This window comes from Plecotus auritus (genome assembly GCF_963455305.1).
Source record: "Plecotus auritus genome assembly, chromosome: 2".
Taxonomy (NCBI): domain Eukaryota; kingdom Metazoa; phylum Chordata; class Mammalia; order Chiroptera; family Vespertilionidae; genus Plecotus; species Plecotus auritus.
Genome location: NC_137771.1, coordinates 12330461 through 13455211, shown reverse-complemented (window position 1 = coordinate 13455211; position 1124751 = coordinate 12330461). Strand labels below are relative to the sequence as shown.

At 47.5% G+C, this 1124751-nt stretch overlaps 18 protein-coding genes and 1 pseudogene across 98 annotated transcripts; 12 read left to right on the top strand and 7 right to left on the bottom strand.

Annotated features, from left to right (window-relative positions):
* Window positions 1–15932: 15932 nt before the first annotated feature.
* CELA3B (chymotrypsin like elastase 3B) lies at window positions 15933–21765 on the bottom strand. Its single transcript, XM_080654804.1, has 8 exons — window positions 21714–21765; window positions 20889–20974; window positions 19440–19537; window positions 19181–19315; window positions 18000–18136; window positions 17497–17639; window positions 16692–16844; window positions 15933–16026 (listed from the first exon to the last, which is right to left on the bottom strand). The coding sequence occupies exons 1-8, from the start codon at window positions 21751–21753 to the stop codon at window positions 16009–16011; spliced, it is 810 nt and encodes a 269-aa protein (XP_080510930.1). The 5' UTR covers window positions 21754–21765; the 3' UTR covers window positions 15933–16008.
* A 19612-nt stretch (window positions 21766–41377) lies between these two features.
* On the top strand, window positions 41378–43815 carry LOC308242680 (uncharacterized protein; the record flags this gene model as incomplete). The annotated part of the gene is made up of 2 exons (XM_080657097.1): window positions 41378–41454; window positions 43164–43815. 2 exons carry the CDS (start codon window positions 41378–41380, stop codon window positions 43813–43815), a joined length of 729 nt encoding a protein of 242 aa, XP_080513223.1.
* A 12347-nt stretch (window positions 43816–56162) lies between these two features.
* On the top strand, window positions 56163–158348 carry HSPG2 (heparan sulfate proteoglycan 2; the record flags this gene model as incomplete). Of its 2 annotated transcripts, none has more annotated exons than XM_080655376.1 (97): window positions 56163–56225; window positions 89267–89402; window positions 89885–89929; window positions 95456–95565; window positions 95667–95725; window positions 96029–96189; window positions 97744–97872; window positions 98133–98366; window positions 98459–98578; window positions 99619–99750; window positions 99916–100060; window positions 100155–100306; window positions 100400–100546; window positions 102832–102995; window positions 103498–103677; window positions 103779–103975; window positions 104069–104216; window positions 105067–105194; window positions 105515–105601; window positions 105691–105749; window positions 106208–106275; window positions 107106–107246; window positions 107363–107539; window positions 107731–107910; window positions 108032–108150; window positions 108804–108915; window positions 109080–109193; window positions 109310–109437; window positions 109810–109896; window positions 110372–110421; window positions 110746–110840; window positions 111152–111292; window positions 111664–111855; window positions 117342–117434; window positions 117775–117855; window positions 118039–118269; window positions 119649–119762; window positions 121342–121469; window positions 121608–121694; window positions 125132–125190; window positions 125386–125553; window positions 125701–125811; window positions 128064–128164; window positions 128260–128440; window positions 129227–129352; window positions 129486–129638; window positions 129715–129857; window positions 130134–130293; window positions 130356–130504; window positions 130699–130849; window positions 131654–131823; window positions 131909–132056; window positions 132507–132658; window positions 132837–132972; window positions 133066–133217; window positions 133959–134094; window positions 134279–134430; window positions 134901–135039; window positions 135137–135288; window positions 135872–136007; window positions 136110–136261; window positions 136921–137059; window positions 137625–137776; window positions 137974–138121; window positions 139364–139515; window positions 139899–140040; window positions 140358–140509; window positions 140887–141031; window positions 141145–141285; window positions 141595–141729; window positions 141993–142174; window positions 142686–142881; window positions 143122–143301; window positions 143595–143855; window positions 144915–145119; window positions 145657–145754; window positions 146401–146667; window positions 147342–147451; window positions 147647–147794; window positions 147872–147988; window positions 148635–148746; window positions 149438–149582; window positions 149668–149767; window positions 149904–150013; window positions 150134–150242; window positions 150781–150879; window positions 151275–151496; window positions 151774–152018; window positions 152360–152531; window positions 152626–152748; window positions 152840–152896; window positions 154579–154654; window positions 154734–154812; window positions 154924–154994; window positions 155175–155258; window positions 155578–155681; window positions 155795–158348. In XM_080655376.1, 97 exons carry the CDS (start codon window positions 56163–56165, stop codon window positions 155965–155967), a joined length of 13212 nt encoding a protein of 4403 aa, XP_080511502.1. In that variant the 3' UTR covers window positions 155968–158348. The 2 variants fall into 2 exon arrangements, with proteins under 2 accessions (XP_080511502.1, XP_080511503.1); XM_080655377.1 differs by having other exon boundaries at window positions 100397–100546.
* Window positions 156954–164970, bottom strand: LDLRAD2 (low density lipoprotein receptor class A domain containing 2; the record flags this gene model as incomplete). The annotated part of the gene is given in 8 exon segments (XM_080657096.1): window positions 156954–156998; window positions 157341–157450; window positions 161675–161806; window positions 162389–162635; window positions 162637–162686; window positions 162689–162826; window positions 164890–164928; window positions 164931–164970. Coding segments are annotated over 8 exon segments (801 nt in total).
* Window positions 164971–172430: 7460 nt separating this feature from the next.
* On the top strand, window positions 172431–234751 carry USP48 (ubiquitin specific peptidase 48). 8 transcript variants are annotated; one of them, XM_080657626.1, is made up of 28 exons: window positions 172461–172803; window positions 179770–179835; window positions 185472–185592; window positions 185846–186002; window positions 189623–189750; window positions 190082–190206; window positions 190709–190817; window positions 193694–193827; window positions 194499–194581; window positions 197775–197954; window positions 199258–199386; window positions 200514–200663; window positions 204499–204696; window positions 206477–206591; window positions 207653–207783; window positions 209550–209621; window positions 215295–215419; window positions 215549–215671; window positions 215941–216002; window positions 216280–216390; window positions 218361–218491; window positions 218861–218967; window positions 219666–219770; window positions 225174–225329; window positions 227915–228040; window positions 229482–229530; window positions 230700–230726; window positions 231962–234743. In XM_080657626.1, the coding sequence occupies exons 4-28, from the start codon at window positions 185972–185974 to the stop codon at window positions 231982–231984; spliced, it is 2730 nt and encodes a 909-aa protein (XP_080513752.1). In that variant the 5' UTR covers window positions 172461–172803; window positions 179770–179835; window positions 185472–185592; window positions 185846–185971; the 3' UTR covers window positions 231985–234743. The 8 variants fall into 8 exon arrangements, 6 of the variants coding, with proteins under 6 accessions (XP_080513749.1, XP_080513751.1, XP_080513750.1 ...); XM_080657623.1 differs by lacking the exon at window positions 179770–179835 and having other exon boundaries at window positions 172431–172803; window positions 207656–207783; window positions 231962–234751; XM_080657625.1 differs by lacking the exon at window positions 179770–179835 and having other exon boundaries at window positions 172438–172803; window positions 199261–199386; window positions 207656–207783; window positions 231962–234751.
* A 2850-nt stretch (window positions 234752–237601) lies between these two features.
* On the top strand, window positions 237602–305695 carry RAP1GAP (RAP1 GTPase activating protein). Of its 22 annotated transcripts, none has more exons than XR_013959958.1 (26): window positions 237602–237791; window positions 259033–259068; window positions 276786–276879; window positions 283283–283318; window positions 284329–284376; window positions 285594–285632; window positions 286001–286186; window positions 289238–289341; window positions 289586–289664; window positions 290093–290146; window positions 291259–291342; window positions 291547–291647; window positions 291769–291898; window positions 292893–293048; window positions 293442–293513; window positions 294154–294240; window positions 294645–294782; window positions 296870–297001; window positions 298826–298903; window positions 299749–299858; window positions 300833–300946; window positions 302249–302372; window positions 303495–303597; window positions 303921–304055; window positions 304227–304265; window positions 304663–304762. XR_013959958.1 is itself a non-coding variant. In XM_080656883.1 (26 exons), the coding sequence occupies exons 1-25, from the start codon at window positions 257032–257034 to the stop codon at window positions 304233–304235; spliced, it is 2262 nt and encodes a 753-aa protein (XP_080513009.1). In that variant the 5' UTR covers window positions 257012–257031; the 3' UTR covers window positions 304236–304265; window positions 304663–304773. The 22 variants fall into 22 exon arrangements, 10 of the variants coding, with proteins under 10 accessions (XP_080513007.1, XP_080513008.1, XP_080513009.1 ...); XR_013959960.1 differs by lacking the exon at window positions 237602–237791 and adding an exon at window positions 241083–241185; XM_080656883.1 differs by lacking the exon at window positions 237602–237791 and adding an exon at window positions 257012–257075 and having other exon boundaries at window positions 303952–304055; window positions 304663–304773.
* A 10438-nt stretch (window positions 305696–316133) lies between these two features.
* On the bottom strand, window positions 316134–375124 carry ALPL (alkaline phosphatase, biomineralization associated). Its single transcript, XM_080656049.1, has 12 exons — window positions 374944–375124; window positions 336442–336615; window positions 332549–332668; window positions 332117–332232; window positions 330235–330409; window positions 329358–329533; window positions 326254–326397; window positions 324288–324357; window positions 322099–322233; window positions 319766–319957; window positions 319087–319206; window positions 316134–318377 (listed from the first exon to the last, which is right to left on the bottom strand). Exons 2-12 carry the CDS (start codon window positions 336500–336502, stop codon window positions 318112–318114), a joined length of 1575 nt encoding a protein of 524 aa, XP_080512175.1. The 5' UTR covers window positions 336503–336615; window positions 374944–375124; the 3' UTR covers window positions 316134–318111.
* Window positions 375125–423938: 48814 nt separating this feature from the next.
* Window positions 423939–424166, bottom strand: LOC308241644 (protein BRICK1-like; annotated as a pseudogene). The gene has a single exon. The product of its transcript is annotated as a protein BRICK1-like (transcript).
* Window positions 424167–441161: 16995 nt separating this feature from the next.
* On the top strand, window positions 441162–539766 carry ECE1 (endothelin converting enzyme 1; the record flags this gene model as incomplete). 3 transcript variants are annotated; one of them, XM_080657161.1, is made up of 19 exons in its annotated part: window positions 441162–441270; window positions 488396–488482; window positions 497122–497263; window positions 502621–502833; window positions 512995–513116; window positions 514500–514646; window positions 515540–515605; window positions 516665–516856; window positions 523260–523402; window positions 524603–524717; window positions 526263–526373; window positions 527605–527703; window positions 528122–528199; window positions 529699–529802; window positions 532845–532955; window positions 533601–533668; window positions 534413–534603; window positions 536596–536691; window positions 537359–539766. In XM_080657161.1, the coding sequence occupies 19 exons, from the start codon at window positions 441268–441270 to the stop codon at window positions 537533–537535; spliced, it is 2265 nt and encodes a 754-aa protein (XP_080513287.1). In that variant the 3' UTR covers window positions 537536–539766. The 3 variants fall into 3 exon arrangements, with proteins under 3 accessions (XP_080513287.1, XP_080513285.1, XP_080513286.1); XM_080657159.1 differs by lacking the exon at window positions 441162–441270 and adding an exon at window positions 488055–488144 and having other exon boundaries at window positions 537359–539761; XM_080657160.1 differs by lacking the exon at window positions 441162–441270 and having other exon boundaries at window positions 488354–488482; window positions 537359–539761.
* A 20161-nt stretch (window positions 539767–559927) lies between these two features.
* Window positions 559928–850421, top strand: EIF4G3 (eukaryotic translation initiation factor 4 gamma 3). 30 transcript variants are annotated; one of them, XM_080657144.1, is made up of 38 exons: window positions 559970–560132; window positions 560475–560637; window positions 626515–626590; window positions 655646–655765; window positions 689917–690012; window positions 691449–691562; window positions 695069–695101; window positions 706205–706225; window positions 707087–707266; window positions 707834–707948; window positions 712550–712647; window positions 716126–716248; window positions 729332–729440; window positions 736295–737134; window positions 770023–770111; window positions 774895–775141; window positions 778213–778346; window positions 780448–780561; window positions 781167–781277; window positions 787255–787425; window positions 792059–792256; window positions 802574–802720; window positions 803141–803377; window positions 804723–804827; window positions 806810–806942; window positions 810242–810336; window positions 812411–812504; window positions 814216–814333; window positions 816582–816802; window positions 818506–818621; window positions 823473–823645; window positions 829989–830114; window positions 832561–832642; window positions 838291–838389; window positions 842394–842540; window positions 844049–844133; window positions 846105–846251; window positions 849388–850421. In XM_080657144.1, the coding sequence occupies exons 5-38, from the start codon at window positions 689983–689985 to the stop codon at window positions 849567–849569; spliced, it is 5034 nt and encodes a 1677-aa protein (XP_080513270.1). In that variant the 5' UTR covers window positions 559970–560132; window positions 560475–560637; window positions 626515–626590; window positions 655646–655765; window positions 689917–689982; the 3' UTR covers window positions 849570–850421. The 30 variants fall into 30 exon arrangements, with proteins under 30 accessions (XP_080513273.1, XP_080513272.1, XP_080513271.1 ...); XM_080657147.1 differs by lacking the exon at window positions 781167–781277 and having other exon boundaries at window positions 559928–560132; XM_080657146.1 differs by lacking the exon at window positions 706205–706225 and having other exon boundaries at window positions 559953–560132; window positions 729335–729440.
* A 15506-nt stretch (window positions 850422–865927) lies between these two features.
* On the top strand, window positions 865928–907125 carry HP1BP3 (heterochromatin protein 1 binding protein 3). Of its 9 annotated transcripts, none has more exons than XM_080657120.1 (13): window positions 865928–866076; window positions 870804–870999; window positions 871412–871511; window positions 879273–879426; window positions 881044–881203; window positions 884739–884882; window positions 886588–886668; window positions 887773–887927; window positions 892444–892534; window positions 897916–898075; window positions 903727–903838; window positions 905018–905137; window positions 905788–907125. In XM_080657120.1, exons 2-13 carry the CDS (start codon window positions 870904–870906, stop codon window positions 906080–906082), a joined length of 1668 nt encoding a protein of 555 aa, XP_080513246.1. In that variant the 5' UTR covers window positions 865928–866076; window positions 870804–870903; the 3' UTR covers window positions 906083–907125. The 9 variants fall into 9 exon arrangements, with proteins under 9 accessions (XP_080513246.1, XP_080513250.1, XP_080513251.1 ...); XM_080657125.1 differs by having other exon boundaries at window positions 865936–866076; window positions 870804–870994; XM_080657121.1 differs by having other exon boundaries at window positions 865945–866076; window positions 871415–871511.
* An 11451-nt stretch (window positions 907126–918576) lies between these two features.
* On the top strand, window positions 918577–930464 carry SH2D5 (SH2 domain containing 5). Of its 7 annotated transcripts, none has more exons than XM_080654390.1 (10): window positions 918577–918712; window positions 922611–922739; window positions 923091–923171; window positions 923612–923686; window positions 924638–924784; window positions 925958–926149; window positions 926375–926549; window positions 926926–927034; window positions 927641–927892; window positions 928563–930464. In XM_080654390.1, exons 2-10 carry the CDS (start codon window positions 922653–922655, stop codon window positions 928657–928659), a joined length of 1215 nt encoding a protein of 404 aa, XP_080510516.1. In that variant the 5' UTR covers window positions 918577–918712; window positions 922611–922652; the 3' UTR covers window positions 928660–930464. The 7 variants fall into 7 exon arrangements, with proteins under 7 accessions (XP_080510516.1, XP_080510514.1, XP_080510515.1 ...); XM_080654388.1 differs by having other exon boundaries at window positions 925958–926206; window positions 927733–927892; window positions 928563–930458; XM_080654389.1 differs by having other exon boundaries at window positions 923612–923707; window positions 927733–927892; window positions 928563–930458.
* A 1086-nt stretch (window positions 930465–931550) lies between these two features.
* KIF17 (kinesin family member 17) lies at window positions 931551–960296 on the top strand. 2 transcript variants are annotated; one of them, XM_080655130.1, is made up of 15 exons: window positions 931551–932133; window positions 935876–935977; window positions 941050–941239; window positions 943071–943523; window positions 945222–945331; window positions 947966–948113; window positions 950118–950665; window positions 951949–952035; window positions 952418–952516; window positions 953065–953252; window positions 954675–954906; window positions 955895–956153; window positions 957253–957320; window positions 958632–958752; window positions 959858–960296. In XM_080655130.1, exons 1-15 carry the CDS (start codon window positions 931903–931905, stop codon window positions 960034–960036), a joined length of 3015 nt encoding a protein of 1004 aa, XP_080511256.1. In that variant the 5' UTR covers window positions 931551–931902; the 3' UTR covers window positions 960037–960296. The 2 variants fall into 2 exon arrangements, with proteins under 2 accessions (XP_080511256.1, XP_080511255.1); XM_080655129.1 differs by having other exon boundaries at window positions 957250–957320.
* A 1914-nt stretch (window positions 960297–962210) lies between these two features.
* DDOST (dolichyl-diphosphooligosaccharide--protein glycosyltransferase non-catalytic subunit) lies at window positions 962211–973135 on the top strand. Its single transcript, XM_080658300.1, has 11 exons — window positions 962211–962651; window positions 962861–962971; window positions 967574–967660; window positions 968432–968535; window positions 968669–968763; window positions 969061–969154; window positions 969935–970083; window positions 970417–970564; window positions 971120–971240; window positions 971356–971462; window positions 971547–973135. The coding sequence occupies exons 1-11, from the start codon at window positions 962492–962494 to the stop codon at window positions 971694–971696; spliced, it is 1326 nt and encodes a 441-aa protein (XP_080514426.1). The 5' UTR covers window positions 962211–962491; the 3' UTR covers window positions 971697–973135.
* Window positions 972951–990757, bottom strand: PINK1 (PTEN induced kinase 1). The gene is made up of 8 exons (XM_080658299.1): window positions 990310–990757; window positions 986618–986905; window positions 982953–983053; window positions 979778–979960; window positions 977999–978162; window positions 975386–975513; window positions 974789–975025; window positions 972951–973755 (listed from the first exon to the last, which is right to left on the bottom strand). Exons 1-8 carry the CDS (start codon window positions 990703–990705, stop codon window positions 973495–973497), a joined length of 1758 nt encoding a protein of 585 aa, XP_080514425.1. The 5' UTR covers window positions 990706–990757; the 3' UTR covers window positions 972951–973494.
* Window positions 990758–993636: 2879 nt separating this feature from the next.
* CDA (cytidine deaminase) lies at window positions 993637–1024569 on the bottom strand. Of its 2 annotated transcripts, none has more exons than XM_080654397.1 (4): window positions 1024271–1024569; window positions 1013363–1013474; window positions 1006332–1006389; window positions 993637–994073 (listed from the first exon to the last, which is right to left on the bottom strand). In XM_080654397.1, exons 1-4 carry the CDS (start codon window positions 1024422–1024424, stop codon window positions 993975–993977), a joined length of 423 nt encoding a protein of 140 aa, XP_080510523.1. In that variant the 5' UTR covers window positions 1024425–1024569; the 3' UTR covers window positions 993637–993974. The 2 variants fall into 2 exon arrangements, with proteins under 2 accessions (XP_080510523.1, XP_080510522.1); XM_080654396.1 differs by lacking the exon at window positions 993637–994073 and adding an exon at window positions 1001739–1002249 and having other exon boundaries at window positions 1024271–1024543.
* An 18854-nt stretch (window positions 1024570–1043423) lies between these two features.
* Window positions 1043424–1045972, bottom strand: FAM43B (family with sequence similarity 43 member B). Its single transcript, XM_080652938.1, has one exon. The coding sequence runs from the start codon at window positions 1045935–1045937 to the stop codon at window positions 1044489–1044491; it is 1449 nt and encodes a 482-aa protein (XP_080509064.1). The 5' UTR covers window positions 1045938–1045972; the 3' UTR covers window positions 1043424–1044488.
* A 33517-nt stretch (window positions 1045973–1079489) lies between these two features.
* On the top strand, window positions 1079490–1089756 carry MUL1 (mitochondrial E3 ubiquitin protein ligase 1). The gene is made up of 4 exons (XM_080652944.1): window positions 1079490–1079769; window positions 1083356–1083443; window positions 1083813–1083933; window positions 1087824–1089756. Exons 1-4 carry the CDS (start codon window positions 1079650–1079652, stop codon window positions 1088551–1088553), a joined length of 1059 nt encoding a protein of 352 aa, XP_080509070.1. The 5' UTR covers window positions 1079490–1079649; the 3' UTR covers window positions 1088554–1089756.
* An 11268-nt stretch (window positions 1089757–1101024) lies between these two features.
* Window positions 1101025–1105114, top strand: CAMK2N1 (calcium/calmodulin dependent protein kinase II inhibitor 1). 4 transcript variants are annotated; one of them, XM_080656288.1, is made up of 4 exons: window positions 1101025–1101121; window positions 1101738–1102321; window positions 1103795–1103857; window positions 1104193–1105114. In XM_080656288.1, exons 2-4 carry the CDS (start codon window positions 1102198–1102200, stop codon window positions 1104210–1104212), a joined length of 207 nt encoding a protein of 68 aa, XP_080512414.1. In that variant the 5' UTR covers window positions 1101025–1101121; window positions 1101738–1102197; the 3' UTR covers window positions 1104213–1105114. The 4 variants fall into 4 exon arrangements, with proteins under 4 accessions (XP_080512414.1, XP_080512415.1, XP_080512413.1 ...); XM_080656289.1 differs by having other exon boundaries at window positions 1101082–1101099; XM_080656287.1 differs by lacking the exon at window positions 1101025–1101121 and having other exon boundaries at window positions 1101221–1102321.
* The last annotated feature ends 19637 nt before the right edge of the window (window positions 1105115–1124751 follow it).

Genomic DNA, 1124751 nt, shown 5'->3' with positions numbered 1-1124751 from the left:
GCCGAGTCTTGTGCTGCTGGCAGAGGCAGCAGCAGAGGTGTGATGGGGGCATCACCTTCCCCTGATCGCTGGGTCACCTCCCGCCCCTGAGGGCTCCCGGACTGTGAGAGGGGGCAGGCCGGACTGAGGGACCCCCCTCTCCAGTGCATGAATTTTCATGTACTGGGCCTCTAGTATTTCATAAGAATAAAGGTTAAAGGTAACTCAATAAAACAAAAATAAAGTCTTACTGCTGATACTAAAATGTTGATTTTTGTTGTGCAAAATCCTATCACTTAAATCAAGGCTACCCTTCCATTCTAATTTACTGGCTGGTCTTTCCCTCTGCTGGATGATAATGGCCCAGACCTTGTCAACAGCCTCACTCAGCTGCTAGGACTCCAGATGTGCTCCTGGTTTAGCTTGCCATATCCTAAGAGGCTAGAGCTGAAACCTGCTTACTCCATGGCTCTGACCCCACTCCAAACCCCTTCTGCAGCCCCTCCTGCTGCTGGGCCTTCCTCCTCCTCTTTGTCCCACATCAGTACACTTGTCCAGGGACCTTGACTCTTCTAGGAGTCAGAGAAAGGAGAGGAACTGACCAAACCTGTTTCCTGCTTGCCTTTTTCCAACTGGTTCAGGCTTGCCAGGCTTTCATCTCTGTTACACATCCCTGGTGGAGATAATCTGGGTCACTAAAGATGGGTAGATGAGATGGGATAGGGGAAAGAAAAGTCTAGAAGTAACTGAGCAACTCCATCCCCATCCAGTTGGGTCTTAGTAACAACCCAGAGGCACATAGCACAATGATGAAGTTTTAATTTGAAAATTATCTGAGAATCACTCCTGTGGGCCAATTGGTTATTGGCAATTGTGACCAGTGTTCAAGTTAGTGTCTATTATGTGCTAGGTACCTCAGATGCAAAGGTGACCGATATCCTGCTACTTAACCCCTTCAATGGCTTCTCCTGGCTCTTGTCCATCTCTCTAACCTCCTGTTTCTCTCAGATATTTGAGCTTACTGTGCCACCTCAGAGCCTTGCACTTGTTCTCTCTCCCGCTCTGCACATGCCTGTTCCTTTCACCCTGAAGGTCTTTGCTTAAATAGCGCCTCTTCAAGACCTCTTCCCCACCCAGTGTAAGTGGCACCCCTAACCCACTATCACACCACATTGCTTTCTTTCTTTCATAGTGCTAATCACTATCTCAAATAATCTTACCTCTTCATTTTTCTTATTGTCTCATTCCTTAAAAAATTTTAAGAGTTTTTTCACCACTGTACCCCCAGCTAGAATACAGTGCATACTCAATAAATCTGTTGAAGAAATACAATAAATGAAGACATAATCCCTAATCAAGGAATTAAGGTCTCACTGTGGGACAAACAATAATCAAAATAAGTGCTAGGACAAGAGTTTGTATAAGGATCTAGGGGAATAATAAAAGTATTCACGATAACATTTATTAAGTACTTCCTGTGTTCCAGGTATTGTTCTAAGTATTTACTAAGTATTATCTCACTTGAAATTCACAAGAACTCTGGCCTATAGAAACTATTATCTTCAACCAAAAATGAGGCATGAAAAGGTTGTTAGTAAGTTTGCCAAGTCATTCAGCTGGTAGGTGGAGGAGCTGGGATTCAAATCCAGAGCAACCAGGAAGGTTTCCCAAAGGAGCAAGGTTTGATCTGACTCTAGAGAACCTGAACAGACTGGCCAGCCAGGGTGGGGCATGCTGGAAGAACAGAAAGCTTCCTGGCAGAAAGAACAGGCATGTCCAGGTAGACAGCATGAAAAAGCAGGGGTAGATGAATCTCACCAACACAATATTGAACCCAAGAAGACAGACACAAAAGGGTATTTAAGGGTATTTACTGTAATTTTCCACTAGGTGCAAAAACAGGCAACATTACTCTAGGGCAATAGAAGTCATATCAGCAGTTACTATCAGGGGATTGACTAGGAAAGGGCATGAGAGAGACTTCTGAGGTACTGATTATAGTCTGTATCTTCATGTGGAAGGTGGTTACAGGGGTGTGCCCACTTCGTACCATTAAGACTTGTGCACTGCCCTAGCTGGTTTGGCTCAGTGGATAGAGCATCAGCCTGCAGACTAAAGGGTCCCGGGTTCGATTCCAGTCAAGGGCACATGCTGGGTTTGCAAGCTCCATCTCCAGTATGGATCGTGCAGGAGGCAGCCAATCAATGACTCTCATCATTGATGTTTCTATCTCTCTCTTCCTCTCTGAAATCAATTAAAAAAAAAAAAAAAAGACTTGTGCACTTTACAGGATGCATGTTATATTTGTTTTAAAAAATTAAAGGTCACTACAGTATTGGTGTAAAAAACGAAACACTTGTGATTTTCTAAGAAGTGTAGAATTTTTTTCGATAATGAGATGTAATGCCTGTGAATAAGACAAGCAATAAGGAGAGGGATGTGGAGGAGTGGGATAAGAACTGGATTTTATGTATAGGAATTAGGAAATAGAAGATGGAGCAGAGAAGGGCTCAGAAGAAAAGAACAAGATCAAAGGTACAGCTGAGAAATCTAACTGAATCTTCCCCTAACCAAGCAGATTCAGATACAATTGCATTTATTGAATGTTCCTGTCTCCAGTGCTGTGCTAAGGTGATCCTAGCTAGGAATAAGTCAGGTGTGGAAACGGAAGTTCAGAGAAGTGACGTGACTTGTCTGAGATCACATTCCTTGTAAATACAAACGTTATCTTTGCTAGAAACATCCCATTTGTGCCCCTAAGACAAGGCTCCAAAACACTAAGTATTGGCTCCTATTCAAGGCAGAGTTTGAGTTCAGAGGAAGTAGAGGGGAGGCCCTGGCCGCTTTGGCGGTGTAGGTGGCTTCCTGCCCAGGAGACACACCCAGCTTCAAATTCACCACTCCAGGCAGTCAGGTTGTTGCTAGGTCCTAACGGGGCCCTTGAGCTTTCAAGTAGAGCCAGTGCAGGACTGCTAACCTCACCTCATTGCAAGGCCAGGTGCAGAATGGGGAAGGAAGCCAGTCACAATGGGTTAAGCCTAAGTGAAGAGGCCTTTTTTTTTTCTTTTCTGGTTTAATTTTACTGCCATCACCAGCCCTTACACAGGGATAAATAATCTCACTCCCTGCCCTCTTCCCAACGTAACACTTAGCGGTCTCCCATGAACTCTAGTTATTTGTGTTTACTAGGAGGAAGCATCTTAAATCAGGGAGCAACCATGTGTCTCCTACAAATACCAAAGTGTTCCTTGAGAATCAGCCACATGCAGGACTCGTGTTGGAAGCCAAGAATATAGAGATGTCATCTTCGTGGAGCTCACAATCTGCCTGAGAACACAAACTTGAAGCTGTACTACAGTGTGATATTTAGAACGGGGCATAGCACGTTAGGTACACGATATATATTTGTTGAACAGGGACTGATGTGTTAGAACAGCTCACAGGAGGGCTTCAGATGCCAATTCAAGGCAGACATCAAAAAAAGCTTCAGGAAGGTGACCATGCCTATCTGCATAATAAAGAATGAACAGGAGCCCTGACGTCCTGTGCACCAAAGGGTGGCCAGTTAGATTCCACTTCAGGGGATTCCACTTCAGGGTACATACTAGGTATGCAGGTTACAGGCTCTATCCCCATCTGGGGTTGCAGATTGTTCTCTCTCTCATATTTCTGTTTCCCTCTCAAATCAATAAAAACATATATTTTTTAGAAGCCCTGGCCAGTGTTCTCAGTGGTTAGAGCATTGGCCCTCTCACCGAAAGGTCTCACGTTTGTTCGATTCCCAAAGGCATGTAGTTTGCAGGTTCAACCCCTGGCCTGGGTGGGGATGCTTTTAGGAGGCCACCAATTGATGGTTCTCTCTCTCCTTCCCCCTCCATCCCTCCCTTCCATTCTTCCTAAAAAAAAAAAAAAAAAAGTAACAGAGAAAATATCTTTGGATGAGGATTTAAAAAAAAAGGAGTAGGCTGGCAGATTGGGGGAGGGGCATTCCAGTTCAAGGAAAAATGTCCAATACATGCATGACAGTGGGTGGAAAATGTTTAGCAAAAGAGTCGTCATTGTCAAGTGCATTATACTGAGTGGTCTGTGGAAACTGACCACACATGATGCTCCTGGGAAGGCCAGTTACACTTGCATTCTCCAGCTGCCCCCACCATTGGCCCCCTCATAGCCCCCACCCCTCCTGGAGTTGGCCATCTCTCCAGCAGCCAGGGCTGTCACCCACTCACTCAGGCATTTTTCCATGGCACCATTGCTAGCCAGTTGCTAGCAATCTCATATTACTTTGTGGCCCCAACACTGATTTTTCACTAGTAGCCATCTGGCAGGAGCATTTTTAAATAATCAGATTAAATTAATCTTTTGTAGAATTTGGAGTCACAAAGGGAAAATTAGACAGGAGACATTTTAGAAATACTTCTCTCTGGTTCCTCCACACGGTCCTCTTCCTTCCCCGTCACTCGAACTAAAATTGTCAGGGTGCTTTAGAATTGGTTTACTCTTAGATATCCAGGCAATGTGACCTTGGGGCAGGGTACGGGGCTAAAGCCAGATGAAATGGAGATGAACTCTAGCTTCTCCTCTTACTGGGTTTGTTTGGGGCAAGAAATCTCATCTGTAATTCACTTGCATGGGAAAGAATTGGTACTACAGAGGTTGCTGGGAGACAGTGCTGGGTATGTGAATTGTACCAATTCTGGTTTTATAACAAGGGGATTGGGTCTTGGCTCGGTCACTTACCTCTCTAAACCTCACACTTTGGAGATTGACTCCTACCTAAATACACTACTTTGCATTTTTTAATAGAAAGTGTTAAACTAGGTATGAGCCATACAAAAAAAAACTATTCTGGCCCAGCTGGTGCTGCTCAGTGATTAAGCATCAACCTATGAACCAGGTCACAGTTCAATTCCTAATCAGGGCACATGCCCAGGTTGCGGGCTCCATCCCCTGTGTGGGGCGTGCAGGAGGCAGCCAATCAATGATTTTCTCTCATTAATGATGTTTCTCTCTCTCCCTTTCTGAAATCAATCACTCAATATATATGTATATTCATAAATAAATACATTTTGCACATAGGAGATTCTCAGAGACACTCGTTAACATTTCCAAACATGATGGAAAAAAGCCCAAGACTAGGGAGACAGAAATCAAAGGCTCAGGTTCTAGTTCCACCACTTATTAGCCATTTTGCTTATGAAACACGTCTGTCATGAACTCTATTAAACCAGTGGTTCTCAACCAGGAGCAAATTTGCCTTAAGGGGATATTTGGCAATACCTGGAGACATTTTTGGTTGTCACATATAGGGGTCTGCTACAACATCTAATTGTTAGAGGTTAGGGATGTTGCTAAAGATCCTATAATGCATAGGACAATCCCCCACAAATAATTATCTGGACCCAAAGTGCCATGGTTGAAAAAAACCTGTGCTAGGTTCACTCAATTCAGTAAACCTCAGCTGTCTTGCCGTAAAACCCCTTTACCTGCATGCAAAACTTGAGATCATTGCAACGGCTATGGTACAGGCCAGGAAATTCCTTAACACCAGGAATTCCTGATTCCTGCAGACCAAAGGAAATACCTTCACAATGTTTTGAACAAACTGAAGTATTAGAGATACTAGGGCCCTATCCGCATTACTAACTCCTTTGCCAAGTTAAATTTATTCTTAGAATTAAGAATAGCAAAGCTTAACCTAGTTAATAAGAGGCAGAGTTCATTTGTCTTTATGTTCACCACATTTTGTATTTGTATTCTAGCATCTAGAACAGTCCCAAAGGCCCAAGTTCTAAACAAACACCAGAAGCATGGAGTTAATCATCCCTAACTCAAAGATCAGCTGGGAATTGGCACCACGTTTGTTACCAGAGCAGATCTATAAATCCAAGAGCCAGGCCACAGAGGTAGAAAGGCTCCTCAGCCTGGATCATGCTGGGGAAGCAGCTGCCGTTTACTGTCACAACCACAGCTACTGCTCCGTCTCTGCTGTCTGAACCAAAGTATAGGTCTCCTTACACAGAGAGCCGGGATGAACGGTTTCAGGAGACCAGAACAGAATTGCCAGACAGCTTCAAGAATGAGTTCTGAAGGAAGACAAGCTGTAGAACAAAGGTAATGGAAATGGAGAAAGAGCAATTCAACAGCTCTGCCTGTTATTTACCTTTATGACCCCATTTTGTCCAATTTAAATTCTGACTTTGAAAACAAAGGCCAGGCCTGTTCCTATTTCCCAGCTCAGCAAATGTGTTATAGTTCTTATCGCTAGCTCTATTCCTGACAAATTCTTTTTCTCAAATGCTGACTAAGAGCTACACTGATAAATTACCACAGAACATTTTTATTAAGAACCAAACAAACTTTAATATTTCAAGGACATCCCAAATGAGTTACTGGTGAGGTTACAGAAGTTCCCACCCATGCCACAACAGCAAGAATCAAGAATTCTGCAAGTTAAAGTAATTACCTCTTTGGATACATAAAAACAATATATTAAAGGATGTCACAAAGTGCAAAAAGACGTTCAGCAGAGCAAAACAAACAGCAGGCTGATTGTCCTAACAAGAGGGCAGAGAAACTCCTTCTGGAGTTCAGTCCCAGGAAACAGCTGCCTCAGGCAAAAACAGGTCCAGACATGGGTTTTGATTGATTCGTTACAACTAGTCAAAAGCAAACTCAAAGGAAATTGAGGTTTAGATTTCCCATGACTGTAATAAGAACTTACAACAAAGAGAACCTTTAACCCAACATCTCATATGTAGGTTGAGCAAGAAATAATAAGCAGTGAGACTTAGCCAGGGTATCTGACCATGGATGGACACTTCTGCTGCTGAGCTCTGAGCATCTCACGCAGAATGATCTGGAATTGCTCCTGCACCAGCATTTCTATCATCTGCTCCTTTGTGTGAATCTCGGGTCTCAGCCACTGCCTAGCAAGCGCTAGCAGATGCCTGAAGACTTCCCTGGGCCTAGATGGACCCTCACAGCGGAACTTTCTGAACATCTGCCTGAAGATGAGAGGATTGACAGGATTCCTTCCTGGCCCGGCCTCAACATTTTTGACACAGACTTTTTCAAGGCTTTTTGGCAGATGCCCAGAAGGCTCTTGTGGAACCTGGGCCTGGGGAGCCGCAGTTAGGACATCTTCTGGCTCCTTAGCCACCATCTCATTTGGAGGTGACATTATTTGATCATTCTGGACTTCTCTATCTTTTTGTGTCTTTGGGTCTCCTTCAGTCTCCATTCTGGAACTCTGGAAAAGGATGACTCAGGCTCCTAGGTACAAAGAGAAAAGTCAGAGTCAGCAAAAACAGACCACCAAGGCTATTAAAACCACCCTGATCTCTGGGTTTGGACCAGATCCAGGTTCCATTAGTTTTCCGATTTTAACAGATTTTCTTTCTTTTCAGAGATGCATAGTTTTTAAGTTTTACTTTTCAACTACAGTTGACATTCAATATTACTTTATATTAGTTTCAGGTGTACAGCATAGTAAAGGTAATTATATAATTTACAAAATGATCCCAATAATTCAAGTACTTACCTGGTACCATACATGGCTATTACAGTATTACTGATTATATTCCATGGCTATTACAGTATTACTGATTATACACTAGAGGCCCAGTGCACAAATTTGTGCACAGGGTGGGGTCCCTTGGCCTGGTCGGCAATCTGGGCCAGCCAGGGGGAGGGACTGCGGGAGGTTGTCTAGTTGCGGAAGTGCACTGACCACGAGGGGGGAGGGCAGGGGACGGACACCACAGGACTCCTGTGTTGAGCGTCTGCCCTCTGGTGGTCAGTGTGCATCATAGCTACCAGCTGGTTGTCCGGTCATAACAGTCGCTTAGGCTTTTAACTATATAGATGTTGAACTTTACATCGCCATGACTATTTTGTAACTACCAATTTGTATTTTTTAAACCCTTCACCTTTTGCACCCATCCTCCTAACCAACCCCTCTGGCAACCATCAGTTTGTTCTCTGTATCTACGAGTCTGTTTCTGTTTAATAGGTTTTCTTTTTTTTAAATTATGCTTTTATTGCTTTTTAGAGAAACACTGATAGGCTGTCTTCTGCATGCCCCCTTACTGGGGATCAAGCTGGCAAACGGGACATGTGCCCTGACCAGGCACTGAACCAGCAATCTCTTGGGACAATGCTCAACCAACCAAACTACACCTGCCAGGCTCAATAGGTTTTCTTCATAAAGCTATTAGAAATTGTTTTTATTTCCTCTTGTTGGATCAATTAACACAATTGAGAAAATATGTGGTTTACCAAAATGAAAAATGTAGACTTGGGACTATATTCCTTATGTTGAACTTTACATCCCCATGACTATTATGTAACTACCAATTTGTATGGGAAATTGAACTTCTCAGAATCTCTTTGGATGCCTAATAGCTTCAGCTTTAGCAAATCAACTTGGTGGGGAAGAATGGAGTGGGCCAACCAAATACCTGTAAAATGAAAAGGGCTTTGCTTCATTTGGGGTTAGGGCCCCAGTCCAAAAGAGCCGTTATTTACAGGAAAACCACACCTTATGTTAATTTTTTTATTGATTTTAGAGAGGAAGAGATAGAAACACTGAGGAGCGAAACACTGATCAGTTATCTGGTGCACACCACCTACTGGGGAAGAAACCTACAACTGTGCCCTGCGGAGGAATCAAACCCAAGCTCACCAACTAAGCCACAACAGCTGAGCTGCTAATTTATTTTATAAGAGGGGTAAGAAACTCAAATGACAGTAATGACTAAATTAATTTTCACATAAGGTTATGTCCAATCAAAGAATGTAACTCCTATGATGTAGTCGGCTTTCAGAGATCGTGTTTTTTCATTAACTCCCCTCCCTTAAGAACTAATTCCTCCCTACCTCCCTACTCCACACAGAAGTGTTGACATTTAAAATCAGGTCCATTGGCCCTGGGTGGGGTAGCTCAATTAATTGAAGTGTTGTCCCAATGTGCTAGGGCAGCTAGGGTTTCAGATTTGACCCCTGGTCAGAGTGCAAAGAGGCAACCAATGAATGAATAGTGGAACAGGTTGATGTTTCTCTCTCTCTAAAAAAATCAATTTTTTTTTAATCCCAGTGTTTAAAAAAGATTGCTGTAAATCAAGGGGGCTTTGGATGAAAAGGAAATACTTAGTCAAGGAGAGGGTGGATGAAATATTGTGGGAAAGCAGAATTTGGAAACTATAAAGTGACCATCAACAGGAAAAATGATTACATAAAATAAAGTACTGCCAGCCATTCAGCGAGATACTGTGCAGCCTTGTAAAGGATGAAGTAAGCTTGGCCCTGACTGGGTAGCTTGGTTGGTTAGAGCATCATCCAGATACACTAAGGTCATGGGTTCAACCTCCAGTCAGGGCACATACAAGCAACCAATGAATGAATAATAAACAGAACAAGTTGATACCTTTTTCTCCCTTCCTCTCTCTCAAATCAATTTGGGGGGGGGGGGGAAATGAAGTAGGCCTAGTGTTGAAATGTGAAGATGTCCATAAGTCATCACCACATCACCAAGGTGTAGATCAATATGCACAGTATCATCCCATCTGAGGAAATCTTAGTTTTTTAAAATATATTTTATTGATTTTTTTACAGAGGGGAAGGGAGTGAGAGTTAGAAACATCGATCAGATGCCTCCTGCACACCCCCCACTGGGGATGTGCCCGCAACCGAGGTACATCCCCTTGACCGGAATCGAACCTGGGACCCTTCAGTCCGCAAGCGGACGCTCTATCCACCGAGCCAAACCGGTTTCGGCTCTATTTTTTTTAATTTTGATTTTTTAATCCTCACCCAAACATATGCTTATTGATTTTAGAAAGCGGGAGAGGGAGAGATAAACACTGATGTGAGAGAACACTGGTTGCCTTCCCTACGTGCCTGACTTGGGATCCAACCTGCAACCTTTCAGTGTGCAGGAATGATCACGCTCCAACGTATTGTTTTTTTAACCACCATTATGTATCACTTTCATAACTCGAGGGAGAAAACCTTTCTGAGGGAAAAACCCCTAACCCACTTAGGAAAACACCCTTTTAGTAATTCTAATTTCCAACACCCAGGCCTTTACAACCCTGGCTTCTAGAAAGTATCATTGGTCAACAGTCCGTTCTCATGGCTGGCTCTGAAAGAGGAACCCAGCTTATAAAGCCTATCAGTTTTATTTATTTTTCTAATGTGCGTTGTTGGGTGTGTTTTTTTCATTTTAAAATGCTTTTTATTGTCTGCCTGCACGCCCCCTACTGGGAATCAAACCCAACTGAGCTACACTAGCCAGGGCAAAGCCTATCAGTTATATTTATTTTACTTTAATCCTCACCCGAGGACATTTTTTCCCTTTCATTTTCAGAGAATGGAAAGGAGGGAGGCGGGAGAGGGAGAAGATAAACATTGATGTGAGACACATGGACTGCTTGCCTCCCGCACGCGCCCCGACGCGTTGGTGGGCGGGCCTCCGCTCTAACCACTGAGCCAGGGCGAATCCTTCGTTTTAGATGACCACCTGACGCTGCTCGCTCTCACCTCTTACGGACTCGTTTACTCAACACTCTTTCCTACCTGACACTGTGTTGAGCACTTTATTAACAGCAGCAGCCGCTATTTGTTGAATTTCAAGAGCCAGACACTCCGCGGCAGCTTTCCCTCATCCAACCCTCCCGATAGTCCAGTGGGAGTTAACTTTTCCAGGCACAGACAGACAAACTGAGGCTCGGAGAGAGGGGACACGTGCAGGAGGGGGACACGTGGTGGGACCCCTGAGCCGAGTAAAAAACCGCCGCGTCCAGGCCGACTCCTCCCACCAATATGGGCGCGGCTCAGAAGGCTTAGGCCGGGCCGGAAACGCGCTTCTGGGGAGTCCGACCGGGATCTCCTCCTTCTCAGCTGAGGCGACGCCCAACGTCACGCCAGGCGGAGCAGCCGGCGACCCCAAGGGCAGGGCCTCCCGACTCCTAAGACGCCAGCGTCCCGGCTCCCAACAGACCGCGCGGGGGAAGGAGTCGGAGTGGGGTGGGGGTTCACCTGTACATGTGCCACTTCAGAGGGAGCTCACCACAAGAGCAGACACCTCACAAGCGAAACCGAGAACGAGAGCCCCCCAGCCCCGGCGCAAAGATTTGTACCCCATTGCCGGAACCGGAAGTCGCGCCCTGCCGGAAATTGGAAGTGGAAAGGGGACTAGGTTAGAGGGGGGCCGGGTCTCTCTAGGCTTGGGGGGTCCTCCGCAACTTCATGGTTTTAACCCGTGATGGGCTTTGTTCTTCCTCAGTCCTCAGTCCTCAGTCCTCACTACCGCCTGCGGCGCGGAGCGTTGGGTACAGCTGCTTTTCCACTTCCCAGAAGTTCTTTGTCTTTCTGAACCGCAGTTTGCCCATCTGCAAAATGGAAAGAGGATGAAAGGGGGAATTGAGACATTCTAGAAGCCCGCGGGCAGCTGAGTCAGAGCCCCACCCAGAAGTGACACCCTTGAATCTTTGCACCACCCCGAGGGAAGAAAGCAAAGAGAAGGCTGGGTGGCTGCTGTTTGGACAGTGGTCCTGTATGGCGCCCGGTGGAATCACTTCACATGAGGAAGTGGGCACAGACTATTAAGTAACCCGGCCTCAGTCTAAGACCCAGACACAAGTGGGCATATGCCGTGCGTATTTAACAGTTTGTCCAGGGTGCGACCATGCATCTGGGAGATTCCATCTTAGTCCTGTGTACCCCTTCCCAAAGACTTTCCAATTGCTGATGGTTATGAACTGAAATTTTAAAGTCATACTGAGCTGGTTTGAGTCTGAATTTAGTTTGGGTTTGAGTCTAGAATGGTGAAGGAAAAGCTCAGTGTCTGATTGATAACCTGTTCCACATAAATCAAGACATTATTGTTGCGCAGTTCTGTCCGACTCATGTGGCTACATAGTTCAAGCATTTTCACCGTTTTTTAAAAAACAGATTCTTATTGATTTTAGAGAGAGGACGGGAGAGGGAGAGGGATAGAAACAACAATGATGAGAGTCATTGATCAGCTGCCTCCTGCACGCCCCCTACTGGGGATGGAGCCTGCAACCCGGGCATGTACCCTTGACGGAGGAATGGAAAAGAGGACCCTTACAGTCCGCAGGCGGAGGCTCTACCCACTGAGCAAATAGGCTAGGGCTAAAATATCATCTTGATATCAGCAATTACCTTGTTGGAGACTGGATGGCTCCCTGTATTTCAGTCTCCACGTGGCTTCTTTTAGCCTTAGTTATGGGACTTCTGTTCAGCTGGATTTCAGGCAGCTCTGAATGATGGTTGTTCTGTAGTTTAGCTATAATTTTGATGTGGTTGTGGGAGGATGTGAATATGCATCTTGACCGGACGCATTGACTATATGGTTTTTAAAGGATTTGAATTGTTGAGACTTGGAGATTAAACAAGAGGAAATTGAATTATTGATAAACTTTTAGGCAAGATTTCCTAACTTCTCTGCTGCCCATGTATGAGAAAGGTGTCATAGCAGTTCTCAGCCTCACTGTGAGGCTGGGTGGAGGAGGGCCCCTGAGGGCCCCTGAGGACCCACGACCAACCACAGGGTGGAATTTTACACATTTGACTGCCCTTTATCCTAAAACTATTTTGGAATATTGTTCAAGGGCCCTTCCCTGACCCATGAGAAAGAAGTAGCTCTTCAGTTTTTGCAACTCTGTGGTGCCTTAGAACACCTGGCAGTTACATTTATAACACAGCACTATCTGACTCACCACAAATTATTAACACATGCTGGTCCGAGAATTTCTCCCATCCTCTCCCACACTCCCATGACACAGAGGTCTCTGCTGTGCCTGACCCAGTTTCTTCCTTGCCCTCACTCAGGCCCTGCCAGACACGAGCTTCTTGAGCTTTTGTAGGAGCTGGCGTGGGTGTAAGGGCTGGACGAGAGTTTGTGGGCGAGACTTAAGAAAGATGTGGGGCGGTTGTAATATATGGAGGCAGTGGATGGGAAAAGAAAAAAAAAGGGATTTTGAGAAGTATAGTTGATACAATCACTTTTGAGAGAAATTTGGCAATTGGTAAAGTTGCAAATGAGCACACCCTCCCACTCAGCAATTCCATTTCCTGGAATATACCCTGGAGAAACTCACACATGTGCACCTGGAGATATGTCCAAGGACATTCATTGAGGCACTATTTGAAACCACAAAGAATTGGCCCTGCTGTGACTGTCCATCAGTAGGGGGAGAATGATAAGTAACCAGTGTTGTGCAATGGGAGACTATAAAACCAGCAGCAATGAACTAGAGGTATAGAAATCAGCCTGGATAGACCTCAGAAACATAATGTTGGGTAAAAGAAGCAAAATCATCCATATGACATGAAACCATGCATGCATTGTTTATTTATTTATTTATTAAAATATATTTTATTGATTTTTTTTACAGAGAGAAAGGGAGAGGGATAGAGAGGTAGAAACACTGATGAGAGAGAAACATCAACCAGCTGCCTCCTGCACACTCCCTACTGGGGATGTGCCCGCAACCAAGGTACATGCCCTTGACCGGAATCGAACCTGGGACCCTTCAGTCCGCAGGCCAATGCTCTATCCACTGAGCCAAACCGGTTAGGGCGTCCATGCGTATGTTTTTAAAGATATATTTTTATAGATTTCAGAGAGGTAGGGAGAGGGAGAGATAGAAATGTCAATGATGAGAGAGAATCATTGATGGGCTGCCTCCTGCACATTCCACACTGGGGATCCAGCCTGCAACCCTGGGCATGTCACACTCAACCACTGAGCCGCGCCAGCCAGGCATCATGCATGTATTTTTAAAAACTCCAACAATGCAGGTTTTCTCCCTCCCGGGAACACTCCTTTCCCCCTCTCCCTCCGCCTCCTTGTCCCTGCCTATTAGCTTCCTCACTCCCAAGCCCCAAGGGGTCTTTCTTTACCTCTATAACTTGTTTCCTAAGCCCATTTTTCTAGGAATTACTTTTTCTGCCTCTGTGAGTTACCAAATAAATGTTATCTTAATAAATAAACAAATAAATAAATAATAAAAACTCCAACAATACAATATATTGTTTATAGATATTTATATTCAATAAAAATATAACAGCATCAAGTAGAAAGATAAACACCAAACTCATTTTATCAGTCAGAATAGGTTCCAGTCGTGTTTCTGTAACAAACACCGGAAATCACAGTGGCTTATAAAAAGAGTTTATTTGTTGCCTGTGCTACATGTCCAGCAGGGGTCAGCAGAGGCTCTGCTCCATGGCTCCTCACTCCGGACCGGCTGACCTGTAGCCACCAGTTGCCAGAGCAAAGGGAAAGAGTCCTGTCTCTCAGATCTTCCCCCAGAGCAAGCCACGTGGCCAAACCGAACTTCAAGGGGCCAGGCAAGAGCTATCCTACTATGTGCCCTAAAGGAAAAGCAGTAATAGGGTTAATGACCCCACACCCCTGATGATGGTGACCTCTGGGAAGAGTATAAAGAAGTCTCCACCTAAACTGTAGTTACTATTTTTAGAAAATATGAAGCAAAAATGTAAAATTTGATCATTCTAGAGGGAAACTACTTGGATGTGTCCTACATTATGTTGTACCTTTTCAACTTTCAAAATTAGAAGTATGATTTTTAAAGGGGGGGGGAGTAATGAAACAATATTAATGTTAAAAATGATATATGGGTGGCCCTTGCTGGTTTGGCTCAGTGGATAGAGCACGTTAGCCTGCGGACTGAAGAGTCCCAGGTTCGATTCCCTGTCAGGGCACATGCCTGGGTTGCAGGCTCGATCCCCAGTAGGGGGCATGCAGGAGGCAGCTGATCAATGATTCTCTCTCACTGATGTTTCTATCTCTCTCTCCCTCTCCCTTCCTCTCGGAAATCAATAAAAATGTATTTTTTAAAAAAGATATATATGTATGTCCTCAGTGGGACCATATTTCCTTTCATGGTATTCAGGAAAAAGATGAGTAAAGGAATTCATTGTTTTTAATGTTGCTTTTGGCTGCGTGGCAGCAGTCTTGGACCTCAACAGCAGCTCACAGGGCTCCGACCTCATTGTCAGCATTGGGTGCACATCTGCGTGTGTCTGCTCCCTCCCAGCAAGGGCTTTCCCGACATGGTCCTACTCACCTCTATAGTCCCAGCCCTGAAATTTACACAAAGAAGGTGCTAGTAAGTGTTCTGATGGATGATTCTGATACACTTATTTCTATCTAAATAATGAGCTATTTCAGGGCAGGAACCATGTCATCTTCCCCCGCTGAGCCCTCTTCTGGAACATGGAATGAATGCTGTTGAATGAATGAAGGACTGTAGTCCTCCTTCCCCAGCCTATCAGTGGAAGCAGAAAAAGCATGGCCCCTCCCACTCCAGCATGAGTCTCCCAAGGAGCTGGCAAAGTCAGTTTTTCTGCGGGTTCTACTATGTTTTCTGCATTGAAAAACCAGTGATAGCTGAAACCGGTTTGGCTCAGTGGATAGAGCGTCGGCCTGCAAACTGAAAGGTCCCAGGTTCGATTCTGGTCAAGGGCATGTACCTTGGTTGTGGGCACATCCCCAGTAGGAGGTGTGCAGGAGGCAGCTGATCGATGTTTCTCTCTCATTGACGTTTCTAACTCTCTATCCCTCTCCCTTCCTCTCTGTAAAAAATCAATAAAAATATATCTTTTTTTTTTTTTAAAAAAAAGAAAGAAAAAACAGTGATAACGTGTGGCTATGTAGGGTGACCAGCTCTCCCAGTTTCAGCACTGAACGTCCTGTGTCCTGGGATCCCTGTCACTTCCAGGCAAGCTGGGATGTTGGTCACCCTGTAGCAACTTCCTTCTTCTCTCTGGGTCTCATTTTTTCCTCATCTTCATATGACAAAGTTGGATATGGTCTTGTCTCTACATAGCAGACCTACCATTTTGGGAAAGGGCTGAAGGGGAAGAGGTGAGTTACAGAAGGAAGCAAGCCTGGAGCTGGGATTTTCTGAGAGATCTTTATTATTTTTTTTTTTGCAAAGCGTGTGGATCCGTACTGCCACCCAGGCCTTGGTTCTAGTGGCTTGCCATGGTCTGGAAAAACAAGGGGGCGGGGGAGACACAGAGTAGTCTAGTTAGGAGCACAGGTTCTGAAGCCAGATGGAACTGGGTTAAACGCCCAGGCACGTCATTCATTAGCTATGTGACCCTGGGAGGGTGACTTGACCTCTCTGAGCCTCAGTTTCTTCATCTGTATAATGGGGGTAATCATAGTAGTCACCTCCTAGGTTTTTTTTTCATTAAACTATTAACTAAGGTGCTTATTACAGTGCCTGGTAAATACTTAAGTAGTTTCTACATGGTGGCTATTACTATCACAAACATTATTAATCCCTCTCACCATTCAACCCCAGGTGATATTTGCACTGTCACTGGGGCCTGAGCTTCTTGAATCACAGCTCATCATTACTGTTTACTTAATCATCTGTCCACTCACGAGGCAATGCTTGCACAAAGAAAAGACCTGCACAGATGAGGCACTTTATAACCACTCGCTGAAATAAGAACGTTCAGCAGTTCAAAGCTCCACCCAGAAGCTATTGAAGTTCTTGGGGCCACACTGTAGCAGAAAACATCCCCCAGCCCTCTGGAATGTCACCAAGGACCCCTTGACTAGGATCCTCTGAGGCCCTCCTCAGGATCTGCTGTTCTGACCCCCCTGCTCTCCTCCCCTGGGCACCTCTCATCTGCCTGCTCACCTCCTGGATCCAGTCGTTAAAGGCTGAGACACGCGTGAACACAGTGGGCTTCTTGCGGGTGTTGCAGCCGAAGGCAGAAACGAAGCTGGTCACACCATGGACCTGCCAGGAGCCATCTGCAGCGGGGCAGCTGAGGGGTCCTCCAGAGTCACCCTGGAATGGTAGAGAGCAGGGCGAGGGGGTGCTGAGCCATGTCTGAGCTGTAAGGAATCAATTCTGACTTTGGGGATTTTGAGAAACCTTGTATTACTTGGCCTGTCTGAACCTCAGTTTGCTCTTTGTGATGAGGAATAGTATCGGTCTTATGGGATTTTGTGAGAATTAAATGAGATGATAGATGTATGATCTTAGCACAATGCCTAGTAGAAAGGAAGTAGTTAATAAATGGTCGTTCCCATTATTAGTACCACAGTTCACTATTAATGTGATTGCTCATACTCACTTCTTATTTTTTTCCTTTTTATACACTCTTCTAATACAATAATAGTTTTGTTTAATTATAACTTCAGGACAACAGAGTCGAAGATGACTTTTAGAAGTCAATATCTCTTGTTGTGTTGATGGGGAAGCCTAGGACCAGGGACTTGCCCAGGTCAAGGCAGTGTGTGACTAGGACTAGAACCCAAAGGTCATGACACCGGGCTGGGAATGTGTGTCTGAACTACCTAACTTCCTCTCAGACCTGCTGGCCTGGAGGCTGAATGGGGCGAGCAGGCAAGATTCCTCCTGCACCTTCCAGGCCAACGTGGTACCCCAGGGCCCTGGCCGCCCAGCTGAGTGGCTGTAGCCCAGGGAGCTGACTCACGTTGCATCCGGAGCGGATGTCCCCACCGGCACACACCATGGTCTTCTTCACGGAGCTGCCCCACCAGTCCCACTTGGAGCAGCGCTCATGTTCCACCACGGGCAGCAGGGCTTGCTGCAGCTTGTCAGGGAGTGGCCCACCAGCTGTGGGGGTAGAGAGCGCTGAGTGAGGGGTCTTGGGATGCAGGGCTTAGGCTGGGGTCTGGGAGTCAGGGCTGGGAGCCTCAGTGTGGGGTGGAGGTTCTGATGGGGAAGATGGGGACTCTCTTCCCACCAGGTTATAGAGTCCTGTCCACTTTGTCTACCCGCATCCCCGGCACCTGGCACTCACTAAAAATGTTCAATCGAGCATATTCGTGTTCGGGAGGAGAGGGGGAAAGGCTGCTGCTGGAGGAGGAATGGGGAAAAGTGCAAGGACTGGTCCAGGTGTTGACCTCAACCTCTGTTCCCAGGCCCTGCCTTTCTGCCCACTGTCCCTGTGGCTGGGTGAGGGCCAGCACGTACTGTAGAGTCGGCCCCAGCCACTGATGTAGCAGGGTGCCTCGTTGGGCAGGATTTCATCGGCAGGAGGGAGGCAGGCGAGCTGGACTGAGTCTCCCAGCTTGGCGGGGCGCGACAGCTTGATGAGGGCGATGTCATTGCTGGGGAGGAGGGAAGAGTCATGGGAGCCTGGTTATCCCCCAGACCAAGCCCCACCTCCCAGCCCTCGCTCCGGATATTCCACATTCTGACTACATCCGCTCCTTTTCCCTACAGACCCCTTCAGCTCCCTGCTCACCCCTGACCTTCACAGCTGTCCTCAGCTTTTACCCCCGTGGTTCCCACACTTCAGCTGCATCAGAATCACCAGGAAGGCTTGTTAAAACACAGGTTGCTGGGCCCCTCCCTAGAGTTTCTGATGCAGGGGGTCTGGGAGGGGCTCAAAAATGCACATTTCTAACAAGTTTCCAGGGGATGCTGATGCTGCTGGCCTGGGGACCACCCTTTGAGACCCCCTGCTCTTGGTCTTCATCCACCTGCTTGTCACTCAACTCACTTCACCTGGGTCTGATTTTTCTCTCCACTTACTCCAGGAGCCCTGTGAGACAGGTCAAAGTCCTGATCATCATGGCCCCTCATTCTTGTCCTTCACTTTTAGGGGTTCTGCACTCTTCTTTGACCTTCCCACCAAAAATACTAAACCATCCAGACACACAGTTTTGCATATGGTTGAGGGCCTTGTGTCCTCACCCAGTGATTGCCTCCTTGACCTTCATAACCACCCAGGAAGCACAGAATTCACCTTGGCAAGTGGTAAAACTGAGGCCCGAGAAGGGCAGTGACTTGCCCAGGCCGCACAGCGACTTAGTGCTGGAGCCTAACTCTTAGTCCAGTGCTTCTCCTTTTGCCCAAGATGCACTGGGTGATAGCTGCTGAATGGAGGAACTTTTGGATTTGGAGACTGGGTTCTAGAGGAATCCTGGGCCAACCAGCCAAGTGGCCTTGGGGGAGTTCCTGTCCCTCCTTGGGCCCTGCTGTCCCCTACTTAGGGAGAGAGGTTTGGTGTCGATGGTCCTTAAAGGCTCTGCTGGCTCCGACCCTCAGCATGTGGACCTGGGCACAGCTTGCTGGACCCAGAATTGGCTTTGGGTGATGGAGGGAGGAGTAGAGGAGCCCCTAGGTCCCAGGCCTGAGAATTCACTTACCCACAGGCCACGCAGTTGGGGTTCCAGAGTGGGTGCACGAAGAGATCCTCAGAGTTAATGGGGATCACCTGCTCGGGGCCCTCATCCTCAGCCCGGTCATACTCTCCCAACACCACCTGGTAGGTCATGGAGCTCCTGCCAGTGGAGGTAAGGTCAGTCCAGGCCTGATTGGCCTCCCTCCCTCCGTCCCTTCCACAGCCACCCACCACCCTGGCCTGCCAGGGTCATATGCAGGGATGGGGCAAGTGAGAGAACTCACGAGATGCAGTGGCCTGCAGTCATGACCCAGTCGGGGGCGATGAGGGTGCCACCACAGGTGTGGTGAAAGGCTCCATTCTTCTCATACTGCAGGGAGATCTGGGGGCCAAGGAGGGAGAAGCCTGAATGGTTTGGACCCCACAAGGAGGGTTGCTACCCCTGGCTGTGTACGTGCACTGTACAACTCTAGAGGGCATCATGCCTGCAGAAAAGAACGGTGCCCTCTAGAAAGACGCAGTGCCCAACCTATGCAGCTGCTCATGCTGGCCCTGTCACTTTTCCACTAGAATCCCACTCGCTCTGTCCAAAAGCTCTTCCAACTCCCAGCCCTCTGATCTCCCTGGGGACCTCCATGTTCTCTGCCCTCTAATTTTCTGTCTCAAGAGCCCCAGGTCCTCTGTTCTATAAGGCACCCAGTTCTTCTGAACCTCAGTTCTTTTAAGGCCCTTTCTTGGGCCCTCTGAGGCACAACCCATCTCAAGTTCTTTGCCTCTCTTCTTATTTCCCACATTCAGATTTTCAAAAGCTCTTACTAAACCAGGGGTTGGCAAGTCATAGCTCCTGGACCCAATTGGGCTTATGGTCTATTTTTGTACATAAGATTATTGGGAAAGAGTCATACTCACTCATTTATGTATCATATATGCTTTCATGCTACAATGGCAGAGCGAAGTCATTGCAATGAAAACTATATGGCCGACAAAGGCTAAAATATTCACTCTCTGGTCCCTTACAGAATAAGGTTGCTGACTCCTGCTATAAACCAGTGCTATCCAATAGGAGTTTCTGTGGTGATGGAAATGTTCTATATTTTGGCTGTCCAATATGGTAGCCACTAACCACACATGGCTATTGAGCCACTGAATTTAAAAAAAAAATTGTTTAAAGACTAGTTTATTGAATTTTAGAGATAGAGGAAGGGAGAGGGAGAGAGAAACATTGATGTGATCAGTTGTCTCCTACACATCCCCTACCAGGGATCAAACCCGCAACCAGGCATATGCCCCAAATGGGAATGTAGACTGTGCCCCGACTGGGAATTGAACCAGTGACTTGAACTGGTGACCTCTCTGTGCATGGGTGGACAGTCAGCTAACTGAGCCACAGAAGCAGGGTGACATTTAGCTCTTTTATACAATTCAAGGAGTCCAGCAATGAGTCCCCAGAAATCTCCCTCCCTATATGTAGAGCCTGACATTCTGCTTAGTACACCAACCATTGGGTTAAACATTGCCCTCTCCAGATTCCACGTTTAACTTGCAAACATCCTGGCGAGGGTTACAGGTTGAATGGGCAAAACTTCCACACAGATTGTCCAAGGGTGTTCTGGCCTTTGGGAGCTGAAGTGACTACCAGAAGCAAAGCCATGGGGTTAAGACTAGATGCCTTGCAGTCAGAGCACAGGGTACAGAGCCTATGGCAGGAAACAGTGCATGGGTATTGCTCTTACCTGCCAGGGCCAGCTGTAGGGGACCGCATCCTCACCATTGACCACCCGGGTGGAAGGGTGGTAAGAAGGTCGGCCACAGCCCGAGGCTGGAAGGGAGAGTAGAGGTGTTAATCAGCTAGAAGGTCCCCAGAAGCTAAGAAGAATTCTGGGTCCCAGAACCAGCTGGGCCACAAACTGGCTATGTGACCCCACACAAGCCCCTTCCCCTCTCTGGACCTCAGTAGCCTTGCATGTGAACTGTGAGCATTTGGACTACAGCAGAGTCCCAGCCAGGAGTCCAGGGATAGAGATGAACACGTGGCCTCTTCCCCTGGCAACACCGAAGGGTTTAGTGCCCTTAGAACAGTGCCTAGAGCCCAAGAGCCTTTGAGAAGTGATAGCTATTACTGTCAGTCAAGGAAGGCGTCCTAAAGGAGGTGGCCCTGAGCTGAATGCAGTGTGTCAGAGCGACCAGGGAAAGGTTAGACCATAGACTATGGAGCGGGTAGGAGGAGTGTGAGAGGAGAGTTGGAGGGTTAAGCAGAGGAGCAGTATTTCCAACCTAATCAGTCTAACCACAGAGCCCAAACTTTTCACCGTTAGACTGTTTGCTGCCCCCATTGAGGATTCCCACCATAGCCCTTTGGGTCTTTCTCCTAAACTGGTCCACCCATGGCTTCCCCTCCATTGTCCTGCTCAAGTACCAGGCTGAAAGCCCCCTCAAGCATGCCCTAGTACAAGCTGAAGACCCCCTCCTATACGTGCTGGGTTCATGAGATTCAGGGCAGGGGGCAGACTTCAAGGGCTCCTGACCCAGTGTAACACAAACACAGGCTGGGGTCTTACCGAGGGCCACCAAGAGGAGGGAACTCAGCAGCCGGAGCATCGTGTGTTTTGAGATGATAAGACAGGGGCCCAGAGCCGGGACTCTAATATAGGGCAGAAGGTTGATGGGGGACTGGACTGGGCCCCATTTCTGGAACAGGTGGTGGAAGTCCAGGTTTCCCACGGTCCAAGGCCAAGGTCCCACCCCCACTGCAAAAGGGGGAATGACAGCCAATGACAGGACCCAGAGTTCTACACAACGCTACCTGTGTAGCCAGAGTTCCCTCATGTGGCTACACAGGTGGCATCAAATGGCCTGCTGATAACAGGGGAGGGGGAAGGAAAGTTCACATGAGAACAAAACAGCCTCTCTCAGGAAAGAACATGGGCTTTGGAACTGGTCAGACCTAGATTCAAATCCCACCACCTCCAAGCTCTGCAACCTTGGGCATGAGGATTAACCTCTCTGAGCTTCAGATTTCTCATCTCTAACATGGAATTGATACTAGTATCCACCTCAATAAAAAAAAAAAAAATTGGCTGGTGTGGTTCAGTGGTTGAACGGGGGCCTTTCAGGAGGTCATGGTTTGATTCCCAGTCAGGGCACATGTCTGGGTTGCAGGCTCGATCCCCAATGCGGGGCATGCAGGAGGCAGCCGATCAATGATTCTCTCTTATCGTTGATGTTTCTATCTCTCTCTCTCCCTCTCCCTTCCTCTCTGAAATTAATAAAACCACATTAAAATTTTTTTTGTTGAATACTTTCTCTATATCAGGGGGTGCACCAGTAAATAAGACATGGTCCCAGCTCTCCTAGAAAAACAATAACAAAAGAAAAAAAATTTAAGGCTGTTTCTGAGTGTGGCGGTAGGTGCTGTAAAGAGAATGACATGTGAGTGACTGGCGTGGGAACAGGAGTAATTCATTTAGATGGGGTCCAGAAAGAGTGACATTTGGACTGAGGAGGTTGTGTTTGAATGAGTCCCAGAGGATAAGTAGAAGCTGGTCATGGAAAGCCCTAAAGGAAAAGCACTCCAGGTAAAAAGGGCGGCAAGTGCAAAGGTCTAGGAGCTGGAATGGACTTGGCTTGTTTAGGGAGATGGAGGTCAGTGTGGCTGGAGCATAGTCAAGGTGGAGAGTAGGGGTGATGCGTCAAAGAAGAGGAGACACCTACAGCTGAGTTCACCTGTGTTTCAGCAGTTCTGTTCCTAGTACAAACCCTGGAGAAAATCTTGCACATGTGCCCAGGAGGCATGCAGAAGTATGTTCCAGGAAGCCCTGTCCTCAATCCTTAATCACACCTCAAGTGTCCATCAAGGAGAATGCATGTAAATATGTAGAGTATTCAGAGAATGGAGTATGAATCCACAGTCAAAGAATGAATCACAGTGACATGCCACAATGTTGATAATTCCTAGGAATGTAAATTAAGGAGAAAGGTCCTGGATAATTAAATGCAGTTTACTGTCCTTTTTTATAGAGTTAAAAACATACTTTTTAACTAAAAGAACTAAAAGTTAAAAACATACTTTTTAAGGACTACAAGTAGGTGAACAAAACTGTATAAAAAAGCAAGCAGAGCCGAAACCGGTTTGGCTCAGTGGATAGAGTGTCGGCCTGCAGACTGAAGGGTCCCAGGTTCGATTCCGGTCAAGGGCATGTACCTTGGTTGCGGGCACATCCCCAGTGGGAGGTGTGCAGGAGGCAGCTGATCGATGTTTCTCTCTCATCGATGTTTCTAGCTCTCTATCCCTCTCCCTTCCTCTCTCTGTAAAATATCAATAAAATATATTTAAAAAAAAAAAAAAAAAAGCAAGCAGAGTGTGATGGACATAGGATTCTGGATGGTGGTTGGCTGAAATCTGGTGGGGGTGAGGACAGGTTACATGTTGCTAGAGGGTCTAGCTTTGCTTTAGTAGTTTTTGTTTTGGGTTTATTGAAGGTTAATTTACATAATAAAATTTTCCAGTTTTAAGTGTAAAATTAGTAAGTTTTGACAAATACAGTTATGTAACCACCACCACAATCATAATACAGAAGTTTTTTTTATTTTTTTACTTTTTATTTATTGTCTAAAGTTTTACATATATCTCCTTTTTCCCTTCTTGAATCACCCCCTCCCCCACAGCCATTCCCAACCTGGGTAAGCCCCTACCGCCCCAGTGTCTGTGTCCATTGGTTATGCTAATATGCATGCATACAAGTCTTTTGGTTGCTCTCTAACCGCCCCCCCTCTCCTGCCATTTGTCTCTGGATATATTCTTGTTCATCAAATTATGTTGATCACTATATCCCACATATGAGTGAGATCATGTGATATTTATCTTTCTCCGACTGGCTTATTTCGCTTAGCATAATGCTCTCTAGTTCCATCCATGCTGTTGCAAATGGTAAAAGTTCCTTCTTTTTTACAGCAGCGTAGTATTCCATTGTGTAGATGTACCACAGTTTTTTAATCCACTCATCTGCTGATGGGCACTTAGGCTGTTTCCAAATCTTAGCTATTGTAAATTGTGCTGCTATGAACATAGGGGTGCATATGTCCTTTCTGATCAGTGTTACTGATTTCTTGGGATATAGTCCTAGAAGTGGGATTACTGGGTCAAATGGGAGTTCCATTTTTAACTTTTTGAGGAAACTCCATACTGTCTTCCACGGTGGCTGCACCATTCTGCATTCCTACCAGCAGTGCACGAGGGTTCCTTTTTCTCCACATCCTCACCAGCACTTCTTGTTTGTTGATTTGTTGATGATAGCAGAAGTTTTAAAAAATATATTTGTATTCATTTCACAGAGGAAGGGAGAGGGAGAGAGACAGAAACATCAATGATGAGAGAGAATCATTGATCAGCTGCCTCCTGCATGTCCCCTATTGGGCATTGAGCCCACAACCTGGGCAAGTGCCCTGACCCGGAATCAAACCTCAACCTCCTGATTCATAGGTTGATGCTCAATCACTGAGCCATGCTGGCTGGGCAAAACTTTTTTAATTCTCGCCCGAGGATGTATTTATTGATTTTTAGAGAGAGAGGAAAGGAGAGAGAGAGAGAGAGGAACATCAATGTGAGAAACATCAATCTGTTGCCTCTCATACGTGCCTTGACCAGGAAATTGAACCTACAACCTTTTTGGTGTATAGGATGACACTCCAACCAACTGAGCCACCCGACCATTCCAGAACACTTTTAATACCCCCAAATTCTCCTCCTGCCTGGTTTCATGCTGTCTTAACCCCACACCTGGCCCCAGAATCCAGTGGTCTGCTTTCTGTTACTACAGTTCTGCCTTTTCTAGAATCTTTACTACAAATGAAGACACACTCTGTATCTTTTGTTTCTGGGTACCTTTTACTTAGCATAATGCTTTTGAGATTCATCTGCGTTATTATGTTAGATATGGTTTTGAAGGTGCTAAGTTCATTATTTAAAACTAGAGGCCTGGTGCACGAAATTTGGGCATAGGTAGGGTTCCTAGGCCTGGCCGGCAATCAGGGCTGATCAGGGCCTTCCGGCTGCCACTGGGGCCTTCCTTCATTCCACACCGCCCCCTGGTAGTCAGCGTGCATCATAGTGAGTGATCGAACTCCCAGTCTCCCAGTTGAACTCCTGAGGGGACACTTTGAATATTAGGCTTTTATACTAGTACTAGAGGCCCAGTGCACAAAATTTGTGCACTCGGGGAGGGGGGTGTCCCTCAGCCTGGCCAGTGCCTTCTCCTAGTCCGGGAGCCCTCGGGGGATGTCTAACTGATGGCTTAGGCCCGCTCCTCGTGAGGAGCGGGCCTAAGCTGTCAGTTGGACATCGTTAGCACTGCCGTGGAGGTGGGAGAGGCTCCCGCCATCACCACTGTGCTCGCCAGCCCTGAGCCTGGCTTCTGGCTGAGCCGCGCTCCCCCTGTGGGAGCGCACTGACCACAAGGGGGCAGCTCCTGCATTGAGCGTCTGCACCCTGGTGGTCAGTGTGCATCATAGAGACCAGTCGTTCTGCCATGCAGTTGATTTGCATATTAGCCTTTTATTATATAGGACTAGAAGCCCGGTGCATGAAAATTCATGCACTGGAGGGGGGGGTCCCTCAGCCCGGCCTGCCCCCTCTCACAGTCCAGGAGCCCTCAGGGGCGGGAGGCGACCCGGCGATCAGGGGAAGGCAATGCCCCCATCACACCTCTGCTGCTGCCACTGCCAGCAGCACAAGCCTCGGCCGGCCCTGGTTACCTGAGCCTCAGCCAGCCCTGGGTGGCTGGGCGGCCGCCATCCGAGACTTGCTTGCACCTCAGGCTGCCCTGGGCCGCTGGGGGGCTGAAGGGACTGGGGGACTCCGGAGGCAGGCACGCAGAGCAGCCAGACCTTCAATTTCCCAGCCGTGCCATGTGCCTGCTGTTCTGGTGGGGCTGAGGGGACTGGGTGCCGCCATCTTGTGGCTGTGGGCGCCGCCATCTTTGAGGGCGTGACAGTCAATTAGCATATTCCCTCCTTATTGGCTGTGGGGGCCACCATCTTTGTGAGGGTGTGATGGTCAATTAGCATATTCCCTCTTTATTAGATAGGATATATAGATAACTACATGTCTAACTAAATGAAAGTGGCCCGTGAGTGAACTAATGATGCCTGAAACAATGATGAGAGTATGACATGGGCTGAGGATTATAATTTATCTAGTTCTATTGCCTGAAAGAGAGCATGAGAACATGAGAGATAGAGGTGGGCGAAGGACAGATCCTGTAGGGTTTATTTTCTGGTCAGGTAATAAGGAGTTAGGTCTTTATTTTCATCATAAGGAGCAAGCCATGGGGGAGGGGGAGAGGGAGCTTATTCATGGTTGCTGCGTGAAGGATTGTGGGTGAGAGAGAAGGGGACCAGCTGGAGCTATTTAGGGGCTGGGCAAAATGTGAGGGCTGGGGCTTGGCCTTGGGCAGTAGAGATGGAAACAGATAGGGGTGGGATCAGGGCGTATTTTGGAGATAGAGCAATACCTCTGTGAAGCGTGAAGCACGGTGCCTGGCACAAAGTCAGTGAACTTAGTCCACACTCACCCGTGGAAAAGACAGCACATCCTTGGCTGTTGCAAGCAGCTCCCCAGCCCAGGGCCAACACGTTAATGGTGCTCAATAAACATTTGCTAAATAAGGCAAAGTAGCTCTGCAGGCTTTCCTGAGTCACCCCTCAACACCCCGTGCTCTAAGAATGGCCAGGCTCCTTCCTGCTAGTGTTCCTGCCCAGCGTAGAGCCCTCCTCTGGGGCTCCTGCACTCTGGAAGCGGGAGGAGGGCAGTGCTGAGCTGCTTGAGATGGATCCCAAGGCAGAATGTCAGGCATCAGCTGGGCAGGTTTTCTCTCACAAGGGCACCCCCTCCCATTACACCCTCAGTGACATCTGCACCCCAATACCCTGGGCCCATGGAAAATGTGTGGACACAACAGAAGCAGCTGTGAAAATCCTTCAAACTGGGATAAAAATAGCTGTGCCTTCCCGGACCACCTGTTCCCTATGGGCCTGGACATGTTTGTTTGCTCAGCTTTAAAGCTCAGAGTGATTTCTCAGGCCCTGAGCTGAGGAAGAAAGAGGGAGGAGGGGGAAGCTGTGGGAAGGTGGGAGACAGGTCAGATACTCCCAGATTCCACTGAAGAGTGGTGAAACAGAGCCTACAGTGACATAATGATCTAATCCATCTCTTCTGTCTGAAAAATAGGGGCATTAAGACCCAGAGAACTGTGAGGACTGGCTTAAAGCCCCCTGATTTGTCACTGCCTGGCCTGGCAGAAGGTAACCCACAGCCATCTCCCAACTTCACACCATAAGCTGTCCCAGCCTTTATCCAGGTGTCCTTGAGCAGGTCCCGGCCTCTCTGTGGGCTCTGCAGATAGACATGTGGCCACCCTGGCCCTCTGTCCTCCAGGACCACTGTCCCATCACCATCTGTTGGGTCATTTCACCTCCAGGCCTTGTGGACACAGTCAGCGGCGCTGCTGACTTACCCTCTGGGGGTTCTCTGGCCTAGGAGCGGATGGAGCAAAATCTCTACAGGTGAACCTCTTCCCAACCCCTGGGAAGAGGGTGCTGGCCAGGAAGCTGGAGGGGCCAGCTCTACCGTAGGCCTCAGCCTGAAACACAGCAATCCACGTCTTGACTGGGCAGTGGAAGTGGGCATCAGAGAGTATGGGGAATTAGGAAGTAGGTATGGGGAGGGGAGGGGGGGTCGGCGGCCAGGGAGCCTTTTCCTTGGGGAGTTCCTTTATTTCTAGTTCCCACCTGATGGGAAGTCCCATGAGGACAAAACTTTCTCTTATTCACCTTTGAATTCCCAGTGCCTAGAAGGGGCCTGGCACACAGTAGGTACTCAACAATATACATATGATATTAAAAGAGTCAATGACCGAATGAATGAAGCTAAAGGACTCTTCAGATGCCTGACTCTTTCTACCCTGAAAGTACAATTGACCCTGACGTTCATAAAGGGCACATCTGGATGCTGGGACTCTCTGTCGGGGGAAGCTCAGTGTCAGCCTTGGGATGGTGGTTCGGAAGAGCAGCATCCTAAGGGTATTAACAGATGTTCTATGACAAATGGACCCATGGGAATGGAGCCCAATGAGGCGGGGCGGGGGGGGGGGGGGTTGCCTGCTTTGTTCACAGCTGTGACTCCAGGTCCCAGAACAGAACCCAGTGGGCACACAGTACAGAATCAAAGGTCAAATGGGATTGGAAAATACAAGATTAAATAAAGTTCAAATGCTTTCCTGCAGAACCAACGTTCACTGTGATTCATATACAGTGATGTTTTTTAAAATATATTTTTATTGATTTCAGAGAGGAAGGGAGAGGGAAAGAGAGATAGAAACATCAATGATGAGAGAGAATCATTGATCGCCTGCCTCCTGTACACCCTCTATGGGGGATCGAGCCTGCAACCAGGGCACGTGCCATACGCAGTGATCTTAAGTCCAGAACTCTCTGGTGCCTCATTGCCCTGGAGTTCCCTTCTTCAAGCCCCATCTCTTTCAGATGGGACAGCCCAGCCTCAGGGTGGGGAAGGAGGCCCAGGGTCAAACAAGTGCCCACCTGCCCTGTAATGGCACTGAGAAGCCACCGAGGAGACCCAGGTGACTCTTGTTCCAAGGAAGCCACTGCCTCGGCTGGGACCTGAGGGATTGTTGGTCCATAGTGCTGGGAGGGACGAGGACCAGGGACAGTCTTCCTCCCACGGCTAGTGCCATGTCTGTCTGGGCCTGAGCAGGGGTGGGGTGGGAGTTCCTCCCCCCAGCTCTGAGGGATGGTGGTGAAGGAGGTGTGAAGCCCTCCTCCTTACGCCCCTGCCCTCCTGGCATATACACATTCAACAAATATTTGTTGAACACCTACTAGATTCCAGGCATTGTCCTGGTCAGCGGGGATCCTTCTGCCAGGATGACAAGTCCTCTGAGCTCACAGCCAGCAGGGAGAGTGAGCAGCAGGAATTCAGTCAGTCTGCTGGATCCTCTCCATCTGCTCTCCACGCAGCCCCAGCAGCCCCACCCTGCCCCTTTGGCCGACCTGATGATTGCATCAGTGGGCTCTTGTCCTCTGGGTTTGGTTCAGCCAATGGAAGGTGCCAGCAGGAGACTGGAGGATGGAAGAGAGAGCAGTTCCAGTATCTATTCCCCAGCTCCCTCCCTGCCAGGCCTCAGGTTGGCAATGGCTGTGTCCTTCCACCAAGGCCCTGTCTCCATTAACTGCCCCTCCCTCTGCCCCTTCAGGCCTGGACTGGTATCAGCTCCCCATTGTTGCTAGCCACGGGATGCTCACCATCCCTTGTTAATTTCTCCAACCCTGTCTGCACTTTTGTTAAATATTCTTCATTTACCCCTGGAGTTCTCCTCCCAGATCTTGACTGATGATACATGTTTGCACGAATGTAACAGAGACCCCAAATGATAGTGCATAAAGTAAGATAAAATGTATTCCCCTCGCCCAGCTGGCGTGGCTCAGTGGTTGAGCGTCGACCTATGAACAAGGAGGTCATGGTTCGATTCCCGTTCAGGGCACATGCCTGGGTTATGGGCTCGATCCCCAGTGTGGGGGGTGCAGGAAGCAGACAACCAACGATTCTCTCTCATCATTGATGTTTCTCTCTCTCCCTCTCCCTTCCTCTCTGAAATCAATGAAAATATATTTATAAAAAAATAAAATAAATGAATAAACAAAATAAAATGTATTTCCCTCTAACTTCAAAGAATAAGCTGGCGTTGCAGCTTTGCTCCGTGAAATCCATCCGTAGGGTGTGCCCTCCCCTACAAGCCAAGTGTTATGGGTTGTGCCCCCGCCCCAATCTCTATGTTGAAGTTCTAACCTCTAATACCCCAGAATGTAATCATTTGGACAAAGGGTCATTGCAGGTGTAATTAATTAAGAGGAGGTCATTAGCGTGGGCCCTAATCCCATATGACCAGGGTCCTTACCAAAAGGGAAACTTTGGACACAGAGAGAGACACTTAGAGGGAAGATGGCCATGGACAAGCCAAGGAGAGGGGCCTGGAACCCAGCCTCCCCTGCAGCTCTTGGAAGAAACCAACCCTGCTGACACCTAGATCTCAGACTTCTAGCCTCTAAGACTGCGAGAGAAAACATTTCTGCTGTTTCAACGACCCGGTTTGTGGCCCTAGGAAACTCACACAGCACAGCTATGGCGCCTACACTGCACCCACATTCCAGGCAGAGAATGGCAAAGAGCAAGCACGGGCTTTATCTCTAAGCACCCGACCTGGAATTTGTGTTCACCTCTTCTGTCGCTGGTCAGAAATCAGCTCCGTTTGCCTTACAGCCGGCCCCCCAAAATTAAATCTTTCCCACCTGCTTTGTGCCACTTCAAGCCCAGACCTGCAGTTCTTAATCATCCCCTCCCCACACCCCGAGGAGAGGGACACCCCACCATAGAACGAAAAGTTTCTGGGAAGCACGTGTTAGATTTCAATTGCCCGATAACTGCCCAGTGAGAAGCCAAGAAGAAAAGCTGGAAACCTGCCTTACACTATTAATTTTTTTTGATGGTGTGAATAAAGCTTATTTATTAAAAGGAGAAAGAAAGAAAGAAAGAAAGAAAGAAAGAAAGAAAGAAAGAAAGAAAGAAAGAAAGGAAAAAGGAAAGAAAAAGAAATCAGCTCAGGCCCTAGCTGGTCTGGCTCGGTGGATAGAGCATTGACCTGCGAACTGAAGGGTCCCAGCTTTGATTCCAGTAAGGGCACATGCCTGGGTTGTGGGCTCCATCCCCAGTGGGGGACTTGCAGGAGGCAGCTGATCAATGATTCTCTCTCATCATGGATGTTTCTATCTCTCTCTCCCTCTTCCTTCCTCTCTGAAATCAATAAAAAAATATTTTTTAAAGAAGAAAAGAAATCAGCTCAGGCCTCCCCTGGCTGCTGGGGAGCCTGGGAAATGCCCTGTGCACCAGGGAAACTCCTCTAATTCTAGAAAAAAGGGAGAGTGGCTACTGGGGGCCGCTGCAGGTCTCTGGCACCAATTGTCACAGATAACTTTCAGATGCAAGCAGCAGGAAGCCTTGTCTCAGGTAAACAGTTAGGAAATGCATTAGCTCACAGGACTCCAAGTTCAGAGGTGGGGTAGGAGGCATGGGGGAGGTACACCAAAGTCCGGATTCTGTTCTCCGCCCTTCCCGTGGCTCTGCCCTGCACAGGCTGGGAGTCGGCTGGCTGATGGTGTCAGTCAGGGTCAGCCAGAAAAAAAGAAATCTCAAGTATTTGAAAGCGAGAGAATTGGTTACCCAGGTGAGAAGACAACAAGGAAGGTGGAGGAACCCAGAGATTAGCCACAACTACCTGTAGGGACAGAGGAAGAAGGTGAGCCAGGGTCACCCAGCCCAGACCTGTTAAGTGGAAACCTTGGAGGAGGTATAAGGAGAAAAATACCCTAGTTTCTTGCTTCCTGCCGCCCTCCAGTCTCCCACCAGTACCTCCCATTGGCTGAACCCAGCTGGAAAGCAGATGTCACTGGTTTCTGGGAAATCCAGCCTGCAGGAGTCAGTGCCCCAGCCCCCTACCCAACCACAGTGAGGCACGAACGTAAGGCTGGAGCTTCCGTGGGAGGTGAGGGCAACAAGGGGCCTTTGAAGGGCTTTCAAGGAGAGAACATGATGTAAAGTATGTTTTCAACTCTGACTGCTGAGTGGAAAATAGTTTAAAGAGGATCAAGAATACCATCGGGGAGACTAGCGGGGGATCTACAGAGGTTGTCCCGGTAACCAGGTGGGGGCAGTGGAGGAACAAATGAGCTGAGGATGTGGAAAGTGTTCAAGAAAGATGAAGCCAAGAACTGACAGGGGAGTCACACGGGATGTTCACGAGCAAGTCAGGACGACCCAATTCTGTGTCCCAGATACACGGGGGTTTGCACACAGCAGGCACTCACATGGTGCATATGGCGCATACACAGCCACTGCACACACACGCTCAGCAGTGCCCTACCCCTATGGCTCATTTTCACACAGCCACTGACTTCCCTTTACATAGAATTATGCCTTATTGAGTTCCTGTTCCTGGAAGGCTTTCAGCCACAGGAACAGATGACTCCACATAAAGAGGTGTACACGGTTCAGGCTGTGTCACCTAACCAGAAGGTGGGTGCAGGACAGTTGCCAATTTGTTAACTCAGAGGTGTGGTGATGCCACCATAGACTCAGCTCTTGTCACTTTTGCTCTCTGCCAGCCTCAGCATGTGGGCCTCTCCTCTTGGGCTGTCTCCTTCTCATCCCAGGAGCAGACAAGGATTTGAAAGCAGGCAGTTTATTTGGGAGGTGATCCTGAGAAATATGTGTAGGGAAGCAAGGACATGAGATGGAGAAGGGAAAAAAGCCAAGATGGGGTGCATTCATGGACATCTGGGGCTCAATCCCACCAGGAAACCCTGGGAGCTGACTCCTCAGAGTTGTCCCATGCACATTCCCCGAGAACACCTAGTGCGCACAGGTTAGAATTACTCACCTGCACATGTCCATCATGCCCAGGGCATGGTATGCAAGCACACGCTCAGAAGTTGCACCTTGCCTCCCCCATGTGCATGCACACCACACACACACACGTGCGTGCACCAGAGCACACACCTCCTGCCCATTAAAACAAATAACACTGTCTTAATCTGCTTGGGATGCTATGCAAAATACATAGACTTAGTGGCTTAAACAACAGACATTTATTTCTCACAGTTCTGGAGGCTGGGAAGTCCAAGGTCACTGACAGACCTGGTGTCCTGGTTTGCAGATGGCCAGCTCATTGCATCCCCACATGGCAGAGAGCAGAGAGCAAGGAAGCAAGCTCTCGTGTCTCTTTTTATGAGGGCACCAAGCCTGTTCATGAGGGTTCCATCCTCATGACCTCATTTCTCCTCAAAGGCCCCACCTCCTGATATAATCACACCGAGGTTAGGATTTCAACATGTGGATTTGGAGAGACACATTAAATTCATAACAATCTCTCTCACTGCTTCTTACTTTGGCCTTTGGCTTGGGCCTGACAAAGGCTAGGATATTAAACAGTTCTGACAAGAACCACCCTCAGGGCCCCTAAGGTGGAATTGCTAGTAGGAGTTGCAGTGCAGGACGAGTGCCAGAAGGGGGAGCAGAGCAGCCCCTTCCTGGAGACACGCTGGGATTCTCTGGCTCAGGATGTAAATTTTCATATTACCAGCAGGAGGCGCCCGAGAGCCATTATTATCTTCAGGGGTTTTTTTTCTTCTTTTTTAAAAAAAGTATATTTTTATTGATTTCAGAGAGAAAGGGAGAGAGAGATAGAAACATCAATGATGAGAAAGAATCGTTGATTGGCTGCCTCCTGCACACCTTCTACTGGGGACCAAGGCCGCAACCTGAGCATATGACCTTGAGTGGAATGGAACTCAGGACCCTTCAGTCCGCAGGCCTACGCTCTATCCATTGATCCAAATCATCTACAGCTCTTCTCCTTAACTTTCCATCACCATTTATCCCCCCTGTAGCCTCTTCCACCTCCACCCACCCTCACCCCATTCACCACACTGTTGCCCTTATCCATGAGTTCTTTCTCTCTTATTTTCTTTTTTGATCAGTCCCTCCACCCACACCCCCCAACACCCGTTTTTTTTCTTCCCCTAGTAGATTTGTGTAAGGGCTTGTTTGTTTCTGGGTGTGTTTGAGAGCGAGGAGAGGTGTGGAGGTTTAGCTGAGTATAATGGATGCCCTCACTACCAATTCTAGGCACTGTATCACCCAGACTCCATTACCCTGACACAGCTTTAGTGCCCAGTTTGTGTTAAGTGAAATGGATGAGTGTGTAGATAAATGGATGGATGGATGGTTGAAGGAATACAGAGAAGATACCCAAAGTAAAAAAAAAAAAAGATAAAAAGAGAAGAACTGGAGAAAAGGATGCACAGCAGATAGATTAGGAGGGGAATTAGGGAAAAGAGAAAAATGCAAGGAAGGCATGTGACCAGGAATGGGGTGTCTTGTCAAGGAGGGGTGAATGAAGGGGAGCAGTGAAAATCTGTAGGCCTCACCCTAGCCGGTGTGGCTCAGTTGGTTGGAGGGTCATCCTGTGTACCAGAAGAGTGCTGGTTGGATTCCTGGTCAGGGCACACGCTGGGGTTGCAGCTCAATCCCCAGTGGGGGGCGTGCAGGAGGAAGCCGATCAATTATTCTCTCTCATCATTGATGTTTCTGTCTCTCTCTCCCTCTCCCTTCCTAAGATCATAGGTATCAACCACTGAGCCACGCCCGGGGGGGCTGCCCTTCAGTTTCTTATCTGAAAAAATGGGGATGCTATTAACATCTACCTTGTAAGGTCGCCATGAGGAACAAATGAGTGAATGTATATAATGCACTTAGTACAGTGTAGTAGTCAGGATTCTCTAGAAAAACTGAACCAATGGGAAGTATTCTTAACCCATATTCAGACTGCTATAACAAAAATACCATGGACTGAACGGCTTAACTAACAAACAATTATTTCTCACAGTTCTAGAGGCTGGGACGGCCAAGATCAAGGCACAAGCAGACTCAGTGTCTGGTGAGAGCTCCCTTCTGTTTCACAGACGGCTGTCTTTCCACTGTGTCCTCACATGGGGGGAGGGGCCACAGAGCTCTCTGGAGTCTCTTTTATAAGGGCACTAATCCCATTCATGAGGGCTGCATCCCTAAGACCTACTCACCTCCCAAAGGCCCCACCTCCATACCATCACACTGGGTGTTAGATTTCAACATATAAATTTGGGGTGGGGGAGGGAGACACAAACTTTCAGTCTAGAGCAGTGGTTCTCAACCTTTCTAATGCCGCGACCCTTTAATACAGTTCCTCATGTTGTGGTGACCCCCAACCATAAAATTATTTTCGTTGCTATTTCCTAACTGTAATTTTGCTACTGTTATGAATTGTAATGTAAATATCTGTGTTTTCCGATGGTCTTAGGCGACCCTGGGGGTCGCGATCCACAGGTTGAGAACCGCTGCTGTAGAGCCTAAGACCATTGGAAAACACAGATATTTACATTACGATTCATTAACAGTAGCAAAATTACAGTTATGAAGTAGCAACGAAAATAATTTTATGGTTGGGGGTCACCACAACATGAGGAACTGTATTAAAGGGTTACGGCATTAGAAAGGTTGAGAACCACTGGTCTAGAGCCATATGCAGTCGGTTCTGTGGCTTTAAGAGAAATTACATATTATAAAACCAATTTTGCCATAGGCTAATTGATATGATCAAGAGTTAAGTTCCTATGACACCTTATCAACGTTACAACTGAAGCAGGATAGTAAGAAGCTAGGAAAATTCCTTGGCAAGTGGAATGGAGATACTGAGACAGATAGCTAACGCAATGGCCAAGCAATATACAGCCAGGTACAGAAGGTCACCTGGACAGAAAGACCAGGATACCTAGCAACGGGCAAAATTGGCACTGGGCCTTGCCTCCAGGGTGGCTTTTCCTCCCCTGGCATATGACTGGTCCTGCAGTTTAGACCCCCCTGACCTTTCCTCCCTAGAGATAACATCTAGGCCTCAGTTGTATTTCAGTTCCAGGCCCAGAAAAGCAGTCAAATCTGCCCTGGCACTGACCTATCAGAGGAGACCACGACCTTGAAAGGACATACCTGGAAAAGCTAATGAACATTCTATTAAGATTCCCCCCTCCCCGCCAGCCGGTTTGGCTCAGGGGATACAGCATCAGCCTGTGGACTGAAGGGTCCCAGGTTCGAATTCAGTCAAGGGCACATGCTGGGGTTGTGGGCTCGATTTCCAGGAGGGGGTGTGCAGGGAGGCAGCTGGTCAATGATTCTCATCATTGATGTTTCTATCTCTTCCTCTCTCTGAAATCAATAAAAAATATATTTTTTTAAAAAGATCCTGTTAGTTTTGTCAGATGTAATAACTGAATCGTGATTACATTAAAAAGTGATCCTTATCTATTAGCGACACATCAAATGAATTATGTTGAATTTGATTAACTCATTACAACGAACGTGTTTAAATATAATAAGTTTTGAAGGTTGATTAAAAGGATTACACCCTTAAAAAAATCAAAACAAAAAAACAACAACTCATAAAGATCCTCCCCTAAGACCTCCTTTATGCTCTCTAACTTTCAAAACCCTCAAAAAGAAGGTCCCAGCGTGCATTCTCCCTCCCTGCACCTTCCCCTTCCCCGTCTCCTTCCCCCACAGGCCGTGTTTATTAGAATACACTTCATTTTCAAACTTGAGCTATCAGCTGTGAAAGTGTGTATACATATTTTGGGGACACAGAGTTGGCAAAAGTAGGTTTATGTTGTGAGTACACAAGACATAGAGTTTATTCTTGTATTATTATTTCTTGTATTATTTAGTTGTATTAATTGTAAACCTACTTTTGCCCATCCTTCAGAAACCTAACCCCCACGCCTCAATAATCAGCAACCCGCAGGCAGCCAAGACAGTAGCCTGGACCTGACTAATGGTCCAGCGGTCCAGACCTCTGGTAAGCCCTCAACAGATTAGATAGTGCCCACCCACGCTGGGCAGGGCTGTCTGCTTCACTCCATCTACCAATACAAATGCTAATCTCTTCCAGAAACACCTTCACAGAGACCCCCAGAAATTACGTTTCACCAGACACCTGGGCATCCTGTTGCCCAGTGAAGCTGGCACATAAAATAACACCCAGCAGCACCCACAGCAGCTGGACCCAGCAAGCACTCCATCCGCACAGGCCATTATTACTGTCAACGTGAGAAACCTGTAGAGAATTTGTAGAAGCGTTTATTTGAGCCAAACTGAGGACATAGGCCGGGGAGCAAGATCTCAAAGGCTCTGGAAGAGGGAAGTTTTGCTGTTTCTTTAATGCATTTGAGATCAAGGAGGAATGTAAGGGAGATTACCGGAAGGTCGGAGAAAGCAAGGCGGGGACTGGATTACAGGATGGTTCAGATTACGTGCTCTCTTTAGAAGGAAGAGTGTGAAAACTGGCATTGCAAAGGTGTGTTAACCTGGATGCGCAGAAAGCGTGAGCAAGGCTTGCTCAAGGCAAAGATAAGCTTTACACTAAGGAAGTGATAGGTCTGGGACGTGACTACCCACCATGACCTCCTCAGTTAGGAATTTATGATCACCCTGTGAGCTGACTTTCCGTGGAACCTCTTGTCATACACATTACAGTTGTATGGATAAGGAAACAAACATTCAAAAGGGTTAAGTCATTTGGCCATAGCCACACAGCTGCAACGGTCTGCTGGTAAACTGGGTTTCAAACAGAAAACGAAACAAACCCTCCTCTCAGGGGTCCCATTTGCCAATATCCCCACTACGGCTGATTTCAAGCTAGCTACCGATGGCTACTTCACCCAATCCCAGGATATCTAACAACGGCTGCTGCCAGCCAGTGGGAACTACCTCAGCACACCACTGCGGCTCCAACGTGCCTGCTGCGTGGGGAGGGGGTTCCATAAACATTAGCCATATTGCAAGGAGTCAGGTGAACCGTGCGCACTGGACACCCTCCTCACCCCCATTTTACAAACAGGGGATTTAGGTTGGGAGTTCAGCTACCCAAGGTCACAGCACAAGCCAGTTACTTGCTCTCCTATTGTGCATGTCTTCTCTCAGCAAGGTCGCACAGAAGCCTACGGATGATCCTCATCCCCATCCCACCCCTTCGAGGGAATTTCCCAGACCCCATAAAGATGGGAGCTCTGTCCCTGCCCGGACTGGCTGCTGCACCCCAAAAGCCCTGAGGTGGCTTGGCAGGAAGGAAGCTCTTACTGGCTGGGGCACCTGCCAAGCCACACCTGCCCCACTGCTCCTGAGCTCAGATCTGCCCCGGCTTGTACCTCCCACAGGCTTGGGGAAGCGCTGTTTTGGCAGCTGGCGAGCGGAGGGCCCTATCCTTGAGGGTATTAGGGGATGGGAGCGGGTGACTCATTCATGGTGCTTCCATGGGTGGAAGGCTGCAGCCAGGGGAGGGCCAGAACCAAGCCCAAGAAAGATTTTCAGCCCCGCAGGCAGGCTGGCCCCACTCCAGGTAAGGGCTCAGGTGAGTCACACTGCCGGTAGTCGCCCGAGGCTGGGCACAGCCGTCTTTAAGCGGGGCGGGACAGACAAAATGTCATTGCTCTTGGCTCTAGCTGTCCCCTGGACTGAACTGGGCTTGCTCCTTATCTGTGATGATTTCAAGAGCATTTTGGCTGAAAGCTCAAGTGAACACTCCTCCCACCATATCAGGCCCCGGGAGAGGGGAAAAACAGCTGGTGGCATGTGGGGAAGTTTATAAGTAGCATATGCAGCCATGGGGCAGGGTCCTAAGGTCTTTGGAGAAGGGGGGCTGTTCCTGCCATTCTGGAGCCTCCAGGGAGGGAGATGCCCTTGAACTCTTTGAGCCTGAGGTGGGGAAAGGGTTCCTGATGGTCTTGGTGGGGCACAGGAGGGGACAAGGATGTGGGTAGGACTTCAGGAAGACGAGTAAGGTGAGAGTGAGTGAGTGGGAGGGGGAAAGGCCCACGCACGATGTGCAGTTGGTTTGGCAAAGGAGCTAAGGAGCCAAGGTTGGAAGTTGCCCCATCAGGCAAAGGTGGGGACCACTGTGGCTGGAGACTGTGCAGGGAGGGGCCCCCACCCACTCACGATCCATCCCTGCAGTGCTAGGGAAGGAGAAGCAGCTGGGGTTGGCTGGACGGTGGAAGATAGGGGCGTGCTTGGTGGGGGACAGGACCACAGCTCTCTACCAACCTGTGTCTCCAGGCTGGACCCCTCCCAACGCTGCTCAGTTTGAGTCTTCATTAAGTGAGGGGGTGGCCCACGTTCTCCCTCAATTAGTGCTTAAGCCCGGAGAACCCAGAAAACCAGGTTCTAATTCTGACCACAGGCTGAGCTTGGGTAAATCTGTTACCCTCTTGGAATCTTTTTTTTTTTTTTTTTGGCCCCTTTGATTTTTTTTTTTTAATATATATTTTTTTATTTATTTCAGAGAGGCAGGGAGAGGGAGAGACAAATATCAATGATCGGAGAGAATCATTGATCGGCTGCCTCCTGCACGCCCCCTACTGGGGATTGAGCCCACAACCTGGATATGTGCCCTTGACCGGAATCGAACCAGGGACCCTTCACTCCGCATGCCGACGCTCTATCCACTGAGCCAAACCGGTTAGGGCTGCCCTCTTTGATTTTTAGAGAGACAGGAGAGAAACATCAATGTGAGAGCAAAACATCAATCTGCGGCCTCCTGCACACACCTCAGCTGAAGATTGAACCCACAACCAGGCATGTGCCCTGACTGGGAATCAAACTGACGATCTTTCAGTTTACAGGACAACGCCCAATCAACTGAGCTACCGTACACCAGGGGACCCTCTTACAATCTTAATTACCTCACCGGAAACAAAGTCCCCACCTCTTAGGGTGCCTTGAGAATTAAATGAGAGGGTGGATGTGAAGTTCCTGGCCCCGACAATGTCAGGTTCTCTGGCACAACATCAGTTTCTTGGGGATGGGCCTGGGAAAGAGCCGGGGCAGGCTGCTTCCCCATAGCCTCCCCCTCAAGTGCCCCAGTGCTTGGAGTCAGACGGCTGCCCTGACTCTAGGCGGGGTCCTGAGAACCAGCATCTAAGGACAAAACAACCCTCCCACTCAGGGCTCCCAGTCCCTTCTTTCTCTGACAGCCTCTGTGGCCCCCAAAGTCCTAGAGATCCGTTGGAGTTGGAGAGGTCATAGAGGGACATTCCTCATCTTAAGGGACACAGCCTGGCTTTCTGGGAGGATGGAAGAACTGCACATTCCTCCTGAAATAATCGTCCTGGAGCTATTTCCAGAGACTCTTAGTGCCCAGGCCAGAAATGGCCAGTGATCTCGATGCCTGGGTACCGTCAGGACAAAAATGGCACAGAGGCCCAGACCCCAGCCCAGAGCAGAACCAGGCCTGGCTGAGGCCCCACAAAGGAACAGTGGACACCACTTCCCTGGCTCACTGAGTCCCCCAGTGTACCTCTTCATCCTTGGGCTCTGATCCTTCCTCTCAGCTCCCTGTTTCGGTGACTTCCCCTCCGTGCAAAAAGCCCTTCTGTCTCAGTGATTGTGGGCTGGGAGGCCGTAGGCCGAGCTCCCTGTGTCAAAGTGCTTTGTAATCTTGAATCTTATCATTAGAATACATCCGATAAACCCAAATCGCCTGTACTCTTCAAAAATGCCAATGTCATAAGACACACAGAAAGATGGAGGGACTTCCATTTTGAAGGAAACCAGAGACCTGAGAGCTAAGGGCAATGCCTGGTCCTGAATAGGATCCTGGATCAAATGCTGGAGGAAGTGTTGCCATGAAGAACATCAGAGGGACGAGACGTGGGATTCGAATACAGACTGCATATTAGATACTAGTACGGTATCAACGTTAAATGTCCTGTGTTTGGTCATCGTAGTGTGGATATGTAAGAAAAGATTCTTCTTCTCCAAGCGTGTGTGTAGGGGACACATGCTGAAGTATTCAAGGGTAAAGATATTATTGTCTGCAACTTACTCTTAAAATAATAATTAATTGGGGGGGGTGTAGTGACAAATATCGCAAAAGTGTTAATAATTAGTGGATGAAAAAAATAATTAGTGGATTTGGATAGAAACTGTATAGGAGTTACTGTCTTATAAGTTTCCAGTAACTGGAAATCTTTAAAAATAAAAAATAAACATGGTATTTTTCAATATTTAGGGAAGGAAATGATGGAGGGAGGCTTTCCTTGGCAAATACAGTAAGAACTCAAAAGGGGGATTTTGCTTATTTTTTCAGCGAACATGTACTGGGTGACCCCTAAGGACTAGGTACTCAACACCAGGTTGTTGAGGGTATGAGGAAGAGGTGAGAAGGGAGGAAAGAAGGTGCTGTTATGCCCAGGGATAGGTTATTCAAAGGAATAACACTCTAGCACCTCTGGAGAAATGTTTACTGACCGGATGAGAAAAGAGAAGTCATTGATGCTGACCATAGCCAATGGGAGTTACAGTAGACCCGACATAGAACTTCCTGCCTCTCAGCATGATTAAACACTTAGAAAAACAACAAGGGATGCTGGAAAACGTCCATCCAAGCCCCGTTTTAAAAATAGGGTCCATCTGTCTTGGAAGGCTTGAAGTGGCACTGGCCGTGAGGCAGGGGCCTGACCAGGATGACCCCGGGAGGCCCCTCCCAGCGCTAGGATTCCGTGATTCTATGACATGGCCAGCAGTCTGTATGAGGGTAACCTCAGTAGACACCAAGAAGAGGGCCAAGTCATCTACCTCCTAAAGACAGAGTGAGAGTGGGAGAGGGCCTTTTGGCAGATGGGGCCCAGCCAGCCAGGAAGGGAAGGGCGGGGCCCTGTGGGGGTCAGCCCTCAGTTACCTCCTATTTTTCCAGAGGAGGAAATGGGGGTGGGATTGGACCAGAGAGGGCAGAGGCAGGTCTGGACATTCCACTTGATTCAGACCCAAAGGACAAGGGCAGCTGATGGGCTATGGGCTGGGAGAGGGGCTGGCAGCTGTTTTCTGGGTGAGACAGGTTCACATACAGCTCTGTCCTTGCTAGGCAGAAGTGGAAAATTAGCATCAAGCTGGCATTACTTGGGGAGAAAAATTAGAGCCTTCCTTCTGGTGGGGGGAGTACTGGGGAACTCAACGACAATGGGAACAGGGACAGGAAGACAATACTACCTTTGGCTGGGCCCAGACAGGCTCAGGAACAGGAGTGGGGGTTAAATGGACTGGGCATCTCTTTGGCCTGGTCAGGGCTAAGTCCCTGTGAAGTACATTTGAAGCAAGAGGAGTAGGTGTCCCAATACTCATCTCCTTCTTGTGGGGTGGAGGAGGAGATCGCTACTGTTAGAGAGGATCAAGGCCCAATATCCTGGAAGGTTCTGATTTCACAAGTCCAACCTCATTAGTAGGCTTGTCACACCATCTGCCCCCCACCATTTGGGCTTCAAATGCAGCTCTGTTCTTAGTTATGGGGTAGCAAGTGCCCCTCTGCATCTGGTTCTCCCCTTCATGCCCCCATCCAGGCAGGCAGAGCAGGTGTGGTGAGACTTCTTCCTAAGTAGACTGTGAGGGAGGCCAAAGTCACCTCGACAACATAGCGTTGTCTTTCAGGGGTCATCAGATACACCTAAGATAGTACCTTGGCCCCACCCCTAACAAGCTGTGTGATCTGAAGTCAAGTCACATCATCTCTCTGAGCCTCAGTTTCCTCATCAGTCATCTAGGAATAGAATAGCAACTACCACCTTGATTTGTAGTAAGAATTCCATGCAAGACACAAGCAAAGATCCAGGCTCAGAGATATGCATCTAGGACTGCATTGCTTCTAAGACACATTTTTTTTTAGTATCAGAGTACATTGTGTAGTTGTTGATTAGCGAGTTGATATTAGACAATAAAGCCTTTCTCAGTGCTTGGAAATTCACCACTAGAGATTTAGTGCTGGGCCTCTGTGGCTTAAAGGGCAAATAGGAATTTCAGAATGTGGGCTAGAGCTAAAAGAAGAGAAAGACTCCCCCACTCTTTCTAGGGGTCTTCTGGCTCCTTCATTTTCAGGATCTTGCCTTCCTACCCATCTCTTGCCCTTCTCTTTGTGCTTTCTGAATACTGGGGTGTCTGTTTTTCAGTTTGAAAATCCCTAGGCCTAGGAAGAAGATGGGGAGAAGGATAGGGTGGTGTGTTGGCTCTGTGAAGGCTGATGGAACACCTGGAAGAGAAATCCAGGAGGGAGGTGGCAGGGAGCCGAGGAAAGCTGACCTAACTCTCCTCACCAGACCCAGGTAACCAACTTCAAGGTGAGCTCACAGCAGTTCAGTGCCACGAAGCTTTATCCTCCTAGCAGGCCAATGTCTGGGCGCCAGGTGAGACATCCCAACACTCACAGCCACTTGAACCATCCCAAGAATGTGTCATTTCGAATCCCGACTCCAGGCTGTTTCCAATGCCCTGAGACAAGGCCTAACAGCCTCAAACGTCCTCGCACCCCAAGGGGCTTGGAGTTCAGCAGCTGCATCAACCCTTCGGAACAGTCCGACAGCCCCAGCTCCCCTAAACTTCCAGTGAGGAGAATCTGCATGGGCCGGCCCTACACCTCCAAGTTCGTAGAGACGGGCTACCTGGGGAACCGCCCCAAGATAGCCAGAAAGCCCTATTACCGTGACAGCCCCCACTGTCTGCTCTGCACAGATGGTCCCTCAGACCACTCCAGTCCCACCTTCCTTGACCAACTCATCAGAGGCATCAACTACCTTGACAGATCCACCAACTGCTCCCAATCACTGAGCCTGCCAAGGCTCGCAGTCAGCTACCTAGAACGGGCTGCCAACTCCTACCTGGATCACCCAGACCACTCCTCTCCCTGCAGTTACTCCAACCCCAGCACCACCATGGTGCCAACCACCAAGGGTGTCAATGCTTTGCAGTGTGCAGATGGTGCCGTCAACACAAGTTGCTTACATCAGTTTCGTAGCCAGAACCTCCCTCCGATGCTGCCACAGAGACCAGAGATAAAGTTGCCTGAGCTCCCTTTGTTTGGCAACAAGATCTTTTCTTTAGGTCGCCTGCCCAAGTTCTGGGATGAAATCCGCTCAGGCTGGAATGCCCCCCTTGAACCCAGCTCCAAACCCTGTAGCTGGTGGTAACATTGACACCAACCATGAAATGGACACACGTCCATCAGTCTGCAGTTGTGCAAAATAAATTGTCTGTGGCAAAATGCTCCTTCCAAGGCTCCATTGAGGGAAATGGCCATTTAGACTGGGGATTATAAATTCGAGGACTTACGGGGCGGGCAGTTAAAAGTTAATGGGTGAGCCCAGCTGGTGTGGCTTAGTGGTTGAGCATGGACCCATGACCCACTAATGGTTCTCTGTCATCATTGATGTTTCTTTTTTTTTCTCTTAATCCTCACCTGAGGATATTTTTCCATTGATTTTCAAAGAGCGCAGAAGAGAGAGGGAAAGGCAGAGAGAAATATCAATGTGAGAGAAACATATCAATTAGTTGCCTCCTGCACATGCCCTGACCAGGGCTCGGGCTGGGAGGAGCCTGCAATCAAGGTGCATGCCCTTGACAAGGAATCGAACCTAGGACCCTTCGGTCTGCAGGCTGACACTCTATCCACTGAGCCAAACTGGCTAGCGCATCATTGATATTTCTTTTTTTTAAAATAGATTTTTATTGATATCAGAGAGGAAGGGAGAGGGAGGAAGAGATAGAAACATCAATGATGAGAAAGAATCATTGATAGGCTGCCTCATGCATGCCCCCTACTGAGGATCAAGCCCACAACCCGAGCATGTGCCCTTGACTGGAATCGAACCCGGGACCCTTCAGTCCACAGGCTGACGCTCTAGCCACTGAGCCAAACCAGCTAGGGCCATCATTGATATTTCTATCTCTCTCCCCTTCTCTCTTTCTCTCTCTGAAATCAATAAAAAAAGTATTTAAAAAAGTTAATGAGTGAATTGGGCTGGGTGGTGGAGACTGTATCTGAGTGGAGAGGGAATACCTGGTCAAAATCAGTCTCAAATGGGTTGTTGCCTTTTCAAGAAAAGCCAGGAATCTGAGTTTAATATGTTAGCAACAAATTTAAAAAATGTCAACCCAGCTGGTGTGGCTCATGGTTGAGTGTCGACCCATGAACCAGGAGGTCATGGTTTGATTCCCGGTCAGGGAACATGCCCAAGGTTGCAAGGCTTGATCCCCAGTGTGAAATGTGCAAGGATGCAGGCAATCAATGATGTTTCTTTCTTCTTTTTTTTTTTTATATATTTTATTGATTTTTTACAGAGAGGAAGAGAGAAGGATAGAGAGTTAGAAACATCGATGAGAGAGAAACATTGATCAGCTGCCTCCTGCACACCCCCTACTGGGGATGTGCCTGCAACCAAGGTACATGCCCTTGACGGGAATCAAACCTGGGACCCTTGAGTCCACAGGCCGATGCTCTATCCACTGAGCCAAACAGGTCAGGGCAATGATGTTTCTTTCTTATCAATTTTCTATTTCTCTACCCCTCTCCCTTCATCTCTCTCTAAAAATCAGTTAAAACATACTTTTTAAAAAAAGTCATAAGGCTCTGTGAGATGAACAAAAATACTTGTTGGCCAAGTGTGAAGTCCACAGGTCTCAGTTAGGAACCTCTGGGTTTTATCTTGCATGGATCACTGGGGAGGTTCCTTCATGTGAAGAAATAGATTGTTTATATCCAACCCCATCCAAACTCTTCTTTTTCCAGGATTATTAACTTTAGTACAGCCCATGTGAGCAGAAAGGTAGAGGTGGTGATGATGATGATGTTGATGATGATGATGATGATAGCAAACTCTGTAGAGCCCTTACAGGCACTGTTCTAAATGGTGTGTTTTGTTGTTGTTGTTGTTCCAAGTGTTTCATACATAGTTATGCTTCTAAAGATATGTTTTTGGTGACCAGGGCCCAGGGTGGATGTAGAGAAAAGTTTACAATGCCCAGTGTGAGACGTGTTGGAACAGGCAACCTGGGATAGTGGCAGGTGGAAGGATGGCCCTTCTTGGGAAATCTCTGAAAAGAATGGTTCTGTCCAACCCAGGTGAGGGTTGGAGGGTCAGAATAGGTAGTCCCACATTTCTTGCTGGGAATATCTGAGAAAGTGTTCGTTGGGCCACTGAAGGCTCCAAACTTTCAGACTCAACAGGCCCCACAAGGCACCCAGGTATCTACCATCCTGCTGGTGAGGAACTCTGGAGACTGGGATTCCAACCTAGTTCTGCCACTCACCTGCCCAGAGACCTTGGTTTCATCCTTTCCCCTCTCTATGCCTCTGTTTCCTCTTCTGTAACATGAATGGGGTAGCTTTGATGATCTCTAAGGGCCCCTGGACTCTGATATTTTTGCCTTTCTCCTGGTCCCAATGGAGGCCTAGAGCTTTCTGAGCTGAGAATTGAGACTGTACCCCCTCCCACCCAAAAACTCAAACCTCCTAAGTCCTAAGTTATCTTCCCAGGCTGCCCAGGGGCTATTTCAGGCCTCAGGACCCATTTCTGTGTGGCTCTGAACTTCAGACCCAACCAGATCCTTCTTGCTGGAACTCTCCTTGGAGATATGAGGGCAATAATAGAGTATGGAATGGGGTTGACCTTGAAATAACCTGGAGGTCTACAAGTTTCCATGGGTCTTGGAGGAGGTGGCCTAGCCCTATGGCCAAGCAGAGAAGGCAGCAAGCCTGAATATCTCTACCATGAGATTGCTGTGGTGGTCCTAGGATAGGAAGAAAGAAGGGGGCACTGAACCCCCAGCCCATTGACTTCACCCCTGCTTCTATTCTAACTCTCAAGGACAAGGGTGATCCTTCCTGGGTTCAAAGCTCAGCAGCTTCTTTCTCTGTCTCTGGTTTCTCTTACTTTCCCAGGAAGAAGACTTTGGCCTTTATCTGAGGGGTCCTCAGCCCTCCAGTGACTTATTCCCCAGGTAAATAGTCACAGGAATAAAGCTGGTTAGAATCCATTTTGGCCCAGCTCAAGAGGTACTTCCAGAGTGTCCTGAAGCCCTGGTCGGGTAGCTTAGCTGGTTAGAGTGTCATCCCAATACTCTAAGGTTGCAGGTTCAATCCCCATCAGGGCATATACAAGAAACAGCCAATGAATGCATAAACAAGTGGAACAACAAATCAATGTCTCTCTCTCCCTCTCTCTCTCTCCTCTCCCTCCCCCCTCTCTAAAATCAATCAATAAATAAAGTGTTTAAGATTAAAAAAAAAATAGTGCCCTGATTCCTAAACCCAATCTGGCCCCTCAAAGCCATCTCCTTCCTGCTTTAAGCCCATATTTGCAAAAGTGTCATCCTGACTCTCCTAAGGATGCCTACTTCAAAAATGGTCCAATTTCCCCTAATCAGAGTGTAAGACCCTTGCCTAAGAACTGTTCTTGAGGTCTCCAGTATCTAGCCCAGTTCTGGCTCACAATAGGGGCTCAATTATATTGATACTAGTGGCCCGGTGCACGAAATGTGTGCACATTAAATGGGGATTAATTAGAGGAAATAATTTAATATTGCTATTTGCCCTTTCTCTATAATAGAAGTGTCAGAGATGAAAGAAAATTAGTAAAATGTATATGAAAACCTTTCTCCTGTCAGAGTCTGCGGCTCACCATGGGACCCAGAGTCAAGTCCCTGCCCACCCACATGCGCCTCAAAATCGCATGAGACCCAGACCCGGCTGGCCCCCCACCCCTCATTGGGATAGATCCAGACCTGGCTAGTCCCACCCTTGTCAAACCTCACTGGGCAGGGGGCGTAGCCTCAGGTCCCCTGGCCTGGCGCCAGGATGGGGGGCGTGGCCTGAGGTCCCCCAGCCCAGACCGGGGGGAGGGGGTCGCATGCCTTGAGGTCCCCCGTCAAGCCCCGCCAGGTGGGGGGCATGGTCTGAGGTCCCCTGTCAAGCCCCGCCAGGCAAGGGGGGAAAGGGGGTGCGCAACCTCAGGTCCTCTGGCCCGGCACTGGGAGGGGGGAACAGCCTCAGGTCCCCTGTTAAGCCCCATGGGCGGGGGGCACAGCCTCAGGTCCCCTGGCTCGGTTCTGGGGCGGGGGTGTGTGGCCTGAGGTCCCCTGTCAAGCCCTATGGGGGTGGGGGAGTGTGTAGCCTCAGGTCCCTGCTGATTGCTTGTTAAGGCTCCTTATGGGAACTTGGCCTCAGCTGTGGGTGCAGCCATCTTTGTGATGGAGTGATGCTTAATTAGCATATTCCCTCTTTATTAGATAGGATGGATTAAAGGGCCTTATGCCCAGTATGTGCTCAGTAATGGTAACTACTATTATATTAAAAGTAATTTACAGTACCTTGCACACTGTGGACTTTCAATAACTAATAATGATGACAGCCAACATTTATTAAGCTTTTAACTATACCCCAGGCATTAAGTGCCTTATATGTATTAACTCATTTAAGCCTCATACCAATCCTTTAAGTAAAGTGCTATTGTCCCTATTGTACAGATGAGGAAACGGAGGCACAGAGAGATCAGGTATAAATGATGTGCTAAAGATGGTTACAGTGCATAGAGCACAGCAGCTCTTCAAAAAATGGTTGTGCAGAGTAGGTGCTCAATAATAATTATCTTTAGGATTACAACATCCTGGAAGTAGAAGGTGCTCCACAAATGCACACTGTGGGTGCCCAATGAATGGTAGATGTCATTACAGAGCCCAGTGCATAGTAGGTGCTCAAATGAAATTTGACCATTGGTTGGGGATTCGATTGTACCCTAAAGGGACAGGATCTCTGTGCCTGGCTCAAATTTCTCAGGATATATACTCATGACTCACAGATCCCTCCCAACAGTCACTCAGCCCAAGTCCAGAGAAAATAAGGCTCTTAGTTAGAGAAGGCCCTCTGCCTCATGTGGCCATGTGCAGGCCACAGGAAGTCCCTGTATCCACCATTCAAACCATGCATCTGCAAGGTCCATGTAAACAGGAAGCAGCAGGCAGGCTGCAGAACAATGTCACGGCCTACTGTGCTGTCCATCTTGTGTACAGAATGGCCTAGGTGTCCCCATAGCAGAGTGTGGCCGGGAAAAGTCCTTCATTATTAAGCAAGCACCCATGCTAAGTGCCAGGCATGCTGCCAAGGCCTGAAACATAGGCTCTCAGCCCTCAACTCCCTGTGAGGCTCGGTGTTAGTACCCCATTTTGCAGAGGGGGAAGCTGAGGCTCAGAGAGAGAAAGGAACATGCCCAAGCTCCTGCAGCTGAAAAGTAGCAGAGCTGGGATTCCAACCCAGGCCTCTGACCCTCAGCCAATGCCCTTTCTATTCAAACCGCTGGGGTTTTTTTTTTCTTAGTATTTATTGAATGGATTTTAAAAGAAAGAGGGGTAAATCTTGGCACCTAAAACATGCAATAAATTAGACAAAGCAAGGATTGTACTTAAGTCCAGGGGTTTGGGCTGCCCCCAACACCAGTCTTCTGAACAGGGCCGTGCTAACCTGGCACAACATGCTCTCACAGGAAATAGTAAGCAAAGGGAGAGATTTTCTCAAGGGTCACCTGTTGTCTCAGTTGCCCAATCCACTGGTCCCTGCATCTTTTGGTAACATTGGGTGTAAGTGCTTGATATTAGAATTATTTTTGTGTATTTAAAACAATCTAATGTGACTCCTTTCAAACAGATAGTTTGATATCACTATTCTAAGATCCTAGAAATAAAATGAAGCTTTTTGTATGACTAAGGTGCGTGTTTGAGAGACACACTCATCCTATTCCCGACCCTTTGCTCCACGCTAACCTTTCTTATCCCGAACCTTAGCCTTAGGGCCCCTGCCTCTGCCCCTCCACCCCATTCCTGAGGCCCATTTTATCCCTTACTGTCTTCTCTGCCTACACAACTGCCCCTGCTTGCTCCCCATAAGAAACATAATACTAGGAATGGGGCACACCCTCCCCCTCAATTGCATCCACACTGCCCTCTTTTAAGTTGAAATCTCAGGAAAAGGAAAGAGCCTCGGACATGTGCTGTGCCTGAGCTGGTAGCACCATTTTTGGCAAACTTTCTTTACAGCTTCCTAAGCTCCTCCCAGCAGGGCAGGAATTTCTTGTGAACAATTGAACAAAGCCGGAGGGAGAAGGCACAGGACATTCCAAAAGGATTTCTCTCAAGCTCCAAAAGACAACGTGTGGAAACGCTGCCGAAGGTTCATAGCCTAGTAAAGAAAAGCATGAAAGGAATGGAAAGTTGGCCCAGTGGGAAGGGCGGTCAGGCTGGAGGAACAAGGCGCCAAGGTCAGGAGGTCTGGGTGGAAGGGTTGCCTCTGCCACTCGTGACTCTACCAAGGTCACTTCACCTCCCTGGCCTCAGATTTGTGGTCCTTAAAAACGGAAGGAGCTGGGAAAGTAGACACATGGATGCATGCACACCTGGTCATAGCAATGCTGTCTGAACCACAATGACCTGGAAACGGCCATCCAACAATAAGATAGGGTTCATGAACAACAGTATGTCGATGAGGCACACCACCAAATAATTATTAACCAAATAATTATTAGAAGTACTATGTGCAAACTCAAGATGAGTGCTATTCAAAGTAGATGGCCCACAAATTGCTAACAGTTACCATCTGAAATAAAGAGCTTGTACCATGCCCGGCCGGCATGACTCAGTGGTTGAGCACCGAGCTATGAAGCAGGAGGTCACAATTCGATTACCAGTCAGGGCGCATGCCCGTGTAGCGGGCTCGATCCCCAGTGTGGGGCGTGCAGGAGGCAGCCCATCAGTGATTCTCATCATTGATGTTTCTCTCTCTCTCCCTTCCTCTCTGAAATCAATAAAAATATATTTAAAAAGAAAAGAAGAAAAGGAGCTTGTACCGGAATGTGTCTAGGTGCTGCTTCCCAAATGGACCAAGCATTGCAAGAAAAAAAGTGTTAGCTTAAGCTAAACAGAGTGCTTACTGATACGGTTGGTTTCCACTCTGAACAAGCTTCTTATCTCATCTCAGACTGGTACTAAACAGTTTGAGGACTGGCACTGATCCACAGAACCATTTTTAAGTGGCCTTGGTCTTTACTGACACATAGAATGGCGTTAATGAAAAGAATGTTAAGCAGAAAAAGCAAAACATGAAATCATACGCATATGTGGATCACATGGGGTAAAATGCACATGTGTACAATGACAAAGGAAGGGAAATGAACATTTTTGGAGCTCCAATTACAGGTCCTGCACAGAAGTCTTCTATGGCTGAAGCAGGGGCGTGTGGGCAGGAATGTGAGGGGGTATGTGGAGACCATGAGAATTCCAGCCTGGCTGGAGGGGAGCCAAGGGGGATGGGGGAGCATGAGTGACAAATTCAAATTATAGAAACCGTTTAGGTCTTTTAGGAGCTGGCTCTGGGACAGTATGTGCAAAGTGTGTTATGAGAAACACTAATCTTGTGAGATGTTACAAGGTTTTTCCATAAAAACAAGGGAGGTCCCTATCTTGAGTATGTTGAGGAATGCTGCATTAACAGCTGGGCCCGGCTGGTGTGGCTCAGTGGCTGAGTGTCCACCCATGAACCAAGAGGTCACCGATTCAATTCCTGGTCAGGCACATGCCCCGATTTTGGGCTTGATCCCCAGGAGGGGTCATGCAGGAGGCAACCGATCAATGTTTCTCTCTTATTGATGTTTTTATATCTCTATCCCTCTCCCTCTCTCTCTCAAAATCAATTAAAAAAACCACAGCTGAATGGGTGACTGCACTGGAGGTCTGATCAGAAACTTTCCTGTGTTGGTGTTTCTTGAGATGGCCAAAGTGTGGGAAAGAGTGGGGAATCCCCAATCTTCTTGACTAGGGAATCCCTTTCCCGAGGAGCATCTCAGAGAGCAGGTGATCCAGGAGGCACAGGATGGGGACCCAGCCCCTGGGCCTGGCATCTACAGCAGGAGCTCCGCAGGAAGGTGATAGAGGAGGGATGGTGTGGAGATGGGAGGGGTCAGAGGGCACATCCAAAGCCATTTTCAAAAGAGTCTCACTTCTGCCTGTGCAGAGTTGAGCATAACCCGAGGCAGGGTGGGGCGGGGAGCAGAATTGGGAATGGGTTCTGGAGGCAGACAATCATGCACGTGAATCCTGGCTCTACCCCACACTGACTGTGTGAACGAGGCAGGCCACTTCATCCCCTGGACCTCAGTTTCCTTGTTTGATAAAGGGAAGTAATAAAATGCACTCACTCGTCTGTAATCCCATGGCTGTGGTAGTGAGAAAAAATGAGATTCCATGGTGGTCAAGGAAGGGAGTTTATCTTTGCCCCAAGTATAAACCAGAAGGGGGACATTTATGCCTTATGACATGCTTGCTTTAACTTGCTCTTTTACTCAAGTAAAATTATTCACTCAAGTGCCAACTCCATGCCAGGCATTGTGTTCTTCACAGGGGATATAGTTGGGACCAAGATAGAAACAAGACAATTGTGCCTTCCTTATGCCTCCTAAGGTTAAATGATCTTCCCAATTACTGCTATTGTCAAAAATGGTAAGAGAGAGAGAGAGAAGGGTGGGGGGTTGTTGGAAAGTATAGCAGGGATATGATCTAGCCAGGGAGGTCAGGGAAGGCTTCTCTGGTGCCATGAAGTTTGATCTGGATTCTAAAAGAGAGTAGGCACTCAAGAGAAAACAGCATGTGCAAAGACCATGCTGGGGGAGGGATGTGGCTGGAGAAATGGGCAGGACTGTATCTTGCCAGGCCCTGCAGGGTCCTCCCTCTGTCCAAGGGAAATTTAAAAAAAAGAAAGTTTTTATTGATTTCAGAGAAGAAGGGAGAGGGAGAGAGGGACAGAAGCATCAAGGATGAGAGAGAATCCTTGATCGGCTGCCTCCTGCATGCCCGCCTCCCACTGGGGACCCAGCCTGAAACCAGGGCATGTGCCCTGACTGGGAATCAAACCGTGACCTCCTAGTCTATGGGTCGATCCTTAACCACTGAGCTACAGCGGCTGGGCTGTCTAAGGGAAGTTTTACCACCTGCTTAGAACTATGTCCTCCCTCCACTTCCTCCTCTTCACCACATCATCTCCTTGTTTCCTTTCCTCCATCCCACTCCCTGTCAATAGCGATTTCCTACTCCACATTCTCACCCAATAACATATCTTTACCATGCTAGCACCTGTTTTCCCACACAGGCATCGGAACCTTGTGCAAAATAGATGTTTGCTTTCATTATTGAATGAGTGCAGGGCCACAGCTAGTCCATACAGTGTCTCTGCTCATATCCGCAAAAGATACCCGCTCTGAGCAGAGACAGCCTCACAACAGGGCCCACTTGGCTGCAGACCCTTGTGCAGTGAACAACCTCCTTAACTGTCCCCTGCAGCCCTGGACGAATGAATGAATGAATAACTAAAATGTGAAATGAGTGAGAAGGTCTGAGGCAGAGGAAAGAATTGGAGTGGGAGGGAAAGGCAGGAGAAGCTGAGTCCTGTCAACTTGGGAGCAGGTGACTCCCACGCGCTGGCTACCGGTTCCAGAAGGCCCCCGACTCCTGTTTTCTCAGAAGCCAGAGTGCTTGACTGCTCGTGTCTACCCAAGCTCTTGTAGCCCCTCCTTATCTAAGGAACCTTGTGCAAGACTTGAGTTGTTCCTTTTCCAAAGCGTGTAAGGAGCACTGGGAGTTAGGAGTACGTACAGTGCAATTACAGGCGCCTCGCAGGCTCAGCGAAGCCCAGAAGGCCCTGCCCCTGCTCCTCTTCTGAGCCATATGAGGAGAAAGCCAGGCCCTAAACAAAGCAACTTGAGAACATTTACTAAAGATACCAAGGACTGCAAAATAAAACAGAGCCGGCCAAGTCCCTTAGTGGGGAGAGGATGCAGAATAAATAGGTGGATGACCAATTCTCAGGGTGGGTGGAGTTACCCTGGAAGGCTTTCTAGACAGGCCGCATTTTCCTGCTCTCCGCGTCAGCCCCACTCCTGCCCGTCTCCAGGCGGCTTCACCATCTCTCTCCCTAACCTCCTTTCGGAAGCAAGGCTTATAGCTTGGGTTTTAGTCTTGACCAACCATCTACAAAGGGTTACTTGTTCCCCTTTTCCCTTTGCTCATGAGCAAATCATCAAGAAAGCCAAAGTTCTGGGACTTAAAGGGCCTGAGGTAGGGAATAGACACTGAGGCAGCTCACAAAATGCGATTTGTCACGGATGCTGACCTCCACAGACAGGCAAGGCCTTGGAAAAAACCCTGCCACCAGCGCTGGCCACCTGCCAACTCTGAAGTCAGCGGAGTTTTATAGCCTTCCTCATCAGACAGGGAGTTCTCATGCACAAGGCTGTAGTCCTCCATCAGACTGGCGATCCTTGGGGTGGGGGTTGTATCTGGCCTTCAGACTGGGATTAACATAACACATTGGCTGCAGAAGCTGCTCCTCCATCAGACAGGAGCCCCTTGCCCCCATCTGAGGGCCGAGTTGTGTCTCCCTCTTCGGAATCGGAGCTCACCCAGAAACAGTAATAAGAGAAATAGCCACCGCTTATTTAGTAATTACTATGTGCCTGAAACGGTTCTTTTAAAAATATATATGAATTCATTTTAACTCTCATAACAACACTATAAGGCAGGTCTTAGCATTAGTCTCCTTTTCTTGATGATGAGAAGGAGATATACTGAGAGGTTGAATCATTTGTTCAAGGTTGCACAGCACGGTGGTGGAGGCAGGATTCTCCATCGCCCTGAAAACAACATGAAAACAGGGATTAGGAGCTCATCAAGGGTTAAGATCTGGTGTCCCTCTGCCGTCCACCCCTATCTCCCTGTTTGGATCAGAAACAGACCTTGCCCTGGCCCTCCTGGCTCAGTTGATTGGAGTCTCTCTCTCTCTCCCCTCTTCTTTCTTAAAAAAAAAAAAAAAAAAAAAAAAAAAGGTCTTATTCAGTGCTGTGCCTGGCATCTGGTTTGGGCACAGGGAGTTGGCCGAAACATTGTGGATGAATTTCTGTTCCTTACAGCTCTGAGCTGGTCCCCCAGAAATATGCCCCACAAGGTGGAGAAGCCCATCTTTTAGAGATGGCACACCTATCTGGGATGGAGGCCAGCATGCTAGTGTTTTCTCTGTCCCCCAGGTGCCTGGATAGGAGGCCCCAGAGTGCCTGGGAGACTGCAGACTGCTATCACAGGGAACACACCTTCCGGAGCCAGGCCTGGTGCCACCCTGTCAGCTAGGCATTTCCTTCTGTCCACAGCTCACCTCACTCCTGGCTGCAAACCCAGCCGTGAGTCTCTGGAACCTAGCAACTCTCGAGGAAACAATGGAAACTTCAGTTTTTCTTCTCCTCCCTCTATCATTACTCAAAAGGTTTTCCTCTAAGCTACACACACATCAATTTTCTCCCCACCCATCAGCCTGGGCTGTCCTGGAAATTTTCAGGCAGAAAGGAGTCCTGTGTGGGGGCGGTAGGGCGACCTGGTGGCGGGGCCATGTGCGCCGGCCGTGGGTCTGTGTCAGATGTGGATCATCAGGGACTGTGATTTACCGCCCCAGCATCTGTGATTGGGGCTTTGGCAGGGTCTGTCTGTGTCTGGGCCTGGATGTGTGAGTTGGTGTGTCTCTGTCGCAGGGGCTATGATTTATGTGAATCAACGTTGGTCTGTGATTTATATGGAAGATGGCATGTGTCAGGGGCAGTTCAGGATTGAGTGCCTACTGTAGGTCACTATGGTTAGTGTGTGAGAAAATTGTTGGCCTGTGTGTGTGAACTGTAGGCACCTGTGAGGAATTTGTGTGTGAAAAAGATGTCCTTAATGCTTCATGTCTATGTGAGTGTGTAAAAATGTGAATATGAGTGTGTCAGCTGTGTCCATTGTGTCACCTGCAGAGGTGAGAGTTTTGAAGAGATAAAGTAGTCTTTTGTGTCTGTGAAGACTATTAGTGTATGAAAGTTGGTGCAAGGGTGAAAATGGGCTGAGTGCTCTCCGGTAGCAGATGAAAGTGCTAGTGCGTGACACTTGTGAGTGTGAAAGTGTCCTGTGAGCGAAAGTTGGCGCGAGTGCGTGCACGTGCTCAGGTGCCCGTCCTCGAGAGTTGTCCGCGGGGGGAGTCACGCTGGTGGAGTGTGGAAAGGTGTAAAGGGGTTTTACGGGTCTGGCAGTCCTTGGGGGCGTGCAGGAGCGGCGTGCGCGTGGAGGGAGACCCCGGCCCCCGTCCCATTCTATACTCCAGGCCGGGTTTGGCGGGGAGCCCGGCTGGGCCGCGGCCCGCGGAGGGGGCTGGGGGCCAGACAAAGGCCCAGTTGGCTGTGCCGCTGGCTCCTAGGAGCGGCGCCCGCGGTCCGGGGGCGGGGCCTGGCGCCCCCGGAGGGGCGGTCCGAGGGCGGGGCGAGACTCCGGGGGCGGGGCGGGAGGCCTCGGGGGCGGGGCAGGGCGGGGCGGGCGGTGGGGGTGGCGGGGGCGGGAGCGGGCCGCGCTGTCCCGAGGACTCCGCAGGCCGGCGAGCGGGCAGCTGCGGGCGGACGCCGAGCGTGCGAGTGAGCGGAGCGGGCCGGCCATGGGGCGGCGGGCGGCGGGCGCGCTGCTGCTGGCGCTGCTGCTGCACGGGCGGCTGCTCGGGGTGAGTGTGCGGGCGGAGGGACGGGGGCGGGGGGGGCGCGCCGGGGCCCTGCTCGCTGTGCCCGCCAACTTGGCGGGGGCGCCGAAGCTGCGCTGTTGGAACTCTGGTTCCGGACGCGGCGCCGGTTAGGGACCCCCGGGTCGGCACAGGCGGGTCGGCACTGACCGGCGCCCCCCTCCCGCGTGGGGCTGTCCTGAGGGCCGCCCAGGGAACCCTGTGGGGCCGGGGGCGGGGCCTCCCGCGTGGGAGCCCGTGGGTCGCCCAGCCACGTTGTCGAGTCTCGGAGTCGCGCTAGGCTTGGCTCGGCCTTCCATTCCTGGGGTCTGGGCTGAGAAACTTTTGAGCAGGGTGGGAACTTGGCTGAGCAAGGGAGGGCACGCGTTTCTGTGCCAACTTTGAAAAGGGGCACTCCGTGGCGGTGAAGACCCTCGCAGCCCTCACGGGAACCTCACACGCGCCTGTGCCCTTGGGGAGCTAGTAACCGGGCAGGCACAAGGAAAGAGCCGTTCAGGACTCAACTGAGACTTGGGTGACACCGCCGGACCCAGAGCCCTACCGCTCAGGACTCCTGAATCAATCCCTGCTCTTCACTGAGTAGCTGTGTGACCTGGAACAAGGAAGCTGAGACCAGCCTAAAGGGACTTAAAATGTGTGGCCTCCAAGCGCATGTGTAGGACTGGGTGGAATGCTCAGGAAAGTGCCTGGTGCTGGGCCTGCTATGTGGTGGACATTCCGTGGATCTGCTTCCTCAGCTTTCCTCCCCCCACCCGCGCCTCAAGGTGCGAGAGGGGGAGGGGGCTGCCCCTACAGCCCAGTCCCCTACTCTGAGCTTGGATGGGCCCCTGCAGAGGAAAAGCGAATACTTGGCCAGGAGAGGCTGTGAGGACCTGAATGAACTCCAGGAGGGTGGGGTGGGGTCAATGGGCAGGGAGCTGGTGGCAGATGTAGGTGGGGGCACATCTGGGGAGCTGGGCCTGCCCTGGGGAACCACAGAACCACCTCCACCCTTTTTGAGGTGGTCCATGCGGTCTCTGCCCCTGCCTCCATGTTCTCAGAGCCAGGAGAGGGATTTTTCTAAGCTGGCCAGTGTTTACCCAGTGACTGACTCCCTTGCCTTGCCTTGCCTTGCCAGCTCCCGCTCACCTCTGGACTCCTGAGTCACTTGTTAATTCCCACCCAGATCTGACCCCTCACCTCTCATGACCCACCCACTCAGCACCTCTCCTACCCCCCCCCACCCCCCACCCCCTGCATCTGGGCAGCTTCCTTAATCCTTTTTCTCAGCCTCTCACTCCATGTTCAGCAGGGCCCATCCAGTTGCCTCCCAGTCTTGACCTGAACTTGCAGCTCCCAACACTGGTTTTCACTTTTCCAAAAAGGAGGCACCCACCTAGCACATGGGCTGTCTGCCTTTTTTTTTTTTTTTTTAATCCTCACCCAAGGATATTTTTCCATTGAGAACGTGGAAGAGAGAGGGAAAGACAGAGAGAAACATTGATGTATTTACATCGATTGGTTGGGCCTCCTGCACGCGCCCCAACCAGGGCCAGGGCCCGGGAGAAGTCTGCAACCTAGGGACGTGCCCTTGACTGGAATCGAACCCGGCACCCTTTGGTCCACAGGCCAGCGCTCTGTCCACTGAGCCAAACTGGCTAGGGCCTGTCTGCCTTTTTTGACTCTCCCCCAGCTTTGCCTCCCAATGAGGGGCTCCTGGATGACTGGGTTCTACTATGGCAGGAGTGGGGAGGGGGCGGAGTTGTTTGCTGTGTTCTGGAGGAATTTCCACAGAAATTCCCGGATTGTAGCCAGTCAGCTCATTCACTTGTTCATTCCACACATCTTCATTGAGCAGCAGCCCATGACAATCAACAGGTGTTCAGGGTTCATTCATTCTCATTGGGCAGATACTGGCTAAGCACCTATTGTGTACCAGTGCACCTGGCACGGCCCTAGGGGCTGGCATTTATGGGTGAGCAAGATCAGGCCCTGTCTGTGCTTTCCCAAAACTGAGATCAGAAAATAGGCAGCTCTGGTCCTGTGAGATTAGAGAGTCTCCTCAGCAACCACATCAAGGTCTTCACTGTCCCACCCCAGGCTAATGGTTGAGGCCAGGAAAGAGCTTGGCCTTGGAGGCTCCCAGACTCAAGTTTGAATCCCAGCTTTGCCATTTTCCAGCTCTGTGATCTGCGGCAAGTTTTTCTCTCTGAGCCTTCGTTTTCAAATCTGTAAAATAAGAGTAAGGAGTTGTTGTAAGTTTTAAATGGATCAGGTTCCTAGCCAGGGCCCCAGCAAGCATTGGGCTCCTCCTTGCCCACCTTGGGCTCCTCCTTGCCCACTTGCCCTTTGTCTCTTCTACCCTTCAGTTCACATCCATAAGCCAGCAGTGAGTGGGTGAGAGGAGGATATGAGGGGAGGATAAGGTGATCCTTAGGGAGCTCAGAATCTCAGGAGGGGCAGGAGACAGGAGATAGTGGTCTGTGATTAAATGTGGGGCTAATTTCAGTGGCGGTGCGGAGGCTTGCTGGGGCAGGGGGCCAGGTCTGGGTGACTCAGGCCCTGCTGACCCCTTTTCCTCCTGCTGGAGCCTTAGCCCTTCCTTTCTTGGGGCCCGCCCTGCCAGGACATAGGAGTCTTGAGGAGGCCACAGTGATTACAGTGTTTTCCAGAGCTGAGGAGGGAAGTCACTGAGATACCTGTTTCCTGCCTCAACTGGGTTTCCTCACTGGGGAGGTTGTGGGCTGGCCGGAAATGAAGGAGCCTTCTCTTCCCTCAGGGGCATCATTACTTTAGTCCTCCTCTTGACATAACTGGCTGCCCTGCCCAACCCCTTCTGCCCCTTTTGCTCTAGACCTGCTGCTGGGAGGGGGTTGTGCCCTGGCGATTTCCATAGGGAGGGCTGCAGGTCAGTCCATAGAGGGAGGTGGAGGCTGAATGGAACAGAGATGGATCCCTTCCCCCCATGCCCTAGGCCAAGCTCCCTGTGAATGGGAGTCTTGGCCCCCACCAGACTTGGCCCAGGCCTGTTCTCAGGCTAAGTGCAGGCAAGTTGGGATCTGTGGGTCTGAGGCCTGGCCTGGGAGATGGGTGGAAGGAAGGTGGCAGAAGGTGACTGGGTTCAGGGCTTGGAGTGGTGAGGTCTTGGGGTGCAAGACCTGATGATGACAAAGTAATGTGGATAGTTCACATTTATCAAGTGCCCATTGTCTGCTAGGCACCAAGTTTCTCAACAGGTCCTCATATGTTCCCCTGCTCACAACCTCTCTGAATTCTCCATGTTGCTTACAGTCAGACCCAAGCCCTGGAGGCCCTATGAGATCTGGCCTCTCCCACTACCTCTCAAATCTCTCCTCCTGCCAACTTTCCCCTCATTTGCTCAGTCCAGCTACACTGGTCTTTATTTCTTTTTTTTTTTATCCTCACCTGAGGATATTTTTCCATTGATTTTTAGAGAGAGTAGAAGAGAGAGGGAAAGACAGAGAGAAATATCCATGTGAGAGAAACACATCGATTGGTTGCCTCCTGCACGCACCCTTACCAGGGCCCGGACCGGGGAGGAGCTTGCATCCGAGGTAATGTGCCCTTGACCGGAATTGAACCCAGGACCATTCGGTCTGCAGGCCGACGCTCTTGGTCTTTGTTTCTTGAACACACTCCCACCTTAGAGCCTTTGCATCTGCTGTTCCTCCTGCCTAGAATGTGTGCCCCCGCAAATATATGTGTGACCCTCTGCCTCACATCCTTCAGTTCCTCAACTACTCTGCTACTCGGCCTGTCATTTGCTGTCCCCTTGTACTGCTTTATTTATTTATTTATTTATTTATTTTTGTCACCATCGGACATGTATTTGTGTACTTGTTTCCCCTACTCCCATTTAAGCTTCATGAGAGCAGGACCTTCTGTATCTTTGTTCCCTGCTGCTTTATATTTAGCACCTGCAGGGAGTAAGTGCTCAGTAAATACAGCCGTTGAATGCATTAAGCTATAGCTACTGGGACAGTCCGCTTTCTCTAAGCAGAGGAAATTGAGGCACAGAGAGGTTATTTGCTCGGTGACTCCCACACATATGCAGTGGCCCCACGAGTCAGACTTTGAAGCCAGACAAAGCTCTCCTCACCGCTCTACTGCTTTCCCACTTGCTTGTGGTAGGCAGGCAGTAGATGCTGATGAAACTTTTGTCACTCAAGTTGATAAAAGTAAGAACTCGGGTCCTACGTAGTGCAGGGGCTACCTCAGGCAAGAAGAGCTGGTCTGGCTTTGGGGTAAGAGGCGCTGGGGATGAGTGTGCTGCAGGGTCCACAGGGCCTGCCTGCGCTGGAACTTAGAAATACTAAGCTCTCGGGCAGTCGTTGGTGGGATTATCTGTTCGTTTGTAGGTTTGTTAGCTGTTTAATTTCCTCATTAACTATTCTCTGAGACCCTATAGATCAGGCGTCCTCAAACTGCGGGCCACATGCGGCCCGCCGAGGACATTTATCCGGCCCGCCAGGTGCTGCTGCCTGTCCTGCTTAGCAGCCGACTCATCCCGGGCCCGCAGTGCGCATAGGAATTTGTTTGTAGTTTTTTTTTTAAACTATAGTCCGGCCCTCCAACGGTCTGAGGGACAGTGAACTGGATCCCTGTTTAAAAAGTTTGAGGACCCCTGCTATAGATAGTTGAATTAATCCAGGGGTTTTAAGACCAGAGCAGGCCAGGCCCAGTCCTACTCTGTGGGAAGCGAGGGGGTGGGAAATGGCTAGCTGCCCTGCAGGGAGCCCTCACTGGGCTCCCCTGGGGGCTCAAGGTTTAGTGTGAGTTTGCAGAGGATTCGGGGCTTTCTGGCCTTGGGCGAGATTCTCAGAAGGGAGGGTAGGAGGGGCTGCCCAAAATGTGGAAAGATCTGCAGTGATGATTCAGAGGCCACTTGGAGGCCAGACATGTGGGTTCTGGACCCTCAGACCATTTGGAGCATGTGGGAAGGACTCCCAGCCCTGGCCTGTTGCTCCCCTCCCCAGCCCATCTCAGCTAAGAGATGTCAGGCTGGTGGAGGAGGGGGTGAACGTGAACCATCCTCCAGCAGCTTCCCAAAGACCTTGTGAGCCCACTGCACCCTCCTTCCAGGGCCCACCTAGCCTTCCCCACATCTCAGTCCTGCCAGGAAAGGGGAGGTTGGGCTGAGGGTCTTGCTGGAATGTTGCCTCAACCTGGGCCTTGGCCTCTTGGGCCCTGCTGCCCTCTCCTGCTCCCAGGGCCTGGCTGGGGCTTGCTGGCTACCCCAGTGCTAGAGCTGGCTGACTGTAACCCAGAAGAATGTGTGGAACTTGCTTCGTGGGGAGCCGCCAGCCTCACTGCCCAGCCTGGTGGCGTCGGCCATGTCAATAGCGGCCTTGAGAGGGGAGTGGCTCGTGGCTGCTGGGGGTGGCTGGGCCAGGGGCACCATCATGAAAGCCCTGGGAACAAGGCGGCTCTTTGAGTCCAGGGAATGTGGGGACTTCGAAGTCTCAGCCGCCCCCAGAACGCACCCTCCCTCCTTTCCCTGATGGCTGCCCATGCCATGGTTGTAGGGACCTCAGAGCATCCCTAGGGGCATGTGTGGTATCCCTGAGATGTCCTTAGGACCAGCTCCTAGCTACCTACCAGACCCTTTTCCCTGAGGCATGAGGAGGGTTCCCTGTTGTTCTGGATTTTAGGGGGGCATCTGGAGCACAAAGCTTATAGTGTGCATTGAGTGAATGAATGGACTCATGATGTGACTAAATATTCTGCAAATGGAATCCCCTACAGATGTGTGTTAGACTTAAAATTCATTAAACAAATATTTATTGAGCATCCTCTATCTATCAACCTTGTTCTAGGTGCTGAAATTACAGCAGAGAACAAAAAAGTCAAATTCCCTCCCCTCGTATAACTTACATTATAGCTAGTGCAGGAAGACAGACAATAAATGTAAGTGCCAGAAAAAATAAAGCAGGGGAGAGGATAGAGAGTGATAAAGCGGTCAGGAAATCCTCTGATAAGATGGCATTTAAACAGACACGTCTGAAGGACGTGAGGGTGTGAGCCCTGCAGATATCTAGGGAAAGGGCACTCCAGGAAGAAGGCACAGCCAATGCAAAGGCCCAGAGGCGTGCTTAGCATGTTTGTGGGAAGCAAGGAGGCTCATATGGCTGGGACAGCATGAGTGAAGGGGAGCATGGTTGATGTGGCCAGAGGATTGGCAAGGGGAGATCGGCAGAGCCTTGGCCATGGGAAGGACTTTGGATTTGCTTCTGAGTGAGATGAGAGATCACTTGATTTGCTGTGTGGAGAAGACATGGAGGGTCAAAGGCAAAAGCAAGGAGGCTGTGACTCAGGCCAGAGGCAATGGAAGCTGTACCAGGGTGATAGAGGTGGGAAGAAGTAGTTGAATCCTGAAGATATTGTGAAGGTAGGGCTGACAGGGTTTGCCAGGGATTGGGTGTGGGTGGGACAGAAAGAGAGGAGTCAGGGGTGTCTCCACAGCCTTCCAGCTTGAGCATCCAGAAGGATGGAGCTGTCACTAACAGATGGGGAAACTCCAGGAGGTACAGACTGGGGAGGAAGGTGCAGAATGGCAGGTGATGGAGGGATGGCATGGGGGTGGGGCAGTGTTGGACTGACACCTGGAACACGTGGGACAAGTCTGAGTGCCTACCTTGCTGCCTTTCACTTACCTGTGCCCTTTCCCTGGGCACTGTGGGTGAGGGAAAGGTGTAGGCTCAAAGGGCTCTGACTTCACGTCTTGGCTCAGCCCCAAATGGCTGTGTGACTGTGGGCAAGTTGCTTCCTCTCTCTGAGCCTCAGGTCGGAAATGAGGATCATGATGCTTATTTCCCAAGTGAATATGAGACCAGGTGGATGCACCTGGCTCAGTGTCTGGAATGTGGTAGGTGTTTGACGATTGGTGGCTCTTCTATTAGTCTTGTTCCTGCACAGGACAAGGCCAGAGTAGTATATGACTCAGAGTTCACAGTGCCCAGCATGACACAGTTTCTTCTGATCAAGACTGCTGCCATCTGCCATCTGTTGACCCAGGCCCTGCTCTGGGCTTGTTGAATGAATGACCGAGGAAGGGGATCATTCCTGCTCTTTCTGTTTCTCTTCCAAAGTCTGAGAGCCCTGGATGTGACTACATCTGATCTGTCACTGCCCCTCCTTCCCCCACTGAGGCCGCAGCTGCAGGACAGAGTCCACCCTTCCAGTCTGATTGCTCCTTCCTGGAGGGGGAGAGGGAGGGGCATACCCCAGGGTGGGGCCTGGGAAAGTCTGGGGCCTATGGACCCATTGTCCCCTTCCCAGATGTGTGCAGTTGGTGGGCTCTGAGCAATAAGAGGTGTGGCCTGGAGGCTCCCATGGGTGCAGAAAGGATGTTCATGCATCTTAAGGGGAGCAGCTGAGGGAGGCTTCCTGGGACTCCATCCCAGTCCCATTCTCCCTCAGGCCCCGAACTGGAGGAGGCAGGACCTTGCCCGGGGAGCCCTGGGAAAACCTGTAGCGGTTTCTCATTTTCGAGGGTTGATGAGGCCTCACAGCTCTAAATCCGGTCCCCAGGGGCTCTCAGAGAAACAGCAAGACTAAAGTTCACGGCGACCTCCCCCCCACGCTTGCCTTGGACTTGGGCTGTTGCATGGATCACATCCAGGTGTTTCATTTTTTAACACTTGGCATCTTTCCCCACCTTTTCCCCAGTCCCAGTTTGTGAGGATAGGGAAGCAGCCTGGGGTTGGGCAAGGGGAGGACTTCAGAGGCGGCCTCGGGTGACCCCACAGATGCTTCTCCTGGGGTGGGGCTGGGAGTTCCCAGCTGCCTCTGGCCCCTTCCCAGCCCACCTCCAGGACTGTGCTCCCACTTCTTCCCTTCCCGCCTCCCCATGCTCACCCCAAGGAGACAGCTCTGGCCCCCATCTCCTGTTCCTGGCCTCCCTCCTTACCCCAGCTGACTCATCCCTCTCTTTGTTTGGCGTTTCCAGTTTTCAAATAGTTAGGAACTGGGATCATGCCTCTTCTTGGATCCCTCACTGGGCTGGATAGATTGAAATTCTGGCCTCAAAATCCTAGCCCCAGTGGCTTCTATCACTTAACAGCTCTTCTCTCTCTCTTGCCATTTGCCTTCCTGTGCGCATAGGAAAAATAGAGACGAGGGTCTCCTCCCTAGTGACCTGTCACCCTGTCATCAGCCAGTGCTCAGAGAATATTCACGCTCCGCCTTCTCTTGATTAAGACTGCCATTCTCTCTTAAGCCAAGCCTTTCGAGGGGCTCTCTCTGGGCATTACGGAATATGATCCTCCCAGCAATCTTTTGAGGTTGGCACAGTAGCCTCCATTTTGTAGAGGGTGAAACGGGGGCTCAGAGGGGGGCAATGGCTGGTCCAAGTCGTCCATCTAGTACATGGCACAGCTGGGAATGGAGCTCAGGTTGTTTGACCCCAAAGTTGTCATTCCAACCTGAGTGGGTTTAGCCTCTTGGGTGCAGAGAGAGGACAGTCTGGATCAACTGGCATCGTTAGGGTGGTCTGCCTGGAGGAGGTGGATTGGGCCGGACTTGGCAGAGGCTACAGTAAGCTGCATCTCGGCCGTGTGGACATATCCAGCTCCTACTTCTCAGGCTTGGGTGCCTTTTGCCTCTGGGTTTCTATCTCAACTTAGCGATAACATTCCCCAGGGAGATGGATTTGCCTTTCCCTGGGATTAAGACCCTTGGGAACCTGGATCCTTCTCACCCAGGTCCCAGGCTCCCTGTAGGTTTTGCTGTTGGGAGTCAGTGAATTTTTGCTAAGTAGGGCCTGTCCTGAACCAGCCCTTTGCCCACCTCTATATTGGGGGCTAGGCTGAAATAGAAGCCACAGGAGCACATGACCCAGCTGGAAGCCAGAATCTACTTGCAAGCCCCAAACTGTGTCATTAGAACATCCCTGTGTAATGGAGGAGCCAAGAATTCATCCGTCCGTTTATTCACTCATTCATTGCCTAAGGACCTACTGTGTGCTAGACTTCATGCTAAGTGTTTTATCTGCATTATCAACTTTCCTGTGTAGTTGGGATTATACTTTCATTTCCTAGATGAGAAACAGCTCAGAGAAGGGCAGTATCTTGCCCAAGATCTCATAGCCAAGTGCAGAGGAAGGTAGGAGCTGAATCCAGTTCTGTGTCCTCTTGGAAGAAGCTAGAGGCATGGTACTTGCTCTCCCAAAGCTCTGGGTCTTGCAGAGGCAGGACTCAGGAATCAAAAGTACCCACCACAACTCCAAGCCCGGACAGTAGCAGATGGTCAGGGAAGGCAAAAATCAGTTTGGCATGAGTTATCTGGAGGGACTTTCTGGAGGACTTGGGGCTTAAAGAACAAGGAGAATTAGGCTGGTGGAGGAGGAAGACATCCAGGGCAGGGGTCAGGGAGTCATCCCCATTGTGCCTAGATTTGCATTGTTGTTGAGTGTGGACAGGAAAGTCGTGGCCTGCTGCTGGAGTCGTTAACACCGGGGAAAGAATAAGAGGAAGTCACCACATAGTTGAGGTAATATACATCCCAGTCCCCTGTCTTATACCCAGCTAGACCAGGAGGCGAGAAGTCAAGGCCTGGGCCTCGATTTTCCTACCCACAAAATGGGCTGCTTTCTTGCTTTTTGGCCGCCTGCCAACTCAGTGGATCAGGACCTTGAGTTCTTGGAGAAAGCTTCCCCTTAAGAGTTGATAGTATTCTATTCTTTGGGGCCCAGGGTGGCAGCCACCTTGAGAAGCTACCACCTTACCAATTCATTGATGCTACCAGCCCACAAGGGCCAGGGCCTGGGCTAGGGAAACAGATGAGGGAGATGGCTCTCTGCTTCCTTAGCTCTTCCTCGCCTGTCCACCCATGTGGACTTGGGATTACCCATACAGTGGTCTGCCATGTTGATTCACCTCTGCCCCCTGAGCAAGTGCCACTAAGCTAACATCCAGTGGACCTGCCAATGTGTGTTTAGTGAGTGAGCATAGACTAGGAGGCATAAGATTCCTGTATTCTTCCTGGCCCTCCCTGTATGATCCAGGACAAGTCATTTAGCTTCTCTGAGCTGAATTTTTCCCATATGAAAAATGGGACCATTCATTCTTTCATTCATTCAGCAAACATTTATGGGGTGCCAGGTCCTGTATTAGGTATAAACACCAAGCATGGGCTGAAGGAGCTTTTAGTCTGATAGGAGTGTCAATAAAAGGTTGAGGGGCAGTCTTATCCAGTTTGGCTTAGTGGATAGAGCATCAGTCTGAGGACTGAAGGGTCCCATGTTTGATTCCGCTAAGGGCACATGCCCAGGTAGGGGGCGTGCAAGAGGCAGCCCATCAAGGATTGATTCTCTCTCATCATTGATGTTTCTATCTCTCCCTCTCCCTTCCCCTCTGAAATCAATAAAAATATATTAAAAAAAAAAAAAAAGATTGAGGGGCAAGGAGGCTACATTCAAGAAAGAGACTTCAGGGCCCACATGGCCTCTTGGGGATATCTGGGGTCTTTGTGACTGTCTCAGCCCCCATTTGTTATTGTAGTTACTGAACAGTCTGTTTCCCTTGAAAGTAGCTTGTAGGAAGAGGGGACCTGTGGAGACAGCTCCCCTGGGCTAAGGCAGAGGATAAGACCCACAAGGGTGGAGAGGAGAACAGGCTGATTTTGCTGTGAGTCTCAGATGAGGTCATGGATGTGGAAAATAGTGGGACTATTTATACTGAGCCTGGTTATTTTAATTTAGGAGAAATGGAAGCTGCAGAGCTCAGGTTTGGCATTGAGTGAGTTAAATGAGCGGAATAGCCCCGAAGCTCCTTCTTTCCACTTTCCTTCCTCTTTTCTGTCTTCCCTCTCTTGGGGCGGGAGTGGGAGGGGTGGTGGTGGGGTCTTGGGAGGGAGGCAGAGAGAGATCAGCTCAAGCCTGGATTTGACTTGAGAAAATGGGAGGAAAGGGTTAAGATGGGCTGCTTTTTCACCTGGGGTGGGGAGGGGGGAGGGAAAGGAGACAGGGACTGCTGGGGCTGGGGTAGGAATGTGTGATAAGATCAAAGCTTTCAGCCTGCCTGGGCCTCACCTTAGTTTCACCTGAGCAATTGAAGGGAATTCTCTAGCTGGAGGAGGATGAAGAATGGTGACCTTCTGGGGGAGGGAGTTTGCAGGAGCCACCTCCTCCCTTTAACACTCGAAGAGGCCCCACTTCATGCAAGCCTTAGGTATCCCTTCTCAGCTACCCCCAATCTCCCAGAAGTCCTAGCTCTTGCCCTGGCAGGTACTGGAAGTCCCAAGGACCACCGTTACTTGTCATATCCAGACTAGGGAGGGGAGACCTCTCCCTACCACTCCCACCCCCACCAGCTCTCTCACCCCTGGGTACTCAGAGGCTCCCTTATGGGGCCTGCTGGGCCACCTGCCCTAGTGATACCAGGTTAGGCTTTCCAAGCCACTCCCTCCTACACCAGGGGCTTTGGCAGCCCAGTTGTGTGGCTAGGAAGGTGGCCCCAGAAGGCTGCAGCTGGGAAGGGTCCTGGAGCTGGTCCTAGGGGTGCTAAAGCCCAGGTTCCTGCTTTGCTCTCACTCCTGGCTCTGCCCCAGTTAATGATTATTCTGGGCTGCAAGAGAGCAGGGGAGAGGGAGGCCCCCCCTCCCAGCTCTTTAACCACTGGTTGCACCTGAGGTATGTCAGCAGCCTGGGTGTTCCCTGCTTTAATGTGGCAGCCTTGCTCTGGGGCACATGGGTGGGGGAGCAGGGCGTAGGGGCTTCGGGCCACAAATTGATAAGCAGCCTGTGCCCCTGGGGTCCTGGGGACAGACTTAGGGTCTACAGGATCTGAGTAAAATGTGAGCTAGGGTGTAATAGGCCCCTGAGGTTTGGCCCCAGCCGTGTGAGCAGACCCTACAGTAATATACCAGGTGAGCAAACCTCTTCTAGCTCATAAAAACCCGTGGGCTCCTCCTCTCCTGGGCTCAGGCTCTGCTGAAAAGTCTAAGCTGGAAGATGGTGTGATGTTGAGGGCTTTGGGGCAGCTGGGCTTGGCTTCCAACACTAACGCTGCCACTTCCGGGCTGTGTGACGCTGGGCAAGTCACTTTACCTTTCTGAGCACCATTTCCTCATTTGAAATAGGAGGATACTAATTCTTACTTTGCTGGTGTCAGCAAGACAAGGTATGGGAAGTGTTTAGCTCATAATATCTGGGGAATGGTAGCAATTATTACTATTGTAGATTTTATTATTATGAGAAAGTAAAAGTTGAATCCTAGGCTTGGCCCATGATAGGAGCTGGAGGATTTGGGGGAGGCAGGGGGATGGGGAGATCCCAGGAACATGTATGTATGGAGATGGCTGGAAGGATGGAGATCATGAGGCTTTGGTGAGGTCACTCTGTCTCACCCAGGCCTACCTCATCCTTCCATCCCTGGCTCTTCCCTGGGCTGGGTCCTGAGGCTGGTGCAGGCCAAGAGTGGGGGAGGAGGGAGAATTATTTATTTTGATACCATTAGGGCATTTTCCCCCAGTGCAGCTGCTATTTTGGGAGCCCTGGAGAGCAGGGGTATGGTTAAATTAGGTAATGTTGCTCCAGAAGGAATGTGTGAAGCAGTTGGGCCCAGGCTGCAGGGAGAGGACAGTCGGTTCACTCCATATAAAATTAAACTGCAACTTGGAAGAGGAGCTTGGGTCGCTTTATAAGGCAATGGAGGGCGAGGCCACCGGAAGCTGCCACTGGGGGAGTGAAGGTGATGTCCCAAGGCCTCTTTGTGGGGAGCCGAGGCCCCCCGTGCTGGAGGCCTTGGCTGGCCCAGCAGGGGCCTGTGATGAGGCTGAGGGGCAGAGCTAGTGTGTCCTCAGCTCCAGGCCTGTGGCTGCCACTGCTGTGGGTGGGGCCTGGGTGGTATGATACATGGGAAGGATGGCTCTGTAGACTTGGCCTCGAATTCCAGTCTTCTGTGCTTGGGCAAGTTACTCATTGTTATCAGTGGTGAAATAAAGGTTCCAGTCCCCTAGGGATGCTTTTAAAGGATTACATCTCTAGAAGAAAGGGGGACGCTAACTTTTATTGAGGGCCACTGTATGCAAGGTGCGGTTCTAACTCAATGGGCTGGTCCATGCACCTGGGTGCTTGTCAGAAATGCAGAATTTCAGGCCCCCTAGATCTACAGAGTCAGAATCTATGTGAATAAGATCCCAAGATCCCCAGGAGATCCCTGTACATGTTAAAGCTGTGGAAGCACCTCTTTACATACATTGTCTCATTTTACCTTGCAAACTACCCACCCCTGTGATGTAGGAATTATTATCATTTGACAGTTGTGAAAGCTGATGCATGGAGAGGGGGCACTGTAGAAACTCCATCAGCGTTCATTCTCTCCCGAATTCTGCCCCGTCTTCCCTTCTTTTGGTCTGGGCCAGGGTTGGGGAGATGAATGTGGTGTCAAAACCCCTGGCAGGACTGGAAAAGGTCAAGAATGTCCCCTGCCTTTGAGACTTAATCAAACTCTTCCCTCCATTGACCCATGGGACCAATACAGTTGGACAGGGGTCATCTCCCCAAAGTCCTTCCACACTTCCGGTCCTTGAAGAAAGAAGACGGCAGGAAAAGAGTTCTCTACTGTGCTGTGGCCTGTGATACTGACCGTAGCAACTGCCCTGCAGGTCAGAGGAGGGGTTGGGGAGTCAGAACCTGGGCTTAGTTAGGGTCACCCTGCCTGTCACTGGAATATTTGAGACTGAGTCAATCTAGCAGAAAATATTTTGTGAGACACCTATAGCCTGTCCAGCCCTGGAAAAGTATCCCACATTTTTCTTAATTCCATAGACTCTTCATTATACAGAACAACCGAAAAAGTTACTATACTTTATTTAGCACTTATCATATGCCATAGTGTAATAAGCACTTGATTTACATTATCTCATTTATCTATTGAATTTCACTTTCAGTTTCTTTTTCTATAAAATGGGGATAGTTATTAATAACGTCTCTCTCGTGGGGTTGTTATGAAGATAACTTTTGTCAAGTACCTGGCACATCATGTTTGTTAAATAAATATAATAAGTACAAATAATCTCCCAACCAGGTGGGTACTATCCCTGCCCCCATTTTACAAATGGACAAATTGAGGTTCAGAGCAGGGAAGGGACTCACCTGTCAGGGTCCCAGGAAATTGGGGAGAGCCATAAGATATTGACTCCCCAAACTTCTAAGCCACTATTATAATTCAGTTCAACTTAGTAAATACTTGTTTATTATCCACTTGCTGCTACTCAGTATTGGGAAGTATCTAAAGGTTTAAATATGTATAAAGAAAAACATCCAACCTGGTGTTTGTCCCCAAGGAGCTTTGGTTCCAGCAGGAGAGTAGAGACATTTACTCAAGTGACTATAATAAAGACGAAATCTCAAGCTCTCTGAAAGGTAGAAATTAAGTCCTATGGCTGTGCGGGAGAGAAAGGTATCTTTGTGGGGCATCCAGGAAGACTTCAGAGTGGAGGTAGCAATTAAGCCAGGCCTTGAAGGGTGGATGAGCAGTTTAGATGGGGAGGCATAGCAATAGCATTCTAGGAGAAGGGAACAGTATACACAAAAGCTTAGAAGCAGGAAAATGTGTCTTGTGAGAGTGCCATCCAGTTCTCAGGAGCATCTGGAGGCGGCATGAGGTCTGGGGTGAGGAGGCGGCGAGGCCAAGCCCAGCTTTCTTGTCATCGATGGTTCCCAGTCTTCAGAGACTTGGCTCTTCAACCAGCTGGGATTAGTCTATCATCGTTCTGCCCGTTCTTCAATCAAAGACTTTTATAAATGGCCTGTCTGAGTTTCTGGTCAGGGTGTGATAACCGGTGTAGCTGACAAAATTCAGGCCAAAAGCAAGAGACGCGGTGTCTTGATTAACTGGGCAGCCTCATCGCCCACACATGGACCATTTCCGTTAGTCTTTTCCAGTGTTGACAATAACCCTGGGTGGGGAGCACAGTGCGGCAGCCAGGCCTGGGTTCTGATTTTGCCTCTGTGGCTTACGAGCTGTGTGCCTTGTGCAAGCCTCGGCTTCCTTCTTCCTTCTTTGTAAAGTGGTGAGGGCGCTACCTCCCGTCTTGGTTTAAGGATGGTGTCATCTACACTGTCCAGTATGGTCGCGGCTAGCCACATGTGATGATTTAAATGGAAGATTTAATGAAATAAAACATTTAAAAATATTATTTCGGGGCCACATTTAAAGTGCTCGATAGCCCCGGGTGGCCTGTGGCTGCCTTATTGGACAATGTAGACCTAGAACGTTTCCATCACTGCAGAAAGTTCTATTGGGTGGCGTTGGTGCATATACAGTGCCGTGCGCACTCAGTAAGGAATGGCTGTTGTTATTATTACTGGTTCTGGGTCCCAGTTTGGGACTCCTTCAGGGTATGGGGCCCTGAGAGACCCCTGGGCCTCGATGGAGCTGGACAAGATTGCCCTCTGTGGTCCTGTGCCATTTTCCATCAGCAGCTGCGAGGTCTCATTGTTCCCTCACCCGACCCCATCTGTAATGTTAAAAAGTCTGAGAGTTGGCGTCTGATCGGCGAGGCTCAGCGGTTGAGTATCTACCTATGAACCAGGAGGTCACAGTTTGATTCCCAGTCAGGGTGTATGCCCAGTTTGCCGGCTTGATCCCCAGTAGGTGGCGTGCAGGAGGCAGCCGATCAATGAGTCTCTCTCATCATTGATGTTTCTATCTCGCCCTCTCTGAAATCAATAAAAAATATATATTTTAAAAGTCTGAGACTTGGCTCATCCAGCCCACCTTCTCCCCTTATTTTCCCACCCACTCCCCTCAGCCTGTCTCTGCCTATTTCCCCATTCAGCTGCTGGCATCTGGAATCTCCATGTCCAGCCTCCAAGATTCCCATTGCCCATTCCCAGGTGGTGGGGGTGGGGGAGGAGGCCTTCCCTGGCAGTCCCCAGCTCCCATCCGGCTGCCGGGGCCCCTCTCAGCAGGACGGAGACGATGGTTTGTTGTGACGGGACAGTGGGCAGCCTGCCCACTCTAACGCGCCCTATCTGGGCACCAAGCATGCTGTTTGCACTTGGCCGGGCCTCAGGGTCTGGCCCGGTGCCCATGAGGGCTGGCCTGCTTTGGCACCCCTGGTTACAAAGGCCAATCATGGGTCAGGACACAAGGAACTATTCCTGGTCTGGGTCCTAAGGTAATGGGCATGTCTGACACCTGGAGTGCAGAACAGATTCCCAACTGTGGCTGAGCCTGGGTGCTAGGTGGGGACAAGGCCCACGTAGGTGTAGGCAGGCTGCAAACTCTTGGGGGCCAGGCAGGAGGCCAGTTTAGATTGGCCAGGTCTGTGTGCGGCATTCACACCTGTCTGGGAGGAGCTTTGGGTCTGAGATGCCAGAGAAGCTCGTCTCCCAGCATCATGCTCTCCCTCCCTCCTTCTTTGACCCCCTGCCTCATCAGTTGGGAGGTGGATGAACAGGCATCGCTGGGTCAGTCATGTGCTGAGGCATGAAGGCCCAGCAAGGAAATTAACGTCTGAGATCACACAGCCAGGCTGCAGGAATCAGACCTCTGACTCTGAATACCTAACGTGCTTTTGTCCCTTCTGTCTCTTTGCATGGAAGCTCTGAGGACAATAGCTTCTGGACACTTTGCTGAGAAGGAAGGTTGGAATCCTGGCCTTTTGACACTCCTTCTGTGACCTTAGACAAACCTCTCTGAACTTGAAGAATAGGGATAATTCTACCTTGCTCTCAAGGCAGTTGTGAGGGTTAGATAACTGGTCTTCTGGCTCTTTCCAGGACATTCCAAGGATACTCCTGCCTTGGAGCCTTTACAACTGTTGTGCCCTATCTCTGGAGCATTCTTCCTCTATGCATGCACCAGCTTCCTGTGCGTCACCTTCCCTAACTGGCCTGTGGAACGTAGCAACCCCACCCAGCCACTCCCTGTCCCCTCACCTTGCTATATTTTTCTTTTTAGCATTCTCATCATTTGACAAATAATTATGTTATGGTCCAGCTGGCTCCAAGTAGAATGTTCCACGAGGGCAGAAAACTTGCATAGCTCATAGAACCTGCTCACATAGCAATGATTATTTCCCTTCTTCCTCCCAATACTTCTCAATACCCGACAGCCACTGTTTACCAGGCCCTTCCCTTGTGCCAGGCCCTGTGCTAAGCCACTCCCATCTCAGCTCCTTGAATTTCCCCGGGTCCCCATCATGGCTTTGTCACTTGCACATCAGAGATGAGGGGCGGGAGGGCTGCAGTGACTTGCCCAAGGTCACCCAGCTGGGAAGTGGCAGAGCCCAATTTCCAGTGGGGTTAGTCTGCCCCACAGCTCACACTGTGCTGCCTCCTATGTTGGATTAACGAGATCAGCCCATTCACCCAAATTTGGATCTCAGAATCTGTGTTTGACAGGTCAGATTTAGGGGTGGCTCTCAATCTTTTTGGGGTGCCCTTCCAGCCCTCTCTTCTTCTGTGATAGGTCAGTAACAACCGCTCCTACTGTCCCAGAATGACAGATACCCTTTGGCTGGGGAGCCCACAGGTCAACCTGAGCCCCAGGGGTGGGCCAGGGCTGGGGGTGTCTCTGGGCTGCCTGGGTCAGGTGGACAGGATGTTCCCACAGGCAGCACACATTCCTGCTTGGAGGTGGCAGGCAGCAGATTTACCATTTCCTTTCGGTAACCTGAGTCCCTGGGAGGTGAGTTCTCCTGCCAAGGACACAACCTCTCACTTGCCCGTCCTGCCATTTCCTCGGCTCGGCCTGTCTGCCTGGGGCTTCGGCCTGAACAGAGGGACCAGCTCTAAATACCAGCTCTAAGACGGGGGCCTCGTGCTGATCGACAAAGACCCAGCTTAATGCCACCCTCCCAAAGTCCTCATCTGTGTGGCCCCAGACTCTAGCCTCGGGGAAGAGGGTGACATTGTGGAAGGAGAAGGACCCTGTGTTAGAAGCCAAAAGGGTCCTGGGGCTGCTGCTGCCATCAACTGACTGTGAGACGTCTCCCTTCCTCCTTGGAGCTGCTTATCCTTATAGCAGCACTTGTGGCAGGGCTGTCAGTGTCTCAGATGGGATTTGAACTCAGGCTCTCCAACTCCAGTTGGTCCTCCTTGATGGCCTCACTTCCCTTCTCTGGGTCGGCTTCCCCTTCTGATAAGTTTCCATCTCTGGCAGCCAGGGGCCCAGGACTTCATTGGAGCCTTACCTAACCTGTGGAGGGCATAACAGGAATTGCTCTCCCGAAAGGTCAGGTCACTCTTCCTGCTTGTGAGCTCCTGGCTGGGTGGGGCTGGGAAGGGAGGAAAGGGAAGAAGTGACACTTAAGCCTTGTAAGTGCCAGACACTGGGCTAAGCTCTTAGGTTGTCTTGTTGAATCTTCCCAACAGCCTTGTTTATTTCCGTTTACAGATGAGAACACAGGCTTAGAGAGGTCAAGTGACTTGCCCAAGGCTACACAGCTAGGAAGCTGACAGGCTTGGGTGTTGTGGAGTGACATGTGGCCAACACACATTTCCTAGAATAGCTTTGATTTATTAATGAAATGAAATAAAAGTAATAGTCTTCCCAAAAGATTATGAACATGCCCCAGAATTTGAGTACCTGTGCAATACAAACTACATCTCCCAGGCTGCCTCTGACACCGGAAGTGGCCCAGGAATCCTTTGTTAAATTTTGTTTCTCTAGTGCTTTGGAAAATATGTAATTATGGGTATGCCTGAGTTCAGAGGAGCGAGAGCCGTGTGGGCTGGAGTGGACTGGAAAGGATTGGCACTGAGTTGGGAGTGGAGCTGAGGGGCCTGAGAGGGGCCTGGGGTGGGGCCAGCCAAGGCCAAGTTCACAGGCTCCAAGAAGCCTCCCTAAAAGGCCTGCAACCTCGTCTCTTTGCCAGGAAAATCACAAGGCCTCTCCTCAAACCCCATTCCCACTTAGTCCTGCCCATCTTCCTCCCACCAGGGTCTCTGGGGCAGCCCAGACTCCAGGCAAGGCCTACTTGGCCCATGGACCTTGGCTCCAGCCCCTCCACCCTCAACCCAGACTTCCCAAGGAACTGGGTAAAGGGCTGTGGGGAGGGGCAACAAGGCCTGTGTCCTGGCACCCTGGGATTTGAGCAGTTGGCAGCGTGAAGACTGAGATGAACCAGCCAGCCTGCTCCTACCCTCTCCTGCAGTGGGGCCCTAGGCCCTGAGGCCCCAGCAGCTGTCAGCAGGGAATGGTGACAGAGGAGGGCCAGAGGTGACTTCTCAGCCCTCCTCTTCTCTCTCCCAGTGCTTGGGCCAGGCCCAGAGCTCTTCCCAGCTGTAGTCAGCAGCTGCAGAGCTTTGTTCCAAAGCCAGCACTGGGCACCGCCCTCCTCCCCAGGATATCTTCCCACCACCCTGCATAGGCCAGAGCTGCTGCCCCTGGGGAGGGGTTGGGGCTAATATGGTGGCACGGTCCCATCCCTTAGTTCCTTTGATCCTAGTCAGGACACAGAGAAAGAGGAATTAATGCCCCTGTTTTTCTGGAAAAGAAATCAGATCCAGAGAAGCCAAGTGACTTGCTTGAAATCACACAGCTACTGAGTGGCCGAGTTCAGGCTCCTGGCTCCTAGCTCAGTGTTCACTCCACTGCCTTTCTTCGGGGTGTGTTTGTGCCGGGTGATGGAGACGCTTGGGTTCCTGGGTTTGACTCCCAGCTTGGCCACTTAGTAGTTTGGGGACCCCTGGCAAGCTCTTTAACCACTGAGAGTGGAACTCCCATTTTCTGGCTTGTAAATAAGATAATAATAGTCCCTACCTCTTGGGATTATTGAGCAAATGAAATGAGAATTCATGTAAAGTACTTAGCATAAGCCTGGCATGTTCTAAGTTCCCCAAATGAGATCTGGCAATATTATCAAAGAGTATTAGCCATTGGTGCGCCCAGCACCGTGGGTGGTTCTGTGGGGGTTACAGACACATTCCACAAATATTTATATCAGTCAATAAATGTTTATTTGGGACCTGCTGTGTGCAAGGTACTAGAAAAAACACACAACACTGACAAAACAGGCAAAATTGCCATCCCTGCTTACATTTTGCACCACACGTGTCTGGGGAGACACGACTTCATCTTAACCACAGACGACTCCGAGCGCTTAGCACACACAGGTATTATTATCCACACTTTGCAGATGAACAAACAGGTTGAGAAGATTGGTGGCAGAGCAGGGGCCAGAACCCAGCTCTTCTGAGGTTCTTGGGCAGTGGCCCTGAGGGCTTCCTGGAAGAGGAGGCACTTGTGCTGTATCCCACCGGGCCTCAGGGCCTGGCAGGAGAGGTTGGATGCGGACTGTATGGGACACAGCCATCACAGTCTGGGCAGCAACAATTTCAGGAAGGTCTTGCTGAGGTCAAGGCTTCTTGTTCCCCAGGGACAGAAGCACAGCCAGAGTTTTAAATACCTCGTACAGCCCAGAATAACCCCCATTGTCTTGGCCAGCAACTGGGGGACACAGGAGGATCCTGAGGGAGGCTAATCCTGGAGGTGGGGGCTGGCACTTGCCTATGGGTGGTGTTTCTTCGAAGACTTTTCCATTTGGCTCCTGCAGGAAGGCCCGCCTTGTGGGAAGGGTGGAGCAGCTGCCTGGGTTCTGCGTGAGCAACGTGTGGCTGAGGGGGGAGCTTGGTGGGTGGGAGACTCCCAGGGAGGGCCCTGTTTCCTAGTGAAGGTGCTCCTTTGTGTGTCAGGGATGTGTTCATTGGCCCACTGGGCCCTCTGCTGTGGGCGGGCCTACCCAGGTCCTGCCCGGGGCTTCCTGGCACCCTCTCCTGCTCTGGCTATTTTGGGCACTGGCTGTGTTCAGGCTTGGGGAGGGATGGGTAATCCTGCCCAGACCAGGGATGCTGGGGCGCTGCCTGGACCGCCATTCCAGGGTCCTGGATCTTTGCTGCAGACTCTGACCCTGAGTGCAGCCTCAGAGGCTCATGGTCAGTGGACTCCTAGGGGATGCTGGCCCCACTGGCAAGGGCAAAGAAGGGCACCAGACAAACCTTTTCCCTTGGGACATTCCCTGCTCTCGCCTCAGGAATAGCTATGCTTCTACTAAGCAACCGGTTTGTTTTTACCTCATGGGACACGGAATCCAGGGACTGGTCAGGTTTCCTTCTTCCCATCGGCCACCAGAAAGCTCAGAGCCAAGTGAGTCGTGGCTTTCCCAGACCTCTAGCCGCTGGCACATACTTTGTCTGCTCACCTCACTCCAGGCTCCATCTGCAGCCCTACCCGAGTTTTTCTTATGTATGTGTAGTGGATGTTCTCTTGCTTTTATGTGTACACTTTTGTAAGCTGCTTAGAGTCTTCTTGGAATAGGGTGGTGGGGGAGTAGACATAGACAGATGATGGCGGAGGTAACCCTTAGCGGGTCAGTTCCCTTCAATCTGCTTCTTACGCTTGGTTCTGACTTTGTAATTCCGTCCAATAGCCCTGCCCTCTCTGCTGGTTGGAATCATAGCCTAGAATTTTAGAATCCTATTGTTTCAGAATTTCAGTGTCCTAAAAGGTCATAGCCAGAAGGAACCTTTGGAATCATCTAAATTGAGAGCTTTCTAACTTACTATTAATGAGCAGTGAAACCCTATTTCAATAAAAATAATAGTATTTTGATTAAATACTATAATATTTTGATAAATAATAGCAAACACAGAGCATTCACCGTGTGCTAATACTATTTGTAGCATATTACATTTTTATTGATTCCTCATAACAACCCTCTGAGGTAGACCTATTATTAATTATCATGCCCATTTTACAGATGAGGAAATGGAGGCACCAGAGAGGTGAAATGACTTGCTCACAGCCTCACAGCTAACCAGGGGTTGAACCAGACATATTATGTAGACGGTCAGAATGTAAAAAGGGAAAAAAGGTGGATTTCTTTTTTTAAAAAATATATTTTATTTATTTTAGAGAGGAAGGGAGAGTGAGAGAGAGATAGAAACATCAATGAGAGAGAATCATTGATTGGCTGCCTCCTGCACACCCCCTACTGGGGACTGAGCCTGCAACCCAGGCATGTGCCCTTGGCTGGAATCGAACCTGGGACCATTCAGTTTGCAGGCCGACGCTCTATCCATTGAGCCAAACCAGCTAGGGCGATTTCTTTCAATTGAAGTGAGTATTTGAGGGGGAGGGGGTCAACCCATTGGTCTGCCACTCTCTAAAGTGGCCCCCCAGGGTGCTGAGGACTGACGGGAAACCTGAGCTCTCTGCTTTATCCTTTGACAGAGGGAGCCTGAGGTCCAGAAAGGGAAAGGGACTTGCCCAAGACAGCAAGCTGAGCTGGAAGCCAGTTCTTAGTCCACTCTGCTGCCCAGAGGTGCTTCAGCCCCCTCGCTGCTCTCTCCCCACCCCCACCCTGTCAGCAATCCCCAGTCCCTCAGCTGAATTCTCCCTTAGAACACTCAGCTCCCCTCACCCCGACTCCAGGGCTTGGGACCTTCTGTACGGTCCTAGGGGATCAGGAGGGACCAGGCGCTAGGCCACCCTCTCTGTCCCCTCTGACGGACTCATTACCTGAGAGGGCCGGCTGCTGGCCAGCAAGGGAAGGAGCAGCTCCTGCCTGGGTTTCCGCAGACTGTGACAGGGTTCCCCCTGAGAAGAGAGCATACCCCTCCTGCCACCAGCTAGCCTGCCACCTAGACTGCTTTTTCTCCATCAGCACTTCATTCCATGGGCTTTTCTGTCTTCAAGAACCGCCTTTTCAAGACCCCAGTGGTGGTGGTGGGCCATCTCTTTACATCTAAGGCCTTCCTTAAGGAGAGCTAGTTGGCAGTGAGCTGAAGGAAAGGTGTATGGGGTGGGTGTTCCCAAAGTGTGCTCTGTAGAACCCTAGTCCCATGCGCTCTGCATGAAGAAAGGCTTCCAAGTTAAGCAAGTTTGGGAAACACTGGTCACCTCGTTCCCTCATCGTGGTGTTAGAGACATTAGGACTTAGGAAACCAGCTCAGCTTTGTGTAACCGCCTTTCCCAGATGTGTTCGTTTGTAGGACCCTCCCTGAGAGGGTCCAGAGTTACGTGCCTGGGATGGACATTAGTCATGAGGAAAGGGGAGAGGGGCCTTCTTCTTATTTCCAGGTCTGCTGCCCAAGGCCTTTGGTCAACCATGGGCTCGGCCCTGCCTGCCAACTTTCTCCGCCTCCAGGAAGCAGATGGGGAAAGCCCTGGGGGACCTGGGGAGCTGGCCTCCTTGCTGCAGCTGCTGGGTTGCTGGTCCAGTCTGTTTTTTCCTGTTTCCGATGCCCACGGGAGCAGGCAGGAGTGGAGCCATGGAGGCTTGGCTGCCTGGCTGCCTTGTGCAAGGCCCTGGGGCCGGAGCTGTGGCCCAGCTCGCCTCTGAGACCCCTGCCCATTCCCTGGGATGCTGGTCTGGGCAGTGGGCAGGTTTCTCTTCAGTGACCATGGGCTGTTTGTCTCCCCAGAGATGGGCCCTCCTGGCTGGAAAGCCCCAGGTGTCAGAGATGGCAGGAGGACGTCTCAGGTAGTATAGGGTTTCCAGGTCAGGCTTCCAGTCTCAGCTCTTCCAACTCTGTCACTATGGGCAAGTCACCTTTCTGAGCCTCGCTGTCTTCATTTGTAAACCCCGTTCATTAACTAATTTAACAAATATTGTTGAGCATCCACTGTATGCCAGGTGCCTTTAGGTACTGGGGATACAGCAGTGAGCAAAGTGGACAAAGTCCCTGCCTTCATGGAGCTGATGTTCTAGTAGGGAAGACAGGTGATAAGCAGATAAACATGTAAATATATGACCTAGCTGCTTTGGCTCAGTGGATAGAGCATCAGCCTGCGGACTGAAGGGTCCCAGGTTCGATTCCAGTCAAGGGCACACGCCTGGTTTGCGGGCTTGATCCCCATTAGGGGATGTGTAGGAGGCAGCCAGTCAATGATTCTCTCTCATCATTGATGTTTCTGTCTCTCTTTCCCTCTCCCTTCCTCTCTGGAATCAATAAAGATATATTTAAAAACAAAAACAAAAACAAAAAAAAACCCATGTAAATATAGGGTTGAATGTAGGTGGTGAGGTGCCATGAAACAGGGTAAGGAAGTGACAGACAGCTAACTATAATAGATGCTGGACCTGGAATGCATCAGGATGGGCCTCTGTAAAGGTGACATCCGAGCAGGAACCAGAGGAAGAGAAGGGGTGAGCATATGTGGATGCCATGTCCCAGGCAAGTGCAAAGGCCCTGAGGTGGGAGGGGGCTTGTGTTTGAGGACTGAGATAAGTGTGGCAGATAGTGGGGAGAGTGCAGTGGGAGAGGAGGTTGGAGAGGTGTGTGTAGGTGTGTGCGTGTTTGTAGGCAGATCACAGGACCTGGTTGGCCACAATAGGGGCTTTTCTTCTAATCCTTTGCTGAGTCAAGAGCAATGGAAAGGGCTAACCTAGTAGGTTCAGGAAGTGGTCATTATCAAAAGTGCATTTCATTTCAAGAAAATTTTGTGGCCCTGACCGGTTTGGCTCAGTGGATAGAGCGTCGGCCTGCGGACTGAAAGGTCCCAGGTTCGATTCCAGTCAAGGGCATGTACCTTGGTTGCGGGCACATCCCCAGTAGGGGGTGTGCAAGAGGCAGCTGATCGATGTTTCTCTTTCATCGATGTTTCTAACTCTCTATCCTTCTCCCTTCCTCTCTGTAAAAAATCAATAAAATATATATTTTTTTTTAAAAAGAAATTTTTGTGGAATATTTCTCCCATCCTCCCATAGGCCTGGCACTGTGCTAGGGGCGTCATTCATGAAATGTGTGGGCAATGACCCTGGTGGGCATAGGTAGGCCCGACCAGGTTGGTGTGGCCTTGAAGGCCCACAGCAGGACCATCTGGGAGCCAGAGAACCTGAGAATCAGCCAGGCCTCTGGCAGGAGGCAGGCACGTGAACACCACAAGCGCTATTGGCACCAACAGTGCTTAGCGGATAATATTCAGCCCCTGGGGATCTTCTTGCTGGGCAGCCCAGCCCGGAAGTTGTTCCTGCTTGGCCCCCTCCACCGCCTCAGCGGCACCTGGCAAACGGGTGAGGCAGGGTCACTTCCTGGTGGCTACCTGCTTCCTCCCTGTAAGCTGGCAGGCAGCTCACTCAGCACAAGGGGAGGCCCATTCTTAGGGTGTCTGTGGGGGCAGAAGGAGAGTGCGTGGACTGGGGGGTGAGGGGGGACTGGGAGAATTGGGCTCTGGTTAGCTGCATGACAACAGCATGGCCCAGGGGCACTGCTCTCTAAGTGAAAAGACCATTCAGAGCTGGTCCCTTTGATCCTCTGCCACCTGGCACACCGTGTCCCACTGCACCAAACTTCCAGCCTCTTGACTGTGCCATGCACTGTCCCACCTCTGGGCCTCGGCGTGTGCCCTTCCTTCTGCCTAGTGCACCCTTCTTCTCCTTCTTCACCCTCCTTAGGTGAAATCATCGTTCAGACCCAGCTGAATTGTCACTCCCTCTGGGAAACATTCCCCCAACTTCCACCCTGCCTCACTAAGTGAGGGGACCCTCCTCTGGGCTCTCCCAGCCCCCGTCCTTCCTCTTCAGAGCTCTTCGTGTGTCTGTCTACTTCCCAGTTTTGTTCTCAGGGCCCAGCACATAGTAGATGCTCAATAAGTAAAGGTCAACGTGACTTAAATTAAACCTGATCTGGCAAGTCTGGTTGATTATCCCCCCCCTTTTTTTTTACAGATGAGAAAGCTGAGGCCGCCCAGCTAGAAAGTGGCCGAGGAGGCCTAGAGTCAGGTTGTCTGAGCAGAGTCTGCCCTCTGCACCCCTGGCTGCATCTCTCTGGGCCTGGGGGATAAAGTGCCCTTGCTCGGCCATGGCAGGAGCAGAACTATTAGAGGGCACACCCCAGCTACCTTAGAGGGACCGTCAAAGCAGAGACGGTGTCAGGCCCACCTGGGAAAGGGCTACTCGTAGACAGACTCAGTTTTTCGGCCATGCTTCCCAACGCAGCTCACCTCTCATCCCAAGTTTGTTCGTTTGATCATGCAGTCTGTCTGTGTCCGCAAATATTAACTGAGCACCTAGTATGTGTTTTCTGTTCCAGGGATGCAGCAAAGATCAAAACACATGAAAATCACTGCCTTCTGGTACTTTCTCTTCATATTGGGAGGGACAGGTGGCGTGGAAGCCTAGCACATATCGTAGGGGCTTGCCGCCCTTTGCTAAAAGGGGAGGGTGACAAGGAGCTTGTCGAAGGCCATGTGGTGAGTTCGGGGCAGAACTGGGACAAGGAATCCCACATCCCAGCTTCTGGCTCCTGGTCTCTGTCAAAGGCCCTAATGGGCCCACAGTGTTCCCCCAGGCCCTGGCTGGAATGCAGCCTTTCCAGGTCCTAGGCCTTGGTATGAGTTTAGAGGGTAGGGGTCAGAGTCTCCGAGCTAGCCACAGCCAGGAGAGAGGGCTCTGCTTTCAGACTCGATTCCTATTGCCTTCGCTGTGTGGCCTTCACTTCTCTGAGCTATAAGCCTTGCACGGAACTTAGCACCTGCACCCGCAAAGGCCTTATCTCAGCAGGAGCACTTGAGCCTCAGCCCTTCTTATCTTGGGGATCATCGTTCTTCCTGGCCGACCGGCTGGGAAGGTGCTGCCATCTTGGGGGCCTGAGTGTGGAGAGCTGGCAGGCCTCCCGAGCGGCACGGGCAGTGCAGGTATGCCAGCGGAGGCTGTGGCCCCCTTCTTTCCGGCCCGGCGCCCCTCTCAGCCTGCCAGGGGATTAAAGGCCTTTTGGCCTTTGTGTCTGGCTCTCCTGCCCCCGGCAGTTTGTGCAACAAAGTGCTGCCCCAACAGATTCCTTCCTTTTTGCCGTTTGCTGTCCATGGACAGGGTACCATGGCCTGTGGGTGGGGCAGGGCACCTTGACCCTATCTCTGGGGCCTGGGTTGTAACAGAGTAGAGAGAGCACTGTGAGGTTACCTGGGAGCCTTCATCAGAGAGGAGGGTGGGGGGACTTGTCTGGGTTCAGTGTCCCAGAGAATTAGGGGCTGTGGGTCACAGCATCTGCTGGTTCCTCTGCCCGGCACAGGGGAGGGGCCACCGAGGCAGAGTCTGTGCTGGCAGGAGGCAGGTGGGCAGGCAGGGGCCCGTTTGTCCCTCACCCCCACACTGTGGATTTCGATGGGGTGAGCTCACTCCAGCCCAGATGCCTGGAGCCTTGCCCTGGGCAGCTGCAGCCACCCTAGGGACTGCAGGGCTTAGACCTTCTGCCCAGCTGCGGGGGCGGCAGGGGGCTCAGCCTCAGGCCTGGGCCATGGAGGGGAGGGTGGGCTGGTTGCCCAAGGCATGTGAAGAATGTCTCTGGAGAAGTCTGAAGTTGAAGTGCTCAGCAGTCGTTTTAGAGTCGGCCTCAGAGCAGGCAGACAACTTGAGCCTTGGAACTAAGCTTTGTTGTCACTCCCAGTCAGTGCCCTGCCTGTTCCGCCAGCCCAGGGCCTGGGCAGCAGAGCCACACCCCTCCCTTCCTCCCACACCTGGAGGTTGACCCTAGGCGTGAGCCCACACCCCACACTCCCATGCCCCCCTCACCTCTACCCCGTACCCACTATGTGGTACTACTTCGAATGTTCATTGAGCCCTTACTGTAGACAGGTACCATGCTGAGTGCCTCACAGACTTTAATCCCATTTACTCCGATGACCCTTTCTGGGAGTCAGTTTCCTCATCTACAAAACGGAATAACAGTACAAGCTTAGCTTCTCCATTGAGATCCTTGAGGTCTGACGTGTTTTGGAATTCAGAAGTTTTCAAACCTGAGAAAGGTGACATAGAGCACATGCCAGCTGTGATGTGACATCAATAGAATCTGGGGCAACACCTCACAATAAAACACATCACTATTGCTGCAGCAAAATGTAAGACTGTTCACCCGAAGCGGAGTGAATAAGCTATTAATAGCTTCATGTCAGTTCAGGTCAGGACTTGGTAGCAAATGAGCTTGTTATAAACTTATTTAAAAAAACACACACTCTTGGTTTTCAGAGCAAGCGCCTTGGATTTCTCTTATTGCAAATGAGGGATAGTGGCGCTGCAGTGCCAACCCTTCTGGCTGCTGGGGTGGAGAAAGCCCTCCATGGAGTCTGACCGTTCTTTTTTTTTTTTTCTTTTTCCTTATTGTTATTCTTTGTTATATGACTATCTAATGAATGCTTAAACTACAGCCCGCGGGCCACATGTGGCCCGCCGAGGACATTTATCCTGCCCGCCGGGTGCCGCTGCCTGTCCTGCTTAGCAGCCAACTCGTCCCGGGCCCGCAGTGCGCATAGGAATTTGTTCATAGTTTTTTTTTTTTAAACTATAGTCCGGCCCTCCAACAGTCTGAGGGACAGTGAACTGGCCCCCTGTTTAAAAAGATAATATAATAGCTTAGATAATATAATTCATACTAAAGTTACATAGGTAAAAGAAGAAACACAGCCCTACTCGGTTTGGCTCAGTGGTTAGAGCGTTGGCCTGTGGACTGAAGGGTCCCGGGTTCGATTCCGGTCGGGGGCACGTGCCTGGGTTGCGGGCTCGGTCCCCAGTCGGGGGTGTGCAGGAGGCCGCCAGTCAATGATTCCCTCTCATCATTGATGTTTCTATCTCTCTCTCTTCCTCTCCTTTCCTCTCTGAAATAAAAAACAAACAAAAAGAAACACATTTTTACACAATATAGTTTTCTGAGAACCAGTTTGAGAGTGATAACCTTTTCTCATAACCATACAAAAGGAACAGACATAAAAGGTTACTGAGATTTTCAACCCGTTTCTGATTTCCCAACTGCGAACAGGGAAGAATGTATGGATCTGACCGTTCTTATTGTCATCTCTTCACTGTGCGCCATCTTCCTATAGCTCTGATTTTAGCAGCTCCGGAAACTCTTACCTACACAGATATCGTTTGCAAGGCCCTCAGTCCACATAAACTCCTTTTAAAACCTATTTCCTATGTCTGGATCTATACCTCTCCTTGCACCCCAAACCTTCTCTAACTTTTGTACCCTTCTCTAATGGCTTGACCTTCACCTCCACGCTCTCCCAGCCATCCTTGCCTCCCTCTGTATCCTTATTCAGGCTGGAAGAGGGCCCAGCCTCTGTCCCTTGCCCCCAAGGGCCTCTGTAGAACTTGGACCTGGAGCTCTATGTGCACCCACATCCTCGCCAGGAGGCCTGGACACACCCAGCCTCAGGAGCGGGTGCTTCTCAGAGGTCCCCTGTCGATCTGTTACAATTCCCACCTTCAAACCCTCCTATGCTCATTGGGGTGTCACCCTACCCACACCCCCATCCTAAACAATTGTTCTCGGCACTCTAGAACAGTCCTCTGACCTTGGCCTGTGTGAGTCAGCTGTCCCCATTTCCCCCACAGGAACCTGCAGGGTCTGAAAAACCCTCCTCTGCCTGGCTCCTTCCTCTCTGGCCCATGTCTGCCTTCTGGACACCTCCTCTCTGGCCCACCATCCTTCCCCAACGCATGCCTGAAGTACCGGGTTCCTCTGGGAGGGAGTCACAGCCTGAGACATGCCGGAAGGCAGGAACCCTGGGTTCTATTTCTGCCTTTGACGTTAAAGTCTCTGAGGGCCCTCCTTGGGACCTTAGGCACCGTCCCATGGGCCCACCCTGGGAGCTGGTTAGGTTGGGGATGGGGACCAGCTAGCCCGGGGCTTCCTGGCCCAGCCCAGCCCAGCCCAGCCCTACCTCCTTTCCTGATGAGCAGGGTGCTTGGGATCCTGGCTCTGATCTTGGGCAAGTTTCCTCTGTGAAAGGGGGCCATTCACATCTGCTCAGCTACTTCAGGGGTCATTGTCAGGGTCAAATGACACAGGCCTAGGAAATGCAGTGTGGTTGAGAGGTTTTGCAGAAGTGACGCTCAGTGACCTCTCGCTGAGTTGGGCTCATTGCACAGCCCTGGTTACAGAGACAGTGTGGTGCAGTGGTAAGAGCTTAGCCCTTGGTGCCAGACCACCAGGGTTCCGATTCCAGCTCTACCACCCAGGTCTTCAAGCAGGTGACCTGCCTCTGCTCCTTTCCCCATCTTTACAGTGGGGTTGATTAATACCTATAACCTGAGTTAACACATCAAAGTCCTAAAGGAGTGCCTGGTGCATAGTAAGTGCCCAATAAATTAGCTCCTTTTATTCCCCAAGTAGACCCTGGACTTCTCAGGTCTGAATCCAAGTTCCCTTCTCTGGGCAAGTCTCAGGCTTCCTCAGGCTCTTTCCGAAGCCTCTTTCCAGCCTGGCTCCTTCTCCCCTCCCAGATGTGAAATGCAGCTGCTAGAACCTTTTGATCTTCAGCTTTGCATAAGCGAAGTCTCTGCTCTTGCTGGCTTGGCCCTTGCTGCAGGCCCTGATCTGACCCCAGAGCCTTGGGTCCTGGAGAGAGGCTGCAAGCAAGGGCACTCGGGCATGTGGAGGGCCCATTCCCGGGTCCCTGGGGTAGCGGACTTCTGTCCAGGCCCCAAATGCTCTGATTCTCTCTCCTTTCTCACTGCAGATGTGACATTTTTTCCAAGATGAATCTCACTTTGCTATTTCCTGTCTGGTCCCAAGCCTCTCCCTGGGAGAAGCTCTGGACCTTGCTCACCAGGGTTCTCCTTTTCCAGATAGCGTTCTGGTGTCTAGGGGTGCCAGGAATCCCGGTGCCTCATGCAGCCTTCCTCGGCCTTGCTGGCATGGGAAGAAGGAGGGTGTGTCAATGACACACAGAGAGAGCCCTCACCTGCCCCTCTAACCCCCTCTGCCCAGTGTCAGTAGCCCCTGTACCAGCACTAGCCTCATTCTCCACCCGCCCCCTCCTTAGGTCAGTCAGGGTGTGCTCAGGACCCATACCTCCATCCAGGGGAGGAGGGAGGAACCCTGGGATGGGGATGGTCCTGTGATTCTTAACCGGTGAGTGTGTGAATCCCCTTGAGCATACATAACTCTAACCCACTGGCCTGAGGTGAGTGAGCCTGACTCAGTGGCTCTGAGAAACAGCCCAGGAATCCATGTCTCACTCCTGGATGCGAACCTCATGGCCCAGCCCAGAAGTTCACTGACCACCCTTGTCCAGAGGGAGAGGATACAGGGAGGAGAAGGAATAGGAGGGGTTCGCCCATGGATTGTGGGGGGAGGGGCCTTAGGCCATAGTAGAGGATAAAGTCAGCAGTGCAGGCCTTACACAAGGTTTGGTAGCACTGCAAACACAAAGATGACCAAATGGCACTCAGCCCGGCCCTCCCGCAGGCTCCCAGCCTAGGAAAGGAGATGCATACAGACTGTGTGGGAGGTTGTGCACCCTCCAAAGCAAGTCATCTCCAGGAAGCTTCTAGAATTAATAGATGATGACATTTTTGTCCATTCATTCATTCATTCATTCAAGTGTTTATTGGATACAGGTACTGAGAAGTTAGAGATGAATTCATCACAGTCCCTGCCTTCAAGGTGCTTCTATTTCAGCAGAGGTACAGGCGCTTGATTACAGGGTGAGCCCCAGAGGGCCCAGAGCCCAGCCTGGGGGTGCAGGTTTCAGGGAAAGGCAAGGAGTCAGGACAGGTCTCACAGAGGTTTTCTTTTCAGTCATCTTTATTGAGCTATAAAACATAATAAAACATATCCATAATTTCAAGTGTACAGTTCAGTAATGAGAAGGATATATATGTGCCCAGGGAACCATCAGTCCAAAAGGCTCCCTCGTGCCCCTTCCTGGGCAGCCCCACCCCACCCCTGGTCCCAGGCAGCTACTGCTCTTCCTGTCACTGTAGGTTAGACTTCTTCTTGTAGAGTTTCATACAGTCTTTTGTGTCTGGCTGCTTTCACTCAGCACAATGTGTTAGAGGTTCATCCATGTGGCCATGCACGTCCGCAATTTGTTCCTTTTATTTCTGAGCAGTTAAAGGAGATGATGTTTAGCTGAATTTTGGAGGACAATTGAACTTAGCTCGATAAACAAAGGAAGGAAGGGGCCAATGTGAGAAAAGACCAGAGTCTCCAGGACATGGACTGTGAAGTTGGGGGTGGGGGGGCGCCGAGAGGGACAGGCTGTTTCTTCAATTTTTTCTTCTCCCTAGGCCTCTCTCCTGCTGCCACACTTTATCCAGCCAGTGAGGGCTGCGTTTGGTTTTCACAAGCAAGACCATTTCCTTCTGGCCGGGCTGGGCTCCCCCGAGGGGCCGAGGCCAGGGCAGGGCATGAGACGCTCCAGCCAGGCCATCTCGGCCTGGATGTGCATTATGGGGTCACAGCAAACCCGTGCACACTTGTCAGGGGAGCGGGCTCTGAAGTTCTCTGGGGCTCTGCTGGGTTTGTTTTCCTCTAAGTGAATTGGTAATACTCATTTGGAAAAATCTTGATCTTGTCTAAGGGAAAGAGGCATTCACTCCCACCCCCACCCCTGTGGCAGGCAGGTGTGATGGCTGCTGGGGCCCTTCTGCTCCGGCCTGCAGGGTGCAGGGTCTCAGCAGCCCCTCGTGGAGCATGTGCTGGGCTCAGCAGCAGCCTGAGGTCACGTGCAGTTGACACCATGCCTGACCTGCCCCCATTCAGCCCAGCTGCCGGGTTCCACCCTCACCAGAACTACTTCTCCAACGTGGCTGGAATGCGTTCGCTGTGGCCTGGAGATTTGGAGGCCAGATTGAGGCAGAAAGAGGTGGCCAAGTTGGCCTGGCTGGGAGCTGCTGTTGGAGGCAACAGCTCACCCTCCGTTTCTGCCTCTGTCCCCATCCACACTGACCCTGGCCACTCTTCCACTAGCCTATGTTCCCCTCTTTGCTGGCCCAGCTCACCCTTTACCTGCCTCTGTCCCCCTACCCACTAACCCGTGTCCTGGGTATCTCCAAAAGAAGAGTCATCACTTACCAAAGTGATTTTAATTTTATTGTCTGCAAATTTGAGGGTTAATTCAGACTGTGGATTTGCAGGGTTGGGCTCTGGGGCCTCTAATGAAGTTTGGGGAAGCTGCGTCAAAAATAGTGATTCAGTCCCAGCCTGACTCTTTTAGCCAAACCACATCTGACTTAACCCCGGAGGGCTTTGGGGTGGGACTCTGGGTCCCTCTTGAAGGGAGGGGAGGGGTCCTGGGCTTGGCAGGAGCTGGAGCGTGTGACACAGTCATCTGTGTGGTTTCCCACAGGTGACCCATGGACTAAGGGCATATGATGGCGTGTCTCTGCCTGAGGACGCGGAGACGGTCACAGCGGGCCGGGCTGGCTGGAGTAATTCAGACCTTTCTGACGACGAGGACTTACTGGCTGACGAAGCCTCCGGAGGTGGGCAGAGGGTTCCGGTGGCCGGGAGTGGAGGGAGTGAGGGGCAGAATCAGGTTGTCCCCACTAGGCCTTAAAGAGGCCTCAAGAAGCTTGCCCAAAGTAGCGCCTCAAAAGATGGGCTAAGAGCTGTGTATGTCCTGAGCCCTGATCCCACTGACCCCAGGATTCTCCACTTACAACCTGTGTGACCCTGATAGAGTGGCAGCTCCTCTGCTGCGCAGTCCCCTCCTAGGAAGGATGGTCAGGACCGATGGGGAAGGTGGTGGAGGACAGTTCCTGCCCTATTCCATCTCTCCTGTCCTCACCTGGAGGCCAGTCTGGCCTGGTCCCTCTCCCCCAGCACCCTGGCCAGCCCTCCCTAGGCTGGGGCAGGAGGTAACAGTTGTGTTTGACCTTCCCCACTATATGCTCAGAACAGTGCCTGACATCTAGTAGTTACTCACCAAATATTGTTGCTGAATAAGTCTCTCTTTTGCTTACAGATGGCCTGGGCAGTGGAGACGTGGGCAGTGGGGACTTCCAGATGGGTAAGTTGCTGGTCCATCCTAGAGGCCCCATCCTGTGCCTGGAAAAGTCCAGAGCAGGTCTTCCCAGCCACAGAGGCCCTATCTCTGGAACCAAGGGCCCTGCGGGTCCTTGGTCCTGCTGTGAAGGTGGCCTTGTACCTCCTAAGTGACAGCTGTGTGCAGGTCCCTGCAAGGTCGTGCGTGGCCAGGTTCTGTGCTTGCCTGTGCCAGGAAATACCGGGTTCTGTGATCAGGCGATCAGGCACATTCAGGGTGGTATGGCTATAGATAAGAAATGCCCGGTTCTGATAGGGACTGAAAGCCAGCTACTCAGCATTCAAAGCAAAATCCTCACTTCCCAGGGCAGCTGAGATGTGACATTCTTCCTGAGTCCTCCTGGGGACTGCTGCAGAGCTGGGGACCCCAGGCAGGGTGGGCAGCCAGAGGGGCTCCGAGGCATAGGGCTGGCCAACAGAGCTGATGGGGGGATGAAGGAGGGAGTCAGCCTCACCCGGGACATGGGAGGGAACCCTGCCTTAGGGTAGGTCGTCTCTGGGAAGCCAAGGGTTCCCAGGTTGGGGAAGAGGGCTGGGCTTCACGGAGGGAAAGGAATCAGGAGCTCTGTCGGCTGCCCACTCTGCCAGCACCGGAAGTGCCAGCCAGAGCAGGGGCTGGCCCAGCACTGGAATGGGGGCTCAGAGTCCCTGCTTCCTCCCACCCTCGGATGCTGGGTAGAAAAGGGACTAGCTGGTCACAGGTCCCAGCAGCTCTATAGAGTCCCCACTGACCTCTGGGAGCCAGTGCTGGGCACTCTGTGATCAGAGCCAAGGATGGGGCTCAGCTCAGCCTGACCACTGGACAGTCCCCCACCACGGGGCAAGTCTGGCCTGGGCATCTCCAGGGGTGAGGTCGACTCCCTTCAGCTGGCATCTCAGGGGCATCCAAATGCCAGAGGGTGGCATCCTACCTAAGCCAGTGCAAACAGGAGGGTTGGCCTGTGGGCGGAGTAGTCCTGACTGTGACCTCCCGGCACCTGGGACTCAGACACTGCCTGAAGCTTTTCCAGGTGCAGGCCTCTGCAGGGCTAAGGATGCCTGGGATCTGGGCTGGACCAGGAGTGGGTGTCAAGTAGACCCATGCACACAGCTCACATCCCAGAGTGGCCTGTGCTGATGCGGCCCTGGGATCTGCCTCTTGCCAAGCCAGGCCTGCAAGTGTAGGGCCTGGTCCGGTCCACCCTGTCCATTTGGGATATCTAAAGCCCCTCCCATGGGGCTGCCCACTACAGCAGCTTTGCCCACTCTGAGTTGTTTACTAGCCCATCTCCCCCATGAGAAGCAGCTGTGAGGGCAGGAGAGGCCAGGGGTGGGAGAAGGGTTGGGATGGGCAGTAGCAGCTGGGGAGGGCCCGAGAGTAGGGCCCCTTCCTTGTGGATATGGCTGATCTGTGGGAAGATGTAGGGCTTTAGATCTTCTAGGCCCAAGCCCTGGCACCCGCCCGCTGCCTTTGGGGCAGCTCCATGCAGCTGGGCTGAATCTTAGCCTGGATGGCAGCAGGTGTGTCTGATTCCCAGGGGCTCAGCATACATTCTTCAGCCCTGCCCTCCCTGTGCTGCTGAGCGAGAGCCATGCTGACTGTGATGGGGCCACCCTGGCTGTGCCCCCTGCCTGGGCCCTGAGCCAACGCCAGATCCTGGAATGTAGCCTCAGAGATGGCACCTCCCTTCTCCTCTTCCCTCTGGCAGGGCTCTGCCCCAGCCCTGTCCCTACCCCCTCCCGCTTGCCCCTCCTTGATAGCCCCTGCCCACTTCCTCTCATCCAATTTTTTTCCATCTTCTGACCTGTCTCTTTGTCTTTCCTGTCTCCGTGTCTCTCCTGCTCCCCTCCTCCCCTGCCTGGGCTGTCTCTTTCCTACTCTGTGCCTCATCCTTCTGTCTCACTCTGTGTCTTTCTTCCTCGTTGGCTTGCCTCCCCTGCCCCCATGTGTCTCTGTCTTTGCCTCACTTTCTTCTGCCTCTCTCTCATTCTCCCCCCACTTTCTCCATGTCTCCGTCTGCATCTCTCTGTGTCTCTGTCTCCAAATCTCTGTTGTCTTCTTTCTCGCTTCATGTCTCTGTCTCTCCCTTTGGTCCTCCCTGCCTGCCTTGCTGTGTCTGCCCCTCCTCGTCTCCCTCTCTGCTGCTCCACTCTGCAGGCCCTGGGCCACCCCTGTCTGGCATGATGGTCTCGGAGCCTGATGAGGCGTCTCCTCTCAGTAAGTGACTTGCCAGCCTGGTAGACTCATTCTCTCTCTCCCTCCCCACCCCCTCACCCAGCTCTCCCTTCTCACTCCTTTTTCTTCCTCATCTCTTCCTCCCCAGCTTGCACTTTGTCACACTTGAGGCTCAGAGGCGCCTCCCTCCAGGGTCTGAGGGCCAGGCCAGCCACTGCCCTGCCCCAGCTGGCCCACCTTCTCCCCTGCCCTGCCCAGGATGTAGTTAGGCCCCATCTGGGCGCTCAGTCTGAACAAAGTGGGCTGGGCCTGGTGTTGTCCCCATGGGGTACTGGTTGGGCAGGGATGGGTGTGGCAACCTCTGGAGGGGAAGGCCCTAGAGTCTGGAGGCAACTTGTGTCCACCTGAGGACTGGCTGATCATGGGCCCACCTAAGGGACCCAGGGCTGGGGTTCAGGGGCCTAGGTGTGTGTGGGAGTTCTGGTGAGCAGGGAGTGAGCATGGGGAGTAAGAGGGTAGACTGCATTCCACACCCCCACCTGGGTGCAAGGCAGCTCTGGGCCTCCTGTCCCTCCAGTCTCTGGCTCCGAGTGAGCTCTCCAGATGGGGTCAGAATGAGGACTAGGAGGGAGAGGGCTGGCCTGGGCAGGCACCCTGTGAGCACTCCCAGCTCTGGCAGCATCACCCCCTTCCAGCACCCTCAGCTCTGGAGGCTGGTTCCTGAAACAGACAGGCCTCACCTGCCCCAACCCTCAGGCACCGGCTGCAGGGACACATCCCAGGGTGGAAGAGGGAAGGGCTCACCCTGACCTACCCTGGTTTGCAAAAAGCCGGGGGTGGGGTCAAGCTGGAGGGTCCATGCCCTTCCCAGGCCCTAGGAGAAAGGGGCTTTGTGGAGCGGTCACATTCCTGGGCAAAGGCCTAGCCTCCTCACCCTCGCCGTGCCGTGGGGCTGAGGCCAGGGGCCAGGGTGGGGGGGACTCTCAATGGACCTCTGTGCCTGCTCACAAGGGGCCTCTGTGGCCAAGCTCGTGGCTTCCATACTTTGGCCCCCAGAGCCCCACCCGCCTGGCCCCCAGGAGTCTAGTCCGGCATGGTCCCTGTGGCTCAGAGCAGGCAGTGCTGCCCTCACAAGCACCCTCTCTTGGTGTAGAAGTTTAATTTTACTCCTGTACCGGCCACCTCCGCCCGGGCTTGCTCAGCCTGAGCCTCAGAGGGACAGGGTCCTGATTCTGGAGGCGTGGACACCTATGGGCCTGACAGAGTGAAGAGGGAGGAGGACAGACCTGTAGTTAGGCCCAGCGGATACCACTTCCTCTGCCACCTACAGGCTGGTTTTCTGTCACCTCTCTGAGCCCACTTCTGCCTCAGGGACTTTGCAGCTTCTGTTCCCTCAGCCTGGAATGCTATTCTCTCAGCTACCTCCCCGTGGCTCACTACCTTCTTTCAAGCATGCCCTTTGAGGAAAGGCCTTCTCTGCCCCCCCAGGAAGAGTAGCACCTACCTCCACATATTCCATACTCATTTGTTTCATGTCCTTTCTCCTCCCACTGGACAGTGATCTCTGTGGGGACAGGACTTGTCATTTGCGGAGTTCACTGCTACATGCCCTGTGCCTAGAACACCGCGTGGCATACAGAAGGCCCTCCGTATAGATTTGTTAAAGCAATGCATGCCCCCCTCAGATGGGAAGAAATAAAACCAAATTCATTCCTCCCGTTCATCATAAAGACCAGAGGGAATAATTGCAGCCAACTTCATGTAGCTCCTACTATGTGCTAGCCCCTGTTATAAGCACCTTACATTTGTTAACTTACTCTTCACAACTCTTACTCTGGGGTGGGCACTACTATTACGCTCATTTTATAGATGAGGAAACAGAGGCTCCGTGGAGGTAACTTCCTCAAGGTCACAGGGCTGTAAGTGGCAGTTTTGCTCCAGAAGCCGAGCTTTTAATCACTAAGCTACACTGCCTCTCATATAGGAATTGGTCACAATATTTTGTACCTACTGTGTGCCATGCTCTGTGCTAAGCACTTTGTACATATTTAAAACTCTTTTGTAACTCATGTCAACTCAGTTTGTTTTCTTCCAACTCAGTATTTATAATTTATACCAAGCATATCAAACTCGCAATCCACAGGCCGCATGCCTCGTTCATTTGGCCTGTGTTAGCCTTTGAGTTTGACATGCTTGATTTACACCTTAATTCATGACATTGAGAATTAATGCATTAAAAAATCTTGTCCTTAATAGGTGCTCAAGAAATAACTGGTATATGTGTTTACGTACATATGTATGAGTCATTTGCAACGTATATTATATTTATAACTGCTATATGAATTCATTAACATTATGAGATGTAATTTGTATAAAATGTATAGTAGTTACTAAGAAACGATAGGTGTATGTATCTGTTCACACCAATCTGATATGAATTGATTCAGCCATCACTTATTAGGCACCTCTCTTGTGCTAGATGCACACACTGGGGATACAGGAATGCATGAGATCTGCAGTCTCCCTACCTGCCTCAAATTCATAGTCTAGCAGTAGAGAGGGAAAGGTGACAACAGCTTCTGATTTTCTAGCCCTTTTTTCGTGCCAGGCACGGCATCAGCACACAGAGAGAAGGTGCATGCAAGCATATCATTTATTCCCTCCAGCTGCCCAGTGTGTTAATAAAATTAATGTCCCCAATTGACTGAGGAAGCTCAAAGAGGTGAGGTCTGAGATGTGGCTGACCTCAGAACCCATGATTTTTATGAAGATGCTCTAGGATCCACAGGTATTCAGGCAGGACTGTGCAAGGTGGGGTAGAAGGTGCTCTGGTGGAGAAGCAGAGAGCCTGGGGGAGCCCCAAGGAGGGGTCTCTAACCAGCCAGGGTTGGAGGAGGTGATAGCTGAGCTGAGCGCAGTCCTGAGGGGTGAGGAGGAATTGGCCAGGGAAGAGTGGGGAAACATGTTGGTCACTTGCAAGTAATTTCTGTGCTAGGCCAGCCTCCTCTGGAAGCCACTTTTCTTGTTTAGCCTTCCTCTGCGCTGCCGGGGTCTCCTCTTCTGCACCATCACTTGATTTCTGGATCAGACCACTTTCCCTATTAGTTGAAGCCCCTCACTCAAAGGTGGGGCCTTGGCTTTGACCCCCGGGCAGACTAGCTGGGGCCACTGTAGTATGTGCTGATAGGGGCCGTGCTGGGCAGAGCCGGGCAAAGCTGTAAGCTCACAGGTGTCAGCCTCAGCAAGAGGCCTGGGGGAACATCTCCCTATTTCCACCTGCGGCCTAACTGTCTGAGGCCACCACACAGTGACACACCTCTCCTCCCCTTTCTGCAGTTTACTTCCGAGCCCTGGTGAATTTCACCCGCTCCATCCACTACAGCCCTCAGCTGGAGGACGCCAGCTCCCAGGCTTTCCGAGAAGTATCCGAGGCTGTGGTAGACACGGTGAGGTGAAGGGGCTTTTGGGAGCTCCCCAGGTGTCGGTGGGCAGGACTGAGGGTGGGGTGAAGGCATCTGGAAGCTGACGGCACTGTGTCCCTCCCCAGCTGGAGTCAGAGTACTTGAAGATTCCTGGAGACCAGATTGTCAGTGTGGTGTTCATCAAGTGAGAAGGGTCCCCTGGGGGCTGGTTGGGAGCTGGTTGGGGGCTGGTGGGTTACCCGGAAGAAGCTGACAAAGAGGGGGAGAAGCCTGGGTACTAGGAGGGGAGGCAGAAGAGGTCTAATCAGGTGAATCTCTATTGGTGAAAATTCAGGAATTGGTGGGGGGACAATTGGGACCTTAACATGCCCTGCCTGGGCTACAGAGTGTCAGGAGATGAGGTCTAACTATCCGATGGGACCAAGGGAGGAGCTGAGACCACAGGCCTCTTTCTCACCCTGCTCCCCTGCCCCATGCCCGTCCGTAGGGAGCTGGATGGCTGGGTCTTTGTGGAGTTGGACGTGGGCTCCGAAGGGAACGCAGACGGGGCTCAGATTCAGGAGGTGCTGCACTCGGTCATCTCCAGGGGCTCCATTGCCTCCTACACCACCTCTCCCCAGGGATTCCAGTTTCGACACCTGGGCACAGGTGAGCCCATCTTGGAGCCTGGGGCCACCTCCTCCCGTTTATGAGACTCAGGTGGATCCCTTTTGAGTATCCCCACATGGGCTGTCTTAGCTTGGGCTTGCACACCACTAGGGACAGGGAGCTCACCACCTGATGAGTCTGCCCCATCCAACTTCATGCAGTCTTGTCTTGGGTTGAGCATACATTGTTTCCTCTAACTTGTACCTATTAGACCCAATTTCTGTTCTCCATCTACCTCTATACATTGACAATAGGTAATCTTTTCCTCATACAGCACTTTCAGATCCAAAACACTTTTGCGTTTAATAATAACCAACAATTACTTACTGAGCATTGAATACATGCTAGGCACTCTGTAATGCCCTTCTTTCCAGCCTCCCATTCGATCTTCACAATATTTCCTGTGAAATAGATATTATACCTCCTGCTTTAGAGATGAGGATATTGAGGCCCAGAAAGGAAAAACGACTTGTCCAGATCCACATACACAGATAATGGAGAAAGCAAGGACTTAAACCAAACCCTGTCTATGCCAGTCTTGCCAGAATCTATGATAAGATGAGATGAGAAACTGAGGCTCAGAGAGAATAGGAAACTGGCCTCAAGTCACACGGCCGTTAGAAGCAAAGTCTGGGCCTTCGTACTCTCCGTTGACTCAGGGTTCTTTTTATTGCATCCTGTCTCCTATTTTGAGTCCCTGAGTCTTTTCTTCTCTAGGCTAAACAGTTCCAGTTCATTCCTCATAGGCTCAGGTCTCAGCTGTCTCTATTTCAGTCCCCTCTCCTGGGAAGACTCCAACTCCTCTGACTCAGTGGAACTCAGAACTGAACAAACTCCCTATCGTGGTGTAGCCCAATGAGGAAAATGTAGTGCAGCCATCACCGTCTCCTTCTGCACATAAACTGTTAATTAATGTACCCGAAGGTCAGGTTTGCTCTTTTGGCATCCCCAAGCCCCGGTCTGAAGATTGCAGGGCGTCCAGTCCTCTTCATTTTTCAATGAGTCTTCAGGACTAGGGATGGTGGGATGGGCCTGGCCCAGCCCTGCAGCTCCCAGGTCCCAGGTCCCAGGGGGGATGGCTGCTGATCACCCCTTCCTTTCCAGCACAGACACCCCCGCCCCCCTTGGCCGCTGTGGCGGCCGCAGTGACACCAGGTGAGAGTGTAAGCCAGACCCAGGCCCAGCAGAGTAACTGAAGTTAATAGGTGGAGGGGAAGGAAGGATGAGGGCAAGATGGCTGGGCATAGCCCACAAGCCACCCCTTCTCCTCTTCCTCTTTATCCTCTCTGGGCCAGGTTGTGGCCTGCATGTGTGTGATGTGGTGGTTGCATGTGTGTGGCATGTTAACTGTGTGTGAGGCCTGTGCCATACATGTGTCTCATGTGTGCTGTGGATGTGTCCACCACGTGCTCCTTGCCCTTGCTGAGTCTGACCAAAACCACATGGCCTGACACAGGGCACCAAAGCCCACACCCAGCCTGGCAGTGCCTGAGCTGTCCTTGACGCCTCCCATCAACCTTCCCCCTGCCCCTCTGACCCCCTCCAATCCCACAGTGCCCCAGATCTCCAGAGTGTGCACCGAGACTGAGTTTGCCTGCCACAGCCACAATGAGTGTGTGCCCCTGGAGTATCGCTGTGACCGGAGGCCTGACTGCAGGGACATGTCTGATGAGCTCAACTGTGGTGAGGGACTGCCTGGGGGCACAGTGGCCTGCACATGCCAGGGAAGGGTCAGGATATGCCTGGGCCTGCAAGTCAATCGGGGTTATGAGGGTTGGGTGCAGGCAGAGGGGTCTGAGGAAGGTGGGCAGGGACATAGAAGGGTGATACCAGGGTCAGGGCCAGGGCACTGGATGTGTGTGGCAGGGAGGGCCTGGGGAGTGTCGGGGGCAAGGGGTGAGGAGTCACACCCCCTGCCAACGCCAAGTGGGCTGTGTCCACAGAAGAGCCAGTTCCAGAGATCAGCTCCATACCACCCCATGTGGCGGAGACTTCACCTATAACACCCCGGCCAGAGACAACCACCACACGGCTACTTCCAGTCACCCTGGCTCCCCGTCCTGACAGGCCCTGTGGGCCCCATGAAACCCCATGTCAGAGTGGGCACTGCATCCCCAAAGACTCTGTCTGTGACGGGCAAGAGGACTGCAAGGATGGCAGTGATGAGCTGGACTGTGGTGAGGACTGGGCAAGGACAGAGGGAGGGGGCTCAGGGTTGGGGACCTGGCCAGGGGCGGGCCTCTGGCTGAACCCTGCCTGGTTCATTCAGGCCCCACGCCGCCCTGCGAACCCAACGAGTTCCCCTGTGGAAACGGGCACTGCGTCCTCAAGCTGTGGCGCTGTGATGGCGACTCTGACTGTGAGGACCACACCGATGAGGCCAACTGCCGTGAGTGTCCCAGGGTTTGCCTGACGTCCTTGCCCTGCCCTGGCCTGGTTCACCCCTGTTCTGTCCCTTCTTGGGTAGGTTTGTTTACTCTCCCTGGCTGAGTGTTGAAGGCCCTGGGGACAAACTTTAAGGTTCATCTCTCTCTGACCCCAGCATTGAGAGCCCTTGGCTCTGAGCTGGTCTTTGTAGCAAGCAGTCTGGGCAGATTGCCCATGGTTAATGTCTCTCTCTTTCTTTTCTTTATTTTGTTACCATTAATCTTGTCTTTGTTATTTATGCTTGTGTATGGGTCGGATGAGTGGCCAAGAGGGATTTATATATACACCAGGGTCCCTTGCTCATGGGTTCCTTGATGTATGTGTGAGTCAAAGGCCCATTCCCCTTATGGGCCTTGAGGGTTTTCACCTAGAGCTGGTTCTGAGTTATTTGTTCCTTCATCAGCCCAGCTCTTAATCTATCTGTCTATTCAACTGTCCATTGTCCATCTGTCCAGCATCCTTCTTTCCTCCCATCTATCTGCCCACCCTTTCATTCAACTATCCATCCACCACTGTCTAGCTGCAAAGCTCTTCATCTGTCTATCCACCTATCTATTCAACATCCTCCTGTCCATCTCACCATCCATTCTATTATCCACCCATTCACTGTCCATCTATCCACCCATCTGTCCATCCATCCATTTGTTCAACATCCTTCCTCCCATCCATCTCTCCACTTATCCATCCATTCATTGTCATCTTTCCCACTGCATCCACCTATCTGTTGTCTAGGAGCAGGGAAAGAGTCAAAGGAGTGAGGGGGTGGGGTGGGGGAGCAGGGTAATGTGATGAGCTGTTTGATGGCCACCTTGATGATGGTGACATTGTGAGCAGTATTGTGGCAAGTGTCTGGGCCTGGTTGGGGCATCTGTGTATCACGTGAGCGAGATGAGAGAGTGACCCTGAGAACACCTGGGGAAGGTGGACAGGGTGGGGCTGTGGGCACAGGTCAGAAATGGGGGTGGTCCACCCTCTGCCCACACCACCTGCTCTGTCCCCCAGCTGCCAAGCGCCCCGAGGACGTGTGTGGGCCCATGCAGTTCCGCTGTGTCTCCACAAACGAGTGCATCGCAGCCAGCTACCACTGTGATAAGGAGAGCGACTGTTCGGACCGCAGCGATGAGATTGGCTGTAGTGAGCAGGGAGCTGGGGCGCGAGATGGGGGCCCTGGGCTGGTTTCCACTGGCCCGTCTCTATAGTCTCAGCCCCAGCCCTCCTTCTGCCTGGCTCCTCTGATCCATCCCCCAACTTCTTGTCCCTTTGCCCCTCACACCCCTCACATCTACTCCTGTCTTCCAGTGCCTCCCCAGGTGGTGACCCCTCCCCAGGAGTTGATCCAGGCTTCCCGGGGCCAGACAGTGACCTTCACTTGTGTGGCCATTGGTGTCCCCACCCCCATCATCAACTGGCGACTCAACTGGGGCCACATCCCATCTCATCCTAGGTGTGGCCCTGGGCCTGGGTTGGGGGCTGGGGATGTAGAGGAGGCTGGGCCAATGGCCCAGGCCTGACCCTACCTCTGTCTTGGGACTCATCAGGGTGACAGTGACCAGTGAGGGAGGCCGAGGCACGCTGATCATTCGAGACGTGAAGGAGGCAGATCAGGGTGCCTACACCTGTGAGGCCATGAATGCCCAAGGCATGGTGTTCGGCATTCCTGACGGTGTCCTGGAGCTCATTCCTCAGCGAGGTACCACCATCGGGTTGGAGGGCACGGGCAAGGGGGTGAGCCAGGGCTGCCTGCCTGGGGCCTGCTGCAGCCCACTCCTATGCCGCCCAGCAGGGCCCTGCGCTGATGGGCACTTCTACCTGGAGCACAGCGCCTCCTGCCTGCCCTGCTTCTGCTTTGGGGTTACCAACGTGTGCCAGAGCAGCCGCCGCTTCCGAGACCAGATCCGGCTGCGCTTTGACCAGCCTGATGACTTCAAGGGTGCGTTGGTGGGTGGGTGGGTGGGTGGGCAGGTGGACGGGCACTATCGGGGGTGGGAGGCAGGCACCAGGCTCCAGCGGGCTCAGAGGGAGGGAAGACATGGGGGAACAGCAGCACTGGGAAGGGATACAAGGTTGTTGAAGAAATGCCGAGTCCTGTTGAGAAAGGCATTTCAGGGGGAAAACAAACATTTTTAGGAAAAGCCAAATCCACACTTGACATTTGCCTGCTTCAGGTTGTAAAGAGGATGGGCTCTGGCATCAGATTCCTGGTTCAAATCCTGGCTCTGGCCCTTACTGCCTGTGTACCCTTGGTCAAGCCCATCTTGTGTCTCAGTTTTCTCATCTACAAAATGGGGAGAAAATAATAACTCCTAGGTAGTTGTAATGACTTAGTGGGTTAATATATGTCAGCCTCTCAGAATAGCACTTGGTCCACGGTAAGTGCCCAGAAAGTATTCCCTACTGTCTTCCTCATCCTGACAGATTGAGAGGTGTCATTGTCCCCAGAGCATAAGAGCCCAGGCTTTGGCATTTTAGCCCAGGGCTGACCTCCAGCCGCACCAAAGTACTGCCTGTGTGACTTTGGCCAAGTCTCTTGGCTTCTCTGGGCCTGTTTTCCCAAACATAAAGGCAGGCAGCTGGACTCAGTTCTCTTGCTTTGAGAGGCAGAATGGCATGAGACCAGACATCAGACAGACCTGGGTTCAAGTCCCCGCTTTGTCATTTACCACCTGATGTTAGTCAGCCAGCCCTTCATCTCATTACCTCCATCACAGAAGGTTAAATGCAAGTGGAAGGCTTAGCGCCTTACACAGTAAGCACTCAACAGATGTCGCCTATGATGTCCCTTTGTTGGTTAAGGAACCTCAAAGTGACTTATAAAATGTAATTACCTCCCTAAGTTGTTCCCTTGGTATATTTAGAACAATAATGGCCATGGGCACCATTTCACAAGCACTCAATTGGCACTGTGGCTCAACTCACACAGTTGTTGGGTGGCTAATAGTCCTGGCAAGGTTGCGGCTGTTTATACCATTTTCATATAAGGACCTCGAGGCTCTTAGAGGTTGGGGCTGGGGGAAGTGTGTCACAGCTGTTTTAGAGGCCTGTTTGAATGGAATCAGAATGGTGAGTAGGTGGCCTGAACGTGGATGGTGACCAGGGTAGAGGGGAGCCTAAAAACATCCCTGGGAGGGAGGGAGGGAGGGAGGCGTGGGGCAGTGTGGCCTGGTCTTGGGGGCTGTGTATGCTCATTCTGCAGAGGAGGGGCTGGGCTCCTCCATGGTTGCTGGGACATTTAGGGTCAAGGGGAAAAGCTATTGCAGGTGTAGACAGATACAGAAGCAGGGTAAAGAACTATCTGAGAGTCATGTCCAGACTTGGGAGGAACTGCCTTTGGAAGTAATGAGCTCCCCGTCCCCTAGAGCTGTCCAGTGTGGTAGTCATTAGCCACGTGTAGCTACTTAAATTTAAATAAATTAATTCAGTTCCTCGGTCACTCTAGCCACATTACAAGTGCCCAGTAGCTACATGTGGGTAGTGGCCAACATATTGGGAAGTACAGATAGAGGGTATTTCCATCACCACAGAATCTTCTCTTGGACGGTTGGTGCTACCCTAGAGGTCTGGAGAGAATTCCTGTGTGTGTAGGAGAGGGTTAGATTAGATGACCTGTTGCAGTTAGAGTAGCAACAGCTAACCATCCAACAGCAGCAATAATAGCCGTTTTTTGAGCACTTCCTCTGTGCCACACTTTGTTTTAAGCATTTTTTATCAGTCTGCTCATTTTACCTTCTTAATAACCCTGTCAGGCAAGCCACTATTACCCCATTTTACATATAGGAAAACTGAGGCTTTTGCCCAGACTCATATCTGGAGGGTGGCCGAACCAAGCCTTGGGTACCTATTCTTCAGTCCGGTATAGCTCTTTACTGCCCCCCTGAGGGCTGTTCCAACCCTTATAGTTCCTGGACCTATTGGCAAGCAAAAGGGTCTGAGAAGTCCTGTTACAAAGAATCCCTTTGACCTTTCTTTGACCCCGTGGTTCCCAAATAGTCCCCAACCATCATTCTACAGCATTGGCTCTCCCCAGAGCATGCTTTGGGGAATGTTGTGCCAAAGCTTCAGGAAGAGAAAGACACTGCTTTTTTTTTTTTTAATTTTGGGAAAGAGACTGAAGTTCTCTCTAAATCAGATTTCTCCCAGAACTTTCCCATCTTTTAAGATGGTATCTTGGGCAGTCACATGCTATGGCCCTCAACCCCTCCCTCTTGCCACCCACAGGCGTGAAGGTGCTGATGCCCTCGCAGCCCAGCATGCCACCCCTCTCCTCCACTCAGCTGCAGATCGACACTGCTCTGCAGGAGTTCCAGCTGGTTGACCTTTCCCGACGCTTCCTGGTTCATGACTCTTTCTGGGCTCTGCCCGAGCAGTTCCTGGGCAACAAGGTGAGGGGTCCAGCTGCCACCTGGATAAGAAGGGGGCGAAGCCCCTCCTCACATGCCCAGAACCTGCCTGGCTTTCCTCCTCCTGAAGCCAGTGGGCGGCAGGGAAGACTCAGCTGTGGGGAAAGGTGCCGTGCCTCAGCACAGCCCCCATGGGCAGCAGCTCTTCATCCTGCCTGCCCCTCTCAAGTTGGGAGGAATGCCAGCCGACTCAGCCTTCAGAAAACCCTCCTGGACCACCTCCACACCAGGACTGAAATAAGGGCCCCGCCTCAGGTCTCCCTGGGCATCTTTTGCATAGAATTATCATATTCCTCACCACATTGGATTGCGTACCCCAAAGGCAGAGCCCAGGTCCCACCCATCTCTGCTCCCTGTGCCCAGCTCCATGCCAGGCACACAGTGATCACCAGGTTGCAGAGTGACGGGGAGGGATGGCTGAACACACAATGGGCATTAAGCATATCCAGGGCTGCCCTGCCCTGATTTGCTCTGTCTTGGCCAGGTGGACTCCTACGGTGGCTCGCTGCGCTACAAGATACGCTATGAGCTGGCACGAGGCACCCTGGAGCCAGTGCAGCGGCCGGATGTGGTTCTTGTGGGTGCCGGATATCGCCTACTCTCTCGAGGCCACACGCCCACCCAACCTGGTGCTCTGAACCAGCGCCAAGTCCAGTTCTCTGAGGTGGGTTGTGCCTGAGCCGTCAGGGCTGGGGGTAAGGGGATGCAGGCTGGGCAGGCGCTGACGGGTGACCTCTCCGCCCCCACACCTCTGTCTGCACCCAGGAGCACTGGGTCCATGAGTCTGGCCAGCCAGTGCAGCGGGCGGAGATGATGCAGGTGCTGCAAAGCCTGGAGGCTGTGCTCATCCAGACAGTGTATAATGCCAAGATGGCCAGCGTGGGGCTGAGCGACATCGCCATGGATACCACTGTCACCTACGCCACCAGCCACGGCCGTGCCCACAGCGTAGAGGAGTGCAGGTGCCTGACCCAGCTGGGACCCTGGCAAGGATAGGAGAGAAACAGCAGGACCTCACAGTTCCTGCAGCCACTGTCTCGGTCCTTTGTCCACAGGTGCCCTGTTGGCTATTCTGGTTTATCCTGCGAGAGCTGCGATGCCCACTTTACCCGGGTGCCAGGAGGGCCCTACCTGGGTACCTGCTCTGGCTGCAACTGTAATGGCCACGCCACCTATTGCGACCCTGTGTATGGCCACTGTCTGGTGAGTAGTACCAGCTGGCATTTGGACACTGGGTAGGGGCAGGGGACAAAGACGGGGGTCATGGCCACCAGACAAGCTACTGTGACCTCTGGATGCATTAACAGAGATGCAATGTTCAGATGAAGGAAGTGAAAGTCCTGCTTTCTCCCACCCTGGTCAGACCAATGCTGGAGCCCTGGCTAATGTTGCTCAGTGGTTGAGCATCGACCTATGAACCAGAAGGTCGCTGGTTTGATTCCCTGGTTTGTTTCCCAGTCAGGGCACATGTCTAGGTTGCAGGCTCAATCCCTTGTAGGGGATATGCAAGAGGCAGCCGATCAATGATTCTCTCTCATCATTGATATTTCTATCTTTCTCTTCCTCTCTGGATTCAATAAAAGTATATTTTTAAAAATCAATGCTGGAGAGTATCATGCAAAACAAAGGAGCCTGTAAATCCTGTTATTTCGGAGGAATAACGGAGAGAAATGGGATTATGGAGCTGACAGAAGAGAAGGCTCAAGCAGGGAAAACTTTTATCTCCAAATCTCTGAAGAGCTGTCAAGGGTAGAAGGAACGGCTCCAGAGGGCAGACCTGGCCAGTGGGTGCAGATTAGAAGAGGGAGGCAGGCTTAGGTCAGCAGAAAGCCGGTGTTTGGCTGCCATGTGAGGTGATGAGCCCCTCATCAGGATACAGCTGGATGCTTCCCTGTCTGCAAAGCTGTGGAGTAATTTCAGCATGATGGGGGAGGCGGGGCCAGACAGCCTCAGAGGCCCACCCTCGTGGAGCCCATCTGGTTCAGTGTGGCCCCACATTGGGGGCAGAGGGCTGCTCTATAGAGTCTGAGCCACTCCCTTCCCTTCCTCCCAGAATTGCCAGCACAACACCGAGGGGCCACAGTGCAACAAATGCAAGGCCGGCTTCTTTGGGGATGCCACAAAGGGCACAGCTACGGCCTGCCGGCCCTGCCCTTGCCCGTACATTGATGCCTCCCGCAGGTAGGACCCAGCTCGGGATGGGGCGGATATGTCTGGGTGAGTGGGCAGTGTAACAAACTGGGGCATACTCTAGGCAAAGAGGTGGGAGGCCTGAGTTCAAACCCTAACCTGGCCACTAAGTTGTTCTATGTCCCTTGACCTCTATGGGCCATCTGCCTTCCTATGTTGTTATGAGGCTGCAGATCAAGAACAGGTGGGAAACAAGATGACATTATGACTGTGTCTGTGTGAACAGTGGTCATTTCCCATGTGGGACGGTAAGGCCTGGCCTGGCCTATCTCTGTAGCCTGTTCCGTGTCCTCTCCACTTGATCCCCATAGATTCTCAGATACCTGCTTCCTGGACACAGATGGCCAAGCCACGTGTGATGCATGCGCCCCAGGCTACACAGGGCGCCGCTGTGAGAGGTAAAAGAGGCCGGTGGGGGCTAGGGAAAGCAGGTTGGACCGGGGGGTGGGGCATGGAAGTGCCACTCATGACTCACTCTCCCCCACAGCTGTGCCCCTGGATATAAGGGCAACCCCATCCAGCCAGGCGGGAAGTGCAAGCCCACCAGTGAGTATCTTAGCCACCTTCCCCTGGCCTCCCCACTGGCTGCCCACCAGGCCCCAGTCCTGGAGCCTACCATAAACCCCATGATCCTTGAGGAATTGTCCCAGTCTGTCCCCCGTCTGCCCAGATTATTATGATCTCTGAACGCATAATAATCTGGCCACTCAGTATATCTGTATATATTTTAGAGGCTCGGTGCGTGCATGAATTCGTGCATGGGTGGGGTCCGGCCAGCCTGGCCAGGGGGCAGGGACATGGACGGTTGGCCTGCCTGCCTGCTGGTCGAACTCCTGGTCGAGGGGACAATTTGCATATTAGCCTTTTAATACACACACACACACACACACACACACACTGAGTGGACAGATTATTATGATCTTTGAACGCATAATAATCTGGCCACTCAGTGTATGTCCCTGTCATTTCTTCCTACCCTGCCCAAACCCACTTTGTGCCTCCAGGCCAGGAGATTGTACGCTGTGATGAGCGAGGCACCTTGGAGACCTCCGGGGAGGCCTGCCGCTGTAAGGTATGCATGCCTCCCCTATCGCACCCCAAGGACCTGGGAGAGGACACGTACTCTCCATAGCTCCTTGGCTGGTGGATGGTGGCCTAGCCAGAGGCTGATGGGTCTGGCTGGCAGGTTTTTCACCTCATGAGAGGTGGTTGGGGAGTCAGGTGACCCAGGTTCAGGTCCCAAGTCCTCTGCTAGTCATTCTTTGTACACCCATTGTATCTGTATCTGCTTCAGCCATACTTTAATTCTCACGTGGACATGGTGAGGTAGGTATTAGCATTGCCAGTTTACAGGAGAGGAAATAGAAGCTTAGTGGAGGGCAGTCATTTGCATTGAGTGTCACTGGAAAAAAGAACTGAACAGATTTTGGAGTCAAGCACCCCAACCTTAAATCCCAGAGTGGATTAGCAAACCAAGTAACTTTGTGTAAGTCATTTTGCATCCCTGAGCCTCCGTTTCCTCATGTGAAGCATGGAGCTATCACATATCTCTCAAGGTACTTAGAGGAGTTAAATGAGATGATGGTTGAACAGAAACTAGCAAAGTGCATGAAACACTCCATAAACGGTAGCAGTAATTATTATAACCAACCTGCTATATTTTAAATCTAAATTTATTTGTGAGCCCTCTAGCAACTAAAGAGAAAAGGGGGACATGATTGGTTGCATAAGCTCCCTTTAAGTGGAAATTACTGTTCACATGGTTTTGACTCTTCATGCATGTGCTCTTTCTATGGCTCCCCCTGGCCTTGGGTGCCCATCTGAATGTGGGCGGACTTGGCCGGAAGCTCCAGGCAGCCCCTCCCGTGGGCCATCCTGCAGCTCCCAGCTCTGTGCTTGCAGAACAACGTGGTGGGGCGTCTCTGCAATGAGTGTGTCACTGGTTCCTTCCACCTGAGTGCCCGCAACTCTGAAGGCTGCCTGAAGTGCTTCTGCATGGGCGTCAGTCGCCAGTGCACCAGCTCCTCTTGGACCCGCGCCCAGGTATCTACTCGAGGTGGATGGGTGGGCAAACAGGCGGGACCGCCAAGCTCAGGGCTGGGTGGACTCAGCACCAGTCCCAGGCCACAGCCCCACCTTGGCCTCTTCTCCTCTTCCAGGTGCATGGGACCTCCGAGGCACCCAGTCAGTTCAGCCTGACCAATGCTGCGGGCACCCACACCACCAGCATGGGCATCTCATCCCCCTCGCCTGGGGAACTGGTCTTCTCCTCCTTCCACAGCCTCTTATCTGGACCCCACTTCTGGAACCTCCCTTCATGTTTCCGGGGGGACAAGGTAGGCAGGGGACGGGAAAAGAAAAGGAATTCTAGGCAGCAAGAACAGCACAGGCAAAGGCTCAGAAGCAGGAGTGTTGCAATGCCTTGGGAGAAGAGGTGGGAAAGGTGGTGGGAGCGGTGGGAGGCTGGAGCAGCGGCCGGTCCAACTGTGGGGACCTCAGCTGAGCGCCTCTTCACCCCGTGCCCCAGGTGACCTCCTATGGAGGAGAGCTGCGCTTCACAGTGACCCAGCAGCCCCAGCCTGGCTCGCTGCCCCTGCACAGGCAGCCATTGGTGGTACTGCAAGGCAATGGCATCGTCTTGGAGCATCACTCCTCCCAGGAGCCTAGCCCCGGCCAGCCCAGCACCTTCACTGTGCCCTTCCGGGAGGTGAGCAACAGCGTCCCAGGAGCCTTCCGGAGGAGGAGGCAGGCCCCCTGCTTGTCCCACTCAGGGGTGTCAGTATCCCAGGATGTCAGGGGTTGTAGCACATGTATCCTTGCCTTGGCAGCAAGCATGGCAGCGGCCTGATGGGCAGCCGGCCACCCGGGAGCATCTGCTGATGGCACTGGCGGGCATTGATACTCTCCTGATCCAGGCATCCTACAGCCAGCAGCCAGCTGAGAGCAGGTGTGTGGGAATGGGCAGGGGGACAGAGGGGAATTGCGCAGGCGGTTCCAGTCTCGGTGTGATGCGGTGCCGCCAGACTGCCAGCTCTACTCCTGCAGGCGGTGTGGGCATCTTGTGCCTTATTTTCCCATCTGTAAAATGGAGATTATAACAGTGCCTCCCTCACAGGGCTTGTCTCAGGTCGGGTTCCCTAGAAGCAAAGCCTGAAATGGGTATTGGGGTGCACATGGTTCACAGGGGGAACCTGTGGGGAGGAGGGAGAGAGGGACACAGAAGGGGGAAGTGGCACCCAGTCAGAAGGCAGGAAGTAGTTTCAGGTGGAGCCTCCACTTCATCCCCATGGAACCCTTCGGAGTCATCCTGCTTTGAGACAAAGGAGTTTTTGTGCCTGGGTCAGTCTGTCATCCGTCACCCCGGGGTGGTGTGACCTTTCTGGGCGAGGAAGGTGTGTTCTCTGGAGACAGTTGCAGGTGCAAGCCATTCGCCACAGTCCTCGCAGCAGCTGGGGGATGGACGCCTAGTTAGGGAACTGGATGGGGCCCAGTAGCCTCATGACAGAGCTATTGGGAGGATGAATGAGATAATCGCCTGTGGGATTCCAGAGATGCCTGGCACAGAGCGAGTGCTCATTCACTGGGTTTTGTCACACCCAGGATCTCGGGCATCAGCATGGACGTGGCTGTGCCTGAGGACACTGGCCAGGACCCTGCACTGGAAGTGGAGCAGTGCACCTGCCCCACCGGGTACCGTGGCCCATCCTGCCAGGTGAGCCCTGGGTCCCACACACCTGTCCAGCCAGCTCCTTTCATGGTGCTCCCTTTAGCTCTTTCCACCTTCCCAAGCCCACCCCAGCCTCTCCACCCAGTGGTCCCTGCCCAGAATGGGTCCTGCTGAGGAAGGTCCTCTCACTGCCATCTTCCTGCCCCCAGGACTGTGACGCCGGCTACACACGCATGCCTAGCGGGCTCTACCTGGGCACCTGCGAACGCTGCAGCTGCCATGGCCACACGGAGGTCTGTGAGCCCGAAACAGGCGACTGCCAGGTGGGTTTCACCCTCCTTCCTACCCCAGGAGGGGGAAGTGACAGCAGCTGATGGGATCTGGGGCCTGGGCTTGTGGCCTCTGGGGGCTCATCCCTAACCATGCTCTGCCCCTTCAGGGTTGCCAGCACCACACAGAGGGCCCTCGGTGTGAGCAGTGCCAACCGGGATACTACGGGGACGCCCAACAAGGGACACCACACGACTGCCAGCCATGCCCATGCTATGGAGCCCCCTCTGCTGGCCAGTGCGTCCAACCCCTGCCTGTACCTGCCCTTTCCTGAAATGTCTACTGCTCCCTCCCAGACTCCCTTCCTCCCAGGCCCTCCTGAAAGGCAGGGGTTCAATCCTGGCCTTACAACTTCCTCAGTGTGTCATTTTAAGATATGATCCACGTTCCCTCTCTGGGCCTCAGCCTCCTCGTGAAATGGGATAATGATGTACTACAGTTGTTTCCTTGTGTAAGAATTGAATGAGATGATGCACATGGAGCTCTTAGTAAAGTGCCTGGCACTCAGAATATGTTAGTGCCCATGCCCCTCCTTCCCCTCCCTACTCCCCTGGTCCTGAAGAAAGAGCTGCTGACCTTCTAACTGGAAATTTGCCCCCAAACTCTCAGGGCCACCCACACTTGCTTTCTGGACACAGACGGCCACCCTACCTGTGATGCTTGCTCCCCAGGCCACAGTGGGCGTCACTGTGAGAGGTGAGGCGGGTCGACTAGCAGGGTGGGTGGCATGCAGGAGGGGCTGCCCCTGGAGTCAGGCTGGGCCCAGTCCTCCTGACCTGGAGGGAACAGAAGCCTCCCACTCATCATACACAAGCCCCCAAAACATGGTCAGCTCCTTTCCCGGAGAGCCTCAACCTTAAGCCTGCCATTTGAGGTCCTTGGAGATCTGCAGTTCACCTCCAACCCCAACATCCCTGACCCACGCTGGCCAGAGTCTTCCCAGAAAACCCCTCATTCTTGTGGAGGGCATAGGTTTGAGGCCTGAGCATGCTAACTACACTGGCTCCGTGGTCTAGGGCACACGCCTGCTCTTCTCCCAGCTGTAAAATGGGTGAGTTAGGCTGATTGGTTTCTTCCAGCGCTGTGAGGTCATTGATCCCTGACTCAGAGCAGGCTCACCAGGATTCTCTGGTTCTGCCCTCCATTCACCTTGTGCTTTCTCTCTCCATAGGTGTGCCCCAGGTTACTATGGCAACCCCAGCCAGGGCCAGCCATGCCGAAGTGAGTATGGTTGGGGAAGCCTTTAGGGTTGGGCTACCCAGTCTGCCCCAGGGGTGAAGTTAGGACAGAGCCTTTGTTCTCCTTCCCCCTGGGGCAGGTGACTTTCCCTTTCTGAGCCTCAGCTTCTTTGCCTATAAAATGGGGATAGTAAAAGGCACCCCCATGCTAGAGGGCTGCTGTGAATGTGTAGAAGGCCTACCCGTGGTGGGCGTTCAGAAATAAACACTCCCTCTTTTGGCGGTGAGTTAGATGACCCGGGGTGGTGGAAATGGGAGTGCTTGGTAGCGGGTTTGGGATTCCAGCTGTGGCTTCCCTCCACTGCAGGAGACGGCCAAATGCCAGAGCCAATTGGCTGTGCCTGTGACCCCCAGGGCAGCATCAGCAGCCAGTGTGACACTGCTGGCCAATGCCAGTGCAAGGTTAGTCTAAAGCCCAGCCCTTTATGAGGCCCTGACCTGCAGCCACAGCAGTTACCAGGCCTTCTCACCGTACCCTCGGGACTGTTCCTGTGCCCTGGCCACCTACCCTCAGAGGGCTGCTCTCTGCCCCACGCCTCCAAGACTGGTGGGAAGTCAGGCAGCAGCTGATGGGATCTGGGGCCTGGGTATGGGAGCAAAAGGGGCTCCCAGAATTGCTGGAAATGGCTGGGAAGACTGAGCTCACAGGTGGCTGGAGGTGCAAGAGACCCAGCTTAGTTCCCTTGCACCCACCTTTTCATCCATCCTCCCAGGCCCGGGTGGAAGGCCTCACCTGCAGCCACTGCCAGCCCCACTACTTCTACCTAAGCGCCAGCAACCCTGACGGCTGCCTGCCCTGCTTCTGCATGGGCATCAGCCAGCAGTGCGCCAGCTCCTCCTACACCCGCCACCTGGTAAGAGCCTGTGCCCACCCCTGCACTGGGGCCTGCCACCTGCCTCTCCCTGACTCGTCACTGGGGCAAATCAGAACCCTGGCCCAGGGGCATCCCCACTGTCTATGAGGACACTTATACCCATGCCTCCATTATTGCCATGTCGGTACAGATCCCAGCAACACTCGCCCTGCCCTAATACTCCCGAAGATCTCATAATTGCTTTTGTCAGCACTGGGCCCAATCCCCTCCTTTCCCCAATTGTCTTCCCCATTCCTCCATTGTTTCTATCTCAGCCGTCCCCGTTACCTTCCCTCATGTCCTCCCATGCCCCTCCCTCACCAAGGTGCCAGCCCCAGTGCCCAGGCTGACACCTACCCACCTGCTTCTAGATCTCCACCCACTTTGCCCCCGGGGACTTCCAAGGCTTTGCCCTGGTGAATCCGCAGCGGAACAGCCGCCTGACAGGAGGCTTCACCGTGGAACCCGTGCCTGAGGGTACCCAGCTCTCTTTTGGCAACTTCGCCCAACTTGGTCACGAATCCTTCTACTGGCAGCTGCCGGAGACATACCAGGGAGACAAGGTATGACATGCAGCAGCTGGCAGGCCCTCCCTGATCGTCATCTTTGGGCCAGGCCTCTGCTGAGCCTTGGGGCCAGTGGGGACTCAGAGCTATTTGACCTCAGAGCAGTCTGGGCCAGCAGGCAGGTGTCAGCCACAATTTGGTTAAGTGCACAGGCCTTAGGGTCAGATAGGCCTCAGTCTAGACCAGTGGTTCTCAACCTTTCTAATGCCACTACCCTTTAATACAGTTCCTCATGTTGTGGTGACCCCCAACCATAAAATTATTTTCGTTGCTACTTCATAAGTGTAATTTTGCTACTGTTAATGAATCGTAATGTGAATACCTGTGTTTTCCGATGGTCTTAGGCTCTACAGCAGCGGTTCTCAACCTGTGAAAACCGCTAACAGGGTCGCCTAAGACCATCGGAAAACACAGATATTTACATTACGATTCATAACACTAGCAAAATTACAGTTATGAAGTAGCAACGAAAGTCATTTTATGGTTGGGGGTCACCACAACATGAGGAACTGTATTAAAGGGTAGTGGCATTAGAAAAGTTGAGAACCACTGGTCTAGACCTTACCATTTACCAGCTGGCTGCCTTTTGATAACCCTCAGCTCCAGGGTGGCTGGGAGGATTGCAGATCGTGCCCGGCTCATAGGAAGTGCTCATCTGTTAGTGATTATTAGCTCTCAATGCAATTAGGTCCTGGACGAAACACAAGGACAAATAAGACACAGTTTCAGTTTCGTTCATTTGCTCACTGAAAATTCACCTGTGCTAATGGCTCTGTGCTTGGTGTTGGGCATAATAATAATTCTTATTGTAGGTCATATTTATTGAGCTCTTACTCCATGCTCAGCACTGTTCCAGGCACTTATTTATGTATCACAAATCACAGCTGTGTGAGCTATGTACTACGACTGCCTTACTTCATCGGGGAGGAAACTCGGGTGAGAGGTTAGGCAGCTTGCCGGAGCTCCCACAGCCAGAAGGTGACCATGCTGGGATTCACACCCAGGTCCGAGGCCCCCCTTAACTACACTAGTCAGAGACAAGCATGTCTTTGCTACTCCAGAGTCATGGTCTAGTGGGTGGTGATGGTGGTACTGTGGGGTGCAGGGTTTTAGGGGAGGACTCCAGGGCAGCTAGCCCAAATGTGTTCCTTGAGTAGTCATGGTCATCTGGTGGCACCCAGAGAAAGGGGGTCCTGGTCCAGGAGTCCCCTGTTGGCTGAGGCTGGTGTTCAAGCAGATATGTTCTCTCACCCAGGGCCCCAGGAAGGTCAGGGACAGTTAGGAGGTGGAGTCTCGAGCTGTCCTGTCCTTGTTCCTTGGAAAGACCCAAGTATCCCAGCCTCCTCCCAGGGCTGGCTGCCTTCTAGTCTCTTCTCCCTTCTCGGGTTCCTCCTCCCCTGGCCTGGCCTGCAACTCCTAGACCTCTCTCTCTGACTCCTCTCCTGGTGTTTCCCTGTGCCCCACAGAGGGAGGCATATTTTGCGCGGTTGCGCCGGGCTCACCAGGTAGGCCCGTGATCGGAGTGGTGTGAAGTTGATGTGACATGGGCATGGTGTGTTTTTGGATGCCCTCAGCCCCGCATGAGGAGATGCCCAGTGCCCAAGGCATTGTGGGTGTGCATGAACCCAGGTAGTGTCCGTTGGCTTCCCGGTCGTGCCACTGTTGTGCCCAAGCCCCTGCGATGCTAGGAGTTAGAGTCAGGAGGTGGCTGTGCCTTATCTGCTGTGTGGTCCAGTTCTGGTGCCAACCATCTGGTGGCCAGAGTGGTGGCCTTGTGGCAGGGAAACTAACTCAGTGCTAAACACCACATGACTATACCTGGCCCCCAGGTTATCCCAGCACTGCCTCCCAAGCAGCCTCCATTAACCCTCTGTGTGCATACCCGCCTCTAGCAGCCTGGCGTTAACCCGTGTGTGCCAGCCTGGAGAGAGGAGCATGCGTCTTTCTCCCCAATCAGTGTGAGCCTTTCTGGCCGTGATATCCACCGGGAGAGGACACTCCCAGGCCTCCAGCTCTAGGTCCTGAGAGGTCTGAGCGGCCTATGCCCTCTACCCATCAGAACCGCACGTCCCTCTCAGAGGAGCAGTTGCGGGTAGCTGTGGCTACTGGGAGGATCCCAGGACCCCCAGAGGGCCGGGGCCGGGCACAGCATCTATCACAGGTAATCAGGGCCTGGCCTGAACAGGCTGTGTCAGGGGCCCCAGGGAGCCTAGGCCAAGCAGGAGCCTTGAGCCGAGGCCCTGGCCTTCCTGGGCCACTTTCCCCATGCCAGACAAGGCCCCAGCCTGATGCCCAGTCCACTCCAGTGTTGCCCTTGGCAAACATTCCAGAGCCATGAATGGCTTGGCCTGGCACCGTGGGTACGCATGGAGAGTGAGGCCCAAGGAGCTCCTCCTTCCCACAGATGCCTCTAGGTTTGCCCCTCTCTTGCCAGGCACCCTCTAAATGTGCTTCTCTCCATAGCCAGAGCCCGTAGTCACCTGAGCCCGTCCCGGGCAAGCCCCATTAGGCTCACGAGGAGCAAGAGGGTGGCGGGTACAAGGGCCAGAACGTCAGGCATCAGCAGTTGTGAACAGATAAAACAGAAGCAGGTGGCTGGCTGGGCCAGGCGTGGCCTGCGGGAAGGCAAAGCCTCATGACATCCTTTCTATCCCTCTCTGCTCCTTCCTCTGTCCTCCCTCTCCTGGTCCCTCAGGTGGACGAGGCCCAGAAGAGGATGGACGCTGAGATCTGGCAGCTCCTTTCCAGCTTTGCTGCCCAACCTCACCCCCCTGCCCCCGGGCTCCTGCCCCATCCCCAGCCTGCAGCTGCTCTGCGAGCAGTTCCATCCTCCTTCTCCTCTTCTTCCTCTTCCTCCTCTTCCTCCTCCTCCGCTCCTCTGTCTTCCATAGGCTCACAGGTATGTGCCAAGGCACCCCCCGAAGACCCACACACACCATGTTCTCTAGACATTGGTTTTGAACCAACTTTACAATTTCTGGTGTTTCCACACGCTGCCTGGACTGGTATTTAGTTCAGATTTTCCTTTAAATCAATCATGTAACAACTCAGTTATGCCAGCTATGCATTTTTAAGTACACTTTAAGCCTGCCATGACATTTAAAAATGTTTTCTGGTGTGTTGCGTCTGTCACCTTGGGGTCCACAGGAGGCACGGACCCAAACCCCGCCCAGCGAGAGCAGTTGGGGTGTTGGGTCCAGACAGGGGAAGCAAGTTGTCCAAAAGCTGGGCTGGGACTTCGGTGATGGGGTGCGGGCTCTGTCCCTCGGCCCTCGTGCCCCGCACCTGCTCCCTCAGCTCTCACTGCCTGTCCTTCTGTCCTAGTTCTCTCTCTCCTACGAAGGCTTCTCTCTGCTTCCTGAAAGCCTCTATTATTGGCAGCTGCCCCGAGCCTTCCTGGGGAACAAGGTAACAGGGAGTTGGGAGGGTTCAGGGGTGTCATCGAATCCTGAAATATTAGAGGGCCCTTTGTCAAAGCCCTTCATGATCAAATGGGTAGACCAAGGCCCAGAGAGGGGAAGGGACTTGCCTGGGGTTCCACATTTAGGTCAGAGTCGCTGAGATTACACCCAGCTCAGCACTTGCTCTTCAGTGGCCACACTGGCGAAGGGGCTGCCTTGCCTTAAAGGGAGACTCCCCTCCTTTAGGCTCCCTCCACCCTGCGTCACTGAACTAGCTCTTGGCACTACATTCCTTCATTCAAGAAGCATTGATTAAGCACTCACTGTGCGCTGTAGCTGTATTGTAGATGAGCGTAGACCCTGGCCTCAGCGCTCCCTGTTAGTCTGATTATCCTGCCTGTTATCAGCACCAGCAGCATTATTATTAACATTAGTGTTACATTGGCATTACCTCCCTCTTATTCCAAAACTGACTTAGAGTCTTCTAAAGCAGCGGTCGCCAACCTTTCGGACCTCACAGACCACCAGTGGTCCACGGATCACCGGCTGGCGACTGCTGTTCTAAAGAATACACATAATTTATAATAAAATAACACGCAGAGCAGCCGACAAGAAAGTCTGGCCCAGGGGACTGAGGATGGGGAAGCTCTGCTGAAGCCACGGGTGGAGCTGGACGGGATGGGGATGGCCGCCCTGGGGCTGGGTGCCGCAGGCACCGTGCTGAGTGCAGTATTTTACGTGGCCTGTGGCACTTAATCCTCATGCTATTCTCCCAGGGCGGGTATTATTTTTACTCCCACTTCCATAGGAGGAATGTAAGACTCAGGGGTTAAGTGACTTGTCCAAGGCCGTCCAGTCAGTAGAGCTGGATTTGAACCCTGGTCTCAGACAGCAGAGTCTGCTCCCTTAGCCACCCTGCTGCACAGGCCTGCAGCTTGGTCCTGAACGTGGCATCCAAAGCAAACAGAAAACTAGTTGTTTCATGGTTATCTGGTGATGGCCCTGAACTTCTTACCTTACCCTGAGCTTGTGGAGAGCATCCTCAGGGCCCGTGTAGCCCAGGACTGGCATGTCGTCCAAAGACATTTAATAAATGCTCACAACTGAATGAACAAACAAATGAACACATGGGCTAGGCGTGATGCACTGTGGTATTGGTTTGAACATCCGCCCTGGTGGCAAAGGACAGAAAGGGAAGTCCTGTGGGGCGGAGCTGAGGCTCTGGCTGCCCACATGAAAGCCTTCGGTGGCAGACCTAAGGGCTGTTTCATTGTGAGCCATAGAAAACCTAAGTCCAGCTGGCTTGTGGGCAACAAAGAAAGGAATCTATTGGTTCAGGTAACTCCAGAGTGCAAGAGTGTCTGGTACCAGGCATGGCTGGATCCAGGGGGTCACTAGGACTTTGTCTCAGGTGGTGTCCTCCTGCGGGTTCCAGGATAGCTGGTAAAGGAAGTTCCTCTGTTCCAGTAGAAAGAGCAGATGAGCCAGGTTCACATGTCCACATCTGATGGAGTGGAGAGGGGGAGTGACGGGATGTGCGGATTGGCCAGGCCTGGCTCATGTCTCTGCTCAAACTACACGGCCTGCATGTAGGACACAGTTTCTTTTCAAGGAAACCAAGGCTGCAGTTTGCCAAAAGCGAGGAATGGATTCTGAGCAAACAAAGCCCACCTGCCCAGGGACAAGACCTCGGAGGGCCGCCCTCAGCCCCATTCCCCTGGCTAAGAACTTGGGACCTTTTGCAGCCCCCCTGGGTGGTCACTGTCGTTACTCCTGCCTGCTTTGTGGGTAGTTCCTTCTAATGGACAGGGACTTGGAGCATGTTTGCTGTGATTGTCAGGCACTTGGAAATGGGGAGCCCCAAAAGCAGAAAAGAGGCTGCTCAGGGTCATTGCCACCAGCTCAGGCTGTGAGGGAACTGAGTGATGGCCTGTCTCCTAGGCAGCCACGGGCCAGGCCTATTGCCCGGCCTCTGTGTGGGTAGTGGGTGAGACAGCACAGGTACAAAAGCACCTTGCGAGGTTCTGCCCCCTCACCAGAGAAGGGCAATCAGACTGTGACTGCCGGGCTTGCCTCTTGCAGGTGGCGGCCTATGGCGGGAAGCTGCGGTACACCCTGTCCTACACAGCCGGGGCGCAGGGCAGCTCGCTCTCTGACCCTGACATCCAGATCATGGTGAGCACCCGATTCCATGCTGGGTGGGCTGAGGGCAGGCCAGGGGGCACCCTCATTGTTTCTTCTGTCCTTTCCATCCAGCACTTAGTTGGCCTGGCAGGGGCTGGGGGGGGTAGAGAGGGGGGTAACCCCATGCTCCCACCTCAACATCTGGTTGCACACCACCCAGGCAGATGCCCGGGAGAAGGGGGCAGTGGGCATGTGCCAGATTCCTTTGGGCACATGAGCTGGGAGATTGGAGCGTGGGAAGCTGGTGGTACAGAGAGTCTGGAACTGGTGGAGGACTCCACTGTTCCCAAGAGCGCCTCATTCCCCTCCAAATCCCACTGGTGTCTCCCAGGGCAACAACATCATGCTGGTGGCCTCCCAGCCAGCACTGCAGGGCTCCGAGAGGAAGAGCTATGAGATTGTTTTCCGAGAGGTAAGGGGCACCGGCCACCCTGTGTCCGACTCTCCCCCATCCCCACCCTTGCTTGGGAGCCCGGCTTTGACGCCAGCCACCCTGCTGCCCTCTCCCCCATCCTCACCTCAGAGTCCTCCTCCAGTGCCTAGAAGGCGGGGCCTGACCCCCTTCACCCACACGTGCTATCGTCCCCCCACCCAGGAATTCTGGCGCCGGCCTGACGGGCAGCCAGCTACACGCGAGCACCTCCTGATGGCGCTGGCTGACCTGGACGAGCTTCTGGTCCGGGCCACGTTCTCCTCGGTGCCCCTGGCAGCCAGCATCAGCGGGGTCAGCCTGGAGGTCGCCCAGCCCGGGCCCTCGAGGGGACCCCCGGCCCTGGAGGTGGAGGAATGCCGCTGCCCCCCAGGCTACGTGGGCTTGTCCTGCCAGGTGAGCGTGGCCAGCCCAGACACCTCTACTTTGGCGCAGCTGGGTCAGCAAGCTGGTCAACTGGCATTTGACGAGTCATACCTTTAATATGCTCTGCAATATCTCATTTATTCTCCCCAACAGCCCTGGAAATGTGTAATTATCCCCTTTTAACAGGTTTTTTAAAAATAAAGGCACTGAAGGGTGAATGGCTTACTGAGGGCACACAGCTACCGCCTCCGGAGGTTAAGACCCAGCGTGTGCTCTCAGGGTGCCCACCAGAGACAGGCAGCCCATGCGGAGACACGCAGTGCTCTAGCCCAAAGCAGAGCGTGGAAGTGTCTCAGAGAGAGGCGGGACCGCGGGGAGGGGATAGGATTCTAGGTAGGAAGGCAGAAGCTCAGAGGAATGTCTGGGGAAATAGCTTGTGATGCAGAAGGGTCGCCCCTGGAAAGCCGGGGTGGGGTGTGGGAACTTCCTTAGGCCTGGAACAAGGCTACCAATGGGAGCTGGGCCCCGGGAAAATCCCTCTGCCAATGGTGAGTGAGATGGATGGGGCAGGGGGAAAGATGGGGAGTCCTATTGGGAGGAAGGGCAATGGGATGGTCCACCATGGAAACAGCCTCCCCCCCACCCACTCGGGAACCCCACTGTGGGAAGTCCACATTTCTGCAGTTTTACATCGGTGCACCTTTACTGTGGCCACAAGAATTTTCAAACCCAAGTACATGAACTTTAGATCCCTTGAAATTATAAAATTTAATACATTTTGAAGGAGAACCCCCTGGGGAAAGCAGAATCCTTGGTGCACATTTTCTGCAGTGAAGCAAAACAGATTTATAAACATGCCTTTGAAATGGCCGGGGAGAGAGGGAGGGCCTGGAGAGATTTCAAAGAAGGGTTGGCGAACAGCAGTTCATTGTTTTCAGAACCCATGACTACTCACCGAGAATGAGTAAAAACATCCTTGGTTGTATGTGTGCAGCCTCTGTCGCTGTATTTAATGAATGTACAAATGGTTGTGAAGCTCTTCAAGGGCTCGTTCCAAATCTTTTCCATCGAGGGTTACATTTTTTCAATAAAGACGCTGCCAGAATTTTCAGGAACAGAGTCCTGGGATGCATATGGGTTCTCCATTCAGGATGACTATTATTTCAGTAAATTTAAGTGGCAGGCGATGCCAGGATGAGCTCAGACAACATCCAGCTTTGGAGTGTAAAGTGAAGACGAAGACGTGGAAGAGGGCGAGGGGGTGGAGGGCTGGGCCTGGGATTTTCCCTCCCAGAGCCAGTGAGAGTCTAGATGGTGGGAAGGGATGGAGGGTGTTGGGTTCTGGGTCTCCTGGCTTTGGATGGGACTGCACTGTAGATGGAGACCAACCTTCCTCTCTCCCTGCCCAGGACTGCGCCCCGGGCTACACACGCACTGGGAGTGGGCTCTACCTCGGCCATTGTGAGCTGTGTGAATGCAACGGCCACTCGGACCTGTGCCACCCAGAGACTGGGGCCTGCTCGGTAAGAAGCAAGCAGGGCCAGGGCAGGGGTCAGCTTGGCTGGGCCTGGGTGGAGTACCAGGGCTTGCTGTGGGATAGGAAGGGGATGGGCTTGGTAAGGTCGGCCTAGGTCCAGGGGCAAAGGTCATGGGGCATGGCCTGTGGGACAGAGCACCTAGGCCAGCAGGTCTGATCACTGAGTGGCAGCAGGCATGATGGGGTAGCCAGAACAATGGAATAGCATCCATCTTTATTTACTAGAGGCCTGATGCACGAAATTCATGCAAGGGTCTTGGCCCTCACAGCCCTGGCTTTGTCCAGAAGGTCATCCGGACAGTCGTTCCGCTGTTCGGCCATCAGTCTAATTAGCATATTACACTTTTATTATTATAGATTTTTTTTGTTAATCCTCACCCAAGGATATTTTTCCATTGATTCTTAGAGAGAGTGGAAGGGAAGGGGAGAGACAGAGAGAAACATCTATGTGAGAGAGACACATCAATTGGTTGCCTCCCAGCGTGCCCCAACCGAGGCCAGGGATCGAGCCCGCAACTGAGGTACGTGCCCTTGATGGGAATTGAACCTGACACCCTTCAGTCTGCGGGCCGATGCTCTCTCCTTCTTCAGAGAGGAAGGAAGAGGGATAGAGATAGAAACATCAATGATGAGAGAGAATCATTGATCGGCTGCCTCCTGCATGCCCCCTACTGGAGATCAAGCCTGCAACACAGGCATGTGCCCTTGGCCAGAATCGAACCTGGGACCCCTCAGTCTGCAGGCCAATGCTCTCTCCACTGAGCCAAACCGGCTGGGGCTGGGATAGCATCTGTCTTTATAAAGAAAACTTTGGTACCTGCAATTTTTTATCATCCAAGTGACACATGTTCTCTGTAGACGAGTCAGACTACAGAGATAACCCAAAAATAAAGTAAAAACCCCCTGTAGTCCCACCACCTGGAGGTATTACTGTCAACATCAGTGTGGAGGGCTTTGGCTCTTTTTCTGGGCCGATGTCTGTACATATTAATATACCTTTTGTTTTCCAAATGAACATAGGATCGTTGTGTTTAGTGACCTTTTTTCACTTACAAGGTCATGAACATCTTTCCATATCATTAAGTACTTTTTTATACCTGAACTTTTCAGAGTGGGGTGTTTTAGCCTCCCTGCAGTATGTGGTCAGGGTTAGGTGGTTGACAGAGCAAGGAACGTGGTACATTAATCAAACAAACATGAATCTCTTCGGAGAAGACTATTAACCCACATGTATTTATAATAAAGCATCTATTTTTAAAACTCTCCACATACCCAGGTGTACCCCTTTACTTTTCCTGTGATATTACAGGTGTTTAGGGAGAAAACGTAAGAAATGTAATCAACATTATCCTTCGTTAGATATTTGGGTGGGTGTTGTTTTAGTTCTCTCTTCATGGATTTTTAGGTTTATTTCCAGCATTTTGCTTCTAAAAACACCACTGAGCTAAACAGTCTTTAAGATAAATGCACAAACATGGTATTTCCAGATCAAAGGATTCCAAAATTGTAAGGCTTTTCATAAATTCTGCCGAAGGGTGAGTGGCTGACGTCTTTGTACCTCACAGCAATGCCAGCACAACGCCACTGGGGAGTTCTGCGAGCTGTGTGCACCTGGCTACTATGGAGATGCCACGGCCGGAACACCTGAGGACTGCCAGCCCTGTGCCTGCCCACTGACCAACCCGGAGAACATGTGGGTGCCCTTGCTCAAGGCCCAAGGAAGAACTCCCACTGGGGGCAGAGGGCACTGCACTGGCCTTCAGGGCAGAGTGAAGGGAGCAGGGTGGGGTGTGGGCATCCCATGGCCTGACCTTTGCCTCCTCTATCCCAGGTTCTCCCGTACCTGTGAGAGCCAGGTAGCTGGTGGGTACCGCTGCACAGCCTGCGAACCTGGCTACACTGGCCAGTACTGTGAGCAGTAAGTTTGCAAATAGGAAGGGTGAAGGGAGGGGGTCTATGGTAAATTCCTAAGTGAGAGCCCTAGATAGAGTGCTGCTAAGAAGGTTCTCCACCAGGATCATGTCCCTCCCCTTGATTCCCTGTTGCCCTTGGGTAGCCTTGTCACTCTTTAGTCTCATCCACTTCCAACACCTAACTCTGCTCTAGTTGGGCTGAACTTCGTGACTACTTAATGTTCAGGCCTTTGCACGAGCTATTTCCTTTACATGGAACATTCTTCACCCTTAAATGTCCCCTTTCTGGCTAGCTCCTGTTTAGCCTTCAAGGCTCAGCTTCACTCATTCATTCAGCACATTTTTATTGAGCACTTACTATGTGACGTGTAGTGTGTGAAGGTGTTGGAGATACAGTGGTGAACAAAACAGATTCCATCACAGTTCTGTGTAGTCTACCACCTGTAATGGGGGAGAAAACAGCAAAAAAAAAGTGATCATACAAATATATAATTACAAATATTGATAAGTAGCCTAAAGAGAATATAACAGCCCTAACTGGTTTGGCTCAGTGGATAGAGCGTCAGCCTGTGGACTCAAGGGTCCCAGGTTCGATTCTGGTCAAGGGCATGTACCTTGGATGCGGGCACATTCCCAGTAGGGAGTGTGCAGGTGGCAGCTGATCAATGTCTCTGTCATCGATGTTTCTAACTCTCTAAACCTCTCCCTTCCTCTCTGTAAAAAATCAATACAAATATATTAAAAGAGGGGAAGAGAGAGAGAGAGAGAACATAACAGGTCCCAGGGAATATAACAGCTCAGAAGCCCCATTCTCTGGGAAGCCTCCTCATTCTCAGGGCTGGGTCTGTGCATTCACAGCCCCAATACATGTTCCTCACTCTCATGTAGTTTTCTTTCATTCATTCATTCATTCATTTACTTATTTATTTAGAGTATTACAAATAGTAGTACATATGTCTCCTTTTTTTCCCCCCATTGACCTCCCCCCGGCCTCCCCTACCCCCTGGCACATGCCCTCATCTCCCCTCCCCAGTGTCTTGCATCCATTGGTTATGCTTATATGCATGCATACAAGTCCTTCGGTTGGTCTCTTACCGCCCCCCCTCAACCCTCCCTTGCCTTCCCGCTGTAGTTTGACAGTCTGTTCAATGCTTCTTTGCCTCTGTATCTATTTTTGTTCATCAGTTTATAATGTTCTTTATATTCCACAAATGAGTGAGATCATGTGGAATTTATCTTTCACTGAGTGGCTTATTTCACTTAGCTTAATGCTCTCCAGTTCCATCCATGCAGTTGCAAATGGTAAGAATTCCTTCTTTTTTTAAAGCAGCGTAGTATTCCATTGTATAGATATACCACAGTTTTCTAATCTATTCATCTGCTGATGGGCATTTAGGCTGTTTCCAAATCTTAGCTATTGTAAATTGTGCTGCTATGAACATAGGGGTGCATATATCCTTTCTGATTGGTGTTTCTCTTTTCTTGGGATATACACTGAGTGGCCAGATTATTATGATCTCTGAACGCATAATAATCTGGCCACTCAGTGTTTATCCTATATAATAAAAGGCTAATATGCAAATTGTCCTCTCGACCAGGAGTTCAACCAACTGGCAGGCCGGCCAACCACCCGTGTCCCCTCCCCTTGGCCAGGCTGGCCGGACCGCACCCATGCACGAATTCATGCACCAGTTCTCATATATATATATATATATATATATATATATATATATATATACACACACACACACACACACACACACACACACACACATACATATATACACACACACACACACACACACACACACACACACATATATATACACACACACACACACACACACACACACTAGAGGCCTGGTGCACGAAATTCGTGCACAGGGGAGGGGGGTGTCCCTCAGCCCAGCCTGCACCCTCTCCAATCTGGGATTCCTCAAGGGATGTCTGACTGCCCATTTAAGCCTTCCTGATTGCCCCTAACCACTTCTGCCTGCCAACCTGATCACCCCCTAACCACTCCCCTGCCAGCCTGATTGATGCCTAACTGCTCCCCTGCCAGCCTGTTTGCCCCTAACTGCCCTCCCCTGCAGGCCTGGTCACCCCTAACTGCCCTCCCCTGCAGGCCTAGTCACCCCTAACTGCCCTCCCCTGCAGGCCTGGTCCCCCCCAACTGCTCTCCCCTGCAGGCCTGGGTCCCTCCCAACTGCCTTTCCCTGCAGGCCTGGTTGCCCCCAACTTCCCTCCTCTGCCGGCTTGGTTACCCCTAACTGCCCTCCCCTGCAGGCTTGATTGCCCCCACCTGCCATCCCTTGCAGGCCTGGTCCCTCCCAACTGCCCTCCCTTGCTGGCCATCTTGTGGTGGCCATCTTATGTGTTGGAGTGATGGTCAATCTGCATATTACTCTTTTATTAGATAGGATAAAGGCCTGGTGCACGGGTGGGGGCCAGCTGGTTTGCCCTGAAGGATGTCCCGGATCAGGGTGGGGGTTCCCTTGGGGCGTGAGGCGGCCTGGGTGAGGAGCCTGTGGTGGTTTGCAGGCCGGCCATGCCCCCTGGAGACCCAAGAGGAGGCCCTGGTATCTGGGGTTTATTTATCTTCTACAATTGAAACTTTGTAGCCTGGAGTGGAGATATGCCTTCTGCTTGCTCTGTGGCGGCAGCCATTTTTGGGGGGATTTATGTATCTTCTATCATTGAAACTTTGTAGCCTTGAGTGGAGGCCTAGGCTGGCAAGGGCAGGTGGAAAGCTTGGCTTCCTCCATTGCCGGGGAAACCCAAGCCTCCCTCCTGCTCTCTGTAGCCATCTTGGTTGGGTTTATGTGCACATTCACTCCTGATTGGCTTGTGGGCGTGGCTTGTGGGTGTAGCGGAGTGATGGTTAATTTGCATATTACTCTTTTATTATATAGGATACACACACACACACACACATACACAGTGAGTGGCCAGATTATTATGCGTTCAGAGATCATAATAATCTGGCCACTCAGTGTATTCCTAGAAGTGGTATTTCTGGGTCAAATGGCAGTTCCATTTTTAACTTTTTAAGGAAATGCCATACTGTTTTCCATAGTGGCTGCACCATTATGTAGTTTTCATCTTGCTTTCCCAATAAGTTAGTTCCGCAAGAGCAGGAACTTCGTGCTCACTGTTATATTTCCATAACCTAGCATAATAGTTGCTTAATAAACATTAATTGAATGAATGTCTTCCTGGAGAATAAAGGCTTTACCACCCCCACACCTAACTTGCTGATATTCCCTTGCCCTCCCCTTTCTCAGTGCATCAAGGCACTGTGTTGAGGCCTCTTTGGTGTCTGAAATCCTTCCAGAGCACTGAGCCTTCTCAGCCCACACTGGGCAGCCAGCTCCCCAAGTCCACCATGAGGCACTGGGTGCCCTGGGAGCTGACAGAACTGGTCATTGTTCCTCCCCTACAGGTGCGCCCCAGGTTACGTGGGGAACCCCAATGTGCGAGGGGGCCAATGCGTGCCACAGGGTAAGTGGGACCCTGGCCCCTGGTTGGGGTGATGGGCAAGTCAGGGAGCCTAGGGAGTTTGAGAGGTGCTAGGTCTGGGGGACAGGACCAGGAGTAGGGCAGGCCAGTCTTTGGAAAAGTAGAGATACTGAGATAGTGCCATATGCTTGGCCTCCTACCTGAATGGCCTCTCCTGTCCTCCCCTCCCCCTACCAGCAGACCAAGCCTCACTGGTGGTCCAGGTGCAACCGACTCGGAGCATAGTACCCCAAGGTGGCCCCCACTCCCTGAGGTGCCAAGTCAGTGGGAGCCCACCCCACTACTTCTACTGGTCTCGTGAGGATGGGCGGCCCTTGCCCAGTAGCACCCAGCAGCGACATCAAGGTACCCGTGGCCCCAACCCCATGAACCACCCAGTGGGCGGGGAGGCACTGGCCTGTCTCTGCCCTGCTGGGGTCCTGCCCTTACACAGGGCTGGGTGATGGGAGGAGGGTGCATCTGCATCGACAAGTTCCCATTGTTCCCCACCAGGCTCCGAGCTCCACTTCCCCAGCGTCCAGCCCTCTGATTCTGGGGTCTACATTTGCACCTGTCGTAATCACCATCATGCCAATACCAGTCGCGGAGAACTGCTGGTCACTGGTGAGTTCCTCCTTCTCGTCCCCAGGACGGCCTGCCCTGGGCTGGGCTGAGGCTGCAGACCCAGGCAGCTGGCACATTCATCTACCAGAGGGCATGGTGGTTGCCTGCACAGGGCCACTGGCCATGGAGATGGAGAGAAGTGATGGAGTTAAGAACTGGCTTTAGAGCAGAGATGGCCAGACTTGATTGTGGTCACTGAGGGAGAGAGAAACATCTAGGATGATGCCTAGCCATCTGGTTTCCAGCAGCTGGGCAAATGGGGTGCCATTTACTGAGATGAGAGAGGCTCGATAGGAGGTTTCTTCATTTGGGCTCCCCCAAAAGCAGAGTCTGAGATAATGATTTGCATGTTAGTAGTTTATTTAGTAGGTGAAGAAAGACAGGGAAGAGAAGGCAGCCAGCAACAGGTGTGTTATTGAGCAAGTTACCACTGTGAGCAGTTGTTTAATGCAGCCAAGGGAACTCTGGGAAGCTCTAGGGTAAAGCATGCACCTTGGAGTCACCCCACCCCAGGATCAAGGGTGCTGGGGTATGTACATACCAGCTCCTATCAGCCATCAACTGGGGCCTGTTGTAGGAGCATCCGTTCCCCTGCATTCTGCCCACCTCCTGGGCAGGCACAGTGGTCTCTGGTGACCTGAGAAAGCCCCTGTGCGAAGAAGTGCAGTGGCTGGCAGCACTCAGACCTGGTGGCACTGAAGAAAAAGGGTGAGGGGACTGGGCAGGGTACTGGCAGCACCTGCTACAAACAAGCCAGAGGGAATCCCAAGTTTGAGATGTTTGGGGAAACATCTAAGTAGGTACATCCGGCAGGCATTGGATATGTGAGTCTGCAACTCAGGAAGGAGACCTCAGCCAGAGAAATGAATTTGGGGGGTGTTGGCATAGGGGTGGTGTCTATATTTTTAATTTTTTTTTTTAATCTTCACACGAGGATATTTTTCCATTGATTCTTAGACAGAGTGGAGGGAGAGGGAGAAACAGAGAGAGAGAAACCTATTGATGTGGGAGAGAAACATCAATTGGTTGCCTCCTGCACACACCTCAATCAGGGCTGGAGATCAAGCCTGCAACCGAGGTGCATGCCCTTGACCAGAATCAAACCTGGACCCTTCAGTCTTCAGACCAGTGCTCTATCCACTGAGCCAAACTGGCTGGGGCTAGGGGTGGTGGTTAAAGCTATGGGACAGGGTGAAATTACCAGCGAGAGTGTGGCTTGAGGACAGAGCCACAGGAGCTCCAACTTTAGCATGGCAAGTTGAAGAGTCTCTTTTACAGCAAGAGACTTGAGCAGGTGAGGCCAGTGAGCCAGGGGTGCGTGTTGGAAGGCCAGAGGGGAGAAGGCTTCCAGGAGGGGGCGCTTGGCCTCACCATATGCCCTGAGGAAGTGAGATGTGGCTGAGAAATGACCCCCATGAGCATGCTTTGACAAGAGCTGTTTTCAGTGGAGCGAAGGGGTAGAACTAGATTAGAGTGAGGCAGAGAATGGATGGGAAGGCAACAAGTATAGACAATTCCTTCAAGAGTCTTGGCTCTGAAGGGAGACCAAGCAATGGGGTGGCAGCTGGGGAGAGTATGGAGTCAAGGGGGCCTTTTCAGAGACGGGATATGCTTTGAACACATTTGTCTATGGAGGGGAATGATCCAGTGGAGAGGGAGAGGAGAGAGTGACGTGGCGAGAGCGGGCACAGCAGAGGGAGGAAGTCCCTGGCAGGGGCTCCAGCACTCAGAAAGTGGGGGTTGTGGAGGGAGAGCTTGTTCCTCAGGGACCAGGAAGGAGGGAGGTGGGTAGATTTGGAAAGACGGGAAAATTCCTGTCTAGCAATTTGTTTTCTCAACCAGTGTGGATTGAAGCCATTAGCTACGAAAGTGGAAGAGGGGTTCTGGAGCGTGGAGAGGATGGGAGGACGTGTGGAATGGTTTTGGGAGGATGGGAACTTGAACCAGACCCAGAAGGCCAGTTGGAGTGAAGTGTGAAGTATTCAGAGCTCATTTGTGGTCTGCGGTCGTGAACTGGAGCCAAGCGGGCTCATGGTGTGCCGTTCTCCCATCACAGCCCGCTGGCTGCTCGGTGCCAGCAGAAAAAAGACGATAATGGGGTTCAGATGGATGAGGGTGGGAAGTGCCAGGGAACAGAATGTAAGCTAGACTGGGAAGCAAGTGACACCCAGACAGGATGAAGGAGAGAGAAACTGGCCACAGGACAGGGGCCTGGCCAGCACACCGCTCACGGGGGCCTCCCATCCCTGCAGAGGCTCCGAGTAAGCCCATCACAGTGACAGTCGAGGAGCAGCGGAGCCAGAGTGTGCGCCCTGGAGCCGATGTCACCTTCATCTGCACAGCCAAGAGCAAGGTGGGCAAAGCATGGAGCGGTCACCGGGAGACTATCTTCTGGGGTCTCCGAGCGCCACCCCTAACCCCCATCCCATCCCCTTGCCCTACCTGCAGTCTCCGGCTTACACCCTGGTGTGGACCCGCCTGCACAATGGGAAACTGCCAGACCGAGCCATGGATTTCAATGGCATCCTGACCATTCGCAATGCCCAGCCAAGTGACGCGGGCACCTACGTATGCACTGGCTCCAACATGTTTGCCATGGACCAGGGCACAGCCACACTGCATGTGCAAGGTATACTGCTCATGTCCATGCCTGGCCCACCACTCCCGGCCTTCCCCAAAGCCCACCAGGACTAGTTTTCAGTTGACAGTTTCTGAGCATCCATGGTATACCAGGTCCTGGCCTAGACTCTGAAGAAACAGAGCAAAGGAGGTCAAACAGGAGCTCCGCTCTCTTGCACTACATGTTCTAGTCGGGCAGAGATAAACATGGAACAGATGAATATACAGGATAATTACACAGGGTGATGCATGCTGGGTTAGAAATAAATGGTGACAGGAAAGTGAGAAATGATATGGGAGAAGGGTGAGCTACTCTACATGGGTGGTCAGGGAGGATCTCTCTGGGGAGGTGACATCTGAGATGAGGCCTGAAGGAAGGGAAAGTGTTCAGCCACTTAAAGAGCTGGCAGAGAGTGTTCTTGGCAGAGGAAGCAGCACGTGCAAAGGTCCTGGAGCAGGAGTGTGTTGATGTATGTGGAACGGCATGGCCTATGTGGCTGGAGCTGTGGAGGTGGGGGATGATCAACTTGAAGATGTGGGCAGAAGTGAGTGTGTGTAGTACTTGGCGGATCACAGCAGGGAGTTCGGATTTTATTCTAAGGGCAATAGAGAGCCACAGATAGGCCTTAAATTCACAAGGAGCAGACCCCATGGACATTTCCAAATCTCCCTCTGCCTGCTCTGTGGACACATGGCCATGAGGAGCTGGAGTGGATGCAAAGAGAGCAGCCTGGAAGCTGTTGCCATGGGTCAGGAGATACTTACCCCCCCAACCACATGTTCTTTCTCCCGTCAGCCTCGGGCACCCCATCTGCCCCCATGGTGTCTATCCACCCACCACAGCTCACAGTGCAGCCTGGGCAGCTGGCTGAGTTCCGCTGCAGCGCCACAGGGCACCCCACGCCCACCCTTGAGTGGACAGGTGAGGCCGTGGCAGGAATGGCATTCAGGGCCTGGCTCTCCTGGATGTGGGAGGCCAGGGGCAGCACCCTAGGCTGCGGGGAGTGGGGCAGCAATGCCCACCCTGCAGGTGCTGACCCACTTCTCCACATCAGGGGGTCCTGGTGGCCAGCTACCTCAGAAGGCACAAGTCCATGGCGGCATCCTGCGCCTGCCAGCTGTGGAGCCCTCGGACCAAGCCCAGTACCTGTGCTATGCCCACAGTAGCGCCGGGCAACATGTGGCCAGGGCCGTGCTCCACGTGCATGGTGAGAGGGCAGGCTGAGGGTGGGCTGGAGCACTTGGGCAGCCCAGAGAGGTGTTCTCACAGGGCTCTGTCTGCAGGGGGCAATGGGCCCAGGGTCCAGGTGAGTCCAGAGAGGACCCAAGTGCACGAAGGCCGCACGGTCAGGCTGTACTGCAGGGCTGCAGGTGTGCCCAGTGCCACCATCACCTGGCGGAAGGAAGGGGGCAGCCTCCCCACACAGGTAAGGGGATCCATCCGGGCCAGGCCCACAGGCTCAAGGGAGTCCCAGCATTTGCCATCTGCCCCTCCCACCTGTACTTCCTACCCCATCTCTGCCTCTTCTGGCTCTCGTCACTTCCAAGAGGGTGGCCTGGCTCCGTGCCTCTTTGGTGCCCAGCTGGGCCTAATATTGGCTCTGTGCTTGCCTCTACCTTTCCCCGCTCTGCCTACCCTCGCTGCTAGCCCTTGCCAGGCTGCCACGGCCACTTAGGCAACTGACCCTTCTCCTGTGTGACAGGCCCGGTCTGAGCACACAGACATCGCCACACTGCTCATCCCAGCCATCACGACCGCTGACGCCGGCTTCTACCTCTGTGTGGCCACCAGCCCCGCTGGCACCGCGCAGGCCCGGATCCAAGTGGTCGTCCTTCCAGGTGCAGGGCCTGTGGGGGCTGAAGGTGTGGGGAGCACCAGCCAGGGCTCTCCTGAGGCCTACTCACTCCTCTGCCTCCACCTGTAGGTGCCAGCCCCCTGCCAGTCAGGATTGAGTCCTCATCACCTTCTGTGACTGAAGGCCAGACACTAGACCTCAACTGTGTGGTGACAGGGCTACCCCAAACCCAGGTCACATGGTACAAGCGTGGGGGCAGTCTGCCTCCCCACACCCAGGTATGAGCTCCCTGAGCCTGAGGCAGGGGTCCCGGGGTGGTCCTGTGCACAGGGAGGCTCCACACAGCCCTGGCACTTTATGCGCAGGGGCCAGCCCTTACTTTCCTCCCTCTCCAGCTTCCGGCATGGGGCTGCTCAGTGGTGACCACAGTCTGCTCCCCATCCTCACATACCTCTGTCCCCACCCGGCCCAGGTGCACGGCTCCCGACTTCGGCTCCCCCAGGTTTCCTCAGCTGATTCTGGAGAATACGTGTGCCGAGTGGAGAACGGGTCAGACTCCAAGGAGGCCTCCATCACCATCTCTGTCCTCCACAGCACCCATTCAGGCTCCGGCAACACCGCAGGTGAGGAGCCAGGTGGGCCTGGGCGGAGGCCGAGCCCTGGGACCTCCTCACTGTTCCCAGGGAAGGTGCCTGTGGTCCCTTCAGGGCGAGAGGGGCCACTAGGCAGACTCTGACCTTCCACTCCCTGCGTGGGGAGCTGAGCGGACTAAGGTGGATCAGGTTGGTCCAGCTCACCCGGGGCCATGATGAGGCTACTGTTTTCAGAGCTCAGCAGTAAGCCGCGGCATCAGGGTTGAACAATGAGTAGGGAATCAGGCTGATGTGGGTTCAAACCCTAGCACTACGCCTGATCAGCTCTGAACTGGTCCTTTTACCTTTTGGGCCTCAGCCTCCTCCTCTGTGAAATGAGGACCATACCACCACCACATGATAGGAAAACAGCAAACACCATAGAAAGGGGTTGTGGTATCGTCTGCATCTTTTGGCCTAGGCCAGTGGTCGGCAACCCACAGCTCGCGAGCCACATGCGGCTCTTGGGCCCCTTGAGTGTTCTAACGCCACTTCTTCAAAATAGACTCGCCCAGGCCGAAAACCAACTTCTGCGCATGGGCCACGAAGTTTCAATCGCACTGTACGTGCGCGCCCGCACGTGGTATTTTGTGGAAGAGCCACACTCAAGGGGCCAAAGAGCCGCATGTGGCTCGCGAGGCGCGGTTTGCCGACCACTGGCCTAGGCTGTGGGCAAATGGACCTTGAACTCTGAGTTAGAGGTTGGGAGGGAAAGAGGGGCCTGGCTGGCCATGCTGAGGAGCAGGTCCCAGCCCCAGAAAGGTCTCCCATCTGACCAGCCTCTCTGTGCCCCAGCTCCTGGTGGGTCCCCGGCTCGGGGCAGTACCCAGCCCATCCGCATCGAGTCCTCCTCCTCCCACGTGGCTGAAGGGCAGACCCTGGATCTGAACTGCGTGGTGCCCGGGCAGGCCCATGCCCAGGTCACATGGCACAGGCGTGGAGACAGCCTCCCCGCCCGGCACCAGGTACAGCTGCCCCCCGGGCCAGCCTGCTGGAGGGCCTGTATTGGGCCGCTCTGGCTCCCTCCCAACACTCCCTGTTTGCATTCAGACCCACGGCTCGCTGCTGCGGCTGTACCAGGTGTCCCCAGCAGACTCCGGCGAGTATGTGTGCCGAGTAGTCCTGGCCTCTGGGCCCTTGGAGACCTCTGTCCTGGTCACTATCAAGGCCTCGGACTCCAGCACTGACTCCCTTCCTGGTGAGTGACTGCTGATGACAGGGCAAGCTGGAGGAGGTCAAGAGCCTCCCAAGGAGCCTCCTAGGGACTCCTGTTGTGACTCGGGGCAGGAGGCTCACGTTGGAGCTGGCCACGGCCTGGCCCAGGCAGACTCCACTTCTCTGAGTTACCCACCATCTTCCCATCACTCTTTGTCCACATCTCTCCTCATGTTTCTGCTGCTGCCTCCTTGTCCTCTCTCCCAGCCTCAACCACCTTCATCTCTCCCACTTCCTCACTCTACTCTGCAAGGCTCTGCCCGTGCCCCAGCCCTTCCCTCGGGTTGCTCAGCTGAGGACATCAAGCCCAGGCCACCAACTCCCCAAACACGGGCCTGGCCTCAGAAGACAAGGCCGAGCTGGCTCCAGGGTGGGCAGCTCTTGCCCTCTCTTCTGGTAGCATCTACTACTACCCTCACCCCTCCCCCCCCAGCCCCAGGACCCGTCCCTCCTGTCAGGATCGAGTCCTCATCCTCCACAGTGGCTGAGGGGCAAACCTTGGACCTGAGCTGTGTGGTGGCAGGGCAGGCCCATGCCCAGGTCACGTGGTACAAGCGTGGCGGCAGCCTCCCCGCCCGGCACCAGGTACATAATAGTAGCAGGAAGGTGGGAGGGGGTCAGCTGGGCTGAGCCAGGGACAGTGGGTGGCAGGGATCCTGGCCTCTGAGCGGAGGGGCTGGCAGTTCCCAGCTCAGAGGAACGGGGAAAGGGTGGCCAGGGGGGCATCTGCTGGGCTCCTCACACCTCTGCCCATGCTGCCCAGGTCCGCGGCTCCCGCCTCTACATCTTCCAGGCGTCGCCAGCTGACGCAGGCGAGTACGTTTGCCGGGCCAACAATGGTGTGGAGGCCTCCATCACAGTTACAGTAACCGGCACCCAAGGGGCCAACTTTGCCTACCGTGAGTAGGGCCACCAGGCTGGGCTGGGACAGAAAAAGGGAATAGATGGGCAGCTGCAGAGAACTGGAATGACCCACTGACCTTCTCCCCCAGCTCCTGTTGGCACCCAGCCCATCCGCATCGAGTCCTCCTCCTCCCACGTGGCTGAAGGGCAGACCCTGGATCTCAACTGCGTGGTGCCCGGGCAGGCCCATGCCCAGGTCACATGGCATAAGCGCGGGGGCAGCCTCCCTGCCCGGCACCAGGTATAGGACTCGAGAATGGATGGGCCAACAAGGAGACAGGAGGGAGGCCCCTGGGTGGTGAGGTCAGAGATGGGGAGGGCCGGGGGCTTCTCTGAGACGGGAAGCCGTGGGCCCCATTGCACAGGTGTAGAGTGCAGGCATAGAACCCAGACTCTCGGACCTCAGCGTGAATGCTGCTTCCACCACTTACTAGCTTGTGACCTTGGGCTTGTTACTTCACCTCTCTGTGCCATAGTTTCAGCACCTGTTAAATGGTAATAGCCCCTACCTTACACAGTTGTCTTAGGATGAAGTGAATTAATATTTATGCAAAGTGCTCAGAGCACTGGCACACAGAAAGTGCTATGAGCTGTGTTTTTACTGTAATTCCACTAGCTATTATTATTAATGTATTTTATAGAATTTAGGATGCCATTGATTGCAGGATGCACCATTATTTTAGGTGCCTCTAAGGAAAAAAAAGCTGCCATTTTATTGTGAGATTGTTCACTCTAAAAGACGCATCGGGACATCAGAGACATCAGAAAGTATGTCCCAGAATTGATGGAATGTGGTATTGGTGCTTGTCCAGTTCACCGTGGCTCCTCCTGGCCACCCAGTGCTCCTGGGACGAGACCTCCTCTTTCCCACCCCTAAGCAGGATAGAGCTGATGGCCAGGCCTCAGGGGTCAGAGAGAGAGGCATGTTATAGTGCAGGGGTCTCATGGAACCCCCCTCTGACCTCACCTCCATTTCCACTAGACCCACGGCTCACTGCTGAGACTATACCAGGTGTCCCCAGTTGACTCGGGAGAGTATGTGTGCCGAGTGGTGGGGGGCTCGGTGCCCCTGGAGGCCTCTGTCCGCGTCACCATTGAGTCTGTGGGCTCTATGCCTGGTGAGTGGTACTGGGCCGGGGGGAGGGGGAGAAGGGCCAGAATGGAAAGGTTATGGGCCCAGCCAGGGGAGGCTTCCACTCCAGCAATGGCAGGATCTCACGAGACCAAAGCCCCTACCTTCACTCACCCACACTTCCTCCTCCCATTCCAGCCAGGGATTGACCCTCTGCTCTCTGTCCCCAGGGCTTGGAGTTACCCTCCCAATCCGGATTGAGTCATCTTCCTCACACGTGGCAGAAGGGCAGAACCTGGATCTGAACTGCCTGGTCACTGGGCAGGCCCACGCCCAGATCACGTGGCACAAGCGTGGGGGCAGCCTTCCTGCCCGGCACCAGGTAGGAGGCGGGGAGCTACTAAGGGACCTGAAGGACCCTTGTGACTACAGAATAAGGACCATAGTCTCTGAATTCAGGCATATTCAAGTGTGGATGCTGCTCTCTGCCTCTGGCCTGCTGTGTCTCTGCCTCTGGCCTGCTGTGTCTCTGCCTCTGGCCTGCTGTGTAACTTTAGGCCAATCATTTGACTTCCCAATCCTCAGTGTCCTTATCTGCCACATGGCTCACACTGACTACTTCACCTGCCCTGTAGCACATCAGCAGATGCCGGTCCCCCTCTTCTTCCTGCTGGACCCTGTCCTCATACTGGGGCGGGGAATTGAAGAGTCATGAATGGAGGTTCTCCCTGGAAGAGCTTCCCTCAAGCTCTGGGGGGCGGGGGGGTCAGACTGAGAGGGGCCGGAAAAGGGAGCAGGAGCCTGGCTGCGAGCCCAAGTGCCCGCCTCTGAGCCTGCCTCCTGTCCTCTCAGGTGCATGGTTCCAGGCTGTTGCTGCCCCAGGTGACTCCAGCGGACTCTGGAGAGTACGTCTGCCGTGTGGCCAGCAGCTCGGGCCCCCAGGAAGCCTCCGTCCTCGTCACCATCCAGCAGCGCCTTAGTCCCTCCCACTGTGCGTATCTCAGGGGTCATAGAAAGTGGTGTGCGGCTGCTAGGGCCTCTCCACCCTCAGCGGCTCCCACACCCTGCCTCCCGTCTCCCCCTCCCAGCCCAGAGTGTGGTGTACCCCGTCCGCATCGAGTCTTCCTCATCCTCCCTGGCCAATGGACATACCCTGGACCTCAACTGCCTGGTGGCCAGCCAAGCCCCCCACACCATCACCTGGTACAAGCGTGGAGGCAGCCTACCCAGACGGCACCAGGTACTAACCAGCAGGCAAAAGCTGAGCGCACTGGCCTTGATGGGAATCAGGAGGGCCTCCCAGCACCTCCTCTGTGCTCATTTAGTCATTCAACAAGCACTGGCTGTTCTTGCTGTATGGGCCCTCGACCAGTGTTGAGGATATGGAGATAAGTCCCTCTGATCTCAGTTGAATCCCATGTTTTAACAGAACATTCTATGAGTCACTCACTCCACTTCCCTGAGAACTTGCTCCAGGCCACGTCTTGTACCCCACTAAGGGTTCCAAATGGAAGGAGGCCGGTGCCTGCCCTCAGGGAGCTCACAGGGTGAGGCAGATGTGCCAGCTGACAGCAGTGTAACAAGAGCCACAGCAGGGCGCTATGGAGTCACTAGGATGGGCCTCAGCAGAACAGTACAAAGGCTAGAGGCACTGTGCTCCCCAGCCCAGAGCCGCAGGAAGGCCGCTGAGGGAGTTCTGAAGGAGGCTGGGTGCGGGCTGGCCCCAGGCAGGGCAGGAGTGCTCCCAGAGTCCAGGGCCGGCAGCAGCGGTGCCCAAGACGTGGAGAGGCTGCCCTCACCCACTGACATTCGCTCCCCTTCAGATCGTGGGCTCCCGGCTACGGATCCCCGAGGTGACGCCAGCCGACTCAGGCGAGTATGTGTGTCATGTCAGTAATGGCGCCAGTTCCCAGGAAACCTCGCTGATCGTCACCATCCAGGGCAGCAGCTCCTCCCATGGTGAGAGCACTCCGGCAGGGGGGCCAGGAAGTGGGCGCAGGGGGAGGTTTCTGGCGCGTCAGTGTTGGCTGACTGGTTTCATCTGACCCTCTCTGTCCCCAGTGCCCAGTGTCTCCCCACCAATCAGGATCGAGTCCTCATCCCCCACAGTGGTCGAAGGGCAGACCTTGGATCTGAACTGCGTGGTGGCTGGGCAGCCCCAGGCCATTATCACGTGGTACAAGCGTGGGGGCAACCTTCCTGCCCGACACCAGGTACAGAGTGGCACGTGGCAGTGGGGGTGGATCCTCGCCTCCTGGGGCGGGTGCAAGGACAGCCGTGGGGCAAAGAACCCGAAGCATTAGCTGGCAATCCTGGGGCTGCCAGAGGTAGAGACACACAGTCCTCCCTGCTGCCCCGGGTAGACAGAGGGTAGCTGCGAGTGTCCCACATCCCGCGTGGTTCAGGGTTTGGGTTCTGGAGGAGGCTGCGTGCAAATGAAAGAGACAAGACAAGAAATAATAATTTGGAAATTGGGGGCCAGGCAGAAGCCCAAGGAAGGACTCCGTTTTGCTCTGGCCTTGCCACCCTTTTATTCAGGTTTGGAATGCACCCATAGCCCTGAGGCATGCAATTCCAGTAACAGGCAGACTATCTTATCAGTAAGGATTTACATGACTATCTGGTAGGGAAGTTGCTTCAGCTACCATTGTCTCGACTGAACAGTGGGTGCATAGCTCTGACCTTTGCCAGAGCTCAAGGCCTCCAGCCTTCCGGTTCCTTGTCTACACCTCTCTGCTAGTGAAGACAATGGGCGGTTTCCCACAGGTAGCCTCAGAGGTCTGACAAGGGAGGCCTGGGAAGAGGCCTGCCCCAGCCGTGACCCCTGGGCCCTTCCACTTCCTCTCTCCCTCCTTCCCCATCTACCCTCCAGGCCCTCGGCTCCCACCTGCGGCTGTATCAGATGTCTGTGGCCGACTCGGGCGAGTACGTGTGCCGGGCGAACAACAACATCGATGCCCGGGAGGCTTCCATCATGGTCTCAGTCTCCCCCAGTGCTGGCAACCCCTCCGGTGAGTCTGATGAAGACCCTGGAAGGGACCAGGAGACACAGGTTACAGGGCCCTGGGGAGGACAGGCTCTGCAGAAAGACGCCTGGGTTTGAATCCGGCCTATACCAAGAAGGGACTTGAGTGAGTTATTCTCTTCTCCCAGCCTCAGTGTCTTCTTCAGTGAAATGGGCATTTTGCTCATGCCAGCCTCATAGCTGTCTCAAACAATGCTGCCAGCCACATGTGGCAATTAAATTCTTTTTTAAAATGTCAAATTCCTAGCCTACATTCCAAGCGCTTGGTAGCCACATGAGTATAGCTAGTAGCCACTGTATTGGGCAGTGCAGGTAATAGAACATCTCTGTCATTGAAGAAAGTTTATGAATTTTGTGAGGACTAAATGAGTTAACATCCAGGAAGTGCTTAGAGCAGTGCCCAGCACCCTGTGAGTGCTTAATAAGTGTTGACTATGTCATTATTACCTCGGGGGTGGGAGCTCTTCTGTGGCTGAGGTGTGTCTATCGACCCAGCTGTCCCCCAACCTGACTGTGCCCAAAGCCCCGACTTGGTGTTTCTGTGCCCCCAGCCCCTGCTGGTGCCGTGCCCATCCGAATTGAGTCGTCATCTTCACACGTGGCCGAAGGGCAGACCCTGGATCTGAACTGTGTGGTCCCTGGACAGGCCCACGCCCAGGTCACGTGGCACAAGCGTGGGGGCAGCCTCCCAGCTCACCACCAGGTACGGGAGTTTGGGGGCAGGAAGTGGTGGGAGGGCTGCTGGGTGTGGAGGCACTGGATCGGGGTCTGCTCCCTAAGCTCTGCCCAGCAAGGAGGCCTGGGAGACCCTGTGGGATGCAGTGGCCTCCCTGGCCCCATCCTTCAAGGGTTCCGACCGCCATGTCTGCTCCTCTGTCTCCCTGTCCTGTCCCTGCTCAGGCTCACGGCTCGCGGCTGCGGCTGTACCAGATGTCCCCCGCTGACTCGGGCGAGTACGTGTGCCGCGTGGTGAGCAGCTCTGGCTCCCTGGAGGCCTCGATCATGGTCACCGTTGAGGCCTCTGGCTCTAGTGCCATTCCTGTCTCTGGTAAGAGTCCCTACAGTGGTGCCAGGAGGCTAGAAAAGGGGGAGGGGGAACCAGCAGGCAGAGGTCAAGTGGGGTGCAGCTCTAGGGCCCTGGAGCAGAGACTTTGGAGCCTGGCATATGTGGGCCTGGGTCCCAGCTCCTCTGTCTACACCCTGAGGTGTTACACAGTCCTCTCCTCTCTGCGTTTCACTTTCCTCATCTGTAAAGTGGGGACAGTCGAGCTCTTTCCCTAAAGACTGGCAAGTGCACCTGTAGGGAACGCAGGGGGCACCCTAATGGACATCTTCTATGTTAATAGTGGTCTATTAGGGGGAAAACAGCAACACATCAAACCTGTCATGATTTCATGGAAATTATTGCCTGTCACAGGGCTAAGTATGAAAGGGATTTTTGTTGTTTTTTTAAATATATTTTATTGATATTTTACAGAGAGGAAGGGAGAGGGATAGAGAGTTAGAAACATCGATAAGAGAGAAACATCGGTCAGCTGCCTCTGGCACACCTCCTACTGGGGATGTGCCTGCAACCCAGGTACATGCCCTTGACCCTTCAGTCTGCAGGCTGACGCTCTATCCACTGAGCCAAACCGGTCAGGGCTGAAAGGGTTTTGTTAAAATGAATCCATCAAAAGGAAAATGTAAAGTAATTAATAGCACAGGGAGCACATGGCTGTGGCAGACATCACGATAACAGCATATGAATTGCTGAGTGATAAACATGATATAGCATAAGTAATGTTATACTTACACATATTAACTCATTTCATCCTTACAGTAATGCTTGGAGGTAGGGATGCTTGCTCTCTCCATTTTATGGATGGGGAAACTGAGACACAGAGCAGTGAAGTACCTTTCCTAAGGTCACAGAACTCCTGGCGGAGCTGGGTTTTGAACCCAGGCAATCTGACCACAGAGTCTGAGTTCTTAGCCACACACGACTCATGTTTAAGAAACATCAGTGATTTGTGTGGAGGTGCCTGGCGCTGAGCCCTGAGCCCTGGCTGTCAGTGAAGCGCAGGAGGAGATGGTGGGACCAGTGTCTGGGGCGGGGCTAGGAAAATGAGGCACCTCTACCCACTAGACTAGCCTAGCTGCTCCCGGCCTCAGGAAAATGGGGAAGGGGGAATTGAAGCCACCTCCCTATGGTCTCTGGTCTGAACATCTGGGAAACCGGGGCTGGGAATGAGGGCACGGTGGGTTGGGGGGAGGGGTCCCAGTTCACTGACCTCTACTTGTGCCCCAGCCCCAGGCAGAGTCCCACCCATTCGAATCGAAACCTCCTCCTCCCACGTGGCTGAAGGGCAGACCCTGGATCTGAAATGTGTGGTGCCTGGGCAGCCCCACGCCCAGGTCACCTGGCACAGGCGAGGGAACAGCCTTCCCGCCGGGCACCAGGTAAGGGAGCAGGAGAAAGCAGGATGTGGGCACTCCCCACCCCACCGCCTGCTCAGGCAATCCTGCCGGAATCCAGCCCAGAGGGAAGGTGGCCCTGAGATCAGTGGGTGTCAGGAGGTCGAGAACCCTGTGTGCCACTCCTGGCCACCCAGCACCTTGATAGGAATTAAAAGAGGGCAGCTCTCACTCCTCCTCCCAGAAAAAATGTCATAATAAACATACTCTACAATGCCTGCTGTCAAAGGGGGTTGTCTTCGGCAGGATGCAGCCTGTATAACTGCATATGGCAGTCCTGGGGTACAGGTTCCAGAGGACTTGGATGTCTGAAGGCCTTGGCCACTGGCCCCCAGTTCACTCCCCACTCTCACCCCAACCTTGGCCAGGTCCACGGCCCCCTGCTGAGGCTGAACCAGGTGTCCCCAGCTGACTCTGGCGAGTACTCCTGTCAAGTGACCAGCGGCTCAGACATCCTGGGAACTTCTGTCCAGGTCACAATTCAGGCCTCCAGCCCAGACCCCATTCCCGGTGAGTGATGGGAGCAGTGGGCGGTGCTGGGGCACTGGCTTGTAGGGGGCCCTTCCTGGCCTTGTTCCTCCCTCGTCTCCCAGCAGGGCTCTGGCTCTGGGCTCCACGGAGGTCCTCCAGCTGCTCCCCAACCACCGGGTCTAATGCTGAGTCTCACCATGGCATCTTGGCCCCCGGGGAATGGAGACCCCTCTTAGGTCAATGGCGCGCAGCCATGGCAGTCACTGTGCCTCCAGGAGGACCAGTTGGCATTCACTTTAGGTTCCTGCCTTCACCCTAGGAGCTTTGCCTTTCTCACCCTCCCATTGTGCCCACAGCCCCAGGACTGGCCCAGCCTCTCTACATCGAGGCCTCCTCCTCCCGTGTGGCTGAAGGACAGACCCTGGACTTGAACTGTGTGGTTCCCGGGCAGGCCCACGCCCAGGTCACATGGTACAAGCGTGGGGGCAGCCTGCCCGCCCAGCACCAGGTATAGGGACCAGGGTGGGGTGGTTCCAGGCAGGCAGGGTTTGACCTGCAGTTGCCTTCTACACCCCAAACCTCATGCAAACCATGGCCAGTGTGGGGGCCCCAGGAGAGAAAATACTTTTGGGGGGAAGAGTTCACCAGCCTGGGAGTCAAAACACCCAGTTTTTTTCCTGGCTCTGCTGCTGAGCTGTTTCCTGAGCCAGTTTCCTCCTCTGTAAAGTGGGGGGTTGGACATGGAAGACTCTGTGCATGAAGCTCATCTGTATCAGCTGGAGCCCTGAGACCAAGGGAGAACTCCCAGGCCGGGCATAGCCAGGCCTGGGGACTTGCCCCGTCCAAGTCTTTGGCCTGATGGCTGCCCCATCCTCGCTCCGACAGACCCATGGCTCCCAGCTACGGCTTCACAACATCTCCCCAGCCGATTCCGGCGAGTACGTTTGCCGCATAGTTGGCGGTGCAGGCCCTGAGCAGGAGGCCTCCTTCACAGTCACTGTCCCACCTAGAGCGGCGGGCTCCTCCTACCGTGAGTGTGGCAGATGCCATGGCAGGGGAAAGAGGGGAGACTGGAGCTGAGGCAGCGGGGTTGAGCCAACCCAGCCCTGCTGAGCCCAGCCCTCTGTGCCCCTCATCCCCCAGGCCTTAACAGCCCTGTCATCTCCATCGACCCGCCCAGCAGCACCGTGCAGCAGGGCCAGGATGCCAGCTTCAAGTGCCTCATTCATGATGGGGCAACCCCCATCAGCATTGAGTGGAAGTTTCGTAACCAAGAGCTGGAGGGTGAGCTGGGTGGGGTGGGTGGGGCTGGAGGCAGGTATCAATGTATAGTGATCACCACTGTGGGTGGGCAGAGGCTGAGGATGGCACCAAACTCACTGTGTGACCCTGGGTAAGGCCCTTCCCTTCTGGGGCCTCTGGACTGGACCCAGGAGTCTGCAAGGACTCTTTCATTTGTCATCTGTGACCCTGTGAGCTGGACACCCAGGCTGGAGGTGTCAGGGGCGTGGGGCAGAGGTACACCTACTGACAGCAAGCACCCATGCATGGGACACCCTCACTGACCATATCCTCCCCAATGCCAACCCACAGACAATGTCCATATCAGCCCCAACGGCTCCATCATCACCATTGTGGGCACCCGGCCCAGCAACCATGGTGCCTACCGCTGCGTGGCCTCCAATGCCTATGGCGTGGCCCAGAGCGTCGTGAACCTCAGTGTACATGGTGAGGGGCGTCAACCCCATGGGCTCTACCTTCCTGTTTTCAGACACCCCCCTCCCCCTCCCCCCCGATCTCAAGCTCAGAGCCTCCAGGTTTCAATCCTGCCTCTGCCACTGCTTCCCTCTCGGGCATTCTACCTCTCTGAACCTCAGTTTCCACATTGCTCAGGGGGGACACAAGTACCCACATGGTAGTGACCGAGAAGGGGGGGTGACAGTGTGACCAACAGAGCCTGCGTGTGTATCAGCTGTTACTCCCCTGGGCAGGGCCGCCTACGGTGTCTGTGCTCCCCGAGGGCCCTGTGTGGGTGAAAGTGGGAAAGGCTGTCACCCTGGAATGTGTCAGTGCTGGAGAGCCCCGCTCTTCTGCTCGCTGGACTCGGATCGGCACCCCCACCAACTTGGAGCAGCAGATGTTTGGGTTCGTGGACAGCCACACGATGCTGCAGGTGAGGCGTGGCTTCCCCTGGCCAGAGGCCCAGGCTGTTTTATCTCTGGGTCTGAGGCCCAGTCAGGGCCCATCCTCGAGCAGATGCTTGGAGTAAAGAACGTTCGATTGGCAGTCAGGTGATGAATGGATGGAGAGAGAAAGGGAGGAATGGGATAGGTGGATAGTGGGTAGACTGGAAGACGAGTGGGAAGAAAAAAGGAAGGAGGAAGAAAGGAAGGGAGGGAGGGAGGGAGGGAGGAAGGAAGGAAGGAAGGAAGGAAGGAGGTTGGATGGGTGGGGAGGTGGGTGGATGGGTAGGTTTATGGATGAGTAGGTGAGTGGTTTGATGGGTGAATGGATAGATGGACCAATAGGATGTCCTGAGTGTTAGCTCTCAAGCAGCCAGTCAAATAGGAAAGCTAAAAACAAAAGGAAGGGGAGAGGAAAGAGGTAAAGCCAAGGCAGAGTGGGGGCTGGTGCCATGGTCCTCTCTCAGTGCCCACATGACCGGCCTCCTTGCTTTCTTCCAGATTTCATCAGCTAAACCATCAGATGCAGGTACCTATGTATGCCTAGCTCAGAATGCCCTGGGCACGGCACAGAAGCGAGTGGAGGTGATTGTGGACACGGGCGACGTGACCCCAGGGGCCCCACAGGTCCAGGTTGAAGAAGTTGAGTTGACTGTGGAAGCTGGACACACGGCCACCCTGCGCTGCTCAGCCACAGGTGTGGACAGGGGCTGGCACATGGGGCAGGCAGAGCAGTGGTGCCTGGGGCTTGAATTTTAGACACAAGAAATCTGAAGATGGTGTCATGCTGCTGCATCTCCTAGTGATGGTTGAGGTGCCCAGTTAATGCCTCCCATGAAGGGGCAAGACCACCCAGGTCTTTTCCTCACCATCCCTACTCCCAGCTGGACCCTGAGGTAGCCCGGTGACCTCTGCTACCTTCTACTCTGCTTCACAGGCAGCCCCAAGCCCACCATCCACTGGTCTAAGCTGCGCTCCCCACTGCCCTGGCAGCACAAGCTGGAAGGTGACACACTGATCATCCCCCGGGTAGCCCAGCAGGACTCGGGCCAGTACATCTGCAACGCCACCAGCCCTGCCGGACATGCGGAGGCCACCGTCCTCCTGCATGTGGAGAGTAAGGCACTCATCTGCCCTCCTAGGGCCACTGTCTGTACCGCATGCAGGTCTGAGCCCCTCCCCGCTACCAGGCTACACCCTGGACAGAACCCCCTCCAGAAGGTTCCATGCACCTCAGACCCCAGAGCCTCCTCTCGCCTAAAGCCCACATTCCCTCCTGGGACCTTTGGTTCCCTTATCCCCAGTCCTTGGGGCTCACCATTCAGTTTCCTTGGTTCTTTGGCAAGTCTCTTGCTCCCATCCTGACCTCTGTTCTTCCCCTCTCCCCACCTCTATGTCCCCTTTCCCCAGGCCCACCGTACGCCACCACGGTCCCGGAGCACACTTCGGTGAGAGCCGGGGAGGCGCTGCAGCTCCAGTGCCTGGCTCATGGGACGCCCCCACTCACCTTCCAGTGGAGCCGCGTGGGTGGTAGCCTCCCTGGGAGGGTGACGGCCAGGAACGAGATGCTACACTTTGAGTCTGTGGCCCCCGAGGACTCAGGCCGCTACCGCTGTCAGGTCACCAACAAGGTGGGCTTGGCGGAGGCCTTCACTCTGGTACTCGTTCAAGGTGAGCAGCCGAGCTCAGGCTGGGCAGAATGGGTCAGCTTTCCTCCAGGCCCTTTACTTACCCAGCAACTGGCACCTTGGGACCCCCACTTAGGACACTTGGACCTCCCTCCATTACCCCACCTGGAAATCCCTCCTTTTCCTGTTCTCTAAAACTTGAAGACCCCATTACTGAGTTCTCAGCACCTCCAGCTCTCACGGCTGCATCCCTCCACTGGCATTGACCTCGCACTGCCAAGGGCTGTCTACATAAGTCCTCCAGACTTCGCCTACCAGACTGGGGACGCTCAGGGCAGGGCTTGGGCTCAGTCACTTCAGCAGCCCCGGGCTTGTCCACCACAGGACCCAGAACAGGCTCCGTAAATGCTGGCATTGCTGACCGTGCATGTGTGACAGGGCAGCGCCCACCTCTGGCGTGCCCAGGGTTCCCGTGGATTCCAAAGAATCCAATCTCCAGGGTCTCCTCCATCCATTACACAAGGCCAAACAAGTGCTGTTGGGCCCCAAATTCTAGAAGTGGGAAAGCATGTAGCCTGTTGGTCAAGAGCCTGGGCTACAGCGAGCCTGGGTTCAGTGGGCAGCTCGGTCACTTGATAGTGGTAAGACATGCCCAAGTAGTCTCGTACCCCAGTTTCTTTGTCTGGAAAGTAGAGAGAACAATGCTAGCACATAGGCTGACTAAGAGAGATACACATACTAGGACATAGAGCCAGTGGCACACAGTAGGCACTTAGTAAATGGTGGTAATATGTAGCTGCACCTACCCTGCCACCTATCCCCTGCCGGAGGACCCATGCCTTCACCATGACCATGGATCCTCTTAGGATAGACAAGAGCTCGTGGAAGCACAGAGCCCAGTGCCTCACAGGCTTTTATGTGTTGATTGGATGACTGCATGAGTGAGCAAATGAATGAATCTGCCAATGAAAGGTCTTTTTTCTCTGGTCAGAGAAGCTACCGGGAGAAGAATATTCCCTCAATTGTAGGATGGGGCTCCCTGGGTCCTAGGGAGGCATCAGGGGTCACACACACACACACACCCTCATACATGTCCCCACAGGCCCCTCCGGCTCTCTCCCTGCCACCCCCATCCCAGGAGGATCCACACCCACCGTTCAGGTCACACCTCAGCTGGAGACCAAGAGCATAGGGGCCAGTGTGGAGTTCCATTGTGCCGTGCCTAGCGACCAAGACACCCAGCTCCGCTGGGTCAAGCAAGGGGGTCAGCTGCCTCCTGGCCACAGTGTGCAGGACGGGGTGCTCCGGTGAGTGGGGATGGGAGCAGGACTGACCTTGGGCACCCCAGCCCTAGGTGTACAGTGGGGCTGTTAGAATGCCTGCCTTCTTGGGGCTCCACATGAAACAATGTCCTTGGGCAAGTCACTTCACGTCTCTGACCTCAGTGTTAACTGTGCAGTGGGTTATGAGATCAAAATGAAATTATCTAAAGCACTTGACACCGTGCTTAGCATATGGAAAGTCTTTAGTAAAGAGTGGCCCATGTTCGTATTACTACACAGAGGAAAGAGAACAGGCTCTGTGGCCGGATATAGACACATGATCCAGATTGCAGCTCTGCGAATTGATAACTTTTATCTTGAGCTCTAAACCATAAGGTGTTAGTCCAAAATGAGTGCGGTGACAGCACCCTGCCTGCCACCCTGCCTACCTCGCATGGTTTCTGGGGAACTAGAAGTGACACCGTGTGCTGATCTCTGGTGGCTTTGAACTCCCATGCAGTTGCAAAGCATTCTCATCAATTGTTTTTATTCACTGATGACTTATATTTTGTTTCTTTACAGAATCCAGAACTTGGACCAGAGCTGCCAAGGGACATATGTTTGCCAGGCTTATGGACCATGGGGACAGGCCCAGGCCAGTGCCCAGCTGGTTGTCCAAGGTAAGATGGTGGCGTCAGGCCTCTGCCAAGAGCAGGGGACAGATGAGGAACAAAGGGACCATGTTCCCCAGGAAGCCCCTTGAATGTTATAAATGAAGAGAATAATCCGATTGTATTTTGCTCATGTCTGGCGTAGAGTAAGAGGGTTGACAAATATTGCAAGGGAAGAAGGGAGAAGGGAGATGGGTGGAGTGAGTGGGTGCTCAGACAAACCAATGAAGAATGACATTGGATACACAAGTGAGTAAAGGAATAAACAAAAGAGCAAATAGTGTGTTAATGAGTGAATGCTTCAAAAAGTGAATGAAGGCCCTAGCCGATTTGGCTCAGTGGCTAGAGCGTCGGCCTGCAGACTGAAGGGTCCCAGGTTCGATTCCGGTCAGGGCATGTACCTTGGTTGCAAGGCACATCCCCAGTGGGGGGTGTGCAGGAGGCAGCTGATCAATGTTTCTCTCTCATCGATGTTTCTAACTCCCTATCCCTCTCCCTTCCTCTCTGTGAAAGATCAATAAAATATATTTTTTTAAAAAAAGTGAATGAAGAAACAAATGAATGCCTAGGGCTCCAGTGGTCACCTTTCCCCGCACCCTCAGGCTAGGCCTGCAGCAGGTTGGCCTCATGCTGCCTTTGCCTCCTCCTCCCCCAGCCCTGCCCTCGGTGCTCATCAACATCCGGACTTCCGTGCAGACCGTGGTGGTCGGCCATGCTGTGGAGTTCGAGTGCCTGGCCATGGGTGACCCCAAGCCTCAAGTGACATGGAGCAAAGTTGGAGGACGCCTGCGGCCTGGCATCATGCAGAGCGGAGGCATTGTCAGGATTGCCCACGTAGAGTTGGCCGATGCTGGACAGTACCGCTGCACCGCTACCAACGCCGCCGGCACCACCCAGTCCCATGTGCTGCTGCTCGTGCAAGGTGAGGGCCAGCAGGGACCTCTGCGGGAACTGGAGAGTGTGGCAGGGGTTTCTCGTGCTGCCACCTCCTGCCTTGCCTGCTTTACTCTTTCCACTCTCTTGGGAAGTTTCAGTTTTGTGTATTTAAGAGGCAGGTTTCATAAGACTGGTGGCAGCAGGGGATAAAAGTGAGTGTTCCTCTGGACCAGGCTGGAACTTGCAGGAAAAGGCTACCCCCAGGGGCATCAAAGGAAAGTGGATATGTAGTCCTTACCTACTGGAGCACCTGTTCTGATGAGGGAGACCTACAGCCCAGTCTGAGGGCTGAGACCTGTAAACACCGAACAGACATAACAGAGAATAAAACAAGGGCAGAGGATACAGAGCAGACACAAATCTGTGCTTTCTTCAAAGGCAATTCCTTTTTACCCCAAACCCTATGCCCTGCCCCCTAACTTCCTGACCTACACTGCCCTAGTACCTACCCCTTTCTCAGGTCCCCAAAGGACTGCACCATTTTCTGGCCAGGTGTGTTGAAGAGTCTTGGGCTGTGGAGTCAAATGGACCTGTTCCTGGGCCCTGCCTTTGCCCAGTTCCACCTGTGCAACCAGGAATGAACATGTCAGGGCATAGGCTAGGCTCACAAACAATGGCTGTCATCCCATTCATGGCCTCTGTCTCCTTCCTCCCTCTTAGCCTTGCCCCAGATCTCAACACCCCCAGAGGTCCGTGTGCCTGCTGGTTCTGCAGCCGCCTTCCCCTGCATGGCCTCTGGCTACCCTACTCCTGACATCACCTGGAGCAAGGTAAAGGCCTGGCAGGGGACCAGTGGGCATGCCTGAGGGTCAGCGACCAGGTCTTCGCCATCTCAGTGCCCCAGGATCTGGCCTAGGCTTGGCACAGAGTGCTCAGGGTTTGAGGATGGGCCTGACAGGCATGGGAGACAGGCCCTATGGAGGTGCAGGCTAAGGCCAGGGTCCAAAATGTGGGTGTGTTTGCAGCTGGATGGGAACCTGCCACCTGGCAGCCGCGTGGAGAACAACATGCTGCTGCTGCCCTCAGTTCAACCCCAGGATGCAGGCACCTATGTCTGCACTGCCACTAACCGGCAGGGCAAGGTCAAAGCCTTTGCCGACCTGCAGGTACCAGGTAAGAGCACCCCGGGATAGCAGTGCCCTGCCCACTGCCTGGTGGGCATCGTCTCTAACTCCACTCTCTGCCAACAGAGCGGGTGGTGCCCTACTTCACGCAAACTCCCCACTCCTTCCTGCCACTGCCCACCATCAAGGATGCCTACAGAAAGTTTGAGATCAAGATCACCTTCCGGCCTGACTCAGCTGATGGTGAGCAGGAGAGAAGCTGATTTGGGGGGGCCTGCTGTAACTGCCATCATGTTATGAGCCCTGGTAGCCCCCAGTCCTCCTCACCTCCCTCAGCCCTCCCCTGTCCTGGAGTCCCCAGGCCTGTCGGGCCTCCGTCTGGGCCCTCTCTCACGCCTCCTCTCTTCTCCATCCCCACCTCCATGACATCTCTCGTCTAAGTCTCCCCATGGTCCCCCTGCCATCAGTGCGTCGACACCCAGCCCTCCTGTCCCACCTTCCTATTCTTATCTCCGCTCCGTCTTCCCTCCTCCTCCCATCTCTCACCTTTCCTCCTCTCTTCTCTCTCATCTGTCTCCTCCCACCTCTTGCGGGTCTCTGACTTTCACTGTCCAGGCCTCCTCCTCTACTCAGGTGAGTTCTGCCTCCATCACCTTGTTCAGGTAGACCCTACAGTGTGAGTGAAGCCAATTCACTGTCTGTCTAGGAGCCGTCAGCAAGGCCTTCTGTTAGGGCACCTCCTGAGGTAGTGGGGAGGCTCTGGCTGTGTGGGGTGTCCCAGCGGAGGGACAGCTGTTAGAGTGGAGGGCTCGAAAGCGTGGGTGATTCATTCTTGGGCCCGTAACTGGCTGGGAGGTTCTTACACACCTGTACCCCTCCCCCACCCCAGGGATGCTGCTGTACAATGGGCAGAAGCGGATACCAAGCAGCGCCACCAACTTGGCCAACAGGCTGCCCGACTTCATCTCCTTCGGCCTCGTGGGTGGGAGACCCGAGTTCCGGTGAGACCCTCACCCTCCCCATTTACAGGGGGCGGGGGGCCAGGGACTAGGCTGCAGGGCTTTAGTCAGACATACAGCCCCTGGGCTGAGTTATACATGGAGGTTCTGGAGGAAGGAGATGCGGCCATTACCCTCGGTGACCACCCAATCTGCTGGAGCAGGCACAGCATGCCCCCAGGTGGAGGAGGAAGCAGCCTGAGACTTGCGCAGAAGTACTCAGTGATGCCAAGTGCATCCTTAGGAGTTGGGACTGCTGCAGTCCAGGATTCATTTATTCATGCAACAGTTATTTGTTGAACACCTGCTATGTGCCAGGCACTTGTGGGAACGTGTATTCTAGTTGGGGAAGACTAGCCGGAAACAAAGATGGGAAGAACAAGGTGATCTCAGAGGAGCAGTGAGGCCAGGTGCTAGGCTGCAGGGCCTCAGGACCAGGGCCATTAGAACCCTGGGGGCTACTCTGGATCCGTTCCCAGGGCAGGAGTGTAGGGGAAGGGAAGCGCTAGGGAAGGCACAGGGACGGGGCAAGCTGGGAGTGGGTAATGGGGTGGACGACAAGGCAGGGACAGGAACTGGAGCAGGACTGCGGGAGATGGTGATGTCACCTTTACCCAGGCTGGGTCCCCTGCCCAGCCCTTCTTACAAACCAGACATCCTCCCTCTCTTGCCCTGGCCCTGCCCCATGGAGTAGGTTTGACGCAGGCTCAGGCATGGCCACCATCCGCCACCCCACACCGCTGGTGCTGGGCCAGTTCCATACCGTGACCCTGCTGCGCAGCCTCACCCAGGGCTCCCTGATTGTAGGCAGCCTGGCCCCAGTCAACGGGACCTCCCAGGTGAGACCCAACCCATCCCCATATTCCCAGCCCCAGCCCCACTCCACCCAGCCTGCTTGCCATTCCTGACCTTTCCACTCCCCAGGGCAAGTTCCAGGGCCTGGACCTGAATGAGGAGCTCTACCTGGGCGGCTACCCTGACTATCGCGCCATCCCCAAAGCGGGGCTGAGCAGCGGTTTCATAGGTGAGCTCCCTCCCCATCTCCAGCCCTGCCCAAGCCTTTCCAACGTCCGTCCGTCGGAGCCTGGGAGGGCCCTGTGAAGTGTGGTTGGGATGAGCACCCCCACCTTTGCTCATCCACCTGCCCCCCTCCCCGCCAGGCTGTGTCCGGGAGCTACAAATCCAGGGTGAGGAGATCGTCTTCCACGACCTCAACCTCACAGCACATGGCATCTCCCACTGCCCCACCTGTCGGGACCAGCCTTGCCAGGTAACCCCACACCTCACATGCCATCTGGCTGCCCCTGGCCACTGCCCTCAGCTGTGGCAGAGCCCTGTGGGGAGCGGGAGAGCCAGTATTCTTGGCCTGATGTTTTGGGGTGCCTTACAGAACGGGGGCTGGTGCCAGGACTCGGAGAGCAGCAGCTACCTGTGCATCTGCCCAGCTGGCTTCACCGGGAGCCGCTGTGAGCACTCCCAGGCCCTGCACTGCCACCCAGGTGCGGACCCACCCCTCCTGATCACTGTCACCCCAGAGCACTTGCCTGTGCCCCTTCATATCCACCTGTACCCCAGCTGCTACATGTCCTTACCACACACTCTCACTCTTACCCAAGTACTTACCACTCCTCCTAGGTACTGACCTCTATCACTGCCACCTAATACTCACTCTGCCTCCCATCTCTGCTACCCAAGTACCTACTCCCATTACTGATGCCTAGTACTCACCTCTCTCCCATCCGTGCAACCCAGGGAATTACCACCTTCCCATCCATTACCAAGGCACTCGCCCCATTAGCTGCCCCCATACTATTATCCAGGTACAGTCTTTTCAAGAACACCACAGACAAACTGTCCTCATTCACTTCCCGTTATGCTGTCCCGCTGCCCAGCCTCCTCTGGCCCTTGCTCTAATCCATTCCCCCTCCTTAGTCTGGCCAAGCCCTGGATAGCCGAGGCCCCTGGGATGCAATAGGTAGGGCTTTGGTATCAGGGCTATACCCTCACTGTCCTTCTCGTGGCCTGTGTGTCCCCCAGAGGCCTGTGGGCCCGACGCTACCTGTGTAAACCGGCCCGATGGCCGAGGCTACAACTGCCGCTGTCACCTGGGTCGCTCCGGGCCCAGGTGTGAGGAAGGTGAGTAGAGCCCAGCCTGAGACCCCCCAGGCATCCCAGGAAGGATGGGGGAAGCTGGGCAGGGGCCCTCTGAGGCCATGATGGGCCCTAGAATGGTAAAATGATGCCAGAGCCAGAGGGCTTCAAAGTCACCTGGCCACGCTTCTGCCCAGTCCCACCCCCTTATGTGAGAGTCCCGCAAAGGGATGCCCATCTTATTAGGGATCCTTCCAGCCTGGTCTGCATGCCGGGTGGGCCAGGAGTTCCTGTGCAGCCACAGCCATTGCCCCACTGATCTCCCGCCTCTGGGACTAGCGAGTGAGGTGCGCAGGGATCCCAGAGTAAGGCTGAGTAATCGGACCCCTCCCGGGACTCTGGTGTCCCCACTGCCCCTGGCTGAGCTGTGGCTGCTGCAGGTGTGACCGTGACCACGCCCTCCATGTCGGGCACCGGCTCCTATCTGGTGCTGCCCGCCCTCACCAACATGCACCACGAGCTACGCCTGGACATTGAGTTCAAGCCGCTGGCACCCAACGGAATCCTGCTGTTCAGCGGGGGCAAGCGCGAGCCTGTGGAGGACTTCGTGTCCCTGGCGATGGTTGGTGGCCACCTGGAGTTCCGCTACGAGTTGGGGTCAGGTGAGCACTGGCCACCAAGTGCAGCTGGGCTCTAGGTGCCAAGCTCCGTGCCCCCTGGGCTGCCTGTGCCCCGAGGAGGCGCAGAGGAATGAATTCAGAAGTCAGACCCATTGGAGTCCCCTGCTCCTTCACACTCCTTCTGTGTGTGTGACTTCAAGTCCCTAGACCTTTCAGGTTCCTGTGGAACACCAGGAGGCTGACGGGAGTTCCCTGTCCCTGTGTGGGGTGGGCAGGGCAGGGGGCCATCCGTGTGTCAGCCCTCCCGCATTCTCCCTAGGGCTGGCTGTTCTGAGGAGCACAGAGCCACTGGCCCTGGGCCGCTGGCACCGTGTGTCTGCCGAGCGCCTCAACAAGGACGGCAGCCTGCGGGTGGACGGTGGACGCCCTGTGCTGCGCTCCTCCCCGGGCAAGAGCCAAGGCCTCAACCTGCACACCCTCCTCTACCTCGGTGGTGTGGAGCCCTCGGTGCAGCTGTCCCCAGCCACCAACATCAGCACTCCCTTCCGTGGCTGCCTGGGTGAGGTGAGGAGCAGCTTCCAGAGGACAAGGAGGGGAGGGGTGAAAATTAGACTCCCCTACCTGCAGCTAGCTGAAGGCCCGTGGGAGCAGAAACTTCACCTGTGAGCCTCAGTTTCCTCCTCTGTAAAATGGGGTAATTACACCTAATTTGAAGGGTTGTACTGAGGATTGACTGTACTGATGGATGTTGGTGGCACATAGTAGGTGCTCCTGTCTCTCCCTTCCCTACCCTACAAATTCCAGCTTGGGTTCCCAGCTACCTCTACTGTAGCATTCTCTCTGGTGGTATGCCAATGCCCCACCTCCTGTGAGGCCTGAGTCCTTCCGTGTCCCTGTGCCCACAGGTGTCAGTGAACGGAAAGCGGCTAGACCTCACCTACAGCTTCCTGGGCAGCCGGGGCGTCGGGCAGTGCTATGACAGCTCCCCGTGTGAGCGCCAGCCATGCCAGAACGGCGCCACGTGCTTTCCTGCTGGCGAGTTTGAGTTTCAGTGTCTCTGTCGAGATGGCTTCAAAGGTGTGTGAGCTGCCCACGCCCTGGGAGAGGGAGGGGCCTGGGGTGGTCAGCAGCAACTCCAGCCCATGCCACTCACCTCTGCCATGACCCGCAGGAGACCTCTGTGAGCATGAGGAGAACCCCTGCCAGCTCCGTGAGCCCTGTCTGCATGGGGGCACCTGCCAGGGCACGCATTGCCTCTGTCCCCCCGGCTTCTCTGGCCCACGCTGCCAACAAGGTAACTGCCCCAGCTTCTCTGCATCCTTTCTCGGAGCTCTGGGACTGGACAGCGTCTGTGCCCACTGACTGGACCCTGCCTTTCTCCACAGGCTCTAGACATGGCACCGCGGAATCCGACTGGCATCTTGAAGGCAGTGGAGGCAATGGTGCGTATTTTCCAGAGAAGCTGAGGGGACTTGTCTTGTAATTGGATTCAGGTCTCTCAGCTCCCTGCCCAGTTACCCCACACCTTTAATCCTGGCTCTAAACAGAACAGGTCCATGTGAGAGGCTCACTGGGCACAAACAGAATAAAGAAGAGCGAAGGAAGCCACCCAGAGCTGGGTCCTACCATATTGAACATCCACAGGCTCTGTGCTAACTGCTTTATAGGCATTATCGTCTTTATCACTACTAAGATAGTGGTGGTGTCGTGGGTCAGAGCCTTGGAGTGAGTCGCTTAAACCCTCTGTGCCTGTTTCCTCATGTGTACCATGGAGAGAAGTATCATCCTTCCACAAGGCTTTGGATAAAATATTGTGTGAGAGTAAAATTACTTAATGTCTTTAAAATGCTTAGAACAATGCCTGGTACGTGGTGGATATATAATGTTAGCTTTTATTAATATTATGTGTAAGTCATGGGATTATTATAAGGATCCAGTTAAATGAAATTATGTTTACAGCTGGATGTGAAACTCCCTGCACAGTGATTGGCACATAGTAGGTGCTTGCTAAATGTTAGCTGTTCTCCTCATCATTTGGTGGAGGCTGGCCAAGTATCCCCAACCCTTGCAGCTGCCAGGCCCACAAGGGCCAGCGCTGGCCTGTGGGATGGGTCTAAGCAGGCAGGACTGGGATGTTGGAGGTGCACACAGTATGGATGTTAAAGCCAAAAGGTCCAGGTTGCCATCCAGACTTCCTACTTCCTGGGAAAGTTACCCCTGAGCCTGGCTTCCCATCTGGGAGATGGAAGGACCACAAAGGTTCTGGATCTTTCAGGTGCCATGGACTTAAATGACCAACTGTCTCAGTTTCCTCAGGGCTGAGGGGTATCTTGAGCTGTGGGACTTTCAGAGCTAAAACCAGGACAAGGACTTAGCAACTAGGGATGGACCTCTTAACTGTTTAAAAAAAAAAATGCAGCTTGGCTGGCATGGCTCAGTAGTTGTGCGTCAACCTATGAACCAGGAGGTCACGGTTTTATTCCCAGTCAGGGCGCATGCCCGGGTTGGGAGTTCGATCCCCAGTAGGACGTGTACAGGAGGCAGCTGGTCAGTGATTCTCTCCCGTCATTGATGTTCTATCTCTCTCTCTCTCCCTCTCCCTCTCTGAATTCAATAAAAATGTATTAAAAACAACAAGAACAAAAATAGGAAACCAATTACACTGAAATAAGATGATCAAATATTTTAAATTATCTCAATCGTAACCTATGTGCTTCTTCATCAACACATTAAATAACAAGATCCAGTGCTGGTCCTAACAGCTGACACAGTTCAATAAGCGTAAACAGGGTTCGGAGATATTGGCACCTACTGCGATTCGTAAAGGAAATCTGGCGAGGAAGCCACGGGTCCTCCTGCTGCTCCTTTCCTTGGCTGCCTCCGTGCCTAACTAAAGAAACTGCTAAACGTCAGTGAGACGAGCGTGAACATAGAGCCCTCACGTTTTCTATCCAAGTTCACAGGCCCCTGAATTCTGTCCACGGCCCCCTGGGTCTCCAGGGCCTGCAGGTTCAGAGCCCCCTGGTCCTACGTGACGGGGTGGAGGTAGGGTCCGAGGACCCGATGCCAGGTGGACACTCCGAGCAGGTGAGCAGCTGTCTCATATCCCCCTTTCCTCCCGCAGATGCCCCAGGACAGTACGGAGCCTATTTCGACGATGGTGGCTTCCTAGCCCTCCCCAGCTACGTCTTCCCCAGGAGGTGAGAGCCTGTGAGCCCGGGGAGGGGAGTGGGAACCTGGGACTTCTGCCCCCTCACCTACCCACCCCCCCGCCTCCAGCCTTCCCAGGGTGCCTGAGACCATCCAGCTGGAAGTTCGGACCAGCACAGCCAGCGGCCTCCTGCTCTGGCAGGGCATGGTGAGTGTGGGCGTCCAGCAGGCAGTGGGAAAGAAAAAGGCAGAGGCCATCCCGTCAGGGGCCTCAGCTCTCCAGGCTGGGGACCCCAGACACCCTGTGCTTCCCTGGCAGGAGGCAGGAAAGGCCAGCCAAGGGAAGGACTTCATCAGTCTCGGGCTTCAGGATGGGCACCTTGTCTTCAGGTGGGTCCTCTCCCTTCCCTGGCTCTCCCTCCTACCCCTCCCCCCGCCCCCGTAGCTTCCCGTCTGCTCAGCCCATGGCTCTTCCCACAAGGAGCTGCAGCTCCCAGTGTCCCACCCCCACCCTCCCACACCCCCTCCTGTCCTGCCCACCTCACCCTCCCTGGGCCTGTGTGACCGCAGCTACCAGCTGGGCAGCGGGGAAGCCCGCCTTGTCTCTGAGGACCCCATCAATGACGGCGAGTGGCATCGGGTGACGGCCCTGCGGTAAGGGAGCCCACCCGACACTAGGGAAGGGGCCCCACCACGCTTGGGGAGGCAGGCGGTGGGCTCTGGGGAGACCACTTGACGCACAGACTTCAGGGCAGGACAGAACTCCATTGGGGGGGGGGCGGGTAAGCACCTACAGGTGGGTGAAACCTGGGTGGGTGCTAGGAAGCTGGGGGGTGCAGATCTCTTATCTGGGGGTGGGGAAGGAAGGACTCCAGATGCAGACTTCTCGAGTGTGTGGAAATGGGAGGGGCTCTTAGGTCAGGAAGCACAGAGGCCTGGTGGTGAAGGGTCTGACCCAGTCTCGCCCCCACAGAGAGGGCCAGAGGGGCTCCATCCAGGTGGACGGTGAGGAGCTGGTCAGCGGCCAGTCCCCAGGCCCGAATGTGGCAGTCAACACCAAGAGCAGCATCTATGTCGGTGAGTCCTGGGCAGGGGCCTCGGTGCAAGAAGGGCTCCTGCAGAGTCCAGCACACGCCTCCCTCTCCTCTGGGGCCCCTGGAGCTGACAGGTCCTGTCCTCTCCCCCCACAGGCGGAGCCCCCGACGTGGCCACACTGACCGGGGGCAGGTTCTCCTCAGGCATTATGGGCTGTCTCAGGAACCTGGTGCTGCACTCGGCGGGGCCGGGCGCCCCTCCCCCACAGCCCCTGGACCTGCAGCACAGCACTCAGGAGGGGGCCAATACGCGGCCCTGCCCCTCGTAGGCAGCTGCCTGCCCGCAAGGACTCCTGGGCAGCGCCCCAGCCCCACATCGTCGAGTCTGTTATTATTAATATTATTATTATGAATATTTTGTAAGAAACTGAGGCGATGCCACGCTTTGCTGCTACCGCCCTGGGCTGGACTGGAGGGTGGGCATGCCACCCCCCACCCAAACACACCTGGGCAAAGCCGCAGGCTGGGGAACAGGGCAGGCTGGATGGGAGCAGGTGCCTCAGAGGGGCAGGCATGGTGGCTGAGTGGCCTCAGAAGTGCCCCCATGGCAGAGCCCCGCGGCAGAGCCGGGCCACCCGTGTCTGCAGCCCGTGTCCCTACAAGAGCCAACCATGGCGTACAGCCTGGGTCCTCACCAGCCACTAGGAGCAGAGGGCGTCGCAATGGCCTTTGCCACCCACCTCTGGGTAGCAAAGCTCTTTAGTGCCAACTGTGGAGCAAAAGGCAGCTCACCCCTGGTCAGGCAGCCCCCACCCTGTTAGACCATGTCCCAGCCCCCCTCCACCTTCACCTCTGCCTGACCAGCGGGTCTGCATCCCCCCACCCAACACCTACTCCAGGGCCCCCGCCCTCAGGGGCTACAAGGGAAACCACCCCAGCTCCTACCAGGAGCTGCTGCAGGCCGAGCCCAGCACTGAGAGGGCCCCGCCACATCCCCCCACTGATCTGGAAGTGAAGGCCCAAGGGATATGGGGGGGAGGGGGTGCTGGTTGGAAAGATCAAGTGCCTTAGGTGGGGGAAGCCAGGACTCATGACGGAGGGACAGGAAGGGGCCATGACACCCCTGCCCCATCTGTGGGAACCTGAGGGCCCAACTGGGGGCAAGCACACTCCCCACCAGTAGCTCCCCAGATGTTGGGTCAGGACGCCTGGCCTCTGTGTCCAGAAGGGACCCTCCTGTGGTCTTTGTCTTGATTTTTCTTAATAAACGGTGCTATCCCCGCCAGGGCGGTCCCCTGTGTCTTTGACTAGGGCTTCACTTGTGGAACTTGAGGGTGGGGCAACACAGGGCAGGTGAGGTCTGGGGGTGAATCAGGGAAGCTTTAGGTGAGCGAGACCCCTGCTCCCTGCCCTGGGCATGGAGGTCCTGCCCTTCACTGATCCAGCAGAGTGCCAGCCACCACACGAGCTATGGGGCCGGTTACCTCCTGTGGCCCCAGACAGTCCTCTGGGGGGTGAGGACAGAACCCAGGGTCTGTCCGACCCCAGAGCCCACTGTCCGTCCTCTGAAGCCACAGCCTCTCTATGCATGGCCTCCCTAACCCTGGAAGGCTGTCCCACTCGGCTGCAGTCCACCGGGGGCCACCTGGCCAGGACATGTGTGACAGATGGTGCAGCTAAAGCAGAGGCCACAGGCACCAGCCCTCTGGGCCAGCTGGCTGGAGGAGCAACAGCACCAGAGGAGGCTAATGAGGAGGCCAGCAGAGGCCAGGAGCAGCGAAGAGGCCAGTGCCACCTTCTGTAGCCGGGGACCTGCAGGAAGAAAGGGAGAGTCCACTCAGGTCTCAGCCCCGGCCTGCTCCCCCGGTTCCCAACACCTGGAGAGGGACCAGTATGATCTTGGTGGGAGGAGTGGGAGCAGGTGGTAACAAGTCCATCTACCTTCCGCAGCTGCATCCTGTTCCTGCTGGGGGACTGCTCCCAGCTGCACTCCAGAGGGGGCCTACTGACCCGGGAGCTGGGGAGACAGTCTGGGGCCTGGAGGTGCCAGCCTCTGTACTCCCCTCCTGGCTGGGCATCAGAGAGGGACCTGAGTGGGAAATAACAGAGCTAACACAGAACTGGGCCTCTAAGGCATGACTATGTCTCCTTTAATCCTTTCCAAACCTCTGTTTGTTACAATTACTATTTCCATTGTATAGAAGGGCGGCTAAGTCATTTGCCCAGGTCGCACAGCTGGAGTGATAGGGGAGGACTCGAACTCATGCAGTCTAGCTCCAGGGCCTGGAGTTTATGAATGGAGCTACTTCTCAGGAAGGAGGATGTGCACGTATTCAGTGTTCTCTGTGCACCAAACACTGCTCAGTACTGGGCCCTTTACCTATGTCGTTGCACTTAAAGTTTGTAACAACTCTGGAAAGTTAGGTTTATCACCCCACTTTACAGATAAGGAAGCTGAGGCATGGAGGTTCATTCTTCCTCTCACTTGACTCATTTCTCGAGCGTCTACTGCTGTGCCCTCGGGACTGGGCATACAACAGTGAGCAAAATAGACAAAAATGTCTTCATGGAAGTGGCAGTTCAGTGTGAGAAGACACAAAAGTAATTATGTCAAATGGAGAGAATATTAAGCAGAGGAAAGGGACAGGCATGTTGGCTAGGAGCGGGGCTGCTTTTTAAAATTGTGAAGTATACCACAATAAACCGTTAACCAATTGTAAGTGTACCGTTGAGTGGTTTTCAGCACATTCACATTGCTGTGCAACCATCACCACCATCCATCTCCAGAACTCTTCATCTCGCAAGACTAAAACTCTGTCCCCATTCGATACTAATTCCCTATTCTCTCTCCCCCCGGCCCTTGGCAACCACCATTCTACTTTCAGTCTCTGAATTTGACTACGCTAGGTGTCTCGTAGAAGTGGAATCATAGGGCATTTATCCTTTTCTGGTTAGCTTATTTCAGTTAGCAGCGTGTCTTCAAGGTTTCATACTTGTTGAAATTTCCTTTCTAGGGCTGAATAATATCCCATTGTGTGGCCACATCACATTTTGTTTATCCACTCACCTGTCCATGGACACGGCGTGGCTTTTTTTAAATTAAGGGGTCAGGAGAGAGTGAGGGTTAAGAAGAGCCATGTAGGAGGCAAAGGAATGAGCATGAAAATCTCTGGGGAAACACCTTTCAGGCAGAGGAGAGAGCAAATTTTTTCTTTTTTAATTTTATTTCAGAGAGGAAGGGAGAGGGAGGGAGAGAGAGATAGAAACACCAATGATGAGAAGGAATCATTGATTGGCTGTCACTGGGGATCGAGCCTGCAACCCATGCATGTGCCCTGACCGGGAACCCAATCATAACCTCCTGGTTCGTAGGTCAACGCTCAACCACTGAGCCACTGCGGCTGGGCGGGAGAGCTAGTCTTTTTTTTTTTTTTTTAATATGTTTTATTGATATTTTACAGAGAGGAAGGGAGAGGGATAGAGAGCTAGAAACATCAATGAGAGAGAAACATCGATCAGCTGCCTCCTGCACACCTCCCACTGGGGATGTGCCCGCAACCAAGGTACATGCCCTTGACCGGAATCGAACCCGGGACCCTTCAGTCCGCAGGCCGACGCTCTATCCACTGAGCCAAACCGGTTTCGGCAGGGAGAGCTAGTCTTGAGACCAGAGGCGGGACGAGACAAGTGTAGAAGGAGTCGCCCGGGACCGTGTGGAGGAGCTGAGGGAGCAGGAGGGCAGGTGGGCCCCTGGGAGGCTTTGCTTTGTCTTTGAGTGAGGAGCATGGCGGGTTCTGTGCGTGGCAGTGGCATGACTGATGGAGTGTCTTAGATGGCTCCTCTGGTCAGAGAGCGTAACTCCCCACTCCCTCTGTCAGCTGTGCCTAGTGCTTCCTCCCCAATAGGACAGCATGGAAAGAGGAGGCAGAAAGAGGAACAGTGGAGAAACCTGACAAACACGACCTCAACCAGGTTCAAGGCCAATATCCACAGTCATGAATCAGGTTGGTGGTGTGTACCTTTGATATAATGAAAATGACACTTGACCTCTGTAGTCTTTCTCCTAATAACCCCTAACTCCAGTCTTATGGTGAGAAAAACATCAGACAAGTTGATGTGGATGGCTTGGCTATGAGCTGCAAAAAGGAATAAAGAGTCACACGACAGCCCTAGCTGGTTTGGCTCAGTGGATAGAGCATCGAGCTGCAGACTGAAGGGTCCCAGATTCGATTCCAGTCAAGGGCACATGCCCGGATTGTGGGCTTGATCCCCAGTGTGGGGCATGCAGGAGGCAGCCGATCAATGATTCTCTGTCATTGATGTTTCTATCTCCCTCTCCCTTTCCCTCCCTCTCTGAAATCAATAAAAATACATATTTAAAAAAGAGTCACACAACAGCTGTGGATCAGGAGTTCAGTTTTGGGCCAAGTTACGTTTGAGATGCCACCTACACACCCACACGGAGATGATCAGGGAGGTGGTTCTATAACTAGAGTTCAAAGACATTCCAGCTGGGGTGCATTATGAAGGAGACCACTGAGGGAATGAGCCTGGAGCATGGAAGAGGAGCAGATATAGGGACTGGGCCTGATGGCACAAAGCACAGTGCCACAGGGCAGTAGCGAGGAACCTGCCAAGGTGACTGAGGAGGGAAGTGTGCGGGGCCCTGGGAAGCTGAATTTCACTCAGCCAGCTGCTTTTTTGTAGTAAACCACCTGTTCAGCAGTGTATGCCAGCCCTGTCGGGGGCAGGGGGCATCTCCAGATTCTCAGAAGGATATTCCTGGGTGACCTGGACTCCCCGTACTCAGAGCTCATTCCTGGTTATGTCGTGACTATGACTGCACGTCTAGTCATCCCTCCTCCCTAGGCTTGTTTCCCCATCTGTGAAATGTATGTCAGACTGGATCCATGGTTTTCAAAGTAAATCTTAAAAAAAAAAAAAAGAAAGAAAGAAAGAAAGAGCCCTGGCTGGTTTGGCTCAGTGGATAGAGCATTGGCTGGTGGACTGAAGGGTCCCGGGTTCGGTTCCAGTCAAGGGCACGTGGCTGGGTTGCGGGCTCAGTCCCCAGTGTGGGGTGTGCAGGAGGCAGCCAAGATGGATAATGTTTCTCTCTCATCGATGTTTCTATCTCTCTCTCCCTCTCCCTCCCTCTCTGAAATCAATAAAAAATTTAAAGAAGGACAGAAAGGAAGAAAGAAAGTCTTGAGAGTCAAAGTCAGGTTCCTCAGTGAGACATGGGGCCCCTCATGTCCACTTAAACAGAGCATCTCTCCCTTCAATGTCTTGGGCCTCTGTGCAAAGTCCCAGAAGAGCTTCCAGCACTAAAGTATTATTTGAGCCCGGCCGGTATGGCTCAGTGGTTGAGCATCGACCTATGAACCAGTGCAGTGGTTGGCAAACTCATTAGTCAACAGAGCCAAATATCAACAGCACAACGATTGAAATTTCTTTTGAGAGCCAAATTTTTTAAACTTAAACTTCTTCTAACGCCACTTCTTCAAAATAGACTCACCCAGGCCGTGGTATTTTGTGGAAGAGCCACACTCAAGGGGCCAAAGAGCCGCATGTGGCTCGCGAGCCGCAGTTTGCCGACCACTGAACCAAGAGATCACAGTTCAATTCCTGGTCAGGGCATATGCCCAGGTTGTGGGCTCCATCCCCAGGACTGGGCGTGCAGGAGGCAGCCAATCAATGATTCTCTCTCATCATTGACGTTTCTATCTCTCCCTCTTGCTTCCTCTCTGAAGTCAATTTAAAAAACATTTTTTTTTCTTTAAAAAATATTTGAAAGCAGCTGGATTAGATAATCTCTCATGTCATTCTGGCTCTAACTTGCTCGGATACTCAGGTACTCTGTAGGCTGGGTGCACAATTTTTCTAAAGCGATTCCCCACTATTGTGCTTCCCCTTATTCTCTTCTGCCATGCCCCTGCCTCCGGCCTCCCCACCGAGGCCCTGCCCTGGGGAAGGGGAGCTGAGCCCCAGCTTCCCTCCTAGCCGCTCAGCAGGCCCAAGCTGCTCCCCATCACTGACCTCTGCAGTTGGCTGGTGGCCAGGAAGCCTGGTCACTGCCGTCGCCACGGTTGTCCATGCCCCAGAGATGGCATGCCAGACTCAGGGGCATGTACCTGCCATTCCGACAGCGGAAATAGGGACCACAGGAGCCTGGGGTCAAAGAGAAGGCATGTTATGAGGAACTTGGGCCAGTCCATAAAAAGCAGGACGGGTGGTCCTCTAGTGAAGGAATGTGGGAGGCTGTTGCCATGTGCATGCAGACTGGAGAGTCCTAACTAGGCCCCTCTGCTGAGAGACAGAACATGAGTGTGAGTTGTGGGGAAGTGTGCAAGGTGGTACTGTGAGTGTATGAGGTGTGTGATGTGAATTCCATGTGTGTGAGGTGTGTGGGTTGTGGATGGCAGTGTGGTGTACAAGGTGTGGAGTTGATGTGTATGAGGTGTGAGTTGTGTACGTGTACAGTGTGAGTGAGTGGGTGTGAGTGTGCGGCTGTGTGTGGGAGTGTGTGTGTGGTATAGGCAGCCATGGAAGCCAGGTGGATGGGGTTAGCTCTTTGGGTCTGGAATGTCCCTTGCCGTGACCACGCCCAACCCGCCACCTCTCACCACCTCCTTCCTTCTCTTAGGACCCAATCCCCTCCGTCTTCTAGTGCTCCCAGTGCCCTATTGGTAGCCCCAGGGCCGCAGTCACCCTAGCTTGGAGGCCCCGTCCTGGCCAACAGCCCTAACCCACCCAAACGGTAAGAGGTGACTTCTCCCACGAAGTCCACGCGGGGCTGGCGACCTCTGGTGACCAGGCGCAGGCCAAGGAACTCCCTGGTGGACCTCACCGGGGCAGGGATGGTCAGGCCGCAGAGAGGGGTGCCCCGGGGCCAGGGCGCTCCTGGCGGACCCTCGTAGAACTGCAGGTAGGAGCCAGGGGCGCAGGTGTCCGACAAATGCAACGATGCTGAGGTGGAAGGAAGCCTTGGGCTCCTGGGATGCCAGGCTGTAGACCAGGAAGAAGCGGAACTGGAAGCGGATCCTGTTGCGGGGGCCGCTGCACGCAGCCGAAGCCCGCCGTAGGTGTCCTGGGCCACGAAGTAGAACCTCCGCGACGCAGAGTGCGAGTGCGAGCGCAGCAGCAGCTCGTCCCCCTGCCAGGTCTGCCCCCAGAGGTCCACCAGGTCGGCTGCAGAGAAAAGCACGGGCTCTGGAACTACGCGGCCTGGTCTGCCTCCTGCTCACTGTGTGACCCCAAGTAAGTCACTCACCCTCTCTGAGCCTCAGTTTCCTCATTGGTAAAATGGGGAGGATGAGCAAGCAATCTCAGAATTTTTTTTTTAAATATATTTTATTGATTTTTTACAGAGAGGAAGGGAGAGGGATAGAGAGTTAGAAACATCGATGAGAGAGAAACATCGATCAGCTGCCTCCTGCACACCTCCTACTGGGGATGTGCCCGCAACCAAGGTACGTGCCCTTGACCGGAATCGAACCTGGGACCTTTCAGTCCGCAGGCCGACGCTCTATCCACTGAGCCAAACTGGTTTCGGCCAATCTCAGAATTTTTGTGAGGATTAAATAATTTAATTTACGCCCTCAATCTCTTATTCAAAAATCCTCGAATATGTTTCAGAATGTTCCAGATTTTAGAAAGAGAATATGATGTATTTACAGGGTGGGACAAAAGTAGGTTTACAGCTGCATTATTTATTCATTATTGTATTTTTTAAATTTTTATTGATTGATTTTTAGAGAGAGAGAAATATTGATTTGTTGTTCTGTTTATTTATGCATTCTTTGGTTGATTCTTGTATGTGCCCTGAACCTGCAACCTTGGCATAATGGGACGACGCTCTAACAGTTAGAGTCTAACCAAATGAGCTACCTGGCCAGGCTATTACATTATTTTCCATACAAGCAATTGTAAACCTACTTTTGGCCCATGCTGTGTAGTATATACGGTCCTCCATGATCATTTTCTAGAGCAATTGTAAGAACATTTACCCTGAGCAAGACAAATGAAGCCTCCTGTCAGTTCAGATCAGGTGTTGCCAGTAAATTAGTTAAGAACAAATTTTGGTTTTAAAAGCTTTTGCATTTTGGAGTTGAAACTAAGGGACTGTGGACATGAACGTGCTCGGTGCTTCAGACAGTGCCTGGCATTTAATGAGTGTGATAGCATGCAAGCTGTCATTGCTGCCTTAAGGATGAGGTAGACACAATTGGGTACTTGCCCACCTCACAGCCGTTCCCTCTCCTTGCAAAAAGAACTCTGATCTGCCCTAGCCGGTTTGCTCAGTGGATAGAGCGTCAGCCTACGGACTGAAGGGTCCCAGACTCAATTCCGGTCAAGGGCAAAACATGCCCTGGGTTGCTGGCTCGATCCTCAGTAGGGACATACAGGAGGCCACTAATCAATGATTCTCATCATTGATGTTTCTTTTTATTTAATATATTTTTATTGATTTCAGAGAGGAAGGGAGAGAGAGAGAGATCGAAACATCAATGATGAGAATCATTGATTGGCTGCCTCCTGCTTGCCTCATACTGGGGATGGAGCCCACAACCTGGGCATGTGCCCTTGACCGGAATCGAACCCAGGACCCTCCAGTTTGCAGGCTGACCTCTATCCACTGAGCCAAACTAGCTAGGGCCATTGATGTTTCTTATCCTCTCTCTCCCTCTCCCATCCTCTCTCAAATCAATAAAAATATATTAGGAAAAAGAAAAAAGAACCCTGATTTAACCTCAGCCATCAGGGCGCAACATGCTGGTGTGGGGAATGAGATGTAGAGTTGGTGAATTGAACACTTTCTATGGGCCAGGCTGCCTAAGTGTCTTGCATGGTTTATCTCATCCTTAATGCATGATAATCAATTCTCTTAAGGGGCAAGGGTCTACTATGATTCCCATTTTACTTCTGAAGAACCTGAGACTTAGAGAGTTGAAACAATGATCTCAATGGTAGAAATGCAGGTAGAGGCAGAGCGAGTTTGTGAATGCAGGGTTGTCTGACTCCACGGCCAGACCTGAGGGCTGTCACGTCCACCCCAGACCTCTGCTTCCCAGTGACTTGGAGCTCCAGTCTTCCAGAGGGGCTTGGGTAGACTTGGGAGTGACAGGCAAGACCAGGCACAGGGCTTCCCAGCCTCCCCCACTCCAGGGGTGAGTACTGATTGGGGAAACATTCTCTAAGGGTGGTGGGGCCTGAATCTCCTGCCCAGCCCAGCCAAGTCCCTTTGTATTCACCTGTCTCCAGAGCAGACACAGTCAGGGTGGCTGCCCCAGCAGGAGCAGCCTTGCAGGGAGCTGCAGAAGATGGGCTTCCATCCAGCCCTGCCTTGCCCAGCAACAGGGCAAACCTGCAGAATCTTTGGTTTGGGGTCTTTGGGGAAAACAGGGTTTGGGGGCCTGGTCAGGCCAGTGGGGAGGCTGGCAGGATACAAGGGGCAAGGAGAGCCAAGTCTGCCAGCTCCTCTTCACAGTGATCTTTGTGCTCTTCATTCTAGATTCTCCTTCACATCAGGATTGTGTCTAGGGTTGTCATGGAGATTTGGGGCTGGGGCTGGGGCGTGGGGTGAGAAGGCTGGGAGAATGTCTGCTCACCCCGTCAGACAGGAACCAGGAAACTTAGATCCTGGTCAGCCACAGGGCTTCTGGGAGGGGGACCCACAGCCCCAGAATGCTGCTGCCTTCCTGGATGAGTTGGCACCGCAGGGACCGAGCTTAAGAGAGGCCCAGGACACCAAAGGAAATTCTTTGAGGGCCTAGAGCAGGGGTGGGAAACCTTTTTTCTGCCAAGGGCCATTTGGATATTAATAACATCATTCCCAGGCCATACAAAATTATCAACTTAAAAATTAGCCTGCTAGCCCTAGCCGGTTTGGCTCAGTGGATAGAGCGTCGGCCTGGGACTGAAGGGTCCCAGGTTCAATTCAGGTCACGGGCACATGCCCGGGTTGCAGACTCCATCCCCAGTAGGGGATGTGCAGGAGGCAGCCGGTCAATGATTCTCTCTCATCATTGATGTTTCTATCTTCCTCTCTGAAATCAATAAAAATATATTAAAGAAAATTAGCCTGTTATATTTGGTCAAACAATTAACTCACCCCGAGGCCTCGGCAGAGCCAGACCAAATGCTTTTGCGGGTCATATATGGCCCCTGGCCGGACATTCCCCACTGCTGGCCTAGAGAGATAGCAAGTGGTGGAGGAGCACTGGACCAGGAGTCAGCTCTGTTACAAAGTATTCCTGCCTCAGGGCCTTTGCACTCTCAGTTCCCTCCACCGGGAGTGCTCTTGCTCCATAGCTTTCCATGGCTGGCTTCTTTGGGTCATTCAGGTCTCAGGTCACATGTCACCTCCTCAGACCACACTTCCTTGAGCACCTCTCAATCTGAATTAGCCCTCTCCCTCCTTGTCACTCAATCACATCTCCCCAAATTTATTCTATCTGCACTCACTGGAATTATTTTGCTTATTTTTATCTTGTATACATTGCCTGTTGGCCCCCACTAAAATTGCATTCCATAACTGTCTTGTTGATCTCTGAACCCCTAGAGCAGGGGTCCTCAAACTTTTTAAACAGGGGGCCAGTTCACTGTCCCTCAGACCGTTGGAGGGCCAGACTATAGTTAAAAAAAAAAACTACGAACAAATTCCTATGCGCACTGCGGGCCCGGGACGAGTCGGCTGCTAAGCAGGACAGGCAGCGGCACCCGGCGGGCCGGATAAACGTCCTCGGCGGGCCGCATGTGGCCCGCGGGCCGTAGTTTGAGGACGCTTGCAGAGAAATTGGACAACCAATGGGTCCAGGCTTCCTGTCACTACTTGAGCCAGTTAAGGTTGAGTCATATATGAGCATTTATTCCAATAATGCCATCAATTGGGAGAGCAGCAGGTCATCCACAAAATCTGCTCTGCAACCCCCGATAAACCAGCTGCTTATATGGGGTAGGACAAACGGAATAAGAATGGATATGCATTGGCAAATATGTTCTCCCATGAAGCAGGCTCTCTTTTCACTTTGTTGATGGCTTCTTTGGCTGTGCAGAAGAATGGAACAGACTGAGGAATTTCATAGGGAAGGCGGGGATGGGGAGGTGGGTGGGGGAAGATTAACTGGGAAATTTATCTGCAGAGCCCAAGGACACAGACAATAGTGTGGTGAAGGCCTGGGAGGGGCGGGTGCTGGGTGGAGGGGGTCAATGGGAAAACAAAAACAAAAAACCCAAAGGGGATATCTGTAATACTATCAACAATAAAGATAAATTAAAAAAAAAAAAAAAGAATGAGGCTCTGGCTGGGTAGTTCAGTTGGTTAGAATGTTGTCGTGATAGGCCAAAGTTTCAGGTTCAATTCCTGGTCCGGGCACATACAAGAAGCAACCAATGAAGGCATAAATAAGTGAAATAACAAAGCATTATTTCTCTTTTTCTCCCTTCTCCTCTCTCTAAAATTAATCTATAAATAAAGATGTATGGACATGGTTTAAAAAAATAAAAAAAAAAGAAGTATTACAGGAATGGGGAAGTAGGCAAAAGGAATAAAAATGGGTATAATGATTACAGATTACAGGCAATGCCGGCTGGGGCTAGAGTGACTCTCTTATTCGGGTAACAAGGTTATCAATCTTTCTATGATAATAGGCAGTTCTTGAATGAGAATGGACCACATTCCAAGGTTGACTCCCAGGGGCAAGTCGACTCCCAGGCCCCAGGGGCTAGGTTGACCCCTAGGTGGGGGGGTACAACTAACTCCCAGGCAGGTGAGAATGTGCTTTCTTTAATCAGAACAAAGCAATCACGGTTAACAGAGCATGATTAATATTTAGCTAGCCCCCAAAACTCTATTTCTGCCCCTGACACTAGGTCATAGCGCAGTGTCTGGCACAGGGCAGTTATCCAGTAAATAAGAGTAAGTGTGTGGCCCTAGCCGGTTTGGCTTAGTGGATAGAGCTGTGATATTGTGATTTATAAGAAATATATATTTGGTCTTCCTCCATTCCTACCACAAAACTCCTAAAACCCTTGGAATTTCTGAAGCAATTAGAGATAAGAGGGTTTTAGGGTTTTGTTTTCTTTTTGTAAAGAATTATAAATTTATTAGGTCATCTAAAAATCAGATGGGCTCAGCCCCAAAACACCCCTTTCATAAATATATTTTTTATTGATTTCAGAAAGGAAGAGAGAGGGAGAGAAGCATCAATGATGATAATCATTGATCAGCCGCCTCCTGCACACCCCTTACTGGGAATGGAACATGCAACCTGGGCATGTGCTGTGACCTCCTGGTTCACAGGTCAAACCTCAACCACTTAGTCACACTGGCCAGACTCATAATAAGCCCCTTTCAATCACTCAAGTTTATGTTAATGCGTTGACTTCAGGAAAGCCCCTTCGGTAACCTGAGAATGTGGGAGCTGGTTGCTAGAAGAACTAACCATAGTTAGAGGATTGGAACTTTCAGGCCTAGCCCTACCTCTGAGGAGGGGAGATTAAGGGGCTGGAAATTGAGTCCCATCACCAATGGTCAATGATTTAATCAATCATGCCTATGTAATGAAACCCAAAAAAACCCAAAAGGACAAGGTTCCGAGAGCTTCCTGGTTGGTAAACTGTGGAGGTGCTGAGTGGGTGATGCACCCAAAGAGGGTGTGGAAACTCTGTGCCCCTTCTCGCATGCCTTGCCCAATGCATCTCCTCCAACTGGCTGCTCCTGAGTTTGATACTTTTATAATAAATTGATAATTAGTAGTTTAAATGTTTCTGAGTTCTGTGAGCCACTCTAGCGTATTAATTTAACGCAAGTGTGTGGGGAGGGGTTGTGGGAACCTCCAAATTACAGGTAGTTGGTCAAAAGCACAAGTGAGAACCTGGAACTATAACTGATATCTGAAGGGGGGGTGTGTGTGCGCGCAGTCTTATAAGCCTGAATTCCTAACCTGTGTGATCTGATGCCATCTCCAGGAGGTAAGTGTCTGAATTGAGTTAAATTCTAGGACACCCAAGTGGTACCACAGAATTGCTTGATGAGTGGAAAACTCACAGACGTGTATTAGGGGAGTACTGAGAATACAGGAGACACACAGGAATGAGTTTTTCCTTTACACCATCATTTAGGTGAGAAAACCAGTAGAGGAGGAGGAGGTGGCCCAGAAGGTTGAGGCGCAGCCACTGAGGGAAGTGGAAAAGCAGGAGGGGATGCTGCTCAGAAACAAGGGGAAGGACATTTCTAGATAGCAAGAGAGGTCATCTGTGTTGGTGATGGCGAGCTGAGGACAGAGACCACTGGCTTTGGTAATATGGAAATCATGGGAACCTCCTTGATAAAAGCAGCTGTAGAGGAGTGCTAAGGTCACAGGCCAGATTGGAGTAGGCTGAACAGTGAATAGATGAGGAAGTCAACGAAGTATAGACCTGCACTGTCGTCTATTGTAGCCACTCACCATGTGGCTGTTGAGCACTTCAGTGTGGTGAGTCTGAATGTGTAAAATGCACACCACATTTCCAAAGGGCGGTGTGAAAAAAAGAAGCTAGAATATATTTTTTTAAAAATATATTTTATTGATTTTTCACAGAGAGGAAGTGAGAGGGATAGAGAGCCAGAAACATCGATGGGAGAGAAACATCAATCAGCTGCCTCCTGCACACCCCCCACTGGAGATGTGCCTGCAACCAAGGTACATGCCCTTGACCGGAACCGAACCCGGGACCCTTCAGTCCACAGGCTGACACTTTATCCACTGAGCCAAACCGGTTAGGGCAGAAGGTAGAATATTTCATTGTAACTTAGTAAAAATGCTGATTTCATATAGAAATGTAAACATTTGATAGATTGGGTTAAATTCAATATATTAAAAATTGAAATCATCATCTACCTTCTAAACCTGCACCTTCTGTCTTTTTTTTTTTTTTTAAATGTTTGGAAACTACTGCATTTTTAAACAATTTATTTTTATTGATTTCAGAGAAGGCAGAGGGAGAGATAGAAACATCAATGATGAGAATCATTGCTTGGCTGCCTCCTGCACACCCCACACTGGGGATCAAGCCCACAACCAGGGCATGTGCCCTCAACTGGAATTGAACCCAGGGCCCTTTAGTCCGCAGGCCGATGCTCTGAGCCAAACCAGCCAGGGTCTTTGCTGTAGTATCTACCTCACTTGGTATTGTTAAAAAACAAAATTCAGTTGAGCTGATCTGAAGATCTAATAGTCCTTAGAAAACCATTTATGAATTGGGCAGCATCTCACCTAACAACTAGAAGGGACTAGTTGCACAAAATGGTAGGTTTTACAGGCGCACCTCAGAGATAGTACAGGTTTGGTTCCAAGATGACCACAGTAAAGCAAGTATCACAATAAAGTGAGTTGTACATTTTTTGCTAGTGGAGGTTCTTGCCTTCAATCTGTAAGAAAACTCAACATTTGGGAAGTGGGGTAAAGGGAAACACAATGGTAAACCAGTATAGGCAGAGAGAGGGTGGGACAAGGAACTTCAGTGGATTAATTCAGGCAAGGTTACCTGCCCTGAGGGAAAGGCGTGGGGTTTTAACAGGTAATCCTCACTAGAGTTGACCAGCTAATTCCAGACTGATTGGTTTAATATTCCATTCCCAGCCCCGGCAGGTGTGGCCAGTTTAATTCCTTGTAGGGGTGAATGCGGAAGGCAACTGATTGAAATTTCTGTCACACCTCTCTCTCTCTCCCTCCTTCTTTCTAAGATCAAAAAAAAAAAAAAAAAAAAAAAAAATTCCATTCCTGGAAAAGGCTGAAACTGCAGGTATAGACATATCTTGGAGATATTGAGGGTTCAGTTCCAGACCACTGCAATAAAGTTAGTTGTAATCTTTTTGCTGGAGGGTCTTGCCTTCAATTTATAAAAAATGCAACATCTGTGAAGTGCAATAAAGCAAAGCTCACCCGAGTCCTAGCCGGTTTCGCTCAGTAGATAGAGCGTGGGCCTTCGGACTAAAGGGTCCCAGGTTTGATTCTGATCAAGGTCACATACCTTGGTTGCAGGCTCCTCCCTGGCAGCCTGCGGCCGGGTTTATGCAGGAGGCAGCCAATCGATGTGTTTCTCTCTCTCTCTTCCACTCTCCCAAAAAATAAATTGAAAAATATCCTCAGGTGAGGATAACAACAAAAAAGGAAAGTGCAATAAAACTAGGCATGCCTGCATTAAGTGTTGGTGGGGCTTACCAAAGTGACTCCATCTTGGGTGTGTTGTTTCTTTTTCTTTAAAAAAAATACGTTTTTATTGATTTCAGAGAGGAAGGGAGAGGGAGAGAGATAGAAACATCAATGTGCCTTTGACCAGATCAAACCCGGAATCCTTCAGTCTGCAGGCCAAGACTGTCTTTATTTGAAAGACTCAGAAAGATTTAAAAATGGTGAATGATAAAAGGAAGATTTACATTTTTGTGTAGCTTCCTCCCTCTGGATCAAGGTTAAGAAGTAATACAGGCTATATAACGGGCAGTGTCATAGGTATAGAGAAGAAAATTTTGAAAGATATTTAGGACATATAATTGATACAATTTGATGATGTTGGTCTAATCAATGTCTGAGTGCTTCAGATAAAGACAGTCTTGGCCTGCCTCTCAAGCCTTAGTTCTCACCTCTCCCGTCTCAGGATTTGTAGCCTCACACCAGGAAATTTCTCTCTTTTGTGCCTTAGCTCCTTGCTGTTCCCTTTATCTGGAAAGGAGCTTTTCTTCTACCTGGCTAAATTCTACTCATCTTTTAAGGATGAGTTTAAGAGTTACCTCTTCTGGGAAACCCTTCTCCCACGTACTCCAAACCTTCCGAGGCTGGGAAGAGGACCTTGAATTTCTACTCCTCTCACCTTACCCACCTCCAAGGGCAGAGGCCAGGTCTTATTTTCATCATGCCTTCAGGGAATGTCTGAATGTCTACTGATTAGCACAGGTTAGAATACAGTCAAAATCAGAAATTAGTGCTTAGACCCCATAAAGCTCTCATTCAAATGTAATGTTCTCAAAATCCTCACACTAGCATTGCCCTTTAGTTTGCAAAACATTCTGATAAGGCTCTTTAGATCCTGGGGCAGAAGTTTAAAAAATGAACTGTTTTTAAACCCTGGGGCTAGAGAAGAGCTTCAAGAAAGAAGGAGGAAGTTATCTTATACAGAAAACAGTATTGAAGGGGGTCAGGTGCTGTAAAGGTGACCCTCCCGGCCAGGAAAACCCCGCCCCCGCGTGCGCCTCTGCAATCTCCCAGGCACATCAAGCCCTTCCTCCAAGACTCCAAATCCCAGTATGCCTCAAATACAATGACTGGCAGCGCGCAATGCACGCCGGGATCTGTAGTCCGGTTCTAGTTCAGGAAAAGGCCCAGAACGTCCCGTGACGTCAGGAGGGCTCGGGAAAGGAGTCGGAACCGGTCCAGGTTCAAGTTAAATCTTCCTCTAGAGAACAGAGCCTGGTTTCTTTGGTGACCCGGTTCAGGCCCCACCCCACAGTTCAGCGGACCTATGGTGTGCGTTGAGTAGTCTCTCGCGTGATTCCTTCACGGTTAAAGGGGGAAGACCAGAAGGCAAGAATAGGCAGCCTTTAGCCCTCGCGGCGCCGACTTGTTAGAGTAGTGGTACGCAGGACGCCTCCCTGCACAGGGGCTGAGACGCTGCTTCTCCAGCAGCGCTGAAGAGGACGCGGCAGAACTCTCCCTGACAACCACTTGCCTCTCCTCCGCCCGTCTGCTCGGAGGCGCGGGAGGCGCAAAGGCTGCTGGGAACGCGCATGCGCCCATCCCGGTGGGGAGTACTTTTCAACGTCTGTGGGAGTGAGGGGCGGAGGGACAGTGTCGGGTGTCGGCGGCGGTGCTTTGCGGCCGGTCGTGCGGGCGGGCGCGGGCGGGCGCGGCGGCCGTGGCGCGCGCAGGTGATTGACTGGCCAGCTGGCTGAGGGAGCGTCTGGTCTTCATCGCTGGCAGGTGGCGGAGCCCAGTTGGGCGGCTGCGGAGGCGGCAGCGGGAGCCCGACTCCGGAGGCGCTCCTCTGGCCAAGGCCATGGCCCCGCGGCTGCAGCTGGAGAAGGCCGCCTGGCGTTGGGCGGAGACGGTGCGGCCCGAGGAGGTGTCGCAGGAGCACATCGAGACCGCCTACCGCATCTGGCTGGAGCCTTGCATCCGCGGCGTGTGCAGGTGAGGCCCGTGCACCGGGCTCGCGCCCCTCATCGCGTCGGACATTGGAAAATAGGGCTGAGGGTCGGGTTGGGGGAAGGAAGACTGCGGCCCATCGCGTGCATCCAGCAGGAGCGGAGAGGAGCTAGGTGGAGGTTTCCTCCTTTCCGCCGTCTGGGCGACCTGGGAAGCGCAGCCTTACCGGGCTCTCTGCACGGTGGTGATGCTGCTGAAAGCTCTTTAGGAAGGGTTCTGGGTTCTTACCTAGAAGATGGCGGGGGAAATGGTTAAAGGCAGGAGCCGAGAGCTCAGCTAACCTTGGTTGGATATCTTGGCCAGGGCTCGGCTTTTTGTTTGTAAAAGGGAACTACTTCGAAGTGAGCCTCCCTCATTACAGTACATCCTGCGTTAGTGTTGACGCTGAAGAATTGATAATCTTAGTATTACTTTCGGGTAGGGTTGCTTTGGAAAAACGTATGGTTACCTTTCGTCATCGGTGCCCTTCATCCTCCTGTTGACCTGCCCTCTCTCGTTAATCTAGTATTTTTTTAGGCCCCCCCCCCTTTTTTTTGGTCTTTCAGACTATATCTCTACCAAGTACGATGTTTGAGTTGTGTAAGTTTTGTCCTTCACTTTGCTAAGCCTTTGAACCTTGCCTTTCTTTTTAGATCGAATCCTTAGGCTTTGTGCCCGTCTCTTCTGTTTTTCCACCTTTTAACGCGGGAACTATAGTTTTTGTTCCGGAATGTTGTTGAATTGACTTGGCCAAGCCGGGCATGCTCAGTAGCCGCCTTTCAGCAGGCGTTTAGTAAAGGCTTTCTGGTTTCTGCATTCTGTGGCGGGATCCGGAAGGAATGGAAGTCAAGGTCTCCGCTTTGGAGCTTACAGTCTAGTTTGAGAAGTCAGACAAGTTAGGAACTTCATGAGGCAAAGGAATCATTCCAAGCTCGGGGCGTCGGGCTCTCAAGGAGGGCAAGTCTGACTCCAACAGTTAGTGCTGGGACGACCCGGAGTGCGTGTGTAATAGAATTCATTAAGCTCAGTCGTCCTCTCAACATAATTAGGTTCCAGAGGAACCAAAAAATGTAAGCGCTTTCACGTAGTTCTGATTTTAACGGAAGTAAAGGAGTAGAAATTGGCTGAGGTCAGTATAAGGTGGATGTCATAGAGAAGATGAGTTTTAAGCTGCGGTTGCAAACTTTACATCCAAGAAGGTTTTTTTTTAAACATCGAGATATCATTCACATAGACGATTCACTTTGAAATGTAGAGTCCAGTGTTTTTTGTTTATATATACACAGGGTTATTAAGCCATCATCACAATCTGATTTTAAAACATTTAGGGCCCCCTAAAAGAAGCCCTGTTAGATTGGCACTCAGCCCTCCCCTGTATTCCCCGATTCCCAAGCTCTAGGCAATCACTGATCTATTTTCTGCCGCTACTATAAATTTACCTATTTTGGACATTTCATGTAAATGGAATCATGCAATATTTGTGACTGGCTTCTTTAACTTAGTATAATATGTTCAAGGACCATCCATGTTGAAGCATGTATCAGTATTTCTAAAAAATTGTGTAAAAAACATAATTTATGATTTTAAAGCACCCAGTTCAGTTTGTACAACCTTTACATGTTGTACAAACATCAGTATTGTCTTGTTCTAGTACTTGTTTTCCATCACCCTAACAAGAAACTTCATATCCATTAAGTTCACTTCCCATTTCCCTCCCCACACCCCCTAGCAACCACTAGTCTGTCTCTGGATTTCTCTATTCTGGATATTTCATAAAATGGACTTATAAAATATGTGGTCTTTTTAGGCGGGGGGTGGGGGGGAGTGTCTGGCTTTCACTTTGCATAATGTTTTCAACAGTCATACATGTTGTAGCGTGTACCAATACTTTATTCCTTTCTCTGGCTGAGCAGTATTCCATTGTTTGGATAGACCACATTTCCCTTATCTATTCATCAGTTGAAGGATGTAAAAAACACCCTCCCTACCTTGGCTGGAGGGCTCAGTGATTAGAGGGCACGTGCCTCCCTGCCCCTGGGTGGGGCACGTGCAACTAATCTGTGTGTCTCCCTCCCTTTCATTCTGTAAAAGCAGTGGAAAAAATACCCTCAGGTGAGGATTTAAAAAATATTTGCCCTCCCTAAGCTTTACTGAGGAATAATTGACCAATAATTGTATTATATTTTAAGTGTATAATAAATATAATTGTATTATATTTATGTATGTGTGTGTGTGTGTGTATTTTGGTATGAGTTACCAAGGTCAAGATAAACCTGATTGACATTTTGATAATTTCCACTTTTTGGCTATTGCGAGTAGTGTTGCTATGAACATTTGTGTACAGGTTTTTGTTAGAATATCTGTTTTCTGTTCTTTTGGAGATATACCATACCTGGGAGTGGGATTGCTGCATCAGGTGGTAATTATGTTTAATTTGTTGAGGAACTGCTACAATGTTTTCCATAGCTGCTCTGCTACTTTACATTCCCACAACAATGTAAAAGGGTTCCAATTTCCCATTAACCTCCCCAACATTTGTTACTTTCTATGTTTTCCTTTTTAAATGGCATTTCATTGTGGTTTTGATTTTCCTAATGACTAATGTATTGAGCATCTTTTCATGTGCTCCTTGGTTATTTTCATTTTTAAAAAAATCCTCACTCGAGGATATTTTTATTCTATTAATTTTAAGAGAGAATAGAAGGAAGGGAGGAGGAGAGAAAAACATCAATGTGAGGGAGACACATCAATTGGTTGCCTCCCGAATGTGCCCTGACCCTGGGGATTGACTCTGCAACCCAGATACGAGCGAGCCCTCGACTGGGAATCAAATCTAAGACCCTTTGGTGGGCAGGCTGATGCTCTAACCACTGAACACACCAGCCAGGGCTTCATTTCTTTTCTTTTTTTGGCTGAATAATATTCCATTTTGTGTATACACCTGCTACATTTTATATATATTCATCAGTTGATGGACATTTGGGTCATTCTACTTTTTAGCTGCTATGAATAAAGCTGCTGTGCACATTTGTGTATAGGTTTTTGCGTGGACATTATGGACAAGTTATTTCTCAAAGTGGCTACACTATTTTATATACAAAGAATGAGGATTCCAGTTTCTCCATCTTTATAACTGATGTTTGTCTTTTTTTGGTTTGTCTCTTTTCTTATGGTCATCTAGTGAACGTGAAATGATTTTGCTTTGCATTTCTCTGATGACTAATAATGTTGAGTATCTGTGTGCTTTCTGGCTAATTCATATATCTTTGGAGAAATGTCTATTCAAGTGCTTTGCCCATTTTAAAATTGGATTATTTGTCTTGTATTATTGAGTTGTAAGAGAATTCTTTTTAAAAAATTTATCTTTATTGTTGAAAGTATTACAAATATATATATATATATGTTAGAGGCCCAATGCACGAAATTTGCAAGGGGCTCGGCCCTTCCATCCCCGGCTTCATCCGGAAGGTCGTTTGACTGTCTGGTCTAATTAGCATATGCTTTTATTACTATAGATTGGATACAGGTCCCTTATTTGCAAATATTTTCTTTCATTCTGTGGGTTGTTTTTGATGTTCTTGATGGTAATCATTTGCAGTACAAAAGCTTTTAATTTTGATGCAGTCCAGTTTTTCTAATAACTTTTATTAAAATACTTTTTTAGGATATATTTATTGATTTCAGAGAGGAAGGGAGAGGGAGAGATAGAAACATCAATGATGAGAGAGAACCATTGATCGACTGCCTCCTACACTCCCCCCACTGGGGATCAAGCCCACAACCCGGGCATGTGCCCTTGGCTAGAATTGAACCCAGAACCCCTCAATCCCCAGGCCGACGCTCAATCCATTGAGCCAAACTGGCCAGGGCATATTAAAATATTTTTTAAAAATAGCACACTCACACTGGGGATTGAGCCCACAACCTGGGCATGTGCCCTTGACTAGAATCGAACCTGGGACTCTTCAGTCCACAGTCCAATGCTGTAGCCACTGGGCCAAACCAGCTAGGGCTTTATTGAAATACTAGAGGCCTGGTTCACGAAAGTCCTACGTGGGTAGGGTCCCTAGGCCTGGCCAGTGATCAGGGCCAATCAGGGCCTTCCTTCGTTCTGCGCTGCCCCCTGGTGGTCAGCACACATCATAGCAAGCAATTGAACTCCTGGACGAACTCCCAAGGGGACACTTTGCATATTATTAGCCTTTTATATATATAGATTTTTAATTTTTATTGATTTTTGTTTATTAATCCTCACCTGATGATATTTTTCCCATTGCTTTTCAGAGAGCGTGGACAGGAGGGAGGGAGGGAGGGAAAGAAAAACATCAATGTACCTGAGATCTTAGCTGAAACTCTTCAGTTGTGTGGGCCAACGTTCTCACCACTTAGCAACAGGCACACAGGCCAGGGTGATTAGAGGGGGTGGGGGAGAGAAACATTGATATGAGAACAGAACAATCATTGGCTGCCTCCTGCATGCCCCCTACCCAGGATTGAGCCCAAAACCTCAGGCATGTGCCCTTACCCAGAATCAAACCCACAACTTTTCAATGCACGGGACAACTCCCAACCGAGCTACACTGGCCAGGGTTCACTTTTTCCTTTTGAATGAGCATTTCTTGACTCTTAGCAAGAAGAGATTAAATAATTATATTAAAGTTTTCAGTTATTTTTTTTTTTTATACTTTATACGCATTGTTATGAGGTGCCAGAGCTGCAGAGGTGTTTAACCACATTCAAAGACTAGATGAATCAGGACCATTATTGATATTTCTGAAACTGCTTAATAGAATCACAGGAGGAAAGCAATCTATACTAAATTCTGTACCCACAGAATTCTGCAAATATTGTGTCTTCACTCTTAAAACTAGACATGTTTCCTAATAGTGAGGATAACAGTCAAGTAAATTCCTTGGCGGGAAAATCGGTGGGTAAGCATTGTGCATTTTTTCATTGTGATCCACCTTATTAACTTGCCCTTCAGAATGAAGGTTCTACCTTACATTCCTGTCAGTGTGTAAGAATGTCTCGTTTCCTCCTACCATCACCAGCACGATATGTTATTCACACCTGTTGATCTGATAGGTGGGAATGGTGTCCTGTTAATTTGCTCTTTTTGGTGACAGTTAAAATTTTGATATGAATTTATTGTTATTTTTGTGTGTTTTCTTTTATATAAATATATTTTATATGGATTTTTAAAGTCTGGACTTAACTAGTTCTCATTAGAGGAATAGTAGTACATGACTTATAAAATTAAAACTTTACAGAAATGGAATGCAATCTATAAAGTTACTGTCATGACATTTATTTATTTTTTTAAATATGTATTTTTATTGATTTCAGAGAGGAAGGGAGAGGGAGAGAGAGATAGAAACATCAATGATGAGAATCATTGATTGGCTGCCTCCTGCACGCCCCACACTGGGGATGGAGCCCGCAACCTGGGCATGTGCCCTTGACCGGAATCGAACCTGAGACCCTTCAGTCCGCAGGCCAACGCTCTGTCCACTGAGCCAAACCAGCTAGGGCTGTCATTGCCATTTTAAAAACACCTTGAAGACTACTAGACCTCGTTCTTAAACTTTTTTTTTTGTAAAGAAATTTGTTTCGATTTATTGATTTTGAGAGCGAGAGACAAGGATTTATTGTTACACTTACTAATGCATTCACTGGTTGATTCTCTTTTTAAAATATTTTTTTATTGATTTTCAAAGAAGAAGGGAGAAGGAGAGAGAGATGGAAGCATCAATGATGAGAGAATCATTAATCGGCTGCCTCCTGTACACCTCTTACTGGGCATGTGCCCTGACCAGGAATCAACCATGACTTACTGGTTCAGAGGTTGACTCAACTACACCTCCTCACAAGCAACCACTACCCTTATTTTGGATAGAACAGATTTGGCCAATTTTGAACTTTGTATACAATTAAGTATACATTGTAGCTCCTTCTGTGTCTGGCTTGTGCTCAGCATTGTGAGATTCCGCCACGTTGTGGGTAGCAGTAGTATGATCCTTGTTGAGCTCTACAGTATTCCATTGTTACTTTATTCTTCTGGTGATGATCCATTCAGAGTTTTTTCAGTATTTCGCTATTATGAATAAAGCTGCAATGAAAATTCTTATATATATCTTTGCGTGCTATATATGCATTTTTTGTTTTTAATTTTTATTTCAGAGAAGAAGGGCGAGAGAGACACAGAAACATGATGTGAGAGAGAGAAACACTGATCAGTTGCCATCCAACTGGGATAGAACCCAAAACTCCAGGATGTGCCCTGACCAGGATTTGAACTGGTGACCTTTTGGTGCACAGGATGATGGCTCAACTAACTGAGCCACACCTGCCAGGGCTATCTTATTGATTTGTAGGAGTTTATTTTGATACAGATGTTTGTTGAGTATATTGTATTGAAGATAACTTCTAGTCTTGCTTGCTTTTTAACTTTCTTTTTTTTAAAAAAAAACAAAATTTAAAAAATTGATTTCAGAGAGGCAAAGAGAGATAGAAACATCAATAATGAGAATTATTGATCGGCTGCCTCCTGCACACCCTACACCCGGGATTGAGCCTACAACCCAGGCATGTGCCCTAACTGGAAATTGAACCATGACCTCCTGGTTCATAGGTTTGATGCTCAACCAGAGCCACTCTGGCTGGTCGCTTTTTAACTTTTTTAATGGCATATTTGATTAACAGAAGTTCAAATTCCAGTGTAGTCCAATTTTTCAGTATTTTTTTTTTACGACTATTGCTTTTTTTGCATGTATCTCATTTAATAAATTGTTACTTTCCCCAAGATCCTAAAGCAGTGGTTCTCAACCTTTCTAATGCTGCGACCCTTTAATACGGTTCCTCATGTTGTGGTGACCCCCAACCATAAAATTACTTTTGTTGCTACATCATAACTGTAATTTTGCTACTGTTATGAATTGTAATGTAAATATCTGTGTTTTCCGATGGTCTTAGGTGACCCTGCTAGCGGTTCTCAACCTGTGGGTGCAGGCCGACGCTCTTTCCACTGAGCCAAACCGGGTAGGACTTGGTAGCTATTTTTTATTTAAAGTAATTTTATTTACTGGAGAGAGAAACATTGATTTGTTTTTCCACTTATTTTATACATTCACTGGTTGCTTCGTGTATGTGCCATGACTGGGGATCTAACTCAGCATCTTGGTGTATCAGGAGGCTACTTCAAGCAACTAAGCTAACCCCCTTGCCCCAGGGTTGTATTTGCCTTTTTTTTTTTTATCACCTGATTTTTAGAGAGGGAAAGACAGAGAGAAATATCAATGTGAGAGAAGCACATTAATAGGTTGCCTCCTGCACGAGCCCCAACCAGGGCCCTGGCTGGGGAGGAGCCTGCAACCAAGGTACATACGTGCCGTTGACTGGAATTGAACCTCGGACCCTTTGGTCCTCAGGCCGTTGCTGTATCCACTGAGCCAAACGGGCTAGGGCTGTATTTGCTTTGTGAAACCAGCTTTGGACTAAGGACACAGGCTTTGTGTGTAGGGGGTGAGATGGGGTGGGGGGAGAGGACAAGGAGGGGCAATATTTTTGTTCATTTTCTCTATTATTTTGCTGTCAGGAACAGGAGATTAAAATCTTAATGGTTCCACTGGAATCCTTTTCTGAGATGATAAGATGTGTGTTTGACCCCCAGGAGAGTGCCTGTTTCCCCAGCCAAATCATGTGAACAAGTCCCACTGCCTTCCTTGTTCAAGAGGAGAAAGCACAAATGAGACTTGACATTATACCTTGAAGAGCAGACTTGAAAGACTGTGTTCCTACTTACTTTGTTTTAGAAGTACATTTTCACTCTAGCTTTTCCTCCCTAAAGACCTTGCAGTCCAGTGCTATTAGCTGTCATCTTTTAAAGGACTCTTCCTAGTAAATCCTTGTCCCTAGTCCAAGGGAAGGTCTTAACCACCCTCAGCGAATCAGCCCTACTTTTATTTCTTCCGTAAGTTATTGTCCACCTGGCTTTGACATATGAACCTGACAAAAAACTGCTCTTACATTGACGAAACTTGTTTTCATTTTTATTTTTTAAAGCCAGGAAGACAGTATATTTAAGTGGACCTTTAAACAGTTAATTTTGGAATATGTGGTATACTCCATAGTTCTAAGTCTGAAAGGTAGAGAAACATGGGGAAACGTGCATAGCCTTTTACTCTGAATTTGCAGCTAGCAAGTACACGGTGAACCGCTTCAAAGATGGTGGTGTCCTCAGAGATGGTGGTTTCCTTTTTATAGTGTATTTACCTTTATCTAAACAAACAGGCCTATTACACCCATTTATCTTTTTAAAAAAATATGTTTTTATTGATTTAAGAGAGAGCTGCCTCCTGCCCCCTGCTGGGGATCGTGCCCCAAATCCAGGAATGTGCTCTGAACAGGAATTAACCTATGACCTGTGTCATAGGTCAGTGCTTAACCACTGAACCACACCGGCCAGGCTCATATCCGTTTTTAAACACTGTTTTGTGCCTTTTTTCAACTAATGATATTGTTACATATCGTTACATTAAAAAGTTTCGCCTTTATTCCCTGCCTACAGTAGTTTCCATTTGGTTATATTATTTTTATCAGTTTTCTATTGATGGCCATTTATAATGCTTCCAGTTTTCACCACTATCAGTAAAGCATTAGTGGAAACCTGAGATATTCACACATATTGACCTAATAATGTCATTCATAACAAAAGAAAATCCAAGCTCATATGTTGCAGTGCCTCATTGGTGTCCTCTGATCTGGAGTGATTACTTAGTCTTTCTTAGTATTTTGTGACACTGCACTTTAGAAAAGTACATGACACTTCTTGCGTAGAAAGTTCCTCAACTTGGGTTTGCTGGTGTTGCTCTTTTATATATATACTAGTGACCCGGTGCACGAAATTCATGCACATTAAAAGGGGATTAATTAGAGGAAATTTAATATTGCTATTTGCCCTTTCTCTATAATAGAAGTGTCAGAGATGAAAGATAATTAGTAAAATGTATATGAAAACCTTCCTCCTGTCAGAGTCTGGGGCTCACCATGGGACCCAGAGTCAAGTCCCCGCTCACCCACATGCACCTCAAAATCATGTGAGACCCAGACCCGGCTGGCCCTCCGCCCCCCCCATTGGTATAGATCAGGGGTGGGCAAACTTTTTGACTCGAGGGCCACAATGGGTTCTTAAACTGGACTGGAGGGCCGGAACAAAAGCATGGATGGAGTGTTTGTGTGAACTAATATAAATTCAAAGTAAAGGAGCGGAGGGGAGAGCAAGAGAACCCTCTGCTCTTTCAGCTCCGTGGGCCGAAGTTTGCCCACGGCTGGTATAGATCCAGACCCAGCCAGTCCCACACTGTCAAGCCCTGCAGGGGGCATAGCCTCAGGTCTCCTGGCCCAGCCCCAGGATGGGGGGCATGGCCTGAGGTCCCCCAGCCCAGACCGGGACGGGGGTGTGTGTGCCTTGAGGTCCTCCGTCAAGCCCCCCCGGTGGGGGACATGGCCTGAGATCCCCTGTCAAGCCCCTCTGGGTGGGGGTGGGGGGTGCAGCCTCAGGTCCCCCGTCAAGCCCCGCTGGGCGGGGTGCAGCCTGAGTTCCCCTGACCCAGCACTGGGGGTTCACCTTGAGGTCCTCCGTCAAGCCCTGCTGGGTGGGGGGCATGGCCTGAGGTCCCCTGTCAAGCCCTGCCGGGCGGGGGTGCAGTCTGAGGTCCCCCAGCCTGGTGCCGGCGTGGGGGGCATGGCCTGAAGTCCCCTGTCAAGCCCCACCTGGTGGGGGGGGGTGGCCTGAGGTTCCCATCAAGCCCCGCTGGGTGGGGGGCACAGCCTGAGGTCCCCTAGCTCAGCACCAGGACGGAAAGCGCACCTTGAGGTCCCCTGTAGAGCCCTGCCTGGTGTGGGGGGCAGCCTGAGTTCCCCTGTCAAGCCCCACGGAGGTGGGGGAGGGTGTAGCCTCAGGTCCCTGCTGATTGCTCATTAAGGCTCCTATGGGAACTTGGCCTCAGCTGTGAGTGCAGCCATCTTTGTGACGGAGTGATGGGAGCCGCGGTTTGCCACTCTGTTGACTAATGAGTTTGCCGACCACTGAGATAGGACTAGAGGCCCGGCACACAAAATTCATGCACAGGTAGGGACCCTAGGCCTGACGGGTGATCAGGGCTGATCGGTGAGGTGATGGGAGGGGAGGGGCCTGCGAGCAGCTTCTGCATTGAGTGTCTGCCCCCTGATGGTCAGTGCACATCACAGTGACTGGATGTTCCACTGGTTGTTCTGCCGTTCAGCCAATTTGCATATTAGGCTTTTATTATATAGGACTAGAGGCCTGGTGCACGAAATTCATGCACTGGGGGGGAGGGGGTGTCCCTTGGCCTGGCCTGCATCCTCTCGCAGTCCGGGACCCCTCGTGGGATGTCCACCTGCCAGCTCCACTGGGGATCGGGCCGAAGCTGGCAGTCAGACATCGCTCTGGCAGCCCGGGAGCCCTTGGAGGATGCCCGGCTGACAGGAGCGGGCCTAAGCCAGAGTCGGACACGTGCCGCCTCGGAGGTGGGAGAGGCTCCTGCCACCACTGTGCTCACTGTCAGCCCAGCTTGTGGCTGAGCGGAGCCCTCCCTGTGGGGCATACTGGTTACCTTAACTTGGATCACTTGGTTAAAGTGCTATCTGCCAGGTTTCTACATTCAAAGCTACTGTTTTTCCTTTTGTAATTACTAAACAGCTTGTGCTGAGCTACTGTCTGTTACTTCTCAAACTTGCCTATACTAGCATCCTTGATGATTGTTGCCTGACTGTAATTAATCTGATGGACGCCAAATGGTGATTTTCTAATTCTGCCCTTCCTTTTACTTTGTAAATTGGCTTTCTTTAGAGATTTCCCATCCATCTCATTATAGATACCTACTTTATTCAGTAGTTTATAATCCTATTGTTACTTATTTTGTTGGATCAAATTGTTCCAGATCTGGCCACTGGAGCCCCTTTAAAACTCATTTTAACATGTCCCCATCATTCTTTGAGTGTATCTTTAACTTTTTGGGCACAGCAAGATATTCCACGTTTATCTTGTGTTTTCCATTTTCCATGCCCAGCCTTAACAATAGCCATTTCTCCAAGGAGCCCTGGGTTCTTCGGGTGGGGATTTTTAGAAATAAAGATCTGGTTGCTAGGTGCGCTCATATAAGTACTGCCCTGTATTTTACCTGACAACCTTATGCTGCCTCTCTTTATATAATAAGACCCACGAGTTTAGCCTTATACCTCCCTAGCTTTCCTCTCCAAAATTTGGTTCCCTTTGTCTCCAGTAAATTTACTTTTTGTTGAGTTGTAGAATATATAGAAAATGGTTTCAGAATTGTTCATCCATGTCTCTGTGAAAAGGAAGCCATTGAGAGTTCGTAATTTATTCCTTTTGTCTTTACCCTAAAGACACTACTAAATGAGATTGCTGACCACTGTTCAGGTTGCTAGGGTTAGTCCCCCCCATCCTTCAGTGTGGATATGTTACTTAGTTGAAATATGTTTGTGTTGAATTTAGGGTTCCCCCATCCTTATTGATTTTGTGTGTGTGTGTGTGTGTGTGTGTGTGAGAGAGAGAGAGAGAGAGACACTCACTCACATGGCCCCAGAATTCAACAGTGTATGGAACAGTAAATTCAGAAAAGTGTCACACACCTCTCCTTTTTTTACCCTTATCCTAATAGGTAACCAATTTCATTAGTCTCTGGTACACACACATAAGAGCACTATGCAACCGACAAACAACAACCAAAAAAAGGCAGGAAGAAGCTCTCTATGAACTGAAGTGGAGTAATTCAGCTTTGTCTTTTTTTTTAATGTATTTTTATTGATTTAAGATAGGGAGAGAGATAGAAATATCATAGGGAGAGAGATAGAAGTATCAATGATAAGAGAATCATTGATCAGCTGCCTCCTGCACATTGATCCGGCTGCCTCCTACACTGGGGATCAAGCCCACAACTTGGGCATGTGCCCTGACTGAGAATTGAACAGTGACCTCCTGATTCATAGGTCAACGCTCAAACACTGAGCCATGCTGGCAGGGCTGTCCTTGTGTTTCCTGTTGCTTACCCGCACGCACGCACGCACAGGGCTGTCCTTGTGTTTCGCATACTGTAGGTACTCTTTTGCACTTTGCTATTTTCAGTTACTAACATATCCTAGGAATTACTCCACCTCAGTTCATAGAGAGCTTCTTCCTGCCTTTCTGTTTGTTTGTTTGTTTGTCGGTTGCATAGTGCTCTAAGGTGTGTGTACCATATCCCCTGGTTGGTCATTTGGTTTGTTTCCAGCAGTTTGCAATTACAAACAGTGCTGTAAGGACAAACCTAGTGCTTGTGTTTTTGCACTGGAGGAGTTGTATCTTCAGGGTGAATTCTTAGAGATGAAATGGTTAGCTGTAAATGGAGATTTGTTAAGAGACTACAAAATTCTTCTCTGTAAGAGTCCTACCAGTTTGTATTCTCATTGGTAGTAAATTGTTTTCCACAGACTCACAATGAGTGTTGAGTGTGGTGGAATACTTTCTCAGTTATGTTAATCTTACAGATAACAAATAGATTTTTAAAAAATGGTATATCATTATAGTTTTAATTTGAGTGTTTCTTATCATGGAACTATAGTATTTTAAAATTAAACTTTTTTTTTTTTCATAGACGAAACTGCAAAGGAAACCCAAATTGCTTGGTTGGGATTGGTGAGCATATTTGGTTAGGAGAAATAGATGAAAATAGTTTTCATAACATTGATGATCCCAATTGTGAGAGGAGAAAAAAGGTGAGCCATCATTTTTAAGTGATTTCATATGGTGTCCTATGTTTATTTTGGTGTCTATGATCAGAAACCATTATTGATTTCTGGTGACTTGTGAAATAGGGCTTTCATCAAAACGATGCCCCACCCTTGGCTAAGAGGCTGAAGGTGGTTCTACCATGTTGGTTGAGACAGTTTTAACAAAATTATAATCTGAAATTTAAAAAATAATGTCTCCTATAACTTTTTTTTAGTTGTAAATTTTCTGTTTTTGTAGAACTCATTTGTGGGCCTCACGAACCTTGGAGCTACTTGTTACGTCAACACATTTCTTCAAGTCTGGTTTCTCAACTTGGAGCTTCGGCAGGCGCTCTACTTATGTCCAAGTACCTGTGGTGACTACATGATGGGAGATGGTATCCAGGAAGAGAAAGGTCAGTGGGATGGGATGGGTTCACTTCTGAGTATTGCCAGGAGATCACCTCCGAACGAGCCAAATAGAGGAAACTTACTTTCGAGTGTTCCTTCCATGCCAGGCATGGTTGTAGTTCTTTATAAACATTGTCAGGATTCAAAATCATTTTCCTTTTTTCTCTATATTTATCATTTATGTAAAAAATGGCTAATACTCGCCCAGCCAGTGTAGCTCGGTGGTTGAGCATCAACCTATGAACCAGGAGGTCACAGTTTGATTCTAGGTCAGGGCACATGCCTGAGTCGTGGGCTCGATCTCCAGATCCCCAGTAGGGGATGTGCAGGAAGCAGCCAATCAATGATTCCCTCTCATCATTGCTTCTATCTCTCTCCCTCTCCCTTCCTTTCTCTGAAACCAATAAAAAAAAATGAAAGGCTTAATATTCAAGCGAAGAAAATATATTTGATGATTCTTTAAAAAAAATTTTTTAACATTTAAAATTTTTATTGATTTTTAGAGAGAGAAAGAGAAACATTGATTTGTTATTCCACTTATTTATGCATTCATTGATTGGTTCTGATTCTTGTATGTGCCCTGACCCAGGATCAAACTCACAACCTGGATGCATCGGGATGATGCTCTAACCCAGTGGTCGGCAAACTCATTAGTCAACAGAGCCAAATATCAACAGTACAACGATTGAAATTTCTTTTGAGAGCCAAATTTTTTAAACTTAAACTTCTTCTAACGCCACTTCTTCAAAATAGACTCTCCCAGGCCGTGGTATTTTGTGGAAGAGCCACACTCAAAGGGGCCAAAGAGCCACATGTGGCTCGCAAGCCACAGTTCTAACCACGGCAAGACCATGGCTCTAACCAACTGAGCTACCCGGCCTGGGCTACATTTTATTATTCTTATGTAGTTTACAGTTACACTTCTCTAAGTAATAGGCTGTGATTGTAGTCCATTATTTTCTGGTGACTGATAAAAATCAGTCAATAAAGCAGGCAAGGTTACTCTTGCCTAGTTTGTTACCTTGATTTATTTTAATTAATAAATAGTTCAGTATAACGCCAAGTAAGCAAATAACACTTAAGAAGCTACTGACAACTCTAATGAGGTCGATATACAGCCCAGGGCAATGCAGTTGTGCCTAAGGCCCTAGTCAGTAGTTCATCTGTAAACCTCGTGCTGTGTTTTATATGATTGATTTGGGCACAATGCTAATCTCTTTTTATTTTAAATTTTTTTATTGATTTCAGAGAAGAAGAAAGAGGGAGAGAGAGGTTGAAACATCAATGATGAGAATCATTGATCGGCTGCCTTCTGCACGCCCCCTCCTGGGGACCGAGCTGGCAACCCAGGCATGTGCCCTTGACTGGAATTGAACCTGGGACCCTTCAGTCCCCAGGCCGACACTCTTTCCACTGGGCCAAAACAGCCAGGGCACAATGCTGATCTCTTTTGCTAGGAGTGGGAAAAGATAGGATTTGTAAACCCCACATCTTGCAGCCCTTCAGACAGTGGTGATACTTGAGGGTCTTGGTCTTGTCCTTATCAATGGTAATCTTTGCTTCACAACACAATGTTTAAAAATTCTTAAGTTTGTTTCCTCAATGCGTTATTTCTGTAGTTATGAATATTTAAATCTAGACCAATAGTGTGTTAAATATTTAAGGTAATAGTGTATGTAAAGGATGAATCGTAAAATGGATCATTTTAAAAATTTTAGCCTTGTTTTGCTGAAGCATAAATTTACCAATGAGAAGATAGTTAAATAACAAATGAAAACTAAATTTTTATTTTATAAAATGATGTACCATAGCCAGAATTTTTCAGGTATCTTCAAGAAATTTAAATACATTTTCTAAACACATAAATTGTAATATTTCACCAAAGTTCTCCATAGGCGTGTACATTTCTGCTGTGTTTTTTTTTTTTTTTAAATATATTCTTTTTAAATAAAGAGAGGAAGGGAAAGGGGGAGAGAGATTGAAACATCAGTGATGAGAGAAAATCATTGATCGGCTGCCTCCTGCACGCCCCCTACTGGGGATTGAGCCCACAACCAAGGCATGTGCCCTTGACTGGAATCGAACCCAGGACCCTTCAGTCCGAAGGCTGACTGCTCTATCCACTGAGCCAAATCGGCTAGGGCTCTGCTGCTATCTTAACAGTCACAGTGCTGTGTAGTGGAAAGGCTTATGTTGGGAATGGTGGGGTCTGAGTTCTAGGCGCAGCTCAGCCACTCCCTTATTTTACAGATAGGAAAACCAGAGAGTCAGAGTTGTTGAAGATCTTATGGAGTATCTAGCCTGTAAAATAAAAGTGTTGGAATAGATAAGACTTACTTGATAGCTTTTAACAGGCTGCAAAGGCCTTGCACCCCAGGAAGTAAGATTTTTATCTTTATTTTGCAAATGAAATACTGATTTCCTGGAAGTCACAATTGATAGTAAAGAGATAAACTGTCATTTTAATCAGAAGACAAACTGCACAATAACTTGAACAGAGAAAGCAAAGGGGATTATTAACAGGAAATTCAAGTAATGGGGAATTGTTTAGTAAGAATTAAACAGGTCTTGAAACAATACAGGAGTAGCAGACATAGGGAGCAGCCATTAAGCCTGGGGCAGAGATCCAGACCTCTTTGGAGAGAGCATTGCCAAGGCTCACTAGATGCCCTAACATGTGCTGAGATGCCTCAGTGGGGCTCTCTGCTGGAAACTGCCTACAGGAACGTGCCGGGCCTCAAAAGCCTCTGTGAGGTCACCTGAGAGGTTCCTGGAGGTCATTCACTGGGTGCTCATTTAAGAGGAAGTGTCTCAACAGACACATTCTACTGTGAAGCTAGCTGTCAGAGGAGGTGCCGAGGGACGCTCCTGGCCACTTGTAGGCTGCAGGAACTTGGAGTCTGAGAAGCTGCACCCCCCAGGAGCGTGGTGACAGGCATAACTGAACTCTCCAGTGCCTCCTACTGACAAGACTTAACATTGCCCTTCCTGGCAAAGGAGAAATATTTGCAGAGCTCATCTCTGTTACCATAGAGCAGGCAAAGAAGGGTGGATTTGGAGGTGAGAGGCGATACATTAATAACTGGCACAGAAGGTAACACTCAAAGTCTTTTAAGGCCCTTGAGATTCATGCTTCTGATTTGCATACCTTCCCCCAACTCATTAAAATTTGCTATTCAAAAATTCTAGGATTTTTAACAGCAAAATCCTCGTTCAAGTGTGAAACTCTAGGCTTGAGGTTCCTGTCACTTGCTCTGTGTGTGGCAAGTCCACATTAATGAGATTTCATTAAAGTGTTTGGCCATCTTATACGAACGGTGAATATGGTTTTTATTACTGGAATCAATGTTTTCAGTGTGATTTGACATTGTAGAAACTAGTCATGACTGTGATTGTTGAAATGTACATATGGCCTCTTGCTTTCATAGGATGTATATAGACAGCTCTGGCTGCCTCATTACTCCCAAAAGACATGTGGTTATGAATTTGTTTCTTTTGAAGTTTTAAAACAATAATAAAATACTATATAGCTTGAATGTAAGGGTGTTTAATTATATCTCATGTGAAGATGAAGTACATTGTAAAGAGTAGCAGTTTTTTAAACATAAACATTTTTTAAAAATAGATTATGAGCCTCAAACAATTTGTGAGCATCTCCAGTACTTGTTTGCCTTGTTGCAAAACAGTAATAGGCGATACATCGATCCATCGGGATTTGTTAAAGCTTTGGGCTTGGACACAGGGCAACAGCAGGTAAGAACCTTGTGTTTATTTTTTCAATATAAACAGGTACCCAAGCATTCCTTAGAATGTTTATAGAAGGAAATGCATTTATAAATTATTTTTTCTATCTTGAATTAGAGCATTTATTTACTGTTCCGTTTATTATACATTTTTCTTGATCCCATTTCTGAAAATTCCTATTTTGGGCACAAGCTGATTCCATATAGATCTAGTCCTTGTTCGAAAATGTCAAGTTCAAAGTACAGATGGTTTGGGGAATATTTAACTTATTTCTGTTTGTATCAGAAGTTGAAAAGCAAGATATGATTTTTCTTTTTATTAACCCAAACTTGTGTTGTAGGATGCCCAAGAATTTTCAAAGCTCTTTATGTCGCTTTTGGAAGATACTTTGTCTAAACAAAAGAATCCAGATGTGCGGAACATTGTCCAACAGCAGTTCTGTGGGGAATATGCTTATGTAACTGTGTAAGTGTGTTTCGGCTTTCCATGATACGTTTTACTCTAAGACAGTCGTTCATATGTTATCTAATTTTTAGTTCAGTTCCAAGTTACAGTTTTAGTGGGTTATCATGGGACCTGAAATATTTATAGCAATACGTCGCCACGGGAACATGTAAACAACTGTCTTTATAGTTACAGTTGAACCCATCCAGGTGTTGGGAACCTTGTCTGGTTGAGCGCTTGCCATTTATTTTATGGCTGTGGTGTGAGCTGAAAGAGTAGGATTAAAGTCAGCTGGAATACTAAGAGTAAATGTAGAATAACTCTTAAAAACTTTCCTAATCATAAAACATGGCCTCACCAATCACTTTCTGTGTTTACTTATTTACTAAGTATATATAGTGTAAATAATTTCTGTGAAAGAGAACTAAGGGGATAAATGCTTCTATCCATATTTCTAGGATGTAAAACAATAGAACTTTGTTTTTCCCACCCTGATCTTAATTTTATCACTCTTTTATTACAGTTGCAGTCAGTGTGGCAGAGAGTCTAAGCTTTTATCAAAGTTTTATGAACTGGAGTTAAATATCCAAGGCCACAAACAGTTAACAGATTGTATCTCGGAATTTTTGAAGGTATTCAGTTTTGGTGTATATATTGTTTCTGCTCATTAACAGTTAAATACTATTCTGAATGGTTTTTGATTTAATGGATAAAGTCATTTCAACATTTTCTATATTGAAGTGTCTCTGGTTATGTAATGATCTAGAGCCTTAGTAAATTATAAAGTATTGAAGCAGGCTGCATCTTAAAATTTAATTTTTGGCTATTTCAGGTTATTTTATGTATATAAAAACTTACTGTATGATCAGGGGTAGTAGAGTGTTTAAGGAAATCGAAGCTGTTACTTTGTTTAATTTACATTTTCATTTAATGAGAGCTAGAAGGTGTTGAATGTAAATAGTTTTTACATCACTGTGGTCATTCTTCAGGTCTGCCCCTTGATGTTTCTACTTTCCGTATATTTAGACTTACGTACTGATGTGGACGTGGTCTCCTTTTGTTCTGGGGGAAAGCTGCTAGGAGGAAACCTTTGCTGTCAAGTAGGAACAGACACATAACATAATAGATGAACTTATTATTTTTGTACGTTTCCTACTCCCTTAGCACAACCATTAGATGCTGGAGATACTCATTTATTGAGTCCACTCAGCTAGGTGTTGAGTGGTCGCTGTTCTGGCACTGTTTCAGCTGTCGGGGATAACCATAGGGAGCAAAACAGACAGAACTTTTTTGCCTTTAAGCAGCTTCTAGTGTAAAGGTGTTGGGATCCAGGAGGGGCAATAAAATAAATATAAGTAAAATACATAGAGCGTCAACTATAACAAGTGCTGTGGGGAAAACTAAAGCAGGGAAGAAGGGTGGAGAATGGCAGGGATGAGGGTGAGGTTGGTTACAATTAGAAATAAAGTGATAGAAGGTGATGGTGTGAGCCATGCAAGAATCGGGAGGAGCATATTCGGGATATTTTGTGACTGAAGTGAAACAAACAAGGGGAGAATGACAGGAGATGAAGTTGTAGAGATAACCAACGGTCGTTTCGGATAGGGCTTGGTACACCTTTGTCAGAAGTTTGACTTTGACTTCGAGTGAGGTGAGATGCCATTGAAGAGTTGTGAGCGTAGGAGGGATGTAACCTGTTTTTAACAGGATAACTGGGTGCTGTCTTGAGAAGAGGAGGCTGATGGGGCCAGGGCAGACAGAGGTTGATGGTGGCTTGGACCAAGGGTTAGCTGAAGAGATGATGTGTTTGGATTTTAGATATATTTTCAAAGTAGAGCTGATGAAATTTGCAGGTTGGATATGGAGAGCAAGAGGTATCAAGGATTACTAAGGTTGGCCTGAGCAACTGGAAGAATGTGGTTGCCATAACCCAGATGTGAAGGATTATGGGAGGAGCAGGTTTGGGAGAGGAATCAGGAGTTTGCACTGGGGCATGTTACATTTGAGAGGTATAGTTGAGGGATAAATTGAAGCTAGATAAAGTCCCCGGGGATTCTCTATCCGGTTTGGCTCAGTGGGTAGAGTGTCAGCCTGCGGACTGAAGGATCCCGGGTTCGATTCTGGTCAAGGGCACATGCTCGGGTTGTGGGCTCGATCTCCAGAAGGGGGCATGCAGGAGGCACCAGTCAATGATTCTCTCTCATCATTGTTTCAATCTCTCTCTCTCCCTCTCTCTTCCTCTCTCTGAAATCAATAAAAATATATTTTAAAAAAATCCCCAGGGATGAGAGACAAGGACTAAGGACTGAGCCCTGGGACATTCAAGCATGAAGAAATCAGGGAGATAGGAGCAGTGGGTAAGGATGCTGAGGAGGAGGAGGACTGGCCAGTGAGTTAAGAGGGAAACAAGTGAATGTGGGATCCTAGAGCCAAGTGAATAAAGTGGTGGTGCCAGTATTGTATTATTTATAGTAATCTGTATCAAAAGCTGTTACAGAAACAAAAAGGAAAAGTGTAAAAAAACTTCCGTTAGCTATACATAACATTGAATTTTCCTGCACTCTTCTTTTAGCTTTCTCTTACGTGGTTCAATAATTTTAACAGTGTGTGCATGTGCACGCGTTTGTGTAAAATTTGTGTGTGTGTGTGTGTGTGTGTATATATATAAAATTAATTTTGTATTGTGGTGCCCATGTGTAGTTTGTACCTACTCACTATTTTTAAATAAATTATGCTGCATCAAAATGCATATGATATTTTTTTAATTAAATTTTTATTGTTGAAAGTATTACATATGACCCTTCTTCCCCCCATTGACCCCTTCTGTTATGCCCCCACGACCCTACTGTCTGTGTCAAATGGGTTATGCATATATGCATACAAGTTCTTTGATCTGTTCCCCCCCCCCCCCCCCCCGCCCTCTCCCCACCTTCTCTCTGAGGTTCCGCAGTCTGTTCTATGCTTCAAAAACCCACTTCCTTATAATCCTCTAACCTGGCTTAACAGGACAGAGGACCCAAAAACAAATATTTAAAAAGTCGTACATTTTGAAAAGAGGCACATCAATTTTAAAAAGGCAAAAGCAGTGCCTTTTATCTTACATGTCCATTATTTGGAGTAGCTTGATTTTATTTATTTATTTATTTATTTATTTATTTATTTATTTATTTAAAATATATATTTTATTGATATTTTACAGAGAGGAAGGGAGAGGGATAGAGAGTTAGAAACATCGATGAGAGAGAAACCTCGATCACCTGCCTCCTGCACACCTCCTACCGGGGATGTGCCCGCAACCAAGGCACATGCCCTTGACCGGAATCGAACCTGGGACCTTTCAGTCCGCAGGCCGACGCTCTATCCACTGAGCCAAACCGGTTTCGGCTGGAGTAGCTTGATTTTAAACAGTCTGAATGGGAGTTATTAATTAAACTGAAATTGTATGATCGCTTTTTAAAAATCTTTCCATCTTCTAGTTTTTAAAATATAATGTCTTATTCCTTATTAGGAAGAAAGACTAGAAGGAGACAATCGATACTTCTGTGAAAACTGTCAAAGTAAACAGAATGCAACAAGGAAGATCCGACTGCTAAGCCTTCCTTGCACTCTGAACTTGCAGCTCATGCGTTTTGTCTTTGACAGGTAAGTATGTGCAAGTGGTAGTGTTTGTAGCTCATTGTGGCATAATGTGCAGATTTTACTGTAGACAGGTAATAAAATGCTTATAATTTGTAATGCTAGCTTTGAGGGTGAAAGTTATAGATGGAGCTTGTTGGTTTGAAATGCATGTATTTCATGATTTTATCACAAAGTTCTTAAAGAAGCTAGACATAAACTTCAGAACTAGAAAAAGTAGAGACTCCTTATTTTTTATTCTAAGTAATTATTTTTAAGATGCAAAGGAAAAGCAAACATATAGGTAGGAACTGAATTACCTTGACATTCTGTATTATTAAGAACTAGAGTAAAAATTTCTACACATTATGGTACCCTCAACTCCATGGGAATATATATCTTTTATTTTATTATTAAAACCAGTCATTTCTTCCATAAAAAGGCAGGAGCATCTGTGGTTTCCTTTTGTGATTAAATACAAACCTCTGGAAAAAAGTGCTGTGTTTGTAATTAGCACTTTAAATTCATACCTTTTAAGTGATTGATTTATTTTGCCCAATTCTAAGACAGAATTATGTTTGCTTATAGGGGTCTTTGAAGAAGGAAATCTGTTGAGTTTATTAAGATAGCTGACAGAACTTATGCATTGTTTTATGATTATTTTAAATATAACTATAATTATCTTTTCTCTTGCTTAGGCAAACTGGACATAAGAAAAAGCTGAATACCTACATTGGCTTCTCAGAGCTTTTGGATATGGAGCCTTATGTGGAACATAAAGGTAATATTTTTACTGAGCAGTGACAATCACAGTGCTCAGAGATCATAACTTGTGATCTGCCTATGATGAATACAGAATAGTACTACTACGTTTTATTACCTACTCTCTGGGAACAAAGGCTTTTTGGGTGAACTGAGATGTTACTTCATTTTCTATGAGTACATACACAACAGAGATTAGATGGTTCATCAATATCTGCATAATTAAGGGTATCTATATAATAAAAGCCTAAGTGACCATTATGGTGGAATGACCAGAAGGACAGGTCGCTGTGATGCGCACTGACCACCATGGGGCAGGTGCTCAACGCAGAAGCTGCCCCCTGGTGGTCAGTGTGCTCCTACAGGGGTAGTGCCGCTCAGCCAGAAGCCCGGCTTACGGCTGTGCTGGCGAGCGCAGCAGCGGTGTCAGGAGCCTCTCCCGCCTCCTCCGCAGCAGCGCCAAGGAGAAGTGCGCCGAGTGGTAAGGAGCAGGGAGGTCCCGGACTGCCAGAGTGTGCAGGCCCGGCTGAGGGGGATCCCCCCCCCCTCTGCCCATGCACGAATTTCGTGCACCAGGCCTCTAGTAAAAGAATAAAAAATGAAAGCGATATTTCACTGTTCCTGAACCCACGCTTGCTATCTTTAAGTGTCAATACGTATCTGTAATTCCTTATTAAATTGAGTCTCCAAGCTGCCTCCACATTTTTTACTTTTTAAAAAACATTTTATCAAAAACATTAGGTGACATAATTCTAATATGTATATTGTAATTCATATCTGTGACCACTGGTGAGAAGAGTTCTAGGTTGCTGTGAGATAGTTTCAACAAGAAATAGTTTACTACTTTCTCTTTTGATAGTCTTTACCTTACCAAACAGGGTGATTCTTATCAGAGAAAACCAACATCTTGCCCTTACTGGAAGGACTGTTTACTTCCCTTTTAAGATTGATTGTACTGTTTATGAAATTTTTGATGTCAAAATTATTTAATAAACTCCGTCTCTTTACATGAAAAACTCATAGCAGAAATAAGCTATAAAACAAAACCTTGAAAAGAAATGATTGGGGAGGTTGGGAAGCCATGTGGTAAATATGTGAGGTTTAAAATGTACGATGCTCTGTCAGGACTGTGGCTTAAAAATTGGCTCTTCCCTGGAAGAACGAAACTGCTAACTACAGGCTGTCACTGTTAAATTTGGCTGAACAAATGACCTTCGCTCTAACCCTGGCCATGTGGTGCAGTTGGTTGAAGCATGGTCCTGTACAATGAGAAGTTTCCATCCAAGGTCAGGGTGCATACAGGAGGCAACTGATCCATGTTTCTCTCTCTCCCCCTTGTCTCTCTCTAAAATTAATAAAAACATATCCTTGTGTGAAGATTAAAAAAACCAAACCAAATTACCATCTTAAGTTGAGTATAAAATTTATTAGCAACAATGGTAATGTAATATGATACAATGGTAATAGAATCATATTGCTAATGCCAATACTTATGTGGTTTATTGTCATCATTAATAATTTAGGAAATACCGCCCTAGCCTATCTGGTTCCGTGGATAGAGTGTTGGCCTGCAGACTGAAAGGTCCCAGTTTTGGTTCCGGTCTAGGGCACGTACCTCGGCTGCAGGCTTGATCCCCTGCTGGGTTGGAGCATGTGTAGGAGGCAACCAATCAACGTGTCTCACACGTCGATGTTTCTCTCTCTGACTCTCCCTCTCCTTTCCATTCTCCCTAAAAAAACAAAACAAAAAGCAATGGAAAGATATCCTCAAGTGAGGGTTTAAAAAAAAAAAAGCAAAACAAATACTATGAAGAATTCCTGGTGTAAAAAAACCCCACAGGGTTTCTGGTGTAGATGAGTTAATGCATTTAAATTATTTTAAATTCTAAATGATTTTCAGTTGGGACGGGTTAGGTGGTTTTTTGCTACAGCTATTAATTTGCATTACTGTGTCTCCTACTGAGTTACTAGAATGCTGTGACTGTCCTTTCCTCTATATTCTCTGTGCCTAAGTCGCGTCCATCATGTGTATTTGTTGAATGGTTATATCTTGTGACTCACTCCTTACAATTTTAAGGAAATTATAGTGGTGAAATGTGCAAAGATTTTTTTACTACAAAGGTAATAATTATTGTTTATAATGACCCTAAAATGCTACCAGTTTAAATATTCAACAGTATGGGAGTTGTTCAGTATAGTGTGGTACTTGTACATAGTCATTAGAAATAATTTTTAGAAGAATATTTAATGATATGGAGAGGTAATGATAATATTTGTCAGAAAAATCCTGCAAGTTTAAATATTAATAGTAGTTTCGTCTGTGAGATTGCTAATGAATTGTCTTCTCATTTTTAATAAAATGTAGAAGTGATCTTTTCCAACACAAATAATGTCCTCCGTATCATTGGCTTAAGTTTAGAATCTTTAATATATTTTTTCTAACTTTAAAATACTTCATTATATCTTAAAATATAAATATTCATTCATTTGCTGATGTATTGCTGTATGGATAAAGCCTTCTTACATGAACCACTGGCACAACAGGCTGATGTGTAGGCTTCATTTTTTAAAATTACTATTTTTTTTATTGATTTCAGAAAGGAAGGGAGAGGTAGAGAGGTATAGAAATATCAGTGATGAGAGAATCATTGATTGGCTGTGTAGGCTTTGTTTATTTAAAGGAGAATAGGAACTTAATGCTTATGAAGAAATCTGAGTGTAGAATCAGTGTAGATTTTTAATGTTTTCTCTCCTCTTATTTCCAGTTGTCTTGCCCATACCTATTTTGAAAGGCAGGTTTTCTTAATGACTTACTTCCATTTTTTTTCGAAAACATTTTTCTTTTACATAAGCAGTAGATTTTTACTTTTGCAGTCATCTTTCATTAGCTTGTGTAATTGATTTTTGTAACAAGTTGGAGAATTTGAACAGAATTTTGGTAAGTATATGACTCGGGCAAATTATCCGGGAAAGGCAAAGTGTAATACAGAGAAGCTTTGTAACCCTGAGTGCCCAGGATGCTCTGTCTATGAAGGGATGGAGAATTAATATAGTGAGCTTATATTATTGTGTAAGTCTTAATTTCTTTTAATCTTAGGTGACATGTTTAGAATTACATCAGATGCATAAAGAATTGTATTCATTATCATTTAGGCTTAGGGTACAAGAAAAAATATTGTTACCCCAAATTTTTTCACTTTCTTTTTTCCTAGGTGGGTCCTATGTGTATGAACTCAGTGCAGTGCTCATACACAGAGGAGTGAGTGCCTACTCTGGCCACTACATTGCCCACGTGAAAGATCCACAGTCTGGTGAATGGTATAAGTTTAATGATGAAGACATAGAAAAGATGGAGGGGAAGAAATTACAACTAGGGATTGAGGAAGATCTAGGTAAAACCTTTAAGTTGTGAGTGCCCTTTTAAAATTAAATATTTTTTTGCCGGAAATATTTGTGATAAGTTATTATGGTCCAAGATTGTTATGGGCTGTCAAGGATATTTGTATTTCTTAAACACAATTTCTGAACATCTTTTATTAGCAATGCTTGAATTAAAAAAAAAAAAAAAAGATTTTGCTCCAGAGGTGGTTTCCATAATGTCATGTTTGATGGCAAATATTTAAATATTTCCAATTATCATGTTAATTGGGAGAGAGGATGGTAAGTATTAAACTAAAAATGATGGCTAGCAGATTTAATATGTAGGATTTGTAGTCCTTTTCTCTGGGTCAGGAAATTTATTTTTGGCAAGAACTACACAGCAAGGGAACTTTGCTCCAAGGACGGTACCTACTCCTTCCTGTTGAGTGTCTTATCCACCCATGGAGCGGGGGGCAGCACCTCTGGGGAGGAAGCTTTTTGCCATTTTGTAGTGATGAGTTCTGCCTTAAAAAGTACTTCTTGAAATAGTATCTTAGTATGGAGCTCTCATCAACTTAGTTTTCTTAGGCCAAAATACCCATTCCTTCCCTGAAGGAGTGCATCGTGGCTGAGGTTTTCAATTTGTCATTTTTGGGTGACATTTGGACGGGATCTAAATAAGGGAATAAGTGTGTGTCTCCATGCCACTGTTCTTTTTTAATGGGTCAGAACCACTTTTCCAAGAAATCAGGGAGGAGCATGGCGGTTGGCTGGCTTTGCTGGCTTTCAAGGCATGTGGGCAATCTTTCTACAGATCTCCATGTGCTGACTATTCCTGTAATTTAAATGTAGAAAATACTCTTAAAAGAATAGTAGGTATTTATAGACCAGGTAGAACATTTAATGTTTCTACTGATTATTATATTCTTTTTGCTCATTAGAGTGTCTTGAGTGTGTGTGTGTGTATTAATTTTATTTCTTTGGGCAATTGAATTAAGTCTGGATTTATTTTTATAATTTAAGACCAATATTAAAATAAAACTCAAGAGTAGTAGCACTTTTATTGTTCCAGGTATGTTCTCATGAAAAACAGTACTTATCATTTTTTGAGAATGGAATATGACAGGCAAGGTAGTGGGGGTGAGGGGAGGAAACTTTTTTAAAGATTCAAACATCTATTGAGCCTGCTAAATTTGTGTTGCATTTTAATGTAGATCCAAATAAAAGTTTCTTGATCATATATTGTAGGAATTGTTTTTAACTCCACCCCACCCCCATGAAAGAATAAACAAACTAGGTGTTCTAATTTAATCATCTTTGATTTCCCTCCCTCAGCAGAACCTTCCAAGTCCCAGACACGTAAACCGAAGTGTGGCAAAGGAACTCACTGCTCTCGAAATGCATACATGTTGGTTTATAGACTTCAGACTCAAGAAAAGCCTAATACATCTGTCCAGGTACCAGGTAAGCAGCTTCCCAGGATTGTGTCAGGCAAGTATCTTAGAACACAATGCTGGAAGGTCAGTGACGGGAACAGACTGTTTTTGTTATTTATAGGTTGATAGCCTATTGTAAATATTGGTGAAAGTAGATATAATCATTACAAATTTGCTTTAAAGTAGTGAGTTTTTAAAATAAGGGAGCCTTTAACAGAACTGTTCCATTGAACCTCCCTAACCTCCCACCAAAAAAAACCACAAAAGCAAATTTTAAAAATCCAATAGGTGGCCCAGGAGTATTTACGGAGCAGTTTGGGCCTCGCTGGCGTGGCCCGGTGGTTGAGTGTCAGCCTATGAACCAGGAGGTCATGGTTTGATTCCCGGTCAGGGCACAGGCCTGGGTTGCTGGCTTGATCCCCAGTGTGGGGCATGCAGGAAGCAGCAGATCAATGATTCTGTCTCACCATTGATGTTTCTCTCTGTCCCTCTTCCTTCCTCTCTGAAATCAATAAAAACACATTTTATAAAGAGCAATTTGGTTTTATTTTGTTCAATTCGTAAGTATTTTCTAGATTTCAAAAAAGAAGAAAAGAGTTGCCACTGGCCTGTAGCATTCTTTAGTTGCCATTTTATCTAATACTGTCCTGTGCTCTGCAGCACCATGTGTTGTTTTTAATTTTTAAAAAATATGTTTTTATTGTTTTTAGAGAAGAACGGAGAGAGAGAGAGACGCATTGATATCAGAGAATAACATCACTGTCTCCCACATGAACCCCGACTGGGGATTGAACCAAAAACCTGGGTATGTGCCCTGACCAGAATTTGAACCGGCAACCTTTTGGTGCACAGGATGGCACCCAGCTGAGCCACACTGGCCAGGGCAGTAGCATGTATCTGAAGTTGTGTTTCAAGCCGTCTGATGGTTCTGGTTGGCTATAATGTCATGGATAGCCAGGAGGGGACTCACACTGTAGTGTCTGTCTTCAGTTTCACTTTTGCCTTCAGGTTGGGGGTCTCTAACAGAAAAGGAGACCATAGTAGGAAACCGCCACCAAAATATGAGCCAGTATTTGATATAATTTAGAGACCAGCATGGTTCAGTGTCTGGGAACAGGATAAAGTGGTTTTGTTTTTTCTTTCTGTTTTGAATAGCCTTTCTTCAAGAGCTGGTAGATCGGGATAATTCCAAGTTTGAAGAGTGGTGTATTGAAATGGCCGAGATGCGTAAGCAAAGTGTGGACAAAGGCAAAGCAAAGCATGAAGAAGTTAAGGAGCTGTACCAAAGGTTACCTGCTGGAGCTGGTCTGTAAGATATTCTGGGACAGCACTGTTGCCATTGAGTGCCTTGTTTTATGTTCACAAATGTGTATGAACTAACTTTTCCCTTCCCTGTCTTATAACTCACTAATGCCAGCCTTATATACTATAAAATTGCCATGTAAACCAGCACTAACGTGATGTGTAGCATTTCATATAATTTTCATTATCATGTACTTTTCAAAATGGGAAGCTCTTAATTACAAGGTTTAGGTCAGCACTCTTCATATAAGACAAAATAGATATTCCTATTTTGTGAGAAGTAACTTGTTCTTAAGGAAAAATTGGATTGGGTTACTATGGAGGCAGCTCAGCTGTTTGGTTTCCTTGTACACTTTGTACCCTCGCAGTATTAACAGGTATTTTAAATGAGTACTATTTCTTAGGATTAAGGAAACCTCAACTTTTTAAAGCTGGTATGCCATTTGTAATAATATATTGTCTCAGTCCTTTCTTAGACATGAATTCCTCTAAACCCAATTTCTACTTAAGGAAGAGAGGCAATTTAATCCTAATTTTAGAACATAAATACTCAAGCATAATTGTACTTATGTGTTTTGTCTTTTTTATAAACAAAAGATGAATATAAATGGCTAAATCTGAGGAATACCTCTTAAATTCTTTATTTTTAAATCCTCACCGGAGGATATGTTCATTGATTTTTAGAGAGAAGGGAAAGGAGAGAGAGAGAAACATGGATTGGTTGCCTCGCTTATAGGTCCTGACTGATGATCAAACGTGCAACATAGGCATGTGCCCTGAAAGGGAACTGAACCCGAAATCTTCAGTGTACTGGACAATGCTCCAACCAACTGAGCCACACCGGGCAGGCCTTAAAAGTTCTTTCTAAATGATTTGATTCTGAGCTTTCTTTGTAACCTATTATTGTCACTCTGTTCCAAGGGTTGGGATTGTCCTAAAGAATTAAACTGACCTTATTTTTATTGGAAATGATTTGGAAATGAACATAGGATTCAAAGTTGTAGATTCAGTCATAGGAGTTTGGAACTGGGAGTCAATTTTTTGAACTTTAGTCCGTTTTCATTATTCATTGGACAAGAGAAAGGGATTTATGGAGTCTGAAGGAAAATGCTCTTTGGAACCACTCTTTAAAGCTGCATGGTCCAAAGATGTGTCAAGTCAGCGCATGCTTGTGCTTCTCTTGGCTGTTTTCATTCTGTCTGTAAGGACTGTGCTGTAATAAAACAATCTTAAATTATCTGTAGATAAAGTATTTTAAATATTTTTGATGACTCAATCTTTATAGACTTAATAATGTTCCAAAAGAAAATATTTTGTTCAAAATCCAGGCATTAAAATATTATAACTTTGAACCCAAATGTGCATTTCCCTTTGGTAAATATTATAACAATAGCTTTGCTGGTTTGTCAGATGCTGAGATTTTATACAGTGCCATCTCCAGATTGATCATTGAAGAGAGTGTTTATCACCATTTGGCAGGTTGGCTTACCCGTGCCTCTGGAAGGCAATGCTTAGGTAGTTTGTGAATCATAGAAGTAGATAACATCTTTGAGAACCTGCCAGGAGCCTTTCTTTCGGGCAGAAACATTTGTGGTGTAAAAAGCGGTCCACAAGTGGGCTCTGACCTAACCATTAAGACGTATGCTTGACCTTGACTATCAGGGAAGCTCTGGGCAGAGATTGATCCAACTCTAATGTGATGGGGATGGAAAGTGGAAATAAAGAGCTCTGTGACCACAGTCACTTCCTTTCATGGGTTTCTCAGCACACTGAAACTGGTGCCCAAAATCTGCACACCTGGGAAGTATGGATTTACACCAGAATTATAGGCCCAGTCTCTGCTCTGTTCCTTACTATAAACCACACGTGATTTTTCTAATCTTCATGTAGTGCATTGAACCCAAACAGGAAGCTTCACTGGGAAGTTCACTCTGGTAGGGGATTGGAAATTGTTGTCCTGAACTAACCGCCTTTGAGTCCCATTGTTATTGCGTGGGCCAGGGTAGAGGTTACTCTGGACTTTGGACCCAGCAGACACCCCCTGGCAAGGAATGCTTTTTACTCTTTTAGTTTCCCCAGATTTCTTATAAAGCTCAAGATTCTTATGGCTTATTTTTTCACTTAGAAACAGCAGATATTATCCTGCACTCACCCTCCCCCAGCTGTGGGGGAAACAAGAACACCTGGTGAATCCTTCTTGAATGTTGCTCTGTGTCGCAATCCTGTTTTCCCTCCTTTGACAGCCTTCAGATTACTAAATTTTAATTGATGTGACTATATTAGGGAAAAGGTCAGACATGCTAAGACTTTGATTTTCCTTTTTTAGAGAGGGATTTCGCTTTCATAACTCTATCCCTGCCAAGTTAAACTTGATAAGTGGCAAATAACAATGAGAGGTATTTTAAATTTCATTAACCATATCATTATATGTTGTGAAATGCCATGGCCATGTTACCTCTACTAAATGTTAAGGTCTCCTCTTTTATATATTGTGTGAATGTATAATTAACTTTTCTGTATCTCTTTTCTTCCAAAAAGCTCAAAATGCTTCACATATCTTATCTTTTATATTCAACAACATCCCTGTGAGGTAGGTAGAAGGCAGGTATTATTACCTTCATTTTACAAATAAAAGACGTGAAGCATAGAGTTTAAGTGACTTGCTCAAGTTCAGTTTCTTGGTGGCAGAACTTGGATTAGACCTTGGTCTCAGCTTGTCACCTGCTCTTCCTCTGCAGCTGCGTCTGAGCTGATCAGAACAGTTTTAGCACAAACAAGACATCCAAAAATTCTGAATTTTGTTTTTGTAAACATTGAAATGTTTTATACTAAACGTAAGATGGCAGTTAGTTTTCTAGATTTGTAACTCAAGAGACGTATAAAATTGATCAAAATGGGCTTTGAGGTGAACTGTCCATCCCTCAGATCTCATCAGAAGTAGTACATAATACAAATATATAAATTCAACCTCTGTATGTTTTCTTCTATGTTTTATGCTTGGACTCACTGGAGATCTTTGTAAGTAATCAAAGCTGGCCCTTTACCTTTAATTTTGGCTTTTAGGGAACTCAGGGACTATTATTTTCCCAAATTAAAACTCATGTTGAAGTGTTTGGTTTTGTCTTAATTTTTACTACTTCAAATTGAAAATCAATTCTAGTGTATTTCATCCTAGAATTTGTTTAAAATACGCTTATTTTCTTGAAATAATAAATAATGAATAGATCATGATATGGATTGGGTGGGGAAATCAGTTCTTTTCATCCGTATACCCATATCATCTTGGATGAAGAAAAGTTCAGTGATTGAAACAGGCTCGTTAAAGTGCGGTTATAGCTGATGGGGGTTAATATCTCTAACTTAGAACTCAGTCAGGCTTCTTTTAATTTTCAGATGTGTATTATGTATTGATGAAAAGGGTTTTATGGAATAAACAGTAGGGGATGAGGTTATGTGATTTGCGAGCCAGCGTGGAGCGGCTTGTCAACAATCACGGTGTCCTGATCAAAGCTCTGCTGTGCTATCAAGCAAGACACTTCTCTCTGTGGATACCTCTTTTGTAGAATGTGGTTAATAATACCAGCCGACCTCCTAGGCACTGAGCAGACCCACCCCTGTCACGCGCAGCCTCTCACATAAGCAGCTTGAAACCAGAGGAAGGGTAGGGTAGTTAAATGGAGCTCTGTGTCATACTTATCCAACATTTCCCCCTCAACAATGATTCTTCTGTTTCTGCTAACTTTGGACAGTTTGCATTGTCTTTTGAGAAAAATGAATGTATAACTTAGTTAAAAAGCTGTAAAAATACATAGGTTCTTTACCTTGCTCTCTTCCTCAGAGCCCTATGAGTTTGTCTCTCTCGAGTGGCTGCAGAAGTGGTTGGATGAGTCAACACCTACCAAGCCTATCGATAACCACGCCTGCCTTTGTTCCCATGACAAGCTGCATCCTGATAAAATATCAATCATGAAGAGAATATCTGAATATGCAGCTGACGTTTTCTACAGTAGATATGGAGGAGGACCGAGGCTCACTGGTAATTTCCGATGTCTTTGCTTAAAAAAGAGTGATGTTGTAGGTCCTCATCATGTGATCTCTATGGTCATTGGACCCAAACTAAGCCAGACCAAATGTTCCTTACACTGCAAGAAGGATTTGCTAAATAAAGTAGAAGTAGCATTATCCATGGTATATTTATAATGTTAGGAAAGAAACTGGTACTGCTCAATTGGGCTTTTCTCTTTTTCAAAGCAGACAGAATAGGATACTTCTGAGAAAATCATCTGGTAGTATTTTGTTGCTTTATACATTACTCTTCAAAGTACTTGAGCCCTGGCTGGGTAGGTCATTTGGAGCATCACCTGATGCACCAAGAGTGCGGGTTTGATTCCTGGTCAGGGCACATACAAGAATCAACCAATGAATGCATATAATAAGTGGAACAACAAATTGATGTTTCTCTGTCTGTAAAAAAAAAAAAAAATACTATATATATTTTTAAATCAAAGTACTCAAAGCCTGGTCTAGTTGATTATAGATCTTCTGCCTCCCTGCTACGGTGACTTCTAACAGTATGAGATCTGCGGATTGTTACTTAGCTTATGAATGGAATCTGTGTGATTCTACCCTGAAGATAGAGCTGCATAAAAAACCACACAGTGTCCATAATCTATTTGGTTCTGGTTACCTCTCCTCATAACATTTCTTTTTAACTGGCAACAGAGTCTCCCACCCCCCACGCAATCTATAGATGAGTCTAATAAACGAAACTACCATCCCTTTGTCCCCTAAAATAAATGCTATTTTCTGATCATGTATCACTTCTGCATAAAAACTGGCACTTAACTATATGATCCAGGTCTTGTGCACATCTGGAGTTTTCTTTGTTTTTTGATTCACAATCAATAAACAGCAATGAGATGATCCTCCAAAGAGTCCAATTTCGTATGATTCCTGGCACTGTGCTTTGAAGTAGGCCTTGCTTTTTCTTTTTCCTTTCGTGTTCTGGGCTTTGAAGTGTTCCCATGAATCTCTTAAACGATTAACGTTACATTTATGGTTGTCAGATGCATTGACTCCCCACCGCACCATTATTTGATTAGGGACTTGTGAAATTTGCATCTAAACCCTGTAAACTTTGCATATCATGGTACAGATAGTTTTAACATATAGCATTTTATCTCTTACAACAGTGTTACTATCTTGATATTAACATTAAAATAATTTAGGATATATATCAAATTTAAAAAATATATTTTTTTATTGATTTGAAGGGAGAGGGCGAGAGATAGAAAAAAAGGTAGAATATTTCACTAACATTAAAAATACTGATTTCATAAAGAAATGTAAACATTTTGGATAGAGTGGGTTAAATTCAATTCATTAAAAATTGAAATCATCTACCTTCTAAAGCTGCACCTTTTGCTGTAGTTTTATTTTTTAAAAAATGTTTGGAAACCACTGCCTTTTTAAAAATATATTTTTATTAAAAAAAAATAAAAATATATTTTTATTGATTTCAGAGAAGAAGGGAGAGGGAGAGAGACAAACATCAGTGATGAAAGAGAATCATTGATTGGCTGCCTCCTGCACACCTCCCCACTGGGGATCGAATCCGGGATCCTTGAGTCCATATGCCGATGCTCTCTATCCAGTGAGCCAAACCAGCTAGGGTGATATATATCAATTTGCTGTGTTGTCAGAATTTGTGATTTTGGTTTAGAATTCTTTTGTGTTTTGTGAAATGGTGAAAGCATTTTCCTAACAGGAAATCTGTATGTGAATAAACTATTTTCTTTCATTCTCTCTGGCCCTAGTGAAAGCCCTGTGTAAGGAATGTGTAGTAGAACGCTGTCGTATGTTGCGTCTGAAGAACCAACTAAATGAAGATTATAAAACTGTTACTAATCTGCTAAAAACAACAATAAAGGGGTATGTTCCACCGTGTGTATTGTTTATGATAAACTAAGAAAAAACAATTAAGAAGAACTAACCTGGTAGCTGATTATTTTTAGATAAGAGGGAGTTGGATTTTTCTTGAAGAAACAAGTGTGTTGATGGGCATGGCAGAGCCAGATTAAATTTTGCAGTGATTGCCCGTGTGGTAAAGATACAGAAAGCTGAGTCACACAGCCTTTGCGACAGTATTTCATCATTAGAAAGATAGAAGCAGAGATGTGGACCTGAGGCCTGGTCAGACCAAGGCAGGGGTGTAAGCCTGTGTTCTGGCATGGAATTATAGAAAGCCGTGGTGGAACTTCATCCTGCCTGGTCTGGTGGTGTCCGCCTTAGATTTAGAGAATGAAGTATGTGTGTTAACAAATGGTACCCAGCAGAGCATCCTTGTCAGAAACATTCAGCCCAGTAAATCCAATTGAGAAAGAAAGAAAAGGAACATCCAGGGTCCTTTAGAGCAGCAGTCGCCAGCCAGTGGTCCGTGAGCCCGAAAGGTTGGCGACCGCTGCTTTAGAGTATGCTGAGCCCCACTCCCTACAGTACCTGTGGGTTCAGATACAATAGAGTCAATGGCATTTATTATGTCTGGATTTGATTTAAGTTGTGTATTGCCCAAACAAAGATTAATCTAGTCCACCATTTTTAGTCATTCCACAAACAGCCTGAATGTGTGTTTATGTGTAGACCTGGATGTATATATGTGAGTGCGTCTGTGTATACTTAGAGGCACAGCTGTATCTAATTGTGAATAGTAATCAAGTGAAAGAATGCAACCAGTTGATTGATGTGATCAGCATAAATGTAAATGAGGGTTAGGAGAAGCAGGGTAAGATGTAGGATGGAAACAGTACCGCAGTTCAGTAATAAGGAGTAAAAATGGCCTAAATGAAGAAGTGGGTTAGAGAAATTGTGTACATAACAGCAGACTTTGAATATTTGAGATTCCTTTTAGTTGTGGCCTTCACAAGAAAAAAAAAGGGAGGGGAGGATGTGAGGAAACGTGACGTGCATGATTTCACTTTCTCTCTGTTCCTCAGCAGTGATGGCTTTTGGGTGGGAAAATCATCCTTGCGCAGCTGGCGCCAGCTGGCTCTTGAACAGCTAGATGAGCAAGATGGTGACGCAGACCAAAGCAATGGGAAAATGAATGGCAACACCTTGAATAAAGGTACCTTCTAAAACCTGTGTCGATGGTTGTGAATTCTACCACAAAATTGTAAACATTTGTTTTTAGTAAAATTGGTTTAATTCCCATCCCTGTAATTTTAAAGAAAATTTTTATTAAACCTAAAGCTCTAAAAAAATGCCTCATAACAAATGAAAAGTGTTTAAGCTAATGACATCGAGCAAGGGTCAAAGGTTCAGCAGCTCAGAAAGGGAAGGCTGCTGCAAGTTGCAGAGTGTGTTGTAAGCCCAGGACGCTTTGGTTGTGGATTGTCGGCCACACTTCCAGGCTGCCTTCCTCAAGTGGAAGAGCTTGTGCTTCGGGTGAGAAGGCAGCTTTTGGAGAGCTTTTTGCTTATAACGTTTTCTGAGCTTTTTTTTTTTTTTTTTTTTTGAAGCTATGCTTTCAAATAGGAAATTATGTTAGTAAACCACTAAACTTAATTTTATAACCAAAATTTTATAAGATATCTAAGGCATAGGAACTATTTTTATATTTAAAAAGGAAACTAGAGTTTTGATCAGTTTACTAATTCAGAGGTTAAATTAGTGATCCATAAGCAATTATTTCATTTAATTTTCTCATCAAATATTATTTACATCTATTTTTATCATTTTAATATTCTTAACCATTTTACTGAAATACTTTGCTTTTTCTGCATTCAACCATATTATATCATTCCATTTTGCTTGGTGTGGGTCTCTCCTGTCATTACCCTTTTGAGAAAATAAAAACACCAAAGCCATTATTAGTTTTGAACTATGATTTTTAACACTTAAATTTGAAGTGCAAAAGAATTTGTAGAAATTACTGGACCAGAGAATTATCTTCATATATAATTGCTATAAACTGACACACAGTGGTAAATTTCCTCCAGAAGGTATTTTCCTCATGCTTTCATCAATATAAAGAGTACATCAGTCACATCCATTTTTTCCAGACTGATATATGAAAAATGACTTAGCAGTGGCAAGGCTTATGTCTTTCAAAACCACTGAGGTCGACCCTCGTCATATATTTGAGTTGTTACTTGTGTATATATGACAGATGCCAGTTACCTGATCATGTACTTCCTTTGCTCATTTCTCCACTTGAACTTTTTAATGTTTAGCAAATATTCTTTATATATATATATATATTAATTATATTTAAAATGTTTTGTGTTGTTAACTTGGAAAATCCATGGATATGATAACTATTCTTATCTCCTGATACTCAAGACTTCTCTTATTTGATAATGTTCCTGGTATACACAACTGAAAATTGATGTTGATGCAGTGAAGGCAAGTAAGAAAAGTTGATACTGGGAGAGAAATGTTAACAGGAAAAGCAAAGTTCTTATTATATGTGTTTGACGTTAAAGGTTAGGTTTTTATTTCATTGGCCTCTAAAGCTTTCTGTTCAACCCTTAAAATAAGAGAATGACATGTAGATTATTAACTTGGTTTATGACACAGTTCTGAACACCTTGACTAGAATTAATGGAAGGATATGTAAATTACTTTTAAATTTGAAAAAAGAAAGGATACATTTTCTTGCATAATCTAATTCTTTAAAAAGCAAAACTGCCATTCAGATAGTCCTCTTTCCTTTTAAAGGAAAGAAATATAACACTTCTTAAGCAGAACTGTGTAGGAATTACTTGGGTCAAATTTTTAGAATGTTTTAACGTTTTCTTTGTTCAAAATTGTGCAGAGTATTATCTCTGCTACTTTGACCTTTAAATACAACAGCCAGAGCAAGTTACTCTCTGTGTTTCTTTTGATTAGATGAATCAAAGGAAGAAAGAAAAGAAGAAGAGGAGGAATTAAATTTTAATGAAGACATTCTGTGTCCACATGGTAAGCTAGAAGCATAAATCTTGCGTTGTCAGACTTGAGCATATTGTAAATATTTAGTTAACTGTTTTGTACTTTCTCTTAGGAATTAGGCCATAATATGGCAGCCATGGTTTTTCTAAACTGTACTTGATTCTGATGCTTCTATTCTCATACCCTTCTTAACTGTTATATTCTACTGCCTGATTTCAGGCCAATGCCTTGCACGCCGTTTTTTCACTCCTTGCAAAAAAAAAAAAAAAATTTAAAAATATATATACACACACACATACACATTTACACATACATATATGTGTGTGTGTGTGTGTATATGCAAAATAGGATTTTTCCTATATTTAGTGGAGAAGAAACTTTTTGTCACTTGTCTCCTTGAAGGGCTATCTGAGTGGAAGGGAAGACTTGTGGTTGTTTCCCATGACTGTCTGTCCAATTTGAACACTTTGAGAACAGTGTTCATATATTTCTTACTAGAGGCCTGGTGCACGAAATTGGTGCAGCGGGGGGTGCCTCACCCTGGCATGTGCCCTTGCAGTCCGGGACCCCTCGCTCCTTACTGCCTGCCTGCTTGCTGCTCCTTACTTCTCGGCTCAATGTTCCTTAGTGCTGCTGCGGAGGCGGGAGAAGCTCCCACCACCACCACTGCGCTCGCCAGCCATGAGCCTGGCTTCTGACTGAGCGGCGCTCCCCTTGTGGGAGCGCACTGACTACCGGGGTGCAGCTGTGTTGAGCGTCTGCACCCTGTGCATCAAAGCGACCGGTTGTTCCGCTTTCGGTCGATTTGCATATTAGGATTTTAACATATAGGATTATTATTAGGGGTATTTTTTGTTTAGTTTCTTAGACACATTTATTTGTTTATGTATTTCTTATTTGGTCCTAGTTAGTGCTCACTATTAATAAGCTAATAAGTAATTTTCTGCAAGGGATTCTTTATATATGAGACATGATTATCTATTCTGCTAGCACTCTGAAAGTCAAGCAGGTCTCTGCTTCTCAAAGCCTTCTACTATGTAAGGACCCCTCATCCCCTTTTAAAAACTTGGTTTATTCTACTAATCCACGTCTGCACATTTCTTTCTTTCTCTTTGGAGAGGGAGAGAGAAACATCTATGTAAGAGCACAGCATTGAATAGCTGCCTCCTGCCTGCCTGGTACTGAGGATCAACCTTGTGGTGCACCTGTCAAAGCCCAACCAACTGAGCCACATCAGCCAGGGCATGTGTGTTTCTTGTTGTGTGCTAATATTGCCCAATCTCAGAATGCTTGTTGGTCCTAATAAATTCCTAATTTTAGTTCTTACTTCATTGGTTCATTATGAACCATATCAAGGGTCCTTGATGACAGTGGTGATAATTCTCCCCTAAATGGTCCTTGCAGGCTGGTCTTTCTGGATATTGTCTCACTGCACTGTAGCTTACTAGCCAAGTGGCTTTCTCCTTTACTGACCACACTGCTGGGTGGTGAGGGGGGTCATCCTGGGATTTGGATTTAAGTCTCTGCATCCCAAGCCCATCTCTCCTTCCCATCCCATCACCTGCAGCCCAGTTTGTCCGCCTTATACTTGAAGTCACAGCAGGAGCACAAAAGAGAGAGGTGGCCTCCTGGGTGGTAGACAGATTGAATAAATAAATAGGAGGAGGTGGAGTAAATGGCCAAAAGTAGATGAGTTTTTCTCGAAACGCTTTCTGTCATCTCTTATTTTACCTTCACAGCATCATGTGGACCTAGGATGAGTGCCTTCCTTTTGAGAGCTGAGGAATGCTTGATCTTTGATCTGTCCCACGGTTGAAACAGTGTCAGAACTCAGATTGTCAACTCATTCCTTCGCCCACTGACTTGCTCTGTCTTCCCACCTCCTGTCTCATCTTGTCATTTCAGTATTACAGTTTTGATTAGAAAGCCTGGCAGAGCTGAGTGTGATTTCAGGACGTGTGCTGCACTCCTCAGCAGAAATTGTACTCGAGCTGTTTTTTTAGTTCTTTAGCTTGATCTGGGACTTGTTAGCCTTTTCTTGCTGTACTTTTTAAAGGATAGTTCTCAACTACTGTTTTTGTGGACATCACCTAACCATGTACTGTGTCTACGAGATCAGGTCTTTCAAGTGCAGGACGTTGGACCTTAGAAACCCACTTCACTCATTAGGTTTATATTAAAACTAGTGACCCGGTGCATGGATTTGTGCACATTGAAAGGAAATTAATTAGAAGGTGGCCAGTGGGGTGGGACTGAACAAGATGGGCCAGACAGGCCCTGGATCCAGCCTCCTGTGGTCCCTCCTCGGCGTCTGTGGAGTGAGCGGGGTTCGTCCGGCAGGAAGGGTCCCTTGGCTTGGCCTGCAGGGATCTGGTCAAAACCTGCTTTCCACCCCCTGAGGAGTCCCGGAGTGTAAGAGGGCACTCTGCAAAGTTGCTGTTGTACGGGGTGTGGAATGGAAACACAAGTGTGCAGTAAACCAGATTCGGCCCAGCAACAACATAACCCTCGGCCGGAGGTGGAATTGCAGGGCCCCGTGAGACCTCCCACCTCTCTGGTTTTGGGGTGTGCCACCCAAGAGCTGCCTCTGCCAAGTCACTGCAGCTTGGCAGCTCCTGCATTGAACATCTGCCCCCTGGTGATCAGTGCGCGTCACAGCAACCGGTCGGACAGTCTGACACTTCGAGTATTAACCTTTTATATACATAGATTTGTTCCTGGAATGTGATGGTGGTGGTGATGGTGATAGTGATGGTAGTACTGAATACAAGTAGTAGTGAGATGATAGTAGGCATGTACTGAATGTTTATACACATGCTGGTAGTTTCCTAAGTGTGTAGATATTAACTCGTCTATAAAACAGTGCCGAGAGGCCATTATTACTGTCATATCCATTGTACTGATGAGTAAATAAGCTGAGGCATAGAGATTTAAGAGTCATTTGCTCAAGATCACCACATTTAATGGATAGTTTTAGCTACGTGCATAATGGTCTCAAATTACTTTCCTTCAGAAATTTAAAGGACTTGAACTATCTTTCATTGTACCGTTTGTCCATTATGCGTAAGTGATTCTTTTCATTCCCTTTTAGCAGCTTGTAAGATTTTTATCCCCAGTGTTCACTGGCATCTCACAGGGCAGGCCCTACCTACCTCCCTCATTGTTCAAGGTGCTTGTGGAGGCCGGGTGCACCCAGGAGGACCTCACTGGGGAATTCCCGATGTCAGTATCTGCTCTTGGGCTGCTCAGATTTCTCCATAGGCATTCATTCTCCTGCCGGGAAATGCAGCCATGGCTCTGCCTGTTCTGGGGTAGTAGAGAGAAGAGGGCTTGGGAGACTGCCTCTGTGTCAGCTCATTGCCTCACTCCTCTCTGTGCTTTGTGCCCCCTGGTGTAGAGGGCTGATGCATATGTCACCAGAGAAGTTATGGTCTTCCTTGTGGGTAGAGGGGCAGTTATCTGTAGAATCTAGAGGCTGAAAATAGTAACTGCCTCTTCAATAGACTTGTAATCCATTCTGGGGTGTTTTTTTTTTAGCCCCACCTGTACTTCCAGGTGCCCGAAATTTCTAGGCAGTTGTGCAGTGTAATAAATCTTGTTACTTCTTGACTTTTGCCAATTTAGAATTCATTTTTCATATGTTTCATCTGTCTGCTTTTAAGCTTCTAAAATTTTTGTTGCTGTTGTTCCCTCTCTGTTCTGTTCATCCATCATTGTGATTTTAGATCTCTTTAAAAATTCCCTTTACTGTGGTTTAGTGGTGTTTCAAGCGGCAACTAAAAGTAAATGCAGTTTTAAAACATTTTTTTTTTCTGGAAGTGCTTGTTTTGAATTTTCTTATTTTTTATAACAACCCCCCCCCTTTTTAAACCAATTGGGTTATACCACTCATATACAGAGGAAGAGTTTTTTCCTTTTCTTTTTTTTTAAAGAAGGAGGAAAAAAAAAGGAAACCACTTAAAATTATTTTTAATTTTAATTGTCTTGGAGTGCTTTCTAGAAAATCAGGTCATAGAAATATACCTTTCCTTATTATGGCTGCATTATATTTCACTATAAAGATGTACTATACTAGGTTTGGATAATCAATTAATCTTTTAAAGATATTCCCGAGTTGTGTCTTAGGGTATGCATGTTGGAGTAAGTTTTATAGCTCCAGAGGAAATTTAAGTTAATAGCCTACTCAGAAAGAAAGTTAAATTTTACATTGTGACCTATTTTTCTCTGGTATTAAGTTTATTAAAGCAAAGTGATATTTCCTTGGGATTATTCAAAGGTCAATAAGAGGTGAAGGGTAGCAGTTATGAAGATATATTTATAGGTATTAGAAATTATGGGGTTTGAATGAAGCAGACCTGGGTTCATAGTCCAGCTTCATTATTCACCAGCTGTGGCATACCTAGGTATATTAATTTCTCTGATTCTCAGTTTGTTTATTATATAAAACACATGAAGCAAAGAATGATACTTTATTTATTTTAGTAATTGTTTCTTTAAAAACCAGTGATATTCACCAGTGTGTACATCTCAAGATGTTTTTTTTTATATATACATTTATTTATTTATTTACTTATTTAAATCCTCACTCAAGAATATTTGACTTTTAGAGAGAGAGGAAGGGAGAGGGAAGAGACAGAGAAACACCGATGTGTGAGAGAGAGAGACATATCGATTGGTTGCCTCCTGCATGTCCCCTGACCAGGGCCAAGAGCCTGCAGTGGAGGTACGTGCCCTTGACCAGAATCGAACCCAGGACCCTTCAGTCCACAGGCCAATGCTCCATCCACTAAGCCAAACTGGCTGAATACTGTTTTTAGAAAGCTTTATTGCTTTTAACAAACATGGAGGTGCCTGGCAAACGGGCTTAGAAAAACATAAGGCCTTGGAAACTTACAGATGGTTTTCTGGGTAATGACCCATTTAGTGCACGGGGACAGTTCATTAATTCATCAGTTAGGAAGAGCTGAAACCGTGAAAACCAGAACCACAAATGGAGTGAGAGGTAGAGTGGGGGGAAAGGCACCACGGAGGGGCTGCTGAGGTTGCAGGTTTCTGCCATTTGGGCGTTCCCATGACCTCCCGAGAAGAGGAAGGGTGGTGGTAACTAGTCCTGTTTTTTTTCTCTGTGGATTTTTAAAGATCCACAGGGATTGGGGTGATGGCAGTAGGAAACTAACAGGATCTTGTCTGGACACAGTTTATCAGTTATACAGTAGATTATTATTTAACTTTGAATCGGTAACTTAAGAGAATGGACAACACCTTGAAAATACCATTTTAATTCAGGGTGATTTCAGTGAGGTAACACAATCAAATGGGAGGAAATACAGTCTGCAGGAAATTGTGAGGCGAGTGTGGGCGGAGATGAAATGCTGCTCAGCAGCCCTGCCTTGCACGGAGACACCCAGATCCCGGGAGCCCCCTCTCACCGGCAGGAAGAAAGACAGGAAATGCACGGCACTAGTCTCATGCATTTGTCTTTATTGCCTGGTTTTTCAACCACAGATAGGACATAAAGGAATGGCTCCTTTAGAATTAGATAAAATAAGCAAAATTAGAGATTTCTGAAACCAAAGAAAGAGAAAATTGAACACTTTAGAAGAGAATATTTTTCTTAGGTTTAAGAAATAGGAAAACATCTTTTTTGGAGGCCACACATTGACTTTTTTGGTTTAAATGTTAAAAAATTTTTTTTGTGCTCAGGGGAGTTGTGCATCTCTGAAAACGAAAGAAGGCTTGTCTCTAAAGAGGCCTGGAGCAAACTGCAGCAGTACTTTCCAAAGGCTCCCGAGTTCCCCAGTTACAAAGAATGCTGTTCGCAGTGCAAGGTACTGAGCACAAGTCTCCTCCCTGTACCCACTTCCCAAGAATGCGCCTTGTTCTTCTGCCGAGGGAGAGGGGGGAGGCAGGTCCCATGCTGTCAGCAGGAGATGGTTGATTGCTTCATTCTCTTTCAGATTTTAGAAAGAGAAGGGGAAGAAAACGAAGCCTTACATAAGATGATTGCAAACGAGCAAAAGACTTCGCTCCCGAATTTATTCCAGGACAAAAGCAGACCTTGTCTTAGTAACTGGCCAGAGGTATAAGGATCCCCACCAAGGATAGAATTCCTCTTATGTTTCAGAGGCTTTCTGCTGTATTGTTTCCAAACAACCCTGAGCTTCTCTGATTCTCTTTGTTTAGTTTTTAATCTAATCAGGGGGTTTTACTCTAACTCTGTTTCTTGGTAGCGGGCTGTGTTTCCCTTTTATTTATAAAGCTTAGTGCATGGAAAAACATTTCCCCCTAAAGGATTCAGGTTAAGGATACAGTGAAGTGATGCCTGCCTTAATGTGACTTCCTGTTCTAGGATACAGATGTCCTCTATATTGTGTCACAGTTCTTCGTAGAAGAATGGCGGAAATTTGTCAGGTAGAATCCAAAATGTTTCTATTTTCCTTTTGCGGGGGGAGGGGGGGTTGGTTTTTAGTGTTTTAAGAATTCATGGATTCTGATCATGATACCTTTTAGTTACTTTTTCTAGCATGTGCTTAAAAGCTTTCTTTTAAGTTAAAGGAATAATCAAGAGAAACATTTAATTACTAATATCCTTTTTAATGCATCCCATTTTTAAGTAATTGTCTGAGCACTCTCCCGTTTCCTCATGCAGCAGTGAGGTGTATTGATCCTCCTTGTCTCATTTGAGCAGGAAACCCACGAGATGTAGTCCCGTGTCATCGGTCGGAAACAGCGCTCTTCTGTGTCCCCACGGGGGACTCATGTTTACATTCGCTTCCATGACCAAAGAAGATTCTAAACTGTGAGTTTCTTCTCTTCATGCAATTTGTCTGCTTCTAATGATTAGCAAGTTTCTTATCCTTTACGAATCTAGTCCCTTGCTGAATTGTGGGTTTTTTCCCGCTTTCATATACTCACTGTACTAGAACGAGCACTTTTAAAGTAAAAAAGAAAGACCTGCTGCTCCATAAAAGGCAAGAGGCAGGCCTTGCTCTTTGTTTCTTCCTTCCTGGAGCCCTGCTTTCTCCTCTCAAGGTGCTGCTAACACTGTCTCTAGATGGGCCTCTTTCCTAGGCCCACGTAACAGCCAGGGTCTTGGTAGTTTATGTCAGCAGCCTCCAGACTTCATTCATAAAGTAGCGGAGGGAGGCAGCATGGCACTGAGCTGGAATCTCAGGATCTAAAAACCAAAATGTTGTTCCATTCCTTTATTGGTTCCAAAGGGGCTCATCTATGAAACTCACCCATTATGTTACCAGTTTGTCTTTTAAAATAATTTTTAAATAGCTATGTAAGATAAGGTAGAATGCCTCTGACCTTGCCTGTAAACCATGAAAAGAAAATTGAAACATAAATATTCCTCTGGGACAAAGCTAGAATTTGGAGGTTATTACTCCTGTATCGATACTTTTAACATCAGTTCAGGAAGCTTAGAGTATACATATATTTTCTTCTAGGTTCTCCCCTGTTTGTTGGGGAAATATCTATAATAATAATTTAAAAAAATGTGGGCCACCCATTATTTAAAAGTTAAATTCAAATATAGTTGAAGGGCCCTCAGTACTTATCCTTCTGTTCTTCCTTTTCTCTTTTTATTCCCGACTGTCACACAGTAACCACTGTCCTGAATTTTTTTTTATTGATTAACGTATTACATATGTGTCCTTATCCCTCCCCCAGCCCTAGCTCATGCCCTCACCCCCCTGGTGTCTGTGTCCATTGGTTATGCTTATATGCATGCATACAAGTCCTTTGGTTGATCGCTCCCCCTTACCCTCACCCTCCCCTACCTTCCCCTCAGAGGTTTGACGACCTGATCGATGCTTCTCTGTCTCTGGATCTGTTTTTCTTCATCAGTTTATCTTGTTCATTATATTCCACAAATGAGTGAGATCATGTGGTATTTATCTTTCTCCGACTGGCTTATTTGACTTAGCATCTCCAGGTCCATCCATGCTGTTGCAAATGGGAGGATATCCTTCCCTTTTACAGCAGCGTAGTATTCCATTGTGTAGATGTACCACAGTTTTTCAATCCACTCATCTACTGATGGACACTTAGGCTGTTTCCAAATCTTAGCTATTGTAAATTGTGCTGATATGGACATAGAGGTGCATATATCATTTCTGATTGGTGTTTCTAGTTTCTTGGGATATATTCCTAGAAGGGGGATCATTGGGTCAAATTAACCCTGAATTTTTGAGGGTTATCCATCTCAGAAAGTATTTCTTTAAACACACACACACAGTAATGTTTTACATGGTTAAAATCTTTTCTAACCTTGGCCAGTGTGGCTAGGTTGGTTGGAGCATCATACCATGCACCAAAAGATTGCCAGTTCCATTGCTGATCAGAGCAGATACCTACGTTGTGTTTTTCCCAGTTCGTGGTGCCTAAGGAGGCAATCGATGGATGTTTCTCCTATCTTCTCCTCTTTTCCTTTCTCTCTCCTTCTCCCCCCCTCCCTTTTTCTCACCCCCCTTCCCTTTCCTTCTAAAATCAGTAAAACATATCCAACTACATTCTTTCTCAATTTAGGTTTTTGAGATTTAACCAAGTTGATTCATGTAACTTCAGTCCATTTTGTTTCTTTGCTTTGGTAGCATTGGTTTGTGTGGAAACAAACACCAAACTACTGTCCCTCGTTGCCGATGATGTGTCTTTCCCCTCTGATTCCTCTGTATTAAATGCTGGTTGTGATGGTTTCTGTTTAGGAAACTAACAGATAATGTCAGTTCTCTGAATTAAGTCATGTTGTGTTTTTTTGCACAGTATAGCTCTCATATGGCCCAGTGAGTGGCAAATGATACAAAAGCTGTTTGTTGTGGATCATGTAATTAAAATCACAAGAACTGAAGTGGCAGACGTAAATCCTTCAGAAACACAGTATATTTCTGAGCCGAGTAAGTTTTCATACTGCTTTTGGTTTGCGTAGTGAAGAGTTGACATTGTAAGGGAAGTAAGAGCATGTGGATATTATGTCCTCTATTTAAAAGTAAAGGTCCCGTGGTGGTCCACACTAATACTCCCCGGGCGGGGGATGGGGGGCAGTGAAATCATACAATTATATCATGATTTGTACGTTTATTTATTGATAGTAAATGGGTTTCTGTATTATTGCTATTTGCATATAACAGTACAACAATTCAACAGTTAATAGAAAATATGAGTCATTGTTTAATGAATAGTCACTGGTAACTTTGATACATGTTTTTAGATATTTGGGTTTTCGATAGTAATTCCTCAGCCACTTCTATTTCACTTTTCTTTAGAACTCTGCCCCGAATGCAGAGAGGGCTTACTGTGTCAGCAGCAGAGGGACCTGCGTGAGTACACTCAGGCCACCATCTATGTCCATAAAGTCGTGGATAATAAGAAGGTACCAGTCCCCCTTGTGGCCCTGGTTGGTAATGGTCAAGCTTGTTTCTTCTTTTTACTTGCTTTTGGGTGTTTCACTGTGGATTGCCAAGGATCACATTTTTGTTTCCATGGAGCTTTTTGGTATAAGAATTAAAATTAGACAGGAATTGAATATGAATAGTTATGTGGTTGTTTGTGGGCTTGGTGGAATGAATATTCGACACATAAATACTTACTGAATGTCCCCTGTGTGTCTGGAATGGCTTCACTGCTGGGGGTACAGTGGTGAAGAAGACAGACAAGGAACCGGCCCTCAAGAACATTTGTGCCTCGTGAGGAAGATCAAGTAGCATTGGAACTCCTGCTCTCTGAACCACATGAGGCCTCTAAAAAGCCTGACATCAGTGTACTGGGAGAAATGCAGAGCGTCTTTGAACTGCTGCAAAATAACGTCATTGTTAAAGCCAGTAACAGTGACTGTTCTGTAGAGATCACTTTACATCTATGGTGGGCTGCATTAAATGCAAGAATAAACCACAGGATAAAAACTTAACATGTTACAAGAGGATACAGAGCCCCTGAGTCTTGAACCTCTAGTGTGTCCGTGATCCCATCGGTGATAAAGGTGTCCCTCCTCTTGATAATGGTGGGCAATCAAAGTAACTCATCTTCTTAGGTCTGACCTACAGTCTGTCTCTGCTTTCCTCACACATTCAGGTGATGAAGGATTCCGCTCCGGAGCTGAATGTGAGCAGTTCCGAAACAGAGGAGGATAAGGAAGAAGCTAAACCAGACGGAGAAAAGGACCCAGATTTTAATCAGGTACATGTTGAAGCTGCTTTTCATTGGCATACGTTAGGTTGTGCTGGCAGGGAGGGCAGCCTCTCCGTGCCCCAGACGTCTCTCCATACCTGTGTGGGATATTGGTCCTCAACACCCTTTGTTTCCTTCGTTTTTGGTGGCATGCAATAGCAGTCCTGATTTCCCATGAAAAGCTGTGGACAGCATTATTACAGAATTACAGTAACAAATTTTTAGCTAGAAAAGAAGACTAAAACAAGACCCACATCTTGGTTTGTTGCTTAATCATGGAATCTTCAAGTATGAAAGGCATCTTAGATTTCCTCATACTATCTAATTAAAAAAAAAAAAAAAAAAGAGTAATATGCAAATTGACCGTCACTCTAAGAGACAAGATGGCCGCCACAAGATGACCTGCAGGGGAGGGCAGTTGTAGGCAGTTAGGGGTGACCAGGCCAGCAGAGGAGGGCTGTTGGGTGGGGGGGACCCAGGCCTTCAGGGGAGGGCTTTGAAGTGGGGGGGGGGGGGGAGCAGGCCTGCAGGGGACAACAGTTGTGGGGGGACCCAGGCTGCAGGGGAGGGCAGTTGGGGGGATGGGAGGCCTGCAGGGGAGGGCAGTTAGGGGCAATCGGGCCAGCCAGGGAGCAGTTAGGCGTCGATCATGCTGGCAGGGGAGTGGTTAGGGGGTGATCAGGCTGGCTGGCAGAAGCAGTTAGGAACAATCAGGCAGAAGCAGGCGAGTGGTTGGGAGCCAGCAGTCCTGAATTGTGAGAGGGATGTCCACCCGACCCACCGGGATTGGGCCTAAACGGGCAGTTGGACATCCCTCAAGGGGTCCCAGATTGGAGAGGGTGCAGGCTGGGCTGAGGGACACCCCCCCCCCCCCCCCCGTGCACGAATTTTATGCACTGGGCCTCTAGTTATAAATAAAGTAAACAATGGATTTAATAATGGAGTTTATAGATGAGATTTTTGGGTCTGTAAGTAGATAAATGACCATATCAACATTAGTCTTTCCTAGTTCTGTTAATGATTTTCTATCCCCTCTCCTTTTTTTGTTGCTTGATTATATTCTGCATGCCTATTATATTGGGAAAATTGTCTTAAGAACAGGAAATAATGTAGGAATATATTTAGTTGATGTACGATATAGGTAAGCTTGATCTTCTCCAAAAGCCAGGCCACTGTGTTCCAGGATATTCTATGGATACCTTAATTCATGGAATTTCTACTCTACCTAGAGTTTAGTTTTAACAGATGAGAGATTTTCTTTCTGCCAAAATACAGGGTAGTCAAATGATGGCTGTCATTCTCCCTGACGGAGTAAGTGGTATAGTGATCATCTGCTGTATCTGAGAGTGGAACTCTGGGCTTGTCCTGTGTGTGCTCACTGGTCCTGCTATTTCATTTTTAACATTGATGGAGGAAGTCTGAAAAGCCCTCTTTGACTTGAATCTTGGTCTCCCCGAGCTACATGTTACTTGTGGTTTCCCAGTTGGCAGAGAGATAAGTCACCATTTGCTTTCTGTGCTGTCGCATCTCATAAATGTTAACTGTAAAGCACCTGTGAGAGAACAAAATCGTGCACTTCTGTGCACCATCCTTCTGACAGCGATCAGCCACTCTTGTTAAAGTTGTCCTACCAAATTTGTATTTCAGTCAGTCAGCATTGGGGGCCCTTGACTTCAGTGCCAGTTCAGATCTGTACATTTCAAAATATGTTTTTACTGGTTTGAGAGAGAGACATCAATGAGAAAGAAACATTGGTTGGCTGCCTCCTGCACGCCACACTCCTGACTTGGGATCAAGCTAGCAACCCGGGCATGTGCTCTGACTGGAAATCTGTTCATGGGACGACAACCCTCAACCAACAGTCACACTTGCCAGAGTTATGTGTACATTTTACAGGAACGCAGGCTTACAGCTCTAAGGGGATATTTTCCTATGGCAAATAATCCCCCTATGAAAATCCGTGTGCATATATGCCTTCTGTTCCTTGTGACGGTTTTTGAGATGACAAAAGTCAGTATGTCTCTTGGTAGGAGTTTGCAAACCTCTCTGCCTTTGTAACCTATTTGTCAACTTTTTCATGTCTCAAATCCTTATACAGTTCATCTTCCATGATCTTCACAGATCTGATCTACAAACGAGTCTGTTTCCTTTTCTAGTTGATATGTTAAAAGAGTGTGGGTGCATGTGTGTGCTTACCCATCCTGATTTACAGCTTCATTCTCTTTATTTGCTTGGTCGGCAATACCATACAGTTTTAATTTTTATCTCTCAGGTGTATGGTTTAATAGTCCATTGGGAATTTAATCTTTTCCCTATATTGTTTATTACCTGTGGTCACCAACTCACTTTCTGTTCCTTCTGGTAAACTTTAAATTAGTTTGTAAAACTTGACATGTAAGTTCTTATTGTTCTTAGTTTCTGTTATTTCAAGCTTTGCTTTTCCAACTAAGAAGTATTTAGAAAACTCTTTACATTTTCAAGTGATTTAGGCTTTTGGGAATCTGACTTTTTTGAATATGTAGTTTTATTCATTATGGTCATAACCACAGCAATTTACAAAAGTGAATGTGGAATTCTTCGTTGTGGATGACAACAGATTTCACATGTACAAATATGATAGAGAACGTTGGGAAACATTGCTTTTTATGCTGTAATTACATTTTATACTTTGTAATTTTCTTCTATCTTCCTTCTCCTTGTTTGGAAGTTGTAATACTCTAGATGTTTTAAATAGTTCTTGTCCCACAATAAAATCTCAAGTGTAACCTTCCTTCTTTAGAAAAGAGTAGAGTCCCAGAATACCAAGCCTTTTCAGAATGCCAGCCTTCTCAAACCTTTTCTTTGTAACAGAGTTGACCCTTGAGCAGCACTGGGTTCCAGCTGCGACCCCGCATGCAGTCAAAAACCCACGTATAACTTTTGACTCCCCAGAAACTTTCCTAATAGCCTACTGTTGGCTGGAAGCCTTATCAATAGCATAAGCAGTCAGTTAACACATCTTGTATATTATACCTAATATATACTGTATTCTTAACAATAAAGTAAGCTAGAGGAAGGAAAACGTTATTAAGAAAATCCTAAGGAAGAGCCCTGGCTCAGTTGGTTGGGCGTCATCCTGGGCTCCAAAAGATTCCCGTCAGGCACATGCCCAGGCTGCATGCTGGATTCCCGGTAGGGGGCGTGCAGGAGTTAGCTGCTTGATGTTTTGCCCTCGCATTGCTGTTTCTCTCTTCCTCGCCCTTCCTCTCTCTCTAAAAATGAATGAAAATATTTTTTAAAAATAAAAGGAAATCATAAGGAAGAGAAAATACACCTTACTATATTTATTGGGGGGAAAAATCCACGTTTAAATGAACCTGCAGAGTTCAAACCCGTGTTGTTTAGGGTCAACTATACATTACAGTATCTCAGTACATAGATAGCTTTTATAATTGCTGTTGTAAATCCCCATAATAGCAAATGACTTTTTCTACTTGTCCTTAATGGAGATGAACAAATCTCTTTTCCTCTTTTCTCTTAAGCTAGATCAACCTAGTTCCTTTGACTCTGACCTTATCTACAATTTAGGTTAATAATGAACCCAGTATTGGTTATCACTTAGGTAACTAAAAGCCATCTAAAACCATTGGGCTGCTTTTGTCAGATAAGTTGGATTTAAATTCTATGTTTTTTTTGTTTTTTTTTAAGTAATTCTGGGAAAAGCTTTTAGACCCATTTAAAACCAGTCATAAAAAAATGTATCGTGCTTAATGCTCAGGGCTTTGTTATTTGGTTGTGTTTTGTATTTCTAAAGTAAAATTTTACATTGCTGCAGATATTTTTCCTAATTGTGGAATTTAGGTCCAGTTTTACTTTTTCTTTCAATAGTCTATCGAGATTAGGAAAAATGTTTCATCAGCTTTGCCTTTTTATGAACTCCCATGTTTACTTAACCTTTCCTTATGACTGTTAGAATCGTTGAACCTAGCCTGTGGGCATCTCCCTAAACAAATGCTCTTCTGTGTTTGCATCCTGATCCTCTTCCGCTTTGTAAATCTCTGGAGCTTCCATGGTAATGACTATGTGGCATCTGTGTCCATAATGATCCCTAAACCGCTCTGCCGGGCGCAGCTGACACTCCAGTGCCTCGTGGTTACTTCATTCAGATTTCATTAAACCAGGGAAAAGATTATTTTTTGTTTGTTTTTTGTTAAACCTCACCTGAGGATCTTTTTCCCATTAATTTGTAGAGAGAGTGGAAGGGAGGGAGGGGAGGAGAGAGAGAAACATTGATGTGAGAGTGACACACATTGATTGGTTGCCTCCTCATGTGCCCTGACCAGGGCCATGAATTGAACCTGTGACCCTTCGTTACGTTGGTTGACGCTCTAACCGCTGACCCATACCCGCCAGGGCCTCTGTTAGACTCTTGATGAGGCATTTATAGGAGTCTTGTAGAATAACATTTGGTCCTTACCTATTATTTTTTCCTTATGGCTAGTATAAGATGTATTACGTGCCCACGTGGATTCCTGTATTTTGTTTCTGAACTGCCCTTAAGTTCATTATGACATTTCACATCTAAATACTTAAACCAGCATGGAAGTGTTTAAAGTTCTCAGCAGTTTATGCTTAATTTTCATGTTATTCTCAAGAGCAGAAGAAAATATTTAATACATATAAATTAGGATGATGAATTCAATTAATAATCGTAGCCTTTGCCGGGTGTCCCAGTCATTTAGAGAGTCATCCTATACACCAAACGGTTGTGGGTTCAATTCCTAGTCAGGGCACATACCTAGGTTGTGGGTTCTATCCCTGGTGGTAGGGGCACATACAATAAGCATCCGATCAATGTTTCTCTCCTCTCTCTGTCCCTTTAAAATCAAAAAACATATCCTCCAATGAGGATTAAAAAAAATCTTCAAGTTTTCCAGCATATCACATGTATTCTGATTTAAGGTCAGACATCATTTTGCTTTTAAATGTCTTTTTTATAAAGTCTTCTTAAAACAATCTTGGAGCTTACATGCAGTTAGAAGAATATCTCATTTCATTCTTTTCTTTATTCAGTTTTATGAGCCTGCTAAAAATGAGTTTCTACTTAATTTTTTAAAGTAATATAGGAAGAAAAGGTTTTTTTAAAAAAACAATTTATTATTGAAAGTATTACATATGTCGTCATCGTCGTCTTCTCCCCCTTCCCCCCCCGCCCGCCTTGACCCCCTCTAGCCCGCTCCCACCCCCGCACCAGGCATTCACCACTCTACTGTCTGTGTCCATGGGTTATGCATATGTGCATACAAGTTCTTTGGTTGAGGACCTCAACTTATTTCTGACCTTGAATTTCAATGTTTAGGGGACCCATAAGTAGAGCACGAGTAGTACTGTGGATCATTTCATTGCTTTCTTTGTTTTGAATCTTTATTATAGAGCAACGGAGGAACAAAAAGGCAAAAGATATCACATCAAAATTATATTGCCTATCAAAAGCAAGTTATTCGACGGAGTATGCGACATAGAAAAGTTCGTGGCGAGAAAGCACTTCTTGTTTCTGCTAATCAGACATTGAAAGAATTGAAAATTCAGGTGAGGACAGCATAACACTGAGTATTTTGTGGACGAAAAGGACCCTCATAAATTCCTGCTTTCCACCCATGTTTATGTGTAACTGGTTTTTTCTAGGTTGATCTCTAGTCATGTATTAAGCCACTGAGAAGGTTTTATTGGTTTCAGAGTAATGCCTGCAGGGCCCCAACATTAAAATAACCTGAAGTTTTTAGAACAGACAAGAAGCTTTCTATGAAGATGAAAGTGTTTTAGATTCTGAAATTTGAACAAGTTCTGAGTAGCTTTCCAATGAGAAAATTGTCAGTTTGTTAACATGTTGGGGTTGTTCCAAAATAATTGGTCTCTCACTTTATTGTGCTGTATGCTCTTCTTTGACCACTTAATGGGCATTTGAGCCAATTATTACGAGGATCTGTCAAATTTAAGGGGATATAAAAGGCAGCTGCTTAATTGTTTATTGGATGAGTCAAATTCTTTTTATCATAATATTTTTGGTGTCAGATAAGTCTGTTGGGTAGAATTTTAAAATTACCTTCACCTTTCTTCTCAGACTGGTGTTTTCATATTGTTTCTTAAAGGTCCGTTTTACATCGTTTTTCCTCTATCCCCCTAAAAGCATGCATTGCTTTACAGATCAATTTAACAAATGCAATGTGGGCATTATGAAAAGGCCTCACAGTAGGGTTATTTCTCAGTGCTTAGGCTGAAGTACTGTAAATGAGCATGCCAATGGGATATCTCAAAATGCAGGCAAAGGGGGCTGATAAGTTCAAGATGTCCAGGAAAAAAGTCTGGCCCCTGATCTGTTTCAGTCACTGCTGTATGTCCAAAAAGCTGACCAAATTTCCCTCTTTGCTACTTTCATGTGGCATAGTTCAATGGTTATGCATTTTTCTTGTTGCTGATATTTATCATTGTAATTGAGGCAAAAGTACAGGCTTCCTTTGAGGGTGTTATGTGTTCCAGATTGTCTGGGGAACAGTATTTCCCTCGGTTGAACCCATGGCTCTGAAAATAAGCGTGTTGGCACAATATCTCCCCTCTGTTTATTGTACCTTTTCCATCTGAGAAAGCTTGCTTCTGTCCCCGGCTTTTTGCCTGTCAGTGGTAAACCTCGAACCTTCAAACCCTTTCCAGTACACAAAGGGCCCCTGTGGTGGCGGCATCTGAAAAGCCTGTGCTGCTTCTATTGTGGACTGCCGTTTCTGAAGAATAAGTCAGAAAAGTCAGCAGAAATCGCCTCCATCTCGGAGCGTGTAACCTGCACCAATGGGTTGTTAGAAGGCAGCAGCTGTTGAAGTGAACGTCCCGAAATGGGCTCGCTCAGAAGGTTCCTTTACAGTGTCCTTCCTCTCATCTCCCACCTGCTCTGTGACCCGAGCAGGGTCCACACAAAGGCCAGCGAAATGCCATTTCTTCTCGCTGCTCAGTGTGGTGGCTTTGAAAGTTCCAGCTGGAGGCGACCCTCTTTCCCCAGCAGCCTGGACAGCGTCGGGGTTTGTGGTGGGTGGTTTTTTGTGTTTGATGGAGCCTTTCCTCCAGGGAATACTACAATTCCCAGTTAATAGGATGACAAGCTTTGTAAAACTGTCAGTGGCTTAGCCTAGACATACCCATTTGCAGTTCTTTAAAACCTGAAGAAACTTGCTTTGCCAAATTACTAATTCATCCACCTGTGATGCCATAAAGTAAATGAAGTATAATTTATTCATCTCCTTTCTCAAAGGAAGGATGCACAGTGTTTTATTGTGTTATTTCATTTTCCCAAAAATAGGTTTTGAGTGGGTGGTATTGCCTGCCTTAGAAAGGAGGAAATGTTGGCACAGGTTAAATGGCTGGCAGTGGAAGCCATTGCTTGTACACTTCTTTATTTCTCTCTCACACACACACACACACACACACACACTAGCAAGCAGCAGGGAGCCACTCACCGTTAGGAAAACACTGTTCCCTATTTCTCTATAGATCAGGAAAGCTGTATCTACTTGTTAAACAGACTTATATTAGTTTTACTCAAGCATTCTCCTAGTACTTATGGTTTATGAGTTATTGTACCAAAGGCCTCCACTTGGCTAGAACTAGGGTCCTTTATCCTTAAGGAATTCCTATTTTGGTTCCTAGACTAAGGACTCAGTCTAAGAATATGTGTCCCAAGGACTGAATTGTGTAGTCCAGGCTGCTTGCTAAAGGAATCAAAGCAGAAGGAAGAAGAGTCCAAATCGCCTGCTGGTTAAATTAAAGACTTGATGATTACGAGGCTGTGGGACTTGGGCTGAGTGACAGTAGTGGCCCAGCCCAAGCCTCAGGACCAGAGGAGCTGTCAGCCTAGCCCCTTCTGCTCCTTTGATTCCCCACCCTCGGAGATGTGATAGGCGCAGGACTAAAGGATCTGTGGGTATAATTGTTCCTCTACCAGCCCTCCTAGGGAAGGTCCCAGATGTGTTGGGATTATAGCCTCAGTCGGTAGGTAGCAGGTGGGCTGACTGCACACAGTAATGTCTTTTGTACTCAAGTTCTTTTATCTTTCCAGGAATCTATTTATTCAAATAGGGTATAAGTCTCAGCATTTTGCTTTATACCAACTTTCTTTTTTCTTTTCTCAGATCATGCATGCATTTTCAGTCGCTCCTTTTGACCAGAATCTCTCCATTGATGGAAAGATTTTAACTGATGACAGCGCCACCCTCGGCACCCTTGGAGTCATTCCTGAATCTGTCATTTTGTTAAAGGTAAGTGACGGTTTCTTACCTGAGGAATTCTAGAAGGTTTTTTCCTTCTCTTTCCTTTGGAAAGTGTTAATGATGCACACCCACGTGTGAACTGCTGCAGTGGTGGTTACAGTTGCCCGGTCCTCAGCAGGGTGTGGTAACAGGTGACTGCCATGAATTCGTGCTGGCTTCTCGGTTCTCTGGCTCTGGCCGAGCCGCAGAGACTTAGAGGAGGTCATGGCATCATTGAGGTTTTCATAATTTTGTTAAAAATAATGGATCTAGATTGAGCCTCCTCCCTAACTTCTGGATCAGCAGAATTAACGATACTTCTACTATGAAAGCATTCGCTCCTTTCCTCTCGGCTCAAAAACAGCAGCCAGTCATGTTAGGAACCACACGGACCCGAGGCTTAGCCTCAACAGTCAAAATACTTTGGTTGTCCTCATGGGATTCTCGTCCAGCTTCGGGAAACTGGCTGTAGGTAGAATGGATGTAGGGGGTGTTTTCGATAGTAGGGCTTCTGAGAAATTGTCAAGGCAAGGGAACCTTTGAACCAGCCTTATTTGCCCAATGGTTCTCGTGTCTAGAGGTACCTGCTTATCACTTTCATTTGCTTCTTTAGTTTGTCTGTGGCCAGAAGCATCCCCACTGTGCTAAAATGTTTGTAGGGTGTTTGAACTGTGACAGATGCTTTCCATACCCAAGCGCCTCAGTTCTGGGGAGATCAGCTAGGCCCTGGACACGTGGAGCAGACCCGTATCTGCCCCACACAGACACACACCCTCGCCCTGCCACCTACCCCCCCTGCTGATCACTTTCTACTTTCTTGGAACTGTAGGTTCTGTGGAATTATTTTGAAAACCTATTGAGTTGTTGAGTCCTAGGAGGCCTGTCTACAATCCTAGAAACAGCTGTATTATTAACGGGTTTGTACTTCACTTCCGATGGGCAGTTAGATTCTCCACTGTTCATTGGCCCCTGTCCTTCAGCTAATCCCACCAGAAGCTCGGCTCTGTGTTGGCTTCTGCCCTAAAAAGGGTCAGTGTATTTTGTTCTTGTTAGTGAGGCAGGACAAAAATGTGTTTTTAACCTAGTTAGTATTTTTAGAGGACCAGTCTGACGTTTTATTCCTACCTAACTCGGCCACCACCAGCATGTGAATTCACATTAATTAAATCAGCTTAGTAACCTTGGTATCTAAACATCTCTACATCTAGAGGTGTTTTTAGGAGCTGGAAAACATGCCACATACAGTGTGCAGTTTTGTGGGTGATGAGTTTAGACCCATTACAGGCAGGCCACCCTTCGTTAATCCTCAACCTCGCCGGCTGTGGCTCGAACCCAGTTCTCTACTGGACACTGTTTAGATTTGTGTCTTGTGGCCACAGAGTAGTCTGGGCCAGACTTCCTCTTGGCTGCCTCTCCCTTATGTTTTGAATTGTCTTCATTTGTTGTCTAGGCTGATGAACCAATTGCTGATTATGCTGCAATGGATGATGTCATGCAAGGTAAAGACAAATTTATTGTAGGAATTTGTTGATTAACTTTTAGAAGGACGTGGAATTATAGATATTTAAGCTTTCATCTATAATACTATTAACTTTAAAAAAAGCTTCTTCATGTTGTAAATGGAAAGCAGAGAGAAGAGTAGTAATTATTTAGCTGACCTGAAAAAAAAAAAAAAACACCGAAATAAATGTCAGCCTGCAGATGGAAGAGGTCACCAAGAAGCAAAGCTAATTCAATCAGGCACACAGGAATGGGAGGCCCAGGTACCCTGAAAGTGGGAGTGAGGTATGAGCCTAAAAACAGGAAACTGATTAGAAACTGTATAAGAAGCAGTTAGACACCTCACTGTCCCCAGATCCTCACAGCCCATTGCTTTACCTCCATGTCACACTGCCTCTCCCCCCGGCACCTCAGATGGGCAGCGAGTGTGTGTCTCAGCTCACTGAAGAAATTAAACCAGAAGGTGAGGCTGAGGCCCACTACTTCCCGCGGTGTGGGTAGGAGCCGTGGGACGCAGGCTTCGGGAAAGTGGAAGCGATAGACGACTGTCCTGAGGCTCACAGGTCTTTAAGAGTGTGCCCTTGAGTTGGAGATGGTATAGAGAAGATGAAACACGTAGATAGTGCAGAGCTGCCGACTCAGAAAAACGAAGAAATCATACTAGACAAGCAGTGTAGCCACAGTACACTGAAGGGTCCAACTGCGAGCAGTATTAATAAAGTTTAAAAAATACCAGTAATGTGAGCGCTGGAGATCGGCCTAACAACAAAGTATCAGTGTCGTCAGGAGGAAGTGTAGCCCGTCTCTTTCCTTGAGGAATTGTCTAAAGTAGTGAAATAGCAATAGAAGCATGTGATTTAGGAAAAAAGGTTGCACACCGTAAGAAATGGCTACAAGAGTCAAAAGTGGTTCCTTCTGGCATGTGGGGATGGGAGGAGGGGGGCCAGCTCCTGAGGTCAGTCCCGGGGTTGTCTCCAAGCTTCCCTGGAGCCGTGCAGAATGTGAAAACGAAGAATGTCATCTGATTATTATCACCCATAACTTCAAAAGTAATGATTATGGGTGAAGTAATTAAGTTATTTTAAACCTCATCTTTGGGCATTGACATGATCTTGTTACTTACTATCTGTCACGACAGTCTTTCTAATTTGGATTTTTCTCCCCCCAGTGTGTATGCCAGAAGAAGGGTTTAAAGGTAAGTTACATTTGTCATGTTCTGTTCGTGAATGTCAGAGTCATACTGTAATTTTCTATTAAAGTGAAGGCTATAATTTGATTTTAAAATTTAATTCAATCCGAGTCTCATGACTGAAATTAATTTTAGTTAAATGCATTTTTTATTCGAGCTTCTTCGTTATCTTTTTCAGCACTCGGGCCTCAGATGGGGCCTGTGGGGTTGCAGTATCTACTAGCACATGTCCATTCTGCTTTCTCTTGTTTGGCAGGGGAGGGGGATGTTGGGGAATCAGCTAGTGGCATTTCGAGCTTTATATTTAACCTGTTTCCAGTTCACCCTGTCAGTCCCATCTGCGAGCAAAACGGTTTGTGTGCAACTGGTAAGAATTAGAGGAGAAGAATTTGCTGAACTATATGAGGTTCAGTGAAAAGGTTTCATTAATCTATTTAGAATTAAGGCATGTCTTGTGTTATTACTTTAGATGGAGACCTATAGCTGTGCACACCAGTATTATTCACTAATCCAACAAATACGGACCTTTGGCATTTACTGTTGCCATTCTAACTGGTTGTGGCCGGCTCCAGAGGTCCAGGCAGGCTGTGGTTTTGCCCAGGAGTCAGTTTGAATCAGATGTCAGGGGTGCCTTTGCTAAAGGAAATGAGTGAAAGAGCCACTGGCCCATGGAAAGCCTTCCTCCCAGTGCCCTTTGTTGTCTGTGCATCACGACTGCAAAGAAACCCCTGATATCACAGCCAAAGCAAAGCAAAAAAATTTTTTTATGAAAAATGGCCATCAGATGAAAGTGTCATTAACTGCTGAAGACAACATATGGCTTTGAACAGAAATGGGATTTAGCTGAAAACTTACAGTTGGCTGATTTTTAAAAAATATATATTGATTGATTCCAGAGAGGAAGGGAGCGGGAGAGAGATACAAACATCAATGATGAGAGAGAATCATTGATCGGCTGCCTCCTGCCTGCTCCCTACTGGGGATTGAGCCTGCAACCCGGCCATGTGCCCTTGATCAGAATCGAATCCCGGACCCTTTGGTCCGCAGGCCGACACTCTATCCACTGAGCCAAATGAGCCAGGGCGTGGCTGATATTTTTTCCTGCCCTTCAGCACCAAGGGGCTGCTGCACTCATTGATTAAGGTGGATAGTCCCTGTGGGTGGTGTGTTCTGGGCGAAGGGAATGCATGGACTCTGGATTTTTGGTTCATAACTATACTTCCGTGTGTTTCTTTTCCCAGGTACTGGTCTCCTTGGACATTAATCTCTTGGAACTTTCCTGACTGCTAAGAAATGACCAGAAGGGAAAGAGGAGATTGACATGTTAGGGCATTAAAGAAAAGCTGGATTTAAGAATTGAATCATTACGTGACTCTTACAAAAGGCAGAAAACCATTCAAAAGTGACCGTCCCAAATGCCTTGTGTCAAATAAAGCCGATTGCACTGAAGGGCCTCAGACTTGAAGGAAATGTTTCAGGTTTTCTATTTAAGGGGTGGGGGTAGGGGAAAGGCGAATAAAGATCAAACCAGTTTAGTAGCAGTAACAGTAAATCATGTTTACATATGAGATTTATAGTCACGGGAGGGAGTAAAATTCTGTTCTATTTCCTTGCTCGAGTTTCATGCCAGATGCATTGGTCCATAGGAATTTGTATCACAGTAAACGGGACGACATTCTGCTCTGAGCTAACAGTAACTCTTTAGAGACGTAATCTGCTTACCAGTACCTGTCTTTGATTCCTATTTTACTTTCAATAAAGCATGAAAGTGAAGAACTTGCCATAATTGTGGGAAAGTGTCTTCAGATTAGACTCCTCTCCGCGTCGGCTGCAGCGCACCCGCCTCACACGCTACCCGGCGATCTGTCTCTTAGTGTTGGGCACAGGAGGGGGCACCCGTGTGTCGCCTGCAGTGACCAAGGGACCCTGCCTCGTTTCTGGCTTCAAAGGCTTTTTGCTTTCAAGCCTTTCGGAAAGGACGACGAATGTTAAAACGTGGTAACATCTTCCTCCAGTTCTGCTGTTATTCAGAAGCAGAAATTCAGACCCGCCTTGCACTTTCGAACAATCCGACCTCCTCAGAAGAGCGGAGTGGACTGAAATTCGTGTGGACGACACAGGCTTTTGTAAAATGTCTTCCTGTCTCTCAAGTCCACCATCCCTTGCATCTCACCTCTCTTTTTGAAAACATTCTTCCGGAATGGCCAGAAAGCATCTTTACATCACTTTGTTTAAAAAGGGGGGAAAGTGGCCATTTTATCCAATTCAGGATTATTGTTATGAGCAACATACAACCGAAGCAATATTCCTAAGAACATTGAAGGACTTTTAAATAGAGTTTATGGCTGGAGTTTGTTCGCTGTTTCCTCTGTTGAGTATGTATGTACATCTCTGGGGCAGAGATGCAGACTTGGGCGTCTCTCTTGCTAACATTTTCTTTTCCCTCTAGGTTTGTGCTAGGGTTCCTGCTCCCCCTTTTCTAAACATTGAAACTCAACGGAGGGGGAGGCGGGTTTCAATTGGAGGGCTAGGCACCCTGGTAGCAGCATCCCTTTTGAATAGCTCTTTTTATCAGAATAACCATGGCTTTTGGGCAAAATTATAGCTTCCTGTGTTTCCCCTCTGTGCTTGCAATGTCTTCGGTCGTTGCCCCCTGAGGACACTGGGTTTGCTTAATGAGCCTGTGTGGGAGAGAGCGGCACCCAGGACCCTCAAGCCATCCTAGGAGCCAGTAGTTCCCACCTGCGGTCAGCACAGGGAAGGACTCAGTTAAGGTCACAGATAGCTGATCATCTTTTAAAAAATATATTTTTATTGATTTCAGAGAGGGAAAGAGAAACATAAATGATGAGAGAGAAACATTGATCAGCTGCCTCCTGTATGCCCCACACTGAGGATCGAGCTTGCAACCCTGGCATGTGCCTCGACGGGGAATCCGAATCGTGACTTGGTTAATAGGTCAATGCTCAACCACTGGCCCACGCCAGCCGGGTCTGATCCTCATTTTTAGATCTCGCTCTTTTATTTTGCTCCAAATGGAGCTGGCGCATAAGAGTAATAACATGCCAAGCGACTTATTCTTTCCCAAGGTAAAGACTTGTGCAGAGGTTTGCCTAGGGCTGGAGGCAGCAGCTGCCTTTTCCCTGCTCAGCAGCTGTTTGCCAGAGGACATTCTTCCTGGGGATTGACATCAACCTGTCAGTAGCTCCCCGGAACCCGACCTATTTCTCCCAGTCTGCTGTTAGTAGTTTTAAATTTTGTTGCTTGAGTCTCGCTCTCACGCAGTGGCACAAAATAGCGGCCTTTTGCGCGTCTTCCGGGCTGATAACCCAGTCTCACTTTAATAACACTCCCCAGGGCTGGGAGTCAGCGGGCCCAGTGAGCAGGTGGTGCTCCCCGAGCCTGTCCTCGGAGCCCCCGCAGCGGTCTTCCCTTGTTCCATCGGTGCTGCTCGGGTGTCGGCCGTGCACCCGCAGCACCATGAAGCTGTGTTAAGAATGCAGGAACCTGGGCCCGAGACCCAGTGAGTTGGAATCTGCCCCCACGGGCTGCTCTGTGCTGTTGGAAGTGGAGAAGCCTTGGGCTGGGACCTCTTTCCCACCCACAGTAGTGCCACCCTCGCCATTTTGTATGGGAAAAGCAGGTCCACGCTGTAACCTAAAGCCCAATTCTTGCTTTGTAGTGACAAATAGATGGAGACCAATTGGCTGTGACCACATTTTAATGCAGAGACTTTCCATTGGGTTTTTAACGTGCACGTGGTTTTTTTAATGATGTTAGGCCAGTCTTCGGTAGAAGGTTTCTAAAGCTGGAGTCCTCCCGCCGCCCTTACACTGTTGACCATTCCTCAGTCCCAAACTGAGGTGTGCAACACATCATACCTGAAATATAGGTTGCCATTTGGACATCTTCATTCCCTGAGGGAATAAGTATCTTCCTGTGTATCAATGGACTTTGTTGTTTGGAATCACTGTTATCTTTCTGCCAAATTAAAAAGAAATGAGTGTCCTTTTATTTCTATGGAATCATCGTCCAAATGAATTTTTGTTGTTCCTTTAAGTGTCCCTTGGTTAGTCTATGTCAGTGGTCGGCAAACCGCGGCTCGCGAGCCACATGCGGCTTTTTGGCCCCTTGAGTGTGGCTCTTCCACAAAATACCACGGCCTGGGCGAGTCTATTTTGAAGAAGTGTTAGAAGAAGTTTAAGTTTTAAAAATTTGGTGCTCAAAAGAAATTTCAATCATTGTACTATTGATATTTGGCTCTGTTGACTAATGAGTTTGCCGACCACTGGTCTATGTGGTCAGATCCTGGTTAATATGTAAAGCAAATGCTGGGTTTGAAGAGCCCGTTTTAAATACCCAAGGGGTGATTTATCGCTGATGTGACTGCTGGAGTGAAAAGGGCATTAAAGCCTGTCTTTCCTGTTACAGGATCAGGGAGGAGCGTCACATCCTCTCTCCCTGGCATCTTAATGTGCAGCCTGTTCAGTGTTGCAGGGGACTGGGAGCAGAGTTCAGTCGGGTGAAAAGCCAGTGTTTTCGGTATTAGATTCTCACCCCACACACCTGTTAGCGCCTCTTCCAACAAGGCGCAGGTTTTATCACCTGCTGCATTTCTGATCCTTGAGACTGGGAGTTAACCACCTCCAAAACCTTATTTTATGGACACCAATATTAACCGGGGATTTGATCATCAGCATTGGAATCCTTTATTCATTAAAATAAAATTAGAAACACTTACAAAACACTACCCCTTTGACACATTTCACTGAATGAACAGCCTTGTGCCAAGTGTTGAGTGTGGGAAAGTCTAGCAGGGGTTCTCAAACTACGGCCAGCGGGCCACATGTGGCCCTCCAGGTGCCGCTGCCTGTCCTGCTTAGCAGCCAACTCGGCCCGGGCCCGCAGTGCGCATAGGAATTTGTTCATAGTTTTTTTTTTAAGCTATAGTCCGGCCCTCCAACCGTCTGAGGGACAGTGAACTGGCCCCCTGTTTAAAAAGTTTGAGGACCCCTGGATAGGGAGACAGAAAACAACCTCCTCACATCCTGAGCCTTTGGGTTTTTCAAGTCTGGCTGTTTAGTTCATTGGGCTCAGGAGCCTGCGAGCTGTTCCAGGTAGCACACACATGCGTGGGCAAGTTTGAGAAGTTGGGTTGCCTGTGTTCCAGATAATTTCACTATTTACCTTATGACTGAGAAAAGTTTTCTTAGCTCGTAGAACAAGGCAATATTTGCTGCCTTGTTTACCCTCCACACTGAAGCTAAGCAGTAATAATATTGGGGTAAAATACTTTGTGTTACTCTTTGAAATTAGATTCTTTTGTGAGAAAATGCTTTGGAGTCCTCTGCAAGTTTTCAAAAAGAATATACAAAGCCAAGCTACCTGGAACCCCTGCCCTGGTGGCCCTTGGGAGCTAAAATGACTGGAAAGGTGTGATCGTCCTGTGACATAAATGTTTCCTCTTATCCCACAAGGAACACGAAGCTAATGGTCAAACACAGCCTCGTTGGTTCTTTATTTGCGGGGTCATATTGAAAGATACTCAGGACACACTTAGAAAGGGCTTTGGAGATTTATGTCTGATGGGTAGGTCCTTTCCCAGAGGGGCAGCTTCCTGTTTTGACGGCCATTGCCAAGAACTTCAGGAACAGGTGCCTGAGCCTCGGAGGCGGGGCCGCACAGGCACCCGGCAGCACAAGCAATGCAGGAGACTGGCCAGTGCTCAGGCCGCTTCCACGGCCCGAGTATCAGGCTTGTCATTCTTGTTTACCTCTTGAGACATGAATAATGTTCCTGACTAGAGTACACAGAACAGGTATTTCTTGTGCTTTTCCCCAACAAATAAACCGCAGAACCAGTTTTTTGGGTTTTTTTTGTTTTTAAATCAAATTAATACAGCATCCTGCTAACCATATCGCATCTCTTAAATTTTTTTAAATAATTGAATTTAGAGAGGGGGGCGAGGGAGAGAAACATTGACTTTTTTATACATTCATTGGTTGGTTCTTGTATGTGCCCTGACTGGGGATCAGGATGATGCTCTAACAAACAGCCACCCGGCCAGGACTTACACTTTTTTAAATGCATGTTTTTGACAAGTTGGTGCTATTTCTTCATGTGGTGAGAGGTTCCTGAGCCTCATCCAGTTTTGGGAAGAAGGCGATTGCAGAGTTCATCCTGCGACTTGTCGAGGAGGGTATGATCTTCTGGCTGACCTTGGTCTGCTCTGAATTGGGACCTGCATGCGCTCATTACTGGACCGAGCCTTCCTTACATCCCAGTTGAAGCAAAACCATGATCTCCAATGAAGGGGATCCTGTTGTCGAGTGGCCTCCATCCCACACGTGCGGGTGGCATGTGGGCTCTCATACAGTTTCACGCTTTTTCATCCATGAGGCTCTGAATCCTCTGTGAAGTCCATCCTAGGAGCTTGTCCAACATAACTACCGTGTTGATCTCAAATAGAGGGCATTGTCTGTTTTGCCCCAACATGCTGAAAGAAAAAAGGAGAAAAGCACCCTGCTTTCAAGGACTTGGCTAAGACCAGGGAGGCTAGGCCCTTTGAAGTGGAACTGCTCTTCGTCAGGAAGGGAGCCAGCCTTATAACAGCAGCTGGAATCCCAGATCCGTTAGTGCTGCCAGCGGGCCGGCCCTGGGCCACAGGAAGTGGGGACACGCCCCAGGGGAGACAGAAGGCCTGGGCTTTCTGTCCAGGGTTGAGTGGTTGCCAGCCGGCACACTGGCCTTTGCGCACTCGTATCTTGGCTCCCCTGCCCCCGCCCCGCCCCCTCAGTTCCCTGCTGTATTTGTGTTGGTAACCTAGGGAACACTAAACGGCTCCCCGCTCTTCACGATCCTGGACAAGTGTGTTTCCCTTTGGGCCGCAGTGTTCTCTAAAAGGAAGTTGGATGTGTGGAAGTTGTCAAACATGAACTAGGTGGAAGGAGACAGTGGGGCCTCCGCTCCTCCGCTCCACTCCCACACCCACCCACGCCCTTGAAGCTCCAGGGAGTGCATTTGGAAAATCGCCCAACTGGACGGCCTCTGGGGACTTCTCTTCGTCAGCCCGTGAGTGGTTTCTGTGTTGGCTCATGTCTGGCCTTTCCGCTGCATCTCCTCCCAGCTGTAGCAGGCACTGACTCGGGCTGAGAGGCTCCAAGCTGTGCTAGACGGTTTAGAATTCTGGAACTAGAGTGAACTGTTTATTTTTTTGTCTTTCTGGGAACCAGAGTTAGGGCTGGCCTGGATCTTATGTCTGCCCCTAAAACCACTCTGATCCCAGAAATGAATCAACCTAATTATTAGACTGTTCTTGTGCCCGAGGGCAGGGGCTCAGCCGTCTTCCTCACCACATCCCACTGTGAGCCACATGACATGTTCTCAGCAAAGAAAATGAATGATCCCTTCAGGGTCCACTAGACACTCTTCTTTCTGTGACAGCAAGACCTTCGGGAGAGAGCTTCTCTTACTTCAGGATAACCAGAGCTGGCCCCACTTTGGGGCTTATCTTTTCCACCCTCAAAGAGGGGATTTCTAGCTGTGTTCACATTCATGATCCAGACTTCCAAGATGGGCCCCCCAGGGTTGCATCCTCTGTCCTGTCTCCAGCATCAGCGGGGCAGCCAGACAAAAGGCCCAGGGTCCTTCCCCGAGGGACATGCCCTGGTGCCAACTCCCCCCCCCCTCATCCTGTCTTATGCTCACTGGAGTGGCACTGCCTTCTCCCAGTCAGTCGGCCATGCAGACAGCACTTCCCACCCCTTTACCAGCCCCTCCTAGAGCTTGCTGCTGCACAGACAGCACACCTTGGGGACCCACCGTCCTTGCGCTTTCTCCCCTTGCTTTTCCTGCTGGGCAGTCTCTAGCCCCACCTTTCTCCCCTTGGATCCAGCCAGGGAGGGGTGGGCATCGAGGGGATAGTTATTCCCAGCTCCTTCCCATTGCTGGACTCCATCGTGCATTATTCCGAGTTCATTGTGCCATCCACATTTTCACTCTCCAGTCTTCTTAGATGTCAGCTATTCGGAAGCCAGCTTTCATTTCGAGTACTTGGGAGAGCAGGGGTAGTGCCCAGGTCGCAGTGTACTAGTATTAAGTGAAAAAGAAAAGGCTTGTGCCAGGAGGCAGCCATGCGTGACTGGTCAGCCCTGAGTGGTTTGGATTGAAATAGGGCAGAGAAAGCAAAGCTGCGGGGCCTTTGTCCAGTCTTCCCTGCCATACCCAGGCTCCATGCCAGGCTCTGCGCCCAGCCCCCTACAGCACAGCACATGTTGCCTTCTCCCCAGAGGCCCTGACAGTCTCAGAATGCTGCCCCCACCCCAGGGCCGGCTGGAGATTAGAAGGCTCCTGCACTGAGGTTTTCTGGAAAGAGGAAAATGCTGTAATTGAAAAGCTCCTTGATTATAAAGAAGGAACAGAGAGGCCTGGCACAGAAGAGCTTTCGTTCGTTGGCCTGCTCAGCCAGGGTTGGACACGTTTAGTCCCTAGTCCCCCGGTGCCAACAGGACCTCAGGCCCTTGGGAATCTTGGAGTCTGCCGGGTCCAAACCATGAAAGGTCACAGCTGCAACTCCTCAGTGAGTGCATTTCCACATCCCCACGGCCTCTGTCTGCCCCTCGCTCCAGCTCAGGCGGGGCACCTTCGTCTCTGCTCGCCGTCTGCAACGGTACCTTCAGCATTGCCTTCCTGGCCAGAAGTGGGAGTCTCAGCATGGAGGTGGGGGGGAGGGCTCCTTGGGGAGGTCGTTGGAGAGGCAGGAAGAGGCACTGGGATTATGACCGGAATTAAGGCTCCATCTGGCCAAGCGTACAAAAAAAAAAGCCAAAGGCTATTGAGATATGCCTCAGAGGACCCTGGAATTCATATGCCCTTCCTGAGATGTGTGAGCCCAGCCCCAGGTCTGTAGGCTTTCAGCGGGCCCTTCCCAAACAAGACCTGTTTTCACCAAGCATCTTCCAGAACCAGTGCCCCGCGGGACATACTGGCCGGGCGATGGCTACACCGGGAAATCCCTTCTGTGCCATCTTCAGCAGTGCCTTGGCCACGCTGGTTCAACTTCTTTTTCCTCTTATTACTACTCCGAACCAGCTCTGTAGCCTTGGTGCTTGCTGAGAAGGGTCTGGGGCCCAGGCCCAGGTCACATGCCAGGCAGGAAATCAAAGGGCCTCCAGGGGTGGGAGTATTCTTGGGGGCAATCAGCTTCGGTGGGACTGAACACGCAGCCCTGCATGTCTCAGATCTTCCAGAGGCTGATGTCAGGGTTGCTGAAGGCCCAGATCTTTTTCTTAATGAAATGTAGTCCCTGTGGCTGGGCAAATAGAGGGGGAGGGGGAACTGACAGTCATTTGTTAAATACACAGCACGTGCTCAATAAACACGTAAATAAATGAAGACTTCAGTCCTCCCGAAGTCCTACCTGTGAAGGGGGCTTATGGACTGGCTGACCTTGGAGGGTTCTGTCTGCTTGACATACTAATTATAAATGGTTGATGAAATGGAGGTTTGTCTCTATCCCCTTTTGACCTCAGTTTCCCCTGTTATTAGAACAAGGGAGTGAGATTCAGGGGTCTCCAAGGTCCCCTCTAACAATGTTCTGACTCAGGCATGATCTTGGGGCCACCAAGCATGCCCTCGCCCACTGTCCCCCACAGCTCTGACCTTGCAGACACATAGCCTGCTTCCTTGATTCATCTAGGGTTGCCCCTTGGAGGGGAGCCCATGGAGACAGACAGAGGTGGGCAGTGGGGCAGGAGCCACAGTGTCAGCTTGGCTGCTACTGCTGCTCACTTGCACGTGACCACGTCTCTTCCCCTCTGTAGGCCTCAGAGGTCAGACTAAGGTGATCTCTGGGACCTCTTCCTGCCTGGGTTCTCAGCTCTTGTCCTGACCCCACCTTTTGCCTTGCGGTTAGGTGTGAGTGGGGAGCGAGCTGCCAGTCCAGGGAGGATGTCAGAGCAGCTAACCAGCTGGGGGTGTCACCGAGCCCCCTTGCCCAGCTCGCTCAGCTCGCCCCGCGCCTCTACCCGGAGCCCAGGGGGCCTAGGGCGTCTCGCCCACCTTTCCTGTGCCCCTACTTGCCCAGATGTTTCTCTGCCCCTGAGCACAGGCTGGCTCGCTGGCTGTTGCGGGGGCCCGGCCACAGTCCAGCCGGTAACCTTGAGCCAGTCCTCGTCCTCCCTGGTTCTCAGTTTCCCCAGCTGTACGAGGGGGCCCAGCGCCGCCCAGGGACCTGTTGTGAGAGGCGGCGGGCGGCGGGGTGGGGGCGTGGGCCGCTCCCGCGCGTGGCTGGGCTCTGCAGTGAGGGGGGGCCGGCGGGGAGGGAGCGCTCGGCTGTCACGTGACGCCCCCCTCCCCGAACTGCGGCGGCGGCGGCGGCGGCGAACGCGGAGCCGCGTCCCGGCAGAGCTGCAGCGGCCGCCGCGGGCGCCGCATCCCGAGCGCAGGACCCCGGCCCAGGCCCGCGGTGAGTGCGCCCCGCCCGGGCGCCGCCCTGGGGAGGGAAGGCGCGGAGGCGCTGTGGGGGACGGCGGGGACGCGGTCCCGGGGGTGGGCCGGGAGGGTGCGGGCTGCTCTTGGCGCGGCTGCCGGCGGGGAGTGAGGGGCCAGGCCTGGGCAGAGCCAGCGAGCCCCCCCGCCCACGGGGTGGGGCCAGGCCGCCGTGGGGGGCTCGGGTCCCACCCGCCGGCGTGGGTGGGGGCACCTCCTGCTCCCCCCTACGAGGGGCGCCTCGGGTTCAGAGAAGGGAACGAGGAGAGGGCAGAAATGGGCGCGTTCCCTGGGTCCCTGGGGCAGGGGGCTACCACCACCCAGGATGAGGCGCACGGGTTCCCAGAGGGAAGTGGGGGCCCCCACGGCCAACGCCCCCGAGCTGAGAGGCTGGTGATGCCCTTGCGTCCTCAGGACAGAGCGCGTCCCCCGCCTCCTGTCCCTGACCCGCCACCCAGCAGGACTCGCGCATCACGCAGTGGGGCGTCCCCTCGGTGGGAATCCACAGGGCGGTCCTCGCGCCCCGCAGGCGCCCTGGTGCCGGTCGTGGGGCGCCTGGGCTGGGGAAGATACACACACACACACACACACACACACACACACACACACACACACACACAACTAGCTCCCTCCATGGTCGTCAGACCCTGACCTGTGCGTGACCCCCAAATTCCTTGGGGTCATACACAGGCCTGGGGCAGGGCATCTGGGCATCTGTCTCCTGGCTTCATTCCCCTCCCTCACCAGTCAGCGGCCAGCAGGAGGCCCTGAGAGAAGCCGGGTCAGGACGGAGCAGGGGGGAAGGAGAGGGGACGTGAAGCAAGGAGGCGTCTTTTCCTTCCTGATGGGAGCTGGCTTGGGCTCCCTGCCCACCCGCCACAGGACAGTGGTCCCTCCTTCCCCAGGTGCTTGAGGGAAGAAATGAGGATGGGGAACAGCCCTGAGTTTTCTAGTGAATGAGAAGGAACTCAGTCCAAGGTACCCCTAAAGGGCGTCTAGGGCCGGCATAGCGGCGAGGGCAGCAGCTGGGTGGGGGAGGCGGTGGTCATGCCTCAGCCTTGCTCTGAGACCCCTGGCAGTTAGAGGGCCTGGGCAGGGGAGGGGGCAACTTAACGGCCTGGGCAAGAATTCCAAAGTGATGACTAATCCTCAAGTGGCAGGAGCACCGTCCTCACCCACAGCAAGGTTCCAAGGCCGGGGCTCATGTCCCCATTGCACAGATAAGGAAACAGAAGCTCAGAGCCGCTAAATAAACTGCCCAAGGTCACAGAGTCGCCCTCTGCCGGATCCACGGGGATCTCTACAGCGGCGGGTGGAGGAAAGGTCATTGACGGGGGCGTGTCCACAGTGGGCCTGCTCCCCTGTGCCGTCTGGGGTGCATCTGGATGAAGGCAGAGAAGCTGGCACAGGTTGAGGAGAACCCCTCCACCTTCCTCGGGGTCCAGAAGTCAGATCTTCTCCCCCTTTGGAGCCCCATGCACGCTTTGCCACCCCTTCTCACAGCCAGGATGGTGTTCCCGCCCTGGGACCTTCCCAGTTCACTACCTCCCTTGGGCAAAGCCCTCTCCTCTTCTCTCTGCCCCATGGCGAGGGGGGGGGTCGGGGGGGAGAGGGGGGCGGTCCCAGGAGGTCTCTCTCCTGGCTCTACCCAGCTGCCCCGAGGGGACAAGAGGATTCTTCCTTTGGCCTCTTGAAATGCAGAGGGTCTACTTTTGGCTTGGGGGGGTCTCTGCTGCGTGGGCCTCAGCCCCTCAGCAGGATCTGCACAGGCCTGGGGTTAGGGAGCCCTGAGCCCTCTCTCTCACCTGGCCCTGCCCCCCGCCTGGCTGTCGTGTTGCTGAGCCTAGAGGCCCTTGGAGGACTCCTGGGGCAGGTCTGTCTTCCGCGCCACCTGTCTGTCTACAGAGACCTTTGTCCTGGCTGTCAGAGGCTGCCGAGCAGCCTCACATGCTGCTCCAACACCGAGACCCGCGCACAGCCAGACACAAACGCAAACAGGATTCAACTCACAAATGTCTGAGACCCAGACACAGGAACCCACAGGCACACCCAGGCCAGGACCCCTGCCTCCGACTGAGCACGTTACAAACACGAAAACACACCATCCGGACGTGTGCACACAGATCGGAGGTGGTTGTCAGTAAGAGGAGCTTCCTCCAAAGCCCTCCACCGGCTGATGTCTGTTCCCATGATCTCCTCCAGGGCACACACATGATACATACACACGCGGGCAGGAGTACAGGAGAGCCCCATGCCCTCAAAAATGAGCATGGCAGACATGCCCATGCACCCACTCACGCCCAGGCCACCAGGGGTGTACACACCCGTGAATGACATCAGCTTCCTGCGTGAGGGACGTGAACTCATCACCCGGGAGAGGGTGGCACAGGCCTCTCTGGCCACCCCAGCAAAAGCTCACCCCCTTCTTTCTTTCCTGCCTCGTGTGAGCCCAGCTTGGCTCCGAGGACTGGGAAACTGCCTGGTGTTCTCCTCCAGTGGACCCTCCTCCCCACTCCTGCCCCGCCCCCCCCCCACCCCTACACCTGCCAGGTTGCCGGGGAGCCCCTCCCACCAGCCTCCCCCTGGCTGCCCCTGAAGGTGCTGCTGCACAGGCCCCTCCCAAATCAGAACACTCTCAGCCCAGACTCCGGCAGCCCTGGGTTTCATTTCCTTTGCCACTTTTGCCAGGAGGCCTTGCCAAGTCTTTCTAGGGGCCAGCTGGTGTAAAGGGAGGGGAGGCCTCCGAGCTCCCCTCTGCTTACCTCCTCGCCTGGCAGAACCTCTGCAGGCTGGGCCTCTGGCACCGCTGGGGAGCAGCTGCTGAGAGGTGCTTCTGTGGGCTCAGATGACCTCCAGGGCAGACTGGTGCTCGGTGGGGAGCAGGGAGGGGCTCCGAGCTTGGCTGTTCTCACTTGGGCACTCACCTTAGGCTTGCCAGGGCGCTGGTTCTGGGTCCAGGCCTGGCCCTGCCTCTCGCCGGCTGTGTGGCCCGTGCAGATCATTCTCCATCTCTGGCAACCATCTCCAGCCCTGGGAGGCAGCTCCACCTGTTCAGGGAGTGTGAGGTGGGAGGTGGCAGCCCTGTGCTAATGAGGAGAGGAAGTTTGGCTCAGTTGGGTAGTGTGGGCAGCTTGAAAACTCCAGGCCCACACTACGTCAAGCAGGGGTTGCCAGTCTGGGACTTCCTGGCTAGCCTGGGGTCAGCGAGGGAGGACCTGAGAGCAGGGGGCTTCAGGTACAGTTTATCTGTGGGTATTTTTGTGCCCCGCCATGTGCTCTATTTTTAGGGCTGAAGACTAGTACTTGCAGACAGTGACTCAGAGAGGACGAAGGGAGAAGCAGGAAGGTGCTGGTGGGGAAATATCCCAAGACAGGGGCGTCCCACTGCGACACCAGCCTTCCCCACTGGAAGGAAGGAGCCAGACCTCTGAAGCTCCTGCTGTGTGTGGGCGCAGTGGTGGGGACCTCACTTGCACACTCACTGAGCGACATGGAGTGTGTAGTATGTCCCAGGGACACAGAGATTAGCTGGGTGTGGCATCTTCTGGTCCCACCGCGGCCCAGCGTGGTTTTACTGTGGTCACATCTCAGATGAGGAGGGAAGGCTCAAAGAGGTGAAGCACCCTGCCCACACCACACTCTGTTAGAAAACGCCTCTGCCAGCACCAACCACCTTCCCTTGGGCCTCCTTTTCGAAGAAGAAGACCTGAGTTCAAATTCAGACGTTGCCACTGACTAGTTGCACAACGTGGGGCAAGTTACTACATCTCTCTGAGCCTCTGCTTCTTCTTCTTCTTTTTTTTTTAAATATATTTGTATTGATTTCAGAGAGGAAGGAAGAGGGAGAAAGAGATAGAAACATCCATGATGAGAGAGAATCATGGTGGATCGGCTGCCTCCTGCAAGTCCACCACTGGGGATCGAGCCCACAACCCGGGCATGTGCCCTTGACCGGAATCGAACCTGGGACCCTTCAGTTCGCAGGCTGACGCTCTATCCACTGATCCAGTGAGCCAAACCGGCTCAGGCGAGCCTCTGTTTCTTTATCTGTAGAGTGGGGCTCACCCACTTCATGCACCTGAGGGGGTTGCTTCCAGGGTTAAGAAGACTAATATAGGTAAGTACCCAGGGCCATGCCCACCTCCTCCTGGGCACTTGTGGACTAAGAGGATATGGGCTGGGGCTTGTCAGGAATCCAAGTCCGGTCTCTGCTGTGTGACTTGGGACAAGTCACTTGCTCTCTCTGTGCCTCATTTCCTTCTCCATTGGAAGGGGTGACAATACTCCCTGCCCACCTGGGAGTGCTGTTTGTGCAGATCAGACATGATGGCTGGGAGCTGCTGTGAAGAACAGAGCTGCACCCAGAGATATGAGACCACAGAGGAAAAGCAAACACCAGAATAATGTGGAGAAAAAATATTTTTAAAAAAATATATTTTATTGATTTTTTACAGAGAGGACAGGAGAGGGACAGAGAGTTAGAAACATCGATGAGAGAGAAACATCGATCAGCTGCTTCCTGCACACCCCCTACTGGGGATGAGCCTGCAACCAAGGTACATGCCCTTGACCGGAATCGAACCTGGGACCCTTAAGTCCGCAGGCCGACGCTCTATCCACTGAGCCAAACCGGTCAGGGCAGAAAAAAATATTTTTAAAAACCTTCAAATATTTTATTACAGCAAGAAAAAAAATAAGCCTTTTCTTCAGTTTTTTGGGGTAGTGGGCAGCTTTTCCATAATTTCACATTTACAGGGCAGTTGGCCTTGCTATCATCATGTGAGACAGGTAGTGTTCCCCCTGAGGATTCAGTGTCTGGCACATAGTAGGTGGTCAGTAAATGGTAATGATGGCTCCGAGTGGCATGGTAAGTTCCGTAGTGAAAGGAGCTAAGGTGTTTCTGGGTCGTGACTGCTGCACCGTGGCGACCAGGACACTGGTTTTGCTTCAGTGGAAGGTTTGTGTAGGGTTGAGCTGGGACAATTCATTAGGACCTTGGATGCCAGGCTAAGGAGTTTGCATTTTCCTGGAAGCCAGTGGGGGAACCAATGAAGGGATTGGCTGAGCTGCCTGTGGGCAGGCCTTGGGTGCTTGGCCAGGCTCATCAGCCAGGAATGAGGGAATAGCCAGCACCATTCTCTGCCCTGTCCCTGCTGGGTCCGTGTGGCTGTTTCCCTGGGTCTCCTTTTCCCAAGGAAGCCTCCAGCATGTTCCACCCAGGGGCAGGCGAGACGACCTGACACCAACCCATCAGGGCAGGAGGGGGCTGTCATCTGTGCTGGAAATCAGGAGACTCGTGTTCCTCCTCTGACCCACCCCCTAGCTGGGTGATCACTCGTGTTCCTCCTCTGACCCACCCCCTAGCTGGGTGATCACTCGTGTTCCTCCTCTGACCCCACCCCCTAGCTGGGTGATCTTGGCCAAGTCACCCGCCTCGTCCAGCCTCCTTTCATCTGTGCAATGGGTGTTTACAGTTTCTGCCGTTGCCGTGTGACACTAATGAGACCGAGTTGGTGACCGTGTTAGATGAGCCTCAGGTGTGCCATGTCTCCGGGGGACTCATGCTGTTTCTTATAATTATGTATTCCCCAGGCTCCTCTGAGAAATTGGGGCTGCTGGGATCTGGGGGGACAGCAGGTGAGGACAGACTCCTTAGACACCAGAGAGGCCGTGACCTTCTCAAGGCCACAGGAGCCACATGCCTGCCACAGCCAGGCTGTTGGAGGGAGTGGGGGCCCAGCCTGTGCTCTGCTCCTGAGTTCTCGGCCCTGAGTCTATACAAGAAAGACATCCCACCCCGGCTCAGAGGACAGCCCTCTCCAAGGCCCCGCTCCTCTGAGTTGGGGTCTTCGAGGTGGGATGGAGGTGGCCGACGGAGGGTGACCTTGGGAACTCCTCTGCTTGCAAGCTCCGTCAGAACCGCGGGGGCAGCCCTGGTTCTTCCGTTCTCATAAGTAGGGCGTGTCATTGACCTTTGAGGGGCTGCCAGGACAAGGCCAGGCTGACGATGGAAAAGGCTTTTCCTAACATCGGAGGTCCCGGAGAGGCCATCCACCCTGGCAGACTGCTGCAGGCCCTCGGGCCAGCCCCGGCAGCAGGCTGTGGATGCCACTGGGTTGGTTGAAGGCTCTGAGTAGATGGCTCCAGCCTTGCCCCATTCATCACCTGCCTCCACCTCACCTGAGACATGGGAGCTTTGACAGGTACAAAGGGGTCCCTTCCAGTCCCTTCCCCAGGGCTTCAAGTCCCTAGAGACAGGACTGGAAAGAGCCCTCACCTGTCCCAGTCACCAGGCAGACCCCCAGACCTCTCTGGCTGGCTAGAGAGGGATGGCCCTCAGTGGTCCTCAGAGGGGCAAAGAAAGCTGGGGCCTGCCCCCCAACCCCTGCCCTGGCTCCCACACGACACTGTTGGGGCCTGCCCTGTGTCTGCCAGGTGAGAACTGGCTGGCTGCGGGTCTCTAGGAGGCTTCTGGCAGGGGAGAAGCAGAAGGGAGGCTGGTGATGGAACGCAGGTGGGGGCATGAACTGAGTGCGTACAGTATGCTGGGCCCTGTGCTAAGCATTTTTCACGGATCTATCTCATTTAATTCTCAGAGCAATCTTTATTAGCTGCCCAAGGTCACCCAGCTGGTATGTGGCTGGGGCTGAGATTGAATTAAGGGCTGTCTGATCCCACTGTCAATCACTTCGTGTACTGCATACAGAATTAGGTGGGGAGGGGAGTGTGCAATAGAGAAGAATGGGCTGTGCCCTAGGAATGGGGACAGTTGGGGGCAGGGGCAGGTGCAGCTCCAAATCTGGGGCTGTCCCCACACTTTCAGGAGCTGGCCCTAAACCTCCCGATCCTCCTCCCTCCCTTTTCCCTTCCTAAGGTCTGTCCTTGGGGCTCAGAGGCCAGGACTGGGTTGGGGAAAGAGGATGAATGGGGAGATTTGTTGGCAGACGTTCCCAGGGACGGACAATCCCACAGACCCTGGCTTCTCCCGGCCCCCCTGTCTGCATGAACTCCTAGCTGGGAACCCAGGAAATCCTCAGCATCAGAGCTGGAGAGGAGCCCGTGGAGATCAGCTGGTCCAACCCCCTCGTTTTACAGATAATAATTACCATGATTACGCTCGATGGTGGCAATTCACAGAGGGCTTTCACATCTGGGTCGCCTCTGTGCGCGCCAGAGCCCTTGGGGCTGGCAGAGCTCCTGTGGTAGTTTTTATGCCCCTCCCTGCTTTGTGACGGAGGAAACCAAGGCTTAGAGGCAAGGAGATGGGTCTCGGGCACACATCTGGCTTTGGTACTGGGCTCCAAACCCAGATCTCTCTTTCTCCTGAGCTCATCCCACCACCTTGGGCCCCTGAGGCCCAGAGCCACCAGGTGTGGCTCAGGACTACATCCTGCATTGGGGCGGGGCAGGGGGCTGGTCCTGAGAGGTCAGCATGGGAACAGGGAGGTATCAGGTGAAGCTCTGGGACTCCCAGTGCTGTCCACCTTTCCCCTTGTTGTGAGAACACAGTCCCCTTCTCCATGACAAGAGCGATAGACTGAGGGGCAGATCTGTTCTCTAGAAGCCTCCCCACCCACTATGCTCATGGGGACCAGGCCCCCCCCCCGACTAAACCCATGGGGACCATGCCCCCTCCCCAGTAAACCCATGGGGACCAGGCTGTCCCAGAAAATCAGAAGGCACCTTGGAGGGCCCTCATTATACAGAGAAGGAAACTGGGGCCAGAGGGGTAGGGACCTCCCCACAATGAGCCAGTGGCAGAGCTGGGCCTAGGACCCGGGTCTCATGACTGAACGCATGGCTGTGCCAGCACGTGCCCAGTAGCAGGAGTAAAGACAGTCCCTGTTTATAGTTGCCAGGGCTGAGCACGTTACACTGAGTCCTAAGAACAACAAGTACTATTCTTATCATGACCACCCCCTTTTACAGATGAAGAAACCGAGGCTTTGAGAGGTTATGAAAATGTCCCAAAGTCACAAACCAGGAAGTGACAGAGGCAAAGGTTCAAACACATGTTCATCCGACTCTAAACCCATGCCGATGTCAACCCCTGCAAACCCATGCATATGTACTATGACAGGAATAGAATTGATGTTATCTTTCTTCTTGTTCAAGGCCAACCTAGGACGTCATTCATTCATTGAATATTTATGGAGGGCCTACTATGCTGAGGAGACCAGGGAGCTGATCTGGGGTCAGAGGCTAAGAGCTAATATAGGTCCATTTTCCAGATGTGAGAACTGAGGGTTAGAGTCACACAGCTCAAGACCGAGCCAAACCCTGCTCTGTCTGGCCACATGTCCGTTTCCCGTTTCCTTCTGGGGTGGCTCCCTCGGCCACGCTCTGGGCCCAGGCTCTGTGGTTATGCATCTGGAGTCCTGGTTCCCGGCAGGCAGGGCTTCAGCCAGGCAGCAAGCATTCAGTGAGCACCGACCCTGGGCCGGTGGAAGTGCTTCCTGGAGCCAAAACGTGTGAGGCATGAGGGGCCCCGAGGAACCACCCCACCCATGCTCCAAGGCAGAAGGGGCTGCCAGGCCTCCCGTGGTGTCAGGACAGGGCAGTGTGAGCTGGTTGAAGGGCTTTCTTCTTGGCAGGAGTGTCCCCCAGAGGGACTCAGAGCAGAGTTAGGACCTCAGAGGTCTTTACGGCCACTTCTACTCTCACCCACCCTTGAGCGTCCACTAGCCCTGCAGGCCTGTGCTGGGTCTGAACTGGGGATGATCACAGCACCTGGCTCACCCGGGAGTCATGAGGGCGGAACCAACAAGTGGGCTTGGCACAGGGCCTCGGAACTAGGGCTTCTCTTACTGAGCCGGGGTGCATGTCTGACGGGGGTGCAGAGGTGGGGAGGGGGTGGGTAGAGGGCCTGAGGTCTGGAGGAGGCATCAGAACTGCAGGATCTGTTTGTTCTCAGGCCTCAGTTTCCCCATCAGTCATGGTTGTCACATAACTGTTGCAGGATCTGCCTCACGGGTCTGTCGTTGGGATCACAGAAGTCCCAGAGCGCGTAGGCGCGGTTCGTGATCTGCGCACGGAGCGAACGGATCCCGGGGCGAGGGGGCGGCCGAACGTGGTGGGCGGCGGCACGTGGTGGCGCTCAGGTGTGGCATTGTGTCCCAGGAGAGGCGCGGCAGTTCATCAGGGAGAAGGGAGAGGGAGGGCAGGCTTTGGGGGCCGCCTCCGCACAAGGGGAGGAGTGACAAGTATGGGGGGAGCGGGTGTGGAGCGCAAGACCGGGAAAGCAGGGCGCTGCCTCCTGGCGCTCCCCGGCCCCCCCACGCCTCAGGGGAGACGCCCGGGGCGCTGTCCCGGGCGCTGTCCCTGGTCCTGGAGCTCGCCCGCCCCTTGCCCTGCAGTTCCTGTGATGGCCATTGGAGGTCGCCCGGGACCGCGGCGGACTCCCAGGCCCGGTTAGAACGTTTTTTAAAGAGCATTCCTTTTCCTGTAATGACCTACCTACACACCTAATTTCAAAAACCAAAAGATATCCTGCCCTAAGAGAGTAAAAGCCCTCACCCTGGCTGGTGTGGTTCAGTGATTAGAGCGTTGCCTCGCAGACCAAAGGGTTGCAGGTTTGATTCCCGGTCAAGGGCATATACCTTGGTTGCAGGTTCGATCCCCAGCCCCAGTTGGGGTGCATGGAGAAGATAACCAGTTGATGTGTCTCTCTCACATTGATGTTTCTCTCTCTCTCTCTCTTGCCCTCACTTCCACTCTCTCTAAAAATCAATGGGAAAAAATATCCTCCGGTGAGGATTAACAACAACAACAAAAAGTAAAAGCCCTCTTTTCCATAGATACTCTAGCATGATCACACCCCAGGACCTAATAAAGTAATCAAGCACTTCGCATATAAAAGGCAAAAACGCTAAGTGTTCTTCCCACCTTCCGTCTGGTCGCTATGATGCACACTGACCACCAGGGGGCAGACACTCAATGCAGGAGCTGCTGTGACAGGCACAGAGAAACGGCACTGCAGAGCTGATGCCCAGAAAGCAACACTCGGCTTCCCCCAAGTGGGACATAGGCCATGCCACCACCCCGGAGTGACACCCCACCAAATCATAGTCGATGCTACTGAGACCCCATGGTGCAAAATGAAGCCCATAGCCCAGCCCAGCCCCGAAACAGTCGCTATGGGTGCTGGGTAATGACATCACATAGCAACGCCCAGCTTCCTCTCCCTAGCGACTAGCCTCCTTGGAGTTTCTTCAGCCCAGGAACACAGGTGGAAACATTTTACACTTTAACCAGATGTCTGTGAAGCGTTTTCCTGTGCCTCATCTCATTTGATCCTCACAGAAGTCCTGGAGCAGGTAGATAGGAGACTCGGTGGAATCCTATTTTCTTTTCATTAGCCAGGAAATGGAGATTTAGAAAGCTTGGAAACTTGACCCAACTGAAAAGAAGTAAGAAATGGTGGACCTTGAAAATGACTTCAGGTTTTCTCACTGCACAGAATATAGTCAAACGCTGCTGCAGTTAAATATTTTACCCTTTGTTCACCAATCGCACACGTGTGTTTCCATTTGTCATTGTCGATCGTGAATTTGGTTGACGCTTCTATTATAGAGAAAGGGCGAATAGCGATACTAAAAGATTTCTTCTAATTAATTTCCTTTCATTGTGTACGAATTTGTGCACCAGGCCACTAGTACATATATAAACCAATTAGGTTCTAGAATGGGATCAATGGGCTTTTTGCCCACATGAATATCTGGGGGGGGGGATATTTGATGCATGGCAAGTCTTCCTTGGGTGGAACCATTCCCAGCTTAGCTTTCCTAGCCCCCACCCACTGAATGATAGTGGGGATCCCCAGTAATTGCCAAGGACAAAAACCATCCTCATGTATTTTCTTAATGCCCTCTAGGGAGCAGTGACACCCCCATTGAGAATGACTGTCAAGGTGGGGGACCTTGGCTGGGTGAAGAGGGGTTCACAGAATCCTGGACTGGCTGAATGGGAGGGTGGCACCTTAAGGAATTGTCAGGGCATCCCATCCCCCATCTTACAGATGGACCAACAGAGGCCCAAAGTGGGAAGAGTCTGTGCTAGAAAACACAATGAGTGACAAGCAGAGCTGGGGCCACACCCAGGTCTCCTGCCCCCTGGTACAAGGCTCAGTAAGCCTAGTTGCACTGGGTAGAGCTTTGGGCATCAAGCATTCTCCCTTCCAGCTCAGCCTACATGCCCCTGAAAATTGGCGGGGGGGGGGGGGGGGGGCGGGGCTGCCCTTAGCAGGGGGTAGCAGAAGAAGGCTGGCTGGACTCCAGCCTACAATGTGTGAGAAGGGCCCTGGCTTCCCCTCTCATTGGGGTGCAGTAATTGCACAACTCTCAACCCCCAAAGAGCCATCCTCTCTCCTACCTTTATTTCTTCCCAATAGTTATCTGGCCACTGTGTGTGTGTGTGTGTGTGTGTGTGTGTGTGTGTGTGCGCGCGTGCGCACAGTGTGTCTGTATATTGCATGTGAGCATAATGTGATCTAAGGGCGTGTAGGCCTGTGACTTCTGTGAATGAATCTGTTGTCATTGGTGTGTGTTCACATGTGTGTACAAACACAGCCAAGTAAGGAGGTGAACACACACTGGTTTTGGAACGTATGGGTGTGAGCTTGATTTGACTTTTGCATGTGTATGTGCATGTGGGATTGCAGTGTAAGGACTGACGTTCGTGCGGGCATTTCTGCGTGAATTTGATCTGCTATGACCTCTGTGGGCATGAGTTAGATGTCTCTGTGCACAATACAAGGGCCCGTGCATGTGCGTCGGTGAAGTTCCTGTGCAGGTGTGCACAGATCCTCCCAGACTCCACGCCTTGTTTATCCTCTGTCACGAGAGCCTGAGCAGTGTCAGGTGCATAGTGGGTGCTCACCAGGCGTTCGTTGAACGGTTGAGGAAGGAAGAGACATGCCCTTTTGTGTCTGTGTTCCCAAAAGCGCTTTGCTCTCAGGGACCTTTGGAGGCACATGGTCCCTATGGTGACCAGAGCACGTCCTTAGGGGTGTCGGCCTTAGTGGAGGCATTTATTCGGACCATTTTGTCCAGGCCAAATTGTCCTGGTCCCTGAAGGGGACACTTTGAATAGGCAGGTGTCTCAGGAACCCATTGAATAAAGTAGGAGTCTTAGAGCCAGGACAGGGGATGGCTGGGTTGTTAACCTCACTGGAAGGTTGCTGGGGAAATGGTGTGAGCCAGGCTACGCCCACTTCTCCCTCCCTCCCCAGGGCCTGGGGACCCCACCCCCCTAGACTCTTTCTCCGGGAGCTCAGGGTTTACAGCATGTGATTGGGTGGGTGTGCCTTGGCTACAAAGACCATGGCTAAGGGTAATGATACTTTGATAATGGATAGTGGATAATGGAATCCTCCAAAGGCAAATGCATGTTTCCATTATTTTGTCTCAACCCAGCAAGGTGAGAGTGGGTGTTTATCAGATGAGCAAACTGAGGTGCGGGGAGGAAAACTGATTATTGCAGAGCCACACAGGAGGCTGCTGGCCAGGCAGCCGAGACAAATACCCTGAATGGGAATGACTGGGACAGGGGAGGTTACTGGGGACCCTGGTAAGAATTGACCCCAGCAGTCCCCCCTGGAGCCCAGGCTGAGATCTTCCCAGGAATCTGCGCTTCGCTCACATTCCCTGCTGTGGGTTGGGAAGTGGGAGCTGGAGGCAGGTGGGTGGGACTCCCCGAGCTGAACCCAGGGTGAACTTGGAAAGAGAGCTCTGCAGCACTGCATCCTGTACCCTCCCTTCCTTCTGCACCGAGTCTGGCACCTGTGAGACTCAGGTGCAAACCTAGGAGGTCCAGAAGAGGAGGCCGCCTTCTAGAAGGAGGGCAGCCTGGCTCTGGTTTCTAGGTGAGAGGCTGCAGGGAAAGGAAGAAGGGAGTTCTATCCCATCCCAAAGATGGCAATGACCTCCTGGTGCCAGCGGGCAAGCACGGGCTCTGCGCTGACTCCTGGTCACAGATGGAGGTCGGCTTTCGGGGGGCTATTAACTCATGTGTTTGAGATCACAGAGCTAGGAAGTGTCAAAGCCTTGTCCATGGCCTCGGTGAGTGTGTGTCTGCCTTGTAGGTTGTTCCATATGTCCACACCTAGATCTGCCCCATTCCTTCCAACGGCTAGATGGCATTGCATGGTGTAAATTGATCTTAATTTATTTGTCTGACTCCCTCTGGATGGCCATTAGTTTGTTTTGGAATTCTTACTATAAATCTTTGCTAACTACAGAAATCGTGATTTCATATAGTTTAGCCCAATACAGAGGATGCTACAGCAAGTGCTTTCTTTAATAAGCACATGCTATTCGAATACTGTTCTCAGTGCTTTATAAGTATTCATTTATAGTCAACCCTCGGCAAAACCCTTTGAAGTAAGTACTGTTATCTTCATCATCAACCCCGTTTTGCAGATGAAGAAACTGAGGCACAGAAAGATTTAAGTGACTTGCCCGAAGGCACCCAGCTGACAAGCAGGAGAGCTGGGATTTAAACAGGGTGAGTGTAAATTTCACAAGCATGAGGACATAAACTTGTGCTTCTCTGTCCCTTGTCCTTGGCCATTTATCTTCAGGCTCACATGCCCTGAAGTAGAGGCTAAATTCTTGGAAGTGACCTTGCAGGTTAAGAAGGTGCTTTTCAATTATGCTGTTGCCTGAGGGACCAGGAGCTGGCCAGGGGGTGTCGGGTGCTTTCCTGGCTAAGGGAACGTGACCTCCACCCCACCCCACCCCCCACTCTTGCCAGTGAGGCAGCTGCAGCTGGTCAGAACCCAAGAGGCGGGAGCCCACACTGGGCTCTTTGTCTTTGGTGGGAACCTTGTGGCCCCCACGGCCCTTCTCAAGGGCCCACTGTCCCAACACCAGCAGGACCTCCCAGGGGCCAGGCCCGGCTGGGAAACTTGGCACATTGGAGGCCCTTGGCCAGCCTGCCAAGTGGACATGCAGAGCCCACTTATGAATCATTCCTACTGAAAAGACAGACTCGAGACAGAGGGCCATGTCCTAGGGGGTGCAGCAGCCTGGATGTGGCTGGAGTCCTGGGTCCCAGCCCTGGCACTGTGCACACCCCCAAAGCCCAGGCCTAGCTTCTGGTCCTCCCTCCCTCCAGCTCTCTGCCCTCTTTCCCCACTGCCACCACTCAGGAAGGAGAGACTTCCTCCCTTCTCAGGCCAACCTCAGTGCCATATTGGATTGCCCTGTGAGGAGTGGGCATCCTTCACTGCCCTGGGGACGTCCCTCCACCCAGGAATCTGCCCTGGTTCCGGAGCACCCTGCCAAGAGAGAGCCAGACCCTCCGCTGAGAACCAAACCCAGCGGGTAGTTCTAAGGGCAAGGAAATCAGGCCTGCCCTGCTGAGCGTCTGAACGCTGCAAGGGGCTCTTGAGGGCTCCTCTGCCCTCCAGAGTGGCAGAGAAGATGCTGGGGGTGGACCCCCCAAGAGAGCAGTGATTGCTGTGATCTGGGGTCTTCATCTGCTGTACCACCTCCCCCTGCCTGGGTGAGGAAACGGTGGAGCCTGTACCCAGACCAGGGAAGATGGCGGGTGCTTTCCTGGCAGGCCGAACAGTTCCTGAAAGGCTTTTGAAGAATCCCTCTCACCCTGTCATCATATCCCTGGTCGTCCGTCCTTCCATGTCCCCCCACTGCATCTGCTCCCTGTAGTCCTTTTAACCAGAAAACCCCATGGGAAACCTGAAAGCTCGGGGGGCTTCCCTGGGTGCAGGGGGGTGGGGAATAATCCCCCCTTCTTTGGGGCGCAGAGTGGGCATCTGGAAGGGGGAAGTGAGCCCTGGGGGGCAGGGCCAGTGTCCCCTGTCACCTGAGACATTTTTACTTGGGGCAGGAGAGGCAGCTTCCTGTTGGGTGGGCTGAACTGAGCCCTGGGTGAGTTGGGGGCAGAAGAGGGGCTCCGAGTGTTTGTTGAGTGAATACGTGACCAGCTGTAGGACTCAGCCGGCAGGAACCCAGGCTGGATGAATTTTCAAGAGGAGGGCGGGGCATCTCCATTCCTGCCCCTTTGCGCCTCCTCCTCACCAGGGAGAGGGGGGTGAGAGTGAGCAATAGAAGCGCTATTGGAGACTCTGTTCCTTCTTGTGGATGTTTTTTTTTTTTTCTTTCAAGTTTTACATATTCGTTTCTTTTTTAACACTTTATATTTTATTTTTTCCTTTTTCTGGGGTGACACTGGTCCGTTCCTTCTTTCACGCTCTCGTTTGCCTGAGCAGAGCTTCTAACGTAGTGTGGGACTCTTTGCAGCTGCTATTTATTAAGCATTATTGCATTAATTCGTTCCATTACCACAAGGGCGGTGGGGGTGGGGGAGGAGATTAGTCCCATTTTACAGACGAGAAATTTGAGGAACGTACAGGGAGGGTACAGACCTGCCCACATTGCGACCATTGACCCTGGATTCCAAGTTCTTGACCCGACCAGCTTGCTCTGCACGGAAGGCATGGCTCCAGCGGGGGATGGAAGAAGGAGGGTCTGCAGCCCAGTGCGCCCCCCGGTCTGGGGGTGAAGGGTGGGTCTCGTCTAACCCCCCTCCCTCCTTCTCCGCCGCCCGCCCCCCCACCCACAGGTCCCAGCTGGGAAAGTCCAGAGAAGCCCCCGCCCCCGGCCGGAGGGCGGCGTGAACAAGCGGCCCTTTCTGCGCGGCTGCCCGCGGCAGCTGGACCGCAGCCCGCGGAGGCGCGGACAATCCCAGGGCCTGTGGCCGGGGGCGGGGCGGCCCGAGTTGCCAAGGTGACCCGGGCGGGCGCGGGGAAGTCGGCTCCGGCTCAGCTCCGGCCAGATGGGCGGGTGGCTGCGGGGGCACCATGAGCTGCCGGAAGCGCAGCTTCACCTTCGGGGCCTACGGAGGGTAGGTGCGTCGGGCGGGGGTGCGCGCGTGGGCACGTGCGCGCGGGCTGCCCGTCCGGCTTGGGTTCGGGTGCCCCTGTACCTGGTTGTGATTGTGAATGTGTGCTGGTGGAGAGGTGAGCGGCGTGCTGTCAGTGCGGCGGGCAGTGCTGCTGTGCGTTCCTGCGTGTTGCGGTTGGATGTCCATGGGCACGCGTGGGGTCGGAACTTTCTGTGTTTGTGTCCCAAGTTCATGACGGCTCTTAGGCATGAGACTGGTGTGTGGACAGGAGGCTGGGCCTGTGTGTGCACTCCTGGCTGCATGTATAGGGGGGTGGGCGGGGGCAGGTCAGGGAGGCCCTGCAGGGGCCCCCACTTGGTCTCTGAATCAGCTGGGCCCTTGCACTGAGGCTTTGGAAGAAGGGAACCTAGAAGCCATTAGCAGGCCCCCGCCCACCCCACCCCTGGGCCCTTGGGCTGCCCCTATATCATGCCCCCGTCACTCAGGGACCCCCTCCTCCCAGGGCTATTGGCTGCCGGGGCCTGGAGACCTGGGTGGAGGTAGAGTGGTGGCTGTACATCTTGGGGTCACCATCCTTCTTGACCTCAAGTGCCCACCTCAGAGGGGTGTAGAGGCATGCCGGGGGGTTCTGGCCTCAGGCAGAGATTTGGTAAATGGGAAGGGAGATGGGTAGGCAGACTGGGGCCAGAGCCCCTTCCCTGGCTGGACAAAGTTGCATAACCGTCACCAGGCCCTGCCTCCCTGCAGTTAGAGGGACACACACCTTTGGGGTGTGGAGCAGTTGGGGCTCACGCATGTCACGCTGCTGGTGCAGACTAGGAGCTGTGAGCAGTGTGTGCAACGTGCCTGCCCTCTCTGGACACCCAGCCTCCGCGGTGCCTTCTCTGTCCCGGGCCTGGTAAGCCATCAGGTGAGGAGAGGAGCCTGGGTTGAGCGCTGAGGTTCTGCTCAGCGGACTCAGAGAGGCAGGACAGGGAGCGGGGCTGGGCTCTGATGTGTGACCCCGGGCAAGTCCTGGCTTCTCTGGCCTCACTTTCCCAGTCTGCAGAGTCCACCTCAGCTGACCCCTGGGAGACCCCGGTCCTGTCGCCCCAGATGGTGCCCCCTCGCTGGCAGAGTCTGGCTTGGTGCCCCTTTGCCGTTCTCCTCTGGGTTCTGGGCAGGAAGCAAGAGTTGTTTGTTGTCCCAACAGCTGCTGAGCCCCTAGGCCCCCCACTGGGCAGGAGGGTGGAGCCCTCTCCAGCCCTCCCAACCCCAAGGTGCCCTCAGAGGTGGGTCGGGGGAGAATCTACCCACTCTCTCTGAAGGGGGACCTGGAGGGGTTGGGGGGATAATGCCTGGGGGTACCGCTGAACTCTGGGAGCTTGAGGACTTCCTCTGGCTCTGCTTTGGGGGCAGGGTGTGTGTGTGTTGGGGTCGGGTAGGAGAGGAAGCTCCTGTGGACCTCCTGCTCCCACATTCCCCGGCTGTTGTCCCCTGGTGGCTGTGCGCGAGCTCCAGCTCCAAGATCAGGGCAGGCTGGGGGAAGTGTGTGGGGGGGATTCTTCCTAACCCCCACGTGTTTAGTCCCGTCTGGAAACACTGTGAGCTGGCCTCAGCCACACCCCACGTCTTGGCTCTGATCCCAAATGCTGTGGTCACTGTTCCTCTTCACCTGCTCCCGGACCTCCCATGCTGACTCCACCCCTCTGCCACCCCATAGCCTGGCCCCGGGCCCCTGCTCCCTACCCTCGTGTCCCCAATCCTGCCTCTTTCCTTACTCCTTTACCCCACACCGTCCCATGTCCCTCATCTGGCATTGGGGCTCCAGTAGCCTATGGGGGACAGTGACATTGCGTTGAGCACCTCCTCCGGCCTCCTCTGGGTGGGGGGTGAGTGGGGTTGGCCTGACATGCTGGGCAAGTCCGGGTAAGAAGGGGCTGTTCCCTCACTTGTTGCCCCTCTTGCTGTGTTTCAGGGTGGACAAGTCCTTCACCCCTCGCCGGAGTGTGTGGTAAGTGCTGGGGCGAGCTGCTGGGCTGGGCAGTCTTGAACTATTCATTACCACCCCCTATAATGCCAGGCCAGACCCCACCAACCTCTGGACACTCTCTCCAGGCGATGGGGCGGACCGACCCTCTTACCAGCTCTGCCCCCACGTATTGTCCCCCCACGGTTCCTTCTAGAGCTCTCTGCCGTGGAGTCAGGCAAATCAGGTTACATGTCAGCTCTGCCACTGCCTGTGTGACCCTCAGCACTCCACTAACCTCTCTGCAGCTCAGCGCTCTCACCTGTGCAGTGGAGATAGGAATGAATGCCTGGGTAACAGTGGAAGTTGTAAAAACAAAACCAAACGGCCCGGCATACTGGAGGCCCTCGCTGAAAGGCTGTCCTTCCTTTCTCTTCTCCATTCCTTCTGACCTCGTGGTGGCTCCCGGCTGGGCTGGGGGTGCCCTTAGCCTCTTTGCTGACCCCCAAGCCCTCTAGTTCCACTTCATGCACAGCCCTCAGAACCCTCTCCTCCAGCCCGTTTCCTAAGCGTGAGCTGCCCTCTCTTTGGAGGAGGAGGGCAGAAGGCGATTGTGCCTGCAGCTTCCCCAACCTTGAGAGCAGTGGGTGGAGGTGCAGCCTCACCTCGGGGTTCACAGCACCCCCGGCGCTGCCTGGCTTCCCTGACACCAGCACCACATGGGCCCAGCTGGCTGCTTCTGCTGCCACCTCAGCTCCATTAGGAGAGCCCCCGAGGGCTCTGGCTCCTGCTTCCTGCCCCTGCTGAGGGCTTCCCAGGGTCCCCAGGCCCTGCAGTGCCCCCAGCTGCTGGGCGACTCCTATTTGGCATTATTGCCCCCAGGAAGCCCTCTCTGGGGTACCCAGGCTGAGCTCCAGGGTCTGCCCTTTTATTTTCCTTTGATGCTCTCTGTGTAACCTGGGGCCCGTCACTCTCCCTCTCTGGGCTTAGATCCTGCTGCTGTGCCCAGTCACTTAGAGCCTCTACTCTGTGCAAGACTCTGTGCTAAGCCCAGAGCAGAGGTAGGGTGGAGGTGAGGAAGATGCCGTCTTTTCCTCAAGGAGTTCAGTAACAGTATCCCCACAACGGCCATTTGTCAAGCACCTGCTGTGACCGGGTACTGCCAGGTGCTTGAACTACATCACCTCACAGAATCTTTCCCACATCCCTGAGTTAGGGACTATTATCTCTCATTACAGATGAAAACTGTGATGCACAGAGGGGGGAATTGACTTCCCCAAGTTCACACAGCTAGTCAGTGGCAGAGCTGGGGTTTAAATCTCGATCTTTTAGACTCTGCAGAGCCCAGAGTCTCACCTGCTCTGTCCCAGGGCCTCCAGGCCACAGAGCGGGTCTGAGTGAAGGATGCCCTTGGGGAAGACTTAAAGATGGAGGGTGACCCAGAGAGTCCACTTGAGGGAGCCCTGAATGAAGAGTCAGAGATAAGGGCCCAGAACTGATAGTAACTAATCTGCTCTATGATGTTGGGTAAGTCTCTTTTCCTCTCTGTGCCTCAGTTGACACCTATAACGTAAGATTCTGAAATGAGGATTTGCCCGTGATCCACAACCTCCTTGCTGGAGTTGCTGTCCAAGGTGCTAACACCTAGATCCTCCCTTCCCCCCCTCCACCCCCACTTCTGGAAGCCCCCACCCTGTGCCTGGCACATAATTAGTGTAAAATGGGGTCATGTTGACCATTAATTATGATTCCTGGCATTCAAGGCCTGTCTCCACCTCCTTTTCCAGCCTGGGACTCCTGTCTCCCTTCCCTGCGTTTCTCATCAATGGGAACATGGCCCCTAGGAGCACGGCCTCTGTGCTTTTGCTCACGTTCTCCCCTCCCCTTGCTATGCCCTCCCTTTCCATTTTCACTAGTCTTCGCCTCCAGCCCACCTTTGTCACTGTCGAGTGTTTTCTTTCCTGATCCCTCACCCTCTCTTTCTCTCCTTAGAACACCTCTCCTCCTGCTTGTCATGCCTGTAGAGCGCACACTAGGCTCTTTCCTGGGGTAGTGGGAAGGCATGGCTTTCAGAGTCAGATGGACATAGATTTGAAGCTGCCTCTGCCACATATCAGTGATGTGATCTTGGGCAGTTCATTTCCCCTCTCTGAGCCACTTGGTGCTCAGTACGTGCTTGCTGAATTGGATCTTCCAGGGAGCTGACCTCAGCTGAGTTGAATGTGTCTATATTATACTGCAGTGCAGGGCAAGCTCTAAGGTCCTTGGAAGCGGAAGTTACTTTTAAAAAAATATATATATATATTTTATTGATTTCAGAGAGGAAGGGAGAGGGAGAGAGAGAGAGAAATATCAATGATGATAGAGAATCATTGATTGGCTGTCCCCTCCTGGGGATCGACCCCGCAACCCAGGCATGTGCCCTCGATCGGAATTGAACCTGGGACCCTTCAGTCCACAGGCTGACGCCCTATCCACTGAGCCAAACCGGCTAGGGCAGCAGAAGTTACTTTTGACTTAGGCCCACTTTCCAGCTCTAGTTCCATACAAGTTAGGCTGTGCTCTCCTGATCTTTCTATTCTTTCTATCGGTCTTGCCCAGCTATCCAAACCCAGCAAATGCTTAATGAATGTTTGTGGAATTGAATCGAATGTGTCCAGAGAGTGGAACAGGTAAAACTTTGTCAAGTAAGCTGGAAAGGCTTCCTGGAGGGGGTGTAGTTTTCCCAACTCCTTTAAAAAAGGGATTAAGAGATTGGGGCTTGCATCAGGGGAGCAGTGAGGGCTGGTAGAGGCCAGATGTGATCATGACTGGATTCCCCCACCCCCTGCACCTCGTCAGCAGGTTATTTGCAGTGGAAGAGCTTAGAACAAGTGTGCAGATGTCAGAGGGATGAGGCATGCGGCCCAGTGTGAGGATTAGGAGCCAGTGGGACAGTGGGTAACTCCGGTTCTGCAGCTGTAATGGGGGCTGGACCTGTTTTTTCTTTTTTATTGAATTTATTGTGGCGACATTAAGTAATAAGGGGGCTGGACATGGAAGGTGGATTCGAATGGTGGGGAGAGGAAGGAGTGATCCTCGGGTGGGGGAATGGCTGGGTGCAGTTGTTCAGGGAAGGGGGTTCTGGAAGAGAAGAGTCAACTTTGACTGTAAAGCTGGGAGCCTCGGAGGAGGAGGCGGGACCCAGCAAGGATCAAGTGCCCACAGTGTGACGGGCATTTTACTACGGTCGTCTCATTCAGTCGTGATGGCAGTCCTGCAAGTTGGCTTAGTGTCCCCATTTCAGAGGCCAAGAACCAAAACTGAGGATGGCGAAGGAAGGCTCTGGCCCAAAGTCACAGAGCTGGTGAGGGCTGGATGTGAATCCAGATTTTTCTCTTGCCAAGGAAGGGACCTGGCCAGGGATGAGGAAGCCACAGAAATGAGGGAAGTCCTGGTTCAGGGGTAAGGAGAGGGAGATGGCCCGCAATACCGCCAGAACACTCGTCACTGCCCAGCCCCAGGTGCCCCACTGGGAGGGCCCATCTGGTCACTGAGATATCCCCCCTTGACAGTGATGGTCCCAGTTGCTCCCCATATGAAGCGTTTCCTGGGTCCCACGTTCTGGGCTGAGCACTTCATCTGAATTATTTTATTCCGTCTTTAAGCAGCTTCTTCCCCATTTTATAGATGAGGAAACGGAGGCTCAGGGAGGGACCTGTCTGGCGCAGCGATGCACAGTCTGTGAGTGGCACGGCGGTCAGCCTGAGGCCAGACCTTTAGCCCTTGCTCTCCTGCACGCTGCCTGTGATGAGTGTGGGGCTTGGGTGGGCAGCTCCTGTCCTCAGGTGGCTTCTCCCTGTAATGACTGAGCCGGAGGCCCTGGGGGTCTGTGTGCCACTGCAGGAAGCACGAGGCTGGCCTCATTAGTGGCTCTGAAATGCCAGGCAGGCACAGCCCGCTGGGCCTCCTCATCTATTATGCATCTGGTAGGCAGGCCCCTGGCGGGTAGCTGGCAGAGCACAGGATGAGGGAGCTAGCAGCTGCTTCCTGAGCCCACACCTGCCACCATACCTCTGGGCAGGGATCCCCCAAGGCAAATGCCAAGGCATCTGCTTGGTCCAGCTGGGGCAAGGGGGTTCCTTTGGGGACAGAGGCATGGATGCTGGTCCCTACCTCATTAGCCTGCCTGTTCCAGTGGCCACTTCTAAGAAATTCTGGGACCTTGATTGAGCTGGGGGTCATTTGGGACTAGGGTGGGAAGAGGTGGGCTAAAATAGAATCTTAAGTGCATAGCTTCCTATCTGTACAGCACCTCAGAGTGATAGAGTCACCGTCATTAATACATCATTCATTCATTCAGCCACAAGTCATTACTGAGCACCTGCTGTATGCCACCCTGCAAGTTCAGTGGGAAATGAGGCAGGCCCAGCCCCTATCTCCAGAGAGCTTGGTTTGGCCAGTGCTTCACAGCTTTTTTTTTTTTTTAAATATATTTTATTGATTTTTTACAGAGAGGAAGGGAGAGGGACAGAGAATTAGAAACATCGATGAGAGAGAAACATCGATCAGCTGCCTCCTGCACACCCCCTACTGGGGATGTGCCCGCAACCAAGGTACATGCCCTTGACCGGAATCGAACCTGGGCCCCTTCAGTCCACAGGCCGACGCTCTATCCACTGAGCCACACCGGTTAGGGCTGCTTCACAGCTTTGAGCCTCAATTTCCTCATCTACAAAATGGGGAGTAAAGAACATGGCCTATAAATAGGCAAGAAAACCAATTGTGTGGTTGTGCTGAATTGTGAAGCAAGGGCACCCACTAAGGAGAGCTGACCCGCACCTAGAGCCTACGGGGTGCTGGGCTGTGTCCCAAAGCCCTTGCATGTGTGGATGGACTTAACCCTCACAGCTTCCTCATGAGGCAGGTGCTGTTATTACCCCTGGTTGAGAGCTGAGGAAACTGAGGCGTGGAGGGGTTACAGAGCCTGTGTAAGGTCTCTTGGCAAGGCTGAGATTTGAATCTAAGCGATTGGCTCCCATTTGCACATTACCCTAAGCTACAGGGATGGAGGCTGACAGAGGCAGTCATAGAAGGCCTTTTGAGGAGGTAGCGTTTGAACCCAAACGTGAAGAAGGGGAGGCGTCGGCCATGGGAAGAGTTAGCAGGAGCCAGGGGGCCGTCCTGGCAGAGGGGGGACAGTAGGTGCAATGGCCCTGAGGCAGGAACAAGCTTCGTTTGTCTGGGAGCAGGGAGGAGGCCAGTGTGGCTGGAGGGATGAGGGAGAGTGAGGGCAGGGTGGGTTTGGAGAGAGCGGAGGGGCCAGATTGATCAGGGTCTTGCAGGCAGTATAGGAGTTTGGATGTAATGTCAGTGACTGACGCACAGAACCACTGAATCTTAGACTTCTGGCTTTGTAAATATTAGAAGCAGAACATGTGGGTCTCCTAGAATCTTTGGAGATGGAAGAGACCTTTGAAGTACCCTCCTATGGCCTCCCGCTTAGCAAGGAACCCCTCCTTTGGTTCATGACCCCTTTGAATGTTGGAAGAAGCCTTTGGGGTCTCCTGAGAAATAGGCAGCTTTATGTTCAGCGGCTTCTTGAACCTCTTGAAACCCACCATCCCTGGTTGAGACCATCATGACCGCTTCGCAGCTCCTTGACCAGCCCTTCCTTTGCTTAAAAGTAGCCGGTTCCATTGTCGGGCAGCTCAGATGGACATCAGAAGTTCTTCCTGACTCAGAATTAGCTGCCTGAGCATACATGCACCCCCTGGTCTCCCATCCCCCACGCTGGCTCTTCGGTGAGATAAGGCTGGGGATTCCATGTATCTCCCCAAGTCTGCTCTTTCTGGTCTGATCCGTCACTGGTCCTGGCCTGCCCTCCTTTTCATTCTCTAGTCAGCTCAGCCCTGGCCGGCCTTGAAGCCCCTTTATTCGTCTCTCTCTCTCTTCCTGTGGGGCCAGGAGATGCCCACTTCAGGGGAAGGGCACATCCTGGGAGAGGCCCCAGACCAGAGAGATCCCGTCTTCCACGAAAACGCCCCTCTAGCTTAAGGAGTCGGGAAGATCCCCTCCAGGTGGATTTTGGTCCTGGGACTGCCATAACTTTCCCGTGTGATCATGGGAAGTGAGTCCCCAGCTCTGGGCAGTTTCCCCAGGCCCGTTGTTGGCACAATGAAGAGGCATAGAAGGTCCTTGGGGTCTCTTGCGGCTCTCCCAGCCTGGTGGCCCTGCTTGCCTCTACATCCCGGCGGTGCTCAGGCATAGAAAGATCTGGGTTCTGTTCCGGGCGGACCTGACTTCAAATACCAGCTTCGACTTTTCGGACTTTCTGTCGGTCCAGTGGCGTGTAACTGTGGGGTAACTGCTCTGGGTATTGGTCTCTGCACCTGCAGAATGCAGACACTAAAAGCACCAGCCTCGTAGGTCGTTGTGGGGATCCAATGAGGTAATTTGTGCCAAGGGCTGAAACCAGGGTCCAGCACAGAGCGATGCCGGGAACGCAGTTATAGCGAATCGTCTTATGTGCTGGGCCCTGTGAAGGGGGTGGACTCTGCCCTCTGGAAGCTCACCACCTGCCTGGAGGTGAGACCTGCTTACCTGGGAGCATGCTTGCTGTCCTTGGGCACTGACCTTGACACTGGCCTGGAGAACACCGGCCATGCAGCCCGACAGGCTTGTGCTGCGTCCTGGCTGGGTGACCTTGGGCAGCACCTCCCTGGCTGAGTGGTGGCACCGGTTGCTTTCTTTGCGCGTTAGGTGGGGGTATTAGTAGTCCCCACCTCAGGGTGAGAGGGGTGAGGAGGTATTTTAAAGCCCTGGCCTAGCACAACTGTGTGGTGGGGAGCCCAGGGCCGAGTGTAACAGACAGAGAGTACAGTGTGTGCAGAAGCCTGGAGGTGGGGCAGACACGCAGGGCCGAGTGGGCCACGTGAGGCGGCGGAGTCTCCATCCTGTGTGCAGTGGGAAGCCACCGGGGGCTTTTAGGCAGGTAGACGATGATAAATAACACGCGCTCGTACAAACCCACACACGCCCCAGACAGAGCACTCTCTCTCCCACCCACATGTTACGTTCCTGCCAGGCCTTCCAGCCACATACTCCCCCACAGAGTCACACACCCTCTCTCTCCACCAGGCAGGGCTGTAGAAAACCTGGTGCTGGCTGCCAGCAGAGGTGTCAGACCTTCATCCCACCGGCCTGCTGCTTCTGTGGGGCAGGGGCCTCCATTCCATCCAGGAGCGACCTGTGTCCGCTCCACATGTGCACAGGCGTGCACATGCCTCAGGCGCACGTGTGCAGGATCGTAACACTCCCCTGCACATGGCAGGTGGCTCCTAGCTCAGGGAATCTCACTGAATTCTCCCAGCAGCCCTGCCGAGACAGGGATCAACCCCACTTCACGGCTGGGGGAATGGAGTCGCGGAGGCTTGGAGAGGCGAAGTGACTTGCCTCACTCCACAGCGGGAGCCGGGATTTGAACTCAGTCCACCTGACTTCTAAACGTGTTCCCTGGCCCATCCAGCCACGGTCATCCTCTTTCCAGGCTCTTGCTGAGAAGGTGGCAAGTGACCTTCAGTGCCAGATTGTTCCAGAAACAGGTTGATCAACATGGAAAGTTATTTAGAGTCGCAGCTCATGCCCACCTGCCTAGTGACCTTGTGGCCTTGGGGGGAGTGCCAGGGCTGGGGCTGGGTACCTGCCAGCCTGCCAGCCCAGGGCAGCTCAGGGCATGGAGTTGAAGCCTGGAGCCGGGCCTGCATTTGCATTTGCAAATGAGACAGACAACGCTGGCCCCGGACATGCTGGCCTCAGTTGGCCTGGCTCCCAGGATGTGACAGCGGAGGTCCCAGGGCACAGCCCTGTGCCCCGTACCCAGGCTGCTTCGCTCCTGCCTTCTCTGCTCCCTGACCCTCGGAGCAGGTTGCCTGAAGAGTGTGAGCTTTAGAGTCAGCCAGGCCGGCGTGACAGCCCAGCTCTGTCTCTCCCGGCGGGGGGACCGTGGCCATGTGGTCCCTCGTGTCAGAGTCTCCTCCTTGGAATTCAGGGTGAAGAATATCTCCTCAAGATGGTTGAAAAAGATAAAGGAGTCAGGTACTCAGAGAGCTAACTCATAGTAAACGTACACTTTTAAGAAATACTTTATTTTTTTTCTGGTCACAAAAGTAATAACTGCTCATTGTAAAAATCCAAACCGTGCAGACAAATAAATCCCGTAGAAGGAGAGTTCTTCGTGGCCCTGCTTCCCAGGGATAAGCCATGTGAACTTTTACATGTAATTTTAAGTTGTTGTAAGTAAGATGCTTGCTGTGCAACTTGCTGTTTTCACTTGCTAGTAACCATTATGCCTCAAACCCCTTTTTGTGCCAGGACTAGAGACCTTCTTCGCCATCACTGAGTCTCATGGTATTTCATGGTTTGCATGTACCTTGATATAGTTATTTAACCAGCCTCCTTTGAATGAACGTTGGGGGTGGCTTCCACATTTTAACGGTTACGTACCCTGCTGCAGTGAATGTTCTTCGTTCATATATTTTTGTGCATTTGTGTAAATATTTCTGGAGGATAAATGTCTAGGAGTGGGAGTTGCCGGGCCAGTGCACGTTTTCATCTTTGACAGGGATGGCCAAACAGCCCTGCAGAGAAGTAGTAGCAACCTGTGTGCCCCAGTCAACCCGGGAAAGTCCATGTCCTCAAAATCATGGGAATTACCCACTGCCTCGGTCCTCAATCCCCGGGACCTAGCGTCATCGAGAGGCATAGAAACCAGGGGGAGGCTCCGGGAAGTCACCTAGTCACGCCCTGGCTTCGTTTCCTCCTCCTGTTCCTACACGTCTCTCTCTCAGCCACTACACCGCAGAGAGGCTCTGCCTGCCTTTGCAGACAGGGAGCTCAGTACCTGACACGGCGGCGGTTTTACGCTCGAGCAGCTCTAGCACACTGCTTCTGTGTTGTACTCCGGTCTGCCTTCTCACCACTCTCACCAGGAATCCTGCCTTGCTTCTCAGCAACCTGCAGAGAAGGAAAGAAGGGAGAAAGGAAGAGAGAAGGGAAGGCCAGGAAATGTTCGTACTTTACATGTAGTAATTTAGTCCTCAAGACAACCCTTGGAGGCAGGCACTGCGATCCCATTTTATAGAGGAGGAAACTGAGACTCAGAGAGGTTAAGTAACTTTTCCCAGGTTACACAGCTGTTGGGTGGCCGAGCTAGGATACAAGCTTAGGCAGTCTGGCTCCAGAGCCCACACCTCTGATGTTACACCTCTCCAGGCAGGAGCCTATGATTTATTGAACACCTAATGTATATGGTTATGTGCCACTTAGCAACAGGGATGCATTCTGAGAAATGCATTGTTAAGGGGATTTCATTGTTACGCAAACATCATAGAGTGCACGTTCACAAACCTCAGTGGGATAGTCGACTGCACAACTAGCCCAGTGGTCGGCAAACTCATTAGTCAACAGAGCCAAATGTCAACAGTACAACGATTGAAATTTCTTTTGAGAGCCAGATTTTTTAAACTTAAACTTCTTCTAACGCCACTTCTTCAAAATAGACTCGCCCAGGCCGTGGTATTTTGTGGAAGAGCCACACTCCAGGGGCCAAAGAGCTGCATGTGGCTCGCGAGCCGCAGTTTGCCGACCACTGAACTAGGCTATAGGGTACAGCCTGTTGCTCCAAGGCTACAAACCTGTACAGCATGTTACTGTACCGAATACTGTAGGCAACGGTAACAAAATGGTAAATATTTATGTATCTAAACATAGAAAATGTACAGGAAAAATACAGTATAAAAGATAAACAATGACACCTGTGTAGGGCCCTCGCCATGAATGGAGTTTACAGGACTGGGAGTTGCTCTGGGTGAGTGGGTGAGTGAGTAGGTGAGTGGGTGAGTGAGCGGGTGAGTGTGACACCTAGGGCATTGCTGGACACTACTGCCGACTTTATAAACATGTACATTTAGGCTGCACTAAATCTTCAAAACAACAGGAGATAAAATCAAGCTCAAGAGAAAACGATGCAATCAAGAGACTTGGTGCCCATGAGGTGTGTGCGGCTGTTGTTGGCATAACACAGCATACTGTCTTACAGCGAACTTCCCTTCATGTAAGTAGAAAGAGGGCACTCTAAAATAATGATAAAAAGCATAGTACAGCAAGTACACAGGCGTTTAGCATCATTAGCAGGTGCCATGTACTGTGCACAACTGCATGTGCTGTGCTTTTAAATGACGGGCAGGGCAGTAGGCTTGTTTACACCAGCATCACCACAAATATGTGAGCAATGTGTTGCGCAGCAACATTAAGACGGCTACAGCGTCACTCGGTCATAGGAATTTTTCAGCTCCATTATAATATTACGGGGCCTCCATCTTGCAGTCCATCATTGACGGAAACATCATTAGGCAGCAGGTCTGTACTCAGCCCTAGGCTAGCCAGACTGCACATATAATACCTAATTTACTCTGCACAACCACTCTGCAAAGTAGGGGTTACTGTCCCATTTTGCAGATGAGGAAGCTGAGGCTCAGGGAAGAGAAACAGCTTGGAGAGGCGGCACCCTCCACCGCCCGCCAGGGTTCCAGTTTCAACCGGTCTTTGGCAGGCTTCACTCCCAGTTTCCCAGCCTCCCATTCACCCTCCTGCAGAGTGTCCGAGCCAGATCTCAGCGTCATCTCGTCTAAGTCCCAGTTACCAGTGGAAACTGTTTGAAGAGGTTTTGGTGACTTAATCTGGAACACACGCGCTTCAGAGACAGAGCCAGGGCTTTTCCCGCCGCCTTTGGTTAGGAAATGGTGACCTTGTCCCTCTCCAAGGGAGTTTTCCTCCTTGGCCTGGCAGGATCTCCTGTCACCAGCCTGGCCTGGGGCCCGTGCGTCAATCCCACTGGCTAGGGCGGGAGAGGGATGGATTAAACAAGGCCTCAGCATTGGAGGGTTCAGTGTCTGAGCAGTGAGGCCCAAGCAGTGCCAGGAACAGTGAGAGAACAGTCTGGGCCTGTGCCACCGGGGCTTTGCTTTGAGGTGGGGGAGGCCTGGCTCACCCAGCTTGGATGCCAACACCCAGCCCCATTGTCCAGCCAAGAGCAGGCAGCAGGACATGTGTCCTAAATGCGTGACTGAGCGTAGGAATGAAGGGCAAATGGGGGAGTGGGTGGATGATGGAGCAAGCGAGTGAAGGAATGCATGGAGTTCAGAGGAGGGAGACCGCTGGCTGCGGAGGCTGTGAGGCCAGCGGGGGAAGGACAATAGGTTAGTGAGGGAGGTGGGGCATAGCATCAGCCCCAGCCAGTGAGTGCTGGGGGGGTCCTTTTGCATGGGCACTAAGAGTGGGCAGCATGTGGCAGGCCCATCACTGGGGGTTGTCCTGCGTGGATGGGGCAAGGGGTAGAGCAGCTGGGTTTGAGCTTCGGGCCTGGTACCTTGGGCAAGTCCCCCGGCTTCCGTTTTCTTCCGGCGGAATGGAGGTAACGTTACCTGACTTAGGTTCCTTGAGAGGCTGTTGACAGGGTCTAGAGCAGGGGTGGGCAAACTTTTTGACTCGAGGGCCACAATGGGTTCTTAAACTGGACCAGAGGGCCGGAACAAAAGCATGGATGGAGTGTTTGTGTGAACTAATATAAATTCAAAGTAAAGAAGCGGAGGGGAGAGCAAGAGAACCCTCCGCTCTTTCGGCTCCGCGGGCCGGATAGAACAGCCGAATGGGCCGGATCCGGCCCGCGGGCCGTAGTTTGCCCACGGCTGGCTAGAGTGAAGGCGGTTTGTAAACTGTAAACTGCCAGGCTGGACAAACATGTTATTACCTGCGCAGAGGCCCCACGGCTAGGTCATCTCAGTGTCACTCCTCCCCCCTGGCCCCTGTGCAGGGAGGAGTCCATCCCTGGGGGGCAGGGAGGGTGAGGCTCCTGCCACAGCAGGGCTCAGGCCACCTGGGCAGGGAACAGGTGGATGGGAGGCCCGGTCGCCAGGTGCTGTGTCCCCGGGAGGGGGCCGGTCCCATGACCTCCTCTCAGGGCTGCCAACATGTTGTTTGCTCAGGAGGCTGCTGCCTGGCCCAGCTCCGGGATCCGGGTGTCTCGGCGCACATCCAGCTCGGGGTGAGGGTGGGGGCCCCGCGTGCCACCTTCCAGCTCACCCCTCTGCCCGGCCTGGAGCCTGAGGCCCTCTCCTCCACCCGCGGGGGGACCCTGCCAGCTGTACCCCTCAATGGCTGGGAGACGGAGGGCCCATCTTACAACCTCCCTGAGCCTCCATCTCCTTATCTCTGGAGCAGGGTGAAGATAGCAGCGCCCTCCATCAGGCTTGTTGTTGTTGTTGTAAGGATTACATGATATCACAGTGCTGGGCTCCCCCCCGCCCCCAAGCTCCCCCTTCAGTCCTGGCAGAGGTCAAAGGTGCCTGGAGAAAGAGAGTCAGGGGCGGCCATGCCTATGGCCCACCCCCACCTCCTCCCCGTGGGCCCTGTAGGAGGGGGTCAGGCTCTCTGGCCTCACTTCAAAAATGCACTCACCAGGCTGCCCCTGGCCACCTTCCCTGGCACCTTGGCAGGGCTAGGGGCAAGCAGGGGGGCAGTGCCAGATGGTTAAGCTCTGGAGACAATGGGCCTCTGTGGCCCCTGGGCAAGGGGCAGTGTCTGGTCTCCGGTTTCAGAGATTAGAGTCCTCTCAGACCTGACACCATGACTGGGAGACAGGGAGCTCCCAGGCCCCATCCACAGGGGCTTCGCTCAGGGGCGACGGGAGTAGCCCTCTGCACCCACTTCTCACTTGGAGGTGCCTGCCCCTCCCCTTATGTGAATCCCCATAGAACCAACTGGTCTCGTGGGCCTCTGGTGAGGAGCGCTGGGCTGGGCTGGCCCCCTCAGGCCCCTGTCCTGGGCTGGTCCCCCCCCATCCTTCTCATCCCTACCTTCACTGGCTGGCTGAGCCCCTCCTCTGCCCCCGACCCCCCAAGTCTGGTTTCCCAACATGCATGTGTGCTGTCCGGCTCCCCTGCTCCCCATCACAGGCTCCCTGCCTTAGGGGTCCTGTGTCACCTGCTCTGGCCACCAGTTTCACCTGTTTAAGTTGAATTTTCAAGCACGAATAGGTCACCAGGCAGCCAGGAAGGAAAGGGAGCCCCGGCGAGGGAACAGCCTGTGCAGGGCCCTCCTGTGGGAAACACGAGCTTTGGTTGAAAACTGCCTGCAGCCCAGCCAGGCTAGAGCAAGGCGACGGGGCGGGACAGAAAGGGGCTGGTGTGTGTGGAGATGAGGCTGGGAGAGTCAGCAGCAGCCAGACCCACCTGGGACCTCCATCCAGAGCAGCAAATTGTGGATGGGCCAAGGGCCAAGTCCTACCCCCAGGACACTCCAGTCCCCCCTCTGGTGCCCTGAGGGGGGGTGTCTCCAGGAGAGTGGCTCATAATAATAACAGCACACACTTCCACAGCGCTCACTCTACTCCGTGGCTCACCGCAGCCTATGGGTGGGCACCTCATCTCATTTTGCAGGTGAGAGGAAAAGACAGGACCTTCCTACCCACTCTCCAGCTGGTCAACAGGTGGGAAGCCACCCAGGGAGGCCTCTGGTCACCTGTCCTCCGTCTCCCATATCTCCCCCACCACGTCTGGGTCTGACCCGCGTTTTGCAGAGTGTGGGATGCCCCCCACCCCAGTGTGGCATGTGAAGCCCTGGACTGATGGAAGGCCTGGGTTCTGGTCCCCAATCTGCCCCCACCTTGCTGGGTGGCCTTGAAGTGGTGCTTTAACCTCTCCGAGCCTCAGTTTACCTTCTGGGAATTGGGGATTCTAGCGACTGCCTTATCTCCGGATCCAGTTCCGGTGAGTCTCCCAGGGGTGAGCAGATGAAGAGGGCTTTTGAAAAGTACAAAGAGCTCTACTCACCACGGTGAGATTATTATTGTTACCTTGATGTGGAGATAAGGGAGGGGGAGGAGGTGCAGTGACAGTTGCCAAGAAACCCTGGAGCTGTCAGCAGCGGCTTCCGGCCTGGCCCATCCCACTCAGGAGCTGGGCCCCTCCCCCCACACCCCTGTCGCACCCTTTCCCTGGGAGAGATGGGTGCTCTGAGAGGGAAGGGAGCTGGGGCCAGCTGGCTGGTGGCCATGTATCTGCGGGGCCTGAAGGTGACCCAGGAGTGTGCCTGCCCCGAACTCCAGGTCGGCTCCAGCTTTCTCTGTGACCTTGAGCAAGTCACCTCCTCTCTGGCTACCACCTTTTCTGTGTCCAGTGTTCTGTACCTGTAGGCAGGTGTCCAGGCCAAACAGGGCAGGATTCCTGCTGGACCTAGGGAAGATGCCTGGCGGTGGCTGCAGGGCCAGGACCTGCGGTGGGAGGCTGCTGGGGCCACGGCTGGGCAGCAGAACCGAGGGCCTGGGCTGAGAGCAGCTGTGATGTGTGTAGTAAAAGAACCCTGGGCTGGAGTCAGACCTTGGTACTGCCCTTTCCTTGGTATGACCTGGGGCTTGTCACTTAGCCTCTCTGAACCTCGGTTTTCTTATTTGGAAAAAGGTTGATAATAATCCAACCTCACAAAGCTGCTGTGGTGATCACATGAGACAACGCCCGTGTAAACCGTAGAGTGCTGTGCAGATACACGCCTATGGTCATGGCAGGGAAGGCATGCTCCAGGCACCTTCCAGATGCTACATGTGCAGGAAGAATGCAAAGCATTTTAAGCTGGGCCAAGCCATAGCGTCAAGAAGGTTGTCAGAGAAGTGGGGAGGGGCAGAGGCCTGGGGACCTTATGTGAATGGAATGGTGGAGACCAGGAGGAGTCAAGGGTGGGATAAGAGAGAGAGAGGTTCTAGTTCATGAGGAGGGAGGACATTGACCCAATTGGGGGAGGTCTGCAAAGGCCAGAGGCGGAGGGGAGGGAGGGATGGGCCAGAAAGGTGGGGAGAGAAGGTGAGAGGTAGGAAGGCTGAGAGGAGGAGGCATCAGAGGAGGCTAGAGGGGTGGGGAGGGAGGCGAGAGGCTAAGTTTATTCATTCCTTCAAAAGTATTGAGAAATTGCTATTTACTAAGAAACAGCATAGTGTAGCTTCGGGCACAGTACCTAGACCTGATGGTCAGGGGTTCAAATCCTCACATTCACCACCAGCGTGACCTTGGACAAATTGCCTAACCTCTCTGTGTCTTAGTTCCCGCCTCTGAAAGGTGAGGATCAGGTGAGTTAATACAAGAGAAGCAGCGTTGGCTGCTGTTGCTGTTGTCACGGTGAATATTACCTCTCCAGGGTGCCGTGCTGGGCCCACAGGGCCGGCCTCCCGTTCTGTGACGTTCAGAACTTGGGCTCTGCACTGACAAATCTGGGTTCAAATGCCTGCTCTGCCTCATAGACAGTGTGACCTTGGGCAAGTCAGCATCGCCTTCACCAGCCTCAGTTTCCTCACGTGTAAAGCCAGCCGTCTTCGAGGGCCTGTCTCCTGGGGAAGCTCTGAGGATTGAATAAGGTCATGCAAGGCACAGGTCAGCTATGGCTTTTGTTCTTATTGCCCTTCTAGCCCTCAGCTGGGCTGGTGGGCACAGGCAGGGCCCAGGGCCTCCGACTTCCTGCTGTCCTCATCCTGGATTCCTTTCCCTCCCCTGCCCTTTAGGACCTAAGCATGACCTTTTTGGTGGAATTACCTGGGGGAGGGGGAAAGGGCTGGGCATTTCTTGTGAGGAGCAGGACTCTGGCCAGCCAAGACCTGGAGAGCCGAGGGCCTCGAGGCTGGGCCCTGGATGGAAGCCAGAGCCCCCTTGTCTTTGCAGAGTTCCCTAGTCCTGTGCTCACACGAATAGTCCTGACTGAGATGGGCACCCGGGCATAGGGAAACTGAAGCTGAGAGGGTTCTGGAAGGGGACCATGTTAGGGAGCTGCTGCCAGGCTGACCTACAGTGGCACGATGGGGGACAGACAGGAGGACACTACCCAAGTAGCTCCATCATGGGCAACAACCTCCACTCAGCAGCCAGGCCACGCCAAGATGGTGGTCCCTACCACCAAGGGGGCCAGCCTCACCCGGGCTTCAACCCAGGACTTCCTGGCCCCTGCACACCCTCTGCTCTCCGTCCCACTGGCACTGGCCCTGCTCCATCAAGGGCATGAGCTTTAAATTCTGGCTCTGTCACCCACTTGCTAGGGGAAGTAGCTTCACCTCTCTGAGCCTCATTTCCTCCCATCTGTAAAAATGGGGATAAATAAGGCCAATCTTGTAGCACTGTAGTGAGGGTATAATGTGCTTGACTCAGTTACAGCACACAGTAGGTCTCAATGAAGAGTCCCCATGGCAGCCACAGTGGGACTTGCCTGGACCATTTCTATAGGCCTCTCTCTAGCCCCTCGTCTCCAGTCTCTCCCCATGTCTTGCAGTCTATAGGAACCTGTGTTTGGGCTGTTTCCCTGCCCACAAACCTTCAATATCTCCCTATGGCCATTCTTCATTGAGCCATTCAACTCCTCAACAAATGCTTTAATGAGATCCAAGATCCTAACTCGGGGAGCCAGAGTTTACCATGAATGAATGAATAGCGAAGAATTTGTTGAGTGGATAGTAGCTCAACAAAGGCTCTATGTGAATTTTATTTGGAAACTGAGGCTGTGAGGAGTGTGTCAGTTATGGTCACACAACAGGTGCGTGCCTGGGAATACTCCCCTACCCTGGTGCCACCGGCTGGAAATGCCACTGTCACCATATCCATCCTTCTGGGTCAAGACCTTTCTTTTAAGACGCACCCCCGGGAGGTGGAGAGGCAGCTGCAGCAGGGCTGTGGCCGGTTCCTCTGGGCCGCTTCTCCTACTAGACTAGGTGGGCTGAGGGGAGTCAGCAGGGGGGCCAGGTTCCTGCAGGCTCACCCCCTCTCGGGGTGTGGCAGTGCCAGCTTCATCTGACTCAAGCAGCTGTGTGCTGCTGAGGATCACCTGGCGGCTGAATGACACAGCCTCTTGGTGGATGGGCGTGGATCCAGCCACCTTAGGGTGGCCCTAGGCCGCCAGCAGAAGCCAGGCTGCTCCCCAGCCCTGGGCTCCCTGGCTCGCAGGAAGCACTGACCCTGGAGGTGGCCTCCTCAGCAGGCTTTCTAGGATGACGGTGCTGACTTCACCCTCACCAGACCAGTTTCCTTTCCTCGGGGAAGGGCGTGGTGTGGGCACAGAGTTCAGGCCTGCCGTCGGTTGGGCCTCAGATGCTGGCTCTGCTGCTGACCAGCTGTGTGACCTCCACATACCTCTGGGTCCTTGTCTGTCGAGTGGGAATACCAGTGTGGTGAGCAGTCTGTGCCTTCGGGCCAGAGAGCGGGGCTTGGCACAGAGCCTGGCACCCAGTAGGCCCAGTGAGAGTCGGGTAATGTTGTCAATAACAATAGCCCAGTGGCCTCTCAGTCCTAAGGCTGCTGTCTCCCTGAGGCTCAGGAAGAGGTCCAGAGAGGCTGGAGCATCCTGCTTGAACCAGAGGTCTGGGCTCAGCCATCTACAGCAACCTCACTGCCTCAGTCTACCCATCTTCAGAATGGGCTGTGGACATCCTCTTGGCTGGAGTATGTGTGAGGGAGGCCCAGTGGAGCGCCTGGGGAGAGACCTGTCCTCACCTCTGGTCTCTGGGGAAGGAGAGCCTGTTTAGCAGCCCTGCTCAGCAAGCCCCTCCTCTTCGTCCTCCTGGGCAACCCAGGACCCACTCCTCCATGGAATCTGTGTCCCCTCCCGCCCCCCAACTCGGAGGTTGACTCTTCCTCCCCAAGTTCACAAATCTCCCAACTTGAGGCTCTCCCTGACCTCAGACTCTTTTTCTCTTCCAGGAGGAGTGATGGGCAGAACCAGCGCTTCCCTCAGGCATTAGACCTGCCGAGAGTGGACTTAGTCTCCCCACACGCTGCTTCACTCTACCCGAAGGTGAGTGCCCCCTCCCCACTGCCCTAGTCTGGAGGCCCCCAGGGCTGTGAGATGCCTAACATGAGCACTGGACAGAGGTAAAATGTTCTGGCTACCACTCCTCACCCCTGGGTGGGCCTGGTACAGTCTAGGAGGTTGACTGGGGGTCTGTGGCATGGCTGGGGGTGGGGGAGAACAGCTGGGAATAAACTGGCCCAAGTATTCTTTTTTAAAAATTGATTTTAGGGAGAGGAAGGGAGAGAGAAACATCTATCCTGCACGCGCCCCGATGGGGGATCGAACCCACAACCTGGGTATGTGCCCTGACCAGGAATGGAACCCACCACTTTTTGGTGTATGTTGTTGGTGCTCCAACCAACTGAGCAACACTGGCTAGGGCACAACTATTCTTCATTTTCTTCATCATCACCATCACCATCGGTTTCCTCATCTGTAAACTGGGGATAATGACAGCACCCACTTCACAGGGCTATTGTGAGGATTACATGGAAAAGTGCCAATAAAGCATTTCATACGCAATACCTGGAACAGAGGAAAAGCCCTGTAAATGAGGCTATTGTTGTTATCATGAAAATCAAATGTTCCCCCAGTACCTGATTTGTGTGAGACTTTGTGCTAGGTGCCAAGTGGCCAGTAATCAACCAGACACAGACCCTGCCTTCAAGGAGCCAGAGTCCAGATTAGAGAGAAAGAATTAAACTTTTGCAGAGTGTCAGATACCAGTAATAAAGGCTAGCATTGGTTGAGATTTACTGTGGGCCCCGTGGGTACTTAATGCTCTACATACAGTATTTCATTTCATCCTCAAATAATAGCTTCTATCATTAGTCCCATTTTGCAGATGAGAAAATCAAGGCTCAGAGAGGTTAAGTTACTCATTCAAAGACACACAGGTAGGATGTTGTGGCGTCAGGACTGTAACTCAAGCAATCTGACCAGAGGGCCCGGTCTTATGGCCTCTCTGATGCCAAGGACCATAAGCCTGTAGTGCAGTACACTTTACAGTTCTAAAGCACGTCCACAAGCATCATGCCTCTTGGTCCTTTCATTAAGCTTCGGGTGGTAGGCATTATCCAGATGAGGATCCAGATGCTCGGAGAGGTGAAGTGGTTTTCCCAAGGTCACACAGCCAGGAAATAGCAGAGGCAGGACCTGCCAAGCTCCTCTCCAAGCACTTTGGCCTGGAACAAGGGCCATGTTCCTCCCCTGGGCTGGGAGAGCAGATGGCCAAGGAATGGTGTCCTTGTGGGGGACCACCACCACCAAGGGGGTCCCAAGTGGGGGTCCTATGGACAGTATCAGGGGGATCCTGTCCTACTTTCTGTGTCTGGGCAACAGCTCAAGACGGGCCATGTGGATCCTGGGGCTCGCAGGAAGGGAGTGGAGGAGGCCTGTGTTCTCACCAGTGCTGTGTGCCCTTGGACTATCCCTTCTCTTCCTGAGCCTCAGTCTTCCATCCGGAAAATGAGGGTTGGAACAGCCCATCACCGGAGTCCTGCCTGCTCAGACCGCCTGAGGCTGCCCTTCTTGGATAAGTTCTGAGATGCCTCCCCTTGGGTTTCCTGGCCTCCACCAATCTGTCTAGAAACCTCCGTTTGTGCCAATACAGCCCAGATGGGAGGCTCCTGACAACCCACCTCTTCCCCAGAATCAAGTGGATCACAGTCTGTGGATCATCCTCCTTCAACAGGAGGAAACCAGTCCAGAGAGATGGAGTGAGTCAGCCGGATCCCCAGCAAACCAGTAGTGGAGCTGAGGGAACCAGGCCGGTGACACCCTGTCCACCCCCCTCGCCCAGCACTCCTCACTCTGCACACGTTTATAATGTTGATGGAGCCAGTTTGAGGGGCAGGAGGTCTCCCTGTGCCGGTGAGCACATCCCTGCCCCTCTCTGGGCCTCCGTTTCCTCATCTGTAAAATAGAGGTGACACTTTCTTCTCTACCCACCTTGCCAGCTTGCAATTGAGTGATAACCCTGAAAGTAACTTTGGAAAGTAGAAATCGGGAAGCTGAACGGTTACCAGCATTATGTTCCCAGGGTAGGACAGAACACCCAGAAGGGACTCTCTTCATTGAGAAGCCACACTTGAGATACCCAGGACCTTCCTACCCTGCCCCCTTATAGGGGTTTCTTCACTTGGGGATTCCGAAATCTGCACAGACATATGTACACAGCCAACCCGCATGTATGCACGTGGACACAATCACATGTATGCTGAAACTTGCACATGTACACATGCAAGCATGTACAGATACATATGTACAAACACACATACCCAGGATGTCCAGGCACACACAGTCACATCCTGTCCCAGTCACACACACACACACAGCTGCTGCACTTCTTCCCCCACCCCTTCCACTCCACCTGGCACACAGGCATCTCTGGTGATAGGAGCAGGTCTTGCCTCCACCCAGTGTGGGAATGGATGTTTCTCTGGTTGCTTTTTGCTGGGTGCCCGGAAGCGCTCAGGCCTGGAAGTGCCTGCATAAATCAATATTTGCTGCTGTTAATTATTAAAAACAAAGCTACACCATGTCTGGAACACACATCTCTGGAGTTCCCACTGGCTCCCCGGGCTCCAGCCTGACCCAGGGCCAGGTCAGGGGGAAAGGAAGGCGGAGTGCCTTCCTTCCAGGGGCCGTGGTTTGGAGATGGAGGGTGGTGGCAGCTGCCAGCAGCTCCTTCAGGATGCGAGGTTGGTCACTGAGCTGGTGGGCAGCCCTGCCCCTGCAGGGTGCAGAGCAGCTGGTATTGACGTGACCACAGCTCAGGAAGGAATTGCTGCTTTCCCAGCATCTGTCTGGGAAGGGGTTGCTGAGACCCCAGCCCTGCCCCCAAGGTACAGTGGCAGACACAATGCAGGGTCAGCTAGAAGGGCCTGCAGAGGCCTATTTTATAGGTGGGAAACTGAGGGTTATAGAGATGGCAGGTTCTCATTCAAGTTCACCCAGCAAGTTGTGGCAAGGCCAGAGATGGAACCTATATGTCCTGAAGTCTGCTCCATATGGTGGCACCTTGGCAGGCCCAACCCCAGGCATTGTGGTTATCTCCCCCAGGGTCAGGGGCAATTAGGACAGAGGTGGGGTTAGTTAGAACCAGGTATGGCCTGGGGCCTGGGGAAGGGAGAGAACGGGCCAGCCACTGTGTCAGGCATTAGGGAACAGGAGGAGATGAGGAAGGAGGGGAGAGCAACTCCAGGCCTTTCCCTGGATTCCTAGTTCTGCCTTCCCTAGCTGTGTGATTACCTATATATTTTTATTTATTTTATTTTATTATTTTATTTTATTGACTTCAGAGAGGAAAGGAGAGGGAGAGAGAGATAGAAAAATCATCCATCAGCTGCCTCTTGTACGCCCCACATTGGGGATCGAGCCTGCAACCCAGGCATGTGCCCTCATAGGAATCAAACTGTGACCTCCTGGTTCACAGATCAATGCTCAACCACTGGGCCACACCAGCCAGGCGCTAGCTTTGTGATCTTGAGCATGATATTTCACCTCTTAGAATCAGTTTTCTTTTCTGTAAAATGGGAATGACACCCGCATCTTCTGGGTGGTGGGGAGAGAATGAGATTTGTTAAGGGTCCAGCATTCAGTAGAAAAATCTCCAAGGTAACCCCCTTAGTAGAAAATCAAGAAAAATCTCCAAGGTAACCCCCTTATTATCCTGCCTGGCTTCACAGCCGGTCCCAAGAGCCCCGTCCCGGAGGCCCTGAGGCAGGGTACCAAAAGTCTGGGAAGACAGAGAAGGCGGGGTGGGGGCGCGCTGGGGAGAGCCTGGGGGTGCCAGAGACCCCGTGCGCTGAAATCTTCAAACACTTCGGCAAGTGCGCGCAGGCGCAGTGTCCGGGGGCCGCGGGTCTGGCCGCTTGGGGGTGAGGGGAGGGCGGGGGGGCGGGATTTCTGTGTCCCCGCCCCGGATCTCCGCAGCCCCGCCCCCGCCCCGCGCTGCCCGTACCTGGCGCCCCGCCCCCTCCGGGCCCGGCCGCCCGGCGAGCCCAGCGCAGGCAGCGCGCCGCCGGGAGCCGGAGCGCGGAGCTTGGCGCTGCGGAGCCCGGGCCGGGGCGCGCGCGGGCCGGAGCCGCTGGGCCAACTGAAGCGCCACCGGGGCGGGGGCTGAGGTCGGGCCGGTCTCGGGATGGCACAGCTGCGGTCCCCGGCGCCCCCCAGCCGTCCGCGGAGGGGCTCGTTGCCCGCTGGGGCCGGCTGGCAGGTGAGGATCGGGACGAGGTGGCCTGGCCGAGGGGCTCTGCGGGAGCCGCCGGGTCAGCCCGACTTCCTTGGAGCCGGCAGGCTCTGCCCCAGCCAGGGCGCGTGTGCGAGGCACCGTCATGGAGGGTGTGTTAGCTAGCTCCTGGACTGACACCGTGCCACGGCGGCCACAGGGCACACCCCTGCCCGCGGGTCGGGCCTTGGGCTCTCGCTGCCACTGCCCACGAAACAGAGCGCTAGTGGTGGCACTGTGGCTGTGTGTGTGTGTGTGTGTGTGTGTGTGTGTGTGTGAGCGCGCGCTCTAGCTCAGGGACCATTTCGTCCATCCTCTGCTCCCTTTCAGTGTAACTTTGCGTGACGCGCTGGGCCGCTTGGCTCACAGTCCTCGATGTGTCAGGGCATCTGTTGCTCCCGTGAGGCTGTAACTGTGGGTGTCACTTGTTGCTGTGTGAACACTCTGGTGACAATGCCATGTGTCAGTGTTGATGTGACTCAGGCTGCATTGTTCCTGGCCCTGTTAGGTCACCCTGAGGGGATTGCTCTGGGGGACATCAGTGCACCCCATCACTGCTGGGCTGAAGTTGTGTGGGCATAGATGCCGATGCTGCTGTTGTACAGGGTGCTGGGTTGACTGGCATGTTTGTCTACCTGCACTGCAGGTGTGTGTCTGGTTTCTGCTCTAACTGCCTGTGGAATTGTATCGTCCAAGCTCAGAAGCATTGGGTGTGGCCATAGGTGACCATGGGTCAGTGTCTCCTGTGGTGCATTTCATGGGGTGGGTTTTGTCCCTGTGGTCAAGCCTCAGAGTGTACACATGGGGTGTTTGTGTCTCATGATTTTTAACAGAGCTGTGTGTGTGTGTGTGTGTGTGTGTGTTGAGGGGGGGAGGAGTGGTGTGTACTCAACTGGGTGTGAGGATCATACCCGTGACCCTCACCCTTGGTGATTAACCACTCCGCAGTTGCTGTGTGCTTTTCCTTTTTCTCAACTCATTTAATGTTGTGGGATCAAGTCTTTCATGCTTGATCCGCAGGGTGTGTGATTCCAATGGGGAAAGTGCGTGGGAGTGGGGCTCCGTAGCGAAGTTTCCATGAACGTGCCTGCCTGTATCGTGAGTGCCTGTTCTTGTGTCTCCACACGCACACCTGGTGTTTGTGTAGCTTTGTGTGCAATTGCTGGCGTGCAGATCTGCACAGGGGTGGGTTTGCGTGTGTGTGTGTGATTCTTGTACATGGACCTGTGTATGAGTGGGTGTGCTGTTGTGTAACTTAGGACACCAACACGGATATTTGCGGGTTAGTGTATAGCTTTGAGTCTAAGAGTGGGTGTGCAGGGACCCCGTGGGCTTGTGTTTGCTTTCTTTGATACAGTGAGACTGTTTCAATATTGGTGTGTAGGCCTGTGCGTGTGTGTTTGAGCAAGAGAGAGAGAAAGAGTATGTGTTTCCTGGTGCACAGCCCCATAGCACATGTGTGTGAGCTCAGGTGGTGCCCCCACTGGGCAGCAGGAGCTGGGAGAGGTTGGGGGAGGGGTGCCCTCCTGGAGACTCCGGGGGCTTCCCAGGCCCAGCCCCCTGCCCCACCAGCCTTTATGGTGCCGCCTTCCAAGAAGGCTCACAGGGAGTTGGCGCTGGAGAGGCTGAAGCTGCCAAGGCAGCTGGCAGATGCCCGATTAACCCTGCATGTGCCCTGGCTAGCCACAGGAGAGGCTGTCCGTGAGGGGTGCATGTGAACTCGCACACACACATGTTGGGCCAATGGGACACCCCAGTGTCCTCTCCCCCAACAGCCCCTGACCTACATTGCTTGAGGATGAGGGTGGAACCCCAGACCCTCCTGAGGGTCCCAGCTAAGCTCCTCTCTGGAGCTGGGACCTGGGGCTCTTCTCGGGTGCATGGGCCTATCCTGGCACTGCCAACCTAGTAGCCAACCTAGTAGTGACATGGGGAAGCTGTGTCTTTCCCCAAGGGTCACACCCCTCTGTCTGAGGCGCCAGCCTCCTCCTTTGGGGAAGGGGACTGAGTGGGGTGTGCTGCCCTGTGGGGGCTCGGGTTCTGGGTTGACAGGTCCAGGGTGGTTGGTCAGAGTTAGGGGGACCAAGACGGATAGGTGCAGACACCTTGGGGGCTCAGCAGGATCAGCTGGACCACCCTGAGGCCTGACCTGCTCTCTCTCCAAATCTGTTGCAGAATACAGATCTGTTTGAGATGATTGAAAAGATGCAGGTGAGGCTGGATCCATTGCCCCTTCCTGGGAGCCGCACATGGGCTGGGCTGGGCTGGGGGTGGCAGGCCCTGGCTACACCTCTCTGAAGACAGGCCGTGCAGGGAGGTGATGGGGGCAGTGTGTTGTACTGGTAGGGCCCAACTCCCTATCTGACCCTGGGGGCCCAGGTTCCACATGTGTGCCTCCCTACCTTCCATCTCCCTCCTCTCACAGAGCTGGGGTCTCCACTTCAACCCCCCAAGAGATATTACAGACTCTGCAGGACCCTCCTGTAAAATGGGAGGAGGAGCAGATGCCAGGGCTCAGGGCAGCCAGAGCTGTGCTGCAGGGAGGGGGAGGTGTCGATGAGCTAGGCAGCCCCGCCCCCTCTGCCTGACCCCTGCCCACCCTCCACTGCCCAGCCCTGGGCTTCCCAGCCCTTGTCTGTTTAATGCAAGGGTATGTGCTGGGAGGTGGTCAGGGGCTGGGGTAAGCTGAAAAAACCGGAGGAGATTTCCCTAATGTCATTTCACCCCCTAAACCCTCTCTCCTGCCCCTTCCTGTTTCTCTGCCTCTCTTATTTAGTCTTTCTGTGTCCATCTCTCCCCTCCTCCCCTCTCTTTTTCTTTCTCTTCCCCTCTCTTCCTCCCCCTCTCCAGGTCTCTCCCTCTCTCTCTCAACACGTATCTGTGTAGATGCAATAGCCTCCCTCCCAGCTCCCCACACTCACACAGGCACGCGCACACCACCCCTGCCCCCACTCCCAGCGGCAGGCATTCCCGCACAGAGCCCCCAGCCCCTCCCTGCTGCTGCCGCCTCCCACAGCCCAGGTTACTTACCAGCAGGCCCGCCAGGCCTGCAGAGAGGCCTGAGTGAAGCAGCACCCTGCCCGGGAGTACCCCACATCGGTGGGCTTTCCCCTTCTACACAGGAAGGGCTGTGAGGCCAGGGGAGGTGGCCCTGCAGCAAGCAGGGGAGGGGTGTGAAGGGTGGGAGGGGTGTAACAGGAGGTGCTGCTCTCTCTTTGCAGGGAAGCAGGATGGATGAACAACGATGCTCCTTCCCACCACCCCTCAAAGTAGGTCTGAACCATGACTACCCGACCCATCCTTGGGCTTCTTCAGCAGCCTCTCCGAAGGGCTTGGGGACCTGGGCTGGGAAGAGCATGCAGACTCCCTCCCTCGGGTGGGAGTGGGCCTGGGAAGTCTTACCACAGCTGCCCACCCAAGCAGCCAGCCCAGGAGAACCCATCCCCTTTCATGAAGTAGTCCTCCTATGGGCTGGGTGCTGGGGTACCCAACTCCATCCGGCCCTCTGGGAGTTCTGAGATGTGTGGAGCACCCCTCCCTGGCTATAGGCCTGGGGCCTTCATTCCAGCTCCACCCCACCAGTCTTCGGCACTGCAAACTCACCCTGCCTCTCCTGGCTTCCCTGCCCAGAGTCGAAGCCCCATCCCTCACAAGATGGCCTGCGTAAACGGTTTTCCTGGAGGCCAGTTATGATAAGCAGTTGTAGAAAGACTCAAACTCCTGCTCCCTGTAGGTCTTACCTGAAAGGCTGAGGGGAGGGGACATGAGGAGGGGTAGCCTGCTTGCCCCCGCCCCCCATCCTCCCATGAGGAGCCAGACAGGAAGCCGGGAACTGAAGGGGATGCAAGGAGGCTCTTGTTTAGTCTCAAATTTTTCTTGGGGGGCAGGGGGGACTGCATATAGCCTCTCCAGGTAGGCATATGGTTCTCTGGTTGGTAATTTGGGACCCCAACCATCCAAGAAGACTGGCAGCTGGGCCTGGGGGAGTGGGCTCAGGGCTGCAGGGGTGAGGATTAAAGGGGGTGCATGGGCATAAGCCTGACCTTTGTCCAGGGCCAGGGTTTTCAAAGCGTGGTCCTCAGACCAGCCCCATCAACACCACCTGGGAGCTGTGAGAATGTGAATTCTTGGGCCCCCCAGACCTAGGGCATCAGAAACTCTGGGGTGGCTCGTAGCCACCTGTGTTTAATGAGCCCCCAGACTTGTGATGCACTGAGAACCACTGGTCTGGGGGTTCCTTCCCGGGGGCAGCGAGCCTCCTCCTCCCCAAGCAGGATCAGGCCCAGAAGAGGCCGCCAGCACTCAGGGAGCTAAGCCTGCTTCAGCCCGGCCTCGCGGGGTCACCCCAAAGCGAGCCCTGCCCCACCTGTGTGATGGGGAGATGCTCCCAGCCTGCTGCTGGCCAAACAGGAGCATTCTGGGGAGGCTGGGAGTGAAGGGCACAGACCCATCCCCGCTGGGCCTCGGCCCTGCTTGTGTTTTGCAGACGGAGGAGGACTACATTCCCTACCCAAGTGTCCACGAGGTAACCCGCTGGAGCCCCCTGAGCCCATCCTCACCCCCAGCTGGAAGGCACTCACACAGGGAGTCAGGATGCCCCTTCTCCTCCCTCTCAGGAGTCTAACCACAGTTAGAGACTCGGTTTATAGGCCGAAGACTTCAGAGCGCATCTGAACCCAAGGCCTCTGAGCCAAACATTCCAGCCTCTCTGCCAAGGTCCTGCTCCGAGCTCTACCTGTCCCCACCCTTACTCTCTGAGAATGGGACTTGGGGCTCCATGTGGTCTGGGACCCATGTAGTCTCTGGGTTGTCCCTAGGTCTGAGTTGGGGAGTTGTCCTGGGGTCCCTGGTGGCATGGAGTGTTGGGTGGCTTTCAGCTGAGTCCCCCTTCAGGTCCTGGGGCGAGAGGGGCCTTTCCCCCTCATCCTGCTGCCCCAGTTTGGGGGCTACTGGATCGAAGGCACCAACCACGAAATCACCAGCATCCCAGAGACAGAGCCGCTGCAGTCGCCCACGACCAAGGTGAAGCTGGAGTGCAACCCCACAGCCCGCATCTACCGGAAGCACTTTCTCGGCAAGGTGGGTGGCCCGCTGGTATTGGGGTGTGGGCCTGGGAGGGAGAGAACCCTTGGGCTGGGGCTGGGTGACAGTCCCGGAGCCTCAGGGAGCATGCATAGTGGGTTCACTCATTCATTCAACAAACATTTGCCGCAAAAAGCAGTCTTACGGCGGAATGGTCAATAGCAGAGATGCGACCAGGGCCTGCGTCCTGGCTCTGCCACTTACTGCGTGGGACTTCAGGCCAGTGGCTTACCTCCCCGCGCCTGTTTCCTCAGCTGTGAAAATGGAGGTGATGGCGGTACCCACCTCAGAAGGTCGCTGCAAGGCTTTCACGACAGGGTGCTTGGAGGGTTTAGAAAGGCGTCTGGCGCAGAGGGTGCCTGGCCCTGTTCGGGCACCAGGTTGGAGCAGAAGACAAAACATACCCAGGCCCTGCCCTCAGGCAGCTTGAGGTGGGGGTGGGAAGACGCAGTCATGTCATGGCGTGACCCGGATTGATGCAACCCTCACCCCATCACCAGCCCCAGAGCGGGGACCCTGCCTGGTCCCAACTTGTCAGAGGGTCACCCAGCAGTGTTCCAGGCCAGAGTCACTGGGCAAGTTTGTGGGAGTTGGAAGGAGGTCCCACGCTGGGCTCCTGTATGTGCCCAGGTGCTGTCTCTACGTCGGTTGTCTCTGAGGCGACAGGTGGTAGCGTGGCTCCAGGATCTCGAGGCCTGGGTGGGAATGTGGGCCCTTCCGTTTATTAATGGTGTGACCTCAGGCAAGTTATTTAACCTTCCGGAGCCTGTTGCCGTATCTATAAAAATGAGGTAAGAAAAGTACACTAAAGCATAGAAAACCATACCTGACACAGAGTAAGTACTTGACAAATGTTAGCTGTTGTTATTACATCTTAATTACTCTGTGAGATCAGGATTGCCTAGTCCAGTGATCGGCAAACCGCGGCTCGCGAGCCACATGCGGCTTGTGAGCCGCGGTTTGCCACTCTGTTGACTAATGAGTTTGCCGACCACTGTCATATACTACCCTTTACCTCTTTGCACACAATATGCCACAATTGCCTAATCCTCACAGCTTCCAACTACACGGTAACATTTAGTCTAGCCCAGTGGTCGGCAAACTCATTCGTCAACAGAGCGGCAAACCACGGCTTGCGGTTTGCCGACCACTGGCCTAGTCGTTTAGAAGAGGAAACTGGGGCTCAGAGAGGGAAGGTGACTTGGTCAAGGTCACACAATTACTGGGCTAAGAATTGACTTAGCTCTGGCTGACCTTGCATCAAGACATGCTATGGGAATAGACAACAATATTGTACTATCATTATGTAATGTGATGAATACTGCTACAGTGACAATCATATTACAGTACATGAATGTGTCCGAGTAACCTGTTATAAACCTTAAATTTATAGTTCTATGTCATATTTTTAAAAGGACATGCTTTGGGAAGGGTCCTGTTGCTAGACGTGTGTGTGCGTGTGCACACACGTGTGTGTTGGGAGGAGGGGTGATTCCTTGGGGAGTTAGGAGCTGTGTGACCTCAGTCTGAGCCCAAGGCACTGGCCTGGCCCTGGTTCAGGAGCCATTGCCTGGGACAAAGCCAGTACAGGGCGTGGGATCCTACCTCCAGCTGAGAGACCTGCATCCTGGCACCACTGTCCGGAGGATCTTAGCTGGGTCTGGCAGCTGGTGGGATCTGGGGGACTGGGTCGGCCTAGCACATAGTTGGCACTCAGAAAAGTTTGCCAAGGAACGACAAGTGACAGAGCAAGTGCCTTGAGCACAGAAGGATCTGAGGAGGTACAAGTTGGGCACGATGACCAGAGTCGGGTTAGCAACACAGGGCGGAGGGGACCCCGGGGGCTGGTAGAGAGCCAGGGCTACCTCTTGCCTCCAGGTGAGGTGACTGGGGAAGCACTGGGGCCTGTTCTGGCAGAGCGCAGAGGTTAGGATGACTTTGGAGACTGACTTTCTGGGACCCTGAGCCCACTTTCCCACTGCACCCCTTGAGCGCCTTGGGCTGAGGCTTGGGGTCTGGGGAAACTCCCCACCCTGAGGACTTGGTGCAGCCCTCCTTGCCAAGTGCCTGCCACTCCCTTTCTGCAGATGGTGCCAAGCACTTGGGGTTTTCCATCACTCTGTGCCCAGGCAGGGCTGAGGGGGACTGTGCCCCAGGTGTACTCGGACTGTCCCTGAGCACATCCCCGGCCCCTGCCTCCTTCTCTGCCTGCCCTCTGAGCATAGGTGTTCATGTTTAAACAGGCCTTACTTCCAGGATGACTCCTGGGGTGGGTGTGGCTGGGGAGCCTGCACACTCCCAGAGTCGGGGCTGGCAGGGGGAGCCCAGACCAGGTGGGGTGTAATCTCCCAGCACTCCTGGCCCTGGGCTTTGGGACTTCCCCCCTGGAGGTACCAGCCCTGGGCTCCTCTCTGGGGGAACCGTCCCTGCAGCAGCTTCCCCTTGTGGCCTCTAGGATATTTCTCCCATTCCTTCCCACCTGCAGCTTCTTCCGGTGAGGCAGGAGGGTGGGAACCTGCCCCGTCAGCCGCCCAATGTGTTCATGAGATGTTTCACTTCCTGTTTCCCACGGGCCCTGGCTCCAGGGGTCACAGGTTGAGCAATCAGTCAGCGTATTTTAATTGAGCCCCTACTATGTGCTCAGCGCTAAGAAAGGCAGGGCTGGGACACAGATATGGAGATACCAAATGTGGTCCTGAAACGGGTGAGAACTAGAGGGCTGGGGTTTCTGTAAAAGTTCATTGAACACCTACTCTGTGCCAGGCACTTTATTTCTTTCAGTCCCTGCCGCCATCCCACAGGTAGGAGGCCTCCCTTCTGGTTCATAGACTAGGAAACTGAGGCACAGAAGGTGAGGTGACCTCCTCAGGCTCCCTAGCCGGCAAGGGGCCAAGTGAGATTTGCATGCAGGTCTGCCTGGTGCTGTTGGCCGGGACACCCGCTGCTTGGTGAAGGACCCCATCTAGGAGCGAGCTGGCTTTCTCGTTTGGTCCCCAGAAACCCCCTGCTCAGCCTCACCCACGCCCCTGGCCTCTACCGCCCCCACAGGAGCATTTCAATTACTACTCACTGGACACTGCCCTGGGCCACCTTGTCTTCTCACTCAAATATGATGTCATCGGGGACCAGGAGCACCTGCGGCTGCTGCTCAGGTGAGGGTGGGGTGAGGGGCCCTGTGACAGCAGGGCGGGCTGAGGTCTTATAATCTGAGAATTCATCTCATTTTACCCACTCTTCCAGTGGAGGCCCAGAGAGGGCCAAGGATTTGCCTGAGGTTGCACAGCATGTTCGTGCCTGAGCCAGGCCTGGCCCTCCCTGGGGTCTTACTCTGGTGTGGAGGCGCTCCCATCTCCCTTCCCGCTGCCTAGCCTTTCCCCATGGGCTTTCTCCTCCCAGGACCAAGTGTCGGACATACCACGATGTCATCCCCATCTCCTGCCTCACCGAGTTCCCCAACGTGGTCCAGATGGCAAAGGTGAGGCCTCTGCTCCTTCATGCGGGGGCCCCCTTTGCACACCCCTGGGGGGGGGCGGGCACACAGTGTGAGGGCTGTAGCTAAGCCTTAGCATGCTCTCATCTTCAGCACCAAGTCCTAGCCCTGTGTGCTGCGGCCCCATCTCTGAGGTTCTGCCTCTCACATGTCCCATGATGGCCATGTGCTGGGCCCTGTCCCCTGCCCGTGTGTTTTGGCACTGTTTTAGAGCACTTTCAGAAACAGGGGACCCCAGTTCTCCACACCCCATTCTGAGCAGCAGTGAGCCCGCAGTATTGCTTCTACCTTGGTTGTTTTCTTTCCTTTCTGCACCGTGCCTCCCCCGTCCCTCCCCCCTTGGCCTGGGAGGCCCAGAGGGCCCCCCCTCCTCCCGGCTCCATCTCCAGGCACCCCCATATCTCCTCCTGCAGCTGGTGTGCGAAGATGTGAATGTGGATCGATTCTATCCTGTGCTCTACCCCAAGGTATGGCGGGCCCTGGGCGCTGCTCACTGAAGGTGGGTGGGTAACCAGGGCACTGAGCATTTATGGGCACCTGCAGTGTGCAGGGTATTTTTCTGAAGTTTCTCATTTAATCCTCACAATAACCCTGCAAAGTCCACAGTTTATAGAAGAGGAACTGGAGCCCAGAGAGGTTCTGTGTCTTACCCAGAGCTGCACAGCAGATAATAAAGGTCTGCATTTAAACCTAGTGTTGACAGCCTGGGGTGGGGGAAGGGAGGGAGGGGTATGCCTTACCTCTGGAAACTCTCCGTGTAATTTGGGGACCCTCCCAAGGGCAACTGGTGTTCCCAAGCCAGGGGACTTCACTGGCCTTGCCTTCCGACCCCAGAGGGAACCTGGTGAGAGAGAATAACACAGGCACCTTCATCAGTGCTGCCCACAGACAGCAGCGGCACTTCCAGGCGCTGTAACAATGTGGGGAAAGGGTCGGACTTCGATCTTCAGCGAGCCAGGGGCCTTCCTGAAGGAGGTGGCCCTTGGAAGACATGTGAACCCTGTAGCTCTGACTGAATTCCAGAGCAAGATGCGGTGCCTGAGGGGTTACGTGGTCCAGGAAATGTCCCTGAAGGAAGGGGCCTCAGAAATTAGGTTCCATCTCAGGTACAGAAGAGGAAACTGAGGCCCAAAGTGAGGAGGGAATGAACGAGCTCGAGGGCCCACAGCAAGTTGGTGGGCCTTGGCCTGTTGTAGACCGATGAGGTGGGTTTACAGAGGAGCCAAGGAGGGAGCTGGGTGTTGTGGCATCGAGTAGGGGTGGGGATTATATGCAAAACTCAGGAGCAATGGGGGTTATAGGCAAAACTCAGGAGCAGTGAGCTTGAGCTTTGGAGTCCAACAGACCGGAGTTCAAGTCCCAGCTCTGCCTTGCAAGCTGTGGGCCTTAGACAAGCTCTGAACCTTGGTTTCTTCATGTGCAAAATGGGAGCGGCAGGAATGTCTTCCTCATGAATTTGTTCTGAGGATTAAATGAGATGATGCTCGTGGCATGCCAGCCACAGTGCTTGGCACATAGTAAGAGCAGTAAGTGACAACTTGGAAAAGCAGTCTGTTCACCCGTTGTCCTCTCCCCCCAGGCTTCCCGGCTCATCGTCACCTTTGATGAACACGTTATCAGCAACAATTTCAAGTTTGGAGTCATTTATCAGAAGCTTGGGCAGGTGTGCTCACGTCGTCCCCCTCCCAGCTCCCCCACCCACCTGGCCCTGTACCTGGGACCTCAGACCTTTGCCGGGGGGAGCACCTCCCCAGGGACTCAGTTTCCCCGGGGCTGCCAGAGGTCCTCCTTCCAGCCTTCTCTGGGGTGGCGGGGAGGGGCGGCCCAGGCGCTGCAGCTCCATGACCTCTGCCCTCTGTGTCCCCAGACCTCCGAGGAGGAGCTCTTCAGTACCAACGAGGAAAGCCCTGCCTTCGTGGAGTTCCTCGAATTTCTTGGCCAGAAAGTCAAACTGCAGGACTTTAAGGGGTGAGCATTAGCGGGGGATAAACAGGCTATACTCTTGGGCAGGGAGGGAGCCCCTGTCCTGGCCCCAAGGAGGCCTGGCTGGGGCTGGAGACTGAGCCGTGGCCTGGGGGGCCTGGGGCAGGTTCCGCGGAGGCCTGGACGTGACCCACGGGCAGACGGGGACCGAGTCTGTGTACTGCAACTTCCGCAACAAGGAGATCATGTTTCACGTGTCCACCAAGCTGCCCTACACAGAAGGGGACGCCCAGCAGGTAGCCTGGGCACCCACCCACCTGCTTCCCCCCTGTCCTCCTGTCCCCCACTACCTGTCTGTTCAGTGTCCACCACATCCCGCTCAGTGGGCCCTGGGATGTAGAAGATGGAAGTGATCCAGTCCCCCCTACTTATGGGCTCAGTTTCCACATCTGTGAAATAGGATAATAGTGGCACCTACCTCATAGGTGAGCGTAAATGAAGGGTACACATATAGTGGCCAGAAGCGTGTCTGGTACAGCAAAAGCTCAACAAATATGAGTATTTTTACTGGGAGTGAAGGGCATTGTGGGGTCCCGTGGGGGTTCTTAGACTTGGCAGAGGTGAGAGTGAGGAAAAGCTTTCAAGATAAAGTGCCTTTTAGGTTGTGAAGCAGCTGGGAGAAGTGAGGGGGGTGTTCCAGGTGGAGGGAACAGCTTCTGTGAAGGTCCCGAGCTGAGGAAGGGTAGGGCGTGTTCTGGGAGCTGAACTTAGAAATTGGTCACTTTGCCCTAAGCTGCCTGCAGGACTGTCTACCTTACCCCACTCCACCCCCACCCCGGGGGGAGAAAACAGTAATGTGAGAAAAAAGTGAAAATATTTATTTCTTACTTTTACTGTCATTTTCTTTTCTTTTAAAAAGATTTTCTGTTCATTTTAGCCACATGAATTTATACTGGGTGGGACTTGTTTGTTCAAGAGGGGCCCTGTTTGGGGTATTTAGAAGAAAGGCTGAGAGGTAGGGCCTAGGGACCAGGAGCCCTGGGTTCGAGTCCCCTAACTCTGTAGGGCCTTGCAAGTCATGTCTCTCTTGGCCTCAGTTTCCTCATCTGTCACAGGATTCTAAGAAAACAAAAATAATTTCAAGACAAGTTCCTCACCACATTTTTGGAGGGAGAAGCAAATCCTTAGATGTGTCCCCTGCCTACCCCAGAGGTCTCCCACACCCCTGCGCCCCCCTCTCGCCCAGTGGCCCCCCTGGCCAGGTTGTGAAGGCCGTGGCCCTATGCTCAGTTGCAGCGAAAGCGGCACATCGGGAATGACATCGTTGCTGTGGTCTTCCAGGATGAGAACACGCCCTTTGTGCCTGACATGATTGCGTCCAACTTCCTGCACGCCTACGTGGTGGTGCAGGCCGAGGGCGGGGGGCCCGATGGCCCCCTCTATAAGGTGGGTGATCTCAGAGCCTCCAGGATGAGGCCTCAGTTTTCCCAACTGTAAATAGGGGGACTGTCCTGAGGGCTCTAAGTCCCCCTCTTGCTCCAGTGATGGAGGGTTCCCATCCTGCCCTCGCTGCTCCCCAAAGTTCCCCTCTCAAAGAGGCCGGTGAGCCTCTTCCCCCTTCATCATCCCCGATGACTCCTGAGACCCCTTCCCACCACTCAAAATTCAGGGCCCGGCATGGAGGACCTGAGATCCTGGGGTTCAATCACTCTATCAGCAGCCACTGAACATCCCCCACCCAGGAGCAGGCCCTGTGCCCAGCATGGGACGGGATAGGGAGGTGAATTAAGGGTTTCTGGCGGGTGTGGGGCCCCACAGGGACTGGTCCCTCCCTTCCAGGTCTCTGTCACGGCCAGAGATGACGTGCCCTTCTTTGGGCCCCCGCTCCCGGACCCTGCTGTGTTCAGGAAGGTGAGAGGCTGCCCAGCCCTGTCATGGGCAGGACCAAATTGGTGGGGGCGGAGAGGGGGACCCCCATTCTGCCATACTAGGTCCCGAAGCCCCACTGTGTGCTAGGGCAGCTGGGCTCCCCTAACTGTGCACCTGGGGCCTGGCTTTTCTGATTCTCTTGATAAAAACTGACCTTTATTTACAAAGTCACAGAACAAACTATGTCATTGTTTTACATTTTTTACGTTTCATAGCAGACTCTGTGGCCCTTCCTCATTTCTGTTATCTTTTTGACAATTAGTCTTGTTTTGTCTAAAATGTCTGGGGAGGGGGCACAGGTCTCTCTCCTCCCAGGAGCCACACTTGGAGCCTTGGCTTCAGTCCCCCACAGGCTGAGGCAGTTGGAGACCCCGACCCAGCCCCTTACTTCTGTGGGTTTGCTCTCCTGAGGGGTGGGCAGCCATGAAGGGCAGAAGGGGCCCTCACAGGGGCCTGGGCTGGGGAGCTGAGCCAAGGAGGGGCCCTGGAGTGAAGAGGGTGACTTCTGGGCTCCAGCATTTGGGGCTCGGGGGACTCCAGCCCGGGACACAGGGCTCAGCTCCTGTTTCTGTCCCCCTGACCCCCCCTCTCCCTTTCTTTTCTCCACACTGGGGGCTCCCAGGGGCCCGAGTTCCAGGAATTTTTGCTGACAAAACTGATCAATGCGGAATATGCCTGCTACAAGGCAGAGAAGTTTGCCAAACTGGAGGTGAGGATGGGCTGTTGGGGCCGAGTCCCTCCCCGCAGCTTGGAATTTCAGACCTGCCCCCCCACCCCAGGGCAAAGCCTGTTCAGATCTCGGCCTTAGGGAGGGCTGCCAGGGGGAGCAGGACTTAGGGCTGTTACGGCTGGGTGCTGGGTCGGGGGAGAGGATGCAGGGCATTTCTGGGGATGCGTGAGGAATGCCGGGCGGGGCTCGGAGGGGGCAGGCCGACGCAGAGGACTCGTGGGGGTGGGGACAGGCGGCCAGATCTTGGGGCCTGAGGGAAGCGGAGCGTAGGCTTGCGGGGGCGCAGGCCCACTCCCCACTCTCTCAGAGAAGGTGGCCGGGACTCCAGTGGTGGGACCAAGGGCTGATCACTGGGTCCCTCCTGACGCGGGCCCGGCCCCCAGGAGCGGACGCGCGTGGCCCTCCTGGAGACGCTCTACGAGGAGCTGCACGTGCACAGCCAGTCCATGATGGGCCTGGGCGGCGACGACGACAAGCTGGAGAACGGCGGCGGGGGCGGCGGCTTCTTCGAGTCTTTCAAGGTGAAGGGCCGGGTCTGCCTGGGCTCCGAGGGCCAGGGACCTGGGTGGGGCGTGGTTCGTGGGTATGGACAGGTGGCTAGAGGCGTGGGGTGGAGTTGGGTGGGGGCGTGGTTCTGGGGGGTATGGACACGTGTGGGGGTGTGGCTAGAGGCGGGCTCACCGAGGGGGCGGAGTTGGGTGGGGGAGGGGTCCTGGGGGGGGAGTATGGACACCTGTGGGGGTGTGGTTAGGTGGGGGCGGAGATGGGTGGGGGCGTGGTTCTGGACACGTATGGGGGTGTGGCTAGAGGCGGGCTCACCGTGGGGGTGGAGTTGGGTGGGAGTGTGGTGGGGGGGTATGGACACATGTGGGGGTGTGGTTAGAGGCGGGCTCACCGTGGGGGTGGAGCTGGGTGGGAGTGTGTGGGGGGGTATGGACACCTGTGGGGGTGTGGTTAGAGGCGGGCTCACCGTGGGGGTGGAGTTGGGTGGGAGTGTGGGGGGGTATGGACACCTGTGGGGGTGTGGTTAGAGGCGGGCTCACGGAGGGGGTGCAGTTGGGGTGGGTGAGTGGTTCGCGGTGGACTTGGGCTTGAGGGTGGGCTTAGATTAGTGAGTTCTGTGCCGGGGGTGGAATTTGCAGTTGGGACTGTAAAGTGGGGGCTGCCCAGGGAGGAGTTAATTGTTGGAGGCGGGGCCTAGGCATGGTGGCCGAGGCTCCCTGAGGGTTAGGCTGAAGGCTGGCGTGTCTGGGTGGCAATAGGGTGTCTCTGATGCCAGTGTGGTGGCTACCAGGTTAGCAGGTGGAGAAGCGAGGAGGAGGCCTCTGTCCTGATGGAAGTAAAGAAACAGAGGTCCTGGAGGGGCGTGAGCCAAGTGGCCATCGGAGAGGGACCTGGCCTGTGTGACCTTCAGCTTGTGTGACCCACGCTGGCTGTCTCTGGTTTAGTTTCGTGTTCAGAGCAGACTCCCTGGGTTCAAACCCCAGCTCTGTCACTAGCTTGATCACTCCCTGAGCCTCCGTTTCTTTGTCTGGTAGGGTAATGACAACTTATACAATTGTTGACATTTGTAAAGCAGTTAGATCAGTACAATAAAGTTAATGAGCAAAATGCAAAACTCTGTCCATCTACCTCAGCAACTGTTGTCCAAAGTGAGAGGCAGAGGGAGTTTCTTTTCTCCTCGGATAGTGCCCGGACCCCCCCACCCCAGGCTGCAGGTCCCCAGGTGGTGGCTTCCTTGCCATTGTCTCCTCCTCCCACAGGAGGAAGATGCCCATCCTCCAAGTGGCCAGCCAGGCCGGCCGGGCCCCACCTCATCCCAGGCAGGCCACAAAGCTGGAGCCCTGGGCTCGCTTCAGGGGCTTAGCCAGCTGCCCAGGCCTGCCCTGGACTAAAGGGAACAGACTGTCTTTGAGAAAGAGGCCTAAGGAGAAAGCCTGCCTCTGCCCACTGGAGACAGGGCAGGGTGGGGTGGGCATGGGTGTGGGTGTCTTCTTTGAGAGAGGGCTCCAGGGACCCCACATTGTGTGGGTGCTAGCTGGTGGACCTGGACTGGTCCGAGCCCACAGTTAAGGATTTGGGTTTGACACGGGCTCCAGACTTGCTTCTGCTTTGGTTTCAGCCTGTGTAAAGTGGGCGTGGTGGTAGTAATGCCTGCCTCGCAGGGCGATGGCATGAGAGGGCCGGTGCAGAGTGCCCGGCCCCCAGTAAGCATTTGGTATGCACTGCTGAGAGAAGCAGGGAGGGAGGCAAGAAGCTTTAGGAAGGCTTCCTAACAGGAGAGAACTGTTTTGGGAGGGCTCTGTGCACACTTCGGGCCATGACCCAGTATTTTCTTTAATACTCACCGCAACCACACGAGAGGCTCACAGGCTCAGGGGGGTGAGTGGCTTGTACTAGGTCACCCAGTGAGTTGGTGGCAGAGCCAAGGCCCAGACTACCCTTGGCACCGTGTGGACCTGACTCTTGTGTGGCCTCGTGGGAAAGGACTTCTTGCCTTCAGAGTGGCATTGGTGGGGAGGAACCAGGTGCCTGGGTTCCTGCGTTTCCCTGAGGAGCAGGTGTTTAAGAAGCCTGTGCTTCCTCCACCCCAACCCCACCTTCACAGCGGGTCATCCGGAGCCGCAGCCAGTCCATGGATGCCATGGGACTAAGCACCAAGAAGCCCAACACCGTGTCCACCAGCCACAGCGGGAGCTTTGCACCCAACAACCCTGACCTGGCCAAGGCCGCTGGAATAGTGAGTGCCTCCCCGGGGGCCTCAGCTCTCCCTGCCCCCATTGTCCTGCAAGTCTAAGGGTCCTCCATCCTGGGCTCTGGACTCCGTCTAGCCACTGCTGTCCAGGGGTGTCAAGGGCCCAGGCCATGCACTGTGGTGCTGAGAGCCTTCCATCTCCTTCCCAGCTTCTCAACCCTCCGCTCCTCCTGGCCCCTTATTCAGGTGTGACTTGGGGTCAGCTCTGGGGCAGCCTCTATATCACATTCCTTATTGAACACCTACTGTCTGTCGTGTGCTGGGAATTGGCTGCTGTGTGGGCACCTACTTGAATTTCTGGGAGCACCAACTGTGTGTCAGGCTGTGGGCATGCACTGTGTGTCAGGACCTGGATTTCTGTGTGAGCACCTGCTGTGTGCCTGGCTCTGAAACACTGGTGGTGACCTGGATTGTTGTGTGGACATGTACTCTGTGAGCACCTACTGTGTGTCAGGTCCTGGGCTGTTGTATGGGCATAAACTCTGTATGCACCTACTGTGTGCCCAGCCCTGGGCTGTTGTGTGAGAACCTTCTGTATGTCAGAAAATGGACCGCTGAATGAGCACATCATGTGTGCTAAGCCTGATGTGTCAGGAAGTGAGGTGTTGTGTGCGCATTTACTCTCTGAGCACCTACTTCTGTGTGCCTGGCCCTAGCCTGCCGTGTGAGCACCTGTGTGCCAGGGCCTATGTGGCTGTGGCTACCTAATGTGTGTCAGGAATTGTGTGGGCTTCCGTGTGAGCATCTCCTGAGTGAGTACCTACTGTGTGATTACTTACTGTCTGCCAGGCTCTGTGGGTTTCTGCTACTAATACTCAGGGTGGGTGTTGGGCAAGGCATTCAATTGTGGGCCTCTCTGCTTTCTGCCGCCCCGTGGCCACCCCTGGCACTGCACCCACTGCTCTGCTCCCCCGTCTCCATCCACCCTTCTTTATGCATCCATCCCTCCATCCCTCCATCCATCATTTATTGACTGCTGCATGCCAAGCCCTGTGCTCAGTGCTGTGAGACTGTGTCACTTGTGGTGAGAGGGACCTTCCACCCCAATTCCTGCCCCATGATCTGGCCTGGCCAGGGAGCAAGGTCCTCTGCTGTCCAGCACTCACCAAGCCCACTCTCCCCCGAACCCAGATTTACAAGCCACCCCCTTCCTTGCTGGAGTGGCCCAGCCTCCCGTGGGTGGCTGTAGAGGGGCCCCAGAGACAGGGCCAGGCCAGCAGCACCCACCATGGCAGTAACCAGACCCATTTTTGTTTTTGTTTTTGTTTTTACACAACTCTCCCCTCTCTTCATGTTGCTTCCTTTCCTTCCACTCTCTCCTCTCTCCTCGTTCTCTCTCCTCTTTCCTCCTCCCCTTGGCCTCTCTCCACTTCTTACATGTTTATATGTCTCCTGTCCTCTGGCGCTCCCTCTCCTCCTCCTCCCTGCCACTACTCTCTCCCTTGCTCCTTCCTTTCTGCCTCTCTCTTCCTTCCCATTTCTGTCTGTCTCCTCCCATCTCTGTGTCTGTCTGTCTGTCTGTATTCCACTCTGTGCCCCTCTCGTGGTCTCCTCCTGTGTGTTCCTGTTGCTGTATAACCGTCCATTTGTCCATGTCTCTGTCTCTCTTCCCACCTCTCCTCTCCTTCCCTTCCCCTGCCTTTTCTTTCTCTCTCCCAATGCCCTGCCACTCCCTTCTTCGTTTCTTTCTGTCTTTCGCTCTTTTCCCTGTGTCACCCCTCTGTTTCCCCTCCCGCCATCTCTCTCTCTCCCCGACCCCCTATGTCTGTCTGTCTGTCTGTCTCTGCCCCTTCCTCTGCTGCTTGCCAGTCATTGCTTATTCCTGGGAAAAGTGCGAGTAGATTCGGACGCCGGGGCAGTGCCATAGGCATAGGAACCGTGGAAGAGGTTGTCGCCCGTGGGGCCAGCGGCTCTGGAGGCTGCCTGCACGCGCTGCTCTCTGCTCACTCTCAGGACGAAGGCCATATTGGGGATGTTGCCCCCTTCCCCTGGGACAGGTCCAAGGGCATGCAGGTCGGAGTGCTTGCAGCTCTGATGGCACCCAGCACCTGCTTTGGGGCCTGGTACCTGTGCCAGAGCCAGTGCCCCCGGTCAGAGGCTTCTGGCCCTGTCCTGACCCCTGGGGTCCTGGTCCAGTCCCTGCCAGGATCTGACACCCAAAGACCCTCTGCCCAGCTGCACGTCCCCCAATATCGCCAGTTCTGCATGAAGTTCCATCCCTCTCCTCTGACCTGGCTCCCCCTCCACACCATGAGCTGGTCTGGGGGTTCCTGCCCTTCATGCCTCCCTGGGGCCCACCTTCCTGATTTCCCCAAGAAGATGGGGGCCTGCTTCTGTGTGTGTGCAAATGGGGGTATCGGTCAGCTGCTGGCCCAGAACCTCCCCCAGCATGGGGTACGGGCTTGGTTGCTATATCCACTCCCCATTGACCTTAGGCTGCAGGTCCCCTGAAGCCCTGGGGGTGGGGGCATAGCCATTGTGAGGACTTGGCCTCTCCCACCCCAGCGGAGTGGCTGCCAGCCCCTGGGCCCCAGCCTGCAGTGTGACCTCGCGGGGGGGGGGGCCCTCTCTGTGCAGCGGGAGGGCTTTCTCTGGAGATGGACGTTTTCTCCTGTTCTTTCTTGCTCGTTGCCTCTGCTTCAGGGCCTGGAGCAGCAGGGCTCAGGGTGGCATGTGGGGGGCACCAGGACTCCCAGGGCAGGTGGGCACTGAGTTGGGGGCTCTCCTCGCAGTCACTGATTGTCCCTGGGAAGAGCCCCACGAGGAAGAAGTCAGGTCCGTTTGGCTCACGCCGCAGCAGCGCCATCGGCATCGAGAACATTCAGGAGGTGCAGGAGAAAAGGTGGGTGGAGCGGGTGGCTGGGACGGGTCTGTCTCCTCTGACCCCCATTCAGGGGCAAAGCAGAGCAGGCAGGAGGGAGTGCCTACCCTCTGCCCCTCTGTCCCTCCCTGGTGACAGCTGTACACTCAAGTTCCTGCTGTGAGCCAGGCACCCTGCCAGCTCGTCACCTAACGTAAAATGCTTTCATCTGCTCAGCAGTTGTGCTGGCTCCTTGGGGTCCCACCTTGCACACCAGGACGCTGTAGGTCAGCGGGCTCGGGGCTTGCCCAGCTCACACAGCCAGTGGGGGGCAGAGCTGGGATTTTTGGCTCGTCTGTGGGGGTCTGCGAGTACATCTGTGTGGGCAGCGGTGGGCAGCATGCCGTATTAACAGCATGGCAGCTCCTGGGAAGCTGAGGATAGTTCTTGGGTGTGAATCCCATCTTTACCACAATGGGGCTGTGTGACCTTGGGAAAGTCACTGCACTTCTCTGAGCCTCACTGTCCCAGTCTGAAAAGTGAGGATAAGAACACAACCAACATGATGGGGCTGGTGCGGGGGTGTGGTGCTATGCATGTGAAGCAGGGTGGTGGGCCCACTGAGGCTCAGGAATGGTGTTGGCACAGTCCTCATGGCCACGAGAGCCCGGAATCCTGCCAATCCTGGGTTTAAGTCTTGGTTTTGGCATGTTCTAGCTGTGCATCCTGGGCAGGTTCCCTCCCATCTCTGGGCTCCCGTTTCCTGATCCGTAAGGGACAATTACACCTGCTCCCTTGGAGAGGAGGACTTGGGGGTGTCCTGTCTTATGAAGGTACTCCGAGTTACCTGCCCAGGCCTGGCCAGTTAGCCGCAGGGACTGCTCTGGGTTTGGCCCCTGAGTATTCAGGGTGTGGGTATGAGGCAGGAGGTGCCCATGACCTATTCTCACCCCCTGGGCCTCCTTCTATGCCAGGCCTGGTGCTGAATCCCCCCGCTGCCCCCATGTGCCCCGCAGGGAGAGCCCCCCGGCTGGCCAGAAGACCCCAGACAGCGGGCACGTCTCACAGGAGCCTAAGTCAGAGAACTCCTCCACTCAGAGCTCCCCAGAGATGCCAACGACCAAGAACAGGTACGTTGGGGCTCAGGGCTCACCGGGCAGGGGCTTGGGAGTGGCGGGCTCATTTTTTCCATCCCCGCCTGGGCTGGGGGATGCCAGGAGCATTGACACTGCCACACCAGGGTGTCGGGGAGGCCTGGGCACTCTCTCAGGTCCTCCTTTGACACCCACCCACCCCCGCTCTGGAATACATTGGTGACCTGGGCATAGATGGAGGTGTAACATAACCTAGTAAGCTCTTTCCAGAGAGTTACGGGCAGAGGAAAACAAAGCAGGGGATGCAATGAAGAATGACTTGGGGGGGGGGGGGCGGGTGTCATATGGGTGCTCAAGGAAGACATTGACAAAGGGGTGAGGGAAGAGGTTCCAGGTAAGAAGCACAGCCAGTGCAAAGGCCCTGAGGTATGCTTGGAGGATGGAGGAAGGGCAGTGCATTGAGCCGAGTGCCTGAGGGGCCAGGCCCACGTGAAGGGTTGGGGCAAGGGCAGGAATGGAAGCAGGGAGGCCGGCAAGCAGGCGGCTCCTCCATCCAGCTTGTGTTGGCTGAGCCCTTCTTTGCTGACTGACTCAGCCCAGATGGAAAGTCAGGCAGGTGAATAGAGAAGCAGGCAAGGGTGACAGGGATGGTGAGGGACAAGGTGTGCAGGACCCAGAGCGGGGAGGGCCACCCTACCATGCGAGGAGGAATCAGGGAGGGCCTCGCTGAGTGGGGGGCCCTTGCTGGTTTTTGAAAGATTAAATTGCTTTGAGGGGTTTGAGGGGAGAGTGAGATTCCCATCAGGAAACACAAACTCCTGAGCATGGAACAAAGTTGGGGGAGGGCTGAGAGCACACGGTGGAGTTGGGAGCTGGGTGCTGCCTGTTCTCCCACCTGCGGCTGGGTGACTTTGGACTGTGTGCCTACCCTCTCTGTGCCTTGGCGTCTCCCCATCCGTAGGATGGGTCCAGTAATGATAACAATGGGATAATTCAGGCAAAAATAACGTGGAACAGTGTGTGGCACAGAGCAAATGTGCACTACATGGTAATACTGTTAATAGTTATTATCGAGCACCAAATCAAGGAAATGAGACTTTATCTGGGGCTGTGGGAGCCCTCAGAGGGTTTTAGCAGGGGAGGGCCAGGACCAGGTCTGCATATGAAGAAGGACAGTGGCAGGAGGAGGCTCAGAGGCCTGGGGAGCTATAAAGCAACCACAAAGGTGCTGGGCCGGCTGTAGGCAGGCCTCCCTGGGCCCGGAGGGCAGAGGACCGGGGCCTTGGCCCAGGAGGGGCCCTGAGTGGGTGCTGGCTGATGGGGTGCTGTCTGTGGCAGAGCGGAGACAGCAGCCCAGAGAGCAGAAGTGCTGAAGGACTTCTCCCGCTCCTCGTCCAGTGCCAGCAGCTTCGCCAGCGTAGTGGAGGAGACGGAGGGTGTGGACGGGGACGACACAGGCCTGGTGAGAGGCCCAGGGAGGGGGGTGCTCCACGGCGGCCTGCAGCGGGGGCTCTTTGGTAGAAGCATGAGCCTGGGTGTGGCTGAGATGCGATCAGGGGACCCAGCCAGAAGGAATAATGCAGACTAACCCTCCCCTGCTCTGACCTTCCATGCTCCCCAGGGCAGGGGAGGGGGGCCCCACTCCTGCACACAGAGCCCAGTCTCTGAGACCTTTGAAGACCCTCCCCCCGCCCCACCTCAGCCTCATCTCTTACCACTCCAGCCATTCTGCACTCCTTTGCAGTCCCCCAAACATACGAGGCTTACTCCACCTGTGGGCCTTTGCACGAGCCATTTTCTCTGGAACACACTACTGCCTCCTCCTTCCTCTTTGTCTGGCCGAGTCCTGCTCATCCTTCTCGGCTCAGCCTCACCTCGCCTCCTTTTGTAAGCCTTCCCTGATGTTCTAGTCCAGCCGTGGGCAAACTACGGCCCGCGGGCCGGATCCAGCTGTTCTATCTGGTTCTCTTGCTCTCCCCTCCGCTCCTTTACTTTGAATTTATATTAGTTCACACAAACACTCCATCCATGCTTTTGTTCCGGCCCTCTGGTCCAGTTTAAGAACCCATTGTGGCCCTTGAGTCAAAAAGTTTGCCCACCCCTATTCTAGTCCCTCTTTATGCTCTCACAGACCCTGGGCTTTGCCCTTAGCCCCCGTTTGTCATTCTTCATTCAACACACCTGCACTGGGCACCTGTTCCTTGCCGGGTCCTGTTCCAGGTGCTTCAGGTACAGCAAGGAGCAGTGCAGACCGGCCCTCCTGATGGGCCGAGATCTGGGACGACCATAGTCTCTTCCCAGCTGTCTCGCCTCTTAGACTTGGGTCTCTGAGGGCAGGGACCCTGCCCCATGTCTCTCGGTGGCTTGGCCCACGAGAACGTCAGTGAAGGATGGTTGAGTGAATGAATGGGCGTGTGTGGTGTGTGCCTGTTCCCACTCTGTCCTCCTGTGGCCTCCCTGGAGCAGACGTTGGTGGGCCCCCTCCTCTTTGCAGGGAGGCAAAGGTGGCCTAGAGGGGAGGGGAGCCAAGCCAGTGCCATGGCCCAGGCTGACCTCCCTCTCACTCTCCTCCCTTCGTCCCCAGGAGAGCATCTCGTCCTCAGGGACTCCGCATAAGCGGGACTCCTTCATCTATAGCACGTGGCTGGAGGACAGCGTCAGCACCACGAGTGGGGGCAGCTCGCCAGGTACCAGGCTGGAGCAGCTTCCCCGCCAAGCAGGGCCGTGCTTGTGGCCGGAAGGGTCAGGGCTGGGCATGGAGGGTGGAGACCACTTCTCATGCCCCAGGTGGTGGGTATGTCACAGCGGGGTCATCCTTGAGCCTAAGATGATTGGGTGGCTTGGAGGGCTGATCGCTTCTGGAAGGGTCTTGGAGCATGATGGGGGTGAGGGGGTAAAGAAGGGGAGTGAGAGTGGGGTTCCCTGGGGGAGGGACTTGGCAGGGTTGGGGAGCACCAACCAGTGCCAACCACCATCCATACCCGTCTCCCTGGTGCCTCCCCGCGGCCAGTGAGGTGGCTCCCTCCTGCCCCCCTCCCCAGGCCCCTCACGGTCACCCCATCCAGACGCCAGCAAGTCGGGGGACCCTGCATGTCCGGAGATCAAGATCCAGCTGGAAGCGGCTGAGCAGCACACGTCCCAGCTGGTGCGTGCAGTCATGGGGGGAGTCAGGGATGGGGACTGGACTGAGAGGTCCCGCTAGGCCGGAGGGGTTGGGCTCATCCGGCCTGGGCACAGCTAGTGACTTCTGCTTGCCTGTCTTCTGCTCCACGCCGTCTGTCCTGTCCCCTGCCTCGCCGCCACTCTGTCTGTGCAGGGCTGTTAGCCAGGCTCCCCTCGGAAGGTGACTGAGCAGGTCAGACCCAGCCCTCAGCTCTTCTTTGGTGGGAGAGGGTGGGAGTGGCGAGGGAGCGGGCCGGTTTCTCCCTGTCCCTCTGTCCTGTGTCTCGGCTGAGAGCTTTGTATCTGGGTTCGAATCCTCTGCCACTCAGATACTGAGTGACTTGGGCAGGTCCTTGGCCCCTCTCTGGGCCTCAGTTTCCGTGTCTGTGCAATGGGGCTAATAAATGCTTCCTCACTTCTGCCCACAAGCTGCTGGGAGGATTTGGTGGGAGCCTGAAAGGGACTTGGGAGTTGCTGGGAGGGGTGGGTCTGGGGGGTTCCCAGTGGGGTGGAAAGACCTAGAGCCTGGAGCTCTGAGGGTGGGCCTGCCTCCCTGCTCCGAGGTGTCTCCATCTCCCTTTACCCTACAGATGAGGTCGAAGAAACACAAGGTGAAGATGCTGTGTCAAATCCAGGCAGATAGGACCTCTGCCCCCAAGGCCACCTCCAGCCTGTGGGCTGCCCCCTGTCTCCCCAACCCTCCCCTTGGCCCACCATCTGGGCTGTCTCTGCAGGGCGGAGCCATCCAGACCTGGGAGCGGGGAAGCTGCTGGCATCGTCCTCACTCCCCGGGCTGGGGGCCAGGCTGGGCAGGGCGTGGTCAGTTGCAGCAAGACTCCAGGCCTGGCTCGCCCCGACCTGGGCCCTCCATCACACCTTGGTGCCCCTCTCGACTCAAGGGGGGCAAGATGAGAGGGGGGACCGAGGTCTCTCAGCGCATACGGAGCCTCCAGGCCGCGGGGGGTGAGATGTGATGGAGTGAGCCCCGGTTGGGAATCCTGAGTCCTGGCTTCCAATTTGGGTTCTGCTGTGCGGCTCTGGGCTCTGTCTGGGCACCTCTGCTGCCCATGGACAAGATCACCTCAGAGGTCACTGAAGACTGCGGTTCCATGCACCTGCCCAGAATGGGAGACTGTCCTCCCAGCGGCCTCCCGTCACCCTATCCTGCTTCGTGGGGCTCTGGGGCCCCCGGTGGGCTGAGGGGCAGGGAGCTGGCGATGCCTCTCGCCCCTCCTGGACCCTCCAGCTCTGCCACCGATCTGCCGATGCCCTGTCCACTGCCTCCACGTGACAGACAAGCGGCCCCCTTGTGGGAGGAGGGAACCTCCCCGGCTCCTCAGCCAGCACCCAGCTTCACCTCTGCCATCCCATGTTCTGGGCGCTCCGGGCTGAGTGGTCTCGGCTGGCCTGGAGTTACAGGTCTCGCCTTTGCGACCCCCCATTCCCATGGAGGGGGCCGCCAGGCATAGCTGCTGTAAGTCCACTTCTTGTGTGTGTGTGTGTGTCCACACTTTTTAGGCGCCACGCCAAAGGCCAGCCTTCCCGCCCCAACACCCATCTGGGAAGCCCCCGTGGCTGTGTGTATGTTGGTAACGGTTGTACAAAATAAATTCTATTTATCGCTATTGTACCCCGAGATGGACCTGGCTTTGCATGAACGCTGCTCCGATCTACCCCAGGTCTCACTGGCACTAAGATGGAGGGAGGGCCTGTCCCCCAAACCCCCATCAGAGCTGCTGGGCCCAGGGCACCTCCGAGGCCAAGCCACAGGCTCTGTATCCACCAGCCGTGGCCGCCTCCCCAAGGCGCTGGCTGTGCTTCCCTCCGCGCTGGCCCCTTCTCCACAGGGGAGAACGCAGCTTTGAATTGACCCAGGTTTGAGTCCGGCACCATCTGCTCGCCGGGTGGCACTGGGGAACTTATTAGCTTCTCTGAGCCGCGGGGTCCACTTTCATTCAGTGGGAGCAACAGTACCGCTCCCAAGAGGATCCAGCGGGCGCTCAATGATCAACTTCCTTCCCCTCCTCGTGCTCCTTGAAGCCCAAGAATTTCTCCTTGTGGCCACCAGGGGACGCCCAGGGATCGCTTACTGGGACCCTTGGGGACGAGTCCGGCCAACTTGGGAGGAGCTCACAGGGCAGGGCAGTCACAATAAAGGGTGATGAGTGCGGGGTGTGCGTGAGCAGGGCGCCCGCCCCGGGAGGGAGGCGTGGGGAAGACCGGAGCAGTGGTGCCTGAGCCCTGCAGAGACTTAGGAAAGTGTCCCTGAGGGAGGGGAGAGGGTGCTTGGAATGGAAAGGTGGCAGACAGCTCTGACGACGGGATGTAATGGCTGAGGGGACAGGGAGTTGGATGGAGAAGAGCCACACGGGCTTGAATGCCAGACCAAGGAATAGGGCTTTATGCTGAGGGCAACAGGGAGGCATGGAAGACTTAAAGCAGGGAGTGCCATGACGGGAACTGAGGCTTCTGGCGGAGACTGGCTGAGCAGTGCCAGGGCAGGGAGGGGAGGATCGAGGAGGCTGCCGGGGACAGAAGGACCCTGGGAGGTATTAGGAGGTCTGAGCATCTGATGAAGGGCCTGCTGGGATGTGGGGCTGGGGGGGAGTTGAGGAGGCTCTCAAGGGTCGGCCTGGTATTGGGTAAGGGGGCGGATCTGCGATAGGAGCATGGGAGGAAGGGCAGGTGGAGGTGAGCTGGAGAATATTGGGCTTGGGGGTAGGCACAGGATTGGGTTCCAGTGGGATCAGACATGCCCTGGTCTTCCTGACAGCCTTGCAGCCCCCTCCTGCCCCGACACCAGCCCCCACATCCTCCCCAGGACGATGCTGAGTGCACCCCAGGGGCTGCCGTGCTTTTCCTGACAGGGACCCGCCCTCTGACCCTCAGTGTCTGGGGCCACCCAGGGGCTGTGACTCACACCCAACCCACAGTCCCACCCACTGAGTTTGGCTGTAGGCTGGCCTGGGCTCAGTGCGTCCCCTCCTAACCCTAACCCTAACCCTGTTCAGCCTCACCCCTGTTCTCTGACCTCACACCCCTTCCCGGGTCCTGGCTCTTCAGAACTCTGTCTCAGTCCCTCACCTGTCTCCTCCCATCTCACCCCAAAGGGTCAGCAGCCACCGTTCAGCACCCAGGTCAAGAGCTTGGCTCTGAGTCATTCTAGCTCTGTTACTTTGGGTCTTTGGGCCTCAGTTTCCTCATCTGTACAGTGGGGATGAGAATAGTCCTGACCTTGGTACCCTGATGTGAGGGTTCAGTGAGGTGATACTTCATAAATTTCTTGGTTCATCCCTGGCCCACGGTGGGCTCCAAAAATAGTGTGTGTGGTGGCGATGAGCCATGAATGAGGACCACATCCTTAACCCACATCAGAGGGTGCAGGGTCACTGCTCAGCATGGAGGATGGAGTACCTGGGGCCGGCCGAGCACAGACGTCCGACCTGAGGCTTTGGGGCTGGGCCATTGTCAGTTGCTTCCCTGAGCCTCAGCTTCCTGCTTTTACAGGGGGTTGGTGATCCTTTTATAAAAGAGCTTGGGCACCCACTTGTGTCCCTTTACAGTGTGCCCCACCCCACGGCTCTGACCCACAGCTGAGCCGGAGCTCTGGGGTCTGTGGTGGCAGACGCAGGGCAGCTTGGAGAGCAGAACCTGCCTCTGCCCTGGGTTGTGCCAGTCCCGTCTGCAGCCTCTGGTTCAGCTGGGCCCCCACCCTGTCCACCCCTCCTCTGGGCTCCAAGGTGGGGCTGGGGGAGGCTGAGGACGAGCCTGGCCTCTGGGATCAAAGTGTCCAGGGCTGTTTCTCTTGCACCCATGCCAGCTCCGTGCTCACCCTGGTTATGAGGTGGGGAGGGCGAGCCAGGACACTGTCCGAGGCTGGAATTAGGCTTGGGCGGGGGGCACCGGGTTCCGGGAAGTGCTGGACTCTGCTTAGAAATAGCTCTGGTGGTGGAAACGGCAGCCAGAGGTTTCTCCTGACGCAGGAGGCAAGAGGCCTCCCGTGGAGGGACCTGGGTGCCTGGCAAACCGGGCATCCCCGTCTCTGCCTTAGAGCGGGAGCCTGTCTCTCCAGGTCTCAGTGTCCTCACCTGTAAAATGGGGACAGAGCCCTACCTCACACTGTGAAGAGGCTGGCATGGCCTCTGGAGTACATGGCATAGAACCCACACCCAACAGGTTCTGCTGGTAGGGGCCTCTCTGTTGTCCCTGGACATCCATGGCTAGCCCTGGAGCCACGTTACCAAAGAGACGCCACAGGCGCAGGCCCGCCCAGTGCCAGGGGACTGGGACCTGGATGTTCCCTGCTGCTCAGGCCACAGGGGTGCTTAACCAGGGGCCCTGGAATGTGGAGGTCCCTCCCTGCACCCGCCCTGCCAAGGGGACAGCCAGGGATGGAGCCTCCTGAAATAACCAGATCTGGTTAGCCAGGCTAATTTTAAAAGCCACTCTGGCTGCCCATGGGCCCTTCCGGGACGCCATGAATGTCCTTGTGTTTGTTCCTGGGAGGCATGGCAAGGGGAGAAGAGCAGGGGCTGGGGAGGACGCCCACCCCTGACCGCCAGTCAGGAGACCCCCAGCTACCTCCCAGGGGCTGCCCAGCCTTGGCCCCAGCCCACTCAGAGCAAACCCTGGTGGGCCCCGGAGGCCCTCGGGTGCTCTTTGCCTCGGCTCTCCCCATCCCAATCTGCTCACTCTCCGGGGCCCTTCATCTCTGTGTCCCTGCCTCTCGGTCTCTGACACTCACAGCCCCTCTAGGAGGGACTGTGCCTCCGTCTCCTCTCGCTGGGCCTGCCAAGCAGGAGGCCCGGCAGCATTCCTGACGGGCCATAGGCTGGATTGTGCACGCCAGGTAGGGGCAGGTGGGGAGCTAGGGCTGCAGGGGGAGGGCGGCGGCGCTGGGGTCCAGCAGGAGCTACGACTGAGCAGGCAGGGGCCGTGTCCAGGCACGGCCGGGGCCATCTGGTCAGGCCAGGTGACAGCGGGAGGAATGAGCTCTGGGGCAGGGAGGCCAGATTTAGCAAGTAGAAACACACGGAGCCCAGTTCAGGTTGAATTTCAGATAAACAAGGAATAATTTTTAGTTTAAGTATACCTCATGTAATATTTGGGACATACTTAAATAAAAATTATTCCTTGTTTATCTGGAACTCAGGTTTAACTGGCCATCCTGTGTTTGATCTGGCACCGCTGGCCAGGGCGGCTCTGGAGGGAGGGAGAGGTTCGTCAGGAACGGCAGGTTTGAGAGTTTCGGCCTCAGCCTGGTGGCCATGTCATAGCCATGCCCTCCTCCTCGCCCCTCCGAATCGGTCTGTGGGGGAGGCCCCTCCTGCCCACAGGGAGCTTTCCGTTTTCTGGGGATGGGGACGGTCCCCCGGAGCATGGACGGGCACATGAGACGCCAGTCACCTCGGTGGGGCCATAGACATGAGGAGGGAGGATCTGTGTGTGTTCTCTGCTGAGCCCCAGTGCCTAACCCAGGTCTGGCCCATAATAGAGGCTCCATAAACATTTCTTCAATGAAGAACCTTCCCCACCTGCGGCGGTGAGGGGGCACTTGGCCAGCAGGGGGCTCCAGCACTCTACCTCCCAAGGTCCTTGGGACCCAGCGGAGTGTGCACTGCCTCCGCCCAGGGGCTCCCCAAAGTGAGCTGCAGAGGGGGAGGGGAGGGACAGAGGCGAGGAAGAGAGGAGGCCAGCTTTTCCCTCTCCTCCTCTTCCCTGGACCCAGTGCCAACTCGGAGTTCTGCCTGGGCAAGGGTGCAGGGGTTGGGGACTAGGGCAGGGTGACCTCAGGCTCTGACATTGGGAGACTGGTTGGGACTAAGGGGGCGGGGGGCAGGCCAAAGACATGCTCTCAGCACTCCTTGGGGGGCATTTGGACAGTATGGGGACCCGCAAATCTGGCAGGTCCCACTTGCTCTCGGAACTTCAGCCATGTCAGCCCTATCCTTCCTCTTCAAGGGAGGTCCGCCCCTTCAAGGTGCCTGTAGCTTCTAGATGCTGTGATCAATCATTCAGGAAAAGCCAGAGCTCGGAGTGACCCTCAGGAGGCTGGGCTCGGTCCTGGCCCCGTCTGACCCGCAGTGTGAGCCGGTGCTCGTCCCCTTCTGCTCGGGGCCTCGGTTTCCCCAGTTGTACAGCCAGGGAGCAGGGCCGGACTTCCTGCCATGCCCTGGTAGGGGCCTCTGTGTCATCCCGTTAGTAACAGTTTAGCGCTAAGCCTATAATCACATCTGCCCTGGGAAGAACTAACACAGCGTTTCTTTAAATTGGGCTCTAATTGCGGCTTTTAGTGGAGTCAGATGCATCCCATCCCCCAGCTGGTCTGAATCAGCGAGGTTATCCCGGCCTGCCCTGCCAGGCTCAGGAATCCCCTGGGGTGGTTCTGGCTCCCACTGATCGGGCAGGGACTGATGTCCCTTGAGGACCTACTGTGCGCCATGCCCTACGCAGGACAGGGGACTCTAGATCATCTCACCACAGTTCTGGGAGGCAGGGGTACGGGGGCCACTTTCAGAAGGGGAAACTGAGATACAGAGAAGTGAAGTCTCTTGCCGGAGGCCACTCAGCGAGGATGTGGCAGAGGGGGAGGGGAGGGGCAGCCCTGTCCAGCATGGAGTCCCAGGCCCAGCCCATTGTACAGATGGAGAAACTGAGGGCTTGGATCCAGATCTGTTTGACTGCCAGGGCTTTGTTCTCTGCCTGAGGCTAAGGAGACGTGTCCCCCTCCCCGCCCCCCTCCCCCCAGCTCAGTCGAACTTCCCTCCTAAGAGGCTCTGAGGGGGTGCCTAGGATCACCTGAGCCCCCAGTCCCAGCCCTCTCCATCCACATGTGACCGAAGCCATTCGGCTCCTTCCTCACTGGTGGCGACTGGACAGCGGAGGCGGGGGTGTGGGGGGTGAGGGGGTGTTGGTGGAGGAGGCCAGAGGCAGTTCCCCTCCTCGGGTGGGGCGAGGGGTTGGGTGAGGGGTTTGGGGGGACTGCGGTTTGTTCTGTTTGTTCTGGAGATCCCAGCCGCTTCCCTGAGGAGACAGCTAGTGGTTCCCAGGCCACAGTCCCCCGGGCGGAGCCAGACCGCGGCTGGCCAGCCCGGGAGCACTGCCCGCCAGCCCTGCCCTGGCGCTGGGTGGTCTGGGCAGGGGCCAGGGGGGCTCGATCCTGGCGGAGGGGCAGGAGCCACAACTGGAGTCAGGCTGGAGGCTGCCCTGCCAGGGACCTAGAGGGGTCGTGAAGGTGGGGGATGGGTGGCACAGGGGTGGAGGCAGGCATGGGACAAACACCCCCGTGGGGGAGACCTGGAGGGGAGACTCCAGGCCCCAGTTCCATCTGGAGGCCTGAAGAGAACACCCAACCACCCCCACCCCCAGGATTGTCACTGGTGGATTGTTTCAACTCCACCACTGAGCTGGTTCAGGCAGGATCCCACTTAGAGGCTGGTGGAGAGGGCAGGAAGAAGACCTAGATCCAGCCCTGCCCTCCTCTGGCCCTCAGTTTCTCCATCTGTACAATGGGCTGGCCCGGGACTCCATGCTGGACATGGTTGCTCCAGCCAGACAGGCTGTATTAGGGTTGGGCAGCCCACGGTGGCCCACATTGTTCCCAGATTTATTCTCAGGGGCCTCCTCCTCGCCCTCAGCCTTGTAGCCTCCCTACGCCTCAGACAAAGCCCACTTGGCTCCCCCTTGGAACACCTGCTGCCGTGGAAAGAGCTCCCAAGGCTTTTGGAGGCTCCAGCTAAATCCTGGCCCTCGGCTCTCTGTGAACTTGGGCACAGCCTCTCTGCGCCTCAGCTCGTCTTTCCATCTCCAGCCTGGCTTCTTCCCGACGGCCTGCAGCACATCCACCTCGCAGTCCCACCGGCATCCCCAAACTAGCGTCATCCAAACCAGCTCTGTTTTCTCCCCAGATGTGCTCCCCCGCAGCCACTGTGTCACTCTCATACCCCCAGGTGCTCAGGCCAAAGACTTAGGGGCATCCCTGATTCGGCTGCCCATGTTCAGCCCATCAGCCAGCCCTGCTGGCTTCAACTCCCAGGCATGTCTGGATCCCTCCCGCCACCAGGGCACTGAGCTGTTCCAACCCGCCACCACCTCCACTCGGGCACAGAGAGGCCTCCGGCATCTGTTCCTGGCGTGAGGGGCCCCCTCTGCATGGCAGCCAGCGATCTTCCCAAAGCATAAAGCTGATCACAGCTCTCCCTGCGCCTAACCTTCCAGGGCTTCCCTGGCGACAGGAGATGCCCGCCCCTCCCACCTCATCCCACCCGCTGCCCCCCTTCCACCTTCTCTGGTCTCCAGACCCATCGCCTGACATATTAAGTCATTCCCACCTCAGGGCACGTGCTTTATTCCTGCTTAGAACAATCTTCCCTCCAGCTCTTTGCAAGGCCACCATCTTACCAACTGGTCTCAACTCAGATGTCACCTCCTTGGACAGGTCTCCCCTGACCAGCAGCTACAGTAGAGCCCCGGTCACTCTTGGTTTTCTCATCTGTAAAATGGGGCCAGTGTTGTGAAGAGGGTGGAAAGACAGTTGGGAAGGGAGCGTGGGGCAGGCGCTGGGTCCCTGCGAGTCCTCCCTTCTCATCAGCACCCACAGTCCCAAGGCATGGCTGACCCTGAGTTGGCTGGACCCAGGAGAATCCTTTGCTGGGGGTGGGCGCTGGGCGCTTCTGCCCACTTGACTGTGTGACTTCATTTTGGTGTCTGACTCTCTCTGGGCTGTCTTCCTCCTCTGGCCTGCAGACGCCCACTAGCCTGAGCTTTGGGGCCTGTGGAAGGAGGCCCGTGGCCCAGGAGAGCCCTCAGGGCTGACGAAGGGCCCATCCGCACTGAGCCAGGCTCCCAGGGTGCGTTGGGAACAGCGCCTGCTCCTGCCCTGAGCGGCTGGGGCTGCTGCTCCTGTCTTGGCCCAGGGCTCTGGGAGTGAGGGGTGCATGGTTATGGCTCCAGCCCCTCCGGATCCTGCCCCAGGGCCCTCCTTCACCCTGACCCAGCCAACTGGCCTCAGGGCACAGCCTCACTGCAGCCATTGCTCCCCAACCAGGTGTCCTGAGTGGGCAAGAAGCTGGTGACAGCACCCTCAGCCAGAGTGTGCCAGCCCAGGCTGACCCCCAGACCCTGGAGCCAGCCTGCCCTGGCATGGGCAGGTGGAGGCCACTGGGCGTTCCCACCAGGGCGAGGGCACTGGCCCAGGATAACAGGATCTCCGCCACTGACGCCCAGCCCAGCCCAGCCACCCCGAACCTTTGCAGTTACATTCCTGACTCCTCCTTTCTGCTCCTCGCCCTGCGCAGCGCCAAAGGACACAAAGGCAGGATGAAATCCGCTCCCTGGAGCCGCGGGGCTTGGCTTCGAGTCCTGCCTCCCTCTTGCTAGCGGTGTGACTTCACACAAGTTACCGAGTTTCTCTCGGCCTCTGCTTCTTCACCAGGAAAACGGGGACGGTGGGGACCCCTGCCCTATGGTTCGGAAGGGGCGTGGGAAGCTTGGGTGGGAAGCTCGTCTCTTCTCAGCTTCTCTCACCCTCAGAGCACCTTCCCACTCACATGCTCCCCAGATGGCACAGAGCATCCTCATCGTGTTTTAAAACATGGGGGACTTTCCCGTAGGACTGGATTTGGGGCTTTTCTGAAAAGGTGGAAGGCTCTGCCTCACATTTCTGCGGGGCAGTGGTCAGCGGAGCTGAGCGACAGCTGCTCTCAGGCGTGTGCTCTGCTGTTGGCCACAGGCCCTTACAGAGGGTTGGGAGGACAGATGAGTTAAGGGCTGTGAGGCACTAGGAATAGTGCCTGGCCCTCGGGAACCCCATAGAAATCCTCACAGTCAGTGTTCCCATCGCCTCGATGATTCTCAGCATCGATTCCGGGGCAGCGGGGGGTGGTGGGCAGGAAGGAGAAGTTGCACTGACAATGATGGACCCCAGCCGGGCTTGCCCATGGTTGGCTGGGGGGCACGGCTGTGCACCCATCCCGAGGTTCTGAGGTTTGGACACAGGTGGTTGAGGAACCAGAAAAGGGCCTGGTGCTGGCGCTGTGATCAAGGCAGCATCGCAAGGAGGTCGTAGGAAGCCACACAGGAACTTGGGAGCCCAAATCCTCTTCTGAGAACTTAAATCCCATCCCCCACCGGCTGGCTAGATCTCGGTGGGAGGTCCTGGTAAGCCACCAGGACTAATTATAAACTCTCAGGCTCTCACTGCCCCATGGAAGGAAGGGCTTCTGTGGCTGATGGGCTGGGGTTGTTTTTCTTGGAGAGATTAGCATCCTAGAGGCAAAGTGGGGGGACATGGACTGGGAGTCAGGCAGACCTGGGTTCAGCTTGCCGCAACTTTCTCATCTGTAAGATGGGAATAATGTTCACCTCACAGGACGGGGGGGGGGGGGCGGGTGGTGGGTATGTGTGGAAATGTGTCCTCATGGTGGCCACGTACAGTCGCGTCTCAGGTGTTCAGTGGGTGGGTGCGTAGGAGGTGTGCTACTCCCACCTGCCCTCAATCTCAGCAGTTTGCCGTGATCTATCTGTTCACGTGATGTTCTAACTTCCTTCTTTTTTTAAAAAAATATATTTTATTGATTTTTTTACAGAGAGGAAGGGAGAGGGATAGAGAGTTAGAAACATCGATGAGAGAGAAACATCGATCAGCTGTCTCTTGCACACCCCCTACTGGGGATGTGCCCGCAACCAAGGTACATGCCCTTGACTGGAATCGAACCTGGGACCTTTCAGTCCGCAGGCCGACGCTCTATCCACTGAGCCAAACCTGTCAGGCATAACTTCCTTCTTGACAAACAGGAGCTGGGACCCTCATGTGTTTTGGGGGCTTGTTCAGCCTCCCCAGCTTCTCCAGGTCTATTTGAACAGCCTCCTTGCTGGTCTCCCAGCCTCTAGTTCCTCTTCTTGAAGCTGTCCTCGAAACCGGCAGCCGAGATGATCTTTCAAGAAGGACACGCATGTCCCGGTTCCAGAATCTTTCATGGCTCGCCAGGGTCTTCATGATCAACTCCCAGCTTCTTGGAATGGCACTCGAGGTCCTCCTGCCATGTGGCAAACCTGATGGGCAGCCCCCTGTCAGCTCCGCTGACCACGGCCCTGCAGAAATGTGGGGCAGTGGCAGCCACACCTTCCAGTTTTTCAGAGAAGCCCGAAATCCAATCCTATGTGAAAGTTCCCAGTGTTTTAAAATATGGTGAGGATGCTCTGTGCCATGTGGGGAGCACGTGAGTGGGAAGGTGCCCTGAGGATGAGCGAAGCTGAGACAAGACGGCCTGCTGACCACCCCTTCCCACGCTCTTTTCTTACTATAGAGCAGAAGCTCTTAACTGGTTGGGTGGGGGAGGAGGGATGCTATGGTTTTGCCACCTAGAAATCTAGTGAGTAGATGCTGCTAAACATCCCTGGCCTCTACTCCTCACAACAGAGAAGTATCTGGCCCCAAGGATCAGTGGTGCCCAGGTTCTTGAGAACCTGCTATAGAGTTGTTGGTGGCAACTAGCTGCTCAACCAGCCCCCATTGCATCCAAGTGGGATCATATGATTAGTTCTCACCAATGGACTATGTGTGTCACTTCTAGGAAGAAGTAGTTAAAAAAGATGTCTCCTCCATTGCATCCCCTCCATCTATGTGTTGGTCAGATAGGACTTAGTAGATAGACAATCTGGGTTTAATAGGACATCTGGAACTTAGAGGAGGGAAGAGCCACAAGGTGGAAAGAAAGGCACCACCAGATGTTTAAAACAGAAATAAACTCTTACTGTGTTAAGTTCTGGATTTATCTTTAATAGAAGACAGGGTTATCTGGATGAATAGAAAATAATTTGTCAAATCATCTTTATTCTTTTTTTTAAATTGATTTTCAGAGAGAGAAGGGAGAGGGAGATAGAGAGAAACATCAATGTGAGAGTGAAACATCGAGCGGCTTGCCTCCAGTTCATGGAAACAAGAAATAATGGCAACTATGAAGATGGTTTGAAGAGAACACCTTACAACACCACACTGTACAGTTCAAGATGACTTATCTCTTTGTCCTGGCAAGAAGGTAGACATGTAGTGTAATTTTTAAAAAAATGTTTTTATTGACTTCAGAAAGAGGGAGAGGGAGAGGGAAAAACATCAATGATGAGAGGGAATCATTGATTGGCTGCCTCCTGCATGCTCCCTACTGGGGATCGAGCCCACAACACAGGTATGTGCCCTGACTAGGAATCTAACCATGACCTTCTGGTTCATGGGTCAACACTGAGCCACACCGGCCCGGCATGTAGTTTAATTTTTTATCTCAGCATCAGCTTGGCTGTATTTCTCTTTTTGCTAGGACTGCTAGGAAGCTCAGAGGGAAATCTGCTCAGTTGCATTTTTTACTTCTGAAGGATCCCCCACTTCTGACATATGGTGTCTCAACTTTCTGAGTTCATGTTTAACTGGATGTGTGATGAGTCATTCATATTGGCCGCCTCAGAACCTGGTTGGTAGGAAGTTAGAAACGAATGATAAACAAAGGGTGCCATTAATTGTAGGAGCTTTGGAATCAAATGGACCTGGATTTAAATCCCAGCTCCACAACTTGGAGGATCTTGGGCAATCATTTCACCTCCTGCACCTTGGTGTCATCATTAAATGTGGATGATGGGGCCTACTTCCTAGAGAGAATTGTAAAGCATCAAGCACAAAGCTTGGCAGATGGTAAATGATCAACATTAATTGCTATTATTGTTATAAGGACTTTCATTCCAATGACGAGGGGAACAAACTCAGGGAACTCTGTATACCCCCAATGGCAAGTGCCATCCTGCACCCAGTCCCCAGGTTTGACAATCAGGAACGAAGAGATTACAGTCACCAAGCCAGGCTGAAGCTCTGGGAGGGCAGGTAGCACATCAGTGCTGTTCACCGTTTAGTACAGGGTCTAGCACATACTCAACATCCGTGAATGAATGAATGAATGAATGGGCAGATACCATGGGCCAAAGTATGTAGCTCTGTTTGTGGGTGCCATGCAGCCAGGGTGTCTAAGGGCCCTAGAAGGCCTTCCTCCTGTGGGTTTCGGGGCACACAGACATTCTTCTTTAATCCTCACTGCGACCTAGGTGTGGGCTGCCTCCCATTTTACAGGTAAGAAAATGGAGATGCAGAGACACAAAGCACTTTGTCCACAGTCACCCAGGGGATGGGTGTTAAAGCCCCCAGGCCAGGAGGACCCTCCCCGCTACCCCCATCCCCACCTCCACTTCTGGCCCAAGTTCCTCCCTGGCCACAAAGACTCAGCTCTGTCCTCAAAAATATTTGGAAATTTTTATTTAAATGTTTTATGTTCCCTTTTAACCAACACCAAAAAGAGAAAAAGTTTTTTGCCGTCCCAAACAGGAGAGTCACTTCAGAGAGGAGCTGGCGTGCGTGTGTGTGTGTGTGTGTGTGTGTGTGTGTGTGTGTGTGTGTGTGTGTGTGCGCGCAGCTGGGAAGTGTCTGCCCGCCAGCCTGCTCTTCCCAGCCCAGGCCACCTGGGGCGGGACAGCCAGTCCCAGGAGCTGGCTTCCTGGGAGGCCTGGGATGAATGAGTGAGTAAACCCCCATCCTGAAGAGAAGGATCGGTCTCCCCTTCAGGTTGGGACATGAGCATGGAGGGCCCTGGTAGGTTCCAGATGGAAGGAGAGGGGAGTGGGATGGTCAGATCTGGAATGTTCCATGGAAGCTCCAGAGCCTCCGGATCTGGAGAAATATGTTTGCTAGAAAAATAAGATGCTTTGAGAATTTCTGCAGTCTGTTCTCTGCCTGCCCTAGAGAAACCTACCCTGTTGGCCAAAGGGGCCGTGGGGTGGGGGTAGGGGTGGAGGCTGGGCGCTGGTCCGGGCCCAGTGAAGGACCGGAAGGGAGCGAGGCGGGCAGCGGACTTTGGTTCCTGGGTCCCCTTCCTTGCAGCTGCAGAGGCTGTGGATGCCCCACCTCCCTGCCCCTTGAGGTGTGGGCTGCAGGCGGTGTGCAACGCTGGGACAGGGAGGCTGGCCATCTGTCATGGGCTAGTGGGTGCCCCGGCCCTGGGCCCTCAGAACAGGATGCCCAGGGGGAGCAGGGCCAGCAGGAGCACCAAGGGGCCCGGGGCGGGGCTGCCTGAGGAGCTGGCTGAGGCACAGTGGTCACGGTTGGCACCGATGCAGGCCGCATACGCCATCACGTGGGGGATGTAGTTCTGCTCATGGACGCCGTGCAGCAGGTGTGCCATGGGGCCCTTGGCGAAGACCGCCACGTCCTCCCCGCCGTGGGTCTCGTGGCGCAGGGGCACGGCAGACTGCGCCTGGTAGTTGTTGTGAGCTGTGGGCCAGAAGAAACACTTGCAGGGAGCCTACCAAGGGCCTGGTGCTATGCAGCAGCTTCTCCGTGCCCCTCCCAGGCTGGCTGGAACGACCCATTTTACCGAAGGGAAAACTGAGGCTGAGTGCGTGGAAGACATTCCACACAGGCCACAGGATTCCGGCCTGAGTCTGTTCTAACATAGAAGCCTACACTCTCAACCCTCAGAAGAGAAAATCAGCTATTGGACTAGAAGGAAAGAGTCAACCTAGGAGAGGCGCTTACCATTGGCTGCACATTAGACCCGCCCCCGCCCCCCAGGGGCCTCTGGGGACATCAAAACAAATGCACATTCAACAACAGGGAATTAGATGAACACCCTGGAAAGGCTCATGCATTGGAATATTATGCGGTCAGCAAAAATGACATTGAATAGCAAACACCTGTTTGTGCCAGGCTCCATGCTAAGCTCATCAGACCCCTTTAGCTTTTCAGGTGACCGTGGGAGGTAGAACCCGTTCATGGAGGAAACAGAAGCTGAGCGCTGACGTTATGGGCCCAAGGTCCCAGCGCTAATGAATGGTACAAGGGAATTCACACTGAAACTGTTCGGACTCAGCGCTGGCTATTCTGAGACCCCGGACCTTGACCACAAGCCTACACTCTGTTCCCAGGCCCATCCCCGAGGGGGGTCCTGTCCCCTCCCAGCCCTGCGTCTTGGCAGTCTCACCGTAGTCCACCATGGAGACATTCTCTCGCTCACCGCCCACCACCTTGTAGCCAGGCCCGTTGCCATACAGGATAGCAGTAAAGGGCTTCTTGTCCGTGTCGCTCAACATGGGGGCCAGACCTGCACAGGAAGACATGGGTCCAGGGGTCCTGTTGGAGCACTGGGGGTACAGTCCCTTGGAAGGGCCTGACCCACCTCCATGAAGCCACCTTCCAAACCTGATTTACTTCCCACCAACCATCCCTCAGTTTTCGCTCTGCCCCTATCCCTCCCATACATCTACCCATCCTCTCTCTCGTTCTTCAATCCATCCATCATCTAGGCCAGTGGTCGGCAAACTCATGAGTCAACAGAGCCAAATATCAACAGTACAACGATTACAATTTCTTTTCAGAGCCAAATTTTTTAAACTTAAACTTCTTCTAACGCCACTTCTTCAAAATAGACTCGCCCAGGCCGTGGTATTTTGTGGAAGAGCCACACTCACGGGGCCAAAGAGCCCTTAGATTCTAGGCAGCTGGCCACCCACTCATGCACTCCCCTCACTCTGTCCTTCCACCCTGCATTCCCCCAGCCACCAGTAAATCCTCATGAGTGCCACCTGTGCCAGGCGCTGGGCTTGCTGGCTCTCCAACCCCCTCCTGCTCCCAGATGCCCACCCCACTGGAGGCCCACCTACCAAAGATAGAGTTGCCACGGGGGGTGTACCCGCCAAAGGTGAACACGTGGGAGTGGTCAGCAGTGACGACGGTCAGTGTGTCATCCAGGGAGGTCATGGTGCCGGCCTGCCCAATTGCCTGGTCCATCTCCACTGCCTCGTGCAACGCCTGCTTGGCCTTGCCCTCGTGGTGCCCGTGGTCAATCCTGCCTCCTTTGGACACCAAGGCAAAGGCCTCGGGTGAGGAGGAGGGGAAGAAGATGGGCAGCCCCGAGCCCCACCACACGACCGTGGGTTCATCTTCCTTTGATGGGGAACCGCCACATGCCAGGCACACGAGGCTCTCATGCAGCCATTCGGCCTGTACAGCAGCTCAGAGGGGCGAGTTGCTGGCCAAAGGCTTACACGTGGAGAGTGCAAAGCCAGGATTTAAAGCAGATCCCCTGACTGAAAGCCTGTGCTCCTTCCACCACCCCACGCTGCTCCCAGCACCCCTTCTCCAGCTGCTTGGAGTCCCCGAGACGTTGGAGAGGCAGGGAGGGAACCAACGTGCCTGAGTGCCCCCTAGGTGCCAGGTGTGACAAGCTGGTATCTTGTTTCCCCTTCACATCAATCCTGGGCGGAGACGAGTACAATCAGCCCCATTTACAGATGGAGCCACTGAGGCCTGGAGTGGGGAAGTCACGTGCCCAACGTGGCGTTTGCTGGGATCTGAACTCAGGTGTGCCTCACTCCAGATCACCTGCTTTTCCTCCTGCACTTGGAACAGTCCCCCCTGAGTGAAAAGCAGTCCTAAAAGGTGGTGAAAGCCCTCGGTGCCTGGGCGGGGCCCTCGGCAGAATTCCAGAAAGGCCTGTGGAACCCTGGGTCCCGTGCTGCCTCCACAGTGAGTACAAGAGGCCTGGCACAAAGCCGGCTTCAAGGTCACAGTCAAGGGCTGTGTGACCTGCGGGAGCGCCTCCTCGTCTCCCACCAGGAGATGCTGCCTGGGTGGACACTCCCAACTCGGAGGGTCCTGAGCCTGGGGCCTGGCCACCCTCCCTGCCGCTGGCCTGAGCCTCACCACTCTGGCCTGGCAGGCTGGGAGGGTGGGTCTTGCCTTTGTTGTGGCTCTGGAGCAGCTGGCCTGGCGGGCCCAGTCCTGGCCCTGCTCACAAAGAGCTCTGCTCCCGGGGGAGCCCGTGCTCACCGCCGCTGGGTCTTGGCTGGGTCCTCGGCGTCAGAGGCCTGGTCCGGGCCAGGCCGAGACCGAGACCGAGACCGCCATGCTTGAATGGGAACCCCGGGGTTTGGCAAGAAAGTGGTCAAGCCGGGCTGGCCGCCACTGGCCTCTGGAGGGCGGAGGGGTCTGAGTGTGTCTGTATGTGTGGAAATGTGTGTGCATGTGTATGTGTACATGAAGACAGTGGCTGTTAGAACTTTGGGAGATTCCAGGAACTTTATCGTGTCCTCAAACTTCCTGCTGTTATTGACTTAGCTAGTATGTAAATATCATCATCATAATAATAGCAACTGAAGCTGTATTCTCTGCTGGGCCCTGTTCCAAGTACTTTATGTCTCTGAATATAATGGATGCTAATAACCCTTCTATGAGAGGGGGACTGTGTGGGGCCTCATTAAATAGAAATGTCTGGTGGAGGTCCCACAGCCAGTGGATGGCTGCATCAGGACAGGGCCTGAGCCTGACTCCAGGGCCTCGCCACCGCCCGGGAAACTACGAATGCCACATACAGCACTGTTCACTCCCCCAGGGTCTGGCTCTCCCCATCTGGGGGACCTGGGATATTGCAGGGCCTGCCCTGGCCTTTTCTTCTCAGGGACAGGCCTCAGGAACCGGACCTTGGCCCCACACATGCCTAATGACAATAGAAGTCCAGCTGTGAGGGCTCTTGTCCAGCTGTGAGGGCTCCCGTGGACCAACAGGCATCTGCAGAAGAGGCCCCTGGGCCTGTGTCCTTGAGCCCCTTCAGGCAGCTGCTCAGAGTACAGATGTCTACTGGGCCTGCTGGTTTGTCTTTTGGGAAGGGTGAAGCTTAGGGGGCTGCACACCCCTCCAGAGCCAGGCCTCCGGGAGGACCTCCCAGAAGGAAGAAACCCGCCTCCTCTTCCAGGAAGCCTTCCTGGACTAGGAAGCCTGGCACACATGTATGTGTGATGAACAGCTTGTTGGGCTGGGAGCTTCAGCACTGCCCTTTTCTCCCCCAACCCACAACCCATCCTCCCGAAAGGACTTTCCCCCATCATCCCAAACTGGACCGTTCCCTTTGAGAGCTGGACCTCCCTGTCCCCTGACCTCAGGGCTGTGCATCCACGAGCTCTCGGGCAGTGGCCCTGCCGTCAGGCCTGAGCCCTACCTTCCACCAGCAAGAAGAAGCCTTTGGGGTTCTTGCTCAGGATCTTGATGGCAACCTCCACCATCTCGGAGAGGGAAGGGTCCGTCACGTTGTTCCTGTTCAGCTCGTACTGCATGTCCCCCGGTTCAAAGAGGCCTGAGGAGGAGGTGGATGGTGAGACTTCATGACCTGCTAGGAGGATCCCCAAGGAACCGGCGGTGTCTATGGGAGCACAGGTTCCCCACCCACAACTTGGGGGCAAAGTGGAGGGAAGGAAGCTCATCTGGATGGCTCTTGGCACCCAAAGTGTGGTGTGGGCACACCATGGACAGAGGTCACCATGTCCGTTTAAAGAGGGGACTGAGGCTCAGGGGGTCAGTCACTGCTATTTTCAGCTGCTGCGTAGAGATCTGGGAATCAAGTCCATCCGCCTGCCTCCCAGCCTGAAGGGCCCCGCACACAGCACCATGTCCCTCAGGCAGGACTGTGCCCTGGACTGGACAGGGCAGCGTGCCTGTGTGTTTACATGCCAGTTACAGGTCAGGTTTGAAGTGCACGGTGCCCTGAGCAGGGAAACAACAGAAGGTTTGGGGTCACTGTCCCTTCTGTTCACTGAGCTCAGTTTTTCCGTTTAGGAAGCAAGGAATGACCCATTTCTTGTCCATGTCACAAGACTGCATGTGCACCGGCTGGTGTTTTAGGTTCTGGGTATCCTTCCAGAATAATCGACCTTCTGTGAGTGTGTGTACAGCCAAACAAGAGTTATGATTCGCAGAATGCTCACTCTGTATCACGTGCCACTCCAAGTGCTTTGGAAGCTGGTAGGTGCCAGCCTCCAAGAGGGCACCCAATAAGCCCTGGCGGGACCCCTCCCTCAATGACTAGGGCTGGCCTGTGCAGCCGATAGAATTCTGCAGGAATGACGATGTGTGGCTCTCAGGTCTGGGCCTAAGACACGGCAGCTTCTGCTTCACATGCTCTTGGGTTTCTGGGAGAAGCCAGCCGCCATGTTGTGAGGACACTCAAGCAGCTCAGTGGAGAGGTCCATGGGGCAGGGAACTGAGGCCTCCTGCCAACCCATTAGCCATCTGAGCAAGCCGTCTGGGAAGCCCCAGACCCAGGCTAGCTTCCAGAGGACTGCAACCTCCTGAGAGACCCAGCCACGCTGCTCCTAATTCCTGACCCAAAGAAACAGCACATGCAGCAACAATTTACTCTTATTTTAAACTGTTAAGTTTTGGGATAGTTTGATACACAGCAACCGAAAACCTATACAGTGCATTAGCTCATTTAATCCTCATGACAACCCTGAGGTAGGCCCTATCATTATCCCCATTTTATAGAATTATTCCTCCTTTTAAAGAGGAAACTGAGGCACAGAGAAGATAAATCACCTGCTCAAGGTTGCACAGCTCATAGGTGGTGGGAGCCGGATTTGAACCCAGAACTCTGGCTCTAAGATCCATGAGTGGAACTGTCTTGCCCCATGAGTGCGTACACAGCTCCACACAGCCTGTGTGTAGTAGAGTCTGTGCCATGTGACCCAGGCAAGCAGAGGGCTGTATGTATCTGGGGATCCTCCGGGCGCCCAGCTCTGAGCCCATAATCACCAGTGACACACCCAGGACCTGAGGGCTGAGCTCTTTGGGAAAGGTTTGCAGGAGATTTTGCCACCGCTTGCTGGGCATGATAGCCGGGTGGGAAAGAGGACTCAGGTGTCCGCATGGCGGTGCTCACGTCTCCTGCCACCTAGCCCAGAGCCCCACCACGGCTCCCTTCTCCCTGCGGAGGAGGGAGCACCCCCAGTCAAGACCAGCAGTGACAGCCAGGCTGGCTTCCGCCCCGGCCACACAGCAGGGCTGGCTCCAGACCCCCGCTCCACAGCCTGGGACTTGTTTGCCTCAGCTCCGGCTTACCTGGGCCACACGCTAATCAGCCGGGTGGCATGCCAGAGGTCGCTCCCCTCTCTGACCTTCAGTGTCCCTTTGTGCTCCATGTGCTATTCACCCTGCACAGCCAGCAGATTTGGGGCCGAAATTCTATGAACCAGAACCCCTTCCTCACCCCTCCCAGCCCCTGGAGCCTGAGGGCAAAGATCCCTAAGTAGGGGGAGGGCAGGCTGAGACCTCACAGCCAGGTGCTGGGTCACACAGCTCTGGCCCCAGGGCACCCAGCCAGGCATCCACCACTCCAACCCCCGGCCCCCTTACCTAAGAGGTAGTCCACGGTGTTGGGGTTGAGGGCCAGGAGTTCGGTGCGGTTCCAGACGTAGTGAGAGTGCTAGGAGGAAGGGCCTGTCAGTCGTGTGGGGGCTGGGGAGTGACAAGGACTGACCCCAGCTGGTCCCTGAGTCTGGGACATGTATTTGTTTTCTTTCATCCTTTAACAATCCTTCCCTGAGGACTGACCATCCCTACCCTCAAGAAATGACAAGTAAATAGGTAAGTCTAATGTAGGGGAAGAATTCTGAGAGACCAGGGAATACTGAGCCCAAGGGTGAGATCAGGGAGGGCTTCCTGGTGGAGGTGATGTCTTAAGGAGGCCCTGGAGGACAAGTGGAAATTGATCAGCCTGGCGTCAGGAAGTTGAGTTCTAACTAGAGGAACATGGGGCAAAGAAGAGGCAGGCATAGGTCCCAGGAGTCTTGAGTGCCCACTGAGAGGTATGAGCTGTGTTCCTTGGGCCATGGAGAGCCAGGGGGGAAGCGAAGCCCTAGCTCTGTCCTGGGGACCCCCTATGTACTGGGTCCAGGGCACAGGGGCCATAGGAAGAGGCTGGTTGTCTTGCCTGAAGGTGGCAGCATTCAGGGCCTGGACTGGGGGTCCTAGCACTGCCAGGAATCAGCTGTGAGTCCTGGGGAGTGTCCTTTGTCTTCTCTGGGCAATGACATTGGGATCAGTGGTTTTCAAACCTCAGGGGTTATTATGGGAAGGAGGCTATTATGGCTAAGACAGTGGGGCTCTGTTCCCCCACTCCCATCCTGTCCTCTGCTTCCCTGAGGTGTGTTATCTCATTAAACCCCACATCGGCCCTATAAGGTTGGGATTATTATGTCTTTTACGGATGAGGAAACTGAGATACACAGATGACATAGCTATTCGGTGGTGAAGACACTCTAGAACCTACTCTTAAGACATGGTTCACAATGAATGTATGGCCTCCTGGGAGCCCACGGTGATGCCCTGCCTGGGCCAGTGCTGGGGGCCCTCTCCCTTCCTTTGGGGGTCTAGACTGAGCTCCTTGGAGCTCCCTGCCTATGCAAGAATTAAGCTCTGGTCCTATGTCCCAGGTAGAGAAATCGAGGCTGTCTTGCTGGCCTGGGCCGGGAGCGGCTCTGGCCCAGCCCGAGCTGACTCAGAAGGAATGGGAAAGGTTCAAAGCAGCTCACCAGCCCCACGGGGGCCTTTCCCCAGCCCCTGCCCCCAGCTCACTCTTGGCCCAGCCCCAGCCCACAAGGCCTCCCCTGGGGCCAGTCCTGGAACCCTCAGAAACCCAACCCTAGAGTGACATCAAAGTGGCTGCCAGGCTGCTCCCCACTGTCTTCAGCCCTGACCACAGTCATCCAGACCCCAGCTGCCCCAGGCCCGGCGGCCGGCAGCACAGATTACAAAGGCCACAGCCGCTCCGGGAGCCAGAGCCGGGGCCCTTCCCACGTTCTAGCCTCCCTTCCCCAGCACGTGCCCTCGCCCTGGCCAGAGCCAGCTCACTGTGGAGGGCTTCTACCTCACGCCCTGCCGCCTCTGCCTGCAAGACCTCCCAAAGCTGCCTCCCCTCCTCCCCACGGTCAGGCCTTCTCGGCCCCTCCCTGTGGCCTGTCCCCTCTGGGCTCCAGTAGGTCCTGGGCATCCACCATGCGAGCACTCAGTGCTCCACGTTTCCTTGACCATCCGATCCATCCCTGGACCTCATGCCAGCCAGGGGCCCTGCACACAGTAGGGGCCCTGCACACAGTAGGGGCTCAGGGGACTGAATGTCCATGCAGGCTATTCCTTGGCCCACCCCCCTTTGTGCTGCCTAGCTCTCCCATTGCCCTCCCCTGAAGGAAGGAATTGATTGATTACCTACTATGCGCCATTCATGTATCTGTTAGGCCATTTGAGCCTGTTGAGGTAAGAAGTATGACCACCCAGCCGGGCCCCACCGCAGGCCACCCCGCATCGGTCCCTGAACGGCTACCTTATGTCTGGGTTTGAAGCTCTTCCAGATGTCGATGAGGTTTAGGCCGTCCAGCCTCGTGCCCCTGGCCTTCTCGTCTTGCTCATACTCCACGTCGGTTCTATTCTTGGGGAACATATACTTCCGGCCGCCCCCCATGATCACCTAAAGGGGACAGGAGCCATCAGTACCCTGGGGTTCCAAGCTGTTGGGCAGCCCCAGGGGCCCCGTGGTGTGGGTGCCTCTCCCACCGGAGAGTCTTGGGTCAGTCTGCACTGCTCTCTGGGGCCCCCCTTTTCCAGGTGGGGGAGGACAGTGAGTCTACGGGATGGTGAAATGTCAGAGCTGCGGATACTCGCCCTCACCTGCTCTCCAGACGCCTAACAGAATGCCCCTTGGGTAAAAACAGTGCCGCTGCTCAGCGCTGCCTGTGTCACATTCTGGAGTTGAGCACCCCAGACACATTCTCCACTCGACTTCACCCCAGGCCGCAAGGGAGCCGTGTACTGTACTCACTTCCCCATGAGGACATGGCCGCAGAAATCGGCTTTCTTTTCCCCAAGGCCACACAGCCAGTAAGGGGCAGAGCCAGGATTCGAACCCGAGCCTCCTCCGACCCTGGCACTGGGGCCCCGCTGTGTCCGCAGAGCCCACGGTGGAGGCTCCAAGAGCTTCCTCTCCCCACAGCGAGAGGCGAGGTGCCCGCAGGCCGAGGCCTCGCCGGGAGGTCTTGGGGCAGCCCAGCTGGGAGCTGGGCAAACAGCGGGCCAGGGCTCCCGTCTGCGGAGTCACCGCCAGGCTAATTTTACCCACCGCTGCCTGCGCGGGCGGGGGACGCGGGACTGTTTGTTTTCCTTGGGAGTCCATGTTTGAAGTCCTGACTATTTTTAAAACGGGGCCAAGAGCATAACAGCTGCCGCCCACAGTCACCACCACACCGGTGTCCTGTCACCACAGGCGTCAGCCCAGGCCGCCGCCCCTGGCTGACACCTCGGGGAGCAGAGCCGGCCTGGCATTTCCAGGCCCTCCTCTACCTTCCGCTCCATTTGCCTCCCGGGACCCAGGTTGTGTGGGGAGGTCCAGATGGGCAGGGCGCCCCAGGACCAGCTGGGATCATGGGGAACTGGTGGGGACATGGCTTTGAATCCTGACTCTGTCCCTTCTTGACCAAGGGCCTGTCACTTCTCCTCTCAGAGCCTCCGTTTCCTTACCTATAAAATGGAAATAGCACCCACCCCCAGGACCGGCACAGGAGGACTGCAGGCACCCAGGGGTGGCCTCCGCGGGGTGTTCCCATAGGGGCACATTCTCTGGGGGTGAGCAGGCTGTGAGAGGAGGAGAAGGGGCCCGGGTCACTGACCCCTTGCCCCCCCACCCCATTCCCACAGAACCTGACCCCTTGGCATCTTCGGCATGGAAACGAAGCCCCCAATCTTGGTGCCTGGAGCCTCCTCATTTCCAGCCCCGGCAGAGACTTCACACGGGCTCATTAAACTCCTAAATAACAGACTTGCTGTTTGGCTTTGGGGTTTGGGTTTGTGTCTTTCTTTTTTTGTTGTTTTTTTAGCAAAAGATATTTATTTTCAGGGCGGACACCAGGATTTTTGTTTCATGTGCAGCCTGGGGGCCGGGGGCTTTGGGGTGGCGGTGATGCAGGCCCGATGGGAGAGAAAAGGATGAGGAGAAAGGAGGCAAGGGAGGAGGGGCAGTACTCGCCCGGCCCTCCCTCCTCACTCTCACCCACGCTCATCCCCCAGTGGCTCCTGAGGACCCCCCTCAATCCACCCCTCACCCCCACTGGAGAAATCTTCCCTTAAAACTCCTGTCCCCTCTCAGGCTGTTCCTGCCAAATCTCTCTAAAGAGCAGTCCCATAATTATACCCTGTGCTTGTACAACAAATGTTCTCACATCATGACCTCATCTCGGCCTCCAGTGGCCCTAGGAGGGGGCAAGCGGGCTCTCTATTCTTGTACAGGTGGGGAAACTGAGTCAGGGAGGAGAAGTGACTTGTCCCAGGACACGGGTCAGGATGGCGGCCGTGCCTTGGATATATGCTCACTAAACGGGTCAGCAGGACAGTTTGTCCTGAAAGGGTGTTAAGCCACCACTAGGAAAAGGGAAGGCATGGGCTGGTACAGAGGCTGGGGGGCACTTTGAAATTGGGGGGATTCTATGGGGGACAGAAGGAGGGTCTGGGAGCCAGCAAGTTTGTCTGGTAAGGTTAGAAACAGAGGTAAGGGGTAGGCAGGACCTGGGGCTCCCTCTGAGCCTCACTGAACCCCTTCTAGGCTTGGGGGCCAAAGTCCCAGTTGCTCCCCCACCCGATCCCCACTGAGAAAGGAACAAGCCAGAGGTTCTCATTTAGGGAGAGAGCATGGGGACCCCTCTGGACATGTCTGGGTGGCAAGCATTCACACACCTGCTCGGGGTTTTAAAGCTTGTGTTTCGGGCAAGGACAAATGGCTCACTCATCAAAGCCACTGCTTTCTGAGCACTCCTACGTGTCAGGCCCTGCAGCCTCTACAGGGATCATTGTATTTAGATCTTGCAACGGGCTTACTGAGGATAGGTACACTTCACAAAGGGGGGTGAAAGGGAAGGCTCAAAGAGGTTAAGTAACTGACCCAAGGTCACACAGCTAGCAAACAGGGCAAGGATTTGAACCCAAGCAGTTTAAAAGTGAGAGCTGGTGCTAGCCGGTCCACACCACCTCGTCCCTGGGCATGCTGGATGAGTCGTGGGGCACATACCTGTTGGTGCACGTGGGGATATGCAGGGCAGACTCCCCTCAGATGGCCACCCCACCTCCCCGTGTAGTGGGAGTGCAGTGCCAGGCTCCAATTGACGAAATGATCCCTGGGCGCCCGGTTCTTGCGGTGTGGTGGCGGCCACATCAGGGTTTATCCCTCAGCCCCACCATGGAGAAATCCTACAGAGCCTCCCTGCCCCGACCACAAATCCTCTAATGGGCTGGGAGCCCTCCCAGGTGTTTGGGGAGCCAGGCCAAGCTGCTTCTCCCGTGCTAGCCTGTACCTGAGGCCTCAGCGTCCCCCCCCCCCCCCCCCCCCGAGATCCTGCCTCCCAGCCCGGGGGCCCCTGCACTGGCTGCACCCCCTGAACTCGCCTCGATGTCCCTGATGTTGTGCATGAGCTGGTAGGCAATGTCCTTGCAGCCCTGGCTCAGGGCCTCTGGGGGCATCTCGTTGTCCGAGTACCAGTCCCGGTCGGCGGAGTGGGCGTAGGAGGCGCTGGGGGTGGCGTGGTTCACTCGCGTGGTGGTCACGATGCCCACGGACTTCCCTGGGGTGCGGGAGAGGAGGGGTTGGCTTCATCTGCAGACGGTGGTGTCCAGGCTGCCTCTCCCTCCTCCTGGCTAAAGACTGGCCTCCTGTCAGTTTGCATGACTGCCTGGGCCTCAGTCTCCCCATCAGTATTTAACGGGGTGATGGTGGCTTCCATGTACTCCGGCAGCTCAGACACTCTGCCTCCCGGAGGAGCCCTGAGCTGTGAGCACCCGGGCGGAGTCCTCCCCTCCACCGAGGAGCCTGCAGGAGCACAGCAGCCCCCTACGGGCTCTCAGGTGGTGGTGTCGCCTGTGTCAGCTGGCCTCGTACCCTGACCCTAAAACTCCAGGGGACATGGGCCAGAGCCTCCCGCTTCCAGGAGGAAGGAGGACCCCCACGGGCTGGCACTGGGCTGGGCCCCTGGCCTTCCCCACACCAAGCCTCTGAGGGGCGATGTTTTCGTGCCATTTTACAGTGGGATGAATAGCCTCAGGGAAATGCTCCAGGGCCAGGACCCACACCGGAGTGGGTTCCTAAACCACCAGCCTCCCTGTCCTGGGCGGGATCCCATGAATAGTTCAGACTCTCAGAATCGGAGCTGGAAGAGCCCTGCAGAGCACCCTTTTTTCTACCCTCTCCCCATTGTCCAGTTGGGAAGACTGAGGCCCAGACAGGTCACAGAGCTGGGCCCCCTTCCCCACCACTACCCCCACTCACCGGCGTCCTTGGCCCAGCGCAGGATGGAGGTGACCTCGTTCCCCTGAGTGGTGTTGCAGTGGGAGCGCTGGGTGGCCGCGCTCACCCCCACGGTGCCCTCATTGGCCTTCACCCCACACAAGTAGGCAGTGGCGGTGCCCGCACTGTCGGGGACCTGAGCATTGGTGTTGTATGTCTGCAGGGAGGGAAGGAGGGTTGGAAGATGGCCAGGCCCTGGCTCACCCTGCTGCCCACCCACCCCCACCCACACCATGGGGCCGGGGCATGAGGGAGACAGAGAGGTCTCCCACAGCCTTGGCTGAGCCCTGCTGCCCACAGGTCCCCCCAGAGCCACAGCATCACCGAGCTGCCTGCTTCCTGCCCCCCTCCCTCTGCCCTGGCAGCCAGGGCAGCAAAAAGGAGCAGGAAGGCCACTCTCCAACACGTGGAAATGTTTGGCAGAGGAGAGGGGCTGGGCCAGCTAGGCCTCCCTCTGAGTCTGGGACTGTAGGAGCCGGCAAGGGGGAGGGGAAGGCAGGTGAATTCTGGGGAAGGGAAAGATGAGGGGCAGGAGGCTCAGTTCTTGAAGGGGGTGGGGAAGGAGAGGGGGAGGCAGGATCTAGAATGGAGACATGGGGACGAGGCCTTCTCCTGCTTCAGACCTTTAGTAGAGACCCTGAAACTGTCTCCCTTCCCCACCAGCCTGAGAGCTCCTTGAAGGCACAGAAACATCAGCCAGTCCCTGCTATTCCCTGGGAGTGTCGCAAGCATGTCAAACTCGTTTATTACACGAGGTATGTGGCCCGCCAGCCGCGAGTTTGACGTGCTTGGTCTAAAGCAGTGGTCGGCAAACTGTGGCTCGCGAGCCACATGCGGCTCACGAGACGCGGTTTGCCACTCTGTTGACTAATGAGTTTGCCGACCACTGTCATATACTACCCTTTACCTCTTTGCACACCATATGCCACAATTGCCTAATCCTCACAGCTTCCAACTACACGGTAACATTTAGTCTAGCCCAGTGGTCGGCAAACTCATTAGTCAACAGAGCGGCAAATTGCGGCTCGCGAGCCGCAGTTTGCCAACCACTGGTCTAGAGCAGTTGGTTCTCAACCTTTCTAATGCCACGACCCTTTAATACAGTCCCTCATGTTGTGGTGACCCCCAGCCATAAAATTATTTTCGTTGCTACTTCATAACTGTAATTTTGCTACAGTCACGACCCACAGGTTGAGAACCGCTAGCAGGGTCGCCTAAGACCATCGGAAAACACAGATATTTACATTACGATTCATTAACAGTAGCAAAATTACAGTTATGAAGTAGCAACGAAAATAATTTTATGGTTGGGGGTCACCACAACACGAGGGACTATATTAAAGGGTCGCGGCATTAGAAAGGTTGAGAACCACTGGTCTAGAGGATCTTTATTTCAGAACACCACTGCCAACGGTGATGACACCAGTAACAACAGCTACCACTTTACAGCAGTCATCGAATTAACTTCCCAAGCCACCTTGGGAGAGAATGAATGCAACAGAACCACATGGACGAGTAAGTACCGCCCGATTCCCTTTATATCAAGTACAAACGCAGGGACCGCGAGTCTGCGGGTGGGCGGGCGGGGGGCTCGGGCTGCTGTCGGGTTCATCCACCCGGATGCCGGTTATACCGACACGGGCGGTTTGTGAAAACCCACGCTGTGCGCGTGTGCACTTTTCTCGTATGTTATTCTTCAATCGATTTTTAAAAATCAATGCGCTAAGCCCTCAAAATAAAGTCTTGGGAAGTAGCTGCTGCTGCTCCCATTTCACAGCAGGGCCTTGGAGACGCCAGGAGGGCTGAGCACTTTGCCCTCCCTTTCTTGCGAGCTGCAAGCGGAGAGGCAGGGGCTGGAGCTCACCTTGGAGAGGGCCACGTGCGGGAACTTGTCCATCTCCAGCCTGGTCTCCTCCCCGGTGTTGTGGTGCAGCTGGCCCTTGAGGATGCGGGCGGCCGTCACCGTAGAGACGCCCATCCCTGTGGAGGGGAAACGAGGGCCTCAGCTTCTCCAGCCATTCTTCTCGGGCACCCATAGCTCTCTAGTTTGGTGCCAACTCAGGCTGGGCACTGGGCACCAGAGTATGGCTCTGGAAATGTGACTGGGCACCCCTCCCTCCCCAGGGGACCGCCTGGTACAGCCCATCTCGTGGGTCCACAGCCTGGCCCCATCTTCTTAAAATGTTCCCGGGGCTCCCCGCAGCCTCTTCAACACAGTCCCCTTCACCTCTGCCTGGCCCTGTGGCCCCCACCCTAGGTGCCCTGTCCAGCCCCTCCCTCGGGCCTCAGGCCTCACCGTCTCCCAGGAACATGATGGTGTTCTTAGCCACGTTGGTATTGAGATTCTGAAGGCTCAGGGCATGTTTCAGGGTCTGCTGAGCTTGGTCTCTCCAGTACTTGGGGTCTTTCTCTTTCTCTGTACAGACAGCGAAGCAGAGTTATTTGGCAGGGGGTGGGCCTAGCTTCTCATCCCCAGACTTACAGGTACCTCAGCTTCTCATACCTGAGGGCAGGGTGCCGGGATGGGGAGGGAGCAGTAGATGCCCATCTGACAGTCATCGTGCGGTTTGTAAACCTATTCCTACCTAATCCTCCAAACAAGCCTGTGGACCCTGGGTCTTCTCCCCACATCTCAGAATGAAGAAACCAAGGCTCAGAGACACCAAGTGACTAGCCCAAGGCCACACAGCACTGGCAGACTCTGGCAGAGCTGAGTTCCACTCCAAAGCCCAGGCTCTTTCCTTCCACCCAGTAGAGGGACATTTCTGCTAAGGCAGCAAATGAATTGGACGAGCGAGAGATTAGGAAGGTAATGTTTAAGCCGTTCAAGAGAACAAACTACTTACAACTGCGTGAGTCCCCAGACGTCTCAGTCATCAATTATAAACTCTGCGTGGCTTACTGATTAAGTAGGCTCAGCAGGAACCTGGCTTAGTGCTGGAAAGTGAAACCTGTCTTTTGTTTAAAGACTTGCCTTTTGTTTAAGGAACCCAATGGCAATAGCTACGCACAACCTCACTCCTGTTAGGGTAATTGAGCACATTCTGAATCCCCAACCTTGAGGTAAAACGGAACCAGGAATGCTCTTTCCTTCCTCTTTTTCTCTCTCCCTCTCCCTCGCCTGTGTTGTGTCCAGTGGTCAATCTTCCAGTGGAAAGAACACAGCTGTGGTGTCTGACGAACCTCACTGGCCCCCCTCCCCATCGCGGCTGTGCCAAGTCCAGGCTGTGTAGACAAGTCACCTCCCCGAGCCTCCGTTTCCCCCCCTTCAAATGCGTAGTCTGTACCTTCCTCTCGGGGTCTCATGAGGACTGGATTAGGCAGTGACACACCTGGCCCACGGGAGAACATGGAAAGCCCATCCCCCACCCCCGAGTAATTCCATCCCCAGACTTGGACTCCCTTGTTTTTCCAGAGGTCCAGCTCCCCGTCCCCGGGCGTCAGGGGCCTTCCCATGCCTGCTGGGCTCCCCTCTGTACTCGGGCCCCTTAAACCAGCGCATCGGAGTACAGAAGCCAGGAGGTAGGCTCTGTCTTCCAATGCCTCCCGGTCGGAGAGGGGAAGGCTGAGGCCGGGAGGAGCGGGAGGGTTTGTCCAAGGCCGAGCTGCGTATTCGTGGGCTGAGGACACGCGCCTCCCCCTGGGCCCAGCTCAGGCCTGCGCCGCCCTGCAGGGCTTCCAGGCAAGTGCCTGGCACACAGCAGCCTGATGGGGCGGCCACCATATTTCCTCCACGTTATGAAATGCAACAGGGAGCATCGAGATTAGAGCTGAAGAAGAAAAACAGGAAACCCACACATCTAGGGGCGTGCCCCTGCCTCAGGTGGGCGGAGGCAGAAGGAAGCCACTCTTGGCCTCAAGCCTTGGGCGCATCCACACTTCACTCCCTCCCCAAAAGAGGTCTCCCCTTATGTCACCCCCCCAACCCCTTAGCCCACCACCTTCCCCTGGCAGCCCCCAGCACTGCCTCTCTCCTGAAGGTGTCTGCTGAGCTCACTAACTTCAGACCCCAGGCAAATGGGGGGACACAGCTACCTACAGCAGTGCTAGGACTAAATGAGGCAAAGCCTGGGACAGTGCCCGGTACTGGCTTTGATCAGGGATCCCACTGGCTCAGGAGACCCCCCCACCCCACACCACAGTGCCCAGCGCTGGTCCAGGAGCTTCTTTGGCCATTTGGGTGCCACCTGGGTGGTGATGCACTTGTACCCTTCCTGGGCACCTGCAGCCTGCCGCCCCACTTGCCCTGCACCTGTTGCTCCTTCCCCACACAAGCTCTGCTACCAGTTTGCCAAGTTCCCTGCTGTGCTGCTCCCTGCGGACCCGTGCCATTCTCACCAGAGGCATCCCAGGGCTTGCCCCTCAGTGCGGTTCAGTGGATGCCAAACGGACTCCATTGTCAGAGAACTGAGCTCAGCCATGACGGCTTTGGACAATTGAATATCAGGAGGCCATTGTTTTCACCGCCCATTTCTTTTTCAGCTCTAATCACCGTGCAACGCTATACTTGTCGGCTTACGGTACGTACGGTGTGGTTTTGTTTTTGTCAGCTTACAGTACGTACGGTGTGGTTTTGTTTATGTGAAATTCAAAAGGCAAACCTCGTCTGTGGTGGCAGGAGTGTACCTACTGGTAGTCACTTCCTTTGGCGTGGGGGTTGGGAGGGCAGGGAAAGCCCCTGGGTGTCCCGTGCCTGGAAGTGTTTTCCTTGATCTGGGCGGGGGTTACATGGATTTATAAAACTGTATCTATGACTAACTTGGTGTAAGTTACACCAAATTTTTTAAAAAGGAAAGAAAACACAGTGTACCACTCTGCACACTCATCAGAGTGGCTAAAACGAAACAGATCACACAAAAACTGAATTGCTGAATTTTTTTAAATTGCTGAATATTTGAAGGTTTTTCATTTCATCACTTTTTCATCCTTTTTCCTTTTCATCCTTTTTCCTTTTCATCCATCTGCTCACCTCTCACCAGTTGGGTGCTGAGAAAGCAGGGACTCAGTCTTGGGTCCCCAAAGGCACACACTGAAAGGCATCATGGGGTCGCAGAGGGAGCGGCAGCCTGGGAAGCCAGCAGCTCAGGTCCTCAGCCCAGCTCTGTACTGACTCACTGGGTGACCTGGCAAGGCCGGTCCTTCTCTGTACCCTAATTTTCTGATCTGTTGAAATATCTTCTCCCTAATAGCCCCCTCCCTGCTAGACACTGTGACTGGACCATGTCCCCGCTAGACACTGTGACTGGACCATGTCCTTCCCACAATAGCCTTGAGGAATGATCTCCACCGAATAGATGGAGAAATTAAGGCTCAGTGAGGGCGGTGGGGGGTGCTTCCAGCCACATGGTGGATGGAGCCAAGGAAGGCTCCCCTCTCTAATCACAGGTACGGAAATGCTGAAAACGACAACAACAAAAAACCCAACTCAAAACAAAAACAGTACATAGCTTGAAAAAGGAGGAAGAGAGGGGAGGGGTATGCCCGGAAATTCAAAACCAGAGGAGTAAACAGGAGCGGATGCTGAGGCCCTGGGATGTAAGACAAGATGCAGGTCTAGGTTGAAGCGGTTTTAATGTGCCTGTTTGACCTTGGAGCTATGGAAGGGACAGGGACAGAAGCCAGTCATGAGACATGTGAACTCGACTCCAAAACTGAGCCAGTGCTAAGCGGGGTCTGAGTTTATGGCATAAGAACCTCGAACTGAGAAATTAACATAAAAACGTATCTAGAATTCGTTGAAAAATCTGATATAATCTGCACTGTAGAAACATTCCCATCTGACTGTCCAAGAGAAAACAAAAAAACCAACTCCTGTTGAGGATGAGTTCACAAGCAACAGTTACAAACCACAAGGAAATGCACTCACTACTCCATGAGCTAAGCAGACAAAACCGACAGGAGACTTAGCGTACCAAGCCCTGGAAGAGTTTACTGAATAAGTTATATTTCAGGTTATAGAGAGATGAGAGAAGAGAAATCTCAATTAAAGAACAAGAAAATGTAAAGCAGGAATGCGTGACTGACTACACGAGCACGTGCAGTAGCCAAGCTGGGTCTTCCCATTCTGACATTTGTTTCCTGCTCTTAGATACTTTGGGTGATTTTGTGACCCTGAACATAGGCAATGCCCTCATCCTACCCCACCTGCACCAGGTCTTCCCACCCTCCGTCTGTGCCCCCCAATCCTACCTGGCACTAAGGAGGTGGTAAGGCAGGTGCCAATGGCCAGCACCAAGAATGGTGAAATCATGATGCGCTCCAAGCCCTGCTCTCTCTCTGGAGCCCAGAGGTACAGTCCACGTGGGTGGGAGGGGTGGGCTGGCAGTGGTCAGCGGTTAGCCGATGTTAGCTGATGTTCCGATCCTAAAAATGAAAAAAAAAAATTTTTTTTTAAAAAAAAGACACGTGGGCCACAGCTCCAGAGTTCATATGTTCATTTACTTAATTCCTTTGTTGACTTCATTCACTAAGTCTTTGTTGAGCACCTATTACAAGCCAGACCTGGGGATGCCAACCTAGGTGGTCTCTCCCTTAATCACACGGTGGTAGAATCAGGAACGAGTGCCATGCCACAAAGTGGTTCCCTCCCATTTCCCAAGTGAGCGCTCACCGTCAGTCCACCGGAACCCACCAGGGTCCGGGCTTTCTGCGCGCTGCTCCTCAAATTGTAGCATGAGTCAGACCTCCTGCGGGGCTTGTTAAGCTAGATTCTGCCCCCTACCCCCATCCCCGACCAGAGATTCTGACCGCATTGCCAACAAGCTCCGGGGCGATGCCCCTGCTCTCGGCTCATGGACCACACCTTGGAAAGACTGTTCTAGAACATCAGTCTTCAGGCTCTTAATTACCTGTGACCCGAGAACATCAGAGACAAAAAAAGAGCCCACCCTTTCTTAGAGGGACGCCTACGTCTGCTACCTTCTCTCCCAGAGCTTGTCATTTACGATGAGAGATATAAAAACCATAGAAGTGACCGATAGGAAAAGATTGGCTGGGAAGGGTGGCCATTTCTGGGTAGTAACATTACCGATGACTCTGATGATTTTTTTTTCTGCGTGTCCCAAGTTTTCTTCTGCGTTGAGATGTTACCTTTATACTTTTTTTGAAAATGTGAACAGATGCCCGGGGAGTTCCACATCCTTGCCAACACGTGGACTTTTCTGCGCGCGCACACACACAGGTGATTCTTTCCTCTCCCCTCCCCTCCCGCCTGAGAGCACTGGCTTCCAACTGATGTCAAGATGTCCTGAGCCAACCACGGAGCACGGACAGCAAGGCAGAGCCCTAGCAGCTCCCAGCGTGGTGGGTGAGGCCAGCGGGGAAGAATGACTACTTCCCATGGGGCCAGGCCCTGCCACGATGGCGATGGCATGACGTTCAGAGGCAGTGTACCGGCATGAGGGACCATCCTGGGGGCTTCCTGGCGTCAGTTTTAAACTATTTTGAACAACAATTTACTGCATCGATATGGTATATTAATTTAATAACATTTTTTATGATGTTAGGATTTACTCTAGAAATGTTTAGAAGCTACTGTAGAATAAAAATAATTATGAAACACCCGGAACCCCACCATTCAGTGCTGAGTGCCTGCTGTTAGAAGTTCAATGCCGGCTATTTCAGTCCGCCCTCCCTTTCCCCACTGCCACGCTGGGTGTTTAAGGAGCCAGGAGGAGGGGGCGGGGAGCACAGGGCTGTGCAATCGGACGGCGTGTCTGGTGAACTCGGGGTGTTCTGTGGGATGCGGTGCCAGTGAATCCTCGCCTCTGGGCACTGGGGTGCAGCACGTACGGTTTTAAGGTGGACTCAACCTCCCTTTTTCCAGAGGTAGAGTGCGTCTTACCTATCCAGACACTCTAGCCATGCAAGGTTGTGCACCCCTGCGGTTTCTCGCGTGAAAAAGAACATAAATGGGACCGCTTCAAAATGGAGCTGGAGCTGCCATCCCAGAGGCCTGTCCTGCGCGCCTTACTCCTCACGTGTGGCGCATTAGAACGGGGCCAGGTAACCGTGGGCGGGGCCTGAAGCAGCGCTGTGGCGAAATAGCGGTTTGCAGAAAATGACAGGAAAGCAGACATTGCGGCTATCACGTCTGACTGAGAATTAATGACACTCTTTACAATTACCATCACTCCGTTCGGTGAGCTGCACCTGCAGAGAAATTCCTTCCTTAGTTCATGACTCATAAGAATTCCTTCCTTCTACTCCTGCAACTATTCCCCTTCCCTTTCTCAGAAATTCCCCTTGCCATCAACTCCTAATGCTTCCCACTATTGCAATTTTTTTTAATATATAGGATTTAATTATTACTATTATGTTTTAAAAACATTTTTATTGATTTCAGAGAGGAAGGGAGAGGGAGAGGGAGAGAGAAACATCACTGATGAGAGAGAATCGTTGATTGGCTACATCCTGCACACCCTCTACTGGGGATCGAACCCAGGACCCTTCAGTCAGCAGGCCAACTCTCTGTTCACTGAGCCAAACGGAGTAGGGCTACCATTGTTTTTGGATCTCAAACGCTTGTTCCCCCTCACCTTGACTTTTTCTATTTCTAAGTGAACATTCCCAGCCAATGGAAGAGTCATTTTAATCTTGGTTTTGGTGGAAATCATCACATCATTTCCTATAACTAGGGAATTCATCAATAAAGGGTGGCGGTGGCACTATCTGTGGCATTAAAACCAGAGGTCAAAACAGCGGTGTGGATGGAGCTCACACACAGGATGGGGTGAGGAGTGCAAAGAAGAAGATGCAGTTCCCTGTGTATAAATGTAGGCCACACCCTCATACAGAAAACAGCATCATTCCCGAGGACACATACACATTCAAGGCCATGTTTAACACATTAACATGAGGACCTGGGGGAGCTGTGGGGAGCAGGGAGCAGGAAGCAGGAATGAAGAGGGAAATGAATAAACAAGAGGTGAGCTCATGACAGTCCACCATACACTGAGATATGACTTGTTCAACTCTCTCTGCACCAAGGGTCCAAAGCCAACAATGGATAAGGAAAAGGAAAGTGAAGGGTGGCCCCCAGGAGACCTGAAGGCTCATCCAGCCCCCAGTGGTTGCACTTGTTTGTCTCTTCTCTGTTGCACTGACTGCTTTGTGACAGTACAGACCATCGAACCCATCTCTGAATCTCTAACCCACGCACAGCTCTGTGAATGCGGACTGAGTGCAAGACCCCATGGTAATGGCTGGAATGTTCTGGATGGGACATTGAGATGGGCTTGTCCTGGAAACGGACAGGTGCCTTCTCCCATGGCCTCTGCTTGGAAAGGAGAGGGGGTGGGAATCCAGGAAGCCAGTCTCCCCTGCTGGCTCCCCTTTCCCGCCCCCACCCCCACCCCCACTCAGAGGCTCCAAGTCTGCAATCTGGCAGCCCTGGGTGACGGGCTCCGTGGGGCCCAGTCTGGGGCTGCGGGGGCCCCGGCTGCCCACCACCCTCTGCCAATGCTCTGCCAGCTCAGAATGGAGCATCCGAGTGTGCGCCAACCCCATCACCCCCACTCCCAGCCGGTCCGTCTCTGCCAGGCTCCCAGCTACGTGCCTTGATTATTCATGACAAGTGTGCAGAAGCCCCGGCGGAGCCCGGGGAGAAGGAGCAGCTACTTGGCAGGTCAGGGGAGGGAGCGAGGGGCTGGCCTTGGCCCTGAGTCAGCATCCTGGGGCAGAAGGCACGGGAGCCCCAGGAGTTGGGCAAAAAGCCAGCTCTGGGCTGGGTCTCAAAAGGCCCAGGACAAATGACAGAATAACAGAACTGATAAAAATCACTACCGCTTCTCGGGCACTCTTGTACCCAGCCTTGTGCTGTGATCTGTGAGCTTACTTCATCTTCCCGAGTGTCGTTAGCCCCTGTCCCCCCAATTTTTTTTAAAATATATATTTTATTGATATTTTACAGAGAGGAAGGGAGAGGGATAGAGAGCTAGAAACATCGATGAGAGAGAAACATCGATCAGCTGCCTCCTGCACACCTCCCACTGGGGGTGTGCCCGCAACCAACGTACGTGCCTTTGACCGGAATCGAACCCGGGACCCTTCAGTCCACAGGCCGACGCTCTATCCACTAAGCCAAACCGGTTTCGGCACCGTCCCCCCAATTTTAATTTAGGAAAGTGAGCAAAGCTTGTCCACGGCCAAGTGCCACTCAACCCCAGGCTGACGCAACTTCTCTGGGCCTCAGTCTCCCCGCCACGGAGAGTGGGGGAGGCCAGTGCCCGCCCTTTCCCTGCCCCACAAGAGCAAACAGAAGCGAAAGTTTAGACAGGAAGGCTGGCAGCAGAGAGTCGGGCCAGGTGAGCTCTCCTACCTGAGCGGCCTGGCCAGGCGGCAGGTGAAGAAGCACAGCAGGACCAAGGCCAGCGCCAGGAGGAGGAGGCTGAGGACCCATGTGAGGACCATGTCCAGGGTGGGGGTCAGGAGGGCCATCTTGAGGTGAAGAGGGTCTCCCACCCTATACACGCCTGGCCACACTCGCCTTGGACGCTCACTCCAAAGCCCTGGGTCAGTGGCCAGTGTGACCTGGCTTTGTCCCCAGGTTAATCTTCCTTCGGGGATTAGCCCAGGAGGGATGAAATGGGAGGGGACTAGCCCACAAAGCTCCCCTCCCCCAGCCGAATCCTTTCACACCGGCTGCTTGTTCACTCATTCTTCATTCCCACACATTTACTGAGCACCTGCTGTCTGCCCAGCTCTGTCCTAGGTACTAAGGCCTCAGAGGGAAGAGCGCAGACACAGTCTCTGTCTTCTTGGATGGTCCTGACCAGCCAGGGTAGACAAGCACCTACTGTGCGCCAGCGCTGTGCTGGCACCTTGTGGAGTAAAAACAGCAGCAGGAAAGAGACCCTTGTCTGCACTCCCTGGGAACTGGGCCGGCACCAGCCTTGCAGGGGCGCAGCGAGGCTCAGTCAGGTCCCGGCCCAGAGCCAGTGGTCACCCAAGAGGCAGGCTGGAGGTAGCTGAGCGGCATGCCGCCTGCCTGGAGGGGCCTGAACTGCGCCCTCCCCCATTTTCATTTCCTCTTGGGTTCCCACATCTCATGAAGTCAGGATGGTGAGTATGGTTCCCATTTTACAGACTCAGAAACTGAGGCTCAGAGAAGTGAAGCCGCTTGCCACATGCAGAGCCTGGAAGGAAAGCCAGCGCTTCCTGCCTCTTTGGGCACCGCAGACCCCATGGTACAAGTACCCAGGATTGGGGAGATGCTTTTACCCTGTTGGTGCCAAGGGAGGTCCTCTCTTCCTGACCCCAGAAAGGCCACTGAAGTCACCATGGAAACAGGACAACCAGTGACATTACTCTATCAAACCTTTTTCTTTCTCGATAATCCCTTAACTTGAATTGCATCACGTCCTCACATCCTGGTGATAAAAGGCAGGGTGGGGCTTATTAGCCTCACTGACATATGAGGACATTGGGGCATATCAGTGGAGTCATTCGGTCAAGTAGCATAGCCAGCAGATGAGGTCCAGGCCCCGCTCCATCACTTCCCGGCCGCGTGATGCTAGGTGGGTCCCTGCACCTCTGAGCATCCCTCTCCCGCTGAGGAAAGCACCTATGGTGTGGTGAGCTCGGTGTGACATCGCTGACCTTGGTTTAATCCTCACTAACCACCTAGAGAGAGAGCCAGGTACAGTTGTCCCTCTTCTCAGGTGAGGGAAGGAAGTAAAGGTAACCCAGAGCCACAGAGGTGGAAGGCACTGAGCCAACCCCTGCACAGGGACCCCGAGAAGTCACCCCTGCCACAAGCTCATTCCACCACAGGCACACTCCCCCCTCCTTCTCCTCCCTCTCCGCTCCAGGGCCTGCGCCCCCCTCTGAAGCTCCACCCCCAGCCAGCCTAATAACTCCATCTGAGACCCAGGGAGTGTCAACTCGTGCTTCCAGAGCGCCTAGGAGGGGTCAGAGAGAGCCCCGGTCCAGAGATCACGGTCCTGGAATGTCTGGGCTGGGAAGGGTCCTCTGAGCAGTTGTCCCCAAATGTACCGGAGCACAAAAATCACTTGGTGTGATTGGGGGCAAAGTCTTATTCCCAAGTGTTACCTGGGAGGTGTAGAGACTGGGAAGTGTGCAAGGGAACTTCCTGGGGCGATGGAAGTGTCTTTACAAGATCTGGGAGGTAGTTACATGCCCATATGCTACATGTAAAAGTTCGTCTAGAGCAGTGGTCGGCAAACTCATTAGTCAACAGAGACAAATATCAAAGTACAACGATTGAAATTTCTTTTGAGAGCCAAATTTTTTAAACTTAAACTTCTTCTAATGCCACTTCTTCAAAATAGACTCGCCCAGGCCGTGGTATTTTGTGGAAGAGCCACACTCAAGGGGCCAAAGAGCCACATGTGGCTCGCGAGCCACAGTTTGCCGACCACGGGGAGCCTAAGAACCCCACCTGCTGCATCTTTGGGTGTTGTGAGGATCTGATAAGAATTGAGTTAAGGGCCCTAGCCGGTTTGGCTCAGTGGATAGAGTGTCGGCCTGGGGACTGAAGGGTCCCGGGTTCGATTCCGGTCAAGGGCATGTACCTTGGTTGTGGCCACATCACCAGTAGGGAGTGTGCAGGAGGCAGCTGATCGATGTTTCTCTCTCATCGATGTCTCTAACTCTCTATCCCTCTCCCTTCCTCTCTGTAAAAAATCAATAAAATATATTTTAAAAAAAAGAATTGAGTTAAGGGAGTGTTGGGGGAGGAGGAAAAGGTTTAGTTTAATGGAGTGACTGTACTCAAATTTAAGAAGATAAATTAAAGAGACATGACTCCCTAAATAAATTCCTGTTCCTCCCACACCATACCTACTCACTCAGAATCTCACAGGCAAACTGTGCCTTAGAGATTTTCCCATTGGCCAGATGGTTAGCCTGAGGCTCCAAGAAAAGGAAAGACTTACCCCGGCCTCCCAGCTCCTAATCCTGATAGATACACACAGGGAACAGTCAGAACCAGCCCGGAGCCAACTGGGAGCCAGTCCTCTGGGCTGTCGGCTGGGCCTTCTTGGCTCTTGCAAGGAGCTGTGGCTGAGAAGTGCTGAGTGTCCTCTGTGCTCTCAGGGGGTGGAGGGGGAGAGAAGAGGGGAATGGAAAAGGGGTTGGGGGCTCCTGCAAGACCGAATTGGGCTGCAGTAGCTGCCCGGGAGAGGGAGAGCGCGCGGCTGAAGACGGGCCCAGGAACGTTCCAGCTCAGGGTCAGGGATAGGAGACATGCCCCTGTCTCAGCCAAGCCCAGTGTCTCTGGCAAGCCTGGTTGGCCGGCACTCGATTCATTCACTGTCAGAATTATTTATGGCTGCCATGAGGCAGCCTCTGAGTGCAGGGCCCAGAAGGGAATTCGTGGTGGTCAGCGTGGGCTGCAGGTCAGACCAAAGGAGGGACTTCCCCTAGGGGGCAGTGGGCCAGGTGCTAGGCATGGAGCACAACTCAGACCTCTGGCTGCTGACAGCCGGTCAGCAGAACACAGAAGTGGGAGTGTCCAGGGAGGCTCGGTGGCAGCCTGCCTGCTTCCAGGCCATTTTGTCGTAAAGGCTCTGATGAGGTGCCAGCTGTCCCGCGTGCACCTCCAGCCTCTGCACACTGCGTTCCTGGTCTGGAATGTTCCTTGCTGTTCACCCGATGAAGTCCTCCCCCCACCCTTTCACCTCGACCTCAGCTCTGTGGAACTGCCCCACCCCACCCCACCCCAGCCCTGGCAGCAATTATAGCTCTTCCCCAGGTGCCCAGAACCCCAGGAGGCACTCAACACCGGTTTGAATTGATCAGACTCCATGTTGCCTCCTCCCCATGATGTGAGCTTCTAGAGAGCAGGGATCTGGCTCTGAGGATGGTGGCCGCCCCCGGGCAGGTGGAGCCCGCTGGGTGGGGGTGTCCATAGGTGGGTGGAAGGGTGGCAGGGTCCATGCTGACTGGCTTCAGAGGCCGCTCAGCGGCGGTAAGAACGAGCTCTGGAGCCAGGGCTTCAGGTTCAGATCCTGCCTCTGCCCGTCTCAAGCTGGGGAGTTCAGGGCCAGTGACCCCTCGCCTCTGTGCCTCAGGCGTCCCACCTGCAAAGTGGGAGGGTAGCAGAAGCCAGAGGGTGTTGGAGGGATTCAACAAGTTCATACATGGAAAGGCTTAAAGCAGAGCCCAGGTCAGGGTCAGTGTTCAATGAAAGTTGGCCAGCGGCTATGGTCATGGGTGGGGAGGATGGACTGATGGGCAAGTGGGCAGACGAGGGGCTGTAGCTGAGAATGGGCAGACCCTTCTCTGTCCACTCGGCCAGGTGGCCATTTGCCGACCTGCTCACGTGGGAGGCCCGCAAGGTCTTTCTAGATCTAAGATTCTAGGAACCTAAGGCTCACCCGCTTGCTGTGCACCTTCACGTGGTGGGGGTATCTGATTAAGGGGTAGAGGTCCCAGCTCTTACAGTCAAAGGGGTCTGTCTGTGTTTCCTGAGAGAACCAGATCTGTATGTCTGTCTCTGTCTCTCTCTCTCTCTCTCTTTCTCTCTCTCTCTCTCTCTCTCTCTCTCTCTCTCTCTCTCTCTCACACACACACACACACACACACACACACAGATTCGTGTGGGAGGAAACAACCCACCACAGCCTGATGCTTTCTTTTTCTCTTGAAGGACAGATAGAACATCCAGGATCAGCCTGGAAGGTTCCATGGAGCGGGTGGGAAGACAGCGGGCTGGAGGGGTTGAGAGGAACAGAGAGAGGGGATGCTCCCGACAGGAGGACCCGCATGTGCAAAGGCGAGGAGGCAGCCATGCAGGATTGAGGTCAGGGAGAAAGACAGGAGCCAACAGTCGGTGACAGAGAGGCAGCCTGGACTGACCACAAAGGGCTTTGCTCCCTGAGCCCGGCCTGGTCAAGAGCAGCCCCTTTCCATGCCCGTCTCGTTGAAAACCCTCGTCGCCAGCCCATTTCACAGGTGAGGATGCTGACGCTCAGATCTCTGCCCCTTGCCCAAGGCCATGCAGCAGAGCTGGAACCAGAAGCTCCAAGGGTCCGGGTTCTGGAGTCAAAGATTTTTCTGGGGCTCCCTGAGGTGCCTGGCCCTGAGGGCAGAGGACTGGGCCAGTCAAAATTCAACTGGTGGGAGGAGAGCTGGCAGCTGGGAGGTGGGGAGGGAGGGCCGGGCCCAGGGACAGCGCTCCTCAGGCCTGCGTGGCTGGGGCGCCCACGCAGAGCAAGGTCAGGGAGGCTGCTCTATGGACACACAGGCTTTCACCATCCCACGGAGAGGACGTGTTCTGTTCCAGGCCACATGGCTCTGAGCCAAGCCTGGAAGCTGGGGCGGGCGGGAGGGGGGGATGTTCTGTGTTTCTCTGAGATGTTGGCCACCCCTCATGCTCTGGCACTCAATACTCCAAGTGCAGGACCCCTCGGGTGCTAGATGTGGCTCCCCCATCCCCGCTCTCACAATCCACAATAAGGAAGGCACAGAGAGGGTACATGACCTCCCCAGGGTCACACAGCACCTCATGGCAGGATAGGTCTCCCATTAACCAGCTAAGAATTTGGGGAGCTTTTACTGGAAGTACAAGGTAGTCTGCAAGGCAACGTGGGTGCCAGTGTCTTGGAATTCTAGACATTAATGATTTGTGTCAACTGAAGAGAACATTTCAGACTATTCTAGAAAAATCCTTATTTTACTTACTCTGTCATTGTATTCTTAATAATAGCGAACCTTTTCATAGCTCTTACTGTGTGCCGGCATTGTTCTCAACACCGTGCCTATATTAACTCACTTAATCCCACAACAACCTATGAACTAGGCAATATTGTCCTTGGTGGGTTTTTTTTGTTGTTTTTTTTTAAAAAAGAGGCACAGAGCCCTAACTGGTTTGGCTCAGTGGATAGACCGTCAGCCTGCAGACTGAAAGGTCCCAGGTTCGATTCCGGTCAAGGGCATGTACCTTGGTTGGGGGCACATCCCCAGTAGGAGGTGTGCAGGAGGTGGCTGATCGATGTTTCTCTCTCATCGATGTTTCTGGCTCTCTATCCCTCTCCCTTCCTCTCTGTAAAAAATCAATACAATTTATTTAAAAAAAATAAAAATATAAAAAATGAAAATAAAAAAAGAGGCACAGAGAGGTTAAGCAGCTTGCCCAAGGTGACAGGGCCAGTAAGTAACTAAGCCAGAATTCAGTGGTACCTGTGGATGTTCCTGTCTCCCAGAGAAAAAGGCCACCTCCTACAGCCGCAGGCAAGACCTGAAAGGAAGCACACTGTTCTCTCGGCCAAGTGTATGTGGCGTGTGGTAGATGAATGGATTTCCTGCAGCTACTATTTGACTCATACTCATTGCACTCTTCCCAGATGGCATTTCATTGTATGTGCACCACAGCCCCCGGAGGGACGACTTCTTCTTGTCCCTACTTTATTTTACTTATTTATTTTTATTGATGTCAGAGAGGAAGGGAGAGGGAGAGATAGAAACATCAATGATGAGAGAAAGCCATTGGTCGGCTGCCTCCTGCATGCCCCCTACTGGGGATCGAGCCCTCAACCCGGGCATGTGCCCTTGACCAAAATCGAACCCGGGACCCTTCAGTCCGCAGGCTGATGCTCTATCCACTGAGCCAAACTGGCTAGGGCTGTCTCTATTTTACAGAAGATGAGGTGACTTGTCAGAGGTCACATCTGAGACTGACCGAGTCCAGGTCCCTGAGCTGTGCACCACCCCTATGTGATCATGGACACACTCCTCCTCCCCCACGACCCCTTCAGCTGGGCCTCGCACGGGACACTGGACCACCATGGCTCTCCCTGCGTCTGGCCCCCAGTGCCCACACACCCTAGCAGCCCTTCCCTAGGAGAGGAAGCTTCTCGGCCCTGGAAGAGGAGATTGAGGTGGCTCTGGACTGTGGGGAAATGGGCCATGAACTTGTAGCTTGCTGGGTGGTGGCCAGCATAAGCAGCATCCCTGGGTGGCGTGTGCAGGGGTCTTGTAAATGCCCTGCTCCTGTCAGAGCAGGGAGTGCATTGATGCTTCCAGAGATAATGCTGCTGCAGCTGGGCCCGTGGCTAACGATGGTCCTCGCATTCCCAGAGAAGCTTCCAGCCGGCGGAGGCTCCTGGCCGCTATTGCACTGACCTCCTCTGAGACCCTGGGAGGGAGCAGGGCAGGGGCTACTCCCCAGACAAGAAGCCAAGGGCGCACAGCTTGGCAGAGTCCCCCTGGCGCACTGGCTTCTTCGCCTTTCTGGGCCTCAATTTCCTCTTATGGTCAGTGGGGACGATCCCAGGGCGTGCTGTCACTGTACTATTGTGAGAATGAGAATTCAACAATAAACAGTGAGATAAAGGTCAGGGATTTGGCACGTATTAAACATTCAGTAAATGTTAGCCAGTTGTAATAGTGATAAGTGAGCCAGGCACGGGTCTAAATGCTTTACCTCCTCACAACAACACTGTGTGGTCGGTGCTATCATTGCTCCCAGAGACGTTAAGTAACTTGGCCAAGGACACACAGCTATTAGCAGGACACTATGCAGAGGGGAGGGACAAACTCTTAATGCAGCACCTACCATGTGCTGGGAGCTTTTTGTTCAGCTTCCCAAGACCCCAGTGAGGTGGGATTGATCAGCTCAGGGTCAGAGAGAAAACTGGAGCTCAGAGAGGGGGTGGAAGGTGCAGCGTCACACAGCAACCACGTGGGAGAGCTGGGATCTGGCCAGGCCTATCTGGCTCCATATCCAGTGTGTTTGCTACCCTCATCACAGTCATATGCCAGCTTCCGTCACGGCTGGAAGACCTGATGTCTCGGCCACCCCAGATACAGGAGGCCGGTGTGAGCATGGCAGGTGACCTCACTCCAAGAGAGAGAGAGAGAGAGAGAGAGAGAGAGAGAGAGAGAGAGAGAGAGAGATAGAGGTGACTGCTGCCCGACTCCCACTGTGTATATGCCCACACTGTCTCATGACCACCCTCGTCGGGCTCTTCCTGGGCTATCACGTGATTGCAGCCTCCCTGGGGACTTTCCTATCTGGACAAAGCACTCCTTCCATGAAGGGAGGGCCTCCGTCACATTGGTCCCCAGCCTCCCAGGTCAGCCGCTCTGGGTTTCTAATTCTGCACAGAGAGGCTGAATGCTCAAGGGCTGTGTCCTCATCTGCAAACCAGGGGTAATTAATGCCATTCTGCCTCCAATATTGGCTTCTTGACGGGGAGGGGAGTGCGGGAAGGCACATGTTTCTATGGCTTTCCACTGCCCCCCTCTGATGACTGTAGTGGAGATTTGCAGTAACTTATGGCCACTCCGAATCCATTCCTCCTTCCTAAGGATACAGCCAAGTTCCCTTTGGGAAGTGACTCCCCCTTTCAGCCAGTGGTTCAGGTGGGACTGATCCCACCTCCAGCAGCTCCAGGTGGATCCTGACTGGCTTAAGCTGGAAGACTTTCTCCACCTGGATGGTGTGTTGTGGGGGTGTAAGGTGGTGGGGAGGGCATTATGTGGAGCCTGAAGATAAAGCAACCCTCCAGCAGGTTGAATAGCGAGATGCAGAGAATCTGAGTCTTTGGTGACATTGTTTGAGTTCCTTGGTGCAGCCAGGCCTGAAGCCTACCTCTGAACATCATAGTTACATGAGCTAATTAATTCCCCTTGGACTTTTGGTTACTTGAAACACAGAATCTGACCTCAGACTCCAGTTCAGTTTTTCTCTGCCATTGTAAGCGAGCACATCATGGCATACTCAGCCAGTTGTTCACACCAACGAACAAATCTTGCAAACAAGCTCAGGGTGGGTCCATAAGTTTTAAGTTCATGGTAAAATATGAGTCCAACTGAATACAAGTTAGGTTCTCTTATAATCTATAAACTTGCAGGCGTCGTGCAGAAGGGCCTCCTCAGAGGGACTCAGACCTTCCCCTCACAACAGGTTGCTGTCAGTTGAGTTTAACAACTCTGACCACCAGGTTCCAAGTGCCGACTGTGTGCCTGGCCCTGCGCTTGGGGCTGCAGGTGCAAGCTCTGATCTAGGCACTTCAGTCTAATGACGATTGGTCATGACACACATGTTTACTGGGTTTTACACAAAAGCCCTAGAAAGTCAGTGTACGGGGCAATACCTCTGCACCCATTTCACAGAGAAGGAAACAGCTCAGAGAGGTGAAGTGACTTGCCCAAGGTCCTTCCGTTAAAGTGGGGCAGGGCCAGGCCATGCCCACGAATCTACCTGGCTCCAAACACAGTGCTTTTTCTCTTAGCCTTTGGGGCGGCAGGAATGGCACTGGTCATTTCTTTGAGGTAGTTTGTTCCACTTGGGGGGCAATCAGAGTGGTTTAAAAAGCCAAAGGAAAGAGGAAAGCCAAGGATCATGCACTTCCTGTTTCCCAAGGGTCCTGGCTCCTTGAGAATTCCCAGTGCTCAGGCCCACCCAGCTCTGCTCTCCTACAGGGCTCACCTTCTGCGACTGTGAACAGAGACGGGCCAGGCACTATCCTGAAGTCCAGGCCGCTTTCATGGGCAGCCTTTGGCACCCCAAACGACCTGTCCTGGCTTTACTCATGCCTCTGCCCTCCACCTCTAAGATCCAGCTGACTCTGATGCAACATTCCCTATGCACTAGGGCCTTCCCTAGGTGTTATTCAACCAACATTCGTTCAACCACCGTTTATTGAGCACCTACTATAAGCCAGTTGCCGCTCTAGGTGCTGAACAAAATAGCCCAATTCCTGCTAGTGGGAAGAGGAGACAAGGAAAATAAGTAGAACACCAGGTGGTGCTAAGTTTGATGGGAAAAAGAAGGCAGGGGGGAGGACGGGGAAGAGAGGTGGCATTTACAGTTTTAAATAGACAGGTCAGAGAAGGTCTCACTAAAAAAGTATCCTGCTGTCGCCTTGCAATAATCCCAATGTGATTTCCAAATTGCAGATAAGGGAACTAAAGTTCCAGGATTAAATCTCAGGCTCCTGCGTGCCAATCTACCCAGTTGTCTCCCACGGGCCATCTCCCCTAACGGTACCAAATGGTAGTAGGAGCCCTTTTGCAGATGAAGAAGCTGAGGCTCTGAGAGGTGAAGCCATGTACCCAGGCCCACAGGAATACATGGCAAGGCCAGGGTTCAGCCCCAGGGCCGTCCTCTGGAACTGCCTCTTGGCAAGACCCACATCTGCTTTCACAGGCCTCCCGCTCCAGCTCCAGCTCCGGGCTTGTTGAAACGCGATCCTCCTCTTTGCTGATTCCACGTCCTCCAAGAGTCCTCCTCCCTCTCCCAGAGGCCCTTTGGCTCTCTCTCCCAGGTCATATGAGCCCCTCATTGTCCAACCCACCCTTGCTCTGCCTCTGCAATTAACTTCTGGCCCATCACTAAGCCCACATTTGCACGAAACCTACAAAAGACGTCTTGGGCATGGCCCAGGGCAGGCAGACAGCTGGAACACACGAGTAAGGGGGTAGGGAGCTTCTCATTAAGCTTTCCCATCTGAGTTTGTTCAGTAATCCCCAAACCCCAGTCCAATCCTTCTGAACACGGCGGTATTGCAGAGAGACCTTGGCCAGGGAGTAGGTGGTCCTAGGCTCAGTCCTGGCCAGGCAGCTTCGTGACCTCCAAAGGTCCCTGGAGCTGCAGATGGCTTATTTGTAAAAACATGACTAGTCATCCCTAACTTGCAAGGTTGTTATAAAGATAAAAGGCAATGGAGAGCATCTGGCAAGAGATAAAATTTAATAGACAGTGTACTGAGAAAACCCTTAGCAGATCCCGGCAGACAAACATCAAGAATGTGTTGAACTGAATGGAGACGTCTGTATAATGGTGCACAACCACCACCGGCAGAACAATAGCTGCATTCATCGGGCTGCTACACGCTGAGGTAGGCACTGTTAGTATCAGTCCAATTTTACGGAAGAAGGGGAGCGGGGAAGCACAGAGAGGTCAAGCCACTTGCCTACAGTCACACAGCAGGCAAGTGGTAGGGATTATGCACCCAAACTGCCCGACTCCAAAGTACAAGCCTTAACCGTTATGCTAGGCTAGTAGTATGTTGAGGCTTCGCGGGTTGAAATAACTGCTCACGGAAACATAGTGATTAAGCGCTGACCGAGGAGGGGATCATGGCCAGTCCCACTCCAGAACCTCTGTTCTTACGCAACCACCAGCTTGTCAGAGCTAATAGGGACTCTAGAGCTAATAGCCCTACCCAACACTCCCTTCTTAGCCCCAGCAGGAGCCTCAGGTCCAGAGAGGTAGTGTGACCTGTCCAAGGTCACAGAGCCAGTTAGTTGAAGAACCAGGGCAGGCACCCTAGTTTCCTAATTCCGGAACCCCACGCCATCACTTAGTATCACACTGACCAGAGGGGGCCGTCAGGAAAGGAATCTTGAGGATGAAATAAGAGAAAAGGCGGTCTAAGCAGAGGGAACAGCCCATGGAAAGGTTTAGAGGCCACGAAGGTCTCTTTTTCGAGAATAGTGAGCTGTAAGGTGAGTGCAAAGGTTGGGATAGGGGCAGACGGAGGATGAGGCCAGTGTTCCATATTGAATATCTCCACCTGTTGTTTTATTTAACGCTTTCTTACTGCTTTATGTGTCTAATATCTCCCCTTATTTCTTTTGCATGTTTCTAATGCTTATTTAAAGTTCTTGGCCCGTTGGTTCTCATATCGCTGACTCTAGTGGTCTCTCTAATCAGGTTGCTGGGTGGCCATTGTGCTCTGGCTGAGGATGCGGTGCACGTGGGGCCACAGGCACTCTGCCCTAAGACTAACAGTGAGGGAGGACGAGGATAGATGGCTCCTCCCCCAAATCAACCCTAGAGTAATAGAGTAAAATGTCATTAAACCTAGGAAATGATGGAGAAAACAGAATCTCCTGGGGAGGCAGGAGGGGTTTTTATACAGGTGTGGGTAGGGCGAGGAGGGTGCCGCTGCCAGGAGAGGGGTCAGGGAGCATTCTGGATGGAGGTGGAGAATACTGTGGGAAAGAATATAGGGGTTGGTTTCTGCTCTTGTCTCTTTGCATCAAGCCTTCCCCAGTAACCTCCCTCTCCTCACCCCCCCACTCCCCACCCCCCATACACACGTACACGCACTGCCCTGGAACAATGAGGTCAATGCTCTCACTTGGGCATCAGTGGCCCAGGCCAATGGCAAGTGTCTGCTGGGGTAACTTCAGGGCAGTGCAGCAGGCAACCTGGAATCAGTCACTCCACCACCCCTTCCCTTCCAGATCTCCAGCCTGGGGGATTCTGACCTGGACAGGCAGCCCCCTCCCCTGGCGGCTTCTTCCCGGGATGCTGAGTGTGAGGCCCAGCCCTGTGGAGTTAGTTACTAGGAGGGCTGGGGAAAATGGTGATGCCAACCCCAGTGAGGAGCTGTGTGTCTCTTGCCTGGGGGGGCTCCACTCTGGGACTGTCATTTCCTTGGGCTCGGTGCTGACAGAGACTAGGGTCAGGCTTAGATTCTTTCCAGCACCAGAGAGAATGAAGACCCCTAGGAAATGAGGTCCTAGGTTAAAAAACAGGAAATCCAAGGAGCACAATGGCTTCCAACAAAACAAACTGATTAGAGATACCACTGGAATTAGCCGTATTCAACAAATGGACTGAGAATTTTAAATAAGCATTGGAAACAGTCAAAAGAAACAAGGAAAGATATTAGCAAAACAAAATAGAACAAGAAAGTATTAAAGGACCCAAATGGAAACATTCTATATGGAAAACCAGCTGAAAAAACAAACATAATAGGCAGAATGGACATGGCAGCTGAGGAATGAAACAGGGAACTAGGATATCAGATGGACAAACACTTCCACGAGGAAGCCAGGGAGGATTAAGAAACAGATAATATCAACAAAATGGTAAAACATCAGTTAAAAGTTAAAACATCAGCCCAGATCTTATTAATTTGAAATGGATCATAAACCAAATTATGAAACCAGATTCATAGTTTCTAGAAGGAAACGTAAGAGGATATCTTCATGACTTTGGGGTAGGCAGGAAGTCCTAACTTCATAAAAGAAAAAAATTGGCCCGAACCGGTTTGGCTCAGCGGATAGAGGGTCGGCCTGCGGACTGAAAGGTCCCAGGTTCGATTCTGGTCAAGGGCATGTACCTTGGTTACGGGCACATCCCCAGTGGGAGGTGTGCAGGAGGCAGCTAATCGATGTTTCTCTCTCATTGATGTTTCTAACTCTCTATCCCTCTCCCTTACTCTCTGTAAAAAATCAATAAAATATATATTTTTTAAAAATTGGACTTCACCAAAATTCAAAATTTCCACTCATTGAAAGATACCATTAAGAAATTGAATAGCCCTGACCGGTTTGGCTCAGTGGATAGAGCATCGGCCTGCGGACTGAAGGGTCCCGGGTTCGATTCCGGTCAAGGGCATGTACCTTGGTTGCGAGCACAACTCCAGTGGGAGGTGTGCAGGAGGCAGCTGATTGATGTTTCTAACTCTCTATCCCTCTCCCTTCCTCTCTGTAAAAAATCAATAAGATATATTTTTTTTTTAAAAAAAAGAAAAGAAATTGAATAGACAAGGCACATAATAAAAAAGAATATGCGCTCTGGCTGGTGTGGCTCAGTTGGTTGGACATTGTCTCTTGCACTAAAATGTTGCCGGTTCTATTCCTGGTCAGGGCACATGCCCAGGTTGTGGACCCGATCCCTGGTGGGGGACATGCAGGAGGCAGTCGATCGATGTACTTTCACATCAATGTTTCTCTCTCTCCCTCCCTCCCTCCCTCTCTCTTTAAAATAAAAAAAAAATCAATAAACTATTCTTAAAAAAAAAAAAAAAGAATATGCACAGTAAATATAGCTGACAAAGGACTTGTATCCAATAAAGAACTCCTAAGTTGACAATAAAATGACTAACAATATCCCCAAAACACAATGGGCAAAAGACTTAGCCACTTCAAAAAGAAAACATACAAATGACCAATAGTCAATGGAAAGGGTGATCCACATCATTATTTCACACCCACCAGAATGACTAAAACCAAGTCAAAACTACTTACAAAATCAAACATTGTCAAGAATATTTTTTAAAAAACCACACAGGATCTCATATATTGATCATGGGAATGTAATTTAGTAGTGACTTTGGCCATTTCTTATAAAGTGAACCATACTTACCACATGATCCAGCAATTCCAATCCTAAGAATTTTCTCAAAAGAAATGAAAATATACCTGTACAAAGATTCATACATACGTGTTTATAGGAGCTTTATTTATAACTAGAGGCCCGGTGCATGAAAATTCATGCACTGGAGCGGGGGTTCCCTCAGCCTGGCCTGCCCCCTCTCACAGTCCAGGAGCCCTCAGGGGTGGGAGGCAACCTGGCAATCAGGGAAAGGCAATGCCCCATCACACCTCTGCTGCTGCCACTGCCGGCAGTGCAAGCCTCAGCTGGCCCTGGTTACCTGAACCTCGGGCGGCCCTGGGTAGCTGGGCAGCCGCCATCCGAGGCTTGCCTGCACCTTGGGCCGGCCCTGGGGGGCTGAGGGGACTGGGGGACTCCAGAGGCAGGTTCACGGAGTGGCCGGGCCCGCCTGCCGCCCCGGCGGTGCTGAAGCAACTGGGCGCCACCTTCTTGTGGCTGTGGGTGCCGCCATATTTGAGGGCATGGCAGTCAATTAGCATATTCCCTCTTTTATTGGCTGTGGATGCTGCCATATTTGCTACAAAGTGAGGGTCAATTAGCATATTCCTCCTTATTGGCTGCGGGGTGCCATCTTTGTAATGGTGTGAGGGTCAATTAGCATATTCCTCCTTATTGGCTGCAGGTGCCGCCATCTTTGTGATGGTGTGAGGGTCAATTAGCATATTCCCTCTTTATTAGATAGGATACTCCCAAATGGAAACAGTTTAAATGTTCATTAACAGGCCGAAACCGGTTTGGCTCAGTGGATAGAGCGTCGGCTTGCGGACTGAAAGGTCCCAGGTTCGATTCCGGTCAAGGGCACGTACCTTGGTTGCGGGCACAACCCCAGTAAGGGGTGTGCAGGAGGCAGCTGATCGATGTTTCTCTCTCATCGATGTTTCTAACTCTCTATCCCTTTCCCTTCCTCTCTGTATAAAATCAATAAAATATATTTAAAAACAAAACAAAACAAAACAAAAAAACAGATGAATGAAGAAACTATGGTAGTATGTCAATAAAATGGAAAACTACTCAGAAAAAAAAAAAGTGAACTACTAACACAACAGAGATGAATTTCAAAAACATTTTGTTAAGGGAAAGAAGCTGGACATAAAAGAGTACATGCTAAATGAATCCTTATGTAGTTAACTCTAGAAAAACACATGGTGAAAGAAATTAGAATAATTTTATATTTGGGAGGCAAATGGGAGGGAACTTGCTGGAGTGATAGAAATGTTTTGATTGTTTTTTTAAGTCTTGTTTTGTGGTCATGGTTACAAGGTAATGTACATTTGTCAAAACCAATTAAATTGAACACTTAAGATCAATGCATTTTATTGTATGAAAGAATGCATCAACAAAAAAAGAGAGATGGGGATTAACAAAAAATAAATCACTTTTTAATAAAAATCACACACAGGAAAGATTAAAAAAAAAGGATAGAAATGGGCGTATAAGTGCCAACATCTGGATAATAGGACCCCTAGGAAAGGAAAATAAATCAAGGAAGAAAATACTTGAAGAAATAATAAAGATAACTTTAGAAGTAAAAAAAGATGAAAGCTCTCAATTTGAAAGGGACCCCAATATACCAAACAGGACAAAAGAGAAAAAATGCACACCTAGAAATATTATAGTGAATATTAAAGACAACAAAAATAGCCCTATCCAGTTTGGCTCAGTGGATAGAGCATCAGCCTGCGGACTGAAAGGCCCTGGGTTCGATTCTGGTCAAGGGTACCTGATTAGGTTGTGGGCTCAATCCCCAGTAGGGGGTGTACAGGAGACAGACATCAATGATTCTTTTTCATCATTGATGTTTCTATCTCTCTCTCCCTCTCCCTTCCTCTCTGAAATCAATGAAAACATGTTTTTAAAAAGACAACAAAAACATTCTAAAAGTTCAGAGGAACAGATCACTTATAAAGGAATAAGTATCAAATTGAATTGACCAAAGTACCAAAGAAAAGAATTTGAACTGAGAATTTTATATCTAAACTGTCATTCAAATGTTAAAAGCTACTAAAAATCATTTAAACCGTTTCCATTTGGGGGGATCCTATATAATAAAGAGCTAATATGCTAATGGTCATCACACCCTCACACTGTAATGCCCTCACGCTGTAACTGCCCATCACCAGGAGGCTGCGTGCGCAGCAGGCATGCACGGGTGGGCGGGGACTTGACGCTGCCGCTGCCCAGGGTCAGCCCGAGGCTTGGGTGAGCCGCTGATGGCGGCTGCCACTGCTACAGCCCAAGGCTCAGGTAAGCCAAGGCGGCCAGCAGTGGCAGCAGCAGAGGCATGATGGGGGCGGTGCCTTCCCCTGATCTGCCAGGTCTCCTCCGGCAGAGGGAGGCCAGACTGCGGCTTAGGCTGGGGGCCCAGGCAGAGGTGGCTAGGAGCGATCAGGCTGGCATGGGGGCAAGGTAGGGGCGATCAGGCAGGCAGGCAGAGGGATTGGGACAATCAGGCAGGCAGGCAGAGAGAGTGGTTAGGGGCAATCAGGCAGGCAGAGGGGTTAGGGGTGATCAGGCAGGCAGACAGGCGAGTGGTTAGGAACCAGTGGTCCCAGATTGCAAGTGGTATGTCCATCTGCCAGCAGTCGGACATCCCCCAAGGGTCCCAGATTGGAGAGGGTGCAGGCCAGGCTGAGGGAACTTTCTCCCTTCCCCGCGCCCCCAACCCCATGCACAAATTTCTTGCACCAGGCCTCTAGTTATAAATAAAGCTCCTATGAACACTTATGTGTGAATCTTTGTACAGGTATATTTTCATTTCTTTTGAGCAAATCCTTAGGATTGGAATTGCTGGATCATGTGTTAAGTATGTTTCACTTTATAAGAAACTAAAGGCCCAGTGCACGAAATTCGTGCATGGGGGTGTGTGTCCCTCAACCCAGCCTGCACCCTCTCCAATCTGGGACCCCTCTCACAATCCGGGACTGCTGGATCCCAACTGCTCGCCTGCCTGCCTTCCTGATTACCCCTAACCACTTCTGCCTGCCAGCCTGATCACCCCCTAACCACTCCCCTGCCAGCCTGATTGATGCCTAACTGCTCCCCTGCAGGCCTGGTCCCCCGCAACTGCTCTCCCCTGCAGGCCTGCCCCCCGCCCCCCGCAACTGCCCTTCCCTGCAGGCCCGGTTGTCCCCAACTTCCCTCCTCTGCCAGCCTGGTCACCCCTAACTGCCTTCCCCTGCAGGCTTGATTGCCCCCAACTGCCCTCCCTTGCAGGCCTGGTCCCTCCCAACTGCCCTCCCCTGCTGGCCATCTTGTAGTGGCCATCTTGTGTCCACATGGGGGCAGTCATCTTTGACCACATGGGGCATCCATCTTGTGTTGGCATGACAGTCAATTTGCATATTCTTCTTTTATTAGATAGGATTAGATAGGATAGAGGCCTGGTACACAGGTGAGGGCTGACTGGTTTGCCCTGAAGGGTGTCCCGGATCAGGGTGGGGATTCCCTTGGGGCATGGGGTGGCCTGGGTGAGGGGTCTGTGGTGGTTTGTAGGCTGGCCACGCCCCCCGGAGACCCAAGTTGAGGCCCTGGTATCTGGGATTTATTTATCTCCTATAATTGAAACTTTGTAGCCTTAAGCCGAGGCCAAGGCAGGCCAGGGCTGCAGAAACTTGGCTTCTTCCATCACAGGGGGCAACTCAAGCCTCCTCCTCTCTCCAGCTCCGTGGCTGCTGCCATTTTTGTTGGGATTTATTTATCTTCTATAATTGAAACTTTGTAGCCTTGAGTGAAGGCCTGGGCCTGCCAGGGTGTGCCAAAAGCTTGGCTTCCTCCATTGTCAGGGAAACCCAAGCCTCCTGCTCTCTCCGTGGCCGCAGCCATCTTGGTTGGGTTAATTTGCATATTCACTCCTGATTGGCTGGTGGGCATAGCGTGTGGGTGTGGTGGAGGTATGGTCAATTTGCATATTATTCTTTTATTAGATAGGATGGCCAAAGTCACTATACTAAATTACATTTCCATGTTCAAGGGCCCATGTTTGTACAAAGAGAGACCATATTTTTTCCAAAGTAACTACTTAAGTATAGAAACAAATTCCACAGATGATATTAAAGATATGTGAAGGCTGACCAAATAACTTAGTAAAGTTTATTGTTAACAAAATTCACAGATCAAAGAAAAGAACAAGAAGAACATCTATCTAAAATAACTCAGAATTAAAAATTCCAGATAATTTTAATCTGATGTCAAGGGGGCTGATGGGCATGTTGATGAAGAATAAGGGCTGAAGGGGAAGAGGGAGACCTAGGGGACTGAGAAAATGCTAATCTTGTCTTTGTGGGGGGAAGCTATAGCTATTTGTAAGTAATTAACATTAAAAATAAAACAGAAAAATCAAGATAAATTGAAATAAAAAGGCAGGATGATAGAAACAAAGTACATACACACACATTCTTTTCAGGAACACTCAAACATTTTTTAACAATTGACCAGAGCTCTAGCCGGTTTGGCTCAGTGGATAGAGTGTCAGCCTGTGGACGGAAGGGTCCTGGGTTCGATTCCAGCCAAGGGCACATGCCCAGGTTGAGGGCTCAATCCCCAATGGGGGGCGTGCAGGAGGCAGCTGATCAATGATTCTCTCATCATTGATGTTTCTATCTCTCTCTCCCTCTCCCTTCCTCTCTGAAATCAATAAAAATATATTTTTTAAAAATGACAAGAGCTCAAGCCTCATATTTTAAATAGCAGGGTTTCACATAGTTTACATTCTCTGACCATAGTACAATTAAGTTATGCTTTAAAAGGACAAACAATTCCCCATACATGTAGAAATTAAAAACATCCCTAATAACTCATAGAACAAAGAAAAGTCATAATAGAAATTTAAAATTACTTAGAACTGACTGATAATAAAAACACTTACAGATAAATTGTGGAATGTAGCAAAGAAAGGCTAAAAATTAAGTAGCTAAGTGTCCAACACTTAGAAAAATAGAAACCTTCTCAAAATAAAAGGAGATTCTATAAAGCAGAAATGAACAGGAAACAAAGACTCAATTGAGATAAAAGCCACCATAAAAGATGGTATTTTTAAAAAAGTCAATAAACTTCAGGCAAGAGTAATATAAGGAGAGAGAGAGAGAGAGAGAGAGAGAGAGGACACAATTGTTACGGAAAGAATACTAAGAAAATGCTATAAGCAAACTTATGTCAATATTTGAAAAAGTAGATTAAACCATATATTCCTAAAAATATAACTTATCAAAACTGATTCAAGAAGAAATAAAGAACCTGAATAATATATTTTAAACACTAGTTAAAATTTTTCCATGAAGAAAACATAGGCCAAGATTATTTTATAGGTGACTTCTATCAGACTTCAAGAAACACATTATCTCAAGTTTACCTAAATATTGCAAAAGAACAGTAAAAGAGAAAATATTACCAACTAATTTTATAAGGCCATTATAATTGCAATTCTAAGACAGAAAAGTACAACATAAAAAGTGAAAATTAGAGGCACATTTTATTCATGCAAATTTATATAATTCTAAACAAGATATTATTAGACCATAACCAAATATCATATAATGAACAAGTTAGGTTTATCCTAGGAATACAAGAATGGTTTAATATTTGAAAATCTATAAATATATTAACTACATTAACAGATTAAAAAAGAAAAGCCATATAATCATCTCAAGACACTTTTTGAATGCATTTAATACAATTCAACACAAATTATTATTTTAAAAACACTCTCAATAAGTTATGAATAGAAAAAGCTTCCTTAACCAGAAAAAAAAGCAATTTATAAAAAATATGTAACACATATATTCTAAGTGGGGAAACTTTAGAACATTCTCTCTAAAATAAAAATCAAGGCAAAGATACTTAGTACCACTATTTTTATGTAAGATTGTACTGCCAGTCCTAGACAGTGTAATAACATAAGAAAAAAGATTAAAAGCATAATTAAAACACACACACAAAAAAAACCTATCATTATTTGTAACCGATTATCTACATAGAATCTACAGACAGATAACTGGAAAAAGAGCTGAGCAAGTTAGTTTGATAATACCAAAATGCAAAAACATCTACTGCATTTCTATACATCAGCAACAAAGACAACTGGGAAACAAGAAAAAAATGGGAATCTAGACAGAAAAGAAATTGAATTGGATCTCTATCTTATACTATATGGATCAAGGTCTTAAATGTGAAGGAAGAAAAAAAAACACCTAACACACACACACACACACACACACACACACACACACGCACTTTAAAACATTTAGTAGAAACTGTAGGTGAATAGCTTTTGACCTTGGGATGAGGCACACTTTCTTAAACAAGACCCCAAAGCACTAACTATTAAATTACACTATATTAAATTTTAGAATTTCCATTTCCAAAACATTATGAGACTCAGGAATATAAAGAACTATTACAAATTAATAAGAAAAGTGCCCCCCCCCCCAAAAAAAAGGGTGGGAGGGGACAAATAGAAAAAGGGGCAAAAGACATTCCCAGTTGAGAACTCACACACGTACTCATACAAACTTATTCAGCCTCGCTGGTAATCAGGGAATTGCAAATCAAGTCTACAATGAGAAATCCTTATACATATCTGGTTGGAAAAAATTAAGAAGTCCAATAATACTGTGTATTGCAGAAGATGCTGACCATCAGGACTTCTCATATATTACTGGTGGGAATGTAAACAGATACAATCATCGAGGAAACAGTTTGCTCCTATCTTGTTAATACTGAACAAATGTCCATAGACCCTATGACCCAGTAATTCCACCCACTGGTATATATCAAGAGAAGATCTCTAAATTCATTCATTAGAAAGCATGTTCGTGAATATTCATAGGTGCTTTTTCCACACTAGGAAAAACTTGAAAATAACCCAAATGCCAATAACAAGAAACTGAGTAAATAAAACTGTGGAACAGTTGCCCAGTGGAATAGCAGGCACAATGAAACAGAATTACAACTCCATGCAACAATAGGGATGAATCTCAGCAACACAAAATTGAATGCACAAAACATGTCTCAGGAGATTGTGCATGACAGCCTTTCATACAGATATACTTTTTTCACCTACATGATTTTTTTTCTCATTAAACTTTGTTTTAATGGGTCTCAAAATTCTGTGACAGGTAAGTACTAATCAAAAAAGGCAAAGGGACCCAGCTGGCATGGCTTGACCTATGAATCAGGAGGTCACCAGTTCAATTCCCGGTCAGGGCACATGCCCAGGTTGCAGGCTCGATCCCCAGGAGGGGGTGTGCAGGAGGCAGCCAATCAATGATTCTCTCTCATCATTGATGTTTCTATCTCTCTCTCTCTCTCTCTCTCTCTCTCTCTCCCTTCCTCTCTGAAATAATAAAAATATATATTTAAAAAATAAGTAAATAAATAAAAATTAAAAGGCAAAGGGAATGAGAAACTCCAGATACCAATATATGAAACATATATATTGTATAATAATAATACTAATAAAAATAATTTCAAAAGGCAAGAAAATGAGAAACCCCAGATTCAGAATAGCGGTTACCCCATGTGAAGGAGGGTGGCTGGGAGAGGAATGAAGGAGTCCAAAGGACAATGTCAATGACTGTCAATATTCTAGCCCTGGCACTGGATAATAGTTCATAGGTATTTTAAATTTATTTTTAATGGACCAATGATGAGAGTGCTTGCAACAAGGATCATGAGTAATCCTTATATAGGTCCCAGGGTCCATAAAATAATTTAAATGAAAACAAAAATGCTGACTAAATATTCACATTTTGCCAAGCACTATGCAAAGTTGTTGACATGCATTATAGCTCCCTGAATCCTCGACAATCTTTCAAGCCAAAAGCATTCAGTAGTCCTCCCTCACCGTGGCTTTGTCTTCCAAGGTTTCAGTTACCTGCAGTCATTCAGTCCGAAAATATTAAATGGAAAATGCCAGAAATAAACAATTCAGAAGTTTTAACTTGTGCACCGTTCTGAGTAGCGTGAGATCTCTCGCTGTCCCGCTCCAGCCTGCCCAGTGGTCACTTAGTAGCCATCTCAGTTAGCAGAGGGCCTATAGCGGTATCGCCGCGCTTGTGTTCCAACAACCCTGATTTTACTTAATAGAGCGCTAAGTAGTGGTGCTGGCAATTAGGATTTGCCCAAGAAAAGCCGTGAAGTGCTTCCTTTAATGAAAAGATGAGTACAGTACAATAAGATATTTGGAGAGAGAGGCCCCATTCACATAACATGTATTACAGTGCATTGCTAAAATTGTTCTACTTCATTATTAGCTACTGTAGGTAATCTCTTACTGTGCCTATTTTATAAATTAAATGTGATCATAGGTGTTCGGTCCACCCACAGTTCCAGGCATGCACTGGGGTCTTGAAACGTATTCCCTGTGGGTAAAGAGGGACTACTGTAGTGTAGCCCCGTTTTCAGAGTAAACTTGGCCAGGATCAATTCTAGAGACCCCGTCTCTAAACGACCCTTAACCAGGCCCCTGAGCCTCACCTTCCTCCCGTCAAACTAGGCAAGGTATGTAACTCCCTTGGCAAACAGCGATTAGTAAATGTCAGACTGAGTCAGAGAGGTTGTGAGGGCATATTGGAGAGAAGTTGGTTGGTGGCAGGGGACCTAGATCCAGTCCCCTCCCCTCCCATTGTGACCTTGGGAGGAGTCACTTCTTTCTGAGCTCAGCTACCCCGCCTGTCCCTGGGGAGGGTGGGAGTGTCAAGCTTCAAAGGCCATTCCTACTCAAACTGTTTTTAATGAGCCATTCAACAAACGGGAGGCCACCCTACCCCTTACTTCTCCTGGGCCCTGCTCCTGCTTCCAGAGCCCATCGGATGTCTACAAGCTGCGGGCCCTGCGCATCGTTCTGACATCATCTCCTGGCCCCGGCACCGGCCAGACCTGATGTGCCCCTGATTGTCCCTCGGGATCTCTGCACTGGCTGTTCTCTTGCCAGGAACACTTGCTTGGCTCACTTCCTCTCATTTTCCAGCTCAAAGGCCACGTTCTCCGAGTCCTTCCTGCCCACGCCGCGTGAAGACGCCCCACCGCACCCCAGCCCCTCACTACTGCACAAGCCAGTGTAACCCTCTTCCCAGTGCTCAGCACTACCTGAAATTAAGGACTTGATGGTCCATCTCTTCCAGTGCAATGGAGCTCCAGGAGGAAAGACTGTGCAGCTCACTGCTGCAGCCCCAGCACCTGGAACCACAACTGCTAGAAGATGCTCAGTAGGTATTCGCTGGAGAAAAAGCAAACAACCAGGACTGGATGCTGCCTCTTCCAGAAACCCTTTGTGGTCACTCTGCCCACGGCATGCAGGTGGCCTCCTCTGCTCCCACGGCTCTTGCAGTTTCCTTTACCCTACACCTGGGACTCCATCTGGGTCTGTTAACGCAACCATCTCCCCACGCACTGATGCTCTTTGAAAGCAAAAACTGGACCAGATCCATCTGTGAATTCCAGCACCAAGCCCTGAGCCTAGCTGGCATTGGGCTAAGGAAATGTTTGTTGAATGAATGAATGAATGAATGAATGTGCTCCTGTACTCACCTCCCCCCTTCCTGACTCTGCTTTCTCCTTCTCCACCTTGACAGGTGCCAAGAAACCAGCACCCACCGAGTGGACAAGAAAGGCCACTCCCACGGGGACTTCCTAGAACAGGGGCAGCCCTTTCCTTCTCCCACCAGGAGCTACTTCCGGGCCCGAGGCCAGCGCTGTCCTCTGTCACAGGAATCATCGGGGTCCTGGCCTGACAAAGCGAACAGAACAAGTGTTCTCCCCATATTTTGCCCTCGCGGATGGGACCAGGAGGTTGGCAGGCCTGCCTCGGAGCCCCAGCTGGAGGCTTCACACAGCTGAGCACTGCCTGGCCAGGGGCCAGTCGGGAAACATTCGATTATTCAAATCATGTAGCTACCCAACAGGAAAGGAACGACCCTCCTCCTAAAAGGGGAAGTGAGGCAGGCAGGCCAGCCCAGGGGCTTGGGTGAGCAAGGAGGAAATTTCAGAGCAAAGTTGTCACACAAGCCGGCGCATTGAGAGTTTCCACCCCAAGAAGACACTGGAAGCTTGAGATAGAACCCAGGAGGATCGGGCCCGAGGCCAGAGTCCTGGACTGAGGCTGGGGCCCGTCCACCACTGAGGTTTCTGAGTGAGCAGTGGCTTCAGCCAGGCTAATTGCTCTGGCCTTCCCCTGACCCTGGTCCTGGAGACACCAGGACTGCCCCACTGGGCTCCCTACCTCCCTCTCTCCCTTACCCCAGGAATCGTGCAGGGGACAGATAAACTGCACTTCTCAGCTCAGGGAGCAGGAAGTGTCATGTAGTCAATCGCTGCCTCCTATCCCCTCCCGAGTCAACTCCGGGAAACCGTCAGGTTCAAGAAGAGTTTAACCATTTGGCCTGCAGAGATTTATCTAATTAAGTGATTGCAGGCCCGCACTCTGGAGCCAGGATGCCCAGGTTCAAATTCCAGCTTCGCCATTTATGAACTGCATGACCTTGGGCAAGTCCCTTCCCTTCTCTGTGCTTCTACTCACCTGTAAAAAATCAGGGATTCCAGTACCTACCCTGTGGGAGGTTGAGGACCAAATATCAAAGGGTGTGGAAAACACTTACTTAGCAGGCCCCATAGAGGCATTCAGGGAATTAAACAAACTAAGACTGTCTGGACCAGATATCCCCAAGACAGACACATCCTCCCTCACCAGAGCCAAAAGGAGAAAGACTCCAGGCTCTGGGTTCAAATCCCAGCGCCACCACCCACCAGCTCTGCAACCCTGGGCAAGTGACTCAACCACACTGAGCCCCGTTTTTGGCTCTAGATCAGGGGTGGGCAAACTTTTTGACTCGAGGGCCACAATGGGTTCTTAAACTGGACCGGAGGGCCAGAACAAAAGCATGGATGGAGTGTTTGTGTGAACTAATATAATTTCAAAGTAAAGGAGCGGAGGGGAGAGCAAGAGAAACGGATAGAACAGCCGGATCCGGCCCGCGGGCCATAGTTTGCCCAAGGCTGCTCTAGATACTACAGATCGCAGCTGTATCTCCCTCCAAACTGGGGTGCTAGTCCATGCTGCTGGGCAATGCCAAGGAACTAGGGAGCTGACACAAGCCAGGGCTGCCCCGGACAGGGGCAAGCTGACACATGGGTTTCCCTTCCAGGGAACCTTCATCTGGGCCCCAGCTGCAGGGTGTGATGTACAAGTGGTCATTCATGCACCAAATGTGTATTAAGAAGCATGGTACATATAGATGTGTTACTCCATGTACAGCCGTTGCTATTATTATTATTATTATTATTATTATTATTATTATTAAAGAAATTGAGATTAGGCACTGGGGGTACATTTGTGAAGAAAATGGACAGAGACTGGTCTGAGGTATGACACTGGGGGAACCCACACCCGACAAAGGGCCTGAGCCGTCGATAGGAAAACCGGCTTGTCCTGCTGCCAGTCACCAACAAACCATTCATGAGCTCGTGTCATCAACGGGAGATGAAGACACAGTGGAGATCTGGTAGGGGCAGCCCAGCTCAGCCTGGGGTGGCTCAGGTGTCAAGCCAGCAGGACAACCTTCACAGGCTTCCCCACGGAAACCAAGCCCTGCTGGCGAAGAAACCCCTGTCAAAGGTGGCAGCCTTTCACTCACTCAAACTCTTGTGACCTGGTGAGACACGGAATTCACGAATGATCCAGACGGGCTTCTTGCCCTTCAGGAACTCATACTCAGAGCCAGGCACTGTGTGGATAATCAGATTACAAAAGGACTCGAGATTTCTAGGCAAGATCGAGAAAAGCAGCTGTGATGCCAACTGGCAACTCGGGCAGGGAGGGCCCTGCAGGGGCGGGGACAGCAGGTGCAAAGGCAAAGATGTGAGAGGCTGGGACACATTAAGAAAGATCTTAGCCTGGGGTCCTGACGAGAGTTTGAGCGCTGGTTTTGCCATCGATTGGACTTGAGCCTCAGCATCCTCTTTTGCAAAAGGAAGAGAATACTTTACTGGGCTGCCTGAAGGAGTCAGTGCGTTCATGAATAAGAAAGGGCTTTAAAAACAGAAAAGTGTGATCGGCGCCTGGAAACTGAGGTTGGGAGTAGTAGAGTAACTCACCCAGGGTCCCATTGATGAAAACAGGAACTAGAATTAGTCCATCTGGGATGGGGGCCCAAGTCCAACCCCACATCAGCCCCAACAACCCCGCCTGGGCTCCCCTGGGCCATCTGCTCAGCAAGGCGCAGGGAACAGGTAGGACACTGAATTCTCTGGGGGCGGGATCACCATTTTTCTAATGTGCAAGATGGAGAGGCCTTTGCTCTGCTACCCTCGTGTCTATGGGAGGTCCGTATGGAAGAGCACCACTTCCCACACACAGGCAGGTCAGTGCCATGGTCGTGAGTGACAGCTGATGATGGCGAGCTGAGGAGGAGCAAGGGCAGAGTCCAGCAGTCCTCACACCAGCGGGGGGCGGGAGGGGGGAGGGCTTGAGGGGAGTGGCTTCAGGATTAGAAAGATGTGAATTCAAACCTCAGTGGCTCCACTGGTTCACCAGTCGGGACAATTCAGGTGAGTTACTTCACCTGAGTCATTTTCTTCACTCGAAAAATGGGCTGTGATAGGGATTAAACGTGTGAATGCATAGTCCTAGCCGGTTTGCTCAGTGGATAGAGCGTCAGCCTGGGGACCAAAGGGTCCAGAGGTTTGATTCCCGGTCAAGGGCATGTACCTTGGTTGCAGGCTCCTCCCCAGCCCGGACCCTAGTCAGGGCTCGTGCAGGAGGCAACCAATCGATGTGTTTCTTTCACATCGATGTTTCTCTCTGTCTTTCCCTTTCTCTTCCACTCTCCCTAAAAATCAATGGAAAAATATCCTTGGGTGAGGATTAACAACAACAAAAAAAAGAGAAAAAGAAAAGTGTGAATGCATAGAAAACATTTAGCAGAATGGCTGGGTGCCGAATAAATATCCGGTAAATGTTAATAGCTCTTATTAGTACTGTTCCTATTATTATTGATATGATTACTACTACTATTACAGAGGGTGGGGGAGGGGGAGCCAAGCTCTGCAGGACCATCTAAAACCACCCTCCTCCTTTCACTCTTATTTTCAGCCTGGGTTGTGACCAGCCCGGAAACCTTGAGGACTGACCTTGAGCACAGCTCTGAGCCCCATGAGAGGTCCCCACCCCACCCCAGGGGTGGGATCTAGGCAGTCTCTCTGTGTTCCTCCTGTTCTCCCAAACAAGACAAAGGAAAAGAAGACTCAGAAGCACAGTGACACTGACCTGGGTGCCACCCCGGGCCTGTCCCTCTTCCACCCCTGTCCACACAATAATTAAATCTAATTTGGTTCTGGGATGTCCTTCAATCTTGCGTGCCAGCTCTAAGGAGTTGATAGTGGCTGCCTGGAGGACTGCATTTAGAAGGAATTTGAGGTTTAGAAGAAAAAACAGCAGTGGTTGATTAGTGATGTCTGCCATGAGTGTAGGACAGGGGAGTGGCAGCATGCATGCCAACTATTTGCCACACATGAACTGGAAAAGCCCTAAGGCCTTCCCTCACTTGGTGCGAGCCGTGGTGGTCAGGCAGGTAACCCAAAGCCAGAAGAGGGACAGGACTTGCCTACGGTCACACAGCTTGAGATGGCAGATTCAACCCCAGGTCCCTCTGGGTTCCTAAGGGTGCTTCCTGCTAAGACTACTATTTCCTTTCCTTTTTTTTTTTTTAATAGGGGGGCTCACCCTTTTATTTATTTTTTTAAATATACTTTATTGATATTTTACAGAGAGGAAGGGAGAGGGATAGAGAGCTAGAAACATCGATGAGAGAGAAACATCGATCAGCTGTCTCCTGCACACCTCCTACTGGGGATGTGCCCACAACCAAGGTACATGCCCTTGACCAGAATCGAACCCAGGACCCTTCAATCCGCAGGCCGACGCTCTATCCACTGAGCCAAACAGGTTTCGGCTATTTCCTTTTCTTGATGAGAAGAGGTGTCCAGGCCCAGACCCACTGGGAGAACAGATGCTTCTGCCCAATCAAGAGTTCCTATGCTTGGCCCCTCCCTCGGAGACCTCCCACCCACATCACTTTGCTAACCCCAAGGACAGATGGATGGTTTTACTGAAAACAAATGTATACATCGAAGTTCCCTGAGGGCTTATATCCAAACGTAAAAAAATCTGAATCCAGTGCCAATCTGACTGAGCAAGAAAGCATCTCCACTTTCCAGCTGTGTGACTTTGAGAAAGTTACTCAGCTCCTCTGAGCCTCAGTTTCCCCTTCTGTAAAATGGAGAGGATAACAAGTGAAATACAAAAAAAGGTCATTCACAGAGATTGGCTCAGTTGCTGACACTGAGCAAGACCTTAAATGTTAATCGTAAGGATTAAGTGAAGAGGAAAACTTAAAACACAGCATTTGCACCAAGAAACACTCAGGTGATGCATGCCAGGGCTTGGGCCGCTGTTGAGAGGAAGTCTGTTTATCTTCGACATCTTGGTACCTGAAGCTGAGATATGAAGTGCTATATTCTATGACTTCAAAATAAAGAAGGAACTGGGCTCTTCTGGGAAGCTGGCTTGTGGAGAAGGAAGCAGCCTTGAAGGGGTGCATGGGCAATGGTGGGGGACAAATGGGTATGTTTCCGCTTCCCGGCTGACTCAGGGCCTGTTTCCTCATCTGTAACATGGGGATAATATTATGCACGTGCCGCACCGGGCCGCTCTAAGACTAGGGATTCCAGGTGAGGCACTGAACACCACACCCAACATGGCAAGGTTAGCAGTGGTGTGTCGGTGGGAGGGGGAGCAGAGAAAACAGAGCAGGTATAGAAGGCCTCCCAGGAGTGAGGGAGGGAAGGGGCCAAGAATTAGCTGAGACACTTTTCACCCAGCACGGTGGCAGATGAATAAGTTATTAACTCTATGTATTAAGAGGCTGGTAAGTCAAAGTGGGAACAGGTTGAAGGAGAAAGAGACAAATGCTAGAGAAAGGCCAAGTCTGATTCAATTCAGTGGCAGTCAACCATGAGGCCTGGGGGATAATGGGACGGAGACCTGAGAGCCTCAGCCTGGGGTCTGAGAGGGTACCCACCCTGTTGTCTCGCAGACAAAGAAAAGGTGGATCAGCAAAGGCAAGCACTTGCCTCAACCGAAACTCACATGGTAGAGCCTTTTAAAGGTTCTCCCAGCCTCCCCTCTGCTCTCCTCCCTTCCCTGGCTCAGGACAGGGGGCCAGAGGCACCTGGGGGAGGGGTTGACACCCAAGGTGTCTGCCCTCTGAGTCTCAGTCTCCTCAACTAAAACAACAGGCAGTGAGGTAGGTGAGGATCAAAGAAAATGTTGGTGCCTGGTGGCCAGTGGTCCTTACAAAATGCTGCTTCCCACAAGGGCAGGCACATCTCTGAACTCTGCAGGCTCTAGGACCGTGGTTACTATCAGGAATCCGAGCTCCCTTGCTTATCTTGTACCCCCAGAGCAGTTTGTGGAGCCCTTCTAGACTCTCCCATCTAAGCAGCTGCCCTGGAGCTTGGTCGTAGCAATTCGATCTGTGCTGCGGCCATGGTGCCTGCTGTCAGCGCCAGGTCTCCGCTCCCAGCGGAGGGAGTGGAACAGAGAGCTGTGATTCAGAGTACAAGGTGGTGTTTCTCGTCTGTGAAGTGGTGACCAACGACTAGGTTCTTTGGGAGTATTAGGTAAGATGGCAGATGCCCAGGGAGTCCCTTCCCTCAGGACTGCAGCAGCCAGCACTGCCTGACCCCCAGGGGTAGGCCCCAGGCTCTGCTCTCTGAGCCCCATCAGGCTGGTGCTCTGTCACCCCCAAATCTCTGGAGCCTGTAGACTATTCCTGGGGACCCCCCAAACAGGAAGAAAGCTCCCTCCGCCTAGCCAACATGTCAGAGACTCTGCCAGGCCATAGAAGGACTGATGTCCACGCATCCCACATTCACATCCTGAGCCCCTAAGGGCTGGCCCAAGCTTCATGCAGTCATTCAGATGAGATCTGAGTCCTCCTTCCATGGCCTCGGGCACTTAGCTTAGAAACTGCAAACACAGAAGACAGGTGGCTAAAGAGACAAGTGGGCCGAAACAGGTTTGGCTCAGTGGATAGAGCGTCGGCCTGCGGACTGAAGGGTCCCGGGTTCGATTCCGGTCAAGGGCATGTACCTTGGTTGCAGGCACATCCCCAGTGGGGGGTGTGCAGGAGGCAGCTGATCGATGTTTCTCTCTCATCGATGTTTCTAGCTCTCTATCCCTCTCCCTTCCTCTCTGTAAAATACCAATAAAATATATTTTAAAAAAAAAAAAGAGAGAGAGAGAGACAAGTGGTCTGGAGGGAGGGAGCGGTGGGGACTGTGGTAAAGTGGACACAACAGTTGCTAATTAGTTCCAGCCCTGGTGGTGGGCAGCGATGTGGCCCACTGTGGGTCAACCATCCACCACATCTGTCTCTTGCCACTGGAGGAGGGCAGTTTGTGACTGACCTGCCATGATCTAGATTCTAGGCCATAAATGTTTGAGGACCAGTTGATTAAATTAGACCCATTTCAAGTCTTAGGTACGTCTCATCCCCACACTCTGCTCCTCCTCAGGCATCCTGGTTTACAAATGGGGAAGCTGAGGATCAGAGAGAGGAAATGACTTGCCCAAGGTCACACAGATAGCGCATCAACTGGTCAAGGACTTAAACTGTACTCTTCTGAGCTGAGGATCTTTCTCTACCAACCCATACTCTCTGTATGCTCCCTTGAACCATTCTTTCTTTCCAAAAATAAACATAAAAATAGGTACATTAGGGAGGTACTCCGGGCAGGATACACACCCAATTCAAGACAGTGGTTGCTTTGGGGAAGGTCGTGGCACCCAGAGCTGGGAGACTGCATTCATAGTCCAACTCTGCCCTCGGCAGCTGAGTGACCCTGGGCAAGCCTCCTCCCCTCCGGGCCTCAGTCTCCCGGGTCTGCTGCAAAGCAGCCAGTTGCCGGAGCCAGCCTCTAAATGCCTTCCAGTTCTGAAATTCTAGGCATTTGTGAGGTCTTCTTTCTGGCCAGGCATGGCCTCAGAAGAACATAAAATAGTAATAATAATAATAATAATGGGGAAGGCAAGTCCCCACGAGCAGGAAGGAACACTACAATTTTTAGTGAAACCCGACTCCCGGTTACTGGAATTCAGAAGGAACGATGGTAATACTTGGGCAGTTTAACCACCAGCCTACAGTTAAACAAAAACACATCTGGTTTAACTTCAATTTCCTCATCTCCTCCCCCACCCCCTACCCTCATCTCAAATTTTACCCCTTAATTTGAGAAGTCAAATTAAATGCAAACAATTGATTTCAGGCCACAGCGAGGTTGAGAATTTCAGCATGGAAAACTTTAAGTATGAAGTTTTTCTGGGAGCAATTATGAAATGTTGGGGGGTGGTATGGGGAGGTGGAAAAATATGGAGACGATTCTGGAATGTTCTTTGGACACTGAGAATCCTTTAGAAGTTGCTGAGAGCCTAATGGGAACCTAACAGTCAGAGAGGCAAAGTGACTTGCCTCGGGTCACACAGCTAGGAGTGGAACACAAGATGCTGCCCCCACGCCAGCATTTCCCTTGCTATCTCTGGGCCTCTGTAACCTAAGCAGGGCCTTCCCTCCGGCCTCCGGGATCACCTGTGTGGTGAAGGAAAACGCTGCTGACACTGCCCCACAAGGAATAGCTTCTCAATAACAGTCACTAACACAGGCTCAGCCCAGTGCTCAAAAACCATTAATGATCTTGCTGGCCCCTCATAGCAATGCTTCAAAGTACGTATATTAACCCACATTACATATGGTTTCCTCAATCTAAGGCTCAGAAAGGGAGAGTGACTTGTCCAGGGTCACAGAGCAGTGCTGGGAATGAACCTCTAATCTACTGCCCCCAGCTGCCCTCTCAAAGTGAGGCCATCTCTAGAAGGAAAAAGAAAACACACACACACACACACACACACACACACACACACACACACCACACAGCCCAGCTCCAGCCAGTGCTGGGGCGCTGAGTCAGCATTCCTGTGGCCACGGGGAGATTTCTGAGCGCCGGTTCTCAGCACAGCTCGCTCACTCTCCCCGCAATGTTCTCTCGTGGAGCGCTGGAGTTTGTATTAATAACGCCAGTTTCTATTTCAAGGTGAGAACTCCAGGCTATGCTGCTGGATCCTACCCCTGGATTAAGAGGCCTCATCCCCAGAGATGGGTGCAACACGGAGACTACTAGACTTGGAATTCTAGACACCCGGGCTCCGTCCAGCCCCAGCTCCCCCAGGTAGCGTGTGCATCCTTGGACAAGTCGTTTCTCCTCTCCAAGACCTGTTTTTTCACTTGTAGAGTCAGGACTACACCTAGCTTGCAGGGAATGTCTGGTGTGTAAGCCAGAGAACATGCAGGGCTTGAGTTTGAGTTCACCCCATTTCCAAGCTGCGACACTTGGAGGCATGAGAACAGGCGGAGGGCACAGGCAACCCCCCCCCCCCCCGCAGAGATAATAGCCTCAGGCACAGAGTCCAGGCTCCTGGCCAAGGCTGTGTTTAGGATGGTAGGCATGGTGTGGGCAAGGAGGGCGCCAGGCCACCCTACAGTGCAGTCCATCAGGGAATGGGCAAGAACCTCCACGGAGGTGGGTGATGGGTTTCCAGGGCTCAGGGTCAATGACATAACCATATACCCAGGCTCAGCACTGCATTTTCTGCCAAGATTAGAGCTGATGATAGCCAATATTTTATTAAGCACAGACACTGGCTAACCACTTGGCATACATTAATCTAGACCTCACCACCCGTAGGTACTATTCATCCATCTCCTCAGCCTGAAGGAGGACACCAAGGCACGACAGGGGACAGAACTCCTTCCAGGTCACACAGCTAGGCTGCCTTGTCTATTTGTGAGGACCCAAATCCCTCTCCTTGTGAATTGCTTGATTCCAATTCTATAACATCTATTTCAAAGCCTGAAAAAGAAGTTTGTTATGCAAATGTCTGAATGTCCGGGCTTTTGTCTGCTTAATTTACTGCTCTATTCCCAGCAGAACAGGGCTGTTAAATTTTGTTCCAGGCCTCCTTATATTCCACAATCGTCTTATGGGAGAGACATGCTCCCATTTCACAGGTGGGGCCATGGACAGACACCAAGCCTGTCTCAGTCCAGGGGCTGGGATGTTGGGAAGCTGCTTACGGAATTCAGAGGCATGGAGTTCACGAAGGAAAAGGGAGGCAGAGGGACAGGGCAGGGGCATGGAGTGAGTGGGTGGGATGGGGACAACACAGGTGGGGAGGACTAGATTTGAAGAGGGCCGGTCTGGAGGGTGGTGGGAGGCAGGACTGAGCCCTGGAAGGGCCAGAAGGAGGAATCAAAGTTCCACCCCTCTTCTCCCCGGTGTTAAGAGTGGGAAGTAGGAGGCTAAGGTTGTAGGGTTTAGACAAGAGTCTGGGTTCAAATCCTGATCCCTATTTGCTTAACTTCTTAACGAGTGTACCTGCTTAACTTCTCTAAGCCTCACTCTCCCCATCTGTAAACACTTCTCCAGGAGCTGGAGAAGGTCTGGGGCCCCGTAGGCACTCAAACAGTTGCTTCCTCTTCGCTGGGGTGGGAGCCAACACCTGCCCGCCCGGGAAACCCCGCCCCTTGCGGAGTCTGAGCTGTTCCCAGGACCCAACGCCCGGTCCCACCGGAGAATCACCCGTCTTTGGGTCTTCGGGGGTTCCCCCCCCCCCCGCATTAAGTGTTGGAAAGGGTCAGAAAGAGACGACGTGGGGGAAGACAGGGCTTCCTCCGCTTCCCACCCCACCATTGTTGACTATGCATTTAACCCCTTGTTATCAGACTGGGCCCGGGAACCAACCCTGAGCGACCCACTCACCTGCGCACACGCCCAGAGGAGGGTCGCAGGCTCCCTCGGCTTCGGGGGCTCCAGAGTTTGACCCATGGCTGCTGAGCCCACCCCGACTCCCAGACACCCACACGCCGATAGGCCCCTTTCTCCTCTCCCTGCGGCTCCCGGACCCTGGCGTCCCCCTCCTTCTACTGTTCCCAGCTCTGCCCCAACTACTTTAGACCCCACGAGGGCAGCCCAGCCCCCGCCCTGGCTGCTGTGGCGGGACCTAAGGGTATTAGGTGGGAGGCGTGAGAGGGCACCGGGCAGGGGGCCGGGGCTGGAGCCTGAGTCTCTAGATCTCCGACCAAGCGTTCGCCATTGGGGCGGCTCAGTCCCCGGGCACGGGGGGTTGGGGCGGGGGGGAGGTGGTGTTGGTGCCTGGGCCGAGGGTGGAGGTCCCGGGAGCGACCCCAAAGGCAGAGGAGCCCAGGACGGGGACCTCCAGTCCTCCCTTCGCGGGAACCACGTCCAACCTCCAGCCGCCCAGCGCGCCCGCCTGGGGCCTCGGACGCGCGCGAGGACCCTGCGGGACAAGTGGCTGGGGGTCCCGATGCGCTGCCGCGGGCGGTGTGGAAGCGCGGAGGTCCCGGCCCTGCCATTTATACCCAACCTCGCCGCCATCCCGGGGCGAGTGGAAGATGTGGGAGGGGCTGGGGAGCAACCAAGTTCTCGGGGTCCCGGGGAGCCGGGCAGCATCGAGTCCTTACCTGCGCAGAGTCCCTGGGTTAGGGTCTGTCCTGGCACAAGTGTCGCGGGGTGAGGACGCTGGGCCCGAGGGCGTGAAGAGGGCGCACGATGCTGCCCGGGCCACCACCCCCGCGAGCTTATAAAGGCGGCCGTGGGGCCCGAGCGCTGCCTGGGCAGCCCTCACCCACCCCGCCCCCGGCCCAGGCCCCGGCCCTCCCCGCCCCCATCCCGCCCCCGGCCCTCCCCGCCCCCGCCCCGCCCCCGGCCCAAGCCCGGCCCGCCGTTCTGACCACGAGTCCAGGGCGCCCCCTGCCGGGGATCGGGGCGCACCCCCTACTCCGCTCCCCCCCTGCGCGGGGTTGGGCAGGAGCGGGTGTCGCTGCCGTCGGTTCCGTGGATTCCGCCGCTCCTGAAGCTCTCGGTCCCCATCCACCTCCGGGCTTCCGGGCGCAGCTCCCCCTCTTCCCGCCTCTCCGCATGTGTCCTTCTTGTCTATGTGTCTTGAGCTCCAACCTCGTTCTGTGTGGTTGTGGGTGTCTTCCTGGAGCTCTCTGCCCTGTCTGACCCTCTCTGTGCATCTGTCTCTGTCTGTCCCTTTGCTCTCGTTGTCTCTATCCATCTCTTCCACGTGTCCCTGTCTCTGTCTCTGTCCACCTGTGTCTCTGACTCTCTTCCTTGGCCTCTCTCCTTCCCACTCCACACCCGACCGCTAGCCTCTTCTCTTCGCTGCCCTTGCACGGTCTCCTTGGCTAGGGCTGGAGAAGCCAAGGAGATCTAGGAGGGGTGGGTGTCGGGAGGGGTGCCTCCCCTAGACAGGGCCTATTCCCTCTTTTCTCCTTAGAGGGGGAAGGGGCCAGTCAGGATTCCTGCTGACTGCATCCCGCCAGAGCCGATCCGCAGGACATGCCTCCCAGGCGGGAGCTCTCACTTCCCTAGCACTGGAGTCAGCCCAGGTTCAAGACTCCACCCTGGTGTCCTTGGGCCAGTCACTTGACCTCTGTGGACTCGCCTGCCCTTTAACAAGTGGACAACATCTCCCCTGGCTTCCCTCACCACGTGGTGCGAGAGTCATATGAGACCGTGGTTGAAAAGTACACAGGAAACTCTAAATTTCTAGATAAAAGGGGGAGGGAGGAAGAACAGGAGGCTGAGGCCAAGGCAGAGGGGAGAAGGTTATCAGCACCAGCAGAACCAACACCAGCCCAGAATTCTCTCTTTTACCTACTCCATGCCAGCTCAGGGCCAGGCATCTTGTATCCCTTATCTCCCAACAACCCATTTCACAGAGGAGAAAACAGAGGCCCCAAGAGAGCACACACGTGTCTTGTCAGTATGACTGGAACTAGGACAAAGGGATTCCACACCCCTCTTTTTTTAAAAAATCCTCACTAGAGGACATGCTGAGAGAGAGAGAGAGAGAGAGAGAGAGAGAAATAACATTAACGTGAGAGAGAAATAACATTAACGTGAGAGAGAAATACTGTATGTGCCCTGCCCTGACCAGGAATTGAACCTGACACCCAGGTATGTGCCCTGACTGGGGATTGAACCTACAACCCAGGTATGTGCCTTGACCAGAAACAAACTGGTAACCTTTTGGTGCACAGGATGACCAGAAACTAAGAAAGTCTTTGTATTTATTCTTCTTTCTTCTTGTATTTTTAACCATTGATTTTTTTTTTTACAGTAGTGATATAAAGTTTTCTTTGGGGCATAAGTTTATATTTTTAAAAAGGGACTCAAAACATTGTGTAAATATTTATATACTAGTGGTCCAGTGCATGGATTCACGCACATTGAAAGGAAATTAATTAGAAGGTGGCTGGCGGGATGGGACTGGGTGAGAGGGGCCACACACACCCTGGAGCCAACCTCCCACGGTCCCTCCCCAGCTGGCCACACCTGGGCTCGAAAGACGTCTGCAGAGTGAGCGGGGTCCCTCCCGCAGGAGGGGTGCCTTGGCCTGGCCTGTGGAGATCAGGCCAAAACCAGATCTCCAACATTCCCCGAGGGGTCACAGAATGCAAGAGGGCACTCTGCAAAGTTGCTGTCACTCGGCAGCTCCTGCATTGAATATCTGCCCCCTGGTGGTCATTGTGCATCATAGCTACTGGCCAGCCAGTCACTTAGGCTTTTATATATATACCAGACCCCAGACCCGCCGCGTCGCGGGACCTTAGACCCACTGCGCTGTGAGACCCATCAATGCACCTCCGGGTGACAGGTCGTTTGGTCGTTATGGCATTACAGCGTTACAGCCACAGGTCTTTTTTTTTTTTTTTAAATATATTTTATTGACTTTTTACAGAGAGGAAGGGATAGAGAGTTAGAAACATCGATCAGTTGCCTCCTGCACACCTCCTACTGGGGATGTGCCCGCAACCAAGGTACATGCCCTTGACCGGAATCGAACCTGGGACCCTTGAGTCCGCAGGCCGACACTCTATCCACTGAGCCAAACCGGCTAGGGCGCCACAGGTCTTTTATAATATAGATTTAATGGGTTAGGTCAGTGGTCGGCAAACTCATTAGTCAACAGAGCCACATATCAACAGTACAACGATTGAAATTTCTTTTCAGAGCCAAATTTCTTAAACTTAAACTTCTTCTAATGCCACTTCTTCAAAACAGATTCTCCCAGGCCAGGGTATTTTGTGGAAGAGCCACACTCAAGGGGCCAAAAAGCCGCATGTGGCTCGCGAGCCGCAGTTTGCCGACCACAGGGTTAGGTTATTATGGCAAAAACCATAGAGGTGGTAAATGAATAATAATGTTTAGGAAATACAACACCTTTGCATAAGAAATTGTGGGTGAGAGCATCCACAGCTCCAAACCTGGGAGGGGCTCTATAACTGCTCTCAAACTCCAAGGAAGGATTTAGGGGTACTAAGAGGCTTGAGATGATGTCCTCATCAGTGAGTCAGGGGCAAATCCCCAGGCTGAGAGGCTGAGCCTACAGGGAGTTGGGGGGACCCCATCCCACCTATCACGGGCCCCCAGCACCTGCCCCTGACTTCTGATCTCCCCAAAACTCCGAGGGATGGGCACTTCTGATTTTGCCACTTGGCCAGTATTGGGTCCCTGTGTCAGGGTGATTTCCCCTAGGTACTCTTCCACCTGATTGGTTATCAGCAAGAGGGTCTGCTGCCTGGCCTGCCACTTTCCTCCCTCACTCCTCCTACCCTGCTGCTGGGCTCTGCACCCAGGGTACCAGCCCTCCTGATGACATCAGCCCAGCAGGAAGGAGGCCTCAGCTGGAAAGGAGGAGCCCCAACTTCCAGCGGTGCTCTAGCTTCTTGGCTGAGCTGAGGAAGTCACTGCCCCTGTCTAGGCTCAGAGTTCCTCTGGATGGTTGAACTGGACAATCTCTAAATCCAGCCCAGACTCCAGATGTCAGGACCATGCGGCTGGGCGAAGGCAGTTCATTACATTAGGTTTGTCTGTGTCTATACTGCACATACCTTGTCTCTGAGGATCCAGTGCCTTATTTTTAAAAATGAGCCAATTGGACTGCTCCCTTTGCTCAAAGAGCTGATGATTTCATTTGGTTCTCACAACAGTTCTGTAGGGTGGACAGGACCGGCATCTATAATCCCCATCAGCTGTGAGGAAACTGAAGGCCAGAGCCATTTGTTACCATAAGGTCAGAGTCAGAGCTGGGGCTTTCCCTAGTCATTCATTTGTTCCATTCAATTATTAAGTGCCTTCTGCCTTGATCGAAGCCTGAAGTTCACCAGGAATTAGAAGCTAAGCTAGAGGCGAGAAGGCCGGGAGCCCCAGATTTTTAGTTCTCATTTCCACTGGCCCGTGGGGAGACTTCTACAATGAGAAATGCTGAAATGGTGAGCACAGGAGGTCAGGCCCTCAGTGGTGAGGGATAAAGGAGGAAAGATGGAGAGAAGAAGAAAACTCTAAGGCCTGTGTACAGGGAGCAGCAAGGAGTCAGCTCTCATAAGTGGGGGTGGAGGGTGGGGGGAGGGGGGGAGGGGGGAATGGGGGGAGACTCCCTAAAGTCTAGGTGGATATTTAAAAAGGAGGAGTCACCCAGCCAGAGTGGCTTAGTTGGTTAAGCGTCATCCTGTGCACCAAAAGGTTACCAGTTTGTTTCTGGTCAAGGCACATACCTGGGTTGTAGGTTCAATCCCCAGTCAGGGCACATACCTGGGTGTCAGGTTCAATTCCTGGTCAGGGCAGGGCACATACAGTATTTCTCTCTCACGTTAATGTTATTTCTCGCTCTCACTCTCTCAGCATGTCCTCTAGTGAGGATTAAAAAAAAAAGAGGGGTGTGGAATCCCTTTGTCTGTTTTGACCCTTGGATTAGAAGGATCATTTACTCTCAAGCCCAGGCATAATCAAAGATTCAGCTTTTGACTCTCTGAGCCACCTCCATCTTCTCCTTCAACTCAACGATGCAAAGGAAGGGACTAAGAAAACTGAGGCAATATCATATATATATGATATATATATATACTAGAGGCCCGATGCACGGGGGTGTGTGTCCCTCACCCCAGCCTGCACCCTCTCCAATCTGGGACCCCTCGAGGGATGTCCGACTGTCCGTTTAGGCCCAGTGGGATCGGGCCTAAACGGGCAGTCGGACATCCCTCTCACAATCCAGGACTGCTGGCTCCCAACTGCTCACCTGCTTGCCTTCCTTATTGCCCCTAACTGCTTCTGCCTGCCACCCTGATCACCCCTTAACCACTCCCCTGCCAGCCTGATTGATGCCTAACTGCTCCCCTGCCAGCCTGTTTGCCCCTAACTGCCTTCCCCTGAAGGCCTGGTCACCCCTACCTGCCCTCCCCTGCAGGCCTGGTACCCCCCAACTGCTCTCCCCTGCAGGCCTGAGTCCCCCCCAACTGCCCTTCCCTACAGACCCAGTCACCCCCAACTTTCCTCCTCTGCTGGCCTGGTCACCCCTAACTGCCCTCCCCTGCAGGCTTGATTGCCCACAGCTGCCCTCCCTTGCAGGCCTGGTTCCTCCCAACTGCCCTCCCCTGCTGGCCTGATTGCCCACAACTGCCCTCCCTTGCAGGCCTGGTTCCTCTCAACTACCCTCCCCTGCTGGCCATCTTGTGGTGGCCATCTTGTGTCCACATGGGGGCAGGATCTTTGACCACATTGGGGCAGCCACCTTGTGTGTTGGAGTGATGGTCAGTTTGCATATTACTCTTTTATTAGATAGGATAGAGGCCTGGTTCATGGGTGGGGGCCAGCTGGTTTGCCCTGAAGGGTGCCCCGGATCAGGGTGGGGGTTCCCTTGGGGCGGGGGGCGGCCTGGATAAGGAGCCTGTGGTGGTTTGCAGTCCGGCCATGCCCCCTGGCAACCCAAGCGGAGGCCCTGGTATCTGGGGTTTATTTATCTTCTACAATTGAAACTTTGTAGCCTGGAGCGGAGCCAAGCCTTATGCTTGCTCCTTGGTGGCAGCCATTTCTATTGGGATTTATGTATCTTCTATAATTGAAACTTTGTAGCCTTAAGCAAAGCCTGGGCCAGCCAGGGTGTGTGGAAAGCTTGGCTTCCTCCATCGCCGCGGGCAACCCTAGCTTCCTGCTCTTTCCAGCTCCGTGGCTGCCGCCATTTCTGTTTGGATTTATGAATATTCTATCATTGAAACTTTGTAGCATTGAGTGGAGGCAAGGGCAGGCGGAAAGCTTGGCTTCCTCCATTGCCAGGGAAACCCAAGCCTCCCTCCTGCTCTCTGTGGCTGTAGCCATCTTGGTTGGGTTTATTTGCATATTCGTTCATGATTGGCTTGTGGGCGTGGGTTGTAGGCGTGGCTTGTGGGTGTAGCAGAGTGATGGTTAATTTGCATATTACTCTTTTATTATATTGGATATATACACATACAGGTAATATGCAAATTAGCTGGGCGTCACGACTGGCTCGAGGAGGCTGCATCACAGCCGCTCAGGAGAAGCTGTGCGTGCAGATGGGCGGGAGGGGACTGCGTGCCACCCCCACCCCAGCGGACACCCCCACCCCAGAGACACACACACACCAGGGGTGGGGGCGTGCTCCGAGCGACCGCGCGGCGCATGGCGTGCAGCTCAGAGCATGCCCCTGGTGGGTGGCGGCAGCCGCTGGAGCAAAGCAGCCCAGGTCCTGGGTGCCAGAGGGAAACCGGTGCCAGCAGCCAGGGGAAGGAAGGCCTATTCTTGCATGAATCTTCGTGCACCGGGCCTCTAGTTCAATTATAATGACACTGCCCAGCATACTGAACACTGACTTCATGTGAGGCCTTGGTCCAAGTGCTTTGTATGTATTAACCCATCTAATCCTCACAACAGCCCTACAGACTAGGGCCTTCTATTCCCACTTTACAGATAAGGAGACTGAGGCATACACCAGCTGTCATTACAGGGGTGTCTGCCTGCCTGGTGCAAAGCTCTTTACAGGTAAGATTGCACTCACTCCTCTCTGCAACATGGAAGCAGCAACATTGATGTCACCCTCACTTTCCAAGTGAGGAGGCTCTCAGCTCAGAGAGGCTTAACAACTTTCTTCATTCAGCACGCTTCGTTGCGTGCCTGCTTTGTGCCAAGCACGGCTTTAAGATCTGGGGACACAAATGAACAAACCAAAGATTTTGTCCTCATGGAGCTGATCTCCTTGTTAGGGCAGACAGATAACAAACAATAAACATTCTAAATACATAAATTATATGCTAAGTTAGAAGTAATAAGGGAATGGATAAAGAGCTAGAGCAGACATAAGGGGAACAGAAGTGCCGAGGGGGCAGGTTGTGGCATTAAGTAGGGTATTCAGGTGAGATGAGATAGGAGTGAAGATCCAGGGTGAGAGAGAGCCGCCTGAGACCACCCAGAGAGTCAGGGAAGGGCCCAGGCTGCCCGTGTGGATGCCTGGGCTTCTGAGCATTGCACTCATGCCCTCCCAGGAGCAGCTCGAACCCTAAGCCTCATCTCAGCCCTGGCTCAGCCCCAGTTCTAGGCTTACTCCTTAATCCTGTCCCAGGCCCTATCCTTATCCCATCTTGAGCCTCGCCTTTGCTGCAGCCCTCATGTCTCTCTCTTAGTCCTCTCCTTTAGATAGACTGGCCCTAAGTGTGTCATCACACCTGCAGCTTCGACCTGTCCCAGGCTCAGCCCAGCAGTCAGCCCTGTACTCAGGGCCCTAAGAACTGGCCAGCCCCTGGCCAGAGGGTATCCCCCAGCCCAGCTGCCATTAAAGGGAGCCCTCCTCACAAAGGCCTGGGGAGCTCGCCATGTGAGAAAACCCCATTGTCTAGGGAACAATGTCCCCATTTTGTCCTTTATTTCTAAAGGGACTTGTGAGCAGGCTCCAAGCTCCAAGAGGGAGCATGTTGCTTCCTATTCTTAGCCCTGGAGAAGGCTGCAGGCCAAGTGGAAGGGTCAAGGCCTTCTACTGGGGCTGGATTCCAGAGGCCAGAGCAGATTCAAGCAGGTCCAGCCTTAACAGTCAGATGGCATTTCCAGAATGGAGGCAGGAAAGAAGCCACCCATAATACATAGGAAAAGAGCTCAGCTGTACCCAGGGTGGCAGAGAGAAGATCTCCTCCACCCCTCCCATCCCCCCCGCCCCCCACACAGAGGACTTTCATCATCTCTGATAAAGCCTTCCTGAAGATTCCTCCACCCCCTGCCTGTGCATCAGCCTGTCCATCCATCTCCCTGTCTTTGACGGACACATCTGAGAGGGGTCTTGGAGATGCTCCCCCTGGAAGCTGTACCACTTTAGCATCCCACTTCCTGTTAGATACAAATTCAGGGACCTGAGGATGCTTTAAGGCTTGTGCACTGGTGGGCTGATATTGGCCAGATTGGGGATTACTTTAGCAATATTCTTAAAGGCTTAGTAGGTGTCTAATCTACTAGTATTTGCTTCCAGTCAAGTACATGGAGACCTTGCCACATCTTTGTGTTCAGAACATGACTTGGGGATATCTATCTCCTGACAACTGGCCTTGGGGCTCACCAGTGTAATAGATGGCCTTGACCTTGGCATGTCAAAGCCATAGCAGGAGTGGAGCGATATTGTTAATTGGCCTCTTCCTCTCTCTTGACCCCAATCTCACCCAGGTGGGGGTTCCCAGGTGGCATATGGAAGTCACCTATAATATGTCAAAAACATGGAAATCCGTTTCCTCAAACAAACACAAGTATTGGAAGGGCGTGTCATAGACCCAACATCCCTCACCACAATCCAGTCACCACAATAATTGGCTTAAGCCAATCCAGGTCACCAGGGGAGACAGGCTGAGAAACAACTCACTCAGTCTACTCCAAAAGGGAGGCAACTCACCATGTCCCCAGCCCAGAGGGCAAGTACCCACACTCTTGCAGTTATAAGCTTTATGCTTGCCTAAGCATTTTGAGGTAAACAATAATAAAAATACTTTATGTGTGTAAAGTACAATGTTTCTAAATATCTAAATCATCTGTGTTCATGCTAGAAAGTTTAAATGCAAAAAGAAAGAGTAATTTAAAATGCCCTGTAGTCTCATTACACAGAGATATCCCACTGAACACCTTGGTATTTATCTTTGCAGATTTCAAAACCATAGAAAAACTCTAAAGGAATGGAATCGCAGGACACATATTGGGGGCCCTGCTTTTCTCAGTATATAAACATTTTTCCCAATCCTGTCTGGATTTGTAAGTCCTCTGAATACGTTACCTCGTTTTCTCCTCTGGGTAGGGGTTATCATGATCCACATTCCCCAGAAAGCGAACCAGAGGCTTGGAGATCAAGTCAAGAGCAGGCAGCCAGGATGAGACTCGTGGCCCAGGCTCCTAACAGTCTCCATGTGGGAGAGGGAGGATACGCAGCTGCTCATTCACCGAGTGCCCAGCAAGCACTTCTGGAAGGTGAGAGTGGCCATTGCTGCACCTCCAGGATCGTCCCGTCCCCTTTCCAGTCTCCTCTTAGGTGGTTCCAGAGGCCTCTGTGCGCTCAAAGAAAGGAAGACCAATGGGTTTAATGTTTACCACCCCAAAGTGCCGTGTCATGGAAACCCAGGGACTCCGGACTCTCCCTCTGCCTCTGGGTGGGTGTCCAGGGCAGGATGAGCAGAGGGCAAACTCTCCCTTGGCTGCCAGCTCCTCCAGTTTTCTGTGTGTGGGGGGCAGGGGGGGTGGGGTGCGGATTGGTTTGAGCATGTGGAGGATGGACTCAGGCCTTCTCCCAGCAGTCTCAACTAAAAAAGCTGTAGTAATAGACTCTGAGGTCAACCCTAACCGGTTTGGCTCAGTGGATAGAGCGTCAGCCTGCGGACTGAAAGGTCCCAGGTTCGATTCCGGTTAAGGGCATGTACCTTGGTTGTGGGCACGTCCCCAGTAGGAGGTGTGCAGAAGGCGGCTGATTGACCTTTCTCTCTAATCAGTGTTTCTAGCTCTCTATCCTTCTCCCTTCCTCTTTGTAAAAAATCAATAAAAATATATATTTTTAAAAATAGACTCTGAGGTCAGACTGCCTAGGTTAAACTCTGGCTGTGTGACCTTGATGGGCACAGGTGAGCCCATCTGTGCCTCAGTTTCTTCAGCTGTGATTGGGAATAATTATACCTACCACACAGAGTTGTTGAAAGGTGCAAATAAGATAATCCATTTAAACCCCTTGGAAGAGTGTAGGGCGCAGAAGAAGCGTTTAATAAATATCAGCTATTGCTGTTATTATTTTCTTAGGTGTCTGCATTAGAGAGAATTCTAGCTGCAGGCCATAGAAAACACCGCTGCTGGACTAACGGAAAAGACGAAGGTTTGCTCATGACAGCCAAAGGTAGGCGGGCTCCAGAGCGCCTGGAAGCAGGGGTTTGATCAGTGACCAGTCCAGACCACTTTGTCTCTAAGTTTCCACTCTCTGCACCTGCTTCATTCTCTTCTTCCTGCAGGTCCACTTTCTCCTCCCCCCAGGGCTGCCTAGCAAGTGCATTGAGGCAGTGCCGCTCCCAGGAGAGCCAATGGGATTGGTCCAGCTGGGTCACATGTCTACTCCTTGTCCAATCAACTACAAATGGGGGCGAGGTTATACAATACCAACATGGAAGCTCCCAAAGAAAGGACTGGCATGTGAATGGGACTGAACCCCCGGATGAGGAGATTCCATTATCCCCCCTCCTTCTGCCATAAACCACTTTTACTCCTTGGTTCTCAAAGTGAGAGCACACGCTCCATCTTTACCACAGTTACTCGGAGCGCCTGCTGCTGCTGCTGCACCTGTAGGTCTAGGAGGCCATCCCAGGACACAGCTGATGGGACCAGGTGCAGCCAATTCCTGCACTTGTGTCCTGACTCCACCATCAGAAGCCCAACTAAGAAGCTCTGAGGGGAGGCAGTTTTGGCCAAGAGAGAGGATAGGCCAGCTTCTCCTGGGCCCCGTGGAGCCCCGTGGAGCCCCGTGGAGCCCTGTGGAGCGAGGAAGTTGAGCGTGCCAGCTGAGAGAGGAGAAGAGAGCCCTTACTCAGAGAAGCCAAGGTAAGAGCGACCTGCAGCCAAGACAATGAACAGATAGCTCCAGTCTCCGCCGCCCCAGTTCCCACTCCCAGCACCAGAGGGTCCTGCTGAGTTTAACTTTCCTGGGCCCAGGGAGAGACCTGGCATTTCTAAGTTACAGCCTCACAATCTCTCCCCACCCACGTTTTTGTTTTGTGTTAGCAAAAATACAAAAATACCCTAGTCAGGAAAATTCACTTCTTTATTCCTCCCTAAAGTGAGCAGTAAAATAACCCAACTTCCTTATTTCTTCTGGGAGAGAAGGCCCAACCCACCCCCACCCCCCTTATTTCTCCTAAAGCCCATAGGTGTGTGCCCAGAGCTGGCACCAGAATCACATCCATTTAAGGACACTTTTAAAGCTGGTTGACACCACAATACCCTCCTTGTCCCAATATCATCTGACCTTCCCCCAAGAGGGAAGAAACAGAAAGCAACTTGCCCAAAATGTCCTGTAGAAACAATTATATGGCCACTGACCCCAGAGCGTGGGTGCCGCATCCCTGAGGGCAGTCGGGGAGGGTCCCCAGCGGCGGGCAGGGCCTTCTCCAAGCCTGGGCTGGTCATGGTATGTCAACGCAGGGTTAGAGCAGGACTTCCAGGAAAATATTTTCTCCAAAGCACCAGTCTCCATGCTTCTGCCCTTAGTGAGATACAGAAGCTGTTCGTAGACCAGGCAACCATCCACTGGGAGGGAGGTGGGTTAGAATCTGCCGCGGATGCTCCCACCATCTCCCCACCATGCCTAAGAAGTTCAACCACGATCTGGCTCCATCCTCTTCTCTCCTTCAGCAGATCTTCAACAAATTAAATAATTAAATGACAGGAACCTCTGGTAACACTGAACTCTTATTTCCTTATTTATAAAATGACCAGGTTGGACAAGGCATGGTCTTGGGCCCTGCCCTGCTCTGATGGACTAGGAATGTGGTGCCTCATCGCTCTTGAGTGTTATGATAATGGGTGGTAGATTATTTTATTCCTTATGCTTGGGCTGCTACACACCTGTGTTTCCTGATCTCTCCGTATCCTCAACAGAGAGGGTCTGTGTGGAGTGAACTCTCATAATTGCTTGCTGAGAATCTAGCTGATGCCAGGGGGCGGGACAGGTTCCTGACCCACTGGCTAAAAGGCTGTCAGATTGACAGTACAGCTGACAGGTGACACGTCAACATTCTGAGCCGGGGCTTAGTGATAGTCCCGGGCTGGGCTGGGTCATCCTCCCACCCTACCTCCACCCTCCCTTAGCAACCGGTTGTTAGGCTAAAACATGTGCCCAGGGCACCAGGAAAGGGGGGGAAAAACCCAAACCCAAACAAAGCCCGAGAACAAACGTTTATTTTGACAATCTTACCCAGAATTTTGCAATTGGTGCATTTTAAATCCAGATGTATAAACTTGTTTTAATTTTGGCATCCCTGTTAGGTATGTATTTGGGCTTTGGTGTTATTTATATTTCAGATTCCAGGGGACGAGGTCTGTAGGGGCACCACAGTATTCAGGCATCTAAAGTCTGCAGTGGGCCCTGGGGCTGGGAGTCAGGTGCCTCTCTCTCTCTCTCTCTCTCTCTCTCTCTCTCTCTCTCTCTCTCTCTCTCTCTGTGTGTGTGTGTGTGTGTCTGGGTGTATGGGTGGAAGGCTTTACTGTTTTTGATCACTGTCCCTTAAAACATCTTAAGACCTTAATGCAAAACAACACTCAACTCATCCATCCCTAACTGAGTCCAAGAGATTTTGTTTATTTTAATTCCCCCCCCACCCCAGGAGTTTGGTGGGAGGGAAGAAAACAGTTTCCACCGAAGACAATATCAAGGTTGTTAATTGCTCTTTTATCTCAAGCAGGTCCTTTGCCAGCTGACCCCTGGCCAAAAGGAAAATTTTGTAATCTCTGGGGTATTTGGGAAATAGGTGGGACAGGGATTCCACAGACAGTCTCGAGTCCGTGGCGCTGGGTGGAGGGCAATGTGCTTCCTCCTGCTTCACTGGAGATAGCTGTTGGCAAGGCCGCATGTCACCACCTGCCCCTGTAGATATGCTTCTTCTAGTGAGTGCGCTTTTCCTTCCCCTAAAACTCTGATAGATTTATTTTAGAATTAAATCACTATCGTAAATGGAAAACCAATCTCATTTGCCATAAATAGAAGGTAACCATGACTGTGAAGGAATTCTGGCTTGAATCTGCTGCTCGCCAAAGGCTTTTAGCAAGTGAGAGGGAGGCGTTGAAGATAGGTTGGCCCAGATAGATTGAAATAAAATGGAAAAAGGAAGCCTTCTCCATATGTCATCTGAGGTTAAGTCCACACCTGGTACCACACCAAATAGTTTCCTCCTCTGGGTTCCATGAGGCTGTGAGCTCCCTCGGGGAGAGAGACGGTGGGTGTCCTTTGTTACCCACAAAACACCTAGCAGAATGTCTTACGTATATTGAGTGCTCAGTAAACACTGCATGTATTCTTAGCACCTACCAGGGCTGAGACAGACCAACCCAGGGGCCAGCTCCTCCAACAGACCTCTACTTCGGGCGGACGTGGAGAAAGCCTGTGAATAAGCATGGGGGCCAAGCTCACTGTCTCAAATGCTACTGGGTTCTGGGGTCCTGCAAGCAGGGTGGGACTAGGGTGAAAGTGCCCGACTGGCCTCCCCCTAGTCTGACCCAGAGGGCCGCAGAGAGCAGGGGAGAGGCAGATCCCTTTGGGAGAACAACAACCCAATACAATCCATGAATTGGCATGTGGGTATTTGTAATTCTAAGGAACAATAATTGGTTGCGCTTCCCCATGGCCCTCAGCCAGAGTTTGCTCTCTCCCTATTTTCAGCATTCAGTGCTAATTACCTTTTGCAGCCAAGTGTTTAAATCGGATGCCATTGTTTTCCCAGCTTGAGAATTTTATCCACCCCACCCCACCCCTAAGAGGGGAAGGTGCTTTGGGAATGGAAATGTAACTTGGGCCATGATATCAGCATCCATTCCATGTTTTCAAATTCCCCGACACCTGGGGGCTTCAGAACCTACCTTGACCTCCTTGTTCTGATGCCTAGTTCCTGTCTCGCTGTAGTGGGAAGGGCTCAGGCTGAGGGGTTGGACAGCCAAGCTAGAACCTTGCCCCTGCCACTTGCTGGCTATGTGCCCTTAAGCAAAAGTACCCCCTTCTCTGACCTTCAAATGGGAATTCATTTGCTCTTCAAGTCAATCTAGGAATTAAATCCTCCCAATAGGTATAAAAGCCTAACACAGTCCCTGGCACATAGTAGGTACTCAGAAAAGCTCACCTTCCCTTTTCTTTTTGGCACAGCACCTGGGTTTTCCCAATGGAAGAAGAGACCACTATTCTTTTTTTTTTTTTAATATATTTTATTGATTTTTACAGAGAGGAAGGGAGAGGGATAGAGAGTTAGAAACATCGATGAGAGAGAAACATCTATCAGCTGCCTCCTGCACACCCCCTACTGGGGATGTGCCCGCAACCAAGGTACATGCCCTTGACCGGAATCGAACCTGGGACCCTTCAGTCCGCAGGCTGACGCTCTGTCCACTGAGCCAAACCGGTTAGGGCGAGACCACTATTCTTAATGTGGTCCCTGAATCTGAGGTAACCATGAGATGGATGAGCATAAGTGGGTAAAGTATCACCTCCATGGCCCCCAACCTGCAGGCGCCGGGCCAGCCTCAGCAGAGGGTCACTGGTTACGGAGCACCTCCTGTGTGCCAGGACCCTGTGAGCAGGGTGGCTGCCACCCAGGATATTTTTGTGCTCTCAGGAAACAGTTTCTTGGCGTCATTCTTGCTGGCTCTGTCTTCCATACGAGGTGCGAAGTTGCTTCTAGAATGCCCACACACGGATGCTCCCAGATCTGAAGCGATGGAGCATTTCTAACCACCACCCCCATTCTGTGCCACTCACGCACCAGCTGAAGTTTCCTCATGAGCAGCAGGTGGCCAGCCCCTCCCCTCCCCACACAGCTGTCTGGCTATAACCAGTCCTATTACCTCACAGAACCTCAGCTTCTTCAACTCAAAATGGAGATGACGGTACCCAACTCCTCCCCACCCCACCCAGCTGTCTGGCTATAACCAGTCCTATTGAAGCAGGAATTTTAGGGGGATATAGGCAGGCTCTGGGATTTTTTGGAATTGGGGCCCATGGGAAAAAGCAGGGGCTGCAGACTGGGAGAAGGTACATTTCCATAACACAAGGAAGCCAGGTGCAGTTACATCTCCATAAGACAAGGAGGCAGCAACAGGTATATTTCCATAAGACAAGGGAACTGGAAGTAGCCAAGAAAGGTCATATTTACAAAATAAAGAGAAGGAAGCCCTTCATTCAGAAGAAGGAGAAGAAAGCCCAAAGGGAATAGGAAAACAATAGGGAAGGAGGTGGGGAGAACCTCACAGGTCCCATGTGAGGTTCGACCTTTGAGCCCAGGAGTTACTATAGTAACCAACTTGAAGGGGAATAGTGACCAATCAGAGGGGATATCAAGGCACCAGGATCTGCAGCCTATATAAGCCATAGGGACAGGGAACCCAGTGGGACCCTTTTCCTCCTCCCTACGTGGGAGTCTGTACTTGTTCTTCCATAAATCTCCATCTTTACTATACCACTTTTCTGTCCGTGGATTCATTCTTCGATTCCGGTGGACAAAGAATCCGGGTTCCAGTCCAAAAAGTCTGTATCAGATGGTGCATTGGCCGGGAACTTCTCTGTAAATTAATCAACCCTCTTCACGTCGAATGGTGAGTAACCACGGATTCTGTCTCTTGTATAATTTTGGAGGCAGACGGCCGCCCGTCAGTCACTTAAACTTGGCTGCCGTCTAAAAAGTGGGCATCTCTCTCTCTCTCACTGCTTCTTTCTGGATGTATTCTCCAGGGCCCAAACCAAAGCGGGCATGGGTCAGTCAAGTAAAGGCTACTAGGGTGTCTGCCGCTAGAGAAAAAAAGTCTCCCATGGAGGGATAAACTGGTGCCGGTCGGATTAGAGCATTAGGCTTCCGCCAGCCATCGACTAAATGAGTGTTTGGGTCCCTGCCCAGCTCCGAAGGTCAAAGAGGCAATTCCTCCCCCTGGTTCGAGAATCTCGAATGTCTTTACGTGAGTACAGGACCTCGCAGGGGTGGGTGTCTAGGGTTGTTGAACCCTAAAAGACGTGCAGGGGCCTCGAAGGAGCAACACGTGTAATTAAATTCTGACCCATCCAGGGGATGCACATGAAGTATGGTAGCAACCATACCTGGGTAAAAATTAACCTTGCTGTTTTGGGTTCTGTACTCAGTTAAAAGTTATTTTGATTTTTCTGAACTTATGTATGATTGAATACTCCCTTGATGGCAATATCCCATTGATTGTGATCTCACTGGTCATCGAAGTACATTCCTCTGGGACCCAGGACAGATAGTGATCCTAAATTGTCTCAGTAGCTACAGATAACTGAGTGTCGGTTGACTCAGTGGTCCCGGAATCTGGACAGCACAATTATTCTAAATTGTCCAGGTGGTCCCAGATAATGCGTTTCTGTTGATTCAGTGATTCGTAGATACTTTAGATAACTAAGTTGCTCTTCTGTAAAAATGCTCTTTTGCGAAACAGGTTCCTCATTCCAGACCCAACGATGTAATTAATACCTTTGTGATATTCTGTCAATATAAGCCAGATGTGGCAAGCTGTTCGGTGCTGCGAGGTCTGGAGCGCTTTTGCTCCCTCGTATGCCACCGGCTTTTAATAAATGACTCCATAATTAGACCTTTTTTTTTGAGGCGTCCTTTTTAAGGTGGGGGTTACACTACAACACATACAGGGTTGGTCACCCAGCAGCTGTCTTAGACTGCTGGGAGAGAAACTGAGACACGGTTCCAAGAACAGCACATTTCTGACCCACTACATACGTCCACTCCCCTGGCCCAGATCCCAAGCAGGTTTTTAATTGGAGAATCATCTGCCTTTTCTTCTGCTTTCTATCTCAGTCTAGTCAAATAGTATCAAGCCAAGATCTCTGCCTCCACGGTCCAGGACCCACTAAGCTTAAAATCCTAAGCCTCCATTGGTGCAGGCCTTTATGGTAAGGGTCCTGGGGAAAATTCCTAGGCAAGTGTTAAGAAAGGAAGAATCAGCTAACTGTTTTCTACCCCTGTAGAAGTTTTAGCCTTTCAGAGAATTCAGCATTAGAGCCAGACATAGCTGTTAAGTTATCTCATTAATTACTGGGTAACTCGCCTCTCGCCTTCATTGTGATTCTGTAAAATGGTCGCACACTCTCAGGAGCATTCTTAAAAGTCTCATTTTCGCCAGGTTTTATTTCCCAGTCCATTTGAAATTTGGAAAGGTGACCCATTCCTCATAAATTAAGGGATGCTTCTGGGACTTTTCTATACCCATGCAGAGGAAAGGCTAGTTCAAGGGGAGGCGCCCCACCTGACTTTAGGTGGCCCTTGGCCTGAGCCCACCTCTTCATGGATGCCAAAGAATAGCCCCGAGATGGTTTTTCTTTGGAAAATGGTGAAAATGACACAAGGAGAATGTGAGACAATCGGGCGAGCCACATGGCCAAAATGGTCCATTGGAAAATGCTGAGGTTCTGGGGAGGGCAGTCCCAAACCCAGGAGGAGAGACATTGCTTTTAATGGGGTGCCTTGTGAAGTGTCTGTGGATTGTGTGCACTTGTAAATATTGTGTCTGAGAGTGTTTCTGTTAATGTTTCATGTTGATGTATGATTCAGTCTGTTTGAAGATAGGGAACGTCCCAATTTGCTGGGACTCAGCTGCTTGTGGACCGAAGGAACACGTGGCCGGGTTTGAATCTTGAGAGTCTCTCTGTCTGTGATAGGACCTCGGTTACTGTTTGCTCCCTTGGTTTGCTCTTCGCCATCTTTATGAAGATGGGAAGCACTCTGTCTCTGTTCTGTGTAGGCTTTTGTGTCACTGAGAACCAAAGGTTGCTCTGCTAGGTTAAGATTTTAAGATTCTGAAGCTAATTTTAAAGTGTAAATTTGTGAAGGTTGCATATATGTTAACCCAGGGAAGTTTACATGAAGACCACCAGCTAAAGTTGTATGATTGTCTTCCCCTCCAGGGGTGAAGTGGGAAAAAGGAAAATACCTTTTTACTCAGACCTGGCGGCTTTGGTTCCAAAGGTGGCGGCAGGGTGGGGAAACTGACAAAGCCCTGCCCAGCAGCCCGTCCATCAAACAGCATTTGGCAGTAACGGGTACTGGGTGGTCCACGCCTGCCTGTGAAGTCACAAACCCGTGCAGGCCATGCCGAAGCAGGAACCAAGGTTATCTATGAGGTGACCACAGCTTTGCGGCTTCTGTGCCCTTGGGGGGCAAGGCAGGCAGCAAGGGAATGGACGGGTGATAGGCATGCTCTCCCAGCAGTTTCTGTGACATTCAAAGTATATCATATAAAAATTTAATGGCCAGATTGAAAATAATTAATTCTGTGGTCGAGACCAAATCCTTAATGTTAAAAACCGGTTCAAGTTTTAGTAATCTTTAAATTGGGTATGTTTGACAGCTTTTCTGAATGTAATATGTCAAGAATTTAACTGAAGGATATCTTTGTTATTATCTCAAGGGCCCCGAGATAATGCAAAGATTTATTCTTTCTCCCTAAAAACAAATATCTTTGAACTAAATTAGACCAATGCAATGTACTTGAAGTTGCATGAAGAAACTCTGCCAAATAAAAATTCATAGCAATGTTCTATTTAATACATATACTTTGAATGTCATACAGGTTTTAGTCTACTTGAGAATACGCGGAACCAAGTTCAAACAGGGAACTTTCAGTCAGGGGAAAAGGGCAAGTGTGACAATTCTGAGTGCCCCAGTGACATTCTGGGGGTTTTATGTTTCTCTTAGGATTTATAAATTGTTTTCAATGCTTAAATGTGCCGTCTGCGATAAGCCATGTGCCACCTGTTACATACAAATGGTTTGTTGTACTAGAAAGTTGTTGTCTCAGCAGAGGTTTTATCAATTGCATTTTAAACAAATCTAGAACCATGCCACTTTTGAATTTGGTCCTTGGACAGCCATTGCCTTACTTTGGTGCATAAGTCTTTAGAAAACACATGGAAAGGACTCTGACTTACTCGAAATTGCAGGCTTCTAAGTAGGTCATAGCTGAACTAAAAGGTATCTTGTAAAACTTCGGGAAATTACGACACCCCTTTCTTATAAATACTGGGAAGGTGTGCCTTTGTAATTCCCTGCACAGTCAACTAGCATGTCCCTCTCCCAGCAGGTGAAGCAACCACGTTGGTTGCCCAGAAGGTAACATTCTTAAAGGTTTGAAAATAAACAGCAGAAATTACGGGTCAGTAGAAACTAAAAGTTAAGCCAGTGAGCAGGAAGTTTAAAATATAAAATCAGGCAGAGAACAAATCATTTAACGATGGGGGAGGGGGGCAGGCATACAAGAGGTGGGGACTGGAGCTACTAATACTTTACTCGGATCACTGGATACTGGCCAGACCAGGGTTCCGGGTACTGTGTAAACTCTCTGAAGTCCTCATCCTAAAGTAAACCCCTCGGAAATACAGTCCAGTAGGTACTTCAAAATATTACAGCCGCCTCGGGCACCTTTAATCTCAAACAAGGGGCCTGAGAGCACTGGTTATACACGCCACCCCCATCAGGAAGTCACCAGTAGCATCAGGAAGGGCACCTCTGGGTGAGCTCAGGTCGCCGTTTGCGGTGGTAAGTGCGGTTTAGTCCACCCGTCCATCTTGTCTGCGACCGCACGCCCGCACGCCGACAGGGTGGGTCACCCGTACAAGGATAGCAGGCATCCTTGCACGTTTTTTTATTTTTTTATATTTTTTCCAGATGGGAAGCGTGTTATCTACTCTACATAAAGACAGCTCTCTAGAATGTATCCTCAAGAATTGGGATAAGTTTGGCCCGCAAACCTTAAAAAGAAAACACCTTTCTTCCTGCACTATAGAAGGTCTCAAATTTAGTAAAACAAAGCCTGTTAATTACTCTAAGTTAACCACCATTAATCAAGGGGATGACAAAACCCCCTCGGCCTTTTTGGAAGGCTCAGGGAGGCTTTTGGTTAGGCGTACCAGCATTACCCCAGACTAAGAACTGCGACAACTAATTTTAAAGGGTACATTTATCACTCAGGCTGTCCCAGATATCGGGAGGTTGCAAGAACTGGCTATTGGTCCCAAGAGCACATTAACAATCTCCTGAAAGCTACCACCTCTGTGTTCTGTAATAGAGACCAGAACGGGGAAAAGAGAAACAAGGGAAGCCAGGCCAAAGCCAAGGCTCTTAGTGCCACGCTTCGGCAAGACAAGAGCCCCTAGTCAGAGCCGGGGGCCAACGGTCAGCCCCGGGCACCTGCCACAACTGTAGACAGGTTGGACTTACGCGCCGGAGTTGCCCCACCGGGCGTGGTGGACTCCCGAAGCCCTGTCCTGCCTGTGAAGGAAACCACTGCAAGTCGGACTGCCCCTGGAGACGGAGGTCCCTTGGGGTGGGGCCGGCGACCAGTTGGCCCAACAGGACTGATGGAGCCTGGGGTCTCTCAACCTGGCTCATCTGAGGACTGCCACCTCCACCCAGGAGCCCCGGGGAAGCCTGACAGTGGGGAAGAGCAAGGGAATTAATTTCCTGCCCGATGCTGGGGCCACCTTCTCTGTACTCCTCCCAAACCCTGGCAAACCATCCTCAGAGGCTGTAGCCGTTACAGGCAGGTCTGGGAAGCCAAGAAAGAGATCCTTTTCTCAGCCTTTAGGGTGTAGCTGGGGTAAGTTGTTCCTTTCCCATGCCTTCCTTGACCCTTCAAAAAGCCTCACATTCACATCAGAAACACTGTGCCCTCAACCCTGAGGCTCAAGGACTCAATATTCTAAGCCCAAGGTTTATTGAAACCTTGACATAGTGCTCACAATACCCCATCTTAGGGGGGTACAGGAGCCTAATAGAGGGGAGGACTAGTTCAGAATCAAAGCCATCGGCTAACATGGTCAATACTGCTCCAGCGCTTTCGGGAATAGCCCTCATTTATTTAGGCAGGCCTTGGAACAGCCCAAAAGGCTCTTTTACAGGCACCCTCTTTAAGTCTCCCCGCAGGTCAGCAGCGTCAACTCATAAATTCCTCTGTCTCCAGTGAGCCTTGAATGTCAACACCGGAGGAGGACGAAGCTGCATTGCCATCAGCTAAATCACCAGATTTCTACTCATGAGCCTCTAAAGGACCTGAAACTTCTCTTTCAAAGGGATCCTGGGAAGACAATGAGTGCCAGATAAGTAACATACACTGGTATTGCTAAATAATCAGTATTTTAATCTTTTTAACAGTTCTTATTCTGTCTTTTATAAGTGTCATCTAAACCCTAGGCTGGTACCTGGAGGAGACCTTCTCTGTCCTTACTGGGACCCAGAAACACCACAAGATACTCCTACTTATAGCCCCTCTCTGTAACCCTGGTACAGTAAAGTTCTCAAACCATACAGGCTCCCCAAATCCCTAACTACTAAGTATGTTATAAGCAGCCCAGTTCAGAGTAAAATGTGTTAAATCTTGGTCTATAGGACAACTTATGCTACTGCTACCACCAACCAAAACCACTTCCTCAGGCCTTGGTTTATATTGTTTTATTATTACTCATCTTTAACCATTGCTTGTTATATTTCATATTCTCCCATTTAGAAGCCCTAAAGCTGCAAATGGTCCTCCGCATGGAACAGCACATGGAGGCCACTACATCCATCTTCCGTGGGCCCTTAGACTACCCACTTCCGATGGGACCCTGACTGCCGCCCCAAACCACGCCCCTTTGCCAGCAGGAAGCAGCCAGAAAGACACAGCGTCCATTGTCCCCAACGGCAGTTGGGGTTTCCTAATCGGAGAGGGAACTGAAGCAGGAATTTTAGGGGGATATAGGCAGGCTTAGGGATTTTTTGGAATTGGGATCCATGGGAAAAAGCAGGGGCTGCAGACTGGGAGAAGGTACATTTCCATAACACAAGGAAGCCTGGTGCAGTTACATCTCCATAAGACAAGGAGGCAGCAACAGGTATATTTCCATAAGACAAGGGAACTGGAAGTAGCCAAGAAAGGTCATATTTACAACATAAAGAGAAGGAAGCCCAAAGGGAATAGGAGAACAATAGGGAAGGAGGTGGGGAGAACTTCACGTGTCCCAATCTTTGAGCTCAGGAGTTACTATAGTAACCAACTTGAAGGGGAATAGTGACCAATCAGAGGGGATATCAAGGCACCAGGATCTGCAGCCTATATAAGCCATAGGGATAGGGAACCCAGTGGGACCCTTTTCCCCCTCCCTACATGGGAGTCAGTTCTGTGGGACTCTTCCCCCTCCCTACGTGGGAGTCTGTGCTTGTTCTTCAATAAATCTCCATCTTTGCTACTTTTCTGTCCGTGGATTCATTCTTCGATTCCAGTGGACAAAGAATCCGGGTTCCAGGCCAAAAATTTGGTATCACTATTTACTGCCTCACAGAACCTCAGCTTCTTCAACTCAAAATGGAGATGATGGTACCCAACTCCTCCCCACCACAGCCCTGGTCCCCTCTGGGAGTTCCTATCTCACTGGCATTGCTTTCCCCCATGGCTCACAAACCTGAGTGTCCTCCTTGTCCCCGCCTCTCCATGTCGAGGCCTTCTCCAAGTCCCGAGTTCCTAAAATCTGAAACTCCCCTCCTTCTCCACCACCACCATCCTGCTCCGGGCAGCACCAGGATGGCTATAGGCCTGTGGTCTCAGGATGTGATACTGCTCTCTCTTCCAAGGCAAATCTGATCACATCATGCTCCTGCCCCACCCCTGCTGAAGAGGCATCCATGGGTTCTCCTTGCTCCTCTGATTTCTAACCATGGCTGTCTGGGCCGCAAGGTTCCACCATCTTCAGCCACAAATGATCCCTGGCTATAGCTACCTGGGCCTTCCTTTCGCTCCTGGAATGCACCATGCTCTCTCCTGCCACAGGGCATTTGCACGTCCTATCTCTTCTACCGGGAAAGCCCTTCTCTACTCCCTAGAAGTCTTGCTTCATTCTCTTCTGTTTACTCAGTTTTCAGCTAAATGGCCACCTCCTCTCAGATGCCCTCCCTGATCAGCAGCCCAGAAAGAGGGCCTTCATTACACCCTCTCAGAGCACTGGATATGCTTCTTGACTTACTCTGGTATGGCTATTTGATTAACACCCATCTATGATCATTCCCTCTTGACCGTAACCTTCATGCAGGCAGGGACAGTGGCTGCTTTAATTCACATTGTTTCCCCAGGGATTAGCCGCTGACACACAGAGGGTATTCGATAAGCATTTGTTGAGTACATAAATGATTCAGTGAAGGTTGTATTGAGAATCAAATAAGGAAGAGAGAAGAGGAAAAGGAGAGGGAATTAATGTTTGGTAGGTGTCCACATGGTGCTTCAGATATAGTTCTAACTGATTTTCACCAATGACTCATTTTACATTGACTCAGAGATATTATGTAACCTGCCCATAATACACAGTTTATAAGTGGTAGCGTTAGAATAAGCATAGGGTTTATTTAGCTCCAATGCTCATGATCTCCCCCCTTACCCAGTCTTCCTCTAAGTTAAAAAGTGTGTGTTTTGCAGTTTCTTAAGTTGAAATAATATTAGTCTTTTATGACCATCTCCAGAGTCTCCATTACCAAAATAATAACTGATGTAGAAGGAGATGGAGGAGTGGCCGGAAAGAGAAACTTTCAGGGGCAATTAATATGTTCTATATCTTGTTTGGGGTGGTGGTAGCCCCCATGTGTATATTTTTTGAAATTCATTGGAATGTACATCTAAGATCTGTAAATTTCACCATTATTTGAATTTTACCTCCATTTCAAAAACAGCTGTAAAGGGCATTTTTAGTACGATTGGGGAAATTTGAATATGTGTATGTCAGATAATGTTATTGTATCACTGTTAAATATTGAGTGTCAAAGGTTAATCTTAAAGTTACATGTCACCCAGCAATTCACTTCTAGGCATATGCCCAAGAGATCTGAAAACATATATACACACAAAAACTTGTACATAAATGCTCATAGTAACATATTCAGAATAGTCCCAAAGTAGAAACAACACAAATGTCCACCAGCTAATGAATGGATGAATAAAGTGTGATTTTTAAAAAACATGTAGGAAGAACATTAATAAATAATTTTCAAAGACAAGTAAAATCTCAACCTGAAAAATAAAATGTGGTAAATCTATCTAATGGAATATTATTTGACAATAAAGAAAAATAGAGATGCAGTAAAAGCAGTGCTCAGAGGGAAATGTCTATCTGTAAATCCATCCATTAAAAAATAAGAAAGATCTCAAATCACTAATATAACCTGCACCTTAAGGAACTAGAAATAGTCTGGCCGGTGTGGCTCAGTGGTTGAGCATCGACCTATGAACCAGGACGTCACCGTTCAATTCCCGGTCAGGGCACATGCCTGCGATACAGGCTCAATCCCTAGTGTGGGGCATGCAGGAGGCAGCCGATCAATTATTTTTTCTCTCATCATTGATGTTTCTATCTCTCTCTCCCTCTCCTTTACTCTCTGAAATCAATAAATATATTTTTTAAAAGAACTAGAAATAGTGGCGCAAACTAACCCCAAAGTGAGCACAGGAAGGAAGGAAATAGGAAAGATTAGAGTGGAGATAAATGAAATAGAGAATGCAAGGACATGAGAGAATGAATGAAACCAAAAGTTGGTCCTTTGTCACAAGATTGATAAACTTTTAGCTAGACTGACCAAGAAAAATGAGAGAATACTCAAATTATTAATATTAGAAATCAAAGTGGGAACATTACTACCACTGTTAAGGAAATAAAAAAGGATTATAGAAGAACTAGAGTCCTGATGCATGAAATTCTTGCAAGGGGCTCACCCCTCACAGCCCCCACTGCCTTGGCCCACACAGCCCTGGCTTCATCTGGAAGGTTTTCCAGAAAGTCGTCTGGAAGGTTGTCTGGACGGGCATTCTGCTGTTTGGTCTAATTAGCATATTAGCTCTTTATTATATAGGATACTATGAACAATTGTATGCCAATGTATTAGATAACATAGATAAAATAGGGAAATTCCTAGAAAGACAGAAACTGCCAAACTGAATCAAAAAGAAAAAGAAGATCTGAACAGACATATAACAGTAAAGAGATTGAATCAGTAATCAAAATATTTCCAACAAAGAAAATCTCAGGACTAGATAACTTTACTGGTGAGTTGTATCAACTGTTTAAGGAAGAATTAAAACCAACCCTTCCAAAACGTTTCCAAAAAAAGAGGGGGGAACACTTCCCAACTCACTCTATGAAGCCATCAATACCCTGACACCAAAACCAGACAAAGACTTTATAAGAAAACTACAGACCAGTATCCTGTATGCAAAGATCCTTAACAAGATACTAGCAAACCAAACATACCGTGACCAAGTGGGACTTAACCAAGGAATGCAGAACTGGTGTAACACATGAAAATCAATCAGTGTAATACACCATATTAGTACAATGAAGGAACAAAACTGAATGATCATCTCAACTGATGAGGGAAAACAAACATTTGAAAAGACCCAACCAACATCCTTTCATGATAAAAACACTAACAAACTAGGAAAATGGAACTTCCTTGGGCTGACAAAGGCCATCGATGAGAAACCCACAGCTAACATCATACTGGTGATGTTTCCCCACTAAGATCGGGAAGAAGACAAGGGTGTCTAACCACTTCAACATTTTACTGAGGGTTCTAGTCACAGCAATTCAGCAAGAATAAGAAATAAAAGGCATGCATAGTGGAAAGGAAGAAGTAAAACTATCTCAATTCTCAAAAGACATGACCTTGTACATAGAAATTCCTAAGGAAACCACTAAAAAATTATTAGAACTAATGAATTCAGCAAGATTGGAGGACACAAAAATCAACATACAGAAATGTATTATATTTCTCTTCACCAAGCAATAAGCAATCCAAAACTAAAATGAATAAAATAATTCAAAATAATTTGATGAGAATTTATATTATCATTAAATAAGATACTTGGGCATGAATTTACCAAGAAGGTATAAAACTTGTACATTAAAAACTATCTTTCTTTAGAAGTTAAAGTTCCCCTAAATCAGGGGCCCTCAAACTTTTTAAACAGGGGGCAAGTTCACTGTCCCTCAGACTGTTGGAGGCCGGACTATAGTTTAAAAAAAAAAAACTATGAACAAATTCCTATGCGCACTGCGGGCCCGGGACAAGTCGGCTGCTAAGCAGGACAGGCAGCGGCACCCGGCGGGCCGGATAAATGTCCTTGGCGGGCCGCATGTGGCCCACGGGCCGTAGTTTGAGGACCCCTGCCCTAAATAAATAGATATCCCATATTCACGTCCATGTTCATGTATTGGAAGACAATATTTATAAAATGGCAATATTCCCCAGATTGATCTATAGATTCAATGCATTCCTATCAAAATTCCAACTGCCACTTTTGCAAAAATGGACAAACTGATCCTAAAATTCCTATAAAAAGTAAAGGGACCCAAGATGGTCAAAACAATCTTGAAAAAATAGGAAATTAGAGGACTCACAGTTCCTAATTTAAACACTACAAAGCTACTGAAGACAATGTGGCACTAGCATAGAGATAGACATAGAGATCAATGGAATAGAATTGAGAGTCTAGAAATAAACCCATAAATCTATGGTCAATTGATTTTCTATCAGAGTGCCAATACCATTCAACAAATGGTGCTGGGATAGCAATATCCACAGGCAAAAGAATGAAGTTGTACTCTTACCTCACAGCATATACAAAAATGAACTGCAAGTGGATTAAAAACCTAAATGTAAGAGCTAACATAAAATTCCCAGAAGAAAACATAGAGGTAAACCTTCACAACCTTGAATTTGGCCGTGAATTCTTAGGCATGACAACAAAAGCACAAGCAACAAAAGAAAAAATAGACAAGTTGGGCCTCATTAACATTAAAGACTTACGTGCATCAAAAGACAATCAAGAAAGTAAAGTGACACCCCACAGAATGGGAGAACACATTTGCAAGTAATATATCTCATACAGGTCTAATATCCAGAATACAGAAAGAACTCTTACAATAGAATAATGAAATGACAGACAACCCAATTTTAAAGTGAACTGAAATTTTTTACACACACACAAATGGCAAATAAGTATATGAAATGATGCCTGACATCATTAGTCATTAGGGAAATGCAAATCAAAACCACAATGACATACTACTTCATACCCACGAAGATGGCTGTAATTAAAAAGACAGAAAATAGCCCAGCCGGCGTGGCTCAGTGGTTGAGTGTTGACCTATGAACCAAAAGGTTCGATTCCTGGTCAAAGGCACATGCCCGGGTAGCGGGCTCGATCCCCAGTTGGGGCATATGGCTATTTAATTAACAGGAGGAGGCAGCCGATCAATGATTCTCCCTCATCATTGATGTTTCTATCTTTCCCTCTTCCTTCCTCCCTGAAATCAATAAAAAGACAGAAAATAACAAGTGCAAGGGTGTGAAGAAATTGGAACCCTCATCCACGGCTCGTGGACATGTAAAATGGTGCAGCTGCGAAGGAAAACGGGTGGCCGTTCCTCAAAAAATTAAACATCGAATTACCACATGACCCAGAAATTCTACTCTTAGGTTTATATCCAAGAGAATTGAAAACAAGTATTCAAACAAAAATTTGAACATCGACGTTCATAGCAAATTATTCACAACAATCAAAAAGTGAAAACAGTCCAGTTGTCCATCAGCTCATGGATGGATAAACAAATGTGGTTTATGCATGCAATGGAATATTATTCAGCCATAAAAGAATGAAGTGCTGGTATATGCTACAAACATGAACCTTGAAAACATTATACTAAGTGAAAGGAGCCAGACATCAAAAGCCACTTATTATATGGTTTCATTTATATGAAATGCCCAGGTCAGCAAATCTATAGAGACAGCAAGCAAATTAGTGGTTGCCTAGGGATGGGGGAATGGGGAATGGGAGTGACTGCTTAATTGGTATGGGGGAATCTTTTGGGGGTGATGAAACTGTTCTGGAACTAGATAGTGGGAATAGTTGCCTGATATTGTGAATTTACTGGGAGCCACTGAATTGCACACCTTAAAATGGTTAAAATAGTGAACTTTGTTATGTGAACTTTACCTTAATAATTTAAAAAAAGGAAATTAAATGCTGATAGATGCTACTGCATGGATGGACCTTAAAAACATTGTGCAATCTGGAAAAAGCCATCCACAAAGGACCACATAGTGTATGATTCTACTTCTTTTTTTAAAAATATATTTTATTGATTTTTTTACAGAGAGGAAGGGAGAGGGATAGAGTTAGAAACATCGATGAGAGAGAAACATCGATCAGCTGCCTCCTGCACACCTCCTACTGGGGATGTGCCCGCAACCAAGGTACATGCCCTTGACCGGAATCGAACCCGGGACCCTTGAGTCTGCAGGCCGACGCTCTATCCACTGAGCCAAACTGGCTAGGGCTAGTGTATGATTCTATTTATACGTCCTGTGCAGGATAGGCAAACCCATGGAGACTGAATGGAGACTGTAATTGCCTAGGGAAATGGGGAGGGACTACTAATGACCAAGCGTTTCTTTTTAGGGTGACAGATTGTGGCAATCCTTTCACAACTCTGAAAGCACTAAAAATATTGAATTATATACCTTAAGTGGGTGAACTATATGGTACATGAACTATAGCTCAATACGCTTTTTATAAAAAAATTCTTGGGTGTGATATGTATTCTGGCTACATAGGAAAATGTCTTGCTCTGAAGAAACAGTGCCTGGAGCATGTAGGGCTGAAGTCTCATGATGTATACAGCTTATTTTCAAGTCGTTCAGCAAAACAAAAGAATGTATTGACCTGCACCTGCACCGTTCAGTACAGGGGCCTCTAGCCACATGGAGCTCTTTATGCTTAAATTTAAATTAATGAAAAATAAATAAAATTTAAAGTTCAGTTCCTCAGTTCCACTGGCCACATGTTAAGTGCTCAGTGACCACATGTGGCTAGTGGCCACAGTATTGGCCAGTTGGCATAAGCCTTTCTTTCATCCCCGAAATTTCTACCGGCCAGTACTGACCTGTACAGAGAGGAGGCAAATGTGGTACAACGTTAGCAAGTGGTAACTCTTGGTGAAGCATATGGGCCTCTGTATTATTCTTTCAACAGAGGGATGGGAACATGGCAAATAGTCCCAGTGTGCAGCCCATGGGTCCAAGTACCATGTGAATCCAAGTTCTTTGGAAACTTCCAGATCCTTGTCCCAACAGTCTGTTCTGCTTGCTAACAAATACGGGGTGAGGCAAAAGTGCATTTATAGTTGTGAGCATGCGACACTCAGTTTTATCCTTGTATTATTGTTTATTAATTATTGTATTATTTTTTCCATACAATAACTGTAAACTACTTTTGCCCCACCCTGGAGGTGTTGCCAGGACCCTCCCCCTGAACTGAAGTCTGTGTATGGTCAGTGCTCTTTGTACCCTGTTCATCCATGTTTCTTGGAAAGGTATCACGGGGTTGTGGATTTGGAGCTAGATAGACTGGTTCCATTCATTCTCTCAAGTCCTCGCATTCTCTTTCATTTATCTCCACTCTAATCTTTACCATTTCCTTCCTTCCTTGTGCTCACTTTGGGGTTAGTTTGTGCCACTATTTCTAGTTCTTTTAAAAAATATTTTTATTGATTTCAGAGAGGAAAAGAGAGGGAGAGAGAGATAGAAACATCAATGATGAGAAAAAAATCATTGATCGGCTGCCTCCTGCATGCCCCACACTAGGGACTGAGCCTGTATCCCAGGCATGTGCCCTGACCAGGAATGGAAATGGTGACCTCCTGGTTCATAGGTCGATGCTCAACCACTGAGCCACACCGACCAGGCTATTTCTAGTTCCTTAAGGTACAGGTTATATTACTGATTTGAGATCTTTCTTATTTTTTTTAAAATATATTTTATTGATTTTTTACAGAGAGGAAGGGAGAGGGATAGAGAGCTAGAAACATTGATGAGAGAGAAACATCGATCAGCTGCCTCCTGCACATCCCCCACCGGGGATGTGCCCGCAACCAAGGCACATGCCCTCGACCGGAATCGAACCCGGGACCCTTCAGTCCGCAGGCCGATGCCCCATCCACTGAGCCAAACCGGTTTCGGCTCTTTCTTATTTTTTAATGTATGGATTTACAGCTAGACATTTCCCTCTGAGCACTGCTTTTACTGCATCTCTATTTTTCTTTATTGTCAAATAATATTCCATTAGATAGATTTACCACATTTTATTTTTCAGGTTGAGATTTTACTTGTCTTTGAAAATTATTTATTAATGTTCTTCCTACATGTTTTTTAAAAATCACACTTTATTCATCCATTCATCAGTTGATGGACATTCGTGTTGTTTCTACTTTGGGACTATTCTGAATATGTTACTATGAGCATTTATGTACAAGTTTTTGTGTGCATATATGTTTTCAAATCTCTTGGGCATATGCCTAGAAGTGAATTGCTGGGTGACATGTAACTTTAAGATTAACCTTTGACACTCAATATTTAACAGTGATACAATAACATTATCTGACACACACATATTCAAATTTCCCCAATTGTACTAAAAATGCCCTTTACAGCTGTTTTTGAAATGGAGGTAAAATTCACATAAGGTGAAATTTACAGATCTTAGATGTACATTCCAATGAATTTCAAAAAATATACACATGGGGGCTACCACCACCCCAAACAAGATATAGAACATATTAATTGCCCCTGAAAGTTTCTCTTTCCGGCCACTCCTCCATCTCCTTCTACATCTGTTATTATTTTGGTAATGGAGACTCTGGAGATGGTCATAAAAGACTAATATTATTTCAACTTAAGAAACTGCAAAACACACACTTTTTAACTTAGAGGAAGACTGGGTAAGGGGGGAGATCATGAGCATTGGAGCTAAACAAACCCTATGCTTATTCTAACGCTACCACTTATAAACTGTGTATTATGGGCAGGTTACATAATATCTCTGAGTCAATGTAAAATGAGTCATTGGTGAAAATCAGTTAGAACTATATCTGAAGCACCATGTGGACACCTACTAAACATTAATTCCCTCTCCTTTTCCTCTTCTCTCTTCCTTATTTGATTCTCAATACAACCTTCACTGAATCATTTATGTACTCAACAAATGCTTATCGAATACCCTCTGTGTGTCAGCGGCTAATGCCTGGGGAAACAATGTGAATTAAAGCAGCCACTGTCCCTGCCTGCATGAAGGTTACGGTCAAGAGGGGACGATCATAGATGGGTGTTAATCAAATAGCCATACCAGAGTAAGTCAAGAAGCATATCCAGTGCTCTGAGAGGGTGTAATGAAGGCCCTCTTTCTGGGCTGCTGATCAGGGAGGGCATCTGAGAGGAGGTGGCCCTTTAGCTGAAAACTGAGTAAACAGAAGAGAATGAAGCAAGACTTCTAGGGAGTAGAGAAGGGCTTTCCTGGTAGAAGGGATAGGACGTGCAAATGCCCTGTGGCAGGAGAGAGCATGGTGCATTCGAGGAGTGAAAGGAAGGCCCAGGTAGCTATAGCCAGGGATCATTTGTGGCTGAAGATGGTGGAACCTTGCGGCCCAGACAGCCATGGTTAGAAATCAGAGGAGCAAGGAGAACCCATGGATGCCAGCTCTTTCTGGTTATTAGATGGGTGACCTTGGCCACATGACTTTACCTCGGAACTATAGGTCTCTCCGCTGTAAAATGAGACTGGGAACCATGATTGCCTCTTGTGTTATGGAAGGCACTGAGCTCTGGTCCCAGCCCAAAGTGAGTGTTGACCACAGGCAGCTAGGATTGTTCTAGGATGAGGGAGAGACAGATTGGCTGAGACTGAGGGTTACACCTGTGTGGCTTCCTACCTGGAAGAGTTTCCTGCATAAACAGAGGTCAGCCAACTGCTGGGGGATCAGGAGAGCTGCGTTGGTGATTAAATGTTGCCCACAGCAAAAAAAAAAAAAAAAAAAAAAAGCAAGTCTCGTGAAGTTAAGTGTGCCTCTGTGCTGGTATTAAAATGCCCTTAATTTCTGGAAAGATGGAGCTGGTTTGCTGGGAGCTGTGGGTTTTTAATACCCTTACGTGGTAATTCTACGTCAGTCCCTGTGTCTTTTGACACCGTGCAGGTGTGTGAAACCCCAAGTCTGGGAACTGCTGCCTTAAAAGACACGCAAAGGGGTGATGATGGGAAGAGAGAGCCAAGCCCAGGAATCAATAAATTGAATTCCCAGCATCTGCATATTCATAACCAGTCAGCAAAGCCGAAGCTGACATTTGCCCGTGGGAGTGAGTTTCTGAGAAGCCATTTGTTCGCTTACAAGTGTTTCTCTAGGGCTGGCATGTGCTTATCTGCTCTTGGAAACCTAGATTTGGGACAAAGAAGGGAAAGGGTGAGGTGAGGCTCTGCAAAGCAGGAGAAGCAGAGGCAGAGGCAGGGGCGACCGGGCTGGGCTGGCCCTGGGCACTGGACTGCCCTCTTTCAAAGGGAGACTGCGGGATGGCTCAGAATCATGTCCAGCTGCTTCCTTGCTTTGTGAGCCAGGGCACGTTGCTTCGCCTGACATTTTCTCATCCATTAAAATAACACCCCTACCCAGTGTCAGCTGGTTTCTGCTCTTATGTTCACATTTCAGGCTCAGTTTTCTCAGCTGTGAAATGGGCATAAAAACCTAACTCATGCCGAAACCGGTTTGGCTCAGTGGATAGAGCGTCGGCCTGTGGACTGAAGGGTCCCGGGTTCGATTCCGATCAAAGGCATGTACCTTGGTTGCGGGCACATCCCCAGTGGGAGGTGTGCAGGAGGCAGCTGATCGATGTTTCTCTCTCATCGATGTTTCTAGCTCTCTATCCCTCTCCCTTCCTCTCTGTAAAAAATATCAATAAAATATATTTAAAAAAACAACTAACTTATGGCAGGAGAGTGAAGGTTAACACTTAGCACAGTTCCTGGCACACAGTAAGTGCTCAAATGCTAGCTAATGTCGGCCATTAGCTCTTACTACAGACCTACCATCCCTTATCTGCATTCAGAAATTCACAAAGCTCTAAAAACAATGTGTTTTTATAACTTTACCACCTAAACTCATTTGATGGCAAAACCTGATCTGAACTGATGCCAAGCTATTTATAGTCTACATGGGACAGCTCACTGACTGTGAATATATGAATGTAGCGAGTACTGGGCGTGGCCCTAGAATATGCACCAAATCATCTTTCTAAAATATGAAAAATTATGAATTCGGAATCACCTCTGGCCCCAAGAGTTTTATTTTTTTATTTTTATTTTTTTAAAATATATTTTATTGATATTTTACAGAGAGGAAGGGAGAGGGATAGAGAGTTAGGAACATCGATGAGAGAGAAACATCGATCAGCTGCCTCCTGCACACCTCCTACTGGGGATGTGCCCGCAACAAAGGTACATGCCCTTGACCAGAATCGAACCCGGGACCCTTCAGTCCGCAGGCCGACGCTCTATCCACTGAGCCAAACCGGATTCGGCGCCCCAAGAGTTTTAAATCGAAAATTTTGAGCTTGGAGTAGGGGAGATATGATAGAGACATAAAATGATATGACTGGGGTCCAATCCAAGGCTTGCTGGGTGCAGGGAGTGGGGAGACCCTGGGTGCTGCAGGAGCCTTAGCGGTCAGAGAGAAGGAGGACCTCCTGTCAGGGGTCTTCGTTACAAGCGAAACCAACTCTGGCTGATTTAAGCAGCAAAGGAACTTGTTAGGAGGGTACTAGGTTCATCCCAGGGTATTGGGAGGTGGGAGAAACAGGCTTAGAGGCCTCAGGGCCCAGACGCCACCAAAATTACCCACAGGACTGGTCAGGTAAGAACAGCAGAGCCCCAAAGCCACAGCCCGCAGCCAATCCTGACCCACACTGGCACCAGGTGAGGGAGGCCACTTCCCGACCAGCTGCTCTGTCCCTGCTTCAAATTCAAAGTCTGCAGTGGGAATGTCTGATTGGCAGATCCAAGGTCACATGACCATGTCCAGGCTACAAGGGAAGCTGGGAAAACAAACATCTGTAGATTTTTGCTTTTAAAGTGGGAGGCAGTTCTGCCTGCTGCCATGACTCCAAAGGGAGGGATTTCTCTAGAATAGGAACAAGGGTTCAGTTGTCAGGCAGCAAAAACAAACAAGAACAGGCAAAGGCTTAACAGCAACTGCTTACCAGAGAGGCGTTGATCCTACCTGAGCCTTAAAGATGATCAGATTCAGGCTGGAAGGGGTTGGCGAATAAATTCAAAAAGAGCCTGGAGGCTTTGCCTAGAAATAAATGGTAAAGGTTTATTCGAGGGTCTTAAGAGTTTACAACCCAGAAACACAACGAGGCAACACCCAGAGTGTTCTGAAGAAGGAAGAAAAGCTAAGAATTCTTATAGTAAAAAGTACATTCTTGGGAAGAATCAGTCCTGCATTCTTAGCCTCTGCATCGGTCCAAGATGGTGATCCTCTGACCAGAAGTCTGGATGCATGAACATTCTTTCCTCAGTCCTTCAGGTGTAACCAGAGGGTTATCTGGAAGTTTGATGTATCTCCAGGCATTGACGCAGGACTGAAAAGTTCAGATATTTAAGTTCCCAGGCTAGTTAAAACAAGAATAGCATTGTTTCCACATACCTCAACCTATGTTTAGTAATTTAGCAGCTTGACTATAGTGATTGCCTTTTATTTTTTTTCACTCTATTCCTTGGGGTGAGGTAGGCTGGAGGAGTTCAGCCCAAGACAAGGGCCTACATGTCTAGCTAGAGTGTGCTTACTAAATGACAGTCACAGAGCTAAACACTTTATTCTCCTTTAATCCTCAGAACTATAGGCAGCAGGGGAGCTATTATTAGCAGCATTTTTCAGATGAGGAACCTGAGGATCAAAAAGGTTAGGTCAACTTGCCCAAGATCATACAGGTAGGAGGTGGCAGAACTAAGATCTGAATGCGGATAATCAGACACCTGGCCTGTAATCCGAACACTAAACAGGAAACAGGTATTGATTGCCTACTCCTATCAACTGATAATGGCTGCTTGTAGTCCTATGTTGAGAAGAACTCTGAGGTTGTCTCTGGTATATAATGTAAGAAGGGTTATTATCAATTGGAGATGTCTTCTTAACAAATTTGACCTGAAGACTCAAAATACACATACTTTCAAGTGAATGTAACATTCATCAAAATTGACCATATATTAGCCCATAAAAAAGATTCAACACATTTTAAAAGATTGAAATTATTTAGGCTGTGTTCTCTAACCACAAAGGAACTAAGCTATAAATTGAAAACTAGAAAATCCCCAGCTGCCTGGAAATTGAACATTACAGTGGTCAAAGAAAAAATCAAAATGGATATCAGAAAATATTTAAAGTGAATGATAATGAAGATATGACATAGTAAAACTTGTGAGGTGCAGCTAATGCAGTTCTTAGAGGAAAATCTGTAGCCTTCAAATGCATATATTAGAAAAGGATAAAGGATCCATCTGAAGAGGCTGAAAAAGAACAGTAAATCCAACTCAATGCTAAAAGTTGGTTCTTTGAAAGAATTAATTAGATTGAATAAGTCATATCTAACATAGGCAAGGTATTGGGACTTATTCCTGGAACCCTGTACCTTTTATGTGGTATATGCTCATAAAAGTATTAGTTAAATTGAATTTGAGCAAGAGCTGAGAGACAGTGTTTAAGGGATGATGAGTAATTCAGTTAGGTTAGAGTTAAAATACCGTAAGGGAGATGAATTACTCAGGATTCTGTTGTAAATGACAGAGACCAAATCCAACTGGCTTAAGCAAATCAAACAGTTTATCTGTTTGCCTAATTGCAAAGTCCAGGGGGTATTCTGGCTTTAGGAACAGTTAGCTCTAGGTGTTCTGGCTCTTTATGTTTTTTTTCTCCTCTTCCTTCTGTATTCACGCAATTCTCGGGCAGGCTCTCCAGCCTAGGCTGAAGGGCAATGGGATCCTTGGGTGGTCTTATGGTGACGGAAGGACAACAGAATAAACACAAGCACATTTCCAGCATCTACATGTCTCACTTGTTTGTTTGTGGTTTTTTTTAATATATTTTATTGATTTTTTACAGAGAGAAAGGGAGAGGGATAGAGAGTTAGAAACATCGATGAGAGAGAAACATCCATCAGCTGCCTCCTGCACACCTCCCACCGGGGATGTGCCTGCAACCAAGGTACATGCCCTTGACCGGAATCAAACCCGGGACCTTTCAGTCCACAGGCCGATGCTCTATCCACTGAGCCAAACCGGTTAGGGCTACATGTCTCACTTGTTAACACACTTTGGTCAAAGGAAGTTGCATGGCCAAGCCCACAGTCTGGGGGTGGGGAAATTCTCTCTGCCCATCCTGAGGCTGTGGCAAAGACAGAGAGCATAAAATGGGGATCATTATTCAGTCTACACAGATACTCACTCAGTATTGAGCTTTCTGGGTCATAGAGTATATGCATGCTTCATTTCACCTACATACTATTAGACTGTTCTCCACGGCGGCTGCAGTTCCCACCAGTAATTCCCAAGGCTGGGTGTCTCCTTACATTCTCACCAGTGCTCAGAATTGTCCAACTCTCACTTTTGCCAGCCTGATGGATGTGAAATGGCATCGCAGTGATGTGTCTCTGATGACGTTTGCATCTAAACATCTCTTCACATCTTGTTAGTCATTTGGATTCCCCTTCTGTGAGTTGCCTACTCACGTCCTTTGCTCATTTTCCCTGTTCTGGTTCCTTTTCTTGTTGATTTGCAGGAGTTCCATGTATAGTCTAGATATCAATCCCCTGCCGCTTTAGGTATTTAAAACATCTTTTACAAATCAGTTTTCCATCTGTTAATTTTGTTTAGAGGGTCCTTTACTGAACAGAAGTCTTCGATGTAATTAAACCCAGCATTTCTTGCCTTGTTGTTGGTGCTTTGGGGTCCAGTTTAAGAGTTACTTTTCCCATCTCTAGATGGATAGTCTATGCCTTTTCCTTTCGCATAGGGTTTTTAATGCATCTGGAATCCATGTTTGTGGTGGTCAAGGGTAGGGAGCCACATTTGCTTCATTTCTATATAGTGAGCCAATTTTTCCAATATCATTTACTAAAAACTTTGCTCCTTTCCTTTTTGGTTTATAGTGCTATTCCTGTTATATATCAAATCTATCTATCTATCTATCTATCTATCTATCTTTATATCTATACTTATCTATATATCCATATCTTTCATCTATTTTTTTAATCCCCACCTGAAGACATGCTTTTTTTTAAAATTGATTTTAGAGAGAGAGGAAGGGAAAGGGAGAGAGAGAAATATTGATGTGAGAGTGAAGCATCGATCGGTTGCCTCTCGTATGCACTCCAACGGGGGATCAAACCCCCAGCCGGGGTATGAGCCCTGACTGGGAATCAAACCCACGACCTTTTGGTATACAGGGTGACACTCCAGCCAACCAAGCCACACTGGCCAGGGCTCTAGCTATCTATTTATGTATCTGAGAAGGCACCTTCTCCCATTTAGCTCTCTTTTGACAAATTGACGTAGTTCTGTGTAGACGTCATTCTTCCATAGATCATCTAGAACAAGCTTGTTGAGTTTCTCTCAGACAAAATCCATCTAGAATTTTGCTTGGGGTTGTACTGAACTTGTGGATCAATTTGACAAGGACCAGCAACTTTACAATGTTAAGTCGCCCTCACTCCAAGTATAGGATAGGTGCCTATTTAGGTCTATATGTGTCTTTTTTTTTTATGTCCTCTGATGATAGCATTTTTAAATTTTCACCTTAGGGATCTTTTGCATTCTTTAAATCAATTTCTAGATACTTTAATGTAAACTTTAGCTTTTTAACAGATTTCGAAACAATCTCAAACCTGCAGGAGAGTGGCAAGAACAATACAAAGAGGTTTTTCTCCTGAACCATTTTGAGTGGAGGTTGCCTGCCCGAATGCTCCCAGAACCCTCACATCCTTTGTTGGATATATACAGACAAGGACAGTCTCCTGTGTAGCCACAACGTAGCCACCAGAGTTGGGAAATTAACATTGACACATTACTACCATCTCATCTCAGACTTCACTCAAGTTCAGCAAGTCCCGGTAACCTTCTTTCAAGCAAAAGGAATCACAGTTTGTTTTTGGACCCCATATTGCATTTGGTGTTCATGTCTCTTTAACCCCCTTTGCTCTGGGACCGTTTCGACCTTCCCTGACTTACATGACCTTGGTACTTCCTCCTGATTAGAGTCAGGTGATGCATTTTTACAGGAACCTCACAGAAGGGGTGCTGCACTCTCCTCACAGCATCCTATCAGATGGAACACAATTTCAATTTGTCTCATTGCTAATGCAGTTTACTTTGATCCCTTGATTAAGGTAGCATCTGCCAGGTTTTGCCATTGTAAAGTTACACTTTCCCCGCTTGTAATTAAAAGTATTTTGCACAGTGGTTCTTTAAAATTACAAAAATATTCTATTTTCATCAAACTTTCAATGTATTCATGTATTTATTTAAAGTAATATGGACTCGTGTTTTTTTTTTTATTTCATTTAATCTGTTACTATTATTTATTTTGCTCTCAAATGGACTCATTTTTTTTACGAGAGGGAGCCCTTCCAAGTTGGACATGATCTTTTGACATGTCCCCATCATTCTTTGAGCTCTTCCTTGTTTTCTCTTATAGGCTCATTTCTACTTTTTCTGCCCCAATCCTAGAATCAGCCATTCATTCAAGGAGACCTGTTTTTTTTTTTTTTTTTTAGTGGAGAATGGTATTTAGAAACCAGGATCTGAGTACTAGGTGTGCTCATTGCTGCTGGAGTATCACTGCCCCTCCCCCCATCCCAGGCCCTCTCAGTGGACAAGCTGAGAAATATATGTCACTCCTTTTACCCAACTCGGGCCCCAACACCCACCCAGGCTGCCCCTCTGCACAGATGTCACTTTGTTGTACCCCATCTAACAGCTTTAGGACTAAATTTTTTGGTAAGAGCAAAGAAGAAAAAGGAAGAGGAAGCTAATTTCCTAGATACTTCAGTTATATATATTTAGTTAATCCTCACCCAGGGATATTTTTCCATTGATTTTTAGAGAGAGTGGAGAGAGAGAGAAAGATAGAGAGAAATATTGATGTGAGAGAAACACATCGATTGGTTGCCTCCTGCATGCGCCCTGACCAGAGCCGGGGCCAGGGAGGATCCTGCAACCGAGGTACATGCCCTTGACTGGAATTGAAACCAGGATCCTTCAGTCTGTAGGCCAATGCTCTAGCCACTGAGCCAAACTGGCTAGGGCTATTCTTATATTCATTAAATATTTTTTATATTTTCCAAATGGTTACAGAATATATGGAGAAATGCTACTATTTTTATAGGTAGGTCTTATTTTTTAAATATATTTTATTGATTTTTTACAGAGAGGAAGAGAGAGTTAGAAAAATTGATGAGAGAGAAACATCGATCAGCTGCCTCCTGCACACCTTCTATTGGGGATGTGCCCGCAACCAAGGTACATGCCCTTGACCTGAATCGAACCTGGGACCTTTCAGTCTACAGGCCGATGCTCTATCCACTGAGCCAAACCGGTTAGGGCTATAGGTAGGTCTTTTATCTGATAATTATTGCATGGGTTTTCTGTATAGATAACTATAGTCTGCAGGGAAAGACAGTTTTACCTCTTCCAATCCTTGTACTTCTTTTGCTTTTCTTTGTAATGTCACCTAGAACCGCAAGGCCAAGTTAAATAGTGACTGTGATATTGGGCAGCTTTTTCTTATCTTAGAGCCGTGGTCGGCAAACTGCGGCTCGCAAGCCACATGCGGCTCTTTGGCCCCTTGAGTGTAGCTCTTCCACAAAATACCACGGCCTGGGCGAGTCTATTTTGAAGAAGTGTTAGAAGAAGTTTAAGTTTAAAAAATTTGGCTCTCAAAAGAAATTTCAATCGTTGTACTGTTGATATTTGGCTCTGTTGACTAATGAGTTTGCTGACCACTGTCTTAGAGGCATCATTTTGTCCATTAAGAATCTATTTGCTCTAAGTTTTTGGCATATAATTTTTACAACATTTTGTAAGTTATTTTTCTATTCCTAGTTAAGAATCTTTTAAAGACTTTTAAAATCATAAATAATTGCTGAGTTTATCAAAAGCTTTTTATGTGTATGTCCCTCCAATGAAATAATCATGTGATTTTTTTTTCTCCTAGAGTCTATTAATTAACACGAAAAATTTAACGGATGAATTTTTTGAGGTTAATTCTCCTTTCTTATCTGTGATAAACTCCACTTGGCCAAGATTAAAAACAAGCATAGGATTCAGTTAGCCAATACTCTATTTAGGATTTTCATCTTCATTGTTCCTAGGGGAAATGAGCCTATAATTTTATTTTATTTTCTTGTTTATTTTCCAATTTTGAAAGTAAGATGATGCCACCTCATAAAATGTGTTCAACAATCCCCACCCCCGTTTGTTTCTGATCCTTTGGAGTTGAGACTTTGGTACCCAGACGGAGAGATGAATTTGACAAAGATGGCATAGAGAGTGAGGGACATGTTCTGTCCTGAAAAGATCCCTCTTGGAGATGCCCCCGGGGACGGACTGCTTGGTTATCACACTCCACGCTGCCAACCAGGAAAAAGAACTGGGGGTCTCGGGTTCAAGTCCTCGCTTTGCCACAAGACTTGGCCTCTCTGACCATGTGCATTGGTTTCCTCCTCTGTAAAACGGGGGCTAATAGAACTGTTCTATTCCCCACGATCGAGGCCTTTGTCATTCTCAGACACCCTCCTGGGGTTTAGGCCAAGCTTCAGGGCAGAGGTGGGACCTGGTGAAGAAGGGCAGTACTGGCCGGAGCTCCGTCCATGCAGGCCCCAGGGCCTGGCTGGCCACCCCAACCTTGGCCATGCTCGCAGGCTCGTGCGGATGGATCTCCATGTCTGAGGGACAGGCTCTGGGTGAGGTGCCCACCGAGACAACAGCAGGGACGTGAAGGGGCCTGGAGAGGGGAGGAGAGGAGGCTGCCTTGCCACCTGCTGGCAGGAGCGTCAAGCCTGGTGGGCACCGGCCCCACCCCAGCTCCTTGGCCCCTCAGAGGCCTCATCCGGATGCTGGGTTTGGAACTCCCAGAGGCTGCATCTGGGGCCCTAACTCTCCTGGAGGCTTGCTGGGTCCTCCCCATCTCCCCTTCCCTGTCTCCTCCACACCCCGCCCCCCATCCACACCCCGGTTTCTCTGCCCCAGCTCCCTGGCTGCCAACTCTGCTTCTTAACTTCCAGCCTGCAAAGCCCTACTCACCACTCCTCAATGCCCAACCCCAATCCCAGCCTGAACTCTGCCCTTTCAGACTCAGCCCCATTCCCTTTCCCTTTCCCGGACCCCCCTCAGCCAGGCTCACTCTTCAGCTGAGCTCTCTGGTCACCCAGCACAGTTCTGCTTTGGGCCCAGGGAAACAGCTAGTACTGATCTATTTCCCTCTGACCCATCCAGGCTGCTCTCCCCTCTGCCCACAACGCTGTCCTGACTGTTTCCAGAGACACCCCAGGAGTCCTCGCCAGCTTGCTCCCCACCCCGCCTGAGCTGGGGAACCCGCCCACTCCTAACCCTCTTCTCCACCCAACTGGGGCTCCCCACCAGTCCACCTCCTTGCTCTCCTGGGTACCAAACCTGAAGGCTTGCACCACGTCCGTGCCTGCAAGGGCGTGCTGCCCCCTGCTGGTCAATGGCTTTCCAGGCAAACCCAGTGGACACTGTTCAGGCGGGGACACTTGCTCTCTCAGCAGCACTTAACGCCCATGGCCACCCCCTCCTTCTGGAAACACTCCCTTGGTTGTATTTCTGGCTTCTGGCTCTCCTCCCAGCTCTCGGACTTCCCTTGCTCATTGATGGCCCGTTGTAATTTACCTGGCCATTAAATGCTGGCACCCAACACTTCCTCCCCGATCCTCTTCTCCCTCCATCTCATCTCTCTCCCTGGGGAATCTCACCCACGCCCACATAGATGCTCATGACTCCCAGATGTGTACCTCTAGCCCAGGGTACCACAACCGGAGGCACTTGGCCCTCCAAGGGGCATTCAGCGATGTCTGGAGACATTTGTGGTTGTCACAACGCGAGAGGGCTGCTACTGACACCTAGTGGGGAGAGGCCTGGGCTGCTGCTAAACATCCTAGGATGCACAGGACAGGTCCCCACAGCACAGGGACCCGGCCTCAAGTGTCTGTAAGGCCAAGGTTAAGGACCTCATTCTCGCCTCGCTTCTCCCTGAACCCCAGGTGGGTACATCCAACTGCTTGTACCACATCTCCACTTGGATCTCTCAGACATCCATCAAACTCCACCTGTCCCAGTCAAACGCATGATTCCCCCACCTGATCCTCTTACAGTCCTCCTCACCTCAGCTGCACCCTGCTGCATGAGCCAGAACCTGGGAGTCCCCCGGACACCTCCCTCTCCCTCACCTCAATATCCCGTCCATCACCAGGTACTGCCCATTTTCTCTCCTCAGCATCTTTCCAACACCCTACTGCAGGTGCCATCATCTCTGGCCCAGGCTTTCATAAAAGCACCCCGTCTGGTCTCCCAGTATTGTCTCAGGGTCCCCCCTCTAACCTTTTCACCTCACAGCAGCCAGAGTGGGCCACATCCAAACGCAGATCTATTAGGACATCTTGTTTGAAACACTGGTGGCTCCCCACGCTCTCAGGGTTGAGACCCAAGCCTTACACAGCCTGCAAGGCCCTTCTGGCCCCCACCCACCCCCCTCTCTGTACTCCAGCCACTAAGGCCCTATTTCCAGTTCTTCTATTCCTTCCCGCCCCGGAGCCTTTGCACATGCAGTTCCCTCTTCTTCCTGCCCCTGCCTCACCCAGATCTTTTCATCCTTTAGATCTCATGTCAGAGGTCTCCTCAGGGAGACCCTATGTGACCCCGGAGTCTAGGTCAAATTCCATGATTAACCCTCTCAAAGAGAGGGTCTCTCTCCTGCGGGAAACTTAGTTCAGCTTGTAATTTCCTTACTCGTCCATGCGATACCTGAGGAATGTCTGTCTCTCTACTTGACTAAGTGCCCACCGAGCAGGAACACATTTGTGCTTGCTCACCGGCCCCTCGTGCAGGCCGAGCACCCAGAGAGGTTAATACAATATTCAAAGAACAGAATGAGTGACATGCTATCTTCCCATCTGGCCACACAACAAATTGCCTGAAGAAGAAGCATCTTCTTTCCCGCCAAAAGGCATTGCTCTCCTTCCTTCCTTATTGCACAAGCCATCCGTGCTTGCTGTGAAAAAGCAGAAAACACAAACAAAAGGAGGAAAATACAATCCTAGACAAAACCGGTTTGGCTCAGTGGATAGAGCGTCGGCCTGTGGACTGAAAGGTCCCAGGTTCGATTCCGGTCAAGGGCACGTACCTTGGTTGCGGGCACATCCCCAGTAGGGAGGTGTGCAGGAGGCAGCTGATCGATGTTTCTCTCTCATCGATGTTTCTAACTCTCTATCCCTCTCCCTTCCTCTCTGTAAAAAATCAATAAAAAATTAAAAAAAAAATACAATCCTACTGCACATACCATGTTGCTAACTCCTCTTCACCTTGAGCAACAGGTCGCTGCGAGTCAGCACGTTTCTGTAATACTGTCTCTCCTGTAGGACCTCCCGCTCTGTGCAAAGAGCGTCGCTCCCTTCTCCGTAGACCTGCTGCCTTAGACACCTGGGAAGCTCTTTCACGGACGGCTTTCAGGCTCCACACCCAGGAGGTTCTGATGCAGGAAGACTCGCGTGGATCCCAGGCATCGCTCCTTTTAAAACTTCCCCTGGAGATTCTGAAGGGCCTGCCAGGGTTAGCAGCCACCGGTGGAGCCAGATCCTCTTTTCTTGGCCACAAGGGGAGCATCCAACATTTGGTTACTGCGGGTTGTGCAGCAGTGTGCATCCTATGCCTGCCTTAGCCAACGCCCTCTATTTCAGAAAGACGGTCTGGGGGTGGCCTCGCACACGGGCAGGAGGACTGGGCCAGACTGCCAATGGCTTGGGGTTTTCAAGCCCCTGGCCCCAGTCGGAGCCCTCCTCCTGAGCTAAGTCAACATTGACTTGACCTGGAAGCGAGGCGGCACGGGGATGGCGGAGCATGAGTTTCCTCTCTCTGTGCCCTTTTGAATGGTTCGATTTGGGGATGACTGGCATGTCTGACGTTGGCAATTTAAAAAAAAGGAAAGCTAATAGGATTCTTTGGAAATGTCAGCTGGGCTTTCAGCCCAGATCTCATTTTCCGATCTCCAGACCCTGCTCTCCAGCCGCTTGCTTGCTATTCCCTCCTCGGTGGTTGAACACACGTTGCAAAATTAACCCCCATGAAAATTCACAGACCCAGCTCTCTTCTCCCCTCTCAAAGCTGCTTTCCCCACCTCGTCCAGCTCAGTCCATGGCCCCTCTGTTCCCCCAGATGCTGGGAACCGAAGTAGGGACCTCAGCGCCCTCTCCTCACCCCCCCAGCCGTCTCCCCAAGTCCCGCGATTCTGTCTACATTCCACTCTCTCTGTCCCCCCACCATCATTGCTCTCCTGGATGTCTGCTTTCTCCCCAAACAAGCCATTCTTGCAGCAGCCACGGTGGTCTTTAAAGACCTAAGTTAGACCAAGACTCAACCCAACTCAGGACACTGATAACTCCCTGTTATACGCTGGATGAAACCCAAATCTTAAAGGCAGCCCGGCAGCCCATGGGTCCGCCGCGCCCACCTCTGCCTGCTCACCCCCTCTGGGCTCGGACAGCCCTGGCCTCCTTGTGACTCCATGAGCAGACCTTCGCCTAAATGCCTTCACCCGTGTCTGGAACATTCTTCTCACCAAGCCTCACTTTCCCTTGCTCTCTCCTTGGATGCCCCTTTCCAGAGGGGGTTCCCTGGACCTAGCCTAGGGTACAGTCCCCTCTCCCAGCAGCTCGTCCTTCTTCATAACCCTCAGCTGCCCTTTGTAGGATACGTTTGGGTATGGGATGGCCGGCGGGTGATGGCTTCGCTCACGGGAACATTAGCTCCCCGAGAGTAGAGACAGATGTGGCTGTTTATTCCCTGTGAAGCCAGCACAGCCCAGCACCTGGCACACAGTAGGTGCTCAGTACCTGTTCACTAAAGGGGGTCAAAGGGGCAGAGACAAGAAAGGCCAGCGAGTCAGTGCGGCTCTGGGATGTCACCAGGCCCGCAGACCCTGCTAAAGTGCTCCCTCATCGTCCTGAGCTGCCGTCATCTGAACCCACCATCACTCTGAAAGGAGAGGGACTGTCTCATGTCACAGGTGGTCCACAGAGGTCGTGCGACTTACCCAAAGCCACAGGGTTAGAGAGAACAGTGGATCCACACCCTGGCTTCTCCATCTGTTCCTCCTACTACACATTTTTATTAAGCACCTACTAAGTGTCAGGCTCAGTGCCAGGAGCTGGGAAGCGAATGAACCAAAGGACACATCCCTGCCCTCCTGGTGCCCACATCTTGGTGTGAGGCGGCAGCAAACAAGCACAGAGCAGAGCCCAGTTATAATATGAACTCTGATAACCTCAGAAACTTAGCAACGTGTCCCGGGCATCTTCCCTGGCATCCCCTATCTCCAGGCAACTGGCAGCTTCTTCTGCCCCACGGCCTCCCCAGCTGGCGAACGCGTGCCCTTTTCCCAAGCTGTCAGCCTCCACCACATTCCCAAGTGTTCACATCTCCAGTAGGGGGCACTCGTGCTCCATCTGATGTTTCTACCAGCCCCGCTTGGGCCTCCGCTTCCAGAACAGGAGACCCACGAAGGGGAGAGAAGCAGAAAGAGGGGAAGTGAAGGGCCTCTGGCTCACCGGCTCCATAAGACGCAGGAAAGAGCTCCTTGGTTGCGTTTTCTCCTTTGTCTTCCTCCTACTTTATTTTCTCATTCACTCCTCCACCCCGTTTCTCTTCCTCCTCAACACTACACCACCTCTACTTTCCGTCTCTACAGATCTGTGGTTCCCAACTTTTTTTTTTTTTAATATATTTTTTAATTGATTTTTTACAGAGAGGAAGGGAGAGGGATAGAGAGCTAGAAACATTGACGAGAGAGAAACATCGATCAGCTGCCTCCTGCACACCTCCCACTGGGGATGTGCCCGCAACCAAGGTACATGCCCTTGACCAGAATCGAACCCGGGACCCTTCAGTCTGCAGGCCAACGCTCTATTCACTGAGCCAAACCGGTTTCAGCAGTGTGGTTCCCAACTTTATTTTGGCCATGCCCCACCTAAGCCTTTCTAAAATCCTGATCTCTGCCCCGCCCACCCCGTGACATATAATTCTTACTATTCAAAAAGAGAACTCCTGTTCACATGGAGGCCACTAACAGGCCATTAATTTGGTCTAAATAAGCTTCCAAAGAACATGGCATCCATGAAAGAGAAAAATAAAAGAACGAAAGGACAGTTGAAGTACTGAGGAAGGAATCACTAAGAAATTGTTAAAAACAAAAACATGAAGTAATATGAAAAAAAAACAAATAAAGTTTCAAAACAGAGAACTGAAATGCATAAATATGTCACTATCTATTTATATACTGTATATAAGGCCCCTAGAACCATAAGAAATGCAAAAAATATCAGCTAATAACTCATTCTCGAATTGCCCCCCTTAAAAATCAAATTGCCTCCCTGTGGGGCGTGTGCCCCACACTGGGAACCACTGCTATAGCTTTACCGATTCTGTACGTTTCACAGGCCATGCCATCTCCTGCGACTGGCTCCTTTCAGGATTCGCCCATGTTGTAGCATCCCATTTCCTTTTCGCTGCTAATATTCCACTGTATGGACAGACCCACTTGGTTTATTCACTAATCAGTTAATGGACATTGGGGATTTTCCTACTTTTTGGCTACTATGAATGATGCTGCTCTGAACATTTGTGTACAAGTTCTTTTTTAACTGAGATGTAATGCACATAACATCAAATTCACCCTTTTAAAAATATAATTCAGCCCGGCTGGCATAGCTCAGTGGTTGAGCATCAACCTACGAACCAAGAGGTCACGGTTGGGGGCTCTATCCCCAATGGGGGCGTGCAGGAGGCAGCCGATCGATGATTCTCTCTCATCATTGATGTTTCCATCTCCCTCTCCCTTCCTCTCTGAAATCAATAAAAATATATTTTTAAAAATAAAAATACAATTCAATGGTTCTTAGTATATTCACAAAATTGTGCAACCATCACCACTAATTCCAGAACATTTCATTGCCCCAAAAAAGACTTTGTGCTCATTAGCGGTCACTCCCCATGCCCCCCGCCCCCCACCAGCCCCTAAAAACCACTAATCTACTTTCTGTCTCTATGTGTTTGTCTATTATGAACCTTTCATGTAAATAAATCATTTGATATGTGGCCTTTTGTGTCTGGCTTCTTTTATTTAGTGTATGTTTTTAAGGTTTGTCTGTGGTATGACACATCATTGCTGCATTCCTTTTTGTTGATGAATAATATTGCATTGTAACCATGTGTTATTTGTATATTTGTCAGCTGGTAGACATTGGGTTGTTTTCACTTTGGGGTAATTATGATTAGTGCTGCTATGAACAGGCATGAACAATGTTTTGTGTGGGCATATGTTTTCATTTCTCTTGCATATGTCCCTAGGAGTGGAATTGCTGGGTCATATGGTAACTGTGTTTAATTTTTTTTTTAGGAACTAGCAAATATAAGTGCACCATTTTACACCCCCATCAAAGTATGAAAGTTCAAATTTCTCCACATCCTCTCCTTTCTGATGATAGCCATTCTAACTGGTGTAAATGTTATTTCATTGTTCACTCAATAAACTTGCCAAGGGCCTACTGTGTGCCCGGCCCTGTTCTAGGTGCTGGAGGCTTAGCAGTGAGCAAGATAGAGATGGCCCTGCTCTCACGGGGGCTCAAGATCTACTACAGATTTAGATGTGGAAGGAGTAATGGCTACATTGACAGACAAGTTCAGGAAGTGGTAAGTGTGCTGAAGACTAGAAGCGGAGTCATGGGCGGTGGGGGAGGGGCAGCGGTGGTGTCTCTGCATCATCGGGGAGTTGGGAAAAGGCCCTTCTGGGAAGGTGACATTTGTGATGAGACTTAGCAGGTAAGAAGGAGCCACCTGCTCAGCCCTGGAGGACAAGCATGCCGAGTGCAGGGCGTGTGGCTGGAGCTAAGTGAGCAAAGCGGGGAGGAGATGAGAGGTGGTGGCGGAAGTGGGTGGAAGTCGATCGCTCAGGCTTTGAAGGCTACCCTGAAATCAATAAAAATATATATATTTTTTAAATTGTGCCCTGCACTCACGCGGCTTGTACAGGCTGTGCCGGAATGGTGTTTCTTGTTTGCATTTTGCTTTCACTTGGCGCTCCTACCCTGCTGAACTGCTGACTCCGTCTGCCCCCTTCTTTTCCCATCTGGGTCAGGGGAGACCTGCCACGTGAGCACACAGCATGTCTCTTGGCCTGCCGTGCTCTGGGCACGCCCACCCTCTGTTTTAAGGACCTTCCTGGACCCCAGCATTCTTACTTGGGGAGGCTCTACTCACCCCTTTATTCAACATTAAAATGAACCCACACCCTACCTCAAAGATGAATTTTTTTTTTTAATGTTTTTCTTTTTTTTTTTTTAATATATTTTATTGATATTTCACAGAGAGGAAGGGAGAGGGATAGAGAGCTAGAAACATCGATGAGAGAGAAACACCGATCAGCTGCCTCCTGCACACCTCCCACTGGGGATGTGCCCGCAACCAAGGTACATGCCCTTGACCGGAATCGAACCCGGGACCTTTCAGTCCGCAGACCGACGCTCTATCCACTGAGCCAAACCGGTTTCGGCTCAAAGATGAATTTTTTAAGTTGAGGAGTTTATTAGGGAAATATCAGAAGCAAACACCCCAAGTGACAGAAAGAAAAATCTGAAAATGTCCCTTCGAGCCAAGTGGGGACCTGGCCTTGACCTCCCAAGAAGGACAAAAAGCTGGTGGATCAGCAACAACATTCCCTGGCAGCCACCTGCCAGGGCATGAGTCTCTCAGCCAGGACTGTCTGCTACCTCCCAACAAAGGTAGGGAGGAGGAAAGACTGTTTATAGAATCAATGCAGAGGCCATGAGAACTGTAAGGAAAATCTGAGGGGGGGGAGGGGAGAGGGAGAGAGAGAGAGAGAGAGAGAGAGGTGGGGAGGCCCTTAATAAAAAGTCCCAGGCGTTTGGCTCTGAGTGCCTCAAATACATTGACAAGGTGTTTTACAAAATGTTACTGAAAAGGTAAAATGCCTAATGTTTTCAGGAGTTCCCCTGGGCTTCTCCCCACACGCCATGTCACACTGCCAGATGAACATGGCAGAGCCTAAGGCCACATTTTTGAAGAAAGACAAACAAGAATAAGCCCTGTTGCTCTTTCAGGAGAGAGGAGGAGTGGAAGGCTGCTGGGGCCTTTCCCACACGGGCCGGTGTTCTGTAAAGCAGCTTCCCAGCAGCAGTCTGGCACAGTTCTAGGTGAGGGGCTCACCTTTTGTCACCCTTGCTTCGATGTACTCTGTTCTCCGTTCAAGGTCTGTCAATTTCTCATTTAGTGTTTTGAGTCTTGAACGACAGGACATACCCAACGAGTTGAGAAAGCCCGCGGTTTTCTTGATGCTGCTGGGGATGATTTCAATGCACTCCGGGTTCGCCCAGTCCTAGGGAACTTCCCGCTGCACAGGATCCTCTTGTCCCACCATGGCTGAATTTTTTGCAATAAAAAGGAATTTATTTGTATAATTCTGCAATTGAAAAGATTTCGGTGAACGGGGTTGTGTGTGTGTTGTTTTGTTTCTTGCTGTTGTTACTTGAGAGTCCTAACGATTCCTTGTTCAGGTCTGAACCATGGCCTAGGCCAGCCGTGGGCAAACTACGGCCTGCGGGCCGGATCCGGCCCGTTCGGCTGTTCTATCCGGCCCGTGGAGCCGAAAGAGCGGAGGGTTCTCTTGCTCTCCCCTCCGCTCCTTTACTTTGAATTTATATTAGTTCACACAAACACTCCATCCATGCTTTTGTTCCGGCCTTCCGGTCCAGTTTAAGAACCGATTGTGGCCCTCGAGTCAAAAAGTTTGCCCACCCCTGGCCCTTGAAACTCTCCCAGGTCAAGGGCTGAGCTCTTGGCTCCGGAAAATAAACCAGCCAAGCTGAGGCCTGCTTCTCTCTTTCTTCATCAACCCGAGACGATGAAAGGGGGGCCGTCGGCGCCAACCTGACCCCAAGCCCAGACCACCATGGGCACTAACGGGGGTTGGTGGTGTGGGTTATGAGGCCTGGGTCATTCCCAAGAAGGAGTCAGCAGGTGTTCATACTCATTGTTCTAGATTACCACGGAAATGAAAGTCCCACAGCATGATTGCTGGGAACAGACCTGAGGGCCCCGAGACCCCGATGGAAGCCCCCCGGCCTTCAAGGTCAAGGCGCAGCGCCCTGGCCTGGTACTCAAGTCCTGCACGTTGTGGAGCCAGCTCCCCTTCTAGAGGTTTCCCTGGCCAGCACGCCCAGTCCAGTACTCACGTGTGCTCGGCCTTCTCCAGGGCCAGCCCCTACGCCTCCTCTTGTCTCTTCCCCAAATGCTCTCCCTGCAGATTTTCAGACTCTTTTGTTGTTTTTAGAGGTTTTAAAACATTACACAGGTAACACATGTTCACTATAGGAAAAATCAGGAAAAAAACAACAACACAGAAATAATAAGTAATCTTGTCACATGAAAATAACTGTAATTAATTGACACTTGAAGTATATATTTTCACTGTTTAAATTTCAGCTTTCCCCATGTATATGTTTATATTAACAAAAATGTAAAGAATGTGGTTTTCAAATAAAGTACCGTAAGGAAACAAAAATACAGACATTTCTACTATAACACACAGTCACACTCACAACTGGGTTTTGACGAACCTTCACATTTTTAGCATGTTTACTTCAGCTCTTTTTTGAAAAGATAAATAAAACCTGACAGCTATGTGGGAGCCCCCGGATTCTCCTTTACAATCCCTCCCCTTCCCTCCTCCCTGCCCCAGGGTCCGCCTCTCACACGTTTGTTGTCATTCCCACTGCTGCTCTGGCTGTTGTTCAACTTCCCGTGAATCGCGTGGTTCTGCATACAGCCTTCCGCAGCTGCTTATGGGATTGACGTGTTCTGGAGGAGTGTGTTCATCCACACTGCCTGCTGCTCAGGATTCCGTGGAATGAATAGGCCACGGGTGCTGTACCTGTTCCACGGACGACTGCTTTTGCAGACTGTGCTACAGCACATCCTGGCACAAGCCTTCTTGTGTTTGGAAGGTGAGTTTCTCTGGGAGAAACAGCCAAGACAGAATGGCTGAGCTGCAGGGTGTGTGCAATAGCATCGCCTTTCTTTTGCTCAATGCAATCCCAACTCGTGGACATTTTTCCATTTCAATAAATTCCCCACATCAGTGGTCGGCAAACTGCGGCTCGCGAGCCACATGCGGCTCTTTGGCCCCTTGAGTGTGGCCTTTCCACAAAATACCACGGCCTGGGCGAGTCTATTTTGAAGAAGTGGCGTGAGAAGAAGTTTAAGTTTAAAAAATGTGGCTCTCCAAAGAAATTTCAATCGTTGTTCTGTTGATATTTGGCTCTGTTGACTGATGAGTTTGCCAACCACTGCCCTACATCAATATATGTTTAATGGTTATGGAAACTGTGCCCCAAATTTCTCAACATAATTATGATGGGTATAATTAGTTCTTTTTAAAATCTATTCTGTAAGGGAATATCTTTAATTATTTCTGTAGGAGAAATTCCTAAAGGTAGAATTTCTGTATCAAAAGAGATGTGAGTTTTCAAGACCAACTTCCCTGGGGATTCTTGAATGAACTGCTCTTTCCACCAGCTTCCAACTCCTACATGAGTGGAAATTTCCCCAAATCTGGCCCACCTCTCTCCTTACGAACGTCTGTCTCTAGAATCCTACCTATCCTTACACCTTCATCTCTCCTGTCCCTTTTCCCTCAGCCAAATTCCGGGCTTTAGACTCCGATAGCCCTTAACAACTCCTGTATGGCATTTGGCGTTTCCTCATTTCCTCTCCAGCTGTGTGTGTGTGTGTGTGTAGTTGATCTTTCCCTCCAGATGTTAGTGTTTTAATACCAGGAACTCTTATTTCCTTCGTTGTTATTCTGTCATAGTTTATACATCACCCAGTAACGTTTACAATATCCACAGTAATCTACACACACAGACTGTTTAAAAAACATACGGAGCCTTGGAAAATATTGTATAAAAATATTCCGAGTCCATGACGTTACTGCTTTTTCATTTCATCCCACCCATCGGGCATTTTCTGAGAAAGCTCTCTGGGACAAGAGCTATGCTTAGACCCTGGGGAACCGGAGGCCGAAGGCCCTAGTCCAGCCTTGGGCAAACTACGGCCCGCGGGCCGGATCTGGCTGTTCTACCCGGTTCTCTTGCTCTCCCCTCCGCTCCTTTACTTTGAATTTATATTAGTTCACACAAACACTCCATCCATGCTTTTGTTCCGGCCCTCCGGTCCAGTTTAAGAACCCATTGTGGCCCTCGAGTCAAAAAGTTTGCCCACCCCTGCCCTAGTCCCTGCCCTCCAGTTCACAATCAACCCAAGGATGCTCTGAGCCTCCTCTCAGCCAAGGCAAAAAGAGAAGCATGATGTATGGCACCTGACATGGGATTAAAGAATAAAGCCCATTTCAGCTGGGAAAGAGCCTTAACTGATGTTAAAGTGCAAGAAGCCTTTGTCACATAGGTGCTGCTGTGTGACCCTGCATTTTGGACAATCTCTTTAGAAGCCTTTGATGGGCAACACAGAGATGCTTTGCTACACGTGGAGGGAATTGCTCCATGACCTTCCAGGAGAGTCAAAGCTGGACTGGAAAGGCATCGGTCAGCAAGGGTCCTTCTGGGGAGGGACTGCCAGCGCAGCCTGGGTGTAAAGTGTTCTGCTGGTTTTATGTTGGCCCCAGAGGAAGATAGCCACTGCACACACAGTCCATGTTGTGATTGTATGTGGGTCCTTGTAGGGGCTTACCCACAAGCTGCTAATTCAGCCAGCATCTATTTACTCATTCATTTTATTGAGTACTTACTTTGTGCGGGGAATTCAGGCTAAATGCTGGTGATATTTTGGTAAATAAAAAACACCTCACATATTGCTAGTGGAAATGTAAAATGATGTAGCCACTATGGAAGACAGTTGATCAGTTTCTTAAGAAGTTGAACATATACTTACCATACAACCCAGCAATGCCACTCATAGGTAGCTAGGTGTCTACCTTAGCGAAATGAGAATGAATGACCACACAATAACTTATAGGTGGATGTTCATAGCAGCATTATTCTATGGACAAAAACTGGAAGCAATGAAAACATCAAAAAGGCGAATGGGTAAACAAAACATAGGACATCCACACCATGGAATACTGGTCAGCAATAGAAAGGAACAAACTATTGAACATGCAACATGGATGAAGCTCCACAACTTTGTGCTCAGTGAAAGAAGCCAAACACAGATCGTGTATTCTAGGATTCCATTCATGTGACATTTACAGAACAGGCTAAACCAGACAGACAGAAGGCAGATCAGCGATTGCCTGGGAATGAGGGTGAAAGCAGAAATTAACTGAGGGATCTTTCTGGGGTGATGGTCATACAACTTAAAATGAGCGAATTTTGTGGCATGTAAGTTACACCTCAATTAAGAGACATGACAAAACAAAAAAGTCACAGTCCCTACATCTGTGGGCTTTACAACCTAATTGGGGAGAGAGACAATAAATACTGTACGAAACCAAGCAACTGAATTATAGAATTACTAGAGGCCCAGTGCATGAAATTTGTGGGAGGTGTGTGTGTCCCTCAGCCCAGCCTGCACCCTCTCCAATCTGGGACCCCTCGGGGGATGTCCCACAGGGATCGGGCCTAAACCGGCAGTTGGACATCCCCCTCACAATCCGGGACTGCTAGCTCCCAACCGCACGCTTGCCTGCCTGCCTGATTGCCCCTAACCGCTTCTGCCTGCCAGCCTGATCACCCCCTAAACACTCCCCTGCCAGCCCGATCTATGCCTAACTGCTCCCCTGCCGGCCCAATCACACCCAACTACCCTCCCCTGCCAGCCCAGTCTCCTCCAACTGCTCTCCTCTGCCGGCCTGGTCGCCCCTAACTGCCCTCCCCTGCCGGCCTGGTCCCCCCCAACTGCCCTCCCCCGCAGGCCTGCCCCCCCAACTGCCCTCCCTCCCCTGCAGGCCCGGTAGCCCCCAACTGCCCTCCCCTGCCAGCCATCTTGTGGCAGCCATCTTGTGACCACATGGGGGTGATCATCTTGTGTGAGGGCATGATGGTCAATTTGCATATCACATCTTTATTATATAGGATAAATTCTGCCTGGCCAGTGTGGCTCAATGGTTGAGCATCGATCCATGAACCAAGAGATCATAGCTCGATTCCCAGTCAGGGCACATGCCCGGGTTGCTGGCGTGATCACCAGTGTGGGGTGTGCAGGAGGCAGCTGATCAATGATTCTCTCTCATCATTGATATTTCTATCTCTCCCTTCCCCTTCCTCTCTGAAGTAAATAAAAAATTTTTTTTTAAAGAATTCTAAATTCTGACACATAGAATGAAGGAGATACTGTGGGTACAATGATAGGGGATAAGTAGAACGGGAAACCTCCTTAGAGGCCGCGGTTGGGAAGGCCTATCTGAGGAGGTGACATTTGGATTGAGGCCTCAAGGAAGAGAGAAGGGGTGGGCACTCAGGTGAAAGCTGTGCTTATGCATTCGTTTTGCAGTGTTTCAAAGAGGTGTGTGACCTGCCAAGGCCACATGGCACGTGAGTGATGGGGCGGGTGTTTAAAACAAGGTCTGCTGTGGCTTACGTTGGCATCAGCCTTCCTCCAGGATGTTCTTGTAGCCGAGGCCAACACCAGTCACATACCAGCTGACTGGCATGTCCACACTGGCCTGCCTCTGCCCAGGGCTTGGGACACAGCGGGTGGCAGGGTGTCTGGGCACGTGCTAGGTGAGAAGGCAGCCGAGGTGTTGCCCCAACACCTGCCCCACCCAGGCTCAGACCATCCAAGGACCTGCCTGACCACACCTCCTCCTCTCCCTGTCCAGGACCTGCGGGCAGAGCTGGATTCAAAACTCCACAAAGCCACTTCCTAGCTGTGTGACCTTGGACTTCACTGAGCCTTCTTCTCCTCATTTGCCGGAGGAGGATGCTGGTGTATGGGAAAGAGCAGACCTGGGATTAGAACCCACAGCCTCTTGGCTCAGAAGCTCTAGTCTTTTTTATTATTATTATTGATTTTTTACAGAGAGGAAGGGAGAGGGATAGAGAGTTAGAAACATCAATGAGAGAAAAACATCGATCAGCTGCCTCCTGCACACCTCCTACTGGGAATGTGCCTGCAACCAAGGTACATGCCCTTGACAGGAATCGAACCTAAGAACCTAAGACCTTTCAGTCCACAGGCCGACGTTCTATCCACTGAGCCAAACCGGTTAAGGCAGAAGCCCTAGTCTTTCCATAGTGCCAGGTGGCGTGGCTTCTTGCATTGGGCCTCCTGAGGGGCTAGTTCAGTGTTCTTGGTCCCATCTGTGCATCCATATCTGCCGGGATCTTGACAGACTTGGGGATTCACCCTCAGAGATTCAGGTTCAATTGACCTGAGGTGGTGCCCAGGCACCGGTTGGTTTTAGAAGCTCCCCAGTTAAAATAAATAAAAACAAAAATAAAAGCTCCCCAGTTGATAGGCTGCCATGTTTGATAATCATGGATTCACCCCCTTCGTTTTATAAATGAGGAAACTGATGGCCAGGAATTCTGAGTGACTATCCCCAGCCCCAAGATTCCCCAGCCACTTGCAGCTGCAGCCGTGGTCTCTAAACTCCCCCTTCTGAGGGAAAGAACTGTAGTGCGGACATATAAAGCAACAGTGAAGAGGAGGGGCTTGGAAACCAGATAGAGGTGGGTTCAAGCTTGGATTGCCTCCTGGGGGCAAGTCACTGTACCTCTCTGGCCCTCAGGCTCTTTACCTCTGAAAATACGAGTTATGCCCTAGCCCAGGGGTGGGCAAACTTTTTGACTGGAGGGCCACAATGGGTTCTTAAACTGGACCAGAGAGCCGGAACAAAAGCATGGATGGAGTGTTTGTGTGAACTAATATAAATTCAAAGTAAAGGAGCGGAGGGGAGAGCAAGAGAACCCTCCCCTCTTTCTGCTCTTTCAGCTCCGCGGGCCGGATAGAACAGCCGAACGGGCCGGATCTGGCCCACGGGCCATAGTTTGCCCACGGCTGCCCTAGCCGGTTTGGCTCAGTGGATAGAGCGTCGGCCTGCGGACTCAAGGGTCCCAGGTTCGATTCCGGACAAGAGCATGTACCTTGGTTGCAGGCACATCCCCAGTAGGGGGTGTGCAGGAGGCAGCTGATTGATGTTTCTCTCTCATAGATGTTTCTAACTCTATCTCCCTCTCCCTTCTTCTCTGTAAAATATCAGTAAAATATATTTTTAAAAAAAGGAAGAAAATACGAGTTATGGGAATGCTAAACAAGATAGTGTATGCAGAGAGAAGGTGCTCACTAAACAGGCTGCAGCCCCTAGAGCAGACCTCTAGACCAGCTGTGGGCAAACTACGGCCCGCGGGCCGGATCTGGCCCGTTCGGCTGTTCTATCCAGCCCACGGAGTCGAAAGAGCGGAGGGTTATCTTGCTCTCCCCTCCACTCCTTTACTTTGAATTTATATTAGTTCACACAAACACTCCATCCATGCTTTTGTTCCGGCCCTCCGGTCCAGTTTAAGAACCCATTGTGGCCCTCGAGTCAAAAAGTTTGCCCACCCCTGCTCTAGACCAATGCCGTTCGATAGACATTTATTGAGCACCAACTAGTCCCTGTTTCTGGGGCTACGGAGCTGGGTCAGAGCTGGGCCAGGCAGAGTGGGAGGTGCTACGTAGCAGGGACACAGGGGGCAGGGGCTGTGGGAACCCTAATCAGACTTGTGACGAGACAGGGGGTGTGGGGTACAGGGGCACCACACAAAGGGCCTCTTTCCTGTGCCCGGGCTTGGGAATGTATTGAAGAACTCGTTTATGTTTCATCTTTTAAATCAGTGGGGAAGGTGGGCCAGACAGGAGGGAAAGGATGTCCAGACCAACTTGGCAACTGTGATTGGTCACCTGGGGAGAGGCGCCTGGCGCTGGAGATATTCAAAGTGGTGGGGAGGTCAGGGGCGCTAAGGAGGGGTAGTTGGGTGTGAAAGATGGCGTTGCACAAGGTCAAGAGAGAAGGAAGAGTGCTCCAGGTGATAAGAACAGCCTGTGCAAATCAGGACGGGACGTGGGGAGAGAGCAGGAGGCAGGCAGAAGGTGGCAGTGGCTGGAGTGAGGACAGTGAGGACAGGGTGTTTGTTAACGCACCTGACCTTCGCAACACCCTGTTCAGGGCGGTTCTACCTCTTCCATTTTAGAGACCAAGTTCAGAGAAATGAAGAGCCTTGCTCAGGCTTACTCAGCTGAGGCCAGAATCGACTCAGGGAATCTGACCCGAGTGGAAGCTCATCCACGGCCCCAGCCCGAGTCAGATGGGGTCCTCCGGGGGTCTCAGCCCACCCACCGGCCTGGTCGAAGCCCTGAGTTTTTACCCTTGGCCCTGACTGGCTGGGCAGCCCCTGGCCAGTTTCCACTTGGGTCAGTGGAGCTGAGCAGCCTGGTTCTGCATCTGCCTCGATGTCTTTCCCATGCCCTTTCCTGCACTCCCACCCCAAAGAGTGTAGCTGCCTCCGGCCGAGATGCCCAGGATGGGGGAGCAGCCCCTGGTCTGGGACTGCCAGGCATAGCCTTGCCCCTGAGGCCAGCTCCCCAGGAGAGCTCCTAAGAACATGAAGGTTCAGGCCTCAGGATAAAAGCCACTTCCTTGAATGGCAAGGCCCTGCCAGCCTCCTGCCCAGCTCACCCATGTCCTCACTGCCCTAGGCACTCCAGCCACTGACACCTTCTGCCTGCCTCCTGCTCTCTCCCCACGTCCCCAGTCTCCGTCCCCCTCTGCACAGGCTGTTCTCATCACCTGGGGCACTCTTCCTTCTCTCTTGATCTGTGCAACGCATCGTTCACACTCAGCTACCCGCTTCTTAGCGCCCCTGACCTCCCCCCCACTTCAAATATCTCCAGCACCAGGCACCTCTCCCCCATGTGACCAATCACAGTTGCCAAGTTGGTCTTCACATCCTTTCCCTCCTGCCTGACCCACCTTCCCCACCTTGGCTTGGTCCTATACCCTAGTGGCCTAGCCCATTCCTCTAGACCTGACTCTAGCTGTCAACCAATAAATTCACACTACAAAATGTTTTTGTTTACAGTCAACAACCCCTCCATTTACAAAAATGCTCGGTGTTAAAGCAAACATTGTAAGACATCATTTTTAAAAGAGAGATCGAAAGCCATTAAAAATAGGAAGGAATCTATGAGGCATCTGTACTAAATTAGTTACTGAGGTGGAATAATTTATCAAAGAGCCTCCTGGCAGCCATGGCAAAAGGGGAAATATATTGTTAGAGTCATTTGGTTCTAAAGTGAATTGGTCCTTTGCAAAAACACATCCTTATTCCCTCAGTTGAGAGGGGCTGGGTATGAAACAGCTACTAGTAGCAGGAAAGGCCTTTAAGGAAACCGGTTTCCACTCTCTCTGTACTCCTGTCCCCTCTGGCGGTTCCCCTGTGCGCACCCCAGGTAATTCCCAGGTGTTTTTTCTGCTTTGCTGCTCCAGCCTGGCCTACTTTCTCAGCTGTCTTTCCCCGGCTCTGGGCTCTGCAAAAGTAGCAGGTCTCCCATCAGCAGAGGTGTTCAGACTTGGGCCTGGTGACCCCTGTGGGGGAAACTGCAGAAGTTCATAAATCTAAAAGAGGAACTAGAATTGATAACTTTTCATATCCCGTTCAGGTCCAGCCTTCCGAGCCTGTGAATTTGCCTCCGGGAGACTGAGATGGACCGCCACCACCACTCCAGCTCCGGTATGTCCTTCGGAGAACACACAGCTAAGTTTAGATCCCACGACACAACTTCAAATCCAGGCATTACCCTAGGTTAGTGACCATGTCCCACTCAGCTTCGGGTTCTTAATGTAGGAAAAGGTGACGATGCTGACCACAAGGAGTGTGGGGTGCGTTCAATGACAGCGCATGCCGGGCTTTTATTTATGTCTGTCCCTACCTGGTCACCAGCAGAGAGGGATTTGAAACTGCTTACAAAAAATCAAGTAAAACTGCATTTACCGGAAGATTAAAATCGTAGGTGTGACCTCATCCCAGCGTCCCCCTTGCTGGCTGTGTGATCTTGGGCAAGTTGCTTCACTTCTCTGAGCCTCAGCTTCCTCATCTGTAAGATGGGATAATAGCAGTACCTGCGGCCAGGGGGCTACTGTAGCAGTAAATAAATTAATGTGGGAGGGTACTTAGCACAAGGCCTGTCAGTAGGCAATACATTTTAGTAGCTATTATTATGGAATCTCATATTTTGTTTATCAAAAGGATCCTGGGTAAAGATGAGCCACCTTGAGGCCAGTCTCAGATCTCTGTTGAATTAGAAAGAAACACCAGTTCCTCCTCTCCTCAAAAATAAAAATGAAAAAAAAACCTTGAAAAGCAATTTAAATATTTGTTCAATCCTTTTGAAATGTTAAAGCAGGTTTCATTCATAACCTCAATCACACTTCTTAGCATTCTTTTTCTTCTCTCTGTTTCTTTTTCTCACCTTCCCCTCCCACCCTCTGCCCACAGCACCACAGCCCCCAAGTCTGGTTGGGTCCTGAGTCCCTCAAGAGCTCTCCAAGCTCACCTGCACTGGCTCCTCCCTCCTTGGTCCTCTCCCCCAGCCTCCCTGTCTTTTTCCACCAGCGACCTCTGCCCATTCTCTCCTCACCTCTTTCGTCCCCTCCCTCCGCCCAATACCCAGATCCACAGGACAAAGCCCAGTGAAGCTGCCTGACCTGAAAGTTTGCTTCCTCAAAGAAGGGCAGGGGGGCTATACACAGTTAAAAATGGTTTCCCTCTCACAAAACAGACACATCTGTTAATACAGCTAAATGCAGAATCATATCAAGGACTCAGCTGTGGCTAATATCTGAGGAGTGTGACTTTTCCTACTGTATTCATTTCAGTATGGTTTACATCATTTTACAGTGAGCATGTCTCAATTACATTTGAAATCAGAAAATAAACAGACTTGTTTTATTTTGCTTTTGAATTTAAGTATGGAAATCAGGGCAAAGGGAGAAAATAGTAGGAAAAGTAAAGCAAAAGCAGGGATAATGGGAGTATCTAAAATATATTCCATTGGTCCTGTATTTAAACTGTGCAAAGTGCCCAGCATGGCGTCTGGCACACACTTGATAAACAGCAACTATTATTGGGCAGGGCTTCCTGAGCCTCACTCAACCCCTCACAGAAACTCAAACTGCCCAATTGAATCAGAGTAGCTGGTAACCGAAGAGGAAGGAGCTCAGGCCGAGACATGCTGGTCCCCAGCTTCACCCAAGGTGACTTCTCTGCAGGGTTGGATGAGTCAAGCAATAGTCTAATTGGGTCTGACAAGCTGCCTGCCCCCTTCCTACCAGCCCCCTAATGGGCTCCTTCTGATGCCTTCCTGACCACATTCTCTTAGACAGGCTGGCGTGTGTGTGTGTGTGTGTGTGTGTGTGTGTGTGTGTGTGTGTTGTGTGAGTGTGTGTGTGTAATCTACTCTTAGAGAGGGTGAAGATCCCCTGGGAGCTCTAGACCAGTGGTCGCCAGCCGGTAGTCCATGGACCACTGGTGGCCCGTGAGGCCCGAAAGGTTGGCGACCGCCGCTCTAGACTGTAGCTTCAGTTTAGTTATGGAAGACACAACAAAATTTAAAAATTAAATAGCTCTTTTTAAAATATATATATATTTTATCGACTTTTTACAGAGAGGAAGGAAGAGGGATAGAGAGTTAGAAACATCGATCAGTTGCCTCCTGCACACTCCCTACTGGGTATGTGCCCGCAACCAAGGTACATGCCCTTGACTGGAATCGAACCTGGGACCCTTGAGTCTGTAGGCCGATGCTCTATCCACTGAGCCAAACCGGTTAGGGCTAAATAGCTCTTATAACACGTCTCGTTCAGTCTGCATGCCTGTGGGCTGCTCGATTTATCCCGACTCTATCTGACTTGGTTACATGGCACCAGTCCAAAAAGTACTAGTTTATCAGTCAATCACCTACTGTGTACTAGACATTACCGAACATCTATTCTCTACAAGATGATGACATGGCAAAACAAAGAATCCCAATAAAAACGCCTGCTATTTACTGAAGGCCTGTACAATGTAAGCCTCTCCACACAATCTGGGGGGTTCTTCCTGGGCCCCGGTGAATCCTGAGGCTGGATTGGCTAGAAACCACATCTAGACTCAAATGTCAGGTACCTCTGAGACTCTCAATCTCTGCGGCCTGGCCAATCAGAACCCTTGGCCACAGTGACTGGCTGAACAACAGCCACATGTCCCAGTAAGAACCAGTAAGACTCAATTTGGGAAATGAATGTTGTTGGAACTGTTGATAAAACAGTCTCTATATCTGCAGTGTTGCTGAGAGACTAGGATGTGTGGCTGGTGCTGTGGGCTGCCATCTTGTGACCACAAGGAGAGATCCTGCCAGAGAATGAGGCCAGCAGAGAGGGAAACAGTCTGGAGAAGCAAAGAGACTGACACTGAACCCTGATGACATCATCTGAGCTCCTCTGTGGAGCCATGCCTAAAGCTAGCTCTACCCCCTGTATTTCCCAGTTTAAGTTGCATTTTCTGCCAGTTTGAGCCCAGGTGCTCCAACTAAGCAATTTGCGGTCTCTCCACCCTCCCACCCCCCATGAGACCTGAGCATTTGGAAGAAGCACCCTTCACCACCCAGTCTTTAGGAATCTGACAAGGGAAACATGTTCTCTTGCCACACAACCACCATGCTTCGCCAGAGAGCAGAGTCTACCAATGCCAACAGGAAGCGGCATGATGCCAGCCCAGGAGTGAATCCCCTCAGATGAGTGGTGCTTCCTTAGGGAAGTCACTTTCCCTCTCTGAACATTCATTTTTCTCCCTTGCAATAGGGGTGGGGTGAGAATCATAGGACCTACTACATAGAATTGTTCCCAGAAGGCCGTTTGGAGGAGGCAAGCTATGAGGATCCCTAAGGAGTTGGGGGTTGGGTCAGAGTTGGCAGCCAACCTTCTCACTTGTTTTCCCCTGGAGAGCATTAAGGCCAGGGATGGCTTCTGCTGGGGCAGCCTGGTGGGATGGAAAAGATTCAGCCTGCCATTGGGAGGCCTCAGTTCTAGTGCTGGTGCCAGCTCCAGGGAGTGGCTTTGGGCAAGCTCCTCCCCCACTGACAACATGTCTCTTTCATTTTGGTTCTCTGATTGAGTGATTTTTTTCAACGCTGTCTTCAAATTCACTGATTCGATCCTCAGCTTCCCCTAATCTGCTGTGTATTCCTTCCAAGGTGTTCTTTATTTGTGTTATGTCACTCTTTATATCTGACTGTTCTTTTTTCATAATTACTATATCTTTTTTCATGCGGTTGGCATCTTTACCATCATTACTCTGAACTCTGTTTCAGCTAAATCCTCTGCTTCATTTACCTTTTCTTCTGGAGAATTCTCTCTTTCTTTCATTTGGGGGTTGTTTTTTTGTCTCCTCATTTTGGCTGTCTGTTTGGGTTTGTGATTATGTATTAGGTATATCCTCTACGCCTCTCAATCTCCAGTGCAAAACAGTGTCAAATGCTGTTTCTGACTAATTAGACCAGGCAAAGACTCAAAGCCTCCAGAGACTGCCTCTGCCTACAGATTGATAGGATTCCTACTTGAATGGCCCCCAGGCAACCGTCCTCAGGTGTGGCGAGAGTTTTTTCAACATGCTGGGGTAGTTGCTTTTGCCTGGAGGCTAATTGTTACTTTTAATCTCTTAAGTGGCCTCAAGGCAAGGTGTTTTCCAATAGGTTGGGCCCGCTGTCTTCCAAGGCAAGGCAGATGTCTGTGTGGGAAAGATGTCCTCTGCTGTGTGAGGGAATAACTCAGCCCAGGAAACTGGGGGTGTCTACCTTCTGAGCTCTAACCCCTCACACAGCTCCAGTCCACTCTGCCCTCCCTCTGCCAGAGCACAAGGTGAGTGGCTCCACAGGGAATTTTGTGCATTGGCCCTTTAAGAGGTGCTTGAATTTTCAGCCGTCACTTCCTGACAGACAGCATCCTGCTGCTTTTCATAGCCAGATGTTATGTGGGTACCCTTCTCAGTTGTGGTGCTCTCTGCTGGGGGGCCCAGCTTGGGGGTTGGGGCCCAGCTTGGGGATTAGATCCCAGAGTTCTCAGTGGCACCCTCCCGCAGATAAGATATCTCTCTGGGACTTCAGCTGCTGTCTGTGGGCGCCCAGCCAGTCCTTTCGCACCTCCGCCCCTCCTACCAGTCTCTATGCGGTCTCCACTTTCCGTCCTCTGGTATCAGGGTTCTCTCCTGCAAGTCTTCCTTGATTATTCAGGAAGTTTTTCTGTATTTTAGTTGTAATTCCAGTTTGTTGCTGGGAGCATGTCCATGCAGCATCCACTTACTCTGCCGCCATTTTTAATCTCCCATGTCTCTTTCAGAAGGGAGAAAGCCACACCTCTCTCCTGTTTTCTTCATAGAGCCAGGATCACATCTTTTTAAAAAATATATGTTTTTATTGATTTTTCGAGAGAGAGGAAGGGAGAGGGATAGAGAGATGGAAACATGGATGAGAAAGAAACATCATCGATAGATCTGCTGCCTGCTGCACGCTCCCTACTGAGCATTGATCCCACAACCTGGGCATGTGCCCTGACCAGGAATTGAACCAGTGATCTCTTGGTTCATGGGTCGACACTCAACCTCTGAGCCACACCAGTGGGGCCTGGATCACATCTTGCTCACTGCTGTACCCCCAGTACTCAGCCCAGTTCCAGCCTTGCTGATGGAGCGTTCCAGAATGCCCCGTGTGTGAGTGAATAAAATGTAGGTAGGATGTGTGACTTCTTTGGGGAACAGGTTGGACTATAACATGTTAGAGAAAAACACACCCAGGCTCTAAGGAGACTTCACAGACTAAACATACCCCTGTACCCAGCTCCTCCATCCCAAAACAAGCTTGCTAGGACCCAGAAGTTCCCCTGGTGCCCCCTTTAGAGTCATTCCCTCCACAAAGGTAGCACTAGCCTGACTTCCGATAGCATAACTTAGTTTTGCTTATTTTTGAACTTTATATAAATGGCTGGATGCTTAATGTTTTCCAGTGCTTTGAAGCTTACCAAGGGCCCACGTGTATAGTAACTCACATCTTCACGTCAGTACAGGGAGGTGGGCAGGCATTACATATCCCATTTTTTTAAAATATATTTTATTGATTTTTTTTTTTTTTTATAGTGAGGAAGGGAGAGGGATAGAGAGTTAGAAACATCGATGAGAGAGAAACATCGATCAGCTGCCTCCTGCACACCCCCTTCTGGGGATGTGCCCGCAACCAAGGTATGTGGCCTTGGCCGGAATTGAACCTGGGACCCTTCAGTCCGCAGGCTGACGCTCTATCCACTGAGCCAAACCGGTTGGGGATACAAATCCCATTTTACAGAGGAGAAAACTGAGGCTCAGATTGGAGATTGGGATCCCCCACCACATTGTTAGCAAATGGAGAGCAGGATGACTGGGTTCCATCTTCCTGTTTTCCTGGATCTCAGAATGTCCCCCCAGGTGTCAAGCTGAGGTTCTCAGGAGGATACTTGAGGAATGGTCAGGAATCTGAAACCAGCCCTGGTCTGGGTAGCTGGAGGGTCTCGGCCAGAGACGATCTGTCACCTTCAGGGCATGGCCCAACCCTCCATTCTCCACCAGCTTCCCTGTTTTGCACACAACACGCTTTGTGGATTTCGATAGGTGACCCTCCTCCCTGTGTCTTTTCTCCTCCCTGTGTCTTTTCCTCCACATTGAAGAACTCAGAGTGCTGCCGAATGGAAGGGGGAAGAGTAATGTCCACAGAACCCCTCCTTGCTCTTCAGGTTGCCACACACACTGCCCAGGAGCATGTGGTCCCTTTTGGCACCTGGCGCAGTGGGCCTATAGTAGACCTCTCTTCTGCACACCCAGTCACCCTAAGTCAGCTCTGAGAAGGGGTTGGGCCAGCTGCTCCTACCCCCCCCCCACCTTCCTGGCAGTGGGTGCCCTTTGTCCAAGAATCCATCTCTGTCCCCAGCCAATTCCACTCCCTCTTACACTTCCCCTCCCCCATGGCTGGTAGGCAAGATTCCAATCCTTTCCCTCTGGCCTCATGAACTCCTATACATCCTTCAAGGCCCAAACCCCACCTCTCCCAAGATGTCTCTGTCTCTCCTGAACCATCATTTATTACACATTAGTTTCTCTTTCTTTCTTTTTTAAATATGTTTTTATTGATTTTGAGAGAGAGAGAGGAAGGGAGAGGGAGAGAGATAAAAACATCAATGAGAGAGAAACATCACCAATCAGTTGCCTCCTACACACAAGCCAGACATGTGCCCTGACTGGGAATCAACCGGCAACCTCCTGATGCATGGGGTCACCCTCAACCAACCGAGCCATACCGGCCAGGCTAGTTTCTCTTTCTTAACGTAACACAAATATAGATGACTGCAGTCACACAAAGAAAACACACATACCTTCACTACACACGATGTCTGTGTCTCTCTTCTTTGCACACTGGGCTGCATGCACAGTGAACCGAATCACAGCCGCCCCTCATGTGTGCACACCTGCGCATGCACACAGGACACCACACAGCCACAGGGACTTGGTCTCTACCTGTTCACATCAGGGACACAGAGTCTCTTCCTACCATACAACATGCATGTACAGTGGGCCCCAAATGTACAGGTCACACATCATACAAATACTACATCCACACATATTCTTTTCTGCGCCTTCCTCCTTCACTCAATGTACTTACAGACATACCTGTAGAGAGTTTCTCCCCTGGACATGCAAACACAGGCACAGAGAGCCGTCGGCCCTTCTCTCTTCTTCCCTCCCACCGCTTCTCTTCTCTCTCTCTCTCTCTCTCTCTCTCTCTCTCTCTCTCTCTCTCTCTCCCCCTTTCTCTCTCTCTCTCTCTCTCTCTCTCTCACACACACACACACACACACACACAGAAGCACTCAGTAACAAACCCCATATATAGTCAGTCGGTCTTTCCATCACACATAAACACTCAGGCACACGGGGTCCATCCCTCCCCTGCTTTTGCGATCTCTCTCTCTCTCTTTCTCCCCACAAACACACGCAGCTGCAGCGCCCGGGTCACACTCCGGTGCTGGCGCCAGGCAGGAGACAAAGGTCGCCGAGGCTCCCGGCGCCGCACTCCGGGCACAGCCGGGCTGCTCCCCGGGATCCGCCTTTCCCCAAACCCTGTCTCCAAGAGGTCTAGACCGGCACCCGGAAGCCGAAGACCCCGCCCGCGCTGGGGTCCGCTCCCCGCTCGCACTGCAGCCCCGGCGTGCCGAGGGTTAAGGAGCCGGTGGCGGGAAGTGGGCGGGGGCGAAGGCCGCCTCCATACGTGATTGGCTTTGCGGCCGGGCCCCGCGCCCCGCTATTGGCCCCTCGCCGGGCCCGCCCCCCGCCCCCGGGACTCGGCGCCAGAGCCCCGCGCGTCCGCGGGGAGCCGAGAGTCGCCGGGCAGCCAGCCGCGCGCAGTCGGAGAAGCAGAGCGCGGCCGGGAGCGGGAGCTGGAGCGGGAGCCCGCGGAGCGCAGCGCGCGCTATGGTGAGTGCGCGACAGTCCGGCCTCGACGGTGCCGGTCGTAACGCCTGGTTCCCGGGGGCTGGGCGCCGCCTGCAGCGCTGGGAAGGCGGGGAGTCCGGGGCGCGCGGGCAGGCTCGGCTCGCCGGGCGGCGCCGCGCTCGGCTTGGTCGGGGCTGCCACGCCGAACTTGGTTCTGGGCGGCTGGACCCGGCCGAGTGCGGAGGGCTAGAGTTGGCCCAGTCGGTTCGGTTGCGGTTCTGGTCTGGGCTGTCCGGAAGGAAGCCCCTGGACCCGGCTGGGCTTGGAGACCCGGTTATCCAGGCTGGGTCCGAGCGGGGTTCGGGGACTATTCCGAAGCGGCTGGATCCAAACGGATCTGAGTGTCCCGGGACGCCGGGTGGGACTGGGACCCAGGCTCGGCTGGGGGCATCGTGGGTGGCTGAACTAGCGCGTTCGGAGGGCTAGGTCGGAATACTGGGGATGCGGTCCTGCTGTGGCCCAAGGCGTGGAGGTGGAGGCTGGGCAGACCGGCTGGTTGCTGCCAGAGACCCGGGGACACCTGGGGACCCTGTGCCCAGCAGTTCTGTCTCCCCAGCATCTCCAGTAATGGGTCCGCGGAGGAGGAGTTGAGCAGTGGCATCAAGGAGAAGGGAGCTGGGGAGGGAGATTTTAGGGGGGGGCGGGGGGGCTTTCCGTTTGGTCCGGGCTGGGCTTGTTGGGGCTGTTTTAGGGCGGGAGCTTGTCTCTGGAAGGAAAGCCAAAACCTTTAAATCACCTCTCTAGGGCCTGACGTCTGGCTCTCCATCATGGGGGCCAAGGCCACCTACTTCGCTTTGGTCTCCTTCCCCCTGGACAGGCCCGGCTCATTCCCTCTGAGTCCTGCTCTGTGCCCTGTGGAGTGGCCCAAGTCACCATGCAGGGCCGGAGGAGGGCATGTGCCAGTACTAGGGATGCGGCCACCGTTTCTCTGTGACAATGCTGCCCAGCCTGAGGGGGCCCAGGCAGGGGCAGGATGGGACCCCCTGTAGACATGAAGAATCCCCCAGTGACTCCTCAGGGCCAATTCCTGCCCTGCCCAGAGCTGGGGTCCCCTTAAACACCCCTTTCCTCTCTCCTCACCTCACTAATACCTACCTCCCCCCCCACCACGACTTGCCTCAGAGTCAGTAATAATGAAGTTACTATTGGCTCCACACCCAGAGGTGCTTGTAGATCATTTTGGATTTAGGTGACCTTCTTGGTCTAGAACAGTGGTTCTCAACCTTCCTAATGTCGCGACCCTTTAATACAGTTCCTCATGTTGTGGTGACCCCCAACCATAAAATTATTTTCGTTGCTACTTCATAACTGTAATTTTGCTACTGTTATGAATCGTAATGTAAATATCTGTGTTTTCCGATGGTCTTAGGCTCTACAGCAGCGGTTCTCAACCTGTGGGTCGCGGTTGAGAACCGCCAGCAGGGTTGCCTAAGACCATCGGAAAACACAGATATTTACATTACGATTCATAACAGTAGCAAAATTACAGTTATGAAGTAGCAACGAAAATAATTTTATGGTTGGGGGTCACCACAACATGAGGGACTGTATTAAAGGGACGCGGCATTAGAAAGGTTGAGAACCACTGGTCTAAAACCTCTCCCTGGGATGCTCTCCTTGGACAGCTTGGGTGGCAGAGAGCTCACTCCCTGTGGACCGGCACTTGATTTAAGGTCTCAGAATTTGGGCGATAAAAGGGAGGTGAGACTTTGAGGTCATATTACCCACTCTGCCTCCAAGTCCAACCTAACCTATTTGCTCAGAAAGAAAATGTCTTAAAAAAAAAAAAAAAAAGTCTTTCTCCTTAAAACCTCCAAAGAGAGGTCACCTGGCCTTGGTGACATTTTCCAGAGCCTTACAACCTGAGGCTCCCCACCCCCCCCAGATTGGTCAGAAGACCCCAGACTTAGGCATCAAACAAATTCAGGCTCCAATTCCAGCTCCTCCACTTCCCCACAGAGACTTCAAGTTGCATCCTCACCTCTGAGTATCAGTTTCCTTATCTGTGAAATGAGATAAGTCTTATCTCACAGGGATGATGTGGGGATTCGGTGAGATAACCCAGTGAGAGTGCGATGCTCTAATACAGCCTAGTTTCCCTTCCTTGTACCGCCTGGAGCTCCAGTTGAGAAGTTCTGCCTGACTTATGTTAATCTGGAAGAAAGATTAAAGTTTATCCATGTTGTAGAGAGAAGCAGCAGACAGTGATATTTACCAGCCTATTCACTTGTCCATCATTCAGCAAAGGCTTATGGAATACTTGCAACATACGATATGCCAAGCCCTGGGCGAGGGAGGAAAAACCTGTCATAAACACCACGTTAAGGAAGCCTCTGCCAGTCCATAAATATCTGCATGGACCGTCAGATTAAGTGACATCTCCTTGGGAGAGTAGAGATAGCATGCCAGGCCAGGGTTGCCTCCTGGCTGGACAGATGCGAGAAAGCTTCCCGGAGCAGGTGGCATCTGAATTGGAAAGCATATCCAGGTAGGAAGACCTGTGTGAGCAGAGGACCAGAGCACAGGCAGTGCTTCCTGTGGGAAGGCCAGAGTGGGGCTTGCCTGGCACCTGGGCATGAGAGAGCCCGGGAAGAGGTGAGAGAGTGGGCCAGGGACATTGCTGGGGCCAGATAGTCAAAGGCTTAGGCTGGCTGAGGAGTTGGCGCTGCCCTATGGGTTGTTGACCTGTGTGTGGGTGGGGTGGAGGCTGACGTCAGGCCTCCCCCCTCACTGTGGTTTCCCTTAAACACTAGTCCCTGTGCTCATTCCTGAGGCGGGGGTGATCGCGGGCTGCTGAAGTGTTTATTCCTTGGACCTCCTGTTCCATGGGTTTTAAACAAATCCAGCATTCCCTCCCCTCCAGCATGGCCAAGTTTTCCCTGGCCCCCGGGTTCCTAACAGGACTCGCTGGTGTTCTGTTTCCTGTTGTCGTGGCTGAATCTCCCTGATGGTCCCCAGCTCCCCACCCAGGTCTCTAACCCCTTGGCAGGTAGTCAGCACTATTCTTAAAGGCCTCAAGTGGAACCTCCCCCTCCACCTCACTCCCCCTCACCCCCGCTCCAGTGCAGGCTTGGGGTGAGGGTTCCGAACAAGCTTTTTATATCTTCTGTCTCCAGTTGTCCTCATGCCACCCAGCAGCAGGCACAGAGAGGTGAAGGAGACTGCCCAGGGTCACACAGCAAGGTAGTGTCAGAGAGGCCACAGACCTGGATGTTTGGAGGGTTACCAGGCAGATGGGTTTCAGGGAAAGAGGCCCACCCAGGGTTCCCCAGTCTGCTATTGTGGCACCTTGAGAATGTGCCTTCACATTCCAAGCTCGGGACTGAGCTTAAAGCCATGCTGAGGGGTGGGAATCATCTTTGCTGTAAGTGGCTCGGTTGGGGACAGGGTCCAGCTCTTAGGTTTGAATGCTGGATGTACCACCTACTTCTTCCCCTACCAGGTGGGGCAGATTAGCTCTCTTCTCGGGATATCATGAGGATACAATCTAGCATACAGTGTAGAAATGCAGACCATTGAGAACTTGAGGGGAAGTGTTATTATTTGAAGATGTGAGGCCGCATGGCAGTCTGGGGGTCCCAGGCACAGGAGTACCTTTCCCTGGGCAGGCAGGTCTGTGCTGTTAATGGGGTTAGTCACGTTTTCCTTGCATTGCTATGATTTTTTGGCAAACAGGCATATTGTCAGCTTTCGTTAAAGATAAATACATTGTTTTCCAGAAAGACTCGGAGAGACCAGGCCCTGTCAGAGGAGGGGTAAGAAGGCTACAGGGTGGGTTTGGCAGAGAGTTTCAGGCATTAGCCAAGATAACCAGCTTGGCTAAAGTCCACACTTTGATGTCTGTAGTGAGGGAGGAACCATCAGCAACTGTTTTTGACTTTTTGTGTTTCAATTTTTTCTTTTCAGTTAACTAGGTAAGCACTCCTGCTATAGTCAAACTGTTTCATTCATTCATTCATTCATTCATTCATTCATTCATTCACCAAACAAGGCACAATATAAGGCTTTGGGGCTGCGGTCAGTGTGAATGAGACCGATAGGTCTCTCTTCCACAGTCTGGTGGACAGGCAGATATGGAGCAGGAAATTGCCAGTGCAATTACTGTTACCAAGGAGACGGGCAGGGTGCTGTGGAGCAGATAGGCGAATCAGGCCCGGGGATCAGAAGAGGCTTCCTGAGGACATGACATTAAAGCTGTGGCCTAAAGAATGAATGGGACCTGGCAGAACATTCCAGGCAGGAGCAGCTATGTGCAAGATTGGCCAAAACTTCGAGACTTAATTCATCTGGAGGCTCTGAAGACAATGCTTGGGAGAGGGCCAGGGGCAGGTGTATACAGGGAGGGTCTTAAAGATTTGGGGCTCCATCCAAGGGCAGTGGAGAGCCACTCAGGAGTTCAGAGTGAAGGCAGATTTGCATTTTGAGATGGTCACCCAGGCTGCTTTGTGGAGAATTGGAGGAGAGGAGGGGCATGCTGCCAGCTGGGAAACCAGTTAGGAGTCTGCTGGAGTGGCCCTGGGAGAGACGTGGTGGTCTGTCCTCCCCAGTCACTGCCCTCTTCACCCCACACCACACCCCCATCGTGCTGTCCAAAGTGGGCAGTAGAGAGAGAAGGAGGCTGTGTCCCCAGAGATCCCACAAGTCCCTTTCCCTGTGGACACTGACCTTCTTCCCCGCACCCTTTCATAAAATAACCAGCAGGCTCCTGGCCTCGTGGAACTTCAATCTACTAGGGCAGTGGTCGGCAAACTCATTAGTCAACAGAGCCAAATATCAACGGTACAACGATTGAAATTTCTTTTGAGAGCCAAATTTTTTAAACTTAAACTTATTCTCACGCCACTTCTTCAAAATAGACTCGCCCACGCCGTGGTATTTTTTTATTTTTATTTTTTTATTTTATTGATTTTTTACAGAGAGGAAGGGAGAGGGATAGAGAGCCAGAAACATCGATGAGAGAGAAACATCGATCAGCTGCCTCCCGCACACCCCCCACTGGGGATGTGCCCGCAACCAAGGCACATGCCCCTGACCGGAATCAAACCCGGGACCCTTCAGTCCGCAGGCCGACGCTCTATCCACTGAGCCAAACCGGTTTCGGCAGGCCGTGGTATTTTGTGGAAGAGCCACACTCTAGGGGCCAAAGAGCTGCATGTGGCTCGCAAGCCACTGTTTGCCGACCACTGTACTAGGGGAGAAAAAGCCTACATTCCTAAATGTCTCTGAACAAGGTAGAAAATGATAAGCATCAACCTGAGGATGCAGACCCAAAGTCACCCTGGCCATGGGTGTGTATCAGGGAAGGCTTCCCAGAAGAGATGGCACTCGAGCTTCGTGGAATGAAATGCTTCCTAGGAGCCAAGCTTTGGAGAAATTAAAATAAGGAGATATTCTCCTTATTAAGAGTTATAGTCTGGGGGGGCAAAGTTTTAATAACCCAATGCTGATTGCACCCCACTATCTAGGATCTGGGGGTTCAGTCCTTTCTGGGGCCCCGAGGGCATGGGTGGCTGGGATATGCGCAGCCCTGTTTTAGCTCACTGAGGGCTCCTGGGCGTTTCCGAGGGGGAGATGCAAACGAAGGAGTAAGTTTCTGGAGAACATTCAGGAAATTATCTGAGGGAGGATCTAACTTCAGGACCCAGAGACGGGGAGGTGGGCCTGGCTGCTAGGTCTTCTTAAAACCATAGAGCGCTTGCGTTAGAAGGGGATTCCGGCCCTGGCCTGGGCAGCTCAGTGGGCTGGGGCATCATCCCCCTGTGCCAAGGTTGCAGGTTCCATCCTCCGTCAGGGCACATACAAGAAGCACCCAATGAATGCGTCAATAAGTGGAACAACAAATTGATGTTTCTCAAACCGCCCCCCCCCTCCTCTCTCTCCCTCTCTGAAGTCAGTAAATAAAAATTTAAAAGGGGGATGGATTCACAATCACCTAATTCAAATCCCCCATTATGAAGATGGGAAGACTGAGGGGTGAAATGAGCATCCAGCATTTGGCACTTAAATGTAACCTCTTCGGTCTTCACACCAACTGAGGGAGTAGGTTTATCCTCATTATAGAGTTGTAAAAGCTGGGTCTCCAAGATCACTTAGGGAATGAGGGACTGCAGCTAGGCAGTGGCCCCCTGCTTCCTTCAGATTCTGGCTTCAGTCCCAAGCTGCCACTCAACCTCGCAGGAACTCTGCCTTCCTGGGAAAGGCCCCTGGGGACAGGGATGGACCCATTAGGCAGTAGCCAAAGGCCTTGGTTGCTGATTGGGGCTGTAGGTTGGCCAGGCTGAAATACTGATTTTTATTTATTTTTTTTGTCTTTCACCTTTACATAGCACTTGATAGTAAAGCCCTTTTCTCCACATTCACCACTGACTGGTCTTGGGACTTAACCCCAAGCCTGTAACTCCCAGCCAGACCCCCATCCCCCCAGCTCCTGGCACTGCCCGGAGGTCCCAGCCCCTCAACTGGAGATGTCCCCATGAGCATGAGGAGCCGCCCCTGGTCCAGAACCCTCCTCTCCCCCCTCCTCCTCCCCATGGCTCCTTGCCTCCTTGGAGAGGAAGATTGGAGGGCAGGTGTGGGGTGACAGCCAGGAGAGGAGTAGGGTTACAGTGTAAACACCCACATGTCAATATTTACCTCTGCCTGGAACCAGAGCCTCCCCCGGGGCTGCCCGTCCAGGTGCCTAAGGCTACTCTGGTGCTATGATCTGGTCATTGAAAGCAAGGCCAAGAGTGGAGGTTGAGTTTCCAGCCCAAGCCCTGCCATTAACATTTCCTTTGGCCTTGAGCAAGACATCCTCCCTTCCTGGGCCTCTGCTTTCTCCTCTGGAAAATGACACGCCTGGAACAGACTGACTTAAGGGGCCTTTTCAGCAATGGCGTGTAGGATTAAAGCATAATTCTCTGGCTCAGAGTTCCGCCTGGAAGTTGGCCAGACCTGGGTTTGAATCCCAGCTCTACCACTTCCTCACTGTGGGACTGTGGGCAAATCACTGACCTCCCTCTGAGCTTTGGTTCCTTCATCGGTAAAACAAGAGCCTAATAAATCTCTTGTGGAGGGTCATTGGTGGGGATTAATGAGATAACTCTGGACCGTTCTTGGCGCAGGATAAGAACTGAATAAACGGTGGTGGTGGTTATTCCAAATAAACATTTTATGATTCCCTGAATCTGGACACTGGGTTGCGTCATTGGGGAGCTGGAGCCAAGGGTGGGGACTGTAACCTCAAGTTCTGGTGCTCAGGGGTCACAGGCTGGGCTGGGGGAGCCTGGGGTTTGAGAAAGACCCTTGGTCAGCACATGTCCTCACCCCCTTCACCTCCTCCCCCCCACACACACACATACACACAGCTGCCTAGCCTCGGGGGTTCCTTCTCACTGGGCAGAGGTCCAGGGCAGAAAAGACCTCAGAGATGTGGCAGTGACAGGGCTGAGGAGGGTGAGGAGGCGGAAAGGAGGGGACGGAGGCATTTCCTAAGGAGCTTTCACAGAAGCACCCCGTCTAGGACACACGCTGTTTCCTTCAGGAGGCAGAGGAGGGGGCGTGGGGCAGGGACTGGCAACCTGGAGGGGTGGAAGGGGCGGGGGGCGGGGTGGCGGTCAGGGAGGTGGGGCTGCCCCTACAGCGGAAGTGGGGCTGCCCCTACAGCAGAAGTGGGCCTTAGAGACCAGTGGGCCCGGGTTCAAACCCAGCTCATCACGTTTGCTGTGTCTCCTTGGACACGTGTATTCCCACCTCCGCGCTTCGTTTTTCTCATCACTAATCTGGAGCTCTTGGAGCCCGTTTGTCCTGCAGTTGGGAGAGTTCCACCAGCTGCTGTTTCAGAAGGACCAGCTCCGTCCCGCACGCACAGGGGGCTCAGTGGATCTCAGCCTCTCTTCCTAGCGTGACAGTGAGAACCACATGCCAGTCCAGGTGCCGCTCTGTGCCTCTTGGGAGCAAGACTGTGCGTTTAAAAAAATTGTGGTGCAGTTTACGTAGGTAAGACGCACGTATCTCGTACAGCTCGATTTTTACAAATGTACACGCCTGTGTAGCCGCCACCTCGATCAAAAAAGAGAACGTTCTCACCTCCTCAAGAGTTTCCGCGTGCCCCCGTCCATTAATCCCCCTTCCAGGCGGCCACTGGCCTGCTTTCTTCACCCTGGTTTTGCCTGAACTTGATCTGTATGAATTCATATACTCTTGGTCTGGTTTTCCTTTTTTTTAAAAAAAAAAAAATTATTATTTTTTTATTGATTTCAGAGAGAAAGGGAGAGGTAGAGAGAGAGAGAAACATCAATGATGAGAGAGAATCATTGATCGGCTGCCTCCTGCACACTCCCTCCTGGGGATCGAGCCAGCAACCCGGGCATGTGCCCTGACCGGAATCGAACCTGACCTCCTGGTTCATAGGTCGACATTCAACCACTGAGCCACGCCGGCCGGGCTTGGCCTGGTTTTCTTTAGCTTCAGTCAACACTGAATATTTTTTAGTTCGTCCATGCTGCTGCCGGGACCAGCGTCTGCCTGGCCTCCCACTGGGTAGGGGCGTATGTCAGTGTCCATGGATGACATCCGGGCGGATTCCCGTCCGGACTGCAGTGTCACCTGCGTGTCTCTTTGTGGAGCTGCTGGGTCAGAGGGTCATGTTGAACTTCCGTAGAAACTGCCTCTTGGTGGGAGGGGGCCCCCTTTACAGAGTACATTGTTCACCTCTTTGCCCACCCGCCTCCCCAAGGCTGCAGGAAGCCCTGGATGAGTGTTTTTAAAGGAAGGAAAGAATTTGAGTGTTTTCTTTGTCTTAAGGCCTCAGATCCTCTCTGGTGGGCCCTGCCCCTGCCCTCGGGGCCTGGCAGCTCTGGGCGGGCCCTCTGCCTGGACCCTGGGCTTTGGGTCTCTCCTGGCATTCATCAAGGCTGGGAGGAGGTTCTGGTTCTGGAGCTCCCAGGCCCTGAGGCCATGTTGGTTGTGTGATGTTCGGCAAGTCCTTCCCCTCCCTGGTCCTCCGTCTCCCCTTCTGCGGAACCTTGGGCAGGTTGATGGTCTCCTCGTTTCTGGTGGTCTCCCCTCCTTTGGGAGCCATTTGCTCTGTGCTTCCCCACCTCCAGGGTGGCACCTGCCCCAGTGGTGAGCCCCAGCTGTCCCATATCTCCCAGGGAGGACCACGTGAGTAAGCGGTAGGCTCTTCTCTTCTGGAACCCTCCCTAAGAGCCTCAGTGTGAGTAAGTCCTCCCTGGTGGGAGCCCCCCAGCATGGGTCCCTGGCTGTGGGAACCCCATCCATGGAGAAGGCTTCGCAGAACTGGCCCTGACACCAGGTAGACCTGGGTGTGAATTCTGCCAGTTCCTGGCTCTGTGACTGTGGGAAGTCACTCCACCTCTCTGAGCTCCCGCATCCTCCTCTGCAGGGTTGTAAGGATGATTGAGGACCAGCCGCGCTGTGGGCACTGAAGTGGATGGGGCCGCAGATCTTTGCTCCTGAGGAGATACATGCTAGGGGAGGAGGCCACAGACTACACATGCAAACCCACCCACCCACCCACTGCAAGATGGCTTCAGAGAAAGGGAAGAAAATAAGAGTGATGCAGTGAGAGTGGCTGTGAGCTGGGGAGGGGCTACCCTACATGGGTGGACAGGAAGGGCATTGACATCTGAGCTGAGACCTGAAGACTGAGGAGACGGCAACTGGGCAAAGATGTGAGAGAGGAGAGTTCTGAGCAGAGGAACAGCAAGTGCAGAGGGCCTGAGACAGGACGAGGGGTTTGGCATGTTGTGGGTGGCACGAAGGCCAATGTGGCTGGGCAGAGGGAGCAAGGGAGAAAGGTGTAGGAAGAGGTGAGCAGGGAGGGGCCAGGTCACTCAGGGCCCTGCCGGGCATGGTGATGCTGGCATTTCATCCTAAGAGTGATGGAAGGCACTGCAGGGGGATTTGACTGGGTTTGTTTTTAAAAGGCCTTGGCTGCTGTGTGGAGGATGGACTGTAGGGGGCAGGAGTGAGGCAGGGAGGCTGGAGTCGGGTGAGAGTGAGCTCAGTACATTCATCTGTCCTGAGAGCAAAGAGGCTTATGTTACTCAAGGATCTAGGATTTTAGCAGCTAATTCAGAGGATGGGAGAGACGGGGACAGGGCACCACAGAGGCTGCAAGACATTCTGGCCACACAGTGTGGTGGGCACAGATTGCCCTTGGAGCCGGTCTTTTGTTTGTTTGTTTTGTTTTGTTTAAAGTATTACAAATAGTAGTACATATGTCTCCTTTTTTCCCTCTATTGACCTTCCCCCAGCCTCCCCTTCCCCCCGGCACATGCCTCACCACCCCCCCCACTCAGTGTCTTGCGTCCATTGGTTGTGCTTATATGCATGCATACAAGTCCTTCGGTTGATCTCTTACCTACCCCCGCCCCCCAGCCTTCCCGCTGTAATTTGACAGTCTGTTCAATGCTTCTCTGCCTCTGTATCTATATTTTTGTTCATCAGGTTATAATGTTCTTTATTATCCATAAATGAGTGAGATCATGTGGTATTTATCTTTCTCTGACTGGCTTATTTCACTTAGCATAATGCTCTCCAGTTCCATCCATGCTGCTGCAAATGGTAAGAATTCCTTCTTTTTTATAGCAGCGTAGTATTCCATTGTGTAGATGTACCATAGTTTTCTAATCCACTCATCTGCTGATGGGCATTTAGGCTGTTTCCAAATCTTAGCTATGGTGAATTGTGCTGCTATGAACATAGGGGTGCATATATCCTTTCTGATTGGTGTTTCTGTTTTCTTAGGATATATTCCTAGAAGTGGGATTACTGGGTCAAATGGGAGTTCCATTTTTAGTTTTTTGAGGAAACTCCATACTGTTCTCCACAGTGGCTGCACCAGTCTGCATTCCCACCAGCAGTGCACGGGGATTCCTTTTTCTCCACATCCTCGCCAGCACTTGTCATTTATTGATTTGTTGATGATAGCCATTCTGACAGGTGTGAGATGGTACCGCACTGTCGTTTTGATTTGCATCTCTCGGATGATTAGTGACTTCGAGCATGTTTTCATATGTCTCTTGGCTTTCTGAATATCCTCTTTCGAAAAGTGTCTATTTAGATCCTTTGCCCATTTTTTGATTGGATTGTTTCTCTTCCTTTTGTTAAGTCGGTCACATCTGTCTTAACACTTCCGCTTGAACTCAGACTTCCAGGGTGAGCTCAGGGCTCTCCCAGGGTGACCACATTCCCACCACCAGGCCCTACGACCCAGAGAAACGAGGCGGGCGGGCACAGAGCCAAAGCCTGCCTCCCCTGCTTCCTCACAGCTCACAAGTGAGGGTAGAGGAAGTGATGGCCACGGGGGATGCCCCCCCCCCCCCCCGGGGCTGCTGCTCCCACCACTTGGCTTCAGGGAATCCTGTGGCTCTGTGGTTTCTGGGTGTCCCGGGCTGAACCGAGGCAGGAGGCGGCCATGAGAAGAAGGCGACACTTCATCTTTCCGTGCCCCTGCGTGTCAAGTGGGTGATTACTTAGCATCCTGCTGGGCTCCCGGGGTGGTGGGCGGAGAGAAGGGGAGTTCAAGGGAGTTCACAAAGCCACAGAGGTCTGGTGGAGGTGGGACTTAGACATCATCACACCATCGAGACCAACCTCCTGCAGGGACACAACGGCTCAGAAAGAGAAAGAGACGTGCCTCGGGCTACACAGGTGGTTCGCAGCACGACTTAGACCCTGATCCCTGGGGCTCCTCAGCTGGTGCTCCTTCTGGTGAAAAGGTGGGTTTTGGAGTCAGGCAGACCTGCGCCCTAGTCCAGCTCTGCACTTAGTTCCAGAGGGGCGACCTTGGGGCAGTGCCCCCCTCTGGACCTCGGGCCTCTCCTGTGTGGATGGAGTGAGGGCAGCCCTTTCTCGTGGTGTGGGTGTGAAGAGTGGCTGGAATGATTGGTGTGAAGCTCTAAAGCTTATAGGACGGAGCACGTAATAGGTTCTCAGTAAATGGGAGCTCTTATTCACGTTGTTACTATTGTGGTCTGTCCTTCTGAGCCTTCGAAGATCTGGAAAGAACACCTGCGCGCTAGTTTTCCAGTTCTGGTGAATGCAGTTAGTCAGGGAGGTGAGGAAATTCTCTCAGCCCCTTTACTGCTGTTTACACGTGTGTGTGTGTGTGTGTGTGTGTGTGTGTGTGTGTGTGAGAGAGAGGGCTTGCACACATACATGCAAGGCTTGGGTAGGTTGCTGGGAGCAGCCAGGCACTAAATGCAGGCCCAGGATGGAAAGGTAGCCCCCCACCTTCTGCAGCAGATCCTTACCGCACACTCACTGATTCCTGTGTGTGCCGTGTGGCCTAGGGGTTAAGAGCAGGGGCTGTGGGAGCAACTTGAACTTGAACGCTGGATCCACACTTACTTGTTGCAAAGGCCCTTTGAGCAGGTAAAATTTCCTCTCTGAGGTTTGGGTTGCCCATCTGTAAAGTGGGGATAACAGCCCCCTCTCAGGATGGTGGCAAACACTAAACGAGAGAAGATCTGATCCCGGCATGAGTGTGCACATTCAGTTCTCCACTCTAAGAGGTGGAGTCGCTAACAACAGTGACATGTGTCCCAAACCCTTGAGACCTATTCCTCGTCCCATAGCTGTTCTCAGAAACCTTCTTGACCATCCTCCTGCCCACTCATCCTGCGTTCCCACTGCCCTCTTCACCACCTTCACCCCCAGACTGCCTTCTGTCAGATCACCGGTCACCTGGGGCTAAGTTCCCTGTGCTGTCTTGTCTCCGGGCACTGACATAGGTCAAGAGCTTGAGCCCCGCCCCCCCAAGCCCCCCCGCCCCCCCGGCCTACCTGGGTTTGAATTCCAGCTCTGCCATTTATTTAAGCAACTTCAGGCAAATTCCTTAATGATCTGTTTCTACATAAGTAAAATGGGAATACTAATAATCCCAAACTCATGGAGTGGTTTAAACAAGCAATATAATTCTTGTAAAGTGCTGGGACCCATGCCTGCCACACAGTAAATGCCTGGCACTAGATTTTACTACTAGGAGGATTTCCCAGCGCCTGGCAGGGGTGGAATTGGAAGGGACTGGGGTCTCTAGGGGTTTGTACCAAGGATGGGTTAAGTGTTAATCAAGTAAAAAGGCCAAGGGAATAGCATGTGCAAAGGCCTGAGGTGGGTGACCTTATAGCATGTTCGGTGTAGCTGGAGTAGGAAGCAAGGGCAGGAGTGTGCCAAGGTGAGGCTGAGGGGTCACCAGGGTCTGGATACCATGCGCCACGTAGACCAGGTGAGAGATTTGAACTTTATCCCTGGAGCAATGGAAAGCCGTGTGTGAGTGTGTGTGTGTGTGTGTGTGTGTGTGTGTGTTTTCAAGTCAATAAACTTTAGGTTTTATTTTCTTCTGCACCAGATTCCCCATTTAAGTCCGCAAAGGAAGAAAAGGCAAACACTTATAGCTGGCAGGGTAGAGGGTTCTGGAAGGGGTGCCAGCAGGGGAGATGACAGGATCTGACTTGCCTTCTAATAAACTCACTCTGGCTGCTGAGTGGGGATGGACTTGGGGAGGGGCGAGAATGGAGGTGGCAGGTGGTGGCGAGGGAGAAGCAGATGGAGAGATTGAGGGGAAGCATTGCCAGAGCGTGGCGATGGACCGGGATGGGGCAGGGCATCCAGCCCATCGCTTTGACAGGTGAGAACAGGGCCCAGAAAGGTGTGTGAGCTGGTGTGGGTCAGGTCACACATTTGGTCAGCGGCAGGGACTCCCGTCTCAGGGCTTCCAGCAAGGCTCTGACCCAGGGCCCAGATTCCTGGTCACTGCTTTTGTGGAGTCCCTCTTCCAGGCCCCGCCCCATGCCTCCCAGCCCCGCCCCCCCCCCCACACACACACACAGGCAGTCTGGTGGCTTCAGGGGAAGGAGGCTTTATAGGCACCGATTCTGTCTTTGAAGCATCTAGCAAGGGAGGGGCTGTGCTCTGACCTCAGATTCTTTCTCTGTGACCTCTGGGCCTTGAGGGCCTCCCCAGGCTTTGAAGGAGCCCACAGAAGTGGGGCTGGGGGTGGGGGGTGGGGGATGGGGGCTGGAGCCACTGTGCATAAACAGCCCCTCACTGGCAGGGGTGGGGGGTAGGGGGCGGCCCAAGGATCTGAGGAGACTCCAGCGGTGGAGAGAAAGGAGCCTGGGCCAAGCCTGGGCCTCGGCCAATGGGGTCTTCCCAGGAGTAGGGAGACGCCCCCTCCTCCAAACCTCTTGAACTGGAAACTGCTGACTGCCATTTAAGATGTCCTTTCTGTTCCCCCCAGTTAACCCTGTCTGGCAAATAAGACTTCGAAATGTTCAATTAAATGGACTTGTAGCTCGGCAGGCCTCTCCCCACCTCCCCGCCTGGTCTCAGCCATCCCCTCCTGGGATCCAAATAGACATCACTCCCTGTCATGGACTTCTTCTCCTCTATATTTGGATCCACATTTATTTTCCTCTTTGGGATTCAGGCCCCCCTTTTTCTCCTCAGGTTCCAGAGCTTGTTTTTTCCCTCAGGACCCTTCTCCCTGGCAATTGCCCCTAAACCCTGGACCCTGGCCTGCCTTCTGTCTGGGACTGGGTCCCCTGTCCCCTGGAGACCAGGCGCACCCCCCCACTGCCCCGGCCCCCACACACACCTCAGTCTCCTGAGGCTCTGTACCCTGCCCCCCACCCCAGCACTGAGCCCTTCTCACCCTGACACATACTAGGCACTCCAGAAATGTGATCTCTTCCTCCTGCCACCCCTCCCTCAGCCCCCACTCCATGGCCCCTCCTCAGCTTCCCACGTGGTGTTTTTGCTCAGGGAGCTGTGTGCTGTGATGATGGAGACTGGGAAGCGGCCAACGTTGGCTGAGAGCATGGGAAGGGAGAAAGATGAGGGCTGAGAGGGGGCGGGAAAACACTCCATGCTACCGGCTCAGCCCCCTGGGCCTTCGATCCCGCTGAGTCAGGGTGGGGCACGTTTGGGACAAGTCAGAGTAGGGGACTCAGTCATGGAAACCATTGCACTGGTAGGAAATGGACATCGGGTTGGAAACGAGGTAGGCGGGCTAGAGAGCCACTAACGGCCTCACAGAGAAGCAGATGGAGATACTGAGGGGTAGAATCGCCAGGGCTTGGTGATTGATTGGGGTCTCCTGGAGCCTCTGGCTGACGACAGCACAGTAACCAGGACCCTGTGTTCGTGTGTGGCGCTTTGTAACACCCGCCCTCGCGTTCTCTTCCCTGTCTTCTCCATAGAGCAGGAGGTGGGAACCGCCGTGCAGGGAGCAACCTGTGCACTGACTCATTTCATCGAGTCAGCTCTAGAGATGGGTCCAGTTGTGTCCCCATTTAACAGATGAGAACGCTGAGGCGAGGCACTGGGCCAAGGCCACACCGCTCCGAGCCAGGATTCGGGCTGACTCGAGCCAGTTTTTGCAGGGTCCTGGGCAGGGTCTGACCTCTGGGTGGAGGAGTGTGTGCGCCTGGGGTTCAGAAAGGCTGTCTTTCGGTAGCAAAGAGAGAGGAGGCCAGCAAAGGAGGTGAGAAGAAGGTTGTTCTGGAACTCCATCTAGGGCTCTCCAGCGGGAGCAGGTGGTGCCAGCTAGATGAGGAGCTGGCGCTGTTCTGTCCTCTGGGCAATTATGTCCTTTAAGTATGACTGTTACTTCTCTGTCCTGGAGGGGACGTCCTCGAGGGCAGACCCTGGTTTCCTTGGCATCAGCAGCTGCCCAGCAGGTGCGTGGAGGAGGGCGCACCTCAGGGCTAAGACTGGGATGGAGGACAGGCTTTCCTGGGTCTTCGTGGAGTCAGTATATTGTTCATATTGTCACTAGGGACACTTCTGTAAGCATTAATGCCAGATAATGGAGGAATGAAATTTAATACAGAAAACTGCACATTGCAACCCATTCTGACCCCTAGCTATTGTGCAGTGTTTCTTTAAATAACAAGCCCTGGCTGGTTTGGCTCAGTGGATAGAGTGTCGGCCTGCGGACTGAAGGGTCCTGGGTTTGATTCCAGTCAAGGGCACATGCCTGGGTTGCAGGCTCGATCCCTAGTGCGGGGGCATGCAGGAGGCAGCCGATCAAGGATTCTCTCTCATCATTGATGTTTCTATCTCTCTCTCCCTCTCCCTTCCTCTCTGAAACCAATTAAAATATATTTAAAAAAAAATAACAAGAAGCCTCCCCAACCCCCCCCCCAAAAAAAAAGAAAAGAAAGAAGAACAAGACCTGGAACAAAACACATGTGAGCATTTCTGCTGGCGATCCGATCCCTCGTTGAAGAGGTTTCTTCATAGACCTCCCACCCCGTGACTTGTGAGTTTCCTGCTGTCCCCCGGAGGCAGTGGGTCAGGAAAGTCCAGAGGGTTTTTCTTCTCCACCAGGTTCCATGTGAGCGGTGCGGGGTGACCCCAGGGACACGCCAGGGCTGGGTAAGGAGAGGCAGGCACACTCCACCTCCACTTTCCCCTGCCTTCCTGGGCCCAGAGCCGTCGCAGCCAGCGCAGGCGGTGGTGACCGCAGGCTCCTGCAGCCTGACTCAGCCCGGCCCTGGCCCTCTCTAGGGAAAATGAGTCATTTCTTCAGCCCTGAATGTTTCTCTCCATGTGGAAAGAAGGGGGAGTTGCGGGGAGAGCCCCTCCTGGCCCCTCCAAACTTGTTTCTCAGCTGGGAAAAGCACTCTGGCCACGGAGGGAGGGATTCCGGGGTGACTGTTGGGTGGGGCGGCCAGGCCCAGTCCAGTCACTAACCGCAGCTGTGACAACCATTCGGCCACCCTGGACGGAACTGTGCCGGGCTGATCAGGGAGCGGGTCCATCCCCTTGACCAACCGCCCTCTTCCTCTGCCCACCCAGTGCCCTCAGTCGGGCGAGAGGGTCCATTCAACCCCTTGATATCTCTTAAACGCGATCAACTTAAGAAGGCGTGGGGGTAGCAAAGTGCTCCTTATAACCTGGAAGATGTGCCCACCCCCACTGGCCCCCCAGTCCTCTCCTCCTAAGTCCCCTGTAGTCTTTTCAGCCACCTCCAGGGGCTTGTGCCAACCCTATTGATTGGCTGTTCTGAGGACTTGGAAATCTGGCTTTAGCAGATGGATTTGATCAATTAGTGATGTGTTCTGGGGACAGGGGTGCAGGGCGGGGGGGCGGGCAGAGGTGCTCCCAGTCCTCTTCCCCAGAGGAATTGATGGCGTGGGCTCAGCCTTACACTCTCCCCCAATCCCCCCGCTGTTTTCTAGGTGACCTTAAGTAAACCATGTTACCTCTTCGGGACTCAGTTTTCTCATCTGGGAAACAGGGATCGTAATTACCACCCCCGCCTCCCAGCTGTGAAAAATGAGTGAGGAAACATCTGCAAAGTGGCCTCATTTCCTTCTAGTCTCTGCTCAGATGTCACCTTCTCAGAGAGCTTTCCCGCCTCCCTGCTGAAAATTGTCCCTCCCATGTTCTGTCTTCCCTCCCTGCTTGACTGTTCTCCTTAGCCCTTACCACAATCCAACAGACTCCCGTTTCACTTGATGGTGGTGTTCACTGTCTCCTCCCACTAACAAGTAAGGGTTTCTGCCTGTCTCATTCCCTAGTATTTCCACCTCGAACAGTGCTGGCACACAATAGGCACGTAAATATGTGTAAAAAGAACGAGTAAGCCCTGGCCAGTGTGGCTTGGTTGGTTGGAGTGTCGTCCTGTATACCGAACGGTCACGGGTTCGATTCCTGGCCAGGGCACATTTCAATTGGGGTGTGTTTGGGAGGCAGCTGATCGATGTTTTGATGTTTCTCTCTCACATCTATGTTTCTCTCTCTCTCTCTCTCTCTCTGTCTCTCTCTCTCTCTTCCCCCCAACTCTCTCTAAAAAGAAAAAAATAATAATAATAAGTGAAAAAAACACACAAAAGAATGAAGCGAGCACCTGGTGCAGGGGCCAGGTACACTTTGGTTTCCCTCTCCTCCTCCTCCTCCTCCTCTTCAGCTGTCATTCTGAGGGTTCAGTCCTTTCTCCTCCCCACTCTCTCAAGGTCAGTGTATGCACCCTTGAGGTTCCACGCTTAATTTTTATATTTGGGCATTTCATACTAGTGCATGAGATTGCCCTGGGGGATGTAGTGGGAGTTGTAAAATTAAAAGTGCTGCTTCTGAGTAGAATGCAGAATTGGCATGACTTTTTAAGATAAAAATAAACGAGGCTTCAGTGAAGGCTTCTGGCTGTGTCCTCAGGTGTCCCTGCGTACCGATCACGCTCTGGGAACCTTTGGGAAAGTGCGAGGAACCCTGGAAATGATCCCAGCCTCAGCGCCAGGGCCTGCCCTCCCTCCTGAGCCCCCATCAGAGATTTCCGCACGTGCACGGTTCCGCCGGCGTGCAGATCCGAGCGCATCTCATCCTGGGCCCAGCCCACTCACCTTCTTGACGACCCTCCCCATTCCTTTTTCTCAGGAGAGTCAACCCTGGGACCAGGAATCCTGCAACCTTTTTTAAAATGAGCATTTTATTTTGGAATAATTTTAGGTCTACAGAAAAACTGCAAAGATGATACCGAGTTTTTATATATCCCTCACCCAGTTCCCCCGAACACTGAAATCTTACACGACCATGTACATTTGTCAAAACTAAGAAGCCAGCGTTGGTACGTTACAGTTAAACTCCACACCGTTCTGATGTCTCCAGTTTCTGCACGATGTACGTTTTCTGTCCTCAAAACCCTTCCATGGCTGCCCATTACCCTGGGAGCAAGTCAGACGCCTCCATAGCAATTCTGGTCTTGTCCGTTTCTCCAGCCGCATCTCTGGCCTTTCCCGGTCCTGTCCTCTCTGCTTCAGCCAAACTGCAGTCCCCCCAGCGCAGCTCCCTTTTCTCTCCACCTCCACCCCTTTGCGTATGTTGTGCCCTCTCTGTTTGTTTCCTGCCATTAGAATGTGTTCCATGAGTGTGGAGACCTTATCTGGCTTGACCTCCACTGTCCCTGTAGTACCTGGGACAGTGCCTGGCGCATAGTAGGTGGTTGATAAATACCTATTAATCCATACGAGGCAGGTATGGGGACAAGTCTTTATCAAATAATCTCAGCCCTGGCTGGTGTGGCTCAATTGGTTGGGTATTGTCCTGTGCATCAAAGCGTTGCCAGTTCAATTCCCGGTCAGGATACATACCAGGGTTACGAGCTTGATCTCCGGTGGGGGGTGTGCAGGAGACAGCCGATTGATGTTTCACTCTCAAATCCATGTTTCTCTTTTCTTCTCCCCCTTCTTCACTCTCTCTCTAAAAAAAAAGAATCAATTAAACATAATTTTTAAAATGTTTAGATCAGCTTTAGACTCCTGGGACCAAAATGGCACCACCTCCTCGTCTCCTGTGCCAACAGTTGGCACTGCCATATTTGTCATAAGATCTGGGGCCTCAGGGTAGGACATAAGGGAGGAGGGGCCCTGTCACAGCCCCATCTTGTGCCCTTGGCCTGCTCTTTGCACTAGCCAGGTGAGGAAGACTGACTAGTCTCCTGCCCTCAGAGCATCCTCTGGTGTTTCCATGGCAACTATGCAGCCAGAATCCCTTGGCTTCTGCTGGGTGAAGAGCCACCAAATTCCCCACAGGGTGCCTACTGTCATAGGAAGCATCTGTTAGGAGGCCAGAGGTGGGGCAGCACTGACCTGTCCCGATCCTTAGAGAGGGGAGCAGCATTCTGGGCTCAGGTGAGGTGTTGAGTCTCCTGGTTTCATCCACACACTCCATCTCACTGGGAAGCTACCCCGTGACTTCTTTCTGAGCCTCAGTGTCCTCATCTGTAAAATGGGGATGTAAGCCTGCATGAGCCACGTGGGGGCAGTGGTCAGGGAGCCTGGAAAAGCCATCCTGGGAGCCAGAGAGAGGAGCGGGAAAGTAGGATTAGACCAATGAGAAGTGGCCAGAGACACAACTCTGTTTCATGAGGACTTGGGAATCGGACAGATCTGCCCCTTCCAAGCAGCATGGTCTTAAGGAAGCATCCTTCCCTCTCAGCCTCAGTTTTTCCTTTTCTAAAATAAAAAGGATCCATTGTGTTGGTCCCCTGTGAAGACACTGACCAGCCACAACCGCAGGGTATTTCCATGGTCAGCCCTGCCTGCCCAGGCCTGGGTCTCCGACAAACCCTTTCCTTGGCATGGCTGCTGGGCACCCCCAGGACGTGCCCCTCCCCATGGGAAGTTCCTCCTGTGTTACTCAGTCACAGACTTACCCAGGAAGGCCGAGCCCCACTCTGTAAATGTCCCAGCCTGTTATCTGGCCTTCCTGACGGCCCTTAAATTGATTTCTGGTTTGTGTTAGGTTGTTTGTGTCGTGTCTTATCTCCTCTGTGGAGACAGGGGCAGCCTGGTGAATGCCAGGATTGTGGCTTCAAGTCAGTGACTGGGTTTGAGTCACCAGCTCTGCCTCTCACTGGCTGTGGGACCCTTGGGACTCTTGGAACCTTGGTTTCTCCTCTGTAAAATGGGGGTGATAACTGCTCCAGCACAGGGTGGCCATGAAGATTACACAAGGATATGTCCCATGGTGCCTGGCATGGTGTAGGGCAGTGGTCGGCAAACTGCGGCTCACGAGCCACATGCGGCTCTTTCGCCCCTTGAGTGTGGCTCTTCCACAAAATACCACAGCCTGGGCGAGTCTGTTTTGAAGAAGTGGCATTAGAAGAAGTTTAAGTTTAAAAAATTGGGCTCTCAAAAGACATTTCAATGCCGAAACCGGTTTGGCTCAGTGGATAGAGCGTCCGCCTGCGGACTGAAGGGTCCCAGGTTCGATTCCGGTCAAGGGCATGTACCTTGGTTGCGGGCACATCCCCAGTGGGAGGTGTGCAGGAGGCAGCTGATGGATGTTTCTCTCTCATCCATGTTTCTAGCTCTCTATCCCTCTCCCTTCCTCTCTGTAAAATATCAATAAAATATATTAAAAAAAAAGAAATTTCAGTCGTTGTACTGTTGATATTTGGCTCTGTTGACTAATGAGTTTGCTGAGCAATGGTGTAGGGGATGCCTCAACAACAGCTCCTTCCCCCTTTTCTGAACCGGGGGGCCCAGGAGCAGCAGGATTTTATGGGCAAGGGAAGACCATCACAGACAATCAAGGCTCCACCCAGGCAATGGGCAGGAGGGGCCACACAGCTGACCCCCAGGCTGCTGGCGGCTCCCAGGACCTTCATGGCCTAGAGGAGGCTAGGACCTCAGGAGGCCTGCCCAGAATGAAGGTTGGGAGGGAAGTCACAGATGAGGCCCCTACAGAGACATGGGTAAATGTGGATCGGGCTCTGGATCAGACACATGCTTCCTCCACCTAACAGGGGCTGTGCAACCCCAGGCAAGTGACTCGACCTCTCTGAACCTCTGTTCCCCACCTGTGAAATTGGGGGTAATGATGCATCACATCTCCTGGTTTGCCTTGCAGAAGTGATGAGATAATATGTAGAAAGTGTTTGGTACAGTCTGGCCAAGAATTTTATATTATTCTCAGGGCCCACTGATTTCTTGGGCAAACTCCTCAATTGCCCATGAAACACTAATACAAGTTTTTAAGAGTTTATTTCCCCAATGCCTTTCATGAGCCAGGCACTTAAGTGCCTTCACCACATCACCCCATTGAACTGTCACAGTCCCCTGTGGAATAGTCCTGTTGCTGTCACCCCAATTTACCGATGAGGAGGCTGCCCACGCCCACCCAGCTGTGGACTGCCAGAGCCTGGCCCTCTCTCACCTTGCCCCTGCTCGAGAGCAACATGGACTGGGTTAGAGTGTCTTGCCAGGTATCAGCGGGACTCAGCAAACCCCAGTGTAATCTGTGAGGAGAATCTGTAAACAGGATCTGGGGTGGGTGGTGGTGCCGTGGGCCACAGCCTGGGAGGCGAGCGGTCTGCAGGACGCAGAGGGAGGAGCAGTCTGTACCAGGCAGGCAGGGGGCCCTGACTGGCCAGTGTAAACATCCGGGCTGCTTGGCAGCCTGGCGGGGGGCTGAGGCAAGCTGAGGAACCAGCCACCGGGGCCTCCTGGTGCCAGCTTGGTGCTGGAGGTTCCACAGACGGGCAGGGAGGTGGCATGGAGCCAGCATTTATTGAACATCTAGTAGGTACCAAGTCGTGTATACACAACATCTTATCACATCTTTACAACAAATAGACCTGTTTGGTCTGTTTTATTATTTTTACTTAGCTGATGGGGAAACTGAGCCCTGGGAAATACACAGAGCCAGTTCCATCAAAAGCCCATGGGATTTGATCTGCCGAGAGGATGAGTTTGTGAAAGCATAACTTAGACCCGTGGTCGGCAAACTGCGGCTCGCGAGCCACATGTGGTTCTTTGGCCCCTTGAGTGTGGCTCTTCCACAAAATACCACGGCCTGGGTGAGTCTATTTTGAAGAAGTGGCATTAGAAGAAGGTTAAGTTTAAAAAATTTGGCTCTCAAAAGAAATTTCAATCATTGTACTGTTGATAATTGGCTCTGTTGACTAATGAGTTTGCCGACCACTGACTTAGACCATGTTCCTTTGCGTCTGCCTCTGCTGATGCCACACTTTCCACGCAAACTCTCTTTGGACCCTAATTCATTTTCTCTGCCGCCTGTAGCTGGAGTTCTTGTTGTAAGTTACTCTCTGGTCTACTTTTTAGCACTGGCTGGGCTGAGGGGGCCAGGCTGACCTCCTTCTCCTGCAGGGAAGGGACTTTGGCTGGCTCTCGTTACACAGGCTTGTAGAGTGTGTCTCATAGATTGGTAAGACCTTAGATATTGTCCCACTCCTTTTACAGATGGAGAGACTCAAGCCCAGAGAGGGGAACTGTCTGCCCGAAAGACTCACTTTGGGTGGCCGAGGCCCGGTCTGGGGCCCGGTCTCCAAGGACACCCCTAGTCCAGGCTGACCTTTGTTAACGGGGGTGGGACAGCTTGGGAAAGGACAGGAATGTTCCCCAGAAGCGTCATGATCTGAAATCAAATGTCACAGCCAGCCCCGTGCCCTGCTGCTGCCCTCTCCAAGCTGTGCCCCAGAAGTGCCCTTGGGCCCTCGGGAACACGGACAGATTCCTGTGCTCCTGCCAGCAGGGTGTTTTCATAGGGTTGGGGTGGCCGAGAGCCTGGGTAGGGCCCCCTGCTCCCACTTCCTGCTGCTCTTCACCCCAGGTCTGCCCTGCTCTGTCCCCACACTTTTCCCCTCAGCCTGGGTCATCTTCGGGTCCAGCAGAACTGCCGCTTGGGTTGTGCAAAAGCTGGGGGGATTGTTTAAATAGAACAGCAGTTGGGGCCTGGGTACCTGGAACGTGCCATCTGACACCCCTGCCCTGTTGAGGTACAGACCCTGTTGTCTGCAGGTTTCTTCACCACCACTTTGAGAGGGACATGGCAGTGGCCTCTGTGATCCCCACTTCACAGAGAAGAATATTGAGGTCACACCCTGAGCCTGGATTTGAACCAGAAGACAGACGCCTGGGATTCACGCTCAGCCACACCTGCTGACACCTGGGACCTGCTGAAGTCTCCAGTAGATTCAGTCGGGTGCAAGGGGGCTAAGCCTCCACCTTCAGAATGAGGAGCCAGGGTCCCAGGAGAGGCAAGGAGCACTGGGCAGGGCGGGAGCCCAGCTTTCCCACCCAGCTCGGGGCAGGGGAGGGTTCCGAGAAGGCCCGGAACAGGGAGTCAGAAGGGGTGAGGGCGGTGGAGGGAGGCCAGCCAACCCTGGCCATGACTTCATGGATTCTGGTCGAGGGACCAAGATTGCCCAACTGCCAGAGCCCCAGATGTGTCACTAGTTTCACTGAAGGCCAGCCTGGCCTTGGAACCAGTAAGCCCTTTTCCCCGTACTCTGAGGCCTGTGCACTGGCCTTTCTTCTCCATCCGTTCTTTTTGGGAGATTCCCCACCAGCAGCAAGAACAATAGCGGCTGCTGTGCAGCAGCCTCCCCCCCTCCCCCCCCGACTTCATTCTCTGCCCCCACATGTACACCAGGCCCCCTTCCCTGTGCTCCAGGCCCTACTGTGCGCCAGCTCCTTTCAGACATTACCTGGTTTGATTCTCAGAAGAGTCCTAGGAGCTAGTGGTGGGTATTAGTGATCCCCACTTCACAGAGGAGAAAACTGAGCTCACACAGCAGCACGGCCCGGGTCCAGTTTGCAGTCCAAGCCCACACCTCGTTCGGTGTGTGGCAGCACATTTCAGACAGAGAAAAGGCATAGAGCTCAGTAAAAACAAACACCAGCCATCCAACTTAAAAAATAGAACATTCCAAATGCAATTGAATGTCCCACACGTGGCCCTTCCTGACCCCATTCCCTACCGTCCCCTCTTCCAGAAAATAAAAACAAAACCTGCTTTCTTGAATGACCGCCTTGCTACTTTTATTGGATATTTCTGCTTTCCGAATAAGACTATGGTATTGCTCAGGAGTTTTAAAACTTTAAGTGGTTGATTGGAGGCTTCGAAGCTTGCTTTTCTCTCTTCGTGTTGTGTTTGGGCTGTCTCCAGTTCACTGTCGGTGCTGTGTAGTATTCCACCACATGGATCTATCCTGCTTTATCCAGACGGCTAGAACCAGCCATTTAGGTTTTTCTCGTTCGCTGTTTAAACAGTGCTGTGGGGCTTCCTGGCCTGTGTCTCCCGGTGACCCCAGGAGAGTTCCCAGGGTGTGTATGTGTTATTTAGGTTAAGGAGTGGAATCCGATAGGCCCGCTGTATCTTAAGATTGCTGAGAGGATGGACCAACAATTTCAGGGGTTCCTGCTCAGTGTTAAAAACCTTTAAGGACAGAAATGTTATTCTGTTTGCTTTGCTGCTGTGAACAGCATCAAAAGCCATATCAGGCACACAGTAGGTGCACAGCAATATCTGTTGGCTCAGCGGTCGGCAAACTCATTAGTCAACAGCCAAATATCAACAGTACAACGATTGAAATTTCTTTTGAGAGCCAAAATTTTTAAACGTAAACTTCTTCTAACGCCACTTCTTCAAAATAGACTCGCCCAGGCCGTGGTATTTTGTGGAAGAGCCACACTCAAGGGGCCAAAGAGCTGCATGTGGCTCGCGAGCCGCGGTTTGCTGACCACTGTGTTGGCTGAATGAGTGGACGTGTGTGGAAGGCACTTGACATTCGAGATCTTAATCAGTCCTCTGTGAGGAGGGTTCTTCCCATTTCACAGCTAAGCCAACTAAGGCTTTGAAGAGGTTAAGTCGTGTTCCCCAAGTCCCACAGCCAGTACCCAAGTCAGCTGACGCCAGAACCTGCGCTCCTTCCTGAGCCCTGCCTCTCTGACATTGCCCTTGTTGACAGAGGCCTGGAATACGGGGAAAGAGGAGAAGGGGAGTGGCCTGGGTACAAGTACTTCGGGCTTTTGAGGCTGTCCTGGAGGCTGGGAGACAGGTTGGGCCAGCTAGTTAGTTACCTTTGGCCTGGAATGACACCATGGGGTTGGCGATGAGTGACATCTCACTTCTGGAGCTGATCTGTAAGGGAACCACAAAGCTTGGGACTGTGCTAGGCTCAGGATTCAGATGAAGTCAGTGGGAGAGACCGCTTACAGAGGAGTCAGCCTGACCCAATTGAAGAGCCATTTGCTTGGGGCAGGAACAGACGTAAGTTCAAATCCCAGGCCGGCCACTTATTAGCTGTGGCTTTAGGTAAGCTTTTCAACCTCTCTGAGCCTTAGCAACCCATCTGTTAAATGGAGAGACCGACTCTCTCTTGCAGAGTTATTGATAGATTTAGAATTGAGTGTAGCAGTCTTAGCACAGTGCCTGCCTGGCTGGTAGTTATTAATCTCAGAGCAGGAGGGAAGGATATTCTACTAGAGATACATACAGACGGGGCAGCTTAGGACACGGAGGAGGACTTCATGGAGGAGGTGACATTTGATCTGTGTTCTAAAGGGTGAATAGGAGTTCTCCAAGCCAAGGAGTAGACTACGGATCAAGCAGCTTTTATGTGTCCTGTACTAGGCTTGGTGTTGAGATGGATATCATGGTGTTGCTTACCAAAGACAAATTTTTAAAGCAAATGCGAGTTGCTTATAGTTTGGTAGAGATACAATCCTGTGACGGTGGTGCTGACTACATAGACAAAGAATCGACCAGTGGTATTGCGGTCAAAGGGACATGTGAAAACTGTGGGCTGGGGCAGCCAGTGAGTCTCCCTGCGGGGAAGGTGAGGGGGTGGATAGGATTTAAATGAGAGAGGAAGACAAGAGGCTCAGGGGCTGCCTGACTCTTGATTTCCTGGCTGGACTGGGCTGGGTCAAGTAAGGGCCTCCCCAGCCTGGCAGGGGACTTGGGGACAGACCTCATGAATTCTGGTACAAGTCCTGCTGTGTCCCTGTCACTGAGTCCTACACTGTTTTCTCCCTCGGAAGAGAAGAAAAGTTGTTCCTAATTGTTAATTGTGCAATTGCAATTGGCTCCTGAGCTGGGCTGAGTAGCAGCCAAGCCCTAGAGAGGGGAGGAGGAGCCAGGCTGGATGGCTACAGCCAGGAGCGCAGGGGCCCAGGAAGGGGTTTGGGAATGCCGCTGTGTAGGTGTCCCAGGCAGCGACGCCTGCCTGGCCTCGCCAGGCATCTCTTCCGAGAGCTCCCATTCCATTGTGTGGTACCTAAGAGTTGCGTAGACCTGGGTTTGAATCATATCCTCTCCCCAGCTGTGTGACCCTGGACTGATGACTTAACCTCTCTGGGCCTCCACGTCCACATTCTCTTTCATGGGGTTGTTATGATGGTTAAATCAGAAAGCCATTGGCACAGGACCAGGAATGAAGTCACTGTTCAGGTGGTGGTTTTTGTCACTACTGCCCTCGTTATTCAGCAGCAGCAGCCTCACCATCAACGCCACCATTGCTACCGCCTCCAGGACCCAGGCCAGGCCGAGGCTCAGGTTGAACACCAGGGTCATTCCAGCAGCAGATGTCGGCTCTCCATTAGCCAGGACATTCCATTGGCGTCACATTAGCATCCAGCGTCACAGCCCGTACCCTCAGCGCTCCTCTTGGGAGGAGGCGGAACTTGAATTCCAGTGTGCCTTTCCTTGGTTTACCTCCTCAATTCTCACCACAGCCCCGTGTCCCCATTTTAAAGACGAGGAAACATGTGCAGAGAGGTGAGGCGACTTGCCCAGGGTCACACAGGGATTCAAGCCCAGGTCTGTCTGCTCCAAAACCCTTGCTCTTCCCAAAGATGGGAATGGCTTGTTCCAGGAAATCTGAGCCCGGCATCCTCCTTCCCTTTAGTTACCCCTCCACTCCCTTTTCCGTCATGTCCCCCTGTCCCTGGTTCTCCAACCCCCTCTGGCTCTGCTCTGCACCTGGGGACCACTCGGGCCTCTTGTCCCTTCTCCCCGCCAGGCGTTTCTTCCTGGCTCCCCCAGGCCTCCAGACAAGCATGACATGTGTGGTGAGGAGGGGTAATGGGGACCAGATGGGAAGCTGAGCCTGGGCTGGGCTTCGTTAGGGGAACATTCCTGGTCACTGAGGCAACGCCAGCTCTGTAGCATCTGGTTTGGCCGAGGGTCCATCCTAATTGGCTGGGGCTGGACGTGGAGAGTGGTCCTCCCTGAGGTCGGGGAGAGGTGCAGGTGGGGATGAGCACTCTTGCTGAGACAGGGTTTCAGAGCCCCGGAGGGAATAACGGGGCAGAGTGCCAACAGGGAGCTCAGAGCCGGCCAGACCCTGCGTCCAGGCCCTGCTCTGCCATTCTCCGGCGCGGTAACCCGGGCAGGTCTCTGCCCCTCTCTGCAAAACGGGAGACAGTGATGGTACCGGGGTAATCACGTGCCTGAGCAAGTCAAACAAACAGCAGTGCCAGGGTTCAGAGTGCTTTGCATTAACTCGGAATCCTCGTAGCCCCCGTGAGAATGGTGCTGCTGTTACCTCTGCTTTACCGATAAACTGAGGCACAGGGTGATCGTGCCACTCGCCAGGTCAGACAGGGAGTAGCAGGGAGAACTGGGATTTGAACCCAGGCTGCCCGGTCCCCGGCCCACCAGGCTCCTACTGCTACGCTGTCCTGCCTGTCAGTGACACGTGTGGCGCTGTCTGAGAAAAGTGCTGTGTCAGCTGGCCATGCTGCTTGCCCCAAAGCCTGTGCTCTCGGTGGCGTGCTGGACGGGCCGCCAGGCTTATAAATGGGCGAACGGCAGGCTGGGCAGCCAGCCAGACCCCGCTGTTGCCCTGAGAGGGCCAGGGAGCCCCACTCTGAAAACAGTAGTTTCTATTCCTCAAGTCCCTACTGTGTGCCACCCACCCACCCACACACACACACACTTTGTCCACTTTCTCTCGTTTAATCCTCACAACCGCCCTGGTTGCCCAAGATCGTCACGTGTGTCTTTGAAAGAAGCTGGTTTTAAACATGTGTCCAACTGACTGCAAAGCCAGAGCGCCCTTCCACTGGGCACCGGTCTGGGGCCCATCTCCTGCTTCCTGAGGGATGGGTTACGGCCTCCTTGTCAAAGAGTTTTTACAGGATGGTTTTGATGATTGGGGGGAGAGGGAGGGGTCCGAAGAGCCTAGACTAAGATTCTCATCCTGGTTGGCCCCTTGAGTGACCCCACCCCCTTCTACTTCTTGAGCCTCATTTTCCTCATTTATTAAAAGCAGTTTACGACCAGGGAGCAGAGCTGAGTGCTGAGGGCCAAGCTGACCAGAGCCTTGACTCTTTAAGATGTTTTGGGCCAGCGGGCAGGACAGCCACATACCTACCCAGTAGGCTCTGGTGGAGGGGGTGCAGAGTGCCATGGGAGCACAGCGGAAGGAAAGCTTGCAGGCCTGAGTGTCAGGGTGTTGGCATGGACACGGGCCCTGTCTGTCAAATTGCCCTTTCCCTTCCTCTTACTAACAGCAACCCCATCTTTTGGGCAATGCCTCTCCCCAGCTCCTCACGGTATTAGCGGGATGCCAGTCATAGGCTCTTGCCCCTCCTTTTCACAGGGCACCTATGAACCAGGCCTGGCCAATCAGAGTTCTTCCCTGGGACTTTATAATTCAACATAGAGAGAGAGAAAGGCTCTTTTCCCTAAGGCTCTCTGCTGCCAGGTGGTAAGCCGGGCCCAGTTCTCCAGGCACGAAGGACGTCTAAACTCAGGAGATGCGAATAAGGGTGACACACACGGAGAGGCAAGAGATGGGATCAGGGAGGGAAGAGAGCCCAACAGCATCATCAGAACTTCTGGAACTCCTCCTGCCTGAGGCCTGATCCTCCCTCTCTGTTAGGCAGTGCAAGTCAGGGTGTTTGCTCCGTTACAAAACCCAGTTAGAGCTGGGTTCCTATCACGTACAGTCCTGAGGGTCCTGACTAAGGAGGCTTCACAGAGGGGGTGGCATTTGAACCACAACATGTTGAAGGAGTGCTTCAGGATAACAGCAGTGCCAAGATTGTGCCAGGCAGAGCGGGTTCCTGGGAAGGGCATGATCATAACCTTCCTGGGGGGATGGTAGGTGTTGGTGTCAGGAAGATCCTGAAGGGCCCCATGTGCCCCGGAGCAGAGCTTGGATCCGTCCGCCCATCCATCCTCCATCCATTTATCCACCCATCCAACCAATCCAGCACTCACTGTGCACCCGGCACTGTTGTAAACACTTTACAAAGAACTAATTCCATCCTCCTCTAACAGCCTGGTGAGGTAGGCACCATTATTTCACCACGTTACAGGTGAAAAAACAAAGGCATAGAGAATTTAAGTAACTTGTTCAAGGTCTCATAGCTGCTAAATGACAGAGCCTGGATTTGAACCCAGGAAGTCTGGCTCTAGAGGTTTATTTTCCTGGTGGTATATTTACTCTTTTAACTACAGGCTGGCGGTGAGCTCTTTCCAAGGAGCGCCCTGTCTCACAGCCCAGAGGGGGCCAGACTGCAGGCCCATGCCTAGGATGTGGCCCGGGGGATGCCGAGGGGGAGGGAGAGTGCTCTGGATCCTTGCAGAGGAAGTGGGTGCTCTCCTGGCCCAGTTTCAGCACGAGCCAGGCTAGGAAGGAGCCGGGCGGGTTCCTGCCAGGTGCCCTGCTGTTTCTGCGAGCTGGGATAATCTCCAGAAACTGTGAATGATGGGCGCTGGCGGGGTCCGGCTAAGCCCTCAATGGGAGGTAAGTAACTTTAAGAAGCTCTGGCTTCTAGCCAGGTGCTGGGGAGTTTTAAAACCGCTCCTGGTAAGGGAGGCCCAGGGTGAAGGGGTGCTCTGAGCTGCTGCCTTTGCCAGTGGAGCCCTGGGCATGTCAGCATCAGTCCTTGGCTCCAGCTTGCCCCAGGATCAAGCACCTCCTGTGTGCCCAGGCCCTTGCCCTCTATTTACAGACCTAGGGAATAGCAGCCCCAGTTTATAAGTGGGGGGTTTGAGGATCAGCAAGGATAAGTCACTTGCCGAAGGTCATACAGCCAGATTTCTGGGTCTAAGTCCCAGGATCCGGACAGCCTCCCCCTGCCTCTTCAACCTCGATGATCTGAGGGATTTCTGGAACACACTCCAGAGCTCCCTCAGGCCCCTGGCCCTTCCCACAAGACACCTTTCCTCTTGTTACCACCAGTTCCGCAGAAGGGATGTCCCCCCAGTGAGAGAGTGCTTTTCCATTCCTCTAAGGCAAGCGAAGGCCCCTGCAGCCCCTAGGAGTTCTACACAAGTGGCCTCTGCGGCAGGGGCTGGGGACTAAGGCTTTAGGTTGTGCCTGAGCCCTGGCAGGATACGTGAGAGAGGAAGCCCTTGAGAACAGAGCAGGGGACTAGGCTCTCCAGGTGGAAGAAAGCATAAGCAAAGGCCCTGAGGTAGAGAAGTGGACGCATGCTCCAGGGCACAGCTCCCAGGAGGGTGGGAGGAGCTGGATTAGGGGTCCCTGCAGGAGTGGGGCAGGCAGGTTTCTGGAGGTGACCCACCTGGACCCTCTGGGGGATGCAGAAGGAATGTGACCCATTGGGCTATTAGGAAAACACTGAGCCAGGCTTTTCTCTTCTCCCCTGCCCCAGATCTCTGCCCCACAAGGATGCTCAAGGGGACTCAGGCTCAACTTGGGCCGGGGCCTGTCCCCTCAGCCTGCCTGGCTGCCTTCCACAAAGGCTCATCTGTCCCTTCCCAGTTCCTGTCCGGGGCCCAGTGCCCAGGAGCCGCAGCCCCCCCACGTGGGCACAGCCACGGCAGCAGGTGTGGGCTCTGGCTGGCGAGGCAGAGCTGCCATTTCCAGCCCGTGGCCGTTCTCATCAGAAGTACAGAGAGCCCCAGACCTGGCAGGCCGATTGAGCTTGCCACTGTCCACAGCGTCTCATTTGACACAACTAACGATTCTCCAGGAAGCCACTACTGTCCTTGTGTAGAGGGGGAAGCTGAGGCTCAAGGACACAACCTGACTCACCCAGTGTCGTAATTACTAAGCAGCTAAGCCACGTGTGTCTGTCTTCACACTCTGTCTTTCCATCTATGACATGGAAGTCCTCACCACGACCCCGCCGAGTCGCCAAAAAGCGAAATAAGGGGAGGGGCCTGCATTGGGAGTATGAGGGGCAGCCAGTGTATGCGGCCCTGGCTGGGGAAACACAGGAGTCCTGAGCAGCACCCAGTCCCGGAGCTGACACTGGACCGAGAAGGAAGGGGGGATCTGGGTGCAGGGAGACGACGGCCCATCGCTGCCCTCAGTCATCCTCGGCCCAAGATGGCTGAGTCCTCGCCACAGAGCCCCTAGCATTCGGGCACAAGCAGGCCAAGCTCTGGAAGGAGCACTCGGCAGAGTCCAGAGGCTTCTGGTCCCGGCAGGGCCCCTGGTTCAGCTTTCTCGGGGGGCTTCCCGTCTCTGGGTGTCAGTTAACTAATCTCTAGAATGGGGTGAGGTGGGATCCCCTTGTCTCACTCCCTTCCAACCACACTGCCCTTTTTCCTGCTCCTTGAACCCTCCACACGGCCCCACCTCAGGGGCTTTGCTTCTGCAGTCCCCCCTCCCCTGACTCCCCGCCCCCACAGTGTCCTTGTCCCTGGTTGACACCTCGTCCTTCTGGTTTCAGTTTACATGTCACCTGCTCACAGAGGCCTTCCTGGACTCCTCCCCCGGCCGTCTCTACCACTCCACCCTGCTGAACTTTCTTATAACACAAATAGATCCGGAGTCAAATTAGCCGAGTTCAAATCCCAAACTCTACCCCTCAGAGCTGGATGACCTTGGCCATAACCTCCCTGTGCCTCAGTTTCCTCACCTATAAAATAAGGTCAGTAATAATACATATTATTTTTGTAGGGATTAAATGAGAAATGCATTGAAAAGCACTTAGTACAGTGCTCAGCACACACTGAACTCTCAATAAATGTTGAATGCTGTTGTTATTATAACTCGTAAACAACAGGGTTTGTTGTCTGTCTCCCTATTAAAGTTCAAGCTCCTGAGAGCAAGGGCTTTGTCCTGTTCACCAATGTATATCAGGCAAGGAACTCATTTCCTGGCACACAGTAGGTGCCTAATAAATACTTTTTAAATGAATGAACGGACAGATGGGCAGTGGCATTCCTAAGAGGCTCCGTAGGGCTGGAGATGGAGGATGGATACTGGGAAGACAACCCTGGGCCAGCTCCTTTCTCAGGATCCAGCCGGCCCTCAGGGCTCCCAGCAGCCCCCAGGGTGGGTCCCATTCTGGCCTGCCCTGATAGGGGGTTCATGCCCTGCAGGATGGGGGTGTCTCTTTGGGGATCCCTGTCCCAGCCACTCTGACCACCGCAGTGTCTGTGGGAGTCTGATGCTGTTGCCCAGCTCAAATTCCAGCAGCCAGGCGTGGGGGCTAACATAGGTTTTTCCCTGTGCTCAGCAGCCCTCCCTCCTGAACCCGCAGAGTCGGGCCCAGCCTGCTTTATCTTACCACCTGCCCCGCCCCCCCCCCCCCCCTTTTCAAAAGCTGCTCTCACAAACAGAAATGCCCCTAGCTGCCCCTCCCACCGCTGCCGTGCTGTTCTGGATTCAGGCAGGACCGCTGGCACAGCGGCGCTCCTGCAGGCCTCTCCCGGCCCCCGGGGCTCTGAGCGCTCCTGAGGACATGGGTCCATGTGCCTTGTCCCGAAAGGGCGGAGAGACCAGCCCTGGAGGCCCCACAGTCGGCGTTGGTGAGGGAGGCCCAGGTTTCACTGTTTGCTTCGCGTGCCTTTGTTCATTCATTAGCTCATGTTCACCGAGCACCTGCTCTGCGTCAGGCGCTGCGCGGCCGTGACCATGGTGCCTGCCCTGGCAGCGGACCCACAAGTTCGCCCACGTTTGTGGCTGGGCGTGTACACCAGCACTGACAAGTGCAACTTGCTGTGGAAATGCACGTGTTCTGCATCTGCGCTGTCCATTAACCCCGGGGGGCTCTGGAGCACTCGGAATGTGCCTGGTGCAAATGAGGAATTTACTTTTTAATCAATTCCTTTTCATTTTAATAGCCCCATGTGGCTAGTGGCCTCTGTGTTGGACCTCGTGGATCTAGACAGTGCTTGGAGGGCAGTCATTCGCGGCCTTAGACTGTAGGTCTCAAACTCCGACGTGGGCAGGGCAACTGGGGTGATTTCCCAGGGGCCCCTGAGTTGTGTCTTCTTTCACAATTGTCAGCGTATTAAGCTCACTGGCATTTCCTTCACACCCACGAGAAAGAGTCAGCCACTGTTCCGTTTGAAGCATGAGACCCTCCTGACCTATTTTTCGCGTTTCCACCTTTTTTCTCTTACTGAGGTATCACATACATAGAACAAAATGCACGGGCCAGAAGCAAGCAGTTCTATGCGTTTGGACACACCCGTGTCACCACAGGGGCATCAAGATAGAGGACGTTTCCAGAACATTTCCATTTCCCCAGAAAGCCCCCGCAGGCCCCTTTCCAGTAAGTCCCGTCCGCAGGGCGATGGATTGCTGTTCTGATGTCTGTCACCACACACGAGTGCTACCCGTGTTTAAGCCTCACACACATCATCTCCCACCGAGACGAGGGTACAAGAAAGGTTTCTTTTCTCTTTGTTATCAGCACCAGCACCAGCATGAGCAAAATGGCAGCCGACGCTCAGCCCCAGAGAGGAGGAGACAAGGAGGGGTTGGGGTAGGGTGGCCGTGGTGCGCCGGGGACTCGAGGCCTGTCCAGGGGGGACAGCCACTCCTCGGCTCCAGCTGGCAGTTGCCACTTGAGATTGTGGGCCAGCGTTGTCAAGTGTTTGTTTTGTTTTGTTTTGGTGGTTTGTTTGTTTTTTAAGGAAAGCTGAAAATGCTGGTCTTGGTGTCCAATCTTCTAAATGTTGGCATTTCAACACCTTTGACAGCACCTCGGTGAGCCAGACCCGACCTGTGGCCTGCCAGCTGGGAGTCCTGCCTCGGGCTGATCAGAGGGTTAGGAATCGCAATAGCTGATGTTTGTTGAGTGGGTCCTTTGTTTCAGGTCCCAGTCTAAGTGCTCAGTGTTATTAAGTCATCTAATCCTCCTAACAATTTGTTAATAATCCATTTTACAGATGAGTAAGCTGAGCCATAGAGAGGGATTAAGTGACTTGCCCAAGGTTATAGAGTGAGTACTTGGGCTGAGACTTGAACCCTGACCGGTTCCGGAGTCCGCGCTCCTAACCACTACACAGACTCCCCCTGGGGAGAGAGTGAGGCTGCCAGGGATGGTTATGCTACTTGGGGTGCAGATTTGCCAGCTATGAAGGGTGCTACCAATCTGGACAAGCAATGAGAGCCTCGGCCCTACCCGCTGTCATTGCCCTGGCAAGGGAATTTTCAGGTCCAGGCACCTTGGCTGTCAGGTGGCAGAGCCCCAGGGCTGAGGTTGGGAAGGGGCAGGCCTGGCTGATGCTTGAGGAGGGTGTCAGCGAGCACTGGGCAAGTAGGGGCAGAAGTAGCAGGAACCTGGCAGAGGGAGAGTCCAGGCCCAGGAGGGTGGCAGGGGAGAGGGAGAGAATCAGCAGGCAGGGCCCAGGGCCAGGCTGCTGCTGCCAGGGGAGCTGGTGGCTGAGGCATCCCCACCCCATGGTGTTTGGTCCAGACAAGCCTATCACTTGGGAAGGAGAAGATAAGGATCACCTGGCAAAACAAGACTGCATTTCCATCATCCCCTCCCACCTTGGGGTTGGGGGCAGGAGAGGAAACAGCCCGGAGAGGGCACAGCCAGGACCCACACCTGTGCTCCTGGCTCCCACTCCGGTGCTCCTGCTGCTGCACTTGGCCGCATTCCTCAGGACAGGAGTGAGTTGTAGGGAAAGAGGGTCTGCGGTCACTGGCAGGGACAGCTCCCGAGCCTGGCAGGGAGAGGCCAGACTCCTCTCAGCCCTCATCTTGTCTGTGTCACCTAGCCAGGCTCCCGTAGGAAGTAAGCGCTAAATACACGTTTACCATTGTTACCCTTGTTGTTTTTTGAAGTCGAGGCTCAGAGAAGTAGAGATCAATCAGGAAGCGGTTGGCAGGATTAAATAAGTGATATATGTAGAGTGTTCTGGTGCATAGCAAAGGCCTGTGGACCGTGGGCCAGAGAAGCGATGAGGTGGCAGGACTGGTCCAGGAGGACCTCCTGGAGGAGGTAGCATGGCACTGGGCTTTAGGGGACTCGGCCACTCGGGCTGCTGGTTCCTCTCAGGTCAAGGTTGTTTTCTGAGTAAGACCTAATGCCATTTGGGTCTCCTCACTCTGAGGATGCCACTTTCTGCCAGAACTCCAAGTGATGGGGGCTGGTACCCCAGGGTCCTCACAAGCCCGTCAGCAGCCTCCACACCAGAGAAGTCCTCCGGGCCTGACTCCAGATCCTGTGCATTGTGAAGGGGACCCTGGCCTGGTGGTAGTCACATCACCTCTCTGAGTCTCAGTTTCCTCATCTGGCCAATGCTACCTACCATGCAGGGTTACGGTGAAGGCTGGCATATGATAGGTGCTCAGTGAACAAGAATCAATGGGATTGAATTGGTCTTTTAAGGACAGGACAGACATATCCCCAGTGTAGCCCAGGGAAGCTCGAGCCACACTTTAGCACAGAACCCAAAAGATCCCAACTACTGCCTTTGCACTGCGTGCTTTAGTGGGCCAGGCGCACTCGCCCCTCGTCAGCTATGTCTGCACTGGACAAGGGCAGTGGGGAGCAAGCTTACCCTTCGTTATTGTTCCCCCAGATCCAAGAGCAGCAGACACTGTGCTAAGTCCTTTTCGTCCCTGTTCACAGGAGAGAACAGGTTCGATAACTGAAACCTGGCAGAGTCCATTGTTCTTCCTCCTGCTGTCAGCTGCCTCTAGGGGAGATGGTTATCTAGCTGGAATGGTGGCCGCCAGCAGGCCCAGTGAACTCCACCTCGGGCATGGCCAGGCCTGTCCCACACCTCCATGTGCCCACCTCCACCTCCGCTGGGCAGCGCAAGCCCAGCCAGCTCAGGCACTCATTTCCTGCATCCACCATGCCTTCCTTCTCAGAGCCTTAGAGCCATTAATTATTTCTGAGGAATGTAGAGAAGTGATGTTCACACTCCGTTCCTTGGGACCGCTGAGGAAGCCAGGTTTGGGGTTAAGGAATGGGTCATTGAATACGTAAGTGGCAGTCCCACTTATCTCTCTCTTTTTTTAAAAATGGATTTTAGAGAGGGAGGAAGGGAGAGAAACATGGATATGAAAGAGGTACATCGATTGGTTGCCTCCTGTACACGCCCCAACGGGATCAAACCCACATCCCTGATGAGGAATCAAACCGTGACCTTCTGGCGCATGAGATGACACTCCAACCAACTGAGCCACAGCGGCCAGGGCCCCACTGGTATCTCTTTTGTATTTGGGTTGCCATGTTAAGTGTTTAAAATAAAGGGCTCTACGAGGTTAAAAGGTATGTGCTTATGAACCACTGTCTAATTCAGCAACTGCCTTCCCATTTTACAGATGGAAAAACTGACTCCAAAGCCCTTATTTTCCCCATCAAGGATAATAATACTCAGGCATTGTTCTAAGTTTTTAAACATATTTAACCCTCACAACCCTATGAGGGCAACACTTATCTCCATTTTATGGACAAGGACACTAAGGCTCAGATGGTGAAGTAGCTTGCCCAAAGATTAGGATCCGAGGAGCCTCGCTCCCAAGGCCACACTCTTAGCCACTCCCAGTCTGACAGCCACACCTTCTCCGTGTGTTCTGGAGAGGGGAAGTCACTTGCTGAGGCCCAGGGTAAGGCCGTGTCGAGCTGGGACCAGAATATAGACCTACCTTCCAGCCCAAGCCCTGATTACCTCCCACTGTCCAGGACATCACCTGGGCTGGAGGGGGAGATGGGCAAGCCTGTGTGAATCTTGGCTCTGTTCCTCACTGGCTGTGTGACCCTGGACAAGTGAACGGACATCTCTGAGCCTGCTTCCTCACCTTAGAAAAGCGGTAATAGGGCCCCCATCACGGGGTTATCCTGGGCGTTCAGCAGGATGGTCCACACGAGTTGGTTGGCACAGGGCCTGGCACAAACCGTGAGGGCCCTGGCCACACTCAGTTCTGGATCCAAGGAGTCCCCTCCCTGCCCTACCTGCTTCCTCCTCCCTCTTCCTTCTTCCCAGCCCTCACCTGCCCCTGTACAACACAAATACTAATTACAACCATTTCCATGAGCTGCTTCCTGGTTGAGCCTAATTACTGGGTAAATATCTTTAAGCGAGACAGATTAACGTCGTCCTGAGTTTTATGTGATTAGGTCAGCAAATTGGCACACTCGGTCCCCTCAGCTGAGGACTTACCGGGCTGTCCTGCACAGCTCAGGGCCAGCTGCCGGTTTCTGGTCTGTCTCCAACTTGGTGCTCAGAGATCAGAGTGGACAACTCCGCCCCTTTAACCTGGCCCGGAGGTGATGCCTCAAGTGGGAAGGATGGAGTGGGTTGGGGCTGCCATTTTATTTGTTGTAACGGCAAAACCACAAGCTTTGGGCATAGATACAGGCTTTGTTATTTACCAGATCTAGGACTTGGGCAGGTTACTTACCCTCCCGAAATGGCAATCGTTTCACAGGATGCAACCGGGAAGAGTCAGGAAAGGAAAAACTCAGAGGCCCAAAGACACGCCAGGTGCTGGACCTGGTACTTGCTGGCGTGTCTTCGGGCCTCCGAGTTTTTCCTTCCCTTCCCGTCTCCCATCATTCTCAGTGTGACGGGAGAGCCAGCCCTTTCTGAACCCACCACCACACACGCTAGCATGTACTCAGTGCTGCTTCCCTGGGAGGCGCTGGGCTGAGGACTTAATGTATCTTGTTTTATTTAATATACATACAGACCCTAAGGAGTAGGTACCATTATCGTCTTCATTTGATAAAGCCCAGAAAGGAAGGGGGATGACTTTGTGCAGGTCACACAGTGGCACTTGGCTGCGGTCTGTTGGGATGCGTTGCTAGGAGGCCATGCAGGTTGCAGCTGGGGAGCCAGCGGGACGGGTCGCAGTGAAGTCTGAGAAGGCTGCCTGGAGGAAGAGGCATCTGAGCTGCAGAGTTAGCCGGGGGAAGGATGAGAAGAAAGGCCTCACAGGCAGAGGGCAGTAGATACGCAAAGGCCTGGAAGCAGGAAGCACACTCATATTTTACTGAGGTTCGAACATGTGAGGGAGAAGTGGTGAGAGAGCGACTGGAGAGGAGCCAGGAGCCAGATCCTGGGGGTGGGAGGAGGGGGTTGGGAGCCAGGCCAGGAAGCATGCTTTCTTCTGCCAGTTCCAGGGAGCCAGCGTGTGAAGGAGACTGACTGGATCATATCAGGCAATTTAGAAGGTTCTGCTTGGAGCCAACTGGGAGATGAGGGACTGGGGAGTGAGGGGGGTGGGGGGCGGGGGATGATAATTGGAGATCAGGGTGGGGCTCCAGGGCTAATCAGGGAAGGCTTCGAGGGAAGGGGACAGAGTCAGTGGGCCTGGACAGAAGGCGGAGATGACAGATGGAAGCTGTCTGGCGGGTGGGATGGAGAGAGGCATGGTAGGAGCCATGCACGGGGCTGGACGGTCATCGGTGTGATGAGTGGCCTGTATCAGGGAGAAAGGAGACTTGCTGGCCAGCTTTGGGTGTGGGATGGCCTCCGTGAGCCCCGAGGCGGTCAGTTGGCAGCACTAGGTAAGGCTCTCAATGCCTTCCGGGGCCCCCCAGGCAGGTGAGTCAACACCTGGCCAAGTGGCTGAGTGTTTTCCAGTTCCCTGCATGTGTGGGCGAGTCTCCCACTGCCCGCACATTATGGGGAGCCCAGCCTGGGACTCTGGTCCAGACCAGAGTGATTGACTCATTGGCTGGCAGGGCTGCCACCTTCCCCGATGAGGCAGTTAGCAACCTTGACCTCCCACGTACGCTCTGTGCTCTTGGCCTTCCAGTCTCCCCCTGAGTCTCACCTTTAGGCCAACCCTCTCCATAACTTCTGCCCACCTTCCCCCTTGCCATGCTCAGGCCTCCAGCTCCATCTGACCCCTTGGTGGCACAAAGTAGAGTCTCCCTCCCCCAGCCTCTGTCATACCCTCCCAATTTCCCACATCTCCACTGGGGCAGCCTGTCATCTCTGAAGGAGGTTTGGCTAGAGAGCCAGGTTCTAAGGTGGCATGAGAAAAGAGGCGGGGCCCTGAGAGGGTCAGGAAGATCTGGGGTTTGAACCCCACTCTGCCGCTAGCTGGCACGCTGCCTCCATTCTCTGGCCTCAGTCTCTGCATCTGTAAAATGGGGATCCCAGGGCTTATTCCAAAGGGTAATCGTGATACACAAATTAGTGTATAAAAGAGCCTGAGAAACAGGAAGTGCTGGGCTTGTGTTGGGGTTGACGACTCTGGTTTTCTGTTTTAGGGGGCAGCCAGTTTTGTTTTAATAAACATTTTATTTCAGAACAGTTTTAGGTTTTTAGCATCATTGGAAAGGTAGTACAGAGATTTCCCTTACACCCCACACCCGTTACTAACATCTTACACAGGGTGGGGCAAAAGTAGGTTTATAGTTGTTTGTAGGGAAAATAATATAATAGTTAATAAGTAATAATAATAATACAAGAATAAACTGTGTTTCACATACTCACAACTGTAAACCTACGTTTGCCTCACCCTGTATTTATGGTACATTTCTCGCAGTTAATGAACTGATATTGATACATGATTGCGAACCGAAGTCTATCATTCAGATTGCTTTAGTGTTAACTAATATACTCTTTCTGTTCAAGAATCCCATCCAGGACACCTCATTACATTCAGTCGCCGTGTCTCCTTAAGCTCCTCTTGGCTGAGACAGTCCTCAGACTTGCCTTGTTTTTGAAGACCTTGGCAGTTCTGAGAAGTGCCACGCAGGAATTCTGTAGAATGTGCCTGAGTTGGGATTTGTGTGATGTTTTTCTCCTGATTAGACTGGGGTAATGGGTTTTTAGGAGGAAGGTAAAGTACCACCTACATCATATTTATCATGAGTGCATACTTGCTCTTGGTGAGTTGGATTGGACTTCTCACTGTTGACATTCACCTTGACATTCAGCCTGTTATTTTTGCCCTGAGTACAGCAGCAGGGCTAGATTAATGCCAAGTGTTGGCTGAACTAAGGCCAAGGTCAGAAAATATGGACAAGGGCAGAAGCAAATGGGAAAGTAGTGAAGGAAAATAAAGAAAAGCAGGTATGAGGTGGATGCGTCAGCATATCCATCAGGTCCCAGTTCACTTTGGGATGGGATGTTACATGCCAGGAAATTCATGTTTCAGCTCATTTACTCTTTACAACAACCCCTTTTACAGATGAGGAAACCGATGCCTGAAAGGGAAAATGACATGGTCACATGAGCCAGGGAACCTGGGGTCAAACCTGGGTCTGTCTACTGCCTCAGTCTCCCAGTGTTGAGTAAGGAACTTGAAGCTCCCTTCCCAGGAGACTCAATCAGGGAAGGGGTATTCCTAATACATTTTGTTTTCTAATTCACTTTATGCAGGATGCGCAATGATTAAAATGCATTCCCTAAAATGATACGTAGTAGAAATAGAAACTAGGATAAGAGAAAATACAGTGGAAAACGTGGGTAAAGAAAAAGCTGAACATAAAGACCAGGAAAATGCCCATAGGTGAGTTTCTGATTTGGCTATGAGCTTCCTGGCAGCCAAGGGGAAAAGGGATAGGGCCAATTCCTATGATTCCTGTTATCAGAAAGCAAATAAGCAGTTTACTCTCTCAGCAACTTTGTGGCACAATTAAAAAGAAATTAATCACATGGAAATAGCACATGTGGAAGACACTGAACCATGTAATGGATAATGTAATAGCAGTACTAGATGTCACGTGGTGTCATGCTCAGGAGTGGTGGCCATATTTTTACTATCTTGCCCCTTAGCCATGGTTGTCCTATTGGAATCCTACTTGATGGTTATTGAGCAACTCATTTCTGTTTCTTTGTGGAAGTCACAGATGCCTATGCCCTAGTGACAAGCTGGGATACAGGGTTAACCAGTTACCTCTGTACCAGGTCTGTGCAGGGCACCAGGGATAGAGGGTAATAAGATGGTTGTTGCCTACCCGCCCAGATCCTTTCTATTCCAGGATAAAGACGCCTAGACAAAGGCCTGAATGTAATGCAGGTGCTATACCGGGGCCCACCAGCAGGCAGGGCATAGTTCCTTCAGGCTGGGGAGGAGGTAGGCCAGAGAAGGAAAATGGTAGTTGGGGTGGAGGACTCACAGTCTTGAGAGGGGGGATATCAGGTGCCGGTCCCTTGAGGGTAGGGACTCTATCCTATGCAGGGCTACCCCCTCAGTGGGAAGCACAGGGCTTGACAAGCATCAAGGCCCCGGTGAACTCCTGTTGAGCCCTCAACACCCGCAGAGATAGAGCTGGGGTCAGAGTGGTGACCACACACCTGAAGGGTCTGTGGAGGGTGAGCCTAGAGAGGTAGGTTCGGGCTAGATAGGGGAGTCCTTGAATGCCAAGCTAAGGAGTTTGGATTTTGTTCTTTAGGAGGTGGGGGGTCAATTGAAAGTTTCTGAGCCTGTGTTTTAGAAGAAAGAATTATACAAATAATAACTGCTCACACTTAGTAGTCACTTGCTGTGTGCCCAGTACTGTTCTAAACGCTTACTAACTCACTGAAGTATCACAACAGCCCTGTGAAGGAGGTACTGCTATTATCATCCCTGTTTTACACGGGAGACAGCTGAGGCACAGGGAGGCCGAGTCTCTTGCCCAAGGTCACACACCTGGGAAGTGGCAGAGTGGCGATCTGAACTGAGGTTTGGATCTAGAGCTTTTACGTACTACCTAATTGTGTCTATTAAATGCAAGTATTTAACTAACATATAACGTGAGTGGTTGTATTAGATGACATATGAGGATTTAACAAATCTCAGCTAATTACTGGCACCAGAGAGGCAGGAATCGACAGGGCCCTTGGCCACAAAGAGCTGTATCCCTAAGGAGCTGAGGTTCAGAAATCCACCCTGAAAACAGATTGGAGGGTGTGGCCACGGAGTCCCAGGCCTGTGAGTTTCACTCAGGAGCTGCTCTTTCCTGCCTCTGACATGCTCCAAAATTCTTTGACGATCCCGTGCCTTGGGCAAACCAACCACAAGAGCCATCAGGCCTTTGTCGTCAGAGCTACGTGAGCATCTGTATTCCTCATTTCTGCTCACCCCAGGCCTGTGATTTCCACAGGGTGGGGTTTCCAGAGCTGGCAGCGTCACACCTGCATCTGACTTTCATCACCTCCTCTGCAGCTGTGGTTCCTCCTTCCTTGGTCTCACCAAGCCCTTCTCCGGAACATCAGGCCAGATTATCCCCCCCGGGCTCTGTGGGGTGGGGCGGGACAGGAACCAGCAGATCAAGGTACAGGTTCCACAAAGCAGAGGTTGTCCCCCCCTCTCCCCACAAGCTCGCGGCCAGGCGTGGCACCCACAGCCACAAATGAGGCAATTAGGGAGATGGAGCGCTGCCCGCCCTGCCAGCTCAGTGCCACCCGAAGAAGCAGCTCCCCGTTCCTCGATGCTCCTGGGACCAGGAGGCAGGACCCAGGTTCCAGGCCCAGCTCTGCCATTTACTAGCTGTGCTGCTGGGGTTCTCTGGTGGCAGAATCATGAAGTCACTGTGCAGGGAGTCACCTCCTGGCTCCCTGGCTGTCTAGCCAGGTGACTTGGGTGGGGCCTGGGGAGGGGTGAAGAGGACAAGTCCCGTCTCCTCCCTAATTCTCAGCCTTCTCATCGGTAAAGTGGAGGGGCTGATTCCCACTTCGCAGAGTGCTGTGGGGTCAGGAGAGAGTTTGTCAAGCATCCCTTAGTAGGTGTTGGGTTTCCCCCTCCACTCCCTCCCACTTCTCTTGTAAAATGGAAGTGATACCTGCTGAGGCTGAGGCTCTAGGTGGGTGTGGGGATCCAAGACCGTGAATGGAAGGCCCTGCCCTCGCTGTGGGCAGGTACAAAGATAGGGCTGCCATTGTTGTTGGAATGTCACTCACCTGCTGGGGCCCACAGAGCTCCCACCTAACAGAGCCCACTAAGCCATTCCCATGCCTGCCGGGGTTCAGTTTCACTTCAGGGCCCCCAGGCAGGCGTTCCAGGAAGGGCCCCATGTCTTTTGTGCGTTGACAAATAAACAGCTCTCCATCTCTGTGGATTTCTGCTTGGGAGTTACGTGAGCTCTCCTCCTCGTCTCCAGATAGATATGTGAGCTCCCTCATCTGTCTGCAGACTGGCTGCAGTGGGGTACAGGGCAGGGGCAGCCTGGTCTTTCTTGCTCCCCCGCCCCCTCCACCATGAGCTTCCAGCCCCCACGAGATTCAATCCCTGCCTTCAAGATTCTCCCATTTAGAGTCTAAAGTGCTGTGTACTTCCACAGAAGGAAACATGGGGAGGGAGGCCGTGGTGGGGGATACAGAGCAGGGATCAGAGGCCGCCTAGGGTCAGGGGAGGGTGGTCAGGCCAGCTTCCCAGAAAGGGTGACCTCTGAAATGAGGTGAAGGGGGAGGAGCCTTGCTTTACTGCACCTGGGCAGGTTTCTTCCCTGAGCCTCAGTTTTAGGCTCTGAGAAAGGGGCCAGTAATACCTGCTTCAGAGGGAAGGGTGAGAGGCTTACATGAGAGGATGGGTGAAAGAACCGGCGAATACCTCAGACCCCTAGGTGTGCAGGAAATAGTATCTGCTGTGCCAGGAAGGGGAGATGCTTGGTGAACTGAACTTCTTTCTTAAGTGTCTTTTCCTTGAGTGTTTGACACCTGTTACTGAGTGTAACCAACTGTCCTAGTTTCAGAAAAGGCTCAGCTGTAACCCAGCGTGAAGTGAAGAAGCCCTTTCTCTCCTTCACCCAGTGGGAGTGAGGCAGAAGGCTCCAGAATTAAAATTCTTGCCAGAAAGCCCTAGCTGATTTGGCTCAGTGGATAGAGTGTCGGCCTGCAGACCGAAGGGTCCCGGGTTCGATTCCAGTCAAGGGCACTTAACTTTGGTTGCAGGCTCCTCCCTTGCCCGGGCTCTGGTTGGGGCTCGTGCAGTAGGCAACCAATCAATGTGTTTCTCTCACGTCTCTCACATGAATATTTCTCTCTGTCTTTACCTCTCTCTTCTACTCTTTCTAAAAATCAATGGAAAAATATCCTCAGATGGGGATTAAAAAAAAAAAATTCTTGCCATAGTACTCTGCTTGCCCCGGACTTGTGCCCCTTACACAAGTGTCCTTTGTCCTTGGGCACTGCAAAGTAAGATGCAGAAGGATTTAAAGGATACTTGTCACTTCCCCTCCACTTGTTCCATCACTCACTTTGTTTATTGAGCACCTACAGTAGCCGGGTGATGGGATTCTCTGCCAGACCAGGTCCCAGGCCAGATAAAGCTCACAATTCTGGGGAAGGGGCAGGAGATAAATGTAAAAAAAAAAAAAAAAAAGGAGTAGTAGCAGGCTGCAATAAACTAGAAGGGAAATAATGGGGTGCTATGATACCGAATTTGAGGGGCTACTAGGGCAGTCAGGACATTTGACGAGATGACATTTCAGTTGAGATCTAAAACAGGAGCTGACCAGGGGAGGAGTAGAGATGAGAAAAGAACGTTCCAGATAGAGGGGACAGTGCTATAAAGGTCTGGGTAGCCCTGGCCTGTGTGGCTCAGTTGGTTGGGCGTCGTCCCGGGAACTGAAAGGATGCCCATTGAATTCCTGGTCAGGACACATGCCCAGGTTGCAGGCTTGATTCCCGTTGGGGAGTGTGCAGGAGGCAGATGATCGATGTTTTGTTCTCACATCAATGTTTCTCTCTCCCTAAAAAAAACAATAAAAAATCTTAAAAAAAATTTTTTTTTAATCCTCACCTGAGGATATTTATCCATCGATTTCTTTTCTTTTTTAGAGAGAGAGTGGAAGGGCAGGGGACGAACAGAGAGAGAGAAACATCGATGTGAGAGACACATCCATTGTTGCCTATTCCATGTGCCCTGACCAGGGTCAAGCCTTCAACCGAGGTATATGCCCTCGACTGGAATCTAACCCGGGACTCTTTAGTCTGGGGGCTCACGCTCTATCCACTGAGCCAAACCAGCTAGGGCTAAAAAAATCTTTTCTCTTAAAAAACTAAAAAAACAATAATAATAAAGGTCTGGCCCCGGTCAGTGTGGTTCAGTTGGCTGGGCGTGGTCCCATGCACCAGAAGGTCTTGGGTTCAGTTCCCAGTCAGGGCATACATATGCCCAGGTTGTGGGCTCCATCCTCAGTAGGGGCATGCAGGAGGCAGCCGATAGGTGTTTATCACATCGATGCTTCTCTCCCGCTCCCTTCCTCTCTAAAAAATCTATAAACATGTATTAAATAAATAAATAAATGTCTGGGTGGAGGGGAGGAGAAACTTGGAGAATCTGAACAACCATGAGGGCCACACAGTTGGGGTCTAGGAGAGTGAGGTGGGGAGCAGCACAAGGTGAGGATCGGGTGGGCAGGATCTTGGGGGACTGTCCCTACAGAGTTGTAAGCAAGGGAGTGACAGGATTCGCATTCCCTTTTGAAAGACTCGCTGTGGCTGCTGAGAGGATTCGGAGAGGGCAGGAGTGGACCAGGTGCCTGTGACCCTCTCTGAGCCTGTGGCTTCACACAGATCTGTGTTGTCAACATCAAATAGGGAAATGAACAGAAGTGCTTTTGGGGAGCTGGAAAAATGTAGGGGAGTCCAGGTCTCACTTGAAGTGGAGGGTTTAGGGTCTTGGGTGCAGGGGAAAATGGGTGTCCAGAGTCTTCACTTGAGCACCCCGCATAGGAGAGAGCCCACTTTTCCAGCCGAGGTCACAGGGGCTGGGGAGAGAGCACCTGCTTGAGGTTTTTGACTCCTTTGAGAGACCTGAAGCTGAGGGTTTGGGGGGAAGTCACACCTTGGAGCTTGGAGGCAAGCACTGGATTCCCCTCCAGCCACCCAAATGTACACTCAGCTTTTTTTTCTTTCTATGTCAGGGGAGTTCTCTGGAATTTTCTGAAATCATTCATGAACTCTGGCTTAAAGTCCCGAGGAAGGGGGAAGGGGAGATACCTGTCTTTTTTATTCTACCTCTTCTTTCCCACTCATCTTTGCAGCTCAGATGGGGGAACCCCCTTCCCCCCCCCCCCCCCACCTACAGGCTAATGGTGGGAGGGACCTCTCACGGTTGTGGGCCAAACTAGGGGCACCTTCCTAACACTGGACTTTGGTAGCTGCCATCGGGCATCATTGAAGCGGGACTTAAGGTTTCTCACCAGGAGAGGCTGCTGCCAGGCCCCTTCCTGCCGGCTAGGGGCTAGGTGTTGGCCGCGCCCTGATCTCTGGGAAAGGGAGGTCTCCCCTGGGGCCTCGGGGTCTCCTGGTGGGGCCGGGGAGGGAACCTGAGTTGTGCGCTGACCTGGCTCCGCCCGCGAAGGTGGCGCAATGCCAGCCGGCCCGCGGCCCAGCCCGCCCAGACCTGCCGGGTGCGGGTGCGCAGCGGCGGCGACAGCGGCTGCGGCGGGGACCCCGGCGTCTCGGGGCGCAGCATGCCGGGCGTGTGGCCACGGGGCGCATTGGCGGCAGCACTGTCGGCGCTGGGGGTGAGGGCGGCGTTGCCGAAGCGCAGGGTGGTGGGGAGGCGGGACCCCCTCCCCGCGGCGGGCTGGTCGGTGGGCTGGTCTCGGTGTCCGGGCTGGGGCGGGGCGCGGCGGAGGCGGTGGCAGAGGTGGTGGTGGTGGTGGTGGTGGTGGTGGTGGTGGCAGCGGCGCCCTGGCCGCTTCCCCATTTCCCCCATTCGGGTGTGAGAGCCATGGAGGCGCTGAGGGAGTCCGTGCTGCACTTGGCCTTGCAGATGTCGACCTACAAGCGGGCCACGCTGGATGAAGAGGACTTGGTGGACTCACTCTCCGAGGGCGACGGGTACCCAAACGGCCTGCAGGTAGGAGCCCGGGGCCTCGGTGAGACTCCCCCCATGGGGTGGGGGGTGGGGGCTGGGCATGCGCACTGGTGCTCCCCTTCCTCCCCCCCTCCCCCTCCCGCGCACCTCCGCCCCCATCCTGCCAGCCCCAGAGGGGTCTGTGCCAGTCCAAAGCTCTAGGCAGACTGGGCTCCATGGGGAAGATGCCTTTCTGAGGCAAAAGTGACCCTGGGGCGCTGAGCTTGCCCACCAGCCTCCCCTCCCCAGCCGGCTCTGCCCTTCCCCGAATCCTCCAGAATCCTCCCCACCAACGGGGGGAACTACAGCCCAGGTGGCAGAGTGGAAGCCCACACTCTCCCTACCCTCTGGAGCTGGACTGGTCCAGTTCCCTTTCACAGAGGAGGCAGTTCCTGGGCCCTGAGGGACTTGCCCTGGACCACACAGCCTTTTGTTACTGGCAGAGTCTAAAACTGTTGGCATAACCCCCTCTCAGTCCTGGGCACACTGGGCAGTTGGTCACCCTATCTGGTAGGCTTACTCTATTCTTCCTCTTTCCACCCAAATACCTGAAGTATGGGGGCGGGGAGGAAACCATCTTCTGCCCCCTTTTCCCTGCCACTTTTCAGCAGCAGGTCTTCGCCTGCGAGAATCCAGTCTGCCCACCACCTCCCTGTCCTGTGGCTCAGCAGTGAGCAGGGCTGCTTTCTGCTCTTTCCCTGCAGGGCCTGTCTTTCCTCCCAGCTAGTTAGATAGGTCCAGGGAGATCCGAACTCATGACCCTACTCTTACCTACATTATCCTCCTTAACCTTCAGGGCCACCCCATGAGCTGTAGGGGTTACTTTTCCCACTTCCCGGGGAGGGAACTGAGGCTCTGAAAGGGACGCCTACTCGCTGTAGTAGGTCACAGAGCTAGAAACCTGGGAGTGAGAAATCAAACCCAGTCTGTCTCGCACCTCTTCCCTGCGGACACTTCTTAAAAGGCTAAATCCAGCAGGAAATGAAATTTCTGTGGCAGGCACTTTTTCCTTCACCAATCAAAACAGAATCTAATCAGCAATCTTTTCAGTCTCATCTTCCACAGCAGGTTCTAAATATATCAGCACAAAAGCATTTGGAGTTCACAACAAAATAATGTGCCGTGTTGTTATCGTCACAATAGCAGCCCACGTGGGTATGGCCCTTTTCAGGTCACGGAGTGCGTCCATTCCCCCCCCCCCCCCCCCCCCCGAGGCTGCCTGGCCTGAGTGAAGGCAGCTCAGTCCCTGAAGCTGGGGGCCCAGGTTTAAATTCTGACTCCATTCAAGGTCTTGGGTGAGTTGCTTGCTCCCTTTAAGCCACAACTTCCTCATCTGTAAAATGGGAGTTAGAGAAAGTGGGCGTAATGCATAGTACGGGGCCTGCTATGATTGTTGCTTTTATGACCTATGAGGTAAGGGCCCCTGTGGCCATATTACACATGATAAAGCTGAGGCTGAGAGAGATTAGGGAGATTCCGGTGGTCACAGAGATACCATGTGGATTGGAGTGCGGTATTGGTGCCCCTACACCAAACTGGATGAATTGCTCCCTTCTTATACAGGAAAAGCTGAAAAAGTTGCCCCAGGGATTTGGGGCATTTCTGTGGGTACCCAGTCTGGCTTGCCTTAAGCCTCCACAACCGCCCCAATCCAGTGCTTTTTCTCCTGAGAGTTGAGAACCTATCCACCCCCTCTTACAAAGCAGAGCTTTCTATGAATTTTAAGGTTTTTGTGGGTTTTTTTTTTTGGGGGGGGGGGTTATTGTTGTTGTTCATCCTCACCCGAGGATATTTTTCCATTGATTTTTAGAGAGAGTGGAAGGGAGAGGGAGAGACAGAAACATCGAGAGACACATTGATTGGCTGCCTCCTGCATGCACCCCAACCAGGGCCGGAGAACCTGTAACCAAGGTACATGCCTTTGACCGGAATCGAACCTGGGACCCTTCAGTCCACAGGCCGATGCTCTATCCACTGAACCAAGCTGGCTAGGGCTAATTTTATGTTTTCAGTCATTGGGTTTTTCCCCCAGTGTATCAGCTTTACATGCTCATTTGTGGGGGGCAGAGGGGAGTCCAGTATTAAAAAAAAGATTTAAAAATAAACAGTAATCGCCCTAACCGGTTTGGCTCAGTGGATAGAGCGTCGGCCTGCGGACTGAAGGGTCCCGGGTTCGATTCCGGTCAAGGGCATGTACCTTGGTTGCGGGCACATCCCCAGTAGGGGGTGTGCAGGAGGTAGCTGATCGATGTCTCTCTCTCATCGATGTTTCTAACTCTCTATTCCTCTCCCTTCCTCTCTGTAGAAAATCAATAAAATATATTTTAAAAAAAATAATAAATAAATAAAAATAAACAGTAATCCCACTGCTCACAGATAACCACTTCTAGTGATTTATATTTGCATGTATATATTTTTAAACATACTTGAGGACACGATGTTGCATCCTGCTTTTCTCATTGAATGCCACTTAATAAGCATTTTTCTATTTGGAGGTTGTTAAAAAAACCTCCAAAACATGCTGCCATTACAAAACATAGTACCTCACCCTGACCAGTGTGGTTCAATGGGTTGAGCATCATCCTTGCACGGAAAGGTTGCCAGTTCAATTCCCAGTCAGGGCATATGCCTGGGTTTTGGGCTTAATCCCGAGTAGGGGGTGTACAGAAGGCAGCAGATCGATGTTTCACTCTCACATCGTTGTTTCTCTTTCTCCTCCCTTTCTCTATCTCTAAAAATCAATAAAAGTATATTTTTAAAAACCATAATACCTCATGGCACCAATATATAAAAATACAATCAATCACTATAGTTAGACAATAGGCCCAAACACTGTAACACTACTGTTGACCCTCTTTTAGCCTTTTGGATAATTTCCTCTGAGTTGGTTAGAAACACAACTGTACCCTCCAGTTTAGGCTTTTTAAAATGGACCCGGTCTTCCCAAATCTTCCTCTCTTGACAGGCAGCTATAAAAATAAGCTACTTGGTTTTTCAAGACTTTGAAGCCCATTGGTTCTACCAACTCCAGTTACTGATGTGGATACTGGCCAATGAAAACTTGCATCTTTCAGCCAAACTTGCCACCTTCATTACTGAATATACCAACAAAATGCTGAATTTAGCCGGAGCCAAGTTCTCCCTGTACCTCACCTGAAAGGGGTTTACTTTTCCTTTATCTCATATTTTAGTCACAAGTTCATTGTGAGTCCCCAGCATCAGTCACTGTGGCCCGCGTGCAGAATTTACAGTCAGCTCGCTCTGACACAGAGCCTGGAAGCAACTCACTTAAACAGCTTTTTTTTTTTTTTTTTTGGTGCAACATGGGGTTAATATTATTAATACACCTCTCAGAGCTGTTGCAAAGGCTGACATGAGACAATGTAAGTAAAGCCTTTGTATAGTGCACAGAAATGGATGTGGCTGTTATCAGGATCATCGTCGAAACTCACCAGGCGTGATGTCTCAGTGATGCCCTACATAGAGTAGCTTTCCTCTGGGGAGCCTGTGCTCTGCTTCCACGGGCTGCCCGGCCTCCCCTCACCCCAGCGCATTCCATGTCAGTGGCTCAAAAGGAGAAAGCCAACGTTACTCCTGCAGCCTCAATGGGGGAGCAGCTGGCCATGACCGTTTACCAAAACCTTTGAAACGCATCCAGTAACTTCCAAACATCCATTTTTTCACACCAAAAAAGAAAAGCTTTTTTTAAATATTTATATTTTATATTTAATTCTTACTGGTTTTCACCTTTTTTTTTTTTTTTTCCTGCCACATACAGGTCTATCTTTCAAGGGTGACTTCAGGGACAGTCCCACTCAAGACTTTGAAAGACCTCTCTGCTTATCAGGAGGTTTTTTCAACTCCATCCACCTGTTAGAGACTCACACTCTTGGCCTTAGAGTTGTTCTAGAATCTGAGATGGTCAAACCTGGGACCTCCTCCAGTGTACTCATTTAAAAAAAATATTTTTATTTATTTCAGAGAGTAAAGGAGAGGGAGAGAGAGCTAGAAACATCAATGATGAGAGAGAATCATTGATTGGCTTCCTCCTGCACATCCCCACACTGGGGATCGAGCCCGCAAACCGGGCCTGTGCCCTGACCGGGAATCGAACCGTGACCTCCTGGTTCATAGGTTGATGCTCAACCACTGAGCCATGTGGGCCGGGCCCAGCGTACTCATTTTAAAGATAGGAGACTAAGGCCCAGAGGCTGCCCAGTGATGCCCGTGGGGTCTTGATAAAGGCCAGGGCAACCTTTTCTCTTGCTCCATTGGCATCCTGGTATTCCTTCTGGGAAGCAAAGGGAGTTGGAGGTGCTTCTCTGGATACCAGACTTTGATTTCTGTCGAAGATGCAAGGTCTGTCTCCTGCAACAGGTGCTCCTTTAAGCTGTTACCAGTCACTGAAAGAGTCAGGCTTGGGAGCTGGGGTCTGGGTGGGGCTCAGAGAAGAGATGGGGAGGACCAGAGGACTTAAAGTTTTGCTCCAGACTGGCCTCAGTGTCCTCAGCCAGAAGTCTGCCATATGGAAACTTCTAGAAGAAACCTCCCCAACCTAACACCCTCACGGAGGCAGAGTGCCACACAGGGCCAAGCTGTCATGGTCTGTCTGCTCTGAAAGGCTGGCTCCGGGGCAGGCAGCCTGGCCGCTCTGCCAGCCCTCCTAGGGTGGCCAAGCTCTTGGGCTGCAGGGGGTGGGCTCCCTGCCAAACCCTTGGCCAGACCGACTCCTCTTTTCTGCTCCGTGAAGCCCAGGTCACTGGGGGGCTTGGTGGTGGTTCAGCCACTGCCATCCCTCCCGACCCCCTGCTTTGTCTGAAAAGCGGGCTTTGCCCGCCTGCCCACTCCTGCTGCTGGCTTGTCTCCTGGGCCCCGGGCAGTGGTGGCCTGTCCTTGCCCGCAGAACTGCCTGCAGAACTCGTTCTTGCTGTAAGCCTCGGTGAGCCAGGCACTCACTTCTGTAACCGAATATTTATCCCTCATTAGGGCTTTGTTCCCTTGGCTGTGGAAACCCTGGGAACCCGGGCTGCACGGCTCGGCTGTTGCTCTTACTCCCATTCTGTTTCTCTGGCTCTGCCTGTCTCTCCTCTGTCTCCCTCTTTACCTCTCTCTTTCGAGGGCCTTCTTTTCTTTCTGTCTCATTCTCTCTCTGCCTCACACGACAATAAGTGGGATGTGAAGCCCACCAGTGAGCTGAGCATTTACAGCAATTCTCAGCTCCATCTTCTAAACATCAGCTCTGCACCGGGGCCGATGGTCACGTACCCAAGGTGGAGTGGGCTGCCTGCCACTAATACTCCTCCCCTGCCAGTCGCCGCCACAGACTGGTGATTGACATGCCCTCCTTTCCCAAAGCAGCCTGAGAAACCATGCGCATCCGCCCCTGGCTGTGAACTAACTGTCTTGCCGGGTCCTCTGAAGGAGGCGGGGCAGGACCCGGGGGCTCGGCCAGGAGAAGGGACTGGCCAGCAGCTCAGATTTACTCCCAGGAATGGGACAGCCCCTCCTGGAGAGGTCTCCGGACTGGGGCCCAGTGCTTCCAGGTGACTTCGGCCCCGGGGATGCCTCTGGATTCCTTCCACCCTCAGAGGTAGGTTTGGGGCTGGTCCAGAAACCAAGACGCCCTCAGCCGGGCAGTACAAGTCAAGCGAAGACCATTACAGAAGTCAAAAACCCCATTTTCAAATTCCGTGTGCCATTTCTGCCTGGCACCATGAATTTCTAATTTAATTCTGACTGAATTCTAATTGAATTTTACCGTGAACACTATCTGTATGCTTGTCATTAAACAGTGAGGCTCAGCTCGACTTTGCTCCTGGGGCAGCACAGCCCTCGGCGGAGGCTGTGGGTTCTGGAGAGAGGTGGCCTCTCTCGCCATCTCTCTCCCGTGTTTCTTCTAACCTAATACTAGTACCTACTCTTAGGGATGTTGTGAAAGCAGAACAGCACCACCCAGCAACAAAGTGGAATTTACGCAGTGCCAGGCACATAGAAAGCACTCACATATTAGCCGCCTTATTACTCTGTTCCTTTCCTCCCTCCCTCTGTTCCTTTTGTTTCTTCTCGCCTTGCACCTCCTCAGATTCCCTACCTGTCCCGCTTTTGCTCTGTCCACATAAGGGCAGGTTTCCTGCTCTCCCAGCTTGCTGCCTGTGCTCCCCAGCTTTCGAGAGCCCGCACCAGGCACAGGGCTCCCTGCCTCTTTGCCTTGCACGCCTCCCCCACGAGCTAGGCGGTGATCGGGGGGCACTGAGAGGCCTTGAGCAGGATGCAGAACGTGGCACAAGCCCGGGGGGCAGGACAGCAGGAAGACGGAGAGTAGGTGCCAGCGCCTGCTTCATACATATCCTTTGGGACCCCTTTGAGTACAAGGTAAACTGTGCGAGAAAACGGACGCCTGGGCAGAGGCACTTCCTAAACCTTCCAGTGCCCCGAACGTGTTAGCATCCTCCCAGGCTCTGTCTCCGCACCAGGCCCTCCCAGCCCAGTGTGAACTTCATGGTAGCACCATGGTCAGAATCTTCATTTCTCACCTTTAAAAAAGGTTCTGAAAGATTTTAAGAGGACGGCGCCCCTCCCCCACTGGTGCATCTGCTTGGGTTTCTGAGCCTCCTGGATCTCCGTGGAAAATATGACTGGGCCCCAAGTTCCTTTTCTCGTTTTCAGAAACCAGTTTTCCTTTCACGAGAAGTTCGTTTGTTCCCCTTTCTCTGGTGCAGCAATTCCTGGTCATTTCCTGGCCAGAAAATACCCAACGATGACCTCGAGGCCACTCAGTGCCCTTCCGTTCCCGGGTGACCAGCCTTAGACCCCCCCAGTGCCGGTGTGAGGCCCTTGCGTGACCTGACTGTTGGTGGGGCACTTGCAGGTCAGAGTCTGGGTCTCCCCATCTCCCCTGGCGACTCCTTTGCCTCCCCACCCCCGGCAGGCTGTGGGTGTCTCTGCCACCAAGCCTTGTTCCCTTCACCTGGGCCTTTCCAAAGGGCAGATCCAATCATGTGACTCCAGCTTGCGTTCTTTAAAACAGCTTACAGGGCCCTAACCAGTTTGGCTCAGTGGATAGAGCGTCGGCCTGCGGACTGAAGGGTCCCGGGTTCGATTCCAGTCAAGGGCATGTACCTGGGTTGCAGGCACATCCCCAGTAGGTGGTGTGCAGGAGGCAGCTGATCGATGTCTCTCTCTCATCGATGTTTCTAACTTTCTATCCCTCTCTCTTCCTCTCTGTAAAAAATTAATAAAATATATTTAAAAAAAAAAAAAACAAAAAAAAAACAGCTTACAGGCCCTGGCCGGTTTGGCTAAGTGGATAGAGCGGCAGCCTGCGGACTCAAGGGTCCCAGGTTCGATTCCGGTCAAGGGCATGTACCTTGGTTGAGGGCTCATCCCCAGTAGGGGTGTGCAGGAGGCAGCTGATCGATGTTTCTCTCTTATTGATGTTTCAAACTCTCTATCCCTCTCCCTTCCTCTCTATAAAAAAAAAAAAAAAAAATCAATAAAATATATTAAACCAGCTTACAGGTGCCCCTTAGGATCTCGGCCTTGCCACCCCCCAGTTCCCTTCCCCACTCACCTGACCAGCTCCTACTTATTCTTCAAGACCCCACCCAGGCATCCCCACCTCCAGGAAGCCTTCCCTGCCCACCCCAGTCTGTGTCTTTATCTGCCTCTCTTCTGGGCTGTGAGCCCCTGAACATGAGGGTGTCTGTCTTCCTCTCAATAGTTCCAACATGGCCCTGAGTTGGTGCTCAGCTGTTGGCACACAGCCATAAGGTCACTGAACCAAGCCCCACCTTCAGGGGACCCCTCCTGCACTGTGGCCCTTGCTTTTGCCGAAAGTACCTCTTGGAACAGAGGGGAGCCCCGGGGGCCCTGCCACGCCCTCCACTTCCTCTCATTGTGCCTCCCTTCCTGTTTAGACTGTGAGGTGGGGGACATTTTTCCTCCCTTTGAGGCCTGCCCGGTAGAGCTATTTCTCCATTGCATCTCTCCTGACATCTTCCCAAAACTCAAATCTCTGACCCGCTGGTGGCTCCAGAATCAACACACCTGGGGTCGGTTCCCGCGCCGCCCATTCGGCTGTGCGAAGAGAGCAGGGTCTTCCCTCTCGGGACTTTCATGTCCTCATTTGTGAAAAGAGAACTAATAATAGCCCTCGTGGGGTTGTGGGGAGTTAATGAGCTAAGGGCGCCACGCTCCTGGGGTGTGTGAGCTGTGGTGGTGCCCTCCTTGTGGCGTATCATCCCAGCCAAACGATGCTGGGGCTTCGAGAGAGCCAAGCTGGACACTCACTGGATGCCTGCAAGTCCAAACATCCTGTTCTTTTTTGAGCTCCTTACTGGAAAAACAGGGGAAAGCTGGGTTTTTTTCCTCCTGCCCATATCGGGTGACACAAAAAAACACAAGCCCAGCTGGGTTGAGCTACTTGACTCTCTGAAGTTTAGGAGCAAATCTGAGCTGCCGAGCAGGGTGGCGGTTCCTTTCCTGGATTAGGACCCAGGCCGTGGGAACCGGACCACCCCTGAGGCAGGAGGGCCACCCTGATGTCTCCCCGGGGCCTGGGCCTGCCTCGGAGCCCCTTCCTCCTGGGGAGGGGGGGCCCTGGGCTCATGCCCTCCCCACCCCTCCTGCCTCCTTCCCTGCAGGTGAACTTCCACAGCCCCCGGAGTGGCCAGAGATGCTGGGCCGAGCGGACCCAGGTGGAGAAGCGGCTGGTGGTGCTGGTGGCACTTCTGGCAGCAGGACTGGTGGCCTGTGTGGCAGTGCTGGGCATCCAGTACCGGACAAGTAGGTGCCTCTGTGTTTCATGGTGGGCTTGACTCATTCCTACCATCAGCTCTGTCCACTTGTGCAAGGGGCTCCCCTGGGACTGGCCTCAAAGGCCCCAGAGAAAGCCAAGTCTGGCGGACTCTGGTTGCTGAGACCTGGAGGGTGGATGGTATGGGTGGTGTGAAGGTTTCCGTGTCCGAAGGTCATGAATCTAAATCCTGGCCCAGCAACTTACAGCTGTATGATAACCTTGGACAGGTCACTTAATCTCCCAGAGTTTGTGTCTTCTCTACTTTAACAGGGAAAATGGTGCTCAGTTTGGGGGTGGCTTTGAGGGTTAGAGATAACGTGTACACGTACCTGGTGCCTGCCAGGACTCCTTAACCTTAGCGGTGGGTGCTGCTGTCGTTAGGAGGTGTGGGCTGGTGAGCCACACAGGCTGGCACTGTCCACCATCCTTAGTTCCAACAAAACAGCCATCATGACTTTGTTTACTTAATACTTTTCATGGACCAAATACTGCACCTCATCTTTACAAATGTAGTCTCATTTCCTCCTGACAGCAACCCCGTGAGGTGTGGTTACTTGTGGCCCCATTTTACATATGAGGAAGCTGAGGCAGCAACTTGCCCAAGGTTATACATGGGGAACGGGGAAGTGGAATTCAACCACAGGCCCTTAGGCCCCAGAGCTCAGGCTCTGCCTCCCTTTGTAATCTGGGTGCACCAGTGTGAGGACTCCCAGAAAAGCTGTCCTCCCGTGACCCAGCTGACCTTTGTGTACCTCTGTAATCGCATTTCTCTGTCCTATCTTGTGTAGCGATGTGACTGGGGCCCTTCCCATCCTGCTGTCCGGGGCCCGAGGCTGGTTCTCTGTGGCTGAGTATCTAGCCAAGTGCCTCAAACAGGCTCGATGTTCAGCAGGCATTTATGGAGCTGGAAAGGGTGGGGAGTCCCGCTGATTTCAAGGCCTCTCACTCCCTGTGCCCCAGCACCTCGCCTTCCAATGGCAGGTTGTCCAACTCATTGAACAGCCTCGGTTGACCTGAGGGCCCAACCCCACAGACTTGGTCACCTGGTCACTCATCCCATCAGAGAGATTGTGAACCTTTACAGGATCTGGGAACAGCCACCCAGGCTTCGTTGAGCCTTGTCCACTGCGAGGTTGCTGGCCCTCCTGGGTGGCCCTGCTGGACTGGGATGAGGAAAAAGTTTGGGGGCCTGGAGAGAGGGCAGGACTTATCTGAGTCTCACCTTATCCCTCCTGTTCATTCATTCATTCATTCATTCATCTGCCAGGAGCTTAATGCACATTTGATTAAATAAAGATGTCCACGCTCTTAAGCATATGTACTTAGCATAATGCCTGCACTTCCATAGGTGTGCAAGTCGTTTGCAAGTTGAATAAATAAAGGACACAATGGACAAGAAGGAGGAAAAGCTGGGAACAGCCTTTCTCTACCAATCGCTCTTGTCCTGTAGCCGCCATCTTGCCTTAGGCACTATCTTGCCTAAATCTCAGCTTTGGTTCAGAACACTCTGCCGGGTAGTGTGGACTCTGCCCAGCTCCTGGCCCTGTGCCTGGGGAGCAGGCGAGGCTCCAGCAGCCAGTGTCGCCCTGAGACTGGCCCCGGAGTTCCCAAGATGTTTCTCCACCAGAAACCAGAAGGGACCCCCAAAGGGTGGCTCCTTGTGATCGGGCTGCAGAGGGGCCCACAGGAAGGAATCCTGTTTCTGCCTCAACCCCAGCCTTCTCAGGGACGTAGCAGGGTTTTCCCAGCCTGGACCGGGGTGAAAGGAACTCTGGGTGGAGCTGGGTCAGGATCAGGTGATCCATGAGCCAACCCATGTGTTTCCGTTAGCTGCCTGGGCCTGGGAAAGCAGTGGCCACCTCGGAGGTTGACAGTAACCTCATTACCCAGCAGCAGGCGCTGGCACCGGCCACATCTGAGCAAACATAAGGCCAGACAAAGCAAACTCTCTGTGGGTTCTGAAAGACCCACCTATAAGTTATGTCTGGGCTCTTAAATACACATTTACCCACCTTCCTGCTGCACCCTCCCTTCTAGAAACGTGCGGGTGCTTTACAAACAGCAGCAGCAAAACAAACTCAGTGTGGAGGCCAGGTACTGTCCAGACAAGTGCCTGGGACCTGTCCCTGCTTGCTTGCTTTCTTTTTTTAAAAAATATATTTTATTGATATTTCACAGAGAGGAAGGGAGAGGGATAGAGAGTTAGAAACATCAATGAGAAAGAAACATCGATCAGCTGCCTCCTGCACACCCCCTCCTGGCGATGTGCCCGCAACCAAGGTACATGCCCTGGACTGGAATCGAACCTGGGACCCTTGAGTCTGCAGGCTGACGCTCTATCCACTGAGCCAAACCGGCTAGGGCCCTGCTTTCTTGAGTGATTATACCCGTCCTAAAGGGAAGAAATATTTTCTGCCTCCACAGGTGGTGACCAAGTGCTAGACCAAGCTCGTCATTCATTCGTTCATTCATTCATTCATTCATCAAACATGTATTGGACAGTGTTAGGTGCCAAGTACAATGCTGAGCAAAGGAAATATAAAAGCACATAAGATGCTGCCCTATCCTCCAGCTCACATTCCAATGGGGGAGGTAGATGGGAGACAGCCATGACACCCCTTAGTCTGTGGTCAGATCTCAACAGCCAGGCAGCCAGAGAGGGATGAGGGTCTGGGAAGGTTTCCCCAACGAGTTGGAGCCTTGAGTATTGACCTTGACATCAGTTGAGGGGGGGGGGGGGGCCTGGAAACAAATTAATTAATCAAATATGCATAAAGTACCTTCCGGGTTAGGAATGGTTGGTTGGTAAAGGACCTGCAAACCATCAGATAGTTAAATTATCAACGCTTATTGCTTCAGCACCACCTGGGGACCTTGCCCTGTGCCCAGCAGAGTAGGTGCTTAAAGTGCTTAGTGATTAACTCAGGCCATTCCTGGGAACTGTTTTCTTACGTTGTTTTAAACCCAAGTCCCCTTTTGATAACTACACGTCTCTCTCTCTCTCTCTCTCTCTCTCTCTCACACACACACACACACACACACACACACACACTGGTGGATCTTGCTCTCTGAGGATCACCCTCTCACCCTCTCTTCTGGGTATTCCCAGCAGCCAAGATTTTTTTTTACTTCCTGTAGTTGGTTGTACAAAAACAATAAGTATTATTTTCCTTTTCCAAATATGAAGTTATATCATAATAGTGAATAGGCTTTTTCAAACTACACGGAAATTCTCTTCCCTACCCCCACCTCCCGTAAAGATTCCGGCGCCTTCCCTGGTGGGGAGTAGGGCATGCAACTTTGCTTAAGATGATCAATCTAGACAGATTCCTATCATTTTCTCCTCTGTTTTCATGCCTAATGGCTCAGTGATTTTTAATTGTTGTATAGACATCTCAAAACAAGTAATTGCCTCAAAATAAAGTCACCCTGATTTTGGGGCTGTTGCGCAGCTTCTCCAAGCCCTTGCTCAACCCGAAGGCCTTTGGATTTTCACCCGATGTTAATTGCCTACAGGCCACTCAACCCTGGCTGGCATTCTGTTTCGGAGTGAGGTGAGCTCTGCCCCGGCCAGCCGGTGCCTTCTTTTCTACTCTAAAGATTGGCCTGGGAGTCTGGGACCCTAAGACTCGAGCGAGCTGAGCCCCATGCCTGGCCATGAGGTCGTTTCATCATCTCTGTGAAATTGGTCCTGCTGTTCTCCCTCACTTCTAGATGGAGAAACTGAGGCTCCGAGAGATGAGGTCATGTGCGAGGGCCACAGCCAGAAGCAGAAGCTGGGCATTGAACCCGGGTCTGAGAGCTCACCATGCCTGCCCTGCCTCACTCCTCCCTGTGTAGCGGGGAGATGGACTCACCAGAGGTCGTAGTAGCCCCCAGTGTTCCCGGCAGAGAGGCAGCGAGGGAAAGCGGGAACCCCCGGCCATAGAGTTGCTGCAGCAGGACGGGCTGGGTTCAGTCGTGCTCTGCCCGCCAGCTGCGTGACCTTGTCCCCCTCTCTCGCTCAGAGCCTCAGTTTCCTCATCTTTAATCGGGCCGTGACGCCTGTATCCGAGGCTTGTCCTGAGGCCTACATGCGATCATGAATGTGCGTGAAGTACCCGGTGCAGAGCTGTGTTCAGGAAACAGCCCCTCTTGTCGCCGGCACAGCTGTGTCAACAGCTGATTCCGCTGGGCCTGTTCTTAGTCACCAGCCTGGGTCTCGGCCTCTGGCTCCTGCAGTCGGTTCGTCTCGCTACCTCGGGCTGGGCCACAGCTGAGGCCGCCTGCAGTTCGGTTCCTCTGCTAGAGCCCGCGGATGGAACTGGAGGCAGGGGTCCGGCCCGCTCCTCGGGCCCTTGGCCTTCGGACAGCCCTCACACTCTGCTCACGTTTGCGAGAAACGGCTCAGAGGAAGCTGACTTCTCTGCTCATTGTGTTTGGGGGGCACGTGTAGGATTTGCAGCCCTGCCCACTGCCCACCTGCTGTCCCTCCTTAGGCCACACCTCACCAGGAGAGCTCCCTTCCAGGCCCAGAGCAGACAGAGAGAGGGCGGGCTTCAGATCCCATTGGCCACTAAGCAGGGTCTTCGCTTCTCTGTGCCTCAGTTTCCTCTGCGAAAATGGCCGTAAGCAAAATGATCTCAGGTTTGTTTCGGTTTTGGTTCTTTTGAGGATTCGATGAGGTCACCCTCCTGCCTCGTGGTCAGTGGGAATGATTTTATAGTTCCTTCTATTCTTGAAAGTCTTTCTTCTTCCTGAGTCCCGGCACCATAGAGTCTGTACCACCCATGTGGCACATACTAAATACACTCAGCTTATGTTTGTAGAATGAATGACAGATATTTCTCCTACTGTTGTCTTTTGACTTTTCCTTTATGATGCGTATCCTCAACTAACTTATTAGCTCTTGAAGGAAAGGACTATACCTTTCATATCCCTCACCACACACACACACACACACACACACACACACACACACACACACACTGCGCTCAGCAAGAACCTGAAAAATACTCAGTAATTACCTTGTTGAACAAATGAATGAGTGAATGAGTTTGCTGAACACCAGGGAACAATAAAAAGTCAATGAATATTTGTAGAGGGAAGGACTTGTTTCGGGGTACTTTTAAGCTATAGAAAGGATTTTAGGCAGCTAAACAGAAGTCTTATTTTATAAGCCGAGAAATGGAGAACCTACTGAGATAATTTCTCTGGAGGGGTCTAGGGACCATCCAACTCCTCATCTGTTTGGTCAGGACCAGGGTGGGGCATGGCGCACCAGGGCCCCTGGTCACTGCACGGTACTCCTGCAGCCTCCTCCCTGCCCGCCCTTCACTGGCCTCCTGTCCTTGTCCCCTGCCAGGAGCGCCCCCGGTGTGCCTCAGCCAGGCCTGCGTCTCAGTGACCAGCTCCATCTTGAGTTCCATGGACCCCAGGGTGGACCCCTGCCAGGACTTTTTCACCTATGCCTGCGGCGGCTGGATCAAAACCAACCCCGTTCCTGATGGCCACTCGCGCTGGGGAACATTCAGCAACCTCTGGGAGCACAACCAAGCCATCATCAAGCACCTCCTCGGTAAGCACCCCGCAGGGGGACCAGTGAATGGGCTGCAGGAAGGCCGTCAGGTCAACGGAGGAGCTTGGCTGGAGGGGAAGACAGAGGCTTTTGGAGTATGTGAAAGTGGGTTAGAATGCCTGTCCCATCACTTGTGTGCCTAAGTTACTTATCTCTGAGCCTCAGTTTCTTCATCTGTAAAGCAGGATTAATCATACCCAAACTGCAGAGTCTGGAGAACTAGAGAGCACACGTGTAAAGTGTTAGCATGGCATGTGTGCACATAGTAGGTGCACAAAAACTAGCAGCGTGGTCTTTGCTTTTGTGACTTCAAGCTGCAACTTAGTTGTTGACTAGTTTTGACTGATTTTTTGCAAGTTGTGAGTGGAAGGAATCAAGGCTGAGCACCCAAGGTTAGATTTTAAGGTTGTGAGCAGATAAAAGTCATAACAGTTTATCTGAGAGTTTCTCATTGTAGGCAGCAATCTTCCTTGGCCTCCTGATAATTGATAAGCCTCTAACCAAAGTTCTTCTCTTTGCTCCTTGTGAGGCCTTCAGCACCTCTACTTGACCTTGGTGTTGATGGTTTTATGCTTAGATTAGAATCCCATGTCTGCCTTGTTTGCAGCTGTATCCCTATATAATGTGTGTTGCATTAACATCTGCCTGTTGGGGTCATCCTCTGCGTGAAATCACGATACTCAAGTGCTGTCACATATAGAGGTCCTGGCTTGAACCCCTTCGCAACCGATATCTTGGGCCATCTCTCTCTCTTGCTGACCCCATCCTGGGGCCCCAAATGGTGGGAGAGGTTAGATCATGAACAGCCAGTCAGTTAATCCATCAATAAGAGAACTTAGATTCAACAAATACATATTAAGTTTAAAAACAAAACAACCAACCCTCAAGATACTCAAAAGTAGGTAACATACAAATAAAAATTTTGAAAGTAGGTAAAATAGAAGAAGATGCCTATAAGGGGACAAATCTCAAAGGGCCAGAAACCTCCTGGTAGGAAAGTTTTCTAAAAGATAAGAAAAGAATTTGATGGTTATAAATTTCAGGCAACTGTGTCTTTTAATTTAAAATTATGTTTTAAATATTTTAATTGATTTGAGAGAGAGAGAAACATGAATTTGTTGTCCCACTTATTTATGCATTCATTGGTTGATTCTTCTATGTGCCCTGACCCAGGATCGAACCTGCAACCTTGGTGTATTGAGACAATGCTCTAACCCAGTGGTCGGCAAACTCATTAGTCAACAGAGCCAAATATCAACAGTACGATTGAAATTTCTTTTGAGAGCCAAATTTTTTAAACTTAAACTTCGTCTAACGTCACTTCTTCAAAATAGACTCGCCCAGGCTGTGGTGTTTTGTGGAAGAGCCACACTCAAGGGGCCAAAAAGCCGCATGTGGCTCACGAGCCACAGTTTGCCGACCACGGCTCTAACCAACAGAGCTACCTGGCCAGGGCGGCAATTGTGTCTTTTAGATGAAAGGAGACCTTTCCTTTCTTTCCCACCCCATGGGGCGCCGCCGCTGCTGGGTGAAACCCACCCACCATTCCTTCTTGGCCCCCAGCAGCTCCTGGGCAGGGCCCCTAGGTAGCCCCCTAAGGAACACAGCCTCCTGCTTGTAATCCCTGAGGATCGGAACAGGGTTTGCTGCTCTGTATGTCAGGACAGCAAAGCCCCTGCCTGCTTTATGCTACCCAAGTGCCTTTGAAAGGGACACAGCCTTTCACTTCAGAAGTAGGAGCTTAAAAGGCAAATCTGTCTGTGGTAGCCAGACTACAACTCAGGGATGCCCTTTCCCAGCACCTACAGACACAGCCGGGAGCTGGGCCAGCACTATCAACCAAAGAGGGGGAATCACCCAGGTAGGAGAACAAGATGGGCTAGTACCTCTGGTTCAAATTCTGCCTCGTCCTCTTACTGTGTGATCTTGGGTCAATTACATAACCTCTCTGGGCTTCATCACTCAGCAGTACAATGAGAACTGCCTCCTTTAGGTCATAAAAATTAAATGGGAAACTACATGTGAAGTGCTTTGTTTGAATCGGCCTGGCATATTGTGGTGGCTCTGTTTATGATGGTGTTACTGTTTTTCACCCTTGACCTTTGCACAGCACTTTAGAGTTTACAGAGGTTTTTTTTGTAGATATCATCCATTTGATCCTGCAGGTTAGAAGCTAGGAAGCGCTTGATAGATGAAGAAACAGATCCTCAAGATAGGTTGGTAGGTGGCAGAGCGGGGACTTGCCTGACTTCCGGTCATGTGTCTTTTCCCCTGTCCACACCACCTCCTTCAGGTCCAAGGGACAGTTGTGGCTCCCTTCTCGCCTTGGAGAAAGCCTGCAGGCAGACAGCTCAGAACACTGAGGGAGTGAAGGAAAGAGGGAAAGAGACCGACATTTACTTAGTGTCTGCTACGTGCTGTGCACTGTACCAGTCTCTTTAAGCCGCGCCCCCCCACCCACCCCTAGTCCACACAGCTGCCCTGGGATGTAGGCACTGTGCTTCCCATTTTATGGATGAGGAAACCGAGGCTTAGAAGTCTTAGGTGACTTTACCAAGGACACACTGCCAGTGAGGATGGAGAGGGGTTTCAGCCCTGGGGAGCTGTTCGCCCTGAGAGGGGACAGGGGCAGAAAGGCATATGTGCAGGCCCTTTAACTTCCCAATTAGGCCCAGAACTGGCCCTTGTGTACAGTGCCTGAGATCCTGACCCTGCTGTTCTGGGGCTGGTTCTTATCAGGACGACCTTGGGTCTGTGCCAGGACTGAGTCCACCCCCAGGTGGCAGGGCCCATGAGGAGTGGCCTGCAGTCCTGGGCTCTGGCCTTACATCCACCCTGTTCCTGAAGGTCAGGTATGGGTGGGGAGCTGCACTGAGCTGGGCACGGAACAGCCAGAGCCGCGTGCTCAAGCCCCTGACCCTGGTCCAGGGTCTGGTGATATCAGGAGGCCATACTGCAGGGTTTTGAGGTCAGGCCGCCCTGGCATGCGAGCCTCTCACCCACGTGGCCTGGAACAGATGAACCAGCTTCTCTCCAGCTCCGTTTCATTGTCTGTAAAATGGGGGTGACGATGCCACTTAACACACCAAGTTCCTGTGAGGTTTGACTGGCATGTGAGGGTCAGCGTGCTTAGCACAGAGCCTGGCACCGAGGAAGTGCTCTCACCTGCTGGTGTGGCAGGTGACTTCCTGTCCAGCTTCTTCCTAGCCAGCGGGTGACTGCAGAACGGCTGCTCCGCCCTCAGGGCCCCAGCTCTGCACCCAGAAAGTGGGGGCTAGCTCAGAGCATTAGGAGAGATGGCCTATGGGTTCACTGGGGTTTGGAGAGTAATTATTGCTTCTGTTATTTCTTACAGAAGCACTGGAGTGCACCAGTTATCAGGGCATGCCCACGATCATGCTGAGCTGTTTACTTGTATTTTATTAAAGCCATGGCGTAGGCTGTGTCTGCCCATTTTACAGATAAGGCTCACAAACACAGAGGAAATGGTGGAGCTGGGGTTCAGCCCCAGGCCTGTGGGGCCTCAAACCCACATGCTTTCTGAGTCACGCGGAGGCTGCGGAGGGGCCACAGTGGTTCAAGCTCCTGTGTGGCTCAGCTCCAGGGTGGGCAAGACCTGGCCCAGGCCTGGTGAATACAGTAGCTGGGGCAACCCCCATGTCATACTGACCAGGAGCTTCCCCGGGAGGTGTATCCTGGGGTCCTCTCCCCGCAGGCCCATTCCTGGGAACTAGTTGGAAATGGCCCTTCACCTTCGGGCCTTGGTACCTGGAAATGCCTGAAAAGCCAGGAGACAGGTGAGTGGGTGACAAAAAATTCAGGAGCGTGGGCCAGTGCATTCTTGGGCTTAAAGCCAAGCTGGTTTTAGCTTCCCCAAGACGAAGGGGTCAGCCAGCGGGCTTCAGGAGGGAGCTGAGGCCAATGGGGATTGGACCAGGCGGAGGGGGGTGCCAGGCTGTCCCAGCTGGCCTGGGTGAGCTTCCCCAGGTGGAAGGAGGAGAGGGCACAGGCAGAGTGCCGGTGAGGACTGTCAGCTGGCCATGCAGAGCAGCTGTAAGGATCAGCTTGCACGTGACCTTGGGCAGACCTCCCCTGTCTGACAGTGAGTTCACCCGGAGCCTAGCCCCTCAGAGGAAATCCAGGCAGATCTGTAGCAGGTGGGTTGAACGAGGCCTAGTGCCACCATGGCATGTCCTTGCAGCCTGCTGGCTGGAGGGCAGTGACCTCAGCTGCATGAGACAGATGCCTCATCCATGAGACACTGCCACCCACCCAGCTGCCAGCTTGGGCTGTCCTCATAGGAGACAAGAGTGTGTCCTCCCTTATCAGGGGAAGGATCGCCTCCTGGGCTGGGCCTGCCCTGGGCTTGCCAGCGTGTGCTTTTAGCACAGACTGTTCTGCCACCCCCTTTCAGGCCTGCGAGACTTTTCTCAAACTTATTCCTCCCTTATGCCTCCATGGCTACCAAAGGGCCTCTCCGGCTTCCGCTACAATTACATTTTGTGTACCTGTCATATTTACTACATCTTATATTATGAGAGTAATACATGCAAAAGAAATTCATGCCTGCTTGTTGTAACCATTCAGGCAATACAGATTCCATAAAGAAAACGTTAGCGGCCTTCCTTTCTCCTCCTCCTGACACGTCTCCCTGAGAAACACATACAGGGTTATTCCTGTAGCATTAAATTTGCCCATGTCAATAACTGGGCACTTAATCCTGTCACCTGTTACAGCTCTTGTATTTTTATTTGGATTTATTTTTCCAGTATTTACTGTCTAATGTAGTTTCATCTTCCTGCATAACCTGGAACCTGTAGGAAATGCTTTCTGTCCAATACCTTGGCTGCGGCCGCCGGCCCTTCCCTCACGTTTGGGGAGCGGTTAAATGGCCTGATGGATGACCTGACCCGAGGATGGGAGGGGGTGTCCAGCCTGCAGGCAAAGCAGGCAGGGAAAGCGGAGAGAGCTCAGGCTCCCGTCCCAGCAGCCTCTGGAACTCACTTGTGTGACCTTGGACCGGTTACCCCACCCCTTGCCTATCAATTGGGCGTGATACTAACACCCACTGGTGGAGATTGTTATGACAAGATGCACACACACAGCCACGCCCACACACAGGAAGCAGCTCATTTTCTCAGGGAGGCTGACAGATGCCTGGGCTCCTGTTCCAGCGGTGCTGCCCATTCACTCTGCTTCCCGAGGCAGGCTCCTTGACAGGAGGTGAGCCTGTGCACCTCGGGGTGTCAGGGTGCAGACGAACAGGCCTCAGCACAGGGCCTGGCCTGAAGTAGGCATGGGAAATGGTGGCCGTGTTATTATTCTTTTGATTCTTCTGCAGCAAAAGGCACCTCCTTTATCAGGTCCCCACATCCCCTCGCAGGATGGGGCTCCTGAGGGCTGGGATTGTCTGAGCTGAGTCTGTGGGTTTATCTAAGACAAACACTGGTCCTGCTCTGATGTGGAGTTGGGGCCCCACATGCTCCTGGCCAGAATTCCCAGTAACCCTCATTTCTGCAGCCACCCAGCTGCCTGGGCATTCTTTCCTCCCGGGGAGTGAGGCGGGAGGTAGAGGCTGTGCCAGTATAAACTCCCAGAGGAAGAAGCAGGACGATTAAATGGTATGCTGTCTTTCCTCCCTGGGACTTCGGGGGAGTGACTGAGGAAGTTTCTGGAACTCTGATTCGCTAGGAGGAAGGACCCAGGCAGTTGGGAGCCCTGTTGCCTGGCCCTGAGTTGCCACATTATCTCCACGGGGGCCACCATCTCCTGACTCAGTCCTGGGAGCTTCCCTGTTGATTCCTCCCTGCTGATCCCATGGAACCTTCTCAGGGTAGGGTGTCTTACAGGAAACCGAGCTTTTCCTAGAGAGGAAACTGTCTGTGGCTCGTTTCACTTTGAACCCAAGCCTCCTCCCTCAGGCTGAAGTGGTCGACACCTTTTTTTGTGGAGATCCCAGAGCACTCATTCATTCACTCATTCATTCATTCATTTATTCACTCATTCAGTGATTCTGTATTGCACACTGACTATGTGCCAGACATTGCTAAGTCCCGGACATTGCATCAGGAATATGACGGTCTTTTCCTGTGGAAGTTCATTCTAGGAGGAGAGATCAACGATAAGCAAATAACTGAATAAATAAATAATATGATTGTGAAGTATTAGGGCTTTGGGAAAAAAAAAAAAAGCAAAGAGCATGTGGGGCCTGAGAGGGAGAAAGAGACGAAGAATGGGCTTTCTTAGGAGGGGACATTTGAGCAGAAACTTGAATTTAGTGAGTGAACAGACCACATGGATGTGAGGGGAAGAGTGTGGCAAGCAGGAGGAACAGTGAGCACAGTGGCCCTGGGGCAGGACCGTGGGAGCGAGAAGGAGAGGAGCAAGAAGCAGGTGGCAGCTGGGAGGTGCAGGGCCCAGGTCCGCCTGGCAGTGTTTCTCAGCCTTTTTCATTATTGCCCCCTCCTAAAAGTTAATACCACAAATACACTGTATACTTGTGACGTCCTGTATGTGCACATAGAAAGAGCAAGTTGGGCCCGGCTGGCTCAGTGGTTGAGCATCAACCTATGAACCAGGAGGTCATGGTTCGATTCCCGGTCAGGGCACACATGCCCAGGTTTCGGGCTTGGTCTCCAGTGTGGGACGTGCAGGAGGCAGCCGATCGATGATTCTCTCTCATCCCTGATGTTTCTGTTTCTCTCTCCCTCTCCCTTCCTCTCTGAAATCAATAAAAATATATTAGAAAAAAATAAACTCCTTTACAAATAAAAATAGTAAGTTGTTTCTACCCCCTAAGAACGAATCCTCTCCCCCTTGGGGGCAATATTGCCCCTGTCGCGAATGAGTGGTCTGGGGCTCATAGCCAAGTTTAAGGTGTGTGTATACGCCAGGGTCCATTCGGACGCTAAGTCGTTCAAGACACGGCTCTGTAAACTCCCACCCAGAGAGAGGTCCACTTGGATGCCTAATAGACATCTCGGATGAAATAGGCATCGGGACAGCTATTCCACTCCCACCCCTGCCCCACCCCAGCCTTCCGGACCTCAGTAGCATCCCTTTGCTCAGACCAAGAAACCTGGGCAGCATGCTGGACTGACTGCTCTCTCCCCACTCCCACTGCTTCTCTCCCCTTTCCGGCCGTGGATGGTGGAGCCTGGCCCCGCCCCCCACCGCTCACTGTGACAGTGGCCTCCCACCTGGCCATCTCCCTTCAGCTCTGTCCCCCTGGTGCCTGCCAGGTGGTAGGTGCCCTGTGAGGAGGGGCTTTCCCTTCTTCAGGGCTCCTGCCCCAGCCAGGTCAGAGAGGGAATCGGGGTATGACCACTGACTCCTGGTGGGACCCTCCCTCCTGTCCCTTTCTGCCCCACCTGCCTCATTTCCTCCTGGTCAGTGTGCAGCTGCACCTCATCACCCTCCCGGCCCCCAGATGCTGTGCCCTTCCTTGTCAGCAGCAGACATTGGGCTCTGTGCTTTCAGCAGATGTCGCTGATGGCTACTGGGTGCCCACCCGGCGCTGGGGAGCAGGGACGACCAGCACCCGGACTGGGGGGCGAGGCAGCCCATGTCCACTCCACTTTGAGCTCATCCGAGAGCTCACCGGGATCTCCGCCTCCCGGGCCATCCTCCCCCAAGGCCTCCGGGTCGTTCTTATCACATGTGCCCCATGTGTAATCCGAGGCCTTTGTGACTGTCGTACAGCTGTCTGTCTCGCCCTGGTGCGGGCTGCGGGCCTTATGATGGCAGACTCACGTCTGAGTTGCCTATGCCACCTCCCCACTCGGCCTGGCGGCCGCCAAACCATAAAAACTTAGTAATATTTGTGGGGAAATGAGGCTGGCTGCTTGCCCGCCCCTCCCGGAGGCCCCTGGGGGATTGCAAACAGGTGGGGGAGGGGGCCGCCTGGAAGTTGCTGTCAGGAGCGCAGCCAGCCTGTTTCTGGAGCCTTTCTGTGGGCCTCTTATCTGGGTGGCCTTGGGGCCCTGGGGGAGGGAGGTGCCCGGCCCCCTGATGGGCTAGAGTGCACAGAGTGTACCTGCCCTGACACTGGCCCTGGCATTTCAGGGTCACGGCCAGAGCCAGATGTGGCCAGCCAGACATCAGTGAGGATTCGTGCTTCCCCTTCCAGGAGCCTAGTTGCTGGGAGGTGTTGTCATAGAAACGCAGCCCCTGGGAGGGTGTCGGGAACTCTTCGCTTTTCCTGCTTTGCTGCTTTTTGAGTCTGAGGAGCAAAGACAAGTCCCTGCCCTTCCTCCAGGCAGCTCTTCTCCTGCTGTGGGGGGCGGTGGGGGGGGCGCACAGGGACATGCAGGTGCTGCCCTGCAGGGCTGTGTGCCCCCATAGCTCCTCATCACTGCTCCCTGGCACTCTGTCACCCTGTCGCCCTGCAAGCTACCCTCCCTCTCGGGGCTGTCCCCCTGACGTCAGCCAGGCAGGGCTGATGCTCTCCAATCAGTGGAAACCATGGTGCTGTTTAGGGTAAGAACTGGGGGCAGGGGAGCTTCAGGATGAGGGCCGGGCAAGCTGATTAGACCCGCCAGGAAGTGACTCGTGTCCTTTGTACCAGCTGGCTGCGAATGGATTTCTTTTCTCCAAACCGCATGCCCTTTTATGCTTGTTTTTCCTCACACTCTCCGACTCCTCCTAAACCCAGTGCCCTTCGCTCTCATTCCTACCTGTTGAGTAACTTTTCATCTTCCGGAAGCAGCTCTGGAGGCCCCCTGGCCCCACCCCACCCAAGTGTGTGACTTCTTTTCTGGGTCCCAAAACCATTTGCGTTAAAGCACTTTGGTGTCTCGCAGTTCATTTCTTTGTACGTCTGTGTTTACTCTTAGACCTGGAGCTCCTTGGGGGTGGGGAGCAGGTCTTATTTGTGGCTGTAAACCCTGGTGCCCAGCCCAGGGCCTGGCACCCAGTGGGTGCTCAGTGCTGAGAGCCTACATGAATGAAGCTCTTGGGAACCCCCTGAGAGGGGCCTTGAAGGCCGAGGAGAGTTGGACAGAGTCCCATGCAGAAGGGCCAGGGTGGGCTTTTTCTTTTTTTTTAATCTTTATTGTTGAAAGTATGACAGGTCTTCCTCTCCCCCCATAAACCTCTTCCAGCCCGCTCTCGTCATCCCCCACCCTATCTGGCTTTTTTCCAGAGGACAGGGAGTTGTCTTTGCACAGAGTAAGCCCCTGTTTAGTGCAGTGGTTGGCGAGCCGCGGTTTGCCGCTCTGTTGACTAATGAGTTTGCCGACCACTGGTTTAGTGGATGAACGGGTAACTTTCTGCCAAAAAAGTCTTCATGGAGGACGTGGGGTTTGGGGTATTTTTGGAAGGAAGCAAAGGAAGGAGTTTCAGGGTCCAAAAAAGACAAATATGAACTGAGGCAAAGTGGCCAGAGCAGTGACGAGCTCCCCAGGGAGCAAGCTGGACAGGGAACTGAGGGGGTCGGGGACCCAGGGGGGCATCTGGAGCGGGGCTCTGAGATGAAAGCTCAAGCACATAGTAGGTCCTTGTGACCTGAACAGCAGGAAGTGGTCACCTTCCCAGGTGCAGCTGGGACCCTGCCCTGTGCTCTCGCACATACAGGAGCACAGCCCTCAGCAGTGGCATCTGGACCAGGGCCCCAAGGACAGGAAGGAGGGACCGTTTCCCAGGGGTCCGAGTGTAAGGGACTGCGATGCTGCTTGCCGGGTTTGGGAAGGGAAATGGCAAACGGCCCCTGAGTCTGCCGTTAGTCTGAGGAACATGCCCGGGCTCTCGGAGGAAGAAGCTGATAGTACATTCATAAAATGAATGAGGCCTTTAAGGCTGCCGCCCAACTCCAGTCTTTATCACAGGGAAGGCCATCTGGGATCTGAAGCCAAGACAGGCCTCTGTCCCACACGCCGGGCGGGGGTGTTTGGGCCCTGCGGCCAGTGGGGAAGCAGACCGCCCTCCAGCTGGGCGCCCACGCTGCCAACCAGGGACCCGTCTGCACACCCGACCACCAGGGCGGGGGAAGCAGTGTATTCTCTTCGGCAGCTCAAAGCAGGGGCACCTCCAGTTTGCCCGCTGTGCCCTGGGGCGTCCCGTACCTGCTCAGACAGCTCCTCACAGCCAAGGCCTGCGGAGGACCACCCCGGGCTCCCAGCGGGACGGGGAAGCATGTTGCAAACGGCTCTCTTGTCATTCCAGAAAACTCCACAGCCAGCGTGAGTGAAGCAGAAAAGAAGGCCCAGGTGTACTACCGCGCGTGTATGAACGAAACCAAGATCGAGGAGCTCAAGGCCAAGCCCCTGATGGAGCTGATTGAGAGGGTGAGTTCCTCCGGCAGACTTTCCCGGATCTCCCCTGCCCGTGCCACCTGCCTGCCCCTCTGGCTTCTGTCCCAGCGCCCAGCTGCCACCAGGACCGGCCGTGGATGGTGGAGCCTGTCTGCTGACATGTGTCAGGGTTGTGTGAGTGTGCGTGTGCGTGTGCGTGTGCATGCTCATCTCTCTGTGGGTGGGACTGTCTGGGTGTGTATTTGTTGTTATTTTTTTAAATATATTTTTATTGATTTCAGAGAGGAAAGGAGAGGGAGAGGGTGAGAGAGATAGAAGTATCAATGATGAGAGAGAATTATTGATTGGCTGCCTTCTGCACGCCCCCTGTTGGTGATCCAGCCCTAAACCTCCGGTATGTGCCCTGACCGGGAATCGAACCATGATCTCCTGGTTCAGGGGTTGATGTTCAACCACTGAGCCACCCCGGCTGGACATCCGTGTGTGTGTTTGTGTGGGGATGTCTGTCACACACATGTGCCTCTGCGTCTGTGGATGGGACAGGGGCTGTATTTACAGATAAAATGTTCCCCGTGTTGCTGCTTCCTTGTCCTCAGAGAGTGTGTCTGTGTGTGAGCAGGGGTGTGTCCACAAGGACCAACAGGAAGTCTTGGAGCAGAAGCAGCCCCCTGACCAGGAGAAAGAGTCTTTCTTCCTGGGCACCTTCCGGTCAGCCTTGGATGGCCTCCTGGGGCCGCCCGGGGCTGCCAGGCTGCCTGGCGCACACACCAGGGTGACCGAGGATGTTTTCTAGCTGCCCTTGCTCCCTCCAGACCCCGCCTCCCGGCTCGGCTCAGGGGAGGCATTGGGGCAGGTGGGGAGCTGTGGGCACCCAGGACTGTACCGTCCCTCCCCTCTGCCAGCATGGGCCCAACCAGGAACACCAAGGAGATTTTTAAAAATCTGACTCAGAGAAACTAAAATAGATAATCTTTTTTAAAATATAGAGCTTTCCTTATACCTGAAAATAATATAGAATAGCATTGAAAGTAAACTGTAACTGAAAAATAAATAAGTACAACTTAAAAATAAATGAAAGATGGTGCTTTAGGTACAATTGGATTTATGCTTCAATAGGAATGACATTCATGTGACTTAGTGTTAAAAAATAAACCGTGTACTGGAAAAGTCTTCCCATCCCGCCCCCAGCCACCAGGGAGCAGCCACCATCTGGACCCACGGCTCCCTTGTCTAGGGTGTGTCTTTGCTCCATCTGGGATCTCTGGCTAATGAAGACCATCCCTTTCATTTGCTCTTGAGGCTCAGAGAGGTCAGATGGCTGACCAGGGCTGCAGAGCATGTCAGCCTCAGAAGCACGTTTCGCACCTAGGTCTCCCCACCGTCTCATCTCCTCCCTGTGTCCTTCCCTCCCCACAGCTCGGGGGCTGGAACATCACAGGGCCCTGGGACAAGGACAACTTCCAGGAGATCCTGCAGGTGGTCACATCCCACTACCGCACCTCACCCTTCTTCTCCGTCTATGTCAGTGCCGATTCCAAAAACTCCAACAGCAACGTGATCCAGGTGAGCCGACCTGGAATTCCAGGAAGAAGGGGCAGGACCTCATGGCCTGTTCTGAGTTTAGCAAGCGCTGCCTTGGGGCACTTGGGGAGGGGACTTGCCCTGGCCTGGCAGACAGTCTTGGCTCCCAATGGTGAGAGCTTTACAGGCAAGAAGTTTTGAAAGGGCAGGCTGCCTCCTGGGGTAGGTGGTCCTACCTCAACACCAAGGAATCTTTGGGGTTCTGATATGTCACTGTGGGCTCCAGGGGTGATGTCAACCCCTAGGCTCAGCTGGAGCCATGTCTTGGTCCCCCCACCTCAGCCTCCAGCCTTTGTATCTCTGCTTGGAATGGCCTGGAGTCCATCTCTCTGTCCATGAAGGCTGAGTTTCCACCTGTCTCTGCCATTCACTCATTGTGTGACCTTGGGCAAGTGCCTCAACCTTTCTGAGCTTCAATTTCCTTACCAATAAAATGAACTATACACTTGATCTTAACCAGAAGGCCAAGAAGAGATCAAATGCATTATAATAACACCTGCTCTAGGTCTGACAAGGTGAAGCCATAACTATCGGGAATTGACACTCCTCACCAGCCCCCCACTCACCAAGCCCTTTACTGGCACTCTCTCCTTGAATCCCTTTTCCAGCCCTGAGGGTTAACTATTGCCCACCCCCCCTATTTTGCTGATGAGGAACCTGGGGATCAGGCAGGGTCAGTAACCTTGACCAAGGTTACACAGTGGCTCTTAACCCTGGCTCCGTCTTGGGCAGTGTTTCATGACATAGAGCTGCTCTGCTGGGCCTGGGAGGCGATGAGAGAGGAGGGAGGCTCTGTCTGGCCCTCCTGGTGGATGGAGGCCTGCAGGGTGCATGTGCAACAGAAGGTTCCCTCTCACTCCCGCCTTTCTCTCCAGGTGGACCAGTCTGGCCTGGGCTTGCCCTCAAGGGATTATTACCTGAACAAAACGGAAAATGAGAAGGTGAGTGCGCCTCCCGCCCCCAGCTCTCCATGGTTCGTCCCCCACCCCGTGTCCCCTGAGTGTTCAGGTCTTTGAAGCTAGAGAGGAACCCAGAGGTGTCACTTACCTGACAGGTGACACGCAGTCCCTGGCAGGGAGGGTGTCCCGTTCCAGAGTGAGGCTGACTCACATCCAGGCATCAGGGGCACGATAGGCAGGAGCAGGTGTCATGTGTCCCCGTTCTAGAGCGATGCAGCGGTACAGCCCGCCATCTGGGGGTGCTGGGCCTTTTCTACTCACAGCACCTGTGGCCCTCTGGCGACCCTACAAATACTGAACGTCTCCTCTGACCTTCATTCGCCTCATCTGTCCCTGGGTATTATTTTTACTTTGCCTGTTTCAGAGGAGGGAATACGGCTCAGAGACAATACGTGATCTGCTCGAGGTCACTTAGCTGAGGCTGAGATTCCTATCCAGACCCACTAACTCTAAAACCCACGCTTTTCCATCCCCCTGACTGCGTCTGTGGTGTCCCAGGGAGACCTGGCCTGAGGTCCGTCCTCTATCTACTCCTCATCCCACCCACGTGTACTGAGCACGTGCCTACTATGCCTGATGCTGGGGAGATAGTGGTGAACGAGGCAGCCTAGTCCCTGTCCCATGGGGCTTCAGGTCTAGTAGGGGAGGCAGATGTTAATTAACCACCAATTAGAGGCATAATGACAAATGGTGATAAGGAAAAGTGAACGGAGAAAGTAACCTGGGGACCTAATTTAGATGGGGGGCGAGGGAGGGGCACCGAGAACAGTTGAGAAATAGTGAGTTCCAGGCACTGAAAGATGGCTCTGGTGGGACGAGCATGCGGGAGGGAATGTGGACCTGGACAGCAGGGACCGAGCCTCCTGGGGACCTGTGGCCTTGGTCCTGAGGGCCGTGTGGAGCCATGCAGCGGTGCAGTGCCAAACTCATTCTAGAAGCTGTTTCCAGTGGGCACCTGGGGAAGGCACCAGCCCCTCCCTCCCTGCGCTGGGCCACAAGGGGCAGTGGTGGCAACCACTGACAGGCTGGGGGGTCCCACAGGTGCTGACGGGATACCTGAACTACATGGTCCAGCTGGGGAAGCTGCTGGGCGGAGGGGACGAGGACGCCGTGCGGCCCCAGATGCAGCAGATCCTGGACTTTGAGACAACGCTGGCCAACATCACCATCCCCCAGGAGAAGCGCCGGGACGAGGAGCTCATCTACCACAAAGTGACAGCAGCCGAGCTGCAGGTAACGTGAGCTCCGTCTGGGGCAGCCACAGGGCTTCAGGACGTAGGGCGCTGGGCCGGGGTTTTGCACCCACTTCATCAGATCCTCAGCACAACCCTCTGAAGCCGGCCTGGTGGTTCTACCCACTTCTCAGATAGGAAAACTGACGGAGGCTCCGAGAGGTGGCGTTTCTGTTGCCTACACCAGGCTCTTTTCGGTAACAGCATTTGCCCGGGGAGGCTATGGTAATGATAACAGTGCACATTGTCTGGGCATTGCCAATCTCTCAAGTACCAAGCTCTTCGAGCCTGGTACACAGCAAACAGTAAATGTGAGTGCTGGGTTCTGTCAGCACTTCACGCTTTTTTTTTTTTTTTTTTTTTTTTTTTTTTAATATACTAGAGGCCCGGTGCACGATTCGTGCACCGGTGGGGTCCCTCGGCCTGGCCTGTGCCCTCTCGCAATCCGTGACCCCTCGGGGGATGTCGGAGAGCCAGTTTCGGCCTGATCCCTGCAGGCCAGGCCGAGGGACCCCACCAGTGCACGAATCCATGCACTGGGCCTCCAGTATGCATATAAGATCTTTGGTGAATCTCTTCCCACCCTCCCCACTTCCCTCTGAGATTCATCAGTCTGTTCTGTGTTTCCATGCCTGTGCATTGAGTGTCTGCCCTCTGTTGGTCAGTGTGCATCATAGCTACCGGCTGATCTGCCGGTCAGCCTGTCGGCTGGTCAGTCAGTAGTCTGGTCGCTTTGGCTTTTATATATATAGATTTTTATTTTCAGAGAGGGAGAGAGATAGAAACATCAGTGATGAGAGAGAATCATTGATTGGCTGCCTCCTGCACGCCCCCTACTGGGGATCGAGCCCACCACCCAGGCATGTGCCCGTGGCTGGAATTGAACGTGGGACCCTTCAGTCCACAGGCGGACTCTATCCACTGAGCCAAACCGTCTAGAGCCACTTCACCCTTTTTTAAGCCTGGAGGTTAGGGGACATGTTGAAAGCCATGAGGATCCTACGTAACAGGGGAGCTTGGCATTGGAATCAGGCCTGAAGCTCTGCTTCTGACCGTGACCCCGGTGACCCCGGTGGAATCAGATTAGGGTCCAAACTGTGAGGCTCTCTGTACTGAGCATGACTCATCTGAGAAGTTCCCTCCTTAGCTCAGCCTTTGTGAAAGGCTGCCCCCTGGTGGCTGCCCGGGACTTGCAGGTCACGAGTTTGCCTGCCAAGTTCCTTCTTTCCACTTCATGGGGTGTTAGTGTCCAGCCTTACCCCAAACCCCCCCCGGGTCATGGAGGAAACCAGCTGAGTGGCCTCAGCCCATCTTCCTGTTCCCTACCATCACCCAGGAATGCTTGGCTGGGCCTTGCTCTCTCTGGGGAGGATGTCTGGGACAGGCTAAAATGCCTCCTCCCTTCTCTACCCTCTGACCGGCCAAGTCCTGCCCATGCATTAGAGTTCGGCTCATTTACTCTCTTTTCTGGAAGAACACGGAGGTCCCTGCCCTTTTCTCCTCCATCCCTCCCTTTGACAGGTGTACATGGGGCCGCCAACAAGGAAACAACCCCAGACTCACCGCTGAGTGCTTTGAGCAAAAGAAGCAGGGCACTAGGGCAGGGCAGGGCGAAGCCGGGGAAGGTGAGTCTGGAGAGGGGTGAGCATAGCCCAGGTGGAGGCAAACCTGGCCTCCTTCTGGGTGCCAGCTGCCCTCTAGGTGCCCCGAGAAGCTGGCATCGGGGTGAGTGGTGCTGGGGGCGGGGGCGGGGGGTGGTGTCAGGAAGATCAACAGCCGGTGATGGGCACCATCTGGCACTGTTTTTCCACTCTGAGGCCAGGTCGAGGGAGGTGCTGTTTGTGCACCATAATTTGGTTTGCTCCAGCTGCCCAGTTCTGAGCTCAAGGGGGGCCTCAGCTTCCCACAGTGGCCACGATGCCAACTGACTACCCCAGGAGTGGCAGAGAAAGCACAGTAGCCCTGGGCACATCAGCCCCAGCCTGGCTATCAGGTTCTACCCCCAGGCATCCCATCGCCATTGCTCTTGTTCTGTTCTTCCTCCCTCCCAGCTGCATAGCTTTCCCCTGGGGAGGACTCGGCAGAGGCCGCAGCCTGGAGTGGTGGAGCCCTGGGCGGGGTCAGAAGACTGCTCTGGCCCAGCCCCCCACGAGCTGTGTGACCTTGGGCAAGTCACACAACCCCTTCTTTGAGCCTTGGTTTCCTTTCTTGTAAAATGGGGCTTTGCTCATTCATTCACCCCTGCTGTGTGCCAGGGAGACAAATGCGTGGCAGCCCCTGCCCCGGCAGCTGGAAGTGACAAAGCCCTTAGAGACCAGGCTGAACCCTGTGCAGTGTCTCTCAGAGGAAATGGGCACATGGACATAGGAGACAATGACGTTGAAAGCCGTCCCGGGCCCCTGAAGCCTGTCTCCTGGATAAGAATCTCTGCCTGGCCTGCCCAGGGGTTGCGAGAGGGTGCGATGAAGCAAGGGATGAGATTTCACTTTGTAAACTGATACATGCAATGCAGATAGATCTTCGTCATCGGGATTAGTATTATTCCTTTGTTACGGGTGATCCCAGCCACGTCTCCAGCGCTAAACTCATTTGATTCCTTCCACCCTTGGATAGAGAATGCCTTGTTTGCTGGTTACTGGAAACTGGCTTCCTTCCCATCCTGCTGGTGACTGGGCAGGCACTCCAGCCCTCAGTGTGGGGCTGCCCCGCCGGGCGCAGGGGTCCCAGACTCGCCCCCAGCAGAGTCTGAATTCAGAGCTCGGAATCCAACGTCCTTCTGTCGCTTCTCTGGGGACCTGAGGACCCTCCTATTCTTTTCTAGGACCTTCCACACCAAAAGGTGTTTGGGAATGAGTCCCATCCCCTTTAAATCCTCCAGCTGAGACAAAGCCTGATAGCATCTTTCTTTTCTCTCCCGCTTTGCAAGCCTACTTGAGCCGGTTGGTCGGTGACCGGCAGTCCTCTTTGGCTGCAGGTATGGAAAATAGAGCTCATCTCATCGGGGTGCCCCAAAGGATTTGAGTCACAAGTGGAGTGTCCTCGTTGGTTAAAGCAGCCATCTCCTTGGAGACGGACCTAGGCATGCATGTTCAAGTTAGGCGTTCTCTGCAGGAATAGAGGTTGAAATGTGGAAATCCTGGTATTCAACATGCACCTGACCTCAGAGTTGTGGGAATCGGCCTGCACAGCGCACCTGTGCCCTAAAGGACCAGGTCTGTGTTAAGTAGGTAGAGGTTTATCTCCTGATGGCTGTGCCCTGGTCGGAGAGTTCCAGTCGCCTGCCGTTGATGAAGCTCTTATTAATTGTATAAACAATGACGCTTTGTAAACTTGGCCAATTTCCCAGGGGTCTTTGCCAGCAGGTCATGTAGACAGGTGGCTCTTAAGTGTGGAGCCCTATTTGAGCATCTCACCTAAACACCTCCAAGTTTTGCAGCCACAGAAATGTTAAGGGGAAGCCCCAGAGGTTGCCTGCCCAAGGGGCTCCTGCCAAGACCAGAGAGCAGGACGAACAAGCTGGGAAGAAAGGAAACTCGGGTTTGTTGAGCAAGCTGTCCCGAGAGGCACAGAGCAGCCAACCCTGGAGGGGGAGGTGGGGATCGTTGTCCCCATTTCAGAGAAAGACTGGGTCTTCTCAGGCCAGCACAGGGCTCCCCCCGCTGTCCCGCTGTGGGGCAGGCAGACATTTGCAGGAGCGCACAGAGCACAGTTCTTCCAGCTCTGTGGGAAGTCTGAGTAGGTCAGAGTGGAAATACAAGCCACGCTGAGAGCCAGTTGTCAAGCCTTGGCCTGCGGGAGCTGCCCTCCTCCATCCTCTGAGGTCCTTGTTCCCCAGCAGCTGAGCTGAGCTGGCCTTTAAAACCAGACACATGAGTACACCCCGGTTTTAGACCTGCACAGTCACTGGTTCACCCTGTGACCTCAGCAAAGTCACTGTCGCTCGTCTGCAAGTTCAGTGTCTGTTACATGGAGGGTTTCCATGGCTGCCTCTCTCATGGAGGACTCCGTAAGTATTTACCAACAGGTTATAGATTCAGCTGATGTTACAGACTGAGTTTACATTATTTTTTTTAAATATATATTTTATTAATTTCAGTGAGGAAAAGAGAGGGAGAGAAAGCAAACATCAATGATGAGAGAGAATCATTGATTGGCTGCCTCCTGCACGCCCCCTACTGGGGATCAAGCCCGAAACCTGAGCATCTGCCCTGACCAGGAATCGAACCTTGAATCCTGGTTCATAGGTCAATGCTCAACCATTGAGCCACACCTTCTGGGCAGCTCTTACATTATTGATTCATACGAAGGCCATTTATAATGCCTCTCGAACCTTCCTGCATCTTGCATTTTGCCCTTTTCCAGGGAACAAAACAGAATTTGGAATTGAATGAGCCCAGGAGCAGTGATTACAATAGCTACAGGCACTTTTGCTGTAAAACAGCACGTGTAGTCCCAAAAAACGTTGCATTCTGTAAAATTACAGGACAAAAAGATAACTAAAAATAACAAGACATATGGGAAAAACAGGTTTGATTAAAGCAGACCATTCAAAAGTGGTGCAACTGGCTTGAGGGCATTACTAAGTGAAATAAGGCAGTCACACAAGGTCAAATACTGTGTGATTCCACTTCCATGAGCAGTCAGATGCATAGAGACGGAAGGTAGCGTGGGGGTTCCCAGGGGCTGGAGGAGGAGCTGGGAGAAGTTATTGTTTAATAGGTACCGAGTTTCATTTCTGCAAGATGGTGGTGGTGATGGTTGCCTCACGATGCCACTGAACTGTATGTACACTTAAAAAGGGTTAAGAGGGTTCATTTTAGATGTGTATTTTTACCACAATTTTTTAAAAATGTTGAGTTAACTTTGCAGTTAAAACACTCACAAAGCAATCATTGGAACCTGGAGAGATCACACAGCTTGGCTGGAGGCTGCCTGGTGGGAAGCAGAAATGCTGGCTGTAGACGAACGGGAGCTCTGAGCGGGGGGGTTGGCCCGCAGGGTGGGCCAAGAGCAAGTGCAGCCTGCCAAGAGCTGAGTTACACAGAGCTGGCTGTGCCTCTGTGGGCAGGGAGCCTGCGCAGGTGCTCAATTTAAATTACCTTAAAATAGAGCTGCCGGCTTCCTATGGTGCATCAGCTGAGCTAAGGGCTTTTCCTTTCTTGCTGAAGGTTATCATTCTACACGTGATTTTTTATTTTTATTTATTTATTTATTTTTAGAGAAACTGAAAGGGAGGGAGCGGGGGAGAGAGAGAAACATCAATGTGAGAGAGACACATTGATTGGTTGCCTTCTGCATATGCCCTGACCCGGGCCAGGGATCGATCCTGCAACTCAGGTACGTGCCCTTGACTGGGAATTGAACCCGAGACCCCTTTGGTGCTTGGGCCAATGCTCCAACCACTGAGAACACCGGCTGGGGCACAGCTGTCATTCTTGAATTTACAGTTATATAGAAGGCCAGTCAGAATACAATTGATATTCAACATGTTGAGTCTAACAGACAGTATTAACTCATGTAATCTTCACACTAACCCTGTGAAGTATGTTCTGTTATTATGATGATCCCCACTTTCCAGATTCCCAAGGCACAGAGAGGTTCCTCATGTTCCTCAGGGTCACACAGCTCCTAAGTAAGAGAGCTGGAGTATGAACCCAGGCACTGTGGTTCCAGATTCTACACGCTTACCCATTAAGGCCCGTCGGAGGCTCAGTTTCCTCATCAATACACTGGGGATAACAGTACCTACCTCCTAGGCTTGTCATGAGGACCAGTTGGGAGATGTGTGAGTGATTAGCATGGCACCTGGCATGGGAGGGGCTTGGTCAACAGTAGCTTCTTGCTGCTGCTGCTGCTGCTGCTGCTGCGTCTCCTCTCTCCCATCCTCGTTCCACATCAAGTTCAATTTTTGGCTCTTAGAGTCCTAGGTACATACCTCTTTGACACTCCTGTGCATTTCTCTCTTTACTTAACCAAGGTGTTAAGCGTGACTCTCACACTGTTGTTTTCCATTAAACCAGAAATATACTAGTTACTATTTATCTTGTATTTGTAACCTGAATTTTGCCACCTAAAATGTCATGTTCACATGTTCATTTCCTACATTAAAATCCTTTTGGTTAGGAATTTGTCATGTTGAGCAACATTTTAATATGGCAAGTTCCGCTAGTCATATGAGTTTTAACATGTTTCGGAGAGGTCAGTCCATAAAATACCACGTGAGTATATTTTTTAAAAAAGAATTCTACGTACAGCATCTCCGATGAAAGCCAGCCAGCCTTGGTTTGACATCTGCCCAGTGCATTGTGGGACAGCTCCCAGCTCTCTGCTTTGTCCAAGGATGGAGGCACATGACACGCCCTGGAGACCTGGGCTCTGCATCACCCTGTTCTTTTCTCTTCCAGGCCTTGGCGCCCGCCATCAACTGGCTGCCCTTCCTCAACATCATCTTCTCCCCCGTGGAGATCAATGAGTCCGAACCGATCGTTGTCTATGACAAGGAGTACCTCAGCCAGGTCTCCACCCTCATCAACAACACTGACAAATGGTGAGGGCACCGGGCGGCCTGGGACGGGCCTCTGGCAGGAAGTCTCTGGGGTCACACCGCTGCCCTCCTCTCAGGCAGGATGGCCGAGCGATGACAGACTGACTCAGGGAAGTGGGCCCTGGCGTTGGTTTTTATGAGAGGCAGCAGGGCACCATGGTTATGAATGCAGGTTCAAATCCCAGCTCCCCCACCTGCCAGCTTTGTAACCTCGGGCACATTTCTTACCCTTTCTCGGGTTCATTTTCCGAATCCATAAAATGGGGGTACAAGTACCCCCTCCCCTGTAGGGTTGTTGTGAGACTTGAGTGAGATAACCCAGGTGCAGTGTTTTTAATATAGTGCCTTGATGCGGAACGGACTCAGTAAATGTTAGTTCGTATTATTAGTATTTATGATGTTTTCTTAAATTTTAAAGATTGGTTGTAGAAATTTTTGAAGACTACAGGAAAAGATGATATTTACCCAAACACTATTGCAGATCTTGTGGGATGTGTGTGTTTGTGGGTGTGCACATGTGGAGAGAGAAAGCACGTATGTGAGAGAAGGACAGAGAAGGGTTTCTAATGCACATCTTTTCTCCCGTCATTGTGACAGAGGAGTGGTCTGCTTTTCCCTGGGCTGGTTTTTAATTGATTTTTTTAGAGAGAGAGAGAGAGACATCAGCTTGTTGTTCCACTTATTTATGCATTCATTGATTGATTCTTGTATGTGCCCTGACCTGGGGATCCAACCTGCAACCTTGGCATATGGGGGCGACGCTCTAACTGACTGAACTGCCCGGCCAGGGCCTCCCTTAACTTTTATCATAAGCATTTTGCCCATGTCACCCCAAGCCCTCTGCAGACCTCATTTTTCATAGCTACAGGGTATTCCCCTGAGAAAATGGATGGTTATTTACTCCCCACCACCACCCCCCCCCCCGTTGGTTCCAGTTTGAGGCTCACAAGCACTTACTGAGCATTTGTGGGGTACAGATTATTGCACTAGGCACTGAGGGCTTTTCAGACCAAGGCTCTGCCCTGGAAGTGACAGTCAGATGGTTAGAGAGCATTCATTACCTGACAAACCGAGAAGGGTGTGGGAAGAGCACGTAGGATCAGAATGTTGGGTGTGAGCGCACCCTAGAGGTCAGTGGGGGGAGTGCTGCGACATTTCCAGCCCGGGGCACTCTTGAGCATGTCTTGTCTCCTCTCTCCCCAGCCTGCTGAACAACTACATGATCTGGAACCTGGTGCGGAAGACAAGTACCTTCCTTGATCAGCGCTTTCAGGATGCCGACGAGAAGTTCATGGAAGTCATGTATGGAACCAAGAAGGTGAGCCTGTTACTATGCACTCCCAAACACAGGTTGAGTACCTACTGTGTGCCAGGCCTTAAGTTGGGGGTTGGCATGACCACGGTACCCTCCAGGGACATGGAACTCATGAGGGAGGTAGACAGAGGCAGAGAATAAAGAGGGCCACTGAAGAGGTCTGCCCAGGTGTCCCTGAGCACGCAGGAGGCCTTACCCCTGGGGAAGGCTGGGTGGGGTTGGGGGAGAGGGAAGACGGCCAGGCAGACACCTGGGTGGGAAAGCGTAAAAGAACTTGGGCGACGAAACTTAGAGAAGGCTAGCGTGCCTTTGCCTTCTTTCCTCACTTCTGGCCTGGAAGAAATGTTTTTTCATGAAGGTATAACTTACATGCAACGAAATGTATAAAATACACAGTTCAGTGAGTTTTGACAAATGAAATCACCCGGGTAACCACCGCCCCATTTACCCAGCAGTTCTCTGAGCCCCTTCACAGTAGCCCCCACCCCGCACCCCCAGGTGGGTGTAGAAGGGTGAAGTCGGAATCAGACCCTAGGTGCCCTTTGTGACTGGCTTCTGCTCAGCGTGTCGGTGAGATGCATCTGTGTTGTATATATCAGGGGTTGGTCCTTGTTGTTGCCAAGCAGTGTGCTATTGTATAAAAACACCACGTTTTGTTTTCCATCTGCCTGCGGGTGGCAGTTTGGGTGGTTTTCTGTTGAGGGCTATTATGAAGCAGGCTGCCCTGACATGGGTGGGTTTTACCACCTGTTGTCCAGGGTCCAGAGGACTTGGCTTCCTCTGCAGCCGACAGATTTATGGGAGCGGGGCCCCCACTTGGGTCATACAGACTGTCCACAGAGGGCTGCTGGGCAGGGGAGCGGGTGGGGCCAAAACTAGCCGTGGTGCTTTCTTCCCGAGCCACGCTCTCCCTGAGCCGTGCTCTGTGAGGCTGCAGCCCGGTGCCTGGCTCAGCGGCACAGGCGTCCTGCAGGCCCCTGGGCTGGAGGGTGAGGCCAGGACCAGGGGACGCGTCAGAGTCTGGCAGGGTCGCTGTGACATTTCTTTCTCTGGAGGCTTAAAGGGGGCTGGGTCCTGCCTCCTGGGAAGGTCCTCCTGCTGCTCTGTGTTGACAAGGTAACTTCCCAAGGCTCTTTGTCGCCAGGACCTTATCCTCCCGCAGGAGGTAGGACAGGTGGGAGCGTAGGTGTGGGGTCAGGCGTGGCAGAGTTCTGGTCACTGGGCCCCTGGACCAGAGACTCCTCTGTGCTGAGTCTGTTTCCTCGCCTGGCCAGGGCCCGCCCCTGCCTCCCAGGTCATCCCGATGGCCACACGGGATACCACCTGCGAAGTGCTGTGCACGGAGCCCGCATTCAGGAAAGAGTAGATGGCCGTGATGAGGGCCGTTCTGTGGCCTCTTGGTCCCGTGTCTGAAATAGCTCCTACCGGGTCTGACAAGGTCTGCCTGAAGTTCTGGAAGGACGCAGGGGCCCAGCTGGTGCTGCCTCCCACACCATCAGGGGCTGGGAGGGAGGCTGGGGCCCCAGTAACCCCTCCCTCTGTTTCCAGACCTGCCTTCCTCGCTGGAAGTTCTGCGTGAGTGACACAGAAAACAACTTGGGCTTCGCCCTGGGCCCCATGTTCGTCAAAGAGACCTTCGCCGAGGACAGCAAGAACATAGTAAGTGCCTCCCCTCGGACGCAGGCTGTGGCATCACGCCAGCGATGGCCACTCGTGAACTTGGCGGCCACACTCAGGTTCTGGTCTGGTCTGGACTTTCCCTCCCCAGGGCTCCAGCCTGAACTCCGAGGCCTCATTTCCTAAAGCCCTGAATCGTGAGAGTCACTCGTGAGTGTTACTGCTCTAGAGTGCAGGCCGTTTAGCTGTATTATCTCGTTTAACCCTCACCGAGGTCCAGCCCTCTCCACTTCCAAGGGTCTGAAGGACCAGCAGCATGATGTTGGCAGAGCAGCTCTAGGCCTAGGGTTGACGTTTTTCTTGCTCCGAGGGTGACAGGTGTGTTCTAGACGGGCAGAGGAGCATCGTGGCTAAGCATGTGAAGGCAGGCAGGCGCCAAATCCGACCCTGGATCTACCAGTTCCTGGGCGGGGGACTTGGGACCATATTCTCACCTCACCTGTAACGTGGGGGTGGAGGTGTGCATCCCGCAGGGGGAGATTAATGAGATGCTACATGTAAGAGCACCTGGCATGAAATAAGGGTTCCATAAAAGGTACCTGTTATATCGTTTTTATTACTAATATTAAATACATGGATGTTACCTGCAGTCAGAGGTTAGCAAGCAGAGACTCAAACCTATGGAGTGGCTTGCCTGGTGCAAAATCTGAGTCCAGTTCTGTCGGCCATCAGCCCCTCTGCTCTTCCTGCTGCGAACTCCGCCTTCCCCTGGTCTGGACTCTTCCGCTGCCTGGTCTGCCTGCCTGTGACATTGCCCTTGAGAATGTCCGTTCCTCTCCAGCCTGAGCAGAACATTTCTAAAACTGTTGCTCAGAACTCGAGTTCTCTAGATTGTAAACCCGTTCCATCAGACAGGGATTCTGTGGCCCAATAAGGCTAGGAGAGGCTATGTATTCCAGCCTTCTCCACAAACATGCCAGTGCGTGGTGCGCCTTAAAGGCTCGGAAAAGTCCCGCAGCCAAGAGACTTGCCCAGCATTCTCAGAACTTCCTCTAACCGTATTTGACCATGGAGCCCTGTTTATGGAAGTCTAGTCTTATGGGACGTTAGTATACTGAGGAGCATGGCTGTGCCCACCCCCCCCTTTTTAGCCCAGCACCTGGGAGCCTGAGGCTTTGAGCCAAGACCAGAGTTTAGTCTTTGCCTGCCGTCATCCTCCCTCGTGGGGTACCCATCCACGGCCCGCCCTCCAGGGTCAGCTCTGTCTCCGCAGGCCAGCGAGATCATCCTGGAGATCAAGAAGGCGTTTGAGGAGAGCCTGAGCACCCTCAAGTGGATGGACGAAGACACGCGGAAGTCAGCCAAGGAGAAGGTGAGGCCTGTCAGGGGCTTGACGGGGGTGGGTGCAGGAGAGACCACAGCCAGGTGCTGCCCCGCCCTCGGGGTGGACAGTCCGGCGGGATGGAGGGGCAGCCTGAACATGCGATTGCGTTCACGACTGTATGAAAAGGACGTGCTGACTGGGTGAGGGAGCGTGCCGGGAGATGCCGCGTGTCTAGTGGAGAGTGAAGGGCCTGAGGTGGGTGGTGGGTGATGACTAGGGAAGGCTTCCCTTAAGAAGTGACGTTTAAGTGATACCTAAGAGATAAGTAGAATTTAGACAGAAAGAGAGGAGGAAGCCCTGGGGTGGGAGGAGCCTGGCCCTGTGTCCCCTTGGCCCAGACCCTGAGCCCGGCCCCCACGGGGCATGGCTGGGCACTCACTGTCTATCCTGTGTCTCCCCCGAACAGGCAGATGCAATCTACAACATGATAGGCTACCCCAACTTCATCATGGACCCCAAGGAGCTCGACAAAGTGTTCAACGACGTGAGTGGTTCCTGCCTGCCCCCTTGCATTCCCAGAGGTCCCTGGGGTCCCCATTTGGGAAAGGGGAGAGGCAGGCAGGCCGGGTCCAGATGGGGTGCAGGAGGCACCAGGACTGCGAAGACATCTTGAGATGGTGAGCTGTGGGCGTTGGGGATGCGCCAGGCCTGAGGAAGCTGCTCCCTGCTCCTCGGTCTCCTGGGCCAGCCCGAGGCCCCCTTCCCTGGAGCCACCAGCAGCCAGGGCCCAGCACTCTGTGCCAGAACGGTGCCACGTGCCCCGCTGGTAGTGGGCGGAAACACCCTAGGAGGTGCAGAGAGCGTTGGCGCGCCCCCCTAAAACATCAGTGGGGTACAGCGTACACCCCTCGTACTGCCTCCTCCTCCCCAACTCCGGAGTTACCTCCTGTCCCAGGATCCTGCCCACCTTCCCAGAGAAACCTGAGCCCTGGTTTGGCCCTTGAAATGCTAACAGGAAAAAGGAAGCATAACTCTCAAACGCACGCTGAAGCTTCATTTAGGCAACAAGGGTAGCGGACGTGTCCCTGGTAGGTAGACCTTTTGGCAAATCGCTCCTTTCAATGCATCGTGCTTCTGCCCTGAGAGGGAAATTTTTATATTTTTTTGTGACTGAAACTCATAAACTCGGGCCTTTTTGCAATTATAATACCGTCTCCTCACAGTTATATTTAAAACCCAAGGATGTTAAGATCATTTCTGAGAATGCGAGGTGCCTTTCGCAGCCTTTTTCCTTGAGGGTAATTGAAGGCGCTCCAGTGTCAGGACAGGAGGCCAGGGGCTCCTGGAAACGGGGACGGAGGCCTGCGCAGGGCCCAGCGTTTCGCTAGCTCCCGGTTGTAAAGCCAGAGAGCCCGGAGGGATCTGAGGGAGAGCCTCGCGCCCGAAAAGAGCGGAAAGGCCGGGCTGAGGGTGAGGAAGATGCGCAGCAACGCCTGTCCCTGCCACTTCAGAGCTGGATCTAGCCTGATTTATGAGATCTGTGCTATCCTGTATGGTGGCCACTGGCCATAGATGGCTAATTCATCAAAATCTAATTACTTAAAATTAAATTAAATTTAAAAAGGAAGACGTTTAGATTAAATTTAAAAGCCACTCTAGCCACATTGGAAATGCTCGGCAGCCACAGTGGCCACTGTAACAGGAAAAGCAGAGACACGGAGCATGCCCGTCAGCGCAGCCAGCTCTGCTGTGCAGCGTGCTGCTGCAGGGCCTGCGACACCGCGGGGTTGTCTGCTGGTGTCAGAGGCCCTGCGCAAGCTCTCTGTGTCCTTGGGGGAGAGGGTGCCAGGCCCCAGCAGGGGGAGGGCCGAGGGAAGAGCCCAAGCCTGCAGCCTCGAGGCTGCGTTCTGGCCTCTGACATGCAGACCAATCCCTTAACCTCGCGGGCCCTCAGTTTCCTCGGTTTCTGAAGAGGTCTGGGTCCAAGGATCCGAGGGCCTCCGGCTGGCCGCCCTGATCCTGTGGCTCTGCTCTCTCGTCCAGTACACAGCAGTCCCGGACCTCTACTTCGAGAACGCCATGCGCTTTTTCAACTTCTCCTGGAGGGTCACTGCCGACCAGCTCAGGAAAGCTCCCAACAGAGACCAGTGAGTGCGGGCCTCGGGGGAGGTACTGGCTCCCGGCTCCCAGCTCGTGGGGTGCTCCGGGCTGAGCTCACCTTTGTGGACCAGGTGCCGATATCACTGTCCTAAGGGCCCTCATCCCCTTTCCAGACGAGGAGCCTAAGGATGAAGGAAGTATTCCCAGGCAGGAGCTGGGGTCGGCTGGTCTGTGTGCCCCCGGCGCCAGGCTGTTGGCAGCGTAGCCCGGCCTGGAGTGGAGCAGTCCTGGCATCACATCCCAGCACCACTTCTGCTCTCGGAGCTGGTGTGACCACCGAGTGTGAGGACCCCTGGGAGGGTCGCACAGAGGAGGCCCTCGGCGAGGGCTCGTTTCCTCCAATTCCTCACCAACAGGAGCGCTGGATTCCCAGGGCGCTTCCCCGGAGGCTGGGGAAGGTTCCAGATAGGCCCCCGACAGCTGTGGTTCCCAAACCTTACTGCACATCAGGAGTGTCTGAGGAATTTTTTTTAAAAGACAGCTTTCTGCCCTGGCCCGTTAGAGCATCAACCCACGGACCAAAGGGTTGCGGGTTTGATTCCCGGTCAAGGGCACATACCTCAGTTGCAGGTTCAGTCCCTGGCCCTGGTTGGGATGCATGCGGGAGGCAACCAGTTGATGTGTCTCTCTCACATTGATGTTTCTCTCTCTCTCCCCCCTTTCTCTCTCCCCCCCATTCTCTCTCTAAAAAAGTTAAAAAGTAAAAGAATAAAATAAAAGACAGCTTTCTGGCCTGTCCCCCAGACGTTCTTAAGTCAACGTCACCTGGAGTGAGACCTGGTATCTGTTGTTTTAATAGTCTCTTCAGAAAACTCAGGTGCAGTCAGCCCAGTGCTAGTTCTCAGAATAACCTCCCTCTGTGCCTAACACATGTTGCAGAATAAAGCTTACCAGGCAGGCGGCAAAAGCAACTTCTCTGTGCCTCTGGTGCCCCCTCGTGGACAGCAGGGCTTTGAGCATCTGTTTCTTCCACGTTCCCTTCTACAACCAGGGTACCTCTAAAATGCACAAGAAGGCAGCCTTTATCTCCAGAATACGGCACAGGTACTGCCACAAGGTCCTGAATGTATCTGGTCTTTTACAATTAGGCTACAGTTTTTCACTGAAGTGTCATTTCCTACCCACTTATGTATTCATCATTATTTTAATATAAATATGATGTTTTCAGGTTCTCAGTATCCTGTCATGGGGTGTCCCTTAACACATCTCCGTGGGGCTCACCTGGAGAGATAGAACCAGCCGTGGGCAAACTACGGCCCGTGGGCCGGATCCGGCCCGTTCGGCTGTTCTATCCGGCCCGCGGAGCCGAAAGAGCGGAGGGTTCTCTTGCTCTCCCCTCCGCTCCTTTACTTTGAATTTATATTAGTTCACACAAACACTCCATCCATGCTTTTGTTCCGGCCCTCCGGTCCAGTTTAAGAACCCATTGTGGCCATCGAGTCAAAAAGTTTGCCCACCCCTGGCTAGGCCTTAGAGAGAATGTCCTTCCTGTCTCGCTCTGCCTCTCATGGTCCCTTCCGCTCCACACCAGAAACATCATCCAGGGGCCGAATGTTTCAGTACCAGATACCATCAAGGGTCCCTTTTACGCTCTTAAAAAACTATTGGACCCAGAGAGCTTTTTTATAAAAGTTACATCAATTTTTATGCACATTTTATGGGGGGGAAAAAACTTTTATAAGTTTAATGAGGAAAAAAGAGGTATTGTTTGACTTTTTCAAATTTCTTTAATGTCTCTGACTTAATCGTAGATATCTGGATTCTCATATATGTTTCTTTATTACGTACAATCTGGTTATACAATGTAATTCTATATTATATTCAACCTATTACAGTGCATTGTTTTTTGAACTATATATAAAGCAAATCTAGTCTCACACAGATATGTAGTTGGAAAAGGGGGGCGTATTTTAATAGTCTTTCCTCATACTAGGGCACATTCTTTATTGATATTAAACCAAGATTCATGAAGTGGTAATTTCTTAAAGGCTAATGGCCCTGTGGAATCGTAAACTATCTCCATGAACTTTTCATACTTCATTATACTAAAAGCCATCCGTCTGTCTGGCACTTTGATCCATCTTTGACCCACCCACAATTTTTGACATCACACATGGGTCATTTGGAAAACAGTGACTCGCTGGGTTTCACATATATCTTCCAAATAGTGACACTTTGATGACACAATATCCAAAAAAACCCACATCTGATAGTACCACCACTGAGCTGCTGAGAAGAGCCTTTAAGGGTCAGGAAGCTGGCTGATACAAGCTTTTTAGGATTTTAATTTTCTCTTGAAACATCTAAATACGTTTTAACCTTGACTTTTTATCATTGGCGTCAAGTGGTGTCAGTTATTCTCCTTGAGGTGACAAGCTCATTTTATTCAGTTTCAGGAAAACGTCTGCCAGGTACCCACGTCGGAAGTGTCAGTTTGTCATTTATCCTCTCGGGTACAGGTGTGGGCACATAGTGTTGAAGGTCTGGTACTCAAGGGTGTGGTTTTCATTAAATTAATGACTAGGCTACATCACTAAAGATGTTCTTTTTTAAAAATACATTTTTTTATTGATTTCAGAGAGGAAGAGAGAGGGAGGGAGAGATAGAAACATCAATGATGAGAGAGACTCATCGATCGGCTGCCTCCTGCACATCCCACACTGGGGTTCGAGCCCACAACCCAGGCATGTGCCCTGACCGGGAATGGAACTGTGACCTCCTGGTTCATAGGTCAACGCTCAACCACTGAGCCACACCGGCCAGGCTTATGTTCTTTGTAAGCGCCTCGGTGTTGCATTGTGTGGTGGTGTGATGTTAGATTTAGCCGATCCCTTATTTATAGACATTTAGGTGTTTTCTGGTTTCCCTCTCAAAACTAGTGTTGGTATGGATGTCCCCATACTTGTGTGCCCTTGGGCCTGGGGTCAAGGGAATCCACATTTTCTCGGCTCTTGCTATCCTCCAGGTGGGCTGCCCCCACAGGCCCTCCCCCAAGCTGTCCTGACTTTTCATGTGCATGTTGCTTGCAGGTGGAGCATGACCCCTCCCATGGTGAATGCTTACTACTCGCCCACCAAGAACGAGATTGTGTTTCCAGCTGGAATCCTGCAGGCCCCGTTCTACACCCGCTCTTCACCCATGTACGGACGATGCCCCTGGTGCTCCCGCCCCATCTCCTTCCCCACCCCTCGCTGGACCCCCAGCCCACAGCTGACCACACAACCAAGCCGGTCTCACTGAGCACCCTTTGCCCCGCTCACCCAGGGAGCTTGGGACATTCAGAGAAGTTTCAGAGAGGACATCCTCCCTCCCCGGGCTTCCCTCCAGGGCCTCCTGGATCTGGGAGTCCCTGCACAGTGGGACCTCAGGGGAGTGTGCCTCTAACAGTGTTTTAGAACAGCCGCAGCCGGGGAGCTGGGAAGGGCGAGGGCACTGTCTCGGAAAGGTCCCACGGGCTTCGCTTTGCTGACCAGGTGGCCCTTGGGTAAAGTGGTCGCACCATTGCAGGCCTTGGCTGGCTCATCTCTAGAGTCGGTGACTCACGCCTAACTCTTTGGCGATGACCAAAGAGGACAGTGCAGTTCTGCGGAGCATCTAGCCCAGTGCTTGGCGCCCAGTGGGCACAGGCTGACCACACCCAACGCACCCAGCTTCTGACTGGCTTCAGGCTCAGGCTGCGGCCATGTCCCCGCAGAGCACTGTGGGCCTCTGCTGTGTCTCCAGGCCTGGGAAGCGGTGACCTCTCCCCTGTGGCATCACTCTCACCTTTGTGTCCTCCCCTCCAGGGCCTTAAATTTTGGCGGCATCGGTGTCGTCGTGGGCCACGAGCTGACTCATGCTTTTGATGATCAAGGTATGAGTTCCTTGGGGTTCCCTTCAGAGGGGGCCCATCAGCTTCCTGGCCCCACTGATTCTGCTTTTGCTTCTTTCACTTCTAAGGATCTTACTTAGCCGTGAGACAGAGGCTCTGGCTTCAAATCCTCCCGCCGATTGTATGAACTGTAGCAAGCCCCATCGTTTCTCCGGGCCTCTGTTTCCTTGTCTGTAAAATGGGCATGATGGTGATTGTGAGGACTGTGTCAGGCGCACCATGGAGCACCCTGCTCCTGGAAGGTGTCCGGTCCTCGGGGGTGGGTAGTGAGTGGGAGCGTACACTTGTCCTCTGTTCCAGAGACTTCTCTGGTCTGACCACAGCCAAAGGAGTTGAGGTTCCTCTCCGCACCGACTAACATTCAGAATCCTCCTCGTTACCTCTTGCCTGGGGGACCCCAAGGCCAAGAAGGGGGAGGCAGGGCCTCGGAGGCTGTGGCCCTAGTGCCACCAGCTCCATTTACCCGCCTGGGGCTCAGGGTCAGAGATGCTCAGCAGCCTTGACGGCGAGCCCACTGACACTTTGGACATGCTGGTCCTTTGCCTGGATCACCTTCCTCCGTCCCCCGCCCCCACCCAGATTGTTCCTTTGCGCAGCTCGTCAGCACTCAGCGGCACACCTCCCCAGCGCGGGTGGCAGATGGGAGGAGAGGTGCAGCAGCAGCAGCAGCAGGTCCCAGTCCGCCGCCTCCTCCCCTTGACCTGACGCTTCCCTCTGCCCCTGCAGGACGGGAGTATGACAAGGACGGGAACCTCCGGCCCTGGTGGAAGAACTCGTCCGTGGAGGCTTTCAAGCGGCAGACCGAGTGCATGGTGCAGCAGTACGGCAACTACAGCGTGAACGGGGAGCCGGTGAACGGCCGGCACACCCTCGGGGAGAACATCGCAGATAACGGGGGCCTCAAGGCGGCCTATCGGGTAAGCGGCCCGCTCCCCACACACGGCCCGGCCCGTCCAGGTCTGGGTCATCGCAGACAAGCTGGGGCCAGTGGCAGCCGCTCTGGGAGCCTCCATTCCCTCATCTGTGAGATGGGTGTAGTGAGGACGCATGGAGAGGGTGTCCATGAAGGCACCTGGCCCAGAGCGGGGCACACGTTAAGCTTTCTGCTCTGAGTCCAGGCCGACAGAGGGACTCGGGAACGGGCTTGGCCGGGACCCACCGAAGTCCTGCCTGTTCTTCCCTGTGCGGGGGGGGTGCGGGGGGGCGCCACTAATTCGGGCAGCAGCGGGCCCAGAAGGGAGGGCAGGGACCCTGGCCATGGAGCCAGTTCCGGGCTGCGTCCTGGTTCTGGAGTAAGTCACCTGGCCGCAGAGCCTCGGTGTGCTTGGCTGCACCCTGCGTCCCTGAGGTGCGACCCGTGACAGCTGGGGACAGGGCCTGATCCAGAGTGCCGTTCAGGAATAGTAGCTGATCGGGTGGGGATGACGACAGGACAGGCCACGGGAGAAAAGGAGGAGGCATTTACCAGAGAGCGACCGCTTTCTCCTCACCAGGTAGTCAGGGCAGGAATATTAAGAGGTGCCGTTCCTTTAGGCCTTATCGTGTACCCGCAGACCTTCACAGGTAGGTCTCACAGCCCCCGTTTTGCAGTTGAGGAAACAGCCCAGAAACATCGGTCACTTGTGTGAAGTGCGCTGGTCGGTGACGATGTGTTGCAGGCCTTCCCCCACGTGCACTGTTGTGGACACGGGAGTTTCCGTGGCAAGACACAGGGGTCCCACTCTCACAAGGTCACAGTTGTGGTGGGACAGGGAGAGGGCAGAAAGGCCACACACGCCGAGACAAATAAGGTCGCTCCCGGTAGAGCTCCGTAGGCGAGAACGGGGGAGCGTGGTCAGGGGCTGACATCTGAATCGAGACCTGAATGGTGAGGAAGAGGCAGGGAAAGAAGAGTGAGTGCAGGGGCCACGAGATGGACACACAGCCGGGCAAGTTCAAGGGCAGGAAGGGAGGTGGGTGGAGGGAGAGCAGGGCCGAGTTGGGGCGGTGAGGTTGGAGGAGCAGCTGGGCCCAGAGCAAGCAGCTTGGGTGTTATTCTGGTTACAGTGGGGGTCGCTGCATGGTTTTTAAATAGAGGAATGGCGTGGGCCAATTCATCCTCTAAAACAGAGGTCAGCAAACCTACAGACTGTCGGCCACACGCTGCCCTCCGCCGAGTTTTGTAAATATTGGGGGGCTGCAGCCAGGCCCACCCATCTCCACGTTGTCTGTGGCCGCTTTCACGCTACGGGGGCAGGACTGAGGGTGGCAACAGAGACCAGTCAGCCTCCAGAGCTGAAACTATTCACTCTCTGGCCCTTCACAGAAAAAGTCCGCCCACCCCTGCTTTATAAGGACGGCTTACATTGCTGTGTCAGGAGGGGGTTGGAATTGGACTGGTTTGAGTCAAGGAGACTAGTGAGAAAGCTGTGTGAGGTTGTCCAGGCAGGAAATGGGATGGAGCAATGGGAAATGTGAGAAGTGGTCAGATTTGGGGTGTTTGCTTTGATTGAAAGAAGAGTCGGAGGAGTTCTGGGGTTTGGACCTCAATACCACTTCCTGTGTGTGTGTGTGTGTGTGTGTGTGTGTGTGTGTGTGTGTGTGTGTACCCTTTCATTCTGTCGGTGCCGTGTTAAGTTGGAGATGCATCTTGGAGGTCCAGCTGGGGTAGGTGAATATACCAAGTATGCATTGGAGGGCCTTTGGCATGGAGATGGTATTTAAAGCCACGGGTTGAATGCACTCGCCTCAGAAGGAGTGCAGGTAAAGAAGCCAGCACCCCTGGGCTGAGCTGGGCCGTCAGAGCTGACGCCAGACCCCAGAAACCAGCTCTCAGGATAGAACTTCCGAGATCTCCCGCGCTGGCCCCTCCGCCGCCGCCCTGCCTGCTCGTGTTCAGGGAGCCCGAGCTCTGCTTTCTCCCCTCCCAGGCCTACCAGAACTGGGTGAAGCAGAACGGGCCCGAGCAGACACTGCCCACCCTGGGGCTCACCAACAACCAGCTCTTCTTCCTGGGGTTTGCGCAGGTGAGTTCATTAGGAAAAAGCCAACTCGGGCATCTCACCGTGCCGGGAGCTCGGAGAGGCAAAGGCAAGCTCCCCACGTGGAGAACCTCCCAGTCCATTGGACGGTCCAGGGGCAGCTGCCCTGTGAGAGGCGATTTCCTCTCACTGGAGAGATTCGGGGACGGGGCAGGCGTGCTAGTAAAGGGACTGCTGCCTCCAGTAGGTGAGAGGACAAGGTGATCACTGAGGGTCCTTCTGGTTCTGGGTTCGGGAAATTTCTTCAACTCAGAATGCACCCAGTTGTCCCTTGAGCCGGCATTCAGCGTAGAGCCTTCCGTTGGCACTCAGAGCTGCCAGGCCTTCGGGCAGGTGTTCTGTCCAGGAAGTGAGTGACATGGACTCAATCCGAGGTTTTCAAAATGGTTTGGGGGCCGAATCCTCTGTTCAGATGAAATCTAGCACAGATGCCGGGCACAGACAGGAGCACAGTAGGAGACAACTGCAGTAGAGGATGCTGGGATGGGGGACACACCCGTCCACTGTCTTTCTGGGCCACCTGGCTGACCTTCCTGACCCCCGGGGCTCCTAGAACCAGGTGGGGCCTCATTGCTCCACTGTTGTGCACGGGGCAGTCTGGCCACCTCCGGACCCCACAGTGACCCCGCCTCTCCCTTTTGCCCTCACAAAGGTCTGGTGCTCTGTCCGCACGCCCGAGAGCACCCACGAGGGCCTCATCACGGATCCCCACAGCCCCTCCCGCTTCCGGGTCATCGGCTCTGTCTCCAACTCCAAGGAGTTCTCGGAACACTTCCACTGCCCACCGGGCTCACCCATGAACCCGCGTCACAAGTGTGAAGTCTGGTGAGGGGCGAAGACGAGAGCCACGACGGAGGCGGGGCGGGGCGGGGCTGCGACTGACCCCCAGGGTGGAGCCCACAGGCTGCCCCCTCCGTCCAGAGCCCAGGGTGCCACCCAGCCCCCCTGGCCGCCCAGGGCCCCCACCCCCGCACTGGAGCCAGAACTGAGCTGTGATGTGGGTTCTCAGCATAATCCGAGATTTGATCCCCTGTGGAGCCCCTGTCGCCCCAGCCGCGCGCGCGCACCAACTCGGAAGGGCATTTGGGTGTCAGGCTGGTTGCTCGCCAGGCCTGGGCCCCAGGCTGACAAGGGCAGTGGGCAGAGCCCCACGCCCACATCCAGCGCCAGATACACCACAGATACCACTGTGTCAAATGCTTTAAATATATATTTTTGGGGAAACTATTTTTTAAACATTGTGGAATACACTGGAAATCTTCAGGGAAATAATACATCTAAAACACTTTTTCTGTTGTTTTAAGGAAAGGATTGGTATATTTATTATGTTCTGTTTTTCTAATAACCTGTGGACAAGGGAAGCCCCACTGATTTACACCTCTCCCTGCCTCCCTGGCTGCGAGGCTGAGCTCGGGCAGCGACGCCCGGGCCCTTGAGCAGGTCTTCGGCCCTTGGAATATACGGTTTCCGCCTCCACCGCCTGGTGTAGGGAGGAGAGGCCTGGGGGCCAGCCAGGAAGGGGCCAGCTCGGGGAGGCCCAGCTCATGGGCACCACCCCTCTTAGCGTACCCGACTCTGTCCCCAGAGCCCGACAGCGGGAATCCCAGCGAGGAAGGTCTGATCCCCAAAGTCGCAGCAGGAGACTGATGGCTGTAGCAGCATGAGGCCAGGGCAGGGCCCTCAAACCCAGTCGGGTGCCCAAGCACCTGGATCTGGACCACAGGACCCTGTGATCCCCCACCCCCATCAGATGTGCTCTCCTGTGCTCTTCTCATCCCTCTTTTGTCATCTCCCCCCCCCCCATGTCTGTCCTGGGGGCCCGTTGCCTCTCCAGCATCCCCACCCCAGCCACTACCTTATCAACCCTCTTCCCCAAAGGAGGAAAAGGAAATAGCCCTCCTCTCCCACAGGCCCCAGACCCTCCCTCTGAGCTCCGTCCTCCACCCCAGCTGGGCCTGGCTCCCAGGCTGCAGCCCTCCCGCCCTCTGTTCTCTAGTGCCTTATTGAGGCTATGACCCTGGGTGCACCCCAGGGAGACAGCCCCTCACCCCCAGGGTCCCTTGGCCTCCTCAGTGAAGCCCCCAAGTGTCCTGACTGGAACACAAGGCCATACCCCCTACTCCCAGTGCCCACAGAGCTGCTGCCCACGAGCACAGAAGCTCTGCCTCCAGGTCAGTGCACTGGGGTCAGGGTCAGGGTCAGGAACACCTGACCTTGCCCCGAGCGCCGCCCCACCCTCAGCCCCTTGGGTTGAATCCAGACAATCCTTGTAGCTATTTGTACTCCTTCTTGGGAAATGCTCTCAGCCATGGGAGGCTGTGAGGGGGGCGTCCCCCAACCCGGTCAGGCAGAGGCCACAGTTCAGAAGCCCCCCAGGTGGAGCTAATCGGAGCCCCACTCTGGCCCTCTGGGGAAGCTGTGCCTGTGACGCAGGCAGGAGCAGCCGGTGCCCGCCGCGGTTCTCCCATCTCCGCAGCCCAGGCCGCCTGGCAGGCCCCGCTCCCGCAGGCACTCGCCTGGCCCAGGCGGCCAGGTCCTCCTGGCCCAGCAGAAGCCACAGCTCAGCCACTGCCTCGCCCACCTTCAGATCAGCCCAGAGCTGGTTTCTAGCCCCACAAGCAACAGGCCTGGGAGCTCTTCAGAGGAAAGCTCAGACAGGAGCTAGCGCAGGCTGTCCCAGTCCTGCTGCCCTCCCTGCCCTCCGGCCTTCCCTGTGCGTCCGTCTGTCCGTCCGGTGTCTGTCAGCACCAAGGACTGGGACCTCCCAGCCAAAGCAAGTGTCCCAGAGCTGAGGGTCCAGCCACAGGGACTGTCTTTTGCACTCATTGCTCCCTGGTGCGCTGTGAGTGTGTGTGTGTTGAGGGGGGGGAGTGGGGGGGACATGGGGAGGAGACCCCGCCCCTGAAGCCCAGGGAGCCCTGAGGCTGGCTTGTCTGCAGGTACATGGACGTGGGTTTGGGGCTGGGAATCTGGTTTTTGTATTCTTAACGTTTGTGCTACTGTAGTTCTGGTGTGGCACTATTGTAATTGAAATAAAGTACTTGTACCGTGGGCCACGTGACTGCGTGTGTGACTTCTCAGGGCGGTGTGTGATGGGTGGGCTACGGGAGGGCACTCTCCCCCCCCCCCCCCCGCCCCCGTGTCATCAAGGCCAGCTGCACCTCCTCCAGAGCAGAAGCCCGGACCCGGACACGTGCCAGGTGACCACACAGGCTGAAGGTACAAGAGGGAGGCTTTGTTTTCCTGCAGAGGTGGGTCCTCCCAGCATTCCTGTTGCCCAAAGACCCAGTGAGCAGGCTCCTCCCACTTCCCTGCTGGGGAGCCCCGACCTGCTTTCCCTGTAGACCTTCCCACACCTCATGCATGTCCCCTCCTCAAGCCGGAACGAAAACCCGGCCTGGCCCGTAGGGGTTTACCCTGCAGTTAAGAATGGGAAACACTCGTAAGACGCTCCTGCCTGCGTCACAGGCACAGCTTCCCCTTGAGAACCACTGGGAAATGTGTGCCACCTGTCATAGTGACCGTGCAGGCAAAGGGGTCAGCAGAGGCGCTGTCGGGGTCGAGGAGCTGCGGAAGGAAGGGAGGGATTAGAGAAGGTTCTAAACGTGAAAGAATTGGGTACGATAATTACTCCATTGAGAAATGGGAGAGACCTTTACACAGAAAACTGTGAAACTTGGCTGGAGAATGTTAAAGAGAACCTGAGTAAATGCAGATGAATACCCCGATCATGGATGGAAAGGTTCCATATCACGAAAGACATCATCTCCCCCAGATTAATCTATCATTTCAGTGTACTCTCAACCAACATTCTGAGTTAACTTCTCAGACTCGAAAGCTGATTCACCTGGAAGAGAAGGTGCACCATGGCCAGGACAGTTTTGAAAAAGAACAGTGAGGGAGCTGGCCTTCTCAGACTATGTCACGAAGCTGCAGGGAATAACCTCGTGCGGTGCTGGCGTGCGAACAGAGACATTCAACAGCTGGCATAGGTTAGAGAACCAGAAACAAGTCTCTGTGTCTGTGGGACTTCATGTAGGATCAAGGGAGCCCTTCGAATCAGCTGAGAAATGAAGAACCATTAAATAAGTGGTGTTGGGATGTCCACGGGGGAAAAATAAAAGAATCTAGAGTCTGCCTCCCTCACACAGTTCCCACACACGTTTTTCACAATAAATTCTACATATCCTAGGGAACTAACCATGTGAAAACCATAGAAGTCTCATAACATACAGGGTGAGGCAAAAGTAGGTTACAGTTCTTGGGTGCATGAAATTCTTATGTTATTTATTAATTACTAGTGGCCTGGTGCACAAAATTTGTGCACAGGGTGCCCCTCAGCCCGGCCTGCATCCTCTCCAATCTGAGACCCCCTCAGGGGATGTCCGACTGCTGGTTTAGACCTGATCCCTGTGGGTGTGGCAATCTCTGTGGGATCGGGCCTAAACCGGCAGTCAGACATCCCTCTCGCAATCCAGGATGGCTGGCTCCTAACTGCTCACCTGCCAGCCTGCCTGCCTGCCTGATTGCCCCTAACCACTCTGCCTGCCAACCTGCTTGTCCCCAACTGCCGCCCCCGCCCCCGCCAGGCTTCTTGCCCCCAACTACCCCCCCCCCTCGCCAGCCTGATCACCCCCAACTGCCCTCCTCTCCTGGCCTGATCGCCCCTAACCACCTTTGCCTCAGCCCCGCCACCATGGCTTTGTCCAGAAGGTCTCCCGGTCTAATTAGCATATTACCCTTTTATTAGTATAGAAGATTGTATTATTTTCCATATGAATAACTGTAACCTGTATCACGGAACGTGTTAAAACTATGGGTAGGCAAACCTGTCTTTAACAAAACATAAATGAAGGGGAAAAATTAATACATTTTAATACATGTGAAAGAGAGAGCAAAATATTTAAATAAGATGATCCTGAGAAAAATACAAAAAGACAAAAGAAAAAATTTCAAAAATGATCTCACTAATAATATGAACAATATATTTAAAACCACAATGAGGCAGTATTTTTCACCCATCAGATTGGCAGAAATGATGGAGTTTGATATTGTGTTGCTGAGGATGTAGGAAACCGGGCACTGTCACCCACTGCCAGGACCATATTGACAATTTATTGCATTTAAAGGGCATTTACCGGGACTTCCATGCTGGGAGGAAAATGCTGTCTTCCCCCCACCCCACACCCCTTTCCTCTTAAGCCTCCTCTCCATCACTTTCTGAGCACACAGGCTTGCAGCTGCACACACGGGGAGTTCTGTTGGAATTTGAGTTATTTCTCTACTTCAGGTAATTTCAGGTTCATGTGTGTTTTATTTCCTCTCTTTGTTGATTTACATTCATGGCTTGATTCCCGGTCAGGGGTCAGGGCACAGGCCTGGGTTGCAGGCTCGATTTCTAGTGGAGGGCATGCAGGAGGCAGCCAATCAGTGATTCTCCTTATCATTGCTTGATGTTTCTCTCTCTCCCTCTCCCTTCCTCTCTGAAATCAATATTTTTTTTAAAGAGACATTGTGAAAACTGGTAAAGGGGCGTGGCGATTTCAGATGGATGTGGACGAAATCACTCTCAGGCTGTCCAGCACCAAAGGCTAAAATAGTGAACACCCGTGGGGCATAGTAGCTACCAGCAGCACCAGCAACACGGAAGAGTCCGGGAAGTGTGGACAGGGCAGCCTTGGAGAAGCACTGATTCTTGGGGAGAAACAGTTTTATAGGGTAAAGATGATACCCTTGTAGATGTGGTAGTGAAGGGAAAGTTAAGAATCCTGAAAAACAAACGAGAAATAAAAGCCAACTCCCCACCTCCCCTCTCTACGCCATTCATGAGGAACAGCCGGATGGACAGAGGCGCACTTGGGTGGGGAGTTTTTTTTTTCTTTTTCTTTATTGATTTAAGTAATACCATACATATGTGTCCTTGTCCCCCTATTGCCCCCCACGCCCCACTCATGCCTCCACCCCCCCCCCCCCCCCCGGTGTCTGTGTTCATTGGCTAGGCTTCTATGCATGCATACAAGTCCTTGGGTTGATCTCTGTGTGGGAAGTCTTGTCTGTGAATGAACGGAACCAGAAAAGGCAGATCACATGCATTCAAAACTTCTGTTAGAAAAGAAAAGAAATGCAATTCAGAGCATCTCAGCTGATAAAAATTCTCCCTAAAAAAAAAAAAAAAAATCAAGCATAAAGCTGAAGAAAACTGCAGGACAAAAATGGATAATATATTCGGACTCAGAAAACGTTAGCAGGTTCCACCATGTAAAATCAGTGTTCTCTCACCACATGCACATTGGAAACTGGACATTGGAAACACAACAAGCCCAGCCGGCACAGCTCAGTGACTGAGCATTGACCTACGAACCACGAAGTCACAGTTCGATTCCTGGTCAGGGGTTACGGACTTGATCCCCATGGTGGGTGTGCAGGAGGCAGGTGATTCTCATCATTGATGTTTCTCTCTCTCTCTCCCTCTCCTTTCCTTGATGAAAGTGTATTTAAAAAAGAAAAGTTGAGAACCTATTATGTGTTAGGAATTGTGCTAGGTGCGGGGAATATAGCATTTGAAGGTCAAGAAATTGCAATTGTAAAGAGCACGCTACACCCAGAAGTGCAGGGAAATACAAAGGTGCCACTGAGGAAGTCCCCTTGAGCTGAGGCTTGAGGACGAAGCAGGAATTTGCCAAGTGAAGGGCAGGGAAGAGTGCACCAGGCAGAGGAAACAGCACATGTTAGGGACAGCTGAGTTAGGGAGAAGCTTGAACATATAAACAAGCAACTGGCAGGTCAGTGAAGCTGGAGATGAGGGAGAAGGAGGGCGGAGAGACAGAAAGAGAGGGAGAGGCAGGCAGTGGCCACTGGCAGAGTCCTTTGGGCCATAAGGAGGACTGACTGGGCTTTATCCTCAAATCAATGGGAAGCCATTGGTGAGTATAAGCTGGGAAGTGACATTGATCAGCTTTGGGTTTTTAAAAAGAGGTTCTGCAGCCTGTGCAGAGAATGGATTACAGGAGGGCTGGAGTGGAAGTGAGATCAGTCAGGACGCAGACAAAAAGGGGAGCATGGCACATCCGGGGCAGCAGGGAGCCTGCACGTGGGGGTGGGGGGTGGGCGGGGCGGGGCGGGGGCCGGGGGCCGTGTACCATTTCCATTTCCTTCCCGAGCCCAGAGGGCAAAAACCCAGACTAGGGAGGTAGTTTGCTAGGAGTAGGTCCAGCAAGTCGGTAGTTTTAGGATATGTCCACCAGAGGGCGCAAACCCCTAAGGAGACGCTTGGAATCAGCCCTAAGTCCACTTCCCTGGGACTGAATTCTGGGACTCAAGGCCGCCCCAGGAGAGTCCCCTCGCCCAGTTAGAGGGCTGACAGGAGCCAGCCTTCAGTTCCTTCGGTGTTTTGTTAGAAGGCAGTGTGTGAACTTGAAGAAATCCTGCACTGGCAGCCTGAAATGTGAGTTTTAGTACCTTCCCCACAGCTCCCTGATGTACATGAGTTTCTTCACCTGTTCGCGCCCCCAATCTCAGCAAGATGGAGCTAACAGTTCCTGCCACTGTTTCCCCTTTTGCTCCTCCATCTGGCCCAGGCCCTGGGCCCTCATTTCAGAGAGAGGCTGTGTATCGCAGGGGCTCAGAACTTGGTGTTTGAGACCCAGGTTCAACCCCAGTGTCCATCTCTGTTCAATGAAAATCCTAACACACCTCGTGCATGGCTGCTAATTAAGAGAATGTCCGTAGTTGCTGGCACAACATAATTGCTTTAACGAGTGTTTGTTATTCAGATAGAAATTTGACTCACATTCATTAAGTGCTGACTTAATGAATCTCCAGGCCTGGGGCTCTACTAGCAATTCTTTTTGCGACTTTTGGCAAGATTCCTTCCCTTTTCTGAGCCCCAGGTTCTCCAACAGAAAACGAGGGGGTTAGGTTAGATTGGATCCTCACTAGGAGCCATTCCAGCGCTGACACTCCAGGCGGCTTCAGTCTTCCTCCCACTTACCTCCCCCCTCCCTTTCTTTCTTCCATGTATCTATCGTTGATTCATTCGTGCAACGATTATGTATGGACTATCTACTACAGTGTTCCAGGTGCAGGAAACAAAACAGGTGTACATCACCGAGAGCCAGGCCGTTGCAAGCGGGTTTATACAAAGCCTTCTTTGTCCTCTCTCCCAGCCATCAATCCTCGCAGGTTATTTCATGTTTGGAACAGAAAAAAAAAAAAAAATGTGCCAAGAGTTTATTTCTGTGCGTCTGTGTGGCTGTGTACACACACACGTTTATATATAACATTTGCAGCAGCGTTGTCATGGGAACCCTTTTTTGGTGTCTCTGGCCATGAGGGGTGCCTGCGAGTGCAGGAGCTTTTATGGAACACCCCCTGCATGCACTTTTGTGCGGCGCGAAATCCTGCTGGGAGAGTTACCCCAAGAGCCTTGGTTGGCCCTTTTGATCATGGCTGCCTGTTCTCCTCATTGATCTTGTCGGATGTGAGTGAATTTGACGGAGGGAACTGAATGTCAGGCTCAGTGACTGGCAGAGGAAGATCCTCTGGGACACTTGCCAACTAGCAGTGTGGATAGGCCAGCCTGGGTTTTTTTGTCTTTTCAAACCTGGATTTAGGAATACTGAAGGCTTTGGGGAAGACTTGGATGAAAAGACAACAGCAGCCAGGGAGTGTATTTTCAGACATGACAGCTGCAGCAGCAGCTTTTGAACTTGGTAGGCAGTGCCAGTGCTGGGAGGGGGCAGAATGCCAGCGAGAGGGAGGCAAGGGACTCACTATTCCCCAAGCAGCTACTCTGGGCCTGGCTCCGTCCGGGGTGCTATGCATATGTTATCTCCTGTCATCCTCGAATCCACCCTCTAAGATACACACCGTGGTTCTTAGCAGGAAACTGGAATTACAGGGGGAAAGTGGGCAAGCCAGGAAGTGACACAGCTGAGACTCAAACCCAGGTTGGGCCTGACTCCAGAGCCAGGGCTTTACCCACTACATTGTGCCCCTGGACCACTGCAGCAGCCGGGTCCCGCTCACTTCCAGGCCAGGAGTCGGGGTGAAGGGCAGCCAGGAATGGCAGTCCAGGAATTCAAGTCTCCACAAACCCCAAATCACTGTGGCAGACCCACTCTTGAGCAGCTCTGAGGGTGGCCAGATAGAATCTATGTAAATAGTACCTTCACTTTGAGAACAGAGAGGTTAAATGTCTTGCCCAAGACCACACAGCGAATGACCTGAGATTTGAACCCAGGGAGCCTGGTTCCAGAGCCTGAGCTCTTTTTATATATATATATATATATATATATATATATATATTTTTTTTTTTTAAATATATTTTATTGATTTTTTACAGAGAGGAAGGGAGAGGGATAGAGAGATAGAAACATCTATGAGAGAGAAACATCGATCAGCTGCCTCCTGCACACTCCTCACTGGGGATGTGCCCGCAACCAAGGTACATGCCCTTGGTCGGAATCGAACCCGGGACCCTTCAGTCCGCAGGCCGACGCTCTATCCACTGAGCCAAACCGGTTTCGGCGAGCCTGAGCTCTTAACCACAGTGTTTTCCTGGTCCGTGAATTAGTCCTTCACGTGTGCGGCTCCACAGTCCAGCCATGTGGACACAAAGGGTCAGGTGTGTGAGAGGTAAGAGCTGACGAGAGAGGGAAGAAACCCCCACTTACCGGTGATCCCCTGTGTGTCCAGGACTGAGCCAGGTCTGTCCACCTCGCGGCTGTGCTGGAGCGTGGGAACCACCCTCATCCCCTTCATCCCGAAGAGGGAAGTCAAGGCCCAGGAGGTGGAAGCGGAGCCGCGCTGCCCTGGGCCCTTCTCTCCCACGTTTCTCCTGGGAGCAGGGAAACTCCTGCGTGGAGGACTCCACTCCCCCTGCCCATAGAGGCTGCTCCCCCAAATCTACCGGAGTAGGGTTACCCTCAGTAACTCAATCACCATCCATCCCTCAACTATTCACAAAGCGCCTCCTGTGTGCCCGACTCAGTCTGGGCACTGGACGTGCAGCAATGACTGTGCCACGGTCCCTGCCACCCGGAGCTTACTTTCCAGCAAGAAACAGCCACGGCACACGTAAGTGCAAATGTGGACTTGAAGGAAGCTACGGGCCTGGGTTGATAACTGATGTGGGTGTTTACATTTATTTAAGGGGTTTTGTCAAGAAGGCCAAGAATATAACGTAGTGCTTTGGGCCAAAGCTGAAAGCCAGCCTGGCTATGGCGTGAAATGAAAGTGGTTTCTATTTTCTTTATGTTCAGAGAGCAAGTTGTAAAACTTTGCTCCGAGTCATTTCCAGCTCCATCGAAGAGGTAAGTACGCGAATGTTTTTTGAATATGTACTGGGTGCCAGGTACAAGGCTATGTAAGCCCCTTCTGAATGCAGTGTGATAGAATTACAAGAAAATAATGTCCCAGCACGAAAGAAGCAGAAGGCAGGCAGTGATTAAATCTGGGGGACCCGCCCCGCTGGCGTGGCTCAGTGGTTAGTGTGGATCTATGAACCAGGAGGTCACGGTTTGACTCCTGGTCAGGGCACATGCCTGGGTTGCGGGCTCGATCCCCAGGGTGGGGTGTGCAGGAGGCAGCCGATCAGTGATTCTCTGTCATCATTGATGTTTCTATCTCTCTCCCTCTCCCTTCCTCTGTGAAATCAATCAAAATATATTTAAAAAAATAAATCTGGGGGATGAGGCGGGGAATCAAGGGAATTTGGTCTCCTAAAATGATGGTTGAGCTGGGTTTTGAAGGATAAATAGGAGCTTCCTAGGCCATCCAGGAGCAGCACACACTCCACGTGCAGGGAAGGGTGTATGGAAAGATGTGGAGACATGAACATGCTTGGCCTTTTGGGGTGCGTGTCAGTGGGGAAGTGGAGGGAACTGAGGGTGCAGAGACTGGTGAGAGCCGTAGGTACCTGGCTGAGGAACCCGGTCTCCAGCCCGTCCCTACTTACCCTGCATAAGGGTGAAAAACAAGCATCTTCAAGTTTTCAATTCAAGTGGAGAAAAGAAAAGGGTAGCGGGGGGGGGGGGGGGGGCGGGAAGCATATTGCCAAGTCTGGGAAGCTGGAAATGTTCATCTGCAGAATTAATTCTGAATTGCTGCTGTTTTCATCGCATGCCATTGGGAAAGGCGAGGCACAGCGGCATGCCTCTGCCTCCTTCCAGGTGTCTGGAGCGCCGGCAGGCCAGGCCAGGCTGGGTCAGGCCGGCTGGCGGGCTGGCTCCCACGGAGATCATCGGAGCCAGCCGGGGGCCAGGCACCAGCTGTGGGCATCTGGAAATCCAGCTTCCTCTTCTAGTCATCGGATAGGGGGGAAATCAGAGTCCAGCATTTTCCCAAGGTAGCAAACTTGGCAGGATGAGTCAATGGCATCAGGCCTGAAGGCCACCCAAGGTAGAAGGATGTGGTTTCCAGATTCAAGATGGGATGTGCGGGTCATTGTGGGAAGTCCCTTGGTTTAGAGAGTGCTGGTGTGAGAGAACTTTCCCTGGGGCAGGCCCAGTGGCAGAGCAGGCGGATCTCAGCAACCGGGGACTCAGTAGATTTGGTGTGCAGGGGGTTGTGATACTAAGGCCTGGGACAGGCAAGGTCAAAGGCTGCCTTGCCCCCAGGCCCAGCAGCCACCTCCTGAACAAGTTGGGTGATTAGTCAGACAAGGGAGGAAGGAAGTCCTGTTATGATTCACCTCTTACGGGCAGACAGTAGTAGTACTCAGAGCTCCAGAGGGGTGTTCTGCGGATTAAATGAGTTATTACATGCAAAGGGCTTTGCCCAATGCCTGGCACATAGTGGGTGCTCAGTAAATCTTAGCTGTTGTTGTTTGTATCAGCCAGACACGCTAACGGTTGGTTTCTGTTCGCTAGTTTATTGAATCCTCACAACAGCTCTGGGAAGTAGGCGTGAATAGGTTTTTTAAAAGTTGTTTCTTATAGTTGAGGAAACTGAGGCTCAAGGTACATATGTGACTTGCTCAAGGTACATAGTGAAAAGTGGCAAAGTTGGAAACTTCTACAACTCCACAAAAGTAAAAAACCGATGTGCAATGGACTTGGGTAGACATTTCTCTAAAGAGGGTATCAAATGGTCAATAAGCTCCTGAAAAGATGCTAATCATTAGGGAAATGCAAATCAAAACTACACAATGCTGTACCTTTCAAACACATTAGGATGGCTACTATAGAAATATAGGAAGGGAGGGAGGGAGGGAGGGAGGGAGGGAGGGAGGGAGGGAGGGAGGGAAGGAGGGAAGGAAAAACAAGTGTTGGTAAGGATGTGGAGAAAAGGAACCTTTGTGCATTGCTGGGGAGCGGGGAGGGTGTAAAATGGTGCAGCCATTGTGAAAAACAGTATGGCAGGCCCTAAAAAAGTTAGAGTATTACCATATGACCCAGCAATTCCACTTCTAGGAACTCGAACAGATACTGGTACGCCCATGTTCACAGTAGCCAAAAGATGGAAAGAATTCAGATGCCCATTGCTATGTGAATGGATAAACAAGATGTGGCGTATCCATTCGATGGATTATTATTCAGTCTTAAAAAGGAATTAAGCCAGGCTCAGTGGTTGAGAGTTGACCTATGAACCAGGAGGTCACAGGTTTGATTCCCGGTCAGGGCACATGCCTGGGTTGCGGGCTCGATCCCCAGTAGGGGGCGTGCAGAAGGCAGCCAATCCATGGTTCTCTCTTATCATGGATGTTTCTATCTCTCCCTCTCCCTTCCTCTCCGAAATCAATAAAATAAAAAAATAAAAAAGGAATTAAGTTCTGATACATGCCAAGGTGAACTAACCTTAAAAACATTATGCTAGCCCTAGCTGGTTTGGTTCAGTTCATAGAGTGTTGGCTTGCAGACTGAAGGGTCCCGGGTTCAATTTTGGTCAAGGGCACATGCCCGGGTTTTGGGTTCGATCCCCAGTATGGGGCGTGCAGGAAGCAGCCAATTAATGATTCTCTCTCTCTTTTTTAAAAAAAAATATTTTTTTATTGATTTCAGAGAGGAAGGGAGAGGGGAGAGAGAGATAGAAACATCACTGATAAGATAGAATCATTTGATTGTCTGCCTCCTGCATGCCCCACACTGGGGATCGAGCCCACAACCTGGGCATGTGCCCTTGACCAGAATCAAACCTGGGACCCTTTAGTCTGCAGGTCGACGCTTTATCCACCGAGCCAAACCAGCTAGGGCAATGATTCTCTCTTATCGTTGATGTTTCTATCTCTCCCTCTCCTTTCCTCTCTGAAATCAATAAAAATATATTTTTAAAAAACCATCAAACAAAAAAACCACTATGTAAGCGAAATAAGCCAGACATAAAAGGACAAGTATTTATTCCATTTACATGAGGTACATAGAGTAATTAAGTTCACAGAGACAGGGAGTACAGTGGTGGCTGTCGGGCTGGAGGCGGGGAGAACAGGAGTTGCTGTTTAATGGGTACAGTTTCAGTTGGGATGCTGAAAACGTTCTGGAGATGGACAGTGGTGATGACTGCACAACAGTGTGAATGCCACTTAATTATACGCTTAAAAATGGTTAGAGTGGCCCTAACCGGTTTGGCTCAATGGATAGAGCGTTGGCCTGCAGACTGAAAGGTCCCCGGTTTGATTCCGGGCAAGGGCGTGTACCTTGGTTGTGGGCATATCCCCAGTAGGGGTTGTGCAGGAGGCAGCTGATCGATATTTCTCTCTCATCGATGTTTCTAATTCTCTATCCCTCTCCCTTCCTCTCTGTAAAAAATCAATAAAAAATATTTTTAAAAAACGGTTAGAGTGGCCCTGGCTGGTGTTGCTAAGTGGTTAAGCATCGGCCTGCGCATGAAGGGTTGCGGGTTTGATTCCTGGTCAAGGGCACGTACCTGGGTTGCAAGTTTGTGCGGAAGGCAACCAATCAATGTGCCTCTCTCACATCCATGTTTCTCTCTCTCTCTTTCTCCCCTCTCTCACTTCTAAAAATCAATGGAAAAAATATCCTTGGTGAGGATTAACAACAACAACAAATGGTTAGAGTGGTCAAATAGATGTTGTGTTTATGTTACTACAATTTAAAAAAAGTGGCAGAGTTGGGATCAGGATCCAGGTCTGTTTGTCCCCAGGGCTTCCTGGGATGATTCCCTGGGTCTCCCTTCCCCTTTCTAGGAAAATGCTGTTCATTTTTTTGTTCAGAACTGACCAGCTGAGAGCAAAGCAGTGTCCTGATGATGGACACACCAGACAGAATTAACTCTACTTTCCAAACAGGCATTTGCAAGTGGTGTTCAACTTGAGGAACAGGCTCATTCTGCCCACGATGGGTCAGAGATTGGAGTGTTGAGGAGTCAGAACATGGTAACTGTGCTCCATCCTCTCCAGTCTCTCCCCTGCCCCCGCACCCTCCCCCATGACCTGTGCACCCATGCTCTTATTCATTTTGTGTTCTGTCCGTCAACAAACATTTACGGAGCATTCCGATGTGTGTGCCATTCCGATGTGTGTGCCATTTCCGACGTCACCATGCAATTCTCAGACATTTGCTTAATATCCTGCAATTTAACTCAATTCGGACACAACCCACCTGAAGATAGCATCAGATCTCACTGGTGAAAGGCTCAGTCCTGAGTCCAGGGTGTCACCTGTTGCTTCTGACCAACTGGCTGCAGATTAGAGATTCCCACACCCGCTCCTTGGGTTTGGTTAATTCGCTAGAGTGGCTCACAGCACTCAGAGAAACATGTTACTAACTAGGTCACAGGTTTATTGTAAAAGGATATGACTCAGGAACAGCCAGATGGAAGAAACTCATAGGACAAGGTGCAGGGAAAACGGGGCAGAGTCCCGTGCCCTCTCCCAGGACCTCAGTGACATGCTCACCAACCAGGAAGCTCTCAGAATCCTATCCTCTTGGGGTTTTATGGAGGCTTCATTACATAGTCATGATTGCTTAAATCATTGGCCGTTAGAGACTGAACTCACTCCATCTCCAGCCCCTCTTCCCTTCCCATAGGTTAATGGGTGGGACGGAAAGTTCCCTGTAATCAATCACGTGGTTGGGTCCCTGGGCCAATACCCCCACACACATACACACCCCCCTCCCCGCCCAGGACCTATAGATTCTCCAAGTCACCCCATTAATATAACAAAAGACACGTTTTATTTCAACTGAGAAGGGAAGACAGTAGAGGGCTCTGAGCCCAGATGTGACATGATCTGAACTTTTTAATGTAAATAATTATGGGGAACCCTGGCTGGTTTGGCTCAGTGGAAGGATCGCGGGTTTGATTCCAGTCAAGGGCACATAGGTTGGTGGCAGGCCCGGATCCCTAGCCCCCATCGGGGCACGTGCGGGAGGCAATCAACAGATGTGTCTCTCTCTCTCTGTCTCTCCCCCTCCCTTCCACTCTCTCTAAAAATCAATGGAAAAAATATCTTCAGTGAGGATTAACAACAACAACAAACTTACAGGGAGTCCTTACCTTGAAGGTGCTGTTACCTACCTCTCTTCCCCATCAGCTGTGGCCTCAGCTTCCTCTCTAGGGGCCCGCACAGCACATGGTTGTCACTCCATCCATGCTTGGTAAGTGATTTATGAGACTGGCTGTGACTCCAGGGGGAGCCATGCAGGGGAGGAAGGGCCAGTGCCTGAAGGGGGAAAAGACGGGGTGAGGGGGGGTGGCATCCTACTTCCTAATGGGCGAATGCTATCAGATGGAGAAACACTGCTGCCCAGCAGCGAAGGCAGGTCATGAATTTCAGTCCTGGTTCTGCTGCCCACTTGCTGTATGACCTTGAGCGCATCCTTCCCTATTTCTGGGTTCTATCCCTAACCCCGGGTAAGGTCATCCCTACGCCATCTTCAGTCCTGACTAGACGCTATTATAGCATCTTGGTGATCGGCAGCCACAGTGGCTGGTGAGGGCTGGGCTCACCTCCAGCAATAGCGGAGAAAGGGAGAGCCATTACCCACCCTGTGGGCAGAGGGGTAGGACAGTTCGGCCCAGGAGAAGTGACAGAGGCAGCAAATTAGAGAAGGGGCAGCCGTGGAGGGAACAGGGGTGTAATTACTCTCTGCAGAGGGGCACACTGTTCCCTGGGCCTGGAGGTGCTCTCTACAATGAGCTCCTGGGCTTTGCTTTAATCCTTTAGAGGCGGACCTCCCATCTTCATTTTGCAAATGGCCCAGAGAGCTAGGAGACTGACGTTAAGGTTGATCGGCTAGTCTAAAATTAGACTCCAGCTCGGTCTTAAAGTTTACAACCTTTGAAAAGAACCACCACCCCCACAAGCCACTGGGCTCGGTGGTTTTGGGAAGGGCCTGCTGGGAAGGGCCAGCTCTATCCTGAAGAGCCTGGCCCATTAGGAACATCTTGCAGTATAGGGATGGGGTAGGATATTTCTTTTTTTAAAATATATTTTTATTGATTTCAGAGAGGAAGGAAGAGGGAGAGATAGAAACATCCATGGTGAGAGAGAATCATGGATCGGCTGCCTCCTGCAGGTTCCCCACTGGGGATGGAGCCCACAACCCGGGCATGTGCCCCCGACCGGAATCGAACCTGGGACCCTTCAGTTCGCAGGCTGACACTCTATCCACAGAGCCAAACCAGCTAGGACGGTAGGATATTTCTTTACTTTTCCCATCGGGGCTTCTCTCTTTCTCTTCTGTCTACATCTACTTTATTTAATTTTTTTAAAAAATATATTTTTATTTTCTTAAAATATATTTTTATTGATTTCAGAGAGGAAGGGAGAGAGGGAGAGAGAGATAGAAAAATCAATGATGAGAGAATCACTGATAGGCTGCTTCCTGCACACCCCCTACTGGGGATCAAGCCTGCAACCCGGACATATGACCTTGACCGGAATTGAACCCAGGACCATTCAGTCCGCAGGCTGCCGCTCTATCCACTGAGCCAAACCAGCTAGGACTATATCTACTTTAGATGGGTGCCCTTTGGTTTCTCCTTCGTCAGTCTTTCTTCCTCTCCTTTTTGTTTTTAAACCCTGTTGGCCTCCCATCTCTATGTCTTCCCTGTCTGAAGTCTAGATCTTGGGCCACCAAGGTCCATGCCCAACTCTACCTCATCAGGCCTTGGGGATATTTACATGTCTCATAGTGGAGCATCTTATACACACCCTCTGTGCCTACTAAACATAGCTTCTGTTGGCATAACACGGCTTGTCTTTATGCTACCGTGTTTCCCCGAAAATAAAACATCCTCCGAAAATAAGACCTACTTACAGGTTTCCTTCTAGGTGAAATATAAGGCATCCCCCGAAAATAAGGCCCCAGGCTCTGTCTCAGAATGAAAATTAATTTACTGTAAACTGGTCGCTAGGGCCGCCCCGACTGGCGTCTAGCAACCAGTGACGTTATGCAGAGTCCTGACGTCACTGCTGTGTGGAGGCACAGCGGAGGTCGGAGTGAGCGGTGAGCGCGGGGTGGGAGAGAGGAGGAGACTTTCGCAGATGCGTGTAGAAGAACAGGAGGATTAGAGCGGACGGGATGCGGCGAAGGTGGTAAGTGCTGGTCTGTCTCTGGTGACACTACCTGATGCTCGCGGCCGCCTTCATGATGACTGAAGGTTCTCAGTCAGTGGCAGACCCTGCTCCAGCCCAGATCCAGGCCCCAGCAAGCCCAGTGACAGTCCCCAGGCAGGCCCCAGGGGGTAAATGTCTGATAAAGGGGTAGGGGGGATGTCTGGTGAAGGTGTTCAGTGGCACAGGGGTGGGGGGAGGGGGACCACTTAAAATGACACAGGAGGATCAGAGGGGGTAATCAAAATGACACAGGAGGATCAAAAGGGGTTACTAAAATGGTAATCCCCCTCTGATTCTCCTGTGCCATTTTGATTCCCCCCTCTGATCTCCCCTGTGTCATTTTGAGTGATCCCCCTCCCCCCAACTTCCTACCCCAATTCCTTTTTTTTTACCCCTAGAAATGAGCGCAAAAAGAAAAAGCTACTCCGTGGAGTACAAGAAAGGAATTGTGGAAGACTCTTGGGGCCAAAATCTTACTGCTTTCTGCAAAGAGAAGATGTTGAGTATCCGACTGGTCCGAAAATGGCAAGCAGAGTATGGTAACCTCATTGAACAAGTGGACAAGGGAAATGCTAAAAAGCGCAAGTGTGGATCAGGTCGGCAACCATTATTTTCCGTGCTGGAAGACCTGATCTGTGAATGGGTTGTTGACAGGAGAGCAAAGGCTTTGGTTGTGAATAGGGCTCAGATTTAAGAATTTGCCCTTGCAATGGCACCACAGTTTGACATAGCCCCCGAAGACTTCAAAGCATCACAACACTGGCTGGATAATTTCCTTCAGCGAAGTGAACTGTCTTTAAGAAGATCTACAACATTGTTTAGGTTGGAAGATACTCAAGTTATTAAGAGAGCACTTGCATTCAAGTCCTTTATTGATGATGCTGACTTCTCTAAATACAATCTTTCCAACATGATTGCTATGGATGAAACTGCAGTGTTTATGGGCCAATCATCTCAAACAACAATTGAACAGCGGGGTGCCTCCTTAGCGTACATTCCCTCCACTGCTTACGAAAGTGCATGTGTTTCCTGTATTTTGGCAATTTGTCTGGATGGCACTAAAATCCCACCTTTAATCATTTCTAAGGGCAAGAAGGAAAAGATTGAACGTGTTTTGGACGTTTTTATTCCTGAAACTGAAAAAGCCTGGGCCACACAAGCAGTTATAAGGAAGTGGGTCGATTTAATGCTGCCGCTTGTTATGTGAGGGAGCCAAAGAGGTCTGCTAGTCTGGGATGCAGCCAGCACTCACCACGCTAAAGACATGAAGACATTTCTTCACGAAAGAAAAATAGATCAGATAATGATTCCTGCAGGAATGACGGCCTATCTCCAGACTCTTGATATTGCAATAAACAAGCCATTCAAAGACAATTTGTGCATGGAAATTAATGACTACATTGAAAATAGAATGGAGCCGAAACCGGTGTGGCTCAGTGGATAGAGCGTCAGCCTGCGGACTGAAGGGTCCCGGGTTCGATTCCGGTCAAGGGCATGTACCTTGGTTGCGGGCACATCCCCAGTGGGAGGTGTGCAGGAGGCAGCTGATTGATGTTTCTCTCTCATCGATGTTTCTAACTCTCTATCCCTCCCCCTTCCTCTCTGTAAAATATCAATAAAATATATATTTAAAAAAAAAAAAAAGAAAATAGAATGGAGAGAAATCAGCGTGGAAACTTTGTGAAACCTAAACTGCAAGAAGTTGTGACTTGGGTGAAGAATTCATGGGAGAAAATCACTGACAGTTGCATTGCAAATGCACTGTGAGCAGGCTACCTTGACAAGAAGTACTCATTTAAAGACAGTGCTATTGCTAAACATGAGAGATTTGGTCCACTGATTCTGAAAGAAATGGAGTCACAAGAAATTCACCAGGAAATTCAGGAATTGGATTGTTATGATGATGTTCCAGAAGATGATGACATGATTGTCATTGAATAAATGAATAAATTCTTGATACTGTAGGATTCACAGTTTGTCTGGTTTGTGTTGACAACTACCGTACTACCGTACCGTATACAGGTAATAAATTTCCTTTATTTTCATTTAACAATAAATGTGTACCGTATTCTTCTTCATGGAAAAATAAGACATCCCCTGAAAATAAGACCTAGCGTGTCTTTGGGGGCAAAAATTAATATAAGACACTGTCTTATTTTCGGGGAAACACGGTAGAAGGCCAGTGCTTTCTAAGGAGGAGGAAAAATGAAGGGGGCAGAGAATTCCAGGTTGCAAAAATATTTCGAAAGTCTTAATTAAAGAAATTAGGATCCCCTGAGCCTAATCTCTATTTTACAGAGAAACAGAGGCATGACCCCACATGATCACATATAAGCAAAGCACCTTCATACAGCCACAAGGAGATGTACAAACTGAACCTTCACCTGCCTGCAGCTCTTTGAATGAGGATAGAGAGGTATCTTTAATGGTGGAGGGGGGCAAGGGTGGTGGGCCCTGAGAACAGTGGATGGCTGGTCAAAGATACGACACACCTGCTCTGGCCGGGTGGCTCAGTTGATGAACCCATACATCAAAAGATTTCGGGTTCGATTCCGGGTTAGGGTGAGTACGGGAGGCAACCCATCGATGTTTCTCTCTCACATTTCTCTTTCTCTCTCCCCCTTCCTCTCTCTCTCTCTTAAATCAATAAACATATCCTTGGGTGAGGATTTAAAAAAACACAAAACCAAGTACTACACTCCTCTGAGGGCTGCAGGCCTGCTCCAGAGTACTCTCGCCCTTTCGCTCCCTAAACAGTGAGGTCAGGTCTGGGCTCTGTGGTACCTGGGACTTCTCCAAAGTAACAGGAAATCCTCTGCTCTTCAGCAAGTTTCATATCCTATTTGTTGTGAGCTAGATATCAGGGATATTTAAAATGACAATGTTCCCATAAACTGATGAACAAAAATAGATCCCGAGACATGGAAGCATCAAACAGACCAGCAATCCTCAGAGGAACATCGATGTGAGAGAGACACATCAATTGGTTGCCTCCTCATGCACCCTGACCAGGGCCAGAGAACCTGTAAGCAAGGTATGTACCCTTGACAGGAATCGAACCTGGGACCCTTCAGACCGCAGGCTGACACTCTGTCCACTGAGCCAAACTGGCTAGGGCTCAACTTTGCTTGTCACCTGTGCCTCTAGTTGCTATGTTGAAGGTGATGTGGCAAATTAGGTGCCTTGGGTGTATCAGCATTTGCACTGAAGTTAGACAAGTCACTTCTTCATATCAGTGAACCTGTTTATTTGTAAATGGGATATAATAATACCTTTATTTGTAAATGGGATATAATAATACCCCTGTTGAGGCGAACAAATGAATCAAAGCAAAATGTTTAGCAGAGTTGTAACCTGGCAAACAGTAGGTGTGTAGGAGATGTAACTGCTCTGTGTGAGAGCGGAGGTGTTGAGCAGGGCCATTCAAGGGGAGAGCGTTATCTTTTTGACTGTTGCTCTCTGTTAAGCCTCCCTGCATTGATGACTTGGGACCAGAATCTTATCAAGGACTTTTACATTATTTTGCCCAAAGTTTATCCATTTTAAGAGAGATAATGCTTATAAAGTGCTCAGCAAAGACAGGGCACAGTAATCACCGGATGCTTGTACCTATGATTAAGTTAGAACATGTAACTAGTTCAGAAAGGAATAAAAAATAAGCAATTGTCAGTCTGTTTTCATCGTAGTGTAAACGAGAAGCCAATTCTTTCCTGGTACTACTTATTTCAGAGGATGGTGTGAGATAAATATGAAGGTTTTGATTGGGATAAGGAAGCCTGAGACCTGGGAACATGGAAGGAGAATCCTGGGAACTGAAGGATCAGTTGGGAATTTTCCCTGGAGACAGAGAAGAGCAGCAAATCGTAGGTAATCAGGTACAAATCCAAATGGTTTAGGATTCCAGAGTCTGAAGCAATTCCCGTCTTCCAGGCTGGAGAAGGGGGATGCGGCTTCCTTTTGGAACCCTCTCCAGAAAGATGTGGTGGTGGGGGGGTGGAGTGGTATCATCCTCTTCCAGGAGCTCCTTTCTCCCAGAGGGAGCAACTGGGGTTCAGTTGGGAGAGAATTAATTAAGCACCCATTATGTGTAGAGCTTTATTTGAATTTTAATTTTTTTAAAAATATATTTTATTGATTTTTTACAGACAGGAAGGGAGAGGGACAGAGAGCTAGAAACATTGATGAGAGAGAAACATCGATCAGCTGCCTCCTGCACACCCCCCACTGGGGATGTGCCCGCAACCAAAGGTACATGCCCTTGACGGGAATCGAACCTGGGACCCTTCAGTCCACAGGCCGACGCTCTATCCACTGAGCCAAACTGGTCAGGGCACTTTATTTGAATTTTAAAAAAATTGAAAAGGCCGGGCTGGTGTGGATCAGTGGTTGAGCATGGACCCATGCACCAGGAGATTCGATTCCTGGTCAGGGCACATGCCAGGGTTGCGGGGCTTGATCCCCAGTTGGGGGCATGCAGGAGGCAGTCAATGGATATTTCTATCTCTCTCCCCGCTCCTTTCCTATCTGAAATCAATAAAAACATATTTAAAAAATTAAAAAGGCAGTGTTAAGCAGTAGAGCAAGAGTCAGAAGTGGACTCTAATTTTGTCTGTCACCTACACTCTCCATGTGATCCTGGGAAAGTCTCTTGTCCATCTGAGCTCTTGTGTGATGTTATTGAGCCTCTCGGAGCCTCAGAACATCTTCATTTGCAAAATAGGTATTACCTATTTCAGAAGACTGTGTGAGATAATAAATATGAAGTGCTCAGTGCCTGGCGACCATTATCACCTGACTGCCTGCTTCGTGATCCCTGGGGTTCCTTGCCACTCAATGGTGCTGTGCCTAGGACAAGACGCCTGCTGGGGGAGTATGGGGGAAGGGGGTGGGGTGCTCTTGGTTGGTCCAGCTGGGGAGAAAAGGAGCTTATCAAAAAGCGTTACCCAGGCAGAGGACACTGGGGAGCTGACCACTGGCTGCTCTAGCATTGGGGCAGGCTTTGCGAGAATCCGTCCACGGAACCGGTAGTCAAGGGTTCTGATTAGATAAGGCAGGTTGGATCAGGTCCCAGGTAATTTGTGAGGTAGCAAGGTTTATCCAGATGAAAGAGGAATTCAGATCCAGACTTTCCTGTCCTTTCCTGTCTGAGTGACCTCGGGCCAGTCACTTTTCCTTTCCCAGCCTCAGTGTGCTGGGGAAATGGGGCTCCTCAGCCCACTCACCCCTGAATGTATATGAGGGCGAAATGTCGACACAATGGACGTGAACTGCGTAGTTAAGGGCCGGCGAGGGCAATTTGCTATGCTAATAGGCGCACGCTGTAGGTTCCTATACAGCGGTTTCACTCTGGTTAGGCGGTTCCTCCCACCGTAACCGGTTTCTAGCCTCACTGCTCCCGCCCCGGCGGGCAGGACTCTGCAGACCGTAGGCTCCAGGGCCGTTACCATTGTTCTTCGGAGCTGGGCGGCAGGAGAGGACTCTCGCAGACCAGACCTCGCCTCTGGTCTCTCCTTCCGCCCCGCATCCCGGCGGCCGCGAGCCTCGGAAGCCCACCTCGCCGATCTTTCCCGAGGAAGCAAGTCAGCCCCAGAGCTCTCCCGAACGGCGCCGAAGACGCCCCCGAGTGTTTACGAAGAATCCCGACCGCTAGTAGTCTACGGAAAGAGCCGAAGGGGCCTCCCACCCTCGGCCTACCGAGCCATTCCGAAAAGGCCCGAAGTTTGCCGAGCGGCCGTCCTGCCGGACTGCTGGAGGCGGCCGTAGCGCCATGTTGGATGCTCTGCTCGTTGAGTGAAGAAAATCCGCCAGCATCGCTTGAGCCCCGCTACCGAGAAGGGCGCCGCTTCCCCCGGGGAGGGGGATAAAGACCCCCCGCCGCCGGCCCATGAGGATATTGCCGTGAAAGGTCCGGTCTCTCCGCCTCCTGCCCCCGCCGGGTCCGGCCCCCCCCCTGGGGTCGCGTTGTCACGGAGACCGGCAGCCGGTGGTGCTGGCCCGCGGGGCGGCTGCTGCTGCCGGCGGCGGCGGCGGCGGCGGCGGCGGGCGTGTGTGACCGGCCCCGGCCCCCTCCTTCTCCTCCTCCCAGCCTCCCCCCAGCCCCCCGCTCCCGCCGCCTCCCCGGGTCTGCCCCCATCCCGCCCCTCCGCCGCCCCCGGCCCCTGCACCCCGGCGCGCCTGGTCCCGCTCTGGGGGGGTTGGTGGCTTCGCTTTGCCATGAGTTTACCGCAGAAACCGGCTCTGAAATCAGGCTCAGCGGCTGCAGCAGGAACCGGACCCGGCACCGGAGCGGCGGCGGCGGCGGCAGCGGTACCGCCTCCTCACCCGGCGGCGGCAGCAGCAGCGGCGGCGGCGGCGGTAGCGGCCCCTCCTCACCCGAACATCAGGGCCCTCCAGACCCAGGCGCCCCAACAGTATCCTTTTCACCTTTCTACCGGCCCTTCGGCTCTCTTCGCCGCAGAGCAGGGGGGCGGTGGCCTCTCCGGGGACCCTCCTGCCGGCTGCCACAGCCCAGCCAGGGAAAAGGGACTGCTTCTCTACCCCCGCACCGGGCTTGGCTGGAGCTTTTGGGGTGCTCCCGCAGCAGTACTGCGGGGGACCCCGGGATCTTCTGCAATTCTGTGAAACCAGCTCCACTCGGCCTTGCTTCTGCAGCCCTTCCCTTATAGAGCTGGGGGATCCTTCCCCCTTCTCACCACTCCTCCCCTAAAATCCCCCAGCCCTTTATTAGGCAGAATTTGCTGGTGCCTGGGATCAACCCTGCAGGCAAGGCTTTGCTCTGATTGTTGTGAGGACTACACCCTCCTCCTCGTTTCCCTTCAGCTCCCCCTGCAGCGGGGCATGGTGGGCTCCCTAATTATTATTATTGATACATATTAAACTTTATTGGTAAATTTCCTGTTTGAAACCAATCAGCTCATTTCTGAGGTAAGTTGGATTTAAAATCTACGGTGAAAATGTACATTTCCTCTGGCTAATTTTTTTTTAGCAATCGAGGGAGTTGTGATGTGGTTTGTGGTGGAACGTGATCTAAGGAGGAAATGTTACACCGGACGCTTCCCTGTCTTTGACCTTTTTTAAAGGAAGAGGAAGTTAACTGACATTACCCTTCACCCCCAAAAGTCTGATTTCTTGGAAGACTTGTGTCATGCTGAATATTTCTAAAGGGCTTTAATTTACTTTTCGTAGGCCTGATGTCTAGAGGGGACCAGGGCTCCTGGTGTAAAGCCTAGTTATTGATTGTATCTAATTTCATGTTATTTTTCTCGATTGTAGTGTTTTTGGACAGCTTTGGTGGCTAGATTGAAAAGATTTGGTGACGGTATTTTAGTGGAAAACTAGCTGGCGAGGGTAAAATGTTGAATTCATGAATTCCACGGAGATTTAGAAAGGTATTACCGACCTGAGAATTAACATTTCATCATGCACTCGCCGATCCGCTGTACTTGTGCAAGTCAGTAAATAATCATTGGACGTTAGATGTGTTGTGTTTTTGTGTTTGTCATCGTGTGTTTTGACGTGTGGAGTGAGCAGGGTGTTTGAGCAAATGAGAAACTAACCGCTGTGAGGTCCACAGATTATTTCACAGTGTAGTTTGATTCTTGTCTGTATCGATTACTTTGAGAAGGGAAAGTTATCTTCTCGAGTCATTTCAGGTCATCCTTTTCGTTTCTGTCAAGTGTCTTATTTAAATATTGTTAGTCCACATTTTCTTCAGTCCAGGCAATGTGTGTCAGAGTAAAGATAAATTCCATTCCAGTGTGATGTGTGTACTGATTTCATAATGTTTTTATCCTGCATGATTCTGTTCAATTAAGAATTGTTCACCGATGGCAATGCTTAGCGATACCGTATGTTTGTTTCATGGAAAACCTGGTTTTGATGAATATCCCTAGTTGTTTTCCTGTGGAGGAAAAAAGGTTGGCTAATTTGTGTACTTTAAGGTGGAGTTCAGTGCTGGATCTCTTAAACATATTTAATGGTTTGTGAGTTTAAATTCCTTTATAATTTGTCCTTTTTTCTTTTTTTGTCTTGGGTAGGGTTGTAAGTATCTACACAGTGCCATCAAGTAAATTATTTTTTAGTTGCATCTTTGAGCTGTTTTGGCAAGTAATCAAATGAAAGGAAGTCCATAGTTTGTGTTCTTGATGTACAAAGTGATAAAAAGGTGTGCACAGTGCTTAGTGGATTTGGTGACATTATTTGGCTGTTACTTACATGTTTCAAGTAGGCTTTTTCTCTGCATTTTGCAAAGGAAGGACTTTAAAACGCTTTGAGTTGGATGCAACATAAAAGTAGTTACTAATACTGCAGCAATTGTTAAAGAGGATAAATTTAAGATGTAATTTCCAATGGTTGTATGTGACTTAAAGTTTTTACTTTGCCTTATGTCATTGAAGGTAAAATTAATTTTCTTGATGTATTTCACAACCATATTATCTTCTGCTTGCTTTACACACTGAAAAGTTGCAATTACTAAAATCTAAGTTTGTATAGCAAATGAAATATACGTTATAGAGTTCTTTGGGACATACCAATGGTGAAATGTTATCAATGGTAATGGGCATTTGGTTAAAAATGAATTAAAACAGAGCAATTTTGCTTGTCTACTCTGAGAGAGTGTGTTATGGACATACAGTGGTCATTGTGTGATAAGTTGATATACATTGAAACAGCAAGACTGGTGTACAAAGCTGGAGGTGCTCTTTCTATGGCTTAAAACATTTTATGTATTTACTAGAGGCCTGGTGCATGAATTTGTGCATGGGTGGGGTCCCTCTTCCTGGCCGGCGACCTGGGCCGATTTGGGCCAACCGGCAAGTGGGGAGGGACTGCGGGAGGTTGGCCGGCCACTGGAGGTTGGCTGTGGGAGTGCACTGACCACCAGGGGGCAGCTCCTGTGTTAAGCGTCTGCCCCCTGGTGGTCATTGCACATCATAGTGACCAGTTGTTCGGTCGAACGGTCCTAACAGTCGCTTAGGCTTATATATATATAGATTTATTGACTGATTTTTAGATAGAGGGAGAAACATTGATTTGTTGTTCCACTTATTTATGCATTCACTGGTTGAGTCTTGTATGTGGCCTGGCTGGGATTATCTGCAACCTTGGCATATCTGGACGACGCTCTAACCAAATGAGATACCTTGACAAGGGCATCTATGACAATTAAATCTCTAGTTCCTCAAACTATTCAAGTGTAGTTGTGTTTGAATTCAATAAGTTCAGCTAGTATTTTAAATTTGCAAAAATGCTAGAAATGGATTCACATGACAAGGTGTTCTTTATTTGTACTTAGTGTTCAAGTGACAAATCAGAAATGAAGGGAAATATTAGCAATAATGGATTTGTATAGAAACTGGAACCTGCTTAAGGTAGGCATCAGTATTGCATGGAGGCCCATAAGGCCATTTCAGGTATGACTGCTAAGAGGCAAGGATGGGCAGGAGTGGTGGGGGGTGAAAGAAGATAAACAGTGATATGAAAAATGCTAATGACAAGGGAGAAATATGCTTTGAGTTTTCATAATGTAATCCAATATGAATAGTTTATGAAATTGGCATTTCAGTATACTTGCCTTGAGATATGATCACCCCAACTTCCCAGTCTGAGGTTCCAAGAGGCTCTGTTGAGAATTTTAAGAATGATTCTTAACCTTTTCTGGGTAACAAACAACTTTGATATATATATTTAACAACTTTGATATTTTGATGAAAGCTTATGGACACTCTCCAACAGAAAACTGTCCATGCACAGAAAACCTTTCTTACATTTTAGGGTTTTTTTTGTGCCCCCCACTCTATTAAAAGCCTCGCCCTTTAGATGGAAATTGCTTACCCTTCTGATAAGTAAAGATAAATGAGTTTGAATTCAGGTGCCCAAATAGTTCTGACTTAATAGAACAATTTTGCAGTCTGTTATGAACACACAGTGTTCTCTCTGTTTATATGGAAAGACTTCAGAGTGTAATTTTTTTTCAGGGCTGCTGACACTTCTAGGGAGTCTAATTACTGTTTTGGGGCAGCCACTTTGGTTAAGAAATTCAGGGCAGTGGGTTCTTTGAAGGAACTAAATTTGGTAAAGGCCTGTGGCAATCTGAAAATGACCTATGTCCTTAGCTATTTTGTCTTATATATGGACATATTAAAATAAATATTCCTGCGGGGCCAGTGTGGCTCAATGGTTGAGCATCAACCCATGAACCGAGAGGTCACCCATTTGATTCCCGGTCAGAGCACATGCCTGAGTTTTGGGCTCGTTCCCCAGTAGGGGGTGTGCAGAAGGCAGCCTATTGATATTTCTGTCTCATCTATGTTTCTATCTCTCTACCCCTCTCCCTTCCTCTCTCTCCAAGAGCAATAAAATAAAATATTTAAAAATATATATTAAAATATTCTCTTTTGGTTTTAAAATTTTTTGGCATTGTAATTTCTTAAAATGTCTTCAGTGTTGATATTTCAGTTTTATAGGCTGAAGCCAATAATGTTTGCTTTCTTCTTTTTGCCTCTTTACCAAAGCTAAATCTGAATAATAATAATAGTATCCATTTAATGAGTACCTACTGTTCTAGGAGCCAGACACGCATGATTTTAATTCTCACAAGAACCCTAATGAAGTAGGTACTGTATTTTACAGATGAAAAAACTGAAGTAACATTCCTATTGTTGTCCATCTAGTAAGTGGTGGTCTGCAGTTCGGACTGTGATATGACTGCCTCCAAAGCACATGAATGTCCTTTCTTCTGTGCCACACTACTCCTTACCAAGTCTGGATATGGGAATGGGAGGAAAGATACTTTCCCATATTTAATAGCTGGGGGAAGGTCTATAATACAGTTAAGAAGTTATATGGAGTAATCTAGAATGCAGTGATACTGTACCTTGTTTTAGTTAGTTCATAGCCACATACTGCTAGGCAAGTAGATTATCTTTACTGAGCCTTAAAGCATAGGAATAGGTCTGCCACATTTGGTTTAGTGCATGTTTCTGCTTGTTCAGAGGTTAACAAGGCCTCCAGCAAAACACCATTATAACTAGCAACTGGAACTCTGGAGCTCATGTAGTGACCAGCAGTCTGTCTACTCCTAAGCCCCACCGTCAGCAAAGGTGGATCTGTGCTCCTAGCGAGCAGATTCTTGTAGGGAAGAGAGAAAACCTATGTAAGATGGAGATAACGGCCGAAACCGGTTTGGCTCAGTGGATAGAGCATCGGCCTGCGGACTGAAGGGTCCCGGAGTCAAGGGCATGTACTTTGGTTGCGGGCACATCCCCAGTGGGGGGTGTGCAGGAGGCAGCTGAACGATGTTTCTCTCTCATCGATGTTTCTAGCTCTCTATCCCTCTCCCTTCCTCTCTGTAAAATATCAATAAAATATATTAAAAAAAAAAAAGATGGAGATAACGAAGGAAGAAAGTTGTTTAAATGCCTGAGTCACTTAGGCTCTTGCCTCTCCTGCTGCTACTCCCTGTCTAGGCTTATTCATCTTAAAGTGAGGTGTTTTCGGTCAAGTTGAGAATTTAAACTATGTTGCTTTTCCACATTTGGGTTTCTGATAAGATTTTTACAAAAGGGTCTACTGCTAAAAAATGCTTGTAAACTGTTTTAACTCATAAATAGGTTTGCCACATTTTAGCCATTTATATTTGGACTTCAATATAAGTGGCAACTTTTTTTTGTTGTTAATCCTCACCCGAGAATATTTTTCCCCTTGATTTTTTTAGAAAGAATGAAAGGGAGGGGGAGAGACAGAGAGAAACAGCTTGCATACATCCTGACCAGGGTGCCTGCAACCCAAGGCACGTGCCCTTGACTGGAATCGAACCCGAGACCCTTCAGTACGCAGGCCAGCTGAAGTGACAACCTAAGTGACAACTTTTATTCATTTATTCAAAATCTGCTGTGTGCCAGGCTAGGTGCTAGGTCTAAGGATTGAAAAGCTAAGACAAAATCTTTGCCCTCAAAGAACTTGGTCCAGACAGGTAAGGAGACAGAATATCATGGGAGTGTAATGATAACTGCTATAAGAGCCTGCTCTGGAATTTGGGCTTCCCAGAAAAAGTTAATACCTGAGCCAAAATAGGAGGATGTGGAAGAATTACCAGAGATTTACTTATCTTTCTTTGTCCTGCTGACTTTTCCCAATTTCTTTTTTTTAATTGTTTTATTATATATATATATATATATATATATTTAAAATATATTTTTATTGATTTTTTTACAGAGAGGAAGGGAGAGGAATAGAGAGTTAGAAATATCGATGAGAGAGAAACATCGATCAGCTGCTTCCTGCACACCTCCCACTGGGGATGTGCCCGCAACCAAGGTACATGCCCTTGACCGGAATCAAACCTGGGACCTTTCAGTCTGCAGGCTGACCCTCTATCCACTGAGCCAAACCGGTTAGGGCTATTTTTTTTTTTTTAAATATATTTTATTGATATTTTACAGAGAGGAAGGGAGAGTGATAGAGAGCTAGAAACATCGATGAGAGAGAAACATCGATCAGCTGCCTCCTGCACACCTCCCACTGGGGATGTGCCCGCAACCACGGTACATGCCCTTGACCGGAATCGAACCTGGGACCCTTGAGTCCGCAGGCCGACGCTCTATCCACTGAGCCAAACCGGTTTCGGCCGGTTAGGGCTATTTTTATTGATTTCAGAGAGGAAGGAAGAGGGAGAGAGAGATAGCAACATCAATGATGAGAGAATCACTGATTGGCTGTCTCCTGCATGCCCCCTACTGGGGATCGAGCCGCAAACCCCCGGCATGTGCCCTTGACCGGAATCCAACCTGGGACCCTTCAGTCCGCAGGCCGACACTCTATCCACTGAGTCAAACCGGTTAGGGCTGACTTTTCCCAGTTTCATTGCTGTTGCTGCTGCATAAGACTTTAGTAAATGAATGTCAGTCACGTTTCAGGTTTTTATTAGAAGCAGAAAAGCTAGAGGAGTTACCAGGGAACATGGCAATCAAAATAGTTGCTATAAATTCAAAGTCTCTTCTGCATTGTAATCTGTGGAATTTGAGAAGATCCATATCAGATCTGACTGGTCCTTTCCTTGTTTCTTTTCCACTCATCTCATAATACTCCTTTGCCCTTCTGCTGTTAGACTTTGGCTTGGAAGGAGTACCTGCTAGCCTTGAAATATATGTAGATTTAGCTTGGTGTATTGAGAAGTATACCTGATTAGGAGTAAAAAAAATCTGGATTTGAGTTTGGTCTCCCATTCTAATAGCTGTGTTATCTTGGGCAAGTCACATAAGTATTCTGGGTATCAGTTTTCCCTTCCCTAAAATGAAGGGATTAGACTAGTTTATCATGTGATGCTCTTGAATTATAATGGCTTATGATTCTGAACATTATAGTTCGAGGTTTGTTTTGTTCCTGCAAGTAGATGGGAAGGATTTGTAGAAACCTATTAATTGTTTCTAAGTCTGTCTGATGTGATAGTCCGTGATACTTTTCTTTGGTGACTAACTGATATTAGAAGCATGCTAATTTAACATTTCATTCAACAAATATTTATAGACGTTCTGCTTACTGTTTTAGGTGCTGAGGGAAGGCAACTGGTTTTTGGCTTACTAATGTTAGATTCAGCCAACAGTCTAAACACCTCCATGATTAGTAGTGAATATTTTGTAGTCTGTAATGGGCTGGCTTGAGACTATACAATAAGGTTACCATGGCCAGTTGCTGGCTTGTTCTGGCTGATGATGGTATAGTTATTAGTTCATTATGAAGAATGAGGAAAATCAGGTTCTGGAATAAAGTGTGATGAGACACCATCTATTTTTACTTTAGGAATAATACTTTGAACTGATATAATATGAAAACAACTATTTCCTGGTTATTAGCCAGGTGCATGACTTCAAGCAATGTATAAACTGCACCTGAGATTTGCATCCATGCAATACTTGCAGGATCCAAAGCTACTTTTAAATTCTCAAATGACTCCTAGTTCTTTGGCTTGCTGCCAGCGAGGAGTTTTTCACTCTCGTGTAGCCTCAGCTTAAATTTGAGATAGTTTAAAGTATTTTAAGTACATTTGAAATTTGTTAGTTTTTATGACATTTAACAATTTTTTTAATTGATTTTTTTTTTAAGGGGGAGAAAGAGAGGGAGAGACATCAATTTGTTGTTCCAGTTATTTATGCATTCATTGGTTGATTCTTGTATGTGCTACATGTAACCAGGGATTGAATCTGCGACCTTGGTGTATGCAGACAATGCTCTAACCAACTGAGCTACCCGGCCAGGGCTACAGTGTTTTTAAAGAATTCAGTTTTGGGGGTAGCCTGGCTGGCGTGGTTCAATTGGTTGAGAATTGTCCCGTGAACCAAGAGGTTGCGGGTCAGGGCACATGCAGGGGTTGTGGCTCAATCCCCAGTAGGGAGCATTCGGGAGGTAGATTTATGTATCTCTCTCTCCCTCTCTCCTCCTTCTCTCCCTCTTTCCCTTTTCCACTCTTTAAAATAAATAAGAACAGCCCTAACCGGTTTGGCTCAGTGGATAGAGCGTCGGCCTGCGGACTGAAGGGTCCCGGGTTTGATTCCGGTCAAGGGCATGTACCTGGGTTGCGGGCACATCCCCAGTAGGGGGCATGCAGGAGGCAGCTGATCGATGTCTCTCTCTCATCGATGTTTCTAGCTCTCTATCCCTCTCTCTTCCTCTCTGTAAAAAATCAATAAAATATATTTAAAAAAAAATAAAATAAATAAGAACATTAAAAACGTTATTGGAGTAACATTAGTTAATAACATTATATAAATTTCACGTGTACAACATTTGTATACTCTGTTGCAGCGATTTTCAACTGGTGTGCCACAAGAATTTTTAAAACATGCAATATCTGACTGTTTAGTCAGGAGCACTGACTTTACCCTTAGATTGTCAAATTAAAAAATGACAACAGCCAGCAAACACAATAAAAAGCCATCTTGTGTGAATGAATAAAAATTATACCTATTTTTTTTTGTCAGATGGGCAAAAAATATATTTTTTGGTGTGCTGCAGAATTTTAGTAATTAGTTTATGTGTGCCAGGAGATGCAAAGCGTTGACAATCACTGCTATATTATGTGCTCACCACCCAAAGTCTAGTTTCCTTCCATTACTAAATATTTGTAGACTATAGTATTTTTACATTGAGAATGGGAAGGACTGAACCTTAAAGATAGAGTGGAGGAATGTAAGAGCGAAAGAGTGATGGAGAGGACTCCTTTTATGTAGGCCCTAGAAAATGGCATATGAGAAACAATTTGAAATTAAAAAAATTAAAATGAGTTTATGACTCTAGTCAGAGTTTGCAAGGGCAGAGGGGAGTGGATTGTAGTGAGTGGGTCATCAGCAGGAACAAAGATTTGGGCTTTAAATATGCATGGTATGTGCTGGGTTATAAGGATCCTGATCCCTGTATCTGGAGTGGAGGATTCTTGTGGTAAAATACTCAAGGAAATGGATCCAGATTCTAGAGGGCTTTTAATAATTATAAGAAGAGAAGATTGGACTTCAAGCCATTACATTTTTTAACAGCTTTATTGAGGCAAAATTCACATACCATACAAGCCACCCATTTTGAGTGTACAAATATAGTGTTTTTGAGTATATTCACAGAATTTGCATCCATCACCACAATCAATTTTAGAACATTTTCATCACTTTTCCCAAAGAACCTATTCGACTTCCCATTTCCCCCAGTTCTCTCTGCTCTAGAAAATACTCATATACTTTCTGCCTCTATAGATTTATTTATTCTGAACATCCTATATAATAAAACCCTAATACGCAAATCAACCGACTGGTGGAATGACCGGTGGAACGACTGGTTGCTATGATGTGCACTGCCCCCTGAGAGGGAGGCGACCAGTGGTGGCGACCAGGGGGCAGGGCTGGCCGGCGAGCACCCCGCCAGTTGCCTCCAACAAACCGGTAGTCGGACATCACCTGAGGGCGCAGCCTGGCTGAGGGCCCCCCTCCCCTGTGCACCAATTTTATGCCCCGGGCCTCTAGTTTCATATAAATGGAATAGTATGTAGTCTTTTGTCACTGGTGAAAGAAATAGACTTACAAGTCCAGGAAGTCTCACTTTGCAAAGTCTCACTTTGCATAATGTTTCTAAGGTTCATCTGTAGTAATGTTTTAGTATTACTTTAAAAAATATACTTTAATTGATTTTTTTTTAGAGAAAGAGGAAGGGAGAGGGAGAGAGAAACATCAATGTGGGAGCGGAACATTGATTGGCTGCCTCCTGAACACTCCCTACTGGGGATGGAGCCCCCAATCCGGGCATGTGCCCTGATCCAGAATCGAATCAGCAACCTTTTGGTGCACGAACAACGCAGAACCAACTGAGCCGTACCTGCCAGGGCTACTTTATTTCTTAATTGTTGAATAATATTCTAAGTATCACGTGTTTTTTTTTCATTCATCGGTTTGTGGTCATTTAGGTTGTTTGAACTTTTGGCTTATGAATAATTATGCTATGAATGTTTCTGTGTGAATGTATGTTTTTTTTCTCTTGGATATATACCTTGGAGTACAGTTGCTGGGTTTTATGAGGTAACTCGGTGTTTAACATTTTGGGGAACTGCCAAATTGTTATTCAAAGTGACTGCCTCTGTTTTACTTTTTTACCATTTTACATTTCTACCAGCATTATATGAGGGTTCCAACACTTGTTACCTGTCTTTTTGAGTATAGGCCATCCTAATGGTGTGAAGATATCTGACTGTGATTTTTTTTTAAATTAAATCTTTATTGTTCAGATTATTACAGTAGTTCCTCTTTTTCCCCCCTAATTCCCCTCCACCCGGTTCCCACCCCACCCCATGTGCTTACCCGCCCCCCACCCCCCCTGTCCTCATCCATAGGTGTATGATTTTTGTCCAGTCTCTTACTGCAACACCCACATCCCTTCCCCCCCTCCCCCCCCCCCCGAGGTTTGTCCTTTTTCTTCTTATTCTTCTTAAAGAGTACCTTTCAGCATTTCATATAATACTGGTTTGGTGTTGATGAACTCCTTTAGCTTTTTCTTATCTGTGAAGCTCTTTATCTGACCTTCAATTCTGAATGATAGCTTTGCTAGGTAGAGTAATCTTGGTTGTAGGTTCTTGCTATTCATCACTTTGAATATTTCTTGCCACTCCCATCTGGCCTGCATAGTTTCTGTTGAGAAATCAGCTGACAGTCGTATGGGTGCTCCCTTGTAGGTAACCAACTGTTTTTCTCTTGCTGCTTTTAATATTCTCTCTTTGTCTTTTGCTCTTGGCATTTTAATTATGATGTGTCTTGGTGTGGTCCTCTTTGGATTCCTTTTGTTTGGGGTTCTGTGTGCTTCCTGGACTTGTAAGTCTATTTCTTTCACCAGGTGGGGCAAGTTTTCAATCATTATTTCTCCAAATAGGTTTTCAGTATCTTGCTCTCTCTCTTCTTCTGGCACCCCCATAATTCTGATGTTGGTACGCTTGAAGTTGTCCCAGAGGCTCCTTACACTATCTTCATATTTTTGGATTCTTTTTTCTTTTTCTGTTTTTCCGGTTGGGTGTTTTTTGCTTCTTTGTATTTCAAATCTTTGACTTGATTCTTGCGATCCTCTAGTCTGCTGTTGGATCTCTGTATATTATTCTTTATTTCAGTCAGTGTATGCTTAATTTCTAGTTGGTCCTTTTTCATATCCTCGAGGGTCTCACTAAGTTTATTGGCCTTTTCTAGAAAAATTCTTGAAAAACCTTATAACTGTGGTTTTGAACTCTAAATCCAGTTGTTTGCTTTCCTCCATTTCTTTCATTTGTGACCTGTTTCTTTGTCTCCGCATTTTGGCTGCTTCCCTGAGTTGGTAGAGTGGCTTTGTGTGCTAGGTGTCCTATAGGGCACTGTCCTATAGGGCCCAGTGGCTCAGCCTCCCCAGTTACCTGAGGTGGACACTCTTGCTGCACCCCTTTGTGGGCTGTGTGCACAGTCTTTTTGTAGTTAAGCCTTGATTGTTGTTGGTATCACTGGGAGGAATTGACCTCCAGGCCAGTTGTCTGTGAGGATCAGCTGCGTCTACGATGGGAGAACTTCTGTGCTGGAGACACCCTTATGAGGCAAGACTTGCTTCAGTGGGACTTTGGTGCTCACTGAGTCTGCTCCCTGAATGTTTCCCTTATAGATCTGAGGTGTTGTAATCTGGATGGTCATACTCTGACCCCTGGATACACTGGCTCTTGGATCTCTAAGGAGATGCTAATTTAGCCTCTGCCTGAGGCCACCTAGCAGGAGCTACAGAGAGATCTGCAGATTCCTCTTCTTTGTTTGGGTTTTGGATGTGCCCAGATGAATCCTAGCTGTGAAGCAATGCAGGCTGCTGTGGGGCTTTGGGCCTTCTTTTGGATGTTCTGGGTCTCACTGACTCAGCTGCAGTTTGTTAGGTAAGTTTAGATTTCAAAGGACCAGGCCATTCATATGCAAAAGCCTCTGTGCACTGCTTGGTGGGGCAGAGTCTCAGGGCGGAGCAAACAGCAATGGCTTCCCGTCAGCCCTGCCCTAAGAGGCCCCCGGGTCTCAGTGTCCCGCAGTAATCGCTGCAAGAACTTCTGAAAAATAGCCGCCCTCGAGTTCCATCTGCTGTCAGACAGTCCAGTTTCTCCCCTTATGAGTCTGGGTGCCCAGAGTCTTGCCCAGAACTGGAGTTCAGAGCAGTCGGGAGCTTGTGTCTCCCTCCCGATTGAGAAAGACAGTCTTGTACTCAGTTGCCAGCCTTCTCTGTGCGCGTGCCCCCGTACCTCTGCTCTTCACTTCCGCAGCTCCTCTGAGTCTCAGTGTGCTTTTCTCTTCCCTTCTAGTTGTAGAATTTCCACTCAGCCAGCCTTCCTGTGGTTCTGGATGATGTACGTTTTGTCTTTTGGTTGTAGTTTTGAGGTGGTTGTGCGAGGCAGCAATTTCAGGTGTTTACCTATGCCACCATCTTGGTTTCCTATTTGACTGTGATTTTGATTTGCTTTTCCTTGATGGCTAATGATGTTGAACATCTTTTTGGGTTCTTACTGGGCATTTGTTTTTGGAGAAATGTCTGTTCTAATCCTTAGTCAAATTTTTAATCCTTTGTCTTTTTATTACTGAGTTGTAAGAGTGCTTTATATATTATTCTGTATACAAGTCCCTTATCAGATATGAAATTTGCAAATATTTTCTCCCATTCATTGGGTTGTCTTTTTACTTTCTTGATAGGAGTCCTTTGAAGCACAAAAGTTTTTAGTTTTGATAAAGTCTAATTTGTCTTTCTTGTCACGTGCTTCTCTATTGTGTCTAAGAAGGCTTTACCTAATCCAGGGTTACAAAGATTTACTCCTTTGTTTTCTTCTAAGGGTTTTATAATTTTAGCTCTTACATTTAGGTCTTTGATCTATTTTGAGTTAATTTTTATATACGATGCAAAATAGGGGTTCAACTTTATTCTTTTGTATGTGAATATCCAGTTATCTCAGTACCTTTTGTTCTAAAGACTATTTCTTTATATTGAACTATAGCCTGGTGCACGGATTCATGCACATTGAAAGGAAATTAATTAGAAGAAATATTTTAATATCACTATTCGCCCTTTATAATAGAAATGTCAACCAAATTCACCATCGACAGTGACAGATCGAAACACGCATGCGATTGGTGCCAGCAAAAGCTTTATATGTATCCCGCATGTGCGAGTCAACTTAGCCTTTTATATATGTAGAATAAACTTACTTAATTATACCTGCTTTCTGATTTAACTAAACTTTTTCCAGCCCAGTGAAGCACCCCAACTTCTCTTTCAGGTAATTATCAGCAACACACAGCAGTAAATGTCAACACAAAGGAGATTATTATTGTAGATCATGCAGGGAGAACAAAGGGTAAAATATTTAACTGCAGCAGTGTTTGACTATATGCTGTGCAGTGAGAAAACCTGAAGTCATTTTCCAGGTCCACTATTGCTTACTTCTTTTCAGTTGGGTCAAGATTTTAAACTTTCTAAATCTCAGTTTTCTGGCTAATGAAAAGAAAATAGGATTCTACTGAGTCTCCTATCTACCTGCTCTAGGACTTCTGTGAGGATCAAATGAGACGAGGCACAGGAAAACACTTCACAAACATTTGGTTAAAGTGTAAAATGTTTGCACCTGGCTATAAAGCAAGTTGTGTTCCTGGGCTGAAGAAACTCCAAGGAGGCTAGTCACTAGGGAGAAGAAGCTGGGTGTTGCTATGTGACATCATTACCCAGTGCCCATAGTGACCATTTCTGGGCTGGGCTGGGCTGTGGGCTGCATTTTGCGCCATGGGGTCTCAGCAGCGTTAGCTGCGATTTGGTGGGCTGTCGCTCCAGGGTGGTGGTGGGGCCTCTGTCCCACTTGGGGAAAGCCAAGTGTTGCTTTGTCGGTGCCAGGTCCACATGGTGCCATTTCTTTGTAAATGGCCAGTGCACGTTACAGCAGCTTCTGTGTTGAGCATCTGTCCCCTGGTGGTCAGTGCGTGTCATAGCGACCGGTCGGACGGTTGGAGAGACAGTTAGCATTTTAGCGTTTTATATATATAGATTGTCTTGGCACCTTATCAAAAATCAACTGCTTTTGCCGAAACCGGTTTGGCTCAGTGGATAGAGCATCGGCCTGCGGACTCAAGGGTCCCGGGTTCGATTCTGGTCAAGGGCATGTACCTTGGTTGCGGGCACATCCCCAGTGGGAGGTGTGCAGGAGGCAGCTGATCGATGTTTCTCTCTCATTGATGTTTCTAGCTCTCTATCCCTCTCCCTTCCTCTCTGTAAAATATCAATAAAATATATTAAAAAAAATTAAAAGAAAAAAATCAACTGCTTTTTTGTTTTGTTTTTTTTGTTTCTTATTTATTGGAAAACTGACATGATTAAAAACAGTATTTTTGAAGATTTATTTGGTGGAGGTGTGCAAGTTGAAATAAGGAACAGGAAAGATTTGGAGAGTTGGAAAGGCATCACAGAACTAACTATATGTAAGGTTTTATATCCATTAAGTGCTTGAGATGGAGGAAGGTGTGCTATTTTCTTTTGCCCTAGCCAGTTTGGCTCAATGGATAGAGTGTCAGCCTGTGGACTGAAGGGTCATGGGTTCGATTCCTGTCAACAGCACATACCTCAGTTGTAGGCTCGTGTAGGAGGCAACCAATCGATGTTTTTTTTCTCTCTCTTTCTTCCCTTCCCTTCCCTTCCACTTTCTCTAAAAATCAATGGAAAATCCTCGCAACAAAAAAAGCCTAAAATATGGTCTATTGACTTTGACCATAACTACATTTTGCGTAATGCCTGGAAAACAGGAGAGCTACTCAAAAGAGATTTTGACTGTTTCTGTTATTAAGGTGAATTCCTATTAGGCAGGGATAGCGTTGTAAAAAGTTAAGTATGGGCATTTGACTATTTGCTGTCCTGTGAAGAATTGAAATTGTGGGCAAGTTATAAATTCTTGGGTTATTGTATTTCACATAGAATGTTACTTCTGTCTTAAAGCATTTATATAATTTTCAAGTTAAATTTGATTTTTTGTTCATTAGGTTATACCCTTGGGCCATTCTATTGTATTATAAAGAAACAAAATCAGGAAGTATTGCTAACCTCTGTCTAACAGGATTCTTTTTGCTATTCAGGAAAGGACCACATTAAAGAAGTCTTTTTATAATCATTCAGGTCTAATAAAAAAGATTTATTTGCTTTGGATGGAGATTTTCCACACACCAAAAAATCTCTTTAAATGACTTGAAATATTACAGTGTTGGAATATGGTTGCCGATTTTTAAAGATTATATCTATTTTTTGTTTTATAAATTATGCATATCTTTAGCTTAGCTCTTACTAAATATGTAAAGAAAGTAAGTATTAATTAACCTTTGTAGAATTTTAATGACATCAAGTACCTGATTAATATTGTTGAGTCTTTGAGGCTGTTATATCATATTAAGCTCATACTCTCATTATTACATTGTTGATCTTTTTCAGAAATATTAGAATTTGGAACCAGTCCAACTTTCTGAGGTAACTGTTGTTTCAAAAGCAGAAAGCAGAGTACTTGACCTTAGCTTATTACTTTTATATTGTGACTCGGTGAGTGTACTTGAATATGGTACATGTTAGGTAAGTCAGTGATTTCATTCTTGACATTCTTTAAAAAATCATAATAAAAAAAATCCTAGCTTATAAGTATGCATTAGATTATTTCCCCTTTACATTGCTTAGGGGATTGCCTGGCCCCCTTTTCCAGGGGCGTTTGTTTTCAAGGCTGAAGGAGGTGGAGGTGACTTGCCTAGACATCAAGTTTATTCCAATTCAAACTAATTTGAGGTCTTGAATAGCAGTGTCCACTTTGACTACTAGGAGGGTGACCGTAGGTTCCCTTCTGTTATGGTCCTGTTTGCATGGTATATTATATGGTTACTGTAACTAGTAACCATTATATAGCTTAGAAAATTTCTACTATTTATGCTATTTCTACTAAAATACTTTGTGAAGCATCAAAACACTTTATAACCTTTGGCCAAATAATTTATGTTTGAGCATGTCAGCTATAAAGGTCTTTGACATGAGCATGTGAACTACATAGGAGCAAAGTATTGTCAGCCACCTTTAACTAAAAAACCTTTATTTGAACTAATTTTAAACTTACAGGTAACTTGCAAATACTAGGAAGAGTTCCCTTTTATCCATTACCTCCTTCCCCTAATATTAAATCATCCATAATTATAGTACAATTATCAAGAATAGGAAATTAATATAGATACAATATTATCAACTAAACTACAGACCTTAAGATTTTTATCAATTTTTCTACTGTCCCTATTTCTGTTCAAGGCTCCCACATTGCATTTAGTTATTTAAAAAAAATATTGATTTCAGAGAGGAAGGAAGAGGGAGAAAGAGAGAGAGAAAGAGAAAAACATTAATGATGAGAGAAAATCATTGATCGGCTGCCTCCTGCATGCCCCACCCTGAGGATCAAGCCTGCAGCCCGGGCATGTGCCGTGACCTGGAATCGAATCGTGCGAACTCCTGATTCATAGGTCGATGCTCAACCACTGAGCCATGTTGGCTGGGCGTTTTATGATATTCTTTTTTTTTTTTTTAAATATATTTTATTGATTTTTTACAGAGAGGAAGGGAGAGGGAGAGAGAGTTAGAAACATCGATGAGAGAGAAACATCGATCAGCTGCCTCCTGCACACCTCCCACTGGGGATGTGCCCGCAACCAAGGTACATGCCCTTGACCGGAATTGAACCCGGGACCCCTCAGTCCGCAGGCCGACGCTCTATCCACTGGGCCAAACCGGTCAGGGCTGTTTTATGATATTCTTAATACATTTTCTGAGTAGTTAAGTTTTTGGGAAGTCAAAAGTTATATTTGGATTTTCTGAACAGGGGGTTAGTGCCCCTAACCTCTGTGTTGTTGAAGGGTGAACAATATATATATTGTGTAAGTGATATATTTGTACATATTATGTATCTATATATCCATATCTCCTTGTTAGTTCATTAGAAATTTCAAATTTTAGGTTAATTTGACTGCTTTTGAAATGAAAAGGGAAGTTATTTAGGTGTAATGCTTACATGAGCCATTGGATATGAAATAGAAAGCAGTAAGGAGGTGTTTTTTAGGTCCATCCTTCATTATAAATCATAACTTTAAAAAATATATTTGGAGGGGATTTTTCTTATGACAGAAGGATGAAACACTTCAGTTTTGGGAAGTGAAACTGAGTTGAAAATACTCAAAACCGGAACAGGAGAAGGTAATTTCATTGAGTTTCAGGTTGCTTGACCTCTTTGGCTTTTTCATAAAAGATTAGCAATTCATATTTTATTTGCTTATTTTCAGTTTCTCTCTCTGTGCTTGACATAGTTAACATCATTGTGTGATTTTTTTTTAAGCCCTTATTTGTTTTTCTTATTGGAAGCACTTTCTTCCTGTGTCTGAGCTTGTACTAGTAGAACATTAGTAGTCTATGAAGAGACTCGGGTTATTGCAATCAAAGGCACATTCCTAGTTGCAAGAATGGTTTTTGACTTTTTTTTTTAAGCCACTTACATTATTTCTGCTTTGAGAAAAGAGATTGTTCACTGTGCTTTAGGAGCTGGTAGCTTAGTTTGATGCTTTTTAACCCTTAACTAAGAAAAATGGGGCTTGCTGACAATAAATGGTTTTACAGGCTGTGAAACAGGACAGCATGTTCATCAATGTCAACAAAGGCAGCTGTTTTTTGATGGTTTTTCTGTTGTTCAAAGTGTAATGAAACTGCTTCTCACAAATGGCTTAACCTGCTGACTCATCTCCCAGCCCCTAAACAACTATAGTATCCAACATTATTTAATCCTGGGATTGAGAATAAAAAGAACCAGAGTCTTAGAATGTGAGGGTTAGAATGGATCATGGAAATCCTTTAACTCAGATGGCCTCAGCTATCAAAAAAGGTCACTGTTGGCAGATGCCATAGTTGATGAGACTAGTGATACTGCTGTTTAGAATGCTACTAGAATCTTCTGAATGATCAAGGATTTTTTTTCTGTATACAAATCCTGAAGGTGTACTTTTTTAGCTTTCCTTCAAAAATAAAACATTCTGAGGAGTGGCTATAAGTGATGTACAAGGGCAACACACATTTAATGCTTGCTATTTAGTGCAGGAGGACTGTGGGAAGAAATAGAAACACTGGCATTGTCCCTGAAAATTTTCCAGTCTAATTAGATATGAAAAACTGTGGAACATTTAGGAGTGCAGTTATTAATAAGTGTATAATCTGATCACCTGATACTGACATTGTGAAGGAGGCTTCTATTAATTTATGTGGGCTCTTAGAGCAGTGGTTTAGATTTTTGATGCAAAAAAGTCACCTGCAGAAATGAAAACTCGCCGTAGATTTTAGTTCTGTAGGATGGAAACTACATTCCAGGAAACCGATGGACGTTCCACAGACAACTCAGTAAAAACCATTGACTTAAAACAGCAGTTCTCAGATTTTTTAAATCTCAGGAATCCTTTATACTATTAAAATGTTTTGAGAACCTTACAGAGCTCTTGTTATATAGGCTGTCTCTGTTGATATTTACAGTACTAGATGTTAAAAATTTTAAAAATATTCACTTGATTAACTAACTTACCCAAAATAAAAGTTACCGAGAAGAGTGTTATGATTTTACTAGTAGCCCTGCGCACAAATCTGTGCGCCAGTAGCTTGCTGCTGCCCTCCTGTAGCTCTCCGCCCACTGCCCGCCCTCATGTAGGTCCTCCCGCCCCCTGCCCCTCGCCCCTCGCCCCCCTCATAGCTTGCTGCCCTGCCCACTCCTGTAGCTCTCTGCCACCTGCTTGTAGTTCGCTGTCCCACCCTCCTGCAGATCCGTGATCCGGTTGTTATGCAGTCGGTCGTTATGCGTCACGGTGTAATGGATAATTAGCATATTCCTCTCATTATATAGGATATTTTTGTAAAACTCCTTAGTGTCTAGCTTAAGAGAATATAATTGGATTCTCATATCTGATCATACACTCATTCTGCTGTACATTTTTTGGGAAATAATATGGTCTTACTCAGATACATTGTAGGGAAGGGGAGCAGTTTTAAAAAGTTTTTCTCAGATAATTGTCATTATTCTCTATTATTATACCAAAACTTGACAAGTGGTTTTTCTTAAAGGTAGTTTCAATTTGGAACCTGCAACCATATCCACGAACATTTCATGCACTTAAATCTGTTGGTCTCTATTGCACTTAAAAAAAAATTGAAGTATAATTAATTTATAACTGTTTCAGGTGTACAGTGTGATTCAATATTTTTATATATTGGGAAATGTTCACCATAGTGAGTCTAGTTAATATCTGTACATTACACCCCATGACTTATTTATTTTATAAATGGAAGCTGTACCTCTTGACTATCTTTACCCATTTTGTATTACCCTCCCTCCCCCATGTGTTGAACTTTCAATGGATCTTTTACCTCTGCATGATTTTCTAATATGCCTCAGTCATTTGGAAATAATGGTTCACTAAGTTATGCAGATTTTTCAAATGTTGATATATTTCAGTATACAGTTAATATTATAAAGTTAATATCACTGCTGATCTCATAAGAGAAAGTCTTTTGGGAAGTTATTGAGCTCATGGTGATAGGTACTAGCTTAACTGTGACTCATGAAGGCTGGAAAGGTGATTGAAGTTGCATTTCTAGGAACTAGCCTTGGGTTAGAGGGAAGTGGATTTAATTTTTATAAAGAAGCTCCATGTTGAAGGCCTTGAAAAGGGGGCATTTTATTCTTCTGCTTCATTTTTCTAGTGTTTGACTAATTCTAAGGGCCTACATAGCCTGAAATAGGTGGCCTTTTCAAATAAATTTGTTAACCCAAAGAAATTTCTGTGATGGATTGTGTAGGTGTACTTTTGAGTATGGCTGTCCTTTCTAAGTGCTTGGCTCACTGTCATAGATCTAGGAATCTCTAGAACTGCTTTCCGAGCCTTTTAATGCACCCATCCTCCATTCTGAAGATAGCCTTCACAAATATCCTCTTAGAGTCCTAGATCAGTTTTCCCCCATGGAATTGCTTTCACTTCTTCCCCAGGCTCTGCTACTGTCTTCCTTTTTTTTGAACTTACTGGTAAGTCTTTTACAAAACCATTATCAAGGGTGGACAGAGACTAAAATGAATCTCTTCTCCCAAGCGTGGTGGCTAAGACAGTTTGACCTAGGATTTTATTTCTCAGGCCTCTAGGCAATGTTATAGAAACCAGACTGTTGTTATATTAAATTTTGTTAATATTCTAAGAGATTGCTTCAACATATATGCAAGGGTATTTTGAAATCAGCTTACTTTTTTTTCTCTTATACCATCTGCTTTTACAGAATTATACTTCGAAAGCTGGCATTCATATAAAATTCTAATGGTTGTTATGTTATCATTTATAATAGCAAACTTTTTGAAATGTGCTAAAGGCCTAGTAATAGGGTTCTGGGAAAATTATGGACTGTATATGTGCATTGAAGTACTATATAACCTTTTAAAAATGTTGCAAAACATTGACATTAAAAAAGTTCACATTTATTCTATAGAAACTAGTTAATAGCATGTATGATCAAATTTTATTTTATTTTTTATTATTTACTTTTAAAAATATATTTTTATTGGTTTCAGAGAGGAAGGGAGAGGGAGAGAGAGATAGAAACATCAATAATGAGAGAGAATCACTGATGGGCTGTCTCCTGCAGGGCCCCTACTGGGGTTCGAGCCCTCAACCCTGGCATGTGCCCTTGACTGGAATTGAATTCGGGACCTTTCAGTCACAGGCTGACGCTCTATCCACTGAGCCAAACCGGCTAGGGTGACCAAATTTTATTTTAAAAAATATGTAGAAAAAGTGCTTGGTTTTACAACAGTGTTCACAGGATTATTGTGGTTGCTAGTGAGAATGGGTGATTTTTTTTTTTTTTTCCTGTGCTGAGTGATTTTTTTTGTTTACATTAACCATGTATCACTTTAATAATCAGAAAAATAAAGCTGTTTCTATTTTGTAAAATGAAACTATGCTGAAATGTGACTCTGCAAGTTCTTCATTCATCAAAGACAAATTAAGTTATAGTCATCATTTTAAAAGAGTGAAGAGTTAAAATACATTTGTAAATTTTCAACAGGGAATCAAGGGGGAGAGGGCATTTTTTGGGGGTTAACTATTAGTTAAGTAAAAATTTAACTGATTATGAATTGTGTTCCCAAAAGATTCTGATTAATCTTTGTTTTATTATTATGTCAATACTAATGCCAAAATTCCCAAATTTGTTTTCATGACACAGTTTGAAGTACTTTAAAGTAAGTATAATTTTAAAAAAAGAAAGCCTTATTTTTAAGGCTGTGGCAACATTTTTATGATGCCTGTTGTTTTTACAGAGTTAACTTTTTAAAGTCCTTTGCCATCTTGTCCTTGTCCTGGCTTTCAGCTGGGGCTGCAGCAGGGCTGAGCCAAAAATGGCTGCTGCTGCATCATGGGTGGGCATAGTATAGCACGGTCTGCTGTGGTTCCTCTGACAGTGCAGCAGGAGAAAACTGGGGAGTGTGCCCTGGGCCAGGATTCTGTTGTGGAAGAGTTACTGTATTGCAGAGTCTCTGTTGGGAGGAAATGCAACTGAGTATTAGGATTTCTGGCCTCAGCCGGGAACCACCTATTCTCTGTAGGAGTAAAAAGTCTTAGCATATGCTGTCATTCACTGAGCGGGATTGGCTGTTTCTAGACAACAGCAAGGCTTACCTGTCTGTTTCAGTTGATAACAGAGAAGTAAGTGTCCAGCATGATAGTGATTTTGGGGTTAGCAGGTGAATTTACTGGGGTGGGGAGCATTTTCGTCAGGGACAGAGTGCGGTAGTGTGTAATGGAGGATTAAAAAGGCCTGCCCCTGTGTGCAGCTTGTGTGAGGAGTGCTGTGTCACATGAAAAGTAAACCTCATGCTTTTCATATGTTAAGGTGAGAGGTGGGGAGTGGTTTGAGTAGAGAATTGAAATTGCCCTATGTGCTGTTCAAGCTACTCCCTAGGGTGAATACACTGCCATTTGGATGGGACATGTCTGTGCCTGAGCTTTTGTCCAGCCTGTGATTAGAGATGGTCATGATGTGGGAACACTAGGACATGCTGCGTAGCCACCAGTAAGATACGGGATATCTGAATAGGCTATAACACTACTTCATTCACTTCTCATTTAATGTGATGAAGAGAAAAGGCTTTCAGTTTAAAAAACAAAAAAAGGCTCCCATTCCCAGAAAAGCCATATATGTGATCACTGTAAAAAAAAAAAAATCTTTTTGTATGCGTTTACAAATTAAGAGGGAGAGTAAGAGGAAGAGGGTAAGGGAGAGGGAGGTAGGTGAAGATTTTTAGAGGATGAACTTTGGAGCTAAGTGCTGGAAATGTGAAGTGTCATCTTGGGAGATTTAGAGTTCCATAGATCATAGTCCCAGCTCTTATGGCTGTGTACCTTGGGAAAGTGCTTTAACCTTTTTGTGCGCCAGTGTCCTCATATGTAGGAAGGGCTGGTTATAGACTAGTGCCTCACGTTGTTTGAGAATTAAATGAATCAGTACATATAGTACTTACCTGGCACTTTGTGTAGTAATAGCTGTTACTATTATTGTTGTATTATTTATTTATTATTATTGTTAAATATATATATTTTTATTGATTTCAGAGAGGAAGGGAGAGATAGAAACATCAATGATGAGAGAGATTTATTGATCGACTGCCTTCTGCATGCCCCAGACTAGGGATCAAGCCCGCAACCCAGGCATGTGCCCTGACCAGGAATTGAACTGGGACCCTTCAGTCCATAGGCCAGTGCTCTATCCACTGAGCCAAACCAGCTAGGGCTGTTGTGTGTTTTTTAAAAGAACGTAAGTGGGATTATACTTCACATGTTTAGTGACCACTTTTTCATGTATTATATCAATCTTTGCTATGTCAGTACATATAGACTGTTCTATAGTTGTAACATCATTTATTTAACTCTTTTGCTATCGGTGGATATTTGTGTAGTTTGCAGCGCTATTTTTTGTATTAAAATCTGTAGTGTACATCTTGGTATGTATGTGTATTTTAATAGGGAATAGGGTGGAGTCCTATTGAATTTATATTCAAGAACTTTTGTTTTTTTTGGTAGCAATTTTATTTTATGACTAAAATACTATCTTTAATTATGCTAGATATTAATTAGACATTTAAAAATATCTTTTTCATTTTCCTGCACCATCTCCTCCAAAATTGGTTCTTCTATCTTGATTCTGTTATTTTTATCTTTTTATAACCTGCTGCATAAATAAATCTGCTGATGTTATTGGGATCTTGAATTTTAGTAAGAGGAAGAACGTTTTGCCCTTGCTGGTTTGGCTCAGTGAATAGAGCATTGGCCTGAGGACTGAAGGGTCCTGGATTTGATTCCTGTCAAGGGCACATGCCCAGGTTCGATTCCAGTCAAGGGCACATGGGGTTGCGGGCTCAATCCCCAGTAGGGGACATGCAGGAGACAGCTCATCAATGATTCTCTCTCATCATTGATGTTTCTATCCCTCTCTCCCCTTCCTTTCTGAAATCAATAAAAATGTATTTTAAAAAATTAAAAAAGGGAAGAGCTATTGTTTCTATTCTGCTGTTATTTTAATTTATTGCCATCTTTCCAATTGGAAAACAACTTGATAACTATTTTGTCATTGTGTTGATTATCCATAAATGTTTATAGAACATTGTATCTTCCTGACAAAGACACTTTGTGATGCACTTTTAAAAAATATATATATTTTTGCCCTAACCAGTTTGGCTCAGTGGATAGAGCGTCGGCCTGCGGAACTGAAGGGTCCCAGGTTCGATTCCGGTCAAGGGCATGTACCTTGGTTGCGGGCACATCCCCAGTAGGGGGTGTGCAAGAGGCAGCTGATCAATGTTTCTCTCTCATTGATGTTTCTAACTCTCCCTCTCCCTTCCTCTCTGTAAAAAATCAATTAAAAAATACATTTATTGATTTCAGAGAGGAAGGGAGAGGGAGAGAGTGATAGAAACATCAGTGATGCTTATCAGAATAAAATTTTCAATTTGAAAAAATATACAGACATCTTCTGAATCAGATTTTGAGTTGGGGTTTTATTTTTAGTTTTTTTTTTCAAATGTGTTTTTGTTGATTTTAGAGAGAGAGGAAGGAGAGGGATAGAGAGATAGAAACATCCAAGAGAGAAATATTGATCGGCTGCCTCCTGCCCACCCTCTCCTGGGGATTGAGCCCACATTCTGACCAGGAATCGAACCCGGGACTTCTTGGTTCCTGGGTCAATGCTCAACCACTAAGCTACATACACTGGCCAAGATGAAGTTGGGGTTTTAGATAGGCAACTAAAGTTAAGACTGTTTATTTTTTTATTTTTTTAAATAAATCTTTATTCAGATTATTACAATTGTTTCTCCTTTTTCCCCCCATAGCTCCCCTCCACCCGGTTCCCACCCCACCTTCTGCCCTTACCTCCCCGCCACTGTCCTCATCCATAGGTGTATGATTTTTGTCCAGTCTCTTCCTGAACACCCCCACCCTTTTCCCCCTGAGAATTATCAGTCCACTCCCTTTCTATGCCCCTGATTCTATTATATTCACCAGATTATTCTGTTCCTCAGGTTTTTAATTCACTTGATTTTTAGGTTCACTTGTTGATAGATATGTATTTGTTGTTCATAATTTTTATCTTTACTTTTTTCTTCTTCCTCTTCTTTAGTAATACCTTTCAGCATTTCATATAATACTGGTTTGGTGGTGATGAACTCCTTTAGCTTTTTCTTATCTGTGAAGCTCTTTATCTGCCCTTCAATTCTGAATGATAACTTTGCTGGGTAGAGTAATCTTGGTTGTAGGTTCTTGCTATTCATCACTTTGAATGTTTCTTGCCACTCCCGTCTGGCCTGCATAGTTTCTGTTGAGAAATCAGCTGACAGTCGTATGGGTGCTCCCTTGTAGATAACTAACTGTTTTTCTCTTGCTGCTTTTAATATTCTCTCTTTGTCTTTTGCTCTTGGCATTTTAATTATGATGTGTCTTGGTGTGGTCCTCTTTGGATTCCTTTTGTTTGGGGTTCTGTGCGCTTCCTGGATTTGTAAGTCTATTTCTTTCACCAGGTGGGGGAAGTTTTCAGTCATTATTTCTCCAAATAGGTTTCAGTATCTTGCTCTCTCTCTTCTTCTGGCACCCCCATAATTCTGATGTTGGTACGCTTGAAGTTGTCCCAGAGGCTTCTTACACTATCTTCAACTTTTTGGATTTTTTTTTGCTTTTTGCTTTTTTGGTTGAGTGTTTTTTGCTTCTTTGTATTTAAATTCTTTGACTTGATTCTTGTGTTCCTCTAGTCTGTTGTTGGGTCTCTGAATAATATTTTTTTATTTCATTCAGTGTATGTTTAATTTCTAGTTGGTCCTTTTTCATATCTTTGAGGGTCTCGTTATATTTATCGGCCTTTTCTAGGATATTCTTGAAAAGCCTTATAACCGTGGTTTTGAATTCTATATCCAGTCGTTTGTTTTCCTGCATTTCTTTCATTTGTGATCTGTTTCTTTGACGTTGCATTTTCATTGCTTCCCTGAGTTGGTAGGGTAGATTTGTGTGCTAGGTTTCCTATATGGCCCAGTGGGTCGGCCTCCCCAGTTAACCTGGGGTGGACACTCTTGGTGCACCCCTTTGTGGACTGTGTGTACAGCCTTGTTGTAGTTGATTGTTGTTGGTATCTCTGGGAGGAATTGACCTCCAGGCCAGTTAGCTGTAAGATCAGCTGTGTCTACGCTGGGAGAAGTTCGGTGCTGGAGACAGCCTTATAGGATTAGACTTGCCAAATTGCAATAGCCTCTGTGCTCAGCTTGGATGGGGTGGAGTCTCAGGGCGGAGCAGATAGTCTTGGCTTCCAGTCAGCCTTGCCCTTGCGCGTGCGCGCCTGCAGACCTCTGCCTTCCCCGGCTCCCGAGACTCCGCCCGAGAGTCCAGATTCCCCCCACAAGAGCGTGGGTCCCCAGGGGCTCGCCTGGAACTGGGGTTCAGTGCAGTCAGAACTGGGGCTCAGTGCAGTCAGGAGCTTCTGACTCCCTTCCACTAGGGAAAGCCTGTGGCAACCTCCGCAGCCTTTGTGCACACTGGCATGCGTGCGCCTCCAGACCTCTGCCTTCCCCAGCTCCAGAGTCTCTGCCCGAGAGTCCAGATTCCCCCCCGTAAGAGCGTGGGTCCCCAGGGGCTCGCCTGGAACTGGGGTTCAGTGCAGTCAGAACTGGGGTTCAGTGCAGTCAGGAGCTTCCATCTCCCTTCTGCTAGGGAAAGCCTGTGGCAACCTCTGCAGTCTTTGTGCACACTGGCGCACGCACCTCCAGACCTCTGCCCGCCGGGGCTCCCCCGGGTCTCCGAGTATCCGGGTGCCTCTCTCTCTCCCTGACAGTCCAGACTTCCCCTGTATGAGCCTGGGTCCGCGGGGTTTCGCCTGGAACTGGGGTTCAGTGCAGTCAGAACTGGGGTTCAGTGCGGTCATGGGCTTCCTTCAGCCGCCCTTCCTCTCTGCGCACACAAAGACCCTTTGCCGTACCTCCAATTCTCTGTGAGCTTTTCTCTTTCCTTCTAGTTGTAGAATTTCCACTCAGCCAGCTTTCCTGTGGTTCTGGATGGTGTCTGTTCTGTCTTTTAGTTGTAGTTTTGAAATTGTTGTGCGAGGCAGCAGTTTAGGTGCTTACCTATGCTGCCATCTTGGTTTCTCTCAAAAGTTAAGACTGTTGACAATAAATTGGAATGATTGAGTGTGAGTTAATGAGGCCTTGCATATTATATAAGGGACACTGTTTAATTGTTTGTATAATACTTTTTCTGAGAGCTTTGAGTACTAGCACAATGTCTGTTGGATTTAAAGTTTTTTCCTTCTTAAGATTCTTGATCTATAATGATGAAGAAATGAGTGATTACCTCTCAGTGGACATGCCCTTTAAATTTCTAGATTAATACTGAAATAGGGTTTGGCAAATGACTAGAGGAAGATGTTCTTTCCTTTCAAAGTAGGTGAGTTCTGGGACCTGGTAAAGTTAAAGTGCAAAAAGCTTCCCACCTGCCCTGGCCGCTGCTGAAGGAGGGGCTGGGAGCCTGGGTCACCAGGTGGCCGTGGCCAGCCTGAAAATGGTCCGCAGCCCCTTACCAAGGCTGGCCACGCCCCCCATGGAGTAAGAGTCCCCGCTGGGGGGCATGGCCAGCCTGCAAACAGCCCTCAGCCCCTCACCCAGGCTGGCCACGCCCCAAGGGAGCCCCCACCCTGATCCGGGACACCCTTCAGGGCAAACCAGCTGGCCCCCCACCCATGCACCAGGCCTCTCCAGGGGTCCTCAAACTTTTTAAACGGGGCCAGTTCACTGTCCCTCAGACTGTTGGAGGGCCGGACTATAGTTAAAAAAAAACAAAACTATGAACAAATTCCTATGCGCACTGCGGGCCTGGGACGAGTTGGCTGCTAAGCAGGACAGGCAGCGGCACCCGGCGGGCCGGATAAATGTCCTCAGCGGGCTGCATGTGGCCTGCGGGCCGTAGTTTGAGGACGCCTGATCTATACTAATAAAAGGGTTATATGCTAATTAGACTGGGAGACCTTCCAGGAAACCTTCCGGACATTCTTCTGGACAAAACCATGGTGGCGGGGCTGAGGTAGAGGCGGTTAGAGGCCAAGAGGGGCGGGCAGTTGTGGGTGATCAGGCCGGTGGGGGGGGCTGTTGGGGGTGATCAGGCTGAGGGGGGCAGTTGGGGCTGAGCACACCAGCAGGGGGGCCAGTTGGGGGCTAGCAGGCCAGTGGGAAGGGCAGGTGGGGGCGAGCAGGCCTGCAGGCAGAGTGGTTAGGAGCAATCAGGCAGGCAGGAAGGTGAGCAGTTAGGAGCCAGCAGTCCCGGATTGTGAGAGGGATGTCCAATTGCTGGTTTAAGCCAGATCCCTGTAAACTGGCAGTAGGACATCCTTTGAGTAGTCCCAGATTGGAGAGGGTGCAGGCTGGGCTGAGGGACACCCCCCCCCCCCCCCCCCGCCCGCACGAATTTCGTGCACTGGGCCACTAGTTGTAAATAACACTGCAATGAACATAGGGGTGCATATACTCTGTGAAATTAGTGTTTTGGATTTCTTTGGACATATACCAGAAGTGGAATAGCTGGGTCATAAGCCAGTTCCATTTTTAATTTTTTGAGGAATCTCCATACTGTTTTTCATAGTAGATGCACCAGTTTGCGATTCTACCAACAGTGCACGTGGGTTCCCTTTTCTTCACATTCTCACCAACACTTGTTTATTGATGATAGCCATTCTGACAGGTGTGTGGTGATAGCTCATTGTGGTTTTCATTTGCATTTCTCTGATGATTAATGATGTTGAGCATCAAACATATCTTTTGAGCGTGCCCTTTGTAGGTCAAGTGAACCTTGTGATTCAAGAGGGCTGCTCAGGCTCCAGTGTAAGTTTGCATGCTAGTCAGCAGGAGAGGGAAGGGAGAGGACAAAGAGATGCTTCCTCTCTTAAAGGGCACGTGGCAGAAGATTCATATGCCACTTTAACTTTTATTGAGGAGAGAGAGGAGACACAGAAATTGGGGGGCAACTAGCAGCCTCTGGCACATGGGATTTTTATGAGGATATGCCCAGCAGAATGCTGGCTTTATAGTGGGTGCTTTGTCACTGGTAATTTATAATGTTTTAAAATTCAAACTTTAAGTACATTTTTCCTAGTTCTTTGCTTTACTATATCCACCCTGGAGCTTAAAGGAAGAGAGGGTGACAGCTATTCCTGTTAAGACAAACAGCCTCTTTCTAAATTAGCTTTAATCTTTTTGAGCACGCAGATAACTCAGTGAGACAGTTAAACAGAAATACATTAAAACTAAAACAAAAGAAGTCTGATATATTTGCTAGCTGTTGAAAAGGAAGGTTGTGAATGAAGTAGGTTTCTTAAGATGTAGGTTGGGTTAAATGCTCCTTATAGCAGTCCACACACCCACATGTAAAATAAAATTTTAAACAGTGTGAGTCATAACCCAAATAACAGAATTATATTTTAATAGTATGTTATATTCAACTTTAAAGTACCCAGTAATTCACCAATAAAATCTTGGTTAGATATGTCAAAGAATGTATAAATCTCTAGTAATGAACTCAGAAAATAATGGAAATTAATATAGGGTAAATCTTTATAAGATATTTTCAGATCTTGTTTCCTCTGGGGTACTTTACTTCTCTGTGCCTAGTTTCTTTCTTTTTTTTTTTTTTAAATATATTTTATTGATATTTTACAGAGAGGAAGGGGAAGGGATAGAGAGCTAGAAACATCGATGAGAGAGGAACATCGATCAGCTGCCTTCTGCACACCCCCCACTGGGGATGTGCCCGCAACCAAGGTACATGCCCTTGACCGGAATCGAACCCGGGACCCTTCAGTCCGCAGGCCGACGCTCTATCCACTGAGCCAAACCGGTTTCGGCTGTGCCTAGTTTCTTACCTCCAAGTTCATTACTATAAAATTAACTGTTATGTTTGCATTTTTATGTTAATATTTTTAAAAATATAATTTTCCAATATTTAACCTATCTGAGTAGATATGAATATTGGACTAAATATAGAAATCAACATGATGGAAGATAAAAATGTTATACAGAGAAATAAAATATTTCTATAGTGCTTAATTTGTTTTCTTTCCCCTTTGTATTATAAAAATTCTTTTTTTAAAATATATTTTTTAATTGATTTTTTACAGAGAGGAAGGGAGAAGGATAGAGAGTTAGAAACATCTATGGGAGAGAAACATTGATCAGCTGCCTCCTGCACACCTCCCACTGGGGACGTGCCCGCAACCAAGGTACATGCCCTTGACCGGAATCGAACCCGGGACCCCTCAGTCTGCAGGCCGACGCTCTATCCACTGAGCCAAACCGGTCAGGGCTATAAAAATTCTTATATTATTTGACATATTGAAGAAAGATTCAGCTCTAGATTTGGTATTTTCTGTATTCATATTGGAGCAGACTTAAAAGCTTTCTTGTATCTTTAGTTATAAGAAATTAGATAAATAAAAATCCCTACAAGGGAAAGATTTCTGCCCTTTGAAAAACAAAATTTAGTATTTACCTAAGAATTTGAGGCTTGAGGACACATCAAGCTACATAAGTATTATATCAGAACAATATATTTGTCAGTCTTTCTGTGTTTTAATACCATCTTAGGATTTACTACATTGTATTTGCTTTTGCTCATAGTGAAGTAATAATGATAGAACTTAAAATTATTCTTTTATTATATGTTTTTATTTATAATTAAAGTAGAAATCTGTACTCCTACTTTATTTTTATTTTTAATCCTTGCCCAAGGAGTGAGAATATTTTTTCCATTGATTTTTAAAAAAAATATTTTTATTTCAGAGAGGAAGGAAGAGGGAGAGAGAGATAGAAACATCGATGATGAGAGAGAATCACTGATGGACTGCCTCTTGCACACCCCCACTGGGGATTGAGCCCACAACTCGGGCATGTGCTCTTGACCGGAATTGAACCCGGGACCCTTCAGTCCGCAGGCCGAAGCTCTCTCCACTGAGCCAAATCAGGTAGGGCTGATTTTTTTCTTTTTTTAGAGAGTGTGGAAGGGAGGGAGAGGGGGTGAGTGACAGAGGTAAACATGGATGTGAGAGAGACACATTGATTGGTTGCCTCCCACATGGGCCCCAATGGGAGACGGGGATCGAACCTACAACCCTGGTACCCTGCCCTTGACCAGGAATCGAACCCATGACCCTCAGGTGGGCAGGCTAATGTTCTAACCACTGAGCATGCCAGCCAAGGTAGATACTACTTTAGTTTTAATTCAAATAACATTTTAGGAAGACAAGTGATTTTATTAAAGAAGAAATTATTTCTCTCTTTGTTTCACTTTCATTGTTTATGTTCTAACCTTGTCATTGGAATTATGTTTCCATTGAAAATAATTAGTAAATATTTCTGCTTTCAGTTTTAGTTGGCTATATTTGTGGCTCAATTGAAATCTGTTCTGACTAGTGAGAATAGACTATGGGAATAAATAATGTGATTATATTATGGAAAGAAAAAGTTACCTGCTAACGAAGCGTTTTTAAGTAATAAATTAGGGTTTGTAAGGAAAAACGAAGGGTTTCCTACACAAGACAAAACTTTGGTATCTAACTTAGAGTTTCTTGACCTTTATTGGTGCTTATCATTCCCTTTTAAAAGTAGATTATTTTGGCCAAGCCAGAGTGGTTCAGTTGGTGGTTGTCCTGTGCTGGTTCAATTCCTGGTCAGGGCATATACTTTGGTTGCATGATCCCTGGTCGGGGCATGTATGGAAGGCATCCAATCGATTTTCTCCCTTCTCCCCTCCCCCATTCCTCTCCCTCCCCCTCCCATTCTCCTCTCCCTTCCCCTTTCTTTTTCTGAGCATGTCCTCGGATGAGGATTATAAATAAATAAATGAATGAATGAATGAATGAATGAATGAATGAATAAATGAATAAATGAATAAATGAATAAATGAATGAATGTTTTTTAAAAAAGTAGATTATTTTGCCGGCTGATGTGGCTCAGTGGTTGAGCATTGACCTATGCACTAGTAGGTCACGGTTCAATTCCCAGCCAGGGCACATGCCTGGGTTGTGGGCTTGATCCCCAGTGAGGGGCGTGCAGGAGGTAGCTGATCAATGATTCTCATCATTGATGTTTCTCTCTCTCCCTTCCTCTCTGAAATCAATAAAAATACTGTTTTTAAAAAGTAGATTATTTTGATATGTTGGATAATATGCCATAATTCTGGGAAAAACATAAAACTTTCCTGGCTTTCTAGGCACCCCCCCTTTTTTTTTAACCTGCTTGGTCTGCTTCTGACATCTGGAAGGGAGGGAGGAAAGTGGAGAGAGAGATAAAGAGAAACATCAATGTGAGAGAGACACATCAATTGATTGCCTCCCACACATGCCCCTACTGGAGCTGGGGAACCTACCAGGAAGGTACTTGACTTTGACCAGGAATTGAACCTACTATGACCCTTTGGTCTGCAGGCACATGCTCTAACCACTGAGCGTCCTATCAGGGCCCTAGGTCCCTTTTTAAAAAAAATATATTTTATTGATTTTTTTTACAGAGAGGAAGGGAGAGGGATAGAGAGTTAGAAACATCGATGAGAGAGAAACATCGATCAGCTGCCTCCTGCACACCCCCTACTGGGGATGTGCCCACAACCAAGGTACATGCCCTTGACCAGAATCGAACCTGGGACCCTTCAGTCCGCAGGCCAATGCTCTATCCACTGAGCCAAACCGGTTAGGGCCAAGGTCCTTTTTTTAAAAAAAGTACATATTTTTACTAATTTCAGAGAGGAAGGGAGAAGGAGAGAAAGATAAATGTATCAGTGATGAGAGAGAATCATTGATCAGCTGCCTCCTACACATCCCACATGGGGGATTGAGCCTGCAACCCAGGCATGTGCCCTGACTGGGAATCGAACTGTGACCTCCTGGTTCATAGGTCGATGCTCAACCACTGAGCCATGCCAGTTGGGTCCAAAGTCTTTTTGACCTTTTTATTCTATTAGCCAATGATTAGGGCAGACATAATCTCATATATATATATTTTTTAAATCTTTCTAGAAATAGGCAGCAGCCCTTTTTGTTATTAACAGCTTTCTTTTAGGCACATTAGGAAATTATGTGGGGAAAACCTTAGCAATAAAGAATTATCAGATAAGTTTGGAATATAATTCATATGAGAGACAGTCTTGTAGAAGAACTTCTTTCCTCTGATTGTATTGCGTTATTATTATTCGGATTAGTGTACATTTAAAAAACATTTTTTCTTCCAACCTTTTCTTTCTCAGGATAATAATAATCTTATTATTATTAGACTACTCAACTCATGTGCTTCCAGCAAGGGACACTCCAGACAAGCAGTGTCCAATAGAACTTTCTGTGATGATGAAAACATTTTCTCTCTCTACACTGTCCCATGTGACAGCCACTTGCCATGCAATGCAATGAGCACTTTATTTATTTATTTATTTATTTATTTATTTTTCTCTATGTTTTTATTGATTTTTTTAGAGAGACAAAGGGAGAGGGAGAGATAGAAACATCAATGAGAGAGAAACATCAACATTGATTGGCTGCCTCCTGCATGCCCCTCACAGGGGACCAAGCCTGCATCCCAGGCATGTGCCCTGACCAGGAATGAACCAGTGACCTCTTAGTGCATGCGTCGACACTCAACCACTGAGCCACACTGGCCAGGCAGCAGTGAGCACTTTAAATGTGGTGAGATAGATTGAGGAACTGAATTGTTAAATTTTATTTAATTTTTTATGTCCCCCTTTTTCTCCCATTGACTTCTTCTAGCCTACCTTCCTCCTTCTCCCAGGTCTTCACCACCCTATTGTCTGTGTCCATGGGTTATGCATATATGCAAGTTCTTTGGTTGATCTCTTCCCACCCATCCCACCCCTGCCTTCCCTCTGAGATTCCATAGTCTGTTCCATGCTTCTGTGTCTCTGGATCTATTTTGTTCCTCAGTTTATTTTTGTTCATTAGGTTCCACATATGTGTGAGATCATGTGATACATGTCTTTCTCTGGCTTATTTTGCTTAGCATAACACTCTCCAGGTCCCTCCATGCTGTCTCAAAGGGTAAGAGATCCTTCTTTTTTATTGCTGCATAGTATTCCATGGTGTAGATGTACCACAACTTTTTAATTCACTCATCTACTCATGGGCACTTGGGCTATTTCCAGATCTTAGCTATTGTAGATTGTGCTGTTGTGAACATAGGAGTGCATACATTCTTTCTGATTGGTATTTTGGGTTTCTTAGAATATATTCCTGGAAGTGGGATCGCTGGTTCAAATGGCAGTTACATATTTAATTTTTTGAGGAAACTCCATACTGTTTTCCATAATGGCTGCACCAATCTGCATTCACACCAATAGTGTACTAGGATTCCCTTTTCTCTCCACCCTCTCCAGCACTTGTTATATTTCAAGTTTGGCCCTAGGAGAATGTCAGTGTAGCTTCCATTTACTCTGCCATCATTTTGGAATCCAAATTTTTTAATTTAAAAATTTTTAAATTTAATTTTAATTAACTTCAGTTTAAATTTAAATAGCTACATGTGGCTAGTGGCTGCCATATTGGACAGCATAATTCCAGATTACCCATTCAACCAGTAAATATATTTTTTTAAAATATATTTTATTGATTTCTTACAGAGAGGAAAGGGAGAGGATAGATAGTTAGAAACATTGATGAGAGAGAAACATCGATCAGCTGCCTCCTGCACACCCCCTACTGGGGATGTGCCTTCAACCAAGGTACACGCCCTTGATCAGAATCGAACCTGGGACCCTTCAGTCCGCAGGCCGACGCTCTATCCACTGAGCCAAACCGGTCAGGGCTCAACCAGTAAATATTTTTTTGAGCACTCAGTGATATGCCTAGCATTTTATTAGGTGCCAGAGATATGAGGATCCAGCAGTATGGTAAGGGAGACAAAGAGATAAATGTAATACAGTGTGATAGTTACTGTATTAAATAAAAGCACCAGATTCTACAGGACACAGGTACCGGTTCTTACCTAATCCAGTCTGAGCATGGGTCTCATTGGGAGTGTTCTTATATCAAAAGGAGTATGGCATCAAATATATCCTTGTATTGAGCTTGAGTCAGTTCTTGAGTCAATTTATGCTGTGTTACCTCACCACCAAGGGATATGGAACCATTTTGCCATTGTTTTTAAGTGTTTGGAGTCAGCACTAGTATACCTGTGGTTTAACTCTGGAACTTGTATATGGAATTGATAGATCTTCATTAGTTTGTGATTAGATTAATTTTAATTTATAAAAATAGGTACAATAGAATCGTAAATTATCAAGGCTACAGTTTGACTAAAGTGGTTACTTTTAAGTGGGTGCATTTCAGGGCAGTTTCTAAGACCACTCTTGCCCTTAAAGAACATTTTGTTTGTGTTATAAACAAAAGGAGACTGCCTTGGGTCTGTGATTCTTGGTTGTATATATTATGGAGAGCCTTAGGATCAAACTTGTAGGGCTTTGGGACTTTTACATATGAAATATATTGAGTAAGAGTAACAGTTTTTATAACTTCTTTAAGACTGACCTTTATCTGAGTTCTCCTAGAGATAAGGGAATGCCTAGTCAGTTCTTAAAATCTCTGGATTTCAAGATCCATAAATATTCCATTTTGCTTGATCTCTGCAGAACCTTCTCGGCCACATACATCTCCTTGGCTTGGGGAATGGAGGGACTTAGGAATTCTCTCTTCTTCTCTGAGTGAATTTGTGTAATATCTGCTCTAACTCTGGTCATCATTTTTCTTGAGGTCACTCTTATTTTTTGTTGTTGTTAAGCCTCACTGGAGGGTATTTTTTCCATTGATTTTTAGAGAGCATGGAAAAGAGGGAGGAGGGATGGGTAGAGAGAGAGAGAGAGAGAGCGCATCTATGTGAGAGAGACATTTTCAACTTACTTTTAGAAATATTTTCAGTTTGGTGAAATTATTCATCCATTTGTATATGTTATCCACCTTTTTCACTAAGTTCTTTAATTTATTAATTATAATACTTAAAATCCTTTTGATAGTTCTAGCATCTAAGTCATTCCTGAGACTACTTACCTTGATTGCTTTTTCTTCTTCACTATAGGTTGTGGTTTGGTTTTATTTGCATGTCTCATAATTTTTTTTTTTTTAATCCTTACCTGAGGATATATTTCCATTGCTTTTTAGACATAGTGGAAGGGAGGGGGAGAGACAGAGAGAGAGAAACATTGATGTGAGAGAGACACATCCATTGGTTGCCTTCTGCACATGCCCTGACTGGGCTAGGGATTGAGCTTGCAACTGAGGTATGTGCCCTTGACTGACCTGAATCGAACCTGGGATTCTAGGGCTGACGCTCTATCCAGTGAGCCAAACTGGCTAGGGCTCATAATTTTTGATTAAGTGTTGGGCATTGTGTCTAGAACAAGTTGAGACTGAGGTAAATAGTATTTAGATGCAGAAGTGGGCCATTCTGTTGGAGTATTGAGTCAAATTAGACGTAAGTTGATCTAGTTTTGGTTTTTACTGTTTTTATCATTATATTCAGTGTACTGCAGGCTTTAAAGTCTTGTAGTTGTGACTAATGTTGCCCCCAGTAGTAGAATGCTATTGCTTCTAACTTGGTGTTAGGATTGTGGTGGAGGCAGTTATCCTGGTCCACCTCAGTCTTATGCAGACCCTGTCCACTTGCACCTCTGAGATGGGGCTTTGTTATTGTTCCCTCTCTTCTTCACTGTGTCAGCCAATGTTTGCCTTGTATTTGTGTTTGTTTTTGGAAAGGATTTCCTGTCCTTCTCAGCTTTAGGACACTTTTGCTTGGTGTATCGAGGCCCAAGATAGTTTTCTTCTCCCACAGGGGTAAAGGGATATGCTTATCTCCTTATCTCAGCAACCATAGATGTTTGCCAGCCTTCTGGGAGAGGAAGGGTTTATTACCCCTTCCTCAGTGCCCTGAGGCCTTTGCTTCAGATTAGAAAACGATCTGGAGAATCTGTTGGGGTTTGTGCTTGTTCACAGCAATGGCCATGGCCTCCTCACTCTTGTGCCATTGAACGGGGCTGACTTCGATCTTTGAATCCATGAACCCAATCTTTCTCATGAGCTCCCTATGAGGTTTGTAGAAAACAGGCCTTCGCAAGTGAGTGCAGACTCCCGTTGTGTATAGGAAGCCCAGTTGGGAAATTGTTATGCTAGCCCACACTTAGTTTTAGGAATTTATTCATTTTGTAAGATTTTTTTTACTCGCTGTATTATAATTACCCCTTTCTCTTGAAGTCTACCATGTGTGTTCTGTCCTTTATCAGAGGTTCTTGTCACTTTTTGGAATTTAGTTTATTTGGTTGCCTTGCAACTTTAGCAATCTCTGATGGGCTCAAGAAAAGTTGTGGTCTTTTAGATTATCTGGCCTTTTCTTCTTTAGTGTGGGTGCCATGTTCTTTGCAACTTTTTATATCATAAGCAGAAACAAATATATGGGGTGGTGAACACACAATACAGTATACAGATGATGTGTTGTAGAATTGCACAGCTGAAACCTGTATAATTTTGGTAACCAGTGTCACCATAATAAATAAAAAGGAATAACAAAACAAAACAAAAACCAAATGTAATAGTAATCTCTAGAGTTAATTAATCTGTGCTAAACTTCATTCAAGAAGGATTTAGAGTGGTTTACAAAAATACTTGAAATGATACTAGGTGAAAAAAACAGATAAGAAAATCAAAGCAAAGGGAAAATAAGGATAAGGATTAATAAAACAAACAGGTAGAACATGAGCATTGCCTAGAAATGAATGCCAAAGACCCTGGACAGTTAGTTGTTGGATATGGTTTGCTGATTTGCATCTTCATCATGACCAAAGCAAAGTTACATGATTGACAGTGCTCAAACTCTTAATATAAATTTATTTCCATGAGTGCCTTTTAAATGTAAGAATGAATATTTTTTATTTTTACTGACAGATCTAGTGTGTAAGATGTTTATTTTTAATATAGATACCTATCTTTTTTCACCTGTACTATTTCTTTCTTTAGTGTATTATATATACTTTTTTCAAATTCTCTGCTGGAGTAGCTGGGTAATTTCATGCAATGCCAGGTATAATGCAAATGGTTTATGAGATAGTTGCTGTTTGAATCTCAGCATCCTCAAAACTAGTCATTAAAATGTTATTGTTAGGAAGCCAGGATAGCCCTATGCATAGGTGGGGTTAAGAAATTCATTCATTTGTTCATTTATTCAACAGACATTTATTGCATATCACCTATGTCCCAGGCATTGTATTAAGAACTCAGTGAGGATAGAGAAGTAAATAAAAATAAGCCCTGTTCTTACAAAATCTATATTGTAGCAGGTGTAGAAAGATAGTACCAAATGTGTACAGTCATCTATATATATATATTTATATATAAAAGCCAAGTGACCGGACGGCGGAACGACCAGAATGACCGGTGGCTATGACGTGCACTTCAGTGGCCAACCAGATGGATTGGGGGTGGGGCCAGCCAGCCAATCGCCTGTGGCCCCATCCCTCCTGCTGGCCCCACCCCTGATCACCCTTCCAACCCTGATCACTGAAGTGTGACCTTCAGTGATTCTAAGTAAGTAAACGCTCTCCAGCCTTCATAGACCAGGAACCTGAATGATGAGTCATCAGGAGGAAAACTGCTCACAGTCTGGACCATCAGTCAAGTGTCCCAGAGAGGGCCCAGCACAACCACCATCTTCATGTGTTCTCTCTCCACTGCTTACTACCAAAGAGGGCAGCTGCATCACACCACAGCCTCTCTTTAGAGGGTTTGTCAGCAGGGAACCAAACCATATTACCTGTCTAGGGAGAGGCTTAGAAATGGAAGCTGTAAGTGTTCCTGACACTAAAGCGCCTTTGAAGCTTCAACTCATCTGAAAGCCAACAGCAAACATGTATACACCCTGCAAAGATCTTTGACAGTAATAGCTACCCCTGGCCGGCCCCGCCCCTGATCATCTACCCAACCCGTGCTGGTCCTGCCCCCGATTGCCCTCCCAACCCAGGAACACTACCTGTGCACGAATTCATGCACCGGGTCACTAGTATGGTAATAACTTTGTGGGGAAATAATTCAGGATTCATAGTTGTAGAGAGTGGTTACTTTACATAGTGTGAGCAAGGAAGGCTTCTTTTTTTATAGAAGGGGAAATTTGAACAGAGATATGTAGAAAATGGAGCATTAAGTTGTGGGTGTCACCTTACCAGTTCTGTGCTGGTGGCTGGTCCTGCCCCAGCACCTTCCGGGACCTCCGGGTTCTTGACTCATGCAGGAAAGATTTCAAGAATGAGTTCGAATCTGGCTGGTGTTGGTCAGTGGTTGAGCGTCGACCTATGAACCAGGAGGTCATGGTTCTATTTTGGGTTGGGGCACATGCCCGGGTTTTAGGCTCAGTCCTTAGTGAGGAGCGTTCAAGGGGATGGTTCTCTCTCATCATTGGTTCTCTCTCTCGCTCTTCCTCTCTGAAATCGCTAAAAAAAAAAAAAAAAAAAAAAAAAAAAAAAGATGAGTCCGAGTGAGAGTGAAAGCAAGTTTTATTCAGGTAGAGACATAGAGAGCTAGGACTTACTGCTGTGAAGGAAGCAAAAGCACATGTCCAGTCAGTCTGAGTTGTGTGCAGTGGTCAGTAGTTCTTGTGATTTTACTATGTGTTTTCAGTTTTTGAACTTAGTGGCACCAAATTCTCACTCCACCTTTTGGTTGGAAGGGAGTCTTGTTTCTAATATGGTCTGTTCCAGAAGTGTTGTTGCATTCATCCCCCTCAGTCTCCTTTCTACTTGTTTTGTCAGCTTTTATTATAATCTCTATATATAAAAGCCTAAGCAACTGGCTGACTGGCCAGTAGCTATGACATGCACTGACCACCAAGGGGGAAGACGCTCAACACAGGAGCTGCTGAGCTGCGGTCACTTGGCAGCGGTGGTTCTTGGGTGATGTATCCAGAACCAGAGATTCCGGGGTGTGTCACCTGAGAACTGCCCTCTCGCAATCCGGGACCCCTCGGGGGATGTCGGAGAGCCAGTTTTGGCCTGATCCATGCAGGCCAGGCCAAGGGACCCCACCTGTGCATGAATCCATGCATTGGAACTCTAGTGATGGTATAATGAGCTTTGGGGGTTGTTCTCTGGTCAGTTTTTCCTGCATCTTGGGTTGATCTGGTTTTAGCTTGTCTTTGTTCACTTCTGCAACTACCTTAGAGGTTTCCTGCCATAAACTGTTTCCCTTTGATCATGCGTTGTGGTGGTGGTGGTGCTGGCAGCGGTGGCTCTGGTGAGAGGACCTAGTGGCTGATGGCCTGGATGTCGCCTCCTACTTCTTCATTCCACTTGTTGGGAATATTCCCTAACTTCTTTCTACCCTGCTTCATGGGGAAATCTGCATACCTGTGGATAGTGTCAGTGGCAGAGAAAACAATAGGTACAAGATCCTTTTTAGGAATATACTTTGTTAGCAGGCCAAAATGAATGCATTTTATCCTTATTTTAAGAAGGACTGTACAGAAAAATTTAAAAGCTAACATACTGAGATTTCAGCTAATGTTGGTTGTGACAGCTTGAGAACATTTCAAAATTCTGCCAAGAATCTTGTCCTCCTGTAGGCACACAAGCCTTCTTGTCTGTACGTGCTTTAGTGACTTGGCCTTCTGTAGAAGCAGAATAAAGCCTACCCTTTAAATTTACACAGTTAAGTTTGTTTGAAGCCATTAGTGCCCATGTAGCAAGCAATAGCACATCTTTACTAAAGGTTCTTAGATAGCAGTTTGAGTGTTTCCCAAATGAAATACATTTGTTGAAAGCTCTGAAATATACCTTGAATTTGAGGAAGAGATATGTAATATTTGAGATATTTGAAGAAGAGAATATAGTATATTTCCAATTCTTGAATTGATCTCTAGACTATCAGAAAGCTAACTACTGTACCACAGCGTTTCATCACTGTATTGTCACGGAATGCATGCTATTTGTCATCTCTGGAATTATACCATTGAATAGTATTTCTATTTTTTTCCATGGGACTTTAAAAAATATAAATTTTTATTGATTTCAGAGAGAGGAAGGAAGAGAGAGAGACATCAATGATGAGAGAATCATTGATCGGCTGCTTCCTGTAAGGAGATCGAGCTCATAATCTGGGCATGTGCCCTGACCGGGAATCCAACTGAGACCTCCTGGTTCATGGGTCAATGCTTAACCAGTGAGCCACACCAGCCAGACATTTTTGTGGCAGAATTTTTCTTGATTATAATTTAGGAGTGAAATTTTTATGCAGATAACTTTTTCTGCTGTTTAAAGTAAAAAATTGTCAAATTTTCCCCCCACCCCTTTATTTTTAGTTTAGTGACAGTAAGTTTTAAGCCAAAATGTTGGCTTAAATGCTCTGATCTACTTCAGTTTAGGTACTGAAGGCATCAGTTCCTTCTTTTTCATTAACTCTTCTTTCCCCTCCCTCACCCCCCTTGCCACAAGTTTCTTAAGTCCACCACTGTCTCAGAGTTGTGGACTAGGGGCAGATAAAAAGAATTATAGCAGATATATTGAGATTAGATAAATGTCTTACAATCTTCAGATATTTTCATAATTTATCATTAAGAGAGAATGAGGACATCATGAAGACATCTCATAAGAATAAAAGCCTGGCCATCAAATGGAGTAACAGTTTTCTAGAGGGTTGGATTATATTACTCTTATATTTACACTAGAGGCCTGGTGCATGAAATTTGTGCACACTGAGGGGGAGGTGCCTCAGCCCGACCTGCACCTTCTCGCAGTCTGGGAGCCCTTGGGGGATATCCTTAGCGCTGCCGCTGCCGCTGCACTCGCCAGCCGTGAGCCAGGCTTCTGGCTGAGTGGCGCTCCCCCTGTGGGAGCGCGCTGACCACAGCGGGCAGCTCTTGCATTGAGCATCTGCTCCCTGGTGGTCAGTGAGCATCATAGTGACCTGTCATTCTGCCGTTCGGTGGATTTGCATATTAGCCTTTTATTATATAGGATTTATCTTTCCAACTGTGCAGTTTCACCTTCATACATGATTTTGGCTTGTAAATCTCTAGCCTTCAAAATCATCATGACATAGGTCTTGCCCAAGTTTGAACTTGTAGTTGATGGAAACTTAGCATTGCTACCAGTTTAAGTGCAATTACAAATCATTCACAAGTGTAATGTAAACTGGCAGACTTAGCCCCCAGCTGATGTGTTAAATGCCCTGGGAAAAAGTTTTTCACACATTTAAATTGTGTTGTTTTCCTACATGAAAGTGCTTGATATTATTGACGTGGACTATAGTAATTCAGTCACCACTGAATTTGAATTAGCCCAAACTGAAAAAAATCTAGTGTTTGATCTATCAGGAAATTTGTTCTCTATCTGGGTACTAACTGCTGAAAGTATTGAAACATCAAGTATGCGAAGACATATTAAGTAATGAGATGCTTATTTAATAAGTAGCAAGTTTAATTTTGTAATTCATTTTCTAACTAATTTATGACATTTCAAAAAATGACATTTTCTTCTCTCACCTTGTACTTCATAATTGATAATCAACAGAAAAGTAGGTTACATGTTTTGAATTAGTCATTGTTTTTCAGTATATGGGAGGATAGAAATTATTTGGCTTCTTAAAAATATTTACATGATTTTCCTTTTATTAATTACAATTTATTCTTTGGTATAAAGGAGTTTTTATATAATGTAGTGGAAGAGGTATTATATTGAAAGCTCATCTGAACTTCTTTATCCTTTCAAATTGAAATAATAGCTTTGTTAAGCTTCTCTCCAGTTCTTAAGTTAATTGTTTATAAATATATACATTTATTCCAGGAGGAAAATAGAGGATGGTGGCCCCAGATTTCTTTGGAATAGAGGTCAGGTGACCTGGGTTGAATCTCTGCTCTCTCACTAGCTATGTGATCTTAGGAAAGCCACCTAATTTTTCTGTTTCTCAGCTTCCTAATCTATAAAATGGATTTAATAATAGCACCTATTTCATATGTTGTTTTGAGTCTTTTTAAAAAAATTTATTTTAGAGAGAGAGGGGGGAAGGGAGGTAGGAGAGAAACATTAATTTATTGTTCTACTTACTTATGCATTCAATGGTTGCTTCTTGTGTATGCCCTGACCAGTGATTGATCCCGAAATCTTGGCATATTGGGACAATGCTTTAACCCAGTGGTCGGCAAACTGCGGCTCGCGAGCCACATGCGGCTCTTTGGCCTCTTCAGTGTGGCTCTTCCACAAAATACCACGTGCGAGTGCGCACGTACAGTGCGATTGAAACTTTGTGGCCCATGCGCAGAAGTCGGTTTTCGGCTCTCAAAAGAAATTTCAATCATTGTACTGTTGATATTTGGCTCTGTTGACTAATGAGTTTGCCGACCACTGCTCTAACCAGCTGAGCTATCAGGCCGGAGCTTGTTTTGAATCTTAAGTGATAAGTACATATACATGCTTAGCATGCGTCAATAGAGTGCTCAATAGTGTCTGCTATTATTTTGTGTTTAATTTTATTATCTTTCCCTCATTACCCTGCCACTGCTGAGAGGCTCCTTTTCAAAGCGCTGCACCTCTCTCTCCCCTTACCTTGAGCACTCCACTGCATCCCAGGAGCATATTATGGTATAGAAATGAGTCTTTGGTTTTTATAGTATAGGTGTTCTTTCTGAGCTTCAAATTTTTGAATGTGAAACTCCCCTCTTCCCTCACCCCCTTTTATTCTCCTCACCTAATTCTTAGCTGGGGTATTGTAGTAGGACTTGGAAGTGATGGAGTAGTTATCAGTGATCACTTAAGTACAGTATTAGGAATATCTAGAAGATCCCTGGGCCTAATACAGTAGTTCCCCAAGACCCCCCCCCCCCAGTGGATGCCTGAAACTGCAGGTAGTACCAGACCACACACACAATGTTTTTATGTATACATACATTCCTATGATAACGTTTAATTTATATATTAGACATAGTAACAGATGAATAACAATAACTAATAATAAAATAGGCCGAAACCGGTTTGGCTCAGTGGATAGAGCATCGGCTTGCAGACTGAAGGGTCCCGGGTTCGATTTCGGTCAAGGGCATGTACCTTGGTTGCGGGCACATCCCCAGTGGGAGGTGTGCAGGAGGCAGCTGATCGATGTTTCTCTCTCATCGATGTTTCTAACTCTCTATCCCTCTCCCTTCCTATCTGTAAAATATCAATAAAAAGTATATTTAAAAAAAATAAAATAGAACAATTAATAGACTAATAAAAATTAATTTAATGTGGCATTATTAAGTCAAATATGGGTTACTTGAACACAAGCATTATGATACTATGATCTGATAACAGAGATGCTCCTGAATGATTAACAGGCAGGTAGTGTATACAGAGTGTTGGATATGTTGGACGGAAGGTATGATTTACATTTCAGGTTGGATGGAGTGGGATGGCATGAGATTTCACCATGCTATGCAGAACATTGTGCAACTTAAAACTTACGAAGTGTTTATTTCTGGAATTTTCCATTTTTGGACCGCAGTTGACTGCGGGTAACTGAAACCACAGAAAGTGAAACCATGGATAAGGGGGACTACTATAGTTTGAAAATTCAGCTTCGGTTATTGTCTTCTCTCTATGCATTAGGGAGCACAAGGGGGAAGTGAAATATGGTTCTTTTAATGTAAACAAAACTTACTTATGTACATTATATTATTATTTAGCTGTTTTGTTCATAAATGCAGTTTATCTCTTTTTAAATATCTATTTTTATTGATTTTAAAGAGGAAGGGAGAGGAAGAGAGAGAGAGAGAGAGAGAGAGAGAGAGAGAGAGAGAGAGAGGAGAGAGAAACATTGATCGGCTGCCTCCTGCATGCCCCCTACTGGAGATCAAGCCTGCAACCCAGGCATGTGCCCTTGACTGGAATTGAACCCAGAACCCTTCACTCTGCAGGCCAACACTCTATCCACTCAGCCAAACCAGCTAGAGCAAATGCAGTTGATCTTAGAAAAGGGAACTTAAAGATAAAGTAGTCATAAAATACTTTGTCAGAGAAGAAGGATTTAAACTTGGACTCGAGGAATGGTTAATATTTGGTTGAGTATGGAGGAGCTAGATGATGATAGTGAGGTAAAGGTTTAGAGGAGAATATGGTATATTTACAGAACACTGAAGGAATAACAGTTAACTGCTTCTCTCCCACCCCAAAACTAATATTTATTAAGCACTGACTATGTCAGGTACTGTTAAGGGATTAACTCATTTAATCATCACAACTCCATTTTACACATGAGGTTTAGAAATTTGATCAGGGTGGCCAAGTGGTAGAGCCATAATGCTGCCACTGCCGCCTAATTTTGTTACAATGGAAGAATTGTATTTGTGGATAGATACAAGTTTATCTGTTGCTGGTAATACTCTAAAACAATCATAAGTGAACATCACAGTAAATTTCACATGAAATATTAAGCTATATGATGATGGTGAGACAAAGGTGTAATAGAATATTACCAGATATAATAGACTATTACCAGAACCTCAGAAGACCTCTTGGGTCCTTTCCAGTCAGTGTCTGTTCCCACTGACCTATTTTGAACAACATAGGTTATTTTTTGTCAGTTTTTGAACTTTATTTATTATTTATCCTCACCCGAGGATATTTTTTCCATGACTTTTAGAGAGAGTAGGAGGGTGAGGATACATGCCCTTGACCTGGCATAGAACCTGAGACCCTTCAGGTTCTAACCATTGAGCAACCTGGCCAGGGCAGTTTTGGAACTTTATATGAATGTAATCACACATAATTATCTTTTTTTTAAATTCAGGATTGTGAAATTCATACCAGTTGTATATAGTTCTAGTTCATTCATTCTTTTATTGCTTTAATGTTGTTTTTAATTAATTGAGCTATCCTCCATCCCCTTATTTTTTTGCTTAATCCTCACTTGAGATTATTTTTCCATTGATTTGGAGAGTGGAAGAGAGAGGGAAAGACAGAGAAACATCGATATGAGAGAAACACATCAATTGGTTGCCTCTTGCAGAAGCCCTGACCTGACCAAGGCTCCGGCCAGGGAGGAGCCTGCAACAAAGATATGCCCTTGACCAGAATAGAACCTGGGACCCTTTGGTCCGCAGGCCTACGCTCTATCCACTGAGCAACACCGGCTAGGGCTAATTGAACCTTTAAAAAAACAAAGTTGAAAGTTTTTGTAGCATAATAGAAATACAAATGTTCTTAAACTTCTTTTTTAGAAAAACACATTAAAAGTGTCTCTGAATGTTCTATGCTTATGTAATTAAAAATAATTTATGGAAGCGAAATATTACTTTAAAGGGCAATTTTTTTGAGTTTATTATTGACATAATCTTGGTATCCATCTTTAAAAAATTCCTCTCATACAATTGTGGTCAGTATCTACAAAATAAGTTGTCTTATTTTTCCCTTTAAATACAAGCAATAGACAATTTTATGACGCTGGAAGATGGATAACTTTTTGAAGTAGTACAGAGCAGTACGTAGATTCAGTGGTGTTTTGATCTGAGAGGAAAATCTTGACTAAGATTTAAATTAACTTCATTTTCAGCCAGAGAATACCGAAATGGTGATTTTGTGTTATTATGAGCGAATGATTCTTAATTAGCTTGGTCTAGGTTCCACAGACTGCATATTTTAAAATGTATATATTTTTCACCACAGATGTGTGTGGGTGGTGCCAAACTTTAGAGCAGTGGTTCTCAATCTTTTTAATGCCGCAACCCTTTAATACAGTTCCTCATGTTGTGGTGACCCTCAACCATAAAATTATTTTCGTTGCTACTTCCTAACTGTAATTTTGCTACTGTTATGAATCGTAATGTAAATATCTGCATTTTCCGATGGCCTTAGGCGACCCTGCTAGCGGTTCTCAACCTGTGGGTCGCGACCCACAGGTTGAGAACCCCTGCTATAGAGCCTTGGCTGGTTGTTCAGTGGTTAGAGCATTGGCCCATGGACCAAAGGGTTGTGCCCTTGGTTGCTCGTTCAATCCCCAGTCTGGGTCGGGACATGTAGGAGAGACAACCAATCAATGTCTCTCTTTCTCTCTTTCTCTCCCCTCTTACACCCGCCCCTCCCCCCCCCACACACTCTGTCTGAACAATGGAAACAATATACTTGAGTGATGATTTTTTTAAAAAAGGTAAATAATATTTACTTCTTCCTTTTATTTACCTAATAAATTTAGCTGTCGTTCCTTGTTTTTATTACATTTCTTTATTGTCACTGAAATACCATTTCATTTCAGAAATCAGTATGGTTTTCAGAAAATTGTTTAGAGGCCCTTTGGGACTAGTAGAAGATTTATTCATTTGCAAATCATGACCTAATAAAAGTGAGGTTGCAAACTGTATGTGAATTTGGCTTTTTATTCTCTACTGCCATTATAAAGGAAATTTAGCTGTGTGACCTTCAGCATGTTCCTTAATTTCTGAATATTTTTTTCCTCTTTATTTAGTTAGGCGTTCATTTTTATAAGATTATCTCCCAGAACTTTTCCAAATCTCTTATTTTACAATTCCATACCCATTTCAACTCAGAAGGTGAAATTCATTAGTTCTTAAAGTAGCGTTAAGGCCAAATTTCTTGTTAAACAATATCTATATAACCATTGGAATAAACTTTAATAAAATGCATTTGTAGCCGAAACCGGTTTGGCTCGGTGGATAGAGCGTCGGCCTGCGGACTGAGGGGTCCCGGGTTCGATTCCGGTCAAGGGCATGTACCTTGGTTGCGGGCACATCCCCAGTAGGGGGTGTGCAGGAGGCAGCTGGTCGATGTTTCTCTCTCATCGATGTTTCTGACTCTCTATCTCTCTCCCTTCCTCTCTGTAAAAAATAAATAAAATATATATATTAAAAAAAAAGAATACAAATAACAACAAAAATGGGTGGTATATGCAGTAGTGTTTGTTATATTATTCTCTATAATTTTCTATATGCATATTTCATTACAAGATAAATCAACTGTGTAAAAAAAAAACACAGAACTCCTTAGTGAAATTTTTAAAAAATTGTAAAATACAGTCCAGCTCGCCAAAACCGGTTTGGCTCAGTGGATAGAGCGTCGGCCTGCGGACTGAAGGGTCCCAGGTTCGATTCCGGTCAAGGGCATGTAACTTGGTTGCGGGCACATCCCCAGTAGGGGGTGTGCAGGAGGCAGCTGATCAATGTTTCTCTCTCATTGATGTTTCTGACTATCTATCCCTCTTCCTTCCTCTCTGTAAAAAATCAATAAAATATATTTTAAAAAAATAATAATAAAATAAAAATAAAATACAGTCCAGCTCTACCTGATAGTTTACATATGCAAATATAGCATGTTTTTAAAAATAACTTTTGCTTATTTAGCTTGATGGTTTACTTCTATATAAGCAAAATATAGGACAAAGGCCAACACTATTAACTTTTGTCTGTTAAGTGAGGCAAAAGGCATTCTTTGAATAATCCACATAACTGTCTAAATTTTCCACTTTATATCATCTAGTAACACAAAAACAGAGTAATTTAAAACCCATTTGACACTGGTGAAAAGAATCTTGTCTGTATTTCATTATGAATATCACCAACAATGAGTTAGATGGGATACAGCCATACAAGAAGTAAATAAAGTTCATTTTGACTTTACTTTTTAAATGACAAAGAATAATTTCAACAAGATCAGGTCTTGCACTATGGCACATAGATGTAACAGGGCATACTTACTTTATCAAAAAACACAAGAGGAAAGTAAGCTTTTCTTTGCACTTTTCATTAAAAGAAATTGGAATGTTCTTTTGCAACTGTTTGTTTTTAGGTAAGGAGGTAAAATTCTAAAAAAGATACTGTTGCTGCTGTGAAGTAAGAACAATGAGACTGGGGGTGGTGAAAGAGAAAGAGCTAGTGCAAGCCCTAACAAAGGCCGAGCTCACTGGCTGCGGCTTCACCCTGAGTCTGAAAGCACTCTTTGTCTTTCTGGTCAATGCAAGGCCATTGAATGTCCCAGTATATAGGTTTGTTTTTTTAAAGACAGGAGAAGAGAGAGGATGGGGGAGTTCTGCCTCTTTAGGGGATATCTCCTCAGCTGCCTGGCTACATTAAAGACGAAGATGGCAAGGACACAGAAAAGCTTTCCAGGCATGCAGCTACCAGGTTTTGTCTATTAGACACAGACCAGCAAAAGGACTCGTGTACCCTGCTTACACTACAACTCATTTTACTATTAAACAAAATTCCAGAATTGCATTTCTATTGCACATAGACCCTTTCAATCTAGTTCATTCAGAAAACTACAGAGGAAATGAAGTCTTTTGGCTTCCAATTTGGACTCCAGAAATTATAATCCCGCCCCCTTTGCATCAGCAAAGTTTACATTCAAAAACACATTTCACTTTTTGTTCACCTGTTTTTCAAAAAGCCAGTAACCTAGAGGTTTTTCTAATGAAGGCAATAACAGTTTAATGTTTAACGTAGGTTCACAAGAGAGACCTCACATTTCAGTAAAATATCAGGGTGTGGATCATAACCATTTTCCTCACGGCCATAATTTCACCAATTGAAGGGAAGTTAGTGAAAGAAGTTGTCATAGTTTAATTAATTTGATTGATAACTCACTGTATAATTACCTTTGGAAATACAGTTGGCATGAGACATCATTTCCTTTCAGGAAATACAAACATACACACACACACACAAACACACACATACAAAGAAAGTTAATATGTCTTATTGGAAATGTTCATTTCAAAATCCCACCTCATGACTAAGATTTTATATATGCATATGACTGACATTATGCAGCACTATATTAGAACTCACTTATGAGACAACTCAAGACTACAAATGCATTTTTTTAAAAATATATTTTATTTATTTTTTACAGAGAGGAAGGGAGAGGGATAGAGAGTTAGAAACATCAATGAGAGAGAATCATCGATCAGCTGCCTCCTGCACACTCCCCACTGGGGATGTGCCCGCAACCAAGGTACATGCCCTTGACCAGAATCGAACCTGGGTCACTTCAGTCCGCAGGCTGACGCTCTAACTACTGAGCAAAACCGGTTTTGGCTGTATTTGTATTCTTTTTTTTTTTTTTTTAAACATATTTTATTGATATTTCACAGAGAGGAAGGGAGAGGGATAGAGAGCTAGAAACATAGATGAGAGAGAAACATCGATCAGCTGCCTCCTGCACACCCCCCACTGGGGATGTGCCCGCAACCAATGTACATGCCCTTGACCGGAATCAAACCCGGGACCTTTCAGTCCGCAGGCTGACGCTCTATCCACTGAGCCAAACCGGTTTCGGCAGTATTTGTATTCTTAAGAGAGATTTGGAGGATACTAAAAGTCTTTATCTGTGTCTTGTGAAAGTTTATGAGTTTTTTATTCCATCATCTGTTACAAATTTTCCTCCTGGACTAGTAATTTGTTAAGGCAAACCTATTGTGCCACACAGTGCATTATCCTTGACACTACACAGAATCTCCTGGAAAGTATTTGTGATTTTAAGTTCTATTTAATAACCTCAGTATTAATCATGTGCCGAATTTCCGTCAATGATAGATCACATATATGGTGGTGGCCCTGGAGGATTATAATGGAGATGAAAAATTCCTACCACCTGGTGACATTGTAGTCCTCATAAGGGTGTAGTGCAGTGTGTTACTCACATGTTTGTGGTGATGCCGGTGTAAACAAACCTGCTGTATAGCACATACAGTTATGTATAGTACATATTTGATGATAATAAATGTTAATTGGTGTATATATTTACTACACAATACTATTTACTGTTATTTTAAAGCAGGGGTGGGGAATGGCCAGCCTGCGGGCTCTATAAGACTTCAAAATCATTTGGGCTGGCCCTGCCAAGGTGTTAGGGGTGAATTAATTAAATATTTGATCAAATATAGCAGGTTAATTTTTAAGTTGATAATTTTGTATGGTCTGCGAATGATGTTGTAAATATCCAAATGGCCCCTGAAAGAAAAAAGATTCCCCACCTGTTTTAGAGTGTACTCTTTCTACTTAGAAAAAGAAGTTTGTTGTAAAACAGTATGCCTTGTTATGCCAGCAGCAGCCTCACACACATTTATTTACTGCGCCTCTTTAAAAAACTATATATATTGATTTCAGAAAGGAAGGGAGAGGAGGGGAGAGAGAGAGATAGAAACATCAGTGATGAGAGAGAATCATCAATTGGCTGCCTCCCGCATGCTCCCTCCCGCTGGGGATCAAGCCCACAACCCGCTGTGTGCCCTGACTGAGAATCGAACTGTGACACACTGGCTGGGCTGTCCACTGTCTCTTGATTGCATTATTTTCTCTTGTGCTTGATTTAAACTCATGTTTTGTTCATCATGACCCCTAAATGTACAAAAATCCATTCATTGCTAATGTTGCCAGTAGGGGCCGTGTTGAGTGAGTGACTTGGAAACAAAAATAAAAGTGAATAAGAACTACAAAGGTGGAAAATCAGTGTCGGTTATTGCTGGTGAGTCAGGCTCGTCTCATTCTACCATAGCTACGATCTTGAAGAACAAGAACGAAGTGATAGTAGCTTTTAAAGGATCTGCTTCATTGAAGGCAATGAGACTAATTTTGAGAAAACCCTATATCAGACATGGAGAAATGACTTGGGATGGATTGAAGTCCAGACAAAGAAGCATCTCCCTCCTAGCACCATTACAATGCTGGCCAAAGCAAAAAGTTTGTTTGCATTCAAAAAAATTTTTTATTGAATTTATTGTGGGACATTGGTTAAAACATTTATATAGATTTCAGGTATATAATTCTATAATATATCATCTGTATTTTGCATTGTATGTCCACCACCCAAAGTCAAGTCTCCTTCTTTCACCAGTTATGGCCCCTTTACCATCTTCTATCTTCCCCCACCCCCTTTGTTTACATGTTTAAAGAAAAGGCTGGACCACACCAGGAAGTTGAACTTACTGCTAGCTCTGGATGGTTTAAATGATTCAAGAATCATTATTCATTACATAATGTGGAGGTGAGTGCTGAAATGAAGGCAGCTGAAGTTTGGAAACTCTAGATAAGGTGATCGTGGAGGAAAATTACTTGTCAGAGTAAATATTCGATATGAATTAAACCTCCCTGTTCTGGAAATGGATGCTTAAAGGGACTTTCATCTATAAGGAGGTCAAATCATTGCTGGGTTTCAAGGCTTTTAAGGACAGGATCACAGTCTTGCTTGGGGGCAATATTGCATGCTACAAATTAAAAACCTTTGTGATTTGGCACAGTGAAAATCTCTGGGCCTTCAAGCATATCAACAAGCACACACTCTTTAGTGTACTATAGGAGCGATAAGAAGACATGGATGGCTCAGCTCCTCTTCCAAGATGTCCTCCTGAATTGCTATGCCAGCAGTGTGGAGAAGTACTTGGGAGAAGAACACATCATTTAATATTGATAATGCTCTTGGACATCCTTTTATTGGTGATCTTCATCCCAATATCAAAGTAGTGTTTCTCCCTTCAGACACTTCAGACACCATCTCTTTGATCAAACCAATGGATCAAGAAGTTAGAGCAGCTTTTAAGGCCTACTACATGAGGAGGATCTTTGCCCATGCCATTGCTGAAACTGAGGAAGACACTGATGCAATTCTGGAAGGATTATAAACAACATCTATGACTGCATCCAGGACCTTGCTTGGGCTTGGGGATGACGTCACCAAGGAGTACCTGAATGGCATCTGACAGAATACGTTCAGGAGGTTTGTCCATGACTTCAAAGGATTTTCTGAGGATGAGGAGGTTGCAAAAATCTAAAAGTTAAAAAAGCAGCCCTAGCCGGTTTGGCTCAGTGGATAGAGTGTTGGCTTGTGGACTGAAAGTTCCCGGGTTCGATTCTGGTCAAGGGCATGTATCTCAGTTGCAGGTCCCTCTCTGGCCCTGGTCCTGGTTGGGGTGCATGCAGGAGGCAACCAATCGATGTGTTTGTCACATCGATGTTTCTGTCTTTTCCTCTCTCTTCCACTCTCCCTAAAAAAAAAAAAAAAAAAATCCTCATTTGAAGATTAAAAATATAAATAAAAAGCAAAAAAGTAAAATAAAATTTAAAAATAGAAAAAAGCTTATAGAATAAGGATATAAAGAAAATATTTTTATATAGCTGTACAGTGTGTTTGTGTTTTAAGCTAAGTGTTATCGAAAGAGTCAAGTCTTGGCTGGTGTGGTTTGGCTGGGCGTTGTCCCATGCACCAAAAGGTTGTTGGTTTCAATTCCTAGTCAGGGCACATGCATGGGTCTCGGGCTCGATTCCCAGTGGGGAGTGTGTAAGAAGCAGGAGGCAGCCGGTTGATGTTCTGCTCTCACATAGATGTTTTTCTCTCTCTCCCTCTCCCTTCTACTCTCTTTCCCCTCTCCCCTCCTCTCTCTTTCTCAAAATCAATAAAAATTATTTGAAAAATAAAAAGGAAGAACACAGTTGAAGGTAACATGCTACCTGATAAGCTGTACTACAAGGCTATAGGAATAAATTGATGGTCACCAAATAAAACTATTTTTATTAAGTCAAAAGTTTCAAAAATTTTTAAAGCTTATGAAATAAAAATGTTACATTAAATTAAGGTTTATTATTGAAAAGTGATATTTTAAAAAATAAGTTTAGTGTACCCTAAATGTACAGAGTTTTTAAAGTCTGCAGTAGTATCCAGTAATGTCCTAGGTCTTCACACTCACCTCTTACTCACTGACTCTCCAAAGCAACTCCCAGTCCTGCAAGCTCCATTCATGGTAAGTGCCCTACACAGGCATACCATTTTAAAAAACATTTTAAAATGTATTTTTACTGTACCTTTCCCATGTGTAGTTATGTTTAGATACACAGATACTTAACCATTGTATTATGGTTGTAGTACAATAACTCGCTATTCAGATTTGTAGCCTAAAAGCAATAGGTTATATCACATAGCCTAGATGTGTAGGCTCTACCATCTAAGTTTGTGTAAGTTTGTATACCATCTAAGTAAGTGTTCACATAATGATGAAATCGCCTAATGGCACATTTTTCCCTGTCATTAAGTGGCACATGACTATACTAAATTTTTATTTATTTATTTAAAAATATGTTCTTACTGATTTTAGAGAGAGAGGGGAAGGGAGAAGGAGAGAGAGATAGAAACATCGATGAGAGAGAAATACCTATTGGCTGCCTCCTGCACCCCCTCCCCCGACTGGGGATCAAACCCACAACTCAGGCATGTGGCCTGATCTGGAATTGAACCAGCGACTTCTAGGTGCATGGGGTGATGCTCAGCCAACTGAGCCACACTGGCCAGGGCTACTAAATTTTTAGATGCTATAGCTCTATTGTCATATATTGTAAGAAGAGAATATAACATACAACATGGTGACAATTTATTCATAGTTATTATATAAGTTAGTATATAAATATGTGATTGAAATATGAGGGAAATTTTTTGTTATTTTGTCATTGGTTCAACTGCTTTTGGTACCTTATTTGACCTTTATAGTAGGAAGATAAATTTCACTTAGAGGTCTTAATATTAGCAGTTGTTTATTGTATCCCAATGTTCATAAAATACTGGGTTATATGCCTTAAATAAATTCTTTAAACTGTATATCAACTTCCAAAGTAGGTATTATTATTGTCCTTATTTTATAGGTGAAGAAACATATGCTTAGAGATGTTAAATGTAACTCCCCCAGAAATTACACAGGTAGTAAGTGGAAGAACTGGAATGCTAAAATCAAATTTGTACTCTAGATTGGTGATTTGAATAAACTGTCTTTGGCGTTTAGTCTTTTCTAGAACTGTTATAATAAGCCTCTTTAACAGTGCAAAATTGATCTGTTTCAGTTTAAGTCTGACCTTGAAGTTGAAGTATTTTCAAGTTCTTTGAAATGTAGGTGTTGGCTGGAATTATTGGTTCTAGTTTATAGATTAAAGGGAGGGTGCTGGATTCAACTTGAGCCCTTGGACTGTATTGGTGTCACTGGCTCAGTTTGTCATAGTTGCTGTACCCATTTCAGACAGACGTGTCATGAGGTGGGTGCTTAGCTGCTTAAATCTGAAACTAAAGAAAAGGAAAAAAGGGTTGGAAAAAAGGTAGATAAGGAGTTTTTATTTTTTCTAATGGTTTTAACTACACTGATGAGCCTTGTTGGATGGGCCTAGAATTAATTACATGACTGTGAGTTGAGGCCCAGATGGAATGGCTACAGTGGGGAAACAGTAGAAAAGGCTGCTTTTGCTACATTAATTTTTGAATTTTACTAAACATAAGTTAAAGGACTACAACCCATCATACATACTAGTTTGTTCTTTTTTCAGGCAGCACATTAATGAATAATTATATGTCATTTTTCAAATGCACAGTAGTTCTGTCAGTGTGAATGAAAAGCTCTTTGGATTTTTTTCATGATCTCATTTGATGACCCTTTTCCCATTAATTTAACATAAGTACATTTATGAGATTCTCTGGTGCCCATATTTGGAGCACTGTGCTTCTGGTCTGTTTACCTAGATTTGCTCTGTTCTAGGATTATTCTAGATATTGGCAGTCCTGTGAGAGAGCATGGTTTTCTTAGGGTAGCATACCATTTAGGCAGAGATCAGAACTATTTTAATAATTGTTTTAAGATATTTTATGCCTTTTTCACTTTATTGACATTTTCTTTTTTTTTTTTTTCTTTTTTAAATATATTTCTTCATTGATTTCAGAGAGGAAGGAAGAGGGAAAGAGAGAGATAGAAACATCCATGATGAGAGAGAATCATTGATTGGCTGCCTCCTGCACACCCTCCACTGGGGATCGAGCCCGCAACCCAGGCATGTGCCCTTGGCCAGAATCGAACCTAGGACTCCTCAGTCTGCAGGCCAATGCTCTATTCACTGGGCCAAACTGGCTAAGGCTTATTGACATTTTCACTGATGGTGCAGAATAAATGGTGGGTCAAACTGCTGGTACCTTAGCATGAATCAAGTACCAAAATATACTAGTGATGAATGTGTTATTCACCAACCTGCATTCCTAAAAAAAAAAAAAAAAAGCACCAGTTTCACTTAAATATCTTTGAAACAGTAAAAATTACTCATTTAATTAAAACTTGACCCTTTTGTATACATCTTTTTTTTTTAAATAAATCTTTATTCAGATTATTACAATTATTTCTCCTTTTTCCCCCTATAGCTCCCCTCCACCCATTTCCCACCCCACCTTCTGCCCTTACCTCCCCCCCACTGTCCTCATCCATAGGTGTATGATTTTTGTCCATTCTCTTCATGAACCCCCCATACCCCTTTCCCCCTGAGAATTATCAGTCCACTCCCTTTCTATGCCCCTGATTCTATTATATTCACCAGATTATTCTGTTCCTCAGGTTTTTAATTCACTTGATTTTTAGGTTTGCTTGTTGATAGATATGTATTTGTTGTTCATAATTTTTCTCTTTACTTTTTTCTTCTTCCTCTTCTTTAAGAATACCTTTCAGCATTTCATATAATACTGGTTTGGTGGTGATGAACTCCTTCAGCTTTTTCTTATCTGTGAAGCTCTTTATCTGCCCTTCAATTCTGAATGATAGCTTTGCTGGGTAGAGTAATCTTGGTTGTAGGTTCTTGCTATTCATCACATTGAAAATTTCTTGCCACTCCCGTCTGGCCTGCATAGTTTCTGTTGAGAAGTCAGCTGACAGTCGTATGGGTGCTCCCTTGTAGGTAATTAACTGTTTTTCTCTTGCTGCTTTTAATATTCTCTCTTTGTCTTTTGCTCTTGGCATTTTAATTATGATGTGTCTTGGTGTGGTCCTCTTTGGATTCCTTTTGTTTGGGGTTCTGTGCACTTCCTGGAGTTGTAAGTCTATTTCTTTCACCAGGTGGGGGAAGTTTTCGGTCATTATTTCTTCAAATAGGTTTTCAGTATCTTGCTCTCTCTCTTCTTCTGGCACCCCCATAATTCTGATGTTGGTACGCTTGAAGTTGTCCCAGAGTCTTCTTACATTATCTTCAACTTTTTGGATTTTTTTTTTTGCTTTTTGCTTTTTCGGTTGAGTGTTTTTTGCTTCTTTGTATTTCAATTCTTTGATTTGATTCTTGTGTTCCTCTATTCTGTTTCTGGGTCTCTGTATAATATTTTTTATTTCAGTCAGTGTATGTTTAATTTCTAGTTGGTCCTTTTTCATATCTTCAAGGGTCTCGTTATATTTATCGGCCTTTTCTAGGATATTCTTAAAAAGTCTTATAACCGTGGTTTTGAATTCTATATCCAGTCGTTTGTTTTCCTCCATTTCTTTCGTTTGTGATCTGATTCTTTGACCCCGCATTTTCACTGATTCCCTGAGTTGGTAAGGTAGATATTTGTGCTAGGTTTCCAATATGGCCCAGTGGGTCTGCTTCCCCAGTTAACCTGAGGTGGACACTCTTGGTGCACCCCTTTGTGGACTGTGTGTACAGCCTTGTTGTAATTAAGTCTTTATTGTTGTTGGTATCACTGGGAAGAATTGACCTCCGGGCCAGTTGGCTGTAAGGATCAGCTGTGTCTATGCTGGGAGAAGTTCGGTGCTGGAGACAGCCTTATAGGATTAGACTTGCCAAATTGCAATAGCCTCTGTGAAAGCCTGTGGCAACTTCCGCAGCCTTTGTGCGCACTGGCACGCGCGCGTGCGCACTTTCAGTCCTCCGCCTTCCCCGGCTCCCGAGTCTCCGCCGAGAGTCCAGACTCCCCCCACAAGAGCGTGGGTCCCCAGGGGCTCGCCTGGATCTGGGGTTCACTGCAGTCAGAACTGGGGCTCAGTGCAGTCAGAATCCTCTGACTCCCTTCCACTAGGGAAAGCCTGTGGCAACTTCCGCAGCCTTTGTGCGCACTGGCACGCGCGCGTGCGCACTTGCAGTCCTCCGCCTTCCCCGGCTCCCGAGTCTCAGCCCGAGAGACCAGACTCCCCCCACAAGAGCGTGGGTCCCCAGGGGCTCGCCTGGAACTGGGGTTCACTGCAGTCAGAACTGGGGCTCAGTGCAGTCAGGATCCTCTGACTCCCTTCCACTAGGGAAAGCCTGTGGCAACCTCCGCAGCCTTTGTGCGCACTGGCCCGCGTGCGCCTTCAGACTTCTGCCTTTCCCAGCTCGAGTCTCCGCCCGAGAGTCCAGACTCCCCCCGTAAGAGCGTGGGTCCCCAGGGGTTCGCCTGGAACTGGGGTTCAGTGCAGTCAGAACTGGGGTTCAGTGCGGTCGGAGGCTTCCTTCCCCCTTCCGCCAGAGAAAGTCAGCTAGGCTCTCAGCCGCCCTTCCTCTCTGCGCGCACAAATCCCCTTTGCCGTACCTCCAATTCTCTGTGAGGTTTTCTCTTTCCTTCTAGTTGTAGAATTTTCACTCAGCCAGCTTTCCTGTGGATCTGGATGGTGTCCGTTCTGTCTTTTAGTTGTAGTTTTGAAATTGTTGTGCGAGGCAGCAGTTTAGGTGTTTACCTATGCCGCCATCTTGGTTTCTCCTTGTATACATCTTTATATATTCTGTGCGATGGAATGGGAGGCACACATAAAGCACTTCTGTTCAGTAGTTGTTCAATAATGGTTTTAATGGAAAGCACTTGTATGAGTTTCTGACAGAATTAGTGGCTTTTTATTTATTTATTTATTTAATATATTTTTTATTGATTTCAGAGAGTAAGAGAGAGGGAGAGATAGAAACATTAATGATGAGTGAGAATCATTGATCGGGTGCCTCCTGCGCGCCCCACACTGGGGATCGAGCTCACAGCCCAGGCATATGCCCTGACTGGGTTCATAGGTCAGTGCTCAACCACTGAGCCATGCCAGCTGGGCAGAACTAGTGGCTTTAAAAAAAAAAGTAACACCAGCCCTGACTGGTTTGTTTGGCTCAGTAGATTGAGAGTCAGCCCGAGGACTGAAGGGTTGAAGGTTTGATTCTAGTCAAGGTCATGTACTTTGGTTGCAGGCTCCATCCCTGGCCCCCAGTCCCCTGTCAGGGTGAGTGCCGAAGGCCGCCAATCGATGTGTCTCTCTCTGTCTATCCCCCTCCTTTGAACTCTCTCTAAAAATCTATGGAAAAATCCTTGGGTGAGGATTAACAACAACATGCCTGACTGGGAATCGAACCCACAGCCTTTTGGTGTATGGGACAATGCTTTAAGCAACTGAGTCACCCGCCAGGGTAGAAATAAATTTTAACAGAGAACCAGGTTATAGATTATAACTCAGGCTTTATAGTTTTAGAACTGTATACAAGCTGAATTTCAACTTTTACTTTTACTGGTATATAATTAACATTTTTGAGGCCTATCATATATTTAGAATTGTATGCAACATTATTGTTTTTTTTCCCAATAAATGAAGAAACCATATGTGTAACATTCTTAATTAGTTACAGCTAGTAACTCTTGAGCATCATCTCTAGATTGTCATTTTTATAAGACTTTGACTCATTTGTCAAGTTTAGAGGGAAGTCAGCTCTACTTTAGCTTGACTTGCATTGTATTGGTCTGGAACCTTGATGTAAATAGCAGGAATACTGAGAGAGAGATGGAGAAGTGGGGCAGAATAGGAGCAGCTTTTGTGAATTAAATATTCATAATGTGGTGGCATTGTTTGATTAGAAATATAATGCAAGTGTAGAATTTTTATATACCTATTCATGCTTGAATGTTAAGTACCAAAATATACCAGAAACAACTAGAAGTTACTCTTATAAAAATATTTGATTTTTTTTTATGCTGAGGTATATTAATTTGTGGATAAGGAAAAGTTAATCTGTTAAGTTCTAGGAGTTAGTATTTAGATATTCTTCTTGGATTTATATTTATTTAACACTAGTCATAGCATGCATGTCATAATGAGCTACTTGGGCTTGAGAAGGTTGTAATTAGAAAAATAAGAACAGAAGATTGTTGGTATATTGTATTTCAAAACACTTTTTCCTTTGCTCTTTTGTTCTTTTAAAGTTTTTCATATATTTGTACCTTTCTGATCTTACTGCTTCAGTTTATTTTAAAATGTCTTTATAAGCCTGCCATCTTTGAAGAATGACATTTGATTATTTTAAAAACATTTTTGGAAGATTCTCTTAAATTTATACATGTGACAGTGGATACATGGTGATTACATCGGCCTGTATTTTTGGAATTTATGGAAGGAAGTTATTTTGGCTATGCCCATTCTATGTAAGAACATAAAATCTGCTAAAAAATTACCTATTTGTTTTTATTATAATACTAGAGGCCTGGTGCATGAAATTCGTGCACAGGGGAGGGGGGTTCCATAGCCCGGCCTGCACCTTCTCGTAATCCGGGACCCCTCGGGAGATGTCCGACTGCTGGTTTAGGCCCGATCCCGCAGGGATCCCTGTGGGATCACGCCTAAACCGGCAGTCAGACATCCCTCTTCCAATCCAGGACCACTGGCTCCTAACTGCTCGCCTGCCTGCCTGATCGCTCCTAACTGCTCACCTGCTTGCCTGCCTGATCGCCCCTAACCACTTGCCTGCCTGCCTGATCGCCCCTAACTGCTTGCCTGCCTGCCTGCCTGATCGCCCCTAACCACTAACCTGCCTGCCTGATCACCCCTAACCACTCTGCCTGCCTGCCTGATCGCCCCTAACTGCCTCTGCCTTGGCCCCTGCTGCAGCAGCTTCGTCTGGAAGGATGCCCGGAAGGTCGTTTGGCTGTCTGGTCTAATTAGCATATTATGCTTTTATTATTATAAATACTTTTCTTTTAGAATTTTATGCTGAAAAGAAACGCTGCTGTTTAAAAAAAAAGCATCTTCCTCGAATTGGGTGTGTCCAGAGGGAGAAAGGAAAACATTGCCTGTAGTTATTTTCATATCTCAGAATCAACAAAGAAAATAACATTGACTTAACATGGGTCTGTATCCTAAGAAATTACATTTAGAGTTGTGATAGTTTGTAGGATTTAAAAAATATATATATTTTATTGATTTTTTTACAGAGAGGAAGGGAGAGGGATAGAGAGTTAGAAACATCGATGAGAGAGAAACATCGATCAGCTGCCTCCCCCAACTGGGGATGTGCCTGCAACCAAGGTACATGCCCCTGACCAGAATCGAACCTGGGACCCTTCAGTCTGCAGGCCGACGCTCTATCCACTGAGCCAAACCAGTTAGGGCAGGATTTTTTTTTTTTTTTTTGGTTAGGACATTTTTATTGAACACTGAAAGTGGAAAAAAAAGTTAATTATGATGATGTAAAAGTTTGCATTTTTTGGTTGGTATTTTAACCAAAATCTAAAGATAATGTAGTCTAATCTTTTGTTTCATGATGGAAAGTTGACTTTCATCCTCTAATATGTTCTTTAGGTATCACTAGAGGACCTGCTCTTATGGGTGGCTCTGGGTGTGTGTGTGGGGGGGAGCGGTGAAATGGACTTACAGAATACTTTGCAGTTTTTATTGGCTGTGAATTTGTAAGTAGATGGAATGACAAAAATGTTTCTAGTGTACTTTGATATTAAGAATGATGAGTTACAGAAGGAAGAGAATTATGTTTTCTAAATGGTGATAGTTGGTATTTTATATTGCCATTGGTATTCATCAGATCATATTCTTCAGGGGAAATTAGATTTACTCAAAAACTAGGTGGGGGGTGCTTTGGAGATCCGTAGTACTAATAAAAAGGTATTGATTTCCCCATCAGTCTCCTTGGCAGTTGGCATGGTGGGAACAAGTATTTTTAGTGACCTGACTTTTGGCATGTGGCAGTTGGGTGGATTATTTAGCTAACGGCACTAGTTGGTCAGATGTAAGTAAGAAAAGCAGTTTCCTCTTTTGGACACTTTTCCATGTAAACTACTTTGAGGTGAAAACTGTTAAGTTAATCTGAGAAGCTGCTCACCTTGGGGAGAACAGTTAAATCAGAATTAAGTTTCATAACAGAGAGAAATTCTGTGTATAAATTCACTGAAGTGGCAAAAATCAGTCATGATCTTTTAGAATTTTGTCAGATATGGAACAGATTGCATTTTTGTGTTTTTTATTATTCAGATGTAGGAAATCTTTGTATATTCTGTATACAAATCCCAGACATGATTTGCAAATATTTCCCCCCATTCTGTGAGTTGTTTTTTTCGCTTTCTTGATGGTATGGTGTCTTTTGATGCACAAAAGTTTTTAACTGTTGAAGTACACTTTATCTCTTTTTGTTGTTGCTGTTGTTTTTGATGACATATCTAACAAACTCTTGCCAAATTTGAGGTTATGCAGATTTATCCTGTTTACTACTAAAAATTTACAGTTTTAGCCTCTACCTTTAGGCCTTTATCCATTTCAAGTTAATTTTTATAAGACATATCCCTAATGGGTTAGAACTGATAATATTAAAGGGATTATAGCTATTTCCAAAGCAACTGTATTTTAAATACTGTTGCTTTTGAGAAGTCATGTATAGTATCTTTGTGAAACAGGGTATAGTTTTGAAATTCTGCCCTTATTTTTATGTTACATAGTTTCCTTTTTCATAATCAAAAACTACGTAGAAAGGAGGAGAAAGTGGAGAAGGCACAAATTGACTGACATTACTATATTGCCCTAAAGTTTAAAGAAGACATAGTGCAGAAAAATACATTTTTCATTCATTTGTTTTCATCTCCTGAAATCAGTTGCCTGTGTCTTCTCTAAAGCAGTAGGCGCAATGGGTTTGTACTTTCACTTTCCCTTTCACTGAGGCAGTGATAACTTGAGGCTGTCACTTTAAGAATATTGCTTATGCTGAGCATTGGGATAATAGCTTTTCTTGTAGTGGAGTGGGGCAAAGTTTAGGAACATTCAGCTGGGAGTTGTAAATGGAGCATAAGTGTTTCAGCGAGTTGGAGGAAGATTACTCTGGACTTGAGCTACTTGCTTTCTAACTTGTCAAAATCTACCTTTTGAGGAGTTACTGACTACGAGTCAAACCCAAGGTCAGTTATGATTGCCATCGATCCAAAACTCTCCTCAGGAGAGTTTATCATTCATGAAATTTCAGTAAACATCTGTGCTTAAAAAAAAAAAATTGGTCCCCTCTTTCCTTCATGGTATAACTAGGAAACATTCAGATCATTATGTAATCTCCCCAGAGATCCTGGATTTCTCTGATGAAATTTGGTTGCTGAAATTTTTTTATCAGCCTAATTGACATTTAATGTGTAGAGTATATAGTGAGTGCTTTAATAATCCATTTAAAGTCTATTGTACTTTAATTCTCTTTAAACTTCAAATTTTATTTAATTCTGAAAGTTGTCTTGTTAATTTTTTTTAGAAAAAGTGTGTAGAATTAGAATTTTTTTGCATTCATATTTCTAGTCTTAATTCAGTTATTACATACTATCTGTCTAATCTTGTTAATGATTTTCCTTATATTTCCTAATGATATGTATTTCAGCAGTTTGAACCAGAAGTGTCCAGTGGTTGTGCTACTGTATTTCAGTCATGAGGTTTTAGAAATAAAAATGTGTTTTGGAGCCCAGTACATGCGCATTACACTGCTCATTGATTGAATCCTAAGTGGTGCTGTGAGAAGCTATTTGTTTGTTACCCTCAGCTCAAAGGGAAATAAGCGTCCAGTGATAAATGCTTGAGATACAGAGGTTGGTGAGAGCTGGTAATAAGCTTAAGGGCTGGCAGAATTAGGAGGAAGTATGCTGTAGTCTAAGAACTCTACATGCATGTAATTTCTTTGAATTGACCTGTTTTTGGAGAAAATGCCTAGCAGTGCCTATTTCATATGATTTATGTGGGGTTTTTAAGTGGAAACGGTGATAACCAGCCAAGTTGCAAACAACTAAAATACTGTTATTTTAAAATTAATATATAATTCACATATATAATTTACACTATTCAATTGTATAATTCAGTGATTTTATCATACTTATGAAGATGTGCAGCCATAACCACTAAGATTAAAGGAGAAAATTGTTCTGTAAAATAAGCTTCCTTGTTTTCTTTGCATTACCTTTCCCATCTGTAATAGTGAGTAGTCATTTGCAATTGGGAAGATGATTCAACTTGGGCCAAGAATTTGGGATTTTTCAATTTTAGAGCCACACTCCATTGACTCTTTTATGAGATGAAATACTAATTTAGTTTTGTCCTATAGATAGGGGCAACCATATTTTGATCAGTTTATTTTTGTTTTTGTTTTTGTTGTTTTTTTTACATATGGTATAAGTATTCTGCCCTTGTACACACTGATGTAATAGAAGAGCACGGTCTTTAGAGTACAGGGAGCCCTGGCCTGGTACTTAGCCTTGTTAACTTGGGTAACTTACTTCATCTTGCTGAACCTCATTTTACCAGAGTACTATAAAATGCGTCAGTATAGATAACCTGGTTGGTTATGTTGTAGTACGCTTTAGATTCAGATCTTCTGACTTCTATATTTAGTTTTCTTTTTATAGGACTATGTTTTTGTTTTAAAATAATTATTTTTATCCAAATGTTCTTTCAAGAAACAGTTCATTTATCAGTCCCACACAATATTCGTTGGTCATTTTCAGAGAGTGAAGCAAATGAAATCAATGTTCTTTATCTGTTGTCAAGGAAAAAGAATGTTTGTTAACTGGGTTATTGGCCAAACACATGATTGACTCTTTAGAAATCTTACAATTAAATATTGTTTGCCAATAAAGTACCTAATAGTAATCAGAAGCCCTAACCTTCCCTTAAGTGGCGTGGTTCAACTTTTGGGGCCATAGTACTGATAACTCATTTGAGAACTTATTCTCACATAGTGGGAGAGCTTTAGCTAGAAAAAGCAATAGCAGTTGGCTTTGCAGAAGAAAGAATAGCCTCATATTTTTTCGTTATTCATGTGACCACCATGCAGAACTATAATTCAAAGGAAGTTTTATTTCAGCCAAGAGTAATCCTATTTCTGAAATAGTTGACAAGGACTTGTATTCTGAAACTTGTTAGACTTATGTTTCTGCATTGCAAACATATATATAGTTTGGATGAAGCAGTTTATTAATGACCTGCTTTAGCTTTGTTATTTCTCAATGTGGCATTTAAATCAGTTCTTCATGCATGGGAGTGCATTGGCAGTGCATTGAATTGTTGTCTGAGGTGGCTAGTTTAAAGAACTATCGAGAGACTGTTATAGGGTTATTAATTTTGAATGACTAAAGCATAGGATTTCATTTCGTTTTTTCTCTCACCTCAGTAAACTGTTGCTATTTAGATATAAAGAATTTCACTTTTAATGATTCTTTCAGACTTCTGCAACTCGTGATCATTCATATAAAATTATCTGCAGCTGTCACTCTGTCTTTCAGACTTGTTTCATTGAATTAGAAAGGAACATAGTGTGAGAAGTATTAGTGTGGGTAGTATTAAATATTAGTTATAATGAAGGAAGGATTCTCTCATTTTGGGTTTACTACATTTACATAGTCGTTCTTTTAAAAATACATTGAAATTAGTATGTAAATAATGTTTATTGCAGAAAAAGCACATTATACAGTTATGTAATCCTACCATCCAGAGATAATTGCTGTTAATCTTTTGTGCCAGTCTTTTGGTTGTCATTCTTAAAGAGGGAAAAAAATCACCTTACCAGATAGAAGAACCTATTACATTTTTCAAATTTCAGAGCTAAATAAAATGATAGTCTTTGTCTTTTAACAGAATGTCTTGACAACATGCTGACACATTTTAAACTAAACTATGATGGAGAGCCTCTTTTTAAAAATGGTGGGTGGATATGAGGGAAAATAGCAGCTAAAATAGAAAAACAAGGAAACAATTGTATTCTCTATTCCTGTGTAGTTAGCGAAAAGACTGGGCCTTTGTCAGCAATTTCCAGGTTGATGAATTAGTCTTATCTTTCTGAATATCCTGCTTATATTTCCTTGGTCTCTTTCTTTGGAAAGGAAAGGTGGTAGATTTTCATCATAGGCCTGAAGTTGGGAGGCTTGTTGTGTAATTGTATTTGTTTTGGGTTTCCATGGAATGTTTTATCATGGGAATCACTTTCGGAGAGATTGATCTAATTACATTAGGATATTTGAAATACTTGGTTTTCCAGTTTCTGTGGAGAATTAAGTGTATGGCCCCTGGGTGACAAAGCTTGGGTCATTGACAGCATTTGGTGGTGGTAATTTTCTCTTGCTGCTAACGCGTCCACTTTTGAGGTCTCTTACCCTTAACTCGCTCTGTAGAATCCCTAGAGGACCTGGGCAGCAGCCCCTGGAGGACCGGATCTTCGCACCCGCAGTCTCGGCGGTGTACAGCGCGGTGAGTGATTCACAACTGGTCATATTGTGTGTCTTGTTTCCCCACGTGAGCCTTTGACACTACAGACAATGCTTGTTTGATAGGCATATGATAGATTTTTTTGGCAAAAGGTTCAATAAAATCCCAAATAGAATTAGATGTATATAATTTAATGCAGTGAATAGGCCTTTGCCCATTGTCTTAATTTAAGAAGTGATTAAACAACAATGATTAAGATAGATTGGCTTGTACATCTGTCTTCTTTGTTAAAAAAATTTATTTTTATTGATTTTAGAGCGGATGGGAGAGGGAGAGAGAGAGACAGAAACATCAATGATGGGAGAGAATCATTGATTAGCTGCCTCCTGTACTTCTTCCACTGGGGATCCAGTCAGCATGTCCTATTAGGGAATCAAGCCGTGACCTCCTGGTTCATAGATCGTCTCTCTTCTTTTTTTTCTTTCAATATTTGCCTTTGGCCTTGTATTGTGATTTCTTTTAGGACACTGTGAGGTTTAATTTTCTTTTTGGGTATCTTTTCTTAAAATTACTTTTTTTTTTTACACTTTTTTATTTTACTTTTTTCCCTCTCTACATGTAAAAATACAGAAAGTTTGGAAAAGAACATTGGAAGGAGATTTAATTTATGTTAAATGATTGGTTCAGATTCATAAATGAAGGGATTTAAAAGTTAGAGGATGAAGGTAATAAAATTAGATGCAGATTTCAGCTAACAGTGAGCCTGAGAGAATTTAGGGGAGAATTGGGGAAGTAGACATATCTTTTAAATATTTTAGTTCATTATACTATTTATTCCTAGGAATATGACAGGGTGCTCTACAGAAACTCACAGTGTAGTGAGGAAGATGAGTAAATAAATAATTATAATCTTAAGGTTATATGATAAAGCAATGATTCTTATCCCTTTGGGTTATGAATTATTTTTAGAATTTGAAAATGGTTACAATGCTTTCTCCTCAAAAAAGAACATGTACCCAGTATTTACAATATTATTTTAGAATTTTACAGATATCCATCAGGTTAAGAATCTGATTAGATATGTGAATGTGCTCTTATGTGGTAAAGGAAGAAGTCACTTTGTTGTGGAAGTGACCCTAAGCTGGAAGGGATAGAACTCTATGCTTAACTCCTCACCTAAATAATGTTTACATATATTAATTTTTCTCAACAAAATCTCATTCCTCACCCAGTATTCATTTCTATAAATAGTATCACATTCTCTCCGTTGCTCAATCCAAGATCCATGACATCATCCTTTGGTCTTCGTTCTCTCACATCCCACACCCAAGATATCATATTCTGCTTTCAAAATATAGATCAAATCCATTACTCATCTCTTTTACTGCTACCACTGTAGAGCAAGCCATTATCTTTTGCCTGTATTATTGACAATAATTTCCTTAACTGGTCTCCTTGCTTCCACTTTACCACCACAAATACCCGCCTTAAACATAGTCTGCTCTTTCTATAGTAGCTTCTTCCTTTTAAAAGGAAATTCAGATCTACTGCTCTTAAGTTTCCAATGGCTTTCTGTTACACCTAGATTAAAATCCAGAATCTTTACCATGGTCGATAATGCTCCACATACTTCTTGGATTTCTGTCTCTAACCTTTCTATATTCTAGCCACTCTGGCTTCCTTGCAGTTCTAAGACCACATTAAGCATGTTGCTATCTCTGGGACTTTGCACTGCTCTTCTTTATACTGGAAATGCTTTCTCTAGAAATATGCAAGGCTCACTTCCTCACTTTTTAGGTTTCTACTTAAATGCTACTGTTCCAGAGAGCCCTAGTTAAAGTAGAATGTCCAGTCATTTTCCATCCCTTTATTCTGCCTCATTTTCATCAAGGCACTTATTACTACCCACTAATATATAGCATATATATTTTTTCCTATCATTTCTAGCTCACACAAAGGTAAGCTCTATGAGGACTGAAGGTTTGGATTGCTCACTATGTTACCAACACCTAGAATAATGCTTGACACGCATTAAAAACTTAAGAAATATCTGTCAAATGTTGAATGAATATTACATTCTAATAATAATGTACAACCAATTATTTAAGAGATGTTTCAAATAGCATAGATAAAGCTAATATTATAAAGTGAAAAAATTGTCTCTCGCTCTCTCTCTCTCAAATTAATTAATAAATACACAAAAATCCTGAAATATGATAGTCTTCATTTTTTGATCAGTTGTTTTCATTCTTAATAATTTAAGTGTCTGCTGCACCTTTACAATGTTGTACACTTTAACTGAATGTAGGACAGTGGTTGACCAGGTGCTTTGACATTCTTAGTTCCCCTTTTTCTCAACCCCGAGATGATATATTGACTAGAGGCCCAGTGTACGAAAATCGTGCACGGGTGGGGTCCTTAGGTCTGGCTGGTGATCATGGCCGATTGGGGCTGGGCCCATCGGGGCCTGCCAGCCTGGGGGAAGGACAAGGAGGGAGGGACCCCAGGAAGTTGGCCGTCGGCCCCAAGAGGGAGCCAGCCCTCAGCCCCCCTGGGAAAGGGGCCGCGTCTGCTGCCACCCACTCTCGGTTCCCCATCCCAGCCCAGAGCCCAGCCCCGATCAGGCGAACCGGGTCTGCCGGCCTGGGGGAGGGACCACGGGAGGTTGGCTAGCCAGGGGAGGTTGGCTGTGGGACTGCACTGACTACCAGGGGGCAGCTCTTGCATTGAGCATCTGCCCCCTGGTGATCAGTGCATGTCATAGCGACCAGTCGTTCCAGTCATTTGATCGTATTGGTTGCTTAGGCTTTTATATATATAGATCATTATTCCTCTAGTGTCTAGGTCCATTAGTATCATTTCTGTGTCATAAAATAAAGGCTAACCCTCAGTTCACCTCCTCCCACCTCAGCATATGGTGTCCATATGTTACTCTAATTGAATTGGTTAAATTCTTTGAAAGGCAAACACATCTCCTGGCTAGTTGTAAAAAAAATTATGCAATTAAGATTTTACTTATGTCTGAATTGTGGCTTTATGCCCTTGTGTCGGCCATTTTAGGTAGGTTCTCTGCTGATACTCAAAGAAGTATAAAAGTAGGACTCTATAATGCCTCCGTGTTACATGTTTTTATTTATTTACTTATTTTAGCCTGGTTTTTATTTATTTACTCATTTTAGCCTGGTTTATATAAGTTTCTCCTTGGATCATTTATCAGAGATGAGTAGGATACTTTTGTTATTATCCCTCATCCTATATAATAATAAGCTAATATGCAAATCAACCGAACAGTGGAACGACCGGTCGCTATGACATGCAGTGACCACCAGGAGGCAGATGCTCAACCCAGGAGCTGCCCCCTGGTGGTCAGTGCACACAGGGGGAGTGCTGCTCAGCCAGAAGCCGAGCTCACGGCTGGCGAGTGCAGCAGCAGTGGCAGGAGCCTCTCCTGCCTCCATTGCAGGGGGGTGGTAAGGAGTGAGGGGTCCCAGACTGCAAGAGCCCTGGACTGCGAGAGGGATGTCTGACTCATGGCTCTCCCATGAGGGGTCCCGGACTGCGAGAGGGCACAGGCTGGGCTGAGGGACCCCCACCCCCAGTACACAAATTTCATGCACTGGGCCGCTAGTCCTATATAATAAAAGGGTAATATGCAAATTGACCCTAACGGCGGAAAGACCAGAACGACCGATCAACCAGTCACTATGAGGCTTACTGACCACCTGTTGGTCCTTTTCTCCGGCCGCAGGCTCCCATTGCCCAATGGCAAACTGGGAACTGGGGGTGGGTGGAGGAGGACGCGGGTGGCACCAGGCCAAGGCCCCCGCCCCACCAGTTGCCCACACACAGAGGGCAACCTGCAGTGGTGGTGGGGCCAGTGAGTGGGTGGAATGGCCAACCTCTTGGTTTCTCCTCCCGGCTGGCAGGCTCCATTCACCCGATGGCGAACGGGGATCTGGGGGTGGGTGTCGGCGGGGGGCGGAGCCGGCTGCAGGCAGCTGGGGAAGATGGCCCTGATTGCAGGCCAGGCCTAGGGACCGTACCCGCGCACAAATTTCATGTGCTGGGCCTCTAGTTAACCATAATTGTATTAGAGTGATTGATCATATGAACAAAAAATTAATAAAGCCAATATTTTCTTAAACTCTATTAAGGGCAGTAGATATATATTATTTGGTAGAGAGGAAACGGCAGAACTAAGGAGGCATGAGCTAATTTGAAATTTTTTCCTTGGTAACTTTTGGCATGCTTCTGAAAAATGGACTATGAAATTTTACCATGTTGTATATTTTTGTCTTATATATTTTATTTAGAGAAATTACATTTTATGGACCAGTATTTTTAATGTAATTGCAGAGATGAACTTAATAAAATTTTTTAACAAAAATTATTATGAAACAGTGACTTGACCACAAGAAGCAGCAGTCTATATTCTGGGAGATTGTAAGAAGTATCCTGTTAACTTCTTATGAAAAATTACTATAAATAAATTATTTAATTTGAATATATTGCTCCTTAATGATGTAAGCATTTCATGATCCTTTTTAGCTAGCTTATACTTTATAAAGTCTTGATTCTGTCATTGTATAGTTTTAGGTCATCTAATTAGAAAAACCACTCTTTATGTCTTTTGCCAAGTCACTGATAAGCATTGAGTAGGTCAACATGTCAGTGAAGACCCCTGCACAGAGACAGAATTTAGCATGAGTTGATCCACACTCCTTAGGTAATGGTGTCCAGCTAGATGTAAATCCACTTAATTCTCCTAAAATCCAGCAGAGAATAACAATCTATCCCCCCTCCCCCAATGATAAATACACCAGTTGAACTGATGATTTGTTTGTTTATACTTTGTTTTGAAAGACAGCTTTATTGAGGCATATTTGATATACAATACATACTGTACCTATGACTTAAGTATCTCTAAATTTCTATTTAAAGTATATAATTTTAACATGTATATATCCATGAAAACCTTCACTGCAATCGAGAAAATTAACATTTGTATCACTCCAAAAAAGTTTCCTCATATCTCTTTGTAATCTTTCTTTTCCATCTTTACCCACCATTGGTCTGCTTTTTGTCATTACAGATGCATTTATAATGTCTAGACTTTTATATAAAAGTTATAATAGGAAACAGAATCATGCAGTAGGTACTTACTTTGAGAGATTTATTCATGTTGTTGTGTTTATCAGTAGTTTGTTCCTAGAAGAAAAAGTAAATTTTTCTTTTTGTTAATCCTCACCCAATGATATTTTTTTCATTGATTTTTATAAAAGAAAGTGGAAAGTAGGGAGGAAGGGGGAGAGGAGAGAGAGAGAGGAAAAAAACACTGATGTGAGAGAGACACATCAATTGGTCTCCTTCCTGCCCCTCCCGACTGGGACCAGGAATCCAACCCTTTGGTGCTCGGGCTGTCACTCTAACCATGTAGCAACACTGGCCAGGGCTCTATTTATTATTTTTACCCCTAACAATGGAGTTTGGTTTTCATGAAACATAGTATAAATTATAATGATTATACAATTTGAAAGTTTTCTTTTTTCTTTAATTTTTTAAAAATAAATCTTTATTGTTCAGATTATTACAACTGTTCCTCTTTTCCCCCCCATAGCTCCCCTCCACCCGGTTCCTACCCCACCCTCTGCCCTTATCCCCCACTCCGTCCTCATCCATAGGTGTACGATTTTTGTCCAGTCTCTTCCTGCACCCCCCACACCCCTTTCCCCCTGAGAATTGTCAGTCCACTCCCTTTCTATGCCCCTGATTCTATTATATTACCAGTTTATTCTGTTCATCAGATTTTTTATTCACTTGATTTTTAGATTCACTTGTTGATAGATATGTATTTGTTGTTCATAATTTTTATCTTTACCTTTTTCTTCTTCTTCTTCCTCTTCTTAAAGAATACCTTTCAGCATTTCATATAATACTGGTTTGGTGATGATGAACTCCTTTAGCTTTTTCTTACCTGTGAAGCTCTTTATCTGCCCTTCCATTCTGAATGATAGCTTTGCTGGGTAGAGTAATCTTGGTTGTAGGTTCTTGCTATTCATCACTTTGAATATTTCTTGCCACTCCCGTCTGGCCTGCATAGTTTCTGTTGAGAAATCAGCTGACAGTCATATGGGTGCTCCCTTGTAGGTAACCAACTGTTTTTCTCTTGCTGCTTTTAATATTCTCTGTCTTTTGCTCTTGGCATTTTAATTATGATGTGTCTTGGTGTGGTCCTCTTTGGATTCCTTTTGTTTGGGGTTCTCTGCGCTTCCTGGAGTTGTAAGTCTATTTCTTTCACCAGGTGTGGGAAGTTTTCAGTCATTATTTCTTCAAATAGGTTTTCAGTATCTTGCTTTCTCTCTTCTTCTGGCACCCCCATAATTCTGATGTTGGTACACTTGAAGTTGTCCCAGAGGCTCCTTACACTGTCTTCATATTTTTGGATTCTTTTTTCTTTTTTCTTTTCTGGCTGGGTGTTTTTTGCTTCTTCGTATTGCAAATCTTTGACTTGATTCTTGCGATCCTCTAGTCTGCTGTTGGATCTCTGTATATTATTCTTTATTTCAGTCAGTGTATGCTTAATTTCTAGTTGGTCCTTTTTCATATCCTCGAGGGTCTTGCTAAATTTATCGGCCTTTTCTAGAAAATTCTTGAAAAACCTTATAACCGTGGTTTTGAACTCTATATCCAGTTGTTTGCTTTCCTCCATTTCTTTCATTTGTGACCTGTTTCTTTGTCTCCGCATTTTGGCTGCTTCCCTGAGTTGGTAGAGTGGTTTTGTGTGCTAGGTGTCCTATAGGGCCCAGTGGCTCAGCCTCCCCAGTTACCTGAGGTGGACACTCTTGCTGCACCCCTTTGTGGGCTGTGTGCATAGTCTTGTTGTAGTTAAGCCTTGATTGTTGTTGGTATCACTGGGAGGAATTGACCTCCAGGCCAGTTGGCTGTGAGGATCAGCTGCGTCTACGATGGGAGAACTTCTGTGCTGGAGACACCCTTATGAGGCAAGACTTGCTTCAGTGGGGTTTTGGTGCTCACTGAGTCTGCCCCTGAGTGTGTCCCTTATGGATCTGAGGAGTTGTAATCTGGATGGTCCCACTCTGACCCTTGGGTACACTGGCTCTTGGATCTCCAAGGAGGTACTAATTTAGCCTCTGCCTGAGGCCACCCAGGAGGAGCTACAGAGAGATATGCAGATTCCTCCTCTTTGTTTGGGTTTTGGAGGTGCCCAGATGAGGCCCAGCTGTGAAGCAGTGCAGGCTGCTGTGGGGCTTTGGGCCTTCTTTTGGATGTTCTGGGTCTCACTGACTCAGCTGCAGTTTGTTATGTAAGTTTAAAATTCAAAGGACCAGGCCATTCATATGCAAAAGCCTCTGCGCTCAGCTTGGATGGGGCTGAGTCTCAGGGCGGAGCAATCAGCAATGCCTTCGTGGGGTGGGATCTCAGGGCAGAGCAAACAGTGATGGCTTCCCGTCATCCCTGCCCTAAGAGGCCCCTGGTTCTCAGTGTCCCGCGGTAATCGCTGTAAGAACCTCTGAGAGAAAGCCGCCCTCGAGTTTCGCCTGCTTCCAGGCAGTCCAGTTTCTCCCTGTGTGAGTCTGGGTCCCCAGAGTTTTTCCTGGAACTGGAGTTCAGAGCAGTAGGGAGCTTTTGTCTCCCTCCCTCTTGAGAAAGCCAGCTGCGTGCTCAGTTGCCAGCCCTCTCCGCGTGTGCGCACCTCCGTACCTCTGCCTTCCGCAGCTCCTGTAAGTCTCAGTGTGCTTTTCTCTTTCCTTCTAGTTGTAGAATTTTCACTCAGCCAGCCTTCCTGTGGTTCTGGATGATGTCTGTTTTGTCTTTTAGTTGTAGTTTTGAAATTGTTGTGCGAGGCAGTAGTTTAGGTGTTTACCTATGCCGCCATCTTGGTTTCTCTCGATAGTTTTCTTTTTTAATACAACATTGTATTGTAAATAATTTTTCATGTTATTACATAACATTTATATACATTTGTTAATAGTTTAAGTAGCATGCTAAAGAGGTGAACCTTAATTTACGTGGTAAATTTACAAACCTAGTGTTTGGCTTAAAGATTCCCTCTTATTTTCTATTTTAAATAACTGCTATATACATATGCAACAGCCATATTCCAAGCACTTCACTTGTAAAAACTCATCTAATCCTTATAACAAAGGTATGGAGTGTAAGTATAATTATATCCCCTTTATTAGTTGGGAAAACAGACACAGAGGTGGAGTATCTTGCCCAGCTAGTAAGTGTAGACAGACTGGATTTGAACTCACGTGTATCTTTAACATTTATTGAGTGATTTATTATGTCCCAGGTACTGTACTAAGTGCCATACATGCCTTATATTGTTTCATCGTATGACACCTTCATTTACAAATAAGGAAATGAGGATTAGAGAAGTTATGTAAATTGGATACAGGTTTATCTGATTTACAGCTCGTGAAATACTACATTTCACTTACTGTGTGGGAAGCTGCTTTCTTTTTGTTGAACACTCACAAATAAGGTCAAAAGCAATATTCAACAATTTGGGGATTAAGACCCTTGATCATCTGATGAAAGCTATGGAACTACTTTGCAGAACAATGAACATAGAAACATATCATGTTTTGTTAGTGCAGTTAGATTCCTTGCTCTACTCTAGACCAAGTTTCCCTTTGCAAGTATACTGTGTTGAACTCTGTAATTTTCAGTATAAATAGCCCAATTGTTACTTTATGTTATGTGTTAAATGGACAGATACCTTATGAAGATTTTACCTACTCTCTAATTTTCAGTATAAATAGCCCAATTGTTACTTTATATTATGTGTTAAATGGACAGATACCTTATGAAGATTTTACCTATTCTCCATTTTGAAGTACCATTTTTTAGCACTTAATTGTATATGTATATACTTGAGGTCTGCTGCACAAAATTTGTGCACGGGCGGGGGATCCCCTCAGCCCAGCCTGCACCCTCTCCAATCAGGGACCCCTTGGGGGATGTCCCACTGCCGGTTTAGGCCCGATCCTCAGGATCGGGCCTAAACTGGCAGTCAGACACCCCTCTCACAATCCTGGACCACTGGCTCCTAATCGCTCACCTGCCTGCCTGCCTGGTCGCCCTAACTGCCCCCGCTGCCGACTAGGTTGCCCCCAACTGCCCCCTCCCTGCCAGACTGGATGCTCCTAACTGCCCCCCCTGCTGGCCTGGTCACCCCTTACTGCCACTCCTGCCGGCCTCGTCACCCCCAACTGCCCCCCTTTGCCAGCCTGTTCACCCCTAACTGCCCCCCCCATGCTGGTTACTCCCAGTTACCCCCCCTGCCATCCTAATTGCCCCCACTGCCCCCCTGCCAGCCTGGTCGCCCCTAACTCCCCCCCACACTGGCCTGGTCGCCTCCTGCCCCCCCCTGCCGGCTTGGTCACCCCCAACTGCCCTCCCCGCTGGCCTGGTCGCCCCCCCCCCCCCCCCCCCGCCAGCCTGGTCGCTCCCAACTGCCCCTCCCTGCTAGTCTGCTTGCCCCTACGTGCCCCCCCCCCCCCCCCCCCCCCGCCGGCCTGGTCACCCCTCACGGCCTGCTGTTCAGTCGTTTGGTTGTCCCTCACTAACACCCCTGCCGGCCTGGTCGCCCCTTGCAGCCTGCTTCAGTCGTTGGGTCGTCCCTCACTAACCCCCCTGCCGGCCTCGTCGTAGGCAGCCATCTTGTGAGGGCGTGAGGGTTAATTTGCATATTACCTCTTCATTATATAGGATTATATATTTTTTAGCATATAATCTTTGTTAAATATTGTGGGTCTGGTTTTCTGCATTTCTTGGTATCTGCTGAGTAATGACATTTATGAAGTTAGGATTTCTTGTTAATATTTAATGTGGATTTGCTCATTAAATGTTAAATCACATATCTAATTAAAATATTATTTAATATGTGCTTACTTGATTTTGCGCCTTTGAAAGAAGGATTAACCTTAGAGAGATAGAGGATGTTCTGTTAAATGTCAGCTATAAATGGCTTTTGAATTTCTCAGATAAGAAAATAGTAGAAACAGTAATCAAGTCATTTAATGATAGAGGACTCTGAAAATGTATTTCTTTAAACTCTGGGATATTCCCTTCAGATCCATTTCACAAAGCCCTATATGTACATTTTTAAAAACAAAACAACTGGTAAGGGTTCGCTTTAAAATAAAATGAGTTTTAAGAAATTGAACTGTCATAAGTAATTGTGTAGTAAGTGGAGTTGTAATTATTTTAGGAAAACTGAAACAGAACATAATTATTTCAAGACGTGGATTTATTATTGTTGTGAAGTTGGTGACATATAAACTTTGATAGACATGGAAATATTCAACTTCCGTTTCATACAATTTTCTTTTTATCTTTTCAAAGCACATTCTGGCTGTCACAGGATTGGCATCTTTGTCCATTGTGTCATTCTGTAGTTGCTTAATTGTCATCTAAAATGCTAATATTCAATAGAAGGGTGTTTAATGTCTTTAGACGTTACAAATCCCAGAGAAGCTTGACTATGTTGTTAATTTTTAGATTTGTAAAAACTGCAGCCTTTTAAAATTTTTTACTCAATGAACATTTATGTAGTAACTTCGTAAAAAAAAAAAAGTTCAGAAAAATTAATTGGGAGCATGTGTCAAGTATTTATTTCAAGGCCAAGTCAGAGTTTCTCTTGCTGAAGACATAGAAGAGGAAAGAGGTATAATAGTGAAAAAATGACTAAAGATTATTGGTAATCAGCTAGGTTGGGTAGAAAGCTTTGTGAAAGAGATCTTAATCTCATTAAAGTCTTTCTGAAAATTGATCAAACATTTTATTAGGAGTTACTTTTCAGGAGATGCTAATAAATAACATTGTACAAAAATTTAACCCACACCAGGTTTGGGGGCAGATTTCTTCCTTTTTGGTAATTATGTGTTGGGCTAGGTTCTATGGGAGAAAAAAGTAGTAGGAGAGAGGGTTCACGTTGTTGTGCTAACACTTTGGCTGAAAAGACAAATTGCAAACAAAAATTAGTGAATAGTTAAAAGGATTAGAGAGAAGAAAGTGTTTAACATTTCAGTGGAGGTGAAGAAAGCTGAAACCAAGCAGTAACACTAAACAAAAGCAAACTCCTCAAACTCTGACAAAGCCAAGATTGTCAGCCCATCAAAGCCCATGTGCTTTTCTCTTAAGGTTGTTTTTTTTTCTTCTTCTTCTTCAAACCTTAGCTTGTTCATTCATCACACATTCTTTAAAAGCATCTGCTGGCCAGGCATTGCATAGAGCACAAGCGATAGATACAGTGCTCCCTGCCCTGAGGATGCTTATAGTCCAGTGGGAAAGCTGAAACTGGTGGATAGTTTAAGTCCATTGTGGTAAGTACCGATAGACATAGGCTGAGAATGTCTTGCAATTCTTGCAAGTGTGAGACTCAGCAAGGGAGACAGGGTGTTGAGAAATTTATCTCATAAGAGGTAAGATTTGGGTTGTGTTTCTAAGGATAAGAAGAACCTACCTATTCAGGTGAAAAAAGGTATATATGTTTGTGTGGTTATGTTTGTGTGGTTGGAGGGATATTAGAGACTAAAAAAAGAAAAGTATAAGGATATTTGTTACTCATTTCTGAAGCCCACCTAAGATTATTAGAATGAATTACAAGAGGGTAAAATTGCAGCTTCAGGCTGGAATGATGGTAGTAGCTAGAAGTCATAGCTAACCAACCACATGACCACAAATGTAGATGCAGAAAGGTGTACAGACTGTTTAAGGGCTTATTGACACTTTGTAATTCTATTATTTATTTATTTTTTAATCCTCACCCGAGGATATTTTTCCATTGACTTTTAGGGAGAGTGGAAGAGAGAGGGGAAAGACAGAGAGAAACATCAATGATAGAGAAACACATCAATTGATTGCCTCCAGCACGAGCCCTAACTGGGGCCCGTCCCAGTGGGGGGCAGGAGCGGGGGAGAGCCTGCAACCTACATACGTGCCCTTGACCGGAATCAAACCTGGGACCCTTTGGTCCGAAGGCCAACACTCTATTCACTGGACAAAACCGGTTAGGGCTGTAATCTTTTTTTTTTTTTGTAATCTTATTTTAAAAATATTTTTTTTTATTGATATCAGAGAGGAAGGGCGAAGAAGAGAGAGATAGAAACATCAGTGATGGGAGAGAATCATTGATTGGCTGCCTCCTGCATACCCCCTACTGGGGATTGAGCCTGTAACCCAGGCATGTGCCCTGACTGGGAATTGAACCATGACCTTCTGTTTCATAGGTCAACACTCAACCACTGAGTCACACTGGCCGGGTGACACTTCGTAAATCTTAAGTATACTTTTGTATAAAACTTGCTGTTCCCAATAATGAGTTTGTGTGATTAAAAACAACAACAAAATTTAGAGCCCTGGCCCGTGTGGCTTAGTTGGTTGGGCATCACCCGGTGCAGCAGCAGAAAAAGTTTGGGTTACATGTGGTGTGTGGTGCTAAAGATTTCCATCTAAAACAGTTACAGAAAAAAAAAAAATTAAGTTTTGTTTAATATTTAAAGAGATTCATTTCTAGCTGTCTGGAAAGTCTGGCATTGTAGAATGAATGATTTACTCCCCAGAGATTCCAAGAAACTGAGGTTGTAGCATAACCTAGTATACGACGATCATTAAGTGTGATGGGAATGCAGGGTAAAGCGGAAAACTAAATAATGACGTTAGTGATTTTTACTTGTATAGGAAAGAAAACACATTAGGGATGCAGATATTTATAAATGACAGTGTTTCTTTGTACCATCATACTCAGCAATAATATGGCATAGCCGTATATATGTCCAGTAGTGTACCTTCTAATTTGTGTTGTAACTTGTACTACAATCAAGCATGCAAAGCAGGTGCTGTGAATGGTAGCAAAAACTTGTTACTGTTGTATTTAAGTCAGTGGTTGTTAAACTTTAGTTGCATCAGTGTCACCTGGTGGGGCTCCTAAAGTTACTTAGTAGGGTGAGGCCTGCAAGGTGCACTTTTAACAAGTTTCTAGGTGATGCTGATGCCACTGGTCCAGGGACCACATTTCGAGAACCACGGCTTTAGGATTAGTGCAGTTGCTGCCTATTCTCCTCCCCCATTTGTACAATGAAAATCAAATTTGTAATAATTTGATCCTAGAACTATTTGGCTTACCTAATGGGATTATTATGCCTAATACTAGGATCTTAAGCTAAACATTTAAATATTTATAAACAATTAAATATTACAATAGCTACCATTTTTGAATTATTTTTATATACCAGGCATTGAGATGTATTTGATCTCATTAAGTGTGTTCAATGAACTGCAGGATTTTTTTATTTTTTCCTTTCACAGAAGAAGAAACTGAATTTAAGTAATTTGCTTATATAATATCTGCATAGTGGAGCCAGAATTTAAACTCAGGTCTCTGAAAAACCCATGTTCTCTTATTAATGTCATTGGGCCTGCTTGTAGGATCAGGACACATTCTGCCTTTGTTCCTTGTTTCAGACTTTTTGCCTGGAGAGTGATGACCAGTGACTCATCCTTAGTATGGGAGCATATATCACATGTCTCACATGACTTGGACCTGTGTCAGAGCAACTTAATATTGTGACTTTGATAACAAAAATTTATGCTTATTTATAGTTGAGTACTAAATTCACAGTTCTAATACTTTGGAATATGAAACAATTCACTTACCTTGATTAGTTTGATAAATGGTTCATTAGCAACTGAAGGAAGATCAGCAGAAAAAAAGCAAACCATAAGTTTGCAGAAATTAAATTATAAATTGGAAAAGGACTAATACCATTGTAGTTGTTCAACTTATACCAATAATCTCCCGACTAACGTACAATTTTGTCCATGGTGGAAAGCTAAGAGCTTTGATAGTGAGGCTTTTGAACATATAAAAAGAATGTGAATATCTCCATTAGAAGCTATCACCTTCAGGTCCGTTGTCAATTGTTCATCTACTGACAACTGGGACAGCAAATGGCCTACAAAATATGTATTCCTTGAAAAATAAGGCATTAATTTCTTATGCTCATGTATATGTGTAAAGTTAGTTTTACTAAAATGATTGGACTTAGTGTAATAGATATTCTTTACCACATATCAAGCATCTTCTCAGATCACAGTGGCATAAAACTGGAAATCATCTACAATAAAAACAATCCAAAAAAATCAAACACATGGAGACTAAACAGCATGCTATTAAAAATCTTTACCATCTTGGCCTGCTCCCTTAAATACTGTAAGGCAGCCCTGGCCACCTGAGCTGTTCCTGGTATTTTGAGTTGATATTCTAAATTCTAAACTACCAGATAACCATATTATAAATGGTGAGACTTGGTAAAATTAATGATATAATAAAATGTTTATGCATAACTGTCTGAGAGGCCATTTGTCTGTAAGTCCTGTCGTAAGTATTCCTTACGTCCTGCCCCTGTCCATAAGGGCTGCAAGGACTTGAGCAGATGAGAATCACAGTGATGATTGCTCTGTGTGGCCTCAGGAACAGAGAGGGTAATGTGAACCTTGCTTTTTCAGCTATATCATTGGCTTAAATAGGAATTTATAGGCCAGTGTGGAAACCTAACTACCAAGTTTCAAGTAGCAGATTTTGTTTACTATAAAAAAATGTGCCTGCTAGAAAGAAAAAAAAAAAGAAACTCAGAGAAAAGCATAACAGAAAAAAAAAAGATCCATGATCTTGCTACTAAAGGGTCATGCCTCCATTTTGATATGTTTCTTACAATTTTTTTGTTATGCACTTAAAAAAATGAAATTAGTGTATTGCAATTTCATATCCCTCTTTCTTAAAATTATAAGCAACTTCTCATTAAAAAGTCTTTCTAACGTGATATCTTAAGGTTGTAGTTACCTATTCCCAAAGGGGTATATATAATTTTTTTGTTATAGTAAATATATTCAAACAACTGACTCATAGTTGTAATTTTTTCTGACTAAATAATACCAGTTAACAAAAATATCGGGAAATAACATCGTGAAGTGAATGAAAAGCAGCCATTATAATGTTTTCTAGAGAAACACATATATGTAGAAAATTCTTCCAGCTGCTTTATATTTTTATAGACATTTAAAATGCATACATATAACTTTAAAAGTTATATATATAACTTTATAAATAATTTTATTGATAATTTTTTTTAAAGAGAGAGAGAAACATTAATTTGTTGTTCCACTTATTTATACATTTGTTGGTTGATTCTTGTATGTGATCTAACCACAGGGATGGAACCCACAGCCTTGGCGTATTGGGACAACACTCAAACCAACTGAGCTACCTGGCCAGGGTATACATATAACTTTAAAAAACAAACAAATATTTATTCATACTTATATGTACTTTCTGTAGTTGGATTTTTTTCTTAGTATATTAAGCATATTTAATGTTAGTATACAATTATACATCATTTTAGTGAATCGTGACTTGTGTCATTAAATACAGAACTACATTATCATTGGATTTTTTTGTTATATTGGGAAGAAAGAAGAAAGTGTTTTTAGGGGTGGAGATGTTTATAAAGAACAGTTTACCTTTAACGTGTGATTTATATAACTAGTCATCTCTTATGGGCCTTTGGGTCTGGTTTTATAAATAATACTGCGTTGAACACCCTTGCGCATTGATCTTTATCTTGGTAATTTCTTTATGATGATTCTTAAATAGCTGGTTAAAATTTATCCACCTATTTAATGAAAACAGAGCAATGGAATACTATCTATGGTTTTAAAAAACAAATAATTTATAAGGGTTTATAATGAAAAGAAACCATCCTTGCCTACTCTTCACCCTCCATTCTTGTCCAGAGGAGCTCCTTTTAACTATATTTTATTTTAGTTCCTGTGGCATTAGCTCTGTATCTCTAAATAATACGGTTTTCCTACCATTGTTAGATTTGTCATTATCCATTAAATCTTTGCTTTGATGGATGGTGTTTCAGTTCTCTTACAATCCTTCTTTCTTTTCTCTATTTCCTCTCAATTTAATGAGGTCACTGTTCTTGGTCCCCTAACAATTAACTAAGAAAACTTTTAAAGAACTTATAATTTGGACTTTTGATGAAAATAATATTTTAAAATGAAACAGTTTGTTTTTTCTAAAACCCATTTCCTTCTTAACTCTTGTTTTTTGACCTCTTATTCTTTTTTGTCTGATTCTTTTTTTCCTGGTTTCACCTGTAAGAAAATTTATATTGTCAACTCTTATACTGAAGGAGAATGATAATCTCCATGAATCTTTCTTGTGAGACTCTCAGTACCTCCCATGTGTTTTTAAGTCTATCTTGTCTGTTCTAAGTACTGCTACCCCAGCTTTCTTTCTTTTTTTTTTTTTCAATTTGCATGAAATATCTTTTCCCATCCCTTCATTTTTCATTCTGTGTGTGCCTTTTGATCTGAAGTGGGTCTTGTGTTTGTATCCATTCAGCCACCATATATCTTTTGATTGGAACATTTAGCCCATTTCCATTTAATGTAATTATTGATAGTAATATATTGTCATTTTATTAATTGTTTTCTGGTTGTTTTTATACTTTTTCACATTTCCTTCTCTTGCTCATAACATTGGTGACTTTTTAAAAATATTTTTTTTATTGATTTTAGAGAAGAAGGGAGAGGGAGGGAGAGAGAGAAACATCAATGATAAGAATCATTAATTGGCTGCCTCCTGCACACCTCCCTACTAGGGATTGAGCCCTCAACCTGGGCATGTGCCCTTGACCAGAACAAATGCGGGACCCTTCAGTCTGCAGGCTATGCCAAAAGAGCTAGGGCTGATGACTTTTTTTAGTGATTTGTTTGGGTTCCTTTCTCTTTATTTTTTGTGTGTACCTGTTACAGGTTTTTGGTTTGTGGTTACCATGAGATTGCAGCAAATCAGTTACATCTTCAGGCTCTGCTCCTAATTTTAGTTTTCTTGCTATTTCAACCACATCTGCAGTTATTCCTCCACTGAAGTCTTGAACTCTCAAAATCATCCCTGAAACTTGGAATCAGCATCTTTCAAACTCCTTTTAATGTTGATATTTTGACCTCTTCTCATGAATCATGAATGTTCTTAATGGCATCTAGAATGGTGAATTCTTTTTTTTTTTTTAAATATATTTTATTGATTTTTTACAGAGAGGAAGAGAGAGGGATAGAGAGTTAGAAACATCAATGAGAGAGAAACATCGATCAGCTGCCTCCTGCACACCTCCCACTGGGGATGTGCCCGCAACCAAGGTACGTGCCCTTGACCGGAATCGAACCTGGGACCCTTCAGTCCGCAGGCCGACGCTCTATCCACTGAGCCAAACCGGTTTCGGCTAGAATGGTGAATTCTTTTCAGAAGGTTTTTTTTACTTTGTCCAGATCCATCAGAGGAATCTCTGTCTATGGCAGCTGTAGCCTTGTGAAATGCATTTCTAAAATAATACTTAAAAGTCAGAATTACTCTTTGATCAGTGAACTGCAGAATGGCAGTTAGCAGGAAGAAAACATTAATCTTATATATCTTCACCAGAACTCTTTAGTGACCAGCTGCATTGTTAATGAGCAGTAATATTTTGAAAAAAAAAAAAAAAAAAAAAGAAAAGAAAAAAAATATTTTTTTTTCCCTAAGCAGTAGGTCTCAACAGTGGGATTAAAATACTCAGTAAAGCATGTTATAAACCGATGTGCTATCATCCAGACTTCGTTGTTCCATTTATGGAAGACAGGCAGAGTTTATTTAGCATAATTTTTTTAAATATATATTTTTATTCATAATTCTTTTAAATATATATTTTTTATTGATTTAAGGAGAAACATTTGACTCTTTCCTTTCACTTAAACTCTTTGAGGCCATTGTAGGGTTATTAATTGGCCTCATTTCAGCATTGTTGTGTCTTGCAATAGTGAGGCCTGAGGAGAGGTAGAGAAATAAACAGGCAATTGGTGGAGCAATCAAAACACACAAATTTTTCGATTAAGTTCACCATTTCATATGGGCATATTCATGATGCTGTAAAAACCATTGTAATAGTGACATGAAAGATCATTGTTCACAAATCACCATAACATAATGAAAAAGTTTGAGATAGTATGAAAATTACCAAAATGACAGAGACACAAGTTGAGCAAATGCTGTTAGAAAAATGGCGCTGATAAACTTGATGGATGCAAGGTTGCCACAAACCTTTAATTTGTAAAAAACAAACAAAAAACCCACCACATGATTTGTGAGGGCAATAAAATGAAGTATGTTTGTACAGAAAAATATTGTTCTAAAGAGTATGGGCATACCTTTTGGAACCAGTGATCATTTCCTTAAAGAATCTTTTTCAAAACATATAGGAATTTATTTTACTACAGAGTCAGTGAATTTGTCCTTTTTCAATAGCCAATGATTCAGTGTTAAGTTTTTATTTTATTTCATTTTCTAACTTGTTTTTGTGGGCATAGTAACAAGGCAGATATTAATGAATTAAAGAGCTTTGTTACCTCATGCATATCCCTCAGCCGGTAAAATCCTTTGATGTTTTAACCTAAACTGATCGAAAACTCATTTCTTCTTAATTTAATATTTTATATTCTAAAAATAGTCATTGATCTTGCACATACATGGTATGAATTCATATAATCTGTGGTTAAAGATGTTCTAGATACCAAATTAATTTTAAAAATAATTTGTATGTTCTTATAATGGTCTTCATGAACCTAAAGTTTAATTTGTGGATAGAAATCCAAAACTGATTTCTAATCTTCATTATATCCCTCTAAGATTTTATTTTATAAGTCAGGAAAGTGAAAAATCGTGAGTTATTTCCCCATAGTAACACTGCTGTTAAATGATATAGCTGAAATTAGGTATGGTCATGTTCTCTCCTATTGTATTTTCAGTAACTGACCTTCCAACATATGGAAGAAGAATAGAAAAATTAAAGTGAATAGTTAACTAAGATAGAAATATTATTTGCTGTTGTGTCAGCAAAGCCAATGATCTGAATGAAGTTCAGGTTAGGTGAGTAGGATAACACACTTCTAAGTCTGCCATGCCTTTTCTTGCAGCCAGAAGTGAATCTTCATAGGTTTCCTGTTGATGCCTTTAGGTAGAAACCGTAAATCATCTCTGAAGCCCTTGATTAAAGTTATTTAATCAAGTTGGTTCTTTTAAATTAATTCTCATATGAAAATCATCTTCTTTCTCATTACTAGGCAGCTTGCTTCCTCAGCGTTGGCTTCTGTGTCTGTCTCTCTATTTGAGATAAAGTTAAACCATACCTAATTCACTCATTTAAAATGTACAATTCAGTGGATTTTAGCATATTCAGAGTTGTACAGCCATCACCACAGTCAATCTTAGGACATTTTCATTACCTTAAAGAGAAACCCTGTGTTCCTTATTAGCCCATCACTTCCCAACTCCAAAGCCCTAGGCCAGTGGTCGGCAAACCGCGGCTTGTGAGCCACATGCGGCTCTTTGGCCCCTTGAGTGTGGCTCTTCCACAAAATACCACGGCCTGGGCGAGTCTATTTTGAAGAAGTGGTGTTAGAAGAAGTTTACGTTTAAAAAATTTGGCTCTCAAAAGAAATTTCAATCGTTGTACTGTTGATATTTGGCTCTGTTGGCTAATGAGTTTGCCGACCACTGGGCTAGGGTATTTGCTAGTTTTTATAATTCACTTAGAGACTGCCTGGAACTTTGATAATCACCTACCTCTAAATTTATTCTCTCTAGCCCTGACTCTTCTCTTGTGATTGCATTCATAGTACAGTATATGGCATACTCTGTGTTAACTTTTATACCTAGACATATCTGGAGGGCAGGCGTTTTTAGTTTTATTTCATGTTGGTAGCATTGTTACTGATTGGTGGTAGGCACTCAGACGTTAATCATTGAAAAACAGCTAATCTTTCTTTTGTTCCCATTGCCAGTTACCAAATATGAAAAAAAAATAGTCCTCAAAATTGAACCCTGTCATAATGAAGTCCAGGGTAGAACTGTTCATGATAACATGTGTTGCTTGAGTATTTAAGCATTACTTGAATAATAGGAAATTGCCTTTTTAAAAATGTTAAAAACACTTGAACATATAGGGTTTCATATGGCTCAACCTAATAAATGTAGCTAAGAGTAGAGCAAAGAGGAAATGCATTTACTTTCTCTTTTTTTTTGGTGGTGGGTGGGGATTGGCAGGGATAATTCAGAGAGAACTTGAAAAATGTCATGCTACCAAGTAAAACTTTTTAGTGTCCACTGTCATGCTCCTTTTTTGTTGACAGGCCAGCTTGTTTCCTACTCTCTGTAGTATCTGTAAATATTGGGAAAGAAGTGATCTGAAGGAAGAACTAGGATGATAGAAAAACTAATCAAGCCCTGACTGGTTTGGCTCAGTGGATAGAGCGTCGGCCTGCGGACTGAAGGGTCCCAGGTTCGATTCTGGTCAAGGGCATGTACCTTGGCTGCGGGCACATCCCCAGTAGGGGGTGTGCAGGAGGCAGCTGATCAATGTTTCTAACTCTATCCCTCTCCCTTCCTCTCTGTAAAAAATCAATAAAATATATTTTAAAAAAAAGAAAGAAAAAAAAAGAAAAACTAATCAAGAGGAAATCTTTACTTACCCATTCAGCTGCTAGCAAATCATAGAGTATTGAAATTAGCCATGTAAGGAAAGCTTTGGAATCTTTCCAAATTATCCAAATTGAACTTGGTCATTTCCATGGGAGCTGCAGCTGTTGGAATGTTTGTTTTTTTAAACATATATTTTATTGATTTTTTTACAGAGAGGAAGGGAGAGGGATAGAGAGTTAGAAACATCGGTGAGAGAGAAACATTGATCAGCTGCCTCCTGCATGCCCCCTACTGGGGATGTGCCCGCAACCAAGGTACATGCCCTTGACCGGAAGTCCGCAGGCCGACGCTGAGCCAAACCGGTTAGGGCTGTTGAAATGTTTTTAGATGATTCACTAAATACACTTTATCTTGGGATACAAAAGTAAGGGATGGCTCTCAAGACACAAACCATATGCCCTTTTTACCTTTATATTAGTCATTTGTTGCTGAAAACATAAATATTACTTTATAGGAATCCTGGAGTTTTCCTTTGTAATATTTTTAGTAAAGATTTAATTACTATGTGTTTTTTCATGCATTTTCTACATATATGCAATAAATAAAATATAAAGCTTTATATGTTGTATATAATATTTAACAGTATATCTCTGTTTAGTCAATGCCAATTTGTCCAGATTCCAGTCATGAAAGAATGATTATGTTGAGGAAACTTTTATGTTTTTTACATTTTATTATTATTTGAAAAGTGTAGTTTATGTACAATAGCTCTTAATTGGCCAGGATATATTGAATCAAGTAATTTAGTGCTAAATAAATAAACTTGATACCTATTGACTAATCTTAGTTTGCATGATCTTTATGGTTTTCCTTTATACTTTCAAAAGATCTTTATATTGGTCAGCAATCACCAAAATTACTTATTTTATAGGACATTATTTATGTAGAAATTTTGAATGAAAATTCACTAGCTAGCTGAAGTTTTCACTAAGTCAAAGTTTTAGAGGTTTTTCTTTTGCAGCAGTATTTTCATACTTTTTTACTCTTGAGAACAACAACGACAATATAACTAATATCAATGTAACTAATATTTTACCCTAGGTGTTTAGTAGTTTGCTTGTTTTTTTTTTTAATATATTTTATTGATATTTTACAGAGAGGAAGGGAGAGGGATAGAGAGCTAGAAACATCGATGAGAGAGAAACATCGATCAGCTGCCTCCTGCACACTTCCTACTGGGGATGTGCCCACAACCAAGGTATATGCCCTTGACCGGAATCGAACCCGGGACCCTTCAGTCCGCAGGCCGGCGCTCTATCCACTGAGCCAAACCGGTTTCAGCAGTTTGCTTGTTTTTGTCTCTAATCTTTTTTTAGGGAGTGAAAGATTATAACATACATGCATAAAAGTACATAAAACATAAAAGTAGAGTTTAACAAATTATTTTAAAGCAATATCTCTATATCGCCTTCCAGGTTAAAACAAAAACAAAACATTATGTAACCTTTCCTGTACACAACTGCCTCTCTTCCCAAAGTAGTATGTCTATCTGCCTTTTAAAAAAAGTTTCCTGCTTTTATCTTGCCATCTACTTATGCATTTCTTCTTTTTCTTAAAATATTATTTTTAAATTACAGTTGACACACAATATAATATTATTTTCAGGTGTTCAACATAGTGATTAGACATTTATATACCTTACAAAGTGATGACCCCAATAAGTCCAGTACCCATCTGACTCCAAGCATAGTTATTACAGTATTATTGACTATATTCCTTATGCTTTACATCCAGGTGACTATTTTTATAACTGGCAAATTGTATTTTTTTTTATTGGTCGTTTATTTTCTTTTTTTTAAAAAAAATTATTTATTGTCTTAAGTTTTACATATGTCTCCTTTTTCCCCAGTTGGCCCCCTCCCTGCTAGCCATTCCCACCCAGGCAATCCCTCACCGCCCCAGTGTCTGTGTCCATTGGTTATGCTAATCTGCATGCATATAAGTCCTTTGGTTGCTCACTAACCCACCCCCCTGCCCTGCCATTTGTCTCTGGATCTATTCTTGTTCATTAAATTATGTTGATCATTATATCCCACATATGAGTGAGATCATGTGTTATTTATCTTTCTCCAGCTGGCTTATTTCGCTTAGCATAATGCTCTCCAGTTCCATCCATGCTGTTGCAAATGGTAAAAGTTCCTTCTTTTTATTTATTTATTTATTTTTAAAATATATTTTATTGATTTTTTTACAGAGAGGAAGGGAGAGGGAGAGAGAGTTAGAAACATCGATGAGGGAGAAACATCAATCAGCTGCTTCCTGCACACCCCCTACTGGGGATGTGCCTGCAACCAAGGTACATGCCCTTGACTGGAATTGAACCTGGGACCCTTGAGTCCACAGGCCGGCGCTCTATCCACTGAGCCAAACCACTTAGGGCAGTTCCTTCTTTTTTATAGCAGCGTAGTATTCCATTGTGTAGATGTACCACAGTTTTCTAATCCACTCATCTGCTGATGGGCACTTAGGCTGTTTCCAAATCTTAGCTATTGTAAATTGTGCTGCTATGAACATAGGGGTGCATATATCCTTTCTGATCGGTGTTTCTGGTTTCTTGGGATATAGTCCTAGAAGTGGGATTACTGGGTCAAATGGGAGTTCCATTTTTAACTTTTTGAGGAAACTCCATACTGTCTTCCACAGTGGCTGCACCAGTCTGCATTCCCACCAGCAGTGCAGGAGGGTTCCTTTTTCTCCACATCCTTGCCAGCACTTGTCATTTGTTGATATGTTGATGAAAGCCATTCTGACAGGTGTGAGATGGTATCTCATTGTTGTATTGATTTGCATCTCTTGGATGATTAGTGACTTTGAGCTTGTTTTCATATGTCGCTCAGCCTTCTGTATGACCTCTTTCGAAAAGCAAATTGTATTTCTTAATCCCTTTCACCTTTTTCAACCAACCCCCCTCATGGTAGCCATCAGTTTGTTCTCTGTATCTATGAGTTTGTTTCTGTTTTGTTTTGTTCATTTATTTTGTTTTCTGGATTCTTTACATAAGTGAAATCATGTGATATTTGTCTTTCTCTGCCTTTTTTTCACTTAGTGTATTACCCATCCATGCTGTCACAATTAGCCGGGTTTCATCCCTTTTCGTGGCTGAGTAATATTCCATTATATATGTACCACATCTTCTTTATCTATTTGCCTGTTGATGAACAGACACTTAGATTGTTTCTATTTCTTGGCTATTGTAAATAATGCTTTAATGAACATAGGGGTGTATATATCTTTTCGAATTAGTGTTTTGGATTTCTTTGGATAAATATCCAGAAGTGGAATTGCTGGGTCATAAAGTAGTTCTATTTTTAATTTTTGATGAACCTCCATACTATTTTCTGTAGTAGCTGCACCAATACTTGTTATATGATTTATTGATGATAGCCATTTTGACACATATGAGGTGATATCTCATTGTGGTTTTAATTTGTATTTCCCTAATGATTAGTGATGTTGAGAATCTTTTCATATGTCTATTGGCCATCTGTATATCCTCTTTAGAATAATGTCAGTTCAGGTCCTCTGCCCATTTTAAATCAAATTGCTCTGATTTTTTTTATTGGTGTCTATGTTGAATGAGTTTTTAAATATATTTTGGATATTAACCCCTTACTGCATATGTCATTGGTGCATTTATGTATTTCTGAACTAATACAGTCAAGTTTTGCCTGTTTTGGATCTTTTCTTTTGAATCATACTATTTATTCTTCTATGTTTTCTTTCAGTTAATATTGTTTATGAGAGCCATCCAGGTTGTGGTGTGTTTTTTTAGTTTTTCATTTGATTTCTTGTGTAGGGAAATGTTATCGATCTATTTTCCTGTTAATAGAAAATGAGTCATTTCCCTTTTGTGGTTACTAAGAACAATACAACTATGAACATTTTTGTGTTTTTCACAGATTTATACCTAGATGTGGAAGAGCTGGGTCATAGGGTATGCCTGTTTTAAGGTTACTAACTTAGCCAAATTCTTTCCCAAAGTGGTTATACCAGTTTACATTTGCCATAGGAAATGAGTGAGAATTCTGGGAGTTACACATTATTGCCAGTGCAAAAATATAATAATTTATAAAAAATAAAAAGTTTTATGAGCGTATTTTCTTTCGCACTTAAATTCAACATGTACATGTGTGTGCGTGCACACACACACACATACATACATACAGAGTACTCCAAGGATAGTTGATTAATTTTGCTTAGGATTAATACTATATAAAAGATAAAAATCATTTTAGCTTTGGAGATGGTTAAGGAGTTGCCATAATAGGATATTTTATAACTGCCTGGCCGGCGTGGCTCAGTGGTTGAGCGTCGATCTATCAACGGTTGGATTCCTGATCAGGGCACATGCCCGGGTTGCGGGCTCGATCCCCAGTAGGGTGCGTGCAGCAGGCAGCTAATCCATGATTCTTATCTTGGATATTTCTATCTCTCTCCCTCTTCCTACCTCTCTCTGAAATCAATAAAATAAATTAAAAAAATATATTTTATACCTCTGCTCCCTGCCTCTGTAATTGAGATGGTAGTAATCTTTGAAATAATGGTCAAACATGTTTTTTTCTTTATTTGGAAACTTATCATTAACTTCAAAGGACATGGATTACAGCAGTATGATCTGAAGTAAAATAACTTAGCCAGAGAGGGGAAACTTTAGTCAGAGATTAGAAGATTTAGTGCTCATTAATTTCAGTATATTTTGAAAGAAGTATTCAAAGTTTTGTGTGACTTTGATTTTTGTCCCCTTTAACTTCATTAGCCCTTGTGCCATTTCCTTGGGATAGGATTGTGTTAACTGCTTACATCCTGTGTAATTCCTAATTGAAGTAGGTGTACCTTTTTCCCTGGCAATGATATTAAGCTCTATATTACACTAAAAGAAAATATATTCTGTAATGCAGTGTGACACTTGTAATAGGGGTCTCTTTGATTTAATATGAGCATAATGAAGGTCAGAGATTTATTGTATGTAGAAGTTTGTTTCTAGGGAGAATTTTTAAAAGAATAGCATGATTCTAGTTCTCTTATTTTGATACAGATCATTTTCTTTGGCTTGCTTTTATTAGTAGAGATCCCCAAATTTAGTTGCGAGTGCCCTACCAGAATATATAATACTAAAGGATTCCTGCAGTTTGGCATAGTTGTTAGCAACAGCCTTGGATGTACACCTCTGTGATATTTGCCTGTAAATATTCTTTTTCACTGGTGCTTGCTTTTAGAAAAATATTTAAAAATTTTTTAACTTGATTTGAAAGAGACAGAGAGAGAAACATCAATATGTTGTGCCACTTATTTATGTATTCATTGTTTCTTGTATGTACCCTGACCAGGGTTGAACCCACAACCTTGGCATATTTGGACGATGCTCTAACCAACTGAGCTGCTACCTGGCTAGGATAATGTTAATGTAGCAACAGCATAGTTCTTTTGGCTTTGGCAAGATGCCTTTTCTCTTTCTCTGAAACATTTGTTTTTATGGGGTGATACGATACTACTCTTAAAAAATGCACTCAAGCAATTTTCAGGAAAAAAAAAAAGGAATGTCTATCTGAAATAATAGAAGTAGTTCTTTTGGTCTTTGTCATTATATAGAATCTCTGCATTTCTGAAGACTGTATTTTTGCTTTTTAAAAATTCCTTATTTTACGTATTTATATTGATAGTGGTTCATATATATATTTAAAAATACATATTTTTATTGATTTCAGAGAGGAAGGAAGAGGAAGAGAGAGAAATATCAATGATGAGAGAGAATCATTGATTGGCTGCCTCCTGCACGCCCCCTACTGGGGATCGAGCCCACAACCTGGGCATGTGCCCTTGATCGGAATTGAACCTGGGACCCTTCAGTCCACAGGCCGATGCTCTATCCACTGAGCCAAACCGGCTAGGGCCACATATATATTTTTTGCCTTTAGTCCAAATTATGTTACTTTATTTTCCTGTTATTTGTTATTTCTACCTTTCTTGCTATCACGTGTGGTGCTGCTGGATATATAAGTTCCTAATTTTTGAGGCAATATATTTTTTTAGGGGTATGTATCCTAAAATGGAATCTGTTTTTTGGTTGCTGTTAATCTTCACCTGAGGATATTTTTCCATTGATTTTTAGAGAGAGTGGAAAGGAGAGAGAAAGGGAGGGAGAGAGAGAAACAATTAGTTGCCTCCCACATGTGCCTGCAATCCAGGTTCGGTTCCTTGACTGGGAATCGAACCCATGACTTTTTGGTGAGTGGGCCAATGCTCTAACCATAGAACCACACTGGCCAAGGTAGAATCATTGTTGAGTTAAGGTTTTAAGGCAGTTGTGACGTATGCTCTGTAGTTCTGGGAACATGGTAAACTCATTCACAGTATCTTATTTGTGTCCTGTGTTTTTAGATCCCTGTCAATAAGGGGTGAGGTTATTAAAATTTTACTTTTGTTATTGACATGCATGTAGCAATATATTTATTTTTCAAATATTCATTCATTCATTCTAAGCCTCACCTGAGGATATGTTTTATTGGTTTTAGAGAGAGAAGAAGGGAGAGAAAGCACATCAATGTGAGAGAGAAACATTGATTGGTTGCCTTCTGTACGCACCTGGACCGGAGATAAAAACCATAACCTGGGTATGTGCCCTAACCAGAATTTGAACCTGCGACCGTTTTGTGCACCAGTCTACATTTTAACCAACTGAGCCACACTGGCAAGGGCACAATATATTTTAATATCTATTATTCTTAACAAATAGCTTTCTTTTCTTTTACATTTTTCAATACTATCATTTATTGTCCTAGGTAAGTTTAATCTTGTTTTATCAGGATGAATTTGATTTTATATAGCTTTATATAATTTTATGGCCTTCACTTCATTTTACTTTGCAAATTTCAATATACAGTGGTTGGTTTTTATCATAATTCTATGTATTTTAGACATAAAAAATATGATTCTAGGAAGAGGTCTATAGTTTCCACTAGATTATAAAAGGCCCACTGAAATTAAAGAACTCCACCCTATGGAGAATGGATTCTTTAATATTAAATGACTGGAGAATTGCCCTCCACTGGTGGAATGCAGTGCTAGAGTGGTTTAGACTAGATAGAGAGGAGCTGGTTAGATTGATTGCTTGACTCTAGAAAGGGGCCTGAGTGAAGTGGTCTCAAATCAATCACAGGCTGATGGGCAGTTTATTGCCAGCAAAAAGTGGAGAAATGTAATTTTGTTTACATAGAATGCTAGTTATTCTTCTGTTTTACAAGTTTATGGCCATTGAACTATCCTATATAATAAAAACTAATATACTAATTAGACCAAACAGCAGAACGACCGTCCAGACGACCTTCCGGATGAAGTCGGGGCTGCGAGGGCAGGCTGAGGCTGCGAGGGGCTGCGAGGGCCGAGCCCCTTGTACGAATTTCGTGCATCAGGCCTCTAGTATTAGAAAATAAAAATGAGGAACAAAAGAAAACACCTCTCTATTTATCTCCTTACAACTCTTTTTAATATGACATATATACTTGGAGTATGTGTATGTATATACAGGGTGTCCCAAAAAATGTATACACACTTAACATCTGATGGCTGTTGCTTTCTTTTCAGATTTAATCCATTGGAATTAATCATTACTCAAAGTATATATACCATGGAACACCCTATATGTATGTGTATACGTGTAAACATGTATATAGAAAGTTATACATACAGAAACATATACACATGTACATTTACTTTTTAAAATTTATTGATTTTAGAGAGAGAGGAAGATGGAGAGTAAGAGAGAGAAAAACATTGATATTTTGCTCAGTTATTTATGCATTCATTGGTTGATTCTTGTAATTGCCCTGTCCGGGGACTGAACCTATACCCCTGGCACATTGGGATGATGCTCCAACCAACTGACCTACTTGGCTAGGGCTGTACATGTTCTTTTTAAAAACAGAATTGAGATTATACTCTATAAGTAGCTTTTCCTTTTTTGGGTTCAGGTTTATTGAAATGTAATTTACATGAAGTGAAATTCACTTTTTTTAGTTTATCGTTATGTGAGTTTTGACAAACATAGAGACATGTAATTCCCACTATAATCAAGATATAGAAGTTGTATCACTCCCCCAAATCTCTTTGTCTTTTTGTAGTTATCCTCATTCCCTTGCAATCATTTATCTCTTGTAAATCCTTTTTCAAAATGTAATCATTGTACATTATGCAGTTTCAAGTCTGGCTTCTATTATTTAGCATATTTTTTCCTTTTAGGGTTTTGGTTTTAGATTATGCTTCAAGAACCTTCTATCAAATTAATGGAAATATTCATGTTTATAATTTTCCTAAGAATTTCAGTGCTTCAGTATTGAAAATTTAAGCCTTTTGTCAGTTTGGCATTTACTTTAGTATAAATTGTGAGGCAGAAAATTCAGTTTTAAAAAGTTTGCCAGTTTAGTTATGTTTATTAAGATTATGTTACTATTATAATACTCTTACTAATATAATAAATGTTGATTTCCTCACAGGTAGCAAGACAGCCAGGACCCCCGACCCCTTCCCCTTATGCAGCACATGAAATAAACAAGGGGCATCCAAATCTTGCGGCAACGCCCCCGGGACATGCATCGTCCCCTGGCCTCTCTCAAGTAAGAAAAACTATATTTAAAAAATAATAAATTGCCATGTAAAAGCATTTCCGGTTTTCTAAAGCAAATTTTAAGCAATAATTTACATTACTTAAAAAGTAATTTCTATCTTGTCTTTTGTATTTAATGGTGGTTACTAACGATTTGATACATTTCATTTATGGAGGCATTCAAAATGAACAGTGATTCTTAGTTCTTCTTTTTATTGTTTTAGAAGTTAGAATGTATTTTGAAATTTGTTAAAACCACAAAACACTTGTTTGCTTTTCAGTGCGTAATCTGTAGTCTCCACTCTTCTCTCTTTTTTGGTGGAATGTTGGTGGTTATCTTCTAGTTTTGTAAAAAGTGGTGTATCTTTCCTTCTTGAGTAACTTTGGTGGCTTTTTTGTTTGTTTTGGTTTTTTATTTTGTAAATAGATTATTGACATTTGTTAAGCTTAAAATTTTGTTAAATTGTTAAAAAATAATGAACTCCTTAAATGTATTTCCAGTTAAAAGGCACAGCAGACATTAAAACACTGTTTTAAAAAGATAACACTGTGGGTTTCCTGCTTTTTAAGCTATTTCCCAAGATACTGTTTTGCTTGCACCAACCCACCATCGCATGCTTATTTGGGCTTCCTTGTGGTTAAGAGCTGGCCAGAGTTATAAATTCTCGTACTGGAATGAATGTGTAGAAAGTCAAGCCAATAACCTTGACCCATGTTATTTGACAGTGTTATTTATGCTTAAGAACTGCTCCTTTTAGTAATGAAAATTAATTTTATAACATTATCTTTAATTTTGCCTTCCATATTTTAGGCCTTGTAAAGCTTGAATAATAAGAAATAAACAATTACTTATTAAAAATAATGCTGAAAGCTGGTGATTATAAGTTACGGACTGGGACTGATTAATGCTAGTTTAGATTATAGAATGTTTGAAGAAGCAATGTGCAGCTTGCCAAACCATTATTGAAATAGCCCTATTAAGAAATATATAAATTAATTTGGACTTAGTACTATGCTTAAACTCAGTCTAAATCATTCCTATTTAATTTTGAATTTTAAAAGTAAAACATGTCAAAATGAACTCTTGTTTAAAATGAGGTTCTTGTGTAGGTAGGTCTTCATGTCACTGAAGAGAACCACCCACGCTATTAATAAGATATATTGGCCTATCTCTAATCAAGAGAGAAAAACTAAATACTGTTTAATTTTAATTTTTTAAATATATTTCATTGATTTTTTTACAGAGAGGAAGGGAAAGGGATAGAGAGCCAGAAATATCAGTGAGAGAGAAACATCAATCAGCCGCCTCCTGCACACACCCTACTGGGGATGTGCCCGCAACCAAGGTACATGACCTTGACCGGAATTGAACCTGGGACCCTTCAGTCCACAGGCCGACCCTCTATCCACTGAGCCAAACCAGTCAGGGCTATGTACTGTTTTAAATAGGGAAAATCATATATATATATGGCTAATATGCAAAGTGTCCCCTCAGGAGTTCAACCGGGATACCATGAGTTCGATTGCTCACTATGATGTGCGCTGACCACCAGGGGGCGGTGCAGAACGAAGGAAGGTCCTAGCCGGCAGCCGGAAGGCCCTGATGGGCCCTGATCGCCGGCCAGGCCTAGGGACTGGGCCTCTAGTTTATTTTAAAGGTTCATTAAATATAACAGGGAATTGGCGTAATGAAGTGTCAATAATGTAAAAAGAGAACTCTAAAGAATACAGTCATAATTCATTTCTTGACTATCTCCCATCTTGAACAATTTGGTTCTCGACCAAGTTGTTCACAGAAAAAAATGTCTCTGTTGTTGAACCAAACTTCATAGTTTTCCAAAATGGCAACCCTTTCAAGCTGGATACCTCAGCATGACAAAAAGCATCTCTCTGGCAAGGAGAGAATGCTTTTGTTGCTGGGGAAATCAATAATTAGCACAATTTTAAAACATAAAGAGGCCATCAAGAGTGCTAATGTTGCTAAGGGTGTGAAAGAAATAATGATCATAGGCAATTGAAGAGATAGAAAAACTCTGGGTGATTTGGATAAAGGAAAAGCAATTAACCAGTGACAGACATGTAGGAGGCAGTGCTGTATGAACCAGCAAAGATGCTACATGCTGACATCCCTGGATCAAGTGCTGATAGTGTTTTCTTTAAGGCTAGTGGGGGGTGGTTCGATACATTTAAGAAAAGGAGTGTTTATTTACGGATTAAACAGTATATTAGGCATGTACTGTATATAAGAAAGGTCAAAATAGGGAATCATTGGGGGGGTCTGGAATGGATTAATTCAACTTACATGATATTAATGGGAAAAAATGATTTGGTTTTTGAACAGATCACTTCTCAAACAGCCTGCCAGAACAAATTAAGTTTAAGAACCGAGAATGCACTGTATAACACTAGCAAACATAAGGATCAGCTGCCTGTCCTGGGGCTGATAGAATACCTATGGAAGAGCCTTCTCCATGGCTGGTAGTGGAGAGTACACAGCTGTGGCTCACCTTATAGTAGAGAATTCACTATAGCACCATTCCAGTGGAACATGCTAGAAACCCTTCCTGTGGAACTTACTGGAAATTGCCCTATGGAGTCCTGGGCAAGGCTGGCTTCTTTAGTATCAGTGTCCTTTAACAAAGAGCTGTTCAGTGCACAGTGACTGAGGTTTCTTACTGCATCTGTTTGGCACAGACACTTCAGATTACCTCTGATCAGTTGGATCATAGGTCCCACGTGATAAGCAGCTTGCATTGGAACCCAAACTTGCTCCATAGTCTTCTCTTGTTCAGGTCATCACTCAAAGGTGGAAACCACCCAGGTGACTCTGTAGGTAAGTCACGGTATAGCCACTTAAATGTAGTGTACTAGGTGTACCGGTTAATAATGGCAGATTTTGTAATAAAAGAAAACACAATAATTTCAAGAGAAACATCAAAAGTGCTTTATTCAAAGTAATGTCCATCGCTAGCTACACATTTCCCCCATCTTTCAGGTAATTTGTGGATACCGTCCCAATAGAACTTTTCTTGTTTTGAGGTAAACCATTCAAAGACCCAATTTTCCACTTCTTCGTATGTTTTGAAGTGCTGCTCAGAAAGTGCGTGTGCCACCGATAGGAACAAGTGGTAATCTGAAGGAGCAAGGTCTGGTGAATACGGCGGGTGGGTTAATACTTCCTAGGCAAGATCTTTTAACGTGTCTTTAACTGGTTTTGAAATGTGTGATAGTGCGTTATCATGAAGTAAAATTACTTTGCCGTGTCTTCTGGCCCATTCTGGTCTTTTCACGATCAAAGTGTGGTTCAAATTGATTATTTGTTGTCGGTAGCGACCAATATTAATGGTTTCACCTGGTTTTAGAAGCTCATAATACATCACACCTTCCTGATCCCACCAAACGCAGAGCATTGTCTTCTTTTCGAAGCTGTTTGGCCTTGCAGTCGATGTTGATGGTTGACCTGGATCAACCTATGATTTTGTTCATTTGGGGATTCTCAAAATAAATTCACTTTTCATCGCCAGTCACAATTCGATGCAAAAAAGACTTCCTTTCGTGCCATTGAAACAACATTTTACGGATGACTTTTCGTTTTTCCATTTGTCTTTTGTTCAGTTGATGTGGCACCCATTTTTCTTCCTTTAAAATCTTTCCCATTGCTTGTAAATGATTGTAAATTGTTTGCTGAGCAACGTTTAATCTTTCTGCAAGTTGTTTTTGAGTTTTACACGCATCTTCACCCAATAATGCTTGTAATTGTTGGTCTTCAAACTTTTTCTGTTGACCTGGACATTCTTTGTCTTTCACATCAAAATCATCACTTTTAAAGCATTTAAACCAGCATTCACAAGTATCTTGAGTTGGAGCATGTTCACCATAAGCTTCCCGAAGTATATGATAATTTTCAGCAGCACTTTTCTTCAAAATAAAGTAATGAATTATAACTTCCCGCAAATGCTCTTTTTTTTGGCACGAAATTGGACATTTTTAAGTGTAAAAATATCTATGATGTTAACACCTTCAGCAAATTTGACATATGAAGTTTTGAAGCTTGCTGTCAATACAACAAAATAGTATACATATCAAATCGCATATATATCAACATATGTGTAACTCCATCTATAGAAAAAAATTCGCATTATTAACTGGTACACCTAGTATGTTGTCTCCAAAACTCAAAAAACCAAACCTCTTTCCTCCTTTTTTCATGGTAGTAGTTAGTGTTAGGTAAGAGGACCCCCCCCCCCCCCCCACCTGCCCACTGAGATTTAGTAGACCTTACTGGATAGGGCAATACTTTTTCAGAGTTTGACCTAGTGGGAATTCTTATTAGCGATCAGTTTCCCTTTTGTAAATAACAGGATTGTATGAGATCTAAAGTTCCTTCAAGATCTCCATGGGTTTTAGAAACAACTTTAGATTTAAAACTAGGCAAACTTTGCATTCTTTTTCATTTTGTATCTTTTAAAAAAATACCAGAAGTTTGTTATTTGAATTATCTTAAATCACTTAAATTAAGAAAGACAAAAGTATTTCCTACTTATTGCTCAATTGTTGGCACTTTTCTATTTTTTCTTGGTGTCACTGTCAAGACTCCTAAGCTGTGTTCACAAGTAATCAGTGAGAAGACATGCTCAGAATAATGCCAAAGTGCAGTGATACATGTTTTCTGCCTACTGTTCCTGGAAATTTCATTTAGTCCTTTTTTCTTAGAGATTAACTCTGTGTTATATAGTGGGCTGAGATGGTAATGATCCATGGGTTAGATTCTTTATTGTCTGTGGAAAGGCCAAGAAAAGGACTTTTTCACTGAGGAATAGTGATTGATTATGCTATTTATTTTAACACTACAATTTTTATACTTTTTGTGTGATTTAAAAACATATTTTGTCTTTCCTAAAGAAAATAAATTCTGATTTTGACAACTCTTGACAATCAGCCTTGCTAATAATTAGGATCAAGTAGAGGAAGTTTTTTTCACATTTCACTTTTGAAATTGATGAGTATTTACTTTCCTTCACAAAAGAAAGCCAAGTACAGTTGACAATTTTTATGCTCCCCTAATCCCTATGGAACACATTGTGGCTGCCTCAGGTAGTCTGTGAGCGGAGTGGTGTTTGGAAGCTGTAGTCATAGCACATGAGGATTTGATGTTGGCCCGTAAACCTGCAGATTGACTGCATTGTGTTGGCACTGTTGGAGCTAAATCTTACTCACTTTTGTTTTGTTTTATTTTTTAGTTGATCGTATGCCTATTTACTTAAAAATTTACACCTTGTTGAAAATTTCTTCAACAAATATTGCCATTAAACATTTTACAAATTAACATGCCATTACAAATGTCATTAGTATGAAAGTACTAAGTTACAAAGGCCTAAAAAATATTCAGATCATTTATGTCTGTGGTTTTAACTGCTATATGCTAAACAGTCCTGTAAGCTCTTTTCTCTAACTATTGAGATTTATTTTAATGTGGTCATATTTGATTGGAGAATTTGAGCTCTTTTGTCATTGTTTTGTTTTTATTAACAAAAACAGTTGCAACCATGTTTATAAAGTAAGACTTCACCAAATGTTTCCTATTAGGTGACTTTCTTTTTTATTTTATGACTTACCATGAAATATTCCTTAAGTAATTTCTATATGCTTGTTTGATTATGCTTTTCTTTGTGTTACATGTAGCTAGAAAAAAAATCACAGTGAATTTTTTTCAAAATTTCTGGGGTTAGATTTGAAGTGTTACTGCAAAAGTAATTTAAGTACAATTATTATTCAGACTTTCCTCACCATATACCCCAAGTTTTAGATTCCATTTGGCAAATCTACAAACTAGAACCCATAGTTTGAAATACCTAAGTATAAAGAGTGAAAGTTTTAAAAATCAAAAAATCAGTTATTCAGCACTGTTTTAGAAAGCCAAAGACTTTTGTAAAAACCGATCATTAAGAACTGATTGTGATTTCACATATGCTTCTTTTGTTGTCTGTGATGTAGGCTCATTTTGTTGTTGTTGATGTTCATTTTCATTTGAATTCTGTGTGTGTGTGGGGGGGAGGGTTAGGATTTGTTACATTTAAAAAATATATTTTTATTGATTTCAGAGAGGAAGGGAGATAGGAACATCAGTGATGAGAGGGAACCATTGATTGGCTGCCTCCTGCAGGTTGGACCGAGCCCACAACCCAGGCATGTGCCCTTGACCGGAATTGAATCTGGGACCCTTTGGTCTGCAGGCTGATGCTCTATCCACTGAGCCAAATCGGGCTAGGGTGGGATTTGTTACATTTATAGAGTTGTTTGTTTCCTCTGGACATAACCTGGAGGCTCTTCTTGATTTCTCTGGCTACTAACTCTCACTTCTTATAATTGATAGTGCAAAACCTCTCTTAGAGTTTCCCTTGCAAGTTTATATCTCTTTGGAATTTCACACTTTACTACTTTTCCATAGGTCTAGAAGAGAAACTCACTTTGGGGCCACCAGTCTATTTTTTATCTAGCTGTAACATTCATATATTTTAGATTTTTATGGTTCTAAAAATTGCAACTTCAATTCAGTTACAGAAATGAGCATGTATCATTACATCTTGGGATGTGAAATCAAACAGGTAAGTTTTAAGGAGAATCAGGGAATGGAGCAGTTCAACTGTTCAAAGTGCTTGTGATATTTCCTGCAAAAATATGTAGTTCATCTGTCTTAATCTGCTTGGGCTGCTGTAACAAAATACCATAGGCTGGGTGGCTTAAACAACACACATTTATTTTTTTCTTTTCTGGATGGCGGGAAATCCAAGATCAGGGTGCCAGCTGGTTTAATTCCTGGCAAGGGCCTTCTTGGTTTTAGAAGTTCATCTTGCTGTGTCCTCACATGGTAGAGATAGACAGACAAACAAGCTCTCTGCTGTGTTTTATAAAGGCACTAATCCCACCATGAGGGCCCCACTCCCATGGCCTCATCTAATCCCAGTTGTCTGCCAAAGGCCCCATGTCCAAATACCATCACATAGGGAATTGGGGCTTCAACATGTGATTTTTGGGAGGTGCGGGGGTGGTGGTGGGAGGGAGCACATCTCATTCCATAGTACCATTTATGTGATTCAGAAAGTTGTGGGGAAAGTGGGCAAGTAGGACTATGGGAGAAAGGTCATTAGAAGAGATAAGTATCATAGACATGCATGTATTAATCTGATGGAGGGGTTTGGGGTATATGGGCTTATTCATATGTGCTTAGATTGGGTGGGGTTGGGGTTGTTCATTTTGTAGGGATGTGGGAGAAGGGAGAAGGCAAGCTTAATGCAGGACTATTTTATCAGGAGTCAGATGAGAAAGTTTACTTGGAAGTATTGTGCTAACTACAAAGTATAATATACAAAAACTAGCATCTTTATAGAACTAAGAATTGTGAATTTCAGTGACTCAACACTCAATGAAAAGCAGACTATACAGACATCATGAAGCTTTGTGGTGATAATAAATTCTGTCAATGAATAGTGAAGGAGAGGTTAAGTTAAATTTAAAGCAAGTAGAATCATTTACAGAAAATAGAATCAATTATCTGTAAACAATGAATATTGTAGATAGATACATTAGAATGACTGATATGAAAATAAAATGTTACACTTACCAAATATGCAATCTTTTTTTCTCAATGAAATATATTTATTTACTGTTCCTTTTTCTCAGATATCCAGTCAAACTGATAACTAGGTAACAAGAAGAGCTATATCTGATTATAAACTCTCCAACCATTGATAGACCCCCCCCCCTTTTTGTTCCTCTGTGAGAAATGATAAACACAAGCTATCTGAATTCTCTCTCTCAAACGATGGCTTTTCTGTCTGCCTTATTTTATTCCATAGCTATCTAAGTAGGTGTTACCTAGAAGAAATAAATTATGTTGCCAATATTTTATTAACCTTTCATAGGCAAAATAAATCTCCTTTTTAGTTACCTGTCAAAGATACTCCATTTTCAGGTACTACACTATATTATTCAGGACTATATTACTACTCTTGATCTCCATTAAAATTACCCATCTTCTTTTATGGTTTAATTATAAATTTTTGACCTTTCTGTTTAGTACAATTGATTGCATGGCAACCTAATTAGTTTAGCAGTGTAGCTGTTAAAGCTTTGTTAAGGAAAAAAGGAACCATACTAAGTATTTCAAGTAGAGGGGATTAACTACATAAATTTGTTATACTAACTGATTGATTATCAAGGGGATGCTAAGGGAGGAAGCAGGTAGGGAATAAAAGAGAAATGGTGGTGTTGCCAGAATCTAGGAGCTAGGAGGAAGGGTCCTTTAGGACTCTTGTTCAGAGCTCTGAGAAGGAAGTTCCTTGAACATCAGAAACTCAGGTGAGAGAACCAAGTGAGGGTGAGGCTGGCACTTTGAATATCAAGTATGCATGCATTCCTCTCTTCTGCTGGCATCTCTGAGAGGCTTTGAGAGGCTGGGGAATGCGAATGAAAATAATGTCTGGAACCATACTGATAGCTTAAAGCACCCTCCTGCTATTTACAGGATGGGTCAGCTGAAAGACAGTAGGTAAGTAACTGGCACAAACAATGGTAAAAGGATGTAGAATTTTCTTACAAATAAAGAATAAGATAGGATCAATGGATCCCAATGATTTTAACAGCCAGAACAGGGAATAATAAAAAGTAAATATGATAAAATAATAGGGATGTGGAATATGTTGGTAAATGTAATAACAAGTTAAATGTCCCTATTAAATATTACTCAAATTGGTCAAAAACTAAAATCTAGCCCTGGCCTGTTTAGTGGTTAGAGCGCCACCTTGAGGCCTGAAGGGTCGTGGGTTCACTTCTCGTCAAGCGCAAGTACCTTGGTTGCAGGCTTGATCCCAGCCCCAGTTGGGGCATGTGTGGGAGGCAACCAATCGATGTGTCTGTCACATTTATATTTCTCTCTCCCTCTCTTTCTCCCTTCCCTTTCACTCTAAAAATCAGTGAACCCTGGCCGGTGTTGCTCGGTGGTTGAGTGTTGACCTGTGAACCAGGAGGTCACGGTTTGACTCCCAGTGGTCAGGGCATATGCCTGGGTTGTGAGTTAGAACCCCAGTGTGGGATGTGTAGGAGGCAGCCAATCAATGATTCTCTTTCATCATTGATGTTTCTATCTCTTGCTCTCTCCTTTCACCTCTGAGATCAATAAGAACATTAAAAAAATGAATGGAAAAAATACCCTCTGGTGAGGGTATATGCACTTAATCTAGATATATGCACTTAGACATAACACAGAAAGATTGAAAACAAGAGCATGGAAATGTTAACAGAAAAATGCTAATAAAAAGAAAGCAGGTATAAGCAACTTTTAGTAGTCTACATAGAATTCAAGGCAAAAACATGTACGGGAGAGCAGTAATTTCCACAATATAAAGATTTAATTTCTGGAAAATGTAACATAAACTCTTATTTACTTAATAATTGGTTTAGAATATATATATATATATATATATATATATATATATATATATGTAGCAAATGTAAAAGAAATTGAAATTGACAAATTGGTAACTAGTGTGGGAGTCTGAATCTCAGAGAAATAGATCAGTAAGTAATCATATAGACCAGTGTTGGGAAACTATGACCCAAGGGCCAAATCTGGTCCCTCTTCTGGTTTTGGTAAATAAAGTTTTACTGGAATACAGCCATATTGATTTACTTATGAATTTTGCTTTTGTTTTACAACCAAAGAGTTGAATAGTTGCTAGAGATTGTATGGTCTGCAAAACCTAAAATATTATCTTGACATTTACAGAACAAAAAATTGCCAACCCCTGACATAGATCAGCAAACTATAAAGATCAAGTATTTTGGGTTTTGTGGGCCAGATTATCCTTTGCATATTCTTCATTATTTAACTCCTTTAATATGTAAAATCCTTTCTTAGCTGGCCTTATAAGAACACATGCCAAGGGCCACAGTTTGCCAACCCCTGATATAGATAAATGACAATAATAGTAAACTTGTTTTATATGAATATATAAATTAACACAAGCATATGTATATGAAAAAAGAATTTTTCTCTGGCTTGCATTGCTGTGTTTAGAGGCAAGCATGTCAAACTCGGCCAGTGGGCCACATGCAGACCAGCTGCGAGTTCGACATGCTTGTGGATCATGAGTTCAATTTCTGGTCAAGGGCACGTGCCTAGGTTGTAGGTCTGGTCCCTGCCCACGATTGGCCCATGGTGATGTGGGAGGCAGCCAATTGATGTGTCTGTGTCTCTCTCTCTCCTCCTCCCTTCCACTATCTTTAGAATCAATGGGAAAAATATCCTCAATCAAAAAAAAAAAGGAATTTTGTACATAGTCAATGAAAAAAATAATTGAGATTAGTAATTTGAAAATCATAATTACCATACTTTAAAAATATAGAGAGAACTTGTTATTATTCAACAAAGATAAAAGATTTAAAAGGCTATGGGTAATTTAAAGTAATTAAAACTTTGTTTTTTAGTAATTTTCTCATTTAACAATGGGAAAAGTGGGCCCTTTTTTGAAGTACACAAGGAGCATTTATAGAACTTGATCATATGTTAGACTACAGAGAAGAATGTTAAATTCTTATCATATTTATATTTTCTGAATATACTTCTACAGAATTAGAACTTAATAAAATTGCAGTTATGTTTACACTGAAACTTTATAGAATATAATTACTGTTTTTAAAAGCTAATCAAGCTTATAATTTATTTTATTGAACATAATTTTCATTATCTTAAACATAATGTATGAATAAAAATATGAATGCTAAAACCTATTTATTTGGAAACTTAAACTCTTGACTTAAAGATAAAATCAAAGTAGAAAATGCTATCTTTAGAAATTAATGACAAATAGCATTTTGTATCAGAATTGGCCAATTTGTGTCTTCAACAGAATGCTACTTTTGATAATAGCAAACTTGATGGTGTCAGAAAATGCATATGCGTGCATGTGTGTGTAAAACATTTGCATGTCACTAATGATTATTGTGTTGAGCATCACTTTATGTGCTGATAGGCCATTTGTGTGTTCAAGTTCTTTGCCCACTTTTTTTTTTTTAATATATTTTATTGATTTTTTTACAGAGAGGAAGGGAGAGGGAGAGAAAGTTAGAAACATTGATGAGAGAGAAACATTGGTCAGCTGCCTCCTGCACAACCCCTCCTGGGGATGTGCCCGCAACCAAGGTACATGCCCTTGACCGGAATTGAACCCGGGACCCTTCAGTCCGCAGGCCGAAGCTCTATCCACTGAGCCAAACCGGTTAGGGCTGCCCACTTTTTAATTGGATTAATTTAGTTATTGAGTTAGGAGTTCTTTATATATTCTGCTTCTCAATTGCATTTTCACTCTGTTGATATTATCATTTGCACAAAAGTTCTTAATTTTGAATGAAGTCTTATTTATCTGTTTTTTCTCTCATTGCCTACGCCTTCGGTGTCATATCCAAGAAACCATCGCCAAATCAGCAGTTATTTCATTATACCAAATGCAGCATAAACTAACTATTGTGTTACTTCTCCACTTCTAAAATTTTAAACACATGGAAATTTTATCCTTTTAGAAAACAGTAGCAGGTTAGAGAAAAAAGTTTTGGGTTACCAAGGGGTCAGTCCATATTGATTGGAGTGATAGAACTATGTGATCAACACCTGCCAATAACAACCCCAGCTGAGTGAGAAAAATCGCTGAGAGTCCACCTACCATGTCCATGAGAAATTCCAAAGACTGTTAAGGGTTCATGTCAAGAGTATATATCAAGGTGCACATTGGGAGTTAGAGAAGTTGGATACTGAAGTGATGACTCAGGAGCAGCTGATCTTATTTACATAAACATTTGGCAACATTTAAGAAGGGAAGGATGTAGCAAAAGGAATGGAGCCTGGCAACGGGCAAAGCAAGTAAGTATCAGGGACTAGAAGGCATTACTGTTTGGTTTTGAGAGTTATTATCTTTTAACTTCAGTAGCTATGAAATTAGGAAGTATAAAACCAAAAGAGGGGAAAACACTGTTGAGGTTTGTGTTAGAAAACGGGATTATATTACTTTGTGTAACCAGTAGAAAAGATGAAAGCAATAAAAAAGCTGGATGCATACAAAAGACATCCTTCACCAAATCTTTGTGTTTTGCTTTGTTTTATTTACTCAAAAAGTCTTAAGGAATACAGATTTCTTGAAGAAGGGCAATTTTTAGAAGGTCTTTGAAAAAGACAATCTCATACTATTACTATAACATGCAATGTTAAGCTAGTGCTATAACAATGCTCAAAAAGTAGATCTAATGCTGTAAGAATCAGGATGACAAATTCTCATAAAAAATAATAGCTCTTGAGCAGGCAAGGGACAGTGGTGGGAGAATCTGATTGTGAAAACATTTAGAAATAATATTATTTTAAAATATATTTTTGTTGGTTTCAGAGAGGAATAGAGAGGGAGAGAGAGATGGAAACATCAATGATGAGAGAGAATCATTGATTGTCTGCCTCCTGCACACCCCACACTGGGGATTGAGCCTGAAACCCGCCCTGTGCCCTGACCGGGAATTGAACTGTGACCTCTTGGTTCTTGGTCGATGCTCACCCACTGAGCAACACCAGCCGGGCTATAATTGACCCTTCTAATACAAGCTTAGTAAGAGTATGTTGGTTGCAGGTGTCTTTGCCTTTAATACAATTTAAATGTTCCTAGATTTAAAGCCACAGTACAGTGATTTTCAAATTCTTTAAAATGGCTTTCAGCCCCCATGTAATTAGTACAGTGCCTGAACCATAAGTAAATTCTTAAATCTCTCATGGATAAAATAGCTCTACGTGAAATTTTCCAAAAGTATTACTTTGGGTCTGTTTGTACAGTGCTTTATTTGACTAAAACAGAGTTTTTCTGACTGGTATTGTTAATTTTTTTTTTGTACAGTTTAGTAAAAGTTTATTTTACAGGTACAAGCTTAACTAAAAAAAGAGCCAAATACTCTATTGTTGCATTCTCAGAGAACTTGTTCTGAGGAAGACTTATTTTGAGGAAGGGTCTGGGAATCTTTTCTTAGTGTTCAAGCTGTCATGGATTAAACAATTAAGTTTGGATTCCTAAGCCAGAAAAGTCTTCTGTCAGGATACCATAGCAGAGATTTAGTTATCTAAAAACAGTTTGGTGCTATTTGAATATAGAACTTACTACCTTTTCTGCACAGGTGATCTAATTTTCTGTTCTGAATATTCTCAGGATATAATCCACAAATAAGCTTTTACATAGAATCAAGCTTTTACATAGAAAATGTAGTATGAGAAAGGTTCATCATTTTTTGTACGAAGTATTTCAGTTAACAGAGTATGATGTGCAATCAGTTTACTTGTCAAATTTGTCTCATTCTAGAATTCTGTTTATTATGGGAAATATTTCTAGAGTTGGATTGATAAAAAGAGTGGAATGACAAGTACAGCTATTGAGATGGGTGATGAATGATATTAAAATACACTTCAATTTATGTAGAGTGATGCTTATTAAGTATCTGTTTTTGAGGTAACAGAGAGTAAGGGTAATTGGATGGTCCTAATGCAAATAAAATACATATTATGACTTATAATGAATGGTTGAATTGCCTAAAACATTCATCTAAAAATGTCCAAAAGCCACAATTAAGTAAAAGCAGTCTTTGTGTTAGATAACATTTAAAATAAAACCCCTTTAATTTTCTAGCAGTCGTATCTCTGGTGTTGAAAAAATTCCATTCAAAATGAATAACCTCTCTACTGGAGTACTTCTTAAAGAAACTTCAATTACAATTGAACTGTGATAAAATCCCAGAAAGATTTTCTCTTTATTGATCTAACTTAAAAATAAGAGATTGATCATACAGTCTTCCCATATTTTTTCTGAAGCAAAGAACTCTATATCCAAACTATAAACCATGGAAAAGAATTCTCAGTTGCTATAGTACTACGTTATAGAAAGTAAAATTGTTTTTTGTTTTTTTTTAAAGTAGAGACCTGGTTGTGAATCCCAGTTTTACCACTTATGAATTATGAAGTTTGGGATAAGTTAAACCTTCCTCCAAGTTAAACCTTGCCATTTATTAAATGGAAATAATAATACCTACATCATAGGGTGGTTGGTGTGAGGATCAAATCAAATAACAGATGCAAAGGCCCTGGCAGGTGCTGTGAATGCTCAATAAATGTTTGTTGGACTTCCTATGTTATAATAGCTTTGGAGTACTTCACATTTTTTTAAGCTGAGAATAAATTTTAGGGAATGAATTCCTTGTCTACTCTGGCATTTTTGTTTAAGATTTTTATTGATTTCAGAAAGAAAGACAGAGGGAGAGAGAGATAGAAACATCAATGATGAGAGAGAATCATTGATTGGCTGCCTCCTGCACACTTCACACTGGGGATTGAGCCCGAAATATGGGCATGTGCCCTGACCGGAAATCGAACTGTGACCTCCACTAAGCCATGCTGGCCGGCGACATTACTTTTTTCTTTTCTTTTTTTTATGTTAACACTGGCATTACATTTCAGTGTTATGTTTCCTAAACTCTTTAATATCAGATTATAACTGTATTCAATATTACTGAAAACCAGACCTTGCTACATAGGCATTTATATCATTAAACATTATTGCCTAACATGTCTGATTTATTTCCCCTGTAAAATTTTTTAAAAATAAAAACTCACACATTAGGCAAAGTTGATAAGTAGAGTGTTTTAGAAATCCCAAGATAACCACTAATAAAGCCATGGTAATGACCTTGATGTTTATCTAGAGACACAGTGAGGTTCATCTTGAAGTTTTCCAAAAGTTATTCAGCACTGGGGACTGTTAAGCAATCATTCTAGTACACGAAAAGGCAAAATTCAATCTAGTATGCACATCTATTATTTGCTTCTTTGATAAGCAAGCAGTCCTCATTGTGTTATAGTATATTTGGAAAAAAATCCAAATCCTAAAACAGGTCATTAGTTTCTAGTTTATGTATACTGCCTTTTATTTTGTGAGGTATATTATGTCTTCTCCCTGGTTCTTTTCTACTATCTTCTCAATTCCCTTTTTGCCATTTGTTCATTGCTCTGTAGAATCCAGGGCAAAAGAAATTAAAAGTGGCATCTAATCCATTGGTGTTACTTTTTGTTAATAACCCTTTTAATAGAAATCAAGATGAAAACATTTGAAAACCATACCTGAAATGATAACTTGGCATTTCTGCAAAGTTTTATTTATTTTTGTGCTGTGTTATTGTAAATCAGTATCATAAAGTATTTATTTGAACAGATAAAATATTTTTCCCTGACTAAATAAAACAAATAAAACAAGAATTGTTCTGTTTCAAGATACAAATGGGAGAAGAGGGGTGCAGGCCAGATGATGAACTGTCTATCAGTATTTGGGTAGATTAATTATATTTTGTTTTAGCTGAAGCTTGATTCAGATTTATGCCACGTTATCTATTAAGCCATGTTTTGGAGTAGATGGACTTTGATTTATAATGGACATATTTTTAATTTATTAGATGAGTGATGTCATCAGGATTGAGCAATTCTGTAGAAAATTAACTAGTAATAAAAGAAACCTAATGAGAATCTGTCTGGAGAGACATTGTTTTTTTATCTTTCATATCTACCATTTTCCTGGATATTTCTGAGAATTAAAAATGATAAGAAATTGAATGTTCGCCCTGACTGGTTTGGCTCAGTGGATAGAGTGTCAGCCTGCGGACTGAAAGATCCCAGATTCGATTCTGGTCGAGGGCATGTACCTTGGTTGCGGGCACATCCCCAGTAGGGGTGTGCAAGAGGCAGCTGATCGATGTTTCTCTCTCATCAATGTTTCTAACTCTCTCTCCCTCTTCCTTCCTCTCTGTAAAAAATCAATAAAAATATATTTAAAAAAAAAAAAAGAAATTGAATGTTCTTCAGGGAAATGCTTGTGCTATATTCCAGTGTTATGGCTGACAGAAAAGTTAAAGGTGACTTAAATAATATCTAGGAGTTCATATAGATTTGTTGTGGTAAATAGTATTTATGTGGTTAGATTTCTATTCAAACCAATTTTTAAAGCTGTTTTATTGAATATGCTTCCTACTTACCAGATTTTACTGTTAAGATGATCTGTTTTAATAAATAGCAAGATTTTCTTAAAAGTCCATTCTTCCCACAGATATTTGTATAGTGCACACTTTGTGCTAGGCACAAATGGGTTTATTTGGAAAGGCCACCTCATAAAGTTTAAGGAAAATAGTTATTTTCCTTTTAAATTGCCAACCCTATATTTAAGCCATTTATTTCTTTGAGAGATTATTTAAAGTATATGTGACTATATTCCAGCCTCCAGAATAAGTTTAGTCTGGAATCAGGAGACTTGCCTTCTGCTATTTATTTGCTTATCTGCATATATTTTTATTACATAATAGAATGCTTGCAGAATCTCTGCTAACATCCTGTTGCTGGACTTTCCAGAAAGGTCCAGTTACCGGGTTTCTTCCTTGAACTCTTTCACCTGCTTTCTTCCTCGCTCTCTGGAAATTTAGGTAACATTACTTAACTAGAAAGCCATTCAAGTGGATAGTATTAGTTTTCTTAACATTCCTTATATTTTGGGAGGCAGGCTCAGCTCTGGCTCTTCACTATACTCTCTAGGTCAGCCTTGGGCAAACTACGGCCTGCGGGCCGGATCCGGCTGTTCTCCCCTCAGCTCCTTTACTTTGAATTTATATTAGTTCACACAAACACTCCATCCATGCTTTTGTTCCGGCCCTCCAGTCCAGTTTAAGAACCCATTGTGGCCCTCGAGTCAAAAAGTTTGCCCACCCCTGCTCTAGGTCCTTGCCCTATGACTCATGTGCAAGAAGCTCATCCCTAGTTTACCTAAGCAAATTTTCCTGTTCTTTGAGGATTGTGTTATTTGGCCCACAGTTTATTTATCCTTTTTACTCTCTGCTATCTACTAGGAAGACTTCTAGCATATTCATTTTCACTCCATCCAACCATTGCCGGGGTACTTGTCCCAGCCTTACAAAGGGTTCAGCATTCTGGAGAAAGGGGCTGCGCATAGATGATTAAAAGAGTCCGGAGACGAAAAATAATTTTGAAAGGCATTGGGGGTCAGAGCTAATGGAGCTGAAAGCTACTCTCCTTGACTCAGGACCCTGCTTTTATTTAACACAATTTGTTCTAAGGCAAGGTGAAGATAATACACTTCAAAGGGTAGGGTACAGAAGCATTGTCAGTTTGGGGAATAGCCTACAGCTGTTCAGGTGTTTGGCCAACAGGAGGCAATAAAATGCCCCGAGCTGTCTGGCAGCAGACAATTATTCTATTCAGGTTTGGGGGAAGTGCCGTTTAGCCGTTCCAACAAGTAAACTACATATGTGGCTCACCCTTGTTGAGCCGCCCAAAGCTTCACCAACCTTTTGGTGAAACTCTTGTAATTATTACATGGTGAAATTGGTTTCCGGCAAACAATGCTGTGGGGGGCTCCTGCATTCACCCTCCTTTCTTCCCTTTTTTCACTTCCTCAGGGCAACTATTAATGGACAAGCACACACAGTCAGCAACCCATAAGAACACAGCCTAGATCTGCACTGTTTGATATAATAGTCACTAGAGCCACCAGTGGTTTTTGAGCTCATCTAGTGCAAATTGAGTTTTGTTATAAAGTATAAAATACACCAGAAATCTCAGTTTTTATACTGACTACAAGTTGAAATTTGGGGTTTATTGGGTTAAATAACACCTCACTAAAATTAATTTTACCTGTTTAGTTTTTATAACGTGGCAACCAGCAATTTTATAATTAATTATGTGACTTATATTTTTGTTGAAGAGTACTGTATAGATCTAGTCTCTATAAAACTATTCTGCCTTTGATCTTGAAGTCTAAAATTTCTCTGACCACTGTTTCCTGCTTCTACTTTTACCACAACAAATCTATATGAATTCCTAGATATTATTTCAGTCCTGTTGTACCAGTTTTGCAGTCTATAAGCCTTTCATTCTGCAGTCCCTTTCAATTCTCAACATGACAAGTCCTTCCTGCCTTCATACTCCTCTTGTTTAGCTTTGATCCTATCATTAATTGTTATTAACCCCTAGTTTCCTTTATTTACTCTACTAGAGGCCCGGTGCACGAAATTCGTGCACAAGGGGGGTGTCCCTCAGCCCAGCCTGCACCCTCTCCAATCTGGGGCCCCCCAAGGGATATCTGAGTGCCCGTTTAGGCCTGATCCCATTGGGCAGCCAGACATCCCTCTCACAATCCAGGACTGTTGGCTCCCAACTGTTCGCCTGCCTGCCTGCCTGATTGCCTCTAACTGCTTCTGCCTGCCAGCCTGATCATCCCTAACCACTCTCCTGCCAAACTGATCAATGCCTAACTGCTGCCCTGCCAGCCTGATTGCCCCTAACTGCCCTTCCCTGCTGGCCTGGTCACCCCTAACTGCCCTCCCCTGCCAGCCTGGTTGCCCCTAACTACCCTCCCCTGCAGGCCTGATCACCCCCAACTGCCCTCCACTGCCAGCCCGGTCACCCCTAACTGCCCTTCTTTGCTAGCCTGATCACCTCTAACTGCTTTCCCCAGCAGGCCTGGTCCCCTCCAACTGCCCTCCCCTGCAGGCCTGGGTCCCCCCAACTGCCCTCCTCTGCAGGCCTGGGTCCCCCCAACTGTGCTTCCCTGCAGGCCTGGTTCCCCCCAACTGCCCTCCCCTGCTGTCCCGGTCACCCCTAACTGCCCTCCCCTGCTGTCCCGGTCACCCCTAACTGCCCTCCCTTGCAGGTCTGGTCCCTCCCAATAGCCCTCCCCTGCTGGCCTGATTGCCCACAACTGCCCTCCCTTGCAGGCATGGTCCTTCCCAACAGCCCTCCCCTGCTGGCCATCTGGCAGCCATCTTGTGTCCACGTGGGGGTGGCCATCTTTGACCACATGGGGGCAGCCATCTTGTGAGTTGGAGTGACAGTCAATTTGCATATTACCTCTTTATTAGATAGGATTTCTGTATTTTGCCAATTCCCATCCCTGAACCAGTCTAAGCTAGAAGATGTTTTCCTCTATTCTGGCTCCCAGGATGAAGGGTTCTGCTGTAGAAATTCAAATACCTGTGTTGATGGGCTCTATAAACATTTTATGATTTCTTAGTACAGCTAAACTAAGCTATACTAAGCTGTAGCTTAGCTAATTGTAATTCTATTAATCATCTTGAACCAACTTCCAGTTATATCCTACATTGTGTTTTCACCTGCAACAAGTTGGCCACCAACAGCCCTGCAGGCTATATACACTGTATCAGCACATACAGCTCCTGAAGTTACATGCATCGTGGTAGCCCTGCTACCACATTTCAAATGCATTTCTAATCTTTCTGCTTATTTTTTTGTTGTTGTTTTTATTGATTTCAGAGAGAGGAAAGGAGAGGGAGAGAGAGAGAGAGAAACATCAGTCTTGAGAGAGAGTCATCGATGGGCTACCTCCTGCATGCCCCGTACTGGGGATTGAGCCCACAACCCAGGCATGTGCCATGATCAGGAATTGAACTGTGACCTCCTGGCAATGAGCCATACCAGCTGGGCTCCTTACTTTTTTTGAAGCCCCTACTGTTTTAAAAATTATTAGGAAATATATAATCTTATAAAAAAGCATAGTTCAGTTTGCGAGACTGCAGTAGGCCCCCTTATCCACTGGGGATACGTTCCAAGACCCCCAAATGGATGCCTGAAACCATGGATAGTATAGACCCTATATACAGAGTGTCCCAAAAAATGTGCACACACTTTAACAGTTGATAGCTCCCTTTTAAAAATGAAAGTATGTTAACAAACACTGCCTTTATAACTATTCAAAGTCATAAACAGTGGATTAACACATATTTTGTATATGTATTATATACTGTATTCTTTTTTAACTTTTTAAAAAATATTTCTTTATTGATTTCAGAGAGGGAGAAGGAGAGAGAGATAGAAACATCAATGATGAGAGAGAATCATTGATCGGCTGCCTCCTGCACACCCCCTACTGGGGATCGAGCCCGAAACCCAGGCATGTGCCCTTGGCCGGAATCGAACCTGGGACCCTTCAGTCCACAGGAGAAAAAAAATATTATTAAGAAAATCATAAGATGAGCCAAAGGACTTATGCATGCATATAAGCATAACCAATGGATACAGACATTATAGGGGGGTGAGGGCATATGTTGGGAGGGGAGCCAATGGGGGGAAAAGGAGACATATGTAATACCTTAATCAACAAAGAATAAAAAAAAATCATAAGAAAAAGATAGTGCAGTTAAAGAATTTATTGAAAAAATAAATTCGGCATGTGGAGTTCAGCTGATAGGTGATTCTCTCTCATCATTAATGTTTCTGTCTCTGTCTCCCTCTCCCTTCCTTTCTGAAATCAATTTAAAAATATTTAAAAAATTCACGTATAAAGGATCTGTTCATTCAAACCCATGTCGTTCAAGGATCAACTGTACTCTCCACTTTTGTACTTGGGGTTTTCTTTGACAGTTAAAACTTGACATAATACAATTGAATTTATCACTTTTTAATTTAAAGCAGAGTAAACAGCTAATACAAAAACATTATGAGAAAATAAAATTGGTATATTTGAGGGAAGTAGGTAAGGCCATGGTAGCTGTAAAATAATACATGAGGTGGCCTGAGCCCAGTCATTTTTGGCCCTTATCCCTGATATCTAATTGCTCAGAACCTACTGCTATTTCAATATACAAACTCAAATCTTCCTCCATTGTCTCTAGACTCATTGTCGCAGGTAGACCAGACCCTTATCATCATGTACCTACACTATCAGTAGCTCCCTAACTGGTATTTTGACACAGGTCTCTTCTCCAGGACTTGATATTATTGTAATAGTTCTTTTTATTAAACAAATCTAATGATATCGCTTCCTTGGTTCAGTATTTCACAAGGGTCCTTTCAGTGTACAGTCGTTTAATTATCTTGACACATCTTGTTAGTCTGGCCCTAATCTAATTCTGTGACCTTACTCTGCCTCACCCATCCCTATGCTATGGCATTATTGACCTGTTCAGGGTTCAAACAGACATGCCCCACTTTTCTAGGTCTTTGTGCTTCTGTTTTACTCTTTGTTTTGCACATATATAGTGTCCCTCTCCTCATGTGTCCGACTGACTGCCAGCTCACCCATCTGTCTCTTGTTGAACTGTTTCCTCTGGAGGCTCTCTGGATATCTTCTCCCAGGAATAATTAAATTTTGCTTTGCTTCTTGACATTTTATTCACACTCCTTATAGCATTTTCTATAGTCTATTCAAGTTGAGTTAGGTAAATTGTAAATCTCTGAGCATAAGAACTGTGTCTTTTTCAACTTTATTTCCAGCACTTCTAGTCAGTGCTGAAAAGATAGGATTATTTAATTGCTGCATTTTAAATAATGAATCGTTTGAGGGTTTATTTCATTCTAGTTTGAGTGAAAAGTTTTTGTGTTCCTAATGTTTTCCATTGAAGATACTACTAATTAACATCCTCAAAGGAAAGACAATCTAAATCAGTTTTCTTTGAGGCCTTGTTATTTGTGTAGAAGTCAGGAACATAGACCCTGTCGTTCATTCCTAGTTGATTTGCGGGGGGAGGGGATGTATTTGTCATGTCCAGTAAAAGCATAAGTTGTATGGATAACTGCCTTCACTTTAGATCATTTGGAGAGATGTGTTTTTCTCCAAAGTAGACTTGGCCTATTGAGAGGAAGTTTGCCAGCAGAATCAGCCTCCTGTTTTTGCTTGTCGTCATTTTTTTATTATCATGAACACTTGGTGTGTTGGTTGGGGTCATGGGAAAACCATGTGATGCCTAAATGAACTTTATCATAAAATTGGTTGGTGTTATTGAGGGAAAGGTTTCAGGGAACTGTAACTCATTAGTAGGAACTGGAGAAGAAGCCAAGTGTTGTGGTGAGGCAGAAATTTCCAGAGTGACTATGAGCAGAAAGACTATTGGTGGGTGACTCAGCTGTTTTCTAAACCTGTCTCATGTGATTGAGTGTGTATGATGTCTGTTTATTCTCAGCAGAGTAAGTACTAGGGGAGTCACATTACATAGCAAGCATAATATTTATTTAACCAGCTCACTGATGATCTAAAAATAGTTTGTAGGGGATTTTTGTTTTCTTACTTCATTTAGCATCATAAGATAGATAGAAAAATCATAATGAAGACCTATTGACAAGGGTTTTCCCTTATAGATAACTTTGAATATATAGTTGGCCAATACTATTTCATTTCCTTCAATATAAAAAAAGCTTTGGTATTTAAATAAAAGGTTAGGTAAAGAAGATAGCCTTTAAATTATACAGAAAATAATTCTGCACCATTACATTTTAGCTTGTATTCTGGACAGATATACATTTTGGATGCATCAGGACCTTCATTGAGGTATTTTATGTACTAAAATTTTACACAGGAACATTTTTTCCTTTTTGTGAGGTTATAGCAAATGCTCTTTGAAATGGAAATGTTAATACTAAATATTTGTTGGATTTTATGTTACTAAATTATCATAGTAATAGTTTTACCCTGATTTTCTTTTTTAAAAAATTTAATAAATCTTTATTGTTCAGATTATTACTATTGTTCCTCTTTTTTCCCCCATAGCTCCCCTCCACCCAGTTCCCACCCCACCCTCTGCCCTTATCCCCCCCCCACTGTCCTCATCCATAGGTGTACAATTTTTGTCCAGTTTCTTCCTGCACCTCCTACACCCCTTTCCCCCCGAGAATTGTCAGTCCACTCCCTTTCTATGCCCCTGATTCTATTATATTCACCAGTTTATTCTGTTCATCATATTTTTTATTCACTTTGATTTTTAGATTCACTTGTTGATAGACATGTATTTGTTGTTCATAATTTTTATCTTTACCTTTTTCTTCTTCCTCTTCTTAAAGAATTCCTTTCAGCATTTCTTATAATACTGGTTTGGCAGTGATGAACTCCTTTAGCTTTTTCTTATCTGTGAAGCTCTTTATCTGCCCTTCAATTCTGAATGATAGCTTTGCTGGGTAGAGTAATCTTAGTTGTAGGTTCTTGCTATTCATCACTTTGAATATTTCTTGCCACTCCCGCCTGACCTGCATAGTTTCTGTTGAGAAATCAGCTGACAGTCATATGGGTGCTCCCTTGTAGGTAATTAACTGTTTTTCTCTTGCTGCTTTTAATATTCTCTCTTTGTCTTTTGCTCTTGGCATTTTAATTATGATGTGTCTTGGTGGGGTCCTCTTTGGATTCCTTTTGTTTGGGGTTCTCTGTGCTTCCTGGACTTGTAAATCTATTTCTTTCACCAGGTGGGGGAAGTTTTCTGTCAATATTTCTTCAAATAGGTTTTCAGTATCTTGCTCTCTCTCTTTTTCTGGCACCCCCATAATTCGGATGTTGGTATGCTTGAAGTTGTCCCAGAGGCTCCTTACACTATCTTCATATTTTTGGATTCTTTTTTCTTTTTTCTTTTTTCTTTTCTGGTTGGGTGTTTTTTGCTTCTTTGTATTTCAAATCTATGACTTGATTCTTGGGATCCTCTAGTCTGCTGTTGGATCTCTGTATATTAGTCTTTATTTCAGTCAGTGTATGCTTAATTTCTAGTTGGTCCTTTTTCATATCCTCGAGGGTCTTGCTAAATTTATCCATCTTTTCTAGAAAATTCTTGAAAAACCTTATAACCGTGGTTTTGAACTCTATATCCAGTTGTTTGCTTTCCTCCATTTCTTTCATTTGTGACCTGTTTCTTTGTCTCCGCATTTTGGCTGCTTCCCTGAGTTGGTAGAGTGGCTTTGTGTGCTAGGTGTCCTATAGGGCCCAGTGGCTCAGCCTCCCCAGTTACCTGAGGTGGACACTCTTGCTGCACCCCTTTGTGGGCTGTGTGCACAGACTTGTTGTAGTTAAGCCTTGATTGTTGTTGGTATCACTGGGAGGAATTGACCTCCAGGCCAATTGGCTATGAAGATCAGCTGTGTCTACTCTGGGAGAACTTCTGTGCTGGAGACACCCTTATGAGACTAGACTTGCAAAAGCCTCTGTGCTCAGCTTGGATGGGGCGGAGTCTCGGGGCGGAGCAGACAGCATTGGTTTCCCGTCAGCCCTGCCCCATGAGGCCCCTGTGTCTCACTGTCCCGTGGTAATCGCTGCAAGCACCTCTGAGAGAAAGCCGCCCTCGAGTTCCCTCCGCTGCCAGACAGTCCAGTTTCTCCCCAAATGAGACTGGGTCCCCAGAGTCTTGCCTGGAACTGGAGTTCAGCGCAGTCGGGAGCTTTTGTCTACCTCCCGCTTGAGAAAGCCAGCCGCGCACTCAGCTGCCAGTCCTCTTCGTGTGTGCATCTCTGAACCTCTGCCTCCTGCAGCTCCTCCGAGTCTCAGTGTGCTTTTCTCTTTACTTCTAGTTGTAGAATTTCCACTCAGCCAGCTTTCCTGTGGTTCTGGATGGTGTCCTTTCTGTCTTTTAGTTGTAGTTTTGAAATTGTTGTGCGAGGCAGCAGTTTAGGTGTTTACCTATGCCGCCATCTTGGTTTCCTACCCCTATTTTCTTGTTTTACTCACTTTGTACTCAAGGTTTGTACCACTGTGTCCTGTAATTGAGTCTTTCAGCATGTTAAAATGTGATTATTATTCCCTTGTGTACCTATTTATATTCTTTTCTCTGAAAGAGAAAGTACTTAGAAGCCTGAGTATATCTAATAGTCATAATCTGCTCATTTGTCTGGGAGGCATTGAATCACTGTGATTTATTCTTTTTGACATTTAAGTGTTCTTGCTCTTTGAGGTGCAACATATGCAGCAAATGGACTTGTCTGAGATTGTTTTGAAAGGGAATGGAAAACTGCATTTATTAAGAAGTAAATGCCAGAATTCTATTTACAATAATGTTTAATGAAGTGGCAATATTTGATTATTCCAAGTCTGTAGAATTATATTACTTACAGTGTTGGATGCTAAATATAAATTGGGAAATATATACCTTTTTCTGGTTGGTGAAAAAGTGACATGCATTAAACAGTTATTGCACTGTATTAATTTGTTCCATTCTGTTTCAAAAATTAAGTTAATCTGAGAGGATTTAAGTTTTTATTTTTAATATTACACTGTTAGAATATTTTCTGGGGTTTCTTTTTTTGGCATCTTTTTAGTTGGTGCAGTCATTATGAATTTAATAAATCTGGAACGGTATATTAAAGTGCATACCTTGTAACTCACTGCATAAATGGGACCTGGCTTGAACACCATTTGAAAGTGATTCCAATTGTACTAGTTGTATGCGATCTCATACCTGCCCTTATCCTAATCTACACTAATAATAGCCTAGGTGGTCATCACACCCTCACGCATCACGCCCTAACATTGTCACATGATGGCCGTGTGCACAGCAGAGGTGGGGCCCAGCGGAGGAGGCAGGTCGAGGCAGGGGAGGGCAGTTGTGGGCGATCAGGCCAGCAGGGGAGCAGTTAGGTGTCAATCAGGCCGGCAGGAGAGTGGTTAGGGGGCAATCAGGCTGGCAGGCAGAAGTGGTTAGGGGCAATCAGGCAGGCAGGCAGGCGAGCAGTTAGGAATCAGCGGTCCCAGATTGTGAGAGGGATGCAGGATTGGGCAGTCGGACATCCCTTGAGGGGTCCCAGATTGGAAAGGGTGCAGGCTGCGCTGAGGGACACTCCCCACCCCCATGCACGAATTTCGTGCATCGAGCCTCTAGTAGATAAATAACAAGTTGAGCATTTCTAAGTGTTAAAATTGTCTGCACCTGAAAACCTGAAGTTCAGCCATGATGCTTGGGTGTGTTCCAAAGAACAAAGGAGAAAAGGATTTCATGTGAACTCAGCTCTTCCCCAGGAGATGAATTCAGATTTGGGGAAAGAAAGAGTAGTTCTCCAGTTCTTGGCAGATTGGCAGCTGGATCAAATATCCCACTGAACTTTAATTGACATGCAAAAACAGTATTTTCCTCTGTAGTAGAGGGATTGTTTCTATTTCCTCTAGTCATTTATAGTGTTTCTTGATGATAGGGTGGTGGTGGGGAGACATTGGTTTTGTTTTCTAATAACACCTCTTGCGCTGTGAGGTATTCTGCCTGGATCTTATTCTGCTTGGTACTCTCCTTTTTTGGAAATAAAAGGTAACTAGGTTTTCCTCTTTGCTGAAATACATAAAAGACATTGTATTTGATGCAGGCTGCTAAATGATGATTGTTGTTAGTTTTTGCATTTTATAGGTTTTGGTATATTGTCTTTTCATTTTCATGAAAGTGATTTCTTCTTTGACCCAGTCTTTGGTTATTTAAGAGTGTGCTGTTTAATTTTCATATCTTTGTGTATGTTCTACCTGCTATTGATTTTATTCCATTGTGATCGGAAAAGATCATTTTTAAGATTCATTGTGACTTATTTTGTGGTCAAACATATGGTCCTTCTTGGAGAATGTTCTAGGTGTACTTAAGAAGAACATAAAGCCCTGGCTGGATGGCTCAGTTAGTTAGAGAGTGCATCAAAGTGTTGTGGGTTTGATTCCCAGTCAGGGCACATACCTAGGTTGCAGGTTCAATCCCCATTCAGGGCTCTTATGGAAGGCAACTGATCTGTGTTCTCACATTGATGTTTCTCTCTCTCTCACCCCCCCTTGCTCTCTCAAAAAAAAATCAGTAAAGACATATCCTCAGGTGAGAATTAAAAAACATATTCTGTTGTTGGATAGTATGTTTTGTCTGTGTTTTAGGTCCAATTGGTCTATAATATATTTAATTCCACTGCTTCCTTATACATCTGTCTGGTTATATCCGTTATTGAAAATGGGGCATTGAAGTCTCCGATGATTATTGTAGAACTATTTTGCTCTTTAATTCTGTCAGTGATATATTATAGTGTCCTTCTTTGTCTCTTCTAATAATTTTGGACTTAAAGTATATTTTGTCTGATATCAGTACAGCCACCTCTGCGTTCTTTTTGGTTACTATTTGTATGGAATATTTTTCTTCTTTTACTTTCAACCTGTGTGTGTCCTCCTAGGTCTAGAGTGAATCTTTTATAGAGAGCATATCATTGGATCCTTTTTAAAAAATATGTTTTTATTGATTTTTAGAGAGAGAGGAAGGGAGAGGGATAGATAGGAACATTGAAGAGAGAGAAACATCATCAATCAGCTGCCTCCTGCAAGCCCCCCACTGAGGATCCAGCCCACAACCCTGACCATGTGCCCTGACTGGGAATCGAGCCAGTGACCTCTTGGTTCATGGGTTGATGCTCAACACTGAGCCACACTGGCCGGGCATGGATCCTATTTTTAAAAATTCATCATGCCAACCTATCTTTTGATTGAAGAGTTAAATCCATTTATATTTAAGGTAATTAGTGATTGGGAAGGACTCAATGTTGTCATTTTGATATTTATTTTTTGTATAAATAGCGCTCCTTTAAAAAATATGTCTTCTCTCTTACTGCCTTCCTTTGTATTTAGTTGAGTTTTTGTAGTGACATGTTTTGATTCCTTTCTTATTTCCTTTTGTAAATATTCTAGAGATTTTTTTGTTTGGTTACTATGGGGATTATGTGTAACGTCCTGAAGTTATAACACTCCATTTTAAACTGATAACAAGTTCACTTCAATTGCTTACAAATATTCTTCTTCTTTTTATCTTTGCCTCCACCCACTTTGTTATTGGTGTCACATTTCATCTTTATATACTGTGTATCCACCAACATAGATTTATAGTTATTTTTATGTTTTGTCTATTAAATTGTATAAAATAATAAAAATGAGTTATAACCCCAAATTAAAATAATACAGGTTTTTATATTTGCTTATGTATTTACCTTTACTGGAGAGCTTTTTATTTTTATATGGCTTCCAGTTATTGTCTGGTGTGCTTTTATTTCCACTTTAAGGACATTATTGTAGGGCAAGTCTTGTGGTAAGGAACTCCCTGAGATTTTATTTATCTGGAAATTTCTCCCTCGTTTTTGAAGAATATTTTGTGAAATATCAAATTCTCATTTGACAGTTGTTTTTTCTTTGAAAAGTTTGTAATGTTTCTCACTTGGAGTTTATTGAGTTTCTTGTATTTGGATGTCCTTGGATAATTTTAGTCATTATTTTTTCAAATAAGCTCTCTGTCCCATTTTCTCTCTCTTCTTCCATAATGCATAATTCCTTGTGTTTCTTATGCTCTGTTCACTTCTTTTCCCTTAATTTTTTTTTTTTTTTGCTTCTCAGACTTGATAATTAAGGAGTTCTCTCTCCAAGGTCACTGAATCTTTCTTTTGCCCATTAAAGTCTGCTGTTAAACACCTCCAGTGAAATTTTAAAATTTAGTGATTGTGTTTTTCTTTTTTTTTGTTTACAGTTTCTGTATCTTTGAAGTTGATTTCTAGAGATTTATTTTGTTCCTTTAAATGGGCCTTCAACCAGTCTCTTTGTATGCCTTGTAATCTTCTGTTGAAAATTTAACATTTGAAAAAATAGCCACATCTTCCAGTATTTGGGGACTTGGCCAGTTGTCCCTTAGGACTGGCCGCAACCAAGATGGAGGCTCAGCTATGCAGAGGCCCACCCCTCTGAGCAGGACTGACTTCAGCAGGGCTCTGGTGCCCACTGAGTCTGCCCCTTGAGTGTCACTTGTGGAGGTGGTTGGGCAGTACTTCATCATGGTCTGAAGCTGTCCACTCTGTGCACTGGCTCTACGGCCTCCCAGGAGACACAGGCCAAGGTCAGCCACCACTGTGTTCTGTCTGGGACCACCTGGCATGAGCTACAAAGTGATCTACAGATGGCTGCTACTTGTGCTGGATTTGGAGTTGCCCAAGAGAGGCCAGGCTGCAAACCAAGGCCAGCTGCTGTGAGGTGGGCCTGGGGCTACTTAGAGGTACCGGGCATGCCAAAGCCAGATGTTGCTTGTTTGAGAGATTTTAGTAAAGTCTGAACTGTGAACCAAGCTGGGCCAATCACCAGGGCAGGTGAACAGTGATAGCCAGGTTGATGGAGGCTCAGATATGGCACCTGCCTGCCTCTGTAGGGGAAGGGCTCGGAAAAGGAACAATGGCTCTGCCCTCCAGATTTTTATTTGACACACATGGGTATGGTAACACCCTTGTCTCTGCCCTTCCTTCCAGTCTTGATGTGACTTCTTCTTTTTATCCTTAGTTTTAGGACTCTGTTCAGCTAGATTTCAGGCAGTTATTTTTATTTATTTTAAATATATTTCTACTCATTTCAGAGAGGAAGGAAGAAGGAGAGAGATAGAAACATCAATGATGAGAGAGAATAATTGATTGGCTACCTCCTGCACTCCCCCCACTGGGGATTGAGCCCACAACCCGGGCATGTGCCCTTGAACGGAATCAAACCTGGGACCCTTTAGTCTGCAGGTCAACACACTATCCACTGAGCCAAACTGGGTAGGGCAGTTTATTTTTATTTTTGATGTGGTTGTGGGAGGATGCAGGTACCCAACTGCATTTACTTATGCCTCCACCTTGCCTGGAAGCCTCACATTGTGAATTTCTTGCTTAAAAAACCAGCAACCACATATCTTCAGCTTCATTTGTGCACCTAGAACACAGCACATGGTGTCTTCTTTGTGTTAGAGTTCAAAAAATATTGTTGACTTAATTTTCATTGTGATTTATGAGATGACATTTCATTTGTTTCACAAATATTTAGAGCTTTGCAAAATACAGACCTCCTACTATATTTTCTTGTTTGCTTTGCCATTTTATAATACTTGAAGGGAAAGCTGAAAGACATTTTATCTTCACTATATTTTTATTATAAAATAATCAATTTTTAGGTCCATGAAAAGGGAAAAAATACACAATTCAAAAGTGTACAAAATAAGACCTACAAGTTGTGTTCTATACTCTCCCCTTCCAATTTCCATTTCTCTGAAGTAGTCAGCATTAAATTTGCCATATACCTTCCTAAGACATTTTATCTTTATGAGTATACTGTATGCATATATCAAAACATTTTACAACTAGGGTGATTTTATAATTAATAGTTCTGTGATTTGCTATGTCATTCAATGTTACAGATATCTTTCCAGGATAGTGTCTGTAGACTGACCTCATCCTTTTTAAGATTATACCATATTCTTACATTGATTAAATATAGCATACTTTTACCTCTCCCTTAAAATGGAAATTTAGAATGTTTCCTGTTTTGTTCCTCCCTCTCCACCCCATTATAAGTATATCTGTAGGGTAAATTCCTTGAAATGGAATTGTGGAGTCTAAGGGATAAGCTTATTTAAAATTTGTTAAGTATTACCTAATATCTCTTTGAAAGATTGTGGCAATTTATTTCAGTTAGATTTGTGTGTGTATGCTACACATGCCTAGTATTGAACTTAGTCTTTATGGTAGTATTTATTTAAGGTGAAGGAAGATTCTTAAAACAGGAGAAATAACCTTCACCTCGGAGTTGTATGTGAAATACTTAAAATAGTGCTGAAACACAGTAAGAGCTATATAAATGTTTCTGTTATAATTATTTTTGTTGGCATAAGTTCATTGTATTATATTATGAAAATTGAAAACCCTTGTAAATTTTTTTCACATGTCCATGATTTGAAAACTGTCACATCTGTACTACATGACAAGGTACTACATTGTTCTTGTCATGAAATTCACCCTTGGATTTCTATCTTTAATTGTTCAAATCACTGTTTTTTATTTAGTTATTCTGAACGTAAAGGTTATGTATATAACACAAGGACTGTCTTCACTGGCATTTTGTTAACAGTCTGTCAGTAAACATCATTTGCTCATTGTTTTTGTTATTGTGTTTTTATCTACCCAGTTAATAAAAGCGATCAATGAGTTGAGAGTGTTCATTGAAACTTAAAAGTAATAATGAAAATGAGAATGCAAGTCTATATGACTCTTTTAAAGGTGGACAGTGAACTGGATTGCGGTGTAAATTTAAAATATTCATACGTATGTCCTTGGAGAAGTAAATGTGGTAACTTAGAAGGTATCCAAAAAGGGGAAGTACAAACAAAATGTTTAACAAGTACTGAAATGATATTCCCTTGATCTATCCATAGTTCTTTATGCATTTGATGAGATGAAACACATTTATAGGATGTTCCCATTCAAGTTTTTGCAATATTTTTCAACAAAACATACTACTATATTAAGCAAGTTATTCCAGAATAACTTAATTCGCTAAATTTGGTTAATCATGTCATTAAATTCAGAGTAGAGATGAAAAGCATAGAAGCCTCTTTCACAGGTGTGCACTGCTTGCACCAACAGTACAAATCACATCATTCCTAAGAAGTTTCTAAAACTAGCCACAATGGAAAAATGCTCCGAGAGAAAGCTGAGTGAACTATTGGCAAAATTCTTTATCAGTGCCTCTTTTAAATCTTACATTGCTAATGAAACGATCACATCTATATATATAAAAGCCAAGTGACCAGAATGACCGATCGCTATGACTCTCACTGTGGACAGCCAACTGGCCTGATTGGAGGCGGGGCTGGCCGGCCAACCTCCCACAGCCCCCTCCCTCCAACTGGCCCTGCTCCCGATTGGCCCCCCCACCCCGATGGGGGGCAGGGTTGGCTGGCCAACCTCCTGCAACCCCTCCCTCCCCCCTCCGGCCTGGCTCCGATCAGGCCCTGATCTGTGGCGGGGCTGGTGGCCAACCTCCCGCATCCCCTCCCCCCAGCTGGCCCAGCCCCGATTGGCCCTGATTGGGGCAGGCCAGCTGGACCCCACCCGTGCACGAAGTCATGCACCAGGCTTCTGGTGTATTATAAAAAAAGGAATCACTTCCATGTGTGGGTGTCATCAGATACTATGCTTTGCATTTTGATGAAACTGCTTATATACAGAGTATGAATCAGCTCTTGGCATACATACAATTTAAATTGTAAGAAGTACTTGATTATTTTTTGTCTGTTTAAAATAATTCCAAGTAATAAAAATAAATTCTTTGTTTTTTAATAATCATTTTGAGATCAGTACTGTAGTCTACCAGCTTTATGTTTGACCAGGAATAGTGTTATTACTAAATGAAAGAACTTATGCCTGAATCCTAATCCACATACTGCTGTTTCAATTAGTTGTAAGGGTGTTGCCTTATGTGGCTTCAATGTTGAAAATATTAGTGGAAATTTTGAATAAGGTCAAATATGATTATTTCAGCATCTTTTTTGAGAGGGCAAGGTCTCCCGTAACTTTTTGAAGTATAGAAAGAAGTAACATTTTTCCATGTTTTTATAATTGTTACCTCTTAATGCTGGTTCAATATCATGACAGGCAGAAATTTATGCTTCAATGTAGCACCAACTAAATGTTGAAAATAAAATATCAAGATTTCCTAAGACCAAAGAGTGACACCACTGAGAATGACTTTTTTAAACATTTGATTTCTTTCTTTAATTTAATAAAGAATGAAATTAATGCTGTATTTTGCAACTGTATCCAAATTTTGTAATAGAGTTGGATGAAATACTTTTCCAGTTTGAATTCATTCAGTTGATAAGTCTATTCACCACTCTTTTTCAAGTTGAAGTAGTCAAACTTCCAATTTTCCAGAGTTTGAATGTGATACATAAACTTAGTATCTAAAACAGTGCTAAAAATAATCTTTGATAAGAAACCTTGGAATAATTTTTGGATCATAGTTGATCCAGTTATTAATTTGATAGATTCTGATACTTACTGCCATGATTTTCAGTTTATGACCAGATTTGGTAGAACTAGAATGAGAAAGGAAACTTAAATGTCAGTTATAGAAATGCCTATAAGGTTTCTGTGTTAAAAGATTGCAAAATATTCTGAGTCTAATATAAAACGTTTTTTGTTGTTACTCCTTACTTGAGGGTATTTTTTCCATTGAGTTTTAGAGGGTGAAAGGGAGAGAGAGACAGAAAGACAGACATTGATGTGAGAGAGACACATGGATTGGTTACCTCCCATACAAGCCCCAACTGGGCCAGGGATCAAACCTGCAACCCCCTGGCCAGCACTCTAACCACTGTGCACACTGGCCAGAGCAGAACTATTATTTTTTTAATTAATCTTGTTTTCATTGTGTGGAAGTTATGAGGAATCTTTTCAAGCATTTGCTTTAAGTTGGTAATCCCAGCTGAACTCTCATTGCATTGTTAACAAAACCAAAAGTTAGTTGCTGATGGTGTGGGTTTTTTTAGGTATTTCAATGAAGTAGGAATTTATTAAACATCTTCCATAGTTAAAGCTGTGGGTAAATTTTTTTAAAGCCAAGTTAGAATACTTCCAGACATTATTTACTTAGTTATCTTGGGTAAGATACTTAAAATTTCTGATCCTGGATTTCCTCATTTGTAAAATTGGAACTCTCTTAACTAAAGGTGGTTTTGCAGTAATTGACTTCATTTAGTCTTTAGCAATGCCTTGTGAGGTAGGTACGTTATTCCTTCATACATGGGAAAGACAAATTCAAGCTAACAAACAGTAGTAAAGGGCAGTTTTTAGGATTTGAATCCAAGTCCTGTGATTCTGTGCCCATTGCTACTGCTAGTATTTCATTTTAAACGTGTTACAAGTACTCTTTTTTCCTGAAATCGCTAGTGCATAGTATTTTAGTCTGTAGCATTTAACATGGATTCATAATGAAAAACTTACGTTCTTATTTTCAGAAAACTTGTAGTTAGTATGTGTTATATTACCACTTATTTCAGGCTTTTGTCTAAAGTTCTTAATGATTGTAGTTTTTATGGGGTTATATAAAAGAGTTACGGTGTAAGCAGTGGAAGAGAATAGCAATACTATAGAGGTTAAAACTGAGTGAATGGCTAATTTGGCTCTAGGATGTTTTCCTCAATGGCTACTTTTGCTTATAGGTACTTTGGAAAGCTCACCACAGAAGTAACAAGTTCCCTCAGCCATGTTTCATTTTGTTTGTGGATGGGCTATTTCAGAAAGAGATAAATTGAGAGTGAGTGCTATCTATACTCTTGGTATCAAATAATTGCACCTACATATCAGGAGGTTTAAGGTAATCCCTAAAAGCTGCATTGGTTCTGGATTTCTGGATATTATGATAAAGATAAGTTTAAAAAGTAAATTTGTAAAACCACATTATTAAATAGTTCTATAAATATTTTTAACACTGAATTTGCCATATTTATTCAAAATATGATATTATTCTTGCCATTCTTTGACAGACCCCTTATCCCTCTGGACAGAATGCAGGTCCAACCACGTTGGTATACCCTCAAGCCCCTCAGACAATGAATTCGCAACCTCAAACCCGTTCTCCGGTAAGTAAGCAGAAGCTTGTTGTAGGAAATAATTCTCCACCTAAGTTTGTGTTTGCAGTAGCTTGGGTTCCTTGGGCTGATATTTTTACTTACTTTGGGAAATTTGTCCCAAAGAAACTTTATTATTGTTGTTGTTGTTGTTATTTTTATTATATTGGTTAGCATTACATTTTTCAGACTCTTAGCTATGTGAATAATTTCAATTTATTAAGAAAAAGAAAGAATGGAACTTTTTATCTTCTTTTACTTTTCAGTGGCATGATTTTTTAAAAAAATTTCAGTTGCATTCAAGTTTATTTCTGTTTTTAATTTGTTAGCTGTACTATTCAGGAGAAGAGTAAAGCATCATATTTTAAAAGTAAAATAAATTTCATTAATTAGGCCCAAATTCCATTTGTTTTGGAAGGGCTTCTGAATTGGTGTTACTAGATCAGTTCAAACCATTTGACAGTGTGGACATATGCATGACATCACCAATGGTGTATTCATTTTTTTTTTAAATGGTAAATAAATTGTACAAATGTAAATGCTGTCATCCTCCTTGCTCATCCTTTACATGGATTGCAATAAGTTTTGCAAAGATTGTGGATTTACTCAGGGTTCATCCTTTGCTTCACAAGAGAATACAGTAGTTTCAGCTGTCCATTCCTTAGAACGTCGTTTCCTGCCCTGCATGATTAGCTTTTGCTAGAAGGTGCTTTTGTAACATCTCACTCTGTATCTCACATCCCTACTTGTACCTCTGCTCTGTGTTTTTCTCCAGATATAGGGATCCTCTTTTGTTCCCCACCCCTGCTTTTTTGCTTGTAGTACAGGAATATATCATTGCATTAGCTTCTATTCATTTAGTTTATGCATGCATTTAATGCTGACATGTATGAAAGAATTGCTGAAATGTATGAAAGAATTGCTCAGAGAACTAGGGGAGCATAGACTGACCAAAATGTAATCTCTTTCTTACTCTCTTCCTATTTTCCTTTTCCCTATTGCCCTCTTCTCCAATACCCATTCTTAGATCCTGGTTCTCCCCAGGGGGTGGAGGAACCATTCTAAAGAGGTGGGACTTTGGTCCTAGTTGCCTGTTTGCTTGTCTATTTATTTATTTATTTATCTATTTTTTTATTTTTATTTTTTTATTTGCTGAAATGGTCAATAAGATGTCTGATGCAAGTTTTGTTCTGAAAGTGCTTTGGGAATGTGGACACTTGACTACTTGGAGTGGGCCTGAGATCTCACCAAATTAATTTAGATAGACCTGGGTTCTAATCATTAAACATGGAACGTTATGGTAAGCTCTTATTGCAAAGAATTCCATGGCCCTCTTTACTTCTAACCCCCTTTTGTGATATTGGGGGAAAAAGATTTAAATTTACATGGTTAGAACTGGCGCAAAACCTGACTGAAGAGCTGCATCTCTAAACCAGTTTTTTTGACAGCCCAGCAGAACAGTGCCAATACATTGCACAGACAACTGGAAGAGGAGGAAGGTTTTGGAACAGACTCCCGTTTACAGGTCCTTGGCTGGAAGAGGCTGGATAAAATACTGCATTGTAAGCAATATAACAAACTGTACTTCTTGCAGGCAGTGGTGCCTCTGGCACTCATTATTTTTGACCACATCCATTTATTGGCTGATTAACAGAAATACATTGATTGCTTCCTCTCGAAAGTCTAACTTAGCATGGCAGTTTCTGCCAGGCATAGTGGGGAAAAGAATAACAAATTGGGTGGGTCATCTCTATTGGGAATTAGACAGGAATAATTTGGAGTTTAGATTTTTCTTTATTTTAAACTTGAAGAGGGATATCCCTTTCATATAAATTTTATTTTAAAAGACAAATTTTAAGGCTTCTTTTTCCCTCTTTCCATTTTATGATCAAATATCAAGGGGGAAATTGTCTGTAGTTGTCAGCCATTTTTCTGTGGTCATAAACTCTTCAAATACTATCCTCTATGCAGTTTTTGCCATCCGCTCTGCTAGTGACCATTACCACCTACATTACTAAAAACCACACCCATAACATCCCATTACATATACCCCAAAACAAGTGCAAGACTAGCAGACCCCAGACTACTCTTGCTTGTTGTTTTGGGTCCAGTTTTCTTTATTTCATTTGTGTTGGTTGCTGGGAGGGTGAAGTTTGGGATATGAAATTTGGCAGGTTTGCATTTTCTTTTTACATCCCAAGTTGCCATAGTCTAGTCTCATCCATCCCACAGCTGTCCCAACTGGTGAGGAGAGGTAAGCTGTTGCACTAAAGAAGGGACCCTCCCTGTGGCTTTGCAGAGCAGCTAAAGCTTACTCCATTCTATTTCTGCATTAATGGGCCATTGGCAATTGCACGGTTTAGGCTCTTCTGTTCTTCCCTGGACAGCTGCCTTTGCAATCCAACTGGCTTCAAGGCCCGTCCCCCCACCCCCCCCCGCCCCCCGCCTCCTTCAGGTTACCTTTGTGCCTGTATTTCTATTTGATACTTCTTAGTATCTTAGTTAAATTCATGATGTTGAATATCTTGTTTAAAAGTAAAACAATATGGATAAGCTACTTATCTGTTCCATTTTCTGGTTGTACTGGAACTCTTTAAACAGCAGTTCACTTTTAAATAGCCTCCAAAATAGTGAAGCTATTGAATGCTTAATTGGGAGAGGTGGACAGTTTGGCTTTTGCAGTAACCTGTTACTTTGGTTATTTTGACATTTTGTGCCAAAGTTACATCAGTGTTATGTTTTCTATGCCCAGTTACCAACTGTGCACAGAAGAGTGTGTGAGTGAGTGAGTGGGTGGGTGGGTGGCATTAACATTGGATTCAGGTTCACAGAAGGCTGCTTTTCTTAATATCTACAGTCCTCACCATCTTAAAGACCCCTCTTTAAAAAAAGAAAAAAAGAAACCAAAGTTTCTATTTTTAATATGAGCCAGCAGCGACTACAGTTTGTTCTGTTGCTTACAGTTACCCATAGGATTAAGACAATTGTCATTTCAAATGAAAAACTCAATAGCCAATGGTGACTAGTGCAAAATAGACTAGGGTACTTTCCCACTAACTTAAGTTGTGGTTTTAAAAAATATATGTATAATTTAATAAGGTATTCCTCTTGTTCATAGAAAGTTCTCTTTTGACTAGAACATTTGAATTATATAAAGTTTCAACTTTTATTTTAGAGTCTTAGAAATGGGACCTTTCTGTGGAACAGTGATAAGACAGGTACTGCTGAACTCAGGTCAATCGTTTAATATGGTCCTTCTCTCCTGTTTTCTTCAAAAGTGTCATTAAGAAACATCTCACTTCCATCCCCTACTTTCATACCACATGGGTGGTATTGCCTATTCTTGAAACCTTATGTTCATATTATAGGTATGATCTGTTTTCTTTTCATCATTGGAAAGCAAATTATAGACCTCAGTTTCTTTGAAGAGAAAATGTTCTGCAAGAACTATAGCTGCCATTATCATCATTCGAAAAAACTATGGTTTGTAAATATAATGGATTACCTAACACACTGTAATCATATAGGTCATAGAGAACTCATCGAGTTATGCTGAATAACTTTAGAATGTGTTAAGGCACTTGTCATTATCTGAGCAATAGGTGACATTTTAATTTCTATGGTGAATTCTTGATAGAGCTATCTTCAGCTGTCTCCTACATTGTGGCATGTACTTCACTAGAATTTTTTGAATATTTTTATACAAAAGAGTGATAGTTGGGGAAATAATTCCAAATCTCTTGCAAATACTGTTGCAGATAACTAAATTCTGGGTATGAGGGAATGTTTCTTAATCTTCAGTCCAATTCACCTATAATGATGTGCTGACAGAGGAAGGTTCTATAGGAAATAAAACAACTGACGAAATATATTTAACTCCTTAAATGTATTAAATAAAAATCCTGTATGGTTTGCATTCAAAACTGCTTTCTAAGTATTTTCTTTTCACTATTAAAGAGGGTGGTTAATATTTCAATAGTTAATATATTATTAGTCAGTACATGACAGTATGTACCCAAATATTTTTCTGTCCTTTTTAGTAAAAATCACTGTAGAAGCTCAGTTTTGCTCTGATGAAGAATTATTTTATTATAGAGATTTAGTATTTAAATTTTTATGGGTGACTAAGCTTTTTCTTCCATTCTAAGCTAGGAAAAGTAAGAGTTGAAGCACGTATTATCTGCTTTTAAGTACTCTTGAGTTGGCTGAGAAGTTCTGTTTTCTTTTGCATTTATTCTCAGTATCAGATAGCAGTGGGTACATATGTACAGTGTTGTGCTGTTGTGTATAAATAGTGAGAGATTTGACTTTTTACTCCTTTTTCTTCTTGAGCTTATAATAGTACAACTTTAATCATGTTGGAGAGTGATGTTCTTCACTAGCTGTGTGCTTTAATATGCCTGGTATTAAACTTTACTAGTTAATTGCACTTAAACATATAATTACTTATACATTTAAATATATATTTATAAGTTATAAATATATATTTAATATAATATATAAATAAAACGTTATTCTTTAACTCCCATGAAATAAAGATAGTAAAGCTTCCATTTCATGTGTGAGATATCCCATTTAACTTGAGAAAATTTGACATCAGTCCTATTACATTCTTTATTTCTTGTTGGACAGTATAATTACCCCCTGGCTATTTCTTATAATGTAAAAGCATTTCTCATTCCCTCCAGCTATGTCAGTTGCATAAGCACACTTGACTTTTCATACAGTTGTCTTAATATAACCACTTAGTGTTTCAATTATTTTTAATTTTAGGTTTAAAAAAAATATTCCTATCAGAGAAGCAAGGAAATAATATTCCTATTTGTGCCTAACAGCTTAGCTGTTTCTCTCCCAGCTGATAGATGGCAAACTATTTCTAGTAGTGGGTTAGCCTGTTGAATCTTAGTACCTGTCTGTCACTGTCCTGCAGTAAAGCTTTGACTGTTTGTGTTCTTTTTTTTCTTGTGGGTTTTTTTTCTTTTGGCATATTGTGTGACATTTTGTTTTTTGTTGTGTTTCTGACTCTTTGTGCCTTTCCTTTTGTGTTTGTTTTCCCTCCTTTTCTCAGTTTGCAGCGGGGCCTCGACCTGCCCATCATCAGGTACTGTACCCTTGCCCCTTGACTATCATCCTTAACAAATAGGTGGGGGCTTTAGTAGCTGCTGACTCTTAGAATGCTGCCATTCCATGGAACCACCCAAACTACTCTCTTCAAGAGTAGCTTCAGTCTGATTAGGTTCTTTTTTGTCCTCATTTCACAATATTTTGTTAACAAACCCATTTGCTTCTGTTTATGGCAAAAAATAATTCCTCTGGATTTAGAGAACTTTGAAAAATTTTAGATATACTAAACCCTCATAAGTTTTGTGGGTTAAGTTTAAATTTAAGTAAATGGAACAGGCACCATTCTAAGGGTTTTCTGTTAACATTCTGATGTAACTTGTATTGATGTGTATAAAATAGCATTAATATTTCTAAAAGCACTTAACCTCAGTTACTAACCTCGGCCTAATAACAAATTAATATATTAATATATCTTTATTCTTAGGATATATTGAAAATAGATACTTTATTTAATTCTAATATTTTTAGCCTATTGGTTCTTTTAAATGAAGTATTCGTATAAATTAAAATTTCAAAATGTATAACGCTAATTTATTTAGCAGTAATATACTACAGGGTATGGTTTGAGAGAAAGAACAAGACTTGCATGGTGTTCTCCCCACCCCTCCCCCAAAATTGCTTTTTATGGAGTGTTCTGAAACATTTTCTTCTCTGTAGTAGAAGGAGCCTAGGCTTTGGAATCTGATAGATCTGGGTTCTAACCTTCAGTTTCCTCATATGTAAAATGAGGATAAATACCTTCTACATTAGAGATAATATACTTAAGTCATCTGACACAAAGTAAGCAGTCAATATCTGGTAGCTATTTTTAATGTTGTTATGTAACATAGTATAGTTTGATAAAATGAGAGCAATTTACCAGTATTTAGCTGTGGTATCATACCTTAGAATTCATTTTACTTGAGTAAAGGGATATTATTGAGGTCTTTCATTGTCTAACAGAGATCTAATATAAGTCACTATTTCTCACAATACAGTCTTTCCAATTTAGAGAATTTAAAGCCAAGCACATTCTAAGGCAGCCTTGGGCAAACTACGGCCCGCGGGCCGGATCCGGCTGTTCTATCCGGTTCTCTTGCTCTCCCCTCCACTCCTTTACTTTGAATTTATATTAGTTCACACAAACACTCCATCCATGCTTTTGTTCCGGCCCTCCGGTCCAGTTTAAGAACCCATTGTGGCCCTCGAGTCAAAAAGTTTGCCCACCCCTGTTCTAGGTGTTAAAGGTACTTTGCAGGAGAACTCAGAGATGGTTGTATGAAGTGGAGAGCCATTCTTTGGATTTGATAAAGGAATAAAACGGGGTATATTCTAATATCAAGAGATAGTATTGCTGCTCTGACTGGTGTGGCTCAGTTGGTTGGGCGTTTTCCCATGCACTGAAAGGTTGCCAGTTCAATTCCTAGTTAAGGCACATGCCAGGGTTGCAGGCTTGATCCCAGATAAGGGCACGTGCAAGAGGCAGCTGATCGATGCTTTGCTCTCACATCAATGTTAATCTCTCCCTCTCCTTTCCTCTCAATCAATAAAAAATCCTTTAAAAAAAGAAAGATCATATTATTATAGGCTTTAAGCGCTTGGACTTTAGCATTAGCTAGGCCTCGTTTGACTCTTTCTTATTAATGTGTATTGGGTAAGTTATTTACTGTTTTTAGCTTCAGTTTTCTTTCATCTCTAAAATGGGGACAGTATTAATACCATCTCAGGATTGATGTGAAAAGTAAGTGAGATAATGCAAATAAGATAATTAGCATAGTATTTGGCAAATACTAAGGATGTAGGGGGCAAAATGACTACTAATTAATAAAAAGATAATCTCTTAGGTAAAAAAATTGATAACAATTTTAAAAAAATTGGTCAAGGGTTATAGAGGCAAGGCTTAAAATTTAGTCAGGGGTCAAGCCAGATACTCTTGACAGAGAAACCTGGGGCAGATCTGCTCAAGAAGCAGAGTAAAAAGAAACTACTGATTAAAAAAAAAAAAAAGATTTTTGAGCTCCTTAATACAAGGTTAGGTTTTGTATCACCTGTGTTCAATAGCAGTGGTCCTCAAATAGGGATGTTGAATTTAAGCCTTTATGAATAGTCAGCTTTGGGAAAATCTGTTTCTTAAACTTTCTTCTAAGCCTAAAGGCTTGTGATACAATTTGTCTTCCCTTATTTCCAACAACTGAAGAAAACTTTAAGGAATCTTTGAGAGAAAAGGATGAGTTATTTTATAACTCAAAAAATATTGGCAGATTGGTCTTTCATTTAGCTGTAGAATGATGCTTGTGAAATTATAGCATGTTTCAACTAATAAATAACACTGTGCATGTGTATATACTTATTATTTAGCAAGAAAAATAATTACTTTCCAACATTAGCTCTTAAACATAGGTTCTTGAGATACAGGAGATAGCCAGAGCATTGCTTTTGTATATAAACCTCAAGTGGCTGGCTGCTTTTTTTCCTTTCTGAACAGTGAAAAGGAAATAATATAACACTACAGGCCCGGTGCACGAAATTCGTGCAAGGGGCTCTGCCCTCACAGCCCCAGCTGCCTTGGCCCTTGCAGTCCTGGCTCTGGAAGGTTGTCCAAACCGGTCCTTCTGCTGTTTGGTCTAATTAGCATATTAGCTCTTCATTATATAGGATTGGCTCAGGCAGCAGCAATAGTTACCTTAGAGAAATAGAGGAGGGGGAGGGTCATGGGCTTGAAGTGCCCATGCTGAGCAGAGGTAGCTGAACCAATGTCATGGTATGGCATTGAGTAAATTGTTAGGGAAGGCTTGCTATTCTGTATAGGTAGGGGCCAGTTTGGTTTCTTTCACTATGGAATAGGTATGGGCATTTTCGGTAGGATAACCATTTATGAAAAGCTGCTCTTAATTACAGTTTATTTAGCAGCCTTTGGACTCTAAATGCCAGTAGAAATTCCCCCAGGGACAATTAAAAACAAAACAAAACACACCTTCACACATTTCCAAATAACCCTCTTTGGAGGTGAGATACTCTTTACCATTCGAGAATCACATGCTGAAGTCTGTATTTAAGAGACTCTTCTCCTCAGATCTAAAGTCAGGTAGAGACTAAACCCTGAGATATTCCCAGAGAAGGTGCTCATAATACAAAACAGGATGTGGGAGTTACATAATGAAAACAATACAGTGAAAAACAAACATTGAGAGGTATACAGAGAATACATTTTTAAAAGGCACACGTCTATATGCTGATATATTTTTGGTTTATCATGCTTAATATTTAAAGTTGAAGTCACAAGTGGTTTTTTCACCTATGATTGTTTGCTTTGGCCAGGAAGAATTAAGTCAAAGGTTAGAATTAGAATTAGCCATGAATAGTTAGAATTAGTGATAAAGATTTCTCATTTCTCCTCTATTGCTTTATTCATCAGTGGCTACCTTTCTGATCACATATCCTTTCACGCTGTGATCTTTAAAAAATTTTTTAAACAAAATAATTGATGCTGGATGGCATTTCTTATGATACCTGTTTCTAAAGTCCAATAATAAATATAAAACTTTTTATGTATGCGTCATAATAAGTCCTATCAACATTTCAAAGAAAAAATTTTAACTTATTTAGGTAAACTGTTTGGAGATAATTGCCATCATCCTGTTTAGTAATGCAAAACCTATTTTCTTCTTTGTAAAATGAAGTTATCTGAATTGAAAGGAAACAAATAAGATTTTGGGTAGAAAACATTTTTAGTTTAATAGAACTAAGAAACTGTTATAGGATGTGTTTCTTACTTTTATTTAGAATATTTTTATTTGTGGGCCAATAGGGCTCCTTTTGAGTTCCTCAAGTCAGGAATGCCGTGCTCTATTTAGGGTTATTTCAGCCACATCTTCATGGTACTATTAGTTTTTGGCTTTTGCAGGGATTCTTTAGATTAATATAAGTGTGTTCTATTTTACTTTAAATTTTTTTTTTTGCAATTTATAACTTGAAGAAAATAATAGTTTTCTTCAAAGGTAAATGAAATCCTAAGTAATTTTATATGCAAAACACCCTTGACTTCAGAACTATGTCAATTATTTTTACTTGGATGTTTGAAAATCCTAAGGTAATTAGAAACTGAAAGAACAGAATGTACACTCAGAATTAAAAACAAGTCACTTGGTATAATGTAGATTCTGGTTTGTGTTATTGATTTAATGCCTTTGGTCATTGAAATCTGTGTAGTTGTGGTTTAAAATTACTTATATTCCTGTCTTTATTTGACTTTAGGGCTTCCCAAGAGAAATCAAGTGTTGGTTGTATATACTATGTCTGGTAGTCTTTGCACTGTGAGAAAAACCAGGGAATTGGTAATTAAAAGTGTTCCTAGAGCAAAAACATTTTGCAGTATGCTGATATATGATTTGTTTCTATACTCTTTATAAATGCTGAGTAATATGCCATATTCAAAGCAGTTGGATTTTGTGTAAACAAATAAGCAGCTTCATAAAACTTAGTCATATTTGGCCTCAAGGAATATGTTACCTAGTGGCAAGCATTGAAGCTATGCATGTTTTCCTGTTGTAGTTTGGTTCCTTTTTGCAACAAGATTTGTTTTAAAAGAAAGAAATAGCTGGTTTATGGTGTGTGTGTGTGTGTGTGTGTGTGTGTGTGTGTGTGTGTGTGTGTGTGTGTGTGTGTGTGTGTGTGTGTGTGTGTGTTTCCTTTTCATTGTAGCCCCTAAAGATTGCTGTATTCAAAGTTGTGCTGTTACAGTTGAAATCCTAGTTCTTTGTAGAGAAATATTTCTGTTGCTCTAGGCAGTTTTCTTTCGTTTGGAAAGTAAATGAAGATTAAGGCTTGCCTCTGGGGCCAACCTGGCACATAGAGTTGAATGGATATTATTAGGAAATCAGATTAAGCATCTATGTAGTTTTATGACCAGAACTTTTAGATTTTTTCAGAGCTTGATATAAGCCAGTGATGGCAGTTTTATCTGGTGTCTTAGTCATAAGGAGTGTAGGATTGCAGCAGAGACAGTAAAGAAAATACAGGGAGTTGACATAACTGGGATTCAGTCTTAGCATTACTACAAACTAACCTTGGGCCTCAGCTTTCTTATCTGCGAAATGGATAAAATAGGCTCATAAATGATAATATTGAGGTGTTATAATAACAGCATCTATTTCCTGTGGGTGTTGTATTAAAGTACCTGCCTGTCACGGTGCCTGGTACATAATAAGCCCTTGGTGAGTGTCCATTTCCTTTAAGCGGTGAGATAGTCTGCCTTTTCCCCTTTCCCCAAGCTATTTTTACCTGCCACAGGAAGTGTTCTACAAGGATGTCCATTTCCTAGACTCTACATTATGATCCGACAGAACACCTTCTTCCTGACAGAATCCTTAGGGGTTTTTTTCCTCCATTTGAGGTAATCCTCTAGGGCAGCACTGTCTAACAGAACTTTCTGTGATGATAAAAATGTTCTGTCTTTGCGCTGTTCACTATGGTAGCTACTAGCCACATTTGGCTATTGTGCACTTGAAATCTGCAATGTAGCTAAAGAACTGATTTTTAAATTAAGTATTAATTTTAAGTAACCAAATATGGCTAGTGGCTACTATGTTGTGCAACTTAGCTTATAGGGCTTATATCTCCTAATTCTCAGTGAAACCTAAATTATGTGATATTGACCACATGTAGGACAATACAGAAAGAATTTACTTTAATAGTCTTCATTGTAAGTTATAACTCAGCAGAGTATGTGATTGATACTTAGCGATATCCCATTACGTGGACACTTTACTGCTTGTCCCTTTGTAATTTGTCAGAAAATCATAGCACTATTATTTTTCTCAATAATACTTTAGACTTTTTAACACTATTAACCTAAACTACTCTTAATTGTAATCTTACTGTTATCCCTCAAGTAGGCTGCAAAAATCTAGAGATTTCAGAAGCATATTTTTGATTTTTTTAATGCTTTGCAAATTAATATGTACTCAGTTTTTACTACATGGAAGAACTATTGTGATTGAATAGGATTTTTCTAGTTGATGAAAATGAATAGGTGGTTTTTAAATAATTATTATTATTATATAGTTTTTGAGAGATATTTTTTCTTTTGGTAGTTTTAGAGACCCAAGTCATGAGAAATGATATAATTACCAGCATCTTCCAAAAGTATTTATTATCATTGTTATTGACCAGAAACTTTGGTTCATGGTATAATTCTTATATCATTAGAACAATTTTTCAAGAGTAATGCTTTTCTAGCTTTTAGAGTGTTTCTATGAAAGTCAGCAATCATTAGTACCTTAAGTTCACCCTCTGTTTTGGATCTGCCCAAAGTACCACCTCAAATGAGGGCTGTCACCTTCTGCCATTCTCCCAGCGTGATAGTGGATTATCCTATCTAATAAAGAGGTAATATGCAAATTGACCGTCACTCCAACACACAAGATGGCCACTCCCATGTGGACACAAGATGGCCTGCAGGGGAGGGCAGTTGGGAGGGATCGGGCCTGCAGAGGAGGACAGTTGGGGGCAATCAGGCCTGCAGGGGAGGGCAGTTAGGGGTGACCAGGCCTGCAGGGGAGGGCAGTTAGGGGTGACCAAGCCGGCAGGGGAGGGCAGTTGGGGGCAACCCAGGCCTACAGGGGAGGGTAGTTGGGGGGGACCAGGTCTGCCGGGGAGGACAGTTGGGGGGGACCAGGCCTGCAGGGGAGGGCAGTTGGGGGGGACCAGGGCTGGAGAGGAGGACAGTTGGCGGTGACCCAGGCCTACAGGGGAGGGCAGTTGGGGGGGACCAGACCTGCAGGGGAAGCAGTTGGGGGGGACCAGGCCTGCAGGGGAGGGCAATTAGGGGCGACCAGGCTGGGGGTGACTGGGCTGGCAGGGAAGGGCAGTTGGGGGCAATTGGGCCTGCAGGGGATGACAGTTAGGGGCAACCAGGCCTGCAGGGGAGGGCAGTTAGGGGTGCCCGGGCCAGCAGGGAAGGGCAATTGGGGGCAATTCGCCTGCAGGGGAGGGCAGTTAGGGGCAACCAGGCTGGCTAGGGAGGGCAGTTAGGAGTGACCGGGCCAGCAGGGGAGGGCCGTTGAGGCTACCAGACTGGCAGGTGAGGGCAGTTGGGGGCGACCAGGCCTGCAGGTGAGGGCAGTTAGGGGCAATCGGGCCAGCAGGGGAGCAGTTAGGTGTCAGTCAGGCTGGCAGGGGAGTTGTTAGGGGGTGATCAGGCTGGCAGGCAGAGGCAGTTAGGGGCAATCAGGCAGGCAGCAGGCAGGCAAGGGGTTGGGAGCCAGCAGTCCTGGATCGGGCCTAAACAGGCAGTCGGACATCCCTCGAGGGGTCCCAGATTTGAGAGGGTGCAATCTGGGCTGAGGGACACCACCCCCCCCCCCCATGCACGAATTTCATGCACCGGGCCTCTAGTTGAAAGATAAAATAATTAAAACAAATTAAAATCAAATTTGGAGATGATACTTATGTTTTACATGGTTCTTCTCTACCTAGCCCTTTTCAGCATTTTTATCTCAGTGCTTTGATTAATAACATGCCTATCACATTTGCCTATGGTCATGTAATTTTGACATTGTGTGCTATATTCTGAATTTAAAAAATTGTACAATTTGAAATGATGGGTTGAAATTATAAATTTCATATTGCACTTACTAGCTACTAGGTACCATTCTAAATTTACACTAAGTATATAATTTTAGCCTCACAACAGTCTTCTAACCAGATACATTTTCAAAGAAACAAAATTTACAAGACTCCTTATGAGCTTCAAAACACAACTGTAGGAGTATACACAGAAGTGAAAAACGACATTGCCAGGTTATGTGTGAAAATTTATGGGTTTTAAGTTATTGTAATTCAGTACCAATAGTTAGTAAAATGTGGTTGACAAAAGAGCTTCTCTGATTCTTAGTCTTATTAATGGAAACATAGTTGACCAGAATAAGAGATATATATTGCTCTTTCATTCAGCAACAGATATTTATGAAATGAAGGTTAGGTACATTCCTTGCAGACTCCACCTGGATATGTGTGTTTAGTTCTCTATTTAGTAACACTTTGTGCAAGGAAGCAGATTGAGAGAAAAGAGTAAGCTGGCCAAAGAATTCAAAATCTTGGTTGGAGGGACAAAGGGTAGAGAGTGGTGATTGGTCTGGAACAAAAAATGGACAGTGGTGTGAAAGTTGGCAGTGATGGCAGTCCTCAGATAACTTAGAGGTTTGTCACTTATGGAGAAGAAGGATTAGACATCAATATGATTTTAGGTATAGGCATTGAACTAGAAGGTAGATGATAGAAAACTTTGGAGCTGATAGAAAGACTGTTGAAGTGTCAGAACTCCATTTAACAATGAAATGGAGCTGTTGTTTTGTAACCCCAAGAGCATGTCATATTATAAGAGATTCAAAGGTTAGGTATATGATAAGACTAAATGGCCTGTACTGTCCTTCCATCCAGAAGAGTGATTCTTTTAATGACTCTTCATCACTCAGTGTTGAGGAAAAGGGATTCAGAAGCATTGCAAACATTTTGGGAAAGCCCATTCATATTCATTCACACATTCTTTTCAGTAACCTGTGGTTTGCTGCTGTGCCCACCCTTGGAATCCTAATTTCCTGTACTGCTATTAAATCTAATTCTTTATTTAGAATTGAATGGTTAGGAGGTAGTACAAAAAAGAAGGATCCATCTCTTTTTAGTTCTTCGCACTTCCAGCCATCACAGCTTTTCTAGTCCTGTAGCTATTAGAGCGGCGTGGGAGTGGGGGGTTGGGGGGAGACTTATTAAAAAAGGTGTGTGTGGGGGGGCAAGCTCCAGATAGCTTGTCCTTGTAAAAATCTTCTGTGTTAAATGTATCAAGGATGTAAAAGCATATGAATAAGTTTCAATTTAAGTGTGAAAGAGAATTGGAGTTCTTTAAGTAGAAGAAATTTGTTTTCTTGAATGATAAACAAATTTTGTGAAGTAACTGGTGTAGCATTTTTCTTACCAGGAATCAATTGTGGTTGAGGGATGTTCCGCCCATTAGTGTAGTTGGATAAAAGTCTTGCCACATCCATTAGCCTTTGAAAAGATTTCTTCTGACTGAGCATAGTTTGAAAATACGAGGAGTGTTTTGTTTCATGAGAGGTAGAATATACAGTTAAAAGTGCAGACCTAGAACCTGACTATATTTAAGTTACAGATGGGGAGACCTTCAGCAAGTTATTTAATCTTCCTTTCCCTTAATATTTAATGGGGGTATTAACAGTACCTGCTTAAGTTAATACGTATACAGTTTATGTAAAGTGTTTAGAATGGTACCTAATAGCTAGTAAGTGCTACATAAATCTTAACTGTTGTTATTTAATGTGCCTATGTGAATATACTTTTCTATTTAGCTTCAAAGCTGAGATCTTAGTTTATTAAAAAAATTATTATGTGTCCATATAACCAAAAATCTTGTGTTTTAGTGGCTCAGCTGTATGTTAACATGAGGAGTATCATTAAAACACGTGTTTCTCTTTAAAAGATACTGAAGAAAAGTCTTATACTATTCAAAAACCCCCTTGAATAAGATATAACCTCAGTTTTGTAGACAGGTTGGTTAAAAATCCTAGCAGAGCATTGGAAAATAGTGGTAAGAAAAGTACTCACATTAAAATTGTGGGAAGACTTTGCCCATATCTTTTTCTTGCTCTGCATAAGTAAATGGGTTCGTTTCCTCTCTCTCTTCCACCATAATCCCATATTTTTTCAAGAAATACGTACTTTGAAAAATTTGATTATAATATAGCCACAGTGGATTATCACCTGTACCCTTTTGATACTCTCATTGTCTTGGCTGCCCTCTAGAGTTGATGGAAAAGGATCTAATAGGATTAATCTTTATCTACTGTGTCTAACATTTATAATGCTCAGTCAGTTGAGCAGATGAATGACTCCTCTCACCTTGAAGCCTTTAACAGTTTTTTGGCTCACGATAAATTAACTAAGTTATAAAAATGATTGTTTATTCCCGAAACGTTCTTGCAACTCACGTACATTGATGAATTATAAATTCTGTCTTCTATGTAATTAAGAGAAGTGAAGCTTAGTGGGGAAAGTTTACTAGCTCAGTGTCCTTGGTTACATCCAACAGAAATTCTTGTCTGTTACCAAAACTCTGTCAGTGGAAATAACTAGAAGACTATTGCTCTCCTATGGCCCAGCCCAGGTTTCTGTGTTATCAACTTTGCCTCTCGCATTTTCTTTTCATCTCTGTCAGCTCCTCTCTGGCCTTCCTCATTCACTCCATTCTCCTGCTATACCTTACTGTCTATTTTTTAAGTGATTTAACCTTTTAGTGTTGTTGGGTGGGTTTTTTGTTGTTGTTGTTTTGCCCTGGGGTATGAAGGCTGAATGGGGATGAGCCTCAGGCACTGGATCCCAGTTCTTCCAATTCAGCACAAGATGTAATGTTACTATTTCTACCACCTACCTGTGGGGAGCTTAATGATTAAGAATAGCACTGGATGAGACCTGAGTGGGCCCTAAGGTCAAAGCTTTTTTGCTTCTGTTTGGACCAATAGCAACTCAGATTTTGGAGCTAGAGCACATATTTAGACTGTTATTCTATTTCCCTATTTAAAGCTATAAGTGGCGTTTTATATGCCCGGTTAGGTGAAAAGTCTGATATATGTTGCAAACTTTAAAATGACAAATGGCACTTTTATTGTTAGCTCTTATCTCCATTGAAGCTGGAGAGTGCATCCTAGAGAAGTTAAGAAACTAATCACGTAATGTCCATCCATGAGCCAAGAGTAGGAATGAGTAGTCCCAATTGTACTTGTGCCATTAAGCAGACATCTCCTTTCAAGCTGTTATAACTGTGGCTACTATTAGAATATTTTTTGCCACTGGATTTATTTATTTTCAGTTAATTTCAAATTAACTGTGATTTGATTCTTCAATTCCATGTGTTCTTAAATTCTCAAGTGGAGAATTGTCATTCTGATTTTCTAATCTTCCTTCTCTTATTAATATTAAGTAGATATTTTTGTTGAGCTGCATGCTATGTCCTACCCCTTCCTACTGATCTATAAGCTTTTCCATTGGCTTTCTTTCTGTTTCCTGCTGCTTTCTTGCTTCATAATTGAAGGGAGGATTCAGACCTATCCAGGTAACAAACTACTGGTTCTGCATGGCCTCTTTATTACTCTGTCCCCTTATTATTATTATTACAATGAGATTGATTGTTTGCTGCTGAATTCACAGTGGGAATTTAATGTTGGTATATTGTTTCAAGGCTTTCCATTGTGCAGTGAGAACTATAAATAACCACAAACACCGGTTGCCATTTGAGAGATTTGAGCTTTGCTCCTTCCAGACCATCCTTAAGCCTCTCTAGATCCCTCATTTTTATTGCAAAGTATTTGAGAAATCAAAATTGGGTTCATTTTAGTATGGGGTGGCCACTTTTTTTTGAAAAGGAAGGCTTTTCCCATCATGAGACAATCAGCATGCGACAACCTACAGATAGTTTTAATTTAACTTAACCTTGATACACTGAGACAAAAATGTTTATGTCCAGAGAGATTCTTGTTCTTCTAAACTACGTTTAATTTTTAAATAAGCCAACTACTCTTTATGAAAGGATCAATACTTTTATAAAACAAAACAAATTTTAGAGAGATACCAGCTACTCCTTTTATAATATTTTATCACACATTTTAAAATTATTAATTATGTATGGAATTTTTAGTTTAAATTAGCTGAGACTTCATTTTAAAAATGAGACTGCCCTCCTGTTTTCAAATGTGTGATAACATGATCAAAACTTAACCTAGTGTGACTAGTATAGAATATTTTTTGTGAACCCAGCCATAAGCAGTTTAGTCTCATTTTATGTATATTATATTTCTAATTCAAGTTGATAAGATTTTTATTAGTGGAAACAAGAAGAAAGTTTAAGATAGTAAAATTTACTTATACCCCTTTGTAAAAAAAAAAAAAAATAAATCTCTTCTTTTCCCCTCCTCAGTTTTTCCAGAGGCCTCAAATACAGCCTCCTAGAGCTACCATCCCGAACAGCAGTCCTTCTATTCGTCCTGGTGCACAGACACCCACTGCAGTATATCAGGCCAACCAGCACATCATGATGGTTAACCATCTGCCCATGCCGTACCCAGTGCCCCAGGGTCCTCAGTACTGTATACCACAGGTAAAGTATCTCAGGTCCTTGTGGTCCAGAGGAGAGTGGGGATTAACTGAGGTTCTCATCAGAGACCACAGAAAAGGTGGATGATAGCATTAGTGTTTAGTGATGTGTAAACTTTTTTGTTGGTTAGAAGTCCAGCCATTTTGTCGTTTTCCGTAATATTGCAAGAAGATATTTCTATGTCTCCTTAAAACTTTCTAAGATGATACAGAAATTGTTTTTATATCCTAGCTTTTCTCCCATCCCTTCCCAACAACCAGCTGCTCAAAAATAGGATCCATAATTAAGCTGTTCCTGTGATATTATTCAATGTCAGTGAAAGCTACCAACCTGAATTAATTTCATAAGGAAGGAGCTCATGTCTGCCTGTGTACCAATATGCTGTATGGCTTTACTTAAGGCATATCTTTATCTTCATTATCATCGCATCTTGATGGCAAGCAAGCATTTTGAATGTGTTTAATCAAGTGGCTTTACATTTAAATGATCTTCTTATACCACACACACAAAACTTTTTCTATAGTAAGCTACCTTCATACTATTTATAAATGTCTAATTTCTCTCTTCTAGTACCGTCATAGTGGCCCTCCTTATGTTGGGCCCCCCCAACAATATCCAGTTCAACCACCGGGGCCAGGTCCTTTTTATCCCGGACCAGGACCTGGAGACTTCCCCAATGCTTACGGTAAGTATGAAAAGTTGAACAATTTCTGCTAATTTGTTGTATTTAATCCATTTTGTTGTTTGACAGTACAGTTCAGGCAATGAGATCTAGTGGTCTGAAGTTATTTGTAGAGAAAATGTTACAAACAGTTCTGACCTGAAAGCTACTTCTTAGAGAATGGCTTACACTGAAAGATTATTGTAGAAATGTACTTAGTGTACTTAGTTTTAATGACACCTTCTGCAGGAGTTGGTAATTCTGTTGCAAAGAGCCCATGCCTTGAGGTTATAATATTTTGACAGATATGTATTTTTTTAATTTCTTTTTTTATTGTTAAAAGTATTACTTTTTTCCTCATTGGCCCCTCCCCGGCCACTCCCACCCCCAGGACAAGCCCCCAGCACCCTAGTGTCTATGTCCATTGGTTATGCTAATATGCAGCATACAAGTCCTTTGGCTGCTCTATTACATCCCTCCTTCCGCCCCCTCCCCTGCCTTCCCTCTAAGGTTTGACAGTTCATTCGGTGCTTCTGTCTCTGGATCCATTTTTGTTCATCAGTCTATGTTGTTCATCATATTCCACAAATGAGATCATGTGATATTTATCTTTCTCCAACTGGCTTATTTCTCTTAGCATAATGCTCTCCAGGTCCATCCATGCTGTTGCAAATGATAAAAGTTCCTTCTTTTTTATAGCAGTGTAGTATTCCATTGTGTAGATGTACCACAGTTTTCTAATCCACTCATCTGCTGATGGGCACTTAGGCTGTTTCCAAATCTTAGCTATTGTAAATTGTGCTGCTATGAACATAGGGGTGCATATGTTCTTTCTGATTGGTGTTTCTGATTTCTTGGGATGTAGTCCTAGAAGTGGCAATCCTGGGCCGAATGGGAGTTCCATTTTTAACTTTTTAAGGGAAGTCCATACTGTCTTCCGCAGTGGCTGTACCAGTCTGCATTCCCACCGGCAGTGCACGAGGGCTCCTTTATCTCCGCATCCTCGCAGGCACTTGTCATTTGTTGATGTGTTGATGATAGCCATTCTGACAGATGTGAGATGGTACCTCATTGTCGTTTTGATTTGTATCTCTTGGATGATTAGTGACTTTGAGCATGTTTTCATGTGTCTCTCGGCCTTCTGTATGGCCTCTTTTGAAAAGTGCTATTTAGGTCCTTTACCTATATTTTGATTGGATTATCTTCCTTTCGTTAAGTTGTATGAGTTCCCTATAAATTTTGGAGATTAAACCCTTATCAGAGATAACATTGGCAAATACTGTTCTCCCATGCAGTGGGCTTTCTTGTTTTGTTGATGGTTTCTTTTGCTGTGCAGAAGCTTTTAATTTTGATGTAGTCCCATTTGTTTATTTTCTTCTTAGTTTCCTTGGCAGGTATTTTAATTTTAAAGTTTGTTGCTAGTTAATATGTTTTTTTTTCCAAATTAAAAGTTCTTTTCTGATTGAAGTATCAATTATAGGTCCTTCAGCTATACCACCTTGGGCAACTGTTCTGGTCTTGCTGTCTAGAAGCCATAAACATTCCCCTTCCTATTTTCTCTTCTTGGAATCTCTTCTACTCTCACCTTTCCATTTCCAGTTCTTCTGATCTTGATGCCTCCCTTTCCTCTACCACTTTTCCTGTTCTAACCTTGGGTTCCGGTTAAAAGTAGGTTTGGGGTGGGATCCTAGATCTACATTCTGAAAAGGGAGACCTCTCATCTAAAACAGAGGGACCTTCCTGTGGCTGAACTGCCAGGAACAAATCCGAGACTTGTTCCTTTTGGCCCTACTGCTGGGGTTTGTGAGTTGGATAATATTTTCCCCAGGCTTCTTAATTCTTTATCCTTAGCTTTGCAGTTTACTCAGCACACTAACATTTTATTTCCCTACTCGGTTTAAATATTGAACAGTGATTTTCAAAGAATATTCTTATAGCCCGACCGATGTGCATCAGTGGTTGAGTGTCTACCTATGAACCAGGAGTTCGTGGTTCAATTCCTGGCCAAGGCAAATGTCCAGGTTGCAGGAGGCAGCCAATCAATGATTCTCTCTCATCATTGATGTTTCTATTTCTCTCTCTCTCTTCCTTCCTCTCTGAAATCAATAAAAATACATTTAAAAGAAAAAAAGAATATTTTTACCCACACTGAATTTCAGTAACCACAATTATAGAATTCTGTTTAGAAAGTATAATTCTTGCAGTATTTCTGCAATGTTGAGGAAAAATAATGCAGAAATAGTATTTGTTCAATGTTACTTTTCAGTTTTGCTCTCATCAGTGTTTCTTAAATATTTTGATGCCTGTTATATCAGAAAAATACGTCCTGGAGATTAAAATCATTTCCAGGCAACCTAAGGGTGTGATGTTCCAAGATGAAAAAATTAGGTTTGGGAGCAAAGGGCTATGTATGGTTAGTGGTGGCAGTGAAGTTGAAAAAGTAAAACAAAAGAGAACTTACAGTAGTAGCAGGTCTCATTCTCCCTTGCTTCAAACCAATATACACTCCTTTTTCTCACTCTGCCATATCATTCTCTCCTCCCTTGTCATCTTCTCACTCTTGTTTTGTGTTTTATCCTACTATATTGAGATTATCCTGATCTGCCAGGTTTAATCATTTGGTATTTACTGCATGTATAATATGTGGAAGCCTCTGTCTCAGTCATGTTGACTCAAAAATGTTTCATTAGCAGAATCTGACTTTTTAAGAGATGGTTCACCTTCTGTATCCTATTTCACTTAGCTTAAAAAATACGACCAAGTGAGCAGATTGTATTGCTTCCCTTGCAGCATTTGAAACCAATATTAGGATTTTGTGTTCTGCATTTTGGGGCTAGTGATGTAATAGAGTAGCATAAATCGCTTATTTGAGCTCTCCTTTGGGAATAGTTTACTTAACACTAAAGGGTGGCTAAGGTTTTTTTGTCATTTTACAGTGAACTTATTGAAGTCTCAGTCATGTCCTCTGATTATATATTTTCCCGATCTGAATCTCCAAGCTTGATTGATATGTGCAGAGTTATGGTACTGCAAAGTGGTGGGGATAGGGATGATGATGTCACGTGATGAGAGTGATAATAGAGCTGATATTATTTGACTGTTTGCTCAAGTACCAAGGATTTTACCTGTATCAATTACTTTTCATATACAGTTCATTCCTTCTTGTTACCATGATCCAACTATTCATGCCCCCCACCAAAGGCCAATCTTCTAGTTGTGCATTAGATCCCATCAGGTACCCATTTAAGGTTATTACTCTAGCAGTTCACTTCTCTGTTTTTCTGCATTATCATTTTTTTTCCCCTCTGCTGGATTAATCCAATCAGCCTACAGATACACTGTTCGTTCCCATCTTTTTTTTTTTTTAATATAGGGGTTTTTTGCTCCATATTCTTGTTTTTCTGATTCCCATCATAGCAAAACGTTTTAGAAAAAGAGCTGTCTATGCTCACTTCTTTCATTTTCTTTTATCTAATTCAGTGTTGAATGTACCCTAATCAGGATGCATGCCAGTAACCTTACCCAAACAACTTTTGCCAAGCTCACCAGTGAATTCTGCTTTGCTAAATCTTAGTTGCTATCTCAGCACCATCTGACATAGTTAAACACTTTCCCCATTCTCGAACCATTTTCTTCATTTCAGCTACTGCGTTGGTTTGTTGTTGTTGTTGTTTTTTTTTCATCTCCTTTGCTGGGATTTCTTCATGCCTATGACCTCATGGTTTAAATGTTGTCCGTGTTATACTGATTCCAAAATGATACCTGTTCTTTGACTCCAGACTTGTATCTTTTCCTGCCTACTTGGTAACTCCATTTGAAGGTCTAATAAGAATCTCAAACTTTACATGTCCAAATTCAAACCTTGATTTTTCTCCCCTCTACTCTTCCTCCAGTTTTTCTCATCTTAGTAAGTTAATAAATCATACAGTATATAGCACTTTCATTCTTCCATTTGCTAAGACAAAACCTTGAGAGTTTTCTTTGACACCCCTTTCTCAGTCACATTCACATATAGTACAATAGCAAATCTGTAGGTTCCGTCTTCAAAATATCTGACCCCTTATCACCACATTTACTCTAAGCACTCTGATTTAATAGTAATTATAATAACAGTCAACATTTTGAAAGTTAAAAAAGTAGGACATTTGCCAAGCCTTAGTGTTGGCTTTCTGTGGCAGTGGTTCTCCATAAGTAGGGAGAAGAATTAGACAACTCCAAACCCCCAAGATGGTCACATATATTCTATTGTTGCTGATCAAACCCACATATAAAACACACTCTTACAAACCTTGCTGAGAATCACTGTTGGGGGTAATGGGCCTCCAGAATAGAGTTTTTAAAGCAGTGCTGTAGTACGATAAGTGTTTTGGAAAGGTAACTCTAGTGGCAGTCAGCAGGGTTTGGTTATTTATTTGTTTTCATATAGATGCTAAAGAAGAGATGTTTATGCGTATTTGGAAATCATTCCTTGATCACTTCATTAGCTAGTGGGAAGAGATGAATAAGAAGAGTGCTTGTTTTTGTTACTTTATTAAACTGTTGGTACCGTGACACGGTGCCATTAATGGTCTTACAGCGATTGACAAAATAACTGAATCTTCTTTTATTCTTTTCTAATTCTTTAGGAACACCTTTTTATCCAAGTCAGCCAGTGTACCAGTCAGCACCTATCATAGTGGCCACCCAGCAGCAGCCCCCTCCAGCAAAGAGAGAGAAAAAAACAGTAAGAGACCTTATTAATTTTTCTTATTTTAAATTGAATGTCCATTCGCTTGTTAAATAAGTTTACTCACAGTTGTAATCACTAGTCATCTTAGTTCACAAATGACTGCCATTTTTTCTTCTTTTATATCCTCACCACTAGAAGGGCATTTAACTAGAAGTTGCAAGTAGCATTTGCTTATTAACAGTTTCCAACAGGCACCAAGCCAGGTATGGGAAGTGACAACATGCCCTCCAGCTTCAGAACTGGGAGGGTGTAGTCTGCTGAGGTCTCACTAAATGGGAGGAATTTGAGGTCAGTTCTCACATCCTGATTGTCCTTTAACTGTTGTCCTAGTCATCTCCACATTCAAGTATGAACTGATCGGAAAAAATAGCACAAGATAAAATGAGCAAAATATTAAGGTCAACCAAAGAAATCTTTCCTGTGGAAGATATTTTAAGAAACAGAAAGCAGAAATTAGAAAATGTATTCTAATTGTTTTTAGTAAGTTATAGGGGCTTTGCCTCTGTCTAGTAAGGCAGGCCCAAGAGAATTAGAGTGCAGTCATAAAATGTACATTGCATAAAGGAAGGTGAAGGGATTAGTTAAAGAACATATATGCATAGAGTATGGACACAGACGAATAGTGTGGGATGAGCAAGGAGAGGGGGCTAGGTCGAGGTGGGCAAAGGGTAGGGAATGGGGGAACATCTGCAATAGTGTCAATAATAAAAATTTTAAATTAAAAAAAAGAAAAATGTGAATGTATGCTTAAGAAAAAAAATTCACATTGCAGAACATTTTGTAGAAGAGTGGCTTGCAATCTTTTATCCATCAGATCACTCAAAATGGGTGATGTTTATGAAGGACTCACCCATTCACACGGTTAAGATAGGTGGACATAGCATCATAGCAATATTCTTGAAAATGCTCTCATTTAATAAAGAGTAGTGAAGTTCAAAACTTTGGTTCTTTATTATCAGAAACAAATTAACAAAATAAACAGAACATGCCCATATATCATGATACTAAAGTTGAGAAACTGCTTTGAAAATGTTGAAACAGCATAGTAGATGTTGGACTTGAAGAACACTTTCAGAATGCAGGAAAATTAATAAAGGAGACAGTGAAAATGGAGGACAGGAATAGTAGTTGTTACTGAAGAAGAAAGTAGAACAGATGAATTAGAAGCAATACTTAAAACTATATTTGAAACAAGCTTTCAAACCTGAAAGACATAGCTGATATTCATAATCTTACTGAAGAAACTACTTCCAAAAAAGCTTTGAGATCCAGATGGTTTTATTAGTGAATTTTTTGAAATTTTCAATAAGCCAGGGCTACTGTCATTAAGCACTGGAGGTAATGACAAACCTGTATGTCTTAGCAATGTCCAGGATGGAAGACCTAGACCTAGGTATTCCAACTCTATTGTAGAACCAGTGTCCACTGACATCTATATAATATAAGTAGCCTTTAAAAAAATTAAAACAAGAAGGCCATACACATTGTTCTGCATTTTGCCTCTTTTCACTTACCAATACATCTTGATGTTCATTCCATATCAGTACATGTAGATCAATCTCATTCTTTCAACTGGCTATTTGGTATTTAACTGAAAGGAAATGGCATAATTTCTTAACTACTGTGTTCATCAGCCTGTAAGATATTTCTATGTCTGCAGCAAAAAATAATATTGCAGCCCTGACCGGTTTGGCTCAATGGATGGAACGTTGGCCTGTGGATTGAAGGGTCCCAGGTTCGATTCCGGTCAGAGGCATGTACCTTGGTTGTGGGCACATCCCCAGTGGGGGTGTGCAGGAGGCAGCTGATCGATGTTTCTCCCTCGTCCATGTTTCTAGCTCTCTATCCCTCTCCCTTCCTCTCTGTAAAAAATCAATTAAAAAAAAGCAAAAAATATTGCAGTAAGAATCCTTACATCTTACCTAATAAAAGAGAAACATGCAAATTAACCATCAATCTGCTATGCCCACAGCCAGAGTGAGTATGCAAATTAACCCAACAAAGATGGAGGTTAATTTGCATATGCAGGCGCAGAGCGGTGTGAAGCCTGCTATGAGGGGAAGGGGGGTGGCGGAGGGAGCTACTGGAGTGCTGCTCCAGACAGAAGCGAGGACGTGTCGGCTCCGGGCAGCCGGGGAGCAGGGACATGCCGGCTGCCAGGCCCCAGGTGGCTGGGGAGCGGGGACGTGCTGGCTCCCGGGCAGCTGGGGAGCGGGGACATGCCAGCTGCCAGGCCCCAGGTGGCTAGGGAACAGGGACTTGCCGGCTCTGGGCAGCTGGGGAGCGGGGACATGCCGGCTGCCAGGCCCCAGGTGGCTGGGGAGCGGGGACGTGCTGGCTCCCGGGCGGCTGGGGAGCGGGGACATGCCAGCTGCCAGGCCCCAGGTGGCTGGGGAGCAGGGATGTGCTGGCTCCCGGGCGGCCGGGGAGCGGGGACATGCTGGCTACTGGGCGGCCGGGGAGCGGGGTCTTGCCGGCTCCCGGCGGGAAAGGGGACGTGCCTGCTCCTGGGGAGCGGGGATGTGCTGGCGCCCTCCTGGGCGGCCAGGGAGCGGGGACTTGCCAACTTCCTAGAGGCTGGGAGTGAAGCCAGGGGCCTATTCTTGCACGAATATCGTGCAGTGGGCCACTAGTCTATATATGAAAGCCTAAGCAACTGAACAACCAGTCGCTATGATGCGCACTGACCACCAGGGAGCAGATGCTCAATGCAGGAGCTGCCCCCTGGTCATCAGTGCGCTCCCACAGAGGGAGCACCACTCAGCTGACCGGCGAGCACCAGACACCAGGCTCACAGCTGGCAAGTGTGGCTGCAGCAGTACTACCGAGCAGTGGCAGCAGCAGGTGCAGCGGGGTCAGGATGAGCGGGAGCCGGGCTTGGACTCCTTCCCAACCATCTGCCGCTTTGTGCACTACTACATCCTCTGAGGGGTCCTGGATTGGTCTCGGATTGCGAGAGGGCGCAGGCCAGGCTGAGGGACCCCACCGGTGCACGAATCTGTGCACTGGGCCTCCAGTAAATATATAAGGTTATCTATAACATAAATTTCTATTTCTGAGTCCTTGGATATGTACATTTATCATTTTGTTAGAGAACCATTTAAAGCCTTTAAAACTTTGTTGTACAGAGTAAGTTCCATAATTTAAAACTATTTTATGGATCTTATCTTTTTTAACATCACTCATTTGGCACTGCTTACAAGATAAATGTTAATACTTATTTGGCCTAGAAATTCAGCTAACTAAGTCTCATTTAGTTTGTTATTTAATTAGTTCATGTCAGAGCTAATGGCCTAAATTTCTCGGAATGACCCCATATACTTCTGTGATTGAAATAAAATCAAATATGGTGATTATCAACTTTGATATTTGACCAGTTTTTCAGTTTTGCACCTTTAATACATTATATGCCTGTAAATCTACTACAGAGACACCCCATCTGTAAATATGATGTCTTATTGTAATCTTATAGATAAGAATTAGGGATCCAAACCAGGGAGGTAAAGACATAACAGAAGAGATTATGTCTGGAGGTGGCAGCAGAAATCCTACTCCACCCATCGGGAGACCCACATCCACACCTACTCCTCCCCAGGTAAGTTGGAGTAAGCCATGATGGATGGTGGTATCTATTTGTTCACTAACCTCAACTGAATTTTTTTTTTCCTATAGCTGCTTTCTGTACTTTCCATTTCCATCAGTTGTCTCATAGCCTCGAATATCTAAATGATATTTAAACAGACATATTGTTTCTCTTTACAAATTGTTATACAGTAACTACAAATTTTTATTGATAATAATTCTGTGTATTGTCTTCACATTCAGAGCATAGCTGCTGCCACTTTTCCTATTGATACTAAAAAGGAGCTGCATTTAAACTTCATCATTAAATGAGTATTTTGTTTTAAATATGGAGCCTTAAGAATTTAGTGGTGCACACTACATTAATGCAGACTGTAAGGTTCAGAACTTAAACATTTGTACTGAACAGTATTGTTTGAGATGATTATCTGTGTTACTCAGAGCATAGTTAGATGTATTATAGGCATATCTCTTACCTTTTAGTACTACATAAATGGGATTCTTGAGTGGAGGATGTCTTTTTTAATTATTTGCAGAGGTTATTAGTAAATTATGTTAGTTCAAGCACCTTTTGTTCCTGTTGCAGAAGTGGCTATGATGGTCTTAAGAGTTCACTGTCTTGCTGTTAGAAATCAAGACATCTCAGGAAGAGCTGGAGTTTAGTAAACTTCAATAGAGAATGGAATCCCCCAACTTTGACAGGATTTTGTTTTCCTCACTGGGTTACTAATAAATTTCATTAAAACCATTCAGAGGACATGCGTGATTTTCAGATGTTCAGAATATCTAAAGTGAAAGCCCAGCATGTAAAAACATAAAACCAAAGTTATTAGGAGTGAGAGGCTGCTTGCTTGCCTATCTTGTGGTTGGATAGTGAGGTGAGGTATTCCTCAGAGCCCAGTTTACTAACAAGTGATATGGATAAACAAATGTAATGTATTAAGAATGATAGACTATTAACTTTAGTAGCATAGGTTTTAAAAGTTCTTTAAAACGTTCTTAATAATTAAATTCATGAATACATGGAATTAAGCAAAAAAACAAAAAACCACCTCATAGACCCAGACAAAAATATGATTACCAAAGGAAAAGTTGGTGTTTAGAGGGGGGATATATAGTGATGGAAGGAGACCTGATTTGGGGTGGTGAACACCCAATACAATATACAGAGGATGTATTAATAGAATTGTATATCTGAAACCTATATAATTTTATTATCCAGTGTCACCCCAGTAATTTCCATAAAAAAGAATAAATAAAATGCCATCTTTACGGGGGGAGGGCAATGCAGGGAGGACAAATACCTGTCCATGTTTAAAGATCCTTGAAAATCTGTGAATTTTTAGTAAGTCTAACACTTGGGCCTTTGTGTGATGATATGTTTTGCTTGTAAATGATGGTAGTCTCTGGCTGACATTTGTCTTAGTTTTCCATCATCTAAGTAAGTGTAATATATAACCATCTAGATATGTGAATTGTAAGGTCATATTAATGTTTGTTAATAGGACTTTTAACCATTTCCCATTATTTCTCCAGGGATATTTCAAGTCTGGAGTGATCAAGGCGGCCTTATATTTAAGGTTGTCTCTGGAAGTAAACATGGGACAAGTAGCATTTACACATTTGAATTATCTACTTATGTTCTGTTAGGTAGGGGCATACTATAGCAAAAATTTAGCATTGGTTATTCAGGGCAGTTAAATTTTGATCTGTATTTTTCTACATTTATTAAAATATTATTACTGTCAAGCCTTATAGTTGACAACCTTTTATTGATTTCTATTTAAATTTTCAGTTTGAACATGTGTTAGTATATCTTGCATTTTAATTCCCTGTGGGGTTGGTGTGTTTTTCTGTTATCTTTCTGTCCCTTAGCCACAGAAATCCGTTTGCTCTTTATCTTTCCCCAGTGACCACAGGCCTGAATACAAGTATATGTGTTTGTGTAATCATAAAGCACAGTAAATGTATATTTTATTTGGTAAAGGCCATCAGTCAATAATTACAATGTTGGTAGTAGTTTTTGAGGTGTGATGTTGTCATGAAGCATCCATTTATTTTATTAGTTAACTTGCAATTTAATCCAACTACCAATCTCTTGTCTTTCCAAATGCATGAAATTCATAAAATGAACGAATAGCTTTTCAACAGACACATAAACACTAGAAATATATCCAGAAATTCATCGAGAATGGTATATGTAGAGTAAGAGGACAATCCCTGGTTACTGAGAGAGGCAGTCATTACTGCCTGATTATTATATTTGTAAAAATGTTGACTCAGTCTTTCAAAAGATGCTAGAAATCTCTATGTAAAAAATCTACAATTTTAAATGTTGGCTACCAATTCTACTAACAAATAGCACTGTGTAAGCCAAAGGGTTTAAACCCAAAACCAATTGAGTTTAACTTAATAGCTGCTAGTTTACCAATTTTGGCCTAATTATAAATAGTAAGACTGCAGAAGAGACAACCCTCTGCATCAGAATTTGAATAGTAAATACTGTATTGCTTTTGGCCTTATGGATAACCTGCTTTGAGCCATAATACATATACTGTGAATAACAAAGCCTTTCCCTGTCATTGAGGTTGTTCCAGTCTCGTTAAAGAAGACAGAAGACACTTAGTAGTATATAACTGGTCCTCCTATGAAGTATACAGAGAATTATTAAAGCACCAAGTTGACTAATGGGACAGAGTTGCAGCACAGACTCAAATATGTTGGATTACAGAAACAGTAATGGTAGTATAGGTGAGATAGCACAGGGGAGAGGTTAAAAGCTTTGGCTTAGAATCAGACATACTTCGTTTCAGGTCCCAGTCCTACTACTTAATTTTGTAACTTTAGCCAAGTTACTTAGTATTGCAGAGTCTTAGCTTCCACATTTTAAAAAATGAGGAAAATAAAAGCTGTCATATACAGTTATTATAAGGATTAAATGAGATCAAATACTTAAAATTGCTTAAGCTAAGGGCATAATGAACACTCAGTAAATACTACCTGTTATCAGTATTGCAATTATTGTTATTTTAGGAGGCACAGAGAATGACTGGAAGAGTCTGGGAGCTTCATAGCAGAGATGCCATTTGATCTGAGTTTCCAGATCGGTATTCACCACACGGACAGAGAGAGGGTGGTTAGGCAGAGGGGCATCATATGCAAAAGCACATGGAGATGGGAAATCGGATGAAAGGAAACTGTTGTCATTTCAGGTGATAATTAGAAAGTCAGTTGAAAGAGAGGAAGCCAATTAGAGAAATACTCAGCAATTGGTTACTAAGTAGGGATTATGAAAAGGGTGACCATATAATTTATCATCTAAATTGGGACTATTTTAGAAATGAATGGGAATGCTAGTAATCATTTTGCTGGGATAACAGACATAAAGCTGTACTGTCCAGGTAAACAGGGATGCATAGTTCCCCTAGATGTAAGAGAGAGGGAGGGGTCGGAGATAACTCTTCAAGCTTAGGTGCCTAGATTTATAGAGTAACACACAGCAGGGAGTATACATGAGGATATTTGAAGAAGTGGATAATGAATTTGATTTTGGCAAGCATGCAAGCTAAGAAGAGTTAATTGAGGGAAACTGCATTGGGTGTATGTGAGGAAACAGATTTTTGCTGCTCTGCTGCTGCTTTGCCCTAAAGATTTTGAAATTGTCTTGTTTCCTAGGTTTTAAAATGAGCTATAGAATAACTCCTGGAGATTTTATATCTCAAATATATTAAAAATATACATACTATATATGTATACATGTGCCCATAAAGATGATCACAGACAGTGGTTGATGCCTGGATGGACATCATAGAGTTCTAGAACACTTCCTGCTGGTCTCCACTCTGTCACTGAGATTTATAACCTTGGGCCAGAACATCAAACTCTTTAAACCCCTATTTTTTTCATTTGTATAATGTGATTGTACTATGTAATCTCAGAGTTCCCTTTTAGCTCAAATATTAAAGTGAGAAAGAAGGGGAAATTTTTGTTTACTTTTCATCAACATAAAAATCTCTCAGTTATATATCTGTTGTTAGCAATTAGGCACAAAGAATATTTCTATGTTAACAAATGTGCTAGCTGCCTGAAAGTTGTTATGGAACCCTGTAGGGTAAAAATAAGTACATGATGCCAAGGCTTCTAAAGGGATGGCCTTGTATATAAAATCACTTAGTTTTTTTAATGAACTACCTATCTTTCTTCCTTTCCTACTCCCTTTTGTTCTTTTTTCTTTTCTGTTAAGATTACTTTCTGTTAAGAATTACTCTTATAGTGAAACACAGTTATAACTTGGGAGAATGTCCTATGCCATAGGGTGTAGGGGCAGAGAAAAGGTTGGAAACTCTTGATTGCTGGCACATCTTAGGAAAGACACAGCTTCTCCTGTCATTTGGGAAAATTCAAAGTCAGCAGGTTACTCAGATTTTTGAAGAGATTCTTATAAATTTGATACCTGGAAACCTGAAAGAATTATAGAGTAGGGTTGTTGATTTCATCAGGTCTGTCTCCAACAGGGTATTGTCTTGAATTTTTAATAAAAACAACGTTCTTCAGCATTATTACTTATAGAAATTTCCTTAAACAAGAAAACAAAATTTGACTTAAGGTTGCTTTTGAGATACTGTTTCTCCTTTTGGAAGCCAGGGGAGCGAGTATGTTTTAAGTTGTTTTGGCATCCCAATAATGATCCACTTATGAGAATTAATAACATTAAATTTTATTGTATTTTAAATGATTCTTTGTTTTTACTTGAACTACATGTTTTAATAAATCTTCAACAAATTTTGTGAAAGCCTTTGCTGTTACGCAATAAAGTACTATTATTAAATACTAGAGGCCCGGTGCATGAAATTCATGCGGGGGGGGGGGGTCCCCTCAGCTCAGCCTGTACCCTCTCCAATCTGGGACCCCTCGGGGGATGTCTGACTGCCGGTTTAGGCCCGATCAGGGGAATTGGGCCTAAACCGGCAGTCAGACATCCCTCTCACAATCCGGGACCACTGGCTCCTAACTGCTCACCTGCCTGCCTGCCTGATTGCCCCTAACTTACCCCCCTGCCGGCCTGGTCGTCCCCAACTGCCCCCCCTGCCGACCTGGTCACCCCCAACTGCCCCCCCACCAGCCTGGTCGCCCCTTACTGCCAACCCTGCCAGCCTGGTTGCCCCTTACTGCCAACCCTACTGGCCTGGTTCCCCCTTACTGTCCCCCCTGCCAGCCTGGTCACCCCCAACTGCCCCCTCCTGCCGGCCTGATTGCCTCACGCAGCCTGCTGTTCAGTCGTTTGGTCGTCCCTCACTAACCATCCTGCTGACCTTGTTGCCCCACGCAGCCTGCTGTTTGGTCGTTACTGTTACTGTGACAGCATCCTGTACAATTTGCATATTCCTCTATTATTACTATAGATAGTGGTATTATTTTACCTTAGATACTCTAAGCCTGAATCCTAATTATAAAGAAAGTGTGACTCAAATTTTTGCATGGACAGCAAAATTCCTCTCTTATCACTTACTATCAGTCATACACTGAACACTGCAGCTTGTAATCATCTTGCAACCATGATTATAGTTGTAGGGGATCACAAGTATTGTAAGAGATCTCAAGAAACTATCATATTCAGTCTTTTGTCTATTGTTGAAAATGTATTTTCAGAATTAAATGAAATGAGTTTTATATGTGTAAAAATCGTAAATCTTCATTGGAAAATAAGGGTAGTAAAGAAAGAAATTATAATCCTAAATCTTATGGAGAGTTAATCATTGTTTACTAGTTGGTGACTAACCCTCAGACATTTTTTAGTACATATATACATATATAAATATCCACACCTAGAATTTAATGTATTTGGATTTATGCCATTTTACTAGTATAACCACCTTTCTTTTTTCTATGATCATGCAGAAATGTTCATGTTTGACTATAGGTATTATAATTTTTAAGACTACATGATATGCCTTTGTTTGGGAAGTACTCTATTTAATTGATGGGTATTACTTTTCTTTCCTATTTATCATTAATATAAACAATACTGTGACAAACAGCTTTACCTATTTTTGGGTTATGGTGGTGTAACTTACCTCCAGAAATGTACCAGTTAATCTACCACCAGCAGTAAACAAAAATACCCCTTTCCTTACATATTGCTTATTTGATAGATATTTGTAAAATCCCATTTAATTTTTATTTATTGATTTGTGGAGTTAAGAATTTTGATGTGTACTGGTTATTTGTGTATATGTATGAGTTATTTATTCATGTCTTTTGTACACATCTCTTTTGGGGAGACTATTTTTTTCTGAGTTGATTATTTTCTGATTTATAGGCATTCTTTGCATTTATAAGTATGTTAAAGAAATCTCTTTGACATACCAGTTGCTCAGATCATAAGATGAGAAGTCATTTTTATTTTTATATTTTTTAATAAATCTTTATTGTTCAGATTATTACAATTGTTCCTCTTTTTTCCCCAATAGCTCCCCTCCACCCAGTTCCCACCCCACCCTCTGCCCTTACCTGCCCCTCCCACCCCCTGTCCTCATCCATAGGTGTACGATTTTTTTCCGGTCTCTTCCTGCACTCCCATACCCCTTTCCCCCCGAGAATTGTCAGTCCACTCCCTTTCTATGCCCCTGATTCTATTATATTCACCAGTTTATTCTGTTCATCAGATTTTTTATTCACTTGATTTTTAGATTCACTTGTTGATAGATATGTATTTGTTGTTCATAATTTTTATCTTTACTTTTTTCTTCTTCCTCTTCTTAAAGAATACCTTTCAGCATTTCATATAATACTGGTTTGGCGGTGATGAACTCCTTTAGCTTTGTCTTATCTGTGAAGCTCTTTATCTGCCCTTCCATTCTGAATGATAGTTTTGCTGGGTAGAGTAATCTTGGTTGTAGGTTCTTGCTATTCATCACTTTGAATATTTCTTGCCACTCCCATCTGGCCTGTATAGTTTCTATTGAGAAATCAGCTGACAGTCGTATGGGTGCTCCCTTGTAGGTAACTAACTGTTTTTCTCTTGCTGTTTTTAATATTCTCTCTCTTTGTCTTTTGCTCTTGGCATTTTAATTATGATGTGTCTTGGTGTGGTCCTCTTTGGATTCCTTTTGTTTGGGGTTCTCTGTGCTTTCTGGACTTGTAAGTCTATTTCTTTCACCAGGTCAGGGAAGTTTTCGGTCATTATTTCTTCAAATAGGTTTTCAGTATCTTGCTCTCTCTCTTCTGGCACCCCCATAATTCGGATGTTGGTACGCTTGAAGTAGTCCCAGAGGCTCCTTACACTATCTTCATATTTTTGGATTCTTTTATTTTCTTGCTTTTCTGGTTGGGTGTTTTTTGCTTCTTTGTATTTCAAATCTTTGACTTGATTCTTGGGATCCTCTAGTCTGCTGTTGGATCTCTGTATATTATTTTTTATTTCAGTCAGTGTATGCTTAATTTCTAGTTGGTCCTTTTTCATATCTTCGAGGTTCTCGCTAAATTTATCGGCCTTTTCTAGAAGATTCTTGAGTAACCTTATAACCGTGGTTTTGAACTCTATATCCAGGTGTTTGCTTTCCTCCATTTCTTTCATTTGTGACCTGTTTCTTTGTCTCCGCATTTTGGCTGCTTCCCTGAGTTGATAGAGTGGCTTTGTGTGAGAAGTCATTTTTAAATCCTCTATATTACATTCTATAACCATTATATCTGCAAGTCCTATCCAACTCATTCTTTACCACCTTCACTGCTATTGTACTCTAAGCCACTTTGATCTCTCCCCTGGACAACAGTAACTTCCCTTAATCATCTCCTTGTTTCTGTCTTGCCTCTCCTCTGTCTATTCTTTTTTTTAAAAAAAATTTTATTGCAGTGTAATTGACATATAACATTATTTTAGTTTCATGCATACAAAATGATTTGATAGACTTATGTATATTGCAGAATGATCACCAGAATAAGTCTAGTTAATATCCATTAACCATACACAGTTACAAAAAGTCTCTTTTAAAAATGTCTTTTCTTTTTATATCTACTCTCTTAGCTACTTTCAAATATGCAATATAATACTATTATTAACTACTAGAGGCCTGGTGCACAAAATTCGTGCACTGGCGGGGGGTGTCCGTCAGCCCAGCCTGTGCCTTCTAGCAGTCCAGGAGCCCTTGGGAGATGTCCGACTTGGGCCTAAGCCAGCCGTGGGCAAACTACGGCCCATGGGTCGGATCCGGCCCGTTCGGCTGTTCTATCCGGCCCGTGGAGCCGAAAGAGTGGAGGGTTCTCTTGCTCTCCCCTCCGCTTTTTTACTTTGAATTTATATTAGTTCACACAAACACTCCATCCATGCTTTTGTTCCGGCCCTCCAGTCCAGTTTAAGAACCCATTGTGGCCCTCGAGTCAAAAAGTTTGCCCACCCCTGGCCTAAGCCGTCAGTTGGACATCTTTACGCTGCTGTGGAGGTGGGAGAGTCTTCCACCACTACCACTGCACTCACCAACCGTGAGCCCAGCTTCTGGCTGAGTGGCATTCCTCCTGTGGGAGCGCACTGACCACCAGGGGGCAGCTTCTGCCCCTTGGTGGTCAGTGCGCATCATAGCGACTGGTCATTCCGCCATTCGGTCGTTTTGTATATTAGCCTTTTATTATATAGGATAGTCATACTGTATATTACATCCCCATGACCTGTTTATTTTATAACTGGAAGTTTGTGCCTTTAAACTTTTTTTACCCATTTCACCAACCTGCCTTTGGCAGCCATCAATCTATTCTTGACTATGAGCTTAGTTTTGTTTGTTTGTTTGTTTGTTTTTAAGATTCCTCATATAAGTGAGACCATACAATCTTTGTTTGACTTATTTAGTCAGTGTAATGCCCTTTAGGTTCATCCGTGTTGTCACAAATGGCAAGATTCATTCTTTTTATGACTGAGCAATATTATATGTATATGGTTTACCCTTTAATATGTTTTCCTTGATAGAATATAAGCTCCATGAAGCCAAGGATTTTTGTCTGTTTCAGTTACCAGTGGGTTCTCAATGTTTTGTACCTGGTAAACAGCAGGGGGAAACACATGCACACCTTTCTAATGAATGAACTGGGGGAATTCTCCCCCACTTAGTAAAGAAGCATGTTTTGGTCCTTTTTTCTGGAGTCATTTATTGTTATTTTACTTCTGAACCCTCATAGTGTTTCTCAGTAGGTGCTGTGCTTGGTTGTTCCCAGGATTTATATGTTAAACAAGAGGTATTTGTTCAAGGATTATTTTAAAGTCATTGAATGGAACTTTGAAAAATCAATTAGAGTCAGCTCATTGTATGCATGGGCAGAGGCAACAAACTTTAGTTTGAAAATATTTACAAAAAAAAGTTACAGTTGTTGCTGACATGTACTATGTTTTTAGGCCTATGATGGTTGTGTCTGAACTGAACATGTACACTTTTTTCTTGTCATTATTCTGTAAACAATACAGTGTAACAACTGTTTGAATAGCATTTACATTGCAGTACTATTATAAGTAATCTAGAGATGTTGTAAAATATGCAGGTGGATGTATGTAGGTTTTATGCAAATACTACATCATTTTATATAACGCATTTGAGCATCCCCAGATTTTGGTATTCATGGAGCTCCTGGAACCAATCCCCAGCGATACCAAGTGTCAGCTATATACCTAAAATAATGAAATGTGAAATATTCAAATAGCTTCTTAAGATAACAATAAATTATATCAGAGTCTTGTTAATATTTGTATACTATTTAGAGTCTCTGGCTTTCTTTCATTAAATTATAGGAGTTAGCAAACATTCTCTGTAAAAGACAAGATAGTAAATATTTTTGGCTTTGCAGCCATTGTTTCTTTCATCGCTGTCATTGTAGCATGAAAGAGGCCGTATACAATATGTAAATGAATGGCTGTTTCAATAAAACTTTATTTATGGGCACTATAATTTAAGTTTCCTGTAATTTTCATGTGTCAATTAATACTGTTCTTTTGATTTTTTTTCCCACCAACTATTTAAAAATGTAAAATGTTCTTGTTTCACGGGCAGTTCAAAAGCAGCTACGTGTTCCCTGGACCATGGTTTGGTGACTCCCTATCTGTAGTTACCTCTCTATTTACGCATCCTCTCATATACAACATTAGAGTAGATAGTAAAGAAGTTGGCCTCTGAGTAGATTTTGTTGACTGTTTCACCTGTTGGTAAACATTCTGTTTAAAATGTTAATTCCTGCAGTATTTGAGCCCAAATCTACATTATCCCTTAAGGCCAGTATTTCAAATTTAAATATATAAACCTTTAACAGAATAGATTCTCAAGTAGAATTCATAAAGGAAATTCATTTCTTGGATATTATCAGATATCTAATATCTTGGCATACTTTTAAGTTCCTTTATCAAAATGAGAATTCGTGTTTTGTTTTGTTTTGTTTTTTAAATATATTTTATTGATTTTTTACAGAGAGGAAGGGAGAGGGATAGAGAGTTAGAAACATCGATGAGAGAGAAACGTCGATCAGCTGCCTCCTGCACACCCCCCACCAGGGATGTGCCTGCAACCAAGGTACATGCCCTTGACCGGAATCGAACCTGGGACCCTTCAGTCCTCAGGCCGACGCTCTATCCACTGAGCCAAACCGGCTAGGGCGAGAATTCGTTTTTTATTTTTCTGCCAATCAGACCTTTTAACTCTGACTTGCTGATCATCTTTATTGACTTTATATTTTGATACCAATTGCCCTTCCAGAATCATTTTTATCAATTTTCATATCCACCGATAATGAAAGTGACTGAAGTGTAGTGATTTTGAAATTCCTTAAAATATTCTCAGCAGTGTAGATCATATATCCAAGTTCTTGCTACCCAAAAGCTTCATTTCCTCATAGGGATAAAAATTCATACAGCATTAAATGTGATTTTTTTTTTATGTGATGTTTTGAGTCACAATATCCAGTGTGTTTTCTGATTTATCAGTTAGTTAAAATAAGTCATGATTATTGGTGCTTTGGAAAGATGAGGAACTCCTTTGTAACAGACTATAGTTATTAGGAGAGAAGAATTGAAATTAGAGGTTAAGATAAAGTTTGAGATTATCATATAAAAAGACTAAAACAAGATTAAAGTATTGAATTATATGTCATGTTAATATGTTACGTTTTGTTGGTATTCTCAGAGGCTTAGAAAATGTTAAAAGTTCAAATGATTTTTAGTTCCTTTTCATTTTACAGTTAAGGAAACTGAAGTACTTTTCTAGCATTTTTCGGCTATATAACTATGTACTAGATGCCTGAATTTGGAACTGTGATTTAACCATGTTATCTCATTCCTTCCTTATAAATGCTCTATGCATAAGATCTTCCCAAGACTTTGTTAATTTAAAAATGTCTGTGCAGTTGCCTCTTTAATATGATTGAAGGTCTTTATAATCTTAGATTGAAAAACTCTCCAATCTATATGTATAGGTATCATGATCCTTTTATTGTCTTAAGCATCTGACTTTATCTATGGATGTTATTTTGGTGACCTACTTTTAGCAATTATCCTTTTTTTCGGGGGGATATTAATTTCCTAGGCAATTGGAGTTGTTAATACTATCTTCCTTTCAGGTAAATGACACATTTTACAGTTCTTTCTTTCTTGGGATGTGGATAACTGTTTAATAAATGCTAAGTAAGAGAATCTTTCCGTTCTGGAACTATTTTCAGCCATAGAATTGAACTGAGTTTGTATTTTCATGAAGCCTTTCTAATTTTTGAATTTAAGTTATACAGTCCCCCTCCCCCATTGGAACTAAAGAGTCAAAGAAAATTAATCATGGCTCTACTGTTCATTTATTTGGCCATGATTCAAAGTGAAATAGTAACTTCATTTTTTATACGTGGAAATGTGATTTTAGCAGTCCATTTAGAAGTAATTGTGAATATAAGCAGTTTCATAATCTCATGAATAGGTGAAATAGTATTTTCCCTATTACTATCTGTAATATAAAATAAATGATACGTCTAAACTGAAATATTTTATTTTATATTCCCACTGGTACATGAGACTTAACTCACTTGAAAATGTTTTTATTAACTCTCACTTTTAAGTGTCCCTATCCACCCCAAATCATCTATACCTATATCCCACCTACCCAAAAATCCAAAACAAAACAAAAAGCAAGTCAGAATTATGCAGGGAGCTCTGCTCTGATAGAACTGATGGAATTCAATGTCGGAGGCTGTGTCTATCAAAAACTTGACCTTAGATCTCCGAGGAGAGACACTGCTTTGTTTTGTGGCTTTTGTAAACTTCAAATCCAGAATAAATACCTGCCTGGAATGTGATGTAGAATGACTGTCCGTGTCCTTTCTTGTTTAATTCTTGTTCCCTCTAAGTTGAACAATGGCTACAATTTTTTCAACCTACTCTGCTAGGATTTTGATAGGCACTTTTTATTTCAATATACTGGTTGAGTGAAAATAAAAATATCCGCTATTTTTAGTCAGATTTCTGACTGTGAAAAGATATCATCCTTGACTCAGAAGCTAAAGATATTTTTAAGGTGAAAGTGCCTTTAGAGACTTTGCAGGTGTCATTTTATCTGTGTGATAATATGGACAAATGACAGGGATCACCCCCCAGTATTGTTTTCTTGAACCAGTAACTGGTTTTAAAACCCATCGTGCTTTGCCTGCTTTTGGCAGATGAACTACTGTGCTAGGTAGTTTATAAGTGAGGTTGACCAAAACCCCTTTGGTCTTTGACTGGGAGGCTGTTACATTCCCTCTCAGATGTCGTGACCTCTACTGTTAGGTTGAAAGTCTCTTTCTCCTTAGAAGGAACACTGCGGAATGCATTGTACTAATGATTGTTGTGCTGTCTTCTCTTGCTGTGGTTAATAGTAATCATCTCTTTTCCTTCCCCTTTCCTGCTGCCTCTTTCCTTTCCTTCCCCATCTTCCCATATACTTTTTGAATTTATTAAACTGGCCTATATATTTTTTCCTTGCTTTTTTTTTTTTTTTTAATTTTGTGGTCTCCTGTCCCACTTTGTCTTCCCCACTTGGCTTGGGTTCCATATTGCTAGTTTTTATGTTCGCACGCTCATTATCACCCTTTTTTGTACTTCAAATCCCAGCAGCTGCCCAGCCAGGTCCCTGAGCACAGCCCTGTGGTTTATGGGACTGTGGAGAGCGCTCATCTTGCTGCCAGCACCCCTGTCACTGCAGCTAGCGACCAGAAGCAAGGTTTGTGTATGACTGTTTTCCTCCCTCTTATCTTTAGTCTCTTTTTATATTAATACACTGCCCTTAGCATTTAAGAGTGAGAGTAAAACATTTAAGGATTATTTAGATACCCACTTATAAACAAAGCTTTGAGTTTGAAAATCACAGTGTTCAACATCTAAGAAAGTAAAGTAGGGGTCATTAGTAAAATTTTTTCTACATTTCTTAATGCCTCAATGTCCGTATATTTTTATAAAAGCTTAACTGCCTTAAACTTTTTCTGCAACAAGGTTGGAAGAATAAATCAAGCATGTATTGCTTTACAAGAAGAACACAGTTTTATTTATGTATTCAACATATTCCTGTGTGTGCTGCCATTCTAAAAACAAAATGTTTCTTCTTATGAGTTTGGCTTTTATGGACTTAGTTGGCAATAGTACTGAGTTCAAACACTGACCCCATCATGCACTAGCTATTTGGTTTCATTGGTCATTACGCATTGTGTCTTAGTTCCTTCACCTACAGAATGGAATAAAGACCTACCTCACAGGGTTGTTGTGGGGATAAGCCTAGCATTTGAAATGTGCTTAAATTACAGCCACAACTACTGATGCAGGAATCATACTAAGGTCTCTATTCCTATTGACTTTGAACGTGGAGTGCCAAATGTTGGCTGAAATAAATAAATCCTTTTGGATTTATAATAGAAAACATTAAGGGAAATCTCACTCCAGAAAGTGGGATATTACAGTCTCTCTTTGATGCCTCATTGGATTTAGGTTGACTTTAGCTAAAATAAGTTCTGTGTTATATTTGTTTTATATGATCGTTTTAGCCCAAAAGATAGATAACCTGGCATGCTTCTAAAAGTTGCACTGTCAGATACTTCTTTGAGCATTGTTCCGATTAGAAACTCCTGCATACTTAAAGCTAAATTTTTAAATATTAAAGTTATTCACCGTGCAGGAATGTGATTCATAGGTATTGAGGAAAACCACTTCCTACTCCCAGTGATAATGCAGTTTTCAGTCAAAATTTAGAATGCTTTCAATCTGAGTGGAGAATAATTTAAAGGTTATTCCCTTACAAACTACTTCTTTACTTTTGCAGTTATAATCCTTTTGCTAGTTAAAATTATTCTAAACATACTGAATACTTACTATGCAAAAAAGCCTTAAAATATATCCTCTATGCAGACTCTCTACATAGCTGGGCCATGCTAAAGAGTTCATAATATTCCTTGATGATGATAGCTCTGACCTGCTAAGATTTTTAGTTGTTAGACACTTGCGTTTTATCTCAGATAGCCCTTGGTTTTCAGAAGAAAGAATGCAGAATTCTTGGTTTCCTCTGTTTTTTATGCTTTGTGGAAATTTGAATAATAAAAATCAACATTTTAAATTGACATATAATATAGATATGGGTGAATTGGAAAATATTTCAGGTTACCTTGATGAAAGAAACACTTTCATTTCAAGTACATTTCATAGAGCTGATAATAATTCTTTGGGACTACTACTGTCTTCCTCTTAGTGTCAACTATCTTTCAGAAAACTCAGTAGTAATAATTTTCTATTTGAAATTTTACCAATAGCTTGCCAATATATAGAATAGTTTTTGAAGGAGTATTTTTATTACTTATTTATTTATTTTTAATATTTTAATTGATTTTTGATAGAGAGAGGAAGGAGAAAGGAGAGAGAGAGAGAAAAAGAGAGAGAGAGAGAGAGAGAGAGAGAGAGAGAGAGAAACATCCATGTGAGAGGGAAACATCCATCAGCTGCCTCCTATCACATCCCCTACTGGGAATCTAATGGGAAACCTTTCAGTACATGGGACAATGCCCTACCAACTGTGTCACACTGGTCAGAGTTGAAGGAGTATTTAAAAAATATATATTTTTATTTATTTCAGAGAGAAAGGGAGAGAGAGATAGAAACATTAATGATGAGAATCATTGATCGGTTGCCTCCTGCATGTCCCCTACTGGGGATCAAGCCTCTAACCCGGGCATGTCCCCTTGACTGGAATCGAACCTGGGACCCTTCAGTCCACAGGCCGACGCTTTATCCTCTGAGCAAAATTGGCTAGGCGAGGAGTTGTTTTTTAAAAAAACTAAATTTATGTAATTCGGATAACATTAGAAAGGGCTCATTCTTTTTCTGAAAAAATATATATTTTTAACACATGATGATATGTTTTGTAGATTTTAGAGAGAGAAACATCAATGTGAAAGAGTTGCCTCTCAGATGTACCCCGACTGGGACTGAACCTGCAACATAGGTGTGCCCTGACCGGGAAACGGACCCACAGCGTTGCATGGGGTAATGCTCTAAGTAACTGAGCCCCTAGCTCGGGCTTCAGAAAATATGTTTTAAATTTAAAAATGTCCTTTTAAATTAAAGTAAGATATTAAATATACTATTTTCAAAGATTGGTATATTAGCTCCAAGAATCAATAGATTATGTATTCTGCCATCAGATTGGTTTTTCTATCCAATGGAAATATCATTTCTGAGGGTTTGCCCTGGATAAAATCTACCATGTTAGCTCTGAAGTCTCCAACCATTTTGAGTCACTTAAATACCTCTTTTTTCAGAAACCATTTTGTTTTCTAAACTGAAAGGATATTATTTTAGCACTTGCTAACTATATGACCTTGAACCTATGACTTAATTTCTAAATCCTCCAGTTTCCCCATCTGTAAAATAGGAACAATCATTTTTACCCCAGTGTCAGTTGTAAGAATTTAAGAACACTGTGTATTTATGGTATTTGACCCAGTTCCTGGTACATAATAAGTGCTTATTTGATAAATGTTGGCTGCTATTAAGTTTCTGGTTTTCAGAGTTTTTGACATGAACAGCTAGAGTGGTTACATGAAGATCTAAAGACCCAGGAAAAGACCTCAGCTTCGTTTGTAGAGAGAAAGACTATCGAATGAATTAAAATTTCAGCTAGTGTTGATTGTGTAGACAGTTTAAAATCAGTGGTTGCCAACCAGTGGTCCATGGACCACTGGTGGTCCGTGAGGTCCAAAAGGTTGGCAACTGCTGGTTTAAATGATTGTTGTTTGCTGTTTGGGGGAAAGTACATTCAGCCCAGTGTATTGAGGATAATTAAATACAAATAAAAGTTTTTGTGCCTTGGTCTTAGTGCTTTTTGAAAGCATTTGGTGTTGGGTAGGTATTTAGTAAATGGCATTTTGTTATAATTCAATCACTTGTAAAGCAATGCAGCTCAATTGAGGTTGTTCTGGCATAAGGACAGGACTATTCTCTTTAGTGAGACTGTCCTTCAAATGACAGGATGCTTAGTATTTTTGGTCTCTGCTCATTAGATGAGAGTAGCACCCTCTCAGTCACATAAGGCTCATGACAACCAAAAGGCACTCATCTAGGCATTGGTTCCACCACAATATGAGAATAAAAGGGAGTAGTATTTTCTGTCTTTCCTATATGACATTCATTATATTTACTACATATAATGAGAAAGAAAAAGTATCTTATCTCATTATCAGAGCCATTGTTAATAAATGTCCCAGACTTTCACATATGCATATATGTTACTATTATATATTTTTTATTTGTTGTTTTTTTTTTATCCTCATCCAAAGATGTTTTATTGATTTTATAGAGAGAGGAGGGGGGACAGAGGAAAACATCTATCAGTTGCTTCCCGTATATTCCCCAACCAGGGTTCCAACCTGCAACCTTAGGTATGTGACCTGGCTGGGAATCTAACCCACAACCTTTTGGTGCACAGGATGATGCTCCAACCATCTGAGCCACCCAGCCAGGGCATTATTACATATTTTTTATTTATTTATTTATTTATTTATTTATTTTTGTTTTTGTTAATCCTCACTTGAGGATATTCTTTTCATTGATTTTTTTTTTTTTTTTTTTGAGAGAGTGGAAGGTGGGGAAAGAGGGAGGGCAAAAGAGAGATAGAAACATGAATGGGAGAGACTCATTGATGGATTGCCTCCTGCATGCACCCCCTTCCACTCAAACCTACAACCCATGTACATGCCCTTGACCAGGAATCAAACCTGCGACCCTTCAGCGCTAGGGCCGGTGCTCTAACCACTGGAAAACGCCAGCCAGGGCATATATTTTTTGTTACCAAATTAGACTTATGTTACCAAATTAGACTTAGGCTCTACATACAGTTTTGTGCCAGGCTTTTTAAAAAAACAAATCTTTTGTTACAAACTTACCATATTATTAAATGCTTTTTAAAAAGCCTATTTTAATTCATTACATAATATACCATGATATGCCCAGACCATCATTTCTTTATAAATCCCTCATTGTTACACATTTAGTCTATTTCTTTTCTTCTTGCTCTTATACTGTTGCCTTAAATATTCCAAATCTCTGCCTCTTTTCACTCTTACATGATCATTTTTTCGAAAAATTCTTAAGAATGGAATTCCCACAAGTTTCTAAAGATGGGCAAATGTTATAAACATTTCCAATGCAGTATATTAGATTTCAAGTAATCTTGGCTCTGCAAAGCATTATCTTAATAATAAAATATATGTTCTTTTATATAGATCTACTGTATTATACTTTTCAGCTTTCTATATTAAAGGCCGTTTTGTGGTGTTTTTTTTTTTTTTTTTAAATTTACCGATTGACTTGAGAAAGAGAGAGGAAAGAGAAGAGAGAGAGAGAGGGAGAGAGAGAAACATTGATTCATTGTTGCACTTACTTATGCATTCATTGGTTGACCCTTGTATGTGCCCTGACCTGGGATCGAACTCACAACTTTGGCATATTGGGAAGATGCTCTAATCAGCTGAGCCCCACCAGGGCTTTAATGAATGAATGAAAGGACTTTTTATTTCAGAATAAGGAGCTCTCAAAATAACTTTTTGTTTCTAATTTGTTTCATTAATGCCAGATTTTTCTCAGGGGTATATAGAAGTTTCAGTCCTAGGTCTCTTTTGTTTGATTATTTTTAGTGTCACACATTTTATTTCCTAAAATTAGTAATTGAATTGACATACTCTTGTTATGTTGTTAATGTGAGAATGATTATTTTCCACTGTTTAATTTACTGCATCTAAGTATAAAGAGTGTTATTGTGATGTGCTTTCACAATGTTATCCTGTAATCTGGATGTTTGACCCATTCATTAGCAATTACTCCATTGAATTGGAAATTATTTTCTTCAGAGATCTTTTAATAAACGTTTATTTGTTATATATGTGGCACATACTTTTTGAAATATTTTTGTCTCTTTCCCTGGCAATTTAATCTGAGGGATTGGTAGTGAGAACCTGTTGATCTTTTCTCCATTACAATAAACAGGCAGAGTTCAATTTAAGAAGCACTGACCTTTATGCCCAAAATTAAAGTGAATTTTAAGTCCAGTAAAAGTAGTTCCAGTGAACAAATTAGCCTTTAACAACCCACTGGTAATATTTACTGTCTGTTTATCTGAGTAACAGAGTGTGTTTTCTTTGACAGACTTGGTTCACCACAATTTATTGTAAAGACTCATTTTCATTGATGCCTAAAGATTTCTGACAGAGAAAGTAAAGTCCTTTTCAGTGTAGATTGTTTTTTATAGAGCTTAAAATTTTTGTTTGCATTTGATAAACATACTCATGAATATCTGCTTTTCCACTGGAGCCTGTTTATTGTGCTAAGGAAGCACAAGGTTAGAAAAAAATCTGCATCTCCTTTGGGTTTCATTCCCGTAAGGATGAATCATATCAGCTTATCTAGAATTTTAAAATATGGAAATTCTCATGAATTAGAGTTTCTTACATTTTCTGGTACTTTTATTATAGTTATTAATTTATTTCTCTCTTGCTCTTGCTATTCTTTCTGTGTCTGTACAGGGACATGCATTTTACATATTATACTAAAATGTTTCAGACATATATGTTAAGTGTTCTTTTTTATTAGACTTGATTATCTGAATATTAACTCTGTTTTCTCCTTAAAGAATTTATTTTTACAATGAAGGCACGAGATAAATTTTCAATTTTATGCCTTTAACTTTTGAAAAGTGAAAGTGAAATTAATTTATAAATGAATTTTTATGTTCAGGAACTTTATTTTGCTGATAGATAATAAATTTCATTGATAATAAATAAACAATTTTTCTTTATAAAAATTCCTCAAAGTGTAGAAATATATAGAATAAAAATATCTATTTATAAAAGCCTAAGCTTTGATGTGCACTGACCACCAGAGGGCAGATGCTCACGCAGGAGCTGCCAAGCTGCGGTCACTTGGCAGCAGTGGTTCTCAGGTGACACACCCGGAACCAGAGAGGAGGGAGCCCGGTTCTGGGGTGTGTCACCGGAAAACCGCCCTCTCGCAATCTGGGACCCCTTGGGGGATGTTGGAGAGCCGGTTTCAGCCTGATCCCTGCAGGCTAGGTCAAAGGACCCCACCGGTGCATGAATCTGTGCACTGGCCTCTAGTCAGTCTATAATAATTTAATCTCTATTTGCCCTTGAACTATCCTGCCACTATAGTGTATCCTTGATAGAATTTCTACAGGGAGCAAGATATAGTGGCGATGGAAGGTATCGCTACCTTAAGGAAAAGACCCACTCCCATTCCAAGAATGATTTAGCTTCAATTTTGATGAGCTTTTTCTTTGTAATCTTGACATAATCATTTGATGAATTGATTCTTTCTCCTTCTCCAAAATAAACTCTATATGTAATAGTAGATGTAACTAGGGAAAAAAAGACAATGTTTTTGAAGTGATAGATGTCTAATACTTTGGTCTTTCTTCTGCTACCCATGATCTGGGTAAGAAATGAAAAGAATTGGCCCAAAATAATGCAATATAATCTCTGATCCAAGAATTATTCTTAAAACTGTTTTTTGTTTCTTTCCCAGAGGAGAAGCCAAAACCAGATCCAGTGTTAAAGTCTCCTTCCCCAGTGCTTAGGCTAGTCCTTAGTGGGGAAAAGAAAGAACAGCTGGGCCAGCTGTGTGAGACTACTGCAGCAGTGTCCGTACCAGAGCTTCCTCTGCCTCCATCACCAACTGCTGTTTCTCCAATTGCTCGAAGTTCAATTGCTTCCCCTACTTCTGCTGCTCTTAGTAGCCAGCCAATATTCACCACTACTCTAGATGACAGATGCGACCTCTCCTCCTCAAAAGAAGACACAGTTCCTGTACCCAACCCCACATCTTGCACAGAAACATCAGGCCCTTCACAGACTGATGTAATTGATGATGACATATGCAAGAAGTCTTGTAGTGTAGCTCCCAATGATATTCCACTGATTTCTAGTACTAACCTAATTAATGAAATGAATGGAGTTAGTGAAAAATTACCAGCCATGGAGAGCATTGTGGAATTAGTAAAACAGGAGGTGTTGCCATTGACTCTGGAATTGGAGATTCTGGAAAATCCCCCAGAAGAAATGAAAGTGGAATGTGTTTCAGCTCCCATCACCCCTTCTACAATTCCTTCCTTTTCTCCATCTCCTCCAACTCCTCCTGCTTCTCCTCCTCCCACACCAGTCATTGTTCCTGCTGCTGCCACTGAGGTTAGTGCTGCTGGTGCTCCCACTGCAGTCCACAGAGTCTTAGAAGAGGATGAGAGCGTAAGAACTTGTTTTAGTGAAGATGTACAAGAGATTCAGAACAAAACAGAGGTAGAAGCAGATGGGCAAACGGAAGAGATTGTGGAGTCTCAGAACTTAAGTTCAAGAAAGAGCCCTGCCCCAGGTAAGCTATTCTGCCATTAATTATATGCTTGCTGAACATAAAAAAGAAGCAGTATTTGAGTTATTTTTTAATTGGCTACTTTCCTTGACTTCCAGAAACATCAAATGAATGCTGAAATTCCTAGTCTGATTTCTTCAATGGTGTATTTATGTTTTAGTGCAGCCTGCACAAGAGTTGCTTGCTCCATTGTATAAAAATGCAAATGAAATTTCAAATATACAAAATGCCTCCAAGGTATATGTCACTCATCGTACATGTGTTTCTTGTTTTTATTTTTTTGCCTTGTTCATATGAATCAGTTCCTCAGTGGTTAATTTTGTTGCTTTGGGGCTGGAATCCAATTAAAACGTGCATGGCCTGTAGTCCCTAATCCTGTCTCCTCAGAATTTTAAAACCTAGTCCATCCTAAACTTAAAGGAACTCCTTTATGCAAGACCTCTTTAATCCTGGATTTAGGAAAATAGCTACCAGAACTTTAAAGGTTTATGACTAGTTCTAAAAAATAAAAATGCTCTCTTTGATTGACTTGCAGGTAAGTTTAATGCTCTTCCATATTTTCTTTTAAAAGTTTTATTTTCTCTTGTGATTATCATTATTATTTTGTCATTAATATTATCAATGTATTGTGTTCTTCCCAATTCAAAATTATTTCTTTTTAATAGACCATCACCTAGGATCTTAGGAACTAATCATTGGGTTTTTATAATTTTAATCAAAAGTTATCTGAGACTCATCAACTACTCAAGTTATGAGCACATGGAATATGGCTGTTAACAAGTCAGCATGGCCCATGTTCTGCAACGTTGCTCTACACTGTATAATTTGCTTTCTCTATAACTTGTCAAATTAAGTTATACAATTTGACAATGAGTGCTCCCCAGCGCTTGATCTAGATATGCACTAGGGAGGTTTTAGTCACCAACATCCCCAGTATTGTCTGTTTTGCGCTCTCTGATAGGGAAGCTTGACAAGTCAAAAACCTGATCCCTACCTTTAAGATGTAGCATTCCCATCCAGCTCAATTTTTTGAGGCCATTTCCTTATGAATGTCTGTGGAAGGTTTCTGGTTTCTTGGAACAGTAGAACATCTAGTTGAACACAGTAAACCAGAGCAGAAAAGTAAACAATGCAAGGCAGTTAGGACAGGGAGAAACATAAATGTTTGTAAATCACCTGTTTCCTCAACAGACTGGCTTCCATTGGCATCGCTATTCATACTGCCATCACTATCTCAGGAACTTTTTTCCTTAGTAGGGTGATTTTTTTGTCAGTCACTCTTTGAAAAAACAGTCTTGGTTTTGGTATGGTTATAGGTGAATGGTCCCCCAAAGATCACTCGTTTGTTGGACAACTGATTTGTTTGACCCTTCATTGTTTTCATACACCTACCTGTGAGTTGTCATTCAGTAACTACTGATGTGGTAGTTCCACAAATAGGAGAGGCTAGTAAGAACAAATTTTAAATGAACATAACAAAGAAAAACAAAGCAATCACATGGAATTCAAGTTAAAGATACAAGCCATACTTCAGAACTGAACTAAGTGTAAAGCAAGACTGTACCAAAGTCATACTTCCAGACAGTCATTCTTCTTATAACCAGTTTGTCCGTTAAATGGCCTGATGTTGCAAGGCAATGCTCATGGATAAATGGACAAACAGATTTTTGGGTCAAGTAAAATTCATACTATGGTACATTTTTTTGAAATGCCAATACTCTTAGAATTAGTAATGTAAGTTACCAGTACCTTAGTGAGAGGATATATAGATTCTTCATTATAAACCAGAGTATAGCTAGAAAAGAAGAATTTGTCTTTTGCTTGATTAGGGATGAGGTAGAGGTTAGTGATGTCAGAAAGTAACATGTCTTGGCATTTTTCTATTTTCATGATTTTTTGACCTATAAATGTATTTTAAAAGAACTGGAAATTCTGTAATTTCCCTTTATATCTTATGCTGCTCAAAACCCCAAGTAAATGAATCTTAAGAACCCATGTAACTCTAGCATTTTTTTTAAATTATGAAGCTACCAGAAACATTTCTGACCCTCACATTTCTGTACAAATATTTTTAATGTTATGCCACAAAAGTTAACAATGAAAATTTTAAATTATTCTTTTAGATATGTCCACCTGAAATTGTCATATTCTTTTTTTTATTATTGAAAGTATTATATATGTCTCCTTTTGCCCCCAATTGACACCCCCCTCCATGCCCACCCCTGAGGGCAAACCCCACAGGCCCAGTGTCTGTGTCCATTGGTTATGCTAATATACATGCATACAAGTCCTTTGGTTGCTCCCTAACCACCCCCCTCCCCTGCCCCTTGTCTCTGGATCTGTTTTTGTTTATCAGTTTATGTTGATCATTATAGCCCACATATGAGTGAAATCATGTGATATTTATCTTTCTCCAACTGGCTTATTTTGCTTAGTATAATGCTCTCCAGGTCCATCCATGCTGTTGCAAATGGTAAAAGTTCCTTCTGTATAGCAGCATAGTATTCCATTGTATAGATGTACCACAGTTTTCTAATCTACTCATCTGCTGATGGGCACTTAGGCTGTTTCCAAATCTTAGCTATTGTAAATTGTGCTGCTATGAACATAGGGGTGCATATATCCTTTCTGATTGCTGTTTCTGGATTCTTGGGATATAGTCTTAGAAGTGGAATTACTGGGTCAAATGGGAGTTCCATTTTTAACTTTTTGAGGAAACTGCATACTGTCTTCCACAGTGGCTGCACCAGTCTGCATTCCCACCAGCAGTGCACGAAGGTTCCTTTTTCTCCACATTCTTGCTAGCACTTGTCATTTGTTGATTTGTTGATGATAGCTGTTGTGGACCGAACGCGAGTGAACGACCACTGGAGTCCAGACCAAATTAAAATTTAGGGAGCTTTTAATAGCTGGCCGGCGACTGCTCTCTCCATGCAGGGAGTCCAGAGAGCAGCCCCGACCCTTTGTGCGGGACCACTTTTAAGCACATTAACCACATCCTGTTTTTGCAGAACAAGTAACCCAAGACAAAACAATTTTTCCTAAGCAACGTCAGGATCATGCCATTGACGACCATGTTATTTACAGGGTCAGCCTGTTCTTCAGAAAGCTGACAGTGATCTATGAAAGAAGGCCTACGTGCTGGGAAGGGGCCATGAGACCGTATCTCAAGGCCTGGCCTGGTGTCAGCACTGACAACTCTATCTGGGGCATAGTCCACGGTCTCTCTGGAATGGGCAAAAATTCCCACTCTCCAACATTCCCCAGTGGTTTTATGTACATGAGTCAAATCATTGACTCTTTTGGGTCATTGTTGGCGAGGGAGTTATATTGACCTATGAGAATTATAAGCTTGATACAATTAATTCTCTGCTGAATAAAGTCAGTGGGCCTGTTTATAAGATAAGGGCCCGGAATGAGGGCCAGGACTAATCTTTAGAGGGTCCGAAAAGTCCTGGACTCTATTTTGCCTGGGCTGTCTTAAGCCAGGTGTGATGAAGCCACGTCGGGATCCCGTCGACCTTGACTGCTGTGGGGGTGGTCCTTTCCAGGTAGGAGTCAGTCCTTGTGTGGCAAATTTCTTTACCCAAACAGAGTCACCAGGGTGGAAGGATGGACCGGATCAGAAGTTGGTTTACATGCTTCTGGACTGCTTTCTGGGTGGACTGTAAAGCCTGTAAGAACTTGAGTAAAGACTGGTTATGGATTTCAGCTTTTCTAGATTGGGTTTCTATGTAAGCTGGTGAGGTGGGTAGGTCAGGGTTTGGAAGAGTCACTAGAATCTGTAGAGGCCCCACTGGTTTTAGGGCAGCCTCGCGGGCTGCTTCATCTGCAGCCTCGTTCCCTCTTGCTTCTGGGGAGTCCCCTTATCTCAGTAGTTAGATATGGAAAGACTTAGTTACATCCTGTAGTGCTAGTTGGCCCATCGTCCTTGCTCTGCTCATATCTGTCTAACTGCCTAATATATTACTTCAAGGATCCTGGCACTGAATTCTTTTAGGGAAAATGGACGTTGAATTTCTTCTGTAGCTGCTTTGTGCTGAGGAGGGGCGGAGTTTTCTCTCAGAGCCAAGAGATCCTTGCTGTCTGTCCGAGGGACAATGAGGCCTGGGCACAGAAGGAGGTGGGCTTGTGACCTGGTGGAGACAAACTGTAATAAATGGTCTGGTGGAAGGGAAAGAAAACCTTTCAGTTTTAATAACTTATATTGAAATGGAACTTTTCTCCTCAAAATTACCCCCATGTTTATCAAAAGAGCCAAATCAAGACTAATTTATCTATTGTATTTAATTTGGCCTGATAGTTTGCATAAACATAACAAGAATGGTAACTGACTACCTTTGCCAGAATTTCATGATTGAATCTTAATATGCCCCGTAGGGCCAAGAAGCCAAGCCATCCAGCTGCCGTCAGGCCTGCCTGTAGTATCTGCTGAGTTAGGTGAATCCTCACCTGTAGTGGCTCTACCCGGGCCCATGCCCTAGGTTTTAAGGCCCATCTCAGTAGCCCTCCTACTTGTCACTACCTAGAGTGCGTGGGGGTTCTGCAGGGACGCAGAGGCGTCCTTATTGCTCCTCTTCTACTCTGACCAACCACCAATAATGGTAGGGCATGGGCCTGACGCTCCAGCACCAGCTATTTTCAGGGCTACCAAGCAGGATACCAACCTTTCTCCATGGCACTCTTATTGGCTTCAAGTCTTCAGAGTTCAGGCAGGGCTCTTTAAAACATGATACTCCAGTCAAAGTTTCTGGTTAATAAAACCACTATTGGAAACCGGTCTTATTGAATTTATGCTAAGAAATGTATTGCCATGATTTATTAAGTATTGCCAAATTTCGGAGGAATTGTATAAGGAGAAAAATATACTGACCTGCTTTAAGATCTTCTGATTTTCCTTGTCAGTCCTTTCTATGGATTCTTCAGAGTAATATAACTGTCTTCAAATGACAAGGAGAAATTCAAAATGTGTCTATATTCAAGTAGACAATTATAGCTGTCCTTGTAGTAGGGTTCCCCCTACTTGACTTGTCCTTAAAATTTCATATGGTCTCTGGAAGAGGTGACATGCCCTCTGAGAAAGGACTAAGGGAGCTTTATTGCTTTACAGGGTCTCACATGTCACAGGACCTCACGGGGTCTGTAATTCCTGTAACAAAGGGCTGGTACTCACCACTTCCCTCTGTTCCAAACAGGCCTTCCCTGGTTTCCTAAAGTTGAGGTTTGTGCCATACCTGACATGGGCATGGTCACACAGGCCTGCAAGACAGTATACAGGCTGCCAACTGTCTTTTAATAGAGACCAAAACCAGATGGGTATTTTCCTTGCCTATTTGGGCACCTGCCCTTTTGGCAACTACATTCAAATTTGTAAGGTTAATGCAATATTATTAACACAGTGAAGTACAAAATTGGCACTGTGGCCACCTTAGGTAGCCAAATCTTCTGCTACCATATATAACACATGGTAGGGCTATACAAATATCTTAGGGAGGTGACTAAGGTCTATTTTTGACCTTCCCACACAAAGCAAAATTGTCCTTGTCTTTCTGGAGTCATGTCCATGAAGACGCAGACATCATCTGAGTCTATTATACAGTTTTCTGCAGGCCACTGTCAGGGCTGTGCATGGTGGCCAGTTCTTTCTAGCCACAAACACAGCCTGTCTAATTTCCCTAAAATTTATTCTGGCATGGCAGAAAGTTGTTTTGCTGTAAATAGGCAGCTTAACCCCTACATAACTGGGCTTGGACATCTGCCTAGAAAGCTGTAATTTATAAGTTTAACATGTGGACTTAGGTCCTTCCAACCCAACAGGGTCTCTGCCATCCCTCAGTCAGACTCCTCCTCTCTTGGAGAATCTCAAAGTCCTGAAGGCTCCCCGGTCCAGGCAGAGTGCCTTTCCTTTGCTCTTTGACTTTAAGCTGCCAGTCCAAAACAGCCAGAGTTGCAGTTAGAAACAGCTTTGCATATTGCAAAGCACTTCTGTGGCAGTGGCTTGGGTATTAGGCCCCTTGTCTTCCTGCCAGTCCCCTTTGTGGCAGAGCAGCGACCAGGCCTCTCCCAAGGGAGTGCACTGGAAGGGGATCTCAGCCCCTCCTCTTCCAGCAGCAACAGGTACTGAACCCTTTCAGTACATTTGCAAACAGGGAGCTTTCACTAGCTCTACCTGCTGCTTTCACAGATCCCGGTCCTGCTGCTCTATTCCTGGGGCTGCAGGAAGGCTAGTAGCAGTCACTGGCTTCTGGTGTAACTGCTGCAGCCAGCAAGCCAAAGGCCTAAGTCTTGTATTGCTTGTTGTAAAACACTCATTACTCACTGGGCAGCAGTGGGGTAGCTCTAGTGTCAGGGAAATGTCTGCTGTCCCCCGCTTTTCTCACTGCTGCGGCTTCTTCCAGGGCCACTGCAGGCAGCTCGGGCATCCAGCCTCCCTCACCCCCTTCTTTTACCTGGCTCTTGGAGTTTGAGACTGGCTAGCACCCAGTTTTAAATCACCAGGGTGCCTGCAGACTTCTTCTCCATTTTTCCTCTGCTTGGCTTCTGGGAGCCTAGTTGTTTTTTTTTCTTAGAAACCTCAACCCTTTAATGATTATTAAAAGTGAACAGTTAGCATTTTTAGATTAATTTTTATGAACACATTTAAAATGTACTTTTTCAAGAAAATATAACTAGACCTTCAGTGATAAAACCAAGAGTAGGTAAAAATATTTCTTTTTGAGAGACAGAGATTTTTTAAAACTTAAACTATTTGTCAGCCTTAAATATATTATATCTTAAAGTTCCTTTGCTGAATATTCCACCACCGACCAAGAAGTAATAAAACGGGGCAGAGGAAGATCCACTGTGTTTTGCAAAAAACCTTGAGTCTAGCATAGTTCAGATAAGAAAGAGACCAAGGATGCCAGCAGAGCAGGTTGTAACCTATCTCTCCCTGATCTCCCCACTGACGTGCCCCCCCCCCCCCGCCCCTGCTTTTCTGCATTAACCATTTACTCTGTCCTTAGCAGGGGAAATAAGGCAAGCTGTCTGAGATCCTGTATAACCAGGCTTATTACATTTAAGGATACTTTTTTCTTTCTGTAATCTTTGTTTTCCCTCATAGATTATTACTCTAAGCCCCTAGACTCCTAGAGGATCTTAAATCCTCCTCCTTACTACTCTTGATTTCTCCAACCACCCAAAAGAGATAAGAAAGCCATAAATAAAAGTTCTTTGCTCTTTGAAATGTCACAAATTTATACCTTCAAATTAACCCTAGGACTTTAAAATTTCAATTTAATACAGCAAATTCACAAATCAGAGCAAACTGAAACCCTTACTTATACAAACATAGACAGAAATTTTTATTAGCTAAGTGGGCTGATTCCCTCTCTGACGGAGAGCAAAAGACTCTGAGAAAAAGGCGTCTCAGCAGCTGCTAAAGACTTTTGCATTCCATCATAGCAGATCCGCCCTATCTTTAAACAAATTAAACAATAGAAAGAGATAACAAATACTCTGATGTGTATAGCCAGACAGCACAATGAAGGTTTCACTTCACACAGACTCTCACACTTACATTTATACACCAGACAGTCTGAGTTTTTTTACTTCTGGGGAGGTGATCAAGCTCTCCCTTCCACTCACTGGGATATGGGAAAGTTGGCCATTCCCGCTCACAAAATTTTTGTAAATCAAAAGCATTAATGGAGGCTCCGTAATCATCCGCTCGCCGCTTGAATTCCTGAAAATTTTTCAAAAAACAATGCAAGGGAGTACAGACAGAAGAACATGAAGCAGACTGACCCATTCTAATGATAGAGACAATTAGACCACAATAACACAGAATAACAAAAGACAATGACAACCAACTGAGGATCGCCGGGCACCGTCGTGCACCGGGATCTGGTCTAGGAAGTAGTGCTGCGTCCAGCCTTCCAGAGACCCTAGATGGGCACCCACAGAACCAGAAACAAGTTTCTTACCGGTAAGAACCAGGTCCAGGCGGCTCCAATCAGAGTCAATCAGGAAATTTAGCAGGCATGGTCTCCGACCTCTACCAGTCCCGGGGCTGAGGAACGTCTCTCAGAGATCTCCCCTAGGTCGGAGAGTCCGGGGACCCTGGTGGGCTCCCGTCACAGGACCAGTCAAAGGCTGGTTATCTCGCGGGGACCTCCAAATGTGGAGCAAATGTGAATGAACGACCATTGGAGTACAGACCAAATTAAAATTTAGGGAGCCTTTAATAGCCGGCTGGTGACTGCTCTCTCTCCACACAGGGAGTCCAGAGAGCAGCCCCGATCCTTTGTGCGGGACCACTTTTAAGCACATTAACCACATCCTGTTTTTGCAGAACAAGTAACCCAAGACAAAACAGTTTTTCCTAAGCAACATCAGGATCATGCCATTGATGACCATGTTATTTACAGGGTCATCCTGTTCTTCAGAAAGCTGACAGTGATCTATGAAAGAAGGCCTACGTGCTGGGAAGGGGCCATGAGACCGTATCTCAAGGCCTGGCCTGGTGTCAGCACTGACAACTCTATCTGGGGCATAGTCCAGGTCTCTCTGGAATGGGCAAAAATTCCCACTCTCCAACAATAGCCATTCTGACAGGTGTGAAATGGTGCCTCATTGTCGTTTTGATTTGCATCTCTTGGATGATTAGTGATTTTTCACATGTTTTCATGTGTCTCTCGGCCTTCAGTATGGCCTCTTTTGAAAAGTGTCTATTTAGGTCCTTTGCCCATTTTTTATTGGATTATCTTCCTTTTGTTAAGTTGTATGAGTTCCCTATAAATTTTGGAGATTAAATCCTTATCAGAGATAACATTGGCAAATACGTTCTCCCATGCAGTGGGCTTTCTTGTTGTTTTGTTGATGGTTTCTTTAGCTGTGCATTAGCTCCTTAGTTTCCATTGCCCTAGGAGCTGTATCGGTAAAGATTATTGCTACGACATATGTCTGATATTTTGCTGCCTATGGAATCTTTTAATATTTTTATGGTTTCCCATTTTACATTTAAGTACTTTAACCATTTTGAGTTTGTTTTTGCGTATGGTGTAAGTTGGTGATCTAGTTTTATTTTTTTGCATGTATCTGATCAAATTTCCCAGCACCATTTATTGAAGAGACTGTCTTGACTCCATTGTATGCTCTTGCCTCCTTTGTCAAATATTAATTGAGCATAATGGCTTGGGTCTATTTCTGGGTTCTCTGTTCTATTCCATCAGTCTATATGTCTGTTCTTGTGCCAGTACCAGGCAGTTTTGAGAACCATAGCTTTGTAATATAGCTTGATATCTGGTATTCTGATCCCTCCAACTTTGTTCTTCTTTCTCAGGATTGCTGTGGCTACTGGGGGTCTTTTTTTATTCCAGATGAATTTTTGGAGAGTTTGTTCTGGGTTTGTGAAATATGCTATTGGTATTTTATTTTATTTTATTTATTTATTTTTTAAAATATATTTTATTGATATTTCACAGAGAGGAAGGGAGAGGGATAGAGAGCCAGAAACATCAATGAGAGAGAAACATCGATCAGCTGCCTCCTGCACACCTCCCACTGAGGATGTGCCCGCAACCAAGGTACATGCCCTTGACCGGAATCGAACCCGGGACCTTTCAGTCCGCAGGCCGATGCTCTATCCACTGAGCCAAACCGGTTTCGGCTGCTATTGGTATTTTAATGGGGATTGCATTGAATCTATAAATTGCTTTGAGTAGTATGAGCCGAATTCATTTATTAAGTCTAGTAATATTAATGATGTTGATTCTACCAATCCATGAACACGGTATGTTCTTCCATTTGTTTATGTCTTCCTCTATCGCTTTTTTCAATGTCCTATAGTTTTCAGAGTACAGGTCTTTTACCTCCTTAGTTAAATTTATTCTTAGGTATCTTAATTTTTTTGGTACAATGGTAAATGGGATTTTATTTTTAGTTTCTCTTTCTGTGACTTCATTATCCTATCTAATAAAAGAGTAATATGCAAATTGACCATCACACCAAGACACAAGATGGCCACCCCCATGTGGTCAAAGATGGCCTGCCCCCATGTGGACACAAGATGGCCAAAAATGGGCAAAGGGCAGTTGTGGGAAGTTGTGGGTGACCGGGCCTGCAGTGGAGGACAGTTGGGGGGGACCCAGGCCTGCAGGGGAGGGCAGTTGGGGGGGACCCAGGCCTGCAGGGAAGGGCAGTTGGGGGGGACCAGGACTGCAGGGGAGGGCAGTTGGGAGCCAGCAGTCCTGGGTTGTGAGAGGGATGTCTGACCATTTAAACGGACAGTCAGACATCACTCAAGGGGTCCTAGATTGGAGAGGGTGAAGACTGGGCTGAGGGGCCCCCCCCCCCATGCATGAATTTTGTGCACCGGGCCTCTAGTTGGTGTATAAAAAAGCCATAGATTTCTGGGTGTTAATTTTGTATCCTGCTACATTGCCGAATTCATTTACTAAGTCTAGCAATTTTTTGATGGAGTCTTTGGGGTTTTCTATGTACAGTATCATGGAACCTGCATATAAGGACAATTTTCTTCTTTTCCAATTTGGATGCCTTTTATTTCTTCCTCTTGTCTGATCGCTGTGGCAAGCACTTCCAGTACTATATCAAAAAGGAGTGGTGAAAGTGAGCATCCAGTTGTCTTATTCTTAATGACTCCAATCTTATTTGCACTTACTCATTTACTGTACCTTATTTACTTTGAGAAGTTATTTGGTGTAAATACAGTCTTTTGTTGTTGATTTTGAGAGTAGTTCTGATTGCTTCACCTGAGGATGAAACACTTTAAAGCTGACTTCAGAAATCATTTGCTTTTCACAGGTGTGATGCATAAAAATACACAGTAGTTGATATTTATTTATTTAAATTTTTTAAATATATTTTTATTGATATCAGAGAGGAAAGGAGAGGGAGAGAGAGAAACATCAACGATGAAAGAGAATCACTGATCGGCTGCCTCCTGCCAACCCCCTACTGGGGATCGAGCCCGCAACCTGGGCATGTGCCCTTGACTGGAATCGAACCCAGGATGCTTGAGTCCACAGGCCAACACTTTATCCACTGAGCCAAACCAGCCAGGGCTAGTTGATACTTATTTAAAGCAGTAATTAAAGTTAGACATTATGGGTGTGGTCCCTCCTCTTCGCTGGAAAACACTTTCTTAGAACTAGTCTTGATTATATTTCTGACTGGAGCTAAATGCAATTCTGGATGCGTTGGTGTTGAAGAGTAAGCCCCATAAAATGAGAATCGTGGGTATTTATCTTCAGTGTATTCTGAAACGCCAGCACATTCAGAAATAAGCCAGACTTTTGATTACTTGATTTACATATCACTGCAATAATTAAATGTGCCAAAATCTATATTAATTGGATGATTTCTTAAAGTCTTAGGAAGTTGTATTATGATTTCTGTGTATATTTGGTGAGGAAGGAAGGAGAGTTTCAGAACTTGTGGGGAAAACATCCCCACTCATCATCCAGGAATTTATTTATTTTAAATAAATCTTTATTGTTCAGATTATTACAGTTGTTCCTCTTTTTTCCCCCCATAGCTCCCCTCCACCCTATTCCCACCCCACCCCATGCCCTTACCGCCCCCACTGTCCTCGTCCATAGGTGTAATATTTTTTTTTACATTTTTTTATTAAGGTATTATATGTGTACATATATTACCCCACTCCTATACATGCCCTCACCCCCCAATGTTTTGCATCCGTTGGTTACTCTTATATACATGCATATAAGTCCTTCAGTTGATCTCTTATTTCCCCCACCTCTCCCTAACCTTACCACTGTAATTTGACAGTCTGTTTGATGCTTTACTGCCTCTGTATCTATCTTTTTGTTCATCAGTTTATAATGTTTTTCATTATCCCCAAATGAGTGAGATCATGTGGTATTTTTCTTTCATTGACTGGCTTATTTCACTTAGCATAATGTTCTCTAATTCCATCCAGGTGCCTACAAATGGTAGTAATTCCTTCTTTTTTATGGCAGCGTAGTATTCCATTGTGTAGATGTACCATAGTTTTCTGATCCAGTCATCTGTTGACGGGCACTTAGGCTGTTTCCAAATCTTAGCTATTGTAAATTGTGCTGCTATGAACATAGGGGTACATATATCCTTTCTGATAGGTGTTTCTAGTTTCTTAGGATATATTCCTAGGAGTGGGATTACTGGGTCAAAAGGGAGTTCCATTTTCAGTTTTTGAGTAAACTCCATACTGTTCTCCACAGTGGCTGCACCAGTCTGCATTCCCACCAGCAGTGCATGAGGGTTCCTTTTTTTCCACATCCTCGCCAACACTTGTCGTTTGTTGATTTCTTGATGATAGCCATTTTGACAGGTGTGAGATCGTATCGCATTGCATAGGTGTAAGATTTTTGTCCAATCTCTTCCCGCACCCCCCACACTCCCTTCCCCCTGAGAATTGTCAGTCCACTCCCTTTCTATGCCCCTGATTCTATTATATTCACCAGTTTATTCTGTTCATCAGATTATTTATTCACTTGATTTTTAGATTCACTTGTTGATAGATATGTATTTGTTGTTCATAATTTTAATCTTTACCTTTTTCTTCTTCTTCCTCTTCTTAAAGAATACCCTTTAGCATTTCATATAATACTGGTTTAGCGGTGATGAACTCCTTTAGCTTTTTCTTATCTGTGAAGCTCTTTATCTGACCTTCCTTTCTAAATGATAGCTTTGCTTGGTAGAGTAATCTTGGTTGTAGGTTCTTGCTATTCATCACTTTGAATATTTCTTGCCACTGCCATCTGGCCTGCATAGTTTCTGTTGAGAAATCAGCTGACAGTTGTATGGTTACTCCCTTGTAGGTAACTAACTTTTTCTTTTGCTGCTTTTAATATTCTTTGTCTTTTGCCCTTAGCATTTTAATTATGATGTGTCTTGGTGTGGTCCTCTTTGGATTCCTCGTTTGGGGTTCTCTGTGCTTTCTGGACTTGTAAGTCTATTTTTTTCACCAGATAGGGGAAGTTTTCTGTCATTATTTCTTCAAATAGGTTTTCCATATCTTGCTCTCTCTTCTTCTGGCACCCTCGTAATTCAGATGTTGGTACGCTTGAAGTTGTCCCAGAAGCTCCTTATAATATCTTCATATTTTTGGATTTTTTTTTCTTTTCTGGTTGTGTGTTTTTTGCTTCTTTGTATTTCAAATCTTTGACTTGATTCTTGGGATCCTCCAGTCTGCTGTTGGATCTCTGTATATTATTTTTTATTTCAGTCAGTGTATGCTTAATTTTTAGTTGGTCCTTTTTCATATCCTCGAGGGTCTCACTAAATTTATAGGAGGTTTCTAGAAAAATTCTTGAGTAACCTTATAACCGTGGTTTTGAACTCTATATCCAGTAGTTTGCTTTCCTCCATTTCTTTCATTTGTGACCTGTTTCTTTGTCTCTGCATTTTGGCTGCTTCCCTGTGTTGATAGAGTGGCCTTGTGTGCTAGGTGTCCTAAAAGGCCCAGTGGCTCAGCCTCCCCAGTTACCTGAGGTGGACACTCTTGGTGCACCCCTTTGTGGGCTGTGTGCACAGTCTTGTTGTAGTTAAGCCTTGATTGCCGTTGATATCACTGGGAGGAATTGACCTCCAGGCCAATTGGCTGTGAGGACCAGCTGTGTCTACATGGAAGAACTGCTGTGCTGGAGACACCCTTATGGGACAGGACTCTCTTCATTGGGGCTTTGGTGCTCACTGAGTCTGCCCCTTGAGTGTGTCGCTTATGGATGTGAAGAGTTGTAATCTGGTGTGGTCTCACACTGACGACTGGGTACACTGGCTCTTGGATCTCCAAGGAGGTGCAAATCAGCCACTGCCTGAGACCACCCAACAGGAGCTACAGAGAGATCAGCAGATTCCTCCACTTTGTTTGGGGTTTGGAAGTGTCCAGATGAGGCCCAGCTGTGAAGCAAGGCAGGCTGCTGCTGCAGGGCCTTAGGCTTTCTTTTGGAAGCTTTGGAGCTCTCTGACCCAGCTGCAGTTTGTTAGGTTTTAGGCTGCAAAAGGTCAGGCAATTCATATGCAAAAGCTGCTGAGCACAGCTTGGGTGGGGTTGTAAATTGGGTGGGGCAGGGTCTCAAGGAATCACCACGATGGTGCAAATTGCAATGGCTGCCAGTCAGCCCTGCACCGGAAAGGTCCCCGGGTCTCTGTGTCCTGTGGCCCCGTGCAGGAACAATGATCACTGTGAGCACCTCTGAGAGAAAGCAGCCCTCGCGTTCTGGCCCGATGCCAGACAGTCCAGTTTCTCCCCATATGAGTCTGGGTCCCCAGAGTCTCGCCCGGAACTTAAGTTCAGAGCAATCGGGAGCTTGTATCTCCCTCCTGATTGAAAAAAACAACAGTGCACCCAGATGCCAGCCGGTTTCGCGTGCGCCTCCGCACCTCCTACCAGTCTCAATGCGCTTTTTTCTTTCCTTCTAGTTGTAGAACTTCCACTCAGCCAGCTCTCCCGTGGTTCTGGATGATATTTGTTTTGTCTTTTAGTTGTAGTTTTGATGAGGTTGTGAGAGGCGGCAAGTACAGGTGTTTACCTATGCCGCCATCTTGGTTGTCTGCTAGGAATTTATTTTATACAATTTCCTGAATGTATATAGTGTAACATGAACTTTTACACTTTTTAAATGGTAATTTATTTTTTATTATCTGATATAAAACTATTTTTTGAAATTCTTTTGTCAGAGAGAGATTTGTAATCTTTCCATTTTATCTTCTGGCTCTTGCTCACAGTACATTGTTTCTATATTTTATAAATTTGTTTTATTAACTCATCATTAGTAAATTTTCCTGGATATAGATTGAGGGCAAATCCTCTCAAAGCAGGTTTGTGTTTACTTTATTTACCACATATCTTGGAACTTAATCTGAATTTAATGTCTTAAATCTTTTTTTCCTCTTTCTCTTTTTTTTAATAAATGTAATTGTTGTAATTTTTATTATTGATTTTAGTGAGAGAGGAAGGGGTAGAGAAAGAAGGAGGAGGAAGAGGCAGAAACATTGGCGTGCTTCTCATATGTACCCCAACCAGGGACCGAACCCACAACCTGGGCATGTGCCCTGACTAGGAATTGATCCAACAACCTTTTAGTGCATGGGACAACACTCTACCAACTGAGCCACATTCGCTAGGGCCTAGATCTCCTTTTGTACCCACAAAGTGAGAAGACATTCTGTGTGGATACTATTTTTCAGGATGGTACAGTCCCTCTCCACCTGGCTGACACCAAACGTTCTTCCTTGTCATTACTCTGTGTTTGCTTACTAGTTTATTTTGTTTTATCTACATTTTCACTGAGGCTATCACTGTCTTAGGAATCTCAGAGCTTTTTGTGAGAATCTCAATTCCAAATCTTCACTTTGCAGGGATTAAAGATCTCAAATCTCCCACATGGATATTAAAATGTAAACTTGGTTATAGGGACTGACACAGTATCCCACGTCCCCAGGAGTTTATGTAGTAGCTGAAGCAATAGTATCAACTGATCTTGTTTATGTGGCTTCCAGGAGTTTTCTTTATAGTGTTGTAAACTCAGCTAAGATTGAGGGATGGTTTCCAGATTCTGTAGGTTGCAAGATGAGAGATTTCTCAAATGGAGATAGGATTTTATGTTTTGAGTAATATTAATAAAATATTGAACCATATAGCCCATCAAATTGATGTTCTTTTGGTTTCATCTTACCTTAATATAAAAGGAATATAATTTAACTCAGGAAAAAATGCTTTGATAATAACTCTTGATTTATTCTCTCCAGTAAGAATATTGAAAGTACTTTAAAAGGAATAACATATAAGTGAGCATAAAACCAGAGGAATAAAAGTCTTTCAGTTTCAGTAGATTAACCTGAAAAAGACTTGTTTTTAAAACCATGACCTATTAGTAACAGGAATAGGGAATTTCACATTTATTTTTGCCTTCACTTAACTTCTGAGAACTATTTGAAATATCCCTGGAAGATTAAGTTGCTGGGGCCAAAAATAGATCACCAAAAGTGTCCCACAAGCACAATCCCTCTCCTAATGTACAACCTTATAATTTAACTTCTCATATTCATCTAGAGCAGGAATGGGGAACCTTTTTTCTGTCAAGGCCATTTGGATATTTATGGCATCATTTGAGGGCCATACAAAATTATCAACTTAAAAATTAGCCTGCTATATTTGTTCAAACATTTAATTAACTCACCCCTAGTGCCTTGGCAGGACCAGACCAAATGATTTCTTGGGCCTTATACGGACCTTGGGCCAGATGTTCCCCACCTCTGATCTAGAGAAATATGTTCTGGAACCTTTGGAACAGGACTTCCTCAATATATTCCTGGTCCCACATCATCTATCAAAACCAGCAGAAACTTCAATTCCCCTTTCAGAGGTTTGAGTCTGAGTTATCCTTGGGGATAAGTAAATTAAAATTATTGATATTCCCTGCCTTAAGTGTGCGTGTGTGGTGTGTGTGTGTGTGTGTGTGTGTGTGTGTGTTTTGTTAATCCTCACATGAGGATATTTTTCCCATTGATTTTTAGAGTCGGGGGTAGGGGGAGCATCAATGCAGCCAGGCCTTCCCTGCCTTATTTGCAAAAAAAAATTTTTTAACAAAGCTGCCTTAAAAGTAAATTTCTGACCCTAGCTGGTTTGGCTCAGTGGGTAGAGCACCGGCCTGTGGACTGAAGGATCCCAGGTTCGATTCCAGTCAGGGGCATGTACCTTGGTTGCGGGCACATCTCCAGTAGGGGGTGTGCAGGAGGCAGCTGATGGATGTTTCTCTCTCATCCATGTTTCTAACTCTCTATCCCTCTCCCTTCCTCTCTGTAAAAAATCAATAAAATATATTAAAAAAAACAACAACACACACACACACACACCAAAAAAGAGTAAATTTCTGGCCTGGCCAGCATGGCTCAGTGGTTGAGCGTTGACCTATGAACCAGGAGGTCACAGTTCAATTCCCAGTCAGGGCACATGCCTAGATTGCAGGCTTCATCCCCAGTATGGGTCATGCAGGAGGCAACTGATGAATGATTCTCATTATTTATGTTTCTATATCCCTCTCCCTTTCTCTCTGAAATCAATTAAAAAATACGTATATGTTTTTAAAAGTACATTTCTGCTCTGTCATTCCTATTTTCAGTTGCCTTCCACAATGAAATCTTAAGCTTTCTCTGGAGAATACTGGTGCTGGGTCAAATTCTACCTTTTCAGATGCTGCAAAATGAGCCCAAACACCTCATGGTTGAGCTTACTAACAGGCTCAGGTGCCAAGCCTTCTGGCAAGCACCTTGCACTGTTCCTTCTTGCCTCTTCATTAGATATACACGTACCCACTATTTACAGTAGTTCATTTCTTTGCAACATGAGCCCCAAAGTTTCATTCATTGGATGTTAATTAACTTAGCCATGCATATCTCCATGAATAGACATAGATTCTTTGTTCAGAATTTTCTCTTCTTTTTCTCAGACTTAGTAATGAATCTATGTAAAAAGAAACCATTGTATTTACCTGCTTCCAGACAGGGTAATCCAGACAGTTTAGGGCAGTGGTCGGCAAACTCATTAGTCAACCGAGCCAAATATCAACAGTACACGATTGAAATTTCTTTTGAGAGCCAAATGTTTTAAACTTAAACTTCTTCTAATGCCACTTCTTCAAAATAGACTCGCCCAGGCCGTGGTATTTTGTGGAAGACCCACACTCAAGGGGCCAAAATGCCGCATGTGTCTCGCGATCCGTAGTTTGCAGACCACGGATTTAGGGGAATGCCATTCTTTCAGGGAAAAGGAAACTATTTTCAGGAAAACCTAGCCTTGCTAAAAGCTTTCCCTTGCCCTGACTGCTGTGTCTCAGTGGTTAGAGTGTCGGCCCGTGCCCCAAAGGGTTGTGGGTTCAATTCCTGGTCAAAGGCATATATCTGGGTTGCAGTTTCCATCCCTAGCCCCAGTCAGGGCAGATGGGGGAGGCAGCCAGTCCATGTGTCTCTTACATCGATGTCTCTCTCCACCCCCCCCCCACTCCCATTCTCTCTAAAAATCAATGGAAAAATATTCTTGGGTGAGGATTAATGATAAAAATAAAATAAAAGCTTTCCCTTTCTCCAATATCCATCTTGACCTTGCACACAGTCTTGAGGACTGTTTTCAACACCTTTGACTAAGTAATTTTCCCTGCTAATGCAGAAAAATCTCTTAAATTCATTTCCTTAGATATATATCTTTTTTCCATTTTCTTTTGCTGTCTTGATAGTACTTAGTAATTAGTTACAATCATAATAAAGTCCCCTTATTTTGTTTACAAAGCTTTTTCTCAGACATCTCAAGTATGAATTTTATGATTTAAGCAATTATTCCGGGATATAATTATTCCTAATTTGCTGATAACAAACATAAGCCATGGAGTAATAATTTGGGTTTCTCAGGGTCACAGGAAGAGTTACAACCCAAGCCTTCCTTTACCTCACATTTATATTATTCTTTCTGACATGCTTTCCACATGGCTATAAAGTTCTTTTCACAGTTTCAGGATTTAGGGATTATACGTTTTTGCTTGTGACGCTGGTTCAGAGGGAGATGTGAAAGCCACCTGTTTCAACCACAAATAGTAATGAGTGACTGGGCGATGTTATTGTTCTGGGCACTTAAGATTCATCAATGAAGAATCCAAAAATCCCTGCTCTAGTTGTATCTTAGAAAGTTTTAAGTGCCGTAAAAGTAATCAAGCAGGGGAAGGAATGCTGGGAGGGGCAGCAGGTTGTACTTAAATAACATGATCAGAGGTGTAGGCCCCATGGAAGATGAGACTTGACTAGAGATGGAGGAGGATGTTTATGCCACTCCTTTACCAAAATCTGTGATTTTTCTCATGTTTTTCCTTTTGAGAAATAGTGCTATTCCCCATCTTCTCTATTCTTCAGTTACAGTATGCTGAGCACTCCCGGACAAGATCATACCACTGTGTGTGCAAGTGCCTCTACAAATTCACATTCACCCCCAGCTATTTTTTTATGACCTTCTTGTTATGAAATCATGTACTCAACCCTCCTTTCCCTCAGAAAATCGCATTTTATCTTTCCTTGTTGAGAAAATTGAGTGTTCTGAGAATACCTTTTTCAACCTTCTGCCCAAGCTATAAACCCGTCTTTATCCAAACTTCTTTTGTGTCTATTAGCTGTCCCTGGTAGTCTGGTGTGTGTGTACTGCCCCACTGTATACTTCTCAGTATGAATACTCTAAACTCACTTCCTCATCTCATGCAGACTTTTCAAAAAGAATCTACCATTCCTGCTTCTACTCTGTGTACTGTTCAACTAATATAATCTGATTTATGCTCCCCACATGCTAGTTGAACTTCCTCAGCAGGATTGCAGTAGACATACGTTTTAGCTTATTGGTCTTTTTATTGCATTTAACACTATTGATTGCTCTTTTTTTCTTTTATAGTTAGAATTGTTGAGTATAATTTATATACAGTAAAATTCATGCTTTTTAGCATTTGCATCTGTGAATTTTGACAGACTCAGAGTCATATAATCACCACCACAGTCAAAATATAGAACAGTTCCATTGCCCAAAATATATTCCCTCATATTTGGGTCATGTTATAATTCTGTTATTATTCAAAATATTCCTCCTGCATGATTTCATCTACTCTAATGGTAGGTGGCTTCCAATGATATTTACTGATGACTTCTAAATTTTTATCTCCCATCTGAATTTCTCTTCTGAGCTTATCTTATATTACCAAGTGCCTGCCGATTATCTCCACTTGAAAAACCCACATCATCTCAGACTCAATATGTCCAATACCAAACTAATCACTGTTTCTCTAAACCTGTTCCTTTATCTCAGTTAGTGGTGCTGGTTCTAATTAAGCCAAAATCCTGAATCTGCTTTTGATGGACTTCTCCCTTGAGTTGTTTTTCTCTCATATACAGTCACCTGACAGGGTTCTCTGTTTTAACCTCTTATTAAATTTGTCCCTTCCTGTTTTTTCCCTCCTACCACTGCACTAGATCTGCACTTCTACGTGGATGCCCCTTATTTGCCTGGCTCCAGTCTACAAGTTCATTCTCTACCAAGCAGTCATCTCTTTAAAATACACGTCTGGCCTTACCACACCTCTTTCATGTATCTGCTTAAACCCTTCAGGGTAATAGGTGGCAGGGGGGACATTCATCTTTAAGGTAAACTGTCGCCTGGCTGGCGTGGCTCAGTGGTTGAGCATAGACCTAAGAACCAGGAGGTCACAGTTCGATTCCCGGTCAGGGCACATGCCTGGGTTGTAGGCTTGGTCCCCAGTAGGGGGTGTGCCAGAGGCAGCCGATCCATGATTCTCTCTCATCATTAATGTTTCTATCTCTCTCCCTTCTCTGAAATCAATAAAAAAATATATTTTTAAAAAGATAAATTGTCAGCTTCTCACTTTTATTACAAAATCTTGTATTTAGTAATAGCAGCAGTTTTCTGAGTATATATGCATAGGACATTAATGTAACTTTTGATTTACTTGGTTAACCTAAACACTAGCAGTAAACTGTAGTGGTCAGTATTACGGCGACAGTCTGATGTTTTTTAGTCTTAGCCTTTCCCTTTGTCTTTCTGTGATCTCTGGCAAGTTTCTTCACCTCTCTGAGTGTGTTTTATCGTCCAGAAAATAAAGAGTATTGATTTCATAAAGCTGGAGTTAAGATGAGCACTTAACACAATGTCTGACACATACTAACCACTCAATAAATGTTAAATATTAATACTTCTATTTTCAACTAGCATTAAGGCCTCAAATGTTTCCTTTGAACTCTATTAATATTACACAGAATAAATGGGTGTCATGATCTCTGCCCTTAGGAATTCATAGTCCAAAGAAGAGAAGCTCACGAATATGATACCATCTGAAAAGTTCTTAATTAAATCCTTAATAAATTCCTTGTGAGATGGTAGAAAATCCCTTAGAGTAGTCCCTATGCATGTATAACTTTGATTAAACTTGAGTCCTCATTGTGTTACTTAATCTTCACAATGATAAGACACATCTCGAGGTAACCTCTGCTTTCATTTGGAAGGGAGAAGTTCTGCTTAGAACAGTGAATTCTAAGGAGAGTCTGTACCATTGAAAATTTCAAGGCATTCATTAAAATAGAGGATAGAAATAACATTCATTTCCTGTTAGGTCAGGAATAGGAAATTAGGAAGAAAATTAAAAGGAATGGGGGGTTAGGGAGAATGAAAAGGATAGCCAATACACTTAAAATGGATATAAGTGTATAGGATGTGTGTGTGTATATATAAAATATGGACTATATGATTAAGCCATAAAAATGAATGAAGTACTGATACATGCTACAACTACAGGGTTCATGAATGAGCCTTGAAAACATTCTGTCAAGTAAAAAAGTCACAAAAGACCACATATAGTATGATTCCATTTATATGAAATGTTCCAACTAGGCAAATTCTTAGTGATAGAAAATAGATTAGTAGTTACTAGGAGTTGGGGGGAGAACAGAGTGGGGAGGGAGTGCTAATGGCTGTGGGGTTTCTTTTGGGGGTGATGAAAATGTTTTAAGTGAGATAGTGGTAAGGGTTGCATAACTCTGTGCATTTGATATAAACCATTAAATTATATGCCAAAACCGGTTTGGCTCAGTGGATAGAGCGTCAGCCTGTGGACTGAAAGGTCCCAGGTTCGATTCCGGTCAAGGGCACGTAACTTGGCTGCGGGCACATCCCCAGTAGGGGGTGTGCAAGAGGCAGCTGATCGATGTTTCTCTCTCATCGATGTTTCTAACTCTCTATCCCTCTTCCTTCCTCTCTGTAAAAAATCAATAAAATATATTTAAAAAAAAAAAAAAAATAAAAAAAAAAAAATAAACCATTAAATTATATACTTTAAAAAGGTGAATTTTAGTCCTGGCCAGTGTTTCTCAGTGGTTAGAGCACCAACCTAGCACCAAAGGGTCGCAGGTTTGATTCCCGCTCAAGGGCACATACCTGGGTTGCAGGTTTGATCTCTGGTCCCAGTCAGTGCAACCAATCGATATCTCTCTCGCTCTCTCTCTCTCTCTCTGTCTCTCTGTCTGTCTCCCCCTCCCTGTCTCTCTGTCTCTCTCTGTCTCTCTCTCTGTCTCCCCCTCCCTTCCTCCCTTCCACTCTCTCTAAAAAGTCAGTGGAAAAATATCCTAGGGCAAGGAATAACCAAAATAAAAATAAAAAGGTGAGCCCAGCCAGGTTGCTCAGTGGTTGAATATCGACGTATGAACCAGGAGATCACGGTTTGATTCCTTTTTGGGGGCACATGCCCGGCTTGCGGGCTCGATCCATAGGAGGGGCCGTGTGGGATGCAGACAATCAATGATTCTCTCATCATTGGTGTTTATATTTCTCTCTCCCTTTTGTTTTCCCCTCTGAAATCAATAAACACATATTTTTTAAAAGGTGAGTTGTAGAGTCTGTGAATTACATTTCAATAAATCTTTTAAACAATATAAATAGGACTGTGAGTGGTTGTGCTACCAGCATTCTATCAGAGACATCAGCCTAAGAATTTCATGCTAAAAACCCTAAAGATAGAAATAAATCAGGTTAGGGAGGTTATAACTTAGAAATTTAGGAAGTAATGCCCTAACCGGTTTGGCTCAGTGGATAGAGCCTCGGCCTGCGGACTGAAGGGTTCCAGGTTCGATTTCGGTCAAGGGCATGTACCTTGGTTGCGGGCACATCTCCAGTAGGGGGTGTGCAGGAGGCAGCTGATCGATGTTTCTCTCTCATCGATGTTTCTAACTCTCTATCCCTCTCCTTTCCTCTCTGTAAAAAAATCAATAAAATAAAAAAATATATATTTATAAAAAAAAGAAAAGAAATTTAGGAAGTAAGTTTCAACAAATGCACCATAATCAATAATATCAGGCATAGAGAAATGTTAGTGTGCTACCAAAAATCAAATTGTCTTTTGAGGCATTTTATGTCTGATGTATGTTTATATTTATTCTATTTTGTTATTTTACTGTTACATGTTACCTGAGTTTGAGTGAGTATTCTCAGCTAGGTAGTGAATGCACCACTGTAGTAACCATTCTAGGGGCATTGTTTGATGTCACAAATGTGGAACACCCACTGAGCTGGGAAGCTGGGTGTTGTTTATGTTTGAAATACATAAGGAGTCTGTTCTAGAAGTAATGATTCTGCATTTCCTTTGTATATAACTTAGTTCTTTTGCCTCAGATGAGCCACCATCTCAAAGTCCTCCAACTATTAATAGTTTTCATTTATTGAACAGTTATAAGTCCCAGAACTCTCATAATTTAAATTAGTAATTATTATAATTTTTTAAAGAATTCAAGTAACATTTGAGTAATAATTGAAATATTTAAATCAGTATACTTAGGGGGATACTCTCTTTGACATATAATACTGCACATGTTAAAATATTTCATAAATTGCACAAATCACATTATTAAATCATGTTATAACTTTTAAAAATCATGGCTTTCCTGTATATGTTAAAAATGGGATCTACTCTAATTTTGAAACCATGCCAAGATGCAAAAAAGCTTGTATAGTATGAAAAAAATGAAAAGGTTTTATGCACATTCACACACATAACACACATATGATTCCATATACACCAATATTTTCCAACAGACTTTTTACTTCATTGTTTAATATATACTAGTATATAGTCTTTGCCCATGAATATGAATTAGTTTTGTAATTAATAGTTAAAACCCAAAACAAGTTTTATTATAAACGAGAGGCCCGGTGCATGAAATTCGTGCATGGAAGGGGGAGGTCCCTTCAGCCCGGCCTGCACCCTCTCCAATCCGGGACATCCCTCTCACAATCTGGGACTGCTGGCTCCTAACCGCTCACCTGCCTGCCTGATTGTCCCTAACTACTCTGCCTGTCTGCCTGATGCCCCTAACTGCTCCCCTTCCGGCCTGATCTCCCCTAACTGCCCTCCCCTGCCAGCCTGATCGCCCCTAACTTCCCTCCCCTGCTGGCCTGGTCGCCCTAACTGCCCTCCCCTGCCGGCCTGGATGCCCCTAACTGCCCTTTCCTTCTGGCCTGGTCACCCCTAACTGCTCTTCCCTGCCAGCCTGATCGCCCCTAACCGTCTCTGCCTCGGCCCCCGCCACCGTGGCTTTGTCCGGAAGGACGTCTGGATGGATGTCTGGTCTAATTAGTGCATTACCCTTTTATTAGTATAGATTTTGTAGTTAAGTTTTTTGGTTCTAAATCAAGCAGAATTATATATATGAAATGTGGATTGTCAATTTTCAAAATGTAGCTACCATTCTGTTTTTGATAATTTTTAATATTCCTCAGAACTCTACAATGCTTCATTTATGATTAACATCAATTACCATTGTTTAATAACACAATTAGGAAGAGTGGAAGTATTTCTCAGAAATTTACTTTTTGTATAAGTTCCTAATACCATTTGTATCAGGTCAATTTTCAAAAAAGTAGAGTGCTTAAAAATTCCAGGTTTGGATTTAAGGCTGAGTAATAAATTCATCAAATATGTGAGCAATTGTAATTGAAATATAAGTGGATGCTGACAATTTCTTCAGATTTTAATAATAGACTCTTAGTCTTTAAAATTTGAATTTATTTTTAGATGAATTATAACTTAAAATCTTTTTAAAAGATTTTTTAAAAATATGTTTTTATTGATTTTAGAGAGAGCAAGGGAGAGAGAGAGAGATAGAAACATCAATGAGAGAATCATCGATCAGCTGCCTCCTGCACACCCTACACTGGGGATTGAGCCTGCAACCCAGGTATGTGCCCTGACTGGGAATCAAACCGTGACCTCCTAGTTCATTGGTCCAAGCTCAACCACTGAGCCATGCCAGCCGGGCTAATATTACCTGATTTTAAGAATTATTATAAGCCTCATTGATCATTATATTGTAATATTGGCATCAAGAGAGACATCTAGATCAATGAAAAACAAAACAAAACAGAATCCAGAAATATACCCATGTATATATAGTACACAGAACATTTTTTTTTAAATGCAAAGGTAATACACCAGAAAAAGTATAACCTGTAATTCTCTTACATTGCTGGTGGGGATATAAAATAGCACAAATACTTGGAAAATGGTCTGCAGCTTTTTAAAAATTTAACATAAACCTATATATAACCCAGCCATTTCACTCTTAGGTATTTACTCAAGAGAAATGACAACATATGTCATAAAACATTTGTACATGGATGTTCACAGCAACTTTATTTGTAATATCCCAAATGTTCGTCAATAGGTGAAGAGATAAGGGAGTAAGTGATCACATCTGTTAGGGTTTTATTGCTTAACAGTGATTCCCTCAGATTAAGATTCCAGTAGACTCTTCTACACTTTGCAATGCACTGGCAATGTGGACTCGCTGATGATCAGGCAATGAGCAGTAGCACTGTTGTATTTAGAGATGAAAAGCATTGAGGAGACAGAAAGATAACTACTTGTGATGAAGTCTGTTCTCTAATTAAATCTGTCTTGCTGTAGTGATTGACATTTTCTCATCTGTTCTAGATTTACCTTAAATTGTGATCTATTTTGATTAAGGAAGAAGTGGCACAAAAGCATTTATTAAAATGCAAAAATGTCTAAGACACGCAAAAAGAGCAATAAAATATAATACAGAGGCCTAGAAAATATGCTGCTGATCTTATTGCAGTCATCTTTGTTGTCATTGCTGACAGAATTGCATAATAGCTCTGACTCAGTTGGTTGAAGCATCGTCCCATCCCGTACATTAAAATGTTGTGAGTTTGATCCCTGGTCAGGGCACATATCTAAGGTTGCTGTTTTGATCCCCAGTTGCATAAATAGACTGGCCTCTGCTGAGCTTTTTAGAGCAAACCTTCAACTTAAGAGTTACCTTGCCATTTTATTTTTCTTATTATTTGATAAACCATGCTGTAAGAGAAAAAGACAAACAGCATTCTTCACTCTACCCTTCCTTGCTTAACTCCACATCCTCTCCTGCTACAAAAACAAAAGACAGTTGACCCTGGCAGGGTAGCTTAGTTGGTTGGAGCAGTGGTCGGCAAACTCATTAGTCAACAGAGCCAAATATCAATGGTACAACGATTGAAATTTCTTTTGAGAGCCAAATGTTTTAAACTTCTTCTAACACCACTTCTTCAAAATAGACTCGCCTAGGCAGTGGTGTTTTGTGGAAGAGCCACACTCAAGGGGCCAAAGAGCCGCATGTGGCTCACGAGGTGCAGTTTGCCGACCACGGGGTTAGAGCTTGTCCCGATATGCCAAGGTTGCTGGTTCGATCCCTGGTCAGGGTACATATAAAAATCAACCAATGAATGCATAAATAAGTGGAACCACAAATTGCTCTCTTCTCATGCAAGTGAATTCCATTTTAAAATCTGGAATTTGAAGTGGCACATTTATAAGTACTTGAGACATATTCAAAAAAAGAAGACTTCTCTGTGCCTTAATTTCAAATTAGTTAAAACTCATGTTTTCTTTTATGTATTTTGTGTCATTTGCAAAAATAACACATAAATTAGAGAAAATTCATTATAAAGTTATAATAAACACAATTTTGAATTTTGTTTTTGGTAGAATTTAAGTCTAGACTACTCATCTACGTTTTTGGTACCATTGTGGTCCCTAGGGAGACTAGTTAGTACTTATTTAAGTTTCTGTGAAGCAGTCATAGAACAGAAAGCCTATTTTTAACAAATAATGGAAAATACAATTACCAAGCCTTCCTTACATTTCAAATAGCAGCCCCTGAGAAGATGCTGGAAAACACTGATGGACTTACTCTCCAATGTACATTGGTTGACATTTCTCAGTGATCCATCATTACATGTTTTATTTAGCACTATCATATACTTTTCCAGTTCATTTACATCACCATTGTAAAAACTTACCCTTCTCTCACCTGGGTTTCTTTGTTATGCTCCAGTTTATTAGATAAATTACCAAATTTTCCAGATTCTCATGAGGGTCTATAGAAGAAAAAAACAGATAAAATAGATTCCCCAGCCTCAAGAAACTCCATGCGAAATTCTTGAATATGATGGAATCAGAACGATTTAGTGCCAACTTTTAGGAATTCAAAACCAGGAGAAAAAGTAAAATAAATTGTGGTAAAAAAAAATGACAGAAAAGAGAAGGGATTAGAACTGGGTGTTAAGAATGGGAACTCTCAATGAAAGTTCTATTACTGGAACATTCTACTCTTTATGTATAACTATGACCATGCCTTTGGGCCCTTCCCTGACCAGTAGTAATGAATGTATTCCTAATAAACCTTCGTGGCCTCTTAGTTTTGTGTCACTTTCAGTCTGGAGACTGAGCCGCTGGATACATTAATCTCAAGTCTTACAGCTAAAGAGTTCATGTTATATTCCAGAAGAATGAAAAGCTAGAAGGGAAACATTTTATAATTCAGGGTCTCTTACCTGGGTTTTATGTGGCCACAGGATCTTCATCTGGTCTGCTCATTTCAGGCACTGCCAGACCTTCCCAATCTCATTACCAGAGTGCTGGGGAAAAATGGAAATCTCCTCCCAACCCAGAAAATCCTCTCCAGAAAAGTAGGAAAGAAAGAAAGTTATATTATTGGATAAGCATTAAGACTGCAGTGAACATCACAGGCAACCCACTAATGAGATAGTAGACAGAAGGAAAGCTCAGCCTTTGGTGAAGCCAGGCAGATATGATCTATTTACATATGTATTCTCAAGATGATGAAAATTGGACCTCATGTAGCAGGACTGGACCAGCACCATTGCTCTTATATCTAATTTAGCCTAAATTCTCCTGGTAGTTGTCCATCTGTGTTAGTTGTCTTTATCCAAAGGAAAAATTATTCTTTTCATATGTTCATGACAAGCAGGTGGTTGGTTACAGAGCCAGGTGGCTGGGGGAGAGATGGCTCCCAGACCCTTCAGAAAAAACATTCCTGAGTTGTAAAGCTGACAAGAGGCTTCTTTAGCTTAAAAAACAAAAAACAAAAAACGCATACATCAAAGATAGAGGAAGGGTTTACAATTCCAATCTTTCTCTAGGCAAAGATCTAAGAAAAGGGAGAGTGGAAAAGGTCTCTCCTTTTTGGCATGAGAAAAATTCGAAATTTTTTTAAACCTTACAATTTACTTACTGACCTGACTAGTACATACTAAATAAGTAATGAAGAAATTATATAGTAAAGAGAAGCAAGTTTAAGTTTACCAACATGGTGCCTTTAGTAAAAGTTGTTTTCAGTCCTACGTTGCATAGCTAGTGAAATACCTTGAGATTCAAAGGTTACCTGTCAGTCCCTGGCCAGTGTTTTCTCAGTGGTTAGAGCGTCAGCCCTTGGATCAAAGGGTCGTGGGTTCAATTCCTGGTCAAGGGCATGTACCTGGTTTGCAGGTTCAATCCCCAGTTGCATAAATAGACTGGCCTAGTTTGCAGAGACCCCACTGAAGTGTGTGTGGGAAACAACCAATCAACGTTTGTCTCTCACATCGATTTTTTCTCTCCCTCGCCCCACCCTCCTTTCACTCTCTAAAAATCAATGAAAAAAATAATCATTGATTAACAAAACAAAAAAGGTTACCTGTCAGATTTATGTAAAGACCGACAAGACTAAAAGAAATAAGAATAACCAAGATATGGTAATATTATTATGGCAGTGATGTTTGTCATTCTTGTACTTACTGTGCAACATTTCTGATATCTCTCAGAGTCAGGATTCTAGACTAGAAACTGTGACTTAACTACTTGAAGATTCTCTAAGAACTGATACTTCTGCAAAAAAAAGGAAAACAGTATATGTTTGATAACATGTTTTTACAGAGTAGTTTCTTGGGATGCCTTATATTCCATAACTACTCTTGATTCTTCCATTTTTATATTATCTACCACTCTATATAATAAAAGGGTAATATGCAAATTGACCAAATGGAGGAACAATCAGTCGCTATGACGTGCACTGACCACCAGGGGGCAGGCGCCAACGCAGGAGCTGCCCCCCCTGGTGGTCAGCGCACTCCCACAGGGGGAGCGCCACTCAGCCAGAAGCCGGCTCACAGCTGGCGAGCGCAGTGGCGGTGGCAGGAACCTCTCCCGCCTCCGTGGCAGCGCTAAGGATGTCCAACTGACGGACATCCCCCAAGGACTCCCAGACTGCGAGAGGGCACAGGCTGGGCTGAGGGACACCCCTGAGTGCATGAATTTCGTGCACTGGGCCTCTAGTTTTATATAACAGTTGCTCAGGCATTGGGGAAGACTATTTTTGCAAACTTACATGGGTTTAATAAAACCCAGTACATTTATGAATCTTATATACTGTTCTCTTTTCTTCAAGTCCAGTAGTTATCTCCTAGGTTGCACACAGAGAGTTGTTAGATCTTAATTTGCAAGAGTAGCAACTTGACTCCAATAGAACCTATATCTAAAGTAAATGAGGCCCTAGCTGGTTTGGCTCAGTGGATAGAGCTTCATCCTGTGGACTGAAGGGTCCCAGGTTTGATTCCAGTTGGGCTGTGGGCTCAATCCCAAATAGGGGGCGTGCAGGAGGCAGCCAGTCAGTGATTCACTCTCATCGTTGATATTTCTATCTCTCTTTCCTTCTCCCTTCCTCTCTAAAATCAATAAAAATATACTTAAAAAATAAAAATAAACGAGAACAAGGGACTCCTCCACTTTCAGGTGTGACTTGTCAGGCATCTTACAGATATCAGAAAAATATAACTGCATTGTGATTTCTTTTAAAATGGAATCATTGCTAGTTATAACACTTGTTATGAGGCATAATTTTCTGGAGTCTATATTCCATTCATGGGGTATAAGTTGAAAATGGGAACATTTCTAACTTAATGCAATTCTTGACATAAATTCTGAAACATCTAACAGAGAAGGCAAAGAATTTTCCTAAAACCTAATGGTTAAGCTTGCCTGTGTCCCCAGTGTTTTTCTGAATTTATACCTTAGTCATTCATGAAATGAGCCCTGAAGAAAAACATGGTTTTGCTGCCAATGATTAAAAATTTGTAAAAAAGTCTTTAAATCATTGTATTGCTTTTCTGTTTATATTTGCTTATTTTATATTTTAAAGTAGTAGAAATTAAATGGCCTATAAGAATTGAGTTTTTATGGGGGCTGAGGAATGCCGCTTTAGGCAGTTCTAAGTTCAGCTTAATTATGAATCTCATGCAGAGATTGTCACTCGTCCTGTGGAGCTTTAATGCAGCACAAGAAGGAAAGAATCTGTCTTTGTTTTCAGAACATCAGTAATAGCTTTTTCACACAGTGCTGCTATTTGTTCAGTCAGCAGATTTGAGTGCCCACCCTGTGGGAGGAAGTTTACTTGGCCCTATGGATAATGCCTTAAAAAATATTCTGAGTACAGGAATAACCAGTCAAATCAATTATTTAGAACAGCCATCATTCACATCAGTATATACATGATGTGTTAAAGAATCAGAGCAGTAAGTTAAGAGACTATCTCATAGTTAAATAAATGCAGTAGTAAGGGCCTAATCTAAGGTGTAGGTACTGGGAATGGACTAGAAAGGAAAGAAAAATCTGAGACAGTGCCTTAAATTTAATTCCCTTATTCTAACAAGTTCTGAAATAATTATCTTTTAAATGAGGGAGTGGGTATCTGGGTCTCTCCCTCCCTCCCTCCTTCTCTCCCCTTCCTACCTCTTCTGTTAACACACCCAAATTTTACTGCACATCTCCATCAATAATGGTAGAAGAGGGGATGTTTATCACAATTTCACGAGACACTAGGTGTGGTGTGTATGTCTGTGTTCAGTTTTTAAAGGGACTTGAGTATCTCTTAAAGAAGTATGTGATTTCTCTCACTTCTAGCTGAGAATTACTGCTTTAAAGTAAAACTTAAAGCCCCTTATAGAGAGTAACAATACCTGCTACGTAAGTAGCTTTTTTTTTTTTTTAAGCATACTAAATGTTATGCGTTACCCATGGAAGAAATGTTTTTATGTTTTCGGGTTGAGTACATTTGATATGTTCTTGGGTTTTGTTGTTTAGAGGCAGGGAAGTTTATATTTGATCCCAAAGAATCCTCCAGAAAGTGTTCTCCTTTTCCATGAATGGAATTTAGAGCTCAATTCATGCATATATGAAACAAAATTTGAAATGAAATATACAGGTTCCTCAAACTCTTAAAAAGGATTCTGCTGTGGAAGCAGAATTAATCATAAGCATTTGGGAGAGATGCACATAAAACAGACTGGTTTTATAAATCAGAAAGTCCATAAAAAAATGAAGAGACCACTGCATGCATACATACATGAACATATACGTAATATAAGACTGCAAGGCAATAGCAGCTTTAAACCCACCCAGTTACCATAATCTGAGCTTCATACTTTGAAAAAATGGTTTACCTTCAGTAGGCCAAAAAGGAAGAATAACAGCTGGTCTAATAATGTTTTCTTGTTCAGTACGGTTCCTGAGAGGAAGGGTAAAGAAAAATTGGTTTGCGCTTGGCTGGTGTGGCTCAGTGGTTGAACATCGACCCATGAACCAGGAGGTCATGGTTTGATTCTTGGTCAGGGTACATGACGGGATTGCGGGTTCAATCCCAGTGAGGGGTATGTAGGAGGCAGCCAATCGATGATTCTCTCTCATCATTGATGTTTCTATCTCTCTCTCCTTTTCCCTTCCTCTCTCTGAAAATCAATAAAAACATATTTGAAAAAAGAAAAATTGGTTTGAGTTGTAACAAAGGAGTTTATGGTGTTATTGGGGTTTTTTAATGGTATAGTAAATTTGAGAAGAGTATTAAATGTCTCCTTCTTGTTGTTCTCCAAAACAGTGTGAGTATTCCTATTCTGTTCTTCCAAAAAAGATTTGAGGCTGTCCCAGAGAAAGTAGTTGGTGTAGTGTAAATGAATGATCTTGTATTTCTGTAGAGAATCAGCTAGGTGTTTAGTCACTTTTGATAATGTCTCTATTAAGTGGCTTTTCTTTGACTCTTCTCCCTACCCGCCTGCCTGTAATACCTCATTTCTATCTGTTAACTCATGTGTTGCCTTCTGTAGGTTCCTTTAATGTAATCTATTTGCTATCTGATGTTTAAATTGTACATTCAAGTGTTGGATGATTTTGGAATTTGTAAGAAAAATTAATTTTGAAAAATTCTTTGTAAGCCTAATTTTTCATCTAGATCTTCTGATGCAATAGAATGGTTTGGTAAAAATAGTTTTTTTTCTTAATTGTCATCCCAGCAATATAAAAGGCTGACCCAACAATATTTATCTGAAATGAGAACTGAATGCTGTAGAAGTGTTGCCTATCAAATGAAATTTTAAAGTATCCTTTTGTCTAGAAAGCTTTAAAAAACAGAATCTGAGGTTCACTATTTTTGCAGCTCAATAGGAACCTTAGATATCATCTAATCTCACTCCTACACTTCATAGCTGAATGTGCAGGGGCCTGAGAAGTACGGCTTGCTTATGATCACATAGTTGATGAGCAATAGAAGCAGGCCCGTGTCTAGAATGGGCTGGTGGCCAGTTTCCTATATAGATGATTACCATTTACTGAATTATGTGCCTGGGTATGTCCTAACCATGAAGTAGGAGGGGGAACTTATACTGCTGGATGGAAGGCTACATGAGCTGATGAGAATAATTTGTGCCCAAAACATTTGCCATTGCAACCTCTGGGCCACAACTACACAGTAGTTCACTTTATCATTCGTCTGTCTCCTCAGTATGGGTGAAAGCCCTCTTTTCTTCACCTAAATTTGAATACAAATATCATTTAGACCAGTGGTCACCAAATGGTGGTTCATGGACCACTGGTGGTCTGTGAGGTCCAAAAGGTTGGCAACCGCTGATTTAGACCTAATATTTCCAAACATAACTTCACAGTGGGAAGTAATGGTAGCCTGATCTTATATTTCAGCTCAGACAGCTATAACTGCACCAAAGATGTGGAAGAAACCAAAAGATCGGACCCGAACCACTGAAGAGGTGTTAGAAGCAGAATTGGAGGTAAGGGGCAGCAGTAAGTCTCTTTAGCCTATCTTCTGAATAGTGGTACCATTTCCCAAGACAAGTTTATACCTCTTTCTTAATACTGTTTTCCAGGCAGAACTTGATATATCAAGCTCAATGTCGGACTTTTTAAAAGTATATTTACAGAATTTGAAAAGATTTTCAGTAGCATGTCTCTCTTTCAAATACCTCTTCTAAAATGTCAAAAAAAAAGTTATTAATTTTTGGTTAACCCTTTCGTCCCTTTAATTGAATTTTTCCTTATATTAACCAGATGGAAAGACTAATCCAATACATAAAAATGGAGCCCTGGCCAGTTTGGCTTAGTGGATAGAACATCAGCCTGTGGACTGAAGGGTCCCAGGTTTGATTCCGGTCAAGGGCACATGTCCGGATTGCAGGCTCAGTCCCCAGTTGGGGGCATGCAGGAGGCAGCCAATCAATGATTCTCATCATTGATGTATCTCTCTCTCTCTCCCCCTCTCCCTTCCTCTCTGAAATCAATAAAAATATATTTTAAGTGAAGAAAAATGGAGATAGTTTTTTCAAATACCCATTAATAATAACGATAAAAATCATCAGGAAGATTTTAGGGAAATTTATTTTGAATCTGTCATCTTTTAACATCATCTCAGTAAGATAACTTTACACATGTGGTTTGTTTGTTTGAACTAAGCTACACTGATTTTGTAATAGCACATCAGATCCAGATGATGTGAGGAAGAAACATGGGCAGATGTTAGTCCTAAGTGGTGCTCTAGCAATTCATAGTCTGCAATCTCAATATTTTTAGTGCAGTGTACTGCAGCTCATAAATAAAGAGTAACTGCCTTAGCCGGTTTTGGCTCAGTGGATACAGCATTGTCCCGCAGACTAAAGGGTCTCAGGTTCAATTCTGGTCAAGGGTAGGTACCTCCAAGGGCACAGACCTTGGTTGCAGGCTTGATCCCCAGCAGCCTCCCGTCCCACATTGGGGCACTTGAGGGGCAACCAATTGATGTGTCTCTCTCATATCGATATTTCTATCTCTCTGTCTCTTCTCTTCCACTCTCTAAAAATCAGTGGAAAATTATCCTCGGGTGAGGATTAACAAAAAGTAATAATAATAAATAAAAAATAAAGAAAGAGTAATATAAACTATCTCTTTTTTTTCTTTTTGAACGCTTCTATCAAAATTTTATTGAATTTTAACATGATAATATTATGTGCAGAAATTATTTTAAAATCACTTTAAATACATTTGTTTCATAAGGTTTTTCTGTCTAGTTATAATTCTTACCCTCTTCAAGCAGCTCACGCAGTACCTTTTTGTTAATTCTCCCTGTCCTGTCATTGCTCTTACATGATGCTCTGTTGATGTCACAGTTAGTCCCATAGCAACCACAAAAATGTTTCATAGATGTGATTTTATTGTGGTTACTGGGATAAGAATTGGCAGTAACTTATAGTGGTGCAAATAGTTGTTGCACTTCTTGTGGCTGAACAAGAAAATGTTGCTTTTACAGAGAATAAAACACCTTCCAGAGGCAGGACAATCATATTTCCTTCAAACTGATTACTCTTTAGATTCAGCTGTGTTGTTGTTTTTTTAGCTTTCTTTTATTATGCTTCATGTTTCTTTGCCTTGTGGCTAGATTTCTAAGTATTACTGAATATTAAATGAGTAGGCCACCATTCCTGTGCCTTCTCATATTCACCCTCTTTAGGGAATAGGTCACATAGGAAATAGTTCAGGCTTTGTGGACTGCATGATCCCTGGCACACTTTCTCAGCTCTGCTGCTGTAACCCAAAAGCAGCCATATATGTGTGTAAACAAGTCAGCGTGACTGTATTTTAGCAAAACTTTATTAATGAACACTGAAATTTCATATAATATTCATGTGTCATAAAATATTATTCAGATTTTTTAACCATTATAAATATCAAAATCACCCTTACCCTTGACACTATAGAATAACAAGTGATGAGCCAGATGTGGCCCATGAGCCATATAGTTTGCTAAAACCTGGTTTAGATTATTATTCTTCATACATGAGAACTATTTTGACTCATTTTGAACTAACCACTTTTTTCTTAACCTTACAGTTTACAAGGATAATAAAAAGGCATTTGGTCATTTGCAGATAGGCTTTTTTCAGAAATCCAAGTCCCTTTCATAAAATTGAGCATTTATTAGAGTACCTTAGTACACACTGGCTGTCATTGTCTTCATTTTCACTGAGCAGCAAGCTCTCCTTAGGAAGGTTTTAGCCCTTTCAGGTATTGGCCTATTTTAGATTATATATTGGGTTGTTCATCATTGTAAATATTTTATTAAATTATTTAAATGATAGCATGAAAGATCATTCCTCTTAAAAATTCTAGTCAAGGCATCTTAAAATTTGTTTTAAAATTTTAGGATATTTCATCATTTGTTACATACATTGTTATCAATCTGATTTTTTAGCATTTTAAAAAACTCATGCATTAAGCAGGCAGTTTTTTCAACTAAATTCTTTAAACAAGTTCCTATAAAAAGTTCACTTCTGACAGTCCAACCAATAAGGTGCTTTCTTTTTTCAATCTGATTTTCTGAGTAAACAATTTCAGAACTCTTAGACATTTACAAATAAGTTGAATAGAGCTTCTTCCTGCTGAAAGAAAAAGAACCATTATAAATATTTAATGCACTATTTTTGTGGGTTCCCTTGAAAAATATACCTTTTTTTAAAATGTATTTTTATTGATTTCAGAGAGGAAGTGAGAGGGAGAGAGGCAGATAGAAACCATCAGTGATGAGAGAGACTCATTGATTGGCTGCCTCCTGCATGCTCTGTACTGGGGATCGAGCCCACAACCCAGGTATGTGTCCTTTACTGGAATTGAACCCAGGACCTTTCAGTCTGTAGGCCAGCGTTCTGTCCACTGAGCCAAACCATCTAGGGTGAAAAATATACCTTTTAAAATGTGCCTCAGATACCTTAGAGATTCTGTGTTCTCTGAATTATGGTTAGTTATTCATGCAATAACTTATACTGCTTTCTCCACTTAGAAGTTAACTTTCCAAGTGATACATTCTCCTTTAATATACAATAGATTAATCATAGTTTATTGATTTTAGGATGTTTATTGATGGACATTGAAATTTGAATTTCATATAATATTCACATGTTATAAAATACTCCTCAGAATTTTTTTCAACCATTACAACCTCTACACAAACATCTACACAAAATGCTGTTCTTTAAAAAAGAATTTTTTCACATTTTAACAAGATCCAAATTAAGGATTCTATATAATTGTATATAGAATAACAGTATACTGCTGTTTAAACAGTATACTGCTGTTTAATAAGTTTTAGTACCATTTGTATGCCACATTATTGAAGATCTTCTTGATGACCTGTTCTTAATTTTAAAGTGGTATTGCAGCTCATTATGACATCATTTAGACTCTAGTAGAATATACAATAAGAAAAAGTGAGGCTGCTAACTCATGATTCAAACTTGGTAGATCTTGTTTTTCTCAAAGTCGAAAAGATTGCCTATTTTCTGCTATGTTTTATAAAAATAAATCATTTCAGCCTTTATTTTTTTGGAATTTTTATGTTTGTCTTTCTTTTGAAAGCTGCCATACTGTCTCCCCCTATTCGTGTAGTGAGAAAGTGTGTGTGTGTGAACTTAACTATTCCATTGTAGAAACAAGACCTAAAAATTATCTGTCTGCTTATCACATTTTTAAATTTAGTATATTTTCTACATTTTCTGATATATGGTAGGAGAAATTTTACTAATAATACTTGCTATAATTACTGTAAAAAAGTAGGATTTGTAACTCTTTAATTTTTAAATAAACATAATTTCATAAATCAATTGGGGCAACCACTTTCTGGAGTATATGACATTTTTTTACACAACTTTCTGTTGAAGCAGTTCAGAGTGCTATTTTTTGGCTCTCCTCGTGCAAATTTATCACTTGGAATGCCTATTTCCTCTGAGCACTTTTTTCAAAGGCTTATTTTCAGAGTGCTTACCTTCATGAAAAAGAAAGAGACTTAAAGTTCATGGAGAACTTTGCCTCAGGAGTTTTGATAGTTCCTATGGCCCTTAAGAAATCCATTTTTTGATAACTTAAAATGAAATAGTGAAAACTATTATGGTGAGTAACTCAATCCTATTTTGCTTTTTAAAAGTAGTCAGGATGCACCAGGACCCAGATTACTTCCTAAGGGATACATTTCAAGCATTTTTCCATACGTGATTTGAATAAGGTCACAGTCTCAGAGTATTCTAAGAATCAATAAACAAAATAGATTTTACCTAACAAATGGTGTCCTTGTAAAATGAGAGATGATTAGCTTTGTGGGACTTAGTTACTTTAAACTATTCATTGAACTTTATTTTGCCACCAGAGGACAGCACAAAAAATACCCTGTAGTGTTTCTTTTTATATTTGCTGAGCTGTAGTGGTAAGGGTAGGCATGTTTGATTTAGATTCCTGATTTGGACTGTTTCATGTCCTTCAAGGGCCAAGGATTAACAGTTCTTTCCATTCTAATCTTTGGTACATTTAGATTTCATTAGTCATGTTAAAGCATTGCAGTAGCCATTTGAATTATCTGCACTATCCCAGGAGATGAAATGAGAAAAGTGTTTTTAAGTAAACTTACCTTTCTAGTACCATATGCTGCACACAGACATCCTTATCTTAAGTGACATGTTTTCCTATGCTTTTGAAGAGGTTTAGGTGTATTTACACACAGTGAAAAAAATATAACCTCTGTGTTCACTTATGCTTTAGCTTACAGTTGAAGAGGAACTTTCAGGTGACAAAGTACTTGAATCTGAGCAGGATAAAATGAGCCAAGGGTTTCATCCTGAGAGAGATTCCTCAGACCTAAAAAAAGTGAAAGCTGTGGAAGAAAATGGAGAAGAAGCTGAGCCTATACGTAATGGTGCTGAGAGTGTTTCTGAGGGTGAAGGAATAGATGCTAATTCAGGCTCCACTGATAGTTCTGGTGAAGGGGTCACATTCCCATTTAAACCAGGTAAGTGTATCCTGTCTTCCTGTGTACATCTTTCCTTTTTCCCTTTATTCTACTGCAGCATTAGAGAAATGTTGCCTCTTTCTAGTGAAAGAGTGGATGGAAGGAAGAAGCTTATCGTAGGGTAGTATTTAAAGAACAGATCAGCATGCAAAAGTTAGTGATTAGCAAATCCAGAGAGTTCTAGGTTGATGGAAGTGATATCTGATGCTAGTGTTCTGCTTTTACTGGCATTGAAAGTGCAGCTGGCAAAGAGAATCCGTCAGCTGTAGGCTGGTTGACTTCAACAAAGCACATTTAATTTTATTGTGAAAGGGATATTTCAGATATGACCATGTCCCTTGAGAGTGTACTCATCATTTCACAAGGCTTGAACTCCAGTAATGAGTCAGGGGCAGTCTGATTGCATCACTGAGCATCTGCAGGATGGGAAGTGCCCTGTGAAATATATGATAAATCTGAGAAAATCTTGCAGCTTTAGACATCATCAAATATATTAAACTTCTGTCCCAATACTATGTATCCATGATTGACTTTGAGGATGTGGAGATATTTGGTGTGGTGGTGAATCGTGGTTCGTTTGATAGAAAATTTGGGGTAAGGGAAGTTTTTTCTTAGTATGCCAAATCTGGAGTGACTTCTGCATTGAGGTAGGGTTTGAATGTAAGATATCAGACTTCAGAAATAATCTAGACCAGTGTATTTCAAACTGATAATTTAAACCCATTTAATAGGTTGTGAAATTAATTTAGTAGTTAAAACCAACAATTTTTTAAAAGGGAAATTGAGTAGAAAATGTTAGTGTGGCCCTGGCCAGGTGGCTCAGTTGGTTGGAGTGTCATCCTGTACACCAAAAGGTTATGGGTTTGAAGACCAGTCAGGCACATCCCTAGGTTGAGGATTCAATCCTTAGTTGGGCCAGTACAGGAGGCAGCTAATCAATATCTCTCTTCCCTCCCTTCCCTCTAAAGTTGGAAAAACATATCCATGGGTGATGATTAAAGGGGGGAAAATGTCAGTACATTACATGTAGTAAGGGTAATATTGTTTCAGAAACTTATTTATGTTTGTTCTGAGTCATGAAGTCATTATATTTCTTGCTGTGAGTTGTAGTCAAAAATGTTTGAAAGTCACTGATTGATACTCCCTTAATATATTGCACTTACTGCTGCTAATGGTCTTTATGAAATTGTAGGTTTATGCGATTATAATTTTTTTTAACCTTAGAACTCTGAAATTACTTCTAAAGATCTAGGTTTATATCATATCACCATGCATTTGTGGCCACCACCAATCCTTCAGGAAATTGAGACACTGTTGTCATTTTTAGGACTGTGGATTATATTTTTATATTTCAGTTTGGCAAGGAAAAAGTGCACAACTATACGCCCCAACTGCCTTTTACTCCTGTAATGTACACAACCTTCCAGTAAACTACCTTTTAATGAATATAATATGCTAATAAAGATTTGGTTGAAAATTGTAAAATTCTCACAGACGGTCAGTAAGTCTATGACCTACACATTAGGAACCACTAATAAAAGAAGGATCTAATGTGCTGTCATGAAGTGAGCTGATGCCTGATGAGAGTTTTGTTAATTAAAAGAAAAAAATTGTGTCCTGGTCAGTGTGGCTCAGTTGGTTGGGCATTGCACCATGCACCGAAAGGTTGATGATTCATTTCCCTGTCAGAGCACATACCTGGGTTGCAGGCTTGATTCCCCAGGGGGGGGGGCATGCAGGAGACAGCCAATCAATGTTCCGGTTTCACATTGATGTTTCTCTCTCTTCCTCCTTCTCCCTTCCTTTCTCTAAAAGTCAATTAAAAAATATTAAAAAAAAAAACAAAAAACAGAAGAAAAAATTGCGACTTGCTTTTTATTTAATAAAAATTTTAAAAAATTTTTAACTTTATATAATGAGAGTAGGGTTATAAGTAATGATAGCTTTAACAATAGTAATAGTAGAAAAGCAGTGTTAATATTAAAAATATTAGCTGAGCCCTAACCCGTTTGGCTCAGTGGATAGAGCGTCGGCCTGCGGACTGAAGGGTCCCAGGTTCAATTCCAGTCAAGGGCATGTACCTTGGTTGCGGACACATCCCCAGTAGGAGGTGTGCAGGAGGCAGCTGATCAATGTTTCTCTCTCATCGATGTTTCTAACTCTCTATCCCTCTCCCTTCCTCTCTGTAAAAATTCAATAAAATATATTAAAAAATATATATTAGCTAAGAAGTGTTTAGTATCATGATTTTTAGAGAAAGATACGTGCATCTCCAGTTTAGTTGGCTCAGCCAGCAAGTACATTATTTTATTTTTTTCAGATTCAACTGTAGTCAGGGATAAAAATTCTTTATCTAGCACCTTAAACATTTCAGAATCTATTTTTTTAATATATATATATATATTTTTTATTTCAAAAAGGAAGGAAAAGAGATAGAGAGATAGGAACATCATTGATGAGAGAGAGTCATTGATTGGCTGCCTCCTGCAAGTCCTCTACTGGGTGAGGGTGCGGGGGGAGGGATTGAGCTCACAACCCGAGTATGTGCCCTTGGCCAGAATCAAACCTGGGACCCTTTAGTTCGCAGGCCGATGTCTCTATCCACTGAGCCAAACCAACTGGGGCCAGAATCTTAAATAAGTTATTTGTTACTGTGTTTTGTGTTTTTTTCTCCAAAATAACATTTCCAAGTGAATAACTAAAGTATTCTTCTTTTCCCTGAAACCAAGAGTACTATCAAGTTCCTTATTTCTGAGTTGTTTATAGGCATGGTAATTTATTTAATGAGGATGATTAAATGGCCCTGGCCAAAGGCTGCTTAATGTGTTTATGAATGGTTCCTATACCAACTTACTTCAGCTTACTTTGCTATCCAGGGGTACCCAGAAGGAATAAAAGAACAAATGACAGTTTAAAATCTTTACATGGAATTTTCTGACTGTAGCTCAATATTTCCTTTGTGTTTGTTTATGATGAGATAAAGTAAATATTGGAATCTGATTTGTACTTTTACTGGATATACATATAATGACCTCATAGACAGTTTGTTCTGCCTACATGCCTTTCTCTAGAATCCTGGAAGCCTGCTGACACTGAAGGCAAGAAGCAGTATGACAGGGAGTTTTTGTTGGACTTCCAGTTCATGCCAGCCTGCATACAGAAACCAGAGGGCCTGCCTCCCATCAGTGATGTAGTTCTTGACAAGGTAAGCTGCGTACTCAGATAGTGATACCTTTTTGGTGGGAACTGTTTTTCTTGGTGTGTGTTTTTATATTTTACTGATTTTTTTTTTTTTTAGAGAGAAAGGAAGGGAGAGGGAGAGAGAAATATGGATGTGAGAGGGGAACATCAGTCGGCTGCCTCCCACACATACCCCGCTGGGGATCGAGCGGGAAACACAGGCATGTGCCCTTACCCAGGAATTGAACCAGCAACCTTTCTGTACACAGGTCAACGCCCAGCCAGCTGATCCACACCAGCCAGGACAGGAATGGGTTTTTATTATTAGTGCAAATATGTGAAGTATGAGCAATTTTTAGGAATTGTAAGACTAAATGGTATTTCAATTAAAATGTATAATGTTTAAGAATTAAAGTTTTCCTAAATATTATGGATTGTCAGATTTCTTATATTATAATAATAATGGGGTTTGACCCATATTTGAGTGATAAAGCTTTAAAAATTTTTAATTGTCTGCTTATTATAGCTATTTTTTTTTAGTGATGTGGTGAAAATTGTCGGTTGGGCTAATATAGCTAAAGTGAAAGTGATACCAACCTCTTTCCCCACTGTCCTGCAATTTCAGTGTGGAATTAGAATGGCATTGAGGGCAGGTCAAAACTTAGGAAGGTAGATCAAACTTAAATAGGAGTCAACATAATTCAAGTAATGTATATCTCAAAATTCCCCCAATAGATTCTTATAATGATTAGTCTAATCCTCTGCATATAAATAGCCATCCTTTATCTTCACATCTGACCTTTATGGTGCATACAGGAAATTAGTACAGTCAGTGTTTATTTTATATGTTTATTAAATTTAAAAGAGTGAAGTCCGATGTTTATCTGCCCAACTATTCCTGTAAATCAGTGATGAACCAGTGCTGGTGATGAAGCTTGAAATATTTTTGCTTTGAAGAGGAACTATTAATCCCTAATCAAAGTAGAGGGTAAATATCTTATAGATTGAGATCCTCCTCTTACTAAGATTTCTAACCCTGGCCCGCATTGCTCAGTGGTGGTTACTGTGTCGGCCTGCACAAGGGAAGGTTGTGATTCGATTCCCAGTAAAGGGCACATACCTGGCGTGCTGGAGGCAACCAGTCAGTCTCTCTCTCTCTCTCTCTCTCTCTCTCTCTCTCTCTCTCTCTCTCTCTCTCTTCTCTTCCTCCACCCTCTCTTCTACTCTGAAAAATCAGTGGAAAAAATATCTTCACTCAGGTGAAGATTTAAAAAGACAGAGGTTTCTAGTAGCTGTTTATCCAGACCTTATTCGTATTACTTTACTCTGATAGTAACAGGTCTTCTTATTTCTGTGGCTATCTAAGTCTTTTCTCTTTGGTACTTATGTGAGGACAGTTGAGTGATTGATTGGCAGTGCTAATTTAAGGCTACTTCAGAGGGCAATTGTTATATCCACTGAATTAGATTATTCTCTTAGAAAATATTCCTTCCTGTCTTCCTACCTTAACTGTTTCTGACCTTGGCCCATCTTTTGTTGATTTCTCACTGAGCTACTTAGCTTTGCTGAGTCTATAGTCATATTCTATGCCTATACAAAGCCAGGTAACTTAGATTGGCAAGACAGAGTGAGATTTTAAATGTTATCACACGTGAAACATAATCTCCTTTTGACACTTATTGTCCACTCAGAATACATGCCGTTCTAGTCATAAGTCAGCAGCATCAAAACCAAAATCAAAATGATCAATAGCAGTATTCTCGTAGGCAGATTGGTCTGATGTCTTGAATATGCTGGGGGAAAACCTTAAAATTTGACCCTAGTTATAGGATCTCAAAATAGTTTGTCTTGTGTCATTCTACTGGTCTTGACTAGTTAAATGATTATGTCTAGCCTCGTTTGGAATTTTAGGCCTGTTCAGTCCCAGGGCATCAGAAACCACTATTGACCGAAGGGCTCTAAGGCCAGCCCAGAAGAAGCTATCCAGGTTTAGATTGGACTTTCACTGGCTAAGGATGCCAGTGGTCACCATTTCAGCTGACATAACTCTTCAGTCTAAGTTTTTATCTTTGTGGTAGCAGATGCTCTGGAACTTGTGTTAAGCTTTTCTTTGCTTCTTCATACAGATCAACCAACCCAAATTGCGAACTCTAGATCCTCGGGTTTTGCCTCGAGGACCAGACTTTACTCCGGCCTTTGCAGATTTTGGAAGGCAAAGCCCTGGTGGAAGAGGTGTATCTGTAAGTGCACGTTCCCTACAACCCAATTAGAAACTGTCAAAGACTTCATGGAATCTTGTCTAAAGCCAAGAGAGCGGCTTTTATTCATTGATTCCTTTAAACAGGAAGAAGAGTAGAAGAGGTGAAGACTATCTTTTCCAAACTAATATTAAAGTAAATAAAGAATACACTTGAGTTGTTTTTACTTGAAAGGAGCTGGTCTACATTAATTTGGCCTTAAGTTTTATGTATATGTGTATATATATTTCACCCCCAGTTGAAATGACCTGCAAATGGGTTAAGAAAAAGAGCTAACCTTGAGTATGATTCCTATTTTGTTTTTAATATATATATTTTATTGATTTTTTACAGAGAGGAAGGGAGAGGGATAAGAGTTAGAAACATCAATCAGCTGCCTCCTGCACACCCCCCACTGGGGACGTGCCCACAACCAAGGCACATGCCCTTGACTGGAATCGAACCTCGGACCCTTCAGTCCACAGGCCGACGCTCTATCCACTGAGCCAAACCAGTTAGGGCTCCTATTTTGTTCTGAGGTGTCCTGATATAGTAGCGATCTCTGATGACTTTCAGCTAATGATCATTCTTTGTCCTTGTTTCTACAGATTTGCAAAGTGCAGAGCAGGCATGGATTGCCAATTCTGGAACAGAGCAAAGCCCCAACTTGCACTCCACTGGCGATGTCGCACCCACCCCTGAAGAGCCTGCCTCTAGGGGTGCGCTGAATCCTTGTTTTTGTTTTGGTTTTTTTAACAATAGCTTATGATGTTATAATAGTTTATGTTTTGATTTCTCACCTACTATAGCTCATGAAGTGAAAACACGGACAAATGACACACACACAAGAGTGCAGTGTTAGTCCACTGCAGATCGCCTTTACACCCCCTAGTGGCAGGCTCTTCAGCGGTGGACGTGGCCTCACCAATGGAGTTATGCTGGGGCACTGCCCTGTGCAGGGTCTGGCAGGCTCAGCCTGCTCCATGCTTTGTAGACTTGCAGAAAGCATGGGGGAAAGTTGCCAATGATGTGAATGCCTCTTTTTCCCAAGTTGGAATGGCTTGAGAGCACTTCAAGTTCTGGAGATGCTTAGGGTCTGGTGTACCTTTGCAGATCACCCTGTTTTAAGACTATTTTATGTTTGTAAAAATATTTTTATAAAGTGACACTTTTTATTTCCTCATCACTTTTTTATTTCTGTAATGGCAACTTTTGAAACCTGCTTGGAAATAAGACTACACCGTCTGAAAACAAATGTCACTTTGTAGGTATTTGAATTATTTGTTTGCCATCAGCCTGATTGAAAATATTTAAGTGCATACACTGTGATGGAGGCTTTGTAAAAACAGAAAATCTCCTTAATTTAAAGCATATTATTTATTGAGCACCACCATGTAAAAACCTCTGTGTGTATAATACTCTGTTCTCACACAGGTTTGAAATTTAACCTGTATATTCTCTAAATGCTAAGATAAAATTTTTATAGAATTTTAATTGCCTCATCAGAAAGTCTTAGAAAGCAGCTTTCTTTTCTAGAAACCATTTTATACTTTATTTTTCAGCATTATTTTCCTTTTTGGTGGTTTAAATTTATTTTTCTGTCAGCATTTGTTTTTGTTTTGATTTGTATCTCTGCTTCTCAAACATTTGAAATAATGTTGATGTCATTTTTATTAATCTCTGGTTAACAGCATCTGTGGTTGTCATATTGCTCAATTTTGTTTATATGTTACTTGCAAAAGGTATTGCCACATGTCTTCTAGTGTATACTGTCACTTTGCATTATCAAGTTGCTATTGTCTGCTAATTAGGTATAACAAAGAGGAAATATTGAGAATAAGCTATATCTCTTTTAAAATATTGAAATTAGAAAATGAATTTTAAAAGTAACCATCACAATGTATGTTTGCCCACTAATCTATATGCCTACATATATCAGGTAAATGAGTTATTCGGTGCATACAAAGTAATGTGACTGAAAATGAGCCATCATCAAGAATTTGTAGTGTCTTCAAAAAGGTCAGCTTTAATTGTTTAATTCACTTCTTTAAATAGCTCTGTCATCCGGCACAAGCTAATTTTAAAGCCAAATTGCAATCTGTTGCCTTTTTTTTTTTTTTTTTTTTTTTTTGCTTTTTTAAATTATTGATTTCAAAGAGGAAGGGAGAGAGATAGAAACATCAGTGATAAGATGGAATCACTGATCTACTGCCTCCTGCACGCCCCACACTGGGGTTCGAGCCCACATCGTGGACATGTGCCCTAATCAGGAATTAAACTGTGATGCTCAACTACTGAGCCATGCCAGATAGGCGCCAAGATCCTTTTAAAAGTCAAATTACTTGGTGGTTGTGGTATTTTAATAGTAATCTGTTGGCAGATATCACAGAGTATCTCAAAAGAAATCTATTTGCTTTAAGGCAGGTAATTATTGTTCCACATCTCCCATAGCTAACAAATATTCTCCATTTAATTTGTCCAGCTTCCTTTGATATATTGGCTTAGTTACAGATAGGAATTTCATAGGCTATTATATCTAATATATAAAGGAACAATCAATAATGCTGTTTGGAAAAACAACAGCCTTCCTCTTCATAGTTTATGGTTCCGTACCTCTAGTCATTTTGTCAGCTTCCAAATTGGATTATAAATTATTACTATCCCAAATCTTAATATCTGCTAGGTATGCTTCATAGTATGGTTTAAATACCCATAACTCTTAGTATAAAATTTTCTACAACAGACTTGTTACTAAATATTTTTATTGCATAGCAGTTGTTTTAATAAGTCAGATGCAGTTACATACAATTTTCCAACACAATGGTCTTTTTAAAAATGTTTTTATTGATTTCTAGAGAGAGAGGAAGGGAGAGGGATAGATAGATAGTTAGAAACATTGTGGATCGGCTGCCTCCTGCATGCCCCCCACCAGGGATTGAGCCCACAACCCGGGCATTTGCCCTGACCGGGAATTGAACCAGTGACCTCTTGGTTCATGGGTTGAAGATCAACCACTGAGCCCTTTTGTTGGACAGTAAACTGCATAGCAATTGAAAGCACCCAGGTGCTTTTAAAAGTCAAATTACTTGGCAGTTGTGGTATTTTAATAGTAATCTGTTGGCAGATATCACACAGTATCTCAAAAGAAATGTATTGAGCAAGGGTCTATAGACCTAGACTAGTAATTTGTCATTCATATACATTTCAACTAACTTTGAGATTAGCTGAGCTATTATAAAAATTTTAGGGACAATGTTTTCCTGAGCTCGGATCATGCTTTCCTCTCTTCTTAAAGGAACAGTTGATTGTCTCTTTTTAAAAATTGCTAGGATGAATATTGGTCTTATTTTCTTTGGTTATCCAGGCAAGCAGAGATATTTCAGATTATGGTCTGTGAATGACATAAAAGCAACATATTAAATTTGAAAACAGATGGATGTAATTTCTTATTTAATATATTTTTAAAATATATATCAGAGTGGATAAAAATTTAAACTTCCCACTCACCTGAAAAGAAAAATGTGGCTTACTAGTTAATCAACCCCAATTTTTGGCTCTTCCTTTTAGTTGTGACATTTGTGGACACTGAGTACATTACGCCTTAAAGTTCCTTTTCTAGCTGTTAATCATGATTGTCTGTCCTTCAAGCAAGAAGACCAGGCTTTATTTCTTTCTGTACACTTCATAATTCTTAGCACTGGATCCTAGATTTTGTTTGCCTTTCATAAGTATTCATTATATATGGTGCAACTTCTGAAGGATATTAAACATTTGACAATTTGTATTAAATTGTCACACACACTAAAAGGACACGAAATTTATTTATTTTTTATTGATTTCAGAGAGGAAGGGAAAGGGAGAGAGAGATAGAAACATCAATGATGAAAGAGAATCATTGATTGGCTGCCTCCTGTACACCCCCTACTGGGGATTGAGCCCAGAACCTGGGCATGTGCCTGACCAGGAATCGAACCTTGACCTGGTTCATAGGTCAGTGCTCAACTACTGAGCCACGCTGGTCTGGCAGGACACGAAATGTTTAAAGGTAATTACACCAATCAACATATCACTTTTTTTAAAGTTCTTTTTGTTCTTTGATATTGATGAAGACACCTAGTTTTTAAGGTGCTTTTACATTCCATGATTATCATAATAGCTTTTGTAGATAGGACAAGCATTTAATACATTAGAAAGCTTAAGTTCAACAAAGTTAAGAGACTTGCTCACAGTAACTTAACTCATAAGTGACAAAATTAGACTTAAGAGTCCACAGATTTTTTTATCTCTCATCTGCCGCTTTTCTCCACTGCACCACAGTCCTTCCAGGCACTGATGTTCCAAACAGTGAATTCATTCCCAGAGTGTAAACATGAGAAAATTAGACAGTAATTAATTAAGCATGTTAAGCATTTATAAGTATAATAAATTTGATTAAGAGCTTAATACAGTTGGATAAATATTTGTGAACAGTATATTAATTCTATCCAGAGATAGAAACACAATTTTAAAATTTGTCTTGGGCACTTGCCATGGGTTTTAATTTTAACTTTTTTTATCCTGGACTAACAGCTTATAACTATTATCTTTTCAAAACTTTTTTTCCTTTGAAACATTGTTGTTACCTATTTAGTAATATAGCTCATACCTCTATGCTGTTCCTTTGAAATTCACATATGTGTTTTGAGGCAAGTAAAGAGATGTGGCATAAGTTACTTTCTAGATTCAAATCCCAAGGCATATTTATTGATGCTTACAGTATTTTTTGGAAATGGACAGTTTCTGACTTTATCTAAACATGATTAAAATTGTATCTCTAAATCATGCTCTTTCATGATTTTTATATAATAACATTTCATTACACCCAGCAGACCTTGTCCTTAACAAATTTTTATGAGTAAATGCATGGATTAAATTAAATGTCTTGTAATGTGATAGTATATTTGAACTTTATCCAAGCATTGAAAAAGAGATTAACCCTAGTGGATTAACACTAGAATATAACCTAAATTATAAAAACCATACATTATTTGGCTTACTGCATTTTCTTAATAGAACTATTTTGTCTGGGCTATCAGATCAAAGTTCCCATAATAAATAATTGTTATAGTAGTACTATCTGGTTTAGCAACCGTTTCCTGTCGGTAATTTTTTTAATCTGAAGATCTTCTTTAGTTATCTTTCATTATACCACGCCTGTTGCCTCTGGGTTTATCCGACCTTTGTTTTTTTTAATGTTTACCAAATAGTTTGAGATCATATCATTAGTACTGCGTTCTTGGCTGGATATATTTGACAAATTAGCGTATATTGCCTAGAAATTCTAACTTTTCATCCTGATACTTTTTTTTTTTTTTTTTTTTTTTCAGAGAGGGAGCAAGAGATAGAAACATCATTGATGAGAGAGAATCATTGTTCGGTTGCCTCCCGCATGCCCCACACTGGGGATCGAACCCACAATCCAGACATGTGCCCTTATGGTGAAATATAAGAGTAATTCTGAGAATGAGTGAATGTGTAAAGGACTTTAAGCTTCTCAGTTTAGGCCTCAGACCATGCCTCTCAGAAACTGTCTTTTTATAGAAAGCATGACATTTAAGTTCCTACTTACTTTCTTAAAGCTTTATATGAATTCAAAAGGGCAGTATTGAGGTATTAAGTGAGATATGATTCTTATCTACACGTGCTATGTGAAGCTTTTTTTCTTCCCTCTTGAAATCTAATGGCAATATTTACTCAGCACTTAGAGAATGCTATATTAGAAAATGTAAAGGCTCTCATTGTACAATAGATCTGGTAGGAGCATAGGTTACTATCAACCCAAATATTTAATGTTGCAAAATTATTTCCAAGCATTTGATGTAGCAACTATTGTGAATATTTTAATACACAGAATGCAACTTTTAACCTACTTCATTATCTTGCAGTAACAATTCTTAATGACCAGTATGACATGCCAGCATATATATATGCGCATATATATGTATATATATATATATTTATTTTAAATCTTTATTGTTGAAAGTATTACATATGTCAGCATATATTGGTTTTAACAGAATGAGTACAGTGGGACTCTAGCAGGAACAAAGAGAGGGAAACATTTTTTTCAGGGAGCAATTTTAGTTTGATCTTATTAATGATATAAGAAAGACTTACTTTAGTAATTCTGGCCCAGCAAATTTAAAGGGGATCCATTAACATATGCAGTGAAGTTGGGTGTCTTTGCTATAGAGAATTTCATGATAAGGTTGTATTTGCATTTCACACTGGAAGTTTAGAAACCCAGTTTTTGAAGCAGATTTGTAACTGATTATATCTACATGTGAATTTTTTAGTTATTCAAAGTGACCAGTTCCAAGTCACAACTAATAAAAAATAGAGCTTCAGTTAAGGGTAGTCTTTTTTGGTGAGGAACAACAGCTTTATCAAATATAATTTTACTTCACTTTATTTCATTTAGGACTTCAGGATCTAAAATTGTAGTGGTGGAGAACATCACATTGATGCTGTTGTAAGCCCTCCTCTCCCTACCCCCACTCCCCCAAGAAAAAGATCACATCTAAATCGAGTGCCTAATACTCACCTTTGCATCTAGAAGTGTTTGGTTTGATCAGCAGGCTTGACCTGAGCAGCACAGCAGAGACAGTAAATTGTAAGTACTCTGTATAGATATAATAAAGAATATTCTTATCCTAGTTATTGAATGTTGGAACACGGAGATCTCAACCTGGCCAGAGAAGAGAGCCCAGGAAGATCATAACAGTCCCTGTGAAAGAAGACGTGCACCTGAAAAAGGCAGAGAACGCCTGGAAGCCCAGTCAAAAACGAGACAGCCAAGCTGAGGATCCTGAGAACATTAAAACCCAGGTGAGAACAGAAGCACATTCTACCATGGTTTTGGAATTAGAATAATATTGTTTTAGCTTGTCATCTTGCCCTATTAATATATTTAGAGATCTTAGTTTAAGATTTTTTTATAAATTTATCCTATTATAAGGTAAGCATTATTCTAAAAGCCTTTTGGATACAACCATTTTCTCTTGAAATTGCTTTGTGTGTGCTTTTCAAAACAGACACTATATCTCAAGGGCTCATCAATCATATGATTCTATCATTCAGGCCTAGATCAATATTTGCTTTTATTAAAAATGTGTTTTTAGATTCTTGGTGTTTACTCTGTACGAGTCTATCTTGTTAATAAATTGTTTTATATCTCCTTGTCAGACCTTCATTTCTAATAAGTTAATATTAAGAAACCCATCTTGTTTTAAAGTCTTTTGGAATAAAATTGAATTATTTGTATTTTTCTGTGCATATCTTGTCATGAGAACTCCTTAGAGTAAATTGAAGAATTCCTGTAATCCACACAAATTTTTTTGTATGTCAAATAATATAAAGTCTGGTCCATCTTTTGCTGGATGCACAATGCAAGTTTCTATCCCTGGGCTACCTCTACTATCTCCTTTGGATGTTTTTACTTCTAGGTACCAAAACTAGAGTTTTGAACTTTACACTTGTACCCGATCCAGGCATCCCATAGCAACTCTTTGGTGTCTTGATTCCTTATATACCTTTCCTCTCATCACCAGCAGTCTAGTATAGCAGTCAAAAGCCCTTTGGAGACAGAAGCGAGTTCTGTTAGGCTAGTCTTAATTTCACTTTGTGAAATGGAGATAACAACAGTGCCTCCCTGATAGGGCCGTTGTGACGATTAAATGAAGTAATATAGAGAACTGAGCATAGTTCCTGGAGCTCACCTAGGTACTTAGTGTAATGATGTTCGTGGGATCAGAAATGTGCCTTATAAATCGTGATTTTGATTCAACACCAACAGAGAACCTCATACGCAGTAGGTACTCAGTAAATACTGGTTAATCAAATAAACTAATCAACAAAGTAGTTCAGAGAAAGTGAGGGCTAAGATGAACTGATTCATCACAAAGCCATGCAGCCATCCCTATTTGGCTTCTTGCCTCTGTTCATCTCTGCAGTGATTGTTCCAGACATTTGTCTCTTAAGTACATGCATCCTTTTTCAGATTCACTGACATCAACTACCTAACCTCCCCTCCATTTCTTCTCAACAGTTTTTTTTAAATACCTTCTACATCCCTCCCTGAAGTTCCCTTGTGAAATGCTTAATGATAAGGAGCCTACATCACTTATAAAAGATAGGTAAAATTCCTGCTGGATCTTTAGTATTGAAGATGTCTTGTTTTAGTATTTAAGGCACTCGTATTACTGTCTTACTTCATTTGATTCTTCAAACTGATGAAGGAGGGAATATATATTGTCTCTTTTTTTCAAATGAGGAAAAATGAAGTTTTGAGAGGTGTTGCCCAGTGTTGTGATTACTGAATAGTTCATTTGTTGTGACTTGTAATCTGCCTCCCTTTACTCTGTTAACAGAGTTCTCCCCATTATTAATTTTTATTTCAGAAACATTAGCATAGTTATCATTAATTAGTTTTCTTTAGTGAATAAGTAAATTCATTAGAGAATAAAGACTTCTTTTTTAAGGCCAATACAGCCTTATTTTTCTTGACACATCCTATATAATAAAAGCCTAATAAGCAAATCAACTGAATGGCAGAACTACGGTCGCTAAGACGCATACTGACCACCGGGGGAAGATGCTCAAGGCAGGAGCTGCCCGCAGGCCCCAGGCCAGCCAAGGCAAGTGCCCTCCCCCCCACCCCGCCCCGCATCACCCCACTGGTTGCCCCGCAGGTAGGCACTGATCGCCGGCCAGGCCTAGGGACCCTACCCATGCACAAATTTCGTGCATTGGGCCTCTAGTTTTCTAAATAAGGAGCATCTTTGCTTCATTCCCTCTCTTTTGTAGCATTTTTGTTCTTCTTCTTGGCATAGGTATACCCCATGTTAAACTGATGTCTCTGCTAATTGTTATTCTGTTTCTTTTTTGTTAAAACAGTGGTTTTATTATTGCCCCCACTTTCAGAAAACTCTTCCATTCCTACCACTATATTATTGCAGTACCATTTGTTTTGAAAAGACTATTTGTTCTCCATTGAATTTCCTTTGCACCTTTGTTGAAAATTAAATCAATTCATTATATGTGTATCAATCTATTTCTAGACTTTTCATTCTGTTCCAGTGATCTTTGTGTCTGTGCTCTGGCCAATACTATACTGTCTTTGCATAATAGGTTTATGTACTAAGTATAGAAATCAGGTTGTCTGAATCCTCGAACTTTATATTTTTCCAAATTATTTAGGGTATTCTCCTTATTTTTGTCTTTCCATATAAATTGTCATCAGCTTCTTGATTTCTACAAAAACAACAACATAGAACAACTCTACTAGGAATTTCAAACTGATTGTGTTAAATCTGTAAGTTACTTTGGAGAAAACTGACAACTATAGTGAATCTTCTAATCTACATGAACATGATCTAATATACATGAATAGATCTCCAATTACAGCCAATCTTCATTTCTCGAAATCTCCTATCTCAAACAGTTCAGTTCTGGACTAAGTTGTTCACAGAAAAAATCTCTTGGTTGTCAAACCAAACTTCAGTTTTCAAACAGACTACCCTTTCAAGCTGATACCTCAGCATGACAAAAAGCATCTCTCAGGCAACAAAGGAGAGAATGCTTTTGTTGTTGGCAATATCAACAATCAACACTTAGCAAATTTTAAAACATAAAAAGGCCATCAAAATTGGCCAAGGGAGTGAAATAAAAAATGACCGCCGACAATTGAAGAGATAGAAAATCGGTTTTTGATTTGAATAAACGAAAAGCAATTAGCCAGTAACAGCCATTTCTGAGACAGTGATGTATGAACAAGCAAAGATGGTACATGCTGACCTGAAAGACATTCCTGGACCAAATGCTAAAAGTGATTCATTTAAGGCTAGAAGGGAATAGTTCAATACATTTAAGAAAGAAGTGTTGAAACAGTACATTAGACGTACTGTATATGAGATATGAGTTGTATATAAGATATGTGTTGTATATAAGAAGGAATCATTTGGGGGTCTGGAAAGGATTAATTCAATTTGCATTATTTGTAATAGGGGGAAAAGATTAGTTTTCTAACAAATTGCTTCTCAAACAGCCTTCCAGAATGAATTAAGTTCGGGAACTGTGGTTCCACTGTATTTATGTCCTTTTTGGTTTCTTTCATCAGCGATCTCTAGTTTTCATCATACAGTTTCTATGGATATTTTGTTAGATTATTAGTTAAATTTTTAATGGTATTTGATGCTGTTATAAATGGTGCTTTTTAAAAATGTAATTTCTAGTTTGTTGCTAATATATAGAAATATAATTGATATTTATGTATTGACTTGTATTCTACAACCTTCCTAGACTCATTAATTCTAATATCTCTTTTTGTAGATAGATTCCTTGTGATTATGTAGACAATCATACCAATTGTGAAGGGAGAGTTTTACTTCTTCCTTTACAATTTGTGTGGGTTATAGTTCTCTTTCTTTTCTTTGTTGCACCATCTAGGACTTCCAGTATGACTTTGAATAGGAATTATGAGAATGGACATTTTTGTCTTGTTCTCAATGTTAGTGGGAAAGCATTCATTTTTTTCACCATTAAGTAAGGTTATAGATGCCCTTTTTTCTAGTTAAGGAAGTTCTCTTCTATTTTTAATTTGATGAGAGTTTCTACAACATCATTTTAAAAGTCTCCACCCTAGTATTCTATACTATCCTATCTAATAAAAGGGTAATATGCAAATTAACCATCACTTCATCACAAAGATGGCGGCGCCCATAGCCACAAGATGGAGGCGCTCAGTCCTCTCAGCCCTGCCAGAGTCCCCCAGTCCCAGGGGAGCGGCCGCTGAGAGTGGGCAGCGGGAGTGGCCTGGTGGAATGCTTGCTTTGTCGCCGTGGTGACGAGGCAAGCATTCTGTGCCCGGCCGCGGATGGGCCTCTAGCCGGGCCGGGGAGCAGATGGACCTCTGGGCCGCGTAGAGCCTCTGGGCAGCAGGCGTGGAGTTCCAGGCCCTGCAGAGAGCTACTGGTGCATGGATTCGTGCACAGGGCTACTATTAATTTATATTATACCATAATTTAGACAAATCCCTATTTTAGGACATTTTTTACTTACTATACAGGGTATTAACAGAAATTATTTTGGCTAAAATCTTTTTTTAACCTATCTTTAAAAATGAATGGATTGCTAAAAGTATAATTACTTGTATCACAGTTTTTAAACTTTCAGCACACATTGACAAATTGCCCCTAGAAATGTACCAGATGATACTCACACCAGTGAAATGTGAATGTACCATATTAGTTCCTAGAATTCTCATCAGTAGTGAAAATGATGTGCTATACAATTTTTTACTGTTTATTAAAATAGGTGGATTTAATTTTTACAATGCTTGCACAATCCTTGTCAATAATTTGGGAAGTTGAACTTATATATTATAAACAATATTAATTCTTACAGATAGCATCATATTGTCACAGTTACTATAATGCTCTTTTTCTGTGTGTGATCCTTCTAGGAACTTTTTAGAAAAGTTCGAAGTATCTTAAATAAATTGACACCACAGATGTTCAACCAACTGATGAAGCAGGTGTCAGGACTTACTGTTGACACAGAGGAGCGGCTGAAAGGAGTCATTGACCTGGTCTTTGAGAAGGCTATTGATGAACCCAGCTTCTCTGTGGCTTACGCAAACATGTGTCGATGTCTAGTAACGGTAAGAAGAGAGGAAGGAGTAAAACCAGAAACCTTCAAGAGGTATATTCTCCCCTCACTACACATTCTTCCCAGAAGTGTTATTGGGGCAACGTAAAGGGGAGAATATATTTTTAGCACTTACTGCTATAATATCCAATTGTATAAAAAGAATCTTTAATAAAATGTATACTCACCTCTGGAGGGGTTATGGAGACTAGACTGATATAGACACATATGGTCCCATCCAATATGAGGAAGATTGATTATGGTTTAAATTAGTAATGTGAAATTCTAGTTATGAGCAAGCAATTTTTCCTGGGGTATCATTTTATAGAAATACAGCAAATGCTTTCATTCACATTTATTTAAATTCAAAATTGAAAAAATTGTTGGTTCTAATTCTAGCCTCAGTGAAAATGATAGGATAACTGTAGTCATAAATGGTTCAAAACTGATCATTTCATCTCTCAGAAACTATTAGATTTCTTTCTCTTTACATTGTTCACAGCCATTTAATCTTCACAGCCTGTCAAATCTAGGGCAAGACAAAATGGGAGACCAAAGAGCTTCTGGTTAGTGTTCATTGTCCTCAATTCTGCGGTCATAAATCTGCCATGTACCGTCTGTGTTTTCTCTGTTACCAAGGTACTTGTGTCAGAAATGTTTGTCCTTTAACATTCGAGTTTTTTTTTTTTTTCTTAATTATCACAACTCATTGTCATCATGCCTTGCTGTGAAAGTGCAAAATTCTGTCATCCTACCAGTATTTTTAAGTACCTGTGTCAAAGGTAGGTAAGTCTGTTGGTACTTTGAAAAGTTGCATTTTCTGTCTTAGAGAAACTCAAAATCCATATGGAAAAAACAGACAGCATTAACAAGAAAAAAAATCACTTGCAAGGTATTCTATGATATTGCAGTATATTAATGCCTAAATGGATGGTTTAGACCAGCGATTTTCAACCTTTTTCATCTCATGGCACACATAAACCAATTACTAAAATTCCGTGGCACACCAAAAAATGCATAATAGTGTTTGCCAATCTGACAAAAATAGGTATAATTTTGATTTATTCACATTGTATGGCTATTTTTGTGTTGGCCGTTGTCATTATATTATATGGCAATCTAAGGGAAAAGAGGTTTACCAAATCGTCAGGTATTGCATGTTTTAAAAATTCTAGTGGCACACAGCTTGAAAATCGATGATTTAGACTGCAAGATCAAATTGGAGAAAAAGAAATCACTATCTGGATGGGAGAGTGACAGACTTTTATGAAGCAAGTAGGTTTGATTTGGGCCTGGGATGATGGGTAGTTCAAGTATAGAGAAAGAACAGCGTATTCCAGGCAGGTTCAAGTTTGAGGCAGCAAGCATGACCTAATGATTACAAACACTGTTTTGGAGTCTCACAGTTCTAGGTTTAAAATTTTAACTTTAAAATTTTAATTTCTACTCTGCCATTTGCTAATTTATAACTTTAGAATTGTTGCATAATTTCTTTAAGCCTCATTTTTAATCCATAAAATAAGGTTAATTCATATAATGAAAAAACTAAAATGAGATTGTATATGTAAAGTTCCTAGCTCAGGTAAGCCTCCCTTCCCTCCAAGACGATCAATGTAAATATATGCTTCCACAGTTTTCTTTACAATTATAAAATCATATAAAGCCCTGCTGGGTACCTCAGTTGGTTGGAGCATCATCCTGTGCACCAAAAAGGTTCAGTTTCCAGTCATCAGTTGATTGAAGTTTCTCTCTCCTCCACCCCCTAAAACCAGTTTTTAAAAACACATATCCTCAAGTGGGGATTTTAAAAAATCATATAAAAACATACACATATGTATAAAGAGGGTTTATTTTGTTTTAGTTGAATTATATACATTGTTTTTCAGTTTGCTTTCTTAATATCTTTTGGGCATCTCCCTAGGTCTTGACAGATAGATTTTACTCAGACTTTTTTGTAGTTGCATAATATTTTATAATATGTATATACCATAAATTTTCCAACAATTGTTTTCTCCTCTCACCTTCCACCTTCCTTCCATTATGCTGTTTCTAGAGTTTGGTTTTGGGGTTTTTTTGTAACCATAACCAGTGCTGCAATAACCATCTAAGTATATTTAATCTTATATACTGGAGTTTAAATTTCCCCATACACCAAAGGATATATGTTTTTTGTTGTTGGTTGTTGTTTTTAATATGTTTTTTATTATTTTCAGAGAGGAAGGGGGAGAGAGAGAGAGAAACATCAATGATGAGAGAGAATCACTATTCAGCCTTCTCAGACACCCCCCCCACCAGGGATCAAGCCCATAGCCTGGGTGTGTGTCCTGACCAGGAATCCAACCGTGACCTTCTGGTTCATAAGTTGATGCTCAACCACTGAGCCATGCTGGCTGGGCAAAGGATATATGTTTTTAAAGTCTTTGTTTTTAAAGTTTAATAGACATACACGCTGCTTGGGAAAAGAAAAATGTCTTCTTTGTAGCTTTTGTCAAATTTAATGATGTAAATATTCTCTTCATGACTGATTTTAAGCTATTGACAATTAAATCACAGAATTCCTATTTAACAGTTTGTCTCATGCACTAGTATGAGCCAGCTGTAGCACACCACTATAGCAGGCATACAGAAAAGTGTGCAGATCATTAGTGTACAGTTCAGTGAATGTCAGCAAAGTGAATATGCCTCCCACCCTGGTCAATAAATATAGAACTATACCTTTCCCTCTTCAAGAGAACTACTGTCCCTATTGTCCTACTTCCGTATCTTAAAGGTAACTAGCGGAGCTAATGTACTTTTGACATACTGAGGGCCTGAAATAAAAGGATAGCAGTGGGTTCTAGTACTCACTAAAAAAAAAAAAAAAAAAAAACAATCACAGGAGTAATGAAAATCTAAGTATCAACAGCTAATCTTTTAGGAAGAAATTGAGAAGACTAGCTTCATGAACTTTGAGAGGAAAAAAATTCCTCCAGCAATATTCAAGATAATAAAGGGAAAACATATCAAATTTGAATATTAAAATTCAAATTCTTGGTATAGCAAATGATATCGTAAATAAAAGGTGACGCCATAGGTTGGGATTATCTATTTGGAATACATGTAGTAACAAAAATTAAGGAGGAAAAGAAAACAAACAGCTCAATTTAAAAATGGGCAATTCATAGAAATGAAAATCCATTGGCCGATAAACTTAAGATACTCATTGTTATTCATTATTAAGGAAATAACCAAAGTGTTGATGAAGATAAATACAGGCACTTGTCACTTTGGAGAGTAAATTGGACAGTAATATCAAAGATGTTTATATACTACTAGAGGCCCAGCGCACGAAATTCTTGCACTTGGGGAGTCCCTCAGCCCAGCTTGCGCCCTCTCACAGTCCGGGAACCCTCAGGGGATGTCTGACTGACAGCTTAGGCCCACAGGGAGTGGGCCTTAGCTGGCAGTTGGACATCCTTAGTGCTGCCACAGAGGTGGGAGAGGCTCCGCCACCGCCACTGTGCTTGCCAGCCATGAGCCCGGCTTCTGGCTGAGCAGCGCTCCCCCTGTGGGAGCGCACTGACCACCAGGGTGCAGCTGGTGGTCTGCCCCCTGATGGTCAGTGCGCATCATAGCGACCCGTCGTTCCACCGTTCAGTCGATTTGCATATTAGCCTTTTATATTATAGGAGGATTTCCCCAGTAATTTCACTTCTTGGTATATACCCCAGAGAAATTCCCCAGATGTGCACAAGCAGTGATATATAAGAATGTCTATATATTGGTTTTAATAGGGAATAATAAGAAAGAAATGAAATAAGCCTAAGTATGACAATAGCAGCATACCACAATTTATTTGGTTGGTGAATCTAAATAGCAATATATATTTATACACACAGTAGTTAAAATTAATGAAGTAATACTACATGTATCATCATGGATCAAACTTAAAAATAGTACTGAATAACCTGACACCATTTAATGAAGTTTTATAGTATGCAAAATAAAACTATTGTTCATGCATATATAATAAAAGTATATAAATTTGAAACACTAAAATTCATATTTAAGTTAAGAGAGAAATGGAAGTAGGATTAAGGGTAAGTACACAGGGATGAGTATTATGTCTTCTGCTATTGATAAGTTAGGTAATTCAGAACACTTTTCCATGGATATTAGAAAAGCTAGTCACAATATTTAAACAAATTTTAAAGGCTTCAGATAACTAGAAGACGATTTACTAAGGCTAAGATCCTAGAAAAGGTGGAAATCCAAAGAAAAGTGAAACATTTAGTAAAACTTCCCCCTAAAAGAATCAGCTAAAAGTATTGAACATCTTGTTTTTCATGATTTATTGGGCTGAGGAGAAAAAAGTTGTGACCAAAGTCTACCAAAATGAGTGTTGGAAGAGGCTCTAACAAATCCTCCTGTACTTTAGGTTGGGATCCTAAAGGACTATTTACTTGGAACAAGGGTGAACCAGAAATGTACCTCTTCTCAGAGGGACTAGAGTTCAACATCAAATCATTTCAGTCCTTGAGTTTGGATTACAGTTGACCCTTGAACAATGCATTTGATTGAGGCACTGAGCTACCACTTAGTCAAAAATCCACATATAACTTTTGACTTCCCAAAAACTTAACTGATAGCCTACTGTTGATTAGAAGTCTTACCGATAACATAAACAGTTTGTATGTTTTGTGTTATACACTGTATTGTTACAATAAAGTAAGCTAGAGAAAAGTTCATCATAACAAAAATACATTTACAGTACTGTACTGTATTTAACAATATCGTAAGTTTATGTCGTTTGTTTAGGATAAATCATCTGTCAGTACCTAAATCAGCATTGTCTTATATGATACAAAACACTGTGGATGATATGTGTATTACTATAGATCAGCGGTCACCAAGGTCCGTGAGGCCCGAAAGGTTGGCGACCGCTGGTTTAAGGGAACCTTTGGAGCAGCGGTCGCCAACCGGTGGTCCGAGATCCGAAAGGTTGGCGATCTCTGCTATAGACCACAGGCACTGTTTGGGGGGTGTTCTGTTTTGTTTTGTTTTTAAGATCATTACTAGTTTAAGAAATGATACCTACCAGTGAACTGAGAGAAATTGAAGATAGTAGAATAAAAAATTAAGCTATTACCTGGCAGAGGTGCTCTTTTCCTACCAATTGTGTTCATTAAGTTATTTCAGTGTCTTCCTGTCATTATCAATGTGTTGTACTGAGAAACCCACGGGTTACATCGCGAGGCCTTTGGCCTGATTCATAGTTGTAAAATTTATAGACCTATGCCACTTGCCATGGACTGTCAGTGTTGGTCATTTGAAGTAATGGAATCTAGTTAGTCATATATTATGATCATGAGTAGTAGCAGTGGTAATAGTAAGAGTAAGGAATAGTACTTGTAACTTATTTAATCCTTACAACCATTCTATTATTCCTATTTCACAACTTTCTCTGAAATTTACCAAATTGCCTAAATAGGGATTTAATATTTATAGAAGTTTTGAACATTAAGTACTAGAACCTTAGCTTAAACAATGTCCTAGATCAGTGGTTCTCAACCAGGGGTGGTTTTGTTCTCCAGGGGACATTGGCCAATGTCTAGAGACATTTTTGGTTATGCTTACTGGCATCTTAGTGGGTAAAGGCCCAGGATGCTTCTAAACATCCTCTTAGTGCATGTGACAGTCCCCCATGACAATGAATCATCCAACCCAGAATATCAGTAGTGTCGAGGTTGGGGAACCCTGGCTTAGAATGTTGAGATTTTTAAGAATTAGGAGAATGCTTGTTCTCATTGTTTAAAGCAGTTTTTAAACCTTTTTTTTCTGCCTCTACATCATTCCTGTGGATCACACACCTCCATTTAAAACTTTGCAGTGATTATCTAGGTGAGGACTTAAGAATATACTCCTATTGTGTCCGTTTTCCATCACTTCTTAAAGAGTAGGCTTTTAAGAAAGGAATTCTTTAGATTTACAAGTAAACTGGTATAATAGTGTTCCCTTCCCCAAGTTGCTCTGTAAACTCCATAGTTACGCACACAGACACATTTATACATATACACAGCTACCTGCCTCTACCACGCGCTAAGTGAAACCTCTGGCACATAGGCTTCAGGGCATCATAAGAGAGTAAACCATGGCTCTGGATGTACTACTGCTCCTTCTACTAGTCAAACTAGGAATGACTGAAGAGACCTGCAAGACCCTCACAAATTGTAAAGCATTTAATCAGAATTCAGTACTCCTCTTAGGAGGACGTCTGAATCCAGGGGCAAATGGAGAAGATGGACAAGAAAAATGTCCTGTATCTAAATCTGTACTTAAATAAAAGTTTAATTGGAGTATTGGTAACATTAAATTGCTGTGCTTTGTTTTAATCGTAATTTAAATTAAAATCCCCATCTCAGAACCCATTAGAATGTAAGCTCCTAGGCGTAGGGAATTTTTTTTTTTCTCGCTGCTAAATTCTTAGTGCCTGGAATGGTTTCTGGCACATAATAGACCCTCAGACATGTTGTGCGTGGGTAAATGCACAAATGAAAGAAAAACTAACAGTTTGAGTTGATTTTATTCCCTAAGACTATAATTTTGTTACATTTTATCTCTGCTGTGTCAGGCATGCATACTTCAGCTATAAAGAATGGCACTCAAGGTAGATTTTTGAGCATTCTATGTCCTATTATGCCAGATAATGTTGCCACTTTTTACATGTTTTAACACAAGATGTGAAAAGAGTGGCAAGACTGAGCATAGCAAGAGACACGAAGAACAAAGAAGACAAATTAGATCTCATCAGAAATAAAGCCTGGAATTACAGACATGAAGCACTGGCTTTGGGCAACAGCAAGTGGCTGGAGTCAGCTGGAGGAGAAGGGATGTGCAACTCGCTTGATGTAAAATGAAGAATGCTTTGAAGAAAAGATTGCTGAGAAACAGCCTAGCCTTTCATAATTAGCCCACGCCTTTTTGAATCTTGTGAGCATCCCTCAGTACTATGTACCACTATACTACTTCAGAGGTATCTAGTAGAGATATATTTTGCTATATGTGTTCGTAGCACATATGGAATATGTTATGTTCAGTTTTAGCAGGTGATTTGCTAAGGTCAGGACATAACCACTGGTGGAGGATAGTATGTCACCATGGACCCATGAGTTATATTGGGCAATTGATTTATTCCTGTTTATATCACATTCTAGATTTAGCATGGATATGCCACTGGTTTATATTATATTAGTCACTCCAAATACTTTACCTCAGACCAGAACATGCTACTGAGCCCCAGTGTTACCATTAGCATCTTTATGTACTGAGATAGCACTGAAAGTCTTAGTCATGCTAAGCAAGTCCAAGCGTGGCTTTCTGTTTTCTACTCTCCTATTTGATTGCCATAATTAACACACAGCTGACAGCTCTTGATGATTCTCTGGGAGTTATCCTTTTAGGGATAAGAAGTATCCCTCAACACTATATCAGGAGCACAGGTCTTGTTGCTTAAAGAAAATGACTACCCGTTGCAGACAACACTCATATTCAAGATGGCTGGCTGACCAGTATGTGGATGGGTCTCAACACAATATGAGATGATGCACTGTTAGTTTACAGTGTAATATAATGTCACACTGATAGTAACTGCTGAGTAAAAGTGAAAAGGTAGGCGCTCCCCAGCAAATCTAGCTTACCAAGCAGCCTTACTAAAATACAGGTATTTCCCGACTTCCTCCCTGAGAAGCCATCTGTCCAACAACCCATTTGAAACATCTTAGTTTTAGTCATGGACTATAGTTAAATGAAAATTAAAGATGTCTAGAGATCTTTTTCTAACCATTGCACATCACCTTTCATTTTTTCTATTAGCCATGGGCACATTTGCAAGCATCTACCTTACCCACTGTTTCAGGCTAAATGTTTGTGTGTCGTCCCCCCAAAAAGTTCATATAGTCCCCCCATGATGGGATTAGTGCCTTTATAAGAACAGGAAGACACTAGAGCTTCCTTTTCATCACATGAGGATACTGGAGAAGGCACCTGTCTGCAAACCAGGAAGAAGGCTCTCACCAAGAACCAAATCTGCCTACAAAGGATCTTGAACTTCCAGCCTCCAGAACTGTGAGAAATAAATATCTGTTGTTTAAGCCACCAGTCTGTGGTATTGTTAAAGTAGCTTTAGCAGAGTAAGACACCCACTCTTCAAGTTCTCTTCTAACCAGTTTCATTGGGTCTCCTGACCAGTCAATGCCCATGGACAACACATGCTAACAATACTAGTAGTGTCATCATCCTGTTGTATTTATAAAAAAATTATCATGCATCACTATTCTAAGAAGATATGTTCTCACTGGTCTATTCCCTATTTCACTGTTAACCATCCCCAGAAGACATTAAGATCATGTTCCAAAACAAGTCTTTAGGGGGTTGTGTAGCTAGGTGTTCCATTATGAGATATACAGACATTCATATCTGTGCATATTCTGCCAGTTGTTCAGTTTTAGTATTTCCATATGAATATACCTAAAAAGATTATGCACAATTATATGCTCTTTAGGTCCTACACATATGAAATGTGCCATGACCATTATTTGGGAATAGCAGATATTCATTTATCTTGCCTTTTGTGGTTCTCTCCCCACTGGCTTTGTGAGCTTTGTTATATACTTTCTTTGGTATCTATATTACAATATAGGTTACTCTTAATTTCTAATCATAAACTTTTGTCAAATACAGCTCCAATTGTTTAAATATATTTGTTTATTGGACTCCATGTGCCAGCCACTATTATTTGCTTTACTTAGACCATTTCATTTAATCCTTCCAACTGTCCTAAGAGATAGATGTTATCCTCATTTTTATAAAGTAACAGGTTTATGAAGCTAAGTAACTTGGTCAAAGTCACATGACAGCTGGAATTGATGTTTTTTCCTCCTGCTCTTTCTCTCTCTCTTCCTTCCCCTCTCTCTAAAATCAATAGAAAATGTATCCTCAGGTGAGGATTAAAAATAATTTTTAAAAAATAATAAATAAATAAATAAAGTAGCACATTGGATATAACTGCTGATTTTTAGAACCTTTTTAGTTTGTTCTGGAACCTAACATCATGTTGGTTCTCTATTATGTACCACCTTACTCGTGAATGTGCCTCTTGGTTCTCTTTGGTGTCTCATTGTATATTCTGGGTCCTAAAATGTTAGAAAATAGAGTCTTTTGGCTTTTGCTTTGGAAATTTTTTGCCTTCATGTAATGGTGTTTCTTTTCTGGAAGGCTGATTAAATGCCTACCTTCTTGTGTGATCATAGAGTAGGCCTGACTATGAAATGACCTGTAGCCGCTTCCAGTTGTATGCCTGAGTTTGGAGATACGGACATATTAGCGTTTCTGTGGTTGTCTAAAATGTAATGAAACACTTGGTCCATTGGTTGACTAGACTGGGCAGTTGTTAAGTGGTCTCTCATAGGTCATAGGGACTGTGTTAGAGAATGTACCATCAGTTCTAGCACAGATATACTACAGCATCATAGTCTCCAGTCTCAGTAAGTTTCTCTAGCCATTCAGCCTGCATCAGCAGCTGTTTAAGTCCATTCAGGTTAATAACATGAACTGTTGTGAGTACAAATACAATGCATCCTGTTTTTCACTAGACCTGGGGCAAATACCGTGCATTTCAGAACTTTGGGAGCCACTTTGTGATGCCAGAAAAAATCATTTTGCCCTGTTATGCAATAGCTGTTTAAAATGGTGCTCAGGGGGATTTCATCTGTAAAATAGAATATTTTAGTCAATTGAAATAATCAATAAACATCATATATTGATAGTTAAAGTAAGTACTAGCATTGTAGTATCTTGACATTCCCCTGAGGAAAAGACATCTCAAAAATGTGTTCCTCCTTCTGCTATTTCCTAGAATAAGGATCTCATCTACAACCTTTTCCCTTTGACCATGAAATTCATGCCATTTCTATTTGTGTCTTTAAACTTAGTACCTACAGTAATAGTAAGAAAAACAAAAGTAATAGCCCTACAGAGCTGAAAACGTCTAGATAAGTACAGGGTCACATTTGTACTCATCTCACATGGATTTCAAAGTCAGCTAAAGGCACAACCAGCCATAAAAGAGAGAGTGCATTTATATGAAAGGAATGTGCACCTTTTCTGCATAAAATTTAAGACATCTTACCATTGAAACATGAAATGCCTGACACTAAATTTATACTCCTTGTAGAATGCTTACCTGTGGTCCCGTCAGCGTTATTTTGCAAATAAATAAAATTGATATTTTGAGAAAATCATTGAACATATTTAAGTAATCTTGCTGCTTTTACATTTTCCCATCTGGATGCAGCTGAAAGTACCCATGGCAGACAAGCCTGGGAACACAGTGAATTTCCGGAAGCTGCTATTGAACCGTTGCCAGAAGGAGTTTGAAAAAGATAAAGCAGATGATGATGTCTTTGAGAAGAAGCAGAGAGAACTCGAGGCTGCCAGTGCTGTAAGTCTTTTCACAGAAAGAAAGTGCTTATGCAGTTTGATTGTTATCAAATAGAATTTTATGTCGCTTGCTACTACATCTCCTTACTGTAGGTGCCTGTGGCCTTTTTTTCATGTGCAGAAACTATATTGATGTATAGAAGAAAATTTTATTTCTTTTAATACTGCATGTTAGAGTTACTCAACCTTCTAAGTCAGGGATTCAGAACCATCTTAAGAAACATTGCCGAGTACCAGAAATCTGAAATGGATGTAAACTTTTAAGTATTGTTCATTTTTCTAAGGAGTAGGACTTTAGTTGCAGTCAGATTGTCAAAGGTTATCCTGACCCCAGAAAGGGTAAGGACCATGAATTTCAGTGTATTCTTAGCGTCAGTTATGCAGTACAGTTTTCATCATCATTCTATTCCTTATACAACAGCCAGAGGAGAGGACAAGGCTTCATGATGAACTAGAAGAAGCTAAGGACAAAGCCCGGCGGAGATCCATTGGTAACATCAAGTTCATTGGAGAACTCTTTAAACTCAAAATGCTGACGGAAGCCATCATGCATGACTGTGTGGTGAAGCTGCTGAAGAACCATGATGAAGAATCCCTAGAGTGCCTGTGTCGCCTGCTCACCACCATTGGCAAAGATCTGGATTTTGAGAAAGCAAAGGTAAAGTCCAAAATCGGAAACATTCAGCAGGGAGTATGTCTGTTACAAAAGAACTAAGACAGTCAAAGGAAGTGGTCCATTGTGCCCCAGTTGTCGAGACTGGTTATTTTTCTCTGTTGGCCTTCTCATTGTTAGTGTTTGACCATCATGCCCTTACCTCATTTCCATTAACGTCAGAAGTGAAGAGCTCCCAAATTATGTAAAAGTCAATTCATGAGTTGTTCAGAATATTTGTGCCTTGTCCTTTTTCTGCATTATTATTTCACAGGTCACTTGTGTATGCAAATTATGAGCAGAAATAAAGGGGAAAAAGCTACTAATGGTCAGGATTGAGGGTGATAAAGAAATGAAGAAAACCCAGTAGCTTTCTTAAGTCCATGATCTACTTAATGATACAGCTATCTAACCATAATATAAGAAATAAGTAAAAATACTGAAATTCAAAACATAACATGGTGCTCTACAAATAAGGAGTTGGGAAATTAGAAATGCTTCAAAGAAATGTCGGAAATATTTCATAGGTAGGATTATGTCTTGATGTGACAGAAAACCCCAAATGTTAGTAGTTTATACAAGATTGAGGTTTATTTCTCATATGTACAAGTAAAATTAATAAGTGAAATCTGAGTGTGGTCTTGGATTTTTGGAGAGTTCTTTAAACTCAAAATGCTGATGATCAGAACAGCAAGTTTCTCCAGCTTAATAGTCTGTTTATTCCTAAGATGTAGCCCTTGTCCTTATGTTCTCAGCAGAAACAGTGGGGAAGGGGCAAAGGACATAGCCACCTCTCTCTTAAGGTTCCAGGGAGCTGCAATATGACATTTCCATTTATGTTTGGTTGGCCTATAATTAGTCGTTTGACCACGCCCAGCTGCCTGAAATTTTTAGCTTTTATTTTGGGTGTCATATGCTCAATTAAAAATTCTACCACAGCCCTGACCGTTTTGGCTCAGTAGATAGACCATCGGCCTGCGGACTGAAGGGTCCCAGGTTTGATTCCGTTCAAGGACATGTACCTTGGTTGCGAGCACATCCCCAATGGGGGGTGTGTGCAGGAGGCGGCTGATTGATGTTTCTCTCTCATGGATGTTTCTGACTCTCTATCCCTCTCCCTTCCTCTCTCTGTAAAAAAATCAATAAAATATATTAAAAAATAAGATAAAACCCATATGGTTAAAAAAATAAAATAAAATTCTACAAGTCCAAAAATATGTAATTATTTAAAAAAATTCTACCACATTACCTTTTGGCTCTACTTGTATTCCTAGGCCATTTAAAAATTCTGCATGGTAAAATTACATTTGAATTCCTCAGACAAGAATACTAATGGTTTTGTCTCTTATAGCCACGTATGGACCAGTATTTTAATCAGATGGAGAAAATTGTGAAAGAAAGAAAAACCTCATCTAGGATTCGATTCATGCTGCAGGATGTGATAGACCTACGGCTGGTAAGTAGAAAATAATGAGCCTACCACTCCAGTCTCTCTTAAGGAGTTGGGTTGGAGAGTGCGTCCTCGTATTTACACGTGTAAAAACTTAAATACTTTTGCTCTTGGAGTCAGAAATTGAATTGACAAAGTTTCATGGAGAACTGTGTGAAAGGACTGAAGGCACATATACCTGCCTGTTATGTGTTTTCTTCTCTTTACTCTGATTATCAAACCACATTGCAGTTTTGAAATCTGCCATTCTGAATTCAAACTGTGGTCAATTAAATTTAGTCTCAGGATGCTAAATAATGAGGAAGCCTCATCGTCAAAATGAGTACATTTAACTTCCCCAAGCCTTATGTTTTAAGTCTCTAACATGGAGTTGTGCCTCCCGTGCAGATGTATTGTAAAGATTCAGTGAGGTGTCTAGCTCAGAGCAGATGTTGTTTTCACCTCTGTTGTTTTTCCTGTATAGCCTCCTGTTGTGCTGCTTTCATTTTCTTCATTTCTCATACCAGAAACAGTTTTTACCACTACCACCCCTTTTGTCTCTTCATATTTTAACTCCTGCAAGGAAGATACTGCAGCTGACCATAAAGTACAGAAGTGAATATAGGTCCTACTCCTGCCCTGCTCTGCCGCCAAATCAGATAGCATTGGTTATGGTTCTTTATCTTGTTAAGCCCGGAATCCTTATTACTAAAGCCACTGCCAGTTTATCAGAATTTGAATGCTGATTTAAACCATCCTTTCCTCTAGCCCTGTGGTCGGCAAACTGCGGCTCGCGAACCACTGCGGCTCTTTGGCCCCTTGAGTGTGGCTCTTCCACAAAATACCACGGCCTGGGCGAGTCTATTTTGAAGAAGTGGCGTTAGAAGAAGTTTAAGTTTAAAAAATGTGGCTCTCAAAAGAAATTTCAATCGTTGTACTGTGGATATTTGGCTCTGTTGACTAATGAGTTTGCCGACCACTGCTCTAGCCTATATAAAAATGTAAATATGAAAAACTTCTCTACTCAATCCTTTAACAACTTGTACTTATATTAAACTAGAGGCCCGGTGCACGAAATTCGGGCATGGGTGCAGTCCATAGGCCTGGCTGACGATCAAAGCATGAGCTTCTGGCATGAAAGGGTGGGTCTGGCTGACCTCTAGGCGGCCCTGGGCAGCACCTGGGCCCCCACTCGCACCCGTCTTGGCCTGGTGCTGCCCGCTCACCTGCTCCACCATCCTGCCACAGTCCTGCTCTCGTTGGGGCCCATTAGGGCCAGCAGTGCCTCCACTGCCGCCCACTGCCAGCTGTGTGTCACTGACACCCACCATGTTCCACGCCGCCCCCTGGTGGTCAGTGCATGTCATAGCGAGCAGTCGAACTCCTGGTCTCCCGGTTTAACGACCACCCAAGGGGACAGTTTGCATATTGGGCTTTTATTATATAGGATGTTGGGATTGCAGCTGGGAAAGAGAGAAGTATAATTATAAGGAGACAGCTTGTTTTGTCCTTCACAGGATAACCAAAGGACAGAGTGGTGTGGCACTTTGTGTAGGTTACCAGACCATGATATGAAAGAAAAATGCTAGTCATCCTCGATTTAGAACCCCCATGGAGTGTGATATGAACTGGGTCGCAGTATCCCAGATTAAGGCAAGGCGAAAGAATCCTGACCTTTCTTGATTCCTCTTCTCTCTCCTCTTTGCAAATGTACAAAATAATAAAAAAAAATACATTTGGGCTAGTCTTTCACTTTCTTTTTATCCATTGGCTATTGGAAGGCTCAGTATACAGTAGTTCAGAGTTGATTGCAAAGAATTTAATTCTTTAGCTCTAATCCCCAAATTGCACATAGTACTATCTGTAATTCAGATGAAAAACTGAAGTAACAGATTTTATAAGTATTTTATACTTTTCTAGCAGTGAAAAAGTATAAAATAGATTTTCAGAATTTTTTAAATTTTCTTTTTAGTTAATCTGGCTGATAACCTTATTTTCTCCTTTTATAGTGTAATTGGGTATCTCGAAGAGCAGATCAAGGGCCTAAAACTATTGAACAGATTCACAAAGAGGCTAAAATAGAAGAACAAGAAGAGCAAAGGAAGGTCCAACAGCTCATGACCAAAGAGAAGAGAAGACCAGGTGAGGGGTAGAGTCCACTGGGCGTTAGAGGACTTAGGAGTTTGAGGGACAAATATTAAGAATTCTATATTTAGATGTTAAATGAAATCAGACAGAATAACCCAAAGAATAGAGTGGTAATTGATAAGTGAAGTTTCATCTGGAGATAGGGTATTGAGTTAAAGCAGAGAATACAAGAACTAAACATGATTTCTTTGACTATTTCAAAGTCAATAATCAACAAGACTTTATTGAGCATCCTCTATATACTCAGTATTGAGAGATATAAAAGGTGTGGAAGACATAGTTCCTTCCCTCTAAAAACTTAAAGTTTACCTGGGAAGGCAAACCTAATAAAGGGAACATTTGTTAAGCAAATGGAAAATATTACCAATTATGAGATTTATTCTCCATTAAGGTCATAAAAGTTCAAAGAAGAGGAGAGATAGAAAACTGGAAGAAATCTTTATCTGAGGAAGGGACACTACTTGAGGATGGTAGATATTTGGAAGAGAAGGAAGAATTTTAGTTATGAAATTAAACATATATTTTAAAGAGGAATAAAACCTGATTGGGAAAAACTTAAGTGTTCAGAACGAATGAAAAAATGTCTGGAACCAGATTACGAATTTTTGAGTTGATTTGATAAACATTAAGGAGCTATGGTAAGTTTTTGAGCAAAGGAGTAATGTCATGTTGGAGGTATATAAATAAAATTAGTTTTTTGCTTTTCACATGATGAATCAGAGGGGTACACTGAACTCAGAAATCTTGCTGTTGTTGAAATCCTATGTGGGAGGAGTTGAGACTTAATAGCAATAGGAATAAAAAGGAAAATAAATGAAAGATGAAATAAAAGGGAAAATAGAAAGTCCATGGACTAAGTTGAGGAACATAGGAAGAGGAAACCATTTTTAGAGGAAAATTATCATATTTCTTTGAACCTGCTTAATTTTAGATGACAAGAGGGCATCCAAATGGGAATCTCATTTGTCCACTGTGAGTTAAGTGAGCAGGCCAGTGATTGGGTCAGATAATACAGTGGGAGAGAGCATAGACTCTGGAGCCAAACTGTTTAGTTTGAATTTCAGCTATCCAACATCCTAGCTGTGTGACCTAGCACACGTCACTTAATTTGTAAAATGGATCTAATATTAGTAGTACTGAGGAATTTGTGTGAGGATGAAATGAGGTAGCATATTAACATGTTCAGCGTAGCAACTGGCACTAGTGAATACTCAATAACCATTAGCGGTTATTTATCGCAGACACAGTAGATCTCATCATGAAGTTATGATAGATTAATCCTCCAGGGAAGAAAGAGTACTTTTAAGTTTCATGGGACACCACACTTACCTTCCTACCCTAGTACCTAACCTAATGCCTTTTAGGTAATGACTTTTACTTATTATCAAAACAGATTGAGAGGGAAAAGGTGAAAGCCTAATCCAGGAGGATATCCATAGGTGACTGAAGGAAGGAAAGAACTCTTGGAAAAGTGACAGATAAAACAAGTGGAGAAGAAGGAGTATCTACTAGTTTATAAGTGTCATAGCCACAAGGAAGAAGCAAGTCTGCTCATGATCAGTAATATCAGACAGCACAAAGAAAACCAAGAAGTATATGAGGATGAGAAATGTTTTTTTAATAGATTGGTGGTCTTTCAGTCATTTATTTCATTTAACAAATATTTATTGAGTGCCTTTCACTTAACAGGAGAAAGTCAATCCCTCATGCAGTTTACACCTTAATGGGGGTGGGAGGAGGAAGACAATAAACAAATACTTAAGTGTAAATATTTGTCAGATAAATTTGTTCTATAGAAAAAAATTAAGCTGAGAGAGGGAGTGAGAAATACACGGCTTTGTGAGTAGAGGTTGCAATTTTCAACAGGGAAGTTGGGAAACCTATTAAAGTTGCTATTTTTTGAGCAAGTGAGGAAGCTAAGTCATGTATATCTAGGTTGTCCCCCCAAAAATGTATACACACACTGAATAATACACTGAGTGGCCATATTATTATGATCTCTGAATGCATAATAATATGGCCACTCAGTGTAGACTGAACACAGAGTTGGGATTTTAAAATAAGGTTTTCCCTCCATGTGTGAGAACTGCATTGTGGGTAGTTAGAAAGAAGCAGAGGACTTACTAGCCAGAGGCTGGGGGCCACTATCTCCTGGTCCCTTGACATATCAAGATTTGCAAGCTTTCCCTTACACATAAGTACACTGAGTGGCCAGATTATTACGCGTTCAGAGATCATAATAATCTGGCCACTCAGTGTATAAAGGCAGTGTTTATTAAAATACATTTTATTTTCAGAATTGAGCTATTGGCTGTTAAAGCATGTATACATTTTTTGGAACATCCTATGTATGGGGAAAGAGGGTCTTAGGCTAAGGGGAATATAGTAAGCACAAACGCCCTGAAACAGCATTTTTAAGGAACAGCAAGGTGGCCAATGGGGCTGGATCAAGTGGCATCGGGGGTAGAGTGGCAGAAGATGGGGTCTGAGCGTCAGAGGGCCAGATTATTTAGAGCTCGTAGGCCACTTGTAAGAAATCTTCTTTCTCTGAGTGAAATGGATAGATAGCAGAAGTCTCTTGAGCAGAAAAGTGCCACAGGACCTGGTTTGTCCTTTACAAGGGTCACACTGATTGCCAGGATGAAACAGGTAAAGAAGCAGGGGAGCTATTGAAGAGATTTTGTACTAATTGAGGAAATATTTGTGGCTTAAATCAAATTGGTAGTATTGGTAGTGGTTAGAAGGGGCTAGGTGCTGAATATATTGCAATGGTTAAACTAACAAGATTTGCTAACAAATGGATACAAAGTGTGAGAAAGAGGTGTCAAGGCTTTCTGCTGAGAAGTTGAAAGGTTGAAGAAGCAGGTTTCGAAGGATGATTGAAGCATACTGTCATTTGACACCTTAAAATGAAATAAACTTTGGAATAAATAATTTCCATCTGATTTCTCCCAAAGTGTACTAATCATAAACTCTATCAACACAATCATTAACTCTGTAAAAGCTAGCTTTGTCCCTCCCTTGGCTAGCTTGGCACTTAATCTCTACTCATTTGTATCACATGATTTCACGGTCATTAATGTTTCATCGAAGATCCAATATAAGCAGAGTGCTTCTGCTTGATATTTTCATATTGTGTGGCAGTTATAGAGACTGTCAGCAATGCTTTAACCATTTCTTTTGTTGTTTTGCATGGTTTTGATTGGAGCTGCTGAGTTGACACTATTGCTCACTCTTTCACTGTCAAACCGACTTAAGACAGATGAGAGATTGGCTCACTCTTCTCCCGGCAGGTGTCCAGAGAGTGGATGAAGGCGGGTGGAACACTGTACAAGGGGCCAAGAATAGTCGAGTACTGGACCCCTCAAAATTCCTGAAAATCACTAAGGTGAGTGTTACATTTAAAACACAACAGCAGTAGCCTGGCCGATGTGGCTCAGTGGTTGAGCATCGACCCATGAACCAAGAGGTCCCAGGTTGGATTCCTGGTTAGGGCACATGCCTGGTTGTGGGCTTGATCCCCAGTGGGGGGTGTGCAGGAGGTAACTGATCAACGATTCTCTCTCATCGATGTTTCCATCTCTGTATCCTCCTCCCTTCCTCTCTAAAAAGTCAATAAAAACATATATTTAAAAATAACAATAAAATACAACAACAGCTTCAAAATATGATTGAGAGGCAAGGGTAGATTACTTCTTGCTCATATAAAATAGCCATAATGCAGATTTTATGAGATTTTTTTTTCTGAAGTCAGTATTGCTCATTGTATTCTTACATACTTGTCCTAGCATCTTTTTATTTCTATGAGGGTTTACTACAGTGTATCCTTAGCTCAGGGGAAAAAATAGCTGTTTAAGTCTAATCATAAGAGGACTTAATGGTTTGCTATATTCAAGGCCTAAAAGAAATAACAGAGGACCTACTAGAAATCATTCTGTGATAAATGTTTAATATACTCAATTTAACTTCCTCTCTCTTGAGACTCCATGGGCAGTGAGAGGCAATTTTCTCCTAGCAGATGTTTTCAGCAGAAGTTGATCACTGTAAGTAGGGTGAAGAACATAGAGAAAGCAGAATTACATTTTGTAAAAGTGGAAACTTCTACAGCTCAGTGGGCTTGGCAAATTATTTGCAAGTCTAGTTTGATCCTTAGTTATAATATACTCCTTGTTCTGAAAATTGGCAGCCTGCCAGTAGGATGCTAAAGACAATCTAAAGTTAATGTGAAAACATCAAATGAAAGAAGATAACTGACAAAAAGAACATAGACTTTGGTAAAATTGGAAGAAGATGGAATATGTCTTTGCACCTTTATGGTTTTGTCAAATCATTGCTTCAGGATAGAACATTACCTCTCTGGATCTCTCTTGATGTTAATTAGCTAGGATCCTATTCTCAAAGATTCTGGTACTTCTTCTAGTTGTTTATGTCTTAGATCAGGAATTCCATTGCTGAATACAACTTGATTCCCATCCACTTTCATTTCCAGCAAGAGAGGGTATTAACCAAGATCTTATGTTTAAAGAATTTTCCCAACATTAGCCCAAGTATCTTTGTAAATGTTATCAGTATTTGTCTGTTTTTAACTGTTGTTTCTGTGAATGGACACTCTAAAAAAGAATAGCGCTAATATTAAACCTACAACATTATTTCCTTAATATTTTGAAAAATATATCAATTGCTTTTTAACCAATTTTGTGTATATTCAGATAGTCATAATATACTCTATTTGAGTATATCCTAGGAAAAAGTCAAAACCATTAAACAAATTCATTGTTAACTAGGAGGGATTTATGTGAAAGCATGTCATATAGCAAGATAGCACTGTCAGAACATAGTAATACCTTTACTAAAAAGAGCTGCATTACAGTCTTTGTGTTACATTGTAGTTCTATTCACTTGCACTAAAAATGTGCATGGAGGGTTAAACCTGGAAGATAAGAGACCTTAACTCCCTATCTAACATTCTGTTCTTGTTTCTCTAGCCCCCTTTATGAATACTCCATTCCACCTCTCCATCCTTAGCCCCAGGCTATATTAGGCTGTGCTAAAATGTGAAATTGTTTTGTCTTTTGACCTGTTTTCTCACAATCATGAAGAGATTAATGAGTTAATTTAGTGGTATTTGTGTATTCCTTTTTTATTTTTTAAATCAATGGGTGTTGTTATATAAGAGGAACCATTAGAAACTGCTTACATTTAGCAAACTGGCACACCATCTTAGAGGACTTGAATACTTTCTCCAGACAGACCAGTGGTTTCAAATTGTGTTTTCTGGAAGCTGGATTCCAAGGAAGTGCTTCAGTGGCCACAGGAATCCCACTTTAATGTGAACAGCTCCAATTTATGTTTCTTAAATCAGCATTCCAAGCAAAATTTTGTTGCTAAAATTGGTTTTACTGCACTGAAAATTAAAAGAAAAAGCGTTCTTCTAGAATTGACTCTTCTCACTTATGTTACAGCCCACAATTGATGAGAAAATTCAGCTGGTACCTAAAGCACAACTGGGCAGTTGGGGAAAAGGCAGCAGCGGTGGAGCAAAGGCAAGCGAGACTGGTAAGCACAGAGAGCCCCTTCTCAGGAGCCTGTGGTCCTTTAGCATTCGCCTTACAGCACATCCCCACATCATTTAATGAAGACTTTAGGAAAGGATCTATAAACAAATCCTGCGCAAACTCACTGGTGACCCGGGCTAACATGACTTCCTCTTCAAAAGTGTTCCTTAGGTATTTTTTTTTAAATCGGCTATTTTAAGACTTTAATCTCTTAGATTCCTTTGTTATTCACAAATCTATATAAAAGCCTAAGCGACCGAACAACTGGTCAACCAGTCACTATGACACGCACTGACCACTAGGGGGCAGACGCTCAATGCAGGAGCTGCCCCCTGGTGATCAGTGTGCTCCCACGGCCAACCTCCCACGGCCCTGATCACCAGCCAGGCCAAGGGGCCCCACCTGTGCATGAATTCGTGCACCAGGCCCCTAGTTCAACATAATTACAGAAATTACTGGGACTCCAGTAATTTAAAAGTCAAATTCATTTTTGCTGAGAAAAAGAATGTTAATAGCCAGAGCATTTAATTTTAGCTTGTTGTAAAAATAATTAGATTGAAATTGTTTTCAAAATCTTTTACCAAAAGTCATATTTTGAAAAATTTCACCTTGGGATGTGACCTTTACAAACACATCTTAAAAGCTGAAGAAACCCTGTGGAAAAATAAAAACTTTATTGTTAACCTTCTTTCTGTATTTCCCTTTTACTAAGTAATTTTGACCGTTTTTTCTTTAAATAAAAAAAATTATTATTCATTTAAACGTACACACATAATTTTACATAAATGAGATCATAATATTTCTATTACTTACCTTTTTTAAGTGAAATATAGTTGATCCTTCAGCAATTTGGGGTTAAGGATATCTCTTATGTTACAGCCCACAATTGATGAGAAAATTCAGCTGGTCTAACCATGAAAGGAATTTGTCACACTTCTACATCTTCTCTCCCTTTTAATTAATTTTCTGCTCCTGATTTGCCATGGGTGAGAAACTGCTTGTCCTGCTGGTTAGAATTGTCTAAAAGAAGACTAAATAGGGAAATAGGAAGATTCTCTCTTAAAATGAATAAAGTGTGTGATATTGGCTATTTAAAAATTACTTCTACTTTTTTTTCTTGCCTCCACCCCATGCAGTCAAAAATCCATGTATAATTTTGATTCCCCAAAAACATAAGTTGTGCCTTGGTATCCATGGGGTATTGGTTCCAGGGCCCCCCTGCAGATACCAAACTCCTGGATGCTCAAGTTCCTTGTATAGAATGGTGCAGGTCAATGCATACAGTCAGCCCTCAGCATCTGCAGACTCCCAGCTGTGGATCAAAAGCAGTACAGGTATTTATTTTAAAATCCATATTTAAGTGGACCTACACAGTTCAAATTTGTGTTGTTCAAGGATCAACTATATTTTGTTTTGTTTTTGCTTGCCTCCATCCTTTCTGTTTATCACTCCCATCCCCAAAGGATAATTTAATTATGTTTTTAAAGAAGCAAGAACAAATTGTGGTAATGAGCACAGATTTTTAATTTTTTTACACAAATTCTAACAGTCTGCTTCTCAGAATATGGTCTGTGGACCAGGAGATTGGCATCACCTTGTTAGACTTGTTAGAAGTGTCTAGTCTCAAGCTCCACCCCAGGGAGGCAGATGAATTAGAAGCTGCATTTTAGTCATGGGATTTGTATTTTTTTCTCAATCCTCAACACCTATAGATCCCTTACGGTCAAGTGCTTCCAGCTTAAACAGATTCTCTGCTTTACAACCTCCAGCACCCTCAGGGTCTACATCATCCACACCTTTAGAGTTTGATTCCCGGCGGACCTTAACCAGGTAAGAAGACGTCAGCTCTCCATATTAGCTCAAGACTCACCTGCTTGTCACTATGTGTCTCTCTGTCTCTCTCTCTGTCTCTCTCTCTCTCTCTCTCTATCTCTCTCTCTCTCTCTCACACACACACACACACACACACACACACACGTGCCCACACAAATTAATCCTTATGGATGGATTTCTATCATCCCTGAGGTTGATTTCCTTTTGCTTTTCCTTCTTTAATCTTCACATTCTATAATTTCCAAATAAGAACAAAATTGGGTGGTAGATTTAGGATGGGATGGAAAGAAAGGGTACGTTAATCTGGCAAATATCTAATGGTTTGCTCCTTAAGAAAGCCAGGCTGATTCAAAAGGTCCTGGGGGCTGTGTGGGGCTCTCCAAGCTAATGCCACAGGATACTCTAGGGTAATTTAGCAAGCATGGAGATGAAAAGGAGGTCTGACAGCCCCCACACACACCTCTCTGTCACACTATTCTTCTAGTCATATTTGAGGTGGTTCTTTTTGTTTGTTTGTTTGTTTCACTACTGTGTATTCTATTATCTTCTGACTTTTGTGTTTATAGGATTCATACAGTCAAGAGTTCTTTTGGCTAATCTCCTGAGAATTGATGAGGACCTGTAGTATAGTGACAGAGAACAAGAATTTTTTTTAATCCTCACTCGAGGATATGTTTTTATTGGTTTTTAGAGAGAGAAGAAGAAGGGAGAGATAGAACCATTAACATGAGAGAGAAATATCCATCAGTTGCCTCCAGTACTTGCCCTGAGCAGGATCGAACCCACAACCTAGGTATGTGCCCTGATCGGAAATCAAGCCCACCAACTTTTGGTGTATGAGACGATGCTCTTTCCAACTGAGCCACCTGACCAGGGTGAACACAAAATTTTTGATATAAGTAGAGCTGAAGTTTCTTTATGCGCTCAAACTTTTATTTTTTACTAATGTAATGCTTGGCTAGTTAGACTTCCTAAACTATGTTACTATTTCCTTGACACCTGAGACGAAATATGCTTAGCATAAGTCAACTTTTTTAAAAAATATGTTTTTATTGAATTTTGAAAGAGAGGAAGGAAGGTAGAAATGTCCATGAGACAGAGAAACATCGATCGGCTGCCTCCAGCACACCCCCTACTGGGGATTGAGCCCACAACCTGGGCATGTGCCCTGACCTGGAATTGAACCAGCAACCTCTCAGTGCATAGGACAACGCTCAACCAGCTGAGCAACACCAACTAGGACACAGTCAACTTTCTAATGATGACTTGGATTGTTATTGAGCACCAACTGTGCTATTGAAGTCTTTGTGGCTCTTTGCTCTGCTATAAATTTCCCCCGATGGCTGTGCTTTTTGAGTGTGTATAGCTTTTTTTACAGTGCTTAGACTTGTCTCACTTCTACCTCTTCTCTCCCTTTTAATTAATTTTCAGCTTCTGATTTTCCATGGATGAGAAACTGCTTGTCTTGCTGGTTAGAATTATCTAAAAGAAAACTATATAGGGAAACAGGAAGATTCTTAAAATTAAAGTGTGTGATATTGGCTATTCAAAAATTACTTCTACTGCTTGGTTCTCAGATATTTTTCATATAGTTGACGTTTCTGAATAAAGTATTGTATAATTTCTAAGATAGTGATACCATGTTCTTTCAGTATTCTGTTTTCCTTTCACTCATTTAGTTCATATATTCACCACTGTCTTCTTTATTCTTAAAAGATTTTTTAAAAGTAAAACAAGGAATTTCTATTGTCATTTTAAAATTTTAAGTTAGTATCCCTTAAGAGAAAAATTAAAGCTATCTTTTTTTTTAATTTATCTTTATTGTTGAAAGTATACTGATGTCTACTTTTTTTCCCCATTGACCCTCTCCACTCTGCACTTGCCCCTCCCCCAGACCTTCATCACACTATTGTCTGTTTCCATGGGTTATGCATAGATGCATGTAAGTTCTTTGGTTAATCTCTTCCCAAACTATCTTAATACTCTCTTTTTTAAATTAAATTTATTGAGGTGACATAGCTCAACATGAACTTACAGGTTTCAGTTATGAATATTCTCTTTAAAGCACTGATTTACATGTTCTTATAAATAATTACACTTTAAAATATAATTGATACCTCACATATCTCAAGTTTTCTCAAAAATTATTCTGCATACTTTAGGAAAACTAATTAAGTTGCTTTATAATTTAAATACATAAGGAGATGGGGGTCTTTCTTTTGACAAGTGTTGTTTTGCTTTTAAGTCGTGGAAGCACGGGCAGGGAGAAGAATGACAAACCTGTTCCACCTGCAGCTGCTCGTCCGAACACTTTCATAAGGGGCAGCAGCAGTAAAGACCTGTTAGACAATCAGTCCCAAGAAGAGCAACGGAGAGAGATGCTCGAGACTGTGAAACAGCTTACAGGAGGCATGGATGTGGAAAGGAACATCGTTGAGGCTGACCGGAGCAAAGCCAGGGAGTCAGGTGAGAGACTGTATGAACACATAGAGATGAAGGTTTGGGCCTTCAATTTGGAAGGAAAAATATAAAGGAGACTTTGTGTCTGGGTAAATTTCATGGTAACAACACACACACAGGGGCCTTTAAAGTTAAAGGCATCATCCTCAGAGTTTTGTAACCTAGTTCTCATTCCTCAGGTATCCCTTTGTTCAGCAGTTTGTAAATTTTCTTCTTTCTTTGTTAAATGTGATGATGATGAGGTCCTCTTGTTGTATAGTAAGCAATCTGAAATTCTTACACGTTCTCTACATAACACCCCACTGTGCATAGAGTGCTTATGCTTTTGTAGAGCCCCTTAAATGTATGGAATTCTGACACTGAGACACTGCAAGGCAAACCAAAGAGAGTATCGGATTGTCTTTTGTTGCTTCCTCTTCCATGGTAATCTCTGTGGGTTTTGTACGTTTAGCATGTATATGCTTAGAGGAAGACTCAGATAACGCTCTGAAAATTGCCACATGAGTTTAACCTATCTGTGTTTCAGTTTCCTCATTTGCTACCTGGGGATAACAAGTGTAGGGTTATTATTAAGATTAAATGAGAAGTCAATACATGTAACTACTGAGAACATTACCTGATAAATACAAAATTTTCAAAAGGTACTAGAGGTCATGATGATGATGATAATGATAATGATAGTGATGAAAAATAATTTAAAGATAATTTTTAGCATCTTCTAACTCTTCACCCTGAAGTAATATTGGTTGTTTATAACTTTAAAATTTGTTTAACTCTTTAATTGTGTCTTCTAACTATAATCTTTAAATAGATTTCAGAAGCAAGTTGAAATGTCTTCCCCCAACTGATAGAGACTCCAGATCCTTCATCTTTAAGGACATGTAGCTTTCATATCTGTGTTAAGTATTTTGGGAACATAATAAAATAGGGCATGAAAATACCATGTAGTAAATAATGTAGCACAGCTGCCCTTTGCATGTTTACTGTCTTGATCATTTGTCCATTTACCACGTGCACACTGAACAACTAGTGACTTCTGGGCACTCATTCCCTGCTCTCAGCCTTCAGTCTCTGGGTCAGGAAGACCTTTATCAAATAGTTCCACACAATGCTCCCTATCAGTACAAACTGAGAAAAATGCTGTGAAGGAAAGAAACACAATTCTAAGGGAGTACTTAACAAAGGAATTCTGAATTGACAGAAGGATATCATGAAAAGCTTCCCTAAGGACGGAAGGACCAATAGGACTTAAAACAGGTTTGTAGGAAGGGGCCGGTATGGAACTGAGAGCAAGAGCATTCCAGGCAAGGGAGTACATGAGCAAAGTGGTATTAGGCAGAACCATGTCATGTTCAAGCACTTGCCAAAGGCCAGTGTGGGTGTAACTCTGTGTGCAATTTCGTCTCTGAAGCAATGGAGAGGAATCAAAATACTGAAAGGAACAAAAAAGCTTTAATTATAAACATTTATTATATCCTCTGTCCTTTTAATTGTTGTGATCATAAAGTTACTTACTGTATATCTATTCTAAAATAGATGTTTCTGTATTCTGCTCTTAGGTATCTTGGTTTGTCAAATTTGTATCTATTTTTAATACCTTTACTGAAAAATGTGATGTAACAACATGTAAACATTATCAACTATGATCCCACCATTTTAATGATACTTTTTGTCATTTTCACTTTCTCACTTTTTTTAAACCTCACTAGTAGCAAAACCAGAAATTCCAACATCAGCCCCTGACAAGCCTTCATTGTCAGAAGAGGAAATGGAGAGGAAGTCCAAATCTGTCATTGATGAATTTCTACACATTAATGATTTTAAGGTAAATGAGATATTTTTCAAGAGAGTAACAACAGAGAAAGCCCTATGACAGACATAGTAACTTGGTTCTGTTTAGTTGTCGTGAACTAACAAGGCTTAGAATGTGTGATCCAAGTCCTACACAGCTCAGTTTGCACAACCTTCATACATTTCTGCCTAGTCCTCTCTTTTAAATTATGTGATTCACAAGATCAAGTGGCAGGAAGAGAGAATGGGTACCAATCCATCCCCCACTATGGGGTAACCAAATTGGCTTTGATATTAATGACCAAAACCTAGACATTATTATTATGAGGCATTTCTGGCTCCCTGTCTATTACCTCTCATGATCTTTATGGTCAATTTGTCATCATTCTTATATTAACTTTATAGTATGGCTGACATTACTTCGTCTTTATTTCATAAGTAGAAAACTGAGGCACAGAGGAGTAAGCAATGGGCCAGGGTCAGACAGCCTAAATCAAACATAGCTTTGCATTTGCCCTTCGTTAGCCCTGAGTGTCTCTTTGATCTTCACTTTACGATGGTAGGGAATAAGAGAGATACACTGCCTGGCTTCATGTGCCCTAAAAGTCTAGTTGCAGAGACAGATCATAAACGGGTAAATTGTAGTTAAAATAAATGCTAGTAGATCTATTTTGGAGAGATCATATACTGAGATCTAATTTAGGGATCTGGAGTAAACAAAGGCTTGTTAAAAATATTTGTCAGATATATTAAGTCCTTTGCTTTGGCATATATAATGAAAAATTCTTTCAAGTTTCTCTTGACAACCTAGTTATTATCTGCTTTCCATACAAAAAATTCAGCTTGGTTAGCTATAGCCCAACCTTCTAAAAACCTCAAGCCATGAAATTGTCCAAAATTTAGAAGAAGGAAGTTTTCATGACAAGCAATTTTGAGAGGAGGACTTTGTAGAAGCCTTAAAAACCAGCAAAAATAAATAAACATTAACAGAAAAGAGCCAAAGCATGTACTTCATATACTGTGATTTGTTAGTTAGATTCTCAAAAAAGAGAAGTATTTTTTTGTCAACTGGTAGCACAGCTTTTTCTTGTAGGTAGTAGAGAAATGTGAGACTCACAAGAAAGAGGAAAGGCTAAGAAAGATGAAAAGCTAAACAGCAGAGACAGTAAGGAAGAAAGCAGTGGAGTTTGGCTTTAGGAATAACTGGAGGAATGTGAAAAGTCAGTGAGCAGCAAATCTTTGAAAGAGGCAAAGTATGACCCTGTGATGAGCTGAAGATACAGGGAGAAAGGACCTTGGTAACACTTACGTGCAACAAGAATACTCTTGGACTCATCGTTAGCCCTACCTCCGGCCTGCAGTGTTAAAGGGACAATCAGATATGACTCATAATGAGGTCTTACTATGGAATAGGTGCTATTCTGCACATATTATATGTATTCATTTACTCTCATAAAACTTGCTGGTATTAATATTATAATAGCCATTTTTATAGATAAGGAAACTTAGATGCAAAGAGATAAAGTAACGTGCTTTAAGTTATGTTTCTGATAAGTGGCAGACTCAGTATTCAAAGCCAGGCTGCTAGCTTTAGAGCTTAAACTATACTTTTATCTTATTATCTTTAGGGTATTAGTGTGTCACACTAAAAGTTTACAGAGCTCATCCTAAGGAAGAGTTTTTTCCTAACATCTTAATAGATACTATTATTGTCCTATATAATAATAGCCTAATATATTAAGTGTCCGGTCGTTGTTCAACCAATCAAAGCGTAATATGCTAATGATATGCTAAGACCACTCAACCGCTCACTTTGATGTGCACTGACCACCAGGGGCCAGACGCTCCAACTGGTAGGTTAGCTTGCTGCTGGGGTCCAGCCAACTGGGACTGAGCGAGACAGGCCGGACATGCCCTGGAGCCCTGCCGTGGTCCCTCCCTAGCTGGCCAACCTCCTGCGTCCCTCCATGGCCCTTATCATGCACCAGTGGGGTCCCTCGGCCTGGCCTGTGCCCTCTCACAATCTGGGACCCTTTGGGGGTGTCAGAGAGCCGGTTTTGGCCTGATCCCACAGGCCAGGCCGAGGAATTACAGTGGTGGACGAATTCGTGCACCGGGCCTCTAGTTAACAGTAATAAAAATATTTATTGAGCTTTTGTTTGGAAGTTAAGGCTGAGAGATTAAATTACACTCCTCAACTCACTCAGTAGTGACAGAGCCAGGATTCAAACCTACATTTGTCTGACTCTACAGCTTGTTTTTAGCTTCTGTGATATATCTTGATTGAGTACCTAAAATGTGCTGGCCACATTTTAGGAAATACTGCCTGGATACACTGTAGTATATGTAATGAGCAGCCCTGGTCTGTTTTTATGGGTCTTTTAGTGGGAAATGCAGACAAAGGTGCTCTAAATATCCTATATAATAAAGAAGTAATATGCAAATTGACCCTCACTCCAACACACAAGATGACCACCCCCATGTGGACACAAGATGGCCACCACAAGATGGCTGGCAGGGGAGGGCATTTGTGGGCGATCAGGCCAGCAGGGGAGGGCAGTTGGGAGGGACCAAGCCTGCAAGGGAGTGCAGTTGGGGGCGATCAGGCCTGCAGGGGAGGGCAGTTAGGGGTGACAGGGCCAGCAGAGAAGGGCAGTTTGGGGCGACTAGGCCTGCAGGGGAGGACAGTTGGGGGGGGACCCAGGCCTGCAGGGGAGGGCAGTTTGGGGGAACCAGGCCTGCAGGGGAGGGCAGTTAGGGGCCACCAGGCTAGCAGAGGAGAGCAGTTAGGGGCAATTGGGCCGGCAGGGAGCAGTTAGGCGTCAATCAGGCTGTCAGGGGAGTGGTTAGGGGGTGATCAGGCTGGCAGGCAGAAGCAGTTAGGGGCAATCAGGCAGGTAGGCAGGTGAGCATTTGGGAGCCAGCAGTCCTGGATTGTAAGAAGGATCCCAGATTGGAGAGGGTGCAGGCTGGGCTGAGGGACACATAACCGCCCCCCCATGCACGAATTTCATGCACCGGGCCTCTAGTAGGTAATAAATAAACAAACAGCTACCACATAAAATGTTTCAGTGTGGAGCGGTAAAATTAGGTGATTTTAAGAGACCATGGTTGGGAAGTCACAGAGACCATATCATTTCAGCTGAGAGCTCAATAAGAAAAATCAAACCATGAGAAAATCAGAGAGAAGGGCAGGATTATAAACTGCTGGACATTAGAAGTATCGTGATGTAGTTAGTTGGACCACTATGCACATTCAGTGAATTCCCATTGAAAGACACCTACTTAATCACTTCATGTTAAAGTGAAGATTGAATTGAATACTTGCATTCCTTTCCACTCTCTCCTTAAAAGGCATTATAATGATGATGATGCTCTGAATATGAGGCAAAAACCCACAAGCATAAGAGGCATAGGTAAAAGATAGCAGCAATATTCTGGAAGTTTGAAATTAGAAGGATGATGGCAATTTATTTAGCAGACTATGAATGTGCATAGGTGTAGATGGAGCTGGAAATGACAACTAGCCTGAATGTTTCAAAAATGCCAGTGTCATAAAAGGGTGAAAAAGAGAAAGGACTGACTAGATTAAAGGAGTCTAAAGAGACATCATACATGGGATGCCAGGTTTTTAATCGCATCCTAAAACAACAAGAAGCTATATTGGACATTTGGGAACAATTATGGGAATTCGAGTATGTATTATATATGTTGGATAATATTTGTATTGACTATTATATGCATGTTAAATTGCTCAGATGTAGAGAAAAGAAACTAACAATGGATGAATCTCAATTGAAGTGAAGCTATCTAGGTGTACATTGTACTATTCAATTTATCTGTAGTTGGAAATTTTCCTAGATAGAAAGTTGACATGGGGAGGTATTAAATAAAGTAGCAGAGGGGCAGTAAAGCATCAGTGAGACACCTACATGGCCTTACACCTCCTCCAATCAGGAGGCTGCCCTTCTCACATGCATCTTCCCCCTCAGAAGAGCTGCTCCCTTTAGAGGTGAAACCAAAGGATTTTGTACTCAAAGTTGAGAGTTGAGGGCAGGGTGGCACACTGCTATATTGGCGATTCAGCAACCCTGGCTGCCAGGCTTTTACCCTCCACGCCAAATATATCACCTAGCCAGGTCACCCCAGGGTAAGAACCTCAAGAACTTCATAAGGGGTTTTAGTACTTAAGCTATGCATATACACTTTACTGTCAAAGAAGACCTTTTTCATTGAAGATTTTCCAAGTACTTAACATACCCAAACAGAATTACCTCAGTTGCCATTTTAAGGAAGGCCTTTGAATCATGACATTGAATTTTTATTTCATAATATACCATTTTTAGTTTTTAAAATGATCACAAAATAAGCAAACATTGTGTAGAAAAATACTTCTTCGTTTCTGGTCCTTTGAGTGATCTTGAATAAAGTTGTTAACCTAAACCCGTGGTCGGCAGACTACGGCTCGCGAGCCATATGCGGCTCTTTGGCCCCTTGAGTGTGGCTCTTCCACAAAATACCATGGCCTGGGCGAGTCTATTTTGAAGAAGTGGCGTTAGAAGAAGTTGAAGTTTAAAAATTTTGGCAAATTTCAATCGTTATACTGTTTATATTTGGCTCTGTTGACTAATGAGTTTGCCGACCACTGTCCTAAACACATTTGCTTATAAAGACACACTTACTTTGTTTTGAAAATAAGATTAATATTGCCTATATCAGCCTGCATTTTACTGAGTTTTATTAATGTTTTAAAAAGTATATGTGAAAATGTCTTGTTTGTCAAGCTTTCTACTGAGTTTGTATAAGTAAAAGATTTTAAACTTATTTTAACCATCTGGTAATGCTATCTAGATTTGGGGTAAGCTTTTATTTGCTATTTGAACAGGAAGCCATGCAATGTGTGGAGGAGCTGAATGCCCAAGGCCCGCTACACGTGTTTGTGAGAGTGGGGGTTGAGTCCACCCTGGAACGGAGCCAGATCACCAGGGATCACATGGGACAGTTACTATATCAGCTGGTGCAGGCAGAGAAGCTCAGCAAGCAGGACTTTTTCAAAGGGTTAGTATTCTCCTCAAGAACGGTGGTATTCCTTTACTAGACTCGTGAGTAGTTCATTTTAATAGCACATATCTATCTTAAGTTTTTAGCTTTTTTCATAGATTAAATTGTGCCCACTCTAACATGTTGATGTGTAATACTGATAATATGTTAGTTGGTATGATGGAATTTGTAGACTGTACTAAATCATAAAGGTTATCTTCTGCTTTTTTATGCTAATTGTTAGACCTATATTATGACATAAGTAAACCTTCCCTATATAATAAAGATGTGATATGCAAATTGACCATCACTCCAACACATAAGATGGCCAGCGGGGGAGGGCAGTTGGGGGCGATCAGGCCTGCAGGGGAGGGCAGTTGGGGGGACCAGGCCCGCAGGGGAGGGCAGTTGGGGGGGACCAGGCCCACAGGGGAGGGCAGTTGGGGGGGGACCAGACCCGCAGGGGAGGGCAGTTGCGGGGGGGGGGGGGGACCAGGCCAGCAGGGGCGGGCAGTTGGGGGTGACCAGGCTGGCAGGGGAGCGCATTAGCGGTAATGGGCCAGCAGGGGAGGTCAGTTGGGGCAACCAGGCCTGCAGGGGAGGGCAGTTGGAGGCAACCAGGCCGGCAGGGGAGGGCAGTTAGGGGTGACCAGGCCAGCAAGGGAGGGCAGTTACGGGCAATCGGGCCGTCAGGGGAGCAGTTAGGTGTCAATCAGGCTGTCAGGGGAGTGGTTAGGGGGTGATCAGGCAGGCAGGCAGGCAGTCGAGCGGTTGGGAGCCAGCAGTCCTGGATTGTGAGAGGGATCCCAGATTGGAGAGGGTGCAGGCTGGGCTAAGGACACCCCCACCACCACCGTGCACGAATTTCGTGCACCGGGCCTCTAGTATTATGACATAAGTAAGGTAGCAGAGATCCCTTAACCATGGGGAACCTGAGGCCTCACCTGCCAAGTAAACCCTTGGATATTCTTTGAGGAAAAAAACTTTTCTTTGTGAAAAATTTTTTGAAAATTTGACTTAACCCAGAAAGCCTTAAACCTTTCAATAAACCATGGTTATTTTTTCCAGTAAATGCTTGTCTGTACATGTTAGCCCTACAGAAGGATATGTAACTCCAAGTTGTTAATGATTTAGTCTATTCCAGGTTGGGTTCATTATGATTCCTGCTGATGGTTAGTTTGATGAAGTATGGCTGTCACTGGTGTTGATCCTCATTTGATCAGATTCTGATTTCTTTGTGCTACACCATCATCATAAGTGGATGGATCAGTTCTTTGTGGTACAGCCATAGAATCTCACCCAGGCTTAGGTTCTAAAAGCAATGTTTAAGAGGAAGATTGCATATGTTAAAAAATTTAGTTTTAGGGGCCATGTTGTACAATATAAACTTACAATCACAGCCATCGCTGATACGTGCTCACTCTCTAAGGGAACAGGAACTAAGACTTCCTGGGGGCTGGATACCAGATCCACATCCCCCAGCTCATACTTACTTGGGATAGCTCATTAAGCAGAATGGCAATAAAATTTCTGCACTATTCAACTTATTTTTCTCCTTCTAAATCTTTTTTTGCCAAGCTCATGTACTTTTTGTTGTTGTTTTGTTAATCTTCACCTGAGGGTATCTTTTCTATTGATTTTTAGAAAGAGTGGAAGGGAGGGAGGGAGAAACATCTATGTGGGAGAGGCACATCAGTTGGTCACCCTCCACATGTACCCCAACCGGGGCTAGAGATCGAACCTTCAACCCAGGGACGTACCCTTGACTGGGAATCAAACCCAAGATCCTTTGGTCAGCGGGCCGACATTAACCACTTAGCAACTCCGGCCAGGGCTCAGGTTGTATGGAGAAGAAATTTTTAATCTCAGCATTAAATGCACATGTGATGAAATGCTACTGTGTGTCTTTCAGCTATGGTCAACCTCTTAGAATAGTGTAATCATTAAATGCCAAGATTGAATGTACTTAGAAAAATTACTCTTTCGATTTGTGAGGAAAGGTGGCATTGTTCTCAAGGTTCTGGGGAATTTATACCTGCCCCTAGGACCAGTAAAACGTTGTCTTTCCGCCGGTCCGTGTGGCTCGGTGGACTGAGCGTCATCCCATGGACCAAGAGGTCACCGATTCAGTTCCCAGTCAGGGCACATGCCTGGGTTTCAGTTCAGTCCTGGCAGGGGGTGTGCAGGAGGTAACCAGTCAATGTTCTGTCTCTCTCAACCTCTCCCTCTCTCTCAAAAAATCAGTACAAACATTGTTTTCAAGTTGACTTTCAGCAGTAAGTCAGATTTCTCTGAATTCAGTGCCTGACTAGATTAAGGCCATCTGACCCAGTTAATTTAGTAAGAAACTTTGGCAAAAATTGCTGTGGTTGTTGGCATTTAAGGCCAGGATGGTTTCCAGTTTTAAAAGAGAAATATGTTGTTCACTCTAGTAACCAGCCAGTATAAATAGTAAAAGCAATGAGGGGTGTACACACCCACACAAACAAATTGAGGTCTGCCCCTAGCCAACTTGAAAGTATAATTTCAACACTCTAGAAACTACATTTGCAATAACTATTATTTTATTTAAAAAAACTTGCTTTTTACCCAGATATTATGCTATAGTCACCAGAAAATTTGGGAAATGCTGGATTATTATTTACCGTTTCATGTCTCTCTTCAAACTATACTCAGAAATTGATTCATATCTGGGAAGACCCCAAGAAATGTAGTCTGGCTTCATCAGTTTTACTTGAATTTGTGAGGTGCCAGCTTGGTTTCTAGGCTGTCTCAGACATTTGCATTTCCCTTTGTTGGTCCCTTGAGGAAAAAGTGTCATCCAGTCATGGTATCCACACTTTCACTGGCACTGCAGCTGCTGCTGATGGTACTACCACAACCATTTATTTAGACTGAAAATGAGATTAACACTTCTGTATCTCAGTAACTACTTCATCTTTTTCTATTTTTACTTCCTTCTGCAGCTAGAGATAATGCAGTGGCTCCGGGCTAGCTTTTAATATTAAATTAGACCTAACCAGGCCATCCTTAGATCAGAACCCCTACAAAGACCCCTATTTCTCCCTAAATGGGGAGACCTGGCAATTTTTTTTAAGATGGAAACAAACCGATAGTATCATGTCATTATCCACAAAGAGGCTTCTTGCAAATAGATCAGAGTTTCCCAATTATTTCTAAAGTCCAAGTTATAAATAGTCCATACTGTCCAGAGAGGCCAGTTCATTGGAGCCATGGAAATGTCCTAATCTTATGTCTCTTTAGTCCCAACATCCAAATATTTTTGTTTTTATACAGCATTGTGGGGGAGCATCTAAGGTTAGCTTCCTTGTATGCTGCTACTGCCTAGATGCTAACTTTTGAGCAGTCATTGAAGCTGTTTCTGTCTAGTTTCCCAAGCGAGCCATCTCTCCTGCAGTTCCTTTTAAGGCATGCAGTGCTACTAAATATTAAGTTAGGTTAGACAGAAGTTTCAAATAGGCTCTTTGTGTCATATTGTTTATAAATAAAGCTTAGAACCTTTGGAATTTTCCTTACAAGGTGCTATATCAACTCTGAGCATAACAGTTGCCATATATCAAACATCTCCACAAAGGCAACATCAGCCATTCTCTTAGAATTTTCAGGACTTGAATCTAAATGCTTTATGATGTAAAGTAGGTGGGTAGGTATAGTTTAAGCACTGTTGATACAGTCATTTTATATCATGGCTTTAGAAGACTTCTTTTTTAAAGGTGTCTAGTAAGAGTAGGTGAGTGTACTCAACTATTAGCCACAGAATTGGAATCACTTTGAAAGTTTAATAAACATGACATCAAGGATGGTAAAAATTGGAGTTGACAATAAACACAAAATAATGTGTCCTTCAGGAGGCTTGATATATTAGTATTTCACTTCAAGAAATACTTGTTGGAGAGGAAATTTTTCTCTCCTCCTTAACTACTTTTTTGGAACTTTTCTTGCCACAATGGCATTTCTGCCTTTGTAAGAAGTTAGAGTTCAGAGCTTACACAGACATTCATACTAAGGTTCAAGTGCAAGATTGCAGAGGTGCCAGTGGACAGTGAAGACCCTATTTGGTCATCTAGGTAGGATCTAGTTTAAATAGTCTTTGCAGATGATACTGCAGTAGAAGGCTTTTCGTCGTCTTTTATTTCTCCCTTTTACCTGTAGTTAGATTCGTTTGATTAGTCATAATAATACTTGATCAACCTGACTTTTAGATTTATTCACTATCTCTTCCTTATTTATCTACAGCCAAATTTCCATTTAAAATTTAGTTATCTTCATGCAAATTGTGCAAGAGCTGCTGACAATATCATTTCCAAATTGTGTTCGATTATTTTGCCCTTTTAGCAGATTTTTTATCAGACCTTTACTGAATTTTTTAAAATTCCAACTTGTAACCATGTACTCCTTTTTTAAATTAAATTTTAGGCAGGAACCCAGTATATAAAATAAGTAAAAGTAGATCTTCTATCATTGAAATGGGGGTAGGACTCCTGAAGTCCCACCTATGGACCCTTTCCCAAGTGCAGTCCAGTGGGTGTGATGGTCACTACATACCAAGAAGCAAGGGTATGGAATAGCTCTATTTCATTCATTCAGGCAGCAGAAATGTGTATTATGCAAGGCATTGTTACAGAGGATGTAGTTTGTAGTCCAAAGACTACTGTGTGTAGGAGCTTCTACACACCTCGGATTTTTTCTTTTAAAATCATACAGAAGGATTTAGGAACTAAAAAGAAATGTCTCATAACAGGCTTGTTTTATGTTAAATCCTATGTTCAGCCAAACATGTTTTGTTTGTTTTTTTAATCAGCAGTATGGATTTGACCAGTGATTGTGTTCTGCAGATAGTCCCATGACTAATTGAGAAGTAGAATACCAAGGCAAGAATATGGGTATCTTTTAGTTGTAATATGAGATGAAAATAGCAGTAGTTATACTGCTGAAAGACCAGCACGGCTGCAGTTATTGTCCCATGGGCTCATTAAACAGTCTAATCTATGCCACTAGCCCATGGAACATGAATTGGCATTATAGGGTGATTAACCCAGAAATCTTGGAGTCCGTCCAGATTATGGTCCATTAGTAGCACATTAACTGAGCTGAAAGTCTGCACATAATGGGAGAATAGTCAAGTATCTATTGTCACAAATAGATGTCAAATAATTCCAAGCTGGAAACTCAGAAGGTTGGCGTTAAGGATTCATGAAGCCCAGAGTTGGATAATGTGGTGAAGCTGCAAACTGTTTTGAAATAGCACCTTTAGAAAGGTGACTGTGCCTAGTATTGGTACCTTTTTGTTTAAGTGAAAAATTTTAATGACATGATGTGTAGGCTTCTGAGGTAGGTAAAGAAGAGTAGCATACTTGCTAGAAACTAGAACTGCATTGGAAAAGCACACACTTTATATATGCAGAGATCTGAAAGGACATGAAGACAAATACCACCTGCCCACAGCCTCTTCATTCATTCTTCCTTTTCTTGTGATTATGTTTATTTCCTTGTAAGTAAGTATGTGTCTCCTATAATTAAATTTACTTCTGCTTTGTACTTTTTAAAATACTATATATGGGACTAATTAAGAAAGTCTTAGGTTATGTTTTTATGCTTATAACTGAATAGCTATGCTGTTGAGCCTAAGTAAAATTGCACTGATGTTTTGTATTTGACTTTCCTAAGTACTATATTCAAATCCCATTTATTTCACTTCATATTGAGAAATATATCATAGCATGAAAGCCTGAAACCATTGACTTTTCTTTGAAGATGTAACAGTTGGTAACATGTTATAATGCTGATGTTATTAGTAAAGTTGTCCAATTCTTTTATCCTTCCAGTTTGTCCCCTATTGTAAGCTCCTCAAGGACAGCGGGTTTTGCCTTTTCTTCTCTTTGTGCCTGGTCTGCACTACACTAAATTTTTAGTCAGTGCTTCTGGCTGACTCCAAAGATATGATACTCAACTGTAATGAGCTTTTTATAGTGTGGGATTAAATTGATAGCTATTCCCCCAGAATCTCACATGGCTGCCTCATTTCCATCATTTAAGTCTTTCAAATGTCACCTCAATACAGAGGTATTTCTGACCACCAGCTATATTGGGATATCCTAGTACCATAGTTCATGTTCTTCAGCGTATTGAATTGGCCCTATCTGCAAGTATGCTTTTCTCTCCCTCCCCCCACACTAATATAAGCTCTTTGAGAGCTAGAACCAGTTACTTTATGCCCAGAATAGTACCCAACATAGCAAGTGCTTAATAGGCACTTCTTTGCTGACTGATTTTGGTCTCTTTATTTAATCTTAACTTTTGAATTACATTTGCATGTGAATTATTTTCTGTTCTTTTTTAGTTTTTCAGAAACATTGGAAACAGCAGATGACATGGCCATTGATATTCCCCACATTTGGTTGTACCTTGCTGAACTGGTAACTCCCATGTTAAAAGAAGGCGGAATCTCCATGCGAGAACTTATCATGTACGTTGTTCTTGTTTCTTTTGCTATATGTCAAGTTAAACTGATGCAAAACTCATCAGCTGTCCTTCTAGCATAATGCTGTTCCCTTAGTACAGCAATTTCCAACCTTTTTCATCTCGTGGCACACACTAATTACTAAAATTCTGCAGCACAAGGAAAAAAAATATTTTTTGCTGATCTGAAAAAAATAGGTATAATTTTTACTCATTCACACCAAACAGCTATTGTTATGTTGGCTGTTGTCATTTCTTTATTTGACAATCTAAGGAAAAGGTCAGTGACCTGACTAAATAGTCAGGTATTACGTGCTTTAAAAGTTCTTGTGGCTGGGGAAAGGATAATCTCAATAAATAATGTTGGGAAAACTGGATAACAACATGCAGAAGAATAAATTAAACTCTATCTTACCCCAAAAAATGTTATGCAGTGTTAAATTTTCTATTTGTCTTTAAGATCAAACTCCTTAGCTTGACTAATAAACACTTTATAATCTGGCCTTTGTTTTTATCTTCAATTTCACATTTTCTAACTCCAACTTTCTTCTTCCAATCAACTCCCACCTACCACCACTTGCTCCCCAACCAACACACACAAACTCCTGTCTGGTTATATTAATCTACTAGGAGTTCCCTAACTGTACCAGGATCTGCCATCATTTCCTATCCTGCTCTTCTATCCTGTTGACTGACACCCCCGCTCCTTCCCCTCCTGTCTACATAATCTCACCGTACTTCCTTATATGTTGTATTTTTTATTCTTAACATTCTGGTTAACATTAGGTTGTAAAACTAATGTTCAATAAATCTTAATGAATTCATGAATGAAAAAATTCATTTATTCAATAAATACATAAAAATGATTACTATATTTTAAAAAAATAGAAAAAAATTCTTGTGGCACACCAGTTGAAAATTGCTGCCATAGTGCCTTTGGAGACTCTTGGATGCAGCCCGTGACTATGTAAGACTTCCAATTTTAATGTAAAAATGCTACATTATATTAGGTCTGTACTGCGTAAGTGATGGGTATGTTCTAGCCTTGTGGTCCAGTGAGGTTAGCAGTGATTATAGATTTGGCTCCAGAATCGTGTAACTGACAAGAGGGTGATTGCTCCTGGAAACTTAATGTTACCCAACTCTTATGTCTGTCATTGCTCCGATGTTGTAAGAAGTTGTATTTCCACATAATAGCTTATCAGACTGTGACACCTGCATAGTGCATGCTCAGGTTGTTGTAAAAGGAACTGAGGTCTCAGGCATTCCTAAATTTGAACGTGAGTGGGAAATTATTGCCATGTTGTATAGGCTAGTATTTCCCCAAAAATTGTTCATATAGTCAAAGTCTATATGCTGTTGTGTCTCTTTTCTTTGACATTCACAAGTTTATTATAGCACATTCAAGATTATGAGAATTCTATAGTTAAAAAAAAAAAAAAGTAAAAACTATTCAGGTTTGTTTAATTCACATTGCCTCACTTAATTGACTATAGATTTTTTTTTTTTTTAAGGAATGACTATTGATATCATACAGAATACAGTTTAGTAAATACTGGCTTAGACTATGAAAAAATTGGTCCGTTTCTGTGTTTCATCTATATTCTTTAAAAAAAAGGCTTCCCTGCCCTAGCCGGTTTGTCTCAATGGATAGAGCGTTGGCCTGCGGACTAAAGGGTCCCAGGTTCAATTCCGGCCAAGGGCACATTCCCGGGTTGCGGGCTCGATTTCCCCCCAGTTGGGGACGTGCAGGAGGCAGCCAATCAATGATTCTCTCTCATCATTGATGTTTCTATCTCTCTATCTCTCTCCCTTCCTTTCTGAAATCAATAAAAAATATATATTTTTTTAAAAGGCTTCCTTTCTTAAAAACACTTAATAACTAAGTTTTACAAGTCCCTGTTACCTAAGGTGTTTCTCTCCTTTCAGCTTAAAGTGGGGTTTATTTTTTAAAAAATATTGTTATGGATTTCAAAGAGGAAGGGAGAGAGATAGAGAGATAGACACATCACTGATGAGAGAGAATCATTGATCAGCTGCCTCTTGCATGCCCCAACCCGGGGATGAAGCCCACAACCCAGACATGTCCCCTGACCGGGAATCGAACCTCCACCTCCTGGTTCATAGGTCGATGCACAACCACTGAGGCAAGGATTTATGTAAATAAATAGATTATTAAGTGAGAATGAGCCTTGCAATTGCTTCTATAATTGAAGCAGTTACAGAAAAAGGCAAAACCCAGGAATTCTAACGTCCTTTTCCAGCTTCTCCATGAAGCATAAAATGAACCTGAAGTCTCTCAACTATTTTTGCTGAAAATTACTCGGAGTCTTGTATTGGATATGGCTGGCCCAGTGTTATTTAGATGTACAGTACCTGTTCTTTTGGCACACATTGTTCTAGAACAGGGAATTTGTTCTGAGGTACTTAATCACTACTCCTTTCTTTTACAGAGAATTTTGCAAACCTTTACTTCCTGTTGGAAGAGCTGGAATCTTGCTTTCTGAAATATTGCACCTTCTATGCAAACAAATGGTGAGTGTTAAACTGAGTGTCCGACTCAACAGCATATTAGGAAGGGCAGTGATTTTGACCTTGGGTTATTTGTAAATAGCTTAGGTGTCATAATGCACGTAATTCATTTTCCGTTTATTATTTGGAAAAAAAAAGAGTGAGGTCTGTTTCAATCTAGTTTCTTCCAGGGGTTTATTTGTCCTTCCGTTTACTAGTAACTTGGAAAAGAATTACCTAATCTCAACTAGATTTGATTAAATTCTAAAGAATTTCAAGATATGTTTTATTTGTGGCTAGTTAATTTATCTTCTCTTGAAACAAAATGGCTGCATTATTGCCCTAGGTCAGGGGTCAGCAAACTGCGGCTCGCAAGCCACATGAGGCTCGCGAGCCGCGGTTTGCCGCTCTGTTGACTAATGAGTTTGCAGACTGCTGGACTAGACTAAATGTCACCGTGTAGCGGGAAGCTGTGAGGATTAGCCAGTTGTGGCATATTGTGTGCAAAGAGGTAAAGGGTAGTATATGACAGTGGTCGGCAAACTCATTAGTCAACAGAGCGGCAAACCGCAGTGACCACTGCCCTATGTGGTTTGACTCAGTGGATAGGCCCTCTGCCTGAGGACTGAAGGGTCACAGGTTCGATTCTGGTAAAGGGGCATGCAAGAGGCAGCCGATTAACGATTCTCTCTCATCATTGATGTTTCTATCTCTTCCTCTCTCTTCCTCTCTGAAATCAATAAAAATATATATACTAGAGGCCCGGTGCACGAAATTCATGCACGAAGGGTGGGAGGGGTGTCCCTCAGCTCAGCCTGCACCCTCTCCAATCCGGGACCCCTTGAGAAATGTGCGACAGCCTCAGCGATCAGACATCCCTTTCACAATCCAGGACTGCTGGCTCCCAACTATTCTCCCCTGCAGGCCTGGTCCCCCCCCCAACTGCCCTCCCCTGCTGGCCTGGTCCCCCCCAACTGCCCTCCCCTGCAGGCCTGGCCCCCCACAAATGCCCTCCCCTGCAGGCTTGGTCCCTCCTAACTGCCCTCCCCTGCTGGCCTGGTCCCCCCCAACTGCCCTCCCCTGCAGGCCTGGTCCCCCCCCAAATGCCCTCCCCTGCAGGCTTGGTCCCTCCCAACTGCCCTGCTGACCTGGTCCCCCCCAACTGCCCTCCCCTGCAGGCCTGGTCCTCCCCAACTGCCCTTCCCTGCTGGCTGGGTCTCCCCCAACTGCCCTCCCTGCTGGCCTGATTGCCCACAACTGCCCTCCCCTGCAGGCCTGGTACCCCCAACTGCCCTCCCCTGCAGGCCTGGTGCCCCCCCCAACTGATCTCCCCTGCAGGCCTGGCTCCCCCCCCAAATTCCCTCCCCCGCAATCCTTGTCCCACCCAATTGCCCTCCCCTGTTGACCTGGTCTCCCCCAACTGCCCTCCTCTGCTGGCCCGGTTACCCCTAACTGCCCTCCCTGCTTGCCTGATAACCCACAACTGCCCTCACCTGCAGGCCTGGCCCCCCAACTGCCCTTCCCTGTGGGCCTTGTCCCCTTCAACTGCCCTCCCCTGCTGGCCTGGTCTCCTCCAACTGCCCTCCCCTGCAGGCCTGGGTCCCCCCCAACTGCCCTCCCCTGCAGGCCTGGGTCCCCCCCAACTGCCCTCCTCTGCTGGCCTGGTCACCCCTAACTTCCCACAATTGCCCTCCCCTGCAGGCCATCTTGTGGCGGCCATCTTGTGTTCACATAGGGGCATCCATCTTTGACCACATGGGGGTGGCCATCTTGTGTCTCGGTGTGATGGTCAATTTGCATATTACTCTTTTATTAGATAGTATTTTTTTTTAATTTAATATTTATTGTTCAGATTATTACAATTGTTTCTCCTTTTTCCCCCCATAGCTCCTCCCCTCCACCCGGTTCCCACCCCACCCTCTGCCCTTACCTCCCCCCCACTGTCCTCATCCATAGGTGTACGATTTTTGTCCAGTCTCTTCCTGCATACCCCTTTCCCCCTGAGAATTATCAGTCCAGTCCCTTTCTATGCCCCTTATTCACCAGTTTATTCTGTACCTCTGATTTTTAATTCACTTGATTTTCTGGTTCACTTGTTGATAGATATGTATTTGTTGTTCATAATTTCTATCTTTACTTTTTTCTTCTTCTTCCTCTTCTTAAAGAATACCTTTCAGCATTTCATATAATACTGATTTGGTGGTGATGAACTCCTTTAGCTTTTTCTTTTCTATGAAGCTCTTTATCTGCCCTTCAATTCTGAATGATAACTTTGCTGGGTAGAGTAATCTTGGTTGTAGGTTCTTGCTTTTCATCACTTTGAATATTTCTTGCCACTCCCATCTGGCCTGCATAGTTTCTGTTGAGAAATCAGCTGACAGTCGTATGGGTCCTCCCTTGTAGGTAATTAACTGTTTTTCTCTTGCTGCTTTTAATATTCTCTCTTTGTCTTTTGCTCTTGGCATTTTAATTATGATGTGTCATGGTGTGGTCCTCTTTGGATTCCTTTTGTTTGGGGTTCTGTGCGCTTCTTGGACTTGTAAGTCTATTTCTTTCACCAGGTGGGGGAAGTTTTCGGTCATTATTTCTTCAAATAGGTTTTCAGTATCTTGCTCTCTCTCTTCTTCTGGCACCCCCATAATTCTGATGTTGGTACGCATGAAGTTGTCCCAGAGGCTTCTTACACTATCTTCAATTTTTTGGATTCTTTTTGCTTTTTGCTTTTCTGGTTGGGTGTTTTTTGCTTCTTTGTATTTCAAACCTTTGACTTGATTCTTGCGTTCCTCTAGTCTGCTGTTGGGTCTCTGTATAATATTTTTTATTTCAGTCAGTGTATGTTTAATTTCTAGTTGGTCCTTTTTCATATCTTCGAGGGTCTCGCTAAATTTATCAGCCTTTTCTAGGATATTCTTAAAAAAACTTATAACCGTGGTTTTGAATTCTATATCCAGTCGTTTGTTTTCCTCCATTTCTTTCGTTTGTGATCTGTTTCTTTGTCACTGCATTTTCGTTGCTTCCCTGAGTTGGTAGGGTAGCTTTGTGTGCTAGGTTTCCCTATATGGCCCAGTGGGTCGGCCTCCCCAGTTAACCTGAGGTGGACACTCTTGGTGCACCCCTTTGTGGACTGTGTGTACAGCCTTGTTGTAGTTAAGTCTTGATTGTTGTTGGTATCACTGGGAGGAATTGACCTCCAGGCCAGTTGGCTGTGAGGATCAGCTGTGTCTATGCTGGGAGAAGTTTGGTGCTGAAGACAGCCTTATAGGATCAGACTTGCAAAATTGCAAAAGCCTTTGTGCTCAGCTTGGATGGGGTGGAGTCTCAGGGCGGAGCAGACAGTCTTGGCTTCTCGTCAGCCCTGCCCTTGCACAGGGTGGAGCAGACAGTCTTGGCTTCCCATCAGCCCTGCCCTTGCATGCGCACCTCCAGACCTCTGCCTTCCGCGGCTCCCCTGAGTTTCCGCCTGACAGTCCAGATTCCCCCCGTAAGAGAGTGGGTCCCCAGGGGCTCGCCCGGAACTGGGGTTCAGTGCAGTCGGAACTGGGTTTCAGTGCAGTCAGGAGCTTCCGACTCCCTTCCGCTAGGGAAAGCCTGCAGCAACCTCCGCATTCAGTCTTCTCTGCGAGCACTTGCACGCATGCCTCCAGACCCCTGCCCACTGCGGCTCCCCCGAGTCTCCGTGTGCCTTTCTCTCTACCTGACAGTCCACACTCCCACTGTATGAGCCTGGGTCCACGGGGTTTCGCCTGGAACTGGGGTTCAGTGCAGTCTGGAGCTTCCTTCCCCCTCCCGCCAGAGAAAGTCAGCCAGGCACTCAGCCGCCCTTCCTCTCTGCACACGTGTCTCTGTACCTCAGCCCTTTGCCGCTCCTCTGATTCTCCGTGAGCTTTTCTCTTTCCTTCTAGTTGTAGAATTTTCACTCAGCCAGCCTTCCTGTGGTACTGGATGATGTCCGTTCTGTCTTGTAGTTGTAGTTTTGAAATTGTTGTGCGAGGCAGCAGTTTAGGTGCTTACCTATGCCGCCATCTTGGTTTCTCCCTAGATAGTATTTTAAAAGGCTGCATTATTTATACTTTTTAATTTATTTGAATGAAAATTCCTCTGCTTTCAGAGAAAGATGGGATTAATCATTGAATGGTTGATTTTTGCCCTGGCCATATGGCTCATTAGTTGGAGCATTGTCCCATACACCAAAAGGTTGCGGGTTTGATCCCTGGTTGGGGCATGTACTGGAGGCAACCGATCAGTTTCCCTCTCACATAAATGTTTCTCCCTCTCTCTTCCTTCCTCTCTCTCTAAAAACCAATGAGAACATATCCTTGGGTAATGATTTAAAAAAATATGATTGATTTTATTATTTTTTTATCATGGACTAGGTAATTTGATTACAAATAGGTGGTAAAAAGGACTCTGCAGGATTGTAAATCTCTATCTTAAAGTTAAATTTATTTTAATTTGATAAATACCACACAATTCTCTGCAAAGGTCTATGTTAGGATCTCAATCCACAAAGAATACTAAACCATCAAGGAATTTATAAACTGGAGAGGGAGACAGATGAGTCAAACCCAATAGTTTCAAAAGAGTGTGTCAGTGCACTATTAGAGGTCTAATGGGTTTGGTTTGGGAAAGAGGTGTATCACCGCAAAGGTGATGTAATGCCTGGAGTCAGATGTCAAAATAAAATAGAACTCAGGCATGAAAATTCTGGAGTGATTTCTGACTTACTCAAACCAAAACTAAAAATATTGAGATGATAGTTTTTATTGTTTTATAGGCATTGATAAAAACAATTCAGTGTTTTATTTCTCCTTATAAATCTAGAGAAGTCCTTCTGTATTACATTTGTGTAATAGTTATTCATAGACAGGTATACTAAATAACCTGGACTCTAGATCTAGTTGATTATCTATTTGTTATTAATACACTTTGCTTGCAGGCACTAAAGTTTTTATTGAACCCTAATTGCAGTTCAAAAAGTCCCTTCTTCTCTCCCATCTAGTTGACTTAGTCCTCATTTAAAACTCAAAATTCTTGTTGACTTTTTTGTAAAAACCAAAATGAAATTCTCATAGCGCATAAACTCTGCAGTCGGGCAGCCTCAAACCCTGACATTTTCCTTTCTCGCTGTGCCTTTATGCAAGCAGCGGACTTGCACCTCCTCATCAGTTTTCTAGCTGATCACAGCTCTTCTCTGGTTCTTGCTTTCAGCTTCTGCTTTTCCCTTGAAATACTTCTCATACCTGGTTCAAGAGCAACAACTTTATTAGCCTTCTCACGTTAGGCAGCATAACCATGATCTACTAGGAAGAGGAGTACCAGTGAGATTGTTGAATGGCTTTAATAGCAGATGCTTATAGCAATATCTAGGAAAGAGAGTGTTGAATTTGTAAACTCTGTGTTTTAATCACTTTTTTAATTCCAAGTACCAGCTTGCCAATCCTCATATTAGTCATCCAGTAAAATAAATGATTAAACCTTAAACAGCTAAATTTCAGTCTTTCACCATTATATTTCCATCCTTTCAGACATCTCAGTTTCAATGCTTAGAGTCCTAAGAGATTAACTTCATATCAGCAAGGGAAAGTTTTTATTTTTCAGTCTTAACAGTTGTGCACTGTTTTTTTCTCGTGCCAATGTAAAAGTAAGTGGATTTTGACTTATCTCTGTTTCAGAGCCATAAGAAAGTGGGAGCCCTGTGGAGGGAGGCTGACCTCAGCTGGAAGGACTTTGTACCAGAAGGGAAAGATGTACATAATTTCCTCTTGGAACAGGTAAGAACAAGACTTACTCCTTCCTGTTTGATAGTACATATTTTCAGTCCACAATTGGGAATATGGAATATGTATATGTGGAGGACCAGTTTAATTTATACACAGATTTTTATTTTTTTTTTTTTTTTTTTTTTTTTTTTTTATTTTTTTATTTTTTTTTTTTTTATTAAATAAATCTTTATTCAGCTTATTACAATTATTTCTCCTTTTTTCCCCCATAGCTCCCCTCCACCCATTTCCCACCCCACCTTCTGCCCTTACCTATACACAGATTTTTAACTGCACAGGTGGTTGGTTTCCCTCACCCCCATGTTGTTCAAGGGCCAACCATAATAAGTCTATTTTATCTTATTATTATTTTTTAAATATATTTTTATTGATTTCAGAGAGGAAGGGAGAGGGAGAGAGATAGAGAAACATCAATGATGAGAGAGAATCATTGATCAGTGCCTCCTGAATGCCCCCTACTGGGGATCAAGCCCCCAACCCAGGCATGTGCCCTTGATTAGAATTGAACCCAGGACCCTTTAGTCCACAGGCCAACACTCTGTCCACTGAGCCAAACCAGCTAGGGCCATAGTAAGTCTATTTTATAAAGGAAATGAAGATAATTTCATTAACATTCTAGTCATTAAAATTAGACCAAAATAGGAGTTACTAGCTGCCTGTGGAGATAATGAATTAAAGACATCAATGACCACACACAAGAAGGAATGTAGTCCTTGTCTAAAAGTCATTAAACAGATGACTGCACCATCAGCAATCCCTGGGGAAGGGAGAGAATGATATCCAGGGTTTCCACATTATAATATTCAAAATGTCTAGTTCTCAACAAAAAAATTATAAAGCATACAGAGAAACAGGAAAGGAATAAAAAATGAAACTGACAGAAAGCATCCCCGAGGAAGCCCAAAACATTGCACATACTAGACAACGATTTTAACTGTTTTAAATATGCTCAAATTGCTGAAGAAAACCATGGGAAAAGAACTAAAGGAAAATGATGTAGGAACAAGTTGGGAATATGGATAAAGAAGTAGAAATTATAAATAAGAACTAAACAAATTCTGGATCTGAAAAATTACAATAGCTGAAGTAAAAACTAACTACAGAGATGCAACACTTAATGACATTTCGGTCAAAGCCAGACCACATATATGATAGTGGTCCCATCTATAATAATGAAAGGGTAATATGCTTATTAGACTGTACGTCCCTCCAGACGTCCTTCCAGACAAAGCCGCCAGCAGGCGGGGGCCATGGCAGAGGCAGGAGAGGTCCCCAGCTGCAGCCGCAGTGGGCAGGGCCGGGGCCAAGGCTCTTGCATGAAATTTCGTGCATCGGGCCTCTAGTAAGATTATAATGGAGCTGAAAAATTCTGGTTACTTAGTGACACTGCAGCAGTCATTGTAGAGCAAAAGTTGCAAAAATCAACAAGTTTGTGACTGAGATGACAAGCAACTTTAACCTGGCTGTGGTTGAGGATGACATTGAAGCACTCCTAGGGGTGGCTCCCGAGGAATTAACTAACGAGGAGTTGTTGGTACTAGGAACACATAGCTGAAGAAGAGGCAATAGAAAGTAATTGCAGAAGAAAAAGAAGAACCTCCAAGAAAGTTCACCATGAAGGCTTTAGCAGAAGCATTTGCAGATCTCAACAAGATCCTTGAAAAGTTTGACAACATGGACCCCAACACTAAAAGGTTTACATTTAATAAAGAAGAATGTGCATGGTGCATTATCTGTTTACAAGCAAATCTATAATAAAATTTTTTTTAAAAGTCCCAGCCAGTTTTACTCAGTGGATAGAGCGTCGACCTGCGGACTGACTGGTCCCAGGTTCGATTCTGGTCAAGGGCACATGCCCAGGTTGCGGGCTTGATCCTCAATGTGGGGTGTGCAGGAGGCAGCTGATCAATGATTCTCTCATCATTGATGTTTCTATCTTTCTCTCCCTTTCCCTTCCTCACTGAAATCAATAAAAAAAAAATATATTAAAGCCCTAACTGGTTTGGCTCAGTGGATAGAGCGTCAGCCTACAGACTGAAGGGTCCCAGGTTCAATTCCCGTCAAGGGCATGTACCTTGGTTGCGGCACATCCCCAGTAGGGGTGTGCAGGAGGCAGCTGATCGATGTTTCTAACTCTATCCCTCTCCCTCCCTCTCTGTAAAAAATCAATATTATGTTTAAATGTGTATATATATTAAAAATAATAAGAAGAAGAAGAAACCAAGCAAACCACCATGGACATATTTCTGAAGAGTGACACCTTCTCAAGAAGAGCCTCAGTCAGCTCCTTCAGGAGATATTCCAGAAGAAGGCATTGCTGTCGTAGGTGATGACAGCTCCATCCATCCCTGTTATTGCCCTTGGAGACCTTCCAGGGAGACAAAATGTGAAGGTGAAAAAGAGTGATATTGATAATCCTGACCCAATGTAAGCTTGGACTAATGTGTTTGTGTTTTAGGTTTTAACAAGAAAAGTTTAAAAAGTTAAAACAATGTTAAAAGTAGAAAAGGGTTATAAGATAATGATATAAAGAAAATATTTTTGTACAGCTTTACAATATGTTTGTATTTTAAGCTAAGTGTTAATATAAAAGAGTCAAAATGGTTTGTTTGTTTTTTAATGCTCACCTGAGGGTATGTTTTTATTGGTCCCTAGAGAGAGAGGAAGAGGGTGAGGGAGAGAGAAACTTTGATGTGAGAGATAAACATTGATCAGTTGCCTTTGTGTGTGCCCTAATCAGGATGCTAATCCACAACCTTTTGGAGTATGGGATGATGCTCCAACCAACTGAGCTACCTGGTCAGGACAAAAAAGTTTTTAAAAATTAAAGTTTACAAAGTAAAAATGTTACAGTAAGCTAAGGTTTATTTATTATTGAAGAAAGAAAGATATTTTTGTAAGTTTAGTGTAGTCTAAGTGTAGAGTGTTTATAAAGTTTACAGTAATGTACAGTAAGTTGTAGACCTTCAAATTCACTCATTGACTCACCCAGAGCAACTTTTGTCCCTGCAAGCCCCATTCATGATAAGTACATATAAGTGGATCTATGCAATTCAAACCTATATTGTTCAAGGACACCTGTATTGTACCTTTTCTATGTTTATATATACTTAGATACACCAATACCTACCACTGAGTTACAATTGCCTATAGTACAGTAACATGCTGTACAGCTTGGTAGCCTAGAAGCAGTTGGCTTTACCATATAATCTAGGTTTGTAGTAGACTATACCATCTAGGTTTGTGTAAGGGCACTCTATGATTGCACAGTGAAATTGCCTAATGACGCATTTCTCAGAATGTGTCCCTGTTGTTAAGCAACACATTACTGTAAAAGGGTTCAACAGCAGATTTGAGCAGGCAGAAGAAAAGCTCAGCGAACTTGAAAATAGGGCAATTGAAATTGCTCAGTCAGGAGACACTGATTTAGACTAATCTACTCCTATAAAAATTCATACTTAAGTTTTGCAAAAGATACATTATTTTATTAATTGTTTTACTAGTGAATTATCTGGTATTGTTCTATGAAACTGAATATCATTGAATTTTATAAATTAAAAAGTCCCTGTATCAATATATGTTACTATAACTTAAATTTTTAAAATTATAATAACATATATTGGAAAGTTAACTCACTAAACATATAAAAATGCTTTGTAAGAAGAAATTGCTGAGTTTGAAGAGCAGAAAGAAAAATTAATTTTAAAAAATTAACAAAGCCCTAAAGCCCTATGAGATACGCTAAGAGCAAGACAAACCCAGAATGATTGGAAGTTGAGTGTACCCAGAGAGATTGTTCTAGGGGTTTTGTTTGTTTGCTTGTTTGTAAGTAGAATCAGAAATACACAGTAGGAAAAAATGGAGAAATATTCAGAAGGATAGTGCTGATCATTTTGATCCCGTGTAAAATAGAAGATACCCCCATGACTTTGTTTTCCTCTCAGGGTGATAATAACACTGAATTATATCAATGTGTTTAACATTTTATGTTTCAGAAGTTGGACTTTATAGAATCTGACAGTTCCTGTTCCTCTGAAGCACTTTCAAAGAAAGAACTCTCTGCTGAAGAGCTATATAATCGACTTGAGAAACTCATTATTGAGGAGAAAGCAAATGATGAACAGATCTTTGACTGGGTAGAGGTATAATGACTATGTCACCTTCCCTGAAAGCTCTGCCAGAAAGATTCCTGAGGGATCTCCTTAATTCACACATTACCCTTTCCCTTCATGGGAGTTTTTAACTCTAATGAAGTTTATTTTTATTCTTACATGTATTTGTATTTTAAACAATAAGGCTGTTTTTCTATTTTTATAAGATTCATAGTTTTATAATGAGCGCTTTAATTTTTTCCTGGCCAATCATTTTTAGCCTGACCCTTTCAGGGGAAAATACTAGACTGTGCTCCAGGGAACACGCCCATGCCATTCCCTTCCTCCTCTCCTTCTTCCCACAGGCACGTATCCTCTACCAGGGGTCCTCAAACTTTTTAAACAGGGGCCATGTTCACTGTCCCTCAGACCGTTGGAGGCCCGGACTATAGTTTAAAAAAAACAACTATGAACAAATTCCTATGCGCATTGTGGGCCCGGGACGAGTCGGCTGCTAAGCAGGACAGGCAGCGGCACCGGCGGGCCGGATAAATGTCCTTAGCTGGCCGCATGTGGCCCACGGGCCGTAGTTTGAGGACGCCTGCAACTCTAAGGAACCCCGTGAGACTTGCAACCAGGGGAGCATTGGGCAACAGCAACTCATTCCAGGCTTACCTCCTGAACTTGTCTCCAGGGCCCTCTTTTCCCCCTTTTCTCTGGCTTCCCAGTGAGCCAGAGCAGCCCAGCCTAGAGCCTTCTGTTGCTTCTTCTATGCCCTTCCTTGTTTCACTGCCCTAAGTATATTTTGTTGTGGTCAAATTCTTGCTTGCTTTTCTAAAAAGAAAGAAAATACCTGCCTATGAGATGTCTTCTTTTGTTTGTCATTTTTCTTTTGCTGCTCCTCTGGTGTAGGACAGTGTTTTATAGCAAGAAGATACTAAGAAAAATAAGATCTTAAGAGAAATAAACTAAAAAACAAATTGAGGGCTCATTTATTTAGCGTATTTCTAAATACATTTTTTGCCATCCTTAGAAAAGAGTAACAATTTTGTCACCACCACCTGAAGGATTTGTTTGAGGCAATACTTGAGATTTATTTCTAATTCAACATTAAAATTAAGGTAAAAAGTAGTGTTAGCACACCTAGAAAGAGTTGCACTCTACTGAAAAAAGTAGTCTTTAAAATACAATGTGGTGGTGGTATAGTTCTTTCAAATTTATAGATTTGGATAACATCTTAATATGGGTTATATTTTGAGGAAGAAACATGTTTTTAAATCATTGTACTTCCAAATGTATATAGTACACAGCACTGTATAATGGAATGAGCAAAGGTAGGCAGTGACACCCCTGAAAACGAAATACTGCTACTTAGAACATTTTCAGACAGAACTGGCAGTAGCCTGAGTATTTTCCAGTGAATCAGAAGATTAATTTTTGCAAGAAGGTTGAATGTGACCCCATCCGCCCTTAGTGCCAGATGGGACCTAGTTTAGGGGAAATAATTTCTCTGGTGTGTGAGGGTACCTTTAAACTGTTCCATTTACTTTTGATATCAGGCTAATCTAGATGAAAGCCAGATGAGTTCACCTACATTCCTTAGAGCTTTAATGACAGCCGTTTGTAAAGCAGCTATTATAATAGGTAAGTAACATTTCTAAAGGCAAAGTTTAACGTCTGAAATCCCCACTATGTCAAATACTGATGATTTGGGCTTGAGTTTATATTGTCTTTAAAACTTGCCCTATATAGCTCAGTTTCTGTGCAGATGCATGCCTTTTTGTCTACAGTGCCTGGCTGTCTCAAGCAGGGGACAACTAGCTGCCCTGCCTGCAAAGAGCCCAGATCTGAGCAGCTTACTGCATGCCTTTGGTTGTTTTATACTGTGTTTTATACTGTGTTGCATGTGGCTTTTCTAATTCACATTCAAATTTATGAATTTACTTTTCACTTCCAACACTCAAAGCCTCCTCCTTCTTCCTTTCAAGAGTTAAAATGAACGGGTTGAGGATTTTTTTTTAATATATATTTTTATTGATTTTAGGGAGGAAGGGAGAGAGAGAGAGAAACATCAGTAATGAGAGAGAATCATTGATTGGCTGCCTTCTGCATGCCCCAACTGGGGATTGAGCCTGTAACCCAGGTGTGTGCCCTGACCAGGAATTGAACCCTGACCTCCTAGTTCATATGTCAATGCTCAGCCACTGAGCCACACTGGCCAGGCCAGGTTGAATATTCTTAACCTATTAATATCAATCAAGAACTAATCTCACCAGAAAAGCCATCTACACTAATAAAAGAGTAAGATGCAAATTGACTGTACCTTCGTGATGCCAATCAGGAGCAAGTATGCAAATTAACCCAACAAAGATGGCGGGTTAATTTGCATACGCAGGTGCCGAGCGGCTGTGGGCAGGGCGGGACGCAGGCATTCCGCACTGCCCCAGCTGCTCCGGGCCTCTGGGCAGCGTGAGAAGGCAGAAAGGCAGCTCAGGGCCGGAGCAAAAAGGCAGCTCCGGCCGGAGCCAAGGCGGTGCAGGCAGCCAGGGGAAGGAAAGCCCATTCTTGCACGAATCTTCGTGCATCAGGCCTCTAGTTTTATATAACTACATATATGAGGAAAGAAATACCAGTTGCTGCTTCTGCTTTATGTTTACTTTATATAAGCCAATTTCATTGAATGTTGATGAATTTCATAGATGGATAGGATAAGGATTGGTAGAAACCCTAAATATCCCAAGCTGCCTGTAATATTTAACAGTGTTTAACAAGATCATCCTCTTAGCGTCAGATAGAAATCCACATTTGTATCACTGAAATAGGAAAACAAAATTCAACTCCAAAGTTTTTCAGAATTTTAGGTTTCTCTTTATCATTTTGGAAGACAGCTTCAGTATTCTAATTTAAGATTTTCTGTCAACTAATGTTTTTTCAATGTTAGTTCTTTAACGAATAAACAAGCTAAATAGGAAGTCTTGATTTAAAAAATTTAAGTAATTTACATTATCTATGGAAATAAGACTCTGGCACTATAAAACCAGTTGGAAAATATAAAAGCTGCTTTTAAAAACAATATTGTGTCCTTGTGCCAACTCACAGAGGAAATGAAACCTATGCTTCTTGGCTCTGGGAGGCGTTCCTCAGCCCTTGTAGTGTGCCTTCCCCCGAAAGGCCAGATCAGATATGTTGTCTGCCACTGTCACAGTTAGTCCTCACCCTGCTGTAATTAATAATAAATTGGTTCTCATTCTTTTACCCGTCTGAAAAGGTTTACATGAACTGTCGATCTAATTTCCTTTCTAATGTTGTGTTTCTAGTTTGGAAAGTCATAAAACCACTGTACCTGTTTGATTGTGATTAAAGATAAAGAATTGGGTACACAACTGTTGAAGGAACCCAGCACTCAGAATACATCACCCCTCCATGTTCTTTTATTATTTCGGAAAGAGTGTCCCATTAAGAATTTCAGAACATTGTGAATTTCAAAATTTTAGCCTTGGACCTCCTTGCTTCCTCTTTTCTTATAGAGTCATATGTGTCTTAACGGCTCAGAAATTGAAAATGACTTTGTGTTAATTGCTTAAATGTAATGCTTAGTTCTTCTATCACCTCTAGCTGACTGTTCCACCTTCCGAGTGGACACTGCTGTTATCAAGCAGAGAGTGCCGATCTTACTCAAGTACCTAGACTCGGATACAGAGAAGGAACTGCAAGCACTTTATGCACTACAAGCATCAATAGTCAAACTTGATCAACCTGCCAGTAAGTTTATGTCTTGCTACAATTAACCCAACCAGTGGGTGAGCTTTAACCAGGCCAAACTTTAGTGATGGCATGATGGGTTTGAATAGAGATAATAGAGGAATTCCTGGTAACAAAACTCAGATAAGCAACAATTTTAATGAACCTACATTTTTTATGTACTTGACTTTCGTGAGAAAATAATAACTAGTTTAAATTAGATATTTAATCCTCACTCTAGAGAAGTCTAATAAATTTTTTTGCAATGATGGAAATATATGTGTCTTTCATTGTGGCAATCATGAGCCACTTGTCAGTTGAGCACTTGAATGTGGCTATTGTGACTTAAGGAACTAAATTTAAATTTTTAAAAAATATCTTTTTATTGATTTCAGAGAGGAAGGGAGAGGGAGAAAGAGATAGAAACATCAATGTTGAGAGAGAATCATTGACTGGCTGCCTCATGCATGCCCCCTACTGGGATTGAACCCCAGACCTTTCAGTCCGCAGGCTGACGCTCTATCCATTGAGCCATACTGGCTAGGGCTTAAATTTTAAATTTTATATAAATGTAAATAGCCACTGTGGTTAGTGGCTACCCTATTGGACGATTCAGGGGTAGGGCGTCTCCATATTAGCATGCATATTATATAAATTTCACTTTTTTTAACAGATCTTTTTATATATATATATTTTTATTGATTTCAGAGAGGAAGGGAGAAGGAGAGAGAGATAGAAACATCAATGATGAGAGAGAATCACTGATTGGCTGCCTCCTGCATGCCCCCTACTGGGGATCAAGCCCACAACCTGGCATGTGCCCTTGACCGGAATTGAACCTGGGACCCTTCATTCCGCTGAGCCAAGCTGGCTAGGGCGACACAGGTCTTAATAGTAAAAGAGAATGATACTCTTCAGAATTCTCAGAATCCTGCAAAGTCATTAAGGCATTTTAGACTAGTTTTCAGTTAAGGGTTATGATTAATTCTGGCTAATCAGACAAGTAAGGTAACCTGACATCTAAGACTTGGTGATATTGATAAGTTAACTGAATTGTATTAAAGATTGAAAATTTAGTTGAAACTTGTGAAAGTAGATATTATGTGGCTATTGATCTTTGGCACTTCCTTAGGTTATAGCTTTTGCAAAGTTTTCCTTTGGTAGTGCTGATGAATCCTTCTAGGACAGAGATTTTCAACTGGTGTGCAGAAAGAATTTTGTTGTTGTTAATCCAATATTTTTTTCATTGATTGCTAGAGAGAGTGGAAGGGGAGAGAGAGAGATCAATGGGTTCCTCATGCAGGGTGACCTGACTGGGGCTGGGGATTGAACCTGCAACCCAGTTACTCACCCTTGACCCGGAATCGAACCCGTGACCCTTTGGTGAGAGGGCCAGCGCTCTAATCACTGAGTAAAACCAGCCAGGGCAATGCAAGAATTTTGTACAATATTCAATTCCTGACTATTTAGTCAGGGACATTGACCTCTTCCCCTTAGATTGTCAAATTAAAAAATGACAACCGCCAACACAATAGCGGTCTGGTGTGAATGAATCAAAATTATACCTTTTTTTTTTTTTTTTTTTTTTTTTTTTTTTTGGTCAGATCAGCAAAAAATACTTTTTTGTGTATACTACAGAATTTTTAGTAATTACTTTATGTGTGCCATAAGATGAAAAAGATTGAAAATCACTGTTCTAGATAAAGGAGAAGATTGAAACAAATTATTCTCAGGGTATAACTGGAGAGACATCTAAGTGTGAATAAGAGAATGAATCTACTTTGTTTCCTCTCTCTCCAGACCTTTGAAAGGTTGTTTAACATATGGCTTCCTTTTCTTATTATAGGATGAGGACACTAACTTTTTAAGAGATAGTTATAAATAGATGAAATTGATTACCAACTTTAATAATCCCTGGAGAGATGTTTAATTCTTGACTTACCAACAACATAATCAGCCACTTGCTTCCATTTCCCCATAGACCAACTGGGATTTAGAGAAAGAAGTGACTTCAATATTAGTTGGACTAATAAAGTTACAAAATAAATCTAAAGAGAAATTTTAATGTAACTCATTCTAAGCCTAATATTTAGTAGCAATTATTGCTTATTCCACTGCATCCCTCCATTAATATGAATGATTAGCAAGCTAACGTTAAATGAATTTTAAGAGCCTGCAAGGAAGGAATTTTTTTTCAAGGATATATAAGACCCTCTGTTGGGTTTTATATCCTTACCAACTTTCTCCCTTTTTTGAACAATAATATAAATTAAGTTGCCATTGTGAGAGCAAAACAGAGAATTAATATTGACCAGATTATCTGAGCATTGAAAACATAAAGTTTTTACCCAGGTTTTTCATGTAAATTATTACTTTTCATTTTGAAAATAATATTAGAAGGGGGGAAGTACATCCTGCCTTTTCCTCCCAAATATTGTAAATAATATATTGTTATTGTAAAATTTCAAATAATAGAGAAATGTATAAAATTAAAAAAAAATTTTTTTATTTTTTTTATTTTAACCCTCACCCAAGGTTATATTTGAGAGATAGAGAACATTGATGTGAGAGAGAAACATCAATCAGTTGCCTCTCACACCCACTTCTACCTGGGATCGAGCCTGCAACCTAGTTATGTGCCCTGACGGGAAATTGAACCAGCGACCTTTCAGTGCACAGGACAATGTTCCAACCAACTAAGCCACCCAGCCAGGGCTAAAAAAATTATTTTCTATTTAATTTTTAAAGTGCTTAAGTTGACAACTAAATAACATTAAACAGCTCAGCTCTGGCTGCTCTGGCTCAGTGTATAGCGCATCGGCCTGCGGACTGAAGGGTCCTGGGTTTTTTGGTCAGGGGCACATGCCTGTGTTGCGGGCTCCATCCCTAGTGTGGGGCAAACAGCTCAGCATTATCAGAAAATAGTTCAAATTGAACAAAACAACAGGAATAAGAAATAATTTAGACTGCTTACATCTTCTTTTGCTATTCTTTAGACTTGTTCTGCTATTTATACTATCAAGAGGGAATATAATGAATTGTCATGGATGCTCTTTTCTTGGGGAATTAATGTGCATTCATTCATTACTTGGAAATACAATCTTTCCTTCACAACTAAACTGCCCAAAACAGATGGTTTATTTTCACTTCCTTATAGATTTGCTACGGATGTTTTTTGACTGCCTGTATGACGAAGAGGTAATCTCCGAGGATGCCTTCTACAAATGGGAAAGCAGCAAGGACCCCGCAGAGCAAAATGGGAAGGGTGTGGCCCTCAAATCTGTGACAGCATTCTTCACGTGGCTCCGGGAAGCAGAAGAGGAATCGGAAGATAACTAAAACTTCAAATACACACGAAACAAAAGAAACAATTTAAGTATTTTTTTAAAAAGTTTCACGTCTTCGCCAATCACAGTGCAGCAAGGCCAATTCTCGCAGAAACCCCCACGTGTGCACGAGTGGGAGAGGGGAAAGAGAAAAAAGGTGATCATGGAGGAAAAAGGTACTGGAAAAAGTAAACTTCAACCTGAGGGCGGGAGCACTAAAACCAAAATACATGTATTATTTATAGAAAATATTTTCTGTTATAATCTTTTCTTTTTAAACGAGGACTCATACTTTTAAAAAACACATCTGTTTAGCAAAAAAAAAAAGTTGAGAACTTTTAATTTATTTTAAGGACTGCAAATGCCAGTGTAATTTTTTAATTTGCAGTTTCTGTAAACAACTTGTATAATAGAAAAGCAGAGAAATAAATTTCCCTCCCCTTCAGACGCACCTCACGTTTGTTTTAACGCAGAGTAGTTAGTCCAGATTTAAGAAGGTTTGGGGTGAACAAGGTAAGAAAGATGTTTTTTTAATTTTTATTTTATTTTATTTTTTGGTATCAAATCTTTCTGCCTGCCTCTCAGCTTGCTTCAAAAAAAAAAAATCACAATAGTAATCAAAACATACATAACCTTGGAACAGAAGGAAATGCTGTGGACCAGAGAACTCCAAGAATTGTTTAAAAAAAAAAAAAGTGCTACCCTTGGAAAAGTACTCTTAATACTTTTGAAATCTTTAGAGCAACTATAAGGCTTGTAAATACATAGAACAAATATTTAAAAAAACAAAAAGAAATTGACTCAATACTATTTCTTTTCACTTTCAAAATATAAAGAACAAAATAAAGGCAAACATTGCAAGTTTAAAAGAAAGTAAACTGACTTCTCCTTTTGACAGCTGCTGCATGTGTGCCCATGTGGGAGGTGCTGTTTGTTGTCTAATCCAGATCACTCCTGGGAGAGGAGGGGTCGGGGGGAGGGAAACTGAGAGAGTGTGTGTCTACGTTGGGAAATGCAAGCTGCTTTGCGTAAGGAGGGCATTTGTGGGAGAGCCCCTCTGGAAGTCCAGGGAAGCTTCTTTCCAACACCAACTAGAAATGCCTTCTGGGTGGGAGCAAACCTAAGGGCAATTTTTAAGTAACTAAGTGTGCCACTGTATGAACTGGGACTAGGAACACTAGGTCACTTTGAGACTCCCACTACTGATTTTTAAATCATCAATTGCCTCCAAAGATGTCTTCTAAAGAACGAAAGAAACCAAAGCTAAATTACACTTTTAAAAAAGTGGGCATGGGTTTTAAAAACAAACCTCCCATGTGTGAAAATCACTTTGTTCCCCAACTTCATCTTGACTCAAGCCATTCTGGTGAGTATAAAACCCAACCGTGGTTTGGGCTTCTTTCTCCTGCAGATATTGGCGTGCTGTGCTTTTTGTTTGTTTGTTTGTTTTCTTCTTTCATGAAGCTGTAGTCTCCATAGATGGTTTTCCATCTCCATTGTTTATAGGCCATCACTCTACAAAATGTATTTATGAAAAAAGACAGGCTGCTCCCAAATAAACAGTCTCTGTATTTTGTATCTGGATAACCAAAGAGTTCTTCTGGCTTTCATCTCTGAAGAAATACTCACATTAAGAGACTTGGCAAGATTTGTGAAGCATAAGAACAAAATTTTCCATAGCAATAACACGTTTTCTTCAGAGTATAGTTGAACACAATACAGGATTCCCACTGCATGAGCCCACAGAGCCCATTCCTCAGTCACAGAAAGCTGTTCTCAAAGAACCAAGCACGGAAAGTCTTGTGGCAGCATCTGTCATGAAACATGGGTCCTGAAAAGCCATTTGGGGATCTGGCTGCGGGCTCTTCCCGGGATTCCTCAGTTGGAAAAAGCAACCTGATTCTCTGATGTGCTGAGTTGTAACAGCTGCCAGATTCCAAGTGCACAGGGTTCCAATCCAGGAATCTCTTAAGTGATGTAGTTTTTTTGGGTTTTTTAAATATATTTTATTGATTTTTTTTACAGAGAGGAAGGGAGAGGGATAGAGAGTTAGAAACATCGTTGAGAGGGAAACATCCATCAGCTCCCTCCTGCAACACCCCCTACTGGGGATGTGCCTGCAACCAAGATACATGCCCTTGACCGGAATCCAACCTGGGACCCTTCAGTCTGCAGGCCAACACTCTATCCACTGAGCCATACTGGTTAGGGCAAGTGATGTAGGTTTTTAAGTGTTGGCAGCACTCACAAGAGGTGAAGGATAGGGAGTTTGGGGCAGTGGTCAGCAAACTGCGGCTCACGAGCCACGGTTTGCCGCTCTGTTGACTAATGAGTTTGCCGACCACTGACCTAGACTCTCGATTCCAATAATTACAGGCTGTTATTGTTCCTTGTGATTAAGCCGGGGAAAGCAGGGAGGTGACTGTCTCTTGGAAATCAGTGGCTATTGTTTGCAGGGGACTGGCCAGGAAAGACTTTCAGGTGGTAGTGATTGCTTATTCATCAGTATTTTTTTTAAATATATTTTTACTTCAGAGAGGAAAAAAGAGATAGAAACATCAATGATGAGAGAGAATCATTGATCAGTTGCCTCCTGCATGCCCCACACTGGGAATCGATCCCACAACCCAGGCATTGCCCTCACTGGGAATCGAACTGATTCACAACGCTCAACCATGAGCCACACCGGCCAGGCTTCATCAGTATTTTAGATGCAGACATGCGTAAGGAATGGAGGAGAAAAGAAATATTTTTTAAAAAAAGATCCCAGGGTTGAAAAAAGCTTCAGAAATAAATACCTATAGTACAATAACAGAAATAATGTTTAAAATATCAGCTATTGCATGAAGTGTAATGACACTACAAACTTACTGTTGGCTATCTTTTTGCCTCATATATGGAATGATAAAATTACATTATCAACTACTAATATCAACTGAACTGCAGAACATTGTCATGGTTCTTACCCTCTTCACAGTCATCTTGGGTTATGGCTTTGGGGTAGAAAACAGGGTTTGGGTGGTTTTGGTTTAAAGTAATAGGTGACATGGCCAGCATTGGCATGCCTGTACTTCAAGCTATCACAAAAGCTTTCACCCATTGGAACTTTGAGAACAGGTTCATTAATTAAGGTTTAGTCCATTAATTCAGATGCTTTGCTTTATGCCTGTATTCAAACCAGTTAACTTACAGCTATTCAGTAAATTATATGAGAGTTTTTCCTTTTCTAGCAAAAGAACATGATGCCAGTTTTTTAAATAAACTCATTTGAGATACTTGCATAGACTAATAAGCCAGTTCGCAGCTGCATCATGAACTTGGTTTATTCATTAAATATTTCCTGAGCATCTAGTCTGTACTAAATGCAGGGAATATAACTAACAAACCATCTCTGCTTTCAAAACTCAGATTCTTCATGCGAAAAACAACCAGAGGTTCACAGACTGCCTCAGCATCCTGTCCCACTAACTGTGTGCCCCTTGTTTCTACAATAGATACTTTATCTGTTTTCTGTTTTATTTTTATATTTCAAAATGCATTCTAGATTATTTGCCGCAATTAAATCTCTCCAAACAGGTTATCATTCTGGGGGTTTTAATACATATTTTTTGTTTCAAACGGCTCCATTCAAATCAAAAGGATTCTAAGGTAGAAAAAATTAGTCCTTGACTTTTGGACCTGATTCTGTGTTTTTATTACTCAAGTTTTGGTCTTAAAAAAAAAAAGTATAGGGATCCACGTTTTCCATTTTGACCATGCCATTGCCACTTACGTGCTCCTGAGGTCCCCATTTGTAGAGAGGAACATTTTGCATGGCTTTTCTCTGTTTGCTTGCTTTTTCCTTATTGGGATAAAATTCACATACCAGCCAATTCAGCCTTGTAGAGTGAGTTTTAGGATATTCGCCATTGTGAGCTATCACCACTCTCTGATTTCAGAACATTTTTATCATGCCAAAAAGAAAGCCCATACCCTTTAGCAGTCTCTTAGCATTCTCTACTTCTCCTCAGCCTCCTGGGAACCACTAATCTGCTTATTGTTTCCATGGGTCTGTGTAAATGAAATAATACATGGCATTGCTTTTTGTTTTGACCTCCACTACACTGAGTGGCCAGATTATGATGATCTCTGAACGCATAATAATCTGGCCACTCAGTGTAGAGTGACCAGAGTCGGGATTTTAAAATAAGGTTTTCCCTCCATGTGTGAGAACTGCATTGTGGGTAGTTAGAAAGAAGCAGAGGACTTACTAGCCAGAGGCTGGGGGCCACTATCTCCTGGTCCCTTGACATATCAAGATTTGCAAGCTTTCCCTTACACATAAGTACACTGAGCGGCCAGATTATTATGCATTCAGAGATCATAATAATCTGGCCACTCAGTGTATTTAACAAATGATCAAACCCCACATATTCACAACATCAAGGACCTGATAGCTGGGGTAGACCCTGATTTTCTGTCTTTAATTTAATTTTTGTACTTCAAATGTAACTTCTTTTGATATAATGGCAATATGTTTACAACCATCAACTAATTCTGAACACATTCCTCAGAATTCGTGTTTTTTTTTATTTGTCACCTTGTGGACTTGATGCATATGACCTGGGGTGTCTGACATCCTAGCACTGGTATCTAGGGTATGGTCATTTTGACCTCTCATTTATTGCTACCTGAGTAGTCTTCCTTGGGAATAGAATTCCTGCGTTACTTAGGCCACTAGAGTGTACCCTAGAAAAGTTCAGATGTTGTTTGACTTGGAATCTGAGGTATATGTCCTTTTCATTGAGGCACTTTTGGACATGGTATTTATTGTATAGCTTGAGGCTGCCTACTTGTCATGAGAGTAAAATTGCTCAGTAAAGAATATAATGCCCAATAAAAAATTAAAAAAAAAAAGAATAAAAATGCCTTGAGACAGAACCTCTACCACTGGTTAGTCCCAGTTCACTAGTCTTACAAAGATCACTTTTCCTATTCAAGAAGCTTGAGCTATAGATCTCCATATCTTTCAATAGTTTAGGGAAATAGATTCTTAGGTACTGGCTTCAAGTATCACATGTGCCCCCCAGAGGGGAAAATGATAATCTATTATTGTTGGAATTACCAAAAAAAGACATTGTATTGCCAAATCCTGAAATGATTTACACATCAAAGAAACAAGCTAAAGAGGATCATATGCCAAATGTTTTTAAATAAGTGTTTCATTTTGAAATAATTTTAGACTTGTAGAAATTTTTCAGAGAAAAGTATGGAGTTCCATATGCCCCTCTTCTACTTTCCCCTATTATTAGCATCTTACATTACCATCGGACATTTGTCAAAACTAAGAAACCAGCGTTGCTACATTGCTGTTATCTCTAGACTTTATTTGGGATTCACAAATGTCCTCCTTCTAGTCCTGGATGCAATCCAGGATACCATGATGCATTTAGTCATCATGTATCCTTAGTGTCCTTAGCCTTTGACTATTTTTTTAATCTTTCTTGTTTGTCATGACATTGACAGTTTTGAGGAGTCCTGATTAGGTATTTTGTATAATGTCTTTTAATTTGGTTTGTTTTCTCATGATTAAAGTAGGATTATGGTTTTGGGGTAGAAAAACCCTATAAGTGCCTTAGCCAGTGTGGCTCAGTTGGATGTCATCCTGTGCACCAGGAGGTCACCAGTTCGCTTCCCGATCAGGGCACATGCCTGGTTTCAGGCTCAAACCCCAGGAAGGGGGTGTGCAGGCGGCAGCCCATCAGAGTTTCTCTCTCATCAGTGTTTCTATCTCTCTTTCCTTCTCCCTTCCTCTCTCTAAAATCAATAAAAAAGAAAGAAATACCATATAAGTGAAGAGCCCTTTCCATCTCATTATATCAGGAAGTCCATGGTGCATCCATGACATCATTGGTGATGTTTAACCTTAAGCTGGTCTCCACTCTAAAGTTACTTTCCCCTCTTTCTTACTCTATTAGGAAGGTAGGAGTAGAGGAGAATTAAGCTCCACTTTCTTCCTGGAGTGGGACAATGTATAGTAGTATCCCATTATCTGTGGGGATATATTCCAAGATCCCCAATGGGTGCCTGAAACCAAGGGTACTGCTGATTTATATATATACGATTTTTTTCCTGTACATACATACCTATGATAAACTTTAATTTATAAATTAGGCACAGTAAGAGATTAACATCAGTAACAATAAAATAGAGTTGTAACAATATGTGTAATAAAAGTTATGTAAATGTGGTCACTTGTTTCAGGAGACCCCTTGCTGAAGTCTTATAGACTTAATGCTTTCTGATCCAACACGTTGCTGTCAATCAGAACACGTTTTTTGTTCATGTCTTCCACCCACAAATGTCATGCCTTTTGCATCTTATGTGAGCTCTTACCATGCCTTGTGGCTGTAACCTTTGCAGTTAGAGGTGCAACAGCAAAACTATCATGAATTTCTTTTTCCCTCTGCACAATTTCACAGATTTGTTCTTATTGTAAATCTTAGCAACCTCAGCATATGATTTTCTCTTATTTTCTAGAACGTTGACCTTTTCACTTGAGGAAGCACTTTACAAAGGTTTCTCTTTGGCATATATCTGAATTGCCAGCATCACTATTGTTGCGCTTTGGGGTCATTATTAAATAAAATAAGGGCTACTTGAGCACAAACACTGCAATACCATGCAGTCGATCTGATAACAGAGACAGCTACTAAGTGACTAATGATTGGGTAGCGTGGACAGCATGGAGATGCTGGACAAAGGGATGAATCACATCCTGGCGGGATGGAGTGGGACAGTGAGAGATTTATCACGCTACTCAGAACAGCGTGCAATTTAAAATATGAATTGTTTATTTTTGGAATTTTCCATTTAATATTTTTGGACCACAGTTAACTGTGGGTAACTGAAACCACAGATAAGAGGGTGGTCTACTGTTTTTAAGTTATTTGGAATTACCTTGCAAGGAAGATTTGTCTCTTCTGTTTGTTTCCTTACCAGTCATACATGTCTGTATGTATATATGTATATAAAATTAGAGTTTACATATAATCACAGACTTGCATGTTTATTTATACTTTGAGTTATAAATCAATACCACATTATTTTGTTGCTCAGATTGTTCTAGCTTTTGCTTCAGGAGCTCTTTCAAGTTATCTCAAATGTCCCTTTGACTTTTCCTGCATCCTTTTCATTTTATATCATTTGTGATATTACAAGATGTCACAGGCATGTCTTGTACTTTCCCTGCCCTAGAATCAGCCTTTCTGTTTAGAAAACAAGATCTGAGCACTAAGTGAATTCACTTGCTGGCGTCTGCTTCTTGGTCTTCCAGCATTTTAAACTCTGATTTTTAACTGAAGGTGAGATCTTGCCAGGTGAGTAATCCACTTTCACAGGAACACCATAACTTTTAGAAAATATGCCTTTTTTTTTAATGTGCCCCAAGCATGAATCAGCTCTGACCACAAACACAGACATCAAGCTAAGATGAACTAAGGACTGTATGTCTGCTTAGCCCCTGACAGCTATAAGAGCAACACTACCAATCAGGTGTCTCCTTGCCCACTGCCAAGGGATTTATGCTTCATCTATATATATAAAAGCCTAAGTGACCGTTACGACCAGTCGATAGAACGACTGGTCAACCGGTCGATATGATGCGCACTGACCACCAGGGGGCAGATGCCCAACACAGGAGCTGCACCCTGGAGGTCAGTGTGCTCCCACAGCCAACCTCCCTTGGTCGGCTAACCTCCCACAGTCCCTCCCGCCCCGGACTGGGCAAGACAGGCCCAATTGCTGGCCAGGCCGAGGGACCCCACCCATGCACGAATTCGTGCACTGGGCCTCTAGTTTATTATAACTCTGATACCCAAAACACAACCCTAAAGATGTTCCAATCATGCTTTTGTTCATCCTATTAAGAAGAAAAGATTGGAACCTAGTCCCTCTCTCTCATTAGTACAATTTGTTTTCATTTTCCTGTAGCCAACATAGAGTCTACGAAGGTACCAGAAGTTAACTAACCATGGAGTACTGCATGTCAAAACCAGCTAAAGTAGTGCTTTGAGGTAAATGGGCCATTGGAGGAGCCAAGTGGGGAAAATCATTATCTGAGTGGATATCAAAGTTCATTCAGGACAAAGTATGCTGTAGTGGAAAAGAGGTGTTGTTTTTTTTTTAATTTCTTTATTGATTAAGATATTACATATGTGTCCTTATTCCCCCATTAATCCCCACCTCCCATTCATGCCCCCACCCCTCTGTTGTCTGTGTCCATTGATTAGGCTTATATGCATGCATATAGTCCTTTGGTTGATGTCTCTGGAAAAGAGGTCTTGACTGGAGTTGGGAGATTCGTGTTCCAATGCTGGTGCTACTGCTTACTGGTCATTTGACCATTCTCACTTGTGTGGACCTTCCTGTCCTCTCTAAAAAGAGTTGGCTCGTGCCGACCATATGAGTACCTCCAGAACCACTTTAAATACTGCTTACCAAGCTTACCCAAGGAGTAAGTCTTGGTGATAATGGGATATTAAAGAAGTAAGAATATCAATATTTTCAGAGATTTTCAAACCAACCACCCTGCAGTTGAACTTGTGTTACCTGTGATTCCTTTCTGACTCTTCTGACATTTACGTTTTGTTCATAAATATGTGTCTTCTGGCCTGGAGTCCTAGGAAACAGTCTTTGCCTGAGCTCAAATAACTGTTCTACCTTAACTGCTTTTTAGGACAGAATAATAGTGCTCAGCATTGCTCGTGTTAGAGTCACCTGACAGTTTTTAAAAATATAAACCTGGACCCCGCCCCAGACCAGTTATTTCATAATCATGGGATTAGGCCTGCTCCTCTCCCGCCCCCCTAATTTATTTATTTTTTTAAGTTCTCTAGGTGATCGTAATATGACCCAGGGTTGAGACCTCTGGAATAGTGACAATAACCTGATTTACCTAACAGTTTACCAAACAATTTCTATTTTCAGATATTTGTAACTGCAATAGGTGTTGGACGCACAAATATGGCACATGTTTTAAAAAGATTATGCTATGAGAGGACACTGTAAACTAGGACAGTGGTCGGCAAACTCATTAGTCAACAGAGCCAAATATCAACAGTACAACGATTGAAATTTCTTTTGAGAGCCGGAAACCAACTTCTGCGCATGGGCCACGAAGTTTCAGTCGCACTGTATGTGTGCACCCACATGTGGTATTTTGTGGAAGAGCCACACTCAAGGGGCCAAAGAGCCACATGTGGCTCGCGAGCCGCAGTTTGCCGACCACTGAACTAGGAGGTTAAGAAGTGGCCCTAACCAGTTTGGCTCAGTGGATAGAGCGTCAGCCTGCGGACTGAAGGGTCCCAGGTTCGATTCCGGTCAAGGGCATGTACCTTGGTTGCGGGCACATCCCCAGTAGGAGGTGTGCAGGAGGCAGCTGATCGGTGTTTCTCTCTCATCTATGTTTCTAACTATCCCTCTCCCTTCCTCTCTGTAAAAAAGCAATAAAATATATATTTTTTAAAAATGCTTTCTTCAGCAAGAGAATTTTATTTTTTAAATCTTTATTGTGGAAAGCATTACAGATGTCCCCTTTTCTCCCCAGTGGCCCCCCTCCAGCCTACCCCTACCCCTTCCCCACCCCAGGAGTACTGCCTAGGAGTACTTAACATTCCCACCTCCATTTATAGTGCTCTTCACCAAAAGCTAACTAAAAACAAGTACTGTTTTTAAAACATTTAGGGTTTTGTTTCATCCTTTAACACAAAAAACTCTTCCTTCATCCCATTATAAATGGCATAATATAAAACACGTTGTAAGCTGTAATCTGCCAAGCATTGCAGGCTGTCATCTAACTCAGTCTTCATACCAGCCATGTGATATATAAGAGAGTACTGCTTCCTTTTTTTTTTTTTTTTTTTTTTTTTTGATTGATTTCAGAGAGGAAGGGAGATGGAGAGAGAGAAACATCAGTGATGAGGGAGACTCACTGATCGGCTGCTCCTGCACGCCCCACACTGGGGATGGAGCCCGCAACCCAGGCATGTGCCCTGACCTGGAATCGAACTGTGACCTCCTGGTTCATAGGTTGAGACCTAACCATTTAGCGACACTGGCCGGGCAGTACTGCTTCCTTTCCACAGGTAGGGAACTTATGGCACAGAAGTTATGTACTAGCAAGTATCAGAGGTGAGACTGGCACTTGTTTTCCAGAAGACAGTGATTTCCAAACAATATTCTTTCTCACTATAGTGGATATACTTTGGGGCATTGGAATTGGAAAAATAAGGGCTTTACTGTAACCCTGCTTGGGTTATTTACACCTCAGTCTCTTCATCTATAAAGTAAGGATAACACCGTCCACCTCATAGGGTTGTTGTGAGAATTAATTAAAGGAGATCAGATAAAGCATCCAGCATTCTGCCTAGAATACTTGGAGTTGGGCCTGTCTATGTCCAATGTTCTTTTTCTACCCATTTCTGCGACCTTAGTCATACTTGACCACATACAATTAAACTACACTATCTTCAGAACTATGGGAAATCATGGTTTGCCTGTCCACATTTCTTTAATATTCTTTATATAGTTCAGATTTTAAAAAGTATTTTTATTGATTTCAGAAAAGAAGGGAGAGGGGGAGAGATAGAAATATCAATGAGAGAGAATCATTGACCCACTGCCTCCTGCACACCCATTACTGGGGATCAAGCCCTCAACCTGGGCATGTGCCCTGACCAGGAATCTAACCATTATCTCCTGGTTCATATAGGTCAATGCTCAACCACTGAGTCACACCAGCTGGGCTTAGAATTTTTTTTTTTCCCCCTAGCATACACTGGAGTCTCAGACTTATCCTTTGATAACAAACCTGAAAAGTAGAAACTTCTAGCTCCCACTTTTCCCAGGATTCAATAAGACATTGCAAAACCTTTTTTTGCACAAGGACTAATGGATAGGGTCCTTTATAAGTACTGCCCCACCTAGGAAGAAAGAAAATTTTCACTAGTTTTGCAACAAAACCATAATGAATTCCTAAAAATGCCAGGTACTAAAAAAAGCACATTCTGCCACATCCAGCTCTGGCCCTGTTCCTAATGTAGGAGATGCTAATTACTTTGATGTCAACAAGCTTATTGGATGGTTAAACTAAATTTCAGTTTTTTCTTAAGATAGGCTCAACCAACTAGAATGTAAAGCACAGACACAAATACTATGTTAAATTTTAGATTTGTAGGGCCTTTTTAGTAAAAATGTTTGATCTGTTGGAAAGAGCAGGGGCATCATTAATAAAATGTGAATTGTAAAAGTTGAACTAACCATCTTGCATCTTGAAACATATAGTTCTCAAGAACTATGCTACTTTTTCCAGACTTTGGGTTGAAACTTTTACAACCTTGCTGCAAGTAGTTTAAGAATACTTAAAGCCGCCCAAGCTGGTTTGGCTCAGTGGATAGAGTGTCAGCCTGCGACTGAAGGGTCCTGGGTTCAGTTCCACTCAGGGGCACATGCCAGGGTTGTGGGCTCGATCCCCAGTGGGGGGCGTGCAGGACGCAGTCAATCAATGATTCTCATCATTGATGTTTCTATCTCCCTCTCCCTCTCTGAAATCAATAAGAATATATATATATTTAAAAAGAACTTTTTTAATACTTCCCCATAACCACAAAGAAAAGCTGTCTTATAGTGATCAACTCATTTTGCTGGGACTTTCCTGAATTAAAAATTGCAAGTCCTATCTCCCACTAACTCTCAGCCTCCCTGCATTAAGTAAACGAGGACAGTTGGTCACCTGAGGTGTCATTGACCTGACCTTCACTCATCTCTGGCCACCATCACAGGCCTGGTTGCCCTGAAGGATCTTCCTGAAATAAGATTTGCCCTCAAAGCCACAAAGTAGGAGTGGAGGGAGAACAGTCCTGTTGACAGATTTTCTTCAACTTACACAGTCAAAACAAAACTGGACATGTTTTGCATTTTAGTAATTCAAATAATGTCAAGTCTATCTAAAATGCAGTTGTCTTCAAGTCTTCTCCATCCTTGTGAGTGTTGTTAAAATTATTCCTTGGTTCTGTTTATCATAATTCAGAGTGCAGAACCTTTTGTGAAGCTTATTAAAAATTTAGATTCCTGGACCCCAACCCCTGAGATTTTAATTCAATATATTAGGTCTGGGTGAGATCGGAAAAATGCAGAATAAACTGTCTAGTTTATAAAAAAGTAAAATGCAGTTGTCTTGCCTCTGGTGTTTAAAAAGGGAAAAGATGGTTCAACACATACAGTTCCCAGAACCTAGTATGAAAACAGGCTTGACAGCAAATCCTGTTGTTTTCCCTAGAGATGGCAGGACTAAGCGCTTAGTTACCTTGTTCTAAATTCTATTCCCACTGAAAGACACCTGTAATAACATTCCCAAATGTTCATGTTCTCTTGAGGGGCTGAATTATAACTCCATCCAATATATCAGATGCTTTCAACTAAAGGACAACTGTTGTCCTTTACTGTCTTCAAAATGGTAGTAAACTGTTGGCACTAACATTTTTCAAACCCCCTCAGGTAGCTATAGAATGTTGGCTCCAGTGGGACACCAAAGGGCTTATGACATCAAGGACAGAGGTTCTCAAATGGCAAAATTAATGGACTGCAACTAGCATTAAAAATATATACATAACTAGAGTAGAACAAATGAGGGTAAGTGTTATTTTATAAAAAGTATTGGGCTTTTATATACCTGCCCACAATCCTTTATCCAAAACCACTGGGACCAGACATGTTTCAGATTCAGGATTTTTCAGAATTTATGGAAAAGTTTTGTAGTTCCATGACTGCTAAGCTTAATGAAATGAAATTACCGCCGTCTGTGAGCAGAGGAAAGTGCAACATTGGCAGAGGAGAATCCAGGGATGTTGCTTATCTCAAAACCAGGGTCTTGGTAACAAAAAGGGAGAAAACCATTATGGGGGTGGTGGTGAAAAAGTAATATTTTTTTTATCAGCCTCCATTTTTTGCCTGATAGTTTTTTAAAAATATATTTTTATTGATTTCAGAGAGGGAAGGAGAGGGAGAGGTAGAAACATCAATGATGAGAGAATCATTGAACAGCTACCTCCTGCTTGCGGCCATACTGGGGACTGAGCCCACAACCCAGGCATGTGCCCTGACTGGGAATTAAACTGTGACCTCCTGGTTCATAGATCGAAGCTCAACCACTGAACCATGACAATTGGGCTGCCTAATAGTCTAAATTGTTCGTTTTTAAAAATATATATTTTTATTGATTTCAGAGAGGAAGGGAGATAGAAACATCAATGATGATAGAGAATCATTGATTAGCTGCCTCCTGCACTCCCCTCACTGGGGACCGAGCCCGCAACCCGGGCATGTGCCCTTGACCATACTTGAACCTGGGACCCTTCAGTCCACAGGCGGATGCTCTATCCACTGAGCCAAACCGGCCAGGGCTAAATTGTTCATTTTCTTGCCATCCCTTTCCAAGATACAGCTACTTTGAGAGCCCATCTTTTCTGGCTGGAAACCAGAAAAGTCAAGTGATATACATTCTTAAGGGATCCAGGCCCTGGCCTGACTTTGGGTTCCTTCTGCGTGAAATCACAATCCCAAAGCCTGGATTCATGGGAAGAATAATGTTAATTTAAGCCTTCCTAGCAACAGAAACCTTCTCACCAGGCAATCAAGAATTATTCTTCAAACCTCTCCCTTTTAACACGAGATGGGATATAAGTAGGTAAATCTGTCAGTGCTCAACCCAGCGACTGCAGTGTCGTAGCTTTGGTCTGGAACACTCTTGGAACTTGCAATTGCTTCAACTCCCTCTATCCTTAAGCCTAAAATTCTAAAGTTACATATTTTGCTTTTCTATACAAAACAAGACCTTTTAGCCTAGTAGACTTGTCACTTAGTTTTAAGTCTGAGGAATAGCAAAAAACAAAAACAAAACACAAAAAAAAACACCAAAAAAAAAACAATCTATTGCATTGACAGCAGGCCATGAAGTCTGCAAAGCTTGCTGTATACTAAAGCTTCAACAGGGACTTGACTTCTGAAAAAGGGTATTTTTGTTAAAAACTAGAGATGATGCAGTTGCTTTATGGGGACTGATTAACACTTTTTCTAACTCACAAACCCACATTTCCTCATGATTCTGGGACTCCCAAGTCAGTCCTGTAAGCTGGGGCTCTGGGGCAGAATTGTGAAGACATGTACTCCTTTTCTCTCTCCTCGGAGCTCCTCTAGTCTGAACCCAGAATTCTTATTCTGATCCCTGACTGTAGAATGGAAAACTTTAGATTTTCAAATCTCAAGGTGAAAACAATGCATTCTCAATGCTCAGTTTGAGGCCTGTGTGTTAACTCTCCTTGGTATTAGCACTTTAAAACTGCTTTAGAAGAGAGTAAAGTTTAAACCAAAGGAATGAATCGCTGAAGGGTGGAGCTTCAGGAACTTCGGTGTCAGTGTGAGAGGTCTCTGATGGTGACCCCATACACTGGATAAGAGCTGAGCAGATGCTAAAGTTGTCAAAGTGCATGTCCTCTCCAGTGCAGAAAGTCAAACAACCTAACAGTTTAAGTATAAAGGATACAAAAATTACCATGTAATTGTTTATCAAACAATTGAATATTTTAATTAGTATAGCTCAAAGAAAGCCAAATGAGATTAAGTCATAAAACCATACCCTCATGGAGTCTTAACTCCTATGCAGCTATTTATGAAAAACAAAATTGGTCATTGTATTTAGCAGAGGTGAAATGCCTCAGTCCATATACATGTACAATAAAAATTTCAGACCCCTTTAGAAGTAGAAACTTACAGCTTCAGACTTCAGCAAGTGGTAGCCTTAGTGCATGGGGGTGTGTGTGTGTGTGTGTGTGCGCGCGCGCGCGCGCGCGCGCGCGCGCATATCAAACTCTTCAAGAGAGAATTTTGTTTCAGGGTTTTTTCTTCTTGGGTGTATATGTTATGAACAAGAAAATAAATTGTGTGTTTAAGCAAAAATCTGCAGAGAAAGCAAAATCTAGTTGGGTGCTTTCTCTTTTTTATATATTTTTAAATTGATTTTAGAGAGAGGAAGGGCAAGGAGAGAGGGAAACATTGAAGTAAGAGGGAAACATCTATCTGCTGCCTCCTGCACACCCCACAGGGGATCAAGCCCCAACCCCAGGCATGTGCCCTGACCAGGAATCAAACCAGCAACCTTTTGGTGCCCCAGATGACACCTAACCAGCTGAAACACACTGCAACAGCTGTTTGGGTCATTTCTTGAATGAGATGGGACTAAAGCCATTTTAAGGAAAAAGAAAGGTTGAAAATTTTAAGCATTTGAATACATACAAATGAAAATGGGTCTTTAAAATGGGAGACAAAGGATAGAAATGTTGATAAAGTACAATGATGTGAGTAGGATGATGAAATGGCCAAAAATGACCAAAATCTTTTGTGAACCGGTAATGCCATCAAAACATTTATGATAATGCTGAACTCATAAGGAATTTTTGGTGGTGGTGGTTTTGGATAGGTATGGCTGGGAAAGCTTGTGATGTGCAAATGTTAACGCAGAGACTGAGCAGTGGGCCAGAAAGTGTTTAAAGGTTTTCAAAATCTTTACAGTGATTTTGCACATGCATTTGAGTATTGGTCACACTCCCTCTAACTACCCCCCCAAAAAAACCCATCTGCTACTTGAAATACATCGGATTTTTCCAAATCGGCTTTGAAAAACTACATTTTCGACCGTGTGTACATCGCCTGTGTACGCAGATACCAACGTAATATGACAATTCCAAGTAAATTCCTGCTTTTCTCTTCTAATCCCAGGGTTTCCTTTTTGAGACCTCTCCTTGTGTATGCTAATTAGGGAGTCAAGGAAGACCGCTTCATAGATTAGAAAAACTTTGCCAGTTCTTTCCTGAGCCACTACTCTGCCATGTACTGTCTGCACACTACGGGAACGAATGTGAGGTACTGAATTCTCCGCTATCTGGTTTTCCAATTCTTCCACGGTCTTCCAAGTTGGGTTGCTGTTTGGTCTTGTGCTGAGCCTGAACAGAGAAGCGGGCAACGCCTACCCCTCTAGAGGGCCGGATCGCCTAACCCGGTTAGGAGTAGGGGCCCAACTAGAGCAGAGAACGGGTAAGGAGTGAAAAGTGCCCTTCTGAGCAAACGACACCCGCCTCCGAAGCTAACTGGCGCCACCAGGGCAGTGCCCGTGAAAGGTGGGCGGACGCTCAGCCCCCGTGCGCGCAGCCTTGGATCCCGGAGCGCCCTCTCGCGCCCACGCGCGCCCAACCGGGGAGGAACGTCTCTTCGCTCCCTCCACTCCCGCGGGCTGGGGCCGTGGCCGCTGGCGCGCAGGGGGCGGGGCCGGCGCGGGAGCGCGCGCGCGCGGGGCCGCGGGCAGGGGGGCGGGGCGGCAGAGCTCGGCGGCTGGGCCTGGAGGACAGCAGCGGCGGAGGCGACGAGTGGCAGCGGGAGTGGCACCGAGAGGCCGTGCGGGACGCGGGCACCAGGAAGGGGAAAGCGCAGAGGTAACAGGGGACGGGACGGGCGGGTGGTGAGTGGGCATAGGCTCGCTAGACCCCGAAGGCGAGTGGCGCAGGCCGCTTGCCCGGGGTGCCGACGCCGCTTGCCGAGAAAAGGGGGCGGGGCGCTCGGGTCCCCGGAGGTGGCGCCTTTTGTCTGCCTTCCGCGGCCGCTCCGCCCCTACTTCCACTCCCCCCGGCGTCCAAGCCCCCTGCCCCTCTCGTTGACGCTTCCTCGGGGGCCCTCTGGCGCGCGCGCTCCCGCCCTTGTTTTGTTTGTACCAGGGTGAGGGGGGTGGAGGAGGGGAGAGTGCTTCCCTGGTCTGGGGCCTTGCGTCCCAGCGCGCCTGCGCCATTGCCCGCCCACCGCGCTCCTATTGGCCGAGGCGTTTGCGCTTGCTCTGAGGCCGCGCGGGGCCTGGTGCACAGGTCCCGCCCTCCCCCCTCACTCCCCACTCCCTCAGCGGTTTTCATAGCCGGTTCGAAAGATGCCGGTGGCCGTGACTGGCTGCGGCGGGCCCGCCTCCCGGGTTCTTCGCCACTGCCGCCGCCATTACGGAGCTTCCTGTGGTGAGTGCGCGGACCCTGGTGATCACGGTCCGCCGCTTCTGGCGTCCCGCGGGCGGGCGCTGCCGGGTGGTGGCGTCGGCCTCGGTCGCGTGCATGCCCGAGCGCAAGCCCGGAGCTGCAGCCGCCCTGCTGCCCCTCGGTGTCCGCCGCCGCTGCATCCTCCCGTCACTTGCCTCGCTGCCTTCATCTTGGCTCCGCTCTCCCCCCGCCTTCTGCTCGCGCATCGCACCGGCCGCTCCCCGCCTCTTTTGTCTCTGCTGTTCTTTCCTTCGTGTTAGTCTTGGCGGTTTGGGCGAGTGTTGCGAGGTGTGGGCGCTGCTGTCCAGGCCCCGCCGCTGCCGCTGCCGCCGCCGCTGCCGCTGCGACGCGGACCTTAGCTTTCCTTTTCCCGTATGGCATTCCTAGAGCTTGGTACTCGCCGCACCTTAGATGATGTGGTTTTAATTAACAAAGTCAGTCTTGTGAATGTGAGCGTTTGTAAAGAGATGGAGCCAAGAATGGTGACCTAAGAGCCCCAGATCCAAGTTTCGACGCCTAATGGACCATTGTCTGTGACTGGGAGTATTCGCCCCAGCACAGAGGACTGGCCAAGGTGAACTTTACTGCCCCTGTCGCGTATAGATTCCCTCTGTCTTACTATGCTTCCTAATGTTGCATTACATTGAGAAGTGGGAATGCAATTAGAAATACATGTAGGATTCACCTGGGACGTTAGAGTGACGTTAGACCAGTCATTTTGTTGGGGAAGATACTTCAATTTTGTTTTATCTGGCATAGGCGTTAAATTATTAGGAGCTTTTTAATATTTAAATTTTATTGCTCCTTTCAAAAGTTTAATGTGTTGTGTTTCAAAGTAGAAACAATATCATAAAGGGTTTTTTGGCTTTGCTTTTAATGTTATTACGAAGATTGAGGAAGTGTCCAGAACTCTTCCTTATAAAGGTGAAAATCCTGTTTAGATAGTGATTGTCTTTTGAGGGAGGGCATTGTAGTGTCCATAGTATCTGTTCCCAAGATAGACACGAATTAAGTACATACTGATTTATCAAAGTGTGAAAGTGAAAAAATAAGTTGCCAGCTGTCAAATTATAGGCATCCTTTTTCTGACATTACCCATTAAGTCTAAATATAGGGAAAGACTTGAGATTGGAAATTTTTTATCTATTTCTTGCTTAGCTGATGACATTAGAATGTATTGCATACTTAAAATCAAGGATATCAATAAACTGGAATATATTATTAAGCTCCTAATTGTTGCTTTCTCTTAATGTAGAGAAAGTTATCTAAAACGCTGAAATTCTGGACTTTTTTCTTTTGCAATTTTTTCTTTATTGCGTGTATTAAAATAACTTGCATTTCCCCTTGACAAAAGCAAATTTTTGTATTGTTAATCTAACATTAAATTTAAAAAACACACAAATCAGATTGATGAGTAGAGAAGGACCACAAGTAAATGCAGGTTGTTTTTGGCACATATAGGAACACAGGTAAAAACTATAATAAGCTTCATCCTTTTTTTCATTCAACAAATCTTTTTTGAACACATTCTATGCCTGGTATGTTCTTAGACACCAAGTATGCAGCAGTGAATCAGCTAGATAAGATCTCTGGCAGGGAACAAGCGAGGCAGCCTAAAAGTCTGATCACTCAGAAGTGCAGCAACAAGAATTTAATTAATAGGTACATGATGGTGTTAGGGCAGAGTGAATTAACTATTCATATAGTTTTGTTAGCTCTCTAATGAACAGTGAACTTACTAAAGCAGCCTATGCTAAAGAAAGTACTATAAAGTGAAGCTTTAAATTCCATCACCTTGACAAAGAAAGGTCAGAGATGAGACAAACGTTTATCTCAAATAATATGTTCTTTACATATATTGGATATAGTATTAAGCACTATCAGATGTCATTGTTCATTCAACTTTTCCGCCCAGTATTTATCCAGCACCCACTATGTTTGGACATTTCTAGGTGCTGAGAATACAGTGGTGAATTTAAGTCTTAGCCCTTTTAGTGCTTACATTCCATTGGAGAGATACATACTAAACAAGTAAACAGACATATATTGAATTTTAGGTGGTGTAAAATGCTATAAAGAAACTTGAAGACGACTAAGAGTCGTGGGAGATTTTTCTGATGGGGATAACATTGAGTAGAAACCTGATTGAAACCTCTAGGAAAAGAGTGTTCCAGTTTAAGAGAGCAGCAAGTGCAAACACTGATACAGGGATGAGCAAGGAACAGTCTAAGGGCCAAAAGAAGGTCTGTTTTGGAGGTTGACAGAGTGATCCATATAGCAGTGGGATGTGAGATTAGTGAAATAAAAGAGGGGTGGTAATTGGGAGGTCTTAAGAAGAATGTCAGGATAGGGGTGGGGGGCAAATCAACTATTTCTCTGCTTATTTCTGAGATTATTCTAACCTGGGCATACTTTTTTTTTTTTTTTAATCCTCACCTGAGTATATGTTTTTATTGATTTTTAGAGAGGACGAGACAATGATCAGTTGCCAACTCTGGATGGAACCCCCACAGCCTTTTGGTGTAGGGGAGGACTCTCCAACCAACTGAGCCACCTGGCCAGGGCTGGGCATACTTCTTATCTGATCTAATTTAAACTGTCATTCTTGTCCTCAGAGTAATAATGTCTGATGTCTTTATGGACCATGTGCCTGTTGTTGCCCTGATTTTAGTCAATTTTATCACTTTGACAGATGTAGCTTCCTGTGCCCCCCTCCCTTTTTTAACCTGTTTGTTCTAATTTTTTAGTAATTAGTAAGTACAGAGTTGACTGGAAAGGCTTTGACACTTTTTTCAGTATTTTGTTTACAGAGAAAATATTTTTAAAGATATCCTATGAATTAGAAATGCCTGAAGGTTTTGTTGACTTCACAATAGCATTTTCAATCTAGCTAGTGGGTTAAGAAAAATGAATTCATTAATGATATCATTTTACCAAAATAACCTGATTATATTTTACTTCTGTATAGTGTTCACATATAAAAGCAGTTTTATTTAATTTTTTTTGTTTTGTTTTCATCTATGCAAATATATTACTATCTAAGTGCTAGTGGATGAATGAGCAGATCTATATATTGAAAGTATTACAAGATAGACTTTTAGGATTCAGAAAACCAAATAATGCCCTTAAACCCAGCTTGGCCCTCTTTTTACTGTCTTGAATTCTTTCAGCTTTCCTTACAGCTGATTGACAATTCACAAGTCTGGTATTGCTCCTGATGTTTCCATAAAAAGATTTTTCCTATACATGTGGAAGCATTCCCTATGTTTGAATGTTTTGGATTTGTCCCATTTGTTTTAGCTTGGGACTGTTACCTGACAAATGGAAAGCTCTTAAATTCCTAGACAGGGATAGAATTTAAAGTAGACTAGCCTACCAACTCCATGTTAATGTTCACTATCACAGAGATATAAACACTTAACTGATCACTTTTTCATGTTGTGGACGGATTATAACGTGTCATTGAGTCCCAGATGAGATTTTTGGTAGGGGCAGATGGTGTTAATGATCAGGTAATTTTAGTGACATGGATTTTATCTTTGAATATTTAATTCTGTGCTAGTTTTGCTTACATTAAAAATATGACAAAGTCTTAGAAGCATACTTATTTTTATAGGTGATGGTCTAAATTTGCTTCTCTGGGTCTGGAGACGTTTAGTATGTTACATTCTTCAGTAGTTTTTTTGCCCCTTGTATTCTTTAGTGAAGATGGAGTTAAGGTTACAGGTAATTTTTCTGACCCTTTTGAGAACAGTAATGATAAGTCTTCCCTCTTTAGTTAGCTGACCTTTAAGTAAAATTTGACTAAACTGTTGCTAATCTTATTCTTTTCTTTCTAAGTTCCTGATGGTAGCAGGATGGGGTGGCACTTGGTTCCTTATGAGCTTTCTTGTCCTTGTTGCCTGTGTTCATGTGGAAGGTGCAACAGCTGCTGTGGCTTGTGCATTTGTTAGTCGCTGCTTTTCATAGTCTGTATTTTGATAGAGATTTTATCTTTCTGAATGATAACTGACCAAGTCATCTATCATTTAACTCTTAAGTATTATAGATAAATTTTTGTTCCCTTTGCATGTATATTAAATGTAGATGTTTTAGTTTAGTTTTGTTTCTGTTAATCTTCATACAAGGTTTTTTCTGTGCTTTAGGTTGACTTTTCACCACACTGAAACCATTAGGAAAAAATCCTTGTGGTTAACGCAGAGGCTTCAGAGTGTAACCTGTACTGGGGCCTAGAAATTATTTTAAATGGCGACTGATATGTCTCAAGGTGAACTCGTCCATCCTAAGGCACTCCCACTTATAGTAGGAGCTCAGCTGATCCACGCGGACAAGTTAGGTGAGGTAGGGGCTGACATATTCTTGAAGCTCACTCTCGGATCAGTCCTTGACTTCAGGCTCTACTGGGTCCTTCTTGGTATATGTTCCTTCCCCTACTTTGGGGAATCTGGATTGTGAATCTGAAAAAACAAAATCTACAGAATTCTTTTCATCTCTCCTTTCCCTTCAAATTTCTAACTTCCAACCTTCTATATTTATTCTAAATCAAGTATAATTAGTTGTTTCCCTTGGAAATTCTTGCTAAAAGTATTTTGAAAGTACTTCTTAAAAATCATATTTCACTTCAAAAAAACTTGTTAAAATTAATTTGCATCAGATTTGGGAGTAGACTTAGAATTCACCATCTTCTGACACCTAGTTAGGCCCCTTGGGAAAGAGGGAAAAGGGAATTTTTTAATGCTGTCTCTTTTCTTAGAAGGTAGAAGATAGCGCCATGCCGATTCGACGAACTGTGAATTCTACCCGGGAAACTCCTCCCAAAAGCAAGCCTGCTGAAGGGGAAGAAGGAAAGCCAGGTAAAGAAAAGCAGTGAACAACTTCAAAAGGCAAAAGTTTTTACTCCAATTTGGAGTGTCCTGTAAATTTCCTTGAACTTAATATTTTTTTTCATACCTAAGTGTTTTGGGGGAACAATTGAAAAGAGAAGTGGTAAGTGGTACCTGTCAGTATGTCATGTCCCCACTATATGGGCAAAATAACGGTTTCATCTTAACTGAAGATTTTTGGAAGGTGAAAAATCTCATGTTCTTGGAATTAAAAGCAGATAACTTGTTGGAGAGAACAAAAATAGTCAAAGAATAGCTTGCGGGCATACAGTGTCATGGGAATGAAGATTCTGGAAGAATGGAGGACTTGGGTCTTCAGGATGGACTGTGGAAAACCCACCCAGAAATCCAGGAGGCCTTAAGGGAGCAAATAGGTGATCAAAACACTGGTTTATTAGTTTGGTATTGGTGGAGAGTAGATTGGCCAGACAGAGGTGGGAATGTAATGAATTGAGAAAAATGTAGAGCCATCAACCTGCTCCTTCCTTTGTGGCATCTCTGACCATCTCTTCTTTCCCCTTTTTCTTCTTTATCCTTTAAAAAAATTTTTTTATTAATTTTAGAGAGGGGTGGAGAGAGAATGTGAAATATTGATTTGTTATTCCACTTATTCACACATTAATTGGTTAATTCTTGTATGTACCCTGGCCTGGAATCAAAACCGCAATCTTAGCTAATCAGGATGACACTCTAACCCAGCAGTCACCAACTGGTTGGCGACCGCTGCTCTAACCAACTGAGCTACCAAGCCAGGGCCCTTATCCTGTTCCTTTTCTCCTCTCTCCCTTGCACTTTATCTCAGGTTTTCCAGGATGAACCACATGGGGCAGTCACTATCATGACTGTTAGAATCAAGAATTGATAGAAAAGGAATTAAAAATATATGCACCCTTGTCTTTATCCCTTGGTTCACCAGGGTTATAATCTTTTCAATCTGAGCCAGTCTTTTGTCTCAAAATCCTCAGGTAAATACTATAAGAAGCAATTTCTGTACCCTGGCATAAGGCATACTATCTAATAAAAGAGTAATATGCAAATTGACCGTTCCTCCATTACACCCACCAGCCAATCAGGAGCGAGTATGCAAATTAACCCAATCAAGATGGCTATGGCCACGGAGCGAGCAGGAAGCTTGGGTTTCCCCGGCAATGGAGGAAGCCAAGCTTTCTGCACACCCTGGCCTGCCCTGGCCTCCACTGAAGGATACAAAGTTTCAATTATAGAAGATAAATAAATCACAACAAAAATGGCTGCGGCCACAGAGCGAACAGGAGGCTTGGGTTTCCCCAGCGATGGAGGAAGCCAAACTTCCTGCACACCCTGGCCTCCGCTGAAGGCTACAAAGTTGAAGATAGATAAATCCCAGATACCAGGGCCTCCGCTTGGGTCGCCAGGGGGCGTGGCCGGCCTGCAAACCACCACAGGCCCCTCACCCAGGCTGCCCCACACCCCAAAGGAAACCCCACCCTGATCCAGGACACCCTTCAGGGCAAACCAGCTGTCCTCCACCCGTGCACCAGGCTTCTATCCATCTAATAAAAGAGTGATATGCAAATTGACCATCACTCCAACGCACAAGATGGCCAGCAGGGGAGGGCAGTTGGGAGGGACCAGGCCTGCAAGGGAGGGCAGTTGGGGGCAATCAAGCCTGCAGGGGAGGGCAGTTAGGGGTGACCAGGGCGGCAGAGGAGGGAAGTTAGAGGTGACTGGGCCTGCAGGGAAGGGCAGTTGCGGGGGGACCCAGGCCTGCAGGGGAGAGCAGTTGGGGTGGACCAGGCCTGCAGGGGAGGACAATTAGGGGTGACCAGGCCTGCAGGAGAGGGCAGTTAGGGGCAATCAGGCTGGCAGGGGAGCAATTAGGCATTGATCCGGGCTGGCAGGGGAGTGGTTAGGGGGTGATCAGTCTGGCAGGCAGAAGCAGTTAGGGGCAATCAAGAAGGCAGGCAGGCAAGCAGTTGGGAGCCAGCAGTCCTGGATTGCGAGAGGGATGTCCCAGATTGGAGAGGGTGCAGGCTGGGCTGAGGGACACACACCCCCTGTGCATGAATTTCGTGCGCCGGGCCTCTAGTATTAAAATAAGTGCTGGTGAGTTGAAGATGAGTTATGTTGTCTAGCACTGAGATAAGCTCCTTGGTGGCCCATCTTTTTTATTTTTTTTGTTAGTCCTCACCCAAGGATATTTTCCCATTGATTTTCAGAGTGAGTGGAAGGAAGGGGGAGAGACAGAGAGAGGGAAACATCAATGTGAGAGAGACATATTGATTGGTTGCCTCCCACATGCGCCCCAACCGGGACCAGGGATCTAACCTGCAACCGAGTTATGTGCCCTTGACCAGAATTGAACCTGAGACCCTTCAGTCCGAGGGCCAACACTCTACCCACTGAGCCAAACCAACTAGGGCCTTGTGACCCATCTTGATCCATATTTGTTTAATAGCTAGATGAAGCCACCAAGTTGCCAATAACATCAATTTTCAGAATATATGCTAGAGGGCTCCAAGTATAAGGTATTAGAAAGATCAAGAATTTATAAAGGACCAATAAGTCACTTCACAAGTTCTATGTTTGTTTAATCTTCTCTCTACCCCATTATAGTATTTTTATCTTGTACATGGAAATAATTAGATTTATATTTTAAATTTTATAAATCCTACATTTTACACAGAGGCACACATAATAGTATAATGAGTTGGAAACAATGTCTAATACATACTCAATATCTGTTGAGTGAACCTTTATTAAGCCATCAACTGTTAAGCAGTTTTTTTTTTTTTAATATATTTTTATTGATTTTTTTACAGAGAGGAAGGGAGAGGGATAGAGAGTTAGAAACATCAATGAGAGAGAAACATCGATCAGCTGCCTCCTGCACACCCCCCACTGGGGACGTGCCCGCAACCAAGGTACATGCCCTTGACTGGAATCGAACCCGGGACCCTTCAGTCCGCAGGCCGACGCTCTATCCACTGAGCCAAACCGGTTTCGGCAAAGCAGTTATTCTTGAGAAAAGAATGTGAAATTAAATTTATAGCTCTATTACTACAGTAAAACGCATAAACCATTCTTAGCTTTTCATCCTTTTTGGAATAAGGAAATCTATAATAATAAAAGCATAATAAGCAAATCGACCGAACAGCGGAAAGACCATCCAGATGACCTTGCTATGACACCCACTGGTGCCAGGCCAGCCAAGGCAGGTATGATGCGATTGGTCATGGCCTTGGCCATCACCCCATGATCACCCCACAGAGGGAGGCCCAGGCCACCGGCCAGCAGGCTGCGGCAGTTGGGAGGGGCCTCCCTCTACAGGGACGATCCATCGCGGAGCCCCAGCCAGATGGGCAGGGCCTGCCTCTTTGGAGTGATAGATTGCAGAGCCCTGCGATGGATAGCCCCAAAGAGGGAAGCCCAGGCTATCTGGCTAGTGGTGCTGCAGCGGGTGGACGGGACCTCCCTCTGTGGGGCAATCAATCGCGGGGCTCCCAGACTGTGAGAGGGCGCAGGCCTGGCTGAAGGGCCCCCTCTCACCCCCCCACCACAAGTGCACGAATTTCTTGCACTGGGCCTCTGGTCTATAGTAATAAAAGGGTAATATGCTAATTAGACTGGACATCTTCCTGACAAAGCCACGGTGGCGGGGGCCGAGGCAGAGGTGGTTAGGGGTGACCAGGACGGCAGGCAGAGGCAGTTAGGGGCGATCAGGCAGGCAGGCAGGTGAGCGCTTAGGAGCCAGTGGTCCCAAATTACAAGAGGGATCAGGCCGAAACGGGCAGTCGGATATCCCCCAAGGGGTCCCAGAATGGAGAGGGTGCAGGCTGGGCTGAGGGACCCCCCCCCCACCCCCCGCACAAATTTTAAGCACCGGCCTCTAGTATATAAACAAATAAACATATGACTAATAGTGATTTTTTTTTTTTATTCTCACAGCCAATTAGGTTGAAACATTGGGGAAAGGGGCAGTAAAAGGTAATCATGATAAAGTACATCTTGCACTTACCTGTACCACCAGATACCATCCTATCTAATAAAAGAGTAATATGCAAATTAACCCTCACTCCGCTATACCCACAAGTCACGCACACCAGCCAATCAGAGAGAATATGCAAATAAACCCAACCAAGATGGCTACGGCCACAGAGAGCAGGAGGGAGGCTTGGGTTTCCCTGGCAATGGAGGAAGCCAAGCTTTCCGCCTGCCCTTGCCGGCCTAGGCCTCCACTCAAGGCTACAAAGTTTCAATGATAGAAGATACATAAACCCAAACAAATGGCAGCCACGGAGCTGGAAAGAGCAGGAGGGTTGCCCCCGGTGATAGAGGAAGCCAAACTTTCCGCATACCCTGGCCGGCCCAGGCCTCCGCTTAAGGCTACAAAGTTTCAATTGAAGATAAATATACCCCAGATACCAGGGCCTCCGCTTGGGTCACCAGGGGGCGTGGCCGGCCTGCAAACCACCACAGGCCCCTCACCCAGGCCGCCCCACGCCCCAAGGGAACCCCCACCCTGATCCGGGACATCCTTCAGGGCAAACCAGCTGGCCCCCACCCGTGTACCAGGCCTCTATCCTAGCTAATAAAAGAGTAATATGCAGATTGACCATCACTCCAACACACAAGATGGCTGCCCCCATGTGGTCAAAGATCCTGCCCCCGTGTGGACACAAGATGGCCACCACAAGATAGCCAGCAAGGGAGGGCAGTTGGGGGTGATCAAGCCTGCAGGGAAAGGCAGTTAGGAGGGACCCAGGCCTGCAGGGGAGAGCAGTTAGGGGTGACCAGGCCTGCAGGGGAGGGCAGTTAGGGGTGACCAGGCTGGCAGGGGAGGGCAGTTAGGGGTGACCAGGCTGGCAGGGGAACAGTTAGGCATCAATCAGGCTGGCAGGGGAGTGGTTAGGGGGTTATCAGGCTGGCATGCAGAAGCGGTTAGGAGCAATCAGGAAGGTATGCAGGCGAGCAGTTGGGAGCCAGCAGTCCTGGATTGTGAGGCCCAGTGGGATCAGGCCTTAATGGGCAGTCGGACATCCCTCGAGGGGTCCCAGATTGGAGAGGGTGCAGGCTGGGCTGAGGGACACACACACCCCCATGCACGAATTTCGTGCACCAGGCCTCTAGTCCTATATAATAAAATAGAGGCCCAGGGATCGGGCCTAAACCGGCAGTCAGACATCCCTCTCACAATCCTGGACCACTGGCTCCTAATCACTCACCTGCTTGCTTGCCTGGTCACCCCTAACTGTACCCCGCTGCAGGCCAGGTCGCCCCCAATTGCCCCCTCCCTGCTGGCCTGGTAGCTCCTAACTGCCCCTCCCTGCCAGCTTGGTCACCCCTTACTCCCCCCCACCACCACCACCACCCCCCACCCCCGCCGGCCTGGTCGCCCCCAACTGCCCCCTGGCCCAGCCAGCCTGGTCGCCCCACGCAGCCTGCTGTTCAGTTGTTTGGTCGTCCCTCCCTAACCCCGCTACCGGCCTGGTCGCCCCACGCAGCCTGCTTGTTCAGTCGTTTGGTTGTCCCTTGCTAACCCCCCTACCGGCCTGGTTGTAGACAGCCATCTTGTGAGGGTCAATTTGCATATTACTTTTTTATTACATAGGAAGCCTAATATGCTAAGTGTCTTGTCATCCGGTCGGCCATTCAACCAATTAAAGCGTAATATAGCTAATGATATACTAAGGCCACTCAACCACTAGCTGTGATATGCACTGATCACCAGGGGGCAGATGCTCCGACCGGTAGGTTAGCTTGCTGCTGGGGTCCAGCTGATCGGGACTGAGTGAGATGGGCCAGACACGCCCTGAAGCCCTCCTTCGGTCCCTCCCCAGCCGCGATCGTGCACCGATGGGGTCCTTCAGTCTGGCCTGTGCCCTCTTGCAATCTGGGATCTCTCAGGGATATTGGTGAGCCGGTTTCGGCCCGATCCCGCAGGCCAGGCCGAGGGACCCTACTGGTGCACGAATTCATGCACCGGGCTTCTAGTTGTTGTAATTAAGTTCAAGCCTTACTACTTTGTGAAACAGTTCTAGAAGCAACAGAGGAGCCCAAAGGAGGATGGGAATCACCCATGTAATAATACAAGTGCTAGCCTACAGGCTTCCCCTAAAACATTTTATATAGTCCTCATAACTCTTTGAAGTAACGTTACTGAGACTTGGAGATGTCAAAGAACTTGCCCTAAGATACTAAGCTGGCAAGTTATAAACACTGAACTTGAATCCAGGTGTTTCTTAAGACCCTCAATTTTAGCTAAACATATATGGAAGGATTTTCAATTTACATGCAAGTCTGGTTGAAGAGCATAATCCAGGATTAGATTTACAATTGTTAGTTGACCGTCGTGAAATTTATGGTTTAAAAATTTGATTTGTTGAGAAACTAGAAACTCCTTTAAAATTGTATATATGTGATTTGGTTATAAGAAGGAAGTGGCGTTTTTTAAAATTCTCCTATTTATATTGAAGGCCATAAAGAAGCCTTCGTCATTATGCCAATAATTGTTATAATTTAAGTGATCAAACTCTTCAAATATATTTTTATTTTTTGCCACTGGAGTCCTTTTCTTTTAAAAAAAATATTTTAATTGATTTTTAGAGGGAGAGAGAAAAAGAAACATCGATGTGAGAGCGGAACATCAATAGGCTGCCTCTTGAACACCCCATACCAGGGATTGAGCCAAAACCTGGACATGTGCCCTGTGACCTTTTGGTGTTTTAGGTGTACGGGATAATGTCCAAACAACTGAGCCACACCAGCTAGGGCTTGAGTCCTTTTTTTTGAGGTCTCTGTTAACCATTTCTTGGGGCTCTGTATTTTATAGTAGTTGCTCAAAGACATGCTAACAAAAGACAAACAACTGCGGACCTCAGTATTCCCTCTCAGATTTCTACTCTTGCCTCAGTCATTTTACTTGGAAAGCACATCTTAAAAGTAGCCTTAATATGCATTCAGGCATGGCTCAGTGGGTGAGCGTCAACCTATGAACCAGGAGGTCATGGTTTGATTCCTGGTCAGGGCACATGCCGGGGTTGCAGGCTCGATCCCCAGTGTGGGGCATGCGAAAGGCGGCTGATCAATGATTTTCTCTTATCAATGTTTCTATCTCTCCCTCTCCCTTCCTCTCTAAAAACATGTTGTTTTTTAAAAAGAGAGTGGCCCAGCCGGCATGGCTCAATAGTTGAGCATCAACCTATGAACCAGGAGGTCATGGTTCAATTCTTGTTCAGGCCACATGCCCTGGTTGGGGGCTCAATCCCCAGTGGGGAATGTACAGGAGTCAGCTGATGAATAATTCTCTCTTATTGTTGATGTTTTTATCTCTCCCTCTCTGTAATCAATAAAAATATATTTTAAGTAAAGAAAAAGAAAATACATGTTAATTTTCTGTTACTTATTCCCTTATTAGACATCATTATCTGTTAAAGTATGAAATGGCTAATCTCTTAATTCTGAGTTTGATCAATATTGTAGATATTTGATTTGGGGTAAAATAAGTTTCTCTTTTGTGTGATTTCCTGGTCTGTATCCATTTCTCAAACAATTGTCTGGATAAAACCTTGCATAGTCAACTTGAATGACTAAATAGGGAAAGAAAACTTTATTCGTAAGTCATTTGTTCATTTTAGAATCCGTCGATTAATTGGGACATTTGTCTTATTTAATAAGATAAACCTTAACCCTTTTATTGACTCAAACTCTAATATGTCTACTTGGTGCAATTCTGCTCACCTGATTTTTTAGAACCAGACATAAGTTCAGAGGAATCTGTCTCCACTGTAGAAGAACAAGAGAATGAAACTCCACTTGCTACATCTAGTGAGACAGAGCAGCCAAAGGGGGAACCTGAGAATGCAGAGAAGGAAGAAAACAAGTCCTCTGAGGAAACCAAAAAGGAGTAAGGAGTTATGCCTTCTTGCTGTATGTAATTAAAGTATGTAAAGGGACTGTAGACAAGGTGGTTTGTTTTGGTTTGTTTTAAAATATGTTTTTATTGATTTCAGAGAGAGGAAAGGGGAGAGAGAGAGAGGGCTAGAAACATCAATAATGAGAGAGAATCATCGATCAACTGTCCCCTGCATGCCCCCTACTGGAGATTGAGCCCACAACCTGAGATGTACCCTGACTGGGAATCGAACCATGACCTCCTGTTTCATGGGTTGATGCTCAACCACTGAGTGACACCAGCCAAGCTGTAGATAAGATTGTTTAAAAGTGTCATAACATTGATTTATGCTAGATACTTGCTTTTTTGTTTTATGTTTTAGAATTACCATTTGAAATAGGTTTATTATGTAGATGTATGGCCTATTAGAGTGTGTAGTAGTTGTCAGAACAATGGTTTAGATCAGTGGTCAGCAAACTGTGGCTCTGTTGACTAATGAGTTTGCCAACCACTGACCTAGACTCTTGATTCCAATAATTACAGGCTGCTGTTGTTCCTTGTGATTAAGTCCCTATCCCAGTGGTCAGCAAACTCATTAGCCAACAGAGTGGCAAACTGCGGCTCACGAGCCGCATGTGGCTCGCGAGCCGCAGTTTGCCGACCACTGGTTTAGATAATCCAAAATTCATTCCTTTTGGCTTTGGATTGTGTTTTTGTGCTTATAATTCATTGTGGGACTGTCTGATATTTTAAGCATTGACATAATTTCAAATGAAACATGATTATAAAAATCTGACCTTGCCCTGCCCCATGTCCTTAGTGGTTAGAGTGCCGGCCTTTGCACCAAAGGGTCCCAGGTTTAATTCCTGGTAGGTGCAGGTTCCATCCCTGGCCCGGTTGGGGTGTGTGTGTGGGGAGGTAACCAATTGATGTCTCTCTGTTTTATCAGTGTTTCTCTCCACCCTCTCTCCTATTCCCTTCCTCCCTTCCACTCTTTCCAAAAAATCAACGGCAAAAAAATATCCTTGGGTGAGTATTAACAACAACAACAAAAATCAGTTGGATTGGTGTTAATCACGTGCACTAAAAGGTTGCTGGTTTTATTCAGGGTCAGGGCACATGGCCCAGGTTGCAGGCTTGATCCCTGGTAGGAGATGTGTAGGAGGCAGCTGATCAATGTTTTGTGCTCATGTTGTTTCTCTCTCCCTTTCTCTCTAAAAATCAGTAAAAAAAAAAAAAAAAAAAAAAAAAAAAAAAAAAAAAAGGATAATTTAGTAATAACTATACCTTTTAGATGTAATCCTCAGGGAATCCTTTATCCCAGTTACGTGGGTATACATAAAATCTAGAAATTTTTTGTTGTTGTTAATCCTCACCCAAGGATATTTTCCCATTGGTTTTTTTAGAGGGTGTGGAAAGGAGAGCAACACCACTTAGCAACACCAGTCAGGGCAGCACCCTATTTTTTTTTTACTGTTTTACTTAGTAAAATTTTGTTAAAATACGTGTCACCTTAGTGTGGAAGTAAATTAAAGCATTAATTTTTATCTCTCCGACTTTTTCTCTTTCTGACTTTATGCCCCTTTCTGGAAAGTTTATTTTGCACAATAACAATTCTTTATTTTAAAGAGAGAAAGATCAGTCTAAAGAAAAGGAGAAGAAAGTGAAAAAAACAATACCTTCTTGGGCTACCCTTTCTGCCAGCCAGCTCGCAAGGGCCCAGAAACAAACACCACTGGCCTCCTCCCCACGTCCCAAGATGGATGCGATCCTGACGGAGGCCATTAAGGCAAGTTTTTACTTCCAGAAGTTTATATAGGTTTATTCTTTTGCTCATTTGAAAATTATATACTCCTGTCCAGACATCAAAAATGTTGCTCTGCTTTCTAAAAGAGAACAGAAGAAAGCCATTTTGAAGTTTGTTTCTTATTATGTAATTGGTGGCCCGGTGCACAAAATTCGTGCACATTAAAAGGGAATTAATTAGAGGAAATATTTAATATTGCTATTTGCCCTTTCTCTATAATAGAAGTGTCGGAGATGAAAGAAAATTAGTAAAATGTATATGAAAATCTCCCTCTTGTCAGAGTCTGGGCATGCCGCGGGACCTAGAGTCAAGTCCCCACCCACCATCCACATGCGCTTCGAAAACGCAGGAGACCCAGACCTGGCCGGCCCCATCCCCATTGGCTAAGACATGGCCCCACCCCCATCAAGCCCCGCCGGGCAGGTGGCACAGCCTGAGGTCCCCCAGCCCTCAGCGCTGGGGCAGGGGTCACGGCCTGAGGTCCCCTGTCAAGCCCCGCGGGGCAGGGGCTGCGGCCTGACGTCCCTCGCCCCGGCCAGGCGCCATGCAGCCTCAGGTCCCTGCTGTTTGGTCATGATGTTCTGGTGTCCCGGCTAATTTGCATATTTCTCTATTATATAGATAGAAGATTATATTTGACTAGAGGCCCGGTGAACGAAATTTGTGCACTTGGGTGGAGCGTCCTCAGCTTGGCCTGCTCCCTCTCACAGTCTGGGAGCCCTCGGGGGATGGGATGACTTTCCACGGGGAGTGGGCCTAAGCTGTCAGTTGGACATCTTTAGCACGGCCATGGAGGCGAGAGAGGCTCCCGCCACTGCTGCTGCGCTTGCCAGCCGTGAGTGCGGCTTCTATGGGAGCACACTGACCACCAGGGGGCAGCTCCTGCATTGAGTGTCTGCCCCCTGGTGGTCAGTGCACATCATAGCAACCAGTCATTCCACTGTTCAGTCAATTTGCATATTGGCCTTTTATTATATAGGATGAGCACTGTTTATTTTTTTTAATTCAGATTTCCCATAGCAAGTATTTTAAACATCTTTAGATTTATTTTTTTTCACACAGTTTACTGATTGAGTATTGTTTTATTTGAAGGCTTAACATGTTAATTCATTCAACAAATATTTAAGGGCTAACTTCTCTGTGTCAGGCAACTCTGCAAATGATATAGCATAGAATAGGACAAAACAGGGCCCTTGCCCTTATGAAATCTAATGGTGGTTCAGGGTAACTGAATAATGCTGAGAATTTTTATCTTAAAAAAATATACCATCTATCCTTAATTCCGTTTTCAAAGCTGAGTGTCTAATATTGTTAGTGGTTATCTTTCAAACCTGAGTTATAAGAAATCCTCTTACTACTTTGCTTCATCACCTAGCCTTTCCAAAATACTTACAATATGCTGTAATCCATTGACTTTAATTAGCTTATGTGATCATCAGATATGGTTTTATTTTAATTTTTTAAAATATATTTTTATTGATTTCAAAGAGAGAGGAAGGGAGAGGGAGAGAGAGAAACATCAATGATGAGAGAGAATCATTGATCATCTGTCTGCCTTCTGCACACCCCACACTGGGGATCAAGCCTGCAACCCGGGCATGTGCCCTGACCAGGAATCGAACAGTGACCTCCTGGTTCCTAGGTCGATGCTCAACCACTGAGCCACGCCAGCCGGGCCTTATTTTAATTTTTAAGGTTATCTTTTAACCTGACCTTGCCATTTTTTGTGTAAGTTTTTCTAGTTAAGTTTGCTTTGTTTGTTTTATATGAGCCATAGACTTCTTCATTTCAGGGACCCTGTCCTTAGAACTGAGCTAGAAATGGGGAGAGAGATAGAGAACAACTTAACTAAGGGTGGTGTTTATAGGAAAGAGCAACCTAGAGGTCATTCTCAGAACTTGAGAAGACTGCACTGACACAGACTGGAAAAGGCTTTGTTTTCAGACCTCTCCCTGCACTCTTTCAAGAGTGCTCTCAACTCAGTAAGAAAACTTTTATTCTAGATAGCTTGACTATAGAGATCTCTTTTCTTTATGTTGCCTTTCTTCAAGGATTTCCCTTCATGACCTCTCAGCCTAGGATTGGAGGAGTAGAGTAGAATTACAGTGAAGACAGAGATGGGTCTGAAATTTTAAAATATTAAAACAGTATAATTAGGCCTAAAGAATAGTTTGAATATGAGTATGCATATTCCATGCAGTGTAATAAATCATGGTTTTAGACCACTGGTAACATTTTCTGGATCAAACAAGAATTCTGATGTCTACTTCCATCTCATTGTCAGTTTGGTGAAGCAAGGGATTGTTTTATCATTAGAGAGTTCTTTTTGGCCTATTTTCTTTCCTTTGTTTTTTAATAAGATCAGGAGTAAACAATAGGTTGTAATAGGTTAGAGACATTTACTTGAAGTAAGTGGACTCATATTAACAGAATTTCTTTTGTGTTGCACAATCTTTTCTTGTCTGAGTTGTTTTTCTTTATTGTCAAAGTGTGTAAGATAACAATCAAGTCTTTACCCAGTGAGAATGAGTATGCGCTACATAGACAATGGCAACACAAAATTGTTAGACTAGCCCATGAGATAAATAACAGGTGCTGTTTAAGTGTGCTTCAAAATGTAAAGCATTTGAAAAAATTTTCTGCCTTAGTGACATAATGATCTCCTTAAGTCTTTAATGGGCATTAGTCAAATGAAATAGAGATAAATAGAATGGAAATGGAAAAGGGCATGTTAAATTGCAATTTAATGCCCTGTTGTTATCCAAAATGCCCCTTAAAACTTTGCTACCTATAAGTCCAGATTTATTTTATTTTTTTAAATATATTTTATTGATTTTTTTTTACAGAGAAGAAGGGAGAAGGAGAGAGAGTTAGAAACATCGATGAGAGAGAAACATCAATCAGCTGCCTCCTGCTCACCCCCCACTGGGGATGTGCCCGCAACCAAAGTACATGCCCTTGACCAGAATCAAACCTGGGACCCCTGAGTCCGCAGGCTGACGCTCTATCCACTGAGCCAAACCGGTTAGGGCTGTAAGTCCAGTTTTATGCCATTTATTCAGATTACCTTCGCTTATGTTCTCTGCTGACATTCACACAAAGCCTGCAGAGAAATACTGGTCCTGGTGTGCCAAAACTCATTCCATAAAATAGGTGAGATCTGTGATCCAGTGTTTTGCTTTCCTTGTTTTAATGCTAAAGATTGTCTTCTAAATATAGAATAGAATTAAAATGGAATGAGGTTCTTCATTAACACAAAATGTTATTCACATGTTGTATCTTCTCTTTTGAACATTTTTTAAATTATTTTTGCAAAAATATTTTAATTCTTCATTTCTCCACAGCCATGATGAACTGAACTTACCTGAAGTACTGTTCATTCGTTCCTGCCATTTTTTCATTCATTATTAAGTTCACTTCCAAAATAATTTATTTTGAAAACATGTGTCAGCTTCTCTGTCTAAAGAAAAGCAGCTAGTTGAAAGTAATGTGTATGGTTTGGTAAATTGTTTTCTAGGCATGCTTCCAGAAGAGTGGTGCATCAGTTGTTGCTATTCGAAAATATATCATCCATAAGTACCCTTCTCTGGAGTTGGAGAGAAGGGGCTACCTCCTTAAACAAGCACTGAAAAGAGAATTAAATAGAGGTGTCATCAAACAGGTATTACACAGTTGTTGGTAATAAGATCATTCCATCATATAAGTCCATAGTTAGTAACATTTAGGCTTTTTATATCTTTTTTGTTAAAAATAAGTTAACATGATGAAATACTTAAGCTTAACCTAGTTTTACTATCTGAGGCTAGGTTTCCAAATCACTGCCAGTTACCTTTTATAACTAGCCTAGAGAGCAGAAGCAATAGGATAGTGTAATTATTTTCTAGCTGCTTGTACTTTTAATTGGAGGCTTTGTGCTATAGATGATAAGCAAGGTTAAGGAATCCTTTTATTACAGCAGAAAAAATAATTGCTTTTGTGTTAGATTTGTTAGTTTTAAAGCCTTGCTTATGTGGCTAAACTTGTTGCCCTTATAAATTAGCTTCACCTTTGCTCAAACTGTTAAAGCTTGTTAGGAGCATCAAAGAAACCAGAGTAAATTGAAACTAGTACTAATGTAAATATTGATTTCAAGCATAAATCTGTGATACTTTGCATAGTACATCAAAATGTTGCTTAGAATCATGAAAATATAAAGCGAGAATGGACTTTAAACCTCCTTCAGAGGTTCAGAGGGATGAAATAACTACCGAGGTCCCGTGGGAGTGGTAAAGGTGGTTATCTAAGGACCCAGTTCACTGCATTCCCAGAGTCCTCTTGCCTTTATACCTTTCTGCCTAGATTGATTAATATAGAATTCTGTGCCACTCAGGCATTTAAACTCTTTGGGAACTTTCAACCAGTACTTACTTCTACCAGTATATATAGGGTGTCTCCTGTGTGCCAGGTGCTTGTGGGTCCATCAGCGAGGAAAACAGATTTCTGCTGTGTGGAGCTTACATTCTAGCTTTCTCAAAATGTCATACTGATATGTAAGTGGGTCTTTAAAATAATCATCGATTAAAAGATATTATCTAACTAATACAATTAGAACCAAAGACCTGTCCTATATCACAGTGTATGTTAGCACAGTTTGTGAGTTGGCTTTTTGTTTTTCTTTATCAAAATAATGGTTTGTGACCTATTCTTGCCTCATAGCCTGACCCTCTGCTTGATGTTTATAAGCTGGAAGCATTTCAGCTAGATTGCTATGTTCATAGCAGTGTAGGTAAAGCTAAAGTGTGGAGGACTCAGGTTAATGTAAATCAACTTTAAAGTTCTGTGAAAGTGCTTTGTAAACTATGGAAAGGAAATATGTGGTATGACTAACATAACCTTTCCCATATATAGGAAAAATCTATAATGGGCAAACTGGGAAGCATTACGTATGGCCTGAGATGAATAGGCTATAAACTTTTGCCAAGTAGCTATGGCCCTTTCAAGACAGAAGATTTTTCATTTTCCCCAGCAGATTGTGTCCCTTCTTTCCATGGGACTTTTTTTTTTGGAAGGGGGTAGTTTATAATAGACAATCTGGTATCACAATAGCATTCTTCCCCCAATTTGTAGATGAGGAAACAAAAGCTGAGGGTGTACAGGGTTCTTCAATATTGAATAGTGAGATAGTACCATAAATAGGATTTAGTCCCGTCTTTTGACTAATCCATTGTTTGCTTCTCTCTGACAAAATGAACAGCATTTTACATTAGTTCTTGTATTACTATTACCTGTAATTTGCTTACTAATCTGGTATAAAGTTATAAATGTGAATACCAGAAAATTTTAAAATAAAAATGTTGGTTATTACAACTAAATTTAATTTACTTTAGGTAAAAGGGAAAGGTGCTTCTGGGAGTTTTGTTGTGGTCCAGAAATCAAGAAAAACCTCTCAAAAATCCAGAAACAGAAAGGTAGGAAGTCTGTACCTTAGTTTGATTGTACACTGTGATACTGTTAATACTACTCAAAATACGAACTTTGTGCCATGCCCTGCGCCACGTTTGCCTTTTCATTAAGTCCTAAAGAGGTTACAAGTAATTGACTCATTCTTGCCCACCTAATGAACAGAATAGACAGTGTGCCAATCCAAGCATTCCAACCCGTGTCTGTGGACTTAACTGCTCTGTTAAGTTATGGGAAGCTGTATGAAATTATCCTACTTTTTGTGAAATATAAACTATAAGAGGCCAAAAAAAAACCCACCCTAAAAAATGAACAAACATATTTCTACTCAATATTATACCCCAAAACTATTCTCAGAGCCAGTTTTTCTTCTCTTTATCTCCTTGCCAAGATACATAATTTCATTTATGGAAAGTATACAGTAATAAAGTGAAATAAATATCCAGTATTTCCTCTTAGTCATTGAAATAATGAATATTCCTCTACATCTTTATTTTCACAACTCTGAAAATTTTTGTACTTTTTTCATAAAACTGGCAAGCACTTTCAAAATGAACTGTGCAGTGCTTTTTGGTACTCCATGACACTTTTTCATTGTTTGTTAATGAAGTAAGGCCTTTCAATAAATTCTGGAATTCTTTTTTTTAATTTATTTTTAATATATTTTTATTGATTTCAGAGAGAAAGGGAGAGAGAGAGATAGAAACATTAATGTTGAGAGAGAATGATTGATCAGCTGCCTCCTGCAGGCCCCCTACTGGGGATCAAGCCCACAATCTGGGCATGTGCCCCGACAGGGAGTCAAACCAGGGAATCAAACCATGACCACCTAGTTCATAGGTCAACCCTCAACCATTGAGCCACACAGGCCAAGCCTGTTTTTTATTTTTATATGTATTTTTTTACTCTCCTAATCTGAAATTTGAATCTTACATTGCCACACAAGTAAAATTACAGCACTGTGATATGATTTCTTTGAATGTGAAAAGAATGATAATTTTGTTTGTTTGGTTGGCAACCAGCTTAGAAAAAGCCTTTCAGTTGAATATAGAAGCATTTGTACAAAAAGCCCTACATTCTCTAATGATGATAATTTTTGATTTACATTTCAGAACAGGAGCTCTGCAGTGGATCCAGAACCACAAGTAAAATTGGAGGATATCCTCCCACTGGCCTTTACTCGCCTTTGTGAACCTAAAGAAGCTTCCTACAGTCTCATCAGGAAATATGTGTCTCAGTATTATCCTAAACTTAGAGTGGATATCAGGTATGACCTATTGGCCTGGATTTTAAAGCATAGATTTTTGTTATTCCCTTAGCCCCTTTTCATGAGGAAGGAGAAAGATTAAATATTTAAGGGATTACTGTTAGCTGAGCTAGGAATAAAACTTTTTTTGTGGATTTAATTTTTTGTCTCATTATGTGTTCTTTTTCATATCTCCATACATAGTTGTGTTTTTGGAAACCCAAACGGCATGTTACTTACCTTTTGTAGACACAGATAGAGTAACTTTTTTTTTTTTTAATTGATTTCAGAGAGGGAGAGATAGAAACATCAGTGATGAGCGAGAATCATTGATTAGCTGCCTCCTGCATGCCGCACACTGAGGACCGAGCCCGAAACCCAGGCATGTGCCCTTGATCGGAATCAAAACCAGGACCCTTCAGTCCCAGGCTAACGCTCTATACACTGAGTCATACTGGCTAGGGCAGCATTAAACTCCTAATGTCCTCTCATCTCATTTTAAAATAATTTTTTCTAATTTTTTTATTGTGGTAAAATACACAAATATAAAATTTACCATCTTAACCATTTTTAAATATTTTTTTATTGATTTCAGAGAGGAAGGGAGAGCGAGAGAGATAGAAACATCAATAATGAGCGAGAATCATTGATCAGCTGCCTTCTGCACACCCCACACTGGGGATCTAGCCCGCATGTGCCCTGACTGGGAATCCAGTGGTGACCTCCTAGTTCATAGGTCCAATCTCAACCACCGAGCCATGCCAGCTGGGCCATCTTAACCATTTTTAAACATACAGTGTTTAATGGTATTAAATCCTATATAATAGAAGCCTAATATGCTCAGTGTCTGGCCATCCATTCAACCAATCAAAGGGTAATATGCTAATGATATCCTAAGGCCACTCAACTGCTTGCTATGACATGCACTGACCACCAGGGTGCAGACAGTCGACTGGCAGGCTAGCTTGCTGCTGGGGTCCGGCCGATCGTGACTGAGTGAGACGGGCTGGACATGCCCTGGAGCCCTCCCGCGGTCCCTCCCCAGCCCCAATTGTGCACCGGTGGGGTCCCTCGGCCTGGCCTGCACCCTCTTGTAACCCGGGACCCCTCAGGGGATGTCGGAGAGCTGGTTTCAGCCTGATCCCACAGGCCAGGCCAAGGCACCCCACTGGTGCACAAATTTGTGCACCGGGCCTCTAGTGTATTCATAATGTGCTACCAACACGACCATCCATCTCTAGAATTCTTTTCCTCCAGACCCTGGTATCACCATTCTACTTTCTGTCTCTGATTTTGTAACCTGGTTCTTCCACTGCCTTGTTATGTGACCTTGGAGAAATGACTTGATTTTTCTATGTCACTTAACTTCCCCTTCAGTAAAGTATGGGAAATAATAGTACCTATTTCTTGGGGTTGTTGTGTTATTTATTTAGAACAGCAGTTGGCACCATAGTACATGGAATATGGTGTGTTATTGATTAAAGAATTTTTCAGAAAAGAGCTGTGCCTAGGAGTTAGTAGTAAGTTAAAAACATGGGCATTGATTACGTCTAGACGAATATGTAGAATTAAGTGGGATGGCTGACAGTGGGGTGACAAAGGAGAAAAGGATGGGAAAGGAGCTTCATTAGAAAATTTCAGAGGCAGGGGTTGCATTCTTTTTGGGGAACTGAAAGAAACCTGGGTCTGACTGGATCTAGATTAACAAGGGGTGGGACCATGTCACCAAAGCCTTTGGAGTTGGATTAAGGCATTTATACATGACACCTGTTCTGCTGAGTAACATTAATAAAGATATATCTTGCCCTAGCCAGTCTTCTCAGTGGTTAGAGCATCGGACTGCAGGGTCCTGGGTTCCATTCTGGCCAAGGGCATGTATCTCGGTTGCAGGCTTCTCCCCTATCAGAGCTCATGCAGGAGGCAACCAATGGATGTATTTCTCTCACATCAATATTTCTCTGTCTTTCCCTCTCCCACTCTCTCTAAAAATCAATGGAAAAAATATCCTCAGGTAACAGTTTTTTTTAAATAAGTAATAAAATAAAAATCTATGGAAAAAATAGCCTCAGATGAGGAGTAACAAAAATAAACAAGTGAACGTCTTTGTAGACATACTGACCTTAGAGTGGAGTGCAGTGTGAAAGCAGCAGCAGAGTGCCCAGAAGAGAGGGCGTGGTGGCTTGTATTAAGGTTATGGCAGTGATTAGAGAGAGAGGGCCAATCTGAGAACCATTGAAGCAGTTGGTAAATAAGTTTTATCTGAAGATAGGAATGATAGAACTCTGATGGGATTCTTGCCTCCGACAAGGTATATCCTAACAATTTGTGCTGAAGGGAACTAATTTAACTGATACTCATTCCTGAAGCATTTGAACCTAGGTTAGGAAGATTCTTTTCAGACCAGTTATTTAATTTAGTAAGAGAGTCAGGGTTTCAGTGTTTTACTTAAGCTGTGATTGCCCCCGTTAGAAATCAGGTTTTAAGCAATCTAACTTATAAAGCAAGTAATAGAAAAATTTTCACAGTTAAATTATTCCCTCAGTTATGTTCCCAAAGCTCTATGCCCATACTTTAACCCTAACTCTTATCATTCTCTACCATAATTTATGTATTCATTATCTCCTAACTTCTTGAGTTTAATGACCAGATCTACGTGTTTATTCTTGCATAATCATACTAAGTACCTAGTAAATGTTGGTGGGATGAATGACTTAAGAGAGTGTGTATGTTTTGGGTCTTAGCATAAATCATATTTCTCCTGAATGGAACCACACTGGCTTAGAATTTTTTTCATTGGGAGTTGTTTTTATTGGGATTTCTTCATTTGAAGTGTTAGGGGTGTATAAGATTTGATGGTATAGTTCCTACTCTATAACATCCGGTTAGAACATGGCGGGAGGGGGGAATCCCTTCTACTCTTCTTCCCCAAATATATGGATGATGCCATTAATAACTCTGTAGCAGCTCAGCTTGTAATACTTAGTGGTTATAAAAGATTCAAAATTGCCCAGCCAGTGTTGCTCAGTGGTTGAGCATCAACCCATGCACCAAGAGGTCACCAGGACAATTCCCTGTCAGGGCACATGCCTGGGTTTTAGGCTCGATCCCCAGTGGGGGGCGTGCAGGAGTTGGCCAATTGATGTAGATGTTTCTCTCTCATTGCTGTTTCTACCTCCCACTCTCCCTCTCTAAAAATCAATAAAATATACTTTTTAACAAAAGATTCAGCCTTAGCCAGTTTGGCTCAGTGGATAGAGCTTCGGCCTGTGGACTGAAGGGTCCCAGGTTCGATTCCAGTCAAGGGCACGTACCTCAGTTGCAAGCTGATCCCCAGTGGCCGCATACGGGAGGCAGTCAATCAATGTTTCTCTCTCACTTCGTTTCTCTTTTTGTCTCTCCCGGAGCTCCCTCCTACTCTCTAAAAATCAATGGAAAAGTGTCCTGGGGTGAGGATTAACAAAAAACAAAAATTTTAAAAAGATTCAAAATTTCTTCTCCAAAGAGAAAGATCAAAGCTCAATGATGCACCTCAAATGATAATAGTGGGGCCCTCATTATTCTGCCCCACTGATCTTTTCTAACGAGCAGCTAACCAGTTTCAAGTAAGTTGCTTTTGATATTCTGCTCATTTGGGGGCTATTCTAGTAATTCTTGAGAGGTGTGGCAAAACATGTCACCAAACTTTTGGATTGTTATTAAGCCTTTGTTCCTGTTGTTGGCCCAGATGTAAAGCTTTCCATTTGACTCTATCTTGTTCCATACCACGTACCCTTTAAGTCCTAAGTCAACTTATTTTCTCCCTGCACCTGAGGTTCCCCAACTGCCATTCAGGCCCCTTGACAGAACAGCTCTTGCTTCAACACTTTGTTCTTCTGTTATTTTTATTGTTTTTAATACTCAGTTTCTTCTTGTCTGCCATTTGGTTTTGACAACCTTTGTTTGTTTTTTAATGACAAGTCTCTTAGGACAGAGATACACTATGTTAAAAACAACTTATTTTGTTTCTCGGGGAGTTGTATTTTATTAAGCTGACTTTTAGATACTGGTTTGTAAAAAGTGACTCAGTTGGTTTTTGTTAATGTGTGTGTGTATGTGTGTATATATATATATGTGTGTGTATATATAAATCTATATATATATACACACACACATACATTTTTAAAACCAGTTAGGAATTTTGCCTCAGAGAATTCTAGAGTTGGATAGAACTTTAAAGATACCCATTCTTTGCTTGATTACACAATTTGATTGCTGTTGTGATCTGATAATAAATGATAGGTTTTTGGAATGCCCTAACATTTGGAAACTGGTCTGTATGTACAGGTAATGAATGACTTAGCATCCTTGCTTAAAGAAAAAGAATGCCACTTGCTAAGGGAGCCACTTGTTAAAAGTAACTTATTACTTTTTATCCATTTTAACAAAGTACTACGTGTAATAGAAATCAGAACTTTAGTTCAAGGAATAACCCTGGATCTATTTCTTCAAATATTTCCTTCATCTATATATTTATCATTATTTTTTGTTTTCTCTGCAGGCCTCAGCTGTTGAAGAATGCTCTGCAGAGAGCAGTAGAAAGAGGCCAGTTAGAACAAATAACTGGTAAAGGTGCTTCTGGAACATTCCAGGTTAGAGGCCAAAAACACTTGGTTATAACAAAGTGGTTCTCAAAAGTTTTGGTTTCAGCCCAGACCAGTGTGGCTTGGTTGAGTGTCTTCCCATGCACTAAGAGGGTTACTGGTTCAATTTCCTGGTCAGGGCACATGCCCAGGTTTCAGGCTTGATCCTCAGTTGGGGACGTGCAGGAAGTAGCTGATCAATGATTCTCTCTCATCATTGATGTTTCTATCTCTTCCTCTCCCTTTCTCTCTAAAAACCAATTTTTAAAATCGAAAATAAATAAACTGTGTTAATTAAAAATGACCATCATTTTTAAAAAGAAAATTTTAAACATTTAATTTATAAAAAATAAACCCATTACAAGTTAACATCACATTTTCATGAAAAATAACTATATATTTTTTTTAAATTAATAAGCCCTAACCGATATGGTGTGGCTCAGTTGGTTAAGCATAGTCCTATGCATTAAAAGGTTACAGGTTCAATTCTTGGTCAGGGTACATACCCAGGTTGCAGTTTTGGTCCCAGTGTATCCATGTTCTCTCACATCATTATTTCTCTTTCTCCCTCTCCCTTCCTCTCTCTAAAATCAGTGAAGATTTTAGACGGAGGCACTGTTTAATAGATTTTTGCAAAGTCTTTATAATGTCTCACTGAATAGAAGACAACTGATACTTGTTTTCAGTATATTTTGAGTTAGGTCTATGAAGAAAATCTAACAAATAGTTTTGAAAGGAGGAAGGATTTTAAGATAATTTTCAAATAGTTGTGAATATTATTCTGTGGTACATATACCCAAACTCAACAAATGATAGTTGTTTTTTTTAATTGTTTTTTTGAGGTATGATGTACAAACCATAAGATATGCTTATTTTAACTTAAATGTTATAATTCAATCATGTTTAGTAAATTTATAGAGTTACACAACCATTACTGCAATCCAATTTTAGCATTTGCATCACCCAAAAAAGACCCCTGGTGCCCATTTGCAGTCACTCCCCATTCCCATCTCCAGCCAACCTACTCTATTCTCTCTAGTGTAGATTTGCCTTTCTACAAGTTCCGTATAGGTGGTATGACACAATATGTGGTCTTTTGTGACCGGCTTCTTTTGTTTAATATACACTTCTTTAGTTTTATTCATGTTGCAGCATGAAGAAGTACTTCTATCCCTTTTCCTTTTAATATATTTTTTATTGATTTCAGAGGGCGAGAGAAATAGAAATAGAAACATCAGTGATGAGAGAGAATCATTGATCAGCTGCCTCCTTCATGTCCCACACTGGGGATTGAGCCCGCCACCCAGGCTCTTCCTTACCATGGGAATCGTACCAGGATGGAAGCCCAGAGTATTCATTTACTAGTTCTAGTAGTTTTTCTGTAGATTCTTTAGGACTCTTTTGGCTTCCCTAGGATTTTCCTATATGCAGGATTATAATCCATATGCAGGATTATGTCATCTGCAAATAAAGACCATTTTAGTTCTTCCTTTTCTATCTGAATTGTTTGTTTCTTGACCGGAATTGAACCCGGGACCCTTCTATCCGTAGGCCCACACACTATCCACTGAGCCAAACCGGGTAGGGTACGTCCAAATCTTTGTGTGGATGTGTTTTTATTTCACTTGGGTATATAACTAGGAGTGTGAACTTGGTGAACTATATAGTAAATTTATGTTTTAAGAAACTGCCAGAGTAGTTGCATCATTTTACAGTGTATAAGGGTTCTAGTTTCTCCCTATCTTTGTCTCGTGTATTATAGCCATACTAGTGGTTACCTCAAGGCATCTCATTGTGGTTTGGGCTGGCATTTTCCTGATAAGTACTAATGTTGACCATCTTTTCATGTGCTTAATGGACATTTGTTTATCTTCTTTGGTAAAATGTCTATTCAGATCCTATGCCTGTTTTTAAAATTGGGTTATTTGTCTTACTGAATTATAACTAGATACAAATTCCTCAACAGATACCTGATTTGCAAATATTTTCTCCTAGTCTGTGGCCTCTGCTTTCACTTAATAGTATCTTTTGAAGGGCAAAAGTGTTGAATTTTGATAGTTAATTTTATCATTTTTTTTAAGTTGCTTGTGCTATTGTGTCTAATAAATCATTGCCTAACTTAAGGTCACAAAAATTTACTCGTGTGTGTATGTATATATATTTCATTGCTCTTTTACAGAGAGGAAGGGAGAGGAATAGAGAGTTAGAAACATCAATAAGAGAGAAACGTCGATCAGCTGCCTCCTGCACACCTCCTACTGGGGATGTGCCCGCAACCAAGGTACATGCCCTTGACCGGAATCAAACCTGGGACCTTTCAGTCCGCAAGCCGATGCTATATCCACTGAGCCAAACCGGTTAGGGCTACTCCTATATTTTTTATTAAGAGTTTTATAGTTTGGGTGCTTACATTTAGGTCTGTGATCAATTTTAAATTAAGTTTTGTTTATGGTGTGAGGTAAGGGTATAAATCATGTTTGTTTTTTTGCATGTGGATATCCAATTGTCCCAGTGCCATTTATTGAAAACTGTCCTTTCCTCATTGAATTGCTTCAGCACCTTTATAAAAAATCAGTTGACACCCTGCTGATATGGCTCAGCAGTTGAGTGTCAACTCATGAACCAGGAGGTAAGGTTCAATTCCTGGTCAGGGCACTTGCCCAAGTTGAGGGCTCGGTCCTCCAGAAGTGGGTATGTAGGAGGCAGTGGATCAATGATTCTCTCTTATCATTGATGTTTCTCTCTCTCCCTCTCCCTTCCTTTCTGAAATTAATAAAAAAATATTTTTTAAATCAGTTGTGAGGGTTTATTTCTGAATGCTCACTTCTGTTCCATTGATCTATATGTGAGTCCTTATGCCAGATTCACATTGTCTTGATGACTGCAGTTTTGTAGTTAAATTGTGAAGTTAGAAAATGTAAATTCCCTTTCTCTTTTTCAAAACTATTTTGACTAATCTGTGTCCTGTGCATTGCCTTATGAATTTTAGAATCCACTTCTCAATTTTTTACAAAAAGCCAACTGGGACTTTGGTAGAGGTTGCAGTGACCCTATAGATCAATTTGGGGAGAATCACTATCTTTACAACGTTGTTTTCCAATCCACAAATACTGTCTCTTCGTTTATTTAGATTTTTAACTTCTCTTGGCAGTATTTTGTAGTTTTCACATGTCTTACATTTCTTCTGTAAAATTTTTTCCTAAATATTTTCATGCTGTTGTGAATGGAATTTTCTTCAGTTGGTTTTCAAATTGTTCATTGGTAGCCTGTAGAAATACAGTTAATTTATCTAATGATCTTGTATCTTGCAACCTTGCTGAACTCATTTACTAGTTCTAGTAGTTTTTCTGTAGATTCTTTAGGCCTCTTTGTGGCTTCCCTAGGATTTTCCTACATAAGCAGGATTATGTCATCTGCAAATAAAGACCATTTTAGTTCTTCGTTTTCTATCTGAATTGTTTGTTTGTTTCTTTCTTTCCTGATTACACTAGATAGAAACTCCATTACAGTGATGAGAGCAGACATCCTCATCTATTCAGTCTTATCATTAAGTTAGCTACAGGTTTTTCATATATGCCTATTATCAGGTTGAGAAAGTTCCCTTCTGGTACTAGTTCGTTGGAATTTTTATTATGAGTGGTTAATTGCATTTGTCAAATACCTTTGCTATGTTTCTTGAGATGATCATGTGGTTTTTGTTGCTTATTCTGTTAATATGTAATTCTTATTACATTAATTGATTTTGTGGTTATTCCTTAAAGGTTAGTTGTTATGTGGAACCTGAAACCATATCATTCAACTTCTTGTACTTTGTTACCTTAAAATCTTTTGGTCTGTCTTGAACTTTGGACCTTTTAAACATGCATAATTTTATAACATGGTTATTTGGAAAATAGTGGTTCACTGAATTATGCAGATTTTTAAAATGCTGACTCATGTCATCTATAACAAAAATCCTATTCGTTAATATTACCCACTGATCTCATCAGAACAGTATTAAGTACTAGGAAGTTACCAAGCTCACAGTGGTAGATACAAGGTTTCTCAATTTAAATTTTCTCTCAAAAAGTTTAATATTATCATTGACAACAACTACTGTTAGTTGTTTTCCTCGAAATGACAGATCACTTAGTATATTTTTAAGAAAATGTCTACCCAGGTACCTAAGTCTAAATAACCATAGTTTATCTGTTTCTTAAAGTAAAAAAGTTATTCCATGAAAAATGTAGCTAGTTCAGCTCACATCTCCAATAATCACTGGTGTTTTTCCTAGAGACCACCATCATATATACATTGCTGCCATGCGTTCTTCCCCATTTCATCCCATAAAATATCAAAGACATGCATTGGGATTGAGATTTAATAAAATAATTTGTACTACTTCATCAAGGACATTCCTAAGTGAAACTGGCTTTTTCTTTTTTTTTTTTAACCACAAGTGTATAGGCCTAAAGAATAAAATAACTGCCCTGGCTGGTGTGGCTCAGTTGGAATTGTGGGCTTGATCCCCGATAGGGGGCATACAGGAGGCAGCCAATAGATGTTATGCTCTCACATCAATGTTTCTCTTTCCCTCTCTCCCTTTCTCTCTCAAAAGCAATAAAAATATACTTTTTAAAAAGAATAAAGTAACTACTTTGTAGTTCGTGTGCCTCTGCCTTGATTTGTGGTAAGGTAGCAGCAGTTTTATGCATCAATTTTTTAACCATCTGCAAATATCACCACAGTGAAAAAGGCTGATCACATCTTAGTATTATTATGAAAATAGTTTTGACCTTGCATATTCCTTTAAAGGGTCTCAGGAACCCCGTGGGGTATATGGACCAGTCTTTGAGAATCACTATTGTGTACCATGCCCAAGTTTGTCCTTTTATGCTGAATTTTTGCTTATTGGTAACTCACTTTTGTTCCCCAACCTTTTGTCCTTGAACTATCCTATATAATTTTCTATTGTATTATCAAGTTTTTCTTTTGCTATTTTCCTATAGGATTAAAAAGGCTATTTATTATTTTTATAACTACTCCATTTTTCAGATTTAGATAAAGGAAGTATTCTCAAATAAAAGCATCCTAAGTTACTGGGAGCCTAACAAGTTAACCTGCTTATTGGGTTAGAGCTGTCTCTCTCTCTGGGTTAGAGTAGCCATTGCTGTTTTAGGTTGGATGGAGGGGTAGATGGAAAGTGAAAATATTCGTAGGAGGGTTGGGACTCCTCAGTTAGGTGGAATACCTGATAAGTGAGAAGAGAAAGTCCCTAACCTGACAATTTATTGTAAAACATATCTGTGCTAATGCAGGAACTCCGACCCACCTGGTGCAGAGGAGTCTTGTCTTGACCTGCTTTGGGAGAGTGTTGTCTTGATGCTTTTCTCTTCCTCCTTGGAAAACAGCTGAAGAAATCAGGGGAGAAACCCCTGCTTGGTGGAAGCCTGATGGAATATGCAATCTTGTCTGCCATTGCTGCCATGAATGAGCCGAAGACCTGTTCCACCACTGCTCTGAAGAAGTATGTCCTGGAGAACCACCCAGGGACCAATTCTAACTATCAAAGTAAGACTCAGAATTGTATGCATTTTACCAGGATTAGGGCATTTGTGAAAAATCCCTAGAGATCATGCTACTAATGACAAAACATTAACTGCCGACTGAAAACCAAGAGGGAACAATAACTTTACAAATTTAATTTATTTACAAAAAGGAAAACAGACATAATCAAGGCATATCCTTAATTTACAATGTCTGTTAAAGATCAGAATTTGATTGTGCTTTGCTATAAAGATTTTTCTGATTTAAAAAAATATATATTTATTGATCTCAGAGAGGAAGAGAGATAGAAACATCACTGATTGGCTGCCTCCTGCACATTCCCTACTGGGGATCCAGCCACAACCCAGGCATGTGCCCTTGACCGGAATCGAACCCATGACCCTCTAGCCCCTGAGCCAAACCGGCTAGGGCTTTTTCTGATATTTTTATTGTAATTTAGATAAACCTCTAGGATCAAAACATCTCTCAAGTGTACTGTCGTCTTGTGAATGTTTACCAAAACATCTAATTTTACCTTGAAACCAAACCAGTATTTTAAAATACGTTATTTTCTTTTCTTTTAATCCTCACTTGAAGATATGTTTAGAGAGAAGAGAGAGAGAGAGAGAACATTGATGTGAGAGAGAAACATTGATCAGTTGCCTCCCATACTCGACTTGACCAGAGATTGAACCCACAACCTAGGTATGTGCCCTGACTGGGAATCAGACCTGCAGTCTTTTGGTGTATGGGACAACGCTCCAACCAACTGAGCCTCCCAGCCAGGGCTACTTAGGTTATTTTTTTATTGACACAAACTCTGTAGCAGAAAGTAATTTTTTGGTAAAGAATATTTATCAAATATATGTCAGGTGGCAATTTGAGACAGGAATCCTTGCTTTAGCAGCATTACCACATACAGATAAGTAAGATAGTGCATTTTCTCAGTGAACTAATAGAAAAGGCCCACTGGTATAGGATGAAGAATGTGGAAGTTAAGTAACAGAAAATGCACACTAGAATATATTGTTTTAAATAAAAAAGTAATTTTGAAGTCTTTTCCTTTTTTTTTTTTTTAATATATTTTATTGATTTTTTACAGAGAGGAATGGAGAGAGATAGAGACTTAGAAACATCGATGAGAGAGAAACATCGATCAGCTGCCTCCTGCACACCTCCTACTGGGGATGTGCCCGCAACCAGGGTACATGCCCTTGACTGGAATCGAACCTGGGACCTTTCAGTTCGCAGGCCGATGCTCTATCCACTGAGCCAAACCGGTTAGGGCAATTTTGAAGTCTTAATAATGGCTTTTAACATATGTGCAATATGTGTATTTTAACATTATGAAGGAATGTTTTCTGGTGGTTTTCTTCTTGTGTACTTTGAAAACTGGTTTTTAAAATAAACTTTCCTTACTTAAGATATATACTGTGTTTAATTGTGCAGTTGACCCTTATAGACTATTTCATGATTTTCTCTTGGCACAGTGGTAGAAGATGAAATTGATTATTCTTATAGGTACTCAATAAATGTTTGAATGAGTGGAAATCCTATATAATAAAACCTTAACATGCAAATCGACTGAACAGCGGAACAACCAGTCACTATGACACCAAGGCGGGTGCCAGTGGGAGCCCACTGGTTGCCCCACAGATGGCCCTGATCGCCAGCCAGGCCTAGGGACCCTACCCTATATATTGGGAACAGTCTCTTAGATTTAAAAATTAAAACCTGCCCTGACCAGTTTGGCTCAGTGGATAGAGCTTCGGCCTGCGGACTGAAAGGTCCCAGGTTCAATTCCGGTCAAGGGCATGTGCCTTGGTTGCGGGCACATCCCCAGTGGGAGGTGTGCAGGAGGCAGCTGATCGATGTTTCTCTCTCATCGATGTTTCTAGCTCTCTATCCCTCTCCCTTCCTCTCTGTAAAAAATCAATAAAATATATTTTTAAAAAATAAATAAAATAAAATAACCTGGCAAGGCTAACACTGAAAAAACACGGTGATGCAGTGATGACATGAATGGACTCTGGCTTGCACATTTTGTAGTCAGCCCTGATTCTGACACTTACAGCTGTGTGACAAAGCCAATTATTTAACTTCTCTCTGCTTCAGTTTTTCCACCCATAAGGTGGGGAAAATGGTACTACTGCCTCAGAAGGATCGTGTTATGTACTACTTTTTATAATCAGGGCAAAAAAATGTGGCTGCCCACACAACAGCAAGATGCCTTTCACCTGTATGAAAAGTATGGTCACTGGTGCATGCAGCATCCCAGGTTGTCCAAGAGGGATCTCCAACTGCTGGTTTAGGCCCGACATCCCCCAAGGGGTCCTGGATTGCGAGAGGATGCAGGCTTGGGCAGGGGGGGGGGACACCTCCCCCCCTTGCACGAATTTCGTGCACCGAACCTTTAGTAGTCTTATGTCAGCTATTAACCATATACAAGGGTATAAACCTATTTTTGCACACCTCTGTATGTGCAACTGTGGGCAAGTCACCACTCTAGACCCGTGGTCAGCAAACTGCGGCTCGTGAGCCACATGCAGCTCTTTGGCCCCTTGAGTGTGGCTCTTCCACAAAATACCATGGCCTGGGGGAGTCTATTTTGAAGAAGTGGCGTTAGAAGAAGTTTAAGTTTAAAAAAATTGGCTCTCAAAAGAAATTTCAATCGTTGTACTGTTGATATTTGGCTCTGTTGACTAATGAGTTTGCCGACCACTGCTCTAGACTTCTGTTTCCTTTCTGTGAAATGAGGAATTTGACTAGGTGGTCTCTAAAATCTTTTTCATTATAATTTAAGTCTTGCCACATTTATGGGCCTTAATAATTTTTTTAAAATATATTTTATTGATATTTTACAGAGAGGAAGGGAGAGGGATAGAGAGCTAGAAACATCGATGAGAGAGAAACATCGATCAGCTGCCTCCTGCACACCTCCCACTGGGGATGTGCCCGCAGCCAAGGTACATGCCCTTGACCAGAATCGAACCCGGGACCCTTCAATCCGCAGGCCGATGCTCTATCCACTGAGCCAAACCGGTTTCGGCGATGGGCCTTAATAATTGTTTAGTGGGGGGAAAAAAGAAAAGAAAGTGGAGAAACCAAGATGGCGGCATAGGTAAACACCTAAACTGCTGCCTCACACAACAATATCAAAACTACAACTAAAAGACAAAACGGACACCATCCAGAAACACAGGAAAGCTGGCTGAGTGGAAATTCTACAACTAGAAGAAAAGAGGAAAGCACATTGAAACTCAGAGAAGCTGCAAAAGGCTGAGGTACAGAGACTCGCACGCGGAGAGGGTGGGCAGCTGAGTGCGTGGCTGGCTTTCTAATGCGGGAGAGAGAATAAAGCTTCCGACTGTGCTGAACTCCAGACCCGGGTGAGACGCTGGGAAACCAGACTCATTCGGGGGAAATCTGGACTGTCAGGAAAAGAGAAAGCACACTGAGACTCAGGAGCTGCGGAAGGCAGAGGTCAAGAGGCGCGCGTGACTGCTGAATGCATGGGCGGCTGAGTGCACGGCTGGCTTTCTAAAGCAGGAGTGAGAAGGAAGCTCCCGACTGCGCTGAACTCCAGTTCTGGGCAAGTTTCTGAGAACCCCGACTCATTCGGGGAGAAACTGGACTGTCTGGCAGTGGGCAAAACTCGAGGGCGGCTTTCTCTGAGAGGTGCTTGCAGCGATTACCGAGGGACACTGAGACCCAGGGGCCTCATAGGGCAGGGCTGACGGGAAACCAAGGCTAACTGCTCCGCCCTGAAACTCTGCCCCATCCAAGCTGAGCACCGAGGCTTTTGCAATTTTGAAAGTCTTGTCTCATAAGAGTGTCTCCAGCACAGAAGTTCTCCCAGGGTAGACACAGCTGATCCTCACAGCCCATTGGCCTGGAGGTCAATTCCTCCCAGTGATACCAACAACAATCAAGACTTAACTACAGCCCTAACCGGTTTGGCTCAGTGGATAAAGTGTCGGCCTGTGGACTGAAGGGTCCCAGGTTCGATTCCGGTCAAGGGCATGTACCTTGGTTGCGGGCACATCCCTAGTAGGGGATGTGCAGGAGGCAGCTGATCAATGGTTCTCCCTCATCGATGTTTCTAACTCTCTATCCCTCTCCCTTCATCTCTGTAAAAAATCAATAAAATATTTAATATATAAAAGACTTAACTACAACAAGGCTGAGCACACAGTCCACAAAGGGGTGCATCAAGAGTGTCCACCTCAGGTAACTGGGGAGGCTGAGCCACTGTGCCCTATAGGACACCTACCATACAAAGCTACTCTACCAACTCGGGGGAAACAGCGAAAATGCGGAGACAAAGAAACAGATCACAAATGAAAGAAATGGAGGAAAACGAATGACTGGATATAGAGTTCAAAACCACGGTTATAAGGTTTTTCAAGAATTTCCTAGAAAAGGCCAATAAATTTAGCGAGACCCTCGAGGATATGAAAAAGGACCAACTAGAAATTAAACATACACTGTCTGAAATAAAAAATATTATACAGAGACCTAACAGCAGACTAGAGGACCGCAAGAATCAAGTCAAAGAGTTGAAATACAAAGAAGCAAAAAATAGCCAGAAAAGAAAAAAGAATCCAAAAATTTGAAGATAGTGTAAGGAGCCTCTGGGACAACCTCAAGTGTACCAACATCCGAATTATGGGGGTGCCAGAAGAAGAGAGAGAGCAAGATACTGAAAACCTGTTTGAAGAAATAATGACCGAAAACTTCCCCCACCTGGTGAAAGAAATAGACTTACAAGTCCAGGAAGTGCACAGAACCCCAAACAAAAGGAATCTAAAGAGGACCACACCAAGACACATCATAATTAAAATGCCAAGAGCAAAAGACAAAAAGAATATTAAAAGCAGCAAGAGAAAAACAGTTGGTTACCTACAAGGGAGCACCCATACGATTGTCAGCTGATTTCTCAACAGAAACTATGCAGGCCAGACAGGAGTGGCAAGAAATATTCAAAGTGATGAATAGCAAGAACCTACAACTAAGATTACTCTGCCCAGCAAAGCTATCATTCAGAATTGAAGGGCAGATAAAGAGCTTCACAGATAAAAAGCTAAAGGAGTTCATCACCACCAAACCAGTATTATATGAAATGCTGAAAGGTATTCTTTAAGAAGAGGAAGAAGAAGAAAAAGGTAAAGATAAAAATTATGAACAACAAATACATGACTGTCAACAAGTGAATCTAAAAATCAAGTGAATAAAAAATCTGATGAACAGAATAAACTGGGGAATATAATAGAATCAGTGGCATAGAAAGGGAGTGGACTGACAATTCTCTGGGGGAAAGCGGTGTGGGAGGTGCGGGAAGAGGCTGGACAAAAAGCGTGCACCTGTGGATGAGGACAGTGGTAGGGGAGGTAAGGGCAGAGGGTGGGGTGGGAACCGGGTGGAGGGAGCTATGGGGGGAAAAAAGAGGAACAATTGTAATAATCTGAACAATAAAGATTTATTAAATAAAAAAAGTAAAATAAAAAATAATTGTTTAGTGAATTAGTTAATTCCTTTCACCACAAAATATTCACTTAAAATATGTCAATTACTGTATATGACAGGACATTAAATTGATGAATAACTGATTGTGGTTGAGAGAATTTCCAAGTTGGTATAACTAAACCACTTTCTTCATTTTTGAATTTTTTCAGTGCATTTGCTGAAGAAAACGCTGCAGAAATGCGAAAAGAATGGGTGGATGGAACAGATCTCTGGTAAAGGATTCAGTGGCACCTTCCAACTCTGTTTTCCCTATTACCCCAGGTAGGTAAACAAACAGCCCATGATATGAAGTATTGGTCATTGTACATTTAAAATCTGATTGTAGTTTACAGACTTGCTTAACTTATTTGACCCTTAGTACTATTACACTGAACTGAATATATTTGAAAATAAAGACTACTTAAGGCAATATTGTTTTAGAGAAAAAGTTTTACATGTAAGAACAGAGGAATTTTGGCTATCCTGCTAGAACTTACTGTTAGCCACATGTTCCTGAAATCAAGTACTGAATTCTTCGTGATCCTTGGCGGTAATTTTGATGTTTATTCCTTCTTTAATAAGTAATTGATAATGACAGGAAGACTTACTAGAGGGTTACACATACGTTTTAATTGTCCTGCATCAATCAAGAAGTGAAAACATTGGCTGCTTCCAAGAATCCTAATCTGCCTTCTTCATACTGTAGAGACAGGGACATTTACTTGAAAACCTGTGTTATCTATTCATTGAGCCAAAAAAATGTATTGAGCACCATTGGGCCAAGCATTATTCTATGACACCATGCTATATAGCCTTCTTATACTTACATTTCTAGTAACATTTCATGACATGTACCGCAAAAGCCCTATTTTAGCAGGAGTATAAATTGTAGCTTTCTTATTCTTTGTGTGCAAGCATAAGTGTTACTGGTTGAATGCATATTTGATGTTCTCAAATATTAAACTTTAACTCTTACAGTCACGCACATAAAATGTGATGAATCAATTTTATTGCCCTGGCCATTGTGGCACAGTTGGTTGAGCATTTGCCTGTGCACCAAAAGGTCACAGGTTGGATTCCAGGTCAGGGCACATACCCAGATTGTGAGTTCAAGCCCCAGTCGGGATACATTCTGGAGGCAACTGATCAATGTTTCTCTTTTACATAGTCGTTTCTCTCCCCGCCTCCTCTCTCAAATCAATAAAAATATGGTTTTCTTTTTTGTTTGTGTGTTTTTCTTAAAGGATCAATTTTATTAAGTGTAAGGAGGAAGGGAATGAGGTATGGTCTGGGACATTTATAGATTTGTCATAACTGTGTGTGTTCAAAATAGGTTCAGTTGTAACCCGATACTTGTAACATAACTTGATATCTTTGGGGAAGCTTGGAGGAAATGGGGGAATATCAGGAATATTCAGAGAATATGCACCTAATTTCATGTTATCTTTTTTACCCCCATAGCCCAGGAGTTCTATTTCCAAAGAAAGAGTCAGATGAGTCTCAAGATGAGGATGAGGATGAGGATGAAGATGACTCATCAGAAGAAGACTCTGAGGATGAAGAGCCTCCTCCACCTAAGAGGTGTGGATATGTGAAAACCCTCTAACTCAGGAGCCTTCTCACGTTCTCTGTGTAACATTTGAACTTGTATTCTTGAAAATTCAGGGGCTCTGAACTTAAGAAATGAAGCCAGTGAATGTGTAATTTACTCTTTGGTCAAGCTTGTAAATATATCCATAGTTTGTGTGGTTATTCAAAGAAAAAATTTTTCTTAGGAAAAACATGATGAAATTATGTGTAGACTTCCATGAATTGGTTGAATTTTATACAATTTGAGTAAAGCCTTTAGTTAAAACATAATAAATTATATTTCTATTTTTTTGTTTTAAGTCCTCCCTTGAGGATATGTTTATTGATTTTAGAGAGGAAGAGTGAGAGAAAGAAACATCAATGTGAGAGAAAAACATCAACAGTTTGCCTCCCTTACTAGCCCTGACTGGGGATTGAACTCCCAACCTGCATATGTGCCTTGACTGTAAATCAAACTTGCAACCTTTTGATGTACAGGAGGACACACCAACCAGTAGAGCCACCTGGCCAGGGCTATATTTCTATTCGTAGCTTAAGTGACTTCTACGTAGTCTTATTTCTTTATTCGTGAAGTATCTGGTCGTCCTGGCAAAGTGCATCTCTCAGGTGCTAAGTGACTGCCTTTGCTCTCTGTTTCACAGGTTGCATAAGAAAACCCCAGCCAAGTCATCAGGAAAGGCTGCACCCGTGAAGCAGAGAGGGTCTAAGCCTGTGCCTAAAGTCCCTGCTGCCCAGCGAGGGAAAGCCAGGCCCCTGCCCAAGAAAGCCCCTCCTAAGGTCAAAACTCCTGCCAAGAAAGCCAGACCCTCGCCCTCAGTCGTCAAGAAACCCAGTGGTGGCTCTGCAAAGAAGCCTGCGGCTAGTGTGCGAAAGGAAGTGAAATTGCCTGGCAAGGGCAAATCCACCATGAAGAAATCTTTCAAAGCGAAAAAGTAAATTTTATAGGCAAAAAGGGTATTGTGATGAAATTTAAAATCTTATTTTCTAAGGTCAGTGTGCATTTATTTTAGTTTTGATGCTTTTAAAATTACATTTGTTCCCTCCCCTCTGAACTTGTGAGGAGGGAATATAAATAAACCGGTTTAGGTATTTGTTCGCTTTAGGCGCTGCCCTGGGTGCCTGCCCCTTCCTTCAGTCATTTTAATTTCTGCGGTAATTCTGGACTTTCCTGAACTGTATAATCTATACTTGTTCTTATTTCCCCCTACACCCAACCTTCTTTTTTTAATGGTCAGTCTTGGCTTTTCTTATCCCTCCTAGTTCTATCTCAACAGTTGCAACGATTTTTATATTTGTAGAAGGCATGGAGAAGAGAATGCTGGTCAGGTCCTGGAAGTAGAGGGAGGCAGAGCAGCACTGACTGGACTGTAAAGCTCCTGCCTGGAGACTCCAGTTACAGCTCTAATAGTTAATCTTATTTATAAAACCACTCCACCAGCCCTTTCTCTCTAACTTTAAACACAGAGATGTCTTAGCTTTGGGAATAAGCCAAAAACATGATCTCACAGATTCTGAAGATGCAGGACTCCTTTGGGCCACTTTCACTTTGATGATTTCCAGGTATCTCACTGGCCCAGGGTATTGCATTCCCTTAACAGCAAGCACAAGTTCTCTCCACCACTTGGTTTTGGACTGAAGGGGAATATAAGAATATAATTTGTGATTTCTGGTGTCACCTGTATTAAAAAAAATCAAAACATAAAATCAGATGTTTAAATATATTTTTTAATATTTGGAGCATGAATTCTCACTTCTTATTTGCCTTTTTTATAAGGAAATGTTGGAGAGTTACATTGTTGCTAATGTAGAAATGTTAAGTGGGAAAACACAATTTGCGAAAATAAATTAGATTCCAGATTCATCCATGGATTCTTTTCCCCTCCTTTCCACAGCACTTTCGATATCAAGCAAGTGGCTTCCTTTTTGAGATGTTGTGTTTGTGTTGTTTTTTTTTTTTTTTTTTTAAGAAATTAAATGAAGCCAAACTACCTAACCTCTTATTTGTATTTGTTTTAGTATTGTGAAGTTGTGTTAAATAGTACTGGCTTTCTACTTGAAAAACATTGATTTCGGTTATCATTTATCTTCCCTGTGGCACTTGACATTTTTATTGTCTTAAATTTTTTGGTGTACATCTTCTGGCCCCTGAGTGCTGCCAGAAGCCAAGATGTTTGTTTTATCCATTCCACTGGCATTGTCTCCTGGGATCCTGTCTGCAGCCTGAAGTGTGGCTGGGAAATGGACTTGAGAAGGTTGGCTTGAATTAGATTCATAATTATGTGTGATCCCATCATGAGTTCATTGGAATTTGTGTTGCATGTAAGGCAATCTTTCCTGTTGTAAATCTTCCTTTTTTATGTACATATATTTTGAAAAATATGAATAAACATGAAATTTTAAAAGCTGCTGAATTGTAGCTTATATTTAAAAGTTTCTAGTATAATCTTAGAAGTAGCTAAGTATTATCCTTACTTTGAATCTTTTCTACTCTTTGTAATACCTGCCATCAATTTCCTTTTTATTTTTAATTGTTGTGGTTTTTTTTTTTTGAGAGATCTCAGAGGGGAAAAGAGATAAACATTGATGTGAGAGCGAATCATCTATTGGCTGCCTCCTGCACATCCCCTACAGGGAATCAAGCCCACAACCCAGGCATGTGCCCTGACTGGGAATAGAACCAGCAACCTTTTGGTGCTTGAATGACGCCCAACCAACTGAGCCATACCAGCCAGGGCCATCTGTTTCCTTTTTAAATACAAGCTCTAGTTGCTGTGCTTTTTAATTCTTATATGGATGGTAAATGATTTTTCTAGATATATTATCCTTGAATATTTATAAGAGGTTTAAAATATTTTTTACTTTATGAAGGTCCTTGTTTTTAAGATCATAGATTCCAGTTTTTAATGCCTAATGTTCAGATAGGTCCTTGGACTAATTCTAGAAAGTAATCCTAATTTCTGTTACGTTGTTTGGCAGGTAATAATTCTAATAGTATGGGTGTTAGGTACCTGTGCTAAGAATTCTCTACTCTTCTGGAATCAAAAGCAGGATTTTGGTTGGTTTCTCTGTTTTATGATGTTACTTTAAAAAAGATAATCCTGAACAGGCAGGCACCTGGTGACTGCATTGTCCATTATATGCTCAAGATGTGCCATACTTACGCTGAGATAAAGAAATGTTAGGGCATTTTTCCCCTCCGGGCATTCTAAAGGAGCAGAACGCATAATTTTTTACTTTCTTGTTATAGAAAGGAAGACAGCAAACCCAAGAGATAATCCCAGAAATTTCTAGCGTTGATCACTGGCTTCAGTACTCTCCCTTAGTGGTTTACTGAGTCAATTACAGTGTTTCATAAACTCTTAAGCCGCCTACAAACTACTTTTGATAAATGCATCTCAGAAAGTGCTGGGAGAAAGATTGTTGGCTTCTTCACCTACTGAGAGACATGGGATACTTTGCATAAAAACGTAGAGAACTTTCATTAGTAATTACTATAAAAGCACTAGAGGCCTGATGCACGAAGAATTGTGCAAGAATGGGCCTTCCTTCCCCTGGCTGGCGGCACCGCCTTCGCTCTGGCTGGAGCTGCCTTTCCGCTCCAGCCCGGAGCCACCTTTCCGCCTTCCCACACTGCCCAGAGGCCCAGAGCGGCTGGGGTGGTGCAGAACGCCTGCGTCATCACCATGGCAATGATGCAAGCATCCTGCCCCATCCCCGGCCGCTTGGCACCTGTGTATGCACATTAACCCGCCATCTTTGTTGGGGTGATTTGCATACTCACTCCTGATTGGCTGGTGGGCATTGTGAAGGTATGGTCAGTTAGCATGTTACTCTTTTATTAGTGTAGATTCCATACAGGTAGACCCCTCCCCCATTCTTACCATCCACACAGATTAATTAAAGGAAGCCTGGTCCAGTATAAATCTTAAAAAAAACAGACGTACATTTTTATTATGTCTACTGGGTATAATCCTATATAATAAAAGAGTAATATGCAAATTGACCATCACTCCAACACACAAGATGGCTGCCCCCATGTGGTCAAAGATGGCTGCCCCCATGTGGTCAAAGATGGCTGCCCCCATGTGGACACAAGATGGCTGCCACAAGATGGCCAGCAGGGGAGGGCAGTTGGGAAGGACTAGGCCTGCAAGGGAGGGCAGTTGGGGGCGATCAAGCCTGCAGGGGAGGGAGGTTAGGGGTGACCAGGCCAGCAGAGGAGGGAAGTTGGAGGCAATCAGGCCTACAGGGAAGGGCAGTTGGGGGGGGTGGGGGCGCCCAGGCCTGCAGGGGAGAGCAGTTGGGGGGGACCCAGGCCTGCAGGGGAAGGCAGTTAGGGGCAAACAGGCTGGCAGGGGAGCAGTTAGGCATCAATCAGGCTGGCAGGGGAGTGGTTAGGGGATGATCAGACTGGCAGGCAGAAGCGGTTAGGGGCAATACCTACCGGGATCGGGCCTAAACAGGCAGTCGGACATCCCTCAAGGGGTCCCAGATTGGAGAGGGTGCAGGCTGGGCTGAGGGACAACCCGACCCCCCACCCCCCCGTGCACGAATTTCGTGCACCGGGCCTCTAGTTAACAAAAAGTACATGAAAACAAGAGCTAGGTAATATATTAATATATTTGACATTTTTTCATCATTCCTCTTTTACAAAATTTTGTCAGCCCTAGTCTAGGTTTGCTAACTTATTCTTACTAGTATACTTTCTTATACCTGCTTTAGAGAACCAATGAAATTATTCTTATTTAGGCTCAGATCTTCTTGCCATCCTAATATATCAGAAGAGGTTAAGCCAGACATACTCATGAACTGCATTTAGCCAACTAAGAAACTTTAAAAATTTAGGAATATAGTTTAAGGTTTCTCATTTTCAGAAGCTGAAAAGTCACATCAGTTACTTTATTTCTCTTTTGTTTAAACAAAAACTCTTAATTTTACCCATGAGAGAAGTTTTATTGTTAATTAGAAAAAGACCATGATTAAATCCCCTAGAGGTTCTGATAGACATTACTTCCCCGAGTGTAGAGTTGCTTTTGCCTTTTCCTGGTAGAATAGGTGGTCACTCAGTTCTGCAGAACTGAGGCTAAAGAACCAGAACTATTGGACCTCTTGGCTAAGGAACTACTTCACAAAAATGGGCTTAGAGGCTGTTAGAGACCAGTCAAAAGTATCCCTCACAGCACTGAGTTTTCCTTTCTTTAAAACAAAACAAAACAAAACTTTTTTAATTGATTTCAAAGAGAAAGGGAGAGGGAGACAGATAAAAACTTCAATGATGAGAGAGAGTCATCAATCGACTGCCTCCTGCATGCCCCCTACTGGGGATCAAGCCTGTAATCAGGCATGTGCCCTGACCAGGAATCAGACCTTGACCTCCTGGTTCATAGGTCGATGATAAACCACTGAGCACACTGGCTGGGCAGAGCTTTCCTTTTTAAGAAATTAATCTCTACTATCTTTTTTTAAAAAATATATATTTTATTGATATTTTACAGAGAGGGAGAGGGATAGCAAGTTAGAAACATCGATGAGAGAGAAACATCGATCAGCTGCCTCCTGCACACCTCCCACTGGGGATGTTCCCGCAACCAAGGTACATGCCCTTGACCGGAATCGAACCCAGGACCCTTGAGTCTGCAGGCCGACGCTCCATCCACTGAGCCAAACCGGTTTCGGCTCTACTATCTTTATTACTGTATTTTTCCTTCTATCATTCCCCCATGGGTCTTAACTTCAATGGCTTTTTTTTTTTCTATTGGAGAAATTTCCTGCCTTTGATTATTTAAATTTATTAGCTTAGTTTTAATTGTTCCTGATTTGTTTTGTCGATAACTGGTATGTCAAAGGAGGCTTCAAAGGGTACCTTCCTGGGCCATTTTCAAAAATTGAAACTCTTCATATTATATATGAATGTATAATTAACTATTTCTTGTTAAATCTCTGCTTAGCAAAGACCTTTATGGTACCTTGAATAGTTTGATAAAGTGTAGTTAAGTTTTTGTTATAACAGTGATAACAGCTAACACTGAGTTTCTTCTATATGTCGGGCACTGTACATATATTAATTATCTTGTTTAACTCAACCCTATGAACCACGTCGCGTCCAGCATGGCCAGGGGTGAACCTGAGGAGGGGGCAGTGAAGGATTAAAGAAGACAGAAAAGAGAATAAATACACAGGCAGTCCTCGGGTTACATCGAACTCGACATACTTCGTTTTGTGGTTACGTCGCCATCTCCCATTTGTTTATAAAAAAAAAAGTTCCATCCCTAGCTGGTTTGGCTCGGTGGATAGAGTGTTGGCCTGCAGACTGAAGGGTCCCAGGTTCGATTCTGGTCAAGGGCATGTACCAGTAGGGGGTGTGCAGAAGGCAGCTGATCGATGTTTCTAACTCTCTATCCTCCCTTCCTCTCTGTAAAAAATCAATAAAATATATGTATTTTTAAAGAAGTTGCATCATTTCGACATATGTACATATGTGCTTTATGTTTTTTATTATTTATTTACCACAAGTAAAGGTCAGGAATTATCTGGGGTTTTTTTTTTAATTTTTTTTTACTGTTTCACTTCATTACTGCTGTGTATGTGCTCCATGTAAGTGATGTAGGTGCTTATGTAGGTGGATTCCGACTTACGGCAAAAATCGCGTTACGTCACACCGCAACGTAGGAACAGATCCTGAGGACCTGTAGTTGGGGCCAGGTGGGACACTGTTCTCAGATGGAGAGACAATGACAGCCTGCAAGCTGAGTCTTTATTTTATAGTCAGATCCCACGAGGCAAAGCAGGGTGTGATCAAGGTGTTTACAATGTTCTTGCAAGTTTCAAATCTACTTAATTACATGCACTGAGAACTCTCAAATATCAAGCTTTGTTTTGGCAGTACTTGTTGCACCTCCCACAGCCTACATCACTCAGCCACCTGGGACCACAGGTTCAGACCATAAGGTCAAGCTTACAACCATAGCCTTTGGCTGTAATTGTGCTGGGAGGGCTTTGCCCTCCAAGCTGGGACCTGTACGTGGCTTTGCCATGAGAGGACCATGCCTTCTCATTAGTCCGAGGCTTGAACCTGTACAAACGCTGTAGCCATTCCACAACCCTATGAGATCATTGTTTTTTATTCCTATTTTATAGAAGGGAAAGCAGGCACAGAGTGAGATTCAGAAACTTGCCCCAGGTTTTAATAAGTGACAAAGCCAGAATGAATCCCAGGGACTGAATGCAGAGCCATCTCCAGCTGCTCTGCTCAACTGTCTTCCTTTGGCAGTTTTTCAAGCCCCTGAATTCTCTCCTTATCCTGCAGCCCAGTGACTCCACGTTCTATTCATGGAAAAGAAAGAGCTTATTTGAAAGTAAGTTTTTGAAATGAGATGAAATTACTAAGTTTGCTAATAAAGAGTCATGATTTTGGTTTTAAGAAGTCTGGTAAGAACTATTAGAATTAGATTTTGGATTACTAAGCTGCCCTAAATTTTTTGGGGGGACACTGCACAAGTACTTGGCCATTCTCAAATCCTAGCCATGGGAGAGGACACTTTCTGGCTTCTTCACAATGCATCACAGGCAAATTTTTTTCATTCACAGGATGCTGATGCTTGCAAGAGCTTTTCCTCCAGGATCCACAGCTTTTATCAGAACTTTTATGGTGCTAAGTGAGCAGCTTTCTCACTCTTTATAAACTGTGAACGTGTACTTTAGGAGGCCTACCAAGAGAAATTCCACAGTGGGACTGACAACTGAAATTTTTGGACGTGATACCTGTTTAGTAATCATGAGTTGGAATATTAGAAATCCTTGCCCGTATACTGATGATTCTGAAAGAAACCTTACTCATCCAATCTCTCCTGTCCTTGGTTGCTTTGCTCAGTACCAAAGGATACTTTGCCTAAAATCCGGAGGTGCACAACATTCTTGCTTATCCATTTTAGTGATTAATAACTTTTTTCTCATGTCAAACCCAAATCCCTTATGTTATTTGTTAGTGTGACTTAAATTTGCTAGTATAGTGTGTAGAATAAGTTTTCATCAATTGCAAATTGAGATTGAATTCTGGTTCCAGTATGTCACTCAGCCCAGTCTCCTAACACCTGTCGCTGTGGTCCTGCACAGTGATCTTTGGAGGCTGTGTCACTAACCCACTGGCATGGCCTTGGCCAACCCTCTTCATCTCCCTGAGCCTTGATTTCCTCATCTGAAAAACAAAGGGGGTTCGAATCCACAATCACGTTTAAGAATAGCCACCCAGAGACAATGTGAGATTATCAAGTCTCAAAGATTGAATCATGTTCTCTGCACTCAGGTTACCAAGGCATTTTAGGATTTTAGGGCGGGGGCGGGGGAGATGATTTTTTAAAATAAATGAACTAGAATGTCCAATTTTGCAAGAGTTCAGTTTTGTGGTTTAAACTACCATTTATTATAGTTTTCCTATTACTAGGCTCTTTAATCACACTACCTCACATCCTCACAAATATTTTATAAAGATATGTGGTATTATCCCCAATTTCCAGAAGCAATTAAATTTAGCTGATTTCCCCAAATTGAACATGTGGTAAGTGATGAATTTACACCTGCACCTAGGCCTTCACCTTTCCTCCACACCTTCCTTAGAAGTTTTGTGCGCTGACAGCTCAGGTAGCGGGGCATACAGCAGCAAGGTACAAGAGGGTCGAACAGAAAGATCAATGGGCCGTGGCTAGCAGATTTTTGGGTTATTTTAACAGATTTTAAAATCAAGTTCCAAACTACTAGGAGTTTACTTGTTTAAAAATGAGCAAGAGAAAGAAGAAATGTATACAGTTTTAAGTTTCAAATGCCAGGGAGCAGGAGAGAAGAGAAGCCATCTGGGTAAGGAACAGAAGTGCCTTACAAGCTGGGACCACCCGGCCTAGGCAGCCATCAGCTGCCACCTGGGCCTTAGCTGGCTACGGATGAAGAGTGGCTACAGGGGAAACTGGCCACTTGGTGAGCAATCTTTGCTTTTTAATCTCCATTAAATATTGTTACCAGTTTATGGTTTGCAACATAGGTGTTATGTTAGATAGTATTTGATATTAACTGCCTTTACTTTCTAAAATGTATCTCTAGACTCGTGTGTTGTATTTGTTTCTGGCAACAAGGTCTCTAACAAAGTGTTTCTGAGAAGGGGTCCTCTTCATTTTTTATTTATTTTAAATATATTTTTATTGATTTCAGAGAGGAAAGTAGAGAAAGAGATAGAAATACCAATGATGAGAATCATTGATCGGCTGCCTCCTGCACACCCCCTACTGGGGACCGAGCGCGAAACCTGGGCATGTGCCCTTGACCAGAATCAAACCGGGACCTCTTGGTTTGCTTCATAGGTCGATGCTCAACCACTGAGCCATGCTGGCCGGGCAAAGGTATCCTCTTTAGACCTGTTTTTTTTTCAGTTGGGAAAGTACTAGGACCCGTTCCTTGTTCCCCAAATGGGGTACAGGTTGCAACAAGATAACATAGTGCCAGTTTCTGGGGCACCCGTTGTATTCTAAAGTATTTGGAGGGAATGCCATTATAGTAATGGTAATATTGAACCAAATGGAAGGGAGTGCAAAGTCCACAACAGTTAACAAGATAAAAAAGATATCCTAGAAATAAAGCAGCAGCAGCACTTTAGGCTCCACCACGTGGTCCCCAGGGAGAGCACATTCACTCTCAGAAAACAGAATGACTGCCCTACCCATGACCCCCAGCGTCAAGGCGCCTCTGTCCCCTTCGGAACTAACAGCGCAACCTCGGGCAAGTTTAATCACAGCTTCTCAAGTGGGAAGGTGAGAGTCGAACTAGATCACATTTCTTGGATCCTCTAACCTCCACGCCTTTGGAACCAGAATTCCCCAGGAAGTAGAATCTGACCCTGCAGTGCTGTGGTCTGCTGTTTGGATGGATGAAAAGGCATCTTACTGTAATCACTGTATCAGTCTGCTCGTGCTGCCGTAACAATTATTTTCTCACAGTTCTGGGGTCTTCAAGTCCAAATTCAAGGTGTCATCAGGGTTAGTTCCGCCCGATGGCTGTGAAGGAAGGACCTGTTCCAGGCCACTCTCCTTGGCTGTGGATGGCCGCCACCTCCCTGTACTCCCATCGTCTCCCCTCTGGAGGTGTCTGTGTCCGGGTTTCCTCTTCTTGTAAGGACACCGGTCATACTGGGTTAAGGCCCACTCTAGTCACCTCATTTTAATTTGCCTCTTTACAGGACCCTAGCTCCAAACAGAGTCACATTCTGAGGTACTAGTGGTTATTTCTCAACATATTGATTGGAGAGGTGGGGGCACAATTCCACCCATAACACAGAATTGTTGTAAATTTCCATCCTAGGTCACTTATTTTGGGGGAGCAATATAGGGGGTAAGTTGCAGGGACAGCCATAAGGAGAAACCTGAGAGAATGGAACCATGTGCTCAAGGTTAAAAGTAGCTCTCAACACTGGAAGGGTTGCTGAGGAGACGGATGGAAGCGTGTGCTGTGAAATCCAGGTGTGGGTGATGCTGTGCCCAGGCTTGTTCCAAGCACCCCGCCTTAGCGCTAGTTTTCAGTCCTCTTGTAGGATATTGGCTTTGAAATGATGTGATGTTACTTCCCACTCACATTTGTCAGCTGGCAACCCCAGCGCCAGATTCTGGGATTTCAGAGAAAAGGGCAAATTGTGATAGCAAGCTCACACCTGTGTGATTTAGTCACTGTCATTGACTCATCCGGAAATACCATGACATGGCCATGTGTCCTAGCATGTTCAGAGATCACCCCCTCCCCACCCCCCAGCTTGCCTTTTTTGTCCTTCTAGGTGACTTCTTTGGGCTTCCTGCAAAAGTGAGTCATTAATCTAAGGTTGACATTCTATACCCGGTGGTGGCTCCTGAGAGCTGTGTTGTCAGGAATGTGGGATTAGATAAATGGGGCAGGTAAGGCTGTACTAGGCTGCAGTCCTGAGTGGGACTAGGTTGGCTTGCCCAGGAGATGGCTGACACCCACTGAAGTATGTTTCCTCTGATGCAAACCTCTGAACTTGTACATCTAATGTATCATTAGTAAGTCTACATGCATGGCAGAAGCTTAGAGTTTCTGTGCTTTTAGTGGAATTAGATCAATTGAATTTGGTAACCTAGGGGAATTGCTCGCCTGGGCAGTTACATTACTTTGATACAGAAATAAAAATGAAGGAATAAACTTCAAATGTGTAAACGCATTTGGTTTTGAAACACTGTATTCCTATGTGGGGTGAAGACCAATAAAAAAGGAATCCTTGAAGGTTGTAAAGTCAAGAGTGAATGTCACATACCTCTGTCACACATTCATCTTTCCAGATCTGGTTTTTGTTTGTTTTTTTTGTAAATCTCTGTATCCCCAGGACCTAGCACAGTACCTGCCACTCAGATCTTAACCCTCTGTCCCCTTCTCCTGAGAAAGATTTACAAGGCAGAATTACCCCTTTGGTTTGAACTATTTCACTATCTGAATTTAATTCCTGTCTTTTTTTCCCTCCCTTTTTAAAAAATTTGATCTGAAACAAATTCCTGTCACTATTTTTAAAAAATATATTTTTATTGATTTCAGAGATGAAGGGAGAGGAGAAATAGAAACATCAATGAATGATGAGAAAGAATCATTGATCTGCCTTCTGCATGGCCCCTACTGGGGATCGATCCCGCAACCCGGGCATGTGCCGTTGACCAGAATCGAACCTGGGACCCTTCAGTCTGCAAGCTGATGCTCTATCCACTGAGCCAAATCAGCTAGGGCTCCTGTCACTATTTTAAAAATTGCATGAGTCAGATTGAATTGTATATATCAGAAACTGGTTAGAGCCAGGAGTTAATAGAATTGTGGCTGTGTTGTTTTCTCTGAATTGTCTCAAAATGGACTGTGGATCTAGTAATTGGCAAGTCCTCTATTTAAAATTTTTAGGAAGCTAGTAAGAATTAACCCTTTATCTTTTATGTACACTGAGCTTCATAAATTGGGATTTTTGGAGAGCAGGACCAACTTGTAAACCATCTTGATTCTTCTCATTCCTGGGCTCAGGGCTGTCACATGGCCTCCTCACTGAAGGGTTTCCCGGAGCACCTGGCATGTGGAACTCAATAAACATTTACCATTCACTCATGTACAAAAGACACTTAAGAATAAACGCCAAGTCTCATACCAGCTAATATTTACTGAGCTCTTCACTTACTATGGTATGTATGGGTCAGGTATTGGGCCAAGCACTTTGCCCACATTAACTCATTGGAATCCTCCCGTCCCTGTGAGTCAGGTGTTAGTAACACTTACAGAAGAGACGCCGGGGGGATCAAAGTGATTAAGGTGTTTGCCTAAGGTCCCACATTTGGTGAATGAGAAGTGCCCAGACTTGGGACCACGCCTGCAACCATTACACCTCACTGCTGCCTCTGGAAGGCACTCAGAGGCTCTGGGGAGACAAAGGGAACGCCTGGCGCCCAGGCTTGGCTCACACCCGCCTCCTTCCGGACTCCCCTGAGGTCCTCAGACCCAGACCAAGGCTCTCTCTGCCAGGTGCTCACCTCAGCCTTTGCTCCCCCACTGGACCTGAGCGCCTGGGTCCTGGCTTTCCTGAGGTGTGTGGCAGTTGCTGGTGTTTCCTCTGCAGATTTCAGGTTAAATGCACGCTTTGTGTTTTGGCACCTGGAGGGTAGGCTGCCTGGCCTGATGGGAACAAGAGTGCTCTCCAGCTCAGAGCTGTCACGGACACTTCTGGCTAGATTTGCGCAGCCGTTTCCCCCTTCTAAGTGGATTTCCCCATCTAGGTGGGCTTTCTTGTAACCGAAGGACAGGGTCACGGCCCATGTACGATGATCAACGTTCATGAGGAGACTTCTTGATGCAGGTCCTGAGCTTGGCAGGCTCAGATAACCGTCTGAGAAGGGCTCGGAGGAAGATGAGCTACCCCCGCCCAACCCCAGGTGAGGGAAGGTAGGGTGAGGCTGGCCCGGCTCCCCGGGACGGGATCCTGACCTCATTCATGTGCTCGTGGGCTCTGTCCTTCGCACTGGGGATGGAATCCCTCCTGACCAGAACGGCTTGCACTCTAGTTAGAGGAGTGGGACGACCCGCTAGAGGCGCGAGGGCTCAGTCACTGGTGGTCAGGGAGGGCTTCTCGGAGGAGGACCGCTGCAGCAGCTTGGGTGACAAGGAGGGGCTAGCCAGGGGGCGGGGCGGGAAGGGCTCTCCGGGAGGAGGGGACCGTGGGCGAGGCTTTGGGCACTGGGAGACCCCAACCCAGGAAGAGGCGCCCTCGGAGGGCGGGGCCTCTACCCCCTACCCCCCCAACCCTTTAAGGCGGAGTGCCGGGACGCGACTGAAGGGGGCGGTGCCAGGGCCCCTCGCGGCCGCTGATTGGGCGGTGCGACCGAGAGGAGCGGCTCTACGGGCGCTGATTGGTGGGCGAGGGCCGGGCTCCGCCGCCAGGTGATCCCGAATGCTGGTTCCTCTGGCCACGTGGGGGCTGCCGGGGGCGGCGGGCGGCGGAGCGGGAGGTGGAGACGCGCGGAGCTGCTGCGACGGGACTGAGACGCGGCGGCCGCGGTGAGTGAGCGCCTGAGAGCCGGGAGCCGGGCCAGGGCAGGGGTCGGCGGGTGCCGGGCTCGGTCCTCCAGCGCAGAGATGGGGGAGGGTCTCCGGGGCGAGGAGCACCTCTGCCCCCTCCCTCCGTCACCACCACCCACCACCTTCAGCGTCACCTCACCTCTGCCCCCTCCCTCCAACACCATCACCACCACCTTCAGCGTCACCTCACCTCTGCCCCCTCCCTCCAACACCATCACCACCCGTCCCCCCCGCCGCCCTCCTCCCGCGTCCTGCCTCGCTCGCCCCGCGGTGGGTCCGGGGAGTTTCTCGGCCCCGGGCCGGGGCCGCGCTGGCAGCCCTCGCCGCGCTCCCCAGGAATCACAGCCACCGTGGGAATCATGACCCCGCCGTGGAGCGCTCCCGCCCTGGCGCTGGCCCCTCCGTGTCTGGCCCCACCTAATCCTGAAAACAGCACGTTCCGCTCAGTGTCGTGTTTGGAGAGGCCATCCTCGACCACCCGGTTTAGTTAGCACCCCCCTCCACCACACACACCTCACCTGCTCCTCCCGCGGCTGTATTTCTCTCTAAATCATTAGCCCCCCCCCCCCCCAATGTTGTTGGTTTCTGGCACCCGCCCCCGACCAGGCCTGAGTGCCCCATCAGGCTGGGACTTTGTTCACCCGGCCTAGTCCCACTAGGAAATAGTCTCAGAAGAAACCAATGCACCCCAGGAGGTAGCTGCCATTATTTCCCCCGATTCACAGGTGAGGGAGTGGAGGCTGCGAGGTTAAGTGACTTGTCCAAGGTCACATCAGCCAACCTTGTGGGACCCATAATCCAGGGTCTTGGCCCTGCCCCTTGGCTGCGGGGTTTCCATTTCTCTCCTCCTGGCCTAGGGCAGGTGGGGGGTGACACTTAGAGGGTGTGTTAGGGCAGGGGGGCTCATCTGTGCAGCTGAGCCAAAGGCAGTGGGGGTGAACAAGTGACTGAGGGGGCCCTGGCAGCCCCAGACCATCTGGCAGTTAGAGAGACAAAGCTGCTTTTTTGCTGATGCCATCAGCCCCCCAGCACCTGAGCAGCTGGATAGGCTGGGACCCACCAAACTCTGAAGGTGGACACCCTGCTCGGGGAGGGGAGTCAGAGAAGGGCACTGCCGTGGCCTTGAGGACGAGCCCCAGAGACCTGGGTTTGCTTCCACACTTGCCCCCGCTTATACCCCGAGACCTTGGGCAAGTGACTTCACCCCCCTGAGTGACCCTTTGCTAAGCCCAGACTCTGCAGGCTGAGTAGTGTCCCAGAATGCTGGAAAGGGGGGCCCTCCGTCAGCTGTGGTACGGTGGAGCAGGGCCTCTGTCCTTGAACCCTCCCGGCAAGCCAGCCCATCCAGCCCCGTCCCCAAGCAGGTCCACCTGGAAAACCTCGGAGCAAAAGAAGAGCCCCTCCTCCTCCCAAAGGTGTCCCCTCAGAGCGGTGCTGGGCCCACCAGGCTCCTGTGCAACCTCAGAAAAAACAGGTCTGGTCCAAGGAGATAAGTGGGTGTTTGTGCCTGGAACAGGTATGCAGGTCACGGTGAGCCTGGAACCCTCCTTGGTCCCCTGGACAGCCCCCAACTCCAGGCCTAAGGCTGAAGTGCCCCTCAGGCTCCGAAGTGAGGGAGAGGAAGGGAGAAACTTCCAGTCTCCTGGGGTAGTTTCCAGGTGATAATGGATGGGGTGACCGCCCCATCCCCACTGCCTGGAGTGGGCATCCCCAAGAAAGCTCCCGGAGGACGGAGGCAGTTCCCAGCCCTAGACAACTGTCTCCGGGTGTGTGCGAGGGAAGGTGTTTGTCAGAACCCACGTGGGTCCTTTCCATCCTGCATTGTCTGAGGGGCTGCGTCAGCACAGGCAGAAGTGTGCTCCGTATCTCTCCCTCCTCCATCTCGCCTTCATCTCTTCTTTTATCTTTCTTATCCCTCACGCTTTCCACTTCTGCAGCTGCCTTTTCATCCTCCGTTCTTCCTCTCTCTCCCTTTCACCCGTTTTGTTTTCGTCTTTGCCTCCTCTGACCCTCACCGCCTTTGGGTACGGGGCATCCCAGCCCATGCTGTGATTATGAAGTTGAAAGACCAGTTAACTGGAAGTCCACACCTGGAATGGGAGCCACGTAGCTTTGGTGCCTGTTACACGTCTAACTTCGCTTTACTTAAACATAAAAGGAACAAGAGGTCATGGACATGTTGTAAAAGATGACCGGAATCAAAAAGCGTGAGGGTGTGCGGCCCGGAAAAGGAGCGAGCACCGGAGGGTGGAGTCGGGAGTCCTCACGGGGATGGTGCAGCCTTTGTTTTCTGGCTCTGATTGCTGCTGGTGCCTCCATTCTGGCCTGAGCCTGGGGCTGAAGGTCATGGGCACGCAGAGGTCGGGGCTGTTCCCCACTCCCAGCGCAGGGTGGCAATGTCAGTTCCAAAGCACCCGAAGCCCCCTTCTCCAAGGACCCCTGCAGGTCGGTAGAGCACCCCCAGGACGCACCCATTTCCTGCCCAGCACCCTGTCTGATCCCTACTTTTTCCTGGCTGGAATTTGGCCCTCAGGCAGGCCTCTCCTCCTGCCACGCCCTCCCAGACTGGATGACCTATATCAAGTGTGGCCCAGTGCAAGGAAGGCACTGCCAGTGGTCCCACCTCGTTGTCTCCCAAGCTCCCTCCTCAACATCAGGCTGTGGGGCCTCCCACCCCGTGAGACCGGGCTTGTTGAGCATCAGCTCCGAGCCTGGCTGGCATCACCCTGGCATCACCTGGCTGGGTGCCTGCTCCTCCATTCAGTCCTCACTGACTCCTCACATTATTCCAGGTCTGGGGATGAGGAACAGAGGCTCAGAGAGGTGAGGAGGCTTGTCCACAGTCACCCAGGATTTGGACCCACATCACTCTGACCCCAAGCGCCGTGATTACAAGTAGGCTGGTGACAGAGCCAGCTGGGATCGGTCCCAGGAAAAACTGAGGGGCTGAGGCCTCCGGGACCCAGGCAGAGGCCGTCAGCCTTTCTTTCCTGCGGTGCCTTTATTCCATGCTCATCCAGCACCCGCTGCGGTCCTGCGCTCTGGTGGGGAGTGAGCGCTCTCCCTGCCCGGAGGACAGTCTCCTGCCGGGGGTTTCCTCCTCTCCTCCGCCGGTGGATCTGGGAGAGGGGCTCCTCAGTCCCCCGGGCATTGTCCACCTTCCCTGCCTCCTGACTCAGCCTCAGTGCACTGTGTGGTGGGGGCTCGGGCAAGGGCTGGAGTCAGGCTGAGCTGATAAGCCAGGGGCCTGTGAGGCAGCTCTAGGCATCCAGCTCATGGGCCACCCCGAAGGCCACAGAGCTCCTGTCCTGGAACCTCTGTGGCTCCCACTGCCACAGGACAGAGCCCGAGTCCCCTAGTCCCAACCTGGCCCGGGCCACCTACGGACCCAGCTGCTTTCACTCCTCTGTGCCTTTGCAGACTGGTCTCCCTGCTGTCACACCCCTCCTCTGGGGTGGTGCTGCCCCACCCCCCTGCTCTTTGTACAAGCCCAGCCCAGAGCACAGGGGTCAATGTCTGACCCAGGGCATGGCCTGCCGCACCCCTTCCTCTGACCGTTTCCCAAACCTCACGCCTTTGGCCGCAATCACCTCCCAACCGGAGTTTCATATCTTCCTCTCCGCTTTGGCACCACCCAGCATATCCCATGTCTGTCTTACCTAATGTCTTTCTCCCCCACGAGAATGTTGGCTGCGTGGGGGCGGGGACGGTTCTTCTGTTCAGGGCTCCGTGTCCCCTGTGTCTCCAGTGCCTAGTCCGGGCCTGACACACTGCACTTGCTCAGTAAGGGTTTGTCCAATGAAGGAGCTCCCTGGCAGCCAATGAGAGCACGGGGCTCGACTGCCTGGGAACCAACCGTCTGCCTTGCCCTTTGCAGCTTTCTCTCCCGTGGGGCTTGAAGCTGGGCACCCTGGGGGCCATGCAGAAGGCTGGGGCGAGGGGCCGGAGGGCCTCTGACTGCGGCCCTGCCCCTCACCGACCCAGGTGCATCACCAAGTTTGCCCAGGTGGGTTTCTCCCCCTTCTCCCATGGGTGCTCTGGTGGGCGGAGACTGGGTAGCAGGTCCTGGGGGTGAGGAGGAGCTATGGGGAGGACCTATTTCTGTGTCTTCCCTCCCTGACCCAGGCTCCGGAATGTGTGTGTTGGCACAGATGAGATGAGGCCTCGGGGGCTGAGAGGCTTAACCAAGGCCACCTGCTGGGAAATAGCAGAGCCTGGACTCCGAGTACAGTGTCTGTCACGGCCACAGCTTACCCAGCAGAGCAGTGTGTGCTTGGGGGGGTATTTGGGGATGGGGGTCAGGAGCCATGAGCTTGACTTCCCTACCTCCCTCCCACTCCCACCCACGCCCAAGCAGTACGTGGGTTCCTTCTCCGTGGATGACCTGGACACCCAGGAGGGCGTGTGGCTGGTGCAACAGCAGCTGTGGGCACTGAAGGTAGGAGAGCTGGGGAGGGCACTTCGCTGGTGGGGGTCCCGGCCTTGGAATGGCCCCTGGGACCATCCATCTGATCCCCACCCCCAACCACAGAGAGGGAGCAGTGAGGCTCAGGGAGGGCAGGACCAAAGCCATTCTGAGCTACACCAAGGCTCCTGGAGCCACATGCCCTATGCCCAGGGACTCTCTCCCTAAGTCGTCACAAGTGTCCCCAGGGTGGAAGCCATAGGTGGGAGATGCGGGGGATGGTCCTGGCTGGGGGGAGGTCTGCCAGGGTCAGTCACCCTTCCCTGGCTCCTGAGGGTCCATTGTCCAGGGCTCAGTCCCCTGGCAGGTGGGGGGAGTTGGTTAGCCACCCCTAGTGACTGGTACTGAGGCTGGGCTGGGCAGGGCAGGGCCTGAGAGGTAATACCTGCCCCCCAACAACTCTCTTCCACCAGGACTGTCCCCGACGCCGGGCTGTCATCCTGAAATTCAGCCTTCAGGGCCTCAAGATCTACAGCGGGGAGGGTGAGGTAGGAGCCCGGGAGGTGCAGGTGAGGACTGGGCAGGACAGGTGTCCTCCCTCAGGATGTACTTGCCTCTACCCAGGCCCTGCACTGCCCCTGGGGCCTCCCAGCTTCTCAGCCTGCTCAGGGCCTTTGGAGTCCTCTCTCCACGGAGCCCCTGCAAGGCAAGCTCAGAAGGCAACAGTTTCTCATCCATCTCACCCCTGATCCTGGCCCTCCAAAATCTCCAGGCAGTACCTCCTGGCCTGAGCACCAGGAACCCCATGAGGTTTGGGCAAGTTCCTGGGCCCCTTCGTAGCCTGCCCCGTGGGCTATGGCCAGCCTCTCATGACTGTGGAAGGGGGCCAGACTCAGGCTGGAGGCTAGGGGGCCCCTGTTCCTTCGCCCAGCCTCCCCCGGTGCTAGTCAGTGTTTGTTGAACACTGCAGGCCAGACAGTACACACTAGGAGGCTGGGTGCCACTTCCTAAGACGGGTGCACATGGTGTCCCAGAGGTGTGCACCAAAGGGGCCCCGTGTGCACCAACAGCCCCATCACAGGGGGGGCTATCCTCACCTGCCCGGGCATGCAGAGAGACAGTGGCAGAGCCAGGATGCAAACCCAGCTCATCCACCTCCGAGACCAGGAGTGCACCCCAGGGCCTGCTGCCACTGCCGCTCTGCGACCCTGCAGGCCGTGCGTGCTCTGCCCCTCGGTTCCAGCAGGTTGGCAGAGGGAGCGAGAGGTTTAAGCCCAGCGGCCAGGGAAGGATGAGGGTTTCGATTTGAGGCAGGGTTTGGGCAGGACTGGACGGAGGGAAAATTCTTTACCCCAGGAGCTGGGTGGGCTCTAAACTGGGCATGCAGGCTGGAGAGCAGGCCCGGGAGGCCTGCCAGCAGGTGTGTGGGCCCGCAGGGCTGGCAGCTGCAGGCCCGGTGGTGGGTCTGATGGAGGCTGTCATGGCCTCTGCCTCCCCAGGTGCTCCTGATGGCACACGCCCTGAGGCGAATACTCTACTCCACCTGGTGCCCAGCCGACTGCCAGTTCGCCTTTGTGGCCCGAAACCCGCGGAGCCCGGCCAGCAAGCTCTTCTGTCACCTTTTTGTGGGCAGACAGCCTGGAGAGGTACCGGGGGCCCAGGCAGGGAACCACCACTGAGGCTGGGGCGGAGGGGTGCTGTGCATCAGCATGGGGTTCCAGGGACCGAGAGGCCATGGAGGGCTTGGCCATGCTGTCCTGAGCCCCCTCCAGACCTGGGCCCATTGCCACACAGGCTCCTTCTGTGGCTCTGCCCACTGAGGACTCCACAAAGCAAGTCAGAGGCCTTAGTACACCTAGAAGACTAGGCCATGCACTTGGGGACTGGAAGGTCCCCCTGCCACACCTTTGCTCCTGCTGTTCTCTCTACCTGGGTGCCCCTCACCTTCTCATCCTGGCAAATTCCAACTTGCCCTTCAAGGCTCAGCCCATGTGTCTGTGCAGCCCACTGTGACTCCTGTAGCCTGCCACTCCCTTCTGGGGACCTGTGACATAAACCACACCCCGTCATCATTGGGCCTGTCCCTAATTACAGACATGGAGTTCTTCCAGAGCAGAGGCTGGGCCCAGGCTCCAGGGTGCGGCTCCATGGAGCGGGTGGGTGGGCAGGTAGATCCCGGAAGTCAAAGCCAGTGTGACCGCCGTGAATAGCCTTGGCAGCCAGTTGTTCGGCCAGCTGAGGCTGGGTCTGGTTCCATCCCGCAGCAAGCACTGGCCATGACCCCTGTATGCCCAGCCCTGTGCTGGCTCCTGGAGAGTGGCTGAGACATGGCCTTTGGTCTGGAGCTCACAATTCCAGTGTGTGGGAATGTGTGTGGTGGGTAGAGTGCTGGGCCTTTGCCCGGGAATTTTTGTGCTTCATTTTATTAAAGGAGCACACAGCGGTGGGGATGAGGAAATGAGACCAGAGGTGCCATGCTCTGCCCAGGGTGACACAGCAGCTCCTAAGGGACAGAGCCCGGATCGGATGCCAGGTTCTGTGACTCCAAGGCCTGGGTTCTTAGCCGGCCCTCTAAGAGGGTACTGACCCAGTGCATGGGGTGGGGTGCATTTAGCCCAGGTATTCCCAGCTGCAAGCATGATGCCTGGAACAGAGTAGATGCTCAGGTAGGGGAAGCTGCATGGAGGTGAGGTTTTGAGGGATAAGTAGGGAAGAGCATCCCCAGCCAAGGAGTGGCATGCCCCTTTGGTGAGTGGGTTGATGCCTAAGGTGTTCGCCAGGAGACCTCCCTCAGCTGAGCCCTCCCCGCCCCTCCCCAGGTCCAGATCCTGCACCTGCTGCTCTGCCGCTCCTTCCAGCTTGCTTACCTCTTGCAGCACCCTGCAGAGCGGGCACAGCCTGAGCCCTGCCTGGGGCCCGCAGGGGATGTGCCCCTGAAGCCGCTGGCCAGCCCTGGGAGGCCCCCTGGCCTAGTCCGGGAGCCCTTCGTCCGTGATCAGCTCTCACAGAACGTGCGTGCACTGGTCTCTTTCCGGCGGCTGCCAGCAGAGGGGCCCATGGGCAGTGGGGTATGCAGCACCCCAACCCCAGCCAGGGAGTGGGCAGTGGACAGGGAACTGGGGGAGGTTTGGGGATTACGTGGAGGTGGTTGCTGGACTTCAGAGGGAGGGGCTCGCCTGACCTGACATGGCTAAACCTGATCTGCCAACCCCTCTGGGCCCCTCTTGGTACCCTAGAAGGAGCTGCTAGAGTTGGAAGGCTGTGGGAGTGCCCGCCATTCCCGCCTGGGGAATCCCTACTGCTCCCCGACTCTGGTGCGCAAGAAGGCCATCCGCAGCAAGGTGATCCGCTCCGGGGCCTACCGCGGCTGCACCTACGAGACCCAGCTGCAGCTGTCGGCCCGGGAGGCCTGTGAGTAGCAGGAGCCCGCCTGCCCCTTGCGTGCCTGGGGCACGGCCTGAGCACCCATGTGAGTCGCAGGGAGTGGGCCCCAAAGTCTCTGCAAGGCCTTGGTGGCGCCTCCGAGCAAAGGCTTGTGCTGTGACTGTGTGTCGTGTCCACGTGAGTGCACCCGTGCCCGAGTGCCCGGGGCTCGCAGAGGTGATGGTGTCGCTGTGGATGTGCTTAACTGGTGTGGGGTGTGCTGGTGTGTGGATGTGTCCTTTGGAGGGCTGGATGTGTGGCTGCTGGTGAGGAGACAAGTGTGGGGTCCTAGGGCCTGTGGGGGTAGGTGGGCTGGGTTAGGACGAATCAGTCTCTCCCTCTGACTTCTGCATGGTCTCCATAGTTCCTGCCGCTTGGGAGGCATGGCCCCAAGGTCCTGGTGGCCCCGAGTGCCTGGTGGAAACTGAGGGCAGCCTGACTGAGAACATCTGGGCCTTTGCCGGCATCTCCAGGTAGGAGGGGCCTGGCCTGGCTGAATGCCCAGCCCCTTGGGGTGAGCAGAGAAAGAGGCTGTGTGGGCCCTCTGCCCCTCAGGGCCTTGACATGTAGGTGCATATCCCTGTGCAAGGGCAGGGCGTTCCTGATCTCAGGCCAGAGTCCCCAGCATCTTGGGCCTCAGTTTCTCAGCTGTAAAGTGGGGATAATAACAGGACCTTCGTGGCAGGGCTGTGGGAGGATCAAGTGAGGTCATTCAAAGGACTAAAGACCTCAGCACCAGGGGACAGCTCCCTAAATGTCAGGTCTTTAAAATGCTCCTGGTCAGGTCTTGAAATTGCCAGTTAAGGACGCCCTAGAAACCTTTCTGAAAGGAAGGCTAAAAGCTTCCCGTTGCGGAGGCCCTGTTCCTGGCAGGCACTTGTTTAAGGTGGTATGGGCCCAGCCAGGTGGCTCAGTGGTTGAGCGTCGACCTATATATGAACCAGGAGGTCACAGGGCATATGTCTGGGTTGCGGGCTCTATCCCCCATTGTGGGACGTGCAGGAGGCAGCCGATCAATAATTCTCCCTCTCCCTTCCTCCTTGAAACCGACAAAAATATATATAAATATATTTTAAAAGATGCTATGGGGCTGATTCACCATTGCCTGGGAGCAACCTGAAACAGTCCAGACCAGAGGCGCCACCTTCAGCCTCTCCCTCTGCCATCCCAGGCCCAGTGCCCTCGCCCTGCTACGGAGAGACGTGCTTGGGGCCTTCCTGCTGTGGCCCGAGCCGGGCGCCTGTGGCCAGTGGTGCCTGTCAGTGCGGACACAGTGCGGCGTGGTGCCCCACCAAGTCTTCCGGAACCACCTGGGCCGCTACAGCGTGGAGGTAGGGTGTGGGCAGTCAGCCCCCCACTTGCCCTCAGGCCCCTCTCCCTTTAACTGCTGAGCCCGCCTCACCCTCATTCTAGTCCCCCATGGGCTCTCTCTGGCCCCATCCCTTATTTCCATCTAGCTCCTTAGTCATTGTCCCTGCTGCCCCCGCCCCCTCTGGTCCACTCAGCCCCACCTCTACCTATGGGCTCGCCCTCTGCCCCTCTTTAGAGACCTTGGGAGGGTACCACGAGCAGAGTCTGGGGCTAACGTCATGCTTCACATTCTATGGGAAGCCTGGCTCTTAAGTCTGCTTTCCCACACCCTAACCCATCGCTTAGCAGAGGAGGAAGCTGACTCAGGGTAGGGGCTTGCTTAAGCTCATACAGCCTCTGAGTCTCCAGGTCTGGAGTCTTGGATGATCACAGGTTTCCAGGGCCCGGGATGGGCGGGGCCTTTTTAAATGTGCACCCTTACCTCCATGCTAAGTGCCTCAGTCCGGCCAGGCTGGGAGGAGAGGAAGAGAGGAAATGGTGCCTGGCTGTGCTGGGAGCAGGACGGTGACCTCCCTGAGCTCGAATTTCCTCCTCTCTGAAGTGGGGCAGGATCCCAGGCGAGGGGGTGGTTGGTGCCCTGCACCAGCCATGGGAAGGGGAAGCTGGGACTGAAGCCCCTCCCTCCCCCAGCACCTGCCAGCGGAGTTCCCCAGCCTGGAGGCCCTGGTGGAGCACCACGCTGGGACTGCGCGCAGCCTCTTCTGCTCGCTCGACATGGGCCGCCTGAACCCCGGCTACGAGGAGCAGGACTGCGGGCCCGAGGGCAGGCCTCCCCGGACACTCCGGCCCCTTGGCCATGCCAAGTCCGAGGCAGAACTGCAGGGCCTGGGCTAGGAGGCCGGGCCCCACACCAACAGGCCTTGCCCTCCCCTGGTCCCTGGGCCTCAGCAGGCCACTCTGCCTTTCTTCCACCCCCTGGCCAGTTCCATCCAGTCACTCAGCCCCTTGGACCAGCCTTCCATCACTTCACTGACTGTGGCGGAGCCCTGAGATTGGGGGTTCTCACTCGACATGTGGCCCCTGAGACTGCAGATCTCCAGGCTCCTGTGAACTTGCTGGGTGACTTGGTGCTTGCCCTCTGGGCTTCACTGGAGCTTCCTGGGGGAGGAGGGAGCGGGAAGGGTTATTCCCAGTGGAGGGGTCACCTGTCCTAAGGAGGCCAGGCTGGGGGGCCCTGACTGGGAGTCTCTGGAGAGCTCCTGACTGAGGCAGCCAGACACCGAGGGTGAGGTGCCTGGGAGGCAGGAGGAGTGAGGTCTCACTTTGGGCAAAGGCCCGGGGTGAGCCACCCTCTCATGAGAGACACAGAGATGACTCAGTGGAGCCTGTGGGCCGCATCCTCGCTGCCTGTTTCTCGTCATCTGAGGTAAGGGAGTCTTCCCTTGAGCTCTGAGGAGCAGGGTAGGAGGGTGAAAGGCCAGGGTGGAGGAAGAGCCACCATCTGAAGCCCATGCGCAGGGTGGACACCTGTGTGCAGAGAGGGACGTGAGCCATCAGGGCAGAGGATCGCAGTGCACCGCTTGGGAAGGCTGGCTTGTCTGTACTCAAAACCACAGGGTTGTGATTCCCGCTCACGGGGAAGGTTGCCCAGCCTCGTCCACTCCCCCATGACACACACACACACACACACACACACACACACACACACACACACACACACAGTGCGTTTCCTTTGGCCGGTTGACTGGAGGGTAGCAGTGAGCTCAGAGGGCTCAGCGTCCAGCTCGGCTTGCAGGCTGCAGTAGGTTTGGTGGCTGCCTGGGAGTCACCTGATGAGGGGATGGCCCTTAGTGTGGCGCTGACCGGCTGTCAGGAGCCACCGGGCCTCCCTGGGCTAGTTCTCCTGGGGAGGGGGTCAGAGCAGAGCCATCCAAAGTTAGAACAGGGGGGCTTGGCCTCAATGGACAGAGGGAGTCACGGAAATGATTGTAGTCTACAGGACTGATCCCGTGCTGATTGGCAGGTGGACACAAATCTGCCAAGTTAGGGAGGAAGTTCACTGTGGGTGAATTTCTATGTCTAAGGCGGAGGCCTAGTCATGAATGTGGGGCTGCCCTCTTCCTCTCCTGGGAGTTGGGTGTGACTGTTCCGTGCCTTGAAAGTAACAGATTCTGACTCCTCCCACGAATAGCAGCCCCACAGAAGAGAAAGGGAGGGCGGCTCCCTACATTTCCCTGGCAAGGAGAGGGGTTTGGTGACACAGTGCCCAGGATTATAGCACCGGAGTCGCACATTTAAGGCCTGGTAACTGGCCCAGGCGTAGGCCAAAGGTTTGCCTCGGTGATAGATGTGTTTTGTTGTGCAAATTATCCATGTGGATAAGGTGTCAAGGATGTTCCCAAAGCACTTTAACATTCCTCTTCACAGCATTTATTGTTCACATGGCACACACAGGGCAAGGTTTTTGACCCATGTGTGCAAACACGTCAATGTCTTAATTGTAGATCAGTTTTCTCTCTTTTCCAACCAGCACCACCTGGGTAGCCCAGTTCTCTTTACTGTATGTACTTGAAATAAAATGCATTTCTTCGGATTGTCTGGTACAGACTTCTTCTTTGAAAGGTGATGTCTTTGTTCAGTTTTCCTGTTTTGTTTTTGTTTGCCAACATACCTTCAGATGGTGCCGAATGGCAAACAAGGCTGTCTTGTTCTCAGAGGCAGAGGATGTCCTGAAGGAATCAGATCAGTATTTTCAAATCATCTCTCTCCTGCTTAAAAGCTCCAGTGGTTATTTCCTATGGGAAAAGGACTCAAGTCCTGTGCTCTGGCAACTTGGGCTTTCCTCTGCTCCTGCACCATGCCACAGGACCTTTGCACAGCCTGGACAGGTCTTGTCCTCCCTGCTTTTTGCCTGGTTAGCGCAATCTTAGCATCTCAGCTCCTGTCACTCTCGGGAAGCCTTCAGGGGAGGGGTGTTGGATGTCCCATAGAACTGATCCTTTAGTTTGTAATGACTAGTTCAATGATGGGATTTTTGTAGGTGGGAGGTTTGTTTTGGATGTCAGTCTCCCCCACTGAATTAGACTCTGGGCGCCAGGAGGGCAGGGATTGGGCTGTCCCCAGCGCCCCTCACGATGCCTGGCAGGTAGCTGACAGCACTTCTGTGCAGAGTGGGGCCCAGAGGCGGCTGTTCTGGCTGGAGGGACTTGTGCTGAGCCAGGCAGCCTCTACAGCTAAAAGATTTTGGCTCTCAAAGTGTTTTGTTTCTTAATCTTGAGGCTTAGAAAAAACGAGGGCGGCATTAGGACCATTTGCCTTGTTCCAGGGACTCTTAGGGATGTGAGGAAAGCAAAATCCTGGTTGCCTGTCTCAATGGGTCCCTGACCCTCGCGAGAGGCCCCTCCTCTTGTCTCTCTCCCAGAGGTGGAGCCAGGCCTGGCCTCCCCCGCTCAGCTGGGCAACCTCGGGCCCATTGCTTTCCCTCTCTGCACCCGGGCTGTAGACAGCGGGCGGGAGCGCCCGGCGCGGAGCAGGCAGGCAGCCCACGCGCGCAGGCTTCTCGCCGGGGGAGACACTTGTCCACACGCCCGGCGGCGGCAGAGCGCGGACAACGCGTGGACGTTCTCGCGAGCCGCCACCTGTGACGCCACGTGCGTTGCTATGCAACCGCGAACGCCGCGGTAGCTTGAGGGCCAGCGGGCGGCTGGGAGCTTGGGACCTGCGGCGCCTGCAGCGCGGATCCTCCACTTCCCCGCCCGGGCCGGGCCTCAGGGATAGACGAGCCCGGCCGCGGAAGGAGGCAGCGGCCCCGGCTCCGGTCCTGCGACTCCCTCGCCGCCCCCTTCCTCCTCTCGGAGGCCCCGCGAGGCGTCCAGTCCTCCCTCCGCAGCCCCGTCCCCGCCACGAGGGCCCGCCCCCTGCGCCCGGCTCTCGCCGCGTCCCCCGCTCCAGGCGGCCAGGGGTCCCCTGCCGGGCGGTTGTCTGTCCCGACCGCGTAGTCCCGCGCCCGGGGGAGCCCTGCCGCGGCGCGATGGCCTCGGAGTCGGTGAAGGTGGTGGTGCGCTGCCGCCCCATGAACCAGCGGGAGCGGGAGCTGAACTGCCAGCCCGTGGTGACGGTGGACTCCGCGCGCGGCCAGTGCTTCATCCAGAACCCCAGCGCCACCGACGAGCCCCCCAAGCAGTTCACCTTCGACGGCGCCTACTTCATGGACCACTTCACCGAGCAGATCTACAACGAGATCGCCTATCCGCTGGTGGAGGTGAGGGCGCCGGAGGCCGCCTCCGAGGACTGGCTGGGCCGGACTTGGGGCCACCTTGAGGGGTCCTGAGGGACGGTGCAGCCCCCACGCCGCCGGAAGGCCCTTGTGGACACCAGCAGGTTGGTCTGAAGACCTCTGCAGGCAGAGAGAGCAGGAACCCGCCCGCTAGGTCTGTGCCCAGGTCTCCAGTGCACCCAGTGCCAAGGCTGCCCGCATTGGCCTCTGCTTCCTCCCCCTCAGCATTCAGAACCCCTCTTAATCCTATGCGGGAGGGAGGAAGCTCTCAGCAGTCCCTGCTTCTGCTCCTGTGAGCTTCATAAGGCGGCCGGGGGAGGGGGGCACTCACATTTCACAGATGGGGAAACTGAGGCTGGGTGGGAGGAGACTGGCCAGGCCCCCACAGGGCGTCTGATAGAGGTGGGGCTGGATCTGCACCTGCTGTCCGCCCCCGCAAGGGCTCTTTCGTTTCTACCAGCATCTCCCCAGCTGCCAGCGGATCACTAGTTGAGATGTGACAGGTGGTTCCAGGTAAAGAGGAAAAGTTCGGGAGATGCTTTGTACACTCTCCCTGGCTTGAAGACCCAGGACGATGCCCAGAGGGCGAGGGCTGCTCTCCCCAGGGCTGGTCCCAGGCTCTGGGGATGGCAGGCTGTTCCTCTCTGTCCTGGATTTCCAGGCTGAAGGGACCTGAGGGGTCATCTCGTCCAGTCTCCTCCCCATTGGATCCTTGTCCTTGACTGTCCACCCAGTGGAAGGGGCTCACTTTTCCCAAAGCTTCCCACTGTCCCCCCTTTGCTGCTGGGCTCCTAGAAGACCATCGTACACTATAGCACATCTCAATTCAGATGCGCAGGTGTCCCCGGTAAAAATGAAATGAGGCACACTAAACTGTGTTTAGTGGGAGAATATTTTATGCTGCTTCAGTTTTTAAGTGTAACTTAATTAAAATAAAGTAAATGCAGTATCTCATTTGCCCCAGGCATGTGTCTAGTGTGGCTGGTCGCTACCCCCCTGGATGGTGCAGGGGTATTTATGTTTATGCGGACTCTTGTCGGGGTCTGGGTTTGGGTCGATACTCGGGGCGCTGCACCCTGTTCCTGGGACTTGATGTGCCCCTGGCTTTGAGGAGCCCAGCTGTGGCCCTAGTTGGGTGATGGGTCTGCCACAGCCTGTCCCCCTCCGCAAGGGACCCATCCCTGTGTGCAGCCCTCACAGTGGTCAGGGTTTCCTCAGACAAGGGAGAGCTGATGCCTGTCCAGTTCTGCCCATTAAAATGAGGCCTCCCTCCAAGGAACTGGACTGGTGGCCGGTCCTCCTTCACCAGCAGAACCCTGGGACCGGAGCCCCACGCGGTCTCGGGGTGGGTCTTTGCAGTGGAGCGGGCACAGATGCCACGTGGGCCCTCGGGGTCCGGGAGCAGCGCTCTGGCCCAGGTTCTGACTGGGTTCCCCCCTCCTCAACAAGGTTCTGGAATTTGTGTCGTCCTGTGTGAGGGCAGGGACTGGGTGTCCGCCTGAGTCATTGTTCCGTCCCCTGCCAGAGCACGGAGCCTGGCACAGGGAAGCCAGGGCCTCCGGAAGGAATAAGTGCATCTGAATGAAGGACCTCAGGGTGCCGCCCGTTTGCCCTACCTTTCTTCTCAGCTGCTTCTTCCACCCCCCTCGCCCCAGCCCCTCTCCTCTCTGTCAAGCTGTCCCCTCAGCCTGGAATGCCTTCCTCTTCTGTCACCTGTCGAAATCCAAGCCTCCCCTTCAGTTCCCCCAGTTCCACTCACCCAGGAGGCTGTGCCTGGTTCTTCCCACACCGTCCTGTCCCCTCCCCCACACGCCCTCTCCTTGCCCAGGGCCTGAACTCCCCACATTACACTCGCCTCCACTTGCCTTGTATGGGAATCACTCCCCCACGACCCAGGCGATCCAGGGGGACATTTAGTGAGCGCCCCTGCACCCAGCGCCCCCTGCCAGTGCCTGCAGTACTACTTCTCGGGTAACCCTCACACAGCCTTGCAGGCGGCGCTGTTCTGACCCTTCATTTCAGAGGAGGAAACTGAGGCTCCACGTGCCTGCGTGCCAACAGGCCAGGGGCACACAGTAAAGGGTGGAGACTGATTTGAACCCAGGTGGCTAGACTCCAGGGCACATGCTCTTAACCTCACACAGGGACAGTCTCCTACCCCAGCAGGCACTGAACTTGAGGACAGAGCTGGGCCTCATTCATGTCTACCTGCCCAGCCCCAGCCCAGGGACATCGAGGTGGGAGGCCCAGGAGGGTCCCGGGTCAGCCCCTCAGACCTGGCCCTGGCCCTACACCAGGCCGTGCTGGGCCTGCTGAGCACCGGGTTTTGGTCCTCCCCCGCAGGGTGTCACTGAGGGCTACAACGGCACCATCTTTGCCTATGGCCAGACGGGCAGCGGCAAGTCCTTCACCATGCAGGGCCTGCCCAACCCACCCACCCAGAGAGGCATCATCCCCAGGGCCTTCGAGCACGTTTTTGAGAGTGTGCAGGTATGGGCCTCGGGAGGGCAGGGGCAGGGCTGGTGCCCGGGGCTGCGGGGTCCCAGAGCACGTCTCACTCCGGGATGAATCAGCCTCTACAGCACGGATGAGTGGAGGCAGGCTCTGGTTTTCTAAATGTGATGGGAGAACTGAAAACGGAGGCAGTGACACCTCGCGGTTCCATGTTTTTCTCTTGCTATTTTTAGATATTTTTTAAATTTCATTTTAGAGAGAAGGGAGAGGAATAGAGAGAAACATCGATGTGAGAGAGGAACATCCATTGACTGCCTCCTGCATGCCCCTTACTGGGGATCGAGCCCACAACTTGAGCACATGTCCTTGACCAGAATTGAACCTGGGACCCTTCAGTCCGCAGGCTGACGCTCTATCTACTGAGCCAAACCGGCTAGGGCCAGCTTTCCATTTTATTGAGCAGTTGCTACAGATCAAGCCTTGTGCAAAGCCCTTTATTATCCTACTTAACTCCCACCCGGGTCCTGCAGGTAACCATCATCCCCATTTTCAAGAACGGGAAGCTGAGACTTGGAGCCCCTATGGGATGGCTCAAAGCCAGTCATCCCAGCCCTAGCTGGTTTGGCTCAGGGGATAGAGCGTCAGCCTGTGGACTGAAGGGTCCCAGGTTCGATTCTGGTCAAGAGCACATGCCCGGGTTACAGGCTTGATCTCCAGTAGGGGGCGTGCAGGAGGCAGAAGATCAATGATTCTTTCTCATGATTTGTTGATGTTTCTATCTCTCCCTCTCCCCTTCATCTGGAATCAATAAAAATATATTAAAAACGACCAGTCATCCCAGTGTCCAGGCTGCAGGTGAGAAGTGCAGGTGACATTTGTGGCAATGCGCAGAGATTCCTGCATCTGGGAAATGGCAACGTGGGGACCGGGACCCTGGTCAGCTGCAGAGCCCACTGTACCTGCACCCGGGACTCATGTGGTGAGAGGGCTGCCAGGGATCAGCCCAGGGCCAGTGCTTGGTCCAGGCCTTACCTGTGGCCTCCGTTTCTCTACCTGAAAAATGGGGAGGCCTCTCCCATTTCTTTTCCTTTGAGGCCTGTAGAGAGACCATTAGACAACAGCAATAGGAGAATGATGTGACTCTGTGAAGCCTGACTGCCCCCCGCCTGCCCCGCATTGCCGTGATGTCTGGCTGCAGGGGCTCAGATTGCAGGGCCAGGTGCGGCAGCAGGTGCTCAGGTGTCTGTCTTTGCTCTCTGCCCACTCCCTGCAGTGTGCGGAGAATACCAAGTTCCTGGTCCGGGCCTCCTACCTGGAGATCTACAATGAAGATGTCCGTGACCTCCTGGGGGCTGACACCAAGCAGAAGCTGGAGGTGGGTGCGGACCTGGCATAGGCAGGTGGGGGCTGGTGGAGAGGGGAGGTTGGCATCAGGTGGTGGTGGTCCCTCAGAAATACAGGGAAGGTGTCCAGAGGGCACAGGTGCTGGCTCAGACTTATGGCCCACGAGGTGGTTGTGAGATTCAAGAGGGTGATGAGGGCGCGCTGCCTGGCAGAGCAGGTGTTTGGTGTCTGAGCGATTCCATGCCATTGCGATTCCCAGAAAGGACAGTGGGTGTGACTGGCGGCTGCACAGTGGAAACCCAGCGGGGAGGAGTCGGAGCTGATGGGTACATTGTCCTCAGTCTCCTAAAAGGCTAGAGCCAGAATGAAAGAACATTCTTTCCCACATGTGAAGCCAAATTAGATGCTTCGAGGGTTCCATCAAGATGACAGAACTGCCCTGGCCAGTTTGGCTCAGTGGATAGAGTATCGGCCTGAGGACTGAAGGGTCCCGGGTTCAATTCCGGTCAAGGGCACTTACCTCGGTTGCTGGCTGGATCTCAGGCCCTTGTTGGGGCCGTGCAGGAGGCAACCAATTGGTGTGTATCTCTCCTCCGCCCTCCCACTCTAAAAATCAACGGGAAAGTGTCCTCAGTTGAGGATTGACAACAATGACAAAAGGAACCTTGCAAGATGACAGAATTGATCCTCTGGGCTCTTTAAACTCTGACTGGGCCTGGGCGGGTCCAAGGAGGAGAGGCCAGTGCGGGGAGGTGCTGGCGGCTGCCCCCCAAGTCTGGTGCTTCTTATCTGACCAAGCAACCAATGGGGTCCAAAAGGCCCACACCCAGCGTCGGGGGTCGGGGGCCGGGGGTCGGGGGTCGTCCCACCTCCCTCAGAGGCAGAATGTCCGAGTTGGGGGAGTGCCAGTCGGAGATTCCCATTTTACAGGCGAGAAAACTGGGCTGGGAAAGAGGGTCACTCGGGACCCTGGATAGGAAGTGGCAGAGTCAGGTTTGGACATTTTCCATGACCCAAACGGCTTCATTCTCCCCAGGCCACGTGCCTCGACAGCCATGGGGGCGAGCAGAGCCTGCCTGTCCCCTCGATGGCACAGGACACTGGAGCCACCCATGTGGGGGCAGGGTGTTTCTCTGCTCGGCCCCAGAGCCTTCTACTTGCCTCCTGACCCCCCGCTTGCCCTGGCTTCATTGGCGGGGCTGTGAGTTCCTCTCCGACGGGTGGCCACTCCATGGCCCCGTGGAACAGTCAGACTCGGGAGCAGCTGTCATGCCATGGAAACGTCCCAAGTATCTGAGCCGGAAGGACCGTGAGAGAGCTTCTAGTCAGCCCTGTCCTGGTACAGATGAGGAAACTGAGTCCCAAGGAGAGACAGGGGCTTGGCCAAGGTCACAGAGCAAACTACTTTGTACCTGAACTCGTGGGATGTGCGTGGTCCGGTGCTTTCCTCCCAGTGTTTTGGGGTCAGCAATATAGGAAACCCCTGGGGCAATCAGAAGCCGGCAATTAGGTTCTAGTGAGGGAGGGGCATGCTGATTCACTCATTCAACAAAGACTTACTGGGTGCCGGGTGCCGGGGGCCAGGCCCCACGCTGCGGCAGGTCACACAGGTGTGCACTCTCTCCCCCATGCCAGGCCCCATCCAGACCAGGACCCAGCCCAGCCCCTCCTTCTCTGCTTCTCCCAAACACAGCAGTGCTTCGCCCTTTCCGTGCAGGAGCTCCAGCCGCCCACCTGGGTCTTTCACTGTCTTTTCTAGCAGCTGAGCCACACCTCAGCCCCCAGACAGGGACGTGGGGGGAGGAGCAGCACAGGGAGTCGATTCGTTCCTGCTGGTCAGCCCTGAAAGGCCAGCCCTGGGACACAGGCAGCAGGGGGCCCTCCTCCCCTTCCTTGTGCCCTGGTCCCTAGACCGGCGTGGTCACCAGGCCCTGAGAGGCAAGGGCTGGCAGCTACACGCGCTTGCCCCAGCTGGGCCAGGGGCCTCAGGCTTGGGGAGCAGGGCTCCTGGGGGGCTGCCAGGGACAGATGCGCTCCAGGACACTCCCCAGGGTGCTCTGAGCTTTGACCTGGTGCCTCGCAGAGAAGGCAGAGGGGTTCTCATGTCACCTCACAACAGCCTAAGGAGGAGGTGCTGCTCACACCCTTTATCGCAGATGGAAACAGGCTCGGGGCCTGGGTAGGAGCAGCCACCGGCCCATCAGTAAAGGGTGGAGACCGGATACGGATGCAGGGGGCCAGGCTCCACCCCACAGCGCGGGGCCTGATCGTCTTGGTAACTGGGGCTATTAGATCAGCGAGGGCCAGCAAGAGATTTTGGGGAGCAGAGTTACACCTCCTCCTCCCCAAACCATGAACTATCATGGAAATAACCCGGCCGTGGGCGGAGGAGGTCGGCCTCGGGGGCCCTCCGTCAGGTCCTGTACCCCGTGTCCCCACAGCGTCAGGACCCCTCCTCCGTGGGGGTGTTTCCTGGCTCCGGATCTGTGGCCCACATGTCCTGCCTGTGCGCCAGGCCCAGCCAGGCCACATTCCAGCTGGTTGTCATGGCGACTGGGCAGCCCTGCCGCTGTGGAGCAGTTACCAAGGAACCGGGCACAGCTGGTGGCTGTCGCTCAGCGCCTCCCCAGCTCTGTGGTGGGCCGGGCAGGAACATCAGGGGAGGGATGGAGGGAACCTGGGATCATGAGGTGGGGGATCAAGGCTTCCTGGGTCTAAACATGGGGTGGGGTGACCCTCTGTGAGGGGGTGCCTCCCTGTTCCCTTTTCTGCTCGTGAGAGACAGTGTCCTCACCTCTTCATGACCTGGGCTCACTCAGCCCCTCCAGGTTCCCAAGAACGTTTTATTAGCTCCATTCTCTTCTTAGTCCTCAGAGTAGGCAGGCACAAGTAGGCTTTATTGTCCCCATTTTACAGATGAGGAAACCGAGGCCAAGAGAGGCAAACTGACTTCCCCAGCTAGAAGCAGGGTTCCATCCCAGGCCTGACTCTGTAGGAACTGCCTTCTCCCTGAAGCCGGGAGCAGCCTCTCACCTAGACCTACTGTGTGCCAGCCAGCCTTCTGGGTTCTTCCAGGGAGCATGGCAGTGATCAAAAAAGGCCGCTCTCTTGCCCTGACCGGTTTGGCTCAATGGATAGAGCTTCGGCCTGCGGACTCAAGGGTCCCAGGTTCGATTCTGGTCAAGGGCATGTACCTGGGTTGCAGGCGCATACCCAGGGGGGAGTGTGCAGGAGGCAGCTGATCGATGTTTCTCTCTCATCAATGTTTCTAACTCTCTATCCCTCTCCCTTCCTCTCTGTAAAAAATCAATAAAATATATTTTAAAAAAAAGGCCGCTCTCAGGCACACAGGTGGGCGTGAGTGAGGCCGCCAGGTGCTGCCGGCCTCCCGCTGGCTTCACGCAGGCTGTGTGCAGGGTCTCCCCCTCCTGTCCCACAGCCGCCTCCGAGGCCAAGGTCAGCGGTGTCATTTCAAGCTTTAGTCACTGCAGGTGCTCCAGCCGCTCTCCAGGCCGTCCCTTTGGGCTCTTCCGCTGTCTGTCACCCCAGTGGCGGCTGCCGCTGAGAGCTGTGTGACCCTCAGCAAGCCGCTTAGCCCCCTGTGCTCAGTGGTCTCTCCACACTTCCGCAGGCAGTGGGTGCAGCAGGTCCCAACGCCACCTGGGACCCGGAAGCTGCCCCGGAGCAGAGCATCTGCGCCTTCGGTGGCTCAGAGCAGCAGACGGGTGACTTTGGTCCTAATTCACTCTGCTCTTGTCAGAGCGGTTTTGTTTCTTCTCGCACTTGAGAAATATTGCGTTTCACAGCTCTCTCTGTGTCAGCAACAAAACAACTTGGCTGCCTGGATTGCAAGCAGGGAGCGATCAGAGAAATTAATTTACTCACTGCCTTTGCGCGGAGAGCCACTGGAGCTGTGAGCCACCGGGAGTGCTGGGCAGCAAATGGCACTTCACCGTCATCATCCAAGGCTGGAGGAACAGTCCTGTTGCCTTGGAGCCGTGGCAGAGGGGCGCGGAGCTGTGGCAGAGGGGCGCGGAGCCGTGCAGAGGGGCGCGGAGCCGTGGCAGAGGGGCGCGGAGCCGTGCAGAGGGGCGCGGAGCCGTGGCAGAGGGGCGCGGAGCCGTGGCAGAGGGGCGCGGAGCCGTGGCAGAGGGGCGCGGAGCCGTGGCAGAGGGGCGCGGAGCCGTGGCAGAGGGGCGCGGAGCCGTGGCAGAGGGGCGCGGAGCCGTGGCAGAGGGGCGCGGAGCCGTGGCAGAGGGGCGCGGAGCCGTGGCAGAGGGGCGCGGAGCTGTGGCAGAGGGGCGCGGAGCCGTGCAGAGGGGCGCGGAGCCGTGGCAGAGGGGCGCGGAGCCGTGGCAGAGGGGCGCGGAGCCGTGGCAGAGGGGCGCGGAGCCGTGGCAGAGGGGCACAGAGCCACGTTGATGGGGCGGAGGAGGAGCACTTAGAGCCCTCGGTGACTGCAGTGCCAGCCCTGGGAGCTAACACTCTCAGCCTGAAACCCTCCTTCACAACAACAGCACTAGCCACAGCAGTGAGGACAGCGCTGGCACTTAGGGAACACTTGCTGTGTGCCAGGCACCGTGCCAAGCGTTGAATGGGCTTTAGCTTGTGGAATCCTCACCATCGCCCTAGGCCAGTGGTCGGCAAACTCATTAGCCAACAGAGCCAAATATCAACAGTACAACGATTGAAATTTCTTTTGAGAGCCAAATTTTTTAAACTTAAACTTCTTCTAACGCCACTTCTTCAAAATAGACTCGCCCAGGCCGTGGTATTTTGTGGAAGAGCCACACCCAAGGGACCAAAGAGCCGCATGTGGCTCGCGAGCCGCAGTTTGCCGACCATGGGCCTAGGAGATAGGTATCTCATACCCATTTTACAGACGTGGAAACTGAGGCTTAGAGAGGTGAAGGCACTGGCTCAAGGTCCCACAAGCGAGAGGCAGGGGTGGGTTTGAGGCTGGTTCCACCTGCAACAAACCCTCTGCCTCAGAGGGTATTTGAGGTACTAACGGGGCTTTGGGAGGACAGAGGTGGTCTGAATTGGGCCCTTCCCTCCGGGTCCCTGGCCCCACCCGCCTCTGACCCGTGCCTCCTGCCGCAGCTGAAGGAGCACCCGGAGAAGGGCGTGTACGTGAAGGGGCTCTCCATGCACACGGTGCACAGCGTGGCCCAGTGCGAGCGCATCATGGAGAGGGGCTGGAAGAACCGCTCGGTCGGCTACACCCTGATGAACAAGGACTCCTCGCGCTCCCACTCCCTCTTCACCATCAGCATCGAGATCTACGCTGTGGGTATGTGCCGCCCGAGGGGGTGCAGGGGGCCAGGGGGCCTGAGCCGGGATCCCGCTCCTAGTCGCCAAGACTCTTCACCTCTCCGAGCCTCAAGGGCCCCGCCTGACACTGGGAAGAATGCTCAGACTGCTGGAGGGCGCACTGGGGCCCCTCGCAGGCTAGGACCCCTGCTTCCAGGGTAAACAGCAGCATCAACAACAGCCGTAGTCCCGGCGGCTGTAGTCCCGGCGGCTGCGCATTACTACCTGCCATGCGTTCCCTGTGCACGTATACGGCCATGCGTGGGGCTGCCGGGAAGGGCATACTCGTGGCCCACTTCCCGCCAGTCCTCCGCCAGGTGTTGTAACAGTTTCCAGTGCTTCCATCAAGCAATGCCATTGTGAACATCTCTGTGCACCAGACATCTGCTCTTAGACCCGTTTGCTCAGATCAGGGTAGACCTGGAGCGGAGGGCACGCCCCTGTCTAAGGCTCCGGCACATCCTCCTCCTCCTCCTTCTCCCCCTCCTTCTCCTCCCCCTCCTCCCCCTCCTCTCCCTCCTTCCCCTCCTCCCTTTTCTCCCCCTCCCCTCTCCCCCTCTCCCCTCCTCCTCCTCCTTCTTCCCCTTCTCCCTCTCCCCCGTCTCCTCCCCCTGTAATAGCCCAAAAAATCAAGCCCCTCCCATGTCCAAGCCTCTCCTGGGTACCAGCTAGCCCTTTTATTTCTTTACCTCAGGTTCCTGTGCTTATGGGCAAAACTAGGCCAATTCTGGTTTTAACCAGCAGGAAACTGAGGAGGGAGCCCCTACCCCTGCCCCCACCCGTCTCATCTCATGTGGAACCATGCAGGGTGTCGTCTAGAGGCAAAAAGAGAATTCCTGATAGTAGTAATCGTTTAATGAGCACTTGCTGTGTGCCAGGCACAACCCTGAGCCCTCGCACACGTGCTGTTGGTGCAGGCCTCTCACCACCCCTCAGGGCCTTTGGTTCCGCTTTACAGAGGGGAAGGCTGAGGCTCAGAGTCAAGTGAAGTTTTCCCCCAAGTTTCACAGCCACCGAGGGACGGAATCAAGCTTGAACCCCCACAGGTCTGAGTCCTCAGAATCTGTGCTCCGAGCCCCTGCTACCAGCCAGAGGGCTGCTGGGTCTGTTCCCTGGCACAGCCACAGTCGCTGCGGAACTGGGCTCGTCCTCAGGGGCTGGCGCTGTGTGCCAGGCCTGCGTAGACCCTGGAAAAATGTGCTGTCGGTTTACTTCACTCCTCCCAACAACAGCGTTAGGGGAGCTCTTAGTCTCACTTCGTGGATAGGAGAACTGAGGATCAGAGAGGTGCATGGCTCTGCCAAGGTCACACAGCAAGTGGGGTGGGAACCCGGTCCAGGAGTCTCCAAAACCAATGCTTTCTGCCTTAAGAATACAGCTCCCTGGTGACCCAGACACACACACACACACACACACACACACACACACACACGCACACGCACCTTTGGCCTCACAGGCCATCGGTAGGAGCTGCTGTGATAGCTATAGAAGTCTGCTGCCCTCAGAGAATAGTCTACCTCCCAGCCCCTGCTTCCTGGAGTCAGACAGCCCTGGGGCTGATCCGGGCTCCACCACTTAGCAGCTGTGGGCCTTGGGCAAGTTAAATGCCCTTTCTGAGCCTCAGTTTCCTCATCTGTAAGAGGGCACAGTCAGAGCACCTCCTGCATGGGGCTCCTGTGTGGCTGAAATGAGGCCCTCGGTGGGTGGGGAGCACTCGGTGGGTGGGGTGCCTGATGGCCAATTGCCCTCATTAATGGGGGGGAGGGTTGCCCACCAGAGGCCCTCACCTCTCCGCCGGGTCTGCCTTGCAGACGAGCGGGGCAAGGACCACCTGCGGGCAGGCAAGCTGAATCTGGTGGACCTGGCGGGCAGCGAGCGGCAGTCCAAGACGGGTGCCACCGGGGAGCGGCTCAAGGAGGCCACCAAGATCAACCTGTCGCTGTCCGCGCTGGGCAACGTCATCTCGGCCCTGGTGGACGGGCGCTGCAAACACATCCCCTACCGCGACTCAAAGCTGACGCGGCTGCTGCAGGACTCCCTGGGGGGCAACACCAAGACGCTGATGGTGGCCTGCCTGTCGCCTGCCGACAACAACTACGACGAGACCCTCAGCACGCTGCGCTACGCCAACCGAGCCAAGAACATCAAGAACAAGCCACACATCAATGAGGACCCCAAGGACGCCCTGCTGCGCGAGTACCAGGAGGAGATCAAGAAGCTGAAGGCGATTCTGGCTCAGCAGATGAGCCCCGGCAACCTGTCAGGTGGGCGCCTCAGGACGAGGTGGCAGGAAGGGGCAGGGGACCCAGGAGAAAGGCTCTGGCCCTCGGTCTGCCTGCCTCCAGCTGAGCCAGAGAGATGGAGGCGACGTCCCATGTCCTCTCAGCTTCATGGAACCTGACTTTGGACCAGTGAGGGAGAGCCCTGGGTAGTGACAGCCGGAGGTGTCTGCTCGCTGATGCCCCAGGAAGAGGCCAGTGTATCCATCCTGTCCCTTCAGTTGTCAGGGGGGGCTCTGTTGCCGGCTCCCTGCCCCCTGTCTGCCCACTGTCTCTGAGGCAGCAGCGTGATGCTGTGCTGCTCAGCAGTGGGGTGACTCACTCCCCGTCCAAACCCCACTCCCACTAGGCACCTTGTGACGGCAGCACTCACACCCAGGCAGTGGGCTGTCATCTGCTGGTAGAAATCATGCCTGGCAGGTCTGCAAAGTTCTTGCAGCTGCAGGACGCCAAGGTTTCTTCTCATCTGAGAAGCCTCTGGGGAAGGGAGCACAGAGGAGCCTGAGTCCATCTCTCCATTCATCAGCTCCCCAGCCACCTTCCTCTCTCTCCATCCATTCTACACACCCCCATTCATCTACCCATCCATCCATCCTACTTACCCACTCATCAGTCCATCCACCCATGCATCCATCCATCCTTCTACTTACCCATCCATCCATCCATGCATCCATACATCCATCCATCCTTCTACTTATCCACTCATCCATCCATCCATCCATGCATCCATGTATCCATCCATCCTTCTACTTACCCACTCATCCATCCATCCACCCACCCATCCACCCATCCTTCTACTTACCCATCCATCCATCCATGCATCCATACATACATCCATCCTTCTACTTATCCACTCATCCATCCATCCATCCATGCATCCATACATCCATACATCCTTCTACTTATCCACTCATCCATCCATCCATCCATGCATCCATACATCCATACATCCTTCTACTTACCCACTCATCAGTCCATGCATCCATGCATCTATCCATCCTTCTACTTGCCCATCCATCAATGCATCCATGCATCCATCCATCCTTCTACTTACCTACTTATCCATCCATGCATCCATGCATCCATCCATCCTTCTACTTACCCATTCATCCATCCATCCATCCATGCATCCATGCATGCATCCATCCTTCTACTTACCCACTCATCCATCCATGCATCCATGCATCCATCCATCCTTCTACTTACCCATCCATCCATCCATGCATCCATGCATCCATCCATCCTTCTACTTACCCACTCATCCATCCACCCACCCATCCATCCATCCATTCTCTCCTCCCACCCCTTCTATCCTACAATCTACACATCTACCCATTCATTCGCTCTATCCTATCGTCCACCCTTTTATCCATCTTTCCACCCACCCACCCATCCATCCATCCAAAGTTCTCTGAGCACCCCCTCTGTGTGGACCTGTGGGATGAGGTGAGTGGGCTTCGTCTGTTCTGTTCTCTGCCACACCCCCAGTGCCTAGAGCAGGCGATGCTCAAGAAATCTTTCCTAAATGACTGAGTAAAGTAGCACTTTACGTAGACACACTTAAAATAAGCTGAATACTTTGAAGTCCTTTAGAATGAGCCTGTGGTTGTCTTTGCGGAGTGCTGCTTAGTTCCTGCAAACGGTGTGCACCTGGGTCACAGCCCCTCATTTCTGTCCCCCCAGCCCTGCTGGCCAATCAGGTGCTCCCAAACCCTGTCCAGACTGAGGAGAAGCCATTGTCCCCGCCTGTGATCCAGCATGACACGGAGGCTGAGAAGCAGCTGATCCGGGAGGTGAGACCTGGAGCAGGTGGGAGAGTGGGCGGGCAGGTGGGGCCGAGCAGGAGATCACTTCCAGAATGATGTCCTTTCACCGCCCCCCCGCCCCTTACATTGGGGTCAGCACTACAGCCTCCCTTTTGGAGTCACACAGAGATCCTGGGGCCATGACTTGCCCAAGGTCACACAGCTAAGGAGTCAGAGCTGGGATTTGAACTCGGGTTCCAGAGTCCAGTTCATCCCACATCAGTGGGAGAACAGGGAGGGGTGTGGGGTGTCTGCAGGAGCGCTGTCTCTCCTCACAGCAGGAATGGGTGGCTGTGGGTTGGAGGAAGCCGAGAAGGCCTTCCTGGTAGTGCAAGTGGCCTGTGCAAAGGTGCGAGGTCAGCTGGAAGGAGCTGTTCCCCACAGCAGGTGCCAAGAAGCCTGGGCTGAGAGCAGGGCAGCTGGGGTGGGCAGTGGGGAGCCCCTAGGTGCCCATTTGACTGGGATAAGTGGGGTGTTAGCCTCCCAGAAAAAGCTGTGACTTGGGTCCTCGTCCCACATGTGGGCTCCTAGGATCCCGGAACAGCAGGGCAGGTAACACCCTTATTTGCAAATACGGAGCTGATCCCTAGGGTTGGGGTCAGGGGGCACTTAACACAGCCGGCCCCCAACTCCAGGCTCTGTTAGCTTCCGGGGGTTCCTGCTAAAGGGCACATTCTGAGGCCCGAATGTGGTGGGGTTTGGCACATGACAGTCCCTTTAGGGCCTGGCTTTTTCTTGGTGGAGAACCCAGAGCCAGCAGGAACAGCTGCAGGGCCTGGGCCGGGACGTGTCTGTTGCTGGGCCTTTGCCACTCAACTATGACCTCAGGTGGGACCAGCCCTGAGGCCCGGGAGCCTGGTCAGGCTGTGGGGCCTGGGGCCCAGCCTCGGGGGGCAGACCAGGTAAGGTCTGGGGGCCTCAGTCCTGTGGACTAGAGGGCTGGGGAAATGGACTAAGGGTCCCCAAGAGCTGCCCATGGCAGGCAGAGGCTGTTACTGTTCAGGGAGAGGCCCAGCTGGACACTGTCCTGGCCCCGTGAAGGTTTGGGAGCTCAGCGCTCTGCCTGCCTGTTCCCTGCTGGGAGCTCCGGGGACAGGGTGAGGAGGCAGCCTTTAGCAGTGCCGAGCCCAAGCCAGAGCCCACAGAATGAGAGGTCACACTTCGGGGGTTCAGAGTGGGTCTGGACTCACAGCAACAGGTGGACGTTGGTCACAAAACCGTGGGGGTGGGAAGGGTTGGCCAGGGGGTGGGATGGAAGCTTCCTTCCCAAGGAAGACCCGTTGGGTGGGCAGTCACTGCCCCCTAGTGGTCACCAGGGAGAAGAGACGCTGTGCAGGCTCCAGGGTCCATCTACCTGGGGAATGGGGGTGCCTACCTCCGCCCCGGGGTGGGGGCAGCCCAGTGGACGCTGCATCAGAGGCCGCCACCACCAAGTCTGCTTTCTGACCCTAGAGTTTAGAGTTTCTTCTGTGAGCCACACTTGGAGGAAGCGTTGAGAGGGTCTGTCCTCTCGCCCTCCCATTCCAGAACCAGTCAGGACGCTCGGGATTAGGGAGGTGGCCCCTGTGTGCAGTGAGTAGAGAGGGTGCCGGGCCAGGAAATGACTCTGCCACGAGCTGGAGGTGTGACTGTGGGCTTCGGTCTCCTAGCGTTATGGGGCAGGATTTGAACTAGAAGGTTCCTAGGGTCCATGCAGCTTTTACAGCCTGCAAGTCCAGTTCTCATGGGTTCTGTGACCTTGGGCACGTTGCTTAAGCTCTCGAGCCTGTTTCTCATCTCTAGAACCGGCATAATAGCAGCTTTCCTGCTGCTGTGCGAGGGGGACATGCAGGGGTCTTATTGCTGGGGTTTGCACTCTGGCCCCATTGAATCAGCGCTTTCTGAGCACTTTCTAGGCACGGGCACTGTAGCTGGAGGCGCACATGGGATCCAGGAAGAGTTTTATTGCTTTTAATATTGGAAGTAATAGAGCAGGTTTTGTAAACGGCTGGGAATGGTCTCGAGCCGAGGGAGAAGTCCGTGATGTAGGAGGGAGGTGGGGATTGAAAGAGCGAAGTCCTCAGGTGGGTGACTCAGTGTCAGATGTTTCTTCCACGGTCACAAGAGAGGACGCAGAGCTTTTTTCTTTTGGGGGGGGGGGTGCGGACCTGCAAGTGGATGGAAGGTGCAGGGCTGGGAAGGTGAGGAAGTTCACGGTCAGTGGGCTGCGGAGTTCTCTGTGAAGTGTGAGACAGGAAGTGGGCGGGGTACGGAGGGTTGGAGGGAGGGGAGTGGGAGGACTGGGTGGAGGACCCTTTGGTTAAAACCTATCCATTGATGCGAAGAGGTGTTCATGATATATTGCTGTGTGGGGAAAATAGACGACAAACACACACATGCATTATTCGCCGTTAAACACGCACAGGGGGAAGTTCAGGAGGGTCTTCACCAGCCACTAATTTTCCCAGTGTTGGGGGGGCAATTTTAATTCAGTTCTTTTGGCTTACTTGTATTTTCTGGATCGCTTGTGGGGGGGGGGAGGGGAGGCATACTGAAGGCTGTGTTTTGAAATGGTGATAAAACGCTTGCCCCCCTGTGCTCCTCTCACACACACACACCCCCCCCCCCCGCCCCCGCCGCCAGGAGTACGAGGAGCGCCTGGCCCGGCTGCGGGCCGACTATAAGGTGGAGCAGGAATCCCGGGCCCGGCTGGAGGAGGACATCACTGCCATGCGCAACTCGTACGACGTGAAGCTGTCCACGCTGGAGGAGAGCCTGCGCAAGGAGACAGGTGCGCGCCTGCCCCGGCTCTGGGGGGCCAGCCTGCTTCCCGCCTCATTTTACTGCCTGGCGTTTATAGAGCACTTTGTACGCACCAGGGGCCGTTCTGTGCGCTCCTCACAGCAGCCAGCGAGGTAGGTATCACAATGGCTCCCATTTTATAAATGAGGCAACTGAGGCACAGAGAGGGTAAGTCACACAGCAGGGAGAGTGGAGACAGGATTCGAACCCAGGCCATCTGGCCCCAGAGCCAGTGTTCTCACCCACAGCACTGCTTGCGTGGTGCCTTGGCCACAGGCTGGGGCCCTCGCCCAAGGCCAACCGAGAGTGGTAATGTATCCCCCATGTTTCATGGGTAAGTCCTTTTCTAGAGTTTCTGCATTTTTTACTGTCTCCTCTCATTTTTGAGTCCGTTACCAAAGCAACCATATCCCATAATAAGCATTCAATCATTAGTAAGAATTTGAACCTTCCTGGAAGTTTTAGTCCATATATATATATATATATATATATTAGAGGCCTGGTGCACAAAATTCATGCAGTGTGGGGGGTGTCCCTTAGCCTGGCCTGCACCCGCTCGCAGTCCGGGAGCCCTTGGGTGATGTCCGACTGCGGCTTAGGCTAAGCTGGCAGTTGGACATCCCTAGCGCTGCCGCGGAGGAGGTAGAGGCTCCCGCCACCGCTGCTGCGCTCACCAGCCATGAGCCTGGTGGTCCGTGCACGTCATAGCGACTGGTCGTTCTGCCATTCGGTCAATTTGCATATTAGCCTTTTATTATATAGGATGTATATGTATATATTAGATATATATTTTATTATTGATTTCAGAGAGGAAGGGAGAAGGAGAGAGAGAAACATCAATGATGAGAGAGAATCATTGATCAGCTGCCTCTTGCACATCCCACCCTGGGGATCAAGCCCGCAACCCAGGCATGTGCCCTGACCAGGAATTGAACCAGTGACCTTATGGTTCCTGGATCAATGCTCAACTGCTGAGCCACACCGGCTGGGTGTTTTTGTCTTCTTTTTGACATTCTAGAATGTTCCACTTCATCACTATCATCCAAACACTCGTGGTGCCAAGCAGCCCAGGCTTCCTAGTACCCACCCAAGCATTGTAAAATCCCTCTTGTCATGATGACGATATTGGACACATCATCAGTACTGTTTATTGGGCACTGCTGTGTGCCAGGCCCCGGAGAGGTGCTCAGGGAGGAGGGACTCACTGAGTCCTCACGTTGCAGGTGTGCAAACTGAGGTTTGGACAGGTTCAGGCCACTGAGCTAGGGAACGTCCGAAATGTCTCGGGGGAGCCAGACACAAGCGGCAAAGAAGTAGATGGGATGTGGGGGAGGTGGTCTAATGCCCATAGCTGGGGGCGCCAAGGAGGCCTGTGTGATCAGAGTCCGCCCAGGCTGGCAGGAAGATGCCACGCTCCGTGCACACCCAGAGGAAGGGCGAGGCAGGTTCTAGCATTTTCTGCCCCTCAGAGAGCTCCCTCCTGTCCAGTTTGAATGCTCTTCTCTGAGTGATTTTATTTGGTCTCACATTCATCCACGGTGTTCGTTTAACTCCCACGGGTCTAGCATATCCATCCTGTGGACAAGAGCCTTGAGCTGGGCACTTCAGCGGGGATCCCTTGGGGATTTGGGGGTGAAATCTGCTGTTCATCAGCTCTCACCTGGGGAGGCAGTAAGACCCATAGTCTTGCTTGTTAAAAGCAGTCCCAAGGCAGGTGGTAAGAGCCCAGCACTTCACAGCTGGGGAGGTCAGAGAATGGAGAAACTGCAGGCTGCTCAGGGAAGGCTTTCTGGAAGAGGTGGAAGGAGACAGGGTTTGAGTTCTGCTGGGGGGGCGGGGAGAGGGCTGGGGCAGCGATGGGAACCGACATCTGGGGACCTGGGGGGCTCTGACTCTTTGGGTGGTCTCTTGGAGATGGTGGGTTGGACCAGCTTCCAGGGAAGGCCTCCTCATTCCAATCTTTAAGGAGCTAAGGGAAGGTCTCTATCTGCAGAGACCGTCCTGAAGGCAGAAGTCCTCTTCAACGCCGAAGTCATGTCCAAGGCCGAGTTTGCCAACGTGTCTGAGTACACACCTGCTTTCCAGTATGAGATGCCGGTGAAGCCTGAGACTCACTCCATAAGCGACACTCCGCCCAGCGAGGGTGTCTCCAGGGCTGGGCTTCCTTCCCAGCGTGAGGACCTGCCCAGGGCGGAGACCACCACGTCCAAGAGCCCCTTGGGGTCTGATGAGTCGTCCACACTGGAAGAACCCTCCACGCCCGAGGCCTTCCCTGGGCTCCAGGAGCCCTCGAACCTGGAGCTCTCCTCTGTGCCCGCGGTGGAGGCCAAGGTCAAGTACTTCCTGGATGAGCTCAGCCAGGAGGCCCTGCTGGGGGAGGAGCCCTCCCTCCAGGAAGAGGAGCCCCAGCTGATGCCCCTGGAGCTGTTCCCAGGCCTGCACGACCCGTTTGCCGAGGTGGAAGCCAAACTGGCCAGGCTTTCGTCCACGGTGGCCCTGGCAGACGCGCCCCAGGCGGACGTACCCAAGGTCCCCATGCAGGTAGCGGATGCCATGCAGGACGCCGCCCGGGCGGGAATTCAGCAGACAGAGCTCAGCTGGGAGGCGGGTCCCTGGCGCACAGGGATGCACAGCTCCAGCTGCGGCCCCAGCTCCCACACACCATCTCGGTGGCGGCTCTGGCCTGCGGCCGGCTCAGGGCAGCTGTCCAGGGGTCTGGGAGAGACAGGCTTCGTGTGTGCTCTGTAAATGGGTAGGAAAGTTGGGATCAAGATACAGGGCTATGCCCGGTGGGCGCCTGCTCTGCGGATGAAGGGACACCCGCATGGGAGTTTGCTGAGCTGCCATGATTACACTGAGCTTCCAGGCCCGAGAGGGCTGCAGGCGGCCTTGGTCCCCCCTCAGGCTCCCGCGGTTTCAGAGCAGCAGGCTGGCAGGGTCTGCAGGGCCCCGGCTCCCACTCAGGGACCACCCGGGATCCGGCCGCACCGCTCCTCCCTCTTTTTTCAGATTGAAATGTTTTCCTTTTTTATTTTTTAAAGTATTTTTATTGACTTCAAAGAGGAAGGGAGAGGGAGAGAGAGATAGAAACATCAATGATGAGAGAGACTCATTGACTGGCTGCCTCCTGCAGCCCCCTACTGGGGATCAAGCTGGTAACCCGGACATATGCCCTTGACCGGAATTGAACCCGGGACCCTTCAGTCTGCATGTTGACACTCTATCCACTGAGCCAAACCAGCTGGGTGAAATGTCTTCCTTTTTTGTTTGTTTCTTTCCTTTCCGTGCCTTTTCTTTCCGAGGGTGTGTATGTGTGTGTATGTGTATGTGTGTATGTGTGTGTGTGTGTGTGTGTGTGTGTGTGTGTGTGTGTATGTGTGTGTATGTGTGTGTATGTGTATGTGTGTATGTGTGTGTGTGTGTGTGTGTGTGTGTGTGTGTGTGTGCGCAGAGCACAGGCCTTTGAGTCAGACAGAACTGGTCCAGGTCCTGGCTGTGCCACTCAGTGGTGTGACCTGGGGCAGTTGCTATCTGGGCCTCGGTTTCTTCATCTGTAAAATGGGGCTGATGGGTGCGTCCTGTGAGGCAGGGCAGGTAACGCTCCTGGAACACAGCCGGCGCCCTGTCTCCGCTCTCCTGTCTCCTCTCTTCCCTGTTCTCTCCCTTCATCTCATCACTCTTGTTCCTGCCCCTTCTCTCCTCAGTGACAGGCAGGAGGAGGAGGTGGGGGGGGGTGGGGAGTTGCAGGGGAGACCGGGGTGGAGCAGCAGAGGCTGACTCTGGCCCCACCGTCCCTCCTTCTCTCCCATCCGCCCTCCTGCAAGCACCCCTCCCTGACAGATGTCCCTGAGCTCAGTGACTTGGGGGCTGAAGCTGAAGCTGAGGCAGAGGGCGGCCTCCTGCCCGAGACAGTGAGTACCCTGGGCCAGCTGGCTGTGTATTGGGAGGACTTCAGGGGCCCGGTCCTTCCTGTGACACTCCACTTGTCCCCTCCCTCTCCGGCCTCAATGTTTTCATTCATAAGACGGACAACCACCCCAGCCACCCCAGCTCATCAGAGGCAAAGCCATACACAAGCTGGAGGCACTGTCAGACCCCTTATTAACCGTTAATAAGAGGCCACTGTCCAGCAGTGATTTTCCAGCTTCCCTCCGCCTCGGAACCCTTGTCCAAGGCAGAGAGGCCCAGTGTGCCTGGGGGGTGGGGCCCTGGGGCGCTGTCAGGGACCCCACCGAGGGCAAGGGGGGCATTTGGAACACTGCTGCTCTCAGACCCCACCCTTTTCTGCTTAAGAAAGCGCAGCAGGCCACAGGCAACGAGAGGAAGGCTCTAAATCTACTTACGTTTTCGGAGAGAGGAAGCCACCTGCCAGCCGCTGGGCCTGCACACCGGGTAGGAGCTGGCAGAGGGCTCGTTCTTGGCGGGCGGCGGGTGGCCGGCCAGGGGAGCCCTACGGTAAGGTGACATTGAGAGGGACCCAAGGAGGGACAGGGGCCAGGGGAGAGCAAATGCCAAAGTCCTGTGGCTGGAAAGGGCTTGACTTTCTCAGCAACAGAAAATGAGGCTGGAGAAACAGCAGGCTGGACGGGGTGGCAGCGGGGAGGCATGGAAGAAACTGGATTTTCTGCAAAGGCAGTGGGGACCCCTGAAGGGCTGTAACCAGGAAAGGGCTGAGGACAGTTTGTGCCTGCAGAGAACGGCCCTGGCAGCTTCGGGAAGCCGGGAGGCGGGCGGGAGAGGGAGGGAGGGAGCGGGTGCTGTGGGAATGGCAGCAGAGGGACTTGGTAGCTGCATTTCTGTGTAACTGGTGTCCCTAAGCCAGAGGTGACCCCCCTCCCCCATGTGAGGGCCACGATGCCCCGGGGCGGGGGGGATGGAGGCCACCGTGAGCTGCTGCCGGGGCCACCTCCGCCCTCCACTGAGGTTTCTCTGTTTCTCAGGAGGCTGACCTGGGCCAGGAAGGGGACAAAGACAAGGTGTTGGCAGCGGAGCCTGGCGGGGGCCCCGAGGCCGAGGTCCCGCCCCTGCTGGCCATGACAAGTTCCAGAAGGGACAATGTGGGCGTGGAGGTGGCAGTGCTGACCGACGACCTGATGCCCATGGTGGACCAGCAGCAGGTGATCGCCCGGTAAGCGCCGCAGCGTGGGGCTGGCGGGACCCCTCACGGGGCGGGAAGGAGCTATGCCCGGGTGTGGGGGTGCCCATAGATTCTTCCCAACTCCCCACCAAGGCTGCACAGGCCCCTTCTGGCCCCGGAGCACGCCCCGACCTGCTGTGAATGCCCGGCCTGCTCTGCCGCCCGCCAGCTCTGGGAGGCGGGTGGTGGTGGTGAGCCCGCGTCCCTGTGGAACGAGGCAACGTCTGAAAAGCTTCGTGGCGCCTTCCTGGACAGCGAGGGGTTCCCCATGAGCCTTTGCTGTGGTTGCTCACAGCCTGTTCTTTAAAGAGCAGAACTAGCCCTGGCCGGTGTGGCCCAGTGGATAGAGCGTCGGCTGCCGACTGAAGGGTCCTGGGTTTAATTCCGGTCAAGGGCACATGCCCTGGTTGCGGGCTCGATCCCCAGTTAGGGGCGTGCAGGAAGCAGCCGATCAATGATTCTCTATCATCATTGACGTTTCTCTCTCTCTCTCCCTCTCCCTTCCTCTCTGAAATCAATAAAATACATTTAAAAAAAAAATAAAGGGCAGAACTCTTGAACAAATTTGAACATTCTGGATATAAATATTTAAAAATGTATTATACATGTCTCCGCCCGATTAAACATTGTGTGCTGGATGTGTTTCTTTTGCATTAAAAACTGGGGTGTGATGGACATACACGTGAGTGTCAGGCATGCCACGCACTGATTCCATGTCTGTACACATTGCGAGAAGACTGCCAGCGTGAGTCTAGGTAACACAGTTACCACAATGTCTTCCTTGTGAGGAGGACTCGTAAAATTTATTCTCTGAACAACTGTCCGATGTGCAGTGCAGGGTTTTAACTCTAGTCTCTGCTGTACAGGACATGCCAGGGGTTATTTTCTAACTGGAGGCTGGTACCTTTGCCCACCTTCCCCATTTGGCCAGCCCACCCCCAGCCCTCCCGCCTGACGGGTCTGTGTGTCCAGGAGTGTGGCTGCCTGGCTCTGCTTCTGAGAGGCCCCGTGTCAGCGGGAGCAGCGGATTGGGCTTTGTCTGTCTGACGGGCTGCGCTCTGCATGTGCCCGCGGGCGCTGGCTGTGTGGGCATCTCCCGGCCAGGGCCTGGCTGTCTTCCCATCACCAGGTTCCTGGGAGCACAGCGGAGCCTGCGCTGCTGCTCACCATCAGCTCTGGGAGGCGGGTGGCAGGTGGGTGAGCTTGGGGTCCAGGGGAGATCCTCGCCCTTCCCGTTGGGCACAGCCACCGCCGTGGTAGAGTGAGGTCCGGTAGGAACCCTGGTTCGGGCCCTGAACCTGCGGCCTCGCCTCTCGGAGCCTCAGTGGAGGCCTGTGGGAAGCGGGGTTGTTGGGAGGGCTCCATGGGTCACAGCAGGTCCTGTCACGCGTGCTTTCCTCTCCACGCTGGCAGGCTGCAGCTGTTGGAGCAGCAGGTGGTCGGTGGGGAGCAGGCCAAGAACAAGGACTTGAAGGAGAAGCACAAGCGACGGAAACGCTATGCGGACGAGCGCAGGAAGCAGCTGGTGGCCGCCCTGCAGAAGTCGGACGAGGACAGCGGGGAGTGGGTGCTGCTCAACGTCTACGACTCCATCCAGGAGGAAGTGAGGGCCAAGAGCAAGCTGCTGGAGAAGATGCAGAGGAAGGTGAGGCCCTCGCGGAGGCGCCACCGCCCCGCCCCGCCCCCGGCTCTAGGCGGGCATTCATTCACCCTTTACACACCATCTGTTAGCGCCCACTGTCCGTGCCCTGCTGTGGAAGCAGCCACAGGTCAGGGGTGTCTGCTGTCCTGGGGCTTCCTTTTAAAAATATATATATATATATTTATTGATTTCAGAGAGGAAGGGAGAGGGAGAGAGAGAGAGAAACATCAATGATGAGAGAATCATTGACTGGCTGCCTCCTGCACATCCCACAACCCGGGCCCGCAACCCGAGCATGTGCCCTTGACCAGGAATCGAACCATGACCTCCTGGTTCATAGGTCAATGCTCAACCTATCTGTGACTACCCGTTGAAGGGATTTTTATTCACATTGGGGTGCTGTGTTGCGTTTTTAATGTCTGGCTCTATGCCCTTGTGCTGTGGGGGGATTTTCTTCTGAAATGCACTGACTCACATTTTCTGTTTCTTGTGGTAGCTCTCTTCTGTTTATTTCATAACGACACAGCAGTTACACTCAAGAGAAATGAAAATATGTCCACACAAAAACTTGTACACTAATGTTCATAGCAGCATTATTCATTATTGCCCAAAACAAGCATAAATGTAAGGAATGTGGCATATTCACCCAACGGGATATTATTCAGCGTAAAAGGAAGTGCTGATACATGATACAACCTGGTGAACCTTGAAAACACTATGTTACGTGAGAGAAGCCAGACACAAAAGATGACAGTGTATGATTCCACGATTTCATTCATAAGAAATGTCCAGAATAAGCAAATTTATAGACAGGAAGTAGATTGGTGGTTGCCTAGGGCCGGGGTTGGGAGAAGTGGGGAATGACTAATGAGTGCGGGGTCTCTTTTTGGGTGATGAAATGCTCTAACACTGATTGGGATCATGGCCGCACAAATCTGAATACACTAAAAGCCACTGCATTAATTGTACACTTTAAATGCCTCGTTTCCAGCTTCGGGCGGCAGAGGTGGAGATCAAAGACCTGCAGTCGGAGTTTGAGCTCGAGAAGATCGATTACTTGGCCACCATCCGCCGGCAGGAACGTGACTTCCTGCTCTTCCAGCAGCTGCTGGAGCAGGTGCAGCCCCTGATTCGCCGGGACTGTAACTACAGCAACCTGGAGCGGGTCAAGCGCGAGTCCTGCTGGGACGAGGAAAACGGCTTCTGGAAGATCCCGGAGCCCATGGTCATAAAAACCAGCCTCCCAGTAGGTCAGGAGCCTGGCTGGCCCTCGGCCCTCCCTCCCCTCCTCCACACTTGGCTACCCTGCAGACTGACCGGGAGCCCTGGGCCTCGTCCTGCTGGCTGTGGGTGAAACAGACACGTGACCCCGAGCTTCCAAAACATGGGGGGCCTGAGAGAACGGTGTGTTCTGAGTCAGACAGGTGTGGGTTGGAATTCTGGCTCCATCACTCCCTGTGTGACCGCTTTGGGACTCAGTGTCCTCATCTGTGAAATGGGGATTAATAACAGCACCTTAAAGGGTGCGGGCGGCTTAAAATGTGTTAATACACGCAAAACCCTCAGAGCCACGCCAGGCACATCTTAAATGCGGGGTGCCCTGCAGCATCATTGTGATCCTGTCCTTTCACCTCCCAACCATCCTGTGGAGGACAAGGCCCATTCACCTGGTTTACAGGAGGAAGTGGAATCTCAGCGTGAGCGCCTGTCAGCCACAGCATGAGGCACAGGGCCAGGGATGCACACGAGCTGTCCCCTGCAGGCCTGGCTCAACTTCCGCCTTTGCACTGACCTCTGTGACCTTTAGACGGTCACAGTCCCTCTCGGCCTTTGGTGCTCTCATCTTCGCAAAGAAGGGGTGGGATAAGATGGTCTTCAAGGCGCCTCCACCTCCATCGAGTCTCAGAGTCTGGCCCGACTGACAGTGGCTCTTTCTGCAGCCACGTGGCTGGCTCTGCCCATGCAGAGAGCAGCAGCTGTGACAGCCCACAGGCCCCCGCCAGTTCTCCCCTGGTCAGAGTGTCGTCCAGGTCCCATGTCTCTAGTGTTTATGGCCACTGACACCATCTCTGCTGAAACTCCAGGCAGCTGCAGCCTTCCTCCCGCCCCCACCAACCTGCCATCTTGCCTGGAAGCAGGGGAATGGCTTCTTTGGGGTCTGAGCCCTCCTGTTGTGTTTCCCAGAGGCATCCCTTTGCTTGGGCCGGGAAGTCCTCCCTTGGCCCCAAGCCTGAGCCAGGCCTAACGCCCTCCCCCTCCCCCGCCAGTGGAGAGAGGGCTGCAGCCCACCCTGCCCTTCCGCCCCCACAGCGAGCAGCAGACACTTCAGCTTTTGTTTTCTCGTAGCAGTTTCAACAGGGCTGCAGAACAAACCAGCCCGCAAAACCTCCGCAGCAGACAGCGGCGAACTAGGCATGGTAAGACCCCGGGAGAGGGCGGGGGTGGGGCTGAGGGGACTGGCCCCAAGGTGCATTACCACGGGAGCTGGACTTCTACTTCCGTCTGCCCTGAGGATTCAAGCAGGGGGCTGGACCTGGGTCCTTCCTGTGTACCTGTGGGCACCTAGACCTTCAGCCCCACTGGCCCTCATTCAAAGCCACGCATGGTCGTGACGACCAGAGGGGAAGGAGATGGTTCATGTGGGCCCAGCTGCTGGGGAAGTACAGAGGCGTCCGCTCAAATCCCAGGGCCCCCGCAGTACAGTTTGGTTCCCTGGGCCCTGGCTGGTCTAAAGCTCTGATTGGCTGCTTTTGATAGCTTAACCATATGAAAAAGGGCAAGTTGTTTCTGAAAAACACCCAAACATCCTTACCCTGGGACCACTAAGGGGTTATATTAGTCAGAATGCTTTTACTTCCGGTGATAGCTACCCAAAGTAAACAATCACAAGCAAAAGGGGGAATTGACTGGTGCATGTTAAGAGGACCAGTTTCAGGCATGGCTGGATCTAGGGGCTCAAACAGTCAGGCTTCCCTTCGTATTCCAGCTTTGGACTCAGTCAGGCTTTCTCCAAGTGAGAAAGGCAGGAGAGATGGCTGCTGGCAATTAGTGACCCAACAGAGAGACCCGGTCTCTTAGAGCATCCTCACACCAATGCTTGTGCAGATTCTGATCTGTTCTGCTGGGCCTGGGCCTGCTCTTGGACCAAGGACTATGTCCAGAACATGGAGTTCTGTGATTGGTCCAGTGTGGGTCACATGTCCAGCTGTGTAGCAAGGGGTGGGTGGGTGGGAGTGGTGGTATTAGGACACTCTGAATGATCACCCCACCAGGACGATGTCAGGGGGAGAAGGATAGGTCCCTGAATGAAGAGATTTAGGATGAAGAAAAGTCCACAATAGTTGTTGGTGATAAGATTGGGACCCCAATTCTAATGATCATAAGCGTGCCCCTGAGCTGAGCACTGTATTACCTCTTCTGTGATGTGTCATGATGGGTTTGGGTGTGTTGTGTTGAGCTGGCCCTGATGGAGCTGGCACGATGCTCTCTGTTGAGGTTTGCAGGAGGGAATGAGGCACTTCCCATTCCCAAGGAAGGGGTGGAGGTGTGTAGCCTCAGCTGGATCCCACCCCAGGAGGCCAGGTCTGTAGCGGATACATCTGAGCGGGCAGTGGGGCCAGGGAAGCCCCATCCCACCAGGCTTGTGGAGGCTGCTGAGCCCTGGGTGAGGGCCCACATAAGAGCTGCACAAATAAGGGGTCTTAACCCGTGAGGATTTGGGATCTCAGCAGGAAGAAGACCGCTACAAGCTGATGCTCAGTCGGAGCGACAGTGAAAATATTGCCAGTAACTACTTCCGGCCAAAGCGGGCCAGCCAGATCCTCAGCACAGACCCCATGAAGAGCCTCAGTGAGTGCCCTGCCCACCTCTCGTCCTCCAGCCTCTTCCCGAGAGCCATGTAGGCCCTCTGCCAACTGGGAGGGGCGTGAAGGGGTGGATGGAGTCAGGCAGGCCTGGGTCCTCAGCTATTCAATGAGGGGAGACACAGGAGCAGGTAAAATGAAATGGGGAAACGGCCCAGCCCAGGGCCTGGCACGTAGTAAGTGCTCAATACACAGACTCCCCTTTCCTCCTGGGGGAGACGTGCTATTCAATTCATCTGCCTCCCCTGACAGGCACTAGCCCCCCAACACTGGTCAGGGCCTGGCGTGGGGCCACAGGACTCTGGTCAGTGACCCGTTCCCTCAGCTGCCAGGACACTGGCTTTCCCCTGAGCCCTGGGGGCAGACAGGGTCACAAAAGCCAAACACTTTCAGAAGCAAGAATTGAAAATCACTTCATTCTTCTGCTTTTAAAGACTGTAGGACTTCCAGTAAAATATCCACGGAAAGCACATCTCAGTCCTGTATGGAGGTTATGTAAGAGACAAAGCGGGTGGAGTTGAGGAATAAGGAAAGAAAGGTTGGGCAGGAAATAAACTAACATCAGCTGAGACCCTGGCACTGTGCCCACACGGCAGGTGAGGAACCTGAGGCCCAGAGAGGCTCAGCCTGGCATCTCTGACCGAGCTCAGGGTGGCTGCAAGGGATGTCTCAGGCTGGCCTAAATCTGACCGGCTGCTTCTGATAGCTTAACTTTGTAGAAAAGGGAACGTTGTTCCTGAAAAAAAAAAAAAAAACAAAAACCCACCAAAAATCTATTCTTAACCTAGGACCACTGAGGGGTTTTCTTCCAGGTGAGGCCGCCCTTCAGGAAATGGTGGGGCTGGGCTTTGAACCCAGGCTTGTCTGGCTTGAGATCCCAGGCTGTGTCCCAGCCCAGACCCTCTGGACGCAGACATAGTGCTGGGTCTGAGGCCCCAACCAGAGCAGCGTCTTAGAACTTGGGGTCCTAGCAGTGGGACCAGGGCTCTGGCTGGGTGGGGGCTGGGCCGGGGGCTGCACCCACACGCAGTACTGTCTTTCCATACCTGCACTCCTGGCTCACCAGCGCCCTCCGTGCCTCTCCTCCACAGCACATCACAGCTCGCCGCCAGGCCTCAGCTCCCCCCTCGGCAACAGCTCTACCATCCCACCCGCCCAGGCCCCCGAAATGCCCCAGCCCCGGCCCTTCCGCCTCGAGTCCCTCGACATCCCTTTCACCAAGGCCAAGCGCAAGAAGAGCAGAAGCAGCTTTGGCAGTGAGCCTCTGTGACCACAGCTGCCTGCTGGGGGCTTCCGTGACTGCCAGGCCCTCCGGGGCAGCCCCAGCTGGGCCTCCTCTCTCCTGCCCCCGCGGGGACAGGGGCGCTTGAGGGGGCCCTCGCCCTGGAGGACAAATCCCCTTCCCTGTTCCCCAGAGAGCCCACTTCTGCCCGGGCGGGAGCCCCGCAGAGCTGGACCATCCTTGGAAAGGCCCACTCCAGCTCCCAGTGCCACATCAGTATTGCCACCTACTCACCTGCCACGGAGCCCGCCATCTGTGCCCACCAGCGTTTGGTGCCTCCATGGGCTCTGCCTCAAGGCCTTCACCAGCAGCCCCGACAGTGTGGTCAGCACCCTCCCCATGGATCGAGCTCAGCATGTCGGTGCTGGAAAACTGCCTCTGTCCAGCTGGCCCCACTTCCCGGGGGAAGCCCCGCAGGCCGGGTGCGAGGCCTGAGCAGCTGCCCCCTGCTGCCCGCTGCCCGCTGCTCTGTGGCCCAAGGAGACCGCTCCACATGAAGCTGCCCCAATAAACTGTCTTTCACCTACAAGCCCCCTTCCCTGGTTCTCTGGCAGCGGCACTGGGCCCCTCCCTGCCTGGAAGCTCTTCCTGGGGCAAAGGGTCTTAAGTAGCTGAGGCCATGAGGACAGACAGGCTCCAAAGTTCCCGCGATGCTTTCCCCAGCGCTTGTTTCTGGGGAAAGCATCTGAACTGTCATTAGACTCAAAGGATCTGCGGCCCAGGAAAGCAGAGCCCTTGTTAGGAAACAGGCTGCGGCATGCGGAGGCCCAGGGGAGGCCCAGGTTGGGTCGAAACCGGGCGCCCTGACGTGGCCAGAAACGAATCCAGGCCACCCCAGCAACCTACGCCACGCCCTCCCCTTGTTCCTTGTAGCCCAGGCCTGCCTCCTGGGAGGGGCTCATACGCTTGAGGGAGAAGTTTTGGCCTTTGGTGCTGTCCTGAGCCTCATTTCACTCTGAGTCTCATCTGTGAAACAGGGATAAGCACCCACCTCCTAGAGTTCATGTGAAGGTAAAATGAGGTAGTATCTAAAGTTCCGGTGCACAGCAGGTGCTCCGGGTCAGCCCATCCTTCCTCCTCTGTTTTATATTAGTTACTGTGGCTCAGGCCACAAACCACGTGCCTGGGCCAGGGAGCTCACATCCTGGAGAAGCTGGGGTGGGGTGGAGGGTGCTTAGGTACCTACTGAGGCAGGCTGCAGATACACTTGGAATAAGAGGCAGCCAGGTCTTCATGGGAACAAAGTCCCCTTGCTGAAGGGAGCAGCAGCAGGTATTGGGGCGTGGGGTGGGGGGCTCCCATAAAGGATGCAGAATATCTGGGGAGGCTTAAGATGGGAATGTGGGGAGGAAGAGGGAGCTGCATGAGCAAAAGGCAGGACGTGGGGAAGCTGAGGGTGTGTTAAAGGTCAGAGGAGACCTGTTCCAGGTAAGCCCTGGGTAGGGACTAAGAGGAGTACGAGCTGCAGACCTGAGAGTGAAGAGCCTTTGGGTGTCCGTGGGCTGTGGCCGACTCCTAAGCAGCGGTTTGAGTTAGTGGCGGACTGAAGTCTTGGAGCTGCTTGTGGTAGCTCTCACTTAGACCTGTGATGGCCTGAGGCAGGTCGGAGGTGAGCCCTGCCCCTGATCCATGTAGAAGGGGTGGGAGCCAACATTACTGAGAGGTTGCTCGGCCTAGCCCTGCACTAGCGCCTTAACCGGCTCTAGTCCTCCCAAGAGCCCAGGGCTGTTCCGAAGGCACACTGATGGGTAGGCGAGCTGCCTCCAGCCATTTTATTTCCAGCCTAGAACCGTGGCCTGGAGAGGAGTGAAATCCCGGGGTAAAGGGGCTAGTGAGGGGCAGAGCTTGGGAATGAGCCTAATTAGAGCTTTTTTTGTCGCTAGGCTAGTCCATCGCCCTTTCGCTGCCTGCAGCGTGGGCCACCAGGCAGGGCAGGCCAGGCCACGCCAAGGACCCTGGGCCCGCAAGCCGCGGGAGTCTAAAGTGTCCCTGTCCCAGGTCTTTTTTTTCCAATCTCTTCCTCTCTGGAGATGGTGGAGGTGGGGCCTGGTTCCCAGTCCCGAGACTGTCCTGGACCAGAGAGAAACGAAAAGGTGGTCCAGGGAGGCCACTGTCAAGACCACGTGAGGCCGGACCGCTCAGACTAAGCGTCCTGTTGATTGGCCGGGGCTGCAGAGCTGTCTCTCTAGGATTGAGCCGTTTTCTTTTGGAGGCGGAGCCTCGCGCCCCTTCAGCCAATAGGACTGAGAGGTTCCGCCTACAACCGAGGCACTTCCGGTGGTGCTCCTGGCTCGGTTCCTATCATCTGAACGGCGGCTCCTGGAGTCCGGCCCCGGCGTCCCCAGATCACTTCCGGGTGGAACTCCAGGATCCCGAGCCGCGATTGGCTAGATAGGGTACTTCCGGTGCCCAGGTGCCCTGGTTCTTTGGCAGGAGTAGAAAGATGGAACTTGTCGCTGCCGCCCGCGTTTGGTCCCTCTTGTGGCTGCTGCTACTCCTCCCCTCGCTTGGCTTGGTCGGCGCCAGCGGTCCCCGCACCCTAGTGCTGCTGGACAACCTCAACCTGCGGGAGACTCATTCGCTTTTCTTCCGGAGTCTGAAGGGTGAGACGGGGATCCGAGGGGGCGGCGGGTGAAAGTCTGAGTTTGGAAAGGTCCCCCAGCCCGAGGGCAACGGCCACCCTCCCTCGCACTCGTTTTCCACGAGCGGGCCGCCCAGGTCTGGCCTGGCGTTTGGGGGTGAGGGGAGGGCTGTCGTGGTCTCTGCAGCGGTGGTTTCCCTCAGCCTCATTGCCTGTTTTCTCCTTGTGCAGATCGGGGCTTTGAACTCACATTCAAGACCGCAGATGACCCCAGCCTGTCTCTTATTAAGTACGGGGAGTTCCTCTATGACAATCTCATCGTCTTCTCCCCCTCGGTAGAAGGTAAAGGCTGCGCGTCACCCCCACAACCGGGATGGTAGGGTCAGGACTGATCTGTCACTTCGTTCTGGATCTTGGGCACGTTCTGGGTCATGGGATGGGTCACTAGCCCTGTCCACAGCTGCTGCCAATGAAGAGGAACGTGTTAACTTCTATCCTGGGCTAATCAGGGCACAGCTTCTTAAAAGATACAGCTGAGGATTGTAGGGTCAAGTGTTGCCACAGACCATGGAGCCTGGGGCCCTGCTAATCTAAGTGAATTTGCTCTGTAAAGCGACTGATAGGAAAGATGGAGAACCCAGCAGGGCTGGCCTGGGTGGAAGGAGGAAATGGCATGCTGTTAATAGGGTGTGCTGTAAAGAGGCTGTAGCAGACGAGCTTGTGGATTCCTAGTTCTCAGGCTGAAAAAGAGCCTGGCAATGATCTAGCCTAGCTCCCTGTTTGAGGCTGGATGGATGAGGTAGACAGAATGAATATCTTCAGTATTCCTGTGACAGAGAACTTACGCGGCAGTCAACTCCACCACTGGACAACTCTATTGCGTTCTTACATTAAATTGGAATTTGCCTCCTATTTCCTACTTTATTTGGGGTGGGGGAGAGGAGGAAGGGGTTTCTTATACTCCTCAGGGCCTCAGAGAGGAGGGCTAATGCTTTGATTACAGGCACAGCCTTCACGTAATCATAGCTGGTTCAGCTGGTTCTTCTCTAGACTTAATACCCCCCCCCCCCCCATTCCTTTGGCTGTTTCTCTTTGCCGAGCTTTTGGTGGGCATCTAGTCATTCTCTTCTTTAGTGGCTTCCATTTATCTTTTCCTCCGAGGGCTCAGGTTGTCCCTGTCTGGGGTAAGACAGGACTGCCATTTCTTCCTTCAGCTGATGAAGCTCCGAGGGCTCAGGTTGTCCCTGTCTGGGGTAAGACAGGACTGCCATTTCTTCCTTCAGCTGATGAAGCTCAGGAAGGCTTTTGTTTCATTGGCATCTACTTTATTCTCTCGTTCATGTGAGGTTGGATTCAGCCAGATCCCTGAAGTATTTTTCTCTAGGCTCCCAACAGTTACCATGATTCCCCCACCTCCCCTGCAAAATGTGCCTTTGGTGTTCGCTTTTCGGAGGCAAGTGTAGTTGGGTGGAAGTGAGCCCAGGTTGTACAAATGAAAATCTTCAGGTTGCTGGGGGCGGGGGGCGGCCGTGAATGGAGCCTTCAGCTGGTTAATTGGCGTTTGCCCAATTTCTTCTGTGTCTGGAGCTCTGAAAGAGGTCCTCACAGCAACAGAGAGCCTGCCCCTGGGGAGTTCTTTCAGTCCGTCTTTGAGGTGATAAGAGTAAGGACCTGAAATGAGATGCCAAACCCTGTGTGGGGGGTACACGGTGGAGCGCAGGAGCCGTCTGCGTTGTGCTCAGGAGGTAGAGTGGGAGTGTCGCTGAGGAGGGGGGAAACGGTGGGTGAGACAGGGAGAAGGTGGAGAAGATGGGTGGGAGAAGGTAGGTGTCAGAGAGCCTAATAGTGTTTCCCAAGTGTTAGTCGACTTCCCGTACCTCCTTCATATTTACCATATTCCATATCACCTGTGTGAATAATTAGTATTTTTCTTTTTTTATTTTTATTTTTTAAATATATTTTATTGATTTTTTACAGAGAGGAAGGGAGAGGGATAGAGAGTTAGAAACATCGATGAGAGAGAAACATTGATCAGCTGCCTCCTGCACACCTCCCACTGTTTTGTGCCCGCAACCAAGGTATGTGCCCTTGACCGGAATCAAACCTGGGACCTTTCAGTCCGCAGGCCAACGCTCTATCCACTGAGCCAAACCGGTTTCGGCTAGTATTTTTCTTTAAACTGACTTTTTAAAAACTAAAATAACATTTTAAAAGGAACCCAGTAATGAACCCAGTATCGCCACGGAAATGGAGTCGGTGTCACCCTTGCCTTCAGGAGAAGGCAGCTATAAATAGGTTACCTGCAGTGCTGAGTTCTAACGGATTCTGTTCTCTGTTCCCTGCGAAGGCTTTGAGCCGAGGCGTCCTCTTACAAGAGGAGATGAGAAAGTGAGGGAAGTGTTAAAGCCCAGTATCAAACTGAGACACTCTCTCTGACAGAGGAACTCTCTCTTTGAGATTTGACGTTATTTAAAGCTCTGCCCCACATCACCTTGTCATCTTTTCTGTCCTTGGCAGAATGGGTCCCACACTTTGGGAAACATGGCCGCAGTCCTTCGGGCACTCCTGGGAGGAGGCTTGTATCTGCTGGTGGGGGTCAGGGTAAGGGTTTGGTCCCTGCTTCAGGGGCCCTTCTGTGGTCCTGGGACCACCGCTAGCCCTCTCGGGTGTGAGAACGCTGGCCTGGCTTCCGTTGTCGAGTCAGTGGGTTCCTTGTCCTCTTTAGGATCAGGAAGCTTCCAAGTTGAATTCAGTAAAGCAATGACTACAGAAGAAGGATCCTCTGTACCCCCAAAATCTGGGCCCCTTTTTGTAGGTAGGGAAATGGGCTTAGAAAGGTGAAGGGATGCCTAGATTTAAGCCCAGGTGTCTCCACTTCAGCAGCGGCACTCTTGACATTTTGGACTGGACAATTCTTCATTGAGAGGGCTGTCCTGTGTACTACAGGATGTGTAGCAGCATCCCGGGTCCCTCTACCCACTAGATGGCAGTACACACGCCCCTGGTGACAACCAGAAATGTCTTAAGGCATTGTCCCTAAGGGGACCACTGTACTGTAAGGAGCTGTTACTGAATTGTCTAAGACCGATGGCCTCTGTAGGAGAGTGGATGGCGGCTTTGTAAATGTAGTATGAGAGGTTGGGTTCCCAGATACATGTTCTGTCTGAGCCTGAAGGAAAAGTAAGGTGCTTTGTTTTTGTTATTTATGTGAAAATTACCAAATTAAAGAGGGTCATTCTCATATGCAGATCTTTACAGCTAGTTTTGGATGCTTATGGCAGACACCTGACCAAATTGACCAAAAAAGGATATAATCTCATAATTACGGATGTTGGAAATTAATGACCCTTTTTAGTGATCACTTTTTTTTTTTTTTTTAAAGCACAGTATATGAAGTGGCTCTGTTATGGCTACAATGGATATAAACCTGTAGGATTTCTAGAAAAAACTCTACTCATGTTGGGCAAATGAGTACTAGTCTCAGTGACAGACAGCATCATCCTTAGAGTCAAAAGTGCTCTTTCTCAGACAACTTAGATGGAAGTGAAGTTGATGGGCTCTTGCAAACTATGTTAGGTGACCCCCAGAGTGGCTCTAAAGGTGTAGGCCAGTGGTCGGCAAACTGCGACTCACGAGCCACATGCGGCTCTTTGGCCCCTTGAGTGTGGCTCTTCCACAAAATACCACGGCCTGGGTGAGTCTATTTTGAAGAAGTGGCATTAGAAGAAGTTTAAGTTTAAAAAATTTGGCTCTCAAAAGAAATTTCAATCGTTGTACTGTTGATATTTGGCTCTGTTGACTAATGAGTTTGCCGACCACTGGTGTAGGCAATGAGTTTGAATGAAGTTGTTTCATGAAGTGAGTGGGAAAATGCAGCATTTCTAAACAAATATTTTATATAGAGGCCTGGTGCATGAAATGCGTGCACTGGGGGTGGGGGGCCCTCAGCCCAGCCTGTGCCCTCTTGCAGTCTGGGACCCCTCGGTGGACATCCCTCTTATAATCTGGGACCCTTCACTCCTTACTGCCTGCCTGCTCGCTGCTCCTTAGCACTGCCTCGGAGGCGGGAGAGGCTCCCGCCACCGCCGCTGCACTCGCCAGCCGTGAGCCCGGCTTCTGGCTGAGCAGCACTCCTCCTGTGGGAGCTCACTGACCACCAGGGGACAGCTCCTGCATTGAGCGTCTGCCCCCTGGTGGTCAGTGCACATCATAGCGACTGGTTGTTCTGGTCATTCGGCCGTGATGGTCGTTTAGGCTTTTATTATATAGACTAGAGGCCCGGTGCATGAAATTCGTGCACGGGTAGGGTCCCAAGGCCTGGCCGGCGATTAGGGCCAGTTGGGGCCTTCCAGCTGCCTGCAGGGCCTTCCTTCGTTCTGCACTGCCCCCTGGTGGTCAGCGCACATCATAGTGAGTGGTCGAACTCCTGGTTGATCTAACTCCCGAGAAGACAATTTGCATGTTAGCCTTTTATTATATAGGATTATATAGATTAGAGGCCCGATGCACAAAATTCACGCAAGGGGCTCAGCCCCCGCTACGGTGGCAGCTGCCTCTGCCTCAGCCCCCATCCGCTGTGGTTTCATCCAGAAGGTCATCTGGTCTAATTAGCATATTATGCTTTTATTATTACAGAGGTAACTTGAAGAGTGTATAAATAACTTGACAACTATAATTGGTGGGTGTTTGACTATTTAATTTATACTTGTAAAAGTTGAATTCGAGCCATTATTTTTGGATCATCACATTGGGAAAAACGGGAGAATTGCCCTGTATCAGGACATATATGGTAAACATTCCTCTCGTTTTGGGCCTCCAGAGGGCCATATTCTGTTATTGATTGTGGCTGGTCTGCTCCCTCCCCTTCTCCGCCTCCCCCACCCCCCATGTCAGAGGAGCAGTGAGAGGAACCTTCTGGATCACTGAGTCTGGTACTTTTTTCAGATTTTGGCGGCAACATCAACGTGGAGACCATCAGTACCTTTATTGACGGTGGAGGCAGTGTCCTGGTAGCTGCCAGCTCAGACATTGGTAGGTCTGATCTCAAAGTTCTGGTGCTTCCCCCATTTCTCCAGGAAGCTTGGAGAGCTTTACAGATGGAAGCTGCCAGATTGACCTTCATTGGGTGGTCCTTGCCAGGGAGTGAGTGAGGGAACTACAGAGCCACTTAGTCCCTCCTGGCCTGTGACCAGAACCAATGAGATGCGGGTCCTTTTAAGGGCTGGAAACCGTTTTTCTCTGTTTTTGTCCCCTCCCCCACCACTCTTGTTTTGTGGTGATTCTTTCCTTAAAAAGAGGAGACACGTAGGGAGAACCTAAATGTCTAATTGGGTAGAATACAAAGCATTGGACAAATTTTTGTTTTGTTTACTATTTTGGAAAATTTTAAAGATACTTCGAAGTAGGAAGAACCATGAACAACACCTGGCCAATCTTGTTTCACCTTTTTCAGTATTGACAGCTTTTAGAACCACATGGTGGGGGGCGGGGGTTGGTGAAGTGATGATGAGGAAGAGAGAAACCTTATAAGCCGGGGCTCATTCAGGTCACGTTTGCTGAGGTGGTACTCTGCTTCAAAGGGGGTCTTGTGCGGAACCAAGGGAACCGTGTGTGTGTGGAGGGAGAAGGCCGGGTGTTAGTTGTTGATTTTTACCATGCTGTCGCCTAGGAATCCAGCTGGTGATGCTGCAGGGCCCTGGGGATGATTGGGAGAGTGAATCATAAGGATGCCAGGGCAAGTGACATAGCTTGGCCCAGGCCCATCCCTAAGGGCTCAGCCACGCATCTCTTGGGTCTGTGCAGGTGACCCTCTTCGCGAGCTGGGCAGTGAGTGTGGGATTGAGTTCGATGAGGAGAAAACAGCTGTCATTGACCATCACAACTATGACATCTCAGACCTTGGCCAGGTAATCAGACCATCACTTTCCAGGTGTAGTCCCATGTAGCAAAGCTTACCCTAGTAACCGTGCAGGAGTCGGGAGGGACCCCTGGCTGGGGGGCACCTCTCCCTGACCACCGGCCTCCCCTCTGCTGTTGCAGCATACGCTCATTGTGGCCGACACTGAGAACCTGCTGAAGGCCCCGACCATTGTTGGGAAATCGTCTCTAAATCCCATCCTCTTTCGAGGTGTTGGGTGAGTGAGCAAGGAGAGGCCAACAAAAACCTGCGGGGAGAGGGGTCACTTTGTTTGGTCAGGAAACCTACCAGACTTGTGACTATTTGGGCGTATTCCTTCCTCCAGAAGATGCAGGTGGGATTAAGTCATAATGTAAGAGTCAAAACTTCATAGTGACAGCAAGAGGAGAGCTAAGTGTGTGCCTGTTAAGGAAGTAGGATTCACTCCTGCGAAGAGATGGCCCTTAGGGAGCCCCAGGTCCTTTGGGCTCAGTTCTTGGGGTCTGAGTTGGGTGGTTCTCTTTTCCTTCCCCAGGATGGTGGCTGATCCTGACAATCCTTTGGTGTTGGACATCCTGACAGGCTCTTCCACCTCGTACTCCTTCTTCCCAGATAAACCTATCACCCAGGTGAGGGGCCTTTGCAGACTCGAGACCCCATCTCCTGGGCCTGGTAGCAAAGCGCTTTTTTATTGAAGAGGAGAACTAAGCTGGTAGTAAAGTGCTTTTTTATTGAAGAGGAGAACTAAGCTGGTAGTAAAGTGCTTTTTTATTGAAGAGGAGAACTAAGCTGGTAATAAAGTGCTTTTTTATTGAAGAGGAGAACTAAGCTGGTAGTAAAGCGCTTTTTTATTGAAGAGGAGAACTAGGCTGGTAGTAAAGCGCTTTTTTATTGAAGAGGAGAACTAAGCTGGTAGTAAAGCGCTTTTTTATTGAAGAGGAGAACTAAGCTGGTAGTAAAGTGCTTTTTTATTGAAGAGGAGAACTAAGCTGGTAGTAAAGCGCTTTTTTATTGAAGAGGAGAACTAAGCTGGTAGTAAAGCGCTTTTTTATTGAAGAGGAGAACTAAGCTGGTAGTAAAGCGCTTTTTTATTGAAGAGGAGAACTAAGCTGGTAGTAAAGCGCTTTTTTATTGAAGAGGAGAACTAAGCTGGTAGTAAAGCGCTTTTTTATTGAAGAGGAGAACTAAGCTAGAAGTAAAGCGCTTTTTTATTGAAGAGGAGAACTAAGCAGGGAAGCACACACTGCTGAGGCTGGTGAACGAGGAGCAGGGCAGCGGGGAGTGGGCAGAGTGGTGTCTCAGGTAGGGCCTAGGTTGTTCAGGTCTAGCCTGCGGTCCTCTTGCGCTAGGGGCCCAGCGGCTGTCCTTTGCCCTGGCTCTTGGGGATGACACCCTCATGTTGCTCCTAGTATCCCCATGCAGTGGGGAAGAACACCCTCCTGATTGCTGGGCTCCAGGCCAGGAACAACGCCCGGGTCATCTTCAGTGGTTCCCTCGACTTCTTCAGCGATGCCTTCTTCAACTCGGCAGTGCAGAAGGCCATGCCCGGCTCCCAGAGGTAGATGCCAGGGGACTTAGAGGCCTGTGGTCTGGGTGATGGGGTCTGTGCAGAGGGGGAGGACTCCGATGGGGAGGAAGAAGCCTTTTGGCTAACAGTGTCAGAGGCTAAGTATCTTTAGGTGCGTTAAAATTACTTAAGGGTTTGACTTTGTTGCTCTATTGGTAGTGCGGGCACTCCAAGCTAGTTCTGCCTCTCTGGAGCACTTTGAAAACTGTGTACTCGTTGTACAGGTGACGCCCAAAGCAGCGCCACCTCGCATCTTTTCATTTCTGTGTTCCCACTGGGAAGGAGTTGGTTCTGGTGCTCCAGCCTCTGCTTTTCCTCCTGCAGGTATTCCCAGACAGGCAACTATGAGCTAGCTCTGGCCCTCTCCCGCTGGGTGTTCAAAGAGGAGGGTGTCCTCCGTGTGGGGCCTGTGTCCCACCATCGGGTGGGCGAGACAGCCCCACCCAATGCCTACACTGTCACTGACCTGGTGGTAAGAGCTTGGAGGGGGGCGCCCAGAGTTTTGGCCAAGTTCAAAAGCATTTATGCAACACTTCAGTGTTGGCCTACGGGGCCTAATGTGGATGACTACGTCAGCCTCTGCCCTGAAGAAAGGCAGTTTGGGTGCAGAAAAACGGAGGTCTTGATGGCGACCTTGTGGGAAGTGCAGAAGCAGGAGGGGCTTCTCTGACTCACTGCCGACAGTGGGATCACAAGAGAAATGCCATTAGAATCAGGTCTGAGGCAAGAGACGTGGGGAAAGGCAAGAGCAGTGAATGTGGAAGCAGGGATGCCCAAGAGTAGCTGGCACCCCAGGGGTGGAGCGCAGTTTGGGTGCAGGCTTCCACTGGCTTGTGGACGGGTGTGGGTGGCAGAGGGGTTAGGCTGCCAGGTGGTATTTCCGTTACTGCCCGGGGTGGGGCTTGCCCAGGTTTTCACAGCTCCTGGGAGTTGCTGCCGGATCTGTTAGTGGGAATTCGGCGCAGCTCTGAGGGTGGCAGCCTCCCTCCAGTCACAGGCCCCCTGGCTAACTGGCCTCTCCTCTCAGGAGTACAGCATCGTGATCGAGCAGCTTTCTAATGGCCAGTGGGTCCCCTTTGATGGTGATGACATTCAGCTGGAGTTTGTCCGCATCGATCCTTTCGTGAGGACCTTCCTGAAGAAGAAAGGTAAAGCAGTTCTCCCAGAAGGAGCTGCAGGAAGACAGTCCCGCCTGTGGCTCTCGGGAGGCTAACCGAGCAGCACTCTGGGAATCCCTCCTGGTTATGTGTTGATCTTCCCCAGGTGGCAAGTACAGTGTCCAGTTCAAGTTGCCCGACGTGTATGGTGTGTTCCAGTTTAAAGTGGATTACAACCGGCTGGGCTACACACACCTGTACTCTTCCACTCAGGTAAGCACAGGCCACAGCCCGTTTCAGCCAGCGTGTCCCACTGAGCTTCTAGTGGCTGGGGCCTGTCACTCTGTCCTATTGCAGGTGTCAGTGAGGCCACTGCAGCACACGCAGTATGAGCGCTTCATCCCCTCGGCCTATCCCTACTACGCCAGCGCCTTCTCCATGATGGCAGGACTCTTCATCTTCAGCATCGTCTTCTTACACATGAAGGAGAAGGAAAAGTCTGACTGAGGGCCTTGGGACTCCTTACAGCATGGAGACCGGAGGGTTTTTAATAGGATTGGTTTCCCCCCCTTTTTTAATTTTTATTTTTTTTAAAGCCATGGGACAGTGGCATAGCCTTACCTCAATGGGAGATGCAGCACTGAGTACAAAAGGAGTGGGGGTCCAGGGATGATTTTTATGTAAGTTTTTCCACCTCGTGCTGAGTGGTATTTTTCAAATGTGCAGCTACTCTCATTTCTAAAATAAATAGAAACATTACCCTCAAACTTCATCTGGCTCCCCCTGTACTTTGCTAAAGAGGGTAATGACTGGACACAAAACACTAAGTGGCCTCTCTTAATTTTGCCGAAGACTAAACTGTACTTTATGAAATGATAGTGTTTCCAAACTTCTCAAGGGATAAAATAAGGTTAATACACTGAGGCCAGTGGGGAATTGAACTGGGAACTCTAAGGTAACAGCACTTGCCTTTGTAACAGACACAGAATTGTTTGGTTTTCAAAAGAACCTTAAATATATATTCACTTGCTTTAGGCCAGCGGTCGCCAACCTTTTGGACCTCGCGGACCACCAATGGTCTGCGGACCACCCAGTTGGCGACCGCTGCTTTAGACAACGCCATATTCCTAAAGAGCATGTGCAAAATTATATGCGAAATCCCTTCCATTGCTGATCTCTGCCCACAAAATTTTCTTTTCTTTATAAGAATCAGTCTTAAAGCCAAATAGTCCAAGGCACATATATATTCTGCAGTTGTAAATACGCATTTAATTCTTCACAATTCCTGTAAGAAATGCTAGTCAGGAGGAAACGGGCAAGTGTAAAGCACCATGCTGTTCATGCCATTCCATTGGTCATTTTAGCTCTGCTAGACTCAGTGCAATAGCCGGAGTGCACAGGCTCGTGTTTTCCAGGACTGCATGTTTTTCATTCTGATATCTTAATATCCTGACCTGTGCAAACGCTTGCCTTAGCTCGGGTAGCATGCTGCTGACAGCGCTGCCTGGGCCTGGATCCTTTATAAAGTGGCGTGCAGGTCCACCCCTCCCCAGCCCAGCCCCATTTAACAGCCCAGCCATCTACTCTTCAGATGTCTGTGAAGACAGAACATGAGCATGTACGGCTTTGTGGTCAGCATTTAACACCTGAGTATATCTTCTCACCTTTGTAGGCTAAGATCTTACCACAATTTTAGCATCCATACGCATAGGGGCCAAGTGATTGGTGCCTTTTTTTTTTTTTTTTTTTTAGAGTTAGGCCCTTTGACTTCATCCAGACCAGGGGGTTGGCAAACTATGGCCTATGGGCCAGTCCAGCCTGCTGCCTATTTTTGTATGGCCTGCAAGCAAAAATAATTTTTAAAAACCATTTAAAAACGTAAAAAACAAGACTATTTGACACGTGAAATTCAGTGTCCATAAATAAAGCTTTACTATTGGCATGCGGCCACACTTGTTCGTTTCCATATTTAAGACTGCTTTTGCGCGACAACAGCAGAGTTGAGTAGCTGCAGCAGCTTGGGTGTTTACTCTGGGGCCCTCTATAGGAAAAGTAAGAGAAATTTACGTAGATGCACCCACAATCGCACAGCTAGAGTTAATAGCTACAGGCCGTGAACTTCACTCAACTTGTTCCTCCCATTTGCCAAACCAGATGCCTTCTTTTCCACTGACCAGCCCTCTTCTGTGCCATCTTTTCTCCTGACTCCCCTCACACCTCAGACCCCCCACCCCCCTTCAGCATTCACAGACCATCACGACAAAGATGCTGCCAAGTTCTTTTAGTAATTCACCAGCTACAGCCTTCATGGGGCGGCTGCCCTCCAAGAGTAGAGGAGGAGGGCTGCTTGACACAGCGCCTCATATTCCAGGTTGGCCAGAAATAACATCTTCATTTTTGTTTCCACACAGCTCTTCTCTGTAAGCCTGTCGGCCAACAGAGTGGCTGCTGATTGTTGGAGGAGCCAGCCAATCATCTTGTCTAGTTTCAGATTCTTCAGGGCTAGAGTATGTTCACCCCAGAGGCTTAAATGAAGCACATTAGCAGCTACTCGGGCAGATGGTCTCTGCAACAGGAAGGGAAGCTGAGGCTTAGAACATCTGTGACAAAGTGTTCAGCCCACAACCTTCTTCGGAAAGGAATCTTCATTTCAGGTTCTTCCCTCCCCTGGTCCCAACCAAATTCTTCTCTGCTCTTCTCTCTCCTACCACACCTTTCACTCTCCTGACATTGGCTGCTTTCTACCCATGCTCCAGGCTTTCCCATGTTTACAAATTTGCCTGGGGGCAGTGTGCTCCCAGTGGGCCTCCCCATCATGGAGGGCCCACAAACCACCTCCTGCTAGGAACACTGTCTAGAATGAGTTGTATCTCATAGTAACTAGTAGCAGCAAGCATTACTGTGACCATGACAGCACACTGCAAGACGGGAGGTAAGGGGAAGAACAGACTTTGAGCCCTGGTCTGCCTCAACTCTTTTCACTAGGCATGCCACCTGAACGAGACCTGCCACTCCAACTGTGTGGCCTCTCATGTGTTAGCCTTTAGGTTCCTTACAGTAACTTCAAAATGTCCAGATCTGCTGTCATACATGTCTTCACATCTGTTGTCTCATTAGATCTCAGCCATTTCCATAAACTACATCTCCAACGGACATTTCTTAAAAATGCATCTTTCTCCCTCTGAGTAACGTAAGCAACTAAAGCCAAGAACAGTTGACTTGCTGGGATTCTAATTTGGTGGCTAGTTCCCCTATTCCAATTCATACTAAACTCTATTTTGCTCTCCTATACTTGGTTTTTAAATCTTTGTAAGGCAGAAGAGTTGTTGGTCACTCTACATCAGGGGTGGGGAACCTTTTTATAACATCATCCTGAGGCTACACAAAATTAACTTAAAAATGAGCCTGCTATATTTATTTGGTCAAACATTTAATTAACTCACCCCTAATGCCTTGGCAGGGACAGTCCAAATGATTTTGCGAGCTGTATGCCCGTGGGGCAGATGTTCCCAACTCCTGCTCTAGTGCTTGGCCAACACTGATATTTACTCTGAGGTTTCTACCTGCAAAATCCCTGCAAAACCTGGGGATGGCCTCACCTTGCTGGCCTTCCGCTGCAGCAGTGATCTCACCAGCTGTCTCGCATCTAGAGGCACCAACTCGGGCAGTGCAGGCAGCTGAGTCTCTTGGTAGCTTCGGCTTTCAAGGTAGACTCCACCCTCGCCGTAAAAAGGATTGGGGAGCCCGAAGATTTCGTAGGCGAGCGCTCCCACTGCCCAGGCATCAGCCTTGCTGTAGTCAATCACCGCCCTGGGTCCAGGGCAGGCCGTGGACACCTGCTCGGAGAGCAATGGATGAGCAATCACACTGCTGGCATTTCTAAGCTACTCATGCTCCTGCATGCCACCTGATTCATGGGCTAATCTGAACTGTCCTAAGGAACCTAGAATTTTGGTGAGTTGTAGCTCAGACCCAGAAGAATCTGCCTAGGCTGTCGACTTTGTGCTGACAAAACATGCATCTCCCAGGAACATTAGGGAGATCCAGACTAAAGCAAAGTGGCAGGAAAGGGACTGGTGCCAAATCATGGGTCATGAAAGCTGGAGGAGTTGAGAAAATGATGAGGCATGAAGTCTTGTTCTATCAGTGCAAACACCAGAGTCGCTGATGGTGCATGACATCTCAGTGGGACTCACCTCAGGAGCCATTAGGCAGCCGTTTCCGCCCCGATCCACATTCCAGCTGGTGAACGGCAATTGCAGGCCGATGCGTTCATCAGCCAGGCAGCAACCAAAATCCGAGATTACCAGCCAGGGGCAGCCGTCTAGGGAAGGGACAGAGGAGGTAAGCGACTGCTTCTCCATCTTTCCTCTGAGAGGCCCTCCTAGAAACCTACTAAAGCCACCATCAAGACGTAGGGGAGAGGGGCTAACAGGGACTCAGGGTTGGTACAGGAGAGCAGCGAGCTCTCAGAGAGACAGATGGGAAGGCCAGTTACACGAATACAGAAATGCCTCTAGAAAACAAAGGCTCCCTGACAAAGCCCTCAAACAGAGAACTGGGTAAAAGTTTGGATCAATCTAGGTTGGCCGGTGTTCTCAGTGGTTAGAGCGTTGGCCCATGCACCAAAGGGTGCCAGGTTAGATTTCCGGTCAAAGGCAACCAATTGATGTGTGTCTCTCACATCATTGTTTCTCTTTCTCTCCCCTTCCCCCTCTTTCTAAAAATCAGTGGAAAAAATATCCTCAAGTGAGGATTAACAATAAAGAAGTTTGGATCAATCTAAATAATGAAGTCACTGGACCTGTCCCAAGGCTGAAGGACTGCTCATAATTTACTCAACAGCTGGTGCTTGGCTCAAATGACCTCTAAGGGCCCTTATTTGAACCTGAAAGCCCAAATCCAAACCTAAGAATCAGGTGCATTAAGAATTCGTTATTTGTAAAAGGATTCACACAGACTTCAAGAAGCCAGTTCCTGCCCTAACCAGTTTGGCTCAGTGGATAGAGCGTCGGCCTGGGGACTGAAGGGTCCCAGGTTCGATTCCGGTCAAGGGCATGTACCTTGGTTGCAGGCACATCCCCAGTAGGGGGCGTGCAAGAGGCAGCTGATTGATGTTTCTCTCTCATCGATGTTTCTAGCTCTCTATCCCTCTCCCTTCCTCTCTGTAAAATACCAATAAAATATATTTAAAAAATAAATAAATAAAATAAGTAAATACGCAGTTAAATTACCAGAGGAACTGGCTTCTTTTTTTTTGTTGTTATTTTTTTTAATATATTTTATTGATTTTTTACAGAGAGGAAGGGAGAGGGATAGAGAGAGAGAAACATTGATGAGAGTAAAGCATCCATCAGCTGCCTCCTGCACACCTCCCACTGGGGATGTGCCCGCAACCAAGGTACATGCCCTTGACCGGATTCGAACCCGGGACCCTTCTGTCCGCAGGCCGACGCTCTATCCACTAAGCCAAACCAGTTTCGGCATATTTACTTATTTTAAATCTAGATCAAAAGTGATCAGATGTATGAACTACTTTACAGTATCCCCAAACAATTAACCATCCACCTTCTACTTGAATGCTTCCAGTGATGGGGAACTCATTATTTCCAGAGGCAACTGGGCTTATATTTGGACAGCTTTCAGTTTGAAAATTCTTTCTTATATTGAGCTAAAGTCTACCTCTTTTACTTTAATTGAGAAAACTTCCACCACTAGGGTTGTTCTGTAAATGGGCAACAGAAAGGAACTTGGGAATGTTAATCACTCCACAAATCCCATGGAGAACGAAAGCTTCCACTTTGAAGGACAGATTGCGCATGTCTTGTGTACAGAGCTAAATAGATATAACTTATAATCCTATCTAATAAAAGAGTAATATGCAAATTGACCATCACTCCAACACACAAGATGGCTGCCCCCATGTGGACACAAGATGGCCACCACAAGATGGCCAGCAGGGGAGGGCAGTTGGGAGGGACCAGGCCTGTAAGAGAGGGCAGTTGTGGGCGATCAGGCCAGCAAGGGAGGACAGTTGGGGGCAATCAAGCCTGCAGGGGAGGGCAGTTAGGGGTGACCAGGCCGGCAGAGGAGGGAAGTTGGGGGTAACTGGGCCTGCAGGGAAGGGCAGTTGGGGGGAACCCAGGCCTGCAGGGGAGGGCAGTTAGGGGTGACCAGGCCGGCAGAGGAGGGAAGTTGGGGGTGACTGGGCCTGCAGGGAAGGGCAGATGGGGGGGACCAGACCTGCAGGGGAGGGCAGTTAGGGGTGACCAGGCTGGCAGGGGAGCAGTTAGGTATCAATCAGGCTGGCAGGGGGTTAGGGCAGCCGTGGGCAAACTACGGCCCACGGGCCGCATCCGGCCCGTTGGGCTGTTCTATCCGGCCCGTGGAGCCGAAAGAGTGGAGGGTTCTCTTGCTCTCCCCTCCGCTCCTTTACTTTGAATTTATATTAGTTCACACAAACACTCCATCCATGCTTTTGTTCCGGCCCTCCGGTCCAGTTTAAGAACCCATTGTAGCCCTCGAGTCAGAAAGTTTGCCCACCCCTGGGTTAGGGGGTGATCAGGCTGGCAGGCAGAAGCGGTTAGGGGCAATCAGGAAGGCAGGCAGGCGAGCAGTTGGGAGCCAGCAGTCCTGGATTGTGAGAGGGATCCAAGATTGGAGAAGGTGCAGGCTGGGCTGAGGGACACCCCCCACCCCCAGCCCCGTGCACGAATTTTGTGCACTGGGCCTCTAGTAGGACATAAAAACCAAAAAGGACCTATGTCCCCAGACCCCTGGAAAGCTCTGCAGTGTGGGTGGGCACCTACCTGCATCCAACTCCACAAGGATGTTGTCAGATTTTAGGTCTCTGTGTGCGACGCCCTGTTGAACCAGATGATCCACTCCTTCCAAGAGCTGCAAGATCATCACAGTGGCAAGGCGGGGGCTTGGGGTGTTCTCTCGAAGGTACTGGCGCAGGGTACAGGGGTAGCTGGTGGAGAAGGTGACAGAACCTCTATCATGCAATGACACTTGTTAGCATCTTATTTATTACTAGGATGATGGGCTCGCCTTTTTTCCTGGAGCTTTTTGATTTCTTTTTGCCCCAAGTATCCTTTGTTCCCACCCACTAGCCTGAAATTAACAAGAGCCAGGCCTCACATGTTGAAAGTAATAGTATAGATCTCATTTCCTTAAAATGTCCATGACTGCAGTGTTAAGGGGTACAGAGGGGGAGAAGAACTGTGTATGTTAAAAAACAAACAGCCCTAGCTGGTTTAGTTCAGTGGTTAGAGCATCAGACTGTTGACTGAAGGGTCCCGGGTTCAATTCCGGTTAAGAGCACATACCCGGGTTGCAGGCTTGATCCCCAGTAGGGAGCGTGCAGGAGGCAGCTAATCAACGCTTATCTCTCATCATTGATGTTTCTCTCTCCCTCTCCATCTCTGAAATCAATTAAAAAATATATATATACACACACACAAAACAAAAACAGATAAGGCAGCCACAGAGAAGGGACAACAGTCAAATGCACTAAAAGCACTAGGTGAACCCAGCCGTGTGGCTCAGTGACCTATGAAGAACCAGAATGGTTCGGTTCTTGGACAAGGCACATGCCCAGGTTGCAGGCTCAATCCCCAGTGTGGGGCATGTGGGAGGCAGCTGACCAATGAATTTTATCTCATCGTTGATGTTTCTATCTCTGTCCCTCCCTCTCTAAAATCAATAAAAACATACATTTATACTAATAGAGGAATATGCAAATTGTCCGTGATGCTGTCACAGTAACTGTAACCACCAAACAGCAGGCTGCGTGAAGCTGGCAGGGGTGTTAGAGAGGGACGACCAAACGACTGAACAGCAGGCTACGTGGGGCGACCAGGCCAGCGGGGGGTGGGGGGTTGTGGGGGGTGTCAGTTAGGGGTGACCAGGCCAGCAGAGGGGGGCAATTGGGGGTGATCAGGCTAGCAGGCAGAAGCGATTAGGGGTGATCAGGCTGGCAGGGGGACAGTTAGGGGCAATCAGGCCGGCAGGCAGGTGAGCAGTTAGGAGCCAGCGGTCCCGGATTGTGAGAGGGATGTCCGACTGCCGGTTTAGGCCCGATCCTAAACCGGCAGTCGGACATCCCGAGGGGTCCCGGATTGGAGAGGGTGTAGGTTGGGCTGAGGGGACCCCCCCCCCCTCGTGCACCAATTTCGTGCACTGGGCCTCTAGTCTATAATAATATATATAATAATAACAGCATAATATCCTAATTAGACCAGACGTCCTTCCGGATGAAGCTGGGGCTGCAAGGGAAGCCCGGGTCCTGGGTGCCTGCCAGCAGCCAGAAGGAAGCCTGGGTCCTGGGTGCCAAAGGGAAGCTGGTGCCGGCAGCTGGGAGAAGGAAGGCCTACCCTTGCACGAATTTCATGCATTGGGCCCCCAGTATTTTAAATAAAAGCACAAGGTGAAAAGTCTCTTCTAAATGAAGAGATTCTGTTTATGGAAACTTGCCCTTGGCATGGCCTTATCTCCCAAAGGATGAGGATCCTCTTCTCTGTGACCCTGGACTCCAGGTGCACAGAGGCACTCACTCCAGGTCCTGCCATACTCCTGCCACTTACTTCTTCATGACGAGGAAAAGTGTCCGCCCGTGGCCCACGCCTTCGGGGTAAAGTCGTGGGGGCAGCACATCTGGGTAGTCGACCAGGGCCCCTGGCAGCAGGGGGACAGATGATGTGAAGGCGCGGAAGACCCGGATGATGTTGGGGTGAGGAGCCAGTTGCTTCGGACCTCCCTTAGATTTTCTGTTTCAGTCAAAAGGGACAAATGTATGAGGCCAGTAACAGGTAACAAGAGTTGGAAAGATAATCTAAGGCCACAGTAAATACTGCCACTCATTTATTCACCATTTATATCAAACATTTACTACAGATCTGCTATGTTCCAGATGCAGAGCCTGGTGTTAGAGAAAAAACCCATTAAGATGATGCATCACATTTGATGAGCCCAGAGAAAAGTCAGTCCTTTCCATCCATCCTTTCGTCCATCCATCATCCCATGTGGCAGATACAGTTGTTAAGAGCACCTGGAATCAGACTAGGTGCCCGAGTTTGGATTCCAGGTCTGCCACTGTACATCCTTGGCCAAGTTAACTTCTCTGGGCTCAGTCTCAAGTGCAGGGAAAAAGGTAGCAACATACCTCATAAGGTTGATAATACTTGTAAAGAAAGGACAAGAACCTCTGATTCCAAGTTCTCGCAATAACACTTGGTGTGGAGTATGAGCTCAATAAACCTTTGCTAAATGAATGAATGGATTCAGACAGTTGGGAGTAGAGCTGTCACCTACCTGCCCTCCCCACCCTCTTTCTCAGGAGTCCCACACTCACAGCCTCAACCAAAGACGACTGGACTAAGGGTAATAAGCCTGGACACATCTGAGATCCAAATGGCTGTCAGGAAAAGGGAAGGGGCTAAGTAGAATCTCTCTTTGAGGGTACGAATGCCATGGAGCTGGTGAAAGGATGACATGAGCTTTGCTTGGGCCACTGAAAGCCAAGGAGGTGTGCAAGCCAAAGGCAGGTAGGAACAGAAGAGCCATGGGTAAGAAATAAGGACACCGGGTGGCAGAGGAGAATGGACTAGAAGCCCAGAGACAGCAAGACAATTCTCAGGGAGCATGACGCCTGCCCTGTCCTCGGAGCTGCCTCAGTTCCCAAGCTCCGTAGGTCCAGCCCATGTGTGGCTTCTACTGCTCTTTCTATTCACTGGGCCCCTGCTCTGTGCAATCAAAAGAGTCAAGGCATTGTTCCCTTGGGCCACCGGGGCTAGTGGAAGAATCAGGATCACAGCTGAAAGCTGTCAGTGCCACATGGGAAAGCTCTCCAGTGTCACGGGAGTCCAGAGAAGAGTGTGGCTGTGCTGGGGAGACATGTGCGTGTGGGTGTTGGAGCAGGACAGGAGGCTGTGGGGAGGGCGGCCCAGTATAGCTAACTGCATGCAGAGACAGAATAGTCATGGAGGAGCTTGGTGCCTTGGGGAGGGCAGTAGGAATTCAGTATGGTGGAGCGTAGCCTGTAAATGGGACAAGATCCGAAATCAGGGGGGGTCCCAGCCGGTTTGGCTCAGTGACTAGAGCGTTGGCCTGTGGACTGAAGGGTCCCAGGTTCGATTATGGTCAAGGGCACATGCCCAGGTTGTGGGCATGCAGGAGGCAGCCAATCAATGATTCTCCCTCCCTTTCTCTCTAAAATCAATGAAAGTATATTAAAAAAACAACAACAAAGAAATCAGGGGGAGTGGGGTGGGAGAGGGCAATGGGGGAGAAGGGGAAGGAACATATGTAATACTTTCAACAATAAAGATTTAAAAAAAAAAAAAGAAATCAGGTGGGAGAAGTAAGAGGAGCAGATGCAAAGGGCCAAATCTGAGATCCCGAGATGAGCAAAGGCTCAGTAGAATACACCCAGGGGCTCTCAGGGAAGAGTTTCTCCTGAGACCGCGTTAGATGTCACCTGTACTTCAGGAACAGCCCTTCGGCCATATTCACCTAACCGTTCAACAGACACTCACTGAGCTGTGGGGGAACGCAGGAAACAAAACTTGGAAGTCCTGGCCTCAGAGAGCATCTAGCACAGCTGAAGAGACTGGGAATAAACAGACACACTCCTCTATGGTTTACAGTCTGATGGTGGTAACTGTGATGAAAAGAAACTAAGGCACGGTGAAGGAATGGAGAGTGGCAGGGACTGTTTCAGACGAGAAGTCTGGGCAGGACTCTGCGGCAGGGACATCTTAGTGCTCACAGCACCCTGTCAGCAGGCTGAAACTGACACCACAATATTAGCCCCCAAAGGCAGCTGACAGCGTGGTCCACTTTTCCCCACACAGGAATCAGGAGAAGAGGACAGTGCTGAGCCCACAGACCTGCCAGACCCTCAGTTATACTGGCGCCTCCCAAGCAATGCAAGAGGTTTTCCATGTACATTCCCTTAAGTCCCTATTTCTACCTTCCTGTTCTGACAGAACTAGATTGATAAATCAATCCTCTATTAATCACCCAAAGTGCAGCAGGCCCACCTCCTCCTGGTGGTCTGCAAATGTTACAGTGAGCACAATTCCTGTTGTCATAGCTCAAACCTATGGACATGGGCCTTATGAGCCACTGTCCGCGAAGGCAGCTGTCCACTGCTCTTCCGAGGGCAATGCTCTTTTCCTACTGCTTTGCCGAGCTAATGACTAGTTATACTTCAAAAGGCACCATGAACTGCCCCTTCAAGAGGCCTTTCTGAATGGCCCCACCCTTGCCACGCACACACCACCGCTGGGTTCCCTCAGCACCTGAGCGTACACCATTCTAGAACTTACCACGCCTGACTGCTCCTGAGACATCTGGCTCCTGAGAACTCTAGGGGAACAGGCCAGTTTTTTTTTTTTTTTTTAAAGTTAGAGGAATGAATGCTACCTCTGCTGGGGGCAGAGTTCAGTTGGTACAGATAGGTGGTGCTCCACTGGGCATTACTTTGGAAGAATCAGAAATCAGATCAATTTCCTACTTTCTGAAATGGGCGTTTTGGAATGGCCCTCTCTTCTCACTCCAGTGTGCATCGGCAGGTAATCTACAATCTTTCCCAAGTTAATGACCCACCAACCGAAAATCCATCACTAACTACACCATTCAGTAAGCATTTGCTATCATCTGCATGTCATGTCAGACACCGTGCTGAGTGCTGAGGACAGATGATGGTTTTGCTCTCAAAGAACTCACAGCCAGTCTGGTGGGCAGATGGGTGCTTACCTGTAAGTGATGTCTCCATACTCCCCGGCCAAGGCCACTCGACTAGCTGGGACTAGCTCCTGGCTCATTGTTCTAAAAATGGCTTCGCTGGAGGAGCCCGCCTGAAACAAATCCACAATGAATCCAGGGTTATACAGACCCAAGCAGAATGGCAAGTCCAACCCCTCCTTGTAATCCAGATCAGAACAGCTACTGTTTAGGATCGATTTTGACCTTCAAGATAAGCCCAGCCGGCGTGGCTCAGTGGTTGAGCATTGACCTATGAACCAGGAGGTCACGGTTTGATTCCTGGTCAGGGCATATGCCCAGGTTGAGGGCTCGATCCCCAGTGGGGACCTGCGGAAGGCAGCTAATCAATGATTCTCTCTGATCATTGATGTTTTTATCTCGCTCTCCCTCTCCCTTCTTCTTTGAAATCAATAGAAGTTTTTTTATCGAGCTTTCTTTCCAATGATAAAGCTTCATTTTTGAAGTGTTGAAGGTGTTGCTCCCATTAAACTGTGGCAGGAAAGGAGACTAAGGTAATTACAAACTTAGTTCTGTGTTTTATAAGCACTTTGTTTGGTCTCTGCAAGGAAATACCAGTCATTTCCCATGAAATACAGATGTTTCTACCAACATAATATATTTTGACTGAAGCAGCATTATGCTTTGGGCAGTATTACAAAATAGCTGGCAAGTGCTTTCTGTATTTAAATATTGTAAAAAGAAAATAAGTTATAATTGTTAAAAAGCAGAACTTTCGTTGCATTTTTTAAAACGTTGAAGTCAATTTGTTTGGTCAATGTTTCTGCAGTATTTATTAAAACATACTTTTTATTCTCTTTCAAATAAAAAAGTAACCATGTCTTTGTCAAAAAAAATAAAAATATGTGTTATTTTGGGGAAAAAAAAAAAGATAAGACAACTTCTTGAAGTGGAAAGCCAAGGTTAGTCCCTCCTGAGAGATAGGGCAGAGGTGTCATCCATGCCAACTCAAAGGATGCTTCCCACACCTCAACTCTTGGCCGTTCAGATGCCAGGGCAGGAAGAGCTATCAGGATGGTCAGGGCATGGGACCCTTCTTCCTGCCATAGATGCCTCTGGTAACGACCAGACCTAGCCTCTAGGCTCCCTTCAGCAGACAGGGCAGAGCCGGATCAGCCCACTCTAGGTAAAGTTGTACTGAGTCACAGAACAGCTTTCCCATCTCCCAGTAAGAAACAACCAACCAATAATACCAAAGAGGAAGAAAATCACCTTATTCTCCTCTTTTCACTATGAACAGCTCTCAGTACCCATGAAACTTGAGCATCAAGAATATCCTGTAAGAATTAAGTCTTTTAGGTTTTCTGAATGCAAAAGCTCTCACGCCCCAACCAGTGAAGTTTTGACGCTTCCACTGGATGTTTTATAGGCAGAGGGTTCAGTTGCTTGTTAGCCATTAACCCAGCTTGGAAGGGCAACAAGTCTAATAACCTTCCTTCCCCAAATCAAAACAAGAAACTGCACTTCAGGGTCCAGCATGAGCTCATGGCTGTTTTCCACCTTAGACTTGGATGTATGCTCTGGGCAGGAGAAAGAACATCAGGTCTTGATGAATTTTCTAAGCCCGCCTATGTAATGGCAAGGTAAAGAAATTACTCTCAACAGACAGAAATCTTTGTGGCTGGAATACCGGTTAATAATGCGGATTTTCTTTCAATAGATGGAGTTACACATATGTTGATATATATGCGATTTGATATGTATGCTCTTTTGTTGTATTGACAGCAGCTTCAAAACTTCATATGTCAAATTTTGTGAAGGTATTAACATCATATTTTTACGCTTAAAAATGTCGAATTTCGTGCCAAAAAAAGAGCATTTGCGGGAAGTTTTAATTCATTACTTTATTTTGAAGAAAAGTGCTGCTGAAAGTTATCGTATACTTCGGGAAGCTTATGGTGAACAAGCTCCATCTCAAGATACTTGTGAACTCTGGTTTAAATGCTTTAAAAGTGATGATTTCGATGTGAAAGACAAAGAACATCCAGGTCAACTGAAAAAGTTTGAAGACCAACAATTACAAGCATTATTGGATGAATATGCATGTCAAACTCAAAAACAACTTGCAGAAAGATTAAACGTTGCTCAGCAAACAATTTACAATCATTTACAAGCAATGGGAAAGATTTTAAAGGAAGGAAAATGGGTGCCACATCAACTGAAAGAAAGACAAATGGAAAAACGAAAAGTCATCAGTAAAATGTTGTTTCAATGGCACGAAAGGAAGTCTTTTTTGCATCGAATTGTGACTGGCGATGAAAAGTGGATTTATTTTGTGAATCCCAAACGCACAAAATCATAGGTTGATCCAGGTCAACTATCAACATCGACTGCAAGGCCAAATAGCTTCGGAAAGAAGACAATGCTCTGCGTTTGGTGGGATCAGGAAGGTGTGGTGTATTATGAGCTTCTAAAACCAGGTGAAACCATTAATACTAATCGCTACCGACAACAAATAATCAAATTGAACCACACTTTGATCGTAAAACGACCAGAATGGGCCAGAAGACACGGCGAAGTAATTTTGCTTCATGATAACGCACCATCGCATACTTCAAAACCAGTTAAAGACACATTAAAAGATATTGCCTGGGAAGTATTAACCCACCCGCCGTATTCACCAGACCTTGCTCCTTCGGATTACCACTTGTTCCAATCGATGGCACACGCACTTTCTGAGCAGCACTTCAAAACATACGAAGAAGTGAAAAATTGGGTCTCTGAATGGTTTGCCTCAAAACAAGAAAAGTTCTATTGGGACGGTATCCACAAATTACCTGAAAGATGGGGGAAATGTGTAGCTAGCGATGGACATTACTGTGAATAAAGCACTTTTGATATTTCTCTTGAAATTATCCTGTATTGATTACAAAATCTGCATTATTAACCGGTACAGCTGGTATACTCAATATCCCAACACCTGGAGTCCTCCCAGAATTGACAGCAGGGAGGTGACAAGCAAGCCTCTGATCTGGAGGTAAGGTGGAGGGTGAGGTGAGAGATAAGGAGTGTGGCTCCTCCTTTCCAGTGAGGCAGGTCCCGGGAAGGAGAAAAGACGGTGGTAACTGCAGTCCTGAAATGAACTAACTGATCAGCCAGGACTGCCAGGTGAGAAACCAATGGTTTAGGGCCCAGGGGGTCCTCAAACTATAGCCCGCGGGCCACATGCGGCCCGCCAAGGACATTTATCTGGCCCGTCAGGTGCCGCTGCCTATCCTGCTTAGCAGCCGACTCGTCCCGGGTCCACAGTGCGCATAGGAATTTGTTCATAGTTTTTTTTTTTAAATTACAGTCCGGCCCTCCAACGGTGTGAGGGACAGTGAACTGGCCCCGTTTAAAAAGTTTGAGGACCCCTGGTAGGCATTTGTTACTCAAACTTTGTTTTACAACCAGCGGCATGGGTGTCACCTGGGAGCTTAATGAAAGGCAGAATCTCAGGCCCACCCCAGACTTGATCAGAATCCGTCAATCCCCAGCTGATTCATGGACATACTAGATTTTGACACAGGGCTTCACACTCCTGAACTACATAAGCACCTGGACTGTGGAGAATCTGTCTTTTCCTATCTACTTCCTGGGAAAAAGCTTCATCAGGTCCCCCGAGATTGGCACTCTGAAGATGGAAGGCCCATTCTTACCCTGATGTTCCACATCATCTTGATGGCTAAGGGGAAAGCAGGGGGCTGTGGAGCTCGCGCCTCCTCTTCTCCTGGTGGGATGATATCCGGGGCTCTCCCTGGAAGAAGCCGGATGCTCTTTGCCACCTCCAGGTTCCGGGGCAACACAGGCATGGTGGCTTCATACACAGCAGCACTGCAGCCCTTGCCAATGGATTGCCCTATCAGATACTCCTCCAGCTGAAAGCCCTGCCAGCGTCTAGTGTCCAGTGGGTCAGGGAGCAGCTTGCTTTTCTGTGTAAAAATGGTCTGTGAGGAAGAACACACACTGTGAGAGAGGGAGACTAGTAAGGCTAAGTAATGGGAAATGGGGGAGGGAAGGGTAGCGGGGCAAGGTCTTCAGGTACAAGGTTGGGAGCTAGTAAAAACACAACCAAAGCAGGTTTCACTGCTCAGCCTGGGCTCAGGCCATCCTGCCTTCCTCATTACTCAGAATATGTTTTCTCACACTCAGTTGCTTCACTGCATCAGAGACAACTCAACACTGAACATCGTGAGTTAAGAGGTCAGAACTTCCAATTTCTGCAGTTGACACAAGCCACTCCTTTGCTGCCTGTCAGGACGCAGCACAACGTTGGAGGTTTCTGGTTATGGAGACAGCTCTCTCTGCAAAGACCTTGGCAGGCAGCTAGTGGATGGCTGCCAGGAGCTGTAGATGGGCAAGAGTATGTGGTCAACAGCACCCCTCCACCTGTGAACGACCTCAGGTCACTTTTGCAGACAAGGGGGTAAAATCAGGAGGGTCCCTGGAGCTGAGTCATTCAATCCTATCTCTACCTCTTAGGAATCTGGTGGATTCACTCTGTTTTTAGAAAGTATATAGTAATTCTGATGGAAATAGATGGAAATGCAGGTGTTGGTGGGGATGCAATCCCCCAAATCGGAGTCCTTCCGTACTTCAGGCAGGTGACATCATTTGAAGTCACCCAAGCTTCACCTCAAATCCTATCTGATCTGCTGATCCCTTCCGTTCCGTGGTTAGTTACCCACCTCTAGACTTTCCTCCACTCACATCATCCCTTCACTTGCTTCTGAGCCAGATCAAACTACACTGCTTTCAATGTCACTCTCTCTTCTGTTCAAAAACCTAGCCAGTAGGTTACTCAGGACCTTGTCCTGGTACTTTGTGTATTTGAAAACTGTTTCACCAGCTGGTCTGTGCACCGCCCATATTTATCTTTCATTCGCCACTCTCTGAACCTTGCTCACACTATTCCCCTCCCCTTCTATTTCTATTGTATTATTTTGCCTGGCTCTTCTCTACTCTTCCATCAAGTCCCAACTCAATCCCTTCCTCCCAGTAAAGCTAGCCCTGACAAACCAGCCCACACCAACCTTTCCTTCTGGAGGGGTCCTAAAGCACTTAGTGTCTGTAAACTAACACCTTGCACCGTAAGTTTTACCTAAAATAAAAGAAAGTCTATCTGGTCTTGTCAACTCCATTCTACACTCCATGGAGCAGAAGCAATGGTTTGTGGAGTAATCCTTTATCAAGTATCTGTTCAAGTCCCTGCTTTCAATTCTTTTGTGTGGACCCCAAGAAGCAGGATTGCTGGATCCTATGATAATTCTATTTTTATTTTGGGGGGCGCTGCCGTGTTGTTTTCCACAGCAGCTACTCACGTACAGGTTTTTGTATAAACGTAAGTTTTCATTTCTCTGGGTAAATGCCCAAGACTGCAACGGCTAGGTCACACGGCAATGCATTTTTTTGTTTTTGTTTTCTTTTTAAAGAAACTGCTGTTTTCCAGAGTGTTTTACCATTTTATATTCTCGCCAGCAGCCCAGCTTCTCTGCATCCTCACCAGCATTTGGTATCATTACTATTTTTTATTTTAGCTGTTCGAATAAGTATGCAATGATGTCACATTGGGCTTTCAACCTCATTTCCCTAATGGCTAGTGATCTTGAACATCTTTTCATACACATATTTAACATCTGTATCTCCTCTTGGTGAAATATACTCGCATGTCTTTTGCCTATTTTGTAACTGAATTTCCCCTCCATATGCCTCCATCTAAATGGAGCAGCCACTCTTCTACTGTGACACCATATGGAATTTTAGTATTAGAGATGCCAGATCTGGTGATTTTTTTTCCCCCAAAAGAAATCAAACACCTGTATTTAAAAATAATTTAAAATTTTAAGTGAAGTGTGAGAAAAGGACGTGTAGATGGTAAGCTTAGGAGGATAGAGCTCCTCAGTTACAAAGAGCCTCCATAATTTTATTAAGCAGGATTATCAAGTTTCCCACCCTTGGCTTCTGCCAGCTGAGCAATAGCAAAAGACAAGAACAGAAGCAAGGGACTAGGTCAGATGTCACCTGTCATCCCAAACTAGCCAGAGCTCAAACATGAGACACTCCAGTGCTGAGTAATAAGGACTGGGCTGGGAACCAGATAACAGGGGAGGGAGACACTGCTTGGTCCTTAACCAGCTGTGTCCTTGGGCAAGTCACTCCATCTCCCAGCCCCGCAGCCCTCCACTGTAAATTGCAGAGGCAGTACTAACTCAGTCTGCGGCTCCAAACCCCAGGCAGGAGACGGACTCCCTGGAAGAGGGAATTCTGCCAGCAGATGACCTTCACACTTGAACTGCAATGATGCCTCTTTCCTGGGTCTGCCTACCTACCCTTAAGGTTTTGGATTTGCCAGCCTCCAGAATTGCAGAGCCAATTCCTTAAAATAAATCTCTTTTTCTATAAACATATCCTATTGGTTCTATTTCTCTGAAGAACCCTGACTTATGAGGATTTTAGTTGGGTAGAAACAGAGGTCTCTGAATTGTTTTTAAGCAATTTTTAAAAGCCTAAGAGCCCGCTGGTTGGTGTGGTTCAGTGCTGGAGCCACGATCTAAGAACCAGGAGGTCACGGTTCAATTCCCGGTCAGGGCACATGCTCAGGTTGCAGGCTCCATCCCCAGTGGGGGGCATGCAGGAGGCAGCCGATCAATGATTCTCTCCCATCATTGATGTTTCTCTCTGTTTCTCCCTTCCTCTCTCAAATCAATAAAAATATATTCCAAAAATAAAAAAGCCTAAAACCCCCTACATATCCACTCACTCTAGATAACTCCATACAGGTTAACTAAAACCATTTGGTGTGATGTCTTCCTTTCTGTTCATAATTTTACTTTGGCTTCAACTGCGTCACTAATTGTCTGGCTAAACTGTGGAGGCAGCCTGGCTCAGTGCTTCAGGGCACCACGCTTTACTAGCTGTTTTGGGTTCAAGCAAGTTATTTTGCCTCTCTGAGAACGCTTCCTTATCCATAAATTAGGGACGACAACTACCTCAGGGATAGAATGTTATGACACAAAACTATGAGCAATGGTGCAACAGTACGTATAATTAGCAGCCTATCTTCCAAAGCATGTTTGAGGAAGGGAACACAGAAAAACAAAAGTGATATGCTGTCCCTACACCAGAAAACCAGTAACACTGAAAATAAGCCTTATTTGGTGATTTTCAAGGAATGTCCTCGTCTGAGGAGGGAGGATAAATCTTAATTCAGGGCTTCGGTCACTAAATGCCTCCAGGCCCCGCCCCCACCACCATCAGCACCCCGCCCCTCCTAGCCCCGCCCTCACCAGCTGAAATCCGCTCCAAGCCTAACTGCGGGCCCCGCCCCGCCCCGTCCTTTGCGGGCGCTCACCTGGATGTCCTGACAAGCCGAGGCCGCCCGCCGGCCCTCCGCCTGCTTCTCCTCAACCAGGCCCAGCCCCAGCCCGAAGGCCAGAAAGACGGCCCGGCCGCAAGGGCCCGCGCCGCCCCGGGCCCGCACGACGAACTGCCGCTGGAGCCGCGCCGCCAGCCCCGCCACCGACTGGCGGAAGAAGCGGTAGCGGTCGGGCAGCCCGAGCCCGAGCCTGCGCGGCTCCGCGCCGGGTCCCGCGGCCTGGCCCGGGCGCTCTCCGCGACCCCGGGCCGCCGCGGGACCCGGCCACTCAGGCCGTCCCCAGCCGTAGGTCGGGCCAGGTTTGGCCGTGAAGCGAAGCAGCAGCGCTCGACCCAGCTGCAGGCCCCGGCCCAGCGCCTGTCGCACCGCCATGGTCACGAAGCAGGCGTCCGGCACACGAGTCACAACAACAACAAACTTCGGGGGCGGTGCCTCTGCGCAGGCGCGTGCGCGTGCAGGGGCGTCGATGGGCGGGGTCACGGGTCCGGCAGTTCCAGCGCTGAACGCGCGAGGGCGCTGTGCGCGAACCTGGCGCTGGATAGTTTCTTGCCCTTTTGCACTTTAGACCCGGTGCGGTGGTGGTGCATGTCAGGCAGGTCCGGAAAGAACATTGCTGGCCCAGGGAATCTGGAGTATCACCCACCAGACTCTTTACTACTGTTAATTTATTTAATCTTCCCACCGAGGAGATAGGAATATCATTTTTATAGATAAGGAAACTAAAGCATTCAAGGGCAGTGACAGCAGTCACAGTGTCAGAGCTGAGGTTAAAGTTCATGTTGCCTTGCCTACTGAGTCCTTCCCCTCCCCAATGCCCTTAGACGCCTCTCTACAAGCCCACAGAGAAATATCACCCAAGGCCACATTTTTCAGAGGAGTGAGCTGAGTCCCCAAGACGTGGGGGGACTTACCTGAGTGATACAGCTTGTTAGTGGCACAACCCTGTTACCCAAACCAGCTGTTAGGAATGGCTGATAAAGGGATTAATTTTCTTTTTTCTTTTTTTTTTAAAATGGGAATTTTCACACATACACAAAAATACAGTAGTATAGTGAACTCCATGTAACCATTAACCAGCTTCAACAATTATCAATAAACTAGAGGCCCAGTGCACGAAATTTGTGCATGGGGGGGTCCCCTCAGCTCAGCCTGCACCCTCTCCAATCCGAGACCCCTTGGGGGTTGGACATCCCTCTCACAATCCTGGACTGCTAGCTCCTAATTGCTCACCTGCCCTGCCAGCCTGCCTGGTTGCCCCTAACTGCCCCCCCCCCCCCCCCCCCCGCTGCTGGCCTGGTCGCCCCTCATGGTTCTGCTGGCCTGGTCGCCCCATGCAGCCTGCTGTTCAGTTGTTTGGTCATTCCTCACTAACCCCCCTACTGGCCTGGTCACCTCATGCAGCCTGCTTGTTTAGTCATTTGGTCATCCCTCACTAACCCCCCTGCCGGCCTGGTCGTAGGCAGCCATCTTGTGAGGGCGTGAGGGTTAATTTGCATATTACCTCTTTATTTAAAAAACCCTACACAGGCCCAAAATGGCAACACTCCTGCTAAAAACCCATGATACCAAACCCAGATTTAATACCCAATCTAATTGCAGTTTCAACCTCTCCCAGAAACATAACCATCATGGAATTTTCTGGTCAAGCTCAGTAATCTGTTACTTAGGCCCTCTCCATCTCCCATAGAAAAAAGGTGCTGTGAGCAAGGGGGCGTCTCTGAAAGGAGTCACTCACACACGTTTGTGTCTTTCCACAATGCCAGTTTTATTAGGGGAGACCCCACTAAGCCAACAGTCTCATGCAGGTTACACACAGAAAGGAGGGAGCTTACAGACAGGAGCCAGCAGACTGAGCATCTGGTGGGAAGTCCTGCCTCCTCAGGAGGAGAGGTGGCATCGGTCTCAGGCCAGGTGGCTACAGTGGCAGCGTGAGTCTGGTGGAGTGGAAGTCCAGCAGGGCTTCGAGGGTGACCCATCGTACAGCCCAAATTCCTCACTAAAAGAGAGTCATGGGGCCAAAACCGGTTTGGCTCAGTGGATAGAGCATCGGTCTGCGGACTGAAAGGTCCCAGGTTCGATTCCGGTCAAGGGCATGTACCTTGGTTGCGGGCACATCCCCAGTGGGGAGTGTGCAGGAGGCAGCTGATCGATGTTTCCCTCTCATCGATGTTTCTAACTCTCTATTCCTTTCCCTTCCTCTCTGTAAAAAATCAATAAAATATATTTAAAAAAAATAAATAAATAAATAAATAAAAAATAAAAGAGAGTCATGGGGCCTGGCCCGCGTGGCTCAGGAGTTGAGTATCGACCTATGAACCAGGAGGTAACAGTTGGATACCCGGTTGGGGAACATGCCCAGGTTGCGGGTTCCATCCCCAGTGTGGGGCGTGCAGGAGGCAGCCAATCAATGAAATCTCTCTCATCACTGATGTGTCTCTCTCTTTCTACTTCTCCCTTCCTCTGTGAAATCAATTAAAAATATTTATAAATAAAAATAAAAGAGAGTCATGGTAGGTAGTTCCTTCCTAGGCCTGTAGCTTCCTTGACAGAGGCCAATCTTTACCTTAAGTGAGCCTATCTATTGTCTTTTTGCATCTAGTGTAGCATACCTTTGAAATATCAGAGTAATCTCCTTTTCCGGACCCTCAGGGCATGACCAGTGCGCCAGAGCAGAGACCAGAGACTCCTCATTTTTACTCTTGTTTCCCGAATACCATCTCCACGTGCTGTAAATATTAATTACTAGCTATCCTGTATCGACCATTGTAAAAGAAGTATGTGTCTCTACATTTTGCTTTTTATCCAATCATAGAAATTCCCTCCCCGGCTTTGCTTCCTCCTGCCTCTTTAATCTACCAACAATGGATTTAATATAACCCTTCCATATCGCCTCCTTTTATTTTAATGTATGGAATAAGCTGCAGCCTAGCCAGTTTGGCTCAGTGGATAGAGTGTCGGCCTGTAGACTGAAGGATACGGGGTTTGATTTCAGTCAAGGGCACATGCCTGGGTTGTGGGCTCAATCCCCAGTAGGGGGTGTGCAGGAGGCAGCCAATCGATGATTCTCTCTCATCATTGATGTTTCTATCTCTCTCTCCCTCTCCCTTCCTCTCTGAAATCAATAAAAAAATATATTAAAAAATAAAATAAAATAAGCTGCAAAACTGCCATTCTCCAAAGCATTTTCTCAATCCATTGATATTTTTCTTCCCAGCAATTGTCATTAGTTTGGCTCAAATAAACTCATAAAAATTCCTAACAGGTTTCGATATTTTTTATGTGGACACAGAGGCATAAGGAAATCAGATATTAATTTTCTTTATTGATCTCAGAAAATTTTAAATTACAATTTAAAATGCTCTGTTGAGCACTAGCTGGTTTGGCTCAGTGGATAGAGTGTAGGCCTGTGGACTGAAGGGTCCTGGGTTCAATTCCAGTCAAGGGCATGTACCTCGGTTGCAGGCTCCTCCCCAGCCAGGGCCTTGGTCGGGGCTCATGCAGAAAGCAACCAATCGATGTGTTTCTCTCACATTGATATTTATCTCTGTCTTTCCCTCTCTCTTCCACTCTCCAAAAAAATCAATGGAAAAATATCCTCGGGTGAGGTTTTAAAAAATCCTATATAATAAAGAGCTAATATGCTAATTAGACCGAACAGTCGAACGAACTTCCAGACAAAGCCGAGGCTGCGAGGGGCTGCGAGGGCCAAGCCTCTTGCTCGAATTTCGTGCATCGGGCCTCTAGAAATAAAATAAAGTAAAATAAAATAAATAAAATGCTCTGTTGAAATTGTCCTTTGGAGAAAGATAACAAAGAGAAGATAGCAGAAACTTCACAGTCCGGTGACCACAGACTCACTCGTGGAAACTTAGTTGGGGCAAAGGTCTCATTTAAAGTTTAAATCTATTCATCTGCTATGTGTCCTTATCATTACAGCTCTTCTCTTTAATGTTTACTGAGAGGGAACAAGAGGTTGTCTGAGATCTTTAGTTTTAAGTACAAGGATTTTCTTTACTCTTCCAGGAATGTAACATTTTACCAGGAGGCTGGTGATTGAAGACTTACTCATGAAAGGAACATTGAATGGATTGTTTTGAGTTGAGTGCATTTGTTATCAGCCTTTGGATTTAGTCCCTGAAGGTGCAAATAAACTCGCCAGACCTGTGATTCTTAACTCACCCACCTGTGAAACCAAAATCTCCAGAGCGATGTTACTTAACTCTCCATTGCAGGCTGTGTAGTCTCTTATTCAACAGGGAGCACTGGACCTCCGGTCAAGATGGTGCTGGACTGTTTCACTTCTGTAGATAAATCTAAATTTCTCTGACGGGTTTGAACCAAGCACAGTATGAGGCTGGATTCTTTGGCAGCCGTATGGATGGACAGGGCAAGCAAGTTCAATACTACACAGACATGCTTCTGGAAGGAATTGCTGGGATTCTGTTCTCCTTTCTGGGGCGCAGATACGGCTTTATCATAGAGGAACACCCAGCTGGCTTTCCTAGGACCTATGGCCCTGACTCCACTTGTGCCCCTCTGTTCTCTGGAAAAGGAACCCCATGGTGGCACCAAGTCTCAGGTCTCAAGAGATGGCCCTGAGGCTCTCTGATAACATCTTTTGTCTCTTCGGTGCTGGTCCAAGAAGGGGAAATTGGGATATGGTATATGGTTTTCTGCTGAGGTATCTGTTTATACTGAAGACTTAATATGCTATAGGAGAGTGTCACTCATCCCTAGACCGTTATTATTATTTTTTAAATACATATTTTATTGATTTCAGAGAGGAAGGGAGAGGGAGAGAGAGAGATAGAAACATCAATGATGAGAGAGAATCATTGACCGGCTGCCTCCTGCATGCCCCCCACTGGGGACAGAGCTCGCAACCCGGGCACGTGCCCTCCACCGGAATCAAACCCGGGATCTTTCAAGCAGTTGGATTTTCATCTGGCGGCGGCTTTGCTCTGTCAACAGTTTTAGCAAAATCTCCTTCCACCTTTGCAGGCAATTCAGAGCCAAACCAGCTAGGGCCCTACCTAGACCATTATTAAACATCACTGGGTACCAGGCAGGCTTTGACAGGCTCAGCCACAAGAATTAGAGAACGGAGGGGGGTTACTGGTGAGACCACAGGGGTCTCCCTGCTCTACACTCTGCTCTGTGGGCGCCCTTCTGTCTTCACTGTACCTTCCTTTACTTTCCAGGCAGCGAGACTGTGTAGTTTTCATAAAATACATAAGAAGCATCACTTAACCTTCCCCAAAGGACACGGTATGGGGGCGGGGTGGGGGGAAGCTGATGCTAATGGAAAAATGGAAAAAGACAAGGAAAAAACCCACACCTGCCAAGGGCATTTTGACCTTCTCGTCTGGCACCGTTTCAATATCCTTTGTCTCTTCCTGGCAGGAGACAGACAAATTTTCCCAGGGCAGCAACATCCTTTGTCCACAGCCCATTTCAGACACGCTATCTCTGAACTGCCAGCAGAGGTGGAAGGAGATTTTGCTAAAACTGTTGACAGAGCAAAGCCGCCGCCAGATGAAAATCCGACTGCTTGAAAGGCCGGGAGCCGTCTTTGGAGGTTCGAATCAGACAACAGGGGGCAAAGAGTGAGATTTCACTGGGAAGAAGTGCCTCTGTTTCGCCGGGACAAGATGGATGAAAACGTGCTGGTGGTGGATTAGGGCGATGTGTTGTTGAGAAATTCAGACAGTCTGCAGTTCAATTGGCTGCCCTGCAGCGATTATTCGAAGTAAACATATGGTTATGTGACCTGCTGCATAAAGTCCTTCACAGGCTCTTTGCCCCTGCCAGTGCCCGCAGGGTGAAGACTAAGCTCCTTAGCCTGGCACAGAAGTCCTTTACTATTTGGCCCTGGCATCTTTCTTGCTGTCCATCTTCCCTACCTTTATGGTCCAGCAATGCTGAATTCCTTGCAGTCTTTCCAAGCATCACACTGACCCCCCCTGTCTTTTTTTTTGCCTTTTTTCCCTTGCTTGTCCACAAGTAACTAATGTTAATATTTTGTGCAATCTTAATTTCTCTGGGTTATATATGGGAGATAGGTAACTTTTGACTTAGAATGTCAGACATCACTATCCCAAATGCTGGAAACAGCTCACAATTCAAAGGAAAATCTTTGAAAACTTGGTCTATTGATTATGTTGAGAAGTGAGCAGAGCACGTGGGAAGATGACTCATTTTTTTTTTAAATAATATACCTTTTTTTAATATATTTTATTGATTTTTTACAGAGAGGAAGGAAGAGGGATAGAGAGTTAGAAACATCGATGAGAGAGAAACATCGATCAGCTGCCTCCTGCACACTTCTTATTGGGGATGTGCCCACAACCAAGGTACATGCCCTTGACCGGAATCGAACCTGGGACCCTTCAGTCCGCAGGCCGACGCTCTATCCACTGAGCCAAACCGGTTTTGGCGACTCATTTTGTCTTGATTTACCTCTTAAAAGAATCCTTTTTAAAAATATATATATCGTTATTGATTCAGAGAGGAAGGGAGAGGGAGAGAGAGATAGAAACAACAATGATGATAGAGAATCATCAATTGGCTGCCTCCTACACATCTCCCACTGGGGATCGAGCCCGTAACCCAGGCATGTGCCCCTGACTGGAATCGAACCCAGGACCATTCAGTCCTCAGGCCGACACTCTATCCACTGAGCCAAACCAGCCAGGGCAAGAATCCTTATTCATACTTGAGGTCACCTCCTCCAGGAAGCCTTCTTTACCCTGTCCTAGACTGAGCAAGATGTTCCTTCTCCGGTTCCCTTTCTAAAGTGTGAGTTCTGTAAGGACAGGGATAGCGATTTTCAAACCTTTGATCCCCCAGCTCCCAGCACAGGGCCTTCTGAATCCCCAGCCCTGGCTGAGAGCCATTTGGGAACACAAGTCCTCAGTGGGCAGGCTCACTCCCAAGGAGGAGGAGAGAGAAAGGGGCCGGGCTATCCTTCTGAACTCCCAGTCACCGGACTCACACCTCCTTTCCGACAGTGAGCCAGAAGGGGACGGAGGAAAACCATAGGAATGTTGAGTGGCTCACCCCCCACCCTCAACAGAATCACCCACTGCATTTGTGCTCTGGAATTTACCGTTATTGATAAATGAATTTCCTTTCTAGGACTTCTTTCTTTGTATTCCCTTTTTTTGTGTGTGTGTGTGTTTTGTTTTGTTTTTAGATTAAAAAGTCCTTCAAATAAAAGGTTTAAAAAACACTACACACACACACACACACACACACACTAGAGGCCCAGGGCACAAAATTCGTGCACGGGTAGGGTCCCTAGCAGCTGCCGGCTGCTGGCCGAGACCTCCCTCCCCCGCTGCCCAGCTGCCTGCAGCTGGCCTGGGCCTCCCTTCCTGTGGTTGACTGGCTGGCCCCAGCCCCAGGTCGAACTCCCGGTCAAGGGGACAATTTGCATATTAGACTTTTATTATATAGGATGCTCATCATGAAAAGCAACAATCTCCTTTTCTAACTTCTAAGCTCAGAGGCAAAAATATTTTACTCTTTTAGCTATTTTTGCTATGGTTTCCTTCAGATCTCTAATACCTCTTTATTTGGCAGCCGGAGCTATTTAAGGCACAAAGCTGACCACGTCATCCCTGCTGCCTGAGACTGATGGCCCGCTTTCCCTAGCCCTTCTGCCACCCTTACCTACTCTTCTGTTTTCTTTACTGTTGTCCATGTGCGTTTTCAATGTTTACATCTCTAGAGAGCCCAGCCCCTGGTATTCATGCCTTTGTGCAATCCCCTCCCCTTGGCTGTGGACTGGACCTTAAGGACCTAAGGAATAGAATTTGGCAAAAGTTATGGGCTGTCACCTTCATGGTTAGGTTGCAAAAAGACAATGTGGGCTTCTGTCTTGCTCACCCTTGCTCACTCTCCTGCTCGCTTCTTCATAGGAAAGCCAGCTGCTATGTGGTAAATTGCCCTGTGGAGAGGCCCACATAGCAAGGAAGTGAATAGCCATAGCAACAGCCCACAGGAACTAAATCCTGCCAACAACCATGAGAGTGAGCTTTGAAGTACATCCTTCCCCAGTCTAACCCTTGGATGAGACAGCAGCCACCAGATGACCCAGCTCTGCCCAGATCCCTGACCTGCAGAAACTGTGAGATAATAAATTTCTGTCGTCCCAAGCCGCTAACTTTTGGCATAACTTTTGTTACACAGCAATAAATAACTAATGCATCATGATGCCATATTTTTTTTTCTGTTCAGTCAGAGTTTTCAATTCCCCCCACCACCTTAACTTCCCCTTCCCATACCCCTCAAAAACAAATAGACTGGGTGTTCCTTCCATGCCTGTTTCTGTGCCCATATAATCATGTTCACAATATTATGTGTGGGGGAGACCTACTGGGCCACCCCTTATTCTTGGACAGTGTCTTCTGGCTTCATATCTGACACAGGCACCCCAAGTACCCAGTGTCCGTCAGAGTTGTGCCCTCTTCTCTGCCAAAAGGAGATCCTAAAGAATCTTGTCGTTTACATAAGCAATGAGCAGCAGCTGGCAAGAGCAGCGGAAATCTGCATGCTTCTATTTCTTCCCATGGGAATCTGGGACTCAGCTGTAGGGTCCTAAACCCCACAGAAGGCTCTGAGCCAGGGGTCCTCAAACTTTTTAAACAGGGGGCCAGTTCACTGTCCCTCAGACCGTTGGAGGGCCAGACTATAGTTTAAAAAAAAAAAAAAACTATGAACAAATTCCTATGCGCACTGCGGGCCCGGGACGAGTCGGCTGCTAAGCAGGCCAGGCAGCGGCACCCGGCGGGCCGGATAAATGTCCTCGGCGGGCCGTATGTGGCCCGCGGGCCGTAGTTTGAGGACCCCTGCGAGCAATAGAGCATGTGCTGCTCTGAAATCTTAGGTCCTCAGAGCACGGGACTGCAAAATGAAATTATATATATAATTTTTAAAATTTATTTTATTGTTGAGAGTGTTACAGATGTCCCCCAAACCCCCCCCCCCATTAACCTCCCTCCTCCCAGCCTCTGTCCCACCCCAGGCCTTGTGCGTATATTTTAAATAAACATCCCAGCCCCTCTCCAGCCAAAGGAGTGTTGTTCTTCCCAGCAGACATTAGTCAAACAATCTCTGGCGAATTGCCTTTGGCAGTCTGTTTCCGAGAAGTATAAGAGAATGCTGGGCTTAGTCCGTTAGGCAGTCCTCATTCTTTGCCCCTCCCCAAGCCCAATTTCCTCATGCAGGACCCTGCTGATGCCCTGGCTGGACCCTCCCCTCCTCAGGACTGTCCTGCCCCTTCCTAGGCAAGCTCCTCTCCTCCTGCGAGTGCTCCCAGAGCTCGTTCTTCCCCTTGGGTGACGTGAAGTTCTAGAACCATTAGCTCTCAGTTCCCACAGGTACCGCCAGAGCCTCGGAGGGCAGGGGCTTTATCTGTCTCATCATTGCTACCTCCCCGCGGTTTGGCCCAAGGCCCAGAACAGAAGGCACTTAATAAATAATTTGCAAATCAGTGAGTAGATTGGCTATAAAAGACTGCTGCCTGTTTGCAAAAATCAAATCCATGTTCAACGGACCAAAATGTGTCACCTTTTACAGCTGCCCTGTGCCAAGAGCTTACTGAGGGTCCAACCCTGGGCTCTTCTTAATGTGCATTACCCCATTCAACCCGCACAGCAACTCCATGGGTGGGGACCGTCCCCTCCACTTTAGATGCTGATAGCGAGTGTCAGAGTAAGGAAATACTTGCGCAAAGCCACACAGTTTGAAGGCTGTCCAACGCCAAATATTTAACCGTTATGCAATACCATTTGGTTCTTATAAAATATTAAAAAGTTTCGGAAGTTTAAAAAATATAGATATGGCCCTGGCCGATTTGGCTCAGTGGATAGAGCGTCTGCCTGCGGACTGAGGGGTCCCAGGTTCGATTCCAAGGGCACATGCCCGGATTGTGAGCTCGATCCCCAGTAGGGGGCGTGCAGGAGGCAGCCGATCAATGATTCTCTCTCATCATTGATGTTTCTATCTCTCTATCCCTCTCCCTTCCTCTCTGAAATCAATAAAGAAATATATTTTAAAAAAATACAGATATGAACAAAGAAAAAAATCACCCATCTAGATTCCCACTGAGCAGAATTTTAACTGATATTAGCATCGTGGTCTCTTTAATTTCAGCATTCTCTTGTTTTCTTCCCCTCTCCCCCCACCCCCATATTGGGACCTTGAGACCACCCAGAGGTGTGTGCAGGAGACCCAGCAGTCATGTCGCAGGAAAGGCAGAGCGGAGTGCTGCACCTGCCAGATGGCACAGGTGGGTGGGGTGTGCGGTGAAGCCAGTCCTCCCAGGCACATCTGTAGCTGCTCCGGATCCGATCAGAGTGGAGGGACTCCCAGGGAAGGGCATCACTTCCTGTGCTCCCAGCAACGTGCTTGCCTAGATAGGGGAAACCCATGCTCTATTCTCACCCTAGTACTCAGGCAACTCCTCCAGGGAGGACACTCAGTGCTGTCACCCTTAGCAGGTCGGCCTGGCTAAGTGTGTGTGTGTGTGTGTGTGTGTGTGTGTGTGTGTGTGTGTGTGTATTGCAGCCAATGCACCAATGGAACAGACCCTCCTCACACCCCAGAAGGTGGCATAGCCCCCACAGTACCCACCTTGCACTTGGGACCTGCCTGAATCACAGTATTTCTGTGCAATAGATCTGTTTACACCTCTCTCTCCTTGTCAGAGTGCAAGTTCCTCAAGGTCAGACTTTCTTATACATCTTCCTCTCTGCAGAATTTGCCACATAAACGATACTCAGATAAATAAAGGCAGCCAGACATCAGCTGTGGGAGAATGGAAAAACACTTGGAATCAGGCAGACCTGGTCCAAATTCCAGCCTGCTACATATTAGCTGTGCAACTTTGGGCAAGTGACTTAACCTCTCTGAGCGTGGATTTTTGTCCATTGGTAAAGGGAGGGCAGCATACTCTGAGCTTGATAAGTGAGGACTAAAAGGGTTCCGATGTGTTGATCACCTTAGCACAGTGCCCCGCCAAGAGCATGCACTATTTCTAGAGACCACCGTGGGAGTTTGAGGACCTGGATTCCGGTGTGAACATTGCCATAGTCCTAGAGCAACTTACTTAACCTCCCTGAAGCCTGGCCCCTCGTTTGTAAGGAGAAGGAGCCCCAAACAGACACTGGAAATGGCCACCACGGAGAGTTAGACCCAGCTGGGGGGGGTGGGGACGGGGTGGTCATCTCCTTTCTGGAGACACAGGGCCAAGAAGCCTAAGAACCTCATCTCGCCACACCGAGGGGCACACGGTGCCAAGGGCCCATTTCCTCTGCCAGCATACCGCGGCCAGGTCTTTGCACAGAGACAAATCACCTGTCCCTCCCGGGAGCTGCGGGCAATGATGGCGACGAGCACATGTGCTCTCCTGATGTTTATAATTAGAAAAGTCGCTCAGAACACGATAGAACCTTGGGAAGGCTAATGGGGAAGCAGTCCAAACTTGGCCTGGATTTTAAAGAGGGCCCGCAGGAAGGAGGGGAAGGCGTGGGTTTCTCTGGTCCGGGTGGCAGGAGGGTTACAGGGAGGGGACATGACCCAGGCTGGAGTGAGACCCTCTGTCACTTCCGTCGGAGACCGAAGTGCTTGAGAATCATTTGCAAAAGTCATCTCTGCCCAGCGCCTGTGGGCTTGGGCCCATTCGGCGGGTGTCCCAGGTCCGTGCGAAGGTCTTCATGAGGCATTCCCGATGGCTGGCTCCTTAAGCACTTGTGGGAACCCAGGCGCTCCCAGGCGGGGGGCGTCCTCCATCTTTCACTGCATCTTCTGCAGGCCCTTAGGCCCAAAGGGGGCAGGCAGCAGCTCCTGCACTGTCCTGACAACGTAGGCGCCATCCGGCTTGGTCATGTAGACAGCCCAGTTGGAGCCAAACTGGAAAAGAGGCAAAGCTAGCGTGAGCGAGGCAGTGTGGCGGAGGGGTTAGGGCAGACCTGGGTTTGAGCCTGGCTCTACCTCTTCCTATCTAATGTTCCTCTCCATGCCTCAGTTTCCTCATCTGTGAAATGGGAGTGACAATTACACCTGCTTCACAGAGCTGGAGGGAAGAGCCCATGAGAGATGGCATGTTAAGCGGTTAGTACAGCGCTTTGCACACTGTTAATGGGCAAATAAATGTAATTATGGATGCACTCAGGGCTTTATGAGAACAATATCGAACCCCTGGGCGGCCTCCTCCTGCCAGGACAAAGAACAACCAATACCTGCTTCCCTTCCTCCCAGCATCTCGCTCACTCCTCACAACCAGGAGAAGGTGCACCCCGGATACTGCACCCGAGTGATTTCATCCTTTACCCTTGGAGGTAGGTGCCATTATTACCCCCATTTTACTGATACGAAAACTGACGCTTAGCCGGGTAATGTCAGCAAAGCAGAATTTTAGCCCAAATCTGTTTCTACATGTTTCCTTTACACGATCAGGGCTACCCTTGCTTGTGACCTTGGGCAAATGACTAAGCTCTTTGGGTCTCAGTGTCTTATTCTGTGAAATGGTTTCAGAGACAGACTGTAACAGGCAGGAAGATGGAGAGTTAAATCGGCTGTGGCATAAAGGAAAGAGGCCTGATGTGGGAATCAACAGACCGAGGCCTGCCTGGCCAGGGGTTGTGATAATGACAGGTGACGGGCTTTGTAAAGCGCCCGTATGCAGTGTCTGGCACATAGTAAATGCTCAGTTATTGGAAGCCATTCCTGTTGATTGCTAGCATTTGCTCATGAGCGCTCAGGTTTGCAGCCTGCTGTTTCCACGCTTCTGTCTGAATCTGCAACTTTTTACCAGGCACCATCAGCCTTGTGGCTTTTTAAAATTAATGTGCTCAGCAGGCTGTGCCTGGGGGTATGGGTGAAAGTGAGTTTTACGGATGAAAGTTGCGTGAGTTTAAGTGCCTGGTCCCTAGTCCCCAAGCTTCGTCTCTTATTATTAGCGTTTTGTTTTCAGTTTTGCTTCTCTCCCCTTAGGCCTTTTCATTTGCTTTCTCTCGTTTGCCAACCAGCAATTGGACCAACTCAGGCCTCAGGAGCCAGGGAGCTGCCGTCCTGATGTGGTTTCCCTATGTGGCCTTGGGCTTGCCGGGGAGTAGGGCAACCGTTTCTGCCCCTCCGAAGTGCGATGAAGTCCACATTGTGAGAACAGCGCCTTCACGGTGGCATTCTGCACCTGGACTCGGGCAATGTGTTCTGCTAACCGTGTCTGCTTTGCAGCCCAGGCAGAAACGTGGAGCTTGCATATTGGACAGATGCCTTGAGACCCCCAAGGCAGAAAAGCAAAACTGAAACAACCCATCTGCCCCAAATATAAACAATCGCAACAGCAGAAGCCAGGTGGAGGAGCAGCTTCTATTCTGCAAAGCACCAGCATGTCTCCTCCAGGGCTGAGATGAACTTGTCCTGTTTACCAAACCATAAGGGAAGGAGTCAGCCGCAAGGAGCAGGCTGCGCAGTCGGTCTGCTCCTGATAACGGCTCATCTCTGCTGTGGTCCGGTGGTGATTGCCAGCTCCCCACGACCCGCACTGTCCTTCCCAGGTCATTTCACTTCTCTGAGAAATGGGGATAATGACCCACTCCTCCCGCCTAGGCTGGGGCAGGGATTAACTGAGATGCTGCGTTTGGTGGGGCTGATGATATCACATCAGAGCTCAGGGGTCTGTGGGATTCCTGAAGCTGGTGGCTTTAACCTTTTGGGATTCTGGAGGACACAGGCCTTTCTCAGAGTCCACGGAAGGTCCTGACATCCCTTTTCCCAAATGCACACGCACATGTCAGAAACTTCTACTGAGCCTGGAGTAAGAATCCAGCCCTTTGCCCTGGCTGGTTTGTCTCAGTGGATAGAGCATTGGCCTGCAGACTGAAGGGTCACGGGTTCGATTCTGGTCAAGGGCATATGCCCAGGTTGCAGGCTCAATCCCCATTAGGGGGTGTACAGGAGGCAGCCAGTCAATGATTCTCTCTCATCATTGATGTTTCTATCTCTCTCTCCCTCTCCCTGCCTCTCTGAAATCAATAAAAATATATTTTAAAAAAGAAAGAATCTGGTCCTTTGTTTTTAGAGTTGAAGAAATCCAAGCCTTCCGTTCATACGATCTTTATAAAAACTACATCGTCTTCCTTAAGTCCCTTCTTTATTATTTATTTTTTTTACCAACTTTTGTTTTAATGTCCTAATCCTATATAATAAAAGCCCAGTGACCGAATGGCAGAACGACCAGAATGGCTCGACCAGTCGCTATGACACGCACTGACCACCAGGGGGCAGATGCTCAATGCAGGAGCTGCCCCTGGTGGTCAGTGCACTCCCACAGTGGGAGCAGCTGCTCAGAGGGCGGGTCCACAGCTGCTGGGCTGACTGGGATGAGCAGTGCTCCCACAGTGGGTGGTCCCCGCAGGCCACACCCCCCACCAGTGCACGAATCCCATGCACCGGGCCTCGAGCATATACATAAGAAAAGGCTAAGTGACCGACCGTATGTCCATCTGACTGTCCGACTGACTGGCTGGTACATATGACGTGCACTGGCAATTTAAACATTGACTCACGCATGCGCGATACATGTAAAGCTCTCACTGGTACCAATCGCACATGTGTTTTAATTCTATAATACTATATTATATCCACTATTTTGACATGTAATTTTTTGCAGTACTGTAATTACCGCACTAATCTTTCTTCTAATTAATTTTCTTTCAATGTGCACGAATCTGCATCCGGCCACTAGTATATATACACCGAGTGGCCAGATTATTATGATCTCTGAACGCATAATAATCTGGCCACTCAGTGTATTTGTATCTCAAATGGATACCAAAAGTATTCTAGACTTTTGCTGGAGATCAACCACCTATTTGCCCTGAGCTTTCTATCAGCCAGTGCAAAGGGGAAAACTGATCAGGTGCACGATCTATAGTATCTTTGATATCAAATAAATGAGGTACTCAAGAGAAGTACACTGAGTGGCCAGGTTGTTATGCGTTCAGAGATCATAATAATCTGGCCACTCAGTGTATATAAGATGTATCACTTGAACCATTTTTAAGTGCACAATTCAGTTCCCTTTATTCTTGGAATAAAATATACCCTCTGTCCCATGGCCCACAAGGCCGTGTGTGATCTGGCCCTGCCCCATCTCCGACTTCATGTCCTAACCCCCTTGTTCACGGTGTCCTAGTCTCCTTGACCTTCTCATGACGTGTCAGATTCACCAAGTGATGGGCATTAAGCTTGCTGGTTGCTCCGCTGGAAATCTTCTCTAGACCTCTGTCTGTTCCGTCTTTTCTCATTGTTTGTACCCCGCTCAAATGTCATCTTCAAAGAGAGGCCCTTCCTGGGCATCTAGAGCAGGGGTTGGCAAACTTTTTTCCATAAATGGCCAGATGTAAATATCTTGGGCCTTTTGGGTCATAAGGTCTCTGTTGTAATCGCTCATCTCTGCTGCTCATCTCTGCTGTGGTCGGGTCAAAGCAGCCACGCACCATATGTGAATGAATGGGTGTGACTGTGTGCCAATAAAACTTTATTTAGAATAAATAGCTGTAGGCTGAGTTTGCCCATGGGCTATTGTTTCCTGACCTCTGGCTCTGATCCAGAGTATTACCTGCTGCCCCTTCTGTCACTCATGATTCATTTTTCTGCATTTTTTTCCTCCATAGCCACGTCCTCACTCTCAGAAACTCTACTGTTTGTTTACTTTGCTCCTTGTTTATTGTTTGTCTCCTGCACTATAAACTCTGTGAGGGCAGGACCTGGCCTATGTTTTCACAAGGGGAGGACACCCACTCAGTGAGTATTTGTTGAATGAAAGAATTACACCCAGTGATTTGCGTAGGCTCAGGAAGGCCTTTGAAGTCAGCCAGCCAAGCAAACAGGAGAGTAGCTGTCTTCCGGCAGCTTGGCTTCCCTCCCACAGCCTGGGGAAAGCGGGAGGCATCCGGTTTACATTCCAGAAAGAAAGAGCTGCTTACCTCTCTCATGACTTGCCTGCAGGCCCCACATGGTGAGATGAAATCATCTTGTAAGTCACTGGGGAAGTAGAGAGTCACAGACAGGTCAGTTTTTCCTGAGACATGAGGACAATGGCCGAGATTCAGGCCCCCTTCAGGGTAAGTCAGCCTGCCAGGCAGTTCCTGACTCACAGACTGTGTCCTAGAGGCTGGGATGCAGTGCTTGGAGGCTTCCCAAGTTGCAAAGGCGAGGCCATGGGCAGGACCATTCTTTTCATTAGTGCATTTAATAAACACTTAGTGAGCACTTACTGTCACCCACACCCTAGGACACAAAAGTTAAGGAAAATTTGTTCTGGCCTTTAAGAGATTGCTCAGTCCAGTAGGCGACAGAGAAAACTGCCATTTTACGCAAAAATCAGTAAGAATGCATGGTAAGAAGGAGACAATCTCTGCCTACAGAGGGGGAGAGAATATTTTTTTAAATATATATTTTATTGATTTTTTACAGAGAGGAAGGGAGAGGGATAGAGAGTTAGAAACAGTGATGAGAGGGAAACATGGATCAGTTGCCTCCTGCACACCCCCTACTGGGGATGTGCCCGTAACCAAGGCACATGCCCTTGACCAGAATTGAACCTAGGACCCTTCAGTCCGCAGGCTGACGCTCTATCCACTGAGCCAAACCAGTCCAGGCGAGAGAGAGTATTTTATGGAGGAGGTAGCATTTGGCCCAGTCCTTGGAGGAAGTGTAGAGTTTATAAGTCATCATTAGCGAGCACCTACTCTGCTCTGCATCAGGCACTCAACATCCATTATTTTATTTTATTCTTGGTACAACCTGAGTGTCAGAATGACCATGTTACCTGCAAGGAAATGAAGTAACAGAGGTGCTATTCTGAAGCCCTGGTTTTTCTGTGTTGCAAGCAAAGAAAATGGTATGTGCAAAGGCCCCGAGACATGGAAGAATAAAATGCATGTGAGTAGCAGGCTTGATCCCCAGCCCTGGTGAGGGAGCATGCAGGAGGTGACTGATCAATGTGTCTCTTTCACATCAATGTTTCTCTCTCTCTGTCTCTCCCCCTTCCTTCCACTATCTCTAATCAATGGAAAAAATATCTTCAGATGAGTATTAACTCCTCCACCTCCCCAAATGCATGTGACTCAAAGAGAAAACTGAACTTCTTGCATCCGAGAAAGTTCAGATAAGAGGAGTTTACAGCAAAGGGGTTGTCTCCCAGAATTAAGACGCCCACAGGCAGTCTTGCAGCTCTGAACAGGACAAAGGATGGTGCTTAAAGAAAGTGGATTTAACTGTGGGAGCCTCCAAGCCTGCTGGAGCCCCAGAGGTTAAGCCAGCAGCCACCATCACCCTTGCTCTTCTAGACCCACAGCTCTGTGACATCTCTGGAATATTACAGAATTCCAAAGTTGGTTCTTGGTCAGTTCCTCCTTTTGATAAACATGTGTGACTTTGATCAAGTCATTTTAACTTATGCGGGCGAGGCTTGCTTCTTTGCCTGTAAAATTGGGGGATTAATGTCATCCCCTTTGTAGGAATGAGATAAAATGAGAAGGTGAGAGAAGACTTTGTAAACTTTAGAATGCTATGCACATATTGTCATTGCCTATACTAATTATCAAGCAGGTATTCCTTTATATATATAAGCTCTGTCGTAAATTTTGTACCTTATCATATACAGTCTTATTATCTACTACGTGCTCTATATAGTATTTGATAATTAATTCATCTTATGATATATTAATAATTATCATTTTGTTTAATATGGCCCTAGCTGGTTTGGCTCAGTGGATAGAGCGTCGGCCTGCGGACTGAAGGGTCCTGGTTCGATTCCAGTCAAGGGCATGCACCTCGGTTGCAGGCTCCTCCCCAGCCAGGGCCCTGGTCAGGGCACATGCAGGAAGCAACCAATCAATGTGTTGCTCTCGCATTGATATTTCTCTGTCTTTCCCTCTCTCTAAAAATCAATGGAAAAATATCCTTAGGTGAGGAAATAAATAATAAACAAATAAATATTGTTTAATATGTGTCCAGAATGTACGAGGCACCCTGCAAAGCACTTTCTAGGCATTATTTCATTTTAACTGACAAATATTTATTGAGCATCTACAAAGGCTAGGCACTACTGTTGGGGATACAGCAGTAAACAGAATAGGCAAAATTCATTGCACAATGGAGTTTTTAAAAAAATATATTTGTATTGATTTCAGGGAGGAAGGGAGAGGGAGGGAGAGAGATAGAAACATCATCTATGAAAGAGAATCATGGATCGGCCACCTCCTGCATGCTCCCTAGTGGGGATCGAGCCTGTGACCCAGGCATGTGCCCTTGACCAGAATCGAACCCGGGACCCTTTGGTCCACAGGCCGACGCTCTATCCATTGAGCGAAACCAGCCATGGCGCACAATGGAGTTTTTGACTAGTGAGGGGAGCCAGCCAGCCAGCCAGCCAACCAACCAACCAACCAACATGTATCAAGTGGAGATGGAGGTAGATGTTATGTATTGGGTAAAAAGAATGCTATGGTGGTTTGCTATTTTACTTAATCTTCATGATGACTCCCTTTTATTTTATTTATTTTTATTTATTTATTTATTTATTTATTTATTTAATATATTTTTATTGATTTCAGAGAGGAAGAGAAATAGAAACATCAATGATGAGAGAGAATCATTGATCAACTGCCTCCTGCACACCCCCAACTGGAGATCAAGCCCACAACCCAGACATGTTCCCTGACTGGGAATCGAACCGTGACCTCCTGGTTCATAGGTTGACGTTCAACCACTGAGTCATGCTGGCTGGGCCATGATGACTCCCTTTTATATTGAAGATTCAGTTAAAGAAAGGTTCTGCTCCTTGAAAAGTTGGGTCCTCTCTGAGCACACTCCCTCCCAGCTTCAGAACCACAACCTGTGGGAACGTGAGGGTGGGGACCCCTGCCAGGATGCACGCTGAGCCACATGAACCCTAGTGATTAGCAGGTGGCAGGCGTTGCAGCCAGAGCCTTTCATAAGCTCTTGAAGGTTGCACTCTTGTTAATTTCTTCTTCATTCCACACATGTAGACCTAGAGCCTGTTCTAGGCTAGGCAGGCATGAGGAGGGAGCAACAAAGACCACCTGGAGAATCCCTGTCTTCAGGGATCTTACCAGCTGGAAAGGGAGATAAAATCTGCACATGTAAATCCATAACATGGACAGACTGGTTAGGACTCTGGGACAGGTGCTCTGAATGAAATCCAGCCTCCCTTCCATGGCCTGTTAAGGCCCTGTATGATCGGGCCCCTGCTAAGCTCACCACTTCCTTTTTTCAATCGTGTGACATGCATAGCCAACCGTCCAATGGCCAGCTGGTTGGACAAGATGACCTGCATTAGGGTTTTCAAGGGGGGTGGGATAAACATGAATTCCACTGGGAGGTGGGGTTGGGCCTAGGGTTCAAAAATCACAAGATGGTGCATCCAGGCAGCATACCTCTGAGGACTGGGACACAGCCTGATAAGAATACTGGCTTACACCTAACATCGCAGCTCTCTGTGCCAGTCACTCATTTAACCCCCTATCAACCTTATAATATAGGGGCCACGTAGTACTTTTATTATCCACGTGCTCCAGATCATGAAAGGTGATGTGACCTGCCCAAGGTCACAGAGCTGGTAAGTAGCAGAACCAGGACTTGGACCCAGGATCTGTGGCCCCTGCCTTTGGAAGTTTTGTACCTTGCAGAAGAAATAATGATAACGTTAAAACAATAGTTTTAATGTATTGCACACTCTGTGCCAGGAGCTTCACTGAAGTCCCTTCCTGAGTCCTCACCACAGCCCAATGGGGAGGTGTTCTCCACTTTATAGAGGAAAAGCCAGGCTCAGATTGTTGAAGAAACCAGCGTGCTTGTGGCTAGCGGAGCCAGATTTGAGACCAGGTCTCAATAACACCCAAGCCTGGGGTTTGATGTTGTCGCCTTTTAAATCTTGACCGGAGGATATTTTTTCCCCACTGATTTTTAGAGAGAGTGAAAGAGAGAAGGAAAGACAGAGAGAAATATCGATGTTAGTTGCCTCCTGCACGTGCCCCGACCAGGGCCTGGGCCGGGGAGCAGCCTGCAACCTCGGTATGTGCCCTTAGATCGGAATTGAACCCAGAACCCTTCAGTCTGCAGGCTGATGCTATCCACCGAGCCAAACCAGCTAGGGCCCCAAGCCTGGGTTTTTAACCATTACCCAACATTCCTGCCCAGAGTAAGAACTGAAGCTTGAAAGGTATCCCAGAACGAGCCGGGTGTCTCGGGACATTCCCTCCATGCTTTCCCAAACTCTCTCCCTCTCCTGCCCGTGCTGGTATGGAGGGTTTCCTGTGGTTTGTGCTGACCTTGGTCACGCACGGAGGCCAGGCTTATCAGACTCGACCAGCTGGAAACTTATTGACTTTGATGACTGAAGCTGGGACCCCAGTGGGACAGGCTTATCTCCTCATTAGCAAAATTCCACTCTGGGCTCCGCTTTCTCTATCTTACAGACCTCACGGGGGCTCTCGGACTCGGCTCACAGTCGCCCATGCTAACAGGGGAGCTTCCATTCATCCTCTAAGTCCATGCTCTCACTTGAACAAACGATTAGTGCCATAATGACTATTTCTGGCTCGGGGATGCTGGTGCAGGCTGAATACCCGGAGCAGAGCGGTTGGGTACTGGGAAAATGCAGGTTTTATGTAAATAAGGATATTTGCTAATCATCGCCAGCAATACCCAGCCATGTTTAAAAGTAGATAATGAACAAGAGAAAAAGCCTTTCGCTGGGAGCATGCTAAACAGAGCAAGGCTACCGTGCCATTAACCTTTCGTTGACTTTGGCCTCTTTTCCCCCAGAATATCATTATTTTCTTGGATCAGCTTTGAAATGGAGTGCTTTTCCACCCCTCTTCATGTTTTTTTTTTGTTTGTTTGTTTTTTTAGAAATATAGCTTTGTTATTTCTTTTTTTTTTTTTAATATATTTTATTGATTTTTTACAGAGAGGAAAGGAGAGGGATAGAGAGTTAGAAACATCGATGAGAGAGAAACATTGATCAGCTGCCTCCTGCACACCTCCTACTGGGGTGTGCCCGCAACCAAAGTATGTGCCCTTGACCAGAATCGAACCCGGGACCTTTCAGTCCGCAGGCCGACGCTCTATCCACTGAGCCAAACCGGTTTCGGCTTCATGTTTTTTATAAAGTGTAATTCACATCCTGATCTCTGCTTATCCACACAAATGTTCCCCACACAGCCTCGTGTATTCCTCTCAGAGCCGAGGGAGCCAGGAGAGGCCTTGGGCTCGCGAAGGGCTCTGGAAGCGGGCCCTTCTCCACAAGTGGCCGCAGTTACTCAGGGAGGAAACCTTCAATAACCTGCTCCACCTCGGGGCCAGACAGAGGCCAAGTTTAGAATTTTATAAAAGAAATGGGGGCGCTTTCTCTCCAGGGAGCAGGCCCATGGCATCCCCTTGCACCTCTCCGTCCCCCATAGTCTTGTGTACCCTAACTTCAAAGGGACCTCAGGAGACTTGCAACCAGGGGAGCAATGGGCATTACCAGCTCAGTCCCAGGGAATGTATCCCTAACCGCTAAGGGGCCCCATGATATTTTTGCTATGGTCAATAAATTCTTGCTTTTCTAAAAATAAAATAAAATAAAATAGTCCTAGCCATTTTGGCTCAGTGGATAGAGCGTCGGCCTTTGGACCCAAGGGTCCTGGGTTCGATTCTGGTCAAGGGCACGTACCGTGGTTGCAGGCTCCTTCCTGGCCCGGGCCCTGGTTAAGGCTTGTGCAGAAGACAACCAATCGATGTGTTTCTCTCTCACATCAATGTTTCTCTCTCTCTTTCCCTCTCTCTTCCACTCTCCCTAAAAATAAATGGAAAAATATTCTCAGGTGAGGACTAACAACAAAAAATAATAAAAAATAAACAAACAAATAAATAAAATAAATGGAGGCTTGTTTCTATCATGCATCCCTTGTGGTCCTTGCTCTAGGTCCTTATGTTTCTGCCAGAAATGTCCGGTAGCTTCACCACGATGGAGAGATAACTCACTCCTGCGCATGACCCACGCAGCCAGATGTCCCGAAAGACCAGCACTCGGTCAGCCGTGCAGTCTCCCATGTCATTTTCCAGGCACGTGAGCAATTTGCTATTAAATCAGAAGCATAATGGGGTCCGCACTCGTAAAAGAGCCCATTCACATGTTCAAGTTCCAGAGCCGCTGAGTCTGGGTCCAGGGCTGAGAAGAACTGAAGGGGCTGCCCTTGAGGGGTATGTGTGTGGGAGCTTGGAAATTTATGTCTAGGGCATGTGGAGGGTGTTGATCAGTGCTCTTGTTAGCCAGAATCTGGGCTGGAATCTGACTAGTTGGAACCATACCCGGGTCTACCTTGCTACCACCCCACCAGCTGGTTTTGTATCTGGTTCTTGGCACCGACAGATGAGTGTTGTCAAGGGCAAGAGTCAACTTGCACCGTGACAGGTCCCAGTGTCAGCTCAAGGAGAGCAGGGAACAGTGTTTGACCTCCTGGCACAGCATGGCGCAGTGGAGTGAGCCCTGGGGTGAGACTCTAAAGATCGGGTTTTGTCCTGGCTCTGTCACTAAAGTTGTTCAACCTCCCTGGGCCTCAGTTTCTTCAGCTGTGAAATGGGGGTAAGTGACAGGTTTAGGCAGCGAGGTAATTTTTAGTCCCTCTGGCTTTAGGCTTCTATGCTGCTTTTCTATTGCATCTTGGAGAGATTCTGTTGTACTTTGTGCTGAAATTAGAACACAAAGACACCTGCCCTTGTCTTAGTTGCCTTGGTTGTGCGCCTGCTCTGCAGTCTCACCAAGGTCAGAGTCCATTTCTTGTTTTCCTCCTTACCCTCAGCACTCAGCCCACAGTCCTCTACAGTGCCTGGCACAGAGGAAGTATGGAATAAACATATGTCAGATGAATGAATGGATGCATAACAGGTGCACGTTGGCTGAATAGATGAATGAATATGGCTGTGACCCAGATTTCCCACTCACCTGGCAATAGCAATTGCCCTGAAATCTTTGTATCCTTCTGAGATGGCCTTCTGGATAGCGGTCCGTTCAGCACAGATGCCCAGTGGGTAGCAGGCGTTTTCTATGTTGCACCCTGAGGAGAGAGGAGAGCCCAGTGATATTTCGGGCAGAGTCACTTTCTATTGCTTGTACTGAGTAAGAGGCTTGCCCCATTCCAGTGCAGGGAGGGACCGGCTACTCCAAACAAGGTGGGGAGAAGAAGAGGGCAATTTGCCCTGGCCGGCCTGGCTCAGTGGATAGAGCGTTGGCCTGAGGACTGGGGGGTCCCGGGTTCGATTCCAACCAAGGGCACATGCCTGGGTTGCGGGCTCGATCCCCAGTGGGGGGGTGTGCAGGAGGCAGCCAATCGATGATTCTCTCTCATCATTGATGTTTCTATCTCTCTCTCCTTCTCCCTTCCTCTCTGAAATCAATAAATATATGAAATAAAATAAATAAATAATAAAAAAATCTTTAAAAAAAAAAAAGAAGAGGGCAATTTGACTCAAACCACTGGGAGACTCTGTGACCGACTGGTACAGCGTCCCTTCCCAAGAACCTCCCACTCTCATCACTTTACAGTGCTCCCATCTTTTTTTTTTTTTTTTTTTAATATATTTTATTGGTTTTTTACAGAGAGGAAGGGAGAGGGATAGAGAGCTAGAAACATCGATGAGAGAGAAACATCGATCAGCTGCCTCCTGCACACCTCCCACTGGGGATGTGCCCGCAACCAAGGTACATGTCCTTGACTGGAATCGAACCCAGGACCCTTCAGTCCGCAGGCCGACACTCTATCCACTGAGCCAAACCGGTTTCGGCCAGTGCTCCCATCTTGAAGCACAGCCAAGGAGCAGGGCAGGATAGCAGAGCAGGTTAAGCCAGCCTCATCTCCCCAGCAGACGTCAAGGCCAAGGGAGACGCTGAGGCTTAGGAAAGTAGCACAACCCCAGCCCTGAATCTAAGAGACAGAAGTTATGGGGGTGGGGGTGGGAGTGGGGGTCGGGGGTTCTGATTCGAAGGCTGGACCTGTGCAAAATTTTTGGTGCTGGTTACCAGCTATCAGGGCTCGGCCAACTTCTCTCTGAGCTGCATTGCAAAACAAACTGTCAAGATCAACAAACTAACAAACAAAACACTGGCAAGGCCCGGCTGGTGTGGCTCAGTGGTTGAGAGGCGACCTATGAACCAGGAGGTCACAGTTCGATTCCTGGTCAGGGCACATGCCCAGGCTGTGAGCTCGATCCCCACTGTAGGGCATGCAGGAGGCAGCCAGTCATGATTCTCCCTCATCATTGCTATTTCCATCTCTCTTTCCCTCTTCCTTTCTCTCTGAAATCAATAAAAATATATTAAAAACAAAAACATTGGCAAGGTTTGCAAAAGGTGTCTGTGATTGCACAGGTCTAAGGTGATCCCCAGTTCTCCAGTGGGAGATGGGGTGCTAATGGGAGGGGGACCATCTATCTTCTCATCTGTTTCTCCCACAGTCAGGGAGTCCTCCCCGTGTCCCTCTCAAGGGTGTCCCAGGGGGACGATGGACAAAACAGGTTGGCTGATGAAGAAACTCCTCATTTTCAAGGAAATGAGACCAGGAGCAAATGGCACAGAGTCTGGGTTTTCCCTGCCCATCGGGATGTGTTGCTCTTCATAGCTTACCTTCCTCCTTGAGGCAGAGATGTTGTTCCCCAGTATTCATGTCCTCCTTTCTTTAAGTAATACTTAAAAAAAGACTCCCATTCCAATAACCAGACCACATAACCAGGCAGCTAGAGACTATATTTCTCAGACTCCCTTGCAGCATAGTATTGCCATGTGACTAAGTTTCTGCCAATGGGATGTGGCCCAAAGGGATGAAACTTCTGGATCACATTTTTTGTCAGGAGATTGCTTGTCCATTACTTCCTTTTCCCCTCCACAAGCTGGCAAGGGGCGGGACACCTTTGACCACATGGTTTATTGTCATAGGGATGGAAAAGCAACAAGACAGAAGGAATTTGGAGCAGAGTTGAGTTGCCTCTTTACTCTGATCAACTGCCTACTCTGAATTGTGAGAGAAAAGGGATTTGTCATGTTTGAGTCACTGTATGTTGGGATTTTTGTTACAGCAGCTTAAACTATTCCTAATGCAGAAATTTATGCTGAAAGTGAGATGCAGCTTTAACAAAAACATCTGGAATATGTGGCCTTGGCTTAGCAGGTGGGCAATGTGAAAGAACTACAGACAGCCAGGTGGGAGGCGGATGCACTTGCTACTCTGTGACGTATTATTTGAAAAGCCCCACCCTGTGGTAACCTGGAAGGCAGACGATATAATCTGCCACTAGGATTTCTCCACTTGGCAATGAGGCAAAGATCTGATTAAGGGGACCATCTATCTTCTCATCTGTTTCCAGTGCCTCAGGGCAGTGATCGGCAAACTGCGGCTCTCGAGCCACATGCAGCTCTTTGGCCCCTTGAGTGTGGCTCTTCCACAAAATACCACGGCCTGGGCGAGTCTATTTTGAAGAAGTGGCATTAGAAGAAGTTTAAGTTTAAAAAATGTGTCTCTCAAAAGAAATTTCAATCCTTGTACTGTTGATATTTGGCTCTGTTGACTAATGAGTTTGCCGACCACTGCCTCAGGGTAACTACCACAAAGGTGAGGCAGCAGGTGTGGGCCAGTCAGGGAAACCAGCTAGTAAAAAAAAAAAAAAAAAAAGTTGACAGGCTTAAAAACTATGCCCAGAAAGGATTGTTGGGTGTGGAACTACTGTATGAAAGTGATAGGAAAGAGACCAGGAGGTTTCTAAGATTTGGATAGACTTCGATAGCCAGAGAAGGAAGCCACAGGTCTGATCTCCAAAAGCCTGTGATTGTTCAGTCCCCAAGAAACCCCCGGCCCCCAAACCCCACCCTCAGAAGTGAGCTGAAAGCTGTGTGCTCCCAAGGAGGGGGAATCCTTTCTAACACTCATTTCAGATGTGCGGCCAAGAATGATAATGGTCAAAAGGAAGTTCTCAGAGGACCACAGGGGGTCCTGTGGCAAAGACTGTTCCCAATGTTTACGCTCCCAATAGAATCCACTGGAGTTTAGCTGGGCCAGTGGCTACCCAGCTGGAGACTACATTTCCCAGCCTCCTTGGGAGCTATTTGTAGTCCAGTAGTTTTAGCCAATGGGATGTGAGCGGGTGTGCGACTTCTAGATGATGTTTTTATGGGAACATTGCTTGCTGCCCACTTCCTCTTCCCTTTCCCGGGGTAGAAACATGGATGTGATGATGTGTGCCAGTTTTGAACACGTGGATTACGACACCGCTCTAGGGATGGCAGGACAAGACAGAAGGAATCTGATCTCCTGAACAACCTTGCAGAGCAGAGCAGAACAGCCCATATGACCTGGGCTCCAGCCCCGCCTGGTCTGTTAGATGAGAGAGAAACAAGCAGCCATCTTGTTCTAGTCGCTGTATTTGTTTCATCGGCTCATTCTGTTCCTTCTCTAGCACACGCCCTTTTTTTAAAAAAAAGTTTTTATTGTGCTTATTTATTTATTTAAATATCTGTTTATTGATTTCAGAGAGGAAGGGAGAGAGAGAAAGAGATAGAAACATCAATGATGAGCGAGAATCATTGACTGGCTGCCTCCTGCACACCCCACACTAGGGATCGAGCCCGCAATCCAGGCATGTGCCCTGAGCAGGAATCGAACGGTGACCTCCTGTTCATAGGTCGATGCTCAAGCACTGAGACACACTGCCAGAGCTCACACTCCCTTTTTCTAAGTCTGAGTCTTCATTGTGATTATGCAACATTTTTCTCTTCCTGTATTCATCAAATTTGAAAATTGTTTGGTCATTATCTCTTCAGATATTTTCCTCATATAGTTTTCATTATTTACTGGACAAGTTAGGAGGAGTTAAATTAATCATGTAACTCATTAACCATTATCATGAGTCTCAGGATCAGGGCATTCAAGCAAGTCCCGCTGCTGGAATGGAATGGCTGTCACTAGACAGCTTGCCCCTAGGGTGAGTGTGTGCACTAACAGTTGTGTAGGGAACGGCTGTGCAGTATTGGGTGGAGGCAAGTTTGGGATTCTACTTTGGGGAAGAAGGCAGGTGTATATACTGGTCACGAAAGGATGGACTATAGGGAGCATCTATTATTTTGACAATTAGCACCTCTTCCTCCTTTTTTTCCTGGGAAAGAGCCTCACCTCATTCTTTAGGATGTTTCTCTGTCTTTCCCTCTCTCTAAAAGGTCAATGGAAAAATATCCTCTGGTGAGGATTAACAAAAAAGAGAAAAAAAGAAAAGAAAAAAGAGGAAGACAGCTCTTGGCCATATACTACAATCCTGAAAGGCTAGACAATTTTGTTTTGTTTCCTTAAGCCCAGAAAACGTGTCAGTGACCTATCCAGTCAAACCAGCTTTATCCCTGGTATTGCCTTGGCTTACTCTGAAACACACAAGGGAGGCTGGGATGGTGCCAACTGAGAAATCCATAACGATAAGATTGAGCCAAATAGTACTGTGATGATGGTGCTATTGTGACTAATTGCTTTCCTTTGTTTTTGTCTCTGATTGCTTTTCTTTTGAGATGCAGGGAACTGTTTCTCTTGCTCCCCACCTAGTTTTCCCAGCCAGCTTCCTGATACTCACCTGAAATGATTGTCCTTAAACATGCCCTCCCCACCTTTGCTGACCTTGACCGGCACTCCCTGGAGCACTTTATCTGCATTATGTCATTAATCCTTTTACAACTCTGACAGGCAGATACTATTATAATCCCATTTTACAGAAAGTAAAGACGGGCTGGTGACAGGGAGCCAGGACTCACATCCAAGTCTGTCAGAGACAAGGACTGTTCTTTTTCTCTGGCATTTCAGTGAGGCCATGTTTCAAGGTGCTTTGGTGCTTAAGGCAGGGCTGCGGTCAGATATTATCAAGACATCAGCAAGGAAGGAAGGTCACCAACAGCGAGGTGGTCCTGACCCAGTCACGCAGAGAAGAGAGCAGTGCCAGGGAGCACGGTGCCCACTCGCTCTGCTGAGATTAGCGCCGTGGTTCCCACATGCAGGCACGTGGGCATCAGCATCCGAAGGGCTTCTCGAAGCAGATTTCGGAGCCCCACCCCTGGAGTTCCTGCTTCACTAGGTCTGGGTTGGAGCCCAAGGATTTAGAATTTCCTACAAGTTCGCAGGAGGTGCTGAGTCTCTGGGGGTCTGGGGCCACCTCTGAGAATCAGTGGACTAGAGAAATGTCACGTCCATGTGCTTGAAGAAATACTACACTCTCTCCATGTTCCTGCCTCCCTCTACACCACAAATGCAATGCAGTTTTATGTAGGAATTACGTTCTAACTCAACTATAGAGTTAGGGTGGGTGGTCAGTGAAGCTCTTCTTTGTAATGAGGTACTTTTGAGTGACAGTGGAGAGGGCCAAGGGATGAGTCTGTAAGGAGAGGCAATGCTTTGATTCCCCGGAAGTGCTACAGGAGGGGCAGGGCCTGCAGTAGGCCAACCACTGTGGAGCCGGGTCAGTATAAAGCACCAAAGAGTGATCGTGGAGGAGAAAGGGAGTGTAGGGAGGGAGTCCGGAGGGCTGGGCTGATCTAGGGGAAGACAAACGAAGGATCAGATGCAAGGGTTAAGCCAAGGCAAGCTGGACTCAGCCATTAACTGGGACATCCTTAAACGTCTCTATCTGGTTTGTTCCTCCCAGCATTCATTATGGATGATCCAATGAAGTGGCTTTTCCCCTAAATGACAATCGCACATAAGAGTGCTGAAGTCCCTGGAGGAAACTGATGCGGATCACCACGACTTACTTTACCACTCTCGTGTCCGCTGGTTGAGTTTGGGCAAAGTTTTCCAACGAGTGTGGGAGCTCAAAAAAGAGATTGGTGCATTTTTGAAATTAAAGGGGAAGTCTGACGAATTTACTGAGCTGAGTGACAAGAATTGGCTGTGTGACTTTGCATTTGCTGTGGATATATTTTCACATTTGAATGAGCTAAATGTGAAGCTACAGGGAAAAGATCAGTATGTACATGACATGTACACTAATGCGAAAGCCTTTAAATCGAAGCTGATTTTCTTTTCCAGACAAATTTCAGACAAAGTCTTCACTCATTTTGCCACACTAGCCACACAGAAGGATACCATCCAAAACGTGAAGAAATACAGCAAATCACTGGATGACCTGCATGCAGAATTCTGTCGTCGGTTTACTGATGTTGAAAAAATTGACCAGTCACTTCAACTGGTGGCCTGTCCTTTGTCACAAAACCCTGAAACAGCACCAGAAGAGGTGCAACTGGAACTCATCGATCTTCAGTCTGACTTTGTCCTAAAGGAGAAATTCAGCTCTCTTGAACTAAGAGACTTTTATGCTTCGCTTAATGAAGCCACTTTTCCAAACATCCGGAGGATGGCACAGAAGATACTAGTGCTGTTTGGGTCAACCTATGTTTATGAGCAGACATTTAGCGTCATGAACATCAACAAAGCCCCTCACAGATCCAGCTTAACTGACGAACACCTCAGATCTATCCTGAGAATAGCCACAACAAAACTAACTCCAGACTTTGATGCATTAGCTAAAAAGGAGACCAACAACACTGTTCCCACTGAAGTTGATGTTTTAAAGACCAAAAACCTTTCAACCCAGTCTACATTGCCATCTACATCTACGTCCCGGGCATAATTTGGAAGTTGCACTAAAGAAAATGTTTAATTTACTGTTTACACATTTTGTTCTTTTCTATTTGTTTTAGTTTTAAATTATTTTATTATATTTAAGTTTCATTTGAAAGGCTTTTGTACCTTTCCTTTGTTAGGCAATTTTATTTTGCCTTTGCCATCTTCAATATAAGGTATGTTATTGTGCTATGATTCCTCCATTTTTTGAAGTTTCAAATTATAATAATTAGTGTTTACATTCTTCTTGTTAAAATGTTTGAAATGAATAAAACTATTGAAATAAAGAAAAAAGACCGTAAAAAAAACACACACACACAAAAAAACAAGAGTGCTGAAGTCCATCTAGTGAGAGGAGCGAAGGGAGAGATAGACCTGTCCCAAGGGCATGAGCTGAGGAAGAAAACCCTCCCTTCCCTGGGGTGGAGCCAGCAAAGAGTAGTCAATAATTCTCCTCTATTCGCCTCCCATCTGGCATTCCACAAACACTGGCTGAGCCCTGCCATGGGCTGACTCCATGTCCCCTGCCCAAAGCCCCTTCTGCCCCGTCTTAACACTTGTCTTTGTGTCCTCACTCCCTTGGCCCTCAGAGCTCTTTCTTCCTGGTGAGCTCCTCTCCCTGCAGCTCTCCCCCAGCAAGCACAGAAGGTAATTCTTGTAGCTATCAATTACCATCCTGGTGGCCCATCTGTGAGGGGCATAAGGCCTGGCCAGAATGGGGGTAATAGAGAGAAAATGCTCATTACGAGATCCTGACAGCAAGGCTGTCTTTGCAGCCAGAATTGCTTGGACACCAGCTGCCTCTGAGGGTGGAAACTCCACAGGCCGGTCTTTTGTGCAGCTGGAGAGTCACAGAACTGGGCAGACTTGACCCTCTAGAAGATTTTTTAAAAATATATATTTATTTTATTGATTTCAGAGAGGAAGGGAGAGGGAGAGATAGAAACATCAATGATGAGAGAGAATCATTGATTGGCTGCTTCCTGCTTCCTGGGGATTGAGCCTGCAACCCGGGCATGTGTCCTGATCGGGAATTGAACTGTGACCTCTTGGTTCATAGGTCAAACATTCAACCACTGGGCCACACTGGCCAGACCTTTCCTTTATTTCTAACTAGAGGCCCCGTGCATGACATTCGTGCACTGGGCGTGGGGAGGGTCCCTCAGCCGGGCCTGCACCCTTTCGCAGTCCGGGAGCCCTCGGGGGATGTCCAACTGACAGCTTAGGCCCGCTCCCATGAGCTGTGAGCCCGGCTTCTGGCTGAGTGGCGCTCCCCCTGTGGGAGTGCACTGATCACCAGGGGGCAGTCCTGCATTGAGCGTCTGCCCCCTGGTGGTCAGTGTGTGTCACAGGGACCAGTCATTGCACCATTCGGTCTATTTGCATATTACCCTTTTATTATATAGGATATAGCTCATCCCAGGCCTGTTCCATTTATCCCATACAATAGCTCTCAGATATTTCCTTCCTCTTCATTCTACCTGGTACTGTTCTAGTCTGAGCCATTCATTTATGTGTTCACTGAACCTTAAATGAGGACCTATTTTATTTATTTATTTAGGAGAAAGAGAGAGAGAGAGAGAGAGGGAGATCAACTTGTTGTTCTACTTATTTATGCATTTATCGGTTGCTTCTTGTATGTGCCCTGCCTGGGGATCGAACCTGCAACCTTGGCATATCAGGACAATGCTCTAACTACCTGAGCTACCCAGCCAGGGCTGAGGACCTATTCTAAGTCAGGCAATGTGCTGGCACTTTGGACAGGTGAGCAAACAAGATCGACATGGACACCTGACACTCCTTTCTCTGGCCCAACCCTCCTTGAGTACCTGTCAGACTAATTGTCCACAAACACCAGTTTCATGTTACTCTTCCTTGACTCCCTATGTCCTACCTCATCAAATCTCAGTATCTCTACTTGGCCTTCAAAAGTCCTCCACAATCCTCCAAATCATCATTTTATTATTATTGTCATAGGAAGGCGAGTGGCAGCTGCAGGCATTATGCTGACCTGTGCTGTCAAAGTCTCTCCAGGTTGCTTGCGCATGCAGTACCCTATCGTCACTTTCATCACACTGTTAATAGTAGCGGTAGAAATAGCCACCATTTGTGACCTTCTTATTGCCAGCCAGAAACAGTGCCAATCACGTTATAGGCATTAGCTCCCTGAAAGCCTCACAATCAGAGGTGAGATTCAACACTGTCAGTGACTGAGGCAGACGGGCACCCACAATCAGGGAGGACCTTCGCTGCCATACCAGGTCAGGCAAGCTAGCTCTGATCACAGCCATCCTGAAAAGCGGCCATTATGATCCCCAGTGTACAAACGTACGCTGAGACTCATAAGGCTCAAGGGCCGTGCCCGGGGACACACAGCTGATCAACAGAAGCACCAGGATTCAAATCGGGGAGCCTCTAACTTCAGAGCCTTCCGCCTATCGGAGGAGCTCCCTCAATCCCCAGGGCACAGCCCCTTCTCTAGTGATACCGGTCCTTCCCTGCAATTTAAATAGTCCACGCTCCTGCTCCCCTCATTCATTCACTCCTACAATCGTTGGTTGTGGGTGTACAAGAGGAGGGGACTCCCTGGACGCAAAGACTATGCCGTTTCTGCTCACAGCGCTATTCCCAGCGCCCGGTACATTACCTAGCACATTCCTGGTGTTTGGCAAATGTTTGTTGAATAAATCAACTAATGAAAGGATGAAGAGGGGATGTGGAGGCATTGGGAGGAACCAATGGCTAATGCCGTGTTCAGGGCCCTGGTGCCATGGGGCCGTGTGGGTTGCAATGCTGTTTGTGGTGGTGGTTAGTGTTTAATACTCATCTGAGCCACCAGGCCAGCCTGAATTTCCACATGATTCTTCATTCCCTCTGAGTAGCAGGCGTGGGAGTTGGGGGAACTCTGGGTTCGAATCCCAGCTCTGCGGTCTTGGGCTTCGGTTTCCTCCTCTGCTAAGCGGAGCTATAATAACTGCCTTGAAGGGTTGTAGGGGTGAGATGGATAACTCGGTCCTTTCCCATACCAGCCCTCACTCAAGGTTACCTTTCCTGTTCAAAGATGTTTAAGACCCAGGTGACTATGAAACCCACGCAGAACCTCAAAAGACAAGCAATAACGTAGGAGAACCCAGAAGGGGCGCTGCAGAAGGGGAGGTGTGGGCCCCAGCTGGACGCAGAGCTGAGCAGGAGTGGGAGGAGTGGCTCACACCTGCCCCGGGGCTGCAGGGGAGGGGGGTCACTGATTAGATAGCTGTACAATGTGTTCTAGGCAGCAGGCGGGCAGTTCCCTCTTCCCTCTGTGCCAATGGTCACCTGCCCTCCGAGTGGTGGTGGAAATGGCAAGGGTGGACGGGGCATGGCTTCCCTGCCACCTCCACACCACCTTCCCCACTGCCCTAAAAGAGAACGCCCCTCGCTTAGCAAAAACAAGTGTGAATTTTTGTTCAAGTGAGCTTTTCTATCAAACCAATGAGTCAAAGAAAAAGAGCTTAGTGCCAACTCAGATTCCTGTGCCCACCTCCCCAGACTGGCATTCATTGCTGGTCACTCAACACCCCTGCCCCTGCCCCTGCCTCTTTCCTCCAAGACCCTCTGCACCCCATTCATTAACAAGTCGCACCCACCTGGATTCCTTGCTTTGCCTATAGCCATCTCCCAGCACGGAGGGTGGCAGGAAGAAATCAGGATTTGGGGGATCCTAGCCCTGGCTTCCACCTCCAGCGCCCCGCGTGACCTTAAACAAGTCATGTCACCTCTCTGGGCCTCAGTTTCTTCACTGAGAAATGGGCATACCACCAGCGACGCTGGGTGGGAGGTGGGGACTTGCTGATGTAACTTGTGGAAGCCCTAGCAGGTGCGGGACCCAGAGGAGGGCTCAGACAGTACCCTCCCTCCCAGCACCCAGGACTGCTGATGCTCTTGATTCATGCCTTCCCCTTTCAGCTTCCTGCTCCATCCCACCTCCGCCTTCCAGTCTTCCAAGCATTGAAAGCCCCTAGATTTGAGCAGCACCTTCATGCCCACAGCCTGGGACATTCGGCAGGGCAGGGGCGAGTGGCATTATAGGGGAGGCTCAGCCAAGAGGGGGCAGAGCTGGGCTCCTATCTTCTGGAGCTTCCCACGCCTTCCGCTTATCCTCCTCTCACCCCGCCCCCCCCCCCCCGAGGCTGTCTCGGAGGGGTACCCCGGGGCGATCTCCTGGCCCTTACCGGAGAAGATCTTCCCGTCCCAGGTGAGGAGGGCGGCCCCCACGGGGAAGTGACTGTAAGGACAGTACGCGGACTTCTTGGCCTCCTGGGAGCAGAGCAGCAGCCGCTGGATGTCCTCGGGGTCCAGGGCGCCGGCAGGACGCTCCTGGGCCATGTCGGACCCCCGGGGTTAGCGGAGCAGATAGGGGAGCTCGCGGCTCGGCTGGGCTGGGCCCCGCTACCAGGGGCTCCTCCCCCGGGGTGTATCCCTGCCCAGAGGCTCCCAGACGCACCTTCGGAGATGCGGGCGGGGCCACCTCCGGGAGCGGAGCCGCAGCGCAGCCCCTGGTTCGGAGCCAGAGGGTGTGGCGTGTGTCCGGGTTTGGAAGGACGTGACTGCCCACACGTGGCTCACACTCTCCCCGGGGCCACTCTCACTGCTAACACACGGGTGGGGGGTGGGTCAGGGGACTGGTGTCGCTGCGCAGCGGGTGACCGAGGGCACACTCCTCGGGGAAGTCGCTGCGGTGGGTCGGAGGGAGGTCTAGGAAGTCCTGCTTGTTGAATGACATTTTCTCTCCTTCACGGAGGGAAGGGAGGAAGCTGAAAGGGCAGGGCCGGGCAGCTACACTGGTTTCCTGAGCGAGGAAGTAAGACCAAACTACTTCTTTATTTTCACCTGGGGCGGCGTGTTCCTGTCTCAGCCCAGAATTGAAAAGGATCGCAGCTGGCCCAGCCGGTCTGGCTCCGTGGATAGAACATGGGCCTGGGCTCCATCCCCACCCAGTAGGGGGCGTGCAGGAGGCAGCCGATCAGTGGTTCTCTCTCATCACTGATGTTGCTATCTCTTGATTTCCCTCTCCCTTCCTCTCTGAAATCAATAGAAAATACATATATTTTATATATGTATATATACATATATTTTACATATATATACTGAGTGGCCAGATTATTATGATCTCTGAACGCATAATAATCTGGCCACTCAGTGTATATCCCATATAATAAAAGGCTAATATGCAAATTTTCCCCTCGACCAGGAGTTTGACCAGCAGGCAGGCCAGCCAACCGCCCATGTCCCCTCCCCCTGGCCAGGCTGGCTGGACCCCACCCATGCACGAATTCATGCACTGGGCCTCCAATATCCTATCTAATAAAAGAGTAATATGCAAATTGACCATCACTCCAACACACAAGATGGCTGCCCCCATGTGGTCAAAGATGGCTGCCTCCATGTGGACACAAGATGGCCACCACAAGATGGCCAGCAGGGGAGGGCAGTTGGGAGGGAACAGGCCTGCAAGGGAGGGCAGTTGGAGGCTATCAAGCCTGCAGGGGAGGGCGGGTGGGGGGGACTGGGCCTGCAGGGAAGGGCAGTTTGGGGGGGGGACCCAGGCCTTCAGGGGAGAGTAGTTGGGGGTGACCAGGCCTGCAGGGGAGGGCAGTTAGGGGCAATCAGGCTGGCAGGGGAGCAGTTAGGCATCAATCAGGCTGGAAGGGGAGTGGTTAGGGGGTGATCAGGCTGGCAGGCAGAAGTGGTTAGGGGCAATCAGGCAGGCAGGCAGGCGAGCAGTTGGGAGCCAGCAGTCCTGGATTGTGAGAGGGATCCCAAATTGGAGAGGGTGCAGGCTGGGCTGAGGGACACCCCCCCCATGCACGAATTTCGTGCACCGGGCCTCTAGTATATATATATTAGAGGCGCAGTTCATGAATTCGTGCATGGGTGGGTTCCGGCCAGCCTGGCCAGGGGGAGGGGACATGGGAGGTTGGCCGGCCTACCTGCTGGTTGAACTCCTGGTTGAGGGGACAATTTGCATTTTAGCCTTTTATTATATAGGATCATTCAGAGATCATAATAATCTGGCCACTCAGTGTATATTTGCCACAAACCTGCTTCTATGTCTATGTGTGTTGTCACCTGATTGATTCCCTCAATTGTTTTTGCCCAGCAGGGGACCCAAATTTTCCCTGTTTCTATGTGTTTTTTCTCTGTTCCTGTGCTGAGCTTTTTCTGTTTCTGTGTGTTAGTACATTTTGTTTACTGCAGGCACTCCCGTGGTTTCCCATGCCTCCCACTTTGAGTCCAGAAATGTTTTATTATTTCTGCTTGGTTGGTTCCTGTGGTTAGGCTTGCTCAAACTGCCCCTGCCTATGATTCACCCGCCTTTGTTTTCCACTGGACCCCTGCCCTGCCTGCCTGCATTTCAAGTAAACCTCTCAGGGATAGTGATGCATTTAGCAGACCCTAGTTTAAGTTGCAGTTCTGCCATTAACCTTGGGAAGCCATAGGACCTTGGGAAGTCAATACCACCTCTCTAAGCTCAGTTTTTCCATCTGTAAAATGGATGCACTAATGGTATCTGACAGAGTTAGGACTGAATGAGATAATGTGTGTAGAGCAAACATGACTGGAGGATCCTGAGACATCATGATGTGACCACTCTTCCTGACTCCAGGAAAATTGGGTTATTGTCACTGAGTGACTTAGGAAGGGCAGAACACCAGTTAGGGTGTCCAGAGGCATCCAAATGTCCCCAGACCCTCAGCAAGGATTGAATCAGTGGCTTTTCTGTGGGAAGAGCAGGGGTGGGAGGAAATGAGGCAACATCTCCATGTCCTGTATGTTGACATCTCTGTGTCCTCCTGCCTGGCTCCTGTGTCCTGAGCTCTTAATCACACAGAGACTGAGCTGGGCCTCTGTAGAGTTGGGCAAGTTTGCCTCATTTCCTCTTCCCTTCCCCAAACCCATGCCCTTCAGATTTCTCCACCTTCTTTCCAAACATCCATCCCTCAGAGAAGCAGCTGGTTCCGCCCCCCGCTGTTGCATGTTTCTCCCGGATCTGTATCTTTTTTTTTTTTTAATATATATTTTATTGATTTTTTACAGAGAGGAAGGGAGAGGGAGTTAGAAACATCGATGAGAGAGAAACATCGATCAGCTGCCTCCTGCACACCTCCCACTGGGGATGTGCCCCCAACCAACGTACATGCCCTTGACCAGAATCGAACCTGGGACCTTTCAGTCCGCAGGCCGATGCTCTATTCACTGAGCCAAACCGGTTAGGGCCCGGATCTGTATCTTTGACATCTAGACCAGTTTCCTGGATCTGAGGCAGGGCTGGCAAAGAACCTGGGGGGTTGCCCCCTGCCTCTATCCCAGCACTGTCCAGGCATTCTGAAGGCCCCTCCCCCACAGATCCAGGAAAGAAAGTGAAGGATGTTCTGGCTCCATGTGTGCCCACTCGGCATGGGAATAATTCTAATAATCTCAGCCAAGTATAATTACAACTGGGAAGAGGATTATAGGGCCCTGCTGCCGGCCAGGCCTGTCAGACACTTCAACATGCAGTCCTGTTCCTGTCCCCTGCCCTGTCTTAACTCATGCCTTCTCAGCCCAGCCCTATCCAGGCTCCCTAACCAGGGGAACTTTGATCACCTCCAGGCTAATAGTGGCCCTTGGCACCTTCAGAGCTCTTTACCTTCGCAAGGTCATAAATGGGGACAGTGCCCATTGCAAACCCAGCGATATGTAACTTTAGAGACAGCGGTGGTTCTAAAATCCTTACAGAAGGGGCTTGGGCCATCTGGATGGAAGGGGAGAGTGGGCCTGGAAACTTGCTTAGAGCTAAGTTATAGACCAATAATACTAACAACATTTTATAAACATTGCTCTAATCTCCTATCTACAGAAAATTAAGACATTCATTGTCCAGCTCAAAGAATAGGACTATCCAAGGAAGACGTTTTGAGTGGTGGTGGAGATTGTCAAGGCTCTAAAGCCCCTCCCCCACCCCCACCCCCAGGCCTTTCCTCTGTGAGAAGAACCACCCAGAGTTTCCGTGTTAGAGCTCAGATACCACTCATTTGCTTACTAATTCAAGGAACAGTTATTCATGATTGCAGCTCACTCTGATTTAGAGCTTTCCATGTGCCAGGGCCAGTGCTAAATGCATGATTTGAATGGTTTCATGTAATCTTCACCCTAAGATAGATACTGAAGAAGTTTGTTAAAATCTCTAACTCAGCTATTCATTTTATATGTGTGTGTGTGTGTATATACATATATATGTATATATTTTATACATATAAAATGTTTTCATCTATTCCTATCAGTTGTTGCTTTATATTTTTGAAGCTATATTGTTAGATGCATTTATGTGATTGATCATTATATATATATTTTTAAATCCTCACCTGAGAATACTTTTTTCCATTGATTTGTAGAGAGAGTGGAAGGGAGGGAGGAAGGGGATAGGAGTAAAAGATATTTTGGGATGATGCAATAAAGTGATATGAAAATATTTATGACTAGAGGCCCGGTGCATGAAAATTTATGCACTGGTGGGGAGGTCCCTCAGCCTGGCCTGCCCCCTCTCACAGTCCGGAGCCCTCAGGGGCGGGAGGCAACCCAGCGATCTGGGGAAGGTGATGCCCCATCACACCTCTGCTGCTGCCACTGCCGGCAGTGCAAGCTTTGGCCGGCCCTGGTTACCTGAGCCTCGGGCGGCCCTGGGCGGGTGGGCAGATGCCTTCCAAGGCTTGTCTGAGCCTCGGGCCAGCCCTGGGCAGCTGGGGGGCAGAGAGGACTGGGGGACTCTGAAGGCAGGCGTGTGGAGCGGCGGGCCCGGCCTTGCTGGGCTGAGAGGACTGGGCACCACCATCTTGTGGCTATGGGCGCCACCATCTTTGAGGGTATGGCAGTCATATGCCCTGACTGGGAATTGAACTGTGACTTCCTGGTTTATAGGTTGACGCTCAATCACTGAGTCACACTGGCTGGGTGGCCTTGCCTTATTTTTAATCTTTTGGTCCTTTGTTGTAAGTGAGCCTATTATAAATGACATTATTACTGGCTTATAAAATCTTTTCTGAGAGTCTTTGTCTTTTACACTTATTGTAAAACTGTCCCATTTATACTTATTGTAATTATTGTTATATTTTAGTTTGCCTCCTGCCATCTTATTTATCAATATATCAGTTAGAATTAGGTTTGACTTATAGAAAACTCCAAATATAGTGGTTTAAATAAGATATATCTCTCTTTTAGTCTAAGACTCCACAGTCATCAGGGACCCAGTTTCCACCTTCTCAGCTTGTAACTTCCATCTTCAAGTTCATCTCATGACCCTAGATGGCTATTGGAGCTTTAGCCTGCACAAACTTATTCCAAGCAGCAAGATGGAAGAGTGGTGGAAGAATATAAAGGATGTGCTTCTACTTAGCATATCATTAGCTAGAACTTAATTATGTAGTCTCACCTAGCAGCAAAGGAAGTTGGGAAATGTTTTCTTTTGGCTGGGTACATCAATGACCTGAGTAAAATCAAGGTTAGCTTATTAAGGAAAAAAAGGACAGTGCATTTTGAGTGACTATTAGCAGTCTTTGTTTTAGTCTTCCCACCACAGCTAAGTGCCCAACTGTCAACAGCAGTGGCTCTGAACCTTCACTAGTCCACCTGATCTGGAGACGACTAGCCTGCCACCTGGTGGCAGGTTGGTGACACTGGATTCCTTTAATTATGGAGGCAGCATGAATTTGTCCGCTTTGGAACAGGCATTTTTTACTAGCTAAGGGTTTGCATTCTCTGCCTGTCATGCTTCCGCCAGCAACATCATTAGCAGATTTACTGAGTAACTTATTCACAGTCATGATAGTCCAAAGAGCATTGCTTCTGACCGGAGACTTCATTTTTCAGCCAAAGAAGAAAGTAAATTGGCAGGTGAGCTTGAGATTTATTGGTCTTGCCACATGCTCTTATCACCAGAACCATCTATCTTTGTGGGCTGGTGACATGGCCTACTGGGAATCAGTTAGCATTATCTAGAAGACAACCTTGTATGAACCTGAAGTGTTGGTCTAAAGTTGGCATCTGCTGTGAACCAGCAGCCAATGCAAGGTGATGTTTCTCTCTTTTCTAGAATCCATGGATCAGGGAATCTTGGGTTGGATAACTTACAACATTTCTGCTTCCCTCCCCAAGACTTTGGGTTCTGCTAATTTAGAGGTCTTCGTCTGTAAAGGAAGACTATTTCCACCAGCGCACAGCACAGCGTCCCACGAAGTGGAAATTGAGACAGACACATGGGCATTTCCGACTCATCATGCCCACAAACGGGGAAAAGGAGGAGTGTGGCTCAGGGTTGGCTGAATGACTGATTCTGGTGATCAAGGGGGAGTACATTTGCACAATGGGAACGGGGAGAAGTGTGTCTCTGGATCCCGTGAAATCCCCTGGGTTACTTTCTACTTTCACAGCAACCCAGTATGAGCAGGACAACCATGGGTTCAGTTTCCTCTTGAATGAAGCTCAGGTGATCCCATTGGGTTCAAACCTCTGACCATGTGAGGTTCTTACTGAAGGCGAAGGGAAAATGGAATGGCTAGTTGAGGAAAGCTCTGATAAATGCCTCATGACCCATGGCAGAAACGATCATTTACAGCCCTTATTTTGCTATGCCATGCATATATGTATTGATGGTGCTAACTGTCCTTCTTTCTTTCTCTACCATTTATATAGGGTGGCTTGTTGCTGGTAAACTTTACAATTTTAGTGCATGGGATACAGAATATCAGCCAGACTCCGGGAGGTAGGAGCTGGATGCAGTAACTGTGGGACTTGGGGTTTTCTTTTCTTTTCTTTTTTTGAGAAAAGCTAAGAATGTTCTTGATTGAGATACATCAGGTTGGGCAGTAACATGCTGTGGTTGTGGGTGCTTTTGGAAGTTTAAGATGCAAAGTAGCATGGGCATGGATGGTGAGGAACTAAAGAGTGAACTGTAGCAAATACTGAAGACTGAGCCTACCCAGTACCCCTCCAAACCTCCTTCCATAGTAACTGCTTCTGCTTTAGAGGCTGCATGGCGGCAGAAGATAGTTTCAGACTGACTCTCTTGCAGCTAGGCTCTCCATGTCACCTGGCTTCTGCCAGGAAGGTGCAGCGGAGCCAGAAATGGCAGGTAGAACTGAGTGCTGGGAGGAGGTGGCCACGTGGCTCTTCTGGATGCGTGGTGGTGGAGGTGTTTCTGTTCTCTGGAGGCGGCTGTGGTGGAAGCCCGAGTGCCAGATCTGTTCTGAGCTTCTTGGTTCAGAGCAGGAGTGTCAGCCCCTTCCTACCTTGGCAGCTTTCCCAACGACAAGTTGGACAGGGAGGTTCCTGAGTCAGCAGTGGCAGAGGTTTCCCTGCAGGCCAGTTTTTCAATGACGTTGCCGGGTTATTCCTGGACGAGAGTCTGCTTCTCACTCCTTCTGAAACTACCGACTCACCTTTTAAACCTGGTGGGTGGAATATTTTGTCTGCGATGGAACCCTGACTAATTCATTGTACTTAAGTTTTGTGTCTTTCCCCTTCTTTTTAAAATTCAGATACTCGGGACATATACTGTTATTTTTGTTTCAGGTGTACAACATAATGATTTGATTTTGTATATATTGGGAAAGGATCACCACAATAAGTCTAGCTAACATCCAGTACCACACATTGTTACAAATCTTGTGTGTGTTTGATGAGAACTTTTCAGATCTACTCTCTCAGCAACTTTCAAAAATGCAATACAGTTTTATGAACTCTAGTCACCACACTGTATATTACACCCCCAGGACTTTTTTTTTTTTAAATATATTTTATTGATTTTTTACAGAGAGGAAGGAAGAGGGATAGATAGTCAGAAACATCGATGAGAGAGAAACATCGATCAGCTGCCTCTTGCACACCTTCTACTGGGGATGTGCCCGCAACCAAGGTACATGCCCTTGACCGGAATCGAACCTGGGACCTTTCAGTCCACAGGCTGACACTCTATCCACTGAGCCAAACCGGTTTTGGCCCCAGGACTTATTTTATAACTAGGAGTGTGTACCTCTGGATTCCCTTGGCCCAATTTGCCCACCTCAACCCCCACCCATATCTGGCAACCACCAATCTGTTCTCTCTGTCTATGAGCTCACGATGCCTGGCTTTCTCTCAGCTCCACATTCACTCTGTCACCATGCTCTGGTGAGAGCGTCAAAATATTAAAAAGTTTTTGAATCCAGCTACTCCTTCCCACCTTCACCACTATCACCCTTGTCCAAGGCACCACCAGTTCCTGGCTGGACCTCTAACGGGGTCTCCTGCTTCCTCTCTTACTCTCTCTTCCAATTATATTCTTTAAAAAGTGGCCTGAGCGAGCTGTCGGAAATACAAACACTCCAGAAATTTCCACTACTTAGAAGGGAAGCCGACATCTTCAACAGGATCTATGTGGCCCCACCCACCTCTCCAGCCTCATGCCCTGCTCACCTCCCGTCACCCTCCGGACACATCGACCCTGCCAAGGTTGTTGTTATTTTAAAAAATATATATATTTTATTGATTTTCTACAGAGAGGAAGGGAGAGGGATAGAGAGCCAGAAGAATTGATGAGAGAGAAACATCGATCAGCTGCCTCCTGCACACCCCCTACTGGGGATGTGCCGGCAACCAAGGTACATGCCCTTGACCGGAATCGAACCTGGGACCCTTCAGTCCGCAGGCCGACGCTCTATCCACTGAGCCAAACCGGTCAGGGCATCCAAGGTTGTTCTCACCAATGGGTCTTTGCACAGGCTGCTGTCTCTCCTGGGCCCCTCTTCCCTGGCATCCTCAGAGGGCACCTCCTCTGAGAGCCTCTGCTGGCTGCATCTCCCCCATCCTCTCTCCCCTCACTCTGTTCACTTTCCTTCAGAGCGCTCATCCCTGTCTGATAACACTCGTTATGGGTTTCCTGTCTATCCGTCTGTCCATCTAGAATGGCAGATGGAAGTCTATCTTGTATCCTGGGCACTAGACCAGTGCCTGGCACACAGTGGAGGTTAAAAACAAAAAAAACAAAAAACAGGTGGAAGGTAGGGAGGAAGCCCCCAAAGTATAGTTCAGGGCGAAGTCAGGGGCCCCAGAAAAGACCTGAGTTGCTCTATAGGGTACTTGACCTTAAATAGCTCCCAGTTGGTGTCACCTGGCCTCTGCCTGAACTTCCTTTCTTCCCCCATTTTAGAGTAGTCAGGCTGAAGCCCACCCAGGCAGCCCTTACCCTCCCCCCTCCGCAGCCGCCACAGGCCAATTTAAGGCGACCTCACAGAATTCTCTAGCATCAACTCACTTTACACTTGAATAACTAAAGAAGCCAACAGGGAGGGCTTCAAAACAAAGAAACTTGGCTCCAAATCATCTGATGATAATAATAACTAGATCCTAGTGAGCTATTATGTTGTACCAAACAAGATTTTAAGTGCTTTCTGTGCATTTTCTCATTCATCTTCAGAAACACCCCTTGAGGTCATCGTTATCAGTAATTGATTGCTGCATTACAAACCACCTTAAACTGAGCGGTTTAAAAGAACAACCATTTTATTTGTTCACGATGCTTGTGAGCAATTTGGGCTGGACTCAGCTGGACAGGGCCCCGACTCCATGACAGCCAAGAGGTTTTCTCCTCTGGACAAGAGGCCATCGTGGCCACATCACTCACACCCTGTGCCACCCTTGTGCACAGAGCAGCTGACACCAAGCCGGTTTCCCACCCAAAGCTTGATTTATTTTCATGTGGAACACAGAAGGGAGCCTGGGTCCTCTTTCCCGACTTCGAGGGACACACACGATTGTCAGGTAATGACTTCAGTGTCCACGCCGCAGAGCTGCCCACCTAAAGCCTTCTTGTGCTTCATTTCCGAGAGGAGGGGACAAAGCCCAGCAGAGCAAAGAGGCTTGGCCAAGGCTGCACGGTGCTCTGGTGACCAAGAACTTGTGGACAGTGCTCCACACCACAGTCCCAGCGGAGAAGGGGGGGTCCAGGTCCCCTCCCTGGGGAAGGCACCAGGAATGCCTGCGGGCAGGAGAATGGGCAGCCAGGGCACACTTGGGGAAGAGGTGAGTTGGGGCAGGGAGGAGAGATGAGGAGAGACCACTCTGAGCTCCAGCTGGGAGCGCAAAGTGGGGGTCAAAGAGGAAGGTGAAGGCAGCAGAGAGAGGTGGTGGCCTGAGGGGTCTGGGAGAGGATTCAGAAAGGGGCTCGGGCCCTGGCTTTGAGGGTGGAAAAAAAGAGCATCCTTTTGACCGGTCACACCTGAGTCTTTTAATTCTCTAGGACCCCTACCCTCTCCCCAGCCTCTAGGAAGCTGGCAGCCAGCACTCTCCAGGAGCCAGAGCCACCAGCCTCTGCAGCCCTGATGTAGCAGAGACACCCCTTGGCGTGGAGGGTGCATCACTGGGCCAGCAGTCAGGAGACTTGGGTTCCATCAAGTCAAACGTTTTTTAAAAATATATATATTTTTAATGATTTCAGAAAAGAAGAGAGAGGGAGAGACAGGAACATCAATGATGAGAGAGAAATATTGATTCGCTGTCTCCTGCATGCCCCTCACTGGGGATCAAGCCCACAACCCTGGCATGTGTCCTGATCCAGAATCGAATTGTGACCTCCTGGTTCACAGGTCCACGGCTCAACCACTGAGCCACGCCGGCTGGCTTTACTAAGCATCTACTATGTGCCAGGCACTGCCCTCAACAGGCACAGTGTCTGCCTCATGGAGCCTCTATTCTAATGGGGGAGATGGCTGTTGAACAAGGAAACAATCACATGCTCACTTCAGATAGTGACAAGCACTGTGAAGTCAACAGGCAGAGTAATGGGACAGATGATGCTGGATGGGCCAAGGTTAGTTTGAGTTGTGTGTGGGGGTAGGGGGAGAAACAAGAAGGGCCTCTCTGAAGAGGTGACATTGAGCTGAGATCTATGTGTGAGAAGGAGGCAGCCAGACAAAAATCGGAGGGAAGTGTGGTCCCCGCATAGGAAACGGCAAGTGCAAAGACCCTGAGACGGAAATGAGATTGAAGTGTTTGGGGAACCTGACTGGTGAGGAGGCAGGAGGCAAAGTCTAAAAAGAGGCTCCTTTCCTTTGCCATTCATTCTCTGTGGGATTTGAATACATCCCATTTCCTTGTTTCACCCCTAAAATTTGGGTATCTGTGAGCTGAAATAAACCTTTCTTGGGCCTATTTTTATTTTAACAGCTTTGCCCCTCCCGCCCCGCCCTGTCGTTAATCCTAGTTAATCCTAATCTGAGGGTATTTTTTCCCCCATTGCTTTTTAGAGAGAGTGGAAGGGAAGGAGGGCGGGGGAGAAAGAGAAAAACATCGATGTGAGAGGGACACATCGACTTGTTGCCTCCCACATGTGCCCCAAGTGAACACCTGCACCCAGGTACGTCCCCATTGGCTGGGAATCGAACCTGCAACCCTTCGGTGTGTGGGCAGATGCCCTAACACTGAACAGCAGCAGCCAGGGCTATTTTAACGGCTTCTGTCCAGAGGAGAGGACATCGGTCTGGGAGTCAGAAGACCTAAATTATGGCCCCAGATTCTTCAGTAGCAAGCTGTGTGACCTTGGACAGATCCCCTTTCTTCTCTGTAAACCAGGGATTGGACCACAAATTCTAAGGGCCTTTCCAGTGCAGACTTCCCAGCACCAGGAACTCCTGTAAACTCTTCTTGATCCTATTGATTTCCAGCCCACACGTGGCTATGCTCAGCTTACGTCTGCTCCTTCTCCCAGGCGGTGCGGTCTAGAGATCTGCATACAGCAGATAAAAACACATGACAACTCAACATGCATTAGCAGGCACGGTCAAATACACTGTGCAGCTATTAAAAGAAGAATGCGTTCAATTTCCATCCACAGAGCTGGAGGGAGGCTCATGATATAAGTTGCAGAATGTGTCTGAGAAAGACTCCATTTCTGTAAAACCAAAAGGCAAACTCTCTGTATGTGTCTATGTGGGTTGTTTATGTCGCACATCAGGAGACGGGAGGGAGAGAATAATCCCCAGTCGGTAACATTAGTTGCCCAGGACTGTGTGAGGGTGGAGGGTCTGGGGGATGGGAGAGCAGAGGGGGCTAGAGAAGAGTGTTATTAGTTTTTCTTACATAGCTGCTGTTTCGCTGGTTGCAAATGTATTGCTTTTATAATCTTGGAAGAAGAATTTAATACATCTCTAAGGAGTCAAACCACCAGGGGATCCATCCTCGCAGACATCTCCTGTCACCAACAGCAGGCCCTGCTCCGTGGGCAATGCTCAACCCCGTGGTAAGCCAGCCCCGTGTGTGCGTGCATCCCCTAAGGACCGGAGGTCCGGGGCCCACCCTGTGTCCAGGCCTGCGTGTCAGTGCACTTTGGCAGAGGGGTTGATGTGAAGCAAACCCCGAGTCTTCTGCCCTTTGGGGACTGTGTGAGTGGGCGTCCACTGTGATCTGATTGGACTGACCCTCTCCCCTGTTTCAGAGGCTGCCAGTGATCACCTCGGAGGCCAGCAGTCCAGGCAAACGACATCACAAGCGTGATTCCCACACGGGAGCAGGTGCTCCAGGCAGCTCTTCCCCAGTCCTGCGTTAGAGCTGCGGAGGCCGCTCCGGCTGCAAGAGTCTCCCGGGGCCTCCCTGGCCATGTCTCTGGCTGCAGACATGGATGCGCCACTCAGCCCTCAGGTCCGCCCTGGGGCAGGGGTATGTGTGTGTGTGTGTGTGTGGGGTGGGGTGGGGGGCTTATTGTTTGAGCTCCACAAGCTGTTTCCTGGTCATGTCATCCTCCCCTCCAGGAAATCCCCGCAGATGTCTGTTTAAAACCTCCCTCACTGCTGCCTGTGCTCACTTCCTGGGCAGTGGGCTGCTTCCTCTAAATAGGAGCCTTAGACCTGGATGTTACTGAGCCGCCTCCCCCCAGTTTTCTTGTCTTAGTGCCAATAAGGAAGCACCCTGCCCCTGGCTCTTGTATGATTTTTGATGCTTTTCAAAGTCCCCACGAATTCTATTCCATTTGAATGGTCCCTCAGAAGAACCCTCTGAGGCAGGAATGCAGGGAATATTATATCCATATAACAGAGAAAATGGAGATTTAGAGCAGTTTAGTGACTTGCCCACATCCCAGAATAAAGAAAGGGTCCTGACTGGCCGGGTAGCTCAGTTGATTAGAGTGTCATCCTGATACACCAAGGTTGTGGGTTCGATCTCTGGCCAGGGCACATACGAGAATCAACCAATGAATACTTAAATAATTGGGACAAAATCTCTAAAATCAGTAAATAGCCCAGCCAGTGTGGCTCAGTGGTTGAACATTGACCTATGAACCAGGAGGTCACAGTTCAATGCCCAGTCAGGGCACATGCCCAGGTTGCAGGCTGGATCCCCAATAGAGGACATGCAATAGGCAGCTGATCAACGATTCTCTCTCATCACTGATGTTTCCATCTCTCTCCCTCTCCCATCCTCTCTGAAATCAATAAAAATATATTAAAAATAATAAAATAAAATCAATCAATAAACTTTTTTTTTAAAAGAAAGAAATGGCAATTCCAGGCCTTTGCCTTTGAGATCAGCCCACTCAGCCATGCTCCATCATCAGAGGCATCCCCTCCCTACTGAAGGTCCCCCAAGAAATGGGCGTAGTAGACCAAATTTCATCTAGTGATCGCACTCCCAATTGCAGCTGAGTGACCAGAGTGGATTCCTGATCTGGGGTGACACCCAGAGGCTGGGCCGACCCATCAGCCTCAGGTTCTAGCACTTGAAGGAAGGCCTGAGGCTTTGGTCAGACTGAGGAGGAGGCATGTGGAGCCAGGCACAGAGCCATGTGCTGATGGAAGGCACAGAGGGACAGGCAAGGGGGCTGCTCCATGGAGAGGAGACTGGGAAGGTGGGTGAGAGGCAGCCAGGATGGAAGACCGGGTGGCCCCAGGGAGGGAAAGGGCCTGGGAACTCCTGGCTCTCGTGAGCAGGCTGGATGTCCCTCAGTCAGGCCCTGTAACAGACCCTGAAGCTTTTTCAATGACCCCTCCTCCCTTTTCCAGAGCTGGGTGCCTGATGAGAACAGTGACAGCAGGGCGGGGCTTTCTCAGATTCAATGGACAGAAAGCCCAACTGACTTAAGCTAAAAGTACAACTTATTGGCTCAGTGAATTGAAAACTCCAGGGACAGATCTGGGCAGGCCTGTTGGGATTCAGGGGCTCAAGCAATGTCATGGGACGTTGTCTCGCTCTCCACGTCCTGCTCTGCTGTCCACTGTGCAGGCCCCCTTTCCTCCTGGGGGCAAGAGAGCTGCCAGTGACACCAGGCATACTCCCCACCTCTCAGCAGCTCCACCAGAAAGAGAGTGTCTCTCTTCCCAACAGTTTCAACAAAGTCCCAGAATTCAGTTCCGTTGGTTCTGATCATCTCACACGCTCATCCTGGAGCCGATCTCTGGGGCTGAGGAGGTGGGATATTCTGATTGCTCAGGTCTGGATCACATATCCTCCCCTGGAGCCCAAGTGTGTAAAGTCACCTCTGCTAGAACCCCAGTAACCAAGAGTGGGGAACTGTGGTTTCACCAGGGGCATCAGGGCAGTGGGTCACAAGAAGAGTGTGTTGGTCAAGGTAAGCTCTGTGCTGCTACAAGCAACCTTTACTGTCAGTGACTAGCACAATAACATTTTATTTCTTGCTCCCATTGGTGGCAGTGGTGGGGCTCAACTTCATATGGCCATTCAGCGTCCCAGGCTGGTGGAGGTCGTTGTCATCTTCAACATGAAGGACATCCAGCAGGTAGGCAGGAGGATAAGGCAGAAGTTAAGTTTTGCACAGCCCAGGCCTGGCAGTGACAGTCACATGACCACACCTCAGTGCAGGGGGGAACGGGAGAGTTTAGATCTGTGCCAGGAGCGGGAGGAAGCAATCCCTACCATGAAGTGAGGGAGGGATGGGTACTGGGCAGGCAAAAACAAGGTCTACCTGAGCATTCCAGCACAGCAACTCCTCTAGCCTTCTTGTCAAGGGTCCCAGCAGGCAGCAGTACTGGCTCAGTCTTCCCAGTGGAAGTTTCCTTTAGGATGGCTTGAATTCCAGCTTCCCTTTAATTGCTTGCCTGCCCCATGTCCTTCCCACTTTTGAGCAGTGATTAAACTCAGTCATTCCGGATCAGTCAACAAACCCATATGTGCTTTATGGACAGGCAGGCAGTGGGGCAAAGGGAGAGAGAGGACAGTTCTGGTTCAGAGACTGGCCAGATTTGCATGTTAGCCTCTTCAATCCTTTTCAGCTGTCCTTTACCGGGGACCAGCTGGTCCCTAAGCCAGTAGCATCTTCCTCTTCCCCATAGCCTATAGCTAAGGGCAAACAGGGCTGGAGGAGAGGGGAAAGCTGACTCATCCCTCACAAAGGAATGACATCCTGCTTTCTGAAGACCTTGGCTGGGGAGGCTACCTGCCAACATTGCAGCTAACAGCGGCGTTTCACTCACCCATCCATCCATCCATCCATCCATCCATCCATCCATCCATCCACCTCTAGGTGCTTTACTATGTGCCTGGCATTGTGCTGGGTGCTATGGGGAAAAGGATGTACAGAAAGCTTAAGATATTGGGTCGAATCTAGCGTTAAGGCAATCAGGCTTATATCAGTTGAACAACTAGAGACAGAAATAAGACAACCTGTGGTTGAATCTGTTACCATGATTTAGAGATGAATGGGACTGCAGGCATGTAGGCACCCCGGGGCAGGAACAAGCAACATATTTAGTGTTTCAGAGACCAGGCACCTGATCTCCTAATCCCGGAGATGTCAGTTAGGGGGTGCATTTGTTAAGATGATAATAACAAACAACAATAGTACCTATCACTTATTGGGTGCATCAAGCATTGTTATAAATCAGTTACTCAAATGCACCACCTTACTTCTTTCTCCCAATAACTATATAAGGTTTAGACTCACCTAGCCCTGTTTTTACAGATGGAAAATCAAGGCCTTCAGCAGTTATACAGCCATCAGGTGGCAGAGCGGGCACCAGCATCCAGGTCTCACTGAGGCCCAAGCCCAGGTTGGACCGCCTGTGTGTTAGAGCCTGCAGCTGTCTGGATGGCCCTTCGCTGCCCAGCTGCACATCTGGAGGGTGGTTGGCCGCCGCCAGGAGCTGCTCTGTATTTTGAGTGTCAGCCCTGTGCCGGGGGTTGGACTAGTTCAGAGAGTGGGAAGGCCTCATCCTACGGATAGAGGCCTCAGTTTCCCACCCTGGCCTCATCTCTTAGGCTGCTGATTTTCTCCCTAAGAATAGCCGTCTGTTTGAGCAGGGCGTCTAAGGATAGTTCTTCAGCATCTCAGGGCAGAAGCTTGGCAGAGGGAATGCTTCTCCACCCACTTACTTTCCTGTTTCACGATGGCCTATCCATCTGACTCATTCATTCATGCATTCATTCAACAGACTATCACTGAGCACCGACTCCCTGCCCTGCCGTGGTCAAGGTACTGGAGGGGACGGGAAAATGAAGATGGATCAGTAGGAGAGACAAGACACTTACCCAGCAACAGTCAACCCAGGTGTACTAGTAACACGAGGACCACGAGGAAGCACAGGCCACGTCCTGAGTGAGTTTGAGAAGAGTCACCCCCAGATTTGGCAGGAGTGGACAAGGGGTGTGCATTAAGGCAAGATTCAAGGAGGTGGAGTTTGAGCTGGGGCTTGAAGAGAGGGTAGGATTTGCAAATGCACAGCCCGAGGGAAGGACATTCCAGGTCACGAGAATAGCATGGGTACAAGCCTAATGGTGGGAATAGTGGCTCTGTCCGGTGAACGGGGACAGGTCCACGCATGGAAGAGAAGCAGTGGTCAGGATGGCACTGGTGGGTGGGCCGGCCCATTGATCTGTGAGCTGTGAGCTGTGAGCTGTGGCATAAATCACATCAGTCACAGCCTAGCCCTCTGGAGTCGGTTGGAGAGAGCTGGGAATCAGGCCCCAGAGGTCCCAGGAAGAGTCTTGACCCCAAGTGGCTGTCCTAGCCGGGGTCACACTTCCCACATTGCCCTGGGCTGCCTGTTCTCGGCAAGCCCTCCATTGCCACCTGTACACCCTCCAACATTACATCTCAGGCCTATCAGCCCTTAGACACATATGGCATCCGGGCTGGAAGGGAAGTTTAGAGAGCATGTCACTCAGTGATTTGAACTTAAAAAGAAATATCTATAGGATCCCATTATTCAAAGAGAATTACAGGAACCCCAAGGAAAAAACAGAGAGGCTCCCCACTCCATCTCCCATGGGTCCCAGCTCCAAGGGTACCCCTGGGAAATCTAGGACTCGGAGGAACACAGTTTGAAAACCACTGTCCACCTCCTCCCAATCTTCATTTTACAGGCGGGGAAGCTGAAGCCAGGAGAAGAGACGAAGGGGCACCAGACCGCTTGGCCAGTGAGTGGTTCAGGGCTCGTCTCCATTTTGGTCTAAGATCAGGGAAGACGGCAGTGGGCCTGGTTTCCCGGGTTTTGTCTCCCTCTCTTGGTAGCAATGATGCCTGGGGCCTGGGGCTGGAGCACCAAACACCCCACTCTGCGACCTGGGGGCAGTTGGCTCACGGGTGGCTTATCTCATCATTAATCCCAGGTCCACTGCTGCCAGGGAGAGGGGAGTTGGGGGAAGGCACCTGTCTGGGTAAAATGATAATTCTCCACATGTGCTGGGCATTTTATTATTTACCAAAGCATTTTCAAAGACGTGATTCTATTTAATTCTGACAGTCAGCCTGCAAGGTAAATACTCTCCCCATTTTACCACTGATAAGGCTGAGGCTCAGAGAGGCTGAATGAGTTGCTCAGTGTCACCCAGGAGGTAAGGAAACAGAGACAGTCCTCTCACCTGGGCCTTCTAACTCTGGGTCTACAGAGCAGAGGGTGAGCAAGAGAAGGAAGGAGGTGGCTGTGTGTGTGTGTGTGTGTGTGTGTGTGTGTGTGTGTGTGTGTGTGTGTCTGTTTTGGGAGGCTGCCAGAGAAAAGTGGAGAACAGGCATAGCAACTGCTCCTTTAATCATGTGCATCTCACTTGAGACTGTAGGAGCCACAAGGGAGGGAGCCCTGGACTCCAGAGCCTAGTTCGGTGCCTGTCCCAGGCAGGCGCTGAGTGAATGTCTGCAGCACGAACCTGGTTAAAGAGGACATGCTCGTGACCCTGTTTCTGGGTGAGGAGGTCTCACACCCCAGTGGCTGCCTTGCCCACAGCCCATCCTCCTCTCCCAGGTCTGACATCTTCCTACTTCCTTTTCTCCTTCTGCCAATGTGGAGAAACACCAACAAACCTCTTGTCACGACATAAGAGGGAAGCAATGACCATGCAGGGCATCCTTGTCACCCCTCCCCACCCTGAACATGTGGAGCCAACCCCAGCTGACCCCTCCAAAGTCCCTGGACCATGCCTGGGATCCCCAGGGCGAAGTGGCAGTGGCACCCCCTGTTCCCGCAGCTCCAGGAAACAGAACAATCATGCTCACTGGCGATTGCAGAGGCCACTCGTCTGGGCTCTGGATAACTCTGGGATCAGTGCCCAGCTCAGCACGGACTACAGAAGCTTTCCCACCTCAAGGTGCGCACCGCCACAAAGGTCTGGACAGATTTCTCCAGCTCCTCTGAAAAAAATTGGGCTGCCCACCCCTCTCCTATTTTTGTTGTTAATCTTCACCTCAGTGTATTTTTTTCCATTGATTTTTAGAGAGCGTGTTAGTGGGTGGAGGAGGATGAGAGAGAGATGGGGAGGATGAGAGAGAGAGATGTGAAAGAGACACATCGATTGGTGGCCTCCCCCGGGGCTGGGGATCAAACCTGCCACCTGGGTACAAGCCCTTGACTGGGGATCGAACCCGAGACTCGGGTGCGCAGGTGCACCACTGAGCCATGCCAGCCAGCCAGCCCCCCCGCCGCCCCCGCTCTCCTTTACAGTCTGCCTCCTGTCTCAGCCCCGAGGAGACAGTGTACATAACATGTTTTGATAGACACAGGAATCTTCTCAAAGATACATAGCTGACAAGAAGCCCCCTGCCCAGTGCTGTCTTTCTGCCCAATGTCCCAGAGACACTTGCATCTGAGGACCCAGGAGGAGACACACTCTGGGAGGCTGAAACAGACAGTGGGCACTCCTCCAGGGCTTGACACACGTGATCTGCAGACGAGGCACCTGCTCCTGTCTCATTCCCTGACATCCAGGGAACAGCTTCCTGGCATAGCCCTCCTACCTCCCCAACCCTGAGAGTTGGTCCCAGCTGCTAAAGGGGCCTCTTTCTGGGGTCTTCTCCTTTCCTTTAGGGTTCTGATGAGAATCTTTTCACCCCCAGCAGGCCTGGCATCAAACACAACACAGGAATGATGACAAGGCTGAAAAAGCAAATCCACTTTATTTACAAGGATCAGTTGGTGACACATAGATCTTTGGGCTTTTTGTGACCTTGTTGACAGACGCCTGGGCAAGGGGCCCACTCCCTCTGTTGGGGAAACGCACCCTCCTTCCTCACCCTGCTTTGAGAATCCAGCTGCTGGCAGGTCCCACCTGCTCTGACAAGCCTCCACTCGGGGCCATCCCACCTACATCCACTTTCTGGGTAGCCAGTGTCCCCAAACCCCTGCCAAAGGTTCTCCTTACCTCCTCTGGAGGCCCTGGCTTGGTCCTGGTTGTGGGGCACCTAGTGGGGAACCACACACATCTGTCTGCAGAGAGATGGGGTGGATGAGGAGTCCTGTGGGGATGCCAGGTGCGGGCACAGGCTTGGTGCAAACAGCGGTTACTGGCCTAATCTGTTGTTTGGGTTGGTAGAACCATCCCAGTCTTCTCCAGAGGAGGAACAGTGAAGTCCCAGAAGCTCTCCAGGGGGTAGAGAGGCCAGGCATAGGGCCTGCGAAGTTTTCCTTTTGTGTAGGCAGCAGACTCAGTTCCCATCTTGGGGCTGGCCTCAATTCCCAGAGCCACTATTCTTCCCTTACAAGAATGCCTCACCTGGGTCGTCCTCATCCCAGGGAGAAAGGCTAGACTGTCAAGGGCAGGGCCACTGCCTCCACCTGGCCAAGGTCCAAGGCCACCCTCCTGGGTTTCTGGAAACTTCTCCCCCCTTATCTTGAGAGGATTTTTTTTTTTGTCTATCAAAGAGATTGGTGTAAAGCGTAGGAGGCAATTCCACAATGGAGGGCTCCCAGAAACTCCGGATTGAGGCGGGGGGTGGGGGGGAGAGACAGGTGAACATTGGCTATTCCTCCCCCCAACTTGTCCCCAAATAATCAAGGGCATATCAGGCGTCACCCTGAGGCAGGATGAGGCGCAGAACAGACAGCGGAGACCACGAGGGAGGCAAGGGCCAGGAGCCAGGGAGGAGCCAAGCGGGTAGGGCCGGGGTTGGAGGCTGTGTCTGGCCGGCCGGGTCTGGGGCCGGGAGTCCTGCCGGGTCCGCTCTCAGCGCGCCTGGCCCGCCCGCTCCCTCAGGCCGGCCTTCCAGCGGCGGGGCTGTGCGGGCAGCGGAGGCGCTGGGGCGCCCCGCAGGCTGCACGTCCTCAGCTCCCGGGTCAGGCTGAGCACCTCGGACCGCTCGGGCTGGGGGGCTCCCTCCTGGCGCTCCTCCGTGTCCTGATCCTCCTCCTCGTCCTCCTCCTGGATACTGCTGAGGCGCGGCACCCCACGGCCGCGCTCGGCGGGTGGTGGCCGGTAGGCGCACTTGGCGTTGAGCTGCCGGCGTAGCGGCGCGCGGGGCACAGAGGCGGCGGCGCCCCCGGCGCGGAGGTGCTGCTGGCGCACGTGGCGCGCGTCGCTCTGGCGCTGCAGGCGCTTGAAGTCGCTGAAGGCCGCCAGCGCGGTCTGGCGGAGCAGGCGGGCCAGGGCGCGCGCCTTGTGCGCCCGCGCCAGCAGCACGGCGTGGCAGCGCAGCACCACGGCCTTGTGGCGCGCCTGGTGGCGGTAGACCCAGGCGAAGACGCGCGGGTGGCGCCCGTCCGCCGTGCAGTAGGTGATGCGCGGCAGCAGGTAGGTGTGCGCGGGCCGGCGGCCCCCGGATCCCCCCGTGGCGCTGCGCTCGCACGGCTGCATGCGGATGCCGTGTGGCCCCAGCGTCAGCTTCATCTTGGTGCCCCCGCCCGGCCCGCAGCGCGCCCAGATCTTGCTCACGGCGTCGTCGGTGCAGCCCTCGCCCTTGGCGTGCAGGGTGACGGCGTTGCCCAGGTACCACACGGTGTAGGTCGGGTCCTCCCTGTTCAGCTCCACTTTCTGCCTCCGGCTGCGGAACACGCGGCCCAGGCGCTCCAGCGGCCAGTCGGGCAGCAGGTCCGGGCAGGAACGTAGGAAGCTGGAGAGCAGCGACGTGTAGGTAAGCCCAGGGCTCAGGCTCTTCGCCTTGCACTTGGCCTCATCCTCCACCAGCACGAATTTGTTCCGTCTCCAGGGCAGCATCGCGGCGGCGGCCGAAGGGGCTGGGGTCGCCGGAAGCTCACAGGCGTCCTGCCCAGCGGCCGGGGTCGGGGAGGGCGCGAAGTCCCCGGCTCGGGAGTCGCAAGAAGCTGGGCGGCGCCCGAGACGGTAGGTTCCCAGAGATGGCCAGTGCCAAACAGGGCTAGCTTCGCAGATGCCCGGTGCCCAGCCGGGCTGGCAGCCGAGATGCTCGGGCGGTGGCCGAGCGTCCGGGAGCGGCTTCCCCCGGGAGTCGCTCAGCCGTCCGGGAAGCTGGGAGGGGTAGGGGCTGGGCGTGGTGGAGGCGCCCCCAGGCCTGAACAGGGTGGATCCCGCGGTCCCTGACGCCTCAGTTTGAGGTCTCCGGAGCTGGGGCTGGCGGCTGCTGCTCCGTGGGGTAGACGGAGCGCGACTGCGGTGGGGACTCCTCAGGCTCGCGGCTCCACCTCCCAGGGCTGCCTGCATCACCGGGCGGACCGCTAGCTTTCTTGTCCCCTCCCCTCGCCCTCCTCTCTCTCCACCCCCTCGCAAGCTAGCGCTGCTCCAAGCCCGAGACCCAGCACAGGCGCGCTAGAACGGATTTAATCATTATTACTGGAGCGGTGGGGGTGGGAGGGGCGGATAAGGAGTAGGAACCGCCTGCAGTGTAGGAAGGGCTTTGCCAATGCCGATTTCTCTGGCCTCACTGGTGGTCTCTAAGCTCCCAGAGCCGCATTAGCGCTCCCCCTCTTCTTTCTAGGATTCCCCCTGCCGCTCAGCACAGCGTGTCCTTACCCCCAAGTCTTAGAGTGGTTTTGGGTGGGTTCCTGATGGGGCGGCCTGGCTCGCTTTGCCTCCTGTCTGCACAGCAGAAAGCCAGCTGAGGTGGCCTGAGCAGTGCAGTGGAAAAGTACTGTCGCCTGGTGAAGCTCTCTCCCAGGTTCTTCCAAGGTCGTGGGCCAGGCGCTTCGTCTGAGCTGGGAGGCCCAGTCGCTGCTCCAGTGGCTGCTAGTGCCCCTCGCTTGGCAGGAAGCAGGGAGGGTATCCTTTGAGGGTGGAGGAAACTTCCAGAGCATTTTGGGGGCCTGGGGGCACAGCAGATGAAAAGCTCCTTCTTTCTGGCCAAAGGACCGCCTCTGGATTCTGCAGAGGATTAAAAAGAGAAAACTGACTTCCGGTGACTTCGTCCAGCATTGCCCAGCACCCCTGAGGGTTTGCATTGGCTATCCCATTTGACCCTCAGGACAGCCCAGGTCAATTAAGTGACTTGCCCAAGGTCACAAGGCTGCTAGGAGGTGGAACTAGGGCTCACTCAGGCTTGAGTGGCCCATGAGCGGGCCCTCACTCTTCTGCATCCACATGCTGCATGTGGATGGGGCATTTTCCATCCTCCCCCCGGGACCCTCCAGTGGGGCTCTTTCTAGGGGGGTGGATTCTAATGTGCTGGGAAAGAGACGGTTGTCCCTGAGTGTGAGGTCACGCCTCCCCTTTCAGGATTTGTTAAGACACAAGCTCCCTAGACTCCCAGGTCTGCTCTGATGGGGGCCCAGGAGCTACCACAGGAAGCTCTCACCTGAGCCCTTTCCTGGGCTTCAGAACAGGTCATCTGGGGAGTCCTCCAGGTCAGACATGAGCCTAGACTTTTGGGCCTGGCCAGACCGAAGCAAGTCCTCTGAGAGCAGGGCCGTGATGTGCTTCCCAGTGGGGGGCAACATTCAGGGTAGAGGGCAGGAGTAGTGAGTGGCTGAGTTCAGAATCCTTAGGGGAATAAAAGCAAAAAATCCACAACAAGGCTGCATTTCTGCATGCTCCTAAAATGACATGCAAATAAAGAACAAGAAATTACTTAGAATTTCAGAATCTTAGCTTTGGAGGGGCCTCATAGATTTCTGGCCCACTGAAGCCTTACTTTATTTTATTTTATTTACAATGTGGAAATGTCTTTACTGCCTTTGGCTGATAATAAAAGTAATCCGTGCTTGTGGTAAAAATTGCACCGGAAGGACATAGAAGTCTCTTTCTGTTCTCACCCCGGAGATGTAGACGTGACCTCATTTCCCCACAAGAGAACAGGCTCTGAGAAGCCCAGGGATCATTTGAGTGCTTTTCATGGTGCCAGATTAGCCCCTGGGATCTAATGAAGACATTAACTCACCCAGCCCCCTTTTTCGAATGGACTTTGGTGGTTTCTGACCTGAGGGACATTAAAAAATCCTGCTGTCTCCTGCCGTGGGTCTCCTAAGTAAACCCTCTGGACCTTACTGCCTTGGGGCTCCGCTCCCCCAAAATGGCAGGGGCCTGGTGGGAGTGGCCAACAGCAAAGTCTCAATTTGCAAGGCTGAGATGCCTCCCAGCCTTTGTCCAAGGCTAGCCTCCTGATGTTGCTGGGGTTAACACATAAAGACACAGGACACCAGTTAAATTTGTTTCAGATAAACAACAATTGTTAGTATGAGTATATCTCTGGTATTGCACGAATTCTACCTGGTAACGAAGCCTTCTGCCTACCAGAGAATAAGAAAGAGCAAAAAGCCACAGACAGGTGGTTTGCTCACCTAGACCTGGTTCTGTGCTGTTCCCATTGCTTTTGGAAAATCCTCTCTGGGGGGTGAGGACCCAGGACCGTGTGAGATCGCAGTGTACAATAGTCTGTTTTTATGTTAAGTCCTTGGACCTCAGAGCAGTATTTGACATTGTTAGCCCTTGTTAACCAATCACCTGGGCTTCCTTGGCAGGGATTTCTATTCTCCCTCCCACCCCAGGACCACTCCTCCCTTCAGAGGCGCCTCCATACATCCCCAGGCGTGGCCTTCTGTTCTTCTTCCTCCAAACTTGTTTCTTTAGACTCTAAAGTTTAGAGGACTCAACTGCTCTCCCAGCTTCCATCGTCCTATTTCCTTAGTGGGCACACTTCAAGGCCCAACTTTGAATAGTTACATAGTCATAATCATTAAACACTGAATAATGACGCCACAACAACAAAATATTCTAACTAAACTGGGAGGGAGGATGCAAAATGTGTTTGATGGGAGTAGATAAAAGGGCATTAAATCTTCATCTTCCATAGCAGGGAGGCAATAGGTCATGTCTTAAAAAGTGGGAAATTTGAATTAGAAGTGTTATTTAAGAACACAAATGACAGAACTGCCATCTAAAATGTGTAAAAGAATTGTCTTTGGAAATGAGAATTGAGACTGGAGAAGGGTGGGGCAGGGGATTAATGTATTTTATTTATTTATTTTTAAAAAATATTTTTATTGATTTCAGAGAGGAAGGGAGAGGGTGAGAGAGATAGAAACATCAATGATGAGAGGGAATCATTGATCGGCTGCCTCCTACACACCCTTTACTGGGGATCGAGACCAAACCCGGGCATGTGCCCTTGACGGGTATTGAACCTGGGACCCTTCAGTCCGCAGGCTGACACTCTATCCACTGAGCCAAACCAGCTAGGGTGGATTAATATATTTTAAATTGTGTCTCCTATAAACCAACTGTGTGGCTTTTTAAACTAATACAAAGAAATCAAAATAAAATTGAAAAAAGGAAAAAATTCCACTGCATGCCAATCTATGAAGTAGTGATGACTGATGCAAAGTTGGGAGTTTTTTTTCATGGGCAACTTTTTTACTTTTGCACAAGTATGTAATCAAAGAAACCAAAAGCTTCCTTGCATACCTATCTCTAATTCATTTCCCAACTGTCAGCCTGGTCGAACACCCTGGGTGATCTTTAGGTCTCCGTGTTTCTTAGAGACGCACCCCTCTTGGAGGCCTCCTCTCTGGCTGCGATCTGGACTACCCTATAGACCTGTGTGGCTAGTGTCCTGGGACTTCGCTCTGCTACCATCCTAGGAATTTCCTCTGCCTTTTTCCTGGGCTGGATCCAGTTTCCTGGATCCCTTGCCCCACCCCCTCCACCCCGCCCTGATTTATTTCCTTGTTTTGGCAGAGCATATAGTCCAGTAGCTTTGACGGATGGTTCTGCTGGGTGTAGAATTCTGGATTGGAAATAAATTTCCTTCAGATTTCTGAGGACATGATTCACTGCTGCTGTTGAAAAGTCAAATGACATTCAGACACCTAATCATGTATGTGAGAGCCAGTTTTTCTCTCTGGCAGTTTCTAGAATTTTTCTAGAGGTCTAAAGTTTCATAATCATGTGCATATACTCTGAGCACTTGTGGGTCATTTAGTCTGTAAATCAATATCTTTTAATCTGGAAATCAATTTTGGGGACATTTCTTTGGGCTAATTTCCTCCTCTCTGTTTTCTGGATTTGTTTATTTTCTAATTTAGTTGGATATTGGGCCTCTTGGATTGATACTCTAATTTTTCAAAATGTTCTTTCCAATTTTTCATTTAAAAAATGTTTGTTCTATTTTCTGGGCCATTACCTCAACTTAACCTTCCAACTTTTCTATTAGATTTTTTCATATATCTTCTCATAATTTTTCACTTCTAAGAGCAATTTCTTGTTCTTTTTTTATAGCATCTTATTCTTGTTCATGGACATAATATTATCTCTAAGAATGTTTCTTATAATTGCTTTGATTGTAATTGTGATAAAATACACACATAAAGTTTACCACCTTAATTATTCTTAAGTGTATTCTTAAGTTCATGTTAAGTATATTCAATTGTTGTACAACCCATCTTCCGAACTTTTTCTCTTGTAAAATCAAAATTCTGCATCCATTAAACAATAACTCCCAATTTCTCCCTGTTCCTTGTTCCTGGCAACCACTATTCAACCCTCTGTCTCTATGAATTTAACACACTGTAGATACCTCATATAAGTGGGATCATAGAGTATTTGTCCTTTTATGACTGGCTTATTTCACTATGACTGGCATAATGTCCTCAATGTTTCTCCATGTTGTAGCATATGTCAGAATTTCCTTCCTTTTTAAGGACGAATAATATTCCATTGTATGTATATAACACATTTTGTTTATCCACTCAGCCGTTGATGGACACTTGGGCTGCTTCCACCTTTTGGCTATTGTGAATAATGCTGCAATGACTCGGATTTCAATTGTTTTTTTGAGATGTAACCAGAAGTGGAATTACTGGATCATATGGTAATTCTATTTTATATTTTTTGAGGAGCCACCATACTGTTTTTCATAGCTGCTGCATTATTTTACATTGCACAAGAGTTCCCATTTCCATATACCCTTGCCAGCACTTGTTATTTTGTTGTTGTTTTTTTATAGTAACTATCCTGAGGGTTGTGATTGTGGTTTTGATTTGCATTTCCCTAATTAGTGATGTTACACATTTTTTTTACAAATATACAGTTTTTTAAAGTGGTTTCAGGGAGGGAGATAGAAACACCAATGATGAGAGAGAATCATGGGTCTGCCGACTCCTGCACGCCCCTCACTGGGGATCAAGCCTACAACCCGGGCATGTGCCCTGACTGGGAATCGAACCGTGACCTCCTGGTTCATAGGTTGATGCTGAACCACTGAGCCAGGCCTGCCGGTCTGTTGCACATTTTTTTAATGTGCTTGTTGGCTATTTGTTTATCTCCTTTAGAAAGAAGGGCCATTTAAGTCCTTTCCCATTTTTAGATTGGGCTATTTCTTTTTTGTTGTCGTTGAATTCTAAGAGTTCTTTATATATTCTGAATATTAACCATTTATCAGATTTATGATTTGCAAGTATTTTGTCCTATTTCTTACGTTGCCTTTTTTATTCTGTTGATTGTGTCCTTTGATGCACAGAAGTTTTCAATTTTTAAAAAATTTTTATTGTTTAAAGTATTACAAATAGTAGTACATATGTCTCCTTTTTTCCCCCATTGACCTTCCCCCAGCCTCCCCTACCCCCTGTCACATGCCCTCATCCCCCCCCCCCCAGTGTCTTGTGTCCATTGGTTGTGCTTATATACATGCATACAAGTCCTTCGGTTGATCTCTTTCCCCCCCTCCCCAACACTCCCCAGCCTTCCTGCTGTAATTTGATAGTCTGTTCGATGCTTCTCTGCTTCTGTATCCATCTTTTTACTCATCAGGTTATAATGTTCTTTATTTTCCATAAATGAGTGAGATCATGTGGTATTTTTATTTCATTGGCTGGCTTATTTCACTTAGCATAATGCTCTCCAGTTCCATCCATGCTGCTGCCAATGGTAAGAATTCCTTCTTTTTTATAGCAGCGTAGTAGTCCATTGTGTAGATGTACCATAGAAGTTTTCAATTTTGATGTGGTCCAATTATCTATTTCTAATTTTGTTGTCTGCATTTGAATCAAATTCAAGAAATCCCTACCAAATCCAATGTCATGAAGATTTCTCCCATATTTTATTCCCTAAGCATTTATAGTTTTGGGACTTACTTTTATGTTTCTGATCCATTTTGGGTTAATTTTGGTACATGGGGTAAGGTAAAGGTACACCATCATTCTTTTGTATGTGACCCTGTATTTGTTGAAAAGACAGTCTCTTCTCTAAAGAGTGGTTTTGGCACCCTTGTCAAAAATCACTTACCTTAGCTAGTTTTGCTCAGTGGATAGAGCGTTGGCCTGTGGACCAAAGGGTCCTGGGTTTGATTTCGGTCAAGGGCATGTACCTTGGTTGCAGGCTCCTCCCTGCCCCAACCATGGTCAGGGTGTGTGCAGGAGGCAACCAATTGATGTGTTTTTCTCACATCGATGTTTCTCTCTATCTTTCCCTTTCTCTTCCTCTCTCTCTGAAAGGTCAATTAAAAAATATCCTCTGGTGAGAATTAACAACAACAAAAAAATCATCTGATCATATATGCAAGCACATGTTTCTGTCTCTATTCTATCCCATTGGTTTGTATGTCTTTTTATGTCACTAGCACACTGTTTTGATTATTGTAGCTTTGTATTAAGTTTTGAAACCAGGAAGTATGAGAACACCATCTTTGTTCTTTTTCAAGATTATTTTGGCTATTCAGGGTCCCTTTAGATGCCATCGAATTTTAGGATGGATTTTTCTATTTGTGCAAAAAATGCCTTGAAATTTGGACAGGATTGCATTAAATCTGTAGGTGACTTTGGGTAGTACTGACAACTTAAGAAAATGAAGTCTTCCAATCCATGAACACAGATGTCTTGCCGTCTGTTTGTGGCTTCTTTAATTTCTTTCAGCAACATTGTGTAGTTTTCAGTGTATAAATCTTTTGCCTAGACTGCAACTCGTGGGAGACCCTATGCTGCTCCCAAATTCCCGAATTTCCAAAACTGTGAGATAATAAATATTTATTGTTGTCTTAAGTCACAAAGCTTTAGGAGAATTTGTATTAGGTAACTAATACGGTCTCTAATCTGTCACCCTGACCCCCAAAGCTCTGTATGACCAGCCCCCAGTGCTAGCCTCCTTCCAGGTCCTCTAACTACTGAGCACCTTCCCGCCTCAGGTCCTTTGCACATGCTGTTCCCTCTTGTCCCCACCCTTCCTCTTCCAGCCTACTCATCTTTCAGGCTAATGCTTAAATGACCCTGCTCCAGGGAAATAGTTCCCTGACCTCTCCTGGCTTCCCTGGGTTCTCCCCTTCACAGCAGTGATCAGAAGTTAATTCCTACGTATTTTATTCTTTTGATGCTATTGTAAATGAAATTGTTTTCTTTGTGGAATTTTAAGCTATAGTTGTCTTTAAAAACCCTCTTAAGTTTTATGCATTCCTTGGCTCCTTGAGTTCCTTCTTCTTGTTTTTAATTTTTTTAAATAAGTAATTTTAAAAAATGTGGATTTTGAGTTTCATGTGTACAATTTTCCCCTGACATCTGGTAATCATTGTGTCTGAGAGGCACAAGAGCTGATTGGGGGGTGAATGGGACTTGCTATGTGGGGATCTCATTAGTTATCTCATGTAACTTAATCCTGACAAAGACTCTCCTTGATCAGATTTTAGCCAGGCTTCTCTGAACTAATCGCACCCCAGCCAGTCCTGCATTGCCCAGTTTTAGCAATAATCTTGTTAAGTCAGTTTAGCTCCCAACCCTGATTAAACTCTTCACCCCTCCTGCCCTCCTCCCCCTGACATCTGATCATCCTGGCCTGCCTTCAGCAGGACTCCTGTCAAGTCAGAATCCCTCCTCCCCCTGATGTTTCCACTTAGTGTTTTTCCACACTGACTCCCACCTGCGCCTGGGCTGTAAATCCCTACTTGAGCCTGCTGTATTCAGAACTGAGCCCTGTTCTATTTTTTTTTAAATGCATTTTTATTATTTTCAGAAGGGCAGGGAAAGAGAGATCGAACCGGCAACCCGGGCATGTGCCCTGATGGAGAGTGGAACGCCCAACCACGGTGTCACGCCAAATGAGGTCTTTCCCCGCCTATTGTCATAGTTTCTGGTTAAATGTGCTTTTACCACTTTACCTACTGTTCTGCTCTGATTTTTCTTTAACGACCCTCAAATGTCTGTAGGTATTTTCTTTCGGCCTGGCCAGTGTCTCCAGAGAGAACTGCTAGAGCCTTCTGCCCATGGGGCCAGGGCCCTGCAAACCTGGAGTGGATGGAGCCGGGACCTCCTGCCTCACTGATGGGTGCGCAGGCTGCCAGTCAAACCGCGCTCAACATGGTGCCTCCCTCCCCTTCCGCTGTGCCTGGGGTCCTCAGTCCAGAGGTATTTTGGGTCCATTTCCCCAGAGAGCAAAGCTTGGGTCTTTTGATGCAAGGGGCGGGGAGGGTACCTGGGGTCTCACTGCTAGCTTTCATCCGATCCTTGCACCCTTACAACCAGAGCTGCCTGGTGCCTGGAACCCTGGGTTCCCCGGGGCTTCCAGCATTGTGCTGTGGTTTGATTCTTGTTGGGTTTCCATCTTTTCTACTCTACTGAGCTTGTCACCCCTTGATCATGTGCCTTTCATCCTCCAAAATGTTGACACATCTCGGCTGCTGTCATCACCTCTTTCTTTTCCCTGTCATTTATGCCACTTTTATTCCTTTATTATCATTTTAGTGAGGCTTGGGGAAGAAATGCAGAGTTGGTCTTAATTTCCCATGTCTAACCGGAATCTCTCCTCAGTGCTTTTCTGATGCTTGATAATTGTGCTCAAGATTCATATATCGCAGTCACGTGGTCTCATGATCATTTCCTGGGAATGTAAAGGTACCTCGGTGCATATCAATTGATTAATTAATGCATGTTTTTAATGCATTTATGCAGTAATTTTGTTCTGCCAAATGAAGTTGGACTAATCTGCAATAGTCCCTTTGGGTTTGAACAGTCTGCCATCCTAGGGACCATTTTAGTAAGTGGGTACGGAGTTCAAGACCAGACCCAGTGACCCTCACCCCCTGGTGTTCATGCCTGTGAGCAGTGCCCTCCCACCCTGAATAGTGCCGACCTAAGTAATGGATAAGATACTGTGAACACGAGGTTGTGTGAGTTGTGAGGCTAGGCCATGCAGGACACTGTGGCTTCTGCCTTGGTCTCTCTTGGGTCATTCGCTATGGGGAACCAGCTACCATATCATGAGGACACTCAGCAGCCCAATGGAGATGTCCGCGTGTCAGGGGACGGAGGCCTCCCACCAACAGCCAGCACCAGGCTATCATGCACGTGAGGGAGGCTTCTTGCAAGTGGACTCTCCAGCCCAGATTCACCTATTGAAGCCTTTACATGACCACGGCCCCAGCGTATACCTAGACTGCAACCTCGTGGGAGACCCTAAGCTGCTCCCCAATTCCCGACTTACCGAAACTGTGAGATAATAAATATTTATTGTTGTCTTGCCGAAACCGGTTTGGCTCAGTGGATAGAGCGTCGGCCTGCGGACTGAAAGGTCCCAGGTTCGATTCCGGTCAGGGGCACGTACCTTGGTTGCGGGCACATCCCCAGTGGGAGGTGTGCAGGAGGCAGCTGATCGATGTTTCTCTCTCATCGATGTTTCTAACTCTCTATCCCTCTCCCTTCATCTCTGTAAAATATCAATAAAATATATTAAAAAAATATTTATTGTTGTCTTAAGTCACAAAGCTTTAGGAGAATTTGTATTAGGTAACTAATACGGTCTCTAATCTGTCACCCTGACCCCCAAAGCTCTGTATGACCAGCCCCCAGTGCTAGCCTCCTTCCAGGTCCTCTAACTACTGAGCACCTTCCCGCCTCAGGTCCTTTGCACATGCTGTTCCCTCTTGTCCCCACCTTTCCTCTTCCAGCCTACTCATCTTTCAGGCTAATGCTTAAATGACCCTGCTCTAGGGAAATAGTTCCCTGACCTCTCCTGGCTTCCCTGGGTTCTGGCCTTCACAGCAGTGATCAGAATTGTAACCAATTCATTATTTGTGTAACCCTTTCCTTAATGCCTGTCTCCTCTTCTCCTAAGACTGCGAGCACTCTGAGGGAGGGGTTGCATCTATCTTTTACACTGTCGACTCCACGTGCCCTGGACAACATCTGGAACTTAGTAGGTGTGTAGCTGAATGAGGTGTGTCCCCACCATCTGACTCCATCTTCATCCTTTCCGCTGCAGGAAAGACAGCTCAGAGCAAATCCCTGATTGAGGGCAGGTCAGTACATTATTCTTAAAGGACAGCACATACACATGTATTTTTATATATTTTTTAAAGTCACACTTCCGACAGTGACTCATTTTGTGACCTTGGGCTGCCTGCCTTTCCTTTCTGAAAAATATAGATAGCAATTGGTATGATGCTTCTCTTGAAGGCTGGGAACTGTTTCTTTTAGAGAGATTTTGGCAAGGTTTTCAATGCTCTTAAAGTACCATTTTCTTAATCCCCAGGTGGTTGTAAGTGATTATATAGGTGATGAATAGAAATGAACTATGATTGATCGTGTGGCTATATCTCAGTTATAGGTGTGTGCGTATGCCTTTTGGTGCTCGATTGGTATACTTTGTGTGTGCATATTTTTAAAAGAAGAGTCTCTGCTTTAGAATGCTCATGAACATCCAAAAATTCTGCTGCAGATTTGTTTGAAGCTGTATTTCTTTCTAATTCACTTGGCTCTGTTCATTTCTAACAATAACAAACCGATATTTACTTAAAGCTTGCTATGTGCCAGGCATTATGCAAAACCTCTTCCTTTCTCGTAGCCAGTCCTCACAATTACCTTTGCAAAGAAGGAACTATTAATTCTTATTTTACAGATGGGGGAACTGAGATGAGGCTCAGAGAGGTTAAATGACTTCCTAAGGCCACACAGCTAGTAACTCGCAGAGCAGTCACTAAAGTCAGTTTGGCATGTTCTTAACTGCTGGAAAAATTGTGTATTCATGACTAAGGAATAAAGAAGAAGAGGAATGTGACAAAAACGACGATTCATTCTGAAGTATATTAAGCATCAAGGAGCCTTCAGAATAGCATCAGTCTACCATCAGATGAGCAGTTACTGAGTGGTATGACTGCAGGAGCTGAGCAAAGGTGATGGATGGAGATGTTCCTTTCAGTGCGCCTGTATTTGAGAGATAAGCTCTTGGGGCATCCATCAAATCACAGTGTAGCTCAGAGCCAAACCCTGTTCGCATAACAAGCAGAACAGGCTAACCTGAGGCCAGCGCTAGGATCCGCTGGGTCTCAGAATGGGATAGGTAAGAGGAGACAGCGGCAGCCCACCAGGCCGTGAGCCAGAGCAGCTGGGATCGGAGACAGGCCAGAGGAGGGGTTTCCAGGTGGGCTCCCTTTCGTACTGACTCTGATGTCCACATGAGTCCCTTTACTCGAGTCCCTAATGTAACCACGTATGGTTACTCTTCATTCACTCAGTCAGCCATTCAACAAATGATTTCTGAACACTTGATCTGTGGCAGGCACAGCGCACAGAGGAGATGGAGGCAAATGTGGCCCCGCTCCTCTGGGGCCTCAGTTTCTCTTCCTGGGACGACGGCTTGAGTGTCTTCGTGGCACGGTGGCTGATTTTCCCCAGAGTGAACGAGCCAAGAGGCCAGAATGGAAGCTGCGAAGCCTTTTATGCTTTGTCCCAGAGTCATGGAGTGTTTCTCTGCCACATTGTATTGGTCACGCAGGGCCAGCCCCGATCCAGTGTGCGTGGGAGGGTGTGCGTGCTTGGCGATGGGGTCATTGGGAGGCATTGGGAGGCTGGATAAAAAGGGGTTAAATGGTGTCCCTTCCATGCAGTGTTTTCCTGCAGCCCTCTCAAGAGACGGCTGGTCCCCATCCCACACCCCTCAAACCACTGGGCCTGCAGGGGGGCAGGCGTCCTTGTTGTTCTCCTTTGTTGCTCACAAATCAAAATCCCCTTTTCCTCCTAGATCTCCCTGGTCCTCCGAGGATCCTGTCCTCCACGCCATCTCAGCACGCATCCCCACTCTCATATCCTTGACCCAGCTATTACCAATAACTGCAGCCCTTTGTAATGTCAGTTTAAAGCATCCCACAGTATAAGAATTTTCCTTCTGGTGTTCCATCTCCAACAACTCTTTGATTCCACCTGGTCCTCCAGTTCACTGATCTGACTACCTTTTCATCCTTCTCAGAGCTCATTTCCCTCCTCGCGCTCCTTCAATCCATGACTTCCTCACGCATTCCTGTGATAGTTTCCTACTGCTGCCATAACAAATGGACACAAGCTTAATTATTCTCTCACAGTCCTGCAGGTCAGAGTCTGTAGTGGGACCCACTGGGCTGACATCAAGCTGTCTGTAGGACCATGTCCCTTCTGCTCAAGGGGGAGATCTGTGTCCTTGCTTTTCCGGCTCCTAGAGGTCACCCATGTCCCTTAGCTCATAGACTCTTCCTCCCTCTTCAAGTCAGCAACACTGGGCTGAGTCTTTCTGATGCTGCCCCTTCTCTGCTTCTGTCTCTACTGCCTTTCTCTCTCTTATAAGGACCTCTGGGGTGACATTGACCTACCTGGACAATACAGGATAATCTCCCCATTTCATGGTTAACTGATTACCAACCTTCATTCTATCAGCAACCTTAATTCTAATTCCAGCTGTCCACCTACTCTACATCTGCACCCGTGCCGCTCAGCCTGGCTGGAGAAAGACAGAAATCACAGGCCACACTACATTGACAGCCAGGCGTCTTCAGTAAACTCTTACACTGCCAGCAAGTCGACTATACTTCCCCAGTCCATTCACTCTCCCTCTTTCCTACATGATGATTTCACACCTCCTCCTCTCTCTTCAGACCTCCGTGCCTCTTTCCTCGTTCTTGTTCTCAGCGAGGCTCTTGCTTCCTACTTTTCCAAGGAAATTGAGACAACAGGAGAGAACTTCCCCAGACTCAGCAGCGCAGCCAACCGCCCACCTGCGTCTGTGCTCATACATGGCATCCCTTGCGCTGCGTGGATGAAATGCCTGGAGCCACCCCTCCACTGGTCCCTGGTCACTCCCTCAAGGTCTCGCTCCAGAGAGCTCCTGCACTTTCTTCTGTGTTATCTGTTCCCCCCTCCCCTCTTTTGGATCATCAGCATACAAACACGCTGTAATTTCTTTCATCATATAAGACAAATACAAACACAAACAAAATAACACTCTCTTGATCTTACACCCTCTCTTCAGCCGATGCTTATTTCTCTGCCTTTCTTTATAGTAAACCTTGAAAAGTGTTCTCTGCCTCTTGGGTCCAATTCCTTCTCTCTTCCACCACACTTCTCAAGGTCACTGATGACCTCCAAGGTGCTAAATCCCATAGCAGATGCTCACCTTCCTGAGCTCCAACCAGCATTTGGTACAACTGACCACCCTTTCCTTCTTAACACACTTCCTTCACACCCTCACTTGGTGTCCTTCTCGCTCAATGACCACTCACCTAAGCTCCTTTGGTGAGTTCTCCTTATCTCCTTGACCTTGACATGTTGGTGTGCCCCATATCCTCTTAGTGATCTCATCCATGCTTTTTATTATTATTATTATTATTGATTTCAGAGAGGAAGGGAGAGGGAGAGAGAGACATAGAAACATCAATGATGAGAGAGAATCATTGATTGGCTGCTTCCTGCACGCCCCCTACTGGGGATCGATTACGCAACCCAGGCATGTGCCCTTGACTGGAATCGAACCTGGGACCCTTCACTCCACAGGCGGATGCTCTATCCACTGAGCCAAACCAGCTAGGGCTCATCCATGCTTTTAGCTTGAAATACCATCTTAGAAGCTAACAACCTCCCAATTCTATCTGCAGATGATCTCTCCTCTGAACTCCAGACTCTTTCCTACCCTCCACTTGGAGGTCAAATAAACTTCTCAAAATTAAAATGACCAAACCAGGATGGCCAGAGCAGCCTCCCAGTTGCTCAGGCCAAGAACTTTAGCATTCATCTTAACTCCTCTATTTTCCTCACACCCTTAACCAATCTGAACCCATTCACATCAGCTCCGTCTGTGAGTATATCCAGGATCTGTCCCCTTCTCACCAAGTTCATGGCTCCCACCCTGGTCCAATCACTTTCACCTGAACTGAGGCAGCAGCCTCCTCACTGCTCTTCCCACCTATGCCCTGGGCCCTACTCAGTCTGTTCTCATCACAGGCCCCTTTTAGAAGCTAAGTCCAATCATGTCCCTCCCATACTCAAAACCCTTCTGTGGCTCCTGTCTGTTCAGGCTGCTATGACAAAATGCTGTAGACTGGGTGGCTTATAAGTAACAAAAATTGATTTCTCACAGTTCTGGAGGCTGGGAAGCATAGGCAGGTTCGGGGTCTGGTGAGAACCTGCTTCCTGGTTCATAAATGGTCATCTCACCGTGTCCTCACATGGCAGAAGGAGCGAGGGAGCTCTCTGTGGTCTCTTTTATAAGGAGCACTCATCTTATTCATAGGGCTCACTCCCGTGACTTAATCACCCACAAGGGCCTCACGTGACTTTTTTGGGGGGACACACACATTCAGCCTGTAGCATTCCCCATGGCCTACCAGGCCTCAGATGAGCTGCTCCTTGCCTGGCTGACCTCATCCCTTATTATTCTCATCCCCTATTGATGTGATCATTCCACACTGGCCTCCTTGATGTTCCCCTAACAGGCCAGGCCCCCACCCACCCGAGAGTCCTCACACTGGCTGTTCCCTCAGCCAGGAATGTTCTTCAGACACCAACAGGTCTCCTCATCACTTTCTTCACATCTTGCTGAAAAAAAAAAAATATGCCGCCTTCTCAGAGCAGTGTGCTAACCACCCCATTTAAAAGGGCCACCTCCACTCCCTTGTACCAGCTCTCTCTGCTCTCATTCTCTGCTGTATTTTTTTCCATTGACACTTGTCACCCTCTGTATTAATTTCCCAGTGTCACTGTAACAAATGATCGCAAACAGTGGCCTAAAACAACACACATTTCTTATCTTAAAATCCTGGAGGTCAGAAGTCTAAAATAGGTCCACAGGGCTGCCTCCTTGGCAAAGGCTCCAGGGGAGAAGCTGTTTCCTTGCCTTCTCCACCTTCTAGAGGCTAAATTCCTAGGCTCGGGCCCTCTTCCTACATCTTTAATGCCAACAGGGGAGCATCTTCTCTGTTTGCCATGGAAGGAGACATATTCACATAATTCACAGGGATTCGGAAGTGAACATCCACCTACCAAATCTTCCGATAAACCATATTTTCCTTGTTTGTTTGCTCATCATCTGCCTTTTTGAGGGCAGGATTTAGACTCCCCCTGGAGGATTCTTATCTGTGTCCCCAGTGGCTATAACTATTCATGGTGAGTAGGAGAGGCTCAGTAAAAACAGCTGACCCGTGAACAACATGGGTGTGAGGAATGCCAACCCTCCGTGCAGGTGAAAATCCATATACAACTGAGGTTGGCCCCCCACAGTGTGGATTCCCAACTGAAGATGGAAAATACTGTTTTCGATTGATTGACTCCTCTGATGTGAGACCTGGGGATACAGAGGGCCAAAAAAAAAAAAAAAATCCGTGTTAAGTGGATCTGCCCAGTTCAAACTCATGTTGTTCAAGGGTCAACTATATATTTTTTGAATGAATGGGCTCTGGCTGTGTTTGTCTGTTCTCAAGCTATGTGGCACCAGCAACAGTGACTGGCACCAGGCACCAGCACCTATGTGGCAGGCAGTGTCGACAGTGCCTGGGGTGGCTTTGAGGAGGACATTGGGCAGCCCTTCACCCCAGGGAGGCAGATGGGACCTGAACTCCCTTCCCATCAACCATTTTTTCCCCCCCAACCATTTTTTTTAAGGGGCCATGCTAATCTTCTCTGTATCGTTCCAATTTTAGTATATGTGCTGCCGAAGCGAGCACCCAACCATTTTTTTTCAAGGCCGCTTCAGTGCAATTTGATTGAATTCTTTGATGTTTATTGAGTTCGGAGGTGGAAGGCTTGGTCCCGCCCTGCCACTCCAGGAGATGTCTAGATTCCCTCAGATTTAAGCCAAAGATTCATCTTCAGTCTGGCAAACAGTATTTTGTTACCATGGCAACCGAACTTCTCAAAAAACGAATGTCAAGTAACATGAGGATCCTAGTGCTCATGGCAACCGCCATTGCTGCATATTTTTGGGAGAAAATGTGTCTGGCCTTCTTCCTGCCTGTGAGCTGGGAGGGTGAAGGTGAGGTTAGCAGCACCAGGTGTCCTCCCAGATTTGACGAGACACTGAGGTTTTGACCATAGCAGGGTCAGAAGCTGGTCCTTTCCCCCAGGTAAAAGTGGCTCTTTTCTACAAGGTCACACAACCAATGCCTTCCCCCCAAAGGCTAGAAGGAATTCTGTCTTTTCCCCCCCTCTCTTCTCTGATGCTCCAATCCCGGGAGACTTGTGTGGGTTCTACCAGGGATGTGGCCATAAACACACACACACACACACACACACACCTGTGGGCTGAGGATCTGACAGGTGTAGGCAGCACCATTCACCCACTCTTCCATGTATTTGCTCATTGATTCATTTCATGCATTCCCTTAGTAAATATTCACTAAGAGCCTGTAATGGGCCAGACCCTTTGCTGGGGACTCGGAGGCAAATAGGACATGATTCAGGATGTGATCCTGGGCTCTCCAGACTCTTACAGAGGAGGTATGTAAACACATAAATTACACTGCAGCTTGAAAGAAAGAGGCGTGGGGAAGGCACAGGAAGGAAGGGAGTGATTAACTCTGGCAGAGATGTAGGTGGGAGGTGGAAATCAAACAACCCAGCCTTGTTTTAGGTTCTTTTACAGAAAACATTGGCCAAACAACATCCATTCAAGGAAGATTTAAGAAAAGGTCTCTAGCAAGTTTCTCAAAGGAAGGTTGACTACTCCATGGCCTCAGCTGAAGATGCATATTTTCCCCATTATAATGTTTCTGAAATGAGGATGTGTCTGATGATCAATGGATATAGTTATTGACGTGTTTATTGCCTTACTCCCAATTAAATGTATGGTGTGTCTTAGAGTCAAGGGAACACGAGGTTTTCCTTTTTTTCATTCCCAATACTCGTTAGTAACTGAGCCTCAGAGAACCCTCTTGGCCTTATACCCTGCTCACCTTTCCCCCATGAACTTCAGCCTTTCTCCTTGAGGCAGGGTATGGGCCCAGTTAGCGGGATTTCAAGGCGCTTCTCTGCACGGGATGGCAACTCAGCGTTTAAGAGCACGGGTTCTAGATCCAGTCTTCCTGGGTTCCCTTCACATCCAGGCTCCATCACTTCCTCTTTGTGTGGTCCTCTCTGAGCCTCAGCATCTGCATAAATGAAACCATAATGTTACATCCCTTTAGGGGTGGTTGTCCTTCAGCTCATCCATTCAACAAACATTTATGGAGCATCACCTGTGTATCAGGCACTATTGAAGAGCTGGGGATGTGGAAGTAGATAAAACAGAAAATCTCTGCCCTTGTGAGCTTATATTCTATGGCAGACCAATTATAAACATGCAAATTATTACAACAAAGCAGGGGAGTGGGTAGGGATAGCTGGTACAGGGGAGTCAGGATTCCAGTTGAGATTAGGTACAGTTGGGAATAACTAAAAAGTCAAAAATGACTGTGGCTTAAAACGACAGAAGTTCACTTCTCTATCAAAGGCGTGGGCAGTGCTTCATAGCCACTGTGGACCCAAGCCCTGTTGATCCTGTTGCTCTGCCATCCTCACCATCTGGCTTCTACCTCATGATCCGCGATCACTGCTGGAGCTCCAGCTCTGTTGACTGAATTCCAGCCAGCAGGAAGAAAGGAGTACAGGAAGATATGCCTCTTTCCCTTTAAGAACATTCCCTGGAAGTTTGATGGGACACTTCCCTTTCCTCTCTTTGTCTAGAACTTAGTCCTATGGTCGTACCTCTGCAAGGAGAGCTTGGAAATGTAGTTTTTTTATGTGCCCAGTTGGAAAGAAGAGGTTTTATTACCAAAAGAGCATGGGTGGGACAAATATTGGGGTGTAAGTAGCTGTCTCTGCCACAGGCTATGGCAGAGATTTGATTAGATAAGGCTTACAAAGAATTTGGTACAGAAAAAGCACTCAGCAAATATTAGCTACATTTCGACACAAAGTTTTCTTCATGTGTGTGCTCTGGGAAGCTGTTGGTACAAGGCAGACATGGAGCCCATGGGGAAATGGGCCTCCAGGGTCTTCAGTGACTGACCACAGAACAGAAAGGCAGCAGATCCTTGCGGTGGGCATCACGTGGGTCTGCCTGGAAAAGAGCAGGTGTGTCAGGGATGATTGTGGAGTCCTCGAGATCCTGGGGACCATGCCCCACGTGATTTGAGCCTCGGGATCCAGCCAACCCTGAACTTTTCAGTTTTTTGAACCAACACATTCCATGTTTTGCTTAAGTGTTTTACAATCGGGCTCCTGTACCTGTCACTGAAAGAGCCCTCCTTAATGCAGTTCTGTTTTTATCTGTGTATCTGTTAGGATGCTCTTGGTGGCGGTACTTACCAAGGGCCAATTTACTGGGCTTACACATGCGATTTATCATCTCATTGACAACAAGTTCAAGACTATGTATTGGTCTTGGTGGCAGCAACATGGCTTCAACAGTTACGTCACGTCCAGATCCATTGGTTAGAGGCAGAACAGGGACTATCTCTTTCAGTTGTGCTTCTTAAAAAAAATGTTTTTTTATTGATTTTAGAGAGGAAGGGAGAGGGAGACATAGAAATATCAATGATGAGAGAGAAGCATTGATTGGCTGCCCTGACCGGGAATCAAACTGTGATCTCCTGGTTCATAGGTCAACTCTCAACCACTGAGCCAGGCCAGTTTGTGCTTCTTAAGAGACTTCCCTGAAGTTCCTCAGCAGACCTTCCCCCATAGCTCATTGGCCTGAATTGGATCACATGCTCATTCCTAAGCCAATCCCTGGCAATGGGAACAGGACCACCATGATTGGCTGGGGCTAAGGCCAAGGTCCGCCTCTCTGCAGCACAAGGTCCCACACAGGGTCCCACATTTATCTTTTCCTCTCTAGTGTCAACGGTCTGTTTTCTCTTCAAGTTCCATTCCATTGGCCTCACACAGAGATAGTTCTCTCCCATCTTCAGGAAGAATGACCTTGCACCCTTTCTAGCCACCATAATATTTTTCCCTTTCATCAGCGTTAGGTGGGCTCTTGGTTGGCAGAACTCAAAGGAAGTTACTGAGATGTGCAGAAGGGCTCCATATCCAGCTTTTTCCTCTCGATGGACCAAGGCTCAGGGGCAGACCAGAGCCAAGGAGGTGAAGTGCCAGGGGTACAAGATAGTTGACAGTAGACTCTTTGTGAGGTAGTGAGTTCTCCACCAAGGGAATTGTTTAGGCAAAGACTGATGTCCCTCTCTGAGTCAATGCAGAAGGGCTTCTCCTGTTGGGAGTCAGTTTGGAATAGGGTTGTTGATCCATTCATTCATTTAGTCAACAAATATTTATTGAGCACCTATTATATACCAGGTACTGGGCTAAATACTGAGAATGCAGCAGTTAACAAGACAGGTACAACTCCTGGGCTCATTCAAGTTGTACCTGTCTTGCTAACGGCTGCATTCTAATAGCGTAGAATTTAGCAGGGCAGAGGGAACCTAAATGAATAATTATACACATAAGTGTATAATTACATGTGTGGTAGAATGATCGCTGAAGTTGCTTCAAATAAAAGATTTATGATTCTGTATATAAAATGCTTGGCTTAGTGCCTGGCACATAATAGGTGTTCAGTAAATGTTACTATTGTTATTTCCTAACCATAGAAGCCTATGGTGATGCGTTTTTCTCCTCTGAACTTCTGTGTCTCTTATTACTCATTTGCCATTCAGCTATAGTTTTATCATGAAACTTTTATTTATCTTGTGACTACAATAAACTTAAATTACAATATTACCTACGAAATGATGTTGAGTGGGTTTAATTGGTTTAAAAACAATTGCTCAAATTCATCCATGTCTTTGCCCATGTTTTGCAAATCAAGAACACATAATAAAAGGAGAAGAATTCCTAACATACCTACCCACTTCTCAGCTTCTCTGGGCCCACAGCAGTCGGAGCAGAAACAGGGATATTACCCCCTTCTATGCCTGAGAAAACGAAAGCTCAGACCAGTCAAGGGCTTTGCCCAGTACCTGGGAGGAGTTGTAGTTTCACTTGAGTCCCAGCTGGAATACAGATGGGAAGCTGAGACTCAGGAAGGTGCTAGGACTTGTCAGAGGTCACATGGCTAAATGGCAGAGCTGATGGACTCAGGGCGCCTGACCCCCAAGCCTGTCCTGAACCATCCTTTCCCAATACCCAGGGCGCCAGGTGCCTTCCACGGACCAACAGGTGCTGTTAATAACTAAGGGGCGGGTGGGATCCTGCACATCACAGGGGTGACGGTCACAGGGCCTGCTGGCAAATAGCAGGTCTGAGGACGAACTGGGCCCCTAGATACAGCCCAGCGTGGATCCACAGTTAGCTTCAGTGCTCCCTTTAAATCTCCAGACCCTCCCTCACCCGCCATTCCTTTATCTCCCTTCTCTAGGCCACACGCGGGTCTACTCTCCCTCCCCCTTATTTTTGCCTTTGGCGTCCTGTACTCATTGCGCCTCCTTGTGGTTAATAGTATCCACTGCAGCCTTGACAGCATCTGTTCCTGGGAAAATCCGAGATTATAGAATGTGGAAATGGAAGGACCTTGGAGATTATTTTACAAATAATTTCCATTTCCCCCCAGTGGAATTCTGGCTTCCAGACCAGTTTCCCAAATTGGCTGTCATTGAGTATATCTTTGAGTAGGAGGGACACGTCAGGTTCAGGGTAGGAAATGACTCCCATCTGTTCACAGAACTCAAATCTCTTCCCTGGGGAGGAAAGTAAACTGCACCCCTCTTGCTTGCGCTAATTTCACTGGGCCTGGGACAGTAGATTCCCTGCCTCTGTCTGCTTCTTCACAAAACACTAAACATCCAGAGAGCAGAGCCTGGCTCTTTAACAACCTACTGCTACTCCCGTAGCTGGGATGCAGGAGGCCCTTGTAATTGTTGGTTATGGAGTGACTGGCATGTTCTTCCTCTTTTTTAAAATTCAAGTTTGATTAATTCAAAATATGATGTACATTCACACTCAAGAAGTACAAAAGATTAAAAGGTGGCTCTGTTCTCTAGCCACCTAATTCCCCTTTAGGGAAGCAACCAATATTTCAGCTTTTATGAATCCTTCTAGAGATATGAAACATAGTATACACTGAATGGCCAGATTATTATGATCTCTGAATGCATAATAATCTGGCCACTCAGTGTATATCCTATATAATAAAAGGCTAATATGCAAATTGTCCCCTCAACCAGGAGGTCGACCAGCAGGCAGGCTGGCCAACCACCCATGTCCCCTTCCCCTGGCCAGGCTGGCCAGACCTCACCCATGCATGAATTTATGCACCAAGCCTCTAATCTACACTTAATAACAGTGTAACATGCAAATTGACTGTACCTTCGTGACGCCCACCAGCCAATCAGGAGTGAGTATGCAAATAAACCCAACAAAGATGGTGGGTTAATTTTCATATGCAGGCGCCAAGTGGCCGGGTGGGACGCTTGCGTTGTTGCCATGGCAATGACACAGGTGTTCCACACTGCCCCAGGCGCTCCGGGCCTCTGGGCAGCATGGGAAGGCGGAAAAGTGGCTCCAGCCCGAGTGAAGGTGGTGCCCGTAGCCAGGCAAAGAAAGGCCCATTCTTGCATGAATCTTCATGCATTGGGCCTCTAGTGTGTGTGTGTGTGTGTGTGTGTGTGTGTGTGTGTGTGTGTATACACACACACAAACTCACATTGAGTGGCCAGGTTATTATGCGTTCAGAGATCATAATAATCTGGCCACTCAGTGTATTTCTCTCTTCTTTTTAAAGTAAATGGACTCATCTTCAAACAGTTTCGCAGTCTGCCTTTTAACTTTACTATGCTCATATACACATATTTAAAAATTTATGTAACCAATTCACTAGTTATAACATTGATTGTTTTCACTCTTTTGTTATTAAAAGTGATGCTGCAGTGAGTAATCTTGTAAATTGGCCATGTTCACATGTGTACCTATGTAGGAAGAATTTCTAGAAGGGGAATTGCTAGGTCAAAAAGGAGTCTATGTCCCCACACCTTTGCCAACACAATGTGTTATCAAACTTTTTGACAAGTTCCACTACAAAATTAAATATAGATCTCATTTTAAGTGTGTGTGTGTAAAAATTTATGATAATCTCTTGGGCTGAAAATCAGCAAAGGTATCTGGTGGTATTGGCAATCTGTAGATTCTAACCTCATGTTCATAGAAAGTAACTCTTGTTTGACTCCAGGAATAATTAAGGAATGGCTTAGAAAAATGTCAGGGATAGCCAGCTGCTTTATTAAAGAGATTTTACTTCTTGGGAGCAATTTACAGTCTTTAAATGCACTTTATATTCATTGAGTTGGGCCAACAGGTACATTCCTGTATTTTCAAGAACTTAAAGCATAACCCGTAGGACAAATGCTTTGTAGGTTGATGTTCTGGATAAGATTTTGGGTATCTCTTGATTATTTTAGGGAAATCACTATAGAGGTCAGAAAACAGTCTCTGTAATCTGCTTCACAACTGTGCTGTGAGGAGTAAATGGTATGATGTCTGTAAAGCTTTTTGTCATAATACTTGACATATAATAGGCGTTCAATAAATGTAGCTGTAATTATTAGTTAATAAACAATATGTTGTTATATGTAGTGATGGCAGGTTAAGGGGCTACTTTGGTGATAAAATCTGCCTTCTTGGAGTATATGGCGGGGTCTCTCTTTCCCGCATCCAGCACGGAAAGAGAGATGATCTGAGAGATGATCCTGTTCTTCGAGTAGAGGGGCTGGGGATTGAGAAATAAAAGAAAGAGACAAGATACAGAGATAGAAGGAAAAAGCTGGGACCAGGTGGGAACGCTGCCCTCTTCTGAGGGAGAGACAGTGACCCAGAGCTGATGCAACCTGTTTATTTTATACCCCCAAATACCAGGAAGTTTCACCAAAAGTCAAGACAGAGGAGATTATTTGCATTCTTGAGTAGGCTCGAGTCCTATTCATTCCTGGTGCTTGACTGGATTTACATATCAAAACCCACTTCCCAACACCTGGGCTGAAATGAAGGTCAAGCTGACAACACCCCTGCCTTTTTGGCAAAGTGTGTTCCCAGGACGTGGCTTTGCCAACGCCACTGGGTTCAGCTGACAATAATTAAAGAATGCCCATGTGCCTTCCCAGGCACTCTCTACATCTCACCCTTTTTTTTTAAGCTACTATAATGAAAGTAAAATTTAAACATCAAGAACAAAGCTCTAATATTAAAACAATTGCAAACAATGCCAATGCAAAAACCAAACTACATACATGTTATCATTTTAAAACTTGAATGTCAAGAGCAAAACTCTGGCTATTAAATAATAACAAAAAAATGCCAATGCAAAACAGCAATAAGAGAGAAATCAAAACTACAGACATGTTAACATTTTTAGCTACTAAATGAAAGAAAGTTTCTTTTGCTGCTGGTGTATATTTACTCAGAGTCCTCGGACTTGGTTGCGTAAGACTTTACAGAAGACTGGCAGCTAACCAATGCTAGCATAACCAGAGACATGGTTGGAGAAGTAGCTTCCACTTCTTGCTTTTCTACTTATCAGCTGGGCTTCAGTCGTCAACTTCTTCAGATGACCCTATGTTGGCACCTCAGTCCCTTGCATAGCCTTTCAACTCACAGTCTTTTTGAGTGAAGGGACAAGGAGCTTCTCTGGGTCCACTGTGGTGACAGACGTAATGCTCTGGCACCCAAATTGGCTGTGCTGCTCCTTCTTCTTGCCCTTGGTACTGGGCAACCTGCAGTGATGCACAGCTTCTGACTGCTTGCATGGCAAGGCGTCTTCACCATCTTTATTTCCAGACTGTTTCTACTCTGTTCTCAGGGGGCCACTGCTTATTCTGTGGCTGGAACAGTCCTATCAGGTCCTCTCTGGGATCCATTGTTGCAGGAATCCACATGGTCTTGGAGTTTTCTGGAAATATACAAACATATTCTTGACCAAAGGTTAATAAAGAAATCTTTTCTATAAATTAGACTTGGGATCCTTTTGATTTTTGCCCAAATGATTTTCCTTTGGCTTATTTTGACACCATGTGTTTTCATGGGTGTCTTGCCATCAGTATTACATATGAAAATTTAATTTTCCAAAGTAAAAAATTTTCTTGATGTAATTTACTTACAGGATATTTAAATATTAGGAGGCTTTTGTAAATTTTATAATGCAGTCTTGATAACTTTTTATTTTTAATTTTTGCACATAAATATGACTGCTTTGGATTCATTGCATGTTTAGGAATTTTACTATGAGAAGAACCATCAATAAAAATTTTTATTAATACTTCAGGAACAGTTTTTGTCCAGTACAATTAAGTTTTTATGAATATTCACTTATTTCAATTAGCCAATTTAAATTAGTCTGAAATAAGATTATTTATTAACTTACTTTAACTTTGTCATAGGTTATGGACAGCAAATGACATTTTCTGCTATTAATCTTTGAGTAACTTAACTCAAAGAGGCAAAAACAGAAATTATTTACTTCAGTTTAAGAGGCCAAATACATAGACTTTTAATTACAGTTCTTAAGATGTTTAAAGGAAACCTGTCTTTCTTTCTTTCCAAAATAATTTTCAGGCTACAGAGTTTCATTTAAAAATCTTTGTCTTTCTTTACGCCAAGCAACCTACAGGGCTGTTGCTTAATATTGGTTTATATTGCCAGGCCATGTCACATGAAACTTCTCTTAAGGTTATGGTGACCACTAGTATGGATCAGATTTAATATTTTAATAATGATCTTTAGTTTATCCTGTAAATATTAGTGGAAGAGATTTCAAAATTTTCAAATTTCTCCTTTTTAGTAAATTCAGAATTTTATTTTTAAAGAGTATCCCCTTAGGCTTATTTGCATATACAGAGGGATCATGGGAGGTCTCAGTAACTTTCTTAGAAGACTTAATCAAATTGCTTACAAAAACATTGGCTTATTCAAAGAAAGGGGGTTAGCCTTTGCTGTTTCAAGATGGCGGCCCCCATGGGAGCGGCAAGCCAAGTGGCCAACATGGCAGCTGCCAAGCCAGGCAGTCCAAAATGGCGGCTGTCTAAGCTGTTCTTTCACAGAAAAGATGGTTTGCTTCTTCTCAATAAACAAGGGAAAAGCAAACCAAAATCACTAAAAGATAGTCAAAATTATATTGCAGACAAACTGAAATTTCACTAGCTGTTTCTGGTCTTTTGATATAACTTAACTTATAGGAGACCTTGATTATATTTTAAAAAGCTAATTTATAAAGTAATTAAAGTAGGTATATATATATATTTTATTAGTTTCTGAGAGCTTCTGTGAGTGTGCGCAGTGCTGTCTCTAGAGTTACAGGGGTGGGGCTTTGATGATCATTTCAAGTTGCTCCACTAATTTCTTGATCTGTAGCTCAAAACACAGTTTTGAACCATCAGCATCTGCTGAGCTAAGTGTCTTTTTCTTCAGTGAAGCTTGTGATATTGCATCCTCTACTTCTCTGTCAGTTAGAGTTGAGAGTGATTCCTTGGTATACTTATAATCACGAAATGTTCCTTCAATCCTTCTCTTTCTTGTGTTTGCAACTTTACACAGATTAGGGAAATTGACAGGAGCACGAGCTTCATGGCCTTGAAGCTTGAGAGCTTTGAGGTACGGGAATAACTCATCACCGTGCCTTTGTTTCAAGGTTTCCTCAGCTTCCACAAATGCCTTCATTTCACTACCAACTCCTAGAAGCAGGGATGCTTTAGAGAGACCTTCATTAATAAACGCCTTCATAGTCAGATAAGTTGTCATTCCTGCAAATGAAGAGATAAGTCTAATTTGAAAAATGAAGGCCTTCCCAGTGGGCCCAACAGTGTCATGGTTTTCTATAGCAAGTAATGTATTAAGAATGACAACATCTAATCCTTTCATTGACAACCATGCAGCAGCCTGCTTAAAGTGAATGACTGGGTCCAGGTCAACTGTCGGTGGTTGAATTCTGGATCTTACTGTCGAGTACAGCGTGTTAAATCTTCTGCTTACTTGAGGCATAGGGTTTTGCTGTGGCTTTCTAATCATGTGATACATTAAAGCCAATGCTCCCTTCAATATACTGTTGACAGTGTCTGGCTTTGGTACGACTCCTGATGGAGCCCAGCTCAGCAGGTTGCCTTGGGTGTTGCGAATACCTCTGTTCTCATGGACGTATGCGTCAAAGGGTTGTCCAGTTAAGTCATATAACTGTGGGAACGTTGCAAGAAGGAACCCTGTAGCAATAGATACACTTCCACCTGCTGTGAATTGCAGAACAGAGTTAATCTTCCCTAGTGCAATTGTTGAAGCGCTGCGAGCAAGGTGTCCAGGCGGTAAATACACAACCTTATCATCCCCGGTCTTCAAATTTAGAGGCGGTAAATACATGACCTTATCATCCTGGTCCACCATCTCCCAATTTAGAGGCGATAAACACATGACCTTATCATCCAGGTCCATGATCTCCAAATTTAATGGTATCTCCAAAGTTAATGCCATTGTGTCCTAAAGTAGGTATTTTTTATTAAAAAACAAAGCAAGTAAATTTAGTAAACTTTTAGGTCTGATTCACAAAGCACAAACGCTGCCCCACCCCAAGCCTATTTAAAATGCAGGCTGCTTGGGGCTTTTGTCTTTCTTGAAATTCTACTGCTGTTGAAAAATTTTGGCTGTATTTAAGAAATATATTGTTACTTTATTTTGCCCTTCTTAGAGGCCAAAATCTTCATAACATTTATAATATATGTATATAAGTAAAATACAATTATTAATTTTTTATTTGATAAAGCTTTCCATGCGATTTCAAGTATCAATTGGTTTAATTAAAAAATATTTAAGAGAGAACAGACTTTTGACAACATTTCAGGGCCCGTGAAATGTCCAAAAGTTATTCTCGGTCTAAGTCTTGAAATAACTTGGAAAGATCAAATATATAAATATATATATGTATGTATATATATTTATATATATGATTTAAAGATGATATACTTAAATTACCTTAAAGAATATCAATTAAATTTAAACTGGATCACAGAATTAATCCTCTTTTTTAATTAGACCAATAAGTAACATTTTGAATTCCTAATTATTTCAGAGAAAACACAAAAATTACTTTCTTAAAAATAAATTTCTATACTCCAAGCATTTAGCTATCACTAGAAAATTTCTCCCAATTTAATTTGAACCTTAAACTTTTAGATCTTCAAATTTTAGGTAGCAAGTTAAATACTTAGCATTTCTCAAATTAATAATACTTTTTCATTTTTAAGGATACATTTCAAATAAAATACAAGGCATATTCAATTAATAGATTAAATTCTATCCTCTAGACTTCATACGAGGCATACTCAGTTCAACATTTCATTATTATATCATTTCAATATATTTAGATATAAGTTTTTATCATTTGATTTAGTAAACTTCACACTTTTTAAGTTTCCAGCGGACAGGCCTGGCCCAGAAGCTTGACTTTTAAAACGACCATAGTTTTTCTGCTGGGGAAGTCAAGAAGCAAACTTGTCAAAATTGCTATCTACTTCCCACTGGTTACTTGCCTATGGGCGGGAAATTTTAAAAAGAGCCACTTTTTTTTTTTTTTTTTTAGATTGCCTTGGGAAACCAGCCTGTATTTTTTCCCAGGTCAAATCTGCCATCTTTAAGCATGGCGAAGATGAGACCTTTTAAAATGGCTTTCTCGGGGAGTGGGCATCCATATTGGATCGCCACATGTCTCCCTTCCCCCACCTCCTTCTTGCTTTGGGGAAAATTCAGTGATGGTCTGGCATCTATTATTTTTTATTTATTTTACTTTTTTTTTTATTAGTTAAGTATTAGACAACATGCTAGTAAATTGACAAGGCATTTATCATAGCTCCAACGAAGGAGTGAGAGACAGTTTCTATTTATGTCCCTAAACACTTTGTAATGAGTTCTCCATCCAGAAATAAAACATCTTTGGGGAAAAAACCAAGATGGCGGCATAAGGTATACACCTGTACCTGCTGCCTCTCACAACCACACCAAAACTACAACTAAAAGACAAAACGTCTATCACCCAGAACCACGGGAAAGCTGGCTGAGTAGAAGTTCGACAACTAGAAGGAAAGAGAAAAGAGCATTGAGACATGCACAAGCGCAGAAAAGCTGAGGTACGGAAGGCGGGCGAATCGGGCTGGCAGCTGGGCGCGCTGTTTTTTTCAACCAGAAGGGAGACACAAGCTCTGATTACTCTGAACTCCAGTTTCTGGCGAGACTCTGGGGACCCAAACTCCTAAGGGGAGAAGCTGGACTGTCTGCCATCAGGTCAGAAAGTGAGGGTGGCTTTCTTGCAGAGGTGCACACAGGAATCATTGTTTACCGCGCTGGGGCACGGGACGTGGGGACGCGGAAACTCCGAGACGCAGAGATGGCTGACTGGCAGCCATCGCTGTTTGCCACACCCTAGCCTAGTGATTCCCTGAGACCCCGCCACGCACAAATTACCAACCCACCCAAGCCCTGCGCAGTGGCTTTTGCATATAAATGGCCTGCCCTATCGCAGCTTAACCTAACACACTGCAGCTCTGGTCAGACAGTTCCAAAACCTCCAAGCAAAGAGGAGAAATCTGCAGATCTTGCTGTAGCTCCTGCTGGGTGGCCTCAGACAGTAGCTGACCTGAACCCCATTGGAGATCCAGAAGCCAGTGTACCTAGGGGTCAGTGTGAGATGACACCAGATTTCAACTCCTTACATCCATAAGTGACACACTCAAGAGGCAGACTCAGTGAGCACCAAAGCCCCACTGAAACAAGTCCTGCCCCATAAGGGTGTCTCCAGCACAGCAGTTCTTCCATTATAGACACAGCGGGTCCTCACAGCCAATTGGCCTGGAGGTCATTCCTCCCAGTGTACCAACAGCAATCAAGGCTTAACTACTACAACAAGACTCTGCACTCAGCCCACAAAGGGGTTCACCAAGAGTGTCCACCTCAGGTGATAGGGGAGGCTAAACCACTGGGCCCTATAGGTCACCTACCACAGAAAACCACTACATCAACACAGGGAATCAGCAAAATGCAGAGACAAAGAAACATGTCACGAATGAAAGAAATGGAGGAAAGCAAACTACTGGACATAGCGTTCAAAACCACATTTATAAGGTTACTCAAGAATCTTCTAAAAACCTCTGAGGAACTTAGCGAGACCTTTAAGGATCTTAATGAGAATGCCAAAAAAAAATGGAAAAGGACCAGTCAGAAATTAAGCATACACTGTCTGAAATAAAGAATATACAGAAATTCAACAGTAGATCAAAGGACCCCAAGAATCAAACCAAAGATCTGAAATATGAGGAAACAAAAAACACCCAACCAGAAAAACAAAAAGAAAAAAGAATCCAAAAATATGAAGATAGTGTAAGGAGCCTCTGGGACAACTTTAAGTATACCAACATCCGAATTATTGGGGTGCCAGAAGAAGAGAGAGAGCAAAATATTGAAAACCTATTAGAAGAAATAATGACAGAAAACTTTCCCTACCTGATGAAAGAAATAGATTTACAAGTCCAGGAAGCGCACAGAACCTCAAACAAGAAGAATCCAAAGAGGACCACACCAAGACACATCATAATTAAAATGCCAAGGGCAGAAGACAAAGAGAGAATCTTGAAAGCAGCAAGAGAAAAACAGTTAGTTACCTACAAGGGAGCACCCATACGACTGTCAGCTGATTTCTCAACAGAAACTATGCAGGCCAGAAGGGAGTGGCAAGAAATATTCAAAGTGATGAATAGCAAGAACCTACAACCAAGATTACTCTACCCAGCAAAGCTATCATTTAGAATTGAAGGTCAGATAAAGAGCTTCACAGACAAGAAAAAACTAAAGGAGTTCATCACCACCAAACCAGGATTATATGAAATGCTGAAGGGTATTCTTTAAGAAGAGGAAGAAGAAGAAAAAGGTAAAGATAAAAATTATGAACAACAAAATGACAACAAATACATACCTATCAACAAGTGAATCTAAAAATCAAGTGAATAAAAAATCTGATGAACAAAATAAACTGATGAATATAATAGAATCAGGGGCATAGAAAGGGAGTGGACTGACAATTCTCGGGGGGAAGGGGGTGTGAGGGGTGCGGGAAGAGATTGGACAAAAATCTTACACCTATGGATGAAGACAGTGGCGGGGGTAAGGGCATGGGGTGGGGTGGGGAATCAGGTGGAGGGGAGCTATGGGGGAAAAAAGAGGAACATCTGTAATAATCTGAACAATAAAGATTTATTAAAAATTAAAAAAAATAAATAAAACATCTTTGGTGCCCATGATACTCGCGCCATTCAACCTTGTTTTGATTTGGAGGTCACATAGTTACATCCATGGCTTTCCTAGTCAATTGGGTGGTGGGAAACGTGCTAAGAAATCATTGAGGGACTTGATCATAGCTTCTATTGAAGAATGTGAGGTAGCCTATGCTTCATCTGAGCTTGAGCACCCTGCAGCAATTTCCTCATCTGAAAGAGGCAATACTTTCTTATTACCCGAGATATCCCTACTACTCATGGTCTTTTTCTTCATTGGAGGTTGCATGACCACCTCTTCAACCTCACAATCAGTAAGATTTGACAACGATTCTTTAGTAGACTTATAGTCACGAAATGTGCCATCAATTTTCCTCTTCCTGTGTTTGCCACTTTACAGAGGTTCGGAAAGTTAACAGGGGCAAGAGCCTCGTGGCCTGCAAGGCGAAGAACTTTCCAGTATGGAAACATAGCCTCACTATGGCATTCCTTCAGCATTTTTTCTGCACCTGCAAAGGCACCCATCCCATCGCCAACTCTGGGAAGTGTCATCGCCTTTGTGTATCCGTCATTGAAGAATGACTTTATAGTAAGATACGGTGTCATCTCAGCAAAGGAAGCAACTAATCGTAGTTGTGCAATGAAGGCTTTTCCCGTTGGACCCATACCAGGTCTTCACCAAAGAGAAGCATCTTCAGCATTATAACATCAAGTCCTTTGTATGCCAGCCAAAATGCTGCTTCTTTGTAATCAAGAGTGGGGTCAAGGTCAACAGTTGGTGGTTGCAAGCTTGGACGCACGGTTGCATAAAGAGTGTTGAATCTTCTTGTAATTTGTGGCACTGGATTTTGTTGAGGCTTCCTAATTACATGGTACAAGAGCACCAAAGCACCTTTGATAATTTTATCAATTAACTCAGGAGTTAAATCATAATCATCAGGACTCCATAGAAGGAATTGGCCCTGAGTATTTTTCTTTCCACGATTAGCATGAATGTATGGGTCAAAGGGGTGACCCGGCATGCTATAGACAGGAAAAGACGCCAGGACAAATCCCATCAGAATCAAAATGTTTTTCCTCTCGTTGTATATTGCCGAACAACGCCCATTCCTCCTAGGGGCGCGACCGCCGCTCCGAGTTCTTCAGGAGGTAAATAAACTGTTTTGTCATCGCGGCCACCGATCTCCAGGCTGAGCGGCATTGTGTCCTATTTTACTTTTTAAGGAAAGAAAAAGATTTTTAAGATAATTATTGGCAGTTGCTGAGAAATTCCTTTAATCCTTTCTATTTGGTTCAGCCTAATACAAGTAGTTTGAGCCTCCAACCAAATGAAATGTGAAAAGTCACTTTCAGCCAAGCCGTAAAGGCTGGGCAGCTGTGAGCAAAACCTTTCTTATCCCACTCACTGTGATGCGTGTCCCGCTCTGCCTCAAACTCTAGCTCCTGCTCATAATTAGGAGATACATCTTTATCAGGTGGGCTTTTGACTGCGGTAGCAGGAGCGACACGTGGAGGCGGAGGAGGCGCAGAGGGAGGAGGTGGTATTCTTAGAGATTCGCAGGCCTCCACTGTAGGCTGTAAGGCCGGGGCCACATCCCGCTTAGACATTCTCAAACTCTCCTGTGCTGGATCAAGGCCATCACGAATTAAAGTAGGAATAGGAATCTTCTCTGGACATTCTGCTGTGTATCGGTCACGCAACTGCTTTCTAAGCTTTTCCCACGTTTCATTAACAAAACTTAAGAAATCAAGAATCTGACTATGCTTAACAGAGCATCCTTGAGCTTTGAGCATTTGAGAGTAGAGATCTCTTTTCTGAGACCCTGAATTATCCATATTTTACACCCAGTTAATACAACTTGCAACAATCCGCTCCTTACCTTATTCCTTTAATCTGTGGCGTGCGCACTTCTTGGATGGATCCCCTCGCCTAATTTGAAGTTGCCTCTGTACTCGGCCGGACCACGTTGGATGCCAGATATGGCGGGATCTCTCTTTTCCGCGTCCAGCACGGAAAGAGAGATGATCCGGTTCTTCGAGTACAGGGGCTGGGGATTGAGAAATAAAAGAGACAAGACACAGAGAAGGGGAAAGCTGGGACCGGGTGGGACCGCTGCCCTCTTCTGAGGGAGAGACAGTGACCCAGAGCCAACGCAGCGTGTTATTTTATACCCCCAAATACCAGGAAGTTTCACCAAAAGTCAAGACAAAGGAGATTATTTGCATTCTTTTTTTAAAAAATATTTTTATTGATTTCAGAGAGGAAGGGAGAGGGAGGGAGAGAAACATCAATGATGAGAATCACTGATCAGCCGCCTCCTGCACGCCCCCTACTGGGGATGGAGCCTACAACTAAGGCACGTGCCCTTGGCGGGAATCAAACCTGGGACCCTACAGTCCAATGCTCCATCCACTGACCCAAACCAACCAGGGCTATATTTTGCATTCTTGAGTCCTATTCATTCCCGGTGCTTGACTGGATTTACATATCAAAACCCACTTCCCGACAACTGAGCTGAAATGAAAGTCAAGCTGACAACACCCTTGCCTTTTTGGCAAAGCTGTTCCCAGGGCGCGGCTTTGCCAACGCCACTGGGTTCAGCTGACAATAATTAAAGAATGCCCATGTGCCTTCCCAGGCGCTCTCTACAGGAGTAAGGGCTCTGGAGTCCAGTAAATTCCTCTCTCGCACTCATTGGCAGTGTGATTTTGAGCACATCCCCTAACCTCTTCCGCCTGTTCTCTCATCTGCAAAGTGGAATAAAATCCAAGTCTCAAGGTTTGCCCTGAAGCTTAAATGTGTAATACTCATAAATGCTTATTAACCCATTCTCTTTTTTCCTTCTAATCTAATGGTGGAGACATCGAACAACATTAAACAGCCCCAAACCCCTATGAAATCAACGGACCGAGATTACCTAGAGGGGTCCTCAAACTTTTTAAACAGGGGGCCAGTTCACTGTCCCTCAGACCGTTGGAGGACCGGGCTATAGTTAAAAAAAACAACTTTGAACAAATTCTTTTTTTTTTTTTAATTTTTTTTTTTTTTCGGCCGGGGACCAGCCGGCTGCTAAGCAGGACAGGCAGCGGCACCCGGCGGCCCGATAAATGCAGTAGTTTGAGGACGCCTGAGACGCCGGCTAATCAATTGTGGTCGGTGCGCCGTGTGCGGAAGGCGAAAGGATCTAGGAGGGAAGAGGCACCTGGCTCAGCTTCCGCAAAACATTCCGCACGCCCGGCTCGGGAGGCCCCGCCCCTGGGGACGCCCTGGCTGCGCCGCCATCACCCTGGCAACACCACCTTCCGGTCTGCTCTTTCCCCGCCCCCACTTCCGGTGTGGGATTACGAAACCCCTTGGCGACCAGATAAGGGTTTCCGGGAAAGATCTCCTAGGCCCTAGGGGGGTGCGGTCCCGGGTGGAGCGAGGTGAAGGGAGAGGTTTTGGGCTGGGGTCGCGGGGCCTGAGCTCGCTGTCCCCTCCTGCACTCGGGGTTCGGCGCAGCCATGGAGAACGGAGGGCGGCCCTCGCTGGGCCAGTTCATCCTCCTGGGCACCAGCTCCGTCGTCACCGCCTTCCTGTACTCCGTGTACCGGCAGAAGGCCCAGGTCGCCCAAGAGCTCAAGGTCAGTGCTGTCCCCAGCCGGTCCTCTCTGGCTCCGGTAGTGGTGAGCCCACAGTTCGCCTTGGGCCGGTCCACCGTCGGAAACTATCCTAAAGAGGAAATAGGCCAAGGAGAGTGTCCCCCGGGCAGGAAATGGAGGACCCAGGACCAGGATTCGGGTATTGTGATAACTGCTTCACGACTCTTTTTTTTTTCTGCCAAGCCCCTCCCATGATTCAGAATGAATCTTGACTTCACTACTCGATTCAAATATTTATTGAACATCTAAGCTGCAGGCTCTGGGGATATCTCTTGGATGAAACAGACAAAAGTCCCTGCCCTCATGGAGGTTCCATTCTACTACAACCAAGACAGACAAGGGACAAACAAATCAGGTGGTGTGACAGGTGGGGATAAATACTACAGAGTCACGCAGGGAGAAGGGGGAATGTAATGCTGGAGAAACGGAGGTTTGCTATTTTAAATAAGGTGGCATTTGAACAGAGCCGGGAGGATGAGGGGGACCTGCAGATGTCTTGGGGAAGCGCGGTTCAGGCAGAGGGAACAGCAAGTGCAGAAACTGTAGCTACTCAACTCCTTGCTTCTACAGACGCTTCCTTTTTTAATATTTTAAGTTACTTTAAAACTAACACTCTCCAGCTGCACTTTACAGCTTACATAAGACATCCCCATCTTGTTATTTTTTTCTGCACAGTATATTTGAGATAAAGTGAAAATTGCCTCCAGATTGCAAATCAGGAAGTTGGGCGTAGAGGAAAGGTCTTACAGTTAGTCAGGTTGAAACTGAAACTTAGATCTTTTAGTTCCACGTGTGGGATTTTTTTTTTCTCTCTGATTGAGGACATTGCTTTCCGGTGAAGGGCCCACGAGAAAGATGGATTAGGTTGGAAACAGGGCCCTTATCTTTCTTCTGATTCAGTACTTGATTAGATGCTCAATAAACGTGGATTCGTTTTGGCTGACATTCTTACACTACAACAGTTAGGGTTTAATTGGACATTTATTGGAAAGATGGGTTCCTAAACCCACCAACTTCGTTATCAGATTGTTTTCTGATAATGTTAATTGTTTTAGAAACAAATGTGTGAAATCTTCTCTGTGAGAGGAGTTTTGGAATCTGTCTGGAACGAACCAAGTGACCAAACCATTGAATCTGTGGTGTGAATGGGGTCCTAGTGAGATTTCAGTTCCCCTGTTCTTCCCCTGATTAAATAACCAAGTTACTTCGAAGTGATTGGCTGTGAGTGTAACTGATACTTCACTTCCTGACTCAGAAATCAGGTTGCATCAAGTGGGCCTGATGTGGGATTCTTTGAAACAGTGAACTCTCCAGCACCCGCGTCTGGATGACCTTAAAAGCTTTGCCAATTAGTTCTTAAATGAGGATGAAAATGGCCCCTTTTTGTAAAAAGATTTGGGACTCCTAATATTTTAGATTCTATTTTTTTGATCAGATTACAGGACTTTGATAGTCAGGTTTGTGTGTTATCATTGTGTATTTTTAAAAATATATATATTATTGATTTTTTACAGAGAGAAAGGGAGAGGGAGAGAGAGTTAGAAACATCGATGAGAGAGAAACATCGATGAGAGAGAAACATCGATCAGCTGCCTCCTGCACACCCCCTACTGGGGACGTGCCCGCAACCAAGGTACATGCCCTTGACCGGAATCGAACCTGGGACCTTTCAGTCTGCAGGCTGACGCTCTAGCCACTGAGCCAAACCGGTTTCGGCCATCAGATACATATTGAGTGCTCCGTTCTCAGCACTAGGGGGACAGCAGTGAACAAGACAAGCAGGGCCCTAACTTTCCTAGAGTCTAATAGTCCAGTGGAGAAAGACAAATAAATAATAAAACAAGTAAATACACTGTGTTAGCTGTTATGGCTATTATTTTAAAAATTTTCTTCACAGTGTAAGTGGTTAATAAGTGTTTGTTGACCTTGCTCATTTACTGTGTAGCAGTAGCTTAATCTTAGAGTGACCTTAATATGTGTGCAGTATCTATCTCATCTCCTCTTTAGAGGTAACTTATCAGCCATCCTTAAGATTTGTTGATGGGGGCTTGGGGGGCTCCGGGTTGCAGGGCGGGTACGGCGGGGCGTGGGGGGACTTCGCGTGGGGCCCATGCGGCTCTCTTTTGCGGAGTCGCAGCGGGGAGGGGCGGTGGTCTAGGTGCGGCCTTCTCTGACGCCCACAGGGCAAGGCTGGGACCTGGGGTGGATGGGTGAATGGGCCTCCGTCGTAGGTCACGGTGAGGGCCCGCCTTTCCAGGGCCAGGCCATGAATGTGCGGGCAGGGGGCTAGGCCCGTGAGTTGGAGCAGAGTCCAAGTCTAGGTGCCAAGATTCTGCATACAGTTCTGGGAGCCCCGACTTTGCCGCACAGCGAGAGACAAACGGACGTTGATAGACTGGTAGGCAGACACGAAAGGAAGGAGCATCGCTATTGTGTAAGTTTCATTCATCCGGCATTGTCAGTGTTAACGTAAAAAAAAACACACATTGAAACCTGAAAAGAAAAAAAAAAGGTTTGTTGATGGGAATACTGTGAAAGTGGAAACTGTCCTTCATTCATCCCTGAATCCCTAGCGCCCAGCACTCTGCCTGGCACATAGATGCTCAGGAAATGTTTATTGATTTGATAACTTTTTTCATAGTTTTGAAAGAGCAGTAACAGGCTTGCTTGGTTCCCAAGCACAGCAGGTTAGAAACTGAATTGGAAGGGGTGGGAGAACTAGTGGTTGTCAGAGGAAGACAGCAGCAGATGTCGCTATGCGCACCTGATTGTGAAAGGGAAGAAAGACAAACTGAAAATAGAACAGTGTTTGGCACCAGGTAACACATCCTTGCCTATAAAGCAAAGGCACCCTTCTGTGATGGTGTACAATGCAGGCCATGAGTTCATAAAGGCCTGGCGATGATAATGCCTACTAGTGCTCCAGCCCCGACCATGTACTAGGCACTTGTTCAGATGCTTTACACATGAACCTTTGGATGTATGGTTCTGTATTGTCAAGAAGAGATTCAAATGTATTCAGCCTATGGTATACAAATTGATTCATAAGTTTCATTTAAAAAGGAAGATGAAAAGGAGTGTATATTTCCATTAACTGGAGAAAGGATATGCCCCGCTGGTGTGGCTCAGTGGTTGAGCATCGACCTAGGAACTAAGAGGTCATGGTTCAGTTCCCCGTCAGGGCACCTGCTTGGGTTTTGGGCTAGATCCCCAATAGGGAGTGTGCAGGAGGCAGCTGATTGAAGATGTTTCTCTCTCATCGATGTTTCTATCAGTCTATATCCCTCTCTTCTCTCTAAAAAATCAATAAACATATTAAAAAAAAAAAAGAATATACGTAACACCCCATTCTGCAGATGGCAGAGGGGGCAGTGCCCCAAGCCTGTTTGTATGTTGAAACTTCTCAGACACAGCTTTGGAGTCTGAATCTCCTATAGTCTCCTTCCTGCCTGATTTCCTCCTCCTTTCAACATGAAAAAAGTAAATAGTCTTTTTCTTTTTTTGCCCTTTAAGTTTGATTCAACATGTCAGTATTCAGTAGTCAGTTTAATATGTTGTTTGCATTTAGGGAGCTAAAAGAATCCACTTGGGTGAAGACTTAAAGAGTATCCTTTCAGAAGCTCCAGGAAAATGTGTGCCTTATGCTGTTATTGAAGGTATGCTTATATATTGGTAAAATGAAAAGTAACTTCCTCTTCTAAATGTTTGTTCTTGGCTGATGTGTGTATCCTTGGGGCAGTAGTCCAGAACTTGGACTTGGGGCTCAGAAAGACCTGGATTATTGCAGTGTGACCCGGGAAACTGCCCATCCTTTCTGAACCTCTGTTGTCCATCTCTAAGAGAATGTCTACCTTACAGGGTTGTTGTAGTGCTTGGAAGAGTACCCACAAAGCATAACTTATGTTGATCACATTGTCACCATTTTGATTAGTGAAGCGAACTCCAACTAAAAACAAAATTTAAAATGATCTTAAAGGGAAGGGCAGAGCAGTGCTTCGGAAATAAAATAATTGGTTTCCCTTTAGGAGCTGTGCGGTCTGTTAAAGAAACGCTCAACAGCCAGTTTGTGGAAAATTGCAAGGGGGTGATTCAGCGGCTGACACTTCAGGAGCACAAGATGGTGTGGAACCGAACAACCCACCTCTGGTACGTAGCCTTTCTCCGCTGGCTGAACCCCGACAGTCACTTCTCCTGAGACAGGGTGTAGGCCAGTTTCTTAACGTTGTTAATGTTCTGTGTGTGGTCTGAGGACCTCTTAACTTAGAGTCACCTAGGTATCTCGTTCAGATGCAGGTTCCTGGGCCCCGTTCCAGACCTGCCGGACCAGGACAGGGGCTGGAATTTGTTGATATGACCACCAAAGTTTGAAACTACTCACATATGGCATGGATTAATGATTTCAATATTTATTGAAATGATTTTGTGGATTATTTTGCCTTTAAATGGAGTACCATTGTCCCAAATGACCCTAGTGGGGTTTTGTTTTGTATTTTATTTTATTTTTTTATTGTAGTAAGAACACTTCACAAGATCTACCCTTTTAACAAACTTAAAAAAATATTTTTATTGATCTCAGAAAAGGAGAGGAAGAGAGAGAGAAAGAGAAACATCAGTGATGAGAGAGAATCACCAATTGACTGCCTCCTGCATGCCCCCACTGGGGATTGAGCCCACAACCTGGGCATGTGCCCTCACCAGGAATTGAACCGCGACCTCCCAGCCCACAGGTCTAGGCTCAACCATTTGAGCCATGGTGGCCTGGGCCCCTTTTAACAAACGTTTAAGTGTAACAGTACAGTTTTGTTAATTAGAGGCATACAGTTGTACAGCAGATCTCCAGAATTGGCTCATCTTGTGTAACTGAAACTTTGTACCCATTCAGTGTCAGTGCCTATTTTCTTTCTCTGCCTCTAGCCCTTGGCAACCGCCATTCTGCTCGCTCTTTCTTTCTTTCTTTCTTTCTTTCTTTCTTTCTTTCTTTCTTTCTTTCTTTCTTTCTTCTATTTGTAATACTTTATTTTTTTTTTAAATTTAATAAATCTTTATTGTTCACATTATTACAGTTGTTCCTCTTTTTACCCCCATAGCTCCCCTCCACCCGGTTCCCACCCCACCCTCTGCCCTTACCTCCGCCCCCCACTGTCCTCATCCATAGGTGTACGATTTTTGTCCAGTCTCTTCCCACACCCCTTTCCCCCCGAGAATTGTCAGTCCACTCCCTTTCTATGCCCCTGATTCTATTATATTCACCAGTTTATTCTGTTCATCAGATTTTTTATTCCCTTGATTTTTAGATTCACTTGTTGATAGGTATGTATTTGTTGTTCATAATTTTTATCTTTACCTTTTTCTTCTTCTTCCTCTTCTTAGAGAATACCTTTCAGCATTTCATATAATACTGGTTTGGTGTTGATGAACTCCTTTAGCTTTTTCTTATCTGTGAAGCTCTTTATCTGACCTTCAATTCTGATGATAGCTTTGCTGGGTAGAGTAATCTTGGTTGTAGGTTCTTGCTATTCATCACTTTGAATATTTCTTGCCACTCCCGTCTAGCCTGCATAGTTTCTGTTGAGAAATCAGCTGACAATCGTATGGGTGCTCCCTTGTAGGTAATTAACTATTTTTCTCTTGCTGCTTTTAATATTCTCTCTTTGTCTTTTGCCCTTGGCATTTTAATTATGATGTGTCTTGGTGTGGTCCTCTTTGGATTCCTTTTGTTTGGGGTTCTGTGCACTTCCTGGACTTGTAAGTCTATTTCTTTCACCAGGTGGGAGAAGTTTTCTGTCATTATTTCTTCAAATAGGTTTTTAGTATCTTGCTCTCTCTCTTCTTCTGGCATCCCCATAATTCGGATGTTGGTATGCTTGAGGTTGTCCCAGAGGCTCCTTACACTGTCTTCAAATTTTTGGATTCTTTTTTCTTTTTGCTTTTCTGGTTGAGTGTTTTTTGCTTCTTTGTATTTCAAATCTTTGACTTGATTCTTGCGGTCCTCTAGTCTGCTGTTAGGTCTCTGTATAATGTTTTTTATTTAAGTCAGTGTATGTTTAATTTCTAGTTGGTCCTTTTTCATATCCTCGAGGGTCTCGCTAAATTTATCGGCCTTTTCTAGGAAATTCTTGAAAAACCTTATAACCATGGTTTTGAACACTATATCCAGTCATTTGCTTTCCTCCATTTCTTTCATTTGTGATCTGTTTCTTTGTCTCCACATTTTCGTTGCTTCCCTGAGTTGGTAGAGTAGCTTTGTGTGCTAGGTGTCCTATAGGGCCCAGTGGCTCAGCCTCCCCAGTACCCTGAGGTGGACACTCTTGGTGCCCCTCTTTGTGGACTGTGTGCACAGCCTTGTAGTTAAGTCTTGATTGTTGTTGGTATCACTGGGAGAATTGATTCCAGGCCAATTGGCTGTGAGGATCAGCTGTGTCTACGCTGGGAGAACTTCTGTGCTGGAGACACCCTTATGAGACAAGACTTGCAAAATTGCGAAAGCCTCTGTACTCAGCTTGGGGTGGGGCGGAGTCTCAGGGCGGAGCAGACAGCCTTGCTTCCCGTCAGCCCTGCCCTATGAGGCCCCTGGGTCTCAGTGTCCCTCGGTAATCGCTGCAAGCACCTCTGAGAGAAAGCTGCCCTTGAGTTTTGCCTGCTGCCAGACAGTCCAGTTTCTCCCCAAATGAGTCTGGGTTCCCAATGTCTCGCCTGGAACTGGAGTTCAGCACAGTCAAGAGCTTCTGTCTCCCTTCTGCTTGAGAAAGCCAGCCGTGCATTCAGCAGTCAGTTCTCTCCTCTCCGCTCATGCGTGCGCCTCCAGACCTCTGCCTTCTGCAGCTCCCCTGAGTCTCAGTGTACTTTTCTCTTTTCCTGACAGTCCAGATTCCCCCCGAATGAGTCTGAGTTCCCAGAGTCTTGCCCGGAACTGGAGTTCAGCGCAGTCGGGAGCTTCCGTCTCCCTCCCGCTTGAGAAAGCCAGCCACGCACTCAGCAGTCAGTCCTCTCCGCGTGCCCACACATCTCCGTACCTCAGCCTTTTGCAGCTCCTCTGAGTCTCAATGTGCTTTTCTCTTTCCTTCTGGTTGTAGAATTTCCACTCAGCCAGCTTTCCTGTGGTTCTGGATGGTGTCCGTTTTGTCTTTTAGTTGTAGTTTTGAAATTGTTGTGCGAGGCAGCAGTTTAGGTGTTTACCTATGCCGCCATTTTGGTTTCTCTGTCCGCCATTCTGCTTTCTGCTTCTGTTAAGTTTGACTATTTTAGATAACCTCGTATAAATGGAATTATGCAGTGTTTGTCCTTCTGTGAGTGGCCTAGTTTGCTTAGCATAGTGCTCTCCAGGTTTATCCATCTTGTTGCATATGGCAGGATTTCCTTCTTTAAAAAAAAAGTTTGTTGATTTCAGAGAGGAAGGGAGAGGGGAGAAATATAGCAACATCAGTGATGAGAGAGAATCATTGATTGGCTGCCTCCTGCATGCCCCACACTGGGGATCAAGCCCTCAACCTGGGCATGTGCCCTGACTGGGAATTGAACCGTGACCTCCTGGTTCATAGGTCGATGCTCAACCACTGATTTCCTTCTTTTTATACTGAATAATCCTCTGTGTTTGTGCATGTGTGGCATTCTTTATCCACGCATCCATCGTTGGACATGTAGGCTGCCTCCATGTTTGGCTGTCATGAAGAATGCTGCAGTGAGCATGGGTGTGTAGCTCTCTCTTCGAGATCCTGATTTCAATTCAGTACCCAGAAGTGAGATTGCTGGATCATCTGGTAGTTCTGTTTTTAATTTTTTAAAGAATTGGATATTTATTTTAAAGTGGCTAAAGGAAATAAATGGTAGAGGTGATCTGTGATGGTAGTTGTTGCCCATGGATAGCGCCTGAGAACCTAACAAATTGAGGCACTTGGATAATACTGATTTCTGCTGTCCTCTTCTAGCTACGTCAGATTTTACCCTGTCCTTCTGGCATGTATGCGACCTCCATCTCTTCCTGGGCGTGAGGTGTTTGCTTGTCCTTTATCTTATCTTGAGTTCTCTTATTGTTTTAGGAATGACTATTCAAAGATCATTCACCAGAGGACCAACACGGTGCCCTTTGACCTGGTACCCCACGAGGAGGGTGTGGATGTGGCTGTGCGGGTGCTGAAGCCTCTGGACTCTGTGGATCTGGGCCTGGAGACTGTGTATGAGAAGTTCCACCCCTCCATCCAGTCCTTCACCGATGCCATCGGCCACTACATCAGCGGGGAGCAGCCCAAGGGCGTCCAGGAGACCGAGGAGATGCTGAAGGTTGGGGCCACCCTCACAGGGGTGGGTGAACTGGTCCTGGACAACAACTCCGTCCGTCTGCAGCCCCCCAAGCAGGGCATGCAGTACTACCTGAGCAGCCAGGACTTCGACAGCTTGCTGCAGAGGCAGGAGTCGAGCGTCAGGCTCTGGAAGGTCCTGACGCTGGTGTTTGGCTTTGCCGCGTGCGCGGCCCTCTTCTTCATCCTCCGAAAGCAGTATCTGCAGTGGCAGGAGCGCCTGCGCCTCAAGCAGATGGAGAAGGAGTTCCGGGAGCATGAGGCCCAGCTGCTGAGCCAAGCCAAGCCCGAGGATCGGGAGAGTCTGAAGAGCACCTGTGTCGTGTGCCTGAACAACTTCAAGTCTTGCGTGTTCCTGGAGTGTGGGCACGTGTGTGCCTGCACCGAGTGCTACCAGGCGTTGCCAGAGCCCAAGAAGTGCCCCATCTGCAGGCAGGAGATCACCCGGGTGATTCCCTTGTACAACAGCTGACAGTCTCGAAGCCCCACGGTTACACATGAAAGGAAGCTCTCCCCTTTCAGGGGTTTTTATCTCAAGGCCTTAGAAGAGTATGGGGGGAGGGGCAGCTGTTATCTCCAGGTATGACTGAGGGAGGGAGGTGGGGGGCTGTCCAGACCTCACACCTCCAACCTGAGAGGGAACCCTTCCCAGCACACGAGAATCAAAGCCCAGCCTGGGTGGGTGTGCTGGCATGGCCTCCCTCCCCGGAGCCCGCTGTGTGACTGCAAACACCTCATTGCTCAAGCGCCGAAGCCAGTGATCTTCAGCTCGTGCTCCTGTGTCTTCGGGTCCTTTCTGGTGACTTGCTGATTCTTGTGGACTTGAGCGTTAAATGACTCAGAGGGGGGCAGAGTCGGGCTCAGTGTGACGCACGCCTCATGGAGCTGCCTCTGGAGAGACTCTCTGAGTCTCTCTTCCTTTTGCTCACACACCAGGAGAAAATTGTAAGGCTGGACACGTCACTGTGTCCCTTTCCCCTACCTGCTTGCCTCCTAAATGTGTGCACCTGTGCATCAGGATAGGAGACTGAAGACCAGCGTCAGCTTCTCCCGAGCAGAGCGTGACTCTGAGCAGCAGACGAAGAGCGTTCACCTGGGGGGGTGGGAGTGGTGGGCTCGGCGGCCCCAGCAGGGGTGAGGATGGCCAGCTCGCTGCCGCTGCCGCCTTCCTGTTGCCTTTGCTGCCCGGAAGCGCTGCCAGAGCAGGACACCTCCCCCCCCCCCCCGCTCCCTCCCCCCCCCCTCCCCCCCCCCCCCCCCCCCGGGACTGGTTTTCCCTGCTTGAGGGGAGCTGCAAGGCCTCACCTCCCACCGGAAGCAATAAGGGCGCTGCTGCCCAGCCTCTGGCTGTCAGCTTCTCTCCGAGGCCCTCACCAGCCAGCATCCTGAGCACAGAGCCTTGTCCCAGCTCCCTCTCCCACAGCGAAAAGGCGACATGCCGTGGGTGTAATTACATCGCCCCTTCCTTCGTTGCCTTCACCCCTCCCCTGCCCCTCCTGTTTGTGAGTGGAAGGGAAGTGGTCAGAGGTCTCGTACACAGCTCTTTCTTTTCTCCCTTCCCTGCGTTAAATGTTCATTCTCTCCCGATCCTCCTCTGTGCGGGGGAGGAGGGGTGCTCTCAGGGGCTGACACCACTTCGCAGTGTCCAGCGTGGACAGCACAAATTAAACATGTTCCAACCAAGTGTCAGCCTGTTGCTTTGTCAGTAAGGTTCACTGGTTAGGCCCAGACTCCCCCGGTGGAAGGGAATCCCACCGTGATGGAATGAACTAGAGACCTGGAGGCCTGGGTTTGGGGCTCCCACAGATTGTGGGCCTGAGGAGGAGTCTGGCCAGCTCAGGAGGGGCACCCAGGAGGGCAGCCCGGCCCTCCATGCCTGAAGAAATCTGTTCTGACATCCTGAACGCTGAGCAGTGGGAGAAGGGCTGGGGTGGGGTGTTGAACAGCAGGGAGGAAACTCATGTTTAGCGAGTAAGAGTGCTGTACTAGTGTGTGCTCTTGAACTTTGAGTTAATCCTCACAGAACCCTTGCAGGCTCATGGGATCTGCATTTCCGGATGAGGGAGTAACCCCAGATCTGTTCACTGGGCCGAGGGCACAATGCTAGTAAGCGCTGGGTCCGAAGTTGTTTCCAAAGCTCCCCATCATCATCCATACCAGCAGTGGGGCTCATTCCCTCAGTGCTCCCAGGAGCACCCCACAAGACACTTGTGCCCCAAGTTATGAAAAGGCGGCTACTGTGAAGGAGCAGGCATAAGTGGTGAGAGCCCACTTACCAGGGCTGAGTGTCCAGTGAGGTGTTAAGACCCTGGTTTTACATAGGGTGTCTTGGGGGCAGGGCAGGTGTTTGGGGGAGAGTGTGGCCCAAGGGAATGCCCTCTGAGCTCCTTGAACGCATCTGCCCCCATTTCCTTGTCTTTTCTGCGGTTACTGTGTAACTGGGTCCAGGTTTCAGTAGAGAATGAAGGAACTGCCTGGGGGTGAGGGGTGTTATGTGGGAATGTATCAGAGTTCAGTCCATGGCATAGATTTCATGAATAAATCTGGTCAAAGGGATGGAAAAGAAGGGAAGCCAGCCTGCACTACCCCAGCCCAACTTCCGGGCAGACTTTGGCCTCCAGTATCCCAGAGAGCCAGGGAGATGCAGGAGCAGCCTTGGTCCCTGCCTCCGAGCAGCTGGTTGGGAACGCTGACATGCACGTCCCCAGTTCTGAGTTTGAGGTCCATGCTCAGTCCTAGCCTGGCTGGGACTGAGACTGTCCCATGCCCTCATTCACTGTGGCAGTTCCCACTTTCCATTTTAGGGGCCTTATCTGCAGTGTGGTTGGATGGACTGATACTTGGGGCCCAGGTTGGGGGTGGGAGGTGACGGAGACAGGAAATTGGTAGTTCTCAACTGTGGTTGGGATTGTTGTTTTGATTCTTTGCCAAGTCACTTCAATGCTAGGAGACAGCGGCAGGCAGGGGTCATCTTGAAGAACTGCTCCTGGTGTTTTGAATGTCTGTGCTCGGCATTTTATATGCACTAATGCTTGGCGTCCTATAAAGTGGATATTGTTATCCCTCCTCACTTTACAAGCGAGAAGAGTGAAGCTAAGTGGGCTTATGTTTTCCCTAAAGCCTCACATCATCGGGAGCCAGGCGATGTTACATTCTTTATAGGCTTTGCTGAACAATCAGGGCAGGCCGAATTACCCCTTTTTATAGGTGATGTGATTTTCCCACGGCCACCAAGGTCTGACTATGAAGCCTACACCCCTGGGCTTTTATCACATCAAGCCTGAGAGGCTAAGGAGGAAAGCTGTTCAATAGACAACGGGATTACAGACACAGTGTTCTTCAAGCCAGTCAGCACATCAAGTCACCAGTCACATCGTCTTAACGTACTGCAGCTGGAGGCTTTGAGGTTCCCCAGCTCACCCTGGTGGAGGAGGAGTTGGAAGGCAGGTTTTTGGAATCCTAATTTATTCAGTTATGATGAAAAAATCCAGTTTGGCTCAGTGGATAGAGCATCGCATTCGGACCAAAGGGTCCCAGATTCGATTCCAGTCAAGGGCATGTACCTTGGTTGCAGGATCCTCCCAGCCCTGGCCCTGGTTGGGGCTGGTGCAGGAGGCAACCAATTGAAGTGTTTCTCTCACATCGATGTTTCTGTCTTTCCCTCTCTCTTCCACTCTCCCTAAAAATCAATGGAAAAATATCCTTGGGTGAGGATTAACAACAACAACAACCAAACAAAAAAAAAGGAAAATTCAAGAAGCAAACAACAATATGTGGAAAAAACTGAAGAGCAAACAATTTGACAAACTCGGCCAATCTGACGCCCTTTCTTTACCACCCTGGTCCTGGGCCATGTGCACTCCAGTGGGTGCTGGATCCAGGGCTGGTGGTCCCACAAGGGCCTCAGGAACGCTTAAAGAAGTTTCGGAGCGTTGGTGGGCATTCATCTAACGTTTGCTAAATGTACCTTCTGTGCCTAGAAATGCAGAAGTGAGTATGACAGTCTGCCGTCACAGGGTTCAGAGTTGTCTCTGAGCACATCCTATTGTGCGGGTGAGGTGACTCTCAGTGGCTGGTGCGGGAACCCCTTTCACGTCCCGCATGGTTCAGGGTTCGGGTTCTGGAATAGGCCGCACACAAATGGAAGAGACTAGAAAAATATTAATTTGGGAATATTGGGGGCCAGGCGGGAGCCCACCTCTAGGGGGAGACTACACCCCGCTCTGGCCTTGCTATCCCTTTTATTAAGATCATGGGATACACCCATAGCCTTTAGGCAGGCAATTCCAATAATAGCCAATCAGCAAGAATTTACATAAGACTAACGGTGGAGGCTGCTTCAGCTACCAATGTCTCAACTAAACAGTGAGTGATTGGCTCTGACCTTTCAGAGCTTCCAAGGTTAACCAGCTTTCCAGGTTCCTTGTCCACACCTTCCTGCTAGTGGGACAATGATCGGTTTCCCACAGGTTGGCAATACGTGTGGCTCACAGGATATGGTAGCTGGGAATGGCTTTTGACACTGGCCTGGTTAGAGCAGATTCCCTGACTATTCAAGATAGACCCACCGAGGGCTACTGCTGAGGAAGAGCCAGGCAGAGAACATCGTCCACAGCACCGCCTGGGCTAATTGAAACACTAACCTGACCATGTCCCTTCGCTGAAAGCCCTGCCCCAGGCTCCCTTTTCTCTCCAGGCCCAATCCCGGCTCCTCCGTGGCACAGGAAGCCTGCGTGTCCTGGCCCTGGCCACCTTTCCACGCCCCTCCGCATCCCTCTCTGTATCACACTTGTGGCTCCAGCAACACCGCTGTTGAGGGTCCTTAAACATGCCACGCTGGTTCTTCACCTCGCTCATGTCTCTCTAACTCTCAGCTGAAGCTCCTACAGAAAACCTTTCCTGACCCTCCCCACCCACGTTAGGGGCCCCACCTCTGAGATTCCATAATACAGTCTTCCTATTCCTGCTCTGAACCACATTGCCCAGGTCTCGGGCAGGAATTGTCTTATTTCTTCTCCAGGACAATTTGTAAGTTGTTACCATACACTGACTGGCTAACTTTAGTGCTTGCTCTTTGCTAGGTACCGCTAAGTGCTGCACATGATAGTATTGATTCCTCACTCGGAGGCATGTGTTTGTATCATTCTTACTTTAAAGAAGGAGATCAAGGCCCAGAAGGTCAAGTGTTGCCCAGGCACATGAGAGAGACAATGTTTAAGCCCAGGCAGTCTGACTCCAGAGACTGAGCTCTTTTTTTTTTTTTTAAATATTTTTATTGATTTCAGAGAGGACGGGAGAGGGAGAGAGAGATAGAAACATAAATGATGAGAGAAAATCAGAAAATCATTGATTGGCTGCCTCCTGCACGCCCTCTACTGGGGATCGAGCACACAACCCGAGCATGTGCTCTTGACAGGAATCGAACCTGAGACTCTTCAGTCTGCAGGCTGATGCTCTATCCACTGAGCAAAACAGGCTAGGGCCAGAGCCTGAGGTCTAAACTATGGAATTCTGTCTTCGGACATGGAACTAATGAATAAACTAGCAAATGAAATGGATGAGGTAAAATAATCCTGGAAGGCTGCCTGTGGGAGTTGGCTTTTGGACCAGAGATGAGGCCATGGCTTGGTTCTAAGGAGTGAGGGAAGGACCTCTCTTAGGGCCCGAGGAAAAGATGGATAGAACATGTAGAGAAACATCATGCCCACTGGCCTCATTAGAGCTCTGAGGAATCAGCACAGGAAAGTCTGGACAATGTCATTGCATGGTGGTAAATGGTCTGGACCAGGAGTCCAAAGGCTGGCTGGCTCTCTCTGGTCCTGGCTCTGTTGCTGTGCGGTCTTAATGGAGGGATTTAACTCTCTGGGCCTCAGTTCTGTCTATAAAAGGAGCAATCTGAATGAGAAGCTTTCCCAGGCGCCATTCAGGTCTGATGTTTTGCATGTCTATGAGCTAGCAGGTGGATGAGAGACCAGAGAGGGCAGTTTCTCAGTCCTCCTTGGGGCTGCTGGTCCAAAAGATGCAATGTGGACCGTCTCCAAGCTAGCTACCTGCCACAGCCTCAGAACCACCTTCCCAGAAAGCCAGGGAGCGCAGCACATTCTCTCTAATTAGATAGTGTTAACTTATTAATTTTGAATGAGGTAAGTTTCTTCCTTTTTTTTTTTTTAGATAACTTTCCATGTATGATGTCCTGAATTGCTCCCGGGAGGGCTCATTAGTCACTTCCTCAGCAGCTGCCACATTGTCTTCCAGATGCCAGCCGAGGGACCTGGCATTTCCCTTACCCAAGAAGGGGGTGGGGGGGTGGCGCATGAGGCTGAGCCAGAGACACTGGCATTGGTCAGAGGGGCCAATCAGACCTGGATGAAGGCCTGCTTGGTGATATAACCTTTGGCCCCTGACCCTGACAGAGCCATTGCCTCACGTCCAGATTCTTCCAGGATTGGACCATGACTCTGGAAGGCCACAGCTGAATGCAACAAGCATTTACTAAGAACCTAGTGTGCCAGGCACTGTGGGTTTCTAACCTGAATGTTCTCTAGGCTGGGGGAAGAGGGGTACAAATGAGGTCATACTAATATTAATGTCCAAATTGCCAAAGCTGCAGGCCTCCCACCCCTTCAGTCTTCCCTAATATTTAAGGTGTTTCACAGAATGGGGCTTCATACATGCTTGCGATAAGTTGGCTCATAATTTTTACTTCTACCGCCACGCAGGACTGGGGATAGAATCCCTCCTAGTACTGCATTCTCCATTGTGACCTCCAGGTGGCGCTGTGCCCCTATGGTTGAGGCAGGCTGGAGGCCTTGGAGGAGAAATAGGTTGTGCCTCCAAAGGCCTGAGTAATTTTCTCTTTCCCAAGGAATGGGGAAAAGGCCTCGAAGGCCTGAGAGCAGAGGCAGAAGCGGACCCTGGGCTGCTGATCCCGGGTCCACCTCGGCACAGCCTGCCAGGAGGAGAAGCAGGAAGCAGGACTTCTCTCCCCAGTTCCTTCCTTTCTCTGCCCAACTCACCAGGAAGCTGGGTGCAGATGTGAACGTTTTGAGAAACCCAGGAAATTCAGGGGGGAAAAATCCCACATTTCTCCCCCTATAATTTTCTAGGCATTCACATCTTTAAATACACTAACCATGATTTCCTTCAACAAAAACGAGATATGCATAATGCATCACATGTTCTTAAAATACCCAGATGACTTCACGCTGGTAAAGGGTGCTTAAAAAAACTGTACCGCACGGATTTTGCTTTTCTCCCCAGGAGCGTTTTCTCCGTGGAGAAACTCTGCTTCCCCCAGCCTCGCCTGCTCTCCTCTCCTCCGTCCTGTCTTTGCCTTTTGCTCTGTCTCTCGTGGGATCAGGCTCCTCTGTCCCCTTCTCTGCCACCTCTGGGAGCTGACATCGCCTTTCCTGGCAGGTCTGCCTCTTGTCTGGCCTGTTTGTCTCTTGCCCCTGAGTGTGTGAAAGGGTTTCTTCCTCTGCACATGGATCTGTCTTCCTCTCAGAGCTGCTCTGTCTATTTCTGGGAGCCTGTTTCTCCTCACATCTTTCTCACCTGTGCCTGGCACCTACTCTTCCAGACCGATTCTCCTCCGGCCCACCCCATGCTCAGCTCAGGGTCTGGCAGGGCATAGTGGGGTGGGGTGGGGGGGCAGGGCGGGGGGAGGAGGGGGCTCTGTGACCAGGCAGTGACTGCTCCTCAGCCTTCTACGCTTGCTGTTACAGGACAGTTCCTTTCCTAGGAAGAAAAGGCCCTCTGTCCACCCCTGCAGGCCCTGGAGGGCTTTGGGTGGTGGGACTCGCTGCCTGCAGCTGTCCCCCGCTCATATCGTAGTGACCCGATCAGCACCTCATCTGATCTTCACAATATCCCTGGGAGGTGCATCTGGTCACCCCCTGAAAGGAATTCTGGCTCAGAGAATGAAGTGCTTGCCTCCAGGTCACACAGGTAGGAGGGGATGGTATTGGGGTAGAAATGGGTCTTCTGATTTACCCTCATTTTACCTGCTGTTGGCGTGATCCTGGGGCACGGGGAGCTCTTAATAGTGATTGGGGGTAAGAGTTTGCGATCAGAGAGTGGTGGTGCCCTTTCTGAACTCTTGGGGGTCAGCTCCTCAGTCCCCTTTAGGGGCAACAATGTGGCTCAGCTGATTGCTCTGGTGAAGCCAGGGGCTCTTTAGTCAGGGGACGTCAGGCCTCTGAGCCCTGGACAGGAGGAAGCGGCCCGGCTGGGTGAGGTATTCAGGGCCAGGCTGGGATAAACTCACACCCCTTGTCTGCCCCCAGGATCACGTGGACACGGAAGAGTGTTGTGGTGCCAGGCCTCCCTTGGGCTGAGAGGAACAATTGTTTTCCGGGGTGACATGGGGTCCAGCGCCTCCCACCTGCTCATCCTGGGCGGGGCGGGGGGTGGTATTGTAGGCAGAGCCACTGTCTCAGAGTTCCCAGCTGTCCTCATTCGTTCTTAAGTTTTCTTGAAGAGCGTGGGACTCTCACTTTGTGGGTTGTCAGTACAATAAAAATTTTTTAAAATTACCCCATCATCTTTGTAATTTTTTTTTAATTTTAAAGAAATATAGCAACTTCATTGTTGGGGGGAAAAAACCCACACCAAACCCTTTTCTTTTCTGACTGTGCATTGCTGGAGCTTCCCCACCCTCCCCCCCATAGAATCCAAGTGTGCAAGTGTGGTCCTGTGGCATCCAGACCGGGAGTAGAGGCCTGGGTCCCAGCATGCCCCATCTGGGCCTCCGTTTCCACGTCTGTAACAGGAGGGGTTGGCTGGGCTGGATGACTCTAGATGTGGTTTTACATTGAGCTGTGTAACACTCTGGACATTCTTCGGAGACCCCTTGGGAGCCATCTGGAGTATGGTGAGAGAGAACTGTTGATTGGCTGCCTCCTGCACGCCCCACACTGGGGATCAAGCCTGCAACCATGACCTCCTGGTTCATAGGTCACACTTAACCACTGAGCCACACTGGCCAGGCTAAGATTTTTGTTTGAAGAAAGGGCATTGGTGATTAAACAAATAAAGAAAAGAAGCTAATATTCCTTGAGTTGTATTGGGGGAAGGGTTGTGCCTGCCACGAAAGTCCTCAGCAGATGTTTGCTGAATGAAGGGAAGATGAATGAATCTTCTCTTGTTGCTTCTTGACTCTAGGTACAAGTCCCCGCTGGTCAGGTAACAGGCTTTCTCTCGCTGTGTGTGTCTGTGCACCTGTCCTGTGGCCTGCCTTTCAAGGTGCCTGGGGAATTGGCTGCACCCAGGTCCCAGTCACTGAGTCGAGAAGGGTGGTGATGATGTAGGTTTTTATCCAGCCTTGGCTCCGAGTGGTGCATCCCTGCTGGGCGGCCACTTAGCCTCTGGAGGTGACCAGCTGGCCACTGATGCTGCCGCGCATCCTGGCCTTCCCTGCTGACCGACACAGGTGGAGCCATTCCTGAGCAGGCTCAGCATTCCCAGGGCTCCACCTCTATGGGACCTGGGGCCTGAGCGGCCGGGTCTCTCTCCCTCTCTGAAATCAATGATGTATCCAACGTTTTTCTCCAGGTCTCTGATGCTGCCGCCTGTGCCTCTGTTTCCCCATGTGGACAGGAGCGAGGGAAGGAAACAGGGAGCTAATGTGTGCTGGGCATCTGCTCTATGCGGGGCACCCCTGGGGCTGAATCTCCCCTTTTCTACCCGCCAGCACTGTGCTGAAAGAGCCTGTGGATATGGTCCCGTCCTGTGGTTCTCAACTCCGCAAAATTCTAGGGTTAGGTGAAGGAACTTTCAGGTGAGGTTTGAGGGGGAAGACAGCTCCCCCACTTTGCCTCAGCAGGTTTTAACTAGATTTGGGAGAAATGGCGAATTTTGCAGTTGAAGAAAAAGGGGGATTTTCTCCAAGTTTCCCAATTTATGAAATAGAGTCAGAGGCCTAGAGGAGAGAATCAATTTATTCAAGGCCACAAAGAGAGTCAATAGCTAATAATAGTAAGTCCATTTATTGGGGACTTGCTGTGTGTCGGCATATGATACATGTATGATCTCCCTCCTCGGAACAAACCACCAAGTGGGAACAATTATTATCCCCATTTGGCAGATGAGAAACCGAGGAACAAAGAGGTGAAATGATCACAGATTCAGGAAATGACAGAGTGGGGATTTGAAAGCGGGGGAGGGGGACCTGCCCCATTCACCCTGAGCTATGGCACCAGACTGCGTCTTGCCGGGCTGCCTTGCTGAGTGGTTGGGCTGGGTCATCCCCACCCCTATCTTAATTGGTCCATTCCTCCATCTGGCCCTAGCTTCTTCTGACCTAACATAGCCCTGGTCATCTGAGCCAGCCCCCTTTGGGGTGGGGAAGGCGGAATGGAGCCTCAGGCTGTGCCTGTATCGGGGCCTAGGGCTCCAGGACGAAGGGATCCTCCCTGAAGGCGAGGGGAAGTGGAGGACTGAGTGAGGCCTTCGTAAGGGAGCTGCTTGGGAGTGATGGAGGTGGAGGAATGCTGCACTGATGCACACTGGCCCTTGCAGAACTTGTGACCTTGGTGACATTACTTTCAACCTTCAGGTACCTCACCTGTAAAATGGGCCGGACTGACCCAGTCTCGTTGCTTCTGAAAGGAAGGTTCTAAGGAGGGAGTCGTCATGAAAATGCTTTTCTAACTGGAAAGGGCCATGTGCCGGGGAGGGTGGTGTGGTTCGCTAAGCAGGTGGGTACTGGGTTGGGAAGGTGGGTGCTGCCACCGTTAACCTTGTTGGAACAAGGCAAGGCAAACATGAAGACAAATGGGCGGTCAAAGCCGGCTTCTCTCCTTACTCTGACGTGGGGTGAGTGCAGGGATTTGCCAGTCCTCTCCGTGGCTTTCTGCTTACTTCTGCACAGTTGGCGCGATGGTGGGTGCTCACCGTGTAAATTGCTTCATAACTCAGCAGCAAGGAGGGAGCGAGGTGAGTATGACACGAGTGTGGTGGTTCCAGCCCGGCACGCTGTCACCACGGTGGGGTTTCCCCTTCAAGGACCTGAAACCACAGCTGGGAAGAGGGCTGCCTCAGGTTCCATCACTAGCCCGTGACCTTGGCGAGTCCCTTATCCGCTGTGCTACATCCGTTACACAGGGATGCAACATCTCCTCTTTCTACCTCAAAGGGTATTTATTTTGAGAAGCAAGGTCAATGGTGGATGTGAGAATGCTTTGGAGGAAAAGAAGAAAGCATGACACCAGTGCACGAGCTTCTTGTTGTAACCTTGATCACCCTGCGCGTTATGCTTCTGTTTCTCTTCCAGCACTTGGCCTGGGGCTAACCTCAAAGCAGGCATGTAAAGCGCCAGTGAATGGGGACAGGCGGCTTGCAGTGTGAAGCAAAGGGAGGCTGGAGACCTGCTGCTTCTGCTGACTGGGGAGTCAGGCGAACCCCTGACCCTCTAGGGCTTTAGTTTCCCCGTTTGTAAACGAGGGGTCTGGCTGGGTTTAGCTCTGATGGCTCTGGAATGGGAATGAACAAAGTGCTACTGTTCTTTCTCACTCATTTCCAAGGCATTTCTCAAATGTTTAGTACTTACCCACTCTTAGGCACCGGGAGCCTGATGCGTTGATGCGTTTGTGTTTTTTTTAAAATATATTTTTATTGATTTCAGAGAGGAAGGAAGAGGGAAGAGATAGAAACATCAATGAGAAAGAGAATCATGGATTGGCTGCCTCCTGCTCGCTCCCCACTGGGGATGGAGCCCACAACACAGGCCCTTGACTGGAATTGAACCCGGGACCCTAGAGTCCACAGGCCGAGGCTTTATCCACTGAGCCAAATCAGCGAGGGCCTGATGCATTGTTTTCATAACAGTCCTCTGAGGGACACAGGCAGATCGCTGGTTTCAAGTGCCACTTCATAGCTGAAATTATGAGCGTCAGAGAGGGGACATGACTTGCTCAGTCACACAGCTAGCAAACGACAGGGTTGGGACTCAAACCCAGGCCTCATCAAAGGTCACCCTCATTCCATCTGCCACATTTCTTTAGCCCCCCCGTCTTCCCTTTTCCCCCAAGATGTCTGGTCCCCGGTCCCCGGAGGCCAGGTGGCTTTTTAAAACAGTTGGGGAGGGGACTGGGCAGGCTCCTGTCAGGCAGCCTCTCTACCAGATGTTATATCACGAACTCCCCTTTTCCCTCCAGTCTCCCTTACCCCAACAACCAAAGTTCTAGAATTAAGGGGAGAGCGAACAGGTTGAGCCAGTGGCCACCTCGCCACGATGACCTAGATGTGTTTCCTAACCTTGCCTTCAGCGGTAGCATGACCTTGGGATGGCTGCCCCTGTCTGTGGTCAGGCTGGCTCTGCTGAGCGAATGCGGTCGCCAGGGGGAGAGCAGGTGCTGTTGGCTCCGGATGAGGATAACAAGCTCTGCTCGTGCACCTTGCCCCCTCCGAGGTACCGTCTGCCTGGCAGATGCGCCTCCCGGGCCTCTGGGGCTGCCCCAGTTTCCCTCCTGGGATCGGGGAGCCCGCTCCTCCGCTCAGAAGCTACAGTCTCTCCCGAGGGCTCAAGGCTGTTGCTGGAAGGGAGGTCCCCGAGGGCAAAGGGCTGCAGGCCCCCCCCCCCCCCGACGTCTTCGTCGACGCCGCCAAGAGCCGGGTATCCCGGGTGAGCCTGGCGTAACGAGGCGCTCCCCTCTCCTCCCCGCACCGCCTCCACCCCAGGCCCCGCGGGAGCCGGACGGCCGGGCCTTCCCGGGAGAACAGAGTGGGGGAGGCAGAGTGTGAGGCCCAAGGGGACGGGTCCTGAGATCCCGAAGTTGGCCTAAGAGTGGTCGTGGGGGGTAGGGGCGCCCAGGTTTGAGGCTGGCAGGGGAGGTCGTGTCCGCGGGTCACCTTGTTGCCCTCGGACCTTTTGCCCCAGCATCGGGCCTCTTGGGAGATTGGCTTCCACCTGTCCGTCCCGGAGTGAGTGGTCTGCCCGCGCCCCGCCCGCTCCCGGAAGCCCCAGTCCCCCCAGCTCCCCGCAGGCGGCGGAGCTGGCGGGTCCGCGTGGAGCCGCCGCGTCAGTACCGGCTCGGGGCCGGGTAAACACCCGCGGGAGGGGGAACGGGGGGGGGGAGGGGGTGCCGGAGGCCGCCGGGCTGGGGCGGGGCTCGCGGGGGGGCCCTCCGCGCGGGCGGACGCCGGGTGCTGGGGGCGGGGGCAGGAAGCCAGCCGCGGCCCGGGCCGGCCGGCGCGGCCCCGTGACGTCGCTCGGCTTCCAGGGATCTCTCCCCGCGGCCCCGGCCCCCTCCTCTCGCCTCCTCTGCTTCCTCCGGCCTCGCCTCCCGCGGCCGGCATTGCTGGCTCGCCGCTGGCTGAAGGCTGGCTCCTCGGCCCCAGCGCCCTCTCCTCTCGCTCACTCTCCTCCTTCCCTCCCTCCGGCTCCTTTCCCTTCCCAGCTCCTCCCTGGCCTCTGCCTCTTGGATGCTGACCTAGTCGTTCCTCTCGCCTTTCTTCTCCCCTCTTTCTCTCTCTCCGGTCTCTTTTTGTCCTTTCTCCTCCCTCCCTCCCTCTCGGTCTCTGTTTTTCTCCCCGTCTCCCTTTCGGTTGCTCTCTCCCCGCCCCCTCCCTGCGGGTAACCCCCCCCCCTCGTGTCCTCCCTCCTCCCTCCCTTCTCTCCACCTCCCCCTCCGCCCCTCACCAACCCGCTGCTCTCAGCTCCCCAGTCAGCCTCCCGGACCTGCCCGCCGCCGCCGCCGCCCGCACGCAGGACCAACCCGCCGGCTCCCGGAGTGCGCCCTGCTCGGCCCCGCGCCCTCGGGGCTCGCTGGGACACCCCTTCCTCCCGGCTCCGGCCCCACCCGCCGGCTCCAGCCCCGCGCCCGAGCGAGCGCGCCGAGGATGTGAGTCCTGCTCTCCTCCGCCCGAGCAGCAGCCCCTCGCGCGCCGAGCCGGAGCGCAGCGCAGCGCAGCGGCGGGCGCTCGCCGGTTCGCTCAGGCGGGCCACGCGCTCCTGCCCTAGCGGCGCTCCCTTGCCTCCCGCCGGCGCCGCCGCCGCAGCCCGCGGGCCGTCCCCGGCCGGCCGCCCCCGGCCCCAGCGCCGCTGACCCTGTCCGCCGCGGGCGGGGACGCGGGCGGAGGAGGCGCCGCCGCCGCCGCAGAGCCCCCGGACGCAGCCATGTCGGAGGTGCTGCCCTACGGCGACGAGAAGCTGAGCCGCCTGCAGGACACCAACAACTTCTTCGCCGCCGGGCAGAACAAGCGGCCGCCCAAGCTGGGCCAGATCGGCCGGAGCAAGCGGGGTGAGTTGGCGGCCCCCTCCCCAGACACCCCCTTTCTCGGGCACTGAGGCCTGGCGGAGGTTTGCGAGGACCTCCCGTACCCGGGAGCCCGTTGCGACCCAATGGAACCCCTTCGTGCGGAACTGGGGGAGCCCGCACTGCGGTTCGGCTCCAGCTGCCGCGGACTCCCTCCACCTCCGCCCGATTCCCGGTGGGGTCATCCAGGGGGCGTGACGCTTCTGGCTGCAGCGGGGGCTGAAGGCTGTACTGGGACCCCACCCGCACCAAAGTTTGCTGTTTGATTTCTGCCCCCACCCCCTTTTGCGCAGTCGCTCTGCAACTAGGCGGGTGGTGTCCCAGGACTCCCCAAGGGACGGCGTGGGGAAGTGCGGAAAGAGGACCCTATTCCTGCGGGGAAGTCAAGGCGCTTTCGGGTTTCCATTGTGACTCTGGGGGAGGGAGTTTGCTGAGCCTGGGCCCTGGGAGCGAGAGCTGGGAAAGCCCGGGAGAGACTGGGACACCGAGTGGCTCCGAGAGGAGCTCCCGAGGCGTGTGCACAATGAGGATGCAGGCAGCAGCCGGGAGACACCGCGGCGCGGAGATAGGGAGGGAGCCAGCCGGTGGGGGTGGGGGTGGGGACCGGGATGGGTGAGACCGAGACAAAGCTCGAGAGAGGGAGCCAGAGCGGGAGAGACTGTGAGCGGGGACGCTACGCTGGCTCTGGGGAGAGCAGAGAAGCTGCTGAAACAATGAGAGCGGCCGGCACCCCAGGTGCAGAGAGCGACCCAGAGATCCCGACAGGTGACTGGTGCGCGGAGAGACTGATAGAGGGAATGGGGAAGGCGAGGCCAGGTCAGGATGGCGAGAGAGGCAGGCGCGGAGAGGCGGGCGAGACCGGGCAGGCAGCGGAGGGAGGCTCTGACCTCTGCAGCGGCGGGGAAAGCCGAGGGGCCGAGGACGCTCCAGAGCGGGTCACCGGGATCCCTGGACCCGCTGCACGCCGTGGGAACCGGCCCCCAGCGTCCGCTCTCCCTGCCAGCACTGCCTCGCCCAGTCTTGGCTACCGGCGCCGCTCTTGGAGCATCCCCGAGGGTCCCAGACCCGGAGACCTTGGCTTCTCCTCCCCTCCCTCTTCTGACCTGGAGCCTTCTTTCTAAATTAATGTGTGTCCCCGCCCCGCCTCCGCGGGTGAGATAGGTGGGGTGGAAGCCGCAGGGGCTGCGCGATTTTCGCCCTCTCTCTGATTCCTTTTCTTAGAACTGAGCTGGGACACAGCCGGGGGGTGGGGTGGGGGGGGGGGGCGTGGGGAGAGGGTTTCAGAGGAAAGCCACAGAGGGACCCTGGGCGGAGCCCCGGAGGGTAGGGCTGTGTCTGCTCGCGAGGAACCCTCCCCCTGCCCTCCTCCAATCTCCCCCTGCTCGAGCGTAACCGAGACCCCTGGCGAGGCCCAGCGCACTCACTTTTCCTTTTCTCCCCCCCCCCCCTTTTTTGCAGTTGTTATTGAAGATGATAGGATTGATGACGTGCTGAAAACTATGACAGACAAGGCACCTCCTGGTATTTAACTCCCCCAAAGACAATGGGTTAAGGGTGAGGATAAGAATAAGAACGGCGATAACAGTTATTGGCAAAAAGAGTGTGAAAGGAGAAAGCACTTTGAAATTTATTACTAGCTTGCTACCTGCGAGGGAATCAACAACCTGTATCTCGAGTCAGGCCGGGAGACAGATGAGGCGGGAGAATGAGGAGGAGGAGGAGGAGAAGGCTCTGGGCTCCTCTGCAAAAAAATAAAATAAATAAATAACAAAATCACTATATACACACATATAAAGAAATAAAGTCTCAGTTGCAGCTATTTGTCAAAATTAATATCCATTTCTTTTTATATACAGTGAATATTGCGCAATTATAGATCCGGATTTTGAACCATTTTAATAGTGAGGCAGCAGCACCGGTGTTTGAGGTGGTGGCAATCTTCGCTGATTTGGCTGTTCCCAATGTTTACATTATTTAGTCTTGCAAAATTAATTCTGTGCACTTGGATGTGAAATGCTGTTCAGTTTTATTTTTTTATGTTGTTATCCTTGGATGTACAAAAAACATACCAGAAAATGATCTGTATAGATACTCTGTTTTATCTTGGTCCTCTTTCAAAGTTACCAGGAATGTGTTGAAGATAGAACTTTTCTAAGGAATGATGGATTCATAGAAAGAATCCCTGTTTTATTTTAAAATGAATTGTAAAGCTGTGTTTCTTTCTTGCTGCAAGCTATCTGCCCAAGTTAATGCAAATGGATACATTTTATATGTCGGGAAAGAAAAACCATAAAAAAAAAAAAACAAAGAAAAAAATGCTTGAGCTTTTTCTAACCTCTCTCTGCAGTCTGTTGGATGAGCAGCCTGTTTTTTTCTCTGATATTGTGTCAGTTTATTTTCTTTAATGGACTGTAAAAAAAAATGTAATCACAAGAGTGCCAAATATCTTGAAATGCCAAAAGGCATTTTGGTTTCTTTTCTTTTTCTTTGTGCTCTGAGTCCACGTAAAGGAATGCTTAGAGTGTCTCTCTGTTATTTATAGGGGTTCTCTTAAGGCACACCAGCTGCCTGTTTTGCATGGTATTTGCAAAAATGCCTCTTGCGTGAGGAAATCTTTTACCATTTTTTTTTTTTTGTTTGCAACTTTGGACCTCAAGAGGTTTCTTCCCATCCTTTCCCTGGTCCTCTTTTCTTAATTGGACATTCTGTATGTTGCACCTTTAACCAGCACACAGGGCTATTTCTCCGATGTACAATAAAAGAACTTCCTGTGTCTCACTCCTCTCTTCTCTGCTTTGGTTCTGGGGGACTTGCTTTTTGCCTGTGAAGCAAAAAGGCAGAGTGGAAGGCATTGTGGGCTGGGCTGGGATGGTAGGAAAGACAAGCTGGACAGCAAGTTCAGAGAGCAAGTTCATTCACTGTGTGGATTGTCACTGGGTCTCCCTGCTTCCCGGAGGTTCCTGCCGTCCCTGGTGGGTGTGGAGAGAAGGAGGGCTGGTGTGTTGGGAGGCAGTCTTGTTAAGAACAGTGTGTGGAGTCTGGCGGACTTGGACTCAAATCCCAGCTCCTTCACTTCTTAATTGTATGGATTTGAGCAAGTCCCTTCACTTCTTTAAGCCTTACTTTCCAAATCTGTGAAGTGGGGATAATGCAGCTCCCACCTCACAGGTTGTTGGGAGGATTAACACAATACCTAGCACTCAGGATCATATGTCCATATAATCCTTTACCGAGGGCCACCTGTCCGAAAATGCAGGCTAAGGAAGAGCTAGCCCCCCCTCACCCCTTCTCCTTACTGAGTTCACTGGTCCTCGCATGAGGGATGTGTCTGGTCCTCTGGGGTCCACGGCTTGGGGTGTCTCAGGCTTCCTCACTCGAAAGCTTCCCTGCAATCGCCACTCAAAAAGGCTCCTTACGAAAAAACTTCTCAGCCCCTTGTGTTCAGGGCAGTTAATGGCGGGGGAGCAGGCCCTTGGGGAAGGAGGGTTGGGGGAAGGATTTTGGCTGAAGCACGGCTGTGCCACATCCAGGAGCCCCAGTGCTGGGAGCTTTTAATGTGTTTGTTGTAAAACTGTCAGCCTGGGAGTCACAACACAGCTCACAGTGACAGGAGCCTGCCTGTGACTCAGACATCAGGTAAGACAGGCCCTGGGGTGGGGTTGGGGGGGGGAGGAAGAGGGGCTCCAGAGGGCCTGTGGGGGTGGGGGGATGTCTCATTCCCCCTTCCCAGGCAGTGGAGGCCCAGAGCCCAGGAGGACCCAGCAGAGAGCTGGTCCTCCTATCAGTCATCATGAGGAATGACGGGCAAGCTGGTACTGGCAGTGCCAGCAGGATGACTTGGGAAGGAGAGCTTGATTTTCCCAGACGCCTGCCCCTGTTCCTGAACCTGCCTCTGCTCCCTGCTGACCTCAGAGAATCCCAGCATTTTGGAGCTGGTGGGACTTGAGCTATCACGAAGCCCAGCTTTTCCCATGAGAAGGCCCAGGGGTGCCTCACAGTGAGGGACAGGGTGCACCTTCTGTTGCCATCATCTGCCAAGACGGGTAGGAGCCATATGGACAGTTCCTCTCAGAAGGCACAGTATTGGCACCCTGGAGTAATTACCACTTACCTGATCAAAGCTCTGCAATTCCAAAGTGCTTGCCCTTCCATCCTTTCACATAATTGACCCAGTAACCCTGGAAACCCACCACCATGAACTCGCCTTAGTCCGGGAGGAAATTGACACACCAAAAGGGCTGAAAGGACCACACGCATCCACATTAATTAAACTTCGGCTGTTTACCCCACTCACAATAGCCCTATGAAGTAGGCATTATTATCCTGACTGTGCAGAAGCAGCCAGGGCTCAGAGACATTTAGTAGCTTGTATGAGGGCACTCAGCTAGTTAAGTCGCTGGGCCAGAACTCGAACCCAGAGCCTAAGCTCCGGGATGGGCATACAGAGTCGTCTGACCCCAGCCCCGGGCTCAGTCTCAGCTGCAGCCGCTGTCCTTCAGCCTTAAAGCTCCTTTTGTGGGTTTGTTGTTTTGAAGTTGGGCTCTCCTGCTAAGCTGCACAAGACAACTGCCGAAGGGATCAGAGGAGGCAGGGCTTGATGTGGTCAGCTAAGGCCCTGAGCTGCCCTCTGCTGGGAAGGGGGGAGCGTGGGAGCCCTTGGCCAAGGCTCCAGGTCCATTTTAATAAGTGATGTATTAAAATGTTCCTGCTGGAGGCCACCCCGTCAGCCAAAGCAGGAATCTCGCCCTGGGAAGTCAGTCCGCCTTTCCGGAGGACTCCACTCAGCAAAAGAGCATAAATCTTATACATCCACTCTAACATCAGGGCGAGCGTTTGTTGAGAAGGCACTTTGGGGGCTGGGCAGATATCAAATTATACCACGTGCAGGATATCTGGTTAGGTAGCAATACATGTGAAAAAGGCCATTAACAGTGTGAGGTGGGGGAGGGTGTGTCCACGCCTCCATGCATGGATGGAGCATCCGTGGCTGCATCATTCAAACGCCACTAATTGAATGCTTGTAATAAGCATCCATCTCTTCGGATTCTGCTTCTGTGGCCTGTCCAGGCTGACAGTCTGAAGGAATATCAAAAACCACCTCCAAGAGGGAAATGGGCAAATTAAGTTTTAAAAGGAAGAGACTTAAAAATTACTGCTGTCTGGAGGCCCCAGATGAAGGAGTGAGTCCAGGGCACCTCTGCAGACAGCAGGCAGCAAAATCCCGGGGCCCTGAGGACCCCGCGGGAGGGGCAGACTTTAAGGAGGCTGTTGCAAGAGTAAACGGCTCGAATTTAGGACTTAGGTGACTTGGATTGGAAACTTCTCTGGTATGCTTTCTAGTTGTGACTTGGGGCCAGTTTCTCAAGCTCTTTGGGCTTCTGTAAAATGGGGGTGACAAAATGCCTACCGCACAAATAAACAGAACCCCCTTTCTCCTTCCCAGCACAGGACCTGGAGCATAATAAATGGTAGCCATCAATATGAACATATGTGAAGTGCCTACTATGTGCTAAGTGATGGACTTTCAAGACCTAGCAAACAGTTCTGGCTGCACAAAGCTTCTTTGCAGATGGTTTTTGGCAGCCCAGAGCTGACACCCAGGATACTAAGGGGCAGTGGAGGCATCACCGTAGGGTTGGGGGCAGGGGGAGGAGTCAGCTTGCTTCTTATTATCTCCATCGGCTCCCCAAAGCCCCCAACAAATCCAATCCTAAGTAAATCTGTGTGCTTGCTCCCCAAAGCAGTGTTAAGAGAAGTCTCCACCCGCTTCTAACCAGATTCTCTGAAGTCTTCGCTCTGAAGGAATATCAAAAAGCACCTCCAAGAGGGATGGAGGCCCCTGGGGAAGGAGAGGTTGGGAGAAGGATTTTGGCTGAAGAAAGGCTGTTCCACATCCTTTCCTGCGGGGAAGTGTCAGTTTATTTTCTTGGATGGATGGAGACTAGCAGGTATGACTTTTTGCCTAGGAAGGGAAGAGCTTGGCTTTCTGCTTGGATCCCCTCCTACAGATCCTCCTCAAGAGTTTTATTCACTTGACAGGTGTTAACTTAGCACCTACTATGGGCCAGGCCCTGTGCCAGGCTCATTGGGTATGAAATGGTGAGGAAGTGAGCTTTCCCTGGCTTGAACATGATGATAGTTGCCATGAAAATGAGGTGGGAGCTAGGGGTGTGGATACTCCTAAAGTCAGCGGCCCAAAGAGGGAGCCAGAGAGAACCGGGTCTTGGGATTGTCTGAGATGTAAACATGAGAGCCACTTTAAAAAAACGAAACTTTTACTTCCGAATAGTTTTAGGTTTGCAGAAAAGTTGTAAAGGTAGTACATCTACCCCTGACCCAGTTTCCCCTATTGTTCGCATCTGTCATTACTATGGTACATTTTTCACAGCGGAGGAACTGACGTTAGTCCTTTATTCTGAACTGAACTCCACATTTCATTCAGATTTCACTCATTTTTATCTGTCCCAGGATTTCATCCAGAATACCACATTACTTTTAGTCATCATGTCCCCTTAGGCAGCCCTTGGCTGAGACAGTTGATGAGACTTTCTCTTTTTTTTTCTTCTTCTTTTTTAAAAAATATTTTTATTAATTTCAGACATGAAGGGAGAGGGAAAGAAAGAGATAGAAACATCAATGATGAGAGAGAATCATGGATCGCCTGCCTCCTGCATGCCCCACACTGGAGATCGAACCCACAACCTGGGCATGTGCCCTGACCTGGAATCAAACCGTGACCTTCTGGTTCATAGGTCGATGCTCAACCACTGAGCCACGCCGGCCGGGCTTTCCTTGATTTGGATGTCAGGTATTTTGTAGACTGTCCTCAACCGGGGTTTGTCTGATGTTTCTCGCATAGTTCAACTGGAGTTATGGGTTTGGGGAGGAAGACCATGGAGATAAAGGATCATTCTCATCACATCAGGTCAAGGATGCATGCTGTCAACATGGCTTATCACTATTGATGCTGATCTTGACTTGGGATTCTTCTGCCCAGGTGATGTGAGTGACCCACTTATCAGCGGTTCAACTCTGCCTCTGTATTGAGCAAGCCACTGTGGTCTAGATGTAATCGTGAGTTCCGGGCAAACCGGGGGAAAACAAAAACGCCACAAGGCCCCAGGTACTGCCTGATGACCGATAGATGGAACCTTACAAAAAAGAAAAAGAAAAAAAAAAAAAAAAGAGAGATTAAAAAAACAACCACCACCCTAATAAAAGCAACTTCCTGTGGAGGGGAACTGTCACTCTGCTTAGAAACTGTGCAGAATTTTCTCTTGGAAACCTTCAGGCAGCTGCTCTAGTTTATAAAATCTGCCTATTGGAAGGAAGGAGAAGGGGAAAAACGGTTGTCGTTATTCCAGCAACAGAGATTCTCCCAAACCATGTGCACAAATAAATCCCTGGAGACCGAGCTGTATCCGGGGGAACCTGGCCTCTGGGCGGGAGCCTGCGGGGTGGGTCCTGGGGAGAGAAGGCCTGTGTCCTCTGGCCCCAGACACTTCTCCAGTGGGACCAAGAGCCAGAAAGAGAGCCCCACCTTGCTGGCACTGCCCCCCCCCCCGCCACCTTCCCCCCCTTTCTGGAATGAAGATTGGTGTCTCACATCACCTCTCACATGGGAGGGTTTGTTCTTAACCCGGGGCAGTGCACACCCATGGGCCTGCAGGAAGGCCCTTGACCCAGAAACAGCTGTTTTGAGGACAAAAGGTCACTAAAGGGGAAGGGAGGTCAGGGAGGACAGGCTGATGGGGAGAGCAGGACCCCGGAAATGTGCCATGGGAAACCCTAACAGAGTGGTGATGGGGGCGGGGTGGGTGGGGGGCAGACAGTGAGGACAGGAAGTTGCTAGGGAAAGGGGTGTCTTGTAAGGCAGAAAGTGGGTGGCTAAGGTATGGAAGAGTTTGGTTTGAAGGGTGTTTGGGAAGAGGAAATCAACTAAGGAATCAATGAATTAATTAAATCCATATTCGTTCAAGGACACGTCTGTCAGGTGAGGGGTGGGGTGGGGACTGGGGAGACAGGGCTTGCTAAAGCAAGGCCTTTTCCGGCTTTGGGGGACCTCACTGCCTGGTCATTGACCATTCAATGACAGTGAAACTTCCAGAGGTCAGGAAGAGGGGTGCACAGGAAGCTTAGGAAACCCTTGGGGAGCCCTCATAGGTGTCACCAGCATTCCCAGTGGGTGTCTCCGAATGGACTGGCCAGTGCATTCCACTCCCAACTGTGCCGTAACACCTCATGTGAGTGTCACCCCCAAGTAGTTTGCCTCCCTGGGGCTCCATTTCCCAATATGGAAAATACTATTTATGAGGTGCTTGCTCTAGGCCGGTAAGTGTTCTACACTCTGCATTTATTTCATTTCATGTTCCCAACAACCCGATGAGGGGGTTACTTATCATTATCATCCCCATTTACAGGTAAGGGACACGGGAGCACAGAGCAGCCAAGTCACCTGCCCGAGGTCGCACAGCTTGAGAGTGGAGCTGGGATCGACACCCAGGGGTGCTGACCCCAAGAGCCCCCGGTTTCAACGGCTCCCACGTAGGGAGGGGACGTGGGACTGCACAGCTCTCCACCGCTTCTGGCAGCTCAGAGCGCAGCGCGCAGAGCCTAAAACGCCCATCCTCCTGTGGGGGAGGGGAGGCTGAGGATCCGGTTGGCCGTGAACCCTGGACCGGGCCAGCGGTTGCTATGGGGACGGCTGGGCGGAGGCGGCGGGCCGAGGCCCGTGGCCCCGCGGGGCAGTTCCGGGGAGCTCCCGCCAATGGCAGGGAGTGGCCGCGAGTTGGCACCTGGGGCCGCGTTTCCCAGGCGGGCGGGGCCGCGTGCATTCTCCCTGCCCAGCCCGGGGAGGCCACCGTCCCCCGCAGCGCCGGAGCCGCCTCCGACCTGAACTCGATCCCCCGCGAAGCCGCGCTGATCTCCAGTTCATCTGTGTGAATTATTTACTGGGTCTGGCGGCCTCCCCAGCGGCCTCCCCGCCTGCCTCCGCCCCCCCACGTCCCCGGGGCCTTTCACATCCTGGTTTGCGGCGGCCCCTGGGTCCTCCCTGAAGTTCCCAAGTCAGGCCCAGGCAACTTGGACAGGAGCGTCCTGAACCGAGGGAGCACTGCATTAGGAGTCAGGAGCACTCGTTAATCCTCGCAGCGATCCTACCAATCAGGGACACTATATGTTATCCCATTGCTCATAGGAAGAAACTGAGGCCTACAGGGTGTGAGCAAAGCTGGAAGTGAAAACAGCCCAAGTCTGGCTCACACTCTTGACTCTGAACCCGCCTGAACCCCGGCCTTGTTCCCAAGCCTGAGGGCCTTTTACCGGCACCCCAGAGGCTGTGTGGCACCCGTCACATCTGTGATATGCCACATGCACAGAGCAATGAGCCAGCCCTGTGTGCCTGGCCCTGTGCTGGGGGCACAAGGATGAGTTAGGCACGGCCCCTGCCCTCAAGTTGCTTCTGTCTGGAGTCAGGGTGGACGTTAGGGACAAGGAAGCAGGCAAGGACAGACAAGTTCATGACTAATTATGATACAAAAATGAAGGGCTAGGCACAAAACAGTGAGTTCTGGGGCAGAGAGACCATTCAGTGAGCTGCTGGGCCTTGGAGATGGGGGTGGGGTGGAAGGAGCAGTCTTGGTGTAGGGAAGACCATGAGCAGAGGCTGGCCAGTTTGGGGGTTGCTTGCGAAAGGGCAGGTCCTTGGGAGTGGCTGGAATAAGGGGTTTATGGTGCTGCCAGGGTTGCAGGGAAAGAGGCTTCAGGTCAGATCCTGCAAGTTCTGGAAATATAAGCTCTAGGGTCCGTGTAGAGCAGTGCTCTCAACAGGGGGCAACTTTGCCCTCCCAGGGCCACTTGGCAGTGTCTGGAGACATTTCTGGTTGTCACAATGTGGGGAGGGATGGAGTTGTTGACATCTAGTGGGTAGAGGCCAGGGATGCTGCTAGACCCCACAACGCGGAATGGTCCAGCCCGTGTGCTGAGGCTAAGACATCCTGGTTAGATTGTGCTCAAGAGCCTTTCCCACCAACCAGGGTGAGACCTGGGGCGGGTCACTTCACTTCTCATGCCTCAATTCCCTGCTCCCTAAAACGGGGTGGCTATTGTTGACTAGCCTTCGAGGAAAGAGCTGTCATCTTTTCCATGCGTGCTGAGGGCCAGGCACACCCCGAGTGCTTTACCTGTATGACCTCACCTAATCCTCATAACCCGGAGAAGCGCAATGCAACCGCTCCTAACAACAGAGGTTTGTGGGGCCACTTCTTTTTATTTATTTATTTATTTTTAAATATATTTTATTGCTTTTTTACAGAGAGGAAGAGAGAGGGATAGAGAGTTAGAAACATCGATGAGAGAGAAACACCGATCAGCTGCCTCCTGCACACCTCCCACTGGGGATGTGCCCACAACCAAGGTACATGCCCTTGACCGGAATCGAACCCGGGACCCTTCAGTCCGCAGGCCAACACTCTACTCACTGAGCCAAACCGGTTTCGGCTGTGGGGCCACTTCTTAAGTGCCAGCCCCCGTACTAAGCGCTTTACACAGTTTCATGAATTTAATTCTTACAACCTCCTGAGGTAGGACTGCGATAATGGCCATTTAACAAATGGGGAAACAGAGGCACAAGAGGATGGAAGCTTCCCCAGGGCAATGTCTTGTTTTTCGCTCTCTCTCCAGCATCTAGAACAGTGTCTGAATACAGGGTGGGGCAAAAGTAGGTTTACAATCGTGAGTACACAAAACAGAGTTTATTCTTGTATTATTATTTATTGTATTATTTTCCGGATGAACAACTGTAAACCTGCTTCTGCCCCACCCTGTATTTGTTGAGGAGGAAATAGATCACCCCCACCCGCTGTGGACTTCACGGGCCTATGAAACTTCTGCCGCTGTGAAGAAACGGGGGCACAGAAAAGGTGGGGATCTTGCTTGGAGACACAGCAGGACTTTCACTCCCTTGCTTTTTGGCCGAGGCCTCTGGAACCCCTGGTGGTCTCTCTGGGCCCCTGGAGGCTGGCTCTGAGCCCATCACTGGCAGAAAGGGACCTCATGGGGGGCATTTCGGAGATGCCCAGAGGGCAATAGGGCTGTGGTTCTCCCTGGAGTCCTTGCTGAGCTAGAGAGGACGGTCATCTTGGACTCTGACCAAACCCAGCGCTCAGTCAGCACAAGACTGTGCCTGGGTTTGTGAGTGCAGTGAGAGTTCACATCTAATCCAACTTTAATCCCGCCTCGGGCAAGTGGGTACTGGCAGGCGTGTGGGGAGAGCCAGGCTCGTGTTTGATGACCACTGAGCTGCTGTGTAGTCTCCACGCTCTGTGCTTTAGGCTCACGTCTCAGGCAGGCCTCCCCGCAGCCAGCCGAGGGAGCGGCACCATTGCACCCACAGATGCGTGTGAAATGGAGGGTGAAAGAAGTGCTAATTGTCCAAGATCACCAGTCCAGGGGCTTCAAGCTCGGCCTCTCTGATGCCTAAATGAACCTGAACCCTAAGCACGCATTCCACCAGTGACCTGGGGCCCAATAATTACTTCACTTTCCTGGCCCTCATCTGTGACATGGGACCAGGAACCCAGGCCTCAGAAGATGGTTGGAAAGATTTAAAGGTGATAACAATGATAGAATACCCAGTGCCTAGTATGTTCTTTCCCTGAGCTTCTTGGAGATCCATCAAATGTGAGCTTTGGGGTAGCCCTACTGGGGTGCAAGGGAGCCAAATTCGAGGAAGGGGGGCCAAGATGGGCAGAGGCTTCGGGGGAGACCTCTAAAGACTGTACTGCTCTATGGAGCATGGCCCACACACCCATCACTGTGGGTTCCTTCCCACAATGCTGTGTGCCTTCAGGCTGTAAAGTCGGGGATACTGCTCCATCATCTACAAGTGTGCTGGTGAAGTCACCTTCCTAGGAGTGAATTGTGCAGCACTTCCCCCCCCCCCCCCCCCCCCCGCCCGCTTCCCTACATAGCTACTGATCAGTGGCAATTACAGAGCTGATGGGGGTATGGTCTACACTGCAGGCCTCCTCTCTTTCCAATTCTCTATAAACCTGCTACGCCCTGGCCATGCTTTCCTTCAGGATGTTCTTCTTTGTAAGCTTCTCCACCTTTGCATATGCTATTCTCTCAGCCTTTCAACCCTACCCATCTAGCCAAATCCTACTCTTCCTCCAGGTTTCAGCTGACATGTCACCTCCTCCAGGAAGCCGTCCCCGAGTCTCCTCCATCTGAATTAGCTGCCTCACTTAGGCTCCCGCAGCCCTGATGCTTCCTTCTGTCCAAGCAGTCATCCCACTGTGCGTCACTGCTGGTCTGTCCTCCTCCACCTGACTGTGTTGGCTTCTGGGGCGGCACTGGGCCTCTCTGGCTGGTCTCCATGTCCTCAGGGCTTCACACAAATGCCTGGAGGCAGCAGGCCTCAGGGAATGCTCTTGAATTAATATAAATAACAATCTCTTGCATATGGAGAGCTCTTTTCCAGTTTCAAAAGCCTTTTTCTGACAGTTATGTCATCGGATCCTAACAGAGAACTTTCCAGTGGGGGTAGGCGGGGTTTGCATTGGTGCTTCCGTTTTACAAGGAAGAGAACGAGGCTGGAAGAGTTAGGTGTGGTGCCCAGGTGGCCATGGGACAGGTGCTCTGCTCCCACTCTCTTGCCCGAGGCGGGCGTGGATATATTTGGTTCAGGGTGGGAGTCTCCTGAGAGTTCTGATTCCGGGCTTTCTGTCTTATGGGGAGGGGAGGGGAGGGGGCCATGTGGAGAGCTGGGGGCTAGGAGCCATTGCTTTCAAGTCCTACTGAGGAGCTGGGCCCACTTTGTGTGGCGGCAGCGGGCTGGGTGGGGGTAAACTTATTCCCTGGGAGGAAACAGTGGGAGGCAGTGGCTTTCTTCTGTGAAGCTCCGCTCACCACTGTGCTGGTGACGGTAGAGAACACAGAAAATTAGGGAAAAACGTATCCCAAATGGGGGAGTGCCTAAGTAAACTGCAGGGCACCCCTTAGAACATTTAGCAACCATTCAAAATGTTGTTTCTGCAGTTTGTGCATTGGGAAAGTGCATAGGCCATAGCTCAAGGCAAGAAAGAGAATGTAAGTTGGACCTATGATGGGAGAACAGTGCTGTGGAATGGTTTGAATTCAGATCTGTTCCTCAGTGGCTGTGAACTTAGGCGAGCTAACCTCTCTGCGCCTCGGTTTTCTCATCTGTAAAACGGGCACAATAATAGTCCTACATCATAGAGCTGCTGGGAGGATTATATGAATTAATACATGTAAGGCACTTAGAACAATGCCTAGCATATATAAGTGTTAAGATTTAGTTATTATCAATTATTATCATCATCTCGGCTTTTGCAAATATATATATATATATATATATATATATATATATATATATATATATATGAAATAAAAAAATGTAAAATAAAATGATGGAAGAGAAAGTCAATGGTGTTTTCTTTGAGATGAGGATTAATGGATGCTTTTCATTTTTTTCTACTTCCTGGAATTCTCTAAATATTTTACAATGGAGGTGTATTACTTTTATCATCATGAGAGGATAAACTATTTCCCCTAAATCGCAATAGTGGGGGACACACTCAAGAACACTTTTCTCTTGGACTCAAGAAGGTGACCAGAGGGAGTTGGCCCCGTCATTAACCCTGGGGACACCCTGAGGACACACCCATGTCAATATTTTTCTTTCGCCTGGGTCAGCAGCTCCCAAGTAATCTTTTCCCAAACAGATCAGACTGTTCCTTTCACCTCTCATCTGCTTGTTTACCATTTTATATGATGCCTGTGGAAACATATAGCCGAGCTGTTTAAATAGCCACAGCCATAAACTGTCGCCACCTGATGACAATGAGAATTCCCCAGGCTGGGCACATCACAGTTGAGACTAAATCATTCTGACCACCCCTGTCATCATCACACTCTCCCTCTATCCAGGGAGACAAGGACATTTACAGGGAAGGAAGCGCCAACTGCTGTGTAAGCTGATATGGATTCTGTCAGTCGGCTGGCCAGGCCGGCAGCCTGCCAGAGGAAGCCAGCCAGCCGGCCAGCTGGTCAGCAAATGACTGTGCTGGGCACACAGTAGGTGTTCAGTAATTACTCCTCGTCAAGTTCAGCTGAAGATTTGTTAGGCCCTGCCTTTATGCATGACTGTATCCTGGGGACTGTCACGTGTCCTGGTGAGAAGGTGGGGTGCTAAAGGATGCTTTTCACCTTTAGGCAGTAAAGGCCAATAGATGCCCTTCTACTGACAATGCATGAGTTGGGCTTTTGGGACGGTGGTCCCTGACCTGGGGTCTATGCTAGACTTTAATGTTTCTCCTAAACCTTCTTGGGATATGGGTTTATATGACCACGATAATCATCATTGCAACATCTGACCATCTTTTACCTCCCCATCCTCCTATTTCCCCATCCATCCATCCATCCATCCATCCATCCATCCATCCATCCGACTCTAGGATCAGACTGCCTCGTTTTAAATCATTTTGTGATCTGGGAGGCAGACAGATGACCAGACACTGAGGCAAGTTCCAGGTTCTGTGGGTACAGAGAAGAGGGATCTGATGTAATTGGAGGAGGCTGCCCATTTGGTACCATTATCGTCATCACCAGGATGACTGGGTGCCTTTGACCAGTGGTGGGGCCTCCGTCAAACGGAGTCATTGAAAAGCTGGCCTGTGAACCTTGGCCTGGTCTCTGGCATGCCTTTTCGTCCCTGGCACCCTCATCCTCCCAGCTCTGGCCTGTAGTCTCTACTCTGCGACCTTCCTTGGCCCAGTTCTCCACTCTCCCTTGACTCCCTCATCGCCACCCACTACCTGTCAAATGTTCCTGTCCCCAGAGCCCTGCTTCTTGCTAGATGACAACTAATTGGGTTGCTAATCCAACTATGTGTTAACATGTCCCTGTGACACCCTCCCTGGTAACATTTGTCATCACCATCCATATCTAGTAGGTGCGTTTACTGGGCACTAGGAAACGACCTATCTCAATAATGACTGTGTATTACTCAGCACGGGTTGGTGCCATTATCCTGTATTTTGAACACTGAATACGTGCATTGACTGCATTATTAAACATCTCATGTGTGCCCCCTACTGTGAATTTCAGTTGGGTCTAGATTTCAGCTTTCCTCAAATGACATCTTATTGGAGTGGGGATGGTAAGGTCCCAGCTAGAGAGGCTGGGTTCAAATCTCACCAAACCTCTTGCTAGCTCTTGGGTAAGTCATGTGACATCTCTGAGCCTCAGTTTCCTTATCTGTTATGTGTGATACCTACCTGGATGATGTGCAAAGTGTCGTTGTAAACTGTCAAGCATCATGTCAATGCAGAGTTATTCCAGGAGCTTTAAGTTCTCCACAGACGTTGCCCCTGCAGAAGCAGAGGCCCAGGTGACTAGAGATGCCCAGGGAGCATTTGGAATGGGCTGGGACCCCGGGGGTGGCAGCTCTGAGCTGGCTATGACGTGGTACCCAGGGAGATGTCATGTCACCATTGGATGGCCTAAGATTGGTTAGTATATGACTGCCCTCCCCTGAGTCTCATTGTACAAGTCTTACAAGATGAAGATGAAGATTTCACCAACGCCAAGGTCCCCCAGGACCTGTCACCATTGCTAGGTGCCCTCCCTATTTTCTCCCTTGTGGATTCATCTCACCCACCCCTGGATCTCTCTGTTCCTGGCCTGGGGGAGTGCTTTGGCCTCCCAGTAAGTACTTCAACGCCCTTCCTCCCCTCCCATGGCACTGATCCTTTCATGCATTCATTCAATACATGTTCATTATGTCCTATCATGTGCTGAGCCCTGCATGTGGGATGGGGTGTAAAGGATGACTGGTGCTGAGCTTGGATGCATCTGATGAGTGGTTTGAGGCACTTCCCTTCCAAAGAGTCTGTTTACAATACTCAGTGGGTCTAGGGTCAGAGATGTGGGTTGGGAAGGGCACTTGATAATAAAAAGCATACATTTACAATTGGACACAACCATTTTGATGCTTCTGAGTCCAAAAATATTGTGTCAAAATGTCACAGTGGTTGTAGACCATTGGAAATGGGGGAATCAGAAGAGTTGTTGCAACTGGGAGATATAGGTCTGAGATCATGATCTTAAAGGCAATGGGTCACATGATGGTGGTGAGTGTTATTGCCTGGGCTTGGGAGTTAGGAGCTCAGGGATGGAGGAGAGAACTCTGGGAATAGTCCATTGAAAGATTGGAAAGTCAGAGGAGGCATGTTCTGAGAAACAGGAGCAGAACCAGATGGGATGAGAGCTTGAAGAAAGGGTGGTGGTGAGTAGTGTTGAGGAGATCCAGGGCCTGGTGGTCATCTGGGCATTAGTGACCTTGAGTATGGCCACCTCTGTGACCATGAGGCAAGCACCAGAACATAGGGAGTTGGGAGTTAGAAGAGGTGGGATGGGGAGATGGGAAGCCTTGGCCATCCTTTGGAGGAGGTGGGCAGTGAGAGGGAGGAATATTCTTCAAGTGGGGCACAACTATGGTTAGGATGCAGTCTGAGGCAGAAGAGACAGGTCTCCTTGGTGCTGTGCATGTCCTAGATGCATACAAGGAGATTGTGGGCCAGTCATCTTTTCATGTATATAGTGTCTTCTCCTTTTTTTAAAAATATATTTTATTGATTTTTTTACAGAGAGGAAGGGAGAGGGAGAGAGAGTTAGAAACATCAATGAGAGAGAAACATCCATCAACTGCCTCCTGCACACCCCCTACTGGGGATGTGCCCGCAACCAAGATACATGCCCTTGACCTGAATCGAACCTGGGACCTTTCAGTCCGCAGGCTGACGCTCTATCCACTGAGCCAAACCCGTCAGGGCTATAGTGTCTTCTTATTCACCAAGTCCTTCCAGATAATGGAAGCTATTCCATCTCTCAATAACTACTGAGTACCTGCTATGTGCCAGATTCTGTTCTATGTGCTGGGGATCCAGCTGTGAAAAGGTAGACAGGATCCTTGCCTTCAAGGATCTCCCCATCTAGTGTGGTGAGGAAGTCAACAAGCATATTGTAACTAAACTACCTTCCGAGGGCTAAAATAGACAATATCCATCAGGCTTCAATCGGAGAAGAGCACCACTAGGAATGGTACAGAATAAGACTTTATTCAAGTGTGAGAACTCGTGGGGCAGTCTGTGTAGGCTGCTGCATCTGGGGTTAGGCCTGAGTTGCTGCAAGTTGGCCAGGTGGTCAGGAGCGAAAGCTGGATGTGGGCAAGAGCAAGGGCACTGGAACCCGCACCTGTGTCTCCCCACCTCCAACCTCAATGCTGTGAGTGACCCGTTGAACAAGCTGGCACCCTTCACCTGCACACACACTTGGCCCACGACTCGAGAAGTAGAAGGGGAGATCAGGTGGAGCTGGAGGAGCTGCAGGTCCAGGTGCCATCCCTCATCAACGGGGAAGGGGAGATGGCGCTGAGACAAGGGTTTGCCCAACCCTGACCCAGAATAAACACTCGTAGCTGCTGCTGGTCCACTCTCACCATCCAGATCTCACACGAGATGTCTCTTACTCCTCACGCCACCCCAGAACTCCAGGGAATTTTGGGAGAGGTCATTTGAACTCAGCTAATTGCATTGTGTTAGTTGCACTGACACAGTGCAAAGTTCTCCAGAGATGAAGTGGGACAATGTGGTTGAGTGACAGGGGTGGGGTATTGCTTTAGCTCAGGTGGGTGGGGAAAGCTCCTCTGAGGAAGTGGCATTTGCAGCAATTCCCGGGGAAGAGGTTGGCATCCTCCAGGGTCAGGAAGAAGGGCAGGGTGGCTGGGGCCTGGAGATGAGGGGAGAGGCCAAGAAGAGTCTGAGAGGGCATAGGAACCAGGACAAGGAGAGAGCCTCGCCGGCTATGGTTGGATTAGATTCTGTTCTCAGCAGGGCAGGGATGGGGCATGATTTAAGCTTTTTTAAAAGCTGCTTGGATGAGGGACTATGGGGGGTGGGAAAGACAGGTTGGAGGGCCCACTTGCAGATGGCAGGGCTCCTACAGTGATCTGAAGAGGAGATGATGGTGACCAGAAAGGGGGAGGGGTGGTAGCTGTGAGAAGAGAGGTGTTTGGATTCTGGGTCCATTTTGTGGACAGATTTAGGATTGAGGTGGGCTTGTGATGAACGATAGAGAGGCATTAAGGTCCTCAAGAATAACACAGTTATTATCCTGGACTCCTTTGGTCCTTTCTTCAGTGGCTTCCTTGCTAGTGGCCCTTGTCCTCAATGGCTACGACCACCCTCCCACCCACCCCCCGTGTCCCCTCCTGTCGCCTTCCATAACATACAGGGCTGGCCCCACCCCCATCCCTCCAATGTCCTGTGCCTTTAAGATGTGGAGAGAAAGGCCAAGTGAAATCTATCTTCTCAAAGTCCTGTCCTAATGAGAGGCAGAGAAAGAAGCTAATCAAAGCAAGAACCAGCCTGGGGGAAAAAGAAAAGATTTTTATCCTCCCAACCCTGCAAGTTCCCCTCTGGCTCTGAGAAGCCTCAGAAGATTTCTCTCTGAACCTATGAGTAATACCCGGCCAGAACGCTCTCCTCCAAGCAGAGGGAGAAGATGGAATGATTCTGTGTTTGATTAGAATTTATTTCCAACCTGCAGCCTCCCTGGTGTCAACCTCCCACTCTGCTCGCTTACAGCCTCTGCAGAGTTTGGTGGCCAGAAAGGCAAGGTGAGGCAAGAGGACCCAGGGAGGAGGAAGGGAGCAAGTAGAGGGGAGGCCGAGGGATCTGTAGGCTCCAGAGAACTTTCAATTGTTCTATTGACAGTGGGGACAGGGAGAAGAGATGTATTCTCCACTGACTACCCCCAGAGAGAGGGGACAACAGGGTTGCTGGTCTAGCACAACTGTGAACAAGAGCTGGTTGGATTTGAGTCTGGGGAGGGCTGGTTGGTTGACTGGAGCAGCGTCAGGCTTGGCTGCTAGCTTGCGGTGCGAACTTGGGTAGCTCATGTGCCCACTCTGGGTCTCAGTTTCCTCATCTGGCTTCGACAAGCTTTTAAAGACTTTAATTTCTATGATTTTAGACAATTTCCACATGTCTGTCTGGGGGCTAATTTGGTTCTCACTGATTGGGTTGGGAGAGGTTCCCTCTATATCATATTGGGGAGTGATATGGGCCAGGGGGGAGGGGCCATGGCAAGATTGGAGTATTAAGACTTTGAGGCAAGGGCTTTCTCTTTTTTTGGGGGGGGGGGTCATTTCTAGAGGACTGGGGTAAATCACACCAAGTGACTCTTCTTTGTCCATCACTTCATTCATTTAATCTCTCATTCACTCATTCATTCATTCATTCATTCATGAGTCACCACAGGCTGCCTGCCTGATGTGCTGGGTTCAGTGAACAAGACCTGGTCCCTGGCCCACAGGCTTAGTGTGGCTGGTGCAGCGTGCTGCTGAGGCCCCCCTTCAGGACTGAGGCAGCTCATCCTCCAGTTTCCAGGAGTGTTGCCTGCTGAGAGCTTGCTGCTGAGAGCCTCCTCGGATTGCCCTTAGCCCAAGTCAAGGTCAAGCCCTTCTGGGGTGCCGCCCCTTGGCCTCAGTGTGGGAGAACTTGAAGGGTGATCCTGCCCCAGAGCTCCAGATTGTGGCAGCTTCAGAGCAGGTCAGCGTCTCCTGCCCAATCCTGCTTCCTACACCCCTCGCAGGTGCTTTCCCAAGAGCCCCTCCATGAACCTCCTGCATCCAAATCTTCATCGGAGAGGCTGTTTATCAGCAGTCTGCCGGGACAGCCCTTAGCCCACACTATCTCATGTAATCCTCCCAACAGCCCTTTGAGGGAGACACCATGGTTAAACCATCTTTACACACAAGGGGACTGAAGTAAAGAGATGAGCTTTCTGCTTGCAGTCACACTGGGTAGTAAATGGCAGAACTTGGACTTGAACACATGGCACCTGACTCCACAAGTCAGCTTGTAACCACCCATCTGGAGCCTGGCCCATCCCAGGTAGTCAGCAAAGGGCAGGAAGTCGTTATTAGCACACTTTTCCGCCCAGAGATTGGGCTGAGGATGGCTCTGGACCACTGACATTTTCCCTAAAACCCCCTCTCCCCCCACCTCCCAGCTGGCCTGCAGCCGCGATAGTAGCAGCAGCAGCAGCAATCTTTGTGAGCCTCCCTGTGTGCCAGCACCGAGCAGAGGAAAACAACACCTCCCTCGGCTACCCACTCTCCAGCTGCCCTGTCAACCACTGTTACTGCCACCAGGTGGGTGTCTTTGCCTGTGCGCCACCTCACATGTGGTTGGTGCTGCTGGGGGAACTATAGGCAGAAGAGATCTGGAATGTGAAGCCACTTCAGATTCTTCCTGAAACTGAACCAAATCTGAGACCCTGGAGGATGGAGGCTCTGGCCAGGCCAGGACCTGTGACGAGCAGTCTGGGCAGCGTCCTGATTGCGAGGAGACCTAGCTCCAGTCCCACAGACCCAGGAGGGGTTCCTGCACTCCTCTGGGCTTGGTTCCCCAGCCAGAGATGGTCAGCAGACCTCTAAGGGCCCTTCAGAGCAAGTGTGACACAGCTCACATCCACGGGGAGGGCCCACACCCTCTGAATGTCCAGAAGACCACCCCTCACTCACTGGTGTAGAGCTCTACAGTCTGTCAGCACTTCATGGACATGCTCACATCTGAGCTCCTCAGCACGGCTGTGAGGCTGGACGGCTGATCGCAGCAGTCCCGTGTCAGATGGTAAATAGAGGCTTAGAGACTGGAAGGGACTTTGCCTCAGGCCATTCGACCTTTGAAAATTCTTGAAATCCCTTCATTTTTAAACTACAAAGAAAAATATGTCTGTTGCTGAAGATCAGAATTGAGAGCTTAGAAGTGATCTTGGGGGATCCTGGGGACCCCCCTCCCGCACGTGGTGCAATGACCCGTGGCAGAATCAGGGCCAAGGCCAAGTCCGGGGCTCATTCAATTACTCTTGGTTGGGAATTTTTCAAATTTCATGCCATGAATTGTTTCCCATTTAAGAGTGAAACCTCAACCGCTAATGGGAAAGCCAACAGCACACGAGCTTGTGGGCATTTGGTCTGCTTCTGATTGCCTGTTCTCAGGAGATGATTGGGCCCTGTTCACCTTGTAACACAGCTGCGGGCGTGCACAGTGGAGATGGCTCCGTGTATGTATTTTCCTATCACGGTAGCACAGGCGCCCAGGGAGGAGGTGAGGCTGAGCAGCAGGGACAAAGAAATGCGTGTGTTCTGACAAATTTGGGGAATTAACTCTGAGGTTGTTCCAAGGAGAAAATGATGTTTTGAATCAGGAGTTATTATATATCTGAGCTCACTGCCTTTTAAAGAACACCTTGCTTACCTAAGTGTTCTGTTTATAGATTTATTTATACCTGGTTCAGTTTCAGAAATAATCTGAAGTGGCTAGTTATTTAATTAGATTGTGAGTTCCTTGAGGGCTGAAACTACCTTCATTATCTCTCCTCTTCTGACAGGCTAACCAACTCCTGCTTGCCCCTACCCACCACAACCCCCCAGCTAGAGTCTATGCCTCTCTCTGCTGTAATAATCTGTTTCTGTGTCATTGTTTTCCACTGAATTGTGAGTTCAGTGTGCACTGGGAAGATGTATTACACATTTCAGTATTGTATCCATCCATCCAACAACCAAATATCCATCCAACCATCCATGATCCATCCATCTCTTCCATTATCTCTTTATGCAACTATCCATCATCCATTATCCATCAATCCATCGATCCACCTATTCATCCATCTATCTAACCACCTATCCATTCAACTACCTACCCATTCATCCAACAAGCAAACACCCCTCCAATCATCCACGATCCATCCATCCATCCACCCATTTCTACAGTCATCTATTCATGCAACTATCCAACTATCCATCTATCCATCTTGTGCTACTGTGCTGTGAGTGGGCTGTGATAAGTCAGTGTGACTAAAAGGGCCTGTGAGGGCCAATCAGTGCTAAAAGCATTAGGCCCCAGAAGCCCTTGGGGCTTTGGAGAAAGGAAGCTTGACTGTTCAAGTTCATAGGAAACCAAATGGAGTTCACAGAGAAGACCCCTCCTGAACTTGTGGAGATTCTCCACCCGAGGCCTTCCAGGCACCTGCCATCTCCCAAGTCCAGAACCAAACCCATTTCCTTTGTGCTCCCCCTTTTCCACCTGCTTTTCCCTTGTCCTTCTCTATCCCTGGAAATGACACTGCCATCCATCCTTTTGCCCAATACTTCCACATTTCTTCAGGTAACAGCACTTATTTTCTTGGCATAATTGTTCCTCTTCCAGACTAGTTCTAATGGGACCAGCCTATCAGAATTTTACCTCCTGGCCAGAGGGAAGGGGAGTGGAAAACATCCAAATTAGGCCAATTATTGTTTCCTAGGCCTTAGGCCATAGTGCCAG

Excerpts from the sequence above, each read along its gene's own strand:
- CELA3B (XM_080654804.1), bottom strand. The coding sequence starts at position 21,753 with ATGCTCCGGCTGCTGAGTTCCCTCCTCTTGGTGGCCCTCG. Across the intron at positions 19,316-19,439 it reads ACTGCAGGCCACTGCATCTC|GAGCTCCATGACCTACCAGG; the intron begins GTGAGTTCTCTC and ends CTCCACTGGCAG. Across the intron at positions 16,845-17,496 it reads ACATCCGCTCCGGATGCAAC|GGTGACTCTGGAGGACCCCT; the intron begins GTGAGTCAGCTC and ends CTACCATTCCAG.
- USP48 (XM_080657621.1), top strand. The coding sequence starts at position 172,670 with ATGGCCCCGCGGCTGCAGCTGGAGAAGGCCGCCTGGCGTTGGGCGGAG. Across the intron at positions 194,582-197,774 it reads GCCTTATGTGGAACATAAAG|GTGGGTCCTATGTGTATGAA; the intron begins GTAATATTTTTA and ends CTTTTTTCCTAG. Across the intron at positions 219,771-225,173 it reads AGGACCCAGATTTTAATCAG|AGCAACGGAGGAACAAAAAG; the intron begins GTACATGTTGAA and ends TCTTTATTATAG.
- RAP1GAP (XM_080656885.1), top strand. The coding sequence starts at position 257,032 with ATGAGCTGCCGGAAGCGCAGCTTCACCTTCGGGGCCTACGGAGG. Across the intron at positions 257,076-259,032 it reads ACCTTCGGGGCCTACGGAGG|GGTGGACAAGTCCTTCACCC; the intron begins GTAGGTGCGTCG and ends GCTGTGTTTCAG. Across the intron at positions 298,904-299,748 it reads GCATAGGAACCGTGGAAGAG|TCACTGATTGTCCCTGGGAA; the intron begins GTTGTCGCCCGT and ends CTCTCCTCGCAG.
- ALPL (XM_080656049.1), bottom strand. The coding sequence starts at position 336,502 with ATGATTTCACCATTCTTGGTGCTGGCCATTGGCACCTGCCTTACCACC. Across the intron at positions 332,669-336,441 it reads TACCACCTCCTTAGTGCCAG|AGAAAGAGAAAGACCCCAAG; the intron begins GTAGGATTGGGG and ends CTGTCTGTACAG. Across the intron at positions 330,410-332,116 it reads CGCACGTGGCCCTCTCCAAG|ACATACAACACCAATGCTCA; the intron begins GTGAGCTCCAGC and ends CCCTCCCTGCAG.
- EIF4G3 (XM_080657129.1), top strand. The coding sequence starts at position 560,441 with ATGAGTTTACCGCAGAAACCGGCTCTGAAATCAGGCTCAGCGGCTGCA. Across the intron at positions 706,226-707,086 it reads GAGGATTCAGACCTATCCAG|TTTTTCCAGAGGCCTCAAAT; the intron begins GTAACAAACTAC and ends TCCCCTCCTCAG. Across the intron at positions 814,334-816,581 it reads TCCCGGCGGACCTTAACCAG|TCGTGGAAGCACGGGCAGGG; the intron begins GTAAGAAGACGT and ends TTTGCTTTTAAG.
- HP1BP3 (XM_080657120.1), top strand. The coding sequence starts at position 870,904 with ATGGCGACTGATATGTCTCAAGGTGAACTCGTCCATCCTAAGGCACTC. Across the intron at positions 886,669-887,772 it reads AAAAATCCAGAAACAGAAAG|AACAGGAGCTCTGCAGTGGA; the intron begins GTAGGAAGTCTG and ends TTTACATTTCAG. Across the intron at positions 898,076-903,726 it reads GACCAATTCTAACTATCAAA|TGCATTTGCTGAAGAAAACG; the intron begins GTAAGACTCAGA and ends GAATTTTTTCAG.
- SH2D5 (XM_080654386.1), top strand. The coding sequence starts at position 922,653 with ATGCAGAAGGCTGGGGCGAGGGGCCGGAGGGCCTCTGACTGCGGCCCT. Across the intron at positions 926,207-926,374 it reads AGGGGCCCATGGGCAGTGGG|AAGGAGCTGCTAGAGTTGGA; the intron begins GTATGCAGCACC and ends TTGGTACCCTAG. Across the intron at positions 927,893-928,562 it reads TGGGCCGCTACAGCGTGGAG|CACCTGCCAGCGGAGTTCCC; the intron begins GTAGGGTGTGGG and ends TCCCTCCCCCAG.
- KIF17 (XM_080655129.1), top strand. The coding sequence starts at position 931,903 with ATGGCCTCGGAGTCGGTGAAGGTGGTGGTGCGCTGCCGCCCCATGAAC. Across the intron at positions 952,036-952,417 it reads GCGGCCTCCTGCCCGAGACA|AAAGCGCAGCAGGCCACAGG; the intron begins GTGAGTACCCTG and ends TTTCTGCTTAAG. Across the intron at positions 953,253-954,674 it reads CAGCAGCAGGTGATCGCCCG|GCTGCAGCTGTTGGAGCAGC; the intron begins GTAAGCGCCGCA and ends CCACGCTGGCAG.
- DDOST (XM_080658300.1), top strand. The coding sequence starts at position 962,492 with ATGGAACTTGTCGCTGCCGCCCGCGTTTGGTCCCTCTTGTGGCTGCTG. Across the intron at positions 969,155-969,934 it reads CAGATAAACCTATCACCCAG|TATCCCCATGCAGTGGGGAA; the intron begins GTGAGGGGCCTT and ends TGTTGCTCCTAG. Across the intron at positions 971,241-971,355 it reads GACCTTCCTGAAGAAGAAAG|GTGGCAAGTACAGTGTCCAG; the intron begins GTAAAGCAGTTC and ends GATCTTCCCCAG.
- PINK1 (XM_080658299.1), bottom strand. The coding sequence starts at position 990,705 with ATGGCGGTGCGACAGGCGCTGGGCCGGGGCCTGCAGCTGGGTCGAGCG. Across the intron at positions 986,906-990,309 it reads CGGCTTGTCAGGACATCCAG|ACCATTTTTACACAGAAAAG; the intron begins GTGAGCGCCCGC and ends TCTTCCTCACAG. Across the intron at positions 975,514-977,998 it reads CCTTGTGGAGTTGGATGCAG|ACGGCTGCCCCTGGCTGGTA; the intron begins GTAGGTGCCCAC and ends TCCCTTCCCTAG.
- CDA (XM_080654396.1), bottom strand. The coding sequence starts at position 1,024,424 with ATGGCCCAGGAGCGTCCTGCCGGCGCCCTGGACCCCGAGGACATCCAG. Across the intron at positions 1,006,390-1,013,362 it reads AGGGCAATTGCTATTGCCAG|TGACTTACAAGATGATTTCA; the intron begins GTGAGTGGGAAA and ends CTACTTCCCCAG. Across the intron at positions 1,002,250-1,006,331 it reads GCAGGCAAGTCATGAGAGAG|TTTGGCTCCAACTGGGCTGT; the intron begins GTAAGCAGCTCT and ends CCTCTTTTCCAG.
- FAM43B (XM_080652938.1), bottom strand. The coding sequence starts at position 1,045,937 with ATGCAGGCAGCCCTGGGAGGTGGAGCCGCGAGCCTGAGGAGTCCCCAC.
- MUL1 (XM_080652944.1), top strand. The coding sequence starts at position 1,079,650 with ATGGAGAACGGAGGGCGGCCCTCGCTGGGCCAGTTCATCCTCCTGGGC. Across the intron at positions 1,079,770-1,083,355 it reads AGGTCGCCCAAGAGCTCAAG|GGAGCTAAAAGAATCCACTT; the intron begins GTCAGTGCTGTC and ends GTTTGCATTTAG. Across the intron at positions 1,083,444-1,083,812 it reads GCCTTATGCTGTTATTGAAG|GAGCTGTGCGGTCTGTTAAA; the intron begins GTATGCTTATAT and ends GTTTCCCTTTAG.
- CAMK2N1 (XM_080656288.1), top strand. The coding sequence starts at position 1,102,198 with ATGTCGGAGGTGCTGCCCTACGGCGACGAGAAGCTGAGCCGCCTGCAG. Across the intron at positions 1,102,322-1,103,794 it reads GATCGGCCGGAGCAAGCGGG|TTGTTATTGAAGATGATAGG; the intron begins GTGAGTTGGCGG and ends CCTTTTTTGCAG. Across the intron at positions 1,103,858-1,104,192 it reads GACAGACAAGGCACCTCCTG|TGAATATTGCGCAATTATAG; the intron begins GTATTTAACTCC and ends TTTTATATACAG.